Here is a 1,044,644-nt window from a genome sequence, read left to right on the forward strand (position 1 = left end):
TCCCAAATTTATCAAAGGTGTCAAATTAAAATAAGTCTGCACTTACATAAGGAGAGGCTTTAATTAGCAAGAAAGATTACCGCACTGGGGAGAATCTGCTTTGATCTCAGGAATGTGCGATGACTCAAAATCCTACAGAAAAAGGTTTTTCTTTTCCGGGGTGCAGAAGGCAGCTCGTAGAAATAAGCAGAATCTTTGGAGGGGCAGCTGGACAACCCGGTGGGGGGGGGGGTGAGCAGCAGGCCTGACGGGAAAAGGGTAAGTTGGTGAGGGTGTGCCCACCCTCGTGCACTTGCTCGGGCGCCCGGGCCCAGAGCTCAGGGGTCTGTAGGAAACAGGGGTCACGCTGAAATTGGCCAAGACAAAGCGGTGGGTGGGAAAAGGTGACTGACTGTAGGCTCTCAGTCCAAACACATAGACTCGGGGAATCTAGAAGTTCGGCAAAGGTGACCGAGCATGCTGTCAACAAAATCCATCTCAGTTCAGGGGCAAGAAAAGTCTCGAATGCGGAGAGAGGGCAACAATGCGGTACCCGCAGGTAGACGCATGGCATCCTGGGAGAGACCGAACTTCATCTACAGAAAATAGATGAGGGGCGGCCAGGGGTTAGGAGCGAGGGGCAAGGAGGACTCACGAAGGAGAATACAACTGACCACCTGGGCGTGCTGGGACCTCCCGGATCCTGCTCGCGGTACACGCATTCAGATGTACGCAACCGTAGGCCGAAGACGTCGGTTCTACACGTGTCAGTTGAAAAAGTTCAGTAAAGGTTTTAGGAAGATCTGCAAAACGATATTCACACGCACGAGTCGTTAGGGAAATGCAAGTGACATCTTCTTTCTGTCAGACCTGGGATTGCTCCCGACCACTGTCTTTGTCTCTGAAAACACGCCCGGCTTCTCGAAGGCGCCCCCCCCCCCTCGGCTGCCTGGGTCCCCGTTTCCTGGTACCGCACAGAGGGTTACTCGCCAAGACCGTGCCTGCCTCCATATGGGGGTCCTCAGTACTTAGAAAACGACTAAGACACAAGCTGTAGGCTCCGGGGGCGTCTGGAGTCTGTGCGGAAGCAGGTGCAGGCCACGGTGGGGACCAGGGTCGGGCCGCGGGGGAACTCTGGGGCCCAGGGAGAAGCCTGCCGGACGACACGGGCACAGGGTCTGCTGCCTGAGCACAGGACAGAGGCCAGGACCTTCGGGTCCCCTGTAGCCACTCACGGTGAGGACTGATGAACGGAAGGTGACCCCGTTCTGGCCAGCAAGGCCACTCGCCGTGCCCGACGAAGCCCTCGGTGTGAACAGTTGCGGAAGGAAACGGGTGGGAGTGTTCATTCTCGTTGTCCCGCAAGCATGGGACGGTGGCAGGAGGGAGCTGGGTCGGAGGTCGGGCCCGGCTCCTGTATTTCGCTCCCCAAGGGCGGCAGGAAGCAAGATCCTTTCTCATCTCCAGCTCACGGGGGACGGGGGGGTGTAAGGGTTACAGCAAGTTGCCAGCCTACTTTGTCATCCGCCGGCGGCCACACCCGTGGGGAGAGCGGAGGCCTTCCCAGGTGTGGTGGTGACCCCGGGGCGCCCGGGGGTGGGTGCAGGCGCTCGGCGCCCCGGATAGTTCTTTACAAACATCCCGTGCATCCGGACAGGCAGGTGGGGGGGGCTGAGCCCTGAGAGGCCTCAGGGGCCATCCTGTCACAGCTGCCCCGTTCACTCATGGGGGGGTGACAGGAATGGCTTGGCACCATTGTTTCTTATGAGGGGTCGTGCATAGTTTTGTATTCAGCAAGATCAGCTTTTTTTTTTTTTTAATGTTTATTTGTTTTTGAGAGAGAGAGAGAGAGACAGAGAGGGAGGGAGGCTTGTTGCCAGGCATTGGTTCACGCAATGGCAGAGGTTTGGTGAGCCCAGAATTGGACAAGACGGCTGCGGTATAAGGCTGTCTGCTGCCGAATTGCTCCTTGCTTAAGGGACAACAGGCCTTGTTCTACGAAGGCCTTCAAATGATTGGGCAAGGCCCACCACATCAGGGAGAGGCATCTGCCCTACCCAGAGTCCGTGGATTTCAAGGTGAATCTCATCCAAAGCACGGACAGAAACACCCAGAATAACATTTGATCTGGTGGAAACATCCGGGCACGGCGGCTGACCCGAGCGGACACGCGGCACTGAGCATCACACCTGGGAGCGGAGCCTGGGTGGGACGTTGTCTGTAGTCTATACCGCTGTCTGTGCTCTAACTGAAACAGCGTCAACACCAGTCAACAGCCCCCCAGGCCGCCCACTCTGGCGCCAGACTCCGCCACAGGCTCCTCACGGTCTCCTCGTCCGAACCCGACCTCGGTGTGCCATCTCCCGGCCTCTAGGCCCGCTCCCTCCTTCCACCCCACCAGTCGGTCACCAGACCCCGCCAACTGCTCCTCCTGAAGCTGTCCCGTCCGCGTCTTCTGTGCCAGCCCCGTTCCCGCCCGGGCCCCTGAGTCCAGTCTTGCCCAGACTGAGAGCCTCCCCTCCTTGCCTGAGGAGCACCCAATCTGAAATTCAACCCGTGCCCTTGTTTAACACCCCCCACCCCTGGCCCCCGCAGGTGTATTTGCTCCCCGTCCCGAGCACCTCACACCGATGCGCGCGAAGAACAGACGTGTAAGCTCTGCGCACGATCACCGTGTTTCGTGTCTCTGGGGGATAAAGGACGCAGTCCCTTCCTTCCGAAGCTCCGGCCCCAGATCCTGCCTCACCGCTGGCTACGGTTCAGTGAGCCTTCGCGAGAGCACCGGGGTCAGCCCTCAGGGCACCAACCTGCCGTCTTTCTCCTGAACCCCAAGATCTGGGGTTGGGCTGACCAACCCCATCGACCTGGTGAAGGGGCCACTCCTTCACCCGCCTCTCCTAACGGACACTCGGTCAAAGGTACGGGAAGGAAATGAGCCATTAAACCTAGTTAGACCAGACTAGAGCTCAAACTGACCATCCTGTCTGTCCGCTAACCGATCCTGACGGGCAGGTGAAAAGGGTGTTTCTGGGGAGTCTCCCCTGCCACCGTGGCTCACCGTTTGGCCAAGCTGACCCATGAGATGAAGGCTGGCTGCCGTCTTTGACCCCGAGGCACGCTCACACTCTGGTCACGAGAGTGGAGAATTTTCCTGGATTCAGGAGGAGGAGGAGCTGTGTTTATTTACCGAAAGTCTGCTGTGCACCAGGGGCCATTCTAAGTTCGGCAAGTCCATTACCTTTCCCAAGGTCAGGAGACGATTAATTAGCAAAGATGAGACAGTTTGCTCAGCTGATGGTGGCAATCAAAACCGGGCGAGGCACAGTCCAGTGAAGGCTTGTTTGGGGATCTGTCCACACCTTCCCCGCTGTCAGTCACACTAAATAAAGAGCGTCTGTGTTTTCCAGAGGAGCACGGACAGACACAGAGATGACTCATCATCGCAGGGGCCACATCACTGCCAATTTACTCTTCCTGAAACTTTACAGTAATTATGTCACATCTTTCCCCAACTACCTCTAATGTCTTCCCATTTTTGAAAAAAAATGTTTATTTTTTGGGGGGGGCGGGAGAGAGATAGAGTGTGAGTGGGGGAGGGGCAGAGAGAGAGGGAGACACAGAATCCGAAGCAGGCTCCAGGCTCTGAGCCGTCAGCACAGAGCCTGATGCGGGGCTCGAACCCACAAACCACAAGATTATGACCTGAGCTCAAGTCAGACACTTAACCGACAGAGCCACCCAGGCGCCCCTAATGTCTTCCCATTTTTAGAGGAAAAAGTCTGTGTTTTGGAAGTCAGCAGGCTTTGTTGATGACACTGTGTCCTAGAACTTTGTGAATGTGTGTGTGTGTGTGTGTGTGTGTGTGTGTAAGTGTGTGTGTACCTACTTTGGATCCATCTGGCAATAAAAAGAGATGGAAAAGAAATAAACTCTGAAAATTGTCACATCAATTCACTTTCCTGAGCAGAATAAAGCCCCTCGTTGGATTCCGGAAGGCTATTTGGTTGCAGCAAAGGTTGTCATACATTGTAGATAATATTTTATTATTTTATGTAAGTTCGAGTCATTTTATCAGTTACCATGAGTAATATTACCATGAGTGTAATTTTTTTTTTGTTATGGCGTTTTCTCATGGGATTTCTGTGTCATTTCATTTTACCCTGGTAATAATTTTGACAGAGAAGGATGAAGGGACTGGCCCGATGACAGAGTAACTTAGCGTCCACCTTCCCGACACACTCAATGCTCCGAGCGTCTTGCTTTAAGATTTTTAGCTAAGTTTGCTGAGTGTAGTGAAACGCCCTATGTCCTCCCAACTAATTTTGTATCCTTCAGGAACGGCCTGGATAGGCATCGGAAGAGACAGAGCAGAGCAGCAAAGATGAAAGGCCGACTCTTAACCACTTTGGTGGCATTCAGGCTACATTAGAAAAGATGAATGCTGTGGACCGAATGTCTGTTTCCCCCCGAAACCCACCTGTTGACATCCTACCCACCCCCGGATGTGAAGGTCGGGCGGTGAGGCCGTTGGGAGGCGACTGGGTCACGAGGGTCGAGCCCCCATGTTGGGGTCCCTGCCGTCACAGGAAGATGTCACACGGTCCCATTGCCTCTTCAGCCCTTGAGCCGCGTGAAGTCACAGAGAGGATGTGGCTGTCTGAATGCCAGGAACCGTGAGGAGGGTGACCTCCAGGGATGGCTCGGAGCAGGGCACCTGCCCCAGAAAGACCGCCTGGGGCTGGAAACATTGGCTCCTCGAGGAGTCACAGTGATGGAAAAACGTCAGCGGGGGACCGTCATCCCTGGTGTCAGGTGAGTGATGCTCTGCATCGTCTCAGAGGGGACACGGGGGTCTCCACAACCCTGTCCTCGGAGCCTTCCCTGCTTCTCCCGCTTCTCCGGGTCAGAGCCGGGCCCTGTGTGCCTCAGGGGTGAGAGCTGGAGGAGGAGGAGGTCACAACCTCACCCAGAGAACGGGGTCAGAACCGTCCGCCGGGCCACGTCCAGAGGTCCTTCCTACCTCTGGTTTCTCTTGCTGCTGTAACAAATGAGCACAAACTTAGTGGTTAAAACCACACACATTTATTATCTTATGGTTTTCAAGGTCAGAGTCTGGGGGCTCCAGGGAGGAATCCTTTTCCCTGGTGGTTCCCACGGCTGGAGGCTGTCTGCCTGCCTTGGACTATGGCCCTTCCTTGGTCTTCAAATCCTGCAACGGTGAGACTCCCTGACCGTTTGTCCCTAGTCCTATCTCCCTTCACAGCCGGGAAGCCAGCACACTCTCTTCTAAGTTTCCTTGTGGTGACATTAGAGCCCACTCAGATAATCCGGGATCGTCTCCCCACCTCGAGGCTCTTAACTTAATCACATCTGAAGAGTCCCTTTCACCATGGACGCGAACATATCTAAGGCTTCAGAGGTTTAGGATATGGATATCTTTGGGGACCGTGATTCTTCCCTACCACACTTCAGTTATCAGCATCGTGATTTCCGTAAGAGTCTAAAAGAGGCTGTATCCAAAGTCACTCCTCGCGAAGGGACTGGGAGAGAGAAACTTAGCGTGTCCCCAGAAAAGAAATAAGGGCTGGGGGTGTCAGGACCTCGGACCTGTAATGGTCAAGGTTTCTTCGCGATGGTTCTTCAGAGCGTTGACCTTCCTTCTCATTAAGAACAAGAAGACATGTGAGCTTGGACGATGGGGACACTGTCTACTGGGAAACAGGAAAAAAGAGGGTTCAGTTGTCAAAGAGGGCTCTTCCTGGGCATGACGAATGTCCTCCTTGTTCTTCCGGCTGCCCAGACTCCTGGGCGAGGCAGAAAAGAACTAGCAAATAGGCTGTGAGTCGCAGAGACCGTGCACCCTCACGCCCATTGCCTTCAGGGTCAACGCCAAGTGCTGGCTTTAGGAAAACATTTTATGTCAGGTGATTTGTTTTGCTTGAATGTCAGATTTACTTTTGACCACTGGCATCCATGACAGGAACCATTTACCAGCCTCCTCATACACTCCAGTTGGAACGCTATTTGGAACGTACATTTTGTGTAGCGTTTTCTATAAGCGTTCTGCAAACATCTCATTAGGTTATTCCACCTGTTGAGAGAGACAGAGCGAGTATAAATGCCATTTCTGTTTTACTAATGAGAGATCAGAAGCTAGTTGAGATTAAGTGTCACTAGAGGTTAGGACATCATAAGTGGAGACGCCAGGCATCAAACTCTGTCTTGTAACATCGAATCCCAAGTATCTTCTTCACGTGTTAGGCAGATGACTGCCACCAAAGATGTCCCGATCCCTGAAACCTGTGAATATGTTAGTTTACGTGATCAAAGGGGATTTGCAGGTGTGGTTAAGATAAGGATATTGAGAGGAGGAAATCGTCCTGGGTTTCTCAGGTAGACCCCATGTGGTCAGACCCCGTGTAACCCCGTGTGGTCAGAAAGGCGGGAGGGACAAAGGCTTTGGAGAAAGAGATGTGTCAGTAGAAGCAGAGATGACCGTGATGTGGGGCCGTGAGCCAAGGAATGTGTACGCCCTTCAGAAGTGGAAAAAGGCAAGGAAATGGATCCTGCCCTAAAGCCTCCAGAAGAAGCCCCGTCTTGCAAACCTGGTGATTTTCGTGCAGTGAAACAAACCCATTTTGGATTCACAACTCTCTAAAACTGTAAGAGAATGTGTATGGTGCTGAGCCACTAAGTTTGTAATAATCTGTTACAGCAACAATAGGAAATGGACACACCCAATCTCCCTTATACTACCCCAAGACCTTAACCAGTATGTGTATATATACTATACTATAAATGTGTGTGTGTGTGTGTGTGTGTGTGTGTAGAGAGAGAGAGAAAGAGAGAGGAGATGTAAAAATAAATTTTATATTTATCATATTTATTATATTAAATTATTATTATAATAAATATATTAAACTATTATATATTAAATTATATATATTACAATTGTTATATATTAAATTATTATATTTATTATTATTAAATTATAAAATATTATATTTTAAATTTTATACTTATAGCTATTTTATATTACAATAAAGATAAAACATGTTATATATTGTATAATATATACAATATTTATAGTTCCACCAAGATACTGCTAGAGACCTGGAAATTTGAGATCTATTTTCTTGCCAATGTCACGTAATGGGAAACTTAGTTACAGTCTGTTCCAGAAAGATGCCTTACGTTATTTAGGTTCCTTCTACTCTCAGAACAAAATATTTTCCATGTGGTTTAAGACAATTTATGTCGTATTCACTGCAAGTGCCTGCTGTCATCACCTCTTACTGTGATATCAAGCCGTCACAGGGCTAGTTATATTAGCCTTTTTATTCTGCCCACGCCAGAAGGCACTGCCCCTCCCAGGGTGAGCTCATTCCTGGAGCAGCCAACATCTCACCGGGGAGGGTGCCGATCGTGTGCAAACCAACTAACCCAAAGCCCAACCACCTCCTTGATGAGGCTCCGCTCGGCCACTGTCCCCCCTGCTCTAATCACCCCCAGAGCTGGGTGCCAGACCACTAGAGACAGCCCTTATGCCCCAGACACCACGGAAATCATTCAAACGAGCCAGCCCTAAGCTCGCTTATCCTGCCTCGTCTTGTCTCTCCGGCAGAAACCGCAGGAAGGCTGTGGCCCGCATCCCCAGCTCTGCTTCCTGACCAGCCCTGGCGTTTCCCTGTGTGGCCTGTCTCCTGCTTTTAGGGGACTGTGAAAGGCAGACCTTCTTCCTGTGTGACGGCCGTGTCCGTATTTGTGTGTCTTACCGTAGCTGACTAAAACAAACCCCAGGAACACTTAGCCTGCTGTAAAAGAACCTCACAGGGAAAACACTCCGGCCGGTCTCCCAGTGTTCACAGGGAGGGAGGCAGCAGGAACAGCCTGAGACAGATGAGAAGGGGCCAGCCTGCCTGCACGCCAAAGACTACGCTCCAGAGGGATTCGGTCTCTTTCTCAGACCCTTCCCGTAGAAAGTGTGACGGGCTGACTGCCCCATCCCCCAAATAGTTCCCCATTCTAATTTCTGGAACATGCAAATGTTACTTTACACGGCAGAAGGGACTTTGCAACGCGATTAAGTTAAAGATCTTAAAAAACGTGCAGATTGTCCTGGATTATCCGGGTGGGCCCAGCTTAATCACAACGTAAGACGGAGGCAGGAGATTAGTTAATGGGAAATGTAGGAGCAGAAGCATAAGGTTGTAGAAGGAGAGGAGGGGTCTGGAGCCAAGGCTTCAGGATGCCTCTTGCAGTCTGAAGGGACCAGCCCTGAATTTAGCCCAGTGAAACTCATTTTAGACTTCGGACCTCCAGAGCAGCGTAAGAGTAAATTTGCGTGGGCTTAAGCTATGAGGCACGTGGCGATTTGTGCTGGCAACCATAGGAAATTAATACAGAAGCGAAGAGGAGAATCCAGATCACCTGCACGCTCCGCAGGTGTGTTGACGTACATCCGCGCATTATATACATCAGTATCTGTGTTCTCGGAGAGATCGGAAGAGAATTTTGGCTTTTCGAAAACAACCCTTACCGTGTGCTAATGCGGATCTTTCCTAAAAGCAGAGTGGCTTAGCACAGACTTTCGGAGAGTGGGGGATAGAGACCGTCCCCTTCGTGCCCCTTCAGCTTACAAAGGGTTTCACAGGGACCCTCTCTCTACCTTCCGGGAGAGGCCTGTGATTAGAATTTTGCCTCGCCATGGAGACGTCATGTCACATTTAAGTTGGCGAGTTTCCCCCACAAGTTAAAGGGAAATTTGTTTCCCGGGTAAAATCTAGACAGTTTTTTAAACTCTTGCCCCGCGATTTCCGAAACACAGAAACACACACGCATACGGTCACCGACACAGACAGAAGGGCTCGGGAGGCAGCCGGTGGGAAGGCCCTCTCTTCACAGAGCGCCACGGAGGTCACTTTGTGTCCAGCAAACCCCACCGTTGTGCGGGGTCCTCAGGTTTCAGACCTCACCTCCCGGGCCCCAGCCTTGGTTTCTCCGGGAGGTGTCCTCACGGCCCCTCGAGGTATGGGTCATCGTTTCTCAGCTACCTTGACTCTTGTTGTTTATGGGGTGGTTGCTGTCGTTTCGTGGTTTAACCGGTAGCCCATTTCCTTTCTCGCCCCTCCGTTGGAAAGAGGAGGAGAGGCGGTCATGAGCGAGCCGAGATTTCCTGAGGCACAGCTGTCTCGGAGTGTCGTTTGTGGCCTTATTTCTTCAGTTCCTTATCATAACATGGCCTTGTTCTACTGTTTATGTAACTACACAGAAACAGCGCCTTTCAAATTTCAGTTTTAGAAAAACAATTTGGAAATGTTTCTTATAACGCATAGGATTAATCTTTTGAAATTTTAGGCACTGGTGTCTCAATACGTAGAGACCGGAACAAGACACGTGCTTACATTTAGGGAGAGAGCGGGAGGAGAGAAGACACATCACGGCCTCGGGAAGAGTCTTCCAAAGAGAGTCAAACCTACACATTAGCCTCCACTCAACCCCCTGGCTACAGTAGACTCGCGGGGCTGGGGAACACATATGACACCCACACCAGTCCGCAAAATAGAGACTGGGAGCAACCCCGCAGGATGAACAGCCCAGTTTCTCCCAACAGTCTCAAGAGATAAAAGAGGAGAAAGTGAGACAGACAAGGTGAGATGGACTTTATGTGGATCTCATTTCAGAGAAACAAAGAGTAAAAAAAATTGCATTTATGAGATATTCTACAGTTGAAAACTGGATGGATGGATGGATGATATAGATAGATAGATAGATAGATAGATAGATAGATAGATAGAAGATAGTTGATAGCGGATGGTTGGATGCATGGATGGATGGATGGATGGATGGATGATAGAGATAGATAGATAGATAGATAGATAGAAGATAGTTGATAGCAGATGGATGGATGGATGGATAGAAATAGATAGATAGATAGATAGATAGATAGATAGATAGAAGATAGTTGATAGCAGATGGTTGGATGGATGGATAGATGGATGGATGGATGAGATAGATAGATAGATAGATAGATAGATAGGAGATAGTTGATAGCAGATGGATGGATGGATGGATGGATAGATGGATGGATGGATGAATGATAGAAATAGATAGATAGATAGATAGATAGATAGATAGATAGATAGAAGATAGTTGATAGCAGATGGTTGGATGGATGGATGGATGGATGGATGAGATAGATAGATAGATAGGAGATAGTTGATAGCAGATGGATGGATGGATGGATGGATGGATAGATGGATGGATGGATGAATGATAGAAATAGAGAGATAGATAGATAGATAGATAGATAGATAGATAGATAGAAGATAGTTGATAGCGGATGGTTGGATGCATGGATGGATGGATGGATGGATGGATCATAGAGATAGATAGATAGATAGATAGATAGATAGATAGATAGGAGATAGTTGATAGCAGATGGATGGATGGATGGATGGATGGATAGAAATAGATAGATAGATAGATAGATAGATAGATAGAAGATAGTTGATAGCAGATGGTTGGATGGATGGATGGATGAGATAGATAGATAGATAGATAGATAGATAGATAGATAGGAGATAGTTGATAGCAGATGGATGGATGGATGGATGGATGGATAGATGGATGGATGGATGAATGATAGAAATAGTTAGATAGATAGATAGATAGATAGGTAAATAGATAGAAGATAGTTGATAGCAGATGGATGGATGGATGGACGGATGGATGGATGGATGGATATACATAAAGGATAGAGACAGAGATAGAGATAGAAAGATACATAGATAAGTAGATAGACGATAGATAATAGATAATTAATAGATGATAGATAAATAGGGTCCCACTTCCCAGCCCTCACCCCTGTGGATCAATAAGTAGAATATAAAGCAGTTTTACAAACGTAAATGAGCTTATAAATCAGTGGGAATCCTGTTAAAAATCATAATCTGAGTTCATAGATCTGAGGCAGGGCCCACAGTGATGCTGACGCGCAAGTCAGCGGACCATACTGTGCATAAACAGCGGGTGTATAGACATTAAAGGTCAAGACAGACTAAATTATAGGGGAAATTCTTCAAATCCTGAGAAGGTTTTAATAATACGGAGCCACACTGACATCATAAGACAAGAATTCCGCCTTACGTACAGCACGTGACCATTATTCTTATTACCGTTACCTTCTAGTTGTCTTTTTTCTCCACTGAGCTGAAGTCACCGCCTGCTTTACTACTAGTGGGTCAATTTATCGATGTAGCTTTACTTTTTTCACTTAAATGGTATAATATGAGCATTTCCCCAGTAATTAAAAAATCCCGATAAAGTAAAATCTGCACAGATTTTTTTAAGTGATCATACTGTAGAAAAAGACCCCGTGTGTGAAAACCAACAGCCTCTTTCCCACCATCTACAGCCTCTCTCTCCAGCGGCAACATTTCATGTTTTCCCTTATCTGGATTTATGTAAAATAACATATAAAATAAAATGTCCATTATTTTTAAAATTTTTTTTAACTTTTTAATATTTATTTATTTTTGGCAGGAAGAGAGAGAGCATGAGCGGGGGAGGGGCAGACAGAGAGAAAGACACAGAATCGGAAGCAGGCTCCAGGTTCTGAGCTGTCAGCACAGAGCCCAACGCAGGGCTCGAACCCACGGACCGCGAGATCATGACCTGAAAATGTCCATTATTTTTATAGGTGATGTTCCTTATAAGTCAATAAAATAAAATGCATACATCCCATTATTTCTTGATCAAACCACTTTGGAAAATACCCAAAAACTCTTTATCATGAAGGATAAGACATTTGGCATATAAATAGATGAAATCATTATTTTGAAAACTCTTAAGAGAAAAAGTCATTTGTCCCGCATTTCCTACGTGGGCTTTATCAAGCTAGCTGAAGAGTAGACGAGGCAGAGTTTCTTGTTACTTACATGTTCCGGCTAATGAGCGATCGAGATGAATGTAGAATGGCACCATTTTGCAGCCCTAACAGTGAATGGATTTAGACTTTGAGCATCAGCTCAGCCAACATGGCAAATGGAGGCGGTCAGAGAGTATTTACTCCTGATGGAAAAACACATCATCAGCTGTAAGACAGTCTGCCAACAATGAAAAACTAAATCTGGTCAAGTCTCCAATTCCAGCTATAATTGATAAGAAGCCGAGGACAAGGAGCATGTCAAATTCAGCACTACCAAAAGGCAATCAGCAGAATTGAGAATGTAGGAAACTAGTGACCAAATGATCAGATTCATTCAATAAAAATATCAGAAGGAGATAAGATATATATATATTTAAGGGACACATCAGCACAACAGGTGTATTTTACCTGGATCCTGACTCACACACACTAAGGAAAATGTAGATAATGGTGACATTTATGAGAGAATTGAAAATTTCTCTCATAATTGAAAATTTCTCTCATAATTGAAAATTGAAAATACTAACCGGATTTTAATTGTATTAATGAATTATTGTTACTTTCAGGTATGATCGTATTAATTGGAACTATGTGTTTTAGCAGATCTTATCTTTCAGAGATATGCTCTGAGGGGCGCCTGGGTGTCTCGGTCGGTTGAGCATCGGACTCTTGATTGTGCCTCAGGTTATGATCCCACAGTTCGTGAGATTGAGCCCCACATCGGGCTCTTCTGAAAAGGAAGAGCCAGCTTGGGATCCTCTCTCTCCCTCTCTCTCTGTCCCTCCCCCCCCCCCCGCACCCTCTCTCAAAATAAATAAATAAGCTTAAAAAAAAAGAGAGATGCTCTGAAATATAGCTGAAATGATACATTGGAATTCGTTCCAATACATACAGGATGTGGGAAATGGAGACGGTACAGATGGGGTAGGTTGGCCATTCTGTTTTAATTGTATGTGTGTAATTAATAACAAGCACTTAACCAATAAAGCATAAAAGAAATAATTAAAACAAACAAGAAATTTAGCTTACCTACTGCTTCCTCCTTCCCTGCCACCTCCCACATTTCATATGGGAATATTATTCTTATTTTTCTTTTCTTGAGGATGGATTTATAAACATAAAATTATATGCAGGCTGATCCTGGGATGGGATGCTGACTGGGACACAACAATCTGTGTCTATCACCGATGTGTGAAGAAGCCTCACCGGAGGAAATGGGGAGGAAGGTGTTGTTCCAAGTAACTTTGGAGCTACATGTGGGTCTGTAGGACTAGAGGCGAAAGGGACTGTGTCTCACGCCGTACTCCGGTTGATAAAGTTGTTTCCAGTTGGGGCGCAGGTTAGCGATTCTGATACCACCGTCCGTGTGCACTGGAATTGGACAAATCAGGAAATGGATAGCAGGTAGTGGGAGGCAGGCTTCCCACTGTTTAGAGTCAGAGGGTACGAATAATTACTGGGAGGATAGAATGATGTTCCACTGATAACAGATTAGAGTTGCAGACATCAGTATGAACTCCTGGTGAATCGAATATTGATACAGAGGGATGCGAATACAAATATTCATAGATGTGTGTGTGTAGACTGGGTAGTGCATGCATAGGGGCTTCCTTACTGTCATCCGAGAGGGTCTGTGAGCAACAAAATCCCAGCAGCAATAAACACATCCAGCGCCCAGATCTTGGTTTCTAATACCATTCTCAATAGGAGAAACCAGGGCTCCTTGGAGACGTGGCTGATGACAGGGCCGGGACAGGATGTATGTCTAAGAGAGGAACGTAGAGCCAAAAAGTGAAGTGCTCACAAACAAATCAAAATGATGGGAATATGTCCAAGAGCTGCCAGAGTCAAGGGGAAGGGTTCCCAAAGGCCAAAGCTAGAGCGATTTGAGCAGAAATAAATAAATACTTTGGAGTCCATCCCAAAGTATAAAATAAGTATCTACGAGTCTATCCTAACCTACACAGATGATGCGGTTATAAGTAAATGGGTGAAGAGTAGACAAGTCTCCCCATGTAGCAGACCGTCAGTTTGGATAAGCTACCCTCAAGCTGATGAAATATCTCTACGCTCAAGCAGGGGCCGGTCATGCTGACCTGGCTTCAGAGAAGACAGTGTGGGAAGTGGGAAGAAAAGAGACACTTTTCTTTTCTTGCGGATGGATTTATAAATTTAAAATTACATAGAGCCTTTGTGTAGATACTTTTGCGTCGGAACCTCACAAACACCGTCTCAGCCCGGTGAGCCAGGTTAATAACGTCAACAGATGTAAGTCAAGTAAGTAAGTAGCATGCGCCCTTGACAGGATGTGGTGAAAATGGCACTTGACCTCTGTGGCCAGGTGCCTCTTCCAAACACGTAGCTCCAGCCTTCGCGTGACGAAAACACCGGATAAATCGCAGTAAAAGGACTTTCTACAAAATGCTTGACGACTAGTCTTCAAAACCGTCATGGTCATTAAAGGCAAGGAAAGTCTGAGAAACCGTCACAGCCAAGAAGAACTTAAATAGAAATGGCTTTAGGTAACAGCAACGTATCAACGTCGGCCGACTAATTGTAATAAATGTGCCATACTAATGCATGACATTAATAATAGGACAACTGGGCAGAAGGAGCAGGGACACTCCCCGAGCTCTCCTTGAAATTTTCTGTAGACCTAAAAGTGTTCCAAAACAAAATTTTTATTTATACTATTTATTTTAAAAATGAAATCATGCATCACGTGTACGCATACCTATTATATCAGTATGTATGTGATTCATTATGTTTACAATGTGCTGCAACCACCCCCTTCTAGTTTAGTTGAGTGTTTCTTCTCTTTCTTGCCATCCTAATTTTTGTTGGTTTTATTGTTTACTGTGTTTTAAGGTTTATAACATATATATTCTGCTTTAAACTATATTTCTTTCCCTAAATACGGGTCTACAAATTGGCTATAATAATGAAAAACTAAAACATAACAATGACCATATTACTATGGGGGGAATATAATTTAAAAATTTTTAATGTTTATTTATTTTTGAGAGAGGGGGAGTGCGAGTGGGCAAGGGGCAGAGAGGGAGACACAGAATCCAAAACAGGCTCCAGGTTCTGAGCTGTCAGCGCAGAGCCCAACGCAGGGCTCAAACCCACGAATGGTGAGATCATGACCTGAGCGGAAGTTGGACGCTTAACCGACTGAGCCACCCAGGTGCCCCACTATGGGGGAAATATTTATGGAGAGCTAAGCAGTCTGTTTAGAGGGATATGGAAAACAATATGAACATTTGTCTCTTTCCTAACTGAAATCAATCTGAAAAATTTTCTTTCTAACTTTTGTTTGGTTTCTTCCATCGCTGGATCTCGCATCTTCTACTGGCGTGATGTTTGGATTCTCTCTTTCTTTCCCTTCAACGCTGCCTCAGTAATTTTTAATTCAGACAGGATTCACAGATGGAGTAGTGCCACTTCTTACACATCAGAAAATGCCTTTGTTTTCCACTGGCTTTGTGAACAGTTTGGCATAGCCCTCGGGTGAAAATCACTTTCCCTTTCAAGTTTGAACAATCACTGTGTTATTTTCTTAAGTCTATTTTTACCGATCAGAAACAACCCAAGTGATTGTCCATTAGTCTGCTGATTTTTCCCTGCCTGTGGTGGCTTTTAGGATTCTCTCTTCACGCTTTGAGTTCGGACATTGCGCCAGATATGTCCTGGCGGGTTGTTTTCCCGTTGGGGTTAATCTTTTCCCACGCCCGTTGGGTCATTTCAACGTGAACGGGTGGACATTCTGCGCTGTTATATTTAACACTGTTATCCTTACTGTTCTCTGATTTTGCTTCCTTTCTACTTTTTGTGGGGGTGGGGCTGGGGAATGGAGGGTCCTCCTTCTAGAAACACTATGCAGTGAACACCGGCCTCTCTAGAAGGCGGTACCCGTGCTGCTAACCTTTCCTCTCTTAATCCTCATTCTTCCTTTTCCCTTCAACACCCCTGACAGTCCCTCAACGTCTTCCAGATCATCGATTCTGTCTTTGGCTGCCTCCTGGTGATCAATCCTCGGGCCCTTCGCTAACATTTTCAGCCTGGCCATAATTTCATTTCCAAAAAAATATTCTACTGTTTTCCTTCCATTCCCTTGTCATGGCAGCCTTTTCTTCTTATTAATAACACGAGACATTTCAAGTCTCCCTGAAGACGTTCAAACTAGTTCAGCGTTCTTTCCTTTTTCCTTGGATTCCTTATTTCCCTGCAGCAAAAGTTGTGTTTTGTTTTGCTCTGTTCATTCATCATAATACTCTTTCCTTAAATGTCTGGTGACTTCCTCTTTTATGCTTATGAATGTGAAGCTACTTTGATTATTATGGATTTTTTCAAATTTTGGGCCCTATTTTGAATAGCTTTTTCTAATATGAACATTTGTGCAACATTTCCTATTATAAACCTTAAAAATGAAACTATTGGCTGTCATTCCTGCTTTATCATCTACTTAAAAAAATTTTTTTTAATGTTTTTATTTATTTTTGAGACAGAGACAGACAGAGCATGAGCAGGGGAGGAGCAGAGAGAGAGGGAGACACAGAATCCGAAGCAGGCCCCAGGCTCTGAGCCATCAGCACAGAGCCTGAGGCGAGGCTTGAACCCACAGTGAGATCATGACCTGACCCGAAGTAGGATGCTTAACCGACTGAGCCACCCAGGCGCCCTATCATCTATTTTTTAATGTACATTTCCAGCACTCTTGATTTCTCTACTAGCATATTTGTTGACCAGCAAAGGACTGACTAGAATCGAATGGTCAGTGAAACATTTATGCTCTTTACATCATTTAGGTGCCAGCTTATACTCATTTTTTTAAAAATCCTACGTCTGGTACACTATTCCAGTTTGGGCATACCATGTTTGTATAGACTAAAAATCTAAAACAAAGCTGATTTCTATTTTCTAGAGAGAATTTTTTTTTTCTTATTTATGTATTGTTCTCTATCCTGGAAGAAATCCATGAGAAATTTTCTCATTGTTCAGTTATTATTTTTATTAGTTTTGCTGAGAATTTTTGCCTAGCCTCTTAGGATGTATGGTTTTGGCTCTTTCTTTAAATTAGGTCTATAATTCTTGTTAGTGCTTTTTTTGCTACAAAAGTTCTGTTCTCTCCTTCTGCAAGTCACAGAGCATCATAGATTGGAACCGCTGAACCCCTGGACCGCTCTTGTGTTTCCTCTGCACCCCCCTCGTGGGTAATGCAGCAGGGTGGGGTGTGACGGGGGGGGGGCAGACATTGTTAGGTTTCTCCTTTTGCACAAATCTTACCTGGTGGCCTGTTCTTTCTTTAACTGTCATTAAAACATTATGCAAGGTTTATTCTCTACTACCCAGAAAGTTCCTCTTCAAAAGGGTCACCTGCTGCCTCTGTTTTTGGGTGGCCTCTGTACTGCCCTGTCCAGAGGAAGGGCTCAGCAACACAACAGAAGGAGGAGGGACATCTCCCTGATGGCGTTTCTTCCTCAGATTTGGGGGTCACCCTTCTCTTCACCTTTAAGCCTGTTGTTTATGTCCTCACTGGAGTCAGTCAGACTAGTTGAGTCTGTCCTCACCGACAGTTTTTCAAAATGTTTTTTTAAGTTTATTTACTTATTTTGAAAGCGAGAGAGAGAGAATCTCAAGCAGGCTCTGCACTGTCAGCACAGAGCCCGATGTGGGGCTTGAACCCACAAACCATGAGATCGTGACCTGAGCTGAAGTCAAGAGTCAGATGGTCCACTGACTGAGCTACCCAGGGGCCCCTCACTGGCATTTTTTTTGTAAATATGCAACTTTGTATAGTTTTAAATGGCATTCGGCTGTTATCAGCCTTCCAACATAGTAAACAATAAAACCAACAAATTTAGGACTAAAACTCCTGAACACAAACAAAGAGCAGAAATATGAGTTTGGGCTTAGAATTCAGCCACTTAGAATGCTTCTGGGCATGACGACCGAGGAGAGAAATGCGTGGACCCGCAGACGTCTTGGCTGATTCTCCACTCTCCCCAAAATACCGGAGGCACGAGACAGCAGCCCTCTGATATTTCCATGCTTCCCTAGACAGACACAGGTCTGGTGGGAAACCCGTCCTCTTTATAGGCATTTCTCTTCCACATAATTATTAAAAAAAATAATTACAAGGTAAATATAGACCCTGCTCATAGGCCAACCAATGAAAATACAATGATGCCCAGAAGTTAGCACCGCTAACACTTCCTCGGGCACTGGCTGCGTGACCAAGTGATGACATCTTGTCACTCCCCGTCACATCCTTGACTCCAAACCATCTCTGTGTGTAGATCTCAATCCACAGTTCATTAGATAGCAAACACCACCTGAAACCAGAAACAAAAAAAGGAGTAACGCCCAGAGGCAGCGCTCCCTAAGATAAAAACAAGAATACAGCCATGAGTATTAGGACCGTTTAGGAAAGAGGAAGTTGGAGGGAGGCATGGCAAAGACAAAAGCTCTGAAGCTCACAGTCGCCAAGAAGGTGACAAGTGGGTGAAAACAAAGCCCGTGTGTTTTGGTCGTCAACCCTGGACGCTAATGCCTGAATCACACTGCGTGGCTGATCGGACCTAACGACTAAACCAAACGTGTTCAACCCGGAAAGCATTCATTCCGATGAGACACGTAAATGTTTCGCAGTCCACCTTAACCTTACCCTATTTCAGTCGACTGCGTCTTCTGGGATTTTATTTTCTTTAACTGGAAATACAAGTGTTTGGCGCGAGCCTGAATTTCAATGGGAAACCACACGTCCTGCAAGATTTCCAGGTGTGGGGGTTGAGTGAAGCCTCTTCCCGTCCGTTGAGATGTGAGGAGGCACAGAAATAAATGATTCCTGCCCTTCTGTCCTTGATGTATAATTATACTTTAATTAGAACTAATTTTTTGTATTCCCTGAAGGAACACAAACTCTGTAGGAACCAAATTGAATGGTGAGTAATAAAGTTGTAATTAAATTGATAGTTGGTGGTTTCCCACTGCGACCATTGGACACAATGCTTCGGTTTTTTTACAATATTTTCTCTAGAGCCCTCATGGGGTCCAGGGGATATTATGTGGTATACAAGGCAGTTATTATCATGAAGAGCAACTCACTTAAGCCTTTTAGAACATTCTCAAATTATAGAGTCTTTTGTTTGTAATTGGATTTTTGCTGGAGGTGGCATTTGGATGTTTCCAAGGGAAAGACTCACTTAAGTGTCAACCTGATCGAAGAAGCCAGTCATAGGTTCTGAGGTTCAAGATCGCAGGACAAAATGAAAAATCATCCCATGTGTAAATCCGGTTGGTAGAGGGCCTTTCTGGCCACCCTGGTAAGTGTATCATGTTGAATCTAACTATATTCGTCCAGATGGGGCTACTCAGACTAAAATTTCCCAGAATTATAGAAATAAATCACAAGGGCACCTGGGGGGCTCAGTCGGTTGAGCATCCGACTTCGTCTCAGGTCACGGTCTCACGGTTTCTGAGTTCGAGCCCCACGTCAGGCTTCCTGCTGTCCACGTAGAGCCTGCTTCGGATCCTCTGTGCTCCCCCTTCCCCCCAACTCATGCTCTCTCTCTCCCTCTCAAAACTAAAGTAAACATTAAAGAAAAAAGAAAGGAATCGCAGACCTGTCTTTTCGAGGCTCATAGTTGTATACACCACAACTATGCAGTGAAGCACAAAAGGATATTTTTGGAGCTATGCTATTTTTCCCATGTTAAAAATGTTAAGCCATACCCAAATAAGGTTTTCCTTTTTAGATAGGGAAAAAAAAAATATTTTGTTTGGAAGGAACACACATGAACTAAAGGTAAATCTACACATCGTGAAACAGGCAATCAATTAACAATCAGCTTGCACTAGCTACCTGTAGCTGTGTCACAAGTCACTCCACAATTCCACGAATTGAAACAGTGCTTCTCATATCCGGTTTCAGCAGGTCAGGAGCCCACTAAGGCCCAGCTGTGGCTCAGGGTTCCGTGGTCAGGGTGTTGGGGGAGGCTGCAGCCATCAGTCAGATCAAGGCCGAGTGGCAGGTCCGTTCCCAGACTGACTAATGTGGTCGTTGGCAGGCCTCGCTCCTTGCAGGCTGTTGGCCGGAAGCATCTCTCAACCCCTTGCCCTGTGGGTCTGATTCAAGTCACCTAGCACGGCTTCGTCAGTGAGCGTGAGTGCACAGAGCCACAGGGAGCATGAGCAAAGCAGGGGTACGGGTCTCCCGTCACCCACATCCGGGAGAGCACCCCATCGTGTTTCCCACTTTCTGCCGGGTAGAAGCAGGTCACAGGGTCCAGCCTCCGCTCTGGAAGGGGTTCCACCGGATGCTGGTCACGGGAGCCATTCTAGCAGCCCCGGACTGTAACCCAGCCTGCGGGGAAACAGGCACATAACGACTAGACAGAATTCCCAAACAGAGAAAACCCTTCTTCTCGGTGCCTACACCAATGCCCTCCTGGAGACCATCAGATTCAATCAAGCACGTCAAAATTAACTTTTCCCTTCTTTGATTCCTAATTAAAGTGCTGTTTAAAAGAAGTCACGTGGGGCACCTGGGTGGCTCAGTCGGTTAAGCGTCCGTCTTCGGCTCAGGTCATGATCTCGTGGTCCGTGACTTCGAGCCCCGTGTCGGGCTCTGTGCTGACAGCTCAGAGCCTGGAGCCTGTTTCAGATTCTGTGTCTCCCTCTCTCTCTGCCCCTCCCCCGTTCATGCTCTGTCTCTCTCTGTCTCAAAAATAAAATAAACATTAAAAAAAATTTTAAAAAAATAAAAGAAGTCACGTGATGACAAAGGACAATCACAAAGACAGATGAAACATCTGAATATTATGACACAAAACGTAAAATATGACTGATATTCAGATTCAAATATTTAACTCCTCAGAAATACAGCTATATCGTAAAATGAAATATACCAGCCGACCAAAAGATCTCTACTAAATTAAAGAAAGACAAATTAAGAGATTAATGGTCTACTGGTTTTCTTTCTTCTATCATGCTGGGAAAAAAAAAAAAGAAAGATTGAGCTTATATATGCATATTTTTTTTAAGTTTCAAAGAATATGCTACAAATTGTAGGGGATTCAAGAGTGGTGGGATTGAAGGAGACTGGAGGTGTGTAATCTGCCCTGTAATGAGTAATGGTGATCACGTATTATTTTTATAAACTTAATACATTTTTAGTAAACATGCATGTAATCCATAAGAACGAATTCCACAAACACACCCCGTATGTTTCTTTATTCACATACGGTCATTGGGCTATGAGTTCAACGTGCCCTCTGGAGCCCCCGTGATGTGCCACCACACTGGTCCAACGTTAGGTTACGCGCTAAATACAAGCACGCCTTCTGCCCTACAGGACATCATAGATTCTTCTAGTCCAGTGTAATCGGCTCTGGTTCGAAACGGGTTGTGTTTCCAAAGATTGAACCTCACAGGCACCAGTAAGGGAGGTGGCTTTGGGTGCTGGAAACCTGGCTCCCGAATGCAAAACTCATTCATTCACAAGTCCCATTTATTCATTCACAAGTCCTATTTGGTCACCATGAAAATCCTTTCTCAGAACCACATCCACCCTTCACTGTCTTTCTGGTTCACAGATATAGATGGCTTTGTGTGCTCTCCGCGATCGGGGTGGCTCAACCTTTAGCTACAATGGGTTTCTACGGGATGACGGTACCCGGTAAATGTAAAAATGGTTCCATTGTCAAATACATCTGAGTGTCAGTGACTTAAGTGGAATTCACTGAGGGCTCTTACAAGAGGCCCTTTGCGAGTAGGTACCAAGAAGCCCTGAGAACCTTTCCAGGAACATGGGCACCACGCGTCCAAAACTCTGGTCTGCAGATGTCCTCTCTCTTGAGCGTTGATGTAGTTTGCCATGAAACCCAACATGGGGAATGCGAATGTAGTCAACACTCACAATGACTTGGGCGAAGACTTGTCTCAATTTCTATTTTTCATACTCATATTTCCCAGCCTGGGTCCCCATTGTGATGTGCAGCTCCCTTCGGGTTTCTGCAAAGGCGCAGAAACAGCCCCACAACAACAAAGCCCAAGCACAGATGAGAAGGGGTAGAAGAAGATGTCAGAATGGATGCCCTGGCAGGATGACAGATCATCGGTTGTGTCCCTGCACTCTCAGGTCAGAGGTGCCTGCGGAGGCCCAGGATGGCCGCACATTGACCGGTGGTCCAAGGGCCATCGCTGGCTACTTTCTTGTCCTCGTGCAGAGATTTCTCAGACAGATACTTTCCCATTTCTGCGGGGTGTAATGCTGGGATCAGGGGGAAACATCACAATTACTTACTCCAGGAAATACGTGCTGGAGAGAGAAAAGGCTGAACCAGCTTATTGGCTAACTTAACTTGTTGGTTATAACTTATTGGGTATAACTTAACCAAACAGCTTATTATCAGAACTGGCATCTTATATCATCAATACTTTCTGGTCGACCTTCCCACTCTGTGACACCAACCCAAGTCCCAAACTGTGCCCAACGCCGACCAGCTTCCCCTTGGCAAGGCTACTGGCAAAACACCCATCCACATCTCTAAAATCTCATGAGCCCCGTCCCCTGACTCCCCCACCGTGACACCGTGACGATTAAGGTGGTGTTCTCCCATACTGCAATAAATCTAATAAAGTTAGCTTTGCTTGATCAACAGGACTTTTGGGAGTCATCTTTTCTGAGGAACCGGCAGCCGACACTTCAGGACCGAACCTATAAGCAATCCCTACCCATAATCCAACATCGCACAAGCATGTGAGTACTCACTTTGATTTAATGGATTCACATATTAAAATAGCCTTGAAGTTGCCCAATTACATCACATTAGCGTGACTGCATGTCTTATACGCCCTAGGTTTTTCAAGGCCCTCCCAAGACATGGAGGTCTTAACTGACAAAGATTTAGAAAAGGTCGAGTCCATTTTATTGGGCTCTGGATGAGTATCAAAGACTAGCGACGTGAACCACTATCTATCCCAGCCCTGTTTTGCCCTGTGCTGGCTGTTTTGCACTGCCTTCTTGTATCAGCCCCCAGACGAGTGGTGATGGGCGTGAGACCCAGAAAACTCCACTCAGCCTCCTCCGTTTTAGCAGAATGCTTTCCTCAGTAGAAAGCTCAGGGAATTCGCTTTTATAGCAACATCCTCCATAAGGAAAAAAAAGGTATTTCCAGTAACCTTAGTTAAGGTGTGAGCGCTTGTACGTGCATGTGGGTTTGTGTATCTGTGACCCCTGAAACGACACAGTAGCGGTAATTAAAGCAAGACCCCGTCTTCCTTTGACCAGGGGTAGAATCTGCTTTACCAGTTGCCGACTTGGTGATCTTTCTCATATAACGCAACAGAGCTGTACGCGCTTGGAAAACGCTCTATCAAGGAAAGCCAGATTTAGGGTATCCACAGCGGTCTCCCGTGGGCTCAGAAATTTGTCAATATTGTGTCAAGTTCTCTACACCAGGGCTTCTCAATTTGAACGTCCCCGAGGTACTTGTTAAGATGCAGATGCCGATTCAGTAAGACTGGGATGGAGTCCAAGAGTTTTTGAGGGGATGGAACTAGTCTGCATCTAGATCGTCACGGGGATTACATAAATCCGTACATGTCTTCAAATTCATGGCACCGTGCACCAAAATGTGAGTCACGGTTACTGTATGATGCTTTTTAAAAATAATGTTCAAAGCCACACTCACTCACACACACACACACACACACACACCCCACAAAGGATGCCTCAAAGATGGTGAGAGGCTCTGAAGAATTCATAGCATCACCACCTAATACTCCTTCCAAAATGTTTATCCTGAACCTGGCCATGAGGAAAAGATCCACCGTGCCAAACTGAGAGACAGTCGATAAAACTTGTCCAGATTCTGCAAAATAATCAGCCTCATGAGAGGGAAAACAACAAGGCTGTAAACTCCTCCGATTTTTTTTTTAATGTTTATTTATTTTTGAGAGAGGGAGCGAGCGAGCAAGCGAGTGGGGGAGGGGCAGAGAGAGACGGAGACACAGAATCCGAGGCAGGTTCCAGGCTCTGAGCTGTCAGCACAGAGCCTGACGCGGGGCTCGAAACCATGAACCGTGAGATCACGACCTGAGCTGAAGTCAGATCAACTGAGCCACCCAGGCGCCCCTGGTAGAATCAGTATCACAGTGCAACAGATCGAAATTTGTGGGACACAACAAGAACAGCTCTTAGGGGGAAATGTTTAGAATCCAATGCTCAGATGAGAAAAGAAGCAGGTCTATCACCCATCGCATCACATCCCGAACTATGTGTAATGGTTTGGATCATCTTCGTTCTTATTTTAATGCATACTTGGGACGAGCAGGGGCTGTTCTTATTCCGCTTTGAGCCTGAGTCTACTGGACGAGCGTGAGTAGATCCCCAGTAGTTTTGCTAACAGAGATTGGTTGACGTTACGTACCTGTTAGGTTTCCTATTATAATTTTTATTGTGATACACAGATGACCTGTGCCTCCAAAGAGTGTGTTCTGAAATATTATTCCTTGTATACTTTAAAATGACACCAGTTTGATGCTCCTCAGACATTGTAGTGGTCAAGTGTTGAAAAACAGCACCAAATAAGTGACAGCAATTTTTTGGCTACCTATTACTTTTGCTTTAAATTTTTGGGTTTTGAGATAACTGTAGATTCACGGGAAGCTGCGAAGAAATCCTCAGAACGTCCGGCGCACCCCTTAGCCACCCTCTCCCGTCTTCCACAGCTATCAAATCAAAACCAGGATGTTGAGATTGGTACGGTCCATCGAGTTTGTTCATAGGATTTGTGCCAGGTACACTCCTGTGGTGCAGGTGCAAAGCTACCGCCTGGACAGACCCGTGTGGCTGCCCCCGGTTAAGATACGCACCTGAACGTCAGCACAGGGACTACCTCACGCTACCCTTTCCCCCCTCCTCCCCTATTCCCACACCTGCAGCTACCAATCTATTCTCCATCTCTGTAATCACGACAATGAATGCTGTAAAAAAAGGGACAACCCAGTATATACTTTTTGAGATTGGCTTTCGTCACTCCACGTCCACACTTGACGCGCATCCAAACCGTGGCATGGATCGACAGTCTGTTTACTTGTGTCGCTGCGTGGTAGGTTCTGGCACACACGTGCAAGTTTGTGGAACCACTCACATACCAAAGACATTTGGGCGATTTCCTGTTTTGAGCTATTACAGGTAAAGCGGCTGGGAGCATTCGCGTACAAGTTTCTGCCTAAAAACAACTTTCTGTCCAAGGGCGCACTTGCTGGCTCCCTGGGCGAGTCCATTTCGTACTCTGCGCATGTTGAAAACCTGCTCCTAATAAACTGTTGGCACCAAGTTTTCAGCGAGCAATGTCTGCAGAGCCCTGTCAACCCGGAGAGATGCCTTTGCTCAGCATGCGCGCTGACACGGTGCAGGAAGCACGGGGCTACCACCCGTGCGCACAGACTCCCCCAAAGGGTCCTCACCTCCCTTCCGTGGGGAGCAGAGATGGAGGATGAGGGAGAAAGCAAAGAGAGAAAAAGCACTGGTCCCCTTGCAATCGGGACCGTGGAGGACAGCCCCGCAGGAACGAGGCTGAGAAGCTCATCACACCCGGACAACGTGGCATAAATAAAATCTCTGACCGGCCGTCCCTCCCACAGGTGGCCTCCCGTGGAAGGGCCCCTACCCCGTGGATCGTGGCTCCAAGAACAGGACCAAGTCTTTCTTTCCAAGAAAGGGTTGTTCTTGGAAGATGCAAGAGAATCACCATTTGCACCTGTTAAAAAAAAAAAAAAGAAAGAAAGAAAAGGTCAAGCGTACCTATCCTTTTAAGGTGGCGTCTGTGTTCATAGGTGCTGTTGTCCGGAACCGGCTGGACACACTCAGTCTCCCGTCTCTGGTTGGGCCTCAAGGCCACGGTCCCGCCCCTGACCACGCACGACCCTCCTGTCCTCTCTGATCCCAGGAGCCTGGACTCACACCTCTTCCCTTGCTTTGGGGCACTTACATCCTCTGCTCTAACCCTTGAGTTCCTCCGTCCAAACCCAGTACAGAACAGGACAGAAGCCACTGGCCTCCTGTTTCTTTGCTACATCCACAGAATCTGGTGAAGATTCAAAGCTTACAAACAACCTTCTCCATTTTCTTGAGGTTCCTCTTTTTCCTCCATGCTGCTGTTTTTTTTTTAAATTTACTACTAGCGTTTTAAAAGTAGAAAGCATCGATAGTCACTGTGAGTGACATAAAAGAAACGTCCATGCTGAAAGGTTACTTTTCACTTGCCGTTGAAAGGCTAACTATTGGGGCGCCTGGGTGGCGCAGTCGGTTAAGCGTCCGACTTCAGCCGGGTCACGATCTCGCGGTCCGCGAGTTCGAGCCCCGCGTCGGGCTCTGGGCTGACGGCTCGGAGCCTGGAGCCTGTTTCCGATTCTGTGTCTCCCTCTCTCTCTGCCCCTCCCCCGTTCATGCTCTGTCTCTCTCTGTCCCAAAAATAAATAAACGTTGAAAAAAAAATTAAAAAAAAAAGGCTAACTATTACTTAAGTTTGCTCTCCACCCTTGCGGGCATGTACTATGGATTTCAGTCCGGATCTATGACTGCCTATCTTTACTGAATACACTTATCTCTCAAGGAATTGGCCAATCCCTGTCACGTACAGTGTCAACCACATTCCGTATGAGCTGTAACGAGTCCAGAATTTGCAGGCAGAAGCTCACGGTGAGATCAGCCATCTATTCTCTGACCTTCCAACGTGGGCAAGATCATTTGGGTATTTTGGTGCGTCTATTCACCTGTCCCTTCAGTGCAGGTGGAACTTACTTGTACGAAGGTCAGGGGCCCTATTTCCACGGTTCATGGTGCTTTGGGGGCTTGCAGAGAAAGATCTTCCAAACGTAATATGTCACCAGCACAATTTCTTTTAATCAAGTATTTGTCCTTCTCGGTGGTTTATATCTGATCAGTTTCCTTTCTCTCTCCCTCCCCCCTTTTGTCGTGGGGGGAGAAAGAGGCAGAAATGCAAGTAATCGTCAGATTTTTCTAGTGTTACCAGTGACACGCATGGGTTTTTTTTTCCTCATAGTGTAAAATAAAACAGATATCATGTAAATAATTTCAAATGCCACCTACAATTATGTTTCCCTGCAGACTGAGACAACGGAGAGGCTAAGTATGTCTTTTTCCCTTCAGATGATCTGGAATCCCTCTTCTTAAAAATGGCCCCACGGTCCTCCTACTAATTGCTATGGCAACCACTTCCGGTACCCAGAATTCTCTCTCAGCTAGGGCTAAGACTCCTTGGATGCTCCTGCAGAATTGGCTGCCCCCCCCCCCCCCCGCCGGGCCCTCATGAAAACCACCCACCTCACCTTTCCCACCTCAGATGGTGTTGAGGAAGGAACCAACTATCACCAGGGAACTAACACACCTCTCCTCAGCCTACCTCACAGGGACGGTCCGGCCTCCAACATCTTGCTCGACGGGACCGTGACTAAGGCCATGACTCTGTGCCTTTGTCTGAATTCACACACAGGCGGATGTTACACGGAACTGAACGTGACAGAGGCAATGAGCGATGCCTGAGCTGTGGTCGGCGTCTACCAAAATGGTGAGCGGGATTGGCGAGGCAGACACCCCCTTTTCCAGGTGGTTCACGCTCTTGTTTCCCACCCCAGCGGTCGGCAGTGCTCTCTGCGGGATGCTCCCTCCACACCAGCCCCCCCCCCCCGTAGGAACACAGAAGAACTGTGTCACTGGTCCCCTGAAGGCCCGGTGGAAGCAGGTGGCTAATTCCTGCCGACGGGCTGTGGGAAGACATCGTGTGTCCTTTTGTCCCAGAGCACTTCATGGCCCTTCTCACGCACTTACTTCTAGAACTATTTGCTGATGCCAAAGACTTGGTTTAGTTCCAAGGGCGGGAGGAATCAGAGAAGAGATTCAAGTCACATCCAGGAGGGAGAGCAACTTTAAATCGTAAGTAATGGGGTGGGCTAGTCAAGACCCAGAACAATAGCGCCTTGGGGCCTGGGGGACGCTCCTGGGTCTGGTGACCACAGCTAAGGGCCCATTTTTTTCCAGTGTGATGAAAGGGAAGGTTTTATTGGGATGAGAGAGGGAGTTATGCAATTGACACCCCCCCCCAAAAATACCAGTGATGCTGAAGTGTTACCTCCAACATTTCCCGTGTCCCTGCCCCCCTGCTGTTTCGTGACGACCTCGACCCCGAAAGAGTGCCCGGATGGCATGTGGGCCAAACTGAGTCAGGAAACTCTGATGTCAGGATCATAACAATTATAAATTAGAGAGGAAAATCACTAGCCACCAAGAGACTGGCCAACTCTGTTCTGCCTCCCACAGGCTAGATTTTCTAATGGGCCAAACTCACCTTAGACTTTGCTCTGGACGAGAGAGCGAGCCTCTTCCCTCCTCCCCGCCTCATCCCTGCGACGCCTTGCCCCTGCTTCACTCAGTAACAGTGACAGGCCAACAACCAGGTCACAAGCCCTGGGACACCCCGACAGAGATGTCCGTCTGTGGAAAATCCAAAAGACATCTCTATGCTCCTGACACAGCCCGTGGCCCCCTCCCCCACCACATCCCCGTCCCTGGTAGATGATAGAACTGGCCGGAGATTCCAATCAAACCCTTACACGCAAAAGGTTTGCTTTTCCAAGGGTCCACGCTTTTAGAAAATTTCTTATCTCAGGTTCTCCCGGAGGGCGAAATTTAATGGGAAAACGGAGAGGGAATCAGGAGGGATTGTTGCCACGGCCAGAAGCCGCAGGACATCCTGCCTTGATATCCCACCGGCACCTGTGACACCCTCCATACCAAGGAGAATTAACTTCCTTTACCGTCAGTGAGAAGGGAGCGGGGGGCCGTAGTTTGTGTGGTGCACTGGGAAAGCATGAGCTTGGCAGTGACTCGAGGGCGGAGCAGGGAGGGGAGTCCTGGGCAACAACAGCCCTGCACCCTCAGCTACGTCAGCTACGGTGCTGCGTCCTCCTGAGAGCAGGCCTCCCGCCGAGGAAAAACCCTGTCTCCCATCCAATGAATTATGCGAACTCAACTTAATTGATTGCACCGTGTTGCTTGAAATCGCCGCGAAATTCTGCTGCTGTGGTTTTAAAGATGCGTCAACACCGTCAGCTTGAGAGGCTCAACCAAGTTCTGCAGTCTCGCGTCGGTCAGTAACATTCATGCACAAGCGGTGTGGGTCACCACCCAGAGGCTCACACGGCTTTCTCTCGGAGTTGTCCTTTCATGGCCCAAGCTGGAGGAAGCGAGGTTTTGGAGGAGATGATCGGGAGTCTGGGTAAGAGTGTGATGGGGTGAAGTTCTGGGAGCCGTTGGTGGAGGTCGGGACTGAGGCGGTATCGGGGCCAGGCCAGCAAGCGGGGACTTGGTCCGCGATGCAATCCCCTTCCATCGACCCAACTGCCGGGATGTGTGACGGGCAGCTAGCTGTGCCGGGTGACAACGTAGACGGCACGGGGACAAGCGGGCGCGTCCCCCCTCCTGCCTATCCGAATCCCACTAGTCGTGCGGGTGGCCGTGCGCCCCGCTCCGCCAGGATCGCCCCCTCGGCCCCGGAGGAGGGCTCGCTGTAAGCACAGCTTGTGCGGGCTGGGTGGGCAGCTCTCTCCCCCGCGTGTCTCCCACCCACGGCCGGGAACATGGCCTGGCGACCAGCACCGCAGGGGCCTCCTCGTGAGAAACGAAGACAGAGACGCCCAGAGACATCCAAGGACCCCTGAGACGCTCCCCTCCAGACTCCCCGATTACCCGGGAGAAGACCCTGCTTAAGCCATTGTCACTGGGGGTTCGCGCCTCATGCGGCCGAGCACAGGCCTTCGGGAGAAGGACACGGGCCGGGCCCTGTCCCCTGCTCATGCTGTGTGCACGGGGCGGGAGGCCGTCCCGGAGACCCCCGCCCGGCAGCCGCGGGAGCCCCTGAGACACCAGCAGGGGCCAGTGGGGCCCGCATCAGGACAGGGGAGCCCCCCGCCAGCCCCTTTCACTGCTCGAGGTGGGGGGGAAGGAACCCTTGAAGGGACGGAAAACAGCTGGCTTTTTCAGATGCCCTACATTTAGCACTTGGCGAAAGTAGCTATTCTGAGCTGGGTGTGAAGGAAGGCAACAGCTGAACTTGAAAGAGGAGAGAGTGTGTGAGAAAGCAGAGGAAGTGGGCCCTGGAGGCCGGCACTGTGGCTCCGTGGCTGGCTCCGTGGCTGGCTCCGTGGCTGGCTCCACGACGGGGTGCCGTGCTAGGTGACTAGCGGGGAGCACGGCCTCACGGTCACAGAAAGGAAACGGTGTCGCCGAAGGAGAAGGAACGCGCGGGACCTGAATCCGGGGAGGAGTGACCGGCTGTCCCACGCTGTCCCCTGCCTGGGGACCGCCCTCTCTGACGGAGAGAGACAGCTGTGACAATTCCAGTGTCTTCCCCGTGCCCACAGGGCCCCGAGCCTTCCACATGTGTGCCTGTATTCGGTCCTAACAGATGTACCTCCAGTCACGGCTGAGGACAGCGGGGCCCCTGCCCGGGTCACAGCGCAGAGCTGGGGCCCAGCCCCCATAGACCCGTCGTGTCTCCAGCTACAGGAACCACGGCGGAAAGAGCCCCTCTCCAGACACTCAGCGGAGCGCCTGATTCCAAATGTGATTGTAAAAATCTCAATTAAGATGATCTTCAATTAATCGAGTGTTCCGGATAATTTAATTTCCTGGCTTAATTGAGCACTAACCAGGAAAACTTTTCCATCAGAGCAGGGTTTTTTCCTCCCCCCCAAAGTGTATGAGACACAATTTCCTAACTTAGTGAACCCGATTTAAATTTCCTTTGGTAATGAAGTCACTAACAGTGCCTCGGGCCCACAGTTTGGAAGCTGCTTCTCACCAACCAGCAACACACGCAGTGCTCAGGGTTGGATCAGATTTGTCCGTTTTTTTTTTTGTTTGTTTGTTTTTGTTTTTTTCCCCTAGCCTGCTATTAATTGAGGCTGCAAAGGACATCCTTGGGCACAAGATATTCCTTTTATACTCAAATGAGTTTCAGATATACCTGAAGTGGAATATTGGAGTCAATTGGGTTATAAAATATTTTATAGTTTTTTTTTCTTTTTCTTAATGGTTATTTATTTATTTTGAGAGGTGGGTGAGAGGCAGAGAGAGAGAAAGAGAGAGGGAGAGAGAATCCCACCCTGAGCGAGCGTGGAGCCCGACTCAGGGCTCGAACTCACGAACCTTGAGATCATGACCTGAGCTGAAACCAGGCGTTGGATACTTAACGGAGTGAGCCACCCGGGCACCCCTATAGTTGTTTTTTTTTTCAATGTTTCCCAAAAATGTTTCCAAAATGCTGCATCATCCCGTTGCCAGAACCCGACGGTGAGGAAGGTTCTGGGTGAAAAGGAGGCTGGAGAAGGAGAATGATACACGGGGAGAGGAAGGAAGCGCTCGGAGAACAGTCTCAGGGGAAAAGAGAGAAAGCCCTTCATCCACTGCCCGCCGTGGGCGCTGGTAACCGCTTGGCCAGCAGCTCACCAGGAAAGAGAAGAAACGCCCTTGCTTGGGACGCTTGCCTAAGTGCACGGGCCCTGGCGGTGGCTGATTCCAACTCCCTTAACTCAGCACCAGGAAAAATGAGACCCCAGGGCTCTCGTGACCCCGGTGGGAGCTCGCCCCAGCACCCTGGCTGCAAGAGACCAGGGGACAATTGCGAGGGACGGTGAGGATGAAGGTCCTCGGTGTGGATGTGCCACCACCAGCCTCCACGCCACGCCAGGTAAGACTTGCCACCCTGGACACAAGGGCCCTAAATGGAGGACGGGAGACCTGGATCCCCTGTGTAATCAAGAGAACACATGCCCCTTGACCATGGCACACCCCATATGGAAATTCCCTAGGCACTGGGAGGGCAGTGCCCCCATGACCCCCGATCTTTTTACGGGGTCTTGTTCGATCTGGTCAAAGGATGCCTTGAGCCCTGCCTCGGATTTTATTGCAAGTGCCCTACCTCTTACTGGCCTTCCGTTTCTACCAAAGCGGAAAACCCCAGTGCCAAATAATAAAGGCTCATTACCAGTGACGAGAAGTGGCTGATTATTCCGGCAGAAAGTTCTAAGTACAAAGGCTGAAGGTTGGGAACAGACCCAGCGATGAGGAGGTGTTTCTCAGTGGGCCCTACCATCAGGGATTTATCTGATTTGGGCTAAGGAGGGCATGATCCTCAAAAGCCGGAGGCTAAACGTCTCAACGGAGAGATCACAGCCGGATCTCTTAATCACTTACTTCATTTGGCTTTAGAAAGTGTTTCTTCATGCTTTCTTTTCAGCATTTGGATCTGGTTTTAAATTATTCATACGATGACATTGCCTGATTCCTCTCACAAATTCAGAAAAACATAAAATGTTGGGAAAGGGTTGATGGTTAAAGAATGTCATCTTCTGAGGAATTTTGATATCCTGTCCGTAACAGAGATTGCCAGGGGATTAACCGTTTCTTGTACTTTCTAGATTTCTGATGCTTTGACCTCTGGGGCGTCTGGTGCCCTGGAATCACTGTCCCTCCCGGGTCAGCTGATTTCTAGAGATAGTAAGTGACTCACCTGTGAGCATGTCTTTTATACGTAAACCAACCAACACGGAGGCCACATTGCCTCCCAAATAAGAAGATGGTCTATTCTGAGTGTCCCTGGAAGCAGCAGACAGGTGAATAAGTTCTGCTGAGGGAGGGGTCCCAGAAACGCTATAGAGAATGTAGAGGATTTGATGGCTGGAGCTCAAGCAGCCTTCATGGGCCATGAGGAAGCATCCTGCATCCTAGAGAAGAGGGAGCTGAATCATCTAACGAGTCTGTATCTCTCCTAATATTAGGAAGTCACTGGACTCCTTCTGCATGACAAAGAATACAAATCTACATTTTTAAGTAACTATTCTTTGAGGTTTTGCTGTTCTCTTCAGTGAAATAACCTCATATAATGCACTCTCCTTGATGCAAAGCAAAACCAAAAACCATGGGGCACCTGGGTGGCTCAGATGGTTAAGCTTGGTTTGGGCTCAGGTCATGATCTCACGGTTCGTGAGTTCGAGCCCCATATGGGGCTCTGTGCTGTTAATGCAGAGCCTGCTTAGGATTCTCTTCCCCCACCCACCCCCCACCTCTCTCCATCTCTCTCTCTCTCTCTCTCTCTCTCTCTCAAAATAAATAAATAAACTTTAAAAAAAACCATAATATCTTGGCCTGAAGTGATGGGTCGAGGCCTGTGAAGGTACTCAGTGCGTCCCCAAAAGATGTCTACTGATCATGCTACTGGCATTATCAGTATCAGAAAGAAGTTTAACTCACCTTACGTGCCAAACGCTTGGTAGATGTGTTCCCTTTCAGCCGTCAACACCCACAGTACATGCTCTGCTTTCCCACTTTGTCTAAACACAGACCAACAAGATGCTGGTCACCATCATTTGACTGTATTTACAAGTTTCCCCGTTTCCTGGAACCCTAAATCGAGAGCAGGAAGCCCATCGTTAACCAGCAAGTTGTCTGGAAAATAAAGCAGGTTACGACCCGGCATTCGAGTAAAACCACCCTGTCCTTGCCGGTCATTGTGGGTCCCCCGCTGAGCCCAGTGTACTCTCTGCAGAGCATATCGCGTCCTACAAAAGAATTACAAATTACACAAATGACGACAAAGCGTCATCTCCTACAGTGTGGGTCCCCTGCTGCCCCCTCATGGGTCCCACCTGTACGTTGGGAACTGACTGAACATGGAACAGAATCGGCAAACACACGGGGGCATTGGTGTCTGCTCTTGTACACGCCAGGCCACTAATATTATGTGATATCCAACAAAAAAGAAAGGAATTTTAACCAAAAACCAGTTGTGCTTCCTCCCTGAGAATGCCTTCAATAAACTTTGAAATCTGGTCTTCTCAGTCTTTCTGTGGTGCTAAGACTTGTGTCTCTTTCTGCTATTAAAAGCACAATTTGGGGGGGGGGGGCACCCGGGTGGCTCAGTCGGTTAAGCTTCCGACTTCAGCTCAGGTCATGATCTCACAGTCTGTGGGTTCGAGCCCCGCGTCAGGCTCTGTGCTGACAGCTCAGAGCTTGGAGCCCGTTTCAGACTCTGTGTTTCCCTCTCTCTCTCTGCCCCTCCCCCATTCATACTCTGTCTCTCTCTCTCTCAAAAATAATTTAAAAAAAAACATTAAAAAATACGATTTGGGGTTTATTCATTTTTTTTAAAACACAACTCATTAACTTCACACTCAAAAGTATTATTTTGCATTTGTTTCTTTTTTTAAAAATGAGACCGGAACTGATGAAGAAGTTTTGATAGATTGATAACACTTTCCAAAAAACAAATAACTTATGGGCATGGGGACTCCAGACCCATAACATCACGTTGTCAGACGGTTGTGTTTTATTTCCTAAACGCCTGTGGGTTTTCTGGCTTGTTTTTATTTTGTTTTATTTGCGTTTTTGTTTTTTGAGGGGAGAGGACATCCCTGTCTTGGAAAAATTATCATACTCTGAGATGGACAGACTCGTGCTTCCTGACATTACGGGTCTAGTACTTTGCTGCTATCTTATCTCCACTTTTGTGCTTCATTGAATCGTGACTTAGGCATAAAAATAAAAAAAAAATAATAAAAATAGATGCAACTGAACAAAGATGAGATAGTGTCCACCATGCACATGGGGATGTGGACCCTCAGTGAGATGCCCAGGGTCAAGGGGGCGCCAGCCTCGCTGACACGTCCCCGCACTTCTGAGACTGTTGCTGAGACACAGTTGGTAGGAACTCAGTGGGCTTTCCCAGAAGCCCATTGGCTTCATAGTCCCCATCTGTAAAATTTATAGGAGTCAAAGACTGTTTCACTGTCTCTTACTTGACAACTACATGGGGCACCTGGGTGGCTCAGTCGGTTGAGCGGCCGACTTCGGCCCAGGTCATGATCTCGCGGTCTGTGAGTTCAAGCCCCGCATCGGGCTCTGTGCTGACCACTCAGAGCCTGGAGCCTGGTTCTGATTCTGTGTCTCCCTCTCTCTCTCTGACTCTCCCCCCGTTCATGCTCTGTCTCTCTCTGTCTCAAAAATAAATAAAAATTGAAAAAAAATTAATAAATAAGTAAACGTTTAAAAAAAAAAAACAAAGAAAACCACAGAACCACTTACAGGTTGCTCAGGTGGCCACATCTTGAACCACTGACGTGGGCAAAGGCAGGATATTTCAAAATACCCAGTTGACCAATGCTGCTGCATAATTTCTGTAGTAGTCTGTGGTAGCCGGAGTCATTTTTTATTTTATTATTTTTTTTAATGTTCATTTTTGAGAGACAGAGACGGAGTGTGATCAGGGGAGGTGCAGACAGAGAGAAGGAGACACAGAATCCGAAGCAGGCTCCAGGCTCCGAGCTGTCGGCACAGAGCCCGACATGGGGCTTGAACTCACGGGGCTTGAACTCACGGACCGCAAGATCATGACCTGAGCTGAAGTTGGACGCTTAACCAACTAAGCCACCCGGACGCCCCTCTGTAATCTGACTCATTTTTAGTGAACACTACTCAGCCTACCTTTGAGAATGCTTTTTTTTTTCTTTTTAAATAATCTATCAAAGAAGATAAAACACCAGCTTACCATTCTGACTCAGGCACATTCCCCAGAATTTCTTCCTTCTTAACACTGTACTTTTTATGTTGTATATATTTACTCATTGTAATTCATTTATTCATATATTTACGTGTATTGTATTACCTATTCATTTGTTATCTGAACAGAAAAGAGTTAGCAGGAGGAAATGCTAACGTTTGAGGTTACAAACCAGGGATGGTGTGGTAGTCAAGGTGGGGTGGGCGATGCTTCCCAGAAAGTCAAGGGCTTCTTCCTCCCGCGGGGTGTCTATCCACCACGGGTCAGCAGGGAACCTTGTCCCATGTCACTTGTCCTGGCTGTGTTGTGCAAGGCGGTGGGCTCCACGCTGGTTCCTGGGGGACACAGGACGGCAGGTGCTAGGAGATGAGCGCCTCCAGCCTGGAAACGGAGGTGTCTCTCCCATTCTAAACTCCTCCGCCAGAAGGGGTCAGATCCCCCCTGACACCACGGGGTCGGGGAGCGCGCTCCTACTCTGTGCCCCGAGGAGCAGAGTGGCAACCTTTGGAGAAGGGTTAGGTGGGGTTTGCTGCCCACCCCAAGAAAGGTTCACGGGGCACTTCCTGGGGCAAAGTACAGTTCCTGTTGCCAAGACGGTTCGACGATGACTTCAGGTTAAACAGTATGGAACAAATCAGGACGTGGGCAGAAACCTTCTCAGCACAAGGAAGCCCGGTGTAAGAGCCATAAAGGACAGAAAACAGGAGCCAAGGGGGATTCTCAAGGAGGAGAGAATTGGTTTGATTTTAGGGAATTGGGGAGGGCTCTGGAGAGTTCACGGGATGGCAGGCTGGATGTGGGAATCAGCTCTCCGTGCACGGACGGGACAGGGAGACGGAAAAGACGGACTTCTGAGCAGAGGAAGCAGTCACATGGGGCCACGGTGACGCGTTTTGGCACACCGTTTTGTCATTGTTGACAGTTTTACAGCAACAGTGACGTCCTAGACAAAGCCTGTCTCCTCGTCGCCCTCTGAGTTGCTGATACTTACCCTGTGGCTGGCACAGGGGTATTGGGGGCACTTTGGAGTACCTAACTCTGAGGGCTGATTTATTACTACGGTTCAGCGAGTGTGTGTGTGTGTGTGTGTGTGTGCACTCGGTGCTGATGAGCACTCGGGCCTTTCGAGTGGTACCTCTTTTTTTTTTTTTTTTAATTTTTTTTAACATTTATTTATTTTTGAGACAGCATGAACGGGGGAGGGGCAGAGAGAGAGGGAGACACAGAATCGGAAACAGGCTCCAGGCTCTGAGCCGTCAGCCCAGAGCCTGACGCGGGGCTCGAACTCACGGACCGCGAGATCGTGACCTGAGCTGAAGTCGGACGCTCAACCGACTGAGCCACCCAGGCGCCCCACGAGTGGTACCTCTTGAGGCTAGCACGCCCTCGTCCGTGGATTGCTGGCCTGACTTCTGACAAGAGCGCAGTGAACATGTCACATCCACACGATGCCCTTTGTTGCCCCGGCAAAGAACCTGCGTAGATGTCACTGCGTATTCACTACGAGCGGCCCTGTCTCCACTCCGTTTTTCTCCGACCCCTGGCCCTCCCTCCTTACGGAGGTTCAGCCGGCAGCTGACGGCCTCCTTTGCCCTCCTCACTGGGCCCACATCCTCCTTGTTGCTTGAGGCAAAGGGAGGACCCGTGGGCTTCCGAGCTTCTCCAGGCGACTCCAAGGCGCAGGAAAAAAAACCGGAGGGCCACCTTGCCCTCAAAGTGCGGTCCGTGACCAGCGGCATCGGCAGCACCCGAGAGCCTAACAGGAATGTAGGTTCCCAGGCCCCCGCCCAGCCCTGCTGACTCCAGCTCTGGGGAGTCACAAGGCCTTCCAAGAGCTTTAGCTGCACATTAAAGCTTGATAAGTACCGGATGGGATGCCCTCTAATGGGGCCTAATGGGGCCTGCTGATTGCAATTATCTGCATAAGCAGAGAAACCCAGAATAATGTAGCGATAATGACCTTGGGGGTGGGGGAGGGGGCATGCCAAGAGCACCACCCGGAAAGCCATTAAAGAGGCTTAAAGAAACTGAAAGTTGCCCTTGACTGTGGCGCTTGCACGGGTGAGTTTTTCACACTGTCACAAACCTTCCGGGCAGAGCCCGACACGGTTGAGGGTGTTTGTTTCCCCGGAAAGCTCAGTACGCGACGACAGGGCTCTAAGTGCCTGGCGCTTCTTAATTTAATCGTGAGGGCCACCCACGCTGCGGATGCGAATTCCCACCCTACAGAAGCTCAGAGAGGCTAAAAACCTGCCCAGGGGTCACCAAGCAGGTCACGGGCAGAGGAAGGGTTTCGTTTGCTCATAGTTGTTGATCTGTTTTTCCCGTGTTACCAAGAGTAAGGCCTATACTATGATTAGTGAGGATTATATTATAACGAGGAGGAGGAGTAAGGATCAAGGGTCCAGAAGCAGGAACTGGGTCCAGAAGCGGCACTGGGGTTTCTCAATACCAAACCCACTTAACAGCCTGGACTGGTGAGGAGGCCAGGGAGCCGGGGGCCGAGCAGGAGACACGGGATTAAAAGGGAGCTTTTCTTCACTCCTAGGGAGCCCCTACCCACTCCCACCTCACCCTCCAGGACTGACAGGGACCATCTGGGGAAAAAAAACAAAAAACAAAAAAAAACCCTCCTGGAGACACTGTCCCCAACCCTAGGCCTGCCTGACAGCCTCCTGTCCAGAGATAAGCACATCAAAGCAGCTTCAAGAGATCTAGGTGAAGACCCTCACCGGACCCCCTCCACCCCCCCCCCCAAAGAAACAGAAACATCACCACCTTCCAGCCAGGGGGTCAGAACCGAAGCTTTATTTCAAGCGGTTTCTTTATTTTCAGAACACCACCGGCAACTGGAAACAGGGATGCAAGTGTGGTTTTTATAACTGAAGAGTCCATAAAATAGATAATGGGACTGTAACAATAAATACACCTGAAATATAAATATACACATTGATACCCCACACGTATAAAAGTCATGCTCTGTAAATACTCTGTCCACGTACTGTCTTTGTGGGGGACCGAGTTCCAGGATGGAGCTTTGAGGGTTGACACTTATGGATGTTTCCCGTCACTTATGGATGTTTCCAGAGAGCTTCCGCAGGAGCAACCTATTACCAATCTCGACAAGGAAATTAAGTATCACAGAGCAGTTCTGAAAATATTGAAGAGTTGTTTGTTCTACAAAGAATGAGCATTTCTCAAACGTTAGAAATGGTGAAACAAATGTACCAGCTTACAGGTATGTACAATGTATTACTTTATACTTCAAAAATGCAGGAAGATCAATTATATATATACACATAAAATATATGTATATAATCGTAGATCGGATGAACAATTCAATATTGCTCTTGTGTTGGTCTTGCCGTATTGCACGCATGCCCGGGGCATGCCCATGGCTTATCACCAGATAGAGGACGTACTGGTAGGGACAGAAGGGGACTCATGGGAACCCCCATGCTTGTCCCCGGAACGCCATCGTCAAAGCAATATTTGGAGTTCCGTAACGTGCCGTGGCGAGGTCGGAAACTTCTGTGCCCATGTGCGGTTGTAGGACGGGTCCTCCGGAACAGCACTGCGTACTCAGGATGGGGCCACGTACACGCCACACGCACCTGATTCGGTGGGACCAACCCCCGAGCCCGGAGACGATCGGGGATCTCCTCAAAGACTATTTTGAGATGCTCCTCAAACCCTCGTTGCGATTCACCCAAAGTGACATCAGGACGAAGACCCGTGCCTGTGGTGTCCACAGCCTTCCTATAAACCCACGGGCAAACTATGAAGGAACGAAACACATCCTGAATGCACTCTAGTTTTCGATCATGAAGAGTTTCTCCCACGGATGAAGCTTTACACACTTTAAAGGCAGACAGTGGTGAGAGAGGGCAGGAGGGATTCTTACCCATATCAGTAGGAACGGGACGGTCGGTGGGAGCCTCATCCTAGGAGCCTCAGGGACCTGGCGGCCCGGGGCAGACCCCAGCCCCCCCATTTTGGCCACGAAGGCCTGTTTCTTCTTCCACTTACCCAGTCTCCAAATTACAAACTCTCTGAGAATAGAAATAGAAAAAAAAAAAAGGGATAGGTTGAAAAATAAATGTTCCAGAAAACTCGCCAACTAGGTGCCAATGGGAAGCTCCCAGAGCAGCCGCCAGGGTGGGGGGAGCATCCGTCGGGACTTGAGGGGGCCTCGGGCCCGGCTCCCCGACCCTGCAGGCCCCCGGGCTGCTTCCACACCTTCCTTGCTCAAGGTTGCTCCAGGAGGCCAAGAAGAGGGGTGGGGTGGCTGGTTCCCAAGGACGCCTCCACACACGGCATGGGCCACCAGGGGAGTCACGCGCAGAGCCCAGAGGATTGTCAAGACCAGGACCTTTAACCAGAAAGGGCCGATGGAGATGTTGAGTGCACAGAGGTGCCGGCTACGGCCACCCTGCCCAGCGGGGCTGTGAGGACACAGCAGGTGCAGAAGAGAGACGCAGAACCCAACGGGGTGCACGCGGATGTCCCCAACTGGCCAACTCTGCCCGGCGGCCGGGGGCTCCCCTGCCCCAGCCCGGCCCGGCTTCTGGCTTCCTCTGCCTGCCGCGTAGCAAGCAGCTCTTGAAGGACCTTTCCGGAGTGGGGGCCAGCGTGAGCTGTGCTGGCCAGAACAAACAAGAGGAGGCTTCTGTTCCGGGCTCTGTCAGTCGGAGCCTTCTGGAAGCGGAGCCAGACCGGCCGTGCCCAGGACAGAGCAGCCTGCCTGCCTCCAGCCACCGTCCAGTCTCCAGGCCAGCGTGCAGAGACCGGCAGAGGCCGCGATTTAGTTTGAAGGATAAGGAAGCACACAAGGTCATTAAGAGGAAGAGAGAATTGATTCCGGAGCAGACTCCGCATCCAACAGCTCTTAGGAGACATTTATAATGGAGCATGCAGGATAATCTACTATTACTTGAACACATTCTCCAGGAGTATGCTTCAGCTATGGACAGATCATCAAAAACACAGTGAACGACTTCTGTTTCAAAGTATTTCATTGAGGTGCTAAAGAATGGCATAAAGAATGGTATACAGATCTCTGTGTCATTTGGGAAGATGGATGTGCTTCTGTCTTGGGATGGCCTTTGTTGGCTGTTGCCCAGCTGGATATAGACTGAGTGATGGAAAAGAGGGAAAACCATCGTGGAGGGGGAAATAATGGCCTGAAAAGAGCTTCTTTCATTGCATTTATTTAAAATCTGAGGGCTGGAAGGGGTGTGCTCCTCGTGGGTCAAGGGGAGGAAAGCACACTTCTAAAACCCTCGACGTGTGACATTGCTGAGATGCTCTAGGAAGTGTCACGATATCCTCACTTGCACACTGAAGGGCCAAGCAGGATGCCCTTAAGTGAACTCATCTGTCACCGGCCGTGAGATAATTAAAGGGGCGCCTGCTGACCAGGTCTAGTGAGGTGAGAGCACCCCTCAGAGCCCGGGGCCCGCCAGTCAGCTGGGAATCGACAGTGAGCGCGCTCTGGGGGACGCTGTGTCAGTTTATGTCCAATTCGGCTACAGAACTGTGAAATGGAACAACGTGGGCCAGGTGTTCCCTTCCCACCCCCCCCCCGCCCCTCCCGCCCCTAAGGGTGCCCCGCTCTCGAGCTGGGTGGGCATAGCTCCAGGGTCACCTGCCGTCACATGCATGCAGAGGGGACCTAGTCCTGTACTCAGATCGCTCGTGGGCGCGAGCCCAGAGCCCCCGCTAAGGGCCAACCCACGTTCAGAAACGCCCAGCCCCCCACCAGGTGCCCCGGGGTGCAGGGTGCACGGGTTCCCATTTTAACCGCTGGGCGGAGTCCCTGATTCCAGAGAGGGGGTGCTTACGGGCGGTGGCGTGAAGTGCCCTCTCGGGGACAACGGGGCACGTCTCGGTCAAGATGCGCTAGTGAACACGGGGGCATCGTACATGCTGCCCTGACGACGGGGGTCACGTGGGAGGGGACGGGGGCGGGGCGGGGCCAGGCCCCGCCCCCCGCTCCGCAGGGCCTCACATGAGCACGCATTTGCCCTTGAGTTTTTCCTTCCTCTTCTGCTGCTTGCTCTTCTTGCCGTCGATCTGGAGGCTCACGGTCCTGCGCTTCTCCAGGTTGAGCAGCTCCTGGAAGAGCTCCTTCACGTTGTGGTTGAGCTTGGCCGAGGTCTCCATGAAGGCGCACTTCCACCTGCGGGCCAGGGCCTCGGCCTCGCCGCTCTCCACCTCGCGGCTGGGGCTCTCGTCACACTTGTTGCCCACCAGCATGATGGGGATGCTGTCCACGTCCCCTTTGATCTCGCAGATTTGCTCGTAGATGGGCTTGAGCTCTTCCAGCGACTGGCGGCTGGTGATGGAGTAGACCAGGATGAAGGCGTGGCCCTTGGAGATGGACAGGCGCTGCATGGCCGGGAACTGGTGGCTGCCCGTGGTGTCCGTGATCTGCAGCGTGCAGATGCTTTTGTCGCAGCTGATCACCTGCCGGTAGGTGTCCTCCACCGTGGGGATGTAGCTCTCGCGGAACGTGCCTTTCACAAACCTCAAGACCAGCGAGCTCTTGCCCACGCCACCTGCCCCGAACACGGCCACCCGGTAGTCGTTGCTCTGTTCCGGCATGTTGCTCCACAGCCGCGGCTCGCACCCAGGAGGCACCTGGCAAAGGAACCAGACGTGCGAGAGGATCGGTTTAAAAAAAGAAAAAGGGGGAAGGAAAATCTTGACCAGGATTGCCTTACCCTCTTTCCATAGCTTAAAAAGAACCAAAGGGATACATTTTGTTTTCGAGCTCCCAACGTAAGAGAACTTGAATTTCATTTAAAGATTTTAGGGGCGCCCGGTGGCTCAGTCGGTTAAGTATCTGACTCTGACTCAGATCATGATCTCACAGTTATGAGTTCGAGCTCCGAGTCAGGCTCTGTGCTGACGTTGCAGAGCCTGCTTGGGATTCTCTCTCTTTCTCTTTCTCTCTCTCTCTCTCTGCCCCTCCCCTGCTCTCTCTCTCTCTCCAAATAAATAAATTTTTAAAAAATGGCAGCAAGGTCACTGTTTTATAAGCATTACAAGAAACCCTCTAGATAATGCGCACTCGGTGCTTACCCAGCAGAAGCTCCCAGCGTTAGAGGACGGACAGGCACAGAAAGGCGCCTGTTACACCCTGCGTGGTAGCTGCCATGGTAAAGTCATAAACAAAGGCCGAAAGAGAGCCTGCTGGGGCATCCAGTTCTGTGTGGGGCCCTGAGGGGAGATTTCACAGAGGGCCGGGTGAAGGTGTGAAGGGGTGAGGGGCGGGCCACCCAGAAGACGGGGTCCCTGGCAGATGCCCGAGGGTGCGAAGGGAGCCAACACGGGGCCAGGGCAGACAGCTGGCGTGCATGGACATCTGGGGCAGGGCTGGCAAGCGGGGAGCGGTGGCCTCATCGGTCGAGATAAAAGGCCAAAGAGACAAGTAGGTCTGGAGAAGCTGAGCAGGAAGCAGCCGGGCCCGGGTCAGGTTTGTAGGACACACAGGTGGAGACAGGTATCTGGCAGGCGGCTGGGCTGTGGTCTGAAAACTCAGTAGGGAAGTCCAGGCTAGTGATAAGGATGTGGGTTTCATCCATATATAAAGAGCACGCTAATAAGTAAAAATCAGCCAGGGTGAAGACGTATAGTGAGAGAGAAGATCAAATTCCAAATCCAGAGAACTTGGCAAGTCATCTACTTCAGCTTTCTGCACCTGAGTTGCCTGCACCAGAAAATGGGGATAGTAACACCACCTTCTCCTCGGAGCTGCTCTGGGGTGTTCGTGAGACAAGGACTGCCACTCAGCACAGCTGGGGGCCCAAGCTCTCTAGCTGTTTAGTAAGGACTAGGCAGAAAAGGGGGTCACAAAGGAGCAGCAGGGACAGGAGGAAGAACTGGAGAGAAGGTAACAAAATGCCAAGAAAGCCCAAAACTGTCAAGAAGTCACGGGGCTCGTATAGCTATACACACCTACGTTAAATGAGGACAAAGATCTCAAATCAGTAACTTGAGCTCCCACCTTACAAGAGTCAAGTAACCCCAAAGGAGGAAAAATGCAGGAAATACTAGATTACAGTGGAAGTCAGTAGAATGAAGAATAGAAAAACAATAGAGAAAAATCAATAAACTCAGAAGTGGGTTTGTTTTTTTAATAACAATAAAATTAACAAGCTTTTCGCTGGACTGGCCAAAGAAGCAAGAGAACTCAAAATGTTAACATGAGAAGTGGCAGAGGAGACATCACTACTGACCCTGCAGAAACATAGTTATCAGAGGCTCCTGTGACCAACTGCACAGAAACACGCTACATAACTCAGAGGAGGCAGACCCAAACTACCAAAGCTGAATCAAGCAGAAATCGAAAATGCACAGCAAAGACCTACCTAGCAAGACAGTAATCAAAAAACCATCCACAAGGAAAGCCGGGTCCAGACAGCTTCGCGGGATTAATTATATTGGATTAATACCAATTCTTTGCAAACTCTTCCAAAAAGTTGAATGGGAGGATACACCTGTCACTCTCTCTGAGGCCAAAATTACCCTGATACAGCTTGAGATACAAAGACATGACAAGAAAACTGCAGAGCAGTATCTCTTCGGAACAAATACAAAATCCTCAACCAAGACTGGCAAAACGAATCCACCAATGCATAAAAAGGATTATACATCATAACCAAGTAGGATTTATGCCGGGCATGCAAAGTCGGCTTAACATCCAAAAATTAACATAACATACCATATCAATAAAAGACCAAAAGCATGATAATCTCAGTAGATACAAAAAAGAAAAAATTGACAAACTTCAGTACTCAATCATGATTTAAAAAAAAAAAAAGAGCAAATCAGGAATAAAAGGGAACTTCTTCCTCCAGAAAAGAACGTATTATGAAACACCACAGCTAAGACAGTACTTAATGATGAAAGATTGTTTTCTCACTACAATCAAGAAAAAGACCGGTGTCCCCACTCTTGCAACTTCTATTTACCATTTTACTGAAGGTTTTAACTAGGAGAATAAGTCAAGAATGTGAAATAAAAGGCATCCAGATTGGAAGGGAAGAAATGAAACTATTTATTGCAGAAGGCACAACCTTGTAAATAGAAACTTTTAAGGAATCTTCCAAAAAGAAAACTAATAAACTACTTCTAAAAGGTTTTCAAATATCCATATAAAAATCAACTGTAGGGGCGCCTGGGTGGCGCAGTCGGTTAAGCGTCCGACTTCAGCCAGGTCACGATCTCGCGGTCCGTGAGTTCGAGCCCCGCGTCGGGCTCTGGGCTGATGGCTCAGAGCCTGGAGCCTGTTTCCGATTCTGTGTCTCCCTCTCTCTCTGGCCCTCCCCCGTTCATGCTCTGTCTCTCTCTGTCCCAAAAATAAATAAACGTTGAAAAAAAAATCAACTGTATATCTCCACACCCGCGATGAATAATCTGAAAACAAAATTAAGAAACCAATTCCATTTACAACATCATGAAAAATCATAAGATACTTAGGAATAAAATTAATAAGGAAGCATAAACATTGTACTCTGAAAATTAAAAAAAATATTGTTGAAAGACACTGAAGACCCAAAGGAGTGGAAAGCCACCCACGTTTATGTATCAGAGGACTTAATTTTGTTAAAATAGCAATATTCCCCAAATCACCTACAGATTCAGCGCAGTCTCTACATAAATTCCAATTGGCTACTCTATGGAAATTTCCAAGCTGATTCCAAAATTCACCTGAAAATTTAAAAGGCCCAGAATAGTGAAGCAATGGCGAATTTAGAAAGAAAGAAAGAAAGAAATAAGGGAAGGAAAGGACGGGAGGGAAGGAGGGAATGGGGGAGGGAAGGGAGGAAGGACAGAAGGAAGGAAGTTGGAGAACACATACCTCCTGATTTCAAACTCACTGAGAGGAGCAGAAAGACACTATACATGACGACATTGTCTACGGATTCTGAAACGGATTCACAGATACACAGGAACAGATCCAGAGCCCCCAGTGTGAGAAATAACGTGTTAAAGTAACAGGCTCGGCTTTATCCCTGATAGCCAGGCGATGGAAACAACCCATATGTTCGCGGTAGAAATGGAATATTCGTACCATAAAAGGCAACGCATCAGATTAATACATCCCTATGATAAGAAAAAGCGATACCAAGAGTGGAACATGCAACACGCTGGTTGAACGTGCCAGTTGAGATGCGCTCCACAGCCCGCTGGATGCTGGAAATGCCGCCCATCTTCGTGCGGCTGGGGGTTACGGAGGAGTTACGCAGTGGTCTTGCGGATTGTTCAGAATGACCATATTCTTTCAAACTTATCATGGAAATGAAATATCACTTACAAGCCAGGAAACCCAATAGGGTTGATTCTCAGACTCAAGTTAAAGGAAAGTACCCTTGGAGATGGAGTGTGTAGCTTTGATCTGGGGGCGGTAAGAGGTGAAGGAAGTCTGGCAAACTTTAGGTTGACTGGGATGTCCTGAGCTACGAAGGGAGTCAAAGCATCTTGCAGTGTGTGTGGGAGCAAGGACAACCGTGGAGATGGCCAGAAAGACCAGAAGTGGGGCTTTCTCTTTAAGGAAATTGAGGGCTGAGGAAAGAGGAGGGGACAATCAGCCGAGGTACTATGGGGGGAGACTGTAGGGATCGGCTGTGCATATTCAACACAGCAAACCCGGAAGAAGGCAGGAGCCGCTGAGATCCAGAATGTACACAGGGCAATGGGTCTTCACGGAGAGAACAGCGAGATCGGGTGGAGGCACGGGACCCCGTCCAGACCGGCCCCTCGACCCCAACCACCTGTCATGTCTCAGCTTAACGTGTTAAAAGGAACAAATGAGAAGCGACATAATGCATATACTTGGTTAAAAAGATAATGGAGATCGTAAAACACTCTTTCATCCACACAGAGGCCCCTTCCCTCCTTTGACAGCTTCCTTCCAGAAACAACCACTGTTAAAAAGAACAGAAATTCAGTTATCACTTCCTGGTGTGCACCATGAGAATTTTAAATAATGCACTCATTGCTTGAAGCGTAGAACTTAATGTCTTGACTTACTGACTTTGGACCATATCTTTCTGTGAAATTAGCACACTACCTTCCTCCATTGCCTGATTTTTGCGAGTTACACTCCATTTTTAAGCACCTGCCAGTATTTCAGTTCCCCAGATATAACATTTACAATTTGTTCCAAAATTTATATTAAGTCTTCTGTACTTGCCTGCAGTTGTTTCTAAACTCTATCAAGAAACAGCTTATTGAAAGGGTTTTGTAGAGATTTTTCAGTGCAGAAGTCGATAGTAGGACGGAACCCACTGAGGGGAAAGGTCATCGTCAATCAGACTTTGCTGACTGATACATAATCTTCTGTGTCTGCATTGTTGGGGTCTTGGGTTGGGTTGGGTTTTTTTAACCCTAGTTTTTTGGGGGTTTTTTGCTTTTGTACCTAGGTCACTCTTAGTTGCCAATTTGTCTTTTTTTTTTTTTAATTTTTATTCATTTTAGAAAGAGAGAGAGCAAGTGGGGCAGGGGCAGAGAGAGTGGGAGACACAGAATCGGAAGCAGGCTCCAGGCTCTGAGCTGTCAGCACAGAGCCCGATGTGGGGCTCGAACCCACAAACCGTGAGACCATGACCTGAGCTGAAGTCGGATACTCAACCGACTGAGACACCCAGGCGCTCCGAGTTGCCAATTTCTCTGTTTCAATTTATTATTACCTTGCTTGGATCCATTTTATGTTTTGGCATGAACATTACTGGTAAGTTCTTTTAGGTGGCATTAAAACTTCTGAGTCCATGCCACGTTCCCCTGACTGATGCAATCCTGCAGCCAAACAAAGTTGCAAGTATTTTCTCCACAGATTTTAAGGATCATTTGTCTTTTAACTTGGTCATCACCAGGGATATTGGTGTGAAATCCAAAGGCGGTAAGATACTCTCTCCTCTGTAGGGAACTCGGGATTTTCCCTTCTCTTTGGCAGGTGGGGGTTTCTCTTTATTCTGAGAGCTATGCCATCCCACCAGGATATATCTAGAACTGCTTTTTGACTACATTTTTTTTGGGGGGGGGGGTTGGGGGATGATTAAAAATCTGATCATTTCCGCAGCCTGGGGAAATTTTTATTTTTTCTATTTTTAGGAAGTGCGTCATCCCAACCCCTCTACTCCTCTCTCTTTGTGGAACTCTTATTAGGTGATGGCCCGAGTGTACCTATTCTTAATTGCTCTAGAAGGGCTTTCCTTATATTTTCAATCACTTTTTTCGTACTCTGATTTTGCCCCTCTCATAGAAGCGCTTTCTTATCTCAGACAAGGGGATACCTTGTGGGCTTTCAACAAGAATGCCACTTGCAATTTGTTGTCGCTGTTCTTATCACGTATCTGAGATATCTCTGGTTATGTCTGTTCACTGCAATCTTCCTCTGTCATGGGGTTTCCACCAAATGTCTGCTGGTCCCTGGTTGTCCCCTGATTTATGAAAGAAATCGCCACCTGGCTGGGAGAGGCAGCTAGGGCAGTTTCTCTGGATGCACAGATCTGTCCACCAAAGTCTCTTCTGCCCTGAATAGGACAACTGTTTGCAATGACCCCTTTCTACTTTCCTTTTCTGGGACTTATCTGGACGAAATGATCACTCAGCCCCTCACCCCTCTGAAAAGCTTATACACAGACAAATGAGGGAACGGATCAAAGAAAGAGAGTAAACAATCCATCCCAAAGGATCACAAAAATATAAAAATGTGTGTCTTATAATTAAGAATTCAAAATGAGATGTTTTAAATACTGAATATTAGGTTAGAGGTACAGTATTATGATTTATAAGAAATATACATTTGATCATTCAGATGACGAAAATATATTTTTCAGGGCACCTGGGTGGCTCAGTCACTTAAGTGTCTGATTTTGGCTCAGATCATGATCTCACAGTTGGTGGGTTCAAGCCCCGTGTGGGGCTCTGCGCGGACAGCACGAGCCTGCTTGGCTTCTCTCTCCTTTCTCTGTCCCTCCGCATTTTTACCCTCTCTCTCTCAAAATAAATAAACTTAAAAAAAAGTTCTTTAAATCTACTACTAATGAAAGATAAATGGGTCACTTAAGTAAAAATAAGAACTATTATCGACTTTACAACACAAATAAGGACACTTTTAAAAGAAATTAATTTTCAACGGAATGTAAATTCTCTAGGTAGGAGCGTGTACTTTTACACACTTCTAGAATTTCGATTTAATGGAAGATTCATTTCATGTACCTTCTCAGCTGACCCTAAAAACTGAAAGATCTGTTTGTTAGTGGGAAACATTTGCCAGATCGTAAAGAGTTAAACAGCTATGGTCTGTCCTTCCCTAAGGAAGCAGACTCAGTTTTTCAGGAACCTTGTTTCCTGGTGTTCTGGAAACAGCCCTCCCTGCAGTGTGGGGACAGGTGTTGAAGCAGGTGACACATCTGCACCCAGATAATGGAGCCACCGTCCCATGGCGGGAGGCCCGGGGGCACCCAGATATTCATGGCAAGACTCCTAACATCTGCAAAAGTGAAACAAGTGGGAATATATTGAGGCATGTCTTGGATTGGAAGCATTAGAATACATTATTCTTTAAGACCTTTGTTGTCGGGAGGCAAATAACCCCGCAGCTTAGGCACAGAAAAAAGATTCACTAGTGTGTGTCTGCTACTATTCCATTTGGAGAAAGCATCATGGTCAGGAACGCCCAAGGGCCAAGTAACATGCATTTCGTCACACTTTTCAGACTCCCAAGAGCCTGGCCGTATTTGGGGCATTTTCTGCCTTCCTCCTCTTCTTTCCATGGGAAATGAAGAGGCAAGTCATGCGAATAAGCAGCAACACCATCTCCTTGGTCAAAGGATGGGTCACCGAGGTTGACCCTGCAGCTGGCCCTGCAGGGAAATGAACACCAAAGCACGAAGGCGGCAGGGACACGGAGACCCTGCGGACACGGAGAAAGAACGCGTTCCATGCGGGGCGTGAGGCTCAGTGTGCTGTGCGCAGCCCGGGGCCTGCCTTCGCCGCGAGCCTGTTGAAACGAGGCTCTACGTGATGTGTACTTGCTCCGGTTGGTTTCTAGGTTTGGCCAAATAAAAGTCTGCAAGGTTGGCAAGTGGCTACGAAAGAGTCCCTCAAACCATCATCGGTTAGGTTGTTACTCATGCTTTCGGGGTCAAAGCTAAGAATCAGTGCCCAACCCAAGGTCATGAAGATCTACCCCTGCTTTCTTCTGGAGTTTGATGATTTTAGTTCTTATATTTAGGCCATTGATCCATCTTGAGTTGATTCTTTTTTTTTTTTATAATTTTTTTTCAACGTTTATTTATTTTTGGGACAGAGAGAGACAGAGCATGAACGGGGGAGGGGCAGAGAGAGAGGGAGACACAGAATCGGAAACAGGCTCCAGGCTCTGAGCCATCAGCCCAGAGCCTGACGCGGGGCTTGAACTCACGGACCGCGAGATCGTGACCTGGCTGAAGTCGGACGCTTAACCGACTGCGCCACCCAGGCGCCCCGAGTTGATTCTTGAATACGGTGTGAGGAGGGGTGTCAGGTCACTTCCCTGTGGATGCCCCCTTGTCCCAGCACCATTCGTTAGAGAGACAGTTCTTCCTCCACCAAACGATCTTGACCCCCTTGTCAACAATCAACTAGCTCTCGGGGCGCCTGGGTGGCTCAGTCGCTTAAGTGTCCGACTTCAGGTTAGGTCACGATCTTGCAGTCTGTGGGTTCGGGACCCCCGTCGGGCTCTGGGCTGACGGCTCGGAGCCTGGAGCCTGCTTCAGGCTCTGTGTCTCCCTCTCTCTCTGCCCCTCCCCTGCTCACTCACTCTCTCTCTCTGGGTCAAAAATAAATAAACATTAAAAAATTTTATTTTTAACTCAACTAGCTGTAAATGTGAAGATTTCCTTCTGGACTCCATTCTATGCCATTGGTCTCTATGTCTCTTCCTATGCCAGTGCCGCACTGTTTTGTCTACCGTAGCTTTGCATTAAGTTTTGAAATCTGTTAAGTATGAGATCTCCAGATTTGCTGTTCTCTTTCAAGACCGTTTTGGCTCTTTGGGGCCTCTTGCAAATAAATAAGTCAGACTTTGTCAAAATTAGAAACTTCTGTGCAACAAAGAGCATTATCACGAAAGTTAAAAGAGAACACACACAATGGGAGAAAATATATATTCTGATGAGGATCGAATAGAAGGAATATATAGAGGACCCTTACAACTGAGTAACAAAAAAGAAAACAAACCAACTAAAAAATGGACAAAGGGCTTCTATAAACATTTCTCCAAAGAAGTTCTACCAATGGCCAAGAGGCACAGGAAATGATGCTCAACACCACCACTCGTCACCGGGGAAAAGGCAGATGGAAAACACACTGAGCCCCACTGCACACCCAGTGGGATGGCTCCTAACCAAAATCAAAGCAAAAGAACAACAACAACAGCAACAAAAAAGAATCAGAAAATAACAAGTGTTGGAGAATTGGAAAAATTAAAACCCTTGTGCATTACAGGTAGGAATCTAAAACAGGGTGGCCACTGTGGGAAAATTCGACAGAGAATTACCCTAGGACTCAGCAATCCACTCTTGGGTGTATCTCCCAAATCACTGATACACAATTGATACGTGGAGCTATAATTAAAATGATTCAAAAGACACATTCACAGAAGCACTCATCACTACAGCCAAAAGGTGGAAGCAAACCAGTGTCCGCTGAGATGAGCCTATAAACATGTGGTCCATCCATACAATGGAACATCATTCAGCCGGAAAGGGGAAGGGAGTTCTGTCACCTGCTACAGCATGGATGAACCTTGAGGACATTATGCTGCATGAAATCAGCCAGGCAGGAAAAGACAAATACCTATAGGATTCCACGTAAATGAGGTCCCCGGAGTAGTCACACTCCCAGAGATGGTGATGGCGTGCGCCAGGCTGGGGGGGCGGAAGGAGTGGACGGTGTTTGATGGGGACAGAGCTTCAGTTTGGGGAGGTGAAGAGTCCGTGGACGGAAGGAGGTACGATGGCGTGAACGTGCTTACAGTCACTGACTTGCACGCCTGAAAATGGTAGATCTCCTGTAATGTGTATTTCGTCACAATAGAAATATACGAGTGTGAGTGAAAACATTTTTGGCAACAAGCAAGTCACTACTAAAAGACCACGCTCCTGACGTGAGCGCAACGGACAGCAAGCAGCAGGGCACACACCCTCACCCCTTTCTCGTCCACATCACACAGCAGAAGCAATAAGGGTCTAGTCTGACCTGACAAAATCCCGACGAGACCAATTACGATTTGCACCTACTTCCTGGCCCTAAGTATAGACTGCATTACAGGTGACATGAAGCGTCACCATTAACCAGGGCACTGGAAACCCAGCCCAGCCCGGTGGACTGCCTGGTCCAATATGGTGGCCACTCCCCATGGGAGTTCCCGCTGCCCTGAAGGGAGGCGTCCCACACTGGATTTTGAGCGCTTAGTGTAAGAAAGAATTTTAAATTGATAGTGATTGTGATATTGATTGTAAGTTAAAATGATGTTATTTCATATACATCGGGTAAAGTAAATTACTTAAAATAACTTCCCCTGTGTCTTTAGTTTTTAAGATGTGGTTACTTTGGAAAATGCAAAATTACGTACATGGCTCACATTGTATATTTACTGGTATGCAGTGTTCTAGAACAAACCCCTATACTTTTTTTAGCGAAATTTACCAACACGTTGTAATGAATCCAATGCGTTACAAAATGTACTTAAACGTGATTTTTTTTTAGAAAATCCTTAGAATCGTCTTCTAATTAACAGTGAAAGCCAAAAAGCCAGAAGCCAGAAAAAAATACTTATTTTCCTGCCTTGGCAAAGTATATGAAGTGACACACCAAAGTGCACGGTGACAAACTAAAATGCATTCCTTCTCCGAATCCCCTAGAAAGATAAATAGAAAGTAGTACTTAAGTTAGGAAGAAACCAATATTCCAAGTTTCTCAGCAGAGAGATTGGCTATAGTTGAGAAAAAGTACAAATGTTCCAAACACACTTTAGTGCGTCCATAATTTGCTGGAATGATTCTCCTTCAATAATAAGGTACTTTAGCACAAACATCCTTCACTCAGTGTTTATTTATTTGTTTGTTTGTTTGTGGTCACTCTCCCCACTCCTTCTCCAAAATCCGCACCCACAAGGGCGGGGTGGGGTCCCTGTTGGATTCACTCACCAGCACATCAGGGCATCCAACCCATCGTGGGAGAAACACTCAGCACGTATTGAATGATTATCTGCTGTTGAAATACATTTTTGTGAGCGGACCAAGGCAAATCCTACCAGAGAAGACAAGTGAATTCCTCAAGGAAACAAAATAAAGGTTTGAAAAAAGCCTACATAAGAGCAACCCCTCATAGGTTGGCAACGTCAACCTTACAAAAGGATGTGTGGTAACATTGTAGAGACAGAACCAGAGGGGCAGAAGTTGCTCCATCACTCGGGAAATGCTTACAGCAAGAAGTTTAAGCCAGAAGTCCCCAGGGGCTACGGATACCATGCATTTGGACATTCTATTCTATTCTATTCTATTCTATTCTATTCTATGTTCTCCCTTCTCCAATTCCATCTACTCCCCGACCCTCCCAGCTCTGTGCAGTTTGTTCTCTGTATTTATGACTCTGTGGCTATTTGTTTAATTATTTTGTTTTTCAGATTCCACAGATAAGTGAAATCGTGTGGCGTCTGTCTTTCTCTGTCTGACTTATTTCACCTAGCGTAATACCCTCTAGGTCCATCCCTGTTGTGTCAAAAAGCTCGCTCTTTTTTATGGCTGAGTAATACTCCATTGTCCGTATGCCACATCTTCTCTATCCATTCATCTGTCAATGGACACTTGGGCTCCTTCCACATCTGTAACTCTTGTAAATAAGGCTGCAATAGCCGCTCTGGAAAGCAGTGTGGAGGTTCCTCAGAAAATTAAAAATAGACCTACTCTATGACCCAGCAATAGCACTGCTAGGAATTTATCCAAGGGATACAGGAGTACTGATGCATAGGGCCACTTGTACCCCAATGTTCATAGCAGCACTCTCAACAATAGCCAAATTATGGAAAGAGCCTAAATGTCCATCAACTGATGAATGGATAAAAAAATTGTGGTTTATATACACAATGGAATATTACGTGGCAATGAGAAAAAATGAAATATGGCCTTTTGTAGCAACGTGGATGGAACTGGAGAGTGTGATGCTAAGTGAAATAAGCCATACAGAGAAAGACAGATACCATATGGTTTCACTCTTATGTGGATCCTGAGAAACTTAACAGGAACCCATGGGGGAGGGGAAGGAAAAAAAAAAAAGAGATTAGAGTGGGAGAGAGCCAAAGCATAAGAGACTCTTAAAAACTGAGAACAAACTGAGGGTTGATGGGGGGTGGGAGGGAGGAGAGGGTGGGTGATGGGTATTGAGGAGGACACCTTTTGGGATGAGCACTGGGTGTTGTACGGAAACCAATTTGTCAATAAATTTCATATATAAAAAATAAAAAAAATAAAAAATAAAATAAAAAAATAAAATAATTATAAGATAAAAATCAATAAAATAATACTTTTATAGCAAAAAAAAAATAAGGCTGCAATAAACACAGCGGTGCATATATCTTTTCGAATAAGTGTTTTCATTTTCTTTGGGTAAATACTCTGGAGTGGAATTACTGGATCATGTGGTAGCTCTATTTTTAATATTTCAGGAACCTCCATACTGTTTTCCACAGTGGCTGCACCAGTTTGCATTCCTACCAACAGTGCACGAGAGTTCCTTTTTCTCCACATCCTCGCCAACATTTGTTCTTTGTCTTTTTGATTTCGCCACCCTGACAGATGTGAGGTGACATTTCATTGTGGTTTTGATTTGTATTTCCCTGATGAAGAGTGATGATGGGCATCTTTTCATGTGTCTGTTGGCCATCTGGATGTCTTCTTTGGGAAAATATCTATTCTGGTCCTCTGCCCATATTCAATCAGATTATTGGGGGTGGGGGGAGTTTGGTCTTGATTTACATAAGCTCTTTACCAATTTTAAATATTAACCCCTTATTAGATATATTATTTGCAAAGATCTTCTCCCATTCACCAGATCGCCTTCTAATTTTGTTGATGGTTTCCTTTGCTGTAAAAAAAGCTTTTTGTTTTCGTGTAGTCCCAATAGTTTATGTTTGCTTTTGTTTCCCTTGCCTGAGAAGACCTACCCATAAATATGTTGCTAAGGCCAATGTCCAAGACATTACTGCCTGTATTATCTTTTAGGAGTTTATGGTTTCAGGTCTCACATGTAGGTCTTTTACCTCTTTGAGTTTATTTTTGCATATGATGTAAGAAAGTGGTCCAGTTTCATTCTTTTCCATGTAGCTGTCTCCAGCTGGCGTTTTAATTTTTTTTAAGTTTATTTATTTTGGGAGAGAAAGAGAGAAAGCACAAGCAGGAGCAACGGAGGGCAGAGAGGATCCCAAGCAGGCTGTGTGCTGTCAGTTCAGAGCCTGACACGGGGCTCGAACCCACAAACTGTGAGATCATGGGATCATGACCTGAGTTAGATGCTTAACCCACTGAGCCACTCAGGTGCCTCCAACTGGTGTTTTTTAATGTAAAACAGGTATTTGTAATTTATAATAGGCAAAAATATATACATAATATTATACGTACATACATATAACGTATGTTACATATATGGCAAGTATTTTTAATATATAAATAATATATAATAACGTGTAACATATAAAAATAAAACTTTATTATATATAATCAATAAAATAAATTCAAAATAAATTAAAAACAAAAACAAATAAAACCTTATTATATATATATATAATATTATACATACATATATATAATGTATGTTACATATACGACAAGTATTTTTAATATATATATAAATAATATATATTAACGTGTAACATATAAAAATAAAACTTTGTTATATATAATAAAATAAATTAAAAATAAATTAAAGACAAAAATAAATAAAACCTTATTATATATATAATATACATACATATATAAAACATATACAATATGTTACATACTGTATATTGTATATATTGTATATTGTATATATCGTATATTGTATGTTACCTATACAATTGTATATGTTATATATATGGCAAGTATTTTAATATGTGTAAATAATACATAATAATATGTAATATACAAAAATAAAACCTTCAAGACACAGAAAATTCTTCCACATACTCTTTAAGGAAATTAGAAGCACCCCCAAAAGTCCTTTCTCCCGCAGGATGGCTTACCAGTTATCTTGTAGCAAAGAATACAGAAGTGTTGCCAAACTAAAAGGCAAGTCATGCGTTTATCTTTTATGCAAAAGACAATGGTTCTAAATCCACCGCCGTTTTCTGCATGGGAGATGGCTTTCACTAGTATGCCACATAGCAGATATTTTGCGAAAATAGGCAATCTCCTCTGTCTCTCTAACATAAAGATGAAATGTTAGACATTTTAGATGGGAGACAGGGACACCGTACCTCCTTTGGAAAAGCCATCCTATGGAGACAGCAGTTTGGAAAGAGATGCATGAAAATGCTTCTGGGAGAGTGACGTCACTAAGAAGGTGACAGGGTTGTTCCTGGCTCTGCTCCCCCCGATGAGATGACCAACTAACACCTCTCCGAGAACCGGACGTCGCTTCAGAGGATCCCAGAACACCGGGGGGCGGGGGGGGCGGAAACACCCCCTCCCCGCAGAGGCCAAGACAGACTGCGTTGCAGGGGACAAGAGATGGGGCCACACTGGGCGCATGGCCCCTTCCCCAAGACAGCACAGCACCACGAGGAGGGGTCTCCCCTGAGCCCCTGCCTCCTCTGGGGAAAAAGGGAACCCAGGAGGGACCCGCTGCCTGCCCCAGCACTGTGGTCACTTTGCAGGAGCCCCAAGTCGAATTCACACCATGGGGACTGCAGGGAGATGTGGGGGGTGCTTAGCCACCGGGAATCTGACTGTGAACGGGAAATCTGAACAGACCGGGGAGTCAAGGGGGCTCCGCCCGTCGAGCGTCTGACTCTTGATCTGAGCTCAGGTCGTGGTCTCATGGTTTGTGGGATTGATCCCAGTGTCTGGCTCCACACTGTTGGCATGGAGCCTGCTTGGGATTCTCTCTCTCTCCCTCTCTCTGGCCTCCCCTGTGTGCTCTCTCTCTCTCTCTCTAAAAAAAACAAACAAAAAACAAACAAAAAACGAAAACAACAACAAAGAAAAGCATTACAAGCTCCTTTTTTTTTTTTTAATTTGTTTTAATGTTTATTTATGTTTGAGAGACAGAGAGAGACAGAGCATGAACGGGGGAGGGTCAGAGAGAGGGAGACACAGAATCTGAAACAGGCTCCAGGCTCCGAGCTGTCAGCACAGAGCCCGATGCGGGGCTCGAACTCACAGACCGCGAGATCACGCCCCGAGCCGAAGTCGGACGCTCAACCGACTGAGCCACCCGGGCGCCCCAAGTCTTACAAACTTCTAAGTTATAAGACAAGAGTACTCGGGCTGTGATGTACATCATGACGACGACAGCCAACGGTGGGCAGAGCACGCGGGAAAGCTGAAAGGGTGTGAATCCTAATTGTTCTCATCCCAAGGAGAAAATTCCTTCCTTAAATCTTTTTTCCTTTCTTGTTATTTTATCCATATGAGAAAACGGATGTTAGATGAACCTATTAGGGTAATCAATACCCAAGAGATATAAATCAAGCCATGCCAGATGCCTTAAACTTACACAGGGATGTATGGCAATCATTCGTCAAGCGTGACGGGGAAAGGCGGCTTCTGTTACGTGACTGTCGGAAGCACTGCAGACGTGTTTCTGTACAGCTCTCCTAACTGCACAGTTTATTTTTTTTTTAATTTTTTTTTCAACGTTTACTTATTTTTGGGACAGAGAGAGACAGAGCATGAACGGGGGAGGGGCAGAGAGAGAGGGAGACACAGAATCGGAAACAGGCTCCAGGCTCCGAGCCATCAGCCCAGAGCCTGACGCGGGGCTCGGACTCACGGACCGCGAGATCATGACCTGGCTGAAGTCGGACGCTCAACCGACTGAGCCACCCAGGCGCCCCCTAACTGCACAGTTTAAAACCTGAAACTCAAACTCTTTTTTTTTCTCTATCATTTTAAAGGTGTTTCCAAATGAAGGGTCTCCATGAGTGTGGGAGCATCGATAAAACGCACGGATGCAGCGCCCCTCAGTTCCACACCGAGGTGCACAGGGGACAACAGAGGGGCCAGAGGACAGCTCCCTGGAAAGCTGCCACTCGGGTAAAGATTTGAGAGAGGCAGTGGAGTGAGGTCTGGGCCCCTGGGGAAGCGCTCCCTGGCAGAGATAGCATCCCGTGGAAGCACCTGATGCCAGTGTGGTGTGCTTTGGGCCACGGAAGATTCCAGAACGCAGGGAGGGAAGGATCGGAAAAGCAGGTGAAGTCAACACGTAATGGGTGGGGGCAGGAGGAGGCAGCTCTTGTCACGAGAAGGACGGCAGCCACAGAGGGTTTTCAGCAGAGAAGGGACGGCGGGGTGACCCGTGCTGTGTGGGACGTCCTTGAGGACCCAGGAGGGCAGCGTGGAAGCGGGAGACAGGACGTCCTGCCTTGGACCATGGTGGCCGCAGGGCAGGGGGTCAGTGTCATCCCCGCCGAGATCACCCTCTGGTTCCAAGACCGCAGATGCCAGCCATATGCCAGCAATGTCCAACGGCATGTCCGCGGCCGGCCTCTGCCCGGAGGTGCAGGCCCTGTGCCCTCTCCCCGCCGGACCTCTCCGCTGGGACGCCTTGGACACACCCCCAAATAACGTGGGCACAACTGAACCGCCTACACCCCCCTCCACGCCTCCCCTTGCAACTTTCCTCGCCTTGGCCGATGGCGACGTTCCCTTCCGGCTGTCCGGGCCGAAACCCCCAGAGCATCCCCCCCCCCCGAGCCCCTCTTCGTGTCCCGTGCCTCACGTCCAGTGCACCAGCGGCCTCCAGCCACTCCAATCCACTCCCCAACAGCCCCAGATCACCCCTGCACTCCAGACCCTCCATTGGCCACGCTGTCTCCCCCAGAACGAGAGCTAAAGGGCTCAACCCCCACAGTCACCTCCTGCTATTTTGCCCCCAGCTCACCCCAGCCACATCTGTCTCCTCGCTGCTACTTGGACAGCAGCTGGCATGCTCCTGCCCCGGGGCCTTTGCACAGGCAGTTACCGCTGCATGGACCGCTCTTCCCCTCCCCCACCTTCTGCAGACCTATGTTCGAATATCACCTTCCGGCCCAGACTTGGGCCGACCACCCTATCTCACTGCACGATCCCAGCCTCAGCCCTGGAAGTCTATCCCCTCTTCCTGCCTTATTTTTCTCCACCGCACGTATTCCTTTCTGACATACTCGTAATTGACTTTCTTAAACCATAGGCTCCGTGCGGGCTTTTTATCGGTTTCGTCCACTGCTGTCTCCCCAGGGCTTGCACACCGCCCGGCCCATAGGAGGCGTTCAGTAAAGATCTGCGCAGAGCGTCAGCGAATCTGCGTTTCGCTTCTGACGGACAGATGGACGAGGGCAGACCACGCAAGGTGCCTCGGGCAAGAGCCACGCGGGCGGCGATCTTGGGGGTCGGCTCGAGGCGGCCAGGCACCTGCGGCTGCCACGCACGTTGAGCGGCATCTCGGACGTGGCTTCCAGGCCACGGCAACACAGCGTGAACGAGGCCACCCCGCTTCAATGACAGAGCGGCGCTGTGCTCGTGATGTGTCATCCACGGCCCTGTGCTGGGGGAGCGCATCCGCAGGGCGGACCACGGCCCCGTGCGGGCCCCGTGTGGGGAGAGCCCTCCGCGCCCCGAGCGCCACAGCTGGAGGCCCCCAAATACCAGAAGCAGGGGGACGTGACTGCCAGAGGCTGCAGGAGGGTCGCGATGTGAGCGGAGGCCGGTCGGGGCGCCGTGGCCATGACCGCACGGGCTTCCGAGGGCGGCGCACGGCCACCGAAGGGGGCCGGCTCCCACGGAGAAAGCGGACCAGAGGTCCGCTGTAACCAACCGGCCAAAACCCAGGCAGCTGAGCCTAGAAAGGCAGCAGGAGGACGGAACACAGGCAGAGTGACGTCAGCAGGGATGGGTGGCGGCCAGCTGGGGAAGGAGTTAAGACACAAGCGACGGGAGAAAAGCGTCAAGAGAAAAACTCCTAAGGTTTCTAAGTGGCAGAACTGGAGACACAGGATGAGAGCCTCTCCTGAGAGCGCGCTGGGCCCAGGTCGGGCGTTAAGGGGAGATGGTGAGCTTGGGTTCCCGCATAGCACGCGGCAAGAGTGTTTGGGCCCATCGAGGCTCACGTCGAGGGGGCAGGCGGGTAACGCGTGCTGGGCCGGCCATAGCACCGGGATCAATGAGGGTGCGCTGTTCAGGGAGGGATTGAAGCCCGGTGTGGACGAGGCGGTGTGGGAGAACCACAAGGCAAGAGCAGAGGGCTCGGACAGACCCCGGAATGAGTGCTGCGGGGCAGCGGGTCTGCAAACATCACAGGGAGCCCCCGGAGGGTGGGTCAGCCGTGCTGAGGGCCGTGTCGGGGAAGCACCCCAGGGGAGCACGGTCCTCAAAGAACGATGGAGAGAAGGGGGGTAGGAACTGGAGAGCGGCCCCCGGCCGGGAAGCTCGGAGGGTCCCTGGGGCACCCGGCGAGAGTGGTTCTGACGGAGCGAGCGCGAGGTGCAGCTTAGGAACGTTTCCTGGGGCTCTGGCTGTGGGACGGGGGGATGGTTGCAAATCAGTGGCTCCATGGAACCCAGCTGGGGCTTTTTTCTTTTTTTCTTTTTTTAATTAATCGAAGGCTACACGGACATGAACGTGTACAAACATCAATGGGAAGGTAACAACGGAAGAGGCCAGCGGGATGAAACGCACGTCCCGGGAGAGCAGCTGAGCAAGCGCACTGAGAAGGCGTGCCATAACCACAGGACGCCGTGGCTGCGGGAGGGGCGCCCCGCATCCCTCCGGATGGGGGAGAGCTCCCAGGACCGACTAGATCCCCTGTGACTGTCACTGTCACGTGGAGCTTCAGAAGAGAGGACAGAAAGCCTGGGGTCACCTGGATGGCCTGCGGCCAAACCGTGAGGACGGCCCCTGGACCTGGTGAGCCAATGCTCTCGGTGAGCAAAGAGCATTAGAGGTCAGAAGCCGATGGGATGAGCAAAGCAAGGGCGCGGAGTCAGTAGCCGTGAACCACTAATCAATACTTATTTGCGTCCGCTCTGCAGTTACCAGGCAGGTCAGCAAAACGTGCCATAAAAGGCTGCGGCTACCGACGCGTCTAGAATCCGACGGCAGGTGACGTCGGACGGTCCTTAGCACCAGCTGTCCTCAGCAGGCTTGTGGTCAAAGCTAGGACCCCCAGAATCCTTCCAGGGATGAACGGACTAGCGCCACAAAAATATCAAGGAGGGGATATGCCTACGGAGGCAAAACAGCACGAATGCAGTTACAGAGGCGGGACTGCCCGTGCGGAGACGAGCTCAGGCAAGGAACAGACGGAAAGAGTTGGCCAAAGCAGGAACATGGATTTAACCAGACAGAAACCGGCGCGTCCCTGCAGACCCAGCTCAAAGAGCAAGATGTAAAGAAAAAAATCAGTAGTTTAAGATTAACTGGAGAGCGTCTACACCAGGGGAGCCAGAAAGGGCCCATGCTGAAGGCCAGAAGGCCATCCAGAAGCAAGGTGCAATGTGAGACAGCGGGCTCCATGCCAGGCTGTGCGCGGGAAGAACAATCTGCTACAGCGAGAGAGAGAGAGAGGGGACCAGTAAGATGCCGGTCCGATCACATCCACCCGCTGGAACATCCCAGGAACCTCCCACAAGGGTGGAGAGGTCCCCGACAAGCTGTGTCTTCAAAACACCCCTGATGTGGGTGTCAGCAGCCCTGATGAACAGATGAGGGACCCGAGACCCCACGGTTGAAGCAGCAGCGGTCGATGCCCAGCTAGGGAGCAGGGGAACCTCTTCAGCCGAGAATCGGCAAACCCAGGAAGGCAACGGAGCCGATCCAAATCAGCAACAACCGAACCACGAGCTCAGGATGCTAAAATGTTCAGGAAGGAAGTGTTTTGTTTTGTTTTGTTTTTACAGTAACATCTAATATTGCCAAGCGACTTTCAGAATGGTCTTGCCTTTGCTTTAAAAAGACAATAGCCACATTAGGCAGCTAGGAACAGACAACGTGTATGTTTTCTGACCCAGTTGCCAGGAACAGTCCCCTGCCAAGAGCATAGATCTGCTGCATAAAGGAGGGTAGGTCCTGAAACGTTTAGCGCGCATGTTGATCGATCAATGGTACAGAACCAGCATTATAACTGGGTGTGACTACAACAGTAGGTATCTAGTCAAAGAGGAATAGGTACCCATTGATAGCTCATGGCTGAGAAAGAAAGATAAATGGGAGTATCGTACCCCCAATAGTCACGGGACTATTCCACAGTTTTCTTTAAATCCTAGGGGGTCTTTCCCAAGCAGGGGAGCAATGAGACAGCCCGCTGATCTTATGCGTCCATGGGTAATGGGAGGTGGGGGTGGTAGGGTTAGGAAGGTGTGTCCGAGTCCATAAAATAAGGAAAATACCAGTGAGCTGGATTTTTGATGTGGAGAACTGAGCGAGCTCCTGGCTTTGCGCTGGACTCAGAGACCCAGATACTGACCATTTTCCCCCAAAGGTACACTCAACATTCGAAAGTCACAGGTACGCACCAATACGACCATCGGAGTGGGAAGATGACACAGGAAGGAAAGTGTCCCCTTCCAAGGGCCCCTCTGTCTGAGCTCCTCTGTCGTAAGCACATGGACCCTTCTGGACTCCAGCTTCAGCAGTGGAGGCAGGAGAGAGGAGAAAGACCTCATAGACAGCTCGCGTGTTCTCTTACTTCCTCAGAAACCCAATCACTTTCCAGACATCAATTAGCTTTAGAAAAACACTGCACAAACTCCTCTCATACAAGACGCTGCTCTCTTTAAACCTGCTATCCTGGCTTCTGAGACAGGCAGCCGTGTGATGGAAATGACACCCGCCTCCCCATCACTCATTGACCACCGAGGCCATCCGGAGGCTGGGTGAAGAAACCAACATCCTTTCATTAAGGTCCCTCATTTCTGGGCCTCAAGAAGTCAGTATTCACGGGTCAATTATAAAGCGTTATATTTCACGACGCTATTGAATGGTGTTGAAATGGATGGCAACATTGAAAATACATACACATACCCTAACGGATAATACGGAAAGATCTGTGAAGAATATTCAGTCACGCAGTAGATACTAGCTCACTAGTTGGTTATTGATTTGACAATGGATTTGCTGTTACCTGCCCACTAAAGAAATTTAAATATGAAAATTGAATGATCTCCGATGGGACACGGGGGCTCAGTTGCTGACGTCTGCCATCAAGGATTGGACAGAAGCACACAGTGGTTGTGCAAAATGGCGGCACCCACCAGGTCTGCCCCTCTGTTTCTGCTACAGCAGGTCCTCTAGGCTGAATGCAGGTGGAATCCACAAGTCTAGCCATTGGTTATTTTTCAGAGAACCAGGTATTTTTGATGCAAGTATTTAACCCAACCAGATATTTGATCCAACCCTCCCATTTTACTAATAAAGAAGCAAAAATAGGTTTTAAGATCGCACGGCCAGCTACTGGTAGGGAAGGGTTGGACACAGCTGTTACAGCAATTTGAGATCAGCTGTTTATTTATTTTCGATAGTGTTTCAGTGGCTCAATTTAACGGCTCCTAATGTTTCAGCTTTTAAGTTACTTTGTCAAAAAGTTAATATTCTGTAGCCATGCTGGCCAATACAACAGCCACCAGCTACATGGGCTATTGACCTCTTAAAATGTGGCTGATCCAAATTGAGATGTTCCATAAATGTAAGACTTGGCATGGAAAAAAAAATTGCTAAAATATCTTATACATAGTTTGTATCAATTACATCTTTAAACAGTCATTTTTGATAGATTGGATTAAAGAAAATACATTATTACAATGAATTACACCTGTTTATTTTTACTTTTCTAATGTGACTAGTAGGACATTTTAATGCATGCATGAGCCTCACACAGTTTATCTCTATGGGACAGTACCGATTTTGAGGACAACACTGCACTAAGGACAGACCCACCGGGGACCTTTCTTTTCCTGATTAAGCCAGTGGCGGGAGCAAAAGATGTGAGGACCAGGGCACATCCACTCCGGGTACTGTAATGAATACTCAGCTGGTGGAGGGAGAAAGGCTTGCGAGAAACATCCTCTAGGAAAAACCGAAGCATCATTTGCAATCCGTGAAATAACTTCAGGTTCATCCTTAACTGCACATGCGTGTGCCAACTCAACTTGTACAAGAACATCAGCAATCGTGACGGCATGACAACCACCACCTGCCTTTCGGATTAAGAGCAGATATTTCCCTAGAAAAATCATAACCAAAAACAATGGCCTAGAAATCAGCTGTCTTTAAAGAGACAGCTGTCCGTTGTAAATACCCCAACCAGACAGGCAGATAGATAGACAGACAGACAAAGATATAGAAAGAAAAATGGATAGAAAAAATGGACATAGATAAAGATATAGATAGATAGATAGATAGACAGACAGATAGATATCCAACCCACCTTAAAAGTGAGAATGGGACACAGGGGTTACCTGAATTGAAAGTTACAGCTCAGCACTGAGCCAGCCCTCTTTAACTTCCAACAGTTTGCAGGCAACCTCCTCCCCCCCCCCCCCCCCCCCGCAGAAAGCCAGACGCTCCTCTTTATAACAAAGAAATTTTTTTAGTGCAAAAGTTCACTGCGTTCATCTAGGGGGAGGAATGATGCTTTCGTCCACATCAGTAGGTAACTTGCAACACACCAACACACCACCTAAGGCAACAAAGTAAGCACAGGCATGTTTTCACAGTCACGGACGCATTCTCTGTTTGACAAAGAACGCTCGGCATTTTTCAAAGGTTTTAATGTTCCAGAAAGCTGTGCAGGCACCCGAGTGGAGACCGTGTTCCCTGATGGCTGAGAATGCCAGATTGCCAGACAGGAGCGCAAAGGCACTCCCACAACTCGGAATTCGATTTGGCTGTCTTCTGAGCCTCTCCTCAGGAACAACTATTAAAGCTGTAACAAGAAAAGATTCTGGAGGTTTCTGCAATAAGCGTGCACACAGAATTGCCGTCTGCAGAGGTAACCCAGGAGGAGGAAGCAGCGACCCCAGGCGATGGAAGGCAGTCCCCTCTCCCCGCTCCCCTGCCTGTGTTCACCAGGACCATTGCCTGACCACCAAACGAAGGGCCATGTGTTAAAGAGCATCAAAATGCGTCCCTGCCTGGTCTCTTCTCTTTCTGGAAGATCAACTACGGGTCTCCTGGGTGCCTCGGCCCATAGGAATGCCAGGCTCCTGCATTTCCAGAGACAGAACTGTTGGCAATTTGCAATTTCAGGCAGTGGCCAACAACAACAACAACAAAAAGTATTATTCCCCTCCCCCAAATTTGTTAAATGTATTCTAATTTTACCCTCCCCTTTTCTCTCCCTCCCACTCCACCTCTTCAAATCCAAATGCCACCGGAAAAGAAGTGCATTCGGACTGATCTGGATGTAAAATGCTCCGGGCTTTTTTGGTTACCTAGAAAATCTTCTTTTTTTCTTTAAAAAGAAGATTTTATAGGTTTTTAGTTCAAAGCAGGAAAGGTCTCCTGTGCTAAGACGGGCTTCTCACGTGGAAGGGGGGTCGTTCGGAAGATAGTAAGGGCGAGTATGCAAATAGATCCCTAAGGAAGGCACGCTGTGTCACTGCTCGGTTAGGACTGGACGCCCCCACCAGCTGTATCTCAGCGTCCAGTGGATGTGACCGGGGACGCACAGGGTTGCCACTTTCCAAGTCTCCCAAACCCCCAAGGATGCGTATTGGAGCTTTAAAGGAGAAAAACAGCATCCTCGGCCGCATCGCGGACTGGGGCAGAGGCCCCCGCAGGGCGAGACGACGCCAGCGGTGCCTTGCGGGGAGCGGGAGCCCACAGGAGTCCTTGTCATTTGGGGGGCTGCGGCCCCTCCCCTCCCCGGCCCCTGCGCCAGGGCAACAGCGAGGGGCGCACGCAGACTCGGGAGGCACATGTAAGGGGAGAATTGAAATATTTCGCCACGTCCCAGCCCAGCCCGTGAAGGGCCGCTGAGGGAAACCGTGCTAAGCCAACAGCCTTCATAACGCGCTGTCCATCCTTCCCACTTGGAGCCACGTCTCGTGGCACTTCCGAAAATCCACTGAAGCAACTTCCACGCTGCAAACACCTGCACCACAGCCCCTTCTGAAGCACCAACTCCTGTTTGGGAAGGGATCCCAAAGAATGTGCAAGGTACGGATCTCTCTCTCTCTCTCTCTTTTCAAGAACGCGTTTCAGACCAGGGCACCGAGACGCACACCCTCCCCGCCAAGGATACAGAAATGCGGCTTCCCGCTCGCCAACTCCAGGGGCCGTGCTGCTGACTCGCCCTCCCGGTGACGGCAATCCCTCCTCTGGGGGGGCTCCAGGCGCGGAGGCCCGGGGCCGGCGGGGCCCCACGGCGGGCGCGGCGCAGCCACGGCCGAGGAGGGGGATCCTTACCTGAGGGGCAGCGCAACTGTGCTCCGGGCTTGTCCCGAGCTCGCCTGGCACCGGACGGGGTAGGGCCGGCTGTGCCGCTGCGGGCTCCTCCCGAGGCGGGCGGGGCGCCGCCGCCGTGACGATGCCGTCAGCTGCTCGCCCGCCGTGCGCCCCCCGCGCCCCGGCACCTGCGCCCCGCGCCCCCGCGCCCCAGAGTCCGCGCACCTGCGCCCCGCGCCCCCCGCGCACCTGCGCCCCGCGCCCCCCGCACCTGCTCCCCGCGCCCCCAGCGCACCTGCGCCCCGCGCCCCGGCACCTGCGCCCCGCGCCCCCGCGCACCCCGCACCTGCGCCGCGCAGCCCGGCCTTCCTCCTCTCGCTCTCGCTCTCCAGTCACCACTTCCGAGCTGGACCAGCTGCTGCAGCGGCGGCTGCTTTTGCTCAAATGGCGTCCGCTCGCCTCCAAAGAGCTTTTAGGTGCCACCTACTGCATGCTCCAGGAATCGATGGCCGGGACTGGAATTTTCTGAGAATTCAGTGAATTAACACCCTTCCGTGGCAAGTGCGCCGGATTCTTTTGTTTGGGATCCTTCACACCGTCAGCTGCAACCGCTACTAACCACCCAGGCTTTTCTCTCCGCGTCCAGACGCTGAATGAAAAACCACCTCGTTTCGAAGTCGGGTGAAATAGGGCCATGCCGGTAGCCAACCACACGCTGCAGATTAACGCGTTCTGATTTAACAAACCCCTGGGACAAAACCACCCCGGGCGGTCTGGGGCTGGAACTGACTTTCCACCGAGCAGTTTCGCATTAGCGTCTGGAGCAAACAACCAGCTTTGTTTTCTGACATTGATAAACCATTTTGTCTAGGAAGCATTTGCCCAGAAACAGGTGAATCAGCAAGAAGCAAGATTTGTGGCTAACAGCTCTGTGCCAACGGTTTTTAAACGCTTGCCTGTAACCCTGATGGAATATTACATTGAAACTACGGGCTTGAGGAACATTGCCTCGCCCTACTGAAACCCAGTCTTTTTTAATGACAATTTTTCCCAGAGAACTGGGCAGTGTTTTGTTGTTTTTCACGTTTGGTGTAGCTTATAGAATCCCGTTCCCCTGTTCTGAAACTGTCTTGAATTTCTGTATAGTTTCAAATTGCCTTCTCCTTTGATGTCATTTCCAAAGTAAATGTGTGCTCTATTATTCACAGGAAATACCTGTTTTTAAAAATCTTACCTTAGAATGATAATTATAATCGAGAAAATTTAGGATTCCCACTGGTTCATCTGAATTCTGACCTAGAAGCCAGGGCCATTGGAATATGAAAAATACACCATTCTGTCGAACTGCATGAAGGCTACCCTGGGCAACTCTACCCGTATTTTATTTATTTATTGTTTTAGTGTTTGTTATTTATATTGAGAGAGAGAGAGAGAGAGATAGCGACCAAGTGTGAGCAGGGAGGGGACAGAGAGGAGAGAGAGAGTCCCAAGCATTGATGTGGGGCTTGATCCCATGAACCGTGAGATCATGACCTGAGCAGAAGTCAAACATTCAACCGACTGAGCCACCCAGGTGCCCCTAATGTTTATTATTTATTTCTGAGAGAGAGAAACAGAGCATCAGGGGAGGGACAGAGAGAGAGGGAGACACAGAATCTGAGGCAGGCTCCAGGCTCCGAGCTGTCAGCACAGAGCCCGGCGTGGGTCTCGAACTCACCAACGGTGAGTTCATGACCTGATCCGAAGTCAGACGCTCATCCAACTGAGCCCCCAAGCGCCACGACCCTGGGGTGAGACAGGAAAGCATAGTGGCTGCTCTCCATCTGGGTCCGCTCTGCATTACAAGTGAACCCACGGCCAGGAGGGGGAAAGCCATCCCAGGGAGGGAGCAGGTGCACCAACGGTGGGTTCTGGGCACTGCCTGCCTCCGTTTCTGGAATCTGAGAGGACCGCACAGTCTAACAAATCGGGATGTTGTTTTCCATGACAACCTCAAATGTGGGTTGTCAGGTTAAATGGTAAAATGGAAGTTGAGGATGCCAAGGCATGGTGAAGGGACGGGACGGGCGGAAAATACTGGAGGCCGACCTTCCTGGCACCGCGCTCGGGGAGGGGAGGACCGGGGGCTGGCCAACGGAACCAGTGGATTCTGCAGATTCCACGCTGCAGAGGAATCCGCATTTTGCCACATACAATCGTTATTTGTCCCGAGACCCTGATGCGGGGACCTCAGAGGCCCCGCGTAAACAGCGGTGCTGCGCTTTGAATGATGTCGCCGGTCTCCCCGTCACCCGGCGAGCCCTGACTTTTCGCTGGCCAGAAGGAGCTGATTGCTCCCCAAATCTGACTCTAATAAGATCCCCATGAGATTTCTAAGCTTGTTGGAGGCGAGAAGCTCCAGGCCGGCGCCTCCCAAACTCTTAGCATGTTCAACGGAGCCAGCCGGGTCACGCCCCAGGTTTTCGGGCTCAGCGGGGCTGGGGCGGGCTCCCAGGATGTGCAGTTCTATCAGGTTCCCTGTTGTGCTGAGGCTGCTTGGAGCAGGGACCCGCGGAGCCAGCCCCCCCGGGTAATGCAGAGACTGAGACAAACGGCAGTGTGGTCAGGTAGGAGAAATGAGCAGGCTTCGGTTTTCTGAAGCAAATTGAAGCGAGCTTAGCCAGTCCAGCATCCCGCAGTTAGAGGAAGCCTGTCTTCTCCACAGAACCACACAGGAGCCCCGGGGCCTTCGGGGCGGGGGGCTGTAAAAAGAGCTTCTTCAGCTCTGCTCCCACCTTGCTCTCTCCCCCTACAACTTGGCCAACGGACATTTAGCCCGTATGCAACCCAGCCAAAGGACCCCTGTCTGGGTGGACATACTCTCCCCCTGCCCCAAGGCAATGCACGACTTGAGACGCACGAGACCCTTTGTGCCAAGAACCTTCCTCGGGCAGGTGCTACCCACTCCACCTTCCAGGGCACCGGCCAAACCCCAACCTCACCCTCGCCCTCTGCTGGGCACCTTTGTACATTACATGAAGTGCCCAACTGAACTCTGACCTGCGCACCGCGCCCCCCCCCCCCCCCCAGGCCAGCATCCCTCGTTCACCTGAGCTCCAGCAGCTCCATTTAGGACCTGAGTTCACAGGCCCGCAGAGTGCCAGACGCCATCGAGGGAGAGGCGGGGCCAAAGTGACATCAGGGCAGGAGCCGACGGGATAAGGCCGGGGACACCCTGGCTGGCCGCTGAACGAGCTCACGTACAGTGAAAAGACACACCTTTGGCCTGTGTCCCTTAAGCGTCTCATGGTCTCACGTCCATCCCGTTTCCTCTGAGACAACAGTCCCGGGACCAGCTGTACCAGCAGCACCTGAGAGGTTATTAGGCCCTTTTCGGCCCCACCCAGACTTCCCGACTCAGAAACTCTGAAGGGTCCACGGAGCAACTTGCATTTAGTGATCAGTCCCGGCGATCCTGATGACACGGGGTAGAATTTGAAACCCGTTGCACTAAAGTGTGCTTTTTCATCATATTTTTACCAAACGCCATGTAAACGTATCTCCTGAAAATGGTTGAGGCTACCATCCCGTTGGGATGTGTTAAGGGGACAGTGCCCTCCATCCCTAGATGTTTCTGGTCCTCCAGATTCCCCCAGCGCTGTGGCCCTTAGGGCCTGTCCAAGCCGCTGTCCTTTCTGGGGGCTTACCCCATAAGGGTGGGGTGTAGGTCCCCAGCGCCCGGAAGGCACCCTGTCTCCCAGCAACAATGCCCGGGCCCCGGAGGTCCACCTGCCAGGCTGACCCTTCAGTTCAAACCCTTGTTTCCATCCTCCACCCGTGGAGCCTAATCCTCCGACGGGCAGGACCCGCCGAGCTGAGCCCTCGGCCCCAAGACGTACAAAGCCTTGCACATCTACTTGGCAAAAGGGAAGCCCAGGCCCAAGAAAATAAAGGCTTCCCACAAAAGGGAAGAAGAAAATGAAGTTGGCCTTTGATTTTTGTCCAGGAGTTCGGTGGCCCCCCAGTAAGAACTCTGCAGTTGGGTGGGCTCTTCAGAGACGTCCCACATCAGATCAACCGTGGGATTGGTCACCGTGGGCTGTCCCCTCCCCATGCCCTCTCTGAGGCAATTCCCGGGGAGGGAGTCAGCCGAGAGCCTTCGAGACTTCAGCAGCAAGACTCCAGGCACGGGGACCCCGAGGCCTCCGTCCTGAGCCGTGGGTTCGGGGATGCACCACAGCCACACCCTGCTTCCAGAGATAAGGTCCAGACACGGGGGTAAACTGGCCAGGAATGATGCCTCTCGGAGGCAGGCCTTGTCGCAGAGGAGGCAGATTCTTTGTTAGTCTGTCGGTTTTCATCTTGATTCTCTATTTTTAACCACCCCTTCAGCCTCCACCCGGCTGTACCCGGTGCTTTCAGGCCTAAGGAGGCTCCACATCTGTCCTTCCCCGCCCCCCCCCCCCCCCCCCCCCCCCCGCCCCTCGACGTGGATGCGAGGCCCACGCCTCACGCTTGCTCTCTGTCCTTAAGCTTTTCGGCTTCCCCGGGCCACACAGATCCTAAAGCTGACATCTGTGCTCTGTAATCTCGAGAGTTTCTCATCCCCGCCTTATCTAAGGTTGACCTAGTTCTCTCGGCCGACTGGAATATTGGGGAACACACGGATGATCGTAGCTGGGAAGCCCGTGCAGGCTCGACGCACTGCCTGTCCCCGGGTCCAGCCGACACAAACCCTCTCTTCCCCTCCTCCCCACAGCCTCCACCGTATCCTTTCGGACCCACACACCTCGTCCGTCAAGCTTCTCTAAGTTCTAGACCGCTCTGTACAAGTCCGCCAGCCTTTTGGTCAAATGGAAAGCTGACAGTTCAGCAGCCCCCGCCTCTCCGGTGGCATCTCAGGCCGAGACTGGTTTTCCTTCCGGGCCCCGTTGTCCCCTTCATCCCAGCGCGGTGTCTCCTGAGCCCTCTCTTCCCCTCTGGCTGCAGGATCCTGCCTCCTCTTGGACGGTTCCAGCCTCTGGCCTTCGCCTTGCCACTCTTTGGGTCTAGGGGTCTTCCTGTCCGTGTGGATTGAGTGCCCCCTTGATCACCCACTCTCTGCTCTCTTAGCCCATGGAGTCCTCGTCCCCAGGGCTGTTTTCCTCTACCGCATGCGGTGGTGGGGCACAAGCGTGACACACAGGACAACAGGAGGTGGGGTTCAAGCATGCTTCTGTCCGCCACTCACGGCTACACCACCCCCTCGGGAGGCCACGTTCTGCCCTGAGCCAAGTGAGTAAAATTCAGAGACTAAAGAGTGACAACGTCTTTAGTCCTATGGTGACATAGGACATTCCCAATCACAGTGCCCTCCCAAGAAGACCACCTGGCAACCAGGCAATTATTGTGAAAATTCCAGAACGTGAGGCTAAGGAGCGGCCATACTCAGACCGCATCCCTCCCCGCCGATGCAGGCGGGCACAGTGACAGACTGAGAGGGACCCCTGGCCTACGGTTTCTCCAGTGGGAAAAAGAGAATCCAGCCCTCAGAATTATGGGGTCCTGGGAGGCTCACTGGAAATCTGTGCTCACATCCTGGTCGACCACAGGCTCCAACAGGATGATCTCTGAAAACGTTCTCACTTAGAACAGTCCTTCAAGGAGCACCTGGGGGGCTCAGTCGGTTCAGCGTCTGACTCTCGGTTTCAGCTCAGCTCATGATCTCACAGTTGGTGGGTTGGAACCCCACTTCGGGCTCTATGCTGACAGCATGGAGTCTGCTTAGGATTCCCTCTCTCTCTCTCTCTCTCTCTCTCTCTGCCCCTCCCCAGTTCACACTCAAGCTCTTTCTCTCTCTCTCTCTCAAAATACATAAATACTTAAAAATAAACAAATAAATCCTTTGATTATATGTGAATCTTTATTTCTGGCTTACACGTGCCTTCACTGCAGTGAAGAGATATCGAGAAGACGTCACTCGATGTCCATGAGTAAGGCGGTCACGTAATTTACCCTCAAACTGGGACATTTCTGAGGCTGAAAAGGAGCAGTGTTGGTGACTATTCCTGGACAGGAGGCAAAACCCAGAAATGTCCTGGGTAAACTTGGATCTACTGATGATGATTTTTTGTTTCTATTTCCTACTTTAAGATCAACATTGCTGCGTATTTTAGAGGTTTTGCAACAGCACTTAACGTATAATAGGATTCAGACCCTATGAATTCAGGAGGTGTGGCTATTCAGACAGGAGCTGTTTTAATTCCTGTCTTGTGTTTCTGATACATTACTGGATAACGTAGATTACTCTGAACTATAAATGGAAAACGTAATTCATTTTGTCTGCGTGTTCCCACATATACTTTGGCTCACCTTTTGTGCAATGCTTGCAAATAATGGAGTTCTAAAGAAGCCTCAAAAGGTCAATTAGTTGAGCCCCTTCTTTTGAGCCCAGCTCGTCTATGAGACATTTCACAAGGGGCTCTGATCCTTCGGTGGCCAAAGGGTGGCTCTTTGAGGGCGTCTGAGCAGAGTTTGGATGAGCGGGCGGAAGCCTCCTTGTGACTGGTGGCCGTGAGAGCCCTCCTCCTTCCTCCTCCTCCTTCCCTGGGGGACGAGGAAGGGGACACGGGTGAGGGTAAGGGGTGGCGGCCCTCCTTCAGCCAAAAAATGGCTCAGTGGAACCCCAAAAGAATTTCATACTCTAAATATGAATCTAGAAGTTTATAATGCTTTATTTTTCAAGGTGGGGGGCGCAGAACATGTTTTATTTAATAGTTTGTCAGCTCGATTTATTTCTTTTAAATATTTAAGTACAAAAATATGCCTTGTGGGCCCCCACTTGTGGTCTCGCCCACCGGATGCAAATGTTAGGACAGTCTGTCTTGAATTCGAGATCTCCTGACCTAACACGGGGGCAGGGGGCGGTTCATTCTATTTTTGGATATAGCGAAACGTTAAAAGGATTTTTTTTTTTAACTAAAGCCAAAACTTATATCTTTCTAACATCCATTTTTTTTTTTGGTATTCCCACGCTATTTATATAAAATTCTTCAATAATTCAAATTTCTCCTAACTTAGAACATCTTCCCTAGCTGCTCTCAAATTAATATTGATTTACTGTCAGAAGCGTTTCTCAGATTCTGGTAAGAAGGAACTAGAAGGGGAAAAATACAAGGCCTGTCACTAGTTATATGAAGTCTTACTCGGTTACAGTGCATTAGAATTACAAAATTTCATTTGCTTATTGGGTTAGATGTGAATGTCAGGCATCGCGTTACTGTTATCAGTATTTTACAGATAGAAAGAGAAGTTAGAGAAACTGAGTGACGTCCCGGGAGTCTTGGCAGAGGAGTCTCGGGGCCCGAATGCAGGCAGGGGAGACATCACAGGAAGAGGTTTCGCCACGGGGAGCGAGGGTTGGGGGGAGCGCGGAGCGCAAACTCAGGGCCACGGAAGGACTCGGGGAGTCTGTCAGTGCTCACGTCCCACCCTGCCGTTCCCCCACGACGTTTTCTTAAGTGTCCTACCTTCCTGGGCCTGCTTGTGGACTGAAGGACAGTCAGGTGTGCTCAAGGCCAGGGCTGAATTCCCAGCCTGCATCTTTCCTGCTTTCTAGCGTCTGTGGAAGGCTGACACCCACCCCCTCCTCGGGGAGCGTGCACTTGCCGGCACTGGTCTACACCTGCCTCACAGGCCACCACTTCCCAGTCTCTGGGTGTTTCTCCCCCACCAGGCCCCAGGCTCCCCCCTATCAGCCCTGGGTGAGCTCACCTGCCCTCACCGCGTGCGAGGCCCCCTGTCCCCTGATGGCATTAGTGCCCCAGAGCTGACCGCTTCCTGGGCCCCGGGCTCACATACTCCCTGTCCACGTGTGATCTCCAGTTCCATCTGTCATGCGTCTCACACTTAGCCTGGCTGTGAGAACAAGTCAGAAGTGTCAGGCTCCCCCGCCTTGGACCCCGTCCCCCCCAGGCCTGCCCTTCGCAGGAAACCACCACTCACCCCGCCGTTCAGGCCAGAGACCTCGGAGCTCTTGATTCCCCCTCCCGGAAATCTGGCCTCAAGACAGTTTGCCCGGTCCCCAAATCCGTGACTCCTGCGGGTGCCAAGGGCAGGAGAAGGCGGAGGCTCCTATCCAAGCGGGGGGCAAATTCGCCTTTCGTCTGCCTTCTTGTTCTGGTCACGATGGATGATCGCTCACCTTGGTGCCGTGACCCCCTTTACTCAGTCAGCTGGTCCAAACGTCGTCTCTCCTGAAACACCCTCAAGGACACGCCCGGTGATGTCGTAGAAGCTGGCCGGGCACCCCTTAGCTCAGTCCCACTGACAGAAAACTAACCACCACGCCCTGCCACGTGCAGTCACAGGAGTCAGGGGTCACCCGTAAGGAGCCACCTGTGCAACGGGGCTGTAAAATATTCACGATCATGTTCTTACCGCGTGAATACTGCTTATTCACTGAGACAACGTATGAATGGGGGACCCAGAACGGGGTGTACGACAGGAAGGACGCGGAAGGAATGACGGAACGTTGGCCCAGCCCACTCCCGGGGGCATGGATAGGTTGTGCACACGTGTCAGTGACCGCGAGGGAGGTTCATAAACAAGGCATGTTCAGAGGCGCTGCTGTGATGGAATCTTCCAGGTGAGCGGGCTCCTGCTTCCGACCTAAGCAGGTCCTTCCTTCCTTCTTTCCTTTCCTTCCTCCCTCCCTCCTTTCTTTCTTTCTTTCTTTCTTTCTTTCTTTCTTTCTTTCTTTCTTTCTTTCTTTCTTTCTTTCACAATATGATCAGAAACCACTAACCAGCTCACAATTGTGAGCAAGGCAAGTATAAGGAAGAAAGTTATACTTTTCTGGAATTTCTCTGCCCCAGGACCACTGCCGGACACATAATTTATATCATAGATGTATAGAGATGCTTGTGTGTGTGTTTATATGTGTATATGTGTGTGTGTGTATATATATATATATATATATATACCATTACATCATATATTCTATGTATATTTATATATTTATGCTATCTATACTATATATATTTGTGCTATATATTATACTCTATACTGTATATTTACATCTTTATAAATAACATAGATATATTATATATGTATACTATATATCTATATATTTATGCTATATATTTATATATTTAAACAGTGTATATATTTTATATATTTACACTATATATGCTATTTATATTTGCTCTATATATTTATAAATAGTATAGATATACTGTATATTTATAGTATATATACTATACATATTTATGCTATATATTTATACTGTTTTTATACTATATATATACATAGTATACTATGTAGTATTATAGTAAACTCTATTTTTATATTCTGTCTCTCTCTCTCTCTCTCTCTCTCTCTATATATATATATATATATATATCTTCACACAATATCAGTTGTGTTGGTATAATAATAAATGAAAAAAAATGCTTCCGAATAGCATGTTACTTCTAATGTTTGGAAACACATAGATTTACTTGCTCATCACAATATCTACCCCTCCCTCTCACCCTTTCCCTGAACTGACATTAAATTAATAACCTCCTAAGTATCTTTTCATGATTTCCTCTGCTCATATAGTTATTTGCAAGCAAGGATACAGATCTGCGCATACACATAACACAGGCGTAATTTTTAAAATTTTTACTGAGCTTTACTTTTTGAACAGTTGCACGTGCATAAAACAACGTGCGGTGACAGTTCACAGGTTCCGCATAAACCGCACTCCCACTTTGCTCTTAATTAACACATCCTGTCCGTGGCTCATATGACATCCTGTCCTCGTGGCTGCTTAGCCTCCGCGCACTATGACGGTTCTCAGTTTGTGCTGCTTTTGAAGGACTTGATAGTTCTGAGGAGCACTTGTTGGTGTTCTGTAAAATATTCTTCTATTTGGCTTTGTCTCACTTTTATTTTTCAGGAGTAGACTGGATCAATCTAACGTTAGCCCTGGATCATTATTCCCATGTTGCCTGTAACTTTTGTGAGGAACGATTGCTAAATTTTACCGTTTAGCATCGACATAATCACATGACTTTTCTGTCTTAATTGAATGCCAAAAGTTTACTATTTTTTAAATTTATTTATTTATTGAGAGAGAGAATGAGAGAGAGAACGTGCGTGAGGGGGAGAGGCAGAGAGAGAGAGAGAAAGAGAGAGAGAATCCCAAGCAGGTTCCACACTGTCAGCACAGAGCCCAACATAGAGCTCGAACTCAGGAACCATGAGATCATGACCTGAGCCGAAGTCAAGAGTTTGATGCTTAACTGACTGAGCCACTCAGGTACCCCAAAAGTTTACTATTTTTGAACCACCCTTCTATAATAGATTGTTTCTGAAGTTATCTTGAATCGCTTTTAAAGATATTTCTGGGCTCGGTTTTGCAGCATTGTATTCATGATCGGGATTAACATGATTCTTTTTGAAATTGTATTAATGTAAATAACTGAGAACACTAGATTCTCTGATAAACTGAGTGACTTTACAAGTTTTTTTTTTTAATCCTGTGTCCTAGAATACTTTAAATACCACACCAATAACCAATTATTTAAAGATCAGGTAGAGGGGCACCTGAGGGCTCAGTCTGTTGAGCGTCCAACTCTTGATTTTGGCTCAGGTCATGATCCCGGGGTCATGGGATCGAGCCCCGAGTTGGGCTCCGTGCCGGATGTGGAGCCTGCGTGGGATTCTCATTCTCTCTCTCACTTTCCCCTCCCCTCCCCTCTCTTTCTCAAAAATAATTAAATTAAATTAAATTAAATTAAATTAAATTAAATTAAATTAAATTAAAATTGTAAAAAGACCAGGTAGCCATCTGAACATTGTCTTTTCAAAAATGTGATGAATGTCAATCATATTCTGATCCTTCTATGGGCATTCTTATATTTTCTTCTTCTGATTTGCATTTTGATAGGAAGTTGTCTGTGCATCGCTGTGGAATCGTGAGCAGCGTTCTCTCCCGATTCGACTGACCACCTTGCGTTTGTGTCTCCCTACTTTCCCAATCTCGTGTAATATTTGTTCCCCTTCTTTTTACTTATCAGGCTCATGAGAATTTCATGAATTTGTCGTTCTTTTTTTAAAGAAACTATCTTTCATTAAAAACAACCAAAAATTTTTTTGAAGGAATATCGCCCGCGTGTCGTACGAGGGGAAAGGGCACACATCCAACTTTCAGTTCTCCTGGTACCATTTTTTATTTCAAATTTATTAATTTCAGCTTCTGTTGTTATGAAATCTCTCCCCTGAGTCATATTTTTCCTCTAATTTTTTATGTCCAGATTTTTATATTCTTTGGATAAGTACCGATTTCCTTTATGGTTAACCTTTTGTTTTTAGTAATGGAGGTGTGTAAGATTATGCATTTTCCCTGGAGTATAGCTTTCACACACTTTGGTGTAAAATTTCCCCTTTTATTGCTTTCTGGTCTTTGTGGAGCCTCGGTTCCTTGCGGGACTGTGGATCCCCGTTTGGAAATCCCTGCACATCAGCGGGGACCCAGGAGGGAGAGTCACACACACCCTTAGGAGCCAGCAGCATCTGCAAGGATGTGTTTTGGGCTGATGTGTTTTGGTCCCTGCATTTTAGAGCCACTCACCCATTTCCCTTGAATTGTTGTTTTCTTTTTTTTTTTAACTCCCTTTCTTTCTTTCTTTCTTTCTTTCTTTCTTTCTTTCTTTCTTTCTAGAGTGCGTGCATGAGCTGGGGAGGGACAGAGGGAGGGAGAGAGGGAGAGGATCTCAAGCAGGCTCCACACTTAGCTCAGAACCCGATGCGGGGCTTGATCCCACGACCCTGGGATCACAATCTGAGCTGAAACCAAGAGTCAGACGCTCAACTGAGACACCCAGGCGCCCCTAAACTCAGACAGTTTTGAATCTCACTCTTGCAAGCTTATGCAAATCATATCAGAAGAGAACACTCTAAAAGCCAGTGCACAGGGACTGCCTGTCAAAGAACTTCCAGAAAACACATGCGATAGGAGATTCGCTGTACCTTTATATTTGCACACCTTGGCGACTGCTACCTCTTTGACTCAAGTAAAGACTCCATCAAATATAAAGTTAGTTCCTTCTCTATTTTTCCCAAAAGAGGCCCGTTTGTATACTCCCTGCATTGTCTCCTTCCTCAGAAGCATTCCTTTTACTCTTTAAGGATAACTCAGGGTTTTTTTAACCCCATCACCTGGCAGTTAAGGAAGAAATACTCCCAACTGTTCCATTCTATGTAACTTGAAAAAATAGACTGATGGCAACATCATGTGAGAATTCATGCCGTGTGATACATGACTTACAAAAAATAGCTGCATTAACGATACTGAGCTTTGGGGCGCCAGTCAGTGGAGCGTCTGACTCTCGCTTTCGCTCAGGTCACGATCTCGTGGTTCGTGAGTTCGAGCCCCAAGTCGGGCTCTGTGCCGACAGCACAGATCCTGCTTGGGATTCTCTCCCCCTCTCTCTCTCTGGCCCTCCCCCGGCCAAATAAATAAAATTTTTTTTTAAGTACTGGTTTCAAGAACATATCAGGAGAGGCACGGATCAGTGCTCTCTCTGTTCACTCTCTCACCTACCGTGAAAAGATTCTAGCTTGTCTGGATATAGCAAAATACTGGGCAAGAAATTTTCAGCCCACGTCGCTCCTGCCGTGATAACAAAGTTCGGGCTGCCGCGAACACAGGAGTAAGATGACGAGGGGGTGATTAATGAGTTGCCACCCGGCTGTGCGCTGCGGAAAGGACGGTTTCCACAAACTCCTGAATCTGGCATGCAGGAGAGGTCTCTCAGGGACAAAGCCGTGGAGCAGGATGCCACAACACATTTATTTAAATGTCACTTATGCAGCGGGTCATGACAAATAAAGGAGCTCCATTTGAGATAATAAAGCAATTTTTGAGAGAGAAGATGAAGTGATCAATTATTCACGGGCAAGGATTTCTCCCTCTCTTCATGTCCCCAGCCCGCACTCCCGCTTGGCTGCTTGCACAGGAAACAGGCTGCAGGCTGCACCCCGAAGCACCTCCTAAAGTCGGAAGCCCACTGCGCAGCCCCGGACGCGGGGGCCCACTTGGCCCCGTCCTCCCGGAGTCTGGCACGGTCGTCACCGTCCTGAGGGGCTTCCCCGCATGCACGTGACTTCCTCCCCTCAGCTCCCAGCAAACCTAGGGACAAAGATGAGTGACTGCCAAGTTCAATTCCGAGAATCCTCCCTTCCAGCAACGTCTCCCTCAGGAGAATACGCCCAAGCAAGGGATCCTCGGGTAGGACGCAGGCGGGACGCTTCCCTATGCCGAACGGGGGGTTCCGCCCTCGGCCGTTCACCATGCCCATCCAGCCACCGCCATGGTGCCAGAGGGCCATGCGCCCTCTGCAAAGAGAGATACCCGATGATTTCCACGTCCTCTTTAGTTCCAAACATAGGAGTTAGGGTGATGCGAAAGATAAACCTTCTTTTATTTTTTTTTTAATTTAGGTTTTTATTTGGGGTGATGCGAAAGATAAACCTTCTTTTATTTATTTTATTTTATTTTTATTTATCTTGAGAGAAAGAGCGTGTGCACGAGCAGAGGAGGGGCAGAGAGAGAGAGGGAGAGAAGGAGAGAGAATCCCAAGCAGGCTCCGCACTATCAGCACAGAGCCCAACTCGGGGCTCGACCTCACAAATCGTGAGATGGTGACCCGAGCCGAAATCAAGAGTCGAACACGCAACCGGCTAAGCTGCCCAGGCGCCCCAAGGTAAGCTTTCTTTTAGTTCAATGTGACCTAATAAACAGCTTTTACCCAAACATGTTTTTCTCCTAAAATCTTACGTTATGAGTTAGGGTTCTGCAGAGAACTAGAACCAAAGATGTGTGTGTGTGTGTGTGTGTGTGTGTGTGTGTGTTTATTGGAAGGCATGGGGTCCCGGAATTACAGAGGCTGACAAGTCCCAGGTCTGCACTGTGCGAGTTCAAGGCCCAGGATGACCTGAAGGCCAGCAGCCTCTAGACCCAAAAGGACACATTGTTTCTGTTTGAGTCCCAAGGCAGGAAAAAGCTGACGTCCTGATAGGAAGGCAGTCAGGTGAGAGAAATCCCCTTTCTCTGGGGGATGGGTCATTGACCACGGGAGGCCCCCCGGATCAGGTTCAGTGGTCCGCGTTACCCGGTCTACTGAGTCGGACGTGAATCCCATTCAGACATGCCCTCGCCGAAACGCCCAGAACAATGCTTGACCAACTGCCTGGGCCCATGAAATTACCCGCAGTAATAAAGGACAAAGAGAGAGTGGGGGAGACCAGAGGGCAGGCCGGGAGACGGGCCTGGGTGACCCGGCGCAGACGGGATCCCCAAGGGGGTGGCTGCAGCCCCGAGCCGACCCCTGGGTACGGAGGGAGAGTGGATGCGCGGAGAACCCCAAACCCAAAGGATGAACTACAAGAGTGAGAAATGCTGTCTGCCGCTGGGTCGGAGGGAGGAGACCTGCCCCGCGTTCAGGCAACGTGGAAACCCAGGAGGAAACGGAAGAAACAGCCGCTGAAGAGGCGCAACGCTGTTCCTGGAAGGGGACTGGAGTCGGGGGGCAGCTGCCCCGGGGTAGCCTCCTCCTGGAGTGGGCCCAGGGTCCGGGAGCCGCGCCCAGCTCTGCTCCGCAGGGGAAGCCCACACAGCCGGGAAAACCACAGGAAGTGCCCGCATTGATCGACCGAGGCTCCCACTAATCAGAACGATGGCTCCGCCAGAAACACGTCTAGACGTCAGTCCAGGAGCACGGGACACTGGGGGATCGCTGTTGGGAGGTGGGTCCCCGCCTGGTGACTGTCCAGCTCTGTCCCAGGCACAGATGGCCGCCCACACGCGTCTGCGCCCCAAGGGCGGAGCTGCGTGGTGACTCTGGCTGCCGTCACATCACGTCCTGAGAGTTCGCTTGTTTCCAGTCTGCTGGGGGGGGGGAGGGGGGTGTGAGCATCGGGGCAAGCGCCCGGCTCCTGGTCCTGCTTCCGGGCAGCCCCCCTTTGTATCCTGGCCTTGGCCACGGCCATCCCTCCCGCCCCTGTCCCTCGGGCTTTTTGTTCCACTTGACCCATCCCGTCGGCCCACCTCATCCTCCTTCCCCAGGGCACCGGTGTGCCTCCACACCCTCTCTGCCTGGGCCACCCGGGGCTCCCTGTGCCTCCTGGACCACCCGATTCTCAGGCAGGGAGAGGTCTCCTGCCCAGCCCACCAGTCTAACCTTGGCAGTCGAGGCCGAGCTGCAGCCCAGAGCTCAGAAAGCGCTCAGCGTCGGCCGGGCTGGGCGCTGCGTTGTGTACATTCTTTGACTGTTGTATTTGTGCGACGCCCCTGCAACCACACGCAGGCAGCTCACGGTTACTTCCGAATAACGCTCCTCTCCCAGCATTTGGATTGCTTCTGTTTACTATTGTTACTTTTTGCCATTTCAAACAAGGACTGTGTGGACATTTGTAATATATGGCACCTTCGGGGCGCCTGGGCGGCTCAGTCAGTTGAGCATCCGACTTCGGGTCAGGTTATGATCTCACGGTTCATGGGCTCGAGACCCACGTCGGGCTCTGTGCTGCCAGCTCAGAGCCTGGAGCCTGCTTCGGATTCTGTGTCTCCCTCTCTCTCTGCCCCTCCCCCGCTAGCGCTCGCTCTCTCTCTCTCTCTCTCTCTCTCAAGAATAAGTAAACATTAAACATTTTTTTAAATATATTGCATTTTCCTAGTTGTTAAGACACTAGGGAAGGCAGTGGGTGTTCCGTATTCCTTATTGGTCTGCTGTTCCAGTTAGTAGAAAGGCTCGTGTCTGCCCCCGTCCTGAGTGCCGGCCGATGGCCCAGAGATGTGGCTGCGGCCCGGACAAGAACGCGCTGTCCGCATCAGAGCTTAGGTTAGGACGCATGGTGGCATTAACTCTCAAGTAACATTCTCATTCTCAGCAATAAAAATCGACCTATCGTCTAGCTGACCGATTTGCTCTACAGAGTGGGGGAAATAGAAATAGACAACCGTGGCCCGATCTCTTCAATGCGAGGGACATTTTCGGTTTGTTTATGGTATATCTGGGAGACTCCTCCTGATGGGCAAGAGTGAGGCCACTTAATAAACAAAACTAGCTCACGCTTTCCACAGGTGACTGCTCTGTGATGCTACGTGTCCCTTCCCTCTGCACCCCTGCCTGGGGGAAATAGACTTAATAGGAGAGTCATAACAACTGCGAGATGAATCCCTGTATCTCTGGCATCTTTCTGCGCACGTCTTGACCCCCTTGTTAACCGGGCCTCCCTGAGAGGCTCGCTTCTGCTCCCGGACCCTTCGAACTGCCCACAGTTTCCTCGTCTCTTCCCCTGCCCTGCAGCACACAGGTGCCGGAGGAGCTTAGGGAAACCGATGTTTCTGAAGGCCACTTGTGCCGGAAGATCAAACGTGCTTCGGGGACATCTCCGCACGGCGGTAGGCTCTGTCCCTGGAGAGCCTGGTGGCTCTGGGCAAATTACCCAACCTCTCTGCACCGGGTTTCCTTGTCAATCAACCGGGAGCGGGGTGACAGGGTCCTCCCAGGGCCCTGGAGAACCCGAAATGCGGCGACACGAATGCTTACCACGAGGCGCGTGCAGAGGAGGGGTGGGCCAGACGGCTTTTCTCTTTCCACCGGCCTCCCACCCGCTGCCGCCCGTGAAGGATTTTCTGAAGCAGCGACAGTTAGCCCGGGGCCCTTTCTCCAGGCTCCTCGTCTACTGACCGGGGCGCGGCGTACTTAAGAGGGTCGCTAGTGAGGCCGGATGCCTCTGGGGTGCAGGGAAGGAGGGGGAGGCCATGGGGGGCGGCCGTCTCTCTCCCGTCCCCGAGCACTGCTGAAGAGCATCACCACGGCATGACTGCGTGCTCCCTTAGGCCCGAGAAGGCTCGCAAGGCCACCTATTCAGAGACGACTTGGGACCTGAAAAGCCTCAGAACACAAAATGGTCACCACAGGGAAAGGCCAGATGCCGCACGAGTGACCCCCGTGAACAGGAAAACGTGGACGAAACCCATCGTTGGGACGAAACCCACCTTTCCAGGTCCTGGGACCGCTGGCTGGTGCGTGCTTTCTGCCAAGGCGACGGCCTGCCACTCGTCAGAGGGCGGCTGGCTTCTGTAATTCAAGGCGTTTCCATGAATGCGGAGTTTCCATGCTAATGAGGTTAAAAAAAAATTCTTGTTTTTCAAAGCAGAGTTGAAAAAAAAGTGTGAAATCTGGGCTATTAATAGGACGGTCATGAGGCGCTCCTTACTTGTGCAAAACCGCCGACAAAATGTTAACCGAGAAACTCTGAACGCCAAGGGTGGGGCTCATGGCCGAGGGGTCAAGGGCAGCGGTGTTGACCTTTGTGAGCCCAAGCAGGCTGTGGCTGGGACGTGTGCAGGCGAACGGGAACCTGGCTCTAGAACGCCAGTACTCAGAGCCGGCAAACGTGTCGCACCCCAGAGTCGGCCGCCCCCGGCCAAGACAGCGTCCCCCCCCCCCGCTTCCACCAGTGGACATTCTTTCGTTTCAGACCTTTGGTCTTTAAAGCAGTAGCACAGATCACCATCACTGCTGCTCACCCACCAGCATGGGCTCTCCGGCGACAAACGAGGCCTCACCTCTGTTTATTCTGTGATTGCTATGCGTGTTCTCCGTGCAGAAACTCGGGAAGGAAACGGGGATGTGTGTCGTGGGCCATTAGGACTAAATGAGGGAAAAGCGATCTAATGTGCACGCTTGCAGCCAGGGGGTTTGTGTGTGCGTGCATGCGTGCGTGTGTGTGTGTCCACTCTGCGTGTGCCTCTTACACAGATCTCTGCACACCTGGCTGGCGATGCCTGCTCCAGCCTACAGGGCGGCACCTTCAGGCAAGCCGCGTCTCTTCCCCTTCCTGGCCTCAGTTTTCTCTTTGCAGAGTAAGAATTGGGTGGATTCTAAGGCCCCTGGAGCCCCCAAGCCCATCTTTGCAAAACCTCCTTCAGGCCCACATATTGCACGAAAGCTGAGACCCATGCCCCACAGCCACTGGGGAGAGCCACCCCATCCTAAGCCTGTCTGCACTCCAAAGGGTTTCTGGGTTTTTAATGGTTTTATTATTCATTTTTGAGAGTGAGAGACAGAGCGTGAGCAGGGGAGGGGCACAGAGAGCGGGGGAGACACAGAATCCGAAGCAGGCTCCAGGCTCCGAGCTGTCAGCACAGAGCCCGATGAGGGGCTCGAACTCACGAACTGCAAGATCATGACCTGAGCCGAAGGCAGATGCTTACTGACAAAGCCACCCAGGCTCCCCGAAACGGTTTCTGTATCAAAATCGTAGCTTCGCAGTGCGTTTCCTCTCAGCCAAAGCTTCCCACCCAAACTGACATGGGTGTTCATGTAATTTAGCAAAGGATCCCGTCACTGAGGTTTCAATGAGGAGGGGAAGTGACGAGCAAAAGTGACTGAGGCTAGATCCTGGATAACAGAGCGCCCGATGACTCAAACTCACAGGTGGCATTTTCAAGGCAGAGCCGGGCACCCTGCAGCTGGCCTCAGTTTTCTCCCCTGGAAAGGGTGTAGGCGTGGCCTTCTGACCCGGCCAGTCCCTGGACGATGCCTCTGCTCTGGAACAGGTTGTGGCCCGGGGACCATGCCTGCTTAGTGCCTGGAGAGACGTCCATCAGTAAAGTCTTGCTTTACCTGATAAAAGACCACTACCCCTGAGAAGTAGAGACGGGAGTTTCCCCGGAGCCCTCCCCACCAAACCCAACTCCTTCCATCAAACCACCAACTTGATTCCTTCCATCGTGAGCCAGCAGCTCCGGCCCAGGGAGGGGACTTCAAGTCCCCGCAGCAGCCATTGGCTTACCCTTCGTGTGTCCGGCTTTCATCCCATGCTCCGCATTCTGCGCGCAAATATCCGCTGAGCGATGAGCCCTCCCGCTTTGCCTTCTTTGCCGTCCTGCCTCGATGGCCACCTTGCTGGCCACCTGCGACCTTGAACACGGCCGGCTTGTGCGTGTCCGCTCACCCTCGTGCTCTTAGCCTCTGGGGCGTAGGCGGCACACGGCTGCTTTGTCTTTCTTACTCGGTTTGAACAATTTTTGAAAGGGAATAGGTTCCCTTTATATTTTATATCTTTATATTTCATTGCATCTATTTTTATTTATTCACGCGACAAGTATGCTTAACGTCAGTCCCACCGTTTCGTGCTACGATTTTTGTCTTCAAGCTTCCACTTCTATGTTTTTGCTGTTTGATCTGTATTTTTTTTTTCCATAGATGTTTACCTGGGTCTGACTTTCCGAGAACTGGAGTCATCGGTCGGCCGGCCGTCTTTCTCTTGGTTCCCTGGCTACGGTCACAAAACCCATGTCTCAGTTTCTTGAGGGGTCACTCGAGATATGTCTGCTGACTATAAACGATGACAGTTTCTAAGAACGCTGCCATTTTCTCTCCCCCTCACTTCTGCATTTTCATTAACTCTGTGACGGTTTATGCACGATGCTCTTTTATAACATTTACTTTTCGTTCCGTAACCATAGTTTCCACACAACGTAGCCTCAGTCTATTGTCCCGGGCTTTTTGTCAGTCTTTCCTCTTTCCTGTTTATCCCTTGGTTTCCTGGAGCTCCCCTTATCTTCCCCCCCCCCGCCCCCACCTCAACATTTCACGCTTGCTAGTATTTGAAATGAAAAAAAACAAATTATTTAATCTTTATTTATTTTTGAAAGAGAGAGAGAAACAGAGACAGAGCGCCAGGTGGGGTGAGGCAGAGAGAGAGGAGGGCACAGAATCTGAAGCAGGCTCCAGGCTTTGGGGTGTCAGCACAGAGCCCGATGCGGGGCTCGAACTCATGAACTGTGAGTTCGTGACTTGAGCCGGAGTTGGACGCTTAGCCGGCTGAACCACCCAGGCGCCCCTGAAATTTTTTTTTAAGTTTATTTATTTATTTTTGAGAGAGGGACACAGAGAGTGAGCAGGGGAGGGGCAGAGAGAGAGGGAGAGAGAGAATCTCAAGCAGGCTCTGCACTGCCAGTGCAAAGCCCGATGTGGGGCTCAAACTCACAAACCGTGAGATCATGAGATCATGACCAGAGCTGAAACCAAGAGTGGGACATTTAACCGGCTGAGTCACCCAGGCACCCCTGCTTGTTAGTATTTGAATTTTCATCTGTGTAAAAAGTTGGTTTGGGTCATCTGTGTGTGTGTGTGTGTGTGTGTGAGTTAACGACCAGAGATACGAGTAATATTCTCGGTCAAATTTTTCTTTTCCTAAAACGTGCCAAGAATGCTTCCATCTCCTTATCGGATGTCACTGTGGAGAAAGTTCGCAGCCGACCGAGCTTCACCCCAGGTGATGCCATCCCTCAGGAGGGAGGAGAGCCAGGTGCTAATCGGTCATCACGCTCTTTCCGTGTACTGAAAAGGCTGTCAATGTTACAGTTCGCGGTGTGGGCCAACCATTCTGTGCCCTTCCCAGGACACACTGTGCTGCTTCAGACTCTTGGTTTCGGAGAAGATGGTTCTTGTGGCATCTTTAATAGTTGTTGCATTCTGTTCAGTTGTTCTAGGACACGATTACACTCGCGGTGGCGTTCCTTCGCCTGTCTTCCAGACTTGCCCTCTTCTGTCTATACTGCTGCACGTGCTTTCAGTGGGAAGAGAAAGAAAACCAACAGAAAGTGAGTACGGTAACTCACAGGGGGACCCTGAGCTCTTCAGATCGCATCCACCGCTGTGCCCCGGCTCCCCCTCCCCTTCCCCCCTGTCACCCCAGCCCCAGTGCCGTCCAGGTCCCGTCCTGCTTTCTCACCCCCCTCCAGTGCAGAGCAGCTGCCAATGGGCTGAGAAACTGAATCTGGAAGGAGAAGTTCTCTGTTGGAGAAAGGACTGATCCTGCACAGACGGACCCTCCCTGTCCACCTCCCGTGTGCGCACGGGCACAGCCCAGTGGGTTCTCAGACCCAGGGTAACAGACGACCGAATGGAACAGGGATCCTCCGTTTTTTTCCCAGGGCTTCTTCTTCCCAAAGCTGGGGAAGCTGATTCTAACAATAGCATCAACTCAAATTATTCAGTCACGTATGGTTATCAAAGCGCCCTTTCTGTGGAATCCTATCCTAGAATTCTGGGTGTATTATCACTTAGAAATAGCCTGATAAGCATTGTGATTGTAACCCTAGCACGTTACGTAAAATACGTTAAACTGCGAGGGCCATTGCTCAGGTACAAATTGACAAGTTGGACTGGGGCATCACCGACTTAGGAATAAACATTGGCAGCCCGTCGGTCACATGATGGATACAACCTGCATCTCCAGACACTTAGCAAACCCCTGAACCTTGATTTCAGCAACCGATACAGGCATTGGAGTCACACAAGGTGGATGGCCGATGCTGGCATTTTTCTAAGCACAGTCATGAAGACAGCACCTGGTTTCTAGAACTCTTTTTAAAGTTGATGCTAAGTTTAATCCAGGGTATGCTTGAGCGTTGTCACAACAGCTAAGATTCCTCTTCACAGTCTCTAGAATGTTGTTCAGAAAGAATATATTCAGACCATTTCGTAGGGAAAATTAATCTTGATCTCAAGTAGCCTTAAGCAAGTACCTCCTTACGTTCAGTTTTGCCATTAGACCGGTGCCATGCAGTCCTGGGAATGCTGTCCACTTGGAGGACAGGTGCTATCAGGGAAGGTCCTCTAGCACCTTCTCTCCCCAGCTGCCAGAATTAGAGCCCTCACTTCCAGCCTCCTCTACGTTTCTGATTCTGCTTACTTGTTTCTATCCTTACTTGTCTGCTTCATGAGGTTTTTCAAAAGTCCTTAATGTTAAGAAGTTAAGGGAATTTCCTCAACTTGATAAAGAACATCTACAAAATCTTACAGCTAATGTCATACGTAACAGTGAGAAACTTGAAGCTTTCCCACTAAGGCGAGGATACGCTCTCTCATCACTCCTTTTCAAAACTATGCTAATAGTTCTAGCTAATGCAATAAGATAAGAAAAGGAAATAAAAGGAATACTGATTGGAAATGTGAAAATAAAACTGTCTTTGTTCACTGGTGACGTGATCATCTATGTAGAAGATCTTTTAAAAACTCCTGGAATGAATAAGCAATGACAGCAAGGTTACAGAATACAAGGTTCATATAAAAAGTTGACTGCTTTCTTATATATCAGCAGCGAACGACTGGAATTAGAGATTTAAAACACAATACCTTAAAAGAAAAACAAAGCTGAAGGCATCAAGCTCCCTAATTGCAAATTATATTACAAAGCTATAATAATCAAACCAATGTGGTGTTGGCATAAAAACAGACGCACGGGTCAATGGACCAGAATGGAGAGCTGCCCACAGATGAACCCACACATATATGATCAGTTCATGTATGGCAAAGAAGCCAAGAACACGCAATGGGGAAAAGAAATTCTCTTTAATCAGTGGTGCGGAGAAAATGGGCAGCTATACGCAAAGGAATGAAACTATACCTTTGTCTTCCACCATACATAAAATGGATTAAAGACTTGATTGTAAGACCTGAAACCAGAAAACTCCTGGAAGAAAGCAGGGGGTAAGCTCTTTGACATCAGCCCTGCTGATGAATTCTTTGACATCGGTCGTGGTGATGAAGTTTTGATTTGATGTGAAGAGCAGAGGCAACAAAGCAAAAATAAATAAGGGAACTACATCACACTGAAAACCTCCTTCACAGCAAAGGCCATCATCGACAAAATGAGAAGAGAAAATAATTGCCAATCATACAGCGAATAAGGAGTTTGTATCCAAAATATATAAAGAAGTCATACAACTCAATAGCCAAAAAAAAAAAAAATCCAATTAAAATACGGGTAGAAGATCTGAATAAACTTTTTGTTTCCCAGAAAACACATAGAGATGGCCAACAGGTACATGAAAAGATGCTCAACATCACGAAACATCAGGGAAACACAAATCAAAACTATAATGAGATATCAGCTCACATCTGTTAGAATGGCTACGGTCAGAAAGACAAGAAATAACGAGGGTTCGGGAGGATGTGGAGAAAAGGGGACCATCCAGTCCTGTTGGTGGGAAGGTAACTGGTGCAGCCACTGTGGAAAGCAGTATGGAGTTTCCTCAAAAACATAAAAATAGAGCTACTGTATAACCCAGGAATTTTCCTTCGGGGTATTTGCCCAAAGAAAATGAACATACTAACTCAAAAGATATGCTCACCATGTTTGCTGCAGCATTATTTGCAATCGCCAAGATATGGGAACAACCTAAGTGTTCGTCATTGGATGAACGGATAAAGAAAATGTGACACATATATAAACACATGCAATGGAATATTAGTCAACCACAAAAAAGAATGAGATCTTGCCATCGGCAATCACATGGGCGGATCTAGAGGGTATGATGCTAAGTGAAATAAGTCAGATGGAGAAAGACAAACATATGATTTCACCAATATGTGAATCTAAAAAATAAAACAAATGAACAAACAAGACAAAACAGAAGCAGCCTCATAAAAACAGAGAACAAACTGGCAGTTGCCAGAAGGGAGGGGGGTGAAAAGATGAGTGAAAAAAAAATAAAGGGGATTAAGAAGTACCAACTCCCAATAACGTTGTTTAAAAAAAAAAAGGATGAACTCCCAATTATAAAGTCTGTAAGCTCTGGGGATGAAAAATACAGCATAGGGAAAACAGTCATTCACACTGTAATAACTTTGCATGGTGACAGATGATAAGTAGGATTATTGTGATAATCATTTAGTATGTATACAAATGTCAAATCACTTTATTGTACACCTGAAACTAACACAACATTGTAGGCCAACTGTACTTCAATTAAAAAAAGATCAGCTCGGATTCCTTGGGGACAGAGTATGTGTTAACTAACTCTTTGCTAAATGTAATTCGATTCAACTACCTGTCTACTCCACAAGCCAAGTAGTTGGGGAGATATTATGGGCTGAATTGTACAGAAGTCCCAACCCCCTGGTATCTCAGAATGTGACTGGAGATGGGGCCTTTTTTAAAGAGGTGATTAAGTTAAAAGAAGCTTGTGTGTGTGATCCCTAATCTAACATGGCTGATGTCAGGACACAGACAGAGGGAAGACCACACGAAGACACAGAGAGAAGACGGCCACCCGCAAGCCCAGAGGAGCTGACACCTTAGGAGAAATGAATCTTGTCGACACCATAACCTTGAACTTCCAGCCTCCAGACTTGTGGGAAAACAAATGTCTGTTGTATAATCTAAAGAAAAAAACCAAAACCTATTTCAATCCTCCACGGTTCATAATGGTGTATTTCAAATACACGTCTTGATTTCAAAGATATGTGCTCTTGAGGGACATGTGTGTATTTCAAAGGCAGAACATTTGAAGACAATCTGCATTTCAAAGTTGTGAGCTCTATATGTGTGTGTACATGTCAAAAACATGAGCATCGCTTACGTAAATCTTAGGACAGTCCAATAAGAAAGACTGATGGGGACGCCTGCGTGGCTCTGTTGGTTAAGCATTGGGCTTCAGCTCAGGTCAGGATCTCGTGGTTCGCGGGCTCGAGCCCCATGTCAGGTTCTGCACCGGTGTTGGTTCTGCACTGGTCTTGCAGAGCCTGCTTGGGATTTTCGAGGAAGGAAGGAAGGAAGGAAGGAAGGAAGGAAGGAAGGCCGGCCGATGAGCCCACAGTTGCTCTGGTGGAAGTAGGTGTAGCAGCCTGGAACTCAGTCCTTCCCACGATGCGTCCTCCACCCACAGGGCCAGTGCTCTCACTGAACACCTGTGCTCCTACAGCACTCGAGAGCCATGAATCCACCGAGGTCTTCTCTTTCCCCAGGGATAAACCCCTTTCTCGAAGTCCCCAGGGAGCTTCGCCTTAGACCTCTGACCACAACCTGGATCTGCCAACGACTAGTTCAGCTTGTCTTTGTGGAGTTGGGTCTTGCAGACTTCTTGTGTTCTAAAGGTCATGGGGTGTCCGGATGGAACTCTCAAGAGTGGGTCTGGTGATACAGAAGAGATGCTCAGGAGACAGGTCAGGGCTGAGGCCACATCTGGAAGTCAAAATCGTGCATGTGGCAGTTGAAGTCATGGGGTGATGGGGGAAATGAGCCCTCTGAGGAGATCAAGCATAGCCTGAGGTCTGGATTCTGAATCACCCCCCGCGTTTAGCGTTGCAATAACGGTGTTAGGAGAAAGGTCACGGTAGGCGAGAGTCATGGAAACCAGACACGAATTGCTTTTCATAGAAAATGCTCAACAACATCCGAAGTGTGTTACCAGTAAGTGGCTGAATGAATCTGATTCCTGGGAGCTGGACTAAAGCTACCTTTGGCGGGATAACAGATTTCTTGGTTTATTCATACAATTGCGTGTGTAACATCGTAGGTAGCTGGTAGCAAGATATTCAGTAGCTCCCTTTTGGGCTCCCTCCTGTGGTTTCCCCTCGAGTTCAAAATCCCAAGGTTGGGTTGGTTTTGGACATACTCAGTCCAAAGCGGACAGAGACCCATGTCCAATGCCAAGTTTGGAGGGAGAACTCAACGCACCCCACCCACCGTCCCTCAGCTTCTGTCACTGCAAATGGCCGTCCCTGCACAGACCCGCAACCCTTGCTCACTGCTGTGGGGTTGTGTTGTCCGAGACCCCAGGCTTAGATTCCAGGTCATGATCTCACAGTTTGTGAGTTCGAGCCCTATGTTGGGCTCTGCGCAGATAGTGCGAAGGCTGCTTGGGATTCTCTCTCTTGCTTTCTGCCCCTCCCCTGGCCACACACTCTCTCTCTCTCTCTCAAAATAAGTAAATAAACCTAAAAACTTAAAAAAGAAAAGAAAAGAATAAAAACAATTTAAAGACACAACAGATACCTGATAGAAGAGACTGTAAGACAGGTGTCACTCTTACTGCTTCCTCTGTCGTCTCCCTTTGAACACCTGCTGTACTTACCCTGTGTCTAAATTACCTTTACAGGACCACCAGCAATAGTCCACCAAGTTAATGCCCTTGCAGACACGCCCACATCTACCTTTAAAGGAAGCCCCTGTGAGCCCCTCTGGGAGTTGACAGGATTCTGAGGAATTCTCTAGTAAACTATTTTTTTTAACGTTTATTTATTTTTGAGACGGCGAGAGACAGAGCATGAATGGGGGAGGGGCAGAGAGAGAGGGAGACACAGAATCAGAAGCAGGCTCCAGGCTCTGAGCCATCAGCCCAGAGCCCGACGCGGGGCTCGAACTCACCAACTGTGAGATCGTGACCTGGCTGAAGTCGGACGCTTAACCGACTGAGCCACCCAGGCGCCCCAAGTAGTAAACTACTATTTATTCCCTTTAGCAGCCAAGGGAAAACTAAAATTAAGACACAAAAACAAATCCGACAGAGAGGGGATGTATATCAGTCCTGTAACGTTTGCGCTAGAGTCGAATTCTTTGAGGAAATAGAAAGCATATTATCTTACAAATCTTTACCAAACTAGAAATGCTGCTGGAGAGGCCATTCAAAGTTGACCTATCCCTTTTACCCATCCCCAAACCTCTCCTATTTGTCTCAAAAAGCTTGTCAATGATTGGCCTTAAGAAACCAAAGTCCTTCTCAGAGGAATTCACATTCCTTCCCGGTGCCTTGGAGATAAAAATATTAAAAGCACCAATCTCAGGGAGGTAATTCTTATCAGAAGTTGAACAGAAGGGGGAAAGTTTATTTGAAACAGAGACAAACGAAAAATCCGATATCTTCTCCACAAATATTACTGGAAAAAATTTAGCCACCTCCACAGGTAACCTTAACTTACTCCATCTGCGAGAAAAATAGGTTGGATCCAACTGTTTTTTTTGTGAACCGGTGAGTTTTGCATTATCACATCTATCTCAACGCTGAAATGTTTGAAACAGTAACTGTAAGTCCGATGACACATTTTTGTACGTTTATTGTAACCTGTGGCACTTTCTACCCCCAGATGGTTATTGCCAAAATTAACGTGTAGAAGAGCTCCGTTCCATGGGCTTAAAGAAAATCAAGTGTTTCTACAAATTTGGCACTTACAAAAATTCTCAAGAATAAAATAGGAATTTAATCCAAATGAATCCCAGGTTCACATGATCTGGGACATAGTTGGTATTAAAGCTAATTTAAGGTCACTGGTTTGATTGAAATAGGCATGTATGTCTTAGACTCATCAACTTTGAGTATTATGCATACACACACCTTTTTGTTCTACCTGGTTTATTAGCCAAATGAGTTCATGTTCTCTGTATTGCAAAATTTGTCAGCCAAAAAATAACTTAGAATGATGGGTGATTTTGTCTGATGTCTTCTATAGTTTTTGCGAGTAATTCAAATATAATCGCTGGAAGCAAACGGTCTTCATCGACGCATGTGAGGTAAGAGTTTTTAGGTGAACTTTTTAGCAGCGATTATGTTTTGTGGTATATGTCTTTGAAGATAGTCTCCAGGATCTTTTTGGTAATCTGAAACTTTAGAGCTTTGCTAAGTTAAATGATGGAAATTCGTTCTGTGTCTAGATTATTTCCAAGTAGGATTAAATGAAGAAATGGTAATTACTGAGCACAGATTTTTCTACTTTGGGCTTCCTTGTTACAGAGAAACTAAAGATACATTTGGGTCTGTTAGTAAACATTGTTTTGTGCTTTATTGAAAGATTGTGCTATGAAGAAGCATATGTTTCTAGAAATTAGAAAACGTATTTACAGATTTCCCAGTCTAAGGAATGCTGGTGTAAAAGACAGTTCACAACTCTTACTATTTCATTTTCACTGGGGATTAGCTGCTGAGGGTTAAAAATTCTAATTTCTATATGTGGCTAAACTTAATAGAAATAATAAGCGAAACAGCAGTGGACTGTAAGGATTGAAGGAAAATAGGATATGTTTTGGGTCATAAAAGCTACGAGGTATGGAGAGGTTTTATGAACAGAAAAAGGAAATAATGTTGTCCTAGAGAGAGGCTGGTTAAAGAGAGAAAATGGGGGTGGGGGGTGGGGAATCTGAATGCAGAAAGAAAAAAAAATGTAGAAGGTTTGTGCAAAAGAAATCTTTGAAAATAAATTTTTTTTCAACATTTATTTATTTTTGGGACAGAGAGAGACAGAGCATGAACGGGGGAGGGGCAGAGAGAGAGGGAGACACAGAATCGGAAACAGGCTCCAGGCTCTGAGCCATCAGCCCAGAGCCCGACGCGGGGTTCGAACTCCCGGACCGCGAGATCGTGACCTGGCTGAAGTCGGACGCTTAACCGACTGTGCCACCCAGGCGCCCCTGAAAAGAAATTTTAATGGATGGTAAAGTTAGCTAAAATTAAAATGAGTTCATTTAAAAATGAGTTTTAATGTCCAAAGAACATTCATACGAAATTAGAATTTGGCTTTTGTCTCTGCTAAAAGGGCAAAGTTTTTTGGATTCATTGGTCAACTCTTAATAAGAAATTGTAAACCAAAATTTTTCTTTACCTTTAATTTAATCTGCATGGAAAGACCAAGGTTCTTTTTATGCTATTTAACTTCCTATATTTGCCTGAAAAGTCATTAATTGTCACCTTGGTTAGATGGGTAATGAAGTATCGTGTCACGGTGACCTATGATCCTGTTTAACCAAGTGCTTAAAAAACGTAGTTTTGACAAACTTTCAAAAACCTGAATTCTAAATAAAGTCTTTTTGACCCTCAACTTTGAGATTTTCCAGGGAATTCCTACAGCATTTCAAAGATTTGTTTTGGCTCCTTATAAAAGGGAAGATATTAAACTAGTTAGGCATATTCGATATGTTAAATTACATGGAGAGGATGATCAAATAAGAGGTCATTCTAAGCCTTCTTTGTACTGTGTGTGTATAAGTGTTCCAGAAATCATGAAAGCTTTCTGGGAATCCGATATGTCCTGATAGAACGTCAACACTTGTAATTCTAGGTACGGTCTTAAAATGCATGTCTCCCAAAATAACCAAACTTCCTTGTCCATGGCATTATAACGAACTCTCATCAGATCTCTGTCCATGTCCATTTTTTAAAGTCTTTTGTCATTTCCGGATGGCTGTTGTTTTTCTCTGATGCTTTCACAGAAGCTTCCTGCAAATGTGTTTCTTTTTTTTTTTTTAATTTTTTTTCAACGTTTTTATTTATTTTGGGGACAGAGAGAGACAGAGCATGAACGGGGGAGGGGCAGAGAGAGAGGGAGACACAGAATCGGAAACAGGCTCCAGGCTCTGAGCCATCAGCCCAGAGCCCGACGCGGGGCTCGAACTCACAGACCGCGAGATCGTGACCTGGCTGAAGTCGGACGCTCAACCGACTGCGCCACCCAGGCGCCCCAAGCAAATGTGTTTCATGTTGAGAGGAATCCAGGGAAGGAGTCTGGCATGTACTCTAGAATACAGATGTCTGATACCTGTCAGACCACACAACTGAGCTGGTGAGAGCAAAGACTTCCTGGAGTGTCCCTGGAAGGCACTATACCAGTCCTCCTCACTCACCAGACAGCAGCCAGCCTTGAAGCTGACAGCTGAAGGAGGCTGGAGGTCTTCAAGTCAAACTGACGAGGAAGAGACGTAGTTGACATCGAGGTAGATGGCTCTCTCCCCAGACACTGGATCGAGCGTGAAACGCTTTCCTCTTCTCTTCCTTTCTTTTGCTCTGACGTTGGCCTGGAAAATCGATGCCATCACCTGTACCTCCCAGACCATTACTACCAAGGGGGTAACTTGGCCTTTCAGACCCTTGGGTGGCGGGTCAAAAACTCCCATCTGTCTGTGAACAGTGCCACCTAGTGGACGTAGAATGTGTCCCAACAAGGTCTGTCTGTCGGTCATGGTCATCACCCTCCCTTGCACCTTCGGATGCCTAAGGCTGGCACACGACCGGGCAATGCCTCTTACGTTATCTGAGTGTGCCCCTGACTTTTCCCAACAGATATAAGACATCTCATTGGCCGAGTCCCCTGGAGTTACATCACTGAATTAGAAAAAAATGGAAATGAATGCCGGAAGGCATTCACGACTTAGAATCCACTTCCTTTGGCCATACTTCCCTGACGAGAAATAAATAGAAGTAAGGGCACCTGGGTGGCTCAGTCGGTCAAGCGTCCAACTCCATGTCCCTTCAGGTTGTGATCTCGGTCCTGAGATCCAGCCCTGCATTGGGCTCTGAGCTAACAGCATGGAGCCTACTTGGGATTCTCTCTCTCCCTCTCTCTCTGCTCTTCCCTTGCTCATTCTACCCCCCCCCCCTCTCAAAATAAATAAACCTTTAGAAATAAATAGAAATCAGAATGTGACCAGAAACCCCTCTCTAACTCTTAAGGAGACTGCAGAAGTCGCTGCTAAGACCACAGCTGCCCAACAAAGACCTTAGACCCTGGCCAAAGTTGTTCTTAACAGCGGGACAGCGCCTGATTACTTTCGAGCCCAGCACGGACGTATCTGGGTCCTGGCCAACACCACCTCCTGTGCCTGGATTAACACTTCTGGGAAGGTTGAATCTCAGTTACGTAAGATCACTGAGCGAGCCACCTGGCTCTCAAAAGTGACTCCTTCAGCAAAGTCTTTCTGCCACTGATTCGATTGTGATTGGCTTGGGTCTCGGGGACCATGGCTCCAAAGTGCACCCCAGACGCTGGGGATTAGCCTGCTTCCAACAATCATAACAATCTCCCTGGGGCACTGTATTTTCTCAAAAGCTTTAAATGCATGTTCGTGGCCACTAACCACCAAGCAGATGACAACCCGGAGACTGGACCGTCAGGAAAAGAACAAAGATGACAGGTAAAACGAACAACTTAACAGTCCGAACCTTAACAGTCCTGAGCGGTGAATATCGCCGGGAGTGAACAAAATGTCCTGGGAATGCCACGCAAGGGAAGGACAGAAGCTTCAAGAACCACAGAGCGTAGGAGGGAGTGGCACTAATGCCTTAAATCTGATCACCTCTCGGGTAAGCCGACAGTCTGATCACAAGCGGGGATTATTAAAAAGCAAACCGTGGGCCCAGAATAAGACAGTCTGGCGGCCTCCCCCCAGAAAGGTGACCTTTAACCAGCCAAGCTGGAATCACCTGCTGGGCCCTGGGAGGTGATCCACTGATCGACCCCTTCTAGTGACCTTGCCCGACACAGTCAGTTCTGTGCTAATAACTTCCTTTGTTCCCACCGCCTCTCCACCTTTGAAAGCCTTCTTTTTTGTGCAGCTGGGAGGGGCTCCCCTCTACTGGCCAAGATGGGAGGATGCTGCCTGGTTCGTGAACCATTTAAGAAACCCAGTTAGATATGCAGGTTGACTTGCTTGAGTTCTGTTTGTTAACGGTTGTAACTCTTCTCGGTCACACTTCGGGGGAGGCGTCCCACCAACGGATGGCAGGGCACCAGTGGCCGGTGTTAGATGTCCACACGGCAGTGGAAGGTGCACCTACTGTCACTGCGGACACTTCTGTCCCTGGAGCTCTGCTGGGGGTTGGGGGGGGGGTGTTCCCTCTGCTCACCTCACGGAGCACGTCCCTGAGTCCCCGAAGCGATGTGAGGACCATTCAACCAGCCCCTGCTGCCCTGCAAGAATGAGGACGGGGGCCACGAGCCACGGACACCTGCCACTCCTGGAATGACACAGAGACGCCGGAAGGCAGTGCCGTCTTGCCCACGCTTGGCTTTCAGCTTTAGTGAGACCCATGTCAGATCTCTGAACTTCAGAACTGTAAGCCCTGTCGGTGCTCATTTAAGCCCCTAAATTTGTAGTAATTTATTGCAGCAGCCGTAGGAAATGAAGGCACCTCATCTTTGCATAATTAAGCGGCTGCAGCACACGGTGTTCCAAAGTGCCCCTCCCCCTCTGCCTGCAAGGAGGACGACAGAGACTGGAAAGGCGCCCCCGGTCGAAATTTGGATGCCCAGTGGCCACTTTCACCGGCGAACACAGTTTCTGGTTTCCACACAGGGCACACAGGCTTATGTTGGGGTGCTCGCATTATTTGTGTGTGTGTGTGTGTTTTTTTTTTTCTTCAACGTTTTTTATTTATTTTGGGGACAGAGAGAGACAGAGCATGAACGGGGGAGGGGCAGAGAGAGAGGGAGACACAGAATCGGAAACAGGCTCCAGGCTCCGAGCCACCAGCCCAGAGCCCGACGCGGGGCTCAAACTCACGGACCGCGAGATCGTGACCTGGCTGAAGTCGGACGCTTAACCGACTGCGCCACCCAGGCGCCCCTGTGTGTGTTTTTTGACTAAGGCTGAAAATAAATAAATAAAACAGTTGAATAAATAAAACAGATGGGGTGATCGCATTATTTTTGTGTGTGTGTTTTTTTAACGAAGGCTTGAAAAATAAATAAATAAAACAGTTTAGAGATGAAGTCCCCAGATCTTGCTAAAAACCAGAACTGAATTTTGCCTCCGGGGATCCCGTGCTTCTGCTGGACCTGTTTCTCACTGTGACCGCGGCCCAGCCCTTCAGGGAGGGTTTGTTCTGAAACCGTGCCGGCGTGGAGTCCACGGCCAACCTAGGCAACCTAGTCAAGCAGCCTGCGTCTCTGTGAGTCAAATCCTCCCACCAGAGAGGGCGCAGGCAGAGAGGAAGCCTTTACTCTGCCAAGGTGGGAAAACGTTGCACAGTCAAGGGGCAGCAGGCTTCTTATTACCAGAACACTGTGGATGGTTCTAAGGAGCGTGGAGTGGTGGAGAAGCAGTGTCCGCAGTCTGAAAGGGGCCCTTGCCACACTCAATACGGGAACTCAGCAGGCTTGCGGGGGGGCGGGGAGCAGGAAGTCGCTTCTTACAAGAAATGTAGTTTGCCTGAGAAACTGAGGGACTTCTCCCCAGACGTTTTGAGTGCAAAGGGTAATGGACAGCGATGAGTCCCTACCTGAGTTAGAATGCAGGACGTGGGGAACATTGGGGAAAATTGGCTGTGGAGGGTAATTCTAGATGCTCTCACGGTGGGGGGGAGGGGGGCTCTGCTGTGGTTGTTTTATTGGGATAATGATGTTGAGTACAGAGTGATCCGTGTGAGGTCGGGGGGGGGGGTGCTCAGTGTGCCTGTGTTAAAGTGACGCGCCCAGTCATCTCAGGGAGGACGCATCGGGGAGGGGGGGTAGTGTTGTCGCTGGAGAGAGGGCTGTCTGAGGATGCCGGGAGGAGCCGGACATGTGGGGTCAGGACAGAGGACCCTCCTCGGGGAGGCTCCCGGTGTCTTCATCGCCCAGAACAAGGACAGCTTCTAGAGAGAGGAGACATCTGTGAGGGCAAGTCTTTCACACCCCATGCATGGCTCACCTGTGTGGCTCACCTGCCCCCTGCCCAGCCTGCACTTAGGTGCTTTATTTTTTTTAATTTTTTTTTTGACGTTTATTTATTTTTGGGACAGAGAGAGACAGAGCATGAACGGGGGAGGGGCAGAGAGAGAGGGAGACACAGAATCGGAAGCAGGCTCCAGGCTCTGAGCCGTCAGCACAGAGCCCGACGCGGGGCTCGAACTCCCGGACCGCGAGATCGTGACCTGGCTGAAGTCGGACGCTTAACCGACTGCGCCACCCAGGCGCCCCATAGGTGCTTTAAAAGGAAAGGACAAAGAGGTCCCCGATCTGGGGACATCCAAAGGGACAGGGTGATCACCGGGGACTGACAAACGGCATCCTTCCCTCAGAGGCTTTGGAAGTTCCCTTTGTCTTTTTCCCTCCAAGCCCCGAATTTCTCTTCTCGTGGATTGGAGACCCGTCAGGTGGCCTTAGTCTCTGCTGTAGGGAGGCTGTGGACAAACTGAGTCAGGACTCGGCCTCTGGTCGGCCCAGCCGAGCCCCACTCTTCATTCATGTGACAAGGAACAGCTTGAATTTAAGGTGTTCCCCTACAAAATGGTTTACAGGGTTGAAGGAGGGGACGTACGTAAACCGCCCCAGGAGGCTTAGTTCTGGTATAAGTCTCCTGCCATTGCCAAAACAGACGATCACACACAAAATGTATCACCGTAGAGTTCTGGAGGTTGGAGATCCGGCGTGGGTCTCCCGGGGTCCAAAGCAAGGCATCGGCGGGGCTGTGGCCTTCCGGAGCCTCCAGGGAGAGGCTGCTTGCGCCTTTCTGGCTTCTGGAGGCTGCTTGCTGTCCCGGCTTCTGGCCGCATACCACCTGCCCCTCGCTCACGTCTGTCCTTTCCTGCCCCTGAGGGTCCCGCCTCCTCCTTCCCTCATCAGGACCCACGCCCCATCCCACACACGTTCTGAGAATTCACGTGGACGCTGTCGGGGCCACTGTTCTGTCTTCAACAAGGTAAGGAAGTAAAATGCAAGCGTCCTGGGGCTTGATAAAGTGGAAGAAAGGAGTAGTTGGGAGGAAACGGCACGGGATTGAAGGAGCAGGGCTCGGTGCTGAGTGAGGGCAGGGGGGACGTGTGTGGGGCACCTGGGCTACATCTAAACGGACCAAACGAGACCTCTACTGGAACCAATAGAGGAACTGAAGGATTTCTGTCAAAATGGGAAGGCAGTGAGAACAAGCAAATAACAGGTTATAAAAAAAGGGGGGGGGAGCTGAGACACGATTAGGACTGGGCAGTCCGTGGGGTCTGAAGGAACAAAGTGGGGGATTCGAGAAAGAGGGCAAAACGTGTTCAAAGCTATGGAAATAACCACTCGCAGATTTTTTTTTTAACGATTCATTTGTTTTGAGAGAGAGAGAGAGAAAACAAAACCATGAGTTGGGGAGGGGCAGACAGAGAGAGAGAGAGAGAGAGGGAGGGAGAATCCCAAGCAGGCTCTGCACTGTTAGTACAGAGCACGACGTGGGGGCTCAAACCCACAATACGTGAGATCATGACCCGCACCGAAACCGAGAGCCGGATGCTCAACGGACTGAGGCACCCAGACGGCCCAACCACTGGCAGAATTAAAAATAACCCTCCTGTATCACAAAATCCCTCCCCGCCTCCCTTCCTCCCATCCTGTTTGCGTGTTGGCTTGCTCGCACTTTCCTTCTGCTGTAGGAAAACATCCAGAGCCAGGCTGCATCTGTTGGAGACCAGAGAAGCTCCACTGTGAGGATGACGCTGTCCCGGGGTCCCTGCTGAGCTGTTGGGGGTCCGCCCTTCCCGTCCCCGTCCCCGTCCCCGTCCCCGTCAGCAGGGTCTTCGCCCAGAGGGCCTTAGGCACTCGTGCTCAGACACCTGCACTGAACCAGAGGTTCTGGGGGCGCCCCTGTGCACGCCTGCTCGGCTGTCCCGAAACCGAGGGCGTGAACCTTGTGACAGCAGCTGCTGCGGTCACCTCCACGCCCCATACTCTTGGGGAGCGCTCGAGGACCAGCTCAAGGAAGCAGCCCCTGAGGCTACGCTTTTAAAAAAAAATTGTCACCGTATGCATCGATTTGCTTCTCTAAAACTGTGAGGCACAGGTGTCTTAGTGGAGAAAGAACATGTAAAGGACACCGTCGGCGGTGTTACTGGAAAGGGGTCAAGCGTGAACAAGAAAAGAGGAAGTGGGAGTCTCTTCTGTCTTCTGTAATACTCCAGTCATCGGACGCTGTGACCGAGCAGGTGGCCTGGGAGCCGTCGCGCGCCCCGCGTCCGTGCGTGCGGCCCAGTGGGCACGACACGCGCGGCAGTCAGCGGTGAGCAAAGCACTTAGGATGATGCCCAGCGCGCGGGAGACAGCCAGTGCCCCCTGGCAGAGGGACGGCGGCTCAGACTCGATGTAGGAACTGTCACCTAAACAGCTGTGCGGCCCCGGGGCAGAAAAGTCATCCTGAAGGGAACACGCTTTTCAGTTCTGAATCCAAGCGGGAGGGGTTCTTCCCCCCAGACTGTGGAACCGTCCCCCCACGTCCCCACATCTGGGAACTGTGTCCGGGGTCGGGAAGAGGGGGCCACAGTGGTGAGAACGGGGACGCGTGTGGGAGCAGGACAGCGATGCCACGGCCAGGGCAGACAAAAGTGGTTCCAGGATCCAGAATCAGGCGCTGACCTTGAAGGTGGGCAAGCCAGGCCGATGACCACAAGGTCCCTAGGGCCTGAGGGACAGGGTCCCGAGTGAAGTGACCCGGATCCCCACCCCTATCCACTGCAACAGGGGAGAAAGCACCAGCTTCCCGCCAGCGGCTCCGGAGATGCTGTTTACCCTCTTGGGACTGTTATTTCTACTAGTGCGTATTTAACTGATGCTAGCTCTCCTTCCAGAAGGTGAATTAAGCATTCCCGACGAGTCCTCTGCCGTTTTCAGAAAGTCCCACGTTACCGTGAGATGCGGAGACGCTCTGTTTGCCGTCCTCCTTCCAAAGCACATCCAGAGACGAGACCCCGGGGGCGGGGGTCGTCACCAGGCCGTTGATTCCCGGGCGTTCAGACCTCACGGACGTGGACAGGGAGGCCCTCCTGAGGTTTACGACCTGATTCTCGGGCAACGAGGAAAATGCAGGTAGAATCAGGGCAGAGCCCAGAGGCCAGACGGCTGTGTTGGTGACTCTCCAACAGCTTCCGCCACGTTGACATTTCGGGAGCAGCTTCTGGAACCCACCAAAGGCAGGTCCAGGTAAAGACCGTCCCTCCCGGTAGGCGGCCTCGACAAAGCAAGCCTCCGAGGGCTCGCTGTCGCTGACACCGCGGGCAGTGGGAGCAGGGACCGAGAGCCAGGCCCTGCCGGCAGACGGTCTGGGCCTGAGTCCCTGCTCTGCCCCCTACGAGCTCTGTGATCTCCAGCAAGTCACTTAGCATCGCTGGGCCTCACTTTTCCCCTCCGTGAAATGGGGATGACGCTAACACTTCCCTAGGAAAGCTGTTGTGAGTGTCTCACATGTTCACATAGAGAAAGCACTTAGCGAGCACGCAGACATCTCCTATTCTCACCTTTTGCGAGTTGCTTTGGTTTATAAAGGCTCTGACAGCGTGGGTGCTCAAAGGTGTTAACGATAACGTATCACTATAACCAACCAACCAACCAACCAACCAACCGTGGATGGAGGTGTTAGGGTGGGAATGAAAACGGGGCACTCAGGAGCTTGTCTCCGGAGAACCAGGGATGCGCATGCATGTGTGTACGCGTACGTGTGTTGGGGGCCCATGAGCTGGCCGTGCAAGCCACTGGTCACCCAGAGAGCCGCCTCTGACTTTATTCTGATCTCTGACCTTCAGTTCTGAATCCTAGTAGCCTGTAGATACAAATGAAAATAATCTGCAAAAATAATAATAATAATAATAATAATAATAATAAGGTTTGAGAAAACAGCCCGTGACATGCGTAAATTCTTTACATTGGATTCCGAGACATTTGGCCGTGTCTAATGCCTGTGCTCTGTCACTGTGCCGTCCTCGCTCCTGTGACGGCGACCCCGCTTGTGTGGCTGGCATGTTAATAACCTCTGTAAACAGAGGTGAAGGGAAGAACAAAACCTTGGCCTTTTTTCATGCATGGAATAAAACAAGAACTCTGGGGTTTTGTTTGTGTGTGTGTGTGTGTGTGTGTGTGTGTGTGTGTGTTTTATGTCTTTCTAACGCCTTCTAAGGAACAGTGTTCAAATTGTGCCTCCCTCCTAACAAGATGGGATTTCGTCTGAATCCACTGCCGGGCACACTTAAGTATCCTCTCCAGACTCAGCCCTTTGCAGCTGACAACTCGTTTTTGCTGGAAGCCGTTGGGTTGGATGCTCCCCGTTAAGCGCGGGTGTGAGCCTGCACTGCCCTCTGCTGGACGACAGAGGCCAGGTCAGGCAGGGAAATTCCTCCTCCGCGAGTCCATGAAAAGTATCCAGGAGCTTTGCCTGCAGAGCAAAGTGAGGCTGTTGCCAAGTCTCATACTCTTAAAGGGCAAACGTAGGAGGGCACTGGTGCATTTGGAGCCGGAGGGACCGGAGGGGCTGCAAAGACAGCGAGGTTCCAGCTAGACCAGTCCCAGCTGGGGCACATTGGTCAACCCTTCTAAGTCTCAGGTTCCTCATCTTGGGAAATGGGATAATCCATAAGGAGGCCCCAGGATTGCAGAAGAAAATGCGTGCAGGGTCGTCCGTTACCAGAGTGTTTTTCACTAAACGTTGGTTATCACTCAACCTCCTCCGTAAACAGAAACTTGGAGGACTTGACTGAGGGTCCCAAGGCCCTTTGCCTGCTTAGGGACAGAGGAGGGCGTAATCCAGGCGAGAACCTCCACCTTCTCCCTGATCTCCAGGCCTGGGCTCCAGTGACCTCCTTTTGTTCCCCAATTGCTGCCTCGGTGGACAGCTGGCCTCGACTCTCTGCCTGAGCAACCCCATCTCCCCAACAAGGAAATGTGCTCTCTCCTCGGCCGAGCAGTGTGCTCCTGGGTGCTACGGGCTACGCAGGGGCCCAGTGTGAGGTTAGCACAGCTCTCAAGGGACGGACACAATCCCACGCGCCGAGAGCCGTCGGGTTGGGGCAGCGGGGTCCGAAAGCAGGGACTAAACTTACCGAAGCATACAGAAGGTCATGTACTCACTGTATATTCATTTATTTGCCAGTATTTATATTAACACTCGCCGAGCAAATCTCGGCACTCACGTTGTTGGGGCGCCAGATGGCCCCTGGCACGCCCTCGCGCACCTGGGGGGTGGACCGCTTCCCTTTTCGTGTGGTTTGTCACGCCCCCAGGACTGTGTCTGAAACCCCCGCCCCGACATGCTCAGAAGATCTGCAAAGGGAACATCCCCTCTGTGAATGTGAACAGGTGTGGGGGTCACGGTGACGTGACGGTAGGCCACCCGAGCTGCCTATGTGCTTGCGGGGGCCGTCTGTGCATCGTCCCAACCCCAGGGACATGCTTTCAGCAGATCTCACGGGCACAGCCCCCCTCCCACCCATCAGGACCCCACGACACCCGACGCTTAAACAAGGATGGCTCAAAATCACCACCACTCATGGTTTGGGTTGGAATTTCAGAAATAATCCCAACTGGGCCACCTTGGGTGGAGTTCAGTCTTCCTTGTCTCTGACTTCTCATTGGATCACAAGAACGATAATTTCTATCTTGCCAACTGGTTGAAAGATCTAGAGACAGTAAACTGCAAACTCCTGGCTCCTACCCAGAATGGGCACTAAGTCAAGGGTAGCCATTGTTTTATTTTCACACCTAAACAAAATACACGTAGGCACCGTGTGCACATAAGGTTACATGCACACACTGGCACGGATAAAAATATACGTGTTGATTTCTGATTTTTTTAATAAAATATTTTACTGACACCAGAGAAGAGGAAAGAGAATGCACTCCTGAAATTATAAGGGGTGGCTAAGTTGACTTAGCCAAATGAAAAAACTTAAAAGACACTGCTTTGGGTCGTGAAGTCAGCCGCTTTCTCATCTCTGGAGGGAAGGGAAACATATTTTATGGAAAGAGCTAAGGAGAGAGCCACTAAATAAAAATGAGATTTAAACTCGTTCTAAGGAATGAAATCAGTGTTACTCCTCATTTGCCTTCTTAAATATCTTGAGGAAATAAAAGAGAAGTCTCACCTCTGGGTACGTATTCTAGGCTGACTTACTCACAATTTGCAATGCAGGAAGTTATAATCGTGCTGTAGAAATGTACTGTTCCCGATGCACTTAGCAGTCCTTGCTCCCCTCCCCCCAAAGAAGGTTCTGTGCAGGCACATCAGCTATTTTCGGACCCACAAGTGAAGGGAGAGAGTCACAGTGAACCACAACTCCATGCATGAGGTCCCAGGGGCAGCCAGCCTATGGTCTCCAGAGCCAGGCTGTATGGTTCTAGCATTTCCTAGCTGTCTGATCTTGGGAAAACTGCCCACCAACCTGTGCCTCAGTTTCATCTACTGTAAAATGGATGGAGACAATAACACCCCAACCGTATTTCTTCTTTTATTTATTTTTAAATATTTTTAAAAGTTCATTTATTTTGAGAGAGAGAGAGAGAGAGAGAATCCTAAGCAGGGTCCCCGCTGTCACCACAGAGCCTGATGTGGGGCTTGAACTCACAAACCGCAAGATCATGACCTGAGCCAAAATCAAAAGTTAGATGCTTAACCCACTGAGCCACCCACGTTGCCCACACCAACCGTATTTCAAAATTAAATCTGTCAGTACCTAGAGAATAGCACATCAATACTGCTGTTTGTGAAATAATGCTTTTGACTTTACTGGTATTTTAAAACCCCTTCAACTCAAAATAGATGCCAGAGCCTCTTGGAGAAGTTACTCCTGGCAATAATAAGGAAACTATCTCCATCAAGAACATCTATGGAAAACATGTAGCTAACATTATACTTCATGGTAACATAAGGAATGTTTGTCCCCTAACACTAGGAAGGAAACAGGAATGTTCACACTCACCAATTCTATTCACTGTTATATTAGAGGTCGTAAGCATTGAAATAAAGTAGAAAGAAAGGAATAAAAGGTATTTTTAAAAAGCATAAAGAAAGAGAAAAATAAAATTGCCTCCGTTTGCATGTGATATAATTGTTTACATCAAAAATCTTAAGGACTCTACAATGAAACTACCATAGCACACAAGTGAATTCACTAAGGGTTCAGGACTCAAAGTAAATGTACAAATTTCAATCATATACCTATATACCATTAACAAAACCCAGGCAATAAAACTTAGAAAACCTATACCATTTTACAATACTATAAAATGCTTAGAAACATATAAAGTTGTGCAAGACCTGTTCACTGAAAACTGCATACGCTGCTGAAAGAAATTAAAGAGGAGTAAATTAATAGAAAGATATACCATGTTAATGGATTGGGAGGTTCGATATTGTTAAGGTGTCATTTTTCCCCATATTGTTCTACAGAGTCATTTCAATACCAATCAAAATCCATGGGGGAAAAACAAGGAAATTTTTTATATTTATATGGAAATGAAAACAACCTAGAGTAAACCAAATAATCTCAAAAAAAGAAAAGAAAAGAAAATCCAAGTGAAGAAATCACAGTACATGCTTTTTCTTACTGTTATACAGTAAATGTGTAGCATGGTATTTATTTAAGGATAACTAGATCATTAAAACAAAATAGAAAGTCTAGATACATGCAGTTAAGTAATTTTTGATGAAGACATTAAAGCAACTCAAAGGGGAAGAAGAAAGTTCTTTCCAGAACGATACTGAAACAACTGACTATTTGCACAGGGAGAAAAAAACTACCTCAACTGCTATTTTATAGCATACACAAAAATTATTTCCAGATGGATCAGAGTTTCATTAAACCCAAAGCTATAAAGTTTCGGTCAAAAAATCTAAGAGAATATCTCATGAGGTCACAGAGTTCTTATACCAAAGAAAGCACTAACCTTAAAATAAGAAAGTTGCCCAATTTGACTTTAACAGTCTGCTCTTTTAAAAGACAACAATAAGAAGATAAAAGGGGAGAATTTTTGCCACATGTATATACGACAGAAGACTTGAATCCAGAATATATTTTAAAAACTCTCACAAGTCAATAATTTCAAGCTTTAAAAAATTAAAAATAAAGATGAATATTCTAATGTTTTTAATGGGCAAAATAATTGAACAAGCACCTTATAAAAAATAATGGAAGCATCAATAAGCACCTAAAAGTGTGTTCAACAACCACTGGTGTTCAAAGTGACTAAAATCACAGTGAGATACACCCACGCCCCCACAGGAATAGTTAAAAGGTAGTCAGATAACATCAACTGTTGGCAAGGATAGGAGGCAAATGGAACGTTGCACAAATCTTGTGCATGAAATGGAACCATCTTGAACTTTTATTGGAAGTTTCCCTTAAAGTTCAACAGATTGTGATCTGGCAATTTCATTCTAGATCCTAGAAATTTACCCATGATGAATAAAAATGTAAGTCCACAAAAAAGACTCCTACAAGAATGCTCGTGGCAGCTTTATTCAGCACAACCCCAAACTGGAAACAACTCAAACATCCATCAGTAAAAAGTGGACAAACAAATATGTAGCTAATAAAGTAAATGGAAAAAGAGCAGGGGCGCAATTTTAAGAATCTGACAGACACTAGGGAAGCAAAGCCAGTCACACACGAATATATAAATGTATGATTTTATTTCAATAAAGTTCAAAATCAGAATTTTAGTGGACTCTGGGAGAGTGGAGGCTTGCCACGATGGGGCAATTTCTTGGTGATGGAAATTCTCTATGTCCTTATTGTGGTGGCCATTTCCTAACTATACACATTTTCATATGTTTGTCAAAACCAATTAAACCATACACATCATGTCTGTGTATTTATTACATGTGAATTATGCCTTGATTTTTAAAAATTGTCATTATGGACATATAGCTGATAGAATATTATATTTATCTCAGGGCCACGGCATAGTGATTTACAACTCTACACATTATTCAAAGCTCACCATGGTAAGTGTGCTCACCATCTGTTGCCATATGACATTAAAACAATATTATGGGCTATATTCCCCACACTGTACTTTCCAGCTCTGTGACTTACTTATTTTATAACTAGAAGTTTATACCTCTTAATCCCCCTCACCTGTTTGGGGTCTTTTGTGACTCCATACAAATTTTAGTATGATTTTTTTCTAGTTCTGTGAAAAATGCTATTGGTATTTTGGTAGGGATCGCATTGGATCTCTGGATGGGTTTAGACAGTAGCACCTTCTTTTCACAATACACCACAAACATCGTAGATCTTTCCATTTGCTTGTGTCCTCTTTAACTTCGTTCATCAATGTCTTAATGCTTTCCAAAGTATAGGTCTTCACCTACTCCGTTAAATTTTTTCCTAGGAACTTTATTCTTTCTTGGTGCAGTTGCGAATGGGATTGTTTTCCCCTTAATTTCTCATTCTGCTATTTAGTGTACAGAATGCAAAAGAATTCATAGATTAATTTTGCATCTTACAACTTTATTAAATTCCTCTTTAGCTCTTATAGATTTTGGTGGAGTCTCTGGGGTTTTCTATGTATTGTATCATGTCATCTGCAAACAGTGACAGTTTGATTTCTTCCTTCCCAATTTGGATGTCTTTTATTTTTTTCTTGTCTGATTGCTGTGGCTAAGACTTCCAGTTGAATTAACTATGTTAAATAAAAGCAGGGAGAGTAGACACGTTTGTTTTGTTCCTCATCTTAGAGAAGCTCTTAGTTTTTTACCTTTGAGTAGGATGTTGGCTGTGGGTTCATAGGTGGGCTTTATCATGTTGAGGGGTATTCCCTCTAACCCAGATTTGTTGAGAGTTTTTAGCGTGAGCAGATGTTGTATCTGTCAAATGCTTTTTCTGCACCTATTGAGATAATCATATGATTTTATCCTTTCTCTGCTAATGTGATATATATCACATTGATTGATTTGTGAATATGAAATCACCGTCCTTACTATCCCTGTAATAAATCCCAGCTTGATTGTGGTGAAAGATCCTTTGAAAGTATTGTTCAATTCAGTTTGCTAATACCTGAGGGTTTAGCGTTGAGGGTATTCAGTTTGCTAACACCTTGTTGCGGGTTTTCGCGTCAATATTCATCATGGATATTGTGTGTTTGTTTGTTTTTATAGTATCTGTGTCTGGTGTTGATATCAGGTAATGCTGCCCTTGTGGAATACATCGGAAAGACACTGGCCTAGGCTGGAGCTGCTTTGGAGAGGCAGAAGTGTCCCAAGTCAGGCAGATCAGATGGGGCGGGCCTGCTGGGGAACACGGGGTGGGCACAGGGCCCAAGTGGGTCAGCACTGGCTCCAGCTATCCAGGCTGGTGGAGGGCAAGAAAAACGACGCCCGCCAGCGACTTTGTTCCTGGAGAAATCTCCCGCAGATCCCCGCCCCTCCATCACACATGCTAAGATTACTCAATAAATCTGCGTCGTGTTCCCCATGTGCTTCTCAAACTGCTGCTTCTGTGCTGCGGCTCAGGCCGAGGTATTTAGTGTGCCGGCCTGTTAAGGGCGGGGACTCAGCTCCTACCACCCTCTGGCTCTCCCCATGCTAAGCGCAGCTGGTTTTGAAAGCTCCCAGGGTTAAGTTTCACGGGTTTGCAAAGGCAGACATTATGAGGATTCCTCTTCCCAGTGAGGGTCCCCAGGGTTGGGGCACCTGGTGTGGGGTCTGACCTCGCTGTTATTCTGTGCTCGTGACATCCCCTCTGCTCGTGGTTAGTGGGACTGGAGGGTTGGTTCCTGACCGCATCTCCGTCCTCCCACCTTGCCCAGGAGGCCTCCTCTCTACCAGCAGCTGTGAAAGGCCGGCTTTGCCAGGACGGCTGCAGAGTGTTGTGTCCGCGGGTCAGGTGAGTTCAGGATCCTCCTACTCTGCCCCCTTCGCTCTCCTCCAAAGATGTCAATTTTACAAGGGGATCAAGGCCAGCCCCGTTGAGATCAGAATTTTATAAGGCTTCCTGGGTCCGACGGTTTATAAATTAACCAGACGAAGCCCCTCCCCTTATCTACATCTTCCTATGCTTTCTCCTTGGCTTTACAACAAAATCGTGTTCGCTGTGACTTACACGGTGGGCCTGATCTGGCGTCTGGCCCCTCTACGCTCATCGCCTGCCCCTCACCCTCCCGCTCCCTCTCCATCCTGGACAGCCTGGCTTCGATGTCCCAGGTGCTTGCATGCACACACCCCCAACACACACTGGCCCCACACCGTCCCCCAGATCAGTACCTCACCAGTCTCTTCGGCCGTTCACACCGCAGACGTCTTTGCTTCCAAGATACCTCCTCTTTGCCGCGGTCTATCATTCCCAGACCCGAATCCTACCCGAAGTTCAACACTGTGTTTATCAGCTCACTGGCCGCACGTCCACCTGCCCACAGAACCGTTAGCTTCTGGAGACAGAGACCTTGCTGTCTCGCGCCCCCAGAGCTTAGAACCCGGTAGACGTGGCCTAGACACACGGAACCGTAGATGCCGAGCGTCCGTTCATCTGGGTGGCTGGCGAGGTGCCCCGGAGGCCAGTCGGTGAGCTCATCAAGCGTGCATCAGTAGTAACGCCCTTGTCGGCAACACCCAGGACGGTCCCAAGGCCGACGTTCTCAGATTTCACAAAGAGCAGTGGTGCTTTCCAATCACAGTCCCAGTGCTTGGTAAGTGGATCCGAAAATCTAACTCCCAGGCGTGAGTCTGAACAGCTGTGTGAAAACAGCCGTGGACTTCCAAGTGTGAACGTGAGCGTTATTCTAATCTGGGTGCGTCTTTGGTCCCACAAGAGGGAGGACAGTGGCCCCACTCGCCTAGACCACCCTGCGCCCCAGGGAGCACTTCTGGTTTGGGACGAGGGGGGTCACCAGCCCCGGACCGGGGCGGCCTGCCCCAGGTGAGAACGGCACCTGCCTGCGGGAGTGACCGCACGGAGGAGGAGCCATCACAGGGGGCACTTACCTTTCCTCCCGTGTCTGGGGTTGCAATAACATCCCTATCACTCGTGGAACTGACACGAAGAGATTAATCTGTGTTTTGAACCGTAAGGACACGTGACAGGTGTACCGGGATGATCGACCGCTCGCTCCGAACGCCGTCCTCCGGGTTGGCATGAGCACACTCGCGGGCCCCAGGACATTAAGTAACAAAATCAGGAGCAGGGGCTCTGGGTTTGGATCCCGGTCCTCCAACCTCCCGCCTGCGCGGCCTTGGGCACCCCACCCCGCCTCTCCTCCGCGGCGTCTTCACCTATAAAACGTTGATAATAACGGTGTCCGCCTCAACAGGCAGTGTGGAAGGAAGGATCACATACCGCATGCCAAGATTTTACCGAAACGCCCAGACCTTTGAACAATATTTATTTGGTGTCTTTTGGAAGCAAAGGGCCGTGGCCATGCTCCAAGTTCAGCGAGAAGGGGGATGTGCCCTGTCTTGAGTCAAAGAAGATATAGACGTTGTTACGTGCGCTAGAAAATAAGGAACTGGGGGGTATCAACAGAGTCAATATTCATGGATGTCAGGGGCTTACGCACACCATCTCCCTCAGCTTTCACAACAGTGCGACAACAGCACACGGCTCAGGACAGATACTGCCAGACTACAAGGGATGTCAACCTAGCTCAAAAGGAAGAAAGGGCAGGGAGGGAGAAAGTGAGAGAGAGAGAGAGCCAGAAAGGAGGAAGAGAGAGAGAGGGTGAGAAAGAGAGGGGGAGGGAGAGACAGAGGGAGAGAGGAAGAGGGAGAAAGGGAAGGGAGGTTTGGAATGAGGGGGGAAGGGGGGAGGAGGGAGGGAAAGAGAAGGAGGGGGAGAGGGAGAGATGGAGGGAGGGGGAGGTTTGGAGGGAGAAGCAGGAAGGGAGGGAGAGACACGGCGGGGCAGGGGGCGGGGGGGGATGAGGTGTTGGCTTCCACAACTGGAACAGCTGCAAGCCCCCAACCTCAGCGCCTGTGAGGGGCCCCCTCTTCCTTGTGCACCCCAGCTGTATTCTCCCCTCTCCCTCCTGTTTGCTGGCCTCCTTCCCTCCTTCTTCAGCCGGGCTTTCTCTGTGAGCCAGGGAACGGGGTTCTGGAAGCCCAGGGCTGAGTGCGCCCCAGCAGCCCCCATGGGAGGTGGGGCCCCCGGGTCCGGTCTCCAGGAAGTGCACAGTGGGGGCCTGAGTTATATGCCCACCAGGGGTCCCGCCACCGCACAGGGTGCCCCCGACCAGCCCCAGACAAAAAAAAAAGAGAGAACAAGTAAACGAAAGAAGAGGTATTAATTGCCACTGAAGCCAAAGACACATAACCAGCAGTGGTGACGCCTCCAGGCCCCGTGTGGCGACAGGGGAGGGTTAGGTCTCAGCCCCAGCAGGGCCCCGGAGGAGAGAAGTCTTAGGAAGTGAAAGCGTTCATCAGTGGAAGAAAGAACTCTATACAAATTGGAGTTCCCCAAAACCGGAACAGGGTTCTAGAGCTTCTCAGATTCTGGAAAGTGCTGGATGCACTTCTGCCTGCGTGTGAACCGGCCCCACACAGACACAGGGGGGAGGGTGTCCCCAGAGAGCCCGGGCCAGCCCAGGGGAGCCCTTTGAAGGCAGAGCCGGGGCGGTGTGGGCTCCCCCCACAGGCACACTGGCATCTCCCCGGACCCTGCGGGGCTGGCTGCCCCCAAGGTCACGGACAGAGTGATGCTTTCCGGAAACTGCGTGTGCTGTCTTCAAACCCAGCTTCCCCCCACTGATACAAAAAGGGAAACAATTTTAAATATAAAAGCACATGTTCAATGTGAAGGTTTAGCGGGCACAAGGAAGCTGATGTGTTCTCTGCGGTGTAACGGCCACTTTTTCTGAGAGGTCTTTTTTGGGGGATTTTTTGACAAGTTTTTAGGTTCTGGGATCCCGACTTCAATTTCCAGGCATCTGCGGCTAAACCAGGTCCAATGTTATCCACACTGCGTGAGGCTGATCTGAGCAGAGACGCCCCCAGCCTCAGGCCTCGCTCCGACTCGCACAGCGAGCAGAAGGGGTGTCCTGGAGAAGCCAGCCCCCCCCACCCCAGACCTCACCGTCTCTCCTGCCACAGCGGGAGACCACCCGCCTGTGGTCCTCGCCCTCTCCTCCGATGGCCACCAAGCTCCCCGCCAGGTCCCTGACCCTCAGGACAGGTCAAGCCACACCCACGATTACATTTTTTATTTTTACCACGGCCACAGAAAGGACTTAATTTGGAATGTAGGAAGAACTTTCCAGTTACAGGAGTTCTGCGTCTCTAAGAAAGATAGCTAAGGGTTTCCTTCTGTCGGTATGGGCTGGACATCCGGCGATCCCTGGTTACTCAAAAGCTCTTTAACATAAGCGGGGGAAATTTTCATCTCTTTCTCTCATGTAGCCTTTCTGTATTAGAATCCAAGAAAATCAGTTTGGAAAGGGAGCTTCAAACGCAGGAGGTCAGTCTTCCTGCTTCAAAGCCCAAGGGTTAGGGTGCTATTGTCATTGGTGCAGTTGAACACGAAGGGGACTCTGAGTGACCGTGGGGTCCTGCACTGGACGCTGAGACAGGAGAAGAGCATCCGTGGAGAAGCCGGGGACGTCTGAACAAAGGCCGTAGAGTAGGTCACAGAGCTGTGACCACGACAACGTTCGGGGATCACGGCCCCGCGGTTATAAGGGGCTAATGTCAGGGAAAGCCGGGACAAGGAGGCATGGCCGTGGTCCAAACGATCTTTGTAACTTTTCCACAAATAAAATTATTCCAAAAGGAAAAGTTTATTATAAATGAAGTACAGATGGGCACCTGGCTGGCTCAGCCAGTGGAGCATGTGACTCTTGATCTCTGGGTTGTGAGTTCGAGCCCCACGTTGGGTGCAGAGATTACTTGAAAATAAAATCTTGGGGCGCCTGGGTGGCTTAGTCGGTTAGGCATCCAACTCTTGGTTTTGGCTCACGTCATGATCTCACGATTTGTGAGTCTGAGCCCCACGTCAGGCTTTGTGCTAACAGTGTAGAGCCTGCTTGGGATTCTCTCTCTCCCTCTCTCGCTCTCTGCCCCTCCCCTGCTCACACGCATTGGGCGCGTGCACGCTCTCTCTCGGGATAAATACGTAAACGTTTAAAATGAATAAATGAATAAATAAATAAAACCTTAAAAGTAAATAAAGGACGGATTTCCATTTATTTCTGTATTTCTGAGTCAAATTTGTTTTGTGTACTGAGTAATAATGCATTTTTAATCCCTTCGTGTGTACTCAAATCCAGATCCCCATTCGAGATGCCCAAAGATGAAACAAATCAACCACCCTCCTTCTCATTGCCATCCGTGAGAGAAAACGGACAATTTCAAAACCATTAAAACCTTAATATAATTTTGAGAACTTAAAGTGAGCACCACACATTGAAACTAAGGGTTTGGATGTTTGAACCGAATACTGCTAGGTAAGCACGTAACGTTTTTGAATAGACTCATCCTTTAACAAAGTTCATGTAGTAGCATTCCTTCCAGTGAGAGAAAAATAGAACTGTTTGCCTTTTATGGTTTTTGTTTCCTTCCTTTCATTATTCTATAGAAAAGAGGAAGAGTGGGCAAGCTTATGACAAATAGCTCATATTTAACCTGAGATTTAATTTTTTTAACGTTTATTCACCTTTGAGAGACAGAGCATGAGCGGGAAGGGGGCAGAGAGAGAGGGAGACACAGAATCCGAAGCGGGCTCCAGGTTCTGAGCTGTCAGCACAGAGCCCGACGCGGGGCTCGAACTCACGAACCGCGAGATCATGACCTGAGCTGAAGTCGGACGCTCAACTGACTGAGCCACCCAGGTGCCCCTAACCTGAGATTTAATATAAGCCCAGACCTAATCGCTGGCTGCCCGGAGGAGGTGTGGATGGCAGAAGGCAGCAGGCGTCTGACCGCAGGCAGCCTCAGTGGGCCCTGAGGGTCTGGAGACCCGTATTTCTTTTCCCTAAGACCTGGGTAGCTCAGCTCCCCAGAGCTGCTCAGTCCTATGACTCCACCGTGCTTTCCAACTTCCGATCACATCGTTTCTATCATTTTCCTTAATGAGGAAGGCAGCACTTTCATCCTGCTCTGACTTGGCAAGGAATTCAGGTAGAGGACGATGCACGATGCTGGCACTCTTACTTGGTAAGCTCCTTGAATAATGTAGACTTTCTACGACAGAGACCAGCACACTTTTTCTGCATGGAAACAGACGTAAAACTGGGAGGCTTGGGGGGCCATGTAGGATTTCTGGAGCACGGCCTACTTTGTTCAGTGTGTGTGTGTGTGTGTGTGTGTGTGTGTTTAACAACCCTTTGAAAATGTAAAAACAGGGCGCCTGGGTGGCTCAGTCAGTTGAGCGTCCGACTTCGGCTCAGGTCATGACCTCACGGTTCGTGGGTTCGAGCCCCGCATCCGGCTCTGTGCTGACAGCTCGGAGCCTGGAGCCTGCTTCGGATTCTGTCTCCCTCTCTTTCTGCCCCTCCCCTGCTCGCGTTCTCTTTGTCTCTCTCTCAAAAATAAATAAACTTCAAAAAATGTATAAGCTGATAATAATTAAAATGTAAAAGCCATTCTTGCCACGAGAGGTTGGGTAAGGGAGGCCACCGGCCAGATCTGACTGCACCTGTCCTTTGCCAATCCCGGATGCCATTGACAGTGTCTTTAAATGTCTAAGAGGAAAAAATAAATAAGTAAAAGCTCCTGTTAAAAACCTTTCCCTGAGACGACAAAACATTTCTAGATGTGGGGTCCACTTCACGGGGCCGGGCTTGTTCTGACCCAGGCCTCCGAGTTCCGGGGCGGGAAGGCGGCGGGTCTGTGGGGTCGGTACAGACAGCCGGAGGCTCACGCAACCTCTGGTCAAGGCCCAGAGGGAGCCGAGTGCCCTCCGGGCTTTGGGGCTGGAGGACCCACCACCTCCTATCTCAGCTGCTGCTATGAGTCTGCAGGTGCCCATCTGATGCCGGCTCCCCTGAGCCCAACGGCCGGCCGGCCGCCTCCTCGTCTCCCTGCCTTTCTCACCACCCCCCCTCCGACCCCCTCCACTCCCGCAGCTGCACACCCAGGAACGGCCTTGGAGGTCTCATTGCCGCTTGTCCGCTGAGACCCACCTGGAGAGCAGAGATGCCGAGGCCGGTGGACAGCAGGGGACCGTCCAGTCCGATGGAAACGTGGCTCTTCTCCCTGATCTCTGATGCTGAGGTATTCTCGTGCTCGGGTGCTCAGGACGTCTTCAGCCCTCCATGCAGCTCGGACAAGTAGGGAGAGTGCAGAATGAGGGACGCCTTTGGGATGTCCCAAACCACACCCTCCTGGTCACCAGGGCTGATGCCCGGGCAGCTCCCAGGAGCAGGGCGGGAATACAGGACACAGATGCACCCTCTGTGTCCTGCTGCCCCAAGCTGCCTGCCCTCCGGGTGCGATCCCGTCTAAATCCTCAAGGGTCCAAGCATGCTGCAAAACGTACCTTCTCTAATACAGAAGGTCAGAGCAGAGAACGTGTTTATACGTTGCCTCGCAAGCCGCGGTCCTCGTAACAGCGGGCAAGGTAAACAGGATCGGTTCCGTGTGGTCGGTGCATCTGTTTCGTTTCACAGAAACGTCGCTCCGATGTACAGTTCCTATCAAGGGGTCTCTAGAATGTCAAACACCCAGAGGAGGAAAGCGAGTGAAATCCGTTACTCAAACGACGACACCCACTGGCCACTGACATAAACACATCCTACGTCACAAATTACGGTTCAACACACTTCTAATACGTACGCGTGCCCAGCAGGGTCTACACGAAGACGCAGAGTGTAGGGCGGTCTGTCCTCGTTGTTCAGTCACACGCCCTCCTGTAGGACACCGGAAACATCAGAAAAACGCAACACTCGAAGCAGATCTCCCTTAGAGAATGGCGGGGTGTCCACACCGGCCCCACTTCTCTGCTCGACAGCCGTGAACTGGAGGATGACGTCCCTCCCTCACCCTCCTTCGTGTCCTCCACGCCGAACCGGAGAATCTGAGACCTGAGAATCCACGAAGGAAACAGGACAGAAAGGCCAGAAATAGACCCCAGTGTTAATGCAGTGTGATGCTCGATCAACAAGGTATCTTCTTCTCTGTCTGACTTACTTCACTCAACATGACGCCCCCGAGGTCCATCCATGCCGTTGCAAATGGCAAGGTTCCATTATTTTTTATGGCGGAGTAATATTCCTTTCTCTATACTATCTTGGCCATAGTAAAGCATGCTGCCATAAACAGGGGGTGCACCTATCTTTTCGAGATGGTGTTCTCGTGTGCTTTGGATAGATACCCAGAAGCAGAATTGCAGGATCATAGGGTAGTTCTCCTTTTCATTTTTTTTTTTAAATTTTTTTTTTAACGTTTATTTATTTTTGAGACAGAGAGAGACAGAGCATGAATGGGGGAGGGGCAGAGAGAGAGGGAGACACAGAATCGGAAACAGGCTCCAGGCTCTGAGCCATCAGCCCAGAGCCCGATGCGGGGCTCGAACTCATGGACCGCGAGATCGTGACCTGGCTGAAGTCGGACGCTTAACCGACTGCGCCACCCAGGCGCCCCCTCCTTTTCATTTTTTGAGGAACCTCTCCAGTGTTTTCCACAGTGGCTGCACCAGTTTGCATTCCCACCAACAGTGCACGAGGGTTCCCCTTTCTCCACCTCCTCGCCGACATCTGTCGTTTCCTGAGTTGTTAATTTTAGCCATTCTGACAGGTGTGAGGTGGTATCTCATCGTGGTTCGATCGACATTTCCCTGGTGACGAGTGATGTTGAGCATCTCTCCGTGTGTCTGTTGGCCATCTGCATAAATGAAAAGCACGAAAAGTTTTCATTCGTAACTGAGTTTCAGTGTAGCGACCTCAACCCCAGGTGAGATCTGAAAATACACATCTGTCAAGTTTTCAAACATTATCAATCAATAGGCTAGACGCACGAGCAGGCAGGGAATGCCCATTCGTGGAGCTGAAACATATTTTGAACTAGAAAATGTCATTTCTCTTGTTTGTTTCTAGGCATATTATTTTCTATTTTCATTAAAATAGATTATGATTCCCAGAGCAGTAATATTTAATAGGATTACATGCCAACACACTTAATGCTTTGCATTGGAAGACTATCCTAAAATAATGTCATATTGCTCGAGTTAGTTGCTTTATACTTAACTAAATTGACTTGCAATTGAGTTCCAATTAAGTAATTATATTTTTAAAGGGTAACCTTTTAGGCAAATACATTGTCACCTGTTGAGATATTTGATCTTTTTCATTTTTTTTATTATTTTTAAAGTGTTTACTTAGTTTTGACAGAGAGAGAGAGAGAGAAAGAGAAGGAGCAGGGAGGGGCAGAGAAAGAGGGAGACACAGAATCCGAAGCAGGCTCCAGGCTCTGAGCTGTCAGCACAGAGCCCGAGGCGGGGCTCGAACTCGCAGACCTCGAGATCATGACCTGAGCCGAAGTCAGTGGCTTAACCGACTGAGCCACCCAGGAGCCCCAAGATATTGATCCTCTTTAATCTCCAGTGCTTAGCATCATGCCTGGCAACAAGAGGGACACAGTAATTGTTTGTTGATTTGAATGTCACTAAAAATAAGAAGTCAGAGGTGCCCAGAGAAGCCACACATATGCCCGGGAAAGCCTCAGAACGATGCCTGTGCTTTCTCGCCCCCACCGGTGTTATCACCACTGTGTCTAAACCCACGCAATCCAAGTTCAAGTGCTATCCTTAGTCCTTAAGTTACTTTTCTCTTTTTTTTAATTATCGTATTATTTATTTATTTATTTATTTCATTATTTTGTTGTTGTTGTTCGAAACCTCACTGACAACAGAATAAAGGAGGAAGCCCGCCATTTGCAGCTAAAAGGTCACTTTCCCACCCCAGTTGAATCGGTGGAGGAAATCCAGCAGAAGGAGGCTTTTTCTCCATGTTCCCTGGTATTCTCGCTGATAGCGGTGACCAGTGGGGGGCATCCCTGAGATTCAGCAGCGCTGGCCTGTCAAAATTAGCTTGCTTCAAAGGACAAATAGGGTTGGGTTGTTCCCTTTGAAAAAGGTATCCCTACCCCTTAAAACAGTTAAAATGGTGAATTTTGCGTTTTGTGAGTTTTATTCCAAGTCAAAATAGTTTGTATCAAAATGCACTAAATGCTGTCCTACCTCTGGAGTCTACTCCTTCCGGTGCCAATAAAATTTTACCATGTCAATAGGTGCAGTTGAATAGTCTTTTTGTTTGCAAGCTACAGCATCCTGATAGACGGATCACGTGTAACTTGTGTTTTTTAACTTGAAAGAGATGAAAAATGTGAAGCCTGCGTTCTAAATATTAAAACGTACGGTGTATATTCTACACATTCAATACATCTACCTAAAGTTGAAAAATGTGTGTCATTAGGGGCGCCCGGGGGGCTCAGTCAGTTAAGCGTCCGACTTCAGCTCAGGTCATGATCTCACGGTCCGTGGGTTCGAGCCCCACGCCGGGCTCTGTGCTGACAGCTCAGAGCCTGGAGCCTGCTTCCGATTCTGTGTCTCCCTCTCTCTCTGCCCCTCCCTAGCTCACGCTCGCTCGCTCTCTGTGTCAAAAATAAATAAACTTAAAAAAAAAAAAAATGTGTGTCATTAAATTCCGGATAAAGGTGGTGAAATCTTCAGGGCCCCACTATCTAGAAAAAGGAAAAAGAAACTTCCCTCTCCCTCTCACGTCTCCCCCTCTCACGTCTCCCCAAGAAAAAGAGGGAGCGGCGGAAAACAAAAATGTAAAAGTTACTAACAGCAACCAAACGAGAAAAGGAGAACCACTCAGCGAAATGAACTTGGAAAAGTGCTAGCTCATAAGAAAAACGGAAGTTGGAGAGCATCACGGTGAGGTCAGGCCTCCAGCTCCCAGAAACCACAGCTGGTGAGTCTACAAAATCCTGGCAGTTCTCGCTCAAATCTTGAGAGGATAAAAGGGAGTAATTGCGTATTTCTTAGTGTTGACCATGGGGCGGTGAAAAGGGCTGAGGAGGGGATGAGGGGTCACAGGGAACCATCAGCATCCGGGCATGGCTTCGTGTCACCAGCGGCAAGCCTCGAGGCCCATGCTGATTGGGGAACGGAGCTGACACCCAATGGTGCTCCAAGGAGTGGGGAAGCTCTTCCCTTTCCCTCTGCCGGGGAGGAAGGGGGCCTCCTGCCTCCGACCCGGGGTCCTGCGGGACAGAGGAGCCCAGCCGGTGCCCCTGACCTTCAGCTAAGCCCATCCCCTGCACCGTGCTCAAAGACGATAGCAAATTAGGCATAAAAGGAATATGAGGCCGGGGAGAAAGGACCTGCTGTAGGAATCCAGGAGCTGTCACCCGCAGAAGAGCAGAGCGAAACGGAAGTTCCGGAGAAACACTGCCACATTAGCGCAAGGTGATGGCACTGAAGCAGCCACCCTGCTAAAGACCATAGAGAATCGGAATAAGAAGAAAAAGGGTGAAGGACAAAGGATCAGGATGGCTTGGATTTCTCAACATAAGACTGAAAGCAAGAAAGTGATAGAACGATGACTTCAAAAGTGTAAACAAAAGTCATTTCCGAACCAGAATTCTTTACAGTTCAAACCATCAAACTTGACGGTAGAAACCTTGTGGCTACAGAAGTTCTTTATAACACCTACTTCCGGGGCGCCTGGGGGGCTCGGTCAGTTAAGCGTCCAACTTCGGCTCAGGTCACGATCTCGTAGTCTGTGAGTTCGAGCCACTTGTCTGGCTCTGTATTGATGGCTTGGAGCCTGGAACCTGCCTCAGATTGTGTCCCCCTCTCTCTCTCTGCACCTTCCCCACTCATACTCTGTCTCTCTCTCTCTCTCTCTCTCTAACTAAAATAAAATAAAATAAAATAAAATAAAATAAAATAAAATAAAATAAAATAAAAGTAAAATCAAATCAAATCCCTGCTTCCAAGGGCGCCTGGGTGGTTTAGTTGGTTGACTGCCCAATTCTTGATTTCCGCTCGGGTCACGATCTCACAGTTTGGGATAGAGCCCGGAGTCAGGCTCCACACTGACACTATAGAGTCTGCTTGGGACCCTCTCTCTTCTCTCTCTGTCCCTCCCCCACTCTCCCTCCCTCCTTCTCAAAAGAAATAAACAAACACTTAAAAATCTTTCAGAAAAAAACACATACTTCCGTATATCTAGGGAAACAAACGGACAGCTGGTTCCACCAAAGCGATGGAATAAACTCCTAAGGAAGGGAAAGCCACGAAATACTAGAAACACCGACTTCAGGATAGAAAAGAAACAGAAAGAAGCATGGAGCAGAAAGAGAAGATGTGACGCTTTGAAAACCTGTAAGCAAACAGTGCCCAAATTTCCAGCCCAAATTCCTGTCGCCTAGGTGGTCCAGAAGAACCATAAGCTGAGAATTGACCCTAAGTTGTCCAGACCCTAGTTTTACCCTGGGCTTCTGACAGAAACAAAAGCAAATTGTCTCTGAAAGAAAATGTCTTCCTCAACGAATCTCCACAAATCATTTTTTGAAGACAGTAAGTGGCTGGAGCACCTGGGTGGTTCAGTCAGTTAAGCATCTGGCTCAGGTCATGATCTCATGGTTCGTGGGTTCGAGCCCCGCGTCGGGCTCTGGGCTGATGGCTCAGAGCCTGGAGCCTGCTTCGGATTCTGTGTCTCCCTCTCTTTCTGCCCCTCCCCCACTCATGCTGTCTCTCCTCTCTCTCTCTCTCTCCCTCTCTCTCTCTCTCACTTTCTCAGAAATAAATAAACGTTACAAAAATTAAAAAAATAATAAAGATAGTAAGTGGTTCACAGAGATTGCAGCCAAGTGCACTAGGAAGCCTGGTCATGAGCAAGAACAGGTGGAAACATACAAGACGAACAGCTATGGAGACCTCAGATGTCCATTAACACAGCAACACCAGAAAAGGAACACATTTGCTATTCTTAAATTAAAAAAAGAAAGAAAGAATCTGCAGGGGACAGGAGCCTTTAAACAGTGACTGTGTGGGGAATCCCCGAGACCAACATGGTGAAAAGTTTCACTGGGAGGGCCTCCCGGACCCAGAATATAGTCACAGCTAAGATTTACTACCGTGAAGGGTTAACAGCCAAGTGAGCAAAGGGAGAAGACACTGGGGAAGAGAGAAGAAAGTTCTGGCAGAAATGTGTTGACTTTTATTTATTGAGTCATTTTTAAAGATTTTAAAGATTTTACACATATATATGTGTGTGTGTGTGTGTGTGTATTTTTTAGTGTTTATTTTTGAGAGAGAGAGAGAGAGACAGAGACAGAGACAGAGAGAGAGAACACTAGCAGAGGAGGGACAGAGAGAAAGGGAGACACAGAATCCGAAGCAGGCTCCAGGCTCCAAGCTGTCAGCACAGAGCCTGACGTGGGGCTCGAACTTACCAACTGTGAGATCGGGCCCTGATCCGAAGTCTGAGGCTTAACCAAATGAGCAAGACCCTAAAGATTTTATTTTTAAATTGTCTTTTAGATAGGTTTTTTTGCCTGGAGATTTGTGTGATGATTTTAACATTTTTTTCCAACATCCCTAGAAGCACGCTAATTAACTTTAAAATGACTCAAAGTTGCAGACGACCACAGCAGTGCCAAAGGGAGGCGTGTGGGGACAGACCTAGAACCTCATCTCCACTAACGGCCCCTGAGGACACAGAATCTTAGGAAGCTCGGTGTTTGCTCTCACATACAGATTCAAAGCTGGTCCTCATTGTCCACGTCCAACAACAGCCTGTGCGCTCCGGAAACCTCCTGTCTGCAAGCTGTGCAGCCTGTGTTTGGAGAGTGCGACTATTTCATCTGCTGTTGGAAGCAAGACTAATGCGTGACAAATATAGCAAATACAGTAAAAATCCTTCACTTGAGTTACACATTTAATGACAAAAATGTACGGAAGAGAACGTCCAAGTGGGAGAGACTGGGTTCTGGTGAGCGTCCGTGCTCCTATCACCTTGTGTTTTTCCATGGCAATTATAACCTAATGCACTGTACACTTTATTTTGATTTTATTTATTTTTTTTGGCTCGGGGCACAGCCTTTTAAAACGTGTACTGCCAACTGCATCTTACCAAGAAGATGAGGACCTGGGAACTGTTTCACAGCAAGGTTTTCTTTCTTTTTTTTTTTTTTTTAATTTTTTTTTTCAACGTTTATTTATTTTTGGGACAGAGAGAGACAGAGCATGAACGGGGGAGGGGCAGAGAGAGAGGGAGACACAGGATCGGAAGCAGGCTCCAGGCTCTGAGCCATCAGCCCAGAGCCTGACGCGGGGCTCGAACTCACAGACCGTGAGATCGTGACCTGGCTGAAGTCGGACGCTTAACCGACTGCGCCACCCAGGCGCCCCTCACAGCAAGGTTTTCAAAGGGGCTGTGCAACAGAAAAAGTGGGGAGAGGGGATGGCGGCGGGAGCTTAGGCAGGTGTTTTTAAAACATGTATTTAAACTACAGCAGATGTTAGACTTAATTTCCTTAGGTCGAGGCCCGAGAGTCGGTCGTGGGTAGAAAGAAGCAAGTTCAACTCACGGTCAAGAACCTTCCAACAATGAGAGCCTTCAGAAAGCGGCCGCGTTGGACGCGCTGGGCCCGTCCAGAGGGGCGCGGTGAAGTCGGCCTCTCATCTACAGACAGCACAAGGCCACCTGGCCGGACGGCGGAGGCCTTGTGCTCTCAGATCAGCAGGAGCGCCCTGGCTTGGTGACCAGGAATGCCTGGTCACTCTTTTTCCCACGCAACAAGGCGAACTGGGCGCGCCCCTGAGTGCGGCCGCTGCTTCAAACAGCCAGGTGGCAGGCCAGGCCGGCCAGGTGGCCTGCTGTTGGTAGCGCCCCTGGTCTGCTTAGGAAGGCCCCTAGCGCGGGCCCTTAGTGCCTGGAAGGCAGGCGCAGGGGCGCCGGGGGCACTTGGGGCGCGACCTGGGCCTGGGGGCGCTGGGGCGGGACCGGGCCTGGGGCCCCAGGGCTCACGGGCGGCGGGGGCGCGGGGGGCGCTCGGGGCGGGACCCAGCCATGGGGGCACCGGGGCGCGCAGGCGGCCGGGGAAGGGCCGGGGGACGCAGGGGGCGCTCGGGGCGAGACCCGGGCGCGGGGGCGCACAGGCGACGGGGAGGGGTCGGGGAAGGGTCGGGGAGCGCGGGGTCGGTCGGGGCGGACTCTCGGGGCGGGCCCCGGGCGCGGAGGCACTGGGCGCACGGGCTGCTGGGCGGGCCCGGGGCGCTGGGGCGCGGCGGCCGGGAGGAAGTGCGGGGCCTGCCCGGGCGCGTTAAGGAAGTTGCCGAAAATGAGGAAGCGCCTCGCGCTGGGCGGCTGAGGCGACTCCAGCGGCCGGAGGAGCGAGGAGGAGCGGGCGGCCCCGCGCTGCGCCCCGAGCCGCCCCGGCCCCGCGCCCCGCCCTCGGCTCACCTGGCACAGGTAGGTGTGCGGCGCGCTCTGGGCCCGGCAGCGTGGACGCGGCGCCCGCGGGCACCAGCGCGCCGGGGGGAATGCGCTCCTTGCACACCCCCCCCCCCCGCCCCGGGCCGGGGTCTGCGCCCCAGCACCCGGCGGGGCAGGTGCGCGCGGGGGGCCCTCGGCCTTTGAAAATCGAGGGCAGTCCGAATGTTCCGAGTTAAAACGGGCGGGTGCTGAATCCCTACCTCCCCCCGCTCAACCGGGTGCGTCGGGGGCCGGGCGACCGGGGTGCGGAAGCCGCGGGCGCGGGGGACCTGGGCGGGACGCGCACGCTTTCGTTTGGCCGGCTCCGCAGTCACTGGAAAATTCCACCGTGTGCGTGTATCCCAGTGCGGATGCTCATATGCCCGCGGGGGGCGGGGGGGGGGGGGGCTTAACGCATTCGCGGCTTTTCCTACGGAAAGAAAGGGCAGTTGCGTAAAAACATGAAACTTTCTGAGCCACCGCTGAAATTCGGCAGGATCGCGCCTTTCGACACATTTTCATGGTGAAGTAGCTTCCTTAGCCAGTGACTCGGAGAAGGAAAGGAGGTTCTCTGTAGGACAGCTTAGGTTTGCGTTAAACAGGGTCTTGGCAACGTGGCTCCAAAGCCTTAAGCCCTCCGTGACTGCAAAGGGGATTCGGTTCTGGGTGTTTTCGAATGTTGGAGAACCGGTAAGACGGTCATCGGGGAAGGGGCAGTGGGAATCTTTTTCCGTTGCAGGCTGGTGCAAGTTGTGTTTCTGAGTTTGCCTGAATCACCAAAGGTTCCCCTGATCCCCCACAAAACTTCAGCAGAAGTTAGCTGTTCGTTTCCTTGCACCCTGAAAGCCTGCCCCTGAGTAGGAAGGAGTGGGAAATGTCCATTCCTGAATCTTCTAGGGAAAATGGAGCTCATCTTGTGAGGACTTGGAATTCCTGGAAGAAATGGAGACAGTTCTAGCCTCTGAAGTCTTCGTTTTAGTAAGAACAGATCCATTGCTGCTACACGGGCAGCGATGCAATTAAATTCATCGATGTGCCCACCACCCCCACTCCCACCCCTCCCCCCCAAAAAAGTCCAGACGGTGCATGAATACATTTGTCCTAGAGCTAAAACGTTTAAAAACTTGTAGAGTTATGGGGTGCCCCGGTGGCACCGTTGGTTAAGGATGGGACTTCAGCTCAGGTCATGATTTCACGGTTCATGGGTTACAGCCCTGCCTCGGGCTCTGGGCTGACAGCTCGGAACCTGGAGCCTGCTTTGGATTCTGTGTCTCCCTCTCTCTCTCTGCCCCTCCTCTGTTTGTGCTCTGTCTCACTCTGTCTCTCAAAAATAAATAAACGTTCAAAAAAATTTTTTTAACTTGTAGAGTTATTAGGTGTTTTAAATGAGAAATCTTGGCTGTTAAAATTACTTTATCAAGTCGTGTTCCATCTACATCATACCTTGGGTGTATTCAGAGAAATGTTGCAGCAAAATAGAAATTGATTTGTATTCTCTGTATGTGGTGTACCTCCATAGGGAGGATTTTATAAGCAGTCTTAATAAGTAGAAAGTTTTTAATGTTGGAAGCTAGGATAAACAATGAGGTGTATATTTTAGGTGTTTACCTTTCCTGAAACGGAGTGATGGAAAGATAATTTTATTGCTAGATCTTTGTCTCAGAGACAACTCACGTTAGCCTTCTCCAGGCTCATATTGAAAAATCTAAGTGCAGGTATGATTTCTCTGTTTTTTTTATTTTATATTTTTAAAAAAAATTTTTTTAACGTTTATTTATTTTTGAGACAGAGAGAGACAGAGCATGAACGGGGGAGGGGCAGAGAGAGAGGGAGACACAGAATCGGAAACAGGCTCCAGGCTCTGAGCCATCAGCCCAGAGCCCGATGCGGGGCTCGAACTCACGGACCACGAGATCGTGACCTGAGCTGAAGTCGGACGCTTAACCGACTGAGCCACCCAGGTGCCCCTATTTTATATTTTTTTAATGTTATTTATTTTTGAGAGATAGAGACAGAGCATGAGCAGGGAGGGGCAGACAGGGAGGGAGACACAGAATCCGAAACAGAGCTCCAGGCTCCAAGCTGTCGGCCCAGAGCCCAGCACAGGGCTGGAACCCAGGACCATGAGATCATGACCCAAGGTGAAGTCAGATGCTTAGCCGACTATTTACCCAGGTGCCCCCGATTTCTCTGTTGTTGTTGTTGTTGGGTTTTGTTTTTTTTTTTAATATGTATTTATTTATTTTGAGAGAGAGAGAGCACAAGCAGGGGAGGGGCAGAGACAGAGCCAGAGACAGAGAATGAGAATCTCAAGCAGGCCCCCTACTCAGTGTGAAGTCCGATGCGGGGCTCAAACTCACAAACTGCGAGATCATGACCTGAGCCAAAGTCAAGAGTCAGACACTTAAGCAACTGAGCCACCCAGGCACCTCTGATTTCTCTGTTTTCACACCAGAGACTTCTTTGTAGGGTGTCACTCATACAGCACACAGCATATCCGTAATTATTCTCCAAAACCCTCGTGCTAAGGTATGTTTTGGAATCCTGGATTTTCCACAGTTTAGAATTCAACTTTGGAATCTCACGGTCAGCACTGAGCAAAAGGTTTCTCCGAATCTAGAAAAGTCTGTCTGCACGCTGCCGCCATGTTGGCGACTCCGCTGGACAGCACCTTGTAATCTTACCCGTTCGGCTGTCTGCACCAACAGACTGACTCGTCTGCCCCAGTGGAATGAACAGACTATAAATAGCCGTGTGTCCGTCTAGGGCAGATGTTGTCACTAAGCGAGCTTCCCTAAAACTTACCTCAAGACCGTGTTTTTCAGAGCGTTTTCGCGTTAGGACTCAGGGACCCTACGAGACTCCTTGGTGCTACTGTTTACTTTTGAAAATAAATTGCGTTTCTCCTGTCCAGTAACTCACACCTCCTGCAATTCAGTGGGCCGTTTCCCCTTTTCGGGAAGTCTGAAACAGCGAGACCGAGCTGAAGTTTCAGCGATAGCACTCACGGTGTAGATCCAAGGGAGAAGAGGACGTTTCAGCCTTGCTGATAAACCGTTCTCCAACAGCAAGTGTTCTGGCAGCCGACGATGTTAGAGCGAGAACACACAGACCGTGTGGCCACCCTGTGTCGCTGAAGTGTGTTTCCTGTTGTCTTCACAGCTGGCTCGCTCTCTGTCCCTTATCTGCGCCTGAAAGATGGCAGGGTGCTTTTACAATCCAAGCTAATTTTTGCTTTCTCAACTGTCACTGTATAGATTTTTTTTTTCCAACGGCCCCGGATCCTCACCTCCTTTCCCCTCACCTCCCTCCCCCGATGGCAAGTTTCGACATTTTATTCCATTTCTGTTTTTTTTTTTTTTTTTAATGTTTATTTTTGAGAGAGAGAGAGACAGAGCGTGAGCGGGGAAGGGGCAGGGAGAGAGGGAGACACAGAATCCGAAGCGGGCTCCAGGCTCCGAGCTGTCAGCACAGAGCCCGACTCGGGGCTTAAACCCACGGGCTGAGAGATCATGACCTGAGCTGAAGTCGGACGCTTAACCGACTGAGCCACCCAGGCGCCCCGAGAATTTTTTTTTTAAATGGTCACATGCTGAACTTTTTTTTTTTCTCCTTGGACTTGACATTGTCTCAAGTTGATCTTTGTCACTTGGAAAATAGATTTTTGTTTTGTCTTGCTTTTGACTGAGGCATTGTGGGAAGATTAATACAAAACTAGAGAGCGGATATTCAAGGAAAACTTCATTCACTTATTTCGATGACCTAATAGCAGGGACACGTTTTATGAGCTTGAAGTTTTGCCTGACAAAGTGTTAGCTTGCGTCCATTGGAAAATCGCTGCCTTTGACCTTTAATTATGTAAGTTTTGCCCGAAGAATCTTGAAAGGTGGTTGGATTAGAATCACAGTCACAATTAGCCAAGGCCAAAGATACCAGTAGGAAAAAGACTATTTGGGGTCGTATTACAGTGGGTTTAACAAATCAAAAATGACTCTATCTTGATTCTTCCATTTCTGGAAACCACCAGAAATGGTTTCTGGAGGCTACCAAGGGCTGCTGGTGGGAGGAAGAGGTAAGTAGTGAGGGGAGAGCAGTGACGCCCCAGTTACTAAGGAGGGTGGGCAACAGCTTCTGTGACCGATGGTATCTGGTGAGTAGCATCCACTGGCCTGGGGTACCTGCTCTGACACTGGGGTCCTGGCTCCTGAATCCGGAGAAGGCACCACCCCTCCCCTCCGTGCTGTGCTGGAGCCCTGGCGGGGGCCTGGGACAGAAGGGCCCGGGGCTCCCTGCTTGGCCCGCTGGATGAGAGAGGCTTCATCTGGACTCAGGCTGAGCCAGCAACAGCACCCCAAGGCTGGTGTCAGGGTAAGTGAGGCCCAGGCCCAGGCGTGGTCAGGACAGTCAGTGGGCAGAGTGGGGAGGGATGGCCGAGGGCCCAGAGCCTAGTTTTGGGAAGAGCCACCATTTAGATATTGGCTTGTTTTTCTATGCTGTGCGTGGGCTGCAAAGGGCATCCGAATGTCCAACGTGTGACCTTCACTGTCCCACTACAGCTGTTTGTCAGAACTGGGAAATCTTCATTCTGCTCTGGTCCGTCTGATAATTTCTTAACGCTGTTTCTGCCAACTTGTCACAGTTTAGGTGTGACTAGAGTTGAGTTTGGTTTTTATTAAATTCTCGTTTATAGCAGTACGTTCCCACCCTCTAGTGCTGTTCCCCAAAGCAATCCTTTTCATCTTTTTGGCTATTTCTTCTAGAACTTTCCACCGTGTTTCCTGACAGTAGGCTCATTTGTTCTTTGGTTTTGATGTATCAGTCCTAGACTGTGTCTGCCAACTTCCTGCTGTGAGAAGGGAGCCCTGGGCCTTCCCAGACCACCACCCATGACAGTCGTGCAGTCATTTGGGGTGAAGAAGCCTATTTGGTATTTATTGTGATGATACTTAACTGCTAAAGCAAGGTGTGCGATATAGTTCCAGTTTATTGCCCTGGGTTGTTTTTCCTGGGCGAACTATTGCTTTTGTGTTCTCCCGGTTGGCTCTGTGCCTGTTACGATGGTCTCCCCAACTCTCCGACACAAAACTCACCGCCCCCTCCCCCCTCGCTTTCTCACTGTGTCAAATATACCAAGCAATCGATCAGTTCCATTTTTCTTTTTTCCTGGAGCCTTTCTCGTTCTCGCCAGAGTCTGATGGTTTTTCTTCAGCCCCGCCACACGCGTATCAGAAGCCTGCGGTGGGAAGGTGGTTGACTAAATACATTTTCTGCAAAGTGTCAGACCTTTGCTCTACCGTTTGGGGTCTTAACACACCTCTTATCAGTGTCACATACAGTTTACCCATTATAAATCCCTCGTCATAATTGTGGAAAACATTTACTTGGAAATTTTATTTCTATTATGTATTTCATACGTATATATGATATATGTATTACATGTATACATATATAATATATAATAAATATGTGTATACGATGAGATAATATATGTCGTAACTCCAATGTGATAGTTGTCGTCTACATTTTAGGTCAGTCTCCACACCACCTCTGTATTGGCTCTGACACTGATGTTTTATTATCCAGTTGATGAGCATATATATATTTTCCTGGGAATGGGGAGCCCACGGCACTTTTTTCAGATGCCTGGTCTGGATCCCTTGGTCCCGAAGCAGGTGCCATGTGACCTTAAATGGTGTTCCCAGGGAAGCTTTCTTTGCCCAAGTCGTGCGGTGTCGGATGGGATATGGTCGAGCAGGCTGTTATGGGTGCGGAGCCGTGGTACAGGGGGCGTGTGCGGGAGGGCACCTGCCGGCACTCTCACACCTCCGTGGCCGTGGGATGCGTTGGTTCCTTGAGCATCCTGGGGATCGGGGCTCCTGGGTCCCCTTTGTGAAATGATTGGCGGCCTCCTGCCGCCCCTTTACAAGATCTCAGGCTTTGCTTGGGTGGAGGCAGAATGCTGTGGTTATTTTAACCTCAAGTGTTGAGAATGTTTGGATCACTTGATTGCTATGATGCCTCAGAGTCACGGCCACTGAGTATTTTTATCAGCCGCGGTTGAGGGTAGGTAGGGGTCCAAAGTTCCTCTCGGTTCAAGTCTCATTGTTTTTAAGCTTTTGTTTCGATCTCTGTGAATAGAACGACCACAGGGGGGTTCACTGAGATGTACCACGGAGCCACGTGGGTAGCCCCCATACCTGGCCCGCGGTTGGGACTGAGATGACCACCACGGCCACTCCCACGAGGCCGGCTCTAGGAATGTGTTCCTACAGTCTGGGGCAAGGCTAATAATAGCACTCCCAAATGGGTCACGGGTGAATAAGCACAATTTCGTTAGTAATTTATTTTTTTATTTGAGAGAGAGCAAGAGAGCAGAGGAGCAGCAGAGGGAGAGAGAGAGAATCCTAAGCAGGCTCCGCACTCGGCATGGAACCCGGTGTGGGGCTCGATCCCGCCACCCCGGGATCATGACCTGAGCCGAAATCAAGAGTCAGACGCTTAACTGACTGAGTCACCCAGGTGCGCCCCCAAATACTATTTCTGAAGTTAGTTTCTCTGACCTCCAAGTTGGGAGAACCTTCTGGCATTTTTAAGTTTCTCTGACCTCCAAGTTGGGAGAACCTTCTAGCGTTTTCTAAGGTGGTAAATGCAGAACGTGCACCGGTATGTGTCCATCAGGGAGAAATTCAGAAAAGACCGGGACCAGTAACCCCTGTGTGACCAGCACCCTCTGTGGGAGGGCAGCCTAGTGTGTTTGCCTCCAGCCTTCGGTCCTGTGCGCGCGTGCGTGCGCGTGCGCGTGGTTCTTAACACCAGTATCATTCTGCAACTTTCTTGTTTTAATCGACAACATGCCGAGGAGTGAAGAGGTCTTCCTATCCGTGATCATTGTGTTTTATTCCACAGATTGGAAAATATGACCATTTACTGATACACACTTAGGGTCCCCCCCCCCGCTAATTTTTGATATTTGATTATTAGCACATCGCCTCTAACCAACCGAGCTAGCTGGCCACCTAATTGTTGACATTATAAACAAAGCTGCAGTGACCGCACGTTTTCATTCATGTTTCCCCCCTCTTTTGCCCTTTGAATTGTGTTTCACAGAACCATCAAGTGGCTCAAGAAAGATCTTCGCCCTGTCCATCCAGTTATCAAATCCATCTATCGAAGCTGTTATATTGCAGCAAGCCGGTGGTTAGTTTCCAAGGAATATAGTTAATCCTTTATTTTTTTAATGATACCTTCAGTGTTTGGGGTGTTTCTTACGGGTTCCAGTGTGGACATTCTCTTCTTGCTGTGTGGCCTCTGTCTTCCTTTGGCATGGGCTCATCTGTTGGCTCATTTGGTGCCTCTCCTTTATGCAGGGCGAGCTTTCCTGCTGTGCTTGGTGATCCTAGGATGTGGCTGGTCTTTTTTTTTTTTTTTTTCCTCCAAGGTGGCCTAGGAGTTCCTCTTCTGAGTCTGCATTTGTTCTGTGGCTCTTTCCTAGCCTGTCCCCGTGAGATAGGAGGGGTGAGGTATGCACGGGGCAGGGGGAGGCAGGAACCAGCGTGTGGGGTGCAGGGGCGCTCTGTCCTTCTCGGATGTGGTCGTGCCCTGCCTCTCTGAATGCATGTCTTTCCTGCAGAGACTGCTCAGCAGGGAAGAGGGGCTGGAGGGGGCTGGGCCGCCTGGTTGCTCCGCTCCCCCCCCCCCCCACCCAAGGCTCTGGCATTCCCGGACACCACGCCCTTGGGCCTTCTCCCAGCTCCCAGCCTGCCCCTGCTCCCTGCCTGCACGTGGACTGTGGTTTCCGCCTTCGGGCTCGGCCCATCTTGCTCTGTCTCTTGGCCATGGCAGGGGCTTGCCATCTGCCAGCAGTGGGCCACCTTTACTCCTATCACGGTCATGGACTCAGAGTCTGTGTGACAGTTTTAATGGCGTTTCTTTCCCTTCTCTGCCTTTGTAGCTGCTGCGTACGTTCAAAGAGGAACTCACCACTTCCTTTTTTCGTTGTTAGCCACCCCAATCAGCTGATGGTCATAGCTGTGTGAGGACGTGACAGCGAGGAGGAGGAAGGAGAGGAGCTCGCCAGGGCAGGGCTGGATGACAGGCCTGGGGCTCCTTCGGTGTGGCCTGTGGCCCTGGGAGCGGGGCCAGGCAGCCTGGAGCTCAGGCAGGGAGTGTGTCCCAGCAGAGGGCTGCGCTGTGGCGTCCATGCTGATTACTGGAACGTGGCCAGCCCGGAAGCGTAACTTTCGCAGACACACGTTTAAGGATGCACGGGGTGTTAAAATGGAAGGGACCTGGGGGACCATCGGATTCATCTGCTGAGAAGCAGTCAGGCCCAGAGAGCTGACGTGACTTGTCCAGCTGCTCAGGGGTGTTCCTGCATTGCAAAGCCTCAAACGGCTGTGTTGGGAGTCCAGAACTGCGACTGTCACCTGCTGCTCCGACAAGGGATCTGCTGCCGTGCATAGGGAGGGGACGTGGGGTCCTGTCCTGGACACGAGGAGACCCAAGAAGGCGGAGGGAGAGCATGAGCGCAGGGGGCCATGCTGTTTCTATCTTTATAGCTTTGTGTTGGGAAATTAAACTCACTCAGTAGGAGTTGGACCAAAAAGTCCTGAATCAATGAGGGGTTAATATGCAAACATCTGATGATTTTACGTTTTGTCTCTTTTCGACACACGGTAAACTCACTTCCAAGTTCACCGTCAGCGTGAACTGGAGCCACGTGGAAGCGTGTCTGAAGGGGCCCGCCAAGCCGCAGTCTATACCTCAGGCTGCCCCACAAGGGGAAGAATCGCCACGAGCGTGGGGAGGGAAAGTGCGAGGTGTCCCGACGGATGGAACAGAGCAGGCGAGAAAGGGCGTTTTCCGGCTCCGTGGTGTCCGATGGTGGCCACATTTGTGACACGGTCGTCTGCCGTGACAGCGTGCACCCTAGCAAAGAGGCAGAACGTCAGGCAGGGTGCCCGCAAAGGAGCCGCCAGTCTCTGCAAAGACACGGCGGCCAGGTGGTCCTGGCTTATCTCTTCTAAGAAGACTCTGGAAATCGGGTCGGCGTCCATCGAGAGAGGAGTGGCGTTCCTTTGCTACGGTTGCCCAAACAGAGGAGGCGAAAGGTGGCGGTTTAAACAGTTCTGGAGGCCGGAGGTCTGAGACCAGAGTGCCTGCAGGGCGGGTTTGTCCCGGGCCTGTCTCTTTGGCTTGTGGATGGTGTCCTCTCCCTGTGTCCTCACACCTTCTTCCCTCTGGGTGTGTGTCTGTGTCTTAATTTCCCCTTTTTATGAGGAAACCAGTCACATTGGATAGGGCCCTCCATAATGGCTTCATGCGAACGTAATCACCCCTGTACGGACTCTGTTTCCAAATAAAGTCTCATTCTGGGTGCTGGGGGTTTAGAACCTCAACATAGGAATCTGTGGGACATGTCGGGTCAGTCATCACAGGAGGTCAAGTGAAGTCTGGCCCCTCATCACGGTGGCCTTGTATGCTGGGGTCAAGAGCACAAGGGGACTCTCCGGGCCTGGCCTCGGAGAGGCGTGGGAGCCACCTGAGGTGCATGTTGCAGACAGATGGTTCCAGAACATTGTGTCCACATGCACCAAACAAAGCTAAGCAAGTTGAAATGCCTAAGTTACCATTTTTCTTCCACCCTGAGATTCGCAAAAAAAGAAAGAAAGAAAAGAAAAGAAAAAAGAAAAAAAGAAACTTAGGGGCACAATGCAAAACGGGTGGAGAGACAGGAGCCACAGGATGTGAGGGCACAGGTGCAGGGGATAGTGGAGAAGCCAGCCCGAATTACACGTGGGATGGTCCTGGGAGGCACGAGGCACATCTCCCATCCAGGAAGGGGACATGGGGTATTAGTGTTCTTGGGAAGGCTTTACTTTTTCTACCAAAATAAGTTCCAGGCTGAGCAAAGAATAAAAATAGAACAGCAGGAGGGGCGCCTCAGTGACTCAGTCGGTTAAGCATCTGACTTCAGCTCAGGTCATGATTCTCACGGTTCGTGGGTTCGAGCCCCGCGTTGGGCTCTGTGCTGACAACTTGGAGCCTGGAGCCTGCTTTGGATTCTGTCTCTCTCTGTCCTTTCTCTGCTCACTTTCTCTCTCTCTCAAAAAAAATAATATATATATAAATATATTATATAAATATCTTCCTGCCATATATATATATATATATATATATATCTTCCTGCCATATATATATATGTTTATATATATAACATATATATGTTTATATATATAACATATATATGTTTATATAAACATATTTTTTATATGTTTATATTTATATGGCAGGAAGATCATAGAAGGACTAAAAGAAAAACTCAGGTGCGTTTTTAAATAGTTATGGTGTGAAGAAGGCCTTTCTAAATAGGATAGAAAATACAAAATCAAGAAAAAGGTGAATGAGTATGATTTCCTAAAATTTTAAGCAAGTCCCTATAGGTATGAAAAACTATATAAATAAGTGGCCAAAAAAAAACCAAAAAAACAAACCCTGTGACATAGATTTACTTGCAATGCCTGAGGTGTAGGACTGATAGCCTTGATACGCAGTGAGTTCCTTCCAGTCAACGAGGAAAATGAACACAGCCCGGTCGAAACCTCAGTCAAGGAAACAAATAAGCAGTTAAAAAAAAGCAAAGGAAAAGTGCATGGACATGCCCTGCGTGTCTGCAGTGAGTGTTGACTGAAGGGTTAGCTCTGTGACAGGTGTGGGGAGGACAGGACACTGGCACAGGTGAGCGCTGGCAGGGCGGCCGGGTGTCGTCTTCTGAAACTTAAAGTGTGCATGTGCTTTAGCTCAATAGTTTCACTTTTAGGAACTTACTACACATATAAATTGACAGAAGTGAAGCAATGTATACGCATACAGTAATTCGTTGCAACGGTTCATTTTGTAATAGCAAAACAAAAAAAAAAAAAAAACAGGAAAGGAAAAAAAGAAATACGTATCAGGAAGGGGAGCTGGTTGAATAAATGGTGGTCTGTCCCTGCATCGTCATCCCTTGTGGCGGTCTTTTAAAAATGTGGAATCTTGTGCGAGCCCTGCTCGGACCCTGGAGTCTGTTTCGGATTCTGTGTCTCCCTCTCTATCTGCCCCTCCCCTGCTTGCACTCCGTGTCTCTCTCTGAAAAATGAACATTAAAATAATTCTTTTTTAACTGTGGAATCTTCGTAAACCAAAATAGAAAGATGTCCAAGGTACCGTCGGTGGAAAACAGCATGTAGTATATCACTCTATATTTTTCACAACACGTTCATGCATGGACGGATGTAGGCCACGTAATTTACTACACACACACACAAGTCTGCCTCTACAAGTGTGTGTGTGTGTGTGTGTGTGTGTGTGCACGCGCATGTGAAAATATGCTGAGTGTTCTGGAAGCAAAGGCCCCAAACTGTGAGCAGCAGCTGACCTGGGGAGGGCAGTAACATTGGTTTGGAAACAGTGAAATGCACCTTTTCCCTCTGCAGACAGGAGGTTTTGGCATCTACGGCGATCATAATAAAATGAGCAGGTGAGCTTGGGAGAGAGAGCAGTGATAGGACGAGCCTGGAGGAGAGCTCACTCAGAGCAGAAATTCTGCAGGACTGTCTGGACGCCCGTGTGCAAACGAAGAGGGGGACCTGCAGAGGTTGGCCGGACCCCCTCCCTGTGCCGCCGGCCGTGACCTAGGCTCGGCTCACCCGCAGGTGCCCGCACGGATTGGTTGGGACGCCGTCTGGCGGGTGACCGTGCCTCTGGACGTTCATGAAAGCTCCCGCCCCTTCCCCAGGCAAGTGCAGCAGCCGAGGTTGAGAACCAGTTCGTGGCACTTCGTGGCCCACAGGCACGTTGTCAAAGCCTAGCGCACCTGCCATCAAATTCGAGTTTATTGGCACACCACGTATAACGGCAGACCTGTGTGCCTTTGACGGCAGAGACTCTGGGCGCGTTAGAATGGTGTGCCCCTGCGTGTACACGTGTGTGAGAAAGGGAGGGAGGCAGAGGGCCAGAGAGCTCACCTGCTGTCACACCGCGGACATCCCCTCCATTCCGAACTTGCGCCACGAGGTCCGCGCGTCTGGAGTTGGGGGAGAAGGGGTGTGAGCCAGAAAGCCCGTGTGCTCCCTACACGACTGTCTGACCTGTAGGAGGTAAACACACACGAAGTGATTCTCCAAGAAGGAACAGACGCCCCAGACTGATAGAAAAGCTGGCACTCTCCATGCGAGGGCCTTGCACAGCTTCCGTTAAAACAGAGAGAGTGAGCGGGGGAGGGTCAGAAAGACAGACACACAGAGAATCCAAAGCAGGCTCCAGGCTCCGAGCTGTCCACACAGAGCCCGACGCGGGGCTCGAGCTCACGAACCGTGAGATCGCGACCTGAGCCGAAGTCGGACGCTCAACCGACTGAGCCCCCCCAGGCCCCCTGCACGGTTTCCGTTTTCAAGATGACTGGTTAGCATGGTTCTAGAACCTGTACTTAGTGGGGGTGGTTTTTTCTCATGAGAGCTGGGGCCATGGTTTCTGGGCGTCTGTGGCTTGGCTGTGAGGCCTCGCTGGCTGCAGCCAGACGGTGACGTGGGGGCTGCTCTGACTGTGGGCCATCTGGGGACAGTCTGCGTCTGTGCCCTTCCAGGTGCTGATTCCGTCCATCCATGCTCACACGTGGGGCACCGTGCTATACTCACTCCTAGAGCCCCTCTCTGGGAGCGGTGTGGGTGGCAGAAGCGTACCAGGCACGTGGGTCTGGATTCCATCGTTCATGGAAACTTCTTAGGCTCCTGTGAGCTCATCTCCAAAACGAGGCTGAAGTTGCCGTCTCCCGGGGCTCGCGGGGCTCGCAGGGCTCAGAGATGCACCGAGCCAGCACCAGCAGCCTGGCTTGCAGAGAGGAGGCTGCCTGAAAAAGGGTGGTGGCTCGGGCCAGGGAAATCATGGAGCCCTCTGTTCGCCTGGGTTGTGGGAAAGGGGTTCTTTCAGGGGCAAAATGATTTTGGAAGACGGTGGGAGGGTCACAGAAACAAGAAGGGCTCTTACCCAACGGTGGCACTTGACTCCGAAGCAATCCAACGATCCCCTGGTGTCGCGCTTGGGAAGCCTGCTGGGTGTTACCAAGAAACACCCAGGGGGTGTGCTTGTTCTCCGGTGCCATTGTCGGACAAGGAACACCCCCTCCGCACGGGGTCACGGCATCACACCTACCCCGAAGCGCTAAAACACTCATGGTACCATTTTGGCCCCTGTCATGCTCTTTCCAAGTGTCCGCCTGGAGCCACATTGTGGACATGGTTGGGTGCGCGGTGTTTCCAGCGTGGACCCTCTCTTCGTGGATGCCGGGCGGGCTCTGACTGTCCCTTACATCTCGACACGTCACATGGGATTTGGGTACAGTCCATTTTTGATGTTTGGCGTACGTGCTGGGAGTAAAATGTGTCCTGAGTAAGAAGGAACTGGGAGCCCACTTCCCGCAGGTGAATTGTTAAGATGATTCCCGACAGTCCTGTCACTTGCGTCCTGCTCCACCGCTGACACGTGACCCAGGGGAGGACAGAAGGCCTTCCTGCAGCTTCCCTGCCTCGGAGCTAGAGACGTGCGTTCCCTGCACCGCCACCAGCCACGTGTGGCCACGTGTGCTTCAAGTACCGAGAGGGAAATAAAATGTGAAAATCGGTCCTCGGCCAGACTTTGAGGTCAGTAGCCACACGTGGCTTGTCACTCCGAGTGGGGGGCAGAGTCGAACAGCCCTTCCCTCATGGAAGCGAGGTCTAGAACTCCGAGCTGTTCCTTCCTGGAGTCAGGGGAACACAAGCTTCTACCCCCGTTGCCAGGGCCGCTGCCGTGGGGAGGGGATTGGAAGCCTTGCCGCTTTTCCACCTGTGAGCGCGGTGCCTCCCATATCCTTAACTGGCTCTGACCCTGTGAAGTGACAGCGACCCCAAGACGCCCGCATCCTTCGGATGAGACCCCCGAGTCTTGTCCACAGGATCTGGCCTGGCCCTTTCCTCTGCAATAGTGACATCGCCTACTCAACACAAAAGCGTTCACCAAAACACTCATCACACGCGTGCGTATAGCACACACATCGGGCATGTGCACGTAAGCATACGCACATATGCACGCGCCACACGGGCATACACACATGCACACGCCACCCGCACAAGTGCATGCACACACGCACACACACACACACATACACACACAAAACCCTGGAGAAGGTTACTGACTGACGTGTCCTTGGGTTAAGCACTCTTGGTTCGGTATGGTTTCTGGAATAAACTAGTTTCTTATTCAAGAGGATTTTCAGGTAAGGGAGAGAACCTTTGTACTTGTTCATTTCCCTGTGGTTAAAAAAAAAAAAAATCCAACATCATTTTCTCAAAATATTTGGAATGCAAGTTTGTGTCCATTTACAAAGAGACGTGTTGCTCCTAAGGCAGGAGGCAGAAAAGGCCGTGTGGATGTTCCGCACGTTGTAGTCTTTGCAGTGCCAGAAGACGAGGTCTTAATTTCCGGGAGCGTGTGCAGTGGGCTCGGCGAGGCCAGCTGAGAGGCGGGCATCCTGGGGCGGCGGCTGCGGACCCGGGGACTGCTCAGGTGACCGTGCTGCCAGGTGGGACGGCCCCAGCGGGGCGCCCGCCCCGCCTCCCCCTCCGTCTGTGCAGTTTGTCCGTTTCTGGGGTTCCCGTGCTGCTGAACTTGGTCAGAGATAAGGCAGCCTGCGAGCAGTATTTCGGAAGGGTTTGGGAATTCTAGAACTTCCTTTCATGATTCAGCCTGTGGTCAGGAAGCCTAGCAACACACGCTTCCTAAATTTAGCTCGCCGGCCTGGCCACACGCATGCGCCCCCCCCCCCCCCCCCCCCCCGGCCAGGGACGGCCAAGGGCAAGGTGCCTCACCTGAATCGCTGTGTTCACGGGGCCGATGTGGGTGAGATGCTCCTCGCTGCACGCCTTTTCCCGGATGCCGCCTACACATCACCTCGTTAGATTTCGGAGCAAAGCGGATTCTTTCCTCTACCTCCCCAGCCGTGTTACTGCTCTCTCCCATGGCCGGCTCTGTCTGCGTCAGCGCGGGGCTCCAAAACCTTTCATCCAAAGCAGCGATGCCTCCCAACCCCTGCCTGGCCGCGCGGGGCACCGGGAAGGGCTTTCAAACAGTCCGGACATCTGGGCCCCAGCCTTGGAACTTCTGAGTCACCTGGGGCTAGAACTCCATCACCAGGCACTATTAAAAAAAAAAAAAAAAGAATCACCCAGGCTATTCTAAGCTGTAGTCAGGGTGGAGAATCTCGGTTCTGGTCTAGAACTTTCTTTGTTGTGCTAATCCAGCTTGCTCAGGAAGGCAGACCGCATAGCCTCAGTGCATGAGGACACCCAGGCAGGGCAGGGCTGGTGTCAGGGGGTGGGGGGAGCAGGGCATCTGCGCCGCTCGGAAACGCCCGGAGAGATCGCAAAGCAGGTGTCGAGAAGGTGGTGTAGACAGCCCTGCTCGGGCCTTCTGATTCTCGGGGGAGGCATCCAAAGCTCCCTGCCCACAGCGCGCCAGCCCCCAGCCCGGCTGGCCCGCGTGTCCCTCGGGGTGGGCTCCCACCCTTGGGCCTGGAAGGCGGCCGGGGAGACGGCTGAGATCATCCACCCCTCCTCACTGATAGGCTCCCGGGTGAGAGAGTCCAGGCAGAAGGTCCTCTCGTTTCTGGAAATTTACTTTCCTTAAAGCTCTGAACATGCGTCCCACCCCTTCGGCCAGCATCTCCGCTCCAGGAAGGCCGGTCTTGCGTCTTTGGGGTCTCTGTTGTCCTTCTTCCGTTCTCGTACTGCATTCCCTCACGTTTTGTTGATTTGCCTTTTCACCGTCCTCGAGCGACTCCACTGTGTCCATCGCTGTCTTCACAGCCGAGGGCCTGCTCTCTTTCCCGCTTCCCCTGCCTCTGCCGGCTTATCTCTGGCGGCTGTCCTTGCCTCCCCGTCTCCTCCACTAGCTTTCGTGTCTCCGGTTCAAGCCACTGCTTTAACTGCGGGATTATTCCATGAAGTCCTTTGATTCCACAGCCATACGTGCGGCCATGATGTCGTCAGCCCCTTGGGACGTTCTGGGGAATGTTCTTTATACGCCTGCCCCCTGTCTCTCCTCTTGCTGGTCACCTTTATTGTTTTAAAGTTTATGTATTGGTTTGAGAGAGAGAGAGAGAGAGAGAGAGAGAGAGAGGAGGAATTGGCTTAATTCAGAATTGGCCATTCAGAATCTCTCCACCCTAAGAAATGGTGGACTCCCCCACTGCTGTGGGGGCCCCAGCTCCCCGGGCTTCGTCTGAGGTCTGTGGTGGGTCCCTTCCTTGACCACCCGCCCTGAGGGCCTTCATGCTCTGGGAATGAGCCTTCACTGCATTGGGCTCTGCTCCCCCCAAGTTGTCGTTTGGGGTTAGAGGGTGTCTGCTAATTCCGTGGCCTTTCTCTTCCTGTTCTTGTTTGGGGTTATTTCAGAGAGGAGGGGGTCATGACCTCTTCACTCTGTCAACACGCAAACTACCCCATGTTTTGATACTTATCTTACGGAGCAACTTAGAGTGTTTGGCATTTTCGTTAAGTTTCTTCAGGAACAGGTAAGAATACACAGACGAGCTATTCTTCATGACCAAAAATTCGTGTGGCACTGTTTGCTCCTGCCAGCCTCTCCGACCTACATGGCCAAACATGGCTGTTTGCTTGGCTGACTCTTTGATCCGGTCAGCACATTGATTTATTGGCCACTTGCCACCAGCCAGGAACAGTACTAGGTGCTGGGGCTGTAGCAGTAGCCAAGAGCCTTCCCTGCAGTCAGGTTGTTTCTGGTCAGACTGGAGGAAAGAACGGGAGGGGTGCCTGTGTGGCTCAGTTGGTGAAGGGTCCAACTTTGGCCCAGGTCATGATCTCATGGTTCGTGGGTTAGAGCCCCGCGTTGGGCTCTGTGCTGACAGCGCAGGGCCTGGAGCCTGCTTCAGATTCTGTGTCTCCCTCTCTCTTTCTACCCCTCCCCTGCTCACACTCTGTCTCTCTCTCCCTAAAAGTAAATAAACATTAAAAAGACAGAAAGAAAGAAAGAAAGAAAGAAAGAAAGAAAGAAAGAAAGAAAGAAAGAAAGAAAGAAAGAAAAGGAGAAAGGAAAGGAAAAGAAAAGAAAGGAGAGGGGAGGGGAGGGGAGGAAGAACAGGAGCCCCAGGTCTTGATCTGACATGACCTCATTTATTCTTCCTGACAGCCCTCTTTCGGGAAGGAAATTTACAAATACAGACAAGTGCCAACACATTCATAATTAACAAATGTTGCCATTTTTTGCCATTTTACCTAATTTTTTGCCCTTATTTCTCCTGAAAGAACATTCCAGATAAGGTGAAAGCTATGTCCTTTTTGTGGACAGTGATTTGCCCAAGACCAGAGGGCTGGTGAAGGAGCAGCAGGACTGACAAATCAAGCTCGGGTCCCCTTTGGGGCAAAGGCCGTTCATTCTCTTGTTTCCTCTGCTGCACGGATTTATGCACATGATGCTGATCTTTGCCATGTTACCTGGTGGCTCGTCTACAGCAAATATGAACATCTGTTCTAGCAGACCAGACAGACTTGTCGCAGGCCGTGGACTTCTTTTTGATACATGTATGTAAAACCTATGGTTTTGAAGATGCCAGGAAATTTTTTAGAGCCGACAAATACAGCAAGACGGGGTTATCAGGAGCTAAGACTAATTGAGGTATAAATTTTGCACATATTAGTATCTATCTACCGCTGTACTGATTTTTACAATAACCTGTACTTTTCTGTCTCATTTGTGACCATGGATGCCCTTGTGAATATTCTGGAAGTCCCTCAACATGGATAAAGGATGAGGGGTGCCTGGGTGGCTCAGTCGGTGAAGCGTCAGACCCCTGATCTCAGCTCAGGTCTTGATCTCATGGTCATGAGTTCAAGCCTCGTGGTGAGTTCCTCTCTCGGTGGGAAGCCTACTTAAAAAAAAAGAAAAGGAAAGGAAAGGGAAAGGAAAGAAAAGAAAAGGAAAGAAAAGAAAAAATGAATAAAGGATGAATCTAAGACTTACATATAGCATCTTATAAAAGAACAAGACAGTGCATTGATTAGTTGATGGAAATGTGTGACCACAGACCCCCAGGAACCTAGTCTGTACTTCCCCTAGAAGCAGTGGTTCCTATTCACTAATTCAGTGTTCAGTGTCATTTTTTAGGACATTACCACACACCATGAGAATTGCTGTATTTTGTTTCTTTCTCATATAAATAGGGAAATAATTTTTTTAATTTTTCTTAATATTTACTTCAGAGAGAGAGACAGACAGCACGAGTGGGGGAGGAGCAGAGAGAGGGAGACACAGAATCTGAAGCAGGCTCCAGGCTCTGAGCTATCAGCACAGAGCCCAACGCAGGGCTTGAACTCACAAATCATGAGTTCATGACCTGAGCTCAAGTTGGATGCTTAACTGACTGAGCCATCCAGGTAACCCTAGGTTAATAATTTTTTAAAACCAAGTTGGATTTGACTATTTTTGTAAACGACATGATTTTGAAACAAATGAACTATTTTACAATGTAGTGAAAAATTTATTTAAGTAAATTAAAAAAAAAATTAAATGCACCCAGAACCTTCTCTACAACAGGCTCTTGTCCAGGGAGAAGATCTTGTCACCACTGTGTCCCCATTGAAAAAGAGGGATTCCTCCTACTCCACTGCCCTCCTGACATCTTATGTCACCTAAAAGACAAAAAATAAATAAAAAAATCACACACCCATGGTTAACGGGGATTAGGCTTCAAGTAAATTACTGGAACATAGCAGGCAGGATAGAAAGTGTGGGGCTTGAGAAAAAAAGAAGCCACACCACTGGAGAAAACACTTGTGCAGATCACAGCCTTATGGCCCTGGCTCAGGGAGAGCCTGAGGGTTAGTGTGCTGTTATGGAATGCTCCCCTTCTTTAAAAAAAAAAATGTAAATGTTTATTTATTTTTGAGAGAGAGAGAGAATAAGTGGGGAAGGGCAGAGAGAGGGGGAAACATGGAATCCAAAGCAGGCTCCAGGCTCTGAGCTGTCAGCACAGAGGCTGACGCTGGGCTCAAAGCCATGAACCAAGAGACCACGACCTGAGCTGAAGTCAGATGCTCAACTGACTGAGCCCCCCAGGTACCCCAGGAGTGCTCCCCTTCCTTTGTGCCTTGCCTCCAGTGGGGTGTGGTACAACTCTGGATGGCGGGCAGAGGAAAGAACTACAGGACATGCACTCTTCTGAGCAGGAGGGCTCAGGGGAAACCCAAAGGCAATGGGGGACACACAAACAGGGCACAGAAGAATGTGAAGTCTGGCACCTGCAGCTACAGAAATCCTAGGATGGTAATGTAAATCCTCACACTACGAGTCCATTCACTTCAGTTCATATTACCTGATTCAACACGTCTAGGTTTTCAACAACCAAAAAAACAGGTTGTCAAAAAAAAAATCAAAACACTCCAGGTTTCAGCAAAAAATTACTAGGCATACTAAAAGGGAAGGGAACATACAGTCACCACAACACAGATCCAGAAAACTCACAGAAAGAAAGAAACTAGAGACAGAAAATCTTGAAAAAAAGCCAGAGAGGGGTGGAGACCCTAAGCACAGAGGAACAGGGGGTAAGAGTTATTTATAGGAGATTTTCTATCATAAACTGTGCAAACCAGAACTGCCCTTTTGAAATACTTTAAATGTTAAAAAAGAAAAAAAAACACAAGTGCCAACCTAGAATTTTATATCCAGCTCAAGTACCCTTCAAATGCAAAAGAGAAATAAGGACTTTCTTGGACAAACAAAAGCTAAGAAAATTTGCCACTAGCTGATTGGCCTTACAAAAAAAAAAATGTAAAAGAAATTTTTCAGACAGAAGGCAAAAGGTATAGATCTGCAAGTTGAATCTGCCTGAAGAATGGAAGAGCATCAGCAAAGGAAAAAATGAAGGTAAAATAAAATATTTTACTTTTCTTATTCTTCATTGATCTAAAAGGCAGGTATTTATTTAAAGTACTACAAGTAACTGTGTACGGAATAATTCTCACGTGTGAGTGAAATGAATGGTGGTATTGTCACAGATGTTCAGAGGGAAGAACAAGAAGCTGTTAGGTAATTCTACTGTATGTGAAGTGGCATAGTGTCATTTGAAAGTTCGATTTAAAATTTAGGTTTTAAATGTATATTATAAACTCCCGGGCAACACTAAAAAGTTTTAAAAGATATGCTGGGAGCATCTACAATGGAATCATGTAAGATCCTTGATTAAAACTGGAGAAAGCAGAAAAAGAGGAGAGTAAAGAGCAAATTCTATGAATAAAAAAGCTACAAACATGTTAGATATCAATCCAATTAAATCAGTAATCGCTTTTAATGCAGATGGTCTAAGTACCCTAGTTAAAGTACAAAGTTTATAACAGTGGATCAAAAAACGTGACCCACCCGTTGCAAAAACAAACAAACAAACAAACAAACAAACTTATCTTAAATGTAGAGACATATGTGGATTAATACTAAAGGAATGGAGAAAGATAGTCCATGCTAGCACCACTCGAAATAAAGATGGAATAGCTATATTAATTTTCAGTAAAACAGGCTTCAGAAAATGGGACCATCAGGGATAAAGAGGAGTGTTACATAACAATAAAGGAATCACTTATCCAAAGAGATAGAACAATTTTAAACATGTATGCACTTAACAAAGGACATCAAAATACACAAGGCAAACACTGATAGCACCGAAAAGAAAATAGGCAAATCCCTTGTTGTAGTTGGAGATCTCCATCACCTTCTGTCAGTAATTGATAGACTAAGTAGGTAGAGAATCAATAACGGTACACGTGACCTGAGCAGCACCTTCCACCCTGTTGATCTACTCAACATTCATAAAATATTCAATCCAACAACAGAAAAATACTCATTCTTCTCAAACTCATATGGAACATTCATCAAGATAGTGTTCTTGGAAAACGTATGGTAACATAAGTTCTTATGTAATGTGTATGAATAAAAAATAATGTGTAATTTATGTGAATATAAAATAATATAAATTGTGTTCTCAGGATACAATGGAATTAACCTAGAAATCAGTAACAGACCTCTGTAAAATCCCCAAATATTTTTAAATTAAACAACAGACTTCTAAATAGTTAGTGGGTCAAAGAAGAAGTGTAAAGGGAAATGTAAAAGTGTTCCCCACAGAATAAAAATAAAAATACCCCTTATCAAAATTTGTGGGATGCAGCCAAAATAGTGCTTAGAAGGAAATATATAGAGGTAAATGCATCTATTAGATAAAAGGAAGATGTAAAATCAATAACCTGTGCTTCTACCTTGGAAAACTGCAAAATAAAAGAGAAAATAAAGCCTAAAGCAAGAAGAAGAAAGGAAATAATTAAAACAAGAGCAGAAATCCTTGAAATTGAAAACAGGAAAACATTAGAAAAGACACAGATTACCGGTATCAGAAATAAAAGAGACGTCATCACTGCTAACTCTGTGCACATCAAAGAGACAATAACCAAATACTGTGGAAAATTCTGTCCTCACAAATGTGGCGGTGTATATGAAATAGGCTAATTCTTGAAAGTTGCAAACTCTTTTCAAGTTAAGTCAATAATTAATAGCCTCCTCCCTACCTGAAAAACAAAAAGCACCATGCTCCTGTGGTTTCATTGACGAAATATATCATACATTTAAGGAGGAAATTATATCAGTTTTCAACAATTTTCTCTTTCAGAAAGTAGAAGCAGAGGGATGGACATAACAGTAGGACCTGATGTTTAGGTTAACATAGATACAGACGGATATATAGAGAAATACTTCAGATGTGTGTACACATACAGGTTAGGTATACTTATATGTATACTTTCTCTGTCATCTGAGAGGGTCTAGAGACAGTGACGTCCTAGTAGCAGTGAGCACACTTTGTGCCCAGATCTTGGTTTCGAATACCACTCTCAATCCCAAGGAAGAGAGAAATGATGACCTAGGAGTGGAGTAGGTAACATACTAGAGACACCTGTGGTATCTTTAATGCCAGAAATAAGGAAATGTCCCCAACAAAGCAAAAAACCACAATGATAGAGCCATTTGAAAAGGACAAAGGTGCCAGCTGGAAGGGCACTCAGTGGCCATGCCAGAACAGTGTGAACAACAGGATAAAGTAGTTTTGGATACACAACTAAAGAAATACAAGGGGGGTGGGGGGAATAGACAAGTCTACCCTGCAGAAGAAGTCCAAACAACTTATGAAGATCCTCTGCCCTCAAGAAGGTGGAACATACCTCCCCTCTCCCGAAGTGTGGGCTGCACAGAGTTTCTTCCTTCCAAAAGGAGTGGGATGGAAGGGATGGGGTGGGGGAACAATTTTACAGTGGAGAAACCCAACAGGCACCCCTCTTCCAGATGGTAAAGATTAACATTAACGGTGACAGGTGATGTTGAGACCATGTACCCTCCATCTGATGGGTCAGATGGCACTTTCCCCTGTGGGGTCTCTCTCCCCAAAACACCCAACTGTGATCTAACCCTGGGAGAAACATCAGACAACTCAGGTGAGGAACGTTCTACAAACTATCTGAGCAGTATTCCTTGAAACTGTCAAGGTCACTTAAAACAAGGGAGGTCTGAGAACATGTCACAGTCCACAGGTGCCTGAGCAGGCATCAGAACTAAATACAGAGTGGTGTCTTGGGTGGGGTCCTGGCACATAAAAAAGAAGGCATTAGGTAAAAACGAAGGAAATCCAAAGAAAGGAATAAAGTATGAGCTTTAGTTAACAATAATGTGTCACTGTTGGTTCACTAGTGAGAGATGTACCGTAGGCATATAAGATGTTAACAGGAGAAAGGTGGGGTATATGGACACTCTGTACTATCTTTGCGATTTTTCTGTAAATCTAAACACATCCTAAAATTTAAAGTTTATTTAAAAAGTAGAAGAAGGGGCACCTGGGTGGCTAAGGCAAATTAAGCATCCAGCTCTTGGTTCTGGCTCGGGTCATGATCGCGGGGTTTTGTGGGTTTGGGCCCCGAATCGGGCTCTGCGCTGGCAGCACGGAGCCTGCTTTGGGATTCTCTCTCTCTCTCTGCCTCTGTCTGCCCCTCCCCGCTCGTGCTGTCTGTCTCTAAGAAATGAACTTAAAACAATTTTTTTTTTTTAATTTAAAAAACAAGTAGAAGAGAGACACGTATAGAAACCATCTCTGCCCTCAGGGAGGCAGGCATTCATCCAATACTCATGCTCGGGTATGAAGTCAGGACTGTGGTCAGTGCTGTGAAAGAAAGGCATGGGGTTTACCTTGAGGGGGATTGGATGGTCTGGGAGCATCTGAGGGTACTGCACTGAGAGAGCCCAGTGGGAGCGATGCGGGGGCCAGCTGGTCGGTCCTGAGATGAGAGGGTGGATGACGGTGGACCAACAGCAGAGAAGTGGAGGGCTCAGGTTTTGTTGGAAAGGTGGGCGTGTTTGGAAGGGTGGCCGGTGAAATGGGTAGACTGACTGATGTGTTGCTTCCAGCAACACAGAGAAGAGAGGGTACCTCCCGGACTTCGATTTTTGTCTTGTGCAGCTACGTGGATGGCGTTGCTGGGCTGGAGTTCTCAGACCTGAGCTTGTGGAATCACAGACTCGCTGGGCCCCAGCCCCCACAGCTGTGATTCGGCAAGTCCCAGTGGGGCCTTGACTTTTCCATTTGTATCTCTTTTTTGTGTTTTCCAAATTTTTTTTTTTTTAATTTATATTGTAGTTCGTTAACAAGGAGTGCAATATTGGTTTCAGGAGTAGAATTCAGGGATTCATCACTTGTATACAACATCAGTGCTCATCACAAGTGCCCTCCTTAGTCCCCATCCCCCATCCAGCCCGTCCCCCACCCACCTCCCTCCGTCAACCCTCAGTTTGGTCTCTGTCTTCAGAGGGCCTCCAAGGGCTGCAGCTAAGGAAGGGCTGGCCTCCAGCCTGGCTCTACCGTGACTAGCTGTGTGTCCTTTGGGAGGGCATTGACCTCCGGAGCCCGATGCCAGGTCTGTGAGCTTGGGCACCACTACCTTTCGTGATGCGGGCAGGTCAGCCAACGCCCCGCGAGCGAGTGCTTGCGAGCCTCCCCTTGCTATCCTGCCATCTGGGTCACTGTCCCTCTCACGGCATGCATGGTGCACACCCAGGCTCTTTGCGGCTCAATCGGGTCGATCCTCTGTGGCATGCCGATGCTTCTTGCGCAGAGCTGTCCCTCCTGTAGGTCTGGGGCGCAGTCGGCTTCGGTTAATTTTGCAGACACATCCCTGTGAGTCTCCTGGCCGCACCTAAGTAAACCGTCCACTGACTCCTTCCGGCTCCAGGTGTCGGGACAAGGTGTCTCTCCATGTTGGGTGTTCCGGGAGACAGCACAGCCTTGAGTGTGAAATCCAAAGTCGTGCTCACGACACAGAGGCGTGAGTGCGCAGCAGATGCGTGTCGCAACCCGAGACAGGTGGAAAGTTAGGTCTCCCGCCGGTGCGCGACGGCCGTCTGCCAGGAGACCTGGGACAGGGCCCAAGGAGAGCTGGCGCCCGCACCCTGACCCTGCACACCGGCCCTGCTGACCTGGAGACTGTATCTGCTCAGCCTTGCCAGCCCCCTGCCAGGAATTGCCATCCTGCTAAGATTCCTCTAGCGTTTCTCTCCTACGTGGTCCGGCCTTGTAGGGGAATTAGATACTTAAAATAGCTTAGGTTTGGGGGGCCCCTGGATGGCTCAGCTGGTGAAGCATCCAACTTCGGCTCAGGTCATGATCTCGTGGCTCGTGAGTTCAAGGCCTGCATCGGGCTCTGTGCTGATGGCTCACAGCCTGGAGCCTGCTTCGGATTCTGAGTCTCCCTCCCTCTCTCTGCCCCTCCTCTGCTCGTTCTCAGTATCTTTCTCTCTTTCAAAAATAAGTAAACATTAAAAAAAGAAAAGAAAACAGTGATAGTGATTTTGGGTATACTGAGAAGCACTTGCCGTAGATGTCTTAGCCCACGTTAGCGCGTCCCGGTGGGTTGAAATCACGTGGTCCGGGTTCTCCGGCAGCTGCAGGGTCCCTGCAGTTTGTGTGAATGAGGTGCGGGGACAGGAACATAAGAAAGAGTGTCCAGAAGCTGAAAGCCTCAGCCAGGCCCCTGCGGACGGGACAGGAGAAGCCACGCGTCTGTGGGGTGACCAGGGTCTCCCTGCGCGTCACCTGGGGCGGAACCACGGAAAACCGTGGCTGTTTTCTGGCCGGTCCTGCTTCCCTGTGTGGTCTGCCCTGCGGAGAGGCTGGGAACAGCTGCCAGCCACATCCAGGGTGCCTTTGGGCCACGGTGGCTGGGCCGGGACATCCCGGGACCTGCTGGCGGCAACCCCACCCTCTCCCTCCTCAGGAGAGCAGAGCGGGACGTGACCCGGTGACACCTTGGATGTCATCCTGTGTTGACGGATTCTTGGCTAAGCGCCAGCTCACCTGTGAACAAGCAAGCGTCCTCGTGCAGGAGCCCCACCCGTGAGGTGCACATCTGCGTGAGCCCGGAGCCCCCATGGACAGGCCGCAGGGGTAGCCCTTGCTCCCCGGGGAAGGTGGAGCGGGTTTTCTGGACCCGGGCATCAGCAGGCTCGGCACCGGGTTCTGACTGTCCTCTGTGGCTCCCTTTCTCTTTCTCCCTCTCAAAACAAATAAATACACCTTCAGTGATTTCTGTTTTGATGTTAAATCGCTTGAGGTGGGCTGGTCGCTTAGTTGCAACCACGAATGTCGAGAGTTAACCTGTATGTTGACATGAGGGCCTAATAGCTGCGATTTGTGCGGCCGCATCAGCGGAGAAGCATCGGGATGGCCCAGAGCGAGGTTCTCTTGTGGGGCCCGAGAAGCCGGGTGCTGGCTGAGCCACGTCGTCCTCTCCCTGATGGGCCGTTAGTGGCTTCCAGCTCTGGACGCGTGGCCAGAGAACTCTGGTTTGAAGGTCTGGATGATGTTTTCCAGTGTTGACACTTCTCCTTTCCTGTAGACATTAGCAAAAAGTCACTCTGTCCAGCCAGCATTAGACTTATGTTTTATTTCTGAAACGTGTGCCTCTATTCTAAGAAATGTGCTTTCCTGCAAACCCAGATCGGGGAATGATTGGCAGAGGTCAATCTGTGTGGTTCTGTCTCGGACGAGCAGTGGTGTGGCCGGACGGCAGGCCCCGGGGAGGCTGGGGACAGCACCGTGGGGCGGTCTTGCCGAGGGCAGGCTGGTGGGCACAGGGCTGACTCCGGCCGGGAGCCACAGCGTCTGTGTCCACGCATCGCCTTCCACGTGGCCAGACCCTGCACGCAGAAGGCACCGCCCATGGCTCCCTGCAGACCCGCCAAGGGTGGTCGTCTGTGGGGACTTCGGGGGCGGCCCCGCTGTGCCCGCCCCAGCCTGGCCGTCTCTTGTGACTGATCGGCCAGCCCCCGCCCAGCCCCCAGGAAGCCCTGTTGTCCCTGAAGGCTGGACTCTTTCCTCTTATGCAAATTCACCGAACTGTGAGGTCGTTCCTTTTACTCAAGCCCCACACTTAATTCTCCCAGCTTGAAGCCACACAGGAAATTCTCAGGCAAATCTCTATCACGGCTGCTTTGCATCGAGGCGGCCGTGTGCCTCTGAGTGTGATACGCCAGGGTCTTTTGTTACTTTTCTGCATCTTTCTGATTTTGTTCCCCTCTGTGGTGGGGCTATGGCAGAAATTGTCCGCAAATGTCTCCCCAGAGCGCCGTTGATCGCTGCCGCTGCCGTCTCCGTCCATATGATATGGGGAGGCTCTGAGGCCCAGTGACGCGAAACCCACCCCCTCAGCATGCTAAGTGCTGTTGGGGATGTTCTCTGCAGGAAGTGGAAGGAGACGCACCCTGTGGTCGAGGGTTCAGCACCTGTAGGAGCCACGGCTCAGTGGGTTTAAGAAAAGCAGACGTCCTGAAGCACTTGTCCGGGCTTCTGACACCCAGGACAGATGGGGCTTAACAAAAACAGAGGTACAGAGACACAGGCTGCCTCTTCTGTTCCTACGCCAAGGTTCAAAGCACTGGGATGAACGTGGGTTTAGGGAACAAGAATAACAAGTTTAAGAACATAGACTTTTGTGTGAGAGATAGAGAGAGAGAGAGGGAGGGAGGGAGAATGAGCAGGGGAGGGACAGAGAGAGAAGGACAGAGGATCCAAAGCGGGCTCTGCACTGCCAGCCCAGAGCCCAATGCAGGGCTCGAACTCGCGAGCCATGAGATCATGACCTGAGCCAAAGTTGGACACTCAACCACCTGAGCCACCCAGGCGCCCCTGAGAACATAGTCCTATCCCAAGGCAACACTGTGCATCTCTGGCCACAAGGATGGGCCTTTGCAGTGGAGGTGAGGAGTGAGAGATCCCGTAGTCAGTCCTCATTATTCACAGATTCCGCGTTGATAATTCGCCTCCTCGCTGGAACCTAGTTGCAGCCCCCAGCCTATGCTCTCCGTGTCTGTGTGGTCATTTGTGGGCGCGCGCAGGGTGGTGAAAGATGTGAGCGTCCTGACACCCCGTTCCCAGCTGAGGCTTGATAAGGCGACGCCTTGCCTCCTTGTCTGGCCTCATGCTCCACATTAGGGTCCTTCTGGTGGTCTGTGTAGGGCCATGTTTTTGCGTTTCTTTGCGCTTCTAGTTGGTGATTGTGCCGGGAACGGCCCAAGCTTAGCGCCGCGGTGCTGAGTCATGTGCCCAAATGCTGGCAAGCTAGGTCCCTGGGCTCCTTTACGTCCACGGACTCCACTCTCTTCCGGCCTGCCCTGCCCTGCCCTTTGCTCACGGTGATGGTGCTAGGGAACCACCCAAGGGGAGATGTGAACATCGGACGTACGGGCGAGGATGCTAATGGAACGGAAGGAACAGGTCATGTTTGTGAGCAGGCCAAAACCACGAACACGGTGGTCTCCTGTCGGGGGACCCGGGGAACATTGCCCCCGGGGAACATTTGGAAACGCCTAGAGACGGTTGGGGTTGTCGCACTTGGGGAACTGGGGTGTACTACTGTCAGCGAGTGGAGGCCAGCCTGTCATGGACAGGACAGCCCCCGGAACAGAAGGGTCCAGCCCAAACGTTGGGAAACCCTGAGCTGCCGGGTGACAGATGGACGGGAGGAACCAACAGGAGTGTGAGGAGTAAAGGGCAGTGTTGGCGTGTGCATCGCGGGTGGGGACGTGTGAACGGGGCCGCTGTTGTTAGCCGGAAGCCCAACGTGGATACCGGCGTGCTGAGGCCGACCGCGTCACACCGGGATACCGAGGGCAGACCCAGGAGTGGCCCGAACCCCCGCATGTGTCGACCCCTGTGCTGGCAGCCTCCGAGCTGGCCACACTTTGAAGAGGGTCTCGGGGGAAGTGGAATCGCGTGGGCAAAGTGACCAGGAGGGCGGACGCCCTGGAAGTAACGTCAAGGGCGCGAGGACGGTGAACCGGGAGCGGAGCCGCGAGCGAGCACTGGACGGGCGTCTGGGGGAGCAGGACCGGAAGTATTCTGGGTGTCCTGCGGGCAGACGGGGGGTCCGGGCTGCAGGAGGAGAGGCAGGGGGTCCGCTGAGAGACCCTGTTCTAGCAGACCCGTCCAGAGAGCAAAGCGGCAGCTGCACGTGGGGAGTCTGCGTTGTGCACAGCGTGCGTTCCCCGCGGAAACTCCACAAACAGGAGAGACGAGCATGTTCCCGTTTAACGGGCATTTTGGGAGCCCCCGGGAAGGCACAGGGTGTTAGGGGTGCAGGTCAACACTTCCAGACCTTGGAGCTCCCGTGTGAGGGCAGGAAGAGCTGGTTGGTGGTGCATGCAATGAAGGAGACAAACCCTTCATGGGATAAAGATGAATGGGGGCGTGTCATCAGCACAGACCTCTCGGAGGAGGTGACGTGGGCTGAGAAGACCAGCCAGGGGGACGTGCAGCAGCCGGGGACAGGAAAGGCCCCGGCACATCAGGACAGGGCGGCGTGGCCCGACGTGGCGAGCACGGGTGCAAGGGGGCAAGATGAGGAGAGGCTCGGGCCAAACCAGGGAAGAGTTTGGGATGTGACCGGGGACAGGGAGATGGCTTGCCGACATCAGAGCAGACCAGGAGCAGGGCAGGTGGGGGGAGACCCATCGATGTGCGTGGGAGGCGGTGGCTGCCACCAGGGTGGTCTGGGGAGATGGTGAGAAGTCGTGGCTTTGGGATGTATGGAAAGGAAAGCTGATGGGAGCTCCCTGGAGACCCAGCCCCGCCTCGTGCACAGAGCTCACTGCTTCCTTACGGGACGGACGCACCCGAGAGCGAGCACACCATCTTCTGGATCAGTGTAGGTCAGTGCGCCATGACAGGGAGGGGTCTGGACACTCTAGGGTCTCGTCCTCAGCAGCTGCTTAGGGTCGGCGTCATTTCCCCCGGAGGACGGGACGCACCCCAAGTCCCCTCGGGGGCACGTGAAGGTTGGTCGCCTGTCGGACACTCGGGAGGACACGTCAGGTGAGCAGTTCAGGTCAGGAGCTTGGGGGACACAGGTGGCCATGCTGACGGCAGGGGGTGGGGAGGAGGCCGTGCAGGGAGAGATGCGGTTGGAGACCCAGCCCCGGCCCTGGGTTGCAGATTAATAAGCAGATAAGGAGCCACGGCATCAGGGGTCAGCGAAGAATATAAAGGCCGACCCCCTGAAGTCGAGGCACTGGGCCCTGTCCAGTGCTGCCTGAAGCTCAAGCCAGAGAGGGCGGGGGCATGACCTTGGGTTTGGCCACGTGGCGACGTTAGCAAGGGCGTGGGAGTACAGGCCAGGCCGAGGACGTCGGCGGGAGAGCAGAGGACGGCGCAGGGGTTTGGACCGAGAAGAGAGGGGCACAGCCACCCACCGACCTCCCAGCCACTCCTGGCGCATACATGTTACCCGTGTGTGTGCCCATGAGCTTTCGAAGACAAAACGAGATTGCTCTGCACTCACTATCTTGAAATCTGCTCATATTAATCAACCAGTATTTCTGGCCACCTGCCACGTGCCCGGAACAGTCCCAGACACACAGATGGGGCCGTGAACACCGGTCTCCACCTCGGTCCCAAAGCCAGCACACTGGTGTGGGGACGAAACAGGGATCACCTTCAGCGGGGAGTCATGGTGTGTTGACTGAGCCTTGCCTGTGCAGATGAGCCATGGGTGGGAGGGAGAGGGATTGTCACCTGTGCAGATGAGCCATGGGTGGGAGGGAGAGGGATTGTCATCTATGCAGATGAGCCATGGGTGGGGGGAGGGATTGTCCCCTGTGCAGATGAGCCATGGCGGGGGAGGGATTGTCCCCTGTGCAGATGAGCCATGGGTGGGAGGGAGAGGGATTGTCACCTGTGCAGATGAGCCATTGTGGGGGGGGGAGGGATTGTCCCCTGTGCAGATGAGCCATGGGTGGGAGGGAGAGGGATTGTCATCTATGCAGATGAGCCATGGGTGGGGGGAGGGATTGTCACCTGTGCAGATGAGCCATGGGGGGGGGAGGGATTGTCACCTGTGCAGATGAGCCATTGTGGGGGGGGGAGGGATTGTCCCCTGTGCAGATGAGCCATGGGTGGGAGGGAGAGGGATTGTCACCTGTGCAGATGAGCCATGGGTGGGAGGGAGAGGGATTGTCATCTATGCAGATGAGCCATGGGGGGGGGAGGGATTGTCACCCGTGCAGATGAGCCATGGGGGGGGGAGGGATTGTCACCCGTGCAGATGAGCCATGGGGTGGGGGAGGGATTGTCACCTGTGCAGATGAGCCATTGTGGGGGGGGAGGGATTGTCACCTGTGCAGATGAGCCATGGGGTGGGGGAGGGATTGTCCCCTGTGCAGATGAACAATAGGGGGCAGGAATTAATCAGCAAAGGGGGAGGTGCTGCCCCAGGCATCACAAAATAGGATTTCATGTCATGAAACGTTATTCTATTATGAAATGCACGTTGAACCCGTGTCACAAATTGGCCCCAGAGGAGCAAGTGATGCTGTTGTGTTTTGAGAAGCTGGCCACACAACACCCTGAAGCCTCACCTCCCTGGAAGGTACCTGCGCAGGTGCTCAGGCCGAGGTCAGGGGGGCTTAGGGGGTCCGGTGTGGGCCGCCCAAAGGCCCTCTTTGTTTCTCAGTTTTGAGCTTTTGAACAAAGTGGTTTTGCACGTGTAGAGAAAGAACTGGGAACATTGAACTAGCAACCATTAGGTAGCGTTTCTTTTTTTTTTCTTTTTTTTAATGTTTATTTATTTTTGAGACAGAGAGAGACAGAGCATGAATGGGGGAGGGGCAGAGAGAGAGAGAGACACAGAATCGGAAGCAGGCTCCAGGCTCTGAGCCATCAGCCTAGAGCCCAACGCGGGGCTCGAACTCACGGACCGCGAGATCGTGACCTGAGCTGAAGTCGGACGCTTAACCGACTGAGCCACCCAGGCGCCCCATTAGGTAGCGTTTCTAGGCACTGTTGAGAAAACTATCCTGATGGGCGTTAAACACAGTTTGAGCTACAGACTTTCCCTGGGGTCAGAAGAAAAGGCAGGTTTAGCCTGGAAGCAGGTACTGGGTGGTGGGGAGGGGGGCTGCGTCGATGGGCACACGGAGGAAGGTGCATGGCGGGAAGTCACCGCGGGTACCTGGTTCGGCGGCGGGAGCAGCCCGGACGAGGGCCGAGTGAAGACACACAGTCTTTGGGGTTTGCCAAGTGAGCCAGAGCTGGTGTCCAAAAAGCAGGGCCGAGAACAGCCGTGTGGCCGTGAGCTCATGGGGACGATGGCTGGAGTCAGGCAGCCTGTGTTGTGCAGAGGAGGTTGGAGATCAGGAGAAGGCCCTGGGTGGGTGGTGGGGGCGCAGGAACAGGGCATCACAGACACTGTTCATTCGGCAAATTAAATAGTCCGAGAATGTGCCCTAAGCTGTCCTTGCACGAGCCATCTCTGCTGTCAGAACCCCGCACCACCACCACCGGCCAAATGCGTCGACCCTGAGGTCCCCAGGCAGGGTCCCCTATGGCAAATCACACCCCCAGAAAAAGGCTGCTCAGCCCAGGGGGCGGGGGACGGGGACTGCTAACGCTGAGCACAGCCAGGCCTCCAGGCCACCCTCTCTGCCTCTGAAAGCTGCAAGGAGCCACCTGCTGGGAGATGAATGTGTAGGACCCTCCCCTGGGGGACGGGCCAGCAGGTGCCTTGCCCTGTCCTGTCTTGTTCTGATTCCTTCCAAGGGCCCTACAGGCCAGAGAGCCAGCACCCATGTCCAAAGCAACAAATGACGAATTTTGAAAATGGTTGTTATGTTGTTGGGATTTAGGTAAATTACAAAGCGTTTGTTCACATTTAAAGTATGGTGCTTGAGGGGCGCCTGGCGGCTCAGTCGGTTGAGCGTCCGACTCCAGCTCAGGTCATGATCTCACGGTTTGTGAGTTCGAGCCCCGCGTCGGGCTCTGTGCGGACAGCTCGGAGCCTGGAGCCTGCTTCGGATTCTGTGTCTCCCTCTCTCTCTGTCCCTCTCCAACTTGTGCTCTCTCTCTCTCTCTCTGTCAAAAATAAATAAACTTTAAAAAAAATAGGAAAAGAAATAATTGCTTCCAAAAGACATCTTCCCAGAGGTGTTTTTTGTTCATGGCATCCTTAGACCACGTGCAACGGTAGGCTGTATGTAACAAAGCAAACTGTGGACGAAGAAAAACTGATCATTAACAGTCCAGTGCTGACGAGGAAGCCAGACGACTATTTAATCCTTAAATTATAATAAAACTGATGTCTTTTGCGAGGCTCACTCAGGAGATTGGGCAACATCGCCTGGAGAAAATCGTTCCCTCCGTCAGGCATGTATTCTTTTTTTTTTTTTTTTTAAGCTTATTTATTTTGTGGGGAGGGGCAGCGAGAGTGAGAGAGAGGATCCCAAGCAGGCTCTGCGCTGTCAGCACAGAGCCTGACGAGGGGCTTGAACCCACAAACCGTGAGGTCACGACCCGAGCCGAAACCAAGAGTCAGGGGCTCTGCCCAACCGACTGAGCCCCCCAGACACCCCAGGCAGTTATTCTGATGCTTTATCATGACGTGTAGTAAAACCCATGGTGGAGAAGCTGTCTCCCATCATCGTGTGTGTGTGTGTGTGTGTGTGTGTGTGTGTGTGTGTGTGACTGTCTACACCTGAGTGCAACGTGCAGGGGCACGCGCTTTCCTCCCTGGATGTACGGATGGGGTCGCCTAGATACTTCTCCATGCGTGACAGGCCCTTTTGGTTAAAATACACACTGCTTTGGGTATCTGGGGATTGGCAACGCATAGATCCTTCCTTTCACCAGCATCCACTCCATTCCTGAAGTGCGTGTGTCTGTTCAGTGCCGTCTTGGTGACAGATGTCCTCGTCGAATGTGGAACCCGCACTGTTTCTTTAGTATCCTGGATTCTTTAGTGCCTGGATGTGGTCTGGAGAAGGACAGGGAGGGGACAGCGTGGCGTCCGAGGCCAGGGGCCCTGACAGGTTGTCTGTCTTCATGCCCCAGGGCAGCGGCTGGCCCTCCCCCTGCCCAGGCCGAAGGCCCGTGAGCCAAGGTGCCTGCGGCCTTGGTGCTAGTGTGTGAATGTGGCTGCTCCTTGAGCCGAATGGTGTCCGTCTACCAGGAGAGACGCAGTAGACCCAGCGCCCAGGTCTGCGTTGCACCGCGTGACCGTCGTGACTGTCCCCGTCTGGAGAGGGTGCCGGGCGGGGCACCTGCGGGCCGTGGGGCCAGCGCCTGAGCCGTCTTGCAACGAGACTTCCCATTATAGCGTGTCCTTAGACTTCTCTGTCCCGACCGGAAGAGGAACTTAGTGGGGTCACCTTTGTCCCGTGCTGTGTTTTTGGGCTCGGCGCCAAGAGGGCGCCTTTGGAAGGAGGACCCCCAGGCCCCTGGAGGGAAGAGCTCTCGGCCCCATCGGGAGGGCCTGGCCCGGGCTCCAGAGGGTCCGTGGTTCCGCGACCGTCCTTGCCGCTCGCGTCCTGACCGATGTCCCGTCTTCTCTTGCCAGGAGGACCCCCGCGTGCGCCCGCGGCCCGTGGCGGGGAGGCGCCGGCATGGCGGGAGGCGTGGCGGCCGACAACGCCAACCACCTGCCCTTCTTCTTTGGCAACATCACCCGGGAGGAGGCGGAGGACTACCTGGTGCAGGGGGGCATGAGCGACGGGCTGTACCTGCTGCGCCAGAGCCGCAACTACCTGGGCGGCTTCGCGCTGTCCGTGGCGCACGGGAGGAAGGCGCACCACTACACCATCGAGCGCGAGCTCAACGGCACGTACGCCATCGCGGGCGGCAGGGCTCACGGCAGCCCCGCCGAGCTGTGCCACTACCACTCCCAGGAGTGCGACGGCCTCGTCTGCCTCCTCAAGAAGCCCTTCCACCGGCCGCCCGGCGTGCAGCCCAAGACCGGCCCGTTCGAGGACCTGAAGGAGAGCCTCATCCGGGAGTACGTGAGGCAGACCTGGAACCTGCAGGTGAGCGCCCGCGCCCGGCCGCTGGGGGGCAGCGCCCCTCCTCGGGGGGCACCCCGCCTGCCGGCGATGCCGGTCGCCGGTCACCGGCTCCCTCGGGGCCCCTCCAGACGGTCGCCGCGGCGTCAGCCGTGTGCGCGGACCTGACGGGGTCGCTCTGGGCACACGGATGGGCTCCTGATTTTACGGCTCCGGGAGCTCCGTCGCAGAACGTTCCAGACGAGCAGAGCCGGAGCTCCAGCAGCCCGGGCTTGGCCCCTGACGCCGGCGCTCACGCCCCGCAATTTACATCCCCGGTGCCCTGGGGACGGGCACGTAATCCGCCAGTGACGTCCCCCTGCCCATCTGTCTCAGCCTCTAGGCGGGTGACCCTGAGCTTGTTGGTGTGGCCGCAGGGAAGGGTGCATGTGTTCAATTCACACATATCGGCAAGTTGTCATCCGGAAAGGCCCCAGGGGCTGGGACCGCCGGGTCCCAGCCTCACTGTCAACAGCACCCGATGTCAGGAGCCACCAGGCTGGTTGACGGTCTCCTGCTCGGCCCGTGCGTTCGGCCCTTTCTCTCTCGTTCCCCGGATGTGCGCATCCTGCACTGGGGGTGCCGTCCCCTGCACACGGACGTGTGCGGCACAGCCTTTCTGAGGGTCGTGTGCAGTGACTGCTTTCTGCCCTTGAATACAACCTGCACCGAAGTCGCCTTGCACGCAGGGAGCGGTACTCTGTGTGCGGTCGTTGTCATGAGCGTGGAGTGGACGTGCCCCAGGCCATCTGATTTACTTTTTTTTTTGCAAAGTCAGATGCAGCAGATCTGTGGACTGGTCACTCAGGCACAATAACACGAACCTTGTCAGACGTACATTTCTAGGGTTTTGACCAACACCCCGCACCGTGTGGGTCCCACCCCAATCAGGGTCTGCTGCCCCCCCCCCGGCCGGCCCCAGCAGCCCCCCACCAGCCATCTGTCCCACAGTGTAGCCTTTTCCAGAATATCACCTGTGAGGGGACTCACGCAGCCGGTACCCTTTCGGGCCGCCTTCTTCCTGCGCCCAGACCTCGACTGGCGGTGTTTGGGACGCCGCTGTGGGATGCACCCTGTCATGCAGAGCTGCTGCATCTCAGGCCATCTGTGCAGTCTGACCCACTTTGCATCTCAGCTCCCGCCTATCTTCCCGCCTCCCTTCCACCCCCTAGTTTGGGTTCATTATATATATTTTTTTATTTTTTTAATGTTTATTTATTTTTGAGAGAGAGAGTGTGAGCAGGGGAGGGGCAAAGAGAGAGAGAGAGAGAGGGAGACACAGAATCGGAAGTAGGCTCTAGGCTCCGAGCTATCAGCACAGAGCCCCGCTCGGGGCTCGAACTCACAGACTGCGAGATCCCGACCTGAGCCCAAGGCAGACGCTTAATCGACTGAGCCACCCGGGTGCCCCTGGGTTCATTATACTGTTATTTTTACTTCTTCTGGCCTTCTTTCTAACTTCCAATAATCCACGCTGGGGTCTTCGTTTACGGCTGCGGAGAATACCTCTCCCCGCCCGCTGAGCACGGTGGGGAAGGGAACCCACCCAGCCGTCGCCCCCCCCCCCCCCGTTTTTGTTTTCCACTGTTGTCATGGTCCCACGCCCTGTGGGTCCTCCACGCCCTGTGGCCACATGTCCTGCAGGTACAGACAGAGAGTGAGAGCTCAGAGGAGACAGGAAAACCACGTCTCCCTTGTGGTTCACATCCCAGGGCTTCTGAGGTGTCGGGCAGGGCCGGGCTGTGACGCAGAACCACAGGGTCAGCGCTGGGCTGCGATCCATGGAGGGCAGGAGGCCTGTCCTCTGCACCTCACGGATGATGCCGGACGGTTTCTGAAGCCCCATCCGGCTTTGAAAGGCCAGCCTCTAAAATCTGCGCTGTCACTTACATGCTTGAAGGTATTTAAATCCTATACAAGGATCTTACTGGTTTTATGTGGTGAATGAACGAATGACCACGTCAGAACTGAAGACGGATCGGAAATGATCTCTGACACTCTTGCATGTTTTTACTCAGTACCTCTCTGCCCCCTTTTCCTCGTGGCAGGGCCAGGCTCTGGAGCAGGCCATTATCAGCCAGAAACCACAGCTGGAGAAGCTGATCGCCACCACAGCCCACGAGAAAATGCCCTGGTTCCACGGCAAAATCTCACGGGTCGAATCGGAGCAGATTGTCCTGATCGGATCCAAGACAAATGGGAAATTTTTGTAAGTACGGTCTTCTTCCCCGTCACCTCCTACCGACGGGCCCGCTTGGACTGTTGGGGTGACTTGGCTTCCCCCTTCCTGGAGCCCACGTGGCCCCGGGGAGGGCTCACACACCGTCACAGGGCACCACCCACGCGGCCCGCCGCGAAGACGTTCCCAGACAGAGATGCCGCTCGTGACCCAGCATTTGTCACCCAGTCCGAGCCCAAAGTGAACACTCTTCTCGGGCACGGGGGTACGTGAGTTAGAGAAATGGTATCAGCCACAGAGCTTACTTTACGTGCCAGGATAGGGCGCGTGACGATCGTGGGCGTCCATCTGAAATAAAAACACCGTGTTTGTTCACTCAGTGCCCCAAGGTCTCAGACTTGACTTCTCTCTCCTTGGAACTACATGGCACCACTGAGGCAGATAATCGAAGGGAATTTGCCGGGAGTTTGAACGGTTTCTTGTTAACCTTAGCGACCGATGGGCCTCAGTCCTCGGGATCCTGGAGACTCAGGCCACCTTGGGGCAGGGGCAGGGGTCAAGGACAGCACCGCGCTGTCTTGGGCAGGTGTCGGCCTTATTCCCAGAGGAGCTGTGGCCGGGGACGTGCCCACCTGTTTGTCACTGCGCAGGTGCTAAGCAGGTGCCTCAGGGGACAGTCATTCGGTCTCACCTTGGACCCTTATAGATGGCACTTGGCCCCGTGGTCAGGCACGTGCACTCACTCACACCCAGCTGGCTTTTAACTGTTCCTAGAACTAGGAGTGTTTTTGCTGAGTATACATCTATAAAGAATTTTTAATTCAGATTTTACCATAATAGCTCTTATTTGAAAACCGATCTGAAACGCAAAACTCTTCTTGGGAAAGTGATTCTGAAAACAAGAGCGGGGCAGCCCAGGTCGGCACGCAGCGGGTGCTGGAATGCTGATTTAGCGGCCTCCGTAGCAGCCTCCAGCAGAAATCGTGTGCGGGAGACATTTGTTCCTCGGGTGGCCCCTGTCAGCTCATTTCCCCCTGAGGTTTGGACTCTTACCGTCTTCTTCGGAATCATTTCCAGCACAAACGTCTGGGCCTGCGTGAAGTCAGCCCCGAGTGGTGTAATCCAAAGAGTGAGCGAGGCCTCTCTCCTCGCGGGTCCAGCACCTGATCCCAGGCTCGCTGGAAAACAGCTGTGGTCAGAGACGGCGGCCTGCTGCCCGCTCAGACGAGGGGCCCCGCCCTGGGACAGCCGAGGGCCCAGCCAGCTGCCGGTCCCTTCCCCAGGGGTCTTCTCCTGCCTGGTCCAGGTTTTCCTATAGAACGTCTTTCCTGCTGCTTTCCAGTCATTTCGGTTGACTTACCGCCCGCGAACCAGCATTCACTAGAATCCGTAGCTGTGGAGGCACTGAATGCCGACGCCACTCGGCATGTTAGAGATGGAGGTGTGAGCACGCCACCGTCTGCCTCCCGGGCCACACATCTCAGTGGGAGAAACAGGCACCGAGCCGTGGAACAGGTGGCTGTGCAGAAGGAAAGGGACAGAGCACGCGTGTGGGTGCCCTGGGCGGGTGGACGTGTGCCGCGGGGCCGGGCCTGGGAGGACTGGCGGGCGCTAGAAGGGGGGCGCTGTCCACCTTCAGGAGGGTGTCAGGGCGGGTTCAGCTCAGGTTCGGTGGGACCCGTCTGGCTGGGTGTAGAAAAGAGACCGTGCAGAGATGCAGGAGTACGGACACTCAGAGGCCACACTGTGTGGTTCGTGTGTGCTTGAACCCAAGTGCGGTGTTCGTTATTCTCCAGACGTCAGGGCTTTTGCGTTCTGGTGCCTGAACGCAGGAACCCTGTGGATGCTTGTTGGACACAGGGACGTGGGTGCTGGTGCGTGGCCCTGCCCCGTGGCTCTGTGCTGTGCTCTGTGCACCCTGGTCAGGGCCGGGGCTCTGTGTCTCTTCTGGGCGCACGTGCCCTTCTCGTGAGCACGGTTCCTCTGTGTCCGCTGGGGACCATGGCACGTGTTTCCGTGAGGCGGAAGGCGGGATTTCAGGATGGACACTGCCGCGTCCGTCACCCTTCTGTTCCCCCGATGTTTACGGTTCCTTGTCCGGCCTCGTCTTGCTGCCGGACTTGCCCCACGCGGGGCTGGCCGTCTGGCTCTGCATTGCTGGTGTCCTACACGGGTCTGTTCCCAGCCCTTCTAGGACACGGTCTGGCTCCAGTCAGCGGCCTGCCGGGTGCTTCCCACACCCCCACCCCCTCCGCACGGCCTCGCTCGGGGCCCTTGTTTCCTTCATGACCCCGTCTTTGACCCCAAGGCCAGCCTGCCCTCCCTGGGACCTCCCGGCAGCACCTGGCGGAATTGACAAGAGTCTAAGAGGCTCTCAGATCCAGAAACAGAACGTAATTTTTGTGGTTCTTAATAATGGGCATCATGAACTTGATTTAAGATAAGTTGGCGCATGTCAGTGTGCTGTGTGTAATGCCTAGCGCTTGGTAGGAGGGTAATAAATACAGATCTCCTCTACTTATGATGGGGTTATGTCCCGATAAACCTTCGTAGGTGGAAAATACAGTAAGTGGAAAATGCATTTAATATACCTACGCTACTGAACAGACACCGTAGCTGGGCCTCACCCGCCGTGGGCGCACTCAGAACACATAACGTGAACATACCGTTGGGCTAAGTCATCGACCGAAGCCGATCTGATAGTCAAGTGTTGGCAGTCTGGTGTGGTCTCCGGAGCACTGGGCCGAAGGGGACACACAGAACCTATCAACGTTGTCAGTGCTGAACGCGTCGTTCGCCATCTTGACGGCGTGGATGCCTGGGGGCCGTGGCGCCCTCCCCAGCATCACAGAGAGAACCCTGCCTCACATCCCCAGCCCGGGAAGAGACGCACCTTCAAACTCCGAAGTATGGTTTCTACCGGATTACTGTCACTCTGTGTCCATCGTAAAGCTGAAAACTCACAAGTGGAACCATCGCGACTTGGGGACTGCGCGTACAAGCTGATTTTGAGTCTTGAACGGCCACAGGCAGCAGGGGCCAAGGGGCACCTGTGGGAAATCCCGAATGCTTGCAGTTTCGGCTTAAGTAATAACATGGAGAGTCAAATGGGGAAGTGAGAGAGTTCATTCTAGAACCTCCGATTTACATGACGGTTCAACGTGGCCAGACCCCTCTCCTGGGAAAACACATGCCCTGTGCCACCCCTAGAAATCACGGAGGAAGAGGCAGAAGTGTTTCGAAAAGGCCTACGTGAGGTCGTGAATCTTTGCCATGACGGTTTAAGATGCAGAAGTTAAATCTTGGGAACTGCTAACCACCAAGAGAGGCCGTATCTGGGGGACACTGGCCAACTGAGATCCAGTTTTCTCTCCTCACGAATGACAGTGGGAAGTCCATTTGTGGGGGTGGAATACTTGAGCCAGAAGGGACCTCACTGCCATGAGTGTAAGTCCTTGGTTTTCAAAGGGGGACTGAGGCACGAGGGAGCCTACCCCAGGTGGTCAGGCGAGTGGGAGTTGAGAGCCAGGCTCCAGGGTCCTGATGGCTCTGGGCTGAGAGTCCAGGGACCCCACCACCAGCAGCTGCGTCCTAACCCCGCGCTCTCCGTGCAAGGCATGGCTCCAGGGCGCGTCCACGGGAAAGGTCAGCCTTTCCCCTGTCCTGTGTCCTGTCCACACAGCCTACCCGGGACCACGCGGGTCTCGAGGGTGGACCATGATGGGATTGGTGCCCTTTTAGGAAAAGGAGACTGGAGTTCTCTGTGCATGCACACATAAGGGCAAGGCCATGTGAGCACCCAGCCACGGTCCTGCGGGTTGGGGGTCAGGGCTCTGCCTTCTGGGGACACCAGGGCCCAAGGGCTTTGCGAGGGTGCAGCCCCTTGGATCTCTGAAACCTCACATGACGACAAGGTTTGCCGTTTTGAGTAATTAGTCATAGCCCAGGTCTCCCTGAAAAATGAATTTGTTCGAAAAGGTAAACAAAACTTCTTTTGCAAAATTTGTGTCCCCCCTTCCCCCAAAGGAAGGACCCAGGATTGGTGGGGTCCAAAGCGTATACGGTTCGAAGATCTTCTTTTCTTTTTATTTTTTTTTTTGAGTTTTTTTTTTTAATGTTTATTTATTGGTGAGAGACAGAGAGAGACAGAGCATGAGTCAGGGAGGGGCAGAGACAGAGGGAGACACAGAATCCGAAGCAGGCTCCAGGCTCCGAGCTGTCAGCGCAGAGCCCGACGCGGGACTCGAACTCACGAACGCGAGATCATGACCTGAGCCAAAGTCAGACGCTTAACCAACTGAGCCACCCAGGCGCCCCTGGAGATCCTTGTTTAAAAAAAATACAAAATCTATTTTTAGAATAAGAAAAAAATTGCAATAAATTACACTTTTCAAAGAGGGAAATACGGTAAACATACAAAACTTAGAAAACCGTAACGTAACTTTTTACTCAACTGCCTGACACATCTCAATAGTGCCTTTTATTTTCTACATTTTTCCAACTGTGCAATGCTTGATCGCCTCCTCCGTGGACAATAGTTTAGTAATATTATTTCCCACATGTGGAAAAAAGAAAAAACGCAGTCCTTCCTCTGGGTTTACAACTCGTTATTAGTAAGGCACGCACATTTTCGGGATCATTGTCGACTTTGGGAAAGGACATTGGAATGGAGGAAGAGTGCTCTTCTCTGGTCATGGTTAAGTATCATTTATACATCGTACAAAACCCTGAGGCTGTGCGGTCACATTGCTGGGCCCTGCTTGGGCTGGATGGGCCCCAGCTCGTGGTCCAGGCAGCATGGAGCCCGGGCACCCGCACGCGTCCCCCGAGTACACATCACAGGGGCCCAAATGTAATGTGCGACGCCCTGCATTTCATCACGTAAAGTATCTTAGAAAGAAAACACTCCAAAAGTTCCATTTCCTGCAAAAGGAGAAAAGTAGAATTCTCGCTTTCCTTGTGTTTAGTAGGCGGGTAAATATTTGATGATTTGTGGCTTAAAGTCCTTTTAGTTCTTACAGAGCCGAGAGCAACTTCAAGGCGACCTTTAAAATACACAGATGAGGGGCGCCTGGGTGGCTCAGTCGGTTGGGCATCCGGCTTCAGCTCAGGTCATGATCTCACAGTTCATGGGTTTGACCCCCTGTGGGGCTCTGGGCTGACGGTTCGGAGCCTGGAACCTGCTTCGGATTCTGTGTCTCCCTCTCTCTCTGCCCCTCCCCTGCTCCCACTCTGTCTCTCTCTCTCTGTCTCAAAAATAAACACTGAAAAAAATCTTTAAATAAATAAAACGCACAGATGGTGGCTCCCTAAATAGTTGAATTAATGTTACAAAGAACAAGTAATATTTCAGATTTGTCAGGGGACTCAACAAGCCAGGAAATCACCACTGCATTTAGAAGCATGCTGTTCAGAAAGAAGCTACGGAAATTGTCATCCTTGCACCAGAATGTTCCTGCATTCCGCCAGGTACGTGCCAGGCACTGTGACAGGGGCCATGGAGACTGACCAACAAAACTGATTCCGGCCCTGCCCTCGCCACGACCTCCGAAGATGTCACACTGAGAAAGACGGACATGCCGCAAAGGGTGTGGGGCTCCACCAGTCACGGTCGCCCCGTGTAACCGAATGGCGCTGCTGACACCCAGTATGTTCTTTATTTTATTTCTGTGCACCTGTCCATTGCCCCTCAGTCACACCTGTTCTGAACGCCATCAGTGCAGGGATGGCCCGCCCCCATCATCACGGGTGCAGCGCTCACAGCAGGGTCTCAGCGAGCCCCGTCCTCCTGGGGAAAGGGACATTGAAAAGTGCCCTGAACAGTGAGGAGAAGGGAGTTAGGGCAGAAAGGGAAAAAACTGCAGAGTCTCAGCACTGTGACCTGGGCGTGGCCTGGCCCAGAGCAGAGACTGGAGTGACAGACAAGGAGCCCCTCCTGATCCAAAGGGGGGCCTCTGAGCAGGTGCAGAGTAGAGGTGTGGCTTGCCCTTTCCAGCCCCCTCAGAACCACTGATCCCCCTAAGTGCCTCGCATCTGAAATTCAGGTGGCCCCTGACAGTCCTCCGCTGTCCCCTCCGAGGAGAAACACACAGTTTACTCAGAATCATCCTCATGTTACCAGCGACTTCCAGGCAGAGTGTGATGCTTCCGTTATTTTCTCCCTTCCCTTCCCTCCCCCCCATATCCTCCCATCACACCCTTCCCATCCTGCTTGTCCCCCCCTTAGGCACACGCGCACGCCCCCTCGTGCCTCTCACGTTCACGGCTCTGTGGGAGTCCCTGCAGAGAAAGCAGTCAGCAACGTGCATAGAGGGTCCAGCGAAGGCTCACCGCATTCTGTGCACAACTGGGGACGAGGAGGTTCAGTGACAGTGGCCGTCTGAAGAAGAGACTTGCGTCCGGCCAGAATCGGGTGTGCCGCTCAGAGCTGAGTGGCCTTTGTCTAGTACGGACCCAAGCTTGGGGATACCAGATGGCGGGCCTGTCGCCCTTGAATATTAGATGATACCTTGACCAGTGCTGTGCAGTCTCCCAGCGAGGTGGAGGCCTCGCTTTGGAAATAGGAATCAGTGATGCTTTTATTGTTTTTTTACATTTTTTTTAATGTTTATTTATTTTTGAGAGAGAGAGAGAGACAGAGCACGAGCAGGGCAGGGGCAGGAAGGGAGGGAGACACAGAATCCCAAGCAGGATCCAGGCTCCGAGCTGTCAGCTCGAACCCATGAACCGCGAGATCATGACCTGAGCCAAAGCTGGACGTTTAACCGACTGAGCCACCGGATGCCCCATTAGTGATGCTTTTCAATGCAATTACGACTCGTTGCCATTCAAGAAATATACAGTCACAATATGGCACGTTCGTCAGAGACACTGAGATGGCTTATAAGGATGCACGCTTGTATTCCCTGTGAACAAGGAACAAATGTGATTTAATTTGCCTCTCTGGCCTCAGATTGCTCAATGACACAACGGGGAAGGAAACTGATGTTTTGTCTGAGTTGTTACGGAGACGAACAAGGTACCGTGCACGGAGTTAAGCCTAGGTGGTCGCCATGTGTCTGCTCCCTACAACCATGGAGTCTTTTCTTCCATCAGTTCTGGAAAATATTCAGCCAGTTTTTCCTCAACTGCTACCCTCTTTCTTTCTTAGCATTCATTCCTTCAGAGGCTCCTGTTAAACATCTCATAGACCTTCTGGATTCATCCTGTGTATCGTTTCTCACGTTCTGTCGTCTTCTCTCCGTGTGTTGGCCTGTGTAATGTCTTTGTGTCCGTCCTTCCAGTTCACTAAATGGCACTTCATGTGTCTAATCTGCTTTTAAACTGAACCACTGTTTATTTATCCCCCCACCAATGACATTTTTTTTTTTTTTTAATTTCTAGTAGTTCTCTTTGTTGTGGTGGTGGTTTCTCTAACATTCCTGGGCATGTGTAGAGTATTTTATTGCTTGGCCATATTTGCAATTCTTTTTTATTCTTTATTTTTAGAGAGAGAGGGAGAGAGAGAAAGAGAGAGAGAGTGGGAGGGGCAAGAGGGAGAGAGAGAGAGAATCTCAAGCAGGCTCCACCGTCAGTGCCGAGCCTGAGGCAGGACTCAGTCTCACAACCCTGAGATCATTACCTGAGCTGAAATCAAGAATGGGACGCGCAACGGACCGAGCCCCCCGGGGCGCCCCACGATTTCCCCTCTTGTTTCCTTGAACACTTCGTACACAGGGAGCTCAACCTTCCAGTGATCGGTGACTCCAATGTGAAAGTCCTTAAGGGTTCAAACCTCTGTGTCCTCCGCTCTCCTTCCCTCCCTGCCCTCGATCTCCTAACTCATGTTTCCTTATGTCTTCGTGACCTTTTCGAGCTCAGTTTGATCGCCGTGCACCTGTGGGAATCCTGAGCCTCCTGTGTCGGGACTGCTGTCTCCCAGAGCCTGGGAGGATCTCTTCTTCGCGTCCGGCGGCCCCGCTGCCCTGTCCGCGGCAGGGCCATACTCGTATTTGCCCTTACGCCAAACCCACATTTTTTGTGTCACTCTTCGTATTTACTGCCCCCTTTCCCCAGCTCAAGCTGCAACTCCCTTCTTGTTATATACTTAAGTCTGAAAAGCAGGGTGTGGGTTTAGGAAAGCCCTTGCCCTTGTCCGCTGATGAGTGAGATCGGGTGTGGCTGGCCCCAGCCCCACGTGCTGCAGTGACCGTCCGGTGCCCCCGTCAGCGGTCAAGGGACACCACGTTGTTTGACACGTGTGGCTCTGTGGGTCCGGGTCAGCGTCGCGGCACGGCCTGTCTAAAGTAAATGTTCAAGGGGCTGCGGGCTGATGGCGGTAGCAGCCCGTTGATCCGACCAAGGTGCCCGTGAAGCTGAGAGGAGGGGCATGACCCGGTTCCACGGGCCGGGGGAGAGACGGAGGCGTCAGATGCGGACCCGCGTTCCGTGCCGGTCCTGCTTTGCAGGGAGCGTACATGTGCCTCCTTTCGCTATGATGCAAGGCGACGGTGCCCGGAAGGTGCATTTCCGTGCGTCTCTTGCGGACCGGGAGGGCGCCAGCCCTCCAGCTCTCCTCTTCCGTGGACGGTTGGCCCGAGGTCCCGCCCAGCACATCACTACCCTGGACGGGAGGGGCGAGCCCTCCCCGTCCGTCCGGACAGCCCGCCCCAGCCACGGCCATCGTCAGGTACACAAGGCCACCCCGGCCCTCCTCCCCTCCAGCCAGCCACGCTCTGTGGCTCTGTGGCCACGCAGGAGGCTGTGCCCTGCTGTCCTGTTCTGTCTGCCGCAGACATGGCACAACGTGTCAGGACCTGGGTGGCAGAGAGGGGGGTGGTCCTCCCCTCCCTGCCACTGCCTGGGCATTGCCAGCACACATCCTCTCCGATCTAGGAGGCGTCGGAGGGTGGACAAGGGGGCAGCTGCTCCAGGCCTCCACCCCACCCCCCACCCCCCGCCACCCCTCCCGGGCCAAGGGCTTCGGCATCTGGGAGGGGCAAGGCCAGCCCAGCCCAGAGCCTGAGACACGCAGCCTGGGAGGCGGGGGGCTCTCCTGCCCTCTGCTGCCCTCCGACCAAGGAGAGTCACCGTGCGATAGCTTTGCGGCCCGGCTGCAGTTCACAGCACCGTGACAGCAAAACACGAATGTGTTGTCGGCTTGCTTCTTCCAAGAGACCCACAGGGGAAGAGACATTCTGGGGCTTCCGCGAACGTGCCTGAGGCTGGCTGGCCCCTAGCGCAGGAGAGGAGCAGGGAGCTGAGCCTTTGCTCCCCCTCTTTGCGGGGGAGGGGTCAGTGCCACAAACCTGGTGGGGGTGCTGGGGCAGAGGGAGCTTTCTGGGGGAGCAGGAGGGGCCGCTCCGGCTTCCAAACCAGTTTTCCGCGTGTGTTAGATTAAAAATAGCCCAGCCCAGGATCTGCCTGAAGCCAGCAGATACCTCACAGCTGCCGGCCGTTAGCGTCACCGGGCCTCTGGTCCTCGCCACCTACAGAAGTTGGGCCTGTGGGTTTCCTTCTCTGCCCTCGCTTCCTGCCAGCTGCCATGGGGGGGGGGGGGCCCTGTCAAGCAGCTTGTCTGCTGCCCGGCTGGCTGTCGCTGCCGGGGTCCCCGTGAGCTGGCCACAGGCTGCCTGGCTGGAGCTCCGGGACAGAGGGACTCTGCTTCAGGACCCGTGCCCTGGGGCTGGGGGTGGGGGGGGGGGTGCCGATAGGGGGTGGGAGGGGGCCGAAGGAGGTGTGTGCTTTTGCAGAAATCCCTCGTCCAAAAGCAAGACCCGCCGTATCTCCTCCTTGCGCCAGATCTCTCTTTATACTGTTTTTCTCACGAAACAGAAAACACACGAATGAGTGCGTCGCCGTGTCGAGGTGCAGATCCGTGAATACTCACAAAGCAAACACCGCCAGGCGAGAGAAGGAAAACCAGTGTGGCGGGGGGCCCGCCCCGCTCACAGCTCGAGGACACCACTTCCTGGATTCTGGTGTCCGACGTACCCTCAATTTTTTTTCTTCTTCTTCTTCAGTTTTATCACCTCGGATCTAGGTGTGCACCTCCAAACAAACCATCTGCTCTTGCTGTTTGGGAACCCGTGCACATGGAATCGTGGCGTGTGTTTTATGCTCCTGGGAGTCCCCTGTGGTCTGTGTCACTGCCATTCGGCCGTCGGATTGTTCTGCGATGTCGCGTCGTGCGAACACCCCAGAGTTTACGCGCTCATTCTGTCTGCAGTCAGTGGACCTGTATTTAGGTCGTTTACGGTTTGGGACAATCACAGATAAAGCTGCTGTAAACGCACCCGCATACTTTCCGGGCACAGGGGGCATCAGTTTTTTTTTTTACCTAGGAGTGTGGATTTCTGCCTCCCAAGGGCTGAACAGGTTTGAGATCCATAGAGAGTTCCAAGCTGTCTCCCGAAAGTAGATGATCAGAATCATACTCCACCCAGCAGCATGGAGGGCACCTGCTACCCTGTTCTTAGGCAGCACTTGGTATCATCAGCCTTTCTCATTTTGGCCAGTCTGAAGGGTGCCCAGGGGTGTTTCCACCGTGGTCTTCCTCTGCGTTTCCCGGATCATTCTGGTCCCAGCATCCCCCCTGGGCGATCTGCCATCCCCCGTCTCAATTTTAACAAGAAAATTTCAATCCGGGCATCGGGCAAGATGGAGTGCTGGAATTTAGGCACGAATTCAGAAAACCAGAGCTTGGATCCCTTTTCTTGCTTCCAGGACCCTGAGGTCAAAGCTCTAAAAGGCTGTAAGTCAAGGACAGTGCTCTTTTGGAACAGCCCATGGACATTGTCCTCCCGCGGTCCCCTTTGGTCTGCGCATGTGTCAATTTCTCACGCTCAGGGTTCATTTCACCGAGTTCTTCATCCCTCCAAACCACCCTTTTTGTTGGCCGCGGGTGCTTATGGAGTGAAATATGAGCAGTCCCGCATTCCACATTATAAAAGAGCTTCTTATAAAGAAGACTCCGTTCTCCTCCCGTATGAAAATAGGTCTTACCCCTTCTGTGTGGTTGTGTTTTGTTTTGACAATGACGAACAGGCCTTAGCCGGCCGCGGGGCTGTGAAGACAGGTTCACGCCTGGGGTGCTGGTGGCGTGGCTGGGTTGGGAGGAAGGAGCTGTTCTGAAGGTGCAGAAGGTTTCAGAAGGGGGGGTCTGGGTGTGTCCCTGAACCCGCACCAGCTGCCCGGAGCAGCGGGGTGTGGAGGCCGCCCGGCCAACATGCACAACCAAGTGTCACTCCGTGAGAAATGTATTCTTAGAGCAAACGTCCAGCCCCACCTGGCACACAGCTCGGCCGTCTGTGTCCACTTACCTTTGGGGATGAGTCCACAGGCGGGAGAGGGCGACCACACGTGTTTCCAACGCCCGTCTCGGGGGCGTGACCTCTTGCAACCGGAAGGAGGCTTCCGAAATTTTCCCAAAGCACGGAAATCCCACGCAGCCTGGCACAGTCACTTGAGCTCTTCCCAAAATACGGTGCCCTGGGGCACGCTGCGAAACGTTTTGGGGGCTTAGTTTCCTCATTGTGGAAAATGCCAGGGCCCCAAAGGCCCTGGGAAGAGGGGGTCCTCGCCCCCTCCATCTGTGGTCGGGAAGTTTCCGACGTGAGATGCTTCCCAGGCACGTCCACGCTGCACCCGGGGCCGGGCCGGCCGGCGGTGCTGCGGCTTCTGGGACTGTGCCCCAGACGCAGACCTCGGGGAAGAGAGGCCAGCGCAGAGACTCTCCCTGTGCCGTGGGTGCCCTGTGCTGGTGGCCTGCCTGGGCGGCTCCCCCAGGTGGACGGAGACTCGCCCACAGAACCTGGGCTCCCCCTGCTGCCCACCCAAGGGTCCGGCCGGGCCTCTCTGTGCGCGGGGGCCAAGCCCCGGAGCCCAGGTCGGGCACTGCGGGCGGCACATGGGACAGGTGTGGGTTTGACGCGCAGCCTCCTGTCTTGCAGGATCCGGGACAGGAACGACAACGGGTCTTACGCCCTGTGCCTGCTGCACGAGGGGAAGGTACTGCACTACCGCATCGATAAGGACAAAACGGGGAAGCTCTCCATCCCCGACGGGAAGAAGTTCGACACGCTCTGGCAGGTACGGGCCGTCCTCACGAGGGAGAAAGCCCACCTGGGTCCCCGTAGGGGCTCCTTTCAACCCTCAGGTGCCCGGAAGCCCGGGCCAGAGGTGGGGATGTCAGGTGCATGAGGCTCCAGAATCCAGAAGTTCTGGGCACCACGAAGGGCCCCCCCACCCCCGCCGGCCACCCCGGAGAGCTGTGCTCAGAGGTGAACAGGAGGCCATGCCTTGGGGACTGGGAGCACTTCTCACTCTATATAAAGCATCGGGTGCTTGCTCGCTGCAGAAGGAAGCTCTGGAAACGAAGGAGACTCAGAAAGGGCAGCGCTCCCTGGGTGATTCAGGATTTTTCAGCTCTGGTCTGAAAAGGGATTCTTTTTCACCCAACCTCTAGTAAACCCCAACATGGCTCATAATTCAGGAGACACACAGGGACCAAGGAGCAGGGAATCGGCCCTGGTCATGGCCGTGGCCGTGCTGCACACATCACTTCATCCAGACACCTGTAATCTCCTGGGTCCAGCAGCAGAGAAACCCCAGGGACTCTGCTGGCCCGAGTGGCCACCACACGGAGCTTTCGTGGGTGAGGAACGCAATGAGGGCTGTGTCCACGTGCCCACACCCCAAACCTCACCGGTGCCGATAGCAGGAAAGGGCTCCACTCAAAATCCATCTGTTTGAAAACCGGCAGAAAGGATTCTCATTCCTTGAAAGCACAGTACCCACCACCTGATGTATTCTGGTTCCTAATGCTGTGGCTGGAAAAGAAATACCTCTTTTCTGAATGCTGGGCGTTTGGGTATTTATTCACATCGGTCGTAACACCGGCATCGTCTGCCGTGTGGCTCGTTAGTGGCCACGGGCTCTGCTTTAACTCACCAGCACCAGTTTGAGAGAGCGTTCAGCCTACCAGATACGAGTGCCCAATGCAGCTCAGAGATGAGTAGGGGACGTTGCTGGTGTATTAATTCCCACCAGCGTTTCTCACCTCCTACAAGAATTGTGGATGGTGTGCACATAAGGGCCCCGGGTCTGTCCTCCAGCACGCCTGCTCGGGGGCCCCGGTGTCATGACCAGGACACGGCCAAAGAGCCGTTGGACTTCTCCGGGATGACCATTTCCTTTGTGTGAGTTCACGCACAGTGCCAAGGTCAGCACACTGGCTCATCCCAGCCTTCCATTTTGACAGGTGTGGTTTCAGTGTTTTTTTTTCTTGAGAGCCACGTGAGGGGCCGCTGTTCATGGACCCCCCCCAGGAGCCCCGAGCTGTTTCCCTGGGAGTTGGGAATTGCTACACTCGGCTGGACTGGCTTACTTTGGGGACGGAGTCAACAAACCAGGACCTAATCTGGCCCTTGGCCTGTTTTTGTATAGTTATGGAAGAAGTGGTTTTTATACTTCAAAGTGCTTTTGTGATTTCTTTTAAGAAAGGACTGTGTGACAGGGAAAGTGGCCTGAAAAAAGCCTAAACTATCTCTGTCCAGCCCCTTGTAGAGGAAGTTTGCTGACCCCTGCCCGGGAGGGAAACGCTCATGTGCAAGCCCACCGTCCAGGCACCCTTGTCGGTACAGTGTCAGAAAACACAAGATATTTGAATGACACTGGAAAGGTGGACAGGCACCTCACTGCTGGAGGGACCTCGATACTGTCAGCCCGAGGACACGCTGTTACATCCAATGGAGCGGACAGAGCCTCTGTGTCTATTTCAGAAGCGTGTTAGGGCTGGTCTCGTTGAAACGCCTGCTTAGAGGTAGATCTTACCACAATAAAAGACGACGTAAAAAGAGAGTGCTTCCTGGAAGGGTAAAATATATTCGTTCAGGGGCGCCTGACTGGCTCCTTCGGTAGAGCATACCACTCTTGATCTCGTAGTCGTGAGTTCAGGCCCCACCTTGGGCATGGAGCCTACTTAAAAAAAATTACAGATACAAACATTCACCCAAGCAAGTAAGTTTTGAGAGGAGATTCAAGAGCAGGGTCCTTAACTGGAAAAGGTACCAGTAAACAGAGAAGGAACAGATACCAGATATGAAGATTCTAGGTTGTCTGAAGAGATGTCTGTTTGAGAGAAGAAAATATGAAATACCAAGGCTGTCTTCTTATTGTGTAATTTTGATGAGATACAAATAAATCTACTTGTCATTAATTAATTTTTTAATGGGCCAATTGGACATCATGAGTCATGGTTTTCTGGGAGCTGTTAGCCAAGGATGGCCACATTCTGTCAACATAAGGTCATTCTCTAGAAGACCCTGTCCTGATGACCCAGCTCTGACATCTTCTCCCTGAAACTTTTGGGCTGAATGACTTGGTACCTCCAAAGCCTTTGCCCACAGCCCTTGTACAGCATTAACCGATGACTAATAGTATATTGTGATTCCTTCACCTGTCTCTCCATCAAGAGAGGAAGCACTTCAGGAATAGGAAATATGCCTCATTCATCTTAGTTTGCCTTTGGTCCTGCCTTGGGGCTTAGCATGAATGACTGAATAAAGGAAGAAATGCTAGCATGCTGAATTTGTTTCTATAACATCATACGGATGTAGGAGAAATAAACAAATAAATGGAGTTTGCTATTGAAAAAGGAAGGGAGGGAGGGCTGATGGAATGGATGGTTGGATGGATGGGTGAATGAATGGATGGATGGGTGGGTAGATGGGTGGATGGGTGAGTGGATGGATGGGTGGGTGGATGAGTGGGTGGGTGGGTGGATGGGTGGGTGGATGGGTGGATGGATGGGTGGGTGGATGGATGGATGGATGGATGGATGGTTGGATGAGTGGCTGGCTGGCTGGGTGGGTGGGTGGATGGGTGGATGGATGAGTGGCTGGATGGGTGGATGGATGAATGGATGGATGGATGGATGGATGGATGGATGGATGGATGGATGAATGGATGGATGGATGGATGAGTGGCTGGCTGGCTGCGTGGGTGGGTAGATGGATGGATGGATAGATGGATGGGTGGGTGGGTGGGTGGATGGACGGATGAGTCGCTGGCTGGCTGGCTGGGTGGGTGGATGGGTGGGTGGATGGATGGATGGATGGATGGATGGATGGATGAGTGGCTGGCTGGCTGGATGGGTGGGTGGATGGGTGGATGGGTGGGTGGATGGATGGATGGATGGATGGATGGATGGATGAGTGGCTGGCTGGCTGGGTGCGTGGGTGGATGGATGGATGGATGAGTGGCTGGATGGGTGGGTGGGTGGATGGATGGATGGATGGATGGATGGATGAGTGGCTGGCTGGCTGCGTGGATGGGTAGATGGATGGATGGATGAGTGGATGGATGGATGGATGGATGGATGGATGGATGAGTGGCTGGCTGGCTGGATGGGTGGGTGGATGGGTGGATGGGTGGGTGGGTGGGTGGATGGATGGATGGATAGATGAGTGGCTGGCTGGCTGGCTGGGTGGGTCGATGGATGGATGGATGAGTGGATGGATGGATGGGTGGGTGGATGGGTGGATGCAAGGGTGTGGGGAGAGTGAGGTCAAGTCCAGATGGGAGGTGGCATGTGGACTTCAGTCCGGAATCTGAGGCTGGGGGGAGGGGCCATGGGAAGGGAGCAGGATGAGCTCCCAAGGAAGCACGTTTTATTGTCCTCGAGCCACACGTAAGATCTGAAAGGGGAGTCGGCTGCCCCAGGTGGGATTTCTCCATTTCCTGCCTCCGTTATGCACGGCTCTTACTTTCTTCTTTTTCAGCTAGTGGAGCATTATTCTTATAAAGCAGATGGGCTGTTAAGAGTTCTTACAGTTCCGTGTCAGAAAATTGGCGGGCAGACAGGTGAGTCCCTGATGTTGGAACCTCCGTGTCTCAGATGTTGACAACAATCAGCCTCGTGTTCCTTTTGGCCTGTCCCAGGTTCAGGTGGGATGAGGACTTACTTTTACAGATCAATAAAAAATGTTGTCAGATCAGTCCCATTAATCAAAATGTAGCCAATAACTTTAACCTTAGAAAACGGGCTGATTCTAACTGCGTGGGTAAGAAGGGCAAGTGAAGAGAAGACATCGAAAAAAAATGGCGCCCCAGGCAGGACAGTTGGACAGTCAGGCTGAGTGGTCTGTGGGGGGCAGGGAGGCGTGTTGCGGGTTTCCCGGGACTTAGCCCTAACCGACTGTGCTCTTTCCACCCAGGAAATATCAACTTCGGAGCCCGGGCGCCCCTCCCAGGTCCACATCCTGCAGTAAGTGTTACCAGAACTGCCCCTTGGGTGAAGAGGCCATATGTTAGTGCAAGGTTTAGCACTCAAGGGTAGAGGTGACTGTTGCTTTTGTCACCTTGGTAAACTGCGACCGGGGGTGTGTCAGCTAGAATCAGCCTACTTTTAGTTCCAGGCCGGTGGAGGCTATTTGTAGGTTAGGCTGGGACACCCAGTGTTAAGTCAGAAGTACGCCCCCTAGTGGATTCGGGAGTGGTAGCCTCCAGCTCTGGCCCAGCCCCGAGCCATCTGTGTGGAGCCGTGTGCACGATCCATGAGATCGTGTGCGTGGTCGCTGTAGTGAGTCTGGGGTGCAAGATGTCTCACTGAGCCCGCCCCCCCCCCCCCGCCAGCTCTCTTGGTTAAATCATTGTTCTCAGAAGACTCGACCTTTCGGGAGAGCTGGTCTGGCAGTAGCTTAGCGGAGGAGGTTTGGGGAGGGGCTGGGATGCTCAGCTGCATCAGACGAGGAGAAGCCCCTAGAGAAGGCAGGTACTGGCCTCTCCCTCCATGTCAGTAGGAGGTGAGAATGTCACCTGTCCCCATGTCTCCACGTGGGCTTGCCCAGCACACGCCCCTAAAGAGAGAATCCTGCCAGTCTTCTACCTCCCGACTGTTCCAAGCTGACACACAGGTTTATATTCAAGACAGGACTGGGTCCTGCTCCTTTTGGGGGACCTCGGTGTGCACCTTCAGTGTCCTTTAAAGTATAAAATTCCCCCATCCTGAGTTGTGTGCTCCACATCTCCCGATTTGCCTGTTAACCCTTAAAAAACAAAATCCACAGAGAATAAACGTTCTGCCCCGGGTAAGGCCCGTTGACGGCTCAGAGGCTGTGTCTGTGTTGAAGCAGCGAGGCTCTCTGGGGCCAGTAGCCGCCACTGGATGGGGGCGATTGGGAATTTGCTAAAGTACCAGTGAACTTTGGCCCCAGCGTCTAAAATATAGCACCTCTGTGGAGTGATCATTTTATTTTACGCTTTACGCGGCTCCTGGGCCTGGAGAGTCTACTGGAACATGTGTGTTCCATGAAACAGATTTCTCTTCCTCTGAGATGGGTGAGGGCTCAGGGCTGAGAGCTCATAAAAGAACATCAAGCCTGTATGTAGCCACGCATCACCCAGTAGCTTCAGGACGTTAGCTATTCTGGAAAACCTTTTTATTAACTGGTGAGACACATACAGGGAAAAAAAATAAATACATGCCCCACGTGTCCTGATCTGGAATTTCCACAAACACCTTAGAACCAACACCCCAAAGATGTAACAGAATTGGGCACCATCTGATTTATTCTTTAGAATGATTTGCCTTGAGTTTGTGATTCACTAGTCTATATGATACGGGAGCTATTTAACATAACAGCCTTGATCTTATAGCTCTCCATCGAAACTGTTACCAAAATATTTTTCCCGATCCTTCTGCTTACGTGCTGGGCTTCTCCTGAAGCCTCCCCAGTGACCCAGGGTTGCTGGTGCTGAATCTCCTAGCGGAACGTGGAGGGGGCTGGCGGTGATCATTGTAAAGCAAGTCGAAATAGTATGTCATGTAAGGTAGCCCGTGTTTGTTTTCTGAAACATTTACTATTCCTCTTTGCCATTATGGTTTCTAGACATGGTCAGCAGGTGGAATTATCTCAAGAATCAAATCATACTCCTTCCCAAAGCCTGGCCACAGAAAGGTGCTAAAGCGTCCCCTGCTTGCGGTCCTTGACTGAGTGGTAGGACTGTCCCGTACGCGGCACCCCCGCTCCGGTGCCCGCTGGCCTCCGCGTGTGCTGCCCTGGCCCCCCCCCCACCCCCCCCCCGTCCCGCTGCTGTGCTCTCCTGTCTGCCGTGTGCAGCCCCGGTCGGCAGCCCCCTCCCGGGCCTCCTGTGCTTTCCTTGTGGGTCCTGGTCACTGCCACCAAGTCCACGCCGCGAGCGTGCCCTCTCTGCTGAATGTGCGCTTGAAAGTCATTTGGGTCAACGGGGAAAGTGGGAGCCTTGTGTCGGAAAATCGTTTCAAAGCGAGCCGCGTGACTTTGTTGCCAGAATCCCGTGTTGCAGGAATGGGAGCCGGTCGCACAAACCACACGCTGCCGGGAGGAATGCCAGGGTTTAGCGCCTAAGACGGTTTATTTTGTGGACGCCAAGTGCGACAGTACCTGCATTATGGCTGTCGGCTTCCAGCACGGAACTGGAGGTAGAACATGAAGACAGACGTGGACATTTGAGGATTAGAAATACCTGTTTTCTTTATGGGGCAGTAAGGTTGACATAGGAAGGGGTTTTCTATTTGGCTGTGTGGTTGGATTAGGAGGAAAGAAGCCGAATTATTTTAATGATTTTTATTTATAAGGAATCGTCTCCATATATATATGTGCGTGTGTGTGTGTGTGTGTGTGTGTGTATAGATACACAGACATATATTATATATGGATTGTTTTTTGTGCTTTTATCATTGGTGGTAGAAAATTCTTTCATTACTAATTCTTTCCACCTTCACATCAATTGGCATTTTCCCAGACATACAGTTGGGCATCAACACAGGATACAAGTTGGCTACAGTACTTGCTAGAAACTACAGAAACGGAAAAGCATAAAAGTCCTGAGATTTCATTTAGGAGGAATGTTCCAAGCGAGCCGTCCTACTGAAGGCGCTCTCAGTCGCGCTGACGGCAGGCCAGAGAGGGGAGTTGAGCGTGACGTTTGATGAGCTGAATGAAACGGAATGGCTGTCTGAATGTCAAGGGCCCAGGAAGCGTGGGTCAGCCCGCAGGAAGACTCAGCTAGGAGGGGGCAGTGCTTTGGGGGGGGGGGGTGCTACATTCGAGGCTGCCTTTGCTAAGGGTGGCATTTTAGGAGTCGGGGACCAGGTTGTCAAGGTGACACATTCTCTGTGTCCAGTGCCCACTTTGCCACACCGCTTGGCGTTTGCTAGAAGGTCCCAGGACCGGCATGTGATTGAGGCTGTGGCCCTGAAGAGGTCAGCGTCCCCCATGCTCCCCAGCACAGCTCTCCCACTGCCGCCTGCTGGCCCACGTGGCCTCGGCATTCGCCCCTTCCCTTGGGAGAGGGCTCCGCCTGGGGGCTCACAGGCCCGGGGTCCAGCAGTGTTTCCTGCTGAAGGGGCCAGATGGCACCCATCACCCGAGGTGATGCAAAGCGGATTCTGCTTCAAGGTGCGTGTTCATAATCACAAGCTGTCAGCTTTTCAAGGCTGTAATTACAATGTAGTTCAACTTTGCGACCTTGCTACAAGGGTTTGATGGTCAAACACAAGATTCAGGAGTTTGTAATTGGACGCCGCTCCCCGACAGAGCTGCGTGGAAGAGCTCGGGGCAGGATGCGTGGCATGCATGGTGCCCAGACCCCTTGCTCGCTGGCTTCCGTGGCCCCTCCACGCACAGGGCCTGCCTGTCTGCCATGGGGGATCCCCTGTAGACGTGGGCCACACCGCCGGTTGCCATGATTTCTTTATTCATGATCCCCTGTATGGTGGCCCAACCCTGCGTGCCAACACACAGCCCCCCAACCCCCGTGCAGCCCCGGGGATGGGCGGTTTCACTGTAGACAGACAGCGTTCTATGCGTATCTTTGTTACGTGGTTCCTAAGTGCACCACGCAGGGTTCAGCCAAGGGAGCGTGACCAGCTGGAGATTTGTGTACAAAACAGACACACACATGCGTACATACATATTTACATACACACACATCTCTACACGCGTGCACTCACATACGAGTATAGGTTTGTCACAAGGACTCACCTTATGCTATTATGGGGGCTGTATATGCGGGTCCCGTGTCTGTAGGGCAGACCGTCAGGAAGGGAACTTCAGGAGCAGGACGGAACTCTTCGGAGATGCTTAAAGTTGTCGTCCGCAGCCGGGGGTCAGTCCGCCCTCCACCTTTCTCTTTTTCTCTCTTGGCAAAGCCTCAACTCTCCCCAAAGGACTCTCAGCTGATTAAGCCAGGCCCACCCATGATAATCTTAAATTAATGAATTAGGGATTTCAATTACATCTGCAGAATCCCTCCATAGCAGTACCAAGATGATAATTTGATTCAATAATGAAGATTACAGCTCAGAGTAGCCACACTGACACATCAATAAGCCATCACCCCAGGAAACAGTAGCCCAGCCCTGGGAGGAGACAACTCACCCCCACCCCATCCCTGTCCCAAGCAGGCTGAAGCCAGCTTCATCACTCACGGTGAATAAGGAGAGATCTAGAAAAGACGTAGTAGACCTTTACACTAAAGGAATGTGTCTCCTCTTTTTTTTTTAAGTTTTTATTAATTTATTTTGAGAGAGAGAGAGAGAGAGAGCAGAAGGGAAGAGACAGAGAGAGAGAGAATGCCAAGCAGTTTCTAGTATTTGGTGCAGAGCCCGACAGTCAGTGCAGAACCCGACTCAGGACTCGAACTCACGAAATCGGAGACTATGACCTGAACTGAAACCAAGAGTTGGACGCTTAACCAAAAGTTGGAGCCACCCAGGCACCCCAAACATGTCTCCTCTTCTTAAACTATTAATATATGTCACTAAGACTACCTAAAATATCTGCAAGGCTACCTAAAAATAAACACATGCATGGATAAGGAACATAAAATCATCAAAGGAAATAAAAAACTGGGAATAAGTATTGGTAATGACACACGTGTAAGGCTAAGATCTTTAATACATAGAAATTCTGTAAGTCAGTAAGAGTTTTAACTAACAGGCTAACGGCAGAGGATGTCAGGAGGCAGTTGTTAGTAAAGCAAATAGATTTGTTATTTCTCTTATAGGGAAAACATAGGAAAATGTAAACATAGGGGAAGCCGCTCCATTTCATCACGAGAGATACGCAAGTTGAACCTCTGGTGCCCCGTTATGTCCATCTGTGAAACGGACCCAAGTAAAAAGCTTGATGGCATGGTGTGGGAGAAGGCTAATAAGCCCTTCTACACTTTGCTGGAAGCGATACAGCCTCGAAAACAAGGTCGTTTCCTAACATCCACCAGAAATAAAAGCACACGTGACTTCTTGCCTGCAATGTTATCTCTAGGTGTGTAATATTGTTACATGTATGCACAACCACGTGCATGTGAAGGTGTTCACTCCAGCACCGTATAACTGACAAAGTCTGGAAACCATTTAAAAGTCTATCGCTGGGAAAGAAACCAGTTACAATAAAACTCACACTGTGGGAGAGAGCTGAGATCTAGAATTGTTTCCAAAATACAGCGTTAGTTGCAAGTGACGAATATGTGCTGATAGAATATAGAATGTTCTGGAAGAAATACAGTAATAACGACACCGGTAAAAGCAGTTGCTGTGAGAGTACGAGACGGGGCTGTCAAGGAGACTCCTGTTTCGTTGTAAACCCTGCCATGCCTTTTAAAATTTGTACCTCTTGAATTTATTTAATAATAGTTTTAAAAAGGGAAATTAGAATTTCTAATTAGAATTAGGATTAGGAGCTAATTAATCTGGGGCGCCCGGTGGCTCGGATGGTTGAGCGTCCTACTTCAGCTCAGGTCATGATCTCACAGTTTGTGAGTTCGAGCCCAAGTCGGGCTCTGTGCTGACAACTCAGAGCCTGGAGCCTCTTCAGATTCTGTGTCTCCCTCTCTCTGACCCTCCCCTGCCCACCCTCTCTTTCTCAAAAATAAATAAGCATTTTTAAAAAAGAAATTAATTAATCTGATTAATACTATGAAGATACATCTCTGGCAAAAAAAAAAGGCTATTGCCTATTTAAATTTATAACATTTTTGAAATATGCATTGATTTTCCCTAGATGCCAAAGATATCAATAAAGGAGCATTGTGTGATTTAAGTTATGGATTAAATGTGTTTTAATCGCTATTCAGAAATATGTTAGGAGAGCTGGTATTTATGTTTTTGTAAATAGAAGAGGAATTTTCTATTCGTGAGGCAGTCAGGAGGAAGCATTTAGGGGAATTATGTCAGATACCCCGTCTGGTTAGCTAAGGTGCAAATGACGCTCTTGAGTTTGTTAATTTGACCAACATACAGAGTTGTTTTTAATGATTCAGGCACAAAAAGTACATGTCAGAACTTGAATTAATTCTAGCATGTGGGTGGTTAATGAAAAGTGTGTCTTGACTTGAAAAAGCTTGTTAATCAGATATTAGAGATGTCCTAATAAAAACTTAGGAGCAGGGATATTTTAAAATTTTCCTTAGAGGTTAGGAACATCTTCACACCTAAACACGGAAACAAAGTCAAATTACGAATGCAAGTATGATTCACCCTCTCCCCACCCCTCCGCACACTTGCTTTGAAGACTGGAAATCCTTAAATGAACGAAGCCCCTCCCACTACCAGATACCAGAATGTTCCGCGTGCTTCGCTAAGCACACAGACGGCGAACCAGCAGGTCTGAACAGCAGCACTTTAAAAGACAGCACCCCAGCCTCGTGTCACCAAGGCGCGTGCCCTCAAAGCGCCACACAGCAGGGACGTTTACCTCGGTGGAAACGTGTTCCAGAATTTCGCATTGAAACCCGTGTTTCGTGCCAACCTCTGCACTGGTGACTGGGGTATTTTTAAGGCTCATAGTTAAATACACAGTTCACCGGGGCTGAGTTGCAAGAGGGAAGGAAAGGAAAGAGGGGTTGTGGCGTCATACCCACTTACACGGTAACGCCAAAGTGGTGACCCAGACCCTTGAGAAAACGTGTTTCCACATCACTGTCAAGGGCCACGTTGTGGACCTCTGCTCCGAAGGTGAGAGAGGATCAATCGTGAGGTTCAGGTGTCGGTTGGCGTGAATTTGAAGCAGACTCAGTATCGTTCCGTGCCCTGGCCGAGGAAGTGTGTGTTCGACCACGGGTCCCTGCTCTCCACTGGGACCACGGTCACGCCACCAGAGACCGGAACCCCATCCGCAATGGCTCTGAGGCCTACAGCCCCTTCTTAGTCCCTGCGGTGGTGACACATATGGGGCCACCTTCATTACTGCTGTGCCTGACTGCAAAATGTCTGTCAAGGAGTCTAAAAATTAAGGTCTAGAAATGGATGTTAGGACACAGCTCCAGACACACGGGTCAGGAAGCTGAGTTACCTGTCGGCGCTGTGAGGACAATGTATTTTTAGTCGTCTGTTCACTTCTGAATCCCCAGCTACACATCGGCTCCCAGAGAATATTACGCTTGCAGTCAAGCCCGGCCAGTGAGAGATGGGGGATTCGAATTTCAGACCTAATCTGGTCTTATTTTTATTGTTGTGGAGTGACCTGTTTTCACCTCCGTGCGTTAAAACTTGAAGAAAAGGCGCAAGTTGGTCTTTGGGACGCAGAACACGCAGGGACCTAGCGCCATCTAGTGGCGGCCGGCGGGCCTGAGCTCTGTTTGGAACGTCCGCAAACACGGGGAAAACGCACCTGCCAACATTTCGTTTACACCTTGTTCTCTATGCAGACAGGGCGCTGATATTGATTAGGGCGGAATAAACCACCGACACAAATCAGAAAGAATAATGATAAATGATATAATAGGCCCGCAGTATGTTTTTCACTAAATTAAAATGTCATTAAGTTGTAATACTCATCAATACTTTTATAACTTAGCATCCTGCCTCAGAGCCCATTCCGTACAAAGTCTTTGAATTCTTTTCAGCTGTGAACCCTCGATCCCAGAGGGTGTTGGGCGTTGTCCTACTAAGTGGCATATCCATCGAACACTTCAGGAGAGAGGAAACTCGTTTCACGTCTTTACTTTCGTCACAGTGTCACTGCCGCCCTGGTAACTGACACGACAGAAAATCTCCCATTTCTTCCAAAGAACATTCTCCAGAGTGTCATCCCCTGCCCCCCCAGTGAGGATGAGGAGGACCTGGGGGCGCAGCCAGGGAGCAGATGTGGTTAGTAAGCGTCCTGTGGGGCTCGGTGAGGCCGTGAAGGCTCGTAACAGAGTGGTGGTCCACACGGCCTCCTCGGCTGAAAACGGGGGCCTGCCTGACCTTCCGAGGGAGACCCCAACCCGGCTCCTTACTTCGAGGCAGACAGGGAGTGAACACCACCCTGCCGATGTCACTGTGGCCGTCACTGGTGCCCTGGCATCCCTGTCACTTACACGCCCCCACCTCTGCTGTCCAATCCTTCCCTATGGGATTCACTTGTCGGGTCACTGCCTTCTGCCTTTAATCTGTGAAGTCCACTGCTCTGAAGAACATTCGCTCAGGGTGAAGCAGTTATCGCCCCAGGATACTGCTCTAAGGGTCACAGGGCAGGTCTCAAGGTCAGGAGAAGGGGTGCTGGTGCCCTCCCCTTGCCCAGGACGGCGGGTCCTCGTGTCAAAGTTTTGTCTTTGGATCTCAGTTTCCCACCTGCAGCCAAGGTCAGAGACGTTGAAAGGATAGTAAATGTAAACCTAAAAGAAGCTTTTTTTTTTTTTAATTTTTTAATGTTTGTTTTTAAGAGAGAGAGAGAGAGTACAAGCAGGGGAGGGGCAGAGAGAGAGGGAGACACAGAATCTGAAGCAGGCTCCAGGCCCCGAGCCGTCAGCACAGAGCCCAATGCAGGGCTCGAACTCACAGACCGTGAGATCATGACCTGAGCCGAAGTCGGACGCTCAACCGACGGAGCCACCCAGGCTCCCCTAAATCGTTTTTAAATCACACTGACTCATTCTTCACATCTCCCAGCTTTGAGACATTATCTTCGTTCACTCATTCATTCACTCACTCACTCACTCATTCACTCACTCATTCATTCATTCGTTGGTACGTGTTTGGCACATTTTTATGGAGCACCAGTGGTGGGCAAGACGAAGCCCGGGTGTAGCGAATGCACGACTGTGCCTTACACCGTTTGCACCCTCAACACATGGTGCCTCTCCTGTGAGTGCGGCGGGAACGCTCAGGTACTCGGAGGAGAATGTGGAGCCAGGCCCACCGGTTGACACGTGAGAGCGGGCGTCCGTAGCCTGGTCACCTGGGCCTTTGCCACTGCGAGCAGTGGGCCCGTGGCGCTCGGTAGTCGGCCTGAACAAGGAGGTCAAGGTTTTGGAGACAAGTGGCCGAGGCGTGGCCGTGGTGCCTTGTGACTCTATTATCGTACTTGTGGTTCCGGGTCCTGTGATGTCAGGAGGGCGGGTGAGGACGCATTGTGTGGCTCAAAACAAGTGGCAATGTAAAATTAAGCTTGGTGTCTCCGTTTCTTTAAATTTCTCCAAAATCTGGCAGTATTTCACTTCTTCGTGGCCGGTGTTTGGGCGCCGATGAGGTTCATGGGTGTGTAAACCGCTATTCAAGTCACACCAAAACAAACCAAAAACAGAGTTTGAGTTGTGATTTTTTTTTTTTTCCACGAACCAAATTGACCAATTGACCCTTGTTTTCAGTTGAGGGGGTGGAGGTGGCCAGGAAGACTCAAGATGGAGACTTTCAGGAGGGAAAGTTTATAGGGATGTCAGGAGTAGATCGTCCCCACACCCTCTTATTTCATAATGCAAATTAATGCACATCAAATAAATAATTACGGCCAGCGAACCGTTTTCCGTTACCTGCTCGGAGTACTGGGCAGATTTTCTTTCCTTTGGGTTCGGAAAACAGGCTCCCCCCCGCACGGGGTCTGTGATTATTGTCATTATTAGCAGCACTGGGCTCTGGCCAGCGGCAGCCGCGTCCCCATGGGACCGATAGCTCACTGGCCGGTGCCCCCCCTCTGGCATCTCCCCCACACGTAGCTAGATCTCCGTGGAGGGTAAGATAGAGGCAGAAACTAGGACTGTGTAGACGCTTTGGAGTCAGGGAGGGCGTGGAAGCAGCTAGTAGATATTCACAGTTTCTTCTTTTTTAATGGTTATTTATTTTTGAGTTGGGGAGGGGCAGAGAGAGAGGGAGACACAGAATCCGAAGCAGCTCCAGGCCCTGAGCTGTCAGCACAGAGCCCGACGCGGGGCTTGAACTCACGAGCGGTGAGATTGTGACCTGAGCTGAAGTCGGACACTTAACTGACTGAGCCCCCCAGGCGCCCCTCAGTGTTTCTTCTTAAATAACTTTAATAGGACATAAAAGTGAAAAGAAAGAGTTGAGCCAGGAAGACGAATCCAAGGGATCTTTTGATAGGCGGAAACGGGATTGAAAAGGGTCTGTGAGCGGGGACCCCCTGCGCGAGCTCTGTTTAGCCTTCGCGGGGTCCAAACAGCGGCCCGAAGAATGAGATAAGCCACGTGGTTTTTTTGTCTCTCTTCCTGATTCTTTCGTTTGTCTTCTCTGCGTAAGTTCAAATGTGATTCTTTGAAACTACAAGTAACTGTGCAGATCAGTCCGACAGAGCACCCGTGAAGGAAAGTGACCTGCTGTCGTCTGTGTGCTTCAGGCCTCCACATCCCAAGGGAGCCGGCCAGAGAGCGCCGTGACCTTCAATCCGTACGAGCCGGACCGCGGGCCCTGGCCCACGGACAGAGGTGAGAAACGCACTCGTGGGTCGCCGGCCATTCACCGCACCGCAGTCGCGCCGGCCCGACTTAGCGGTGGCTCAGCGTGGGTGACGCTGCTGGCCGGTGGCCGGTGGCGGGTGTCACCTGCCTGGGGCCAATGGTGTTCTGGGGCATGAAGAGGTCTCCGAGGCCTCCCTGTCGGGGACACGGCCTCACGGAAAGCGTTCTTCCATGCTGCTGCTCCAGAAGGGCTCGTCCGGTAACACCACCAGTTCACGGCTCTAGGACCGCGTCCTTGGAAGGGTGTGTGTGTCCGTCTACCGCCAACACGCTTCAGCAGAAGGGGCGGTGACGCGGGGCTGCTCCGGACGGAAGGGATGTCTGGGTGGCTGGAATTCTAGCCGCACTGAGGGAAGTGCAGGGGCCCTGAGGCCACAGGAGGGCCCAGTTCACGAGGGCGCACCACACCCTCCGTGAAGCCCGCAGCCCTCGGCCAGACTGGTCGTCACAAGTGGGAACCCTTTCCGGGTTCTCTGTGTGGCTCCGGGTTATATTTTTGTCGGTGAGCTTGGTCAGTCCGTGCATTGCTGCAGAAACAAGCCCCAAACTTAGCAGCTTAAAATGACCACGGTTGTCGAAGGGTCTCCTGCGGGTCAGGGGTTTGGGCACGCCGGGCAGGGGGGAGGCCAGACGAGGCTGGAGCACGGGGGCCGGCCGGCATCTCGCCCCTGCTTCGTCCAGGGGCCTCCGCGGCCGTCTCCTGGCGGGGGCTGGCGGGGGCTTGCTCACAGCGTGGAAAGCGTCCGGACGGCCCGACGCCTCGCGTGGTGTCTGAAGCTCCAGAGCCACGTTTCCAGCCAACAGTGCAGATGGTTCCTGGTCCTTTACAACCTCGCCCGAGTGTATACAGACGTCCCTTCCCATACATTCTGTTGGTTGACGTTGACACAGTTACAAAAGCCACTGGGGGCCGAGGGGGCGTGACGTAGACCTCACCCCTCAGTAGAAGGCGTGTCAGAATTTTTACATGCGGTAGGAAGGCCTCCCTCCGTCATTGCCCCTGGCATTGAAAGACCCTTTCTCTATGCACATTCATGCAAGAATGGGGTCGGGCCCGGTGGGGAAGAGGGGCTTTTCACTGCCCCCCCCAACAAACTGGGAGAGACTGTGCTCACTGGCGCCGTAACCGCACGAGGTGACCAAGGTCTGGAAAGGGGAGGTGGGGGGGGGGCAGGAGGCCGGGGGTGGGAGATGATGGGAGTTTCACCGGGGGTCCGGCCCCAAGCTTGTGTCTTCCGGACCACCCTGCAGACGCCCAGAGAGAGGCCTTGCCCATGGACACCGAGGTGTATGAAAGCCCATATGCGGACCCCGAGGAGATCAGGCCCAAGGAAGTCTACCTGGACCGCAAGCTGCTGACCCTGGAGGACAACGAACTGGGCTCTGGTAACTTCGGGACCGTGAAGAAGGGCTACTACCAGATGAAAAAGTAAGTCATGGCTGCAACACCACCCCGCACGTCCTCCCGCGAGCGGACCTTCTGGGCACCACCTGTAAATGCACATCCCAAACACAAATACAACCCGACACAGCTGAATCTTTGTTAGCAAGTCCTTTCTTGTTCATTTCTGGTACAGTGACAATGCGAGCATCCATTGCGTATGGGAACTACGTAAATACTAATTACCTGTGTCAGTTAGGGCGGCGTGAGCGTGCCTTTTAGAGAATTAGAAGGTAGAAATAAGCAAAATGTGATAAAAGTAGAACATCATATTTATGCCCCCCAGATACCACTACTGTTAACTAACAATAGTGTGTGTGTGTGTGTTCAGTTATTTTATCTTATTTGTTAAATTGTGTCCTATTTCTCTTACCCATAAAATTCCTGATTACAAATATCATGAGTGAAATGACTTATTTGCTTTTTCCTACATTTTCAAATAACAGCACATGTCATACGATAATTAGAATTGCTGGGTCACTGAAATCGCCGTACGTGACTTGCTCTTTAGAAGGCGTCCCACAGAGACGGTGCAGGAAAGATACTGGTCTGTATGGTCTTTCCAGACACACCATATCTCTGAATGTGCGTGTTGGCATTAGTGTGTTAACTGATAATCGGGTTTAGCTGTTAGCTATTATTTTAAATTGAAGACATTTTATCAATGTTTTTTCTTACGTAAGTAGATCTACATTATTCAAGCGTCAAGAATCTTCAAGTGCGAAAGCACGCACGGAAACTCTTGCTTTCAATATCGTTTTGTTGGGTGTGTGTAATCGACTGATTTGCTCATTTGAAGATACATGTACGCATATCACAGTTATTTGTGAAATGAATATAAATTACCCTGTATTAAGGCATAAATTTTCTTCACTAGTTTGTGACACTTACATTCCTTGCTTAATCAAATACACGAATTAACATAGGCATAACTATAGAGACGTAATTTCAGCTAGAGGATTTGGGGAGAGGAGAGGCCATGTAGGTCAATTTAGGGCAAAATGATGTCTTCACAATAGTGAGTCTTCCAATCAATAAACATAACCCATTTTTCCACTTACGTGGCTCTTGACTTCTCAGGTTTCTCTCAAGTAGGGTTGTTTCATTTTCTATATAGGGTGTAATTTTCTGTGTAGAGTGTAGTTTCCTGTGTAGGGTGTTGTTTCCTGTGTTGGGTGTAGTTTCTGTGTTGGGTGTAGTTTCCTCTATAGGGTGTTGTTTCCTGTGTAGAGTATTGCTTCTTGTATAGAGTGTAGCTTCCTGTGAGGGTTGTAGTTTTCTGTGTAGGGTGTGGTTTCTGTGTAGGGTGTAGTTTCCTTTGTAGCAGTCTTGGATTTCTTCTTGGATTCATTTGGAGGTATTTAGTATTTTAGATGTTAATATATATGCTATAGTTTTTAGAACTTCATTGGCTAATCTCCAGTGTTGCTTGGATATGGAAATAGAACCAGTTCCACCTCTTGACTTGATCATCAGCATCCTTGACTGAATTCATCCGTTACCCCTCAAATCATTTCTAGTCATTTATCGGTGTATTCTTTGACCCGAAATGTGTCATCTGTGAATAAAGACAGTTTTATTTCATCCTGTCTAATCCTTATGCTTTGATATTTCTTTCTTGCCTTGTTGTATTAGCCCAGAATTGTGGCTCAATGTTGAATAAAACTGGAAGTAACCTCATTTCTCATTCTTGATTTTGTGAAGGGGGATACTTTAAATATCTATTAGGTTTGTAGCTGCTCTTTATCAGATTAGGAAAGTTTCCATCGGTTCTTACTCTCTGAGAGATTTATTTTTAAACATGAATGTATATTACAGTTTACTGAGTACTTGTTTTCCTCTGCTGAGATGACCTTATGGTTTTTCTCCTTTATTGTGTTTACATGGTGAAGTACACGGATTGATTTTCAAATGTTAAAGCCACCTATCATTCAGATGTTAAAACCAACAAGATGTGGAACACACACATCTTGTTTGTGAATTACATACTCATTCTACCTTTTTCATAACTCAGTGAATTTAATTCACTAATACTTCTCTTAGAATATTTGCATTTATGTTCATGAGAGATCTCAGTAGCTTATTTTCTTGGAATTTCTTTGCCTGGTTTTGGCATCAGGGTAATGCTGGCCTCATTAGATGAGTTGGGGGCTTCCTTCCTCTTTTCTTTTCTTGAGGGGACTGTGGGTGTTTTTTCTCCCCTAAGAAAGGACGGGTTGGGAAGAATCAAGAGATTTTTGCTCTTCATTTTGATCCCTACCTCACGTCGTATGCAAACCCAGTTCCACACGGATGGTGGACTGAAATGTGGAAAGGTACAATGATAAAACTATCTAGAAATAACATAGGGAAATATGTCCATGATTGCAGAAGGGCGAGGGATGCTCTTGGGGTGCTGGGGGTGTGTTTGTGTAGGAACTACAGTGTGTGTTCAGTGTGGAAACACTTGTTAAGATCTGCACAGAAGGTGTCTGTGTCTTTCTGAATGTGTGTTAGACTTACTCTGTTATTCTCTTATTCTACCTGTTTTGTGGGACAGACCTATTTTTATTCTCCCACTTGGGGGTTCAACCAACGAGGTGTAATTCCTGTGTGGGAATTGTATCATAGAGAAATGCAGTTTTCTAAATCCTCCACAGTTAAGTTCCACCCATTTATTTCAGTCCCATTATATCAGAATATTTTCAGGAGGTCAAATGTGACCTATGTGATGTTGTTATGAGAAAATGAAAAACAGTTAATTTTTTACAAACTTGTTGAAGCTTGCTTAAAAGCATCGGTGCCCAGTTTTAAAAAGTATTTTGTAAACAATGAGCTTGAACAGTGTGTGCTTTTCAATTCTGCATCCAGAAATTCATTTTAAACATATATCAAAGGAACATTGTATTCACATACATCACAGATCACCTGTAGATGGTATAGGAACTCATGCATGTCATGGTTTGTAAGGTTTATTTGAAAGCTACTCATATTCTATAATATTTAGGCTCTGCTTGCTCGGACTGTTCTTCAACTAACAGTTAGCCCTTTAACTAATGAAGGGCGACTCTCTTTGTCTATAAAGCAGAGAGAATGTGGTTGCAGCTGTTTCCAGAACCCCATTTCTAGCAGAGCAGTTACGCCCCGCGGAAGGCAATTACCTAAACCCCGGCCACTTTGAAAACTTTCTTTCTTATGTGTTACGATTTCTTTCGCAGAGTCGTGAAAACGGTGGCTGTGAAGATTCTGAAGAACGAGGCTAACGACCCCGCTCTTAAAGATGAGTTATTAGCGGAAGCCAATGTCATGCAGCAGCTCGATAACCCTTACATCGTGCGCATGATCGGCATCTGTGAAGCCGAGTCCTGGATGCTGGTGATGGAGATGGCGGAACTGGGTCCGCTCAACAAGTATTTACAGCAGAACAGGTAACTTGGCGTAGGCCGGAAGCTTACACTGTGCTGGGGCAAAAGCCACCAGCCCAGTGTACGTCATAGCCCGATTTCTCTGGGAAGCTTTGTCTCCTCCCATGCCTTCCCAGTGTTGGCCCACCCTTACGGGGCCTTGAGGGAGGAGGGAAAAGAGCTGTAGTCTTCCGATCAAATGTTCTTTTTGCACTTGTTGTGCTAAGAAAACCTCCAGTCCAACAATTTCGTCTTCTTCATGGTCCTTTGCTCACTCCGAATTGCCCAGTGATGGAATCCGCCATAGAAGCAGGCTCTCCTCGCTGGCAGAACATGCCCTGCCTAGTGAGAGAAATATTGAACATTCATTTTTATTGTTTTAAGTGTATTTACTTTAAGTGATTGGGGGAGGGGCGGGGGGGGTGGTAAGAGAGAGAATCCCAGGGAAGCTCCGTGCTGTCAGTGCAGAGCCCAACGCGGGGCTCGAACCCACAAACTATGAGATCATGACCTGAGCCAAAGTTGGACGCTTAACTGACGGAGCCACCCAGGCGCCCCCAAAATCAACATTTTTAAAGGGGAGATAGTGATGTCTTACGTGTTTGGCTGACCTCTACATTCCTACAAGTAATTCTGAAAATATCTGTTGCTATCAATGGGTTACAACTGTTGGTGGGGTATTCCTGCTGGGCTCATCTACAGCCATTGTTGAGAGGGAGGAACTCCCATGGAATAAGTCATACGAACAGCCACCGACTACTTTGTCCCGTTGGCTACATTGCGTTCGTAGTCTACTCAGATTGTGTCTTTAATCTGCAGAGAAGGGAGGCGCCGTTAACCTCACTCCACAGGTAAGAAACGGAGACTCAGTTGGTTTTGTTACCTGTCCCATTTTGGAACAAGGGTTCCAACCGAAGCCTGGCCCTCCATGAGTGGGGGCTGCCCATGCCATTGTGCTATTTCTCATGCAGTTCAAAGCACACCTTGAAAAGCACACCGGTTCGAGACCAGGACAATGGTGCTCGGCTTTGGGCAGCCATAGATTAACAAGGCTTTTGTCACCACTTGTTACTCTGACGGACAATAGGCAATGCGTGGACCCCTCTGCCTAGCTGAGGAGCATACTTGAACTACAGTCTGCTATCACTCATGACACATCTGTAACTTTTAGGCACGTCAAGGATAAGAACATCATAGAGCTGGTTCATCAGGTTTCTATGGGAATGAAGTATCTGGAGGAGAGCAATTTTGTGCACAGGGATCTGGCGGCAAGAAACGTCTTGCTGGTTACTCAACACTATGCCAAGATCAGTGATTTTGGACTTTCCAAAGCGCTCCGTGCTGATGAAAACTACTACAAGGTAGGAATAACTTAGCCAGTATTCAAAGCAGCAGGTACTGAGAATCTGAAATGCAAATGTCTGTGTTCCGGGGGTACGTGGGCAGCTCAGTCCGTTGAGCGTCCCACTCTTGATTTCAGCTCAGGTCGTGATTCCCCAGGTCGTGGGATCGAGCCCTGCATCTTAAGCCCTGCCTAAGATTCTCTCTCTGTCTCTGTCTCTCTCTCTCCCTCTCTTTTCCCTTCCCTCACTCACACACTCTCACCCTCTCCCTCTGCCCTTCCCTCACTCATGCTGTCTCTCTCTCTCTGTCATCCTCCCTCTCAAAAAAAAAAAATAGCTATAGCTACAACGATTTGTTAGCGGATGCACAATATTAAAAGATATAACTTATGACACCAAAAAACATAAAATATGATGGGGAGGGACGAAAGGGCAGAATTGTTTTACATTTATAAGATGTTTTGTGTAAACCTCAATATAATGACAAAGAGCTGAGTTGTGCACATAAGACAGAAGAGAATCTAAGCATACCGCGACGAGAAACCATCCAATCGCAAAGGAAGACAACAAGAGAGGAAGGAAAGAACTACAAAACAGCGGGAAAACAGTAAGATGGCATTCGTAAGTTCCTAACCTGTCAATAATTATTTTAATGTAAATGGATTAAATTCTCCAATCAAAAATATAGAGTCGCAGAATAAATTTAAAAAACCTACAAGACTCAACTGCATGCTGCCTACAAGAGAGTCCCTTCAGCTTTAAGGACACACATAAACTCAAGGTGAAGGGATGGGAAAGAGACCCCATGAAAATGGAGACCAAAGAGTAGCAGAAGTAGCTATATCAGACAGAACGGACTTTAGGCCAAACACCATACCAAGAAACAAAGAAGGTCATCACGTGATAATGGTGAAGTTGACTCTTTACGAGGATACAACAATTTTAAATATGTATGCGTGCGACATTGGAGAACCATCTGAATACAACCTGAATAAACAAATACTAAAAGACCTGGAGGGACAAATAGACAATAGCACAATAACAGTAGGGGGTTTTAATACCCCACTTTTAATGATGGATAGGTCATCCACGCAGAAAATCAATAAGGAAACATTGGACTTGAACTATACTTTAGGCCAAATGGACCCAGCAGTAGTCACAGGTGACTTCTACCAAACATTTAAAGGAGAATTATTAATACCAGTCCTTCTCAAACTCATTTTACAAGGCCAACATTACCCTGATCCCAAGGTACCACAAACAAAACTATAGGCCAAAGTCCCTGATGAACACGCACGCAGAAATTGTCTGCAAAATACTCGCAAACTGAGTTCAACAACCCATTGAAAGAATCCTACACCATGGGCAAGTGGTAATTATCCTTGGATGCAAGAATGGTTTAACATCTGCAAAACAATAAATGTGATATACTGCATTAATAGAACGAAGGCTAAAAATCCTATGGTCATCTCAATAGATGCAGAAAAAGCATTTGACAAAATTCGGTGGCCTTTCATGATACTTTCAACAAAGTGGGTATGGAAGGAATATGCCTCAACACAGTGAAGGCCACATATCACAGGCACGCAGCTAACATCAGTCTCAATGGAAAAAGGTTGAGAGCTTTCCCTCTAAGATCAGGAACAAGACAAGAGTGTCTGCTCACAGCACTCCTATTCAACATAGTACTGGAAGTCCTAGCCAGAGCGATCAGGCAAGGAAAATAAATAAAAGCCATCTATACCTAAAAGGTAGAATAGAATTGTCTTTATTTGCAGTTGATGTGATCTTACATAGAGAAAACACTAAAGATTCTACCAAGAAACCATTACAACCCATCAATCAATCCGGTAAAGTACAAGATACAAAATCAACTTGCAGAAATCGGTTGCATCTCGATGCACCAACAATACACTGTCTGAAAAAGAAATAAAAGCTCATTTACCGTTGTATCAAAATGATAAAATACTTAGGAATGAATTTAAATAAGGAAGTAAAAGATCTAAACACTGAAAACTGTAAAATACTGGAAAGAAATTGAAGAAGACAAATAAAATGAAAAGATATCCTCCACTCATGGATTGAGAGTTAATATTGTCCATGCTACTCAAAGCCATCTATATGTTTAATGCAAATCCCTATCAGGATTCCAATGGCATTTTTTTTCAGAGATAGAAAAAAAAATTCTGAAATTCATATGGAACCCAAAAGGCCCCAAGTAGCCAAAGCAATCTTGAGAAAGAACAAAGCTGGAGTCATCATGCTCCCTGGTTTCAAACCACACTACAAAGCTATAGTGATCAAAGCAGTATGGTACTGATGTAAATAAAGACACATGGGCCAGTGGGACAGAACCAAGAGCCCAGAAATAACCCTAAAATAATAGCCAACTAATAATACTTGACAAAGGAGCCAAGAATGCTCAGGAAAGGACAGTCTCTTCAGTAATAAATGGTGCTGGTAAAACTGGATGTTCTCATGCAAAAGGAGGAAATTGGACCCCTATATCGTACCACTCACAAAAATTAACTCAAAATGGATGAAGGACTCAAACATAAGACCTGAAACCACAAAAGTCCTAGAAGAAAACATATGAAAAATGCTCCTCGACATTGGTCTTGGCAATGAAGATTGCCAATTTTTTGGATATGACACCAAAAGTCCAAGCAACAAAAGCAGAAATCAACTAATGAGATTATGTCAATTTAAAAAGTTGTTGTACAGGGGCGCCTGGGCGGCTCCATTGGTTAAGCGTCCGACTTCGGCTCAGGTCATGATCTCGCGGTCCATGAGTTCGAGTCCCGTGTCAGGCTCTGTGCTGACAGCTCGGAGCCTGGAGCCTGCTTCAGATTCTGTGTCTCCCTCTCTCTCTGACCCTCTCCCATTCATGCTCTGTCTCTCTCTGTCTCAAAAGTAAATAAACATTAAAAAAAAATTTTTTTAAGTTGTACAACAAAAGAAACAACAGAGTGAAAGTCAACCAATGGAATGAGAGAAAATATTTGCAAACCAAGGCGTAAATATTGAAAATCTATAAGGAATTCATACAATCAATAGCAAAAAAGTACAATAAAATAAAAATCATATTTTAAAATGCACAAAGGACCTGAATAAACATTTTCTATTCTTTTTCTGTATTTCTGTAACCAAAGAGGACATGCAAATGGCCAACAGGTACATCTAAAGGATCACAAATCATCAGGGAAATGCAAATCAGAACCACATTGAGATACCACCTTACACCTGTCAGAATGGATATTATCAAAAAAATAAAAAATAACAGGTGTTGGTAAGGATGTGGAGAAAAGGGAACCCTCTTGCACTGTTGGTAGGAATGTCAGTTGGTGCAGCCAGTATGGAAAACAGCATGGGGAGCCCTTAAAAAATTAAGAATAGGACTCCCATGTGATCCAACGATCTCACTTCTGTGCATTTATCTGAAAGAAATGAAATCACCATCTAGCAGAGATATCTACACACTCTCATATTTATTGCAGTCATTACATACAATAGGCAAGATAAAGAAACAACCTAAATATCAAACAATGGATAAATGCATCAAGAAGACGTGATGTGATGATGATGATGATGCGTGTGTATGTGTGTGTGTGTGTGTGTGTGTGTGTGTTGGTTTAAAATACAGACAACCACATGGGATACGTCAACCATAACAAAAGGAGGAAATCTGCTATTTGCAACAACACGGATGGTCCTCGAGGGCATTATGCTGAGTGATAAGCCAAACAAAGAAAGAGAAATACTGCATGCTTTCACTTATATGTGGAATTTAAAAGCCAAACTCACAGAAACAGTAGATTCTGGTTGTCCGGGACTGAGGGGTAGAGGAGATGAGAAGACGGTAGTCTCAGAACGTAAACTTTTAGTTATCAGAGGAATAAATTCTGGGGGTCTGTGTTGGGTATGGTGCCTGCAGCCTATAGGACTGTGCTATATATATACGTGGAAGTTGCTACGAGAATAGATCTCGCATGTTCTCCCCACAACAACAAGCAATGGTAATTTTGTCAGATGAAGGATGTGCTAAGTAACCTTACTCTGGTAAACATCTTGCAAAACCTGTGTGGCTCAGTCACCGTAGCGTGCATGTTAGAAGCGGCACGGAGATCACGCACTCCTGAAAAGACGGAGACATGGACCATTTCTTTGAGAAGACAGGGTGAAATGGAACAGAATCGAGAGCTAAACAACGTTACAGAGAAATGATACTAATGGAAGCACATCTGTGCGTGACAACGTGACCTTGTGCCGAACACAAATGCCCTTTGATCCTGCAGCTCTGCCCTGCATGGGGCACAGATACACACGGCCAGTAATGTTCATTCTAGAATGACGTGTAATAGCAAACATCAGGAAACTGCCTCATGGTCTCTCGGTAGGAGGCTGGTTACATCAGTCGTACTAGATTTTCTAGGAGGCATGCAATTAACTCTTCTAAAAGTGACTATTTGCGCGTGCTGACGTGGAAATATATCTACAACACGTGCTTGAGCAGCACCATTAAAAAATGAAGTGCAAAGCATACGCTCCTAGCTTTTCCACCTCCAAAAACATATATATTCCCTCTCTGTACTCGTGTGTAGATTTTTCTGGAAAGATTCAGGACAAACTACCAAACACGGCCATCTCTGTGGATGAGGATTTGGAGTTGGTGGAGAGAGATTTACCTTTTTGATGTATATAGGATTTGTCAAAGGGTTTCCTTTGTATCACCTCAAAATTAAAATTAAAACCAAAATGACACACGAGTATATTGTTCACAACGTTTGAAGTCAGAATCTAAAAATAATGCATAACATGATTGAGATGGAAGTGTAATCAGTGTGTCGTTTAGAGACGGGCCATGGTGTCTGTGCTCTCAGGCCGATGTTCCCGGGCTGTCCCCTCTCAACCCACCACCTCCCTCCCCACGAGGGTGCTTGTGACGGTTCCGTCCACAGGACGTAGCAGAACTTACGTGCACCAGACTCCAAGCCCTAAAGGGTTTCGCGGGGCACGATTCTGATCTCTTTACTACCGCTTGCTTTTTTATTTTATTTTTTTATTGTTTATTTTTGAGAGAGAGAGAGAGAGTGTGTATAAGCAGGGGAGGGACAGAGAGAGAGGGAGACACAGAATCCGAAGCAGGCTCCAGGCTCTGAGCTGTCAGCACAGAGCCTGATATATGGCTTGAACTCACGAGCCTTGAGATCATGACCTGAGTCAAAGTCGGACGCTTAGCCGACTGAGCCACCCAAGTGCCCCTACCACTTGCTTTTTGAAATTAGAAAGTTTAAAGCATTTGGGGGGGCGCCTGGCTGGCTTAGTCAGTGGACCATGCAACTCTTGATATCAGGCTTATGAGTTCGAGCCCCACGTTGGGTGTAGAGATTACTTAAAAATGAAATCTTTTTTTAAAAAAAGTTTAAAACAGATTTTAAGCAATACTTGCAATCTGTAACAAAATAATTAATGTCGGCTTAAAATCATGGACAAAAACACAGAGATAGTTAAAGATGCTACAGCCCAGTATTTCTTGGAGCATGACCATGGGATCTTGATGCTTGACTCTTTGCATGTTGCAACAAGCTCCATGAAATATAAGTCACCCAGGAAGAGGTGAGAGAAAAAAGACAAAAAGGTACAAGAAATACGGTCTGAATCTTAAAAATATGTACTTAAATCTAGGGGCGCTTGGGTGGTTCAGTCAGTTAAGTGTCTGACTTCGGTTCAGGTCATGATCTCCCTGTTCGTGGGTTCGAGCCCCGCATCGGGCTCTTTGCTGACAGCTCAGAGCCTGGAGCCTGCCTCGGATTCTGTGTCTCCCCCTCTCTCTGCCCTTCCCCTGCTCATGCTCTCTCTCTCTCTCTCTCTCTCTCTCTCTCTCTCTCTCTCTGTGTCACAAAAATAAACATTAAAAAATTAATATTTATTTAAATCTTAAAAATTTAAGATTTAGTCATAGTTTTAAGATTCAGACCAAATACATACATGCAAACATGCACACGACATTTGGGGAGTCATTTTCTTCTTTTCTTCTTTCTTTTTCTTTCTTTCCTTCCTTCCTTCCTTTGTTCTTTCCTTCCTTCCTTTCTGAGAGAGACAGAGCATGAGCAGGGGAGGGGCAGAGAGAAAGAGAGAGAGACAGACAGAATCTGAAGCAGGTTCCAGGCTCTGAGCTGTCAGCACAGACCCTGACGGGGAGCTTGAACTCACCAACCACGAGACCATGACCTGAACTTAACTGACTGAGCCACCCAGGTGCCCTATTCTTGTTTTTCTTAACAGTGGTTAATACACATAACCTAAATTTGACCATCGTAACCGTTTTTAAGTGTAATGTTAAGCACACTCCCTGCGGTTACCACCTCTGTCCAGAATTCTCATCTTCCCAGACTGAAACTCGGTCCTCATTAGGCCCTGGCCACAGTTACTGCACTTTCTGTCTGTGACTCGGAGCCCTCTAGGGGCCTCAGGGGGGTGCTTTCACACAGTATTTGCACCTTAGTGACTTGACCGGGCTTGTTTTACTGAGGCTAATGTCCTCGGGGTCCATCCCTGTTGTCACATGTGCTAGAATTCCCTTCCTTTTTAAGGTCCGGTGACTTTCCACCATAGGAATATCGACATGTTGTTTATCCGTGCCTCCGGCGGTGGACCCCGGGCGGGCTCCCGCCTTTTGCTGCCATGAACGGGGGCGCCCGCGATCCTGTCATTAACGGAGTGCCCCCGTCTGCTTTGCCCGCAGGCCCAGACCCACGGGAAGTGGCCGGTCAAGTGGTACGCCCCCGAGTGCATCAACTACTACAAGTTCTCCAGCAAGAGTGACGTCTGGAGCTTCGGCGTGTTGATGTGGGAGGCGTTCTCCTACGGGCAGAAGCCATACCGGGTGAGCCGCCGCGGCTGCACTGAGCCATCACAACAGATCAGACAGACCAGCCACACGCTATTGCCACGGGACCCCTTTGGAAAATCATAAAATCCAGGCACCCTTTCTGAGTCTTGCACGACCTTTTTGCCAGTGAGCCATTAACAGGACCTCAGTTTTGTTCTAAGCTGAAGAGGCAGTATTGGATAATAACTGAACAGTGTCTATGTGTTTTTCATGACGCGTTACGCCTGGCGGTGTGCATAAAACAGACCCAAATCAACATTCATTAGAGTTGAAATAGAAATGATGGCAATTTCCATGACTACATTTGCAGTCCAGTTAAATATTTTAGTTGTTGTTTTTTTTGTTGTTTTTTTTTTTAATCCGAATGGATACATCTCAAAAAGGGCCCATGTGCTGGAACACAGCTTGATGAATTTTCACAAATGGGATGTGCTCATGAAACCAGAGCCCAGGCGATGAAACAGAACAGAACCCCGCCCCCCGCCCCCGCCGGTTCCCCTTGCACATACAAGCTGTCCCCCAAGGGTCACCCCATCTGATGTCTAGATCCCGGGTTAGGAGCACCTGTTTTTGGTACTTTTTCTAAGTGAAATCACGCAGTGTGTACTTTTGGGGCGGGGGTAGGTCCTACCTGCTGTTTTGTTGTAGTCAACACCACGTTCACCAAGCTCGGGTATGTTCTGCGTGTTTCAGGGCATGAAGGGAAGCGAGGTTTCGGCCATGCTGGAGAAAGGAGAGAGAATGGGCTGCCCCACGGGGTGTCCGAGGGAGATGTACGAGCTGATGAAGCTGTGCTGGACGTATGAGTGAGTACTCGCACGCCCTGCGGTTTGTGCAAATGCCCTGGGGCAGATGGGAGGCACCGAAAGGAAGCCCCGCCTCCCTTCTGAACAGAGGGACTTGCTCCCTTGTGAACAGAGCACGGTGGGGGTGGCTTGCTTCCTGGACCGTGCACTTGTATTCTTCGTTCTAAAGAGTAAATTTAGGCAGTTACTGTCATCCAGGGGGTCAGAATTTAAACGTAGATAATACCAGCTGGAGGTGGGGGTGGTCACCGCAGAAGGATGTCGGTGGGAGTCTGGGCTGGTGCCGCATGCCACAGTGGGTGGCAGAGGGGCTCAGTGGGGACAATGTTGTACTCGCCTGGTTCCTGACCACCTTCATAGTGCGGCAAGACCATGGGTGTTGTCCAGGTCACGGGTGGATGGGCCGAGGGAGCCCTTCCCCGGAAGCGACTCAGACCTTGCAAAGTGGCCTCTGAGTCTACCGAGTGCGTCCTGCGTCCTGCCTGGGGGACCACAGGTGACGTCGTAGGCAGCTCAGCAGGGAGAGAAGCGCATCACGCCTGAGAATCAGGAAGTGGCCCTTGACCTTGCCCACAGGGGCGGCCTGTGAGTGGGTCATGGGGAAACCGCGAGCCGTGGCCCCCGTGTCTCTGGCCCTGGCATGTGCCTGGGAGCCCTCGCAGCCCAGACACGATGCGGGTCCACGATGCAGAGGAGCTCACGTACCTGCCATGGGCTTTACCACCTCAGGGTCAGACCTGCTCCCAGATACCCGGCTGATGTTGAGGGATGTTCCAAGCGCTTTCAGATGCCACCTGGGGTTCTCTACCTCCCGGGAGCATCGTCCGCCACAGCCACATTGGGAGTGGAAGGGATGCCGTCGTTCTCTGGAAGTGACCCAGGGGCGGCCCCGAAGGGAGAGGGCGGAGGTCTCCCAGCCTGCCGCTGCGGACACCGTGCAGGGGAAGGGCCTCTGGCGGAGGCCCGATGAGGCCGCTGGGAACGGCGCAGGCTTGTCCTGGCTTCCGGTGCACGCCGCTGGGCCGTGGGGACCCCACAGGCTGCGAGGATCCGCTGGGAGCTGACGCCCAGGTCGGAAACGAGCTCACTGCGGCCTTCTTCCATGCGCTCGTCCCAGCCTCTGGCCTAAGCGACCTCTCCATCCCGGGGACGCTGGGTCAGGTGACCCCCAGCCACAGTCCGAGGCCTCGGGTCAGGTGCAGCCCTGGGGAGGGCACTTGGTAGAAGGGGGCATTTCCCGGATGTGCTCTCCCTCCTGCCTGGGCCTTCCTGTGGAAGCGTTCACTTCCTCGGGGAAGAACACCCTTTAAGTGATTCTGAGACAAACGGAAAAGCCTCAAATTCAGATAAACTCGCAGGGCGATGGTTGAAGTGAGCATTGTGGCATTTGCTAATGCTGACACCTTTATTTCTGTCGGTTGTCCTGTGTGTTGCCAGTAAGGAGTGGAGGGGTGGGTGGGAGGGATCAGGACGGGTGCGGGCTTGGGGGATGTGCCCAGCGGGGTGAGCGAGGCAGGCGGACGTCCAGCTTGGCTCCGGGGTCCCCTCAGCACTGGGCGCGTGGCTCCTGTGACCCGGGCATCAGGGGCAGGCGACATTCTGTCCCCGCTGGATACCTGCACACGTACAGCCGCTCCCACGGTCTCTGCCGGCTTGGTCCACGGAGGGAGGACGTGCAGGGAGACAGTTGTCCTGGGAACTCACCGGAGCCGTGACAAAGGGAGTCCTGTTCTCTCGGAGGGCTCGACCCCCCAGTGTCCGTGCTCACCTAGAGGTTTCAGGAGGGTCTGAGTGAGGCCGACGCGCAGGGATGTCTCGTCCCCATCACTCCAATCCCCGCGTGCTCTCTGGTGAGACCCACGTCGCCCGGAACCAGCCCCAGTATCAGCCAACTTGACGGGAGTGATGACCGCCCACAGCCTGAAATTAGAAATGACTCCTCATCGGTCTTTGATTGCTTTTCCAACAAAGCTGTGTTTCTGAAGGTTGGAGTGTTTCTATCAGTGACTTGAAACAGGGCAGGGGGTGGGGGTGGGGGCAGGCGATGATCAGAGGCTCGGTCTGAATGTCAGCAGTCCCACGATGCACCACTGAACGGAAAGGCACCGTTTCCTTGGGCGTGGCTCCAGGAGCGGGTCTGGCTACCCCCGGGGGGACGCCTGCCCCCGGCCGCCAGCATCTCTGTTCACCTGGCTGTCCCCTGGGCTCCATGGTGTGTCTGGGGTGGGGAACCGAACCCTGAGTAGGCGGACATCCCCCCCAGCCCTCCCGCTTTGCAGAGGGGAGTGGGGTGCTCAGAGAGGTACCTGCAGAGGTCACGCTGGGGGCCTGGGTGCACTGTGGAACCCAGGGAGGACACACGGGGAGCGGGACTGGGGGCTTCAGCTAGAAGGGTTTCACAGACTCCTTGCAGGTCCTGTACGTAGAGATGCCAGGGGGAAAAGGCCTGGTGAATCGGGAGAAGTTGGGGCTCTTCACGCTGAAAAATAGGGCGGCGGCCTAAGGGAGAAAAGTCTGGGACATTTAGGATGTCTGAGGTCGGGAATGATCTAGATGGAGCCCCAAGTGCTGCTTAAAGATCAGCAAACACGAGCAACAGGGCGACATTGCCTGGACCATCCTTGTCCCTGGTCCCGGCTCTGCTCAGGGCCAAGTCCATTCCCTCTGAGAGCCCCCTCCCCTGAGAGCCCCCTCCCCTGAGAGCCCCCTCCCCTGAGGGCTCCCTCCAGAGCCTCCCTCCCCTAAGAGCCCCCTCCCTTGAGCGCCCCCTCCCCTGAGAGTCCCCTCCCCTGAGAGCCCCTCCTCTGAGCACCCCCTCCAGAGCCCCCCTCCCCTGAGATTCCTCTCCCCTGAGAGTCCCCTCCCCTGAGAGTCTCCTCCCCTGACAGCCCCCTCCTCTGAGCGCCCCCTCCCCTGAGAGCCCCCTCCCCAGAGTCCCCTCCCCTGAGTGCCCCCTCCCCTGAGAGTCCCCTCCCCTGAGAGCCCCCTCCTCTGAGCGCCCCCTCCAGAGCCCCCTCCCCTGAGAGCTCCCTCCAGAGCCTCCCTCCCCTAAGAGCCCCCTCCCTTGAGCACCCCTCCCCTGAGAGTCCCCTCCCCTGAGAGCCCCCTCCTCTGAGCGCCCCCTCCAGAGCCCCCCTCCCCTGAGATTCCTCTCCCCTGAGAGTCCCCTCCCCTGAGGGTCTCCTCCCCTGACAGCCCCCTCCTCTGAGCGCCCCCTCCCCTGAGAGCCCCCCTCCCCTGAGCACCCACGTGGCCACTCTCCCCACTGGAGGTGCCGTGTGCAAGCCTCCATCCCAGCACCAGGCAGGGGGTCAGCAGGCCTCAGGGAAAGCCCAGCCCCTGCTGGAGCCTGCAGTTGAAGAGAGGGGCGAACAGGCCGCAGGTAAGCCAGGAAATTAGTGCATTCTGTTGTGTGTTCACAGAAGGGGAGGAGTCCGATGGCCTTTCAGGGCTGAGGACACGGCCCAGGGGGACTACACAGGGGACACATGTGTGCGGGTGCTTACTCATAGAAGGAGCAGGTGCTTGGAGGCACAGAGGCTCACAGAGCTTCCAGAACTTGGTGGAGTCAGTGAAGTGAATACAAACGAGCCCTGTACATTCTCTAGGCTTTTTGAGGCTTTTTTGTTTCCATTCTTTCTCTGTTCTAAACAGTCAGCTACCTTCACCAGTGTGGCTGATAGACTTGTAGATAGATAGATAGATAGATAGATAGACAGATTATAGATAGATAGATGATAGATACATAGATGATATATGGATAGATACATACATATATGCATACATACGTGATAGAAAGATCTAGATGGATGGATGGATGTTGGAGGGATGGACAGATTGATTGATGATGGACAAGGATGACTGATAGAAAATGAGTCAATCAGTACATGACAGATGGATAGAGATGGGTAGGTAGAGAGGACACTTGTATATATTTGTACACGCTTGGAGACTTATCACTGACACACCTATGACCCCCCTCCACATACACACCGGCTGACACTTTCCGGGGTGGTTGCTACTCTGGGCTGGGGGGAGCACGGGCTGTCGCGAGGCAGACAAGCCACAAATCCACCCCATATAAGCATGTGGTTGCGTATTTGATAGGTGCCGTGCAGCCCCCGTGGGAGGTTGTGGGACCATCTTTCTGCTAGAGATCCACCGTGGCCTCTGTCAGGGAGTGGAGTTCTGGACGGCAGGATGAGGGGCAGGGGCGCAGGCCACGAGGAAAGAGGGGCCCCCGGCACGAGGGCCCGAGTACAGAAAGCACCCCGAGGCCTGGGGAAGCAGATGCGGGCAGGCGGGGACAGACGGGAACCTGGCACACGTACAGGACGCTTGGCCACACTCGCTGAAGCCCCACATCATCCTTACTCCTTGGGGCGGCCTCTCCCACAGTGTAGAGGAGAGATCTACATACAGCCTGAGCAGGTGTCTGCGGAGGGCCAGCCTGTAGCCCTGCATCGCTTCCTTCGCTTGGTGCCCGGCTGCCGGGTGGATGAAACCCCCAGAGAAAGATTCAAAGGGGGCTCTGTGCATCTGGGCCCCCATACTTGCAGCGGAATGTTCTGTTTTGCAAAGGTGATGAGGTTGTGCTCTTAGACCGTAGGAGGAGGGAGCCTGTCTGTCCGTCTAGACACAGGTCTCACACATGCTCCTGCACCCGGGCTGGGCCACCACCCCATCTTGAACACAACCTGGTGGCCAGAGGCATGACCCCCACCATGAAGCCCAAGATGGCCTGTGTCCCCAGCCATGACCACAGACTGCTGATAAGTCCCAGCAGGTCATTATGGTTTCTCCTGGCTCTTAAAAGCTGCAAGCGAAACCATTTATGTTGATGCCGTTTGACAAAACCCGTTTCGGTTCTGTAGAAACCACTCTCCCTACAGTGGAGAGTGATTCTGGGTCCCCGTGAGCCTGCCCCCCGGCCCGTCAGACCTGGAGCAAGTGACAGTTTCAGTGTGGACACTTCACCCAGTTTAACCTCAAGCTCTGTTTCCCTTACCGGGCAAACTTACCCGCTGGCATTATAGCCAAAAATCTTGCGATACAAGCAAAATCACTTCCACACCGGGATAGATTCTCAAGAGTTTTGAGAACTACTTGCTTCCGGCTGATCCTGTCATATTGGAGAAAGCGGAGGCGTCTCTACACGTTTGTCATATTGGAGAAAGCAGAGGAGAAGTTACAAACTGAGGTCATTTCCCACCCTCAGCAGTGACAGAGAAGTTCGCCTTGTGGGTTTGTGACCGTCAGTGCCCGCGTCTTTGGCTTTGAGTTTAATATGAACCCATATCATCCCACGGTCCCAGAAAGCCCAGAGCCATCCGATGGGGGCAGGGGGAGAGCTTAAATTGTGTCCATTTTTAGCAAGATTATGAGTCCAACTTGAAATATAGGTCTTCAGCCCATTGACCCACTAAGTATTTTTAGGCATGTCCTATTTTGCTGGATCACAGGTCTCTGAACTGGGGGCGAAAGATCTCGGCTCCCCGTGCAAAACGTCTCCAACTTGAAGGTGGACACGAGTCACCTGGGGATCGGGTCCTGCAGGCCACGTGGGCCTGACTGTATTCCGCCAGGGGCTCCTGGTCCCCGGGCGCGGGGAGCAGGGACGCGCAGGCTCTGGAGGAACCAGCAGGGGGCGCAGCCACCTCCACTCCACCTGCCGGAGGGGCTTTTGCCACAGCGCGTGGACGGACAATAATGTGCGTCTTCCCTTTCCAGGGTGGAGAGCAGGCCCGGATTCGCAGCCGTGGAACTGCGTCTACGCAATTATTACTACGACGTGGTCAATTAACGGCCCCACGCCCTCCGTGGCCGCCTTGGGAGCAGACGAGGGGTCACAGCAAAGCCAGCCCAGTGCGTGGATTTCGAGAGTTTCCACCTGCGTCTGCTGCCAGGGGAGCCGGCCTCGTGTGGAGCACGCCTGTGACCGTTGTCCCCAAAGCCTGTCCCAGAACACACCCTCCACAAAGCAGCCCCTACCGGGAGAGCCCGGGAAGAAGGACAGCAGGGTCAGAGGGCCCGGGGAAGGATCCCTTTGTGTTTCTTGTCTGCGCGGTGTGATTTCGTGGCAGGTTACGTTCAGGATCTGTTTCTGCATCGGAAGATCTGGCAGCCTGGAGGCGTCCCGTGTGCCGTTCTCCGCGGCCAGGGGTGCGGCTGGCCTTGCCGTCTGCGGTGGAGGGAAGGGGAGCAGAGGGGAGCTGGCTGCCTCCAGAACTTGGCTCCGACCGGTCGAAAGATGGAAGGAGCCCTGCCACCGAAAAGCTGCCCTGGTGACACAAGTCCTTTGAGGCTGAAAACACAAAATCCAAGCATGTAGTCAGTTAAAGGGGATAAAAAGTTTGGAGACTGCATTTGCTCTGTGTGATCTCAGACGGAAGACGCACACCTGCGTGGACAAGGGGGCTCTCGGCACGGACCGGCTTGGCTTCCTTTCCCCTGAAACAGCCTCTCTCCCGCATACTCTCCCAAGACCGTGCTTTCAGGGGACTGGTAAATAAAAGTGCAGGCGGTGGAGGGCCGTGATGTCTGTCACCGTGGGCCTGAGCGAGGACAGACAGCAGGACGCCACGGGTCCTCATCTCCTGAGTGAGGTCCGAGCTCCCCTCCGCCAGAGAGAGGGTGTCGCCAGAGTTCCCCAGCCCTTTCTGTGTTCACAGCAGGGAGGACAAGCTGGTGGCCAAGGCCCTCTAAACGCGAGCCTCCTAAGAGTGTGTTAATTCCTAATAAAGCCGCAGACCCTGACCCTCACCGCAAGTATGCCTGAGTGTGACTTTGGGTTGAAGGTGCGAGACGAGGAATTCTCTGCTAGTTCCCTAGGCGTAGTGAACCCCTGAGCAGGGTTTGGGCTTACACGAATCACTGGCCCTCATATACCAGTAAAGTTAGGATTAGCTGCCATGGGCTGGATGACGTGGGGTGACATCTGGACCAGAGGCCCCGGCGCTGAGCTGCGGGTACCCTTCAGGTGCCGGAGCGTGTCTGTCGCGGGGCCGCACGTGGAAGGCTCGGTGACATGACCCAAGTCTGGAGGGGAAGGACTACTCACCGCGCGTCTGCCCTGCCACAGGGTCACGCGCACTCCCTGTGCCTTTACCTGGGGGGCCTTGTTTAGCGGGAACAGAGGGGCCTCACGGACGGAGGACAGCCAGCCTGTTCTGGCCAGAACCATTTGTCTGCTGACGCCGTGGACACTGCGTTCCCCCACGGCGGGACTGAGGTTTCTGGAAACGATTACTCGTTTCTCCTCTGAGCGTGTCCCCACACGGGCTGTCACCAGCCTTGGTGGCGACTTCACTTCGTCCCCTGCCCGGCGGCCGCTGCTCCGTCTGGATCTGCACGTGTGGAGGTGCCTGCTGGGCTCTCGGGCCCCATCGCCCCACAGAGCACACTCGACCGGATCATCAGTATTCTTCCTCCATCTCAAGAACTGCTTTTTGTCACTGGACTTTTTAACTGTGATTTTTTTTTTTTAAATAAAAGTTTTAAATTGGTTTGATGATTCTTTTCGTGGATGTTACTGGAATGTGGTAGGATGCACTCTCAAATAAACTGTTAAACAGCAACTGTGTGTGTGTGTGTGTGTGTGTGCGTTTTCTTGTGAAGTTCCCAGTTGCGTCCTGGAAGGATGGACACACACAGAATCCTCGGACGGGTCCGTGAGCTTGAGCTGCAGATGCCTGCCAAGGGGGCCCTGGCCAGCCGTGACCGTGCTCGTGGGTTCCACACACGGAGGGCCTGACCCTGACGGAAGAGGGCCTGACCCTGACCCAGAAGTCCCGGTGGGTGCCAAAGCAGCGCTCCGGGGTCGCAAGCTCTGTCTTTGTGAAGATTGCTTAGGGAGCACCGGGGGAGCCGAGGAGGGGATTCCGGAGCCCTCATCTCCCCCTGTTTTCTCCAGGGTGCCACACGCTCACAGACTCCCGTACACAAGCATGCATACCACATACACGCCTACACGCTGCTGCTCACATTACATGTGTGCACACTCATACGTGCACGTGCACACCATGTACACACCTACACACAGCTCACGTTACATGTGCACGTGCCTCATACGTGCACGTGCACACCACGTACGTGTCCACACACCGCTCACATGTACACAGCAAGCGCCTCCTATGTGCACATGCACGCCTTGTACACGCCTACACACCGCTCAAGTGTACACACACATGCACACCACGCACACACCTAGACACCGCTCACATGCACACACCACATATACACACTCGTGCACCACGTACACGCCTACACACCGCTCGCGTGTACACGTGCACACACCTTGCACACACACACCACATACACACCTTACACGCCGCTCACATGTCCACGGGCACATGTGTGCCCAGCATATACACACCTGCACACCGCTCACGTGTACACGTGCACACCCCTTGCACGCGCACACCACATACACACCTGCACACCTCTCACGTGTACACGTGCACACACCTTGCACACACACACCACATACACGCCTACATGCCGCTCACATGTCCACGGGCACACGTGTGCGCACCATATACACGCCTGCACACTGCTCACATGTACACATGCACACCCCTTGCGCACGCATGCATGCCACGTACACACCTGCACACCTCTCACGTGTACACGTGCATACACCTTGCACACACCACATACACGCTGCTCACATGTCCACAGGCACACGTGTGCCCACCATATACAGGCCTACACACCTCTCACGTGTACATGTGCACACCCCTTGCACACGCATGCATGCCACGTACACACCTGCACACCGCTCACATGTACATGTGCACACACCTTGCACACACACAACATACACGCCTACACGCCACTCACATGTCCACGGGCACACGGGTGCCCACCATATACACGCCTGCACACCGCTCGCGTGTACACGCACACACACCGCACACTGAACCACACCCCACGTGACCCCTTCGCCGCCAGCGTGGGGCAGTTGTCCCGCCTCAGGATGCGCCGGCGGCTGTTTTCGTCTAAGCCTCTCCTGGCCACCAGCCTTCCCCCCGGTCCCACTGACGGTCCCGTGCTCCGGCAGGCAGAGGTTCGGGGGCCTGGGTGGGCTGGCCTCACACTCCCTTGGTGGCCCTGGGAGCGGGACGGCCACGAGAGCGGAAGGACGGACTGCCAAACGGCCCGGGGCCTGCTGCTCTGGAAGCAGTACGTGCCCAAGACGTGGCAACAGAGAACAAAACAGACAGCTGGTCCCCGGCACCAACCACGGTGGGGCCCGAAACTCAGATGAGGCTCGCCCGCCCTCCCGCGCCGACACCCGTGAGCGCGTAGACGCAGGCCCGTCGGCAGTTGCAGAACCCGTCGCTGCTTCGGGGGCAGCGGGTCCCCCTAAGTCACCGCGCTTCCTCAGGCGACGTGAGCCAGGCGGAGGTGAGGCCCCAGCCCTGCCCCCTCCTGCCCCCCTGCGCGCCCCCAGAGAGGCCGAGGAAGCACCCCCATGGGGCTTCCTGCACCTGTGAGCCTGTGCTGTGCGACCAGAACTTTCCCTGATGGAACAGCTGGGACGCCCGGCTCAGCCCTCCCTGCATAAGGGGCCCGGGGCCTGGTGGCCCACTCAGACTTCGAGGACTTTGCCACAAAGACCTTTTCACACATTCTGGCCGGCTCAGCATTTTCCCGACCTCTTTGACCACAGACCCACTGTTGTGCTCAGCGTCTGTTAGCAAGATGGGGCCGGTGTTCTTCGCACACGCTGGGAGACTGCACAACGGAGGCATCGCACGGGGACCCTCAGCGCGTGTCCTTGAGCTCAGTTATCCGAGTTATTAGCTGAAGAACCAGCCCCGTCCTGATCTCTAATATTGGCTGTTTACACACCATGTTGTCTCTCTCTATCTCTCCACACACACACACACACGCAGCCCAGAACACACATAATCAATCACCCCTTCCCAGAAAAGAAAATCTTGATCACCTGGAGGGCCCAGGCCACATAACGTGGTGTTTCGTTACATAGAGCTCTTATTATTTTGGAGTTTTGCAAAACTCGCCCAGAGGGAAAAGCACACTTTTCCGGAGACGCCACCACCCAATCCAGTAAGATCGCCCGGGCTCCCAGCACACCCTGCGCCGAGCCCACCCGTCTGTGCTGGTCTCAAGTCCGTCTCACTGGCCGGGGGCTGCTGGTCATCGCCCCCTGGCGGGGCGTCAGCTGAGCAGGTGACGCTCTCTGCCCACATGCCACTCAGCCGGGAAGGTTCCGGGAGCTATTTTTTTTAGCTAGGCGTTATTTTACCAAAGCCATGAGTCGTAAGACATGATGCCTCTGCAGCCTTTGAGGTCTGGAGATGACTCAGTTTTCCACGACTATCGTTAAACCGTGGGACAGTGAGGGAAAAACACAAATTGTCCGTAAACGACTCTTCTTCGTTCACCACGATAAAGAGCCGGCCGGCGTCTGTATCAGAGGACATCGTGAATTTCCAGAGGCCGTTGAGGATGCCAGAATGTGCCGGAATCCAGTGCTGTAAACACTCCCTGGTTGGGACTAGCTGCTGGGAGTCCTTCCCCTCCTGACGTGGGGCTGAGGGGAGGTGGAAGGGAGGCCACAGCCTCACCGCCAGTGGACACCTGCCCCGGGATGGGCAGGATCACGCCGGGGAGATTCCCCCCGAAGAAAAGCAGTGCCCAGTGAAAGCCTGGGGGGAACATGTAGCCATTTTAATTGACTTTATTTCTGCCATCAAAACACCTAGACCCGTGTTCGCTCTGAGACTCTCTTCCCTTAAAAGCGAGTAAGATACCCCCCGCCCCATTCCGTAACAGTCTGCCTCCAGGTCTTTCCTGGGCGCTCTTGTGCACGAGCGGTGGTCTCCCACGGCTGCTTTCTGATGTAGGGTGGGAGAGTCAGTCCATCTGGAGCCCCCACTTCTCTCTATCTCTGTCTGCAAATACAGGGCCCAGAGTCGGCCAGTGGGGCCCGCATTGTTTTGCAATGTCCCCCCAGGACCGTGTGGGTGCGACTGTGATAAACTGGTATCTTTTTGTTCCTGAGCTTCTTGGGCTCCTAATGCTCCTTTTAGCACGAAAATCACTTTCTGTTATTAACCCACTCGGTCACTGGTCCCAGGTATGCAGAAGGGGTCTCCCCTCCCACCCCCCAAGTGAGCCCCCGTCCCGCACAACCCCCAACGTCTGGATCGTCCCTTTTCAGTCTGCGATGAAAGGCCTGCTTCTCCTGCCCCTACTCTGGCTCCCGGGACGCTGGCCAGGTGCCCAGCACAGAGGCCCAAGAACAGGGGCCCGTTCTCTGCAGACCTGCCGGCACTTTCTCCGTGGAATTGGATGTTTGCAACGACTATCAGTCCTCCCGCCCCTGAGAAACCAGACCAACCGGCAGAGCGGACTTCACGACAGATACGTTTTCCCTCATGTGGGCCCCTGGGGCCACAGTGGGTCTTAGAAGCAACGCCCCGCACTGCTGGTGGACAGGGAGGGATGCCTCCCCGGCCTGGGCACACAGCGTAGGCCACTGGGTGGCTCTCGGAAGCATCGCTGGGAGAGAAAGCAGGTAGACACCGCGTCCGTCCATGGCACTCGAGAGTGGCGTTGGACTCCGTGGGTGTTCTCGTCTCCCCTCTCCCCGCTTCTGGCTTTGGGAAAACATCAAGGTCAGCCCTCAAGGGTCAGAAGGGTGAACACCTAAGCGATGATGCCCTATGGCACCTCTGGGCACTGACAGACCAGCGCACAGAGGGCTTCATGGTAAGAACGCCGAATGAGGCGTGAACGCCTGAGCGTTGTCCGCCTGGGCAAACGTGCGAGCTGGCCTGGGACACTAGTTTGGGACGCAGGGCTCTGTCATAGATACTCCATCGGTACTTTTCACAGGTGGCAAATGCTTTCAGGCGTACCTTCTAGTTTAAGGCTAAAAACAACCAACTTCTGAGACAGCTGTCATCATTAATCTCTCATTTCACAAATGAAAGGCCATGACTCGGAAAAGAGGCTGACTCAGCTTTCTTGATCTAACACCCCTGTTCCTTAGGCCTGACTGCACCATAGAGTTCTTTTAGATGTACATTTTCTTATTTTGGCAGAGAACATGAGGTGGGGGGGGGGGGTTGGGCAGAGAGGGAGGGAGAGAGAGAATCCCAAGCAGACTCTGCAACGTCAGCGCAGAGCCCGACGGAGGGGCTCGATCCCACGAATCGTGAGATCACGACCTAGGCTGACATCAAGAGTCAGACGCTTGACCGATGGAGCCACCCAGGCACCTCTGCCCTGTAGAGTCTTCAATGGAGCCTTAAAACTGCAGGTGCCCTGCCTCTATTCCCAGAGCTCAGCTCCACTGGTCTGGAAGGGGCCCAGGGCCACGGGCATTGACAGTGTCTCTGGGTGCACCGGGAGGTAGGTCTGTGACTCACCACCCTGTGTGACCCGGGAAACACGGAACCACTGGGGACCTGGGACAGGAAGATGAGGATCAGAGCCAGACCCGAGTTCCAGAAGGTTGGGTTCCTCTGTTCGAGGCCAAGTGGTGTCGACCCAGTGTTCTCGGGATGGCTCATGGGGTGGTCGCCAGCAGAATGCCGTAAGGGGGCCCGGCGCGTCCACAGTGGCTCAGTGATCGGCCCAGGATGACGCAGAGGAACACGCGGGATCCAGGCCTTGCTCGGGAGAAGAATCCAGGAGAGCCCAGCCTCGAACGCCACAACCGGAACCTGTGTCCCCAGCTGGCGTGGGGGGTGCCCAGCAGTGAACAGAGCCCAGGGTAGTTTGCGCCCGAAGCCATTCCCTTACACGGATACCAGGGACGTCCTGGAAACCTCGGATGACTGACTCCCTTGAGCGGGGAACCAAATATCTTTGGAGGCTTTCCCCCGGGCCGGGCCAGATTCAGCCCGCGGGTCTGCAGCTCACACACGCGATGTGCCCAGCCGGCTCCGAGAAAGCACACTTCATCGGGACCACCGTTGCCGCCTCCGGCCGAGGCGCGCACGGAGCCAAAGCGGGGCCCGGCGTGTCGCGAGATGCAAAACGTGCGACGCCACCAGCAGACGGTCCTGACTGTGGGATGGCTACAGGTTTGGCTCAAGAAAACGGCGATTCTGGCAAATTCCATTCTGTGGGATTTCCGTCAAGGAAAAGCCACAGCAGCGCGCACCTCTGATTGTGTAACCTTTGCTGTGCAGGCGCGTGGCCGCCAGGGGTCCCTCCTCCAGACGGGTGGTCTCCCCGCTCCCCCGCGACGCAGCTTCCATGGGCCCGCGCCCGCTCTGTTCCTCCTGCACATCCGCATCCCCAGAGCTGGCACAAGGGGACACTCCACCTTCTGTCTATCATCAGTCATCTGTCCATCATTTCTATCCATCTATCCATCATCTATCATCTGTCTCATGTATCACCAGTCATCTATTCATCTAGCCATCTATCATCTACTATCTATATATCTATCATCTATTTATTATTATCTATGTATCCATCTATCTATCTATCTATCTATCTATCTATCATCTCCCGCCACCTTCCCATCTCAAGCCGGACGCTCAGTAAAGTGGGTGGTGGTCCAGCTGGAGGGAGCTGAAGAATGCTCTGGAGACACAGGAGGCCAGGTAGACGCATCCCCGGGGCTGTCCACAGCCCCAGCACAGCTTTCCTTCCCAGAATCTTAGCAGTCCTCCCCGGGGAACGCGGAGGGAAGGAGACAGCTGTCTTGAGAGACCGCAGATACGGTCTCTTCCTTTGGGGCATTTTATGTAAACAACGTGACTGTGTTGTTAGATCCTCTTCCAGGATCTTGGGGGAGCCCATTCGAGCCCTGGGCACTGAGGACTATACTTGCTAGCTTTCTGGTGAATCGTCTCTGCCAACGGCCAATAGGATAGCAAGAACCTGAGTAGAGAGAAAGAGAGAGGGAGAGAGAGAGGGGCCAGGAGGAGCCAGGAGGGGGAAGGCGGAGGAGAAGGGTAGACTTGGATGGAGGTCGTGTGAGCAGAGGTGAACGGGAAGTGCCCCAAAAGAGGAGCTTCATGGCCTAAGCTGGGCCTCCTGCGAGAGGCCGGGATGGTCCCGATGGACACAGGGTTGTGCCTGTCTGGCCATTGCCGCCCTGCTGGGCCCTGCTGGGCCCTGCCGGCCCCAGAGCCCCTGCGGGGACACTGCTGGGCACCTTCCTTCGTCCAGTCCCGACACACACGCTCCCTCGGTGACAGACACCCGCTCCTAGACTCCCCCTCTGGGTCAGCGTCCCGGAAAACCACCTGCCTGGAGGTCCTTTCCAAAGAACCCGATGCACAGGGAGCCTTCACTCAGGTGTGTCCCATGTCGTGGTGAGTGTGCACAGCAGCAGGGCAGAAGCCACTTGCATTTGGATCCTGAGAGCTGTTGCCCGGTTGTACCCAGGACACCACCGTTGGCCACTGAGGGGGTCTGATCTGTCCCCTCCTGCTCTTTCCCACGCTTGGGGGCTTCCAGAAGCCTGAGCAAACAGAAGAAAGGACACTGTCCCTACAGAGCCCCCGAGTCTGGAAGGGTCAGGGTCAGGGTCAGGGTCAGGGTCAGGGTCAAGTGTGGGGGGGCAGCAGCACCCCACCCACACCACAAAGGATGCCGCCCACCCCTGTGTCCCAGTGCCCTGCTCAGGGCCGGCTCAGGCACAGAGCTGTGTGATGGGACATTCACCGGGGGCTGGGCAGCCCAGGACCCCTGTCCCCCCTCTGCCACTCTGTCCTACCCAAGTCTTCCTGGATTACCCACGTGTGCCTCGGGGCTGACACAGGCCGGGGTTGCCGGCCACCGCACATGCCCCCCGGGGGTGTGCGGGGCCCTGGCAGGTCACAGCACGGGCAGCACGTGCCTGTATGTTCTGCCCCTCTGCGCCCTTCACCCCTCCACGGTGGCCTCTCGGCTCAGAAATGCTCGTCTTTGACGAATATTCGAACTCAGAAAATCTCCGATTCAGCGTGTGTGTAAACAGATCACTTTTACCAGGAGCGGTTGCTCGAAGAGTCTGGCGGGGCACGTCGGTCCTGCCCCCCAGGACGCCCCAGGCCCCGTGCTTCCAGGACTGAGTACTGCGGGCCCTCTAAGGCGCTGACCTTCTGGCGTCTGGGTTTAACAACCTAGGCACCCCTCTCACAGTCTGCGGCCCTCCCTCGGGGACCCGGGGACAGCAGGCGCCGCTGAGAGTGGAGGCCGGTGCCACCCGGACAAGGAGGGGGCTCTGCTAGAATCCAGGGTGCTTCCCCTGCTTCTCCAGGTCTGCCCCACACCACGGGCTTTTAGCGGCAGGACCAGCTGTCCACGTGGAGACACGGAGCCACCCCCGGGCAGAGGGGAGGCCCGCGTGGGAGCCAGGCCCTGGGTGCGAACGCGCCCAGACGGTGATGCCTAACCTTGCTGCGCTTACCTGGGGGTGGTCGGCACGGGCCGTCAAGGTGGGAGCGGACAGGAGAAGGCCCTGGAAGGTGTTTCCTGAGGTCCCCGCCCACCTGGAAGAAGGAACAATGGCAGGTCAGACAGTCAGCTCCTCCGGCCATGTCCCCACACGCCGCGGCTCCCTGGCTGTCGTCGCCACCTCTCCGCAGAGTCTGTCCAGCCAGGTCTGTGGGGCAATCGTGTCCCACACGGGTGGCATGTTCTGGCTTTGCTCTCTGGCCCTGCAATGCCCCCCGAAACCTTAGGTCATTAGTTCTAACCCCAACATGCAGGCCCCTGCTATCAGCTGGCTCCTCCCAGGGGGATATGGCCCAAAGGCACTGGAGGTCAAAGGCCAGTGTGACCCTACCCTGGGAGGGCTGACAGATAGGTTCGTATGTGGGGATTTTCCGTCCTGGGATTCAGTCCTCTGTGTGTGGGAGAGAGAGAGAGGCAGAGACAGAGACAGAGACAGAGAGGCAGAGAACTACAGAAGAGAGAAGAAAAAACCAGCAGGAAGTTTCTGGAGCCCAGAGAGGGCCCAGAAGCATCTCTGCAGGAGCGTCGCAGGTGGTGCTTGGCTGGAGTGAGGGCGAGTCCCACCCCGGAGGGAGGGCCGGACGTGGAAACAGGAGCCCATGGCCTGCCCGTGGCTTGTGGAGCGGGTTCCCACACCCCCCCCCCCCACCCAGGGGGCTCATTTCTTGGGGGGAGCCCTTTCAGACCTGGCCTGACCACAGGCTCGCTGTGTCCCTCCCTGAGCGCCCACCAGGGGGCAGTCTGCGCCCAGGCAGGAGCTCGCCAGGCCCGGCCACGCATCTAGGTTCTGCCTATTTTCACAGGCGCATGAGAGCCGCCAACTGGATGCGCTACTGGAAATCACATCTCGACAGGTGTAAAAAGATGTAGTCAGTGATTTATTTTCAAAGGAAGTGGCTGGCAGCTGGCGACTCTATTCGGGGAAGCGATTTCTAATCCGCGCCATGAGGTGCTGGCCGGTCAAGGGAATGGGAAAGGTTTCTTTATGTCCTCTTGTTACAGATCTGCCTGGCACGCGTTCGCTCCCACCAGCCTGACCTTGAAGCGTGCTCACTTGTCGTGGGGAGCCGCGTGTTTGAGCCGGAAGGGCCCCTCAGGAATCATACTACAAGGCCCGCTCCTGCCTTCTCTGGATTCCCGGACAAGAAGCGAAGTCAAGGTTGATCCAGCCCCGACACACCCAGGGAAACACGCGAGAAAGGTCAAGGTTGCTGAAATCTATGTTTTTTTTTTTTCCCTCCAGCTGACAAGTCACGGACGCACCGCTTGGAGGGAGGCACGCAGACCCCAAATGTGTTTTGTCGGCACCTCTGCCTGCTGCCGGGCACACCGCCGGGGTGTGTTCCAAGCTACCCACTCAAGAGCCGAGTTCCAACCCTCATGCTTCCCAGCAAAGTCCCCGTCCACGCATGGGGAGGTTCAGTGCAGGACTTTAGCTCGTGTCCTGGATAGTGCCTCCCGCCTCACCATAGTTTCTGCAGCATGAGGGATAGCAGTTAGAGCTCCTGTGTCCGGCCGAGGCAGGTGGAGAGGAAGGGCAGGCCTTGTTCTTTTAATGTTTATTATTTATTTTTGAGAGAGAGAGAGAGAGAGAGAGAGAGAGCGAGCACAAGTAGGGGAGGGGCAGAGAGAGAGAGAGAGGAAGGCACAAAATCCAAAGCAGGCTCCAGGCTCTGAGCCGTCAGCACACAGCCCGACGCGGGGCTCGAACCCACGAACAGTGAGATCGTGACGTGAGCCGAAGTCGGACGCTGAACCGACTGAGCCCCCCAGGCGCCCCAGGAAGGGCAGACTTTTAAGGCAGACCTGGTTCACCTGCTCCCACAAGGGCAGAACAGCCTTCATGGAGTGGGTGATCAATGCACATTAGTTTCTGTTTCTAAATGACCAGACTTGGAGACTTCATTGTGCACGCCGAGCCTCTGGTCCAAGAACAAGTCCGCCCACCCACGAGACATGAGCAAAACTCGCTCCACCAGAGCGAGTCGTCCTTTGCAACCTCCTTCACCACGTGGGTGGTTCCAGGCATTTGAAAGTTAGAATCGAAGACCACCATGTGGCTTTCTGTTTTGCACACAGACATCGACCCCTCAGAGTCAATGTGTTAGACTCTGTGTTAGAGTTAGCAAGGCTTGTGTTAGAAAGGATTGCTTTCCCCTTACGAGGTCACTTTTCCTTTCCTCCTGACTGAAAGTCTAGGGGCACTCCCTACACTTGGGTTTCTCCAGGAGTCCAAGAGTCCGAGAGCTGTGAGCAGGCGGGTGAGGGACTCACCTCTGCCAGTGGTGGTTTCCCGCTCCGCCTCCATTGACCTGGCAGGGGGGATCAGCTCTGTGTGCCTTAGCAGCGGGACACTCCCATCCTGTCTCCCAGCTGTCACCTGCACCTGCTAGAACATCCCTGCCTCGGCCGCTTGCTCACGTCGGTATTTCCAGACCGGTTCTGCTCAGCGGACAAGCCAATGTCCCGTGGCTGCGTACTCACGGAGACCTCTGTAGATCATAGTCCCCTACTGAAGATCCAGAAAGCATACTCAAATTGCACAGAATTCCTGCAGTGTAGAAACCCGTTCACGGTCCCGTCACCCCATGTGTCCCTGGGGTCTTTGGCGTGGAGCCATCCTGCATGCCCGCCCAGTGAAGACGCCCCATCTGCCCGCCCTGGCTCCCTCCCTGGCTGTGCTCCCCCAGCCCGAGAAGCCAGCCCACCAGAGCCTCCCCGCCTTCCACTGCTGCTGTCCAGTCCTTGACATTCCCTCGGCTCCGCAGGTCCTGGACGGTGATGTGCCATCCGAGCTGAGGTGCATGTGTGGTGGACGTCAGGCTGTACATCCTACGAGGGTGGGAGTCGTGTTCTGTCCCCTCCCTGGACACATGCAGGGAGCAGGTGCCGCATGAGCACCGTGCGCGGGCACCTAGCAGCCAGCCAGCTCTCCCCTGCCCACTGGGTGCCCCGACTCCGTGACTGGGTGCCCCGACTCCGTTGCGCGTGCCCCTCCTTCTGGATGGCGAGGCCGGCTTTGCTCCTCAGTGTCTGTGCGAGGGCATCCAGGGGAGAAGCCGACAGCAGCGTCCGGACTCCCTGGGTCCTTCACCAACTCCTCATGTTGGCCAAAGCAAGTTGCGTACTTCTGTAGTTGACGAACCAGAGGAAAGTTCCCATTGCTGTGTGTGTCTGCCTGTCTGTGTGTGTTTGTGTCTGTCTGTGCCTGTGTATCTACAGATGTATGTCTGAATACGTGTGTGTGCGTAGGTGCTGTCCCCCCGCGTGCGAATCCGGGGCACCCAGAGCTGTCCTGGCCTTCCTCTAACACGGGGAAACCTGGTGTCCCAGGGCAGCCCGAGTGTCCTCCAGTCCCAGCTGCGTCCGTCACAGCCCGGCACGCTGTACCCCTCCATCCTCCCGGTTCCTGCTGAGCCGTGGCATCCAGGCACTGGAGCAGTGGGATGCTATGTCCCAGCGTGTCCCCAGGCTGGGCACACGACCAGCAGCCCTACCGGACGGACGGTCTTGCACGCACGTCCCAGGAGCCTGGCCTGGCTCCAGAGCCGGCCCTGCCCCGCCGGTTCTGTAAGGAGACGCCCCGGGGGCGGGGGGAGGATTTCACAACCAGCCGCCCACACCCAAGCCCTGCAGGCCCCCCCGCACCCACACCCAGAGTGCTCAGCGCTCCTGACCACGGTCAGTGACAGGATGCTTACCCCGCTCGGCCAACACGTCCATTTCTTGTAAACGGACTCTTGTCTCTCTCTCTCTGGAAACCTCAGCAAGCCCTCTTTACCTTTGAAATTCCAAAGCAAGGATGTTAAAATGCCTGCTGCTAGGAATTTGCCAGGCGTTCCTCGCCTACAGGACCCCGTGCGACGTGAGATGTGCGACCCTTGTTAGACAGCTGGGCGACAGCGTGCTCAACGCTTCCAAAGTCGAACACGTGCCTTCACAGTCCTTCCTGACCTGTTGTGGCGTGCTTGTGATTTCATGCCATTCCCGGCAAAGAAAAACTAAAATTTTAGGTTACCGGCGTGAGTCTTCGCATTCACCTCTATGGCTGCGAGGCCAGCCCTGCAGAGAACGGAGAACATTCTCACAATGCTCTTCTCTTCCCTAATTGGCTATATCCCCCGAGACTCTTTCTCGTCTCCAGGAATCTCAGCAAATAGGAGCCGAGATGGGAGCTCTCCCCCGGGGGGCCACTTTTGTCTTCCATTTTCGTTTCTTTGTCCTTGTGAGCGCCTGATCCGTTCGCGAATTCACTCTCTTGTCGCGTCTGTTTTCGCATGGAGCCTCTTGACTGCTAATGGTTGTTTGACAAAGTTCAAAGTCCTCTGGTTATTTTTCTATTTTCTATTATTAAAGCCTTTCCTGCTTTATGGATAGTTTATATCCTCCATCCCCCTTGAGAACATTCGTGATAACCCACCCGAAGACTTTACTCTGCCGTATGAGCTTTTCCACGGGGTTGAATTCGATTACCACTTATTCAAAGCGTTTGGCTCCGATGTTTGACGGCTATGAACGCTCCCCTCACCTGTCTGTTTGGGACCCCCTGATTGGCATGTTCCCCCGTTTTCTCAGTTGTAAAAGAAAGACCTCCCGGAGGTCAGTGGTTCTCAACTCTCTTTAGCTTTGGTAAATGTTGCCAGGTGCAAACACGTTTGTGGAAACGCAGCGTGCGAATGTGGGGGGCGGCAACAATCAAAGCAGTTGTCAACCCTGGTGCAAAGCCCTGGGACTCCCCCCCGGCGACCTCACTTCTAGAGGGGTCTTGCCCCGTGGCTCCTGGGCCAGGTGACCTGGTCCCCGTACAGCCGATGGACCAGATGACCCAGACGGTCAATTCAACCTCCAAAACTGCAATGACTTCTCGTGGGGAATCCCCGGGTTTGAATGTCTGTGAAATCCCACGGTTCTCGGAGGGGACTCACACACCATCACACTCTGGATGGGAACGGAACTCCCGTCCGCGGCTTCCAATGAAGTCTCGGCAAAGAAAGCCATACAGAGCAGTGGTGATTCATATCACTAGGGAACACGTAAAACATTTATTTTCCTTAAGTGGACCTCCTGATTTCAAAGGAATCGTTTCCAGAAAAGACCGGGCTAAGCTCCAATCTTGGCCTCTGCGTATAACATCAACATAGATGCTATAAATTAGTCAATTCTTGGCATTTCATCACAAGGAGGACAAAACGGCCTTCTCTGCCTAGACCTGTGGCTGCTTTTTCTCAGCCACCGTGCAGAGAGAGCGCCAGGTGGGGAGGGCTTTGCGAGCCTGCGATCCCATGTCTGACCTACAAATAAGTCAGAGCACCCACGTAGAAATACCTGCTGTTCTTAAAATAGGTCTGGGTGTCTCAGTGGTCTTTTTCTTTCCTTAAGGGCACTTGCGATTCGGCACAGGAATGAGGAAGTGAGAGTTTTGAATTGGTTTGTCCTCTTCTGTCGGGGGAGGATGGTTCTTTTTTTAAGGGTTTCTGAGAGGGAGATTCAGAGGATCACTTTTGCCTGAACTAAACCACTGCTGCTACCACTGTCACTACCCCTTACCACGGGTAATAATAGCAAATCCGGGAATATAACCCCCAAAACGTTTGCGGCTGGAAGCCTGTTTCCCGGGCTCTGGGAGGCTCGCAGCTGTCTTTCCCTCCGGGGTCTCTCCTCCTAGAGCCGTGGGACCAGGGCCGCCCCTCACACCTCTGCCTCCTTACACGCTGTTCCCTTTGTCTTGTTGCATACATTCTAATTATTTCAAATGTTTAGTTATTTTTGAGAGAGAGAGAAAAAGACAGAGTGGGAGCAGGGGAGGGGCAGAGAGAGAGAGAGAGAGAGAGACACAGAATCCCAAGCGGGCTCCAGGCTCCCAGCTGTCGGCGCAGAGCCCGACGCGGGGCTTGAATCCATGACCCATGAGATCATGACCTGAAGTCAGATGCTCAACTGACTGAGCCCCCCAGGCGCCCCCGTTACATACATTCTAGGAGAACCCTGGATTTTCCACTTCAAGCGACAAGATGCGCTCGAGAGTGGTTGTTGTTCTGGACAATCCTGTCCGGACAGGATCCTTCCAACAGAGTCATACTGTTGGAAACAACAACAACAGAGATATTCTTTTTCTCTCCCCCTTTGTTGGTGACCTCAAAGCCATGAGCCCACATTGGGGGCACTCAGGGATACCACCTCAGTCTGCGCCGGCCATCCCCGCCTGTCCCCAAGCTTGTCACTTGCACGTGCAGAAAGGATACACAGCCCAGAGCATGACTGGGGGGAAGAAGGTGGCATCTGGGCGGAGGGAGAAGGCCTCTACCTGCTACAGACCCCCCGGGGTGGGGGGTGGGGTCTTCTGATCTGCTCACCCGACAGAGCCCACCCTCACTCCTCTTATTCTTAACTCTAAGACTCAACGCGCACCAATGTAGCACGGTTCCTAAGTGCGGGGCTGGTTGGGTCTCACCACGTGCTCGTCCCACGTCTTCGGCCCCCGGACGAGAGCGGACACCAGCAGCAGACATAGAAGGTCGCCCCCACCTGGCTACATGACCGCACCTGCGTCACCCCGACCCCAACTCCTAACAGTGCTCAGTTTCCCTCGACTGCGCATGAGTAGAGTCACCCGGCTTGTACTTGCTGCCTAACTGCTCGGGCTCAGGTTCGTGTGCAAGGTTCCCATCTATGTCGCCAAGCACTTGGAGCTCACCCCGTCCTGGCCGCACCCAGTGTTTACCCTGCGGGGGGCACCGTACCATGATATATCTGTGCATTCCTCTGTGGATGGTGCCTGTGTCCGGACTCCTGCTCACCGGGGAGAGGGGCTGGGGCTTTCAAGGGCATCTTCCCCGTGAAACAGCTAATATTGTCTAAAGAACGCAAGCAACCACCCAAACCCAGCCCCCATGAGCGACCAGTTCAATCAGTGCAGGAGGGGAATAAAACCCCAAAAGCTAGTAGATCCCAGGAGGCTTTCACCGGAGCAAATTCAAAAGACTGAGTGTCTGTATTCTTTGGTTGGTGCAAACATAACCTCCTAGTACCACTTCTGTTGAATGCATATTAATATGCATGAATGCATCATTAATATGCATTCAGTAGATAATGCACACCGTATTAACTGGTACTTGGAGGCTCCAGGACGTTTTTCTCCACCAGGAGAGCCTTCATTCATTTTGTAAGTGAATCTGCTTAAGGAGGGAGGCGGTTTATGTTCCCAGGTTCACCCGACCTCCAGCTGGAAATTTGGGGACCGTGGAGATGTGATTCACTTCCCCTCCCAAAGGCCAGGCAGTCTCAGGTTCACTGCCAGGGCCTCCCTGTCCCAGGAGTGCGCCCCATGCTCATGCAGGAATCCGGTTGTCCTTTGGGGGCACGCACGCACCGCCCCCCTCCCCTGCAGCCAACAGCAACGTCCCAGGACTCCCTGAGGGGGTGCCTCGTCCAGAGCACGTGGTGCAGGGCTGGCCGGCTCCCTAGCGGTCCTCCGGTCCCTGCGCGTCTAGTCCAGCCACCGCGTTCCTGTCTCTGCGACACTGTTTCTTTTTCTCCGCGGACCCCAAGCCAGAGTTTGAGATGATTGACAGAGAGTAGTGTTTTCAGATTTCAAAATAAAGCGTTTTGATTATTTTTCTGATTCCCAAGCCAACAGTGACAGCTGAGGAAAGGGGGTGGCGTTGCCGAAGGATCGAAAAGCCCCTTTCCTTCTAAACCTAATGAACTGAAAGCCTCTGAGTGAGAGCAGCAGGGTGCCGGCCTCCTAAGAACCGAGGGAGGGTCGAACCATCCACCCGATAAGAACAGGAGACTCTGAGGAAGGCACGCTCTGATCGTTAAAAGCACGATCAGGAGAGAAAGTAATGGGGCGACGGTCTAAACACGGGGGTGGGGGGCGGTGCAGAAATCCTTTGCAAAGTGCTGTCGGTTCTGACGAGCAGAGACGGGAAGACCTGTCCGGAGTGTACAAGGCGGTTGCTCCCGACCGCTCCGGGGAGGCGAGCTTATCACTCCGATTTAACTTTCCCTAACTGTGTACAGGATTTGCCCTTAATAGAAACACAAAGTACGTAAGGGGACAGAGGGGGGCGGGGGGCTGGCTGCACGTTGGACAGCCCTCCCTGTCCCGTGTGGCAGCAGCATCCCCAGCCCCAGCCTCCCGCGGGAAGACCACCTTCCGGTACGAACAGAGGTGCCTTCCTTTCCCGCCTCCTCCTGTCCCTTCCCCTCGTGTCAGGCAGGCTCTCGAGGAAGACGGTTATTGCGGAAGGAATTGAGCAGAGAGGAAAGAGCCACGTGCGAACTCTGACTTCCGACCGAGAAGCCCGCTTTCGGACGAGAGTATCCGCGGTCAAAGCTTTCATCCGTAAGAGAAGAGCTTGTCGACGTAAAAAATAATCACCAAAGAGAGTTTGCCCCTCGAAGACGAACGAGGGGGGCCATACCACCGTCCGCGTGTCATAGACCGGAAAGATAGCGGGGGAAGAACTCGACCTGTCCAAGGAGGAGGACCGTGGGGTTGTGGTGGCTGGTGGCCCTGTGGGACAGGAAGGGACCAGCCTGTGGCCGGACCATCAGTCCTGTGGGGGCCAGCCCCCGCCTGCCAGCCTCCATTTCCCTCCGGGGAGCCTGGAGCACGTTTTCCGGGATGAGGAGTGACCTTCACACCCTACTGGCTGCCAAGCAGCAGACACACCTCCTCGCCCTCATAGGGCTTGTCCCCCGAGAGAGACCCTCAGGCGTGCCCAGAGACCATCCTCCGCTTTGCTCAGCAGCCCCATGGAGTCGAGAATGCTTCTGAGTGCCCCCCCCCACCCGCCAAGAACAATGAGAGAGACCCCAGGCACCCCAAGACGAAGCTATGGAAGGAAAGACAAATCCTGGTGACGGTTCATTTTATGTGTCAACTTGACCACCCACAGGGCGCCCAGATTAAATGTGATTCCAGGTGTCTCCGTGAGGGTGTTTCAGGAGATTAGCATTTAAATTAGTGGGCTCAGTAAAGCAGATTGTCCTCCCCAGTGTGGGTGGGCTGCATCTAATCAGTTGAATGCCTGAAAAAGAACCAAGAAAAGAAGAGAAGAGAAAAGAAAGGACAAGAAAAGGCAAAGGAAGGGAGAATTTGCTCTGTGCCTGGCTGTCCTGGAGTTGGGACACTGGTCTTCTGCCTCAGACTGGGACCTGCACCGTGGATGCTCCCGGCTATCAGGGAGACATGAGGGGGACTGAGGGAGGGGACACAGGGAGGACCGAGGGAGGAGGGGACCCACATCGCCACCGGAGGAGAGACAGCTCTGGAGGGACTCGGGAGACAGTTAAACCATCGCCGTGAACCAACTCGCGTCATCCCCTCTGCCCAGGGTGTATCGGCCGATAACAAGGGCCGGGAAGTAAGCCCTCCCTCCCAGAGCCGGAAAGACTGAGCCGTGGGAATATTGGGTACACCCCACTGATTGCCACCGGGGCCACGATGGGAGCCCACGTGTGCCTTCGGGGATCAAGACACAGGCCCGAGGGCTGGACCTGCACAAGGTGAGGGTGGAGGAGGTGGGTGCTATCATAACAGAGCCCCCTGAAGAGACCCTGATTTGTGCAGAGCAGTATAGAGGGGAGTGCTCGCAGGGTGGAGCCCCGCGGGCATCAGGCGGTTCCCGAGGCGGCTCAGCTGGGCGCCTGCAGCCGCGCGGGGGGTCCGCGTGGAGCCCACTGTGCAGCACAGGACAAAACGCTGCACCCGACACGTCCGACGCGTGGCCCTGTTTAGGGTGCCAGACCCAAGTGCAGGCGGGAGCCGGTCACGCTGAGGGACTCGCTCCTGCCCCGCCCCTCCCGTCACCCTGCATCCTGGGGCGCTTCCCACCTGCCGTGGCCACCTGGAGACCAGAGCGCGTGAGCGCTGGGGACGCCGGCTGGGCCTGCGGGGAGCCTGAAGCGCCGGGACCGTTGAGAACGTGCTCTTGAAGTTTCTCGGAACTGGCACGGAGCCTGTGAACGCGTGGGGGACGGCCGTGCGCCCATCTGCAGCTTACGTACTTGTCATCGGCGGTCTGGGGATGCCGTTGGCTGGGATTCGCACCCGGAAGAGTTTAGGGACAAGAGTGTGTCGTCACCGGCACTGTGTAGAACTCCTAGTGCGTGTGGCATGTACGAGTGTGAGCTGTGGGCGTGGGCACGTGTGTGAGGGTGTGTTGGGCGCCCACGGGGCATGGGAGTGTCCTCTCCCACCTAGCGGGGACTAGGCTGCTGCCGAACGCGAGGCCGTGTGAGGACAGAGGCCTTTAGCACGTGGCCTGGTCGCAGCCGCCGCCAGCCCTGCGCCACCGGGACAGAACGCATGTCGGCGCCCTCTGCCGGGGACGGGACCCGCGGCATAGACGCACCAACCCAGCACCACCTGCACGTCCCGTCTCCGAGCCCCTTCCCTGAGCGCCCCGGAGGCCCGCCCCCACCTCGACCACGTCCCACGAAGACCCGGGGAGGTGACGCACGGCAGTGCGTGGCCGGTGCACAGAGCAAGGTCCCTCAGATCTCGGACGACTGAGAATCAGGCAGATTCCAGTTCACGCACGGTTTAACCGTAACATCGGCGCAGGAATCGGGTCACCACATCTACGGAACTCTCTGCATCTGGATTAGGGACACTCACCCTCTGTATTATGAGTGAGGCAACCAATAGCTGCTGATGGTCTCAGAGCCTTTTCCGCGTGCCTTCTAACGAGCCCGCAGCCCAAGGACCGGAGAGGCTGCTGGCTCACCCCCACCCGGGTCGGGGGGAGGCAAGGGACTCGGCCAGTGGCCTCTGCCCCCTCTGGGAGCTGCCTGGAAACGCACGGTCTCGGGCCTCAGGGACTCGGGTGGGGGCTCTCATGGGCCCTGCAGTCGTCCCAATGCTCGCAAAGATCGTGACGCCAGGCACGTAGAATCAGGAAGGCCCACGGTTGGGCAGACACCTGCCCGGAGCTCCCTCGCGGGCCACAGGAGGGTCCCAGGGCCGGGACGCTGGGCCACAGCATCTGTCCTGAGTAAACGGCGTCCCCCCACACGTGTTGGACACCACGCGCATTCTAGGGAAAGGAGGCTGGACGGACGCGACGTCCAGCTCACATGTCCTTCCTCCTGGAGTCAGCAGGTGTCGTCCTTGAAGTAGACAGAGCCCAGGGCAAGTGGCTGGGGCACCTCCGTGAGTGGGGCCTTCTCATAGCAGGGTCTCCACGGGATGCCTTGGGGGGACGAGGCGGGGAGGCCCGGGCGCCTGCAGCCTCACTGCTCGGTCACACGTGGGAGGGGGTCATCTCCTCGCCCTGGTGACACGCTCAGGGCAGAGGACAGGGCTGCAGACCGTGCTGCAGGCGCCCAGAACCTCGGTGTCCCCCTCCCGCCATATGGAGAGGCTGGAGGGCTGGGGAGTTCGTGACTCGTGGGGTCTAGATGCTGGTTCCGTTTCCCCGGCTCCCACGTTGAGTGGGATGTGCCACTCACATCCCCTAGCGCCCCAGGACCCAGCCTGCCAGGGGGACGTGTAAGTGAAGAGGGCTCCAGTCAGGCCTCAAAGTCCCAGGGGTGCATCCGCCCAGCGTGGTGCATCGGCACAGACCCTACAGACGAGTGAGCACCCCACCACCCCACTGTGCTCGACAGCGGTTGATGCTTTACACAGGCACCAGCTCTGTCACCGGCAGGGACAACGCCCCTTGCTTTACGGCTTGACGGACCGTGCCCTGGCCAAGTTGGGCAGAAAGGCCATTAACCACTTGTCCTGACGAGCCCTCAAGGACAACAGAAAACTCTGATACTTCCGTCAGTGCTATTGGCTGCTCTTGGAGATAACACCTGGGTCCAGGGGGGATGAGATTTTTCCAAAATCTTACCCTCATGCAAATGTGCTAGGTGAACCTCGGGGGGGAAGAACCGAGTGGGGTTTACCCGTGCCCCTCCCAGCACGGGTAGGGAACCCACAAATGTCCCGGCGCAGGTCAAGGACCCTGAGAAATGACAGCGGAGCTTACTCTCCACCAGGACTCAATGACATTCATTCATAAGTGGTTCAGAGTCCCGGCCGAGCCGCAGGTACCATTTAAGTTTCCAAAGGGACATGCCTGAAACCCGCTCAGTGACGCACATCTCCCGGGAATGAGACCCGTCTCATTTCGTCTTTCCTGCCTGCCATCACTCACAAGATTTATGACTATAGAGTCAATACCCCAAGGGGGGAGAAAGTCCATTTGCTTTCCCCTGCGTAAGGCCCCCTCACCTGACCACTCCGCCGTGGGGCGCCCTGGGGGCCCCCCGGATGGACTGTCCCAACGCCGCTCAAGCCAGCGCACCAGCACGCAACGGCTGAGAACCAGCGAGACATTAAAATTCTCAGGCCCCTCCCACACCCCCCGAAGCAGACATTCTGGAGGGTGAGCCCGGACATCTGGGCTTTAACAAGTTTTCTGGTGATTCTCATGGCTGTTAAGGTTCAACAAGCACTGACCTCCAGGGTCTCCCTATGTTCATATTTCCGCGATCTACATGAGTCTATCTCTTCCTCGCTCTAGGACACCCCAGTTTACAGGGCCCATCAGACGCCAAATCACGCAGGGGCAATAGTCTTACTCTCTGTGTAAAGACAATACCCTGGAAGTTATTCTCTAAATTGTTAGCGAAACAGCGCTGAACTGCACTAAGCAGAGGGGAATGGGCTCTATTGTGCCCTCCCCCCCAAATTTTTTTTATAACATTTTGTTAAGTTTATCTATTTATTTTGAAAGAGAGTGAGGGAGAGAGAGCATGAGCAGGGGAGGGGCAGAGAGAGAGGGAGAAAGAGAAGCCCGAGCGGGCTCCGCACTGTTAGCACAGGGGCTCGAACTCACGGACTGTTAGATCATGACCTGAGGTGAAACCGAGAGTTGAATGCTTAACCGACTGAGCCTCTCAGGCGCCCCTGTGTCCTCCAAAAATTTACACGTGGAAGCCTTAATTCCAGGAATTTCAGAACGCAACTGTATTTGCAGATAGGGCGTTCAAAGAGGTATCTGAAAGAAAATGAGGTCATCAAAATGGGCTCTAATCCAACGATACTGGTGTCCTTTAAGGAGAGGAGATGCCAACACACAGGCGGGCACAGGAGGACCCCGGGAGAAGCCGGCCGTGCGTGGTCGGCGGGGGAGGCTGGCACAGATCCTTCGGACCCTCAGAAGAAACCAGCCCCACCAACCCCTCAGTCTCAGACCTCCAGCCTCCAGAGGCGCGAGAGAATGTGCTCTGGACGTTTAAGCCATCCGCTCCGTGGTGCTTTGTCACAGCGGCCCTGGCAAAATGCCACACGGAGCAAACACTCCCACGTCCAAAACATTCCATGAGAGGCAGCTAGCTTCCAAGTGAAATAATATGTAAGGAGAAGATGTAATGAGCCTGCGGACCCCACACCCACGGCACGGAAGTGCTTGTTACCCAACACTGTGAGCAAAGGGAGTCACTCCGTGACAACTTTCACATAATCGCACCCACTTCGGACAATGAGTTCAGCTGTATAATTAAATAAATTAAGAAGGCACGGCCCCCGGATCAGATAGCTTATCCTTAGATGCATGAATATATTTGCTGTGAACAGTAAGGCATGAGAAAGATGGTTCCGGAGTGCCTAATCTGAATTTGTGTTGGAGGCCACGTCCACCGCAACCGACTCGTTATGAACCCACAGTGCCAACGTCACCTCATCCGTCCCCTGCTGCAGTTTCACGAGGCCGTCGGGAGGAGAGCTGTTGAGGCCAAGGGAGGGGGCTTGGCAGAGGGCAGCTGGCCCCCGTAAGGCCCCGTTGTCCACCCAAGGGTGTCACTTCACTGAAATTGGCCCAGCCTGGTGTTGTCGACTGGGAGAAAAGGACACATTCCCACATCTCACTTACAGGGACCCAGCCGAGCCGTCTGAAAAACAACCTCCCACGTGGGGAGCCCTACCGATGAATTGCTGTAGAGAAACGTAGCCAGTGACCAACTCATGCCAGGGATGCATCAACTCATTGTGTTACCCTGAACTTCCCCCCGTTTGTAGAACACAGAAGACCTGCTTCTGAAACATAAAGCTGATTTTCGGAAGAATGAAAATAATTTAGACCAAATTACATAACTGACGTGTAACCTGTAAGCATATTTGAAACTCGACAAAAATCCGAGCTAGCTGCCCCCGCACCTGCATCTCTGTGGACTGGGGTCCCGAGCGCATTTTCAGACGGCTGACCACGGTCATGTACTTCATCCATGCACCTGTCTGGACGGCTCATCAGTACACGACTGGGGCCGAGCGCAGAGAACTCAATGAACTGATTGTGGGGCTCGTCAAAGATGAACTAACAGAGGCACTCCCTCTGGGGGGGGGGCACTAACTTTTAAACCACAAACACCGGGAGTGGAGGGCAGCTGGGCGCCAGTGTCTGCCTCTGCCCTGGAGGTGGGGTCACCCTGAGCCAAGTTTTCTCCAGTGTGGACCTACTCTGAGGATGTCACGCAAGGTCTATAGTAATCAAAGTCCCCTTTTCATCCACTGCTCCCATGAGTGCCACCGAGCAGATATGAGATGGCTACAAGGAGGGAAAGAAAGGGGGCACTTGTCAGGCTCTGGACCCGACTCTCATGTCACACCAGGGGAAGCGAGAGCCCGCTTATGGATGAGGAGCCAGACACTCCTCCTCCAGGGAGAGGAACTTGCATGGGACATGAATGGCCTGACTCGAACTCACTGGCCAGCAGCAGTCACCAACGTCATTTGCTTTTTAGGAAAGTGCAACTGCACTCTGGTAGCCAGCGTCCAAGACCCGCTCCTCCTGTGGCCCTCTCCCCCTGCGCTACATCAAGGTTGGCGTGTAATGGTCCACGGCTCCCACGGCCACCCCCGAAAGGCACTGTAGCCTCCTACTTGGTCTCTTGAATCTCTTGCTTGGGGGAGGCTGGCCACTGGGTCATGAGGACACTCAATCGGCCACATGGAGAGGCCCACGGGGAAGGAGCTGGGCACGCCCCCCACCCCCGCCACTTCAGAAGTGGAGCCTCCAGCCCCGCTTGGGCCTTCAGATGACTACCATCCCAGCCAATACCCGCCTGCAATGGCAAAAGAGCCGGACCCAGCCAGCCACGCAGCTCCCAAATTCCTGACCCACAGACACCATGAGAGGTCATAAACGACCATTTGTATGTTAAGCCACTAAGTTTTGGGGTGACGTGATGCACAGCAAGAGGTCACGGACACACACCTAAAGCTCTTCGTTTCCAAATACGTAATCTGGTGATGTTGGGCTCAGGTGCTCTCCCTGCCAGTAAGATTAAATAGTGAGCAAATGACACTGCCTGTCCCACCAATTCATTATGGAAGGGCGGGACCTCGAGGCGCTTAGCAGCTCCAAGCTTTTGGTGAGACATGCCATCCACCCGGCGTGTTCCATCCACTGGCTCTCATCTCATCGTGACCTCCTCCCCCAACCGCCCACTCTAAAGGCAACGCTCCATTACCCCACCACTCTCCCCTTGACTTCTGCAGAGCCATTTTGATGCCTTTGTGTTACCCATTCACTCATCTCCCTCCTTTCCCCCCCAACCCCTGCCTCCTCGGTGTCTGTACCGGTGGGGTACAGGAGGGAGGCCACAGGTTGCCCAAAGTATTTCAAAAAGAAAAAGCAAGCTCTTCCGTGTGTTGGAGCAGAGAGCGGAGGGGAGCAAAGGGGCCGTTCATACTGATTAGCGTCTTCTGCTCCATCTCAGCGCCGATGGCAAGTTACAGGGCTGGAGAGACAGCTCATATTCACGATGCACAAAGCGTTCTGGGAAACCTTCACAGCGTCTACGAGACAGAACAAGAATAAGCCAGCTCTTGTGGACCAAACCAACCCAAACTTGACTGTCTCCAAACAGCGTCCGTTGAGCTCACGGTTCGGCTGGTCAGCATGGAAGGCTGGGGGTGGCCGGGGCGGTTATGGCGGTTTGGGCCGTGCTGTCGTCCGCGCCTCTAGAGAGCCGTGGGCCACTGGGCAGCACGCTCGCGGGGCCCTGCGAGCTGCCAGCTGGACGCCCCAGTTCCCCTCCTTGCGGGCCAGCCCGGACTTGCTCTGAGGCAACAACAAACAAGCAGGAGAGAGCGTATGCACCAGCCTCCAGGGGCCCAGCTTCCAAACGGGCTCCCTGTCGCTGCCACCGCTGCGTTGGATAAGCCAGAGCGAGTCACAGGGTCTCCGGCTCACGGCTCGACCTCTCAGTGGCAGAGCTGAAGCGCGCACTGGAAAGGGCACAGGTGCAGTGGAGGGAGGGACAGCCGGGGCCAGGTTTGCCATCAATGCCTCCCGTCCACATTTTACAGAAAAGGGAGGCTCAGAGAAAATTCAGCGACTTAGGACGTGGGGCTCAAACAGAGACTTGAACGTGAGTTTTCTTCCCCCTAATCTCACCACTCAGGAAATTCCCCGCACGAGCCTGGTCCCTTCCCTTTCTTGACCCAGCAGCTGAGGGCGTTTCTCTTGAGCAAAATCACCCGGCTTTGGTTGAAATGTCGATGCCACACGAGCATCACGGTGCTTCTGGCTCGAACATAATAGAATTCCCCACCACACACGGTGCCGGCAGGCTCTTTGTTCTATTTTGGTGACACTCCATCGGCATCCTGAGCCCACCTCACGGCTGTGTAGGGGCTCTGCCTCTCGGTGATGGTGAAAACCGCAAGGCCGGGCAGATCTGAAGCTAGTGGCTGACAAACCGGAAGGTCCACACTCTTTCAGAGATGGTACAAATAGGAACAGAAAGAATTACTGGGGTCTGAGCCACCCACGGTGTCATTCCATTAGAAACTTCCGGTACGGTTGCATAGGCGGCAAACCAGACCCAAAGAGCAGACGTTTTATATGGTCGGGAAAAGGATTCGAGGCAGCCTTTCCCCTTTGTTGGCCAACTAGAAAGAGATTAAAATGGAACCCATCACGCTTGCTAAATAAACGGCAATCAAAAATGTCATCGTGGGACTCCTGGGTGGCTCAGTCGGTTGGGCGTCCGACTTCAGCTTAGGTCACGATCTGATGGTTGCTCAGGTCATGATCTCACGGTTCGTGGGTTCAGGCCTCATGTCGGCCTCTGTGCTGACAGCTCAGAACCTGGAGCCTGCTTTGGATTTTGTGTCCCCCCCCACCCCCGCCCCTAACATGTTGGCTCGCTCTCTTTCTCTTTCTCAAAAATAAATAAATATCGAAAAATAAATAAATGACATTAGCTCTAAAAATGTCATCAGCAAGTGCTTAAATCACACGGTGAACTGAGACAAAAGAACGAGTCCGCACAATTTCCCCCGACTTCTTTCTCCCGTGGGAAACAGCACTACTGATCGGTTTAGACCGGGCACCGGTGAGCTACGATCCTGTGGGCCAAATCCAGCACTCTGCCTGCCGTCGCAAATAAAGTTTTATGAGAACCACGCTCGTCCCTTCCCATTTGTCTGTGACCGTTTCCATGCTGTCGCCGCAGGGCTGAGTAGTTGAAACGCAGAGCATCTGGCCTCCGAGCCCGACTTACTTTCCACCCGGCCCTTTACAGGGTAAGTTTGCAGGGGCCTGACCTGCACCCTGGAATACCGCGCTCTACAGAAGGTCCTGGGACGTGAAGATGTGAAAGCCCGTGCAAACGGACATCGCAAGCAGGTCACCGGGCCCGGGCACAGTGGTTGCCCAGTTGAAGGGAGAGAACGGAGACCAAGCTGACCCCCGGGGGGAGAGTGTGTGGGTGGGACTCCCGTCGCTCCAGCCAGCGCGAGTCCGGAGAACGAGTTCAACGCAGGTCCCGAAGATCTGCCCCCAGGTGCTGACAAAGCAGAGCTACATCATGCTCAGGGGTGAGTGGTTCCCTGAGTCCAAACACACCCACGCCGCCGGGCCCGTGGGTCTCTCTCTCCTCTCCTGTCCCACCAGGCTGCACTCAAACCTTCTTGTGCCTCCCCACCCCCCACTTCCCAGAAGCCCAGCGGCTGTCTGCGGGACGTGGTAGGCACGGCCCGGACCCACAGGATGAGTCTTATCCAGCTTTCCCGGCGGTTGCATCGGGATGGGCAGTCCAGGCCAGTCTGACAGAAGAGACGCGAGGGGTGTCCTCCGGGAGCCTCTGGGGAAGGGGGTCCTTGCTGACGAGAGACACGGAGAGGAGGGGGCAGCCTGACCACTGCCTTGCCCGCCGTGGTGCCTGGGCCGGGGGGTGAGCTTGCTGGGAGGCCAACATGCAGGGGAAGACAGACAGAGCCCGCGATCTTGATGCTATCAGGAGAGGAGTTAACTCTGGAACCACCCTGACTCCTGAACTTGCCATATGTGAGAAGGCACACTTCCTTGTCCTCGAAGCTGTTTTGAGTTCATCTGAGTGTTATTTGCAGCTCGCGTCACCTGAGCTTAAACCTTGGAGTGCCTGCCACCTCACGGAACACCCCCTCTCTGTGCTGGGCATGGCCCCCGCCCCCAGTCGTGGCCTGTCCCCTTTCCCCTCAACCCGGTGGGGATACGCACACCACCCCCTGAGCGAACACACCCCTGACCCCGTAGCGAGCATGTGACCCATCGAGATGCCTCACGCTCGCCTGGCCTGTGCCCCCCCCTTTCTCCCGCCAGATCCGAAGGTAAACCTCATGTATTCAAAATCGAGCCACCAAATGTCTGCCTCTGGTAGTGGTGAACCAGGCCATCTGGAACACAACTTCCGCTGAGCCCAAGAGACAAGCTGAATACAAAATGAAGACATGGGTCCCAGGCCATCAGAGACCTCACAGTACGACCGAGACTTGCTCAGTCAGATCCAAGTGACGACGAAGGCCCCACAGGGGAGCGCAGCTTGGCGGGTTTTTTCCCAGAGAGGGGGAGGGAGAACGCTTTCCGACATCGCAGAGGGCAGCTGAGGGGCAGCGTGCACATTCCGCACACCCGAAAGTGGTCCCTGAGGTCGAGGTGTGAACGGAACGCGAGCTAAGGAAACCCTGGCCTCAGTGAAAGGAAAGTCTTTTCCGTAAGTGCGGCTGGGTCACCAGAGACCCACGAGGAGCTAATGAGAAATCAGGGGCCACCTCACCCCGTGCACACTCCCTGGAGGTCTGAAAAAGAAAGCAAGAACACAGAGCTCTTAGACAAAACCGGGAAAGGATGTGTTCTTGAACATGGGACAGAGAAGGACTAATTAAACAAGATGCAAACAGCGCTACCTGCAAAGAGAAAGACTTGATAAATCGTCCTGGAGTATTTGCAAGGTCCTCTGGTCACCCGAAGACGCTGGCAGGGAGGAAAGTGATGAGACAGAAGCAAAGAGGAGGGATTTGCAGAGCGTCGACCTTACCAAGGGCCCTTCCCCAGTGTACAGAAGGGACTCCTACAGATTAATGAAGAAGATGATGATCAGGCCAAAAACTGAGCCGCGGATTTCAAAGGGACAAGAAACCGATGAACAGGTGCTTAATCAAAGAAAACAAGAATTGCCACGCACACAGTGGCTGAAACGGAAAGCCGGAGAGACCGGAGACGGGAAGGGACAGACCCTCCCGGAGCTGCCCGAGGGCCTTCCGCCAGCCGGCCACTTTGGAAGACAGCCTGGGCATCGTGTATTAAAGCCGAGGACACCGATCACGTGGGAGCCGGCCAGTTCACCCCTAAGTACGTTCCCGCCAGCATTGCACGGACACGTGCACCAATAGAATAGGTCGGCTTGACGATACGCATTCTTGCGGTATTTGCCACAGCCCCAAACTGAAACTAAAAGTACCTCGAAGAGAGAGATGTCTTTGTAAGGTGCATAACTAGACAGGAAGGAGAAGGAATGATCCACAGCTAAATACAACAAGGCGTTTACCGAGGCGTACGCGCTGCATGCTTTTATTAAGATAAAAATCAAGCCCGGCAACAGCACTCCACAGCGTCCAGTTGTAACAGGAAAGTGAGAAAGTGATTTCCATCAAAGTCAGGATAATTGTTATCTTCAGGGGCAGCGACAGGAGTGGGGGAGGTCCTCGGGGACTGGCAGAGTGGTCCTTCCGGACCTGGGTCCCGGCTGTGCAGGTACGTAGGCGGCGATAGAGTATCTTGGTTCTGCGCAACTTTCTGATTGCGTTTCCATCACTCACAGTCTAAGGAAGGTAAAAGGACGTTTGCACTCGGCACCACCCAGGGAGGCCTGCGGGAAATAGGCTGGCCCGGCCTCCGACTCTCCCTGCCTGGTATCCACGCGCGGAGCAGCGGTCCGTTGTGTTTTTCCTTCTGGACGCCGTGGATCTCCTGGCTCTCGTGTCTCCTCATTCGGTTCCGGTCCCCGAAGCTGAGTGCACCTGTCACTGCTCAGGACGCCATGCCGAGCATTTCTCTGGAAGCCGGCCTTACCGGGGGCTTTGTCATTTGTCCCGCCCCTGGTCTTTCTGTGGACTTCCTCGGTGATTCATTCAGCCCGCCCTTACCCCATGTGTTTTGATGAGTAACTTTATCTTCTTGCATCTTGCAGCAGTGTTTGTAAGTGGTACTGTCTCGATTCTCCATCTCGTACGGCCAGCAGCGTTGCCGTTGAACGAGTGCAGTCAGTGACGGCACTCCCCCTGAGTCAGCTCTCTGGGCTGGGCGCTGGGAGCTGCTGGGGATGGGACATGCAGGTCGGCCTCTGCACCCGGCTGGGGCCGCCCGGACACCCTTCCCTGTACGTGGTTTTCTCAGCAACACAGCTGCAGCTCTTGACGTGAGACTCGGGGCTCCACGAGACGGTGTCCCCAAAAGACTAATGCAATATAGAAAGATGGAAAGCCTCTTTGCCTTGCTTGCTAGCGTCCCATTGGCCAAAGCCAGGCATACGGTCAAGTTCATTTGGAGGGGACAACACAAGGATGTGAACACCAGGGCTCATCGGGGCAAGCACAGTTCCATGTACTTCCTCGTAGTAAATACATCGTAGTAAATTTAAAAACACAAATACGTGAGAACAGCCAGATACATATATTCAGGAACACGTACAGCAATAGAAAGTCTTATTAACGTATTAACGTCCGCTTCTGTCTGCTTCTTCCTTCTTGGGCGATTTGACCAACAACTCACTAGAGAGAAGTTCTGTGGGTTAAGGACGCATTCACAGCATCACTGGTTAGAAAGTTTTCTGAGAGCAGGCGTTTTCGTGAATACCGTGGCTGTCACAAAGTCCAGAAGGTGGGAGTTTTAAGTGGGAGGTCTCGCGTCCCATGTAGGTACCAGAAAGGACACAGCCCCTCCAGAACACTCGTGGTGACCTGAGAGATCAAGACACCCTTGCCTCGCTGAGGTCTGGGGGCGCTGGGCACCTTCCCTGAAGCCTGGCCCTGACTCAGCGTCTTTCCCGACCTTCTCAGATCGCTCTCCACGATGGCCCTGTCGCACTGTTGGAAATCGCTGCCTCGGTACGTGAAGTGAAACGCCTCAAAGTGTGCAAACTGCTAGGATGTTCGCCCGAACAAATAAGAACGTGAGAAAGCCCAGCACGAAGGCTTCATGCCCAGGCCAGGGGACGGCGGAGTCTGGGCGGAAAGTACCGGGGCCGTACAAAACTTCGAATTGCCAGTCCGCAGTCACTGGGGGGTGACGGGAAACTCTGCTGGCTGGCAGGCAGCTCTGGGCTGACGGGTTCTACCTCTTGTGCGGGAGGGGGTACGTGGTGTGGAGCGGCCGCCAGGTGCACCTGCCTTCCTGCCGGAGGCGTGTCGGATCGCCTGTTTGCGATGCGGTGCTCTCCACCCGGGACACCACAGGCGTCTTTTTTTGTGCTCCATATGAGCAGATGCTTCATGAATGGTGCTGGCAGAACTGTTTAAATAAGAAATGTGCTTTAAAAGTCCTTTCGTTTAGCCAAATTTGTGAGGGCTTACTCTATGCCAGATGCTCTATTTATCACCTGACTTAACCCTCACGATGTTTGAAAGAGGCATCATGGTACCCATTTTCACAGCCCTGCCAACTAGAAAGGCTGGGTCACTTGGCCAAGGTTGCACAGCCAGTGACTGCACAGGAAGAAGGACTAAGGCTGCCTTTCTTTGAACAGGAGCCGTCCCTCCCACCCTCCCCCTCTCTCTCCCACCTTCCCCCTCTCTCTCCCACCTTTCTAGACCCCACACGTCACCCAGAACTCAGAAATCCGCCTGGGCTAGTGTCTAGATCAGTACTGTCCCAAAGAAATATAATGCTTCTTGTAAGCAGTGTGAGCCACTTATGAAATTTTGAAGTTTCCAGTAGCCACATTACAGAAAAAAAAAAACCAAAGTAAAATTAATTTTAATAATATATTTTATCTAACCCCATAGAAGGAAATATTATTTCAACATGCAGCCGACGTAAGCTAGTTACTAGTAAGAGACTTCATTTTCTTTCTTTCTTTCTTTCTTTCTTTCTTTCTTTCTTTCTTTCTTTCTTTCACCCACAACCATCTCGATTTGGACTAGCTGCATTTCACATGTCAGCTGTATGGGCTCCTGGCCACCCCACTGGATGGCACAGGTTCAGTACTTTGAGATAACATGGTTTCTCAAAACGTGCTCGAACCTATGTCAATTCTAAAGATGTGTTTGTTCTCCAAAGCACATAAGGGCGTGAGCGGGCACAAGGAGGAAAAAAATCAGACATGATAGAAATCGGTCAAAAGTAATCTGCCACCCCCAGTACATGTTCACAAAGCTTCCAGTCCAGAATGGGCTGCAGGCAGGGTTGTCTCCAGCCGCCAGGGTTCCATTCATGCAAACACCCTAAAGTCCTGACACTGTGGGGAGAAACATACTTGAAAACGTTTCCGACAAATGTTCTGATCTGCCTGAAATACTTGAACTATTTTGAAAGAAGAAAAGGTGGGGGGGGGGGAGGAGAAAGCCTGCTGATCTGGAATCTAAGAAAGAAAATGGGTTGTGGTGGTTGTTGTTTTTGACGCCGGGAACTATTTTTAGGAAAGAAAACCCACCTGATATTTGATATGAATTATTCATCCTTAGATAGAGACACAATTGGTGTCAAAAGCAAGACCAAGGCGGCTAATGAAGGTCGACTTTGATTCTGATTAGGGAAAAAACAGTCTCAGCGACCATGATTAGGATGAATGTCCCTGCTGTGTTTTCTCCAGGGATTTCCCTCCACTCGGTGTGACAGGCAGACAAGAGTAACTGGAAAGCACTGAGGCGTTAAGTCAAGACTTGCTCGGTCTCCCGACACTGAGGAGGCCAGGTGCCCTGGGGAGCCCTCTTTCAATCCACTCGGGGAAGTCTGAGACGAAGGCTGGTGAGAGACAGGCAGTGAAAGCGTCTGCACAAAGTGGCTGCGAGGTCTTAAATGCCGGCCTGGGGGCCGCACCCCAGGGAGAAGGACACTGTGGGACACTACGGCACGACTTGGAGAAGGCTGCAATCACGCCCCTGTTACCATCACGGACCTCGTGCACCTGTCACCATCGTGGACAGAAGTCGGCTACGTTTACCTGGTGAGCGCTACCCCGCGCGGGGTTTCCTGTGCCGTGGATACAATGATGCTGTCCCGAACGAGTTTAAAATAAGCTTTGAGGCCGGACAGCCGTCCTCGTTATTTAAAGTATTGACAACTCCCGCGTGTCTGTTTAGTTGCATCTCCGGATATGACGATAGCCACGCATACACCTGCTACTTATTATGAGTGGGCGTTTTTTAGGAAAAAAAATTTTTATTTGCTCTTATTCACCCACGTGTGTAATTTCTTGATGAAATCTTCCCGCCGGGTATTTATGGCTCCAGCAGGTAGGGCGGTTCTTCCAAGAGGAGCTGTGGAGCGAAGGAGTGTGGTTGGAAGCCCTCAGTGCCTACGATGCATTTGCAAATCCATTTCTTCGGAGAAACAGCAGCTCTGATAAAAGCATATCAAAGAACAGGTTTACCGCAGGTCTTCAAGTTGTCTGGGGAGTGCTAAGATGTAACCTGATAAGGGATACCCCAAACGAGTTATTCTAAACTTAGTCCGGACCCCACCGTATCTGGTTTTCACACGACGGCACAAAAAATCTTTGTTTCTCTCGTGGCTTCTGCGAGATCCGACAGCAGCGAGGAAGATGGGAAGCAGAAACCACCTCTCTGGTGACTCTGGAGAGATTCAAAACCCTAAGCTGTGAGACAGAATGGGGCACTGCCCAGAGCCAGCGGTGGTCGAACAGGGCATTTGGAGACGTGGGAGGGAAGGTACCAGAAAACCCGGTGGAGAAGCCGTCTCAGAGTCAGTGATGCTCCTGGATCGCTTCGTTGGCAATCATGAAAATCGGGTGGCAGGTGTGCTTTGCCGTATCGTAATTTGTGCAAGCGCTTACGAAGCTGGAAAGGCAGAAAAACACACCATGTTTGCTGGGAGCTGTGTGTTGGTGAGGAAGGATGGGTTCCGAGAGTAAGGATTCCGAGCTACAATCTCTGCTGGTGGGGCAAACGAAGACCAAAATAACCCCATGGCGCACCCGAACCCGCGTCGTCAAAGGAGGCCCTGCAAACGAGGAACAGCCCGTCCCCCTTCCTCTGGGAAATACTTCGCAGTGACTTCTCCAGGAAGAACTCATCTCTTTTAAACATATATAATGAAATGGGGATATGGGATCTAATCAGTTAAACTACATGAAATGAAAGGAAGAACACAACAGAAAAATCAAGTTTCAGACAAAGAACATTCTCCCCCCCCCCCCGCCCCCAAACAATATTGATACAGAGCTGATGAACTGTGAAGGAACGTACCGCCATGAAGTCAACACAGCAATGAAGAAATTGCCCTGGTAACGCAAATGGGAAAGAGAAGATACAAGGTTTCCAGGAAGGACAAGGAGGCTGGTAGGAGTAAACCAGGGGCCAGCAGAGCTCAAGAAAGGCGCAGTTCTCCCGGAATGAAGCCACCTTGGAAGAAATACAAGGAACATCAGTGCTGCATCAGATGGGCGGGAAGTACAGGACGGAAGGAAATGAGGTGAGAGCTAAGGAACTGGAGAGAAAGTCTGAGATGGGCAAGACCGACAGTGGGAACCCAACATACCCACACCGTCCCTAGGGCAGAGAGCTTAAATAATAGGATGCAACAATTATTTTTAAAAATTTTTTCAAGTTTAATTTATTTTTGAGAGACAGAGAGAGACAGAGTGCAAGCAGGGGAGGGACAGAGAGAGAAGGAGACACAGAATCCGAAGGAGACTCCAGGCTCTGAGCTGTCAGCACAGAGCCCGATGCGGGGCTTGAACTCACGAGCTGCGAGATCATGACCCGAGCCGAAGTCGGACGCTTAACTGACTGAGCCCCCCCCGCCCAGGTACCCCGGAACTTTTTTTTTAAGTTTATTTATTTATTTTGAGAGAGACAGAGACAGCATGAGTGGGGGAGGGACAGAGAGAGAAGGAGACCGAGAATCCCAAGCATGCTCCGCGCTGTCAGAACGGAGCCCGATTTGGGGCTCGACCTCATGAACCGTGAGATCATTACCTGGCAAAAACCAAGAGTCAGATGCTAAACCGACTGAGCCACCCAGGCGCCCCGAGATGGAATAAATATTTTAACATATAATCGTAGAACACTTTCCTCAACTCACAAAGACATACGCTCCCTTAGTGTCTTAGGAGCAACCAGCACGGAACAATCAACGCTGAGACACATCCTACAAGACGACTGTGTTTTCGGACCCGAGAAGCTTTCAGCTGGACTCCAACAGCAGCTGGCTAACACTGGAAGACAGTTCAGTGAAGTCCGCGTAGTCCTCAAGGGCAGAGAACAGAGCCAAGGCCATTTGAACTCAAGCAGGCTCTTGTTCAGTTCAAAGGCCAGAGGTATTTTTTTTAATACACAATGATCTGGGACACCTCTGTAGGAGACACTTGAGACCGTGGACAGATGGATGGGAAGCCAGAGCAGAGGGCAGGCTGTGAGCACCGCCTACCTAACTGTTGGGCGAAGAGGAAAACAAAGCTAGGACTGTGGATACTGAACAGAATGCAGGACAAGAGTGACAATGCAGTAACAGCTACATAACAGTAACAGAGAGAGGAGGGTAGATAAAGTTTGATAGGTACTGTCGGCATGGTGGCTTCCTCATTACAGAGCCAGAGATCAGGACAGATCACTAAAACTGATGGATGAGTTAAAAGAGAAATATGTTTTTATTTTTTTTTTCAGTTTTTTAACGTTTATTTATATCTGAGAGAGAGACAGAGACAGAGTGCAAGCAGGGGAGGGTTAGAGAGAGAGGGAGACACGGAATCCGAAGCAGCCTCCAGGCTCAGAGCCGTCGCACAGAGCCCATCACGGGGCTCGAACTCAAGAACTGAGAGATCATGACCTGAGCTGAAGTCAGACGCTTAACCAACAGAGCCACCCAGGTGCCCTGAGAAATACATTTTTAAAAATACAAGAGGAAATATTAGGGAAAAAAAATAAGATTAAAATGGCTTGTTGGCGGTGGGGAAGGGAAGGAAATATAATACATTTGTCATTGCTTATGACAAGGAGTCAGTGGATTTTATCCAAAGAAATGGAGGATTAAGGGCTTGGGATTTAATTATAACTTTAACGAGTTATCGAAGGAAGCCTTTACATCGAGGCTTCCAAGATTTAAATGCTATTAAAAACAGAATGCATAATATGAAATAGAAATAAAAGGATGTCAAACAAGCAGACGTAAATGCGTTAAATTAACATATAAAGAAAAAGACACTCTACGATTGGGTCACAAAGCAAAACCAAGCAGTGTGCTGTGTGCTAGAAATATACCTGAATAGAGTCAAGATCTTTGAAGGTGGAAGGGTGAGCAGAGGTACAGCAGCGAATGCAGAAGGGAAAGAAAGCAGGTCACAGTCTAACGAGGGGAGGGTTCAGGAAAATGGCGTCGAGAAAGACAAAGGGAGGACGCTTCCCAGTGACAAGGGCACAGTCCGGAGCTGAGACACAACGGTGCCCGTGCCTGACAGTTATGAACATCCACCCCCCAATACACTAGCTCCACTCTTCCTAAAAGCTAAAACCAGCCCTACAAGGAAAGATACACAGAAGGCATACTGACAGAGAGCTGAGCCACTCAGTTCGTAACGGAGTAAGGGGACAAAAAATAAATTTTGGAAGACCAAAATAACATAATGAGTCACTTTTTCCAAGTGACAATAATGCAGACAAATCGACCGTCTAATGGAGAATACAGAGAGCCGTGGAACACTCGAGAAGGTAAACAAGGGCAAACATCACACTCCAGGCAAACTGAAGTAAAAACAGAAATCCGTAACAAACACAAGAAACAAAGGAAATAGCCATAAGCAAACAAACACCCCCACAATCTGGACATTTTTCGCCACCTCTTCACCCATTCTTTTTTTTAAATTGTTTTAATGTTTATTTATTTTTGAGAGAGAGAGAAAGTGCGAGCAGGGGAGGGGCAGAGAGAGAGGGAGACACATAATCCGAAGCAGGATCCAGGCTCCGAGCTGTCGGCACAGAGCCCGATGCGGGGCTCGAACTCATGAGCTGTGAGATCACGATCTGAGCCGAAGTCAGACGCCCAACCGACTGAGCCACCCAGGCGCCCCAAAACATTTCGAATGTTTTAATTGTTCTATTTGTTAACGGCCATCTGTGATCCATGATTACAACTCGTTGAAAGCTCAGGTGATGGCTAGCAAGTTTTAGCAATAAAATATTTTTAATATTTCATGTACTTCAGGTATGTACATTTTTTAGACATAATGCTATTGCACACAGACTGGACTACAGGAGAGTACAGCCATAAGTTTTTTGAAGTTTATTTATTTATTTGGAGAGAGAGACAGAGAGAGCATGAGCACGGGAGGGGCAGAGAGAGAGGGAGAGGGAGAATCCCAAGCAGGTTCCGTGCAATCCGTGCAGAGCCTGATGCAGGGATCGAAGTCACAAACCGTGCGATCATGACCTGAGCTGAAATCAAGAGCAGGACGCTTAAGCAACTGAGCCACGCAGGTGCCCCCAGATATGACTTTTTATGCCCTGGGAAACCCAGAAATTCATCCGACCTGCACGACTGCAGTACCCGCCTTCTTGCAGCGGTCTGGAAGGAATCTGTTGTATCTCCAGGGTGCGTCTGCACTCAGTCAACATCCAGGCAGTCCCTGTCCCGGGCTCAGCTAATCCTCATGGGCCGATCTCAGCGCTCACCCCCGCAGGGACGGCACCGGGCACGGGACTTGCCAGACCCGTTAGCAGTGGCAGCGTTGCCTGAAAGTGGCGGCTACTTCTCCCAAACGCATGCCTCCAGGTCTGGTGGGGAATTGGCAACCGGAACTGGCAGCTGGGCCGGACCCCCAAGCCTGTAAGACCCCACCTCCCGGGGAAAGAAGTTTCCATGGAACGCTTTCAAAACACGCACCTGATGTAAGAATTAGATACAGCGAGCAGCATAAAATCCTCTCCCCGTAGAGTAATATTTCCATGAAATTTGCCGAAACAGATCTCTTCTTTAGAGCAAAGCAGAATTTCCCAGGGTGATCCAAGATGTGAAGTGAGCAAAGATTGTAGCCTAAAAGCTGTGTATTTATTTTAGAGCATGTTATAAAAACAAAAGATAACTAGCCCGTCACACCTGTGACTTTAGTAGTGACGTAAAGTGTTCTTTATAATCGGACACAGAAAGAGTCACGTGAAGGCGGTAACCTGCCTCGGGTCGTAGAGGGTCCCGAAATACAACACAGCAGAACCCCACAGAGGGCCAGGCTGTGGGCAGAGATTTGAGTTTTTCTTTCTGAGCATAGACAACCTTAGTGTTTCCATGTTCCTCAAGCTCAAAAATATGAAACAGGTGTTTTGATGTTTGGGGGAATGCAAACAACTGAATCTGGCCATACCGGACAAAACAGATGTATCCCTGGGGGTGCCAGTCCCGCTGTGGCAGGCAGGGTTCTGGGCCACCCAAGGCCAGCCGGGGATGTGATGATGTCAGACCTGTGGTTGTGGTCCCTTTCTCGGCTGGGTCCCATCTAATCCTGCGAGGCCTCTATTATTTTTTAAAAATGTTTACTTATTTATTTTTGAGAGAGAGCATGCTTGCAAGCAGGGGAGGGGCAGAGAAAGGGGGAGACAGAAAATCCGACGCAGGCTCCAGGCTCCAAGCTGTCAGGGCAGACCCCGACATGGGGCTCGAACCCACAAACTGTGAGATCGTGGCCTGAGCCAAAGTTGGACCCCTGACCGACTGAGCCGCCCCGGCGTCCCACGCACGAGGCTTTTAAAAGCACGGAACGTTCCTGGCTGTGTGCAGAGGACGAAGCAGAGGCACTCCAGCTGGCCGGGAGAGGAGGCGCTGAGCCAGTGACTGCCTCTGCGGTGGCTCCAGAGCCAGGAGTGGCTCCCACGGACACTACTAAGGAAGCAGTGAGACCTCGGTGCCACTGTCCAGCTGCCGCCCGGTCTCAGCTTCTGAGACACCAAGCAGAGGTCCCAGGTAACGGACTCCTCCCGGAAATGTGACCCGGGGCATCTGTGGGGCTCCCTGCGGTGGAGTAGATGGTATTTGTCACTGCCGTGACAGGTGCCCCCGTCTTTGCCGACAGCCTGTCCACAATCACAGGACCCTCTCCCCACTGATTATCCCCTGAACCAAGAACCAAAATGATTGACGAGGCAGCCGTGCCCTCTGTCCACCACAGCAGGGCAATGACCACCTTCTCCGTGTCCAGATCCCGCCAAAGTGTGTCGTTTTTAAGAAAGCCAAATTTCCTGGGGCGCCTGGGGGGCTCAGTCGGTTGAGCGTCCGACTTCGGCTCAGGTCACGATCTCACAGCTCATGGGTTCGAGCCGCGCGTCGGGCTCTGTGCTGATGGCTCAGAGTCTGGAGCCTGCTTCCGATTCTGTGTCTCCCTCTCTCTCTGCCCCTCCCCTGCTCACACTCTGTCTCTCCGTCTCTCTCTCTCACCCAAAAATGAATAAACATGAAACAAATTTAAAAATAAAAACAGAAAGCCAGATTCTGTAAGAATTCACCTGGAGACACGAAAGCCCACTCTGCCCCGGAGCATCTCTGCTGCCCCCGCCCCGTCCCCGGGACCCCGAGGCTCTGGGTTTTGCTCTGGAGGTTCTGCCGGTGGCACGGCCAATGACGGTGCCCAGCTGGCCCGGCCGGGGAGCTGTCACGTGTCCACAGCTGGGGAAAGCCAGGCCGTCAGCGTGGTCAGTGGAGGTCACTCTGCCGTCCCTCCCCGGCCCTGGACAAGCAGGTGTGGGCTTGCTGTGTGTGTTCTCAGGCCCCGCCCCCACCTTGGGGTCTGGCTGGGCTCCCTGGTCCCCCCTCTCGGCCACCGTCGTCCCCTGTCCACGGAGCTGCCCAGGGTGGCATCTTCTTCCCGCATGACGACGTCATGTTTCAGATTCTCGCCACAAGCCCGGCTCACCCCAGTGACAACTGGGTCAAGCGTAGAGGAACCAGGACAGGCAGACAAGTGGGCCCGGAAGAGGGGCCTCGCCTCCTCCCCGTGATCCAACGGGACAGCCTCTGCTCCCCTCCTCAACGCCGGAGGCTCAGGGCCGCAGGGCGGGCCACGGAGACCGGTCTTCTGGCCGTCGGGGAGGTGTCACCGAGAGCCCCGTGGGCAAAACACGCGGCAGGCCCGGGGCCTTTCGAGAACACCACTCTGCCCTCCACCCCCATGCCCTCACCCCTGCTGCGGCCTGGGGGACGCCAGGCACACGTGTGTGACCCCGCGACCGCGCCCGCCCCGCCCTCCCCCGCGAGGCCCCCAGTGGAAACGCAGGTGGAGGGTTAGGAACATGTTTGCACACGCAGAGGAGCCGGAGGCCGTGCGGTGCGCGCTGTGTGAACACTTCCTGGGCTCAGCGAGTAACGCTTTTCTCACATCCCTTTACACCTATCCGGTTCCCTCTCCCCCCACCGCCCCTCTGTCTCTCAGCGAACTGGTTGAAAAGCAGTTATGGGCTCAATACTTCACCCTAAATTCCTCAGCAGGCATCCCCTAAGAACACACACACACACACACAGCCACTGCGCTCGGTGGGGAGCTGCAGAGAAACGGAACCGGCAGGGCGAGTGTAGAGAATTGACTTTACGAAACTGGCTCACCCAGTCGGTGGGGGCAGGCGGCCTGGGAATTCAGCTAAGAGTGGATTCCGCAGGACTGAATCTGAAACCTGCAGGGAAGGCCGGCCAACTGGAAACTCGGGCAGGGTTTCTATGAGGCAGCCTGGAGGCAAAACTCCTTCTTCTGGAAACCTCAGCCTTTGCTTTTAAGGCCTTCAACTGATGGGATGAGGCCCACCCACATAGATCTGCTTTCCTCAACGTCTGCTGATGTGTTCGTCACATCTAAAAAAAAATACCTTCCCGGGGCTCTAGACTGGTGTCTGACCAAGCAGCTGGGCTCTGTAGCTGAACCAAAGTGACAACATTAACTATCCCAATCATAAGACCATTAGAAGTGATAGTTATTTGAATAATGGCCTCAATGAAATCCATGGTTCAATACTTACTCCCCCCCCCCCCCCCAGCCTTGAAAGCAAAGGCAGAGAATGCTACTTTGAGCTTCTTTGTGCAAAAGAAAGAAAATAAAGAGGATGTTACTGCAGGTGCTTGGGCTTGTCAACAGACACCGCGGAAGGTTCCGGCAAAGCTCCTGCAGGTGGAGACCAGAACCGGAGGGGAGCGGCATTGGGGGTGGGGGTGCAGAGAAAGGGGAGGGACTGACTGGCCCCAGGAGCCATGTGAGTGTGCCCCTTCTTTAGCAAACCAGAAAATATCAAACAGAACCTAATCCCTCCCTTAAAGAACCAAAAACCAAAAACAAAACTTTTTATGGCAAATCACTGCTCCAGAGAATTCAGTGCACCCTAGCTTCTCATTTCTCCAACGGAGGATTTGCGCCCCCAAATATTTGAAACTATCCTAAGGGGGAAGAAAACCGCAAAATGAGCACTCACAACACACAAAGTATTGGAAGCTGAGGTTTGCACCAATCCTTAGCAAGCGGGAGCAGGATGTGGGAAGCCCCAAACGGTCGGGACTTGCCCTTGGGCTCGGGCGGGTCCTGGGGCCCAGCCAGGCGGGTGGGGGGCCTGACCGGCAGCGGCCTGACCGACCCGCACACACGCCCCTGGTCCTCTGGCCTGTGCAGGACTGAGACCACCTGGGGGCCTTCTGCATCTCACGGCCCTGGCCTCAGAGGCAGGCCTAGCATCTTCTGGGGAAAGGCACACGGATGACCTCCGCACGTGACCCCACTCTGACCACTGTGCCCCGCCCCGGGCCGGTGCTCTGGAAGGCAGGCAGGCAGAAGACGTAGGGAATCGCCTTGGGTGAGGACCAGTATGTTTCAAGGGAAGACATGGAGACTCTTGGTTCCCAAACTCGTCACCCCCTGTCGCCCTCACAGAGACTGTGGGTCCCCAACCCTCAGCCTGTCGCGCTGCCGCCACGTTCCGGAAAGACGACGCTGCGCCCCGGAGCACAAGGAGGCACATTGCCCTGGGCTCCAGGGCGCTGCGCCTCTGCGTTCATCCAAAGGAGCCTCGTCGATGCCTCTGCTCCACGACCTTTCCTCCAGCCACCCGCTCTCTGCGCGTGGGATGATTTTTCCACCCCGATATTTTAACTAGGAAGTTTCCAGATGACTAATAACTCAAAGCATGTGTTTCAAGATGTGCTTTTCATTTCACTGTGAAACCATACCCTGCGGGAAGGGTATTACACTCTGTTCCAGTAATTACTGAAGTCTAACAAGCCACCCCAAACTTCGTGGTGTGGAGTGACAGCTCGCACTCGCAGGGCCGGGGGGTCAGGGGTCAGCGCTGGGGCTGTTACAGAGGAAGGCGACTCTTCTCCGTGGGGCCTGGGCTGCAGCCGGGCACCCGCAAACGGCCGGGCTGGAACCATCTGGAAGCTTCTGCACGACTTGGAGGTGAGCCCACCCGGCACTGCTCCCCCAGGGAGCCTGCATGTGGAGTCGCCTGGGGCTGGGGCTGAGGCTTCTTGAGGTATGACCCCCGCCAGGGCACCACGTGGAAGCCTCCATCATGGCTTCCAAACCGTCTAGTGGCTACCAGCCAGTCTCCGGGGCTAGGCCCGATCCAAGGGAGGGATTTGGACCCCCGACTCTCCAGGGGAGGGGTCACATCAAGGCCATCCTGCAGACAAGCTTATGTCATGGAAGCCATCTTTGGAAGATCCAAGCTGCCTCCTAGCCCGACGATGGTGAGACAGGAAAGGGCACGAGGACTTCCTCCTTCCTTCTGCAAACCCCACTCACATTTCAGAGAGAAGCCATTTTGTGTCTGCTCTTCTTTTTTTTAATGTTTTAAAATGTTTATTTATTGTGGAGAGACAGAGAGAGATAGAGGGAGCAGGGGCAAAGAGAGAGGGAGACACAGAATCAGAAGCAGGCTCCAGGCTCCGAGCCGTCTGCACAGAGCCCGACGCGGGGCTTGAACTCACGGACCGCGAGATCATGAGCTGAGCCGAGGTCAGACACTCAACGGACTGAGCCACCCGGGCTCCCCTTGTGTCCGCTCTTCTGATGTTTTGTTCTGTCGTTTTGGGTCCCCTTGGTCAAATGGATGTCTTCCCGTTATGTCCTACATGCATACAATGTCTGCTCCGTGATTAAGGTGAAAGGGAGGAGGAAAGGTAGGATTTTATCTTCTACGTGAGAGTCAAACGGCACCCTTGGGTTGCCAACAGGGTGGTGATGTCAGGTCCCGTATTCCTTCTGGAACCTCCTTAATGTTTTCCTTCAAGATTGCATTTGCTGAACTAACCGCAGTGTGGAAAGCAAGGCCCATGAGCAGCCTCCATGTGGAAGACAGACAGACAGAGACAGACAGACAGAGGCGGCGGCAGGAAATTCTACACATGATCTTTGGAAGCCGACCTTTAGCCGACTGTACAGTTAGACTATAGGCTACCCGCTTATAACAAACACCTAGAAAAACAGTGGCAGAAATCATGTTCTTTCTACTACAAGACGTCAAACTGCTCTGGCTGACGTGAAAGCTCTGCCACTTTAACTCACGGCTTCCGTCTCTGGGTTTCAGGCAGTGACCCCAACTGTCCTATTTCCCAGCTGGTGAGGGGGAGGGCAGGGCAGTCGTGGACAACCACTTTCTCTCCCATCTCATTGGCCCAAACTTGGTCACATGGTGCCATCCAGCAGCAAAGGAGGCTGGGTAATGTAGTCTCCAGTCCGTGGGCCCAGTTAAAACTCTGAGGGTTTCCAAGAGGAAGAAAGAAAGAATGGATATTGAAGGGTGCTGGCTGTCTCTGCCCTCCTCTCCTCTTTCCCCTTGCAGATTCTCTTAGAAGCAGCAGAGTTTACGGGACTGCCGTAAACTGGACATTGGACACGGGGAGGCTTTCGCTATTGGCTGCTAGTTCCGATTTCCACAGCAACCACACTGAATGGTCGATTGCTGTCCACCAGGCCATCTTTTTCTTATGCATCTTTGGGCATAAACGACTTCTTACCAAGACGCGAGTTGGGAAGAAAGAAATCCTGTGGACTGAATGCCTACTGTTTCTTGGTCTTTGGTTCTCCCTGACGTTGTTAGTCTCGATCTTTCTTCTTTGTGACTGGAATGTGATTTGCACACCAGAAACAGAAATGTGATTTCCTGGGACGCCTGGGTGGCTCTGTCGGTTGAGCGTCCAACTTCCGCTCAGGTCACGATCTCGCAGTCCGTGAGTTCGAGCCCCCCATCCGGCTCTGTGCTGCCAGCTCGGAGCCTGGAGCCTGCTTCGGATTCTGTGTCTCCCTCTCTCTCTGCCCCTCCCCTGCTCACACTCTGTCTCTTGCTCTCTCTCAAAAATAAATAAACATTAAAAAAAAATTTAAAAACAGTGATTTACTAATATCTTTCTCTCCAGGGTTCTGGATGAAAGCTGACACACGCGTGTAGGGTCGATTGTGGCAGGTCATGTGTGTGTGTGTGTGTGTTAGGGGATAGAGGGCAGAGTGAAGCTTGACTCTGGACCCTGTCTCTTGTTTTGGGGGTCCTTCTTTTTTTCCCCCCTTTTCAAATCCTGGCCCGTCATTATTTACCCACACTTTGCCCGCTCGGTACATACAAGTGCCTTTGCCGGACGGCCTAGAAAGCTGTGTTGTGCAGACTACTGTTTTGTCAGATGCTAACGGAAACCCCAAAGTAAAAGTATTTATTGTCATATAACTATGCAAATGGTACCCTCTATCTTAGACACACACAATGTGCTAGAGAAAGTTAGAGGTTCTCCATGAAAAAGAAAACCACCTGATAGACGTTCCCATCCCGCGGTTGTCCAATTTATTTGAGCTGAAAACACAGGCTGACGAGCACTTATTGGAAAATGCCCACTCAGCCCTGCTGCTGTGAGACGCACAAAGCCCTGAGCTCCGGAGCCAAATCCCAGATCTTCCACCAGCTGTGCGTGGGGCTTCGTTTCTTGACTCAAAACTGGGTATCGTCTTACTTACCCCTGGGGGAGTGTGAGGGCTGATGGAAGGACGTACATAAAGCTCAGTGTTGGCATATAACAAAACTCAACCAAAGAGACTTTATTATCTTTCCCGGACAGGACAACGTGTAATAAGAGTCAGTGAGCCAGTGTGAAAAGCAGTTTGTGTCCAGAGTGCTGAAGGATTCTTCTGGACCCCTCTCCCAGGCTGATGCTACTAGTATGTATTGGGTCTATGTCTTACCCACTGAAATGCTTGGGTGCACCGGGAAGGTCTGATTAATTTCTGCCTGATTCTCACCTTCTAGTTTGTAGAAGCCCCAAAGACACTGACCCCTCTCGGCTCTAAGACCAGCATCCTGAGAACACAGCAGGCAGCCAGCGCCTGGCTTTGGGGTATAGTTAGACAAGAGACCAGCCAGGAGTCCCGGGGTTCTATGTCCAGGCGAGTCACGGGGAGGCAGACTCAGTTATGGTGGCGTTGGCGAGATGCACTGCCTTTGTAAGAGTCTGGGACCTGGGGCTTCTCCTCTTCAGCGCCTACGTAGTCCTGGTGTAGAGTCTGGGGGCCCCAGCTGGCCTTCCCTTCTTAAGAGATACCTCAGCCAGTGCAAGGGCATCTGGTCTCCATGACAACCACGGAAGCCTGGCGTGACTGACAAACAGGGAGGCCCAGCCCACTGACCGGCCGGTGTCCACAAAAGGGCCGATCCAACCTGGCATCCAAATCAAAGTGTGGACCCGCACATGACTCTTGCCAGCCTTTTCAGTAGGCATCAGCGAGCTCATTCCTGGTCCTGCTTGTAACCAACGCCCACCCCTAATGTCTGTCTAATGCCCATAACATCCCCAAGACAAGCTTTGTCCTTCCCATTTTGTAAACGCCGAAGAGACAGAACGTGCCGCAACCCGGAGGTTCTCATTTCGTGGGCTATTTAAACCGGGACAGATGCTTATTGGTCACTGACCAGCACAATAACAAAATGCCAAAAAGAAAAAAAAAGGGGGGGGGGTTTACGTAGCATGGAACTGGCAGGTTGCCCATCTGTATCATCCACAAAGTGGCTCATTGCCACCACGTGTGCAGGATCTGAGACAGGAACTACAACCTCCGAGGGTCCTAAATGACAACAAGCAGCTTCAACTGCCGTCCCCCCGGAGGCCCCATTTCTCTAGTTCCCATGTGGATGGGTGACAACTCGAGCGTGCCCCACATGTGAAAACCTCAGGAAGACGAGGCCACATGGCCACACACACCCCTGCCCCCAACCAGCGCCCTGTCCTGCTTCCCCACGACAGGCTTCCGTCTACTGCAGAGGGCGGCCGCGGCTCCTGAAAGCAAACTGACCACCCTCCCCGGCCTCTCCAGCTACCAAACGAGGGCAAAGCACTCACGAGTCACAAACCATAAAAACCCACGTGTCTGGAGTGGAAAAGACGGTGTATCTTAAAGGGAAGGCCAAGACTTTGCTCTGAATCACAAGTTCAAGGTTTTTTGTGTGGTTCATTCTAAAAATGGAAAATAGGGGCGCCTGGGTGGCGCAGTCGGTTGAGCGTCCGACTTCAGCCAGGTCACGATCTCGCGGTCCGTGAGTTCGAGCCCTGCGTCGGGCTCTGGGCTGATGGCTCAGAGCCTGGAGCCTGTTTCCGATTCTGTGTCTCCCTCTCTCTGCCCCTCCCCCGTTCATGCTCTGTCTCCCTCTGTCCGAAAAATAAATAAACGTTGAAAAAAAAAATTAAAAAAAAAAAAATGGAAAATAGAACATGCACCTGAGAGTTAATGGGCACAGAGGAGATCAATCATTCTGGGGGGCAAAACTATCTGCAGCCACATTTTACGGGCGACTCAGAAATTCTGGAAAGGCAGAGGGTGTTAATATTATGGGGGTGATGGCGAGCTCATCACGGTGCTGGTTCGCGCCAGCTCTGGCCCACGCCTGGTGAAATTCTAGAAGGCAAACCTGTGAGACCGGGTGCCGCGTGAAAGGATCGCACTGCACTCGTCGGAGGATCCAAGGAGGGCAGCGTCTGGCCCCTGCCTCATCAAGACGTGACACACCAGCCCTGACCAACCCCCTGCCCCCGGGATGGCCGCGGAACTTGCGGCGGCCTGCTCTAGGCACCCCAGCCTCTCCGAGTCATTGTTCTGCGCCCACAGAAGGCCGGCAAGCCCCAACCTGGATTGGAAAGTGGCATCTCTTCCCCTGCAAAGCCAAAGTCGTTGTTCTCTAGCAGCTGGGTAAGTCCGACGGCTGCATTACAGGAACTAAGTGATGAACGTGGTAAACGCTGGAAACCTGAATCCCACACACGTCTTCTTTGGGGATTCCGTTCCTTGTTTTCTCGTTTTCCTGTATTTCCCAAAGGGGCGGGCCCGTGTTCCCTCGGACGCACGCAAAACAGCAATCACTCCTGTTGATTATCTGCTATTTGCAGAGACACTTATATACATTTCCTGTTCAAACCCTGTGGTCGCTTCAATCAGTAGAGAATGGAGTAGAACCCTCCAGTCTGCGTTTTACAGATGAGGACACCGAAGCCGAATCATTAACAAAATCCCACAGTCAATGAATGAGCTTCTGATGCCAGCTTTCTGAACCTCAGGCATCCCTCCTGCTACTCCACCTGGCCAGGGCCACGAGCCCCCCGCACACCGTCCCCTCCCCGCCAGGCAGCCCCTGCTCAAATTCTTGGCTCCGGAAAAGAAGGATTCAGCCTTATAGCATTTCTCCAGAAAGAGCCACCTCACTGCTGATTCAAATCACTTAAGAGACCTATCTAAATCAGGAGATAAGTTTACGGAAACTTCTTGCACGAATCCGAAAGGATGGGCTGGAATTCGCCCTTTATTTGGAGGCACGTGAACGCATCTGAACTGTGTGTTTCTCGTAAGCGGTTTATCATACATGCGACTGCCATCATGCGTGCGATTCCCAGGTGCCAATACCCATTTTCACGTAAACCTAGTTTCACAGAAACCTGGTGTCCCCCGAGTAGGTAAATGCCACCGCAGAGTAGCCATCAGAAAGCATAGTCTGTGTGTCGCCATGACCATTTTCTTTCAAGTCACTGCCCTGTGGAAAGAGAGGGATGGACGAAGGGCATGTTCTTCAGGGAAGAGGGGCCACAGGGCACAGGCGTATAGACGTTCATGAGACCAACCGTTGCACGTCTGCAGGAGTGACAGAGGACAGAAAGACTGCAAGGAGCCCTCAGTTCCCAGGCCCAGGGTGGGTAGGGGACACCACTGGACACGACGGGTCCCACTCCTTCCTGCCAGCTGGGTGCGGTCACCATTCTTCAACTCACTCAGAGCCGGGCCTGCTGACGGCTCCCTCGGCACCAGGACGGCCCTGGGCCCCGCGACCCAGGCACGACAGGATCCCACTGCTTCACGACAGGAGGTGCTGCCCGGGGGGCACCGGCACGGCCCCGCGGAGCCCAGTTTGGCAGCGTTTTTGCAAAACCCAACATGCCCTTCCCACCGGATCCAACAAGTACCCTCCTTGGTTTTTACCCAAAGGACTTGAAAACTGTCCGCATAAAAACCTGCACACCCATATGGATAGCAGCTTTAGTCAAAAGTGCCCAAACTTGGAAGCAGTCAGCATGTCCCTTCGTAGGTTTACGGATAAGCAGACCGTGGTCCGTGCAGACAATGGAGTATTACTCGGTGCTAAAAGAAACGAGCTATCGAACCAGGGACACTCAGAGAGGACTGGTAAATAGACAGCACTAGTTGGGAGCAGCCGGGGCTGTACGAGTCCAGCTCTAGGGGATTCTGGAAAAGGCAAAACTATACAGACGGTGAAAAGATCGATGGTTGCCAGGTGAGACAGAGGACGGAGGGATGGCGAGGTGGCGCACAGAGGACTTTGAGGGCAGAACTACTCCGCCTGACCCTCCAGTGGCGGATACGCATCATTATACATTTGTCCAAGCCCACGGAATGTACGACACCGAGAGTGACCGCCACGTGTGCCGTGGCCTCTGGGGGATGACGATGTGTCCGTGGGGGTCCATCACTTGTAACAGATGCCCCACGCTGGGAGGCGGCACTGATGGTGCTGGAGGCTGTGGGGGAGGCGGGAGGGGCACACGGGAAATCTGTGTCCCTTCCCCTCAATTTTGCACGGAACCTGAAACCGCTCTAAAAAAAGTTAGTCCATTGGTGGATTCGGCAGAGGCGGGGATGAGCAGCCGGTCTGGGAGAACATGGTTTTTTGAGGGAGAAAACAAGAGGTGGCAGAAAGAGCCGGCCACCAGGTCCTCCTCCTACTGCCTTCTCCTCGCCAGACGCAGAGGAGGAAGAAGATAAGCAGCCCGGGCCTGGGCCGGCCTCCGAGGCCCTGAGCGGCTGACCGGCCAGAGGGTCCTGCTGGGGCCCGGCTCCACCTGCCAGGCACCTTCTGTCAGTTTCCTCATCTGAGGGGGAACGGCTGGCCACAAAGATAGGTCAGAAGGCAGCCACACAGCCCCCGTCCCCGTCGTTTGGAAATACACGTGCTCGAAAGTGGTTGATCAAACCGCGTTTGAAAATGCAGCTCAGTTTTCATAGGTGGTCAAATCTACTTAATTGATTACTGACTCTTGGTTTTCCAAGTAATTACTGTTTGAGATGCCGTGGGGGGGGGGGGGGCTCAGTCGGCTAAGCATCTGACTTCGGCTCAGGTCACGATCTCACGGTTCACGGGTTCAAGCCCCTCGTCGGGCTCTGTGCTGACAGCTCAGAGGCCGGAGCCTGCTTCGGATTCTGTGTCTCCCTCCTCCTTGGCCCTCCCTGTGCTTGCACTCTCTCTCTCTCTCAAAATAAATAAATATTAAAAAAAATTCAAAGTTAATTACTGCTTTTTCAAGTGGGCAGAGGCCGCATTTGAAGCACTCAGGAAACGGGAGGCGTGGAGGTCTGAGAACAGAGTGGGGACACAGCCCCCGTCCCCCAGGTGTCTCTGAAGAGATGGCAGGCTGGGAGGTGATCTCGGATCGGCTGTCCTGCACAGCCCCCCAGAGTGTGAGCCTCCTGTGCCCGGGTCCCACCCTTACCCGCCTGGCCACAAGCTGCGGGGTGGATGGCCCCGGGCGTCTGCAAGGTGCCCCTCCTGCGGGCAAGGCTAGGGACCACCTCCCGAAGCAGCAGGTGAGGGAACGTCCTGGCCGAGGCCTTCCCTCGGGGGAAAGACCCTTCTACCAGAAATTAGAAACTAAGTTATTTTGTAGCTTGGAAAAAAAAAAAAAAAGCAGAAGTGCCCTCCCCAAGAATGCTCCCCCCCCCACCCAGCCCCCAGCATCTGTGACACTGTCTCACCAGAAAAGGCAACAAACAGACCGCTGAAAGCCTTTCACCTCTTCTGTTTCCATGATCTGTCAGTAGACTAGGACCATGGGTTTTGTCACAGGAGAGAAACTGAGGCAGGAGGCTAAAAGGAGTTTGGGAGAAGCAGGGGCGCAGTGCAGTTCCAAGGGGACCCCGGGGGGGGGCAGGGCTGAACTCTGCTCCCGCCCCCCGGGGGGGGGGAACGGCATCTTCTCTCTTTGGCGCTCTTGTCCTCGGGCGGCCCAGGGCACCACCACCGAGAGCTCAGAAAGCCCCGTAAGCAGAGGGGCAAGAATGACACTGATGTGACTCATACAGAGATGCCGAGAGAGCAGGCTACCTCGTCGCACGGACAGCTGTTAGCAGACGGATAACATGTTATACTGACCTAGCGCTTTCTCCCAAAGACATCGTGGCATGAGCCTTGGTAGCATTTTTATAAGCTGTTTAGGGATCAAGAATTTTCTCTCTTTTTTTTCATTTTTTAAGTTTATTTTTGAGAGAGAGAGAGAGAACGAGTGGGGGAGGAGCAGAGAGAGGGGGACCGAGGATCTAAAGGAGGCTCCAGGCTCCGAGCTGTCAGCACGGAGCCTGACATGGGGCTTGAATCCACAAGCCGTGAGATCACGACCTGAACCAAAGGTGGACGCTTAACCAACGGAGTCACCCAGGCGCCCCAAGAATTTTCTCTTTCGTAAGGAAAAACCAAAATAACATTCAAACACGGACACGCGGAGAAGCCCGGAACGTCCATCAAATGCGTCTCCCCCGCCGGTCTGCATCTGTGATCTGTGGACGCGCCTTTCGGGTGGGCTCCAGGGAGGAAGAGGTGAATTCGGCCCATGGCGCATGGTGTGCGCTGGGTTAGACGCCAACGGCGGAGACGGTCTCCGTTTTCACTCGCCCCTAATGGAAATCTCGAATCGGCCTCAGTTGCGAACGTGGGTTAGCACACAGCCCGGTCACCTTAGAAATCTCGGCTGTGTCTGTGACACAGAAAGCTGTTCCAGACAGACACGCAGAGAACTGATTTCCCCTGACACATCTGAAACATGCTGAGAAGGAGTCCAAAGACCTCATGTAGCCGAAGGAGTCAGTCCCTGGGCCAAGAGGGTGAGAGGTCATCAAGGCAACAGGGCCCAGGCATCAAAAGCATTGTGCCCTTGGAAATGCAAGGACATGCCGTTTGTGATGGAAATCACGGGGACCAGGGAGGCAGAGGGAGCGGGCAGGTCTTGTCACCCTGAGCACCCCAGGCACAGAACTGACACTCAAGGTCACATGGGCATCGAGCAGCAAAGCGAGACTTTGTCTCTTTTGCCCATGGCCCTTCCCCAGACGCTCAGCCCCTTGCAGGTGGAGGTGAGGGGCGGCCCTGCTGCCTCTGTCTGCTGTGTGACTGTTCCGAGGAAGCCGACCTTCTCTGAGTCCGGGACTGGCGGCCCTCCCCCACAACACGAGCAGTCCTCCCAGCTGCCCCCTGCGCCCTTCTGGGAGAACACGGCTTCCCTGGGGGGATCTCGGCAGCCCAGTCCCCAGACGAGCGCGTCAGCGAGCTCCCGCCCAAGGCGAGAAGGCACCGGCTGCTCCCGGGGTGGGCCCCCCACAGGACAGAAGGGAGAGGAGGCAGTAAGGGTAGGGAGTAGGGAGGGTGCACAGGAGGCAGGAGAGGCCTGAGCCAGAACTGACCATGGACGTGGCCTGAGGGAGAGGGAAGCGGGGCCACAGCCCCTCTGACGGCAGGGCCATGAGGGGGGAGCACGTGTGAACCTGGAGGCCGCCGGCTGCCCCAGCTCCCGTCTGCGCACATGTCCCGGCTCCTGTCCCAGCAGCTCCCTGAGCTCACCAGAGGCACCCTGCCCGGCCCACAGCCCCCACGTTGTTTCTGGGGGTCCGGCATCATCTGACATATTGTGTATCACCTTGCTTATCTGCTTATTGGTCCTCTGGCCCGAGCACGGGCTCCACGGCAGAGCAGACCCGTCAGTTCCCGTGCACCCTGCCACGTCCCTGCCCTGGACCCTGCAGCCTGGGGTCCCCCCAACACAGTGGCTGGCAGACGGACTCGGGCGCGGAGCGCGCAGCGGGCATCCGTGGGCGCGTCTGCTGGCCGTCAACCCTGATGTCTCTGAGGTCCTGCCCTCGGCAAAACCTGGCCCCGGAAGGGAGCGGGGGGCCGTCTGCTGCGGCCCGCCTGCTCGGTCCAGGGGCCGGGTGCCACAGGAGTCAGAGAAGAGGCTTCTCCTGACGGCCCGGGCCGGCTATCCTGGAAGGAGGGAGGCTCTGGGCTGTGGGCTCCATCTGCCTGGATCTCTGCACCCTCGCGGCCCAGCGTGACCGTCCTGTGGCTGGCAGGTCACGCTGAGCAGACCTGCTTTACGCAACCGGTTTTGTGGTATGCTCTCCTGCCCGGTATCTGGGACATCTGCCGGAAATCAGGCCCGGCTGTGGGATTCCGCAGCCGCCGCAGCTGGCGTCCTGCCGCCGTTGACTGAAGCCACGGTGGCCTGCACCTCAGGGCAGGCCTGGGAGAGGCAGCGCCGCGCGGGCCATCAATCAAGCCTGGCGTCTCCATCCGAGGTGAATCTCATGCTATAAAAATAAAATCGAAATCCCCCGGTTCCGAAATACCCCGGGAGGGAGGTGACCAGGAGGCCCGCGTGTGGTGGGCGAGGGGGAGACTGCGGCATCCGGGCTTCCTAATTTTAGGGTCTCGGGCCGACGTGCCACGTGCGGGCGGAGACGGGTCTGTCTGTCCGGCCTTCCAACGGTCGCCCTGGCCACCAGCTTCCTCCCGGCAGCAGGACAGAAATACCGACTTCCCTGGGTCCCAACGGGCCTTCCCACACCCGCGGGACCAGTTCCTACCTTTCCCTGAAGGAGCAGTTTCAGGTTTCGGTTCGGCCCGCACCCGGCCCGCACCCGGCCCGCACCCGGCTCGCACTCCCAGCTGAGGCGTGCACGCCCCGAACACGGTTCCTTTTCCGAGTTCTCCGTGCACGTGAGACACATCCTCACTAATGTCTTTGGGGACCAGATATTCACCGATACTCTCTTGGAAGAGTAACATCTCCTCCCAACCCCTTCCGCTCCAGGAGCTTCCTAGGACCCTCCCGTCTGCGTCTGGCGCACCGGCTGTTAGGATGCGGTTGTGGGCGGCGGGGCGCTGCGGAAGGAGCAGTGCGGGACCCCGGGGGGCTTCTGGAGGAGAGCCGCAGAGCCCAGCACGCCCTGAGCCCGGTGGGGGGCCACCAGAGGGAGGAAGGGGACCTCGGGGGTCCTGGGGCGAAGACAGAGGGGGGCTGGCAGCTGGTGCAGGGCGCCAGACCGGCCAGGAAAGAGCCCCAGGATGAAGCAAGGAACACACGAGCTTGAGATGGACGGAGGGCAGTGGACGACAGGGACCATTCCCCAAATAGGAAGTTTCCAAGGAGGAAGGAGGTGTGATTGGTGGTGATAAGGGTGAACATGACTTGGGGACCCCGGTTTTTAGGTGGTGGGGGGAATGCTGGTAGGGGGCACGAGCCAACACCCCAGTTGCACACAAGCTCTCCAAGGAAGTGACCACGGGGAGGTATGCGACCGAGGGGACAGGCTCTGCTCACATGCGTATCTGAGGAAACAAGAAAGCGCTACTCACAAGAAAAAACCCATAAGATGCGGCAGGAAGTAAGAACCCGCCATCAGGAAGCCAGAAGCAATAGTGATTCCCGCCGGCTAGAAAGAAAAAGGAATCCACGTTGGCAAAGACCAGTCTACGTGGGCAGGTGATATCCTGTCAAACCAGCAGAGGAGAGTGGGGTCTGAACAGGGAGCCCCACGCAGCAGGACGCAGGGACAGCGGGTGAGGCCTGAGCACGGCCCCTCCGAGGACAGATTCCCAGCCCAGGCCCGAGGTCACCGGGTCAGAGCAGAAGGACGCACGACCAGGTGGGCCGTGCCCGTCCCTGAGCAGACGTCACCCCCACTGCCGCAGACCCAGCTCCCGGAGCCGGAACTCTCCCTGGGAAGCAGCAGGACTCGTCCCATCAGGCAGCTGGAAAGGGACGACCAGCTGACCGACGGCACACGGCTAAGGGACGTGAACTTCAGGAAAAAGGCACCAACGTAGCACACAAACAAACAAGAAAACACCCAAGAACAGAATTAGCAGAGCAAAAAGTAAACCAGGTTAACATTAGCCTCATCCATACCCTTGGGGGTACAGAGGACAACTCCCACATGGGACAGTCAGGAGGATGTGTCACTGCTCGGTGAGGCTGGGCCCTTGGGCACGGTCCGATCTTGGGCGGGTGTCAGGGGAGCAGCCGGCAGCAGGCACCTCGGTCAACCCACAGGACACCACAGCACTCCTCTTATTCACAACCCCCGTGCTATTCTCCTGTTCCTCCAAACCCCACTAACAGAACAACACCCTGAACAGGAGCCCTGCTGTCCCTGCTACCCTTTTCCCATTTTCCTTAGCCCCTCCCATCCACCACCCCACCAGGATGACCTTGACCTCAAAGTTAGCCCAGCACTGGGCACAAGGACTCACCCCTTCGTGCTGAATGGCCCCCGTGCCTGGCTTCCAGACCCCAACCCTGGGATCCCCCCCACCGGCCCAGTGCTGAGTGCCCTCCTGGGCCCATGTTTGTGCCAACTCCAAGTCCTGACCTGCCCCAGTGCACTTGGCCTGCCCCATCCTCCCTCCCGGTGTCATCCTCAGATTCATGGCCTCTAAATCTGACCTCCAGCCCAGTCTCCAAACCTCAAACTCCACATCCCCAGTTGGATGTCAAATGGGTGATACAAACATACCCAAACCTGATCTCCGTTATACTCGCTCCCCAGTCTTCCCCACATGGCACGGCCCCCACTTGCTCAGGCTGAAAACATTGGGCCCTTCCCCTCCTTTACATGCCAATACCACAATCCGGGCCACCATGACCTCTCTCCTGGGCTGTCACAGCAGATGGCGGGTTCTCCTTCACCTGCCCAGCATGAAGAGACCCTAAGGAGCCTTAGAGCCGAGGTCCTCCCCACAGCCTGGGGACCCAACGTGGTGCCAGCATACCCTGCTTCACGCCCTGTCTTCCCATGTGGAATGCCCTCCGCACTGCTGTTGGAACCCATTCTCATCAAGGAGGTAGGAAAAAGCATGAAAAGTCAGTACTAGAAAATAAAAAAATACAGGGCAAATTAATACAGTCAAACATAGTCATCGTTTGGGGCGCCTGGGTGGCGCAGTCGGTTAAGCGTCCGACTTCAGCCAGGTCACGATCTCGCGGTCCGTGAGTTCGAGCCCCACGTCGGGCTCTGGGCTGATGGCTCGGAGCCTGGAGCCTGTTTCCGATTCTGTGTCTCCCTCTCTCTCTGCCCCTCCCCCGTTCATGCTCTGTCTCTCTCTGTCCCCAAAATAAACAAACGTTGAAAAAAAAAATTAAAAAAAAAAAAACACAGTCATCGTTTGAAGGCAACATGAAGACAAAAGGGTTGTATACCTAGAAAATCCAAGATAAACCTTGACAAATCATCAAACTCTATGAGTTCAATAAATTCACCAGGTGAAAGATGCACAAATAAAAATCAAGCTTTTCTCTACCACAGCGACAGCCAATTAGAAACTGTAATGTGGACAATAGTAATAAAAACATAGAATACCAACAACTGTGCAAAACATAGAAAGCAAACAAACAAAAAACACACACCATGAAACTTAAAGGCAAAAAGAATCCTTGAATATTTGGAGACACACAACATATACTTTAACAAAGAATCAAGATCATAAAGATACCAGTTCTCCTGAACGGAATCTATAAATTCAGCAGAAGTCTAATCAAAATCCCACAGGATTTCCCCCCAATATTTTATTAGGAAAAGATTCAGGCAAAGGAGAGTTGCAAGACGCTTACAGTGAACACCCATATACACACCACCTAGACTCTAGTACTAACATTTTATCGTATTCGCTTTATCACAAGCTATCTGTCTCTCCATTCCTCTGGGCACACATCGACCCATCTTTTTAGACGCATATCAAAGTTCCAGGCATCATTACATCTCACCCCAAACACTACCCATACTTGTAAGGATAATTTATACACAATTAAATGCACAAATCTTAAGTGAACATTTCCTAAGTTTCGAGTGTGTAAGACAAACTGCTATCAAGTACGAAACATTAATATCACCCTGGAAGTTCCTCCCACACATCTGCCAACAGATCCCCTCTCCCACTTCGAGGCAAACTCATGACATTTTCCACCATGGGTCAGTTTTGACTCTTGTAGAAATTTATATGCATGGATTCTTACAGTATGTGCTCTTTTGTGTCTAATGTCTTTTACTCAGTGTAATTGTTTTGAGATTCAGCCAAGTGGTTGTATATATATCTATCCATAGTTCAAGCCTTCTCTATTTCTGCCTGACGTTACGCTGCGCAAATGAACCACGGTGTTGGCTATCCATTCAGTGATTGATGAGTACCTGGGCAAATCTCAACCAGCTTTTAAGTGGGATTTGGCAGGTTCATTCTAAAATACACATGGGAGGGGAAAGTACGACAATGAGCAAGCAAAAATCTCTGGAAGAAGGGGGAATTTGCCCAACTGAATATGAAAGCAACTTCCACAGCTATAATACTGAGAAGAGTGAATTTGGGCACCAAAAATACGAATACATCAACAGAATAGAATTTAAAAATCCAGAAACAGGCTGATGTATATAAGAGAAATGTGTTTAAATAAAAGTGGGCGTCTTATCGCCATGGATTAGATACAAATTTGAAAAAAAAGAAAAGGAAAGTATAAAGAGAACACGGGAGGGACTTTCCCAAGGAAAGTGTAAACCCAAAAGCCATAAATGGAAAAATGAAGCAATTTAACCACAGAAAATGTAAAACCCTCCGCACTATGAAAAACATAAAAATTAAAAAGATAAGATCTACATTGGAGATAAAAAGGATAATATCCTTCAAAAAATTTTTAAAACACTTGCAAATTAGTAAGAATAAGAAAACTTCTAGAAAACTCAGCAAATGAAGCGGACGGTGCCGATGAAAAGGAAGAATACAAACACAGAAGAAATGCAGCCTTTCCTTAAATGTTTAATCTGACTCATAAATAAAGAATTGCAAGTCAGAGACCATCCACTGACAAAGCTTTTCAAATTGAAAATAAACAGTCCTGGCAAGAATTTGGGGAACTCATCTATTTTGTTTGCAGGAAAATAAATCAGTAAACCCAGCATTATAAATGGGCAGACCCTTTGACCTACAGTTCTATTTCTGGTTTCTAGCCTTGTATACTTACAAAACTTATGGAAGCACAAATATTATAGTATTACAAATTGAAAATATCTAAGTGTTCATGGAGAGGAGGAAGGCTAAATGAAACATAATATATCCATAGCATAGAATATTATTCAACTCCTTAAAACAATAAAGGAGAGGTTGACACACCTGGGTGGCTCCGTCAGTTAAGTGTCTGACTTCAGCTCAGGTCATGATCTCACAGGTCGTGGGTTCGAGCCCAGCATCGGGCTCTGTGCTGACAGCTCTGAGTCTGGAGCCCGCTTTGGATTCTGGGTCTCCCTCTGCCCCTCCCCTGCTCATTCCCTGCCTCTCTCTGTCTCTCAAAAATAAATAAATGTTAAAAAAAAAAGTTTAAAAAAAAAGAGAGCCATGAACTACTGTGTATTCCTTGCCAAGATGATCCGTGTATTTGCTCGTGTACAGGTTTATCAGTGCAGAGGAAGATATCTTGAAGACCGAGGCTGCATAAACAGGGGTCATTTTCAAGAACGAAATTTTTACCCTTTCCTTTGGTATTGCTTGGCTCTTTTCAGAGAGACTGTACTACTTGTGTGATAGTATGCATGCAGGGTGTGTGTGTGTGTGTGTGTGTGTGTGTGTGTGTGTGCGTGTGTGTGTGTGTGTGTGTGTTTAAAGGGGAAGATAGGTTGAGGCAGGCTGATATCTGATCAGCGACTCTTGATTCTCACTAATTACAAATTATTTGTAACAGTTGCAGATAAATTCTTGGCTCCTTTCATCGCTTGGAAACTGGATGTGCAGGATGAGAAAGTAGTGGTATCGTCTTCCCTATCGTTGTCGCCTCCTGGCTTGCGGTCCCGGAGCCCCCCGCACACGACAGGCATAGTAGGTATGTCGTACCCGGTGCCCAGCATGGCCCCAAAAAGGGGTACTGTTACCTCCAATGGACAGACGAGACATCTATGGCTTAAGGGTGTTGCACGACTGCCCAAAGCCCCTTGGCTACGGAGCAGGGACTGCATCCAGGACTGCCTGGGTCCAAAGTCTCTCTTGGCTCCCTCTCCACACCATCCCTGCCTTTGGGAAGCACAGAACGGGTGGGACTCCTGCAAAGGCACTGGCCTCCCAGTCGGGCACACTGGAGAGGCTCTCACGCCCGCGGCTGGTATCGCGTGTGTCCAACCGGAGCTAAAATCACAGGGGCGTTCGGCTGGCCAGGCTCCCCCTTGGTATTCCATTGTCAAGTTGAGCCTCTCACACCACCTAGACACCACCACTGTCACACGCTCACACGTGCGCACGCACGCCCGGACACCAGCACCGTCACAGACTGAGACACGTATATACACACACCTACGTGTGCACACATACATACGAATATGCATTTTATTCCCAGAATTGCAGCTTCTCTGGGCACCAAAGGCAATTACATTGAATAACATTGGCTGTGGGCGAAATTGCGAAGAAGCATAACGCGACCTTGTGATTTCTCAGCACTTACATTCCTCGAGTGGAGGATGCTATTTGATCTCCAACATACAGGCGGCTGACGCAGGTATGCGATGGTGGCCCGGCTGAGCTGGACCGGGTGTCCCTCCCGAACCCCCACCGCCGCCCTTTTGTGCGGGGATCTTGCCGGCGCACTACTCTCAAGGGATACCAACAACATCCAGAAGGGAGTATTTGGAGGTAAATGAAGCTTTTGGTCCCGGAATACCATCCGTTCTCTCTTGTTATATCTCTAAGTGCTACTCTAGTATCGCAGAGTTAAAGTAAAAGTGCACAAGACATAATGTCATCCAACTCTTCCCATGAAGTAGCCCCCTGTGTCTCCAGCCTTAAATGCAGAAACACACACTCACCCATCCCCCAAACCAGCTGTTGGTAATCTTTCCCAGACATCTCACGTTCGTAGGGATTCTAGAACCTATTCTAGAACCTATTTAATCCACAGTTGTCCTCTATCAGCGGTGAACACATCCCAACTGGACCCATTCGTTCCTCCCCGAGTTGAACTCGTTCCTCCCCGAGTTGTTGGTTGTCTGGGAGCTCAGGCTCACGGAGAAGTTCCTTGGGTTCCTACCCAGACGCCGTGGATGCCAAAATATCACCCGAGATGAGCAGATGGAGAAGACACTATCGGCTGAACTTCCCTTAGGAAGAGCAGAGGACACTTGTTAGGAAGGACTGTGGGAGGCGTGTTAGAGCATAAAGGGATGGACGGGGACAACGTGGAACCTGCAGCCGCACGCACGTCCGAGGCCGAGCGGAACTGCTCTGGATACGGCAGGAGGGGGAACCGGCACCAGCAGAGGGTCCCTTCCTCCGCCTTCCCCCGTGGAGCGAAGCCCGCCCCTAAACGCGTGGTAGACAACTGGCCAAAGACCTTCTCCGTGGACCAACACGTACGTGGTCCAGGCCACAGCCCAGGCTTGTTTTGCCAATATGTGCACACACCAGCCCCTGCAGCTATACTGTCCCTCCTAAAAGGATGAGCCCACCCACTTTTCCTTAAGTAGGTCTTTCTGTAAACATCTACACAGGCGCCCTGGTCTAATCTGGCCATCTGACAGTCCTTCCCAAACGGGTTACGTGTCCCTACAGCTTCTGGGACTGGCAACACCTTTTCCCGGGCAGCGATTCACGCCCTCGGTCTGGGCCAATGACTTCCCTTCTCTGCTTTTTCACGGTGGATCCACGGACCCACGCTTCCTGCCCGAATGTGCAGAAAACAGTGATCTCATCCACTCGTTGCCCTGGCTGGCCCGACCTGCCCTCACGAGTCCAAAGTCCAGCTGCGTTTCTTCTTCAGATACAGCGTGATTTAGAGGACAATCTGTTTTTATTTGCCTTAGGGCAGAAGACAACGAGAACCAACAATTTAATTTTTGGGTAACTTTGGTGAGAGGGATACATTTTTATGAAACCATATTGGGCGTACAGACACAGAAGCCAAGAAAGGAAGCAGGGTTGTAACCTACAATTTGGGTTTGCCCCGGACACGTGCTTCCTTATTTCATGTACCTTGTTAGCCCATTATCAACCTCTTAGCGTCTCCTTGTGCTTGGGAAAAAGTATTTTTCTCTACGTTCATTTTTCTTGGAGGATTCCTTATTTCTTAACATCCTTCTTGATACAGCATCAAATTTCTTCTCAACATAACCAATTATTCTCTGATTTACTATTACATAAGCGCATTGGCTACCACCAAATTAGACTCATTTCTGAACAAATAAGACTCTTTTCCAAACTAGAGTGCTCTGGACACACACACACACACACACGCACGCCCCTCCGAACATCCCTAGCAGACGCTTAGCTTCATACATACTGCACCACGGTGCTATTTGGGATGGGCATGCAGATGCCCACCAAGCCCACTCATGAACCCAGATAAAAATATTTTCTCAGGTCCCAAAGCAGAAGCCACGCCTTATGAATAGGGCACACTTACTAAAAACTGGAGAGAATTCTCTTACGTTGAGGTTGGCTGCAGAAATCCAAAGTACATGATAAATGCCGTCACGGGGTCCTTGCCATGACACAGCCTCTATTAATGCATCTTAACCCATTGCGAGGGGTTTACTAAGCCCTCCGGGACACCTCTAATTCATTATGAAAGGGTGATACCCCTCATTATTCCGGGTGACACCTATCACAGGCTGGGTGCCCCAAGAAACAGAACTGCGATCAAAATAAATGACGGCTGGCGTGTTAACCAACTAAGTTTGGAATGTTTCTGATGCAGCAAGTCACTGGAATAGGTCCTTGTGTAAGGTCCAGGACATCTCTCTTAGCTGTCTGTCTTCCTATTACAGTAGGCTATTATTTTGCAGTTTCATTCTGTTCTTTCCATGGGCCATCAGACTTTATGTGACCACAGTACATAGGAAAAGATGATCGATTTCATATAGCCAAGAGGCTCCAAATTTTTTTTAAATGTTTATTTATTTTTGAGAGAGAGAGAGAGACACACACAGTGTGATTTGGGGGAGGGGCAGGGAGAGGGAGACACGGAATCCGAAGCAGGCTCCAGGCTCCAAGCTGTCAGCACAGAGACCGACGTGGGGCTCGAACTCATGAACTGCAAGGTCATGACCTGAGCCGAAGTCGGACGTTTCACCGACTGAGCCACCCAGGCACCCCAAACCCTACACAAATAGCGAGTGTGGTCGGACGAGGCCCACCTGGCCACGTTCCTACCTTCACATCAACTGATTAGTAGCTCAACAAAATTCCTTTGCTGTGAAACTTAACATCACCATGGGGGCAACCTTGGAGGCAGAGGTCATGAGAGCCAAGCCACCTTGCAGGTCTGTCTGTCGCAGTGCAACTTCTGGCCCCGAGGTGACCCTTCTTTCATTGGAAAAACACATTCGCACCCCTCTTAGGGTCCCCAGTAGTTTCAGCCCATGAACATGCCAGCCAAAGTCCAAGTTTCATAGAAATCCATCCCTCAAAAGCCCAAAAGTCGTCACCATCATCATCTAAGTCGGGTGTGGGTGCAGCTTTCAAGTACAGACCCTGGGGCAGATCCCGTGTCGCCTGGGGACCCGTCGAGCCAGAGACCAGGTGGCTGCCCCCATACTCCCAACATACATCCAACACATCTCGGTCCAGAAAAGGGGACAACAGAAGGTGCAGGGAGCCACGCGTGCAAAGCAGCTCTCAAACCCAGCAGGGCAGCGAAACCTCCTTAGCTGTACATCCAGTTTCCAGGTTGCAAGTTCTGCTTTCTGCCACCCTCAGGACGCCATGTCTCCAAGCTCTCCACAGCCATGGGACAAGCATGTGCCTCCCTCCAGCTTCCGCTAATAATGTGTCCGGAGTGACTCTGGCTTTATAATGCTCCTCCGCCTTGACCGGCAGAGTCTTTGACATCCTATTTCAGCCAACCAACCAAACTGTTAGATCCCCCTGAACCCAGCAGGCTGAGACACGGTGCCCAGGACCTCTTCCTAGAGAGCCTGTGTCAACACATGTGGGCTGCTCCAACCTGGGGGTCCTGGGTGTTCCTCCCACCTGATGCCACGCCCGTTCCTACACACATTCCCCGGTTTCTGTCAGTATAGAGAAGGCACCCCTCTCTGCGTGGGTCACAGCGTGCACCCCACCCTGGAACACCTGCTGAGGAGTCTCGCTGCAGGTCGAGAAGGAAAGCGGGGGAGCGGGGGGCAGGGTGGGACTCGAGGACACTCAGCAGTGCCCCAGAGCCACTATCTCGGGGAGACCATTACCAGTTTTCAGGCAAAGGGGGGCTAACCCCAGACAGGGAGAAGGGCTACCGGGGTCCCCAAGGCCACCTCTCATTCAACTCACAGAAATCAGCATACAGTTGTACTCACTGCTATGACTTAGTACCTCAAAGGGATAGGAAGCAAAATCAACAAAGGGAAAAGGTGGGCGGGGCAAAGTCTGGAGGAAACCAGACACAGGCATCCCAGACTCCCCTCCCAGGGAGGTCGCACAGGATATGCTTAATTCCTCTGGCAACCAGCTGTGCTGATGTGTACAAGGGTGTCTGCTGGGGAAGCAGAGACTCGCTGCCCAGGGTTTTACTGGGGCTGGTCACACGACCGCCTTCTACCTAGAGCATCCCAAAGTTTCAGTCCCAGAAGTAAAACAGGTCTCTCCCTAAATAACATCGTTTGCTCAGGCAGGTTGGGCACATGGAGACACTTTTGTCTTCAGGGAACGGGGGAACCTTTCCAATGTCCAAATTCCCAGAAGTCAACTAAGGCTCAATGTTGCAAGCAGGCCTTTCTATGGCAACTCTTTCCTACACAACTCTGGAAGAAAACATGGCTGCATCTAGAGGCTCAAGTCCCAAGGTGGACAAACCTATTGATAATTATCTGAGCCTATAATCTACTCTACGTGGAAAGAGATACTTTAACACAGGATGATGATGCCTTGAAACTTCCGTGGAAGTATTTGTCGCGTAAATTAAGACGAGATTTTTCTCTATGTTGTCTGGAACTTTACAACAGTGGTTCATCGTCTTAGAAAAGCACATTCCTGGTGACAAACCACTTACAGTATCTGAGTCACAAAAACAACACCTATATCACGAGTCTGCATTTGTGCCGGGGCTTTCAAAGGGATGCCCTGTGCGTGCGAGTGTGCGTGTGTGTGTGCGTGCATGTGCGTGTGTTGATTATTTCAAAATGTCAAACACAGAGACAAAAGTTTTCAGCTGAATATTGACTTCCTTCTCTCACACCCAATCTTGTCTAAGTAGCTATGAATAGTCCGTTATGTCCCTGACCTCCTTGTTTCCTAGCACAGCGGGGTCATCTCTTCTGTGACAGCACCTGCTGTTAGGGACTGAATTTGTTTACACGCCATCTCAATTATGTTTCTTTTTTTATTGTTATTAGTGTGCATGTATTTATTTTGAGAGAGCGGGAGAGCAGGGCAGGGGTGGAGGGAATCCCAAGTAGGCTCCGTGCTGTCAGCGCAGAGTCAGACATGGGGCTCAAACTCATGCACAGTGAGATGGTGACCTGAGCTGAAATCAAGAGTCAGATGCTTAACCAACTGAGTCACCCAGGCGCCCCAATTTTCTGTCCCTAGTATAACAAACAACCCTAAAAAATAGTACCTTAAAACAACAAAACTCTTTGTCATCGCTTGAAATTCCGCAAGCTCACTGGAGTGGATGGAGTAGGTTTTCTGACCTTTTCAGTGTTGAGCACAGACAGCCGAAGGCCTGACTGCTATGGGACATCCACGATGGTGCCTATGGCAATTACCAGCTGTGTCTGCTGGTAGCTTAGCTGTGCTGTGGGCTGGACCGTCTGGCTGCCCTCTGCTTGGCCTCCCCATGGTGCCCGGGCATCTCCTGGTACTAGGGTTGGGCTCAAAGACACCGTGTCCCGCGTGTGAAATGGCTCAGCCTTAGAAGTCACACAGCACCCCATCCCCTGCACCCTGTGGCTCAGAGAGGTCACAGACTCAGCCCACATTCCAGGGGAAGGAAATGGGTTCCACTTCTCAAAGATGGGGCGGCACAGGGGCACCTGGGGGGCCTCAGTCAGTTGAGCTTCTGACTTCAGCTCAGGTCCTGATCTCGGTTGGTGGGTTCAAGCCCCACGCTGGGCTCTGTGCTGACAGCTCGGAGCCTGGAGCCTGCCTCAGATTCTGTGTCTCTCTGTCTCTCTCTCTGCCCCTCTCCTGCTTGCACTTTCTCTCTCTCTCTCTCTCTCTCTTTCAAAAATAAACATTAAAAAACTTAAAAAAAAAAAAAAGAAAGACGGCACAGCAAAGAATTACAGCCATCCTTAACCCACAACAATCCCAACAGATAAACTGAAGAATAAAGTCACCTAATAAAAATGGAACCAGCAAAACACAAACCATTTTCCACGACGCAGGCTGGCTCTGTGCGGCTCTAACACCCAGCCATGTGTATGAGAAGGGCCTGGCCCGTCTCAAAACTGGAGGCCTCAGACAGCCACACCTCATGACACCTGCGGGCGCCGTGCTGGTCTCCTGAGTGTCAGAGTTTCTTGTATTTATTTTGAGACAGAGAGTGTGGAGGGGCAGAGAGAGAGGGAGAGAGAGAACCCAAAGCAGGCTTCACGCTATCAGCGCAGAGCCCGATGCAGGGCTCGAACCCACAAACCCTGAGGTCATGACCCGAGCCGAAATCAAGAGTCAGATGCTTAACCGACTGAGCCACCCAGGTACCCCTGTCAGAGTTTCTTGATAGAAGTATCCACAACAGAGTCCCAAACATGAGCAAGCATTTTGGCTGGAAGAATCCAAGTATGAATGACGAAGGACAGCCCTGAAGCTATTTCAAGGGCAAACTGGAAATAGTAAAATATTTGGGGAGACACGGACACCCTGTATCCACCTTGCACAGTAGCCGAGAAATGGCGTCACAAGCAGCAATAGAATAATTTAAGACGAAATGAAACACTACAGGATCTGTTGCGTCTGGTCCAACCGAGAATCGCGTGCAGCGGGTGGGAGATGAGGACTCCTACCCCGAGGGAACAGGACGAGTCAGCAGGGAGGCCCGAGCAGGGAGCCAGCCACCCCTTCGGGCACGGTGACACATCATCCCGCGAACGCTAAGGCCTTTCCATCCACCCCGTCTCTGGAGACCACCCCTGCCAGCCAGACGTCACATGCTTGTCAGGGCCACGGCATATTTCTGTGTGTTTATTTATTTAGGAAGAATTTAAGGTGTTCCACTCCGTGGCAGAATCTCAGTCAGGTTTCCCGTTTATTCTGTAAGAAATTATTTACAAGACGAGGCAGGTGCCCAGCATTTCATCGCTCACCTTAGTTTCGCCATTATCCCTTGTCATTATTGTACCCCAAATTCCAAAACATAGTGCTTTTTAGGAACACATATTCCGCTTTGTAGGAGAAACAGCCAGATACTGAGACTCATTTTATTAAGAATTATTTTCCTTTACTCCTCCATATTCTCGCTAGGTATGTAAATATATACATGAACATGATTATCATGCACACATATGCATATTACATATCTAGGTAAACTGCATCATGAATGAATGAATGTCATCACAGGATAGCGAGAGGCATAGTAAGGGACTGTCTGTAAAGAGGAAACTGGGAATAAGCTGGAGGGTCCCGAGCTCGGTGACCTCTGACACTTTCCGCCAACGGCAGCTGATTCCAGCACTGAGATCCCGGAGGCCCCTATATTGCTTATCTACTGTTGCTGACTCAGAAGCTGCAGGAAGAAATCCTTTATGACCTCTTGTGGTCTGTGGGTCAGGACTTCGTACAGGGAGCGGTGGGCGGGGCGGGGGGGGGGGGGACACGAAGCAGGGCAGGGCCACCTGAAGGCCATCCCTGGGAAGTCGGGTGGTCCGTGCTGGCCGTCAGCTGGAACACCGACACAGGCTTTCCCCGTGGCCACGCTTGTTCCCAGCAAGGTGGCTGTGATCCAAGGACAGGCACCCAAGGAATCCAGGCAGAAGCCATCCTACCCTTAGGGCCCAGCCTGGAAAGTCCTACAGCGTCACTTTTCCGGCAGCTGTTGGTCGAGGCAGGTACAGGGGTGAGAACATCTCACCTCTGGATGGAGGAGGTCAGTATCGCAGTGTAAGAAGAGTCCAGGGGATGCCACACAGGGTGGCATGACCATCTTTACAAGAGGCAATCTGCCCAGCGCCCAAGCAAGAGCTCGGGGTAAAGCCGTGGCCATAACGGTGGTGCAGGCCAAGGGAGCGTGGCCGGGGAAGGGGTCTCCAGGGCAGGTGCCGAACTACAGCCGTGGAGCCACGGCACGGCACAAATGCCTTGAATACCATGAGTCAGAGCCTCTCAGAATCCATGGACAGTCGGTGCTTTTTCAGATCACACCTGGAAAGAAAAGAGGTTCGGGAATCCCTTAAAAAGTGACGTCGCGTGTATCGTCTTCTAAGTGGGTTTTGTGCAGAGCCAACTTCCTTTGCCAACTTAGCTCTGGTGGGTTGTAGCAAAACATCACATTTACCCTTGTATCTTTGGAGGGTATGAGGAAAAGCCAGATGGCTTAGTCGGTGACCGTTACTCTAGACACAGAGGCCTGGGGAAGAGAGTGCATGTGTGTGTGCGTGTGTCTGTGTGTGCACGTATGTGACGCGTGTGAGTGTGTGTACAAAAGGAAAACAGACGAAGCAGGCAGGAACGTTCGTGGTCGCTCACCTGTGTGTGGTATGACCGGCTCCGACTGGACAGACGGACAGGCCAGGAACAACTTAGTCCAGGGCCCCCGCATGTGTGAAGGAGGTGCGGGCTCACGGTCCTCTCCCCCGGGGAGCCTGAGCCCAGGCCTCGCAGACACCTGCCGGAGCGCCGTGTGCCTGCCTGCCTCGCCCCAGGGCCCGTCACTGTGCGGAGGGACAGTGAGCTTGTCTTTCAGCAAAAACCAACAGGGAATGTTAGCCCTTCGGGTTTGTTCCGCACCCAGTGGGCACCGAGGAAACGTTTGTGAAGGAGCGAATCCAGGATGGTCTACACATCCGGTGTCTTTTCACCTTCCTCGAGCAGCGGAGCGCAGGGCTGGCCCCACTCCCTCCAACCAGCCTCGGCTTGGCACGTTATGCTCGGAACAAGCCACGTTTTCTACACGGGGCAGGCACAGAACACGACAGAGAAATCCAACAGACGTGTTTTCAGACTCTTTGAACTAAGCAAAAACCTCATCCTCCAAATAGCTGGCTTCTTGTTTGCCTAACGTTACCTGGAAGCAATGTGGGTTGAGACAGCAGCTCTGGACAGCGAGCCCGGTCGTGGAATCCTCCAGAACCGACTACAAGGTGTGTCATTTTACCTGCAGCTCACCAAACAAAGTCACCACATTGAATATTTATTCGGCCCCTTCCGGCCCTCTGTTTGAAAGCATCTTAGGAGAATTCAGCGTGCAAACAGCCGTAGGGCCCTCACAGAGCCGACTGGAGACGCGGGGACGCATGGTGTACCAACAACCCCGCGGGCAGAGCAGGGATGGAGTCCTTTCTCCGACCCCTCTTCTGCATCTTCCGTTTTTGCATTTCAGGTTTCCAGGTTCCCCTTTCTGTGTCTTAGGAAGGGCTTTCACTCTGAAGCTCTAATTACAGGCGATGTCCAAGGAGTTCACAGGGGAGACACCTGCCCTTCTGCCGCCATCGTGTATAAATTGCCTGCCAATCACCAGAGCCATTTGGGAACCTAACTCTCATTTTTTCTTCTCTCTGGAAAACCATGTCTGCTCAGTGACCCAAATGTGTCCCAGTTGGCAACAGTCTCTTCTGGAATCTCTCTGATGGGATATGCTAAGTACAGATTTCATTTCCAAGTTGCCACATGGTGTATTTCTATTATTATGTGTCCCAAAGTGTCAGCACTAGATACTGGATTAAATATAGATACTGCGCTGACAGACTAGGGTTCAACCTGCCATCTCTCCTTCCAAAACTAGTCTTTATTTGCTTCCTCTAGTGATGACCTTGGAGAAATTTACTCATCTTTCCCCCTCAAGCTTTAAGGGGAGCTTGGACGTCAGATGGCAAGACAGAAGGAAAGAAAACGAACGGGGAGAAAAACAAAGAAGCCTGGACTCTTGAACTGTAACCCATAGGTTTTTGCACAAGGATCAAATGAGGGGTCCGGCCACGTCCAAAGGCTCTCTGTGAGTTCCTCGGTGACCAAGCAGCCTGGGACCAGGAGGAACAGGGAAGACCTGTCCTCTGACTCAAGGACCGGAGGAGAGCTGGGTTGCACTGGAGATTGAGCATCATGGCAGAGCCCCAGGGTAACCCAGAAAACAAAATTAGATCATCGTAGAAAGAGAAGGACTGATAGTCCACCTGTACTGGAAGCTACGATGTTATCTTGCCTTAATTGACTTCCAGGGTGTCACCATCAGCTCTTTTCTGCATGGACAAGGGTTCCCTTGAGACCTGGTATGTCCTAATTAAGCACAGCAAGCCTGACCTTCAGAGGTTGTCTAATGATGGAGCTGAGGAGCATAACAAACATCTTCCGTACTCATCCACCTCCACTCTTGGGCGACGAGTCTCGGAGATGAGATGGAGCTGACAGCAAAAAGCTGAGCCATCTCTTCAGTGATGGCAGTGTACCTGGGACACTGGAAAATCACCACAGCCTGTCACTGCCTCTAACCAAGCCACCCTCGGGGCGTCTTCCACCCAACCTGTTAGCGTTGTAAGATATTGTTAGTCTTTTCTCTTTGTTTTTAATTCAAACAAATTTTAATGTTTATTTTTGAGAGGGGGGAGAAGCAGAGAGAGAGGGAGACAGAGAGTCCAAAGCACGCAATGCACTGACCACGTGAAGCCCACCGTGGGGTTCGAACACGTGAACCGTGAGATCATGACCTGAGCCAAAGTTGGACTCTCAACCGACTGAGCCACCCAGGTGCCCCGATAACCATTAGTCTTTGCCTTTAGTTTACTAAATTAAAAATGTGGTGATGTATTTGTCTTTGACTTATTCATGTGGCACGTGTATTTATGTTATAAATTATAGAAGATTGATACATAGGAAGAACTGTTTGTGCCTGTTGCCAACCAACAGTTGGCGCACAGACTCGAGGTATGTAGTGGTCAGAATTCGGCAGAAGAGACCAAAAGTGTCGCAGGCGCTTGATTGGGAAAAGGTCTAATACTTTCAATTAAGTGTTTTAAAAATCAAAAAGCACTGAAGGAACATGTTTTAAGTTGGGATTCTTGGAATGACTTTTGGAACAGTAAAAACCAGCCCAGTGGGAGAATTACTGCCTCTGAGATCATTGCTGGAGCCACACCAGGCCAAGTTCAGAGCTGTTTGGGCTAATACCCCAACACATCAAGAAGTGACATTTTTTATGTTCAAAAATCAGAGTGGGAACATGGGGTGGGGAACAGCTTGGAGGAGAAAGAAGCAGAGACGGAAGCCTTAGGAAGAGCACCTAGCCTCAACATGGCCTTCCCAAAATTTCAGACCAGGGCTCAGCAAACTTTTCCTGGAAAGGGCCAGTGAGTAACCATTTCGGGCTCTGTGGGACATAGGGTCTCTGTCACAACTACTCAACTAGACCGCCAGAGAGCCAGCACGGTATAGGATGTGAATTCTGTGCTCTTGTCTACAAAACCAGAGGGCCAGCAGATGTGGCCCAGCCTCACTCTAGGGGATCTAAGTGGCACCTAATTTATCTCAAGAACCCTAGCTGCAAGGGAGTCTGGAAAATGTAACTTTTGTTTCTGAATTAAACGGCCCAAGACAGTGAAGGAGGACCTGCCTTCCTGCCTGCTGAAAGCACGTGTTTCTGCAGCCTCCTACTTGTGTAAATACGGAACGAGCTGTAGCCAGAAGGAGGGATGCACCCCTGGCATCAAGGGCTATTTCAATTTTCTCTAGTAAAGCGACCACCTCTTAAAGAATATCTACAGCTATAGTCAGACACGGTTACATTTACGATAATTTACTGTGACTCTTCAAGAACTGTCCATCCTCCGCATGAGTCAGTAACAGAGGGGAGACGGTAGCCTCCACCTCCGTGTCTTGCAAGTTTTTGACAATGGCTCTTGTCTTTGCCATTCTCCCAGAGATGCTACATTGACTTTGGTTTTACATGGAGGGGAGGTTCCAGGGAGCTACCTTGATCATTTCTGGCAGAGGGCCCCTCCCCCTATGAGCAAGGGATTCAACATGAGCATGCAGCCCATTGTTGAGTACTTCTGCTTTAACTACATCCAGAGACTAAGAAAATAACTGCAAGGTGGGATTCCAGAGCCACTGGGACTATTATTATAAAGTAAATTCCATTTATCTCCCAACCCTCCTGTCCTTCATCCCTTGTACCCCCTACGTCCTGATTCTGGGGTGGCCTTTCTCACCTTAGAGCCTGTTTATTACTCCCCGAAAATCTGGGTGTCCCTTGCCCTCATGCACAGTGTCCCCGGTCAATGGCTGCCAGTCACGTTCGGGAAGGTAGGGGAACACTCACACGGTATCTTTGCATGGCAGGGACTTGGGTTATGAGCTCAAGGGAACGAGCCAGATCCACCCTCAAGGCCTTTCCATGCGAGGCTCCTCAAGCCTTCCTCATGCCAGGCTCCAGAATGAGTGCCTTTCCATTCTAAAGATTAAGCAGGATGCCCATCTACTTCAGGGGCACCATGGCCAGTGAGCCCCGGACACCTGTGGGCCCCGACATCTTGGTCACAGCTTGGTTCTGCTGCTGATCACAGCGGACACCCTCGTCTTGTCTCTAAGTGGAGGTCCCCTGCTCTGTCCCTCTACTGGATTTTGGGCCTGGTCACGTTTCTTTCCAGACCACCCACAGAACACTTGACCACTCAGCTGATCCGGATGAGAACATAAGCCAGCATTTGGCTTTTTAATTTCTTCAGTAAAACAACTGTGATGAGTTTAATGCAAACTTCACGCTTGATTTCTTTTCCTCCTTACAGTTGACTGATATCCAGGAAAACCTGTGTGTTTGTTGTGCTTAAGTGCTCGTGGCAAACTCAAAGTTTGGAATTATTTGAGTTGGCACCATTTGGAGTTGTGCCTCTTTGCTGGGACTGATGATAAAGCAGGTGTCAGTGGGCCTGACGGAGGCATTTCCAGAACCAGCGCAGCGACCAAATTAAACACGCTTTGTGAATCAGAAAACTAATAAACATTTAGCTGAAGTTTTAAGGTATCCTACCCCATAACTGCTGTGATTGCAAATTCTGACGTACTTTGTAAGTCTCATGATTTGGGGCCGTTTGTCTGTGATTCCAGATTCCAGGAGGCTCGATTTGGAAGTTAGCGAGGGAGGCAGCAGGGAGTGGGGGGTCTGATTCCTCTGCATCGTGAGGGTCTGATTCTTTTGCAGTGATGGGCACGAAGCCCACTAACACCCACCCCCGGGAAGGCGTCCACGCAACAGGTCAGCTTTGTGCCTGGGCCCAGATGAGTCTAGCAGAAAAGTAGAGACTCTGAAACCAAACTGCCCAAGTCCGTGTCCCACATCCACCACTTTCTGGGCAAGTTGCTTATGCTGTGTCTTAGCTTCCTTGTCTATACAGTAGCAACTGGAGAGTTCCTCACTGACAGGATTGTTTCAGAGATTAAATCATCGAATTCCCGGAAAGCGTCATAGACGTGACTACACACTGAAGCTCCGAACCATGGCCGCGTCATCAGTGGGGGGGTGGGGGTGGGGGTGCTGTACAGAGGGACTGGGGTCCAAAAGGTGAAGATAGAATGAAATACGGTTTACCTTACTCACCTGGGTTTCACCTGCCCTTGTGTGGAGTTTCCATGGGATTATGCTAAATCTGTCAACCCTTCCTTTCTCCTGTAAACGAGCTTTCTGTCTCTAAAGAACCACTAGTGGGGGCGGTGAAGGCACACACAGCTCAAGACCAGACTCGCCTCTCAGGCAAAAAGCACAACAGGAACCTTCCAGCTCTCCCTCCTGCCCAGGGCAGAGGTGGGGGGGGGGTGGCGTGGGGGGCGGGGAGGATTCCTGCCAGATAAATTGTTCCAGGCCCAGGTATCTGAGCTGTGGCCACTCTTAAGCCGGACGCCAGACATCTCAGCCTTGGATCTGCTGGTGTCTCCACGGCTGACAGGTGGGAGAACAGCCCATCCCACTGACCTGCACATTTTTATTCCTTCCTCCTCCCCTCCCCCGCTCCCTTCCTCCCTCCCACTCTTGATGTTTGCAGAGCTCAACCAAGTCCCAGCCAAAGTTCTAACACTGATCTTCTAGAGAGTCTGAAACACTCTGAACTCAAGCCACGTTCCCTAAAAGCATCCAAACAGCAGCCGCCAAAAGAAATGTGATTTGTGCCGGCAAAGTCACCCATGGTGAGCCCACCCCTTCATCAATTTTTCTGGGAGAGTCCCGGACTGTCAGTCGGGTCCATTGACTGAGGGTCAAAAAGTGTATGTGGCAAGTATAATAGGAATAATTTGAAGACTGGTCTGATGTTATCTGCCAGACATTTCCTCTGAGCTCAGGGGACCCCGCACACGAGCCACGAGCTCTGTCCCCACGTGCAGTTGGCTCAGTCACCCCTGCGCATCCGAGGGCACACGGGCTGGGTGCAAGGAGATGCAAACCGTCTGGAGTCACACAGCTGGGCCTCCAAGGGCTTTGTGGGCATCCATCTGCTCTGAGGACTGCCGGGCAGCCTTCTGTCCCCACCACCGGGCAGCAGAGTAGGAGAGACGGTGAAGGCAAGGGAGAGACCCGTCTAAGGAGGCGGAACAGAGAGGACAAAAGGCATACGGTGTGGGTGGGGGAAGGCTGGCCAATGTGGCCCCATTCTCCTTCATAACAGCTGGAATAGTTGGCAAATATTATTTATAAAAACAACCTGCCAGGGGCACCTGGGTGGCTTAGTCGGTTAAGTGTCCAGCTTCGGCTCAGGTCGTGTCTCGAGGTTCACAAGTTTGAGCCCCACGTCGGGCTCTATGCTGACAGCTCAGAGCCTGGAGCCTGCTTTGGATTTTGTGTCTCCCTCTCTCTCTGCCCTTCCCCTGCTTGTACTCTGTCTCTCTCTCTCTCAAAAATAAATAAAACATTAAAACATTTTAAAAAACAAGGGGCACCTGGGTGGCTCGGTTGGTTGAGCATCTGACTTTGGCTCAGGTCATGATCTCACGATCTGTGAGTTCAAGCCCCATGTTGGGCTGTATGCTGACAGCTCAGAGCCTGGAGCCTGTTTCAGACGCTGTGTCTCCCCCTCTCCCTGCCCTTCCTCCACTCGCTCTCTGTCTCTATCTCTCAAAAATAAATAAACATTAAAAAAAAGAAAGAATAGTGTACAAACATGTACAAACAATTCATTTTCAGCCATTACACACACACACACACACACACACACACACACACACACACTTACTTTGGGGGCATTCAAAATCCTGGACATAATATCACTTCACTTCTAAGGACTTTGGTATGTAATTCCAACAACCTAACCATTATACCATCATCACACCCAACACGATTAGTGATAATTTCTCAATAGAATCTAAAACTTGGTTTGAGTCACAGACTTTAAAATAACTACCCTCAATACGTTCAAGCACATTAATGACAAAATTAAAAATTCTTGAGGAGCTTGGCGTTGTAGAGATCCCGGAGGATGATTCCCCCAAGCTGACGAGAGACATTTTATTGAGCACGGTCTACGCCCCTTGTCAGATTCACCCTGTCGATTCCTGCCGCCAAGGACCTGAGCTCCATGTGTGTGGATGTCCCAGCTGTGGCCCCACCAGCTCACCTCCAGGAGCCAGGCTGTCACAGCCTCACTCTGGGGAAGACCTGGCTGCCCCACGTTCCATCATGGCAGCCATGGTGGCAGGAACCACAACAGCCCCGTGCCCAGGCTCAGCCGGACCAGACTCTGGGCTCTGGCTCCCCACCACTTATCAGCTCATCCAGGGCTTGGGCAGCTGACACAGGGGGATGGGGAGGTCACACCCACGAGGGGCCTTTGATAGTAGAAGACAAGAAACAAGAGTGCCCTTCTTCTGATGGACTGTTCTAGAAAACGCCTTTCTGGTCAGCCTGCCTGCCACACCTCGGACAAACAAATGCCCGGCTGTGTCTCTCCACTAAGCTGTAGTCAGCACTTTCTGGCATTTGCTTCTCTGCCTTGACCTTCATGTGTCCTTCACACTCAGTGTTCTGCGACTGTCTCTCCCTTCACCTTCGAATCTCTCTTGAAAATTGAGACTTGCACAGACATCAAGCACAGATTTAATTAGCCTGTAAATGCCAAACGGTACTACACACACACACACGCGCACACACACACACACACACACACACACACACATCTGAGTGCAGGATAAAGCTGCTGAAAATCAATAACAAAGGGAAAGTCATAAAAGTATCCAAAGAAAACATAAATTATCTTCAGAGGAGCCTAATTATACACATATATCTGATTCTCCAATAGAAATATTAGAAGTCAGAATACAGTATCATGATATTGAAACTATTTTCTTTAAAATACCAAAATGGAATTCTGTGTCTAGTGAAAATATTCTTCAAGTGTGGGGGTGAAAGAGAGACATCTTCAGATAAATATCAGGTAGAGAATGTCTCACCAGAGGAAACTCACTAAGAGAATTATTCAGGGGTGTGCTACAAGGTGCAGGGAAATGGTAACAGATACAAGCAGAAAAAGAAAAGGTAAAAATTTGGCTAAACCTAAGAGCATACTGACCACCTAAAAGACTTAAGGCAGGAGAGGGCAAATAGATTTCAAGTGCCCTACGATCCCTGAATTATTGGCAAAGGGTAAAGCATAGCCAGTAAAATTATACGTGATAAGAACACATATGTCTGCTGTGTCTCTAAGATCATCACGGTAAGAACAGTAAGAGATTATGTAACTGAGCTAATAGAGACCGGAAATAGAATAACAATACGTAACCTTCAACCCACAAGAGGGAGAGAAAAAGAACGATGGGGCAATGAGTCGCAGGCAGTAAAAGATAATGATTTAAATAAAATATGTCCATAATTAAACCAAATGTAAGTAACTTAAATGTTCTAACTAAAAGGCAAAGCTTATTAGACATGATTAAAAAAAGAGCCCAAATCATAAATAAATGCTTCTAAAACAGAACGATACAGAGGCACCTGGTGGCTCAGTCGGTTGAGCGTCCGACTCTTGGTTTCGGCTCAGGTCATGAACTCAAGGTTCATGGGATTGACCCCCGCGTCCGGCTCTGCACTGACAGTGTGGAGCCTGCTTGGGATTCTCCCTCTTCCTCTCTGTCCCTCCCCTGCTCTCTCTCTCTCTCTCTTTCTCAAAATAAATAAATAAATTAAAACAGAATGATATGAAGTTTGAAGGTAAAGAGATGGAAAGAGTTTTAATGCAGGAGAGGGAAAGACAGGTGGAGACGCCATGTTAGCGTCAGACAACACAGACTACAAAGTCAGACCCAGATTCCAGAGAAAAGGATAAGAGTCGAGTCATGAGGAAGTAGAACACTTTCGTTTTTATGTACGTAACAAAACTGCCTCAGCATCTACTAAGTAAAAGAAGAGCTACAAAAGACAGAGATTTTTATATACCCCTCGGTTATTGCTAGAACAAATTTGGCAAAAGAAATCTGTATGATTCAACCAGAATTGAAAAAACAAGTGAAAAACTTGATCCAACCTATATACACACAAAGAACATACCTCTTTTCTAGAATACGAGAACATTTACGAAAGCCAGTCAAACACTGGACCATGAAACGAGCCTCAGGAAATTCCAAAGGATCAAAATCAGAGCAGCCATGCGGTCTGATCACTGCTAGATTTATAAATTCCTCAATTACTCAAGGATCAGCGAAGATGTCATAGTAGAAATTCAAAACCATTTTGAACTTATTGATAAGAAAAATGCGGACAGTTATGGGATATGGTTAAAGAAACTCTTGGGGGGATTTAAAAATGTGAACATATGTGTCAGAGAAGATTGAGGACTACATATCAGCGACCTCAGTACCCATCTAAGAAACACAGAATAAGAACCCCAAATTTAAAGAACTACAAAGGTGGGACTCCTGAGTGGCTCAGTCGGTTAAGTGTCCGACTTCAGCTCAGGTCATGATCTTGTGGTTTGTGGGTTCGAGCCCTACATAGGGCTCTGTGCTGACAGCTCAGAGCCTGGAGCCTGCTTCAGATTCTGTGTCTCCCTCACTCTCTGCTCCTCCCCCGCTCAGGCTCTGTCTCTCTGTGCCTCTCAAAAATAAATAAGTGTTAAAAAAATTAACAAAAATAAAAGAACTACAAACGGACAAAGTTGGAGGAAGGAAATAAAAAGGCAAGAAGAAAAAAAGTAAACCATAGAAAACAAACATCTGATGTGAAGGTTCAGTAGAGCTGGAAGCTCATTCTTTGGACGAGCCAGCTCTTCAAACTCCTGATGAGGTTCTAGTATAAACAAGAAGAGGACACAAATGACAGGAATCAGGAGCAGAAAGGGGGGCGTCACTGCAGACCCCAGATGCATCGCAAGGCTGTGAGATGGTAATTACAACACTGAATCAATACAACTCAAACGAATTTGCATTTTTAAGAAAAAAGCAGGCAGACTTCTAGAAGAGTCCAACCCACCAAAGCTGACCCCAGAAGAAATAATAAACATGGGTGGTCCTATAGATATTAAAGGGACTAAAACTATAATGTAAAACCTTCCCTTCAGGAAATCTCCAGGTCCAAATGGCTACACCAGTGAAAAACCAATGTTGATCTCACACAAAGTCTTCCAGGGAAGAGAAAACGGTGGAAACCCCCCAGCTGGTTTTATGAAACCTGGATGACCTTGATTCCAAAACCAAATAAGATCATTATTAGCAAAACAAATGTACAGGTTGATTTTCCCCATGAATATCCATGGAAGAATTTTCCGAGCAAGAGGGCAGGAGACGCCTCGTATCGCAGAAGGGGTTAGTTTGGAGAGTCCGTAGAACCCCAAAACCACACTACTCCAAAGTCATTCAGCTGTTCCCCAGTGTCCTTGCCCTCAGCTGCGAACTGGCACCTGCAAAACTCTCAGATGCCGGTGCATATCTGCTGGTACTCGCTTTGGATTATCTGGCCCCCACACACCTTGTCTTCCCTCCACAGCGTCCCCCCACAGTTACCTGTATCACATAGACCTTGTTGCGATCGGTGGTCTGACCCCACCTGCTTGCTCTGGGGACACCTTATCACTAAGTTTTGCCGCGGACGCTGTCCATGCACAGTGGAGTTCTTATCCCAATTTCTGTGTCCTGTCTGGATTCGCTGAGGTGTTTAGGGACATTCCACAATTATGCCACCACCAGCTTCCGTCACGAGTCTGATGCGTGTCTTCGTAGTGCGACGCTGGTCCACAGCGCGTGTGTGGCATAGATTTTTCATCCCCCGTAGACGGATATTTAGATGGTTTCCTGCGTTTTGCTATTACAAAAGAGTGGAATATCTTTGGACGTACGTTTCTGTGTGTGCGTTCTTTACCTTTGTAAAGAAGACTTCTGCATCGTTGCTCACAGATAAGTTATAGCGTCTCACACTCCACCAGTCACATTACAGAGCACAGGTGCCCCTGACACCTTTTTTCTAAATCGTTAGAATTTGTCAGGAAATTTGGTGTGTTGTTCACTTGATTTTAATTTTCCCACTGCCAGTGAAGTCGAGAGCTTTCATAACTACATGCTTTAGGCATATTCACATGCCTACTCGTCTCCTTTGATACGTTTTCGACTGGATCTTTGTTCTTCCCTTTTCCGTGGAAATTCTTCACACGCGAGCAATTCTAAACCTTGGTCCACCTCCACCGTGAATGTCTATCGTTTGAGATTTGACTCTTTTAAGTGTATTTTGCCGTACGGAACGTGTAACTTCTGCAGCATATCTGTCACTGGTTGCCCTTATGCCCTGGGATCTGTCTGTTCTTTGAGAAGACCTTCCTCAGTCCAAGGTTCGACAAATATCCTCCTCCATTTTCTTCTCTGATGAGTATGGGTTGATCTCGCAGTTAGATCTTTAAACCTTCTGGGATTTATTTATAGGGAATGAAGTAGGGATCCATGCTTGTTTTCTTCCAAACGAATGACTGATACTTACCCAGCCATAATCCCTTTCCACTTCCTTATTACTGCTGAATTTCCAGACCTGTCCAGGAAACAAAGCTTTCTGCAATGTTCTTCATAGGAAGCTGACCCCGCTCTACTCCAGAAACCCCCTCAATTGCCTGATCCCACAGCTCCTTCCAGACATCGGTTCAAAAGTGGGCATGTGACCCGATTCTGGCCAAAAGGATGCGGGGAGAGCTGAGCTGCGGCTGTGGAAGAGGTCAGCCTCGCTCAGCTGGGTCAGCACCCAGAAGTTACCGTGTCTTCATTGTCTGGGAGTGGCCTTGAGTGGGGAAGAGGCTGCCACTAGAGCATCTGACCACCTGCAGGGAGGAGGCCAACACAGGAGGTTGGAGCCAAGGGGGGTGGTGCGGATCCTGAAGACCGTAAATCTCTACAGCTCTGTGGTCCTGCAAGGACCCTACAGTCTGCTGTAAGACAGTATAATAATCTTCCTTCCCGTGCAAGACGTGTCTTTGTTAAAATCATTCCTATTTAAGGCAAGCTTGGGTGGCTCAGTCACTTAAGCGTCTGGCTTCGGCTCCAGTCATGATCTCACCATTTGTAGGTTCGAGCCCCAGTCAGACCCTGTGCTAACAGCTTCAGATTCTCTGTGTGTGCGTCTCTCTCTCTGCCCCTCCCTGGCTCGCACTTTGTCTCTCTCTCTCTCTCTCTCTCTCTCTCTCAAAAATAAATAAACATTTCAAAAATTGTTACTATTTATTTTATAGCTCTCCTGTTTATTATAAACAGGTAGCTTTCCATTTCATGTCTATTTATCAATATTATTTTTAAAGCTATGGATTTTTATGCATTAATTTTGTGTACGAAATTATCTTTTTAATGCAGTAGTGTTTTTTTTTTTTATTTTGGTCTGTTGTATTTTCCAAGCCAACAATTCCATGATTTACAAATAAAGACAATGTTGATTCTTCTATTAAACATTGGTAGGACTTATTTCCTTTTTACTTTATTACATTAGCAAGGCCTCCCAAATAATGTTTAAAGTGATGGTAGAGGGTGTTGCAGTCAGGGTCCACATTTTAGCATCTACATTTAATATGCAGATTTCTAATAAACTACCTTCATTATGTTTCAGTGGCTTAGTCCGATTTTATTTACAGCTTATGTTACAAATAGCTAAAAATTACTCAGATTCTATTTTTAAATCTGTTGATATAATTACACGGTTCTTTAACGTTTATGTAGTGGGTTGCTAAGCATGCTGCATCATTTTTACATTCCAGCAGTAAGTTCCATTTGGCCAAGCAAAATGTGTTTTCTAATTTACTGCTGAATGTGATTTGCTACTATTTTATAGGATTTTTATTTTTTGCATCTATATTCACAAATGGAATGGATTCATTGTTTTTCTTCTTATTTTGTACTCTCTAAAGTCAGAAATTGGTATTACATTTAGAGCGGGTAAAATATAAATAGATGAGGAATTTTCTTTTTCTTATGGTTTGCTCTATTTGTTTGAATAACATGAAACGACACTTTGTTAATTAAGACATATCCTCTAAGGGTTCCAGTATCAACTGAAGGGATGTGCTTATTACACTCTAAAAGGGTTCACAGAGCCCATCACAGTGACCAGGGCCACAATAAAACTATAAAACTGAAATTGTATAGCTGAAATGTACAAGAATAGCCCAATTCACTCAGCCCAAGGAAATGGTCATTTGACATAAACAATTACTCATCCCTTTCCTCCTTTGCAAGGGCATGGTGAAGATAAAAAAGATTTCCATATGAAAGCATCAGGATGTTTCAAAGGAAGCTGCATTCTCTGTATAATCACCATTATTGTCAAGACTGACAATTTAAAAATGACCTATCTCTAGGGTGACCAGAAGGTTTGGCCAGTTATGGTGTTTGCAAAGGCTTCAGCTATGACAAATCATTATTATTCTTGGCTCTGCTACGAAATGGAATTATTCAATAGGCGCCAGGTACCAGAAAAACAGTAGGCTTTTTCAAGAGGGCTCTCAAACTAATACGAGATGACAATTGTACAATATTCAATCAATTATTAAAGCACAGATAATTATATTACTAAGCTATCCCAGTTGAGAAAAAAATTATATAATTTTATGAATGACGCTAGAAGGCTCACCTAGAATAATGTGGCCTAGATCTATTGTTTCGTAGAATACAAGCTGATTCTCGAGGTGAAATGATTTGTTCGAGATCTCATTTATTCTGCAAGTACACAAGAAAGAACACAAAAGGTTGAGGAAACAGTGGTGAGCAAATAGAAGTGGTCCTTGCTATCGAAACATTTACAGCTTATGGGAAGAACATAAAATCAAAACAGAGCTATGAGCGATGAAATAGTACGTTAATCAGCTTGACTGTCGTAACCATTTCCCTCTATGCTCGTATATCAAATCGTCCTGCTGTACACCTTAAATATGTACAATTTTTATTACCAAAATAGAGTGAAATTAGACCCTCACACCCTATATGAAAATTAACTCAAGACAGATCATAAACGTAAATGTAAGAATTGAGATTGTAAAGAGAAAAGACCTGTACAAGAAAATGTAAATCTTCTCACCTTGGGTTAGAAAGCAATTTCCTGTATATAACACCAAAAGTACAAATGACAAAAGAAAAAAACCACGTAAGTTAGATGTCATGAAAATTTAAACCTTTTTGTGCTTCGTAGGACAACATCGAGAATGTGAAAAAGACAACCAACAGAAAGGGAAAATATATTTGCAAGTCATGTATCTGATAAGGGATTTGTATGTAGAACATATGAAGACTTCTTATACATCACAATAAAAAGACAACCCGGTTTTGAAATGGGCAAAAGATCTGAAAAGACAATTCCCCAAAGACGCCCTACAGATGGTCAACATCTTCCGTCATCAGGGAAATGCAAGTCAAAACTGTCACGCAAAAGCCACCGCACAGCCACCAGGATGGCTTTAATAAAAAAGATGGACAATGACAGCTATGGGCAAGGAGATGGAGAAACCCAAACCCTCCAACACTGCAGGTGGAATCGTAACACGGCGCAGCCACTTCGCAAAACAGTTTGGGAATGCCTCAAAAAGCTAAACACAGAGTCACCATATGACCCCCCCATTTTACTCCTACGTTCCTATTTGCGAAGCATTGAGCATACGCATCAAACAAATACATGTACATGCATTTTCATACCAGAGCCATTCACAAGAGCCAAAAGGTGGAAACAGTCCACGTGTCCATCAACAGCTGAATGAATACACAGACTTCGGTAAATGTACACAGTGGCACATCATTCAGCCTTAAAAAGGAATGAAGTCTGCTCCATGCTACAAACATGACGCTAACTCCGTGAACCTCAAAAACATTTTGCTAAGTTGAAGAAGCCAGTCACAGAAGGTCACACAGATGGTATGATCGCATTTATAGGAAATGTTCAGAATCGACAAATCCACCAGACATAACGCAGGTTGTTGGTTGCAGGAGCTGCGGAAAAGGAGGAACAGAGAATGACTGCTTAGTGGGTAGAGTTTCTTTTGGGGTGATGAAGATGGTTTGGAACCAGACAGAGGTGGGGATTGTGCAATATTGTGAATATACTAAATGCCACTGAGAAGCCATCGTTTGCTTTAAGGTAGTTAATTTCATATTAGGTGAAAGTCAGCTCAATACGTTACTTTTAAAAAACACATCATCGAGGGGCACCTGGGTGCCTCAGTCAGTTGAATGTCTGACTTCAGCTCAGGTCATGATCTCACAGTTTGTGGGTTCGAGCACCATGTCAGGCTCTAGGCTGACAGCTCAGAGCCTGGAGCCTGCTTCAGATTCTGTGTCTCCCTCTCTCTGCCCCTCAACCTCTCCACCCCGCTCGTGCTGTCTCTGTCTCTCAAAAACAAATAAACATTTAAAATTTTTTTAAATTAAAATAAATACACATACAATCAGGGTGCCTGGGGGGCTCATTCGGTTGAGTGTCCAACTCTTGATTTTGGCTCAGGTCATGATTTCACAGTTTGTGAGTTGGAGCCCCGCATCAGGCTCTGCGTTGACAATGAGGAGCCTGCTTGGGATTGTCTCTTTCTCTCAAAATAAATAAATAAACTTAAAAAAAAATAACCATGTGAGGAGCTGCTGTTGCTCTTCTTATAGGGAGCACCCTCCCTTTTATGTCTGCTGCTCACTTTCCCAAAAAGTTGTATCTGATGAACTAAACATGTCCATGGAAAGGGGATGCCCAGACCCCCTGCAAATTAGCCACTGCTTAGCAGCCACTGGCTGGGCACCAAGAACACGGTGACAAGAACAGAGCGGCAGATGAGGTCCCCAGAGAAGTGGGGCCAAGATCAGTGTTGTCACCCCCCTGAGCTGTGTACCACTGGGGCGGGTCCCTCGATACCACCTTCTCTTCTTCCTCGGTAAACCAGGGTCCTCACAACACCCTCACCTACCTCTCAAGACTGCAGGGAGCCAAGAGAAGAGTGGCATAAAAATGTCCCGTAAACCATGGAGCACCATGTGGATGTAAATTCTGTGTCTGACTGAACCACATAAAACTGCCAAGAGGCAGCCATTTTGTACTGACAGCCGCCATTTGCAATCTGTGATTTCTGTCTTTTTAGATCAGTGTCATGTGATTCAAGTTAATTTGTAGCCGATTACGTAGCGACAACCTCTTGCGTTAAAAAGCAAAACATGATAAACTTTCTGATAATTTAGTTTGATAATTTTCCAGGTAGCACTATACCCTATCCCATTACTGACACTTTAAACATGCTACCCACACATCTTGCAGATCTCAGCAGCATACAGAGGGTAAAATATTAAAGTGTGTGTTCTCACAGAGTGGTTAACAGCACAGAGGCTGGAACCCCGTTGCCCCATTTCTAATCCTGGATTTTCTACTATTCCCTGCGTGACCTTGGACAAGTTGCTTAGCCCCTCTGTGCCTCAGTCCCCTCATCTGTTACATAAGACTAATAATAACCCCTGCCTCATAGAACTGTCGTGAAGAGGTCATGAGTCAGCGAGTATAAAGCACACAGGAAAGCTCTAGGCCCCTGGTAGAGAAGCTAATCACTCCACGTTAATGTTATTGACTTCCACATTGTGCCCAAGATAAGTCTGGATTTAATTTCACAAAAAAAATATTTTAGACACATGAGGCAACTTTTCAATGCTCTGTGGATTTATGTGTGTCTTTTGGTCTATCTGACTTATGGGGAATAAAAGGCAGTTAATTTTATAGAGGTCCTACAATCGTTTCATCCTGAAACTCCAAAAGAAATGACCGCCTAGCCCCATAACGTTAGAACTCCGAGAGTTTCTGTGCTTCTGTAGAAAGCCTTGGTCTTTCCAGCCTGCTAGCTGCAAAGTCTAACTTTCTGACCAAAGTTTAGTAAGACACAACAGAGGAATTCACATGCAACATTCTTAGAGATAAAAGAACTATGGAATGCAAATTTTGCCAGCAAAAGAAGAATAGGAGAAATTTAGAAAATTCTAGCATTTTCCTAATGTGAAGAGCCTACCTTCATTTTTAACTGGTCTCAGTATATGATTTTTTTTCTATTCAATTGTGTGTGGGGAGGGGCAAAGATGGAGACACCCACTACTGGTGATTATACTGGAAAGTGGGTATTTTACATTTTTTAAGTCCCAGACATGTTTTCTGAGGTGTCCTAAAGAAGAGTCAGACAAGAATCACCTGGAATATCGATAAAAACCCAGATTCCAGGATCCCACGGGTTTTGAAATGTATGGAAATCGAATCTAAAGTAACTATGTCATTAAGTAATTTATTTTTGGTTTGTTTGTTGGTTGGTTTGTTTGTTCCTTCAGAATCCCAAGCAGGCTCCATACTGTCCGCACAGAGACTGACATGGGGCCTGAACTCATGAACCGTGAGATCACGAGCCAAAACCAAGAGTTGGATGCTTTAGCCGAATGAGCCACCCAGGCGCCCCATGTTAGAAAGTAATTTTTTCAAAAAGAAACTAGAAAATATGATCAGGAGACAAGAAACTATGAATAAGATCTCACGGCTTTGGGGAAAAATGCAAAAGAACTTCTAGAAATGAAAGGGATTTCACTCAGTGGACAGGTAAACATCAGATTACACCCAGTTGGACAGAGTACTGGGAGAGGAGCAGGAAACAGAAATAAAGAAATCATCCAGAATATAATCCAAAGAAACAGAGAAACAGGAAAAACAGGAGGTGGTAAGAGACATAGTAGTGTTGGTGGAAAGTTTTAATATACGTCTGGTTGGAGTTAGAAAAATAAATGAATAATGAAGAATGGGGAACAGTAAATGTTTTTAAGAGGTGGTGGCTGAGAATTTTCCAGAATCGGTACAACACCAATGCTCAGATCCAGAAAGCTCAATGAATTTCCAGTATAAATTTGAAAAACAATAATCCTCCCACACATGTAGACACAGTGACATAGGGTCACAGAGTGACAGAGAAATCCGGGGCAGGGTAGGGCATTTAAAAGCATCATGAGAAATAGAAAAGATCGTTTACAAAAAAAAACAAAAAACAAAAAACAAAAAAACAGCCATCTACAAAAGATAGCAACCACAGGATCCAGAGGATGGAGGAAAGGAAAGATCTAAGCTGGGCATATTGTCAACGAAGGTGTTTAAAATGTCATTCCCTACCTGCCAGATTGACCAAAACCAAGAAGTCTGATGATACCAAGTGTTGGCGAGAATTCGAGTCAATGGTAACTCTCATCGCTGCCAGTGGGGTTGTAAACTTGTGCAACCAGCAAGGCAAAGTTTAGCGTCACCAAGTGAAGTGGACCAAGAGCTCACGTCATCGCACATCCTGGCTGTTCCCAGGGCTGTACTTGCCGGCCTGCCCCAGAAGGCATACACAAGCCTGTGTATAGCGGAGTTGCTGATAATAACAAAAAACCTGAAAATAACCAAAATATCCATCAATGACACTATGGAAAATAAAATTTGGTGTCGTCATGTGATCAAATTCCATAACGATGAAACAAGCCGCAGCTGCACGCATCAACACGAATGAACGTCAACAACACAGTGCGAGCGAAGGAAGTCACGCAGAATATATACAGTATGTCTGCATTGGTGTAACGCCCAAAAATAGGCAAAAACTGAGGGATAACAACATGTTTTTAACTGTGTGTGTGTGTGTTTATGCGTGTGTGTGTGTGTGTGCGTGTGTGTGTAGTAAAAGTACAAAAACGTGGATGTACCTCACATTCAGATTACACTTGATCTTAGCCAAAAGGGTAAGAAATGATATATCAACACTTTCTGATTAATGTTTACGTTTTTTTTTTTAATTTTTTTTTCAACGTTTATTTATTTTTGGGACAGAGAGAGACAGAGCATGAACGGGGGAGGGGCAGAGAGAGAGGGAGACACAGAATCGGAAACAGGGTCCAGGCTCCGAGCCATCAGCCCAGAGCCTGACGCGGGGCTCAAACTCACGGACCTCGAGATCGTGACCTGGCTGAAGTCGGACGCTTAACCGACTGCGCCACCCAGGCGCCCCATGTTTACGTTTTAAGATAAAGAGGAGAGAATCTGGGAGGTAGAAGAAGAGGGTTTCCACCGTATCTTATCTGTAACATCCTATTAAAAATAAAATCAGGGGCGCCTGGGTGGCTCAGTCGGTTAAGCGTCCAACTTCGGCTCAGGTCATGATCTCGCGATTCGTGGGTTTGAGCCCCCATCAGGCTCTGTGCTGACAGCTCGGAGCCTGGAGCCTCCTTCGGATTCTGTGTCTCCCTCTCTCTCTGCCCCTCCCCCACTCATGCTCTGTTTCTCTCTGTCTCTCAAAAATAAATATACATTTAAAAAAGTTTAAATATATATATAAAAATAAAGGCAAACATAGAACATGCTATCATGTATTAAATATGGGTGACAGACATACGATTTTTATATCATTATTTATATCTATATCTGTGATTTTCTTCAGGTTTGAAGTATTCCTTAATTTTAGAAATGAAGTGGACTAGTATACACAATAGATAAAGAGCTCACAAAAATATTAATAATAAAATAAACAACCACCAGGAAAAAGCAGGTGAAAGATTTGAACTGATACTTCACCAAAGAACATGGAGGGGCACCTGGGTGGCTCAATCAGTCAAGCGTCTGCCTTGGGCTCAAGTCATGATCTCACAGTTCGTGGGTTCGAGCCCCATGTCGGGTTCTCTGCTGTCGGCACAGAGCCACTTCAGATCCTCTGCCTTCCTCTCTCTGCCCCTCCCTTACTCACACTCTCCCTCCCTCTCAAAAATTATAAAAACATTAAAAAAAGATACGCAAATCACAACAAGCACAAGAAATGCTCCACGTCACTAGTTACTGAGAAAATAAAAGCTAAAACTGCAGTGATACCACAGCACATCCACCAGAAGAGCAGATAAGGTTTAAAAGATCCCATCAAGTGCTCTTGAGGATGTGGAACAACGGGAACTTTCTTAAGCTGCGGGTGCAAGTGTACAATGACACCATGTTTTTGGACTCCCTTGGGCAGCTTCCCAGCAATTAACCATATAACCTATATAAACAGATAAGCCATATGACCCAGCCATTCCGCTTCTAGGCATTCCGCCAGACGAAAGAAAGCCTATCTCCATGGAAAGACGTACACAAATGGCCACAGCAGCTTTATTTGAAAGAGTTCAAAATTGGAAGCAACCCCAACGTCCAGTTTTTGGACATCAACCCAAATGTCTGATACATGCATATGATAGAACACTATTCAGCAACAAGAAGGAAGGCGTGATAGACTAGAGCAAAAGTCATTTCCAGAATAATTACATTGGGTGAAAGAGTCCAGACAAGAGAGGACAGATGCTGTAGGGTTCCATCTACTTTAGGAAATGCAAAGCTAATGTAGAGCAGGAGAAGTAGTACAGTGATCGCCTGGGGCGGGGGGGGGGGGGGGGGGAGGAGGGGAGGGAGGGAGGGATTCCGAGGGGTGGGAGGAAACTTCTGGGATGTTTCATATGCTCCTGACCTTGACTGGGGTGATGGGTTCACGAGTGCATGCCCAGTCAGATTCATCAGATTGCACTCTTTAAATATCTGCGTCCCCGTATATCAGCTATACCTCAGTAAAGCTGTTTAAAAAACAAATGGAGCAAACAGAGAAGGAGTGACTGACTGGCAGGGCAGATGAAGCCACAACCGTAAACCTGCAGAAAATGCTGCCCAAACTGAACAAATGTTCCACGAAGCAGAAAGTTTGGGAATCTGCGGCACCCAGGGATGTTGGAAGGCATAAATGCAGGGCACTGAATTGAAGGCTTTTACGAACCGCCTGTCGCCGTCCCTTTCCCCAGACAGACCCACCCGCCCTTGCTGCAGCCCCCTTCCCCTTCCCCCACTGCTGCTGGAGGCTTGGCACTCCGGCTAGTCCAGCTCGCCTTGGCACATCGTCTCTGGGGGGGAAGAGGTGCGGGTTCCCATCTGTGAACACACAAACTAGAGTCTGTGCACGTCTCTGCACAACACGCTCCTGAAACACACTGCTTTCTGTTCACTCTCTTTCATAGGAACGGACAAGGGTTTCCCAAGTGGAGACCTTCCAATATGAGAGAGTCAAGGGGAAGAGAGAGGCAGGAGAGGAAGGGAGGGAAGAGAGGGGTAAGGAAGGAGGAGGGAGAGAGGGAGGAGAGACGAGGGAGAGAGGGGAAGGAGAGAAGGAGAGGAAAGGAGGAGGAAAGGTGGAAGGAATGGAGGGAGAGAGGGAGAGAGAGAAGGAGAGGAGAGGGGGAGGGAAGGTGGGATGGAGGGAAGGTGGGATGGAGGGAGGGGAGGCAGGGAGGAAAATCAAACTAGGGGAAATAGACACAAGACAGAAAAAAACGCAGCCTTGGAAAAGTTGTTATTGATATCTTTAGAGACATAAGAGAAGGCACTACGTCCATACATCAAGAAAGGTGGCCATAAAAAGGAACAATGAAAGATTAAGAAGGGCCCCTGGGGATTAAACGTGTGATGGGTGACACAACCTGGGGACTTGGGAGGAGGGTCTGGAGGAGGAGCCTGTAGAACGTGCGGCGTGGCCTGAGCCTGCCGGGACGCAGGAGGACCCCGGGCGGCCAGCGGACCAGCCACACGCCCCAAGCGCTAGGAGGCACAATCCACCACACTCTAGAATTTGCGGAGGGTCTCATCCTTCACCGACTTGGGCAGACGATGCGGGTGTGCAAGGCGTCTGCAGGGCCAGGGCGGAAGGTTGTTCTGTTCTGGCCCAGCCCTGGGGCAAGGCGTCCTGACCCAGCCTGGGGTCTGCTCACCTGGGCCCTGATACAGCTGGGTCCCCCTCCCCAGGGCAGGGCGCTTCTTTATAGCTCACAGAGCGCTGCACCACGGGGGGACAGGAGACACCGGGAAAGGGCAGCTCTGGGTCCCTAGAGGCACAGCTGCCTGACGGCTGCACCTCCATGGAGGTGCAGCTTGGGCCGTGGATGGCACCCGGTGGGGACCCAGCCTGACGGGCGCAGCAGTGCCGGTCGCACGGAGGGGGTGGTGCAGACACTTGGCACTGCCCCCACCCCGGAAGCGGTGGCTGGGGCGCCCGGCTCCTGGAAGGCACAGCCCCCACTGAGCCCCCTTCTCCCGGCAGCACCTGCCCCATGAGGCTTGAGGTCCCCGCCCACAGAGGCCCTCATGTCTCTTCCCGCAGAAGGACACTTGGGGGCAGTCATTCAACATTGCACACACTCTGTCCTCTGCCTGGCTCTTGCTCACCTGGCCGTGCGAACGGAGCCTCTCCTGGGGGCTCTGTGACAACCTGAGCCTCACCCCCACGCAAAACCCGGAGTAGGGCTTGCACGCATGCACACACACGCGCACACACACGCACACGCGCACACACACGCACACACACACACACACACACACACACAACCTGAGCCTCATCCCCCCCCAAAACCCGAGTAGGGCTTGCACGCATGCACACAAACGCACACTCGCACACACACGCACGCATACATACAACCTGAGCCTCACCCCCACGCAAAACCCCGAGTGGGGCTTGCACGCATGCATACACATGCGCACTCGCACACACACGCACACGCACGCACACGCACACACACCCTGAGCCTCACCCCCCCCAAAACCCCGAGTAGGGCTTGCACACATGCACACACACGCGCACACACCCCGGCCGGCCCGGCTGCAGGTCCCTCTCTGAGGGAAGCGTGGGACTGCCCGCTGCAGGACTCCTAAATCACGTCCCTCCCCAGGGCGGGTTGGTGGCAAGAGAGGACAAATCCTGAGTCGTGTTGTTTTAAGCAGAGTCGACGAGAAACACGCACATGGCAGTTGTGCGAGTACCTTCGGAGCAAAACACTAAGAGGCAGACGGTTTTCCGACGAAACGGCAAGTTCAAAGCAGCGAATACGTGCGCACAAGTGCAAAGGAAGCCGAGCGACGGGAGACGTCACGACGGCGGGTCCCCGTGGGATTTCGGAGGGGACTTTCGCAAACGAGGTGGCGCTGGCACCTCGGGCGTCCTGGAAACTGCCAGCAGAGGGGGCACTGCCACAGGGCGGGGCTCCCTCCCACGTGGGGCAGCCCGCCCGTCACGTGCGCCGGCAACGCGCCTGCACGAGGGGAATCCGTTCACAAGGGGATGCCACCCCCGTGCCCCAGCCGTACCCCGCAGGGGCGAGGTGGGGGACGAAGCCAGCCTCGTGATGGGGACCCCCACCTCGCTGAGCTCTGCGGGAGTTCCTGTGAGCACGTGCTCGGGTCCACGCCCAACTGAAAGCCCAGAGAGAAAGAAGGTGTGCGTGTGTGTGCCTATGTGCACGTGTGTGCACACGCTCAGGCCGGTGGACACTTCTCCAACCGGCCGGGTGATTCCTGCCGGGACTCGTGTCCAGAGCACGCGGAGGGAAGGAGGGTGCAAGGGCCGGAGCACAGGCTGCTCTCGCGTGTCCTGTACAGGGGAGGCTGAGGACTGGCACGTGTGGTGGCCCGGGGAACGGAACGCGGCCAGCTGTGGACCAGCCGGGAGGCTCCCCACGTCCCCTGCCCCTTCCGTCTGCAGCAGGTGCCTCGCTCTCCCCGGTCAGGGGCGTGCCCTTCCTTCCCACGCCCTCCCCAGTGATGGTGACAGGACCACCAGGACCCCCTCAGCCCCCGCTTGTCCTCATTACCCTACGGGATGCGGAGAGCCAGAGGACCAGGCACCTGGCGGGGTGACGAAAGAAGAGCCCTCCCCGGCACCAAGGAGACCTGTCCCTGTACCTGCGAGGCAGCCGCTGCTGACACACACGCTCATACATGCACGCTCTCACACCGGCACACACATATGTACACCCCCCACATGTTCACACACACACGCACGCATTCACACGCGCACGTGCTTGCACACAGAGACACCTCGCACACATCACGCTGTCACACACTCACATAGGTGCACACACACACATACATCCGCACCAGCATAAACACACTCACACACATCCGGCCCTGGGTGAGGCCGCCCCAGGCCGCAAAGCTGGCCGACCGGGGGGGGAGGGGCACATGCCGGTGACCCCGAGTCCCCCACCTGCTGCACAGGTGCTGTGACACCTGTTTTTGGGGACTCAGGCCAGCCCGGCGGCAGGTTAAGGGGAGGCGAGGGAGGCCGTCGCTTTGGGAGCAAATGTAAGGGGAGGCCAAACAGTTATCGGACAAATAATACTTTGATGCAATATTTAAAAAGGAAATGAACACAGAACAAGCACGCCTGTTAAGCGACGGCAGCAACACCAGGGCGCTGAGCCACACGCAGCGCGAGAGGAGCCGCCCCCGCCTGGTCTGGTCGGGAGAACATCCCAGAGACGGCTGGGCCGCAGCCTGCAAAGCACCTGACCCGCTCCCTCCACAAGGGACAAGGACACAGTCTGGACCTGACCCGGAAGGTGGAGCCCTAGGAGGTGACGGCGACACACAGCGTGGGGTCTGGGAGAGGAAAGGGCACCGGAGGGGACAGGACTGAGATTCGGGTCGGTTGATGGTGTCTTGCCAAAGTCAGTCTCTTGGGTTTGATGGTTGTCCCCCCGCTGCCTCCCGTGCCGGCGATGGAGATGCTGACGGCGGGGGAGGCTTTGTGGCACGTCCCCCTTCGACCTCAGCCACTGCTCTAAGTCTCGGACAGCTTGCAAACGTAAAAAGTTAAGAAATTTAAAGCAAGTAACTGACCTGTGGAGGAGGAAGAGGAAGAAGGAGGAGGAGGGGGAGGAAGGAGGAGGAGGGGGAGGAAGGAGGAGGGGGGGAAGGAGGAGGGGGAGGGGAAAGGAGGAGGGGGAGGAAGGAGGAGGAGGGGGAGGAATGAGGAGGAGGGGGAGGAAGGAGGAGGGGAAGGAAGGAGGAGGAGGGGGAAGAAGAAGGAGGAGGGGGAAGAAGGAGGAGGGGAAGAAGGAGGAGGAAGGGGAGGAAGGGGAAAAAGGAGAAGGAAGAAAGAGGAGGGGAGGAGGAGGAGGAGGAAGGGGAGGAGGGGAGGAGGAAGGAGACAAGGAAGAGGAGGAGGAGAAGAAGGAGGAGGAGGAAGAAGAGGAGCGGGAGGAGAATGACGACAAGGAGGAAGAGGAGGGGGAGGAGGAGAGGGAGGAGGAGGAGGAGGAGAGGGAGGAGGAGGAGGAGAGAGAGGAGGAGGAGGAGGGGGAGGAAGGAGGAGGAGGGGGAGGAAGGAGGAGGGGGGGAAGGAGGAGGGGGAGGGGAAAGGAGGAGGGGGAGGAAGGAGGAGGAGGGGGAGGAATGAGGAGGAGGGGGAGGAAGGAGGAGGGGAAGGAAGGAGGAGGAGGGGGAAGAAGAAGGAGGAGGGGGAAGAAGGAGGAGGGGAAGAAGGAGGAGGAAGGGGAGGAAGGGGAAAAAGGAGAAGGAAGAAAGAGGAGGGGAGGAGGAGGAGGAGGAAGGGGAGGAGGGGAGGAGGAAGGAGACAAGGAAGAGGAGGAGGAGAAGAAGGAGGAGGAGGAAGAAGAGGAGCGGGAGGAGAATGACGACAAGGAGGAAGAGGAGGGGGAGGAGGAGAGGGAGGAGGAGGAGGAGGAGAGGGAGGAGGAGGAGGAGAGAGAGGAGGAGGAGGAGGAGGGGGAAGGAGGAGGAGAGGGGGAAGGAGGAGGAGAGGGGGAAGGAGGAGGAGAGGGGGGAGGAGGAGAAGGAGGAGGAGGAGGAGGAGAGGGAGGAGGAGGAGGAGGAGGAGAGGGAGGAGGAGGAGGAGAGGGAGGAGGAGGAGGAGGAGGAGAGGGAGGAGGAGGAGAGGGAGGAGGAGGAGGAGAGAGAGGAGGAGGAGGAGAAGGGGGAGGAGGAGGAGAGGGGGGAGGAGGAGAAGGGGGAGGAGGAGGAGAGGGGGGAGGAGGAGGAGAGGGGGGAGGAGGAGAAGGGGGAGGAGGAGAGGGGGGAGGAGGAGGAGAGGGGGGAGGAGGAGGAAGAGAGGGGGGAGGAGGAGAGGGAGGAGGAGAGGGAGGAGGAGAGGGAGGAGGAGGAGGAGAGGGAGGAGGAGGAGGAGAGGGAGGAGGAGAGCCGCGCCCGCGGGACCCCGGGGAGAGACGTCCGCAGGGGCGGGCTGGCTTCCAGGCGACACAGGCGGCAGGTGGAAGTGACCTCTTGGTACCCCCCCCCCCCCCGCCCAGGCGTATGGGGGCGCTGTCTGCTCGTAAAGGTACGCGGCTCGCCTTGGCCTTCGGGTGAGTCCTTTCGCACCGAGGCACGCGCCCGGCCGGCCTAGCGTCCAGGGGTCCGAGCAAAGGATCGCGCGGGGACTCAACCTGCCCCAATCCGTCCCGCCGTGGCCGCCGCGCTGGCGGGACGCGTCAGGGGCGAGGCCGGCCGTGGGTGAGCCGGGGTGTGCAGGAAGCCCTGATATTCGGGGGTGGGGAAGGGCCCCCCTCCGTCAGTTCCAACACAGGGGCGACTGGGCCGTGGGCAGGCGGGTCCCCGAGAACTGCATACAAACGCCTGGAGCTCTTTCGGTCCCGAGGACGGCGGCAGGGCCGAGAAAAGGTCCGAAGAAGCGAGTTGTGGGGCCCTGGCGGCCCGGAACCTTCCAAAGGGCTCTGCAGTGTGGGAACAGTGGCGCTGCCGGGCCGGCCGGAGTCGCGGCAAACAGGTGTCAGAGGCACCTTACAGTCCAGCAGGTGGGGGACTCGGGTTCACCGGTATGTGTGCCCCTCGGGCAGCCAGCTTTGCAGCCGGGTGCGTGTTGTGCGGCTGGGGCGGCCTCACCCGGGGCGGGGGTGTGTGTGTGTGTGTGTGTGTGTGTGTGTGTGTGTGTGTGTTTATGCTGCTGTGAACGCATGTGTGAGTGTGTGTGTGCAACGGTGTGAGCGTGTGTGAGGTGTATGTGGGAGCTCCCTCTCTCCCCCTCCTCCCTCCCCTCCCTCCCTCCCCTCCCCTCCTCGCCTCCTCCCTCTTCCTCCCTCCCCTCCCTTCCCCATCTGTTCCACAGAATCGAGGTGCCTCCTTTAAAGGGCAATATTATAAAAGGTCTCACTCACCCCCAGTGTGAACAATGAGAAAACGCGACTTTCAGTCGGCTGGTGTCCCCTCGCTGGGGGTGAAATTATAATGACGCGTGTTTATAAAGTGCTGCTCTGTGACCGGCCCTGTCCTAAACGCATTCCTTCCTACACTAACCCTCAGGAGGGCCATTACCCCCACCGCAAGCGAGGGAACCGAACACAAGTGTGTGCCCACAAGTGTGTGCCCGGTGTCGCCGGCGGGGGATCCCGTGCGCGGCCCAGCGTCGCTTCCGTGGCCGCACGGAGAGGACTCCCACCCTGTCCGCCGGCCCGCAGCGGCGAGGGAGGCTTCGGAAGGAGCGAGCCCAACTGGTTTCCTTTAGTTGCGAACTTCAAATCTAATCCATCAAAGGAAGGAAATGATACTCCGGTTTTCTTCTCTTTAACCATACTTCAATTTCAGTTTCGAGCCTCTTTAAAAACTGTGCAAAGATCCCTTGTGCTTTATCAGTAACTTTTAACTAACTGGGTGGGATGAGAAGACGTGTTGCCAAAGCGCATCAGCGGGTCGTCACAAACCAGACCCGCTCAAACCCCGTGCGCGTTTCTCCGCGGGGGCCAGAAGAAGGCGGGCGATGGCAGGTTTCTCTCGGCGCCTGAGGTCTTGCCCACGGCACAAGGGTGCTTGTGTTTTTCTCCCACTTAAAGAGTAAAAAAGCGCCGGTGTTTCCAGGGTATCACTGTGTCAAGGAGTCTCCCACGCATTCTGATGGGAATGCCAGTCGTACGCTCTTTTCCGTCACCCTTGCCAGCATGGGGGGGGGGGGGGCACCTGGCACGGCACAGAACCGGCCTCGGGATCACACAAGTCAAGGTGGTCGCCGTGAGCCCTCGTCCGGGCTAGAGTCATTCCTCCGCAAGCCGGAGGCTCCCGTCTCTACCCTGGGGCAGAGGTAACTCTGCCAGTTCCAGAAGGCCAAGGGCATTCAGCCCCCTGGTTGCTCCTCAGCGCGGCCCCCACCTGGAGGCCACGCTGGCTGTGCGCCATGAGGCGGAGAACCGGCCTCCAGAGGAAGTAACTGAAACCATGTAGGGACCGGGTCGAGAGGGGGATTCGGGTCCAAGCCTAAGAAAGAACTTTGTACAAGTGGAGTGGACCCACGACAGAATGGATTTTCGCAGGAGGTGATGGGTGACCTCTCCCAGGAGGTGTTAGGGGCAAGTCCTGACAAGCACCTGTGGGGGGATTTGTAGGCAGAACTCACAGAACAGACAAACGGTTGACCTGAATGACCTTCTCAGAATAGCACCCCTCACCCCAGCTGCTCTCCGTCTCTCGTGTCCTCGTGACTGTCTCCTTCACACCATCTTATCGAGCCTCATCGTCTTGCTGATTTACCTGCTGGCCTCTTTTACGTCCTCTGCCACCTGCCTGTCTGTTCCTCGAAGGCAGGGCCCTCCTCCCTGCTGTGACTCCAGCATCCAGCCTGCGGTGAGCTGGACACAGTGAGTAAATACGTCACAAATCGAGGAATGAGTGAGCGAAGGCATGATTTCCAAGATGCCTTTCGTTTCTGAGTCAATGAGGCATGAGGCTACTCTTAGCTTACCCTTGAATGTGCTTCTTGGAAGAAAAAAGACAAAGATATTCCTTTGGGACAATGGGGCAAAATAAGTAAGTAAATAAAGGAAAGGAAAGGAAAGGAAAGGAAAGGAAAGGAAAGGAAAGGAAAGGAAAGGAAAGGAAAGGAAAGGAAAGAAGTAAACCTATCTTCACACATAGATGGCATGATTTTGTAAACAGAAAATCCTAAGTCACCCCCAAAATAATCTACTGGGGCTAATATACAAGTTCAGGGAAATTGCAGAATACAAGATCGATATATAAAAATCAATTGTTCTTCTGTACCCTAGCTAAGAGCAATTCAAAAGTGAAATTTATTAAGAAAACAGTGCCATGTTCAAACATTATCAAATAGAATAAAATACCTACCAGTAAATTTAACAAAAAAAAAAGTGAGACGTTTTCACACTATGAACCACAAAACATTATTAAAAGAAACTACAAAGGGGCACCAGCGTGGCTCTGTCGGCTGAGCGTCCGACTTCAGCTCAGGTCATGATCTCGCGGTTCGTGAGTTGGAGCCCCGCGTCGGGCTCTGCGCTGACGGCTGGGACCCTGGAGCCTGCTTCCGATTCTGTGTCCCCCTCTCTCTGCCCCTCCCCTGCTCAAACTCTGTCCGTCTCTCAAAAATAAATAAACATTAAATTTTTTTAAAATAAACTAAGAAGAAGAAATAAAGTAAGTAAGTGGAAAGACATCCTGCGTTCATAGATCAGAAAAGCTTACTATTGTCTATCAAAGTTCCAGCCGGCTTTTCCCCCCTCTAATGTGACAGGCCGGTCTTAAAATTCCTAAGGAAATCCAAGGGACCTGGCTGACTGGCCAAAATTATCCTGAAAAAGAAAAACAAGTGGAAAGCTCATAGTTCCCAGTTGAAAAGAATTCGGAAGATATTCGAAAGAAGATACACCAACAGCTGATGAGCACCTGAGAAGATACTCGACGTGACTAATCGTTGGGAAATGCAACACAAAACCACAATGAAATACCGCGTGGCACACACGGGGCTGACTAAAATTAAAGAGATAGACGGTAACAAGTGCTGATGAGGACGTGGAGAAATTCGAACCTCTGCATGCTGCTGGCGGGAAGATAGCACGGCTCGGCCACTTTGGAAACCAGTTGGACAGGTTTTCAGAATGGAAAACGTCCAGCCGCCGTGGGAGCAAGCCATTCTACTCCTAGGCACATATTCGAGAGAATTGAAAACATGGGGGCACGCAAAAACTGGTGAGATACCGTCTATATCAGCATTATTCAAAATAGCCAAAAAGTGAAAACATCCCAATGTGCATCAACTGATAAATTCATAAACAAAATGTGGCATATCCAGAGAACAGATTCTTGTCTAGTAACTAAAAGGTATGAAGTACCGAGACGCAAAAACACGGACAAACCTTGAAAACATGTTAAGTGAAATAAATTAGAAATGAAAGGTTATGAGTTGCATTGTTCTGGACATTAAATGTCCAGAATAGGCAAATCCATAGAAATTGAAAAGCAGATTGCAGGGGAGTCTGGGTGGCTCAATCGGTTAAGTGTGCAACTCCAGCTCAGGTCATGATCTCACGGTTCGTGGGTTCGAGCCCCGCGTCGGGCTCTGTGTTGATGGCTCCGTGCCTGGAGCCTGCTTCGGATTCTGTGTCTCCCTCTCTCTCTGCCCCTCCCCTGCTCGCGCTCTGTCTCTCTCTCTCAACAATAAATAAATGTTAAAAAAAAAAAAAAAAGATTGCAGAGGGAGATGGGGAGTGGGGTGTGACTTCTGGGTACGGGGTTTCCTGTTGGGGTGATGAAAATGTTTTAAAATTAGATAATGATGCGCAACTCTGTGAAAAAACTAAAAACCACTGATTTGTAGGGTAAATTTTATGGTGTGTTAATTATATCTCAATAAAACACTAATAGGTTTTTTAAAATGTCAAAGGCAACATTTAATTTGCAGATCAAAGTTTGAACATAGGTTTGTGGTGTCAGATTTTGCTTTAAAGTGTTAATAAGGGGTGACAAAGGTTTCTCTTTTTCTAGATGATTTAATCTCACACTATACTTGAAAAATGATCAAAAGAGATGTTCTGTTTGCAAATTACGACTTTGAAATATTTCAAGCATGCAGAAAATGACAGGAAAAAGTATAACAAAATCCATAGACCATCTGCCTAACTTTTTTTTTTTTAATTTTAATGTTTATTTATTTCTGAGACAGAGAGACAGAGCATGAGTGGGGGAGGGGCAGAGGGAGAGAGGGAGACACAGAATCTGAACCAGGCTCCAGGCTCTGAGCTGTCAGCACAGAGCCTGACGCGGGGCTCGAACTCACGGACCATGAAATCGCGACCTGAGCCGAAGTCGGTGGTTTAACCGACTGAGCCACCCAGGTGCCCTTTGTCTGCCTAATTTTTTAAGACCTCAATATTTGGTCACATATCGGGTGAATCGTTTACTACGTATGAAATAAAATTTTACATTATAGCCAAAGACCCCTGAATCCCCCTCCCCAACCACGTCCCTACTAATCTTTCCCCCCGAAGGAACTGCCATCCTAATTATGAAGCTCGTAAGTCTCACACATATTTTTATATTTGCCCTCTTTATTATGTCTCCATGAACAATGTGCAGTATGTTCTGGCTCTATAAAATTACTTATACATGTTATCATATTGTAGCCACCCCTCTGTAAATCACTTGCTTTAGTCGACATTATGTTTTTGCGATTTATCAATGCCGATTCATTCGTTCATACTAAGTAGAAGAACATATGATCCACATTAGACGGCATTTACCAAAGTGGATTGTTCCCGTCTCCTGAATATGTACGTTAAAACCGTTCATGTGTTTACAATTATGAGCCACGCCGCTATGCATGACTCCTTGGGTGTCTGTACGAGCTTCTCCAGGGAGTCACCACCAGCAGAAACGCCAGATCAGAAGGGATGCACATCCTCTCCTAGTTGTTCTTTACCAAGGTCAGCTCGTTGTACTCCCGCCATCAAGGTCAGACGTGCCAGCCCTCACATCCCACCAATTCTTCCTTTTTCCAGTCTGCTGGCTATTGTCATTTTCACCTTCCAGTTACTAGTGACATTGTGCATAGTTTCGGGTTTGTTGGTCTTTGGGGATATGTTTCCTGTGGATTGCCTGTTTCTATCTTTTGTCCTTTGTGCCATTGGTCATTTGCTTGTTCTTAGAAACTGAACGTGCTTTATACAGTCTGGATACTAATCCTTGGTCAGTTACATGTTTGCAAATGGTTTCTCCTGGATTGCAACTCATCTTCACTTCTCAACATTGTCTTCCACGTTTGTGTCTAACTTTAATGTAGCCCAACGGGTCCGTGGGTTGAGGTTTTGGGTTATGTTCTTGCCTTTTGTCTTCTGAGAAATCCTTGACGATCTGAGATCATAAATAGCTTCTCCTGTGTACACATCAAAAATTCTCCTGTAACTTTGCTTTTCACATGTAGGTCTTTAATCAACCTGGAGTTGTTTGGCTGTGGTGTGAGAGGGAGATTTAATTTTATGTTTTCTGACACTTCTCCCAGCTGTACTGACTGAACTATTTATCGTGTCACTGATCTACATGACCGCCTCCCTCATATATAAATCCTTCTCATACTCGGGGGGGGGGGTCTGCTTCCAAGTTCTCTGTTTCCTCTGATCAATCTATTATTATCGCTTTCTAAAAAGTCCAAACACCTGATAAGCAAATTCTCCCACCGTGATTAATTTTGCTTTTTCTATGCCATTTCTTCTTTCGTGTGAGTTTTTGATCAGCTTGCTAAATTTCCCCAAAATATTTGGTGGACATCAAGGATTCCTGGATTAATCTGGGGACAATGGACATCTTTACGCTGAGGAGTCTTGCCATCATTCGATACCTGGTGCTACTCTATCTATCCCAGTCTTCTTTTGCCACAAGTCTGCTTCGGTGACACTCTGAAGTGTCCTCCATAAATGCCTTTCACAGCTATTGTTAGGTTCATGAATACTCGTCATGTATTTCTGTTGCTGTTAGCTATAAATGGCATAGTTCTTAAATTGCACTTTATGTTGTCTATTGTGAATAACACGTTGATTTTGTAGACTCATCTTGTGTCCAGAAAAACAGCTAAACACCCTCATTGATTTTTTTTTTCATCCGTAGATTCCCTTGGGATTTTTCCATGTACACAATCTTCTCATCTATAGATAACTTCAGCTTTGCTTCCTTCTTGGGAATCCTGGCATTTGCCATTTTTTTTCCCCGACATATTATGGTAACAAGTAGCTCCAGTAAAATATTGGATAAAGAGTGATGGCAGACCTTCTCAGCTAGTCTTGGACTTCAGACACACTCATTCTAAGGCTTCACCACTGCAGGCTGCTTACAGGTGTGTTGTAGTGATTTTTTGTGTTAAGAGACTTCTTTCTATTTCCAATTTCCTATGAGTTTGTGCTGTGATTGTACGTAGAATTTCAAACTGTTACTGTGGTGAATTACATAAATAGATCTTCAAATGTCATCTCGCGTTCCTTAAATAACCCAGATTCGTCATGATCTGTTTGTTTTAACACACTGCTGAGCTCTGTTCCCTAATATCCACCAGGGATTTTCACGTCTGCGTTTGTAAGGAAAGAGGAATCTCTTTCTTTCTCATGGTGTCCTTGTCTGCTTTGGTAGAAGAGGAACCTCAGCTCAGAAAATGAGTCCGAGATGAGTGCCTCCTTTCTATTCTCCGGAACATTCTGCACAATATTGGGGTACCTGTTTTGACTGTTTGGTGGAATTCTCTTATCAAACTGGCTGGTCCTGGCATCTTGTGTATACTGTTAAGGAGAGCGGACTTCTAAACTGATGTAACAGTTCTTTGATGGTTAAAGGTCTATTCTCCTCCTCCTCCTCCTCCTCCTCCCCCTCCCCCTCCTCCTCCTCCTCCTCCTCCTCCTCCTCCTCCTCCTCCTTTTAAATTTTGCTGCATTACGTTTTTAGAGATAATTACCATCTCTCCGGGTTTGTTTTTTTTTTTTACCTTCTTAGTATACTCTTATTTTCATCTCTATCCGTAATGACCTGCTGTCTCTCATGTCTACTGCTGCCGACCTGTGTCTTCTGGGCTCCTACCCCTCTGGCGGGCCGGCTGGGCGCTGGGACTGGCTCGGGCCGAGGCTCTGTGAGCAGAAATGATGCTTTTCACATCGTGGCCAAGCCCAGAAGAGCGTTCGAGCTTCCCACACGCTCTGGGCTCTCTCAGAGCAAACTCTGGAGGTGCGTGCAGTGCTGGACCCCACAGCCTCTGTCACGGTGCGGCTGTGCACAACGGGGCTCCCGTGGTTGGACGTGTAAGTGAACGGGACAGAGCCCTCTGCTGTGTTGAGCCGCTGGGATTCGTGAGTTGTTTATTATTGGCTCAAGCCTGGATGAGCCTGACAGATACACAAAGATTTACACCAAATGAGATTCACAGTAGCGTTACTTATAACGGTATAATTTTAACAACAGCATTAAATGTCAAAAAATGGGAGATGGCTAAAGAAATTATGGCTAGTGGTCTAACACTGGAATGAATACTTTACAACAAAGAAAACTTACGTGCTGGAGATCTCTACAAGCAATGGGGGTGTTCTCACAATGAAATATTGAGGGAGAAAGACTATTAAAGAATTCATATGGTATAATCACATTTTTATTTAAAACTGTTGACATAGGGGCGCCTGGGTGGCTCAGTTGAACATGTGATTTTGGCTCAGGTCATGATCTCACGGTTCGTGGGTTCAAGCCCCGCATCGGGCTCTGTGCTGACAGCACAGAGCAGAGGCTGGAGCCTGCTTGGGATTCTGTGTCTCCCTCTCCTCTGCTCCTCCCCTGCTCTCTCTCTCTCAAAAATAAATAAACACTTAAAAAAATTTTAAATTGTTGATATAAATTCGGAGGAAAAAATAAAGCACAATCACCATAATGTTAGCCGCGGTCACGGCAGTGAAACGACACAGAATTGAGGATCCACAAATGGCCATCGGGCAGTTTATAAAGAGAGAGCACTGAGGACAGGCTGGAAGGTGCTATTTCACATAATGTAGAAAAGGTAGGCAAGGACTGTTGTCCAAACCCACAAGAGCAGAGAGTGGGAATAAGTCACGGCTGGTTATGGGGAGGGTTTCGTTGAGCAAACCTATCAGTACTGACAGGATCAGTTTATGGGGCCCAGTGCCAACTCATTCCTGCCCTTATTTTCACCGGCGGTCACCCTAATCTCAGGCCCCGCGGCGGCTGGTCATGGCGGAGGGAGAGAAACAGAGGCTGGGTGATCCTGAAACAGGCAGGCGGGGGCCAGAAGGTACCCTTCCAATCCTGTTGTTGGAGGGTGAATTACTGGGCATGCCGTGTAACAGCACAGACATCTTGGACTTGCTGTCCTGGGAGTTTTGAAAAACAGGTCCAACTGGGGCTGACCAGGAACATCGCCTGCTTAGGAAGGGTGTTGCCTCGCAGAGACACCAGGACGTTCTGAAACCACCAGGGCAGGGGCGACGAGGCAGCGGAGGGGGCTGGAGCGTCGTGTCTCCAGAAACGGCCATAAGGCGGATCGGAGAACACTCTTGCGTCTCAACGACAAACTAAGAGTTTCAACGGTTCCAACTGTTTCCCTTTCTGGGGACGCCCCTCAGGCGACGCCTTCCCTCTCGTCTTTGCGGGTTTCCTCAGGGGTGACCACAGAGGAAGACTACTTCTTAACACAGTGGGAGCTGGGATGACTCCCCAGAGATACTGGTAAGCACCTCCCGGAACGCATCAACGCCATTGTGGGACGCGCACCGCTCCTGAAGGACACCAGCGGGGAGGTCGCTGTCCCACTCTTCCATGGCAGGAGTGACCACTGGTACATTCACTGTCAGCACAAAGTCAGTTTGATCATTCTAGACACGGTGGTAAGAGTGTTTTAGAGGATAACTTCCCACGTGTAGTTGAGAGAGGAGGGAGCACAAGGAATTGGAGAATGTTGGGAGCCAGGAATCAGGCTCAGGATGCAGCGTATTAATAATTCGGAGCATCTGCCATTCGTTATTCAGTCAGTGAATCTGTGTTTCGTGCTTGCTATGTCCCAGGCATTGCTTTGGCCACTGGGAACAGATAGGGATCCTACAAAGTTTGCCATCGGATGGAGGGTACAGACCTTCGTAAACAAGCAAACACAGAAAGAGTGGTAGAAAGGCAGGCCACGGCGAACTGGCCGGGAGGCGGTCTTTAGCTGAGCCTGCAACACAGGCAAGAGCCATGGGTACTCAGTGGGTCCGGCCGAGGCTGTGGGCTGGAGCAGAGTCTGTCTCTGGCTCCCAGGAGGAGTTGGTGGGTTGTGGTCAGGTTCCTGGAAAAACGGGGGCAAATACTGAAATGTCCCCGGGATGGGGAATACTCCAGAGCCTTACAACAGAATCCCAGATTTCCTGAACCGTAGACGGTCTCGGGGGAAGTCCGGATCAGCCTCACATTTGTCAGATCACCTTTGTCCAAACAGGTGTGTCTGCTGGTGCTTTAAGACAGAGCCGGATGCGCAAAAGATTCATCTGGAGTGAAATCAAGGGGTGGGGGGCACAGAGCGTGCGGAGAGAGAAGCCTTCTGGCACTGCTGTGGGGTTGAGGAGAAGATGGCCCGGCTTCAACACTGCTGTGGATCCCAAAGGCACTGCCGGGGAAGGTTGTCGGCCGACCGCCCCTCTTGTCTTCCTTGAAGGGAGAGCCAAGCCGCCCCTCTCCACGGCCACGCACAAGGCCACGTGACTTTTTAGCAGCCGTGAGAACAGGCCATCACTTGCAAAACTGCGGGGAGGAGTTAATTCAGGAAAAAAACAAAACAAAACAAAACAAAAACCTTAACTAAGTAAGAATTTATTCTATGGTCCTTTGGGAGACAGTTCTCTGGGGTCTCTGGCGACTGTGCGTGAATCAAGAAGGAAATGCTGACTGCCCTCTGTTCCAGACTATCTTTGCAAGGATTAGAGGAAGAGAAGAATAGTGTCTCCCTCTGGAAAAGACATCAGGCATGCTTACTGTTCGACCGGGTAAAGATAACGCCTCCCTGCAGAACAGAGGCAGGCATGTTTACAGAGGAGTCATGTGCCCGGAGCGTGGGCTTCTCCGGCAATGCCACCCCGTGTGTGTGCAGATAGCACCTGACCCTCGGAATCGGGGGGATTGGGAATTCCAGCGGGGGCTCAGAGAACCAGCATGAAAACGCTGGTCCTCTGGCGGCCGTGCTTGCTGAAGCAGCACAGTGTCTTTTGTCTCTGACCCGGGAGTCTCCTGTCTTCCTGCCCAAGAGAAGAAAGACATGTTGCAGGTTAACTCATTATTTTGCCAGGAAGGCAAAGCTTGGACCCTTCATGGTTCTTGCATGTCTCCAGACGGCCCAGGAGAGACACCATCCTGGACAGGTGAGAACGTCAAGGCAGAAGACACTCGGTAGGCTCTTCAGGAAGACCACCAGGGCATGAACGGCAGGGGGATCGCTGTCCCTGGCGAGGCCACGTTCCAAGGAGGGGAGCGGCCTGCGAGGCCTCTCTCCGCCACCTGGGTTGTTTCGAAGGCCCTGCTTCTCAGGTTAGATGAAGGGAAATAAGAGACTTTGGAAAGCAATGACCACGTTGGTGACCTGGCTATAAATAACCAATATTTGTTTTAAATAATAACAGTGAAAGGCTTTCACGGGATCTCATTTCTGGAGTTATTAACAGGCTTCATATGACAACTTAATGAGATGGATCACATTTTAATGCTGCAAAGCATTCGGTCATAAGATAGCTCATCATAAAGGTCAACGTTTCCCTGGAGGGATGCCGCCAGCCCAGGAGCCCCCGGGCACAAGTGGTACTCAACGGGCCCTTCTGGGTCAAGCCCAAGCTCCCGGCCGGCCCGGGGCTCTCTCGTAGAGTTTCAACATCCGTAGAGACCAGTGATCCCGGCCAGTGCCGGGCGTGGGGAGCCTGCCAGTTCAGCCCCACGGACACTGCAAACCACCGCCTGGGCTGGGTCTGCAGTGCGTTTTCACACTTGGCTTTTATGCCCGAGGGAGCCACGGAGTCCACCCCGGACTTCCAGCTTGGGAGACGCCGGTCTCTCTTCTCCCAGACACACGCGGCTCTTTGCCGCCCTCCCTCGGCCGCCGCGGACAGCCCTCAGCAGCGCCCAGCCGCCAAGGATGCATTTCCCCCGGTTCTCCCCAGCTCACCTTTCTGTGCCCCAAAATGGGCCGGAGAGGGGGTGGAGTTGGGTCTGCCTTTAAGACGGGTCTTCTTGGGGCGCCTGGGTGGCTGAGCCAGTTAGGCCTCCAGCTTTCGATTTTGGCTCAGGTCCTGGTTCGCGGTGTGTGAGATCGAGCCCCACGTCGGGCTCTGCGTTGATGGCACGGAGTCTACTTGGGATTCTCTGACTTTCTGCCCCTCCCCCCCTTGTGCTCGCTCTCAAAATAAATAAAGAAACTGTAAAACAATGAAAAAAAATGAAAGGCCTCTTCTCGTAGGTGCGTGAGGGAGGGTCGACCTTTAGAAGAGGACCAGCGCAGCAGCAGACGGGACTCTTAGCCACCGACGCTCAGCCACCAGAATCAGAAAATCCAGTAACGACATCAGCACGGGCCTACAGGCTTACTCGTACTGTGATGCCATATATTCTGTTTAATTTCTTTTTTTAGATAATTGTAGATTCACACACAGGTGCTCTTACCCCGTCTCCCCAACGGTGTCATCTTACAAGATCATAACGCACTATCACAGTGACAACTTTGACACTGACACAGTCCATCTATCGAGTTCAGGCCCCCCCCTGCTCTTCTATGCACTGTCAGCCCAGAGCCTGCTTCAGGTCCTGTCTCTCTGTGCCTCCTCCGCTCATGCTCTCTCGCTCTCTCTCTCGCTCTCTGTCTCAAAATAAACTGAAAAAAACAAACAAAAATAAAGTGTATGGGTAGGAATGTAAGATACTACAGTCGCTCTGAAAACCGCCCAGGCCGTTTCTTATAAAAGCAAATACACAAGCCCCACACAAGCCAGGAGTCGGGTACATGGGCGTTTATCCCAGAGACAGGAGAGCAGGTGGCACAGAAGCTCATCCAGGGACGTCCACAGCAACTTTGTCATATTCAAAAACCCTCCTGGGGGAGGGTCGTGCACCTGCCGTCACAGTGACTGGCTGGTGCCCCCGAAACGAAGGCCGGGGTCTGTGGCCGCATCTGATCCACCCCCTTCACCCTTTTCCCTCCCGTCCCTCAAAAAGCACGTGGTCACCACCCAGCCTGGGCAAGACACAGGAAATGGCACGGCGCAGATGAGACGTAAGACCTAACCGTGGCGCTTTGTGTTAGGATTGACCGGAACCGGACGTGATTGTGCCTCTGTGATCGTTCCCAGAACCCCCTTCCGGGGTACAGAGGGGGCCCACAGAGGGCTTTCGTGAGGCAGAAGCAGCTACTGGTTCCTGCGGGTCGTGGTTTCCCGGGGCGGCCCGCACGCTGCCCCCAAGTCCACGCCCAGCGCTCTGCTGGCCCTGCAGCCTGCACTGTACAGGTGCTAGGGTGGCACACTGCAGCACTCTGCCCTTCTGGCTCTTCCCCCCACACCTCATCCTCGGGGGAGGGGTGCAGGAGCCAGGAACTCCCGGAATCACCGAGCCAGGCATGCTAGGGGTGGGGAGCGGTGCTCAGATGAGGACGGGAGGGAATCCGGCCAGCCGCCTGGACATCCCACGGGAGGGAACAATGTCCCTTCACTCAGCACATGTCCCCTGGGACCCTCTGTCACTCTGCAGGAAGGGACACCAAGTTCTTACTCCCCAGCAGGGTCAGGTAGAAGCCGGCACCAGGCTGGCCTCCCTCGACCACAAGCTCAGACCAAGACAACCCTGGGGAACCTCTGAATCAAGGCACGTGCCCTTTGTAGTCAGAGCGCCCCCCCCCGCCTCCCCCCCCAAAGACACACACAGCAAAGTCTGGCCGGTACTCCAGGTATTTTCAGGATACTGCACGGGAGGCTCTCAGGCCTTCGGTATGTAATCAAATCCTCTTACTAGTGTGCTGTGAGGTCAGGAGCCGTTGAGAGACAACTGAGGAACGGAGGCCACGGAAGTGTATTTCGGAACAGGCCCCGCATGTAGAGTAACGGGGAGCGTGGGCCAGGGAACAACGCCCCACCCAGGGGGCCGTGCCCAGAGGGTCCTGTCTGGGGGGCAGACGGCAGCCGGGTCAGGAGCCGAGACATGTCGAGGAGGAGGAACTTCAATGCTCCCAGTTCACGGCAGACACACCCCTGGCCTTCCGGAAGGTCTGGCCCTTGGCTTCTTTGCATCCTGGAGAGGATCCAAAGCAGGCTCTGCCCTGGCAGCACGGAGCCCGACGCGGGGCTCGAACTCGTGAACCGTGAGATCACGACCTGAGCCGAAGTCAGACGCTCACCGACTGAGCCGCCCAGGTGCCCCGAAGCTGGGCACGTCCTGCTGTGCTTGGGGACAGGCCGTCACCCAAGCAAACAGACCGCCGCTCACTTTCCTGGGGGATCTGAGCAAACTCTTCCCCGATCTAGGGTGCCACGGAGCCCACCCGGGGGGCTGGCCCGTTGCCCGTCCATTGCCCATCAGCTCACGTTCTGAGGGTCTTCCAAGTGGAAGCTCCTGGGGCAGGGGGGCGGGGGTGGGGGGCAGGGGTCCCGCTCCTTCGACTTCCTTTTATTGCCCCAGGACTTGTGTCATCGCCCTGCATCCCGGGTGCTTGCTAAGTGTTTTCTAGCTGTCCTGGCATGCGGACACGTGCGAACAAAGTGCACTGCCTTTGTGACTTAACCTCCAGGAGTGCTGCCGCGGGTGTGGCCTGTGTGTTAGTGAGGGTTCTCCAGAGACACAGAACTTATAGGATGGAGAGATTGGGACACCCGGAGGGTGGGGGGGGCTCGGTCGGTCGAGCGTCCAACTTCGGCTCAGGTCACGATATCACGGTGTGTGGGTTCGAGCCCCACGCCAGGCGCTGTGCTGACAGCTCGGAGCCCAGAGCCTGCTTCAGATTCTGTGTCTCCCTCCCCGTCTCTGCCCCAACCCCACTCACGCTCTGTCTCTCTCTCTCTCAAAAATAAATAAACACTGAAAAAGAATTTTTAAAAACATGATGGGGAGAGAGAGAGATTCATGATAAGGAACTGGCTCAGGCAGTTGTGGAGACCCGCAAGTCCCAAGGTCTGTGGGGTAAGTGAGCACACTGGAGACCCAGGACAGCCAATGGGGTGGTTCCAGGCCACAGACAGGAAAAGGGCTGATGTCCCAGTTCAAAGAGTGCCAGACAGGAAGAATTGCCTCTTATTCTTGGGAAGGTCCAGCTAATTGTTCTAGTCAGGCCCTTCACCTGATTACATGAGGCCCACCCACACGGCAGGGGCAGGGAGCCCCCTGCCTCACTCAGTCTACCAAACCAAATGCTGATCTCATCCACAAACACCCTCACAGACACACTCAGAATCATGCTTGACCAAATATCTGGGCACTCCGAGAGCCCCATCAAGCTGATGCATAAAATCAACTATCCTAACCTATGCTAAAATATTAAGTATTTTAATATAATTTCCTCAGGAACCTCATGTTCTGTTTTTTTTTTTTTTATTATTATTACTAAGTAACAACACCTCCCCACACACCAAAAAATAAGTAAATAAAAGAGAGGGAAACAACCTTATAGCCCCAGACTGCCATTTTCTCTTGCTGACGATTCTGGAGGTCGGGAGATCGGGGGAGGGGCGGTCCGGCCGCGCAGCTCTGACCTGCCCCGTGTGGCCCAGGCCGGGCTGGGGGGATTCACAGGTCAGCTCGCCGCCCCCTCAGAGGTCCTCCGAGCACGGCACCCCAGGCCGCACGCCCCGGCCTGGTCTCTGGTCGCACTCCGACCCAGCTGCCTTCCCTTGGGAAGCAGAGGCAGACGGAGACGCTGGCCGCGTCCACCTTACTCTGTCACGCCAAGTATTGTCAGGCCACCCAGACTTGGGGGGGGGGAAGGGACCCCCGAGCGTGGAGGGGGAGGGTGTGTGACAAGGTGATTCTGAAGGAAAGCGTGGGGCTGGAGGGACCCTGTGCCTCCGTCTTTGGAAAGTCTGCCGTGCCCACCCCTCCTGTCCTTCATCTATTAAGAGCGCTGTCTGACCACGCCCGTGTGGCCTTCGCCCGGATGCCCAGGAGGCCGAGGGCACGGCCAGGCTAAGAGCCCTCCACCGAGGCACCGGTTACTCCATCAGGGGACGGGGAAGGAGATCCCGTAAACTGCGTGTTGGCTGAACTAGACGCCATCCGGACCGGCCGCCCGGCGGGTCTGTGAGGTGCCGGCCGTCTTGAACTCTTTGTGAGGCCGAGCGGCACGCTCTGGGAGTCTCAGTCAAGGGTAAAATGCAAACAGGGGCGACCCATCCGCTCGGGGAACACATCGCATCCTGACCCGTCCCCTAGTTCGCAGCTGCCAGGTTGCTTCCTGGGACGGACGCCTGTTTGGGGGCCAGGCCACAGGCCTCCCGAGGAGGGCACCACCCAGGCCTGCTTGGAGAACATTCCGGGTGGTAAGTCACTGCCAACACTGGGGGCTGTCACCCACCCTGGCCGGTGCCCTCGGTGGGACGTGGGGTGCCCTCCTCGGGGAGGGGGTCTGTCTGCAGATGGGTGAAACACTTGGGGCCAGAAGTTCCCGGTCTGGATGACATCGCACTGCCTGTCTCCCAGACGTCCCGGTGGGGAGCCAACCCAAGGATGCCAGCGGACCGAGAGGGCCCCGCTCGGCTCACAGAACGGAAGGGCTCCGTCAGTCCCTGGGCTCTGAGCAAGGGTTTTCAGCCGCTCTCCCAGCTTCTCGAGTTAGGTAAGAAGGAGGGCGGCTCCGTGCCACCACGGTGGGGCCACAAAGCCAGCCAAATGGCCACAGTGAGCACGACCGCCCCCCCTCGCGTCACGTGAGCCTGCAGAGCCAAAGGGAGGGCTCGCTTCGCTGGCCCAAGCCGTCGGGGAGCGCACAGGAGGGAAGGGGCTGCCGGAGACCGTCGCGCAGGTCCGGATGCAGGTCCGGGTACCCCTCCCCAGAGAGCCGGAGCGAGCAAAGCCCGCCCGGCCCTCGAGGAACAAGATAAACTCCTTCATCTGATTTGCTTTTAAAGTCCCTGGAGAAAAAGAGAGAGGGGACAGACGGTCTTTGACCTGACTGCCCCGGGGAGAAACCTAGAGGTGACAAGATCCCAGCAATTTCGATTTTCCCGAGTGGTGAGGGCACGGAGGGGCTTAGCTGGGGAGAAGGGTATCGTTAGCCTCGCCATGTAATCCGGCTTCCAGCCGGCAAGGGGTCAGACAGGATTTTCTAGTAAAATGTGCGAGAGCGAGGACGGAAAGGCAAGGGCGCTGTGCTCAGAAACCTTCACGAAGGCCCTCTCACCTTGAGGCCCACGTGACTGTCAGGGCGCAGCCGCCCGGATCCGCTCTGGAGAACCCGCTTTGTCAGGGGGTCCGGCCGGCACTTGGTGACGGACGAGGGGTTGCTGCGGAGGACCCCGCCCCGGCTCTGCCTTTTCCTCCGGGACCCAGCGAGCACGGTGGATCTGGGGGCTCTGCCACGGACCCCGAAACCGGAGGCTCCAGCCAAATAGTTGCAAGAAGTTTAAAGGAAATGTTTAGACAGAGCCCAACTTGGCCAGCAAGTTCTGCGTCCTTCCTGGTAAAACGTGGAGGGAAGCTTAACGTGGTCACGAGGCAGAGCATCGAGGTGAAACCAACAGACGCCGCGCTTGACCAGAGGTCCCGGGCCTCCGCTCCTCCGGCCAGCAGGAGACCTGGACTCGAGCCGGGTGACGGGCGGCTCCCGGGCTCGCCTGGCACAGGTGACAGGGCTGGGCGGCTGACGTCTGGGAGAGGAGCCAGGCCTGCAGGCACACACAGGCCGCGGAGCCCGGCTTACTCACCGCCTCCACCTCCGTAAAGCCATCGCTAGGCCCCACCCCTATTTTTAGAGCTCAGCATTGAAAAGGTCAAGTGCTTTCTCAAGTGTTTCTTTCTCTCTCCCGCGCTTACGCTCTGATTGCAGTGATAGCCCTGTGCTTCTCCCCCGCCCCCCACACCAAACACAGCTTACCTCTTACCCAAATTGCCAACCAAGCTTGAAATTAACAGCACTTGGGGCTTTGGGTTTTTTCTTAATCTGGCCCCAACCCTGACTCCTGGAGCCACGAAAACGTGGTGGCCGTTCAGGAAAAGCACATGCATGCAACCTGACCGCCCCCCCCCCAAGGGTACGGCCCCCTTGCAGGAAGTCCACCGCCTGCGTCCAGGGCCGGCCTCGATTTCTGACCCTGTCCGTGGAGAGCTGTGGGGTCACGTCCGTCCTGGCTGTCTCCTGTCACCTGTTGCCCTGGGCTTCTCTGCCTGCGCCTGTGGGTCACCGAATGCCCACGACTTCTCCTGTTGCCGCCTCTTTCCCAGGACCCCCTGAGGCACGGATAAAGCCCACCCTTCATTCCCCATAATGCATGGTCAACACAACCGGGCCAGGGCTCCCAGACGACAGAATCTGGCCCCCAGGAGGGAACCAGCCTCTCCGCAGACACCCTCTCCTCTGCTTCAGCCGCAGAAAGGTGGTGATTCTGCATCATTTTAGGATACAGTAACATTTCATTTCTATTAAGGACCGTTCAGGATCTGTGAGCATGCAAGTTAACAATTTAATGCTGCTACTTTCCCCTAAACTGAAAGACAGTGGTATCGCCTGCGATCCCGTCACTCCTGTCAAGCGTTGCCCCTCGTCTTGCGTGGACCCTTGTTCACCGCCTAGTTTTTTAAAACAAGTGTTCAGTTTGGGAGTGACTTCCTATTTGCGGAAGAGTTGCAAAGGCAGTGCCCCTTTTTCCAGCCTCGCCCGTTGGCAATGTCTCACCTGACCACAATGCACCTGTCAACTCTGAGAGGCCAACGTGACTATCCACTAAACTCCAAACTTTCCCCTGAGCTCGCCATGTTCTTTCCTGTTCCAGGACGCAGCCCAGGATCCCACGGTCCGTTTGCTTTCCCTGCTTTTTACTTGCTTAGTTTTAGTTAGGAAGCATCAAATGCCTCGGCTCTGCCTTTCATTTTAGCAAGGACCCAGTAAACCCGCCGCGTGGCGAAACTGAGACACGGAGGTAAGTAAAGCAGGCGTTCTTTGTATCTCGGAAAATGCAGTTTGTGTGCATAGCTTCCTTTCCTGGCCCCCGAGGCAGCTGGTGTGTGTCACCAGCCCCTCAGCTGCAGAGGAGCAGAAACTACTCCGCTCCCTTGCGCCTGGCCTACCCCTGCACTAGTCGGGGCTCTCCAGAGAAGCAGAAGCAACAGGGTGTGTGCACGCGGGGAGGACAGTTTACGACAGAGACGGCTCATGGAATTCTAAAGGCCGCCATACCCCAAATCTGCAGGGGAGCCAGTGGACCGGGACCCAGGGAAGAGCTGGCATCGCCCGAGTCCTGGTGCCGTCTGCTGGCCTGCTTCCCTCTTCCTTGGAGCTCAGTCTCTTGTGCTAGCCAGTCCTTTGACTGATTAGACGAGGCCCACCAGATTAAAAAGGGCGATCTGCTTTCCTCAACGCCCACCAACTTAAATGTTAACCTCCTCCCAAAACATCCTCACAGACACCTCCAGAATAACACCTGACCACACGTCTTGGCACCGTGGCCCCCTCAAGTTGACACATGAAATTAACACACATCACAACCTCTTCCCCACTTTTTCCTCTGTGCCGTCCCACAAAAGACTCCAGAAAGGTGGGAGGGGATTGGATACTGTGGCTGCAAGAATGGATGGCGGAAATGCACTGGTTTGCACTCTATACGGGAGCACCAGCACACATGTGAATAAGTTCTTCTCGCTCTTTCTTTGGAACAGGAAGGTCTGCGGGTGTGCATTCGAATAACGGGTGTGGTGGCTGCAAAGATGTGGTTCCGTCACGTGTCCTTTGGGGACGAGGCATACGAAGTGGCTCTGGCCCTGACCCTGACCCTGCCACACCTGACATCCAGGAAGGGCTTTCTTGGAAAGGCTCATCCATTTCCAAAGTCAAGAATGGCGAACTGGAGAATAAACACGGCCCTGGCCCAGATCCCTGGTGATCCGCCAGGGCAACCTGGCCGTGTGGGCCCAACCACAGAGGCTCTGCGGGAGGGAGCCCGTGGGGCCCAGCGGCTACCACCTGCTGAGGCCGGGGCGCGTGCAGGATGGAAGCATGGGAGAACACACCCGGCACAATTTCTGTGCAGAGACGCGCCTCCTGGCCAACGTGGAGGAAGGAACAGAAGCACGGGGCAGGGACGCAGACCTCAGCATCCCCGCTCTGCACAGAGCTCGGCCCACAGAGCGTCCTGGACCTTGATTTCTAGCTCTGGAAGCATATCAAGGCTTTTGCCAAAGGCGCTCTTAACTTTCCTTTCTTTCCAGTAAATTCCACTCCAAGCCAGGGGTTATCCTTCGGGGTCTGAAATACAGACATTCAGGAGGAGTAAGGGAGGAACGTTGCAGAGCAGGCGGGAAATTTGTCCAGCATTCTCCCGCATTTGAGCATGAAGGGACGGATCCTACAGAAGATAGAGGCTCGCCTCATAGAAACGTCCTTTCCGTTGGGCCAATGCGGGTCCTCAGACACGCTGCGGGGCACCTGAGGTCACGCACGACTCACGCGTGGATCCACCGGACTGGAGAGAGGTCCCTGCGTGGCCGGCCTCCACTCGTTACTGACCACAAGTGTGACCACAAGCGATGTCTGGAAAGACCCTGCCCCGGCAAGGCCTGGGACCCCACGCCAGAGCCCGATCCCTCTGGGGTCGCTCGGTAAATGCCCCCCACAGAGATGCACTGAGCTGAGATGGTGAGCCAGGACAAGGTCCGGCGAAGGAAGCCCTCCTCGACCGCAGGGGTGGGGGTAGGACATACGTGCGGGTGGAGGTCCGTTCGGCACCAAGAGTGAGCCTTGACGTGAATGACGAACGTGAGCTAATACCGGCATAGCGACACTGGCTTATTCATGGTGACAAATGGGCCACACGCACGCAAGATGTTCATCACGGAAGAAACCGGGTCCGTGGAACTCTATGTACTATCTGCTCAATTATTCTGTCAATCTGAATTCTACTAAACGGTCAGAATCTGCCGGTGGCAAGAAGGTTGGGGATGTGATACCCATGTACATACAGAGCCCATATGCGCAGCATCGTTCCGGGCAGGTTTCTGAGTGACTGAGGACAGAGCTGGGAAAGACGCTTAACTGTCCACCTTTTCATCCCCTTTAAACTGTGTCCCACGGGCATACACTACCTACTCAATAGTAAGTGTAATTTAAAATTCGAAGACACAAGAATAGAGGAGCTAAAACAAAACCGTTCCGTAATCTGGGGAGAAGCAAAGTCCGGGGGAGAAGAGAAGGCGGACCACGTCCCTAGATCTTAGCTGCGGTGGGGTGTTTCTGTTTTTATCCCGGTCCGAGTGGTACTTCGGATACTGGCAAATTCCAGATGCAAGCCCGGGTATGCCACTTGCGGGCAGCAATGCCGTGGTCATAGAGTAGTCGCTGGCTCACATAGGACACCTGGCTGGAGCGAAGGGGGGGTCGCCCCTTCAGCACAGCGGCAGGGCTCCGCACTCCCCCCTACAAGTCTCCCCTCTTGCTCCCAGATGTTTCCGGCCTGTGGGCGTAACTGGCTCTTCCCGCTCAGCCGACTCTTCCCTCTTGGTGGGCACGCGCTCGTTCTGGTCGGAGGCCTCCTGCCAGGGCAGATGGGGACTCCGCCTGGGACGTACCCCACAGAGGCAAAGACGCCAGGCTGCTCCCACGGCTTGTCCCGATCCACAGATTTCTAAACAAGTCGAGAAGATGGGGGGGGGGGGGGGGATCAGACGAAGCTGCTCACAAGAACTCGCAGGTTAATTAACACACCAGGCTTGCAGCGTGCAGGGGGGAAGGGTGGAGAGGTTGTTACGTTGCCGTTAGTGTTTTCTGCTTTAATAAGGAAAAATATCCTGAACGCCTGTGACTGGGGCAAGCTCCTTTGCGGCCAAAGCTCCCAGCTCTACTCGTTGGCAGGTTTTAAAAGTGTTGTGGGACATGTCACTTTGTGGATTCTCTGGCTGTTTCTTCTCTTTGTCAGATGGCAAGGCAGTCAAGACTTGAACGGCTTTCTGGATTTCTGGCAAAGAGCGGCGTGACCAAGAACCACTAATGTCCTCCGCTCAGAGCCTCCTTGAAATGTCAAGTGCTCTTGTGGCTTGGTGGAAGTGGCAGAAAAATAACATCTCAAGCTTTGAGGATGTAATTCACTCCCAGGAGTGGGATGACGCGCTCCCGCGGGGTGGCCCCTCCAGCCTGTCGCTGAATGTCACGGCCGAGCTCTTTCTCGGGGTACCTCCTTCCGTTCCCCTCTATTTAGCAGGAGCATAATCAGTCAGCTTCCGATTTTGTGAGTGGAACTGAGTTCATGGTAAGCATGGCCAGAGACGCTAACTGTCGCTGTGCACGATGGGATGCTTTGATGGTCCCAGCGGATTCAGGGTGCGGGGTAAGAAGAGAAACCCAGGGAGGTGTAAATGCGCCACAGGGCAAGAGCCTAAGGGCCCTGAGTGCACGAGGATTCCCTGGGGCGTTTGCAGATGCCCTCCTAGATCTACTGAGGCAGGTGTCCTGGGGTGGGACCCAGGAATGTTGCCACGATTCCAGGCAGATCCACCCACAGCTCTAGCTGGGGAGACACACGCGTGGTCGAGGACAGGAATGATTCCTCCTCCTCCTCGTAGCCCAAATCAAAGGACCAGTGGGTCATCCGGCGGGGAGACTGCGGGAGAACGGGCCAAGGGTTCCTACATTTCTGTGCCCCCAAGGCTTTGGAATCTGTGTGGACCTCTACCGCATTCTGAGGGGGGGACGTTTGAAACAGCACACAGGACCTTTGCACTGGGATGCTTTGCAATCGCAGTAATGACTTTGATTAGACCAGGAAGAGGACCGAGCCAGGCAACCTGTCCCGCACCCGCCCTGCTGAGTGAGCGGGTGCGGAGATGACGCCTTAGCGCACTCGCCAGGAACAGCAGCTGTCGCCGACGCCCGCCGCAGCCGCCTCCCGTCACCCGCGCGTCTCCTGCCCGCCTCCCGCCCACGGGGCCTTCCCCGTCCGGATGCTCCAGGGGTGGCCCCAGGCGAAGAGGGGAGGGGGCCGCAGGTGAACACTCCGCTCCCTTCACCCGAGGGTCCCCCCCCACCCCCGGTGGTGATTAATCCTGGTCACTGCCCATCACTGGCTTTTCCGTCCACGCATCTCTCTCTCTCTCACTTATGCTTCCAGGAGGGAACCACCCAAACACACAACTTAGCCCAGCTTACCTCGGGCTGTGCTCATGGAGCAAACCAAACTCAGAGCCAAGCTTCTAGTTAAAGTTCTCCATCCTCTGCTCCCGATGAGGTGTTTGAGTTGGTCTGGTCTTTGAGAATTAAGGATAGGTTGGGGCGCCTGGTGGCTCAGTCGGTCAGGCGTCCGACCTCGGCTCAGGTCACGATCTCACGGTTCGTGGGTTCGAGCCCCGCGTCGGGCTCTGTGCTGACAGCTCGGAGCCTGGAGCCCGCTTTGGATTCTGTGTCTCCCTCTCTCTCTCTCTGCCCCTCCCCTGCTCATGCTCTCTCTCTGTCTCAAAAATAAATAAACAGTAAATTTTTTTTTTTTTTTTTTTTAAGAATGAAGGCCAGGGAAGCAAACAAAAGTTATTGCATTAGAATGGGCTAAGTCCGGGACGCCTGGGTGGCGCAGTCGGTTAAGCGTCCGACTTCAGCCAGGTCACGATCTCGCACTCCGTGAGTTCGAGCCCCGCGTCAAGCTCTGGGCTGATGGCTCAGAGCCTGGAGCCTGTTTCTGATTCTGTGTCTCCCTCTCTCTCTGCCCCTCCCCCGTTCAAGCTCTGTCTCTCTCTGTCCCAAAAATAAATAAACGTTGAAAAAAAAAATTAAAAAAAAAAAAAAGAATGGGCTAAGTCCATATGAAGTGATCCGTTGTAAAGTATTCAAAGTTCAGACTAGCAGAAAATCATACAATAATAGAAATGCAAACCCAGAAGTGGCCACGGACAGCTGGTTATGACCCTGTTGACCCTGGGGCTAGAATTGCAACTGTTAGCTGCAGAAGAGACAGGTCTGGCATGATTCAGAGAGAGGAGATGGCCTCTGAAATCAGAGAAGGAAAGGAATATGACAATACGTCTGCCCTGCCGCGGAGTGTTCTTCCTTTCCTTCTCTGGACGGTGCATGGCGGTCGTTACTAGGAATTGGACTTTATTCATAAAAACGTTACAGAGACAGTTCATATTCTCACGTTGACAGGGACGCATTACCTTACCCCTCCCCCACAAATATTAACCCGAGATGGATCATGGACTCAACTACAAAAAAAGAAAACCATAAAACTTAAAAAAAAAAATAGGAGAACATCTTCAGGATCTCACGCTAGTCAAAGAGCTCCCAGACGTGACACCAGAGGCATAATCCATGAAAGGAAAACGCTGACCAACGCGGCTTCACCAAAGTTAAAAACCGCTTATTAAGGATAAACACTAGTGACTGAGCATCTGACAAGAAACTTGTATCTAGAACATGTGAAGAACTCTCAAAACCCAACAATAAAGAAAAACTTCATTTAGAAACTGGGCAAAACACATACTACATCTCACCAAAGAGGATGCAAACAGTCACGTGAAAAGATGTTCAACAGCGTTCCCCGTTAGGGAAACGAAATTTAACTGTGATCTGCACACACCTATGAGACCGCTTAAACAGAATAGTGACAATTCTGAATGCTCAGGGGGGTCACAGGGACCGGATCACTCATGCACGGCTCGTGAGGGTGCAGGGAACATCGTTCAGCCACCCTAGAAAAGTTTGACAGCTCCTTATAAAACCGAATGTGTAATTAACATACGACCTAGCAATTATACTCGGGGACATCTACTCCAGAGGAATGAAAACTTACGTCCACGCAAAAAGTTGTACGTGGATATTCACAGCGGCTTTGTTTGTAATGATCACAAACGGGAAGCAACCAAAATGTCCATCAAGGGCGAATGGCTAAACCAAGCGTGATGCCTCCACACCTCTCTATACCTCTGGGCAATAACAAGGACCAGAGTTGACCCACACAAGAATGTGGATCGATCTCCAGGAAGCCACACTGAGTGAAAAAAGCCAGTCTCAAAAGGTTATGTACTGAGTCGTGCCATGTATAGGACAAAGTTATGCAGATGGAGAACAGATGAGTGGACGCAAGGAGCTGGGGGGCTGGGGAGGGACGTGGGGCATCCTATTTAAGGGCCACGTGAGGCATCCAGGTGGGGATGAAAATGACTTGTATCTTCCCTGCATGGACGGCTGCATCCTGGTCGTAACACTGTATCATAGTCCTGCAAGGTGTTACCACTGGGGGAAAATGGATAAAGGATCCAGAATCTCGGTGTTATTTGTTACAACTGGATGCAAATCTACAATCACCTCAAGGTGAAAACATTCAACCTTTAAAAATGGAACAAACACACGCAGAAAAAATGATACAATTAGGTAAAAAATTAATAAAACTAACCTGAATGAATTTCACCATCATGTTTGTGCGTAAAGGCAAATATTTTACTAAATAGCAATACACATTAAGTAACAGTAGAAAAGAATTTTTAAACGATTACGGAAGCCAGAGATGCAGGCAATCACTGCTATTTGGCAGTCACAAACATTGCTTTTAGTCACCTCCAAAACTTAAAGGAATATCATCCTCAAAGCCTGAAATCGTTTCTACTATTGTAGTCAATAGTATCATTATCAGCCTTCACCGTTGGAGGAACTGAGCCAAAAAACCATCTCCAAACCGTAAATCACGCTCGGATGCCAAGGACGTCACTAATTCTGTATTATTTAAGCCAGTTCACTAACAGCTCCTGTCGTGCAGCATTCTGTGCAGTTCTGGCCCGCTCACCCGCTTGTGAATTTGCAAGATTCTTTTCCTTCCCGTCGAGACCCTCAAAGCCTGCACCTGCCTGTCCCCTCTTCCCTCCTGGGTCTTTTCAGCGACTTCTCCATAGCGTATCTCAAGGCTGCGACCGGCCAGTTAAATCGGACGCAGCAACATCCACCAGGGGCAGGAGCATCCCAGTGAGCTCTCGTGCTGGGTCTTAGAGCTTCGGCCCCGGGACCCCCCTGTCCACCTGCTGGGGTGCCGGGGGGAGTGTGGCGCGGGCAGGGTCCATGGGCAGGCGGATGGGAGGATGGTTTTTCTTGGGCCTCCTTTTTTCTACCTGGGAACTCCCTGTGCGGTCAGCAGCCCAGCCGAGCTACCTTACGCGTTTGCACGAGAAGGAAGGAAGGAGGAAGAGGTGACAGAGCGTGCCTTCCCCTGGGCACTCGGCTAAGGGGGCGGGGGTGGCGTGGGGCTTGCACAGCCAGGGCTCCCGCCACCGACTCCTCTCTGGTTCTGCTGGAGGAGCGCAGGATAGAGGGATGTCTGGGTTTCCGACGGCAGCAGGCCTTGCCTGGAGGACAGGCGTGCCAGGGTAGCCGGGAGCTGCCCGGGACCCAGAGGGCGGAGGGGGTTATGAGCCAGGGGGGTTCAACCCTGGGAGAAGAAGCCAATAGGAGTTAGAGAGCCCCTCCCAGCCTGGGTGAGGAGGCAGACTGGGCCGGCAGCCTCGGGGGGCCAGCGTGCATCCCGGCCGGCATCCGCCGTCCCCCCCGCCTCAGCTGCACCCGTAATGTGCAGAAGATGGAGATCACCAGCCACGTGGCTCTGCCTGGTGGCAAGAAATTACACCAAGCAGGGCAAGTCAAGAGGTATGGCAAGACACCCACGCACAGCCAGCAATGATGCGGCGCACGCAGAGGGGCCTAAAAAGCGAGCCCCTACTCCTGACGGCAGAAAAGGTGGAAAAGCATCTCTGCTGATCCAGAAAAGGGAAAAGGAGGAGCGCTGGCCAAACCGCTCTCTGCTCCCTCGAGCCGCTCGGCCGCTCTCCTCGGCAGAAACGAGAGCCCTTTGAAAAGGCAACGATTTGCTTAGAAAACATCCATTTGAAAGTGTCCTGCAGTTACTGACACTCTCATTCGATCTTGGCGGGAGCAGGGCGCCCTTGCCTCCCGCGTGCGTCTGCAGCCAGAAGAGGCCGGTGGATGAGGAGGGGGCCATAAAATGACAGCCGAGGACGCGGTGCCGTGCCCGAGAGTCGCGAGATGTGAGGCCGATCGTCCCAGGATCCAGGGAGCCCGCGGCCGAACTGTCATCCACCTCGCCCGGCCCGCGTGGTCCCTCCCTGTGTCCCTCCCTCTCTCTGTGTCTCCGGCTCTCTCCTCCCCACCCCCACCCCTCGCACACTTGAGCTCAGCTGGGCAGCCGTCCAAGTGATTCATATTAAATTCTAGCTATATTCAGCACAAAAGTCATGTAACATCAGAGGATCACAGTTACATCAACCAACAAGCACTGGGGAATTGATAAGCAGCTAAAATTAGGTCATCGCATAGCAGCGGCTTTTGATGGATGAAGTGAAATGTAGCCGCAGTTTGCTATTTAAAGATCCGTTGCAGACCTCTTCCTGTAGCCACAATGAACTCACAACAAAGTATCAGGCCTCTGATGAAACGTTTAATCATCCATGTGTGCCCGCGGACCGTGGCAAAGATTTACAGGTTCCTTAAGACAGGGTTCAGCTCTCAGGCCGAGCAGTGCCAACAAATGCATTTTAATTCCCACGTCCAGAACCTAACGGCGGCTGTTTCTCCCTCCTCCGGGCGAATTCCGCAACGTTATTTTAATCCCTTTTAAAAGCATTCTGTCAAACGCTTCAGCCTCCAAAGCCTGGCCCGGCTCGGGGTTGCAAAATTCTTCATCTACTTAAAGTGAGCACAACCCTCCATGGCCAGGCCTTCCTCAGCTTGCCCTGGTGGCCTCGTTTCTTTCTCCTGCCCCTTGAGAATCGCATACACGCCCTTCCAGAATGGCTTCCTGGGTTGGTGTCCGGGCGGTTCAGTCTGAGGGCCGTGTCCAGAGGGGTCTCGGCTCCTTGGCTGCGGCCCCAGCCTGTGTGGTTCTGGCTCCGGCCCCCCCAGGGCCGACGAGGTCCGGGTCGGCGGTCTGGTCCTGGCTCCCAGGGACGGCCACCGTGTCGGGCATGCCCCCTGCCACCAGCATGGATGCTGAGCCTCCCCAAATACCAGCTCCAGAGGGAAAGACTGCAGAGGTGTAAACAGCCAGGAAGGGGCGGCGGGGGGCTTCCGTGGGCACAGGCGATCGATCCAGGGAGGCCAACTAGGCCTGAAGTTGGGAAAGGCCCGAGGACGGAGCTGCCTTTGTGATGGAGACAGACTCCACGCAGGCAGGGGGGCCCTGGTGCTGCCCCCTCCCTCACTCCAGGGAAGGGGACCCTCCTCTTCCGGGCCCCAGGGAGAGCAGGGTGTGGGGAAGGCTTGGGGGGCAGGGGCGCCTCGGCTAGGGCCCCCGCAAGGCCTGGACTCTCCCAGCACGCCACGGAGGGGACCGCCTCACGAGGTGCCCGGGTAGGTACCCAAGAACCCAGCTGGAGGACCCGGGAGAGCCCGCAGGGCTGGGAGCCGGGGGACAGCCGAGGTCACGGAGGGGCCCTCCAGCACTGCCCAGTCGCCCCTTCCCTCCTCTTCCCTGCTGACCAGAGGCCGTGATTGCCCTGTCATCCCAGAAGCATCTCCACACCGGCCAGGGCGCTTCGTGGGAAAATTTCACGCCACCTGCTTCCCTCTGGAGCCAAACACTTGTGCCGGCTTTTTGTCGGGAAGACAAACTCTCTCAGGGAGGAGGACTGTGGCCACTGTATTAACCAGGTGCCTTAAGTGAGGCTGCTTCTGAAATCCTACAGATGTTCATTCTCCCCTGGAGCCCGCAGGAGGGGAGCGCAGAGGCCCCTTCATGGCTTCCTGTGATGTGGCCAAGGGTGGGGTGCGGCAGGAGCTCGCTCGGGGGTGCCCAGCGGACAGCCGGGGGCCAGCCATTCACTCGGGCTCCGACAAGAGGCAACGGGAAAAACTGAATGTTTCCCTCAAGTGGAAGGGTCTCGGCTGTGTTTCTGGATCTGATTTAGTTCGGGTTCCCCCCAGAAGCCACCCCCGGAAGGCTGCCGTCCAGGCGGCACGCTTGGTGGGTCGCTCCCAGGGCAGGGGCGGGGGCAGAGGGAGGACAAGGAAACGACGTGGGATGGGGAAGCAGAAAGAGAGCCCAGGGCCACAGTCTCCTCTGGGGTGACTCAGCCCGATCGCAGTCGGGACCCGGGGGGCCGGGAGTGTGTGTGAGCTGCTGGGTGCGGGCGGGGCATGAACTGCAGGCGTCCGGGCCTGCTCAAGAGTCGGGTGTCCCCCCCCCCCGCCCCGCCGCCGTGGGAGAAGCAGGTGCCGCAGGCTGGGAGTCCGCAGGTACGCCTGCCGGTGGGCGGGGGTGTGCAGTCCCAGCCACTGCGGCCAAGGGTTCACCGGCTAAAGCGCTGTTCAAAGCTTAGGTCTGAGCCCCAGGTCAGGGGGATGGGACCCTCCCGTTCGTGGCACAGCCTCAGCCGTGCGCACTTTAACACACAGCCGGCGCGAAGGTCGTCCTACTGGAGACGACGTGTCCGTGGGTGGGCCCTACCACCAGAGGGCCTGTTCCTTGAGGCCAGTAAGTTGTCACCCGGTAAATGACACCAGGCGTCATTATTAACCAGCTTCGTCTCCAGTTAGATCGTATCGAGACGCCAGAATCGTGCTGGCAGAGTGTATCTTCCAGATGGGGCCACACCTGTGGGCATGAGCCACCCCCTCCCAGGTCTTCTGGCCGTGTGACACCAGCCTCCGCTCCAGGGGGGTGATCCGGGCCCCCATCTGTGATGGGCTGAAGTGGGTCCCCTCCAACGTTCGTATGTTGAGGCCCTGACTCCCAGGACCTCAGAATGTGTCTGGGGACAGGTTCCTCAAATAAGTCAGGAAGTTTAAATGAGGCCATTAGGGTGGGCCCTGGTCCAGGGTGACTGGCGTCCTCGTGAGGAAAGGAAGTCGGGACACAGACGAAGAAGGCGGCCCAGGTGGGAACGCAGAGTGGGGACGGCCACCCACGCGCCGACAGAAAGTTCCCAAGAAGCTGGCCCTGCTCACGCCCTGTTCTCGGACTTCCAGACCCAGACTGAGGCAATGAGTGTGTGTTGTTCACCCCGCGCAGGGTGTGGGGGTTCCGGCAGCGTTAGCAAACTCCTCTTCAGCCTGGGGGGGCTCTGTAGCCGCCTCCCCGGCAGAATGCAAGGGATCCAAGGCTAGACCGGCTCCCTGTGTCTCCCGGATGCCGGCCCCTGTGGGGCTCCGGCTGGCCGACGTGGGGAGACGGCACGGAAAAGCTCCAAGGCCCCCGAGGCAACAGCTGGCACCAGGCACCAGACATGTGGGTGAGGGAGGCTTCGGGTGACCCCCGGGCCCCAGACTCAGGGTCCTGCAGCTGAGGTCCCAGGCACGGTGGAGCAGAGGCCAGCCGTGCCAGCACAGTCTTGGCAACATTATGGGGTTTCTGATCAGTGGCAATGCTTGTAGCCTTTTCACGACGATCTTTAAAACCTTATGTAATATGCTTAAATCAGCACGTGCTGAATTCCAACTTTGAAGCCTTGTCTGTCGTCCTCACGCTGGGAAAGGCGAGGGAAGCAGCATAATTACCCCCGTTTCCTTTTTCTTGCTCTCTCCGCATCTCTAAATTCTTGCTAATCGTGTAATTATCTCTGAGTCGTCACGCCGGAGCATTCGCATCGTGGCCCCTGTCTGGAAGTTGCACACACACGCGGCCCGCGGCCCTGTATTTCAGCGGGCTCGGGGCTGGCCGCCAGCTCTCTGACCCCAGCTTCTGAGTGTGGTGGCTCGCACGCGGTCAGCAGGGCTCCCGGTGCCACGTTTGCGGAGACCCTGTTTGTTTGCGGTTTTCTGACTTCTGACGAGTCGGCGGTGTTCGCGTTACCACACCTCGCCTTCCAGTGTTTTCTCTGAGAGCTTCTCGCACAAAAGGACACGAAATTTCTTACCTTTGAGTTTCCTGGAGAAACACGGGCTGGATCTTTTCTTTGGCGTTTCGCAGTTTCGAGTGCGTGTTGTTCGCCCGCCCTGTGTTTAGGAGCCCGGGTCCTTTGCGGGTTCTCTTCCCATGGCGAGTAGCGGCTACGTGGGTGCTGTGCGGGGTGCATGAGTGGCGGCCATGGGAGGGACGGCGGTGCGGCAGGGCCACCTTCACCAGGCCCCGCGCCCCCCGGGCCCTCCACCAGGACAGCAGGGGCCACCGGTGTCACCAAACTCGAGCCGTCCACTGTGCAGACAGCCCTCGCCTCTCCGTCCCTCCACCACCCCGGAGTCCGGACGACAAAGGACAGCTGCAGGTGACCAGTGGACCTAGCATGGAAGGAAACCCTTCTTCCAGAGGCGCCACGGAGCGGCCTGCAAACATTCACCCACCACGGTCACCCGCGTCCAGGGCCGGCCAGCTCTTCCCCCACTGCTACAAAGGCTTTGCGGGAAGCTCTCCGGGGGGAAATCACAGCGTTTCAGTTCTGCCCGTTATCCGCAGAGGGGTCACTGTTTGCTTCCTACCGTGTGGCAGCTTAACTAATTGAAAGGATTAACCTTGGGGAGAAACAGTCTGAGCGTGTGCCAATTGTATGAAATAGTGGCTTGCACAGGGGGATACAGGGCAGCCCAAGGGACGTATGGCCTGAACAGCTGTGCCCTGAAGGCAGTCTCTAGGCTGTTCCACTGGGACAAGGCTACTGATGTCCAGGGTCCCCGGGCTGTTCTGCTGGGAGGAGGCTACTAATGTCCAGGGTCCCCAGGGCATGGTTCTGGCCCTGGATGCATGTTACCATCCCCTGGGCCACAGGCAACCCCAAAGAGATCACAGCAAGCTCTCAGGGGGTGACACTGTTGCTGGAACTTTCCACAGCTCCCAGGGGATTTCAGTGAGTAGCTCGGGTCTAGAGCCCCCAGTCTAGACTGGAGTATGTGGCCTTTGGTCGGCGCTCAGAGTCTGCTTTCTTCCTGACGTAAATGTGAGAGTGAACTGAGGTCAAGGCAAACACACGTGTCTCCTCCAACCACAGGTGCTAACAAAAAGGAACGGATCGGAGGAAGCACCTTATTTGGGAAGAATCCTCCAAAAGCGTGCTTTTCTCTCTATACCTCAGTGGCCTTCCACCTTGGCTGCTTCTGGACTCACCCTGGAGGCATTAAGAACTATGCAGCTGAGAACTCCGGGGCTGTCCCCCAGAGCTCTGATATAAAGGGTCAGGTATGTCCTAGACTTTCCCGAGGGGCTCCCAGGGCCCGCTCGCCTTCCTGCTGACCCAGGTGTGCCAGGGCACCTCCGAGTTCCAAGTTGGCCCCACCACCCCTCGGGCTACTTAGGATGGTCAGAATAAACTGTGCACAGGGACCATTCCAAATTCAAACGTATCCATTCATTCAAATAGTCATTGAGATCTTCCTATGTGCCCAGCACCATGCTAGGCGTGTAGGACATGGCTGTGTGTACCCAAAACGTGGTCCTTGCCTCCTAGTCTTTATTACATTACGTTACATTACGTTACATTACATTACACATGACTATATTACAGTCCTCACTGTTACATATTATATGACTGCATATGACATATGACTGTATTATAGCATATATTATATTAGATATGACTATATTGCAGTCCTCATTATATTATTTATGTTATATTATATTAATTATATTAATTATATTGTATCATATCATATCAGTCATATTATATTACACTATATCATATTACATTATATTATATGTGTTTATACTACAGTCCTTACTACATTCTTATAAACAAAATGATTGACAAGGGTAAGACACGTTATGAGTGTAGCAAACAGGCTGCTGACACACGAAATAGCTGGTGGCGGGTGGTTATGGGAGCGGGTGGTCCATGACCGGACCTGATCAGGGAAAGGAAGCCAGGGACGGGGATAAGGGAGGGGCTGCTCCGGGCAGAGGAAGCTCGTTCGAAGGCAGTAGTGTTAGGTCCTAAAAGGACTGTGTCTGCCATTCGGGGCACACACCCTCACTCCCATCCTGGCTCACTCCCTCTGAGTGGGGCCAAGCCTGTGTGACCAGCTGCCCGGGGAGAGACCCATATGGCAAGGACTGACGTCCCCGGGCGATCTCAGGGGGCCTGTACGCCCGCCCAGGCGATCTCGGGGGGCCTGTATGTTCAGCCGGGCGATCTCGGGGGGCCTATACACTCACTCAATGTGCTTATGGCTGCTGTTCTGCAGCAGCTGGGCATCCTCTCCAACATAAACTTGTTAGAGCATTTGTAATTTTCCTGCCTCAGATCTTAGCTCTTCTCCTCTCTCTCCTCCTTATCTACCCACACAGATGTCGATGCCATGGACCCTGGTGGCTGGTGGTTTCTCATTGCCCACTTGCTTGGGGGGTTTGTGGGGATACCTTGCCACGTGTCCGTGGGAGTCTGAGTTTCCTCTCTGGTTGCTCTATATTTGAGTGTGTGGGGCGGGTGTGGGGTGAAGGTTGGGGGAAGGCAGAGCCAGCCTTTAGGAGTTCTCTGTGGAGGCACCTGAGTTTCTCATGGCCATGGGGTTTGGAGTTCACCTGGCATCTCTTTTGGGAAATGATTTAAGTCACTAAGAAAAGGTCAAGTTGTTTTCAAAAAAACTCTTTTTAAGAAGGAAAGAAAAGGCTTTAAACATTTGTTCCTAAAGTGCTTAATTTTTAAATGCAATTTAGTGCTACCAGAAACTTTAATATATGTGCAACCATTCAGTCTCCAGCGGCCTGAAGAAACGTAGGTATATAAGTGTGTATGTGCCTACAGCTTCTGGTCGCTCAACTGCAGGGTTTGAGAACTGCTTTTTAAGAATGTTCTTTATCAAATATTAAACCCTGCTGTGATCATCTTCCCTGGGCTGTCAGGACAGAGGCAGACCTCAAATCCGTGTGCAAGCAGACAGATCGAGCCCCGTGTTTGTAAATGGGTGTTGGAGTTTGAACCAGAGGCAGCACCTGCTCGGACCCAGCTCAGAGGTCAACACGAGGACAGCACGGACCTGGGCTCTGGGCAGGGCAGCAGGCGAGGAGAAAGCAGTACCCGTCCTCTGCTGGTAGGACCACGAGATCATCTAGAAAACTGCAGGAGCTCATGCTCGGCTCATGTTTAGAGTTTCGTTAAGATTTCCTTCTCCTTCTGGCAAGGCTGCACCATACCTGCCCTTTGGCAGTCCTTCCACAAACCTTCCTGGTAAGGAGTTTTCTTAGCTCAACTGAATTATGCCACATTCCCACAAGAGCTTTCGGGGTGAGTGAAAATGGGTTGGCTCCAAGCATTGGTTTGTCAAACCTCCCACTGCCCTCAAATTCTCCGGTGACCTTCATTCTCCTTGCATTTCTGAAATGGGGCAAAGGGCTCAGGACCTCCAGACAGACGAGGCCACTGGTGCATCCCTTTGCAAACGCCACAGCTCCAGAACCACACTGAGAGCGGGTCAAGGGGTGAGCCCACACTGCCCAAGCCCAGGATGGACCGAGGAGAAACCACAGACAGACAGCCAGGAGCAAGAGGGTCGCAGAGAATGAGGCAAAGCACGCTCAAAACCAGTGAGGTTATTTTTACAGAATGCATGTGTTTATGTCTTTTTATATTTACTTGTGTACAAATTGGAGTTATTTGTGGTAAATGAGTACTCACCTACCAAAAAGGAATCTATATCAGAGATTGATGACTACAGCCCAGAGAGGCAGAGGAACACGTCAGCTCTTCACTAGGATGCAACAGGGTGGGGGAGGGGTGGTCAGCCTATGAGCCTGATGTTGCATCTTATGAATTCATGAACATTTGCTGCCTAGACACATTTTGCTTATTCACAGAAAATCAGAGATCCGGGCAGGAAGTGTTTGTGAGTGGAGTATTATGAAGTCTACAAGATGGATGGATGTGGATGGGTGAATGGATGGATGGATGGATGAATGGATGGAGTGATGGTAAATGGATGGTGGATGGATGGACGGACGGACAGATGGACTGGCGTGATACAACAGATGTAGCAAAATGTTAATTGCATGATCTGGGTGGTGAGGATACTGATGGTCCCTACAGAGTTCTTTCAACTTTTCTATATGGTTGAAAGTTACCATAATGAAATGTCAGAGAGAAAGCCTGCGGCCCAGTGTCCCTCACAGCTTCGTCCTTAACAAGGAGCTTGTTAAAAATTACTCCTGAACCCACCAGGCCCACCTCTGAGGTTCTGGGAGTGAAGCCTGAGAGACTGCATTTCCAAAGGTCTGCTGCAGTTCTTGCGAATGTGGGGTGCTAAAAACACTGCAGAGAAGTCGCCATGGAAAAGCTCATCCCAGCATAACCAGGCCCACCTCCGCCTGTCACCCCATGAACCCATAGCGCCTGCTTGAGAACAGCGCTGCAGGTCTTACGCCCCCTGACCGCCATGCTGGGATACAGGTCACGGGCCTCCAGAGCAGCAGAAATGCTCACCTTGGGTACTGGATGGGGGGACCGGGAAAACAGACCCAAGGCAGCCCCGTGGCCACACGTGAGAATTAGCGCCATGAGCTGGCCCCAGAAAACATCCAGTCAGTGCTCAGGCCCCTCGCTCAGACCCTGCGGCTGACCCCCCAGAAAAGACGCACGAAGGGATAAAATGCTGGGCTGGTCTGTATTCAGGAATGTTGCCCTGTGTTACCCTCAGGATCAGCGGTCTCATTTGCAGGAGCAAAATGAAAATATGGGGCCTGATCTTCCAAAATCGTTAAGACTTTGAAAATAGTAAGAGCAGCACGTGGAAGCCAGCCATGCCTGCTTCCGAGCGGCGGCCCCGATGACGTGTATTGTGGGAGCTAACAACCACTACGCTGGTTATACAAGGCGCACAAGCGTTTTTGTTTTTGAAACCAACTATCTGGTCCAAAAGAATCACACACCGCCACTACGGTCTCCAGGAGGATGTCTATTTCCCTGATGAAGTCGCCGGCCCCATGAAAAGCTTATTTCTCATACGAGGTACGACGGACGGCTTACTTGTGCACTGAGCACATATCTAGCGAGCACCCAGGATGCTTCTGGGTTCCCAGCAACAGCGAGAAGCAGGGAAGGGAAGGCACGGGTCTCCTGTGCAGACAAATAATAATAATCCAGGGTTGGGGCGCCTGGGGGGCTCAGCCGGTTGAGCGTCCGACTTCGGCTCAGGTCACGATCTCGCGGTTCGTGGGTTTGGGCCCCGCGTCGGGCTCTGTGCTGGCAGCTGGGAGCTGCTTTGGATTCAGTGTCGCCCTCTCTCTCTGCCCCTCCCCTGCTCATGCTTGCCCGCTCTCTCTCCCAAATATAAATAAATGTTACAATTAAAATAATAATAATAATAACAATCCAGGGTAGCGGGAGCCGAGGTGGCTGGAGGGTGCTGGTCACGAGGGGCAGGCACCAGGACTCGCCAGTCATTTCCCTCAGCCCTCGGGAAGGACAGCCCTGAGGTGCTCCTAGGCCGGTGGGGCCCCGGATGCCCTCAGTGTGGCCGGGGGAGCACCGCCCCATCTCGCTCCCTGGCTGTCTCAGCCCCCTCATGCCGGGTGGAGGCGGGGGGAGTGTTTCTGGAATCATCTCTCACGTGAATACCTTGCTCTGCAATCCTCGTGTCAGGGTCTGATTGTGAGGAGAGCCAGAGTCAGAGGGCGTCAGAGCAGCACTCCGGGGAAAGGCCAAGGAGGAGCCAAGGACACCAGAGGGAAAGCCAGGAGGGCGATGCCAGGAAGCCACAAAGATAAAGGTGGCCTGCAGGGAGGGCTGCGGGAGGGGCCACATGGTCCCTGCCTCAGGTTGACACTAAGAACATCGCTGACTGGGGGAAATGAAGCTGGAGCCGTGGGTGCCCCTGGCCGCTTTGTCAGAAGAGCCCAGAACCCGTGGCACCAAGCAGCACTGGCAGCAGGTAAGTTCTGGGCTTGCACGGGGCCCAGGGCAGCACTGCGGCCTCCCACACTGTGCACGTCCATCTCAGAGCCTCAGAAAATGACGGGGAAGCGTCGGGAAAGAGCGTCACCGCAGCCCTCGGTGGAGAGACCACCCGTTCCCACGTTCCAGAGAGAACACGGTTCACTTCTCTTGAACCCGCCGCCTGCATTTCCAACCCCGAGTGCGAACTTCTGCCCATCACTGTGCACATATACCCACGATCTCGAGTCTTAGTTCTTTTCTCGGACACATTTTAACAGGCAGGGCTTGGGGGAGAGAGGGAGCGAAGGGGTAGGGGTTCGCGTCCGGCACTGGTGGAGTTTTGGGGTCCTGTTCTTGGTCCGCAGTGTTACTCGTCCCCCTAACTAATGTCTGCACTGACACTCCCCTGCCACCTCTCAGCCTGGAGATGACTTCTCTTCCGAACACTCAAAAAGGCACCGTTCAGCCTTTTCCCCCACGAGGAACGCGACAGAAGAGAAAGATACCTGGGTGCCCTTGGCTCACTCAAAAACCTTGGGAATTGAAACCATGTGGACCAGGCATGGGAGACGCTCACTGGCGAGAAACGTGAAAGGCAGGAAGAGGTCTAAATACACAAGACACGTCCACAGAGGGGCCAAGAAGCTGCACGAGACATATATGCAGACACCCAGATGCAAACATTAGCGTCAGTAGATACTCTGTCGAATACGGCCAGCCAATAAAGACGTGCAGTTACCGCCACTGCTGTCTGGGACACAAGATAGGACCGTAGCTGCTCAGACGCCGTCCGCTATTCACACCCAACAGGCAGTTCAGGCACAAGGATGTGAGCCAGGGAGGGCCTTGGTGGTGGCTTGGAGGGTGCTGGTGGGGCTTGGGAAGGACACCTCACACCTGCACCGAGTGACCTGTGTTCTCTCTGCACCTGCTGCCCCTGGGACGTGGGAGTTACAACAACTAGGTAAGTGGGGTTGGGGAGACACAATGGGCCATGTGATTAGCTCAATGTCAGCAGCAGGCGTGGCATCCGGACGGGGAGACATCCAGCTCTGACCATTGGCTTCTCTTCCCTCACAGACAACAAAGAAGAAAATCATTCATTCATTCATTCATTCATTCATTCATTCATTCATTCCTTTGCTTTCTTTGCAAGTATTCACTGACCACATGCTGGAGAAGACTCATTAGTAGTAACCGTGGAGCTATTAGTGGCCTCCACAGAAGACACATGAAGGTTCCTGACACGCCACCAGCGCCCCCGCACCCCTGCAGGTGCACAGAACCCTCTGCCTCCTCTCCCTCTTTCTAGAACTGAGGAGCCGTGTGCTCCAGAGAAAAACCGCTCACTCTGTGCTCAGAAGAAGGGCGCGGAGGTCACAGAGACGCGTTTTGATAGAGCACACAGCCAACTTTTCTGGAAGACAATAACACCAAAGCTCCCGATCGTTACGCAAGGAAGTTAAACATCAGTAGTAAAGACCTTAGAAATAAGGGACCTTTCTCAAGATTCATCTTGGTCAAGCGCTGGGCCACGCGCCTTCCATTTTCTGGCCACCATTTCCCCTGTGTTACGCTAAGGAAATTCAGGTTTACGGATGTGACCAAGCCCGTCTTTCAGATCGGGGTTCACTCAGCAGCTGTGCTACACGCATTCCTGAAAAACGCACAGAGGTGAAGGGCTGAGACGTCCCCGTGCAGCCTGCATCTTGCCGCGACTCCGTAACGCACAGCCAGCGACCACGCATTTTGGGGCACATTCAATGCCAGACGTTTTTAGCGCAATCTAAGAAAAGTGGGGACGCTTCAGCCTCTCCAGTCATCTTCATGCTGTGGATCCTAGAGCACCACCCCCAAGCCCACGCCTGTTGCTGGTGCCGGGGGGGTTATGTGTTTGCTGCGGCCCCCGCTATCCTGTGTGTCCTAGCAAAGGGTGCTGCCTGGGAAGGGCGCTGCACGGACACCACAGCCCCTGACCCACTGCAGAGAACTCAAGAGTCGTATCCAGGGTGGGGGAGCTTTTGGAAGCCAGAGGAGGGGACTCAGGCGGGGGTAAAGCCTGAGATCCTGCCGGGGAAGACGGAATTGCAGAATATCGGCCGCAGGCGATGTCCCTAATTTGGGGGAGAGGGGTGCTGGCGGATGCACCTTACTGCCTGTGCAGTATCCATTCTGTTAAAGTCAACCGAGGAAACATGAACACCTAACTGGCTTGATCAAACGATTCATGAACGAGGCAGCATCCCATCCAGCAAGCAGGGAGGCTGTGTAAGAAGCTTCTAGGAAATGAACGGTTTTGGAGGCAGCAGGGTGGGGAAGAAGTTGGTAGCAAGAGAAAGCACTGTTTCAGGACTTCTTTTGGGGGTGGGGTGGGGACCCAGCTCAGCCGACGTCACCCCCTCACCCGGTGCGCTCTGGGAATCATCTGATTGTTAAAAGGTCACATTCCCGGGAGAGGTCAGAACTGTAATTAAGCCTTGGTTTGCCATCACTGGGAGCAAATGACTCTGTTCGAGCTTGTTTCTTTTTAACAACGTGTGAGTCAAGAGGTCCCGCCCAAGAAAGAAGGGGGTGGCCGCAAGCTTGGAGGACAGAGACTGACCGGAAGGAATTGCTCCGTCAGCATCGGCCGTGGCCACTGTGGCTCCTCCAGCCTTTGGTCTGGGCAGGAAACGGGAGAGTAGGTGCAGAGGGGCCTGGGGAGGGAGGGGGGGGGTCTGTGGGCACACATCCTGGAGACCCTGACCCCGTGGGAACTTCTCTCCAGCACTCACCCCGAGGCCGGAGGCCGGACTTCTAGCTGGGAGGGGACCCAGGACACCTCTGCTCAACCGCTTGTGCCTGTGGAAATTCTTTAGGACCTCTGCGGGATGGGGTGGGGACGGGGGCGGAGGGGGGGGGGGGGGAGACAGCATAGGGCCAGGGCTGTCTTCCCTGCCCGCAGTGATTTCTCGAACACACGGGACAGAATTAAAGTCTGATTTTCCCAGTAAGACCAGTCTGGGCATCCTGAGGCCTCATTCTACGCTTTGCACCCATGTGGGGTCTCCGCTCCGAAAACAGAGGAGGCGAGGAAGAACGGGGCGGCCCAGTGAGCTCAGCCGTGTTCATCAAGCTGGCCAGCCCTTTCCTAAGTGTGCACGGGAGAGAAGCCAAGCTTGGCGGTGAGAACTGGAGACACAGGAGGGCTGTGCCATCCATCGAGGAGACTTTTTTTTTTTTTAATTTTTTTTTTCAACGTTTATTTATTTTTGGGACAGAGAGAGACAGAGCATGGACGGGGGAGGGGCAGAGACAGAGGGAGACACAGAATCGGAAACAGGCTCCAGGCTCCGAGCCGTCAGGCCAGAGCCCGACGCGGGGCTCGAACTCACGGACCGCGAGATCGTGACCTGGCTGAAGTCAGACGCTTAACCGACTGCGCCACCCAGGCGCCCCCCATCGAGGAGACTTTCTACCTGGAGTTCGAGGAGCCCCCGGCCCTGACACCCCCAGTGAGGGGTGATGGCCGCCTCCCCGGGGGAGGGGGCTTGGGCCCCGGCCAGACGCAGGTGCAGGCGGGGTCCCGTGCTGGGGGGCCGGGTGGGGAGGTGCCACCTTGCAGAGGATGCGGGCACCCGCCTTTCCCGCAGATGGCCCCTGTTGTGGGGCCTCACCTGCCACTAGCCAGTCGGTAACACGGGCCACTCGTGGAGGGAGAGCTTCATATTCCTCTCCCGGCAGCAAAGGTGACTATCTTCTGTGGTGTGACCCATCTAGAATTCCTCCCCAGGGCTCAGTTCACAGTGAAACAGCCCGGACCCAAGAGGAGAAGGCACATCAGCCAATCTGACCTTCCTACGCCCATATGCACCTTTCCTCCCGATAGGCGGCTGGAAGGAAGGCACCTCCTTCCCTTGCCCTGAAGATTGCTGAGGGGCCAGGTGTCCTCCCTCCTCAAATGGCACGGATGGGGACACTCGCTCCAACCTCAGCCACTAGGCACCTGCTTCCCAAACAGGCCGCCCTGAGTCGTGGCTCCCACGTGGCAGAGAACCAGGACCGAGCTGGGGGGGTGAGGGGAGGGGTGGCGGGGAAGGAGGCAAGACTCCCTCTGCCCCCAAAGCTGGCAGCCTCTGCAGGGTCCTTTGTTTCTAATTTAACTTCTCATTTCTTACTCTATTTTGAGAGTCTCTCTGGGACTTCAGGAATGTTGAGACGTGCCAGTTGTAAAACCCCGAGTACAGGACGGTCACACTGGCTGGGGGCAGGCGCACGCGGGTAGAAACAAATCACTCGTCGGCGGGCCTGGCCTCCGGGTCTGGGAGCGGAGATGACGCCCCAGGGCCCGGGAGGCAGGAAGGCGCACTGGTCGAGGAGATGGCGAGATGCGGCTTTGGGTGACTTCGGGATGCCGGGGAAAGGGAGCCTGTAAACGGGGCTAAGCTCCCAGGAGTGACGGTCAATACCGCGGGCGGCCCCGTAAGTGGGAATAAAGCGTGTCTGGTGTTGCCCTTCAGCTGCCAAATGCAGCCTGGCTCGGAGGACTGGGCTCCGTTTGGGAATGCGGGCTCCCCACAGCCCAAGAGGCCCCTCGACCAGGCGAGGCGGGGAGGTTGATGGATTAGGGTGGCCAGGGGAGCAAAACGCAGCCCGAGACCTCACAGCATCCGGTGGCGGCCCCACCACGGCCCCAGCCCGGCCTCCTGCGGGCCCCGACGGGAAAATGGTCCGAACTCCGCGCACCCTTATTCTCAGGATTGTTCACACGTTTAAAGATGTTTTGCATATTCTTCCCCACCCCTCCTCCCCTCCACGAGGCTCTGTAATACGTTTCTGCCTTTTTTCTAACCTCCGAGCCTGCGGAAAAGGGGCATTTCAATCTCTAGGGACCCTGCCTGGCACTCCCTTGGCATCCGTCTGATTGGGGGTGCGGGCGGATTATCGAATTAAAACTGAATTGAGCAACAAAGTAAATGCCATTTTGGGTTTCCTTGGCTCCAAGACACACAATAAACTGTGCCTTGATATGCAGACACCGTTCCAAGTTTACTTGGTCAGAAAACCAACCAAAGAGGGGCGAAAACCAAAGTCCCGCCCGCTCTCCGCTGGCTTTCCGGGGTCTCCCCGGACGGAGGTCAGGGAAGCCCCACACGCCACCGCTAGGCCTCCCTCGGGCAAGTGGCTCAGAGGGTTTCTCTTCAAACACCGCGCATGTCGATGAGACGGTGAGTCAGGAAGCGATGGGATTCAACTCGCTTGACGATAAGCTCCTGGAGATTTTCAAATGGGAGTCTGGCACCCGCTGTATATAAAAAGTCACTGACTTGTGTCTATTCAGAGCTATGTATTTCCATGTTACTAGAGTTTCTTCTTTCTTGAGAGAGAAAGTGCTACATATTTAAAGGCTTAACGTGGCCAGGAAATTCACAAGCTCACATTCAAAAATAATTTCATTCCATTCTAAAATTAGAGGTGGGGAAAGCCAAGAGAGTCAAAAACAAATTGCTACAATGAGGATTAACGTTGGATCATGTCGTTTCATTTGTCCCTTTCAAATTCGTTTTATCGATTCCTGGGGAGCCCTAGCCTCCCCACCAGAACACGGGTCCTAGAGCAGGTCCCAGAGGCGGGATGTGCCTAGAATGCTTCTCCCCACGGCGGGGCAGGGGCCCTGGGCCTCTGAGCCTCTTCCCCCCACGGAATGCAAACTGCCATTCTGGGGATGTCAATTGCTGCGTGGCTGATAATTTCATGCTTCTGCTGTTGGAAGAAGCATTCAGGAAATGTGCCTCAGGCATATTTAGTTTGTTGAGAAACTAAGACTGTCACATATACGGTTTGGCCACCTACTTGGCACTGGGAACGTAATCTAGCATTGTTATTTTTCTGTGGAGCCAGAAGGCTAAAGTTGATAGCTGAACAGTTCCTGGATATGTTTTAGAAAGAAACATCTACATTTGATGCTGAGCAGCTCTCTAAAGGATATTTTTCATTTTCTGGAAGGCATAGAAGGGCACTTAAAAACAAACAAACAAATAACTATTAATAGGTACTCATGCCCAAGATTCAGGCAGAATACTAATGTCCTAAGCAAATTTAAGAGGTGTTGTACCTGGCCCACCCCGCTGGCCTCTGGGTCACAGTTAAGCATCTGGAGCATCTGGGCTGGGCTGGGCTGGGCACTGGCGTGTATAGACGCATGGACTTTAATGTGTATTTATTTTTGACAGAGAAAGAGAGACAGAGCGTGAGCGGGGGAGGGGCAGAGAGAGAGAGGGAGACACAGAATCTGAAACAGGCTCCAGGCTCCGAGCTGTCAGCACAGAGCCCGACGCAGGGCTCAAACCCACAGACCACAAGATCATGACCTGAGCCGAGGCCGGATGCTCAACCGAGTGAGCTACCCAGGCACCCCTAGACGCGTGGACTTTATACATAATGTTCCTCGTGATTGCTTGCTTATCTGTCTTGGCTCTCACTACATGCTACGTGTATGTACATATGTTCTTCCTTATGTGAGTGGAATAGCATTTATCTAAAAATTTCTCCTGTTGACAAATATTAAAGTCGTTTCCAATCCAATGGCCCCAAAACGCAAACTCTCATTTGAATTTGCAACTCCCTAAGACCTGGGTATTTCCATATATGTTTTTTATCCACCTGTATTTCACTGTTGGTGAATCACCTTCTTATCTTGCCCATTTTTTTTTTTTTATTTCACTACTTGCATTATTCTGATGATTTTGTAGGCACTCTTTATATATTCTGGATACTATTCCTTTGTTTGCTAAATATTTTCTTCCTGTCTGTTAACTTGTCTTCTCCAGATTTTTCAGAATGTTTCTTCTGTACTTTCCTTTGCACAGAGATGTGAGATTCAGCGTGCCAATCTCAAAAAAAAAAAAAAAAAAAAACCTTATTTGGATTCTGACTGAAATGAATTTGTGTTACTTGCAAAGAACTGAAGTTTATGATACTGAGATGTCTTTTCAGAAGAATGGTATTTTCACTGTGTATTCAAAATTTTTAATGTTTTTCTTTAAGGCTCAAGTGTAGATTTCTGATAGACGGCCTCTACCAGGTCGAGGAAGTATTTTCTGTTAACTCCCTTGGTCACTTAATTAGGAGAGAGTGTTGACTATTTTTAAGTATTTTTTTTGTATCTGTTGAGAGACTATATGGTTTTTCTCCTTGTCTGGTAAAAGAGTAAACTGTTTCAGTAGATTTTCTCATATTGAAACATTCTTCCTTTCCAGGTATAAACCCTAAGTGTTCATGATATTTCACTTCTGTAATACACAATCACAAGCATTTTATTTAGAATTTTCACATTTCGGTTCATAAGTGAAATGAGTCTGTGATCTTTTTTTTTCTTGTCCTGTTTCTATCTAGTTTTGGGTACAGATTCTACTAGCTTCGTACAGTTGGGGTGTATGTCTCATTCACTATTGACTGGAGGAAGAGGCGTTGAGGTGGGGATAATTTTACCCATATGTACCATCTAGGTTTTTGTGAAGGGTGTCTTGGTCCATTTGGGCAGCTGTAACGTAACAGCACAAATGGGCAGCTTAGAAACAGCAGACATTTACTGCTCACAGCTCAGGGGGCTGGAGGTGGGAGATCAGCTTCCCAGCATGGCCGGGTGAGAGCCTTGCTCTGGGTCACAGGCTTCTCGTTGTATCCTCCCAAGGAGGAAGGGGTGAAGGAGCTCCGTGGGCGCTCTTTTATACGGACACTAATCCCATCGTGGGGGCTCCGCCCTCGTGACCTGATCACCTCCCAAGGCCCCACCTCCCGATACCATCATTTTGGAAGGGAGGATTCCAAGACGTGAACCTTGTGGAGAGACAGGCATTCAGACCTTATCAGGGGGTGCTTTTGGAAGAAGGGTTCTCACGATAAGCTGGAGGCTCTCGGAGGCTGCTGACTGCTACGCTTTCTCCTGCTCCTTCGATTTAAAGTAAAGTTGCAGCTTTAGGAGGACCAGAGTGGAGTTACTCAGATAATGCTTTAGATTGAAATGTCCTACAATGGGAGATGACGGGCCGGGGCAGAAATCACACACAGCCGAATCCTCGCCACTCAAAATGTGATCCGTGGACCAGCAGCACCGGAGGCACCTGCAGACCCATTAGAAATGCTGACCACCGGGCCCACTCAGACCTACTGAGCCACACTGTGCATTTGGACAAGATCCCCAAGAGACCATCAGACACACTAAGGTCTGAGGAGCTCGGATGGATAAGGTTCCACAGTCAGATCACCCGAGCTGTCAACATTCCTGCTCCGTACTTGGAAAACGGAAAGTGGAAACTGTCGATGGAATTGTAGGTGCGGTTTATGCAAGAAAGATGCTACAGGCGTCCAGTCAGGGGACCCGTTTTCATTTTCAAAGAAAAGACTTTGACCTACATCGAAAGACTGGCAAGTGAATGGGTGTTCATGTTTTCGATTAAAGTGAAATGTCTGAGGTCTGTAATGACATTGATGGTTCCCAGCTTTGACACACTTCACTGAACCGACCAACTACAATCTGGACCGTATCGGGTAGAAGGGGTTCTACTAAAATTTCTGCTTCCCCAGATTACCATTATATCTCACCTAGAGTCTCAGGAATGTTGACATGGAGTGGTATTCAACTGTAATCGTTTTCAAAACTACCGACATGGGCATGTTCCATTTCTAATGTCTTCATTTTTATTTGTGTCTCGTTTTGTGTTCTCTTTTGTTCGCTCATTCAGAGTAGCCAGAGATGGATTTAAATGCTTTTTTGTTTTCAAAGCCCTGTCTTACATTTTGGGTGTTTTTTTTTGTGTGTTTGTTTTTTTTTTCCTCTTGCTAATATTTAGTTTTATGTTCATGACTTTCTCACTTCCATTATCTTCGGGCTTATCATTCTTGTTCTGTCTGTCTTGTTTTCTCACACTGGCCCTGAGAGCCACACATTTTTCTCTGACAATTGTTTGATAGGGTATTCTCACGGACATTCATTCTTAAATCCATTAAACGTACAAATTCAGTGTTTATGTTGTTTTTATTTTAAAGGGTGTTTTGCAATTTTGAAAGAACCATTTTACCAAACTTTGGATGTCAAAGCTAATTTCGTTTCAGCTTGTTCAGAGAACGTGGCCTACGTAATTTCGGTATTTTGCAGTTTGTTAAGATGTTTTTGTCTTCTACTTTAGCAACGGTTTTTGTGAATGTTCCATTTGTGTTTGAAAAGAAGGCATGGTCTCTGTTGGCATAAAAGAAATGTGTCACTGGGGCGCCTGGGTGGCTCGGTTGGTGGGACGACCGACTTCGGCTCAGGTCATGATCTCAGTTTGTGAGTTCGAGCCCCGCGTCGGGCTCTGTGCTGACAGCTCAGACCCTGGAGGTTATTTCAGATTCTGTGTCTCCCCCTCTCTCTGCCCCTCCCCTGCTCACGCTCTGTGTCTGTCTGTCTCTCAATAATAAATAAAAATTAAAAAACAAAAAGAAATGTGGGTGCACATATACATATATATATACACATATACATATATATGTGTGTATATATATACACACACAGATATATAGATATATCCATATATAAATGTAGATAGATATATAGATACAGATATAGATATACAGATACAGATATAGATATATAGATACAGATATAGATATATAGATAGATATAGATATGGATATGGATATAGATATAAAATCAAGCCAGTTAATTACTCTACTCCAATATTCTCTGTCCTTCTTTATTTTTGTTTACCCTTTCAGACTCAGGTAACTGCTCACCCAGCCATTCCACTCCAATTATACTTGTCCACACACCCTGAGATTTTAGGGGTAGCAATATGGCCAGGTTGGCAGATGAGTCATGATGAAGTCTAGACCAGCACTGGTCAACGGAGGCTTTGCTGACATCTTTGTTTCTGCTTGGGATGCTGGTGCAAGAGCGTAAGATCTAGAGCCGTGGCAGCCATATTGTGACCATTAGGCCTCTTTATTCATTTTGCAGTTTGTTTGCTCACAATTCTTTGTGTTGTCTTCATGGTTCTCTTGTATTTATTTCTATTTTGCTGGTATATATTTCTTTTTAAGGACTCCCTCATAGTTGCTCCATGGGCAGGACATTTTCTGAGTTCCTGGAGCCCACACAACATCTAATGTTTGCCCACTATTTCACACGGACCTTGGACCTGAGCTCCCCAGACCCTCCTGCCTTTACAACACCTGCATTTATTTTGCTCCGGTTTTGTATGGGATCCGATCCATCTGCCCCCATTCTGTCTTCCACAAATTGTTCAAAAGCTCTCCTATGCTGGTGGCACTCTTGTTTTCCTATATTCCCAAGGGCCGATTCTTTAAAACATTTTTTTTTTGTCATTTTGTGGAAGCTGGGTCTGAAATGAGGACAGATGTGTGAGCTCAGGCAGTCATTGGAATTCAATATCAAAAACTTTTAACACAAAAATCAATACTTCATTCTTTACAAATTTATAGGGAAACAGTGGTCTTTGAATGATTCCATTTGGGGTCAGGAATACACTGTGATTCTGTGTTTTTCTTGTCCCCCAGCTATGTTTTACATTCCTTTCTCTGTGGACTGTCCTGTACCATTTAAAATACATGCTTTCTTCCGGGGCATCTGGGTGGCTCAGTCGGTTAAGCATCCGACTTAGGCTTGGGTCATGATCTCGTGGTCCGTGAGTTCGAGCCCCGCATTGGGATCTGGGCTGATGGCTCAGAGCCTGGGGCCTGCTTGGGCTTCTGTGTCTCCCTCTCTCTCTGCCCCTCCCTGACTCATTCTCATTCTCTCTCTCTCTCTCAAATATAAATAAATGTTAAAAAAAATTTTTTTAAATACATGCTTTCCTGTAAGCACATGCCTGGCCCAAACAAAGGAGGGAGGCTCGAACACACACCCCAGCCCATAGTGCATGCGTGGCGTTGGCAACCCTTCGGCATAGATTCGACTGCGGCCATTGGACGTCCGTCTCCGTTCTCAGGCACTATTTTCCTTAAGTAAACATGTGGCCTCATGTTTACATGGCCTACATGGTACAGCCCGGGCAGCTCTCGTTTAAGGTGAGGAACCTAAAGGAACCAAACGACGGAGCGCAGAAGCCCGCACCGTGGCCCTGGCCCCGCCGAGGCTCTCAAGCAGACAGCCCCAGACTCCGAGGGTCAGGACTCTGAAGACGCCTCGCTGAGCGAGTCGGGGCCTGCAGCCCACCCTCCCGGTGGGGGCCACGGCCGCCGGGGGGCCTCTCCGAGCCACGCACCGGTCGGCGGTGAGGTGACCGAGGGGTGGCGTCCCCCTCGCGTCCGTGCACCGTGCTCAGGGCGGGGGCCACACTCACTGCTGTCCCGGTGCCCAGCCTCGCAGTCCACAGTGAAGCCCAGACGCCTCTACCGGCATCCTTCACGAGCCACCCACCTGAGCACCCACGTGGGCACAAGCCTTGCACGCAGCCGGGCTACGGGTAAGCCACGCACACACACACGCTCCCCCACGCTACGCAGCGTCTTCGCACGCGTACGCTTACGGACGTGTGCTCACGCGCGTACACGAACGTGTGCGTGTGCGAATGCGCGCGTGCCTGGTCGTCTTCTGCGTTCACGTGCTCACGCATCCGTGTGTGGGCGTGGGTCTGTGCCAGGCGTACGATCGCGTGTGGGGCTGGGGCTGGGGCCGGGCGGGGCGGAAGTGGGGGGACGGCAGGGAACGTCTGGCGCCTACAGCCCAACGCGAGCCTCCCCGAGTTTCTCCGCTTACAGAAACCCCTAAAGCGCTCTTGTTGGCACTCGCTCGCACGACGTCGAAAGGGATGCGCCCGCTGCCTGCCCAGGGCCTGCATTAGCATAAATATTACATGAGTGGGACTAGTTAGAATGTGCTTGTCTCTCGAGACTCTGCGACGCGATCTGGAAACACTTACGTCTCTAACGTACGGGTACCACCTTTAAAGAAAATACGGAGGCATCTCAGTTACGCGACTGACGGCGGGGGAGGGGAGGCCCAGGTCCACATTTCTTCTTAAATAAAAGATTGATTCCTGAAATATTTGTGTATCAGTTGCCTAAACTGCTTTACGGCCTGTAGAGGAAATTGTCCTTTAAACACCTTCCATAACATTAGTGTCCTTCTTGAGCCATGACCAACCTTCTTTCCCTCAACCTCCCATCAACGTTTCGAGTTGGCGTGAGTTGAGGGCTGTCCCCACGGATCTTCACTCTCCTGCTGAAATTATTGTAAAGTGGAATGATGCGCCGCCAGTCAGTACTTTCTGTACCTGGAGAAGGTGCCGGGGAGAGTCAGACCAAACTTGGCGGATTATGTTTTAGCGTGTGTTTAGTGGCACAGGCTCGCTCAGCCAAGCAGGTGTATTTCCACCCTAAGTACAACCCAGATCAACGCACAAAGTAGGCGGGTTTGTCTGAGATGCCATCGTCTCACTGGTATTTGAGTGAAACTGCGTAGCTGGCACGCAGGTGTGGACCTTCATGCCGACAGAAGGTTCCGGCTTAGTCATTCGGGGCTGTCACAACAGAGTGCCTCAGACTGGGTGGCTGATGTCTCGAAGTTCCGAGGCTGGATGTCCAGGGTCAGGCAGAGGCAGGAAGCAAGCACCCTCCCGAGAATGCCATTGTGGGGGCCCCACGCTCACGACCTCATCTAACCCCAGTAACCTCCCAAGGCCCCCCTCCCGCTACCAGCATGCCATGGCGGTAGGGTTTCAACACGTGAATTTGGGGGGACACAAACACTCAGCCCATGATAGGTCCCAGGACTGCCGTGGGGTCTGTCCGTGTTACAAAGAGCGGACTTCACTCCAGGTGCCTCCCGTCGGCATGGATGGAAGACAGGATACCGACTGCTCGACGGGTTCGTGCCTAGCTTTCCGGAGCCAGCTGCCTAACGGAGCCTGCCGCCCCTCTACAAAAGGAACCAGAGCACGCCGTCCCACGTGGAAGCCCCAGTATGGCTCCCAGAGACACGTCACCACCCTCCGCCCGTGACCCCGCGAGGCAAGCGCTAAGCAAGCCGGCCTTCGCCCACACTGCCACGAAGACCAGACTCTTCTCTGCCGGCCGGCAACAACAACAGCCGGTTTCCTTCTGCTTCCGACGCTGCGGGGAGCCCCTGGAGCCCCAGGAGGGTGGGCGCCTAGGCAGAGCCGGTGGTAGCCTCCCAGCCTCTGTCCTCCGGGCCAACACGACGTGCAGGTCCGCGCGGACCCAGCTGACCCGCCTGGGTGGCTCTCCAGGAGCCACACAAGACGTGCTGCCCCCCTGGGGACCACCCATTCCCACCCGGATGCTAGAGTGACTTCCGGGGGGCAGCTCCGTGCCCCTGAACGGGATGCGCTCTCGCCGTGAAACACACACCAGGCCCCGAAGACCGCCTGCGATGAGGAACGTGAGCCATGTCATGAACGCCGTGCACACTGGGTACGTGTTGACACGATCGTGGGGGGAGGGGGGGATGTGGGGTCAAACAAAACACACGCCACTAAAATCAGCTTCGAAGTGACGAGTGAGTGGTTGAAGAAAGTGGAGCGGATTCACTCACAGGAAGGACACTGCACCACCCGCTCCAGCACGGGTGGCCCTTGAGGACGGTGTGTGGAGGGAGGGGAGCGGGTCACAAGAGGGCGAGGGCCGTGTGATTCCTCCCACGAGGGGACTGAGAGTCGCCAGCCTCAGAGGCAGGAAGCAGGACAGAGGCGAGTAGTTATGGTGGAGAGAATGAGACAGGCTTTCACTCCGGGAAGAGGAAAAGTTCTGCGGACGGACAGCGGTGGTGGTTGCCCGGCAGTGTGAAAGCACCTAATGCCCCCGAACCGTTCACTTAAAGTGGTTAAAATAGTAAATTCTGTGGGCGCCTGGGGGGCTCAGTGGGTTGCGCGTCCGACTTCAGCTCAGGTCATGATCTCGCGGTTCGTGGGTTCAAGCCCCGCATCGGGCTCTGTGCTGACAGCTCGGAGCCTGGAGCGTGCTGCGGATTCTGTGTCTCCCTCTCTCTCTCTCTCTGCCCCTCCCCTGCTCATGCTCTGCCTCGTCTGTCTCAAAATTAAACATTAAAAAAATTTTTTTTGAACTAGTAAATTTTGTGTTATGTGTATTTGACCTCAACAAAAATTTTTTAATCAATTTCACCTGTTTCTTTATATTTACGTGTACATTTTTTCCTACTAGAATATTTATACATTTAAATTTATGTACTGATTATTTGTTATTATTTATTAATTATTTATAAAGATTCCACTAGCACATTGAAGATGATTGATGTGACGGTTTATGGCTATTGGACAGCACTGGGCCAGAGGGAACTTAATTGACAAACAGTCACTTAATTGACAAACGTTTAGTGACCAGCTCTACACAAGGTATGGCGACAGGTTCCAGAATGTTAAAAAATAAACATAAGGTACAATCCTGACAAAGTATCCCCCCCAAGGTATTTATTATTTACAAAGGCAAAAATAGTAATTTTGCCCTTTCTTATTTATTCTTGCCTTATCATTTGTAATATTTCTTACGCATATTTACCTTATAACATTTAGTCTATGATATCTTTTTTTTTTTTTTAACTAGGAAATCCAGCAGACACTACCTTAGCCAAATGATCAAGGTTAATGCCACCGATAATAATAACATATACCAATGTCATGTGCTCCTGCTACGCAGCACAGAGTTCGCACATCACCTCCGATCTACCGGTGAGAGCGACAGACCTGAACTCAAGGGCTTTCGACAAAATACCTGACCCGTGTTCTTCAAAAGTGTCAATTTCCAAAGGAAAAGGAAAGACTGAGGAGCTGTCATATCTTGGAAGGAATTAAAGAGAAAAAGTTAAATGCTTTGTGGCAAGGTGAGATCTGACTCCGGTCCAGTTGATAGCATGGGGCCGATGTTCCTTCTTACCCTTGGGGAACCGCCACGGTGAGGGGAGGTGTTGCCACAGGAGGCAAGCGGTTGAAGGTCATACAACTACCGTCATCTATCTCCGCAACATTTCTGTAAGCCTAAAATTACATCGAAACTTACGAGTGGATACAAATGCGCCCAGGTCAGACCCACTCGGGCCGCTCTCTGGCCACCGGCACAAAGCCCAATCTCGCTGGCTCTGTGCGCCCGCCGTCTCACCCCCAGGCTCCTGTCCAAGGCCAGCCAGAGTCAGGAGCACTCGGCCACCTCTGTCCCACTTTCTGGAGAGCCGAGATGGGTTGTTTATTTGGGGGGCATGTAGAGAAGTCCTTACTAGGTTTTATTAAATGAGAAAAGGAGTGAGTGCTCATTGCATAAAGGCAAACAAAGCACGTGAATGAGAAGCAGCAGTAAACAGTTCGCCTCCCCCAATATATTCCCGCCCCAGGGGCGACCAGGTACCAACGGGCGGCCAGCTTCCCTGTGCTTCTCCACCCTCTGCAAACGCAGGTGCACGGGTTCACGTGGCTTCCTCTCCTACCTTTGCAAAGACACGGGGTCGTCTCCCAGGTGTTATCCTGAAACTGGGCTTTCCTCACCCAACAATGCCTTGCGGGCACTTCTTAGAATTATAGACGTGTAACTCCTGGCCGTGTGCAAAGAGCTGCTTGATATTTCAGCATCCTACATTATGACTACACTAGAGTCTATCAGCCGCGCTCCTACGGAGGGACTCACGCCATTGCCGATGTTGCCACAGAAACAATGAGTCCGTGTCTACCGGCAGTCTCGTTTCTGAAGAAGAGTCCCTAAATGGGATGGCTAAGACAAAGGACGCAAACATGGTTACTTTAATAAACATCCTCGGATGACTCCGCATAGCGGGTTTAGCGGTCACATCCCCACCGGCGACGGATGGAGCCCCGTGTCTCAACCCCTCACGTGCCTTCGTGCACTCAGCAGGGCTTCATTGCGAGGCCAATGTGCCCCCTCCATTAAAGTGTTTCTTTTGTTGTATATGAGGCTTCCACATATGTATTTGGGTCTATTTCTGGTCTACTGATTTCTTTCATTTCTTCCCCGTTACTTCTATTCTACGAGGCTCTCTCCGGGGAGGGAGAGCAAGCAGCCCATACCGTACATCTTCCAAAGTTTTCTTGGCAAGTCTGACATGTTGATTTTGCTTCCAGAAATTTAAAATAACTTCCGGCTCAGTCGGTGAGGCATCCGACTCCGGCTCAGGTCATGGTCTCACGATTCGTGGGTTCAAGCACCACGTCGGGCTCTATGCCGACCGCTTGGAGCCTGGAGCCTGGAGCCTGGAGCCTGCTTCCGGTTCTGTGTCTCCCTCTGGCCTTCCCCTGCTCGTGCTGTCCCTCTCAAAATTAAATAAACATTAAAAAAATGTCTAAAGGGGCGCCTGGGTGGTGCAGTCGGTTAGCGTCCGACTTCAGCCAGGTCACGATCTCACGGTCCGTGAGTTCGAGCCCCGCGTCAGGCTCTGGGCTGATGGCTCAGAGCCTGGAGCCTGTTTCCGATTCCATGTCTCCCTCTCTCTCTGCCCCTTCCCCGTTCATGCTCTGTCTCTCTCTGTCCCAAAAATAAATAAATGTTGAAAAAAAATGTCTAAAACAAATAAAAAATAAAGAAAACAACTTCTGATAATTCAAATAAAATTCATTAGAACTATATTTGGAGTTGCATCACATCTATAAAATAAATATGTAAGATGCATTAATGTTTGCAGTAGGTTAAACACATAAATAATATATACATATAGAATCTAGTTTTGTATTAAAGTATATATAGGTAGATATATACATATATTTGGAAGAGATTTGTACTTTTAAGATTGATATATTCCTCTCCAGAAACTTGTGCTGAGTTCCTTTATCTGAGAATCAATTTACATCTTACAAAGAGATTTTATAGTTTCCTTCAGGTGTGCCTTGAATCTTTTTCATAAAATTTGTTTTTTTCCAGAGATTTTATGTTGTGGGCAATGTTTTATTTCACTACCAGGAGAGAGCCAGTTGCTACTTGAAAGGAGAAGATTTTGTTGATTTTTGTAAGTTAACTTTGCTTCCAGCCACCTCTTTGAATGTTCTATTATTTATTTAGGCAAAAGCCCTTAGGTTTTCTAAATATGTAATCTCATAATCTGCAATTAAAGGATCAAGTTTCCTATCATTTTTTATGTTAATTCACCAGCTATAAGCCCACAAGGGCAGGGATTTGTGTTTTCATTTTTCCATTATATCCCCATTTGGGCACACAGTGAACTCTCCATAAATATACACAAGGAAGGAAGGGAGGAGGGGGAGGGAGGGAGAGAAGGAGGAAGGAGGGGGGAGGGAGGGAGGGTAAGAAGGGAGGAAGGAGGAAGGGAGGGTAAGAAGGGGGGGAGGAAGGAGGGTAAGAAGGGAGGAGGGAGGAAGGGAGAGTAAGAAGGAGGGGAGGGAGGAAAGGAGGGTGAGAAGGGAGGGGGGAAGGGAGGGTGAGAAGGGAGGGGGGAGGAAGGGAGGGTGAGAGGGGGAGGGAGGGTGAGAAGGGAGAGGGAGAAGGAAGGGGGAGGAAGGGAGGGTAAGAAGGGAGGAAGGAAGTAAGAAGGGGGAGGAAGGGTGGGTAAGAAGGGAGGGGGGAGGAAGGGAGGGCTAGAAGGGAGGGGGGAAGGGGGATAAGAAGGGAGGAGGGAGAAAAGGAGGGTAAGAAGGGAGGGGGAGGAAGGGAGGGTAAGAAGGGAGGAGGGAAGTAAGAAGGGGAAGGGAGGGAGGGTAAGAAGGGAGGAGGGAGGAAAGGAGGGTGAGAAGGAAGGAGGGAGGAAAGGAGGGTGAGAAGGAAGGAGGGAAGTAAGAAGGGGGGAGAAAGGGAGAGTAAGAAGGGAGGGGGGAAGGGAGGATAAGGAGGGAGGAAGGGAGGGTAAGAAGGGAGGGGAGAGGAAGGGAGGGTAAGAAGGGAGGGGGGAAGGGAGGGTAAGAAGGGAGGAGGGAGGAAAGGAGGGTAAGAAGGGAGGGGGGAGGAAGGGAGGGTAAGAAAGGAGGAAGGAAGTAAGAAGGGGGGAGGAAGGGAGGGTAAGAAGGGAGGGGGGAAGGGAGGATAAGAAGGGAGGAGGGAGGAAGGGAGGATAAGAAGGGAGGGGGGAGGGACAGAGGGTAAGAAGAGAGGGGGGAGGAAGGGAGGGTGAGAAGGGAGGGGAGAGGAAGGGAGGGTAAGAAGGGAGGGGGGAGGAAGGGAGGGTGAGAAGGGCTTTGATATTTCCTTGCCAGATGAGATGCTTCCTTCTCAGTGTTAACAAGTTGTCCGAACAGGATATAGATAATTTGTCACTGAGGCATCTCTGATTGTGGGGCTGTGGCTTCTAACCTGGACAGGAGAGCCGCACGACGCCTCGGGCGACACCGGGGCCGTTTCCTCTAACAGATCAGGCTCCTGCCCCCAGATTCCCCGCCTGCATCTCCCTCTTCTGGCATAAGGGAGGAGAGAAGCCGCCATCGGCTGAGCTCTGTGCCTGGCACTGTACTAGGTGAATTTTCCGAGTTGTTCGTTCAAGTCTCCTAAAACCCTGTGCGCTAGATATTCTGGTCCTCAAGTGTTCCTTACTCTTGCCTCTGGTGACCACTTTTATTGGAATTAACAATCCCTAGAAATTAACAAGCGCACACAAAAAAGAAACCTCACGCCTAAATTTTGTTCCACAAATCATACCCCCAAAGTTATCCTTCGTTTTATTCACTAGATTTGCTTTCGAATGATGAGTTTGTTATTTTAAAGAGAAAAAAAACAACAACTCCATTTCAGGATGACAAAATCTTCTCTGGGGCACAGTCAAAACAAAATTAGCCCTGGAAGTATTTTCAAAAGTAGCATTTTAAAACCATTCGAACATTCCCTCAAAAACCAAACATGAATTCCCGTATGATCCGGCCGTTCCACATCTGGGTACACACACCCAAGAGGCGTGAAATGTGGGACTTGAATAGATATTTGCACACCCGTGTTCATAGCGGCATGATTCACAGCAGCAAAAATGGGGAAACAACCCCAGTGTCCATCCGTGGATGAAGGGATAAGCAAAATGAGGTCTATCCACACACTGGAATATTATTCGGCCCTAAAAAGGAAGGAGACACTGAGCCCTGCTACAACAGGGATGAACCACGAGGATATTCTGCTAAATGAAATAAGCCAGAAACAAGAGGACAAACACTGTAGGGTTCCACTTGTGTGAGCCACCTGGATGAGTCAGATTCCTAGAGACAAAGTAGAGGGGGTGGGGTGCTGGGAGCCGGGGAGGGAGGTGGGGAGGCAGTGTTTCATGGTTTCGGTTTGGGAACACGGATGGTGGTGATGGTGACATGACGTGAATGTGCTGAATGTCACCGAATCGTACACTTACAAGTGATTAAATGGAAAATTTTATGTTATGTCAATTTGATGACAATTAAAAAAACACACATTTTAACTGGTTTTGAACCATGGCAGTGTTGTCTTGCCTCCCCCAATGCCAGCTGAAGGTCAGCACTAGCCTACGGGAGAGCGACATAGTAAGAGTATAGGCTCTAGAGGCAGACAGACAGACAGGCAGACAGACAGGCTTCTGATGGTGGCCCCACTGCTTCTTGGCTGTGTGACCTACGAGCAACTGTCCTCCACTTACAGCACTTCTGACACCAAATGGGTGGGTTTTCCACACCAAGTTGTCCCGTTTTCCACGGACACCAACTGGGTGTCCTACAGTTTAATTCAATTCTGACACTAACTACCCAGAGTGAATGCTGACCCCACAGGTTAAGGGCTCAGACCCACAGGACCACCCCCACCTCAGATTCAGATACCGCTTGTAAACAGCGCGTCCCCAGTTCACCCACACTCCCGTCCAACTTGAATTGGGGGTCCCCACGACTCCCTCCCCAGGTTTAATAATTTGCCATTATAGATGACGGAACTCATGGAAACACTTAGGTTTACCAATGTCTTACAAATAACATTGTACAGAATACAAATGCATGGCCAGATGAAGAGGTATGTAGGCAAGGTCCAATAGGTCCCAAGCACAGGAACTGCTGCTTCCCCTGGAGTTGTGTAAGTCACCCTCCCAGCGTGTGGAGGTGTTTACCAACCCAGAAGCTCCCAGAACCCTCCAGTTCAGAGATTTTTAGGAGGCTCTGCCAAGTAGGCCTGATAGATCGTTCACTCAATCTCCAGCCTCTCTCCTCTCCCCAGAGGTTGGGGGTGGGACTGACAGGTTCAAGCTTCTAATCATGACTTGGTCTTTCTGGTGACCCGACCCCATCCCGAAACTATTCAGGAGCCCACCGAGGGTTGCCTCGTCTTATCACCCACAAAATTTTAAGGAATTTAGGAGCTCTGTGTCAGGAACTGGGGGCGGAGACCAAATATATACTTCAAAGTCGGTCTCAGAATTTCGGAAAGTTACTTCACCCTCTGAATCTTAGGACTCTTGTGTGGAATTTATAAACCAAGGTTCATGTGGAGTTCCTAGCACCATGCCTACCACGTGATGCTCCAGAAACAAATGCCTGCTGTTGCGGCTGTGAAGACACATAGGATAACCACTGGAATCTCACATCTCTGTGCAATTATTGCCACTTAATTCTCTAGATAGGAAAAGCTCACTCGTCTGATCGTTCTATAACTAATTTTCTTTAGATTTTTGGATACAATGTTCACAACCATCTTGGAGGGTTCACGTTTTTCTGTTTCATACCATTCTACAAAGCTACCGCGAGCAAGAGAGCAAGGTACAGTTTAATGAGATTGAATTGAGAGTCCACAGATAAACCCTTACACTTATGGTGAATTCGTTTTTGACAAGGGCACCAAGACAACTCAGCAGTAGAAAGAATACTCTTTTCCACAGGCGGTGCTGGGACCATCGGATATCCACATGCAAAAGAATGAAGTGGGATCCCTACCTCACATCATATACAAAAATTAACTCCAAATGGATCATGGGTACAAATGTAACAACTAAAACCATAAAACTGTCTGAAGAAAAACAGGAGTACATCTCTGCAAGCTTGGGTTAGGCAATGGTTTGTTAAATACGATACCAAAGCAAGTGACAAAAGAAAACAAAACAAAACAAAAAAACTGGACTTCATCCAATTAAAGACTGCTGTGCAGCAAACAAGACTATCAAGAAAGTGAAAAGACAATCCTCAGAATGGGACATGATCATATCTATCTATCTATCTATATGATATATATATATGATATATATATATATGATATATATATATCATATATATATCAATATATATATATCATATATATATATATCATATATATATATGACTTTTATCCAGAATATATAAAGAACTCTTATAATTCAACAATAAGAAGACAATCTGATTGAAAAATAAGCAAAGGAGTTAATTACACACTGTCCAAAAAATATACATACAAGCAACCAGTAAGCACATGAAAAGGTACTCAACATCGAGTCATTAGGAAAAATGCACATCAAACTCACACCTGCCAGGGTGGCTAGAATAAAAGACAGAATGTTTCACGTTTCCTGCTTTCTTTCTTGTTTTTTTTTCTTTAACTTTTTTTAATGTTTATTTTTGAGAGAGAGAGAGCATAAACGGGTGAGGAGCAGAGAGAGAGAGGGAGACACAGAATCGGAAGCAGGCCCCAGGCTCCGAGCTGTCAGCACAGAGCCCGACGTGGGGCTCGAACTCACGAACCATGAGACCATGACCTGAGCCGAAGTTGGACACTTAACCAACTGAGCCACCCAGGCGCCCCATCACGTTTCCTGCTCTCTAAAATTCCCTGGTGAAGGAGGGACCCCGCCTACCTGCCTTCTTTGCTTTCTCTTTTGGGAACATGTGCTTAGGCATGTGGGTGCATCTTCTTGCCCCTGTGCTATTTATTCTTTGCTATTTAATGCTATTTATTGGTTTTCTTTTTTCTTTTTTTTTTTTGTCGTCTTTACCTGGGCTTTCTCACTGTCATGTTCTGAATACTGCTAAGGACCCTGTAGCTGAGTGGAGTTTCTCTGTTCCAGTTTGTGACTTCTGACTGTAGGACCCTAACATGAGCCTTGTTAGAAATGTGCCGAAAATGAGCTAACTCCAGCCCGAAGAATGAGGATCAAAAGGGCATCTCCTCTGACTGAAAAAAAAAAAAAATGCACAAAGGTCAGAAGACGGATCTTAGAGACGCTGAATTGGTGGCTCAAATGAGTAAGGTATTCCTACTCATTTTTGGATTAATCTTATTCCTAAGTGAATCCTGGGTATATCATTTACCTTTTGCTTAAACAGTATTGGTTAATGGCCATAGCTTTGAAGTTCTAAAATTGCTTATAAAATTTCTATTTACTCCTTTTTTTTTTTTTTTTTTTTTTTTTTTTTTTTTTTTAGTACGCCACTTCTGGCCCCTTCCAACGTGTTTCCAGCTGGATCTCTTGCTGTTCTCCATTAACTGTCAATAGATTTGGGCTTTTTTCCCCCCCAAAGGGTAGTATAATTTTTTTTTCATGTCTTTACTTACTTACTTTTTTTTTTTTTTTTAATTACCAAGTACTAGATGGGGTGCCTAGGTGGCTCAGTCGGTTAAGTGTCCAACTCTTGATTTCAGCTCAGGTCATGATGTCATGGTTTCATGGGTTCAAGCCCTGAGTCAAGCTCTGTGCTGACACAGCAGAGCCTGCTTGCGATTCTCTCTTCTCCTCTCTCTCTGTCCCTCCCCTGCTCACACTGTCTGTCTCAAAAATAAATAGACTTAAAAAATTAAAAAAAAAAAAATTTAATTACCAAGCACTGGAAAAATCGTCTGGAGGTAGGAGTAAAGTATCAGTATGTTAAGCATGAGTCTGAATTTTCATTTCTGAAATTTTCAAAACAGTCAGTCAACATGGACCATTTACGTAATGGAAAGTTACGAAAACAGCGTTATAGCCATGGCTCCCAGCGCCTCCTTTAACTTTGATCCCTGAACTGCGTCACTATTCAGGGTTGGCTCCCGTGTGACGCTTCTACAATTTTTGGGTCTGCATTTACAGATCACCGGAGTGCTTTCAGAAGGGAGGCAGAGCTTAGCAGACTGGGGGGGGGGGGGGCAGGTGACACAGCGGGACCCCCAGGGGACCAGAAGCCAGCCAGCACTGAAGTGACCCTCCTCGGCAGCGTGCTGCCTGTCACTCCAACACTGACACACGCACGGAGTTAATGTGGACCAACAAGGGAGATGCGGGTTAGATCTGCACCCGCTGCCGTGTTGGAAAGGCAAATGAGAAAAACGTACGGAAAGCGCATCTGGCACAATTCAATGCCCTCGCGAAGGTCGCGTTGAGCCTCTGCCCAGATGCATGTTGCAGCCGTCTTGAAAGATGCTCTCAGACTGGAGGTGGGCTTTCTCCCGCCGCCCTCAGTGCCGAGCTGAGCCGAGCTGAGTCGAGCTGATGGCTGGTTTCCATTCCCACCGTCCCCCCCATGCCAGGAAATCCTCTGTGGACTCTCTGTCCGTTTCCACCCTTCTGAGCTCCCCTCTGCAGCCAAGGGGCTGGAAGTCTGCAGATAGAGTGTCCTGGAAATGCTTCCAGCTTCCTGATGAGCCGCTGGTGGGAGACTGGAAGGGAAGGGAGGGAAAAGTTCCTTTGTCGTCCTCCTGGGCCCTACATCCAACGTGACCGGTGTCCTTACAGGAAGACGGGCATTTGGACACAGACACTCGTGGAGAAATGCCGCGTGGCCACGATGGAGCCAGCCGCTAGAGGAATGCCAGGGACTGACTGTTCCAGGGCCCTGGGAAATAGCAGCTTGCAGTGCACTGGCCACCATGTGTCGTGGGGACACCCCTCCCCAGAGGTGAATACTGAAGTTCAAACAGCTAAGCAGTTGCCAAGAGCTCCGAGAGAGAGAGAGAGAGAGAGAGAGAGGCTTCCCCCCACAGTAGACAGAAGTCACTTATTTTCTCAGAAACCCTGGCGTAGCTAAGAGACTAACGTACGCTTCTTATCATCCAGTTAGTCAACGATTGACGGAACATGTATTAGGTGACATCTTGCCAGATGTGTGGGCCGCACAGACAAATTGCTTCCGGTTCCGCTTTTGAGATGCTGGCAGGTTAACGTAGCTGGTACTTGTAGGTACTTTGCTAGTTCCTACGACCAAACCAAGTAGGTAGGGATTGATGCTCTTCACCAAATATCGCCAGCTGTCTGCCTTGAGCACGTGTAGGGCGACACTTCCCGAGGCCCCCAGACGGAAGCCCACATGACTGCCCCTGGCCCCTGGGCTGCTGGCAGAGCTGTGTGTCTGCCTTGAAGACAGAGCAGAGCAGCGTGAGGTCCTCCACAGCCCCTTTCCCTCTGCTTGACGATGGCCCCAGGTGAGGCAGTACCGTCCCATCAGCCTAGGTGACTGAGTGACTATCACGGTCCATGGCGGACACACAGCATGAGCAAGAAAAGAAGTCTCCTCTCTGAAGGGGCTCTTGTCACCGTAGTGTCACCAGCATACGTTGACTGGCCCAACAAGAAAGACCCAGTATCTATCTGCTTTGCAGCAGCTAATGGTTCCCTAAAGGAAAATGTACATGTAAGTAAAGGGAGTGCATACATATGCAGTTACTAACTGGCACAGAAGTCTGGTGACAAGAATGGGATAGCGTTGCAGGAAGGGAGGGAAGTTTTCCTTTCCTAAGAAGGAGTTTTCCATCTTAGGAAACTTCTAGAGGAAAGTCCCGCTCAGTGGAACCGAGGAGGCAGACACACAAAGCGGCACCCAGGATGCTGGCTGATGGGCACCAGAAGAGAAAGTGGGCAGGGTCCCGTAGTGTCTGAGACTGGCCGAGGGCTGGGAAGTCTCGTGGGGACCGGCATTTGGACGGGGTCTCAATGAGCAAGCCGAGCTCAAGTCAGTAGGTAAGATGTCCTCTCATCTTATAGGAAGCAACACATCCAGCATTAATATACATGGATCTATATCTATATCTACATATACCCCTCCTCCATCTATCCATCCATCCTTCCTTCCAACCATCCATCATTCATCCATCCCTCTATCAAACTATCCATTCATCCATTCATCCATTTATCTTCTTTCCTTTCCCTTTCCCTTTCCCTTCCTTCCTTCCTTCTTTTCTTCCTTCCTTCCTTTTCTTCCTTCCTTCCTTCCCTCCTTTTCCTTCCTTCCTTCTATTCATCTATCCATCATCATCCATCCACCCACCCATCCATGCATGAACATGTCCTCCTGCTCCAGTGGTGTCTTCCTTGTTTGCCAAAGAAATAAAGCCTTGATATTGTACTTTGTTGACATACCAGATAAAAACTGCCTTCTACTCAGCAATGCAAATACAACCCCTTAGTTGCATCAAGACTGACGGATGGTGTGGCCCTTGGCTGAGCTGAAGAGCGCAGGAGGGAAGCAGGAGGGCCAGGAGGAGTGGGTGCTCAGGTGCAGCCCCCGGGGGCCACATGTGGGGTGTATGCCAGGAGGCTCAGATGCCGGGAGCAGCAAAGCTGGGAAGGAGAAGAGGGCTCCAGAAGGCATCCAGGGAGCCTGTGTGGACGGGGTGAGTAAGAGCTCTGGACACGCTTATTTTACGAACAAGGAGGCGGACACCCAAGAGAGGATGAGACATCAGACAAAGTGACAGAAAAGAGAATGCCGGGAGCACAAAGCTTTGAGACTGTGTCCTTTGGAAGCAGACTTTATGATACCATCTGATGGGTCTGATGGCAGAGAGAGTGGAGACGTTTTAAGACCAAAAAAAAAAAAAAAAAAACCTCACCATCAGACAATTTTTTTTTAATTCTACTTCATGTTTCCCCTTCCAAATTGAGATATAATTGACATGCATCACCGTGTGAGTTTCACTTACATATCCTGTGGAGTGGTCACCAAGGGCAGTTAACATCCATCACCTCATAGATACAGTGAAAGAAAAAGCATGAAAAGCAAAAAACATCCTTCCCCTTGCGATGACAACACTTAGGATCTACTGTCCTATACCAGCCGTCCTGTACATCCCTCGGCCGTGCTGGCTGGACGCGTCACGTGGCACATCCCACCCCTGGTTCCTGTTTCTCTTGTGACCACAGATTGTACCCTTTGACCACCTGCCTCCGATGTCTCCTCCACCCCATCCCTGCCTCTGGGAACCACAATTCTGATCTCTTTTTCTATGTGTTTGTTTGTTTTTGGTTTTTGGAGGCAGGGGAGTGGGGGGGGGGGTTGGTGTTTTTTCATTTGTTTGTTTGTTTTGGGTTTTTTTCGTTCCGCATAGGAGAGATCACACAGTATTTGTCCTCCTCTGTCTTATTTCACTTCGCACAATGCCCTCAAGGTCCACCCGTGTTGTCGCAAAGGCCAGAATTTCATTTTTTAATGGCTGAATAATATTCACTGAGACAGACAGACAGACAGATAGGTTTTTATCCATTTATCCATTAATGGACAAGTTTGTTTCCACATCTTGGCTTTTGGAAGTAATGCTGCTGTGAATGTGGAGATGTAGGTATCGCTTCAAAATCGTATTTTCATTTCTTTTAGATGTACACCCTGAGATGGGACAGCCGGGTCATAGGGTAGTTAAGAAGCCTCCCGGAGTGTCTCCAGAGCGGCTGCAGCGGCCTGCGTTCCCACCAGCAGCACACGAGGGCTCCGTTCCCACATCCTCCCCAGGAATTTTTATATCTTGTCCTTCTGGTGATGGCCGTCCCGACAGGCACGAGGGGAGAGCTCACTGTGGTTTTCATCTGTGTTTCCCACGTGGCTAGTAATGTTGAGCATCTTTTCACGTTCCCATCGGCCATTCACGTATCTTCCTTGGAAAAACGGCTCCTCAGATCCTTTGCCACTTTTTTAAAAAATGTAAGTCACACCCCGTAAGTTACGGGGTTACACAACCCCGTAAGTTACTTTCGTGGCCCGATCATGGATCCAAATCCACATTCTGGAAAACACCACTGGGGTATATCCCCAGACCACCGGGGAAGCCTGCCCCACCCCCTTCCGCCTGAAGGTCTCCTGTGAGCACTGTCCTCCCGTGCAGGCAAATGTGAAGAAATAGGCAGGTGGTCTGGCTGGGTCTGTTGTGCCTGGGGGGGAGGGGGAGGGCGACGCGGAAAGGAAAGGGTGCGTACGTCTGGACCGACCCCCGGGTCCGGGGACCCTTTGGTGCTGTTATTCCAGCTGAGATCAGCAGGCTGTACCCTTTCACGCTCATCGGTGTGCCCCAGGTGGCCTCAGCCCCCTCCCTGAGGTACCGGGAGAGCCTGTCCTGGCTCCAAATCCTGCAGAGCAGGGACCAGGGACCCGCCCACCTGCCAGAGCCTGACTCCCTTCTCCTGCAGCCCTTTGCCCAAACCTCCTCATATAAAAGAACAAAAATCAGAACACAAACCAAAGCACGAACAGGAGGCTGGGTGCTCCCTAACCCCGGGCAAGGGCCCTCTCCCCACCGAGGCGGAACCGCTCCGCTGCAGACCGAGATCCAGCTGCCTTCGCGTTTTTTCTTTTGTTTCCGTTTTTGTTTTCAGCTTGACGCCGATCCACAAGAACGTTCGGGGCAAATCGAAAAGCAGCGTGGAACTTAGATGCCGGCTTGGTGGCCGACGCACTGCACACACAAGGCTCCGTGGAAATGACGGCAGGCAGCTTGGGAACCACTGCGGACCCTCCTCCGTCCGGCACCGAACTGCTTACCAGGCGGGAGAGGATCGTCATTAAGGGTCAGAAATGATGCCTGGAGATTTTCAGTTGACGTATCTCGCATTCTGCGGAGGCAAGTGTGTTCTTTTTTTTTTTTTTTTTTTTAATTTTTGAAATTCATTCATTTCTGAGAGGGAAAGAGAGAGCATGAGACAGGCAGGGGCAGAGAGAGAGGGAGACACAAAATCCAAAGCAGGCTCCAGGCTCTGAGCTGTCAGCACAGAGCCCGACGCGGGGCTGGAACCCACGAATCATGAGATCATGGCCTGAGCTGAAGTCAGTTGTTCGACCGACTGAGCCCCCCAGGCACCTCGTGTGAAGGTAAGCGTGTTCTAATAGGTTTACACGGGAATGCACTCATGGGGCACCCGGGGCCGTGTCTCAGGAAAATCCCTAGGATCTGCCTCTCTCTGTGTCTGTCTCCCTCTCTCTCTCTTTTCTCTCTCTTTCTTCTGTGCTTGCGTTCTTTAAGGAAGGAGCGTTTGGTCCAACTAAGGGGAACTAGGAGGAGCCTCTTGGAGGAAGGGGCATTTAGGTTGGGGTCGGAAGAATCACTTCCAGTGGGGGAAGCGTTTCGGGCTTTGAGGAAAACCTGGAAGGGTGGGAGGATTTAGGGCATCTCCTTTGGGAAGTCGAAGGGTCCCGGGTCACGGCAGCGTGCACGGGTGGTGGGAAGGTGGGCAACACAGGACACAGGAGGGCTGCGGCCCGAGCCCAGAGGAAGCCTCCATCTGCGGGCAGTGAGGAGCAGTTAGGAGATTATCCAAAGGGAGCAAGCCGACCCCGTGTTACAAAACACGCATGTTGGTGGCACCATAGAGCAGGGACAGCTGGAGGCAGGATGGGGGTGGCTTACCAAACTCTATGGGCCAGAGTTAGGGGACTGGAGTGCCCCGAGCCCCCTGCTCTCCAGAAGCTACCCATGGACACACCCTCAGCCATGTGACAGCCCGGCAGGTGAACCAGGAGGGGGCAGAGCCCCAGACACGGTCCATCCGGACCCCAACAAAACGGTCCCAACGGCCAGCATGTCTGGGAGTAACTGTCACACGGTGTTTCTATTTCCCGTCTCCAAGTACAAAGACAACCGACGAGAGGATGTGGGTGGAGGAGATCGAGTCTTCACTGCAAATTTCTGTGATTGGAGGTCCTTTCGATGGTCTTGGTGGCATAGCGTTTACCAGGGAATAATCAAGCCTTGAGATTTCGTCTAGTCACGCATAGTGAGTCACGTATGCTGCGGGCCCGTCACAGAATTGCAGGCTTTGCTTTCAACGCGCGGCTTGTAGACCCTAACATTCCCTGCAAATCAGTCACCAAGATGGAACCTTGCGTGTCCCTTCCCCCGGGGGGTGGGGGGGGGCGGAGGAGTGTGTCTCCAGAGACGCCCAGGGTCCCTGCCCCCAGCGGCCACCCCAACATCATGCCAGGGCAGGCCCCGTGACCCACTCGAGAGGTGGGTCTAGACCTAGAAGGCCCGGCAAAGTCCATATTTGTGTTTTCAGGAGTCCTTGGCGACCGTGTGAGACAGGAGACAGGAAATCACGGCCTTCAGACAAATCCGGCCCCTGACGTGTATTTCTGTAAATAAAGTTTTATTGTAACAGCCATGCTTAATGGCCCACGTATTTGTTCTGTGGCTGCTTGTGGTTACGACAGTAGGGCCGAGTCCTTGTGACGGGGGCCGTGGGGCCCCAAAGGGTAAGATATCTGCTCTCTGGCCCTTTCCAGAAAAGCCTGCCAAACGCTAACGTAAGCCCATCTACCACATGGAGAAGCCCAGTGGTTCCGTGTACCGGTCACGGCACCAAGGGACTGGTCTCCAGGAAGACAGAACGCCCCGCGGAGCAGGGGCGAGAGAACGGCAGCTCCAAGTCACTGTGTTGGGCAATTGATTACACAGCCACCTCTAACTGGAACCCCTCCTCCCGCCCCCGCCCCGCCCCCGCCCCCCAGGACGGCCGGGCTGTGGCCGTGAAACGGGATGACAAGATCAGACACAAGGCGTGGCTGGACACTCATTCCCGGCACCGTCCAATAGGACACCTGAGTGGCCGCGGAGCTTTTCTGGAGAAATAGAGCAACTCATGGTGAAACCAGCTCTAAACCACACACTTCTGTTTCCTTCACCTTGTACGTCATCCCCACCGTCGGCAACAGTTTGACCACACTTTGGTCTGTGGGCTCCTGCCTTTTAAATGCATCTTATCGTTACGAATGCGGTACGGGTACCCGAAGGGTCGCCCAGGACGGAAACTCCTCCCCTGACACACAGAAGCCACGTGGGCTCCTTGCACCCAGTTCCAGAATGTCTTCTTAAAGAGACAAGCCGGTCGCGGAACATGTCTTTAAAGAGACGAGAAGGGCCATGAATCCAGCCTCGGTTTTCGCGGTTGGCTCGTAAATCCATCAGTTACACCTGTTCCCGGCTAAGTGAGAATCAGAGCACACTCTACTTGTCGCATTTCCTCGACAGCATCTTGACAGAGGCTCAGGGCCCTCTCCCTCCTGCTGGAGAAGCCGCTGCTTACAAAAGGCAAACGGCAGGTCGTGGTGGGTGACGCAGGGGACGCCTGTAGTCAGCACGACTGCCCACCAGGACAGTTGGCCCCCTCCCCAGAGGGAGGGTCAGGCAGGAGGCCCCAAGGACGCGTGCACCTCGAGGCCAGAACCACATGAACCATGTTGTGTGACAAAGGGAAATCTGCAGACATGACTGAGGTTATGGGCATTTTTTTAATGTTTATTTGTTTTTGAGAGACAGAGACAGAGACAGAGACAGAGCACGAGCAGGGGAGGGGCGAGAGAGAGGGAGGCACAGAATCAGAAGCAGGCTCCAGGCTCCGAGCCGTCAGCACAGAGCCCAATGCGGGGCTCGAACCCGTGACCCGTGAGATCATGACCTGAGCCGAAGTCGGATGCTCAACCCACTGAGCCACCCAGGCACCCCTAAGGTTACAGACTTCAGTAGAGATTATCCCGGACTTCTGGGAGGGCCCAATTCCATCACACCCCCCGACGCCCAGAAAGCTCTTTCTGACTGGAGGCACAAACGTGTGACAGAAGGTGGCTTCAGAAATTGCCAAGTGTGACAGCGACTGGGTTTGGAGAGGCCGGGGTAGCATGAGGAAGTGGGGGGGACCCCAGCCGCCAGGACAGGCCTGTGAACAAGGCACTCCCAGGCCAGAGGGGGGCTCCTGGGACACTGTCCCCCGAGCAAGGCTTGACCATCGTCCCTGTGGGGCGGCGCAGTCTCCGGGCCCCTTGGTCCCCGCTGAAGAAAGTTCTGCTTCTCGTCATGCTGTCGTCTCCTCCTACGGAGATGCAGGGCATCACCAGGAGTCCACAAGCACCCATGCTTCTGGTTTTCGGGAATGAGTGAGTTCTTTCAGAGAAAAGGAAAGTGCCCCCTTTCACTGCATACCCACCCACAAAGCAATGCCTGTCTGCATTCCCCTGCTCACCAAGGTGTGCCTTATGCTAGAAGTTTCCATCCTATACCATTGTAAACTATCAGTGTTTGGTCAGCATGGTGGCGGCCACACCGTCCCTGGAAGGCACTGCGGTCCCCCCACCATCACTGGAAGCCATCGCGGTGCCCCCACCATCACTGGAAGGCACTGCGGTCCCCCCACCGTCACTGGAAGCCATCGCGGTGCCCCCACCATCACTGGAAGGCACTGAGGTCCCCCCACCATCACTGGAAGCCATCGCGATGCCCCAACCACCACTGGAAGCCATCGTGGTGCCCCCACCATCCCTGGAAGGCACTGTGGTCCCCCCACCATCACTGGAAGCCATCGCGGTGCCCCCACCATCACTGGAAGGCACTGCGGTCCCCCCACCGTCACTGGAAGCCATCGCGGTGCCCCCACCATCACTGGAAGGCACTGAGGTCCCCCCACCATCACTGGAAGCCATCGCAATGCCCCAACCATCACTGGAAGCCATCGTGGTGCCCCCACCATCCCTGGAAGGCACTGTGGTCCCCCCACCATCACTGGAAGCCATCGCGGTGCCCCCACCATCCCTGGAAGGCACTGTGGTCCCCCCACCATCACTGGAAGCCATCGCGGTGCCCCCACCATCACTGGAAGGCACTGCGGTCCCCCCACCGTCACTGGAAGCCATCGCGGTGCCCCAACCATCACTGGAAGCCATCGTGGTGCCCCCACCATCACTGGAAGCCATCGCAGTGCCCCCACCATCACTGGAAGCCATCACAGTCCCCACACCATTACTGGAAGCCATCACAGTCCCTTTTCTGGAGCCCAGGGGTGTTGTTGCCCAGGCAACCAAGAGGCCTTCCGACTGACTCAACCACACAGATGCTGCAGCTCCCACCATTCTCTTGGGCCTCTGTCCCGTCCTCTCCCGCTGCCCGGACACCTGCCCACCACGGCTGTCCCTTGCTGCCTCCCAGCTCACAGGGTGTCCCCTTCACCCTTCCCATGCAGCCTTCTGGGCCCAGCGGACGGAAGATGGACAGGGGGCGGCTGTGTAAGCGTTGACCCACCACAGGTGAACCCTCTGTCCCCCCACCTGCCTGGACAAGGAGGCGCCCTGGCAACTGTCGCCCCATCTCACGTCTGGAAACATTGGATCAGGCCTCGAGCGGGCCTACGCTGAGCTCCCTTGGGGGAAACTGAGGCAGGAGGGCAGGAGAGGGCTGGAGGGAGCTGGGTACACAGGACAGTTAACGCTGGATTTTACTCTTGTAGAACCTCTATTATTTCACCTACTAGTATATGCTGGAGGCGAAAGAATCAGTTCCTGCAAGAAAGAACAATTAACCACCTAAAATCATAGTACCTCAAAATGCATGTAGACCTTGTCTCACACCCAGGGCTCAGCTCTGTTCTAACGCTGTTTGTCTCACAATATCTTCGCCCTGCTCGCCCCTGCTTCCTGGCTGCAGGGGCTCCAGCCGAAGAGACCCCGGGAGGCAGGGGGGCTAGAGTGTGACCACCCCAGTGACCCTGGCCCAGGGCTTCCCTCCTGAGCCGCAGGTGGCCACCGTGGGTGCTGTGGACGCCTGGGGTTCCCTCGGGCACTCATTTTGGGTTCTGGAGGACCATTCTGCCCTGCGGTGGCTGTCACAGAAAGTGCTTGGCTGACGCCTTTCAGTGCTGTGTTCTACCAACAAGCCTTGGCTCTCTGCCTGCCCCTATCCCAGGCACTGACTAGGTGTAGCCACCCTGCCCTTCCTGCCTCGGGATCCTGGGGGAAGGGGTGCCCAGCAGGACCCAGGGCAGGACAGAAGCCTGGACACCAGCAGGGCCCCTGACCTCCCTGACAGTGGGTGATAGAGCAGTCGGAATGGGAGCTGGGAGAGGGGCACCTGGGTAGCTCAGTCGGTTAGGTATCCAACTTCCACTCAGGTCATGATCTTTCGTTGAGCCCCGAGCCAGGCTCTGTGCCGACAGCTCGGAGCCTGGAGCCTGCTTCCGATTCTGTGTCTCCCTTTCTCTCTCTGCCCCTCCCCCATTTGCTTTCTCTCTCAAAATTGAACAAATGTTAAAACAAATTTTTTTAAGGAAAAAAAAAAAAGAAAACTGGGTGAGAACAGAGTGAGGGTCTGTCCTGACCTGGAGGGCCACAGCCAGACAGGCCTTGAATGACCCTGGCTATGTGTGGGCGCCACCCCCTACATGGCCAGCAAGGCCCAGCATCAGGCCGGGCCAGGTCTGTGAGCAGCCCCCAGGCTCAGGGCTGGCCCATCACGGCCACCCAAGGACCCAGGGGGACAAAGGGCTCCTTCTGGCATGAGGGAAGGGAGGAGGGACGTCAGACGAGGTTCAAGTTCTCCACCACGACATTCAACTGCACCACCGAAGCATGGAAAGAGACAAGGACGATGTGTAACGAATGCTTGTGGCTGTGTCCCAATAAAACTTTATTCACAAAAAACAGCGGTGGGCCACGTTTGGCCCCCAGGCTGTAGTTTGCCAGTTCTTGGCTTAGGCAGTGCTTCTCAAACTCTGATGGCCTTGGGTCACCCAGGGAGCTTGCTAAAACGAAGATTCTGACCAAGAAAGTTCGAGCACAATGCTGTCCTTTTTTTTTTTTTTTTAAGTGCACTTAAAAATTTCCTGACGGTAACGTTTTTTAAAAGTTAAAAGAAACAAGGGACATTCATATTAATAGGATATTTTATCTAAGTCAAAATACAAGATATTACTATTTCATCCAGGTGCACTAATCAGTCCCAGTGACTGGGGTGATGGATGGCGGAGGCCAGCGTGAGGCCTGAGACTCTGAATTTCTGATAAGCTCCCATGATGCTGCCGGTCCAGGGACGATGTTTTGTTGCCAGGGCCTGGAGAGCCCTCCCTCCTACCTGGGCATACGGGGCAGTTGTGTAGCTTTGCACAATTTTCTGCAGAAGAGTCGGCAAATTGCACACCTATCCTAACGTGATGTGAACGTTTAAACTCAGAGCTTCGGGAGCATCCGGCCCCAAGTTCATCGACGCCATCACCGTGTGATCCCCATCAACTAACATTCTCGAATGCTCTCATCCGCTGGTTTTACACAAAGCCCAGGAAAGGGGCTGCATCATACAAAGTGTGGGGGGGGGGGGGCGTGTGGGTAGAGAATGGCAGAACACAAGGGTTGCGACCGTCTGTGTGGCAGGCCCTTCACGTGTAAAACGTGGTGTGCGTGAATGGCTCACACGACTACGGAGGCTGGGAGTCCTGCGTTGTCTGCAAACTGCAGACCCAGGGAAGTCGGTGGGGTGGCTCTCCGAACCAGAGGGCTGATGGTGCACGTTCCCGTCCCGAGGCGGGAGTGGACGGTCCCAGCTCAGCAGGCAAGCAGAGAGAAGCAGGTCCTGAGATGAAGGTCCACGGAAGGATCGACGAAGAAGAACTCCAGGAAAGACCGTGGCAGGATGGAGAAGAATTGAGAACAGGGGACAATTTGGGGCCAGTCCCCAGCACGGCGGTGGGGAGCTTTCAGCCCGACCTCGGGGGACCCAGGCAGACTCCGCACCTCCACGAGCCTTGCTGGCCAAGGACACGGGTGAGGGAGGGAGCGGAGACCCAGACCCCCAGCCCCTCCTGTGCTCTGTGCCTCCGGCAAAGCAGCTCTCGCAGCCTGAGTTGCCCACAGGAGGTGTTGGCCATGGGAACAGCACGGAGAGCCCGGAGCAGGAAGGAGAAACAGGAACGCAACCCAAGGGCGCCTGGCCAGACCCTCCACACTCGAGAACCTCCCAAGACCTTCAGCGCGGCAGGACCCCCATCATCTGGGGACCGCTGTCCGGGGCAAGCCGTGGAGGCTCCTCTGTGCTTATTATGCACGAGGCCCCTGCACTCCTCTGAGCCTCACTCAGATCCGAGAGCTGGTGGCTCATTCACCCCCGTGAGTGTCGCTCCCTGGGGCACCAATGTCCACACCGGCGCTGTGCCCCTTCAGGTGAACTCAGCTTCTTACTGTCAAACGTCTCTTGATCTCCGCGCAGAGCAATAAAACCTCTCCTCCTGGCAGACCACGCCACGCACAAGAGCAGTGTCCTTTTGTGATGTCACCCAGCTGGGTGACGGAGTGGCTGGGCTGCCTCTGCCCGACCCTCTTCCCAGCTGTCCCTGCAGGTAGCTGGCATTGGACCCGGGCCCAGACTCCCGCACCCCCCCAACCTCCCCCAATCTGCCAGGCAGCCTGTCACAGCCCTCATTGTGTGCCTTCATTAGCGTTCAGCCCCTTGAGTCTGTCTCCTCCTTCCCTATTTGCTGCTGGACTGTGGGTCTCGGGTGGTCAGGGGTCAGGAGAGCGTTGGGGACAGGCACAGGCCTCCCACCCGCCTCCGGTGCCTACGATCCCTGGGAATTTAACAGCCAAGGGAGACGTTCCAAGTCCGGCGGATGCCACACCGATTCGGGGCAGGAAGCCCGCCGCTGCTGCTGGGGCCGTGGGGCCAGATGGGGACACGTGCTGGAGGTGCTCTCACTGCTCTGCTCTGCTGGTCTGCTCCCCCCACCCCCGAATCCCTTCTCCCACAGGGTTCCTGCAGTTCAGCCCTGCCCAAGCTCCCCGGCAGCCCCAGGAGCCATGCCTCGTTTCTCCAGAACCTCCTGCCCTCCCGCCTTCCTGCTGCGTGAGCAGAAACAACCAGGCGCTTTTGATCTTTGCCCTTCTTGTTTGCCCATCGTGCTGTGCTGCTGGGCCCCGCGTCTCTCCCTACCAGGGGCCTCCCTGGCCACTTCCTGGAGCTCAGGCTCCCCCCACAGCCCCCTCCCCCACCCCGCGGTCCCGGCCTCTGCTTCTAGAGCCTGTCACGGGAGGTCAGGATTTTCCCTCGTGGCTGGATGAGCTCCAAGTCCTTCCTTTGGCCACAGAGACCCGGCAGTGCGATCATACCCTGAGTGACCCTAAAAAAGGAGGAGGACGCTCAACAATCGGGCCGCGCCCCGCAGCGGGCACCAGACTTGCCACCAGTCCTCCGCCCGTGGCCAAGCCCTCCGTCACAGACCCGTCAGACCAAGGCCTGTCCTGCAGCCAGCACAGGAAGGGAGCCCACTCGCCTCCCATGGTGCACGGTGACCACGGAAGAGGGTACACGACACGACGTGCCAGGGCCGAGAAGGGAGGGCAGGACCCACGCTCTAAAACCACAGCCCTGTTGTAGGAGCCGGGTGGTATATTTAGCAAAGCAGGATGTTTGTGGGCAAATCAACATTTTGCTGTAAATAAAATTTTGAGCTGAGGATTGCAGAAACTTCTTTAGCCTGTATGTTGCCGAGAAAGCTCTTTTCCTAAAACGAGCTCACTGTGACCCCTCCTGCGGAGAGCTCCCGTGCCTTTGTGATGAGGGGTGTTGTCCGGGGCTGGAGCCGGAGCCCGAGGAGTTTGGAGAAGCTTCTCCCTGGGTGGGCCAGCAAGCCTGTTCCTCCTCACATCTGTGCGCTGTGCCCCCCACTGGCCAACCAGACCCTGGCATCCAGGTCTTGTCGTGACCGGCTTCCACCGCATACAGTTCCGCGGTTGGGGCTCAGGATTCTTTACGTCAAGAGCTCCAGTGGACGGCTGGCCCCACACTGGGACTGACCGGTGGGTGACTCTGCGTGTATCTCAAGCCGTGTTGCACACACAACACACACACGGCACGTAGGAGGCGCTACTCCATCTCCAAACCTGCCTCTCCCCCACTTTTGCCAAAGTGTATTTGACTCATTCCACCTGTGCCTGGTGGAGGAGAACCATGCTGGGGAGACGCCGGGGCCCTTCCCAAATTCCCGACCTGTGGGTTTGGGGGCAAAACTAAATGGTTGTTTTAAGCCGCTGACCCCGGGGCCGTTTCGTGCTGCAACAGATGACCAAAATACTGAGGACGTGAGTCTCAGGGACACTTCCCTGGGAGTCCTGATGGGAAATTCTAGGAGGGCTTCCTGGAAGACCTAGTATCTCAGGGGGTGAGATGGGGGTGGGTGGGATGTTGCGAAAGAGAAAACAGCGTGAGCGGAGGAGGGCCCGCGGGGAGAGGGAGTCGCGTTTTCCTGCGGATGCACAGACCCTGGGAGGACAGAGGGCTGATGGTGAAGATGTTGGCAGACGTGAGCTTCTGCCTGAGACGCTCCGGAATGTGGCTGGGCTGAGACTGCATTGCGGACGAGAAGGAGCACCCAGCCATCACCCAGGGCCTCTAGGAAGATAGCAGAAGCGCCCTCGATGGCCCCGGGGTGGTCACACCAGCTCTGCCGTCTCTGACTCATGGAGACCACGGGTGTCCACACCAGCAGCCAGCGACGCGTTCATGTGCCGGTCAGTCTCTTCCGAGCGCTCCTTAGCCGAGCTCTGTGAGACGGTGGCTGGGGCACACAGACCCCACTCCCGTGCGGAAGACTGGGCATCTAAAGGCACAGGAGCCTCCCAGTGTCCCGTCTGGGGCATGAGTCCCGGAGGACGTCTGCAGGCCAAGAGGAGAGCTCACTGGAATGGAAGCTCCCGTGTCTGAGCCCAGAGACCCAGACCCTGTGGCAGGAGCAGCGCCGCCGTGGGGCAGGGGCGGGGGGATGAAGGTCTAGATGGCCAACCTGGCCACACCCATGACATGCTGGGTTTACACCCGGTAAAAGCCACACTTCTGGGCAAAGGTGGGTGCCGCTTCGGGAACTTCAGGGCCTCGGGGTCTACCTAAAATGGAGCTTCCGCATCCAGGGGCCCCAAATGGGTCCACGTCCCCAACAAGCTCCCAGGTGCATCAGTGCTGCCGCTGGCCCAGGAGCCATACCTGGAGCAGCCAGGATTTAGAGGACGTCTCCAAGAAGATGGGCCAGCATTTACCCGAATGCAGGAGGCTTTTCCCCAACATAAAAGGGGGGAAAAAACCAAATACGATTATATTCATTGTTCCAGGAAACAGCAATGAAATAGGAACAAATGACATGCTTTACTGCCGTCACGGTAGGATCAGCGCTGTGGGCCAGTGTTCTATAGCTCATGACGGTCACAAACTTAGCAGTATCAGATGACACCTGCTTACTAACCCGCGGTCCTCCAGGCCACAAGTCCCAGCGGACTGGCCAGCTGCACCGCTTAACGCCTCACGGGGTGAAGTCAAGGCTCTTGTCGGCTCAAGGCTGTTGTCGGGAGGCACGGGGAAGAATCGTTTCCAGGCTCCCCGCTGCCTTGCAGCTGTGAACAGGACTCCCCACTTTCTTGCTGGCTGTCAGAGGCTGGGGGGGGGCACTGCTCTCAGCAACCAGAAGCCACTCTCAGGTCCTTGTCCCACAGCCAGAAACAGACACTTCCCTCACATCACATCTCTAATGTCCCCTTCCGAGACCAGCCAGCGAAAACACTCTGCTCTTAAAAGATTGCCACGAGTTTAGGCCCACCCACATAATCTCCCTATTTTCAGATGCAAATCCCTTTGCTGTGCAAAGTGACGCAGCCCTGGGAGTAACACCGGGGGAGCCAGGTCATGGGACCCTCTTAGATTTCTGCACCACAAGCCAGAGATGCTGCCTTAGGGAAAAACAAGCAAGTTGCAAAGATTTTCTTCTAGGACTTTCACGTCTATAAATTCGTGTACAGTTGAGCAAGGGAAGGGTTGTGTTTCCCTCCCCCCCCCCATACGGATTGTTTAAAAAACATTCATTTCCCTACTGAATTGAATGGGTATCTTTGTTAAAAATCAACTGACCACCTGAGTGTGGTTCTCTGTTACGTCCATCTGATTTGTATGTCCACACTACTTGATTCCTGTAGCTTTGTAGGAAGTCTGGAACTCAAGGGGTGTCTGTCCTCCAGCTTTTTAAAAATTGTTTGGACCATTCTAGGTCCTTTGTACAGCCGACCTTCGAACAATGCAGAGGTTAGGGGTGACAGCCCCCTGTACAGAAATCCACAAAGAACTTTTGACTCCCCCAAAACTTAACTGCTAATAACCAACTGTGGGCAAGAAGTCTTACCATAACATAGTTGATTAACACAATATTTTGTATGTCATACGTATTATATACTGTGTTCTTACCATAAAGTAAGCTTGAGAAAAGAAAATGCTATTAAGGGGGCACCTGGGTGGCTCAGTCGGTTGAGCGTCTGACTTTGGCTCAGGTTATGATCTCATAGTTTGTGAGTTCGAGCCCCACATCAGGCTCTGTGCTGACAGCTCAGAGCCTGGAGCCTGCTTCGGAGTCTGTGTCTCCCCCTCTCTCTGCCCCTCCCCTGCTCATGCTCTGTCTCTCTGTCTCTCAATAATAAATAAACGTTAAAAATTAAAAAAAAAGAAAAGAAAATGCTATTAAGGAAAACATAAGGAAGAGAAAATACATTTACAGGACTAGACTATATTGGAAAAAAAAAAAATCTGCATCTCAGTGGGCCCATGCAGTTCCAACCTACGTTGTTCAAGGGTCAATTATACTGTCAAGTGCATTTTAGAATTAGCTTCTCAATTTCTACACAAAACCCAGCTGGAACTTTTAGTGGGATTGCACTGAATCTATAGATCGATTTGAGGAGAACGTGCGCCTTTGGGCAATGGGGTCTCTCAGTCCAGGAACTTGGCACATCTCTCCATGTATTCCGGTCTTTTAAAATGTCTCTCTCAACAGTGCTCTGTCATTTTCTGTGACCAGGAGTTGCACATCTTCTGTTCAATGTGTTTTTAACTATTTCGTTTGCTGTTACAAATGGAATTTTTTTTAAATGTCATTATTCAATTGTTTGCTGCTAGCATATATGCATGTGCAGTTGAATTTTGTATATTAGCCTTGTATCCTGCAACTTACACTAGTGGCTTTCTACTGGTAGATGCTTTGAGCTCTTCGGTGTAATCATGCTTAAATCATGTTTAAATTGAGACAGTTTTACTTCTCCCCTACCAACTACGTCTTTTACATCCTTTTTTTTTGTTTTACAGCCATAGTTCTTAGGGAGATGACTACAGTGATAAGAGAGAGCATGCTTCCTTATCTGGTTCCTGATCTTAGAGAGAAAGTACTCACTATTTCAACAGTAGGTATAGTATTGTGTTAACTCTAGGTTTTTCACAGATGCCCTTTATCAGATGAAAGAAGTCCCTTTCTTTTTCATTTTGCTTAATTTTCTAGAAAACAAAAAAACAATTGCACAATCACAGTAAGAGATGTTAACCTTCCTCTCAGCAGTGTGTCGATCAGTTCAAAAAAGTGTCCGTAGGCTCGTAGAACTGGACACCGCCATTTACTTCAACCTAATTGCTATTTCTACATCACCACGTGTTCTTTTCAGGTACACATAAAAACCTACATACACATGGCACAAGTCTCAAAAAATTCAGAAGGTCTGTAAGTACATGACGCAGATCCTCTGATCTCGCCCGAATTAAATTAGGAATCAGTAGCTAAATGGTATCCAGGAAAACCTCCAATATTTGGAAAGTAAAGGATACACTTCTAAATAACACGCGTTTTAAAAAAGGAAGTTGCAAATAACTTAGAAAGTATCTCAAGCCCAAGTGGTAGTAAAAATCCATCATATCAAAATGGGGTGCCGCGAAGGCCGTGGCGAAAGGGACTTCCACAGGTTTCAGTGCCTGTGTTAGAAAGGAGGGAGAGTCTGAGATCAATGATTGAAGCGTCCACCTCAAGAGCCTAAAAAAGAAAGTAAACAGAGTAAACACAAAATAAGTGGAAGGAAAGAAATAATAAAGAGCAGAAATCAACAAAACAGAAAACAGACATTAGCAAGACGTTCCAAAGCGAAATCCTAGTGTTTTCCAAGCAACAAAGTAGGTAAGCTCATACTCAGACTGATCAAGAAAATATTATAACAGAACATAAACCACTGATATCAGGCATAAAAGACTGGTTATCACTTGGATAACCAGGATAAGATAGATATTAAAAGGCTAAGAAGCCAATTTTGTGAATGACTTTATCCCAATCAGCTTGCTCACTTCATGAACTGGGCAATCTCCATGAAAAATGTAACTTACCTAAGTTTGGACAAGCTCAAAGAGAAAATGGGAAGAGTCCTGCCTGTTGTCATAAACCCTCCCACCAAGGAAACCCCAGGCCCCCTCAGGTTCATAGATGAACCCCATCAAATGTTCAAAGAAGTGATAACACCAAACGTATGCAACAGAGAAACAGAGAAAGAGGCAACACATCCCACTGTGTTTCCGAGGCAAGCGTAATATCAACACCAAAACATAACAAAACATTACCAAAAATGAAGGATTGCTTTTAAAGCACTAAAGTCAACACGGTAGTGCTCCGGAGAGTCTCAGAGTTGCCCAGCCCCATTGCAACACCAATGACTAACTTGAGCCAATGAGAACGAACTTCAACTCCCGACGTCATGATATTAAACTTCGTTCCACAATGTCTTTTGAGAGTTGGCCATGTTTGGTAACGAAGACTCTTTTCGTTTTTATGTTTTAAAAATATTTTAATGTGTTTTTTTCTTTATTTTTGAGAGAGAGAGTAAGAGAGAGCTGAGGAGGGGCAGAGAGAGAGGGGAGCAGAGAATCCTAGCAGGCTCTGTACTGACAGCACAGACCCCGGTGTGGGACTCGATCCCAGGACCCGTGAGATCATGACCTGAGCTGAAATCAAGAGTTGGACACTTAACTGATGGAGTCATCCAGACGCCCCAAAGAGTTTTTTTTAAAAGGAAAACATGGGGCACCTGCGTGGCTCAGTTGGTTAAGCGTCTGACTATGGCTCAGGTCACGATCCCACGGTTTGTGAGTTCAAGCCCCACATCGAGATCTGCACTGACACGTGCAGAGCCTGCTTGGGATTCTCGCTCTCTCTCTCCCTCTCTCTACCCCTCCCCAACTTGAACTTTCTCTCTGACTCTGTCAAAATAAAAAAACTTAAAAAAAAAGAAAAAGAAAAAGAAAAAGAAATAACCCTGAGCAAAGAAACGCAGAAAATCATATTCCTGGCTTAGCAGAAATCCAAATATGGTAACGAGGACTCCAGAAAAACTGTGTTGGGAAGGGAACTAGAGAAGAATGACATGGAAAAGTCCAAGAGCGAAATGGGCCCGTGCTCCCTTTAATTGGCATGTGGTGCAGAATTTCTCACATATGTCAGTGCGTTCTTTGAAGAAAGCACCGCAACTCCTATTTTGACAGATGTTCTCAGTGTGGTTTCCACTCCCCAGCTGAGTGACCTTTCCGCTCACAAGACCCGCGACGGCAAAACCTGAGAACTTTCTTACCTAGTTATTCAGAACCAGCAGGCCACCCAGAACACAAGGCTCGTGACCACGGGCGGCTCCCACCGTGTGCGCATCCCCGGGGGGCCACGGGACACCCGCGAGGGTGCAGCAACAAGCCTCCCCGGACTCACCCCGTCGGGAGTCACTCCCCAGAGACAGGGACACAGCAGCTGCGGAAAACCAACGGGGACCAGGTTTCTGATTGGAAATTCGGGACCCCGTTCTGACAAAGGACCTGGTGGCTGGCAGTCTGAGGGCACCGGCGGTTCAGGAGAACCTGACGGTTCGTTCGCGGTTGAGGCAGCCACAGGCTCGGAGAAGCGTCACGGGGGGTGGCCGGCGTCACCACCGCGTGGCCCGGGGCCCAACGCCCACTCCGTGACGGGACTGCGGGACGCAGAGAGGAGGGCTGAGGACCGTTGAAGCGCCCTGACACTGCTGTGCCATCACGATGCGGGCGTGCTTTTTCATCATTCAGGCTTGTTGTGTTTTACAAAATTACTCATCCAAGCAGAGAACGGGCCCTTCCACACGGACTGGGTGTGATGCACTGTTCTGGGATGTGGGGTCCTCTGGCCGTGGGGGGGGGGCGGACCACAGGTAATGCGCCGATGAAGCGTCTAATGACACACTGGTGTTTAGAACGGGCTTGAATGCAGGCCGAGCTGCCCCTCGAAGTCCTGCTCGTCCACCCCTCTGCCTTCCCCCGAGTTCTGGGGTGTACAGAGGGGCTGCGGACCCGGTCAGGGCGCCTGGGGCGCACCTGAGCAGCTGGCTGCCGTCACATCATTACCGGCACCACGACAAAGAGGCAGTACGCAGCTGGGCGGACTGGGCGCTGTGTGCACGGGGTCAGCAGCCCCTCACCAACCGCGCCCGGGCAGTTGCCGCGCGGGCAACTATGCAGGGTCCTCGACGGGAGGCCGGGGCGTGGAGGCCCGGCTCACGTCAAATCTCACGAGAGAGCTTGAAACTCAACTCGTTTGTTTTTCCAAGTCAGCCCTACGCTCCACTTAAATGTGGTTACTCACACACACCAACTGGAAATGACGCAGCTCTTTCTTCTTGTACAATCCCCGCAGTGAGCTTGTGCGAGCCCCGCGTCCCGGGGTCACACAGCCCCTGGCGATCGGCTCGATTTTCCACGTCCCAGGGGTTTTATTTTACGAGGCTAACAGACTGCGGCCTGCATAGACCGCCCTGCCACACACGGCCCCTCTTTCCCTCTCATTTTCAAGGACGGTCAAACCCCGGTGAACTTCGCTGTGATACGTGATTTCCTGATAAACGCATCTTGGGGCTCGGCAGGCCTGCACGCAGGTGTGTTTGCCAGGAAACAAGCCGTGTTTAGTTTCTGTGGTTTGGCAGGGAAATCTCCAAGCTGGGTGGATTTGGGGAAAGAAGGAACCAAACTCAGGCCCGGAGAAGGTCCGGCTGATAGGAAAGGATGCCGAGGTCCGGTCCTGGGCTCAGCCGGGCCAGCCGAGGCCTGGGCAGCCACAGGGTCCTGGCCAGAAAAGACTCTGGACGCATCTGCACGGCTCCTTGGCCACGGCCCTGGGTGGCCCCTCAGCGCCCCCTACTCCTATCAGCCCTGGGCTAAACACCCCCAAAGGAAGAGAGAGCCAGACTCTTTAGGGTGTGAAGCGGGCAGAACAGGACACGGGGCCCAGTGACACTGGCCTGTGTCCGTGGGGACCCACCACTGCATCGTTCCCCGCCTAACAGTTGGGATTTGCCCTTTGACCCTTCCTCACCCGGTGGGCCTCCCGGACCTGCCTGGGATCTCAGGGTGGCTCTCGGACAGGACACGCCGTGGTGGCATTTCAGGAGAGGCAGGTGAGCCCCTGCTGCTCCCAGGGTGTGTGGGGGTGGAGACAGATGGCAGGTCAGTCCGCAGGGAAAGCTCGTTTGTCACAAAGGGGAAGTCACCGGGCAGCCCAAGGCTTATGGTTGTCGGACGGCAAGAGGATCAGGGCCGTAGAGCCGCTGAAATCAACATTATTTGTGTAAAGATAACACGAGCTGTGGGGGGCGTGGGTGGGGGGTAGGACGAGTGGTCACTCGTGGTCTCTGGGCTGCGGTGTCTCAGGCCTCCCCAGCACCACCGGAAATTCACTGTGCTGGGCATCCCCCGGCATCAGGGGCAATCACGTCCCTCGCCCTGATCCCCGGAAGCTGCCCATCGCCACGAAGCAGGTGGGGCTGAGGGGGTGGGGAACCTGCAGGTGGACAGAGACGAGAGTTCATCCAGCCACGGTCCTCAAGGAGCTTCGAAGGGAGATCATTTTTATTTTTAAGTGTATTTTGGGGAGGGGGGTGTAGGGAGACAGACAGACAGAGGATCAGATCACTAACTACAGGTGGTCGCAACATGAGCGGGGAAGAAGGGCCACGAGAGAAGACAGACGGGCAGGCTGACCCCCCACGGCTTGCAGAGGACTCAACTCGGACCAGGTCCCAGCGGGTCCAGGGTCAGGCCGGTGACTCTTAACCTCCCGATGTTGGTCCCACTCGGGGCCTCTCTCCCATTCACACTGTCACCCTGAGTTCTCGGTCACCAGTTCTGTGCTCCTCCTGGGCGCCTACAGCGCCCGCCGCCCCTCCGACTACAGCTTGCTCTGCGCCCACTCCGGCCACGCTAGCTGGTGCATCACTTCCCGCGAGGACGCGCGCTGTCTGCGGAGTGAACCACGCTCCGGAAGTAACGAGTGCAGATCAGGGCTGGATCAGCGGTGGGTCCAGAGCTCGACCTGCCGGCCAGGGGTGGGCCCCGGGTGGCACGTTCTGCTCTCTCTGCCTGGAACCCCCTCCCGGCACCCCTGCCCAGGGGATCGGCGGCGTCCTCCCAGGGGCTCCCCTCCTGCGGCCGGCCCCCAAAGACATCCACGTCCTCACCCCGGAACCTGTGAACGTCACCTTGCTAATGTGATGGGCTGAGGGCTGTCCAGGTGGGTGTCCCCACAGCGGGGAGATGGACAGAAGACAACGAGAAGGTGCTGTGATCGTGGATTCCGGGCGCGGAGCCTGGGGCCTGTGCGTATGAGACCAGGAGGGAGCCTAGAGCCAGGGAAGGCAGGCAGCCTCTGGGCGCCGGGCAAGGAAACACAGATCCTGCCCCAGAGCCTCCAGAAGGAGCAGACCCTGCAGACCCCTTGACTTCAGCCCAGTGGGACTGAATTCTGGCTGCTAGACCAGCAAGAAGCGAACGTGCCCTGCTTTAAACCATCAAGTCAGGGGGCGCCTGGGTGGCTCAGTCGGTTAAGCGTCTGACTTCTCTCCTACTTAGGTCATGATCTTACAGTTTGTGGGTTTGAGCCCCGCCTCGAGCTCCGTGCTGACCGCTCCGAGCACGGAGCCTGCTTCGGATTCTGTGTCTCCCTCTCTCTCTGCCTCTCTCCCGCCCGTACTCTGTCCCTCTGGCTCTCTCTCAAAAATAAATAAACGTTAAAAAAAAAAAAAAGATATAAACCATCAAGTCAGTGGTGACTGTCACAGCAGCCCGGGAAACGAACAGGCCGCCCGTCACCACCCTCAGAGGCCTGCCTGGCCCTACAAGCTCGACATCTCCCCCAGGGGCCCTGGCAGCTGTGCGGAGCACGTGTGGAGCCCCCACGGCTCGGGCTCTGTGACAGAAGGTCTGGGCCTCCACACGCACAGGGGTTAGTGGTTCCCATGCTCACCACGGACCAGCGGCCACTGCTGTGCTGGGCGTTGTGGACACCTGTGCCTTGGCTCTATGTGCAGGGGGACGCCCTGAGGACGTGGGGGACCATGTCCCTTCCCTGGTCACACCGTGTGGCCACAGCTCCACGGCCCCACCAGCGACCGGCAGGCCCAGTGTTAAGGGCCACCCTCTTGACCACAGCTGCTTGGGTCAGAGGTAAGCGCCTTGGCCAAGGACGAGCCACCAAAGTCCTTTCAACTGGGAGCTGGGAGCACAGGGCCAGCCGTGGGTAACTCGCTAACTAGCTAACTGGTACAGGAGGCAGGCACAGGAGGCCCGGGCCCCCCACCGCGGCCCAGCTTGCCCCTCCATTCCATCGGACCCCGCAAGCCAAAGGGTGGGCGCGTGCAAATTCAAACAGGCCAGTTACCGGCGGCCTTGGAGACTCCCTCAGAACAAGGCAGGAAGGGTAGGCGTGCCGCAGGGGCCGGGCAGCCCCTTTGGGCTTCATTCTCCCACCTGCCTGGAGGAGAACTCAGGTGCCACCCGACCATCCTGCCGTGTAGCCCCCGTGGGATCGGGAGGCCAGGCCCTCAGCCAGGTCTGCCCGCCAGCCGAGCGTGTCCTCCATCACGGTCCCCGGCAAGGGGCACGTGAGGGCGCTCGGCGGCCCCACCCCCAGGGGCCATCTGGGCTCTCGCCTAGAGCGGCCACCTTCCGCCACGCGGCCCTGATCTCAGCTCCCACGTGACTCAGGATGGATCCTAAATCCCACGCGGCAGGCTGTTTACAGATTCATTTTCTGATGTAAGCACAAAGCTGAGACACGCTGGCCCTCACGTGATGGGTGTTCAGTAACCAGGTCGTGACGAATGACTGACTCAACGCCGAGTCGTTCGTAGAGCGTGCACCACACGCAGAGGCCTGTCGGCGACAATACCGAGCGTCCAGATGTGGAGTTCCTCTTTACCCAAACGTGCTCATTTGGCAAATTAATTAGATCACTGCACATGTTGTTGTTGTTGTTGTTTGTAAGAACGGGGATCGGCCGTAAAACAAACCATCAAGGCCAAAGAATATATTGACATTGTTCACAGCGATGCCTGCGTGTTGCACAAGACAAAGGAGGGGCCATCACTCTCCTAAGAACTGCAGAAATGAAAATGAAAATCAGGACAGCACATTTCTCGAGGATGGGGCTGGCGGAGGGTAGCGGCCGTGTCCCCTCCTGTTGGGAGGTGCAGAAATCGGGCCCCCGCCGTCAGGGGGAAGGCAGAGCGGCAGGAATCAGGGCCGGCAATTTGGCAGTCTCTGGGAAAACTAAAACTGCGTCCTCACCCCAGGGCAGGCCCCGCCACAGGGAAACCTCAGGACCACCGAATCGCCCACCGGGAGGGGAGCAGCGAGGAGCCGGGGCAGCCCCACAGGAAGGCGACTGGGGAAACGGTCGCGCTCATTCTGAGGTGCAAGAGAGGCGGCCACAGGCCCGGCCGGAGAGTCCGACGCTAGCGTTTCTGGGGCACAGGTATGCGTGCGTTCACAGGCACGTGTGGGAGCGTGTTCCCCATGCAGGAGTGTGCGCGGCCGAGTGTGCACGTGTGTGGATCTGTTCACACGTGAGTGTGCCTGTGTCTGCTCCTGGGAGCACGGGAAGCAGTCGGGAAGAATCACGACAACGGTACGGGTATCCTGCTGGGAAGAGTGCTGAGTTGTGCCTCCACTTCACAGACCAGGAAACTGAGGCAGGGAGTAGCCGAGTCACCGCCCTGAGGTCCCACGGCTGGAAGGAAGCAAATCCGAACCCAGGAGACCTGGTTCCAAAATCCAGCCCACACTCATTCTGGTCTGCAGCCGTGCCCCAACACGTGAAAGGCAAGGCAGACGGTGGCACATTTTCAGTGGCGGGAGTATGGATGAGTTTTCCTTTCCTGTCTTTTTAAAAGTGTTTTGTGTTTCAAATTACTATTTTCAGAAGTCGCCACCCGCTCCGGGGTGAGCCGGCGCTGTGGGATCGCTCCTCCCCCCGGGGAGACGGATGCAGACGCACCAGACGCGGGGGTTATGCAACCCGGCTTCGTTTCCACGCGGGTTTCCATGCACCTGGAGACCCTGACGACATCCTCGTGGCCGAGAGCCGTCAAAGCGGGTTTGAAGGACAGAAGGACTACGCCGCCCACACCCTGACTTTACAACCCGCCGTTAATTAGGAAGAAGCGAGACGTGTCTGGCTTCGTGACTTCAGCTGTCCACCTGCGGGAGAAATTTCCACGAACGCCCCGTGGCTTCTCCCCCGCTGCCTCCTCGCCGCTTCGTGCTCTTTCGGGAGTTGTAACTTCTATTGGCAGCGCTGCTTCCAAGACGGCACGCGAGTGTGTGCTGCGTAATTCACGAGACGCACTGAGTGTTCAAGCGCCACTATCGCGTCACAGCCACAAACGTAAGCACGGGCGTGTCGACAGCTGTTCTGCTTCGCCCGCCGCCCGGCCAGTCAACGGTGTCCGAAGTTCAACAGGAACTCCTGCCCACCCCCTGTCCCCCGTCCCCAGTTCTGCCTTAGAGAAGCGCACGCTGTCAGTCCTGTGTCTGAACAGACGTGAACGGTCTGTCCCGGGGTGATGGCCCGGGGATGCCCTCCTGGAGCACTGGGGTCCGGGGTGAAGAGCTCTGGCGTCACCAGCAGCCACCTGAGACCCCGGGAGACGCACTGCCTGTGTCCCGGGGCACCCTGGATGTGCCCACAGAAACAGAGGGCAGTGCTGGGGGAGGGGGTGGGAGGTGGCACATCTTCAGACGGTAAACGGAAGGACGAACAGCCCTGCTCAGAAAATGAGGGACGTGTGGGGGCCGGAGCAAAGAGAACGGAGGCTCGGTGCCTCAGAACCTTTTAGAACTAGCAGGTGCACAGGCTCGCGGTTCTATGACGTCAACCACCCTTCCGGCCACTCCGGGGCCCCTGTGTTCTCTGGGCGACATCCCAAGTCCCAGCAGACCAGGGACGTGGCACAAGTGGGACCTCCTGCAGCTGGGCGGCGACAGGGTAGCCGTGCGTCAGCCTCAAGGTGCACACCTGAGCAAGGTCACCTGTGCACACCTGCAGGGTGTCAGGGCAGGGGTGGTCCACACAGCCTGAACCAAGATGGCGGTTCCTATAGACTGAACGTCTTTGGGGGAGTCCGTGGACTGGCAGAACTTAGAGCCAGGGGCTGCCTTCTCCAGAGTGTGGGGTGTGGGCTGCAGGCAGTTGTATCTAGGTCTCCAGTGACCAAGGGGCACTGCAGGTACCCGGCCGTCCTGCCTTGCACACGCCGAGTGCCCTGTCTCCACATGTGCCAGCTTCCCGGGAAGGCACAGACAAGGGGGGCCACCGGGAATACGAGCTGAGGCCCAAAGGGGGTCCCAGCGATAGACACGGTAAGGAATACCGAGTGCCTGCGTGTGCTGTGCTATGCACAGATGTGGTGCCATTGAATACCTCATGCCTGTTCCCTCCCCACCCGACACTGGACAGGCCTGTCGTTCTGCCCACAGACTGCAGGGGAAGCGCCCCCCTGAGGGTCTCGTGCCCTGTCCTTAGGAGGGTCTGGGCATCCACCTTCTCCCACGCTGCCGGGGGGCCGGGCTGGACGTGGGATTGATCAGAGGCCCCGTGGAGAGGCCCTGGGGACAGGAGGAGCCTCAGCTGATGCCGAGTGGGGCAGACCTGCCCCTCTGAGCACAGTCCAAGTGGATCCGCACAACTGCAAGAAAAAACAGTGGTGTTGTTTCGAGCAGCAAATTTGGGGGACGGCTTGTAACACGGCCCTAACTGAACCACACTCAGGCTCCTCTGTGCTGCCCCAGCAATCCAGATCCCAGAAATGGAAAACGTGGTGTGAAATGAAGGATGCTGAGAGTGAATCACTGCACATTCAGAACGAAAGCCAAGAACCGGACAACGGGGCACAGAAATGACAGGGAGGAGTCGGTAAAGCCGGAGAACGTGAATACGAAGCACCCAGAGCTTTCTGGTTGTCCGGGTCCTCTTGGCTAATTAAAGTGCACGCATCTCGTTGTGAGCAGAACGTTGGCCCCTCAGAGATGTTGCGTCCTCATCCCCAGACCCTGTAAATTGCTGGGTTACTGACAGAGGGGGGGAATAGGGTAGCAGATGAAGCGAAGGAAACTAGGAGGAAGACAAGACTGCTCATCAGACCGAAAACCGAGAGATGATTCCAGGCAGCCCAAATGCATGCAGTGTGGCCGCAGGTCCCAGCCGGGGGCAGAGAGCTCAGACTGCGTGTGGTTATGCGTCTGCAGGTTGGGGTGGGGACGCGGGCCCGGGGACTCGGGGACGCAGGCACCGCCAAGCAGCTGGAAAGGCAGCGAAGGGACCCTTCCCTGCGGCCTCTGGAAGGAAACAGCCCCACGGACAAGGGGCTGCAGGTCGGCCTCCCGACCCCCAGAGCCGTCAGATTACACGTGCGTGCGGCCCGAGGCCTCGACTTTCCCAGGCCAAGTTTGTTACGGCCGCGGTAGAAACACTAACACAATTGCAGGAAAACTGGAAAAGGCGCGTGTAGTAGAGGCATATCACGTGAACCCGGGGGTGAGCCGTACCCAGCGAGTCGTGGCCTGTTCTTCTGAGCGCACGGGGAGCGCTTTTCCCTGCAGTTCTGTGCCCGCATCTACGTCACCCTTCCAGCTGCCAGGGGGTGCGGTCCGCTGGAGAGCGCCGCGTGCCTTTACCCCGACTTGTCACCCGCGAAGGCGCTCGTGGGCTGGTGTCAGAGACCAACGCGCTGCTGCACGGGCTCGATCCGCTCCTCAGGACCAATTCCCGCCACTGGAGTTGCTTTGCCAGAGGTCAGCAGCTGCCCTGTCTCACGCGCGGGACTTGGCGTCTAACGCCCCCGCTGCGCAGCCCGGCCTGTGCCGTGGACCCTCTCCAACACGGTCGTGACGCCGTGTTACGACTTCCCAGGGGCTTGGCGGGGTGGTTTCTTCCAAGGAGTGCTCCGTCTTCGGTGCCGGGCGCTTTCTCTCGGGGATGGCGTCGCCCAGGCACGGCTGGCTGAGCCGGGCGGCTGGGCCGTCGGGACCAGGGGATCGAGGGAGCCCGTCCTCACCTTGCCGCCACCGAGACGGTCATTGTTCCAAGGGCTCAAAGGCCATCGGGGCTTCCGCAGTCTACCTCACTTTGGTTCTGAAGTCCCATGTTCTTTCTACTCCTTTCAAAGCTCCGTTTCCTTTAAGGATGGTGCGTTTGGGACCTGTGCCTGTCCATGGCATCCTTTCCAATTACTTTGAAGTATTTTCAAAGCCCTGATTGTCTGAGGTGCCTCTGGCTGCGAGCATGGTCATGCGGGGTCAGAAACCCAGGCCGAGGCTCCCTGTGGTCTCAGTGTGGTGGGCTGGAAGCTGGGGGCGCAGACAGCACCCGGCTCCCCCAGGAGCCCGGAGCCCCGGCTGGCGGTACCAGGGGAGTGTGCACCCAGGGGCGGAGGCGGGGGTGGGGTGGGCGGGCGGCTTCCGTCCCAGCTCAGCCTTTGGGAGAAGCCGGAGTGGTGAGCCCAACCCCGCCTCGGTGCGCACAGGTTACATCAGGTTAATTCACCGGGTAACGAGGCCCTGTGACTCCGGGCAGATTCCCAGAGCCTCCAACACTGTCTGCGCCTGGTGGTCAGCAGGTGCCCGCCGCCCGGGTCCGCACTGATGGCCTCACGGACCTGGCCCAGCTCTGCTCCCCACGCCCCAGCCCCTTGGCACGTCCCTCGTTCCTTGGTATCCTCAGGTATGTCACCAACCCCGCCCCAGGAGAAATCAGGCTTCTCCTCAGCACACTGTGTATGTGGTGTGTGGGGTGTGTGTGTGTGTGTGTGTGTGTGTGTGTGTGTGTGTGCGCGCGCGCGCGCGCCTACATGAGGTGGGCCCCAGGGCTGTTTCCATCATGGCCAGAGGGCGTGTGCAGGTTAAGCAGGACAGAAACGGTGGAGACGGTTTCTGAGCGGAACCGAAGCCACAGGTGAGCAGCCTGAGTTTGGGGTGCCTGCGTTGGGGGCAAGCTTTGGAAACAGGCAGTGGCTCTGGGAGGCCCCCCGCGTGTTGCGCCGACCAGTGCCCGTCCCACTCAGTGCCAGAACCTGGCAGGGACACTGCGCTTGGCGGGGCTCAAAGGTCCGGGTCAAACTGTGAGCCTTCAGAGGGATCTCGGGGCCGAGCCCGGGGACTTCCGGAAGAGGGACCGTGTCCCCAGGCAAGGAGTCCAGCCACCCCTGACCTGCCCAGGGTCCACCCGCCATTAACATGGGGGTCATTTGACAGACGGCCAGATGGCACCCTGTACCTTGGGAAGGAGGCTCCCCAAAGCCCAGCCCGCATCACAATAGGTGTGAAAGTGCAGGCGCCCCCCCCCCCCCACCCCAGCCGGCCCTCCCCAGCCCGGCCTGGGAGCCCAGTGTCTTCACAGGACGGACCCCTGCCCTGTGCACCTGGCCCCATGAGTCCGTCCTACAGTCCCCCCCACTTTGGGCCTGACCACCCCCAGGCGGCGAGTGTCTCATCGCTCACTTAGAGGCTCTAGAACAGCAGATGGGAGTTTGTTGACACTGAGGGATTTAAGGAGACTCAATTACAGTCGTACCGAAAAAGCTTTCTCTAAAATAAGAAAGCACACGGATTCCTCAACTCGCAGAAACTGCTGACAGCTTTGTTTTCAACCCAGCAGGAGTAAAAAGAAGCTGACAACTTATTTTTGCAGGTTATGCCCATTCAAGTCTATTTTTAGATCTTTGTCCTCAGTGAGCGCGCATCGGAATAGCATTCGGTTTGCGAATCGCCATCTGTTCTGAGCGGCGAGCCCCAGCTCACGGGGTCCGGGGTGGGCGCGCCTGGCCGCTCGCGGCTGTCCCCACGGATGAGAACAAAGGGGCATTTTGTGTCCACGGCGTGTGGAGGGGGCACTCCAACGACGTCACAGGCAGCGAGCGCTGTAAGTTCAAACAGCTATGAATACGTTTTATTTATACACTGAGCACCATGAAAAAATGCCCTTGGCTTTTAAAAATGGAGCTCAAATAATCCCTCGTATTTAAATAGATTTCTCATAAAAAGGCCATCCAACCTTATCTTGGTCGTTAAGATAAAAATTAACCTATGGAAAAAAAGCCACCGCAGAATGCTATAAAAGGCCCCTTCCCCTGCCTTCCGGTTTGTGACAAGCACTCCCTCCCTCTGCAGCCCGTTCCTTCCAGAAGCTCACAGAGAGGCCCCACCGGCTGGTGACTCACTCTCTTCTATGGAAATGCAGTTGGTGCATGACATACATCATGACAGGGGACCTGACATATGAGTAATGGGCTACGAGCACCTTCTGGAACCAGCATGCGCATGCGGTGCCCGGGGAGGCCCAGGGGCTGGGCAGGCAGCCCCTAAGCCCACGGGCCTGACCCGCCCTCGTGCTCTTTTTTTAGCCTCCACTAAACTTAGCTCATTCCACCCTCTCGAATAACCTAGATCTGAACACCACTCCTCTCCTACGGGTCCAAAGAACTCTGCAAGGAAGATTTAGGTGGTCAGTGACAGGCATTTAACGCGCTACAAGGAGGTAATAGGCCTGTCCCAGGGAGTCCCGCGGCCTCGGGAAGGACCTGGCAGGATTCCGGGACCGTGGCCAGCATGCGCTGGCCGTGGCTGTCTCTGCAGAATAGCCCACGTACCCGGCCCGAGGGTGCTGTCCGCTGTGGAGACCGTGTGACCCACCCAGGGCACAGCAAGCCCCCCCGCTGCTGGTCACTATTTCGGGCCTCTGTGAACGTTTTCCAAAATAATTACCAAAAGGAAATCATGCTGCTCACACATACACACATGCGCTCTTTCTCTCACTCTCTCTCTCTCTCTCTCCCGTCCCTGAACACACAGAGTCCTTCTTGGGGAAACCGGTACTGAAAAACCCCTAAGCGAAGCTAGGACGAAGCGGTTGGTAACTCACGGGGAGTTCACTTGAAACCCGGAGCCACCGTGCCGCCCCTTATCAGGCCCGGTTCCAGGAAGTGGGTCCGCCCTGGGTCACGGCCCTTCCCAGGGCTGCCCGCCCGCAGGGACCAGGCAGCATCGCCCACCCGGGGACCTGCTTCCTGCGGCTCTGGCCGGGCTGCAGGACAGCTCCACGGTCAGTGTTCGCCCACACCACTGGCCTTCGGTGAGGCCGGAGTGTGGGAGGCGAGGGGTGACGGGGACCTCTCCAAAGAGCCTGGACTCCGAAGGCTGGACCCTCAGCAACGAAGCTAATGGCCACCCCGCGGCCGGAGCCAGAGAAGGGCCATCGGGGCAGGGCGGTAGCCTGAACTGCACCCCCGCCAGCAACCGCTGTGCAGAAAACAACGCAAAGCACCGTGGAGACGGGCCATCGTAAGGTGTGCTTCGGGGCCAGCCAGACCCGAGGGCGTGGGAAGGCGTGTGTGGTGGCCCCCCCTCCCGACTCTGCCCCTTTCTCGTTCTGCCGCTCACGGGGCCACCCGGCAGCGCTGGAGGCTAAGTGATCTCACCTCACTTCCAACGGAGGCGCCGCGTCGTGTATACTGTTCAGAAAAAAGAAGCCCAAGCGTCACCCTCTCTGCAAGTGTTCTTTAGGGAACAAGATGTGGTATTTAGGAAAAGCCGCCTGGTGTCCCCTGCCCATCGGGCAGGAGGAAACTGGAGAACTGCTTGCTCCGGGGACGAGAGAAAACGGTGCCTCTTAGAGCACACCCACGTCCTCTGAGTGGCCCTACGTGAGAAGAACCGGACGTTTCTTACCCTCTGAGAAAACAAAAGGATAAATCACAAACGTGGCTCGGGTGGTGGCACGAGGGGAACCAGCACCGCTCAACACAACTCTTAACAAATTTGGGAAAAGCCTGCGGCCCGCGCGTTGGCTCAGTCAGTGGCAATGCGGATTCGAGGGGGCCCGCGAACGCCGAGTGGTTTCCAGGGAGTTCCAGCCCGAGTGCAGGTCCAAAGGGGAGCGGGCGAATGCACGAGTAACCTAGAGACACGGGCGCAGAGACCTGCGCGGGGCCACTCCACGCAGCCGTCTGTGCACGCGACGGACGCCTCCCGCCCGGTCTCTCCACTCCAAGCCTGGAGTCCTCAGCCCCAGCCACGGGGCCCAAGTCCTTCCCCAAGTACCGCCGGGCGGAGCGGAGGGAAGACCGCCCCGCTCCGTGGTGGGAAGGCTCCAGAAGACGCAAGCTGGGCACTGCCAGGGAGCACATCCTGAGAGGCAGAGCTGGCGGAAGACGGGACCGCGGGTCTGGTTGGTCCTGGCACCGGCCGGTCGGCGGATTCCCTCTGGCGGTCTGGCTCACTTCAGGCTGGGTTTGTGTCAGTTGCCACATAAAAAGATGCGACACGGGCCTGGAGTCTTACCCTGACCAGGCCCCTCCACCGGCTGACCCCGCCCCCCCAGGCGCCCCGAATCAGTACTCCTCAGCTAGCGTAGGCCCTTGCGGACACGGCCGCACTCTGGGGCACAGCAGGAACCTCCCCAAGCCCTCTAGGTCCCGCTGCACGAAGGCCGGTGCCCCTAAGCCAAGGTCTAAAGAGGGCCCAATGGCAAAGCATGCTGCTAAGCGGCGAAGCCCTTTAGTCCCTCCCAGTCCAGAGTCACAACTAGGAATTTGAGAAGGATCGCGTCCTTGGATGTCGGACGACGGACTGCCACCCCTGCACTAGTCAGCCAGATGCGGCTGTAAGGGGATCCTCAGCCCACGACAAGTTCCAGGACCCTCTACAAGGGCAGCAACAAAAGCGAAACAGTGAGGCGGAAAGATCCCCACAAAGGTTTCTCCAGTGATCCTTCAGGGGAAACCTGATCAGCGGGAGCCTGGGTGCCGAGATCGGCTACGGGAAAGTAGGTCAACCGTGCACGCCTGACATCCACTGGCCCTGTCACGTCCCTTCCTCTGACATGGGGGATTTGGGGACCAGAGAGCTCATTGTGCTTCATCCCCGTTTCCAAAAGGTTCCCTCCCTCCCTGGCACGATGTGCTGAGATGGCTGAACAGCATGGAGGCCACCGTCTACCTGGTTGTGCAGAGAGATGCCTGGCCCCGAGCCGGTAGATGCGCCCCGGGGGCGTGCGCTTAGAGCTGGGCTCAGGGCAAACATTTGCATTTGTGGACAGGCAGGGAGGGATGCCTCGCACGACTGGGGGGCCCATGGGGGTAAGGATGGCTGGTTGGGTCAAGGTTGGCCATCATGGCTGGTATGAATTTTCCGGCCAGAACGGCAGCCCTCCCTTCTGTTGGAAAAGTCACCCTCCAATCACAGTGCCTACTCCCACAGCCACAGGGAGGCCATGTGGTCTACTTCACCCAGCAGAGGCCTCTCCTGCGGGGTTCTGAGTCGGTGTTGAGTGAAGAGAGTCCCCCTTCCTCCCTGGTGGTGAGCCAGGCAGTGGGGAGCTGCCATCAGGGAAGCCAGTCTATGAGGCCAGGTCCAGGGGACGAAGCTACAAGCCAGACAATGTGTGACAAGAAACGGAGTGTGTCCCTGCAGCCCCGAGACCCTGGCTCCAGCGACATTCAAGGATGCCACCCCCCTGTCTCGCCTGGCTTCCATGCTGACAGTCACAAAGCTCCCCTTCACCTAAGCCACTCTGGTTGATTTCCTGCCGCTTACAACAAAAGTCCCATTACGCCAAGCATTTCAGACTGCACTCTACTGGGTAAGATTTGAAAATACTTAACAAGATGCAGAATTAAACTTTATCTTTTTGGCCCTAGGAAATCAGTACCAACCGTCACACTAACTCTCCATCGTGCGTGGGCGTATGAGCGTTCTGTCCCTCTGGCCCAAAAAGTGTTTAATAAAAGCAACTGTATCGCCGATATTTAGTTCACAGGACGGAGCTCTGTAAAACAGACCTGCGCTTTCCACAGCAAATTAGAATACATGAAGGTAAAGTTAAAATAGGAGGGCTCGTACGTGAACCAGTCTCAGGAAACTCCTACTCCTCCAAACAAACAAACAAGACAAAACAGAACAAAAACCTCCCCACTAGGTTTCTCCGTTTCACTCAGTGGCCGTAAAGCAGTTGTTAATCATGCACACATTAAGAAGCCGAAACACATTGGGTTATTTCTGAAGCACATTATTTTGAAGCTCTGTGTGAATCTTTCGTAGTTGTGTGTGGAGAGTTATGTCACAAAGTTAATCATTCCCAGGATGCTTGCATCTGGGGTAATGAGAAACTTCTTGTGCAAGCGGCCATTAATCAGTGAGGGCAACATTGCATAATGGGCTCTGGAGCACGTGTCCGGGGATCGGAGCCCAGCGTTTCTGCCTCTTGCTGACCTTTTCCAAAGCAGAACTGGAGCCACGTGATGTGTGCTTCCTGCCAACAGCCACTTATTGCCAATAATTAAGTTGGATAATGTGGAGAAGTAGAAATAGAAATTGCAGTTCCTTCAGAGTTCTAAAAAGAACTCTCTTTGAAGTCGTTGGTTTGTGGCTCCGTGTTGTGGCTGACTTGAACGCGTCACTCTTGATCGTTACCAAAACTACCCATTAAAGTTGAAATAAAATATTTTGCTAAGTGGTTCCTGGCATTTGTGTTAGAAACAATAGCCATGGCCCCACAATAAGATTATTTTATACGTAAGAAAAGGGAAGCAAAAAAAAAAAAAAAAAAAATCAAAGACGCCAGGAGCCAAAGACGTACGCGTCATCCATCCACTCTCAGCCCATCGTGTTTGATGTTCTTGAGCAACAGTGTTAGCGAGAAACTCTTACTTAATCTTGCCGGTATTATCCAAAGAGGACACTTGTGAAATACTCAAGACAAATAAATATGCTCTCATTATTACACGAATAAAGAGCCCGTGTAGTGTGAACTGCATCTGTGACATCCACGCAGACTCGAGGGGAGCAGAACCGTAATTAAGCCCCGGCAACGACAACGGCCACTGTGTCCAAGGAGCTCTGGGCCCCCCCGTGCCAACCTGCTGTTTTCAACGGCACCTTAACCAAACAGTTCTTCTGGAACTTCACCAAGGGTCCATTTTACACCCCAGCAGCCGACCAGAGTGTATCTGGTTCCCTGGCATATATTAGGAACAATAAATTGTCAAGTTTCCTCTTTATTATTTTCTTTTTTTTGCATTTTAGAAAAGGACTCTTTCCCCCAAAAAAATTACCAAAAAAAAAAAAAACAAAAAAACAAAAAAAACACAAAAAACCAAAAGGACGCTCTCTTGGATTCCATCCCACGAGCAAACTCTTACTGTACTTGAAATCCTGGCCCATATCTGACAATTTTGAATTAATAAACTGCTCTGTCATCATAGTGTTAATGCCCAACAGTGGAACATGAACTTCACAGATGGAAGGAAAGTTTATACTCCTCCTGAAACACAAAACACATACCTGCCAGGATTTCAATAACTAACTCTTGATTTTTACCACTTGAATTCTGCATTTGTGCATTGATTTGCTTTGATTTATGGCCGTTAGCTTTGCCACCGGTGGCTGAGTGCACACGAATGCTCCACAGACCGAGCCAATGTCATGACCAGGCAGGGGCAGCTGCAGCCAGAACGGCAAATGTCCTGGGCCGGTGCTCAGAGCACACATTCAAAAGACAACATAGCAGTAAACCCCATGCTTCTTTGACTGTAAATAAACTTTACATTTGGGAAGTAAGGTATATTAAATATTGAGGGCTGTAATAACAACAATAAATAGCATAATATCGTGGATAATTAATATCATAGTATTAGTATTAATGGTTAATATATTATCATTCAATAAACATCAGTTTTGATGTACCAGAAGTCAGATGTTATTTATCAATAACAACATCCGCGATACACATGGCTGCATTAAAATCACCTGGCTGGGGGGCGCCTGGGTGTCTCAGTCAGTTAAGCGTTCAACTTCGGCTCAGGTCATGATCTCGCGGTTCGTGGGTTCGAACCCCACGTCAGGCTCTGTGCTGACGACGGCTCAGAGCCTGGAGCCTGCTTCGGATTCTGTATCTTCCTCTCTCTCTACCCCTCCCCTACTCATGCTCTCTCTGTCTCTCAAAAACAAACGTTAAAAAAAAAATTAAAAAAAAAAAAGTCAGCCGGCTGGGTGGGTCATGTAGTAGGAAAAGTGCAGTGAGAACCTCCAGAACCTGCTTCTCTGTATAAGCAGTCATTTTCAAGATCAAGTTTTTTTTTACAAAACCCTTGGAAATTAACCAAAAGCTTGCAACCATCTGATGAGCATTTCTTCAGGAAAAATGGCTGTCTCAGGAAGAACATCAAGCTCTGTGGAGGTTTAAATTGCCATACACCCACTTTTCCAAACTCCTTAAAACCCAACCATCTGAAAGTCAGGGTAGCCATTGCCCCAACCCCCACTGTGTCTGTAGCCTCCCCCAAAGCTCTCTTCTTGGGACTCTGTCATTTTCTGGCCTGTCCGGCAGCATCCTGGAGGCCCAATTACTAAGGAAAACCCTGACTCACAGGCTTTGTCTTTATCCGACCTGACTCAGAAACCCTTCCTGTGAACAGCTTTCTACGGGGTATTTGTGGGAAACGATCGGTGGCAACAACTTAGCACCAAAGTCACCTGGGGCGGTGACAGCAGCTGGTACAAAAAAGAAGCTGGGGGATGAGATGCCTATAGTGGGCTGTGAAAACCTGTGACACGTTCCTAGGAGTCTAGAAGGCAGTATGCACGTGCAGGGCTGTGGACACGCTCAGCGAAGACCTGAGAAGGCTTTCTAACTCTCATCTCTGGCTGACCCCGAGGCTCTGCAAGGAAGTGAAGGCTGAGGCAAGGTTGCCAACTGCCCAACAAAGCATCGGAGGCAAGCCCCAGTGTGCACACAGTGCCCCTTCCCAAGACCTGGAGATTCACTGCTTCAAGGCATTTAGAGGGGTCTCAGTCGGTCATTTAGCTGATCGCTAAATTAAACAGAGACTTCAGGGATCACAAACAATAAAGAATACAGACTTATTTCAGACAAGTTAAGGCATAAACAAACAGCAGCAATAATAAACAGCAACCACAAACCTGGGACAGGAGGGGCAAGGACCTGATTTCTAGGGTTGCCATATTATTTTATTTATTTTTTTGCCATATTATATTATTTTAAATGCCTATGCAACAAAATATTTTTAAGACATGTAAAGAAACAAGAAAGTGTGATCCATACAAAGAAAAGAAGCAACCAATAGAAATTATTCCTTAAAAAACCCTGAGACATTGAACTTACCAGAAATGGTTTTAAAAGTTATTTTAATTATCTTCAAAGAACTAAAGGAAAGTATGAGAACAATGTCTCACAAAACAAGGAATATAAGTAAAGAAAAATTGTAAAAAAAGAACCAAAGACCAATTCTAAAGTTGAAATTCTATTAACTAAAACCAAAAACTCACTAGTAGTCTCAGGAAGAGCTATGACATGGCAGAGGAATCCGTGAATTTGAAGACATATCAATAGCAATTATCAAATCTAAAGAACAGCGAGAAAAGTTCAAAGGAAAGTGAACAGAGCCTCAGAGGCCTGTGGAACCCCACCAAGCGTACTACCATATGCATAATGGGCATTCCAGAGGGAAAGGAGAGACGGCAGTAGAAAGAAAACTTAAAGAGCTAATGGTCAAAGACTTCCCAAATTTGAAAAAAAGACATGAATCTACACATCCAAAAAGCTCAAGGAAATCCAAGCAGGATGAACCCCAAGAGATCCACACCAAGGCACATTATAATAAATTGCCACAAGCCACCCAAAGAATCGTGAAAGCAGCATGAGAGAAGTGACTTGTCATTCACAAAGGGCCCCTCAAAAGATTAATGGCCAATTTCTCACCAGAAACCACACAGACCAGAGGGCAGCGGGATGACATATTCACAGTGCTGAAATACAAAGACTGCCAACCGAGAAGCAGATACCTAATAAAGCTTTCCTTCAAAAATGAAGAAAAAATTAAGACATTTCAAGGCAAACAAAAACAGAGAAATTGCCACTAGCAGAACTTCCTTACAATAACTTCTATAAAGGGGGTCCTTTGGGTTGAAATGAAAGGACACTAGAGAGTGATTCAAACCACTGGGGGCGGGGGGGGGGGGGGGAACTAAGTGTACTGGTAAAGGTAGCAACACATATAAAAAATTATAAATATATTTTTCATCTTTAACTTTTTTTCCTCCAATCAGAATTAAAAGCTGCATAAAACAAGAGTTATCAAGCTCATCTCATGGACTTAGAATGCATACAGATTTAATTTACAGGACAATAATGGCATAGCAGTAGGGGAAGGGTACAACGCTACATGGGAGCAAGTGGCAGATCAATAACTACATTAAGTGTAAATAAATGGCCAAACACTCTAGTCAACAGGCAGAATGGACAGAATGAATTAAAAAAAAATATGATCAACTTTATGCTGTCCACACGAAATACACTTTAGATTCAAAGACCTACATAGGTTGGAAGCAAAAGGATAGAAAAAATATAGCATGGAAAAGCAACCAAGAGAACTGGAGTGGCTATCCTAATGTCAGACAAGACAGACTTCAAGATAAAAACCTACTATAGATGGAGAAGCATATTTTATAATGATAAAGGGATTAATTAAACAAGAAGACATCACCATCATCATCATCATCATCATCATCATCAATACATATGCGTAACAACAACAGAGTCCTAAAATACATGAAGGAAAACCTGACAGCATTGAAGGGAGAAATAGACAATTCAACAACAGTAGTTGCAGACTTCAATACCTCACTTTAAATGCCGCGTAGAAGTGGAAGACCAACAGGAAATAAAAGAATGAAACGAGACTACAAATGAACCCGGCCTAGTAGAACGCTCTGTTCAGCAGCAGCAGAACACACATTCCTGTCATATGCACATGGGACCTTCTCCAGGATAGATCATATTTGAGGCCATTAAAAAAAAAAAAGCCTCATTAACATATGCCAAGGACTGAAATTATACAATGATGAGATTGAAGTATATTTGCCAGCACAACAGAATTGAAATTAAATTTGTCCCAATAATACAGGGACATCTGGGATGTTTGCAAGCATGTGGAAATTAAGGAACACAATCCTAAAAGACCAGCAAGGCAAAAACCTCACAAGAGAAATTCAAAAATACTTTGAGATGAATGAGCACAAAACCACACGTGTCAGGGTCCCCAGACCAGCTTCAGGTCTGGTAATTCACTAGAGGACTCATGGCACTCAATAAATAGACTACGACCAAAAGGATACTGAGCAAAGCAGCAAAGGAAAAGGTGGAGGGGTGGCTGTCGGGGAGACCAGCCGCAAGCTTCCAAGGGTCCTCTCCCAGTGGAGTAACACAGGAGGAGTTAAATTCCTCCAGCAACAAAGTATAACCAGATGTGTAAGTGTCACCAATATCTCATTAGAGACTCAGGGCCCAGGGCTTCTGCTGGGGCTAGACGTGCAGGCATACTCTGCTTGGCGAAAATCCAAATCCCATATTCCGAAAAGGAAAGCATAAGCCATATTGTCTGTACAGTATAGGCATAACTCTTACCACTTCTGGAAATGGTGGGAATTCCCCCAAATGTAAGTTTCCAAATGTAGGCCAGGGGCCCATCTTGCAACCAGTCTTTCCCAAGAATAGTAATTCAGACCTGTCATGTTAATGAACTCTTTTCCACAAACATATCAAAATTTACGGGATGCAAGTAAAGCGTGCTCGGAGAGACATGTACACGATATGTGCCGACATAAAAAAGACCTCAAATCAAATAACGTAACATTCTACCTTAGAAATTAGAAAAACAAGAGGAAACTACAGCTGAAGTAAGTAGAAGGAAGGAAATAATAAAGATTAGACTAAAAATAAATGAAAAAGAAGACAGAAAAATAATAGAGAAAAAAGCACAACAAAATGAAAAGCTGATTCGTTGAAAAGCAACGGAACAGGTAAATCGAGCAGGATGAACAATGACAAAAAGGAAGGAGCCTGAAATACTAAAATCAGGAATGAAAGGGGGGAAAACTGCTACCGAGCTTATAGAAATAAGGATGGTGAAAAATTGTATGTGAAATGACATAACCTACATGAAATTTAAAATTCCTAAAAAGAAAGAGAATATTGAAACTGACTCAAGAAGAAATAGAAGGTCTGTATTGAGGTAAAACATGAGGGGTAAATTCACAATCAAAGCATTTGCAACACAGGAAAGCCCAGGTCCAGACGGTTTCACGGATAAATTTCACCAAACCATTAGAGTAGAATTAACATCAATCCTACACAAACACTTTTGTTAAAAAAAAAAAAAAAAAAGACTTCCGAAATTGTTCTGAGAAACCGGTATTACCCTGATACCGAAACTGAAGAAAGACATCACAAGAAAGAAAACTACACAATAATATTCCTTCTAAACCTAAACCCATAAATCCTGAACATAATATTAGTAAGCCACATCCAGCAAAAAGGAATATACACCATGACCACGCAATTTATCTTACGAGTGCAAGGTTGGCCTAATATCTAAAAATCAATTCATGTGGGGGCACTTGGGTGGCTCAGTTGGTGAAGCATCCAACTTTGGCTCAGGTCATGATCTCACGGCTCCTGGGTTCGAGCCCCGAGTCGACCTCTGTGCTGACAGCTCCGAGCCTGGAGCCTGCTGAACATTCTGTGTCTCCGTCTCTCTCTGCCCCTCCCCCACTTGAGTTTTCTCTCCCTCTCTCTCTCTCTCTCTCTCTCTCTCTCTCTCTCTCAAAAATAAACATTAAAAATTTTTAAAAAGAAAAATCAATTAATGTAATAACTGTATCAATAGAATAAAAAATAACAACTGCATGATCAAATCACAATAAGGAGAGACAATGGAGTAGAATTAAGAGTTTCGAAATAAATCTGTTACCAAGATAATACAAGAGAAGAAAGAATAGTTTTTTCAACAAACAATCCTGGGACAACTGGATTTCCACAAGCAAAAGGAGGAAGTTGGACCCCACCCCACACCATATATACAAATTAACCAAAATGGATCAAAAACCTAAATGTAAAAACTAAAAACTATAAAATGCTTAGACGAAAACACATCTTTATCACCTTGGGTTGGGGAATAGTTTCTTAGGACACCAAAAGCACAATGCACAAGGGAAAAAAACAGATAAACTTGGCTTCGTCAAAATTTAAAACGTTAGTGCCTCAAGGGACACCATCAAAAAAGTGAAAAGACAGCCCACAGGAGAAAAGATTTATAAATCATATATCCAATAAGATAATTTGTATCTGGAATGACTTGTATCCAGAATATATAAAGGACAGTTACAACGCAATAAAAAAATGGGAACCTAATTAAAACCAGACAGAAGGTCTGAATAGACATTTCTCCAAAAGATATACAAATAGCTAACAACCACACGCAAAGATCTTGAACACCATTAGTCATTGACACTGGGGCACCTGGGTGGCTCAGTCTGTTGAGCAACTGACTCTTCATTCCGGCTCAGGTCATGATCCCAGGGCCGCGGGATCGAGCCCCGTGTCAAGCTCCATGCTGAGTGTGGAGCCTGCTTAAGATTCTCTCTCTCCCTCGGCCCCTCTCCCTGGCTCGCTCTCTCTCCACCTCACACGTAAAATTTTTTAAGATTAAAAAAAAAAAAAAGGCAATGACAAGTGCCGCTGAGGATGTTGAGAAATGGGAACGTTTACGTATTGCCAATGGGACAGTAAAACGGTGCATGATTTTGGAAACCAGTTTAGCAGTTCCTTGAAAAGTTAAACATAAAGTTGTTGTGTGACCCAGCACTACTTCCGCTCCTGGGTGAACACCCAAGAGAAATGGTAAAATAAACCCCCACAAATACTGTACATGCATGTTCACAAGAGTAGCGTCCGTAATAGCCGAAGAGTGGAAGCCACCTAAAAGTTCATCAACCGATGAGTGGATAAACAAAATTGTAGCATGTCCACACAATGGACGATCTTCAGCCACAAAAAGGACGAAGGGGCAATGCGTACCACACCTTGAAAACATAACGCCGAGCGAAAAAAAGCGTCAGACGTCACAGGCTACATATTGTATAAACCTGTTTAGGTACAATGTCTTAAGCGGGCGAATCCAGAGACAGAAAGCAGCTGAGTGGTTGCCAGAAGTCGGTGGCAAGGGACAGACCGCTAATGAGTACAGGGCTGCTTTGGGGGCTGATGAAAATATTCTGGCATTAAACAGTGGTCATGGTTGTACAACTCTGTGAAGAAATGAAGACGGCTGAACTGTGCAGCTTAAAGGGCGACTCCTTTGGTATGTAAATTATACGTTAAAAAACAAAATAAAACAGAATCCCCACAAAACCCACAAAGGTGTCTTGTCCCTCAACTCTGATGTCAGGGCTCCAATCCCAGAACCAATTCAAAAGTTATGAAATAGAGCCCCAAAGGCATCGACACGTAGCTTCCCCAGGTGACAACAGCTTTGGAGAACTCTGCTCTCAGGGGTGACAAATAGACTAGAGGAGGTCATTTTTCCTACAGATGTGACCTTTATTCTGTATCTGCTGGAGGTCATGGGGCAAGAGAGGTAGGACCCGTCTGTCTCAGGCCAGGACTCTGTTCTTTTTCCTGGTTCCCTTGACCATGACTTTCCTCCTCACATTCACTTTCCAAGACTAGCTTATCCTTGGGGAAGACTGGATACAATTAAAAATGTCAGTTCTGTTGAATTTTACAAGAAATTCAACACAAATTTTCCTATCTCTACATGCAAATATTTGTGTGTTTTTTTAAGCTTATTTATTTTGAGAGTGAGAGAGAGAGATAGTGTGTACGGAAGGAGCAGAGACAGAAGGAAAGAGAGAATCCCAAGCAGGGTCTGCAACGTCAGCATAGAGCCCAAAGCGGGGCTCAAACCCACTAACTGTGAGATCACGATCTGAGTTGAAACCAAGAGTCAGACTCTTAACTGACTGAGCCATCCAGGCACCCCTCTACCTGCAATCATTTTTATTTATTTTTTTTTTTTTAATTTTTTTTTTTTCAACGTTTATTTATTTTTGGGACAGAGAGAGACAAAGCATGAACGGGGGAGGGGCAGAGAGAGAGGGAGACACAAAATCGGAAACAGGCTCCAGGCTCTGAGCCATCAGCCCAGAGCCCGACGCGGGGCTCGAACTCACGGACCGCGAGATCGTGACCTGGCTGAAGTCAGACGCTTAACCGACTGCGCCACCCAGGCGCCCCCTGCAATCATTTTTAAATATGCACATAGCATGGGGCGCCTGGCTCGGGTAAGCATCCGACTTTGGCTCAGGTCACAGTCTCATGGTTCATGGGTTCGAGTCCCACGCTGGGCTCTGTGCTGACAGCTGGGAGCCTGGAGCCTGCTTCAGATTCTGTGTCTCCCTCTCTCTCTCTGCCCCTCCCCAGCTCACACTCTGTCTCTGTCTCTCAAAAACAGATAAAATGTTGAATAACAATGTTTTAAAAATCTGTAAAAAATATGCACACAGTGCGTGAGAAGTCACCCACTCTACCTGACCTCAGAAGTACCAGCACAGTGGATGGGCCTGGATAAAACTGTTTGTCTTTTCTTTCTTTTTTTTTTTTTTTTTTTTTTTTTTAAGTTTATTTATTTATGTTGAAAGAGAGATCGGGAGACACCAAATCCTAAGCAGCCTTCACACTGCGCCCGGCGTGGGGCTCGAACTCAAGAACTGTGAGATCATGACCTGAGCAGGAATCAAGAGTCGGACACTTAACTGACCGCCCCCAAACTGTTCGTGTTTAACAGGGTGGACTGACAGTCCCATGCCACGCATACTCCCCACAAAGACCGGACGCAGAGAAAGTGCCTTTTCACGTTGTGTGCAGACCTCGGCTGGTGTTCCGTAAGCATCCAACGGAGGAGCCCCTGACAACTCCCACCAATATCATCTCACCATAACCGGAGCACCTTTGCACCAGGCCGCATGTGGTCTGTCATTTCCTGTCTTGAATGGCGCGTCACACGTTTCTTGTATTTTTAAAGCACTCAGATGAGGGCCGCCTGTGAGCAAGTTCTGAGCTTCAGACAAAGTGCGTTTCAGGCAAGTGTTAACAGACAACTCAGAAGAAATGTGACTCAGCGCAGGAGAGGCCGTGAGGAGTCTGCGCTTCTCCGGCTCGCAGACCCGCGCTTCACTTTCTGTAAACTGCACAAAGGTTTCATTCACCTGGGCTCCGAGGCTGGAAGTGAAAGTGGCCTATTTTTGAAAAGGTCAGGAAAGTGCACTCGCCCGCCTTCAAATTCCTCTGAACCCTTTGCCTGTGAACATCACGGCGACGGGAGTCTGGCCCGAGCCTCGGGGGATGCCGCGGTGATTTCGCGACTCCCCTCGGCGGCCTTTGATCCCACTCGGCGCCGCGGGTTCGCCACGTGTGATGAACGTGTCACACGGTGGTCTTCCGGGCCGCGCGTCGGGGCTGCGTGTCGGCCGCGAGGTGCGGGCGGCGGCCCCCGCGGGGAGCCTGCTCTGTTCCTGGTCTGGTCACACCCCTCCCAGCCTCTCCTCTGTGATGGCGGGGTGCAGCCAGGCAGCCTGGGGAGGGCCGATCGGGCATGAGAACCACCCCCGCCCCCCGCCCTCAACACCGGTACCGCGAACACGGCAGCGAGCAGCACTGGGCAGCCGTGTACCTCCCACGTCCTCAGCCTGCGTCAGCAGAAGGGGCGCGATCCGGGTGACGCCGGGGACACAGCACGGCCACATTAGGAGAGCTGTCCTCTGCCCCGCCTCGTGCTCTTACGGCCCTGCCGGGACTGCTCGCCTTCTGCTTCAGCCGCAGGGGTCGGGGCAACTCCTAGGCCCAGAAGAGCCCAAGCGGCTTCCCCTGCTGACCGCGGTCCTCAGCCCCGTGTGGACGGCGCAGGGCCGCCAGGAGAAGTGTCACCGGGGCCGGATTCACACTAAGCATCTCCCAGCTGTCCCCGACTCCCCTTTCCCAGGGTGAACGCCACGTTTCTGAATCGTCCCCGAGCCCCCTGCCTTGTCCCAGCACGGCTCTTCTGAAACGTGAAACAAGGTGCCAGCACAGCCGTGGAAGACGGCTCTCCCGCTCCCAGGCAGACACGTCCGATCTGTGTGCACAACCGGTCACGAGCACCACGTAACAGCCCTCTCCAAATGAACCAGCAGACTCAGATGACGAGATGCTTTGCCTGAGGTGGGTCTCCTCACTGACCTTCTAAGAAACCTGGTCAAAGGGCTCCTGGGTGCTCTCTAGAAACGCAGAGCGAACCCGTGACGCTCGAACTGAATGCGGAGCTCTGGGTGAGCGAGAGTGCAGAGCAGAGCGAGGTGCCTGCCACGCTGCCCCAAGAGTACGGGGGGCTCTCGAGCCACACGGGCTTCCTTTTTTGGTGAGTATCACCACAAACCACGAGTCCCCAGACTCACACTCCGGTCGCCGGCTGAGGGAGGCAATGCCCCGCTCCCAGCCCCCGCGGCCGGCCCCATGTCCCGCCAGAGCGCAGTGATGAGACTTCGGGGCTCTGGGCACGGCGCCTGCCACTGATCCAGCCCTCCACTTTCTCGGCCCGCCAAGGGGCAAACCCGTTCCCAAGGGTCTCTGGGCGCTGGCTGCAAACACGTAGCTATGGGACCCGGCGGTGGGGGTGGGGGGAGAGCTCCCGACCCCACTGCCCTCCTGCACTCGCTCTGTGCTCCAGGTTCTGCCCCCCGGGAGTCACCCGGAACTCTCCCTCTGGGGGGCTGTGGAGAGTAAACCCAGCACGGAACAGCCGCAGAGGTTTGGGGCCTCACACGCGGTGGTCATTAACCCTAACGACCAGCCCAAATTCCCTCATCTTGTCCGTATTCACATCTGCAGTGATCTTGTCCGCGTTCCCTCCAACCAAAACAGGCAACACACACTTGAAAACGGGACAGACAAGCTGGTGGCTGAGCTCACTCTGCTGCCCCACAGGGGACAGTCAGCTCACTGAGGATGGCCTCCTCCTACCTTGTCTTCTTGGCCTCGCGCTGCAGGAACAGGACGATGGGGGCTGGCCCCAACGGCTCGAGCTCCGTGTCTTGGGCTGTCCTTGGCAACCTCAATTCCCCCTGCCGGGCACCCTGCTCTCTCACTGCCTGGAGAATGCACCTGAAAAATAGATGCCCCAAACCACGTGCTTGAGGGCGGGGAGCCTGCCCTCTAAGGATCTGTTGGGGGGGGGGTCTCCCAAAGCCAAGGACTCCGAAAGTCCAAAGGGATGGTGGGTTTTCAGGGCCTGGGGCCCACAGGTATTTTGAGCAGAGGGTTCAATCCCTAACACCCGAAACACCTCCAGGCACAGTCTGTATACAGCCTGTGTCGTCAATGCGGAAAAATGGTTCCCGTTTTACCAAAACATTACCAAGGAACTTTTAAATGCTGTAGTTTTTCTTTTGGGACAAATGTACAGTTATTCTGTAATAAAGAAATTGATCACACTGCCATTTTGATAAAGCCCAATAACGCTGACCTACACATACATTAATAGTTAACTTGGTGGGTGGACGAAGAAATACAATGGCACAATTAAATACGAGAAAGCGTCTGCCTGCCAGGAGTTTCAGACCCCGGATCAGAGCGACTGTAGGACCTATCACAAGAGAGAGCCATGGTCCAGGGACACAAAGGGTCAATGGCCCGCCACCAACAAGCCCGCACGAGACACAAGCATTTCTGGTGGAGCATGGCATCTGTGAGCAACACCCAGCTACTTGGGTCCACCTACCTACAAAACTCTAAGAAAAGTGGCCAGAAAAGTGATAACTCTGTGACAAGCCGTTTTGACAGCCAGAAGAGGAGGGGGGAAAAAGGACTAAGGAAAACCGTCTAGTTTTTAATGAATTTGAAATGATCCGTTAACTCCCAGAAACGAGTCAAGACAATCTGCGTTTTCTTTGGGCCATTATTGCAACTCTCCTTGTCTCCCAGCTTCTGTGACTCGCGAGGCCTCTTCTTTCCCAGAAAGGTTATAGATTAACCAGCACAAGCGTCCTTGAAAACCAGTGTGTCTCCTGCTCTGAGATGATGTGAAATGCTTTTCCCTGAACGGGGACTGTGCTCAGTTAACCACCCTCCCCCCAGGTCTTCTTCATCTTCATCAGGACACTGGGGATCGCCACCACGTCGCCAGCGTGTGTCAGCTTGCCGTGGTTCTGAGTAAGGCCGCGCAAACGCTCTGCGTGCCGGAGGACAACGTGGGCAGCAGCCCGCCCCGTGGGGGCAGCCCCCTCGAGGAGCCACCGGACTCAGGCACAGCGTCAGGACCACCCTAGCTCTGCCGAAAGAAAGACCACAGGAAAGGCGAACTTCGCAGACAAGTGGGCACTTTCCCCTCGCTCTGATACATGAGTCTGTGATCTCTGCAGTCACAAGGGGAGGAGCTCTTTGCTTTCAGATCCTCTCTGGTGACTTCATCCGAGCTTGCAGGAAATTAAATGGTGCTCAATCAGCAGTAGACCACGCATCCGTGGGGAGAGACCAGTCATTCGGCACACGCTTGATATTTTCGCCATTCACGTAATTATTTCCCGCTCCATGAAAATGAACTGGCATTTGAACGTGTCACGGGCAGAACAACACGGTCCTGAAATCTTAAGAAAATAAGGAACAGTACTTTACTTGCAAATTATCCTGCATGAAGTGAGCGGCGCAAGTTTATCAGAAAACAAAGCGTGCACCTCGCCGGATACAATCGCCAGGGCCGAACGTGGAATTTACTAAGCCCCCATCACACGAGGCCAACCGGCTGAGCGCTGTCCCCAAACGTGCAGGGCCAGCCGCACAGGTGACAGAGAACATCGCGCTGTCCTTCGGCACCAGGACACGGAGAGTGGGGACGGCCGGGTAGGCTCTGGCATGCGGCAAGTCCACGCTCGCCTATCTCAAGGCTTTTCAAATGGAGGAGGAGAGTTCAGTTTCGCAAAATGAAAAATAATAATAAAACTTTCAAAGTCGATGCGCTTCCCAAGAGCAAGGAAGCATCGGTGCTGAGCGTGGGAATGCACAGGACAGGCGGTCACCCAATCGGCCAACCGCACTCGACAGCAACAGAGCACGGGTGTGGGATCAGGGAGGACGGTGGGGCACCACCATGGTCCGGTCATCATGCGGTGCCCGTCCCGGGAAAGCGGGGCCTTCCCGGTGCTGCCAGCCTCTGGCCCGGACACAGGCTCGGGGAAGGCAGCCTGGTTTGATAACGTACAAAAGAAAGCTGGCCGGAATCTGTTTAGGGAGCTGGAACGTTCCCCCTGCACCACACACTGAATTCTACAGCTCACTGTGCCCTGCACACGTGGTACCTGCCCCCTCCCCCGGCGAGGCTGTCCGCTCAGACGTGCCCCCGAGCCCCTCGGAATCTACTCACTTTGCCTGGCCAGCGGTTAGAAGCGGGAGACGTGGTGGCCGTGTTCACCTCCTTCCTCACTGAAACCAGATGCGCAAGAGCCGGGGGCGGGAAACACTCACACTCCACGGCCGCAGGCCCCTTAGGACAGCCCGGCCCCGGCGGCACGGCTCTGTCCCCCAGTGAGACTGGTGGATGGGGCCGCCTGCGGGGCAGCCGTCCAAGCGCGCCACCGCCAAGCCTCCAGTGCGCCTCACGAGGCCTTGGGCCCCCGTCTCTGACCGGGTTACCTTCCCACCATCCGCACTGCATTCTAAGACTCAAGAGGTCACCTCACAGAATGGGCATGGGAAGCTGGTTTCCTCTAAGAGCCAACACGCGATGATTTATTCAATTCAGAAAGAATGGGGTAAGAGAGAAATTCCCAAGTTTTCTTTTCACCGATTTTATTTATATTTGGTAATTTTCAGAGAACCTATCAATTCCTCTTCCAGTCAGAGATGCATGTATGTGTGCGTGTATACACATTCCCTTAGAAACTTTATTTGGTATGACTTCACATTTTTTGGTATATAGAAATAATTTTATTTCGTATTGCAGCACAGTAGACATACAATCAATATTATTTCCTAGAGTGTGCAATATAGAAATTATTCACATTAAAAAATTAAGAACAGAAAGCCTCGTATGCAGGAAATATTTAAAACTGTGTACCTAACTTTGAATCGGTTTCTGACAGCGCAGACTACTAGCTTTATAAACCTGAATGAATATGACATGAGACACGTTTGAACAAAGTACACAGATGGGTCCGCTCCAGATGCCTAATTCACTAGACGGAGGGCGCGTTCTTCACTTTGGTCAGTGGGATTCCAGGTGCTGAGGCAAATGTGGATCTGAAAGATACTTCCAGAAGTACACGTCTTACACTGGCATTTGAAAGGTTTGTTTCTTCTATTCTCCTTTATAGCGAGGGGACCTTTTCTCTTTAAAAGCAAGAAGACCTTCAAGCCTGTCTTTTGTTGAAATAGTCTAGAGAGACAAAACATTATGTTACCTAAACCAAAAAATAAAAACTGTAAACGTTGAACAAGCTTTATTTAAAAAAACAAAACAAAACAAAACAAAAAGCAGAAAATAATCTAAAATTTGAATCCTACTAATCATTTGAAGGATTCTGTTACCAAATTGACCATTCTAATTCCAAATATGCCCCCCACCCTCATTTCAAATGTACATAAAAAAAACCAACAGGCTTTATCTTTTACATAGTTTTAGGTTTACAGAACATTGAGCAGAAAGGTCAGCCTCCCATACACTTCCTTGAAGCCCCCGGGGTCTATCTGTCACAACTGAGGAACCAGTACTGATCCAGTATTATTCCCTACAGTCCAGTTTCCCCGGGCCGCTGTGCTGCTTCTGTGCTGGATTTTCACAAAGCACAGTCACATACCCACCACTACGGGATCATACAGAACAGCTGACCTGCCCTAAGCACACTCATCCCGGTCCTTCGCTGCCTTCTCCAGAAGGTCACAGACTTGGAATCCTGTCGTATGTGACCTTTCTCGACGGAAGTCCTTCACTGAGCAGTATGCGGCTGAGGCTCTTTCGTGTCTTTTGGTGGCAGGACAGATCATTTCCTTTTATCGCTGAATAAGACACCAGTGTATGGATGCACCTTAGTTTATCCATTCACCTTGGCTGCTTCCAAGTTTGGAAATACTGAATAAAGCTGCTAAAACAGTGTGCAGACTTTTGTGCAGATGTAAGGTTCAACTCACTCGGGTAAATACACAGTCGTGTGATTGCTGGGTCATGTGGGGAGATTCCGCTTAGCTCTTAAGAGATGGGCAAATTGGTATTTTGTTTGTACTTGCATTTCTTTTTTCTTTTACACTTTATTTATTTTTGAGGGAGACACAGAGTGTGAGCGGTGGAGGGGTGGAGAGAGAGGGAGACACAGAATCCGAAGCAGGTTCCAGGCTCTGAGCTGTCAGCACAGAGCCCGATGCGGGGCTCGACCCCACAAACTGTGAGATCATGACCTCAGCCCAAGTCAGAGGCCTAACCAACCGAGCCCCCCAGGTGCTCCTGTATTTGCATTTCTTAATGACACACAATGTGGAGCATGTTCTATGCTTATCTGCCATCCGTGTATCTACTTTGGTGAGGTGTCTGTTCAGATCTTTCCCCCACTTTTTAATGGGTTATTTTCATATTGTTGAGTGCTAAAAGTTCCTTGTATGTATTGGACACAAGTCCTTTATCAGGCAGCCGTGAGGATCTCTTCCTGCTCTCTTCACAGTGTCTTTTGCAGAGTGGAAGTTGGTAATTTTAATAAAATCAAACATTAATTTTTTCTTTCACAGATATTATACGTTTGGTGTTGTATCTTAAAAAAGCGATCGCCAAACCCAAATACACCTACATTTTCTAGGTGATCTTGAAGACATTGGGTCTATGGCCCACTTTGAGTTAATTTTTGTGAAGGTTGTGACGTCGGTGTCCAGGTTCATCTTTTTGTAGCTCAATGTCCATCTGCTTCAGTACTGTTTGTTTTCAAAACTATCTTCTCCCCCACTGAATTGCCTTTGCTCTTTTGTCAAAGATCATTTTATTTTATTTATTTTTGAGACAGAGAACGAGTATGGGAGGGGCAGAGATAGGGGTGGGGGGACAGGGTTTCTGAAGCAGGCTGTGAGCTGTTAGCACAAAGCCTGATGTGAGGCTCAAATCTATGAACTGTGAGATCATGACCCATGCCGAAGTTGGATGCTTAACTGAGCCACCCAGGTGCCCCAAAGATCATTTTACTTTCTAGGAGTCCACTTATATAACTATTTTATATGAATACACTCTGGACTCCTTATTCTGTTCCACTGATCCATTTACCTGTTCTTTTGCCAACTCCAAACTGTCTTGATTATTGTAGCTTTACAGTAAGTCTTGGAGTCAGGTAGTGTCAGTCCTCCAACTTTGTTCTTCTTCAATACTGGGTTGGCTCATCTAAGTCTTTGAACTTTTCATAAAAGCTTTAGAACTGGTTTGTCAATACAGACTTGCTTATTTTTATCGGGATTGCACTGAATCTATAAATAACGTTGGGAAGAAGTGATTTCTTCGTAATGAGTCTTACTATCCATGAACATGGGATATCTATTTACTTAGATCTTGGTTTCTTTCACCAGTTTTGTAGTTTTCCTCCTATAAACCTTGTACTTTGTTTTAAATTTACACTTAAGTATTTTGCATTTTTTTTTGTGCTAAGGTAAATGACGTTATGTTTTAATTTCAAATTCTAATTCTTCGTTGCTGGTATGTAGGTAAAGCAACTGACTTTTGCTTATTAAACTTCTATCATGCAATGTTGGTCTAACTACTTATGACTGTTTTGTTCTTGTTGTTGTTGATTCTTTGGGATGTCCCACATGGACAATCATGTCTTCTATGAAGTTTTGTTTCTTCCTTCCCAATCTGTATATATTTATTTCCTTTTCTCATCTTCCTACATTAGCCATGATTTCTAGCAGATGTTGAAAAGGACACGTGAGAGGGATGCCCTTGCCCTATTCTTGCTCATTCAGTATGATGTTAGCTGTAGGTTCTTTTGTAGAAGTTCTTATCAAGTGAGGAAGCTCCTGTCTAATCACAGTTTGCTGAGTTTTCACTACAAATGGGTGCTGGATTTTGTCACATGTTTCCCCCCACCCCAATCTGTTGATATGATCATGTGATTTTCCTGTTTAGGCTTTGATATAATGGATTACAGTGATTTCAGTGTTAAACCTGGCTTCCACATCTAGAAAAAAAAATCTCATTTGGTTGTGGGATACAATTGCTTTTATACATTGCTGGATTCGATTTGCTAATATTTTGTTGAGAATTTTTACATCTACATTCATGAGAGATAAAGGTCTGTGGTTTTCCTTTCTTGTAATGTTGGGTTCTGATTATCAGGGTAATACTGGCCTCAGAATGAATTAGGAAGGGTTGTTTCTTCTTCTATCTTCTGGGAAAGACCATTAAAAACTCATATAATTTCTACCTCAAATGTTTGGTAGAATTCACTCGAGAAACTGGGTCTGGTGCTTCCTATTTTGGAAGTTTATTAATTACTGATTTAATTTCTTTAACAAGCATAGGGCTATTCAGATTATCAATTTCTCCTCGTGTGAGTTTTCGTATGTCGTGTCTTCCAAGGAAGTGGTCCGTCTCATCTAGGTCATCAAATCTGTGGGCACAGAGTTTTTCACAGTATTCCTTTATTATTCTCTCAATGTCCATGGGATCATTAGGGATGGCCCTTCAGGTGGCCCTTCTTGTATTTCTGATATGGGTAATTTTTATCTTCTCTCTTCCTTGGTTGGCCTGCCTAGAAGTTTATCAATTTTATAGATCTTTACAATTACCAATTTTTTGTTTTGTTGGGTTTTTTCCTTCTGTTTTTCTATTTTCAGTTTCATTGATATCTGTTCTAAAGCTTGTTATTCCTTTTCTTCTACTTACTTTGAATTCTATTTGCTCTCCTTTTTCTACTTTCCTGAAGTGCAAAGTTATTATTAATTTTAGATCTTTCTTCTCTAATACATGCATTCGATGCTAAAATGCTGGTGTAAGCAGTATTTTTGATAAATTCCCACAAAGTCTGGTACTGTATTTTCATTTTGATTTAATTCAAAATATTTTTTAATTCCTCTTGAGACTTTGACATGTGTTATTTAGAAGTATGTTGTCTAGCGTGCATTAAAAAGATTAATCTCACCATTAATAGATGTGATTTCCCAGCTATCCTCTTGTTATGATTTCTAGTTTAATTCCACTGTGATTTGATGGAATGTTTAGGATTACTGTTCCCTTACATTTTGTAAGGTGTGATTTGTGGCCAAATATACTTAAAAAAGTTTTCTTCAGATGCTAAGGCTATTTGCAAGTGTGCAATTTACTTCATTCATGGCACGCTCATCACCAGCACCACCATGTGCATCAACAGGTGGTAATTTATACAGAGACCAGGCATAGAGGAACACTCTATCTGTCCCTCCTAATTTATGACACTGCCATGATTAAATGGGAGGTGAAGCAATTTCCAATTCTCACTAAAGGCACAACAAAATTCTTTTGCTACTTTAGATGCCCTACACAAAGCTACATCTTTTAGGAAGGGGAGGGGAGGGGGAGGGAGGGAGGGGAGGGGAGGGGAGGGGAGGGGAGGGGAGGGGAGGGGAGGGGAGGGGAGGGGAGGGGAGGAGAGGAGAGGAAAGGAGAGGAAAGGAGAGGAAAGGAGAGGAAAGGAGAGGAAAGGAGAGGAAAGGAAGATTTGTTCCTCTATACAAAGCCCTACTAATTTGTGTATGGAACAGAAAACTGCATACAGTGAATCAGGGCACTGTCAGTGGGCAGGAAGGAAGGCTCAGAAACAATGCATCTCACACACTGATGTTCCCCAGCAGGCCCATGTTCGCTCCACTGCCTGCCTCCCACCGGTCTACACGAGAGTGAGGGTTCAAATCCATCTCCACAAAATACAACGTGAGCCAGAGAGACATCTACAGTATGAGTGATACTAACTTAATTAAGAGTTTTTAAAATTACGTAAACAAGAGACATTAGTAAATGGAATGGAATCAGGGATAAGAGCTGGTAATAGTCAAACAGCAAACACAGCTAATTTCAATCCATTTTTGTGGTTTTGAAAGGGGCAGGAGTGTAATCTTGTTCAGAGAGACAATTCATCTGACTCATGCAGAAGGTACAGAGAATTTGTAAGAGGTGTCCTCACTGAATTAGTGGCTGTATTACATACCTGAGCATAACAAGCTTCTTCTATGGCTAATCCTGTTACTAAATCAACCTGAGAATAAAAACATAATATAATTTCAGCAGGAATTATTTTTTAAAATCTGGAACACTCCATATAAATTCAAACTAGTAACGCGTTTCCAAAAGAACAGAATTGATGTAAGACAACAAATCAAAAGTATGACCAGCATAAGAATTCTGGAACCAGGCTGCCTGGGTTCAAATTCTGACTCTACCGTGTAGGAGCTGTGTAGCCTTGGGTAAGTTAGGTGATAAGCTCTCTGTGCCTCAGGCGCATCTGAACAAGAGACTAACCACAGCATCTACCAGGTGGGGGTACTGGGAGAATTAAATAAGCTAATCTAGGGGAAGGCTTTATACAGCACCCTGGCATGGCCCGGCACGAGAAGGCATCTGCTATTAGTATTGTTAATGATTATGCAAGAAGTCTTAAAAACCAAACACTCGGGAAATTTTTTAGGTTGTGTTTATTGCTACCAAATTCAATCTCTTTTTTATGGCTACGAAGCCCAGAGAGACATGGTGGTCTCTGAGTCTGCAAGGAAGAAGTATCTTTCTTTCTTCACAATTCCGTAATTTAGCCCAAACATCTGTTGCAACGAACGCCTGCTGTAAACAGGCACCTGCATTGCTTCCTTGCCCTGCCTGCTTCTCTCCTGGCCTGGGGCCTCCACTCCCGGGAAGCCGCCTCCCCAGGGTAACCCCAGGACGCCCCAAAGTCTTGCCTTGTTAATGAGGGGTCCTTGCACAAAGCACGTTGAGAAATTATAGGTAGAGAGAGCCAGGCTCCGCTCTGAGCTTGGGAGTTGTTCCTAGAATGCTTTCTCGTCATGCAGCACTGGTGTTGAGAATACACAGGATACCCTTTTCTTTTGGTCTCGTATGAGCCACTAGCCAATAAATCTGTCTCTTCGCTGAATGGCAAAAACAGCCAGCATGTCACAAGCTGCAGGACATGAGTGAAATTCCCTAATTCTGTGATGAAGGTACTGGATCGGCAACAGCTAAGGCAGAACAAAATCAATAATATAGCTAAAAATACCCTCGGTAGCTTACGGTAACGGTAGCATTGAAATAGCTGGATTTACAACACTAACAAATAAATGGAATTAAGTCTCCACCACCGACTCCAATAGCAATCTCAAGCAGCAAGGCACTTACCTCCATCCCTTGATTAATTGCTAATTTTGCCACTCTCATCGCAACAGGTCCCTAAAATTCAATTAAAGAAACAGATTTTCATTACTATTTATGCAAAGTATGTTGTACAACTCAGTAAAATTCAGAATTTCCCATCGCTGGGCCCGTGGCAAAGAGGCAACAAAAGCTATAAGACGGTTAACGGGGGGATTTCCTTCGGGCCTTGGCACAAGTCTGCTGCCTAGACAACCGTACATGCCTGCAGGCCAGCAGGGGCCGTGTGCCCAGGAGCGGGCTGACCATTCTCCAGCGAAGCTCCCAACAGGTGAGGTAGGGCAAGGAAGAGGCGACGAAACACCACGGCCCCGGGTGCACGACGGGAGCGCGGGCTGCAGGGGAGGCTCCCGTCAGCACCCGTGCCGGACACTGGCTCCACACCGGAGCTCCGCGGGCACCTGTGACCCAGCGTGACGATGATGTGCCCTCCAGGCAAGTTCCCCACACCACGCGGAAGCTGACAGCCCAGAGAAGTCCTTCAGGACGAGGGAAGGTCACGGAGGGAAGGACCAGGTGTCCTCTGTGAGGAGGAGAACGTTAACTCTTGTCGTTTTTGAAAACCACAACGCGCCAGGCGGAATTTAGCTGTTTGATCACATTTGAAATTCCTCAAAACTGTTCGTGGGTGATGAGTTAGAATTCAGCGTATCTTTTTTTAAAGTGTCTTTTGAATTAAAATGCAAAATGGGCTCTAAATACCAGGCGCAACAGGGGATACCCATACATGAATAACGGCACGAGGCATGGCAAAGGTCGCTTTCCCCTCGCAGGGCCTTCAATGGTCACCTTTAACCCATCTGAATCCCCTTCCGAAGTCACATGCTCATTAATCATCTTTTTCAGAGGCCACAGGTTTTCAAGGCTCGGACAAGTATCTCAGTTAGAATTCCTGACGATGTGACTTGCACGTGTGGAACACACACTAGGACCATTTTCTTTAAGATCGTCAACCCTTTCTGTTGTTGTTTTAAGCAGGGTGCTCCCGTCTGTGAGAACCTTCTCTACTCCCTGGTATCTAGCCGCTGACCCCGACCAGGTGCTTGTCCGACTTCCGTGCGCACAAACCCCCAGCCCCTTGTGAAAGCCCAGCGGGGGCTGGGGACGTGCTTCTGAGGGACGCCTGGGCTGCCCGCTACAGAGCACACTCTGGGCAGCAAGGTTGCCTCAACTGGAGAGACAGGAAAATGGAAAGGCTAGTAGATGATGATGCTTATTTAACTGGCTTCTTTCAAAATACAAAACCAGCACTTCTCCTGGACATCTTTTTTCTCAAACAGGAAAACGGAAGTGACGTCCAATACAGAAATCAAACGGAAATTCTAATTTTAGAGAAGCTGTCCAATTATCTGGAAGACTCATCATTCAGTGACAAAAACCAAACGTGAAGAGTATCGTCCCTCAAATTTTGCTCTGTAACTTTTGCATATCGTCCAGTTACACGTTTTCTGGACCACGCAGCATCTCCCTTGGCCCAAGGAAGAAGTCCTCAGAGGCACGTCCTTCGCAGGAAAGGGACAGAGGGTGAGGACCCCCGGTCCCCCACGCGGTCGGATGGCGGGTGGGGAGGCGGTGCCCTCGGGCAGGAGAGGCGGGGGCAGGGGTGGGGCGGGGGCGGCAGGAGATGAGCCCTGAGGCACAGAGCCGCCGAGGGAGGGAGCTGAGCACCGCTGTCCGACGAGCAGAAGAGGCTGTGAAGGGCAGAGCAGGAAGGACGCCACGACCCTGACCTTTCTTAACCACACCCCTTGTTTCAGCGCAGACGTGGGTTGGTCTTAGAGCTTTAATACCAAGGTTTCAGTGAGAGGCTTTTTGTTTTTCCCTTAAAGCACTGAAAGTCTCTCCTATCTGCTCTCTCTCAGCTGCGAGTGTGGGGCTGCGTGTTCCTCACACGGGGAGCAGACGACGCGGGGGGCCCCGTCCCGACAGAGCCCACGGCCAGCTAAGTGAGAAGCAGGGAAGGGTCCCCGGCAGGCGGGGTGGTTCCAGAGGGCGACCCGGCAGACCCGGGCGTTCGTCTGGCCGCGGGCCACTCCGGCACCGCCCTCCGAAACGGGAGGCGAAGCTCTGAGCCAACACGGGAGGAAGCCGCATCTCTCCGGAGGGAGACTTCCCGAGATTCCCAGAAGGATCCCCGGCCCCCGAAACAGCTTCCGCAACCTGGCCGCGTCAAGCGGCGCAGTTGCAGAGGAAGCGATCGTGCCCGCGGTGCCGGCGAGGGGGCTGCCGAACTTGAAACCGCACTAGGGATGACGGCAAATCACTAACTGCTTACACAGCAAAAGTCCTCTCATCCGCGATTTCAGAAGCGAGGCGTCCGCGGAAGACACACGGGAGAGAAAGAACGGAGCCACCCAGAACGAGCCCCGCGACGCAGCGGCCGACGCGACTCGTCGGCGCCGTCCTTTGCGAGCGCACGCGCATGCTCCGGGCTCGCAGCCTTCACCGCGGGGAGGACTCGCCACACGCGGCGCCCGGGGAGACGCACGGCCGCCGCGGTACGGGCCCGCCGCCCCGACCCGGCCGCGGCCAGGGCGGCCCACGCTGCCGTGCTCGGCCGCGGTCTCCCCGGCACGAGTGTCCCCAGGGGCTTCCCCCCAGCTGTCCAGGTACACGGCGCAGCTCAGAAGCCGCCGGTAGGTTCCGTCACAGGTGCCGACGTGCGCGGGACGCGTCGTCGGGGCGCGGCCACAGTACGGGCCCCACTTTCTCTTCACATCTCGAACTTGAATTCCGAAGGCTCTTCGTGTGCGGCTAATCGTTTCCGGTTTTAAGGCTACCACGTACTCTTCTACTTGGCACGCGGGACAAGGCTATCACAGGCATGTGAGAGGGCTGTTGTGTCAATTTGCTATAAAGTTACTTAAACAGAGAGAAAACGGAAATGCAATTAGAAATACCTGAGGTAAAAACTCTCTTGCTAGGTCCAAGGCCTTGCGGTACGCGGCGTCCCCCTCCTGGTTCTGTTCTAGAACGTGGCTGATCAAGCCCACCGCTTTGGCTTCTTGGCCATCGAGCACGCGGGCAGAGAAGATGAGCTCTTTGGCCAGCGATATCCCGATGGCGCGCGGCAGGCGCTGCGTCCCCCCTGCGGAGAGAATGGGGGAAATGCGGGCAATGATTTCGCACCTTGCAGTCTTAGCATTTCAGTGTTTCGCTTCTTCATTTATCAAACAAACCAGGGCCAGAAGCTTACATGTCAAAATCAGTGCACAGAAAACTACTTCAAAGCAGAATGCAATTAGTTTATAAAATTAAAAATCCCCCAAAAAAGAACTGGAGTACCTTCTGTAATTATTAAGGGATTCTGGCTCTATTTATTCCTTGTAACACAGCTGGTGTGTTCCCAAATGGAATCCACAATCATCACCACGTCAGGGGCCTTGCGACGCATAGCGGTGGGCAAGCAATACTGTCCCTTAGCGCATTTCACCCAGAGGGATGACAGGTCCATAAGGTGGGGCACCTTTCATTAACTTTGGATAAAACTTGTCCAAGCCTGAAATCTAACTCATGTGCTTCTTTTTTAAAATGTTTTAATGTATATTCATTTTTGAGAGAGATAGAGAGAGAGACAGAGTGTGAGCAGGAGAGGGGCAGAGAGAGAGGGAGACACAAAATCCAAAGCAGGCTCCAGGCTCCAAGCTGCCAGCAGGGCTCGAACCCACGAACCGTGAGGTCATGACCTGAGCTGAAGTTGGATGCTTAACCCACTGAGCCACCCACGCGCCCCATAACTCATGTGCTTTTTAAGGAATCACTGACGGTAAACGAACTGCAAACTGATTTTAATTTAATAAAAATAAAGCTAGATAAATCTTCGTGAGACAACTCGGTGCTGGTAGAGAGTCCTCGTCACTCCTGGCGCACTACCCACCAGATCTATCTAGAGTTCTGCTCTGCTACCTACTAGTGACGAGGCCAGGATCTCGTTAAAAAGAAGGGTGGGCAAAAACAGGTAATGTCCTTATTCGGCAGCTTTCATTTCTACCAAGAAGAATATGGAAGCAGCTACGTTAGGATTCCCATAAATCTCATTCTGAAGACAGCCGCTGGGCTGCCCAAGGGCACTGGTCGCCAGGAAGCAGGGGAGCAGAGCGACTGTCAAGCTGCAGAGAAAAAGCAAGGTGACGGCCTGCCACCCAGACGAGGTCACTGTGTTTTGTTTGGCCCGCAAAGTTTAGAATTTTATTTTTATGTATTAGTTGCCAACATTTAAAAAATGGGTGGAGGTTTCAGGTGGGAACTGATTTCCACCGGGAGGCCCATTTGAGACACAACACATCCATGTGGCCACAGCCCCTCTCCTCTGTTGCCAGGACTTTAGCCTGACAAGCTCTGCTTTCTGGAAGACAACTTTGAAAGGAGGGGCGCCTGGGTGGCTCAGTCAGTTGAGCATCCGACTCTTGAATTCAGCTTGGGCCACACTCTCATGGTTTGTGAGCTCAAGCCCCGCATGGGGCTCTGCACTGACCCCCTGGAGCCAGCTTGGGATTCTCTCTCTCTCTGCCCTTCCCCACTCACATGTGCATCTCTCTCTCTCTCTCTCTCTCTCTCTCTCTCTCTCTCTCTCTCTCTCTCTCAAAATAAATAAAATTTAAAAGAAAACCGAGATCTTTCTTATTCTCACCTAAATCAAAAGTGGCACAATGAAAAATAAAGATCACAAGTTGCAGAAAGCATGTTTCCCTTTAGTAATGAAGTATCTTCCTACGTTTTTAACGAACAAAGCATGTCTGCATTGGAAGAACACAATTTAAGATGCTATTATTAAGCAACTATGTTAAGAACCATGTGCAGCTATTTAGAAAATGTGGGTGATGTAGAAAAAAAGAGAAACAAACACAAACCTCAACGAACTGGGAAAGGACATATTTTCAATAAGGATTGGTTTTGAGTGTAAATAAAATGAGTAGGGCTTCTGTAGACTACAGTTATTATTTATACTGTTCAATTAGAGATGGTGAGTTTATAAGTGTTTTACTTGATAAGGCAGAAAATGTGCATCTGAAAAAAAATGAAGCATTGACAAACTTGAATCTAACTGTAAACAGCGACGTTGCTTGGCCTGGTAAAGACAGGTCTGAGAACGCACGGGACAAGCACCAGGGAAAAGGGCAAGTTATCTATGGCGTTTCCAATGGCAGCTGATGAGAACAGAGATATCAATAATACAACCCAGTATTTACTCATGGAGCAGATGGGAACTTTCATGAGATGGATTCATGAGAATGTATGGACATCGTATTCATGATGAGCACACCACTAGGAAATGATTCTCTTTCATGTTCTGTGGAAAGTTTGATGTAGACTGGTCAAAATTAACAAATGTGAGCTTCAGGGATCGTTGCTAATGCCGCACTTGTTATTCAACCGAAACTCGAGTCTTGCAAGGCGGCCAAGCTTACACCCATACGTTATTTCATTTCATTCAGAGGATCGTTCTCCAGGAACGAGGGCTTTGTAGAAATTAAAGACAGGAACAGTAATGAAACGAAGACCAGAAAACACATCCACTGCCCTGAGCTGAACGGCACATAACTCAAGCTCTGCTAGGTGACGTGGGCGAGGGCCAGAACGATCTGCTGGAGGTCGTGGCCTGAACGAGGGTCGAAAGACAAGGGGAAGGGGGCTTTCTGTTCCTGCTGGAAATGACGCATCAGAGGAGCTGGGAAAACCCGCACCTTGGCTCACCAACTAACACTGCATCTAAGACTCAGCCTTTGGGGGGACATCACAAGCCATCTGCCCTAGGAACCTCATGTAAGTGGGCCATGACGGCCGCTTGTCCTTCTGTGTCTGGTTTTACTGCACTAAAGCACACCGTGCTCCAGGCTCACCCTGCTGTGGTGTGTCCGCGTTTCCTTTTAAGGCTCAGTAATATTCCACTGTATGAATGCCACGTCTTATTTATTCACTGACCCGGTGATGGACACTTGGGTCGTTTCCACCTTTCAACTATCAAGAGTAATGCTGCTATGCATATGCGCGACAAGTACCTCTTTGAGACCCTGCTTTCTTATTCTTTTGGGTAGATACCCAGAGGTAGAGTTGTTAGATCATACAGTAAATCTAGGTTTAACTTTTTGGAGGAACAGCCATACCGTTTTCCTGGTAGCTGCACCGTTTTACATTCTTATCAACAGGGTACAAGGATTCCAATTTCTCCACATTCTCAGCAACATTTGCAATTTTCAGGGGTGTTGGTTTTTTTTGAAGGGGGGAGGGAGGGCTCGATGGTAAGCATCCTAACTGGTGTGAAATTGTACCTCACTGTGGTTTTGGATTTACATTTCCCTAACAACTAGTCGTGTTGAACTTCTTTTCGTCTGCTTATTGGCCATTTGTGTATCTTCTTCAGAGAAACATCTATTTAAGTCCTTTGCCCATTTTTTAAATGGGTTGTTTTTTTGTTGTTGTTGAGATGAAGGGGTTCTGTATGTATTCTGGATAGTAACCGTTTATCAGACAGATGATTTGCAAATATTTCTTCTCATTCCATGGACTGCCTTTTCACTCTGTTGATTGTCCTTTGAAGCACAAAAGTGCTTTTAATTTTAATTTTGATGAAATCCAATTTTTTTTCTTACATTGCCTGTGCTTTTGGTGTTGTATCCAAGAAATCATTGCCAAATCCAATGTCACAAAGTTCTTCCACTGTTTTCTTCTAAGAGTTTTACAGTTTCAAAACTGACATTAAGGTCTTTGATCCATTTTGGGCTAATTCTAATACGTGGTGTAAGGTAAGGGTCCAGCTTCATTCTTTTGCAGGTGGATTGTCCAGTTTTCCAAGTACCATTTGCTGAAAGAGGCACTCTTAAATAGTTACACAAATACATTATTTAATTCACTCACTCCCACGGAAATTCTGTCTTTAGGAAAACTATCTGGTGAAAACTTATCTAGCTCAGTTTCCTATGCTGCAATCAGTTTGCGGCAAAGACTGGGGTGGAGCTGGGGGCGACTTCCCCGTGCTCCTCCCAGTCATATAAAATTTGTGATCTCGAACTTTATAAAAATGACGTGACCTGTTTGGTTTGCCTTTCTCAGTTAATATGAACAGCTTTGAGCAAAGAGCCGTGCACGTGGAGGTTACTAAACCACGGGGCATTATGACACAAAACGCTACACATGATCAGTGAGGGATCTCAGATGTCCAACAGTATCTCAGGGATAGTCACCCTAAATAGAGAGTATTTTTATGTCAACATTCTACGCCAGCTCGGAAGTACTTCTGTTTACGGACAGCTATTTGACATAACACAATTAGACAAAACACTCGTGCTCGTCAGGGGAGTCAAAGCTCAGTGCAGCACCACACCAATTACCTAATTATTTAACACAAAATGAATTCACTGGGGGAGTGTATGTGCAGAAAACTAATCCGTCACCTATGAATTACACTTCCTCCTTCATGACATTAAGCATAGGATGAAAATAAACAAACACAGAACAATACAGCTTCTAGTAAAGTCACTGATAAGTCCAGCGGTGAGCAGGGGGGCAGGCCGTGTGGGGGGGTAGAGCGGGGAGCCACTGCCCCCACCTGACGAAGCGGGGAGGTCAGCAACAGAGCGGGAACCGCAAGCACCCAGGATTTGTTCACATCCGAACATAATTTGCTCCCGGCACTCGTATCCTGGAAGCAGGCAGCTGTGAGCCACGTCTGAAGCCACAGACAAAAATAACAGGATGAAAACACTCAAAATGGAGTCTGTCTGGTCTTGCTGCTTTTGCTTGTAATCTATCAGCGGGACAAAAATGAATGTGTGGCTGCAGTTTTTAGTTGGTTGAGTCTTTTCCTTTACTTACTAATTTTCAAAATAACAAGGTGGTTCCCTAGCATCCTCCAGAGGTGATGAGTTAAGTTTTTAATCTTGGAGAACCATCATAATTTTACAGATTTTAACATGTCTGATGCATCAGAATCAATGCAGTTCTTATCTTTCTTTATAGACGGTCGACCACCCCATCCTTGGCTGGTGGAACTTAACAAAATTGGCTCTAGCGTCCTTCTGACGTGACCATAACAGTCTTTGGTGACTTCTTGTTGCCCAGGACCACGGAATGTTCCAGGATCATCCTGTAGCTCTCCTCCCCAGGCCCCACATCGACCACTTGGCCCACAGCCCTCTGGGGCTGCGCTGGAAAATCTGATGCTTCCGCTCACATTGTGATCTAGCACACTTAACAACAACCATGCTTTCGAATGCATGTTCTGTATGTTCTCTTAGTCATTCTGTGTTGAGTTTCCAGACTCCGTTCTTCCAACGAATCATGAGTGTGAAGGACGGGTGCTAATGTGAACATGGGGAGCAAATCCTCTGGCCGTGAGGACTCTGTCATGTGATGCTACCTCAACTTTTTCCCGGTCCACTCTGTTCAATCCAGCCTCTTTCACAAGACCTACAATTTTATTACACGTCCTTGAAACCTTAGAAGTCAATCACAAAGTCTGGGGCAGTTTTCTCAGGGCTGCATCAAGACCACAGATGGCTGCCCTAAGAAGTCAGAACCCAGGTTCCTACTGTTCCTCCTTTGCTGCCCTCCCCCTATGCATTCTGTCCTCCGTGTTACCTCATGGTCCAAGAGGGCTGCAGCAGCCTTGTCATCACGACTGCGAACCAGGCAGAAGGAAGGGCAAGCGAGTGCTGAGTTTTCAGAGCCACTGATGAAGTCCAAGCCAACAACTGTGCCTCCTCCACGTCACCGGCCAGAACTTGGGCACACGTAGTTGCAGGGGCGTGAAAGGTCACCTTCTTACTCAGGGGTTTGCCTTAGCATGTGAAGGAAACCCGGGGCTCTTACTACTAAGGCAAAATGAAAACAGGTGTGCACTTAGCAGTTGCTACCTCAAGTGGTAAAACTGTGTTAATCACATAACAAAATGTTTTCATGTTTACCTATTATTTGGATTGAAAATATATTGGAAATGTTATATTCCATCATTACTCTATTATTTTAAGAAGGTGTCAAGAATTTTTTTCCCCTATGTAATCTCTTCTGGGGTAATACCACTTAAATTTACTTTAAACGAGCAACCTCTAGATTAGCGATGGCTTAAACACAGCAAGTGTGTTTTCGCCAACAAGGGCAAGAGGCGAAAATTTTCGCCCCGCTCCCCTGTGTTCGTGCTGACCTCCAGTGCCATGGGGAGCTGCTGGCCACCATCAGGGGGTGCAAACCTTCTCCTCCCAGACCACAGTCCCAAACTCAAAGTCAAAAATAAACCAGACACAGATGCTACCTTCCTTTTGTTATATTTACATAATTTAGAGTTTAAAGCAACCTTTATGTGGCATTTCACCACCAAGCATAATGTAATATGTAAAGAACAGCCACAGTTTGCGGATTATAAATTATAGTTTAGTACTATTTACAAGGTAGAAAATGTCAAGTTTTTCTGTTTTTGTTTCTTAAGGTTTTTTTGTTGTTCTCAAGAGTTATGTAGATACCACATTAAGGGCATTTATTGCTATAATGAGAAGGGATCTCAGAATTCTACAAGTAAATATCACTTTTGAATTACGTCTAAACCCCCTCTCAGAAACAGCCAATTAAGGTTACTTTTTCCTTGAACTGTACAAGACACATTGCAGGAGAATGTTAGTTTTGGATTATAATTCCTGTTGCAACTCTGTCAGAGGGCTTTAGGCAAGAGCTTTCTTGCTAGATCTTGGCTAGATGTTTACAAAACTGACTTCCTCCTGCTTTCATAATGAAACATCAAGGTCAAAGAGGAATGCACTATGTGAACAAACATGGCGTGTTTACTGGTCTCATGATGGACCATGTCACAATCATACAAAAACCATAAAAATATTTATCCTTCAATCTGTGACCAACATTTGCAGTGTGGTAAAACCTTCTGTTCTCTGAGGATTTCAATTTTTTTTTTTTAACATTTATTCAGTTTTGAGAGACAGAGCATGAGTGGGGAAGAGGCAGAGAGAGGAAGACACAGAATCCAAAACAGGCTCCAGGCTCTGAGCTGTCAGCACAGAGCCCTACAAGGGGCTCAAACTCACGAACTGCGAAGTCATGACCTGAACCCAAGGTGGACACTCAACCGACTGAGCCACCCAGGCGCCCCTGTTCTCTGAGGATTTTTAGCACGTTGTAAAGTAGTGAGAGAAAACACACGCGCACACACACACACACTGGAAGAAGTAAGGGGTAAGTGAGAGGAAAACCCTAAGCAGGGAAAGCCAAGCAAAAACTAACAGAAATACATCAGTTTGGGCTTATGTGGTTTATCCTAAAGGAGCATTTAGCAAAAGTTAAAAACTTTTCTTTAATGTTTATTTTATTATTGAGAGAGAGAAAGCACATGCAAAGGGCAGAGAGAAAGGGAGACAGAGGATCTGAAGCGGGGTCTGAGCTGTCAGCACAGAGCCCGACGTGGGGCTCGAACCCACAGACCGTGAGATCATGACCTGAGCTTAAGTCGGATGTTTAACCAACTGATCCACCCAGGAACCCCAAAGCTTAAAACGTTTAAGAACTGGGTCAGGGAAGAAAGGCTGGATATCAAAAATCGTTTTCCAGCGCCAATTAAGCTGACTGGGGACAAATTAAAACCTTTGTGATAAAGCTTTCATTAATATGCATTCTAGAAAGCTTTCCTGAAAATTAAGTCCATCACTGTTAGAGACACAGAGATGCAAAGGTTTTTTTCATGAAGAAAAAAATTACAGGGGCGCCTGGGTGGCTCAGTCGGTCGAGCGTCCGACTTCGGCTCAGGTCACGATCTCACGGTTCGTGAGTTCGAGCCCCGCGTCGGGCTCCGTGCTGACAGCTCAGAGTCTGGAGCCTGCTTCGGATTCTGTGTCTCCGTTTCTCTGTTCCAACCCCGCTTATGCTCTGTCTCTCTCTCTCTCCTTCAAAAATAAATAAAAACATTCAAAAATTTTTTAAAGAAAGAAAATTATGCTTCTTTTCAGTGTTTACGTGCAATTTTTCCAACCAATATTTGAAGCACGAGTTTTTTTAACTTTTAAAGACCGCGTCGTGCTACAGCAGACGAAACGCAAGAGCTTACTTTGCGAAACCAACTGAAGACGGCCTCGGCGGGCATCCGCCCGCGTCGGGCCGCCGCGGGCCCCTCCGCTCCTCGCGGCGGCCGCGGGGGCTCTGAGCCCGGGCGCTCGGCCTGAGGCAGGGGCGGCTCGGAGGGGCGGCGGAGGCCTCCGCCCGCACGCGTCCCCGAACGCGGCGCGGACGAGCGGCCGGCAACCGGCTCCGGCCAGAGCGAGGAGGTGCCGGCCCGCCAGCCGAGTCACGCGCGGAGCGACGGAAGAAAGAAGGGAACGGCCGGGGTCCCCCACTCGGGCGGGACTTCGGGCAAGGCCGCCAACAGCCGCGCTGCCCGACAGCGCCACCCGTGCCGGCGGAGGTGGCGTGCGTTGGGGCTGTCCCAGACGGGAGTCACCCGCCACCCAGCGCGCCTTCGCTCTCCAGACGTGACGTGACGTGACGTGACGTGACGTGACGGGCGCGGCCGAGGCTCGAGGCGCCGTCCGTCTCCGTCCAACTGGAAACGGCACCCGCGGTCCGCAGCCACGGCCCTGGACCGCGCGGGTCAGGCTCCCCTGTCCCTTCGGCCTCCCGGGAGCCCCTCTTCGGTCGCGACGCTTGTTTCGGTTGCAAAACCCAAGAGACCGTGATAGGATCTGCGGCTCACTTGCACGGGCACGGCGCCGCCGCGGCACGGGCACCCGGTCGCCACGACTCCTGCCCGCGCCCCCCACCCCACGGCTCCCCGTCGGGCGGGAGGACGGCGCTTCGCGCAAAGGGAGAAACGAGGCAGCCCACGCCCAGCGACGGTCTCGGTAGTGAGAAGGGAGACGGCCAGAGACTAAACGATCCTCCCACCTGCAAGAAAAGTGGGTGTCCGCAAACCGGACGCAAACACCACAGGCCCGCCTGAAGTTAAACCCGGGGACGGCTCAGAGAAAACGAAGGCCGCGGAAGGAAGCGAGCCAGCGGACTCTTCCGTACGCTGACGTCCAGCCACGTATCAAGTTACTACTCTTGCGGGAACAGAAGTCTCCCTACGGTGAATATTCTGTGCTATCCGTCATAGGACGCTGCAACCGTTGTACAGGGTTACGTCTTCTCTGCTTCAATCCCTGGCTAGTTATACAGACGGTATGTTATAGAAGATAAATACAGTCGGTTCAAGTCCTGCGAGTGCAAGTACATCTCAAGGATTACAGCTGGGCTGCGTATCCCTTCCTTCCTGAGACCACTCACAGGTATGTAATTATGGCGTCAAGTGAGAATACACACGCATGTATGTACAGACATGGCCACCCTAATGAAACCTCCTGGTTTTCTTTAACGTAGCGATATTTACTAAAAAGACAACGTGTCATGTTTACCCCCTGCGGTGAGCCACGTGATTACTGAAATAAGATACCAAATTTAATGGTTTGCTATCTACAGATACCACTAAATTCCACCTCTTTTTGAGTTGTATTTACCATATTATGCTTTAAAACAAACCTCATAAACATGGAGAACAGTTATGTGATAATATTCCCTAAGGCAAAAGAATGGCAAATGTGGCAAAGCATAAACCACGCGGTCTGTGCTTTAGGAGAGACTGTTTCATTACCGGCACCGATTCCGTAAGAACTTCGGTTACAAGTTAAATGCATGTTCCAAGTTACCGGAGAACTCAGTGGCTTAGAACAGCAAGCATTTAGTCGTGTGCAGTTTCCGTGGGTCAGGAATCCAGGCATCGTCACGTGATCACGTGGTAGCAACGGCCGGGGTGTCTAGGCTCACTCGAGCCACTGCTGGCCTGTGGGTCCCGCCTCCCAGGAGCCACTCCACGGGGTCTAGGCTCACTTGAGCCACTGTTGGCCTGTGGGTCCCGCTCCCCAGCGGCCACTCCGTGGGGCTTCCTCTCAGCCTGGCAAGTGGCTCTCCCAGGGTGACGACTCCAGAGAGCAGACGCAAGACGGACCTGGGAGGCGATTTCCCGTGCCTTCTGCCACATTCTTTGGGCCATCGATACGCCCAGGCCTCACGAGGGAAGGGGCCCCACGTGGAGTGGGCACTTAGAGGCTGCCAAGCACAGGCACGAGGCTCGAGTGCACAGCCCGCGATGTAAAAGCCATCTCTTCTTCTGCCCATCTGCCCAGGCGCATTTTTCCAGAGCACATTAACACAGCATTTTCCAAAACTCTAAAATCATCCTCCAGTCTTTCAAACTCAAGGAAGAGATGAACAGAACATGTTAACCATTATCTTTAGAAAATAACAAAGGGGGCAAAGTGGAGAGAGTATAATATGGAAGACGTTCCTTCTGGAAAGCTCGTCCCGTGAAAAACAGTCTTTGCCAACTACGGTCAGAAGTAGAGCGAGCAACACCCACACATCACCGGCGCTTCTAGCCTTTCTAAAAAGTGTTAATTTAACTGTATCAACAAAAAGAGAGGACACTCTGGTGTTTCGTACAAATTGCACCTTGACCACTTCATTAGATGAGGGTCTCAGAAAGGGCTGAGGACACAAGAATCCTCAATGTGCACACGTTTTCTCTCTGGATAAGGACCCTGTAAACTCTCATTGATAAATGAAACAACATACACAAATATTTGACAAAATGACTAAATAATGGAGTGGGCACAAAGATCCGAATACTTTGTTTTCCCTCATCAAAAGCAGGTCACATGGTAAAAATTTAAAGATTCCGGCACAGCAGAACCATGATTGATGGAATAAATAACCACATTTAGTGAGAACACATCAGGCACTGCGTAATTTAACACATCATTACTTACTTTCGCAAGAATCCCGAGGCCGCAACGATCATCAGTCCTCATCTGACAAATGGGAGGACCAAAGGCTCAGGAGGGTAACTCATGCCCACTAGGCAGAGCAGTGGGTGAACGAGGGGAGTCTGGTCCTGCGGCCCACCTGCTTCTCCCGACGGCGAGCCGCCCCCTCTCCGAGACAGAAGAGGCACGGCTCCTCGAAGAGCTAACTGTGGCAGGGCAAAGTCTTGGAGGGAGTTAGCGCAGGAACGCACCTGGATGACCGGAAGGAAGGAAAGACCAGCTGCTGGTACCAGGCCGTGACCGATGGCAGGGAGCGTCAGAACAAGAGTGCACGGCGGTCAGTTCCCACCGCACCGTGCTGCCGCGGGGAAACGGATTTCCGTCAAGGTCCCCGGACCGAAGGCTCGGGTCCTCCTTCCACCTAGGTACGGCCCCCTCCCCTTGTGCGGCCAACGCGGGCCCGCCGCCACCTGACCCTGCGGGCCTCAGGGCTCTCCCGGCAGGAAGAGGCCAGACGCCCGGGACCGGTGGGGGTGAGCATCGGCACACATCCAGCGAGGAGGGTGCTGGGCCAGCGCGGCCAGCCCTTCACCCCTGCACTTTGAGGTCCCCTGGGAGGAACAGCTTCTTCTTTTTCCATTTTGAACAGAAAACAAACAGCAAAATAAAACAGACATGGTGTTTCACAGTGGCTGAAACCATAAAGATAACTAATTAGCATTATTACTCCTTATCGGGAGAACAGCCAAGCGGTCCGTGAAATGACGGTACAGGAAGATTTTGTTACTTAGGGAACCAGTTGACAACTGTTTCCTATTAACAAAGGGGAATGAGCCATTCTTGAGCGCGTATCCGAGGAGGATGAAGCAACTCTGACTTACTGGAAACACATTATTTTTGTAAGATGTATCCAATACCCGGTTCGGGTTCTCGTAACTCTAACTCCTGCTGTGAGACAGAAATCCTGTCGGAAACAAGCAACCTTCTCCCTACACCCGAAACAAAATAAAACAAACCCCCTACCCCGCGACCACAACCCCTTAGTCCACCAGCAACAACTACCCACAGCACATCGTAGCAGCTCACGTGCGTTTGCCCACAGCTCTGACGTTGCCGTGTTCGGCTGGGCTAATTCATAACAATTATCTGTTATGTATTTTCCCAACGTTCGTTGTACCGTATTAACAGAATACCAATTAAAATGACAAAACCGTCACAATAAAATATTGGAGTAACACCCCAACACCACACCCACAGACTTCCTGGTTACGTGCGATGCTCCTGGTCGCTGGCTTGCTCACAAATGCACAGAAACGTCAGGTGCAGGTTTAATCCAGGGGGTTTTATATATTTATTACAGGTTCGTACTTTAAAGTACCCTGAGGCTCAGATGGATGTAAAATGTATCTGAAATTAACTTGGCTAAATGCCGATGCTCTTTCCTTTTCTCCCCAAGCCTCACAGCTGGCTTCCCGGGTACGCTGCCGAGGACGTAGGTGAAGTCCCCAGAGAAGATGGGCTAGCGGCTCCCCTCACCCTCTCCCAGAGTCCTGCTCATTACACACTGCACACGGGAGGCTCCGGAGGGGCAAGCCTGTCCTCTCCGCCTTCCGGTAGAACACGCGGACGGCACTTTCAGACACGACAGCAGTTAATTACTGCCCTCCTAGAGAGAACAAAGTTCTTTTACAATCGTGTGAAATATGGCTTATGTCAACAATGGATTGACAAAGATGTTCCTTGGGAAAATTAAGTCGGAGATGCAAACATTAAAATTAGGCCATTTCGTCAGTATTTTAAATGGAAAACTCTTTAAACACTGGAAACATCATATGCATTGATAACACATTTCAAATACATACAGCAGAATTTTCTAGGACAGATACTTGGCTAGCTCACGGCTAACTCCTAGACTCTTTCTTTAAAACGCAAGAAAAGTTAGTGGAAAGCTCAGTGAGGGGGCAGAAAACGTGAGGGGAAACAGCACTGAGGCAGAAGCAGCACCACCACCTTACGGCGTGATCACGGCACAGCAGGCCAGGGGACGCACACGACACACGTCACCTGCGGGCCACGCAGCCCGCAGCGGTGCACGGGCGAGACGGCCTCGGAGCTGTCACAGCCCCTCTTCCGCATAAGCACAGGAGTGTGAAGGCAGCCCCATGACAAATTAAAAAGCGGAGACTTTCTGAGAGCCAGGCCGCTCTTCTCAGCCGCCTGTCCCACAGAGCAGTGAGATGCCACTCTGGCTTGCATCTGAGGAGAGAGGCAGTCTGGAGGCAGGAGGCAGAAATGATCCTGATTACCTAACCAGTAATTACCTTCAAAGACCCACAAGAATTCCATGAAAAAAAAGGCAAATGTGAACATAAAGGAAACAAGATCAGAGGGGTCAGGGTAAGTGAGTGGGAGAAGTGCCCAGGGGAGCGGTGTACAGAGTCCCTACAGGGAGCAAACATCAGCCCTAAAGAGCAGCAACCTGGTCCCGTGTGACTTACAGGTATTAGCACATCGAGTCCTTCCCACCCCTTAGGAAGCAGGACCCTCAGCACCCTTCATGCAGACAGGGAAACAGGCCCCAAGTCAGGGTCAGCAGACATGGGGCCAGCACGCGATCCCAGCTGGCCGCTCCCCCTGCCCCCCTCGTTCCAAGGCTCCCCAGCCCTGCCCTCCCGGCACACACATGCGCACACCATGGAATATGCCCATCCTTTATTTTTTAATGTTTGTTTATTTCTGAGAGAGAGAGAAACGGAGCATAAGCCGGTGAGGGGCAGAGAGAGAGGGAGACAGAATCTGAAGCAGGCTCCAGGCTCTGAGCTGTCAGCACAGAGCCCGACGCGGGGCTCGAACTCACAAACCACAAGATCATGACCTGAGCTGAAGTTGGAGGCTCAATCAAGGGAGCCACCCAGGTGCCCCGCCCATCCTTTCTATCTCCAGCTGCCAACAGTGATACAGGGGCCGCAGGTGGGACACCGTGGGGGGCAGGGGGTAGGGCACGAGCAGAGCCCTGCCCTCTGTCCCTAGGCGGGGAACAAGTGATAAAACGGAAACAGCTATGGCCCTGATAAGGGGGGAGGGGAGCCTGGGGAAGGCCTTCTACACAGCTGCAAGCGGACCACCTCCAGCTCCTGGGGGGGGGGGGGGATCCTGCCACCCCTGCTCCCTCCTCCCATGCTCTCGGATGACAGGAGCACAGGCAATACTCAGCCCTCAACACAACCGTCCCTCGCTGTGCAGCGCCCCTCCCCGTGCAGGGCAACAATCCCAACAGAGGCTCCCGGGCGATGAAAGAGACCCGGCATGGTAACGCTACAGAAACCCGCCAGCCTCCTCGCTCCTCCAGGCAAACCACACAAGCCACCCGCGGAGGACAGCAAAAGCACGGGGTGTGCCTGAGACACCACTCTTCAAGGAAGGAAGCCCAGTGCGAGAACTAATGGGAAAGTTCCCATAATTTAGACAAGACGTGAAATCAATACATGAGACTCAAAGGGGCGAAGATAAATCAGGAGACCAGAACGTAAAGGAGCCCTGCAGCTAAGAAAAGCGCTAAGGACCAAAATATAACACTACTCCAGAACTCACACAGGAGTCAGCAATGGCACAGCATGAAAGGAGCAAGGCGGAAGGCACATGCCGAAGGCAAAATGCTGGCAAAAGAAGGTACGACACGCACCCGGGTAAGTTCGAGGCTGAGCAAACACGGGGCAGACGGCTGTTCCTCAAGGAACGCAAGCCGCCAGGGCTGAGCACCAAAAGCCTCGGGAGGGGGGCAAACCTGAAGGCTGGGAAGAGGCTGGGCCCCTCTCCGTCCACGCCAGCAACCGCCTCCCTGAATTCTCACCTGAGGGACGCGCCAGCCCCACTCCGGCTGGGTTCACCCATCTCCCCGGCTCCTCCCGTCCGTCCCCCCCACCCAGTCCTTCAGCCTCCTCATCCTCCGCAGTCTGGTCTTCCTGCCGCTGGAGGTCTTCAGCCACATCCGGGAGGGGGCCGGTGATCTCCAACCTTCCACTTAACCTTGCCGTTCCCTTAGTCGTTCTCCGCATGCGACCCTCTTGCACGCCCTGATGTCGCATCTGCACCGTGGCACGTGGCTGCAGGAAATCTCGAGGTCTGGGGAATGAGGCTGCCCGGAGCTCAGCCCCCAGGGCCAGGGCACAACCCTGGCCCAGGAAGCCCTGGAGAATACTGAACTCTCCCGCAACCCAGACCACTCGACCCTGGTGGCACGGCCCCTGTACCCCGTGTCTACAAGGCGGCTCTCCTCTCCAGCCCTCACGTAGGCACTCAGCAAACTACAATTCACAGTTTCTCCATCCGCACGGGTCCTGTCTACTTCCCGCACCCCCTTCCCCATCCGCCCACAACGCTGGTCTCAGAACGAGGCCACACTCCTCATTTAAAAGGAATCCCTCTATTTCCTCCAGGATCGGAGACATTGGATCGCCGTATTGCTTTTATTCTCTCGGTATTGTGGACCCCTCCTGCTTACGGGGTCTACTTTTTCTGCTGGTGAGTCCTTTCATTTCACTGACACACTGGTTCTTTACAGGGCACCCGGCCAACACTTAAAGTACAACGGCACAAATCAGCATTTCAGAAATAGTGCTTGCCTGTCTACTGACGCAACATCACATATTCCCTTTTCCCTCCTTTTATTGTTTTCTTCATTGAAGTCAGAGACATACAATGTTATGTCACTTTCAAGCATGCAACATCATGACTTAACGTTTACACACGCGATGAAGCGATCACGATAGGTCTAGTGGCCATCCATTACCATACGTAATTATTATATCATCATTGATGGTTTTCTCTGTGCTGTACGTAACACCCCATGACCTACTTATTTTATAGCTGGACGTTTATACATCTGCATCCCCTTCACTGACTTCATCCCTTCTCCCACTTCCCACTGCTGAGAACCACTCATTTGTTCTATTCGTGAGTCTGTTTGTTTTGTTTGTTCATTCGTCTTGTGCCTTAGATTCAACATCTAAGTAAAAGGCAGATGTCTTTCTCTAACTCTGACTACTTAGCAGAATAGCCTCTAGGTCCATCTGTGCTGCCACAAATAACAAGATCTCATTCCTTTTTATGGCTAATAGCCAGTGTTTATCCATTCATCTATCGGTGAACTTTATCCATTCATCTATTGGTGGACACTCGAGTTGCTTCCATATCTCAGCTATTGTAAATAATGCAACAAACATGGGAGTGCAGATACCTTTCTAAATTGGTGTTTTCATTTTCTTTGAATGCCCACGAGTGGGATTATTGGATCATATGGTATTTTTAATTTTTAAAGGAACCTCCATACTGTTTTCCACACTGGCTCTACCAATCGACATTCCCATTAACAGTGCAGGAAGGTTCCCTTTTCTCTTCGACACTACCCATGGTGACACGTGTGAGGTGTATCTCATTGTGGTTCTGATCTGCATTTCCCTGATGATGAGTGATGTTGAGCACATTTTCACGTATAGATTGGCTATCTGTTGGTCTACTTTAGAAAGATGTCTACTGAGGTCTGCTGCCCGTTTTTTAATTATATTGTTGCTTTGGTGTTGTTGCTTTGGTGTTGCTTTGGTGTATGAGTTTATATATTTTGGCTATTAACCCCTTAGGGAATATATCACTTGCAAACATATTGTACCATTCAGTAAATTGGCTACCTTTTCATTTTGTTGATGGTTTCCTTTACTGTGCAAAAGCGTTTTGTTTTGACACAGTCCCAATAGTTTATTTTTGCTATTGTTGCCCTTGTCCAAGGAGACAGATCCAGAAACATTGCAAAGACTGATATCCAAAACGTTAGAGCCCACGTTTCCTTTTAGGAGTTTCAGAGGTCTTAACATTTAGGTTATTTTTCTGTATGGGGTAAAAAAAAAAAAAAAAGTGGTTCAGGTTCATTGATTTACATGTAGCTATCCAGTTTTCTCAACACCACTGGTTGAAGAGACTGTCATTTCCCTATTGTATATTGTCACTGATTAACTATCCCCTTTGTCATAGATTAATTGACTACAAAAGTGTGGCTTTGCTCTGGTGTCTCTATTAAGTCCCACTGATCTATGTGTCTGTTTTTGCACTGGTACCATTCTGTTCTCGATTACTGTAGCTTTGTAGTATATCATGAAATCAGTAGGTGTGAGGTCTTCAGCTTTGTTCTTTCTCAAAATTGCTTAGGCTATCTAGGGTCTTTTCCAGTTTTATACAAATTTCAGGACATTTGTTCTAGTTCTGTGAAAAATGCTGTTGTTACTTTAATAGGGATTGCATTAAATCTAGATTGTATTGGGTGTATGGGCATCTAACAGTACTAATTCTCCCAATCCACAAACATGGTATGTTTTTCCATTTATCTGTGTCATTTTCTATTTTTTTCATCAGTGTCTTCGAGTTTTCAGAGTATAGGTCTTTCACCTTCTTGGATAAATTTATTCCTAGATATTTTATTCTTTTTTGATGCTATTGTAAATGGGACTCTTTTCTTGATTTTTCTTTATACTGGTTTATTATTAGTGTATATATTTGCAACAGATTTCTGGATATATATTAGTTTTGTATGCTGCAACATACATTTATTACTTGTAATAGCATCTTGGTGGAGTCTTCAGGGTTTTCTATATATATTATATTATATATATATATATATATATATATATATATATATATATATATATATATATATATCGTGTCACTTGGAAACAGTGACAGTTTGACCCCTTCCTTACTAATTTGGATGCCTTTTATTTTTCTTGTCTAATTGCTGTGGCTCATACCTCTAGTACTGCATTGAATAAAAGTGGCAAGAGTAGGCATTCTTATCTAGTTGCTAATCTTAGAGAAAAAGTTTTCAGCTTTTAAACATTGAATATGTGTAGCTGTGGGTTTGTTCATATATAGCCCTTTATTATATTGAGGTATCGTTCCTTTACATCCAGTTTGTGTGTTTTTAGCATAAATGGACACTGACTTTGTCAAATGCTTTTTTGCATCTATGGAGGTGATCAGATGGTTTGTGGCCTTCATTTTGTTAATGGGGTATATCATGCTGATTAGTTTGCCTACATTAAACCATCCTTACATCTCTGGGATAAATTCCACTTGATAGTGGCATATGTCCTCTGACTATATTGAATTTGGTTTGCTATCATCAGAGATATTGGCCTATAATTTTTTTTTAATGGTGTGTTTGGTTTTGGTATCAAGGTCATGTTGGCCTCATAGAATGAATTTGGAAGTGTTCCTTCCCCTTCAATTTGTTGGAACAGTTTGAGAAAAATAGGTTAACTGTTCTTTGACCGTTTATAAGAATTCAATGGTGAAGGTAACTAACCCTAAACTTTAGTTTGTTGGGAGTTTTTATTACTGATTCAATTTCACTAGTAGTAATTCATCTATTCTGATTTTCCATTTCTTTCTGATTCAGTCTTGGAAGATTGTAGATTTCCAGATTTTCAGGAATTTACCCATTTCCTGTAGGCTGTCCAACTGTTGGGTCATAATTGTTGGTAGTTGTCTCATGATCCTTTGTGTTTCTGTGGTGTCAGTTGTAAACTTTTCCTCTTCACTTCTGATTTATTTGAGTTCTCTCTCGTTTCTTCTTGATGAGTGTAGCTAAAAGTTTATCAATGTTGCTTATCTTTTCAAAGAACCAGCTTTTAGTATCGTTTATATTTTCTATTGTATTTTTTGTCTGTATTTCTTTCTTTGCACGCTCATCTTTATTACTTTCCTCTCCCCCTTCTACTAACACTAGGCTTTTTGTTCTTTTTCCATCTCCTTCAGGTGTAAGATCAGTTTGAGATTTTTCTTGTTCATCAAGGCAGGCCTGTCTCGCTATACACTTCCCTCTTAGAACTGCTTTTACTGCATCTTGCTATCTTGGAACATCGTGTTTTCATTTTCATTCATCAAGGCCTTTTTTATGTCATTGATTTCCTCATTGAGCAACTGGTTGCTCAGTCTCTATGTGTTTGTTCAGCCTCTATGTGTTTGTGTTCTTTCCACGCTTTCCCTGTTACTGATTTCTAGTTTCACACTGCTGTGTCCTGAAAAGATGCTGGATAGGATTTCAGTCTTTAATTTATCGAGACTTGTTTTGTGGCCTAACGTGATCTACCCTACAGAACGTTCCCTGTGCACTAAAATACTATATATTCTGTTGCTTCTGGATAGGATGTTCTGTATATATCTATTAAATCCATCTGGTAAAATGTGTTGTTCCAAGCCATTCCTCCCTTATTTTCTGTCTAGATTTTCTGTCTAGATAATCTGATCCACTGATGTAAGTGGGCTATGAAAGGCTCTTACTATTACTGTATTGCTGTCATTTTCTCCCTTTATGTCTACAACATTTGCTTTGTGTGTTTAGGTGGTCCTGTGTTGGATATAGAGATATTTACAATTGTCATATCCACTCTGTTAGATTGACTCCTTTATCTTTATGTAATGCTGTCTCTTGTTAGTTTTTGTCTTAAAGTATGTTTTGTCTGATATAGGTATTACTATCCCAGCTTTTCTTTTCATTTCCATTTGCATGGAGTATCTTTTTACAACCCCTCACTTTCAGTCTGTCTTTGGGTCTGAAGGGAGTATGGTAGGAAACATATGATGAGTCTTACTTTTTTATCCATTCAATCGCCCTCTGTCTTGTGTATTATTTATTCTCTTTACATTTAAAGTAATTATTGATTAGGTATACTTATGACCATTTTGTTCACTGCTTTCTGGTTTTTTATAATTCGCTGTTCCTTTCTTCTTCTCTTGCTCTCTTCTGATTTGATGACATTCTTTATTGTTATGTTTAGATTGTTCTCTCTTTGTGTAGCTATCATAGGTTTTTGGTTTCTGGTTACGTGAGATTCACGTAACACCCTATGTATACAGCAGTCTATCTTAAGTTGACGTGGCTTCGGTTCAAACACATTCTAAATGCACTACGTATTTTCTCCAGGTCTGTGGTATCCTTCCTTCTTGTGGGCTGGACATGGGTCCCAATCAGAGCTCAACTCTGCCTCTCCTGCCCTCCTTGATGTGGCCTTTTCTTTGTATGTCAGTCCCTGGAAGAGCTGTTCAGGTCCTTCTGAAGGAGAGATGCTCTATATATATGTTGTCTGCAGCCTCGCTGTGTCCGTGAGAGCAAGTAAACTCAGGATCCTACTGTGCCATCGACTGGGAATCTCACACGTTCTCATTTAAGTAAGCTGATTTGAGAAAAACTAACTTTACCCATTTTATTATTTTCATTGTAGTAAATGATTTGTCATTGTAACAAGACACATGAGATACTTCTGGTCGAAAAAGCCTTCATTTTAGGGAAAGGAAAAAATGTGCTATAGAATAGATGGCGATTTTTCATTTTTAACTATAACATTTTAAGTTATATTTCTCAAGTAATTCTGAAAAGTTTCCCTCAAAACAAAGTAACACATCAATTTTGGATTAAAACCAAGAATGGTGTGTGTGTGTGTGTGTGTGTGTGTGTGTGTATGTGTGTGTGTGTGTGTGTGTGTATATATATATATATATATATATATATATATATATATATATATATTTTTTTTTTTTTTTTTTTTTTTTTTGAGAAGAAAAAGACCAGACTGCAGCTGCTGTCCTCCCTGGCCCTGAGTACAAGGGCTGCACTGGGGCCCCCGCCTCTGCCCCCGGCAAGGACAGTCAGGTGAACTGCATTAGTCAGTGGTGCAAACAGCAGGGGCTTCACCAACACCTACAGGTCTCCACCTACATGCAGAACAGGCTCTAACCAGCCAGGCTGCAGGAGGAGGAAGGGCGGGGGAAAGGCTGAGTTATGGTAGTTACCCCAGGGGTCCATCTTGGGCCAGCCACATGGGCCGCCACCACATAGGTGAGCGGGCCGCCCAGGAGGACCAGACCTGCTCGATGTGCCCAGCCTAAATCGCTCCTGTATACGCACCAGATCTAAGTAAATGGTGGTTGATTTAGAGCCACTGACTCTAGGAGTGGACTGTTAAACAGTAATATGGTGGCAACAGATAGCTGGAGCACTGACAAAATGCCTCATAGGGAACAATGACTAGAAACAGAAAGACACAACTGTACTGGTATCTTCTGCAACGTGTCCTGAGAACACAGACAATCCACAACGAGCAAGGGAAGTTTTGATCCTTCGTATCAGAATCCAGTACATGAAACAGACAGATGCTGTAAGGACACAGATGAGGCCCGTCTGCTGCCTGCTTCAAACACTGTTGTGGCGGGATACAGCCACGCCCACCCTGGTGTGTGGTCTACGGCAGCCCCACGCAGCAGCCGCGGAGATGAGGAGTTGGTCCCCCAACTACTAACGGCCCCACAGCCGGACAAATTTACCAACCGGTCCTTTACAGAAAGTTTCCCCACCCTGATACAGATGATGGGAAAAATACAAATAACAAGTTTGATCTAAAGAACACTGCACCCCATCTTACTTTCAAACATTTGGGCAACATGCATGAATGCTAACTGTGCCCTCGGTCAGAGAGAAAACCTCCGCAAAGACAAAGTAACTTATACTAGACAATCTGTCCACAAAGTAACGGAGACCAGATATCAAACAAAAATAGTCTCTAAAGCTACGTTTCCACATTAAAAACATACACAGGCACCTGGGTGGCTCAGTCAGTTGAGCATCCAACTTTGGCTTAGATCATGATCTCACAGTTCATGGGTTCGAGCCTGGCCTCAGGCTCTGTGCTGACAGCTCAGAGCCTGGAGCCTGCTTCGGATTCTGTGTCTCCCTCTCTCTCTGCCCCTCCCATGCTCACACTATGTCTCTCTCTCTCTCTCTCTCAAAAATGAATAAACATTAAAAAAAATGTTTTTAAATCTACAAATAAGCTAAATGACAAATAAGTATACTAAATAAAACAGTCAAAACACAGATACAATTTCTAAACAAGTGACTTATAACAAAGTACCTAATATGGTAAATATCTCAATCCTAAAATTTCTATGTTTAATGAAAAGCAAAAAAGTCTAATAAGTTGAATACAGTTTTGAAATAAGGTATTTGGATCAGACAATTTTCCCTTTGAAAACAAACAAAAGGAATGCTGGGTTTCAAGATTAAAGAAAAAAAATTGTGTGTGTGTGTGTGTGTGTGTGTGTATTTATATACATATATATATAAAATAAGCACTAGAGATCTGAAAGAACGGCCATTTTACGGATGAAACCAGAAATCACCTAAGTAGGCAGAATACAGGAACCCCTCAGTCACGGACGCCCCAGGCTAAGTCACACGTACTGAACCCTGGCTCTTGATCCAGGTTCCAGGGCCACAAGGTTGGAGGAAAGGAGTCAAGAGCTAGAGCCTGATCCAGGTGGGGAGGCTAAAGGAGACCCACCCATCGTGCAGGACTACAGAGGCTCCGTTCTAGGAAGGTAAACCAGATCTCCAACCTCACAACCACAAAGCACTGCATAAAAGGCTGTCCTCGTGCTAAACAGAGCCAGAGGAGGGCTACAAAGAAAGAGGAAAACTGGGGAGTTACAGCCACAGAACTGCAACTGTGTTGTTCTGCCTCCCAGCATCACAGAACCTGGGCACCCACGGACCCTGAAGAACTGATGAGAAATCCAACTAGCCCTGCCCTTGGGTCAAGAGCAGAACAGATACAAACCTCTCCGGGGCAGGGCACATTCAACCCTAGTCAGAGCGCCTACAGGTAAATTTTCCCAGGAATGACCGGCACACAAAGATACTCAGACACAAAAAGAAAAAGAGCGAGAACCAATAGAAACAATAAAGAGGGTAAAAAAGACTCACAAAGACCAAAAACAAAACGATCAGGTCCAGGTTTTAGAACAAATACATCTACCATACGTGAATGAATGACAAATATATTTGCAGGAAAAAGAAAACTAGAAGTGATTTAGAGATTTTAAAATGAACTAAACAGTTTCTAGAAAGGGAAAACACAGTAACTAACATGAAACACTTCAGAGATATACTCAGCAGCAGGTTGAACACAGCATAAGTAAATTAGAATTATCCCAAATCCAGCATACAGAGGAGGAAAAACAACGATCCGGTCTTGCATAAATTTAGCAGATTCTGAGATGAAAGGAAAGAAGGAACAGACAAAGAATATTTGAAGAGGTGCTCACTGGATATTGCTGAACACTGAGGGGAACCAATTCACCTATTAACAGTACCAGTGAATTAGCGAGGTAAATAAAATTAAATCTATACCTTAATAAATAAAATGGCAATCCAAGAAGCCAGAGAGGAAGAAAATAAAATGTAAAGGAAGTAGGCAAACAAAACCAAAGAAACAAACAAGAAAAGAAAAACCCTAACAGATTTCTTCAAAGAACCCAAAATGACACTAGAGCCAACTTCTCAGGCAGAACAGATGCCCGCGGAGAGTGAGATACTGTCACAGGGCTGAAAGGACATAACATCCCCCCAGGAGCTGTTAGCAAAGGGAAAAACAACAGGCCCAAATGGAGTTAGCTGCGCTAAGCCCAGCCTGAGCAAACCGAGGCTTCATCCCCAGCACACGTGCACTCTCGGCCTCTCCCAGCAACGTGACCTTTGTTGAACCAGACCATGGGAATCACCCGGCCGGCACCAGTGGGCTAACTAACTGCCTGGCAGACCCCCACCTTCCCGGGAAGGAAGGCCAGGGACCTTGCCGGGAACAATCCTCTTCCCGCCCCCTTCTGCCTACAAAAGGCTTCCATTTTGCACAGCACCTCAGAGCTCCCGTCAGCCAGGATGTGAGGCTGCTGAGTCATGAGCTGTTTGGCAAAGCCGACTGTGTCTTCCCACTAACCCGGTTCAATGTCGTTTAACAGATTCAGTGGCAGCAGTGGGATCGAAGGAGACTTCCATCAGCTTTGAGAACAACAGGAAACTCAGGTATGGCACCTGGGAACCCTTTTGAATTCTCTATCATTCCTGTCTTCCCTGAGGGTCTGGGTCTGCTCTCTTGGCATCAAGCTCTCGATCTAATCGGCTCTCTAGTCCGGGCAGGCCAGCTTGAGATACCAGGCAGTTCCATCTGGAACCGAAGCCACCAGTGCTTGAAACAGACCACAATTCGCCATCTGACTAGAACACCCCGGATCCCATACTGGGGACAGCCAGTGGCAGCTGTCGCTCCCCACTTGTTTGGAACCCGTCTGCAATCCCCACTTTGGGGTCTGCTGGCTCTGCCCTTTCCCCAGGCCACGGCTCCACAGGAATCGGAGGTACACGCCGGGCCTCCCCTAGGCCGGGCCGCAGTAACATCCTGAGTAACTGTGGCGGTGCTGTGGGACGCACGTGTGTCTTACGTTGTGTACGTAAAGGCTATCGCTAGTGAGTCTCAGAGGCTAAAAAGCCACAAGGATTGGCAGACACGGGTGCAACACTGAAATGCTGTTACGTTACTCCCCATCCAGCCTAAAACTCAATCAGGGTAAGTTGTACATGGAACAGGTTCAACTGACAATAGCTGTTCACCTCGTGAAAACGTCTCGTTACCTACAGTGACAAGGTAAGCTGCAAAACATCACATCATTCCCTCCCCACGGTACATCCCTTTTAGGTACTAGCTTGGCTTAGCTAAAAATAACGGAACTGAACTAATTAATAAGAAGAAGAACGGAATCCTTAAGTTCCAAGGAGTTGAGTGAGTCACTTTCCAGCACTAACGGCACCCCAGAATTACCACGGCTGTCATGAGGACCATTCTCATTAGACAAGATCACTCACGTCGGAAGTGCCCTGGAGAGCAAGGGTTCCCAGATTAGACACACTGAAAGGGACGCCTGATTTTTTTACCGGTATACTGAAATGTTGAAAAGCCTTCAAAAGTCCCAAATAGCTTCATTAAAAATCTCTTTGCAAAAGGCTAATGAATATTTAAAAATGCGAGATCATGAACACAAGTCCACTAAACTGTTAACTTTACAGCTCCAAGGCCAGAGGCCTAAGTGATACCTGGGTCCTGCCTCATCCCTCCTACGGTGGGGTCCATCATGGAAACAATGGCCCAGGGGGTCCAGCATCTCTACTGTAATCAACCAGGGCCATGGGAAAACAGACTGTCCTCAACCGGCCTGTGCAAGCATTTCAACATCTCTGCCCCTAAAGAAGAGCCCCCGGGGGCGCCTGGGTGGCGCAGTCGGTTGAGCGTCCGACTTCAGCCAGGTCAGATCTCGCGGTCTGTGAGTTCGAGCCCCGCGTCAGGCTCTGGGCTGATGGCTCGGAGCCTGGAGCCTGTTTCCGATTCTGTGTCTCCCTCTCTCTCTGCCCCTCCCCCGTTCATGCTCTGTCTCTCTCTGTCCCAAAAATAAATAAACGTTGAAAAGAAAAAAAAAGAAGAGCCCCCATATGGGCCGCTCCTCCAGCTGACAGCCTCCAAAGGACTCTCGGATAAACTGCTACCAGTAATCCCCTTAAAAGAGCAAAGGGGTAACTAAATATTAAAACGAATGAAAGAACTGGCCAAACTCGGGTAGATTCCGGAGCTATCCTCTCCACCTCAAACCTCACTTGCAGCCTGCAGACAGGATCCTGGAAAACACGAAGGGGCTGGCTAACATTGAAACATCACATAAGGAAAAGTAGGATGTGGGTTTCTGGTAAGAGAAGGTGTGGGAAACGGAGATCTATTTTTTATTGAGGGACAAGAAAGTCCTTTTGTCCTAAAGGGAGGAGACTACAGAATGGGGGGGAGAAAAAAAGCCCCAAATCTGAACACAAATTAAAAAGTGGTAGATTTGTAGCTCAAGCTGGCTAAGTTTGAAATGGACCTAATGATTAAATTCAAAAAAGTAAATGAATTTTATTATCAAAACTACACTGGTACAAAATTACACTTGGCTTTCTTCTGTCAACGGGACAAAGTTTTCTTAGATTATTGGTCTGCTCCTGACTAGGGACTCTGAAGGGTTTTCCTTAAAGCGATCTTCCTAGAAAGCAGAGTCTGTGTTTTATCAAAATGATCTCCTACACTCCATGTTGTCACCATCATCTCTTTGACTTACGGAGACTCCTCAATTAAAAGAGCCAAGGCTTATTTTTTACAATGACTTAACTTCCTGGATTTGCCCCTAAAGTCCTTAACTGTCACTACAGTTAAATACATGACTAAGTATTGTTTCTCCTGCGATCCTATCTGACCAAGTATTTTAAAGCCGTCAGGTAGTTTTGACAAATAAATCAAATTCTAAATCAAGTCTTCTTGACCTTGAACTAGCTTTGGGATTCTCCAAAGGGCCAAACAGCTCAAGACATTTGCTCTCTCTCCTTATGAAAATGGAGATGTTAATCTAATTAAGCTTATGTTAAATTACATGGGACGCATCCTCAAATAAGAATACTGAGCCCTTTTTCTGTTGTATGTATCTTAAAATATTCTATATTTTGGACATGATCTTATTTTTTGTAAGTTTGTTTGTGTATTTAGAGAGACTAAGTGAGCAGGGAGGGGCAGGGAGCAAGAGAATCCCAAGCAGGCTCCGCACTGTCAGCACAGAGCCCAACACAGGGCTTGAACTCATGAACTATGAGATCATGACATGAGCTGAGCTCAAATTGGAGGCTTAACCAGCTGAGCCACCCGGGTGCCTCTAGACATGATCTTAAAATACTGTATTACAGAAATAACTACATTTCCTTATCAAATGAACTCTGGTCAGACCTTTAACAATGGGCATTGCAAGTTTCTGTCGTTTACAGAGAGTACTTGCACTTAGATGCTTTCACAAAAGTGTTCCTGCAAACGTGCTTCATCTTCAGAAAGATTCACAGAAAGGACCTGGACAACAGGATTCTGAAAACTTTAAGATAACAAAGCTACTGGGTAAGAATTTCCAAAACTAATGGAAAAACTAGATTCAAGAAAAGATTAATTACATGGGACTGAACTTATTAGCAGGATGATGAGAACTCTTTTTTTTTAACAATAGCATGTACCTTTGTAAACAAACATGGAACATTTACCTTTTCCCCCCTCTGATCCATCCAGATTTTAGAAACTCTTGAGTATTCTTTTCATGGCAACGTAATTAGTTATCTGCTCCAGTTCAACGGTAATCTGTTTTCCTCGTACAGGACACAGTTGGAAACACTGGCTATGTTACCAAAGCTTTCACTGAAATGGTATTTGCAGGTAAAATCTGATGGGGAGTCCTTGGCATGGCTTCCTGGCCTCAGGGAAAGGTTCCTTATCAAAGTTTTCAGCAAAGGGGCGCCAGGGTGGCTCACAGCGTCGACTTGACGTCGGCCCAGGTCATGATCTCGCGGTTCGTGGGTTCAAACCCCCACATCGGGCTCCAGGCTAACAGTGCAACGCCTACTGAGGATTCTCTCCCCAGCCCCTCCCTTTTCTCTCTGCCCTTCCCCTGCTCACTCACGCTCTCTCACTCTCAAAAACAAATAAATAATTTTCAGCAAAGCAGTCTTTAAAAAGAGCTATGTGGTCAATCTCTATTCTTCTACTTACACAAATAACAAGCCAAGTTGAATGCAAATAAATCAGTTTTACTGTGATTATCTTTAGTAAAAATGTAGGGGTGATCAGAGAAAGAAAAATTATGTCTGTACCTTTGTAAATACCAGATTCTAGTCCTGTTAACTGTCTCCCAGGTTTTGTTATATACCTGTAAACTGGGCTGGATCCTGAACTCTTCTAGTTTCCTCAAATGTCTGGGGATGACTTTCTGAACTAGTATTTCCCGTGTTCTCCCATCCTTCTAATTTGGAATGACGAGAAACAAAGACTGCCCTTGGATCTCCTCGGAAGGCGCAATACCAGGTGCTCCTCACTACTCAGACGGCAGCCGAGCTTTAGCGACTGGGACCTTGGGTACCCATCTCACAGCTGAAGAGCGCTCCACCTGACATCCGGTCCTGTGTAGATGCTAGAGACCCCCAAATAAAATTGACTAGGAAGAGAAGTAGCCGACATCAAAGTAGCCTGCTTTCTCCCAAGACGTCAGATCAAGACATCGTAATTTCACTAAACGTGAAACTTTTTTCTTTTCTGTCTTTCCTTTACTCTGACACTGGCCTGTAAAGATAATGCTGTCAGTCATATTCCCCAGGCCATTGCTGAATGAAATGACCATTCGGACTGTTCTGGATTTGTAATCAGACACCGATCTGTCCATGATGCTGCACTCCATTAACAGTGCCACGGTACCGGGCAGGGTTTGTGCACCAACGTGATTTCTCTTTGTCTGCGGTAGTTATCATTCTCCTCGGACCTGTGAATACCTAGAAGGCTGGCGCTTAACTGGGCAATGCCTCTTAGGATTCTAATTGCACCTGACCGCAAATGAATGGAGACACCTCACGTGTCAACTGTCCAGGATTTACATCATCGAGTTTCAAAAGGACCTCCCGGCTCCTTTCATAACCCTCTGGCAGGCCCCAACTTCCCTGGTTGGGAGTAAATGTAAACAAGGCTATCATCAGGAACCTCTCCTTAACTCGTGAAAGTACTGCAGAATCCACCGCTAAGACAGCTGCCCAACCAGAACCCAGAGACGCTCTGGCCAAAGTTGTTCTTGAAAACAGGACAGACCTTGACTTGCTTTTGGCTGGGCTGTGGCAGCCACCACCTGTTGTACCTGGATTAACACTCTTGGGGAAGTTGAAACTCAGCTACGTCGGATCACTGAGAGAGCCATTTGGCTTAAGAAAAGTACTCCTTCAACGGGGTCTTTCTACGGCTTATTCGATTCTGACTGGTTTGGGTCATAAGAACCCGTGTCTGGTATCTTTGCCACAAGCATCTGTGCCACCAACATTTTTGCCACGTAACTAACTGGCCACAAAGCAATTTGCCATAAAAGATAAAGTAACGTGAAAGAGGGACACTTGTGAAAAAGGACATAATGAAGCATGAAAAATAAGTAACAAAAGTAAAGAGATTTTATCATGCATACAAAACATGACACTTAAATGTGTGTGGATTCATGGCAATACTGTGCAAACGTGATACTATTTTGTGGACTGTACGTAAGCACTTGGTTCTAAAGTCCTTTGTTCAGAGCAGTATACATATAGATTCTTTGCTTATTGATTTGTTACCTCGTTCTGTGCTGTACGTTTTCTCTTCTTGATGAAATTTCTCCCTTCGTTAAGAGAATATCCGTTTCCAAACGCGAAGATGCGTATTTGTCGCTGAGCTTTGTGTTGTCTTGCCAAAGCTTTCCATGCTGTCGCGTGTTCCTGGCGTACTGCCCACGTGTCCGTGTACAGAGGTTCCAAAGTTCTGTGGGAAATGTGGCTTCACCTCTGTGCCTTCCGGTCCCTCAGTCTTGCTCCTCCAATCCAGGGTTTCAAAATAAGAAACGAGCGCCTGCCGCAGGTCCGGCAGGTCAGGGTCACACGTCGGCTCCACAAAGCCACGCGTCACGTTGCCAACTGGAAGGAACGCTAACGCTGTGATGCATTTGATTTTCTGTTAAATTCCGCATCTGTCTGCCAGCACAACTTCTATCTGATACCAGTGGTTTTGGGGTCAGGGTTTTTTGCCACATGAAACAAACAGCCAGTTAGAGTGGTACCCAGGTATTCTTCTAAAGGAAGAGACAATACTTTTTCTTCAAAGTCAACCATTAGGGACTCGGGACCTACTCTTGGACATTAAGCGCTTTAGTGTACAAAAAAAGTCTGCTCCCCGGCGGTAATTCGAACAGACAAGAGCTACTACTGTTACTGATCGCTACGTGCGACATACGCTTCAACGTTCCGCCACGTAACCCGTCCCTTAGAGTTCACCTAATCATCAAAGGCAGATTCTGTGTAAATACCTGAATTCTGCCTACACCACGTTCTCCGCTACCAAACGGCAAAAAGTTTTCGACGTTTTCCAGAAACATACTCCTCAGGAATGACACAACCATTTCTTTTCAGGAGCTAAGTGGAACTTGACTCTTCTTTTGCTGCAACTACAGATACTGCTGCGTGAATTGGTAAAGACGGCACTGGAGAACAAGCGATTGTGTCTCAATGAGGCAAAGAGGCAGTAATTAATGCTCTCAAAACCCAGCTGCATCCTTTGTATTGGCCATAGCTCAGGAAGCTTTTGGTTTGGACGAGTGGGAGGGGAGGAGCACTGGGCAAGGACCCGCAGACGACAGGCTATCACTCTGGTGCAGTGTGCAGTCTGGCTGTACGCTCCCACCTCACGCTACGGCGTCACCCGCCATCTGGGGACCGCCACATCGACTCATCACCGTATAGACCACTACGAGATCTAAGGTTTATATGAAATTAAACATGGGAGCACCAAGTTGACAGAAAAGTGAAACTGTCAACCAGTTGGGTTTTTTTTTTTAATGTTTTATGGCAAAAGTGCCTTCCAAGCTATTAATTAGTTAATGCCTTAAATTTCGGTCCCATCTCTCTCAGTTAAGCTCAGAGTCTAATCAAAAGTGAGGAACTGTTTCAAAAATGCAACAATGGGCCCAAAATGGGAGTCACTTGTGCCAAGCCCCACATCAACCACCAAGACTTAATACCTAACCTAACTGTAGCCTCGGCCTCCCCCAAACACGTCACCCCTAACCAATCAATTTGGGATTGCCTGGTCAGCACCAGTGAGGCCATCTGCCTGACAGACCACTTCTTCCCTCAAAGGAAGGTGACCTTGCCTAAAACAACCCACTCTTTGCCAGAAATTTCCGTTTTCTGCCCCTTCTGCCTGTAAAGCCTTCCATTTTATACAGCTCCTTGGAGCTCTGTTCTGTTTGATAAAATGGAATGCTGTCCAATTCACGAATCATTAAATAAAGCCAATTAATGTTCGAATTTACTCAGTTGAATTTTCTTCTTTAACAGAGTCTACACCCAATGAACATATTCTTCAAGAATGAAGGCAAAAACATGAAGATAAAACTCTGTCCGTTTCTCATAGCAATATCAGACTGAAACAAAGCCATTCAAAAACAAACATACAAAAATGAGAAAAATCCTTAATAATGTGGATCTATAGCCCCAAACCTATAGGTAGTAAAAGGATTAATGCATTTTTAAAAAGCTCACAGGGCGGGGGGCACATTCACTAAGCAAAGTTTGAAGACAAATTAGTAAATAGGGAAACTGGTAAAGCGGGGGTAAATGGGCAATTGGGGAAAAAAAAAAGGCACACAGAACTAATTCTTAATACACAACAAACTACTGAAACTCAAGTTTCAGTACAATTTAATAGTAAAGGAAAAAAGCAAAAGCTGTGAGCAGACAATGGAAAATTCAAATAGTCCACAGGGGGCCAGAATATGCTACTTTGAAAAATGCCACTTTGGCATAAGGATTATTTTGAGCTGAAAGCAACTGAGAAACAGCAGACATAGGAAAAGCTCTAAAAACAGCATTAAGTTTTCCTTTTGTAAAAGCAAGGTACATTTGTACAGGAAATTTCCATTTGTAACGGCGTCTCCCTCTCCAGCACTGGGAGGAGGAGCACAACTCAACACTCCTCTTCAGCGGAGAAGGCAGCAACACAAATCTGCATTGTGAGCCTCCCCAGACAAGGCTTTCCCCATACATTTCCATAACCTACCTCTCACAGAAACCCAAACCCCTCTCCTTTCATTTCGCCTAAGATGGCATCTGAGCCCCTGAGTTCTAACCACCTCCTGGAGTTACTAATCACTGAGTTTTCTCCCACGTAAAGGCACACGGTAACACAGTTTCCCTGTTAGTCTGTCTTCTGTCAGCATAACTTCCAAGACCCCAGGCAGAGAACATCAGAGGGCAGAGGAGTGTTCACCCTCCTCTATAGGCCCTTATAAAGAGAAATGAAAGTTACATAACCATGGAATGCCCTTCCTGACTTGTGACACTGCAGACATCCCAAGACCAGCAACTGTGTTAGCGAGGTGCCAGGGGTGCTGACCCCTGTGCAGGAAGGTCAGCAGGACCTGGGAACAGCACCCTCAGCCTTCTCACTTCTCGGACGCTACTCAATGACAGACCAGTAATGACGTGAGATGCTGTGACACACAGACAAGTTTTTCCTAGTGACTGCATAATTACAGAAGACCAAAAACAAGGCAAGCGTCTATCAGTAGGGGCAGGCTGAGTGGATTACAGCACATCTACACGACAGAAAAAAAGGAATGAGGAAGACATCACTGTGACTATACACATAAGGGTTTTTGCTGTCTACACACTGCTATCCTGCTTAGATGATGCCTGGGTCATATGGGTCACGTGGCAGGTGTACGCACAACTTCTTTAAAAATGCCAAAATGCTCCCTAAAACTGGCTGTACCATTTTACAATCCTGTGTGTGGTATAGGAGAGTTCCAGAAGCCACATCCCTGTCACCATCTGGTACAGTCAATGTTCTTAATTTGAGCCACTCAGCTTGGTATTCAGTGGTGGTTTTAGTATGCATTTCCCTCATGACGGACATCTTGTCATGTACTTATTTTCCATTCATAGGTCCTCTTTGGTGAAATGTCTTCTCCAATCTCTTGATTATTTTTTAATTCTTTTTTTTTTATTTAAATTCAAGTTAGTGAACATACAGTGTAGTCTTGGCTTCAGGAGTAGAACCCAAATGACTCATCTCTCACATATAATACCCAGTGCTCATCCCAACAAGTGCCCTCCGTAATGCCCATCGTCCATTTAGCCCCCCCTTCCCCCCAGCAATCCTGTTTGTTCTATTGAAGAGTCTCCTATGGCGTGCCTCCCTCTCTGTTTTTATCTTACTTTTCCTCCCTTCCCTTATGTTCATCTGCTGTGTTTCTCAAATGCCACAGATGAGTGAAATCATATGATATCTGTCATTCTCTGACTGACTTACTTCACTCAGCCTAACACACTCTAGTTCCATTCATGTTGTTGCAAATGACAAGGTTTCATTTTTTTCTTATTACTGAGTTTTGAGAGTTCTTTACATATTTTACAGGCTGCCAGTCTTTTATCAGGTATGTGATCTGCCCCTATTTTTTCCCAGTCTGGGACTTGTCTTTGTATTCTATTAACAGTGTCTTTTGACAAGAGATTGATCAAGCCCAGTATTTTCGTTTTTTCCTTATATAGATTGTGTTTTTGGTCTCTTTTCTAAGAAATCTTAACTTTCTAACCCAAGAGCACAAAGATTTTTTTCCTAAATTTTGTGTGGAAGTCTCATAGTTTTAGGTGTCACACTTATGTCTATGATCCATTTTGAGCTCATTTTTATATACAGTGAGAGATACAGATCAAAGTTAATTTCTTTGCATATGTTCAACCAATTGTTGAAAAGATTATTCTTTCCCCTAATTTTTAGACTTTATGCCAAGCTTTATTTTTAAAAGTTTACATTTGGGGGTGCCTGTGTGGCTCCATTGGTTAAGTGCTTGACTTCAGCTCAGGTCATGATCTCGGGATTCATGGGTTAGAGCCCCGTGTCGGGCTCTGTGCTGACAGCTCAGAGCCTGGAGCCTGCTTTGGATTCTACTGTCTCCCCTCTTCTCTCTCTGCCCCTTCCTCCACTTATGCTGTGTTTCTCTCTTCCACTAAAAATAAACATTAAAAAAATTTTTTAATAAATTAAAACAGTAAGTGTTACATTTGTATTATTCATTCTTTCTGTCTTTCAGGGGCCTGCTGAGCATGTCCCAAAATACATTCCTTCTTCCTCAAAGTGTCTAAAAGTATCAGTTCTATAACAAAGAAAAACTAAAGGCACAGATTCTCAACAACGTTGCATTTTTGACAAGGGACGCCCTAGCCTAAAAGCTGGAATACAAAGAAAGCCCGAGGGCGGGCGAGTGGCTCCAGAGGCATTGGACATATGGCCTAGGACATGGTCGGGGCTACGGGTTGGGACACGGAAATTTCAAGCGTTGGCAGGCAAGCCTTACACTCTGGCCACCTCTCACGTACAGAACATTAATGCGTGCTTACTGATCCCCACTAAGATGCAGTTACACACATGCGCACACACGCGCACACACACACACACACACACACACACACACACACCAGAGCACTGCTATAATTCGTACGCTAGCCTAATGGCATTTCTCTGTTCACGGTCAACAGTATAGCAAAGCATCTACGTCTGCAGGAGAGAGCTCACGTAAATGCCGGAAGAGAGAACACTAGAAGAAACAGGTCGAGAGAGCGAGACTCCCGAACGCTGGCCCGGAGCTCTCCGACAGCTCTGGTGGCTGCGGGAATAGGAAGGCCACGTGGCCCCGGGACTCACTGAGGAAACGGTGTCTCACAAACCATCGTGTCAGCCTCCTTTTCCTGCTACCTCACCCCTGCAGCTGTTCTTTTAGCTGACTGCACAAAAGAACGTTTGTTCAGGTTTTTTGTATGGTAACGTAAAATCAACCATAAAACAGATACACCAATACATACTTAGTGACCAAAGACATTTTGTACCTTTCCTCATAACTAGGAATGTGACAGATAAAAGTAGACTTAAAGAGTACGTTCGGAATATGCTCATCGACCACTCTTTTTCCTAGTTTTAAATTTAAAAAATTTTTAAATTAAAAAATTTCTTAAATTCAGAGACTCTTTGGAAATTGTAGTCTGTGCTAACCCCTTCTTTTGGGAAACAGAAAAAACTGAGGAGATAAACGGTCTCCAGGTCCAGAGTGAAGGGCAGAGAAGCTTTAAAAGGACCAGCCTGCGCCAGAGAAAGCAGGCGGTGCGTGGCCACCCGCCCCCTGGTGATCCGGGGCATCCTGGGAAATCCCACCACCCCGCTGGCCCCCCACAGCCTGTCCTGGTGAGCACATTCCTCTCACTCCTTGAGAAGCTGTCTTATCACCACAGCCCTGGCAGGGTCATAAAGGTCACTGCATCACTTGGCAAACATTTAGGATGTTTTCAGAGTTCTCACTCTCTGCCAGGTCTGGCGTAGGGCTCGGGAATACCAAGGAAACTTCCTCCTCGGTGTTTCCACACATGCACACAGCAGAGTCCCCCGTACCCCCAGGGAGCTGCAGGACGCGTGACTTATTAGCTGCAGTCCCGTGTTTTCCAAGTATTTGATTCTAAACTGGTGGTTTAAAACCTTAAAACAAAATGTTGAAGGCATATTCATTATGTTTTCTTCTCTCTGGAACACAGCGCTCATAATTTTCATCTCACTAAGAGGAAGAGAACTTGAGGGCTCCAGGGTCTCCCGAGTCGCAGACTCTCTACTCTTGTAGCCCGTCCCTGCCCGGCGTCCCATCAGACCGTGCACTGCTGGGATGTGGGACTAGCTACCCAGGGGCTCTGTGTCCTCCGACTCAGACAGGGGTCCACATTTCCCACCAGGAGGACTCCTGGTTACACACCAACACACCCTTCCGGGAGTTGCGAAGGCACAGAAAGGCCTGATAAAGAGAAATTATTCGTGAACAAACTGGAAACTTCCCTCAGAGCATGGGAAGGCCATGAGCCCGTCGACATCCCTGCCGTGGCCTAAGAGGAAGGATGCGGCCCCAGAGTCTGGGGGCGGGGCTGAGGTCCCCACAGGGATGCCACTTGGCCTCTGTAGTAAATCAGTGTCATCATCTTGCAGGGGAGGAGGCTGGATGACCTTGCCGCCATGACTCCTCTGCAAGATAGAGCCCGTTGGCTCCGGCCAGTCCCTCCGGAGCAGCCGCACAGGCCTCCCGGAGCCGGGAGTACACGAACACACATCCAAGCGCTGGGCTCTCTGCCAGGACTGGACGGCGAGCTCTGGTAGCTAGCTCCGGTGTCAGTAGGGAACTTTCTCCTCTCGTAGGGCCTTCAGCGGCACAGGGGTGGGGTTTCTGGGGCGCGAGTGCCTGTACGCTTACTCCTGTGGGGTCTGTACTACTTACAAAGTGGCTGGGTTTCTGAGAGGCGTCATTGGAGGGTGCAGAACACAAGTCAGTCACTGACCGTGTGTTCACTACAAAGCCAGAAGCTGTGGTCTCCACTGATATAAACTCCCAATGAGCCTGTAAAAGGAAGAGGAAAAGGGAGCCGAGTGTGGCCGCAGGCCAGGACAGAGGGGCTGCCCTGCACCCCGCGCCTCCTCCGTACCTCCTTCCTTCCTTGAAAAGCCCACAGCCCCGAGCTGCCCTTCAGTTCAGCACACAGTTCGGGATAATGCACAGGGCCCTGGGCACGGGGGTGACCTGACTGCACTATGGGGCAGCTTACGTAACTATTTTCACCATCCCTCTCCTCTGAAGGGAGGATTTGAATCCTCTCTGCCTTTCGATGGTTTTCTGTGTCTAGCTGAGCCACAAAAGTTGTTGAGGAAACCTACCCATCTACCAATCTTTCTTTTCTTCCTTTTTTTTTTTTTTTTTTTTTTGAGGGGTGGTGACGGGTAGGGGGAGAGAAGCAGAAGTCATTTTTGAAAACTGTACCATGTGATCAAGGGAGAGTTACATGAGAATAACGGTGCCTTGTGAAAGAGCATTCATAAAACAGCAAGGGGACATTTACCTAGTGCGTCTGATGTGCCTGGCCCTGTTCTAGGTGCTTTGTAAGCTCACTTAATTCTCACACCGAGTCTGTGGGGTGGTGCCAGAACCCCCGCTTCGGGCCCCAGAGGCGATCGTGAGTGCGGCTCTGTGATCATACACGGGCGTCACTACTTTGCAAGACTGCCGACCTCATGGAAACCCAAACCCCACGGGCGGCGGGAGCACGAAGGGTAGGGGACACCTGGGTTACCAAGGAGGTCACATCCTGGAAACAAAAAGCAGTGAGATGCCTCTCGACATCGATATAATACATGTCTGGACTAAACTGGAACAAAGGTATCCCGAAACCCTGAAGGCAAAGAAACAAAGCCATTAAAGTCGGCCTTTAAAATGGAGGTGCCAGGACAACCTGTCAACGTTCACATTCTTACCACTGGACCAGAATCACAGAGAGAACAGATGAACGTTTAATGAGGAAACTTCTCGTTCCTACACCAGTTGTTACTAGTGTTGTTTTTATTTCCCTTTTCCTTTAAATCCAATTTAGGAGTTAGAATATTCAGAAGTACACTAAGGTCTATTACTCTCTAGAAAACGACTCACACAGTTTCTTCAACAAGATCCTCTCGTTGCTTGAAGGGAGTTTAAAGCAAGCCAGTATCGAATACACATTCCAACCTCAGATGATAGGTAAACGACTTGTTTCCTATCCAGGAGAACTCCGGAGAGCGCAGTCCGGCAGCCATGTTGACACTTACTAAAATGCACACTCAGGGGTTCTCTACACAGAACAGTGACAAGTGAAGCGGACGAACTGCGACTCTCTGGGTTTAGCAGATGCTCAGACTCCATACCTGTCAGGAAGTCATGACATACGCTCAAGACTAAACCTGTCCACGGTATGCTCCTCTGTATCGTGCTGAGTTCACAAGCACGGCCCGCAGACCCTCTGTGCAAGCAGAAACTAAATTACGGCCTGGGATAGAAGACTCCAGAGACACATGCGGGATTCCTAATGAGACGGAGGGGGCCGTGCGGCCCCCTCGCCCGCAACAGGCATCGCTCTGTGTCCACGGACTGCGATTCTCGTCAAGTGTGGCAAGACGCTGGCTCTCGTGGCCTCATGGCTCTTCTGTGATCCCCAAACTCGAGGGCTGCAGGTGGCTCCCCGAAGCCGTTTCCTCACCCCCCTAGGGCGCCTTGCAAGGGAACGCTCCAGAACCTTCTCCCAAACTAGTCCCTCAAGGTAAGCTAAACAGGTCTCTTTGCAGTAGATCATCTCTGTGTTCCTCAAAGCGTTACAAGTAATTCTCCTGCATATAAACCGTATTTTCATGGTACTAAATAGAACATGATCCCAAGAAACTGTAATTATGTAAGAAATCAGCAAGGAGTGAACAGAACTACATTTCAGACTAATTAAAATGGAAAGAAAACGAACGTCCATTTTGGCACACTTAAAGATCCGTATCCAAACACAAGAGCGGCAAGAACATAACAAATAGGCGTGGGTTGTCCTGAACACACGACTGCGGAGACCAGATGGAAGAAAATCTGCCAGAGTGTTAAGAAGGTCACTTCTGGATGGCGTGCACAGACTTACTCTGCTCACCTTAACTTCCTCGACTTTGTGACTTGGGGCTACAACGGCAAGGTACTCTAAGTACTGCCACCAAGTGGCATGCCGGGACCCAGGCAAGCCTTCATGGAGGAGGGGTGTGGTGGGGACTGAAGGCAGCAGACCTGTGCGGCTTGGCAACAGGGAGGGTCTCCAGAGGCTGGGGGGGGGGGGAGGGCAGTGAGGGACGGGGCGGGGGGGGTGGTGTGGGCACCGGGGCCCAAAGGGCAACGCTGGGAAGAAAGCTCCAGTCTTCGATGCCAGGGCGAGGTGATGCTTTCTTTGGGGAGGTCAGCTGCTGAAGGTTCTGGAGTAAATTAACTCGGCAATCACCATAGGGACATAAATGTACCACGGAGAGGACAGAATCCCAGAGCCCAGTTACAAGACGCCAGATGTGCTCAGGGCGCAGGGAATGAAGTCTGGATTAACAGAGTAGTAGAGGAAACAAAAATGAATTCTAACACGAGAGACGGTTAATCTAAGACAGCCACGTGTCCAAGCATCTCCTCAGTTAATAGAAAAAGTAAACAACTACCTATGTTAGCAACCACGTATGTGCTGTCATGCAGTATGTTTACAAGTGAAAAGTATCTTCCTGCCGCCAGAACACTTCTCTCAACGAACAACAGTCCCGACTAGTAGAGTGGGGCCATCGATACATCAGCGGGATCGAACACCTGAATTAGCTTTGGGGACCCTGGAGAAGGTTCAAAGACTCAGTTTCCCCAACCGTGATATGGGACGAATCTACCTCTTTCGGCTTAATGGAGAAGTACAAGGCAGTGAGACAATGCCCGTCGCAGTACCTCGCGTACAGAATAAACGCAAAGCTCAACTGAATCAGTTTATATCCTGGAACTGAAAATATTCCAAAGTGTCGCAGGAAAGTGGCAGTGAGTCCTAAGTTTAGGCTTGTGCAAGAGTTTACATATCCCTAAGTTCCCATTTGGGTCACGGGTTTGGAAAGGTAGCCTTCTGACAGTAATACAAACTCACTAAATGTACACACCAGTATGTATACATCTCTTAGCGTTAGAGCAAACTAATTAAAAATGTTGGCATGCTATCGACCCTTAGGATACAAATATAGTCCCAGCTAAACTCAGAATAACAAGTTTCATATTCAAAAACCTACAAATGATAATCCACATTGCCGATTATATCTTTCGTTATGGTTGAAAAAATTTTAATATTTCCGTTTTAAATGGTCTCAAAAGAGCAGTTTTTCCATGAGGGTATCTTGAAATACAGTGACATCATATATTTTATCTAGTGCTACAGTTTACTCGCTTTTAATTTGCTGCCCAAATGTGTAATATGTGAGTGATGGCAACACTACAAAAGAATGTCGTTTTTAAAGAAAAAGCTTTGCACAGCTGCTTGTAATAAAATAACCAAACCTCGGAGCAAGGCTGATTAGATAAAGATAAATATAGTAACACATGCAGAAGTCTGAAATAGATCTGAGAAAAACTGTCACAGAGGACATTTCCATGACTGTCCTGACAAGTGATTTTTAATAATTAAATGAGCCTATACATGCATATGCACAGTTTTACATAAAAGCTATTTATAATACCCCTTTACAACGTCACAGAATCATAAAACTGTGCATTTCATTTTAAACTCAATTGCTAACTTGGTACACAGAAATCGTTTATAAATGGCCTTTATTATTTAAAGTCGTACGTATAATGAGAATTAACTTAGAAGTCTTATTTTAATTTTCAAAAACAAGCTAAATGCTCATGAAGCAAGGCGCTATAAATTATGTTGCTCTATTTTAAACACAGATAAAGAACAAGGTCTAACTTCTGGCATGTTATCCTCTTTTTATAGGAATTAAATACAATTAAATTTAAATCATGTCATAAAAACATCTAGCTTCAGTTTCTCTCATTTTAGAAACAACAGAAATCGATCTCTCTGTAATATACAGAAGTATCTGAAATTGCTTTTGACTAGTCTATTAAAATCAGTAAGTGAGGCTAAACTGTGAAACAAATACACATCTACCCAGATTGCACCAATTAAGCTTATGTTTTATTTAGTGGCATAAAATAACACTTCATATAACTTACCCTAAATTAACATTTGCTAATACAACTATGACCCAGATTACTGTGAAACTCTGACACGTCTTGCAAGGAGAGAAGTGGGACTTCCTTTGCCGGCCCCTTGCGACTTCTGCTCCCTGACCCCACATGCCTGAGTCTCTTCCCGCGGTCCGTTCCCACACCAGAGTCATGATGACTTGTTTTCTTTACCTTTATGCTAAGTCTTGAGATCAGGCCTTGTAATTCAGCCAACTTTGTTCTTTGAATCTCCATAGACATTTCGGAATCACTTGGCCACTTCACACAAAAAAGGCTAAGGTTGCACTGACCCTATCGATCAATTTGAGGAGAACTGACGATGTTATAATTATTTCACCTTCTGACATATGAGCAAGTTCCATCTCTCCGTTTATTTTGGTCATCTTTCACTTCTCTCTGCCATGTTTGATGGTTTTCGGTGCACAGACTTCACACACATTTTGTTACATTTATTCCTAAACATGTCATATTTTCATGCTATTGTAAAAAAGAGTAACTTTTAAAATTTCATTTTGCAATCGTGCATCGCTAGCGTGTACAGAAGTACAACCCATTTTTACGTCTGACCTTGTGGTCAGAGACGCTGCCGGGTTCACTTACTAGTCCTAACGGTTTTTGGTCAAGATCTTCTCTGAACGTGATCGTGACACCTGTGAATGCAGGATTTTAGTCCTTCTTTCCAATCTGCATGCCTTTTATTTCTTCTTGCCTCACTGCACTGGCTAGAGCCTACCGTGCAGTGTTGAGTCTCAGTGATCAGAGTGGACATTCTTGCCTTGTCTCCATTATTAGTGGGAAAGGGTTTAGCTTTTCATCACTGACTGTATTAGCTATCAGTGTTTTATAAAGGCATCTGATCAGATTGAGGAAGTACCCTACTTATCAAATTTAACTAAGAGCTTTTTAAAAATCACGAATCAATGTTGAACTCTGTCAGATGCTGCATATCTGCAAATACTGAGATGATCATACACATTTTTATTGTTTATATGATTAATTACACGGATTCACAAACGAGATAAATCCTACTTAGTTGTGATGTATTATCTTTCTTTAAATTTCCTTTTATTTGCTATAGAGGTTTATTGATTTTTGACTGACTGAGGACTGGATCTGTGGTGCCCAGAACAGCCCCTGGCACTTAATACGCTTTGACACAATTTAATCGGGGTGGGTGAGTGATACAGCTAGGGTGCAAGCAACAAACAAGTGGCAGGAGCACGGCCAGATGGAGGTCTTCCAGCTCCCACCGTGTAGCGTGACATCAGTGACGCCCGAGTCAGTCATGACCCCCCACTCCCTCGCCTCTAGCCCCAGCCTGCTGGCATTTCAAACACAAGAAAGCAAAAGACACAAGGAGAAATACAGCCGCAGACTCCCGATGCCGAGAAGCAAAAGCTCCCTCCCGCAGCCCCTCCTTCCAGCGTTCACAGTAATGTTCCTGAATGCACATCCGTCAGGGGCTCCTGTGAGGGTGTACCTCCCATACCCAACTTACCTGTTTACAGATTACTGGGTCTGATGTGCTGAAACTGTTAGGAATTATAACATCTGTCTTCACGAGGGATACTAGTCTGTAGATTTCTTTCCTTTTAGCCACCTTTCTCTGATTTGGCAAGAAAGTAATGAGGACCTCATAAAATAAGTCCAGACCTATTCTCCCCTCTTGTGTTTTCTGAACAGACTCAGGTAAGATTGCTAGTGTGTCTTCCTTAAAAGGTTGATAGATTCCATCAGTGAAGCCATCTGGGCCCACCGTTTGGTTTAAGAAAAACATTTAATCACAAATTCACCCTCTTAAAAAAAAAAATACAGAAGTATTCAGATTTTCTATTTCTTCTAGTATCAGTTTTGGGTTCTCATAGGTCTTTCCAGTTGGTGAATTTCTTGGCATAACGTCATGCATGATATTTTTATTATCCTCTAATAGCTATAGGATTTGTAGTGATGGCCTATTCTAATCAGAATATTGATAATTCAGGTCTTCCTTTTTTGTTTGTTTCTTAATTATCAGGTTAGCTAGCACTGTTAAACATTTTTTTTCCCTTTCTGCCCCTGGTTTTATTGAGTTTTCTGTATTGTTTGCGCATAGTCCTTTTTCACTAATTAATTCCCTGCTCTTTGTTTTCATATTCAAGTTAGTTAGCAAACTAATTCCCTGCTATTGAAAACAGAGGTTTAGTTCACTGGTCCTAGATCTTTCTTTTTTTCTAATGTAAGCTTTTAAAGCTGTAATTTCTCTTTAAGCATTACTTTCTCACATAAAATTTAATGTTGTTTTCATTTTCACTAAGTTCAAAATATCTCCTATTTCTCTTGTGATTTCTTCACTGACTGTCAGGTGTACTTTGAAGTGTATTCTTTTATTTCCAAGTATCTGGAAACTTCCATATAGTTTTCAGTTACTGATTTTTAATTTAATTCTGTTGGGGTAAGAGAATACAGTATGTATTATTTCAATCTTTCAAATTTAAATTAATATTTATTGAGATTTATTTTATGTATTTAACTCCCATATTTCTAATTTTTTTTTTTAGAATTTTAGGGATTTCTGGGTTTTTTAAATGTTTATTTATTTTGAGAGAGAAAAAGAGCACAAGCAGGGGAGGGACAGAGAAAGAGTCCTAAGTGAGCTCTATGCTGACAGAACAGAGCTCGACACGGGGTTCAAACTCACAAACCGTGAGATCATGACCTGAGCTAAAATCAAAGAGTCTGACACTTAACCAACTAAGTCACCCAGGCCCCCCTCCCATATTTCTATTTTGATGAATACTCCATGTACAGCTTCAAAAGAATGTGAATTCTATTGTTGGGTAGAGTTCTCTGAAAAGATCCATTAGGTCAACTTACTTCATAGTGAAGTTCAAGTCTTCTATATCCCCACTAACTTTCTTTCCATTTGCTCCATCAACTATGTAATCTACAGCAAAAATAGCGGATTTCTTTATTTTTCCTTTTAGTTCTAAGAAATTTTGCCTTGTGTGTTTTGAAGTTGTGTTATTATACTCGCTTGCAGGTTCGGGATTTTTACATCTTGTTGAATTCACTCTTGCATGACGATGAAATGTCTCTCCATGACTAGTTAAGATTCCTGGTCCTGAAGCCTAGTTTTATGGGATGTTAAGCTCATACCGTTAGCACGGCTTATCTTCTTCCATCCTTTTAGTTTTAACCTATCTGTATCTTTAAAGTGTGTGTGTGTGTGTGTGTGTGTGTGTGTGTGTGTGTGTGTGTGTGTTTAAGTTTATTTATTTACTTTCAGAGAGAGTGAGAGCAAGAGCGAGCATGGGCTGGAGTGTGAAAGGCAGAAAGAGAATCCCAAGCAGGCTCTGCATTGTGAGCGTGGAGCCGGACACAGGGCTCGAACCCACAAACTGTGAGATCATGACCTGAGCCAGATCGAGAATCAGATGCTTAACAGACTGAGCCACCCAGGCACCCCTGGGTGTTAAAGTGTGTCTCTTATAAATAGCATATAAATGAGGCTTACTTTTTTAACCACTCTGACAGTCTCTGGTTCTTAATTACACTGTATGGAAAAATTTACATGAAATATAATTACCAATATGGTTAGGTTTAAATTTACCATCTTGATTTTTGTTTTCCATTTTTCTCATCTGACTTTACTTGTTCTTCTTTTACTGTCTTCAAGATTGATCATTTTTAAGTATTCCATTTTATCTTCACTATTGGCTTATTCGTTTTATGTAAAGTTCTTTTAGTGGTTGATCTCAAGTAGCCTTTCTCAAATAGAGTTTTGTGAGAATAAAGCTAACAGGAAATGATATGAATGAGTATTTTTAAATATCCCAATGACAGTATATAGCTCTTAGATGCAAAGAACAGAAGATACAATAAAGAGCTTTAGTTTTTACCAAATATGAAAACACTTTGGTCATTCTTTTTTCAAGTATTTCTTCTTTCCCCACCTGCACTGCGCTGTGACCGCAGGTAAAATCTATTAGACCACCTGATACTACTCCACAGGTCACTGAGGTTCTATTCATTTTCTTAAACCTTAAAAAAAACATTTTTAAAGTTTTATTTATTTATGCAATCTCTACACCCAGCATTGGGCTTGAACTCATGACTCTGAGATCAAGAGTTGCATACTCCACGGATTGAGCCAGCCAGGTGCTCCTACACTTTTCATTTCTTTGTGTGCGTTGGTTTTGATTTTCTACTTCTGTGTCTTCAAATTCACTAACTTTTCTTCTGTAATATCTACTCTGCTATTAATTCTGCCATTTTCTTTTTTCATTTCAGAGACTGTAATACTTAGCCCTTGAAGTTCTACATGGTTCTGTTTTATACCTTGCAATTCTCTCATTATGCTCATTTTTCTTTTAAATCCTTAAGCACAAATATAAACAAGTGTTTTGAAGTCCTTTTCTGCAAATTCCATCACCTCTGGTGTAATCTGTTTCTTTCTGTTCACTGCTTCTTCTCCTGCATCACATTTTTTTCTGTTTCATTGTGTCTACTAATACTTGATTGGTTGCTAGACATTATTTGACTAAGTTGTGTTCCACATTTTGTTGTTTTCCTTTAAAGCATATTGGGCTTTGTACCACAGGCAATTAGGTTCTTTGCAAAACTGGTGGGTCTCTGCAAGGTTTGTTTTTAAGCTCTGTCAGGGCAGGTGTAGAAAACTTGTTATTTTAAGGCTAGTTTGGCCCTCCTACAGCATAATCCTTCCAGATATCCACGTAATTCAGAGTGTGTCCTACAAAGCCTCTCAGAATTTGGAACTTTTCCAGTCTCTCTTTATGAAGTCTGGGAATTATTCTTCTTAATTAGTTAATTAGACCAGTTACCTGGTCATTCTCCATCTGGCCTATGAAAGCACATCCTAGTATTCAGCAACAAACTCAAGGTCACCCGTTTCTGAAGCTATTCTTCTGTGTAATTACTTCCTCTCCTGTACTGTTCCCCACATGCTTAATCCATTTCAGCTTCCCGCAAGACCATCTCAGACTGCTTGGGTTTTACTTCTTGGGAGTCTAGAAAATGCCTCTAGGAAGAAAGCTGTGGTGATTTTAGGGCTTTCCTTGACTGCTTTATCTCAGGATCACAATCTATAGTGATAGTGTACTATCTATATCCAGTTGTTTCATCTATCTGCCCAAGTTTCTAGTTTATTGAAACTAGGTGGTTTATTTAAGGAAATCTGGTCTCTGTTACTCCCACTGTGGCTAGAAACAGAACGAGGATACACTCTGAACTGGACATACGACTGAAGCTTTGAACTGAGCTAAACTGAGAGGAGTCTTTCTCTTATAAGAAACAAAAAGTGACTAGAAAGTTACTGAATCAATCGAGAATTCATTAGCGAATGGAAAAGAAGATTTTAAAAAGCTCAGTAAGGCCGAAAGTAAAGAGAAATACAAGCATGTCCGGCTTATATTCCACTGGGTTCATACTTTTCAACGTACTGCTTAGTTCTCTAAATATATTTTTTTGCAAAATGTTATCAAAATCCATCACAGTTACCTGAAATATCTTTAAAGGATACTTCATATACTGATTGCCTGCCAGCCTTAAATTTATATTAGTCACGTTCCTATAAAATTTAGTGTAACCTGAGACAATTTGCATTGAATCTACTTCCCAACAGCAACATTTTAACATAGCGTTATATTCCTAATCACGGAGAGGTTACTTGAGGATAGAAGGGTCATTTACAAGAAGTAGCAAAGACCTGGGCTGGTTGCCATGGTCTTTTTCCCCTCAAACACAGTTAATTAGACGGTATTATTTCCAGCGAACATAGAGGTGGCCTCCAGGACTCTCACCACGGTTAAGTCAGCACATGAGAGTAAACTTAACAGCCACTCGTGCCCTATTTCAAATGACAGCCGAACATAAAGGGCAGGTGCATGGCCCAGGCACTGTTCTGAACCACCTTACATATGTTACGTCGTTTAACTCTCACAAAACACTGTGGTGTTGGTACTTCCACGAGCTTCAGCTAATGATGACAAAACTGAGTCCCACAATTAGCGGGGAAGCTAAGATTCAAATCTAGGTAGTCCAGTTCCAGAGTCCATGTTCTTAACTACTGTAACAAAGACTGGCAAACCGTGGCCTGCGGGCCAGCTGCCTATTTTGTGCATAAGAAGTTGTTTTGGCCAGGATGAGGGAATACATCCAGCTTTTGGAAAGAGTCACAAAGTAAGAAGCCCCCGAAGAGAACTCTGCTTGGGGAGGGACAAGTGGGACTCATCAATCCCAAGTAAGGGAACATAAGAAATGTACAGCCATGGCAACAGATGTCTTTCCTGAGTGCTTGGAGGCCCTTTGGTTGTGCTGACGTTTCTGCACAGTGTGTCTACGTTTTGAGGTTATCCACATGTTCTTTCTAGTTAATGCGATGTAGGTTTATCTTCGGAATGGAGAACAAACAGCACCAGGACTGCAAACACATCTTCCCTTTTGAGTCAACCTGGAAAGGACCTTGTGGCCCATCCTCACTCCCAACACCTTGTTTACCAAACAGGATATTACTTCTGTCATCGGCGTACTCAGTCTACCGGATTCTGGGCTGAAATTCGAATCTATTACAATAAAAGTAGGCTGAATTTGCTTATACGCTATCCGCACAACTGACAGTTACAGAAGCACAAATGTTTTCAGGGGGAAAAACTGTTAGGGTTAGTAATGGAAACAAGAGTTACTCATTCAATGTGTTGTTGTTGCTGTTGTTGTGGTCCAAAGTGATGACTCAGTTCAAAAAGCCAGGAGCAAAGCGAAAGTTTCGTATTACTTTGTTTGCTAAGGTCACTGTCACACTAATTCAGTCAATTCCTTAAACAGTTTAGTCTCTTTGGTAAAACTTCACTACAGGTCTGGACTAGTGAAACACTAAATTGGGAAATATTTTTAAATGTTTTGTTTTCTCAAAATATGCACATGTAGAACAAATCTAACACAAAAGAATGTATGTGTTTCCACCCTTCCTGCCCACCCTGAGTCCCATTCTCCAGAAAAAAATTTGACCGTTTTTTGTTCCTCCGATAGTTATTTCTACAACTCAAAAAAATGAACATATTTAGGTTTCCAGGTTGAATAACCTTACATAACGTCTACAGGTTTTCCTAGATTTAAAAATCAGAATTTAACTCATCTTCACCGACCTTCAACTATGACTCTCAATTTTGAGCCCTTCTAATACTAACTGCGATTTTAAGTAAACGGAATATAAATTCCCGTTCCGACAAGCCGGCTCTGGATGCTGGAGTCGCCACACTTTTCCTCTAACAGTATGAAGATGGTAACCATTCATACCTGGAAGTAAACAGCACCCAAACCTTCTGTATCACAGACTTGTTCTAAATGTTGACAATCGACAACCAGCATCCACATTACAATATATACGTATCATTTAATGCCAAGCAAAGCGGTGCGTTAAAATTACACTGAATTCTTTACAAACAAATGCAACGGCGTGACCTCCTGACCACTCCAAGAATAAAAAAATTCTAGTTTTAGGACTGAGGGGACCTACTTTTCCCACTGATCACTTAAAACCATGGCCTTTCTTCTGACAGGCCCCAATTGGAATTCTTCCTAAGTCTCAGAAGGCAGGGCTGGGGGGGCCCTCAGAAGCCCTGTGCCCCAGCTCCACTTCGGACGCCGTCGTCTGGACCTGGTTCACAGCCGGTGCTCTCGCACTGGCTGCTCAGGTAGGTTGGTTACTCTGTGTCCTGAGGGCCAAGGCTGTCTTTCTTGGATACTCTCCCGTTTTGCTGGGGTGCACACTCAACCATCTTCTCAAGAAGGGTCCTTGGGAAGCTAACTTATCTAGTCCTCGTGCATCTCAGTATGTCTTTATTCTGCTGTCCTAACAAACAGTAGTTTGTCAGATACTGAACTGAGTCGGTTTACCTTCGGATCCCGTGGGCAATACCTAGGGCATCCAGTACCACTGATGAACACTTTGACGCCAGTCTGACGTTCCTTCACACATGGAGAACTTGTCTTTCTTCCTCTCTGAACATTTTTGCAATCTTACCTTCCTCCTTAAAGCACTGAAATTTCACAAAAACATACCCACGGGTGTCTTGTTTTTATTAATCATGCTGGATCTCGGTGGGTCCCTTTAATACAGAGACACATACCTCTCCTGCCTCTGGAAATTATCTTCCTTTACTTTTTTGATAATTTCCTCTCTTTCTTTTTCTCTAACTTCTATTAAGCCAAATACCAAACCTCACAGGTTAATTTCTCATGTCTCTGTTCTTGCATTTTGTTGGTCTTGGCTCTCCATTTTTGGGAAGATTACTTCACTTTATTCCCTCGTATTTTTTTACTGACATTTCCATTTCGGCAATTCTTTTTAAAAATGAATCTAATAGCCCTTTTATGTAATATCATTGCTTCTGCATCAGCCATTCTCCTCAAGGCCTACCTTTTTCTTTCATGTGTCAAGTGTCACACACTCGATGACCCGTGGGTCTGTATGTTCACTAGAGACGGGAACACAGGAGAACGGGAGTCGCTCTCCTCCACTCTTGCGTCACTGGGTATTTTAGGAAGGCCTCTTCTCTGACTGGAAATTCTGAGCTTATGTGTGACCAAGATAGGCTTTACTTGACATAGGCAGAAAAGAACCTGATCGGTGAGCAGCAGACCCCAAAGAAGGAGGAGGGCTTTGCAGTGGAACCAAACTCCCCATCAGAAGTCCTATTTTCTGAAGTCAGTCTCATATCTATGGAAGAATCGGCTTTTGCCCATTTTGCCTGACCACGCGCACCAGCGGCCTCTCCCTCCAGGAGTGCGCACACCTGCGGTGGGAGGGTGGGGTGTGGGGGACTGGGGTGGGCGACAATTGTACACCCAGCCCTTCGACTGTACCTCGTTTGGGGAAACCTCATGTCTAAGTTTCTAAGCTCTAAAACAGCTGCTGACTCTGAGCCCCTGCAGAGTACAATGCCTCCCACATCTGCACAGGCCCCCTGGCAATACACGCAGGCTAGCGCTTTGCAACCCGTCTCATCTCCCAAACCCCAAAAGCTTTGTTGAATCTCGTTGGTTGATGATCTCTCTCCCTTTGGTTTGCTATTTATTGGCGGATGGTTGGTTATACTTTTCGTCTCTTTTTGTTTTTAAACATTCTGTGCTTTCATTCTGATGAGGCTTTAAAATGGACAGAGAGCAATTAACAGTGCTCAGTGCCTGGTCTACCTTCTTGACCGGAAGCCTTCATCATTTTTAAGCTTATAACGGAAAGTTACAATGACACACAAAAATAGGACACCATAATGAAACGTCATGTGCTAATGACTAACTTTCCAGAATATTTTAAGCAAGTAACATTTGATAACTTGTGGCCTCTACAACAATAAACTCTATTGAGCCAAGTCCTCTGTGACCGACCTATAAGGATGAGAATTACACAATATGTAGAAAATGCTTTGTAAGAATGAGTGTGTTGTATAATTTGATTTTGTAATCGGGTCAAGAGTTCCTTGCAGTATCTGTTACATGGACTCTCACAGAAAAACTGCCCAGAAGGGGACACAGGACACAGTCAATCCTCTTCTGTAACAAGTAAGAGCGGCCCAGGAATCAGGTGTATGTGCTCATAGGTCTAGAGGCACATGAAGTCACCGGCTAGGGCAACCCCATCTTGTCCACCAAGTTAACAGCAATCGCCAGAACCCCCTCCCTCTTTTTAACATCTTACTCACAGGTAACTTAAAAGGTATATGCAATTTAATATAAATATTGCTTAGGCTAGACTGCAAACTTCACACAGATTGTAAAATAAAATGTGATTTTAGAAAAACCATGAGCCTGTGGCAGACTGCTTGAACACCCTATGCGCACGTGTTCCTTTTTAGGTGTGCTTTGGTGGGAAGTTTGAGAAACGCATGCTGGTCAGGAGCAAAACTAGATTTCCAGCCCCATCATCCGGGTCTCTCGACTCTAAGTCCTGAGAGCAGAACCGGAAGTGTCAGCTTAACCCACCGACGCATCACCAAGACCTAGATTCAGTAATGCAAACACTAGGAAGGTTCGCCAGCTTACAGATGTAAAACTCCACGGAGAAACGGACACTTACCTGGCACTTCACAGTTTACAAAGCCGTTGTTAAAAGGTGGCGAAGATAATCAACTTTGCAACAGCTTTGCATATGGATATTATCATCACTCTCATTTTACAAAGAAAGGAAAGCTCAGGGACCTAAGTAGCTGGCCATCATGAGCAACCTGCCACAGCTAGTAAATGACTTCAGCCCAGTCCCGTTTACGCCCAAACTTTCGCAGTGCAGCATGCAGCCGGTCTCCTGCCTTGACCATTCGCCCGTTCCCTTTGCGTGGCGTCTGGTTCTTGTTTGATGGCCGTAATAGGCAAGGAGAATAATCCAAGGTTTTCATATGTGTGCTTTCAGCTGCTTGCATTTTCCAATTCCTTTGGGCCTCACCTACTTGCCCTCGCAGTGCTCCCCAAGCGGAGAGTGGATGAGAAGCTACCGGTAGGCATGTGTGCCCTCCCTCCTTGGTCGTGGCTGCAACTAAAGAGAGCAGCACCTTCAACTTCCAGTTGGTGCCCAAACAAGCCTGTGTCTCACACTGGTTCACAGAGAAGAGGCAAGTGAAGGTCTCCACCTCCCCTTCCTGCTCTCTTCCCTACTCTGTGGAGGCTCCCCTCCTCCTCCTCGGGCCACTGCCCTAGAAGGACAGCAGTGTGGTACTGGCTGGTTCCGTCCCCTCCACCCAAATACCACACTCCTGCCCAGAAGCCCTGATCCTGGACTCACGGGTCAGTCCCGCCGTCCCCCAGCTTCAGCGACACGCTGTCCTGGTCTTCAGACATCGACGCCAGCTGACTCTGAGGACGCCCTCCAGGAAGGTAGGATGAGGATCAGACCAGAAACCAATGGAGCCAACCTCCCCTTAACAATATCACCATCAGGGTTTCCTCATGCAGAACACGGTTTCTTTCTCTTAGCACACACTACTTCACCAAGGTTTGAATTAAGTGGGGCTCCAGCACGATCCACAGGCCTCTCCATCCCGTGTAACAGTTCGATAATGAAAACATCCTCTTTGCTTACAGTCAACTCACCGACTTAATTCACTCCTGCACTGGGAAGGGTGCAAAACTCGAAGTGTCCGCAAACCTCACGAATGTGCAAAGAGCCCACACGTACACGTTCACGCTGAGAATAGGACACTTCATACGCCGACTGTTGTAAAACCCCAAGCTTCTATTTTTATGCAATTATACCCATTGCCACCAGGTCACAGTCTTCTTTTGAAGGCTGGGGCGCCTCTCCAGCGCAGGCACTGCTGCATTCTAGGTCTTGTGAAAACTCCACACTCGCTCCGTGGCGAGGAGTCTAGCTATATCCAAAGACATCGCGCATAATTCAACAGCTACGCCTGGGAATAAGACGGACCGTGACAGGAGACGCTCCCCTGGGCGTTCTTCCACCCGGGTCACCTTAGAGGTGACAGGACTCAGACAATACACTCTTCCCGAACGTCTGAGAAACTGTTCCCCCGAGCCACCTCGTAAGAGACGGCCTGGCCAGCGGAGTGGCTATCTGCCCAGACGGCCGAATGCAGAGGGCTGTGAGACGGTCGGACAGTGACCTGGTACTAACCCACGCAGTGACAGAGCTAAACAGAAACACAGCTTCCATTCCACTCGTTCATAACGACTGCAAAAAACACTCCGTTTCTTTTCAACACACAATTCTTCCAGCAATACCTTAGTTTTAGTTGGGCACCAACGCCTTCAATGATAACAGTATATTTTATTCTATGTGATGAATATTAAAATGTCATGCTTCCGGTTCAGTCACCTTGCAGGTTTAACCCTAAAACTGTCACTTATAATTACAAGAGGGAAAATGAAGTATTTATTGTACTTATTTTTTCAATTACATTATACAGAAATTAGGTGGAGGGAACACTTGACTTCAGCAGCCCCTTCACAACACACACCATCCAACAACTATCTGGCTTTAAATACTGGGGCACTGGGAAGAGTTCCTAAGAGTTTACATACAAGTCAGCAAACAAATCCCTTTCAGGTCTGCTCTCCAGACCTGTCCAAACCATGTCTTTAAACACTAAATTACAAGGGAAGCCAAGTGTCTGTCGGGCGGGGCCCACGGGCACGTGGAAGGGATCTGAGCCACAAGCGGCAGGAGCCACAAGGACACTTCCACTAAAAATAAAATTTCACTTCAGCCTAGTAAAGGTTATGCTTCATTAGCCGAGCCATGTTCTCATGAAGGTGATAAGCAACTAAAATGGACTCTGATTAGCACAAGAACAGGGGGGATTTCTGGAAGAATCTCAGAGAATCAACGAGGACTCTGGAAGGTGACAGGCAGTCACCAGGCAAACGCAACCAGCAACGACACAGTCAGACCCATGCTGGGGTGGGGGTGGGGGGGGTGCCTCTACTGGCCCCTGGAGAGTCCTGAGGAAGAGCCTCCCCCCGCTGCCCCACCCTGGAGTTCAAGGTTCCTATGGAGGTGGGGGGCAGGGAAGGGGGGAGGGGGAGCGAGCACCCTCTGGCTCCCTCCTTAGTGCAAACATGCCCAATGTTCTACTGGAAACTGGGGTGTTTTCAGGAAGGGGAATGGATACCAAGCAGCTGAAAGCAACAAATGTCTACTATCGACAATCAACGTCTAGCAATACTGAAATGTTTCTCAGTGTGAGTAAATCAATACATGTAAGCATATTCACACGGCCATGGCTCTCAAAGGACTCAAGCTAGAGGCTCCCTACAGGGCAGTAAAGGAATAAACACCTTCTGTTTGGGCTCTACCTAGAATTTTTGTCCAATTCAGATTGTGATCCATGTGAATAAAGAACCAATCTGGGACAGACTCAGGGGTAGCCTACCAAGTGCCATATGTAGTTAACTGTCAAATCAAACACTGTCGTTATTCACCCACGAAAATAGACTTGCGTACGATCCAAATAAATTTGCAAACTGATATTCATCACCGTGATATAGAAAACACGCTTGTCTCAATGCTTTTTAAAAGACCTAAATTTCATGAAGATTAAATATTATTATAGAAAACTCAATCTTTCCAACCAAAAAGGAAAGAGAAAGTAAATATTCTAACATGAACAAACTGCATAATGTATACACCGGAATTCATAGATCTAGAAAAACCTAATGTATAAATCGGATGTAAAAACACTAATGTATAAATTGAAATTCATAGATCAAGAAAAAGCTACATATTAACAGTTCAAAAAGGATATATGTACACATATATAAATCTTTATTAGAAGGATGTCTCAAAACACTTGTCTAAAACGATAACGCTTCTAAGTTCCCACCTCCAAATACTCAGTTCTACAGAACCCAGAAACCCACTTACATAGAGGGACTCGGGACTTAGCTGAAAGCACTTCTGTTTGTCTGCTGGAAATGATGCAAAAAGTAAATGTGAACTCACAGCAGCATCCGTCCAAACCCTATCATAAAATACTTTGCAACACATTAAATACAAAAGAGCGTGCTTCCAAATGGTGGCTGCGGTATGTGCATTCGTTCGCAGACACGTTACTGCGTGCAGCCGGCACTAACCTCCCCGAAGCTTCAATCGAGGCCTGACAGCTACCAGTTCCAGTTCGCACGGGGTAATTAGAGCAAATGGCGGCTGGGCTTAATGTTCTGCTATTTCTTTTCGTTCTGGAATGTAATCAACAAGATATTAAGATCGCTTCTGCTCAGCTTTTCTTTAATCTCCACGCTGACAGAAATAGACATTCAATCATCGGGCACCGAGCGACGAGGGCAGGTGCTCAGTCGGGTTCTCCCGACAGCCGTCCCCACAATCGAGGTCCTCACGCTTTCTGCAGGACGGCCATCTCTTCGGCGTCTGACAGGGAGACAGAACCTTCCCGGGGCCTCCGCTCCTCCGCACCTCCTAGGCTTCTGGACGTCTCCCGCACCAATGTGTGCGCATCAGGGTGACCTGCTCTCGCGGGTCCAGGAAGGAAGAGCCGCGGCGGCCGCCCCCGTGCCGTGCTACCGTAAAACCCGGTGCCCCCACACGGCTGTGGTGTGGCAGGACAACTCAAGGAGACGTGAGGATGGCGAGCGTGCGGCCCGGATTTCACAGGCCATGTGCCTGCGTTCTTCACGCATTGGAGTGTTAACTCTCCCGTCCTCACGGAGACTGTACAAACGTGTGTGTATTTAATCCCCTTACCCCCACACTTGCTGTGAGTGCTCTGTGCAGCCTCACTCCTTCCTGGGCCTCCAGACCGTCCCGTGACATCAGCACTGTCCCCACTCTGCAGTGAGACCGCCGGGACATCTCCGCCGTCCTCCCGGGTCGTCCCTCACCTCCCAACGCCGACGGCCCTCAGCTCAACACTCCCCGCACTTCATTCTATCATCAGATTTACTGCCATCAAACGCGACTCCGTATTTTATTTGTCAGTCCGCCTCCTCGAACTACAATCCGTGAAGGCAGAGGTCTGGTCTCTTGTTTCCTGCTCTATTTCTCCAGCCACTACAAGCACCGAATACACAATAAGTACTCAGTAAAACACTCGAACGACAGATGAATACATGTCACAGACTTGTCAATCAAAAAGAATACTGGAAAATCAGTTCAGAATCCTAGGCACACAGTATACCCTAAAGAAAAAGGAGAACAAAATTCTGAGTACATAACATTTGCACCTGAACCTCAACTAACTACGTCCGTTGACGTGGAGGTTGATGGACAGAATAAATGGTTGGTTGGGTCAGGCTCTGTGGCTGTTGGCAATGGAAATCAACACAAAAAAAGAAATGTACTAGGTTTCTGAGTGACTCCAAGAATTACCAGCAATGCTGAAGGATGACGTTCGAAAACACATAGGCAGCAAGACTACCCTAAACAGGAGGACAGCGCCCACACCAGAGGCCACCTCCAGTAAGAACTCTGCTGCCTGGGACTTGGACAAAGAGAACTCTGCTTGGACAAAAAGAACTCTGCTGCCTGGGACTTGGACAGCACCGGAAGGAACCCCCCATCCACTGTCCCAACCTCTGAGATCAGGTTTCAACACAAAATCTTGAGCAGAAACTTCAGCTAGCAGACACCCTCTCAGACCCATAGAGCAGGGACCCAGACTGGGAAGGGGGACCCGGACGCCCGGAAAGCCAAACAAAAGCAAAACAGGTTCACCACGACAGAGGTGTAAAACACACTTCCGTCGGTGGAACTAGCAAAGAGGAAGTTCTTCCTTGGAACGCGTCAGTCCCCCAGTATCTGCATTGCAAAGGCCTCTGCCATACTTGACTAGTAGTAGAGTAGTGACAAGTTCATTCTTGCACCGGGTGGGAGAATGAAAATCAATATTCTAAACTTCACGTGTTTGAATGGCCATTTCAAGTGGCATTAGAAATGCTACACCTACTTAAGGTTGCACAAGATAAAGGTACCACTAAAATATTTTAAACCCTCCCTGTCTTTGTAACTCAACAGAAACGTTTTTAAAGCATCAGAAATGACATGTGTGTCCATTCGTGAAGCGAATCATCAAAAAACTATCACACAGCGACCCAAATAACGGGGACGGGGAGGGGGTGACAGCTCCAGTTACACAGCAATCACTGACTCACAGAAATTCAGCTGTTCGCATTTAAGAAGAGTTTGAGCTCTTGGACTGACTCTCTTTCTACAGCTTTAATTTTGTGCAGCCACAAATTAAAGTCACTCCTGAATCTGACTCTACTTTCTTTTCTCTCTTCTAGGAAGTGTGAAAGGGCTGGCCAGGTACACTTGAGTTTAAGAAAGACAATCTGTTCCTTTCTTCTTCCGCCTCCTCAGGCTCCAGTGATGTGCACACAAAGCCCTCTCAAGGTCTGCAGAGCAGGGAAATGGTTTTGACACGCTCCCTGGAATCTCAAGAATGTATTCCCACGGGCACTGAAATAGGCCTAGTTTAAAACAAACTATACCAAGAAAAGCAACAGACGCAGAATACAAATGTGCTAAACACAAACAAACAAAGAACAAAAAACTAATCCAAAGAACATGTAAACATAATTTCGGGGTATGCCTCTTAAAACTCCTAGAAAATACAACATTAAAAAAACAAAAACAAAAACAAAAACAAAAACAAAAACAAAAACAAAAACCCGCTTGGCTTCATTCAAGGAACATTTACTAAAAACACCTACCATTTAGCACACAATGGGGCTGCAGCCAGCCCACCAAATGGACCAGTTCCTTCCCTGGGCACACACACACAGGGTGGCAGGGTGCGGGGACACATGGAGGGCAAGATCACACCAGCAGAGACACAATTTGTTAAATCAACTAAACAAGGCCATGTGACTGACGTGGCTCCAAAGCCCTGGGAGCCCATGTAAGCAAACCAAAACCTAAGCCTGTCAGTGTCTCAAGATTACAAAATCGGGGTGCCTGTGTGGCTCGGTTGGTTGAGCACCAACTTCGGCTCAGGTCGTGATCTCGTGGTTCGTGGGTTCGAGCCACATCACGCTCTGTGCTGACAGCTCGGAGCCTGGAGCCTGCTTCGGATTCTGTGTCTCCTTCTTTTTCGGCCCCTCCCCTGCTCGCTCGCGCTCTCTTGCACTCAGTCTCTCTCTCTCAAAAATAAAAATAAAACATTAAAAACAATCAAACTGCCGCCATTTATTCCTTCCATCAGCGCAATGCCATAATCGAATACTCGGGACTATTATCACACTTTATAGATTAGGAGCGAGAAGCACAGAGAAGCACGCAAGTCAGTTTCCCCAGGCCACAGAGCAAGGATTCAGCCCACTCCAGGGCCACGCTAGGTGAGGTCAGTGGTTTTACAATAGCTCATATTTTCTCCATCTCTTTCTGAAACACCGAACTAATTAATATATGACTGATTTCAAAGAAGCTCATTTTAACTCTCAGGCATTTTAATAACCACAGAGATTAATTTTAGAGGAGTCCTCTGATTATTCCCTATTTTTTTCAAGTACTGGCTTCTGGCTGTGAATGAACAGGGAACTTCCCTGATCATGTTTAAAGTTGGCCACAGTGAGGCAGAATTCAAAAATACACATATTAGGTGAATATTCTGAACTGCCTGAGCCGTGGATCCTGTCATGACATCAGGCAGAAGTTTGCTTAATAAAAACACTCGGCTTCCCTAAGATAACTGTTTCAACAGGCCAAACCTGCAAGTTGAACAGAGACCCCGTAACTTGTCATCTAACAGGGTGACCAGGACCATTTTCAGATACTTCTTCTGCCTCTGAAATGCTCATGACCAAGTGTAATTATTAACAGGTCAAGGAATAAATTAATTCCAGGGCACTGGAAATTATGTTCATGAAACGAACAGTGGCCTTGCTGACATAGCGTCACTATTTCTAGACAGCACACTTGAACATCAAATAAATCTCACATCGTGAACATGTGCCAAAAGCTAGTGACCTAGTTTCGTTAGGGTGGGAAAGGAATAGGCAATCTGTCCTTCGAGACCAGTACCAAAATAGCTTCCTAAAGCATAGCTTCGTGCTCTTAAAAAGTTGTAAATAATTTTTCCATGCAAGAGCACGAAAAATAGCTACAGTCAATATCCAATAATGAATTTCATTTGTGTAAGCCCGTAAGTTAAGGCTAGCTCTCACGATGCTCTATTTTCAAATCTTGGAAGAAATAAAGGATGAGGAGAATTACATAAGCAAGTATTTTCAACATCTAATAATGGCCACACCAGTAGACCAGCATTATTTTTGAGAAACTCCACAAAGATAATTTGCTAACTCTGACAATTCCAAAGGAAAATGCAAGTAACAAAACTGTTTTAAGTATATCACACCTACATGAAAATACAAAGAACTCCTGAACTAAATCTGGCACAGCAGACACTGGCAAGAGGCAAGAACAATTTCTTTTAGCAGAGACAGGGGAGGAAACGGGCGTGAAAGACATCAGGACTATGAAACACAGTTCCCGTGGGGTTTTCTTTCTGAAATAAAGAATGTGGAAAACAGGATAGAATTACCTCTCAGAATTCATTTTATAACAGCTACAAACTTTTTTTTTTAATTTTTTTTTTTTAATGTTTATTTATTTTTGAGACAGAGAGAGACAGGGCATGAGCGGGGGAGGGGCAGAGGGAGAGGGAGACACAGAATCTGAAACAGGCTCCAGGCTCTGAGCCATCAGCACAGAGCCCGATGCGGGGCTCGAACTCACAGACCGCAAGATCGTGACCTGAGCCGAAGTTGGATGCTTAACCGACTGAGCTACCCAGGCGCCCCCAAACTTTTTAATGTCTACATGACACTCACTTACAAAGCAACTCAAAGGTAGAAAATAAAAGGCTGCTTAAGATGTATTAGACAAGCGGCGCTCACCTGAACGAAGGGCTCATGATAATCACAACCGGGTACAATGGAATTCAAGGTAAAGACATTTCATGGGAAAACAAGGGCATGTCAATCCGATGGAGTGGTGGAAACCATAATGAAGATGTGTATGACCTCTCTGGGCCCCCCAAAACATGGAACTGAACTATATTCAAGAAAGCTGACAGGAAAATGAGAAATTGACAGAAGTACAATAGTAGTGGACACATTAACACACATCTCTTATTTTTATTTTTATTTTTTTTAGTGTTTATGTATTTTTTGAGAGAGAGAGAGAGAGTGTGAGTGGGGAAAGTACAGAGAGAGACGGAGACACAGAATCTGAAGCAGACTCAAGGGCCTGAGCTGTCAGCACAGAGCCTGACGCAGGGCTCAAAACCACAAGCCGTGAGATCATGACCTGAGCCAAAGTCGGCCGCTTAACCAACTGAGCCATCCAGGCGCCCTTAAGACACATCTATTAAATTTGACAGATAAAATACACAAAAACTAAAAATACATATATAATTAATAAAATACACTTTATAAAACCTCACCTATACTATACAAACAAAAAGAAATACACTTTCTTTTCGGGGCACCTGGTTGGCTCAGTTGGTTAAGCCTCCAACTTCAGCTCAGGTCATGATCTCTCGGTTCATGAGTTCAAGCCCAGTGTTGGGCTCTGTGCTGACAGCTCAGAGCCTGGAGACTGCCTGGGATTCTGTGTCTCCCTCTCTCCCTGCCCCTCCCCCTCTCACACTGTCTCTGTTCCTCTCTCTCTCAAAAATAAACATTAAAAAAAATTTTTTAAAAAAAGCTCTATATAAGATAAATATATCTGAAAATCTGGGTAACTATATTTCTCCAATAATGTCATTTATTAAAGGAAATATTTTTAAATGTCAAAATATATCAAGACACACAAAATTAGTACAAAATTTCAAAGACACGTTAATGCCATTATAATCTCAACCATTCCAGAAACTAGATTAATAAAGCTTCTAAATAATTTTAAGATACTAATATTTAACTGCTACCAAAATCTTGCAAGACAACATATGAAACAAAATTCCCAACTAATCTGATCTATGAAAATAGATGCAAAAAATTACCATTTCAAAGAATAATACACCATTGCCAGAATGGGTCGTTCCAAGAAAGCTAGAATCTTTCAACAACAGAAAATCTGCATATTTCAAGGACACCAAGAAAATTCAACATTATTAGCACGTCATAATATTTCCTCATAAGATTATGGATGTATAATCTCAAAGTAAAGACCAGGAGACTGCTTTATGGTGAAAACACCGAGAGCTTTTCTACCAGAATTATAAATAAGACAAGGAGAGATATCTAAATTCTACCATTAGATCAAAACCAGCGAGTTGCAGAAGAGAATGTGTAATATGATCATACTTTTAGGTAAAACAAATCTATGTATAGCCTGTATTAATACACTGGTAGATGCATTTTTAAATCTGAAATGACAGGCTTCAAACCATTGATCATGGTTACTTATGAGCTGAACACTGACTGAAGCAAAATCAAGTGACAGTACACAGCATCAGCAGCTGCTCTTAAGAAGTTCTATTACTGAAAGATTAATCCTGAAATTCCCCCAAAACTGGCTCCTATTATTATTTTGTATTTCTCATCACACGTTGTTAGTGTTTCTGTCTTCCTTTTTTAAAACCCAGCAATATTACTTTTGTATTCAGATGCTCTAGAAGGCAAATTTTCAAGTCACGCCACCACTTTCTGATTAACTGCGGTTACAACATTTCTTCCAGAAGACCTCCCAGGGTGACACAGGCCCTGCGGGAAGGGCGGCCCTGGTTCCCCCACTGGAAGGGTCATGGTGGAGAAGGCAGGCGATTTTCTAGCGGGGAGCCATCGGGAGAGAAACAACAGAAGGCAGAAGACCAGGGGAAGGAAGCGTAAGGCAATAAGCAGAACTGACCGCCGGCCACGGGCCACGCACGACAGGATCACACGGCAGCCGTACCACAAAAGGCGGCCGTGGCCGGTGGTTCACGGGGGTCCAAATACATATTCACAAAGTGCCACTGAGATGAAAAATTAGGCAAAATGCAAAGGCGAGACACTTGACTATAAAATCCCATTCTGGCTTGGCAATATGACCCTACAGGCACCAAAAAGCTGATCCAATACAGGCCAGTTTTACGCACAGAGAAGTCTGAATATTAACAGGACGGTCTTCAGCTCCGCCACAATGAGGACAGATGGCGCTCGCCTGGGTGACAAACAGCCTGTCTCCTTTGAAGAACTCACGGCAACGCCTTTTAGGACTGGTGCTCTTAAGATCTCACCTCTGGAGACAACAGACCTGGAAGTAATTTGGTGAGATGTCCGTGACGAAGAAACAGCGACCGTCTGGATGTATAGATTAAGAAGACTTTTCTGATTAAACCGTCAGTTGTTTCATAAAAAGAACACGCCAGGTTTCCAGGTCAAGACAGTGAACTACAGGGCCCTGAATGGCCTCTTCCGGGACGCATCGGATCTACGGCTAAACATAAACCACTTCCCTGTGAAGGACGCGCAGGAGCCAGCTGAGCAGCTCGTCCCCAAGGGGCCAAGGGGAAAAGCCCAGGTCGAAGCAGCAGGACAGGCTGGGACACTCCCCCCACAAACCCCAGCCCCATGGCAGCGTACAACCGGGAGTGAGCTCTCGACCCCGGGCTGCCCCCCCGAGGAACCAAGGGTTTGAACTTCACACTGGGCACCCCAGACTTTAAGACCTGCACCCTGACAGACAAAAGCACAAAACGTCCAGCTTTGAAAGTCATCAGGCTTCATGGCAGAAGACCCACAAGCTAGGGTGAACGGAGAGACGGACAGACAACCAGAAAGCGCCGGGTCTTCCTGTGGAAGGTCCATCCTGGGGGGCAGGCAGCTGATTCAGCACACACCCAGCGGCCTCTAATCCTCTTCAAAGACTAAGGGGCCACGGGCACCACCGATGCGCCCTCCCCCGTCTCTCTCCAGGTCACCGGCGTCCCCCAGAAACGAGCCTGTGCACACACATGGCGCCCCGATTGCTGGGGCCGACACCCCCGATCACGTGGCTCTGGTGGCAAGCCCCACGTTCCTGGGTTCCACGCGACCACAGCAGTGGAGGCGGCAGCCCGCAAGGCCCAGGATTCTGGTGACAGAGGCCCATCCGCTCATCTTCCCGGCTGTGGCGTGAGGGGCCACACGTCAAGGAGCCACTACACTCCCTGCCAGAGACAGAAACCGGCAGGTGCCACCTGCGAGCTCTGCATCTGTCCTGCCCCAGGTCACTGAGAAAGGACCTTGTGCACATCTGGAGCCCCCGCTTTTGTGGCTTCTGTCCAGACAGCCTGGGTAGGGAGGCCAGCTGGGCCATGTTAACAGGACCGACAGGACAACAGCAGTAAGAAACAGCTCTTGCCTGGCCATCGCCTCGGGGTTCAGAATTCAGGACGCGGATAGAAACACCCATCTCCCGGTCCTCCCGTGGGACGTCCGTTTGCAGACTTTAAAAGCTCCTGTAGCTTCCCGTCAGCCTGAATCCAGACGCTAAGATCCTCCCCTTGGGGACACTGACAGGACTCCCCACACCCTCAATTACCAGGAGCCAGGAGCCACTCAGAATGAAGCAAGATGCAAAGAAAAAACAAAGTTTTGAGAGCCAACCAAGAGCTAGGGCAGAGGTGAATGCCAAGGTGCATTTCCAAGAACCTTGGAAGAGGTTGGGAGAGGTGGCTGCTTCAGCTCATGCATAAAAAGCCAATACAGAGTCAAGGAAAATGAAGAACCACAGGGTATATTCCAAACAAAAAATGAAGAAGACACCTCATCCTCTTAAAAAGGCCTCCATGAACGGATACGAGTGATTTCAAAATCACGATCATAAAAATGCTCAGTGAAGACGGGAGAAGAATCCATGCACAAAGTGGCAGTTTTGACAAAGAAAATAGACGAAGGTACCAAATGGAAGTCACAGTGTTGAAAATCACAAGAGCTGAACTGTAAAATACAACAGAGGGGTTCAAGACAGATGATGAAGCAGAAGAAAAAAGCCGTGAACTCAAAGACAGACCAGTGGGACGCATACAATCAAAGCAAAAGGTCTGTGTGGGGGGGGGGGGGGGGGGCTGTGGATAAAAACACGTGAAGAAATCTTAAGAGATTCATCGGACAACAGGAAGAAAGCTAACAACCACATGATAGAGGTCCCAGGAGAACAGAGAAAGGGGCAGAAAACTTTTTGAAGACATAATGGCTGAAAATGTCCCAAACCTGGGGGATTAAGGGCCTGAGGTTCCAGGAAGTCCAGAGAGCTCCATGTGAGGAAAGGCCAAAGAAACCCACATCGAGACATAAAATTAAGGTGCCAAAAGTTAAAGACAAGGAGAGAACCTCAAGCAGCAAGACAAATACAACTCGTTGTAAACAGGGAACCTTCCACAAGCCTAGGAGCAGATTTTTCAGCAGAAACTCCACACCAGAACAGAGCGGGCGTGGTACGATCAACGTGCTCAAAGAAAGGCATCTCCAGCCGAGAAAACCGGGCAAACCGTCCTTCGGAACTGAAGGAGACAGCTTTGGAAAATCTCTAGACTGGCCTCACAGAAAAGTAAATGTTGAAGAAACTGCTTTAAGCTGAAATGAAAGGGTGCTGATTAGTAACAGGAAAATATACGAAAGTATAAATCTCCTCATAAAAGTAAATAAACAGCAAAATCCAGAACAACTTAATGTTGTAAAGGTGATGAGCTAATCACTTATATGACTAACATGAAGAAAAAAGTAGTAAAAGTAACTATAACTACAATTTTGTTAACAGATACACAAGATAAAAGGATGTAAAAATGTGACGTCAAAAACACTAAACATGGAGGGGGAATAAAAACGTAGGATGCGTTTGAACTTCAGCTGATGTTTATAAGTTCTTTCATGTGAGCTTCATGGTCACCACACACACACACACACACACACACACACACACACACACACACACACACAGCAGAAACACAAAAGATAAAGAGAAATGAAGCTACGTTCACCACTACAGAAAACCATCAAATCACAAAAGAAGAGAGCAAGGAGAAGGAAATAAAGGAATTACAAAATAGCAAGAAAACAGTTAACAAAGTGGCAGTAAATGTCCACGTATCAATAATTACTGTAAATGTAAAGCAACTAGATGTCCAATCAAAAGACCCAGAATGGCTGAATGAATTCAAACAAAACAAAACATATGCTGCCCACAAAAGACACTTCAGATCAGAGGACACGCACAGACAGAAAGTGAAGAGACAGGAAAAGGTATTTCACGCAAATGGAAACCAAAAGATGGGAGAAGTATATTTATATCAGACGAAATGAACTTTAAGACAAATATCATAACAAAAGACAAAGAAGGTCTTTATATTATGATAGTGGTCAATCCAACAAGACAATATCGCATTTGTAAATATTTATGGGCCCAACACGGAAGCACATACGTATATAAAGCAAAGATTAACAAACTTAACGGGGAGGGGGGCACTTGGGTGGCTCAGCCGGTGAGCGTCCGACTCTTGATTTCGGCTCAGGTCATGATCTCATAGTTGTGGGACTGAGCACCTGCATCGATCAGCTTGGCACAGAGCCTGCTTGGGATTCTCTCTCCCCCTCTCTCTGCCCCTTCCCTGCTCACACGCTCCCCCTCTCTCTCAATCTCTCTCTCTCTCTCTCAAAATAAGTGAATAAACATTACAAAAAAAAAAAACCAAAAAAAACAAAAACCTTAAAGGGAAAAACAGACACCCGTATAGCAGGAGGGTCCTTTGACACCTAACTACATCAATGGATAGATAATGAAGACAAAAAATCAATAATGAAACACTGCCTTAAATGACACATTAGACCAGATGGACTTAACAGTCATTTACAGAACATTCCATCCTACAGCAGGAACCTTCTTCTCAAGCGCACATGAAATATTCTCTGGGACAAATCATATGTTAAGCCACAAGAAAGGTCGATGAATGGGAGATGACAGAAATCAGATCAAGCATCTTTCCGACCACAATGGTATGGAATCAGCATTCACTTAAAGCAAACAACTGGAAAATTCATAAATATGGGGACGTTAAACCACACAAGCTGTGCTGAGCCACGGAGAGTGGGGGAAGACTGTGGGGTCACAGAGAGCGGGGGAAGACAGTGGGGCAAGGGGTCCTGAACTCACCTCCTGTCGTGGACACGCCGAGATAACCGCCACATATAAAGCAACACTCTCTGAAAACATTCTGAACACTAGCAGAACGGATCACTCACAGCCAAAAGCCACATCCAGAAGGGCAGGAAGGGCAGGGACAGAGCTGGGAACCGAGCCTCCAGCACGATGCCCCCCCGCGGGAGGGACAGCGCAGGCCAGGAGATCCTCCCTGAGGAGCCCGGGGATCGAGCCCCACGTTGCACCCCCCTGGCCCTGTGGACCTGCACCAAGAAGAGTCCCAGCACCGTGTGGCTTTAAAACCCAGCAGGGCTTCACCCCCAGGAAGGCCTGAGGACTACCGAGAACCAAAACTGCCTCCAAAGGGCCACCAGCTTCCTCCCGTGGTCTCAGAGCCAGCACAGAAGCAGTAGTCTGGAAACCGTCTGGGCTCTAAGGGAAGGAGATGTACTGACTGACTTCAGGGCGGGCACCAGGGGGCAGGAACCTGTGAGAAATCAGCCCACACCAGTCACAACTGCTGTTAACAAAAAGACAAGAAATGACAAGTGCTGGCAGTGATGTGAAAAGGGGAAACGCTCAGGTGCTATTGGTGAGAATGGAAATTGGTGGTACCTCTGTGGAAAACAGTATGGAGTTTCCTCAAAAAATTAAAAATAAAAATAACACGAGGGGCACCTGGGTGGCTCAGTCGGCTAGATGTCTGACTTGGGCTCTGGTCATGATCTCGCGGTTCATGGGTTCGAGCCCCGCGTCGGGCTCTGTGCTGACGGCTCGGAGCCTCGAGCTGCTTCGGAGGCTGTGTCTCCCTCTCTCTCTGCCCTTCCCCTGCTCACGCTCTGTCTGTCTCTCTCTCAAAAATAAACAAACATTAACAAAAAAATTTTTTAAAAAAACGTATAATATAGTAATTCTACTACTGGATATTTACCCAAAGAAAATAAAAAGATTAATTTGAAGAGATATATGCACTCTTATGTCTACTGCAGCATTATTTACAAAAGCCACGATATGGAAGCAACCCGTGTGTCCACCAAGAGGGGAATGGATCGATGGAATATTACTCAGTGCCAAAAAAGAATGAGATCTTGCCATCTGCTACAACATAGAGAGTCCTAGAGGGTGTAACTAGTAAGTTAGACAACGACAAACACCGTATGATTTCACTTACGTGTGGGATCTAAATACTAAAGCAATCAAGAGGAAAACCGAGACTCCTAAATACTGGAGATTAGCGCTTGCCAGAGAAGAACAGGTGGAGAATCAGCCAAAGGATTAAGAGGCACAAACTTCCGGCTTTAAGTAAGTCACAGGGAGGAAAAGTACAGCACAGGGAGCCCAGTAAATAATATTTGAGTAACTTAACATGGTGACACTGTAACTACACTCACCATGCTGAGCAGTTTGTAACATGTGTAACTGCAGAAACCACTGTATTATATACCTGAAATTAATACATTATATGTCAACTATACTTCAAATAAAAATGTGTGTGTGTGTGTGTGTGTGTGTGTGTGAGAGAGAGAGAATGTGTAGATATTGAAAAAGAAAAAGAATAATATAGAAAAAGAATCTATAGATTCTATAGAAAAAGAAAAGATATTTCTTTTTCAAAGAAAATAGAAATACAAAAATACCAAAACCTACGGGATGCAGCAAAATCCGTTATAAGAGAAAAGTTTATAGCAATAAATGTACCTCAAGAAACATGCAAAATGCCAAATAATCTAATCTTAAGGACCAAGAGAACAAACAAAGCCCTAAGTTAGAAGAAGGAAATAACAAAGATCCGAGTCAAAATAAGTGAAATAGAGACTAAAATTAAAAAGACAATAGAAAAGATCAACGCAACTGAGAGCTGGTTTTATGAAAATAAACCTTTAGTGAGACCCACAAGAAATAAAAGAGAAGGCTGAAATAAATGACATCAGAAATGAAAGAGATGATATAACAGATGCCACAGAAATACAAATATCATGAGACTACTACCAAAAATTATGAGTCAACAAACTGCACAACCCAGAAGAAATGGATAAATTTCTAGAAACATACAACCCGGCAAGACTGAACCAATAAAGAAACAGAAAATCTGAACAGACTAATTACTAGTAAGGACACTGAATGAGTCATCAATAACAGACAAACAAACAAAGATCCAGGACTATTTGACTTCACTGGTGAATTCTAGCAAACTTTTAAAGAAGCATTAATACCAGTCCTTCTCAGGCAAACCAAGAAAGAGAACTCTTAACTCTAGAGAAGAAACTTATGGTCATCAGAGGGGAGGTGGCTGGGGGAGGGGATTAAGGAGGGCACGTGTGATCAGACCTGGGTGATGCATGAAAGTGGTGATAACTATTTTGTGCACCTAAAACTAAAACTAAAACTAATATTATGTAGGTTAAGTAACTTGAATTTACACAAGAACTTTAAAAAAATACCAATCCTTCCCACACTCTTCCAAAAAATAAAAGAGAAAGGAACACTTCCAACTTCACTCGATGAGGCCAGCATCATCCTGATGACAAAATCAGACAAGGACATCACAAAGAAAACAAACCAGGCCAGGACCCCTGATGAACACAGATGCAAAAATCTTCAACAAAATATACCCAAACCGAATCCAACAACACATTAAAAGGACGTTCACCATGATCAAGTGGGCTGCATTCTAGGCACACAAGAACGGTTCAACAGCCACAAAACTATACGATACACCACATTAACAAAATGAAGGATAAAAATCACACAGCAGATGCAGAAAAAGCACATCACAAAATTCAACCTTCGTTCAAGATAAAAACTCTAAACAAAGTGGGTATAAAGGAAACATGACTTAAGAAAGGTCACATACACAGATACACCATACTCAATGGTGGAACACCGAAAATCTTCCCTTTACGTTCAGAAACAAGACAGCATTTGCCTCGTTCAGAAACACGTCACCTCTTGCTATACGGTACTGGAAGTCCTAACTGGAGCAATTAAAGGAAGAAAGCTAAAATGCATCCAAATCTAGAAGAAAGAAAACAAAGAAAAAAAGAACTAATAAAACTGTCACTATTGGGCGCCCGGGTGGCGCAGTCGGTTAAGCGTCCGACTTCAGCCAGGTCACGATCTCGCGGTCCGGGAGTTCGAGCCCCGCGTCGGGCTCTGGGCTGATGGCTCGGAGCCTGGAGCCTGTTTCCGATTCTGTGTCTCCCTCTCTCTCTGCCCCTCCCCCGTTCATGCTCTGTCTCTCTCTGTCCCAAAAATAAATAAACGTTGAAAAAAAAAATTTAAAAAAAAAAGACTTTTAAAAAACTGTCACTATTTACACATGATATATTGCATATGAAATATCGTAAGTAATCCACCATAGAAATGTTAGAACTAATAAGTGAATTCCGGGAAGCTGCAGGATATAAAAGCAATGTACAAAAATCAGCTGCATGTCTGCACAACAACAACTATCAGAAAGAGAAATTAAGAAAACGATCCATTTATAATTGGATCCAAAAGAATAAAATACTTGGAATAAATCTAACCAAAGAGGTGAAAGACCCGTCCACTAAAAAGTATCTGACATGAGTAAAAGGGACTGAAGACACAGAACAGATACAAAGATACTCTTGCTCATGGACTCAAAGCAACAACACTGTGAAGATGGCCATGTTACCCAAAGGAATCTACAGATCCAATGTAACCCCTGTCAAAATCCCAAGGGCATTTTTCACAGAAGTAGTACAAAGGCTCGCAAAATTTGACGAAACCACTGAAGACCCCAAATGGCCCAACCAATGCTGAGGAAGAAGAACCAAGCTGGAAGCATCATGTTTTCTGATTCCACATTTTCTTACAAAGCTTTAGTAATCAAAACAGTATGGTTTGGGCATAAAAAGACCTATATAGCAACAGAACAGAACAGAAAGCCCAGAAATAAATCTATGCATATATGGCCGATTAATTCGACAAAGGAGCCAAGAATATGCAATGGGGAAAGCACAGTCTCTTCGCAATGAATGGTGCTGGGAAAACTGACCACCCGTATGCAAAAGAATATACTGGTTTCTTACACCATACACGCAATCGAGACAAAATGGATTAAAGACGTGAAGAGAATATCTATAAACATAAATCTTTTAAAGGAAAAACACAGGCTGTAAGCTTCTTCACAACGGTCTCCACGGTGACTTTTGGATTTGACACAAAAAGCAAAGTTAACAACAGCAACACTAAACAGCATAACTACATCAAACTAAATCTTCGGGGGCGCCTGGGTGGCTCCGTGGATCAAGCGTCTTAATTTCAGCTCAGGTCATGGCCTCACAGTCATGGGATCGAGCCCCGCATCGGCGGGGGGTGGAGCCTGCTCGAGATTCTCTCCCTCTCTCTCCCTCTCCCTCTCTCCCCAACTAGCATGCGTGCATGCTCTCTTCTCAAAAGATAAAAAGTAAAAAACTAAATCTTCTGCATGGCAAAGGAAACCATCAACAAAATGAAAAGACAACCTACAGAACAGAAGAAAATATTTGAAAACCATGGAACTGATAAGGGACTAATAGCCCAAAATATATACAGAATTCACCCAACTCAACACCAAAAGAACAGATTACAAAATGAACCGAGGTTCTGAACAGACATTCTTGCAAGCAAGACAGACAGATGGCCAACAGGTCACACAAAGGTCGCACACGCAACATCACTCGTCATGAGGGGACTGCAAATGAAAGCCACAATGAGGTGTCACAATACACGGGTCAGAACGGCTAGTGTCAACAGGCCGGGACATGACAAGTGCCGGCGGGGGAGTGGGGACGAGGGAGCCCTGGTGCACGGCTGGTGGGAATGTGAAGTGGTCCAGCCACCGTGGAAAACACAACGGAGGTTTCTCAGGAGCGTCACAACAGAACTACCCTGCGGCCTAGCAACTCCACTCTGGGTTCTTCTCCGCAGGAAATGAAAACACCGTCTCGAGAAGAAACACACACGCTCACGTCCACTGCAGCATTGACTACAGCAGCCAAGACAAGCCAGCAACCGACGCGTCCACTGAGGGATGAATGGATAATGAAGCCCTGGATGGAATATTCTGTAACCACAAACAGGAGGAGAGCCTGCCATCTGCCACAACGCGGACGGACCCCGAGGGCACTACGCTAGGTAAAACATGTCAGACCAAGGAAGACAAACAGCGGATGATCTCACTTATATGAAGAAACTTGAAAAAAGAAAAAAACCACAAAATCATAAATACAGAAAACAGACTGGTGGTTGCCAGAAGTGAGGGTGGGGCCTGGGAGTAAAGGGCGGAGACGGTCAAAGGTACAAACTCCCAACTACAAAACGAATAAACCCTGAGGATATAACCAACTTTATGGTGACTGCAGTTAATAATACTGTGTTGACCACTTAAAAGTTGCTACAAGTAAATCATAAAAGCTCCCGCCAGAAGAAAAAACATTTTGTGACTGTGTGGTAGCAGATGCTAACTGTACGTACTGTGGTGACCATTTTACAACATATACATACAAAGAATCATAACGTTGTATCCCTGAAACTAGTAGTATTTATCTAATCGATAAAACATTAGATAAATAATAAGTAATACAATGAGTGGACGCATGCTTCCGTATTCATTCACGAAATCATGGCTCTTCCACTTCCGGCCATAGGGCAGCAGAGACTGGATTTACCTTCTGCCTGATACACCCGAAACTCAGTATTGAGGACGCTGGACATGAGGCAACATGGGACAGTGATGACTCAAGACCAAGCAAGGTGAGCCCGACTCCTGCACAAGCGTATGGTCCAGAAAGAGCTGCCAGGACGCAGAGCAGAGAGGTGGACCCCAAGCCAGCCCAGCGCCCTCTCAGTTAAAGAGGAGCCGTGAGCCCAGGGGGACACAGGTAACTAGTGTGCAGGACGGGGCGCAGACTCCAGAAATCTGGAGGGGGTCCCTCCTGAGTGTTCACCGGAGTACTGAGCACTACACGTGTGAAGAAACTCGGGAAAGACCCACCTAAAAGGGGGAGAGGGCCGAGGAGTTTGAGGCCGAGCAAAAGGACCACGACGAAAACTATTCTATTCGAAGGCACGCCATAATTCAAGTTGCCCACAACCAGGGATAAGGAGAAAAATCATAAGGCAGGTCTAGCAAAGAAACACACTGTTTCAAAAGAACAAAGAAAAGGATGACGGCAGATGCCCGTCAAGAAAACAACTTCAGCTAAGACGGTGGTGTTGCGACATCGCTCACATACGGAGAGATAAAAATAATACCAACCTGGAACTCTGCACCCAGCAAAAACACTTCCAAATACAGAGCGCAAGACTTTTCTAGATCTCCCAAAGCCGAAGGAGCCCAGCAGCAGCTGCTGCCATGCACACAGAACTGTTACGGGAACGTGGATATTGGTAATAAGTTCAAGTACGTGTCTACACAAAGGAAGAATCGGGAGAGGAAACCACCACAGGAGTAAATACGTGACATTTTCCTGATGACTTAAATCTCTTTTAAGAGTAATTGATTTTTTTTAACAAAATTAATCATGAAGCGTGGGGCGAAAGCACACGTAAAAGTTTAAGTGCATAACAACAAAGGCACAAAGAGCAGAGGAAAACAATAAAAGTACTTACTACTGCATTCTTGTGTATGAGATGTTTTATTCATGGGATGGTAGACTGTCCTAATGGAAGATATACAGTACCTGTCCTAAAGCAGTCGATGAAAAAAAATAAAGAATAATAGTGAATAAGTCAATAAAGGACATGAAATAGAATAAAAAAAACCCACTCAATTCCAAACAATGGCCAAGAAAAAGAAACAGAGGGGAACAAAAACAAGAAACAGAAAACAAGTAAGAAAATGAGAAAGATTTTTTTTAATGTTTATTTGAGAGAGAGAGAGAGAGAGAGAGAGAGAGAGAGAGAGAGAGAGAGAGAGAGAACGAGCGGGGGAGGGGCAGAGAGAGAGAGAGAGAGAGAGGGAGGCAGAATTCGAAGCAGGCTCTGTGCTGACCGCAGACAGCCCGATATGGGGCTTGAACTCAAGAACCATGAGATATGACTGGAGCCGGAGTCAGATACTCAACCGACTGAGCCGCTCAGGTGCCCAGAATATGAGAGATTTGTGTAGAACAGTATCAATAATCATATTAAAAGTAAACAGTCTGAATATTCCAACTGAAGGCAGTCATTGTGATGGATGGAAAAGCAGGACCCCACAATATGCTGCCTACCAGGAATGCATTTTAAGTAAAAAGACATAAATGCTTATGAATAAAAAGACAGGAAAGGACAGATTAGGCCGACACCAAACCAAAGTAAACTGGAGTAGTTACATAAACACCAGGCATAGTCCAATTCACAACAAAACGTATCGCCAGGGATAAAAAGGATTATTTTAAGATAATATAGAGAGCAATCCATCATAAGACATGACAAAACTAAATATTTCCAAACTTAGTAACAGAGTCTCAAAATACTTGAAGCAAATACTAATGGAACTGAAAAGAGAAACAGAAAAATTCACAATTATAGTTCATTCACATTTACAGAATGTTCTGCCAAACAACAGAACATAAAGTCTGGTAAGAAAAATTAACCACCTAAGGAAATAGTTAGATGGTATTCATGGGTCTGAGGAGACAATAAAGCCAAGGTCAAATCTCTACAAATTAACCTATAAATCGAATACAATGTTAACCCAAAAGTCCCAGCAGGATCTTTTTCTAGAAATTGGCCTGCTGATTCATATGGAAATGCAAAGGATCTAGAATGGGCAAAACAACTTTGACAAACAAAGAAGGGGACTAAAAATACCTATTTTTAAGATTTATTTTAATGCTACAGTAATCAAGATAGTACGGAATCGGTACCAAGATAGACAAACAGAGTAAGAGAACTGAAAAGAGCCCAGAAAGAAACATACACAGAGCGGACTTCTCACCTTTGACAAAGGTGCAAAGGCAAATCAGAGGAAAAGGACGTTCTTTTCAACAAATCCTGCTGGAGTAACCGGACGTCTATCAGTCCATACTTCACACCATCCACAAAAACTGACTGAAAATGGATCATATGTCTAACTGTAAACCAAAACTATAGAAGTTCTAGAACGAAACAGAAGAAAACCATCTGTGACTTTGGTTTAGGGAGAGATTTCATTGACACACCACCAAAATCACAAACCATGAAAGGAAAAGTCGATAAACTGAACTTATCAAAATTAAAATCTGTTCTTCGAAAGACCTGCTAAGAGACTAAAAAGTCAACTCACAGATGGAAAAAAATATTTGCAAAGCATCGACTGGATAAAGGACTCGTATCTGTAATACTACGAAGAAAACACAGTAATAATTTAAACCCCAGTAAAAAATGACCCAATTAAAAACAGGTAGAAGATCCAGGGACGCCTGGGTGGCTCAGTCAGTTTAGCGTCTGACTCTTGGTTTCAGCTCAGGTCATGATCTCATGGTTCGCTGACAGTGCGGAGCCTGCTTGCTTGAGATTCTCTCTCTCCCCCCTCTCTCTCTGCCCCTCCCCCACTCGCCCGCTCGCTATCTCTCTCTCTCTCTCTCTGTCTCAAACTTTTTAAAAAATGGGTAAAGGATTTGTACAAATACATCCCCCAAAAAGAGACAGAGCTAGATGGCAAGTAAGCACATGAAAAGATGCTCAACATCGTGAGACACCAGGGAAACGACATCCACAACAAGCCCACGCCAAGCCTCGGTGCGGACGCAGAAGAAAAGAGAACTCTCGTTACCGCTGGTGGGAATTCTCAGAGGTGCTGGTCACGCAGTAACAACAGAAACAGGCACTTATCATATAGAGCCATTCCGCTCGTAAGCACTTACCCAAGGTAGCTGGAAGCATATGCCCGCACAAGCTGCGACGCAAACACGCACAGTGGCTGTACTGATAAGACCCCCGAGCTGGAAATACTCCAAGTGTCTACCCACGTGAACAGCTTAGCAAACTGTGGTACACCCAGCCACTGCAGTATCATTCAGCAAGAAGAAGGAATTAAGTATTAGAACTCACTACAAAACGATAGCAAAATAATTACGCTGAATGTAAAAAGCGAGCAAAGATTACATAGCATATAACATTTCTGCAGGATTCCAGAAAATGAAAATTGACCTGTAGTGACAGACAGTGTGGTTCGGTGGCTGCGCGAAGAAACTTTAGGGGGTGATAGAGCTATAGATGTATTCATCATCCTGGCTGTTTATGGTTCCACGGGTGTCCACACGTCAAAGCTTACCAAGTTTTCTTGCTAGAAACACATGCAGTATATTGTACACCGATTATAACGTAGAGCTGCTGAAGGTATCTTAGAAAGAAGAAAAATTACAGCAAATCAGCACCGAGAACAACACAGACCATAATAAAGTGAGTGTGGGTCCAGCCAACGTGCCAGCCAGCGTCTGACGCACACAGAATCTCCTCACCTGTTCTCTCCGCGGCCACGCGGTACAGACGTCATCACCTTCATTCCACAACAGAAGAAACTGAGAAGCAACGTTCAAAAAGAAACGTGCCTAATGAAACACAATGCAGTGAGGGAGGTGGGGTTCGAGCCCAAAGACGCTCAGCCCAGGGCTTCTCCCTTGAACTACGACTCTGCCTACAGGCAGGGACAGCTGCTCATCAGCCATTCAACCATGAGCACCGCCGCTGAGTGGATAAAAGTGGGTGTAAGTGAAAAGAATATAATCGGACTCTACCGCCTGCTCAGGGACATGCACGGAGGGTGCCTGAATGCTCCACACCTTCTATTCCACTTTATGGGCATTACAGCTTTAAAAACTAGTCACCAGAATGAGTGTTTGGTGAAAAGCAAATTCAGGCTTTTTTTGTATTTAAAAAAAAATTTTTTTTAATGTTTATTTATTCTTGAAAGAGAGAGAGAGAGACAGAACACAAGTGGGGGAGGGGCAGAGAGAGAGGGAGACACGGAATCTGAAGCAGGCTCCAGGCTCCGAGCTGTCAGCACAGAGCCCGACACCGGGCTCGAACCCACGAAGTGTGAGATCATGACCTGAGCCGAAGTCTGACGCTCAACTGACTGAGCCACTTAGGCACCCCAGTTGTTTTTTTTCTACTGTTTATTTATGTATTGAGAGAAAGAGAGAGAGAGAGAGAGAGAGAGAGAGAAAGAGAGACAGACAGTGTGGGGGAGGGGCAGAGAGAGAGGGAAAGAGAACCACAGGCAGGCTCCGCGTTGCCAGCACAGAGCCCGATGTGGGCCTCAAACTCACCAATCTGTGGGATCATGACCTGAGCCGAAATCAAGAGTCAGATGCTTAACTGACTGAGCCACCCAGGCACCCTCACCTTCATTCTTAAAGGGCATTTTCTCCAAATACAGAATTCTGGGTTGACAATTCCTTCCTTTCAGCACTTCAGTGATGCTGTTCCACTGACTTCTGGACTGCATTGTTCTGATGAGAAATCTAGTTCATTCAAATCACTGGTTCCCTATAAATAATGTGCCATTTTCCTCTGACTTTCCAGGGTATTTTTTGTGGGTCGGTTGGTTTTTGGTCGGTGGTTTTAAGTGGCTTATCAATGTGTCTGGTCAGGGATCTCTTGCGGCTTATCTTGAGTGGGTTCGGGCACTTCTTAAATCCTTGTTTATGTCTCAGCAAATTTACGAAGTCTTCAGCCATTATTTCTTTAAACATTTTTCTTCTGAACCACAGTTTCTCCTTTCCTTTCAGACTCCTTGTGACACAAGTGTTAAACCCTTCAGTACTATCCTATAGGTTCCTGAGGTTCCTGAGGTTCAGGTCGTACAGACAAGGCTTTTTCGTTTCTGATACTCAGACGAAATACTTCCTACTGAGCCATCTTCAAGTTCATCTCTCCTTCTTCTGTCATCTCTACCTTGTATTCAGTCCATCCAGGGTGCTTCCTATTTTGGCTAATGTACTTTTCGGCCCTTTTCTTTCTTTTCTGAAACTTGCCATATTTCCATTTGCTCATGCGGTGCAAGGCCTACAATAAAGGCCCAGTAGCGTGTGCTTCCTAATATCTAGGGAAACCAGGTGAACCACAACGGCCTGACCACAGGCTCCCCTCCCCACTCTGTTCCCATGGGTTAATCCCCTAGACAAACAACTCTCCCCATCAAACAGACCAGGCATGATTCCTACTTATCCCTGGGGGGGTGGGTTCCAGTTCCCTGCCAGACCATGGAATCATTCAAACATCAGGGAGCCTGGGTGGCTCAGTCAGTACAGCATGTGATACTTAAGCTCAGGGTCATGAGTTTAAGCCCCACGTTGGGCATGGAGCCTACTTTTAAAAAAAGGAAAATTTATACATATATATGTATGTGTATATATATATATATATATATATATATATATACACACACATACACATATATATACACATATATACACACACATATACATATATACGTATATATACGTGTATATACCTATACGTATGTGTATATATGTATACACGTATATTTTATATATACATATATACATACACACACACACACACACACACACACGCATATATATAAAAAATTAAAAAACCAAGCCCATCACATCCTCCCATGGGACCCAGGGGACAGCCCACCCTCCTGTCCCTACACAGCCTGCCTCTCCCAGACATGCTGGATCACTCTGCTCCAGATCACACCCTCTTCGTGGCCCTGCGGGGTGCGTGCAGTGTCCCCCTACCCTGGCACGGGGAGCAGATGTGACTGAGGAACTGCTGTCGATCACATCTGTCTGGGGCCAGGTGTCAGGCGTCCGTCATCCCCAGAAACCTAGAACAGGAATCCCTCCTGCATCAACCAGGTGAACAGCAGGAGACTGAGACAGTTCACCCTTACTTCCCGGAGCATTTCTGCAGTAACTGCTTTTACATCCTTCTCCGAAAATTCTAGCTCCCGTCATCTTAGATGGCCACCTGTTGAATGTCTTCTCCCATGCAAGTTGAGACTTCGGGTTCTTCACATGCTGAGTAATTCTGGCCTGGACGTTTTTGTTTCAGCACTGAGTCAACGCTAAATGTTTCCAGACTGCACATTCCAAACTCCTGTGGACTGTGATTTCGGTGTTGCCGTGTTTGCGAGGACTTTGGCCAGTTTCAGATCTGGGCAGTGGCCCAACTCCTGGTTCAAATTCTCAGTATCTGGTCTGCTGTTTAGCATCAGAGACACACAGGCACAGTCCAGGGGTAAGTCGGGACTTGACAAACGACTTCACGGGATCCCCTCCTGAGGTCCTCTCTCTCAACCATCTCCTGGTGCTTTCTGGTACCCTGCACCCCCCTCTTTGGGACCGCCGTCCAGAACACTGGGGTTGTATTTACCTTTCACTTCCAACAACTACACGTACGTCCAAGGCCAAACACAGACAGGCAGACAAAAGACAGGCAGCGGGAACTTGCCCCACCCCCTTGAGACAACAGCTCTTGTGACTGAGGAAGGTTCTCTTCCCTCACAATTCCCGGTATTTGGGGTCCTGGAGGCCACCATGCTCACTACCAGGACACTGGTCTCCCGTTTCCCAAGCCTGAACTAGAGGGATTCTCCTGGAGTTCTCTCTGGCTGTGCCAACGTCCATTTCTGGGTTTTTTTTTTAGACCGGGGCAGTGGATGCCAGGAAAAAACTCAATTCACACTTTTATTTTCAGCCCAGACCACTCTCCTAAACTCCCCATTTGCACAACCAACTGCTTCATTAATACCGCACTTGGACGTTTAATGATTATTTTTAACCAAACAATATTCCTCACTGTCTCTTCTGAACCTTCTCTTTCTACAGCTTTCCACATCTCAGCTGAAGGGGACTCCTTCACAGTCACTCTAGCCAGAATCCTTACGGTTCCTTCTTCATACTCCTCATCCGATCGGCCGGGAGATTCTCCAAATCGGAGCATGCAGACCACCGCAGTATCCTAGTCCCGGCCCCATAGCCTGTACCCAAACCACAGCTCCGGCCTCACACCTGGCCCCAGCGATGTGGACTCCCAACATAGTGCCCAGACAAATCTCTAAACGCCTAAGCGCGTGCCTCTCTGCTGATCAGCTGCTGCGGGCCCTTCTCACTCAGGGTGAAAGCGGGGACGGCTCCGTGTGGGCCCCGCGCTGCGTCTCTGTCGCGGTCCCGTCACTCTCCCCCATCTGCTGGCTGCAATGACACGATCCCCTGTCACTCTCCTCCCGTCTGCTGGCTGCAGTGACGGGGGAAGGTTGTGGGCGCTCCCGTCCCTGCCCTGTACCCCGTGTGTCTTTGTCTGAAACGCTCTTCCTCCTCTCTGTACGACTGACTGCCCCAATTCCTGGCAGTCTGATCTCCAACGTTACCTTCTCGGTCAGGCCTCTCCTGACCCCCTATTTCAAAGTGCAAGCCCCCACCCCTGTTTCTTCCTCTACAGCACCTGCGCTCCCGCCTAGTTCACGACCGACTGCCCGCCCGCCGCCCCTCTGCTGGAGTAGCACCCACCCGGCACGGCGATCTCTCCTTGTGCGCTCAGTGCCTGACCAGCGCGCAGCCCAACAAGTATGTGCTGTGGTGAGTGGAAGAACAGCCCCGAGCACAAGCCTGTGAGCGAAGCACACAGCGGGAGGGCAGAGGGCTAGGGAAGGGCTGAGGACCCCCTCGCAGGCCTCTACACTGACGATCACAGCTGACAGAATCCACGCCCGCTTCTCCAACTCACAGCTCCCGGCCGTGAACTGCCTTATTCCTGCTCGACTCCAACAATCTTCTAACAGGGCAGCTAGGACACTTGCACATCTTGGCTTCCCTGCCAGATTTCAGACGGAGAACTCGAAGGGAGCGCTGCTGAGTCACAGACACACGTATGCTTCTTCCACGGCGACCCAAAATGGTCTGTCAACAGCGTAAAGTCAACTTCCAAAACACTGTAATTAGAAGTGGTCACTGAATTACATTTTAAAGTAAAAAGAAATGAGCCTCTGCGGCCTAAGAAGCGTGTTAATAAACGTACTTGACTTCGGAGAGCAGAAGGGAGTGCCGGCCTGTGCAGAGGTCAGCTGGGAAGCGGTCCACTTCACGACACGGGTGAATGTGTCATTTATGTGTGTCATTACATGAGCCTCTTAAGAAAAACAGTCTTATTTTTGTTGTTACGCTTTTCTCCCTCCTGAAATAGTATGACCTTCTTAATCAGATTTGGCCCAGAAAGGTCTTTTGCTATTTATGAAAATCAAATTCACCCTCATAGGATAAAGATGACTCACCACGGAGGATATTCGGAAGAATAAGCTCACATTCTGATGTAAACTCCGAGAGGATTTCAACAAAGGTTACAAACAAAACTTTCCAAAATGACTACGGTGCTCAGGACAACACGCACGCAGGATCTAAAAATCCGCATTACTTCACAGACACACCTTAAATACGGTTCCTGGTAACCATGCCAAGAGACTGCCTTACTGGGAAACACAGCTTGCGGCCAGGCGACCAGTGATGTCCTCTACCCCTCGCCTGTTCCCAGGACTACTGAGTGCTCTAATTTCCTTCTCTCTTTTTTAATGTAGGGAATGGTCAATGCCAGTAGGAATTATTAAGCATTCTTTTCCTGAAAAGTTTCTAAGAAAAGAACGTTAGTCACCATGTGAACCAAACGATCAAAATTACTGTCACCCAAAGTGGGATAACCCAGTATCAAGTGCCATCAAATAAAATGAAAATGAAAAGCAGAGCATGGCCCGTTGAGTATTCTTGGCAAAATATTTTAACCTAGATCTAAAGTTGAGGAAATGACTCAGTCAAATCCAGAATGTGCAAATGTCAGTAACATAATCTGCCTAAATTCTTAAAAAAAAAAAAAAAAAAAAAAAAAAATCGTTATAAAAAACAAAGAAATGGAAGACTTGTCTAGATTTAAAAAACAAAACCACCCCCGCCCCCCCCCACCCCCGCCAATATATCCAACCAAATGCAACAGGTTTGACATTTAACTGGATCCTGAATTGAAAAAGCAAAGCCAGGGGCCCCTGGGTGGCTCAGTCAGTTAAGCATCCGACTTTGGCTCAGGTCATGATCTCACGGTTTGTGAGTTTGAGCGCCGCGTCGGGCTCTGTGCTGACAGCTCGGAGCCTGGAGCCTGCTTCCGATTCTGTGTCTCCCTCTCTCTCTGCTCTTCCCCCCTCATGCTCTGTCTCTCTGTCTCTCTCTCTCAAAAAATAAATAAAATGTTAAAAAATAAAACAAAATAAAACACGAATCAAAAATAGGCATGATGTAGGGAGCTTTAGTGACCGTAACGCGAACGCACAAGTGAACCAGTGCCTGCATCTGTTTCACGTGAACGTGAACGTGGCCGCCGTGGAGTTCTATGCTACACGGGCCATGCGATGCTGCACAGCCTTACAAGCCGAGCTACCAACCTGAAAGCTTCATTATATTAAGCAACTGAAATACATTCCCTCAGACTCAGGAGAAAAGAAAGAGACAGAAAGCTATCCTTTATAAACAGACAAGAAAATCTTCAAGCATTCTGACTTTTATGCCACACAAATTCATTTAATAAAAATTTTAGAAATACTTGTAACCATGAGGATACACAGTCCAAATCAAATCAAATTAGCAACAAGTGGGTCCTAATTCACGGGCCCCGACTGAGGAGGAGCCTAAGGAACTTGGGTGTGCCGGGAAAAAAACGCTCCTTTCTGACCCTCAAAAGACACAGATGTGTGTGAGTGCCGACGGAAGGCACCAATGCCACGGTGATCAGGCTTCCTGGGTCTAACCCATCCCAAGGGTGCTCTGGTGCAACCGTTCGACCTTCTTGGGGTCTGAACACAAAATATTTCCTCTCCAAGACACGACAGATAGAAAGGACGTTACCGAGTTCACCTTCCTCCCACCCTCTAACCAAAACATCAGACACCACCGTGTTGGTCTATAGGTGCTGCTGTAACAAACGATCACAAACTCGCTGGCTTCTAACCACAGAAACGGTCTTCCCTCACAGCTCTAGGGGACAGGAGTCTACATCCAGGCGCTGGCCTCCTCCGGACAGCTTGGAGGAAGGACATCCCGGCGTCCCGTGGCAGCCAGCGGTCCTGGGCTTTCTGCCCTCACAGGCGCCTCCCTCCCACCTCTGTCTCCAGGCGGCCCTCCCGCTCTCCTCTCTCTTCTCTTCTTGTAAGGACACTTGTTAGTGGTTTTTAGGTTCATTCAGATAATCCAGACCGAGGTCATCTCAAGATCCTTGTCTGCAAAGACCCCTTTTCCAAATAAGGTCACATTCACAGGTCCCACGCTGACCTGTCTCTGGGGGGTCGCCGCTCCCCTATAGTTACTATCTTTCTAGGGCTGGTTGGAGCCTAGTTAGCAATAAATGCATGCTTCTTAAAAGAACTTTAGAAACATATCATAGCATCCTTTCTCTAAATCTTTTATTTCCAGTATTAGTTATCTGATAATTCTTTTCAATTGGATCCATTTCCATATAAATCCTTTTGTGAGTGTTTTCATTAGTCACTGTGGAAAAGACTGGCCTGGTGGAACAGGTAGGTATTTAAATGCTACAAGAATAGCATTTTCATGGGTTACCGAGGTGGAAACCTTCTAGTGAGTCTGACACATTGACCTACTGGTCACCACTTTCACTGAATTGTGTTTTAATTCCTACTTATATACCTAATCAGTATACTCTTACACGCATAAGGTTAAACACACAGTTTTCATCTATTCAGGTACAAACATGACTACTCAAACGATGCTTTTAATTTTTACACCGTTACTGTTATCTCATTCACATACTGCTAAATCACCAACACGCACATCTCAAATGAGGTCTACATTCTCAGAGAGCGACTTCACGAGACAGGAACAGCTCCAAGTTCTCTCATCAGACAAAAGAACCAAAATTTCCAATTTACTGGGTGATGCGAGATTTCATTATCATTGTCGGAAAAATTACTTTCTTCAGTGAGTCTTCCAAAAGAAGCAGTTCACCTATCTTTTTCTGCAGTGACAGGAGAAACACCTTGGGGAGCCTGGGTGGCTCAGGCAGTTAAGCGTCCGACTCTTAAGCGTTCGGCTCAGGTCGTGATCTCACGGTTCGTGAGATGCGGCCCCGCGTCGGGCTCTGTGCTAAGCACGGAGGCTGCTTGGGATTCTCTCTCCCTCTCTCTCCCCCACTCTCTCGCTCTCTACCTCTCAAAATAAATAAACTTTACAAAAAAAGAAGAAACACCTCAGCTCCAAATTCAGGCCATCCACTGACCCCAACCTTTGCCCTGCTGCAGGGAAACTCAGAAAAGCTGGCACGAAGCCTGGGTATCCCCGCCGCCCCTCCGACGGGGTCTGTGCGGGCACCTCTCTGAGGGCACGTACGTTCATATACCCACACGAAGTTTCAAATTATCAGTGCAATCTCCAAGACTAATGTGACCGATGCAATAATTGAAAAATTAAGAAACTGTACAGAAAAGCACGGGAGACCCCGCAAGCAGACAGCAACGGCCAACACACCCACCATCTTCCCGTCTACCTAAGCTGAAAGAGCACATGGCGAACGGGGACTTCGCTACAAAAGCAAACGGTACGGTACAGCGTTAGTCCCTTTATCCAAAATGTTGCCTCTTCAATTAACGTATTTTGGCCTTATGCCCTGTTGTTGAGAAGAAATCAAGATGGGTGTGAACAATTCATACCTCCACCGGGAATAATTGCCAACTTTGTTTCAACCAAGCCCATTTTCGCAGAGGAAGCTGAAAAGGAAGGAAGAAAATTAAGTAACATCCGGATCATATATTCAAACATTATGACTTGAAGAAGTTAGTAAAATAAGCTACACATACTCTGTTTACTAATTAAACTCGTGTCACAAATCTTTTAAAAAGTCACTTCAGAAGGCATTTGGTTACGGAAATAGGTAAACACTCTAAATGATAAATATATTAAGAGGTTCACATAACCTTTTCTGTTAAAAATTGCTCAGCAGCGAATTAATTTTTGATGGAGAAAGGCCAGGGCTATGACTACATAATTTGACCGGATGCTGCCAAGTCACGTTTGAAGGCTTAGACCCCGCTAACGATTGAGGACGAGGAGAGAGGCTTCTGACAAGCAGGAACATTCTTCGGCTGCCTGAAGAGTCCTGGAAGCCAAACAGCTTAATACATCACACCAGATACGGCACCTTTTCAGGACCAAATCTCCAGTCACTTCTGACAAATGGTTTTACTGTTCTGACAGCCGGGCAGGGTTCCTCTTTCCGCATTTTGCTTTCACGACTACTTTAACACATCTTAGTTATTTATTATTTGCATATCCAAACATACTTGGACCACTTCCCTTATCCTAATTCCAAGAATCTGCACCCTTTCAGAAAAGGGTTTCACGGACTTTAGCTTCTCCATTTAAAACTCAGGATTTGAGACAATTAGGGATCTGAAGGGGAAAGTCCATGTGGACCAGCAGCTACCAACTCCAATCAACAGTCAAAACTTACTAAAAACATCATCATATTGACCCTACTTTCAACAGGCAGCTGCTTCAGAAGTGACAGGAGGAGCCAGGAGAGGTCGGTGACATATATCTGCTGCCTGTTTCGCCCGGTCCTTGGGCCTGGGGCCCCTGTCTGTCACCCCGAAGTGACCATCTGGCGGCAGCAGTCTCCAGGGCTCTGGCAGGACACCAGGCATGACGGCCCCGGCACGGGAGCGCCTGGGTTGGCGTCCCAGCTCGGTCACTGACCCCGGGCGCGCTGCGTCTCCTCTCTGGGCCCGAGCCTCCGCAGGGACCGAAGCACCCTTTGCACAGTGCCATTTGGCCGATTGAGCGACTTAATGCAGGTCAAGTGCGGAGACTAGTATGAGGGTCAACATTCAGCACTCGGTCAGCATTAATTGTTTTCCCTGTCATTTTCATGATCACCTCATCCAACCTTCAGGAGACCGAGCGAGAAGTGGACCTCAGGGAGGTGAAGCTGTCATGACGCAGCGAACCAGAGGTAAGTGCTGGGGCCGGGCACGTGCCGCACGTCAGCTCACCCGATCTCCACCACGGCCCCTGCCGGTCCCCCACTGTAGAGGAGCCGACGGCTCTGAGCGAGGCAGGCCCTGCGGTTCAAATTCAGGTCCGCCTGCCCAATTCCGGCTCTCCCCTCCCCGGCCGAGACTAACAAGAGACTGGACCAGACTGTTTCCTTAACTGGGAATCTTCAACACTCCCTTCAGCCCAATGGGTGACTTTTTCTAAATGCTCTACTCAACGAGAGGAAAAGAACAGAACGTATCACTTGGAATTATCTGAAGACAACCGCCAGGATTAATTCTCACCTGCTACACGTATGTCACATGCTAGGGCCAGCTCAAGGCCCCCCCCCAGAGCAAGTCCATCTATGGCTGCAATCGTCGGCACTGGAAGATTAGCTGAAATAGAAGGAAAGAGGTTACGTTTCTTCAGGAAGATGGTCGCCTTACAATGCAATCTATGTTACTCGTTTTTAACTGGGATACTGTCCAGAGAACTTTGCATCCCTTTTGCCTTTAACAAAAGAGTCATTTCCCTCATCATGGTTCTTCAAAACCATGCACTGACGTAGAGAGTTCCACCATATAGATATGCACTAATATCTTAACTCCTCCCATACTACAGAAATACTTTCCTAAATACTTGTTGTCGAATTAACACAGTCACAGTTCTGGCTGTAATCTTAGAGCCTGGAGTCTTTTATGAGATGCTCGGTTCATACACACTCCTATTCGAAATGACTTAGGTGTGACTGCGAAATTTCTAATCCTTCAAGAACTACCCCGGTACTCAGAATGACAGTCTCATTCAGCAGTAACATGCCTCTCCATTCAAATCGGCCAGGAGGAAGTCAAACTCTCACTCTTCGCAGACAGCATGATACTCTACGTGGAAAACCCAAAAGACTCCACCAAAAAACTGTCAGAACTGATAGACGGATTCAATAAAGTCGCAGGATATAAAATCAAAAAAGTACATAAATCTGTGGGATTTCTATACACCAATAACGAAGAAGCAAAAAAAGAGAAATCAAGGAATCGATCCCATTTACAAGTGCACCGAAAACCATAAAATACCTAGGAATAAACCCAACCAAAGGTGTAAAAGATCTGTACTCTGAAAACTACAGAAAGCTAATGAAAGAAACTGAAGAAGACACAAAGAAATGGAAAAACATTCCACGCTCACAGACTGGAAGAACAAATATCGTTAAAATGTCGATACTTCCCCAAGCAATCTACATATTCAATGCAATCCCTATCAAAACGACACCAGCAGTCTTCAGAGAGCTAGAACAAACAATTCTAAAACTAGTATGGAACCAGAAAAGACTATGAAGAGCCAAAGTAATGTTAAAACAGAAAACCAAAGCTAGTGGCATCACAATCCCAGACTTCCGGCTGTATTACAAAGCCGTAATCATCAAGACAGTATGGTACTGGCACAAAAACAGACACTCAGATCAATGGAACAAAATAGAGAACCCAGAAATGGACCCACAGATGCATGGCCAACTAATCTTTGTCAAAGCAGGAAAGAATGCCCAACAGAAAAAAAGATGGTCTCTTCAGCAAATGGTGTTGGGAAACTGCACAGTAACACGCAGAAGAATGAATCTAGACCAATGTCTTACACCATACACAAAAATAAACTGAAAGTGGATGGAAGACCTAAACGTAAGACAGGAAACCATCAAAATCCTCAAGGAGAAAGCAGGCAAAAACCTCTTTGCCCTTGGCCGCAGCAACTTCTTGCTAGACATGTCTCCAGAGGTAAGGGAAACCAAAGCAAAAATGAATCATTGGGCCCTCATCAAGATACAAACCTTCTGCATGGTGAAGGAAACAATCAACAAAACTAAAAGGCAACTGACGAATGGGAAAAGATACCTGCAAATGACATTATCAGATAAAGGGTTAGTTTCCAAAATCTATGAAAAACTTATCAAACTCCACACCCAAAAGGAAAGATTCCAGTGAAGAATTGGACAAAAGACATGAATAGACACTTTTTAAAAGAAGATATCCAGATGACTAACACATGATATCCAGACACATGAAAAGATGCTCAACTCACTCATCATCAGGGAAATACAAATCAAAACCACCATCAGATACCACCTCACACCTGTCAGAATGGCTAAAATTAACAGCTCAGGAACAACAGATGTTGGCGAGGATGTGGAGAAAGAGGAACCTTCTTGCACTGTTGATGTGAATGCAAACTGGTGCAGCCGCTCTGGAAGACAGTGTGGAGGTTCCTCAAAAAATTAAAAATAGAACTATCCTATGACCCAGCAATAGCACTGCTAGGGATTTACCCAAAGGATACAAAAATGTTGATTCAAAGGGGCACATACACCCCAATGTTTATAGCAGCACTGTTTCCAAAGCATGGAAAGAGCCCAAATGTTCATCAACTGATGAATGGATATTAAATAAGATGTGGTGTGTATATGTATATATACATACACACACACACATACACAATGTATATTACACACACATACATACATACACAACGGAATATTACTCAGCGATCAAAAAGAATGAAATCTTGCCATCTGCAATAACGTGGATGGAACTAGAGTGTATTATGCCAAGTGAAGGAAGTCAGAGAAAGATAAATATATGATTTCACTCATGTGTGGAATTTAAGAAACTAAACAGCTGAACATAAGGGAAGGGGAGGAAAAATAAAAAGAAAGAAGGAGGCAAACCATAAGAGACTCTTAAACACAGAGAACAAACTGAGGGTTGCTGGAGGGAGGGTGGGGGGATGGGCATCACTTGTGACGAGCACTGGGTTCTGTATGTAAGCAATGAATCACTAAGTTACATTTCTGAAATCATTATTACACTATGTCAACTAGCTTGGATTTAAGTAAAATTTTAAAAATAATTACACCATAAAGAAAACCAAACTCAGAAGCCTTTCACAGCAGGCAGTGGCTGTGTGAGTGCAGCCGGGGCACCGGGCACCTCTCCCGCCGAGGAGCGAGCACAACTGGGCAGCTAGGAGAGGACCAGCTCCACCAACGGGCACGCTCACACAGAAGAGGCTCTCAGTTCCGAGATCCTGCCCAGAAGCACAGCTGGGGAGCCGTCAGCCAGCCACAGAGCTCAAAACTAGGCTTTCTCTGGCCCCGAGTATTACTTTCAGGAGGCTTCTGTACAGAACTCTTTCATAACTGGTTCAAAAACTGACTGGTTAATTATTCTGCGAAGCAGACTCCTTATTAATTTTGACGATGGGAATGTGAAGCGAGGCCGGCCAAACTTCTTATGGTTTAGGCAGAACGTGGTACATCTCTTACTGCCCTGACGACGAATAAGAAATAATAATCCCATGTCCTGGCTGCTGCTACAGGGACAGTCATACCGTGACATGCAAACACAGCAACACTTATATACCTTAAACTTACATGATGTTATATAGCAATTCTACCTCAGTTTTTAAAAATAAATAAAACGTAAGGAAGCAAGGAAGTAAATAGACACACAGAGAGTACCATCCCTCAAAATCTCTCTTCCGCAGGTATTCTGAAATAGGAAATTCCAGTCAGAGAGGTTCATTCTCTGACTCCTTTTAAAATACACAAACTTGTTGAAGTCCACGGAGTGTTATTCACACATGGAGGAATTTATCGGCTTTATTTTAAGAGCAAAGGGTGACCAGGCCGGGACGGGGCCCATTCCCAGGCTGCCACGGAAGACCAGAGTGTTCCCGGGAGCGCAGGGACGGACGGGGCTGTGGAACAGGTGTGCTCCACCTGTCTGTACCTGTCTATGCATTCTGGGGGGAAGTGAGGGTGTGAGAGGCCAGGCTAGACTCACACGTGCTCCCCAGAGTGCACTTCACAGCACACTCGGTGACAAAAGAAACAGCCAGCCACGTCAGGGTCTACAGTCGGGAAATGAATTTAATGGAAAACCAGGATCCAGTTAATTTTGTCTGACAAAAAAAAAAAAAAAAACACAAACAAATAAACATCGATCAAGAATATAACAGAAAGCTAATCTGAGTGGCTCCAAGGTCACCTCAAGTCACGACAAGCCAAACGGAGTTTTTGCTACTCGGCCCTCAATCCTTTCTTCCTACAGGCCTCGGGTATTTCTAGATTCCTCTAGTCTCCCGCCTCCCCAGTCTCCCGTCTCTGCCATCAGAACCTTTCCCTGGGCCTCCTTCCGGCCTCGGCTCACGTCCTTCTAGGACCAGCTTCCCGAGGAAGGACAGTAAATGATGCCCCCACCGTCCCTCGCCCCCACCCCCCGCCCCCCGGTCTCTCCAAACCCGCTCTTGCTTTTGCTTGCCAGTGACACCGTGCGACTGTCCTGCAGCCAGTGGGCGCTATCCGGTCCCTATTAAACCTGCTGCCTCCGATGATCAGGCATTCGTGCTGGGCACTCCTCCGTGAGTTCCTCTCTTCGACTGCCTGGCGAGTCCCTGTCAACTTTCCTGTCTTTCCTTCACCTTCTGGTTATTCCTCAGCCTTCTTTCCCTCTCAACAGAAGCTCCCCAGGAGGTCTCATTCCCACCCGTAACCTTCACCACCTACAATACCAATGATGGCCAGATGTCCCTCTCAAACCCAAACTTCAGTCTCAACTGCATCTCTGTAAGCACCTGCCTGTTGGGACATCTCCACTTGAACGCTTTATCATGTTCAAGCCAGCCTGTCAATCCTTCTTCCAGATTCTCTTTCACACCTGGCAGTACTTCCATCCACCAACGTCCCCCAGACAGACACCCAGAAGTCGTCACGGAAGGCCTCCTTTCCACAGCTCACAAATCTCCAAGTCCCCCCCTTTCCTGTAGCCGGAGTTCTGGGTCCCCTCATTTCTCACCAGCGTACATCTGGGCCTGTGACTGGCTGGTCCCTTCCTGTGCATCTTCCCTATTTCTTGAAGTATAATCATTCTAAATGGCAAACGCCGTCATGCTACCCGCTTCAGAATTGTACAATGATTTGTTCCACACTCGGGATAAAAACGGAGAAAACAATTAGCATGGTACAGAAGACACCCGATAAACGAGGTTCTGTCCACCAGCCCGACCTCTTCTCCAGCCTCAGGCACATAGTCCACGTTCTGGCCCCAACCTACTTACAGCACCTGCAGAAGCTGTCCCAGCCATACCTGCAGACAAGCTGGCCTGTGCCCTGAACGCCCAGCCCACAACGACGGGCCGTGCCAGGCACTGCTCACAGCCCCTTCCTTTGCACTCCAGGGGACTCGGTACCCGCTTGTCCATCAGAGCACTTACCACCCTACCGCCCGCTCTGGAACGGACATTCACGTCGCACCGATGCCGGTCGATGACATTCTTCTTTCTACTCTGGGACCGCCTGTTCTGTCTCTAGCGCATGCCGCCCCGTAGTCTCCCTACTTGGCTTTTTTTCACCTCCTTCTTTCACTTAGTACTTTAAAGACATAACATGAAGACATGTAGCCCGAGGGAGCTCCACGGAAAAGAAAAGCTGCAAAGGTTCCTGACCAGGAGAGAGAAGAAGTGGCCGGGTCCCCTCCTGGCCACAAGAAAATGCCACATTTTGAAACATTTGCTTCTACCTGCGGGAAGCCGACTCGTCAGAGACAGAAACCACAAAGGTGAGTTTAAAGGAATCAAACCCCGGTCTGCAATATACGTACCACTGAGCTCCAGTTCCTGAGAATTCCAACTCCTAGCTAACGGAGGTTGTCTCAGAGTCTTTAGACACCCTCCCAAATTAGGAACAGATTCATATGCAAAGAGGAATTTTTCTTCTCATCAAACCGTGTGCTGAAAATGTAGACTGAGTACAGGGGTCGAAGGGATAAATTGCCCACAAATCCCAAAAGTCATATTCCACAACTTCACGAGCCCTGAAGCACAACAGGAAGCATACAGCAAGATTATGACTCCTGGCCATCTGTAACGTCCTCAACACCGCATCAGGGACGGCGGCCTCGGAAAGACTTGGCAAGGCTTTGCTCTACATTTTTATTAGTGAATATTCTCAAAGAAAGATCATCCTTAAAAATCACACGTAGCCAAAGAAAGTTAAAAAGCTGTCATTTTTTTGGAAGGATAAAATGTCATTAAGAAGAAAAAAAGAGGTAATGCAGGTAAAAACACAAACAAAACAGATTAGTCAACATACCCTCCCTCGAGTTGTTAAGAGGTGCCATAAACATTATGTTGAGAAAATAAAATGATGGGGGAGAGGGTGGAGCAACAGGCAGGTTTCTGGTTCCTCCTGACCTGGAGTACAGGTAAGAACTAAGGAGAAATAAATAAATGTGCTGACTGCGGATCCGGGGGGCGGGGGGTTGCTGAAATGAGTCTCGTGCTCATGTATTCTTAATTCTGAAGGTAGAGAATAAATACTTTCCCTACATGCTTATACTCTTTGGATACAATGCAAATTATTTTCGAATTTGATAGTTAAAAACCTCAGAAATTTTCTCAAGGGGCTGTAAGTTTTGAACATCACATCTTATGTGAAATATAGAAGATAAAATGACAAGAAACGTCAGGTCCTTATGCAAAACAAGAACGAGGAAAATAGAGTATTAGCACACTCAAATCATTAAACAGGTAAATTACCTGCTACTTTCAAAGGCTGATCAACATAAACTAGCATTATATAAAGCAGTCTATAAAATTTTTCCCACTAAAGAATTATTCAAGCAGAACAGCTTAATTAGCTTTCGATGAGTAACTGAATTTCAACCGTTTGATGAGATTATAAATTCTGAAGTTCTAGTGTGTCAACTACACTTCAATTAAAAAAACTTTTTTTAATTAAATTTTTAAAAAAATCTTCAATTTTACATAATCCTAATCTTTCCCTGAGAGACGTTTCTCTTAGCAGATTTTCTTCAGGAAAAGATGAGTCAGCCCCAAGCGCACACTAGTTTCACGGTTACCTCATACGCTTGTTTTTACATCCAGTACTTTTTCTGCTTGGGAGCACTTCATGATCTCAGTGGACTCGCCGAGACACTGCAGAAGGCCCAACTCCCCACCTCACAGAACTGAGCAGTACGGCAATGGCAGCGTGTGACGGCAGTGTGTGTCTGGACGACGCTGGACGGCCAGGAGCGGAGGCCCCGGCCAACTGCAAAGGCGAGACCCCGTGACCCGACGTGACGCAACCTACAGGCTCAGACGCTATTTTGAGTTCAGTACAGGAAACGGGCCAGGTGTGACAAAGAAGATAGCAATCCTTTGAAATGCTCCTAAAAATGTAATTAAAGCAAACAATTAAAGCTCTGCTATTTTAAGAGAAAAATAAAGGAGGTGCCCAGGAAGGCTCTGGCCTACCTCAGTGGCCCTCAGGAGGACACCCGATGACGGGGGCCACTCGAGTCGGGAGACCACAAATGAGGGGAAGGAGCAGCGAAGGCCTACTTTCAGCTCTGAGAGAGATAGCAGAGGTGATGGAAACTTCCAGATGTTTCCAGAAAAAAACAATCCGATTATGAAGGGAAAATGCTAGTGTCAGTCACGATTTTTAAATACGGTTCTTATATAAAACAGAGACATCAAATATTTCAAAAGAAATGCCCACATAATATACATGAAATCTGACTTTATTGAAATCATTCCAAAAAAAATTAAAGTCAAGGTTAACTGAAAATTATAATAAATTCCTACTATCACTAACTCCAACTCCAACTTTCACCTTCAGCCAAAAGTGCCCTCCCCCGTTCCCATCATCACATTTCCAAGGAACCACAGACACAAAACTGCTCCTGCCCAAGCCTGCAGGTGCTGGGCCTGTGTGCCCCACAGCGGGGGGGCAGGGGTCAGGGGGCTGTGTGCCCCACGGTGGGAGGGGGGCGGGGGGGGGGAGGCCTATACATGGGAGCCACCGTGCCCGGGCGTCAGGGAGCGCTCGCTGTACAATCTAAGGGAAGATCCTGGATGCTTCTAGGCCAACCTCTTATGTACCTGCCTTCGCCATTTCCCATCCAGCTACCTACAGATCTAGCAGGTGCGAGAAAGTGCTTACTCCATGCAGGCACTGTCTTAATCACCCGACAAATATTACTGAAGCCCCCGGCCAGCCTCATGACATCAGAACCGTTATGACCCTCACCACCAACGGGGACATGGAGCAGAGGAACTGCTGTTACTTGCGGGGAACGGCCACCGCTGGAGCACAGATGGCCTGACTCCAGGCATTTGCCCTTCACCAGTTCTCACGGCCTGCACCCCGAGCCCGTGGGGAAGGATTCTGCACTGCGAGGCCACCTTCCGTCCTTCCTCAAGGACCCGGGGACCAGGAAGCTGAAGGAAGGGAAATGCCGACACCCCGGCGAAGTCTGAGCAGCACACCTGCTCGGAGCCCTGTGAACTCCGGGAGCCCTAGAGCAACGTGCAGTCCACGCAGCCCGACCAAGGCAACCAAGGGCACCGGGTGCAAGGCAACGGTCAGCTGGCTGGAGCAGGACTCTGACCTGAGACTTCCCTGCAAACTTCCGACCCGGACCGTCCGAGAGCCTGACTGCAGGTTATCAGAGAAGGCCAGCACCAGATCACCCCTTCCTCCCCAAATTCCCAATCAAATAAAGCCGCCCCGGGGCAACACAGAGAAGAGAGAGCAGCAAGGTCAAGGCCCCCACACTCCCCGCCAGCCCCGTCTGGAAGATTGTACTCAACATAACCGGACAGGAACCTCCACTGTCCACCGCTACTCCGGGTGTTCACTGCGATGGAAAAGAAAAGAAAGACTTCTCGGCACGTGAAATGTTGCCTGACAAATGTAGTTTTTTCCATTTCTGATGAAAACCTAACTCTAGAAGTAGTCTACGTTTACCTGGTAGGAAAAAATAAGCCATTCCTGCCTTGCTTCGCAAAGTCTCAGGCCCTGTGTCCTTGCTTTGCAAAGCAGTGTGGCCCAACAGCATTAGCATCCCCTGGAAGCCTGTGGAAACGGAGAAGCCCAGGTCCCAGCCCACAACTACCCAACCAGCAGTTGCGCCGTTAACGAGAGCCACAAGCGGAGCTCTGGATACCCAGCTAACCCACAGGGAGCCTCACCAGCTCACCATCCCGCAGGATGGCCTGCCGACCCCTACGTGGACGGAGGAAGCACGGAGAAGCAAACTCTTTGGGTAAGACTCGTAACAGTAAAGGCGGTAAAGGCTTACACACAGACGTCTAGCAGCTGTATGTGGTACATCCACCGGCTAGGCAATAAAAAGGAACCAACTACTGACTGACCCGTGCGAAACATCGAAGACTCCAAAAATACGCTGAAAGACAACTGGCGAATGAATACATCCTGTGTTCCATTTATGAAAACGTCTGCAAATGGAAACTAGTCTCTAGTGATGGAAAACAGCTCAGTGGTTATGTGGGGACAGGCAGGGAAGGGGCAGGGGCAGGAGAAAGGGATCACTGGGGGCCATGAAGAAACTTCTGGGGGTGATGGCCATGTTCACCATCTTGATTTGTGGTGATGTTTCCACAGGTCAGAGTCAACACACTGTACGTGTTAACACGTGCAACTTACTATATGTTGGTTATTCCTCAACAGACCTCTTTGTTAAAAATCTAGGACGTGAACAATATGAAAATGATAAATCCAATGCAAGAAAGTATACTAGTTTCCTGATCTTTTATAAACAGGGGTCAATTATTCATGTTTCTATTTATATGGAGATAATTCAAATTTGACAAATCAGGTAACACGGATATGAGTCAATTTAAAATTATAAAGAAAACACTAAGAAACATGATGAGAAAAGTAAAAGGGAAGAATTTTGTTTTAATCGAAACACAACTGAGACACCATGTTATATTAGCTTCAGGTATATAACACAGCACTTCGACGACCCTGTCCGTCACTCAGTGCTCACCCGCTAAGTGCTCTCACCACCTGTCACCACACGATGTTACTGCGATATTACCGTTCCCTACGCTGTATGCTTCATCTCCACGACTCACTCACAACCCGAAGCTTGTACCTCTTGATCCCTTCATCTATTTTACCCACTCCCACCCTCCAACAACCTCAGTTTATTCTCGTATTTAATATTAAATATGTGTATTTAAGCATCCAGTTTTTTGCTTGTTTGTTCATTTGATTTTTTAGATTCCACATATAAGTGAAATCGTACGGCATTTATCTTTCTCCGTCTGACTTATCTCACATAGCATCACAGCCTGCATGTCTATTCATGTTGCTGCAAACGGCAAGACCTCCTTCTTTTCTATGGCTGAGTAATATTCGTGTGTGTCTGTGTGCGGGGGGGGGGGGTGCATATAGCATATACACACCACATCTTCTTTATCCATCCATCTACTGATGGACAATTGGGTTGTTTCCACGTCTTGGCTGGTGTGAATAATGTTGCAACAAACAGGGCGGCAGATATATTCATGTTTCTGTTTTCTTTGGGTAAATACCCAGTAGGGGGACTGCTGGATCATACGGTAGTTCTGTTTTCAACTTTTTGAGGAACCTCCACACTGTTTTCCATACTGGCTGCACTAATTTACAATCCCGCCAACAGTGCACAAGGATTTTTCACCACATCCTGACCAAAACCCATTACTTCTTGCCTCTTTCATACCAGCCGTTATGACACGTGTGCAGTGACATCTCATGGTGCTTTGATCGGCATTTCCCTGATGCTGAGCAGTGTGGGGCATCTTTTGGGCGTCTGTTGACCATCTGGGTGTCTTCTTTGGAACACTGTCTATTCAGACCTTCTGCCCATTTTCTAATCAGACTGCTTTTCTGGCGTTGGGTCACAGAAGTTATTCATATATTTTTGATATTAACTCCATATCAGACATATCAACTGCAAATATGTCCACCCATTCACTAGGTTGCCTTTTTGTTTTGTCAATGATTTCCTTTGCTGTGCAAAAGCTTTTTGTTTTGATATAATCCCAACAGTTTGCTTTTCCTCCTTTCCCTTGCCTGAGGAGACACACCCATGAATATGTTGTTCAGGGCAATGGGGAGGGAGGAATTTAAACTGGAAATATAACAGTTCTGGAACTGCTCATAGCAAGACGTCAACAGAACTTTCCAAAGGAAAGGATCAAGTACACTATGTAAAGTTATAATAAAAATAACCAGGTGGTCCAAAAAACAACCCTTTCCCATTATTAGAATAAACCCACAAATAGAACAAAAAACAAAAACTACATAGCATATTTAGTATGATTTTTAAACGTAAAGCCACCAAAATCAGAAGGCATAAAAAATCATGACAGACATAAACACCAAACATATCAATACATTTAAAGAAGATGTGATCAACTAGTAAGGAAAAGACTCCAAACGGATCACAGAGCAAAACCCAATTATAAGCAGAACACTAGAGAAACATCTAAAGCAAAAGAGAAAACAGAATTTATTTTTAATTTGAAGGACACGTATGGTATATCTCCGAGTCAAGTACAAAGAAAACATCTCATAATCTTACTAAGTAAAGGCAGCATTTTAAATGGGCAAAGAAGCAGCACTGTGTAAACTTGATGAAGGAGGAGGCCACAACAAAGATCTAGGAGCAATAAAGTATCTACGCACCAACACAGCAGCATCCGCGAAGCACAAACGCAATAGACAAATTCAAAACAGCACAAATATTACAGCCGTTCTCCGACCATTATGTAGTAATTGAACTAGAAAATTACAACAAAAATACTAGCTAGCCGGGGATAGAAAATAAAGACGGCCCGAAGGCACACTCTCTTTCCCACTTAGGAGCTCAGCAGAGAGTGGGGCCCCAGTGAGGATCTACCCAGCAGAAGCACAGGCTCCCGCCACCCACCTGCACAGGCAACCCTCCGACAAGGCCACTTTCCGACGGAGCGTGTCCAGTACAGAGGGCGGTACAGACGTTCTCCTCCTCCCCCAGGTGCTACCTATGTACAGCATGGCAGAAGCGGGTCCCATGCCCCTGTAACTCTGGCCCCCAATTCCTTCTACCCCAACAAATTTTTTATTTATTCAAGTGGATGAATGTTAAAAATACGAAATGGGCTCATCCTTAGCTCAGCTCCTCCTTCTTTCCCAGAACACGGGTTCTCCTCCATATGCCTACGTGCAAAGCACCCTGCTTTGCAGTGTTGTGCAATGTGGGTGCTGGGCCAACTGGTGCAGGAGGCAGCCGGTGCCCACCCAGCCTAGCTGTGACGGCGACGCCCACCCAACGTGGCAGATCCAAATAGGCCAATCCCCTCATCAACAGATCTAAGGCCACAAACTTCAACTGAGCTCACATCAGTAATTAAGGGAATAGTTTGCCCCTTTTTCTACATTTTATTTTTCAATTTATTTCAAACCTTAGAGAGAAGGAGGATTTCTATTTATTAAAGCTCCCTCAGATCCCATAATGATATGTATACTTTCTGCACTGCTGTTTGTCATAGTAAAAAACGAAAAACTACCTAAATGCCCATCAGAAAAAAACAATTATATGCATTATGGCATGTCTCTAGCGAATAATACAAGAAAACAATTTTTTAAAGTGCAGTGATAAAAAAATTCCACATTGGAGAAAACTAGACTCCAAATATTCCCAGAATTTTTCAAATACAATCTCTACCACTCAGCCGACGGATAACCAAGAAAACAAGACAGGGGACACCTGGGTGGCTCAGTGGGGTGAGCTTCCGTCTCTTGGATTTGGCTCAGGTCATGATCTCATATCAGGCTCTGTGCTGATAGTGCAGGGCCTGCTTGGGATTCTCTCTCCCTCTCTGCCCCTCCCCCAGCTCACAATCTCTCTCAAAACAAACATGAAAGAAAGGAAAGAAACGAAAGGGAAAGAGAAAGGGAAAGGGAAAGGGAAAGGGAAAGGGAAAGGGAAGGGGAAGGGGAAGGGGAGGAAAAAAGGGATACAAGATGTGGTAAGAACCAGTAGAAAGAAACCATAAGAAAATACCCATCCAAAATTGAGATCCACAATCTTCAAACACTGATTCTCATATCAAGACATGAAGCCAAGCATGACACTGTGAACTATAAAAAGGGACTTAGTAATTTCTAAAAGAACCGAAAAGTATTTAAATGAAACAAGAAAACCTCAATGTGTGCACCGAATTAGGTACAGCTTAGGAAAAATCAGTGAACCTGTCTGTGGTGACAGGACACCATTCAGAGAGGGGCGAGGAGGAACAGGCAGGTGGCCAGATGGAAGAGGGTGCGTACAGGTGCAGTGAGAACGTCTGATACGTGCCTCCATGGCAGAAAATATGGGAAACCAACACCCATCTTAATGAGTTTAAAAGAAAGCAGCAAATCTAACCAGAAGGAAAAAGGGTAATAAAAATGAGGGTGGAAGTTAATAAAACAGAAACAATAGAGGGGATTACTAAGGCCCAAAAGAGATTTCTGAAATGCACCACAAAAACTGCTAAGGCTCTTCAGGGACCGACCAAAGAAAACGGAAAGAGGACACCAGTAAGCAAAGCCAGGAGAAAAGAGGACAATCACTGTTGACTCTTCAGATAATTAAGCAGTAAGAGAATGTTATGAATGACATTATACCAATGCATTTGAAAGTCTCGATGAAATGGATGAATTCCTAGGGAATTATTAATTTCCAAAAATAAAATTCAACAATAGAAAACTTGTTTATGTGGTTATTTTCACATATATACTTGCATATAATGTATGTATCAATGCATGTATACAAATATATATTCACGCAAGGGCCAAGAAAAGGTCTAAAAATATTAAAGTAATTAAATATTAATTAAAATACTAAAGTCAGGGAATTAGCAATCATAACCTGGGTGGACAGAAAGATAATGGAAGAAAGCTGCTTTAAAAAGTTCCAAATTTTCACATTAAACACACATTCAGATACTCCTCATGGAATTAAAAGCTAACAAACAAAAAAGCCAAAAAAGAATTAAAGTGATTTCCCTTTTTGGTCTTGCAGAATTCTAGAATATTCCAGGGTAATATTTTAAAGTGACAGAGCTTGGTTGATAAGCGCATTTCTTTGGCTATATTTAGCAAAACAGTATAATTTCCACACGGCCATCCAAAATCATAACATGATTAACACCCAGTGAAAGTCAGCAAAGGCAGTCAAATCCCACAGACAGAAGGACAGAGATCCTAAGTCGCAAAGGGAAGTGCAGCTCTATTTGAAACTATGACACAATAGGCGGGGGATGTTAGCACTTCTGAGGAAAAACAACAGGCTCCTGGATACTGTCTCATTTTACTGTTTTCCATCATTCCTGGCCAAAGGATAAAGAAACTGGAAAGTGAGATCTGGAAGTTACCATTTGGAAAACTACTAAGTACATTCAACTAGAGCGTGCTGTCAGTCCTCCGCGTACCGTAATTTCGCACTTTCAATTTCTAGTTATTACATCAAACTGGGGGGGGGGGGGGCAGAAATGTAAACTACAGCTAGATTGCATCCAATTTAACAAAATTAACTCCTTATTTCAAAAATCTCCTTGGGGCGCCTGGGTGGCTCAGTCGGTTGAGCGTCCGACTTAGCTCAGGTCACAATCTCACAGTTCGTGAGTTTGAGCCCTGCATCGGGCTCTATGCTGACAGCTCAGAGCCTGGGGCCTGCTTTGAATACTGTGTCTCCCTTTCTCTCTGTTCCTCCCCCGTTCATGCTCTATCCTCTCTCTCCTTCAAAAATAAATTTTTAAAAAAACATTGAAAAAAAATTTTTTTTTAAATCTCCTTGACTTCAAACAAAGGAAAATGCATAATGAACACACACATTTCGGGTCAACCGGGCACACTGACAAATAATTCTGCAAACTTTAAAAATGTTCTTTACTAAACAATTCTTAACACATCTAAAATAAAAGTCAAGGGCGCCTGAGTGGCTCAGTCAGTTAAATGTCCGACTTCGGCTCAGGTCATGATCTCACGCTTTGTGAGTTTGGGTCCCTGCGTGGGGCTCTGTGTTGTCAGTGCAGAGCCTGGAGCCTGCTTAGGATCCCCCCTCCCCCTTTCTCTCTCTCTCTCTCTCTCTCTCTCTCTCTCTCTCTCTCTCTGCCCCTCTCTGCTCTCTCTCTCTCTCAAAAATAAACATTTAAAATAAATAATTAAATAAAAGTCAAATAATCAGGGGACAGCAAAAACATATACTAAGTGCATAATCTTTCAAATTGTATGTGATAACTCATTGTGGCACTAATTATTTTCAAAATAAGCTTTATTTCAGATCAAGTAAAACACAAATTAAGTATCTGAAAAAGCTCTGAACTGTCAAATGATGGTAAATTACCAAACTCTAACAAAAAAAATCAATCAATGGGGCACCTGGGTAGCTCAGTCTGTTGAGTGTCTGACTCTTGACTTCAGCTCAGGTCGTGATTTCAAGGTTGTGAGATCAAGCCCCACATCGGGCTCTGTGCTGAGCATGAAGCCTGCTTGGGATCCTCTCTTTTCCTCTCTCTCTGCCCCTCCCTGCTCATGCTCATGTGCGCGCTCTCTCTCTCTCTCTCTCTCTCTCTCTCTCTCTCTCTCTCTCTCACACACACACACACACACGCCACAGAAATAAACATTTTTTAAAAAATCAATCACCTCTGGATTTTTTTGTAAGTATCAGATGCTTCTAAATCAAATGCAAAGCTTAAAAGGAACATATCTGGAATTTATGCATACCCATTTGCATTCATTACTCAATCTCTCCATCTTAAAATGGGACGCCAGGGAGTTACAACTGGATTTATGTATACCTTTACAGGTATTTATTTATACCTTTACAGAGCACAGGCCTTAGTGTAATGGGTTATGTAATTAACAAGAACAGAACAATTAAACGCATGAAGTGACAAATACAACACTTTAACGTTTCATAAAATGTTATTCATATTTAAAGGCTCTGCATCTGACCTCAGAGAGTATTATGAAGCCATGATAAATCAGCCACTATGCTTCACAGAAATCTATATACTACTTTTGAGAAAAAACTTCCCAAACACTATCATTTATAGTTGTTTTTTTTTTTTTAAGAAATCAAATTATGGGAAGTTTTTATCCATAACCAAGGCAAGTTCCAGATAACTAGTTTTTTCTAGACGGACCTACACCAAAAAGCCCAACAGTAAGATAGGGGGCCTTTCACAATTGTCTAAGGAATGGATCCCTTTCGTCCTGGGCCAGCCCAGGAAGGGGCTGCCAGCAGCCCCAACACGCCTCTCCACAGGGGCCCTTGTCAACGACGCTGGCGACGGCTGTGCTGCAAAATGCAGTCGTCCGTGCTCTCCACTCACCCTCCCGGACAGGTCAGCAGCGCGTGATCGAGGCCCGTTTCTCGAAAGACTTTCTTCAGCGGGCTTTCGGAACGCTGTTTTCTTCCTACCTCCCTACCCGGCGGATCTCTCAGAGTCTCCTTTCTGGTTCTTTTTCATCCCGGTGTTGACACATCACAGGGCTTCAGACTCTTCTCTCTGCAGTAACTCCGTCAGGGCCTCGCCCGGCGTCAAGGCTTCATTCACGTAAGGTGAGTGTCCTGAGCACTCCCCGATTGACGTCGCAAGCCTAGAACACGTGCCCCAACTGCAAACTCCTATCTAGCTGCCTGCTCGACCGCACCACTTGGAGGTCCACTAGGCACCAACGCTCACGCTTCACACTGGGACTCCTGAGTTACTCCTCCCACAGCCGTCGAGCAAAGGGGCAGCTCTCCTATTTGATGAATCACAGTAAAACAGATAGATAGAGTCAGCTCTATCACCCTCGGTCAGATCCTACGAGCAATGTGAACCGGGGGACAAGAGAAACCCAGGCCAGGGCGGGCATGATTCCTGGGATCCGGGATAGAGGCGAACAGAAAGGGATTCTAGAGGACCCACTGTGGAGGAGACAGGAAGGTTCTCCTGTCTATACCAACGGACCCCATCACTTTACCTTTCCAATCATGGACCCACCAGCCAGCTGCCAAGCAAGATACCAGGTATACAGATGGAGAAAAACCCACCGTGTTCTCACAGCGGTAAGGGGCCACGGAAAGTATCGGATGGTTAAAGAAAGACTAGAATTCACATCTTCTGCCTCTACCTCAAGAGATTTCCAAACCGTATGCCTCCATAAACTGAGATCAAAACTATTCACAGAAGCTCACCACATATTGGTAACACATAAACTTGACTTTGTTGCAACAAAATTAACATCGCACGACAATGTCCTTGGGAAAATGTTAAGCTGAGCTCATGTTCTGACATCATCGTAAGAGCAAGTTTATATGATGAGATATAAGGTGCTTCCAGCTTAAGATTAAGATGGCAGAAAGATCACCCGGTTACCAAAACATTAAGGAGTCCTCTCAAGCACCAGGGGGCTCAGTCAGCTAAGCGTCTGCCTCTTGATTTCAGCTCAGGTCATGAGATCAAGCCCTGTGTTGGGCTCCGCACACTGAGCACAGAGCCTGCTTGCGATTCCCGCCCTCTCCACCTGCTTGCATGTTTTCTCTCACTCGCTCTCTCGGGGGAAAAATATTCTCTTGTACAAAATCAGCCGGGCTGGGGTGGGAAGAGTTTGGTTCTAGTAACAAGCCTCTGCCAAAGGGCAGCCAAGATAAAAATCTGGTATGAGTGCACTTCTATCATCCTATGATGGGTTCTTTTTTTCTTTTTAATTACTAGTGACTTATTTTGTAACGCGTTGAGTCAACTCTAAAACTCAGGTGTGCCTCAATTCTAAACTTCAAAAACATGCTAAGGAAAGTAAAATAAATGAGAAGCACTACTTGAGAAGAGGTTCATCCCATGAAGTTTACATAAGTGTTTTCATACAGAATTCTGCTCTTCTGTTGTACAAAAATATCTTCTATGTGTGTGAACCGAATTGACAGACTTTTCTGATAGAAAAGTGCATTTGAACAGTAGGCTTTCAATCACATGGAAAAAAGCTAATCAGAGAATTGGAAAACTTGCAAAATTAAACTGTTTCCTTCTATAACACTTTATACTATTATAAAGTCTTTAAAAAAGAGATGTTTGTTAAATGGATAAATTTTCATTTATTTATGTCTCTTTTACCATAATTACCTATATTTCAATGCAGATTCAGCTCTGCATTTACATAACTAAATTAAAGCTTTTGCAATTTTATTTCGTCAGAAAAAAAGGATAAGAAAGCTGGAAATGCCTGGCATTTTAAACAATTACTATGGAGTACCATTTACAAAAAATCCATATCACACCAGGTTCTGTAATTTAAAATTCTGGTGAAAACCTATTTTAAACATCTTTTTATCATCAGATGGCAATTCTTTGAGGCCTCAACTCGAGAAGTACATAGGCTTGCCCGCAGTTTCCACTTGAGAATTCCAAAATGTTTTCTAGCTCTTCACAAAATAGCATCTAATGGGACAAGACTGGCCACCAGGAGGGAATGAACACCTCTGCTCCCCACACTCCATATCCCTAATTTGCACGGCAGGAGTCCCAACCGTGGCATGAGCACTGTCACGAGTGAACGCGGCAAGGAGGTGTGGAGCACGCAGCTTGAGAAGGGGTGTAAGTTAAGGAACGGCAGCTTTTAGTAGATCCAGATAATCTCATGTCTGTGCATCTGTGATAACTTGCTCAGGCCTAAGATTTCAAAATAACCCGTTACCGCTGTCAACCTTAGGCACCCCACACCTGAAAAGGGGAGGGGGCCTGGAACAATGTCTGAGAACTCGCCGTTTCTTTAGAACAAAACATCTCAAAAAGAGCCATAAGACCTTTTTTTTTTTTTGGTCTGAAAAGAGCAACAGAACTAAATTTGTTCTAGGATTTTGGAATTACTTTTTAAGAAGAGGCTTTCTAAGAAGCTAGGAACAGTCAAGTAAGGCACTTAGTGACTCAGAATAAAATACAGAACTTCTTTCTGATCTCTAGTTTAATAACACAGAACAGCTTTCCCGTGAGTTCAGTACCTGTAAGTAAGTCCCTTACGGACTCTTTCATTAAAAACAAGCAGAGCACAGTAGTCAATGGTAGTCACCAGGGCCAGGAAGAAACTCCATGACCCTCGAGACCCCAGAGAAAGATCCCCCAGGGGTGGAAAATGCACACGTAACGGGGGCAGGAGGGCAAAGTGGTACGGGACAGCCACGAAACACACTGACTCGTACGGTTACTGATGACGCCACAGGGGCTGTGACAACCAGCTCACAAAATCCCTGGAATCTTAACCATCACCCAGAGTCTCTACAAACAGCCCCATGAGTGCAGTGCAGGGTCCTCACCCACCGCATCCACTCACCTCCAGCAGACAAGACCACTCCTCCCATGGAAACAATCACCCCTGGAAACCCTGCTCCACAGAAAATCAGCTATGTCAGGGGACCTAGTGGAGAGGGGCCAGCCAGAAAGCTGGAGGCCTATGTGAGGAATCTGGTCCAAAACCAAGGTCGTCTGACATTCAAAGGGTCGTCTTCTTCTCCTTTCCCTTGAAAACCCTTAAAAGTGGGAGTTATTTTCTAAGAATCTGGAATTCTGGCCTCGCTTTATTAAAAATAAGAATCAAGGAGGGAAACGCAGAAAATTATTTGAGAAATGCCATTAGAAATGTTTGCAGGATTCAAGATAGAGGAAGATTTTAAGAACTGTTTGATCTAATTTGGTAAATACAAAGAATGTATGTAGCATACACACATAATGAAGCATAATAATAAAAACTGCCTTAAAATCACCAAAGTAAGAACTAGGTCAGCACTAACACCCTACTGGCCAGGTGTTCTCACCTACTCTTCAACCTGCCTTCCCAAACCCAGAGGTGATCACTACCATGAATTCTTACGTTTATCATTCTCATATTTTTACTGTGTGGGTATGTGATTTCAGTATACACACATTTCTAAACTACATACTGTTTTCTATGCTTTTAGTTTTATAAAAAATAGATTATATTGTTTTAATTCATTGTTTCAAAGACTCATCCGTGTTGTTACACACGGAAGTGATTCATGTATGCTCAATGCTATCTACAGTACAACTGTACAAATATACCAAAACATTCATCCATTCTCCTACCCCTGAAATTTGGCTGTCTTCAGCTTTTTATTATTAACCATATGCTACTATAAACAGTCTTTTTCTTATATCCTGGTATAGGCTTCCCTAGGACATATATGCAAAATGCCTATAGACTAGCGTGGTTTCAAACTCCAACTAGTAATCCATTCATTGGGTCAAAATCAGGTATTGTTAAAAATAAAATAGTATAGGGGCGCCTGGGTGGCGCAGTCGGTTAAGCGTCCGACTTCAGCCAGGTCACGATCTCGCGGTCCGGGAGTTCGAGCCCCGCGTCGGGCTCTGGGCTGATGGCTCAGAGCCTGGAGCCTGTTTCCGATTCTGTGTCTCCCTCTCTCTCTGCCCCTCCCCCGTTCATGCTCTGTCTCTCTCTGTCCCAAAAATAAATAAACGTTGAAAAAAAAATTTAAATAAAAAAAAATAAAATAGTATAATACCCAAATACAGTGCACAAAGGAAGGTGACTATTTCATGAACCTTTGATGTCCACCCTATGTGTTCACTGGGCTAAACTGTATGTGTGTTTCTTACTATGGGTCTAGTAAAAACAGCGTTAAAGGCTTACCCTCTAGGTAAATGCCTCCTAAAAAAGTGAACTATCAAGTCTTATGGGAAGTGAATATTCAACTTTGTAAGACAATACCAAATTGTTTTCCTGAACAGTCACATCACTTTGTACTCTCATTAGTGAGTAAATCTGCCCAGTGACCCACTTCCTCCCTAACTGTCTGTAAGGTCAGGCATAAGAATATGTGGCTTATCTGACAGACGTGTGAAACACGATTCTCTGTTGTGTTGTCTTACAGACTCCCAGGCCGCATGCACGCGCGCATGTGCTGATTACACACACACACACACACACACACACACACACACACACACACACACACATCCTTGGGCAGTTATATGTTTCAAGTATTTTTTCCCACTTAACGCCTTTTCTACTTTTTTTACAGCACCTTTTAATGAACAAATTTTCTCAAGTTTAATAAGGTGGAATTTATAAACCTTTCCTTTTATGGGCTGTATTATATGTCTGACAAATTTTTTCACTCCACCAAGATCATAAAAGTTCATCTTCCTCCATGCATGTAGTCGAGTCTTTGCCGTCCCCAGTGAACACCTGCTCTCTCCTGTGGCAGTTCCCCTATTTATCCATGGCCTTCTGTAGTCGCTCCGGGGTCCATTTGTCTATCCCAAAGCCAGAAACATGCCATCTTAATTTACAAATCTTTAAACAAGGTCTTGAGTGCTGATAAAGCAAGGACCCTCACTTTCTTCTTTAGGAATGTTTGCCTATTTTGGGGCCTCATTATGCTCATCAGGTTCCTCACAAAATTAATGCTAAGAACGTAAGGGTAATTACTTTGCATCTGTATATTGAACCACTTGTGAGAATCATCTTGGGGCGCCCGGGGTGGCTCGGTAGGTTAAGTGTCTGACTCTGGCTCAGGTCATGAATTCACGATTCACAAGTTCGAGCCCTGCGTCAGGCTCTGTGCTGACAGCCCAGAGCCCAGAGCCTGCTTCCGATTCTGTGTCTCCCTCTTTCTCTGACCCTCTCCCACTCACTCTCGTGCGCTCTCTCTCTCTCTCTCTCTCTCTCTCTCTCTCAAAAATAAATAAACATTAAAAAAGCAATGGAATCATCTTCTTAATACTGAATCCTCCTATTCTAGGAGATAATGAGTCTCCATTTAATTTATTTAATGTCTTAGGATAAGTTTCATAATTTTTCCCTATGGCTTGTGTATATTGCTAAATCCATTTTTGTTCCTGTTGTAACAGTATATTTTCTTGACTGATATTTCCTGGATGCTACTGCTGTAAAGAAGTGTAACTGATTATTTTTAAATATGGATCTTACATTTGGCTATCTTGAGACACTCATTATTCCTAATAATTTGTTGATTCTTTTAGATTTTCAATGGAGACCATCATACCACGTGAGACAGGCAGTGTTATCTTTCTTCTCTGTGTCACTATTTTATTTCCATTTCCTGCCTTTCCACGCAGGCCAGGATTTTCAGAACACTGTTGAACAAAGCTGGTGACAGTGGGTCTTCTGTCATTTTCCTGGTTTTTGGAGACTTTTACTTTTTACTACTAAAAAACAGGCACTTTTCATCAAGCTAAGGAAGTTCCCTTCTATTTCTAGTCTGCCTTGACCTCCTTCTAAGACCAGACTTCACATCTCTCAAATTCTTTTCATCAATCTGCTGAGGAAAAACATCATTTTATTTTAACTGGCTAACGTCACAAATGAAATTTAATATTTTCAAATGGGAACCTCCTCCCCCTTGTATTCTTGGGAAAATCCAACTTGGTCTTTTTTTTTTTTTTTTTTTTTTTTTTTTCTTTTTTTAACCTACCGATTTCATCCATGTTCCTGATACGTGAGACTGGCCCGTCTCCTTTCCTCTATTGTTTCTATTTACATACGAAGGTCACGCTAATCAGAAATCATGAGTTTAGGAACAAACTCTCACTGTACTGTTCTGTGGAGGCGTCTGTATAAGACTGAAATGATCTGTTCCTTACAGGCTGGGGCAAGCATCTGCAAGCAAATCATTTAACACATAAAAGCTGGGCCTGGCACTTTCTCGGCGAAGAAACATTCAACTACTACTCGGTCCTTACTGGACTACTCCAGAATGTGACTACTTCTTGAGACAGAAATTTCACATTTATTGGCATAAAGATTCTCATAGTATTTTCTTATAAGCTTTATAATCTCTGCTGTATCTGCAACCACAACCCTCCTTTCACCTGTAACATCTACTGTTGAGTGTCCTTTGCCCCTTGCAGATTCTCCCTTCTGCAACTGCACTTCGATCCCCCTGATCTCAGATCCCCATTTCACTGCCTTCCTTCTACTCTGTTTGGACACAGAACTTTTTACAGTAATTCTCAGCTACTTATGGCCAGCAGTTTCCCCTTGCTAACATAGGCATTAAGGTTATGAATTCCCCCTCAAACTATTACTTTAATCAAATCTCAAAAATTTGGGCATACGGCAATTTTATATTCATTCAGTCTTAGTATTTTTTCCCATAATTCTTCTTTCTTTGAGTCATGAGTTACTTAATAGTCCTTTTTAAATTATCAATACATGGTTTTTAAATATCTATATTATGTGTATTTTTATTTCTAAGTTAACTGCATTTTGAACAGAGAACGTGGTCTCTATATATTAAACTTCTGAAATTTAACAGAGATTTTAGGGTCCAACACATGATCCATTCTTGTAAATGTTTCATATGTTGATGAGAAGCATGCATATTCTCCAATTTAGGGTTAAGAGTCTATTAAATCAACTTGATACAGTGTTCAAATCTTTATTTTTAACTTCTGTCTTTCGATCTCATGATTAATTGGGACAGATGGGACTGAACTCATCCACAATGATGAAGGATTTGCCAATTTATCCTGTGTATATCTAATATAACTTTACTCGTATATTTTTCGTTCTTTTTTTCTCAGCAAGATACGAGTTTAGTCTTATGAAAAACTTAACCTTAAACTTAACATGCTGTCTCTTACTAGTAATGGTTTTTGAAAAACGCTACAACAGATGTGGCTACTATTAATAATATACAGTTGACTTAAGTTTCTTAATCAAATCTGAACATCTATGTTTTTAACAACAAGTTTAGTCAACTGACATCAATGGTAATTACTGGACTTACTTCATCATCTTAATTTGTCCTGAGGTTGTGCCTCTTTTATCCTCTTTACACTCTGTTAGGATTTGATGAACTTCGTTTCAGTTTTCGTTTTGTTTATTTTTCTTACTCCACTCTCCATCCTCCAACTCATTTGTAAGTCTTATGGCTCCACATTCCTGCTCTCTGAATAATACTTCACACTCTCTAGCAAAGGATACAAAGACCTTAAAACCTTCAAATCTCCAAAATGTAAAAACCAAAAAGGCCTGAGCCAAACATGAAGGGAGTTGTCCAGATCAGAAATGCAAGTCAGTAGATTTCTTAAATATAAACAAAAAACAGTGGAAGACTAGAATTAATTCCAAAAAACAGGAGAAATAAAGAAGAAAAAGCCATCTGAGATGGATGACCAGATGAATAAATGGAAAGAAGGAAGGGAGGGAGGAAGAGAAGGAAGGAAATCAGACCCAGTGACTGTTTTAGTAAAACCTGTAAGCTAATATAGTTTGTATACTTTTAAACAGCTGGAAAAAAAAAAGAAACAAATTAAATATATTGTTTCATAACACATGGAAACTATACAAAATTTAAATTTCACAGCAAATATAATTTTACTGGAACAAAGAAACACATTTGTTTACATTTCGTCTGTGGCTGTTTCAGCACATGTAAAAGTTGAGTGCCTAGTACAAGGCAAGGATGTGTCTTCTCACTTGTTCTTTTCAACATCATACTAAAAGTCCTTACAAATGTTATTAAACAAACAAAAAAAAGGAAATAAAAGGTAATACAGATTGGGAAAGAAAACATAAAACTGTTTTTGCTTGCAAATGATATGACTGTCTACCATGCAGGAGATATGAAAGAATTAACAAAAAACTGCCCAAAACAAATACACAATTATACCAAGGTTGCAGGACACAGGGTAAACATACAAAAGTGAAACACTATTCCATATACCAACAATGAACAAGTGGAATTTGAAATTAAAAACACAATACCACTTATACTAACATGCCCCAAAATAAAATACTTAGGTATAAACCCAACAAAATATATGTAAGATCTCTGTGAGAAAAACTATAAAACTAATGTATGAAATCAAGTAACTAAATGGAGAGATAGTCCATGTTCATGGATAGAAAGACTCAATACTGTGAAGATGTCAGTTTTCCCCAATTCGATGTACACATTCAATGCAATCCCAATCAAAATCCCCACGTTATTTTGTGGCTATCAACAAACTGATTCTAAAGTTTATATGAAGAGGCAAAAGACCCAAAATAGCCAACACAATATTGAAGGAGAAAAACAAAGTTGTGGGACTGACACTACCCAATGTCTAGACTTACTATAAAGCTACAATAATCAAGACAATGCGGTTACTGGCAAAAGAACAGACAAATGGATCAAGGAACAGAACAGAAAGCCCAGACACAGCCACCCATAAATTAACCAATCTTCAATAAAGGGAAAAAGGCAATACATTGGAACACAGATAAATTTCCACAAATGGTGCTGAAATAGTAACATCCTCATGCAAAAGCAGGAATCTAGACAGACAGGCCTTATGCCCTTCACAAATGTTAGCGCAAAATGGATGACAGATCTAACTGTAAAGCACAAAATTATAAAATTCCTAGAAGATAACATAGGAGAAAAGCTAGATGACCTTGGGTATGGCCAACTACTTTTTAGGTATAACACCAAAGCACAATCCATGAAAAAAAAAATAAGATGGACTTTATTAAAGTGAAAAACTTAGGCTCTACAAAAAAATGTCAGGAGAAAAAGAATACAAACTACAAGCTGGGTGAAAATATTTACAAGATATTCTGATATCTGATAAAGAACTATTATCTAACATACAAAGAACTCTTAAACTAAGCTGTAAGAAATACAAACAAAATAAGAAATACAAACTATGCATTTTTGTAAACAAAAATAAGAAATACAAACTGGGTGGCTCAGTCGGTTAAGCATCCGACTTCGGCTCAGGTCATGATCTCACGGTCACGGTTCCTGGGTTCGAGCCCCGCATCAGGCTCTATGCTGGCAGCTCGGGGCGTGGAGCCTGCTTGTGTATCTCCCTCTCTCTCTGCCCCTCCCTCCCTCCCTCTCTCTCCTTCTCTCTCTCCTTCTCTCTCTCTCAAAAACAGACATTAAAAAAAGAAAGAAAAGAAAAGAAATACAAACAACTCAATCGGAAACTGGGCTAAAATCTTAACAGACACCTCACCATAGGTATACAGATAGGAAATAAGCATGTGAAAAGATGTTCTGCATCATATGTCATCACAGAAATACAAATTAAAACAACGAGATAACACTACAAACCTGTCAGAATGGCCAAAATATGGAACAATGACAACACCAAATGCTGACAAGGATACAGAGCAGCGGAAACTCTCAGCCACTGCCGCTGGGGACGCATCACAGTACACCCACTTGGGAAGAGAGTCAGGAAGGTTTTTATACAAAACTAAACACTCCTGCCATGTGATTCAGCATTTATGCTCCTTGGTATCTTCCTAAAAGACCTATGTCCACACAAAAACCGATACATAGATGTTTGCAGCAGCTTTATTCATAACTGTCAAAACTTGGAAGCAACCAAGCTGTCCTTCAGTAAGTAAATGGACAAATCAACTGTGGTCCATCCAGACAATGGAATACTGCTCAGCACTAGAAGCACATAAGATATCAAGGCATAAAAAGGGAGAAAACTTTAATATGTCTTACTAAGTGAAAGAAGCCCGTCTCAAAAGGCTCCATGCCGTATGATTCCAACAGTATGACATTCTGTAAGTGCAAAACTAGGGAGACGGAAAAACAGGTTGTCAGAAAGGAGAGAGGGGAGAACATACTGAGCACAGAGAAGCGTTAGGGCGCCAAAAGTACTCTGTGTGACACCAGAATGCTGGATCCACGTCATTATGGATATGTCCAAACCCACAGACTGGACAACACCAGTGACCCTCATATGAACTGTGAACTCTGGATGATTATGACGTATCAGCAGAGGCTCATGAGCTGTCATGAATGTACCGTATCGGTGAGGGATGCTGACAACAGGGGAGGCTGTGGGTATGTGGTGGCAGGGAGTATGAGAGAAATCTCTGTACCTTCCCCTCGATTTTGATGTGAACCTAAAACTGCTCTAGAAAAACAGTCGCTGGGGGAAAAAAAAAAAAAAATGTTGAGCAGCTGTGAAAGAAACCATCATGGCTCTGCAAAACCTAAGATATTATCTGTACCTTTAAGTCTGCCTGCCCTGGTTTAATATATTAAACGAGTAGATTAGATCAAAACACTTAGCTTCCATCTGCCCCTCAAAATCTCATTAAGCCACCACAAAGGACAACTTAAAATGTCATGTCCAGTGTAATGTTCTAACAAGAACCATCGCTCATAAATATTGGGGAACTCATGGGACAGAAAAATATAGACTGGATGAGAATCCAAAACGGAAATGCCACAGCTACAGTCAGTCACTGAGAAGAAAATGCCACTGCAAAAACAGGAACCAGTCTTCATTTTAAAAGTCCCAGAAAAATTCTAACTTCAAAATTAATAAAATGGAAAGAGGCTTGGAAGAAACATCAAGGTGATATTCACAACTGGCCCAGCCTCAGCCACTCCTCCTAGCATACACATAAAGTTAAAGACAGGGTCAGCTTCCACCTCCAAGACCGTGCTCTCTGACCAACATGGAAACCAAGTCCATGGTCTGCCTCAGGAGACCTGGGATCTGACCAGAGCAGCACAGGAGAGCCACCAGTGACGGCAGCACGGGATGAAAAACAAACACAATACACAAATATATTCTAAATTTTTTTTTCAACGTTTATTTATTTTTGGGACAGAGAGAGACAGAGCATGAACAGGGGAGGGGCAGAGAGAGAGGGAGACACACAATTGGAAACAGGCTCCAGGCTCTGAGCATCAGCCCAGAGCCCAACGCGGGGCTCGAACTCCCAGACCGCAAGATCGTGACCTGGCTGAAGTCGGACGCTTAACCGACTGCGCCACCCAGGCGCCCCCAAATATATCCTAAAACTTAGCTCCAAAAACAAACAAACATCCAAGTAAACAATAACAAAACCGCACAAGACCCCAAAAAGATATTACACGGTCAAGTTCCACTAACCTTTGAAATAACAGAGGACTTCCCTGTACAGCACAGAAAAGCTAAGGTCGTTCTGTGAAGTTCAACAACCTTGACATCAAACCAGAAAAGGGTGACACACAAAAAAAGAAGCAGAAGATCAATCTCATTTATGATGATAGCAAAACATATAAAAATGGAACCCAGCAGTGTATATCAAAAACCACTATAACCACTAACCACAACGACCAGGTAGGGTTTCTTCTAGTCATACAAGGCCAGTAGAGCATTATAAATTGTATGATTACATGATATAGGAGATAAATTCTAATATATACCAATTAAAGGTGATCCTTACACAACAGGTTTGAACTGTGCTGGTCCACTTATACATAGGTTCTTTTCAATAAATACAGTACAGTACTGTAATTGTATTTTCTCCTCCTTACAATTTCCTTAATAACATTTCATTTCCTCTAGCTTACTTTATTCTAAGAATATTATTATTACAGTAATATTAGGAATATTATTATTAAAGTATTACTACTTTGTTGTGAGAATATATATGTAACATACCGAATATGTGTTAATTGACCATGCTACCAGGAAGGCTTCTGGTCAACAGTAAGCTACTGTAGCTAAGTTCTGAGGGAGTCAAAAGTCATACACAGATTTTCTACCATGTTGGGGTCAACATCCCTAATCCCCACATTGTTGAAGGGTCAGCTGTATGAAAAAAAAGCATTTGACAAATTTTAACACCTATTCCTGATCAAAAGATAGCAACAAATTCCTAATAAGATGAAATGGAAGGAAACTCCCTGAACTTCATAATTACTGGCAAAATATTAAAAGCATTCATCAAAGTCAAATAAAGATAAGGATGAACACAGTCCAGCGACTGAATATTGTACCGCAGGGTTCAGCCAAGGTAAAAATACAGGGAAAATATGTAAGATTAAGAGGTTGGGAAAGTAAAGACAAAAACAGCATTACTTATAGATAATGAACTTTCATCTGGAAAGCACAAAAAAATTAACTGGGAAATATCAACAGCCAGTAAAAGTAATCATCAAGCTGGTAGGATATAAAATAAGCACTTAAAATTTAGTAACTTTCCTATAGAACTACAATAACCAGACTTCAACAGAAATAAGAGAAAAAGTGCCATTCAAAGGAATAAATGGTATAAAATAGAAAGAATAAACTGGGGGGTTGGGGGTGGAGGAAGACACGAGACCAAGCAAAACCAAAGCGGAAAAAACTTTCTTGAAGGACACTAGAAAACCAAATGACCCCTACACAGACAAAATGAAACCCATACACATACATCATGGATGGAAAAATTCAATACCATAAAAATGTTAATTCTTTCTGAATAAGACTTAGAGAAATCCCAATCACAGTCCCATGACAGTATTTTTCCTCCTTGTTTTAAAAATAATTCCAAATTCATTTGGAAGAACTGATGTGTAGCAATTACCAAAGAAACTCCTCAAGGAAAAAGGCAAAAGAAGAATGAAGAGAACTTAGTACCCTCTAGATATTAAAAGTTTTCCATTGAAATACTGGAATTGAATCAGGGGTGCACATTAGGAGACAACATCTGTAACACACTTAACAACAAAAGACTACTACAAAGTGGCTTTTAAATAAATAAGCATAGCTAATAATGCTACAGGAAAGAGGAGTATGGATGTGAAAAGGCATCTGCAGAAGGGAAGAGGCAGGTCTAATTTGAAAAGAAAGAACATCACACAAGCATCTGGGGAAAAGCAAATTAAAATGCTAAGATGTCCAAAAAAGTAATTAATTAAAACAAAATGAAATAAAATAAAATGCTAACATCTTTTTTTTTTGTTTTTTTTTTTTTTAACCTTGGCAAACTTAAAAGTAGCAACATTAAATGCTGGCAAATTATGAGGGAACAAGTTCTGTCATGTAATTGATGGGAATGTAAGTTATTACAATCTTTTTGGAATATAACGTGGTGAAAAGGATTAAAACTGTAAAAGAAACACATGATACTTAGAAGTGCAATCCCATGTTTGGGAATCTACCCTACAGATACATGTACTAACGCTCTCAAAGACTTAATACAAAGACATCCACTGCTTTGCTATAAATAACAAAAATGGAAAATAAAACCCCTACACATTAATAAAGTAATTTACAGTTTTGGATAATACAATGTTACGGACTACTACACCACAATATATTAAAAAGTGTTAATAATAAAGTTAATATGTACCAAGACACAAATATTACCCAGAAGTCTATAACTCTAAGAAAATGGTACGATCCTATTTATGTAAACAACAAAACAACTCTGGATCGATAAATGTGTGTCTATGCAATCATCTAGGAGATATTCTCTTTGTTTTCCAATAACTACCTTCCTATGCCACGTCATCATACATTGGAGGCATTTTTAATTACAAAATATTGTTCATTATTTGCCAAATCAAACACATTACATGCCGTTTTACAGCAACCGGCTACAGGTCCTGGTTATCTAATTACGTAAGTATTTTGGCCAAAGTGTACATATAAAGACAACGTGCAGCTTTCTCAATCTGACATTTGAGGTCATCTGCAGCATGCCAAAAGGAGTGTAGTTGAGCTTACCGATCTCATTAATCACCGCTCTTATTTTGGAGACAAAAGGACCGACTTCACTGGGATTCATCTTGACTCTCTCCTTAAGGTCGGCACCTGCAAAGTATTTTATTTACAAATACAATCGAGTTATACACAAAGTTTCAAGGCAATGAATTGAAAACTTACTTAAGATTCATCTGTCACTTGAATATCAACTTAAAGACCAGCATGAGGAGGAATAAAATGCCCGTTCACACATCTGCCATGTACTTCAAGCAGTGGTTCTCAAACTCTGCAGTCTCAGGGCCCTACGCTCTGAGAAGAGACCTACTTTAGATGATATCTACCGACAGTTACTCTATCAGAAACTAAAACTATGAAGTGTCCTAAATATTTATCCACTCCTTTAAGAATACAAATAGACCCATTCATATTGACATAAATGACTACAGACTGGGGCACTCCCTCCGCTCTTACAAAGACACTGGCAGTGTTCACCCTCCCCTTGTCTCTGCCCCATCAGGGTAAACGTCAACCCTGTGAAAAGGGCTAATCACTGTAAAAATCAGTCTGACTTCATGGATCCCCGCCCTGGTGACCGCAGATCATGTTTCAGAATCACTGGCATGAACGTATGAGCAAACTGACAATTTCATAATTATGAGCTTATCACAGAATCATACATTTGGAACAGAAAAAAATAAATGCGTAAGGGATCACTTACTCTGCGGCTCAACAAAGGCATTCTTCCTAATGATGTTAAACTATACGAGAAAAGGAAGGCCCCCATTTAAATGAACAAATACAAAACAAAGTAGAATTACAGCACAGAAGGTTTTCACTCAGCGACCGACTCTCTTATACATCCATTATAAAGTAATCATGACTGGATGTAGCACCAGTTCCCAGCCCAGGCTGCACATTCTGAGCCCATACACTTCCTGTGGGAGTGTGAACTACCATGCACACAGCACATGCCCTACAATCCATCACTTCTAGAAACCTCAAACATATGCCCAAGGAAAGAAGTACAGCAGCACCATTCAGTGCAACATGTATAAAATAACAAAAAAACTGGAATTAATCTCAATATCCATCAGCAGGATCTCTAATAAAAGATGTATTTTATATAACAGAATAATACATGTTCGGCATGAAAACCAAGAAATCAGAGCATGAATATGGATGAATCCGGATGTTGAAGAACATATAATTATGCAATTAATATAGAACATTAACATATATTACATTTATATATTTAACGATATAAATTATTATTATATATTTACAGAAAGACACAGGATAACCATTTGCGCAACTCTTTTTTTTTTTTTAATTTCTTAACGTTTATTTACTATTGAGAGACGGTGAGAGACAGAGCATGAGCACGGGAGGGACAGAGAGAAGGGGAGACACAGAATCCAAAGCAGCTCCAGGCTCCAGGCTGCCAGCACAGAGCCCGATGCGGGGCTCGAACTCACAAACGCGAGATCATGACCTGAGCCGAAGTCGGACGCTTAACCGACTGAGCCTCCCAGGCACCCCTGCATAACTCTTTTTAAAAGAATTGCTATTTAGGGGGGCGGCTGGCTAGCTCCGTTGGTGGAGCATGTGACTCTTGACCTCGGGGCCGTGAGTTCAAGCCCCACGTTGGGCGTACAGCTTACTTACGTACACATATACGTACACGAGTTAAAAACTAGTAAAGAATGCTACTTCGGGACATAAAATATGCATGGGAATGATAAATACCAAATTTGGTTGGTGGGGACCTCTGCAGGGACGGAGACGGAGGTGACTAGCAAAGGTCACAGAAGACTCCAATCTTGTTTGTAACACTGTATGATCTACGTTAGGTGGTGAGTATTCACGGTCAGCCTTTAAACATTTCTGTGTGCCTGATACACATGTTCATAACTGACTTTTTCCAGGAAAAATTAACATTTAGCATCAAGGAGAAATGTTTGCAGAGGCAAAACTCTAGACCAGTAGGATGTATTTGTCGGAAGAAAAAACCGTTCGACTCACTGCCGTTTAGCCCTGAGAACATAATTTACACGTTGCTCGGTGCCGGCTGGCTACTCCACATTGGCTAAGAAAAGCAGCCGAACCCAGTGCCGTGTCGGGGAGCGGAGCAGATGAGAGAAGGGCCGAGGCAGCGGAGAGGAGGGCGCCGATGGGGCACACAGGGGCTCTGCGTGAGGCGGTCCTGAAGGAGCCCCGGGGAACCGCATCGCGGGATCCACCAGATCCTCCAACGTCAGCGTGGGCTACACCACGAGGGGGCCCTCCGGCACACCGGCCGGCGGGGCAGTGGGGGCTCTCAGCGGCACCCACGCTTTGAAATTCACACCCAGCTCTCCGAGCCTGGGTGCGGAGGCCATGCCAGGAGCCAAGGGGACCTCGGCCAAGGGGAGCCAAGGGGACCTCCTCTGCACCCGTGGAGCCCATTCACGCACACGAGTCCCAGCAGGCAGAGCTGGGAGCCTCCGTCTGGTTACTGAGCACAGCCCTAACCCACACAACTGTGGGAGACTTCCCTGGGAGTCACAATTTGTTTCAGAAAGAATTACCTTTCTCCATGGGACATTAAACATCTGTGACCCAGAGACCACTTTTTGGTTTTGCTTTAGACACGTGCCCTGCAATCTCGAACGTTCAGAACCTAAAAGTACAGTTTCGCTTCTATCCCTCCAGATGACAAGTTCCTCGGTTGATCATATCCAGTTTTATCTGAGGGCTGGCGTGTCTCAGTGCTTTCACTTTTTAAATCCCCCAAGTCCATGACCGCTCACCTCAGCTGAGCCTCTGTGCTGCCGGGCAATCCTACTGTACCTCCCTACACCGTTCACTGTCGTGTTCATCTACAGCCCATTTCCTAACTCCTCTCTCTCCTTAAACCTCAAACCTCCTACCCAATCCTGACACCAGGTTACTAAGAAAGCAGAAGTATTCAGAAGAAAACCTTCACCCACACCCACCACCAAATCTAACCACCAGGATTAAGCCCTTACACACTGCCCTCCCTCCTTTCCTACAGATGACCTAACCCGTGACGAAGCACCCCGTGCACTAGATTCCACCCCTCCTGTCTGTTCAGGGCCATCACTCCAGCAGCTGTCCTCTTCCCGGCTGACATCACCAATAATATCCCTCTCTACAGAACCGTTCCCATCAGCTGCATTAACGCTGTAACACTGTTCATCTCAAAAAAGCAAAGAGAATTATGTAGACTTTCTCTGCCAGCTTTAAAGAAATAGCTTATTATCAGACGAATTCTTTCACGAAATCCTAGATAAAACACATTAAGACAGCTGTTTGAGGGCAACGCAGAACAACCAAGGCAGACAGAGTGTAAGTTTCTAAACAATCTCACGGGAATGGGGGGGGGGGGGGGGGAATCGGAGCTCAGGGCTTGCCAAAGAGGAACGCTGCAGTCTTTCACTTGGGACCTCTCAAAGTTAAATATAAAACAGAGTAAACACAAAGAAAACCATATGAAGACCAACTGCTAAAAACGAAAGACAAAAAAAAAAAGAAAATTAGAAGCTGCCAAAAAGAAGAAGACTGACAGCTGACTTCTCAACAGAAAATGAGTGATATCTCCAAAGTGGGGAAAGAAAATAACTACCCACCTAGAATTTCAAACTAAGCAAACCCATCCCCCAAACATGACACACACAGGCAATCTGTCACCAGCAGGCACACACTGACAGAAACACCACAGGGGCTTCTTCAGGCAGATTATGAGAGTAGAGTTTAAAATCTTATTTTAATTTTTTTTTACATTTATTTATTTATTTTTGAGAAACAGAGCGAGACAAAGCATGAGCGGGGGAGGGGCAGAGAGAGAAGGAGACACAGAGTCTGAAGCAGGCTCCAGGCTCTGAGCTGTTAGCACAGAGCCCGACGTGGGGCTCGAACCCACAAACTATGAGATCATGAGCCGAAGTCGGCTCAACCGACTGAGCCACCCAGGTGCCCCTATAATCTTATTTTATACAACTCCTGAGAAACATGCCTTAAAAGATAAGGACACAAAATGGCTAAAGTGAAAGGTTAAAAACCAGGCAAACACTAACCGAAAAGGAAGTGAAGTCATCGTTAATACCTGACAAAAGAGACCTCAGGGCAAAAAATACCATTCAAGCTAGAGGTTCACTTTATGATAATAAACATGATGACCCACTAAAAGCCATAGGAATTCTAAACTGGCATAAAATAAGACAGCCCCAAATGTATGAAGCAAAAACTGATGAGCCAAAAAGAAAAACTGACCCGTCTACAATCACGGTGGAGTCAGCAAACCCCCATGGCAATCAATAAACCAAGTAAGCAAACACCCTCGTTGAACATCCCTACCAAGAAATAGGAAATAAAAAAAAGAATTAATCCCCAAGTAGAAGAAAGAGCAAAAACTGGAACAAGAAAAAAAAAAGTTTTTATGTTTATTTATTTTGAGAGAGAGAGAAAGAGAACGTGTGCTCACAAGAACCCGTAGAGCAGGGACAGAGAGAAAAGGAAAGAGAGAACCCCAAGCAGACCCCACACAGTCAGCACAGAGCCCGACATGGGGCTCGATCCCACGAGCCATGAGATCACGATCGGAGCGGAGATCAAGACTCAGATGCTTAACCGACCTAGCCACCCAAGCAACCCTGGAGCAAAATTGTTTTGAGAAACAGAAAACAAACATGCAGGAGAGAAATATCAAAGAAATTGCTCATTTGGGGAAAAAAAAAAAAAACCTAAAACAAATGGTAGGACTTTTAGTGAGACTGATCATGGTGGGGGCGCCTGGGTGGCACAGTTGGTTAAGCATCCAACTTCAGCTCAGGTCATGATCTCATGGTTCGTGAGTTCGAGCCCCGTGTCACGCTCTGAGGTGACAGCTCCGAGCCTGGAGCCTGCTTCAAATTCTGTGCCTCCCTCTCTCTCTGCCCTTTCCCTTGCTCTCTCTCTCTCTCTCTCTCTCTCTCAAAAATAAGTAACATCAAAAAGCTTAAAAAATAAAATAAATAAAATAAAAAAAGCCTGATCATGGAAAAATCCAAGAAGGCACAAACCCCAACAGCAAGAATGAAAAGGAGAATACTACTAAGGCTTTTACAGACATTAAAACAACAAGAGTATTAGTAACAACCTTGGCCCAATACATTCAAAAAGGTACATGAAATGGACACATTTCGAGAAAAACACAACTTATTAAAACTGACAGAGAAAATCTGAAAACACAAACACATATTAAAGAAACTGAATATGTTTATTCAAAACTTTCCTGCAAGAAAACCACACGCCCCTGTGGCTCCAACAGTATATTCTCCCAAACATAATGAAAACAACTGGGGGCACCTGTCTGGCTCATTCAGTGCTGTGTGCGACTCTCGATCTCAGGGTTGTGAGTTCGAGCCCCACATTGGGTGTAGAGATTACTTTAAGAAAGTGAAAACCTAAATAAAAAAAATTTAACATCAATCCTACATTTACATGGAGAATTGCAAAACAAACACTGGATAAGAACATTATAAGAAAAAAACATGGCAGGCTAATCTTTCTCATAGCCTCAAAAATTCCTAAACAAAATATAAGTAAATCATACCTAGTAGTAACATAAATAAAATACAATATATCAAGACCCAGTTATATTCAGTGCAATACTGAAGACTGGTTTAATGTTAAGTGTTTTATTTTATTTTTTTTTTAATTAATAGCATAAAAGTGAAAATCATACAAACTTTCAGCAGGTGCAGAAAAAAGTAGTTAAAATTCACACTCATTCTTTTAACCTCTTGAGGTAGAACTGACATGAAGTAAAATTCAGTCATTTTAAGTACACAATTCAATAATTTTATTAAAGTTACAGAGCTGTACAGCCATCTAATTTTAGAACGTTTCCATTATCATAAAAAGACCCCTCACACTCACCTGCAGGCACTCCCCGTTCCCACCTCCACCCCCTAAAACTTTGCCTTCCACTATTTTCCTAAAACTTTGCCTTCTCTGCACATTTCACGTGAATAAACTCGTACAATACATGGTCTTCAACATGGCAAGCATAGTGTTTTTCACTATGAATTAGTATTTTTTTTTCTTTTCATTACTGAATAGTATCCCCTTGTAGGGACAGAGAAAACCTTTGTTTCTCTGGTCATCGGCTGGTGGACACTGGGGTCTTTCCACCTTTGGCTGTTAGGAAAAAATACTACCAAGAGCGTTCGCGTACAAGTTTTCGTGGATACAAACGTTCTTATTTGTCTTGGGTAGACACGAAGGAATGGAATTGCTGGGTCATATTGTAAATTTCTATTTAACTTAAAAAAAAACAACTGTCACTGTTTCTCCACAGTGGCTGCACCCCTTCACCTTCCATCAGCAATACGCAGGGGTCCCTGTTGCCCTTACAGGGTCACCAACACCAGTCTGCTCTTTTTTTATTACAGCATTTTGTGAAATGGTATCAATTACGGTTGTAAATCTGTATTTCCCTAATGACTAATGAGGTTAAGTATCTTTTCATGTGCTTGTTAGCCATTCATACAGGTCCTTGGTGAAATGTCATTTCAAATCTTTTGCTTATTTTTTTTTTTTTTTTGTACTGGATAATTTGTTTCCTTCTTATTGAGTTGTAAGAGTAATATCTTGGATATGAGTCCTTTCTCAGAAATATGATTTATAGGGACACCTGGGCGGCTCAGTCAGTTAAACGTCTGACTCCTGATTTTAGCTCAGGCCATAATCACAGTTTGTGGGTTCGAGTCCTGCACTGGGCTCCGTGTATGGAGCCTGCTTGGGATTCTCTCTCTCCTTGTGCCCCTCTCCTCACAACTGTCTCTCTCGAAATAAATAAATATTTAAAAGAAAGAAATATGATTTCCAAATATTTTCTCCCCATCCATGGCTTGTCTTTTTACTTTCTTGATGTTTTTTGAAGTTTTAATTTTAATGAAGTTCAATTTCTCAACTTTTTCATCACACGTGCTTTTGCTGTCATATCTAGTCAACAGTCATTCTTAAATAAAAGTTCATAGCAAACTAGGAAAAAAAAGAAAATCTTTTTTAATCTGAAGGGTAATTATAAAACATCTGTAACTAACATCACCTTTAAAGGCCAATTACTGTAAGCTTCCTCCCAGAGATCAAGAGTGAATCAAGGATGTCCTTTATCACTTCTAAAGACAGTCGCAGATGTACGAGTCAGTATAATAAGAAAACTTTTTAATTATAGATCAAAGGGAAAAAATGAAACTGTTGTTATCAGCAGATGGCTTAACCAAACGTGAAGAATAGCCAAAAGAATTTAGAAATCATGGAAACAAAAGAATTTAGTAAGGTTGCTGAATACAAGTTCAACATATAAAAATCAACTGTCTCTTTATAAACTCACGAAAGAAATTTGTGAAATTTTAAAAAAACACCATTTATAGTAACATTCAAAAATCAAGGAGCCAAGGAACACATCTAATAAAAGATGTAGAAGATCTTGACACAAAAAAACTAGAAAAATCTTCTGAGATAAATTAAAAACTAAATAAGTAGAGGAACATATCATGCTCATGTATTAGAAAACTTCGTACTGGGGCGCCTGGGTGGCTCAGTCGGTTGAGTGTCCGACTTTGGCTCAGGTCATGATCTCACGGTCCGTGAGTTCGAGCCCCGCGTCGGGCTCTGTGCTGACAGCTCAGAGCCTGGAGCCAGCTTCGGATTCTGTGTCTCCCTCTCTCTCTCCCCCTCCCCTGCTCATGCTCTGTGTCTGTCTCAAAAATAAATAAAAACATTAAAAAAAATTTTTTTTAAAGGAAAACTTCGTACTAAAATATGTAAATTCTCTCCAAATTAACAGAGTCACTGAAGTTCCAATCAAAATCCCCACATGTCTGGGAAACGACAAGTTGAAAATGCAAAGGGCCAATAAGTAAAGATACTTCTGAAGAAGAAAAAGTTGGAGGATTTACACTACAACAGAAAGATGCTATTATAAAGCTACTGTAATTAAGAAAATGTGATACTGCCTCAAAGATAAAGACCAATGCAACAAACAGCAAGTCCCAAAAAGACCCAGTTGATTTGTGACAGACACTTCAGGGACCAGATGGACTTTCTGATACATGGGGCTGGTGCCACTGAACGTTCGTGCGAGAAAAAAAGATTCCTGACCCTTCACACCACACACACACAAAGGAATCAATTCATGGTAAATTATACAGCCTAAATGTGAAAAGTAAAACGATCAGACTTCTAAATGAAAACTTAAAATACCTTCAGGGAGTCTGCATGGCTCAGTCGGTTAAGCATCTGACTCTGCATTTTGGCTCAGGTCGTGATCTCACGGTTCATGAGTTCAAGCCCCACATAAGGCTCCGTGCTGGCAGCGTGGAGCCTGCTTGGATTCTTTCTCTCCCTCTCTCTGCCCCTCCCCAGCTCCCTCTCTCTTTCAAATTAAATAAACTTTAAAAATATTTTTAATAATAAATAAATTAATTTAAAAAATAAAAATATCTTCAACACTTTGGTATACACACAAGTTTTAAAAGATTTCCCCGTAGACTCAGGAAAAAACTGGACTTCATTCAAATTAAAAACTTCTCAGGGTGCTTGGGTGGCGCAGTCGGTTAAGCATCCGACTTCGGCTCAGGTCATGGTCTTTCAGTTCTTGAGTTCAAGCCCCACGTCGGGCTCTGTGCTGACAGCTTGGAGTCTGGAGCTGCTTCAGATTCTGTGTCTCCCTCTCTCTCCGCCCCTCACCCTGTCACGCTCATCTCTCACCCTCTCCATCTCTCTCTCTCTCTCTCTCTCAAAAATGAATAAAACATTAAAAAAAAAAAACTACTGTTCATCAAAAGACATCATTAAGAAAATGAATATGCACATGAAAGAATGAAACACAAGTCCTCCACATAGAAAGCACTGAATAAATGTCAAAAAGAAAAAGATAACCCAAGAACAAAAAGCAGGCCAAAGATGCAAATACTTCACAAAAGAGGACGTCCAACTGGCTAATGAAGAGATGACAAGAAACACAACCGGATTAATTATCTAGAAAACGCAAATTAAAAACACAGACAGCTTTACAAGCAATCCATGGCTAAAGTGGTAGGGAAGGTAGAGAGCAGTGGCACTCTGACTTAATGCTGCTGGGAGTAGAAACTCGTAAAAATCACTTTAAAAATCCCCCCCCGCAGAGGTGTACGCCCACCGAGATGCAGGCTGCGTACAACACGGCGTGTTCACAGAAGCACGCTTCGGGACAGCTCAACCCTGGCGACACTCCGAAAGCCCATCGACAGCAGACACACAAATTGTGAGACATTCCCACAAGGAACAGGACTGTACTACCCACTCCCAGATGAACAGCGTAAACCAAATCCCACCAACACGGTGGGCGCCAAGTCAACCTCAAAAGAGTACACGCCGGGTAATTCCAGTCACATAAAGTTTGACAGTAAGCAAAACTAGTATTTGGTGATTAAACCAGAATGATCCCCAGTATGCTCGGGGGAAGGACGGTTCATGGACTGTGGCAGGGTGGTAAAGGTGACGTCCATTTCTTATGTCGGGTGGTGACTGCCCAGCCCAGTGCGTTTCACAGATCTGTATTACACTTGAGACTTGTACAGTTTTCTTCATATATTATAATTCAGTTAAAAAGTTTGTTTAAAACAAATTCCCAACTCCATACGTTCTACCTGCTCCAGCCACCACCAATTTCTCTCCTCTTTGTCAAAGCCAAACCCTTCAAAAGGTTTGCCCTTTCTGTCTCCTACCCTCGCCTCTTACACTAGGTCTTTCAAGCAGAGGAGACAAAGAGACAGTAAAAAAATAAAGAAATAACCACCAAAGGAAGTGGTAAACGTCTTGGGTGAAAAAAAGAACAGGAAAGTGTCGACCTAACGAGGGTGTGGACCACGCTACGGTATTAAACAGTGTGATCGTACTGGTGTTACTGAGAAAGTATAATAAATCAAGAAGATCTGCTTTTCATGTTACTGAAAATGCAGTATTTGGTTCTAAGTTACATATTTTTTTAAATTTATTTTTATTTTTTTATTTTTTTCTGTTCCCATTCCTTGTTTTATTTTTTATTTTTTTATATATAATTTGTTGTCAAATTGATTTCCATACAACATCCAGTGCTCATCCCAATAGGTAAGTTACATATTTTTAATCATATTATAGTGCTACTGCAGTTTCCGTTCTATTGCAAACTCCTTTCATCTAAATATATAGATAGGTAATACACCGAGTAGACAATGCATGGAGTTTATTATTAAACAATTTTGAGAAAGTACCTATTTACTTAAATACTGCCCCCTAAAATGTCCTCTCCTAATTGTTTTATATAAATTTTATATGAATTTTTTGCTTATTGTTTTATATAACTTCTGTCCTGTAAATATGCTTTAAGATTACTACACATTAAATTTCTACTTGTTTAGGGGCGCCTGGGTGGCTCAGTCAGTTGGGCGTCCGACTCCGGCTCAGGTCATGATCTCACGGCTCATGGGTTCGAGCCCCGCGTTGGGCTCTGTGCTGACAACTCGGAGCCTGGAGCCCGCTTCGGATTCTAGGTCTCCTCCTCTCTCGGCCCCGCCCCCACTTGTGCTGCGTCTCTCTGTGTCTCTCAAAAAATAAATGCAAAAAAAAAAAAAAAAAGTCTTTTTTAATAAATAAATTCCTACTTGTTTATATCTGCAGTGGACTCGTCCTGCGAGCCTTTACAGAAGTTATGAGAAACACTAATATTCTTTGTTTTGCATTTTAGGATGTTTAGCTTCCTTGGGCCTCAATAACCAAAGGACTGTAAAGCCCCTCAGTCTCTCTCAAAACTCCAACATGCTCCCCAACGAGTGGCACCATCCCTCTCGAGTGCTAAGGCTTTAAGTAAGCCAATGGTCTTCAACCTGTTTGGTTCCCAATACAGCCAAAAAGAGACATGTACACATTTCATCACGTGAGTTTAAGCAGCTGCAAAGACGGCAGTGCGCTTCAAAGCACCGGCATCCATCCCACAGGAGAACCTAGATCACCGTCAGCGTGTCCAGTGGAATCTACACCCCACAGGGATTGGATTCGCAGAAACCATCCGGGTCTAAAACACGCAAACAAACCCTTGCTTTACAGTAAGAAACTTTTTACTTACAGTTTCTTTAGGAACTGGTGTCTGCCCCACTTTCCTCTAATTATTTTTTCTGATGTAATTAGTGTGGATGTGTGAAACACTTCTACTGGTTACTGTCACATCTCTTTGCAACAAAATATGTACATGGACTGAGTTATTTTTTAGAACAATCTGGCTTTTTAAACGTGTTTTTGTTTGTTTGTTTACGAGAGGGGAGGGGGCAGAGGGAGAGCCCAGCACAGAGCCCGATGCTCACAACTGTGAGATCATGACCCAAGCCCACGTCCAGAGTCGGATCCTTAACGGATCGAGCCACCCAGGCGGCCCTCATATTTTTAAAAATCCCCTTTTTGGCAATGTGGAAGCTTTCTCCCCGTCTGGCGCGAGGCAGCAAAGTAAGATCAGCACTGACTTGTGCAACACAAGGGCAAGCAGGAAAGAACGACGGTAGAGAGTAACTGCGACCCACAGAGCAGCCTGAAAAGTTTCACGGAAGAGCACATACCAACCAGATCCGTGGTGAACTAGCTGTGCCTCCCGAGTGCCCAGAAATGCCCCCGCCGCAGTGTGGTGGCTCACCGTGTGGAGTCGCAGTCGCGACGGCGCAGTGGCTGGACCACAGGGATGGAGAAGACCATCTTCCCACCTGCGCACCCTGTCGGCGGCAGTGCGCCGTTCTACTCCATCACCTGTGCCCGGCACCGTTCCCCCCCCCCCTACGTTCTGCCCATCTAACGGAGAAGAAACGGCAGCTTGACGTTGCCTTGCCCTCCACGCCAAGAGACGCAACGCCTCACCATCTGCACGGCGTGGTCGTGCAGTGGTGGAAGCCGACATCTCCCAATTGCTCTAGCAGGCACGCGCCTGTGTCCATCCAGACGCCGCGGTCTTCCCCGCCCCCACTCCAAAAGGGCTCTCATTCCCCCCATTCAACCAAACATGGGCTCAACATGCCCACGGATGTGCAGGCAGCTCCACCTGTGTCCTCACCTCCACGCGGCACCGACAGAGCGGAGGCCCCCAGGGACCCCGGGAGGCTCCCTCTGACAGGAGTCGTCTTCTCCTTTCCTGCACGGCTCCCGGGTGGTGCTCGTGCCAAGGTCAGCCTGGAGGCACAAAGGGACCTAGGCAAGGATCTGGGTTTTTCTATTTCCTCAAAGAATGTACATGAGATTGGAATGCTCTGTTCCATAAATTTCTAGGTAGAACGTCTTCCTGCGGTCACCTGGCCAGGTGTTTTCATTGTTCTGGGATCAGCCAAGTTTTCTACTTCTTAAGTCAATTTTGGTTAAGTTTTATTTGCGATAATTTATCTATTTCACCTAAAATTTTCAAATTTGTTGGCATCAGTTATTCTTAACATTATCTTACCAGTTTAATGTCTGTGGAATTTATATATACCTGGGGTCTCTTTTTCCAATCTGAGTATCGTTTCTTTGTTCTCTCACCCTTGCTTTAATCTTGCCGGAAGTCTGACCATTTGAGTTTTCAAAGAGCCAGCTTTGGGCTTTATTATCCTCACTACTTACTATGCGTTTTCCGTGTCGTAAGTTTAGGCTCATGTTCAGTTCCTTCCTTCTGGCCTTCCTTTTTCCTCAGAGCGACATGTCCGTTTACCATGCCCAAACCCAAAACTTCCCTTCTACCTGGCGTCCCAGGCTCTCTGGCTTACTGGAAGGCTTCTCCCCTAAGGTGATGCCACTGTTGTCTCCCCTGCAGAATCGCGGTCAGCTCCAACACTCCACGCCCACCGTGGTAAGATCTCCATCTTCAGAAGGGCTCATCAACCCCTCATATACTTCCAACTATCATCACATTCCTATGAACTATTATGGAATAATTTCTTGAAAATCTGTTCATCTGTATTACTTTTAGAAGTTTTCTGTAGCGTCCCCTTCTTTTCTCTTTAATATTTCTCCTTGGGTAGTATAGTGTTATCCCTTCTTAGTGCTATTTAAGCCACCTTTGTGCCGAAGGCTCAAGACTTTTCTCCTCGGCCTGACTTCTTCCTGCGCCATCAGTGTTCTGTATGCAACCGTCCAATGGAGGCTTTCACTTGGATTCCTAACTGGCATCTCCAGATTCATGGGTCTAAAACAGAAGTCTTGATTTCTCTCCAACCATCGCTGCCCAAAACCTCCCCCTCCCCCAGGCCTTTCCGTCTCAATCCAGGGAACCTCTCTTCTCCTAACAGCTGAGGCAAAAACCTAGGAGGCATCTCTGATCTCTCTTGTCCCTTTATTCACACCCAATCAATCAGCAGTTCCTGTTGTCCTCCGTTCGGAATACAGCCCCAGGTTCTGCACCTGCTCCCGGGGAACCCCAGAGAACCCCTGCGCTGGGCCACCTGACTGCTACGTTAAAGCCCACACTCTTCAGAACTGCTGTGTTGTCATAGGGGATGCGACTTTGGGGGCTGCGTTTGGCTTTATGTGGGTCCTGTGTTGGCAGAAAAGCGGAAACCACTGGCCACGGGCAGAACCTTGGGAAGCAAGGAGTCTCCAAGGGCAGGCAGAGGAAGAGCTGTTTGCCAAAGAGAATGAGAAGCAGGAGATATACTACTAACTGAAAAAGTGCAAAGACCATGTATAGAATACTACTCGCCTAAAACAGAATGGAAGTAGCAACACAGGCACATCCTTAATTTTGCAAAAGAAACATGTGACGCATAAACTAGGAACTAATGAGATTCATTAACGCCCTCGAGAGTGGGAATGTGGTGGAAGGGGCTGGAGGGAGGAAGTGGCCAGTGACACTTCTGTGCACAGCTCTGACTTCTGAAATCACGCTGATATTTCACATATTCCAAGTAAAAGAAACAAGAGGAAACCTAACTTTATTTCCTAGGAATAAAGCATTAATTACACTGAACAAGAAGTAACACAAATAACTTTCAATAGTGTTTTTACTCTACACCCTCTAGTCTAAAGATATAAACACTCTAAATCTTAAACTCTAGTTAGAAAGTGTGTTTATCACCGTGGTATCGATCTAGCCACTGTGAAACTATTTTCTGCTATTACACACTTGAACAAATGAGTAGACACATTCCAGATAATGTAAGTGTAGAGATGAGCGTGAAGCCAATGGTGACGAACAGGAAATGGAGTTATCAGCATGCACTTGCGGCTTCGGATACAGAAGCACAAACAATGGTATGAGTGTACGTGTGTGTAACGTAAGGGTACTTTTCTACCCATGGATCTTAGCTCTATCTGGCGCAAGGGCCTTGAGTCAAAGAGCCCAAGGGACAATGAGCACAGGTGAGCACCCAGCTCTTGGCTCTTAAACACCATCCCCACCAAAGGGAACCGAAAACTGCCAGCTTTGACTATGCTGGACTAGCCCTTCAAATACATGAAACTTCTTTCAGATGCCGATCAGTAAGTAGTGACACAGTGAAGGGGAGGCCAGTGACTGCTCCAGCTTTCTAAGGACACTTTGCAGGATGGGGTGCAAGGCAGGGGGACCTGGACAGAGCAAGCAGACTGATCTGGCTGATAGAAGCAGATGGGAGTTCAGGCAGACTGGGTGGCTGATATTTACAGAAGAGGAAACCAGACAGGAAAGAGTCACTCAGAGAAAGCGCCCCAATAATCTGCACAGGTTCCCTCGAGCTTTAAGCTGAAATGCCCATTCACAGGCAATTATCAAGGAAAGAACTGTCCATGTTCCAACAGCAGGAACTGGAAACTGCACAGAACACCCCGGGCCCCCAGTAAAGACATCAGAAGCTTTTCAAAGAAACCTCGAAAGGGTCAGGCAGATCCTCCGGGAGAGCGGTCATCTGCTGCAACAAAACAAGAGTTTAAGAAAAACACCAAGTAGGGGCGGGCCCACCTGATGCAAACATTCACCAATCTCAGACATTTCAGAATTCAAGAGCAGAAAGTCACCAAAAGTTTATAGTCAGGAAGAGATAACAAGTGAAAGCACATGATACTATTACAAACGTTTTAATGAATACTTTATATCGGTATTTAGGGTATTTATCATGTTGCCTTTACTTTTATTTTAGAGAATGTGAAAATACTGACTACCGCCATCTCTCAAACCTTATTTTGCCCTGAACATCCCAAACTATTCAAATGGAAACTCTAATCAAGGGGTTTCCAGGAACCTGAACGTCAAGACCCTGTCAAGACCCTGACTGGTCGCAGCTGGGGAACCCAGCGCTCACCCAAACGACTGCATCGCTGCACATGACATTGGTACGAGAAGTACGCATTGTAGAGCCTTCTGCAGGATTGTTCGTCAACCACACAAGAGAAAAGGGCACTTTCACTGTATGTTTAGAGACACGGCCTCCACAGGCCAGGCATGTAGCATCTTCCCATGGAGCTCAATGGACCTCAGCCTGGCTTCTCTAGCCATAGGTGAGGGCCCAGGGCCCGGGGAACAGACTTGGACCAGCAAAGGGGAGAAAGAAATTGAGTCTGGACCAGGGCGGGGGAAGCTCACTATAGACTGCAGGCCGGTCTGCACCCAGTGTTTCTATGGCCCTCGAGCTAAAATTGGTCATTCCTTTTTTCTAAAGCTTTATAAAAATAAATGTTAAAAAACTGTCATATATTTGTGTGTGTGTGTGTATGTGTGTGCGCATGTATGTATATATATATACATATATATACACATATATATATACACATATATATATACATATATATATATACGCATATATATATATACATATATATATATATACACACACACACCTATGACAAAGACTATGAGAGGCCCAGAAAGCCTAAAATATCTGGCCCTTTACCGAAAACTTTGCTGAACCCTAGTCTAGACGAAGTCTGGCTCCCAAGGGAACCAACCCCTCAGAAACCAAGCTGGGGTGCTAAACGGCAGTAGCCAGAAGCAGACTCCTGAACACTCCATCTGTTTCTAAGTTTAAGCTCTGCCTTCCAGCTGCTGCAGCCGCACGGAGCCTCAGCCACGGTTACAAGTTCGATTACCCCCCAGCTCTCCGGTGCCCTCGTCCTCGCCAAGGGCGCGGGACCTCACTGGGCAGGGCTGGCGAGGGGCCTAAAGACAACGGCCCGGGCCAGCCTCCTCTGCAGGGGCCCGTTCTCCCCTCTCCCCAAGAGAGGCTCTGCTCCTCTGAGACGTGCCTGCAATTTAGAAAGGTCAGCTTAATAACAGAACTTGAACAAGTCACTATTCTTCCCCACAAGCCACCTACACATGGACTGTATCAAAATACAAGCTCACTTTACTTAACCATGACACTCTGCCAGTTTTACCTCCTCAACAACCACAATCTTTCAGTTCTTGGTCCCATAAGTTCAGTACCTTCGACGGTCCAGGCACCGTTCTGACAATGGGTCCCTGCCCTAATTCCAGGGAATCAGAGGGTCTGCAGAAGCGGCCCGATCACAAAATCACAAGTAAAAAAAATACGTTCTGGAACCGAAAAGCGCCAAGAAGAAGCTAAAATAGGAAACTGTGGCGGAGGGTGGGGGGAGCAGGGAGGGCTGCTTGGGCCAAAATGACAAGGGAACAGCTCCCTAAGGAGATGACATTTGTGCAGAGGTCTTTCCAAGCTAAGGGAACAGAGGGTCTGACAGGAGGAGTTCTGTGTAGCACAGGCCAAGGTGGGGCGGAGCAGAGGGAGAAAGAAGGTGGGAGATGGGGCAGCAGGGGGGAGTGGCCAGAGCGGCAAGACCGTATAGACTTGGTCTCAGTTCCCTACAAATAACTGCCAGCTCGGTGGCATCATCCTCCAGGTCTGGGTCGGAAGTGTAAGCCGGAGGCCGTCCACACTCCTGGGCTTGCGGCCCCTTCCCTGCACCTCTACAGCCTTCCCATCATCCTCTCTCCTCCTAGGTTCCAACCCTCCCGCCTCCCTCTTATACAGACTCTATCCTTACACTGGGCACACCAAATAACCCAGGGTGATCTGCCCCTACCGCCACATAAGGTCAGACGTATTCAGAGGTTCCAGGGGTTAGGGCATGGACAACTTTGGGGGGCTGTTATCCAGCCCACCACACACTTTCTTCCTGAGGATTACTTAAAACAGGACTGGGCTGTGTTGTGGGGGGACATGCTAACGTGCTACAGTGGGACAGGGGTGGACTCAGGGATGTATCAGCAGAGTACTACTAATACATACTTCCTATTTCTTCAAAGGAAATACTACCTATAGAGCCTAAAATATTACTTGGGAATTTTTTTTTAATGGAAATAGGGTTAGAAATGAATTAGCAACAGCCAAAAATTACTTCTTCAGAAAGGCCGTGGGTGCTCTTGAGTCCTTTTGAATGGCACCTCTGGCATGCTCAAATGAAAAACTTAAAATTAATTATAACATTAAGAGCTTATATTAGGAAAGAAAAAGGGTTTAAAAATCAATGAACTAAGCTTCCACCTTAAGAAGCTAGAAAATACGGAATAAATTAATACCAAAGCAAATAGAGGAAAGAAAAAAAAACAGAAACTCAAAGCCAGTTCTTTGAAAAGATCAACAAAAACAATAAATGTTTTATCAGAGTTTAAGAAAAAGACACAAATTATCAATATCAAAAGTGAAAGATATCACTGTAAGTTCAGTCGATATTAAAAAGATAATAAAGGAATATCATGAAATTATGCCAATAAATTTGAACACTGAGATAAAAACAGATAATTTCTTTACGACACAAACTACCCAAACTTAAGAAGAAACTGACAACTTGAACAGCCGTATGACCACTAAAGTGATTAAATTCACAGTTAAAAATCTTCTCACAGAGAAAATTGGACCAGATGACTCGGATTTTACCAAACAACTAAATAAGAAATAATACCAATTCTATTCAACCTTTTCCAGCAAAACAGAAGAAATGAAATTGGAACACTTCCCAATTCATTTGATGAGACCAGCAACACCCTCACACCAAAAACAGACACAGACACTACAAGAAAACTACCCCTCATCAATTTCCCTCCTAAACACAGTTGTAAAATTCCTGAACCGAATTGTAGCATACCAAATCCAGCAGTATATAAAAACAGGAACACATCATGACCAAGAAGGGTTCATTCCAGGAATACAAGGTTGTTTAATAGCTGAAAATCAATCGATAAGTACCCATTTTAAAACACTGGGAAAAAAGGTATCATCTTAATAGATGTAAAAGAAAGAGATCTGACAAAATTCAACACTTATTCATGATAAAAATAAAAAAAACCCCAACAAACTTGGCATAGAACTGTTTTCAACCCAATTAAAAGCAAATTTATGAAAATACTACAACACACATTATACTTATTGGTGAAAGACTGAATGCCTTCCCTCCCCAGCTGAGACAAGGCCAGGACGGACGTTCTCATCACCTTTATTCAGCACTGTAATGAAGGTCTCAACTGATGTAATTAAAAAAAAAAAAAAAAAGGCCAAAATACTAAAAAGGAAGAAGTAAAACTGGCTACAGATGACTATCTACATAGAAAAATCCCAAGGAATCTACAAAAAAAAAATGATTCGTAGAACTAAAAAGCGAGGTTAAGAAAGTTGCAGGATACATAGTTAATATATGAAAATCAACCGCATTTCCACATGCTAATAATAAAAAACCAGAAGTCTAAATAAAAAATGCCACTTACTGTAGCACCAAAAAACATGAAATACTTGGGAATAAATTTAACAAACATGTCCAAGACATGTACCCAGTAACTGACACTGAACAGCATAGACAGCCTTGGGTATAAATCACATGTATATGGTCAATTGATTTTTTAGGAAGGTCCTAAGTTAATTCAATGGAGGAAAAGTTAACCTTTTCAATAAATGGTGCTAGAAGAATTGGATATGCACATGCAAAAAAGTTGTGTTTTTTTTTTTTTTTTTAACCCTGTGGTATAATACAAAATATATTTGGTCTTTTTCACAGGATCCTGGCACAGAGCTCTAAAAATCCTTGAAATATCCTGAGTGATAGAAGTGTTTTTATTTTTATTCATAATGAGCCCCTCTCAACAACACCTGAGTTTATGCTAATGAGGTGACTGTTGGAAGGCCTCTGAATGGCTTCCGGATGGAGGCTGGTCACCAGAAAGACCAAGCCATAGTTAGAGGGTTGGGATTCTCAGCCCCACCCCTCAACCTGTGGGGAAGGGAAGGGGCCAGAGATTGAGTTCAATCACCAAAGGCCAAGGTTTTAATCAATCATGGCTATGTAATGGAACCTCCATAGAAACCCATAAACAATGGGGTTCAGGGAGCTTTCATACTATTGAACACATGTGTTAGGAGGGTGGCAGGCCCAAAAGGGGACATATTCTCAACACCAAATTAGGGGGTGAGGGGAGGGTCTCCACACCAATTCTCCAATTAGCTATACCAACTGAGTGTCCAACAATTTAATTCAATCTTGATGCTAACTCGACATTAGTACAGACCCTATAGGTTAAGGGCTCAGTCCCACGAGACTGCTTTCACATCACATGCCAGTCACTAGTCCCAGGAAGCACCCAAAATTTTAACTGACAAGCTATGAATTCAAAGGTCTCCAAAAACTCCTCCTCAGGTTCACTAATTCACTAGGATGATCCACAGAACTCAGGAAAACCCTTTACTTACATTTACCAGTTGATTGAAAAGGATACACCTCAGGAAGAGCCCAACAGAAGAGATATACAGAGCAGGGTACAAGGAAGGGGAAACATGGAGCTTCCATGCCCTCTCTGGGTACACCACCTTGCCAAAACATCGATGTGTTCACCAACCTGGAAACTCCCCATTGTTTATGGGGTATTATAGAGTTTTCATTACATAGGTACAATTGATTCAATCATTGGCCTTTGGTGATTGAACTCAATCTCCAGTTCCTCTCCCCTCTCCAGAGACTGGGGGGAGTAGGACTGAAAGTTCTAACCCTCTAATCCCATGATTGATCTTCCTGGCAACCAGCCCATACCCTAAAGCTATCTAGGACCCCTGGAACTCCAGACTTGAATCAACTCTTTAGTATACGAAAGGCACTCTTCCCACTCAGGAAATTCCCTGGGTTTTAGGAGTTCTGTGCCAGCAATCTGGGGCAAAGACCAAATGCATATTTTATTATACCACAATACCTAAATCTACATCTTGCAACATAAACGAAAATTAACTCAATGCATCAAAGGTCTAAATGTAAAATATAACAACTAAAAAAAGTTCTAGAAGACAACATAGTTTGAGAAAGTCTTTGTGCTGTGGAGGAAGAAAATATTTCTTAGTTCACAAAATAAGTACAAGCTCCATAAAATACAAATGGATAAATAAAACTTCAAATAAAAACTTTAGTTCTTCATAACAAACTGTTAAGAAAAAGGCAAGTTATAGAGTAGCAGAAAATACTTGCAAAACATACATGGGATAAAGGCCTGGTAGCAGGGATATGTAAAGAAGTCTACAACTCAGTAACAAGACATTCTGATAAAAACAAGGGGAAAAGATCTAGCTGAACACTTCACCAAAAACAAAAACAAACAAACAAAATACATGTGACAAAAAAGCACCAGAAAAGATGCTCACAACCATTAGCCATTACACAAAGTCAAACTAAAACCACAGTGACATATAACCACATGCCCATTACGATGCCTAAAATTAAACTTAAAACGGACAGCATCAAGCGCTGGCGGGGACGTGGAGCACCCAGAAGTCTCATACATTACTGGTGGGAATGCAAAGTGGCAGTCACTCTAGGAGACAGTTGGCAGTTTCTTACAAAATGAAACACAGGTATGAACTAGGAGACAGTTGGCAGTTTCTCACAAAGTGAAACACAGGTATGAAAACCCAATAATTCTACTCCCAAGTATTTATCCAAGAGAAATAAAAACTGTTCCCATAAAAAGACTTGTATGTGAATGTTCACAGAAGCAGTACTCACAAAAGCCAAACTACTGGAAAAACCCACAAGTAGATAAACCGTGGGCTATGCATACAACGGATCACTCAGCACATACAATGAACACGCCGCACTGAAACAAGACTACTGCAACACATCACACAGTGAACCTCAAAGCATTATGCTAAGTGAGGAAACCAAAAGCAACCATCACCTAGAGTAGGACTCCATTTAGGAGACACTGTTTGGGTTTTTTTTTTAAGTTTCATTAAAACTTAAATGTCTACACCCAGCATGAGGCTGAACTCATGACCCTGAGGTCAAGAGTCACATGCTCTTCCTACTGAGCCAAGCCGGGCGCCCCAGAAGACATTTGAGAAGAGGCAAAACTATCAGAAGAGCAAGGGAAAGAGGGGTCGAAGGGGTCAGAGTTGGGGAAGACACTAACAACAAACGGGCACGAGGAAGATTTTTAAGTGATGAACATCCTCAAGAGACCATACTATGACCATGGTCTAAATATCTGCCAACACTCAGCAGCTATATACTTAGAATCAGAACTATTTTTTTTTGAAGTTTTTATTTTATGTAAGTAATCTCGACGTCCAAAGTGGGGCTCAAACTCACAATCCCAAGATGAAGAGTCACACGCTCCACTGACTGAGCCAGCCAGGGGCCCCTAGAATTGGCACTTTATTGCAAGTAATTCCGTATCTCAATAAAATAGATTATTTTAATTCAAAAAAACTGCTAGATAACAACAGAACCCTATGCTACACTATTAGGAATCTGTGGGCATCTACCCTTTTACTTTATTTATCAAACTTCCTAGGGGACTGACATTTAAGCACATAAATACAACTTAGCCTGATATTCTGAAACAGGATCAAACGGAGAACTTCACTAGTCAGAGGCCCCACATGACATCTGTCTCCGCTTGAACAATACGCACAACATTCAATAAAGCATGTTGACAGTTTTAGTGAGAAGTTTGTAGTCAAATCATAATTTAGTAGAATTCAAAAGCAGAAGCAAAACTACCTTTACTTAAAAAAAAAAAATCCCACACTAGTATGTATAATTCAGCGAAACACTCAATTTAGAGTTCTACATACAAGATCAATTACCAAGAATTGTTATAATCTATTTTAGTAATTTCAAAGGAAAAAAGAATCCTTAAATCCTTATTCTCAGTAATTTCTCATAAAATCTCATTTCAAAAATTTGATGGTAAAACCAATACACATGTCCTTTAGTACCTAGTGTTAGAACACCAGAACAAAGATAAATGGCGAGGGTTACACATTCACATCAACTTCCGTACCCAAAGAACTTTTTCACAATTTCATTAGAGGCAATATATTAAAATTGTGAAACAGAAGTATTTCCGCTTTCCTTTGTGCGTGTATGTGTGTAAGAAACGTATGTGTGTAAGATAAACATTTTAAATGAACGGGGTGCCTGAGTGGCTAGGCCAGTTAGGCGTCCAACTTCGGCTCCGGTCATGATCTCGTGGTTCACAGGTTGGAGCCCCGCGTCGGGCTCTGTGCTGACAGCTCAGAGCCTGGAGCCTGCTTCCAATTCTGTGTCTCCCTCTCTCTCCGCCCCTCCCACGCTCGCTCTCTCTCTCTCAAAAATAAAATAAAAACATTAAAAAATATTTTTTTTCCATTTTAAATGAACAAATAATATGTAGACTGTGCAGGGAAGACAGCACACAGTTTGGCCGATCTCTGATGTAATCTACACAGCCCGGGCTTCACATGAACTTGGACTATCAAGATGACAGGTCTCAGTATTCTAAGAGAAGAACGGGTGAGCTGTGAACCCAGAAGCGGGGTGTCTAACCCACAAGGAAGCGTACGCTTCAGTGATTCCCAAGCTGGAGTCGTGCTGAGGATATGGCATGGTATCTGAAAACACGTATGTACCGGAAACAGCGTGCACAGCCAAGATACTCACACTTTTTCCTCTTATCTAGATGCCATTGTGAATAACAGAAGATTCACTTAAAAACACTGCTAAACCCAGAGTGGCATCACAGAACTTCTCAATCAACGTAGCACCACTATGATGCCTGTGTACACGAAATGTTCAGAATTTAAAAGAGAGACCTCATGCTCCAAAGGATTAGAAGTCACTGGTATGGTCAAAACGCCAACCACCACCTGCCCTAGGGGTCAGGAGTAGTTCCAGCTGAGCCACCACCTTCAACCAGGCCCTTAACCTCACAGGGATTCTGTACAATGAAGGCATCTGACTTGTTCTGTAAAGTCCTCTTATTCTAAAAATGTTCCAGTAACAGTATTGTTATTGTTGTAACAATAATTCAGAAACTCAGTTAATGGCACAATTTCAGGAGCCAAAACCAAAACATACTAACATACCCGGTGATTTCTTTTTCCAAATTTACTTACTTTATATATATTTGTTTGCTTGATATGACTCGCTACCGTAAGATCATTATTTTACAGACAGCGTGGCGGTGGCGACAAGAACACAGGGCTCCTAGGCCACCATCTCACCAGAGCCGCGTGCACAGCTCCAGTCTAACGGCCTGACACCCTACACACGCCGCTCCCTCTCTCAACACGCGCTTCCCACGGGCTACCACAGTCCCCAGGTCACTTTAAATAGTGCCTCCTTGTATCAGTGTGCATATCTGCCTGCAACTGTACAGTGAAATACTGGAAGGATTGAAAAGAATCTAATAAAAATTCATATTTTTATTAGGAGAAGAATGAGCAGGGGGTAAGGGTGGGACTTTTCTCTTTGTATACATTTCATACATTTTGTATGCATTTTGACCTACCGCCTATCTTTTTTAAATAAAACTTTATTTTAAAAATTGGAATGTAAGTGAAATACGGTTATTGAGTTTAAAACAGTCTATTTAAAGGGGAAGTCAGAAATCACTCCATCCAACCTCCAGGGCACCTAGGGATTGCTTTCATGGTGCTTACTCATCTGCTTTCTGGCGTATTAGGAAAAGGACGTAAAAAGAATGAGCAGAAGTCAGGGGCCAGAGACACGATCAGGGCACAGGGGGCGGTGGAAGACAACTCAGAGAAGCCGCACACCATCCAGCGGCCCCTGACTCACGGGGGAAAAGGCGGGTTAATCTCAGCAAGTACAAGCTGAGTCCCCCTTCCGGCCCAGTTCCCCAAGCACAACGATGACCTTCAAAGAAGAAAAAAAAGGAGTTCCTGTCCTCAAGAAATCGGAGGCAAGACCACTTCATAAGCCTTAGGTTTTGGGAAACAAACACATGCCCCTGGGATACAGATGGATGGAGAAGAGAACAGAAACCTCCAAGGGGGAAAAAGGGGAGGGAGACAGAGGGACTGGGTGGCAAGGCGGGGGGGGGGCTAAGAGAATAATCAGTAAACGAGGATACTGTTTTCAAGCATTTTGTTTTAGAATGTTACTACTCCAGAACAGAAATTAAACCTCTCATTTTTGAAAGTCTGTATTCTTCAACAATAATAAATGAGGCCTGACTAAATTCAGACTTTTATATTGGTGATAAAACCAGGATAAATTTAAGCATTCATTTTAACTATGCAAAAACATTTTACTTATCTGGACTTATAATTATCGTCCATATTAATAATGACATATCATTACCATAATGACATAATAACATATTAATAATGACAGACCTATCTCTCAAATATATGTAGGGAAAAAAACATTTCAGAGAAATCTGAACGAATGGCTCCACTATATACACTGAGTTACTAAAATAAATGACTTGCCCCAATTTCTCCTACAATTCAAACACTGGTTTTTGGGTTTTGTTTTGGTTTTTTTTTTTAACAAATACAGTAAAAGGGGCGACTGGGTGTCTCAGTTGGTTAAGCGCCCAACTCGATTCCAGCTCAGGTCACGATCTCATGGTTCATGAGACAGAGCCCCCACATCAGTCTCTGCACTGATAGCCCAGACCCTGCGTAGGATTCTCTCTCTCTCCATCCCTCTCCCTCTGCCCCTTCCCTGAACACTCGCTTGCTCTCTCAAAATAAACTTAAAAAAATGAGTGACAAATCTCATGAGTTAAAATATATAGATTATCCTGATCATGCAAAAGTTACAAAGCACATACAGCAAAGAAAATAAGTCTGATTAACCCTTAAAAAAACAGTATTCGGGGTGCCTGGGTGGCGCAGTCGGTTGAGCGTCCGACTTCAGCCAGGTCACGATCTCGCAGTCCATGAGTTCGAGCCCTGCATCAGGCTCTGGGCTGATGGCTCGGAGCCTGGAGCCTGTTTCCGATTCTGTGTCTCCCTCTCTCTCTGCCCCTCCCCCGTTCATGCTCTGTCTCTCTCTGTCCCAAAAATAAATAAAAAACATTGGAAAAAAAAAAAAAAACAGTATTCAAGGCTAACTTGTTAATCTGGCAAGAAGCATTTGGTATATGATTTTGTATGTCCCCAAAAAGTCGACCTATAAAAAGAGCTGCAAACTGTACTAAACGTTAAGCCTTTTCCAAAGAATATTAATGACGTGAAGCAAACCAAATGGGCAGCAAAGGAACAGGTAAAATACGAAGAAATCTACCAGCAGTCACAGTGTTACAGTGACCAGGCCCATTACCAGGAGACGGTAACACCACTTCCCTCCTGCCTTCACCCTGTCACTGTCACCGCTCAAACGTTCCTACCACTGCGCCTTCCTCGGAGGCCCCCAGACCACTCTGCGTCCCTCTTCCCAACGAGGCCCCGGCAGTCCTCAGAAGTCCTAAGTGCGGGGACAGCCATCGCCACGTGTGAGCCTCAGTCACCTGGAGACATATTCACCTGGTCCTAGACTCACAGATAACGAGGGTCCTAACTGTCTCAGGGCGAGTCCTCCACATTTGGTTGATTGTACGCGAAGCCCTCATGAAAACAAGCAGCTCTGGCGCAGCGGCCACCGCGTTCGGGGGTGGGGGGGGGGGGGAGACAGCTTCCCCCACCCTCCCCTCCCCGGCAGACAGTGCTCCCTGCGGTGACGGGGTGAAGACGGCTAGAACGCCCTCACCCAGGCCCTCACCCAGGCAGCTCGGGAAAACCATCCCCCTCCCACCCCTGCCACTACCCAAGTGCAGTCAAACTAACGTCGTCAGGCGTCCCGCGTTCCACCGAAAGCCACAACAGAACTCATTTACACGGAATGTTTCCTCAATACCACAAAGTTCTGCAGTACTTTAAGGTGGAAGCCACAGAGGCTGAAGCCCGAACGCCTGAGGACTCTTAAGAACGAAACTGATGAGCACTGGCCACAACAAAGACACCTCCCGAAACTTGTCGTCTGAAGTAGTGTCGTGTTCCCAGCATCGTGCTGGGGGTACTCGACGGGTTCGGTACTTGCTGAATGAATGAAGCACCGTAGGTCATTCCCTCAAATGCTTAATTATCTGCAGGGGATTATCTCATTTCTATTTTTACTGGAAAAAAAAAAAAATGTTTATGCTTCAGCCAACTTCTGCGTTCATCTGCTTGTTGGTAAACGACGATGATACTGCGTGTTATCAGCATTTGCCTTAATCGTCTGCAGCTTTTACTAGTTTTACTAACTGGAAAAGATTCATTCAATCTCAGGGCGTAGAAATAATTACAAACACGAAAAATGCAGGACGACTTAGTCTTTAGCTGTTGGTAATACAGTACAACCGGGGGGAAAAATTCTTCATACCTTTTGCTGCGGTGGATGCCAATTTAAAAATACAATCCATGGACACATACTTAAGTAGGTGCTACTTCAAACACCCTTCAAAGCACATGTCTGCATTTAACACTCTTTACTGAGGTGGCTTCTGCTACTCAAAGCATTTTTTGAGCAACAAATACAGGGCACACGGTTGTAGGGAGGAGACTCAACTTTTCCCTCCCAGCTGATCTTTCATAAGCACCGTGCATTATTATAAATACTTTAATGGCTCAAATTATGTTTTCAACTTCCCCAACAATCAACATGTTGCCAAAGTTTCTCAACTAATACAGACAAAGCATTTTTTCTCTTGTATAACAGTAAAAACAAAGAAATTGTCGGTAATGCGACTCAAATCACAGAACGCTTTTTAAAGGAAAACAGGTGATCACTGAGGGAAAGTCAATTTCATAATAAGATTTATTTACATACCAGCACAGAATATCCCTGGAACTTCGCTCCTGACTATTATGGTCCGTACTTTCTTATCAGATTTCAAAGCATCCACAGCTTTTGAGAGCTAAACAGATACAGGGAGGGCAAGGAGAAACAAAGAGGAAAAATCACTTTCAGGTTGACGTCAACACTGCATCTTAATATTAGAAGCAAACAGTTTAATGTTTACACTCACCATTTTTACCAGATTTTTACTGAATGAGTTTTTGGCATAAGCTCTGTTTATTCCAAGCACCACAATTCCTAGTCAAGAAAAAAAGGCACACCGGAGTTAGTGAACTCGCAGGGCACAGACTCCCACACACACAGCTAGTGGACTTGGGACTTAGGAAATCTGCCCCTTCCTTGAGGGTCACACCAAGAGCTCCGTCCTGATTTTTGTGTTTACCCTCCTTTTCAAGATAAGCACATTTTTGAAGACTGTGGTAGATGTACGTAACCTGTAAAATCTGTCTAGTAATCAATGCCCACCTCTTCTGCCTGTTAGAGGAGAACTTTACAACATCGTGATGCTTTCAATTCATCCCTTCCTAAGCACCACCAAGATAATCCGCACATTGTACTAAATTCACTCATGGGTGAGAAGAATCCTCCGCTAGAGAACACTGTCTAAAATATGGTTTCATCACCTTCAAGTACACGCAGAAGAAACAGCTGACAAACCCTTATCACAGGCAAGCCCTGCAGATCAGCTTTTCGGCTCGTCAGTATCTTCACTCACACTGTCTGTCATCCCGTCCTCAGTATCTCCATCCCAGGTTCTCTCCTGACTCTGTCCCCCACACTCAACCTGAAGGCTCGCGTCCACTTACAAGTCCAACCAGTGATTCAGCCTCAGTCTAGAAAAGCAGAGTTCACTCCCCAGGAAGTTGCGCTCTCCCTCCTGAGGTTCCTGACTCAGACCAGCCTCCCATTCCAACTGCTTCAGTCTGATCAATTTCCCAAGAACAATTATGCATAGAATCCACCCCCTGCTTAAAATCCTTTATGTATTTGCTTCCGAAACATTTGCGTTCAGAGCCCTACAGAGCCTGTACTTGACCTTACCTGTCCCCGGAGTGAGCACAAAGGTTCCCTGTGTAACAGGAATGACTTCCACCTCTTTGGGGGTGGGGGGGTGGGGGGTATGACCCTTATTTGTTACTAAGTTGCACTGAAGACAACAACACGTACACATGTCTTCTCTATGCAAGACATTGTGCAAACCTACTTTGCAAAGAAAGTGCAAAGATAAACTTCACTCACAGAATAAATTTTCAAGAATTCTAAATGCTCTCAGCATGGAGAAAATCAGAAAGAACCTGGATGTGGGGCAGGCTCTGCATTAAACCCCGGACTGACCTCGGGTAGGCCCCCCACTCAAGGACAAGAGCCGTCACTAACTGAGCACTTGCTGACACTGTTCCCAGGGCCTTATGTTTATCGAGTCACGTGATGCCCACACAACCCAAGAGGTAGACACTACTTTCATCCTAGTGGAGAGAAGGAAGAAACTGGGCCTCGGGGAAGCTAGACCGCCAACCACCTCCACAGCTGAATGAAGGACGCGGCTACAGCATTCAAGCTTCCACTTCCTCACGAACAAAACCCACTGGGTAAGACTAGACGCGTCATTTATTCAGCTGTGTCGAATAGACATTACGGTGCTCAGCCCTCAGGGAACTCGAGTCTAGGAAGGGACGACAAACGATAAAAAACGTACAATTCGAAATGCTTTACATGCTGTAAATGGTGCTCCAGTAACTTCTAACCAGAACCGTTAAGATACGAGGGCTGCAGTCCAGCCAAGAGAGAACAGGTTTAACTGAGGTCAACAGAGTCAGGACAGGAAGCAAGAGGGTTCAAGAAGTAGAATTTCAGTGAGTTAGTGATTGGCCGGACTGAGAACTGACCACACCGGAACGTGTTAGGAGCGTCTACGAGGTTTTCACTTCAGCTGTTGGATGACAGACGACATTTCAAGACAGAACCATAAAAAAACAAGAACCAAGGCGAGGGTGGAAAGGGCGAGAGTTCACGAATTTGGTTTTGAATTCAAGTGAATCTGACGTGCCTTTGAGATATCCACGTAGGTATCAACTCTAAGGGTACACAGAGGCTAAGAACGCAGGCTCTGAGGTCTGGTTGCTAGCGCTGAACTCCCAGGCCAATGCTTACTAGCTGTGTGACCTTGGGCAAGTTACTTAACTAACCCCCCTGACCTTCAGTTTCTTACTCTGTTGAGATACGAATGGTTCCCAACTCTGTGGGACTGGTGTGAGTGAGCATCAGTGATAAAACAGACGTAGTTTACAACGTAAGCGTTCAATGATTATTGTTCCTCCTAACACGCTTTGATGCAGTAGAGTATTACCATGATCTGTTGATATGGAAGCTTCTAGAAAATGTATTTCCATACAGAAATAAAGAGTGGTGTGCTACAGCTTTGGTCATGGTTGATATTGAACATAAATGAGATCGGAGAGTATCTTCTGCTGGTGCTGATCTACATAAATGGGTCACACATATTTCCTTTATCTTCTTAATTCAGCCATAAAGAACTTTATCAAGATATTCTTTTTAATGAACAACATTCTATGAAATGAATTTCCATTATTTAGTTTCATTTGATGAGCATTTAAACTGTTCCTGAATTTTCCTTAAAAAAAGAAAAGAAAAGCAATAAAATAAAACAAACCATTCCTAAACTGTCCTAAGTCCTACAATCCTGAATTTTCCTAAATCCTACAATGCTGCAATAAACATTCTTCAAGGTTTCCTTTCCACAGGTGTGTAAGTATTTCTGACAAGTATCAAGAAGTAGAAAGTCTAGGTGTGCATTCTTAATTTTAACAGATACTCCTAAAAAATATCGTCCCTATTAACTGCCTGGCCAAAGCACTAATACCAGTTTGTTCACAACAGCAGACCTCAATGGGATGAAAAACCTCTTAGAAGACATTTGGAAAATGTAAAGGAGCATCTTGAAACTGTGACCAGGTGGAATCCAGGGTTGGCAGGGCCTGAAGTTTATAAAATTTAAGGAGCCCCTGTAAGTAAAAGAATACAAAATTACACACACGGAATTAGGGACAGATGTAAATATTGAAACCTTCAGAATTTTAAAAACTTGAGAAATAGTACATTTTCTTTCCAATTACATATCTGAACTACACAAGGTCACGTCCTTCCCTCTGTATATGAATTTTTGTACGTATCAATAATTTGAAAAAATATACAAAACCAATCAAATGGAATTGGAAAGAGGAAAATGGAATTGGAATTAACCCCAAAGAGTCAAAACAATCTTGAAAAAGAAAAACTAAGTTTGAAGTCTTAGTTGAAGGACTTAATCAGGACACTTCCTAATTTCAAAACTTACTACAAAGCTACAGAAAAAAACCAAAACAAAACCAAAAACAAAAACACCAGTGTGCTACTGGCGTGAGAACAGACATACAGACCAACGGAATTGAACCGAGTCCACAAATAAACACCTACGCTTATGGTCACCTGGCTTGTGGAAAAGGCAATGCTAAAAGAACAGTCTTTTCAACAAATAGCAGTGGGACAACTAGGTATTAGTCCGCAAAAGAATGAAATTGGACCCGGTCCTCACACCACGTGTAAAAATTATCTCAAAACAGATCTGAGACATAGTGTGAGAGCTAAAACTGTGGCTCTCTCAGAAGGAAACACAGTTCCACATCTTCAGGACCTTGGGCCAGGCAACAGTGTCTTAAATAGGACAACAAAACCACAAGCAACAGAACAGATAAATCATAATTCATCAAAACTATCAAGAAACAGTGAAAAAAAAAAACGCGCAGAATAGAAAATATTTGCAGATCATACATCTGACACGGGGTTAATATCCAGATTATAAAACAATTTTTACTACCCACCACAAAAAGATAAACGAATGGGCAAAAGGTTTAAATGCGGATTTCTAAGGGATATACACAAATGCCCAACAAGCAACATCATTTGTCATTAGGGAAAAGCAAATCAAAACCACAACGAGGCATCGCTTCACCACCAGCAGGTCGGCCACGATGGAAAACCGTGGAAACAAGTGCTGGCGAGGGTGTGGGGAAACAGGACCCCTGGGGCACTGCTGGTGACACCTGAAAATGGTGCAGCTGCTGTGGGAAACCCCGTGGCAGATCCTCCAAAAACGACACACGGCCCGTTGATTCTACTCCTAGGTATCCACCCAAGAGAAAGGAGCACATATGTTCAAACAAATGGCTATACACTGGTGTTCAGCAGGATTCTTCATATCTAAAAAGTAGAAACAAAATGTGGCATATCCATTCAATGGAATAAAAAATAAGAACGGTGGATAAGACTACCATTCACAGCAAGAATGCAAGAAATGGTTACTGTCTTGAAAACAAAGGGGTGGTACCCTCCCACGGTGCTTTTATTGTTTAATTTTACCACCATGTGCATATATTTTTACTTTAGAAGTTTTGTAAACTTCAATAACTTAGCTATTGTTACTAAACAGGACATGTAATTACAGGACATGTAATACACAAAGTACTGAAAACCAGTGACAGAAAGAATATCTCCGATAAACCACATACAAACCTAGCTTCTTCCAAATATACCATTAAAAAGTGAAAAAAATAGGGGCGCCTGGGTGGCTCCGTCGGTTAAGCGTCCGACTTCAGCTCAGGTCATGATCTCACGGTTCCTGAGTTCCAGCCCCGCATCGGGCTCTGTGCTGACAGCTCGGAGCCAGAAGCCTGCTTCAGATTCTGTGTCTCCCTCTCTCTCTCTACCCCTCCCCTGCGCACACTCTCTCTTTCTCTTTCTCTCTCTCTCAGAAATAAAACATTTTTTTAAGTGAAAAAAAACAATTTTTTACGAATCATTTATCTGATAAGGGACTTGTATCCATAATATATTAAAAACTCTTACAATTCAACAATAAAAAGACAAAAAACCCAGGTAAAAAAAAAAATGGGCAAAGATTTGAGATGTTTCTGTAAAGAAGATACACACGTGGCCAAAAAACACATGAAAAGATATGCAACATCATGCACCATTAGGGAACTCCAAAACAAAGCCACAAGGAAATATCACTTCCAATGCACCAGGAGGACTACAATCAAAAAGCACAATGACCACACGTATTGACCAGGATGTACCGAAAGGGGAGTCCTGAGGCCTTGCTGGTGGGAATGCGAAATGCCGCAGCCACGCTGGAAAAGTCTGGTAGTTCATCCATATGCTAATCACGGAATTACCAGAGAACCCAGCAATTCCACCGTATGGAAATGAAACGTCCACAAAACTGTACATGAATTTTCTAAGCAACGTTGTCCACAATACCCCAAAAGTGGAAACAACCGAAATGTGTATGAATGATGCATAAACAAATTGTGGTCTGATCTACCCAAAAAATGGAATGTCATCGAACCATAAAAAGAGATGAGGTAACAATACGTGCTACCGCAGGGATGCACCTTGAAAACATAATGCTCAGTGGAAAAGTCCACAAAAAACCATAAATTATTTCCCCATATGAAATGTCCAACATACACAAAGCTACTGAGAGAGAAAATAGACAAATGGGTCCTATTCTGGGGGGACACAGGGTATGAGAATGGGGAGTCGTGGCTAAAGAAAACAGGGCTTCTCTCTGGACTGATAAAAATGTTGCAAAATTGGATTGTGGGGATGTTTGCACAACTCTCTACACACACTGAAACTAACTGTACACTCTGAATTTTGTGGTATGGGACTATGGGTCAGTAAAGATTTAAAAATATATACATCTTAATATACATGTTTATCAACATAATTCCCAGCCATAAAACGTATGAAAATATGTTGTTAGAAACATGAGAAAAATACATGACGGAAATCAATCTGCTGAAAATGAAAAGTAAGTAGATGTCGGAAGACCAGCCAGCCGACCCGGCGACAGTCCGCCTGGGAGACGGTGCTGGCTCGGACAAGAGCCGTGTTGGTAAGGAAGCACGTGGAGGAAAGTGGAAAGGTTTCAAAGACACTCAGGAAGTCTTGATAACCTGCATATGAACGGTAAGGAGCAGGCATCAAGGATGCCTTGCATGACACAGTTGCTTATTTGTTCTATTTCTGCCAGAAGTTTTTCCAACGCGGTTCACAAAGATGATCTCTGAAATGGGTCACAATGGGGGCCCCTGGGTGGCTCAGTCGGTTAAGCGTCCGACTTGGGCTCAGGTCATGGTCTTACCGTTCTTGTGTTCAAGCCCCCGCAAGGAGCTCTGTGCTGACAGCTCAGAGCCTGGAGCCTGCTTCAGATTCTGTGTGTCCCTCTCTCTCTGCCCCTCCCCTGCTCCCGCTGTCTGTCTCTGTCTGTCTCTGTCTGTCTCTGTCTCTCAAAAATAAACATTAAAAAAAAAACTTGAAATGGGTCACAATTATGAATAGAAGCTTGCCAGACTGGGAGAAGTTTAGAAAGGGGAAGAGAGAAGTTATTTCATCCCAGGAGGTGCATGCAAAAGCAGAAAGAAAGGAGCGGGAAAAGTCAAAGCTTAGACGCAGCTAAAGGCAGACTGGAGAGGAGCCTGCAGGCAACTGGGAGCCACTAGAAGTCTCTAATGGAGCAGAGCAGTCATCCTTGGCCTAGAAAACAGGAACCCCAGGCACCAGTGTGAACAATAAACGGGGAAGGAGAATGACTGGCAGGAGCCGGCCTAAGGAGATGCCTTCGTAGACCAGGGCGAGGACTGATGTTCTAGAACTCCTGGTGCCCCGGACAACAGTACAAGAAATCACTGCTAAGGAAACGTGATTATATAACCACGCTTCCCCAACAAACATAGAACCCAGACAGCAGAGGAGTGCTAATATAGCTCACATATTCTGCACTCACTCCCCGCCACCAGCCTCAAGAGGGCAAAGGACAATTTGCGGCTCCTCGTGTCAGAGGCTGCTGAGAGCCTCCAAGAGAAGCAAAGGCATCGGGAGACTCCTCGACCTGCGGATTCCTTGACCTCATGTTTCTCTTTGCACTGCTTATTCACCAGTAAAGCACAGCATTTATCATGTTAGCCAAGCCTGAGTGGTCATCCCTGCCAACTTTCAAAGGAAGCGGGGTCCATTTTCTTAAGAAGCCATGATTTCCTAATAGTGGATCTTTACACTTTGGGTAACTGTAAACATCTGAATTTCTTGAATTGTCTCATATGCTTTGATTTCTTCTCCTTAATCCCGTTGATCCTAACTTAAGGACTTTCCAGTCATTTTGTGAAAGTTTACTTTCAACTTGCATTCATTTAAGTCATATATGATGAAGTTTTGGGGTGATGGGGGTTTGTGGGGTCCAGAGATGACAGCCAAGAAAGAATTCTTGAAGACATCTTTGGTGCAAAAAGGTGATTTTATTAAAGCATGGGGACAGAACCCATGGGCAGAAAGAGCTGCACTGGGGTCCTGATGGGTAACTCACTATACACCCTCAGGTTGGGAGGGGGTCAGGGATAGAGTAAGTCTCTTAAAGGATTTTGGAAGCGAGGTTTCCAGGACCTTGAGGGGCTAGCTGTTGCTAGGGAAACGCCATTTATTACTATTCAATAAAACCTCAGTCATGAGACCTTTCGGTCATGAGACCTCTTTGGGGCGGGGGGTATAGGCTGGGAGTATGATTGCCAGCGTACATCTTGGGGCAGTTGAGATAAAGGAAGTAGACTTACAGGATCCCCGAGGTTGGGATAATGTTAAGCTAAGGTTCTCTTTTGCCCCTAGCAAAGGGTAGAGGGAGGTCACTCTGCTGGTTTCAAGGACTTGTCAATGGGCCATAGGCAGTAAGGGAATTTCATTTTTCATTTGCCTTAGTTTCCCTCATCACCATGGCAAGCACTTAAACCCCTTCCCTTCATTCTTCGGTAGCTGGGAGTGTCCAAGGAGTATCACACAGATCCCACCCGGGGTGGGGACAGGGGGGTGCTACCTTGGGCTTTGCCCCTCCGTCTGCCTCATGCTCCCCCATCACACAGACGATACAGAACTGGGCGCACCTTACTGGCGGAATGGACAACCTCTGTATCTAATGTACTGCAGGTACACCTAACATAACTGAAATGCCAGTAAGATCCAAAAACTTACCCAAAAATGCTCTAATCGTCCCAGCCCCGATCTACTTTCCAGCCGAATTTCTCAATATTCTGCCTGTCCTTACACTACGGCCCCACGTGCCCTACGTTATTTCCCCCCAAAAAAGCACAACACGTTCAGTTCCACGTCTTTGAACGTGCTCTGGTCGCTGGAGTAAGAAACAACAAATGAAATAACTCATCATACTCCACCATGAGCATCCACTGTGAGCTAGACACTTAGTAGGCAATCTGTATTAGCATCCTAATCTAATCTTCGCAGCCACCATACAACATTGGTATTATTTTTCCTATTATAAGCACATGAAAGTTGAGGCACAGAGAGAGTTTGCCTAAGAACCCGCACTACTCCCAAATTCTATTGCCTAGTAAGGAATGGCTGGGAACCCAGTTCATCTGGAAAACCCTAACTCGATGCTCAGAATCCCCCTGTCAAGTCCTCCAATCCGCAAACATTACTGATCACAAGCCTCTTGGGGGTATTCCAGCCATTCAGCTCTCCCCAAATTCAAAGTCAGCAAAGCCTTTGGGTCAGCAGTATCTCCCTCACTCAGCTGGAAGATACTAACAGCAATCATGACTTAACTCCTTTTGCGCGTCTGCTTAACAGATGATAGGTGCTCGATAACTACACGTCGAAATAAATGGTCCCCTGGCAAGCCGCTATTCCACCTTTCGCGACCCAAGTGGGCAAGGGAAAGGAACCGAGCTCAGGCAGACAGTTCCGTCCTTCCCAGCCCTTCCCCGCCCCCCCCTCCCCCCGCGGTACTGTATGGCCAATGCATCTGTCCACTCCGCCGCAGGTAGCTCAAGGGCAAGACCAGTTATCACCCACACCTGGGACCCCAGGGCTTAGCGCCGTACCCGGAACACAAAAACATGCCCGAAAATTGTTTAAGGGAATCGGAATCCAGTCCCCCACACTAACTTTCTAAAACAAACTAGGGGAGAACCTGCTGCGGCTGAACAGCTTTACACGTGAGGCTCTTCAGAATGAAGTGCATTCTCACTGCAGCTCCTGAAACTCTCCCCGCCACCCCCCCCCCGCCACCACCTCCACCCCCGATATCTGAGTTGACAGATTACACAGCCAGCACAAAACCTGGAAGCAAATATCACACACCCGGTTTATTGACCTTGGCTCGTCTAGAGATGAGGGCGCAAGCTGCATTTCTGTCTTCGGCGCTGAGTGGGGCCACTTTTACAGGTAAGCTGCTCCGGAGCACACCTTTAGGCACTGAAAGCACTACCTGGGTGCAAAGCTGGGGTGGGGGAGGGGAGGGGTCTCGACCGGGGCCGCGCAACAGACGCTGACGTCAGCCCGGACGCTTGACCTTGCGACCCCTTCCCAGGACCCGCGGCCGCCAGCGCCGCGCCCCTCACCTCGGTTCTCCTCCTCCAGGTACCGCACCCGCAGCTCGTCCTCCGTCTTCACCTCAGAGCTGTAGCCCCTCCGCGGGGCTGAGCCCCCGGCCACGGGCGCCCAGCCCCGGGCCCACATCGCCGGGCCGACCCGCGGGCCCGTCAAGGAGCCGGGCAGCCTCCACCCGGGGCCGAGCCGCGCACAGCAAGCGGCCACCAAGCGAGCGCGGCCGGCCTGCAAGGCGCCCAAGGCCCCAGGCGCCGCCGCCGCCGCCGCCGCCATCTTGTATGTTTACGGCGTGGGCCCGCGGCTGCCGCCCCGCCCCCGCCGCGCGCTCGCCGCCGCGCGCACGCCGGGCACGCCCACGTCCCGCCCCCCGGAGCCTCTCTCCGGTGCCCGTCCGCGCCCTAGGCCCCGCCCCCTCACCGCCTCGCCCCGCCCAGACCGGATGACAGAGCGTCGGGAGCCTCTGGCCCGGGCCTCCCCAGGCTGGCGCGCGCGGTAAAGGCTCATCCAGCAAAGGCAGGAAGAAGTAGTTTTCCCAGGCTTGGAACGGTTTAGGAGACAGTGTTCCATAAGAACTCCACGCTCTCCCCGGCCTACGCCCTGGGGTCCCAGCTTAGCTGCAAAGGTGAGCTGAAATGTTTGAGCTCCCGTTTGGCTGGCTGGGTAGCAGCTCTGCGCCGGACTCCCGTTCACCCATGTATGTAAGAGGCACAGGTCATCCGTTAAACGTGCCCGTGAACATCCTCAGGGCATGCTGCGCGGAGTTCAGGAAGGGGGTGGGAACAGCAGGTGGACTGGCCTGCCCGGAGTCCAGAGTCCTGGTAAGGCACCGTGGTCTTGACAAAATGGGCTCAAGCCAAACCATCTGCTGAGGCGGGACTGAGAGCATATGGCTGTCCCCTCGGCCTCAAACGCAGAATGTCAATTCCTTGTGTAGGTGTTCATCAGAGGAGTTTGAAATGTTCTCCTGCCTGGTTTCTCTCCGATCTCAGCCAAGACAAGGTGTGCTTAGGAGGACTGTTTGAAAAGTATGCTGCTATGAGCATACTCCCACTGCCACGCACATTTCTGCCGTAGGTCGACCACACGTTTGGATCCTGAGCAAAACCTTCTTCCACGTTGTACCTTCAGCTCTGCCCAAAGTGGAAAGAAAAAGCCAGCTGGGTCCCATGAGTGCATCTGATGTGCGGCTGCTGTTGAGGGCACCTTTTATTCTACTTCTGTAAAGTGCCACTTCTGAAATTTCTCTTGAAGCAGAGGACAAGGAAAAACTTTGCTTCTTCTTATATCTTTCCCCTTTCCTTTCCTTGTTTTTGGTTTTTTTTCAGGAATACCTTGATCAATGTATTTGATTTTTCATGTATGTGTAAAAGTTATGTATGATTTTAAAATGTATATCTGACAGTCCTTTTGGTAAGCATAAAAAATCCTAAGTGATAAAAAGTTCATCTTTCCCCTTTTCTGATACTCATGTTCACTTTGGTGCTAAGAAACTCTGGAATTTTATTTATAGCTCAGCTGTTGGGATTACTGTACAATCTAAATTATTGTACACTTTTATTAGATGCTAATTACTTTGATATCTTTATGTTGGCTCATCAACAGATTATAAATTCAAATACAGGTGTTCCAGAACACCTGACATAATGCTATTTAAAATAATATAATCTTGGGGCGCCTGGGTGGCTCAGTCGGTTGAGCGTCTGACTCTTGATATCAGCTCAGATGGTGATCTCTCCTGAGATCGAGTCCTGCGTCAGGCTCTGCACTGACCACGTGGAGCCTGCTTGGAATTCTCTCTCTCCCTGTCTCTCTGCCCCTCCCCTGCTCTTGCTCTCTCTCAAAATAAATAAATAAATAAACTTTAAAGTAATACAAACTTCCAGTTGTAAAACAGATAAGTCACAGAAAGTGCAGGGCAGGGATAATAGTCAATAATACTGTAGTAACATTGTATAGCAACAGATGGTAACTACACTTACTGTGGTGATCTTTTGTGATTCATATAATTGTGATTTTGTGATTCATATAATTGCCAAATAACTATGTTTTACACCTGTGTAAACATAGGTGCAAACATATGTAAACATATGTAAATATAACTATGTTTCACATTTTTTAAAAGACAGATAAAAAACATTTAATTGAGTGCTATGATGCTAAATAAAATATTATTAAAGAAAGAAGCAAGTAGGGGCACCTGGATGGCTCAGTCGGTTAAGTGTCCAACCTCAGCTCAGGTCATGATCTCGCAGTTTGTGGGTTCGAGCCCCGCGTCAGGCTCTGTGCTGACAGCTTAGAGCCTGGAGCCTGCTTCAGTTTCCGTCTCCCTCTCTCTGCCTCTCTCCCACTCACGCGTGTTCTCTCTCTCTCTCTCTGTCTCAAAAATAAATAAACATTAAAAAATTGTTTAAAAAGAAGCATGTAGATGAGAACTACTGTTTGGTTGCTTTAAAGAGCTATGTAATCTCTCTTTTGCCCCAATAATTGAATCTAATTACAGTGATCGTCTAGAAGATTTTATTGTAGAACCAGGAATGTTACACACTGAAATTACCACACTGCACAGCGTAGGGAATAATAGTCGCTGGTTCTGGAGGAGGGTTGTGTGGTGACATATGGCAGCTATACTGTGGTGAGCAGGGCATAAGGTATAGAAGGCAACATAGAGACTCTAGCTCCTTCCTGAACAGTTGTGACTGGTTCTTACTGAAAGCAGTCGTAAGCATGTCCCAGTCTGTGAGGATTGGTTCTTCAAAGCTGATGCAAATAACAGATATCACCATGACCATTACAACATGTCAAGTCAGACGCACTCGGCTTTGGATCCGATCTCAATAATTGCTTCACAAGTTACTTAAAGACTCTATGCTTCCATTTCTCCATTTGTAATGCAGCTAGTATGATATCTGTTTCCACTCACGAGTTCTTTAACTCCAATTTCTTCATCTATAAAATGGGAGGGATTGTGCCCATGTTTTATAGGCTTGATGAAATCAGCATACAAAATCTTTGGCATGAGGAAATGAGAAGAGATTAGATACTATTAACTACCACTTATCAGCTTCCTTCTTAGTCCACTTCAGACATTTAGATACGTTATTTTACTTAATGTCCAGACAACTTTGAAGTTGGTATTATTACCCCCATTTTGCAGATGAGGGCACTGAGATCAAGTTACTTAATCAAACTCTGCTGCTAGTATGTCGCGAAGCCCGAATTTGAACCTTGATGTATCTGACTCCGATCCCCGTGTTCTTAATCACCGTTTGCACAGTCTCTCCCTAAATGTTAAGGCGGCCAATGAAATTTAATTCCCTTTTGTTCCTTTCTCTTTTTCAGTAAAAGATGTGCACCAGGAGCAGAGTAGGAGCCAGGCACAAGAAGCATCAGTGTGGGAGAGGAAGGTAGGGCCGGAGTTTTGGGTATCCGGTTACTATTACTTCCCATCTGTCCATAGGATTGGCCTCCTGGCCTCCAGCAAGCTCGCGGCTGACAGTCGTTTTGATTTGCCACATCCTTGACATTTTTCTAAGGCTTACTTCTATGTAATATGAAATGGGTATGATTCAGAGTGGCCAACCCTGAGCTCTTAGAATACAGCCAGGCCTGAATGGCAGAAGCCACCCCTCGTAGAACACAGCTCTGTTGCACAAAACACGCAGGAGAACGTAGGTGTCCCTGGTAAAATGGACACTTGCCGACATGTTACCAACCACGGGTGGAGAGACAAACTAGTCCAGCAAAAGCTATGTGAGGAACAAAGCGGAACTCTGGACTTTTGGAAAACGAGACTATATTTTAAAACTATCTTGCCTGAGGGGCGCGTGGGTGGCTCAGTCCATTGAGTCCCCGACTTCAGCTCAGGTCATGATCTCACAGTTCATGAGTTCGAGCCCCGTGTCGGGCGCTGTGCTGACAGCACAGAGCCTACTTCACATCCTCCGTCCCCCTCTGTCTCTCTGGCCCTCCCCCGCTTGCGCTCGCTCAAAACTAAGTGAAGTGTTACAAAGAAAAACTATCTTGCCCCAAGCAATTGACAAGCGAGTAGTATATTAGCGGAAAGGCTGGGCCACTGTATCAGAGACCCCATGAATGTGATGGCTTAGACAAGAATGTTAGCAGGCCGGACACGTAGGATGGCTTTGCCGCCTTCAACATGGGGCCTTCGTCTCTAGGTGTGAAGTGGCTGCTCCCTGGGCCCAGCAAGGCAGACAACATGAGGGGACATCCCAGCTCTAGAGTTGGCACCTGTCCCTTTTACCCCTTTCCGCAGGTCACACCTGGCAGCAAAATGGGCCTAAAAAAACATCCTCGTGCGGGCCAACCATGTACCCAGCTACAATTGTATTACTGGGTACAAAGGGGATTACAGATAGTCAGGAACACAGTCTGACACAGGGTTTTTGAACTTATATTTTTAAGCCAAAATTTTGGTGAATCCTGAGCTAAAGGTTCACAAGCCCTTAAAATGTGAAAGGTTTCACAAGAAACAGTTGGAACTGTGAACTGAAGACCTCTTTCAACACAAGCTCCCTGGGAATGATTGCTATTATATCTTCAGGATTGAAGATACAATATAAAAGATAGGTATAAGAAAGTGTGTATAGGGGCGCCTGGGTGGCTCAAACGTCTGACTTCAGCTCAGGTCATGATCTCACAGTTTGTGGGTTCGAGACCCACGTCGGGCTCGGTGCTGACAGCTCGGAGCCTGGAGCCCGCTTCGGATTCTGTGTCTCCTTCTGTCTCTGCCCCTCCCCCACTCGTGCTCTGTCTCTCTCTGTCTCTCAAAAGTGAACAAACGTTAAAAAAAAGTTTTTTTCAAAGAAACTGTGTATACCCTGTTAAATCTTAATGACCTACCTACACAGTAACACACAGGTACACTTGTAATCTACATGTTCTATGATATAAAACTATGAGAAGATGATAGAAAGAATATGTATACGATTGTGTTCAAGGTCACATGGTTGTGTTAATTTTAATGTAAAGCTCTTTAAGTACTAAATAGGGTTTTAAGTATTTATAACTTTAAGGCACAAGAAATGGTCACGGTACATTCAAAGAGGGGTGCAAAATTTTACGCATGCTTTAGTACCAAAATAAAAATCACAACAGCCCCTCTGAATTTCTTTGGGCCTCTTTTTAATGCTTTTAGATAGTCTTGTTTTTCAAGGGTTCTCTAAGTCTCCAGAGTGGATTTCCTCCAGAAGCTCTCCCTTTCCCACCTACCCTGAATACTCACCTCCAAGAGGGAATGATTGAATGGCAAACTCAGTAAGCCCCATGCCCCAAGTCTTGGAAGGTTCCAGTAAGCCTCACCCGAGGACATTGTCCCCACAGAAACAGTAATGGTAGGGGACACCCTCTGAGAAGGCCTCTTGACCAGACACTGCGCTCCACACCCTACCAAGATTTTGCAGGTTCCACTCATAAGTACCAACAATGACCACATGTGCCTATGAGCTCCCTCCACCTACGAGGCAAAAGATAGGTGTTGCACAAACAGGGAAACTGAGGCTTTAAATTGCTGAGAGTTACATAGCTATACGTTACAGAGCGAAGCCTCAAATAATCGACTCTAGAATCCGAATTATTCGTTGTTACCTGGTATCATCTGCTTTTCTCAAGTGATCCTCAGGGCTCTGCCCTCCCCTTCCCACCCCGCACTGCCAGCTGTGGGGAACTTGACCAAACTCCTCTGTTATCCTCCTCTATGGAAAGCTTACCCTCTGCATTAGACCCTCTGTGGTCATAATTTCCCAGATACTGCCTCTTCCTCCTGCCAATCCCTTAGTGGCCATTTTCGTGTGACTCATACACACAAACATACGTGCACATGTACACTAGGCTCTGAAGACACAGGCCACCATGTAGGCTGGGAGGGATGGGGACATTGGGGGATGATCAAGTATACGTGGCTTCTTTGGGGGTGATGGAGATGTTCTAAAATTGAATGGCGATGGTTGCGTAACTGTAAGAATATCCTAAAAACCATTCAATTGTACATTCTATTTGTTTAATTTACGTATGTATTTTGAGAGAGAGAGAGCGCAGGCGAGGGGCATAGAGAGAGGGAGGGAGAGAATCCCAAGCAGGCTTGGAGCCGTCAGCACAGAGCCTGACGTGGGGCGTGAACCCACAAACCGTGAGATTGTGGCCTTACCCGAAACCAAGAGTCAGACATTTAACTGACTGAGCCACCCACGTGCCCCTGGATTGTACATTTTAAATGGATGAATTGTATGGTATGAGAATTATGTCTTAATAAAAAGAGGATATGGATTATGGCTTCTTCAATAGACGGCTGATTCCGTATCTGAGACAGAGAAAACACAAGGCAAGCCCAGAATATCTTATTGTGCGAGAATACAGTGAGATGCTCAAAGAATGGCAGAGGTGAGAAAGGACACAGACTGAAAGCGATCCTTCTGGCCAGATCTGGGACAAGTGGAGCTTCAGTATGAATAATGCCAGCAATGGATACTAACATTTAGATTTTTTTTTTCTTAAGTCAGTGGACAATTGAGTAAATGGTGGAGGCCAGTTTCTCTCTGCTGGAGTGGGAGAACACAGATAAGCCAGTGGGGCAGGCAGGTGGGGGGGGGGGGGAAGGGGGGGCTGCTGCTAGGATCACCCATGTGATAAAGGAATGGCATTGGAAACATCAGTGTAAACTCACATTTAGCTCAGTATAGATGCAGATGATTACAATAGAAATATTTAGGTACGTGTGTATACATTGGTTAGTATGTACACATATATGTCCTTGCTCTCAGCTAAGATGACCCCGAAGCAATGGCAGCTCAGTAGCAATGAGCACACTTAGTGCCCAGATCTTGGCTTCTAATACCATTCTTCGGTAAAAGTGCTCCTTGGAGAAATGGCTGGTTTTAGGATGGGTCATTATAGAACATTTACAAGATGAGCCTGAAGGATGTTGTAGAGCCAGAAAGTACGAAAGTGCTAAACAAAACAAAACAAAAACCCACAATCATGGGAATATGTCAAAGAGACTCAAAAACCAAGTGAAAGACCTCCCCGATGGCCAGATGCGGAACAAGTTGAAACAAAATAAATAAATAAAGGAGTGTAGGATTATAAACCAAAGCGGAAAATAAGTATTCATAAATCCCATTGATCTAAATAAATGCTTGAATAAACAAATGGGAAAGAAGAGACAAATCTCCAACGCAGAATTCCAAATAACTTACGTAGACACTCTGCCCCCGGGGAGGAGGAGCGTAACCACTATTTAAACGTGGGCTGCACACTTCCTCTCCATTCTGCTGTTAAACCCATCCAGTGAATTTTTTAAACTGCAGAGCTGCAGATTGCTGAGATTTCTTAATCAATCACTTATTCTGAGCACATTTCCATTTAAAATTTTGAGCATATTTATAATAGCTGCTTGTCTGCTAATTCATTTAATTTATTTTTTAATTTACATCCAAGTTAGCCTATGGTGCAACAATGATTTCAGGAGTAAATTCCTTAATGCTCCTTACCCATTTAGCCCATCCCCACAACCCCTTTAGTAACCCTCTGTTTCTTCTCCACATTTAAGACTCTCTTATGTTTTGTCCCCATCTTTGTTTTTATATTACTTGTCTGCTAATTCAAACATCTGGATCATCTTGAGGTCTGTCTCCGTAGTTTACATTTTCACTTGTGCAGAAGCTCTGGAAAGTATGGTTTGCAGGCTCCTGAAGTTCCTCAGGATGCTTTCTGGGGGACTGCAAGGTCAACACCATTTTCATAATAATACTAAGATGTTATCTGTCTCAATGTGTTGACGTTGGCATTGATGGTGCAAAAGCAGTTGTCCATAAGACCACTGGCACGTTAGCATGAATCAAGGCAGCAGCACTAAACTGTACAATTGGCTAGTTACTTAAGAATTTCTTTGATGGGGCACCTGAGTCACTCAGTTGCTTGATTGTCTGACTTCAGCTCAGGTTATGATCTCGCAGCTTATGAGTTCGAGCCCCACATCAGGCTCTGTGCTGACAGCACAGAGCCCACTTCAGATCCTCTGTCCCCCTCCTTGCACCCCTCTCTCAAAAACTAAATAAATATTTAAAAAAAGAACTTTTTTGATAAAGCCAGATAAACTATTAGTTTCTTTAAATCTCAACCTTTGAGTACACATCTTTTTAGTATTCCTTGTCACAAGATGTGACTCATGCATGAGTCACTTTTGCGGCACAATGAAGCAGATAGAAAAAGTACTTATGTGGTTGGTTCAGCAGAACTAGCTGACTCTTTCATGAAACATCATTTCTAATTGAAAGAACGATAGGTTGTGGCATCTGGGTGGCTCAGTCGGTTAAGCATCTGACTCCTGATTTCTGCTCATGTCATGATCCCACAGCTTGTGGGTTTGAACCCCCCATCAGGCTCTGCTCTGTCAGTGCAGAGCATACTTGGGATTCTCTCTCTCCCTCGCTCTCTGCCCCTTCCCCACAGTGCTCTCTCTCAAAATAAATAAATAAACATTAAAAAAAGAAAAGAACAATAGGCAGTCCCACTGTTCTCTCAAAATTTAGCATTTGATAGATATTTTCTAAAAAAAGAAAGTCATGTGAGTGTATAACTTCAAAGAAAGTGACAATATTTTTTGCCCACAATAAAATTTGAAATTTCAAGTGAAAACTGGAATTTTGAAAAACTTGTATCCACTATCATGAGCATTAGAGTTTCCTGATATGTAAAGATTTGCCTGATGAGATCAGTAATGATATTAGTGAGTTATTTTTTTTTAATATTGAACAATGAAGTGTGCCAATATTTGAAAGATCTACATAACTCAATGAGTCAGTATTTTATAAATGGCCAAAGCTAATGTTGTAAACTGTGCATGAATAAAAGATCCCCATTAAAAGTGCAGTATAAAATAATGGATTTTAATAGAATAGAATGTGAAATACAGCAGCCTATAATACAGCTTCAAATTCCACACTGCAACAAACATTTAAGAAACTAGCACTTGTCAAACGTTAGCATAGTATAAAAGAATATCCACAATTATCTGGAAAGGCTATTAAAATATTTCTATCTTGGGGCGCCTGGGTGGCTCAGTCGGTTAAGCGGCCGACCTCAGCTCAGGTCACGATCTCGCGGTCCGTGAGTTCGAGCCCCGCGTCGGGCTCTGGGCTGATGGCTCAGAGCCTGGAGCCTGTTTCCGATTCTGTGTCTCCCTCTCTCTCTGCCCCTCCCCCGTTCATGCTCTGTCTCTCTCTGTCTCAAAAATAAATAAACATTAAAAAAAATTTTTTTTTTAAATAATAAATAAATAAATAAATAAGTAAACTTTAAAATATGTATATTGCAGAAACTAAGGTCACTTTTTCAGTAACAGCATAGCAAGAGCATGCCCTCTGGATTCAAACTATCTAAGTTTCACCAGCAGCGATCCCTCTTGTTAGCAGTGCAAGCTTGAGCAATGGACCTTCATCTGTAAGATGGGGAAAATAGTATTATTCCCTCTCTACAGTTGTTTGAGGATTAAGTGAGATTACATGTATAAAGCACCGAGTGCTTTATGTTACAAACATTCTGTAAGTATTAGCTGTGATTATTATTACTTTTAAGACACAGTTTCTTTAGCATTGAGCTATGATCTCTAAGACAGTATACATTGAGGTAGGATAAAAAATATTAGGACTTCTGCTTATATCTTACCCCTTGCCATAACTTTTATTTGTGCGTGTTTATGTGCACACGCATGGAATTATATGCTTAAAATTTTTTGCCCTCTTCCTGATAGCATGTGTGATTAAAAAAAAAAAAAATTAGAGACTATTGGCTCAGAGATTTAATCAAAACCCAGAAGCATACTTATACTCTCCAAGAAGCATTTTCATTCTCAAAATGAAGCTTCTTTCATTGGAGACCACAAAATATCTTTAAATCATTAATTAATTATTTTAAGTTTGCCCACCTGTCCTGGGGGATGGGAACATGCCCACTTTGGACTGTGGTCCAAAAAGCCAGTGTGCTACATTTATCTGCAACCCCAGCAGTCAATGAAAGTTCCTTTGTCAAATCCCCAGATCGAGAACAGCGTGTTGCCTGGGATACTTAGTTTATATTAAGCAACCAAATTTATAAATAATTCAGGAAATGAGACAGGCCTTGTTTGAATAAGCAACATTCCTATAGACGTGCCCAATAGCAAAACTATGTATGTCATCTCATCTAAAGTCACCTGACAATCATATATCTGCAAATTAGAAAGCCCAGTTAAGTTAAATGGGGGCTTGGGAGACATGGAAGGAAGACCTGACTTTTAATCCCCAGTCATCAACAACAGCGCAAGCCTCTGTATTTCCCCACACATTTGTCACATGTTATGTCTGCAATTGGCTGCCACTCAGGAGGTGGATGCAGGGTACGCACCACGCTGGAGACTTTGTCTTTTTTCTACAAACAGGTCGTGGTAGTAGTTAGGAGAAAGGAGAGACAATGTCAAAGTTTCGCTGGGGGGTAATCATCACGTTGAAAGAGAAAGAGAAGGAGAAAGTCCCCCAATATCCTACTCATCACACCGATTGCTTTTTAAACAACTGAGATGTCTCCTTCAAGTACTAGATGCATTGGGGTGTAGAGCCCAAGGGCCAGACAGCCCAGTCTGGAATCCTTGTGATTGATGGCAGTGTATCATAACCCAGCAAATGTCCTGGAATCTTCTGGCCTTTAGAGCCCAAAGTCATTTTCAGCCCCAAAGAGAAAGGCAATTTTATCTCCTATTAAATATGAGAGTAAGAACATGTATTTTTAACAGACACATCCCTGTAATGCTGCTGGTGCGTGGGTTAGTTGGGGATGATGTAACCCAGAGACACATACCGAGTTTCGTTATTTGGGGTCAAACACTCTTCTTTTTCAAGTCTGTAGGCCAGGATTGATTTCTAAATTATGTCGAAGAATGTCTCTGGCTCTTTGGGACCAACACCTGATTACTGCTAGATTGTAAGATCCAGGAGCATCGTCCCTTGTACCTCATACAGGCCATAGTATCCCAGGTCCTCTGTAGTGCCCGAGACAAATTAGATGCTTGAAAATATTTGTTCTTCTTGTTGAACAAATGAAAATAAGGTCTGTGGCTTCCCATGAAGTCAGAACTAGGCTGAACCCCATGCGCCCCAAATTACTTAATTTTAGTAGTATCTCAAGACCCAACATTTTGCTTTAAACTTTTTTTAAATTTTTTTTTATTTATTTTTGAGAGAGAAAGAGAGACAGAGCACAAGTGGGGGAGAGGCAGAGAGAGGGGGAGACACAGAATCGGAAGCAGGCTCCAGGCTGCGAGCTGTCAGCACAGAGCCTGACGCGGGGCTCGAACCCGTGAACCGCGAGATCGTGACTTGAGCCGGAGTCGGACACTAAACCGACTGAGCCACCCAGGCACACCCCCCACACAACAATAGGCTTTTAAGCTAGAATTGTAGAGTATATAGTGTTGATCTGTTACTGTTGTAATAATTCTCACAGTATAAATACATTATTGTTTCTTTAATTATAGCATTTTTTAAACATTTCATTCTTCAGTGGGGTCCATGAATAAAATGACAATATTTAAAGATATTTTTAGATGTCTGAGATATGTACACATTCTAGGCTGTTTTTTAGTTAAAAGATTATTTCAACTTTTTACCTTAAATATCACAGATTGCGGTACCTATAAGTGTGTGTGACAGACTTAAATGCTATGATCAGTGTATTCTTCTGCAAGCAATGTGGTATTCATTTAATAATGTGAACTTTCAGAATAAGATTGAGTTGCCCAGGAAGTTCTGCTACAATTTTGTTGCTAAAAATGTAACAGCTAATCACCTGGACATTGTGTGTGCAGTCAGAACACAGGGCTCTCGTACCCAGGTACAGAGCTCCAAGAGCTTGGAACACCACTTGTATCATTGATACTATGAATGGTTTTCCACTTTCAAGTATTGGGTGAGTTTGCAGAACTGATGGGCAATTCACACCTTATGCCGGTGGTTCTCAGCCCCTAGCAGAACAATAGAATTACCTAGGAAGCTTAACTAAGAATGATGATAATAATACACATGTCTATGCAGTCATCTCTTCCCTAACAGAGTACTGGATATCCTAATTTTGTCCCTTGGGAGGGCTGTTTGGCATCTGTTTGGTATCATTTTACATTGGGAAGTCTCTTTGGTATCTGGTACCATTTTGTATTGAGGTTCTTTTTTTCCCCCCACTTCTAGAAACCCTATTTCTGCTGTGTAGTTTATGAAGCCACCTGAAAATGATAAGTCTGAATAGCTCTGATTAGTCCTTGGTATTTAATCAGAATGGAGAAGAGTGGAACCCTCCATTTGGGTATATTGAATCAATGATGGTCCAGAGGGAAGGAAGTTATGTTCAGTAAGGATATTGACAAATGCCCAGGACCTTTGGTTTCTTTTGTAGAGTATGTATTATAGTTGCCACCAAATTAAAAAGGTTTCATATCTAAGAACAAACGTCAGTTCTTGAACAGTTTTGCCTCAATCATTATACACAAACCCAAGTATCTTCTGTTGAACTGGAAAAGCAAACAATAATTGAAACACTCATGTTGATGACATTTTAACACCATGTAATTAATCACTTTCTCTTTTTTGAGCTGCCAGTTTTGTTTTCACTGTAGACCTAGATCAGGGAAGGGCAATATCAAAAGAGTCATCAAACATTTAATCCCATCAAGATATGAACATATGTCAGAGTTTTCTAAAGATAAGAAATTATTAAAACCAGAAAAGCAAGGTTTAAACTAAGCATACTGGTAAGTAAATATAGCTTTTTAGAAATGAGGAACTTTTGTTTAAAATGATTCAAGATGGGGCTCCTGCCGGCTCAGTCCGTTAAGTATCCCACTCTTAATTTTAGCTCAGGTCCTGAGCTTACTACGGTCCATGGGTTCAAGCCCCGCGTCAGGCTCTGCTCTGACAGTGTGGAGCCTGCTTGGGATTCTCTCTCTCCCTCTCTCTCTGCTCCTCCCCCACTTGTGCTCTCTCTGTCTCAAAATAAATAAATAAATGTAAAATAATAACAATAATAGAAATAAAATAAAATAATTCAAGAAATCAGTGCTACAAACAGAACAGCCTCCTGAAACTCTGCTCTTCAGTAGATAAGAGTTAACTGTGGGGTTGTGTCTTCCGCTGGAGACAAAGGACTCTTTTGTTGTTTCCTGTTTTCTTTAGAGCACACTGTATATTCAAAGATCAAAGTAATATTTATCTGAACTGTTTGTTCTCATTATCATTCATAAGCTTTTTCAGTCAAACACATTTTAATGTGCATGTTTATTTATTTAAATACACACAAATGTACATATGTGTGGTTAGATAACAATTTAAAGTCTTAATTTCAGCCTTTTAAAACAAATTAACAGTAGCAAATGTAGGGCAACAGGCAGTATATATCCCACCTACATTTACCATCTTAATTGGAACTTCACCAAAAGCAAGTATGTATTAATAGAGTGATCAATCATTTTTGTAATCTGTATGCATTTTAATCACCAAAGATTTCAGATGACAATGTTATTTATTAACTTAATATTAGTCCCAGGGGTTAAAATCAAAAGATCTCAAGAATTATATCTAAAGTGTCACATAATCCTCAACTTTAAAAACAAAGAGGTGATGTTTAAAAGTCATATGCAGAGGGGCACCTGGGTGGCTCATTCAGTTAAGTGCCCAGCTCTTGGTCTCCACTCAAGTCATGATCTCACAGTTCATGAGATCGAGCCCCACATCAGGCTCCGTGCTCACAGTATGGAGCCTGCTTGTGATCTTCTCCCTCCCTCTCTTTCTCTGCCCCTCCCCCACTTGCTCTCCATCTCTCAAAATTAATAAATTTTAAAAAATAGTTTAAAAAATCACATGCAGATAGCAGAAGTGAAATAACCATGTTAAAACCATTTGCATTATTTTTTGGAGTTTACAAAAACCCATTGTTTTTATAAAACAGGAGTTATTTCTTAATTTAGTTAAATGCACGTTTGTGTTTTCATGCCTGAAAATATCGTATGTAAAGAATAATTTATCTGACCCACAAAACCAACAGAGGATATTCATAAGGTTTAAAATAATGAGGTTAGGGGCACCTAACTGGCTCAGTTGGTTAAATGCCGACTCTGGATTTCTGCTCAGGCTGTGATCTCATGGTTTGTGAGTTCCAGCCCCGCATCGGGCTTTGTGCTGTCAGCGAGGAGCCTCCTTGGGATTCATTCTCTCTCTCTCTCTGTCTCTCTCTCTCTCTCTCTCTCTCTCTGCCCCTCCCCTCTTTGTGCTTACTCTCTTGCTGTCAAAAATGAATAAACTTTAAAAACGTAAAGTAATGAGGTCAGAGAGAAGATACACAGCCCTTTTTTAACTCAGAATTGCCACACTGATATAATTTGCCCAAGAATTCAGGTAAAACAGCAATATTTCTCCTGCAACTTTTAATACAATTTATATACCTCTGCACTTACCAACAACATTTTTGAACTTGTTTAACTTACATCTAATAGTATTGATTTTTGAAAGAACTTTTTCTGCATTTTGGGCGGTCCAGGTATGCAGACGCTTCATCATTGTGACAGATTTCCTCTTGGCCAGTTTCCTAAGAGAGGGAGTTATGTTGAAACACCAGCACCCTTAAAACCTTAGGAGTTTATTTTGTTAGGCAACCTATTTTGTTGTTGTTGTTGTTGTTGTTGTTGTTGTTGTTGTTGTTGTTGTCATGCTTGGATCGAGGTTCTATTTATTTTTTAAGCTTTATTTATTATTTATTACTGAAGTGTCGTTGATGTACAATGTTATATTAGCTTCAGGTGTACGACGTACTGATTGTACAATTCTCTCCATTATTCAGTACTCCTCATGATGAATGTAGGTACCCCTGCCACCACATAAGGTTATTACAATCTTATTGATTCTACTCCCGATGCTGTACTTTTCGTCTCTGTGACTTACTTAGTTTACAACCGGAAGTTTGTGCCTCTTAATCCCCTTCACCTGTTTCACCCATCCCTCCGCCCACCTCCCCTCTGGCAGCCACCAGTTTGTCCTCTGTATTTCAGAGTCTGTTTGTTGTTTCATTTGCTTGTTTGTTCACTTGTTTACTTTTTATTTTTTTAATTTTTTAATGTTTATTTTTGAGAGACACAGAGAAAGAACGCAAGTAGGAGAGGCGGAGAGAGAGGGAGACACAGAATCCGAAGCAGGCTCCAGGCTCCGAGCTGTCAGCACAGAGCCCAACACGGGGCTCAAACCCACGAACCGTGAGATCATGACCTGAGCCAAAGTCAGACGCTTAACCCACTGAGCCACCCAGGCGCCCCTGTTTTGTTTTTTAGATTGCACATTTAAGTGAAATCATACGGTATTGTCTTTCTCTGACCTATTTCACTTGGCATAATACCATCTGGGTTCATCCATGTTGTTGCAAATGGCAAGCTTCCATTCTTTTTATGGCTAAGTACTATTCCGCTGTGTGTGTGTGTGTGTGTGTGTGTGTGTGTGTGTGTGTGTGTACCACCTCTTTATTCATTCATCTATTGAAAGACATTTGATTGCTTCCATATTTCGGCTATTGTAAATAATGTTGCAACAAGCATAAGGTTGCATACATCTTTTTGAATTAATGTTTTTGTGTTCTTCGAGTAAATGGCCAGTAGTGGAATTACTGGATCCTAGGATATTTCCACTTTTAGTTTTTTTTAAGTTTATCTATTTATTTTTGAGTGAGAACCAGCATGCACACAAGCAGGGGAGGGGCAGAGAGGGAGGATCCCAAGCAGACTCAAACCCACAAACCATGAGATCATGACCTGAGCCAAAATCAAGAGTCAGGCACTTAATTGACTGAGCCCCCCCAGCGCCCCCTCTGTTTTTAATTTTTTAACAAACCTCCATACTGTTTTCCACAGTGGCTGCACTGGTTCACATTCCTATTTTTAATTGATGCTTCTTAACTCTCTCTAGGCCGAATGAGTCCAAGGAACGTCCTGTACTTCCCACTTGGAGAGAAGGGGGAGCAGAAGCCCCCCCAGGGGCACGAGCCAGGTCAGCTGCTGTCACTGGAGAGACATGGCTGGGCAGCTGGCATCACAGGTCTGGCAGAACAGCAGCCGCTAACCCCCAGTTTGTATCCGTGGCAGTGCTCCTTCGCTCTGTGTAATGTCTGCCCGTAACCCATCCACCATCACTGGCTCCGTTTACCTCCTCTCATAACCGCATCTCTCCCCTGTCGGATGAAAGGCTCACTCCCTTGGATAGCTGTTAAAATGGCTTCCTTGTTAAGGGAATGTGTCTTTGTTTAGCCCTTATTATCAAAGGATTTTTTCCTTGATGTTCTAAAGTTTCAGGAACACAGTTCGCCACTTCCGTGACATAATGTGTTCTTGTCCCACTGGTGCACTGCCGTCTGAGTTACGTCGCCCATGACCTATTACATAGCTCCAGATGGTTGCTTTAAGATACGAATCGAGCCATATCCCACCCATCGCTTGGAAATGTTGTGATCTTTAGTTGTATTGCTCTACCCTATTGCCAACAACTTGTCAGTTTATTTTGTTTGTTTTTAGTTTTTGAGAGAGGAGAGATAGCGAGTGCGAGCTCAGGGAGGGGCCAAGGAAGAGAAAGAGAATCTTAAGCAGGGTCCATACTCAGCACAGAGCCCGACACGGGGCTCCATCCCATGACACTTAGATCATGAACTGAGCTGAAACCAAGAGTCGGACACTCAACCGAGTGAGCCCCCCAGGCACCCCAACTTCTCAGATTATAGTCTGTCAATTTGCAGACCAAATTTTTTTTATTTATTTTTTTTTATGAAATTTATTGGCAAATTCGTTTCCATACAACACCCAGGGCTCATCCCAACAGGTGCCCTCCTCAATGCCCATCGCCCACCCCCCATCAACCCTCAGTTTATTCTCAGTTTTTAAGAGTCTCTTATGGTTTGGCTCCCTTCCTCTCTAACTTTTTTTTTCCTTCCCCTCCCCCATGGTCTTCTGTTAAGTTTCTCGGGATCCACATAAGAGTGAAAACATATGGTATCTGTTTTTCTCTGTATGGCTTATTTCACTTAGCACAACACTCTCCAGTTCCATCCACGTTGCTGCAAAAGGCCATATTTCATTCTTTCTCATTGGCACATAGTATTCCATTGTGTATATAAACCACAATTTATCCATTCATCAGTTGATGGACATTTAGGCTCTTTCCATAATTTGGCTATTGTTGAGACTGCTGCTCTAAACATTGGGGTACAAGTGCCCCTGTGCATCAGCACTCCTGTGTCCCTTGGGTAAATTCCTAGCAGTGCTATTGCTGGGTCATAGGGTAGATCTATTTTTAATTTTTTGAGGAACCTCCACACCGTTTTCCAGAGTGGCTTGCAGACGAAATTTTGGTATTGTTTAGGACTCCGTGTAAAATACGTTGTAATTATGTTTTCAGCTGTAGCTTGGAATGGAGCCAACTTGTTATCTCCCCAATCTTTGGTTGACCGTGGTCTTGTAGCGGCAGGTATCCGGCAGGCAACCCGGGTGTCAGCACAGCACCAAGACAGGGATGCCCCAGGGCCCAGGGGCATCCCCTCCAGCTCCCCGCCTCCCCCATCCAAGTTTGTCACCGCCAGCAAGCCCCCTCCTGGGGAAGTTGTGTCTTCCCACAGGAATGGCGTGACACAGGTTCTGGGTCAGCCTGCTCTGTGCTGTACCTCTTTGTTTTATAGGGGACTTGGGTCCCCCCAAGTCTGGTTAGTTAGTATTTTCCAGGTTGTTGTAACACTCAACACACTGTCAGAGCACACACACGTGTGTGTGTATGTGCATGCATGAAATTGGTGTCTATTTAGATCCAGACTGGAACACACTTTTCGCCCCAAAGCCTGCTTGCCCACATGAAGCAGGGGTAAGAAAACATGGTTATCAAAAATAGCAACTTCAAAAGGATGGGACAGTGGGAGAGAGTGAAGGGCTGCGTAGCTCGCTCACAGGCCATTTTGCTGCTGTGAGGGTGCTCATTCTAGGTTCCTGGGTCTTTCCACAATCTCACAGAGGGGTTGCCGGAGGCGAGAACACATATCCCCAACACCTTAATGCACCATTGGCTTTGCGTGGTCGTCTTGTCTTGGGATGCTCATTCTAGGTTCCTGGGTCTTTCCACAACCTCACAGAGGGGTGGCCGGAGGCGAGAACACGTATCCCCAACACCTTTATGCACCATTGGCTTTGCATGGTCGTCTTGTCTTGTCAGAAAGAGAGCCATTATTTTTATGTTTCCTGTACAACATCTGGTCCTAAAACCCTCTTCGGATGATGTCCAAAAGTTCTTTTGCTCTTTGGCTGTTCAGATCTTTTTTCCCCCTCAGCCACTTTCCATACTTTTTCTTCCAGGTCTGTAATAAGTGACAGAGTTTTGGTTTTCGTTCATTTGTTTGTTTTTATGATCAGTCAGTCCCCAAAGTTTCCCAAGAAAGAGGGGGAAAAAAGGAATTAGAAGGAGCCACTACAACCCTATTAGGATGATTAAAATAAAAACCCCAACGACACCAAGTGCTGACAAGGATGTGAGACAGCAGGAACCCCATGCATCCTGGGGGTGCAGGATGGAGCACAGCCCCCAGGAGGGGGCTCAATAGTGTCCCCAGAGTTCAGCATACACTTAGTGGATGCCTGGGAGTCCCACTGCTGGGATTTGAGCCTCGAGAAATAAAACATTCTGTTCACACAGAAACTTGTAGAAGCTTTAGCCGTAATTGTCAAACACTGGACACCGCCCAGTGTCCTTTGGCACAAGAGAGGACGAGCGACCATTCCACGGGGTTATGCCCGGCAGCGAGAAGGGACTCGCAACTGACACGTTTGGCACCCAGGGTCCACGTCGGGGGCCTGGCGCCCAGAGAAAGAAGCCTGGCTGCGGGCGTCAAGGGTGACGTGATTCCCTTTGTCAGACAGTCTTGGAAAGACAAAACTACAGTGACCAAGTGGCTCAGAGCAAGATCTGTTTTTTCTCTCGCTCTGTTAAGTCATTATGTTTTCCTAAGATTTGTTCAAACTCTTCACTTCTTTTGTCTCACCTGGTAGAAGTTCCTCGGTTTTGTGATCGGTGACAGGACCACGAGCAGTATTTTTGGGTCTGCGGGTCATACTCTGTGCCCTCGACCATGGCGATCCTCTTTCTGCCCCCAGGCAGAGTCGGGGGAAGGTGGGTTAGGCAGGAGCCATCTGGGGTCAGCCCCCAGGCCCTGCTCCGGCTGACTTCGGGCTTGCCCACACTCCTCACAGCTCACCAACCCCGGGGACATCTCCTTCGCCTTTGGGTTTTCTGGGTTGTCTTTTCTCTTTAGATTTGACCAGGCTTCCATTGAATTTTTGGCCTGGATTTATTTCCTAATCTCTTGCTTAAAGCCTTCCTAATTGTAAAAACTCATAAGTTTTCCCAGTCTCCTAGGTTGCAGGTCTTCCTTTTAAGTATTCCTTTCATGCCAGAGAGCATTTCTGCAGTGTAACCTGGTTTTTCCCGTGCACTTAGTTGGGGTTCATCCCATAGTCATCGCCTGCTGGACACCACCAGTCAGGTGGTCCAGGCAAGCGGTCCTGGACATCCCAGCACAGAAGGACAAATTAAGCCGCTCCAAGCACTTAGATCATTAAGTCAGTTAAGACACACAGGGAGGAGCAAAGGGAAACAAATAGGGTTCACTAATGGTCTCAGGGCTGGGTGTAAGCAGGTGGGTGGGGATTCACTCCCTGAATCCTCGATTCGCTGTGTTAATGTCACCTGTGTGTCTGTCTGTCTTTGCTGCGTGAACCATGCCTGCCTTGTTGTCACAAGGGCCAGATGGACGTTTGAACAAGGAGACCCAATCCGGAGAGGTGCCCGCAGCCAGGCACCCCCGTCCCCATCACTGTTGCCAGCCAGCTCACTATTGTGAGCAGCTCCACAGCTCAGGGTTCCATTTGCATGTCTTGGACTGAGGACACAGAGGGCCAGACAGGGTGGTCGAATGAAAACCTCGTGAATATTTAGAGTCACGAACTGCAGGTACCTCTTAGTCTTTCCGTTCCCTCTCTGTCTGTGTTTAACACACACATGCTCTGCTTGCGAACTTATTTTTAACACATCCTAGGAATGCTGCCGATGGCTTTCGTTCTACTTGCGGATACCTATCCGACTTAACACCTTTCCCCTTGTCTTGTTTTCTCGTCTTCTATAGCACTGTTGGCTAGTAACAAATAAGACCAAAAATAAAAAATGCCCTATGCTACCCCCCCACCCAACCTGTTGAGGAAAGGGTGTGGGCGTGGGAGAGTCAACATCCATGTTGGTGTTTTCAAGGGTTTTCCTCTCTCCCTCTGATCCCTGGCGTTAGGGCCATTAGCCCTGGCTGTTAGCAAACGGGGTTTTCCTTCTGCAGCCAAATGGACCTCCCGGTACCAGGCTCCAGAACAAGACCCACTTCCTCAGTCACCGACAGAACTGAACAGCTACCGGAGCTGTCCTAACTGTTGGCCTCCCCATCTTTGGGGGACCTGGTCCCCTACGGCCCAAGGCATGGAGGAGTGGAGAAGGCCCACTTCTGCAGATAGGTACCCCCCCAAAGAGAGACAGGAAAGGGAGGGGCCAAGCCACTGACCCTTACATCCCTTGCCCCAAATGACCAGCCAGACTCTTCTTACTGTAAAGTGAAAATTCAGAAAACCACAAAAGACGAATATATGACGTAAGGGCATTGTTGTTAGATATATACTGGAAAGCACTAACCAAGTCAAGAAACCGAGAGTGGCCATCCAACCTGGAAGCTTCTTCTGTACGTCCCCTGCCACCTTCAGTAGCCATTGCAGTAACAGAACCACCGTCCTGACTTTGATGATAATCAGTCATATGAGCCCTTTTTTCCTCCATGGGGCAAGGAGAGAGTAGAAGGGGCCCAGAGTGTCACTCCAGTGAGATCCTTCCACGTGGAAACCAAAAGAGTGACGTAAGGAAGTGTTTGCTCCCAGCCTCTGGCCCTTAGCCACCAGGGAATCTTCTCAAAGTATATTATTCCTGGGTGGTATCTTGTTGGTTACTATGTCTATTTAAGTATTGAATTTATTGCCTTAAAATAGCACTAAAGTCCCAATTTCTGACACTTAAAATAGCCCCAGCTTTCTTTGTAAGAGTTGTAAACAGTCTTATCTCTATAAATGTATATTTACCATACACTGAGTTCTCCCCCCTTCTGGCCCTGGGTCTCCTCAAGGTGCTCCGTACCTACTCAGTCCTTATATGGGCTACTATTTGGCAAATGCTCTGGGATGGGAAGATGACATTTATTTGCTTTCACCCTCAAAGTCACCATCTTCTTAAAAATGTTTTCCTTGGCAGTGTATCTACACAAGAAACAAAATTAATACAATCGAGAAAGAAATTTAAGCTCAAAGAAAAAGCAAATAGATCTAAAATCAGCTGCCTATCATATATGTTTGTATGCATTTAGAAATAATCGGATACATACCTAAATTACTTAATCTTTATAGTTTAGAAGTGGAAAGCCGCTCAGAGGCTGTGTCATCTAAACTCTTCATTTTTATGGGGGAAGGAAAGTGAAATCCAGAGAACCTGATTCTTGTCAATCAGAATCAATGTTACAAATAGTACCGAGTTCTGACTCTTTCCACTGTATCAAAATAGTTCCGCCGACAGTAGAGTTGGCTTCAGCACCACAAAGAAGACGTTAATATGCCGAAGTCTCGATGCGATGCCAGCGAGATAGAGACTCATTTTCAAAGCAGATCGTTTCTTGAATCTTTTATTGTGAAAATATTGTATTGTAAAAAATTGTATTGATTTTATCGTAAAATCAACCTGCCACCCAGCTTCAATACTTGTTAACTGTATCAGTCAGGAAAGGCTGTGTTATACCTCAGTAACAAACAACCTCAGTGGCCTTACAGCAGTTTTTTTTTTAATATTTTTTTATTTACATTTATTTATTTTAGAGAGAGAGAGAGAGAGCGGGGAAGGGGCAGAGAGCAAGGGAGCCGCAGAATCCAAAGCAGGCTCCAGGCTCTGAGCTGTCAGCACAGAGAACTCATGAAGCCAGAGAACATGAAATGAGCCCAAGTCGGAGGCTTACCCAACTGAGCCACCCAGGTGCCCCATAGCAGTTTTTATTTTTTATTTTATTTTTTTTTTATTTTTTTTTCAACATTTATTTATTTTTGGGACAGAGAGAGACAGAGCATGAACGGGGAAGGGGCAGAGAGAGAGAGGGAGACACAGAATCGGAAACAGGCTCCAGGCTCTGAGCCATCAGCCCAGAGCCTGACGCGGGGCTCGAACTCACAGACCGCGAGATCGTGACCTGGCTGAAGTCGGACACTTAACCGACTGCGCCACCCAGGCTCCCCCCCACAGCAGTTTTTAAAGCAACAAAATGTATTGCTCTGTGTCCAGCATAGGTCAGCAGGAAGGCAAGGGTCTTTGCGTGCGGACCCGGGTTGACAGAGGCTCCAACATCAAGGCAAGAGACTTCTGAGTGCTCCATGGTGCAGGCCCAGAGCAGGCTGAGAGCCAGTGCAGACAAGCAGATGCTGCCCTTGAAGTTCCTCATTACTTCTGCTCATGCTCCATTGGCAGATCTGATGACCTGTCCGTTAGGGTACTGACTTCAAGAACATGGCAGAGTGTACCCCCACCCCCCGCCCAGGCCATCAGAAAGGAGGGGGGACCAGATGTTGGTGAACATTAGTAATGTCTAATTCTGTTCTGTTTGTTTCATTGATTTGTGTGTGTGAAACATTTTAAACCCCTAAATATTGTGTCGTGTATCTCTTTAAAAGACAGACATCCCTCTCCCACATTTTTTCTACCGTATTTGCAATGTGAGTTATAGACATTATAACAGTTCACCTCTAAATGCTTCACCAGTATGCCTTTCTTTAAAAAAAAAATAAATAAACTTCTAGGGGGGTGCCTGGGTGGCTCAGTCTGTTAAGCGTCTGACTTCAACTCAGGTCATGATCTCATGGTTCATGAGTTCAAGCCCCATGTCAGGCTCTGTGCTGACAGCTCAGAGCCTGGAGCCTTCTTCGGATTCTGTGTATGTGTGTGTGTGTCTCTCTCTACCCCTCCCCAGCTCTCTCTCTCAAAAATAAAAATAAATATTAAAATAAAAAAGAAACTTTTAGGGCCATTTGGGTGGCTCAGTTGGTTAAGTGTCTGACTTTGCCTCGGGCCTCATGGTTCGTGAGTTCGAGCCCCATGTTGGGCTCTGCTCTGACAGTGCAAAGCCTGCTTGGGATTCTCTCTCTCCCTCTCTCTCTGTCCTCCCCCACTCACGTGTTCTCTCTCTCAAAGATAAATAAACATTTCAAAAATGGAACTTTTACTTTATAGTCACATGATCACCATCATACCTGACCAAATGAATAATGCCCCAGTATCTCCAATGTCAAGTCCTAGTTCACCTTTCCAGCTGTCTCACGGTTGTCTCAGGACTTGCTTTTTTGTGTCCACACCAGGCCCCAGTTAAGGACTGTGCACCGCATTACTATGCCTAGTGTAATCTCTCTTAATAAAACATAGTCCCCTGCTGTGCGTGCCCGAGCCTTGTTACACGACCCTGACTTTCTGAAGGCACAGTTATACTATGTACTGAATGCGGTCCTAAGTGTCAGGGTCCCACCTCCTGATTTTACCTGTCTCCTTTATCCTGGGTTTGTCCGTAACTCCGAAGGCAGACAGAAAGGCTTCATTCAACTCAGGCTAACCCTGTGGGACGAGGACGCTTCCTAGGTGCTGGTGTAAAGTCCACAAGGCTCCAGGAAGGCGGAGCCGTGGTCTGATTGCCCACTGTCGGTGCCGCTAACGCTGATCACACGTGGTTCTTCCACGCGGGCTGCCTGTGCCCCTGCCAGCAACCAGGGGTCTGGGCAGTGATATTTTGGCACATGTCAGTTCCCCGCCGAGCCTCGAAGAAAAACATTTTAAGAAGCAATAGCCGTTTCCACTTGGAACTCTCCCCGGCAGTGACATTGCAAATAAATGTAGAGACGCAACGAAAAGCAACAAGGCAGTGTAGAAAATCTGCTGTTTGAAAGTCTGAAGTTGGCAAGGGGGGCGTCCAAGTCCTAGTTAAAATGCCTGTCCTTCCAGGATTCTCCTGTGGTTGTGCCCCGGGGTCTGTGACACCAGGGCTTCTGGGTGTTGCTCCTCCCTCTTCAGCTTCTCCTTACAGATGCCTTCCTGCTCCTAAGTAGGGATGCTGTCCTAGGTGCCGTCCTCTCTGCCCCTGACATGCCCTCTTGGGCTGATGTCACCCGCATCCACGGCCTCAGCTGCAGTCCGTATGCCGTGACTCATAAATCTCAGTCTATTGGTTAGAACCAGTAGGATGTGTATGTACTTAGAGATACATGCACGTGTATCGATGCATGACATGTACACAGTATCTCATATATGGGAGGGAGGGATTGAGAGAGAGAGAGAGAGAGATTTATTATAAGGACTGGCTCATGCAATTATAGGCAAGTCCTAAGATCTGCTGTGTGCAAGCTGGAGCCCCAGGGGCCTCTGGGGTGCATTCCAGCCCAAGTCCAAAGGCCTGAGAATCCGGGGAGCTGATGGCAGAATTCCCAGCCCGAGGGCAGGAGGGCGTATCCCAGTGCAAGCAGCCGGACGGACAGAGAGCAAATTCTCCCTTCCTTTTTTTGTTCTGTTCAGGCTGAGGCCCACCCACACTGCGGAGGGGGCAATCTGCTTTATCCGGTCCACGTACCCAAACGTGAACCTCTGCGGAAACGCCCTCGCGGACACACTCAGAAATACCGTCTACCCAGCGCCTGGGTGCCCTGGGACCCAGCAAGTTGATGCGTAAAGTTCAGCACCACACGCAGTACTCCTGACCGCTCGGCTAATGTGGCGGCGCCTCCGTCCTCAACGGGTTGGAAACAACGTCGGCTTGCAAAGCTTAACTCACTCTCCCCTCCGATCTTTCCAGGAATACTCCTTAACATTGTGTACAACTGTGCAGCCATTTCTCTCGCGCTGCTTGCTGCCGTTAGGGAAAACACGGACGAGAAGTCCCTCCTGCATGCTAAACTTGGCCTCATCTGATCATCCGAGCAGCTCTTCTCGGTCTCTTGGGTGACCATCTCCTCCTTCCTCACACCTGGCGTGGAGGTGACAGGTGTCTAGAAGTCATGGAAGAAGAAAGTGTGAGGGTGGCTGGGGCAGGTTCTCTGCTCCCCCGCGGCTTCTGCCGTGTTTTGTCGGGTTCCCCACGGACCTCCTAAGCTCCTTCTTGGAGGAAAAAGAAACAGGATTGAGCACGAAACGACATGTCATTATTTCAGGGGGCAGCCACGCCTGGATGACTCTACGTGGCTGTAGGCTACCCCATCTCCTCTAAAATATAATGAAATTGAAGGGAAAAAAAGGCTAAACACCCCAAAACCTGAAGAGAAAGGTGATCAGGGTGTCAAAGGTCAAAGGTATGCAGTGGCACGCTTAATGCATTTTCGTATCTTCTCAGTATCTTTCTCACTGAAAAATCTGATGACGAGTTGGCCAGTTTTTGTTTTAAATAAAACAGATTTGAGGCAGAGGCCATCTATCTTACCTGTGCCTTGCTCCCCCACAAAGAAAACATCTTAGCAATTTCTATATGAAGGTACAATTTCTTACCCAGTCTAGAGCATCTCTTCTTAAACATTATGACCTCATGCAGAATGTTTTACATGTATCTATTCAGACTTTAATAAAAACAGCCCCCACTTATTCAGTATGACCTTTATTTAATTTTTTTTTTCATTTTAAAGAGAGAGAGCATGAGCAGGGGAGAAGGGCAGAGGGAGAAAGAGAGAATCTTAAGCAGGCTCCACGCCCCACTGGGAGCCTGATGCAGGGCTGGATCCCGTGACCCTGGGATCACGGCCTGAACCAAAATCAAGAGTCGGACACTTAACCAACTGAGCCACCCAGTGATTATTTAAGTTCTCAGGCACCCCCCAAAACCTTGTGAAGTATGTCTGTGATCATAATAAGAGCGGCCAGGCACTTTGCTAAGTGTTGAATGTAATTCTCTTTGCAACCGATGCATCTTTGTATTTTAATCATCACTTTTGATAAGGAAGTGGAAACCTGGATAGTTACAAGGGAAACTTACCCAGTGTCCTGTAGCTAGTAAGAGCTCCTGATGAGCCGAATGGTTCTGCTTCCACTTTTTCAACCTGTTTAGTGGCTGTTTTCCAAGAGGATGGCGTTCTGTGGGCGCTGTTCCCACTTCGTGTGAGAGCATCTCTGTGTCTCTCTGTGCATTTGGGATCTGTGCTCACTCTCTCCCTGGGTCTTTATCAAAGCCATCGGCCATGTCTTTATTTCTTTGGGTTTTGCGGCTTCATATCCTATGTCTCTGCGTTTCGCTGCAGTAAATGTTCAGAATGTAAAACAAAACCATAGATTTTGCCACGTGACACATTTCTGGAGCAGGGTGTTATGGTCCCTATTGTTTTAACATCAAATTAAAAAAATTTTTTTTAATGTTTATTTATTTTTGAAGGAGAGAGAGAGAGACAGAGCATGAGCAGGGGAGGGGTAGAGAGAGAGGGGGAGACACAGAATCCGAAGCGGGCTCCAGGCTCTGAGCTGTCAGCACAGAGCCCGCCGCGGGGCTCGAACTCATGGGCCGCAAGATTATGACCTGACCTGAAGTCAGACCCTTAACTGACTGAGCCACCCAGGCGCCCCTTAGCATCAAATTTATATTTAAAACTAAGTTTTAGGGGTGCCTGTGTAGCTCAGCTGGTTAAGCGTCCAACTTCAGCTCAGGTCATGATCTCGCAGTCCGTGAGTTCAAGCCCTGCATCGGGGCCCTGTGCTGACAGCTCGGAGCCTGAAGCCTGCTTCGGATTCTGTCTCTCTCTCTCTGCCCCTCCCCATTCGCACTCTCTCTCCTCTCTCTCAAAAATAAATAAACATTAAAAACAATAATAAAACTAAGTTTTATTTTTCATTACTTAGAGACTCTTTTCCTGAAATATTTCTGAAAAAAATTTAAATCTACAAAAAACTTGAAAGAAGAGTACAGCAAACACGTGTATATACCTTTTACCAATTTGTTAACTGGTAAAAACTATGTTTGTTACCAGTAACTGGTGAAAGGTAACCTCACCAGTTGTTTTTCGAAGGGACTTGCAGACATCATGATATTTTACTCCCACATGTTTAAATATGTATGTCTGAAGAATAAGGAAATTGTTCTGTGTAATACCTTTATCACACCTAATACCTGATAAGTGTTCTGCAAAGTCACCTATACTTAGAATTTCCCGGTAGGTCTTCCGTAACTTTTTTTCTATGTAAAATTCACACCTTGCGCTTGGTTAGGCTGGTTGTAATCTGAAGCAGTCCCCACTTCTTCTTTTCCTTCTAAAAACATTCGCTTTTTTGAAGAGCCCAGCGGGCCAGGTGTCCTGCAGAATGTTTGGATCCCAGGTTTCCCCGGCTGTCTCCTCATAGTTGGGCGAGGCTGTGCATGTACGCGTGCACCCTTCCTTCATCGGGACTGCTGTCTGCGGACCGCTTTCACTTCGAGAAGGGCCATTCCGGTCTGCCCCGCTGTGGCTGCTGTGGCTGTTTGATCGCTGCATTCTGCGGCTCTATATTTGCTTGCGTCTCGTAGCTGCTAGATTGGCGTTCCTTTGACGGTTGTTACAAACACCAGGATGGAAAGACAACAAGACAGCAGGTGTCCTAACGGGACAGAGACACACGGCAAGTCCGGCTCTGCCGTGAGACTGAGGCTCTGGGCGGGGGTCTCCTACCCAGAGGCCGTGTCTGCCGCCTCCCGCCAGGCCAGGGGGACACCAAGCAAATGATGAGTAGGGACAGTGGAGGTGAGGAAGAGATCTTGAGGGTGCGGGGTCCGCTGCTCCTGCCCACGGCACTGTCCCCTCTGTGATGCCTCTTTGAGGTGGCAGTGACCAGAACGGCGGGAAGATGCCCCTGAGATCTGCGGATATGTCCATCCTTAGGAGATACTGACAAATAGTTTTTGAATTCATTATGTCAACTTACATTCCTACCAACAGCGTCTGAACGTTCCACTTGCTCGATATCTTTGTCAACATTTGGTATTTTCAGCCTTTTGATTTTAGGCCTTCTGGTGGGTGGATGGTGGATTTCACTGTGGTTTTGATTTGCATTTTGTTGATAACCAAGAACGTTGGGCTCTTGTTCATAGGCTTACTAGCCCTTTGGATATCCTCTGTGGTGAAGCGCGCCCCTTTACGTACGGATTGGTAGGAGTTTTTAGTATAATCTGATCATGACTCTCGGGTTGGTTATAGGCGCTGGTAGAGATCTTCCAGCCTGTGGTGTATTTTGATGACTAAAAGTCCCTAAAGTCAGCGTGGTCTGATTCCTGGGGAGCTCTTCTTCTTCTGGGTGGAGGAGCACCCTTGCTGTTTCCTGGCCCTCCCCCATGGGCTCGGTGGCCCCACGTGACTATGTCACGGCAGAGAAGAGCATTGTGGACACCTTTCCTTCTGTCAGGAGAGAGAGATCTTTGTTGGAAGCCACAGCTGACTTCCCTTATATCTCGCTGAAAAACGGGGGTCACATCTCCTTCCTTCGCTGCAAGGGAGGCTAGAAAAGCGGACATCTGTCTTGTTCCTAAGCTCTCTGTTGTGAGGGCAGCAAGAGGACAGCGCACCGGGGAGAGCCGTCAGGTGGCCAACGAGCGAGGTCTGCTCAAGAAAGACGTCGGGCGCTGGGACTTCCTGCTGTCACCAGCAAGAGGAAGGTGCATTATGCACCCCTCCTCCCACTGACATGTGTTGATGATATATAATGTTGAGCCGTTAAATCTACCTCCACTGAAAGATATCACGAAGCTGAGATATGACGAAGGATTTCTGATAAAAGTGAGGTGGGTGTGAAAATACCTCCATGTGGACTCCCATATTTGCATGTGCCTTAGTGTCAGTTCTCATATACAGGCATTATTATTATTATTATTATTATTATTATTATTATTATTCCAAGTCTATTTATTTTAAGAGAGAGACAGCAGGAGAGGATCAGACAGAGAGAGAGAATGGATCCCAAGCAGACTCCACATTGTCTGCACAGAGCCCAGCATGGGGCTCAATCCCACCGACTACAAGACCATGACCTGAGCCAAAATCAAGAGTTGGGCGCTTAACTGAGCCACCGAGGCGCCCCTGCAGGCATTTTGAACATGGAAAAATACATCCTACTGAACTGCTTACCACTGGTCATCTGATGAGGATCAGATGGGAGAAGTGGAAACTTTAAAGTTTTCTTTCTATACTTCTATACTATGTTCCTTTTATATTTTTATCACTTGAAAAATACCGTAGACCCATCTTTATCTATTTGAGGTGCATTGGAGTCAATTCCCACTTACCAGGGGTGCTGCGCCTTGGTTCGCCATTGTCAGTTTAATGGTGCCTGCATTTCTGAAGTGACTGACTGTTGGAAAGCACTGGAAACCCTAACAATTGGCCGCATTTGTGGAGTGGATAAACCATGAAGGAGGTACTTTTGCTTTATAAAAACTCCACCAACTACTTACTATGCTAAGTTACATGAGTCACTCATGGGCTGAATTGTGTCCTTTCAAGATGTGTATGTGGAAGCCCTAACCCCCCATACCTCAGAAAGGAGGCAGACTCTTTGCAGAGGCAGAGAGAGAGGGAGGGAGACACAGAAACCGAAGCAGGCTCCGGGCTCTGAGCTGTCAGCACAGAGCCTGACACCGGGCTCGAACCCACAAGCCGTGAAATCATGACCTGTGCCTAAGTCGGGTATTCAACCGACTGAGCCACCCGGGTGCCCCCAAGGAGAAACCAACCTTGACCTCAAACTTCCAGTGTCCAGAACTAAGAAAAATAAGTGTCTGTGGTTTAAGCTGCCCGGCTGTGGTGCTTTGTGGTGGCCACCTTAACATGCTAACACAGTCGCCTGATACTCTATACGCTATGCCCTTTTTCTTCCTTCTCCTCCCGTCTTATTGAGGCGTCACTGGCAAAACCATGACATGAAGTGCATGATGTGATGATGTGATGTATGTGCACGTTGGGAGAGGATCCCCCAATGAGTTATCATATCCTTCACCTCACACGTTTACCTTTTGTTTGGGGAGACCCTGTAAGCTCTCCCGTCACAGCCAATTTCAGCTCTACACTGTCATCATCTGTAGTCATCGTGACTTATGTCAGATCCTCAGACCTCAGGCATCCCAGAGCTGGAGTGCGTGTCCTGTTTCCAGACTCTTCCTGCCTATCCCACCCGCGGCCCCTGACAGCCACCATTCTGCTCTCTGTTTCTAAGCATTCCGCTCGGGTACGTCTTCACGCCTGTGGGCACTCAATTACACCTAAGCCTTTGTTTGGTGTGTCAGCCTTAACTTTCCAAAGTTCTTCCATAATTCTCTCCTCTTCGTCAGCAGGATAATTCAGTGAAGTGAGGTAAGTCAGGTATTCTCGCCTTACAGATATGGAAACTAATTCTAATTCTGGGCGGGGCCTGAGATTCTGTGTTTCTAGAAGCCTCTGTGTCAGGTTCTCAGCGCTGGAGCTCAGACCACACCTTGACTAGCGAAGCTGAGTCTACGCGGCAAGAAACCAGAAGACTGGCTTGGATCCCATCTGTATTTTTAAAAGCTAACCGGAGGGGCGCCTGGGTGGCTCAGTCGGTTGAGCATCTGACTTCCGCTCAGGTCATGATCTCGCCACTCGGAGTCCAAGCCCCGCATCCGGCTCTGTGCTGACAGCACAGAGCCTGGAGCCTGCTTCAGATTCTGTGTCATCCTCTCTCTCCGTACCTTCCCCACTCATGCTCTGTCTCTCTCTGTCTCTGGAAAATGAATAAATGTTAAAAAATTTAAAAATAAATAAAATAAAAGTTAACCGGAAACCCGCATGTGAAATTGGCGGGAAGCGAGATGCTCCTACAGTGAATCACACAACAAACGCTCGGCGGATACAGATCCTACGGGTTGTGCAAGATTACTCCAACTTGGCTTTCCGATCCTCTGACTCATCTCAGGAGCGCCTCAAATCACAAGAACACCTCAAAGATTCAAAATTCGGGACGCCTCAAACATTCACAACTCCCGTGTTTTTGTGGCTGCACTCTTCGAATTTACTCTGGGTATCTCTTCCCGACTTAACCTTTAGTCTTAGTATAGACATGGAATATTGGTGGAATTCTTCTAAGTAACTAGTATGTGTCAAGAAACAGAGTATCTACTGCCAAAAATAAAATGGCTTAAAAATAGTGCAAATCGAACCAGCAGGAGTTGATTTCCTGCCATCGCTTCTCAGGGACTCGAGCAATGATTGAGTCCCGTACGCAGAGAACAGATTGTTCCACACGAGGCCTTTGGAAGTTAACTTCAAAGCAGATGTTCTGGAAGCTTCTGTGACCATTACAGACAAGCTGTTCTCATTTTATAGAAAAACAAATACGTAATAATAAATTATCATACTTACTTTAATGGCTTAATGAGGATTCATTAAGAAACATTCATAAAAGGGGATAAGAAGTTTAGAAGCGTACCTTTTAAAATAATATTTTTAGGGGCGCCTGGGTGGCTCAATTGGTTAAGCATCCAACTTTGGCTCAGGTCGTGATCTCATGGTTCGTGGGTTCTGGCCCTGTGTGGGGCTCGGTGCTGACAGCTCGGAGCCTGGAGCCTGAAGCCTGCTTCGGACACTGCGTCTCCCTCTCTCTGCCCCTCCCCATCTAGCGCTCTGTCTCCCTCTCTCTCTCAAAAATAAACATTAAAAATTTTTTTTAATTTTTTAAATAATGTTTTTATTCCATTGGAAGCCCAAGACATAGTGAATGGTAGCAATTGGTGAATCTTACAAATAAATACCGTAAAAATATTGGACAGGATTCATTCAAGCCGGAACCCAAAGCGGAAAATAGCAAAATAGAATGACTTCGGGCTCAGTAGTAATTTTAAAGAAGCTCTAAGTTCAGAGGCCAGATGGTATTCCTTAAAAGACTGATCCAGAGATGTTCCCCACAAAAACTTTAACAGGTGATGGTTTCCCCAAAGCCTATTTGAACACCAGCCCTCAGAGGACTTACTGCCTTTAGAAGGGGCTCTTATATCCCATACAGGGGTGTCTGGTTCCTGGAATAAGCACAGGTCCTCATGGGTTCGGAGCCCAGCTTCCTGTGTCATTAGACTCTGCTGGGTGGTGTGCAGGGTAAGCTTTCCCTGACCGCTGGAAGGCACGCAAGCCAACCTGTGACTCTCCTGCCCGCTTTTCTAAGAGGCGAGTCTTGAGACACCTTAGGAAACCCAGGCTCCATGCCAATATAGCAGAGGTGTGCAAAATAGTTCAGAACTGGAAAATATCAATAATGCTGTATCACCTACTCAATTCCAGGCTGGTGAAAAGAGATAGGGGGAAGAATACATTTAAGGATGTGGATGTATCTTTAAAATTCAGAAACATCTAAGAGCTTTGAGCTGAGGTCCTAAAATACACCTTTCAAAAAATTTAAAAAAGAGATTTCTGGGGCGCTTGGGTGGCTCAGTCTGTTAAGCCTGACTCTTGATTTTGGCTCAGATCATGATCTCACAGTCTGTGGGTCCGAGCCCCACATCGGGCTCCACACTGACAATGCAGAGCCTGCCTGGGATTCTCTCTCTGTCTGCCCATCCCCTGCTCTTTGTCAAAAATAAATAAACTTAAAAAAAAAAAAAAAGGCTCCCAATCAGTTCATCAAATGTACAAAGAGCTATTACCCCACAGCCTCTGAGCCCCTCACACAGAGCTGTGGTCATAAGTGGGGTCCTAATGCCCAGGATATTTACAATATTATCCTCTGCGATATGAGAACAATACTGGAAATTCTTTTGATATTTATTTTTCCAAAAATGAGATATTAACCTTTACTAATGTTTAATGTTTTAAATGACTTTAGTATATGCATCCTCTCTCTCTCTCTCTCTCTCTCTCTCTCTCTCTCTCTCTCAGGACTGATGGGTGGATGAGAAGATAAATGGATGGATGGACCCATTTTTTTAAAAGCTAGTAACTGTGGGATAAACTAGCAAAAGTTGCAACTCTCTGGTCTAAAAAAACTAGGACCATTTTGTTTTGCATTTTCAGAGCCCGGTCAGGTCACTCAAGTTATTCTTAGCTGTCCTTAAAGGGTACAATTTCAGAGGACAGAGTTTTATCTTTATGTTTTCAAAACAAAATTTATTTTTTAAATTGAGACGTGATCGACTTACAAGAGTGCGTGTGTTTTAGGCATACACCACGAAAACTAACTTTTGGATTGAAAGACCGAGGGACACCAGTAATACAGAACAGATGCATTTTGATCTGCAAAACGGTTGTCCTGAAAACTTTGTTCTAATGTTCTTGTATCAGAACTTACTTCGAATAACGCTACTTGAATGGTGACCACCTGTTTCCGCTGGAAGAAAGACAAATAGTACAAGACAGCACATGGCTGAGGCCGGGCAGCTACACGCGGTAGAAATTCAAAGGGAGAAGAACACCCAGGTCGGGGGGAGGGAGGATATCTTCACAGAGTGAGGACGGGCAGAAAAGCCCGAAACCAAGAGAAAGAGGAGCAGGGCGCTGACTCCCAGCAGCTGCCTCTTCCCTCCCCCGGCCTCCCATGGGTCCCTGAAGCTTCCTCATGGGACACCGGGGCTCCAGGGAAAACAGCAGACGTCAGTGGTACAAAGCTGTGGCTTCGTACGGCTTTGACTGTGTCCTACAGGAAGACCCATTCTACACTGTGAGCAGAAACCTACATAAGGTTAAATGTTCACCGAGCCACAGCCACACGTGTACATACAGCACGTGGCTCGTCTCTGTCAAGTTCGCACCACGCTCCCTTGCGGCTGCAGCCCCCGGTTCGGAACTCACAGGTGAAGAAAGGAGGGGTGTCTGCAAATTTGGTGTCCGCTAAAATGATGAGCGCCTCGAGTTCCAGGCAAGGGAGACTGGCCATTATTATTTATTAACGGGAGGGTCTACTGAGGGCGAGCGACGCGACTCGATGTGGGTTTTAAGTGCTCACTCTGCAGCAGAAAAACCAACGTGAACAGACCCAACATGAGACACGAGGCAATCAGGCCCAAACGAAGGGGACAAAATACTTACTGTGCTTCTTCCCCTTCCTCTCTGAGTTCTGCCTTGCGAGGCACCTCTAGTTAAGGCGGGGGTACACCGTGGTTAGCAGCAGGGCTTTCGGACACCACATCCCTGCCCCCACCTGCCTGCTCAGTGAGCTTGGGCAGGTGTGATGGTTACTTTCATGTGTCAGCTTGATCGAGCGTGTTTCCGGGCGTGTCTGTGAGGACATTTCGGGGCACGGTTAGCATTTGAATCAGAGGACCTAGAGAGGCCGATACCCTCCCCAGCGTGGTGGGCCTCGTCCGATCCGGCGAGGGCGTGAATAGAACAAAAAGGTGGAGGAAGGGAGAATTCCCCCTCTGCCTGACTGCCAGGGCTGGAACACCACATCTCACTGGGTAAACACCACTGGCTCACCTGGTCCTCCAGCCTTCAGACTTGGACTGAGTCATACAACTGGCTTGACTTCTCTGGGCCTCCATTTTGCAAACAGATTGTGGGACTTGTCAGCCCCCATAATTGCATGAGGCAATTACTCATAATAAATCTCAGTCTCCCTCCGCATATCTCTATGTATAAATATCCTCCTATCCCGTGCTTCCGTTTCTCTGGGGAACGCTAATACAGCGCAGTGACTTTACATTTGCATCACGGACGGAGGAAGAGCTCCGCAAGGCGTAGCCACTGTTAGTGGCACTGGGCAGAAGCCCAGAGCACCGCGAAGCCCGTGCCCATGCGCTCACTGGAGGGTGCAGCCGCGTCCCGCCGCACTCCTGAGGCAAAACGATTCCCCGGAGTCCAGGCAGAATACTCCGGCCTCCCACAGGCCGCCTCTGCTGCCTTTACAGACCAGCCACGCATCCCTCCCAGATTCATCCTGGCCTCCCTCAAATCTTCACCTCACCCCGCGCCTCCGCGCTCCTGCCCTTCCCCATCTTTCAGCAGCGGGTGGTCATGGGACCACGTTGCCCCGGGCCGGCCAGCAGGCTCCTGTCCCTGTCCTATGCCTGGTGGCTGTGGTGGAGACTCCCACAGCTTCCTCCCTATCCAGCCCTACCCGATAACCATCTTTCTGGGAACTGTTAGGAACTACGGTGGTCCGAGCCTTCCCATCCTTGCTTTTGGAGAACCGTTAAAGATTTATTCGGTGTATAAGCATTTTGTATCATTTTTTGGAACTTCGGGAGTGGGAAGTTCCCATGCCACACGCCATGAAACAGAAGTGTCACAGTGCAAACACACTCGGTTTCTTTGGTTCCTAGTGAGTGTGGAATTCCTTGTTTCTGCCATTGTTTTATTTTTTTTTTAATTTTTTTTTTTTACATTTATTTATTTTTGGGTGGGAGAGAGAGAGAGAGAGAGAGAGAGAGAGAGAGACACGGTGCGAGTGGCAGAGGAGCGGAGAGGGAGGAAGACACAGAATCTGAAGGGGGCTCCAGGCTCTGAGCTGTCAGCACAGAGTCTAAGGCGGGGCTCGAACCCACGAACCGTGAGATCGTGACCTGAGCCGAAGTCGGACACTTAACAGACTGCGTGCCCCTGCCATTCTTTAACATTCTAGACATCGTCCCATCCATATCTTAGACGCTTGAAATCATAAGGAGGAAGAAGGCCTCCGCGTTTAAATCCAAGTATTCTCCATGACAACTGACAGGAGCACTTCACCCGGAAGATGCTACGGCCTCAGGCAGGCCCCTTTGCTTCTCACAAATGCCTTCTCCTTCCTTGAAATGACTCGAGTTTACCTTTTCTTTTTAAATATATATGTTGTTTTCTGTTTATTTAAGTAAACTCTACCCCCATCACAGGGCTCAAACTCACGACCCCGCAGATCAAGAGTCGCACGCCCTGTGGACTGAGCCACCAGGTCGATCTTTCTTGCTATCATCTGCTTGTTCTTAATCCCCTTGTAGTACCACACACTATAGAAGGTTCACCTCTTTTCGGGGCAGTTTCTCAGGGTTTCTTAATACCTTCTACTCTGTGGCCTTGAGATTGGCCACGTCCGCTAGGTGCCTCTGGAGTGTTTACTCCTGCCACCCCTAGCGACATCCACCCAGGTGTGACACGACCATTGTCTTCACGCCTGGACACCGTTTGTATGGACACAACCCAACATCCCCTGGGAGCTGACTTCATAAGCTGGAGGGAACCAAAGCTTCCCCCCCTCTCCCCACAATATGTATTTATTGTATTGCTTTTCTCCCAACTGTGAACGTGGACGGCATTACTTGTGTTTTCATTTAACATGGGAATCTGACTTCACACTTTATCCCTATTGTAATCCACGTTAGGTTCGTTTCACCCGTTCCAGGCCGTCAGGTGCTTTGGGATCCCAAGAGCCACGTAATAGTTTAGTGCTCTTCTGTGCTTTGGAAATGAGATGGGCTTGCCTCTGGGCCTCACCCAGCCACGGATAAAATACGAAGACAGAAGGCCAAGGGCTAATCCTCCAAGCAACCACACTCCTCTAAGAGCCAGGGCATTTAAGAGAGAAAACTGGTCTCTGTGGCCAAAAGGACAGTGTGGATAGCATGTATGTGCGTTATTAGCATTGCCTATAATTCAAAGGGCCACTTTTGTTTTAATGTTTATTTTTGAGAGCGAGAGACAGAGTGTGAACGGGGAGGGGCAGAGAGAGAGGGAGACCCAGAATCCAAAGCAGGCTCCAGGCTCCGAGCTGTCGGGCTCACAGAGCCCGACGCGGGGCTCGAACTCACAGACCGCCACATCATGACCTGAGCCGAAGTCGGACGCTTCATCGACTGAGCACTCCAGGCGCCCCCAAAGGGCCACTTTTAAGAATCTAAGGGAGGCAGCTTTGACTCAAACCAGGCAGCCAAAGCGACTGCTAGCACGGACGCTGGTCGGGCCCCTCCCTGCAGAATGAGGGTTAAGTCACTCCGCACATGCTCTGTGATGCCTCAGGCCCCTCCACCCATGCAGAACAGGAAGGAGGTCGGTGTGGAAAGAGCTGGGTCTGCAGAGGGCTTTCGTGAGGACAGTAGCTTTGGAGAAAGCCGGGTTTGACCGGCATCCGCCCAGCCCCTCATGCGCCCCCCCACCCCCACCCCCAGAGACCAGCCCCACCGCACAACAGCAGACGTCTGGTCCGCACTTACTTCTACAGGCGACTGCGGATCCTGGACAATTCATCAGTAATGCTCTTATCATCAATTTTCTCAGAATGACGCTTCCTTCTGGCCTTCTACGTTAGAGGCTACTATTTATATTCCTCGCTGGCAAACCGTAAAAATATCAAGTCACTGTGTATGCTTAGGCTATACATGCTGAAATAGGACAACTGATGTATTCTCTGGAATTCTGGCAACTACGTAAAAATGGGATTTCACGAACTTAACCCCTAGACTATTGTGCTCTAGAACTGTTAAGATTTAGAATCACACAGAAGTGACTTCATCCTTAATCTTCACACCCTCTTTCAAAAGAACCTTTAATAAGGTGGGTCAGTGACTCAACTCTCCGCACGAATGTGTCAAAAAGGAGATGACCCAGGAGGCTGATAGCCTGATGCCAGCCAACTTGGGATTTTTCTACTCAAAAAAAAAAAAAAAAAACAAAAAAAAACACAGAGAGGGAGAAAATGTAAGCTTGAAGAAAAATAGATAATGGGGAGTAATTTAGTAAATTAGTCTCAAATGCGAGAAAATTGTTACTGCTTCCCTCTCCTTGGAAAGTTTCCAAACTTATGATCGCCTGGGCCAAACTAGAAGACAAACAAAGTACGCGCTGAACACACATTTCGGTTTTCCCCAAGTCAGGGGAGAAACCCCCGCCCCGCCCCCCCAGTGAGTAAAATGAAGAAGATTTTCATATCCACTCCTGCAACTTAAGTTGCCTTCTCTTTTCCGGAAAGTCAAGTGCAAGGGAGCAGAAGCTCTGTCTTTGTCTTTGTCACCAATCCTTTATTGAAACTGGTAACCGACACACTTTATAACAGAACAACAAAAATAATGTTCAATATGTACAGCCTTTGCGACAGACTATTTGACTATACACAAGGCAGAGTGATAACACAATCTAATCTCCGTAATAACCTGTGCACAGAAAGACACCCAGCAGACAGCATGTGGACACATACAGTGGAATGACATCACGGGTCCAGTGAAACTCCCGCCTAATACAAAACGTACTCCTCTATTGCAAATGACGGCTTTCTAAACACCCAGAGCGTTTCAGTAGTAGTCTACCCCGAGTCCGAGGCGGAGATCTGGTGTGTGGCTATGAGTCTCTTCAGTGACACCACCTCTGCAGACAAGTTTGCTATCATCCCCTGCTTCAGAAACAAATTCTCCGGGTCAGAGACTTGGTAACCGCCGTCCTTCATTTCTACAACTCCCGTTTTGAAGCTGTTCTGAGTTTTGCCGTTCAGTTCTTTTTGATGCCAGTGTTCCGATTTGAGAGACCAATCCTGGATGTTAGTCACCTGCACTGAGAAAGGGGGGAGGGAAGAGTGTACCATACTCGGGGCGCTATGCTTCTCCAGTTCGAAATGCCTCTTCGGCGTCCCGTCCACGGGCGAGGACGGCTTTTGCGTGGCCTCAAACTCGTGATCGAAGGCTTCGACTTTGATCTGCATGGCTTTGGCTTTGATGCGAAGCTTGTGCGGCAAGGCCGAGGAGTTCACTTCCGGAACTTTCACCACGGTGGCGTGCACGCGCTGAAGCTCCACGGGAGAGTGGATGGGGCCCTTGGGGACCTGCTGCTCGTCTTCTCCATCCGAGGACTTCCCCACCGCGCCGTCCTCGGTCTCCGACGTCCTGGGGGAGTTGCTGGAGGACCGGGCGGCCTGCAGCAGAGGCGGGGAGTGGGAGTAGCCGGGGAAGGCGGTCCCCATGAGGTTCCGGTACACGGAGGCCCGGTAGGCGCCCCGCTCGTCGCCAGGCTCCCTGGCGTAGCTCTCCAGCTCCACCGGCTCTTGCTTGATGGCCTGGAACTTGCCGTCGGGGCTCCCGCAGCCACCCCGCGCGGCCCCGTCCTGCGCGTGCTCCAGCGAGGACACCTCGGAGACGTCGGACAGGGAGGCCTGCGGGGAGTGCTTGATGACCGAGATGCAGCCGCTCGTCACCATCGCGGGCTCGTGCTCGTCCGCGAAGGGGCCGGCGCTGGACTTGGCCGCCTGGTAGTCTTGAAAGTACACAGCCGTGGAATGGCTGAGCTTCTGGATCTCCTGGGCGTACGCCGCAGAGCTGATCAAGCCAAACTTCAGCTTGAGGGAGAGCAGCTCGGCCTTCAGGGTGGCGTTCTCCTCGCCCAGCGCGATCAGCTTGTTCTCCAGGACCAGGTCGTTGAGCCGCCGCTTCTCCCGGGAGCGCTTGGCCGCTTCGTTGTTCTTCCGCCGCTTCTCCCAGTACATGGCGTCCTTCTTGTCGTCGGGGATGAACTCCCGCTTCCGCCGGCACGCCGAGGACTTGCTCTTCCCCACGCTGCCCTCGCCCAGCAGCAGCTCCTCGCCGGCCGTCAGCTCCTCGGAGACGTCGGCCAGGGCCGGGCCGAGCACCGTCATCTTGTCCGCGCCGCTCCCGGCGTCCAGGGACGCCTGCTCCTTCTTCACCGTCTGCATCTTCCTCAGCTGCATCCGAGTCACGCGCGAGCGATTCCCCGCGACTCACCACCTGCGCTCTGACAGCGGCGGCGGGAGAGCCATCAACAGGCTTCCTCCTTCCGGTCCGCGGGGCGAGACGGGTCTCTCCGGCTCGGCGGTCTGTCCCCGGGGCGACCTGCAACACAGCGAAGGAAGAGTCACCCGTCTGGCAAATGCTTATCGCCCACCGCGCACCGGGAACCGCGCTACGCACGCAGGGCCCACGGGTCTGCTCTGCGCCAGAGACCCAGCTCTCTCCCGGGGCGCCTGGGGGCCCAGTCGGTTGGGCGTCCGACTTCGGCTCGGGTCACGATCTCGCGGTTCGCGGGTTCGAGCCCCGCGTCGGGATCCGTGCTGACCGCTTGGGGCCTGGAGCCCGCTTCGGATTCTGTGCCTCCCTCTCTCTCTCTCTCTGCCCCTCCCTCGCTCATACTCCGTCTCTCTCTCTCAAAAATAAATATTAAAAAAAAAAGACACAGCTCTTTCCTTCAAAGAGTCTGCCATCCAGAAAAGGAAATAGGTAAGTAGTACAGGACAGGACCCCCCCCCCCCCCCCCCGCTCCCTGGGACCTCTCAGCGGAGTGCCACGTGGCCCAGGAAGAGGGGTGCAGCAACGCGCGTGCCCAGGGAGAAACAGAGGCAGGCTGTTTCAGCAGCAGAAGCGTGGGGCCGGCGCGCAGACAGGGGCCTCCCAGGAGGGAAGGACAGATGGCCTCTGGGGGGGTTAAGTTTTTGGTGCTCCTGAATAATTTCAGATGACATCTCTATTATCACCGCAAGGCAAGCAAGACCACCTCTTTCTTCCAAGGAACCTTCCCAGGTGAGCTCCGATATCCGGAAACAAATTCTGCAATCACACGGAACAAAATATATAACGGGTGCCAAATTTGTTTCCGTGAAAATGAAAACAGAAGCCACCCAAACCGACTGACTTGAAGTTGTCTCGACCTGACTCTCAACGGGGACACACCCCTGACTGCCTGCTGGGCTCGTGTCCACAGCTCATCGTGCCAGGTGGCCCAGGATTCTTCCCAACGAAGCCACCTCTCCTGGTACATCTGCGCTCCACCATTAGATAGATATGTTCTTTTTTTCTGGTTCCTTCGAATTGATTCGTCAAACCTCCACTTTAGATTGAAGCATCCTAAGTGCTTTTTTTTTTTATTTTTGGTCCCGAAAAGTCTGCCACAATAGATTTCATTTAGACAGTAGTTTGGGACGAAAATAAACAGTTACTATTCAAAGGGTTTTGTTTTTTTTTTTTAAGTACAGTGCATTCCTGAAACTTGAAGTTATTTTAAACCTAGAGAATATAATTATGGAAAGAATTTCTTTCCATTTTACTAATGAGTTTCAAACAAAATATATGAAAAAAAAAATAAACCCTCAAAAATAGAACCATCAGCTGGCTTCCTTTTCCACTGATGAGATATTTGTAATCTGAATTTGGCTTGACATGAGGTAATAAACCCATATTAGGTTCCAGTAACAATCTTTTTGTGGTGGTTTTTGGATCTGTGTTTCTAGACGGGGCTTCTCTGCCTAATTTCCCAGTAGGCAATACTTTCATAAAGGAGATATGGAGAGACAACCGTTCATTCAGCACTATCTGTATGGCACGCTCCCTTGCCACATTAAAAACCCTGACTGTTCTTGCTTACGTCACTCTCTCTTTTTTGTACATAGTATTGTGATGACTAATGAAATGAAGTCTAATTCTATCAGCTGGAAAAGAGTGCCAGCTTCTTGTGTCTTTTCCAGAAGGAACAGAAGAAATGATGTAATGATTTCAGGATCATAAAGAAGGTTTACTGCCATGTTTTTTTGTGTTTTTTTGTTGTTGTTGTTGTTGTTTTTTGTCCATCAAACTGAGCCAACATGCAAACGGTCGGTTGCGATGTAGTGAAACCCGTGATTAAGAATACCAGGTTTCTGTTTGTTTTTGATAATACGGCGTTAGCAGGGAACAAAGACACGGAGTGTGCACAGTGGGCAGGGATGTTGTAGAAAGGGAAATCTTTTCTGGTTATCTCTTCGCAGAACAACACTGCTTTCTGTAGTTCCGCTCAGGTTTCATCTTCTGACGTGAAAACCCACGTTTCCTCTACATACTGGGTGGGCTCTTCCCTGCTACGAGAGACTTCTGATCCCCAGCTCGGTTAGGTCTCTACCAAGTGTGGAGGCAAAGAGTCAGAGTTCCAGCAGCAGGGGACAAGTGCATCGATCTTTTCTGGGGAGCCCTTCAAACCACCACCGGATCCTCAGGTCCTACTGGTGTTTTGTTTTGTTTTGTTTTGAGCCATCAGATAGTTCCTTTCAAGGATATCTTTTTTCTACTGGAGACTCACTCTCTCTGTGCATTTAAAAAAGTTTTCTTTTAATGTTTATTATTTATTTTTGAGAGAGAGGTAGAGAGACAGGGTGTGAACAGGGGAGGGGCAGAGAGAGACACAGAATCTGAAGCAGGCTCCAGGCTCCCAGCTGTCAGCACAGAGACCCACATGGGACTTGAACTCACGGACCAGGAGATCATGACCTGAATGGAAGTTGGATGCTCAACCGACTGAGCCCCGCCCCCAGGTGCCCCTTTCCCATGCATTTTAAAATGTGTCCCTTGTTTTTTTTTTTTTTAAAAGAAGTCACATTCCTTTTACATGTGCCTCCCCAATGAGTTTTCACAGCTAGGCTTTTGAAATGCCACACCTTTCTGTCTTCGTTACTCTTCCTAAACTTGTCCTTATTTCATTGTTTCCAATCTTCCAGTGGGTTGGGACGTTTTTAGCCTCCTGGTCCAAAGGCTGCCCATGCCATGAGTGTGGGTGAGTGGGGCAGGCAGCCCTCACTGTGCGAAGGACACTGTCCCACCTCCGTTTAACGCAAGTACCCCCCCCCCCCCCGCCTTGTCTTAACTTCTCTTTCACCCCCTGCTTCTCACCGTCTACGTGCTTGATGTCCACTCTGGCATCTCTACAACTTTGTCGGCACGTTCAACACCTACAGAAATGCTCATTTCTTTTTACTTAATCTTCTTCCGATTTGAGATGTACTACGTGTACTAGAATCTGGGCATCTCCCCTCATCTGCAAGTATAAATTGTCTCTCTGACTCCATTGGCAAATGACCGCCTGCTACCTTAGAGTACTTTCTGCAGTATTTTTTACCGAATAACCTTGCAGTGTTGGAAAGAGTTGATCATAAGTGTGAGAAAACGCAGGGGCGCCTGGGTGGCTCAGTCGGTTAAGTGTCCGACTCCAGCTCAGGTCATGATCTCGGGGCTCGTGAATTCAAGCTCTGGGGCTCTATGCTGACAGCTCGGAGCCCGGAGCCTGCTTCGGATTCTGTGCCTCCCTCTCTCTCTGCCCCTGCCCCACTCATGCTGTCTGTCTGTCTGTCTCTCTCTCTCTCTCTCTCCCTCTCAAAGTATACATTAAAAAAATTTTTTTAGTAAGTGTGAGATAATGCAGGCAGAGGTGCTGATGTTGTATACCGTATCTCAATACAGGTTTGTTTTATGTGTCCAAATCCTCTGCAAAATTTTTCAGGGTCCGAAGTAGTACCTTTGTATCCTAGCAACAAAGTGAATGTATAGGTGCCCAACATTTGATTGACAGTCACTCACCTGCCTTGTCTAAGAAAGTTTTGTATCTAAACAACTTTCTCATGTTTTTTTTCACTGAAGATGATTATGTAAATCCTAAAAAAAAGACATCTTACTTACTCCCAGAGAGCTTCTCTTTTTCATTAACTGATTTATTCGGCACACACGGAGCACCAACTGTGTGGACCAGGCACGGAGCCAGACTGGAGGGAGGGGAAAAACAAACTCTCAAGAATCAAGGAGCTCCTCGTCTCCCGAGCGAGCCAGACCGGCGATCACAGGGCTGAAGGAGGCGTGCTCGAGGGGTGCCGTGACCGCGGGGGGCCTGGTGCACACAGCACATCATTTCTAGCCCGCTTTTTTTCTTGGTAGGGTGGTGATAACACGAGCCACCGTGACAGGTGCCACCCACTAAACTACGCAGCAGGCACCAGGAGCCTCTCGTATTTCTGTTACCCTCACAATGACCATTTTGGGAAGAGAAAACAAAGGCTCAGAGAAGTTAAGTGACTTGCCCAGTGTCCCACAGCTATTAAGTAGCAGGGCTCAGCCCAGATGCGGGTCCTGTTCCCCCACCAGCACCCTCTCCGACACCTGCACGGGGCCGCTCTGTGCACCTACGGTTCCTGTTCTGCATCACTCCCACTCTTGAGACATACACACCCGTTTGCTGAGTTACGTTGGGGGCAGAAAGCCACTATTAGATGCTGCCAGAACTTCCCTTAAGACAACAAAGGTACCCCCGGGAACTTTTCTCCAGCTTCTTTGGAGTTGTTTCCTATCTGGAGAGTATTTCACGAATTGAGAAAACATTCTAAACTTTCATCTCTGCTAAAAGGTTAATCTCCTGACCTTCCTATAGGCTAACATAGGGAAAAAGAAAAATTATAGTAGGGGCATTGTCGCCTACGAGGTTTTTTGTTTTGGGGGTTTTTTTGGTACTAAACCAAAGTGTGTCCGTTTTCAACATGGAGGGGAGGCGCGTAGTTAGAACACAGAGAGACTGAGTGACTTTCCCAAAGTCACACAGCACTGAAGGGCAGAGGCAGGCCTTAGACTGTCTTTACGCCCCTGGATGATGAGTGTAAAGGATGCTCGACTACGAGCCTTCTAGCACATCAGCACACATGCTCAGCTAATGGTTTCATTTCAAACTCCACTGTTTTCCCTCAGGACTGACTGAACACCGACTTGGCCTCTGCATCGTGTTTTCAGACCGCCACGAGCGTGCGCCTCGATTTCCTTTCTCTAGTGACCGCCCCCAGCTGCCAGTTCTGTGACACTCGCATGCCCGGAGCGGTCAGCTTCAACACACCCACCGGGTAATCGGACTGCTGCATGAAAACACGAGTGAAAAGGGACACTGAAGGGCAGGAGACGCCGCATTGCAGTTGACACACACCGTCCCATCCCTGGGACGAACGTGCCGTCTCTGGTTAAGGCTTCTTAACATCACGCTATCCACTATGGGCGGGAGTTCTGTTTTGTGAACGCAGAGTTTCAACGTCTGTTCCAGTCAGGTGACCTAAACGTTGTTTTAAATTAAGACGAAAGTCTGGTTTAAGAAATTCTCCAAAAGAATAAAAGTTCCCAACGTGAAGTTCTGCACCTCATGCTTCCTCAAGGAGTGACATCGTCACCCATGTTTACCATGACAGACCTGTACCTTCCCTGGTCCCCAGCGCACCTGTCACAAAAATCATAGATGGGACGCCTGGGGGCTCTGTCCGGTAAGCATCTAACTCTTGATTTCAGCTCTGGTCGATGATCTCCCAGTGCGTGGGATCGAGCCCCGCGTCGGGCTCAGGTCAATGATCTCCCAGTGCGTGGGATCGAGCCCCACGTCGGGCTCAGGTCAATGATCTCCCAGTGCGTGGGATCGAGCCCCGCGTCGGGCTCAGGTCAATGATCTCCCAGTGCGTGGGATCGAGCCCCGCGTCGGGCTCAGGTCAATGATCTCCCAGTGCGTGGGATCGAGCCCAGCGTCGGGCTCAGGTCAATGATCTCCCAGTGCGTGGGATCGAGCCCCGCGTCGGGCTCAGGTCAATGATCTCCCAGTGCGTGGGATCGAGCCCAGCGTCGGGCTCAGGTCAATGATCTCCCAGTGCGTGGGATCGAGCCCCGCGTCAAGCGGGCACTTCTGACCTCGCAGAGCCTGCTTGGGGTTCTCCCTCTCTTTCTGCCCCTCTCCCCCACTCTCTTTCTCTCTCTCAAAATGAATACATAGACTTAAAAAAAGAAAAGGAAAATCATGGTTGACAATTCAAGCTCTTTACAAAACAAGAAGGAAAATTTTGTTTCAAGCATCTAAAATCTTACCAGTAGTGTGGCCACTACGATCGACCTCGACACATTTTGTCATTAATGATCTCTTTAAAGGGGAAGTCTTACTGCAAACTGCTTGCATTAAACATCTTGACTTAAAAATTCTGTCAATGCAAGATGAAATACTATTTAATGGGCTCCCCATTTCGGAAGCATTTTTTATAGAATTACCTCATTTTCCTGCACTCTCTGGATGTGCCATGTACTCCCTCAGAGTTGTAGCAGAGATGACATTAAAGAAAAAAATTATTTCATGTTAAATTGTAAACGGTCTCTCCACGAAGCAGACAGCTGCTTGTTTTTAAGATGAGTGCCATTTCAGTGAAAAAGTAAATGAATAAAGCTAACCAATTCACAGCCCTTTAAACTGTTAAAACTAGCAACACGTTAACCTTCATTTCTTGCTGTGGGTGGGACAGAGTCCAGGACATGATTGTTTCAATAAAATGCTTTACTTCTTTCCCTGGCTAAGAATAAAATCCAGTACTTAAGAGCAGAGATAGAACAGGAAAAGAATACACACATGCAATCACAGGGCTGTGGTGGTGGGGGGGGGGGGGGCAGGGAGAACTCAGGAGGCATTGAACTTGCAAGGGGATTTGCTAATCCGGCTGAAAACAAAGGCTTTTTTTTTTTTTGTAAAGTAATCTCCATAACCAACATGGGATCTCAGGACCCCGAGATCAAGAGTTGTATGCTCTACTGACTGAACCACCCAGGCTCCCCAAAGACTTTTTTTAAAAAGATATTTATTTACTTTTAATTATTTTTAGCGTTTATTTATTCTTGAGAGACAGAGAGAGAGAAAAAAACAGAGTATAAGCAGGGGAGGGGCAGAGAGAGAGAGGGAGACACAGAATCCAAAGCAGGCTCCAGGCTCTGAGCTGTCAGCACAGAGCAGGACGCAGGGTTCGAACTCACAAACTGCGAGATTATGACCTCAGCTGAAGTCGGATGCTCAACGGATTGAGCCACCCAGGCACCGCATCGCTTTTTTTTTTTTTTTTTTAATAAAACTATGTTAAGCCTTTCTAATTGCCAATGAAGTGCCTCCCATTCAATAATACAATTCTGTCTCTAGTAACACAGGCTTGAACCCTAACATTAGAGAGAAGTGTGTACTTGACCCAGATACAGGCACACACATAAAGTGATTCTCACACTTCACCAAAATCTGTCCTATCATAGCAACAAATTAACCTACTTTTTCTATTTGGGCGCCTCTGTAAATAAATGTGTCAAAACCTGATGGAGTTTACGAGTTTTTACCATACGTGGAAATATTTCAAGTTGCTTGCTCTCTCATCCTCAACAAAGGACTACTTAAAAATCAGATTTAATCGGAATAAATAGGACAGTGCTGCATTTTGTGATAGCAGAGCTGAAATATGAAATAGTACAGCTTGACACTCTTATAAAAGAAGACGTGTTTGTAGCTTAGCGCACAATAGAAATACTCCGAAGACCGTGTGCAGAGATGCTAACATGTACAAACAACCGAACGGCCTGGGGAAATACAGACCAAAGGCTCTCACTGAAGAGGGAGAGGAATCTGGGGGGGCGGGGGGGGGGGAGGGCAGGGAGTGGAACGGTAGAACATTTTTCAAAAGCCGCAGTCACTTCGAAAGGGGGACATTCGTTTCCTTGATACTTCCAAAGATAATGGATGGGTCCAACGAGTAATCTGAAATCCTAAGGGACACCGGCAATCGGCAATCGCGAGGTAACCCCCTTATAGGAAATTCTGCCATGGGCACGCCACCGCAGAGCACGTGCGGGATGAATAATGATAGCAGAGAAAGTTCTTGAATGTCTGGAATCACACTGAAGTTCCCCTCAGCTTGACTTGTCAATTTCTTCTATTTAATTTCACTTTCTTTGACAGTGGGCAAGATGATTACAAACGTATGGATAGGGCAGATTTTTTTTTTTTTTTAAGTGTTTCGGTGTTTACCTGAAGGCTATTTAATTGCAGTTTCAGATTCTTTTTAAGAGTTAACTGATAAAAGCCACCGTGTTCTGATAACCAAGAGCCTTATAATACAAAGATCATTCTGACTCCAAAGAAACGGAGTCCTCAAAACAGATTATTATGAATGGCATCTAGAAAATCCCTACTAAACTTTCTCATCATAAAAACAAGCATAAGCTCTCTAATTAAAACCGTATGAAAAACAGCAATTTTTTTGACGCAGTATTTTTTTTTTAACGACAGGAAAAGTATTTGCAAAGAAATTTGAGAGGTAATTGGGGGTAGTGGTAATACAGATTCATTTTGAAACTGAAAAGCTCTTATGTAATGTCTGTGATCAAAGGTCAACATCTTTCGACATTCTCCACGAGTCCGATCTGGATAAAAAGCAACTCAAATATAATTTAGGAAAATAACAAGATATCAAACAATGTGTTAATGCTGTGAAATACTGGCATACCTTACAAAACCCAGAAATGCATATTAAAGGAAACTTCAATTACATTGTTTCTGTCATATTTTGAACCGAATCCCAAGTTGCTCTCATTCCCTCAATACAAATTAAAAATAAACAACTCCTCACAGCATCACTGCCATCTGGATTACAATGGAAATAATGAAGTATGTGTGATTTTAGCTCGGGTAAAAATAAAGCCGAGGCAATATGACTGCACCTTTTCCATCCCATGCTCCGATCACGTTCACGTCTCGGAACTGACTATGGACCCAGGCAAGGTCAACTAGAAATATCCACTGGGCTGGTGAGTCAGGCAGTTGCTCAACACGGGTAAGCGCTCTAACAAAGGGTTTTTAATTTTCAGGCTGTTGCATCACACCGATGTTATAATTGCCCTTCGCAAAGATAAGCCCTTAACACAGAAAAGGAAATTGTTTCAAAAGCTGCAGTGAGCTTGCACTCATGCGCTGGGGAGGGGGAGAGACAGCCCGTTTTCGGGCCGGTGGTCGGGCTCTGTGCCTCCAGTCCCTCACCTATAAAATGGGGACGGTGACGGAACACAGCACAGTGGCCAGGCACACGCAGGGCTAGGGTCTAGGGAGGATTAGCTCTTAATTTCATTTCTGAAGGATGAGCAGCATCGAGGCAACCAGGGTGATGAGTCCCAGGCTGTGTCAGCCTCTCGTGATTCTTAGGGAAGCACTGCCCCATGTCGATCGGACGAAATCTTCTCTTAATTAATCAAAAGGGCTGAACGTGACCGGCTTCACGGAGCACGGCCTCGGTTTCCAACCACCCAGGCTGCACCCAGTCCTTCCCAGACGTGTCATCTGTGGGGTCCCACGAGCCGCGGCTGGTCTCGGACCATACGAGTTTGCAAGTGGACGATCCAGGCCAAGGGAAACCGTCACAGAGAGGTGAAGGGAACTGGAAAAGGCCGCGCTGTGTGGCACTCTTTACATCATTCCTGCCCTCCCCCCATCGCACCCCTGTGTTCCTTCTAACACTTCCCCAAAATATTAACCCAGTGACTTGGGTGGTTGTACAGTACGTCAAGAACTCCCTTCAAACTTAAATCACCGTGGAACGCAATGGCACAATTTTGGTGGAGGGTTGGGGGGGGGGGGGCGGTTGTTAGAACAAAAACATATTCCAAGAAGGATCTTCACCTACAGGCTTCACTCAAACTTCCATCCTTACTATCACTGGACAGAGACTTAGGCAGAGGAAAAAAATCAAGGTGAGCATCTTTATTAAAAAACAAAACAACCCGGTTTCTGGTCAACTACACGAGGAAAGCTGAGCTCCTCACAACTACCCAGCTGGACAGGTTGTGTGTGCTCGGTTTACCGGGGACACCAGTGGAGATCCCAGCACCTCCCAAACCCCAGGTTGGGGCTTGGACCCGGCTCTTCGGGGCCTGAGCTCTTAGCGCTTCGCCAAAGCTGGCCCCGACCCATTGACAGCGGCCTTGGAGCTCAGGAGAGAAACCGACTGGGGGCAGGGATGCGGCACGTGACCCCACAGAAGAAACTTTCCAACGGAGTGGACTGCCGGCGAACACCTGTGATGTGGTCGTGGCTTCACTGCGAACCAGTTGAGCTCACTCTCTTGAAGTCTCTACGCCAGGATGAAAGTACTGTAGTCTTACAGTAGGACGGCGGCGTCTACGTGGGCGTTTTGATTTCTACTTTATTTTGAACTCGGGGGATTCAAGTTCTTTCTACTCTAGCCTCTGACCGCAAGAAGTAAAGGTTCAAAAAAAAAAAAAAGAAAGAAAGAAAGAAAGAAAAATGCATCCACTCGACTAGCCACAGTCAAGCTGGGGCGCTCCTTCCCATCGCCACCGTCAATGCTGGAGCGCCCCCACCCCCAGTGCCTGTGGTCTGTTGACATTTGGAGGTTTTCTCGGTCTTTCTCACTTCACCAATCCAGAAGCACTTGGCTCCGGCTCCAAAATACAATGAAGCTGCAGGAACAAAGGTGTCCGCGGTGCTCAGCAGCTCACCGGGGAAGAGCAGGAGGCAGGCCGCCAGAGCTGCCCCGTGGCCCGCCTGGCCTCTCCTCGCGCCTCGCCCCGGGTGCCTCTCGCTCCTCCCCAGCTCCCCTCCCCACCCTGCCCGGCTCCTCTCCGCTCCCCTCCCTCCGCCCGGCGAAGCCTGGGCGCACCCGCACTCCGCAGCCCAGGTCCCCCCGCGCCCCCAGCGCGGCGCCTCACCGGGACCCGCCCCCACCGGGTGGGCGGCGCAGCGGGGCCTCGGCTCTGCCAGGACCCCCTCGCCAGAACAAAGGAATGTGGGGAGGGGGCGCGGAGGCGCGCAGGCCGCGGAGCGGCTCCCGCCCAAGCGCCGCCTAGGGCGCTCCGGGGTCCCGACCCTAGCCTCCCACGCGCCACCCCCGCATCCTAGCCCCCAGCCCCGGTCCCCCGCGGGCCCGCAGGCGGGAGGGGCGCGCCCCTGGAAGTCGCGATCGGAAGGTGGCGCTACGCGGTCCCCAGCAGGCCCGGGGCTCCCAGCCCAACCTCCAAAGTAGGTCGGGGTCTGACACCGGGGCGGGGGTGGGGGGTGGGGTGCTGGAGCGCTATCAGCTTCTTGGAAAGCAACTGCAATTATCTGGGGTAATGTAATTCATTCCGGGGATGAATCTCTGGAACGCGCCCCCCCCCAAAAAAAAACCCCAAACCCTGCTCTTTAATTATTTAAATGTTACGTCAGGGAAAAAAAATCTGACATAGACACCACCATATAAATATATTCACACATAATTACACTACGTCAGAGTGCCGGAGGAAATTCAAAATCTGGGTACATTATATATTCATATATCCTCACTCGAATAAAAACTAGGGTATCTACACGAAAATGCAATCTACTAACCTATATCTGTTTCCCATAAATCATATCTGGTCTGGAGGGGCGGAAAAAAAAACACGATGTGAAATAAATACTTGTGACCTCATTCGCTGTTGTTATTTACAAAAGCCAGGGCCAGAGATGACGCTTGGCCATCCCCTGCTGTTCCCAGGGAACGCAGCACTTTCCTAAAGTGTCCTTTATAAAGATAAATGGGAACCAGCATCCAGCAAATCACCGCGCTCGGCGAAATGCCTTCCTAAAAATACAATCTTATCAAAGGTCTCCGAAGGCGTGAAGTTGAAACTACAGCAAATGGCCTTGAACTTGTATTTGCACACAGCCCTGGAGAAAACACCAGAAATAGCATTGCAAGGCCACAATTGTTAAAATGTGATAGGGCTAAATTTAGAAGAACTCTCATTTCATTTAGGGCAAAAGACACACATTCAGCGGCGGGAGCTAACGCAATGCCTTACCCGGTTGTCTACTTCCCTGTTTAAAATATCCTCAAAAAAAAAAAAAAAAAACTGTGACAGTGACATTTTAAAGGCTGACATTGTCCTACTTTCTTTGTAGCAAGATTATAAAATCACGTAATTAGCTCCCGCTTCCTATGCTGCCTGCCAGCAAATTCGGCAGTTACATAATGCAACATTTCCAGGAAACTATTATGTGATCTGTCTCGTCGTGTCTGAAAAAGCAATGACAATAAGGTGAGAAACAGGGCTGATGGAGTGGAACGCATTAAAAGCACGGAGGTACGGAGGTCAAGACCACAATGGTTCGCCCCAGATTTAAAAATAATAGCTCGCAACAGCTACGGGGCAAACCCCGGGAGTATCCAAGATCAGAATACAACCCGAGGGGTTCTTCGCGTTTTGCAGGAGGCGTGTGTACAAAATCTCCGTCTTTATCCGGGACGTGCCAATAACGACCTCCTGTCCAACGCCGCGCCACAATTTCCAAATCATCGCACACGTACGCGCACATTCCCACATCAGCCCCGTAACCCGAGCCAATATTTCACCGTGGGCAGATTATGCAATCCGGGCAAGGACGAATCCTACAACCTTCTCGGGCGCTGGTAAGACACGCTGACGACAAACGGGCTGGAAGACGTCCGTGCAGACACAGCCCCCGACACAAACAGACGCGGCGCACGCATTCTCCGAATGCCGTCACGGTTCACGCGAGCTGCGCTCTTTCCCAGCAAGAAGATCAAGGCTCGTCCCATTTACTCGGCACCCCCCTCCGCCCCCCCCCACCCCCCGCACACACCCCCGCCGCCAGCCCCGCAGAAGGGACGAGAAAGGAGGCAGCGAGCGCTGCCCTCCCCGCTCGAGATGGCTCAGCCTCCCCGGCGCGCCTCTCCACCAAAACATCAATTTTCCTGAAATCAGGAGACATTATGCAACAGCGGCGCGGGGGGGAGAGCCAGCCGGCCCGGACTACGTGCCGGCGCCAGGGCGCTGCAATCAAAGCGGCCACCTTCAGGTGGCGAGTCCCCTCCCGGCAAAGCAGCAAAAGTTTATGTCATGAACGCCCCGCGCACACCCGCCGCCGCCGGCCAGCCCCGCGCGCAGCCCGGGCCGCGCGCCCCCGGCAGCGGGCGGGGAGCTGGGGAGCCGGGGCGCGGGGCGCCGGGCCGGGCCGGCGGTGGGCGGAGCGCTTACCGTGTTCCTGCTCCCGGGACGGCGAGCGCCCGGGCGGCGGGGCGGGCGGGAGCGCGGGGGGGGCGGGGGGCCCGGGGCGCGCGGGGCGCGGGCCGGGGCTCCGGGGCGGCGGGCGGGCGGCGGCGAGGGCGCGGCGCGGGAGGCGGGCGGCGCGCCGGGTCCGCGGGCGCCGTGGCCGCGCCGGGAGATGTGTGTTAGTAGGTCAGTTCCGAGCGCCGCGCTACGTCGCCGCCCGCCAGCCTCGCGGTGACGGGCGGCCGCGGCCCCAATCGCCGCGCCCGCACCCGCCCCCGGCCCGCCGCCAATGGCCGCGGCCGGCGGGGGCGGGCTCTCCGCGGCCCCGCCCCCTCCCGGCCCGCCCCCACCCCCTCCCCTCCCCTCCTCTTCTCTCCCCTCCCCTCCCCGCGCCCGCTCCCCCGCCCCGCCGCCCGCGTCCCTCCCCGGGCCGGGGCCAGCGCCACCGCCACCGCCCGAGCGCCCGCGAGGACCCGCGCCCCGCGCCCGGCTCCGGGGCTGCGCCACGGCCGGCGCTTCTGGGGAGGGGGGGGCCGAGCTGGGGAGGGGCCCGCCCAGCCGTCCAGCTCTCCCACCGCTGCCTGCGCCCCCCGGCGATCCGCGCTCACTCACAGCGGCGCTTTTTGTCTCCCCGAGCACGCAGCGGCCCGGCTACCTGTTGCCCACCCAGCACCGGGCCGGGGGGCCGCGGGCGTGGCGCGGACCGCCGCCCGCCCCTCCCCGCACACCCCCGGGAGGACCCCTCCTCCTGGGGGCGGGTGGGGAGGGGGGGGCGGCGCTGGCGAGCCGCCAGCGCTCGGGGCGGGCCGCCGCGGGGAGGGGGGGCCGCCGGCCGGCCGGAGCCCCGCGGGGGCGCTGCGTAGGCGGCGGCGACAATGCCCCCGCGCGTCTCTCCCGGGAGCGCGACGGACCGCGGCCGGGAGAGAAAGCGCCGCGCGCAGACACCGCCCCCTGCGCAATTAGGGCGCAGATGACGGAGGCGAAGTTGTTGCGTAAGACGCCTGGGGAACGAGGCTCGCCGAGGTCCGGCTGCCCTCGGCCGCGCCGAGTGGTGGCCAACGCGGGTGCGCCCTGCCGGCTGGCGGGCCGGCGTGCGCCGCTGGGGCCGGGCTCGGCCGCGCGGGGAGTCTTCCTGTGATCCCGGCGCCGGCGGCTCGTTCGGGGCATCTCTGCCCCTAATCGGACGCGGTCGTCTTCTCCCCCAGATTCCCGGGCTACGTAAGGGACGCGAGGAAATGGGGGAAATGGCACCTCGCGACGCGTTCCCCAGGCATCGCGCTGAGGGCTGTAAAGGCACGTGGCACACACACACACAGCGCGTCTACAGAATGAGAGAGAGAGAGAGACAGAGAGAGAGTCTGCCTTTGCGAAGGGAGCCATATTCCTTACAGTGGCGCACAGACTTGCCAAATACGGGATGTGGCAGGTGGGGAAGGACCTCAGGCCCTACTTGGACTATGCGGGAGCTGGGCTGAATGCCTTCGGTGACTTCCCATTCTTTTCCCTAGGACACATTTCTTCAAGAAGAAAAATTTGAACCAAACCCCAAAGTAAAGAAAGAGAAGAGTAGACTGAACCCCCAGCCCCACCCCGCCACCAGGCTAACATCACTGGTGCCCATCATCAAGCGTAAATCTGCTTGATAAGTTGTCTCTTCTACCTTCCCCGTTCTCCTATTACACAGTTACAAACACCCAAAGGGGGATGCTGAAAAATGCGTATCACCTATCACTTGGTGTTTGGAAAGCCTCACATTTCAAACTATTCTCCAAGGACAATGTTGTGGTTCAGAACACATGCTTGTTCACAACTCATCTGGTAAAGTGTACGTTTACCAACAAGGCCCTGACTATTTAGACATGCAAAGTGGGTTTTAACATCTTCCCCAAGTCCTCTGCCCGGGTGCGCACCAATTCAAGAAGCTCTTCTGTCTGTGGCTTTTGAGCCTGTCCCCTCTAGTCGACATTCATTCCAAAGAGTTGACTCTGCTGATGAAAATGAGGCTTGATTTTGGTTTGTCATTTCCACTTTTCTCATTTGTTATTATTCCGTTCCTTTTTCCAAACCCGCGCAATGCCCGTTAGAGTTTGAAAACCTCCCTTAGATGAAAGTAAAACCAAATCCCTACGCCGGTTGCCTTTTCTGGGTTAGAAGCGCGCTGGTTCCTAGAAATCCAGAACCACTCTACATTACCTCCGCTCCCCCACACCTACAGCATGTTCTCCACGTTGTTCTTCTTTTTGAATAATTGCATAGACTCCCAAAGCTGTCGTAGAATGAGTGGTAAATGGTCTTAGTAGAAGGACGACGTGAAATTCAAGAAAGGTAGAAAACATGCTTGGAGTCACTCAGAAATGATGGGGGTGGGGATTTCTCTGAACTCGGAAACTGGTTCTTTATGCCGAATTTTGAAACCTGAGGCTCCTTTAATTACTTGGGGGTATTTCTAGATTGTGCCTGTATCATTTACGCGCATCAGTTTTGGTCCCCACCCTACTTGGAAATCAGATGAAGTGTAAAAGATGTCTGAGATACCAGCTTAGAAAATAACTCTTTAGCTCCTCCTGGTGATTGGGAAACCGCTGAACAATACGCAGAGGGCTCTGTCCCCATTACCCAAGAGGTGGTGTGTCCAATAGGTGCTAGAACTTTCACCGAATAGGCAGGCACTTGCAGGTGAACACAAGTAAACGGAGCATAAAACCTGAGACATTGGAAACAAATTGCCGCAGGTGGGAGGCTTCTAGGAAGACGTCAGCATGGGCCTGACTTTAGAACAGGGCTGTGACCAGGTCTCTGGGAGGAGAAGGAAGGCAGTTCTGGTTGAAGTCTGAGGTCAAAACTTCCTTATTCTCCGTCTCTCTCGGAAATTGGGGTGGGGGGGGGTCCCGGGGGGAGGAGGCAGGGTCTGTGATAGGGGCTACGGGCAGCAGACCGTTGACCACACTCAGCCATATCTGATTACGCTCCCAATATCCTTTGTGGTTGAGCCAATACAAGGAGAGCAGAATGACCACGAATGTGGCCTCTCCTTCCTAAGATGGAAAACTCCTTTGTGGAACATTCCAGCCAGACGATACCTAAGGGGCCACGTGTGTCCAGAGGTCCTTTCTCGGGGCCTCTTCGGGCACAGGTGGCTGCAACCTCAGATACCTAGTGAGAATTCAGTTAGGTGCATGTGGCCCGCGGCAGCCAGAGAGCCACAAATTGCATTTCAGCTCTCATGGGTTGTTGCGGCACAGGACAATTACAGGGGTCCCAGGACAATTACAGGGGCCCCAGGCTCCAGTTTTTCAAAAGCAAGTGGACATTTAGATTTTTTTTTTTTTTTTTTGGCAAAATATCCTGATTTTTCCAGTGTTGTGAGGCCACTGGTTAAAAAAAGAAAAGATCCTGTGGCTTGGCGGGCTGGAGACCAGACAGGCTGTGCCCTCTGACCGAGAAGTTCCATGGAGATGCCCAGGGAAGGTGCCATCGGAGGCTGGAAGGCAGGCTCCCCGCCGGGAGACCCAGCTTGGACAGCTCCCGTGTGTCTGTTCTAGATCCTGAGTTCTGGATTTCTTTGCAGGAAACCTTCCGTAGCTTAAAACACTTTGGCCACCACTGGGGCCCCAGAGCCCAGGGCCACAGTCTTCCAACCATGCTATGCCTCCTGAGGGTCTGGCGCCCACTTTTTTAGCCCTCACGAACACAAGGGAAGACCACTTCTAGGAATTCGTAAGTTCTAGTTTTATTTTGTTTTCAGGTTGGGGTTTAAATAGGGAGCTAGCGTGGCACCGATTGGCATGGCTCGTCACCCGCAGGAGGCCTGCCCACACCCGTCAGTATGCAATTTATGCTGGTATTTTGCTTTGACCTAATGAGTCATTGAATGTTTAGGCAGAAACTTCCTGGAATGGTATTTCTTTCTTTCATGCCTGCTCTCTTTGTTTTCTCTGTACGCTTGATGCAATTTCCAATCACTGGGCTCACTCCTATGCCTTCTTTTTCCACCTGCTCCTGTGTGTTGACTTTTCTTCTTCTTGTGTATTTTCTTCTCACTTACCCGATGCGTTCTTAGGTTTCCCATCGGCCTTTCCCCAATCATCGAGTCCTCACGACTCTTCTGGATTCCTTCCTCTACCAAGCTCCCACCTCCCCTTCCTGCCCCCCACCCCCGCCCATATCCCAGCCACAACCCAGACATTGCGAGGGTTTAAAATTTCCACACCGCCTTCCCCAGCTCCTGCCACACGGTTCCATCAGCAGGCATTCCATTAGCATGCTTGGCCTTATTATTCAAAAACTAGTTTTTGTGGGAAATTGGGTAACAGAAGATAGCCAAATGACACTCCCCGTAGAAGCACGGGCTTTAAAGTATGAGAAGTTGAAATGTTTCCTGTTAAATGACTGTTGCTCAAGCTAAGAAAGAAATTAGATCTCCACACGGACTGCATGGCTTCGCCAGACAAAAGCAGCTGATGGCCTGAATACATTTCAAAGCATTTCCAGAAGACCCAGCAAAAGGCCAGAAAGAGGTGGTTTTGCAAAAGAAGATGTTGCAAGTGCAGCATCACAAAAACCGAAACGTGTCTTTAAATTTGGCCGCCACCGACGGCCTTCGTTTCAGCTAGCATTTTCGTTCGTTCAGATTAAATGGCATATGTGAGCAAAGGTGTCAAAATAAAAGAAACTCACAAAAAGGCGGGTGGCGGGGGGAGATACACTAAAAATGGTCAAGACTTCAGAAGGGGCCAACTATGTTCATTGCAAAATCTTGAGTGATGGGGCAAGGCCTGTGGTAGCTGTTAGCTGGCCACGGGGACACGGCAGGGTGACCAGAGTGTGAAATATAAAATTGTGAAATGTGTTCTAACAAAAAAGCATTTTACTAAGAATTAGAGGTGACACACCCACACTGCTAGGCAGCTCCAGTCCCCGAGGCAAACCTTATCTAGACATTTCTGTGAAGTCCTGCACAGGGCATCCGTTGGAAAGAGCCATGGGGGCAACCCAGGAGGCTGGGGTTCTCGTGCCTTCGTTACCACCACCGCCGCCCCCCCCCCCACCCCCGCCCCGACTCACGAAGGGAATCGTTTCATCTGTCTGGACTTCATTTCTTCATCGGAGCCCCGTGGGGGCTGAGGCAGACCCCGCAGGGTTGCCCTGGGGTGATTCTTCAGAAACAGCCGCGCAGAAAAAGAAAGCTGCAAATTTGACATTTACAGAGAAGCAGGTCCCGGTTGAAGCCGGCTCACCCATAACCCTCGCCCTGCCTAATTACAACACGCGGGGAGGAAATTACACCGTGAAATGCACACGGACGGCCCGAGAGACAGAAATGGTCTTCCCTCGGGGTGGTTTATTTCAGCAAGAGACGAAAATGAACGCTATCAGTTTGGTAACTGCACTAAGAAGCCCGGAAATTGGGTGCCTGACCGCATTTCTGGTCTTCTGAGAAACTTCCAGACTCTGAGCGCCTGAGCAGAGAAGTGCCTAAGATTATTGTTCAGCTCCTGCATGTGATGATCGTCTCAGGCAGGCCACGCATCTGTGTGGAGGGCTGCCACGTAGGTATGCCGTCCAGATGCCGCCAAAGCAGAGTCTCAGGCGTGTCACCCAGGCAAATGGGCTGGAGAGGCGGGGGGGAGGAGCAGGCCATGGTGTGTCCACATCCCAGCTTCGCTGCTCACGAGCTCTGCAGACAGGACAAGTTACCTCCCTTAACTTCTCTCTGCCTCCGTTTCCCCTTCCGGCAACCATTGATAATAATAGCACCAATCTCAGGGCGTCTGGGTGGCTCAGTGTGTTGAGCATCCGACTCTTGATTTCGGCTCAGGTCAGGATCTCACGGGTTGTGAGTTGGAGCCCCACGTCAGGCTCTGTGCTGGCAGTGCAGAGCCTGCTTGGGATTCTCTCCCTCTCTCTCTCTCCCTATCCCTCTCTCCCTCCCTCTCTCTCCGTCTCTCTCTTTCTCAAAATAAATAAATAAATTTAAGAAATAATGACGTCCGTCTCAACAAGTTGTTCCAAGGTTAAGATGAGCTAAGAGCTACTAACTGCTCGGGAAAGCACCTGGGCTGAGACAGTGAGATGTGTTCGGTATTATTATCAACCCAATGAAAAATCAACCCGCACGAGGGAAACGATATCATTAACCCAAAGAGTGGGCGTGGGTGTCGTTGGGTGTGTGTACCTGAGTGTGTGTCCCTGTGAATTGGTGTGGACAATGAATTGCGTCACAGTGTCAGTGCGATAGACCCAGTGAGTGCTTACGTCTCCAAGAAAGCACAGCAGAGGTAGCTGGGGACAAAAGTTCAGTGTGTGAGGTTCTGTGGTGAGAGAGAGCAGGTGGGAAGGCTGACCAGGCCGCAGGACTCCGCGCAGCCGCACCAGCAAGGCTTGCGCATTATTCGGGCAGGGAGGAGCACGGCTGCTTTGGGGAACGTGGTCTGCAGAAGCGACGTGCTGTTTTCAACGTGTTTTTATGCAAAATGTCACATGTGAAGCATCAGCGTGGGGGAAGTGGCTGAAGGCCTGGACCCCCGTACTAGATGACACTAGGGCCCCCATTCTAGATGACCCTAGCACCCCCATACTAGATGACCCTAGCACCCCCGTACTAGATGACCCTAGGACCCCCGTACTAGATGGCCCTAGGACCCCCATTCTAGATGACCCTAGGACCCCCATTCTAGATTACCCTAGGACCCCCGTTCTAGATGGCCCTAGGACCCCCGTTCTAGATGGCCCTAGGACCCCCGTTCTAGATGACCCTAGGACCCCCGTACTAGATGGCCCTAGGACCCCCGTTCTAGATGACCCTAGGACCCCCGTTCTAGATGACCCTAGGACCCCCGTTCTAGATGGCCCTAGGACCCCCATACTAGATGACCCTAGGACCCCCGTTCTAGATGACCCTAGGACCCCCGTTCTAGATGGCCCTAGGACCCCCATACTAGATGACCCTAGGACCCCCGTTCGAGATGGCCCTAGGACCCCCACACTAGATGACCCTAGGACCCCCGTTCGAGATGACCTTAGGTAAGTCATCGAGACTCTGGCGCCTCAGTTTTTCCATCTGGGAAATAGTACAACGGTGATATTGTATGTAACTGCAGTGTTGTTTAGAGGGTAGGAGTGAGCTGACCTATGGAAAGCACTGGCCACTAGGCCCTGCTCAGGACAGAAGCCTCCCTTCAGGTCAGAGAACTTCAAGATAAGTTCCCTGCCGTGGTCTTCTCGTCTACACGCTGGCTTTCTGGCCCCAGAGTAGCAGAGGCCCTCAGCCCTCACTCAGGCCTCCTCGGCTCTCAGATAGCCAGACCTGGCTATGGTTCTGAAGGAGACAGACCCACGGAGGACGTTTTGCTCAGGGCCACACAGCAGAAGCAGCAAGCTGGGAGGGGGGAGCCGGACGAACTCAGATGGGGGAAAACGGAACCCGGTTACTCATACAGGTGTGAAGAGCTGAGGTGGGGGGGCATGGGAAGGAGAGAACGTGGAGGACGACGTGGTCCCAGAGGACGGGCCTCCCCAAGCCATTGCCAGCGGGCAGGAAGGGGGCAGAGACACACGGGGCGGGGCCAGGTGATCATGGTCACGTGCAGTGACAAGGTGGTGACACATGCCACACGATCTGGGACTTTGAGACTTTGAGACGTGGGCTTCCTGCTCCTCCCCACCCCCCGGATGCTCCTGCTTTGTGGCAGGGGAGGGGGCAGTGTGACTCCTGAAAGGTGGGTGAGTGCTGGTGCCACGGTCCCCAGGGAGGGCCCCCCCACCCCCACCCCACCGCTGCCCTGGGGACAGATGCCTGCCCGGAGCTTGCTGGACTCACCGGGAGATGTGAGGGCGAACTCTTGGTGTAAAAGTTGGTTTACTTTCCCAGGGCTGAAGATTCCTTGAGAGAGGAGCCGACGTGCAAGGATTCGGGGCCAGGCTCTGCGTGTGCCGTTGGCGCGCTCTGGTTCTGCTCGGGGCTCCTCTAGCAGGTACTTCCAGAACGACCCCCCTCCTCCGCTCCCCACCGTGCCCACGCGGCTCCAAGGCCTTGCGCCCTCCTGCAGTGAAGGGTGGGGGTGTTGGGACCTGGAGTCAGGCCCGAGCTGCCCACGTTGGAAGCCGGGGGCGGGGGACAGCTCGGCTGGGCACCAAGGGCGCGGAGCCGGGCTGGCCGGGTGGAACCGGGTGGAACCGAAGCCGAGACCCTCGTGGCCAAGGCCTCCAGGCGGCGTCCTTCCTCGGGCTGTGCCGCACCTCGGCCCTTTTGCTTGCCGCCATCTGTGCGGTGGTGCCCAACGCAGGACTGGCGCTGCCCGCTGCCCGTGCCACACAGGACCCTTCTCCTAAAGCGCAAGAAGGTAACCTCTTCCCGCGTGGAACCCGCCCCTGCCCGAGTCCCGCGTGCGCTCCTCCCCAGCTGCCTGGGCCTCAGCCGCCCCAGGCCGCGGCTGCTTGCCACGTGGAGAGCGCGGCCAGGCCCCGCGCAGGGCACCTCCCCGCCCCGGGCAGCCCCGTGTGGCTGGCTTCATCCCGCTTCCTGGCTGTGCCAGATGGGACCCAGCAGGCCCCGCAGACACCCCGATGCCTCCATCACCCAGAAACGCGGCAGGGCGCAGACGCGGAGGGCCCCGCCTTTCCCCGAGGCCGCTGGTGGGGGTGCGGCGGCGGGTAGCAGGACCCCCAAGTGCAGGGGGCGGTCCACCGCCAGGTCGGCTGGGAGCAGGAAGAGGCTGGACCTGGGTGAGCTGCGCCCTATCACTGAGCAGGGAGGGCCTGTGGGCTTGGGAAGCTGGGGTCAGCTCGCTCACACAACCCCTGCTTGACTTTCCCGACCTCTCTGCCTGCCTCTCCTTTGGCCCACTCTTGGGATTGTACCTCCCGAGAAAGCCTCTCAGCACATGCACTTTGAACTAGGAATCCCACATAGCCGGTGTTTCTTCTTTCTTCTAGAAACCGTAGAAGGTATTCCCCCAAATAGGTTCCTGATGGGATGTGCCTCACGGAAATGAGCAAAGGGACAAGAGGTGAGTGTTTGAGCCCCGCCCAGAAACTGGTGCCCACGGTTCTTGTCTCTGGCAGACCACCTCCGACCTGGAGAGCGCCTTCTACACATTCCAGCAACATCGTTTAGTTTCTAAATGAGACTAAAGTTTCTTGGGAAAGCATGTGGGAAGACACTTTTGGGGGGGGGGGTTGAGATGCATTTGTTAACTTTACTGGAGAGGAGTCGGATACATGGATATCTGTTGGTGATAAAGGGGAACATTTTGAAGAGTAGATTAGAAAGGAGGACTTTCTTGTTACTGAAAAGTATCTGCTTCGACCACTGACTATTTGAAGAGCATTCTTTTCCCGGACAAATGTAATCATTTACTTAGCAGGGGAACAAGAAAGCCTTTGTATTTCAATAGGAAAGTCACCAAGGACACCCATTATTTTTGACATCAAAACTGAGCGACGAGGCAGGAAATATCCAGATTATCATGATGACAGGGAAGATGTGATCCAATATGTTCGTTTGCTTGAAGGAGGCAGGACAACATGAGAATTCAGCAGCGTGGCTGCACAGGATTTAGAATTTGTAATTTATTTATAAACAGTGGCTTTCCTGCATCCGGGAGGCAGGTGGAACCGAGCGATGCCACATGACCCAAACTCCGTGTTCCTCTGCTTCCCCACGTGTGAACTGGGTGCTGATCCCGCTGCCCTCAGAGGTTCCAGGGAGTCACTACAGTTTGACTCCCTCAGTACCCAATCCCAGGCTCATCCCTCCAGCCTCCCTGTTTTTTTTTGGATTTGCGAGGGTCCATACTTTCACAGACTTCCTTGGAGGTAGGGTGGCTATTTGACGTGAGTCTGGCCAGAGAGATGGACAAACTCATAGATGTCTCCTGGGTTCCTTTCTTCCTGCCTTAAAGATGGGTGTGGTCCTGGAACTGTGGCACCCGTCTGGCAAGGAGAGAAGAGGTCAATGTCGGCAACGGCTTACCTCGTCTCTGAGCTTCTCGAGTGTGCAGAAGACAGATCCGGGTTCGCTTAAGCTACAGCTGGGTGAGTATTTTGTGACCGACGGGTTTTCATTTGTGTCTGAATAACATGGAAAGCATAACGTAACGTGTCTGGTGCCTAAAGGAGGCTTAATAAATGTCAGCACTTGTTTTTACATTTTAAAATATTATATTTAAATATATTTGAAATACGGTTCGGAAAAGTGTCTGATTCCTAATAAAAAAAACTATTAAATAATTCATGCTGTATCTAACAAAAACAAGTACAAGCTGACCTACGTAAAGAAAACTATTAAACGCTGAATAATGACATAAAAGGAGACACATAAGTAAAGAGATTGAGCACATTTCTGGACTAAAAGAGACAATATTATAGAGATGACAGTCATCCCCAAATTAACCAATAAAGATTATCCCACTTAGTCAAAATTCCAGTGGGTATTTTGAGGGAGTTGAAAAGTTGATTCTCCTTTTCCGTTGGAAGGATAAATATCCCAAAGTAACTGAATTGGCCTTGAAAATAAATAATAAATCTGGTGAATTTATTCAATTCATCCAACCAGATGTTAGAGCTACACTAATTAAAACAATGTGGCATCATTGAAAGAAAAACCGATCAATGAAATGGCGTTGAAATTCTAGAAATAGATTCGCATATAAATATAAAACCATATATGATAAATGATAAGTGTGATCATTTACATCAAAGAGCGTATCAGTCAGGGTTGAGCCCAGGAAATAGGTCGCTTTAGGTATTTTGGACAGAATGTGATTTAAAATAGGGAATTAGATATTTTCTTTTTTTTTTTTTTAATTTTTTACATGTTTATTTATTTTTGAGACAGAGAGAGAGAGAGAGAGAGAGACAGAGCACGAGGAGGGGAGGGGCAGAGAGAGAGGGAGACACAGAATCTGAAGCAGGCTCCAGGCTCTGAGCTGTCAGCACAGAGCCTGACGCGGGGCTCGAACCCACAAACTGTGAAATCATGACCTGACCCCGAGATCATGACCTGAGCCGAAATCGGACACTTAACTGATTGAGCCACCCAGGGGCCCCAAGGGAATCAGATATTTATTTTCACCGCCATTGGGAGTACGGAGCACATCCTAGGCTGGATCTCCTGAAATGACTCAGCCTACATAGAACAGATTCAATGAGGGACCTCTGGATCTAACCTAGACATTGTTGCTGAAGCTATGCCAGAAACAAGAAACCAAGCCAGATATAAGAAACAACAGCCTCTCACATTCAGGGAATTGGACCATGGGGTCCAAGGCTGTGGTCTGGGCATAGAAGTCCCGTTAAGAAGCTGTCCCTACCGCCATTGCTTCTTGACCTCCAGGAAGCTGGCGGATGGACACTGGAGCACCATGCCAGGAAGCTTCATGGTTTTGGAGTCCATTTGCCAGTGGCAAGGTTCAAGAGACTTGGGAAGACAGTTCACTCCTTCCTTCCAGAATCTCTTGCGAGTACATGTAAATGATGCTAGAACATTTGCTTCCAGAACCTCAGTTTCAGGGGAGTCTGGAAGTGTTTCCTCTAGCTTTCAGTGTCCCCAAGTAGAAGCCAGATAACATGAGGGTTGAGAGAATTGATCCAAAGCGTCTGCTCATAAGGGAAAAGAGCATCACATCGGGGTCATTCATCAGGTCCCCACCGCGCCCCAAACATAAAAACATTCCCAAGTGATCACCGCGTTCCAAACATAAAAATATTTCCTTGCGATTGAAGATTGAGGTGTTGATGGATGCCTGGGTGGCTCAGTTGGTTAAGCGTCTGTCTGACTCTGGATTTAGGCTCAGGTCATGATCTCTCGGTTCATGAGATCGAGCCCCTAGTTGGGCTCTGTGCTGACAGCCTGGAGCCTCCTTGGGATTCTCTCTCTCTCCCTCTCTCTCTGCTCCTCCCCTGCTTGTGCTCATATGCTCTCTCTTTCTCTCTCTCTCAAAATAAATAAATGAATTTTTAAAAAGATTTAAGTGTTGAAATTACACATAAAATGACTAAAAGACCTATGGGAGAACAGATCTATCACCTTGGGGCCAGGTGTAACATGAAATCCGGAGGCTATGGAAGAGAAGATAAATATATTTAACTGAGTACAAATCACGCTGCTCTGGTTTGCTAACAGATACCCTACACCAAGTTAAAAGACAAAAAGGGGGAAATAGCTATCATTTTTCTTCTGGACAAAGGGTTAATATTTTTAATCTGTTAGAGTTCTTACAAATCCACAGAAAAAGATCAACAGCCAATAGTGAAATAGGCAAAGGACAGGAATGACTAGTTTTTTTAAAACCTCAAGTGCAGATCCCTTTGAAGCATATGGAAACATGAGTAGCTTCGTTAATAATAAATACATGAAATTACAATGAGAATTTTTTACTTCGCCAACTGGCAACGTGCCGGAGAGTGATAACATCTACAGTTGGCAGGAGTGGTATGGAAATGGGGTGCAAATGGCTGCAAACTCTAAAAGTGAGTCTGGCTGTATGTGTCAGATGCTGACAGTCCCCGCCTTTTAACCTGCAACACGCTTCCTAGAATTTGTCTCGCGGAACAACGCTACCCTTCTCAGAATCTGCCCCACAGAAATACTCACGCAAGTGAGCGAAGACGCATTTGGCAGGCTCGTTGACAGAGTGTTACCTGGACGGGGGAAGCCTGGCCACAGCTCTCAGTGCCCATCCAGGGGCCATTACTCAAATAAATGATGATGCATCCACTCAATGGGTTACTAGGCAGCAGTTAAAAAGAAGCAGGTCTAGGGGCTCCTGGGGGACTCAGTCGCTTAAGCGGCTGGCTCTTAGTTTCGGCTCAGGTCGTGATCTCACGGTGTCATGGGTTAGAGCCCCACGTCGGGCTCCTCCGTGCTGACGGTGCAGAGGCTGCTTGGGATTCTCTGTCTCCCTCCCCCTCCGCCCCTCCCCCACTCACGCTGTCTCTGTCTCTCTCAAAATAACTAAATAGACTTAACAATAATAATAATAAAAAGAAGCAGCTCTATTTCTATGGACATTGAAAGATAGCAACAATATAGCAAGCTGGAAATAGATCTAAGTAGGGAACACGATCCCCTTGTTTCTAAAGACAAAAATGTGGACTGTATGTGCAGCAGGTCTGGAGACGTGCAAACCCAGTTGCTTGGGTGGGGGGGGGCGGTCACCTCGGGGCTACAGGAGTAGAGCTTCCTGTGGGCAGAACTTTCATATTTTACCACCTGTACGTCTTCGAGGTTTAACATCACGAAAAGACTTGAAGATCCATAAAGAACGAAACCCCCAATTCAGCCAGGGAACCTAGAAGCGTGGCGTCTAGGTGACTGACACCCCCGTTAAAGTCAAAAGGTGCTTGGAGCTCACTTGACAGATGTGGAAATTAGGACTCGCACTTCTGTTGCTCCCAAGGCCACGTGGAAGGAATTGCATTATTCCTGAGGCCACGATTTCCGAATTCTAAAGCCAGAAGCAGAGACTGCCCTGGCATTTTAAGGTTGCATGGCACCTTCTACTCCTGGCTTATGGGGATTAACTTCCCTGCCAAGGTGGCTGGGTATGTGGGACCAGCATCTCCCAGGCAACCTTGGGGTGGGCTGTGTGCAGAATATCTCTTCGGATTAGCACCTGCAGTTACTGCCTCCAACTCTTACTATCTGCTTCTTGCCTGCCCAATCTGCATATTATTATTATTATTATTATTATTATTATTATTTTATTTATTTATTTATTTTTTTTGCTTAAACTTGGTCACCTTATCTTATCGTGGCTTGCTGCTTGCCTGTGCAAGCTGTGGTAATTGGCCTATTTCGGTAATTTCCTGAATACAATCGTAGATGTTACAATGCTTCAAAATTTCCTACGAAATTTTGTACTTGAACCTACGTTTTCAACCCAGCCTCTTTTGTAAATCTATCCTTTGGTTCTTTGTAACAGATGATTCAGTACCCAAGATGCTTCAGTTAAAAAAAAAAAAAATCATTTCTTTCAAACTTGTCAGAATGGCCGAATCCTGGGTGTGAACAGAGGCAAGAGTCTGTGATTGAGAGTGTGCGTCCACAGCTTGCTGTGCGACCTTGGGCAAATCACTTGACGTCTCTGGGCCTCAGTTGCTCCATATGTAAGTTCGATGTGAGCGCCTATTACCTTGAATAAGACGATATTGTGGTAATTTTTGCCCAATTATCCGATCAGTAAAGCATTTGACAAGCCTGACCTGATTAACAGGTTACGGAGAGCCTTCTAGCTGTCGGGGGATGGGTGGATGGTAGAGGGGCCCAGGGAGAAAATGGCAGCCCCTGAAACCCGTCCCATTCCATCCTCACTGACTGGGCCCCAGCCAGCTTCCCCTCCGCGTGACCCTGTCCCAACCTGCCCGTTCCACACACAGGACGATGCTGCTTCACGAAGCTTCTCTGCCTTGGCGGCTTCTCAGCACACTCAGGGGAGAAGCCACATGCTAACCGTGGTCCATGGGGGTCTACGAAGCCCACCCACTTCTGTCTCTTCGTCTCACACCTCTCTTCTTGTTCCCAAGGTGCCACAAACAGCTAATCTTCCTTCGGTTTTGTTTTGTTTTGCTTTTTACTATGTTACTCTGTCTCCCACCCCAGGGCCTTTGCCTATGCTGTTTCCGCTACCCAATGTTTGGTCCGGCCTTCTTTCTCTTTCATTAGATCCAGCTTCCGTATCATCCCCAATAAGAGACGGGGGTGTGCAGCCCACATCCTTTCCCTTTTGTACTTCTTGGGGTGGTAGCACCCCAAATTCCCTCTGTGGAAGCATCCCTCCCACACGCCACGGAGCTCACACGGGGAAGCCACACCAGGCCCAACAAATAGAAAGCTGTGAAAGTCTTTCCTTTAGTTTTCCCTGGGGAAGAGCCCTTCAGGCCTCCTAGCAATGGGGCGGGAATAGTGGCATCGTGGCCACACAGGCGGGGCACTGAGGAATAAATGTGACCTTGTGCCCAGGCTTCCAGTAGCTCCTCACACACCCACACCTTCCGGTAACTGATCCCGAGCCTCCTGGACCTGCACATGGAAACTGAGCCCCTTTCGACGGATCTGGCACCTGCAGGCCCCTGTGGGGCGGCCGCCTCCGCTCCGCAAGGCCAGCCCCTCTCAACGTTCAGTTTGCCCTCAGCCTCCAGTGGGTGGTTCCTCTCCCGCCCCCTTTGTCCTTCTTGCCATTTCCCTGGAGGTGGAGAGAGGAGAAGAGCCGACTTAAGGAGAATGGCTGCCCATCACCACGTCCAGCCACAGGTCGCTCCCCCAGAAGCGCTCGGTCTTCTCCTCTCGGGAGGTGACCACAACCTCTTCCCGCTGTCCTCAGACCTCCTCCCTCATCCCCTCCCTGCTCAGACCCAGGAAGTGACCTCATGTGCTCCAGTCTCCAGAGGAAAGACCAATAACCACCCTCCATTTCCGGCCACTTGCTGCAAGCCAGGGACACCAACTCTGCTTAATCTACGTGGGAAGGATTTTACTGAAAGGATGTTGAGTAGCTCACGGGTTCTACAGCGAGACTGCAGGGCAACAGTTCATCTTAGAGGAGCCAAAACCAATGCCTGCTCAAGGGACAGAGATGGCACCGACTCTGGGCACAGACACTGCTGTTTCCATCACTAACCCTTCCGGTCCTGGGTCTCGGACACTTCTGCTGAAATCACAGACGATGCATCGTTACCACGCCCACCAGAATGCTGTCGCTATAGTACCTGCTTCTTTTTTTTTTTTTAATTTTTTTTACGTTTATTTTATTTTTGAGACAGAGAGAGAGCATGAACAGGGGAGGGTCAGAGAGAGAGGGAGACACAGAATCTGAAACAGGCTCCAGGCTCCGAGCTGTCAGCACAGAGCCCGACGCGGGGCTCGAACTCACAGACCAGGAGATCATGACCTGAGCCGAAGTCGGTCGCCCAACCGACTGAGCCACCCAGGCGCCCCAGTACCTGCTTCTTTTTATGTCTGGTTTACAACCCAGAACAGAGGATGGGGTTGGGGGAGGGGGGTAGGGAAACTACTGCATTAAATTTTTTTTAAATCTTTATTGTGTATCTTTGAAAGAAACAGACAGAGCATACATAGGGGAGGGTTAGAGAGAGAGGGAGACACCGGATCTGGAGCTGGCTCCAGGCTCTGAGCTGTCAGCACAGAGCCCGATGCGGGGCTCGAAGTCACGGACCATGAGATCATGGCCTGAGCCGAAGTCGGCCGCTTAACTGACTGAGCCACCCAGGCGCCCCAAGTATCCAACGGTTTTGGCTTCAGGAATGGGAGTCCTCGTTCTCCATCACAAGACGGTGGATGCCTCAAGCCTAGAAATGAGGTTCTGATGCCAAGTGGCCAAAAACGAATCGACAGTGTCCACCCTCCACCCCACTGTCTGCTCCACACACGCTTACGCTTCTTCAAAAATGTCCCTGTCTAACGTAGTGCAAATCTCCCTCATAAAACAAAGCCTGTTCGAGAGCTGTCCAGAATCTTCTCTTTTCTGAGAACCAGGATCTCTGTATCATGACCATTTGTCCCTTGGTGCTAAAACGATCACCTCTCCACATTTTGTAATCTAAGGACCCGATAGCAGTCATAGCTCAATAAAATGGAAAGACAAAAGTTCTTCTTAATGATGTAGAAGAAAAAAGGGAGAGATTATTTCAGATAATTTTCCTTCTACTTGAAGCGGTGAGGACGGAAATACAGGGAGCTTTTGTGGCTGTTGTTTTGTGACCGTCCTGTAGCTCTACTAAGCAAATCTAGCAAGTAGCGTCTTAAATTCTTGTTCCCTCTGTCTCCTAACATCCCTCAGTGTACCCTTTCTGCTGTGGGGTGCGTATGGATGAGGAGCCACAAAGAGGTGGTTTTGACTGGCAGAGTCTAGTTCACGTGCCTGAGCCCCAGCTACAGGAGGCTAGAAAATAAATACACGAGTTTTCAACATCTGTGACAGGAGGCAGACTCTGTTGTCCAAGAGAGGAAGAGGTTTCGCTGCCGTGTGACCATGAAGAATGGCAAATACTCACCCTGTCCCCCGTATGTACTCAGTTACTGATTCTACCTGTAGAAGGTCCAGAATCAATTTCCTACTTAATTCTACCTCCTAAACCTCTCTCTTCTTCACAGCGTTTCTGACATACAATTCACCTGCCATAAAATCTACCCATTTAAAGCGCACGATTCAGGGCTCCCGGGTGGCTTAGGCGGCTAAGCAACCAGCTCTCGGTTTCAGCTCAGGTTGTGATCTCCCGGTTTGTGAGTTCCAGCCTCGCGTGGGGCTCTGCGCTGACAATGCAGAGCCTACTTGGGGTTTTCTCTCCTTCTCTCTCTGCCCCGCCCCAGCTCGTGCTGTCTCTCTCAAAAATAAATAAATAAATAAATAAATAAATAAATAAATAGTACACTTCAGTGTTTTTGGCATATTACATGATGAATGTTTGTAAATTGGGGTAAAACACATAACATAATAAGACTTGCCATTTTAACCATGTTAAGTATACCATTCAGTAGCATCAATTGCATTCATAATGCCGTCCAACCGTCACCCCCATTTCCGAACAGAATCTCTGTCATCATAAGTGATCACGCTCTTTTTCCCCTTCCCTTAGCTCCTGATCACCTCTCCTCTACTTTCTGTGTCTATGAATTTCCCTATCCCAGAGATTTCCTATAAGTAGAATCATACAATATCTGTCTTTTTGTGTCTGGCTGGTTTTTGTGTCTCATTTAGTGTAGGCCATCCATGGTAGCGTGTGCCTCAGAACTTCATTCATTTATGGCTGAATAATATTCCACTGCGTGGAGAGATCCCACTTTGTTCATCCGTTCATCTGTGGATGGACGCTTGAGTTGCCCCACCTTTTGGTTATTGTGAACACTGCGTACACATATTTGTTGGGGTCCCAGCTCTCAGTTCCTTGGGGTATACGCCTAAGAGTGCAAATGCTCGTTCATATGGTAATTCAATGTTTAGCTATTAAAGATAGCTAAAATATGAGAAACGCAGCAAATCGTTTTCCATTAAGGCTGCACCATTTTATGTTTCCACCAGCAATGTGCAAAGGTTCCAATATCTCCACATCCTTGCCATTTTCCATTTTTTTTTTGTGATAGCCTTCCTATTAGGCGTGAAGTGATACCTCATTGTGCTTTTGATTAGCACTTCCCTAATGATTAGTGATATTGAGCACCTCTTCACGTATGTATCCTTGTGTATATCTTCTTTGAAGAAATATTTTATTCAAGTCCTCTGGCCATTTGTTAAATTGAGTTGTTTGTCTTTTTGTTGTTGAGTTGTAAGAATTCTTTATATTTTGTGGATACTGGGCCATTGTCAGATATACGGTTTTCAAATTATTTTCTCCATTGTGTGGGTTGCTTTCTCATTATCTTAATGTCCTTTGATGCACAGAAATTTTAAAATGTGACGAAGGGCAAGTTGTCTATTTTTTCACGGTTGTTACTGTTGCTTTTGGTGTTATATCTAGGAATTCATTGCCAAATCCAAGATCTTAAAGATTTACCCCTCTGCTTTTTCTAAGAGTTTTATGATCTTAGCTCTTACATTTAGAACACTGATCCATTTTTAGTTAACTTTTGTTTAATTTTGTATATGGTGTGAAGTAGACGGTCTAACTTCATTCTTTTGTACCATCTGTTGAAAAACTATTCTTTCCCCATTAAATGCACTTGGCTCCTTTGCAAAACCCAATTGGCCAGCGATGTATGAGCTCATTTCTGAACTGTCAATTCTGTCCTCCTTATCTTATGTCTATTCTCATGAGTATCACATTGTTTTGATTACTATAGCTTTTGTATTAAATTTTAAAACCAGGCAGTGTGAATTCTCTAACTTCGGTCTTCTGTTTTCAAGACTGCTTTGGCTATTTGAGGTCCCTTGTAATTCCATATAAATTTGAAGATTGGATTTTTTAGTTCTGCGAAAAAAAGAGCCATTGGAATTTTGATAACAAGCATTGAATCTGTGGATCTGTTTGGTTAGTATCTTTATACTATTAAGTCTTTGTATCCATGAGCATGAGATGCCTTTCCATTTGCATACGTCTTAATTTCTTTCAGCAGTGTTTTGTAATTTTCAGTGCTCAAATGTTTCACATCATAGGTTATATTTATTTTCAGGTATTTATTTTTGGAGATGCTGTTTTTCCTTAATTGCTTTTCAATGTCCTTTTCTGATTATTTATTGTGGGTGTGTAAAAATACAACTGATTTTTGTATGTTGATCTTGCTCCCTGGAGCTTTGTTGAATTCGTTTATTACTTCCAGTAGCCTTTTTTTTTTTTTTTTTTTTTTGGTGGATTCTCTGGGGTTTTCTCTATGTAGAATTATATCTGCAAACAGAGGTATTTCACCTCCTCTTTTCCAATTTGGGCACGTTTTGTTTCTTTGTTTTATTTAATGGCTCTGGATAGGACAACGCTGAGTAACAGTGGTGAAAGTGGGCACCCTTGCTTCATTTCTGATCTTAGCAGGTGGTTTTAAGTCTTTCTTTTATGATATTAGCTGTAGGTTTTTCATAAATGCCCTTTATCATGTTAAGGAAATTCCTTCTATTCCTAGCTTTCTGAGAGTTATTTTTTAATCATGAAAGTATGTTGGATATTGTCAAATGACTATTCTGCATCAAATGAGATGGTCATATGGATTTTTTCTTTCATTGCATTAATGTGATATATTACATTCATTGATTTTCTTATGTTATATCACCCTTGCATTCCTGGTATAATCCCACTGGTCACAGAATATAATCCTTTCAATGTGCTGCCGGACTCAGTTTGCTAATGTTTTGTTGAGGCTTTTGCATTTCTATTCATAAAGGATATTGATCTGAAATTTTCTTTCCTGATGACGTCTTTATCTAGCCTTGGAACCAGGATAATGCTAGTCTCATAGAATGAGTTAAGAAGTGTTCCTTCATCTTTATTTGAAAAGTTTGAGAATTGGATTAATGCTTCTTTAAATATTAGTGGAATTCACCAGTGACGCCATCTTGTCCGGGACTTTTCTTTGTTGGAAGGTGTTTGATTACTGTTTCAGTCTCCACTTATTGTAGGCCTGTTGAGATTTTCTATTTCCTTTTAAGTCAGTTTAGGTAATTTGTGTTTCTGGGTATTGGTCCATTTTATCTGTATTATCTGATTTGTTGTTATACAATTGCTCATAGAATTCTTTAATGATCCTTCTTATTTTTCTATGGTCAGTAGTAATGTCCCCATTTTCATTACCAATTTTAGTTATTTGCATATTCTCTCTTTTTTCCTTTGTCAGTCTAGCTAAAGTTTGTCAATTCTGTTGGTCTTTTCAAAGAACCAACTTTTGGCTTTTGGGTTCATTGATTTTTTTCTATATATTTTTTGTATTTTCTATTTTATTTATCTTTGCTATTAATGTTATTATTTCCTTCCTCTTATTATTTTTAAGTTTAATTCACTGTTTCCACCCCATCCCCATGTCCCAAGGATGCAAATTAGGTTATTGTTCTGAGATCTTTCTTTCTTTTTTTTTTAAAGATTCATTTTTAAGTAATCTCCACACTGAACATGGGGTTCAAACTCATAACCCCAAGATTAATAGCTCTATGCTCTCCCAACAAGCGAGCCAGACGCCCCAGATCTTTCTTATTTTTTTAATTTTTTAACAGCTATAAATTTCTCTCTGAGCCCTGTGTTTGATGCATATCCCATAAGTTTGGGCATATTGTGTTTTCATTTCACTTGCCTCTAATTATCTAATTTCCTTTGTGATTTCTTTGACCCATTGGTGGTATCAGAATGTTTTGTTTAATTTCCACATATTTGTGAATTCTCCAGTTTTCCTTCTCATTGATTTCTAGCTTCATTTCACCGTTGTCGAAGATGCTTTATATGATTTCAAGATTTTAAAATGTATTGATACTTGTTAGTGTCATATAGTGTATCCTAGAGAATATTCCATGTGTCCTTGAGAAGAACACGTATCCTTTTGTTGTTAGGTTGAGTGTTCTCCGTACCAGCTAGTTTACAGAGGTTGGGTCTAGCTCGCTTATAGTGTTGTTCCGGCCTCTGTATCCTTATTCGTCTTTTGTCTAATATTCTATCCGTTACCGAAAGTAGAGTATGGAAGTCTCCAAATACTGTTGTGGCACTGTTCATCGCCTCAACTCTGTCAATACCAAAGAGCTCTTGAATCCACCCTTACCACCAAACTTGTTCCTGTTCCGCCCTATTGGCATCTGACTGGCCTCATCCTTACTCTGATTGAATGTGTTCTCCACACAGCAGCCAAAGTGGTCTTTTTGAAATCAAACACTCATCCCAACACTTCCCACCCTAACACCATTTTCCCTAGCTCTCCATTGGGCTCAGAAGAAATTCAAAATCTTTAGTGTCGTTTCAAAGCCCACCATGACTTGGCCTTGCTTCCTATCTCTAGTTTCGTCTTCTTCCTTCCTTCCTTCCTTACACTGCCTTCTTACTTCCAGTTCCAGACATGATGAGTGTTTTGTGCTTCCACTTGCACCACTCCCGCTCTAACCTTCTGTGATTTTTTGGTGCTGCCGAGGACTGCCCCTCATTCTGCACCTCTACCTCTCGTAGAGAATTCCTGTTGATCACTTGAGTGTCAGTTAAGCTAGCAAATCCTCCAGGAAGCATATGCTGACTTCCTTATGCAAAATCAGGTGCCCCTTCCCCCCTTTTTTTCAGAATTCCACCCATGTGCTTTGACATGTATCACAGTACTTAATACCGCATATTGGGATGACTTCTTGGTGTGTTGGTCTACACCACTAGAGCCTCTAGCATTGTGTCTGGCACAGAATAGCTGTGTTGGGTGAGTCAAGCCACATATGATCGTGAATATCTGCATGTTCTTATTGGCTATGGCAAGAATACAAGACCTCGGCCACTGTTTATCTGGGCCACTTACAGTGAGTAATCCTGAGAGATGAGGTAGCATCTCCTCCCAGATAAAGAGCAGGTCTCTTTTCACTTACTGGAATAGCGATGACTCTCCTAAGCTCTGTGTGTTCCTGTTTTGTAACACAACTCCGGCACATACAGGCATCCATTCTGGATCCTTTGTGTTGGCCTTGCGGAATTGGAGGTGGGGGTATAGGAAACCCATGTACACCTGCCGCTTTTGCCATCGATAATGAAGTCTGTTATCTCTGATCCCGGAATCTCATGTCTTCTGTTAGCATGCACACAAAATGCCAACAGGCTAACTTATTAGCTAAACTAGAATCCTAGACTCTTCACTGACCTTGACAACACGAAGAGATAGTTATTAGCTTTCAGAACAAGACCTGGAATTGACACCTGTATTAGTTTGCTAGGGCTGTTTTAACAAAGCATTACACACCGGGGGCTTATACAACAGAAACTTATTTCTCCACAGTTCTGGAGGCTAGATAGATGAGATGAAGGTGTTGGAAGGTTTGAAATCTTCTGAGGCTTTGAGGGAAAATATGTTCCAGGCCTCCCTCCTTGGCTTGCAGATGGCCATCTTCTTCCTGTGTCTTCACATCACCCTCCCTCTGTACACATCTATGTCCAGATTTCTTCTTCTTATAAGGACCGCAGTCGTACTGGAATAGGGCCCACCTTAATGACCTCATTATAACTTCAGTACCTCTGTTAAGACCCTATCTCCAAATACGGTCACATTCCGACACTGACATATGAATTTGGGGAGGAACACAATTCTGCCCATAAAAACACCATAAACAAAAGCAGAATACAGACATTCATCAGGTTTTACAGCATAACCTCCCCCCTCCTTTTTTGTTGTATGTAATGAATCATCAACAAAAAATAATTATAAAACGAAACTTCAAGATGTCAAAGCTCTTTTGGAAAGATACAAACTTGATTTTTCCCTAGGTATTTCAAAACTTGTTCTTAAATCCTTGAAACTTGGCACTTTCTTCAAGTGGTTACACTAATAAGTCATTTTGACCATCTGAAACTGCATTTTGGAGCTAAGATATTTCTGACGTTACACTAAAGCAATTATTTATTACACATATTAATTTAAAATTGTCTATGAAATTAAAGCATAGGAATAAAGAACACTTTGTGTTGGTAGATATTTATCTAACCAAGAGAAACAATAGAATTAAAACATTATAAGTAATCACAATGTGACGACAGTCTACATTGACCTGGGATTTTTGCTTTTAGCTTGTAATATCTCATGTCTTGTTTTATTATTTATTATTAATTATGATTTGTTATTGTGTGGAATTCAACATCAGCCTTTGATGTTAAATAGAGATTTCACTTGTATTTGAGGAATACAAGTGAAGAATACAACAGCTAAAATAACTCAGAATGTTTGTTCCCCAAGTACAAACAAAACAGTGGGAATAGAGAAAATATTTCTTTTCCATGGAAGTCATCTTTTAGGAAGGCTTTTAATCCCAAAAATATTTGGTTTGTTTGTTTGTTTACCAAAAAATGGGGTTTTGTCTCTGAAGACATCCTATAGAAGAAACATAGTCTTCTTCTTTTTAATTTTTTTTAACATTTATTTATTTTTGAGAGAGAGAGAGAGAGAGAGAGAGAGAGAGAGAGAGAGAGAGAGAGAGACAGTGTGAGCGGGGAAGGGACAGGGAGAGAGAGGGAGACAACACAGAATCCGAAGCAGGCTCCAGGCTCTGAGCCATCAGCACAGAGCCCGATGCGGGGCTCAAACTCGTGAACCGCGAGACCATGACCTGAGCTTCCGCAAGTCGGACACTTAACTGACTGAGCCACCCAGGCACCCGAACCGCAGTCTTGATCATGCGTGAGATCCATACGTTTCCTTACAGATTGGGCCATAATTGAATTACCCCCAAAATGATCCTCAAATCTTATTTTTAAAAACACCTCCGTAAGAACCACCAGAATTCCTCTCGGTAAGTGGAACTCATTCTTCTGCTCCATTCAGTCTTTCCACACACGTTAACTGAATGTCTGCCACGGATGAAGCCTCACGCGCATTGCTAGGGTTGCGGTGGTGAGCATGGTGTATACGTTTCTGTGAGGAAGTTTTGCCCTTTCTCCTAATTTTATTTATCGAATGAATTGTATCAGTATGGACTTGCAGATACGTATTTTATTCTCTTCAACACTCTCAACATTTATTTTCTGGCTTGTTTTGCTCCACCCTCTACCAGTAGATCTCCTTCAGGTTGGTTCCTGTGTCCTTCTGATAAGCCTAATTCTTTTTTTTTTTTTTTTTAATCTTTTTCGAGATTCATTTGGAACCTTTTAGCCACCAGGGGCTTTGTTGTTGCTTCATTTTACACAGCATTTTTAACCTTCTTTAAAAAACACTGTCACTTTGTTTAAAAAGGTTTAAAACATTCTTTTTTTCATTTTGTTTATTTTTGAGAGAGAGACAGAGCATGAACAGGGGAGGGACGGAGAGAGGGAGACACAGAATCCGAAGCAGGCTCCGGGCTCTGAGCCGTCAGCACAGAGCCCGACGCGGGGTTTGAACTCACAAACCGTGAGGTCGTGACCTGAGCCGAAGTCGGATGCTTAACCGACTGAGCCACCCAGGCGCCCCTAAAATGATTTTCTGAGATAACACGGGCTACTTTACACGTAATGAACTTCACTTGTTTAAATGGTATCGTTCGAAACATTTTGACGGTGGACGCATCCGTGAGACCATCCCTGCCTTCAAATTAAGAAACGTGTATACCAGCCCCAGAAGTTCTCTGTGCCCCTACCTGCCCTCGCCCCGTATCCAGTGAGAAGTACCAGGCTACTCTCTGTTGCTGCGCATTCATTCATATTTTCTAAAATTTATGTAAAGAAAACCACACCACTTTCTTTCTGGCTTCTTTCATCAGCATCATTATTTTGAGATTGAGCCATGTTGTTGTGCCTATCGATAGCTCATTCCTTGTACTGCTGGGTAGTGTTACTCTGCCTTGTGTGTTAAATCATTCACCTGCTGACGGACGTGTGGGCTATTGCCTGGTTTGGGTTATTACTGATGTTCTTTTGTAGGCTTCTGTGTGGACAGGAAGATGTTAGTAAGGGTGATGGGGAAGGTAGAGAGATTGGGGCTGTATATGTTCCTTTGTTCACTAAACGTTTTAGAAAGAGGATGTCTGAGCCAGGAGCACCCCTGAGTGGAGTTTGAGGCGTGCACTTAGATGAAGATAGTTTGAGAAGTAATCCCTGGAACAGGAGTGAAGGCCCGGGGTGAGGTATACAGGAAAGAAGGTAAAGTCAATATAAGGTGCTTTGCTGGGGTTGCCACTTTAAGCAAGGAACCTTTATTCTTTTTTTTCTTTTTTTTAATGTTTGTTTATTTTTGTTTTTTGTGTGTGTTTTTTTTATTTTTTCAATGTTTTATTTATTTTTGAGGCAGAAAGTGACAAAGCATGAGCAGGGAAGGGGCAGGGAGAGAGAGGAAGACACAGAATCTGAAGCAGGCCCCAGGCTCTGAGCCGTCAGCACAGAGCCCGACGCGGGGCTCGAACTCACAAACCGTGAGATCATGACCTGCGCCGAAGTCGGACGCTTAACCGACTGAGCCCCCCAAGCGCCTCTGTTTGTCTATTTTTGAAAGAGAGAGCGAGAGAGAGCTGGGAGGGGCAGAAAGAACAGGAGACAGAGGATCCCAAGTGGGCTCTGTGTTGACTGCAGATAGCCCAATGTGGGGCTCAAACTCGCGAATCATGAGATCATGACCTGAGCCAAAGTCAGACGCTTAACTGGCTGAGCACCGCCTCCCCCCCCTCCCCCCCCCGGTGCCCTAGGAAGCTTGGTTCTTAACGGACACTTCATGAAGCCAGAATTATCCACCTGAAGGGCAGGAGGCGGGAATGTCTAGCCACCAGATCCTACTCCTTATCGTTCAAGGGCTTTCCCTGGAGGAATTACTCCATGCTTCTGTGCCGTGCCTGTGCAAGAACCTAGCAAACACCACTCAATTCTAGTTATGAAATAGAGAAGTAAAAAAAAAAAAAAAAAAAAAAAAAGAGCATCTGGCTGATTATGCATGGCATATGGTGTGAGTACATTGGGCACCCTCTGAAAAGCATCATAAATCCAAAAGTACTATTTTACTTATATCCTGAAAACTGCAAAAATACCTCACCCATCCTAAGCATATGGGCAATATAGGAAGATTTAGAATGGAAATGAAATGTTAACACTGCATAAGAGCAATGAGTAAACTGATTTCATCATCTTCCCGCCTGGGAACTTCCGCGTGCTGTGCCCTCCAAGCCTGTAATCGGTGCTATGTGTGTGGTTTCTTGTGTATCCTGGGTACAGACTCACTCCTGGTCACCGATTTGTGGAAGATTTACTCAGCGATGCTTACGGGGAAGAATTTGTTAAGCTACGTCGTCTTCAGAGCGACAAAGGGATTCAGTTACCGTGTCAGTACCGCACTTTTAATTTTTCCAACTGATACACAGAAAAACAAAATCACACCCTCAGGAAAATGAAGTGTAGTTTGACCTTATAAGCTTTGTAAACTAAACGTGAAATACAGGTAAAAAGCCAAGATACGATAAAACAGAACGCGAAAGTAGTAAAACAGGAAGAAAATGGGTCGATGATTAAAACTCACAGGATAATCGTGCCAGTTTCCTAAGGTTCCCACAACAGATCACCACGGATATGGTGGCTCACACAATAGAAATTCATCCTCCCACAATTTAGGAGGCCAGGAGTCTGAAATCAAGAGCTCCTGGTGGCCGTGCTCCCTCGGGAGGCTCTAAGGGAGGACCCGTCCTGCCTCTTGAGCTCCCGGTGGCTGTCACTGGTCCTCCACTGGTCCCTTCAGTGTCTACCCCCATCTCCTCCATCCTCACTTTGCCTTCTCTTCTGTGCCTCAGTCTCCCCTCTTCTGTCTTAAACCACCTTCTGCCTTTCTCCTGTGACCCTTCTCATTGGGTTTCGGGTCCACACAGATGATCCCGGATGATCTTCTCATCTCAACGTGCTTAATTACATCTGCAAAGACTCTTTTTCCAAATAAAGTGACATCCATAGGTTCTTGGGATTAAGATATAAGCATATCTTCGTGGAGTCACCATTCAACCCGGTACAGTCATTGTTTGAAAAAAGCCATAAAATAGGCATATCCTGGACAAGTCTGATCAGGAAAAAAAATAAAATAAAAGAAGGCACAACCAAAGAACAATAGGATAAGAAAAGTGTGTCATTATAGGTTATAGATACGGAGGATATTTAAAATTACAGGTGGGGGCTCAGTCGGTTAAGTGTCTGACTCTTGACTTCGGCTCAGGTCATGATCTCATGGTTCGTGAGTTCGAGCCCCACGTTGGGCTCTGCACTGGCAGTGTGGAGCCTGCCTGCTTGGGCTTCTCTCTCTCTTCCTCTCTCTACCCCTCCCCTGCTCTCTGTCTCTCTCTCTTTCCCTCTCTCTTATAAATAAATAAATAAACTTAAAACATTCTCTTTGAAATAAAATAAAATTACAGGATAAGAAAATGCAAGGCTGTGTACCGATACGTTTAAAAAGTTAAAGGATACTGACAATTTTCTAAAATGCTCAAGTTTGCCAAATTTGGCTCAAAAGGTCTTAGTATGACTAAGTAGACCATGCGTTAAAAGAACATTTGATATGGTAGTCAAATATCTTCTAGAGTAGATAGTCGAATGGTTTTAGAGATGAGTTCTACCAAACCTTCAAAGAACAGAAAAATTTTATCCTCTATTTCCAATACAAAAAAAAAAAAAGATTGTGTTCATTTTCTTGAGCTGCCATCACAAAATAACACAGGCTCGTTGATTTAACAACCAGAAGTTTATTTTCTCATCATTCTAGAAGTGAGAAGTCCAAGATCAAGCCTCCAAAAAAAAATTCAGTTCCTGATGAGACCTGGCTGGCAGATAACCTCTTTCTTCCTTGTCTTCACTTGGCTTTTTCTCTGTGGGTACATGCAGAAACTGAGAGAGAAAGTTCTAGTGTCTCTTCCTCTTCTTATAAGGACACCAGTCCTATCCCACTGGAAACCGCCCCCTTATACCTCATGTAAACCTGATTACCTCCTTAAAGGCCCTGTCTCCAGATATAGTCACATGGTGGGGGGGGGCTTCAACATATAAATTTGGGGGGGTGGGACACAGTTCACTTTTTTTATGTTTATTTATTTTGGGGGGGGGAGGGGCAGAGAAAGAGGGAGACACGGAATCCAAAGCAGGTTCCAACCTCTGTGCTGACAGCTCAGTTTCAAACCCGTGACCCGCAAGATCATGACCTGAGCCGAACTCGTACGCTCAACCGACCGAGCCACCCCGGGCGCCCCCCAAACAGTTCACTTCTTAACAAAGATAAAAAAGTAAATAACTGAGCTTATGACAGCAGCATAAATCTGATATCAAAACAGGAAAAGAACATCAGAAATAAAATTCTGTAAGTCAGTGCTGCTTGCCTGTCAGCGTAGATGGAAGTCCTTAGAATATAAAAAAAAGGAATTAACAGAAGGAGCGGGGAACGTTTCAAAAATAGAAAAATGCCAGTCAATGTTTTCAATACAGATGCTATTCAAAGCCAAAATCTTATTATCTTCAATTTGACACTAATGATAAAAGAATAGGTGTGCTTTGGAAAAATTAGTCGTAGCAGGAAGCAGCTTAAGCCTGCAAGGGAAGGTAAGGGCTGGCAGCAACATTGGCCGTGCTCTGATGAAAGTCAGACACAAAACTGGCCTGTCCCTACTCCTCCTCAACATTATGCTGGAGATTTGAGCCAACGCAATAACCAACCAGAGCAGGTGTGAGCATCGGCGAGGAAGACCTAACAATATGACTTTTCCAGTGACGTGATTTCCGCCTAAGAAAAAGTGCACTGACAGATAAACTATTAGTTTCAATAAGTTACTTCAAGCAGATTGTCAGACACAAGATAAATACACACAATCAATAGCATGATTGCCTAGGTGGCAATAATCCACGACAGAGCCGTAGAAGAAAAACATGATCAACCGTAGCAAAATTTTAATATCCGCAAGAATCAACCTAACACAGTAAGGGAAAGATCTACGCAGAGAAAGCTGTAAAATATTACCGAGTGAGCTAGAAGACAATTTAATAAGTGAGAAAGTTCATTCCCAAAGTTCATTTCTGAGTGCAATGAATAACAATCACGATCTCAACCAATGTTTTCTTGGAAATTGACTATCTGATTCTAAAATTCATATGGAACCATAAATGTGCATGAACACCCAAAATACTGTTAAACAGGGAGATGGGGATTCTATACAGATGTAAAAATATTACAAATTTGCTGCACCAGACACTGTTGGCAGTCTATCTGATGTCCGTTCTCTCTTCTTATTTACTAAGACCATCCTAAATTTATTTGGAGTGGTAGTATTTTCCATTTCCCAATCTCCTCTGCTCTTGAAGTGGCCCTGTGACATAGTTTGGGTCAATCGGATTTAAGTAAAGTTTGCCACCTGAGGCTTTGGGGAGAAGTATAGTTTTCCTGACAAAGAGGGACATATTCAGATTAGATACTGACAGAGTTTGTCCCTTTGCCTTGTCCCCTCCACCTTTATTCTGTCTACGATATGGGGTTCCTCAGCCAGCTGGCAGCCATGAGGGCCAAAACCTCAGGTGACAAGTGGCCGCGTCAGCAGCAAGAATGGTTCTGGGTCATGGATGCCATCTTGGATTTGCCGTGCGTGACCTGGACCGTCCAGCTCTGGCATTTTCATTACATGAGAACAATGAACTCCAGTTAAGCCGCTGTTAATCAGAATTTTGTAACACGCAGTCAAACGCAGTGCTAACTGATACAAAACACAAGGAGCCATTAATATTGACAGAGGGATAGACAAATCCATCTGCCAAAGAAAATACGAAATCCTAAGTCAGACCCAAAGAAGTTTGGGATTTTGCATAATATAACTACAAACTGCATGTCAAATTGAGGGAAAAAAGCAACGGGCTTAAGAATAAATTGTAACTGGCTACCCATGAGAAAAAATTGAGATATTTACCAGATACTAGTGCAAAAGAAAAGAGGCTGTGAGTGGTAGGGAGACTTGACATCCTGGCTCGCTCAGGACAGTCCTATCTTGCTCTTGTTGGTGACGTGGGAATATCAGCAGCTCTCCATGTCAGCTCTCCATGTCAAGCCGTACAGGTGACCTGTACGGCCACCCTCAGGTGTGAAAAGAGATTGAGCCGCTACTGAGCACTGCCTGGTCCAGGGCTCGTATGCACCTGGTGCCGGGCGCATAAACCCTGATATGGCTTTTAATTAGTTACAGACACAAGCTGCTTACTGGCAGGGGGAGGGGCCTGAATATCCCCACTCTCTCTGTAGGGCGGGGGGCTAGAATCATTAATATCACATCTGCTTCTAGACGTAGGGCCCCACAAGACTTAGGGAGCACGGAGGACATTTTGAGAAAATACAGAATCAAAACGAAGTTCCAAACCAAAATTCTAAAGCACATTAGGAAATCGAATAATGGACCCAACAAAAATTTCGAAAATAATTAAATCCCTGTGAAATTACTTTTTTTTAGTAGACCCTTTAAGGAATTTTAAAAAGTATGTCAGAATCCTTAAAGATATAAATGAAAGAGTAGTATCTATCAAAAAGGAACAAGACATTGTAAAACACAAAGCCAGGAATGAAACAGTAAGTCTTTAAATTAATTAGAAATCTGGGAAACAAGATATATAGTCTTCTTAAAAAGTAGTAGACTTTATTTTTTTATATTAAAAAAATTTCTTTAATGTTTATTTATTTTTGAGAGAGAGAGTGTGAGCAGGGGAGGAACAGAGAGAGAGGGAGGCATAGAATCCAAAGCAGGCTCCGGGCTCTTAGCTGTCAGCACAGAGCCCAACGAGGGGCTTGAACCCACGCACTGTGAGATCATGACCTGAGCCAAAATCAGACACTCAACCAACTAAGCCACCCAGGCACCCCTAGACTTTATTTTTTAGAGAATATTGACGTTTACAGAAAAAAGGAGCAGAAAGTACCCAAATATCTCACACACCTATTACCTTCTGTCCACCCTGTTATTAAAGTCTTGCATTAGTGTGGTGCATTTGCTACAACTGAACTAACATACATATTAGTTGAAGTCTCTAGTTTATATTAGGTTTCACTCTTCGTGTTGTACATTTTGTGGGTTTTGACAAATGTATAATGTCATCTATGTACCATTACAATACCTGACAGAACAGTTTCACTGCCCTAAAAGTCAGATCTGTAATTTTGAAATACAGGAAGAACTTGAATAGGCAACATCTTACACTGAACACATAGGAAAGTGGTAAATTAGAGATAACAGTAGAGAATTCCTTCTGTATACCCAACAGAGAGACAAGTATTTTCAGTACACAAAAAGAAAGTTAAGGAACATCGAATGGTCCAGCTTACACCTCTAGGAAGGAGCTCCACGCGAAGGGAGTCAAAGCAATGGGGAAGAAGAATTAATATTTGAAAACTTAAAGTCTAAGAATTTCCCAGAAACTGAGGAGAGACCTAGGTGCTTAGCCCAGAAGGTGCACTGAGCACTAAGTGGAATAAACGAAATAAACACCACCTAGATACAGAGTGAAATCTAAAGCTTCAGGGATGTAAAGATGAATGTCTAAAACTATTGGGAAAAAAACCAAAGACTACTTACAAGGGAATAGTGCTTAGGCTAAAAACAGTTGACAAGCTAGATGTCAGAAAATAATGAAATAATGTCTTCAAACGGGCGAAAGACGTGTCAAGGCAAAATGAAGAGGCATCTCTCAGAGATGTTGCAGGCTTGGGTCTGGACCACCACCGCGAAATGCCTCTTGAGGCTTCTTCTCTGGCAAATGCGTTCTTTACAAGTGTGCCGTGTGACTTCCAAATATTGGGGACTGTCCAGATTTCCTTTTGCTGTCATTTACTGGTTTAATTCCAATGTGGTCTGAGAAGGGCCCCGGAGGTGTGCTATCTGGCGGATGTCCATGTGTGTCCTGCTGTTGGGTAGAGTCTGTGTAAGGGTGAGTTAGATCTGGTCGATTAATAGCGCTGCTCTAATCGTCTATGTCCTTAATGATTTTCCGCTCAGTCTGTCAAGTGTTGAAGAAGGAGTGTTGTCATCTGCAACTCACAGTAGAACACTCCTTCTTTCTTTCTGTCAGTTCTGCCTCCCGTGTTCTGATGGTCCGTTGTCAGGTTCGTGCCCGTTTAGGATTGCCATGTTGTTTTGGAGAATTGACCCCTTTATAACTATGTCATGCCCCTCTCTCACCCTGATAATTCTGTCTGGTTTTTCTGAAATTCCCTTCCATGAGCGTTAGTGAGGTATCACTTTCCCCGTTCTTGACTTCTCATTTCTCTATGTAAACAGCTCAAGAGGGGGCATCTGGGGGGCTTAGTCGGTTAAGCATCCGACTCTTGGTTTTGGCTCAGGTCATGATCTCACGGTTCGTGGGATTGAGCCCCACATCGGGCTCTGTGGTGTCAGCATGCAGCCTGCTTGGGATTCTCTCTCTCCCTCTCTCTCTGTCCCTTCCCTGCTCTCTGTCTTTCTCTCAATAAATCAATAGACGTTAAATGGCACAGAGTTGTTTTTTGTATCATCTCTAACACTTTCTGTCTTCTAACTAGCGTACTTACCCCATCCTCATTTAAGGTGGTAGCGACGTAGTTGAATTAATATCCATCACTTTGTTGCATTACATTTGCTGGTTTTGTTGTTCATGCCCCCACTTTCTTCTCTATTTTTATTTTTAATTCTTATTTATTTATTTATTTATTTATGAGAGAGAGAGCACACAAGTGAGCACGGGGCACAGAGAGAAAGGAAGAGAGAGAGTGTGGAGCCCAAAGCAGGGCTCGAGCTCACCCGTCGTGGGGCTCAAGCTCAGGAACTGTCAGATCATACCCGCACCGAAGTTGATGCTTAACCGACTGAGCCACCCAGACAACCCTCTTCTCTGGTTTTAACTGAGCTTTTTACATAATCTCATTTTCTCTCCTCTCTTAGCACATCAGTTATAGCTTGAAATTAATTAATTAATTTATTTATTTATTTATTTTTAGAGGTGGCCCCACAGTTAACAATATACATTTAAAACTAAGGGAAGTCTACCTTCAGTAACGCTGTTCCCCTTCACGGGTACACAGGGACCTCCCCACGGAGGATTTCCAATTGCTTCCTCCCTTCCCCTGTGACACTGAGGCTGTTCCCTTCACTTAGCCAGGTGCCGTGACAACCCAGGACTTTACACAGTTTTCTCTTAGATCCATTAGGAATCATAAATATAAACAAAGTTATGTTACTGTCATTCATTCTTTTCTGATGCACTTGCACTCTTTATTTACATTCAGCCTTCCGAATATAAGAATTATATCATTTTCTTCTGCCTGAAGAACTTCCTATAGTATTTTTTGCAGGGCCAGTTGAGTAGTGATGAGCTTTCTCTTTCTCCTGCAAAGTCTTTAACTCTCGTTCAATTTGAAGGCTCGTTTCACTGGGTATAAAATTCTGGGCTGGTGGGCACTTTCTTGTGGCATCTGGAATATTTCACTGCTCCCAATTCCGGGTTCTGATGAGAAGGGTTTTATCTTCTGTGAAATAATTCTTATCCTTGCTTCTCTGCAGGTGAGATGTATCTTTCTTTGGATTTTTTCACGATTTCCCTGTCTTTGGTTTTCTAGGTTTGAATAGGACATGCCCAGGTGTGGTTTTATTCATATTTATTGTACTTGGTGTTGTTTGAACGTTTTGCATCTGTGGTTTGGTGTCTGTCATCAATTTTGGAAGGAGTGTTGACAATTACTACTCTTGGTAATTACTACTTTATACATTTCTTCTGCACTGTGCTTTCTTCCTTCTTTTGGGATTCCAAATACACATTTATTATACCTTCCGATATTATCCTGAAGTTCTTCGGTTTTATTATTGTTTTAATTCTTTCTTCCCTTTGCTTTTCAGTTTGTGGAGTTTCTATTAACCTGTCTTCACTGAGCATGACTCTGTCCTCGCCACACTAAGTAAGCCCTTCGGAGACGTTCTTCATTTCTGCCGGGGTAATTTTTTTTTTTATTGATAACACTTCATTTTGATACTTTCTTAGTTTCATCTCTCTGCTTGCATTACCCACCTGCCCTCACATGGTGTCTGTTTTTCCATCAGAGCCCTTGACATATGAATCATACTCTTTTCAATCCTGTGTGATCATTTCGATTTCTAGGTCATATCTGAGTCTGGCCCTGACACTTGCTTGGTCTCCTCACACTGTGTTTTTATTTCCTCTTGGCTTGCCTTCTGATATTCCGTGAGAAGCCTCGCACGCAATAGGAATGGAGGTAGGTGGGCTCTAGCACGAGGAGTTGTGTTAATCCGGGCAGAAGCTGAATAGCGTTTAGTGTTTGCTCTGACTGTTGGTGCCACAGGCTTCAGATTCCTCCAGTGTCCTTGTTTTTATCTCCCCTGCTCACTTTGGGCTTCACTAAGTACTCTTTCTCAGAGAGAATCCACATCTCACAGCACTTTCCATTGGAGCCCACTGGTATACTGGAGTCCTGCTGGTGTGCTGGTGGTGTATCTGTGTGTGCGTGTGTGTGTATACGTGTGTGGTGGTGTGTGTGTGTATATATATATATATATATATATATATATATATATATATGGATATGTGTGTGGTATGTGTGCATATGTTTAGGGGTGTGGGGGTGTATGTCTGTGGTACGTGTATGTATAGGTGTGTGTGTGTGTGTGTGTGTGCACAAGTTGTGGCGCGTGACTAGCGTGTGTGTGAGTATTCTACAGTCGCCTGCTTGAACCTCGGTCTAAGTTGGCCTGTGTCTCTGTGCGGTGACCCTCACCAGGGTCTCCCCCACGGACCAGCTGTCTTGTCTCCCGGTCCCGCTTCCTTGCCTGGCCGCCACACCCCTCGCCTGTCCCCTGAAGTGCTACCCTCGCTGTGGAGGGGCAGGAGGGCTGCAGGGGCTGCAGGGAAGGAGAGAAAGGCCAGGCAGAGGCTCCGTGAAGTCTTGCCCCGGAACAGGCTGGGGCGTCTTTCCCCGTGAGGGCTCCTCCCTCCCTGCCCTCAGCACAGGGACATCCTGTTCCCGTGAGAAAGACGAGGACCTGCTGGGCTTCCTGCGGGGGAGCCCTTGAAAGTGGGCCCTGAGGCCGCAGCCCCCCATGCTTCTCGCTCAGCCCACGTGCCCCCTGGGGACTCATCACACCTTCCATCTGGGTTTTCTCACCATTGTTGGGCTCCTGCGGCTCCCGCGTCAGGAGCAGGATCTGGGCTGTGACGCTTCACACCTGCCTCTTCCCAGATTGGGGGGGGCCACCCTGCCACCTCAAATCTCTGACGGGCCCAAGCTTTTCCTCGTCGTGAGGATGAACGTGTGGGTCTCCAAGCCTTCCCGTAAATAATGTCCACACACTATTATTTTTTTTATCATCTTACCACTCTTTCATGATGAAAACTGGAAAACACTTCTTAAATTAGAAAAGCCTAATGACCCTTCAGACGCCCCCCCTCCTCAAGGTACGTCCTGCTTCCTGGAACCGTCTCCCCCGGGCCGGTCCTGCCGCAGCCCGTCCCACAGCCCACGGTGTGCCAGGGTGCACAGAGGCCGCTTACGGCAGTGTGCAGGGAGCGGACTCATGCCCGATGGACATCACCGTGAGAAAGACCCCAGCTTCAACCATTATCAGTATTCCTGCCAGGGCGCCTGGGCGGCTCCGTCGGTTGAGCGTCCGACTTCAGCTCAGGTCATGACCTCACGGTTCACGAGTTCCAGCCCCACATCGAGCTCTGTGCTGACCAGGTGGAGTCTGCTTGGGATTCTCCTTCTCTCTCTCTCTCTCTCTCTCTCTCTCTCTCTCTCTCTCTCTCAAAATAAATAAATAAACTTAAAAACATCATTACTTTTTAGGTATTATGCAATTTTGATTTGAATACCTCTTGGAGACGGAATTTGTTTTCTCGTATGATAGAAAATTAAACATTTTCAATGCTTGAGTTTTTCTGGCTGCTAATTTGCTTGTATTTCTCCTCAGTGCATATTGCTTTGAAACTGTTATCCGAATTATTTCTACTTCACAGAATTTTTTCTAAAGTTTTATTTAGGGCTTTATATATAATCCGTAAATATTTCAGAAGCAATTCAAGGTAAACCGTATTCTCCACCCCCACCTCCCGCACCCCCTGGCTTGGTGTTGAGATCAGTTCGATTTGCCTTTTTCAGAGTGCCATTCAGATTTTCCATATCATTTTTCTTTCAAAGTGTGGTCTGCGTGTCAGAAGCACCCGGAGAGCATATTAACTTCAGATTCCTGAGCCGTGCTCCTGACCTACAGGGCTAGAATCTTCCGAACAGCATTCTTCGAAGCATCCCCTATCATTCTGGTGCACGCTGCAGGCCCAAAATCATTTGCTACATTCTTCATCTTTTTCTCTACTTGAAAACACTTTTCTCAGTTGTTGACAGGTGGGTCGTGTCCTACTGCTGTTGTGTTTCCGCGTCTCCCCCTGCTTTCCTCCTTTTTGGCTTTGTGAACTTTGATACTAGAGTACTTGGGAGGTAAAAAATTGATGAGGGCTCATGTGTACGGTAGCCTGTGTTGTTACAAAGGGAGCCTTGCCTCAGGTTAAATCTTCTCTGTTGTTACCATTGGTACCTTGCTTTCTTCTAATTGTGCTTGCCGGGTATCTTTGCCTGTCTTTTGTAACTTCTTGTGTTCTGCGTTGTTTTCTCTTTGTCGGTTGAAAAAAAAAACCTTTTTAATGTTCGTTCAAAAAAAAACCTTTTTAATGATTAATTATTTTTGAGAGAGAGAGAGCGAGCGAGCATGAGCAGGGGAGGGGCAGAGAGAGGGACACACAGAATCGGAAGCAGGCTCCAGGCTCCGAGCTGTCAGCACAGAGCCCGACGCGGGGCTCGAACCCATGAACCGTGAGATCATGACCTGAGCCGAAGTCGGATGCTCAACCGACTGAGCCCCCCAGGTGCCCCTCTTTGTCATTTGTTTTTATACGCAGCTTCCAGAAGGGTTTTGATTCAATCTGAAAATCATTTTTCCTTGTAATAAAGCAGTTTGTCCGTGACTGGATATTACAGATATATTTGCCTTTAACTCTTCACCTCATTACTCTTCGTGTCTTCTACGTTTTTTTTTGTTTTTTTGTTTTTTTTGCTCTCCTTATCTCTTGCTACATGGCTTCTCTTTTTGAGTGTGTCAGTAGTTTCCTTTTGATAATTTGGAAGATTTACAGTCAATTTCGTTTCTTCTAGGATTAGCCTTACAACTTTTAATAACTTACCGAAACCATTGTTTTTTTTACACTTACGACTTTAACAATATCTATCGATTCCCCGCAAGGAAACGAACAGTTCCCCTACCTCCTAATCTTTATGTTATCATAGTATATTCTTCACGTGGTTGCTGTTATCTTGGAATGTACGTGCTCCATTCGAGGTCTCTCCCCCGAGCTCTGGACCTGGCCAGCCGACTGCCTCCTTGATATTAACTACCGGGGGTCTGGATAAGCATCTTGAGCTTGTTGAGCCAGAACCAAATTGGGATCCCTGCCGCCCGGACACCCTCCTTCCATGTTCTTCCACACTTTGGGAAAGAGCTCACTCTCTACCTCTTTGTCAAAGCCAAACACTGTGGTGTCATCCCTGGTTCCTCCTTTGTCTGCGTCCAGAAAATTGAATCCAACGTTCCTTCTCCGAAATATACTTGGGTCCCTTTCTCTCTCTCCTCTCGCCAAACTCCCCCGTCCATGGCACCTGCACCTCCCAACCTTTCTAACCACTGTCCCCCCCCCCCCGCCGCCGGCATGCGCTTACCCTCCAAAGCCCATCTATTCCCAGCACAGAGAGGGGCCAGAGCCATCCTGCGTGAGACCCTTTGCTGATCTGATCATTCTCAGAATGAGACTCCTCCCTACTGCCTACAAGGCAGGCCTCTGCCGTGGCGGCCAGACCCAGACCCCAGCCCGGGCCGCCCCCTTTTATCTGCGTGCTTCTGCACGATTCCTGACAGTGCACCTCTCTGGAGAGCATCTCTCTTTGCACGAGGACCATATGGTCATCTTCGCCCCTGACTATCTTTCCCACAAACTCACACCCCCGTCACCCCCTTCATCCCGGTCTCGCCACATTTGCCTTTGTTCTTTCGCTCAGGCTTGTGAGTCCTTCCCCACCCGGCACCTTCACACCTGTTCTGGAACGTTCTTCCCCCACATCCACACGAGGTTGCTCCTATCCCCCTTCAGATCTAGGTCGAATGTTACCTCCTCAGAGACGTCTTCCTTGATGCTGGAATCCGAAGTAAGCTCTGCTCCCCACTGCTCCTGGTACGTCTGTCCCTTCATCGTTGTCTTTGTCATGGTGACACCAAGTCACCGTGGCCTCAGTTATGTGCCGTCTGCTGCCCCCACGGAGCACAGCCTGCGGGAGGACCTGGCCTTTTCTTCACGACTGCCTATCCCAGACCACACGCTGTGCCTGCTTCCCAGAGTGTACTCAAAAAAATACTTGGTGAATGAATGAATATATTTAATTGACTTTTGTTTTTCTAATTTATCTGATCTGGGTGGCATGTAACAGCTCCCAGCAGAAGTGGAGAAAATTGTTCGCTCTACACTTTCTCCATCTGTCCCGTCTCGATGACTTCTTCTCACTTATATTCCTGTTTGCGTTTCCCGCAGTTTCTAACATTTGCCTTCCACTGGATGCCCACAGTCTCCCTGCCCTGGGACGCTTAGTCCCACCTTTAAATGATCACACGTCGTTCCCACTGCCCCTGGACCCCCGGGTTCCTACCCTCACTGACCTCTGGTTGCCCACACCCCCTGACCTGTTCCACCCACATCCCCCCCACCCCCTGCCTTTCACGTGCCAGGTCACCTGCTTTCATGACACTTTTTACGGGTGACTGTCCCCCTCTACGGCAAAACCATCAGTACCTTGAGAACAGATGCCATGCTCAGTCTTTCCCGTGTCCACCCCAGTGTCTAGGAAATGGTCCAGGACATCGTACATCTGCAGAAAGCCAGCCCCTGCCCGAAGCCCCCCCACCCTCCCGCCCCGGAATGGCTGGCACCCGCCCCCGAGCAGAGGAATGCTCGCTGAGTCCCAGCCGGACCCCGGCTGAGAGACGACCGGGAGTGTGCAAGCCATGTGCTCCTGGCGTGGGTGACGAACGCCTGTGCGCTCAGCGGAGCTCTGCCTCCTTCTCACTGTGGGGTCAGGGCTGTGGGGTCAGGCTGCCTAATTCCAGTTGTGCTGGTAGGAAAATCAAGTGAGATGCTTGAGGGTAAACGACCAAGATGGGAGCAACTGATGGCCGTAATCACATGCCGGTGACCCAGGGTGTCCAGGGGGTCACTGTCATGACTTCACGTGTGCACGGGAGCAAATCCGGTGGTGCCTGGGCCAGGTCGGCCATCAAGCGAGTGGCGAGGGGCAGCCCTTTGAGGGTCTCCTCCAGATGCCCTTGTGCCCTTGCAGGAACGATGAACCCCTTTACAGTTACCTTTGGGGGGGAACCCCCGAGGATAAGCCTGTGCCGTGTTTGAAAGTAACCCTTTTGTGCACCAAACGATCGATCAGATGATTTTTGTTGACAGATAAACATGTTTTCGTTATGGTGGCACCAGTAATCTCTGTGTCCCCTCTTGGGACAACGAAAAAGATCACACACCATGTGGCATCACGCGTAAAGGGCATCCGTTTTCCCGAATTACGGTCACCTTTTATATCAGAACCCCCCGGGTGTAATTGCTAAATGAGAGAAGGAAGTTTTCTCCTTTTAAATCCAGCCTTTCTTAACGAACGCCACACACCTTCCTGTTTGGCAAATATGTGATTACCCTTTCGTTTCGTTTTGTTCCTTAAAGGTACCTTTTCGCCCCTGAATTCAAAGGGGACTCATTCTCGCTCTCCAAGCACACAGTGAAAGGAGCATCCTATTGCTGAGCCCATCTGCTTTATTATTCGGGGTTTTCTTCTTTCAGCCTTTTCTATGGCGCCGTTTTTGTACACGTATTCTACTGCCGTGTGGCACGTTACCCGTCACACGTGCAGAAGGGATGTGGCCTCACGGCTCTGTAGGTCTGAAGTCCACAGGGCGGACTGGGGCTCTGCTCAGGGGCTCCCAGGCTGGCGTCCAGCTGTCCTCAGGAAGGGGCTCTTCTCTGGAGGCCCTGGGCAAGAATCCACTTGCAAACACATTCAGGTCCTTGGCCAAATTCAGTTGGTCACGTGTGTAGGGCCGAGGGCCCCATTTCTTTGCCATTGTCAGCAACGGCCTCTCTTCGGTCCTTACCTTACCCTGTCTTCTTTCCTCCTCGCTGGACCTTCAAATGTCTCTGACTTCCTCTCCGCACCGAGCTGAAAGACGCTCCTTTCAAAGGGTCCCCGGGGATGCCCTTTCCCTATCAGGGTGCCGTGTCTATGGCATCACAGAGCCACCGAGTGGCACCTCGCCCTCCCTGAGCAGTCCAGGTGGAATCTTGGGGGACGTGCTTAGAATTCTGCCGACCACATGTCTGCGTATTTTAAAGCATTTTACCTTTGAAACTTGAATTTGGCATCGTATGCAATTTAGAAACAGAATCGAGACTGGTACCGTTGGGTAAGCTTTTCACTTAACCCTACACGGGAACGTTTTCTCTCCCATCCAGTGTTCTGGAATGTGATGTTTTAGGACTGCAGAGCATTAGAGGTACACAATCTATTTTGATCATGCCTACGTTACTGGCGTTTGCCTTGTCTCAAACTTTTCTGTCTCGTATGTCACGCAGCAGTGAACAGAATTCTGTACACGTGTCCCGTAAATTCTCGGGTGTGAATGGCTCAGGGGGGCGGGGGTAAGTGTCTCGTGGCTGCCGAGACTTACTGCCACACTGGCCCCGGAAGAGCCCCACCCACCCGCACTCTGACCCCGGGTGTGTGAATGTGCTCACTGCCATGTGGCCTTGCTAACCTCAGGACGACCCCCTTTGTCTAGACAGGATCACAGCAATTTGAGACTGTGACCCTCTGACCCAGCTAACCTTTTCACACCCATGGCTCGGGACTCTGGCGGTCCCCAGCATTTCTTGTCCCCTGCGCGTTTTCAGTTAGGGGACGCCAAACACAGCAAGGGTCTTGTCACCCATCAATGGTGGCCCATCAAGGGTGGACCCATGATGAGTTGCAGGGTCATCGGAGTCCTTCCCACTGACGGGCCTCGGCAGTCCCCAGCCGTGACCCGATGCTGCGACTTCAGCCTCTACTCAATATGCATTTCCATGGTCCTGAAGAATGTGGCTGCTTAAGTCTCTTGGCTTCACTCCTCGTCAAACTGTCGTCCTCAGCCCTTGTTGGAATGATTTTTTTACTCTTTTTGCTGTTTCCACGGTACCCGGTGAAATGGTTGTGTTTTCCTATGCATCATCTGAAGCCCTGAGTCCACCTTTAGGGGAGGAGGGAGTGATGTCAGACCCAGGACAAGAGTGGGCGTGAACTTAGCCACCCAGCTTGGCCGTCTGGTCCTGCGTGTCCAGGCGCGGGCTGCCCTCACCACCGGGAGAGTGCGGTCAGGTCAGCGCAGACCCTCCCGTGACGGCCAAGTCCATGCCTGCCCAATGGCCGCCTGGCACCCCTCCCATCGGGGACCCTGTCTCAGAAGATAATAAGATGCATCGGTACTGACGTGGCTTCCATAGGGGACCTGACTCTGCAAGGGTGGTCTCCAATGACGATCGTCTCATGGAGGGGTGGCGTGGCCAGTGAGATGCAGCCACATGCTGAGAATGTGACCCTCATTAGGACAGCAGAGGGTACCTGGGCGAAGCTGCCGAGCAGGGTGGCTCCAGGAAGATTTCCAAGTTGTTGTCACTTGCTGCCTGTCACAGTGGTGATCTTTCTGGAGCCTCTGGAGAGGTAGCCTTGCTCTCCCCTAGCCCAGGTCCCCTGAATGAACCTCGAATTGTAGACTTTTCTAGATCACAGGCTTTCTATGGGAGCCACTAAAATCAGAGACAGCGAACTGCTTGGTGTGTGCGTAGTCAGCCTGTGAAGGAGACCTCTCGTCTGACAGAAGACTTTAGTCCTGGCAGCGAGAAGACCCATGTTTCCCCTACATGCTGTTGACTGAAGCTACCCAGGACCCAACACCATACACAACGTGGCTTTATGAGCCTCTTCTGAGATTCCTGCTCATGTGGTTCCAAGTCATTTAAGTCAAACCAACACCCACCGGGGCGCCCGGGTGGCTCAGTTGGTTAAGCCTCCAACTTTGACTCAGGTCATGATCTTGCAGTTCGTGGGTTCTAGCCCCACGTCGGGTCTGTGCTGACAGCTCGGAGCCTGGAGCCAGCTTCGGATTCTGTGTCTCCCTCTCTCTCTCTGCCCCTCCCCTGCTTGCTCTCTGTCTCTCTCTCAAAAATAAACATTAAACACAAAATTTAAAAAAAAAAAGCTACCAAATTTGGTCTTTCTAATGGAAACGTTTTGTACGTTTTCAGTTTGGGACCCACGGCCCGACTTCATGGAGTCAACACAAAGGACCCCCACGTATTCACCTCTGAGGGGCGTGGCCGTTAGGTCCGGGGCTTACCAGAGTGTGAGTTGATCGCACAACACAACACAATACACAAGGACACAGGGAGTTAACAATATCAACGGCATTATCGATTGCTGTTCAGATATGTTATGCCCCTTTTGACAACTCCAGGCTTGTTTCATGCAAATAAAATATAGAAGATCACAGGGTGGACAGGAGCAGACTTACTGCTGGGGGTATGTCTCCACATGCAGATTTGAGGGGATGTTCAGGCCCCTTTGAGGACTCCTGCGGAGTGGGGGGGGCAGGTAAACAGGCGTCTCTTCACAGGTGGCCCTGCGCAAAGGCATACGGTGCTGAGATCGCTCCTGGACACCAGAAATGAATCCACGAGTGGAACGGTTCCTGTTTTTACGGTGAGTTACATTCCTGCATTGCAAGAAGGCAGATTTTCCTTGATGCGTGATTTCGTAAACCTAGTACGCAATCTAGAATCAAGCAAAGACGGGTAGTTGTTCTTTTTGCAAACACGTGGCAATGGGGCTCCGTACCACACCACGTCCTGGACGTCTGTGTGTGTGCTTTCGTGGTGGGCGCCGTTGCTCAAAACCCGCTTTGGATCTTTGCACGGACACCCGCTTCAGAGCCGGCTTATTGGTCAGAGAAGCAGACTGGTGCCCTTGAACACGGCCTGAGGACAGTCCAAAGCCCCAGAGTCGGCCTCTCAGCTTCTGCCTTTCTCCACATCTCTTCCTTCTTCCTCAAGAGTCAGGAAAAAGCCCTCGATTCCCGGAGGCAGGTTGTGTGGCTGCCCCACCCCCCCGCCCCCGGCGTCAGAGATCAGAGCGGCCGAGCGGAGGCGAGGGCAGAGGGGTGATGGCCTGGGCCGAGGCCACGGCCAGGTGAGAGCTGGGAGGAATCGCGGAAGCCATCGCTGCCCTCTCCGCGGCTAAGAAGGGGCTTCTCAGAGGCACCGTGCGTTCCCTCCCCAAACCTCGCGAAACCAGCCACGGGGGCCACTCTGATCATCTGGCGGGACCCCGAGGCACCGAGAAGTCAGGAACAGCCGCCTTCATGCTTCAGGAAGTGGAAGTCATGGCCTTCTGCCATTTCAGACAGCTTTGCTCGTGCCGTTTCCTCAAGCAAGCATTTCCTGGCCACCTCCCCGGCCCTCCTGCCATCAGGACTGGTGAAGTTGACCCTGACTCTCGGAACCACGTGGTCCCCGGTCACCACTGCCGTGTTGTGATCGTTCGCTTGGCCTCTGCTCTCTCCCGGATGGTCAGATGGTCGTTAAAGGCAGCACAGCTTGACCGCAAAGAATTTAGACCCAAAGCCACACTGCCTAGGTCTGGACACCTGCTCCACCGCCTGGTAATGGTGAGACAGGGGACACATTGCTTACCTTCTCTGTGCCTCTGGTTCTTACTCTGCAAAATGGGACTAACAATGGTACCGACTCACACCGTCATTGTGGGATTCAATGAGCAGGCATTTGGAAGGGACTTAAATCAGGTCGTGGTGCAGAGAAAGTATCAGATGGGTGTGAAGCAGATTGTGTGTGTGTGTGTGTGTGTGTGTGTGTGTGTGACACAGTGAAGCAACACAATGGGGACCGAGTCTGTACATTTGGTGCTTTGTCCCCAGGGTCGAGAGTATCAAACACAGCACCTGCTATAGTCTATGCTCAATAAATAGTGTTGAATGTTGACTATCACTGTACTCGGGTAGGTTTCATAGCAAAAGCTATGTGTTTACCTGCTATATTTACCCTGCTTCTCTGAAATGTCAAAATTTCCCTAACCATAGTGCTTAAAATGACAAAATTTCCCTAACTCCGAAGCTTAAAGCTACAGCAGATGATTGGTATTCAAAGTGCATGTGGAATGTTATTCAGCGGAAACGGGGAAGGAGCCACCAAGATGTGAAAAGACACGGAGAATCCTGAAGTACACATTGCTGAGTGAAGCAAGGCGGTCTCAGAAGGCTCCCCACGGCATGATTTCGACTCTTTGACATTCCGGAAGAGCCGAAACTATGGGGATAGTACAAAACTCAGGTGATGCTGGGGATTAGGGAGGAGGGAGGAATGAACAGGCAGAGCACAGAGGATTTTTAGGGCAGCGAATCTGCTCCGTGTGATACCGTAATGGTGGACACGTGGTATTTACACATTTGGCAAAGCCCGTAGAACTGAAAAACACAGCGTTAGCCCTAATAAACTGTGGCCTTTAGTTAATAATAACGTATCAACATCAGTTCATCAATAATAATAAACGTACCACACTAATGCAAGATGTTAGCGGCAGGATCTGTGGCCGCGAGACAGAGGGTACACGGGGAGCTCTCTGAACTCTCCGTAAAGATTTCCCCTAAACCCAGAACTGCTCTACAAAATCTGCAAGGTAGAATTTTAAGAAGCGTACAGGGACCCCACCCGCATCTCCCAACAGAGGAGAAAATGACAGGCGTTCACACTCGTGAAGTCCCAATGGTGTGCTCAGCACTTTCTCCTGATCTCATTTAACCCCCACAATAATTGCAGTAGGCAGGATGCTCATCAAGTAGAAACCGAAAGACAGACACATCGTGAGCGTATCTTCTGATTTTTTTTTTTTCCCAATCAGGAGGGGACCGTTTTCTTCATTTGACCACTTCTTCTCCACTGTGAAACACAATATTCATCTAATTTGGCTGACTTGCCCATTAGTTGGCATTAAGTTCCTTTCGTACCACTCCTAGGACGCTTTTGCTTTTTAAACACATTTAAAAAGAACGACTTATTTTATTTTTTTAAGTTCATTTATGTTGAGATAGAGCTTGGGCGGGGCGGAGAGAGAGGGAGAGAGAATCCCAAGCAGGCTCCGCGCTGTCAGCTCAGAGCCCAACGTGGGGCTCGAGCCCACAAACCGTGAGATCGTGACCTGAGCCTAAATCGAGGGTCGGACGCTTAACCAGCTGGGCTACCCGGGTGCCCCTAAAGAGAACAGTTTAAAGGAAAGAGATCAAAGTAATTTCTTCACAAAACATTCCAAGAGCACCATGGAAGACTGAGGGAGTGTTCACAGGGACTGTATTCCAAGTGAGTAGAATATTCTAGATGCTGAGAAAGCAACTCGAGGCTGTTTTATCCTAGAAAAGAAAAAATAAAATATTGCTAAATGTATCCTTCTTCCTCTTCTATCTCCTCACACCTGTTCTGTTTCTCTCTTTTTAGGGTAAAATCCAATTTAATTACAGTGTCCCCAGTCATGCATGAAATATGGATTGAGTGCACCTACTGTGCACCAAGCAGGACACTAAACACAGGGTGCAGAGCAGGGGTGAGCGGCTCGCGGGTCTCCCCCTCCAGCCTCTGCACCTCGGGTTACACACAGTCTATTTGCCTGCCTCCCCAGCCTCCCTCGAGGGCAGGCTACCTCTGAGTCTGAATAAATGCCCGATAAAACACATCGTCATCAGGTAGTAGAAATCTGTGACACATTAGAAGTGACCTTCCAACCTGCTCTTGCCTATATATATATATATATATATATATATATATATATATTAGCGTTAGTTTATTTTTGAGAGAAAGAGACAGAGTACGAGCAAGGGAGGGGCAGACAGAGAGGGAGACACAGAATCCAAAGCAGGTTCCAGGCTCCGAGCCCTCAGCACAGAGCCCGACGCGGGGCTTGAACCCACGAACCGTGAGATCATGACCTGAGCGGAAGTCGGACGCTCAACCGACTGAGCCACCCAGGTGGCTGGGTCACCAACCTGCTCTCACTGTTAGGAGACCTGTCCCTTGGAGTAGGACTGGTGGCCGAGAGCTCTCCCTTGTGGGTGTTTCTGGCGGGGGGTACATTTTCCTTTCTTGGATGATCGGTGGTGGGTGCTCAGTGACAACCAATCACTGCTGCCTTTTGGTCCCTTTAAATTTCCAAACTTTTCATCACGTTGAGTGCTCGCTTGTTCTCAGAACCCAGAGTTGTCTGGGGGCTGTGATTCTGGACGTCCACGTCTTCCCTGATCTGACTTCGCGAAGTCTTATCTCTGTCTCCCCTGCCGGGGTCGATGAGGCTCCGCAGGGAGGGGACAGCTCGCTTCCTGCCCACGCGTACCGCCCTCCCCAGCTTCTCCTCAGCACTTTTTCTTTTGAAATGCCATCTATTGTCAGTTGTTGTGTAAGGCTTCCTGTCGGCGGGGCTGTTGTTTAAATAAGGCATTCCTGAAAATTACCTTATCCCGACTGGGTTGTTTCACTTTCCGGATGGAGGAACTCGGACATTTGAAGAGATCATCCGAGGGGTGAGGTCACTGGCCTGCTTGCAAAAACCGTGTCAATTTTCGAGTTTGCCTGAAACGTTCTGCCCGGGGCGGGTCATTGCTCTGTGATGGAGCGTGTCAGTCTCTGTGCTTATCAAAAGGCGTTGTGGTTGACAGAAAGGCTTGAACGCGCCCCGACAGGGCGGGCAGGGTCCTTCAAACGGATGCAAAGGGCGGACGATGTCCACCCAGGGCAGGCAGAACACGCCCTGACCGCAAGTCCCCCCAAGGACAGCGAGCTGGGTGACACCAGCTGGTTGAGAGGACCCCATCAGGAGCTTCCCGAAGCTCCCTGTGGCCTCCCCTTGGACCCTCCCTACCTTTCCAGAGACCGGCTATGAGCTTGCCTGGTCTCTGGGTGCAAGATACTATAAAACCTGTCCACTCCCAAGTTCTTCCCAGCTGCACCACCCGCCCACCCGCAGGGGCGGGGTGGGGAGGGGGCGGCAGGGGGCGGCAGGCGCTTCCGAAATCCGTCCTGACCGGGGCTAAATATTCACGCAGAGTCAACTCGGCCGAACTGATGTTTCTTTCTTTCCCTTGAAAACATTTCTTGCATCTGAGACAGAAAACAAAACAGAGGCCCATCCCTCCTCTGACAGTAACCACTTGAACCCGAATGTATCGATTAAGCCAGTAGTTGGGACACTTTCTGGTTGCAGATCCCTTTATGATCCTGTAAAGCGCTGAGGACCCCAAAGAGCTTTGATCATTTGTTTACAGGTGCGCACTGCACTAGATATTAAACCTGAGTTGCTGGGGTTTTTTTAAATTACTTTTTTAATGTTTATTTATCTTTGAGAGAGAGAGAGAGAGAGAGACAGAATCCGAAACAGGCTCCAGGCTCTGAGCTGTCAGCACAGAGCCCGACGCGGGGCCCGAACCCACGAACCGTGAGATCATGACCTGAGCTGAAGTTGGGCGCTTAAGCGACTGAGCCACCCGGGCACCCCTTGGCTGTTTTTTTAAAGTTTGCTTTAGTATAAAAGTGCATCGATCCTGTCTGCTCCTCTCCTTGTGAGCATGGATGCACCCTGCGCGTTATGCCAAATAACATCTTCAAATCACAGCGATGCCCCCCACAGGCAGAGGTCTTAGTTTTCTGTTTCCAGTTGTGATCTGTGGTTCCAGCGCCCTGGAACCAAAGCCTGCATGTTCAAACGTCTTCCTGACCGCCATCACTCATGAACAGAGAGGGAAATCTCACCTGCCCCTCAAGGGGACACGAAAGAATTCACGACAACAGCACCGTCGAGCGGTGGCAGTCAACGTGGTAACACAAACCCCGAAACCTGTCTAGCTGTTTACTGAGAAAGCTTGTCGACTCCCTGTGTAATTGGTCATATCGCCATCCAATTGTGTGGGCACCGACTGAACTACCCTTCCCCCCATGGGACTGCCTGTGCATGGACTTCTTGGCTGTAAATCACTTGACCATAAATGTAGACATTATGTCCTGACATCCCCTTCCCTTCCATTGATCCTTACACCGGTCCCGCAGTCTTTCTCTCCACCGTTGCGTTCATTTGTATGCTTGACTTCTTATGAGTCACTGCACCAACATACCTTAGGACTCATGCAATGATAGCTCGGGGATTACAGTTCAACACCCTGAATGAGCAGGGCTTCTTTGTCTGTGGCTGGAGAAGCCCATTCAGAGTTCAAGTCATTTACAAATGTGTTCTAACTCCTGCTTTCTTTTTTTTTTTTTCAATTTTTTTTTTAACATTTATTTATGTTTTGAGAGACAGAGACGGAGCATGAACTGGGAAGGGGACGGAGAGAGAGGGGGAGTCACAGATTCCGAGGCAGGCTCCAGGCTCCGAGCTGTCAGCACAGAGCCTGACCCGGGGCTCGAACCCATGAACCGTGAGATCAAGACCTGATCCCAAGTCGGCCGCCTCACCGACTGAGCCAGGCTCCCCTAACTCTTGCTTTCTTTACACAGGCTTCTTGTGTCTCCTTTTCTGTGCGTGCGCGGCCTCAAGTTCAGCCGGAGATGGAGGGGATGCTAGGGAGCCGTCCGTGCTCTTCTGAGTGCGCACGCAGCCGTGGGCATGTGCGAAGCCTTTCAGGCCAGCAGAAGCATGTGGGAGCTTGCCAAGGTCCACTGTGGCTGCCTCATGCCTTGTATTTCCCCGGTTAAATTTCTGCTTAGTCGGCCAGTCACCTGCCCACCCCACCTCCCACCCCCACCGGAGTCACAGCCTCAGGCTAACTGGAGTGTTGGTTTTCTCATTCCTTCGCCCCTGGGAGTGCCCCAGGGAGTGTTCCACTCTCTGCTCCCGATCGTGCCATCACCCTCTGGTAGCAAAAGTTTTCATGCCCCGATAGAGGCGCTGCAATGACAGAGCTGAGGGTTGGGGACAGGACCAGTCCCGGGCAAAAGTGCCACATTCTCTCACTGCTAACGCTCAAGGTTCGGTGGTTTTACTGAATACACCTCCCTCAATTTGTTGTATGCCTTTGGTTGATTTATAGAGTCTCGGAATGGTGATTTTTGGCCATTTTTTTCTAGTTTTCTTCTCCTTCTCCCCCTCCTCCTCCTCCTCCTTCCTCTTCTTCTTCTTCGACAGCGCAGGGTAAGATTCACCAAGCTCTTCTCACTGCCCACATGGAAGTCCTGCCCCCAGTAATCTGTTCTAACAAGCCCTTCATGTTTTTCTGATGTCCGCTAAAGTTTGCGAACCTGTGCCAGAGATGAACTACCCTGTTGCTGTCTACAACCAAGGTTTCAACTTGGGCAGTAGACTAGCCACTCTCCCGCGAGCCCGCTTCCATTGGAAGGCCATCCCACCAGTTTTCCATCTGCCATGCTCTTCCCCTAGCTGTTGACGTGGCTCACTTGTTCACCTCCTTCAAAGCCTGCTCAAATCTCCTCCCTCTCTTACCACTTTATATGAAAGTGTAAGGTTTCTTATTTATTATGCGTATAATTTCTGTGTGCTCCTCTGTACTGGACGTGTTGCTCCAGAAGGCAGACGTCCTTGTCAGTTGGTTCCCTGACTATCCCCGGTGCCTGAAATAGCCTCCGGAATACAATAAATCATTGCTGAATGAATGCATACAGTACCAAGAAGGGTGCCACGGGAAGTCACATTGGGCTATTTTCTGAAAGTTAGCGCAAAAGAAAAGGTTCAATTATTTCCCCAAGAATGGGATATTGTTTGAGTTTGGGCTTCTCGACTGGGTCTTGGCAAAGTTAGGAAGGAGAAAGAGAGGGGGCCGCAGATTACTTTCAAGCGCACCGTACCTCTGCAGGCAGGAATCTGTTTGGATTTATTGTGCTCTTGGAGGCTGGTAACGCCAGACTTTCTTCTTCTGTGATGCAGTCAGCATCTGGTCATAGGAAGAGAATACCTGGGGACGGCATCATCCCATCCTGAGGCCTTTCCTGTTGCCACTTCCGAGGAAGGCACTGGTGATTCTGGAGAGAAAGGCACAGCCCCTTCTTGAGAGGCTTTCTTCGCTCTACTGGCTTCTGGCACGTGAATGTCACCACCATGATATCTGAGCCGGGGAGAGCCGCGTGACGGGATTGTGTCCCCATGACCAGCACACGTCTCCATGGTGCTCAGTGTTTTTTCTCTATCCACCTTTTTCCGTTCCGTCTGGAAAGCTTGGATATTAAATCCTGTGTCATTTTATAGGCCACTCCTTAATTTTTTTTCCATGAATAGCAAATAGTCTGTTTATTTTTTTCACTCGTGCCACTCTGAAACCACCACCAACATCAGCAGCTGACCAATATAAAAAGTGAAAGAACAAAAGACAGACCAAAGTTGTTTTTTTTTTTTTAACTTCTTGTTTTGAAATAAGAATAGACTCACAAGAAGTTGTAAAAAATAGTATAGGCAGGTCCTCTACACATGTCTGCCAGCTTCTCCCCAATGGTCACAGCATACATAATGCGACTACGTGGTCAGACCCAGGAAACTGACATTGACACCACATAATAGTAAGATACTTAAGAGTAAATTTAACCAAGGAGGTGACATGTCTCCACTCTGAAAACCACAAAACATTGACGAAAGAAGGAAGAAGACACAAATAAGTGGAAAGGCATCCTGTATTCATGGACTGGAAGAGTTGGTATTGCTTCACCGTTGATACTGACATCTATAGATTCAATGCAATCCTGATCTGTATTCCAATGACACTCTTTACCGAGGTAGAAAAAACAATCCTAAAATTTACATGGAACCGCAGAAGACCCCAAAGAACCAAAGCGATCGTGAGAAAGAAGAAGAAGGCAGAAAGCATCACATTTTCTGATTCTAAGTTATCCGATAAGGCTATAGTAATCCCAACTGTGTTACTGGCATGAAAACAGACAACTAGACCAATGGAACAGAATTGAGAGCCCATAAATAAACCTGAATACATATGGTCAACTAATATTTGACAAGGGAGCTGAGAATACTTAATGGGGGGAAAAGATAGTTTCTTTAATAAATGGTGCTGGGGAAATTGGATATTCACATGAAAAAGAATGAAACGAGACCCCTATCTTACACATTCACAAAAATTAACTCAAAATGGATTAAAGACTTCAATGTCAGGCCTGAAACAAAAAATTCCTAGAAGAAAATACAGGGAAAAAAACCTCTGTAACATGGGTCTTGGCGATGATTTTAAAGCACAAGCATCAAAATAAAAAATAAGCAAGTGGGGCTACATCACTACAAAGCTTCTGGGCAGTAATAGAAACCATCGACAAAGTGAAAAGATATTCTACAGAATGGGAAAATACATTTACAAACCATATATCTGATAAGGGGTCAACATCCAAAATATATAAAGAACTCATCCAGGGGCGCCTGGGTGGCTCAGTCAGTTAAGCATCTGACTTCAGCTCAGGTCATGATCTCGTGGTTTGTGAGTTCGAGCCCCGCGTCGGGCTCTGTGCTATCATGTCAGCCTGCTTCAGATCCTCAAGGAGCCGAATAGATAGTTTTCCAAATAAGATATACACATGGCCAGCGTGTGTGTGAAATGATGCTCCGTATCGCCAGTCGTTAGGAAGATGCAAGTCGAAACCGCAAAATCACACCTGTTAGCATGGCCATCATCACAAAGACACAAGACAACAGGTGCCAGCAAGGGTGTGGAGACAAGGGAGTCCTTGTGCGCTGTTGGTGGAATGTAAATGGGTGCAGCCACTGTCAGAAACAGTATGGAGGATCCTCAAAAAATTAAAAATAGAACTACCATATGATCCAGCAATTCCTCTTCTGGGAATATATCCAAAGGAGACAAAAACACTAACTCAAAAAGATATCTGCACCCCCATGTTCATAGCAACGTTGTTCACAATGGCCAAGACATGGAGGAAACCACCTAAGTGTCCAGTGGAAGAAAGGATAAAGAAAACAGAGTAGATATGCACGTTCTAGAATATCATTCAGCCGTAAGGAGAGGAAGTATTGTCATTTGCAACAACACGGATGGACCTTGAAGCCGTTACGCGAAATGAAGTAAGTCAGACAAAGACAGATACCGTATGATCCTGCTTACATTCGGAAGCTAAACACAAAAACCAAAAAACCAAACTCATAGAAGAGGGCAGAATTGTGGTTCCCAGAGGCAGGGATGGGGTGGAGGAGACATCGGAGGCAGGTGGTCAAAGGGTACAATCTGTGGTCACAAGAGAAACAGGAACCAGGGGTGGGCTGTGCCACGTGACGCGTCCAGCCAGCACGGCCGAGCGATGTAGAGGACAGTAGGTCCTAAGTGTTGTCATCGCAAGGGGAAGGATTTTTCTTTCTTTTAAATTTCTTTTTTAAAGTTTATTTTATTTATTTTTGAGAGAGAGGGAGAGAGAGAGCAGGGGAGGGACAGAGAGAGAGAGAGAGAGAGAGAGAAAGAGAGAGAGAGAATCCCAAGCAGGCTCCACCGAGCAGCAGCACCGAGCACGAGGCAGACTTGAACTCATGAAACGTGAGATCATGACCTAACCTGAAACCAAGAGTCGGACGCTGAACCGACTGAATCACCCAGGCGCTTCTAAATTTTTTTATTGTATCTATGAGATGATGGATGTTAATGAAAAGTACTGTGGTGGTCATTTCACAATATCTGTGAGTCAAACCTTCCTGACCTCGTAGTGATGTATGTCATTTGTATCAGTAAAACTGGGGGGAAAACAGGTCAGGTTTTACGTGCACTTATCTAAAGAAACGCTTTAAGTGATAAAAGAGTCAAATTCTAGAAAATATTGGCTTTAGGTTTTATGTTTTCATTTTTGCGATATCCATGATCTGATTAAGTGATAAGTGGGTCAGTCGGTGAAGCGTCTGACTCTTGGTTTTGGCCCAGGTCATGATCTCATGGTTCGTGAGTTCGAACCCTGTGTCAGGCTCTGCACAGACAATGCGACGTCCTCTTGGGATTCTCTCTCTTTCCCTCCCCCACTTGTGCTCTCTCTCTCTCTCTCTCTCTCTCTCTCTCAAAATGAGTACATTTTAAAAAAATTTTTTAAAAATTCAAAGGACATTGGGGTGACCCTTTTGCTTTCGTAAGGTCACATTTACAGGTTCTGGGAATTAGGACCTGGTATCTTTGGAGACCGCTGTTCAGTCCGCCATGTGAGGTACATTCAGGAATCAAATGAGGAAAGACTTTGCTGCCTATGCAGCTGTGGGTTTCGTCCTTGGAACAGGCTCTCGCTTTAGTTGCACCAGAAACATTTTCCACATCCTAAAGAGAAGCGAGAACTTGGTAGCTTTGTGAAACATCCAGGTGTGATTTCTGGACCACACACGGCTTCCTTCTCCTTCGCGGACAGAGTTAACTGTGTCTTCATTTACAAACCGGCACTGAATCCGGCTTGAGTCACCGGTATTGTTCTTCCATTGTAAACTGGCCGTTTTGCTAGCGAAAGTCCAGAAAAATCTCCGGGCGCGTGGGCTGATCCCAAGCTGGCATTTTTAGACGCTTGATAAGAGTCACAGAAGAAAGCAGGGAGACACTGTGCTCCATTACCCGCTCCGCCCGCACCTCTCCCCCACAATCCGCTATGAATCACGCTGGATTAACAACACGTCGGAGACAAAGACACTGAATTACATATTAGCATTGCCTGCAAAGACGTTGCATTGAATGTCCTCGGCGAAGTTCCTTGGGAGAAGTCTCAGCTTGTGAACCAATCTGCATGTAACAAAATGCGAGCAAGGGTCAGAGAGAAACAAAGAATGTTTTTGTGACTTACTGCAGTCAGCACAGAGTTTATGTGGCAGATGTTCATCCTGCCACGCAATGTGGATGACTTCATACGTGGGGGGGAAGGCTGTTCACCACTGGCTTCCTGCCCTCCAGGACGACATCATCGCCACTCCTTGACGGCAGTTTTTATGAGCAGTGTGGAACGCTGTGAACAGAGCCCCGACCGGTTGTGTTTTTAAGCAGTCCTGTTGCTCTAAGGCAATCCCCAGTGGATTCTGTTTGTGTGTTCCGAATCCACATTCTGATGCGTGAGAGAAGAAAATGAAGTCTGTGTTTACATTTTAATTCACGTTTTAAGTACCTTTCCCTTTATGCTGTGTCTCCTGTAATTGGTGTTGTTACTTTTGTACTAATTCAAATAGAGCAAATCTACAAGTGTGTGAAATGCTAAAGTAAAAAAAAAAAAAAAATTTTTTTAAATAAAATGTAACCAGCTGGTAAAAACTTATTTCAGGATTCTGGTCCAAGTTCATGTCCCTCCCTCGTGGCCAGCTTAAAGCAACAAAAATAATGAGCAATAAAGAAGAAAATACCAACAAAGGGTGGCTGCCAGATATAACAAATTTGGGGCCGGACTGAGACATGACACCCAAAGGCGTAAGCGACCCCCCACAGCTCTTTTCCATGAAAGGTTTTCTATAAAAGGGGTAACACAGCCCCAAGGGGTCCAACCCGAGGTCCTGGCCCGAGGCATCCACGCTGGGCACTGCAGGTGAGTCAGTGTGGGCAGGCAAGCACCAAGAGGATGTGGAGTCGTGAGAGAATCCTCCCAAAGGCCACCTGAGTTGGGGCACCTGGGCGGCTCAGTCAATTAAGCGTCCGACTCTTGATTTCAGCTCAGTTGCGATCTCGTGGTTCGTGGGATAGAGCCCCGTGTCGTCTCCGCGAGCCCCGTGACAGTGACAGTGACACCTTGAGCCCGTTGGAAGGAAAGGGGAGGACGTGTGGTTGGCAGGGGGGACGCACTCTGTCCGTCTTGGATCCTCCCCGAAGCAATGTCCAGGATGTGCCACAGACTCCTTGCGGGAAATAGCGCTGACACTCTAAATAACTCAAGCAGCTTCCTTCGCTCGGCTGCACATTCTGGTTCCCTCGAAAGCACCCCCAACCCCGCGTGGACTCGTCAGCCCTTGCCAGTACTGCTGACCAGGTCCTGTGATTCGGTGGGCACAGCCGCCTTCCTCCCGTTCGGGTCCGGCAATGCCAGGCTGTTGGTGCTTAGCCTGAGCCAGAGCTCTCGGCCTGGGAGCCAGTGGGGAAGGTGGGTGTGAGCCCCGGGGGAGGCACGCGGGGTTCGTGGGAGACGGGACCGTGACGCATCTTCGACAAGAGACGCAGGCCAGCCCTCAACGGGCAGGGGAGAGCCCCTCGCGTGGGCTCAGAGCTGGGGGACAATCGGGAGGGTCGCTATTTGGGAAGCGTGCCCCCCATGACCCCGTCCTGCACATCAGGGCCTTGACTACGTGCGGCCTGTGCTCTCTCGCCGCGAAGCCCGGCCCTGACGCCTGGCCTTCTCGGTCCTTCCACTACAGGCGATGAGAACCTCTTCACACGCGACGAAGGAAGTCTCTGACTTCTCGCTTAGCTTTTAGTTGCAAACTGGTTTATCTCAGCCTTCTGTTCTCTTTCCCAAAGGCCAGTCGACCCAATTCCGTGTTCCCCATAGTTACTGTTTCCCCCACTTTTCTCAAACCCCTGCTACACCCTTGATGCCAGCTTTGCCCACAGCTCCTCCCCGTGCCCCCCTGTCTGTGCCCGCCTGCCCTGGTGACGCGGGCTTCGTTGCTGGCCGGCCAGAGCGTGATCCAGCGGGAGACTCCCTCCTAGGTCCCATCTTGGGGCCCAATCCTGATACCCACTGTCACAAATTGGGGTCCCTGGTGAGCAGCCTCTGAGAAGGAGAATGGCACGTGGGGGGTGTTAGGGGAGCTCTTGAGATCAGCCCCCGGGGGACGGAGTTCAGGAAGCAGGGCTCGGCAGCAGGGGGAGACAGGGTGACAGTGGTCCCAGCAAAGGCGTGAGCTGCTCTAGCTCTCTCTGGAACAGGATGGCCCTTCGGAGCTGCCTGAGCTGGAGGGATCAGGCCCGGCTTTATTCCCCTGCATCGATCAGTCGGTGAAGGTGGCCTGCCCTCCGGAAGAGCTCGGACCTGGGGCCCGGGGGTATCTTCAACCAAGCTGGTCCCCGAAGAGCGCGGGCAGCCAAGAGCCGTTGTCCCATGGCTCTCCCCACAGTGGGGATGCGGGGATCCCGCCGGCTGACGAGCCCACGGCAAAAACGGAGGCAGAATCCGTGGCAAAGTCTGCTTCACTGGGATGGGAAAACAGAAGTGACAACAGGGAACCCTACACCCCGTGAAGAGGTGCTTCCAGAATGAAGACATTTCCCGTTAAGAGAATCGGCTGCCAAGAAGCCTGCCCTCTGTAGAGCGCATTTCAGGTGAAGGACAAGCCGGATGGGAGGTCAAAGCGTTAAACCTAAAATAACACTGACTTCCTGAAGCACTTGGTGAAAAACTTAGGAGCCCAGCGACACCAGAGGTAGGAGCGGGTGGGGTAAGTGCTCCGAGGTCCCAGCGCTGGCCCGGAGAAGAGTCCGATTGAGACAGAGTATCCATTTGTGTTGGACTCAGGTAAGGCAGCCAAGCATTGTGTCATTTTGTAAAAACCGTTAATTCTATCCAAAGAATAGAAAATGATGTGTAACTTTGCAACCAACAGAGAGAAAACTAGAATACAGAAAGTTCTCGGTCAATACACATCAGGTAAGAAAGGAAGGAAAAATCACAGAACAGGTGGGACAACAGAAAAAGGTCCTGCAAACACACGGGTACAGAAGGCATGGAATCAAGAATGAGAAAAGCTCCAGCTAGGGCTGAACAAAATCAGGTGGGTACAGGCCACCCCAGACAAGGTGTACTTTAAGGAAGAAAAGCTCTATTCGAGGCAGCGGAAGTCACTGCAGAATGACAGAAGACTGAATTCACCTGCGTGAGTTACAACGTAGCCTCAAAATAGGTAAAGCGAAACGTAATCGAATTACAAAAATTCACAATCACGGTGGGAGATTTTATTACACAATTCGCCAAATTGTAACCACCGGAAAATTCAGAAGGGGAAGATCTGATCGTGACCTTGACCTGACAGGCCTGTACGCCATATTTCCTGGAATCTGCGAGCCCACCGACTGTCACACACACCGTTAGTTGACGGGCCGCTGAAAAGAAAATAATGTCAACTGTGGCACAGTGATTCCTCCTTACTCAGAATTGTGATTCCACACTTACTGAGAACGCTCTTTCATATTTAATCACGTCGTCCTTATGCATACGTGACACAGAAAACGTAACAGAAATAACCTGTGTGAGGTATTTCTAAACACCTTTGAGGCTTCTTTTGTTTGGACTCTACTTAAGACCAGGAGCCATCAATAGTCACGTTTCTTCACACATTAGGATCCTCAGTGACGTCAGGAGGGTTGGGGTTATGGTGTTCCTGAGAGAGAGCTCCATTAGTGTCCGCCCCGTGAGGCCATCTCCAAGACCCTGGTGCTACCTCCTATCTGGAGGTGACTATGGACGCGCATTTCGTCTTCACACGGCCCTTACACGATCTGCCTGTTGGAAGTTACACGTGCGTTCATGTATACACACAGGCCATGACAGCACTATCACGGACGGTCGCGTGCCCCTCTCTGGTTACAAAATGCCTCTTAATTTTTAAGACATTAAACTGTGCAGAGCATACACCTTAAGATCATTAGAATACAGCAAAACGCCGTATCCAGCCGTTCCAGAATATACAATATTTGTAAGCACACGCGGAACAGTCACAACAATCGCCCACGTGCTGACCTTAAAATGAGTCTCCCCGCATTCTCAAGAATCGTGTAATTACAGAGCGTGTTCTCCGATCGCAGTCCCGTTATGCTAGAAATCTGTGACAAAGGGAAGGCTAAAAAACTTCCTGTATGTTTGAAATGACAATTATACTTCTAAATAATCAATAGGTCCGATGGGAAATTATAATGGCAGTTCAAAGCATTTTTAATTGAACTTAAGAGAAAACAAATGTTAGTCTCAAACGAGTATGGAGTTAATCCTCGAACAACGTGGTTTGAATCGTGTGGGTCCACTTGTATATGGATTTTTTTGATAAATACAGTGCAGTCCTATAAACGTATTTTCTCTTCCTTATGGTTTCCTTAATAACATTTTCCCCCTCCAGCTCACTTTATTGTAAGAATATAGCATATGATACATATAACCTACAAAATAACTGTTAATGGGGGGGTTATACGATCGGGAAGGCTTCCGGCCCACGCTGGGCTATCAGTAGTCCTGCTCAGGGGCGTCAACAATTATATGTGGATTTTCCTTTTTTTTTTTCAATATATGAAGTTTATTGTCAAATTGGTTTCCATACAACACCCAGTGCTCATCCCAACAGGTGCCCTCCTCAATACCCATCACCCCCCCCCACCCCCCATCAACCCTCAGTTTGTTCTCAGTTTTTAAGAGTCTCTTATGCTTTGGCTCTCTCCCACTCTAACCTCTTTTTTTTTTCCTTCCCCTCCCCCAAGGGTTTCTGTTAAGTTTCTCAAGACCCGCCTAAGAGTGAACAGTAGCCAAATCATATGCGGATGTTCAACAGCGCACAGATAGATGTCTGTGCCCCTGACCCCTGCGTTGTTCAACTGTACTATACGAGGAAAGAAGGAAAAAGGAAATTAGGAAAGTAACACGGAAATCAACCCGAAGGAAGCAGAAGGAAGGAAAAGAAGGCGAGAACAGATACTAACGAGGCAGAAAGCCCAGATGCTGACCCGCGGACTGATTTGTTCCTGGTCCTTCGAGGTGGGCAGAGCCCACACCGGAAGGTTCCACGAGCCGGGCGTCCTGAGGCCGCACTGCAGCTTGTTGCGGAGATTTCTGCCTCCGGAAGAGGCCCGTCCGTGTTGGCCCTTTCACGTGACCTTCCTAACTCAGCAGAGCGACCTGACGTTGTCTGGGCCTTGCTCCTCCCCCCCCCCCCCCCCCGGGGCTTTGCCAGTTGGGACCATGTTGGGTTTGTGTTACTGTTCTCCGGGAGCGGCCAAGGGTCAGCTCCTTTGGTCCGCCTGGGGGGGGGGCGGGATGGGGGGGCTGTTAGAAATATAGAGTCTCAGCCCCCCGCCCCCCAGCTCTGCTGATTCAAAACCCACCTGGAGGAGGAAGAGCCTTGGAGGATTCCCACAAGGCGTGAGAGACGCTGGTCTAGAAAGCTCGCCGGAGAGGATGCCGAGTTTCACCTGAGCTTTTGGGAGCCACAGGCAGGTGCGCCCCGAAGGCCCCGTTCTCCGGCCAGTGAAGACCTGGGGTGTGTCCTCCCCGCCATCCCCGCCTCCTGCCGCACCTCCCCTCACAGCGCTGGGGGCTGGGGGTGCTTCCACGCTCCCTTGTTCTTCTCCTCTTAGGCACCGGCTGGCCGCCCCCCGCCACCTTCCGCCAGGCTGTCCCATAGCTTCATTTAGGGGCGCTTGCGCCTGGGGCGTGGACACCCTCATACCAGAGGGCGGGTAAATGACCTTAACGCCGACTGACTCATTGTCCCAGGAGGCAAGGGGGGAAGCACATCCAGCTCTGGGGTGAACACGCAGAAACATTAAAAGGGGTCAGAAGGGGAAGAGAGAAAGCAGGTCATGTGCCTGCCAGGCGAGCTGGCCGATCTCCCCTCCCAAGAGGGACGTACCAGGAGCTGGGCCGAGTCACCCCACCCTCCTGGCCAACTTCACCGGAAAGGCTGAGCGTCCCCCTCCACATGGGGTAAACTGTGGCTTGTTCGTTCTGCCGCCCTTTGCAAGTTGGGAGGGGGGACCCTTGTGCGGTTATAGAAAGAGCCTGGTTTCAGAGGAACAGTCGTCTCCTTCCCCCATGTTAAGGCAGGGAAGTGGCCCAGCTCTGTCCGGAAGGAGGGCTTGATGGCAGAGGAATCCACGGCACGGCAAAGGCACAACCCCTTATTGGTGGTGTCAGGGATCCCGGCATGTTTCATCAGGGACTCCGCACACTGGACGTTCCATCCTCCATGGAGTGCTCAGGGAGGGGGGCCAGAACGGCCCCTGCGGCCCACCCGGGAGAGGTCACACTCAAGGACGCTTCTGCCAAAATACTCTTTCTAATGTTTATTTATTTTTGAGAGAGAGAGAGAGTCAGAGCTCACGTAAACTTGCCTTTCCCGTCTTTGGAAATCTCGTTGTGAGCAATGCAGTCGAGTCCTTCCAACTAAGCAATCGGGGGATGGCTGGCTGGCCCTGGGGAAGGCTCCGCTTCAGAGGAGGAGGGAGTAAGGATGTACACTTTTCCCCCCTTAAACTCTGCCCAATTTCAAAACTGCGCCTCTAGAAGCACCTGCCGTCACGCCGGTCGTGACCATCATCACGGTAGCTGAGGGGTATTGGAGGTTCAGTCAGAGGCGGTGGACCGAGCTCTCCTGCCGCAGGAGATGGTCAGCGCTGCGCGAGTCAGGGTCCGTGGGGAGGGGTATGGTTGGCTCGTGGAGTCCGTGGGAACAGCGAAGGGGTGACCAGCCAACAGCTGGAGCCGCGTGGGACGAGGGGACCCCGTCGGGCACCTGTAGCCGCACCTCGCAAACCCAGCCTGTGCAAACGTCGCTTGTTCAAGTAGCCATGGTGGCCCAAAGCAGTGTCGATCCTGCTGGAACTGGAGGGTGTCCCCCTGCGAAGCCGACGGGCTCCCTCACGCGTAGGTCATGTTTTTAAAAGAACAGAATTGCCAAATCTCCCCGACGTGGCGGCTTTCGACTTCTCACAGTGGCACGATGGTGATCTGAACCCTTCTGTGAGTTATTTGCGATGCTTCCCGCAGCTTAATAGAAACCAAACATTTACAAATAATAAGGCCACAGAGGCTCACTGAAATGGCCTGTTTCTTTTCACGAGCCTGGGACCTCGCCAGCCTGACGCTGTCTTTATCTGCGTTTACTGCTGTGAGTTATCGTGTCTGCTGCTACTGAGTTTTGTGTGCTCAGCTATGATTAATAAAAGGGGAGAATTTATTTGTTTTGCCTTAATGAAAGCAATCGGGTGGTGGATGTCATCTTTTAGCTCGTGAAGTCTGTGGGTAGAAATGCTGCCTCAGGGCTCCTGGGTGATAAGAAGGAGCTGCCGGCCAAGCCACCGCCCTCCTCTCGGCCATCGGCTGTCACAGTTCCCGAACCCGGAGACGAACTCGGTCAGACCCGGAAGCAGAGAGACGGGAAGGGTCCCACACCCGCTCCCACACGGTTGAGGCACGTGTTCTAGAAAAACCTATTACTCGGATTTTTCTTGTGTTTGTGCAGAGAACAGTTTGGGGGTTTTTGTTTCCACTGTAGCTTCCGTAACTCCGATTATAGAACCTGAGAAGGATAGCACAGGAAATTAACCATCAGATGATCCAACTTTATGGCCAGGGGTGCAAAGATCTTAAATACGTATTACTGATTAAAAATATAGCAAACCACCATCAAGTGAGTGTATTTGGGGGCTCCTGGGTGGCCCGGTTGGTTAAGCGTCAGGCTCTTGATTTCAGCTCAGGTCAGGATCTCATGGTTCGTGAGATAGAGCCCTGAGTTGGGATTCTCTCTCCCTCTCTCTCTGCCCCTCCCCTGCTCATGGTATCTCTCTCAGTCTCTAAAAAAAAATAAATAAATACACATTTAAGAAAAAAGGAAGATTTTTTTTTTTAAAGCAAATGTATTTTAGGATGGTTCAGCCTTGGTAATTTCTACAAATGAATTTATTGTATTAATTTATCACAAAATTTTTAAAAAATATGATCGTATCTATGGAAACCAAGAGAATTTTGCAAAATTCAACATCCTGATTTTTTTTAAGTATTTTGTTTTGTTTTTTATTTTATTTGTTTATTTTTAATTTTTTTGATGTTTGTTTATTTTTGAGAGAGAGAGACAGAGCATGAGCAGGGGAGGAGCAGAGAGAAAGGGAGACACAGAATCCAAAGTGGGTTCCAAGCTCTGAGCTGTCAGCACAAGAGCCTGACGTGGGGCTTGAACTCACAAACTGTGAGATCGTGACCTGAGCCAAAGTTGGATGCTTAACCAACTGAGCTGCCCAGGTGCCCGTTTTGCTTTTTATTTTAGAGAGAGAGAGAGAGTGCATGAGCAGGGGAGAGAGGCACAGGGAGAGAGAGAGAGAGAGACAGAGAGACAGAGAGAGAATCCCAAGCAGGCTCCCCTCCAACAGCACAGAGCCCAATGTGGGACTTGAACTCACGAGTTGTGAGATCATGACCTGAGCCGAAATCAAGAGTCATAGGCTCAACCGACTGAGCCACCCAGGTGCCCCTGATTTTTTTTTAAGGAACACTTCAGGACACTAAGAATGAGTGGAAATTATCCTTCAAAAAGGGTATTTATCAAAATCAAAGACAAATAGTGTAAGCAACAGTAGAATAACTAAACGTACGTAGCTGTGCTAAAGACTTTCTGAGAGCCTTGCGGCCATAAGTATTTTTTGGCGTATCTTCACATCGATGCTTCTCAGACTTAGCTGGTAACAACCATCCAACAGAAGCCATTGTCTCACCTCAAAATGCGGATGTGCCCAGTGGGACGGGGCATGTGGCTCTTGAACCAGGGTTCCAGGGGACACTTACCGTTTGGAGAAGTAGTACCCAACCCCTTGTGCCCTTTCAGCCCATTCGTCTTCAGAGTTTCCCCTTTGGGCTCCTCTCCCACAGTGAAAAGCCTTATGAGGCCACTCCTCAACTCTTGCCTGGGTTAAATCACTCTGCTACCTCGACCTCAAAGGTTCCGGTTTCTAATCATAGCCATCCTCCTCACACTGAACTTCCACGAGTTCTACAAACATTAGCCGAGCATGTTCTGGGAACAGGCTGGAAATCCCTCCGGAGGGTTGTGGGCCTGTGAGCTTATACGTGAAAGCCATGGTCTGCCTCAAGATTGCTGGGAAACTCAGATGTCCCGGGGTCACAGGCTCTGGGACTCTGTCAGGCCTCCCCCCACCCTGCTTCATGCTTAGGTAAATTGCGCATTCCAAAACGTTACATCTGCTATGGTATAGGTTTGGTTTCCCTCCTTCTACAACTCAACTTCGACAGATTCCCTGTTTGCGAAGAGTTTTCACCACCAATGACTGTTGAATGTTGCCAAATGCTTTCTCTGCAGCTACTGAGATTGATTATATTGTTTTTTGCTTTTTTCCTATTAATGTGGTAAAATACACGGATTGATTTAAACAAACAAAAAAAAACATTAAACCACCCTTAAGTTTCTGAGATAACCTTACATAGTCAAAATGTGTCATCCTGTTTATAAACGTCCGGGTCTGGTGTGCTGATATTCTTGTGAAGGATTTTTATGTCTGTGCTCATGAGGGATGTTGATGTCGGTAATTTTCTTGCAATGCCTTTGTTTAGTTTTGTATCAAGGTTATTTGACCTCATAAAATGAAGTCATTCCCTCTTCCCAGAGTGTTTCCTCTGCTCTATTTTCTGGAGGAAATCATTTTTGGATAGTAGTCGTGACATTTCTCCTCAGGTTGGAGAATTTCTTTAGTGCTTCTTATAATGCAGTTCTGCTGAAGGTAAATCATCTATAAGATGTCGTTTGTATTTTTGAAGGACGTATCAGTCAAGGTTTAGCCGGTCCTTAGCAGAGCCAGTCCTTCCAGAAGCTTCTCTGCCTACTGGTCCTCATCCACAAGAGACTCGTGGCTACATCAGGAGAAGGCGAGCAAAAGGATCCAGCCCTACAGAGAAGGACGCCTAAGGTAGCGATTCTGCCTCCCCACATCCCACACCCCCCAAAATTAATTCACTCCCGTGCTTCTTCCGTGATTTGTTTCTTTATATTCATCCCTCCTAGGCCGACCCCTGGAGGTGCTCCCCTCGCGTGGACTTCCCGGTGACGGTCCCTATTTCAAACATTCTCCTCGTCTGGCTCAGTCTCCCTGTAAGCGAGGGAACTGTCCTGGCTACCCTAACATTTTAACATATGTACAGTAGAAGTTTATCCACTTGGTCAGGGCTTCAAACCTGCAAACAGTACGAAATCTTCGCCCAACTACGTTTGCCAGTTTGGCCCATGGCATTAGTGGAACCGGAGGAGGCAAAAATATGGCGCCCATAATGTAATGTCCACTGAGCATCCTAGGAAAAAAGGGCCCGAAAATTTTGGAAAGCACAAATTCTCTCGGAGGCCCAAGATACTCACAGGTGAAATACACCACCGTCTGACTCCTTAGTGTGTCATTCAATGAGGGGTGGGGGGCATCCCCTTTGGGGACACAGGGCAATAAATTGCCCAGGCCTTTCCTTCAACATATAGCTTCAGCGCCCTTACACAAGAATTCTTATCAGCCTTCTTGCGTGAAGCTCAAACCCTTCCTTCAAGGAAAAGTAGTGTAGCTCTTTCGAATTGACAAGAAGATCCATAGCTTTCTTTTTTCTTTTATCCTGCAGAGCAACAGTCAGCTGCTTCTACTCGGCTGCCCACTTTGTCTCCTTCCTCTTTTATTTAAAAAAAAAATTTTTTTTTAATGTTTATTTTCGAGAGAGAGAGACAGAATGTGAGCGGGGGAGGGGCAGAGAGAGAGGGAGACACAGAATCCGAAGCGGGCCCCAGGCCCCGAGCCGTCAGCACAGAGCCCGAGGTGGGGCTCGAACTCACGAACGGTGAGATCAGGACCTGAGCTGAAGTCAGACGCTTAACCGACTGAGCCGCCCAGGTGCCCCACCTTCCTCTGTTATTGCCTTGCAACCCTCAGTCTGGTCCTATTGGCCTTTCCCAACAACACCTGCATTCTCGAGCTTGGCACATGAAGTAAGTGCCGGGGCCTCCTTCCTTCCGGTAGTTGGCCCACTAGCCTTCTCTGCTGTCCACCGAGGCCGTGTCTGGCCCTGATACTGGGTGGGCCGAGCCGGGGGTCCTCTCCACTGAAACTTGTGCTCATTTGCCAATCAACCAAAAGGTACAAATCTCAAACCGTACACATAGGGTGAAGCATACAGCGATGTCTCGTGTCCAGAGTCAGTTAAGAGCGGAGTTATTCCATTCAGCCACAAAGGTCCTGAAAATGTGGCCCCCGGAACAGTAAATCGTATTTAAAAATGTAAGCATTTGGGGGGTGCCTGGGTGGCTCAGCTGGTTGAGCGTCTGACTTCGGCTCAGGTCATGATCTCACGGTTCGTGAGTTCGAGCCCCCCCCGTGGGGCTCTGTGCTGACGGCTCGGAGCCTGGAGCCTGCTTCCGATTCTGTGTCTCCCTCTCTCTCTGCCCCTCCCCTGCTCACACTCCATATATCTCTCTCAAAACTAAATAAACATTAAAGAAAATTTTAATGTATTTTGGTTGAAAAAATATCCAATTATAATACACATAAACCTGCCTTTTCCGGTAGCCTGTGGGCCTGAATCACCTTTTCTTGGTGATTCAGATGGTGTGGTAGTCTGAAACCGTCACACCTCCTGGTATTTATACCATTATGTAGCTTCCCCCTGGGGAATCTGGTGCCCTTGTGATTCACCTTAACCAAGAGAGGGTAGTGATGCTTTGCCAAGCCTAAGGCTTAAAAAGTCCCGGCAGCTTCACGTGGGGCTCTGAGGGAAGTCCGTAGTCGTATACCCCAAGACCACTGTGCTGCGAGAAGCCCACCCTCCAGCCACAGGGGAGGCCGCCAGAGGAGGGCTGAGGTGGACAGACAGCCGTGGCAGAACTCTCAGCCGACAGCCGGCACCCACAGGCCATCTTGGAAGCGGGTCGTCCGGCCCCCACTCAAGCTGTCCCCCCACCAGGTAATGCAGAGGAGGGAAAAGCTGTCCCCAGCCAGCCCTGCCCAGATTGCAGGAGCAAGAACCACTCAGTGGCTGTTGATCATTAAGTCACCGGATACGGCAGTGGACGGCAGCGGACAACGGACACGTGGCTTATCGGGGGCGTGGCTATTGAGCTGGGATTGTGCTCCCCCCCGGAGCAGGTGCTCAGAAGCCCAGGTGACACTGTGAGAAAGTCCTTGCAATTTGCTCCGTGCGGTTTTTCTCTTCTGGCTCTATTAGGAGGTCGGCTGTCATTTCTCCCCGAGGCTGAAGTGCTGTCGCTATACAAGGGCCCTTTGAGTCTTCGTGGAGAGCTGGTAATTGGGCTCGGAAGAGGGAAACAGGTGAGCACGGGAAGAAAGCGACATGGTGGATGGCTGCTTCTGAGCGCCGGGGGGATTGACTGGGGGGCGTTGGTGCGCACGGGGGAAGAGAGCGCACGAGAGCCTTGAAAAGACTCACTCAGACGTTAAGTGCTCCTGGTAAACAGCAAAATGGTCTGAACCAGCCATTAAACACCTGCACCCGGGCTACTTAACGCGATCAGCTAGAAGAGAAGAGACCAGTTAATGAAATGTGTTTCAGGTAATGTACAGTTAAAAATAGTAAACAGAAAGCTTAGGCGTGAATTTTATGAAGCCCTCAGCAGACGATTAGGTATAATTTTGTACAGTTAGAAGCTTCGGGGTTTTCTTCACCTTCACGATCTCTTTCTGTCTTTAGGAGAACTTTCATTAGGACATTATTTACTGGTTTATTAGCCTGAAGAATCATGCTTTGATGAAAAGTGCCGACAACGCGCTCATGGAAATGGCATCCCCCATCGGCAATCCCGTGGGCCTCTCTTGGGATCCTCGGGATAGCTCGGCCTGCAGTTATGATGGAGACATCACCTATGAAAGCCGTTATTCTCTATGCCAAACCTTCCATCATTATCAGGGTCTCAGAGCTTAATTGTGTTCTAAGTGAATTTTGAGACTCTGCCTTAATTTTTCCACCAATAGGCAAGTGGTCCAATTGGAAATAAGTACGGTTGACCTTTGAACAACATGGGTTTGAACTGCACGGATCCACTTATATGCGGGTTTTTGTCTTTTTTTTTTTTTTTTTTTTTTTTTTTTCTGGAAAAAGCTTTATTGTTTCATTTGGTCCACAGCTTGGGAGAGGACTCCGGGGTGGTTAAAAAGCTGCCAGCGGCTACAGGGAGAGGTGTCAAGGAGCCTTGACACCAGGGGGATGCCAGAGGGGACTTCAAGGATCAGAGGCTCCCACATATGCTCAAGGCTGAGCCTTTCCAAGAGATACTCCACCAGCCCAGCCTGGGGGCCACCAGCCCGTGGAGGTGAGTCAGGTGGCGCCTGTCTTCTTGATGAGTTTCACCTCCTTATCCAGAAAGCAGTTCTCTGAAGTCACAGACGTGGGGGTCTGTGCGGGCAGACCCCTGGGTGTGCAGATCCAAAGGGGTCTGGTTCAGTTTTCTCTAGGGCCGTGGCAGCTTCCCTGGCGTCCAAGGGTTTACTCCACTCATCCTGGGACCACTTTGGTGCATCCTGGAAGAGGGCACGGCTGCCATGCTGGTTTTGCATCTTCAAGAGATGCCGGGTGCCCTGAGCTTTTCTTTGGCCAAATGGAGGAAGAAGTGGCCCATGGGCTCCTGAGCCCCATCCCTGAGGTCAAAGAAGCCTAGAAGGAGGAGCAGGAGGCCCACACATGCGCATTGACCAGGTGGTCCTGGAAGCAGAGGATGCCTGAGAAAACGTGGTTCCAAAGGGCTCAGTGGGAAAAAAGGTCGGAGGATGGTCAGAGGTTGGAAGAAGGGGCACCATCAAATCAGCACTTTGCACATTTCTAAAACATACACTTTTATTTATGGCTGATGCTTCAATAAAGCCGGAAAACTAATACATGCTCTGTTATTTTATTTCGTAGACACTTTCAAAAGTTAGGACAAATATAATTTTATTTTGCAAAGCATTTGCAAACGAAATGAAATCATTTTGGTTTCGTGATTGCAGTTCTAGACATTGGCCACAAAACGGTATCAATGGACTCGCCAAAGAGAAACTCAACCTATTTCCAGCGATTTCAGTACCGTTTGAATAATACGCGGTCCCCCAAAGTAATACCTTAAAGGACACCATGCCTTCAACTACAAAAATATCATCATGTAATTGTTTTTCTTTAGGAAATAATATTTTAGAGTCACTCTGGCTCCTGTTTGTTCCTGAAAGGTATACTTACGCAAGTCTACCGTAAGAAAAAATAAGATTTTTTTTAAGCCATAGAAGAATATGTATTGACATGGAAAATGTTAATGGTGTACCGCTACATGAAATATACAGGGTACAAAGCAGTATATACAGTTTAACACCATTTTTATGGAAAGAGAAATGGCCATATATACAAAATCATGCATAGGAAAAAACCAGAAGGATGTACATAGCAAATGTTGATAACGGTTATCTCTAGAGAGCAGAATTAGAGGTGATGATGCAATTTTTCCCAGGAAATGTCACCTGCTCTCCGAACAGAATCTGCTTCTAGCTATTCTTTCTTGGGTGCGATGAGCTTGATAAAATTCTTTTCAAATGGACTCTGTTTCATGATACATATCTCCAAATCATACTGCTTTTCCCATGTAAAAAGTAGATGTTACTTACTCTTACATACTGGCATATGGAGAATATTTGTTACTAATACAATATACTATCAAATGTGCCACAGCCTCGGGGCACCTGGGTGGCTCAGTCGGTTGAGCATCCGACTTCGGCTCAGGTCATAATCTCGCGGTTCGTGGTTTCGAGCTCCGCATCGGGCTCTGTGCTGATGGCTCAGAGCCTGGAGCCTGCTTTGGAGTCTGTGTTTCCCTCTCTCTCTCTGTCCTTCCCCTGCTCGCTGTCTCTCTCTCAAAAATAAATAGACGTTAAAAAAAATTTTTTTTAAATGCCACAGCATAGATCTGGCTGTAGAAAATTATTGTGTGGAGGATCTGCAAATCCTCTAATAGAGAGAAATTTTAAATAGAGAGAAAGATGTTATCATTAGTTAGAGTCCTTGGTGGTTGGCTGTAAATAACTTAGGTTCCAGGACGGGAGACTTTGGGATCTCTCCTTCCTGCTTAACTGACTTTAGGCAAAGGAGATTAGCTTCTGTAGGCGGGGAAATGTGGTTAATAATTTTGTAGAAAGACGCAAAGATAAGATTTTTTTTTTAAATAAGGGGAAAATGAGATCACAGATCGAAAGTTCTTCTATGAAGACCTAACCAAATGAGAGGTGAAACCGCAAGAAAGAAATTCACATTTGCTGTTATAGAAAAATTAACTCCATTTTCCTGCGGCACCAAATTCTTCCTGCTTTATGTCTTTGTTCACAGGTTAGACCTGTGCCAAAATTGTGGAATTATTATTTTTTTTTTTTTCTCAACGTTAATTTATTTTTGGGACAGAGAGAGACAGAGCATGAACGGGGGAGGGGCAGAGAGAGAGGGAGACACAGAATCGGAAACAGGCTCCAGGCTCCGAGCCATCAGCCCAGAGCCCGACGCGGGGCTCGAACTCACGGACCGCGAGATCGTGACCTGGCTGAAGTCGGACGCTTAACCGACTGCGCCACCCAGGCGCCCCAAAATTGTGGAATTATTTTAATGTTAATTAATGGTCTTCATCCCCTTTATGTAACAGTAACACAGGACGAACTTGAGTTGTCATGGAATCTGACCTAAGTGTCCTAAATATAGGATAGGATATATATAGGATATCCCATAGGAAAACTCTACTCTTATTGTGAGGAGTTGGAATATTTGCTGTCACTTTGCCAGGTTGCATTTGCCAGTCCAATATTTCAAGAGTGGCACATTCCCCCAAATGTGCCCCTCCTTCAAGTAAAATGTTAGCTAGATAATTTAGTAGAAAATCGACTTACTCTAATCGCATTTAGAGAGGAGGGTAGCATCATTTCTTGGTGCAGGTGAGTGGCAGATCTCAAGAGATTCAACCACACGCTGGTGGTTATCAGAGAGAATATGTTAGCAGCCCAGCTCCAACTGCTAGGTAACATTATATATAATACAGTTGCCTAGGTAAAAGCACACCTGTTCTTAAAAATCTGAAAAAAAAAAAGGGGGGGCGCGCCTGGGTGGCTCAGTCAGTTAAGCGTCCAACTTCGGCTCAGGTCACGATCTCACGGTTTGTGAGTTCGAGCCCCGCGTCGGGCTCTGGGCTGACAGCTCGGGGCCTGGAGCCTGCTTCGGATTCCGGGTCTCCCTCTCTCTCTGCCCCTCCCCCGCTCACGCGCTGTCTCTGTCTCTCAAAAATGAATAAAGGTTAAGAAAAAAAAATTTTTTTAATCTCAAAAATAAGATAAAAACAGAGAGGGAGCCAAACCATAAGAGACTCTTAAGTGCAGAGAACAAACTGAGGGTTGGTGGGGGCGGGGTACATGGGGGACGGGCACTAAGGAGGACACTTGTTGGGATGAGCACGCGTGTCACACATAAGTGACAGATCCCCGGGTTCTACTCCTGAAGCCAAAACTACCACTGTATGTTGACCAACTTGAGAATTTAGAAAACCCCTCAAATATGCTTTACGTGACTTTGATTTTCCTTCTTGCGTGTCTGGGACCCAACTGCGACCCCTCCTGTGCCCACTGCTCTGCTGCCAGAGGCTGCCTTCCACGTACAGGTGCCCATGCCGAGGAGACGCTTTTCCAGCCTCTCTTGAAGGTAGGATGTGGGTGTAATGCGATCGTGGCCACGGGGAAGGCAGCTGGAGGCAGAAGAAGGGAAAACTGGTCCCTGACAACAATAAAGGTGCTCTGTGTGGATGTGACACTTGCCACGGAGAAGGGAGAAACCCCCACGGAGGGTGGCGGGAGGGGGGGATGAGGTGGGTCTGGGCTCGGCACGAAGCCTGGAAACCACCCCGGGAACGTCCAGTCTCCAGACCTCTCGGGGTACAAGACAATTGGGATTTTGGATTTTAACCTGTCGCTACTCCGAGGGTGGCCCGTAGGCCGGCAGGTGTCCACACCGCCTGGAACTCTTTAGAAATTTGGGATCCGGGACCCGCTCAGACCTGCTGGGCAAGTGTCTGCATTTTAACCAGAGCCTTGGTGATTTTTTTTTTTTAACGTTTTTTTCTTTTATTTATTTTTGAGACAGAGAGAGACAGAGCATGAACGGGGGAGGGGCAGAGAGAGAGGGAGACACAGAATCGGAAGCAGGCTCCAGGCTCCGAGCCATCAGCCTAGAGCCCGACACGGGGCTCGAACTCACGGACCGCAAGATCGTGACCTGAGCCGAAGTCGGACGCTTAACCGACTGAGCCACCCAGGCACCCCGAGCCTTGGTGTTTTATGAGGACACACAAGCGTGAGCTTCTTCAACTGGTTTAAACTGCTTTTGAGTGTTCCCTACCTTGTGACCAGAAGCACCCTACCCACACAGATGTGTTTCTGCAGCCCGGGAGTCTGCCTGTCCGTGCAGTAGCCGCTCCCTACGGCACATTGCTAGTCTTTAAAATCTCAGGAGCCCCTTCGGTCCAACTGCACGACTCTCTCTGAGCTCCTGTCCTCAGACAAAAAGAACTTTCCATCGATGCCAAATGCTATTCGACAGCCTGAGGAACACGGCGTCAGAGGCCGGGAGGTTTGCAGGAAAATCTGACGTGGCCTGTTAACTAAGCCCGAGGTTTCTCCAGGGCTGACCGTGCCGATTCCCTAGGACTCCAAAGACTTTTCGTCTTTTCTTTTCTGAGGCAGGTCTCCCATCCCATCCTCCCAGAGCCCCTATTATTTTGAGAGGTACATTCTAGGGGCGCCCGGGTGGCTCAGTCGGTTGAGCGTCCGACTTCGGCTCAGGTCATGATCTCACGGTTCATAGGTTCGAGCCCCACATCGGGCTCTGTGCTGACAGCTCGGAGCCTGGAGCCTGCTTCGGATTCTGTGTCTCCCTCTCTCTCTGCCCCCCGCCCTTCTCAAAAATAAAGATTAAAAACTTTTTTAAAAAAAGAGGTACCTTCTAACAGAACATCAAAGAGAAAAATCACTGCCTTAAACTGATCATGATAGCAGTTGGCAAAGAAATGAGAAACATTTGGAGACTACTTTTTTCCCGTTTTAATTCTCCTTTAGACACTTTGAAAAAATCAGAGAGGCCCTTATTAGTGGATACTAGCAATGTTTGTGTAGGTGTGCTCTGGGAAATGCTTTTAATAGATTGTGTATTCCTGTTTTTAAATAAGCCACGTTAAACATCATCTAGTACAGCATCATTATTGGCATTTCGCATCATAAAACTAGTAACCGTAGAGAAAGTCAAGATGTTTTCCCAGTTCCCAGAACATAATTTTCCATCACAGGAATTATTCTGACAGTTGCACAAATGGGAACTTTCTCCCCCCCCCCCCTCTTGTTTCTGGACATGAATCTGGACCTTTCTGACCCTTACACGAGCGATTATTAACCTTTCCAGACTCCCACTTTTTTTTTTTTTTTCAGATCCGTAAGGACATTACATGGAACACCACCCTGTAACTGAGCACAGTTTGAAGACAGATGACTAATTTCCCAAATTATTTCTGGATTTTCCCTTTTGTTACTTATAGCCTGAAACGGCATCCACAGAAACCCGGCCCCCCTCCCCCCCATAAGAGGTAGAAAGTGAAAGGCTGAGATGGAGCACTTAAAAATGATCCCACTGGGCCCTGCCTGTTATTCACCAGCAAGGAATGTGGTCGTGTTTATAAGGCCGAGGTTCGTCTGAAGGAATTTTCATAAACCACCAATTGCATTACATCAAGGCCTCATCTTAAATCCCATGGTGATTTTCCTAAACACAACTAGCCTGCTGGCTTCAGACGTATTATCTCTTCTTGTTGTTGCAGAAAATTCTCTGGATGTTTATATTCCTGCCGGACCACCCTAAAACGGCCCGTTGGCTAACGGGGACTAGTAAGGGGTGGGGGGAGGAGGTGGCATAAATGACAAAGAAGAAGACCGGGGGCGGGGGGGGGGACCGTGCCCGCCCTCAGACCTCTGACATGAGGCACTGACGGCCTGCGTCTGCGTATTTTTTTGTGGCTGGTGCGTGGCGGGTGGACCAGACGTGGGCCTGGCGACGACGGGGAACGGAGAGGAGCAGGTGACGGAGCCGGAGAGTCCTATTTCCGTCTCCCAAACTCCACGTGACCACAACGTCCGTCCCGGATTCTCTGAACGTGAGTAAGGAGCAGCAGTCAACCAGACGCAGGGGAAGGAGCTGTCAAAACCAAGTTGGGGCTCTCGAACGTCGTAGCTGAACTCAGGAGGTCACGTTACGAGCTCTCAGCTCAACTCAAGCCCCATGTCCCTTTGGTCATGGCTGGAAAGCCCCGTGGAAAACAACACAGAAAGGGAATGAGGTGTCGGGCGTCCTTACAGGGACAGTTTCTGCAGGACCTCGTCTTCCTGGGAGGGCTCTTCTCATCCTGCACCTGCTCCCGTGTGACGTCCACCAGCAGCGCTCTCCCTCACCCTCCGTCCCCCGCCCGGTCTCCCTTCTGAGCTCTAGGTGCAAACAGCCAGCTGCCCCCGGGGCATCTCCGTGGGGGGCTCCAGGGCACCCTGCATGCCCACGCCCCAAGTAACTTTTCACCTCCCTCTGCCTGCTAACCTCCAGCTTGCTCCCCTCCCCGAGTATATTCCAGGAGGGCTGGGACCATCATCCGCCCTCCCCTGAGCCCAGTAGCTCCCCCTGCTCTGTGAAATGAGCCCCCCCCCCATGACCCCAAGCATCCCCACCAGGCTGAGCCAGGGGTCAGAGCTGCCGGTGAGGAGGGAGCGAGCAGTCAGTACCTGAGCAATGGCTCGCTCGGGAGCAACACTTAACACTCAGCCAACAGAGCACGCTCTTTCTTAACACAGTGGAGAGAAAACAGAAGGAAGGATGTGGGGGGGGAGGCACACAGCTCCACGGGGGAAGCTGAGTCAGGGTCAAGGATGACGCTGGCCCTGACGGTGCTAATTAAACCGTAAGCATTTCATAGTCTCCAGGACGCCGTGGGAAAAGGAGGATATGAAACAAGGAGTCCAAGCCGAGGATTGTTGGGAAATAGGTGGGCTGGCGAGTTCCTCCTGAGTTTAGAGGAAGGGGGCCCCCTGCGGGCAGGGGGAGCCGGGGAAGGCCCCTCTTGAGCCTGGAGCTCCGGTTGGGTTCTGCCCAGCTCACGGGGTGAGTGGGGCCGCAGGGTGAGAGCACCTCTCATCCGGGAAGGGCCCGCAGCCCTACGTGGCCTCACGCCGGGCTCACGCTCTGCTGCGCTCACCTGGGTGGTCACGAACACATCCAGGTTCTGCATTCCAGGCGGGAACCCGACCGAAGTCAAGTGCCCTGTTTTCTCAGCCCATCGCATCAGCAGGTGCCTGAAGTCAGCGCATCCCCGATTCCCTAGTGGCCTAGTTCAGGCGGGCGGGCCAGGCTTCCCTGCCCTGACGCTGGTCTTCCTCCCCTTGTAACCCAGGAGCGCTGGCTCTTGGGGCGGTGCTCGCGGCCAGCGTGAACGTGCTAAGTCTGTCGAACTGTCACCTGCACGTTCTGGCGTCCGCCGATGACGATCCGAATCCATCGTTACTCTGATCTTTGCCGGAAGTCGACGTTCTGGGTAATTCATTCCTTCGGTCCAAAGGGAGAGACATTTTCCAAAGTAACCGGCTTGTATTCCTTAAACATATTGATCTCGTGACAACCTGCGGGGCTGTTCCAGATTAAAGGGGCCCGAAGAGAACCAGCAACTGGATGCAGTGTGTGATCCTGGACCAGGATTCCTTTGTCCTTTCCTCTAAAGGACATTGCTGGGACAACTGGTGACATTTGAAGAAGGCCTGGATATTCTGTGAAATTAGTACGTCCGTGTCAAGTTTCTGGTTTTGTCATTGCGTGTGTGTGTACTTGTGTAAAAGAACACCTCCAGGCAGGACACACGGGAACATTTCAGAATAGAGGGGATGGTAGCTACACCTCTGTCTCAAAAGGCCCAGGAGAAATGCTCTGCGTCTACAGCACATAGCAAGGCAGGTGTGGTGAAATGCTAACATCCAGGGAATCTGGGTGGAGGGCATTTGGGGGGGGCATTTTTACTTCTCTTGCAAATTTCTGCACATGTGAAATGACGTCAAGATGAAAAAGTTTTGGGGCGCCTGGGTGGCGCAGTCAGTTAAGCGTCGGACTTCAGCCAGGTCACAATCTCGTGGTCCGGGAGTTCGAGCCCCACGTCAGGCTCTGGGCTGATGGCTCAGAGCCTGGAGCCTGTTTCCGATTCTGTGTCTCCCTCTCTCTCTGCCCCTCCCCCGTTCATGCTCTGTCTCTCTCTGTCCCAAAACTAAATAAACGTTGAAAAAAAAATTAAAAAAGAACAAGATGAAAAAGTTTAAAAAATGTGCTGGGAACACGAAATGGCCTGATTATGTGGGCATGGCTGTATTAAAAAAAAAATTTAATGTTTATTTTATTATTGAGCCAGAGAGACAGAGCGAGAGCAGGGGAGGGGCAGAGAGAGACAGGGAGACACAGAAGCCCAAGCAGGTTCCAGGCTCTGCGCTGTCAGCCCAGAGCCCGACGAGGGGCCCGAACTCGTGAACCTTGAGATCATGGCCTGAGCCAAAGTCAGATGCTTAACTGACCGAGCCACCCGAGCGCCACATCGGCATGGCTGTATTTGACAAGCACCCCATGGGGAAGGTGGCCTGGGGATCTTGCCTCTGGGGACATTCTAAGGCTGCAGGACAGTCAGCTCCATCCCACTGTGGCAGAAACAGACCCGCAGGGATATGTGGCAAGAGGCAGACTTCTCTACTGTGCTGTTCGCAAAGGCGAAGCCTTTGTGTCATATCAACAAAGGCTAGTTTTCAAGGAAACTTACTACCGGCTCATTGCTTTCGCCTCCAAATTCCAATTTCTGGGCATGACAGTGGGGCTGTCACATAACTCCATTCTGTGTCAAGTGTCCCGAAATAGATTATTCCAGAGCCCGCAGCTTGCCTAATGACTGAAGGTCTTACATGGCAACAACAATAAAGGTCTTCAGCCACTGAGCCCTCATGAACAACAAGCACACCAAGCAATCAGTCTTTCCCACCACGTGAGTAAGCTCCTGTCCCCCCCCCCAGAACCGCCGGAACGCGGGCTGGGAGCCCATAGGCCCACACTGCAGATAATGACTTCAGCCTGCAGAGGGAAGAGAGAAGGGGCCCCCAAAATAGAGCTTTAAAACCCTCCCTTGTCTTTTGTGACAGTACAATTTACTGTTTCGTTTTGGTCTCTTATCAGGAAGCCTTCTGAATCAGTGCTCTATTTTGAGCACAAAGTCAAGATTTTTGTGGCCGCAGCCAAAGATGTTCACGTGGAGAGCTGCTGAGCTGGCTTGTTGATTCAGGCCCCGACGATTCCTCAGGTCTTTCTGGGTAAGTGGGAAGGGGTTCATCCATAAAAGCTTTTTCTTGGCCTTTCTAGGCCTCTCCCACCCCGTCCACTTAGCATTCCACTAGAGAGGACACCAAATTGAATTCACGCCAAGAAAATGGACACGCTCCACATACGTTGAGAGCTTTCCTGTATTAATAGCTTGCCCAGAGTCGACTGTCTCCCTGGGGGATTTAAGTTTCTTCCCTTGTGAGGGTCTATTTTTTCCTCTTTGTTCTTCCTCTCCCCTGGCCTTCTTACAGAAATAACAGGGTCATTGACATGTAACGCGGTTATAAAACCTGTGACGAGGCGCCCGTCTAGTGACAGCAGGGCCGAGCCAGCCGATACCTCCGCGACCGAGTCCCCGTAACGTGAGTGCCTCGCGCCATCCCGTGTAACCCCCAGGACAAATCTGCAAGATAAGCTGTGCCATCCTGAGTTTTCACATGAGAAAATAGAAGCTCAGAGAAGATGAAAATCCTTTGCCCAAAGATCCATGGTGAGTACAAGAGGTGAGCTTTAAACTCAGCCGTCTGTCTAGAGGGCTCTAGTATTCCGCTCTGTGTACTTTGACGGTAAATAGAGAGACACCCAGACCTCCTTCTTGGCCCCAAGTTCTTTTACCAGACTGGGTTTGGTGCCCGATTGTATAAGAACATATTGCCTTTAGCACCTCTTTCCCCTTGTGGCTGCTACCTCAGCAACCCCGTCGAGCAGGAAAGCGAACATGTTCAAGATTTCACTCAGCTTGGCCGTTCGATCTCTCCCCCATGTGTGGGCTGAACCTCTTCGGGACCAACGCTGGGCAGGGTCGCCATGTCCCCGCTGAGACGGCCAGGTGGCTACAGTACTCGGTAGCCCTGCGTCCTGCCCTCTCCTACAGTTTCTAATCTCATTTGGCTCCTTGTGAATTACGTGACATCTGAGCCTGTGAGAGCAGGTGTTCCCGCCCCCTCAGGGGACCTGAAAGGCAGCCCTGGGGCATGAGCCCTTCGTGGGGGGACTGTTAGACTATTTCCGACAAGCACCTAGCAAGACATCTCCTGCAGCCAAGTCAGCCCTCCCTACTCCCGGGCAGTCACTGAAGCCATGTGCCCTGGTGGATTCTTACAGAAGCATCCACACCAGTCCATCTGAGGACCCTATGGGCCTGACCCCCACATAGGATTGATGCAAAGTGGCAGGGAGTTGAAGACCCCAGGCATAACCTTGAACTCATGAACCCACAGAAGTTGGTAAATTAAGGTCCTGGACCCTTTTACCCTCTGGTGGGACAAGGCTAAGGTGTGTTGTCCACTTTCCACCCATCTCAAGACCAACAGGGTTGATCCAGCACTGTCCATGGCAATGACTTCAGTAAAACACCCCACGTTGGCTTGCTTCTCTTCTGTCTTACTTGCGCTCCTTATCAGGGCTTGCTGGGAACAGCGCCTAGTACATTCCTTGGACTCAGACCCTAGTCTCAGGGTGGACTTGGGAGGAACTGACCTTGGACACCCCCCAAGCCCCCTTCCCTGCATCCCAAGTGCAGCCAGCATACTGCTGGGCTCTCTCAGGGAATGCCATCGACCGAGTTGAGGGCAGTCGTCCCTGGGCCCCCGCTTAGACTTTTCCATGCCAGAAACCTATTGTTCCAGCCAGACAGCATCCATCAGGAGCTCCTGGAGGACACAGGAGGTAGGGATCAGGGTGGGACACCAGAAATGTTAGTGAGTTTCTATTGCAATGAGTCCACACTGAAAGAGGTTCCAACAGAAGATCTCCTGCTCCAACTTTAAGCCAGATGAGGCTCTTCAACAAAGAGGGTCCTCTATCCACCCAGAGGGCATCTGGATTATTGCAGATTGACAATGTTTCAGATGAGAAAGAACAGTAAGATGTTTCTTTTTCCTCCTTGAACGCCCTTCCTTCTCTATCCCAGGTCGTATGTTCCATTAAGTCATCTGGATGATTTCTGGGGAGGCACGGGACTCCAACGTCATGCACCCCACTTCTGCTGGCCGACACTTGGGGACCGCCGGGTCCTGACCTCAGCACACTGGATGGTGGAGTGGGTGACTGTGTGCGTCCGTTTCCTCCAGCGAACACGGCATCCGGGAGCGAGAGCGTTCACTTTGTCAAAGGTTCAGAAATAACAGAAGTAAAACCAGTGAATCACCGTGGTAGCAATCAGTAAAAGTTTATCATGCACACACCAAAAAGGAAGTTTGCAAACCGGGAGCACTCAAACCGGAAGTTAGCGTGAGGCTCAGGGGTGGATTCTTATAAAGCAGCTCATATGGTGAGAAGGCAGTGGCTGTGTGTTCTTCCAGGGTTTGGTCCTAACGCTAGAATTTTCTTAAGTCATAGGGAATTGGTCAGTGGTTACCTCATACCAACCTTGGGAAACAGTTCAAGTTTTGCTTGTGACTTCCAGAGGCGCAAGCAAAGGACTGACCCAGGTCCAGTCAGTCTTGCAAAATAATCTAAATTAAGCTTTGTTTGTATGACCAAAGTGGTTTCATCTGCTCAGGGCATTTTCACGGCTGTGTTTTTTATTCAACGGCCTCCTCCCTCATGGATCAGAGGTGGGCACGTGACGCCCTGAGACCCAGGGCGGCCTCTCCCAGAACCCCTGGGAAACAGCTCTTCAGGCTCCTCCATGGATCCCCAGGGCCTGGGCCGCCATATTGGTATGCTTGGCCAAGGACCTGGGAATGGATCTCCAGGGGAGGCAGAACCACAGGGAGTCCTTGTGCTGTGAGCAATGGAACCTGCCTGTTCTCCTCCTCCTTTGCGGCAATGGAGCCATTCCTTTCCTGTCCTTGCTTACTCCAGTTTTGACCAAGGTTTCCGTCACATGTGGCAAAGAATCCTAAGCGATGCACGTGGAAGGGAGAAGTCTTCTTAACCTGTGTTTGTACCAGGACCAGAGATCCTTCTCCACAGTCCCCGTGGCCCAGTGTTATCTATGAGGCCAAAGCGTGTCGCCGCTGGGTGCCCCTCAGCATGTGTGTAGAATATTGGAAGTCCTCCTGGGCTGTGGGAGCGCATTGGCTCCTCAGAAGGGGATGACAGAACTTACCGGAATTTGTCCTTGAGATGCCCAAGGGTCTGAGTCGGACATGCTGAGGTTTTATCCCCAAAGTTAAGATTTCATTCGCAAATAAGTTTATACAAAAGCACCAGGGGACGGTACACTTTAAATCCAAGCACAAAATATATCCAGTTTAGTAAACTGGGACCCATATTTTGAAAAGAAGGAGAAAATATTCCACTGGAAACAAAGGAATTCAAATATACAAAGTGATGTTTACCCACCAGTTGATTTTGAAAGGTTAGAGACGTGGCCTTTTTTACATGGAAATATACTCTTACCCCGCCATTTAAAAAATTCCTTAGCCTCTCTTCAGCCTTTTATTATGAAATATTCAACCTACAGAAAAGTTGCAAAAATAATCGGATGAATGTCTACGTATCCTTCACCTAGATTAACCAATTGCTAATGTTTCTCTGTGCTTGTTCCAGATCCATCGGTATGTGACACACACATGCCTAAGTCCGCAGGCAAAAATTACACACACACACACACACGCACATTCACACACACGCTCTCGCACATACGCTCACATAAGTACTTTTTCTGATGGACAATCTGAGAGTTAATTGCAGACATCATGACACCTCACCACCGAATACTTTAGCATCTGTCTCCTAAAAAAAAAAAAATCAATTAATTGCCACACTCAGGAAAGTTAACCCTGAGATAATGCCATTACCTAAAAAGATGGTCCGTAGTCACATTTTTCTATTTGTGCTGATAATGTCCTTCGGGGCTGGGGTTTGCTGGGTTGCTTTTTGTTCTTGTATTTTTCTAAATCTGGGATCCAACCAAATATCATGCATTCCTTTACTAATATTTTACTTTTGAATGTTATTCTACCGCTTTTTTTCTTGTTCTTAATAAAGGAACTTGGGTTATAGTAAAACCAGTGTTTATTCCATCGATTACTTACTTTCTATCAATTTCCATTCATCTCATTAGTTCTTTATCGAGAAAAGTGCCTGGAAACAACACGCACACAGGTTCAAGAATTTGTATAATTTTTTTAACGTAAAAGAACCTGTTGACTTTACACTTAGGAACACCGTTCATCCGATTGTGTTATGCATTATTGCAGGCAGATCATCAGAGCCACAGAAAGAGGCTCGGTGGCAGAGGGCATAAGGCTACTGATGACCTAAGACAGAGGCAACCCCGAAGAGGAAGAGGAGGAGGAGGAAGAAGATTGTCGGGCTTGTGAGTCATGCCAACTGAACACAAGTTGTATCCAAAGGCGGACACGTTGGTGGTATTACGCGTTTGCAGAAGGACAAAAGCGTATCCATATAATATCTCGGTGTAAGCCACCTCCGCCACGGTCATCACCTTGACCGCCTTCCCCCCAGACCACCACATCCTGAAACCACGACGCGGGGGGTCACCTCCCTGCCTGCCCTGTCAGGCTGCCTAGCTTGAGCACGATGCTGTCCACGGAACATCCTGCAATGACGGGGCGTCCTAGCCACACTCATCCGGTACCTGTGGCCACGAATGAGCGGGCAGAGTACGCTCCCGGTGAAGAAACAAGAATGGCTCCTGGAACGCTTTGGGGCTGAGTGCTTCGCGGGAGGTGACTCATGGAAGCGTGCTTACTGGGCCCATTTTCAGTCGACAAAACCGAGGCCCAGAGCATCACGGTTGTGGCTGAACTCGAACTCAGTGGTGCGGTCTCGTTCCAGAGGGTGTGACCTGCCTTTAGAAGGAGAGTCCCGCTTGTCACTCATTCAGGCTGGGGTCCGTCCTTGCGAGCCCTTCATGGAGCGTGATGGAGGTGGCTGGTCAGGGGGACCGCTGTCCGCAGCCCCACAGCTCCAGGAAGAGTGGCTGATGAGCCACACGGCTGACACACAGAGAAGGAGCCATTTTTATTTAAAGATACTCTCAGGGTCTTTCAAAGGCCTCTCACTGTTTGCTTCCAGGCTGGAGACTCTAAAGGGTGAGTCATTCTAGCTGTTCTGGGGTTTTCACTTCAAGGTCAGAGGCTGCAGGAGTCTCTCGTTTAGATATGCATCATGAGTTTTAAGTGCCCAGGCTGGGGAATTAATTTCGGTCGCCAATGTCACCCCAGAATATTGTGCTTCCAATGACTGCCACCCAGGCGTCCCTCCTGCGCTCAGCGGAGCCATGCGGGTGGCCGGGGCTCCACCTGCCAAGGGGGAATGAGAAAGAGAGCAAGAAGCTGACTCCTTACAAATGAGCGAAGCAGGTGGGGGGCAGGGGGCAGAAAGAAGAGAGGAACGAACCAAGAAACAGACTCTTCACTGCAGAGAACAAACTGAGGTGGGGGGACGGGTGGGGAAGTGCATGATGGGGATTAAGGAGAGCGCGTGAGATGAGCACGGGGCCGCATATGAAAGTGTTCCATCAGGGGCGCCTGGGTGGCTCAGTCCGTTGAGTGTCTGACCTCGGCTCAGCTCATGACCTCGAGGTCCGTGAGTTCGAGCCCCGCATGGAGCTCTGTGCTAACAGCTCAGAGCCTGGAGCCCGCTTCCGATTCTGTGTCTCGCTCTCTCTCCGCCCCTCCCCTGTTGATGCTCTGTCTCTTAATAACAAATAAATGTTAAAAAAAAAAAAAAAAGAAAGAAAGTGTTCCATCACTGTCAGTACACCGGAAACTAATATCACAATGTAGGTTACCTGTACTGGCGTTGCAATGAGATAAAAATAAAGAAAACGTAAATAAAAATGCAAACATAATAAACAGACAAAAAAGAAGCCAACTCCTGTCTTCACTGCAACGACTGTGTTCACTGTGCCCTGTCCCTGCTGCTTCCTGCACCTGCCGTGTCCGCCCGTGATGGAGGAACGTGGGCCCTCCCCCCCAGCTTCCAGGCTTTTGGATTTTGAGTAGGGTGAGGACTTTGGTGCCCAGACTCGGTCTTCATCCTGTCGGGGCTGGGCCCAGCCCTGGATACGACAGCAGATCCCGGTAGAGCGGGCATGAGCGGGTCGGGGAAACAGGACAGGAGGTGATGAGGAGAGACGCGGAGGCATCAGCTCCCTACCTGGTGTGCCCGCAGCCCCTGGAGGGAGGGTCCCCTGGAGCCTCTCGTGGCCTTTGCAGAGCCTTAAACCCTGGAAAGGACCCAGCAGGGATGACTCCCAGGGGACTCTGGGAGAAGAGGGACAGGAACAGGGACCTGGATGTAGGACAACAGGTCTCCTAGCCAGGGAGGCGGTGCCAGCCCACACCCCACGGCCCTTCTGCAAACAGGCAGTCAGTGGTCTCCCTGCACATCTGTCCACATGTGCCCCTTTGGGGGTGACCGTGAAGCCTCCGGGCCCTGTAACCTGCACACCGTGCACATCCACACTAATCAGCTCCTTAGAAGAATTCAATCACAAAGTGATCTTTGTGCACAATCAAATCGTCATAATCAGCGTCATTGAGGCTTGGGTTCTTCGAGTTAAGCTCCCACCACCCCCCCCCCCCAGGCCAACGGCCACACTTTTCTTACATATTCGAGGTGATATTTTACAAAACCATTGTATGCTTTACAAAACTGGACTCGTACTGAATACATTTGTCTGCAAATTGCCTTTTATCCTACCTCTTTGTTGGCAAAAAGTGTGGCCAGAGACACCCTCCTTTTATAGTATGGTTTCTGGGACGGGAGACTGCTCAGCCAAAGGGTAGGTGTATTTTAATACTTTCATGGATACTGATATTAAAATGGGTATCGATACCGTAGAGTTTCAGTAGGTCCTGCCAGATGGCCTCCCGAAATGGTTGTAGTCATTCCTGTTCCCATGAACAAAGTGGGGAAGCTCTCTCCCCTAATCCATGCCGGCACTGGGGCGGGGGGGGGGACATCGCTTTCTCTTCTTTTTTTTTTTTTTTTTTTTTTAGTTTATTTATTTATCTTGAGAGAGACAGAGACAGCATGAGTGGGGGAGAGACAGAAAGATCTCTGTTCGGAGATCATGACCTGAGCTGAAATCGAGAGTCAGACACTTAACTGAGCCACCCAGGCGTCCCTCTCTTATTTTTGAACACAGGTATCAGATGAAATTAGTATCTGACTGTTATTTGAGTTTTCCTTTCTCTGGGTATTACCTATGTGTATGGATCACTAATATTTCCTCTTCTCAAGATGGTCTACTCATATCCTTCGACTATTTCGCATTGAGATTGAAAAATGTTTTTCTTATTAATTTTTAGGGGTTTTTGGATGCTGTGGATATTAATTCTTATTTGTCAAATGTATTTCCTTGTTGGTCATTTGTCCTTTGACTTTGTGATTTTTTTTTTTTTTTTTTGCCATGCAATTGCTTTGAGAGGAATGTGTCATCAGGATTTCCTGTGTTGTCTGCATACACGTTTAATTACAAAATCAAAAGGAAAATAATTTGAAAAAAGTACAAAAGTTGGGGCGCCTGGGTGGCTCGGTCAATTAAGCGTCCGACTTCAGCTCAGGTCATGATCTCGCGGTTTGTGAGTTCGAGCTCCGCGTCGGGCTCTGTGCTGGCAGCTCGGACCCTGGGAACCTGCTTCTGATGCTGTGTCTCCCTCTCTCTCTGCCCCTCCCCTGCTCACGCCCTGTCTCTCTGTCTTTCAATAACAAATAAACGTTTAAAAACAATTGAAAAGAGTACAAAAGTAGATACAGGGCTGTATCAATTGTTAGCACTATTTACCATTAAAAATAGAGGGGCGCCTGGGTGGCGCAGTCGGTTAAGCGTCCGACTTCAGCCAGGTCACGATCTCGCGGTCCGTGAGTTCGAGCCCCGCGTCAGGCTCTGGGCTGATGTCTCGGAGCCTGGAGCCTGTTTCCGATTCTGTGTCTCCCTCTCTCTCTGCCCCTCCCCCGTTCATGCTCTGTCTCTCCCTGTCCCAAAAATAAATAAATGTTGAAAAAAAAATAGAAATAACTTCCATGTTCAAATATTCGAGGTATAATTTACTTACGGCATGGTGGATGTTTTACATTTTTCATTATTTTCCTCGTTTCTATCGTTTCCCTGTCTGCACTGCCAATGTTGCTGCATTTTTGTTTTCTATACGTTTCATTGCAAACGCGAAGTGTTTTAACCACATATGGGTTGCAAAATTTCTTCCTTTTTAAAAAACTTGTTTTAATGTTTATTTTTTGAGAGAGACCGAGAAAGAGAGCACGTGAGTAGGGGAGGGGCAGGGAAAGAGAGAGAGAGAGAGAGAGAGAGAGAGAGAATCCTAAGCAGGCTCCACGCTGTCAGCACAGAGCCCCACACGGGTCTCAAACCCATGAACCACGAGATCATGACCTGAGCCAAAATCGAGAGGCAGACACTCAACTGACTGAGCCACCCAGGTGCCCCTGGATGCCAAAATGTCTTACCGGCTGGCCTGAGATACCAACCGCCAAATTTAACACTGTTTCTATAGGAAAGTAAATTCCACTGGGAAAAGAACAAATCTGGAAGCCCAGTTTGGGGATGTGTAAACTGAGGCTGCCTCTGTGCCAGACCATTTAGGTGGGAAATGAGCGAAATAAAACAAATAGGCCAGGACTTCCTGTGACCATGTCTACCAACTTTTTCTTAGTTCTTGGGATTTTTTTTTGGGGGGGGGTGGGTGTTCTTTTTCTCCTTCTTTTTGGATTGCTGGATAATAGTCACATTTGGACGCTTCCGTTAGATTCCCTACATCTGCCAGAAATTGGCATCATTCCATTGTGCTTGGCTAATTCAGCGGCGTCGCCTCCTGTGGAAATAGCTGCTTCTGGCAAAACTGTTTAGTTTATCATTTAATCAAAACATTTGCATAGTTGTAACTGAGTTAGAAAGCAAAAGTGGGGTTGATCATTTCTGCAAAAAGACGAGTCAAATCAAGGAATGCTTTGAACCATGAAATGAAATTTAATTAAATATTGGAATGACAAACATCTCGCAGGGCACAGACGTCTTCAAACAATGGTTAAATAATGCACAAAAGAAATTACAGTTTTACATGTAGACAACATTTAATGGTGACACAACGAATGTGTCCCCAGATCTTCAGAATGTGTTAGCAATGCGTAGTTTCCTCATCTGGGGGTGAGTTGCTCTGTGAAGATGCCTTAGGTGATGCTTCTGCTTCTCAGACTTTGCGGCCAAATGGCCTTGGAGGAGATTGGAGAATCGAAACCCCGCCCAACACAGAGGTCGCTCTCCCTTCGTGCAGAGGGACAGCACCGATTTTAGGTTCTGCCCCCCAGGTACTGATTATGCTGCCTACTCCCTGCCTACTTTTTTTGTAATGTTTTATTTATTTTTGAGAGAGCACAAGTTGGAGAGAGAGGGACAGAGGATCTGAAGTAGGCTCTGCACTGTCAGCACAGAGCCTGACACGGGGCTCAAACTCATGAACCATGAGATCGTGACCTGAGCCCGAAGTTGGAGGCTCAACCGACCGAGCCACCCAGGCGCCCCACCCTGCCCACTTCTTAAAGGGCGCCCTTTAGAAAAGCCACTGTATATACCCAGTTGGATGGTCCTCTGGTTCTTATCCAATGGATTCTAACTGCTTTCCCCTCATCATCAGAGAAGTCACCATTAGTTTTCTGTATTTCTGCTTCCTTCTCCCCGCCAAAAGGGCTTTTAAACTAAAGTTCAGCCTCTTAAGCCTCCTGTGATTCTTCACCAAAAAATACACCGTTATGAAGGGTTTGCTGCAAATCACCACATGGGATCTGCAAACATAGGAACATAAAATCATTACGAAGTCTCCTTGTGGCTGCTGGGGGTCCTGGGGAGCCGGGGGATGCGCGGGGGGGGCATCCATGTCCCCTCCCCTCCTGCTTGCCCCTGCTGACGAGGCAGAGCCCACCAGGAAGCCACTCGATGTGGTACGTGCCTGTCAGTCTTGGCTCAGAGAGAGACGGCAGAGGGTGATGATGGAGGGGTCTCCGGGGACAAAGGGAGAGTTCCCATCTGTGAAAAGGAATCAAAAAGCAAATGGGAGTTTGGCCAAGTCACAAAAGTGATCCCTGGGGCTTAAAGAGCGTGTGCCCCAGGAGATTTTGCAAACTGCGCAAAAGCCCTCCTCATCCTGGTCTCACTACGTCTTGTCACCGAAACGCCTCTGGATCAAGGTCCTTTCCAAATTATACTTAACGGAAATGCACACTTTCCTAGTGGTCTCATTAAATCACCGTTAGGCAGGTAAGCTTCCCCAAACAGGTGTGCAGAAATACATACATGTTAAAATGCAGAGGGCAAGACAGGGTTGCTGTGATCATCGGGGTGGTGGGGGAGGGGGGGGGAGAAAAAGTAGATGGAAAGGAATCCATTTTTTTTCACGTTTATTTGTTTCTTTCTGAGAGGGAGAGAGCATGCAATCAGGGGAGGTACAGAGAGAGAGGGAGAGAGAGAATCCCAAGCAAGCTCCACACTGTCAGTGCAGAGCCCGACACGGGGCTCAACCTCACGAACCGTGAGATCATGACCTAGGCAGAAATCAAAAGTCAGTCACTCAACCCATCCCGGAGCCATCCAGGAGCCCCTCGTGGTGTACTACTCCATATGGCTCTCTGCATCCATACTCCGTGAAATCAGGGTTGCAGCTCTCGTAATCCACAGGGTGGGTATTTACACCACGGAAATCAGTAGACAACGACACAAATTGTTTTCGATGCACTTGGTTGTTAAGCATTTACTAGCATAGCGCGACCAGCACATTCAGAGGGATGCGGGTTAGCACAGGGGGAAGTTCAGGTGATTTCCTAGCTAGCAATGCTAAAGAAAAGTGTGTAACTCTTCCTTATTGGTTTCTCCTCCCCCGGAAGAATGAAAAGCAGGATCGATTCAATTCAGGAAGGGTTCAAATCAATTCAATTTTTGAAGGTGACAGCCTGTGTGTTCAGTGCCGGAGTAGACACTTAGCATGAATGCTTAAAGTTGTTCATGCAAACAATGCCTCTTTCTAGAATCAGGATTAAGTGATTCACAGAAGATTCTTCTATTTCAATGAATCTATTCATCTATAAAGAAATACTTCATACAAGGCCCAGGAGCCAAGATGATTGTTTTTCTCCAGATTGTGGAATTGCAACATCCTTTCTCCTATTTACCATTCAACGCACTCAGGCCATTCAATGCGCCTGTGTGAGCTCTTCCCAAGATGTAAACAGATTTTTGAAATGTAGATAATTGATGTTTGATGGAGTTCTTCCTTGTCACCAGTTAGAGAACTCAAATATGTTAATCTTGACTCTTCTCAGGGATCTAAAGCCATTGTCTTTCATTAAGCCCTATGCTTATGAGAGCTGCTTGAATCAGTCCCCAAGTCGGTGGCCCTGCTTTCTTCCACCCTCATGTGAGTGGCCGTTGTGCATAGCAGGACACGGGAGGAAAGTCACGATCTCGAGGAAAATCCTTCCCTTTATTTTGACCCCTCATCTCTGCTGAACAGTGCCGTAATTTAGGTTTAATCTTGAAAATGATGGCCACTGTTAATTTTCAACTTATTAGAGAGATTCCGTCTGTATGCACAACTGTGGAAGGGGTTTGGAGACCCCACATTAAAGCTGCTATTGATGTGAAATGGTCCAAATCTCTTGGTGGTGTTTACAAAGTGGGGGAGCTGTCATCAGTGAGCCATTAAAACAGAAACACTAGGTGGATTTGACATTTGAAAATCATGTAATTCACCATATCAACAGATAAGAAAGAAAAATGATATGATCATGCCAATCAATGTAGAAAAAGCACTTGGCAATAGAAAACATGAACAAACTTCTAGCCAGGCAGACCAAGAAAAAAAGATACTGAAGTCATAAATTACCAACATCAGGAACCAAAGAGAGGACATCGTTACAGATTCTACAGTCAGAAAATATACAATAAAGAAGTATCATGGAAAACTTCTACTAATAAATGTGACCATTTCAATTAAATGGAAAAAGTCCCCGAAAGACTACTGAAGCTCACTTTAGAAGAAACAGATAACTGGAATAGTGCTGCATCTAGGAAAGAACCGAAAATTGAATTCGTAGTTAAAATTTCGGGCAAAGCAAATGCCAGCCCCGGATGGCTTCATTAGTGAATTCCACCAAACATTTGAGAAAATAACAATGTTAATTCTACATAAACGCTTCCAGAAAATGGAAGATTAGGGGACATTTTCCAACGCATTTTAGGAGGTCAGCGTTACCCTATAACAAAACCAGACAAAGACGTTATGAGGAAAGAAAAGCAAAGACCAAATTCCCTCATGATCGCAGATGAAAAATGCTCTTAAGAAACGTAACAAAATTAATCTAGAAATCTAAGAAACAGGATAATGCATCGTGACAAAGATAAGGACGTCTGTTGTCACCACTTAAAACCCTCACTGGCTCTTCTGGCCAGTGAACTATGGGAAGAAAAAGAAATTGAACACATACGACTTAGAAAAGGAGCAGTATAGCTGTCTTTATTTAAAAAGAACATGACTGTGTTTGTAGAACGTCTTAAGAAATGTAGAAAAAAAGAGCCTCAGAATAAGTGAGTTTAGTAAGATTAGAGGACACGAGGACAATGTATACACAAATTAATTATCCAGCTTGGTCTCCAGTCCAGACCAGAAGGGATAAGCTCCTTTCTCTCTGCTTCTGCCCACTGAGAACAATCAGGACCTTGTAGATAACAGAAAGGGAAACTAAGAGAACTTTGAAATATGGTAAAAAGAAGTCATGTTGGCTTGGAACCCTGGGACTGGAGGAACAATACAACAGCGGGCTGTTTCCTGACCCCCTTCTTCACGCAACAAAACCAAGTGCCCCGGGCCTGGTGTTCCCCAACCCTCAAGCCATAACACGAGGCAGACCCACTCTTCTTCCGGATAGAGTGGGATTCCCAACCGTAATGCCAGGTGAGTCCAGAAGCACCAGCAAGGGGGATCAATCAGGAGCCCACCCTTAAAAATGGCTAAGGAGCATTCTTGAAACAGAAAGGAAAGGATAAAAGAAGGAATATTGGAAGATCAGGAAGGAAGAAAGAAAACAGAAATAGGAGAAAAAATGGCTACATAAAATAGGCTCCCCTCCTCATGAGTTTTAGAAATTACATTCAATGATCAAAACAAAAATCATCCGATATTCTAAACAATCAAACTTAAGTGCACGGAAGTCAAAAAGGCTTAAATGAAGGGAAAATATCCATACTTCACCCAAAGTGGTAAAATGATGAAACCAGCAGATCGCAATGAGTCGCATATGTATATTTTAATGCCCGGAGGAAACTATACAAGGGAATAAGAAAACTATACCCCAAATACACTCAAATACACTATAAATAAATCAATGTGAAATCCTAAAAAATTTTAAGTAATCTAGACGAAGGCATGAAAAGAAAAAAGAGAAGAAATAAACAGGAAACAAACTATACAATGGCAGAGCTAATCCCTAGTATATAACCATTTTCCTTTAAGGTAAATGGGCTAAACATACCTCAGAAAAGGGCAGGAACTAACTGAGTGAATAAAAAACCCCAAGCCCTCTCTAAACCCGAGACACTCTTCTCAAATTCAACACTGGTAAACTGAAATAAAAGGATGGAACATGATATACCATGGAATCATTTTTTAAAAGCCGTGGATGATTATACAAATACCAAATTAAGTAGATTTCAGGGCACAGAAAATCACTAGAGATGAAGAGGGATATATAAAAGAGGAATATTGCATGATAATTAAAGGACCAATCCACTGGGAAGACCTAGCGATCCTAAATGTACACTCGCCAAACAACATAGCCTCCAAATATATAGTGCAAAAGCAACAGATTTGAAAATCCTAAGTTATGCTAGGAGACTTCAACGTCCCCTTCTCAGACACCGATAGAACTACCCAAGAAAAAATCAGCAAGGATATATGAAGAATAACACTACCAACACGATGTGCCGGCAGATTCAGCGTCAGAGCTGAATGCTTACTGTGTCCTCGCGGGGCAGAAGGGGCAAGGTGGCCATCTGGGGTCTCTTTAAGGACACCACTCCGTTCATGAGGGCTCCACCCTCATGACATAATCACCTCCCCAAAATCTCCCCTCCTTATGCCATCCCATGGTGAGCAAAGATTTCAACATATGAATTTTGGGCATTCATATGTTGGACACAGACATTCAGTCCATTAAAATCCTGCTGACTTCAGAAGGGCAAGGGAACGTTGTTAACAACTCGTATGTTAAAACTGACAACTTACAGGGGTGCCTGGGTGGCTCAGTCAGTTGGGCGTCTGACTTCGGCTCAGGTCATGGTCTCGCGGTCTGTGAGTTTGAGCCCCGTGTCGGGCTCTGGGCTGACAGCTCAGAGCCTGCAACCTGTTTCAGATTCTGTGTCTCCCTCTCTCTCTCTGACCCTCCCCCGTTCATGCTCTGTCTCTCTCTGCCTCAAAAATAGATAAACGTTAACAAAAATTAAAAAAAAAAATCGACAACTTACATGAAATGGACCAATTCCCTGAATAGTGCAAACTACCACAATTCATCCAACATGAAACAGGTAATTTGGTTTTGTAACTGTGAAGGGAATTGAGTTTATAATTTAAAATGTCTTGAAAGAAGGAATCTTCAGGCCCAGCTGGTTTAACTGGAGAATTCTAGTAAACATTGTATAAACCAATTCTACACGTTCTTTTCCAGGAAACACAAGAGGAAGCATTTTCCACCTCATTCTATGAGGCTGATACCAAGTGTAGACAAAGTTCAGAAAAAGAAAAGTCGCAAACCAGTATTCCTCATGGACAGAGATGCAAAGATTCTTGACAAGTATTAGCAGACAGAATTGATCACCATTTAAGAATTACACACCATAACCAAGTGGGATTTATTCTAGATATGCAAGCCTGGTTCGTATTTAAAAAGCAGTCACTGTAATCCACCATGGTGACCTGCTAGAGAAGAGAAATCATATGACCATATCAATTGACGTGGAAAAATCGTTTGACAAAATTTACCTCTGCCCCTCCTCTGCTCACGCTTACACACTCTCTCTCAAAAAAAGATAAATAAAATTTTTAAAATAATGAAAAAGCCAACCCCCCCAAGTTATATACTAAATAATTTCATTTAAATAATACTCTTGAAATAAGATTATGGAGATGGAGAACTGATACTGGTTGTTGGGTGTGAGGGTTGGGGAGGGGAGGTAGTTGTGGTTATAAAAAAGCAACACAGGGGCACCTGGGTGGCTCAGTCAGTTAAGTGTCCGACTTCAGCTCAGGTCATGATCTCGCGGTCCATGAGTTCGAGCCCCGTGTCGCCCTCTGGGCTGATGGCTCGGATCCTGGAGCCTGCTTCTGATTCTGTGTCTCCCTCTCTCTCTGCCCCTCCCCTGTTCATGCTCTGTCTCTCTCTGTCTCAAAAATAAATAAACGTTTAAAAAAAAAAAGAGCAACACAAAAGGGGCGCCTGGTCGGCTCAGTGGGTGGAGCATGTAACTGATGGTCTCGGGATGGTGAGTTCAAGTCCCACGTTGGGGGTAGAGATCACTTAAAAATAAAACCTTTTTAAGAAAAGGGCAACACAAAGGAATCCTTGTGCTGATAAAATTGCTTTGTCCTTTGAGTGCGGTGAGGGTTACACAAACCTACACATCTAATAAAATGGCAAGGACATGCACGTGCACGCACATGTGCACACTCACGCATGTACACACATGCACGTGCATCCACACACAAACAAGCGAGTACAAGTAAAACTGAGGAGATCTCAAATTGGTGAGTTGTATCTCTGTCAATATCCTGGTTGTAGTATCGTAACTACAGTTTTGCAAGATGTCACCATTGAAGAAAACTGGGTGAAGGGTAGAAAGAATCCCTGTTTTATTTCTTACAGCTGCACATATATCTACAATGATCTCTAAACAAAGAACTTAATTTAAAAAACCAACTGTTTTTCATGTTATTACCAATGAATGATGGGAAATTGTGCTAGAATAATAATTATATTTACAGTGACATCAAGATATGAAATAAAAATGAATCTGACAAAAGTGTGCAAGATGTGTGCCCTGAAAGCTACAAAACGTTGCTGAGAAAGATTTTTTAAAAATCTAAATAAGGGCACCTGGGCGGCTCTGTTGGTTGAGCATTTAACTCTTGATTTTGGCTCAGGCCATGATCTCAGGGTCGTGGGATCAAGCCCCATGTCAGGCTCTGTGCTGAGCGTGTAGCCTCCTTAAGATTCTCTCTCTCTCTCTTTCTCTGTCTTCCCAAGTCCATCTCTCTCTAAAATAAAAAAAAAATCTAAATAGAGCAGAGAGATATCATGTCAATTGGTTCGAAGGTTCAACATTATTATGGTGTCACTTTTCCCAAATTGTACAGATTCAATGGAATCCTTACCAAAATCTCCGAAAACTCTTTTGTGGTAATGGTTATCCTGATCCTGAAGTTTGTGTAGAAATGGAAAGGTCTAGAATAGCCAAAACAATTTTGAAAAAGAAGAATTTGGATGACTTCCATTACCTGATTTCAAGACTTACCACAGTAATCAAGACAGTAGGGAACTAGCAAAAAGGACAGACACAGAAATGTGTGGAATAGAAGAGAGAGTCCAGAAATAGACCCATGGGGTCTGCGTTTCTTCAACATTACAAAATGCAATTTAATCGGAAAATAATAACATTTTCAGAAAATGCCGTTATAACAAGTGGATACCCTCCCACACACAAATGAACCTGAACACTTTCATCATGTATAAAAATTAACTCAAAATGGATCATAGACCTAAATTTAATAGTTCAAACTACAAAATGAGAAGAAAATCTTCACGACCTTGGGATCGACAATGGTTTTTAAAGATAGGGTAGCAAAAGAATGATCCATAAAAAGATCATCTAAAGACCATAAAAAGACCAATCTAAAAAAAGTTGGAAAACTGGACCCCAAAATTAAAAACCATTGCTTTTCAAAAGACAGAGTTAAGGTAATGAAAGCACGCCACAGCCTAGGAGTAAATATTTACAACACAGAGCTCTGACGGAGGATTTGTATCCAAAATATAGAAAGACGGTTTCAATTCAAAAATAAAAAGACAAACAAGAGGCATAGGTTATAGTTAAGCATACACTTCTATGACCTGTAAGTTGCACTCTTAGGTATTTTCCCAAGAGACATGCCATCAAAAAAAGATAGGCAAATAGCAAATTAAAAAAATGAAAGTTACTCAATATCATTAGTTATTAGGAACAGTGAATTAAAAATATGAGATACACAACCACCGAAATGGCTAGAAAGACTGGCAATACAAAGTATCGGAGATGGTAGTGGTCAAGTGCAATCCACTCTCAGACGTTGCTGGTGGCAGTGGAGGATGATATAACAACTTTGGAAAAGAGTTTGGCAGTTCCTTGTAAAGTTAGCCACACATATACGACCTAGTAATTGTATTCCTAGGTATTTCCCTCAGATAAATGAAAACATAAGTTCACACAAAGACTTAAATACAAAAGTCCGTGTCAGCTTTATTCATCATAACGCAAAACTAGATGTAACCCAAGTGTCCATCAACCAAGGAATGGTAAACACACTGTGGCATACTCATGCAATGGAAAAGAAGGGGCGTGGTTACACACGACAGCATGCGTGAATCTCAGAATAATTAATTGGTGTGAAAGAAGTCAGACACAAGACAACACCTACTGCATGGGTCCGTTTATACGGAATTCTAGAGAAACATTATAGCAATACAAAGCAGATCAGAGTTTGTGCCAGGGGCCAGAGGATGGGAGAGGAGATTGGCTATAAAGGGGCGTGCTGGTGTGCTACATCGTAATTGTGGGCATGTGTTACACGTTGTGTGCAATTGTCCCAAATCATTAAATAGTACACTTTACATTGATTAATATTACTATATGTAAGCTTTACCTCAGTAAACCTGATATAATTAATGATCTCTAATTAAAGGCATATGAGCTACCAAGGTAGTGAAGAAGGATGGGCAGTCTCAATGAAGGAGGAAATCTAGAATCGACAAGCACCCGTAGGGCCCGAGGTAGCATGGAACTGCCCGAGGAAGACAAGGGGTTGACAGTCCTCCTGCTGCAGACAGACACACACATACACACACACTCACAGTGCAATGTGGTGAGTGCCAGTCAAAGCATGTGGCGTGCATGAGGACCGCACACCCTAATTAGCAGTAGGATTTTTCAATTTTTGTTTTAAATTTTTTGTTAATGTTTATTTATTTTCGAGACAGAGAGAGACAGAGCATGAACGGGGGAGGGTCAGAGAGAGAGGGAGACACAGAATCCGAAGCAGGCTCCAGGCTCTGAGCTGTCAGCACAGAGCCCGACGCGGGGCTCGAACTCATGGACCGTGAGATTGTGAGCTGAGCCGAGGTCAGACACTCAATGGACTGAGCCACCCAGGCGCCCCTCAATTTATATTTTATACCAACCTTGTTGAGTATAATTTCCATTCCATAAAACATTTCTGTAAATTGGATGTGTTTTAGTATATTTGTTCAATTGTGCAACCATCACCACAATCCATTTTTTGAAAACTTCCATTACTCTAAGAATTTTCTTCATTGCTTTTTGCAGACTGCTGTTCCTCCAAACCCCAGCCTTGGGCAACCACCGACCTCCTTTATGCCTCAGTATTTTGCCTTTTTTAGAAATTTCACATAAATGGGATCACATAATATGTCATTTTTGTATCTGGATTTTTTCATTTTAGCATAATGTCTTTGAGATTCACCCATATTGTTGTACGTTTCAGTGGTTGGTTCATTTTTTTTTTTTTTTGGATGGTATCCCATTGAATACCACATTATCCCCTGACCAGTTAATGGGCATTTAGATTTTTCCAGGTTGGGGCTATTTGAATAATGCTGCTCTGAAATGCTGGTCCAAATCTCTGTGTGGACATATGCTTTCATTTCTCTTGTGTCCAGATCCAGGGGAGCGATGGCCGAGTGCACGGGGGAGTGTGTCCAACCTTTAAAGAAGCTGACAACATGGTTTGCAAAGTGGCTGCACCATGTCACATTCCCACCATCGCCCTCTGAGGGTTCCAGTCTCTCCACGTTGACGTAGTGGAAATTCTTCAATCCTGACCATCCTGGTAGGTAGCTGGGGAAATCTTGCTGTAGGGTTAACGTGCACGTCTGTAGTGATTAGTGATGTGACGCATTTTCCACGTGCTTACTGGCACGTATTATCTTTGGCGAAGCATCTACTCAACTCCTGTGCCCATGCTTTCATTGGGTTGTTTTTTCTCTTATGTCTGGCTCTAAGACTTCTTTATAAATTCTGAATACAAGTCCTTTATCAATGCATGAGTCACACCTATTTTCTTCCCGTCCCTGGCTTGTCTTTTCATTTTCTTCACAGAGTGTCTTGAAGAGGAAACTTCAATTGGAATTCCAATTACATTTTTTTCCTGTTTTGAATCCTGCTACCAGCTTTTTGCCTAGTCTGAGATCATGAAGACTTTTTTTGTGCTTTTCTCTGTCGATGTTATAGTTTTAGCTCTTTATATTCAGCCAATTGTGTGTGGTATGAAGTAAAGGCCCAGCTTAAATCTTTTGCATATGGACATTTAGTTATTTTAGCACAATTTGTAGAAAAGACCATCCTTTCCCTCACCGAATTCCCATGGTACTTGTGTTGAAAGTCAATAGACCACGTATTGTGTGGATCTGTTTCTGGACACTCTATCTCGTTCCACTGATCTATGATATGTCTGCTCTGGTTCCAATACCACACTATCTTGATTACTGTAGCTTTAAGTAAGTTTTGAAATCAGGTAATGTAAGTCCTCCCACTTTGTGTTCTTTTTTATTAATTGGTTAATTCATTTGAGAGAGAGACAGAGGGAGGGAGAGGGGCAGAGGGAGAGAGAAAGAGAATCTATGCGCAGCACAGAGCCTGATTCTGGGCTCGATCCTGGGATCCTGGGATCAAGAGTTGAGTGCTCAACTGACTGAGCCACTCAGGCGCCCACAAAGAACTTTGTTCTTTTTTAATATTATTGTATTTATTCAGGATTCTTTGCATATTCGTGTACACTTTAGAACGAGAATGCCAATTTCTATGGAAAAAAATAAGCCTGCTGGTACTTTGGTAGAGATTGCATTGAATCAATAGATCGATTCAAGAAGAACAGAACTCTTACTGCGAATCTTTCAACCGATGAACTTGACATAAGACTTTATTTTCTCTCAGCAAAGTTCTGTCGTTTTCAGTGCGCTTGTCTTGTGCTTCGTTTGCTGAGTGTCTTCTTCAATATTTTATTGTACAGAAGTGCAACTGATTTTGTGTATTGATTTTATATCCTGAAACCTTGGTAAACTTACTAATTCTAGATCTAGTGACATTTCCTAGGGCTTCTACCTAAACTTTAATGTTTTCTGTCAATAACGATAATTTGACACCTTTCCACCCAATATGTATACTGTTAATATTTCCCCCACTTTATTGCCATGGTTACATGTTGAGCTCATTCACAATTTAATCTTACAGTCTCGTGTCAGCTGTAGGATTTTTATAGACACCCTCTGTGAGGTGCCGACAATTTCTTGTGTGTCCGAGTTAGTTGAGAATTTTTACCACGGAAGAGTATTTGATTTCGTTAAATGCTTTGTGTCCACTGGAATGATCGTATGTATTCACCCTTTATCTGTTAGTATGGTAGTTTGCATTAATTGATTTTCAGATGCTAACCCAACCTGTATCCTTACAAGGTTATACACCACTTGGCCAATCAAATTTCCTTACTTGATATGGGTCCGTTTAGATCATCTCTTTCTTCTCGAATCAGTGTTGACTATGTCTTTGTAGTAATGTGTCCATTTCATTCTGGTTTGGGGGTTTGTTTACACACAATTGCTTATAGTATCAATCCAGAATCTGTTAAATGTCTTTAGAGTCGGGGGTGACATTACTTTTACAAATCTTGATTTGGGAATTGGTATCTTCTCTCTTGTTTTCTTACTCAGTCTACCTAAGGGCTTATTATTTTGTTGATCTTTTCAAGAAAACATTTGTTTTATTGATTTTCTGTATTGATCTTTTATTGTTTTCACTGATACCGGAGTTAATCTACATGATTGCCAATTTCCATATGCTGTGCTTCCATTTTCATTCAGTTCGAGATATTTTTAATTTGGTTTGTGACTTCTCCTTTGATCCGTGAATCATTTAAAAGATATAGTATAACTTCCAAAGATTAAACCCTTTTCCGCATTCATTTTTCTGGCTGATTGCCAATTTAATTCTATTTTGGTCATAAAACATCCTTTATGTGATTCTGAGTCTTTAAAATTTAGTGATAGTTGTGTGGTAAGCTACTGGTCCCCCTAAAGATACCCAGGTCCTAATCTGTGGAATCTATAAATGGAAACAGAGTCTCGGTGCATGTGATTAAATTAAGCATCTGAGGGTATCCTGGACAACGCAGTCACACGAGTCCTCGTGAAATGAGGACACGGAAGAAGAGGTGATGTGAATGGACACAGACACCCAAGCGAGGCAGCCCCCAGCTGAGGCATCCGGTGGCCACGGGAAAATGGAAGTCGTGCGGACAGATTCTTCCCTAGAGCCTCTGGAGGAAGCATGGCCTCCAGACATACTGACTTCAGACCTCGGGCCCCCAGAACAGAATAAACCTCTGGTGTTTTAGGCTCTGGCATTCGTGGCAACCTCTTACAACAGCCACAGGAAACCAACACAACTTGCTTTTTGACCTGGCAGGGGGACCCTCCCACAGGATGTTCCCGTGGTCTTGAGAGGAATGTGTATCCTGCTGCTTTGAGGGGAGGGGTGTTTCACAGACGTCCATTAGGTCAGTTGGTTGATAGTGTCGTTCAAGCTTTCTGTGTCCTTCCTGATTTAAAATTTTTTGTTGACATTTATCAATTTTTGAGAGACAGAGGGAGACAGCATGTGAGCAGGGGAGGGGCAGAGAGAGAGAGAGAGAGAGAGACAGACAGACAGACAGACAGACACAGAATCCGAAGCAGGCTCCACGCTCCGAGCTGTCAGCGCAGAGCCCCATGAAGGGCTCGAACTCGTGAACTGTGAGATTACGACCTGAGCCGAAGTCGGAGCTAAACTGACTGAGCCACCCAGGCGCCCCTTTGTCTTTCCTGATTTTATTGGAATCTTCAACTCTAATTGTTGAATTGGCTATTTTCTCCTCTCGATTCTATCAATTCCTGTGTCTTGCATTTTGGGACCCTACTGTTAGATGCATTATTCTTAATAATTGTTATATCTTTCTGATGTTTTTACTTCTTACTTTTTTTTTTTTTTGGTTTTCTAGTATTTCTTATTTCAAAATCTATTTTGTCTGATTTTGGGGTAACCACCTCAGTCCTCCTCGGCCACTGTCTGCACGCACATATGGGATCATTTAAAAATTTTTTTTAAATGTTTTATTATTTATTTTTGAGAGAGAGACAGAGAGAGACAGAACGCAAGTGGGGGTGGGGGACGGGGGACAGAGAGAGAGGGAGACACAGAATCCGAAGCAGGCTCCGGGCTCCAAGCTGTCGGCACAGAGCCTGACTCGGGGCTGGAAGTCACGAACCGTGAGATCATGACCCAAACCGACGTTGGATGCTTAACCGACTGAGACACCCAGGAGCCCTAGGATCATTTTTTTATTATCCATTTATTTATTTCTACGAACCTAGAACATGTCTCTCACAGCTTTGAGCTGGACGTTGCTGACCTGCCTGACGCACTCTGCTGAACACGCTCTGGCAGAGAAACAGGTCTCAGGCCCCGCTGTTTCTCAGACGCTTCCCCGATCTCCACGCTTTCCTGCCTCGATTCCCCATGCCCCGTGTCCTTCCTGCTTCTTTGTCCAGAGCAACACTGCTGTCTCATCCTGGGAGGTAGCGGTAGGAGGGTGTGGAGGGTGAGGAAGAGCATCCCGGGGTCTAAATGCTCCCCACGCAGACGCTAACCATCCGATCTGTGGACCCAGCCCGGCCCCGCATGCGGTACATCAGACCCCTGAGCCGTTCAGACTCTGCCCAGAAAGTGATTTTCTGCCTATTGGCATTGTCCTGTCCAGGCACCGTAGGTTGAAAATGGGTTTCCCTTTCTAAATCAGTTACCAAACTATTCTCTGTGTTCTTAGCTCGCAAAAAATCTGTCGAGACCCCTTGTTTTTCCATCACCTTCTGCACACGGCTTCCACCGCCGGCTCAAAATGGCTGCTGGAGCTCTAGCCGCCACATCTGTGCCACATTCAGCAAGGAGGAGAAGGACACGGGGGAGGGCCCACGCTCTTTATAGAGACGTCTCTGGAGGCCCCACCTGACACGCTGCTCTGCTCTTACTGCCCGGGGCCTGGCCACACGGCCGCACTGAACGCGGTGAGAAGAGGGGTCTTTATTCAAGACAACTCATGGTTTTCAACCGGAAGCTGGGAGTCTACTGCCAGAGAAACAGTGGACAGGGACTGGAGGACTTCTCTCTGTCTGTCACACTCCGGATGACAGCAGTTTTGAAAAACTAACTCAGCACCTAAGGAGCATGGCTCTTCATTGGAGTCTGCACACGGGGGCCAACAGAGGCGAGTGGCACCTACAGAGTACACGTTTTTGGTGCTTAGTGAATTTTTGTCAAAAGGATGAACGAATTTGAATGAACCGCCGACCTGAGGAGAAGGCCGGTTTCCTGTGTTTACTATAACCCGGGACAAGTGATCACACCCGTTATTTTCCTGTATCGAGTTCATCAACAAATAGAAAATATCACCCTGCCTCTGACATTCCATCTTCCGTCTTCTGTCTTGCTGCCATATTGTATTTGACCCCCTAGTCAGTGCCAAGTGCAAAGACTGGAGAGACCAGAGAAATAGCTAGAAGTATTTGTTTGACTCACACACACCCACGAAGCATCCCCCAGTGCAGAACCAGTGATAAAATAAGCACTAGCCGACCAGCCGTTGTCCTTGACCTTGAACCAGAAGCCATGGTTCTCATGTCTGGCATTTTTCAAAGAGGGCGAAGCAGCTCTGTTTAAAACAGCTGCCTGCCGTGGGATAAATAATCATTTTTATTACAGGGACTTAGCGGTGAGCCTGAGAGCAAAGTTCTTCATGAGCAGAGCGCGGGGAGAATGCGGGAACGTTCCGTCCACCACAGCGCACACGATACCGCTGAGAGACAACGGTGGTTCTCGAGTTACCGTAAAGATGTGAGAGCTTAGTAAGTTACCTCCAGTGTTCCTAAAATCCTTCTCTTTGAATTAAATTTTTGAGAGAGAGAGAGAGAGAGGAGAGAATCTTAAGCCCACCCCACTCAGCGTGGAGCCCGAGACGGAGCTCAGTCCCATGATCCTGAGGTCATGATCTGAGCAGAAATCAAGAGTCAGATGCTCAACCGACTGAACCACCCAGGCGCCCCGTCCTTCCCTTTGAAGAGAAGAAGAGGAGAGGAGAGGAGGGACTGGACGGGGAAGGTAGTTTGTTTAACCCACAGAGACATGTTCGTGTGTGCCCGTGCAACTTTTCTTTACGCTTGCCATAAAGATCAAAACAAAGACCCTTTATTCGTTCTGAAAATGCCTGTTACACAGGAGTACTGTTAGGAACTCACGATCTGGTGGTGGTAAGAGAGGCAGTTAGCAAGTAAGCAGTAAGTAGCAAGTAAATGCCGCTGGAGGGGTGAGCGGGGTGGCTACGGGGAAGGCGGGGCCTCTCTGGGGAAAGCACCTTTCATCAGGGACCTGATGCTTGATCACAAGCTGGTCACGCAGAGTGAATGTGAAGGGGTAGAGAGGGGGCAGGGTGAGCTCCAGGCCGACGGGTGCGCACGGCAGAGGCTGCTGGGACCGGGGTGAAGCCGGCGGGGCAGGTGGCAGAGCTGGGACCTCTGTCCCGGTCTGAGACCAGAGAGGGCAGAGAGGGGGCTGGGGCCACCTCCAGGACAGACTTGCTGGCCCCGGGAAGGAGCCTGGGCTGCACGCCAGGTGGTGGCAGTGACGGGTGGGGAGGGCGAATGTTTACTCCGCCGACACTGCCCACGGCTCCTGGAGGTGTAAAGAGCTTTGCGAGCGAGGCAGGGCTGCTGCGGTAGTTGAGGCCAGAGATGACGGTGGCTTTGATGAGTAGCTGCAAGATAGAAAGGTGTGGAAAGAAAATACATCCTGGCGGGGGGCCAGGAGCATTTGGCCGTAGCGACGAAAGTGTTTGCGGTAGAACCGTCATTTAAGGCTGGATTTGTTCTCCTGTTTGTTCCCCGAAAGCCGCTTTGGGAAACTGCCCTGTGGAAGGAAGGGGAGAGATGACGCGGGCCATAGTGTCCAAGGTAGGGGGGGATTGGCTTCAGCATTCAGAGCCATATCCCTTACCTAACAGATGAGACAAAATGATCACTTTAGGAAGTATGACTTCTCGTGACTCGGTAACACGTTACAGAAAATGACTGTAACTCAGAAGTACCGACTCCAGACCCAGGAGCCCAGTGTTGGTTAATAAATGCGAGTGCGTGAGTGACCTTCAGGGCCTTCCAGAACATGAGGTCTCTGGCGGGCATCTCCCCTCTTGACCTCGCGACATTTGCAGATGCCGGACAAGGGAGGTGGGAGGCGGGTGGATCCATGCGGTGTGCAGAAACTTCTGTCCCTCGAGTGGCAAAAACAGAGCGTGCACAACGGATCCTGAAAACATGAGAACGGTCACAAACATTTACTGAACACCGACTATTCGTTTACCCAAATCGCCTGCTTGGACTAGCGGACATAAACATAGGCAGCTAATGGTGTCACGAAGGGCAAAGGACAAGTCTTGAAGCGAGAGGACTGCGTTGTCAGCAGCACATGAAAATTAGACCATTTATATATTAGTCGCACCTGCTTTGCACACCGAACAAGATTGACAACTGCTCTAGACTGAATATTTGTGTCCCTCCTAAATTCACATGCTGAAACCTAACCTCCAAGGTGAAGGTATTAAAAGAGGGGGCCCTGAGAGGTGGTCACAGGGGATAATGGCCCTCGAAAAAGGCACCCCAGAGACCCCCCTCGCCCCTTCTGCCACGGAAGGACTCCGAGAGGAGAAAGCAGAGAGCTGTCCGTGAGCCCAGAAGCCAGGTCTCCCCACACACCGAATCTGCCGGCACCTTGATCTTGGACTTCCCAGCCCCCAGAACAGAAAGACGTAAATGTCTGTTGTTTATAAGCTACCCAGTCTGTGTTATTCTGCTAGAACTGCCTGAATAGACGTCATTCAAGAGCAGAGAAAAGGCTAATTGTGTGGTTCAAACCGAATGCCAAGGCTGTAGGGATCTTGGTCACCTCCAAGGAGGAGGAAGGTGTGGAAAGGGACACTGGGTTGGGGGACATGTGGCGTGACATGTGGCTAACTCTAAAAGGAAGTGGATGATGGGGTTTTTTTTCCAAAGAAAGGAAAAGTGTTACTAAACAGAAATGTATGAAAATAAATACTAAGGAGACTGCTTAGTCTATGTCACCCTTAGAACCAGAAACTTCACCTGGATCCTGCCCCTTTAAATTCCAATCTCCCCACAGAAGATAGAATTCCAGACTCTTCCGTTATTCCAGCAGGTGTCTGTCTGGCATGGATTACGGGGCGTGTGTCCTGAGGACTGGCTGCACCCAGTAAGAAAACTGTTATGGGCTGAGATGTGTCCCCCCAGATTCATATGTTGGAGTCCTGACCTCAGAATGTGGTTGTATTTGGAGAGAGCTCTTGGGGTGTTTTTTTTTCAGCTTTATTGAGATATAATTGACATAGGACATTGTGAAAATTTAAGATATACAACATGCAAATTGAATACATTTATGTATCGCAGTACGATTACCCTCACAGCGCTAACCTTCATCACATCGCGTAATTACTGTTCCTTTTTTGTGCTGAGAACGTTTAAGGTCTACTCTCTTAGCAACTTGGAAGCATAGAATGCAGTATTGTTAGCTGGAATCACAATGCTGTGCATCCGATCCTCAGAAGGTGTTTGTTCACCTTCCAAGTGGGAGCTGGTGCCCTTTTACCCGTCTCCCCACTTCCCCTCACCCCCAGCTCCTGGTAACCATCATTCTGCCCTCCATTTCTACGAGTTTGGCTTTTTTAGATCCTGTGCATGGGACGTGACATGCAGTATTCGTCATCCTCCGTCTGATGTATTTCGCGTAGCGTTATGCCCACAGAGGTCCGCTCCCGGGTGCCCGCAGCATTTTTGCACCATAACCCAGCTATGGAAACGTCCCAGGTGCCTGTCAGCGGGCAAATGCATAAAGCAGATGTGGTATAAATATACAATGGTGTGTTATTCATCCACAAAGTGAAGGAAATCCTGCCGCTTGGGACATCACAAAGATAAGGTCCTTACAGAGGTAACTGAGTTAAGCTGAGGTCATAAGACCCTAACCCGGCATGACTGCTGTGGCTCTTAGAAGAGGAAATTTGAGGGAGAGGGAGGCGATGTGAAGACACAGCGATTAGTTGCTGACAAACAAATCGTCATGTTTCGGGAGTGTTTAGAAATATTGTAGTCCCGGAAAGTGATTCTTGGGGGGAAATATTCTGCCTTTGAAAATGTGAGGGCTCTGCACCCCTTAATAGGGCACTTCGGTGTCTCGACGGTAAAGGGCGTGAGAGCCTAGCTCCCCGGGGACAGCGTGGCCCGAGGACAGACCCTTTCACCAATGTTGTCAGGGTTCACCGGGCCCCCAGGAATAATGACGTGAAACACGCACGCTTGTATTATTGTGCTTATTCTCTTAGAGAAAAGACAGCGAGGGCTACTCCCGACTGCCACACGGAATGGGGCTCTGTGCCTTTCTGGGGGTGGAGGGGGGCTGGGGAAGTCCCAGCTGGGGTGCAGCAGATTCACGAGCTGTCCCCCTGGCAATCTGCCCCCAGCGGGAGGACACCGTGTCTGGGCAGGCCGGGACAGGGTTCCACACAGCACAGCAGCCACGTGAGGGATGCACCCGGCCGTCCCTGGCAGCGTGGCTGGAAAAATCCACCGCCGTCCTCCCCCCCCCCCCCACTTGCCGCTCAGGCTCCAGGTCTTGGGGGCAAGTTCCAACACTTGCTTCCCATTGAGGACACGTCTGATCCCCGCATTTGCCCAAAATCGCCCACTGGGTAATTAATGGTGCGCACAAGGATCATTTATGAGCTCGTTGTTCACAGCAATGCCTGATTGGCAAGAGACGCTGGTCCAAGGAGCCGGGTAGGGCTCTCTGTGGCCCAGAACTCGACTTCAGAGGCGAGGCTGATTCAGACTTGCATTCTGGGAGGTTTCTTTTCATACACAAGGTTTCTGCTACAAAAGGGACGGGAGGGACTGGACTCCCATGAGCTGGAGAATTCTTTGGAGTCGTAAGTCTGACACTATGTTTCCTTCTGACTTTCATCCCTGCAGATAAAGGAAGCCGGATAGGCTTCGCTCAGCAAGCAAGCCGGTGGGGGAGACAGAGAAGGTGACATCGGAGTCCTAATCTTCCTGCCCAACGCCTGGGCCATCTGAATAAGAGATGCTGGGAAATCAGGAAACCTGACTTTAAGTCCTGGCTCTGGTTAAGCACTGAATTACCGTCCATCAGCACTGTGGTCCATCAGCGGGGTCCAGGATCGCTGCTGATGGCTGGACGCTCGCCTCCTCCCTGCCCTTCTCCGTGACGCGCACACCCCCCTCAAAATGACATGCCGTGGTGCGCACGTGCAGCAAACAAATGTGACTGTCTTTCTTGCCTGGTTGATCCCATAATCAGTGGTCACGGGGAACTTGGGCTCCCCAGCAAGCCCACCAGTCACGGTTGGCTCCGTCTGACCTGCTCCTCGGGGCTTGGCCCGGCTCTTTCTGGAGCTCGCTCCGTCTGCCCAGGGTGCGTGGCTGCGAGCTCCCAGGCCACGTGGCATGGTTGCTGGTCCAGGGATCACCTGCTCACCCCGCGGTTTCTCCCTGATCTCTGGCTCTGCTGCAGCCGCGGCACAAATGACGCTCAGGGTCCCTCCTGGGGGTCCCCACCTCGGCCCCCTGGGGGTGCAGAACCCTCAGGTCTGTGTGCCGGCCCAGCCGCGCCTCAGCCCCCTGCTCTGAGGTCCCTGTGTGCCTCCACCCGGGATCTTCGGCCAAGCCCTGTCCCCTGATTCCACAGAAGGGGCGCCTGGCCGAGCACCCACGTGAAGCTCACTTTCTGCCACGTGGACTGGCTGTGGCTGGCTGCCCCTCGGAGGTGGAGGGAATACCTCTGGGAGGAAGGTTCCTGCAAAGTCCCACGTCAAAGCAGGGACAAGTCTGCTCTCTGCCTCCTTCTCCCCTTCACTCCATGTTGGGCCTGTATCTTCCTCACCTTGGCCTTGGCCTTCCCTTCAAACCCCTCTCACTCTCCTCCACCTCCCCTGCCCACCCCCAGCCAGGAGAGCCCTCCTCTCCCGCCCACTAGTGAGGGACGGCCCTGTGCCGAGCAATACTGCCTTTCTCTTTCCTCTCCATGCAGAAATGTCTACACGTCCCCAGATAACGGAAGGCCCCGGCTGAAGAGGGACAAGGTCACAGCAAAGCAGGCCAGAAGCACAAGTGTATTAACTTGCCTTCAAAACTGTGTTCTCCTATAATTTAGAAAAGGATCGCGTTCTTCAGAGGGTTCAAAAAGCCTGGCACAGAGAAGATCTATAAGTTTTGCAGGTGAAATGAACCCGCATTTCATGAATTTACACATGTGGAGAGGATACGAACCCAGGTCACAGGACACTGCCTGTGGTCTCTAAATACTTGTGTTCTTTGAGAAAGAACACATTCCGTGAAAATATTGTTTACCACCGTTGGCACTTTATGTTATGTTTCATTGCCAAATTACTTCTCACAACAGTTGTAATTATCCATATACCAAAGGGAAGAGGAGCTAGTTTTTTTTTTTTAATTTTTTTTAACGTTTATTTATTTTTGAGAGAGAGAGAAAGTTTTCTCTCTGAGGGGGAGGGGCAGAGAGAGAGGGAGACACAGAATCCCAAGCAGGCTCCAGGCTCCGAGCCGTCAGCACAGAGCCTGATGGGGGGTTCAAACTCACGAACTGTGAGATCGTGACCAGAGCCGAAGTCGGACCCTTAACTGACTGAGCCACCCAGGCGACCCCCTTTTATTTAATTTTTTTTTAAGGAGGGAGTTAGTTTTAATGGTTGGGAAAGGACAACATTGGCGTTGACCGTACTGGTTGTAACAGGGCTGGTGGCTCCAGAATCCCGACACCCTGACAAGATGGTCGGCTCCCTCGATCCCCGACTGCCCGACATGCCCCACGGGGCCACGGGTCACCCACCCGGCCTTCTTTGCAAGACTGCTTATCAGCAAGGGGGGCAGTCTCTCCACATCTTCCTTCCTTCCTCGCTTCCACCTCGGTGTCTTGGGTCAGTCAGAGATAACATCTATTCAAGATCGATACATAGGAAATACTATCATTAGCTCTGTGAATCTCATGGGGCAGGAAATTTCATCCTGTCTCATGGAAACTGTGAGATACCGTTTATTGCTTTAAGCTGCTAAATTTGTAGTAATTTTCCTTTTTGTTGCAATAGAAAACCAATACGCTGGTGCTTCTTTTTTAATGGACAGCAAAAGTGAAGACACTCATCCCACACTCTACTAGGGAGAGTCATTGGCTCCTACCCTCCTAGCCTTCTTCTCTGTGATTGCTGAAGTATAGTGGACAGGACTTAGACTCTAACAGACCCTACAGCTCCCATGGGGAGCCAAGAGGTGGGAGCCACTGCAGGAGGGGGTATTTCCTTGGTTCAGATGACTCAGCATTGCCCTTCCATGGAGGAGAAATTAAATTTATTTTTTTCTCTTTTTCTTCCATTCCCAGTACTATGCCAAATGATGAAAAAGAATGCGATGGATGAATGGGTGGATGAATAGATGGAAAGATGAGTGATGAATGGATAATGGGTGGATGGAGGGATGGATGGATGGAAGGATGGAGGGATAGGTGATGGATGGATGGGGGATGGATGGATGGGTGGAAAGATGGATGGATGGATGGATGGATAGATAGATGGGTAGATGATGGATGGAAGGATGGAGGGATAGGTGATGGATGGATGGGGGATGGATGGATGGGTGGAAAGATGGATGGATGGATGGATAGATAGATGGGCAGATGATGGATGGATGGATGGAAGGATAGAGGGATAGGTGATGGATGGATGGGGGATGGGTAGATGGGTGGAAAGATGGATGGATAGATGGATGGATGGATAGATAGATGGGTAGATGATGGATGGATGGATGGAGGGATAGGTGATGGATGGATGGGGGATGGGTAGATGGGTGGAAAGATGGATGGATAGATGGATGGATAGATAGATAGATGGGTAGATGATGGATGGATGGGTGATGGATAGATGGATGGATGGATAAGTGGATGGCTGAGTAGATGGATGAATGGTTGGTAAGTGGATATATCAATTTGTTGTTAGTCTCTTATGACCTTGGGCCTGTTTTAGGGCCTAGACTTAAACCTTGTCTCTATAATAAAGCACCCACCTTTGCACCACAATCCACCAACTTGTGGGCCCTGCTTTGTCCTTGTCAAAGGACAAAGGTCCAAGGTCCAAGGTTGCCACTGGCCTGCCTGGATCACTGTGCCTTCCCTATTCCTGGGTCTTGGACCCCACCATCGGCTGAATGTCTTACCTCCTGGAGCCTTGGCTGCCACCAGTTGTGATCTTACAAACGTCCTCCATTCATGACACTGGAGCCTGGCTGCTAACTGCGGTCTTCTGAATGCCCTCTGTTGTTGACCCAAGTTCTGCTCCTCCTCCCCACTTAGAGCTCTGCTGTCTCCAGGGTCCCCCCTCCCCTGGCCTGGCCTATTTACATTCCTCCCTGACAGGTGCTATAAAACATAGTCTCATCAGGCACGGAACGTGTCATCTGGGATATTGTAAAATACCATATGGTTACTATTTTGGGGAAGACAATCTCAGAAACACGAGAAAGGAAGCCACCCATGGGTTTCGACAGAAGCAGGAAAAAGTGGTCATGGCTCCTATGCTCGGTTCCCCCATGCTCCTTCGCACAGGGGAGGGACAGAGGGCAGACACTGACGAGGGAAATTGCTGCAGAAGAGTATGTGCCCCTTGAGTTTGGCTGACCCACCTGATTTTCTCCTTGACAAAGTGAGGGGCTCTTTGTCGGCTTGGACAACTGCCCGGGTGGCTGTAAAGTGGAAAAGGTGACTGTAGGATACCGTCTCAGAGCAGGAGGGTGTCATGAGCTCCTTGGTCCCCTGCTCTCCCCCGACTGTTGTCTCAGAGGGTGGGAGCCCCCAGTGTGTTCCTGGGCGGCACCTGCCAAAACCAAATCGAAGCAAAATTCGAGCGGAGGAGGCCTGAAATGGGTTTCCTTCCATACCTTGCTGTGAGGTGCTGCAAAAGTTCTCACAACTATGGGGTTGTCACAGGGACGTTGTAGTCCTTTAAACATTCTTTTTTGAATGTTAAAGAATTATTAGTGAAAATATGATTTTAAGCCCAAGACTAATTCACTTTTTAGGACAGAGCCACTTACCAAAGGTCTAGCCACCATTTTTGCGCACCGGGGTGTTTTAGGGGCTTTTTCTCAATTATTCCTCATGACGACCCTACGGGTGTAGTGCTGTGGCTGTCCCCCTTTTACCAGTGAGGACACTCACTGAGGTCACACAGCTCATGAGCGGCAAAGCCAGGGTCCAAGCTGAGGCTGAGTCCAAAGTATCTTGGCTTACGCTCACTGTGTTGCCTCCAATATCTATCTCGTTCAAGACGCAGCCAGCAAGGAACCGCTGAAGGTTGAACCGAGGAGTCACCAGGCTCTCCAGCACGCAGTCAGTTTGCAAGGTGCTTGCAAGAACTTCCCGGTCTCAGGTCGATCTCCAGCGCCACCCCGGGGAGGCGTGGCAGAGGCACGGGCACCAGAAAGGCAGGTGCCAGGTTTGGGTTTATCAGAGCTGGCATCACCTTGCCATTCTACCGTTGCTTACTCTTGGGAACACAAAGATGCTGCGTAACCTCTGTTTCTCCTCCATAAAATGGGAGCGACGGCAAAATCCCTAAACCTCATACGGCGGTCGTCAAGACTCAGTTTGTGTCAAGGACTGAAGCCAAGGCCTGACACGTGAGAACGGACTGGTGGTTCGCTGTCCTGGCGGCCAGCGCTGGCTTCGCTGGAGAAGAAGAAGGTGCTCTGATGGTCAGGACCCACAGGAAACAGCCCTGGACGGCTGATCTGAACAGGGACCTCGGACCACCTGTGTGTCACGGCCGAGCTCGGGGCTGGAGGCGGACGCCGACCGTGGCTGTGGGTGCATGTGACAGCACGGGAACTGTGATGGCATCACAGCTTGAGAAACCGTCGGGCAGCCATGTCGGTAAGCCCCGCCCCCCCGGTCTCCTCGATCACAGGTCCCCGAAGGACCCTCCGAAGCCCGCTGTCCACGAGACAGGGGCCGTCTTCACAGCAAGGCTCTCCGGGATAAACCCGCGACGTGGGAGCGTGCTCCCAGCTCGTCCGCCTTGGAGCTCTCGTGGCGCTTGCGCCGGAGGTGACGCGGTCGCGGTGTGGGGCAAGGACCTGCAGATCTGAACGGCAAGTCACAAAGGCGGCTTTGATGTGGTCTGCTCTGGCCAGAGCTGCCCGGCTGCCTCCCCGACAGAGTATCAACAGCACCATCTGCACACGCCCGAGCCCATCGTGTCATTCTCGCCTTGGGAGTGAAACATAGCTGACGGAACATTCTGGAAACGCTGCCAGAGAGTGACGAAAGATGTTAATTTAACTATTAAAACTCAACAAAGGGGCCCCCTTGTTAACAAAGAACAATTTCAGACAGGAAAGGAGCTAAGAAAACGCCGTCCAAACTCTGGTGTGGAAGGCAACGGCCGTAAGGGTGTCTTAGAGGGAGCTATCCCCCCTCCCCCCGCCCCACCGGTGGAATTAACCTGAAAGCTGGCAACAGTCAGGCAATGCCTTACATCCCCAACCCGTACACTGCGGCCCCTGGAGCAGCTGCCCCTCCCGGGGAAGGAACCGAGGCCGGGCTGTCGGTTCTGACTTGTTCCCCCAGCGCCTGTGGGGAGCCCGTGTGCGCCCCACACTTTGGTTCTTTCTCCTCTGTGCTCCCACGCAGATCGGTGGTGGACACGAGCCGAGGGGCGCTCCGTTGGGCATGCGCTGTTCAGGTCCAGTCCTCTCGGGGCTCTGTCCCACTGGGGCCTGGGCATCTGCCCACTGGCTCTGAGCTCAGGCCCTCCTCTGCACCATCACGGAGCTAGCTTCGGGGGATTCTAGGGAAGATTCTGCAGGAAAAGCGAATGCAAACTGGTGTTTATGTGCAACGGGTAGCACCGTGCGTGGGAAACGCTGCTGTTGTTGCGGTTAGACACGGCCGTCGAAACTTCCAGAAAACCGTTCCATCCTTCTCGCCAGTGCAGCTCTGGGGAGAGAGGATCGTGACCATTCTGTGGGCACCATTGCCATTCTGTTCCCTGGCCTGGTCCCGACAGGGCACTGACTGCTGTCATTAGTTCAGCGAAATGTTTACGGAGCGCCCGGCACAGCATGGAAATTACACTTTGGTGTTTTAGACGAGACTCTGCGATGGTACAAATCTGACATTTAAGAAACTCTAAATTCCGTTTTCTCACTGGAGACTTTAATTAAGTAACCGTCTTGCTGATTGCTCTGCGGATGATTCTCACTGTCTGTGTAACGGCCCCGGATAACAGTCGTAGACGGGGGGATAAATCTCTCTTATGTGGGTATTGTCTTGTCAACCAAACATTAACTCAAATAACAGATGGGCTCCAAGGTGTGATACTGACAAAATAAAGAGGTTTGATCCCGTTTGGGTGGAGAGGGGAAAGAGAAAGGCATTTCTCTTCACTTCTGGATGCCTCGGCGTAAACCAAACAGTTCAGTGTTAGGAAACCGTGGATCCTGGCTTCATGAAGTCTGCAGACTGCAGATGTGGAGGGAGATGAGGGGTTGCCAGGAGGCCTTGTAGGAATGCAGCTATGGGGCGCCTGGGGGGCTCAGTCAGTTAAGCACCCGACTCGGTTTCTGCTCAGGTCACGATCTCACAGTTCTGTGGGTTCGAGCCCTGTGTCGGGCTCTGCGTCGGCAGCGGGGAGCCTGCTTGGGATTCTCTCTCTCCCTCTCTCTCTGCCCCTCCCTCAGTCACGCTGTCTCTGTCTCTCCCCAAAAAATAAATAAACACACTTGAAGAAAATCAAAAAAGAAATGCCGCTACGGTCTTGATTAAGGATCTGAGTTTCTAAACAAGCCACGAGATGTTCCTACACCTGCTGAGAGAAGGAAATGAAGTCAGGATTCCACCTCTCTGAACGTGGGATGGTTTCTCCAATGTGCACCCCGGGCTCCCTGACTCCTTATTCTCCTTGACTAGTCCAATAGCCTGTCCTGCACACAAGCTTTCCCTTATGTGTGTTCTTCGCCTTTGTTGTTAACCTTCTTTAGGTCACAGGTGAATCTTCTGAAAATTCAGTGCAAAACAGGAAGCCTCCCCCCAGCAAGATGAACAAACACACATGGGGATCGGCTGGAGCCTCGAAGAGCCGCTTACCTTACGTGTTTTCCTCCTTTCCAACCTCGATCGTCCCGTTAGCCGTCCCCCAGCTCTGCTCCCAGGTGGCCAGGAGCAGGGCAGGCTGAGGCTGAGGCTGAGCGTGATGCGGGCCCTGCAGGGTGGGGGGTGGACAGGTGTTCCCTCAAGAAACAGAGCCAGTAAGACGTCCATAGAGGGAAAGAGATTTATCTTCAGAAGTTGGCTGACATGAATACGAAGGCTGGCGAGTCCCAAACTGGTAGGGAGGAGACCCGGAAAGGACCAAAGCTGCAGTGGGAGTCTGCTGGCAGAATATTCCCTCTTGCTCCGGGGATGTCCGTCTTTGTTCTCTTCAGGCCTTCACCTGCTTAGGTGGGGCCCACCCACACTTTGGAGGGAAATCTGCTCTACTCAAATTCCACCAATTTAGATGTTCTTCTCATCCAAAAAAGTCCTCTCAGAAATGTCCCGGGTTGTGCTTGACCCCATCCGAGCACCACGACCCAGCCACGTTGACATGTAAAATGAACTCTCACAAGGGGGCCGTGGGCTGGGGATCAGGTGCGTCAGAACCCGTTGGTGGCAGATCAAGCTACCCTGCCCGTGTTTTCTTTCCCCGCCCTGGCCTCTACCCCTTGGTCTCCGCGTCCTTTGCCGGGTTAACTTGTCTTCCCCTCGTGGCTCTCTCTCCCTTGTGACCAAGAGGCCTTGCTTAGAGAAGGAGGTTCCTTGGTGCGTGACTAAAGCCATCTTTTTGCAGACGGGTCAGGAGCTGCTATGAGTTTTTGTTTTTGCAAATAGCATAGCAGGTCCACCACTGGTGTCGTAGGTTGTGTGGCCTCTGGGTCCACTTGGCCGCACTGGTGGGGACCCACGGCCCCCTGGCTGGTGTGCTGAAACGGGAGGGTCCCCTCGTCAGAGAGCACGACCTCTTCTTCATGTCTGGTCGTGTGCAGTCATGACACGGGCCCCTGGCCGCTGGTCTGGAACAGGGCACCACAGGGACGACTGATCCCCGCTGGCCGATTTCTAGTCACCACACGGGCTCAACGCGCAGGGAACCAGGAGCACCGTGTGCAAGACTCTGTGCCCGGCATCACGTGTGTGTGAGTGCACAGGTGTGCTCGAGCCCGACCTTGAGCTCAGGGGATGTCATTGTCACAGCCTCGGGGAGACTACGGATCCCTTCCCTGTGCATCATCCCGAGAGCCCCACACGTACGTGCCTGTGTGCAGGGGCCGTGGCAGAGTGTGGAGAAGGGAGGGAGAGCCCACGGGGCTCCGGATGACATCGCCCACCCTGGGAACAGGGGAGCAGAACCTTGGAAGGGACAGCCTGTTCCACGCGCGTGGTTGCAGTGAATTGTCTCTGATCACTGCTTTCCTGTCTACTTGGGTCTGTGACTGCAGACGCCCCTGTGTGCCAGGCGGTGTCCCCGTGAACGAGCCCCCTGGCCAGGCTCAGCAGGGTCAGACGTCGGTTCTGATACCCAGAAGTGAGCTCCTCTGGGCATTTCCAAACATCCCAAAGTGCCCGCCCACCCCGGGCGTGGCAAGACCCACGGCCCTTCAAGGGGCACCCGGCGGGGAGGTGGGAACAGACCCAGCACCTGTGCCCCACCCCGGGGGCTCACAGGGCGGACCTCGGTCGTGTACTCAGTGTCACGAAGACACGAAACTGCATCAGGACAAAGGACATGGAGATGCCATCGAATTGGCTACAGTTAAATTCTGCACCCGTGGGGCAGCCATCAAATGGAAGTCAAAAGAACATAAACAAACCCCCCACATTTCCTAATAGCCAGGCACTTTGACGAGGGGCTGGCTGGTTGGGAGATTGGCTCAATTTCTTTCTTCCTTTTCTTTTCTTTTTTTTTTTTAAGTCTTTCTTTCCTTGTTGGGTGCTGTGCTCCACCAAGCCTGGGGACCATCTCGTTACTTCTTGAGAAAGAGCATCGAGCCAGAACTTGGCAGAGAGGCAGAAACAAGAGGGAAAGACACAACACGCTAGCTCATCCTAGTAAACACTGGGAGGCTTAAGGAAAGCTGTGCACTCCACACATGCGAGCTCTTGAGGTCTCGGCCAAGGGCGATCACGGCGAAGCCGCAGAAGTGAGGTCAGGTCTGAGCCTGCAATCCCGGATTCCCCTTCTCCTGCCTGGGCAAGCTCGCATCGCTCGGAGGGACCCCACGGTCCCACACCTGCGCGCCTGCCTTCTGGCCGCCTCCCCCTCCCCTTCCTCCCTCTTATTCCGTCCCAGCCCGAAAGGGGAAGGGAGCGTAGGTGCATCTCGACTCTCTAGTCTGCACAACGTTGAACTACCTGGATCCCAAAACAATTCCGAAGGCTCAGAGGACACAACTGGAACTGTCCCTTTGTGTTGTCCCTCTGGCCCCAGAGGCCAGCCTTCTTCGGGGTAACTGAGAGCTGTGGTTCTTACAGCGTGCTCCCCGGGACGGCAGCCTGAGCGCTCTGTGCAAACCTCTTAGAAACGCACCTCCCTGGGCCCAGCCTGGGCCTGCTGAGTCAGGGCCTCCGGGAACCAGCGTCGCTGCTCGGACAAGCCCTGCACCAGGTTCCTGGGTGACTCCGTCTGAAAAGCCCTGCCGTCGTCGGGATGGGCTTAGGGATTCAGGTTGCAGACTTTGGCTCCCGGAAGAGCCAGTCTCAACGGGCCTTCGGACAGACCGCACACCCCAGCCTGCTTTGTTTTCTGCCTTGTGTCGTTTCTTCTTACAGAGAAATAGAGCCCGTGCAAGGCCTCCCTCCCTGTCCCCCCCACCCCCCGCCCGAGAGGTCTGCCTCCCTCCCTCCTTCCCTTCCCCACCTTCCTCCCCTCCCTGCTTCCCTCAGTCTGTCTCTTTCTCTCTTTTCCTCTACAGAAAGTAAATCAAGCGAAAGGACACGGAATGTGTCTAATTTACTCAGCACCGTAAGTTTGCACACTTAGCCGGGTTATTTCCTTCCTTAGGTGACCCCCACTTGTGCAGACCAGACCCCTCCCAGCCCGTGCTCCTCCGTCCCCAGGAGCTCCCTTTCTCCTGACATTGTGGGGACTTACCAGACTCATGTTTTTATACCTTTACCTCGTGATTACGTGTCCACAACCAGTTTATGATCCTGCAATCGTATGTGTTTTAATATTAAAAAAAATTTTTTTAATCTTTATTTTTAAGAGAGAGAGACAGAGAACAAGTGGGCGAGGGGCAGGGAGAGAGGGAGACACAGAATCCAAAGCAGGCTCCAGGCTCCGAGCCGTCAACACAGAGCCCGACGCGGGGCTCGAACCCACCAACCGCGAGATGATGACCCGAGCCGAAGTCGGACACTTAACCGACTGAGCCGCCCGGGCGCCGCTCCACCCCCGTTTTTTTTTTATTGCAGTGTTGCTATAGACTGAATGTTTGTCTTCCACCCCCTCCCCCGTTCATATGTTGAAACTTATCTCGTAATGTGGTGGCATTAGGAGGTGGAGGTCTTTGGCGGTGATTATGTCGCAAGGAGGGGGCCATCCTGATGGCATTAGTGCCCTTATGAACGAGGACCCAGAGACCTCCCTCGCTCTCTCTACTACGTGAAGACGCAGAGAAGATGGCTGTCCATCAACCAGGAAGGGCACCTTGGCTTTGGATTTCCAGCCTCCAGAATGTGAGAAACGGATGTTTTCTGTCGATGACCCACCCAGCCTGTGGTATTCTCTTATGGGAGCCACAATGGACAAGGACCGTTTTCTTTTTCTTTCTGTTTTGCATGAATTTCTTATATTATGAAAATACCAATCTTCCGCGGTCACGTGTCTGTCTCTGCCTTCTTTGGACCTTCTTTCCAACTGTTGTGCCTCTTTCCTGTGTCTCCTGCTGGCCAGGCCTTCGACACAAAGCAGACTTGAACGTCACCCTTGACTTTAAAGGGACCGTCTCTAATCTTTGCCTGTTTAGTGGCAACATTGGCTGTAGGTTCTCAGAAGATGATGTGTACCTGGCTATGGAAGCGTCATTCTCTTACTAGTTTCTTAATGTGTTTCACGACGAATAAAAGCAGAATTTCACCAAATGCTTTTTTCCTGCATCTTCTGAGAATCACATGCTTTTCTTATTTGATCTGTAACGTGGGCAATTATATTACCAGATTTCCTAAGGTTTCTCATGGAGATTTTTGGGTGGTTTGCTAATGCGTAAGATATTGCACACTGAAGCATGTAGATTATAGATATAGTTTCAGGATTTTTGCATTTACATTCATAAGTGAGATTGGCCTGTCTGCCTTGGAAGATACTCTGTTTCTCTTTAGTGGAGCGGTCTTAGAAGATACAAAAGATTTGGGGGTGCCTGGGTGGTTCAGTTGGTTAGGTCAGGTTTGTCTCAGGTTGTGATCTTGTTGTTTGTGAGTTCGAGCCCCGCATTGCACTCACTGTTGTCAGTGCAGAACCCTCTTTGGATCTTCTGTCCGCCTCTCTCTCTGCACCTCCCTTGCTCATGCTCTCCCCCCTCTCTCTCTCTGTCTCTCTCAAAAATAAAAATAAAACATTAAAAAAGATACAAAGGATTTCGTGTTGTCATTTTCCTTTTTACGTGTAATGTTGCGTTATTTCCTGCATCTGTAGCAATGAATGACATCCCCGCAGTGGTATGGATTTGACAGATCTCTTCAACTGTCCATGGCAAAAGGTCTGGAAAGCGATATTCAGACTCAAATAAGAGGTGGGGAGTAGAGCTGGGGTGCCTATACTTACATCAGGCAAAAGAGACTTTAAAACAAAGACTGTAACAAAAGATACAGAAGGACACTGCATAATGATAAAGGGGTCCATCCAGTAAGAGGACATAACATTCATAAACATTTATGCACTCAACATAGGAGCACCTGCGTATATAGAGCAAATATTAACAGAAATGAAGGGAGAAATAGACAGCAATACAGTAACAGTAGGGGACTCCAACATCCCACTTACATCAATGGACACATCATCCAGATAGAAAATCAATAAGGAAACATCAACCTCAAAGGACACAACAGACCAGATGGACTTAAAAGATACACCTAGAACATTCCATCCAAAAGCAGCAAAATACACACTCTTCTCAAGTTCACATGGAACATTTTCCAAAATAGATCACCTGGTAGGCCACAAAACAAGTCTCAATAAATTCAAGAAGGTTGAAATCACATCCAGTATGAAACTTGAAATCACAACAGTATGAAACTAGAAATCAGTCACAAGAAGAAAACAAAGAAAGAAGCACAGACACATAGACGCTAAGCAACATTCAGTCGAGCAACCAACGGTCAATAAAGAAATCAAATAGGAAATCAAAAAACACCTTGAGGGAAATGACAATGGAAACACAATGGGCCAAAATCTCTGAGATGCCACAATAGCTGCTCTAAGAGGGAAGTTCATAGCAATACAGGCCTGCCTTGAGAAACAAGAAAACTCTCGATTAAGCAATCTAGCTTTATGCTTGAAGGAACTAATAAAAGAGGAACAAACAAGCAGAACAAACAAACAGGTAGAAGGAAGGAAATACTAAAGATCAGAAAGGAAGTAGAGACTAAAAAAACAAAATAGAAAAGATCAATGAAACTAACAGCTGGCTTTTTTAAGAAGATAAAACTGACAAACCTTTAGTTAGAGGTCATCAGGAAGAAAAGAGAGAACGTGCTCAAATAAATAAAATCAGAGATGAAAGAAAAGGAATTACAATTGGTGCAGAAATACAAAAGGCCATCAGAACATACTATGAACAATCATACACCAACAAATTGGACAACCTGGAAGAAATGGATAAATCCCTAGAAACATACAACTTTCCAAAACTGAATCAGGAAGAAACAGAAAATCTGAACAGACTGATTACTAGAAACAAGACTGGACCGGGGCCCCGGGTGGCTCAGTTGGTTAAGCGTCTGACTTCAGTTCAGGTCATGATCTCATGGTTCGTGGGTTTGCGCCACACATCGGGCTCTGTGCTGACAGTTCAGAACCTGGAGCCTGTGTCGGATTCTGTGTCTCCCTCTCTCTCTGCCCCTCCCCCACTCATGCTCTGTCTCTCTCTCTCTCTTTCAAAAATAAATAAACATTAAAAAGAAAAATAATTAAAACAAAACAAAAAAGCTGAACCAATAATCAAAAACCTTCCAACCAGCGAAAGCACTGGTCCGGGTGGCTTCACAGGTGAGTTCAACCAAACACACAAAGAAGAGTTAACACCTATCCTCAAATTAGTCCCCCAAATTTAAGAATGTAAAAAGCACACTGGACGCATGGGCACTCAGGGTGCATCCTGACCTATGAGAAACTGGTCAGGGCCAGGTGAGAAAGCCTTCTTCTAGAGCCACAAGCCAGAAGTTATGCCAAGGGTAGAAATGTTTTTTTTTCTTTTCTTTTCTTTTTTAAGTTTATTTATTTTGAGAGAGACACAGAAAGGGTGAGAAAATGAGGGTGGGGGAGGGGCAGAGAGACTCCCAACCAGGCTCTGTCAGTGCAGAGCCCAACATGGGGCTCAAACTCACGAACCAGGAGCTCATGACCTGAGCCAAATCAAGAATTGGAGGGTTAACTGACTGAGCCACCCAGGCACCCCAGAAAAACAAATTTTTTTTGATTCCTACCTAGCAGAACCGCGTGGCAACGTTTTATGGAGTGTTCCCATGTGGTCTGTGCCCTAAGTGGAAATAACCCAGTAACAGAAAAAGAGAAAAAAAATCAGACACCCATGCCTACGTAAAACAAAAAAATATATTTTAAATATTTATAGCTAGCCTGTTCAAATAATGATTCAAGGCAGCTCGCAAAAATGCAAACACCATTAAGATTAAAAAACTAGAAGGAGGGGACATGGGGAAAGGAGATTAAGGTCAGGGTGTTGGGGCCAGATCGGTTCTCAAAATGCACCCTCGTTGTTCTGCGTGCGGCAGGTCAGAAGGCAGTGGTGACTTGGCTCAGCTCTCGGCAGCTGACGCTATGAGCTAGGTGCCGTCAGTGACACGAATAAATGTCTTGGAGGAAAAGAACAACCGGGGGGTTCCAGGGGAGGAAGAGGAAGAGGAGGAGGAAGCGGAGGCAGCCCTCCTGACTGACTTGGGAAGGACAGCTCCCCGAGGGCCTCTGAGGGAAGCCAAGTTCAGGGCTGTCCGTGAAGTTCATGGACTTCTGCAGCGTCTCTCAGAGTCCAAGACTACGAGGCCGGCTGTCCCTGGAAGGGGGCATGGTCCGTGGAAGCAGAGGCACCCTTGGGCTTTACTAGCTCAGACCTGGACAAACTTCTCCTTTTGCTATGAACTTGTTTGAAGGATATTTCAAAGAAAGGACTTGCAGGAGCTTTGCTAGGACTCACTGTGAGGACCATCACAGGAAATGGTCCTCTCAGGACACCACCAGATCCAGCATCGTGCACCTGATCATCGGCTGTGCTTTATCAACTGTGCTTGTTCTGCTAATGGAGGTAGAGGCTCTGAGTCTCAGCTCCCACCTTGCTACTAGTCGTGGGGCCCTGGACAAGTCACTGACCACGCCTGGCTCTGTTCCCTCATCTGCCAACGGGGGTGATTCCAGAACTTCCCTCATATGGTTCTCGTACACATTAGTGGGTTCCTATATATAAAACTCTACATCACAGTGCCCAGAGCACAGCAAAAGCTACACTTTCTTTTATTAGAAAATAATTATTCTGAATTTATAAATTGCATTTTTAATGACTTTTCTCATTAAAAATAAAAAAAAATAATGTTTATTTTTGAGAGAGAGAGAGAGAGAGGGAGACACAGAATCTGAAGCAGGCTCCAGGCTCTGTGCTGTTAGCACAGAGCCTTGACGTGGGGCTCGAACCCACAAACTGGGAGATCGTGACCTGAGCCAAAGTCAGGCACTCAACTGACTGAGCCACCCAGGTGTCTCGATTTTTCTCATTTTTTACGATTGTTTCATAACTTGGCACAAACTTATTTTTAATCTTATATACTCTTTGCTTGGGATAGACACCCTTCAAAATGTTGGATCATTGCTCTTCAATGCTATCCATTGGAAAAGGAGTCCGTTGTCAGTTCTCTGGGAAATGGGGAACCCGGCTGTGACTCAAATTCTGGCAACAACCAGCCTTGAGCCCCCAGTTCTCAGGCACCCAAGGGTAAGCACAGGTGTGCTATCGGGCACTCCCAAGATGGCAAGTCTTTACCTTGATGGTGAAGTGGCCGGGTGTGTGGTAAAAATCCTCACATTCACCCTCTCCCGTGACTTCCCCAGACACCCCCTTCTTTCCTAGAAGGGAAGGAATGTCATTTATAATTGTGGATGGTACGGTCTGGTGCAGAGAACTTTACCGTAACACGTGGAAATTTATTGGCAAGATCTCGGCAGGTTAGCAGATACTCCTTTCTTTGCTGCGGCCCCACTAACATCCATAATTACAACAGGATATCATTTTTTTCTTACAATAAAACGTAGTTGAACACTGTGTTCTTCTTGTGTCTCATGGTGACCAGTGTGAATCACAATCAGAAGCAAGCTTCTAACGTGTGGGTGGGAAGTGAGACCATCTTTTCTCATCCACAGATCAGTAAACATGGTGTCCATTTCAGCCCCGATGCTTTCTCTGAAAGTGGCATCCCAAGGCCGTGTGTGCCACACCGTGCTATTTCTTTGTGCAAATGGCTGTTCTTTAACTTTTCTTATTATTAAACATGAGGAAAAAACAAGATTCCGAGTGGTGGGAAAACAAATCTTTTTGCCCCAGATCATTTCATTGGAAGGTAAAGCCAAGAGGTATTTATTGAATAATACAGTTAATTTTGTGAAGCTCCCTGAGAAAGCCATTTCTTTAGAGTATCTGTATTATGAAACATGTTTTTATTTTCCGAAGATAATATGCAGATGGGTTTTCGAGAGCAAAGAAAAGCATAGATGAATTCAATAACGTGCACGTCGGTATTTGCTTTAGAAGACAATGAAACTCACCTTTCAAAACTGATGTAGGTTGTTTCCGACTCATTATCTGTAGATTTTTCTATCTAATATTTGCTGAACGCCTGTTATGTGCAGGCACTCGTATATGAAAGAGTTTTATAAGGCGGGCTTTCTTTATCCCTTTTTATAGAGGAAGAAACTGAACCCAGAGAGGGAAATCCATCCCTGCAAGACCTGTGACTCTGTGCCTAGCCGGCATTCACGTCCCGTCTTTCCTAGGACTTTGGGAACCTATAGACCCGTGATGGGCGGTAGGGTAGCTACCAGCCATACGTGGCTATTTAAACTTAACTATAGGTGAAATAAAACTAAATTGATGGAATCAAATTAAAAATGCAACCCCTCTGTTGCACTAGCCCCAATTCAAGGGCTCTAAAGCCTCCTATGGCTGGCTAGTGGGGCTCATATTGCACGGCAGAGCGTACCCCTTTCCACTACTGCAGAGAAAGGTTTTGGACATCACCCAGCTGCTTCCAGCTGGAGGATCTTCCAAGGCTTCCAGAGGAAACAGGGCACCACAAGCTGGCCTCCTCGGTCCAGGCTTCCCTTCCCTCTGGTTCTGTGACCTCAGCAATCTTGCCCTTTTACTGGCTTTCTGCCTCCTTCCCACAGATTTTCTGTCCAGGTTTTCTGGGTCTCAGCGGGAAGATTGGCCTGAAACGAAGCAGGTCACTTTTCCAGCGTTCGTGTCCCTGCAGATCCGTCTGTGAGCCTTCCTTTGTCCTTGTGGGCAGGTTCTTGCATCACCTGGTGGGGAGCCTATCCAGTCGTGCCTCAAACTTCAAATAAATGCTTATAAACCTCATCTAGTGATGGTCCCCAGGGGCATCGGCCCCTGTCACGCATCCCGAAAACGGCGTTATACTCCAATACCACCAGCCCCACAGCCTCCACATACGCACACATCCGCGTGGACAGCAATGTGTCCAGGTCCTTGTAGGTGTGCAGAGCCCCTATCAGCCAGCTCTTTGCAGGCCTCCCCAAGTGATGTCTCCTTCGAGCTTCCAACCACGGCACAACCAGCCGCAGTCACCACTCAGCTTCGTCTGTGCCGACCCTGCACCTTCCGGTCCCCTTTGTCGACATATCCACAATCCCGAAGCCACGAGAGGTGTCTCACCCATCATTGCCTACAGGACCCATCAGGAAGGTTCTATTCTTTATGCCTCTCGAAGGCCCCTGCGTTCAAAATTTCAAGGAACCAGAGCAAACACGTATTCCACACAACACGGAGAGAATGGCTCGTTCTCCGCCTCTCTGTGGAGTTTGCTACCCGTCCCCTATGCGCCTGTTCCCGTTCCTGGTCTCTTGGCTTGGTGGCTCCTCCAGCTCTCCCCACCCCCTTCCTACTGCTGAGGCCCCACTGGCCCAGGAGCAGAGTGGGGGGCAGACCATTCATTCCCTCCATCGTCTGATCTCTCCTTTTCTCCCCAATGGCGACTGCCTTAATTAAAAACACTTAAGACTCCCGTAGACACATACACTGTAGATTAATGGGTGGAGACAGACACGTGTCGTGGAGGAGAGGAAGGATACTTTCTATGAGACCAGTAGGCGAATTCAGCCTGTCCAATCGCCCTTTCTGTCTCAGAAGGCCTTTACTTTATCCAGAGCACCAGGTTGGCCTTTTAGCCGGCCTCAAATCGTTTCATGTTGCCTCTATTACGACGTCAGCTGGTGCGTTGCCAATCCATTCTGGCGCTGACCACCCCCGGTCAGCCCAGATCTCAGGAGCTAAGGGCACCGTCCTCCCAAGGACCGCCCCCTCTTCAGACCCCCAGCTACACCTTCAGGGGGTGCCCGGCCACCCACACTTCTCACCAACCAGCCACACATTCAGGAATTCCCACGACCTCATCCAGTTTGGGAATTCACAAGAACAGTGCCCAGAACTCAGGAAAGTGCTATCCTCCCAATTATCACTTTATTACAAAGGGTACAACTCAGGACCACAGGGTGAGGTCCGGGAGGGTCCCAAGTGCAGAATCTCCAGGAAAGAAGGGATGCCATGCTCCTGCCGCATCAATACACTCATCAGCCAAACTCCCCTGAGTTTCAGCGTCCAAAATTTTTACCGGGGTCTCATTACATAGACACGATTAATTACATCATTAGCTATTAGTGATTAAACTCATCTCCAGCCCTCCCTCCCTCCCGTCTCCAGAAGTCAGGCTGGCTCAGAGTCCCAAGCCTCTAATCACATGGTTGCTCTTTCTGGAGAGTAACCCTGTCCACCCTGAACCTATAGGAGACCCACTACTATTCACCTCGCTAGCATAAACTCAGGAAGTTCCAAGGGTCTCAGAAGCTCTGTGCCGGGAGCCCGTGACAAAGACCAGACAAATTTTGTACTCTATCACCTTTAATAGCTTACTCATAGTTACATCATGAGACTCTTACTCGCCAACACAGATGAGAGGATCTCGTTTCACTAGCCCAAATAAATCTAAATACCTTCTCCTTCGGTGTACGAGTTCCCCAAATTCTGCCCAATGAAAAATTTCAATTGCTAAGTGGCAATGAAACATATTATTTTTACTTGAAAAAAGATAGTATTGCAGAAAAAAAAAGATGATGTTGCTACTGATGCCTCTTGTATCCTGATCTAATAGCAATGGTCGATCTTGCTTTTTGGGCATAGACTGTACTCTACCTAAAGGCGATAAATTAGGTAAAGGCATTAAATATAAGAGAGTCAGACTTCAGAAAATAGTTTAAATGCTTTTTAATATTTATTTTTGAAGGAGAGAGAGACAGAGTGTGAGGGGAGGGGCAGAGAGAGAGAGGGAGGCACAGAATCTGCGCTGACAGCTCAGAGCCTGACACGGGACTCAAACCCATGAACCGTGAGACTATGACTTGAACCAAAGTTGGACGCTCAACTGATTGAGCCAGCCAGGTGCCCCAGGCTTCAGAAAATAGTTTGCAAGGGGGAGGAAAGGCATATGCTGCCTGGAAGCCTGATTGTAATCAGGAAGTTCTAGAAAACTCATGGGAAATTCCAGACCTAAGTAATATGAAGGAGCCAGCAGAAGCCCCCTCCAGGGACAGTTAACACTGGTAATGTAAGGGACACCTGGGTGGCTCCGTCGGTTGAGCGTCTGACTTCAGCTCAGGTCATAATCTCAAGGTTCGTGGGTTCGAGCCCCGCATCAGGCTCTGTGCTGACAGCTCAGAGCCTGGAGCCTGCTTCGGATTCTGTGTCTTCCCCTTCTCTCTGCCCCACCCCTGCATTCTCTCTCTCTGTCTCTGTCTCTCTCTCTCTCTCTCTTTCATAAATAAACATTAAAAAAAACCCACTGGTAATGTTAACATGAAGTTTTGAGGGGACCATTTGGCCATGCTCAAAAGACTAACCACATCTGCCGGGGCAATGACATTTCCAAACGCTTGAGTTTTTGCAACGTGTTTATGTTTTCCGTTTTCAGTTTATGGGTGACTGAGAGGAAAAGAAAGAGCCAGAGAGAAAGTATTTTACTGTTTCATTAACCGCACAGAGCCTGGCCGCAGTCTCTCTGCCCACGGCAAGATTCACAGTGTGCCCGCCACACGAGGGGTGCTGCTGAACGGAAAATAAGAGTTGAGCTTTGCTTCACCCCAAAAAGCGCCATGAATTTTTCATTTCCCGAGTGTCCGGTAAGCCCTAGCGTTTTCGGAATGAGATCCCGAGAAAGGGACTTTTACTACGTTACCACGAGGAAGCAAGTCTATGTTGAGTCAGTGAGAGGGCGTGTTTGTGAAGTGCTTTTTAGCTCTCTTGTGTGTGTGCGTGTGTGTGTGTGTGTGTGTGTCCAAAGTCTTGCCAGTGTCACGAACACCAAACGAACAGAAAACCTATAGAATGGGGGGAGGACACCTTACTTTGGTCAGTGAGCAAAGGGTCGACTTTGGTCTGAGAAAAAAGCTGAAAGCTGACCTTCTTCCGCGGACTCTTTGGATGCTGGGCTGGTCAATTCACGAACCAGACCGTGGGGTCCTGCTACCTGCTGAAAACACGAGTGGGGAGGGCCCTGCCTCCGCTCCCCTCAGCTTCCCTGATTCCATCCCTCCCCTCCACCTCAGGCCTGCTCCCAAGAGAAGAGAGGGTGCTTTGTCAGGATTCTGATACAATCTCTCTGAGCCGTACCTTTTCTTTTCATGTATTTATTCAACAAAGAACTATGGAGCAACTACTGGGGGCTACAAGGTGTCAGCACTGGGGTTCAGCAGGTCTGGTCTCCTGGTGATATAGTCTAGTAAACAGGCGAACATTAACAGACAAGAGTTAAATACAACAGCAAGAATTTCTGAGGGTGATGAACGCTAACCTGTGATATGGGGTCACTGGCAGGTGAGGGGGGACAGTGCTGGGGCAGCTCTCTCTGCAAAGCCAGGCTGAAACAGCATCGTTTGCTGGGATCGAGGACAAAAGGCTCCGGTCATCAGAGACTGGCCAGGGACAGAGCCCGTGCTGGGGGAACCAGCAAGGACGTCAAACGGGCTACGCGGTGGCAAAACTGAAGTGGAGACCAGGGTGGTCTGTGGAAGGGTTAGAAAGAATGTTCTTCTGGACCGTACGTGTGTTCTCATGGTGAGCGACAGAATCCGGGAAACAGGCAGGGACCAGACCACACAGACACCAAACTAAGGTGTTTGCATTTTGTTCTCAGCATGCTGGGAGGCCCATTTGAGACTCTGCAGCCAGGAAGGAGGGTAATCTGACTTCTCTGGCTGCTGTGTGGGTATCAGCTGCGAATACTTTCATGAAGGCATAGGGGCTCCTGCACCGCAGGGTTCTAGGTCCGATGACGGGTTCTCTCACTGGGACAGCCATGCTGGGCTCCGGAAACAGCCCGGGGAAATTCCAAGCCTGAGAACAAGGAGGGGGAAAGGAGGGGAAGGAGTGAGCTGACGTCTGAGCAGAGCACATGAGAAACACGAGAATCCAGAGACGAATTTCAGGACCGTCCCCATAGAGAAGGCCAGGCTTGCACCCCATGCAGGCCTAGGAATGGAATTCGAGCTCAGGACGGGCTGTGCAGATCGAGCTTGGTAGTTTCCCAGCAGAAGCCATAAAAAGGCTGTCTGTTGCCAAGTAACCTGTTGTAACCTTGGGGTTTTCTCAGGTGAAGTTCAATCACGTATGAACTCACAACCCATGGTCATCGACATCCAGAGAAACAAGCGGGCAACTTGACTGAACTTAATCTGGGAAAATCCTTGGGGTTAAAATACCATTCTGCACTAACAAGGATCAGGGCTTCCAAAGACGGGGGGCGTGACTGGGTGCCTGGCTGGCTCAGTCGGTTAAGCGTCCGATTCTTGATTTCGGCTCAGGTCACGATCTCATGGTTCGTGGGATCGAGCCCCGCATCAGACTCTGCACTGACAGTGCGGAGCCTCCTTGGGATTCTCTCTCCCTCTCCCTCTCTGTCTTCCCTCCCTCCACCCATTCTCTCTCTCAAGATAAATGAATAAACTTAAAAAAATATGGAGACATGGCAAAAAGACATGGAAGCAAGCACTCAAAGAGATTCTACCGGCTAAGTCAGGAATGATTTGATCAGGATGTATAATGGTATTAAAGGATTATATAGCCCTCAGAATAAAATAGGAAATCATGAGTCCGTACAATGTAAACAAAGAGACAAAAACCCAAATAAATGGGGAGAAAAGACAGCTTCCCTTACAATTAACGGTAGTAATAAATACCAATGCCAAACATCATAGTAATAATTAATTCAGCCAAGGAGTGCCACCGGGAGCTAAAACTGCATGGAAGTTTGATAAGGAATATTGGATAATCACGTCGTCTCAAAATGCCTTTCCACACAATGCCACTTACAAAGACAGCACAGTGTTGTAGCGGAAAGCTAGAACACCTTAACCCCGGGGACCACACAGCATCTCCTGGAGCGGGACACTCTGACGTCACTTACCACCCCGCGGAAGGCAGGGAGACCCTAGCACACTTCTGTACTATTTTGCTGCAAAATTGATAACCTGCACCCATGTGTGAGGACGTGCCAGGCAAACCCAGGTGAGGCGCGTGTTACAAAATGCCTGCCTTCAAGTGTCAAGGTCTGAACGCTTCCAGACTGAAAAAGACGGAGGGCACACGCTAACTGAACGCGGCACGTGACCCTGGGGTGCGTCCTTAGCTCTAAGGGACACAACTCGTGAAACACAAACGAGATCCAAGGAGTGGATGGTAGTAAGGCATCAGTGTGACGTCCCGACTTCTGCTGGTCACACTGTGATCGCCAAGGACAATGTCCTTGTTAATCAGTGTATGTACTTAAGTATTTGGGGGGATGGGGGGTGGACACCCTGGCCACAACTTACCCTGAAATCGCTCAGGAAAAAAAAAGTTACTTGTACAGTACTCGCGATTTTGTTGAACATTTAGATCACAAAATTAAATTAGCACGTCGAAAAGCTATCCAGACAGCTCTGTAAAGAACCAAGCACAGGGGCGCCTGGGTGGCTCAGTCAGTTCAGCGTCTGACTCTTGACTTCGGCTCAGGTCATGATCTCTCAGCTTTGTGGGTTTGAGCCTCGCATCACTCGGCACGGACAGCTCAGAGCCTGCTTGGGATTCTCTCTCTTCCTCTCTCTGCCCCTCCCCTGCCTGCTCTCTCTGCCCCTCTCTCAAAATAAATAAACTAAAAAAAAAAAAAAAAAAAAAAGAACCAGGACCAATAGAGTCTGCTAATCTGTTACACTGCCTGATGGTCCAAAGTTTTAAACATTAACTTCAGACTTGTAGGGGGTTTTAAGTCTTCATTCAGGCCTCTGAGTAACGTGCAAGGGATTGTGTCCCAATAGCTCTGATCTTCGTAGCTGAGAGTAGAGAAAGGCACACACTATTAATCGACTTACGCGGCCTATCCAAGCCTCTACTCGGGTTATGTCATCAACACTGTTGCCGTTGTTCAGATGCAAAACTCGAAGCTCGGAAAAATGGATTCAGTTGGCCAAGATCACACAGTGCACTTTCCAGCGGCAATGAAAACGAAGACGCCGAGGTCTGGGCCCCTGCCAGCTTCTAGCAGCATTTTTCCTCCTGGATATTTAAGAGCCAAAGGGTTGATTACGGTGGTAGGCGGGAGATACCAGCAAGGGGGATGTGCCCAAGAGCAACGCCATCATCCGTGACAGTCGTGCCCCCTTACTGCCCACCTCTGCTCCCTGGAGACTCACAGGGAAGCCCTTGATTGACAGGCAGAGACTCCGTGACCTCTGACTTGGAACTTCCAAGGACTTCCTTTGCCGCAGTCAGCCAGGGAATACGGAGACGTAACGCCACAGAATTGTTCTTGCCTCAAATGTCCTCTGGACCGTCTGGAGTATCACCTCTCTTAGACACATCTTTCACGACTTTTCATTCCTCTTGGTCAGTTCAGAAGGCATTTGATTAGCACAGTTCAGGGACAGTTCATACTGGCTCTAAACATTTCATTTAATCTAATTGTCATTTACCAAGCGGGGGCATTGGAATATGAAAGATGAGAGTTTATGTTTGCAAAGGCAGGCAAAGATTTTCACCTATAGTTCAAAAGAGAGTTCTGAGGGTTTAAGAATATCAGATTCTGTCAGGTGTCGTGTTTGTTCCCTCCTAACAAAAACCAGCAGTTTTGAAAAACTGCTTTTGAAATGGAAGTTTGCTATTTTCTAAATATGAAGTTCAGTGCATATCACAGAGGAAGTATGCAAAAGCTATTTGCTGTGCAGATGAATTAATGCTGATACCAAGGGCCGAGAAAATTGCCAATATCACTCAAATGCCTAATGTACTTACTGGCTTGCTTGAAACGCAAGTCGTGTATAATTAAATTTATGACACAGAATTTCCTTTAAGAAAAGTTCCTAAGTTAATCCCATAACTGTCATTTTACAAGACTTTTGCAACAGTGATGTTCCAACAATTTATTGACACTGAAAGCACTTCTGACTGATAAAGGTATTTCAGAGTGGGAGGGGACAACCAAGGAAGAAGATCTATGGAAAATTTCAGATCAAACTATAGCTCCCAAGGTTGTCTTTTTATTTTTATTTTAAGTTTATTTATTTACATATTTATTTAAAAATTTGTCAATGTCTATTGATTTGAGAGAGAGAGAGAGAGAGAGAAAGACACAGCATGAGCAGGGGAGGGGCAGAGAGAGAGAGGGAGACACAGAATCTGAAGCGGGCTCCAGGCTCTGAGCCATCAGCACAGAGCCGGATGGGGGGCTCGAACCCATGAACAGCGAGATCATGACCTGAGCTAAAAGTCCAGTGTTTAACCGACTGAGCCACCCGGGCGCCCCTGTATTTTGATTTTTAAAATTTAAAGCGCACTCTCTTAAACTTTTAAAATCATTGCTTCCTGTGCCACATATGCTCTGGGGCTATACCCAGCAGGTCCCAGGGACTTGGCTCCAGAGCCAGGGGCCCAGTAAGCGGGGACTCCACCTCTGTGCTAATTACTCGCCCCCCCCCCAGCCTGCTCTCTTCCTTGCCTCGCCAAGGGTGTTGGGGGTCCCCGAGCCCCCACCCCCGCCCGCCCCGTTTCGATGATTGGCTAGGACAACTCACGGGACTCAGCATTCGGTCACAGGGATGATCTAATATGGTGGAAAGATACGAAGGAAAATCAGCAAAGGAAGTGGCACGTGGGACAGCGTCTGCAGGAGACCAGGCTGAGGCTTCCACGGCCTGTTTTCAGTAGAGTCACACAGGAGGCACTTAATTCCTTCAGCGACGAGTTGTGACAGCACATGAAATGGTGCAGCCCACGCAGGCTCATTAGAGACTCCGGGCTCGGTGCTGTTACCGGGAACAGGTCAGCGCAGGAACCCTCTGCCTCGCCTGTGCCCAAATCCCAGACTCCCAGAAAGAACCCAGGGGTTCAGGATAAACCACACTCTTTGGGCACAGTAGAGGCACAGCGGGCAGCTCTTAGCAGTTAGGGTGCTGGGAATTCTCCTGAAATCCAAGCTCCCCGAGGCCAGCCTTGCCAAGCGGTCCTTTCAGAGGACAGCGGCCAGGCCTGCTATGCTGAGTTTTGCATGCCAAGGGGCCGCCGTGGCCACGAGCTCCAGGAAGGAGGGGCCAGAGAGAGTCCTGGGATCTGCAGCAGGTGCACGTTAACACAATAAACAAAGAAATAAAAACAATTGATGATTTCAATCGACACAGAGAAAGCACTTGAAAATACCTTACGTTCAGGGGCGCTTGGGTGGCTCAGTCGGTTGGGCGACCGACTTCAGCTCAGGTCATGATCTCGCGGTCTGTGGGTTCGAGCCCCGCATCAGGCTCTGTGCTGATGGCCCAGAGCCTGGAGCCTGCTTCGGATTCTGTGTCTCCCTCTCTCTCTGCCCCTCACCCACTCATGCTCTGTCTCTCTCTGTCTCAGAAATAAATAAACATAAATAAAAACAATATCTTGCATTCATTCCTGATTTAAAAAAAAAAAAACTCACAGAGAACTAGAAATGAAAGGGAACTGCCCTCAGCCTGATAAAGGGAACGCATGAAACACCTACAGCTTACATGTATTTAATGGCGAACGATTGAATTCTTTTCCCCAGACGTACGGAACAAGATAAGGATGTTTCCTCCACCAATCCTACCCATCCAACTGGGGATTCAGCCAGTGCTATAAGGCAAGCAAAAGAGACCAAAGGCAGGCAGATTGGAGAGGAAGAAGTAAAATTTCTTTCTTCACAGATAACATGATCGTCTATATCGAAAACCCAAAGCAATAGGGGTGTCTGGGTGGCTCAGTTGGTTGGGCCTCTGACTCTTGATTTCCGCTCACGTCACGATCTCATGGTTCATGGGTTCGAGCCCCATGTCAGGCACTGTGCTGATGGTGCAGAGCCTGCTTAGGGTTCTCTTTCTCTCTCTCTCTCTCTGCCCTTCCCCTGCTTGCTCTCTCTTTCTCTCAAAATGAATAAATAAAACATTAAAAACTAGAAAAAGAAAGAGAAAGCCCAAAGCAACAGAAACGAAATCACCTGGAACCAATAAGTGAGTTTGGGAAGGTTGCAGGATACAAGATCAGCACAAAAAAAAACAAAAACTGTACTTCTGTCTACTGCCAATGAATAATCGGATATTCACAACATGACAACTTGATCGGGATATAACTCACAAGCCACGCAATTCACCTAGTTAAAGTGTATAATTTGGCAGTTTGTAGGATATTCACAGATACATGCAACTATCAAGACAGATCATTTTTATCGCCTCAAAAAAAGACCGTCGCTTTCTGCCATCATATCCACCTCATCCTCCACCCCCGTCCCTGAGCAACAGAATCTGCTTTCTAGCTCTGTGATTTCCCTGTTTTGGACACTTCATATGAATGGAACTGTGTAATAGATGGTCTTTTGTGACGGAGTTCTCTCACCTGGCACATGTTTTCAAGGTTCATCCACAATGTAACAGGTGTCGTTCCCATTTCTGGCTGAAGAGTATCCCGTGGTATGGATAGACCACACTTCGCTCATCCATCTGTCGCAGACTATGAGTCTGCAGTCCTCTCTTGTCCGGCAAGAGAGCAGCCACGGAATTGAATCCGAGAGAAGCTAATGTCGGGAGGAGACAAGAGCCCGGAACAGGTGTTTTGTCTCCGTATTTACTGAGCTCACAGTATATTACCCATGTGGTGAATGTGAAGAAAACAAGATCTTATACAGGGGAACGTGGAGAAAACAATCAGACAGTAATCACCAACTTGTGTGTGTAAGAAGCAAAGGGTCTGGGGGGCAAGAGGAGTTTGTGATCAAAGTACATCAGTACATGGGTGACAGAGGGACAGTAATTTCCTGCAGGTGATATAACAAGTTATTCGTGATTCCGTTACAGTATCTGGCCCCGTGGTGGTGGTTTTCCACCCTAAGCCTTTTTCTAACCCATTTATGTAAGTAGAACTATTTCCCCACATCCATCCCTCTGTCAATGCACACGTGGGTTGTTTCCACCTTCCGATGATTGAATTTTAGAATCGTCTTGTCAGTGTCTACAACTAAGTCAGCTGGGATTCTGATAAGAACTGCACTGAATCTATAGATCGACTTGGTTAGTATTGCCATCTTAACGACGTTGTCTTCTGGTCCATGAGCGTGGGATTTTTTCCCGATTATGTGAGTATTCTATAATTTCTTTCAACAATATTTTATAGTTTTTGGAGTATACGTTTTGCACTGTGTTTGTGAAATTAAACTCTAACTTTTTTTTTTGATGCTGCTACAAATGACATTGTCTTCTTAATTTTTCATGTTGTTCATTACCAACGTGTAAAAATACAATGATTTTTGTATTTTTTATTTCTTACTTTTATTTCACATTGTTCATTGTCAGTGTATAAAAATATGGATCTTGTATATGGATCCATATATGAATATTATATACCCTCTAACCTTGCTGTACTCATTCATCAGTTCTGTTTTTAGTGGGATTTTTAGTATTTTCTATATATAACATCATATCATCTGTGACTAGAAATAGATTTGCTTCTTCCTTTCCAATTGAGATGATTTTAACTTCTTTTTCCTGCCGAAATGCCCTGACTGGATCCTCTAGTGTGTTGAATGAAAGTGGCTAGATCAGGCATACCTTTCTTCCTTATGGCCTTAGGAGGAAGGCATCTAGTCTTTCACTGTTGAGCATGATATTCTCTGTGGGTTCTGCATAGAGGCTCTATATCAAGCTAAGGAAGTTCTATTCCTAATTGGCTGGGTATTTTATGGAATGATGTTGGACTTTACCAAATACTTTTACTGAGTGTGTTGAGATGATCAGTCAAATGCCTTCTTGTCAAGGAGCCTCTGGGTTTCCTGATAGGATTCGCTTGAGACTAGGGTTTACTTATACATCTTACCATATCAGAATCCGCTTCAAATTTATAATAGCTTATTTCCAGTGATATATAGAAATGTTAGTACAATATAGCTCTGTTCCCTCCTGCCCCCTTTTGTGGTATTATTATTATACATATTATATCTCTTAACATTATAAACCCAACAAACGTTGTAATAATTACTTTGCCGTCTCTGGTCATTTCTATACCCCAATATATGTTTGCTCCACACACTTCTTTTGTGCTGCTCTTGACAAATATGTGGTATATATGTGACATTTTTATATGCAGCCCCCACCTCCCAGTGGCATTTGCTCAGGACCCAGTGAGGGGTGAAAGAAAGGGATTATAAGGGACAAGAGAACACTTTTGGATGTGACGAACATGGTGTTGATGACAATGATTTAATGGATGCGTACACAACTGAAAACAAAATAAACCTACGTGCCTCTTATAGGCCAATTACATCAGAATCAAACTCAAACTGGAGGGGGTGGGGAACTAGGGGGAAATATTTCCATTATAATAAAGAGTTAGTGTAGGAAGAGCTCATATATACCGAGTGACGGAGGAAAGCAGACAGAATAATGAAAACGAATCCAGTCGTGAACTCGGGAGGCAGACGTGTAGAATGAGGGCAGAGCGGCAGGAAGAGAACTTGGCATTCACTGCATGCTTTGTGAATGTTTGTTGAGTCAATATTTGCTGAGTCCACCGCCCTTGGAAAGTGACTTTCGTACCCATTGTACCCCTAGGGTCATTCTCTAGGTAACATTAGTGCTCTCCCAACACAACCGTAATAAATACCCCTTCATGACAACAGGAAGTCATACTGCATTAGGATCAGAACTCACTCAGCACATTTTCCTTCCATTGCCTGAGTCATAATAAGGAAGAGCGAGACCCATTCATTACAAAGAAACATAGTCTAGCACTGCATTTAATTCCTTAGCTTATTTTTTATCTCAACACCTCAAAAGGCAGGTGGCTGGTTCCATACAGCCTCCGTGTACTTCCATTTCTAGAAAGCTTTTTTTTTTATTTTTTATTTTATTTTATTTTATTTAAAAAAAATTTTTTTCAACGTTTATTTATTTTTGGGACAGACAGAGACAGAGCATGAACGGGGGAGGGGCAGAGAGAGAGGGAGACACAGAATCGGAAGCAGGCTCCAGGCTCCGAACCATCAGCCCAGAGCCTGACGCGGGGCTCGAACTCACGGACCGCGAGATTGTGACCTGGCTGAAGTCGGACGCTTAACCGACTGCGCCACCCAGGTGCCCCTGTTTCTAGAAAGCTTTGAGAAGTAGAGAGGGATTTTGAAAGAAATTATATCAGTCAATGATACTCTTTTTTGAGAGAGAGAGAGAGAGTCCTAAGCCGACTCCATGGTCAGTTCAGACCTCAATGCTGGGGCTCAATCTCATGAACTGTGAGATCATGACCTGAGCTGAAACCAAGAGTTGGACGCGTAACTGACTGAGGCACCCAGGCGCCCCATCACTTAATGACATTCTATGGTTCGAATCCCACTGCATCCTCCAAATTCTACATGCTTGCATTTCTCTCCACTGGACTGGTCTCCTCACCGCTCCTGCCCACGTCTCATTATGATAATAGTCACCATGTGGCATCATTTCATGAGCACCACCCACATCATACACACTCCGCATATGTCAGCAATGCTCCTCACATCTCCCCTCAACCTAGGCATTAATTATTCCCCACTTTACAGATGTGAGAACTGATGGTCAGAGAGATTAGATAACTTGCCCAAGTCTCTCCACCAGTGGTAAGTTCCCGTCCAACTCCCCAGACCTGTGCCGTCAGGCTGTCCTGTTTAGACGTCCATCTTTGCATTTTTGCTCCTGCCACGTCCCCAGTCTGGATCATCCATCCCTCTCTTCCTTCAAGGTTCCCTCAAATGTAGTCCTACCTTCGGCACAAAGTCCGACAGTCCTGGTTCCCAGCTCCTCCTGGGCCACCTTGTGGGTCCCTTGTCCGGGGAAGGAAAGGAGTGGCAGATAGAGAAGTGTGGAGAGCAGAAGTGAAGCTGTTAGAAAAATCAGAGGGTGACAGGTGGGGAGATTAAGAGGCAAACTTAAGAAAAAGAAACCCATGGGGGGGCACCTGGGTGGCTCAGTCGGTTAAGTGTCCAACTCTTCACTTTGGCTCAGCTCATAATCTCATGGTTTGTGAGTTCAAGCCCCGCATCAGGATCTGTGCTGACAGCATCGGAGCCTGTTTGGAATTCTCTCTCTCTCTCTCTCTTTCTCTCTGCCCCTCCCCCAATCTCTCTCTTTCTCTCAAAATAAGTGCATAAACGTTAAGAAAAAGCTTAAAGAAAAAGAAACCCCGATTCCTTTCCCTCCTCCTTTCAAAATTTTGCAGGGCAATCTCACTTTTGAGAGCAGATAAGGAATACAAGAAAGGTGAGGGTCAAGTAGAAGATTCTTCATCATCCAGAAATGACATCAGCGCTCCCAGGGACAGAATCCATCTTTGCAGGACACGAGTGGGAGGCACCAACCGATTTCCTTACCTCGCCCAGCCATGGACTTCCTGATTCCTTTGTCCACTTAAAAAAATTATTTTGAGAGAGAGGGAGAGAGAAAGGCAGAGGGAGAGGAAGAGAAAGAACCTCAGGCAGGCTCCCACCCAGCGCTGGAGCCCAATGTGGGACTCGATCCCATAAACCGGGAGATCGTGACCAGAGCTGGAATCCAGAGTCGGCCACTTAACGGACTGAGCCACCCGGGCTCCCCTTAAGGTCTGTGCATTTTATGCAGATACATCGCACCACAAAATAAGTACAGGGAGGCAGAAAAAGAAATGAAAAGAGAAGAAAAACGCCCCGTGTCCTATAAACTGAGGCTCCTCTATGGGAGAAATCCTGGCTCCGTCGGGCAGTGTTTCCACGGGAGGAACCGAGTAAGCATTCTGCTGTGCTTGCGGCCACGGATACCTGGTCCACGTGCAAACACCTGGACGCTGTGGGTCGCTCTTGCCCGTGCGCCAGCAAGTGACGAAAGGACGTGCTGACCTCAGCTGCCATGAGAAGACGGGGTCGCAGCTGCGGGGTGGGTCGGGCGGAGGTCTGGAATGCAGGGCATCCAGCGGGCCCCTCCGGGTGCTCTGTGCCCAGCGTCGACGGCACACCAGCGCAGCCGGCCTGACCTTCAGGGAAAGTGGGTGGAGGGGAGATGCCATGCTGGGTCGTGGGAGCTGGCACGTCCATTTGAGGGGCAGTCAAAAGGCTCTTGTCAAGGAGCCTCTGGGTTTCCTGATGAGATTGGCCGGAAACTCGCTTCTTTTTCAACAGATGAGTGATGGAATAGAGAGCCTGCTGTCGACCGAGACTCCCCCACAGTCATCATTACACCTGCACACCCTTCCCAACTCAGGGCTGTGCTACCTTTCCCAGCCTGATACACGCTAATTATGATCTGTTTTGCATACACAGAACGGGTTATCTGTAACAAGTAGAGACTGCTACAAAGATTTTCATTAAGGTTGACTCATGCGTTTACCCGGCTGGCAGGATTAGACCGTATCACAGAGGACTCATGAGTTCTCAGGGACTAAAAATGAAATAATCCTTGCAGGCTTACTTACTCCCACAAAGAGTTACAAATAAAAATAGAGGTAAAGGGAGAAGGGGGGGGGTCTCTCTCTATTTCCTTCCTGGTCCACTTCCATTACCCACGATCAGACGGGTGCAGGCCGATCTCACATTCCTGATGATCGTGGGCCCGTGCAGCCCTTCCCAGCTACCCGTTTTGATGGTTTAGACTCAACTAGAACACCATCTCGGGGCTGTGTTCATCTAACGCATCCTCAAGGATTTCCCCAGTCCCTCTCACACACCACCAAGAGTGGCAACGGTGGCTTTACCATGTGAATTCCTTAGGCAGTCTCTTGAAGAATATGAAGAATGTGTTTTGGAGCGCCTGGGTGGCTCAATTGGTTAAGCGTCCGACTTTGGTTCAGGTCATGATCTCGCGGTTTGTGAGTTCGGGCCCCGCATCAGGCTCTGTGCTGACAGCTCGGAGCCTGGAGCCTGCTTTGGCTTCTGTGTCTCCCTCTCTCTCTCTGCCCTCCCCCGCTCGTGTTGTCTCCCTCTCTCTCAAAAATAAATAAACGTTAAAAAAAAATTTTTTTACAAGAATACGTTTTAAGGTTTTGTCCTTCAAAATGCTATTTCAAGAGGCGACAAGGCAGAGAGTAAGTTGTGACTCGTACAAGGTGAGCACTTGCCAATAAGCATTAGAGGGGGGTCATATATTTCCAAACTACACGGTATGTTTCACAGAGAAGGCGCAGATCGGGTCTATCAAGCATAGGTACACGTTTCTTTCCTGGTGGCTCTAGGTGTATCCTCTAGGGCTCTCTGTCTGGTTTTGTAATTCTGAAATATTCATATATATTTCTCTTTTTATTGAGGTATAGTTGACATGCCATGTTACATTGGTTTCAGAGATCTGACAATTCTATGCATTGCTCAGTGGTCATCATGATAAGTGTTGTCACCATCTGTCACATAGAACATTAATACAGTATCATTGACTATGTTTCCTATGCTGTCCTTTTCATCTCCAAGACCTGTTTATTTTATAACTTGAAGTCTGTATGTATATTTCATCCCATCAACGTGTTAAAGACAGAGTTCTCAATAGGCTACTGACCTAGAAAAAGGCAGATTCATTGAAAAAAAAAATTTACCCAGATGGAAACTCTGGACGACAGAATCACAAAACATGAGGTCGCAGTAAAGCAATTCTCTTTTATGTAACTTCATCGTTTGGTGACTAATTCCAGAGAGCATTTAGTCAAATGTTCTCCAGCGAGTCTGTTGAGTGAGATAAAAGGCTGGGTTTGAGCAACAAAAGGTGCTTTGTAAAAGCCGCTTGAGTGGGAAATGCAGGGAAATAATTGATGGCACAAAAAAGAAAGGGAAAAGGCGAAGGAAAAGAAATTGTATAGCATGTGGGGAAAAGGCCATAAAAGTAAACAATAGGCTTTCTCTTACTTTATAAACCATTCTTTTTTTTTTATTTTTTAAAATTTACATTCAGATTAGTTTAGCGTATAGTGCAACAATGATTTCAGGAGTAGATTCCTTAATGCCCTTGACCCATTTAGCCCATCCCCCCTCCCATATCCCCTCCCGTAACCCTCAGTTTGTTCTCCATATTTATGAGTCTCTTCTGTTTTGTCCCCCTCCCTGTTTTTATATTATTTTTGTTTTCCTTCCCTTATGTTCATCTTTTTGTCTCTCAAATTCCTCATATGAGTGAAGCCATATGATTTTTGTCTTTCTCTGACTGACTAATTTCACTTAGCATAATACCCTCCAGGTCCATCCACGTAGTTGCAAATGGCAAGATTTCATTCTTTTTGATCGCCGAGTGATACTCCATTGTGTATATATACCACTTCTTTATCCGTTCATCCATCGATGGACATTTGGGCTCTTTCCATACTTTGGCTATTGTTGAAACTGCTGCTATAAACATGGGGGTGCATGTGTCCCTTCGAAACAGCACACCTGTATCCCTTAGATAAATGCCTAGTACTGCAATTCCTGGGTCGTAGGGTAGTTCTGTTTTCAGTTTTTTGAGGAACCTCCATACTGTTTTTCAGAGTGGCTGCATCAGCTTGCATTCTCATTCTAATAAAGGCATAAGAAAACATTTGCATGACAATACTTAAGAGTTACGACCCCTTTAAACGGAGAAGACTGTCTGAACAAGATTCTGCCTATAAGACACGCTCCAGAAAGAAGAATGTGACATTTTCATGATTTTCCTTCCCCAGCTGAGCCCCTGATGAGACTGCAGCCCTGGATGGCACCTTGACTGCAGCCTTGTGACACTCACTGTGAGCAGAGGACCCAGCTAAGCTGTGCCCAGACTCCTGGCCCACAGACACTTTGAGATAATACATGTATGTTGTTGTAAGCTTCTAATTTTGTGGCCTTTTATTACACGGTATAGATAGCCAAAACAGAGGCTTCTGGAATACTCACTGTGAGAGGTCTTTTCAACTTCTCCCATCTTATTGGTGAGGAATATGGTACCCAAATGGGTGATGGCACTGGTCCTGGATCACCCAGATGTGATATTATCCTGGGGTGTCCCTTCACTGTTCTCATCAGAAGCCACGTTAGATCTTTAATTTTCCTATTTCGTAGCAACTCTTTCATTTTGCTAAAGTGATTTTTCTTTTTTCTTTTTGTTTCATACTTTATTGATAGTTTGGTTGGAGAGAACAGTTCCTGAACCCTTGCTATTGACTCAATTTTGATTGGAAATAGAATTCTAAATTTAGAATGAGTTGATCTTAAAACACTGAAGGCATTGCTTCACTGTCAGAAGACCAATGCCAACCTAAATATCATTCTTTAAAAAGGAACTTTTTGGGGCACCTGGGTGGCTCAGTCGGTTGAGCGGCCGACTTCAGCTCAGGTCACGATCTCGCGGTCCGTGAGTTCAAGCCCCGCGTCAGGCTCTGGGCTGATGGCTCAGAGCCTGGAGCCTGTTTCAGATTCTGTGTTTCCCTCTCTCTGACCGTTCCCCATTCATGCTCTGTCTCTCTCTGTCTCAAAAATAAATAAACGTTAAAAAAAATTTTTTAATAAAAAAATAAATTAAAAAAATAAATAAAAAAATAAAAAGGAACTTTTTGTGTTCTTCTTTCTGGGAGTTTCTAGGAACTTCTTCTGTTTTTTTTTCTTTGGTGTTCTGAGATTTCTTGAGGATGTGTCCCAAATGGGGTCTTTTCTCATTCACTACTCTTAGGAGACAACATGTCCATTCACGTCCTTCAGCCTTGAAAATTTCCTTCAAATTTTTTTTTTAAAATTCAATTTATTTTTTGTTGGAGTGTAGCTGACACATAATGTTACACATTAGCTTCAGGTGTACAACATAGTGATGTGACAAGTCTATATGCTATGTCCCCATCTGTCACCATACAATGTTATTACAATACCACTGACTCTACCCCCTATGCAGTAGCTTTCATCCTGTGACTTAGTCATTCCATAACTGAGAGCCTCAATCTCCCTCTCCCCTTCCCCCATTTTGCCCACCCTTCACCCACCTCCCCTCTGGCAACCCCCAGTTTGTTCTCTGTATTTATGAGTCTGTTTCTGGTTTCTTTGTTTTGGTTTTCAGATTCCACACATAAGTGAATTCACTTGGCACTTGTCTGTCTCTGTCTGACTTATTCCGCTTAGCGTCACACCCTCTAGGTCCATCCATGTCACAAATGACAAGATCTCATTCGTCGTCATGGCTGAGCAACATTCCATCGTGCGTATGTACCCCATCTTCTCTATCCATTCATCGGCTCACGGACGTTTAGGTAGCTTCCATATCTTGACTAGTGTAAATAACGCTGCAGTAAACACAGGGGTGCATGAATCTTTTCAAATCAGTGGTTTCCTTTTCTTTGGGCAAGTATTCAGTAGTGGAATTACTGGATCGAATGGTAATTCTATTTTTAATTTATTGAAGAACCTTCATACTGTGCTCCATAGTGACTGCACCAATTTACATTCCACCTACAGCCCATGAGGGTTCCCCTTCATTCGAAACCTCACCAATGCTTGTTATTACTTGTCTTTTTGAGTCGCTCTGACAGGTATAAGGTGGTATCTCACTGTGGTTTTGATTTACATTTCCTTCATGATCGGTGACATTGAGCATGTGTCTGTTGGCCATCTGCATGTCTTCTTTGGAAAAATGTCTAATGAGGTCCTCTGCCCACTTTTTGATCATAGTATTTGTTCTCTTGGTATTGCGTTGGGTAATTTCCTTATAGAAAGAACAGCCAGACCAGTCACCAGCTGAATGAAAAGAGCTACCTGACGGTCCTGAAGAATGTTCTGAGCAGCCAGATACTGAAAGAAGAGGGACACATGGAGGAAGGGAACAAAGCTGGGCTTGTTCCCATTTGGTTTAGTTCTTAGCCTGAGTGCGGTCCCCAACGGATACCGCAGAATGGATGAAAGTCTGAAAAACAGAAACAAAACCAAGAACTCTGCAATTTTACAGGCCTGAAAGACAAGAAAAAGAGCTTAGAGCAACCATGGCACATGGAAATGAAAGAAAAGAGAAGGCTGCGGAGAGCACCCCAGATTCTTGAACGTCGTGTGTGTGGGGCAGAATGCAAGCAGTTTGGCTAAGGCTGGTGAACTGAGCCGAGACTTCAGAGCATGGCGTTTGAGTTCATCCAGGCTCCTCCTACTAAAACGAACACAAATCAATAGTCTTTGGGGTAACACAGAATCCAGAGCCTCAACAACATATTATTCCTAAGGTCCATAAAATCCAAAATTACCTGACATAGGAGAAACAGAAAAACATGACAGCCCTCGTTTCAAAGAAAAAGACAATCAAAGAAGATACACTCGTATTGACCCGGATGTCGAAAGCAACAAACAAGGAATATAAAGCAATTCTTATGACTATGCTCAAGAACATGAATGCATTCAATGAATGGAAATATTTTTCAGAGTGAAACAGAAAAAGCGGAAAGAACCGAATGGTAATTCTAGAGATAACAATTACGACGTAAATGTTATTATAATACAAAGAACAGATTGATAATGGGTTGAAGATGACTGAACAAAGTGAGCTTGAAGATTAATTAATGAAAAGTATTCCATCTGAAGACCAGAAGATAAAGGGCGCCTGGGTGGCTCAGTCGGTTAAGCGTCTGACCCTTGATTTCAGCCCAAGTCATGGTCTCACAGTTCGTGAGTTCGAGCCCTGCGTCGGCCTCTGTGCTGACGGTGTGGAGCCTACTTAGGATTCTGTCTCTCTCTCTCTCTCTCTCTCTCTCCCTCTCTCTCTGCCCCTCCTCCACACTCTCTCTCTCAAAATAAATAAACTTAAAAAAAGAAACTGCGTTTCATATTCCGAATTTTGATCTTTTTTTCCCGGGCTGGTGATACACGGTATGGTCCCCTCTCCTGGTGCTGGGCAGCGGGAGCGAGCCGAACCCCCCAGGCAGCCTCACCATCACCAGGGTGAACAGCCCATCCACCTGCAACCATTCCGTTCTGCACTCGCAGTACCCTAGTCAGTAAATCACACGAGACAGTCACCAGTTCATTTTAAAGAGGCTCTGTGTTCGATGATTTTGCCCAACTGTAGGCTAACGTAAGTGCTCTGAGCACATGTAAAGTAGGCTGGGCTAAACCGTGATGTTCAGGAGGTCAGGTGTATTAATGCATTTTTGACTGAAGATATTTTCAACCTACAGTGGGTATATTGGGACACGAACCCATCATAAATCGACGAAGATCTGTAGATGGAAAAGAGGAATTCTCTCGGAATCAATTCTTAACAATCACTTTTACCATTGCTCCAAAATTGGGTGGTTTTTAAAAAGGAGTTCCATAACCACCACCCTGTTGAAGACGTACACCTTTCCCTCCTCCCCCACACCTCACCCTATTCGGGCAACAACGTCCTGATGTCTATGCTCATCCGTAAACATTGCTTGTTCTCCATCTTCATGTTAAGGGAAACACACAGTGAGCCCCCTTTTGTGTCTGGCTTCTTTTGTGTTTCGGAAATGTATCCACATTGTTGTGCCTCCTGGTAGTTTATTATTTTATTTAATTGCTTAAGTAGTGTTCCGCCGTGTGGCTACACCAGTTTGTTCCCCTACGTAATTTGGTTCGATGCTTCGTTAGGGCAGATCTGTTCTGATTCTGCCCCTAATTTTAGGCTTTTCTGAGGTTTCAGTAAAAAACCTAAGGTGTTCACTAAGCCCCTCAAACTAAATAAGACTCAGACCCCAAGCTCTGACTCAGCTTTAGCAGAGAAAACACATAATTGCTCCTTTAGGCTTCCAGATGTTACTTTCTGCCGATCTCAGTGATGATCCCGCCTACTCCCCTCCCCACACATCAGCATTTCTGGGATAAGTAGAGGGTTTGAGGGGGTTGTGTGCAGATCTGGGGGGTTGTCGCTCTGCGACCGCTCAATTCCAGCTGCTCCGAGGGCCCGTCACCCAGTCCTCTGACACCTGAAGGTGATAAGACGTCAGGTGCCTGTTGAGTTCTTGCAACCCTGGACCAGGCAGACTGGAGAGTGCCCTCGGGGAAAAGGCCATATAGGGTCCTGTCTCAGGGTTGCATCCACTGCAGTTTTTTTTCCTCCCTTCAAATAGTTACTTTTTATGTTGTTTCTAGGGTTTATGACTGCAATCAGCCAGAGGGTTAACTGCCATTACTGGAAATGGAATTTTCTTTGGGTTATTTTCACCTGCTGAAAGGAAGCGCTGCATTTTCAAGTCTCCAGGAAGGTGCCGCGGGAAATTGATAGAAAGCACCCATGAACACAAAATGTTGTAGACTGGGAGGTGCCCCACCCTAACCCCCCTCAGGGAAGGGCCTGCTGCTACCCTGCGGGGAGGGAGGCTGGCGGGTCCTTCAGGGTCTGTCCCCTGAGGTCACTCCCTTCCTGGGGAGTGCAGATCCCTTGACCGGACGGGGCAGGGAAGTGAAGACAGACGCAGGGGGCAGATGGGCAGCCCCTGTCCGCAGCTCCCTTCGCACTGACCAAGGACCTGTAGGAGCCACACCGCAGTCCCACAGCTTCCCCTGTCCGATCCGGCTCTTCCTTCCTTCCTTCCTTCCACAGACAGATTCCAAGAAAACATCGTGCACCCCAAACTCATTTCAGCATCTGCTTCTGGACTCCCCAACCTGTGACGCAAATCCCTGCCCCTCCTCTTCTTGCTCCTTGCCTTCACTTTCCTTCTGGAACAATCCAGCCTAAAGTCAATGGGTGGAGTCAGCAGGGTATGGGCCACACTGGGGGGGGGCGGGAGGGGAGGAGAGGAACACAGGGGCTCAGAACAAGTACGGGCGCTCTAGGGGTTAGAAGGGCCTCGGACAGGAGCCAGACCCCCGTGCAGAGTGGGATGGCACCCAACAGGGACCGGTCCGGAGTGGGTGTCGGAACCCCAGGAGGGTGAGGACGCTGCCCACGGGGGCTGATATCAGGGGGGGAGTCTGGAGGAGGTGGCTGGCGCATAGACAAAGAAGAGTGTTGGGAAGGAGGGTGGGTGCCGCAGGCTGAGATGTGTCCCCTCCCCCACTGAAATGTCCAAGTGCTAGTTGTACCTCAGAGAGGGACTGTATTTGAAGCTAGTGTTTTTGCCGGCTAATACGGGGGTGACTTTCGTGGGGTGAGGAGACTGATCACAGGGGGCAGATGTGGCAGAGAGAGATTAGTTCTATACCGTGGAATTGGCCACATAAATGTATGAAGGATAATGGCAGCCAAGTTTCCCACTTGTCAGAAAAGGAGTTAAAAGGGAGAGAATCAGAACAAACCCTCTCGTTGTCCATTGGACTTGGAACTAGTCCATGGGACAAATCCATGGTTTTCAGTACGTAGGTAAGTAGACAGACGATAGCGAGATAGATAGACGATCGATAGATAGTTGATAGATGGATAGATAAATAGATAGATGATAAGATAGATAGATAGAGACACATGATAGATAAATAGCTGATTAGATAGGTAACAGAAGGTAGATGGTAGGGAGATGACAGACAGGTGACAGGTGGCCGGAGAGAGAAAAGTCCAGACACGTAAATGCACACGCGCACTCCTCAGCTCTCACAACTGACAGCCCCCGGGAGGTCAGGACAGACGGCTCTGTAGCAGCTGTGGGGTGAGGGGAAATTCCCTACCCTCAGCCAGAGAAGAAGCTAGAATATTGGCGACTCCTCATCCTACATAAAAGGACCCACGAGAAGGGGCCACAGCAGCCCAAGATCAGGCCAAGTAGGTACGCGGCAGAAGAAGCAGAGCCGGGCGAACCGAGGCCACCGTGGGGGGGGGGGGGGAGGGGGGCGGGGCTCGGGGCAGGGAGAGAGGGTCAGAAGTGCCAGGCAGGGGCCCCGAGCCCCCACCGCCACCCCCTGTCACCTCCACAGGGCCCCGCAAGAGAAACAGCTCGTGTGTTAAGTAACCCGCTCAGTTAGCGGCAGCACCTGCCAGGCCCGGACGGCGGGAGCCAGAGCAGGGCCCCACCGCGTCACGGTTCACTCCCTCCTGCCAGTGGAAGGTGTGGCAGGGGTTTATCCTCGTCTCAGGAGGACATTCTGATCTCCAAGCGGACGCAAGAGTGGCTGGAAGAGTCCCGGGACCTGCCCATGCTTCCCAGGGAGCAGGACAAGCCTGTGCCCATGACATCCTCACAGAAAGACAGCAGCAAGCAAAAGTCGGGCTGTGCATGCTCGTCACAGGGGCTGGCCACAGCCTCAGGGACTTCCACGTGCGGGCCATGTGGCGAGTGGACACGGGTGGCTCTGAAGAGCTGACCGGCTAGACAGACGCCTTTCTGAGAAAAAGAGCCAAGAGGCTCTCTGGCAAGAAGAAGGAATTAGAGAGGAAGCGTTATTAGTTGACAGCGAGGTGTCGGCCAGGCCAGTGCTTCTCAGGAAGCCTGCCTGGGAGGAGGGGATGAGCCTCCGAGAGCTGAGGGGGCCTTTGAGGGAGCACATGACCGCCTGGCCTCACCACCAGGTTCAGAGAAGCTCGAGAAGTAAACCCTGGCCACCTGGTCAAACGCAGATCTCTGCCGTTCTTTTTTTTAAACGTTTATTTAGAGACAGAGAGAGACAGAGCATGAGCGGGGGAGGGGCAGAGAGAGAGGGAGACACAGAATCCGAAGCGGGCTCCAGGCTCCGAGCCGTTGGCCCAGAGCCCGATGCGGGGCTCAAACTCGCGGACCGCGAGATCACCACCCGAGCCGAAGTCGGACGCTCAACCGACTGAGCCACCCAGGCGCCCCTAGATCTCTGCGGTTCTAACTCCTACGTGGGGCGGGCTGGGGAACTTGCATGTCGAAACCTCCCCAGATGAGGTTAAAGCCCTCGGGCCGGGGACCCCACTTCAAGAACCGCTGAAGGACAGACGCCGCCCGCAGTGTGGTGTGGCCGCAAAGCCGCGCATCCCGTGCCCGGGGATCACACCATCTGAGGTCAAACATCGCGGTGCGCGGTGTGGTACCTCCGCGGAGAAAGTGGAGATTAATTACAATTCTGCAGAAAGCGCTCAGATAGATCCCGTGCTCCGCGCGCAGGAATAGGCCCCTAAGCGGGTAAATAAACATCGCCGCTCCCTGGGGAAGGGGCCCCGGGACGAAGGAACGCGACCCCGAAAATCTTGACAGGCCTTTGAAGGTGCACGTCGGGTTCAGAGCCAAGAGGGGATTCGCTGCAGTCATGACTGCGTGCTGAAATGAGAATTCTCTCATTTGGCAAATCAATAATTACAAGCACACTGGGGAAATTAAGCAGAGAAAATTGCATCCCATCAGCCTTGCTACCAGAATCATAGATGCCTGCAAAGAGCAAATCGGGAGCCCCCCCGGCGGTCATCAATAAGCCACACGCCTTGCACGCTTGCGCAGCGATGTTAAAACGCACGGCGTCTGCTCTCCGTCAGCTCTCACACACACATGTGAGCTGACTCTAAAACGTGACAGTCGTAACAGCCCCGGGAACCACTGCTTCACGTTTCCTGTGGCGTGTGCTTGTGCGTTTGTGTGTGCATGGGCGTGTGTGTGTGTGTGTGTGTGTGCGTCAGAGGTGGGGCTGTGGGGATTCCCAGGGAAGGCAGTGTTTTTCTCTCCGGGATCAAGACACTGAATTGTGAGAACTGGCAACGAACCATTCCGGAGACCCAAACCCCAGCTTTCAGGACCCGCTCAGTGTCTGCAAAGCCACGTGCATCTCCCGGGTGAAGGGGGGCTGAGTTTGCTCTCGCCTCACCTCCCACACAGGTCAAGGCAAAGCCTAAATACAAGCGTGTCCTTGAGACCTAGCGGAGAAAGTTGCACCGCCAGCAACATCCCGCGACATCAGCAGAGGGCGCTGCCTCCACTCCGTCAACGGCGTCGGCCCACCTACCATGTTATGCCAGGGGTTTAACCCGTGAGTCACTGCGCCCCCACTCTGCCTGCCTCCCCATTCTGCAAACACACCCCTTTGATTTTTCTCGTCGACGATTTGAGGCTTAGACGAGAACCCCCGTGCTACCGACCCCCAGGTCCTCAGTCTCCTTGAAAGCTTTACCAGATTAACGTCACTTCTCACGGAGAAGGGCCCCTTTCTTGCGATTCTTGATGAAATTGATTAACCAGGTGTATTGATTCTCCTCCCTTCCCCAGTTTTATTTTCCTGAATTATAAGCGTCTGCCCCAAATGTCTCATCAGTGACCTGAGGCCAATACCCCTGCTAGGCCCGACCCCCTTCCCTTTCCAGCAGCGTAGAAAAACCGCGCCTTCCGGGGACACAGGCTGGCGGATGGCGCTGCATGTCACTTGCTGAGTGCTGGTTCCCAGGAGGGACGTGGAGGGCCTGCCAGACTCCAGCAGGTGACTTGAGCAGCTCTCTCGGCTCACAGTTCCGGTTCTTTCCCACTCTCTGCCTCATCTGGTGTCCCCTGTGCTTACAAAGTCAGTGGAAAGGCTGGAATGTGCGGGAAAAGGGTGGGGGCATCGCGCTGGTGTGTTCGAGGCCCCTGCCACGTGTAGCAGTCTCCTGAAGACTCTCCCTCTGGGAGGTCCAACCAGGAGTAAAGGAAAAAGAGCTTAGGCCAGGGCACAGGCTAAAGAGAGATCAACGTTTTGGACCCAACTTAGCCCAACGAGAGAGAAAAAGGATGTATTTGGGGGCTCCCCCCAAGTTCCTTTTTGTCTTCCAACTCCTCTCGCTTTCTTTTTATGAAAGGAAGGATGGGTTGTCACAAAACAGAGAAGAATGGAAGCAAAAGGAAAAACCGTTATGCAGTCTGTCACTGCAGTTGGTAATTAATTAACGTATATAGTTTCATGTTTGTTTATTTATTTTGAGAGAGAGCGGGGGAGGGGCAGCGAGGGGGAGAGAGAATCCCAAGCAGGCTCCGTGCTCAGCGCAGAGCCCAACGTGGGGCTCAGTCCCACGGCCGTGAGATCATGACCTGGGCCGAAATCAACAGTGGGACGCTTAACTCACTGAGCCGGCCAGGTGCCCCACTTAAGGCACATTTTTACATTTAATGCTTCCATTACCTTCTGTGATAAAGTTACAGATGAGGAAATCAGACCTCGAAGAGATTAACTTACTCAAGATTCTACAAGTAGCACTAGGTAGAGACAGGTTTGAATGCAGGTCAGTTTGGCCTCAGAAGCACATTGATTCTAGAGTTCCATTTAATTCATCCAAGAAACAGGAAGTCCAAACCGGACCCTGAACTGTAACATGCACCACGGGGTCACTAGGGAAGGCATCCCATGTCACACGAATGCACCAGCAAAAACTACAGGTGGTACATAATTATGTGCTGAATTACACGCTACTAGTAAAGGAACTTAAGAGCTCAAGAGAGAGGAACATCAGTGAAAACTGATATGTCCTCAGGTTCAAGGTGCACTAAGATTTGATCCACAAAAGCAAAGGAGGAATTTCTCGTTCCAGACAAAACGGAGTAGGTAGCGTGCACCCCATCCCTCCTGCTAATAAGAACCGACGAACTCTGGATGAAGTGCGTAAGGCAACTATCAGGACGCTGAAAGGGAAGAAGGAGACCGGCCGGGGACCTTAGGACTCCCGGAACAACTTGATGTTGAGTTCCTTGGAATTTTTTCCCTTCCTATATATCCTGGTCCGGGTTATACACCAGCCACAATCCACAGTTGTTACTTGGCCCAGAACAATAAACAAACAAAGAAGCAAACCTGCTATCTCCACCCAGAGGCTAGAAGTATGTCATCTCAGTAGAATGAGACCACATAGACTGTACCAAACACCACGAAGGAAGTCACACCCCTCTTACCCACACTGGGCCTGCGAAGCCAACGTGTGAAATGACTTTGAGAACTGAACTACGGCACGAAATGCTGCCCGTGTTCCAGACTGCCTCCGGGTAACACACCACGGAGTAATCCAGAATACCACTGCAAACACTTGAAACTGAGTTGACCTCTGAACCTAAGCCCACACAATTGAGCCAGGATGTGCATTCCAAAGGTAGAAGGTTGACTGACCGCCTGACAAAAAATACAATACTTAAATAGGAAATGAAGTCTCGTGACGTAATACCCAACACATCCAGGACTGATCCAAATTTACTCATCATCCCCAAACCCAGAAATATCTCAACTTAAATAAGAAAAGAGAATCAACAGATACGAATGTCAGGGTAACACAGATGTGACAATGAATAGGCAAAGATTTTAAAGCAGTGATCACAAAAATGCCCCAACAAGGAATTACACCCCTCAAATAAATAGAAAAATAGAAAATCTCAGCAAATACAAAATATAAGGAAGAACCAATGAAAATTTTAAAACTGAAAAATACAATAACCAAAATTATAACACTTGCTGGATGGGAAAATGACAGAGGAACCAGTGAATAAAATTAAATATATTTCAGCGGAAATCATCTAATTTAAATAAACTAGAGTAAGAAGATAGATTGAAAAATTGAACAGAGTGTCAGGGTTGTGCACCAACAATAAAAGAGTCAACACGCGTATCATGGTAGTTCCAGAAGAAGGAGAGAAAGGTTGTAGGGTGAAAAAAATATTTGGAGAAATAATAGGTTTCTCCCAATAATAGGAAAATGTACAAAACTTGGTTGAAAACGTAAACCCACAAATTCAAGAAGTTGAGAGAATCCTCGGTAGGAAAAATCCAAAGAACCTAAATATGTTTTAATCCACTGCCTTTAAAAACAAAAACAAACAAAAAATGAAAGCAGCCTGAAAGAAAGGAAACGCGACTTGCAGGAGAACAATGATTCAAATAAGTCTGGATAAATCATGAAAAGCCATGCCGATGGCGGCACAATATACTTCAAGTGTGAAAAGAAATGTCAACTCAAAATTCCGTATTCATCAAAAATATTTCTTAGGAATGAAAGTAAAATAAACACACTCCCACATGAAAGAAAACTAGGAGAATCCATAGCACAGACTTGCTTTAGAAGAATTGCGATAGGAGGGAGCGCCTCGGTGGCTCAGTCGGTTAAGCTTGCGATGTCGGCTCGGGTCACGATCTCATGGTTCGTAGGTTCAAGCCCCGCGTCAGGCTCTGTGCTGGAGCCTGCTTCAGATTCTGTCTCTCCCTCTCTCCCCGCCCCTCCCCCCCTCGCGCTCTGTCTCTCAAAAATAAATAAACATTGAAAAAACTTTAAAAATTTTCAAAATCATGTATTGTCATACAAAGCAATAAGTTGTAACATTGTCCAGTATTGTTCTGAATGTGTGTAGGGCAATATTTACGAAAATTATGAAAAGGAAGGTGGGTAGGAGAGTCTAAATGGTGGTCACTTTCTAAATTCATTGAAAGTAGTAAAATACTGATATCAAGACACTGTAATACATTAACATGGATTTTAAATTTCTAGACTGCACACATATGCACACACATCTCACACACACACTATACAAAAATAAATACTCAAAACCATCAATGAATAATAAGAGAATCCTAAAAGATCCCCAAGTGATCCACAGGAAGTCAGAAAAAGATAAACAGAGTAAAGAAAAACAAACAAAAAAAAAAAAACAGAAAAAAATAATAAAATGTGCAACCTAAAAACTAGCATAGCAACAATCACATTAAAGGTAAACGTTCTAAACATCTCGATTAGAAGCAGAATGGGGGTTTTTTTTGTTGTTTTTTGTTTGTTTGTTTGTTTGTTTGTTTTTTTAAATAAGCCCCATGCCCAATGTGGGGTTTGAACTCACAGCCTTGAGATAAAGAGTCACATGCTCTACTGACTGAGCCATCCAGGTGGCCCCAGAAGGGACTTTCTAAAAAAGACTTGAGCTCACTATATGGTGTCTTCAGGAAACTCACTTCAAATATAGTTATATAGTATGTTCAAAGTTAAAGGATGGAAAATGTAGAACATTCAAATACTGATAGAAAGAAAGAAGGAGTGTCCATATTAATATCAGACTAAGTAACCTTCAAAGCAAAGAAAATTACCATGGATAAAGAGAAACATTACATAATGATAAAAGAATTAATTCACCAAAAAATGTAACAATTCTAAATGTGTATGCACCAAAAACAGCTTCAATATACATGAAGTGAAAACTGACAGACCTAAAAAGATAGACAAATGCACAACGATGACTATGGACCTCAAAACCCCAATCTCAATGATAAAAACAATACCAAGACAGAAGATTGACAAGGCCCCAGATGAACTGAATAACACCGTTAACCAAGGGGGTCTAATTAACATTTATAAAATGATTTCCCCAACATTAGCAGAATACATATTCTTTTTAAGCACACATGGAACATCCATTTAAATGGACCATATTCTGGCTCATAAAACAAAATTTAACAAATTAATGTTCTCTGACCATAATGGAATTAAAGTAGAAACGAACAGCAGAAAGATCATTTCCTTACTTTAAAAAAGGAAAATCTCCAAACTTTAAAGATTAAATAACGTACTTCTAAATAATCCAAAGAGAAAATCTCATGGGACATTGGAAAACGCATTGAACTGAATGAAAATAAAATTACAACATGAAAAATCTGTGGGATGCAGCCAAAGCAGCACATCTGGGGAAATTTATAGCACTAAATACTCCTATTATATAAATACTTCTATTAGTAACACAAAATACTTCTATTATATAAACACTTCTATAAATACTTCTATTACATAAATACACTTCTATAAATACTTCTATTATATAAATACTTCTATTAGTAACACTAAATACTTTTTTTTTTTTTAGTAGGCTCCACATCCAGCATGGAGCCCCATGTAGGGCTTGAACTCACAACCCTGAGATCAAGCCCTGAGCTGAGATCAAGAGTGAGACGCTCAACCAACTAAGCCACCCAGGTGCCCCAGAAATACTAAATAAATACTTCTATTAGGGAAGAAAAAAGCACGTTAGAAAATTAACGATCTAAGCGTTCACTTCAACAAACCATAAAAAGAACAAAATAAACCCAAAGCAAGCAGACGGAAGTAAATAATAAAGAGCAGAAATTAATGAAATTGAAAACAGAAAAATCATAGATAAAATTCACTCAAAAGCTGATTTTTGAAATAATCAATAAAATTGATTAACCTCTAGCAAGAATGACAAATTAAAAAGGAGAAGACCCCAAAATTACGCATGTTAGGAATGAAAAGGAAGTGTCACTAAAATTCCACAGACATTAAAAGGATAAGGGAAACTATGGACAACTCTACACGCCTAAGCTTAGTAACTTAGACGAGATCGACCAAGTCCTCAAAAATCACACATACTAACGCTCACCTGAGATTAAATCATGAGAAGAGTCCCGTAACTATTCAATAAGTTGAATTAGTAATTTAAAACCTACAAAAAGAAATCAGTAGGCCCAAAGAGTTTCACTGGTGAGTTCTTCCACACGTTTTAATAAGAAGTGCATGTTTAACAACTGAGGAATCCAAATAAGGTCTGCAATGTGGTCGAGAGTATCATTTCAACGCAATTTTGTTTTTTGGTTTTTTAAATCTAAAAGCAAGGACTCTCGGAGTCTGAGGAAGCCAACTCACTGGAGGCAACACTGCCTGCCAGCAGAGCGTGGGGCTCCTGAACAGGAAGTCACAAGCTAGGACACTTAGGGCTAGCACTGCCTTCCGCACAAGGCCTTGCTTTCTTCCAATTGCAAGGAATCGGGACTTTCATGACTCCATGAACCAAAGACTAACTGGGGAGTTTCAGCAGTACTTTGTTATCTACTTAGCGCAATGCCCAGGCATGTAGAGAGAACGCCCTTGACCTACCGCCTCTGCCTGACCATGGGCGTGACCATTAGTGCAAAGCCTTGTAGGACCCCGAGACGGCATGACCCGCTTGGCTGGAGGGGCCCACGCTGAGGGGCTGACCAAGGCCCCTGGAGCTAAGAACTCTTGAGGCTCCCTGTTTCGAAGCATACAGTGAATGCCGTAGGGCTTCCTATCATTAATTTCCCCATTTCAACATCAGTTTCCCCTTCTCTGACCTCGGTAGCCCCTTCCTCAGTTTCCCCTTCCTGACATCAGTGTCCACTTTCCCGACATCAGTTTTTCCTTCCCCCTTCCCCGTCTCCATTCCACGCAAGAGCATAACTTTGCCACATTCATGCTCGGCAGGGAGCGTGGTCTCGTCCTCAACCCGCGCCTTTGGTCCTGCAGCCGGGAACCTGTACCACTCTTTGTGTGTAGGGTCACTCCTCCCCTGTCCCTGTGGTGCCTCGCCAACTTCCCCACAGTGACTTCCACGTCCCACCTAGCAGCGTGGGCCCGAGAACACCCTGAGCAGGTAGTATCTGCTGTACCTCTGAACCTCTATCCCCGACTGTCCTCTGAACTTTTGGTCCCTTGTCCCTGGCCCTCCTCCCTCCCTGTCTCTTCCCACAATACTTGGATACTAGAAGGAGTGCTTTGCTCGCTTTCCTGTGACGACCCTCAAAGGTTCAACTGATGCTGGCTTACATGTGCAACCCGTCTTCCCAGCGCGTGGACACAGCTCTGCTTCACAGCAGACGCACCTGAGCTCAAACCCCTGTCTTACCACTCACTTTGCACCTTTGGGAGAACCTCTTAACCTCTTTTCCCAAAGGTACATTGGGGGTGGCAATACTACCTGTGTTAGCGGAAGCTTAGATCGCGGATTTTCTAACTTGCTTTTTTTGCTTTTTAATAGAGGTATTTTTTAGTATGTCTGGGGCGCCTGCGTGCCTCAGTCAGTGAAGTGTCTAATTCTTGATCTCAGCTCAGGTCTTGATCTCAGGGTCATGAGTTTGAGCCCTGAATTGTACTATGTAGACAGCTGGAAGCCAGTGGCTCACTGGTCTAGCTCCTTCTCCTGCCCCTTTGAACACAGAAACTTTAAGATCTAAAGTATCTCCACACAGGAGGGAATTTAGTGCTGGAAGCTAGTGCTGGATGCTTAGTGCTGGACGGTTAGTGCTGGAACTTAGTGCTGGAAGGTTAGTACTGGAACTTAGTGTGGGAACTTAGTGCTGGAAGGTTAGTGCTGGAAGGTTAGTACTGGAACTTAGTGCTGGAAGGTTAATGCTGGAAGGTTAGTGCTGGAGCTTAGTGCTGGAAGGTTAGTGCTGAAACTTAGTGCTGGAAGGTTAATGCTGGAAGGTTAGTGCTGGAACTTAGTGCTAGAAGGTTAGTGCTGGAGCTTAGTGCTGGAAGGTTAGTGCTGGAGCTTAGTGTGGGAACTTAGTGCTGGAAGGTTAGTGCTGGAAGGTTAGTACTGGAACTTAGTGCTGGAAGGTTAATGCTGGAAGGTTAGTGCTGGAGCTTAGTGCTGGAAGGTTAGTGCTGAAACTTAATGCTGGAAGGTTAATGCTGGAAGGTTAGTGCTGGAACTTAGTGCTAGAAGGTTAGTGCTGGAGCTTAGTGCTGGAAGGTTAGTGCTGGAGCTTAGTGCTGGAACTTAGTGCTGGCAGTTAGTGCTGGAATGGGTACATACAGTGTTTGGTTCCCCTCGTGTCTCACCGTGTAGACGCTCACCTACTGGAACCACTGAAGACCGCAAGCCAGGATAACCACAGGATGTGGCGTTCAAACCGGGGCCCCCTTGAGAGTGGGAGAAGTATCGTCAGTCAGCACATAGGACGACGGGCGCGAACCACGACCATCCGGATGAACCCAGACAGACTCGGCTCCAACTTGGAGGAACCATCCTAACAAAGGCTGCCTGTCCACCCCAGCCTCCCTCTCGTCTTGGAAAAGCTCAGTTCGTGCTCCAGCTTTGGGAGACCAGAGATGAATTCTCCACGCACGAGATGCTCACGTCTACACAGCCGGGACCGTCAGCACCCGTAGAAGGAAGAGCAGTTTCCAAATCTTCTGAGTCGATAAACCAACAGCCCACCGGGTATGAAAACAAAGTGGCCAACAGGTTGGATCACTCAGGACTCCGCGTAGCTGGCGTCCTGGGCCACGTCCAGGCAGAGAGGCACCCGCCCCCCCCTTCCTCCTTACATCACAGCGGGATGAGCATAATAAGCGTTCGAGAATAATTAGCGGATGACACACACTGCCCCCAAGGGATGAGGGGATAACAGCAGAACAACAAAGCTCAGGAGGCTTTCGAAACGTCGGTGGCTTTATAAGCTTCACGAGGTAGACAGGCTGGGCCAGAACCACTCTGTGGGGCTGGTGCCCGGGCCTGCGCCACCTCTCTGATGCCGGAGCCAACGGTGCGAGGGCACACGGCTCGGGGAGGGCAGATCATTATCTCTTCTCTCAGCGAGAGCCGGGTGCTGCCCCCTCGGGAGCACAATTAATTAGGAATGGAGAGAAAAGTCCGCAGGTAATGAGAGAATCCTTCTCCCCCTGTCCGTTGCGGCCTGTCCCCCCACTGACGAGGCGGCGGCCACAGCATCCACACGGTCAGGCCGCTTCTGGCATTTCCTCTCCGGGCCCCCTTCCCCTCCTCAGATAGACCCGTGGGGGTCCCGGTGCCCATGGTGCCACGGGTAGGGAGGGAGGGCGTCCGATCAGTAGATCAGTAGCTGTTCATGCTTACAGATTCCCGGAGGGCATTGCCAGGGATGGGGCTGACGGGCAACCCACCTCGTGGAACCACGAGGGTGGCGGGCCAGCGGCAAGGGTCCTGGGAGAGGTGTTTTGGAAGCCACTGTCTAAGGGACACGAGGTAGTGCGGACACAGACGTTTCTGCAAGCAGAGAGCCCAGAGAAGCCCTTCCTGGTGACAGCCTTCTTTAAAAATTTGTGTTTAACGTTTATTTTTGACAGAGAGAGAGAGAGACGGAGTGTGAGCGGGGCAGGGGCAGAGAGAGTCAGAGACACAGAATCCGAAGCAGGCTCCAGGCTCTGAGCTGTCAGCACGGGGCCCCACAGGGGCTCGCACTCATGAACCACGAGATCATGACCTGAGTTGAAGTCAGATACTTAACGGACTGAGCCACCCGGGCGCCCTGTTGGCGAAAGCTTTCTAACACTGCCCCTCTGGTCACAGGCAGATTCCCGGGGCCGCCGAAGCCAGTCTCCAACTCTCTGTGATACAAACAAATGCCTTAAAAGAATCAAGGTCCCAAGGGAAGAGGAAGGCAAGGAACATAAGCAGGTGAGCAGGAACCATAAGGAAACGCCACCAACGTCTGATGTGGGGCCTCTGTCCCGAGGGGACTCACAGGTGGCCCGCGATGCCCACTGCCACACCAGTGGAACCTGACGGTCTGAGTTTAGCAGACGTACAGTGAGAGGTTTATTGTCTTACTCGGACAAAAGGTTCTCCGTGGATGTTCCAAATAGACCAGAAGGGCCCGATGTAGTGGTTAGGTCCCTCAGTGTCACAGGTGCCTCTATAATTTAATTCCTGCGCACTCAGTGAATATTCATGCAGAGCAGATGAGAACTGTTGGGCTCTAGGAAGCCTACACTATACCTCTTTGTCAACAGAGACAGGCGTGCACATCGGCCGAGTTTATATACCTGGGTCAGTGCATGTTAACCCGGGCCCCTGCCTCGACCGCGCGGAGCAGAGCAAACCGGCCACGTGGTGACCCTGATGTCACCCGGGCACACCTGTCTGCTGTACTCAGAGGGCAGAAAACGAGGCGTGGCGCACGCAGGGCCCCGTGCAAACTAGGTGACCTGCTGTCTTATGCCACCTTGGGGGATAAAGCCTGCACCCAATCGACCTCACCCTGCCGCTTTGCGCTAACGGCGGCCGAAGAGCAAACTGGGCAAGACCGAATGGGTCCGAGACACATAAGCAAGTCTCCATACATCTGTTCCGCACATTTAGACGGTTACGGCGTACCTCTCGAAATTAGCTCTTGAATGCTCTAGACCCCAAAGCGGTATCTCCATCTGGGCCACGATACTCAAGTCTACTGATTTTGTGCCAGCGTGTGTAGTCCCTGCAGGGCCCAGAGAATCAATCGCTCAACTCCAATTGGAACCGCGGTCCTTGATGTGGACCAGCCTTAGAAGTTACTACATCTGTTAGCAATTTATTTGGAAAACAGGAAAACCTCAACTAAAGCCGTGTTTGTTAATTGCTGTATCAATCATTATTTTTGCAGAACGGTTTCTGTGTAGGCTAACCAGCCCCAAGGGACAATTTTGCAGATTTTCCAACAGAACAAACACTCTAAATTAGTGAAATGCTTTAATGGTTTAATTGTACAAACCATCAAATACCTTATCCCCACACTTTGGACAAATATAATGACTGCTTACAAATTATGATCATGTATGCTGTCATATATTATATATTATATTTACATATAGTGTGTATGGTATATTCTATGTTGGTACGTCACATTATATATTATGTAGTATGTTATATATTAAATACTATATTGTATGTTACTGGATTGGGCAAATTTTACCTTAAGGGGAGAGATCGTAAAAAGTTTAGGCTTGTGGGACACAGGGACGGTGTTGTCACTACTCACTTCTGCCGTTGTAGCCAAAGGAGCCATAGGCAATCTGTAAATGAATGCATGTAGCCACGTCCAAACAAAAACAAATCTGTTTGACACAATAGGTGGCTAGCCCATGATCGTGGTTTGCCAATCTCGGATGCATTTCGTGTCACATATCACACTTCCTTATACACTGGATGCTGTAAACTATGAATGCGTACTATATATTAGAAACATTTCATATACATGGATTGAATGACCCAGAGGGGGTGCTCAGTTTTCCTCAACGTGCAGCAGGGACCTCCAGGAGGCATTTGAAATGGCGAATAATAACCGAGAGAAAATACATCTGTGAAATCGTCCAAACATTGACATTGAATGTAAATCCGTTCAAAAGTGGATGTGGAAATGCTCACTCAATCTGCTCTCCTCTCCTGTTAGAGACGGCAGACATTCTGTCCTGGGTCTCGAGTGAGCCCCATTCTCCTCTGGGGGATCCTTTGTGACAGAAGTCGCTGTGCACATCCCAAGTTCCAGACGCGCTTCCCGCAGAGCCTGTGCCTACATTGCCTCCTTGCTTGGATCTCTCAGCAACTCAGAAGATAATTGCTCCGCTCGATCTCACACACAGCGTCCTTGCCACTTAGTGGAAACTTTCCACTTCGCCATCCTTTCCGTCATATTCCCGATGGATTGGCATGCAGCAGGCTTCCTTGATTTCGGGATGTTGGTTTCATGTGGCAGAGTTCCCCAGCTCTTTCTTCTCCCTCAAAGATTTCCCACATCTTGAAGGGCTGTGAGTCTGGGTGGGTGTCCAGCAGGCTGCACAATCCTCATATAGCAGCTGAATTTCCTGGGGATAATTCAGGGCTGGTCACTCGTGGTTCTCCCTCAGCATTGCCTCTTACACCCCCAGGTGAAGAAAGTGCGTGTGCATGTGTGTGTGCACTTGTAGGGGAAGTAAAGGGACATGCTTATGACCATGTGGATACACAGGAAGAAATAAGAAAAGCTCTCAGAAATTAAAAAGGAGAAAGGACCCACGGGACGGCTTTTAAAATTGAGTTCAGCTTGGGGCCCCTGGGTGGCTCACTCAAGTTAAGTGCCTGACTTCAGCTCGGGTCATGATCTCGTGGTTCGCCAGTTCAAGCCCCCTGTCGGGTTCTGTGTTGACAGCTCAGAGCCTGGAGCCTGCTTTGGATTCTGTGTCTTCCTCTCTCTCTGCCCCTCCCCCACCCATGCTCTGTCTCTCTCTCTCTCTCTCTCTCTCCCTCTCTCTCAAAAATAAACATTAAAAAAAACTTTTTAAATTGAAAAAAACAAAATAAAATTGAGTTCAGCTTAATGAGTGATTGGAAGCTTTGAAGAAAGGTGGGGCGCCTGGGTGGCTCAGTCGGTTAAGCGTCCAACCCTTGGTTTCACCTCAGGTCGTGATCTCGCAGCTCGTGGGGTCAAGTCCTGAGTCGGGCTCTGCGCTGGCAGCATGGAGCCTGCTTGGGATTCTCTCTCTCCCTTTCTCTTTGTCCCTTACCCACTTACACACACACACACACACACACACACACACACACACTCAAAATAAAGAAATAAACGTTAAAAAGAGAAGAAGAAAGGTAAGCTCTAATGATAACAAGATTAAAATGCCTTAAATCACAGGGCAAAGAGTAGACATGACCAAGGAAAGTGTGACAGGAGTAAGCGTGGAGTCCTGTACTTGGATCCAAGAAATTAACACAATACAAAACTGAGTATGTAAACAAAGTGGGCGTAGCTGAACTCAATCTCAACTGAGTATAAACTCAGTATCAATAGCCCTTCAACAGAATTCATGTGGCCATGAATACATTAATAAGGTGACCGTATGTGGAATAAAGATGGCCGAGGTCCCTCCACCTTGTGTCTGCCCTCTCTGTAGGGTCCCAGGAATCCAAGGAGATGAGGGTGACGCCCAAACCCGCCTACCAAGCAGAGGGAAGAGAGAAGCGAAATAGAAGAGAACAAGTCTAGGGTTCAGCAGCCGCCAAGCCGGGGGCCAAACCAACAGCGAAGCCTCGGAGGTTGAGAAAATTCAGGTGGAGATGGGCTGAACGTCCCCACCCGTGTTAGCTGCTGCTGCTAATTGTTTGCCAGGATCTGGGGCTCGGAGGTCCGGGGACAAACACATTCTACTCTGAAGGTCAAGACCATGCCAGGGCACCATGGCGGTTGTTGAAACACACTTTATAAAGGCCTTTACTGGGGCGCATCTCAAGTAAAGCAACTAGACGGTGGGGGCACATGGAACGAGGACTGTAGCCTGGAAGAGACGAGTTCAAACAAGGGCACACGGGACACATGGACGTTGTCTTTAACGTGTGAAGAGCTGTCTTCTGGAGGAGGAATTTTGTCCTGTTTGATGAGTCACCAACAGGAGTTATACAAACATATAGTTCAAATAAAGAACCGATGGCCAGTGGACGAGAAATGAGCGAAAACAGTCTCAAACCAAGGAGATAGGTGTTACAGTATGTTATACTGCTTGGGACCCGGTCCTCCCCCTCTCCAGGGGGTGTGTGTAGACAGAGTCATTGGAGACTCTGTCCCAGCTCTTCTCTAAACACTGTAAGACCTTGGGCACATCATTTACATCTCCTGTCATGCTGTGTGTCCGGGTCATCGGGAAGGATGTATCTGAAAGTGGTCCACACGTATCTAGACACTACAACGCAGGTATTGTTATCTGACTATGGAATCATGGGTAGTTGTACCGATTAACTTAAATTTAAGGTCCCTTTCAATCTCCAGAGTCTATGATTTACAAGACAGGGCAAAGTTAAACTGCAGCCCCCACAGGGAGAATTATGACATATTCCAAGATATGGAATTCAACAGTCCCCGTGCGTGTGTCTTTTCCATTACCATCTGCTCACCACGCACGGATGCTGGATCCCGGCAGCGTGGCCACTTCTGGTAACAAGAGGACTTACAACAGTCATCGATTCTCAGACTTACTCACAAAAAGACAGGCAAGGGGCATTCAAGAGTCCTCTGGCTACCCCAGTGACTCCAGTCCCCCATCCCTCAAAGGCTCCAGAGTCTTGAAAGCTTCACTGGCCTTGGTACACGTCCCACACTCCCACGCTCCTCCACATCTGCCCCACCCCACCCCGAAGGTAAAGGATTGGTAGGTTCTGGAAAGCCCTGACCAAGCTGTACAACTGACTGATGCCTTGATTTCTTCCTCTCTAAAAGGAGGTGGGGGGCGCCTGGGTGGCGCAATCGGTTAAGTGTCCGACTTCAGCCAGGTCATGATCTCGCGGTCCGTGAGTTCGAGCCCTGCGTCAGGCTCTGGGCTGATGGCTCAGAGCCTGGAGCCTGTTTCCGATTCTGTGTCTCCCTCTCTCTCTGCCCCTCCCCCGTTCATGCTCTGTCTCTCTCTGTCCCCAAAATAAGTAAACATTGAAAAAAAAATTTTTTTTAAATAAAAGGAGGTGAATACCTCTCCCCTTCCCCCTCCTTGGGTTGTTATGGGGATCAAATGATTCAATAAATAAAACGTTTTCTAATTTAAATAATCATTTAAGAACTTCCCAAATCCCATATTCCATGTCCCTGTACCAAAGCATTTCCCAAACATTAACTTCTGATTCTCAAAAGTCTCTATGATGTCTCATTTTACATATTAACTTGACTGGACCACGGTGTGCCCAGATATGTGGCCAAACATTATTCTGGGTGTGGCCGTGAGAGTGTTTTGGATGAGTTTAACATTCAAATCAGTAGGACAGAGTAAAGTAGATCTCCCTCCCCAGTGTGGATGGGCCTTGTCTAATCAGTAGAAGGCATGAATAGATCAAAAAAGCTGACCCACTCCCAAGGAACAGGGAGTTCTTCCCTCCTAACCGCGTTTAAATTGAGACATCAGCCCTTTGTCGTTTTCACATTTGAACTGAAACATCACCTCTTCCCAGGTCTTGAGCCAGCAGGCCTTTGGACTAGATCCAAACCATTGGCTTTTCTGGGTCTCTAGCTGCTAACTCATCCTGCAGATCTTGGGACTTGTCAGCTTCCATAATTATGTGATCCAATTCCTTATAATAACCCCATTGTGTGTGTGTGTGTGTGTGTGTGTGTGTATTCATATACACGTCCTACTAGTTCTATTATTATGAAAACACTCTCCTATTAAAATAGTGTTGCCCCATTTGACACAGAAACAGATGCGCAGGTTACACAGTACTTGTAAAGAGTAGCACCAGGATTTAGATGGAGTTCTAACTCCAAATGCTGTGTTCTCCACCATAGGTTATACTGCTTCCTTCTTCTGCCCATTATGATCCCCCTTGGACAAAGCCAGGAAGGATCTTTGGAGAAAGGAGGGCGAACAGAATAAGCCCCGCATCCCTCAGAAGCAAACTTCCTGGGGCGCCTGGGTGGCTCAGTCGGTAAAGCATCCGCCTTGGGCTCAGGTCTCTGGGCAGACAGCTCAGAGCCTGCCTGGGATTCTCTCTCTTCTCTCTCTCTCAGCCTCTACCCTGCTTGCACTCTCTTTTCAAAATAAATAAACTTAAAAAAACTATTTAAAAAATTTTTACAAGAAGAGGTAAAGTTCCTGTGTCTTCGGGAACCCACCAGAGAAACTGAGGCAGGCGGGAGTGTGATCGTAACCCATGAACTGCTGCGAAAGGCACACGCAGGCGCCGTGCGCCTTCGGCTGGAGGCAGGCGGCTGTCAGGACGGTCAGACACCGCCCTGACGGCTGTAAAGGCTGGAAGAATGTGGCTGCACTGATGCGTATCTGCTGGAAGTTTCCCCGGAGATCCACACACTCCATCGGCGTGCCTCAGCCCAAGTCATCCACAGACTGTCATCAAGACACAAATCTGCTTGCAAAGAGATTTTCGCGGAGTTTAATTCCACGAAGAAAACACCGCTGCTTGTTAACGTGAAAGAGAGATACCTAAAATACTGACAAAGGCTGCATGCTGGGCAGTCCCCCAGAACCTGGCCTGCTGTCCCCTAAGTCAGCACAGATGGTCTATTACTTTGGAAGTATCATGAAAGGTCTACGGTACTGTGTTCATAAGAATCAGAAACGAGGAAGGTAAGTATGTCTGTGCTTATGTGGCTACCTGAGTTGGCTAATCCATGCTTTCTTCTCTTGCGTTCTGTTTCTTCAGCAGTGGTTTCTCCTTTTTAAATTATCTTTAACTGGAGACCTTTAACACACACATAAGCCTGGTTTTCATTATGAATCTGTAGGGCCGTTTGACATTGTTTAGAAACACAACTGTATCACTTTAGTAAGAAATCATCTCCCTCCAACTCCCCCATTCCACTGTTCTTTCTAGGAAGTCTTATCAATTTCTTGTGTATCCTTTTATAAATCTTCTATGAATATACAAAAGCATTTTTTATATATATTGACATAGATATGTATGGATATAAGCATATATGATTGCCAATATATATAGTAGAAGCTTAAATAGAGCTCTTTACCCTTTATTGTCTAATATTCAAATTTCATTTGAACTGCTACCCTTCTACATTTTTAAGTGTTTATAGCACATACAGTTCTGGTTCACTGTTTTTTAAATCTGCTCAATGTTCCAATATATGGAAGTACCGTATTTTATTTAACCAATTTACTATTGAGTTAAAGATAGGAACGTGGTTCACATTTTGGACAATTATAAACAATGCTTCGAATAACTTCCCTTCACGTACGTTGACGCTTCCCGCCTGGGTACTTCTATGAGATCGATTTCTACAATCTAGCCCGCTGGATCCAAGGGTCGTATTTACATTTCTACACAAATAGTGACCCAGCCTGTGAACTGTGTGCATGAGCGTCCGCGTCCTCGTATCCTCAGAACGGAGGGCTCCGTCACTAGCTTCAATCAATTAATCTGGTTAATCTTTAATTTAAACTTAAATTTAAATTAAATTTTAATTTACCTTGTGTTTCGTTGGTTATTGGTAAGGCTGCGTTTCTTCCCAGATATTGTCGAACATCTTGGTTTTCCTCTTCTCTGTTCATTTCCTTGGTCTGTGTTTCAGTTACACGATCTCTTTCCTGTTAATAGGAGTATTTAATTTGTTACTCATTATCATTCCAAAAGTATTCACACAGGTCTTGCTGGTTTCTTTACGGTATGGCTTACTAAGTATGAAGTCTGTGGTCCTCCAGGCTTCCAATTCGACATCGCGCTCAGTAAGACTCTTCCAACAGAATATTATAAAAAGTATCTATGTTTTCTGCCACTGAGAATTAGATTTTAGTTCTTGAGGCTTTCTGGAATTGACTTACGACTTGGCATAGAGATCTCACTTGTTTTGTTTTAGATTGCCAATTTTCTCAAATAATCCATATTTTCCAAACTGATTTGAAATGCGACTCTTATCATGTACCAAATGTCCATATTTACGTGTTTGAGTTGCTGGACTCCCTTCTGTTGATCCTTTGGTCCCTACCACATGGTTTTAATTGGTATAACTTTGGATTCTGTCATTTGGGGAACTTTAAAAAATACAATTATAGATCAAAGACAGTAGAGAGAGAGAGCCTGTGTTTCCTTCCCATTTCTCCCGGTAGTACAGTCTTACATAATTATAACACAACTTCAGAACTAGGAAGTTGACATCGTACCCTGTGTGTGTATGGTTCCATGCCATGTTATCACAGGTGCAAATTTGTGTCACAACAACTACAACCGGGATACAAAAATAGCCCATCGTCACACAGATCTTGCCTGTGCGACCCTTTGTAGTTACGCATCCCCCCCCTCCCCCGCGCACACACACCTGTCCCCATCATCCCTAACTGGTTCCTGGCAACCACTAATCTGTTTTCTATCTCTACAATTTTGTTTTTCCAAGAATGGTGTATAAATGGAATCATACAGTACATGACCTTTGGTATTGGCTTTTACTGCTTGGCATAACGCCCTTGAGACCCAGCCCAGCCGCTGTGTGTATCAACAGTCTACTCCACGTTCGACGTATCACACTTTGCTTGACCGTTCATCTGTTTAGGGACACCGCGGTTGTTTCCACTTTGGGGCTATTACAAGTACAGCTGCTAGAAACAATTATTTACGGGTTTTTATGGGAACATAAGTTTTCATTGATCTGAGATAAATGTTCAAGAGTACAACTGCTGAGTTTCTTTGGTACACGTACGATTTCGTTTTTTGCGAAACTGCAACTCTCTGCCAGAGTGGCTGTCACGTGTCACATCCCCACCAGCAATATGTGAGAGATCCCGTGTCTCTGCTTCCGCATCAGAATTTGGGATTATCACTATTTTTTACATTTTCGTTCTAATAGATGTATAATGATATCCCGTCAAGGTCTTAATTTGCATTTCCCCAATGAGAATTAAGCTAATGGTATTCAGTATCTTTTTAAGAACTTGTTCACTATCCATATATTCTCTTCGTGCCTTTTGCTCATTTTGTGACCCGATTATTTTTTTTAGCTTTGATTTCTGAGAATTTATCATTTTAAATATGAGTCCTTTGACAGATATGTGGCTGGCAAGTATTTCTTTATCCCTTTGTCTTTCCATGTTCTTAACAGGGTACGTTGTAGAACAAAAGTTTTCACTTTCGAGGAAGTCTACTTCTTGAATTTTTTTTTAACATACATGTTTTTGATGTCGTAACTAAAAATGCTTCACCCAGCCCTAGGTCCCAAAAGATGTATTTTCCTATTCTTTTTTTCTAAACACGGTTTTGTTTTTAAATCTATGCTCAATTTTGTGCCAGTTTTTGCATGAAGGGTGAAATGTAGGTGGAGATTCTTTTTTGAGTGTTTTGCCTGTGCCTATCCAATTCAACATTACCTGTTGAAAAAACTATCTCTTGCAACTCCATCGTTCCTGATCATAGTGAAAACACCCGCTGTTGTTGATGGTTTTAGCTGTGGGGTTTTTTTCTACATATTTTTTGTCAAGCTAAGGAGGTTCCCCACCACTCCCAGTTTTCTTCAGAGATTTTTCTCATAAATTAGTGAATTTTTCAAATGCTTCTTTTCTTTATCGATTGATAGAGTCGTGTGACCTTTCTTGAGCATGGGAATATCATGGATTACATGGATTGCTTTTTAGTTTTCTAGCATTCTTGCCTATTTTGGACATGATGGGTAGTTCTTGTCACATGTTGGTGAATTCTATTTGCTAATATTAAGAGCTTTTGCATCTTTATGAAGATACTACTCTAGATTTTCTTTTTCTTTTGTACTATCTTTGTCTTGTTTTGCTATCAGCGTAATATTTGCTTCATAGGACGAGGTGAAAATGTTTCCTTTGCTTTTATTTTCTGGAAGGTATTCTGTAGAATTAGTGATCATTCTTCTTTAAATACTCGAATAACTCTCTGGTGAAACCATCTGGGTCTGGAGATTTCTTTTTCAGGAGCTTTTTAATGACACATTTAATTGTTTTCATTGTTAAATGGCTGCAGATGATCTATTTCACATTAGGTGAACTGTGGCAGCTTATTTCCTAAGGAACTGGTCCATTTCATGTAAGTTGTCAAACTTATGTGGGCACAATTGTTCACGGTATTTCCTTATTACCCTTCTCATGTCTGTAGGGTCTGTCACGGTATCCTCTGTTTCACTCCTGATATCAGTAATTTGTGTCTTCTCTTTTTTTCTTTGTCAGTCTTGCCAGAGATTTGTCAATCTCCTTGACCTTTTCAAAGAACCAGCCTTTTGTTGCATTGATTTTCTGTATTGTTTCTCTGTCCACAATGTCCTCTATTTCTCCCCTTCTCTGTATCATTTCCTTCCTTCTTGTTTCGGTTAGTTTTTGCTCTTCATTTTCTGGTTTCTATTACTCACTGGAGAATTTTACTCTCTTTCGCTGCAGATATTTAGTGGGACAGTCGTGTTCCGCACATGTCGGCAAGATGTGTTTCATTTTCATTTAGTTCGGTGTTTCTGTTTTTGTTTCTTTATTCCTCTGAGACTCCCTTTTTGACCCGCGGATTACTTGGAAGTGAGCTGTTTAGATTCCAAGTGTTTGGAGAAACACTTGGAGAAAAGTATCTCCAAGAGAGAATTTTCTAGTTATCTTCCGGTCGTTTCCACTTTAATCTTACCGTGGTCAGAAAACACACTTCAATTCTTTTACGTTTGTGGAGTTTACGTTATAGCCCAGGTTGCCGTCCATCTGTCTTGCTGTCTATTCGGTGGGCTCTTGAAAAGAAGCAATCCTGCCATCATTCAGTGGAGTGTTCTCTGCTATTGAGAGCCCAGTGTGGAAGTCCCCAGTGTGGATTTGTCTTTCTCCTTCCAGTTTTATCCATTTCTGCTCAACATATTTGGCAGCGCTCTGGTTCACTCACCTTTGGAATTGCTGTTTCTTTGCGAGGTGACTCTGTCATCGTATGTAATGTTTCTTTCTAGCCCTGGCAATTTTCTTTGATCTACGGTCTGTTTTAGCTGATATTAATATGGCCACTCCAGCTTTCTTCTGATCAATATTTGTATGGTGTATCTTTTCCATCCTTTTACTTTCAACCGATGAGTATCATTATATTCGAAATGAGTTTTTGTAGGCAATAGATACTTGAGTCATGTTTTTTTAATCGATTCTGCTGATCTCTGTCTTTTAATTGGTACATCTAGGACATTTTCATTAAATTAACTATTGACACATTAAGACTTAAGTCAGCCATTTTATTTTTCAAGCTTTTCTTCCCTTTTTAAATTTCTCTGTTTTCTTTTTCCTGCCTTTCTTGGGTTTCTTGACCTTTTCTAGAATTCATCTTTCTTTGTTTACAACAATTTTGACTGTCTCTATTGCTTTTTTAGTGGTTGCTCTAGGCATTATATTATATATTCAAAACTTACAAAGTTTGTTGGTGTTGACATTTTACCAGTTCAAGCAAAGTGAGGAAAAATTACCTCCTTTTATACCCCTTTACCCTTCATAGTGAATAATATAGTTGATTAAAATATTTCCTCTACATACTTTGAGAACCCTGTAATTTTTGCTTTGGCCATCAAATATAATTTAGAAAACCCAAAAAGAGAAGGAAAGTCTACTGTATTTATCCATTATTTTGCTCTACTGTGTTTTCCCTTCCTTCTTGATGTTCTGAGATTCTTTCTCTTATTATTTTTTTCTGTTTAGAGTACTTCCTTTAGCCATTATTTTCAGGTAAGAATGTGGGAAATAACGTCCAATCTTTCACCTAAGACTACCTTTATTTCATCTTTATTACTAAAGGATAGTTTTGCTGGATATAGAATTCTTGGGTTTAGACTTTTTTTTTCTTTTCAGCACATCAAACAATTTGCCCCTTCTTCCTGGACTCCATGTTGTCAGGTGAGAAATCCACCATCATTTAAATTGTTTTCCCTAATAGGTAATGTGTCATTTCTTCCTGGCTACCTTTAAGATTCTTTCATTGTCTTTAATTTGGGGACATATGACTGTTACATGTTCTTGAGTGGACTTCTTTTGAGTTTATCAGACTTAACGTTCACTTAGTTTTTTAATCTGTAGGTTTATGCTTTTTGCTAAATATGGGTATTTTTTAAGCCATTATTTCTCTGAATACTTTTTCAGTCCCACTGTCTTTCTCCTCTTCTGGGATCAAATGACATGAGTGTTAGATATTTTGTTAAAGCCCCACATGTCTGTAAGTCTCCTTTCATTGTTCTTCTTAGTCTGCTTTCTCTCTGTTGTTGAGGCTAGCTAACTCCTATCATTTTATCTTCGAGTTTCTTTCCTCTTTCCTCTCTATTCTTTTGGTAAGCCCATCAGGTGAGTGTCTTATTTTGGTCATTGTATGTTTACTTCTGAAATTTCCATTTGGTTCTCCATATCATCTATTTCTTCGCTGAGACTCCTACTTTTCCATTCACTTCAAGAGTGTTGGTGATTGCTTGTTGGAACACTCTTATGATGTCTGCTTTAAAATCTTTGTCATCCAATTCCACACACGTGCCCTTTGGTGTTGGTGTCTATTGATTGTCTTTTGTCATTTAAGTTCAGATCCTCCTGCTTCTTGTTTGCCAAGAGGTTTTGATTGAGACCTGGACCTTGATGTTATAAGACATCTTGTTGAAACCAGCGTTTTAGAAGGCTTCTTCTGACACCACTCTGGTGGGTGAAGTAAAGGATGCAGTATCACATTACCACCAGGTGGGACAGAATTCCAGGTTTTCTTCTTGATCTCCATGGACTCTGGGAAGGGAGGGGTTCCTTGTTACTGTTGGGTAGGGGCAGGATTTCATGATCCCAGTTAGGCCTCTAATGGTACCCTCCTGGCTGAGAAGAGGCCTCCATTGATTCTGTCGGGAAGGTGACCTTCTGACTACTGATTGGTGGTGAACAACCCAATTCTCCACCAGGCCTCTTCTGATGTCACTCCTGTGAGAAGAAGTAGGGGCACCCTGAGTGGGGGTGGAAGTCTAACCTCCCCATCTGATCTGCACTGCCACCACAGGATGTGGGAGAAGGGCTCATGGCCACCCAGTGTGAATGAAAGTCCCCGTTCCTCACTCTGCCTTCTCTGACCCCATCCCAGTGGGAAGTTGGAGCGTCTTGTTGACCTGTCAACAGTGGACATCTAGGCTCCCCCTCTGCCAGCTGTGAGTATGGCTCTGGGGCCACAGCCTTTCCTGTGGTGCTTGGTCTGAACAAAGTGGTTACTATCTGGCAGTTCTGTCTTGCTGTGCTGCTCTTTTCCTGGTCCTCTGTAGGAAGGAGACGTTTCTGGGAACGTTTTTCTGTCCTGTGCACATGGGCGTTTTTAGGTTGCTGGCTTCTCCATTATCCAGTCTGAGGTATACGAGGCCAAAGAGAAAACCCAGGGAATTCACCATCATGTCATTCTCGGGTTCCAAGGTCCCTAAACAGTCTGCTTCTGCTGTCTGCCAATCAGAGTATATATGTCCTATAGTTGTTTTATATAGAAGTTCTAAGGTTTTTAGTTGTATTTATTGGGAAGTGTAGGGAAATGCACACCTTCTTCATTTCCCCAGCACAAGTCACTATAGCACGTTCTCCTTCTGTTAAAGAAAAGCAATCTCCATTCATCTTTCTTTTTCTTTTTTTTTTCTTTTTTCTAATGTGTATTTATTTTTGAGAGAGAGAGTGTGAGCGGGGGAGGAGCAGAGAGAGAGGGAGACACAGAATCTGAAGCAGGCTCCAGGCTCCAAGCTGTCAGCACAGAGCCCGATGTGGGGCTTGAACGCACGAACCGCGAGATCATGACCTGAGCCGAAGTCGGACGCTCAACCGACTGAGCCACCCAGGCACTCCTCATCTTTATTTTTCAAAATTATATTGGCTATTATGTTTTGCTCTTTCAGAGACTATTTGGGATAAACGTGTTGACTTCTCTCTTAAAATCCCCATTGGGATTAGATTAAATGTAAGGTGACTCTGTGACGCAGGTATGTAGAATATTCGGTAACTAAATCGTAAGTAATCCAGGGTCTCATATCAGAATGCCTGAAAATCTTAGGTTCACACATCAGCCCTGTACACTTAATGAAGGTTCCAAGATCAGAAGAGTTTCACTTCATATGTAACCGGTTGATCATAAAGTTCTGCCCCAACAGGTCTGTCCTCTTCAGTGACTTCTGTTTTTCTACCACATCACGCTACCCTATTGTAAAAATTCAGCTTTTCCCAGGTTTCCACCCTAGTGGTAGGGCTGTGAACTCCTACAGGATGTACCATGCTAACTGGGCATTTGGTCTACTAACTTATGTCGCTGCCTTTAAATGAGAAATCTTTAAGACAACCATTGCCTGGCCTGTCCATGTTGACAAAGAATCTATAAAGCCTGGCTTTAGCTGGCTCTCCTCGAGAAAGCAGACCCCAATTTTTAAAAATAGAGCAAACAGGAGTTTCCTGAGTGTAGTACATGTCTGTGTTTGTTTTCTCCTGGTTATATAAATATAGCAAATCACTCGACAGAGAATTACATTGCATTTCCTGGGCTCCCAGGAGGGAATGTTTTCTTTTCACTTGCCATTTCTGCAAGAATGTGACAGCAGGAAGAAGGAGGTGGTGGTATTAAAACAAGGAGTTACGACTGCAAGTTGCAGAAGGAACATTTTTGGACAGATGTCGGAATAAAGAATTTCTGGTCTGGAGAGTAATTTTTATGTAAGCGAGTATGAGGCAAATCACAGCGAAATCGGAAAAAGCGGTAGTTAAGACAAAGTGGGCCTTTTACATTCACTAACAAGCACTAAAGGCTTTTTAAGTAACAACACCCTTATCCTCACAAATATACTATGATGGCTCCCCTAACTTCTCCTCGTCTCGAAGCACACGTTCCATTTCGGGGACACCGAGAACATGGCAGGATGTGTATACAGGTAGGGCAGAGTCGGCCCGAGAAGGTCTTCGTTTGACATTGTCATGTAACAAGGTCTGACTCTACGATGCCTGATTCCATTTCTTTTTGCTTAAAGATAAATTGTAGACTTGCCCAGAAGAGCCCTCTTCTGGGGGCTCTGATGGGGGGGGGGAAGGGAAGGGGAGTGGGGAGGAAGAGGAATGCTTTGTGATTCAATTACGAAGATTAGGTGACAATAGGCTTTCCTCTAGAGGAAGTACATTGTGTAGGAGACACTCACTTACTGGCAAATGAATTTAATTAAATTTGACTGGTTGAGCTTCCAGTGTCCCAAGAGAAAATTCGTTAGCTTCTTTGCTTCTTAAAATTCTTTGGCGGTAACATCTTGGAAGAAGCATTTTACTTAAGTGGAGTGTTATGGGCTGAATTATCCCTGGCCCTCAAATTCCTATGTTGAAGCCCTAACCCTTAGGACCTTGGAATGTGATTATATTTGGAGATTGGATCTTTCCTGAGGTAATTAGGTTAAAACGAGGCCATATGGTGGGCCCTCATCCAGGATGACTGCTGTCCTTATAAGAAGAGGAGACTAGGACACAAACGGGCACCATGGGACGACCACGTGAGGACATGGGAGAAGGTGGCCGTCGACAGCCCAGGAGAGGGGCCTCAGGAGAAACGACACCTTGATCTCAGACTTCCAGCCTCTGTCACCGCAGGAAATACATTTCTGTCGTGTAAGCCGCCAGTCGGTGGCACTTCGTTGTGGCGTCCCTAGCAAAGTGACACATGGTGTTACGCCACCTTAGCAGTGAAGCTGTGGAAAGTTTGTTTCTATGAATTTAAATTATAGACAAACAACAGAACGCGAAGCGAGTCATTTGTGAACCTGAGATGAGGCAGATAGAGAAGGTGCCCTTCCCTGGGCGTGCTCACTTGGACAACGTAAGGCTGCCAACCTCCTAGCTCCTGCGGGCACGAGCGCGTGCCCAGGTCATGCTGCTTTAGGGAGCCTCTAAGCTTACCAGACGCTTCCTGCTGCTGAGAGTGATGCTGCCGGGGACTGGCAGGGGCTCTCGGGGCCTTCCGAGTCTCTCCGCCCCCCTCACCAGACCTGCCTTCTGGGCTGTGCTCCCCTTGGCCTTGTTCATCTTTTTTCAGATCTCCCTCCCCCCCCACCCTGCCTTTCTCATTCCCTCCTGGGAATCTCCACCTGGGGCTGGCCCGAAGCCACCTGGGTAAGTCTTGATCCTTCTGGAGAGGCCTGTTCCAACTCCAGACTACTGGTCTACCTCGTGCTGCCTTCTTCTACTCTTGGTTTCCCTCCACTCAGTGCCGGTTGAGTCGCTGCCTCCCTGTGGGACTGATGGGTTCCAGAAAACACAGTCCCTGGTGCCTTGATCGCTGCATTCTCAGCCCTGAGCCCAGCTCATTATTACATGTACACCCACAAAATATTTGATGAGTAAAAAAAAAAAAGTCTAGAAGTTTCTGTGTGCTTCCAGAAAATCAGCAGAATAAAGGGTCTTAAAGATTCTCCTATGTTTGTACCGCCCCATTCGTGAGTTTCAATAAGTCACTGCCTCCTATATCCTCATAAGCATATGGAAGAGCCCTCCAGGCCCGGGAACAGAAGAAAATGAGGTCCATTTATCCTTTGGGCCACGTTATCAAACTCATCTCAAATTTTCACTCATCCGCACTGATTGAGCACTCTCTAAATGCGAACCGAACACCGGTGACACAGTCCTCGCCTCCGATCTGCTAGATAAACGACGGGTGTCGGCCCCCGTCATGTGTTATGGAGACAAAAACATGTGGAAAGGCTCTGGGAGAAAGCAGTGCTAAGGCACCCGTTCTGGAAAAGAAGTGGCTGGAAGTCCCTTTGGGAGCCACATCTGTGAGGCTAAAAAAGCATCCTCCTGGTTGAGTCAGTCCGCGAACTCTGGGTTTGAAGCCAACTCGACAGTGCCACTTAGACTCTTCCGGGTACGTGATCGACAGTCCGAGGTTTCACAGGAGAATGCTCAGGCCTGGGAGACAACACACCAGATCCAGACACTTGACGAAGACTTCAGGGTCAGGCCTCTGGCCCCACGCCTAACGAGCTAATCGCAAAGTCCTCGCTGCCTCAATACGGGTTTCTTCATCCTGCAAATGACAGCTTGTGGTTTTATGACAACTAAATTAGCGTAATTCAATTCGTAGCGTTTGTCTCATCATTTCAGTGTGACCTGTATTAGCTCTGGCCAACACGTGGATTTAACGAGAAAGACTCCATGAGAAATCCTGGTGCATTTCTGAACGTGCCAGCGCTGACTGACGGGACTTCTGAGACGCCCTGGGGAAGGCTGGCCGGCCCAGCCTTCCCGGCAGCCCGAACTTACCTAAGTGGATGAATTAGGAGAGGCGGTCTCTGTCCCCTGAGCTTTGCAGGAAGGATTGGTCTTTGGCCTTCCTCCTCCTACCCAACCCTTTTTCATGGAGCTCTATGAAAGCCAGAGTTCCCGTCTTTTTATGGTGGCCTTGACCTAAAATAGAGCAACTCACATCTCACATCCTATTGGCTCGTGCTGTTCAGTTGGATCCTGTTTCATCTAATATTTCCAAGGGTGGTCCTTTAAATGGCATAGAAATTATTTTCAACAGCAGGGATCTCCGTGACGCCTTCCCGGTCCCTGTCTTCCCCCATGCCCACCTAACGTATCGCGTGGTCCCCCAAGGGCACCAGCACCTGCCTCCCAGGTGCCCCTCACCCCTGCTCTCCACCCACCTTCCTCCTACAACAGAGAGAGATGTGGCCATAGGGTGTGGACATCTGTGCCACAGGGACCCCGCGACGCAGTGTTGCTTAAATCACACTGTCCAAAATGAGGCTTGAGCTCATGTCCATGACTCTGTGGCTGGCTCTTGTCAACAATGAAAAGGAAACACGCAGAAACAAGGTGGGGGAGGTCATCCAAGGGGGTCTTTGGCTCCTTGTAGCCTTTGAGGACTAGGTGTGGGGACGCGGCCAGTCTGGGACCACGCGCTACCCCGTCTTTCCCTTCCCTTAGGATATCTCCACTCTCTCGGTCTGCTCCCTCTTCTTTGTGAGAGGACTAATACCTGCCTCCTAAGGATGCCGCGAGATTAACGAGGCGAGGCAAGTCATTTGAAGTCACAGAGTAAGCACTCTGTAAATGCGAACCCCGTCCCTGGTTACCTTCGTTCGGGAGGGAAATTGCAGACTTGTGAAGGACCTTTCCGCTCCCCTCGCTCCCTCCTAGCGGTTTGCACGGAGGCATCCGATCGTGATTGGAAATTAAGCGTGTGCAAGCACTTCTCTGCGCACTAAATAATTCACAGCTGAAGAATCGGCCATAATGGGCCCACCCATCTGTATGAATTGTGAGAAAATCAGCTCTCCGAAGAGCCAAGGATGCCGGGAGTCAATACACATTTCTAAGGAGCGGCGCTGAAGCCGCGGGTGACAAGCCCTCGAGCGCCACCTACAGGCCGCGGCGGCCGTCACAGGCGGCCGGGCTCGCCCAGCTCCCAAACCCGAGTCCCTTCCCAGGGGAGTGACCGGGAGAGATAAAAGAGAGTTGTACTCAAAATTTATACGCGGACATAGACGTGTGTGTGTGTGTGTGTGTGTGTGTGTGCGCGCGCGCGCGTGTGCATGTGTGCGTGTTCCGGTGTTTCCAGTGGGGAAGCCTTGACCCCGAGCTCGATCTGCCACTCAACCTGTTTGATCTGGGGCGATCACCAGCCTCTCGGAACCTCTGCTTCCCCACTCGTAAAAAGGGAGTGACTCCACTTGCCTGACGAGACTATTTCAGTGATTCAGAAGATGACGCACAGGACACATCACAGAGCCCGAGACGGAGAATTACAGTAATAAGAAGAAGGTGGTGACAGCCCTCTGTTCATTTACCTATTGATTGGATTTCTGGGGCCTACTGTGCACCAGGCGCTCGCTGGCCCCTTCCCTCCGCAAAGCCACCGGCTCCGGAGCCCCAACTCACAGGCGGGGAAACTTGGAAGACGTTACGTGATTCTGAAGCACTGTTATGCTGGGAGAGACTTCATATAAACACTCTCGTATCTCTTATCTGGGTAAAGACAAACTCAGTGGAATTGGTTGGAACATTCCAACCGACAGCATACGCATTAGCCAGGGAGTGACTTTCAGAAATTATCTGCAGGTTAATGTATTAGTTTCTATTGCTACATAACAATCACCACGTCACTACAGACAGGCTTAAAATGACACACACTTATTACCTCCCAGTGTCTCTGGGCCAGAAGTCCAGGCGTTCTGAGCTGGGTCCTTGTCTGAGATCAGAGAGGCGGTAACAGGGGTGCCCACCGGGGTTGGGTTCCCGTCAGAGGCTTCGTTGGGGGTGCTCCTGCGGCTGTAGGATTCACGGCAGTCTCCTTCTCCAAGGCCAGCAGCGGAGACAGGAGGGCCAGCCTGCCGGCAACAGAGTCTTTAATAACACGCTCTGACCACAGAGTAACAGGCCAACCCCTTGACCATTTGCATCGGCATAAGCAAGCCACACTCTGAAAGAGGGGACCCTTCGGAGGTGTGAGCACAGGTGGGCAGACGCCTGAGGGTCTGTCCACACCTCGTTCCCAAAACATACCAAGTAGGAAAAGGAGAAGTACATCTTATTTCAGAAAATAAAACAGCTCTAAAAAAAAAAGAAAGAAAAGAAAAGAGAATGGATCCAAGATGTGCCATATACCTCACGGCAATGATGCCCACGACAATTCTGGAGAAGGGGAATACTTCTCAACGGTCCAGGAGCTTGCAAGCTTAAGTTTCAGGACTAAGAAAATGCTGAGGGTTTCTGAAAGAAAAGGAAGTGAACAGGTAACGGGACGACAAAATTCCTTAAGACTGGCGTCGCCACCCTTTAGGTTTTAAGGAAGAAAAAAAATCTCATTTGGCAGATAAAAGTAAACTGCTTATCAATCAAATAGTCGCTGACTGATTGCCTAGAAGGGCCACCTCCGAGCGTCCGGATGCCTCCTGGGATCACTGTCGGTGGTGAGGGAAAACGGCACTGGTCCTGTGGTCCTGTGACCTCCCAAGCAACTCAGAGCCTCACCAAAAGATGATGTCCCTGCTCCTCTCTACAACCCAGATGAACGAGACTGAGAAATGAGAGCTAATTGATTGTGACACAAGAGTGTAATTTCCCAACCTGCTGTCATGTGTGGGCGGCATTCAACATGCAAATGGAACCTTAAAAACAGAGTATTATTGGTTTTAACGAAGCATTTTTTAAAAGTTTTTATTTATTTATTTTGAGAGACAGAGACAGTACCGGCGGGAGAGGGGCGCAGAGAGAGGGAGAGAGAGAGAGAATCCCAAGCAGACTCCACACTGTCGGTGCAGAGCCCGACGCAGGACTCGAACTCACGAAACCGTAAGATCATGACCTGAATAGAAACCAAGAGTCGGACGCTTAACTGACGGAGCCACCCAGGCATCCTTAGAAGCATTTGTTTTTAAAATATGGCTAGACAAATGAACCAGTGGAGAAAATAGTCTAGAAACAGACTTCGTATGTTATCCAGAAGTGGCATTTCTTTTTTTTTTTCTGTTTTCTTTTTTAACGTTTATTTCTTTTTGAGACAGAGAGAGACAGAGCATGAACGGGGGAGGGTCAGAGAGTGAGGGAGACACAGAATCTGAAACAGGCTCCAGGCTCTGAGCGGTCAGCACAGAGCCCGACATGGGGCTCGAACTCACGGACTGCGAGATCGTGACCTGAGCCGAAGTCGGACGCTCAACCGACTGAGCCACCCAGCCGCCCCCAGAAGGGGCATTTCATTAGTAGAGAACCATCCACTCAAGGAAAATTGGCTGTCCTACAGAAAAATCGCACCTTTGTTTTCCTATCTTACACCACGCATGCACACGTGTGCGCACACACACACACACACACACACACACACCACAGTGTATTCTAAATGGATTAAAGACCTACCTGTGAAAGCCGACTGAAATTTTTGGAAGGAAATACAGGCAGCTCCTTGTGCAACACCAGGATAAGGAAGAAACTGCTGAGCAGGATACAATGCGTAGTGTAAATGTTGATTGTGTTAAATATATAAAAAACTTGATTATGTTAAAGATAGATGTAATGTTATATTTTAAATTATGTTAAAAATATAAAAAACTTGACTGTGTTAAGAATAAAAAGTTTTGTGAGGCAGAGACTATAAACAAAGTCAAAGCCAGAGATCTATTGGAAAATATATATTTCATTTATCTGGCCAACTAAGGATTAATATCCAAAAATACGTAAAGAACCCCTATAACACAGTAAGAAAATGGCAAGCCGCTCAACAGAAACAGTCAAGAGCTAGAAAAGACTCCATGAAAAAGAAAACCAGGTGGCCAGGAAATATGAAAAGGCGTTCAACCTCTCTAGTAATCAGGGAAACGCAAATTAGAACCGAATTAAAAGTGCAAAGGAAAACCGTTAGCAAGATACCATTTCACCCACGTGGGTTGGTGGCCAAAGTTGTGGCCTGCAGTCCAGCACAAAATGACACTGTCTGTGTGACGGATTGATTTCTCCGGATGCCGAGACAGTGCCGTGTGTTACTCTGAAGCCTAAGATACAGAGGGGGAAATGCAGGGATCCAAAAGAGGTGAGAAGGCCCTGGTCCCTTACAGCACCACCCCCTGCAAGGCCCCAGGGAGAGACATGGGGCCAGGGCCCTCCGTGGGCTCTCATCCTGGGGAGGAACCTTGCTCCCTGGAACTTTTCTGGGAAAGCCGGCTGCCCCACCTGGGAACCTTGGAGCCAGTGAGGGTCTAGGCTGTCCTGCTGGGAGACGGGGAGGCCTTGATCCCACCTAGCTCACCCAGAGGTCCAGCCAGTGACCCACAGGGAAACCTTGAGGTCATTTTGAGACAAGGCTCTTGGCGCCCCAAGAGATATCAGCTTAGGTGCGGTCTTGGTGTAAGATAGGCCGGGGTGTTTGCCTGTATCCCAAGGGCCTTACACAGCGAAGGGGAGGTAATCCAATGTACAGTTTAGGAAATTGAGTCGGACCTCTAGAATGGATGAGAAGCTCGGTCCTGCAGGGTTGGGGGCAGGGGGCTCGGAGGCTGCTGGTGTCCCCCTTGTAAGAGGTGACGTGGCTTGCATGGAGGGAGCAGAACTGGGTTTCTCTGAAACAGGAAACTAGGAGGAAAATGAGTTTTAGGTAAAAAGATATGTCTTTCCGTGAAAGATTTGTGAGTTTGATGAGCCAGTGCGCCATGCAGGCGGAAACATCCAGAAGGCACTCGGGTATGTGAGTATGGGCATGAAACATTGGATCTGGGCTTACCAGTTCACCGAGAGCCGCTTCCTTTGGGGTTTAGCTCTGTCTTCACGCTGCTAAGCCAACCTAAAACGGCTTCTACTGTGATCCCCAAATTCTGGCCAGCAGCCGCGGGAGCCCCACGTTTCACGGATCGCGCCCAGAGAAGGGAAGAGAGGCAGAGACTTTGTCCAGCACTTCTGGTAAGCCCTTCAGCTGACTGGTCCCCAGCTGATTCCACCGCCACCACTTTGCCCGGACCCGAAGTCAAGCGCAGAGCCAGCCCCCGCTAAGGCCATAGGCATTCCCAAACTGAAACTCGGGGACGTCAGAAAGGCGAGGGGGGAAACAGGTGTCATGGTGACAGCCAGCAACTGTCCCCTGAAACTGTTCAAGGAAGCTGGCCAGTTGAGCTCTTCTCTGACTTCATTGTCTCAGCTCTCTCGGGGGCTCAGACACTGCAGAGCAAGGAGCTGGGGGGATCTGGGGCCGTGGGTCCGATCCGGAGAAAGCCGGTACAAGGCGGGATGGCGGCTGGGGAAGCGGCAGCACAGAGGAGGGGGCTTGCCTTGTCTTGAGAGCCGAGGCCGAGGCCAGGAATCCACAGCCCTGGGAGCTCAGCCAGCAGAGGACAGCACGGGGAGGGTCACATCTCAGCAACTGCCCGGTCCTGGGAGGGACCTGCATGGGGGCCGCTCCCCTCCCCGGCTGGCCAGGGAGTGGCCTAGAGACCCGACTCTCCCCCCTGGGGGACCCTCAGAGAGCTCAGCGCTGATTTACTTCTTCCCTTGTTTGGCTCTGTTTTCATTGACTGAGTTCTCCGGCTCTGGGCTGGCGGTCAGACAAAGTTGAAGGACAAGAAGCAGTTAAGTGATAAATTTTCTCATGCACAGCACACAGACCAGAGCCCCCGTGGGCTGCAGAAAGGTATGGCATTCACTCTGGAGAAGGATTTCAGGAACCATCCGTGGCGCCTTTTAATTCTAAGAAGAAGACACGAGAGGCTCGCGTCAGCCACTCTCTTCGAAAAGCCAACTCGTGGTTTCACCAGGGTTCTCTTTTCTCCGTTGCCATGATATCTGCCACTGTTTTAAAAGCCACACGTCCAGGGGCACCCAGGTGGCTCAGTCGGTTAGGCATCCGAGTCTTGATTTCGGCTCAGGTCATGAGCCCGTGGCTTGTGGGTTCAAAACCCGTGTCGGGCTCCGTGCTGACAACGTGGAGCCTGCTTGAGATTCTCGCTCTCTCTTCTCTCTCTCTCTCTCTCTGCCCCTCTCCTGCTTGTGCTCTCGCTCTCTCAAAATAGAGAAATACACTTAGAAAAAATTAAAAACTAAAAATAAAAACCATACATCCAGCAGCCCCGTGCCTTTTGGGGTCTACAGCATGTCTGAGCAAGGAGCCACCTGACGGCAGGACGCCGGGTCCCGGGAGGCTCACGACCATTTTCTCTCCTCCAGGGGCTCGCCTGCGTGCAGGTGACACAGGGCTGGCTGGGGAGCACAGAGCAGATTGGGGAGAGCCTCTGTGGCAGTTTGAGGAGCTGCTGTGGAAGGAGACCTGGCCAGAGAGGCTCTGACTCCAAGGCAAAGGGCTTCGCCCACACCTCTGACAGCGATGCGGGTGGGTCACAGAGGAGCCACCGGGCGGAAAGCAGTTCGGTGTTTGTCCAGGTGGTACGCACAGCCATCCATGACCAGAGGAACAAGCTGACCTGGCCTCACCGAGGGCCACGAAATTTATTAGCACGTTATCCCTGCTCTAATCACACCTCGATGTCTTCCTGAAGTCCCCGTGTCTGAAAACGTGCTCGGAGAAAGATCTGCCCAGGGAGCGCGTATTTCACTGTCACAGACGACCTGGTCAACCTTGAACCTATGTCTCGTTCCACATCCATTCAGGGGCATGTGAACCTGTACAAGCCCCAGAGACAAAGCCTTGAAAGGAAGACAAGTCTCCCACCGTGAGGGTGTCCAAGCTGAGAACTGGTTTTGTCTGGCGGCCGCAGACCTTGACGCCCACATAACCATCGCCAGCACGCCGCTCACCTCTCTGGGTTTGTCAGCCGTCATCCAACGAGACCAGAAGCCTCTTTGCTTCCCACCCCACTCGGGTTTATCGGTACTTAAGAGGTTTTGTAGCTTTTGCTGATGATTGATGATGCGCAGAGCCACGGACGTACGAGAGGGGAGAAAGGAGAGGCTCACCGCAAACGTCCCAGCCACCAGAGGGAGGAAGGCCCAGATGGCAAACGTCAAATCGGTGCCTCCCACGGGGGCAGATGGAACTGGAAGACTTAGATGAGAATGTTATCCAAGCACTAGTAAGAATTCTCAAGGAGCTGCACCAAAAGCATAAAATGACTTTGCAGAAGCAAATACATGCTCTTCAAACTTCAATACGTGAAACAAAAAACAGGATGGTCTTTGTTCAGATTGTCTCCGGAAGACCAAGTAGAAGAAAACCTCGGAATGCAGAGCAACCATGCAAAGAGGGAAATCACGAGGAGAAAGATAGGAGCCTTCGAGCACAGACCCAAGCAGACGGGACGTGTAGCCATAGAAGCGCAGAGAAGAGATCCGTAAGCAAACACAACCGACGTGATCTACGTGAAGGATCAGACCCGCAAACTGGCCGATCGAGTATATTTAAAGGGACACATGCTTGGGGTCATGGGTTGAATTGCGCTCCCCCTCCCCAAATTTGTTAAAGTCTTAACTCCCTCAATCTCAGAATGTGACCTTGTTAGGAAATAAGGCTATCACAGATGTAATTAGTTAAGACGAGGAGTGTGGGTGTTGGGGCGGGGGGGTGGTCCTAATCCAAGATGACTGGTGTCCTAATAAAAAGGGGAAATTTGGACACAGAGGCAGACACAAGTAGAGGCAAGAAAATGTGAGGACTCCTAAAGATACCCGTCCAAGCCGAGGAGAGAGCCTGGCACAGATCCCTCCCTCACGGCCTTCAGAAAGAACCAACCTTACTGACTGTCCTTGACCTCAGACTTGCAGCCTCCAGGTCGGGGAAGCCGGCCCATCTGTGGGCCTTTGTCATGACTGCTCTAGCAAGCCAATACACTTGGCAACAGCCTGATGAAATTGCTGAATTAGAAGAAGGACACAAATCCTAAACGAAAAGACAGAGAACACCAGATGGTTATAATGTAACAAGAGAATCAGAGCGGCATTGAACTTGGCTCCCAGGACAGTGACACTTTTTCAAGGGTGGCCCACACTGGTTGTCATTCATTTCTCTCTTCCCCTTTGCTCTGGAGCCCTCGGTCTCCCCACCCAGGTGTCTGTTGTTGAGACCTGAATGGCTGTCCCTCGTGAAGTGCACACAGTAAGGACCGCTGGTGACCTCAGCAAGAGCGTGGCCATGGCTGTTCTCTCAGCCCTCCTCCAGCCTCCCTGGACGTACCTCGCCTCCAGGCCCCACCAGCGGAGGGCTCCCCAGCTCCGTCTCTTGCTTCTTCTGCTTTTAATCAACGCTCACTCCTTGGGTGACCTCTCATCCAGTGTCAGGGCTTGGAATGCGAACAAGGTGCTGAAGGCTCCCAAACTTACCCAGAATTCCAAGCTTGCACATCCGCCGGCCTCGGTCAGCATCTCTGGCTGAACATCCTACGGGCGTCTATCTACACTGGATGCCCTAGAAAGCAGAGTGGGACAAACTGGGGAGACCAGGACTGAGGGAGAGCCAGTGTGACAGAGTGAGAGACCGAGGGGGCACTGCTGGGCCCACGCACAATCAGGGGACTGTCGTCACACATGGGTGAGTTGCAGGACCTGGGGAGAGTCGATCTGCAGGGGGTCAACCCACCAGCTCCAACCTCCCCTGCTCACGGTCTCAGCCCGGCGCCCCTGCTCATGTGGGTGGCCTGTGTGTGGTCACCTCAACAGAGACAGGGAGTCTCCGGAGCGGGTCCCCAGGGCACGTGGTGTGGCCCTGCAGCAAACCCACACGGAGGGTCCCCAGGGGTGGAACGGGGCACCCTGCCGCCCCTCCCACGTCAGTCTAGAGCAAGCCCAGCCTGGCCAAAGCCAAACACCTCATCTGATCATTTCCATCCTCCAATGCTGTCCCGTAGTGGTTGCAGCCGCCATACTTGCCCGTGTTGCCCTGAATTAGGGGCAGACTGGCCTTGGGAGTCTCATCCACTTGCAGTCACGTGGCGGTTGAAGCCGGGGTCACCACCTCCCATGTCCAGGGACTGGCCTGCCCCTCGCGACCCTACTCTCACTCCTCTCTCCAAGCCTGAGGCGGAAACGGTCTTTCCATCTACACGACGGAGCAAAAAATTTTTTTTGATTACGTGTGACTGTAAATTGACCGGCCTTTTGAAATTCTGTGATTGGCAGGCATTGGCATCTGCATTTAAGAACACGGGAAGGGTGCTTTGTATTTTTAAAATAAAAAGCACTACCTTTTCAAGGTGTCACTTGAAGTGTATAATTTGCACCCACTTAAAAGTGTCTACCGTGGTGAATTTTGAAAACTGTATACTCTTGTAACCATCTCCACGTTCAAACTGCAAAATATTTCCATCCCTCCTGGAAGTCTCAGACAACCCTGGAGATGCCTCCTACCACTACAGATTCCCGTTTCCTGTTCCAGAACTTGACACGGAGTCGTACCGTGGGCAACGTTTTCTGTGTGGTCTCCTTCGCTCTGATGTTTTCGAGACCCACCAGTGTGTGTGTGTGTGTGTGTGTGTGTTACTTTTATGGCCGAGTAGTGTTCCCTTCCTTGGGTGTGCCATAGCTGGTTTTCCATTCACCTGCTGATGGACACTGGGAGGCTTCCCATGCTTGGACACTAGGACTAAAGCCACTATGCACATTCCTGCACAATGCCGCGGGCAGACCCATCTTTTCATTCTCTTGGGCAACCTCTTAGGAGGAACGTGCTCCCTCCGGAGATCCCCTTCTGGCTCCAAATGTACAGAATCTGCCCAGCAAAGCCCAGGTGTCACCCCAGCCCTGGGGAGGCTTCTGTCTTGGGGACTTTCAACTCTTGTCAACCCACCTCTGCAGGAGGGAACTGATCTCTGGATGGAAAGGCACCTGGAACACACTTCTCTCCACTGATATTTATGCCCCAGCACACTTGATGGGGCATCAAACAGCCACCCTGCCCTTTTTTTCTGGCTGTGAACTAAAATTATTTCTAGGAAAAGAGACAGAGAGGGAGCTCAGTGAATTAATTCGTGTGTTTTCTAGCGGCCTCTAGTGGCATTTGTCAGAACTGCATCTCAGTCGGTGCTTTGGAGACCCCTGACTGCCCCAAAAGGCTGAGGACACCCTCCCCCCCCCCCCCCCCCCCCGCCCCCAGCCTCTCCTTCCCTCCCCCGCCAAAACTAGTTCCGGCTCGGCTGAAAATACACCACACTCCTACGCAGCTAACCCTGTGGGGTAAGACTGGCTTCTCGTCCCATTAAAAAAATCAAAACTGCTTACCACCGGTTTCTCTTTGCCACTCCCTATGATTCCAAAACCCCAACCTTGTGAATTAGAAATTCACGGTTTGTAGGGATAGATGTAGTTAATACGGCAAATTTCTCAGTTTCTGTTATTCTGGTTATTCCGTCTTGTATTAGCGGGAGCCCGGTTGCTATACCCACGTGGTTTTGTTTCCAGTTAAAGTGAGTGAAAAAAGCCACCGCGGGTCACAAGGAAAGGAACTCTGAGCACAAACCTTTTCAGAGCATTCTTGGTCACAGTGTCTCTTAGAGGCACATTTGGCGAGTAAAGACCAGATCGTGTAAACTGCCCACTCTCGCCAAGGGGTCTCCCCTCGTGCTGCTGGGTTTTCCTCAGACAACGGAATACCGCGGACATTCGAGAATGTATTTTGCTTCTGAGCCCATCTGCTGGATCTCCCTGGTTCTTCGCGCGACCCCCAGCACGGCAGGCTGCCACCGGCATGGGTCACCACGCTAATCTAACGATCTTGCCTGGGGTCAGTTTGGAGAGGGTCTTGTGTGGTTCCTGTGGCCCAATCCATTGGACGGACGTCGGACGGAACGTTTCACCCACAGTGAGATCTGTGCCTGCTGTTCCAGCGTGTCAAGAGCGCAGTTTGCCACTAAGCAGTCTCATTTCCTTCCACCAGGTTTCTACGCAACTGTTTCCGCAAAAAAAATGCCCCCAAGGTATAACCAAGCTAATGACATTTATTAAGAGAAGACACCTAGTGCAATGGACACGCATATTGATAGGACCTACATCATCACCAGCTCTCATCAGACCACTCACTGCACTTCATGAAGTGAGCGCTGTAAGTTTGTAAGAAAGGAATGAAATACAGAACCATTCTGTGCCCCCATCCAGCTCCTACATCGCCACATTGTCTTCTTGATGTGCACTTAAAAAACTTTGCTTTGGATGTCTTTATTTTTAAGACAGAAAGCACGAGCAGGGGAGGAGCAGAGAGAAAGGGAGACAGGAACCGAAGCGGGCTCCGCGCGGACAGCACAGACCCCAGCACGGGGCTCGAGCCGTCAGCACAGAGCCTGATGCGGGGCTCAAACCCACAAACCGTGAGATCATGACCCGAGCCAAAGTCGGACGCGTGACCGGCTGAGCCCCCCCAGGCGCCCTCATGCAGTATTTTTAAAAGCAAAGTTAGGATGTGGTATGTGTGCTCCTGTATTCACTCAGGAACAAGATTTTGCAGCAGGTCTGATCAGGGGTATGATCTTGGAGGACTGAGGATCGAAACCAAACGCGGGGGCATCTGTCACAACCACAGGGGTTCAGAAGAATAAGCGATTTCCACCAGCAGCCAGCCCTGAGAGCGATGAACACCTCTTTGGGTTTTCCCTACGTTCGTGATAAGAGGAAATGCTACATTTCACTCAGAGGTTAGTGAAAATAAACATGTGGTTTCCCCACCACGTTCACAGGCAGGTCTGGAGGCGGGGGGGGGGGGGGGGGGGGGGGGGGGGGGGAGGGGGGCACCTGCAGGGCTCCAGGGCCCTGCCAATGTCTTCTGAGATCCAGGAAACGCTGGGGACTCTAGATGAAAGTGGATCGTCCACAGAAAGACTCCAGGAATCTATAGTCCTCACAAGCCCTGAAAACAGTGGGCAGCAAGTCGCCAGTGCGCTCATGACAGTGGGGAAAGTTTCTGTCCTTTGTCGCTGGCAGAGGCAGGGACCTGATCTAATTACACCTGAGGGACCCTCATCGGTGGCCACAGCTGGCTTCTGCCCAAGGCATCACTGAATGGCAACTGTGCTACCCCGGCGGGGGTGGGGGTGGGGGTGGGGGGAAACAGCCTGTTTTCACAGTTATTTCTTGCGCAATAACCTTTCTCTTGAGAAAGTGGGAACGTTCCCTGTCTTGTTCATCACGGAATCCAGCCAACTGAACTGCACACACTCAAGAAGTATTTGTTGGGGCGCCTGGGTGGCTCCGTCGGTTGAGCGCCCGACTTCGGCTCAGGCCGTGATCTCGCGGTCGGTGAGTTCGAGCCCCGCGTCGGGCTCTGTGCTGACCGCTCAGAGCCTGGAGCCTGTTTCGGGTTCTGGGTCTCCCTTCTCTCTGCCCCCACTCCACTCTGTCTCTATCTCAAAGATAAATAAAGATTTAAAAAATTTAAAAAAAAAAAGAAAAGAAAGAAGCTGGAGTCCTCTATCATTGCTGGCGGGAAAGCAAAATGGTGCCACTGCTTCTGAGAACAGTTTGGGAAATTTCTTAGAAAGATCGCTGATTCACCGTATGACCCAGCAATTCCACCCCTAGGAGCCTACCTGAGAAGTGAAAACCTATGTGCACATCGGTTCACAGCAGCACTATTCATAATACCCAGAAGCTGGAGAAATGTAAACACCCACCGACAGATGAGTGGCTACACCAACGTGGCCTATCCGTACGATGGAATCCTACGCAGCCGTAAAGCGAACTTCTGACACGCCCCGCAACACGGAGGGACCGCAAGAACATCGTTCGGTGAAAGAAGCCAGAGGCAAAATGCCACGTACCGTCTAATTCCGTCTAAATGTCCGGCAAAGGCGAACCCGTGGAGACAAAAACCAGAGAGCCCAGGGCTGACGTGCAGGAAGGATCTTTGCGAGGGGATAGAAATGTTCCGAAGTTAGATTCGGGTGAAGATCGCACGCTTAGCACATTTACTGGACGTCACCGAATTGTACACCCGGAATGGGTGAATTTTACGGGAGTCAATTACAGCACAGTTCAGCTGTTGAGAAAAGAGCGATGGTCAGGCCAGTGGAGTCTGAAAGGTCCTGGAGGAACCTCGACCTGAAGGAAAGGGAAACGCCTCCTCCGGGGCCCAGAAGGAACTCCCTGTTACAAAATGCTGTGGGTCTCCCGGGGTGAGCAGTGCGGAGATACGGTACCTCAGAGCCTGGAAACAAGGTAAAAGCCAGACGTGGAAGTGTCGTATCTACAGGTGGGAAGGCTGGGCCATTCCTCACCTGCAACAGTCACGCAGACACCCAGTCACGTCGGGTTTAGTGCCGTGGCCAAAGTACACCCTGGTGCTACCCACGGGGAGAGCTGTGTGTGGACACCAGTAGCAGGAGGAAGGGTCCTGAACACTAAAAACCACCTTTCAGGCAACTCGCACGTTCGTTTCTTCACTCTCTTTCCGGGCTCTCAAAGCCTAATTTGTGCATCTCAAAGTCACGGCGAATCTTCTTAAAATTCTACGGTGGCATGGAGTTTTTTTTAATTGAGGGAAAAAAAATTTTTTTGGGAGAGACAGAAAGTGTGAGTGGGGGAGAGGGGCAGAGAGAGAGAGAGAATCCTGAGCAGGCTCCATGCTCAGTGCAGAGCCCGAGGTGGGGTTCAATCCCACGACCCGGGCAGGATCACGACCTGAGCCGAGATCAAGAGTCAGACACTCGACCGACTGAGCCACCAGGCGCCCCATGGTTGTACGTTCTTGGGATCGGTTTAGACTGGCGTTCCCCCAGAGAGGTGGCTTTGGTGTAGGTTTCCATTAAAGACACCGTAGTGAGGAGACACTTTCTAGTAAGGAATGAAGAGGGCTCTTCTGGGCATGTCTACAATTTATCTTTAAGCAAAAAGAAACGGAATCAGGCATTGCAGAGTCAGGCCTTGTTACGTGCCCATGTCAAACGAAGACCTCCTCGGGCCGGACTCTGCCCTACCTGTACATACATCCCTCCTTCCGAGAAAAAGGAGAAGCTTCAACGCGGAACTGGCATGAGTTGGGGCAGCAGCACAGGGAGGGACCAGGCTGCCCTTCCTCCCCCCAGTTCCCCTTAACCTGCCTGCACCCCGCCTCCCCTCCACTAAGAAAGATCGGGAAGCAGGTAACACCACTCACCTGAACTCAGCCCCCTGGTGGATGTGACAGCGAATGACACCCGCACTTTACTACCTAGAGCCCGGGTGCAGGGGCGGTAATACCCATCCTGGGCTGGCGGGTATCCGTACAGCTGCCTTCTGGAGTTATCTCACTTGGTCCTGTGTCTCCCCGGGTAGCTGCACATGCCCCTAAGGCCTTCCAACACACAAGGGATGGTTTATCAATCTGCTTCTCTGCCTCTGGGCAACATTTCCCACTAAGGCCTCAGCACAGCAGAGTGGGAAAAAGTGAACAGGACAAATTCCAGAAAAAGCAATACTAGGGAGTTAAAAATGCTAACTTGCTCTTTTTTTCTCGAGAGAGAGAGAGAAAGAGAGAGTGTGTGGGCAGCAGGGGAGGGGGGGTAGAGGGAGAGGGGGAGAGAGACAGAGGATCTTAGGCAGGCTCCACGCCCCGATGTGGGGCTCAAACCCACAATCATGACCTGAGCTAAAATAAAGACTCGGGTGCCTAACCTGCTGAGCCACCCAGGACCCCCTGTCCCGTCTGGTCCTTTTTAAAAACATGTATGAGCACCAAGCCAAGGCTCCTCAGTCCTGCTCAGCTTTATCCCCACCTACGCCTGCAGGCGAGCAGTGTTCCAGGCCCGGGGGCTCGGGACTGGCACTGAGACATCACTGAGGGGCACTGCGAGAAATTCCTCCAGCAGACTAGCTCCCTACCCACCGGAGGGCACAGAGCCCCAAGATACATGGTCACCATGAAAAAAAGCAAGGCAGGAAACAATCTGTAGAGAAGGGGACCGCGTACGCATTAAAATAAAGGGCTACAGATGAGAACATACAGGTATGTTTCCTCACGCGTGTACTAAAAACTGGGTGGACCCTTAACAAGCCAATGACGGGAGTTTACCTGGAGGGACACGGGGCGGACGGGATGGGCCGTGTCTCTGACCTGCAGGAGCGAATTCACTATGCAGTACTTAAGTGAAACAGAAATACAGAATTATGACAGCGCTATCCTGGTTTCAACACCTGACCCCGGGGCTCATGTCCTCGCGGGCCAGTGCCAGGGAGGCTAAACCCAGGCTTCCCCACCTAAATAAAACCTGAGTCCTATTTCAAGAGCCAATGGCTGCGTGCTCACCAAGTATCATGCCAGGAAGTACTTAGTCTCTAGTACTTTGGGGACTGGTGAGGAGGGAGGCGGGGGCGTGGTGGGAGGGGGACAGACCTTCCGTAGGTCACCTTGGCTCATGGTGGCGAGGTTTCCAGACGGTACCCCGAGCTCCATTTACTCTGAAAACTTAACCTCTTAAAAGTTAACCTCAAACCTCCCCCCACCCCCCAAAAAACGGTTTAAATGTTCCTGTAAGAATCCCACACAGAACGGACATCTGTGTAAGATCCGTTTCAAACAAAGGTGTAAAAGCACCAAGTCCCCCCACGTAGGTACCGACGCCGGATTTCCGAGGAGGAACCGAATGTCAAGGGAGCCTATTTAAAAAATGTTTCCGTGTTGAAAGAAGCAAGAGGTGTTCTTGATTTGGGGGGGGGGGGCTACCGTATACGGTGGCGTTTGGTCCAACCCCCTAAAATTAGTACAGAAAAATCAGCCATCGCTCTGACACGCTGTTCCAACAAAGACCGCTCGTCAAAAAAACAGAAGAACTGAAAAAGCTATTTGGGGCTTTGCACGGCTTGACGAAACCAATCACACGTACACGAGTTACTCAGCAGCTGCGGCCGTCTTCCCGCCGTGGGATGGACGGGGACGGGCGTGCGGCCCGCGCACGGCGCGCGGGACGTTTATCTGAATCCTGCAACTTGGCTCTAACGTCAGTGGTTCCAGAACCTCTCCGCCAAGTACCCGTTGTCCAGCGGACTCCAGAAACTCAGTCACCTTCCTGAGGACGTAAGAGGCTTTACGGTTAGAGCCGTAACAAAAGATGCTGTGTTTACCCAACAAGCAAAATCCCCCAATTCAAAGCCTCTCCCGCTCCGCAAAAAAAGCCCTGCCAACTTTTCTGCAGAGCCTCTGCTGGGGGCTCCAAGGCGCCGGCGGCCTGGGCCGCTGTCCCCGGCTGGGCACCGAGGGCTGGGGAGCCAAAGCGGCAGCTGCTGCCCGCCTGTGCCCGCGGCCAGGTGACAGTTCCCATTTTCCACTCTCAGGTGTCAACCCAACGGTTAAACCATCAGGTCGATGGAAACGGGAAGCAGCCCTATCCGATCCTGAGTTCTTTTCCTCCGCACCTCAGACCACACTCGCCAGGAGCAGGGGGCTGGGGGGGGGTTCTGGGGGGCGGGGGTGGTGTCCCAGTCCCAACCGCCCAGTCATGCCGCTTCCTCTGCCAAGCAGGGAGGCCCTCCGGTCTCAGGATACACATTCCGACATCCTAGCTCGTGTGTCAGCAGCATTCTGCCAAAGCAGCGGGTGAGGGCTGCACACGACGGCCCTGAAGCTCAAGATGACCTCAGGGGCGGCACCATCACGTGGTCCGGTCTGTGGCTCCGTGGCTCGCCCCCCTTCCGGCCGCTGGTACAGGCAACATCTTGGTCCCATCCAGACCCTCCGGGGAGCAGAGAGGGCAGTTCTCCAGCACACGTGATGCAAATTCCCCGCTGAGCCTCGCCGGCCCCAGTGCCATGGACCCACTGCCACCAGCTCCGATGGCCCCCTCCCAGGCTGGCACTGGGGCCAGGCTGCCTGCCGGTCCCCCCGCAGCTGTGCTGCTACAGCGGCCCCTCTCCTGACCGGAAGCCCTGGAACCCCCGGAGGGGGGCCAGTTCATTCGGGCTGAACTGCCCAGCGAGCAGAGGCACAGGCGGCCCTGGGCGGTGGTGCAGGCAGCCCATTCCCAACTCACCGCCTCGCCCCCACCCCCGCCCTGCTCCAGAGCCCTGGGAAGTGCCGGGCTGCAGGTCCCCAGCTCTCAGGGGCCATGGGACCTCAGGAGGAGACAGGCTAAAACCCCAGACCAACTTCACGTCATCGGCCAGGAAATCATCTCCGAGAGACCCTAGCAGAAGAGCGACGGCATGGGTTTGCATCTGTCACGTGGCAACGTAAGTCCACACGCGGACGGAGTTGCCGGTCCTGGACGCGACCGCCCCCCCCCACCCCGACCCACGGCAAACACTCAGCCCCAGGGCATCGCCGTGGGGTCACGCAGCACCTCCACTGCCCCACGTCCTCGCAACCCGCAGAGAGCCGACCAAAAGTTCTGTTTCGCTTTATTGGATACGCCAGGTATGGGAGTTACAAGTGAGAGCCACCGGGATGCGGGGGTGGCGCTGTCCCGCCAGCTCGGACATGAGCAGACCTCGCCTCCACGTGGCAGGAGCGCGAGCAAACGAACACACGAGCAAGATCTGGTGGCATCCCGGCGCGGGTGGCGCAAACGGTTAAATTACTAAAGCGCACGATACGTCAAGGGAAATGGTGCAGGAAACCACATAAGTTACAGTTTTCGGGCCCGTACATGATTCTCAAGACACAAAAGAACAACACCGTGCCCTGTACGACGTCGCTCCTCGCGTTTCCAAACCCAAGAAACGCTTTCCAGAAAAGTGGGCAAGATACACATGCGGGAGAATTCAAACCATTTCACAAAGATACAAAATCCCATCGGTGGGTTTCTCTTTTTTAAGGCACATTTTCATTGAAGGCACACAGAACTCCCAGTGCAGGAGCCCCGGGCTCGTGGGACGCTGGTCGGTGGCAGCGTCCTGTTCCCGCCGATCCTGGGTGGCTGGAGGGGGAGACCGACCCTGGCTGGCGGGGGGCGGCGGGGAGAAGGCAGGCCTCCCCCGTCCTCACACAGGCCAGCCGCCGGGAATCTCAAAGCCCGAGGTCGCCCCTCGCCGCCCCCCGGGGCCTGTTTTCCCAAAGTTTCATCACATTCGATCCATATGCCAACTGGAGGGAAGATGCCGCCTACGTTCCCGCCGAGCACGGGCAGAGAGCACCGCCGGTCTGACCTCAGGGAATGCAGGCCGTGCAGGTGGGTGCCACCCATTTTCCCGGGCCCCCGCCCCCGCCCGGCTGGGTGCCACGAGCACCCACACCCTCCAACCACGAGTGGCCACCGCGGCAGCTCTGTGCCCAAGAGGACGACGGAGGAACAGATTTCGCACGGTGACACCGCAAACCAGCCCGGTGGGGGTTGCCCAAGCCTCCCCGGGTGCCCGGCGGCCCCGTGCCCCTCAAGCTTCCAGCTGGCCCTCGGCCTCACCCATCTGCAGAGTGTCATTGTCCCCCAGCAGCTCGGTCTCCGGGACAGAGCCGTCCTCCTCCTCGGCTTCCTGCACGGGGCTCTGGGCCGCGTCCTCCGGGGTGTTCTGTGCGTCCTCGGTGGCCTCGGAGAGCAGGGCCGCCCTGTCCGCCATGGACGTGTTGGAGGGCGCGGTGGTGACGTAGCCCGTGCTGGTGGAGCCGCTGCCGCTGTGGTGGGAGCCAGGCTTGGGGACCACCTGGGCGGGCACCTGCTGCGGGGCCATCTGCATCGGGATCTGGACCGGGTAGAAGTTGGGCAGGTAGGCCCCGTAGGCTGGCACGGGCTGGTACCCGTTGACGGGGATGTAGAGCTGGGGAGGGGGCACCATGGGCCTGATCTGGCCCTTCATGGGCATGAACGGGGGCTGCGGGAAGGGCTGGGCCTTCGGCTTGGGCCCCCCGTAGCGGGCGTTGCTGACGTTGCTGACGGGGCTGGTGCTCAGGGAGCTGGTCTGCGTGGCATTGCTGGCCCCCGAGGTCTGCGCCGAGCTGTTGTAGGCGGACAGGTTGCCCCAGGCCCGGAGCCGGCCGTGGATGTCCTTGAAGCGCGGCCGCCGGCTGGGGAACTCGTTCCAGCACTCGAGCATCAGGGCGTACACCCAGGCGGGGCAGTCGTCGGGGCAAGGCAGCACCTGCCGGCTGCGTATCATCTCCACCACGTCCTGGTTGGCGTGCCCGCAGTAGGGCTGCAGGCCGTAGCTGAAGACCTCCCACAGTACCACGCCGTAGGACCAGATGTCCGAGTCCACGGAGAACTTGCCGTACACGATGGCCTCGGGAGACATCCAGCGGACGGGCAGGAGCGCGCTCCCCATCAGCTTGTAGTAGTCGGCCGAATACACTTCGCGGAACAGCCCCAGGTCCGAGATCTTCACGCTCAGCTTGTCGTACACGAGCACGTTGCGGGTGGCCAGGTCCTTGTGGACCACGTGGTGGCTGGACAGGTACTCCATGCCCGAGGCGATCTGCGCCGCGACGTGCACGAAGTCGGGGGGCTCCAGGGTGGACTTCACCGTGCGGTCGTCGTCGGTGCTGCCCACGTCCGAGTGCGGCGAGCGCATGACCAGGAACTCGTGGAGGTCCCCGTGCGAGCAGTAGCTGAACACCATGCTGAGCGGCTGGTCCTTGGTCACCACGCCCAGCAGGCACACGATGTTGGGGTGCTGCAGCCGCGCCCGCAGCATGGCCTCGTGCCGGAACTCCTCCCGGAGCGGCCCCTCCGCTTTGTCCTTCAGCGTTTTGATGGCCACGGCCTGGCTCTGCTCCCCCGGCGTCGGGCCGAACAGGTGGCCTTTGTAGACCTTCCCGAACCGGTCCTCCCCGAGCTCCTCCATGAACCTCACCGAGGACAGGCTGATCTCCTTGAGCTTGGCCTGCCGAGGAGAAGAGGCCCAGTGAAACACAGGAGGGGGACGAGCGGAGCAGCTGGGAACGGGGGTGGGGGGGGAAGGCTTAGGGGGCAGTCCCAGCAAAGCACCCCCCCGGCCCTGCCCACCACTCTCTGCTCTTCAACACGCTCTGAAGCCGTGAGGCTGCCTGAAAACCTTGAACGGCTCCCAAGCAGCCTGCAGATGACGTCCCCCCAAATACTCCGGGGACGCCGTCACAGTGCGCGTGCACCTGTTCACATTCAAGTGCACACCGCCCCCCCGAGCCAAGCTGGGCTCCACTGTCCCGGGGGCACCCCTGGACTCTCCCAGCCGCGCCCCCACCCGGGCCTTTCCTGCTGCTCTGGAAATGGGCCCGCCCTCAAACGAGGTTCTGCGTCTCCTCACCATCCATCCCCAGAGCCCCCCAGCAAACACACAGTGACTGCCGGCTACACAGCTGAACGAGTCCACTCTACCTCCTTCAGAGCCCAGACGGGAATGAGCCTTCCCCCCCATGCCTGCAAGTAACAGAAACGTCCCCTCACGTAAGGCAGGCGGGTGATGACTTTCTCGTGTGCTATATTTTGGGATGCTCTCGCTGTCCTAGGAGCTCTCGGGGAGGGGGGTGGCCTTCCGCGGTGCTCTGTCCTACCGCCACTAGGAATCTGCTGCGACCCAACTCCACACGGACCAGAAAACACACCCCAGCCCCTTGGAAGAGCCAGCCTGGCCCTCGGGTCGTGGGCCGATCCAAACCCTTTTCCTTTTGTTCTCCTGTGGGGAGCGCGGAAGCCCTGCAGGTTCAGGACCAGGATGGCTCCCTCGGGCTCCCTCGTTAGCGCGCAGGTCTAGGCGGAGGGGGGAGCCGTAGACGGTGGGGCGGGCGATCCCAAACATGCCTACAGCTTACTTCCTAAGCACACGAATGTCCTGATATGTCTTAGAGAACATACAGCAAAATCAAGGGCGGTTTAAAATAGTTACGTGTCAGGGTGCCCGGGTGGCTCAGTTGGCTGGGTGTCAGACCCCCCCCCCCGGGTTTTGGCACAGAGCGTGATCCCAAGGTCGTGGGATCGAGTCCCGCATTGGGCTTTATGCTGAGTGTGGAGCCTGCTTGAGAGTCCCTCTCCCTCTGCCCCTCTCCCCAGCTTGTGCTCTCGTGCTCTTAAAAATATAAAAAATAAAATAACAAAATAAAACAAAATAAAGGAAAAAGAAAAGAAAGTAAAATGAAAATTAAAAAGTAAAGAGAAAAGAAAGTAAAAAGAAAAGAAAGTAAAAAGAAAAATAAAACAAAAGAAAATAAAAATAAAATAAAGTAAAATAAAAATAAAACAAATTAAAAGTCAAAATAAAGTAAAAATAGAACAGAGTAGAATAAAATAGGATACAGTAGAGTGAGACTAGACTAGACTAGACTAGACTGGAATAGAACAGAATAGCTACGTGTTGAGTTTCGAGCAAATCGAGAAGCCCAGCGATCTCCAGGTAGAGGCTACGCCTGGAGGGGCGGGAGACCTGCTTATGCTGGTTGATGAGAGGCATCTCCACGTCCTGGCTGGGAGAGGCCATCAGCTGCCGCCGCTGTGGTGTGGACGCAGAGGCCTTCTGCTTATTCCGACACATGCAGACCAGGAAGAAGAGGCACGCGATGACCAGGGGAATCGCGATGCTGGGAACCAGGATGTACAGAATTCCCATCCTGCTGCTGTCCTGGGGGCCTGTGAACAGCAAGGGTCACGAGTTTTTAAGAAATATCCCCCTTCCCACCCGACGTTCTCCACCAGCCCCCCCGCCCCCGACTCCGCTATAAGAGTCAAACACAAGTGGATACGTTTATGAGACACGATCCCCAACTGCCACCAAGGAATCACATGGGAATGCCCAGCCAGCACAGAAGACAAGTGAACTCAAAGGGTCTTACAGGAGTAATAACCAAGGTACTGGGATGAGCAGTGACCCTTGTTTGCAACATTTGAGGATTTTCCACATTTTCTGTACAACGGACACATATTCTTTTAAGATAATAATGACAAATGCATTTGATTTGAAGGGCACAGGCAGCCAGTGAGTTTGACCCTCTACGGTATGCAACTGGGGCTCGAGCATTCTTGAAGAAAGCGTGGTGGGATGTGGGAGGCCTCCGTGAGGATTTACCTTTCTCGTAATGAGAAGCAACACTCTGTCTCCCTCTACAGGATTTACGGAGACGCACAGGGGGCACGCTGGACTGAAGCACTGTCCCAGACCAGGGTCTGTCTGTCCCTCCCGTCCGTCCCATGCCCCCCACCCCCACACATAAAATCAAAACTCTCCTGGCCCCACCCTCGAGGCAGATGTTCTAGAAGCCTCAGGGGCAGTGGAGATTCTGGGTCATGGTCATTTGTCATCAGGAGGGCTGGGGGAGATTCCACATGCCCCTCAGGCCAAGGTCAGTGATGTGAGCTCAGTCCAAACACCTGTGCGACCATCCATCTTTTCAAAATCACCAACAGATAACATGCTTATTAAGGACTCTAGTATTACAGGAAAGTGGGTATTCCTAACAGCACATTCACCAAAGGCTATCCCACTGTCAACAGGTTGGTGTTCACCTGATTCTCTATGTGTATTTTAAGGTGACCCTGAAATAAACGATATTCAGCTATTTCGGCCCACAGAAGCAACAATTTGACATGTTTTTTAAAAATAGAATTATCAGTAGAATTCTTTTCAAATAGAAATCATATCACCCATATTTTCCTGTTCCTGGTTTGGTGGCAGAATAACACATCTCAGACAAGGCTTCATGAGAAACAGACAGCCCTACGCATTCTTCAATGGCCGCACACAATTCCACGGTACGGATGTGGTTCGATCACCATCCAACCCCCTACTGGTAAACAAGCAGCCTGTTTCTTATTTAGCTACTAAAAGTGACACTGCAATAAATATCCTTAGCATTTCTGCCCTCTTGAGTGCAGGTATTTTTGTGATGTTAGGTATTCTTAGAATTGCCAAATCAAACGACGTACAGATTTTTAGGTTTTGGTTTATTTTTAACTACAAAAGTAATCACTGCTCGTTGTAAAAACGTCTTACATTTTAACATTTCTGTAGGCCGTGGGAAATCACCGCTAAAAGTTTGGTGTGCAGTGTTCCAAAGCTTCACCCAAAAAATGTAGGTGCCTATGTGTGCTCACACACACACCCACACACACAACCCTTTCCTCTATGAAGAAAGAGACAGAGAAGGGGAAGGAGGGAGGGATGCAGAGAGGGGAGTTGCGGGGAGGAAGAGCAAAGAAATAACACAGCTATTGCCCGACAATTTCCCTCTTTCCCTCAACAGGACACCATGGACATCCTCCCTTGCAGGAAATTGTTTTAGACAACCGTAGCATTCCACGAAGTAGCTTTACGATAATCTAACTACTGGCATTTTCATTCTCAAAGTTTATTCCTGCAGCGATCACACATTCTTGAAGGCCAGTGGTAAGGTCTGTGGTGAGGGGTGCCTGAGTGGCTCAGTCAGCCCCGTAGCTGGCTCTTGATTTCAACTCGAGTCATGATCTCACAGCGATGGAGCCCCTCATCGAGTTCGGCTCGAGATTCTCACTCTTCTCCCTCTGCCCCTCCCCTGCTCTCATTCTCTCGAAAGAAGAAAGAAAGAAAGAAAGAAAGAAAGAAAGAAAGAAAGAAAGAGGAAAGGGAAAGGAAAGGAAAGGAAAGGAAAGGAAAGGAAAGGAAAGGAAAAGAAAGATCTGTGCTGAGTAAAGAGTGGCAAATTTGGAACTGCCCAATTATACTTCCAGAAGGTGATGGATGCTAGTTTTCACTCCTGGTGACTGCAGGTGGAGACGTGCCCGGCCCGGGGCCAACGGGGGCACAGTGAGCCGGGTTTTGCTTCACTGTTCATCTCTCCTCATCCATGTCTTCTCAGTAACGTTCCACCAACCCACTGCCTCCAGGGTCCAAAATATAAGACTCAGAAGGCTCTTCTCTCGGGGTATCCGGGCGGATGGGAGCCGGCAACACGTACATAAATGGTTGCAACAGAGAAATAACGTTTGTACTTTGTACCGTCTGCAGCCCTTAGTCACACTCTCTCTTCCTGTTCATAATGTCACAGAGAAATTGCAGGGAAACTGGTTACAAGACTGAAGTCCTGTTCTTCCCAACTCTGCCGAGCCCACCTACGAAAGCTGGCGCAGCGGGAGGCAAGGGGGGGGCCAGGCGGTGTTGCGCCCCTAGCGACAGACGCCAGGAAGCACCCTATCAATACAGCAAAACCTTGGATTGGGAGTAACTTGTTCTGCGAGTGTTCTGCAAGACGAGCAAACATTTCTAATAAATTTGAACGTGATCGATGAGTGAGGTCTGGCGATACGAGTCGCCGGATGTCACATGATCAGCCCCGAGCTAAGGGTTCCTGAAATTCGCTTTGGGTCACAAGCATGTTTCCGGGACGAATTACGCTTGCAAATCAAGGTTTTATTGTAGTGGCACATGTTCCGTGACGATGCTCGTGGAGAGACGAGGGGCCTAACCGAGCATCCCAGCACCACACACAGGCGACAGAGGGCCCCCAAAACGTAAACAGCAGTCCACGGAGCGGTGCAATTAGGGGTGACCAGCCCACGCCTCCTCAGACCTGTCTCTAACTTACAACGTCCTAAAATGACCAGGTATTACTTCCCTAACCGCCAACGGCTTTACTTAAAACCGACAATCACAGTGGTGACGTGGGGGCGGCGGCAGCCCCACCAGCCTCCTGGCCCCACGTCACCACGAGGTCGCACACAACAGTCAACACGTTAAAAAAAAAAGAGAGAGAGAGAATACATACTACAAGGGGGTACGTCACACAGTTCCATGCGTACGTTTTTATTCTGCGTGAAGCACCAGGGGCCCTCCATCTGCCCCCCAGGGTTCCGGCAGTACGCGTGGCCCCCTCCGAGCTCGGGGAAGTCCGTGCTGCTCAGGTGGTGGCTGTGCGGGAGCTGCAGGGCCCACGGCTGGCACTGGTGCCCGGACTTGGTGGTGGTGGCCGTCCCCCGGTAATCCGTGCCGGAACCGTTGTAGCACTGATGGTCTGCGAGGGAGGAGGCGTTAGGAGGCCCGAGGGCAACGGGCAGCTGCCCACCCCCGGGGGGGACAGACAGCACCCTTCTTCAACTACCCCACAAACGGAAGCAACGAAACCACCGCGCCCACGTCTCCCACACTGGAAATTTCCAGACCAAAAGACTGTACGTACATAGCTTCCCAGAAAAGCACCACTAAAAGTCATGACTTCATAAAGCCCTGAGCCCACAAGTTAAACTGGGGGTGCATCTGGGGCGCCTGGGTGGCTCAGTCAGTTGAGCGTCGGACTTCGGCTCAGGTCATGATCTCCCGGTTTGTGGGTTCGAGCCCCGGGTCGAGCTCTGTGCGGACAGCTGGGAGCCTGGAGCCTGCTTCGGATTCTGTGTCTCCCTCTCTCTCTGCCCCTCCCCTGCCCACCCTCTCTGTCTCTCTCTCTCTCAAAATTAACCATTCAAAAATTTGTTTTAAAAATTGGGGGTATATCAGGGACACACAGGTGGGGAAGAAAACCCACCCGGCGTTATACCACGGTCCTGAAACCACCTCTGGGACCTACCAGGAGCCTACATTCCAGAATGAGGACGTCAACCCCAACCTCATGTTCACTTGCAGCAGAGGCAAAGCAGAAGTGAACGGGGTGGGGTTGGGGGGCGGTAAACCCCCAGGCCCACAGCCTCGGAGACCCTCTTTGCTGCCCAGCGAGGACATCACGTGCATCTCTGCAGCCCAGGAGGAGACCCAGAGAGCTCTCTGAGCCAGATCTGGGGTGTGGGCGTTGAAATACAGAGCTTGCAGGGCACGGGCACTGTTCTAAGCACTTTCTAAAGATGAGCTCACTTGATCTGCCTCCCAGCTTCGGAGGATACTGGTTCTTATCCCCGAGCAAGGGGAGGAAACTGGTATTTAAACTGTCCAAGGTCGGGGCGCCTGGGTGGCTCAGTCGGTTGAGCCTCCGACTTCGTCTCAGGTCATGATCTCACAGTCTGTGGGTTCAAGCCCCACATCAGGCTCTGTGCTGACTGCTTGCTCAGAGCCTGGAGCCTGCCTCAGATTCGGTCTCCTTCTCTCTCTGCCCCTCCCCCGCTCACGCTTTGTCTCAATCTGTTTCTCAAAAATAAATAAAATGTAAAAAAAAAAAAATTTTTAAACTGTCCAAGGTCACACTTGGGGAAGCCCTACAGCCAGGATCGGGCCTGAGCGGTGAGCACAGGGACCAGGCTCTGAACTGCCCTTGGTGAGGAGCTCCGCCCGGCTCTGGGACCACCCCCCCCCCCCCAGCCTCGCCAAAGCAGTGAATCCAGTCCCAAGCCTGGGGGGGGGGGGGGGGAGGAGAAGGTGGTCTCTTCCCTGGGTCCCCGCCCCCTTCAAGGGGCAGCGCACCTGACCTGGTCAGGGCTGAGGCGCTCGGGGATCCCAGGGCAAGTCTGCCTCCCTCGGTGCTGTCAGCCTGCGGCGGAAGGACTCCCGGTGACTGCGCCGGGCCGGTGGGGACCCCGGGGCTCTAACAGACACCCCGCCCCGCCCCGCGCCCGCCGGACTCACAGCGGCCCAGCCTCTCCGCAGGGATGCCGATGCGCATGCAGTTGGCGGCGTCCGGGCTCTCGGGCAGGGGCAGCGCCTCGCACTTGGGCAGCTGCAGCCGCATGAGGATGAGAGGGTTGGAGCGCGCGATGGTGTATTCCTGGCGGCACAGGTCGCTCTCCAGCACCTCGCACTCGTCCCGGCACAGCTCGCGGGGCTTGGGCGCCCGGGAGCGCGCGTCGCACAGCGGGAACACGAAGTGGCAGAAGGAGGGGATGGCGAACTGCGAGCACTGGTCCGACAGGTGCGTGGACGTGCCGATCATGGTGAAGGCCGCTGCGAGGGCGGGGAGACTGGCGTTAGCTGTGGGGTCCCCGAACCCCGCCCCACCTGGCGCGCCTGGCCTCTGCTCTAGCCAGGTGTTCCCCGCCTGCCCGCGGCCCCCGGCCCCTCTCTCCTTCCCCGCACCGGGCCCCCCCCAACCCTCCACGCTGTCCTGCGCACACCCGGAAAGGCGCTCCCACGAGCAGGCCCCCGGGCCGCGCAAGAGCCTCCCCGATCGGCACCAGACACAGAAAGGCCCTGGTTCCCACGCCTCACTTAACACAATCCAAAGGGGAACAAGGAAAACCAGGGACTCATCCAGCTGGATGCTTTTTCCATCAAAGGAAGACCCGGATTTCCGACCCAAAAGCCACTTGCTAGGGCCTTCCTGTGACTTCTAGCAGTGACTTCTAGAGGCAGAGATTAGAAAAAAGCACAGGGACCCAGGAGGGAGCCACCGTCTTCCGGCATCCCCGCCCTGTGGGCCTGCAGGCTGACGCCGCAGCCTGGGGAGGTGAGAGGGCACCCCAGAGGATGAAGGCTGTGCGGGACAGATGGACAGGCGGCCAGCCCTGTGAAATGCACCGCAGGAGGAGGAGTAAGAAGACAGTGGCGGAGGCAGAGGCGAGAGGGAGAGCCAGGAAACAGCTGGAAGGTGCTCAACGTGGGAAAGGCGGGGAGGCTTTGTGACAAAGAGAGCAGAGGGGCAGGTAGAGGCAGGGGGTCCGGAGCCAGGATGGGCTGGTTTGCTGTTCAGAGGTAGCACACAGGACGGAGTGTGCCGGGAATGAACCTGACCCCTGGTGTGGGGAGAGGATATGGGGTGGGAGCTGCAGGGTGAGCAGGATGAACAGAGCCCTTACTCGCCCCGTCTCGGCCATCGGGGCCCAAAGGAAGGCATCGGCCACATGCCCACTGCCAGGAGGCCCATCCCCTTTGACCTGCGAAGACCTGCTTGTAACAATTTGATCCGAGGAAGCTGAAGAAAAAGAGGTCCCTTTGCTGGCACACCTTGCAGAGATGGGGAGAAAATGGGGACAGGCTGGGATTCAATCCCTGGGACGCCCCAGCTCTACCCAGGACTTGTGGTGCGGTGCCCAGTGTGACCAGCAGGTGGCGCTGCGGGCACCCGTTATCCCGGGGGGACGCGCGAGGCACCCGCAGCAGCCCCAGGAATACGTGAGCTGGTGTGGGAGCCCCCTGCCCTGTTATTTACTATAGGTCAGTGGGTCACTCAGTCCCTTTCTGGTCCTGTGTCTTTATCTGCCAAGTGATTTGTTGAGGCTGTTGAGGCCAAACACTGTGGAATGGATGGCTGCACAGAGCCTGTATGAGCACATGAGGTGCATTCAGGGTCCTGCCTGGTCCCTTCCGGTCTATATTAAAATTGAGGACCAGGTGTGGGTGCAGGGTCTCTCGGAGACGGCTCAAGAACCAGGTGTGAACCCAGTTCTGTCCCTTCATGGCAGAGCTGGTGACCATCAGGAGGGCGGTCATGATGTACACCTTGACCGCCAGGCAGAGAAAGATTGTCTAAGAAAGCCAAACCCGGCATTTCTTTTGGGGTGATCAACCAATAGGGTGTCACAGCTGACCCTGTAAGGGTCTCTCCTCTTCCCTCTCTCCCTCAGAACATATCGCATGAGGGCTGACTTCCGATCACCCAGAAGATCCAACAACTCGTGTCCTCACCTTCCCCCGCTCCCCACATCACTCTGAAGACTCCTTGGAAGCTTCCAGAGTCCTGGGACAAGCACGCTCTCCAAACAGAACATCCCCACAGCCAGTCTCTAAACCCCAAGCCGGTCCGTCTAGAGCAACTTCCACTTCAATCCACAAATCTAGAGATCCTCATTTGACCCTTTTCCCCAAAGACGGCTGTAAAATCGGTCTGCTTAGGTAACTGAGTCGTTTAGCGCTTCAGACAATTCCTGAAGAAATCACTGAGGGGCAATCTTGTGCCTGGAATCAGGGCTTGCCAATTAGTGGGATGTAAAATTGCAGAGTCTGTGGCTAGCATTCTAAAAGGGGGTTAGAACGCCCGAGAGGACGTCAGAATGCAGGGTTCACGATAAGGCGGCAACCCGCTCTTCTCCCTTAATGAAATAAAACCACAGAGAAAAACCACTGCTTTTGTTAAGGGTGCATTTTGCTTCCTGCAACCCGTTTCCCGTCTGTGAGATACATGCACGCATACACCAAGTCCTAATGTAAAGAACATAGCTCGCTGTCTGTGGTCCCCGAAAAGGTTTGAGAAGTTCTGCTGCCAATGGCATGAAAAGTTTTTCCGAGGAGAGATACCAATGTTTTCAAAACGTTCTCCTGCTGGGCCCCCCACTGCCCTTTCCACTTCTCCCTGGACATCTGGCCCTGTCCTCAGAGGGCTCAGTCACCATGGGCCAGGCAGGTCTATGCGTGACCGTGACCTCAGCCCCTCCAGGCTGGGGTGAAAGGCAAGGCCACGGCGCACCCGAATTTAGAAGGGCGTGTCAATGACACCCCCAGGAGCATACACCTAGGACCCTCACTCTTGCCCCTTACCAGGGCACAGCTTTCTTTGCCAGGCCCTCTGCCAACCCCACCACGTCTCCCGGGGAGCCCGGCCTCAGAGGCTGGCCGGTGGCTGCAGCGTGTGCCTGGGGGGACAGCAGAGACAGGAGGAACAGGGCTTTGCGGGGCTTTGGTCTAATTCATTTTCTTACTTCTCAGAGGATTTCCCCTAAGATGACCTTCACATCAACGTGTAAAAGTCCGTGCGTTGAGGGCTAACCGCCCACCAGAAATGCTAACTCCCAAAGAGACAGAGAGCCGGCCGCTTCATGCTGAATGATCGGCTACGCTGTTCGTGCTGCGAAGAGGCACCTGAAAACCCGAAGGCTGATTCGGTCTGATGGTGCAGGGTCCCCACGCACCACCGCCAACCTGCAAACCTCTCTCCCAAACAGCGCAGTTGTGGCCCTAGTAACCAAGCACAAGTCCGAGACGGCACAAGAGTCAGGAAAGGCGGAACAAAGAAGTCAAGTGACGGAACGCCGTGGGCACCGGCCCGCCTGCAGTGTGGCCAGCCCAGGGACAGGAGGCCCTGACGATGCAGTGAGGACAGGACAAGGCAAGACTTGGGACCCATCTGGTTGGCCCGATTCGACGAATCAGACGTATATTCTAGGCAATCTGAGCGCACCAATGGGGACATTCTGGATCAAACCACAATGGCGACTCCAAATGCTTCTAATAAAGGTCTCCGCCTTTCCATCGCCAAGAACACAGAACAGGGACTGACTGTCCGAGCGAGTAACTGGCAAACACAAGCGGGTGCTCACTGTCTCACCGCAAAGATGTCGGGCTCCTACCTGTGATTCGATTTTCAATCTCTCCCTGCATCTGGAGGGAGTCCACATAAATGGTCCGGTTCCCGATGAAGCGCGCACAGGCGATCCCCCGGTAAGGCTGGCAGAATCCGTCCTCGTGGTAGTCGTCTCTGGGAAAGACACAGTCTGTGAGCACACCAGAAGATCTCGGGTATCCTTCAAGATTTTTTTTTTCCCTTGAAAATCCATACCTTATGATCTAGCCATCTCGTTCCCCGGTATTTACCCAAATGGATTGAAAAGGACCACACGAAAATCTGCCCATAAATGTTGATTGCAGTTGTATTTATAACTGCCAAAAACTCAGAAGTAACCGAGCTATCCTTCAGTAGGTGAACGGACAAATAAATTGTGGTCCATCCAGACAGAGGAATATTATTCAGTGCCAGAAACAAAGTGCTGAAAATGTGTTTTCTCTCCCCTGTGATGTTTTCAAAGTGTATTTATTTTGAAAGAGAGAATGTGAGAGGGAGAGGGGCAGAGCGAGAGGGAGAATCCCAAGTAGATTCCATGCTGTCAGCACAGAGCCCGACGCGGGGCTCGAACCCACGAACCCCGAGATCATGACCCAAGCTGAAATGAAGAGTCACTCAACAGACTGAGCCACACAGGTGCCCTCCCTTAGGATTTTCTTGGTAACATTTTCTTTTCTGTAGCTTACTTTATGGTAAGAGTTCAGTATATAATACATACGACAGGCTTCCGGTCAACAGTAGGCTATTAGTAGTCAACTTCTGGCGGGGGAGTCAGAAGTTATACACTGACTTTCAACCATGCGGGGGGTCAGTGTCCCCATCTCCGTGTTGTTCGAGAGTCAACTGAACATCTGTCCAAATTTGCAGAATGTCCATCACCAGGAGTGAATGCTAACGAATACTACGGACTTGAGTCGATCATCATGTACTGAAACCGGCCCATCGATCGTAACAAATGCACCACACTAACGCAAGATGGAACTAACGGGGAGACCGTGGATGTGTGGGTGCTGCAGGTGGCACAGACCACACGTAGGAACATGGGGGACAGGCGGGGGGGGGTGCTGGGCAAAGGCACGGCCCTCCCTCTGGGTCCCCCAGTCTGACTCCTGCCCCGGGGCCCAAGGGGAACAGCCTGCACATGCCCACCACGAGCACGCCCCCACCCCCTGCCACCGCTGGAGTCTGTGTCACATTCCTTCCTGCAGAACCTGTCAGTCCTGCCTTCAGCCCACGGGATCAGGCATTCTGAGGACCCAGACGCTTTTCAAGGGGCCCTGAGGATGCTCCCAGGAGAGAGTGGAAGCTCTCCCACAGCAGATACATGAGGACTGCCCACCTGCTGGGGAGCAAAGGACAGGGGCCTGGGGCTCCCCGGGCAAGCTTCTAGCAAACGCCTTAGGCCTGTAATTACGTCAGTTGTTTTCCTCGTCATCTCACCCTGCGCTGATGCAGACCACCGCCCGTTGAAATTCTGTGTTGTCCAATTCCGCCAAATGGACTTAAAAATCCCTATCTTAGCTCCCTCCCAGATGTAACTTCTGGACGCTCCTAACAGTGGAGACAAAGGACCCGGCGGTACACCCTCTCTTCAGCCGCCTCTGGCTCTCTCCCCCCTCGGCACCTGCAGAAGCTCTTTCTCTCTCAAAGAAAGGAAGCTGGAGGCATAAATAATCTAAACAAAGAGACTGTGATGCCAACCACAGCGGGATGCCCTTTCTCGTGAGCTCGCTCAACCATCATTTCTTCGGGTCAAGGATTCCTCAAATATAGTTTAAATGGCCCAGCACGCGTGCTGGCCGTACACACCAGCACACACACCCCAGCCCCAGCCCCTTGAGCCGAGTTAAGTGCTGATGAAATTAAAGCCAATGCCCACGCTCACCAAACGCACCGAAGGGCAGGTCGACTCTGCCCCGGGGTGTGCGCTACGAGTCGCCGCAGCTCGGTTCGGGGTGCTCGCACACTGTGCCGGGGAAATCGCTGAGAGGCGCGTGCTCTGTTTACCGTCACCTACTCCCAGGTTAGGGGACTTGATGCAGCCGGTCCCCGGGGGCGACCCCACAAAGCGAGCACTTTCTTTCCTCCGCTTCAAGAGTCAAGGCATAGAGAGCGTGGTCCTCTGCCGTGGGCTTCTTCCTGGCCCCTGTCAGGTGCCCCCAGAATGAGGGAAGGAGCAGCGGGCGGGCAAGATACGCTGAGAAGGGGCTCGAGGCCACTGTGTCCCATCCACTGCTAACTCAGCTCAGGGGGCGTCTAATCTGAACTGCAGAGAACGTCCGAAAACACAAACAGAAGTGGTTGGAAGATGACATGCTTCGGGTTTCTGAATTATGGTACAATAAGCGGGAATTACTTTCTAGTTTCAAGCACAGTTCTATCTTATCTTTACGGGGCAGAGTTGGGGACCTCTGAAGAGTGACAGAGCTGGAAAAGTGTGTACAACTGGCCACTCAAAGACAAAAGAGAAGCACCGAGACAGACGCCGTCATCTGTAAAATCCCTTAAACCACGCAAGTGAAACAGACCCGAGTACCAAATCGCAGAACCTCAATGTTACGGAAATGCAATTTTGGGGATCTCCTACATTCCTAATGTCCCAGGCACTAATCTAAGGCTTAATGACACAGATGAAGAAGAGACTTACACACCTGCAGATTCATGGTCAAGGAAGGGAGACATGAGTAACTACAATATTGGATTAAAAAAACAAAAAGCAAGGGAAGGAGTAGGCGATTGAGAAGAAACGGAGGAAGGACAGAAAGTGTTTTCCGCAAAAGGCAGAGAAGATGATGGGCTGATGGCAGGTACCTTCCCCTCAATGGTACACACGTAAAAATTAGTCTGAAGAAAAACATGGAAAAATTCCTGGATATGAGAAATGAATGACCTTTTCTTCCCCCCCCCCCCACCCCCAGTAAGCTGCATGCCCAGCGTGGAGCCTGCTGCAGGGCTTGAACTCACAACCCTGAAATCAAGACCTGAACTGAGATCAAGAGTTGGATGCTTAACTGATTGAGTCACCCAGGCACCGTCAATTAATGACCTTTAAAGGGAAGTAGGCTCCCTTGAAATTGAAAGGCAATCAGTGTCAAAATTCCAATGTAGTTACACATTATGTAGGAAGGTAACTTCCCCCCCCAAACAGTTTTTTGCTAAAACTGTGGTAACACCGTTTTCCTAATTGTTGTTCTTATTATGAAAGGGTCAGCCTGCATTAAATGGGCTGTCTGATGGAGTGAAGCAGAGGAGGCTATCTCTCCGGCATAGTGGAATGGGGGGAGAGCAGGAAAGAGCAAAAGCACAAAGAATAAATGGAGATAAATCGCTTTTACAAAGCCTGAAACTCCCTAAGTTTCAGGTGACCCGACAGCAACCTAATAGGCTGCCGTAACAAAACACTCTTCAGAGGAACGTAACAAAATCTAGAGCACAAACTACAGTATCTGGTATACAAAGAAAAATTACCAAACACGTGGAGAAACAGGAAAGCTTATAACCCAGGGTCAAGAGAAACAAACCCAAGGACGATCCAGATGTTAGACTTGGCAGACCAGGGCTTTAAGGAGCTCTAAGTGCGGTAAACAGTGCATGGAACAAAGTGTAATGAAGATACAGGTAGTTTCAGAAGACACGGACACTTGGGGTGCCTGGGTGGCTCAGTCGGTTGAGCGCCCGACTGCGGCTCAGGTCATGATCTCACAGCTCGTGAGTTCGAGCCCCATATCGGGCTCAGTGCTGACAGTGCAGAGCCTGCTTGGGGATTCTCTCTCTGTCTCTCTCTCTCTCTCTCTCTCTCTCTCTCTCCCTCCCTCTCTGCCCTTACCTACACTCTTTCTCTCAGAATAAATAAAGAAATTTAAAAAAAATTCCAACCTGAAACAGAGACAGACCAAAAGATTTACAAACGATAACCAGAGCCTCAGTGAGCTGTGGGCAAATACAATGGGTCTAACTGATGTGCCATCAAGCCCCAGGAGAAGACAGATGCAAGGGGTCAGGAAAAAGGTTTGAAGAAATAATCCCCAACATTTTCCCAGAGTTGATTAAAAAAACAGTAACAGACTAAGCAATGTCAGGGAAGAGCGAGCAGGATAACACCGAGAAAATCACACCTGCTCACATCACAGTCAACCTGCGCAAAACCTAAGATAAATAGAGGCAGAGCAACATGACAAATAATGGCTGGCCCCTCATCGGAAACAACACAAAAGAGGATGACAGCTTCCATGCACCAGCACAGAAAATAAATCGTAAACCTGCAATTCCACACTCAGCAGAAACATCTTTCAAACAGAAGGGTCTATTAACCAAAAAGAGGTAAATACGAATGCATCTAATTTCAGAGCTTCAAAATATATCAGCAAGGGATGCCTGGGGGGCTCAGCCGGTCAAGCGTCTGACTCTTGATTTCGGCTCAGGTCATGACCTCATGGTTCATAAGATCGAGTCCCACGTGGGGCCCTTTGCTGACACTGTGGAGCCTGCTGGGGATTCTCTCTCTCTCTGCACCTCCCCCAATCATGCTTTTTCTTTCTCTCTCTCTCTGTCTCCCACTCGCTCTCAAAATAAACATCTAAAACAACACAACAAAACATAAACAAGAATTGACAGGACTAGAGGACAAAACAGAAAAATGCACAGTTATAGTTGAAATACTAACACCTGTCTGTCAGTAGTTAATCAAACTAGACAAAAAATCAGTGAAGAAACAATGGTGGAAACGCTGGCCACCCCCCTTGACCTAATGGACGTTTGGAGAACAATATACTCAATGAGACAGCATGGGTGCTTCTCAGTGCGCACGACACATTCACCCAGACCAACCATATTCTTGCCGTAAAATCAATCACAATAAAGTTAATAGAACTGGAGCCACAAATCTCAGATCACGTTGAGTTAAATTAGAAATCAGTAACAAGAACCTATTTAGAAACTCTGCAAATATTTTAAAATTGAAGAGCCCATTTCTAAATAATCCTTGGGCTCAAAAAATAAAATACAAGAAAAATTAAATGTTATTTTATTTTATTTTTTAAAGTTTGTTTATTTATTTATTTATTTATTTATTTAGAGAGAGAGAGAACGAGAGGGGGAGGGGCAGAGAGAGAGAGAGACAGAATCCCATCCAGGCTCTGTGCAGATGCTGGGCTCAATCTCATGGTTCCATGAAACCTTGACCTGAGCCAACATCAAGAGTTGGGATGCTTAACTGACTGAGCCACCCAGGAACCCAGGAAAATTAAATGGGATTTTAAATGAAATATGAAAATATAAAATATGAAAAATGAAAACAGGCTACTAAAAATTGTGAAATGCAGCTAAAACAGTAATTAAAGAGAAATTTATAGCTTTAAATGCTTAGACAAGCTTTTGCATCTTAACAAGTTGGAAAAAGAATACCAAGTTAAGCCTGAAGTAATTAGAAAATACTAACGATGAGAGCAGAAATTAATAAAATAGAAAAGAAACAATAGAAAAATCAATAAAGCCAAAAGTTGGTTCTCCAAACCAAGTAACGGAATTGCTTATATCTAGAAAAACTGATCAAGAAAAAGAGAAAAACACACATTACCGATATCATGATTGCGAAAGGGGCATCACCAAAGACTCTACAGATGTTGAAAGATAATAAGAAATATTATGAACAAATATGTGAACACAGATCCAATAACTTAGAAAAATATGGCAAACTCCTTGAAAAACACAATACACTAAAATTAATGGGAACGGAAATAAAAACTCAGAATAGACCTAAATGTCTTAAGGAAATTTGAAATTATAATTAAAAAACCTCCCCACGATTAAAACCCCAGCCCCAAACAATAGAAACTGGTGACTTCTGCTAAACATTTAAGAAAAAAACAGCAATTTTACACAAACTCATTCAGAACATAAAGGAGGAAGATACTTCCTAATTTACTTTACAAGGTAAAATGATACTAATGCCTGACAAGGATGCCCAAGGACATTATAGACCAAAATGCCCTTGACCAAATGGGCACCATGCTTCACAAAACCAAAGCAAATTGGACCCAGCCAAGTTTTTTATTTTTTATATTTTACTTATTTTCTTTTTGATAACAGAGACTTGGGTAATGAACGAACTCCGCTAACCAAGAATACAAGGTTATTTCAACACTTAAAAACCAGTAACCAAAAGCACACAGACAAAGAGGGAAACCATGTAATAATCTCGGTTGATAGGGAAAGAGCAGTTGACAAAGTCAACCCTCATTCATTACCCAAAGTCTCAACAGTCGCTTTCTTAATCTAATAAAAAGGGCATCTATCGGAAGCCTACAGTGAATATGCTACTTAATGGTGAAATACAGAACACTTTCCCCACAGACATCAAAAAAGACAAAACTGTCTGTTCTTACCAATTCTATCCAAATTGCTGTGGAAATCTTAACCATTATGAACAGGAAATAATCAATCCATCCATCCACCGATAAACAGACACATAAATGGTATTTGGATAAATGACTTACAGATTAGAAAGAAATAAAACTTCTTTCACTCACAGCTGATATCGTAATTTACATAGGAGATGCTAAGTAATATGTATACATATATATTTTTTAATTTTTATAACGTTTATTCATTTTTGAGAGAGAGAGAGAGAGAGAGAGCGCACAAGCGGGGAAGGGGCAGAGAGAGAGAGGGAGACACAGAATCCGAAGCAGGCTCCAGGCTCTGAGCTGTCAGCACAGAGCCCGATGCGGGGCTCGAACCCATGAATTGTGAGATCATGACCTGAGCCGAAGTGAGATGCCCAACCGACTGAGCCACCCAGGTGCCCCTGTGAGGAATATATTTTTAAACTACTAAAAATAGGGGCGCCTGGGTGGCTCAGTGGGTTAAGCACCTGACTTTGGCTCAGGTCATGATCTCGCAGTTCGTGGGTTTGAGCCCTGCATCGGGCTCTGTGCTGACAGCTCAGAGCCTGGAGCCTGCTTCGGATTCTGTGTCTCCCTCTCTCTCTCTACCTCTCCCCCACCTGTACTCTCTCTATCTCTCAAAGATAACTAAACATTAAAAAAAAAATTTAAACTACTAAAACTAGTACAGATTTAGTAAAACCGTAGGACTAAGTCAATACAATCGTTTTCCTATACTTAACAATTAGCAAATGAAAGTTTTTTTAAAATGTCATTTACAATCATGTTAAAAGCACACAAGAGAGTAGTCAGATTCATAGAGACAGAAAGTAGAATTGTGGTTGCTAAGAATTAGGGGGAAGGGAAAATGGGGTGTCATTGTTTAATGGATACAGAGTTTCAGTTTGGAAAGATGAAAAAGTTCTGAAAATGGATGGTGAGGACAGACAGCCACATAAGAGTGTGAATGTACTTAACACCATTGGATTATACACTTCAAAATGGTGAGATACTTAGGAGAAAACCGAATAAGATACATACAAGACCTCCACACTTAAAACTTCAAAACACTGTAGAGAGAAAGAAAAGGGACAGAAATAGAAACATCTACCATATTCACAGGGTGGACCATTCAATGGCTTTAAGGAGTCCATTCTCCCAACGTGCAATCCCACCCATCAAAATCCTAGCAGGATTTTCTTCCAAATTAGTTTCACTTATGCAGTGAAAAATAACTCTATCATGAGAAATTTTTTTTAAAAAAGAAAAGAACCAAGTGGGCACAATTAACAGCACCAGTAAGGGGCAGACTGACATCATGTACCTCCGGATACAAGACCCTGAAAAGGAAACATCACTTGATCCGCTTTTAAGTAAAAAAAATGCATGGCCAGAATCTAACATCATAGTCATAACATCATAAATATCAGCCAAATCCCAGTCCAGGGACGTTCTGTACAATAACTGCCTTGCACGTGTCAAACATTTCGATGTCGTGAAAGGCTGAGGAACTGTTCCTCACTAAAGCAATACGGGGGGCATTCTGTCCCAGGGAGGGGGTCTCCACAGAATCACTGAGGCCATGAAGGCAACTGGAGAGTGATGCCAATCTGACATACACCCTGAATTTGAAGCTGCTGTTCTGTAAGGAAATACGGTTGATCTTAGGGAATACGCACAGAAGTATTAAGGGGAAAAGGGTGTGATGAATGCAACCACTTCTCAACTGGCCCAGGAAAAGTAACACTTACAAACATGCACGGGCAAGTGATAAATCAAATGAGAAAGGATAAGCCTGGGGAAAGAGATCTGGGACTACGTATTACTCTTCGTGGAACTTTTCTGTACATTTGAAGCAATTTCAAAATGAAAAGTTAAAAAAAAAAAATCCCAGCACATACTTTTGTAGAAATTGACAAACTGGTTCTAGAATTTACTTGCAAATGCAAAGGTACTAGAATGGCCACAACAATCATTAAAGAGAGGAAGAATGAGGGTGCATTTACACCATCTGATTGTACGATTTACCGTGTTGCAACCGTCGAGACAATGTCATGTTGGGATATGAGGACAGGGCAATAGGACGCGATACAGAATCTCAAAATAGATGCTCACCTGTGGTCAACTGATTTTCAATAAAGGCACTAAGGCATTTGAGGAGGACCATACAATCGTTTCAAAAACAATATTGGAAGAACTGGATATTTGTATGGAAAAAATAAACCTGAACCCATAACTCTTACCGTACACAAAAACTGCTTTTGAGATAGATCACAGACCTAACCATAAAAGCTAAAACTATAGCATTTATAGAAGAAAACACTGGAGAATGTCTTTATAGTATTGAGACAAGGAAAGGCAAAGATTTCTCAGACACGACACATAAAAGAAAAAAAAAATGACAGACTTACCAGAATTAAATCTTCCTGTTCATCAAAAGACAGCACTACAAAAATAAAAAAGCAAACCACAGACTGGGAGAAGATATTTTACATATTTGACAAAGGAATCATATACAGAATATATAAAGAACTCCTATACCTAAATAGGAAGATACCATAGTAAAACTGGACAAAAGCCTAACAGACACTTCACAAAAGTGTGGCCTGAAAAGACGGCCCACTTTTGGTGATGGGAAAATGTAAGTTAAACCCCCGTGAATCATCACAACACAAGATGATGAATGGCTAAAATCGTACGAGGCCACACGTCGGCGTGGACGTGGAATAATTGGAACGTTCACACACTGCTGGTGGCAGTGTGAAAATGGAAAGAGCACTCTGGGGAAGAGTCTGGCGATTCCTTATGACTTAGGTACACATTATCATCTGACCCAGTAATCGCACGGCCAGGATGCATTCTAGAGAGATGAAAACATGCTCACAAAAATACTCGAACACGAACGTTCATAGCAGCCTTAATTGTAACTGCCCCGAAGTGGAACCCAAACTTCCATCAACAGGTGAATAAACGTATTGTAGTATCTTCATAAAACAGAATAGTTATCACCAATAAACAGGAATAAACCACAGGAACAATCATTCAGATATTACATTCCATGAAAGAAGCCAGACCCAAGGGTCTCCCCAGAGGATGTAAGCACCCCATGGCAGGAATTTTTAGTGTCTGTCTGTTTCCTTCATTGTCGTATCCCCAACACCCTGAGTAAGGCCTGGCACATCCTAGGCCCTCAATATAAATCTGTTAAAAGAATGAATGATTTCCTTAAAAATGAAACACTGTGTTTTATATTTCTGAATCCAAGACGAAATGCTCCTAGCCTCCAATTATACTGACATCGTATTAGATGCGGCAAAAGCGTCCACATGATCCAAACGAACACGCCCGACACCCAAATTCATGTGATACAAACTCAAGTCTGCAGCACCTCTTAGAAATACTCACTTCTGCCATGGCCCTCTCTAAGGCCAGGATCACACGCGGCGTCCAGAGGCGGAGAAACGGCGGCTCCGGCGTTACCGGTTTACCGAGAAGTTAAGTGTAATTCTCCTCTACTGTGTTCACGGGGCTGGCCCCTCCCGGGCCAACCTTGGAAGGTTGGTATTTCCTTGGATGACTTTGGAGGTCGGTGTGTAAAAAGCATTCATCCACGCATCATAGGGCATACCAGCTAATGCATGGGCTTAAGTGAAAACAAAAGGCTAAGTGGGAGCGTTAAATGTGTTACTACACGTCCAGTGCTAATACTCTCGTTGCCGCTAAAGCGCAAACGTCTTCGCCTGTGTCGCCTGCGTGGTCTGAATGAAGGAGAGTGTGCGTGTTCTCTAACTACTTTACCCACGATGATCTCTTCAGTCACTTGTTACCCACATCGTCCACTCTTAAAATGAACTACCTTCCTATCTTTTATTCAAGTTCCGCGCTGTGGGATTCCGGGAGTTACGTTTTCCAAGAAATGGAACCTATCGTTAATGAGAAGTCATGGAGAAAAAAAAAAAAAAACAAATCAGGCTGGCTTCTCTCCTCCCAACAACTCAGTTTGATTAGGTCGGTGGTTTAATGGCTTTAACATCAAATGCTCTGCGTCAGCCTTCTGCCTGAGCTAGTTTACTTACCAACGGTTAAGGCAGCTTGGTTTCTCCTGAAGTCATTTTTAATCACTGGCTTGGCAGTCTCAGGTTTTGTGTTTTTTTCATAGTGCTATTTTCCCGTAATTAGGATAAAGTTTGAACTCGGTTATGACAGTTCCCTAAAAATACCAGTGGAAGCAGTTGGAGGGAGCAGACAGCCGAGTTCTGTTTAGACACGCCAACCGTGGGGTGCCTCTGAGTCACCCGCCTGGAGATGCCCATGGCTGAGGTTGGGGGCCTGGAAGTGGGGATTCCAGGGCCACGAGCATTTGGGTGGTGAGTAGCCGAAGCCTCAGAGTCACCTGCAGTTTGCGAAGTAAGAAAATAAAGGGGCTCAGGACGCAGCCCCAAGGAAGACGGTTTCCCAGGGGCCAATAACGAACATAAATGGTATTTGTCCAGAACAACAACACATCTTCCATTAAGCAGTGTTTGTTGAAGCCCATTATGCGTGCACACACTTTGTGGCCCATGAACTCGGCCCGGGACAGCAACACAGGAAACACGGAAGTTCTCACGTGCAGGTTTCGGGGGCCACCCCGCCACCGTGCGGCCATGCCACCGGGCTACCCCATGGTGTGCGTACGGGTCTGTAGTCATGAACACGAGCCACTTTTTAAGACAGCAGATAAAAATGCAACCCACATATGAAACGTGAGACACGCAAGTGTTGCATTAATCCCCTCACGTTCCCCAGGCTGCTACCTGAGTAAGCTATAATAACCCTGTCTTTGAACTTGCCTCTGTGGGCTAACAGCCTGTTCTGAAAGGCTTTGTTCCCCATATACACACCCTCCACACCCTCCCTCCAAAAAGATGAAAGGAAGAGCAATGTTTTAAGGGTAGTAAATCCCTCTACCTCCCCGGACACACATGAACCGCTGTCCGGCGAACCGCCAGAGTCTGGGCGTGTGGGTGCGTGCGGGCAGCAGCTGGGGGCGTGACCTTGGATGGGAGTCACTGCGGCCGTCCCTGCTCGTGTTTCCGGACAGCAGCACGTCCCAACGCTGACCCGCGGCACTCGGGGATCGGCCAAGTCTCCGCTATTACTCACCGCTCAGCTCCCCACTTGGAGGCCCCAGCACCCCGCTTGTCCAACAAGGAAAGAGCCTCAGGAAATGGCCCAAGAGAGGAGTCACAGGTGGGAAGAGCGGGTGACACTCCAGGGACGAAAATGGAGAACGTGTGGACACATCTGGCTTAAGCCCACTGATTTCCCCCTCTTTCTGTCCTGGTTTTGGTTAACTTCAGAGATGCCACAAGGAGGTGGAGGTTAGTCTAGAGACCCGTGATCATGGTCAAGCGTGGGTACCCCCGACCACCAGGTGCCCGATTACAGAAGGTCATCTGCCACCACAACGCAGCAGATCAATTCAGCAGCCTCCTCAAAGAATAACTCCCCCCGACCGAGGGATTTCAGGCTCGAACTGTAAAGCTCCCCAACTCAAGGAGTTCTACTATGCAACATAGTACGTTCAAAGGAGAGAAACTACACAGTCACCTCTGTGTCTGAAAAAGTAACAGCAAAAACTGGATTTCTATGCAACTCTAATAAAACACAAACTGACAAAAATCCGGATGGAGGAATAAAAAGACAATGGCCAGGAGATCTAAAAGACACGGTCCGGGAATAAGGCGGATGTATGTGTCAGCTTAGGCTGCTGTGACAAATGGCCCAGATGGGGTAACCTGACTTCTCATAGTTCCGGAGGCTGACAAGTTCAGTATCAAAGTGCTGGCCTCTTCAGCCCCTGGCTTGCAGATGGCCGCCTTGTCGTTGTGTCCTCACATGGCAGAGAGAGAGAGTTCTGATGTGTCTTTCTCTTCTTGTAAGGAGAAGTCTGGTATTTCTTACAAAACTCAGCACACAAATACCCTGTGAGCCACACTCCTCCCAGGTATTCACCTAACACAAATTAAAATGTATGTCCACCAAAACGTGGATGATAATATCCTTAGGACCTTTCTCCAAATAGTCAAAAGATGCAAACTACGTAGGCATCCATCAACAGAAAAGTGGGTAACCAACCGGTATGGTTATACTGTGGAACATTCTTCAGCAAAAAAGCGCAGTGGTCTATCGATACAGGCACAGCACAAATAAATCTCAAAAACATTATGTTAAGTGAAAGAAGCCAGCCTTAAGTGGCTATGTGCTGTAGGATTTCATTTCTATGAAGTTCCAGAACACATTAAACAAGTCCATGGTAGAAAAAAGAAAAAAACAAAACAAAACAAAACAGAACAGTGGTTGCCCGAGGAGGAAGTGAGTTGCCTAAGAAGCTGCATGATGGAACTTTCTAGAGTGATAGGAATGTTCTGTGGCTGGACATGGGGTTTGCACCACAGAGATTTTTTAGCATTCGCTGCACCTTATTAATGGGATACTTAAGATCTGCGTGTTTCATTGTATGTAAGTTTTTTTTTTTAATGTCTATTTATTCTCAAGAGAGAGACAGACAGAGACAGAGTGTGAGTGGGGAAGGGTCAGAGAGAGAGAGAGAGGGGAAACACAGAATCTGAAGCACGCTCCAGGTTCTGAGCCATCAGCACAGAGCCTGACACGGGGCTCGAACTCACAAATCGAGAGCTGAAGTCGGATGCTTAACCGACTGAGCCACCCAGGCGCCCCCTCAGTTTTAACTCCAAAAGAAGAAACAAGACTGGGACACAGTCACTGAACTCTTGTCAATGATTTCCCCGCTGCAATATTTACGTACAGAGACACAAATACCTATAACTGATCATGAAACACATTAAACAAATAAGTTGGATTGATGATGGAGAGACGGGTGGTAAGGTTAGCACAGTGAAGTGTATGTATACGGCAGGGTCTGGTTGGTGGGTATATGGATCCCATGTTCATTGTCAGATCCTTTCTGCTTTTCCATATGCTTGAAATTCTTTTTCCTAATAAAATGTCAGGGAAGAAAAGAGCATCTCAAAGCATGAAGAAAATGGTCCTTGACACAACAGTTCAATTTAGATGTTAATTTCCACCAACTTTATCCTACAGTTCATTGTAATTCCAATCAAAAACACCATCGGAATTCTTCAAGGAAATTGGGGTGTTCTTTAAGACCTGATACAAACACCTTAAAATCACTGGTGACTACTGATAAGTGACAGAAAAATTTTAATTTCTATGTGATCAACTAAAAATCACGAAGGAACAATGTGACGGCAGTGGCCAAAGACAAGGAGACAGGCGACAGAGTGGAAACATGAGTGTCCAGAAACAGCGAGCAAACGTCACTGGTGGCAGGGAAAATAAAGTAGTCGATACCAGTCTTCCTCCTTCAGAGTAGCAACAACGAAGAGATTTATGGGAATCACCTTGGAAGTTAGGGAGAAACGGGTCCTCCCTTCGTGGCCGGGAAGGAACCCGCGCACACCTACTCGGCAAGATCACCGATCAAAGGTGATCCTGTGCCCCTGCGTGTCTACGCTTCAGAATGTCCCCCAGAGAAACACCAGCCAGCCTCGGGACACACACAGGGAGGCCACGGTGGATGTGGGTCAAGGGAAATTCTCATCACTGTGGGAATATCACACGCTTCTCCCGGGACAGAGAGAGGGAGAAGGACAACCCGGGAAGTTTAAAATATACTGACGTCCTGGGCATCAAACATGTCCAGTGTGATATCCTTTAGGTAAAAAAGTGCACGGCAGCCAGAGGAAGCCACGCTCCAGATACACGCGTGTGCTAAACGCTCGGAGAGGCCTTATTTGGCACCCACCCAGTGGGAGACATGATCCTGGTACCCGGGCTGGGGGTGGGCCGGGGAAACTTTCACTGGACCTGGATGGCCTGAATAGTTGGTCCTTCATTAAATGCATCCTTAATTAAAATGGATCCTTAATTAAAAATGAGAAAAAAATAAATGCAAAAATATTGCTGAAATTTTTATATAAAATGTGACTATAGTTGATATTTACATGTTTAAGAATTACATTGTGATTACATATAAATTATATTTTGTGTCTTATTTCCCAATAGTGTCTGTTTGTGTTATAGAATGTTTACATAAAGTTTACAAGTATAAAAAAATAATTTCAATATTTTTGAAATCACTTTGAAATCACAGACTTTTTCTCCAAAGACTCACAGCTGTGCCCCGGACGATGGCCACACGCATCAAACACCACAGCAGGTGACGCGGTTGGGGGCGGTGCTGGGATTTCCGTGGGAACGGCCTCCCCGTTTCCCAATGTGCTCGGGACGCCCGGGTCCTGGGTGGCCCCAGCAACCTGGCCTGTACTCCCACACACGCCCTCCAGCCTTGTAGGGTCACGGTCACGGAAAGGAACGAGCAATCGTTGCTCTGAGACATTCCTCCCTCACCCTGAGCCACGGAAAACAGAAGTGTTCCGGCCCGAGGCCAGCACGTCGCCATCTTGTGTGAAGACGAGCCAGCGTCCAGCAAATTCGGCAAAGACATGTGCTTGCTGGATTGAAAAACCCGGATTCTTACATAACGGAAACCCTCAGGGAATGAGAAAATGGTTCGAGGAAAACAGATACTTACTGAAAGTTATGATTTGGGCTGTGTGTTGGACCTAAAAAGGAAAAAAAAAAAAAAAAAGATAGGCTATTAATGCTTTATAATTTGGAATAAAACTTTTTTCCAAACCAGCCAATGGTAAAGGCAGCCACAGCCCAATGCACTCATTTGTGGTGAGCCGTCCTCGGGCCCCGGGCTTTGCTGCTGCCCAAGATTATACGGCAGGGACGATGAAAAACCACAAAATATGGAAGAGACGCTCTCTGTGTGTGCAGAAACGTCTAGAGGGATTTTTGGGGTTTTCGCTGTCTTCCCTCTCTCTCAGCTCATCCAACCTTGACTCACAAGATCTGGTTACTAACAGGGGCCCAGATGGTCTGGAGCCTGTGTGACAGGGCTGGGGCACCGTGGGGACCATCTCACAACTGGGATGAGAGAGGAAGCGTCCCCTCCGGTCGTGTGATTTCCCCGCCACCTGTGACGGGCACAAGTGTGTGGAACCATCAATGCGCTCCGCTCTGGGTTCTGCCTCTCAGCCGGGCCCAGGCTTCTGCGGGTGTCCGTGTCCCCGTCTCGGGGTACGCGAGGCCGGCCTCCCCCACCCGGCGCACAGCCTTCCCCCTACGCCTCGAAGCTCACCTTTGTGTCTGGGGTTATTTTCTGCACTCCAGGTTTACAGACCATTCCATCTGTGTCTGTTTTCCTTTATGACTAGTAAATGGCTAACAGGTTAAGCCGGGACCTCGTGCACAATGGGAAAGGCCCCGGGGAAATGGTTTTATGGATTTCCTCTCTGCTGGCTCGTGCGTGTTCGGTTTCAGGCTGCAAAGTAATCTCCTGTTCCGTGGCTGCGAGCGCTGCTGGCTGATAACCACACGCCTGGGCCACCCCGACTCACCGAGCCGCACGAACAGGACGCCGGTGGCGGTAATGGTCTTCATCCCGTTGGTGGCCACGCACTGGTAGTAGCCCGTGTCTGTCGTGTCCAGATCTTGGATGCGCAGCCGAGAACCGTACTCCGTCTTGCGGATGATGACGCGCCTCGGCTCCTGCACGACCGGGGCATCGTTCTTTAGCCACCGCACGGTGGGGGGCGGGTTTCCGGCCACCTTGCAGTGCAGGATGGCCGTCTGGCCTTGCACTATGGTGATGTTGTTCACCGGCTCCAGAAAATTCAGAAAGTAGCCTGCAGGGGAGAGAGCGGTCACAAAACAGCAAAGCTGAGCGAGGGCCGGAAGAAAGGGCTGCCTGCGAGGAAGCCTTCCGTTTTCTCTCATAAGTACAGTCCGTTCCTGTCACTGGTGGGGACTACATTCTAGAATGTTCTGAGAGACATGCGTCAGCAAACACTGAACCACCGCTCCCGGGGAAATACAGCGTCAGGTTCCTTCGGGCCTCTGGTCGCAGTATTTTCATCATTCGCGGCATAACCTCATTTTCTGTGTGTTTCCGCTTAAAAACGCCTTATTAACACGTATTGTTGATTCACTGACACCGAGCCCACGGCTGACGCTGCTGTTAACTCATGCCTGAAAGAAGCTTATCTAACACGTGGTTTCCTACCATGAGGCACATCACAGCCTTCTGGTGTTTAGGAACGCTAGGCCGCCCTTCAGCACTGTCCCCGGGGGGATTTTGAACTACAAAATCACCCGGGTGCCTGGGTGGCTCAGTCGGTTGAGCGTCCTGTTTCGGCTCAGGTCATGATCTCATAGTTCATGGGTTTGAGCCCAGCATCGGGCTCTGTGCTGACAGCTCAGAGCCTGGAGCCTGCTTCTGATTCTGTGGCTCCCTCCATCTCTGCCCCTCCCCTACTTGCTCTCTCTCTCTCTCTCTCTCTCTTAAAATGAATAAACGTTTAAAAAAACTAAGCTGCGAAATCACCAAAACAAAGCACAAAAGTGCAGGGGAAAAAAAGACTATACAGACCCCAAAAAGTACCCTTGTTTACAGTAGAAGCTGGGACAATTAGACGGGTGTCGCCTTCTTGGGCCTCAGCTAGGAACGTGTGCATCGGGCAACTCTAAATGTTCACGGCTCTGGGCACGCCTAAATGCCCCCAGTGCACCAGGAGTACTGATTTGGGGTTACACGTACACGTTAGGCAGTGGGTGAACTCGAAAATACGGAACCCGAAAATGAAGATCAGCCGTGTTTCTCTCTGCAAACCCTAGATCTTAATCCAACCTCAGGGACTCGTGATGTAATTCGCACTCGGAAAGGCCATCCCCCCTTCCGGCCACAGCACCTTAAAGCTTCGATGAGGAAAAATCCAAAACAGACAAAACAGACACACACTGAAAAATGAGCTAATCCCTGGCCGGGACAGAACAAAGGTGTCTAGGCCGAGTGCTGCCGAAGGCTCTGTCCCACGGCACCCCTGGCAGGAGCAGGGGACCCGGGCACAGCCCCACGCGGGGTGCAGCAGGAGCGGGGCTGGACAGTTGGGTTCAACCCATCCAGGGACGGGATTCTCAGCTGGTGAACAAGAGGAAGTGAAACAGTTGGCAGGGGAGAGGGGTGTGTGTGTGTGTGTGTGTGCGCACACGCGAGTACGCGCCTGGTGTGGGTCAGGAACTGAGAGATTACTCGAGATGGACGTGCACTGCTAAATTCCATCAACACGTAAAAAAAAAACCAAAACTAAGGCTCGACAGACAAGACGGTCAATCATGAGATGAACTCGCTTCAGACCAAAGGAATATAATTGAGCACTCTGAAAATGACCACAAAATACATTCACGTTCTGAATCTTTGGGTTCCTACGCTTTTTTTAAGCAGTGAGTTTGAAAGATTGAAAGAGGGCACAAATCTGTTAGGACTGCCTTAATTGGATGGCAAATGACAGGATTTCTAGTGGGCCCTTGGGGTACATTTCACAGCATGGATGGTGGCCCCTAGACGTTGTGTGGCAGGGGACAGCAGGGGGTGGGGACGCTGTGGGTTTTAAGACGAAGGGATGGTCTTACTTCACAAGGGAGGGTGGAGGCATAGCTGTTTGTAAAGGTGTCACTAATTAGCAGTAATCATCATTAACCACATCCTTAGCTCCTACCTTGATTCTCTCCTAACCAACCCTTTCCTCAGTGCACTGAAGTAAGTTGCAGGTGAGAATTCTCGTGGAGGGACACAAAGCTGGAATGTGGAACAACGCCCTGAAAAGACAGGCCGAACCAAGCAGGGTGGCATTCTGGACGTACACTCTTCATAAATGCAACTGCACAAGCTGGGCTGGGGGAACCCTGGTTCCCGCGGCTCCCACCTTAGACCCTGAGTCTTTGGACACTAAACCCGATGCGATCTGACAGTCTGCAGCGGTCACTTCGACACAATCTGGACCGCCCTGATTAGGATAAAGACACCACGTCACGGTGTTCTGGCCAGAGCCCAGCTTAATCGGGGGGTTTCATACGAAGGAAACTTCCAAGTTGCTTGATACTCAAATGCTTCGTCAAGGTTTGCATAACATGAATGCACCAGGGGGGCATATAAAGTGGTCATCAAGCCGGAATGGGAGACAGCAAATGACACATTAAAATCACAATGCTCTCTTTTGGGCGTGAGCTGAACTCCCATGTCCCCTGATGGGAGAAACTGATGACAGTTTCTCCAAAGCCCGGTGACAAACCGCAGCTTCCCAGCAGGCACGGGCAACGGGTCTGTATTCGGGTAGAACAGGAGCATCGGCGTCTCTGGGCTGATCAGCAAAAACATCTACAAGGAGCAGGCCCTGGGGATCTGGGGACCGGGACATGATGGTCACGACTGGCTCTCATCTCCTCCCTCTAGGGGAATCAGGTTGATGGTACTTCTCCCACGGCCTCCCTCCACTTTTAGGACGTTTGCACACATCCACCTGGGACAGCTCCACCAGCCGGGGCTGCGTCTCCTGAAAGATACAGGAGGATCTTCTTCAACACGGATACATTCATCTAGAAAGCGAGGGGGAAGTGGGGGAAGACGTCAGAGAGGAAGGTCAAGGGGATCGTTCCTTTTGAACCACCGAGGAGACTTGAGGAGAAGCCAGCTGGTAATTGCTGCACAATTACCACAAACAGACCCAGTATCTGCTTCTCCAGAATATCTTTTTTTTCCATCAAATAGGTACGGAAACACGGAATTAATTCTTCACCCTGCCCGCCGACAGCTTCTGCACTGCTGACTGACAATGAGTCTTTCGGTGTTCCCCAAGAAGGCTCCTTTCTGAGAAGTCAGAGTAGGGAACGTGAACTCCTGCCTCTCCTGCCCAGTGCAAGGACACGGAGAGCAGGGTGTTACCCCATCCCACCCGGCAAGGTGCCGTGAAACCATCTACCGGAGTCAGAACAAGGCTTAATTCAGAGATGGTGCCAGTATTTCCTTTTTAGATGCTTCAGCCGTAATAGCTAACGTGGCCTGAAGAGACGCGCATGTGCTGGAAGCAAACACCTTACGCCATTGACTTAATCACTCAAGCACTCTTGGCTCTGTCTGTTTCTATGAAATATCCAGATCAGGTGAACCTATAGAAGCAGAAAGCAGGTGAATGGTTGCCAGAGGCTGGGGATGGGGAACTTACAGAGTGACTCTTAACGGGTATGGGGTCTCCCCGTGGGGTGCTAAAAATGTTTGGAACGGAAGTGTGCTGATGGTCGCACGACACCACAAGTGTGGTCCTGGGTCAGCAAGTGCTCCTGAGGAGGGACGGGGAAGGTGAGACCAGGTCGGACAAACCAGGTAAAAGTGGGGGGTACAGTGGGGTTGATGGAAGTGTCAGGTGTGGGGGAGGGACCACTCTGTCGAAAGCATCCTTCCCCAGGTGCTGGCAACCACCCTCAGATTTGCTGGAATCCTGGGGTGAGGCCACCACCGATTTCTTCTGGGCCTGAGGTGTCCAATTTTTCTAGATCCCCTTCACTGGCAACAGACGAACACTCACCCCTGAAGCCACACCCTCCTCAGTTTGCAGACAGCAAAGGAGAATCCGGTGCAGTGATCCAGCCCGTATGTGGAGCTCTCAACCAATTCTTCTTGACCCTCCACCATCTAAACCAGGGAGCTCAGCTCTGTCTTCACACTGGAGCCACCTGGGAGCTTACAAGAAGACCCACGGTACCCAGGACCCAGGAAGGGTCTGGACAATGGCATTCGTCAAAAGCTCTAAGTGTGTAGTCAGGACCTGGGACACCTGCTTAAAAATGCAGAGGACAAAGAGAAGCTATGGTTTCTCTTGGGATGAACCAAACCCACCCAAGAACAAACTCAGCGCAGACCAGAGACAACCCCAAGATGAAGCATTGTTGGAAGAGAGCATCAGGACTGGAAAGAACGTGTCTGTATGTCCAGCACCAACCCCTGGAGGTTCTGGATGAGAAGGCATACGAAAGCCTCATCTAGCTGGGAATGGACAGGGCAGAATCTCCATGGACGGCACCCTTGCCTTGACATGGGTCTTATATCTGCCCCTACCAGAAGCTTAGAGAGACCAAAACCATAGGTAGATACCATGGTAACTTACTAAACTCATAGTACCCTCCCTAGGTGAATGCCTAAAACAGCCTTTGGGAAGAAATTAAGACGTCATGGTGAAGAGCTGATATCCATGGTATCAATGCCTCTGGAATTTTCTCTAACCTTCCCATACTCTTCCTCCACTGGAAGCGGGGGGGGGGGTCCCTTACTCTTCCGGAAACACACCCGGCTGGTCCCTCATCTTGCCGTCAACCAGAACACCCTGTCCTCAGATCTCTGCTGTTTCGCCAGGGTCAAGTCTCTGCCAAAAGGTCATGTCCACGGACAGTGTTCCCCTGGCCGCCCCATCTAAAACAGCTTCTATTCATTTCTAACCTTGCTCCCCACAGCACCGATCTTGGCCTGATGCTATGGCAGAGTCACATAATGGTTAAATTACGGTAACTGAAATAAGTTAGTAAGTTTTGACATCAAGAATAACAAAATGTGACTTTTTGGGGGCATGTTTCTCAACTTCATGGCTACTTCTTGTCCAGGTTCAATTTAGAATCACCCCGGTAAGTTTGATTTCAAGCCTGGGGTGTTGATGGAGCAAAGCTCTACGTTTAGAGATGATTCGTCTAAAGCCGCCCTCTAGACAATAGGGAGAAAGCATACTCTACATCTCAGTCTCGGGCCTTCTCACTCATTTAGGAATCTCTTTGTCATTTTCTTCCTACAGACCTTCACGTGTATTTTTAGGTAGTTTTTTAGGTATCCTGTAATTCTTGGCACTGGGGTGTGAATTGTTTTCATTTCTATCTAAGTAGTTTAAAGGAGGCTTAGTGGTTTAAGAAGGCGTGGAGGACAACTCTTAGATTTCTACATCAACTTCCCACTGCTGCTGTAACAAGTTAGCACAGACTTAGTGGGGTAAACCAGCACCAATTTATTGTTTCACACTTCTAGAAGTCAGAAGTCCTAACATCCAGGTAGTGACAGGGCTTTGTTCCTTCTGTAGGCTCTGGGAGTCTCTGTCCTTGCTTTTGCAGCGTCTGGAGGCGACACATGCCCTGGCTCGTGGCACTTCCCTTGCGTTTAGCCCCACCTCTGCCCCCATCACCACATCTCCAACTAGTAACGGTCACCGGCCGGCCTGCCTTTATAAGGACCCCTGCGAGTGTAATCACCTGGATCATCCAGGATCATTTCCCATCTCAAAAGCCTTAACTTAATCCCATCTGCAAATCCCTGCACCGTGAAAAGTAACAACACGTCACAGGTTCCAGGGGCATCTTTCTCTTCTGTCCACTGTGTATATTTTGCTTTTATCTTGCCCCTTTACTGAACTATCTTACTAGTTCTAACAGTTTCTGAGTCGACTGTCCTGGATTTTCCGTGCAGATCTCTTCTTCTTGAAATAGAAATAGTGTGGCCTTTTTGCTTTCAAAATTCATACCACTCACATCTCCTTTTGCCTAGTTGTTTTGCTCAATATTATTTTTTAAAATAATTTTTTAAACCTTATTATTTTGAGGGAGAGGGAGAGCGAAAGAGAGAGAGCACACCCGAGGGAGGGGTAGAGAGAGAGGGAGAGAGAGAGAATCCCAAGCAAGCTCCATGCTGTCATCACAGGACCCAACTTGGGGCTCGAACTCATGAACCCATGAGATCGTGACCTAAGCTGAAACCAAGAGTCAGATGCTTAACTGACTGAGCCACCCAGGCACCTCCCAATATTAGTTCGTTTTAATTTAACAATTTTAAATACTGAAATGGTACAAACACACAAAACCACAAATATTAATATAATAGATACGTGTGTACACAACATTAACATTTATGCTAACATTTTGCCATAGCTGATTTAGAACACTGTTAAAAAAAATTACACATCCTAGAATGCATCTAAAACCCACATTTCCCTGTTTCTTGAAAACTGGTTATGCACCAGGCCAATGCACATTTCTACTGTTTTATATTTTTAGAAATGTTCCCTGAAAGATCACTTTGTTAGTTTTTTTTCCCCATTCAATGTCAGCTTGGGATTTATTTTTGTTGATGCTCATTTATTTTAATGACTGTGTAATATTTCATTGTACAAACCAACCATAGTTTCTTTATCCTTTTCTCAAATGCAGGGCAGTAAATTGTTCCCACATTTTTGTTAGGGCTTAATCACCACCTGTACACACGTCTCATCGTGCACACATACAAGAATTCCTTGAAAGTGTCCACCCGGATGCAAGAGTGATGTCACGGGGCTTTGAAATCTCTCATTTATGTAAGTCTCAAGGGTGCCCGAAACCATCCACGTTCACCATCAACGTCAATCGAATTGTTTCCCCTTCAACTATGTCAACATTTGTGTTCAGGGGCCAAAAAACGTTTGCCAACCTGATAAATCTGAAATAGGGCTGTTTCACTCTCCATCTAAAGAATGTGTCCTGAGATGCGGCTCCTGGGTGGCTCTGTCAGTTAAGCGACTGGCTTTGGCTCAGGTCATGATCTCACGGCCCAGGAGTTTGAGCCCTAGCTGGGCTCTCTGCAGTCAGTGCAGAGCCCATTTTTGATCCTCTGTCCCCCCGCATCTATCTGCTCCTCCCCGAATAGCATATGTTTGCCTCTTCTCTCAAACATAAATACACATTCAAAAAAAAAAAAAGTAAGAATGTACCATGAGCTGGAGTCTCTTGGAAAGGTTACTGGCCCCTGGCCTCTCCTTCTGCAGCTGTCTGTTCAAACCTTTACACTGTTGCTCTAACTACTGCCATTCATACATTTTCTTTTTCCATTTTTTTTTAATTTATTTATTTTTGACACAGAGAGAGACAGAGCATGAACGGGGGAGGGACAGACAGAGAGGGAGACACAGAATCGGAAGCAGGCTCCAGGCTCTGAGCCATCAGCCCAGAGCCTGACGTGGGGCTCGAACTCACGGACCGCGAGATCGTGACCTGAGCCGAAGTCGGACGCTCAACCAACTGAGCCACCCAGGCGCCCCTTTCTTTTTCCATTTCTAATATAAGCATTCAGTGTGCAGATTCCCTTCCACTTCTTCTTCAGCCATCTAATAAGTTATTTAATCTCCATACGGTTGGTCGGCCAGACCCAAATATCTTCCAACTTACATTATAATATTTTCTTTTAGCTCCAAGTTATTGAAAGTGTGCCTACCACACTGTTGTCATAGAACCCGGTCTACGTGATGATGATTCTTCGACACCACTGATATTTGCTTTACGGCCTAGCACGGACTCAATACCTAGAGTAGCGTTCCACATTTTACCAATAAGAATGTGTTTTCTCTAACTGCTCAGTACAGGGATTTACATACGTTTTCTCTAACTGCTCAGTACAGGGATTTACATTAGATTAAACTTGTTAAGTTTTTCAAAGTGTTAATAGGCTCATCTATTACTTTCGATGACATGTGTGTTCACATACTCTGTATTTGTCAAATGGCTATTAGTAACTCTGTGAAGGTGTGTTTACATATTGGAAACTATGTTACTGGGTGCAATAAACTTCAGGTTTATGGCATCAGCTAGTCTTCATATACTGTCTAATGGTTTTGTCTAAAAGCCCATTTTGTCTGATTTTGAGGTAGGGTACGCTTTTTTTTTTAATTTTAATTATTTATTTTGAGGAAGAGAGAGACAGAGTGCAAGCCAAGGAGGGAGACACAGAACCCGAAGCAGGCTCCAGGCTCTGAGCTGTCAGCACAGAGCCCGACGCGGGGCTCAAACTCACCAATCGTGAGATCACGACCTGAGCCGGAGTCGGACGGTCAACTGACTGAGCCACCCAGGCACCCCTGATGTAGGGTACTCTTGATTAACATAGTCTTGCACTGTATTTTTAATTTTTAAAACCATTTTTATGATTATACTTTAGAAACGAATCCTGTAAACAGCATATTATTTAACATGTTAATTGATGAATCTTTACATATGAACCATGAGTTTTTTAACTGGCAAGTTTTATTTTGAATGTTTCCATTTTGTATTTTATTTCTCATTTCATTTTCATTTTAATCTGCCTTTCCTGTTTTCTACTTGATTGATTTTTAGAATTTTTCTTTTTCCCCTTTACTTGTCTAAAACATGTAGTAGGCAGCTAACTTACCTATTTTTTACAGGCAGACCTAATTTGGCAAAGTTTCCTCCAAATGCGACCAAATACAAGTGCCATGAAATGCTCAGAGATGCAACCACATGCCCACCCACCAGTTTTGAGTTACTGCTTCCCGGTGTTCAGTTATACTGGATATCTAAGCCCCAGCGGTCGTTATTATTTATGATTTTTACTCTCAGAGTTTATTTAGACTTGCTGACTTGTTAACCAAGTGCTTTTCCTTGCTTATGTGGCTTGTACTTCACCCTTCCTCTGGGCTCAGCTGAGCTCATCCTGAATCGTACTTGGTCTTTGGGTAAAGGACTGAGGTTGTAAACACCCTCTGTCTTGGTCTAAGAGTTATCCATGACTTTCACACTTGAGTAATAGTTTAGCTGGGTATGGAATTCTGGCCTGGCACTTACACTGCCATCTTCTGGCTTCTGAGTTTACTGCAGAAATCAGGCTGGTTCTTGTTCATTTGTGGGTAATCTGATGTTTCCCCTCTTAGGCTGCTTTTCATGTTTCCCCTCTATCTTTGCCAGTCCCACATATCTCTAGCTGTGGATTTATCTGTATATAGACTTAATGGGCCTCAGTACCATTCCCGATTCCACCAATTCTGTAAAATTCTCCACCAATACCTCATGAAATATCATTCCTCCATTTCCCTTTATTCCTCCTCTGAAATCTGCTTCTGCATAGATGCCGAATTTCCTCCCATATGTAGTTTCTCCGTGTGCTTTGCTGCTTTGATATTCCCTAGCTCCTTTTAATCTCCAGCTGGGCACCCTCTTGCTCCTTGATCTGCCCATTAAGTTTCTCATTTCTCCGACTACAATTTTTTATTTCTAGACAGCCTCTTTGGTTTTCAAATCCACCACTGCCTTTTCTTCCTTTATTTTTAATCCTTCTGGCTTCCTTGTTTACTAGCTCACCACTCATCCCAAGCCTCTCCGAGTGTGCCTTATAATTTTCCACTATAGGGTGGGTTTTCTGTGGGAACCCCTTGGGGACTAGGTTCCTGCAACAGTCAGTGCCAAGTCTTCACGTTAACTCTTGGGCCTGGGATTCCCTCCCCACAACATTCCCAGCATGTAAACCGGGTTTCCTGGGGGGTGGGTCCACGTCTTGTTTTTCATGGTAGCGCCTTCCGTGTTCACCCCCTCGGGCCAGGGCTGAGGCGAGGACTGTAGTCCCTAGGTCTCCTCGCCTGCTGCCAATCGCTTACCTACCATGGTCACTCAGTTCCCTGGACCCCACAGGTTCCTTCCTGGTTTGATGCTGAAACCCAAGGCCCTGCTGTGGCTGAGCCCTGATGACCGTTCAGAGGCCTTACATAGGGCACAAGAAATGTAAATTCTTTCATTCCTGAAGCCAAATTCGATTTCTGTCTCAACCTCTTATTTCTCCTGATTGAAGGAAATGTAATACCTCCAATTCCAAGTGATGTCAGTAAAGCTAAGGAATTTATTCACGTGATCGCAATCAGCATTTTCCCTCTCTTGGCTATTCTCTCCAGTGTCACATTTGAGTCTGGGGATACTCCTCCAGCCTCAGCGCTTGGAGGATTTGAGGCATCTGCAGAAGCCTTTTGCCTGTCTCCAGCATTTGCCAATGTGTGCACGCCTTACTGGTGTTCCTTCTACTCTGGAGCCCACGGATGTGTCCATAGCCACATGGGGACACGTGTTGGGGAGCCCGCATCATAAGTGCATGACACCTGCAAAACACCACTCTTTGTCTCAGATAAACTAAACCATGGGAACATTCTCCGAGGCTGCAAACAGAGTAGGACCACCTCAAGTGGCTCGTGCCCTGGCAGCCCAGGGCGGCCACAACTCAGCTTCCTCCCTATTCCTGGCTCCTGGTCATGTCTCCATCTCTCTTCGCAAGTGCACGTAAGCAATTAATTACATCTTCTACTAATTTTTATTGAGCACTTGTATGTAATTTAAGCGGGGGGGGGGGGGGCAAGTTAGTTTGGTCCACCATCGTAACCATCATTAATGCTCTGGAGGCCAAGATCCAAGCCAGAAAGAAAGTTCTCTGAAGAGGAAGCACAATGTTGTGTTGGCCCCTGGGGTTAGTTCACAGGCTCCCATTTAAACTCCTGGCTTCACTTCCCTTTTGTGCAAAATACGGGGTTTGTACTAATCTTTGCTCAGCTTTCCTCCAGGTCACAAGGCTTCCTTTTAGGACCATTCCAAACCACTCCGGACACGACAGAACAGGCCAGGAGGGGCCGGACCCCGGCGACTGAGAATCTGGCTAACTTGGATCAGTCAGCACCCCACAGCGTTAGAGGCAGAACAGAAGTCTTCCCTTCTAATTATCCAAGAGGGTTTCCCCTCTGCACAGCGGGGGAACTTTAACAATGATGCTAATGGATTCCGCGCCCCTGTTCCCGGGGCCAGCTCTCTGCTCACCCTTAACTCCGGACACCGGACCCGAGTCCAAGCAGGACCGAGACGCCAAGGGCAGAGGTAACAGGAGAGCCCGTTACTATGGGCCAGCACTCCCGTCTCACAGTCGGATCAGTGATGGATGGTCTTTTTCTCCCAACTGACCGTCCCCACGTTTTCCCACTCGGTCAAATTACTTAGGTGTTTGAGAAGCGGCCTGTTTACCAGGCCACGATGACTGGTCTGGGAAGGAGATAAGGAAAGCCTTATGCACCAGGGGTCACAAGGTCACAGGGCTTTGACTGGTGGGAAATACAACAGACAAGCTGCCTGGCAGGGCAGGTGAGGAGGGGACCCTGAGGAGCACACGGGGGACATAAAGCCGCTCTTCTCCAAGGGAAGTATTTACAGCTCCATAAATCAGCCGGGGGCAGGGGCGAGGGGTCACTCCGCTCAGACGCTCCCGCTGAGCTGTCTAGCAGTCTGCACAGAGCCAGCTAAAGGTTGGGGTGGGGGGGGGGAGGATGGCTGAGCAGAGGAGCCACAGGGACAGGATGGGGGGTGGTGAGATGGGCAAAGGTGGGAATCAGAGAACACGGGAAACAGGAGCAAAGGAACCCGAAGGGCCTGAGAAATGCAGAATAGTACGTGAGCGTTTCTGCGCGTTTGGAGGAGGGTGAACGGTGGCCCCAACGACAGGGGTTGGAACCTGTGACCGTGCCCTTATTTGGAAATAGGGTCACTGTCGATGCAATCAGGTTAAGAGGGGATCACATGGGTGGGCCCTAGTCCAATGGCTCTTGTCCTTATCAGAAGAGGAACATGTGGACATGGACGCGCAGAGAAGACCACATGACAAGAGGCAGGGACAGGAGAGATGCGGCCACAAGACTAGGAAGTCCGCGGGCTGCCGGGCGCCACCAGCATCTGGGAGAGAAGCCCGGGACACTCTCTCCTTCAGAGACCCCAAAGGAACAACCCCACCCCACCCCCCCGCCCCCGCAGACACCCTGATTTGGGACATCTGACTCCAGAACTGGGAGCCGGTTTCTGTCATTTGAGACACCTAGCCTGTGATCCTTTGGTAGGACAGCCCTCGGAAGCTACTGCAGAAGGGTAGAGGGACTGAGGAAGGAAAGAGCTGGCCCCACAAGGGTCAGGGGCACGAACACACACACACACACACACACACACACACACACACCAGAAGTTCCAGAAACGTACCCAACACATAGACTAATCAATCCACATGCCCTACAGGGCTCAGGAGCCCAAAGCTCAGGAGACAGAGACAACAGGGCTCAGGGCCAGGCCAACACTGTGATCTGCGATCTCTGCCGATTGTTCTGTTCCCTCCGTCCCGGGAGACTTCGGGTCGGCACCGGAGCGCAGCACCTGCAAATAGCAGGGGGCAGCCTGGACTCCTGCCCTGTGATTTAGGATGCCCTTGAGACCACCTACAATTGCAACGTATCCTCAAGCGGGGAGAGCTTGGAATTCTCCTCCTGGGCCCTCAGAAATTATCCGCTTCCCACACACATTCCAAAGTAGTGATTTGACAAAACCCCAGACGTGTTACCTCTCCACTTCAAATACAGCCTTGGAGCACAAGACCAAAGGGTTTCTGGGGCAAACGTATGCTTTTGTAAATGTCACGACAATAACAGTGACAATGACAAAAATGCTAGTGACCTCGCCAGTAATAAGTAGTGTGTCCAACGCGGCAAGGAATCCAAGCTCCTGGTATATATCCACTCCTGGGTTAGCCCAGCACCATAACCCAGGAGTCCTAGGCTGGCTTCCGTCCGAACCCTGACAGTCGTCTGGCATGCGAAAACTTCAGGCGAACTTTCCTGGCGTAAATCACGTCTTCTGTGTTTTCTCTCCTACGTAGGCTTTTCGCTTGGGGGTCTTTCTCTGCCGATACCCACCACCAACTATGTATCTGTTAAAAACCGACTGCTGGCAGATGGCAGAGTATATCTGAACACAAATGCTGTCTACACGTGTGCCTAATTCCCAGGTCCCGGTTTGCTCGGAAGAGACGAAGCGGTTCTCTCACCGGAGGACTGGCCTGCCAGCCATTTCCCCCTGCTGGTGATTTTATAGATGCTGGGGCGTCATAAATGCTAACCGGATTAAAAGAAAGACCTCATAGAGTCCATTCAGCTACCAACACTTTTTTTTGTATGATTGAAGCCACATATGGCCAAATAGTGACACTCCCTGGAGTTCAGCAAAAAAAGCACACAGAACAACAAGTGTGGCATGGCCAGGCCAATTCCTTCGGTCACGAGCACGTGACGAGGAGGCCGGGGGAGCAGAAAAGAAGGGTAGAGTGAGTCCCCTCTTGTGCAAGAGCCGTAACCCAGGAAGGAAGAAAATCGCACTACAGAACCAGAGAATTGGGCTGCAATGACTGGCTGGGGCCATTCGCTAGGATCCTGTCCCCAAGGGGCTGCTGAGGTCTGGACGCCTGGGACTGAGGCACACGCGGATGGTCGCACCCGGGAAGAATAACAGACAGCACAGGCCTCCTGCCACTGCTTCCTGGGTGAGTGCCGTGCGCTGAGCCCTCCTGTCCCGCCGACAGCTGGGGGTGCGCCGGCCACAGCGGGATGCTGGAGCCGCATCCGATCCCGGGGTGTCCTCCAGCCACACCAGGCTCACACGGCTGCTCTGAGCAGCTGGCGGCACCCAGGCGGCCCCCACGGGGAGAGGGGCCCAGCTCGCCGTGGCCCCCGGCTTCTTTCCCATGGCCCAGGCACGGCGTGCACACACAGGCCCGCACGTGTGCACACACGCCCGCTTTGCCAGTGAGCATCTGCAGCTGGTGTTTCTGTGCCCTGGAGAAGCCAAGGCAAGCTTCCAGAAGCCTCAGCACTGCAGACACGAAAGCACGCTCCGTTTTCACACAATCCCATGTGGGTTAACAAAAGCAGTCAGGAGGCAGCCGAATCCCCACCAAGCAGAGGGCCTTACAAAGCATGCGGCTGTGGGCTTGAGAAATTGCTCCCAGACCAAGAAGGAGGGCCTGGAATCCCACCCAAGGCACAGGATCTGACTTATCCATGTTTGGAGCTTGTGGCTGGATGCAAGTAAAAGTTTCTGGGAACGTTCAGCCTACGGTCGCTTCCGAGCCTTGGTCAGCAAATGCGTCTCGCGTCCAGGCGGGCCCGAAGGACCTTTCATCTTGCAGCTGTGACAGGCCCTTCTGGCCCCTGGAGACCCCGCACCCTGCACCTGGGGGACAGGTCTGCTGTAAACACGTTGCCCCCTGGGGAGTCTGGAGTCTACGCGGGGAGTACAGGTTAGAGTGCGACTCAGCCAGCCCCACCTCCCGCCCACCGCCCCCTCACCTCTCTCTTATCTGCCCCTCACCTCCCTCCCGCCGCCCCTCCCATTTCCCCCCCATCACCCTGCAGACTACCAAGGCAATCTTTGCACAGCCATGAGGCTACACCGTGTCCCAGGCCAGAACCTTGCACAGTGGAAGACGGCGCTCAGAATAAAGATGAACATTCTCCTGCCACCTAAAAAGCTGTATACGTTCTACCCAGGGCTGCCCAATATAACTTTCCGTGGTGACGGAATGTTCTAGATCTGTGCTGTCCATCGTGGTGGCCTTTAGCACATATGGCCACTGACCACTTAAAATGTAGCTCTGAGAACTAAGGAACTGGATTCTTGATTTTACTTAATTTTAACTGATTTAAATTTGAAGACCCACGCATGGCTGATGGCCTTGGAACTAGGTCATGTTGGTTTAGTCCCCTGACCCTTCTGACCTCAGCTACCCAACCCTTTCTCTCAGCTGCCTCAGGGCCTTTGCACAGGCACTGCCATGCCTCAGGACTCGCCCGTCTTTGTCAGCTCTTTGGATCTCAGTGGAACATCTCGTCCTATGCCAAGACGCCTTTTCTTTCCTTCCAGATCAACACAGCCCTGTCTCTTCCTTCCAGCTACTCTGTCGAGCATTCAGGATTCTGACTCCCCAGTACGGGGAAACGTCATGAAACAGAGACCACACGGGACGGTGTCGTGCTGTTTGGGTCACCAGCGTGTACCTGGGCCTCACACAGCAGGGGCACAAAGAGACGGTCAGGGAATGTGTGTGGACCATCCGGACTGCAGGCTAAGTCAGCCTTCTGAGAAATGTTTCCCCAGGCCCAGCATCCAGAGCACAGGCCTTGCCCCCTGGGGACACATCCTTATCCTGCCGGAGGTCTGACCCCTGCAAGCAGCCCGTGTCCCTGTGAGGTCCCATCGAGGTCCACACACCAGGCCCCACCAAGGGCAGTCACGGCTCCACACGCCCTTGACTGAAATGACTGGCCTGTAAGCAAACAGCACACACTGGTGAGCATTCTGGGATGCGGAGGGAGCTCAGCACCCCGTAGGACCCCGGGAAATCTCTCGGGACCTGCAGGGACAAGCCAGCCCTTAGACTGAGGCCAGCAGACTTGGGTCCTAGCTGCTCAAAGCCCAGGAGACCCAGCTGCGGACACACGGAGGGGCGACCTTCCTGAGGGGACGCGGGACCCTCAACATACAGCGGGCTAAGAAATGATTATGGATTCCTGGTCTTTGAATAATTAGGAAGAAATCAGGCAGAAGTAGAGCGGATTTTTTTTTTAGCATTCTCATTTTTTTTTTAAAGTTTACTCATTTTATTTTATGGAAGAGAGACAGCCCGTGTGAGCAGGGGAGGGGCAGAGAGAGAGAGAGAGAGAGGGAACCCCAAGCAGGCTGTGTGCCGTCAGCACAGAGCCCGACGCGGAGCTCAATCCCACCCACCTGGAGATCATGACCTGAGCCAAAAACCGAAAGCCAGACGCTCAGCAGACTGAGCCACCCGGGCGCCCAGAGTGGTCGCTTTAACAGGCAATTGTCGGGCATTGAATTGCGTCTCCCCCGAAACGCACACGTCGAAGCCCGGCGCCCAGCGCGACGGCGTTTGAAGGTGGGCCTTCGGGAGGGGTTAGGTTAGATGAGGTCTCGAGGGGTCCCCACGAGGGGGTCGGTGCCCTAAGGGGAAGAGGAGCCGGAGTGCTCTCTCCTCCACGTGAGGCCAGAGAGGGCGCCGTCCGCAAGCCAGGAAGGGAGGCCTCACCCAAACTGACCTGCTGGCGCTCTCACCCTCGCCCCCCAGCCGCCAGGACGCTGGCGAGTGCATTCCTGAGGATGACGCCGCCCGCACGTGGTGCTTCCTTACAGCAGCTGGGCTGGGACGGCGATCAAGCCGACAGGGTGACAAAGGGCTGAGCGGGAGGGCGGCCACCTCCCCGAGGAATCGGGCTGTATCGGAAGAAACGTGTCCCATCCACTCACGCTACCAGCCCAAGATGCCTGCAGAGTGCACCGCGGGAGCAGCGAGCCAGACGGTGACCTGTGGGGGAGGCTGAGGCACGAGACAGACCACCCGCTCCTCCATGAGCCACCCGCTCAGGCGGGACACCCACCGGCTCCGGACGATTTCAGGGAGGACCCCAGGAGACCGCCACCCGTCAGCAGGTGACGGCGGCCCAGCCAAGAGTCCGGCTCCTCAGGGTCTGCTCAGCCCCACGGGGCTCCCCACAAGGCCCCTTCCCCCCCTCCCGCGACCATCTGCCCGCCACCTGCCAGCCGCCACCTTCCGACCGGCTCGGACCAGCCCTCGATGCCCCCACGGCTGCCGAGGCAGGCACGTCGCCACACCCACCAATGGGGCAGCCCCGGGCCACGGGCACCCGCCACCCATCCCAGCAGCCACGCCCCGGGTACAGAAGGCACCCCACGCCTCTCCACGCGGGCCCCCGAGAACGCTTCCGAACACCTGCTTCCAAGAACTCCTCACTCTTTTACCTTTCAGAGTTGGAATAGGGCCGTCCTGTCCATCCAGCTCTCCCAGAGGGTCATTCGGGTCCGGAACCTCCATTTCCCCTGGACGGAAGAAAGAGCACAGCACACACATCCGTGAGGTTTACTGCACGCCCTGTACTCGGCTTCTCGTGCAAGAACAACAGTATTCTAGCAAAACCATCCACTGTGTACAGAAAACCTAGGAGGACAAGGCGCTGTGGGAGCTTCTGGAAGGCTCTGATCTGGCATCGCAGCAGAAGGGATTCTTCACGTTGACCCCCAGGGTGGCAGAACACACAGACGAAGCGCACGTGTGACCGAAGCCCTGAGCGCCATTCAGGGAGGGACAGAGATTCGAACACGGGCTGGCAAAAGAGAACACCTCGGTCGCCAGAGTCTGCAGGTGGCCCTCCGGAGGCGGGCCCTGGAGATTGTGAATAAATTCGGAACCGGGGTGTTTCAGGCAGTGCGTTCCCCTCCTGGTCCCCCCCGATCCACTAGCAGCCAGCGGCCAAGGACGGACCTACCTACAGCTGTGAGGACAGAGGTATCTCGTCCTACAGCTCTAGCAACCCACCCTGTAGAGACGGGGTCACAGCAGGCGCAACCACTCCCAGGCTCACCCCCACCCAGCACGGGAGCAGATCTGGTCCGCCTAACCCGGAAAACCACACAGAGCCGTGGGCCCCTGTTCCCGGGTCCCACCAGTCGGGCCGGGAGGGTGGGGTAGAAATGGTGGCTCTGGCGACACATCCGGATGGATCTGGGTCTGTGACATCAAAGCCTAGCATGGAATGGGACACACGTGCCGAACGTCACGCGGCTTAGAAGGCAATCTTGCCCTGTTACACGTGGATGAACCTGGGGGACATTATGCTGAGGGAAAGAGCCAGACACAGAAAGACAAATAGTGTCTGACCAGTGAGGTCCCCAGAGGTGTCCAATTCATAGGCAGAAAGCAGACAGGGGGGCGGTGGGGGGGGGAAGGCAGGAGTTGGTGGTTTAATGGGGACAGGTTCTGGAGATGCGTGGTGATGGCAGGAGTACAATAATGTGAGTGCCGTTAACGCCACTGAACCCCGTACTTAAAAATGGCTAAGACGTGGGGCGCCTGGGTGGCTCAGTCGGTTGAGTGTCCGACTTCAGCTCAGGTCGTGATCTTACGATCCATGAGTTTGAGCCCCGCGTCGGACTCTGTGCCGACAGCTCGGAGCTTGGAGCCTGCTTCGGATTCTGTGTCTCCTTCTCTCTCTGCACCTCCCCTGCTCACACTCTGTCTGTCTCTCTCTCAAAAATAAATAAACATTTTTTTAAAAAATGGCTAAGACGTGTGGAGGTTCCTCAAAAAATTAAAAATAGATCTACCCTATGACCCAGGAACAGCACTGCTAGGAATTTACCCAAAGGACACAGGAGGGCTGATGCACAGGGACACTTGTACCCCAATGTTTATAGCAGTGCTTTCAACGATAGCCAAATTATGGAAAGAGCCTAAATGTCCATCAATTGATGAATGGATAAAGAAGATGTGGTTTATAAATACAATGGAATACTACTCGGCAATGAGAAAGAATGCAATCTGGCCTTTTCTAGCAACGTGGATGGAACTGGAGGGTGTTATGCTAAGTGAAATAAGTCAGGCAGAAAAAGACAGATACCATATGTTTTCACGCTTATGTGGATCCTGAGAAACTTAACAGAAGACCAGGGGGGAGGGGGAGGGGGGAAAAAAAGTTACAGAGAGCGAAGGAGCCAAACCCTAAGAGACTCTTAAAATCTGAGAATAAACTGAGGGTTGATGGGGGGGGGGGAGCGGAAAGTGGGTGATGGGCATGAGGAGGGCACCTGTCGGGAGGAGCCCTGGGTGCTGTACGGAAACCAATTTGACAATAAGTTTCCTATTTAAAAAAATGGCTAGGGGCGCCTGGGTGGCGCAGTCGGTTAAGCGTCCGACTTCAGCCAGGTCATGATCTCGCGGTCCGGGAGTTCGAGCCCCGCGTCAGGCTCTGGGCTGATGGCTCGGAGCCTGGAGCCTGTTTCCGATCCTGTGTCTCCCTCTCTCTCTGCCCCTCCCCCGTTCATGCTCTGTCTCTCTCTGTCCCAAAAATAAATAAACGTTGAAAAAAAAAATTAAAAAAAAAATGGCTAACACGGCAACCTTTTAGGTTATGTGCATTTATCACAATTTCTTTGAAAGTCTCCGGAAGACGGTTTATAACTCAGTTACAAACCGGGTCACCCCGCTTGCCTCTCTTACACGAGACACAGGAACCAACAAAGCACCCAGACACTCGAGGCCGCTCTTGCGATGAGCAGCCTTGCTCGAGGAAGCTGGGGCCTGCGAACAGGGTACATGCGGTTTTCAGACAGAGTGGTTTTCACGCAAGAGTCTTCAAATTCTTTCGCTGAATAAACACCGACTGGCCAGCTGATTCATGAGGGCACCGGCGTCTCTAAGCTAAACCTGTCTGCACCGCCAGGTCCGAAACCCCAGGATGCGCCACGGAACACATCAGCCTTGAGCGCCCTTGGCGTTGAGCCGCAGCACCCATGTGGCCAGCGAGAGGGTGTTTCTGCCCGGGCCGGGGCTTCTCACACCCAGTTAAGGAAGGTCCCCTCTATCACTTCTGGTCCAAACTCAACCACACAACAGACGCCACGCTCCATGCCGGCTTCCGTAAAATGTCCCCCATCGATCACGTGTCCTTATTCTCCAATTCCCCGTATCGCTCAACGTTCCCCAGGGGACTGTAAACAGCGGTTAGGCCATCCCAGCATTAGAACCTAGACAGAATCCGGGGCCCCGGCAGCACAGACACAGGCAGAAACCGGGCAAGGCAGTCCACGGATGTGTGCTAAAGAATCAAACTTGAGTTGGGTTGGAAATTTTCAATTGGCATGTTATACATGCCATCACTCAGCGCTGTGTAAATGCAGACAGACCACAGGAAATCAAACACACTTGTACTATATACACACATCTGAAAGAGGCATAAAAATTATTAACTGCTTAGAAATTGACAAATGGTGTGAAACAGTCAAATAAATATACACCCTGAAGAAAAATAAGCACTATTAGCCCAATTCTACCGCGGAACAGATTCCCAGCTCTTCCAAGGTAGCTTTCTGTTTTGCGGCACAAGGTTTCCCGGCACGTCTGAGTCACGGTGTCCCGTGCGAAGGAGCCGGAGGCGGCCCCGATGCTTCTGCTGACTCTCGGGTCAACCTCACCCACCCACCCACCCAGACCTGCAAAGTTGCCGTTCACCGCAGAAATGCTAAGACTCTGTTTGAGCAGGTTGTGATGGTCAGCACAGAGGCTGCGACTTGACTTTTCATCTCTTTCGGCCTCAAGCTTTGCCTTAAAAAATAATTTAGTAGGGGCGCCTGGGTGGCTCAGTCGGCTAAGCATCCGACATCGGTTCGGGTCATGATCTCGCGGTGAGTGAGTTCGAGCCCCGCGTGGGGCTCTGTGCTGACAGCTCGGAGCCCGGAGCCTGCTTCGGATTCTGTGTCTCCCTCTCTCTCTACCCTTCCCCCACTCACACTCTGTGTGTCTCTCAAAAATAAACATTTAAAAACATTTTTTTTCAACGTTTTTTTATTTTTGGGACAGAGAGAGACAGAGCATGAACGGGGGAGGGGCAGAGAGAGAGGGAGACACAGAATCGGAAACAGGCTCCAGGCTCCGAGCCATCAGCCCAGAGCCTGACGCGGGGCTCGAACTCATGGACCGCGAGATCGTGACCTGGCTGAAGTCGGACGCTTAACCGACTGCGCCACCCAGGCGCCCCTCAAAAATAAACATTTAAAAAAATTTTTTAAATAAAAAATGACAGCAAGGGTCACATATGTGAATAAAGGTAGAATATGGCCCATTACCGTGGTCCTTAGAGCTGACACCCTAAGTTGCCACAGAAGGGGGCCCCGTTGTTGCTTCCTGAGAAAGGAGGACCCCGCTGATAGCCTGATGTTAGAAACCGTCATTCTCCTACAGAGCATGAAGTCGGACACAGAATGGTTGTCCTCACTCAAGATGCTGCACGTCCTAAAATTTAAAAGCCAAATGGAACAGGTGCAAATATGAACTCGGGGAAAGGAGACAAGTGGGTCCAGCGTTTGAGCAGATGCCAACAGAACCTCTCCCGGCCCCCCAAAAGGGTTGGAAACACCCCAGAGGAAAAACACAAAACAAACACAGGCCAAAACCAACAAAACAATTGCAAAAACTACCACACACACACACACACACACACACACATCCAAATGTCACTGTTCCATAGCCACAATTATAAAGGTAATTTAAAATTTCTTCTTTTATTTTATTTTTAAACACCTCTATGATGAAAAAACATCGGATTATTAATCGATGTAATTCACATACCACAAAATTTGCCATTTTAAAGTCTACAGTCCACGGGCGCCTGGGTTCAGTGCCAGGCTCTTGATTTCTGCTCAGGTCATGATCTCACAGTTTGTGAGTTCAAGCCTCACATCAAGCTCTGCGCTGTCAGCACAGAGATCCTGTCTGCCTCTGTCTGCCTCCCTCTCTGCCCCTCCCCTGCACATTCTCTCTCCCTCTCTCTCTCTCTCTCTCTCTCTCCAAAATAAATAAACTTTAAAAAGTATCTAAAAAAAATCTCAAAAAAACTAAAAATAAAGTCTACCTTCCAGTTCCAGCGGGTTTGGGGATATGCACAAGATTGTGCAACTGTCTCCACTATGTAATTCCAGAATATTCCATTGCCCCCAAAAGAAATCTTGTTCTCATCGGCAGCCCTCCCCGTTCCCACCTCCCCTAGGCCCTGCAACCACCGGTCTGCTCTCTGTCTCTAGGGCTTTATGTTTTGGGCATATTATATAAATGAAATCACACAACATGTGGCCTTTTGAACAAACACCAATTGTATGACTCTTTTTGCTTTTTGATATTATGCGTGGAAGTGCACACAAGACCCGAGGTGAGTACAGGACAGGAGGCTGGAGTCACCGGGATTATGGACGCCAAGACGGGTCTGAAGGTCACCTGCCTGGACACCAGCTCACGTCCACACGCTGCCACGGGAAAGGCGGGGCTCCGGGGCTCTGGACACAGGGGACCAAGTCGGGGTTCAGCACCGCCAGCACTGGAGCTGGTCTCTCCTGCTTGTGCCCTGACTAGCGGGTTCTCCTGCATGTCACTGCTGCTGGCTGACCGACCTGTACCCACCTTCCTAACCCCACACACTGCCTTGGTGATCCCTGCCAGCCCGGCTGGCCGGTGACAGTCCCCGGCGGTGTGAGCCCCGTGACATCTCCCTGATGGCCTGCCCAGCACCTCCTCACACAAAGCCCTGCTTCGGGCTTGCCTGGTGCTGCTGCCCTCGCCTCCGCTGGCCATCCAACAGACGAGGAGACCCGAACAGGGAACAACTTAGGGGAGGAGCCCCGGCTGCCCCAACGCCTCGGGACTTAATCTCTTCTGAAATGGAGCAAATCACATGTCTTTCATTTTGGTAGAAGGCTACAGGGCGTGCTATGAAGGCCACACGTGTCCATCAGGGGCGTGGAATTTCTGATGCTCTAACTCTCCTGCACGAGACATGGGGGGCTTTCACTGTGAAAACCCACGCAGGGAGACACGTAAGGCCACCGGAATACAAACCATCGATGGCCTTAATCAAGTAAGGGGTTTATTAGCTCCTTAATTGTTTGTTTGATGTTTGAAGAAGAGAGAACATTTAATTTGAAACCAATTGAAATGTGGCTGCTGTAGTGCAAAGACACATTAATTGCATAGTTTGATAGTCAAACTATTATAGTCAAAATTATACTTTAGTCAAAACTATAGTCAAAATTATACTTTAATGCCTAGAAGCAAAGGCTGAACACAACGTGATAATAACCCTCCTGGAACATGGGATTCTGGAACAGAAAAAAATACATTAGGTAAAGTCTAAGCAAAGAGGAACGGTATGGATTTTGGTTAAGAATAGTGAGTGGCCGGGGCACCCGAGTGGCTCAATCAGCTGGGTGTCCGACTCTCGATTTAAGCTCAGGTTGTGATCTCGAAGTTCGTGGGATCGAGCCCCATGTCCGGCTCCATGCTGACAGCGTGGAGCCTGCTTCGGATTCTCTGTCCCCACCTTTCTCTGCCCTTCCCCCGCGCATGCTCTCTCTCTCTCTCTCTCTCTCAAAAATTAAAAAAAAAATCTCTCCCTCTCTCTTTCCCTCCCCCCACCACATGCCCTCTCTCTCTTTTAAAATAAATAAATAAACACTTTTTTCAAAAAGAATCAGTCAATCGAGGCACATTTGCCGTGACAAATGTCCCACACTAACGTGTAAGATTTAACATCAGGGGAAACAGGTGTGTGGTGCAGGGGAACTCGCTACGACCTTCACATCCTTTCTACAAATCTAAAACTGTCCTCACCGAAGAGCTCACTCAAAAACACTTACACATCCCATCACATGGCTTAACCAAGCCTATAACCAAGGCTCACGGGTAGAGAAGGGCGGTCGGAAAGATCCTATCTCCAAACACCTCGCATTCTGGATCACTGGATACGGCCCCAAAGCCAGCCATGAACGGCAGATTCAGTGTCAGGTGTTCAAAGAGTCCACAGCAGGCCAGTGACTACTCAGAAGTTAAGTGAGTTAGGTTTGGACCTGAATCCTACGTCATTCATCAGGCGTGGTGACGTCAGCTGTTACTCAGGAACTTAGGGCATATTCTGGGCAGCACTTATCAGTGTCCCGCACGTTCAGGGCTGAACAGCGCGGCGTCAGAACGGCCTGATGAGAAGATTTGATGCTGATATTTCATGGCACACACGCTGCCCACACGTGGGAAAATGCAGAGCGATTAGGAACCAGGCAGCAGTCACACACACACACAGAATCTTCCACAGACCTTCTCTCAACACGGGCCTCCAGCGTGACGTCCTGATTTAGGGCGTCCGTAAGAGACGTTTGCGTCTGCAAAGCAGCAAATGGGTCTGTGCTGATTTCCAGGCTCCTTCTGTCCTATTAAAACCCCAGCTTTCTCATTAGCAGCAGAGACACTATGAAGCAAGAATTTACTAATGAAGTTCAACCCACGCCCTCGGATTTGGGTCCATGGTGCTATTTTGTTTGCGATTTGCGTCTCTTAAAAAGTGTTTTGTTATTCATGCTGTCTTCATCCTTACTCCCTACCTGTTGATCTGAATCGGTACACGTGCCGTGATTTAATTAGATGTAGTCTCTGGAATATCTGGACAACTTCAAAGCAGGCTCCTTTTAATTAGTGAGGCTGCCTTATTCACCGAAGCTTGGCATTCTTGGATCTGGTCATCCTTGTGAAAAGGTATAATTTCCAGGATATGAGAAAGAACAGCAGTCAGGGAGGGCCCAGAAAAAGCCCACAGTCTGGAGGGGTGATCGTGGTGCAGAACAGGAGCCTCTCAAAGGACAGGCCCGGATTTTACGGTGAAAACTCAGACAGCACACCCGTTTTCGACGGGCAACGTTGGCCGTGCATCCAGCGCAACCCCTCAGCTGAGCATCATGTGCCACCAAAACCATCCGTGACACTGGAAGAGCAAGAATGGAGGGAAAGAAACTAACAACCGGGAGGGCGCGCGGTATATGGTCCTAAAAGGTGCGCCCATTAGTCTGGGCGTTCGGCCGGAGAAGGTACGTCCAACAGTAAGAAGATTCCATAACGTCTCTGGGAACACGCTGGTTAAAACGTCGCACGCTGTGTGTCTCCAGCCAGAAAAGCGCACAGCGGTCAGGGTGAGCGGCCTGTGCCTAATCGCCGGCCGTCTTTATTCTCACTATTGCTACCTCGGGGTTGAGTAAACACTGGTGGTGTTCTCCCTCAAGGGCTGGCCTAACCCTGCTTTGGAAACACGAAGTAAAACCCACCAACCTGAAACGGAGTTACCAGGGTCCCTCACCAACTTACACTCCGCTTTGATTCCACTTCTGCGGCAAAAAAAAAAACCCGTCAAAGCCGCAGGTGAGTGGGAGCCCAGACCCAGCTGCCGCCCCGGCACCCCCTGAAGTGAGGGCTTTTCCACCCTGGGTCCCCGGTGGGTCCCCCGGGCCCCCAACAGAGGCCCCGCTGTCAGGGTCCAGTGAGGATCTGGCCGAGGAGGGGGAGGGGCCGCTCGGGAGGCTGAATTGGGGTCTTCCATCTGCCCCAATACCTAGAGCCCCCCGCAGGAAAGGAGCCAGCAGACATGCTGGGTATGTGCCCTGTTGCCGTTGGGTTTCACGGACGAGTCTTGAATGTCGGTTGTCCCCCTGCACACAAGGAGTCGTTTCTTACCTCGAATCCCTAGATTTCATTAAAGGTAAAAAGAGGAAAAGAAACCTTAAAACAAACAAACAAATAAAACAACCCTTAGTGGGAAAAGAATCCAGTTGTGCAGTAACCCATGGAAACAGGGGAAGTGACCTTGTAACTGTTTAAGGAAGGGATTTAAAGGCCTCAGCCACACTCGCTGCAGCCCTGGGACCCAGGCCTTCGAGACCCGTAGGTTGGCGTGAGCGGGACTGGAGAGAACGGGGTCTGAGGGTCGGAAGAGGCCCGCGTCAACCAAGAATCTATGTCCGGCTTGTGTGGCCAGATGCTGCTCGCGTCCCCAGAAGCATCATCCAATTGTTCTTTTGAAAGCGGGACATGTGATCGCCTCAAGTTCATGGAAATAAGCAACAAAATGGGGGTCAATGTCTGCTACAATCCAGGTGGTGACAGTGATGATTTTTTTTTATTTTTTTTTAAACGTTTATTTATTTTTGAGACAGAGCATGAACGGGGGAGGGTCAGAGAGAGAGGGAGACACAGAATCTGAAACAGGCTCCAGGCTCTGAGCGGTCAGCACAGAGCCCGACGCGGGGCTTGAACTCACGGACCACAAGATCGTGACCTGAGCGGAAGTCGGCCGCTTCACCGACTGAGCCACCCAGGCGCCCCAGTGATGATTTTGTTTAAAGGTACCTTCCATATGAACTTGCCAGCAACAATGCACCACAGCCTGGATGGCCAAATTTTGGAGGCCGAATTCGAGATCCCGATGCGAGCAGGGCTGGTTTCTTCATGGCCCCTCTCCCAGGCGTGCAGACGGCCGCCCCCTCTGCGTCCCCTCTGTGTCCTAATCTCTCCTTATAAGGACGCCAGTCGCATTGGCTTCGAGCCCACCCTAATGACCGCATCTCAATTTAATTACTTCTGTAAAGACAGTATGTCCAAACAAGGTCCCCCTCTGAGATACCGGGGGGCTAGGACTGCAGCGCGTCTATTCTGGGGGAGCACGATTCAACCGACAACAGGGAGCGTTCATTTGCCGTCATTGCCTCTTTAGAAGGAACGCGGATGTGAAAGCGGCTTTTGCGAGCGCGGGGTGCAGACGGACAGACAGGCCTCAATGAGACAGGAGGCAGGGTTTGGACCAGGTACAGAGGTGCGTCTGGGGGACCCGCCCACAGCCCGCTGATGATTCTAGCGCCCTGGCTGCTGCCTCAGACACCTTCTCTCTTGTGCAAAATACACCCCGTGGCTGCGCTCCCCCAGACGTGAGTCAGGACAGGGGTTCTCCGAGCTCCACGCGCCCGCGATTTCCAGCAGCAGCTGTGACACCTTCCGAGCCCGCACCTGCCAGGTCCCTCCGCTCACGGCGCTCACTCACGTCAGCGCCACTGTCCCCGCTGGGCGGCAGGGAGGCCCGCAGGGAAGGGGGCGCTGGTCATCGTTTACATGGTGCCTCAGTTTACCCACGTCGTCCTCATAGCCCCTTCCCATGACCTCCGCCTCTGGACCTTCTCCTCCTGCCCTCATCTTCCGTGCGACTGAGTGTCTTCCCCTCCCTGCTCCTCCGAAGGCTGCACCTGCAAAGCTCCTCCCTCTTTCCACCCTTGAGGGGAGAGGGGGCTTGGCTTTAAAAGAGCAAAACAGGGGCGCCTGAGTGGCTCGGTCAGTTAAGCGTCCGACTTCGGCTCAGGTCATGATCTCACTGTTCACAGGTTCGAGCCCCACGTCGGGCTCTGTGCTGACAACTTGGAGCCTGGAGCCTGCTTCCGATTCTGTGTCTCCCTCTCTCTCTGCCCCTCCCCCGCTCTCTCTCTCTCTCTCTCTCTCTCTCTCTCTCAAAAATTAACTTAAAAAGAAATAAAAAGAAAATGCACAGAGCCCCCAAAATGTACCTTGTCAGGTCAGACCCCTCTCCGGGAAGCCAGTGTCACAGACCCGAGGACCGGTTCCCATCTGACACGCACATCATACTCGACGTGTCCAAGCAGGAACCCCGCTCTCCTCCACAGACTACTCCCCTGCAGCTGCCCCCCACCTCCTGAATTCTAACTCCGTGATCCACAGGCCAAGGCCCCAGCGCCCCCCGCCCCCCAGTTGTGTCTGACTCCCCTTCCAGCCACATTCTGCGTCCAACCTGTCATGAAATGTCAATCGCTCGGTCTTCAAAATGAATCAGAATCGATGCTGCCGGCCCCGTCCCACCCCCGCCTCGTCCCTGCCCCGCTGCTCACGCCTGGTCCCCGTTGCTCCTGGCTCTGCTGGGTCACATGACAGCCCCTGCATGGCCCACCTCCCCTCCAGAAGGGGCTTCACGCACCATCACCTGAGACAGCAGAGGTGACCCTCGAAAACATAAGGCCCGGCGGGAGAAGCCGGACACAGAAGAGCCCGGATTGCGTGAACCCCGCTTACACCAAGTTCAACGAGAGCCCGAGGCACGTGTGGTGACGGAGGTCAGCAGCACCCTTGCGGGGGACGGCCAAGACGGAGCAGGACAGAGGTTTCTGCGAGGCTACTGGTGACGTGCGAACTGATGCACGTATGCGTATTACGCCCACCCCAAGCTTACCGCGTTTCCCCTGGCGTGTTGGCTCCTGTAACACTACCTCCTTCAACAAAGCCCACGCTGACCCCTTCCCTCCACATCAAGCTCTCAGTCCTGCCGCCTAAAAACCACACGCTCGTTTATTCCTCTGTCTGTCTGCTCCCTGCTCAGCCCGGCAGCTGAGCGGGGATGGTTCATCTGGCGAACGAGTGAATGAATGAATGCTCCCGTGCTCGACACCTTCCAGCACCTTCCACCTGCTCTACCCTCTGTCCGCCCTCCATGCAGATGCACACGCACACGCGCCCTCCTGAACTCGCCCGGGCTCCTCTACCCTTCACGCCCCCCTCCCCCCGTCAACAACTCCAGCCCCTTCTCCCTCTAGAGTTGACGTCTGTTTGCCCCCTGCCTGGACAACGCCACCTGAGACCTCTCCGCTCCGTTGCTGGCTTGTGAGGCCACCCTCCCCGTCCCTTGCTGCATTTCTCTCCAGAGCAACGCGTCTGTCCCACGTCAGCAGAGGGTGGTCCGTGGAACAAGGCTGCGGGTGATGGTCACAGGCGTTACCTCGAACCCCGGCATGCAGGAAGCACCCCAAAACTCCGAGGACAAAATGCATGCTGACAGAGTCGTGGGACCGTCACGCTCACATTCCGGAAACCCTGAGGTTCGGCTCACGGTGTGAAGGGGGGGCTCACCCCTGTCCCAGGCATGCGGGGGGGCCCCTTTGCTGCACTCCTCTTCTCAGAGGCAGATAAGGGGGTCACAGTGCGGGACCCTGCTCCTCTCAACAGCAAGCGAGCACCTCCCTGCTCCACTGCCCTCCGACCCGACCTTCCTCCCCGTGCCCCAGCAGGTGCACCTGCGATGCATTCTGCTGAGAGACGCCAGGCCCTCGGACCACACGCTGCAGAACTGGCCCGCAGAACGGTGGCCTGAGGATCTCGGTGAACTCACTCTGCCTCCAAAACAACAAAATCCTGGGCCACGCGATGAAAACCAAGCATGTCGGAACTCCGAGAATTCACCAGGGCCACCGAACAAGCTGAAAACAAATCGTCCATGTGAAAAAAAGGACTGAAGGACTGGGCCCCGGGAAGATGGCCTCGCTGCGTCATCTGGACATGCAGCACCCGGGGGAGATCCTAGGTCTGACTCGGCTGGCCTGGGGCTGGGGTCGTGGGGAGGCAGCGGGGAGGGGGTGTCACCCCTGGGACACTGTCAAACAGCAGCAGGCTGCCAGCAACACCTCAGCAGCTCCCTCGTGGCGACCACAGGGCAGGAAACACCAGGCGCCCAGAATTCAAAAGGAAATCCAGACCCAGGGGACCACGGGAAACTTCGAGAAGTCCGACGTACTTCCCGGATCAACAACACTGCGCGCGCGGAAGGCCATGTTCACGCCCGAGGAAGATGCCCCACATCTCTGGTGCCATCAGGAAGAGGCAGGGAAGGCTGATGTTTGATGGATGCCCGCTCACAAGATCCCCTTGGCAACAGGTTCAAGACACGCAGCGAGGTGCATAAGAAAGTCTCCTGACCAGGGACTGGCTGGCCACACAACAGTGCTGACTGAGTGGTGACCCTCAGGAACCCAAACTTGAAAACGTAGAGGACCTTCGGCGCCGGGGTGGCTCAGTCGTTTAAGCGTCCAACTTCAGCTCAGGTCACAATCTCATGGTTCATGAGTTTGAGCCCCTTGTCAGGCTCTGTGCTGACAGCTCAGAACCCGGAGCCTGCTTCAGATTCTGTGCCTCCCTCTCTCTCTGCCCCTCCCCCACTCATACTCTGTGTGTGTGTGTGTGTGTGTGTGTGTGTGTGTGTGTCTCAAAAAACAAATAAACATTAAATAATTTTAAATTAAATGTAGAGGACCTCATGTTAAGTGTTCTTATCACACAGACAAAATAATAACAATAATAACAACAGTAATAAAGACGGGAGAAGGAGACTTTTGGAAGCAATGGCTATGTTTATAGCCCAGACTGTGGTGATGGTTTCACGAGCATACACTGATCCCCAAACTTACCAAGTTGTGTACGTTAAATCTGTAAGGCTTTCTGGATGCCAATCATACCTCAATAGAGTGGTTTAAAAACAAAACAAAGAGAACTTAAGAATAGCGGACAACTCAGCGGTCACACATCATAGGAAAGAGAGAACCCGCAGAATTAGTCAAGGAAAGCCACTAAGCAAACAAACGGTAACAAGAAAAACACCCCCCAAAACCGAAATGAAAAACAAAAACAAAACCACAGCAGCAAAAACAAACCTTGATGGGTAGAGGGGTTTGCTACTAGAGTTGCTAAAATATTATTTAAAATGTCCAATTTTGGGGGTGCTTGGGTGGCTCAATTGGTTAAGTGTCCGTCTGACTCTTGATGTCAGCTCAGGTCACAATCTCAAGATTTTTGAGTTTGAGCCCCATGTCGGGCTCTGTGCTGATGGCATGGAGTCTGCTTGGGATCCTGTCTCTCCTTCTCTCTGACCCTCCCCAGCTTGTGTGTGCTCTCTCTCTCTCTCTCTCTCTCTCAAAATAAATAAATAAATTTAAAAACATTTTTAATAAAAAAACCAAAATGTCCAGTTTTAACAAAGAGTACAAAGACATACAGAAAAAAAAAATCAGACAGCATGCCACATACACAGGAAGAAAAAAAACACCTAACAGAAAATGTCCCTGAAGAGACTAAGACCATTATAAATATAGTCTTAAACATATTATAAATATGTTTAAAAAAAGAAAGAAAACCACATCTAAGGAATCAAAGGAGGGGCACCTGGGTGGCTCAGTCAGTTAAATGTCTGACTTCAGCTCAGGTCATGATCTCGCAGTTTGTGGGTTTGAGCCTCCCGTCGGGCTCTGTGCTGACAGTTCACAGCCTGGAGCCCACTTTGGATTCTGCGTCTCCCTTTCTCTCGGCTCCTCCCCTGCTCACCCTCAAAAATAAATAAACCCTCAAAAAAATTGTATAGAATCAAAGGAAATTACAACAACTTTTTCTCACCAAACAGGGAATATCAATAAAGTGATAGAAATCAAAAGAATCAAATAGAAATTCTACAGTGGAAAGAACAATAGCTGAAATTCACCAGGTGGGCTCCACAGCAGATGTGAGCTGGCAGAAGATTCGGTGAACTAGAAGACACTTTACTATGTTTCCTGGAAGAGAGATTATCTACTCTGAAGAGAAGAAAATGAAAAGAATGAAGAAAAGCAGCAGAATCTAAGGCACCCATGGGATATGACCAAGAGCACCAACACATACATAATGGGAGTCCAGAAAGAGATGAAAAAGGCAGAAAAAAATATCTGAAGAAATGATGACAAAAAACTTACCAAACCGGAGAAAAAGTATTCATTTAAACACTTAGAAAATCAAGAAACTCTAAGTAGGACAACCTCTAAGAGACCTACAACTGGACGCACCACAAACTTGAAAAACCAAAGCAGAATCTCGAAAGCAGACCTACAACTGGACGCACCATAAACAAACCTTAAAAACGAAAGCAGAATCTTAAAAGCGGCAAGAGAAGGGACTCGTCATGTAGTGGGGGTCCTCAGTAAGATTAAAGAGTTGGTTTCTCATCAGAAACCAAGTGGGATGATGTATTAAAAGTTTTGGGGGGGAAGAAAAAGACTGCCAGTCAAGAATTCTATACCCAGCTAAACTCTTTTTCAAAAATGAGTAAGTTAGGCCACTTCCAGATGAACAACAAATGGGGAAAATCTGTCATTAGCAAACTTCTCTACAAGACATAGTAAAGGGAGTTATTTGAGGGAAGATGAAAGGACATTGGAAGGAATCCAAATCCACACAAAGAAGTAAAATAGTACCAGTAAGGTACGGTACATAGGTACTATGAAAGTTATATAAACGTATTTTTGTCTGTAGCTCTTTTTTTTCTATTTCTTTTAAAAAAAAAAAACCACTGCATAGAACCATAACTATAAAATTGTGTTGATGAACTTAAAACATATAAAGATGTAAATTGTATGGCACTAATAGTTCAGAGGGAAGGGGAAGGAATAGCAACATATTGGAGCAAAGTATTTACTATTAATATTAAGTTAGTATTAATCTGAACTATATTTTTTAAATGTTCATTTATTTATTTGGGGGGGGGGCAGGGGCAGAGAGAGAGGAGGGAGAGAGAGGATCCCAACCAGCCTCCACACTGTCAGTGCAGAGCCCCACACTGGGCTCAATCCCATGAACCATGAGTGAGCTAGATTTTTTTTTAAATAAGATGATAATAGTAATCTTCATGCAACCACTGAGAAAATGATTTTTTAAAATGACATATATGAGAGACAAATTAAAGAAATTTTTAAATCATACCAGGAGCTATCTACTTAATACAAAAAAAAAAAAGGAAGGAATCAAGGAACAGAGGAACAAAAAAGAAGTGATATATAGAAAATAAGTAGCAAAATGACAGAAGTAAAACCTACCTCATAATTAATTAATTAAAAGCAAATGGGTTGAAAGGACAAATCAAAACAGCAGAGATTGGCCAAAAGGATTTTTTAAATTATCCAACTTTATGTTGTCTATAAAAGATACTTTGTATTGAAGAACACAAATAGCTGGAAAGGGGTATCACACACACAATAATCATAAGAAAGCTGTAAGGTCTATATTAGTATCTAACAAAATACACTGCAGCTATAAATCATTACTAGAAACAAAGGACATTTTATAATGACAAGATGGTCAATCCAATCTATTTTAAACACATATGCACCTAAAAACAAAGCCCCAAAAACACAAAGCAAAAACTTACAGAAATGAAGGAGAAAATAGCTAAGTCAGCAATAATAACTGGAGATTTCAATAACCCACTTTTAATAATGGACATAAGTACTAAATAGATCAGCAGGGGAACAGAAAACTTAAACAACACTATACGCTATGCCTAACACTAAAGAACATTCCACGCCAACCACAAGATACACATTCTTCTCAAACTTACACAGAAAGTATTCTAGGACAGATAATATTCTAGGCAATAAAATAAAATTTGATAGATTTAAAAGGAATAAAGCCATGCAAAGTACGTCCTCTAGCAACAGAATGGAATTAGAAATCAGTAACAGGAAAAAATTTAGGAAATTCACAAATATGTGAAATGAAACACAACATTTCTAAATAACCAATGAGCCACAGGAAAAAAATCACAGGAAGATTATAAAATACTCTGAGAGGAATGAGAGTGATGCCCAAAATAACAGAACTTAAGTGTGCAACTAAAGTAATGCTTAGAGGGAAAGTTACAGTCTTAACTGTCCGTACTAAAAAGGATGTCAAACCAATAACCTCGCTTTACACGTTAAGGCCTTATAAAAAGAAGAGCAAACTTAACCCAAAGCTAACAGAAGAAAGAAAAGAATAAAAGTAACAGAGAAAATCAAAGCTGGTTCTTTGAAAAGATGAACGGAATTGAGAAAGCTTTGTCTAGGGTGATCAAGAGAAAAAGAGAGGAGACTCAAATTATTAAAATCAGAAATGAAATATGGGGGCATTACTATTGAATTACAAGAAACAGAAAGGTCTAGAAAAGAATACTATAAATAATCGTGTGCTAACAAGTTAATAACATGGATGAAATGGACACATTCTTACAGAAACACAGCGACTGACACTGATGTCAGAAGAAACAGAAAATCTGAACGGGTCTAGAACAAGTGAAGACATTGAATTAACAATAAGAAAACTGCACAGAAAGAAAAGCCCAGGGCCGGATGGCTTTTCTGGTGAATTCTACCAAATGTTTAGAGAAGAATTAACACCTATAATTTCACAGACACTTCAAAAAATGAAAAATGGAATACTTTCCAACATGTTTGATAAGGCCGGTATTGCCCTGATACCGAAAGCACGTCATGGTAAATCTGAACAAAGTAAATCTGTATACAAAGTGCAGAAAATTGCAATGTCAAGACTCCTGAGTGAGCAGAGCAAGGTGAGAGCCAAGTGTACCCTGTGTCCCCCAAGGCCAATCCCAGACACAGAAAGGCAGGTGACCTAGAGTCGTGGAAGCTAGGCAGGAAACACAACCCTGCAGAGACTTACGCAGGAAATAGGATGCACCATGTCTGAGTCATGTTAGCAAATTTAGACATGTCCTTTTCCACTAAAAAAAAAAAAAAAAAAAAACTAGCTAAATTTTTTAGGTAGAACAAAATAACTCATCTTGGAAATTCTATAACTAACGAGATTTTCTAGGGGCATCTGGGTGGCTCAGTCGGTTGAGTGTCTGACTTCGGCTCACATGATCTCACGGTCCGTGGGTTCGAGCCCCGCGTCAGGCTCTGTGCTGACAGCTCAGAGCCTGGAGCCTGCTTTGGATTCTTTGTCTCCCTCTCTCTGTGCCCCTGCCCTGCTCACACTCTGTCTCTGTCTCTCAAAAAAGTGAAGAAACATTAAAAAATGTGTATATATCAAAAAAAAAAAACTAATGAGATATTCTAGTTTTTTTTTTTAAAGAATGTCAACAATTTAATGAAACTACGTAACTTAAAATATCTACCGCACAAAGAAAGATGCAGCCACAGTGAGAGTCCCCTGCACGCCCCAGGAGTTTTAAACAGCCCGAAAACAGTCTTTATATTCTGTTTCCCAAATACCTGATCCCCTGGAGAGTATCTGATCCGTTCAATGCAAAGAGCAAGGATTTGCAATAGCAACACGAATATTTGCACTCTGTCAGTTATGATTTTGGACCATTAACATTGACTATATTAAAGCAATACAGGGGCACCTCAGTGGCTCAGTCAGTTAAGCGGCGACTTTGGCTCAGGTCATGATCTCACGGTTCGTGAGTTCGAGCCCCGCATCGGGCTCTGTGCTGATGGCTCGGAGCCTGGAGCCTGCTTCAGATTCTGTGTCTCCCTCTCTCTCTGCCCATCCCCCGCTCACGCTCTCTCCCTCTCTCTCAAAAAATAAATAAACATTTAAAAAAAATTTTAAACAATACAAACCAGTGCAAGTGGTTACCATAAAAATGCAGGTAATTGCCAATTATCATTTTTTCTATAAATGAATGTCGTTGTCTCTTCTAAGCTTCTCCTTTTAAACTAATTTACTGAAAGCATGAAGTTGGCAATCCTATCACCAGACACTGCCTATTTCCTCATGCTCCAATAAAAAAGGACATTTTTCAGTACATTGTTTTACCTAAGTGAGACTCTTAAACTCATAAATCATGGTTGCTTCAAGATTTTCTTTGAGGCTTTCTTTATTTTCACAGCCAGAAGCCCTAAACTAATCAATCATGGAGTAATGTCATGGGCAATTACCACGGGCGGGACTTGCCTGTTCTGTCTCTCAAGGTGTGTTCTCAGCTTCATATTTTAAAGCACATTTGTTTTAACAACCAAAGGGCACCATGGAAGCTCTCTCTCTCAGTTGTTGGGACACCCAGGAAACACACACACACACACACACACACACACACACACATGCATGTACCTGTGACTCAGAGGGTCCCTGCAATTTCCTCCTCATGACTTTAAGCTTTCAGGATCTTAGATTTGGAAGAAAATGTGACCAGATGAAAAGAACAATAAGGGCTGGCATCCCTGGGCACAGGGACGGGGGGCTGACATCTCTAGGCACAGGCATAGGGGGCTGGCATCCATGGGCTCTCCCTCCTTGTCCATGAAAAATGGTAGCATCTCAGATACATCCTATGCAATCTGTCAGCACTGTACCTTCCCGAAACCTTCTTTCCCAGCAGAGAATTCAGGGAAAACACCATTTCTGCTCATAATACACCTGTGAGGCTGAACAGACCTCGACGTGAGGGAAGCAGGGGGAGAGAGAATGGCCACCAGCCAGAGAAAATCCCCTCCCTGCTCATCTGCAGGCAATTTTACAAGGACAATACAACCCTTTTGGAGAGCTGCTTGTAAAGAATTTTCAAAGAGAACAAACAGGTTAATGGAAATAAGTCTCTCTCTCTCTCTCTCTCTATTCCTGCCTCCCTTCCTCTCCTCCCCCTCTCCCATTTTAATTCTGTGTTTTTCCTTTTCGTTTTGAGGGTCCGTACGTGTAGGGGCAGAGGAAGCTGTAATGGGACCATTTCTCTGTCTCCTGGTCAGGTTCTCCCTCCAGACTCCCAGAGGGTACCCTTCCTTCGCTCCACTGGTTCTCAACGGGCAGAGGGATTTTGCACCCTCCCCCCTCCCCCCCCCCCCCACTGATGTCCAGCAATGCCTGGAGATGTTTCTGATTGTCAGACTGGGGTGGGGACACCAGTGGCCCCTCGTGGCCCAAGGCCAGGGACGCTGTAATGCACACTCACCATGCAGAAAAGCCCCCATCGCACAGAATTATCGGGTCCCAAATGTCCACACCGTGCGGTTGAGAAACCCTGCTTGGCTCTGTCCTACCTTCTATTTCGTTGCGTGTTCTTAGTTGAGGGTCCGCAAGCCTGAGAGTGGGAATAAAACTCAGATACGATCTCATCCAGCCATCGGGGCTCCGGGCTCATCCTTTTCCAATGTCACACGCGATCTAAGCCCCGGAAGGCTCTGGCATGTTGGACGAGCCCAACTTTTACAGTCGGACAGAGATCCCCCTGCCTCTGCCTCTTACCAGCTCTGAGGGGGGGCAAGACAAGTGGCTTCCCGGCCTCTCTGACTCGTACCCCGGGAGACAAGCTTACAGAGCCGTGACGGTCCCGGGAAGTCACACGGAACTTCTTGGACTGGGCTTTACATCCCTCCCACCGAAGCCGGTAAGTGTGTGTTCTTGTTCTCCATCTGTCCCCTTTGTCTAAGCTTTCCTCCTCTGCCACCACGGCTGCCAATGAGGCGGGGACCCCCCACGAACACCGGCCCAGGGCAGCGGCCGCAACTCAGCCGTGAAGGACAGGGCAGGACCAGCGGAAACACCAGCCACGCCTTTGTTTGCTTCTGTGACACTCCATCACCGCGGACGTCCTGCGTGTGTCCCAGGGTGCCCACAGGCCAGCCGCTGGCTGGGGCTGCACAGAAGGCGGCCCGCTGTCATCGGCCACGGAGGGACTGGGGTCGCCCAGACCGCTAAGCTACTGGAGGAAACAAGCTCCCTTTGACCAGGGTGAGAGGGACGCGGGCTCTCACCCACCCGTGGCTTCTCACCGCCATAAAAGCACGAACAAGAGAGGGGAGGGCGGCCAGCGGCCCAGGCCGTCTCGGGAAGGACACGGGGACTGTGGCTTCCAGCACCCACACGGCCATGCGGACGCACACCCTCTCGTACTTGGCTCCGCGCTTAGTGACCAGGCCACGGTGAAGTTCACGGCCCTGCTTCAAATATCTACCAAAACAGATGCCAAGGGTAACAGCACGTAAACGTCGTGGGGCGCGAAGGCCGGGAAAGCCTCCGCGCTGGAGGGGGAGGTTTTGCAGAAATGGGGAGGTCAGACCAAGGCACTCCAGTAGCGCCTAGCTCCTACAAAGGAGGCTGGATCGTATCCCCAGGCCACTCCGCCTTCCTTCCCACCATCACCTTTATGTGTAGGAGTTTACAGCATGGGGGCCCCTGGGGGGCTCAGTCAGTTAAGCCTCCGACTCTTGGCTTCGGCTCAGGTCATGATCTCACAGTTTCTGGGTTCGAGCCCTGTGTCGGGCCCTGCACTGACAGGGGGCAGCCTGCTTGGGATTCCCTCTCTGCACCGCCCCTGCCCCCGTCCAAAAAATAAGTAAACTTAAAAAAAAAAAAAAGAGTTTGCAGCGTGGACACGGACGTACCCATCAGAGGAGGCTAAGCTGTCCCCTGAACACAGGAATGGCCAGGACGTGAGATCCACAGGGCAGGGTGCTGGGCACTTACTCTCTTCCAGGGCTTTCTTTGGACCTCGCTGACCCCCAGGCCTTGTGCTAAAAGCGGGGAGTAAAAAGAGAAGAGCCCAAAGATACCTCGGTGGCAGTTTTCAAGAGGGAAAGAGGACAAGGGATCACCTCCAGCGGGAATACACTCTCCTCAGTGGGAACAGAAACGTGCCTTCAGCACGCCACACTGCGGCCTGGCACGGTGACGAGAGGCAGCGTCCACGCAGGGGGGCCCTCAGGAGGGGCAGACAGGTCCACACCTGAGGAGCCTGTCACCGATGAGGGTCCCTGAGGGCCCGAGGCAGCAGCTGTGCACGGGAAGATTGGAAAGCAGTGGGCTCTAAAAGGAACTAGAACTCGAGGGCTGCTGTGATGTATCCAACATCCCTGAGGCCATCTTACCTGTCGACAGGTAGGCTGGGGCCGGGTCCCAAGTGAGAGGCCTTGCGGCGGCTCCGTCACCAAGTCCTGAATGACAAGCGCACACGCGGAACAAAACTACCACTGGCAGGCTGCCAAAAGGAGTTTGTGCTTTCAATTTTTTTTTTCAACGTTTTCATTTATTTTTGGGACAGAGAGAGACAGAGCATGAACGGGGGAGGGGCAGAGAGAGAGGGAGACACAGAATCGGAAACAGGCTCCAGGCTCTGAGCCATCAGCCCAGAGCCTGACGCGGGGCTCGAACTCATGGACCGCGAGATCGTGACCTGGCTGAAGTCGGACGCTTAACCGACTGCGCCACCCAGGCGCCCCTGTGCTTTCAATTTAACACGGGAGGCAGCCGAATGTGTGCGGGGGACGGGGGGAACCATCCCACGTGTGTGGGCCCACCTGGGTGACTCTGGCCCACGAGCTGCCCCGGACCAGAGTTTACCTGGCGTTTCAAAACTGATGGTCCCCCCCACCCCATCAGCTGGCAAAGATCCTCAGGTCAGGCTGAGGAAGGTGCGGACACGGCGACGGGCGTGTATCTGGGGGAAAGGCCACACGGGACAGCCACCTTCCTCTGCGACGTTCACACCCGCCACCCGACCGTTCCACCTCCAGGAAATGCATCTCGCAAAACGAACTCACGCACGCATGAAATGCTACGCGCCCACGGTAACCCAAGCGTTGCATTTCTGCTTTTGTTTGCATTTCCGTGGGCTTTTATTTTGTCTCTCGGTGTCCAGACTTAACAGATTTTAACACAGGAACAAATTCATTTCACCACAACCACAACCGATATGGAGAACAGACTCATCACCCAAAAAACTCTTCCCACACTCTCCCTTTACACACACACACACACACACACGCATGCACACACACACACACACGCACTGTTTTCTCCATTGGCTTTTTTGAGAAAAATGGAATCACATAAAATGTAACTGATGGGGATCAGATCATGCCACCCCCAAAAGAGGCTACTTTGGCAGAAGGATTATTCTGAATTGAAGACAACTAAGAAACAGCAAAGAGAGGGGAGCTCTCTGCTCTCTGCTCTCTGCATCCGCCTAAAAGCAGAGCATACATCTCCCTTTGTGAAGGCGTCCCCCTCCAGGACCGGAGGGAAGAACGGTCCTGATCGTGGTAGGTAGTACTTCCGGGTCCCTTTGTCACAATCCACCACCCGATGAAGCCCAAACTCTTTCCCTTTGCTTCACCTTGTCTCCGCGATGTTTCGCCCTTCGTTTACGCAGCGTAAGGCATCCGAGCCTAAGCAGTTCTTTGGGTTTTCGCGGGTTTTTTCCCACGAAGCATTCATCCGCGTGAGAAAATCAACATCGACTAAATCCGTGCACCTTTCCTACGGTGAAGCCGTCTGTCAGTTTAATTCCCAGGCCTTAGTCACAGAACCTAAGGGAGTAGAGGAAGCTTTTTTCCTCCCCTACGTGACCTTTGATACTGGCTGTTTTCTCTCAACATAATGTCTTTGAGGGGCCGTCTAATTTGGTGTCTGTGGAAAGAATCCACTTCCTTTTTTTTTGGTAAAACAGTATTCCATGGTATGGATGGGCCACAGTTTACTTATCCGTTCTTTCACTGAAGGACAGCTGCACTGCACCAGTTTGGGGCCATTCCAAATAGAGCTGCTAAGAATATTCGCGGACAGGTTTGGTGGGATTAAGTTCCCACTCTCGGGGTACAGGCCAGGAGTGGGGAGTGTCTGCTTTGAGGTGACCCCTTTGGATTCTGACTCGGCTGGCTGGGACCTGGGATTCTGCATTCCTAACGGCCCCCACGCAAAGCCATGCTGCTGGTCCGCGGACCATCGTGAACGGTCTTGGCTTCTGGGCAGACGGGTCACACGCTTTCAAGTTGGCGTGAGTTAAGACTGGCAGCCATCACCAGGCCCTTTGATTGGTCAATGACACTCGTCACAAACCTTTGCTCAATCTGGAAGGTTTTAGGGTGAAGGACGCACTTGGCACTTGTATTTCCCACCGAGCCCTGCGGGCGTTTGGGTCTGAGACCCTGCTGAGTCTCATCTGTGAGCAGGAGAAACTGTGGGCACAGCGTCTGTAGACCCTAGATGTAAGGGCTGTACTTCCTCTGTGCCGCAAAGCATCTTCCAAGGCACTGAAACGGGGGCAAGTTCACCTGCAGGGCTCAGCAAAGAGAGACACAGAAGAGGCCAGGGCAGTGGGGAGGGGAGGTGTGCAGAGAGCCCGTGAAAGAGCTCTAGATCACCGCCCCTCTTGCCCACGGGAAATGGACTGAATCCAGCCCCACGGGGCCATGTTTGCAGGGAGAGCCAAGTTAGGAAGAATGTGAGGTTTTTCTGGCTTTCCAACCATGGGGAGGGGCAGGAACCACCACACCATTACCCCAGGGAGAAAGTGCAGGGCGTCGGAGGGCCACGCAAGGATGCTGCCTTGTGAAAAGCCGAGGGGACTGACCAAAAAGTGGGCAAAGGGCCCAAAGAGACATTTCTCCAAAGAGGAAATGCAAACGTCCAACAAGCACATGCAAAGGGGCACCTGGGTGGCTCAGTCGGTGAAGCGTCTGACTCTCGGTTTCGGCTCAGGCCACGGTTCGCGAGATCGAGCCCCGCGCAGGGCTCTGCGCTGACAACACGGAGCCCGCCTGGGATTCTCTCTCTCCCTCTCTCTCTCTGTCCCTTCCCCACTCATACCCCCCTCAAAATAAATAGACTTAAAAGTAAAAGCACATGAAAAGATCACCGATCATCAGAGAGATTACAAAAACATCGGCAATCCCTGGCAAGACCCACGAGCCACCGCAATGAAATACTTCGCATCCATTAACAGAAAATGACAAGCGTGGGAGAGGATGTCACGAAGCCAGAGCCCTTGTGTGCTTCTGGTCGCAATGCAAGATGGTCACCTGCTGGGAAACGGTTTGGCAGTTCCCCCCGAAATTAAGAATATAATTACGACATGACGCAGCAACCGCACTTCCGAGTATGTACCCAAAACACCCGAAAGCAGGGTCCTGAAGAGACAGCTGCACACTCATGTTCACAGCGGCGTTAGTCACAGCAGCTGAAACATGGAAGCAGCCCAAGTGTCCACCCGGGGATGAACGGACAAGCTAAGTGTGGTGTATACGCACAACACAATAGTGTTGAGCCTTAACGACGAAAATCTAACGTGCGCTGCAGCATGATGAACCTGAAGATGTTCTGCTGAGTGAAATAAGCCAGTCACCAAAAGACAAATACTCTAGGAGTCCTATGAAGCGTCTAGAATAGTCAACCCCACGGGCACAGAATAAAGAATGGCGGTTGCCAGAGGCCAGGGCTGGGGAGTAGCGGTTTAATGGGTATACAGTTTCAGTCTTGCACGGTGGGAAAGTTCTAGAGGTTGTGCGACATCGTAAATGTACCTACGACTACTGAACTTCACGCTTAGGAACGGCTAAGATGGCAAATTTTATGTGGTTGGGTTTTTTGTTGTTGTTGTTGTTTTTTTAACCACAATTGAAAAATAAATCTGTGCACGCTGGATGGGCGCACAGAAGGACGCACACAGGTGGGGCGCGTGGGTGGCTCAGCTGGTTGAATGTCCGACTCTTGGTTTTGGCTCAGCTCTCGATCGTGGTTCGTGGGATCAAGCCCTGCCATCAGGCTCTGCATTGACAACACGGAGCCTGCCTGGGATTCTCTTGCTCTAGCTTTCTCTGCCCCTCCCCCACCCCCAAATAAATAAACCAACTTAAAAAAAGGAAACAAGGACACACAGTCTGGCCTCAAGACACCCACGTACAATGTTCCAAGCAGAGAGGCACCCGACGGTCTCAGGCAGAACCACAAACACGCCCCCAGTGGGACCACGGCCACACACGGATGAACACAGACACACGTCCTCTCCGGACCGGCTGGAGCCCTGCACAAAAGCGGCGTGGTCTATGCTTTCCACGGGGCCTCGGTCACTGGCAGGAACTCCTCCAACTCCACAGGTTCTGCCTGGCGACCGCCGCCTTTAGAATCTCACGGAGTCGGGTGTGGGCGTCAAGGCCCACATCGCGTGGGATTACGTCATCTCTGGGTGAAAGCATTTTACAGTTTTCATGTACCGGGACCTCGGGGAGGCCATCGTCACCAGAAACATGCTCGTTTCTGAATGTCCGAGAGCAATTTGTGGCTCTGGGTTAGGCACCCGGGGGCAGCTCAGGTGGTTAAGCATCCGTGGGTTTGTGGGTTCGAGCCCGCGTCCGGCTCTCGTGCTGACGGCTCGGAGCCAGGAGCTGCGTTGGATTCTGTGTCTCCCTCTCTCTCGGTCCCCCCCTGCTCTCACTCTGTCTCTCAAAAATAAATAAGCATTAAAAAAATAAATAAATAAATAAACGCGTGGCTCTGTCTCCCGTCTGCAAATGGGAGCAATACGAACAGCGCCCACCCGTGAGAGCCGCCTATCAGCACAGCACCGGGCACATGGGGGCTCGGGGCTGGCCCACTGCAGCGGCACCCAACGCGGAGCACACGGTGGAAGCATCGCATGCCACCCGCGTCTCCCCGCCGTGCCCCAGCAGCCCCTGATTTCCCACGCCGAGCCAATGTACGCATCGCTAGACCCCGTGCCTGTCCCCACAGCGGCAAGGCCACCACCTGGCTGCCCCCGGAGGAGCCTTAGCTTGGCAGCCTCTTAACCTGAGGTCCTGTGCAGCTGGGGGCCTCCCAGGGCAGGGGGCTCACTCCCTGGCATCCCGGCCCACAGGCTCCGCGTGGTGGCCAGAAGGTAACGGGCACACAGAACCAGCCTGGGCAAGCCCACTCCGGGTCAGGACTCGGCAGGTTGGCAAGAACCTACTGCCATCCCAGCGTGCCCTCCAAGCGTGACTGCCCTGCGTCGTGGCCGGTCCTTGCCCAAGATGCCGATTCCCCAAGATGCCACTGCCCTTCTCCGGCCACCTAAGCTCTGGACTCCGTTAAGAGCAAATCCTTTTTTTTTTTTTTTCTTTTTAATGTTTATTTAACTTTGAGAGAGAGAGTGCAAGCAGGGGAAGGGCAGAGAGAGAGACAGAGTGGGGGACAGAGGATCCCAAGCAGGCTCCGCACTAACAGCAGAGAGCCCGACGCGGGGCTTGAACCCAGGAATCACGAGATGGTGACCTGAGCCGAATAGGACGCTCAACCGACTGAGCCATCCAGGCGTCCCCAAGAGCAAATCTTCAGGGACAAAGCACGGCAGCGGTCCTGAGCTCTGCAGACCAGAAGTCTGAATGCAGATCGTTGGGACATTCCTTCAGGACAACGGCTTTTGCATCATTTTCCTCTATTTTAATTAACTGGATCATTGGAAAGCTCATATGTCTTCTCCAGTCATCTCTATTAGCATTTCCCCCGAGGAACATTCCTCTTCCTTTTTTTTATGGTTTAAAAGCTTTAAGCGAGACGCTCAGCAGGAATAAGGCAGATGCCCTTAATCCTCCAGACTTACCCAAAGCACTTTACGTTAACACTCCCATACTAAGTGTTCAGTGAGTACAACTGTATTCAACAGCTTCTGGCCTTCAAAAGCCACAGGACTATGCTCAAGTCTCCAATCTCCTCCGTATCCCCCTCTCTGTGCCTCAGTGTCCCTTGCACACACACACACACACACACACACAGAGCACAGAGATCGTCACACAGGGCCGACACGGGCCTCTGGACACCCACACTGGGCCAGCAACAGTCACGGGCCACTTGCTTTTTACCCACTCCCTCCCCAGGCGCTGAGTTCAGGGAGGAACAGGGAACCTGAGAGCCCCTCCTCTGGCATTAGCTGCCCGCTTGGGACCCAGTTACACAGGCAAGGACCCCAAGTCAGCGATGGGCAGACCGGCCGGAGGCAAAGCCAGAACAGCCCTGAGGTCCTGCCTCCTCCAACCCGCCCCTCACCCTCCAAACACGGCCCCACTCCCCCTCTGTCCTGAATTAAAGACGCTGCACTCTGGCCTAGAGCAAGAAGCCTAGAGTAGGGGCACCTCTTGGCTCAACAGTCCCACACTCCCAGCACACGAGCTGAAAAGTCAAAGTGCGGACACTTACAAGCAAAGGGAGCAGGACAGGAAGAGATGCCAACGTGCTCTGGGTGTGTCATGAGGGGGAAGCCACACTCACAGATGCACGTGTCCACACATGTGCACACACGTTCACTCACATGGGCACTCATGCTTTCGTGTGCACACGCATACGAATATGCACACATGCGTGCACACATTAACTCACACATACACCCATGCTGTCGCGTGTATGCACGTATATGTGCACACATATATGCACACATGCACGCACATGTGCAGATCCCTACACACGTGCACATATGTTCACTCACATTCGCACACATGCTGTTGCGTGCACACACATACATATATGCACCCACGCACACACACATACATGCACGCGCGTGCAGATTCCCATACACGTGCACAGGGTCACTCACAGGCACACATGCTGTCATGTGCACACGCATACATCTATGCACACACATGCACACCCACACATGTGCACATGTACACACATATAGACAACACATGCACACACAACTACACTTTTCACAACACCTCGTTGGGAAGCATCTCACGACACGCCCTGGGTTGAACGAAGAAAGAACAGGGATGGAAGGGGCTCCTGGGCGCCTCAGTCCGTTAAGCGTCGACTCTTGATCTCAGCTCAGGTCATGATCTCACAGTTCACGGGATCAAGCCCTGCGCTGGGCTCTGCGCAGACAGCGAGGAGCCTGCTTGGGATCCTCAGTCTCCCCCTCTGTCTGCTCCTTCCCCACTCTCCCCTCCTTCTCAATCTCATAAATAAATAGATAAACATTTTTTAAAAAAGGGACCAGGGACAGGATGATGAGAGCCCACTCAAACTTTCAAAGGAATTGCATTCCATCATCAACATCATCCCTTCCAAAAGGATAAAGGGACTATTATCCTCAGCACGGGATGGGGCGGGGTGCACATCACCCCACGACGCGGACACTGAATTCAGCAACAAGTTAGCTTTACTTGGATAGACAGCTGCGTGTGACGTGCATTTCAGCGGTAGGACCAGCTGCTCCCGACTCCTGGGTGGGGAAGGCGAGAGAAAGGGGCCCAGGGTGGATTATTAACAGAACCAGGGAAAACACGTAAGCGGTGGTTTGGGACGCGAAAAGGCATTCCATTCGGGGCTCGTTGGGGGAGGCGGATGAGATGACTGCAAACTACGGGAACATGACAGACGGTTTCCAAACCAGCTGGCGGACCCACTGGGACAGGCCGTCTGGCCTCCCCTGGCGGGTGTCCTGGTCCCCTCCACGCCCTGACCGCATCGCCGAGCCCTGTGCCTTCGAGTGGCAGCTGTCGACCCAAACCTGCTCCCGGCAGCCGTGTGCTACTTGCACGGGGCCGCTGGCGAGAAGGACGTTACCGCTAGAGAAGCAAAGGTGAACGCTTCCGGAAGAGAAATGAAAGTGGGTTCCGTGGCAACACTCCACCCCGTGTGCACATGACAGCAGTAAACACTGGGAGGAACGGAGGCCCGTATGCTGTAAGTGTCTCAGTGCTTTCTTTTTCTTTTGTTTTTTAGGTTTTTATTCAGTTAGAGATAGACAGGGAGCCAGCAGGGGAGGAGCAGAGAGAGGACAGAGAGAATCCCAAGCAGGCTCTGCACCGTCAGTGCGGAGCCCGACGCGGGGCTAACGCTCACAGACCCTGAGATCACGACCGGAGCCGAAATCAAGAGTCAGACGCTCGACACACTGAGCCACCCAGGCGCTCCCCCACGGAGGTTTCTTTCCATTTTAAAGCAGTGGATGGGGCGCCTGGGGGGCTCAGTCGGTTAAGCGTCCGACTTCGGCTCAGGTCGTGATCTCACGGTCCGTGGGTTCGAGCCCCGCGTCGGGCTCTGTGCTGATGGCTCGGAGCCTGGAGCCGGCTTCGGATTCTGGGTCTCCCTCTCTCTCTGCCCCTCCCCCGCTCATAACTCTGTCTCTCTCTGTCTCAAAAATAAATAAAACATTAAAAAAATTTTTTTTAAATAAATAAAATTTAAAAAAATTAAAAAAAAAAAAAAGAAATGGAAACATGAAGGTCTCTGAAAATGTGCTCTGGGTGTGGCCGGTGTGAGAATGATGCTGTGGTTCAAAGGCCTCAGCTAAAATCCCAGCACAGCAACGCACGCTGGGAGTTAAAACAAAACGTGTGGAGAGGACACATCTTTGTGTTTCCCGACCCAACCTCCCCCAGCTGACAGTCTCGCGGCACCAAACGTGGGGACCGTTCACGCCATCGGCGGCCTCCAAGCTTCCCCCTGCTGAACGCTTTCGCTGTGCTGAGCATTTTGCAATCTTACCTCCCGCGTTCCTTTCAAAGACCCAGTGAAGCAACCACTATCATACCCATCCCGCGGATGAGTCAACTGAGGAAAAGGGCAACCGAGCAATTTAACCAAATGCACGTGGGGCCGTGCAGGGGTCTCGAGCCATCTTCCCGCCCGACAGCCGCTGTGGAGACCTCGCTGGCCTGCGGGGCCCATCGCGGGAAGTGTCGGCAACATGCACTGAAGCTGTTCTCGTGAAAAGAGAGCTGCCAACAGAGAAAGCGAACGGGGACACGTACGCTAAGCCACAGCAACGTTTTACAAGCAATTCTCTTTTAAAAACTGGAAACTTCCACGCACGCCTGACGAGTGAATTTCAACCACGGAAGCCCTCACTTACGGACCCTTCACCCCCGGCAACCAGCTCGTGGCCAGACGTGGCAGCAGCTTCAGAGACACCAAAAACGTGCACGCCGGCCTCCTAACCGAGCGGGAGAACACAGGACAGAGCCTGGGGGCAGGGGGGGAGGGGGCCGTGCCACAAAATACCCAGCACGTTTCGGGGGCAGTGCAACAGAAATTAAACAAAACTCCACTCGAGAAAGAAGACAGGACACAGTCCGTGGCCTCAGTGGCCAGGCAGCACCACGTCGGGGGCCCACGAAGAACTCCGTTCCAGCCGTTCCTAACACGACCCACGCAGACAGAGCACCTTCAGGTCACCCGTCCCAGAAGCAGCACGCACGTGGCTCGGCTGCTGGGCTATGTGACACAGAAGGACACCTTCCAAGTTTGTACAAGGCACGGCCACCAAGGACAGAGACATGGTCACTGAGGAGAGGGCTTCCCTGGAAAGACACGCCCAGTGGTTGTGCCCGTGGACAGCTTTTCAGGACAGCGACACGCCTGACTGGGGAGTCGGTCGCTTGCGTGTGCCGTGCGTGTCCCCTTCCCCGTGTCACAGGAAGAAAGCGGAGCTCGAGAAACAGCCAGGAGGACCACCCGCCTGCAGCTGCTTCACGTTTTGACCCACGCGTCTTCAGGAGAGGTCCCCGGCAGTTAGAGGGCCCCCCGGACCGGGAAGAGCCGGCTTTCAACCCTGGTACACACCGGGACCACAGGGGCTTTGTAAACCCCATGCCCAGGCTGCACCCAAACCTGCCAAGCTCCCCGGATGATTCCTGCATAGACCAGCGAGCACCGCTGTCCGTCCCCACTCAACCTTGCTGGCCCGGTGCCTCTGAAACCCGTGTGGGCGTCAGTCACCTGGGAGCCTTGGGAAGAGTCCCGAGGGGCTCAGCAGGTGTGGGAAGGGCCCGGGAACCTGCACGTCCAACGAGGTCCCAGCGTGTGATGCTGCAGGCTCAGGGACGGCATGCGGATGCCAGCTGCCCTGGACGGTCCACCCACGTGGCGTCATCTGAGCGTCCCCCGAGAGGATCTGAGACTCTGATGCTCACTGACCTCCCAGCGATAACAGCGTGTCAGCTTTCCTCCGCTCCCTGCGGCTTCTGCTTCTCTGCAAGTAACCACATGCCTTCCCGGCCACTTTTCTGGCGGAAGCAATGATTTGGCTCCACAACTGTCTGAATCCCTTTGGACAAACCACTGACTCTCCCTGACACACACACATACCTAAGAGACACGGAGAGAGAGAAAGAGGAGGAGGAAGAGGAGAGAGGGAAGACAGGTGGGGGAGGGAGGGGAGGAGGAGGTGAGGAATAGGAAGAGAGAGGAAGGAGGGGCAGGAGGGGAAGCAGCAGGAGGAGGAGGGGGAAGAGGGGGATGAGGGGAGAGAAGGTGGGGGGAAGGAGGGGAAGGGAGGAGGGGAGGAAGGGCGGGTGAGGAGGGGAAGGGAGGAGGGGCAGGCGAGGAGGGGGAGGAGAGGGAGGAGGGGAGGAAGGGAGGAGGGGAGGAAGGGCTGGGGAGGAGGGGAAGGAGAAGGAGGGGGGAGGAGAGGCAGGAGGGGCAGGCAAGGAGGGGGAGGAGAGGGAGGAGGGGAGGAAGGGAGGAGGGGAGGAAGGGCTGGGGAGGAGGGGAAGGAGAAGGAGGGGGGAGGAGAGGCAGGAGGGGCAGGCAAGGAGGGGGAGGAGAGGGAGGAGGGGAGGAAGGGAGGAGGGGAGGAAGGGCGGGTGAGGAGGGGGAGGAGAGGGAGGAGGGGAGGAAGGGAGGAGGGGAGGAAGGCCAGGGGAGGAGGGGGAGGAAGGGCTGGGGAGGAGGGGAAGGAGAAGGAGGGGGGGAGGAGAGGCAGGAGGGGCAGGCGAGGAGGGGGAGGAGAGGGAGGAGGGGAGGAAGGGAGGAGGGGAGGAAGGCCAGGGGAGGAGGGGGAGGAAGGGGGGGGAAGAGAGGGTTGGGAAGACCAAGGCAGGGAAAGGCCAGGCCTGCCTCACGGCCATCTGCAGCTTGTACTAATCGGGAAGGTCCTGGGCCAAAAGCAAACCCGGTCAGCAGCCCGCAGCGCTCACCAGCATGATTCACATTCAGCAATTCACTCCCACGTGGCCACATATTGTGGGTTTCGGGGACCGGGGGGCAGCAAGGGAGGGTACACGTAGCGGGCGCCCTCACTGCTGCGTGCGTCCAAGCGCCCACGCGCCCACAGACCAGACCCAGGAGCCCCCACGCACCCCACCGTGGGTGCCGTAAGGGCTGAAGTTAACCTTTAACGGATGGGACCACGTCGCCAGAAAAGGCGTGTAACACATCCACACCCGTAACGGCATCTAAAGGAACAGTCAGCTGTGACCCACAGGGAGGGCCTGTCTCGGACATAGTTTGTGGCATTTTGGTGAAACGGACGGGACGCACCCGCAAGAACAAAGCTGGCCGAGCTGTGCCGGTGAGCCCCGGCACCCCCAGCTACGAAGGGAGGCAGCGGGGCCCGCCCGTGGAAAAGACGAAGCAGGAGCGAGCATCACGGGGCGGGCTCCCACACCACCCAGAGGGTGCTGCTGGCCCGGGACACCTGCCACCCCGCCTGGGGCTGCCCCAGCCCCCGGACGGGCCACCGCGATTTCCCAACTCCCCGGCTCGAGCTGGGAACGCCTTCGCGGCCACCCCGTCTGTGGCACGGGGAACACGGAGCTCGTTCTAAGCCTTCCTGTGCGAGGGAACCGGGCACAGAAGAGAGAGGTGGCCAGGGAGCGACTGGCGGGACCCGAGGGCCTGCGGGACTGACTGGGGTGGCGTGGCAGGACGCGTAAGCAGGTGTTTCCACAGGAATCACCTACCTGTGCTACGCGCTCGTGCAGGCCCACGGGGGCCGCCACACTCGGAGCCCGCTCCTGCCTCCTGCCGTCGGGCTGGGTGTCCGTGCAAGTGTGCCCGGCCCCCGGGGCCGCACAGGTGGCCGTGTCGGGAAGACACGGGACACGGCAGGGGACGCCCTGCAGCCACGTGCCTCTAACACTGGGGTAAACTGGACCTGAAACAGGCCGTAAACACGGGGCACCTCCAGGCTCTCCCCACAGAAGCCCGGCGGCTCAGGAATACAGGCTGCCGCGTGGTTCCCCACGGACGGCGGGGACCGCAGTGTCTGCACTCACAGTCCCGGCGTAGGAGGTGACAGAGGGCACAGCCGGGCGGAGGGTGTCCAAGAAGCCTGGGTACTGAGGCTGGCCTTGGTGATGACCTCAGCACAGGGGGCCCTGTGGGGCTGTGTTCTAGCTGCACTGGGGCTGGGCCGAGCCACCTATGTCCACGGGGGCCTGCACGCTTTGCGCGGGGAGGTGGGCAGCCCCCCACCTCGGCCGGAGCCCCCTCCAGGGTGCCGGTGACGGGGGTGACAGAAGAAGATGCCAGAGGGACTCCCTGTCCTGCTTTCTCAGGTTGGCGTATCTGTCATGGGCTGAATCGTGGCCCCCACGACCCGTGAGTTGGAGTCCTAACCCCAGCACCTCAGAATGGCGCTGTATTTGGGGGTGGAGCACGGACAGAGGTGATGAAAATACTATGAGGTCACTAGGGTGGGTCCTAAGCCCATAGGGTTGGTGCCCTCGGAAGAAGGGGAGATCGGGACACAGACACGCACGGAGGGATGACCCGTCGACACACCAAGTAGGAGGCCGAGGGGGAAGCCGCCCGTGCCCACGCCTGCCTCCCGGACTTCCCGCCTCCAGGACCGGGAGACAGTAAGTAAGTACCTGTTGCTAAGCCACCCGGGCTGTCGTGCTTTATCACTGCGGCCCCAGCAGACGGACACAGCACCTTCCAGAACGAGCAGCCGCTGGGTGCTAACAGGCTGGAGGCGAGGACAGAAGGCCACTGCAGCGGCCTGGAAGTGCTCGACACCTGCCCGGGAGCCGAGAGCGGGCTGGCGGTCTCCTGCCTCGGCGGCCCCAGCCCCGGGCTGTTGTTTCTGTTCCCGTTTATAATCCGCTCTTGGTCATGACTGCGGATATAAAGGGGGCACTTCAAGTAGAGGAAGAAAGCCAACGGGGTCCTCATCCCCGGCATCAGAGCTGGACCTCCACACACCTGCTGGAAGGGGTGTGGCCACCTGCATAGACACAGTGCCCTCCCCGCCCCCCCCCCCACAGGGGAGGAGAACTCACAGAAACCTCCAAGGACAGGCTCCAAACAGTCACATGAGACCCCACCTGCAGTGACAGGAGCCTGTGGTCCGTTCACTCAGCCGATCCCATGTGCCTGCACCACCTAGGTCCTCGGGCACCACCGTGGCCCCACGAGCCCCTGGCCTCCTGCAGCTCACACCTGCCACCAAGAAGCCACAATCGTGTCACTGAAGATGGCCGGCCTTCTGCGGGGATGGGCAGGGCTCAGGGCAAGAACCTGAGGTTGGGTGGGGCCCAGGAGACGCCCGCGGGGACCCCAGGAGCAGCGAGACAACGGGGGGAGCCGGGGAGGTGGTGGCCTGCAAGCGTGGACGTGGATGGGCAGGAGGCCAGCGGGGAGGCCGGGACCCGCCCGGATGGGGCAGAAGTCCGCAGGAAAGGCGGTAGGTGGTGGGGGTTCTGGGTGAAGCCAGCCCCCAGCAGCCATGCACACCACGGCTATCTTTTTTTTTTTTTTTTTTTTTTTTAATTTTTTTTTCAACATTTATTTATTTTTGGGACAGAGAGAGACAGAGCATGAACGGGGGAGGGGCAGAGAGAGAGGGAGACACAGAATCGGAAACAGGCTCCAGGCTCCGAGCCATCAGCCCAGAGCCCGACGTGGGGCTCGAACTCACGGACCGCGAGATCGTGACCTGGCTGAAGTCGGATGCTTAGCCGACTGCGCCACCCAGGCGCCCCCACGGCTATCTTTTAAAAAGTCAACAAGCAATAGCCTTTGGGCCAGTCTGCAGTCTGCGAAGAAGCAGAACCAAGAGCCCCAACTCTCCAATGCCACGGCCATCGGCTCCTTCCTGAGACGAGGGTGGCAGCCAGTCAGTGAACTGCGAGGCCCCAGTGGGTGGTAAATTTCTGAGGTCCAGTTAGAACCCTTACATATCCTCGAAAGGAGCAATTAATAGAGGAAATCCACGATCTTTAGTGACAGCGGCATCGAAGCTATTTGCACAGCGGAACGTGAATCACGAGGTGGATTTCCAAACAGGACCCGCATGGTCAGTTCTCGCCAGCCTGGGGGACTCCAAAAGTGTGGCCCTCGGGAAGCAAACGGCAGAGCATGAACAGGTCTCCTCCCCCAGGCGGACGCATCGGGCCCCCTTTCAAACGGAGCTGGATTCCAGCACTCGGAAACGTGAGCCCATCACACCTCGGGGTCAAGAGGAGAAACAAAAAAGCACAGCAGGCCCAGATGACTTGTTTTTCCGGAACCGTGTTAGTGGAGACGGTAAGATGATACACAAAGACGCGTGGAAAAACACGCAGGAAAGAGCCCTCGCAATCCAGCGATTAGCCGGAATGTGTCTCTGCCTCGCTTAGGTCAAGCCAGGCACACGCGAGGGGCCTGAAACCCTTCTCATGGCTTCCCTCTTATGAGGATTTAGATTGTTTTTTCTTCATGTAAATATCACAGGCTTGCAAAGTAAATGAACTGATACTATCGTAAATGTACGATGATGCATTTCTGTGATCCGATTAAAATAACCCCAAGAAACCCAAATAAAATGAATTCCCATGACAATATAGACATCCTAAGACACAGAGAGTCAAAGATATTTTTAGAACCGCTCCCTCTGCGCACCTCGCTTTGCCTCGTCTCTGGGGCACATCTTCATTCCAGGTAACCTGGCAAGCATCCTTCCATCCTTTTCTCCAAAAGAAATGCTCCTGGGTGTGGCTGGGGCCCACGTGAGGCCTCCCTGAGGGAGGGGTTATATTAGCCACTCCTTTGTATTTTCTGCAGTTCTGCTGTTTTGACATTCAGGGCCTTTTGGACCCTGAAGACACCAGCCCCCACCCGTGGGGCTAGCCAAAACGCAAACCAACCAAACTCTCAGACCATCACCCCTGCCCTCATCACCCCCAGGGCCAACCCCCACGCCCCAACCTGCTTGGCCTGCTCACGCTGTCTCACCCATTTCTTCCTGTGGAAACTACAGTCGAGGCTCCTGGCCCAGACTCCCCTCTGCCTCCGGACTGACCCCCGAGGTACCCCACGCGGCCCTGCGTGCATCCCGGGATCCGTGAGAATAAAGCTTCTCTCTTCAGAAAAGTCGTTTTCCGTGTCTGCTGTGTATCACGCCTGATTAAAGCAAATCCCAGGCACATCTGGGAACGGAGCCTTGCTGTCGGGGGGATGCCCATGCACACTTCCAGCACCTGCCTGCCTCTCACTCGGGGCTCTGCGGAGGCCCGCCCTGCTGTTCAGTTCACCTGCGTCTGCCTTTGCGCTCAAACACACACAATCCCTCCTTCAGCTCCTGTGGGTGCGTGTGTGTGTGCACGCACGCGTGTAACCCATAGTTCTCGTCTCCTGGAAGGGGAGATGCGGGAGAACGTAAGTAGATTTAGCAAACAGCTAGTCAAGATGACTGATCCATGTACTTTCCCAAGTAGGTAAGCTTGTCTTTTTAATTTTTTTAATGTTTATTTATTTTGAGAGCATGAGCAGGGGGGGGCCAAGAGAGAGGGAGACCCAGAATCCGAAGCAGGCTCCAGGCCCCGAGCTGTCAGCACAGAGCCCGTCGCGGGGCTCGAACCCCCGAACCGCAAGATCATGACCTGAGCTGAAGTCAGACGCTCAATGGACTGAGCCACGCAGGCGCCCCCTCCCCCAAGTAGGTAATCTTAAAACAAATATGGCCTCAAACCTCCAGGCTGGGCTGAGCATTTGGGGAGGAGGGGGCATCAGGGAAGCCTCAGAAGCCGCCCCTGAGTTGCAATGACTGAAAGTCGACGCAAGGGTGACCTCCAAACACGAGGTGGGATCAGCACGTCCAGGGGTCAGGCACCCCCAGGTGTGTGGCCGCCTGACACCCCGGGGACCCTCTCCAACAGGCCTTGGGTGGGAAGCAGGGATGCTGGAAACCCGCCGTCGCTGGGGAGAAACCCCAGTGATCCCTCCCACCCGGGCGGCTCTCTGCCTCTCCCGTTTCTCCTCATAAAGAAAACTACTTAATTTTATGGGACGTCCTGTAGTTCCCACGTTGGCCAAGAAATAGAGAGGGAGCCTCCGCTCTGTCCTCCCGCAAGAGAGGCCCCGCCCTCCGTGCCCCAGCGGTGGAGCTTGAGGCCGGGGACTTGGAGGCGACGCTGCGGTTCCTCACGCGTCCTTCTGTCCACTTAGCGTCCGAGTCGCCTCAATCACAAGTCTTTGTGGCTTGTCTCTTGTTCTGTTTCAGTACCGGGAAAAGAGCCGCTACAGGTGACAGCAGGCCCCGGTGCAGAGTTCACAGTCAGCCCGCCCAAGCCAGCCTCGTTAACACCAGCCACCTATGCAGGGTTGACTTTTGCCAAAGACATTTTTTTTTCTTTCTGGCAGGTGCCGCCTGCCCCCTCGTGATTAATTCCCCGCGAAGGAAACAGAACGGCCTTGGCCTCCTGGCATGATGACAAAACACACATAAGCGAAAAGGTGGGCTTTCTCCGGCTTACATCACTCACACCCCTCCGTCTCCGTGGCGTACAAATTACAGCTGTGGAAGTTTTCACATAATCTAAACTTTCACTCGCCAGACCTCTTACTTGTCGAAATGTATTTATACTCTCGGTAATGGAGGGGCTCATTATTTACACCGGTTGTTTAAACAGTAACCAGATTGTTTGGGGCTGGCGCGTCTGGGTCGGGGCGGGTCTGCCGTCTGTGGGCCGCACGCTTACGGGAGCCAAATAAGCGGGCAGCGGGGAGATTATGACGTGAGAAGAGGCCGTTGTGGGTTGTAAACAGGGGTACATTGTAGGGCCTGCTTTCTGGATCCTCGGTGAAACACACAGCGAGAAGCATTCCACCACAGAAGCCCCACCGGTCCCTGTCCCAGAGCCCAGCGCAGCCTTCTAGAAGATTCTGTCATGCCCTGCCCCCTGGGCTGCCCTGGGCCACTCAGGAGGAAGTCGGGGCCCACTCTAGAAAGTGCCCTGAAGAGGCCTTTCCGACTCTCCCTTCACGGATGCCCCATCGGAATCACGAAGCCCATGCAGGAGAAGAGAAGGCCTTCTGGAAATGAGCAATGAAGGACACTGGAAATGAGCAAACTCCACGGGGAAAACGTAAAGAGGGCAGAACAAGAGAGCTGGGGACCCGCTGGGCACCACGGGCACTCGTGATGACCCTGAATGCTGCTGCATTTTCTCTCTACGAGGAGAAACCGCGACATAATTCTGCCAAGAAAGGAGGAAAAAGCCCAAGCAAAATTAAGTCTGGCATATTCCTATCCTCCATTTCTGAGGGGTCAGCGGCCCAGAGAGCCGAAAACCATGCCCAAGGCATGCACGCGTATTTCCGGCCTTTAACACAGCCCTGTGCACGTTCTGGTGAGGACAGAGGACACTCAGGGCTGCGGGTAAGACCTCTCTGGGACGGGGGCAGAACATCACAGCAGGTGGCTGCCCCAGGGCTGTGGCATGACAGGCACCCTAGATCCTGGTCGCTGGCTGGGTCCTCGCTCAGTGACTGCAGGGTTGCCACCAACCCGTGACTTCTGAATACAAGACAAAAATACAACGTCACCATAAGCAATACTGTGAAAGCAGACCGGCGGCTCGGGACTGCACTTTGGACCACGCTAGAAACAGTAACAATAATTGGGGCACCTGGGGGACTCAGTCGGCTGGCTAAGCGTCCGACCCTTGATTTCGGCTCAGGTCCTGACCTCACGATTCATGAGTTGGAGGCCCGTGTCGGGTTCTCTGCTGAAAGTGCGGAGTCCTCTTGGGATTCTCTCTCTCCCTCTCTCTGCCCCGCCCATGCTTGTTGTCTCTCTCTCTCTCTCTCTCTCTCTCTCTCTCAAAATAAAGAAATAAAAAGAAAGTTAACTTCTGTTCCCTGAGGTTTAGGAACTCCGCTCGTGCTCCAATCTCTGCAAGAGTAAAGCGACGGGGTTCCTTCCTGCCTCTCAAGGGTCTGGACGATGGAGGGACAACCACAGCCTCCCAGGAAGAGGAGACGGGGTCTGTACGGATCAATACCGTGAAACAGGAACATAGGCTTCGTGATTTAGAAAGCAAAACAAAGAACACGGAATTCAAACCCACTAGCTGCACTCCCCGGGCGCTCTATCCCCCCCTCAGCCCAACGGGCCGACACAACCCGTGACAATCCCGGGGCAAGGGTGGGAAATGAACCGTTCCTGAGAAGTGCCTGGCCAAGGCAATTTGCCGTCCAGCAAGGTTTGCCCTCACGATCTGCTCAAAATCCAGGGTCCAGAACACGGCAGCACTTCTACATCAGGGTCCGTGAAGGCAAGCAATTTAATCCTCCCACTGAATTGTGAAGGTATGCGTGGGTTTAGGAGAAAGTTCACCGTTACACAGATTATGTGTCAAGAAGGAAATCCAATCACGTCAACCACCCTCTCCCATAATAAATGATACCCATTACATTTTTTAAACGACCTATGGCTTCCAACGGGCCGTATTACAGATTCATGGCGTATATAAAATGATTTTTCTCTGACGAGCCGGTATGAGAGAGCACTCTAGCTCCCTCTCAGGAGCGAAGAAACCACCAGCGTTCTCAGTCATAATAAAAGTTATCACGTGGCTTGAAAAATAAACCTTAAGGCAATGAGAATACACGGGTCAGAAAAGGTGCTTAAAAGAGAACATTCACAATTTTGCAGGTAAAAAGACTGAGGCATTAAATCAAGCTCCCCTTACATTTGACAGGCTCCTGAGAATTACAGGATTTTCACTAATCCTCGAATAAACAGTGTAAATACTGTTCTTAGCTCAGAAGTTGCTGGCTGGCCGTCGAGGGGGTATTCTTGATGGAAACTGTGACAGCACCTTCACTGTCAGCCTTCCAGAAACTGATGGTCTTCCTGTAAATTCCTTACCAACCAAAACTATTCTAAGGGATGCCAAAGGAACCAAAAGGGACCGCTTCGCCATGCCGAGTAGCTCTGGGGGACCTTTGTCATCGATGAGGAGGAAAGCACGAAATCCCTAAGCAACACCCATTGGGCTGGAAGGTGCCTGTGCTTCAAACACCCAACAATAAAAACAATGCAAAAGCAACAATCACCCAGGGCAAGGGGCAGGGGTGGCGGGGCGGGAGGGGTGGGGGGCGCGCTGCCCTTGAATATGCTTTCCAGAGCTGGTTCTCCGAGTATGCTCACGGTCACGGGCAACGGATAATGGACAGCCCTGTAGATCTCCCAGAGCCCACGGCTTCCTCCTCTCAGAAAACCCTTCTCAATCAATGGTAAACAGCCCCGTCTTTGGTCCAGGTGTTCAAGGCAAACACCACCCGCCATCTTGCTTCTGGCAGCCAGTGGGTCAGGAGTCAGTTCTACCCCAGGGCAGGTCCCGAAGCAAGTTTCTTTTCCCAGCCTCCCCTGCCCCAACCCAAAGACCAGCCTCCGCCATATTTGTTCTGGTGCCACAATGCGGCCTTCACTCAGGCTCTCCACCTCCACATTCGCCCATCATAATCCACGTGCCTGCACCCCCCCCACATCCCCTCACACCGCTGGCTGCATTGTGAGGCTTCGTTTACCCTTTAGTTGGTTACTGTCTCCCCCCTTTTCCAGAACTGGTGGGCTCTTCGTATTTCAAAGGAAATTATATGATAGTCCACAGAGGCTTTAAACATGAGATAACAAATCAAGGGCGCAGGCCAGTAGGGGAAGACCTTCATTTACCACGCATTACTGGTTTTGAGCCCAACTTCAAAAAGAAAGGACACTTACAAACTCGACTTGTGAAAGACTCATAACCAGTCGCTGGCAAGTTGTGTTATTTTAAGCCGACATTATCTCAACTCGCCCAAAACTGTGACAAAGTGTAGTTTAACGGACCACCCCCGCTTCAACGACTTTTCAGCAACACGTTCTGGAAGCTCGGTGCTGGGGAGGCCCCTGGCTTCGGTCGTGGCCAACATCACATCTGGGGTAGAGCCTGGGGGGAAGGGAGGTTTGCACCCAGCTGTGGGACAGAGCTGGGTGGGTGCGTCCCCCCCATCTCCCCAAGGTCATTCCCGCTTCCAACTGGTGGGAGGCTTTCCACGGCGTCCAGGGATCCCGGTGGCCGCCCAGACCCACAGGACCACGGCTGCCCTGAGGGCTAACCGATGGATCACATGGTCACGGTCAATGAGCGAGGCCACGTCAGGAGCTTGTAACTGTGGCCTCAGGGTGTATATGCATCTGAGAAGAGAACGTCTACCACCAGGAGCCAGAGAAGGGGGTCTGTGTCCAGAAGGCTGTCACCTCGTCTTCCCACATCTGGCAGGCCCCAAGAAGGGGCCTCCCTTGGTGCCCACTGGTCCAGATGATGACGCCCGGGAACACAGCACCACGGTCCCCTGCAGCCGGGCAGTCCTGCGTCCATCTCGCCAAGCCGAGGCCCCATCTGGTAACCATGGGAACGGAAGAAGTCAAAGCTGGGCTTAACCACCATGATGCAGATTTACTTAGGGAGTAAAAGCAGAAAGAAACCACAAGGCCGGGGGGTTGTTAACGGGAGAGGGGAGAAGGCGGGAGGAGGGCGCGGAGGAGGGGCCGGCCAGGCCTCTCGGTGTCTCCCGCGTTTGTTTATGGCTGTTCCAGACGATCTGAAAATTATCAGGTGGGGGAGAGGGAGCCTCGGTGCGCTGGTCCACGGGGCAATTTATGAAGCATTTCCTCTTCTCCGGGGCCAGAGATGGGGTCCCATGAGCCTCTGCTTTTCTGAGTTCCATGTTTGTTTTTGTAGTTTCTGCCAAACTAAATCAATCCAGCTTGTGGCAACCTTTAAAGAGTCGTGACTCGCTCCAACAGTCTCCAAGTTTGACTTCCTTCCAGGAACGTCGACCAACATTTGTACAGGCTTCACATGCCTGGTGATCAAACCCTCTAATTACTCAAATCTGTGTCACATAACTGTACATTAGTGACTTCTGAGATGACAGATTTCCACTCTTTGATGTGCACAGCTGAGCATCTTTCACTCAAGCCGGCAGAGACACTGAAGCTTTCCCAACAGCACCCGCCAGGCGGCCGCTGGTGCCTCTTGTAACATGTGTAACGGGAACAGAAGGCCACACGTCCCCGGCAGCCCTCCGCCTCCACCCCATCATGGCCCCTACCCCCCCACCTGGCCATGTCAACCCTCCCGTGGAGCCACCCCTCAGCTGCATGGTCACCGCGTCTCTGGAAGCCTGATCGGCCCTAACGGAGCCCTCCGGTGTGGACAGAGGAAGAATCCGTCACAAAAGTGGCCCCCGTGGCTTTCTGCAGAAGACACGGGAACAAATGTTCCAGGCCGCACAGAAATCTAACCCTTTCATACAGGAGAACACAGAAAAAAACGGGCAGAGGTCAGGAGCACTCAGCCACTGCCCCGGGGCACTTATGCTACGGTCGGAATTTCTGTATGGTGGCGTTAGTGGGGGGGGCTTTGGGACGTGAGCAGGTCCCGGAGGGGGGGCCCTCACGAATGGGATTAGCCTCCTTAGGAGAGGCCTCGGAGAGCTCCCCACCCCTTCCTCCACGTAGGACGCAGGGAGGAGGCAACCACCTGCCATCCGGAAGAAGGCTCTCGGCAGACCCCCCTAGCACCCTGATCCCACACTTCTGGTCTCCAGAACTCTGAGAAACCTTGTTTTTCTAAGCCATCCGGTCTGTGGTGTTTCTTCACAGCAGCCTGGATGGACCGAGACAGCTTGGAAACACAAAACACCAGCCAGAGGCCAACTGGCCCGCCCACGGCACCGGGAGCATGAACTTGGGTCTCTCTCCCCGCTGGAACAGACATGGCCAACGGCATGAACGTCAACTCCGGTGAACTCTGACCTCTGGACCCTGAAATCTCCCTACCTGTGACCTGCGGGGCATCAGACCTTCTCCACCCTCCTACCGTCTCCTCTCCACGGGTCACCTCATTTGCCTCTGTTCTTCAAGCACGGCGCCCCTTTCTCTGCTCCCCGCTGCTCTGCCTGGGCAGACCCTGGGGAAGTCATCCCTCCTTCCCTGCCTCAACTGCATCGAGGAGATTGATGGTCCAGCTTCGGGGAAGAGACCACTGCTGGGCAAGCAACTAGGCCAGGGTGAACGTCTGGGGGGACAGGCTGGCCGGATCCCCTGTGGCCCGGGGAGGGCGGGCAAGGGGCCAGGAGCGGAATGGGTGCCTCCATCCCATCACTAAGCTTCCGATCCCTTCAGCAGCTGGGCACCTCGCAGGGTTATCACCACACAGAGAACACCCTTGCTTCACGGTCTCCTCCGCATGAGGCCCTGAACACTCTTCCCCGGGGCTGTATTACAGGGTGGTGGTGGGGAGGGTATCTAACACCCACCAAACTTGTTAGGAACAACTAAGTAGAACTGGACAAATCCCAGCTCTGAACTGCTAACGGGGGGCGAGGGCGCCTCCCCTCCCCCCAGAAACGTGTGTTTCTCTAAGGGGCCAGGAGTAGAAACGGGTTGGGAAGCATGATGCAAAAGGTGCCTGGGGTCAGGTCCCAGGGGCCCCGTCTCCCAAGGCTTTCTGCTTCCCAGGCAGGTCACATAAAATTGGTACTTGAGGTGCACCTGGTGAAGGGTGAACTCAGGCAGAGACGACACGGGAGGAGACAGCGTTACACACTCACCACCAAACAAAGAGCAAGAAAAGACAGGAGCGGCAGATGGACAGCGAACCGAGGTTGGGATGCGGGGAACTCAGGAAAGTGAGGAAAACGTAGAGGCGTGCATTCCGATTCTGATTTGAATCACAACGATCTGGACAAAATCATAATTTTTTTTTTTTTTGAGACAGAGAGAGAGAGAGCGAGCTGGGGAGAGGAGCAGAGGGCAAGACCGAGAAAGACTCTTAAGCAGGCTCGGTGCAGAGCCCAACACGGGACTCGATCCCACAACCTGGGGACCAGGACCGGAGCCGAAATCAAGAGTTGAACGCTCAACGGAGCAAGCCACCCAGGCGCCCAGAAGTCACGCTTTTTAAAAACATGGAGCTAGCCACAGAAAGGGCCTGGAAGCAATGAGGGCCCCGTAACCAGGAGGCCAGCAGCACCCATACCTGGGGTCTCCACATCGCTAGCAAGGACCAGGCTCCCTGGGAAAAGGGCTGCTTGTCTGTCTGGGTCAGGGGGACGCTGAGGGGAGCCGGGCAGCAAGAACGCACCCTCGAACGCTAACAGGGTCAAGTCGAAGGACACAGGTGCCAGCCTAAAGCACTCCACTGACTAAACGTGAGCATCAGCAAACTAAAGATGCCTTTAATTCTAACACATTGAGGGTTTTTTTTTTCCTTTTTTTAAACCCGCAGTCCTAAAGAGTCCCAGAAACTGGGGTGGAAGGAAGCCTTGCGGTATTAACGACTAAATGAGAACGTCATCGTTTCGCCACCTGCCGCGTGGCAACTGGTTGGGACAAGGCTCGTCCCGGGAGGAAGAACACGGTGCAGAGAGGGCTGTGGGGGAGCTGGGACCCTCCGTATGCGACGCAGTAGGAAGCACACAGCTCACCCACCCAGCGTTCGGGCCACAAACACTCAAATACCGTCCCAAGAGTGTGCACGAGGGATAGGGGCGCCAGCGGGAAGGAGTCCGGCATTCGGGGCGGGCGACATCCCACAGGCTAACCAGCCCGCTGTACCACATGGCCAACGTCACAGAGATGGGAAGAAAGGGGGAGGAGACTTTCTGGATAGAAAGAGGCCAACTGGTTATAACCACCAAACCGATGAGTGTTTGGGGACCCTGGTTTGGGGGGGGGAGATAGGAAGGACACACGCTTGGGGAGACCCGGAGAAGGGAGCATGCAGCCCACAAATCGGCAGCCGCTGACATCCCGGGACAGTGGCTGCTCTTCCTCCGTGTAGGAACGGTGTCGCCGGGATGTACAAGGAAGCCGTAATTCTCAGGAGATGCTCATGGGCGAGGTCTGGGGACAGGTCACAACGTCAACAGCTTAGTTTCAAACAGCTCAGCGAACGAGGTTTGCAAAACGTGAGTGGGGGGGTGGGGGGGGGTAGTCTGTGCATCTCTGCCCTACCAATACATTTTTTTTTTATTTTTAAAGTTTATTTATCTTGAGAAAGAGAGAGGGAGCATGAGCAGGGGGAGGGAGCTGACAGAGAGAGAGAGAATCCCAAGCAGGCTCTGCACCTCCAGCGCAGAGCGCGAGACGGGGCTCGAACCCATGAACCTCAAGATCGTGACTCTGGAGTCTGCCGATTACCCGACTGAGCCTCCCAGGCGCCCCCTGGTGTACTGTCTTTCACACTTCTGCACACTGGAGAATGTGCATCGTCAGGACATGAGGGACATAAGGAGGGAGGCACACGGGCAGGGTGACGACGAGTCCACAGGGTTATGTTCAGTTAGGTTCCCGGGGAAGCCCGATACGCCGCCCCCCAAAGTCCTCGCACGCAGTCCTGCTGGATTTGGGTGGCTCCTCTGAGATCCCCAATTGGTAGCCGCTCTTCCCCCCTCCCCGCCCCCACCTCCCTCGGGTTCGCGAGCCCTTAGAACGCACGCCCTGCTCAAGACACATGGTCTCTCGGGGAGGAAAGAATAAGGTCTGCTGACCGTGCATTTGCGGGACACCACTTCCTGCGTCCCTGGTGCTCATCATGACGCCCCCCCTGCAGGGGAGAGATGGCTGCTGGCCCCTCTACATGGAGAAGGGACTTCAGGGGGCGCCCGGGTGGCTCAGTCGGTTAAGCGTCAGACTACGGCTCAGGTCACGATCGCCTGGTTTGTGGGTTCGAGCCCCGCGTCGGGCTCTGTGCTGACAGCTCGGATTCTGTGTCTCCCTCCCTCTCTCTGCCCCTCCCCTGCTCGTGCTGTTTCTCTCTCTCTCAAAAATAAACATCAAAAAAATTAAAAAAGAAAAAAAGAACAGACTTCAGGGGGGTCAGCGGATGCTTGGGGCCACAGGGAAGTGGCCAGTGGGACACAAGCCCATGACTCACTCACGCTGCTGTGCACGCAGGCCCTCCCCACTCCAGGTTAGGCCCCTCGGGCGGCATCAGCGTCCCCTCTGCGGGACACAAGGCAAACACATTCACAGGAAGAGAAAGGAGAGGCAGAAAGACTGGAAACCATTTCCCGGAGCTGCAGAAGGTGCCCCAAATGCAACCAGATCCCAGCGCTCAGCAACCTGCCCCAGGACGTTTGTGACAGGCGCGTCCGGGAGGGGCACCTGAGCTGAGGCACGTGTCCTCTGTCCCTGGTAAGGGAGGGATGGCCCTGCTTCCTCGAGGAGAAACAGGGCATCAGGGGCGGGACACGCACAGCTCTCAGCAGGCGGACACACAACCGGTCCCCGAGTTCTGGAACTCACCCATGTGTTTGCAATCAGGAGGCGGCCTGGCGGGAGGGGAGGGCCCAGCAAAGCCTCCTGCCAACTGCCGAAACAATGCCCCCTAAACCCAGCGGACGGCACTGCTCACAGGGCGCCCCGGTCCTCTGGCCTGTGGGAAATGGGAGGACAGGGAGCTCTGGGCTGCAGATATGTGTCCAAGTCAGACGGGCCACACGGCCAAGCCCCTGAATATTTCTTTACGGCCTTCTGGAAGCCAGTGCCAAATAACATGTGTCTCTCAGACTTAGGGGACGATCAGAAAAACACACACATCTGTTTCCACCGCTGGCATGCCCCCACACAGGGGCCAGTGCTGTGCGGTGTGAGATGGCCAGCAGGGAGGGGCGGAGGGGAGGTGCACGGGACGGGCCCGGGGACACCCCCACCCTGGAGAGCCGGTGTGCGGGTGACTGGTACGTCCCGCTCATGTTGAATTCATCTGTAATCACGCTGGGGTGAAAACTGAAACCGAGCAAAACATCTGAGAAACTATCCTGAGATCCCGCCCCTGAGAGAGCTGGAGGGCTGCCATTGCCCAATTACTTACAACGATTCCTATAGGACTATCTGGCCTGGGGCACAGCATCCGACTTCGGCTCAGGTCATGATCTCACGGTTCGTGGGTTCGAGCCCCGCGTCAGGCTCTGTGCTGACAGCTCAGAGTCTGGAGCCTGCTTCAGATTCTGCGTCTCCCTCTCTCTCTGCCCCTCCCCTGCTTGCGCTCTGTCTCTCACTCTCAAAAATGAATATCAAAAAAAAAAAAAATTGGGGGGGGGGAATATCCAGCCTGACACCCGGGAGGGGAGAAGGTGGCTCTGAGGACGCCTCCCGACTCCCATCTTCTGGGGCGCCCAAGGGACGGGACACGAGTCACATGTTACGGTTTTATAAATCACAGGACTTTTGAATCAGCTCAGAATTGGGCCATCAAAGGAAAAGCATCAATTTAGCAAAGCCGCAGAGAGAATCCTCGGATTTTCTCCGTGGCCACAAACTGCTGACTCGGGCAAACGCTCTGATTTTCAGCAAGGCAAAGTCCTCCTGAATTCAGCAAAGGCACCAAAGAAAGGCATCAGGGCTCATTAAGTCAGCCGTGGTCCACAGGCCCAAGGGACACCGGCTTTCAGGTCCACACGTTCCTGGCTTCTATGAAAATCTAACCGGGTGGGAAGACGGGAAGGCCCACGTGGCAGTTCTGACTCGCAGGGCAGTGACCACTTTTCCTGGGGTCTGTTCTGACAGCATTGCAGTAGATGTCCTATAGTTTTCAGCCAAGTCCTAGACAGGCCAAGGATGTCCCCAAGGAAGATGCTCTCCTGGTTCACAGGATGAAATGCACAGAAGTGTAGACAGAGCATGATACATCGAGCACTCCACCCGTGCTTACGGTGGTAGTTCATTTTTATATGTGTCTTTCTTTTCCTTTCAGTTTTTTTAGATGTTTATTTATGAAAGAGAGAGAGAGAGAGAGAGAGAGAGAGAGAGAGAGAGAGAGACAGCACGAGTTGGGGAAGGGCAGAGAGAGAGGGAGACACAGAATCCAAAGCAGGCTCCAGGCTCTGAGCTGTCAGCACAGAGCCTGACTCGGGGCTTGAACTCATGAACCACAAGATCGTGACCTGAGCAGAAGTCAGACGCTTACCTCACTGAGCCACCCAGGTGCCCCCGTGTGTGTGTCTTCTCACACACTCCAGGTTCTTCTTCTTCTGCGTGGTCCTTTTATCCTTGACATACTTTTTTTTATCCTTGACATCTTTCTTTGTGTTACAACCAAAGTGTTCTCCTAGAAACCCCACATGTGTTGTGGTTAAATTCCTTGACCCTGCAGTTGTACAAGGTAACTACAAATCCAGTAAGTTAATTCATGGGTTAAGCAGACGATCTTTTGTCAATGCGAATAGGCAACAATTACTGTGTATATAAATGACTCTGTGTTTAATTACTCTTGTGTTCACATTTTGAGAAGGGAACACTGTAAGTTCCCTTCCTTTCTTAACTTTGTTCTTAGCTTTGTTCTGATCACTGAAATAGAAGGCAGATTTTACGGAAAATTTGGGAAATACTAGAAAGCACAGGGAAGAAACAAAAACAAAACAAAAAAACCTATCAGACTTTGAGCCAAACAAAACTAGTATTAACGTTTTGGTGTGCGTTTCTTTTGGACTCCCCAGACTATACATGCTTACATGGTGATAAAAACACTTTTTGTTACCAGAGGAGAGTCATTTCGTAAATTGAGCTTTATATTGTTATATGATCATTAACAGTACAGTCATAATTCCTCCCTGGGCTCTATGCTCCATCAGGAAGGGAATTCTTCATAGTTCAAACAGATCCTGGGAGTCTGGAGCACTGTCTGAGACACGTGAAGCACTCAATATGCCTTAGTTGAACAAATGAATATTATATTGTAACATTTTCCCCCATCATTATAGGTATCATTTTGTGATGAAGATTTTGCTGTATCATCAATTATTCTTTGAAAACGTAATTTTTTTTAATGTCTACAAAATACAAAATGGAGTATGTCAAGTTTACTTAACTAGTCTCCTGCTGCTGAACACTCAGGCTCTTTCTAATAATTAACTGTGCCAAACGAAGCTGTAATATACAGCCTTGTCTATACTTCTTTATCTCTCCCCATATTCCCAAGATGGATTCCTAAAAGTGTAAGTAATAGACACAAGGTCTGGTCCTATCCACACATTTGCTTATGATATATGTAAGAATACTGGGACACCTGGGTGGCTCAGTCACTTAAGCATCTGACTTCAGCTCAGGTCATGATCTCCCAGTGGGTGAGATCGAGCCCCACATCGGGCTCTGTGCTGATAGCTCAGAGCCTGGAGCATGCTTCCAATTCTGTGTCTCCCTCTCTAGCCCAGAAATAATAAATGAATAAACAGCAACAACAAAAAAGAATATAATTTTGGGGGCACCTGGCTAGCTTAGTCAGTCAAGTGTCCGACTCTTGATTTTGGCTCTGGTCACGATCCCAGGGTCGTGGGACTGGTACCCAAGTTGGGCTCTGCACTGGGTTTGGAGCCTGCTTGAGATTCTCTCTCTCTCCCTCTGCCCCTTCTCTGCTCATGAGCAAGCGTGCAAGTTCTCTCTCTCTCAAAAAATAAAAACTAAAAATAAAAAGAATATACTTTTTGAAAGCTTCATGATTCAACAACTAAACAGCAGTCCATCATTCAGGTTAATTTTTATTTGCATATTTTGAAGGATGCTGAGGCCTTTGTGCATTTCTGTGATGCCCATTAGTGTTTTTCTTCCTACTTGTATCATTTGCCTATTCTCCTATCATTCATTAGTCATTATTTGGGGCAGAATCATACTGTGTTAGAGACTACAGTTTTATAATGTATTTTAAACATAGCAATGATCTGCTTTAAGCACTTTTCTTACTCAAAAATTTTTGTAGCCATTTAACCAATTCTTTATTCTTCAAGATGGGCTGTTGGGTCATTTTGTCCAGTGTCACCCAAAAGTCCTATTGGGATATGGATTGAGATTATTTCTGATGTTTGTTACCCTGGGGGGAATGGACACCTTTAAAGCATTTAACCTTCCTGGGGCGGCCGGCTGGATCAGTCAGGAAGAGCATGTGACTCTGGGGTCTCAGGGTCTTGAGTTTGAGCCCCATGCTGGGTGTAGAGACTACTTGAAAATTGAATCCAGGGGTGCCTGGGTGGCTCAGTTGGTTGAGTGTCCGACTTTGGCTCAGGTCATGATCTGACAGCTCGTGAGTTCGAGCCCCATGTCAGGCTCTGTGCTGACAGCTCAGAGCCTGGAACCTGTTTCGGATTCTGCGTCTCCCTCTCTCTCTGCCCTTGCCCTGCTCACGCTCTGTCTGTCTCTCTCAAAATAAATAAAATAAACATTATAAAGAGAAAGAAAGAAAATGGAATCCAGACCATGCCTAAATTGTTGTCCTTTTAAAAATTTTCATCATTCTAACACATGTTCATACCCTTTGGTAAAGGTGTGGTTTAACTGGTTATGCTTTGTGCAGTGAAATGTTTCCCCTAGACAGTTTCTGATCATTAATGGTGTCTAGAAAAGGTTTTCCAATGGGTTTTTCCCAAATATATTAATGATTTCACTAATTCTGAAAGTTTTTAGTCTATTTACCCAGGTTTCTAAAGTACACAGTCTCTATAAACAGTCACCATATCTTACACAACCCATTCAATCTCCCCTTACCAAACGTCACATAAGGCTTCTTTAATTGGCCTGGCATTAATAGGATTATGTAGGCTACACCACTCACGTTGGTTTCTACTTTGGCATAGATATTAATTAACATTATAAAAAGTTATCTTTTCTATCTCTCGTTTCCTACGGCTTTTAAAAACGAGAAATGTGTGATTCATTTTCTTAAAAGCCTGTTTGGGGATCTCATAATCTCCCTGTTTACAACGTCTAAATGGTTACAGACGCCAGAAAGTAAACACCAGCTGAGAACGAGGGAGAATTCCATTTTCAAGTGACCTCAAGGTAGAGCTTAAATACACATCGGCGGGTCACTACCGCTCCGCCACACCTCTGACACGGCACGAGCAGTCACCTCCCTGGAGTGCATTCAGAGAGACAAAATGAATGAACACAATGCTGTTCTTCCCCCAAACGTGTGGCCACACTTTGTCGCGCGTCGGCGCTTAACCGCGGACATCCAGGGCAGGTGTAATCTGTATTTCCACATCCCTGGAACCACCAGAGAGAGAAGAATTTTAAACAATCAGAACGGGGAGTGATCAAATGAAGGCACGGCCATATCCTGGAGTGTAAGCCCAACGGACGCCTTCGTCCCAAAGTGACCGGGATTTGCAGATGGCTGATTAATGGAAGCCAGCCACATGGAGCGGGGAAGTCGTAAAAAAATGACATACCCCTACGATAAATATTTTATTTTAACCTAAAACACACAAAGGAGCCATCATTAATCAATCTACTGGTGTAGATAGAGCCCAGGACCTTTCTTGGAGTAAAAATCTACTGAGTTCTGTTTACACTTATTTCTTCACAAAGCACATACAGCTGATCCTTGAACAACACGGGTTTGAACTGCTTCCGTCCACTTTTACACAGATTTTTTTCGATACAGTACTATAAATGCATTTCCTCTTAAGATTTTATTTATTTTTTTTAATGTTTATTTATTTTTGAGAGACAGAGACAAAGAGTGAGCAGGGGAGGGGCAAAGAGAGGGAGACACAGAATCCGAAGCAGGCTCCGGGCTCCGAGCTGTCATTACAGAGCCCGACGTGGGGCTCGAACCCACAAACCACGAGATCGTGACCTGAACTGAGGTCAGCCGCTTAACCGACTGAGTCACCCAGGCACCCCAATTCTTTTTTTTTTTTAATGTATGGGAAAAAAAGGTTGGAAAAAGAGACACCAGACTATTACCAGTAACTCAGAGTCAAGAAGGGGCGTCCTGATTGGGACTCCTCACCCAATATGCCACACATCGGGCCGGACACGGGTCTCCTGCCCTGCTGGGCCTCGCCGGCTGATCCTGGCAGGTCACGGCAAAGCCGACCTTGCAGAATGCAGAACAGGTTCAAGGAACAGAGAGAGCCAAACGAGGCGCAGGCACCAAGGGTCCCCAGCCCTGCCCCAGCCACTCCCGCACCCACAGGACATGACAGCCCCATCCTCTGAGTGCACAACATCTCTAGTCCCTCCATGGCACCCACAGACCCCAGTTCTGTGCACCACCTACCTCCCGGTGCCTCCCCCCATCCCCACTGAAACAACCCAAGACCCAGCCCAGTCTGTGGACCTCATGTGACTTGACCAGCAAGCACCCAAACACCCTCGGTGACCCATGTTCTGCCGGCTTTCCCGTGGTCCACCTCCTAGACCCTGCCTTCCCTCCTCCTCGCACAGGAGAAGGAGCTCCGGCCCCAAGCATCGCTTGAATGCACCGATTAGACCGGCTTTTTCCCAGCCCAGCTTTCGGGGAAACCCCAAAGCATTTGTGAGCAGCATGGTATCTTCCAGGGGTCTTGCCCCCCAGCCGCCAGCACTGCTGGCTGAGGTCAGGGGCGGTGCAGGAGGGCAAGGGGGGCTGGCCCTCCCCCCTTCCCCCCCTCTCCCCCTCCCCCCCTCCCCTGCTGGGCTGTAAAGCTCATCCAAGTTCCCTGCCTGCTGGCAGAAGGGAAAGCAAAAATGTGGCTCAGGTTGCAAATTGATTTCCATGACAAAGAGCAGTAAATCCTGTGACCCAGAGAAAAAGAAAAAGGCACACCCTTGGCGTGGGGGACAGGCCGAGGAGCAGGGACAGGCCTAGGATCACCGGGACCAGCTTCCCACCTTCAAACCTGCGGCCCCGCACGGCTGCTGGCTCCTCCAGCCAGCCCTGCTTGAAGGGCCACTGTGCTCTGTGGTTTCTTTTTTCAATCCAGGCACTGAGCAAACATGAATTCTGGACTTGGCCCGGGGTGTGCGGTGTGAATTTTCGGTACTTCTAACTCCGGCCGAGGCAGGAGATCCGCTCAACCAGCCTCCCAGAGGAGTAACAGGGAGAGAACAGCCCCCCCCCCGAACACCCAGTCAGTCCTTCCAGGGCCACTCAAAGCCAAGGTCAGCAGGATTTACATTCTAGCCCCAAACCAACATCACCAGGTAACGGACCCATCTACCCAAACGCTTAAAATTCCAAAGTAATTTTTTTTTTTACGTTTATTTATTTTTGAGAGACAGAGCTTGAGCGCAGGAGGGGCAGAGAGAGAGGGAGACACAATCCAAAGCAGGCTCCGGGCTCCGAGCCGTCAGCACAGAACCCAACGCGGGGCTGGAACCCACGCACTGTGAGATCATGCCCTGAGCCCAAGTCGGACGCTTAACCGACTGAGCCACCCAGGCGCCCCTTAAAATTCCAAAGGCAAAATCTGAAGTGGAACCAAGTTTTTAAAGCCTCCTCAAAGGGTACAGATCCCCAAGGGGAAGCCCTTGCGATTTTAAAGCTGAGACAAACGTTTGTCGAATCCTGAATCGAAGGAAGGTGTGGCTCTGAAGTTTACCTAAAGGTTTCACTCGAGCCTCGGCTCTGACTCCCACGGGGCTCAAGACAAGCACAGCCCTAATAAAACCCGATAGCGCGGGCTCTGCTCACGGGAGGCCACTTTATAACCTGGCCAAGCCCTCTGCCAGGGAATGATTGCTTTTCCACCCCAGCACAAGAATGCACCCGGCCTCGTGTCTGGGAGCGTAGACGTCATGCGGACGGGTGGGCCGGGGGCAGCGGGCCAGAGGCCGTGTCGACGCCCGACGGGGACCCTGCGGACCACGGCCCGGCCGGTCTGGAAGCAGCAGGAATGGAAGGGGGCCCGTGAGCCACCTCCCTCCTTTCCTGCCAGTGTCCTTTACCAACCCAGCCGCTCGCTGATGAAGGCTGAGATGTGCCTCACGTACCAACGGTGCAGGAGAGGCAGCCGTGTCCGGTCTTCGTAAGGCATTCCAATTCCATGCTTCCTCGGCAACTCGCTGGGATCGCGGCCTTGGTTACGGGCTCCTTCGCTCTCTCCACACACCCACCACCCTGTCCCCAGCCCCTATTCCAAAACAGCAGCTACAGCTCAGCCAAACAAGCAGGTCCAGAACCCTGGGCTGCCCCGGCAGGCTTTGGGTTCGATGCACGTCAGAACGGGCCTCTCCAGGATCCCGGGCCTCATTCCTGGCCCCCCCTTCGCCTACTAGGGAAGATGCCCCTCTCTTCCTCTGGTGCACCTGTGCCAGGGGCACTGGACGTTCTTTCCAGAAGATTCCTGAAAAAACGGTGCACAAAGTCCCTGCAGAAAGGCCAGGAAAGGACTGAACACAGGGGTGTACCTGTCACCATGGGAGAGGGCAGGACACAGCTTGGGAGGCTAGGGGCTGACCCAGGGAGGCAAAGCCGGCCCCTCCCCTGGCCTGGAAAGGTCACCCTGCGAGTTCCTCCTCAAGGAGACACTGAAAAGTACTCTCCAGCGACGTCTCCGTGCGTCCTTCCCGCTCAGGGTCCCAATCCCCTCCAAACATAACCAAAATGCTTCTGTGGTCACAGCTTCCCCACTTCTCTATAGACCTCGACCGCCTACATCGTCGGCGGGGCAGAAAGCAGTTCTGCAGGTTGGAATCCCCCAGCTGCGCCTGCGGTCTCTGGTTAGACACCCGCCAGAGAGATTCGCCCACGATGCGGCAGGAGCGCCCCCGCTGCCCTGGCGTGTGTAGACCGTCCCCTCCCACGGATCCAAGGCTCATTTTCTAATTTTTTTTTTCAACGTTTATTTATTTTTGGGGCAGAGAGAGACAGAGCATGAACGGGGGAGGGGCAGAGAGAGAGGGAGACACAGAATCGGAAACAGGCTCCAGGCTCTGAGCCGTCAGCCCAGAGCCCGACGCGGGGCTCGAACTCACGGACCGCGAGATCGTGACCTGGCTGAAGTCGGACGCTTAACCGACTGCGCCACCCAGGCGCCCCATCCAAGGCTCATTTTCCTGCAGCGCTAAGAACATTCTGAACCAGGTCTCCTGTGTCCAACTGTAGTGATGACGCGGGACGGCACCCCGCCTGGCCCGGACACCCCACAGGGTCTGGGGGCTGCACAGAGGCTGTTCGGCACCCCCTCCTCGCTGCAAGAGCCGGAACTTCCCGGGGCGTGGCTTACCCAGCCCGCCCAATCAGGACTCATGGTCATGGTCAGGGCGAAGCCACGTGCGCGCGTCTATGACACACTCAGTGCGAGTGTGCAGCCCCCCCCCCCCCCCCCCGGCGCTGCCACAGAGCCCGGGCAGCGACGGTCCCTAAACGAATGTCCCTCTGCAGCCCCTGTGGCATACAGACCATCTGGGTCTGAAGGTCATCACCAACAATTCGTGCCCTGGCCAGCAGCTGGCTACCCCCCAAAGGATTTAGGGACGCCCTACTATGCGCATCAGCTTCTATACCAAACACCTATTTCTATTCAGTCCGAACAGCAGCTCCTAACCTTGGCCATACTTTAGAACCACTGAAAGTATACCTGTTCTGGGGCGCCTGGGTGGCTCAGTCAGTTAAGCATCCAACTCTTGGTTTCGGCTCAGGTCATGATCTCACGGCTTCATGGGTTTGAGCTCCACATGGGGCTCTGCGCTGGCAGTGTGGAGCCTGCTTGGGATTCTCTCTCTCTTCTCTCTGCTCTTCCCCACTCGTGCTCTCTGTCTCTCGCAAAACAAAGAAATAAACTTAAAAAACACAACATGTTTCCAGGCCACACCCTGGACCGAGGAAGTCAGCATTTCTGGGCATCAGCATTTCCCGAGACGGTCTCAAGGAAGGCTCCCAGGCATCCAGGTGGGTCAGCATGGCAGGCTGGAGGCAGCGGAGAAACCTCGGTCCTCTCCCACTTCCCCTCGAGTCTGGGTGGGCTCCAAGGCTACTCTGACCCCAAGAAGAAGGCAGAAGCGATGCTGTGCCAACTCTGGACCCAGATCTCATGAACCCCCGGCAGTCTGTGCTTCCGGTCCCCCAGAAAACTCCCTTCCAGAGCATGAAGCATCAGCTGTGATGCCACCTGCCTCAGCCTTCCACACACCTCGAGAGAGAAGAATGATCTGGGCCGCCCTGGGGTTCCAGCCTCCCAGCCCAGGTACCAGGTGAGGACACCCCGGGCCACCTCAGCCTGTCCCGTTCAACCCGTCTGCTCCAACGCGCTGCACTAACCACAGTATTGAAAGCCAGGCCGCCTCTGTTTGCAACTGCAGTCAATGGTGTGTGGTTATTATTACCTCCCAGAGAAAAGAATTTACAATAATTCCAGATTACTGGATTTGAGAACCATCAGAAAAAAATAATGAAAACATTGTTTTTTTCTTTATGGAATGTGTACCCAAAGAAGCTATTTTAAAAGTTCATTTCAGGTTAAAAACATTTATATCTATGCATGTTATTAAGTCTTTCCTTAAGAATTTCTGTTCTACGCTGTTTTGCGGGCTGAAGACCAGAAAACCATGTCATGAGGTCACATCCAGGGTAGCAAAGCCCAAAACTGTAACAGTAAAAAAAAAAAAATCACCAAATACTATAAGCAGAGATGAAGTGTTGGGGAGGGAGGGAAACCTGACTCTTATGAACACCATCCAAGAGTGGGAGACCTTGAGGGGTTTGGGGGGGTGTAAATCAGTTACGGGGGGGGCAGGTATTCTCAAAAAGCTTCTCATAAATTTTCCATTTCCCAAATGTCTCATTTCCAGGATTCTTAATGTGTTTCAAAAGGAGGAAAAAAATCCCAATCGTGCCCCAGAAAATGCCTTAAGGTCCAGGGTTCTTAGACTGATCGGTGCACATTTGGCAAGCAGAAAAAAAATTTTTTTAAGTGCTATCGTGGGTTCAACTCATGGTCCCCATACCTTATTTTAAAGTACCCAGTAGAAGTAAAAGAATAAAAGATATGGCAGGGTGTCTGGGTGGCTCAGTCAGTTAAGCGGCAGACTCCTTTTATTTTTTTAAGTTTATTTATTTTGAGAGAGAGAGAGCCCAAGCAGAGGAGGAGTACAAAGAGAGAGAGACAGAAGGAGAATCTCAAGTGGGCTCTGTGCGGTCAGCGCAGAGCCTGATGTGGGGCTCGAACTCACTAACCATGAGGTTGTAACCTGAGCCGAAATCCCGAGTCCGACGGTTAACCAACTGAGCCACCTGGGCGCCCCAGGCAGCGAACTCTTGATTCCAGCCCAGGTCGCCATCTCAAGCATCATGAGATCGAGCCCCACGTCGGGCTGTGCGCTGACAGCTCGGAGCCTGCTCGGGATTCTCTGTCTCCCTCTCTGCTCCTCCCCCACTTGCACTCGCTCTCAAAGAAATAAACTTAAAAAAAAAAAAAAGAAAGAATGGGAGACGTGGATTAAAGTGCCACTTGCTCCCACATTCTAACTGAAAACACGTAAAAGAAAAAACACAATCCTCACGTTAGTTCTAATTGTCAAACTGCTACCTTAAACGCACGTTTTCGGAAACACGGCAGTCACCCACACCCCCGCTGCCCTCACAAGACCAGTTCTGTGTCTGCCTGTTGACTCGGACGCTTTCCTGCCTTGTCCAGAGTTTATTTTGGGATTTATAGTTTATTAGGCAGTAAACATCTTTCCCGTATTCCTGAAACTGGGCACATCTGAGATGCAGAATGTTCCCTTCGGATCCTGAAAGATGCAACTCAGACCATGAAAAGACTATCCCTTTGAGAAGGTCAGTGTCTCCTGTCAGCTTGTAAAGGCAAATGAGAGCAGGCGGTACGAGCCGTCTGGGGACAGAGCAAGCCACCTAAACCACCAGTTTGAGACTGCGTTAACCTGAGGGCCCAGAGGGAAGGCATCAGGGCCTCCACTTACTTCTGACCCAGTCTGCCGCGGCCCGGGCCCCGTCCCCGCACGGAGCACGCAGGGGGACGCCCGCAGCACGGCCCCATCCTCGCCGGAGGGGAGGGGGCCCGGGCTCCTGGGGACACCGACCCCGAGCAGTCAGAAAATGTGATGTGTGGTACCAGGCCCTTTTAAAATAGCAAAGCAGGCATTGTGTGTTTATGCACTTCGCCACTACAGATGTTATGAATTTTCGTGAAACCCAGCATTCATAAAAGCAAACGCTCCGCTCTGGGGTTTTAAATAAAAGGCACAAAGAACAAGAAAATCGTTTTTCGGCCTAGAGTGGAAGTCTGCTTCAGCAGAAACTAGAGAGAAGGTCTCTTTGTGAACTCTGGAGGGAAAAGTGCATACATTTCCCTTCGGTAGGGGAAAACCTAATGACCCATCCTGGGCAGGGAGTCAAGAGGACATTAAAGTAAAGACACTCAGAGCTCCTTCTCCACGAGGCGTGGAACAGACAGAGGAAGGGGCTCACGGGGAGCGCGGGGGCCTTCTTCTGTCTCTACCGAGATACCTCCTCCAGTATCCCGGGCTGATTCTTGGGGTGGCCGGCTCAGAGCACACGCGTGCGTATGCATGTCTCTGTGTGTGTGTGTGTGTGTGTGTGTGTGTGTGTGTGCGCCTGTCTCTGTGTCTGTGTATCTGCCTCTGTATCTGTATATATCTGTGTGTGTTACTGTGTGTGTGTGTGCGCCTGTCTGGGACGGGGTCAGCGAGCAGCGTCGGGAGCCAGAAGCCCCCGTCTCGGCTGACGTCACGACACCACCCGCAGGCCGAGACCCCTGTAGGGAAGCCGCGTCTCACCTGCCCTCCACCCTTCGCTCGCAGCCCTGAAGCACGTCCTGGTTCTCACGAGCACGTCCGTCTCAACGGCTCACAGAAAGGCCTTGCTGGCGGCCAAGTCCACACCCGTGTTGCCCGAAGCCCAGCCCGCACGTGCGGCCTCCCTTCTCCTGCAGGAACAGCGTCCCGCGAGTGAGCCCGCCCCAGAACATTCCAGAGCCCTACCTAGACGTCTGCACACTCCACCCGCAGCCCCGCCACGCGGGTCCAGGCGTCTGCGTCTGGGAGGCCGGATGGGAGGCCTGCGTAACTGCGGGTCGAGCGGGGACAAACACTGGTGCCTGCACACGTGGCTGATGGAAATGAGGCAGAACGTGACCCCCAAGAGCAGAAACTCCCAGCCGCACGGGCTGTACCTACGAGCGACCCCACGAACACGCCGCAGCCACAGGTCACACCGGGGCATCCTTCCTTGTCTAACCGTCCCTCTGTGATGAGGAAGGCCAGAACCAGGCTTTCAACAAGAACAGACATTTCCACACATGCATGAAAACCTAGGATATCTGTCTTTCTGTGACTGACTTATCTCACTTAGCATAATACCCTCCAGTTCCATCCGCCTTGCTGCAAACGGCCAGATTTCATTCCTTCTCATTGCCACATAGTTCTCCATTGTATATATAAGCCGCATCTTCTGTATCCATTCGTCAGTTGATGGACATTTCGGCTCTTCCCATAATCTGGCTATTGTTGAAAGCGCTGCCGTAAACATCGGGGTGCATGTGCCCCTATGAATCAGCACTCCTGTATCCTTTGGATAAATTCCTAGTAGCGCAACTGCTGGGTTGTAGGGTAGTTCTCTTTTTAATTTTTTGAGGAACCTCCACAGGTTTCTTTTTGTGGCATCGATACTTCTAGAAGCTGTTCCACTGAGCACGCGTTCATAATTCCCTAGCTCCCTGCCCTGACGGTCGGTTCTGGAGGCCTCAACATTTCACTCCGGCTCGTGGGACCCAGGTGGGAAGCCGGGCCCAGGCCCCAGCGGAGCACCTAGGACACTGGGAGAGGAAGGGCAGAGGCGTGCCGGGCTCTACCCCCGCCACCCATGCCCCAGGCTCCCGCACCACCAGCCCCACGTCTGCCGAGTCTGCAGGACCCTGAGCGACGCTGCACGTAGCAGAGCTAAAGGGCACAGAAGCCACGGATCGTGGCAGGCTCCCGGCCCCCAGGGCAGCATCCTCCCAAGGCACACTCCCTTCCGCCCCTTGGACCCAGGTGTCCACCCACACGGCTGGTGCAGCCCGCACCCCTGCAAGATGGCCTTCCAGACTTCCTTTCCATGAGCACCTGCTGGAGAAAGATGGACTTAGAAGAGAAACCCCAGGGACGGACTCTGGAGAAAACCAGCCTGTCCCAAGTGCTCCGCGGGACATGAGCCTACAGGCTAAAGGGAGCACCCGGGGAATTTCGGACGGACACAGGATGTCGGAAGGGGCCCGTGGGAAGATCCCGATCACAGGCACAGGGATACAGCCAGCTCCCGTCTGGGGGAGGCTCCACGCTGCCCCCGGGAGTGGCACAGGTACCAGAGCCACCCAGAAGCCCACATGGCCCCATCAGACCACCTGTGTATCCTAACCTTACTGATAGTTCCAGAAAGCTTCTCCGGGCCCCACATAGCACATCCTGACAGCCTACAGCCCCCCATAGGAAGTGCTCATCTAGACTGGGGTTGGCAAGGGTGGTTATCAGGGCGCTTCTGCTCCCGTCTTTCCGGCTCCTTCCCACTTACCGATGACCACATGTCCACCAACCCCACGTGACTGTGCGTCTTCCAAGTGGACATCAAGGTCTATATGTAACAAACCAGGGGGCGGTTGAGAGCCTGGAACACGTGTGCGATCCTCCTTCGCAACCCCTGCTCCCCTTCCCAGCAACCCCAGCCTCCGCGGACACCGGGCAGAGAGGCCGCTCGTCCTGGGCAGTGGCCCCCACCACCGACAGAGCCGTCCAAGAAACGGGGCCAGACCTGCTCAGCCCAAGCACCATCTGCACTTGGACCTAAACCAAAGGTGGACACGCCAGCCCCGACGTGAGGGGAGGAGGGCAGACACCAGCACCAGAGCAAGGGTGACGGAGAGGCCAGGGAGGCCCCACGGGGGGGGCGGGGGGGGGGGCTGTGGGGCTCCACGCCTCGCCCACCTGCCACCACAAGGCAATCAGCTCGGGCCCCGAATCCACACCTGCTGATGCCGGATGCTCAGCCACCTGGTCACCCGTGCAGAGCGGTCCCATCAAGCCCAGATCCTGACACCAACGTGGGGAACACGGGCACAGAGCCGCCCCTCTCCGGCCAGGATGGCCTCCACCCTGCTGTCCCTGCTCCCCTCTGTGGAATGGGGGTCTCCAACACCGAACTCCAGGGTCTCGTCCTGTCGTCCTGTTGGAGGCGCAGAGCCCAGGGTCCCAAAAGCCTCAGCTCAGCACAAAAGGAAAGCTGCCCGCGGGCGCGCATTTCCCCGCTGGTTGGCCCGCCCGGCCGCTTCCCTGCAAGACCCCCTTCCTTTCAACAGCCACTCGCTGCACCAAGGGCCTCCCCGCCCTCCTTCTGAAGTGTTTTTTCATCCCTGGAGTGGGGGGAGGCCGCGGGGAGGGGGTCCTCCTAACTGCGCGCAAGCCGCCCAGAGCCAAGGGCATAAATCACAACGTGCCTTAGCGTTTCGGGGCAGAGGAAACGGCTCTCCAGCTAAGCTCCCTACTGTTTCTTAAAGTGATTATTTTGATTTAAACCGCTGCCTGTGACTAGACTTCCAGCTACCAGCTCCAGGCCGTTAGTCCCGGGAGCCGCGCGCACAAAGAAACACTGTTGGCTGGGCGTCGGGGCCTCCTCGTCCAGGAAGGCGCGGGCTCCCGGCTCCGGTTCCGTCCACAGACAGCCGCTTGTTCCAGCCCCGGGACGCGGCCACCGTGGACTCGGCCCACGGCCGCCACCGCTTTCCTCGGGACCAGCCGTCCGTGTTCAGCTGAGCAGGCCCCCGCGTGTCTGGGGAACATCTCGTTGCCGCCAGGACCCGCACGGCTGGGAGGGCCGCGGGGAGAACCAGAACTGGGGGAGATTCACTGGGGCAAAAACAGAAAGAGGCTGCACTGAGTAACTGTTCCCCCACGACCTTCGCGGTCGCCCCTGGGTCAGGGCCGGACAGAAGAGCGGGACTGATGCCTGCGTTTTCCACACACGAGTCCCGACTCAGAGCAACCATTTCCTGGTTTGCAAACTCCTGCCAGGCCAAAGCGCAACGCATTCGTGACCCTGCTGGAAATTACGGGTCCGATCAAAACTGGGGGTGGGGGACGGCGGCTACGGTGTCGTGCTGGGTGCTCCTCGTGCTCTGTCCTCTCTGGGCCCAGGTGCGGCCCTCCCTGCCGTTCAAGGAAGGACGAGGACGGCGTTCTCTGAACGGCCCTCCGTCCGGCGACATGAGGACACGGTGGGGTCGGTCCCCCCAGCATCCCTAACGCCGGTGGCCAGCCTGGGCAGCTCAGAGTCTGCGCTTATCCTGGAGGAGGTCGTTCTGGACTCGCTCAGGGTTCTTCGATGGAAAAGCAAGGAGGCCGTCCGCCTGCGAGCCAGGAAGAGGCCTCCCCAGAACACGACGCTGCGGGCACCCCCGATGCTGGCCTCCGGCCCCCAGAGCTGCAGGGTGTAAACGTCTGTTGTGGGAGCCGCCCAGCCCGTGGTGTTCTGTTACAGCCCAGGCGCAAAGACACAACACTTGCCTTAAGGAAAACCTCCGGGGAGGCCCCACTTACTCAGCATGTGACAGACCCGCCCTACTCACGTGGGCAAAGGGCTGCAGGTCGAGCAGTCTCCTCCAGGGCTCGGGAGAACCCCCAAAGGCTCCCGGGCTAGAAACGTCTTTTTGTTTCCTGCTCCGTGCTTTCTACAGAAGAGGAGATGCATTTCCCTGGGAAACCCCACCACCCAAATATCAACAGCTCGGGGACAGAACTGCGCTTCCAGAAACTATGTGTCAAAATGCATAAAGACATGCTCAGGAAAATGTGTCCACCAGCACACATTTGGAGATGCCAGCGGAGGGGAGGGTGCCACAGAGCCGAAGCTGAAAGAGGACTGGGTTGCCCAGGAAACGGAGGGAAAGACAGCACATGCTGAGGGAGCAGCATGTGCAAAGGCACCGGGGCACAAAATGGCACAGGGTAGAGAAGGGCGGGGAGAGAGAGGGAGGGGGGTTTACGGAGGGAGGCAGCAGCTATGCAAGGGAGTCTCGGCTAAAAGTAGGCCTAACCCCGTCCCTCCCAAAAAGGACACGGGGGCTACTGTGGCCAGGACGGGCACTCACAACAGCCCCATGAGCCCAGGGCGGGACGCTGTCCCCAAAAGAGGAGGCAGATCAGACTCAGGGTGTCAGCATGTACCAGCCATGCAAACCGCAGGGGCAGGGTGGGTGCCGGGAGGGGGCACCGCCCCACCGGGACGGGCTCTCACGAGCCACCTGCCCTCCCTCCTGGAACCTCCCACCCAGCCGAGGCCTGCGTTAACTGTAGCAGGCAGGCCACCGTCTCCAAGCATCCGTCTTGCTAAGAGCTTGGATGACCCCGTGTTCCTCCCTGCCACGCACCCGAAAATGGAAGGCTGCACTCACACACCACACAGAGACCCAAATACGCCCCAGAAAGCGCTACCAAACCTAACTCCCCATCTCAGTCGGCTGCCAGAGCAAACACCACCGCCTGGGGGCCTTCAGCAGCAGACATTTATTGCTCAAAGCTCCGGAGGCTGAAGTCCCAGATCCGGGCACTGGCAGATTCGGTTCTGGTGAGGGCTCTCTTCTGGGCATGCAGACGGCTGCCTTCTGGCTGTCCTCACGTGGCAGAGGAAGCGCTGTGATCTCTTCCTCTTCTTACAAGGGCACCGACCCACCACGGAGACCCCATGCGTGATCTCCTCCCGAAGGCCCAACACCAAACACGACCTCGCTGAGAGTTAGGGCTCCGACATGCGGATGTGGGGCAAACGGAGTTTCAGTCCAGAGCACCCCACACACACGCAGGCCCCGAGGGCACCAGAGATGACAAGGGGCAGCTTACAAATAAAACAGTAAGTCCAGTCTTTTATGTGTTTAATATTTTTTTTATTTCTTTTTGAGAGAGAGAGAGAGAGAGAGAGGCACAGAGTGAGAGTGGGGGAGGGGCACAGAGAGCCGGAGACACAATCGGAAGCAGGCTCCAGGCTCTGAGCTGTCAGCACAGAGCCCAACCTGGGGCTCGACCTCGTGAACCTCGAGACCATGACCTGAGCCGAAGACGGACGCTTAACCGACGGAGCCACCCAGGCGCCCCAGCAGGTCCCGTCTTTCGAGAGTCGCTCCGAACCCACAACACCCGGCCGTCCTCAATTCCGCCCCGAGGGTGCCGGGCAGACGTCAGGCGAGAACGCCCCGGCACACGGCGGGCCCTGCCCCTTCTATCCTGCTGTCGAGCAGGAAGGCATCCTTCACGTCTATGCTGCCACCGAAATTACACTCCCCAGGGCTCCAGTTCCGCTCGGCTGGACGCGCGTCTGTCTTTGATCTGGAGAGCGGCCCAGACTCCTTCCCCGGGATGGGAAGCACGCAGGCTTCAGCCGACCTCATCGCCTCGCGTGTCCCGCCAGGCGGTGTCGAAACTGCCTCGCAATGCGAAACAGATGAGCCTTCTAAAGAAAACGTTATTTATGCTGCGGCATCTTTCAGAGCAAGCAGAAACTTGAAGAGGCTTATCACCTGGGGCACAAAACTAATGACACTCGGGCCTCCCTGCGCCCAAGGGGCGGATGTGTTTTACGGAAACGAAACACAAGGAAAGGCGTTGGTTTGATTCTACTACCCCGTGATTTCGCCTTCCAGTAACAGATGCACGCCGTTCTCATCCATCAAGGGAAAAGGCCATTCGGTGAAGGTGCTCCTTCTTTATTCTTTGTTAATATTTACTTATTTTTGAGAGAGAGAGAGAGAGAGAGAGAGAGAGAGAGAGAGAGAGAGCATGAGCTGGGGAGGGCCAGAGAGAGAGGGAGACACAGAATCCGAAGCAGGCTCCAGGCTCCGAGCGGTCAGCACAGAGCCCGACGCGCGGCTCGAACCCGCCACCCGCGAGATCATGACCTGAGCCGAAGCTGGACGCTTCACCGACTAAGCCACCCAGGCGCCCCAGAAAGTGCTCCTTTTGAGACTGCACCCCCTGAAGGTCAGGACTAAGGGGAGGGAGGCTGTATTCTAAACTCTGCTGGTTTCTCAAAAAGGGGCGGACGTGTGTGTGTCCAGCCATGCAGAGAGAGGAGGAGACGTGGAGTTGGATGCGTGGGGTCCCTGTTCCTTGTTTCTTCACCCGCCTGCTGAAGTTCTGTTACTTCGACAACAGCTGCACACAAGGCTTTGGTCCATAATATCAGGTTGGACTCATGCTGGCCTACGGCTGGGGCCGGCCTTAGAATGATCTCCAGGTCAAACACGGGGGAAAGAAATATGTTAGACAGTACTTCTCTGTTCAAAGACTGTTGAAGCAATCGGAACTCTAGGAAAATCAGGATTCTCAACGCTCCGCCCCGGAGAACCGAGAAGTCAAGTCTTCGGCAGCCACGGTGCACGCACCCATCAGCGCGTCCACCTTCCCCCCGTGTCATTCTGGAGGCGTCCACAGGCTGCTCACTGTGTGGGGAGATCCCCTCGGCCAACAATACCAGGGGACCCAAGGCCTTCTTGCGGGGTTGCGTGATTTCGGGAGCATCTCAGGAAACGTGCCCAACCGCGGTCACACGGGGGTCTCGGGTTTCTCTTGATTTCAACACTGAGAATCTCAGGAGGGAAAAGAGAGAAAGACCAGAGGAAGGGACCCAGGAGGTGGAAATAAAATGCAACGTGAGAAGCATCTCCACGGACAAGCAGATGGTCCCGGAAGCAAGAAAATGCAATTGCCGAGCTTCTAGGTTCTGCTCTTTAACTCTTCGGATGGGGCTAACTCTCGCAACGGAGCCAAGTTCACACAGGACCCAGAGCCCGAGAACCAAGTGCATCCCCACAGACCCCACGCTTCTGGGGGCTCACTGCTGAAGAGGTGATTTCTGCTTCAAGTGAGCTGTCCGTGCCTTTCAACCGTCGGAGTCATGCCCACGGACAAAAATGAAGTTCGCCTCAATCTCCACACACGTTACCAGTGCTGGCTTTGTCACGGACGCTTCCAAAAGCACGTGGTTCTGAGCGTATCTTCTCCCCGAAACAGCATCGCCGTGGGCGTGCTATTTTACAAATGACTTGGGTTCACCGAGCCCTGACCTCTCAGGGCAGAGTCGCCTCACTGCCTCCATGGCTGCATAATACTCCCCAGTATGAATGCACCGCATCTGCGAGTGCGTTTTTACACTGCTTGCAAAACAAGAAACAGTTCGTGTTTTTTCTTCTTGCTCACAAACAGCACCGCCACGAAGACCCCATATACTCTCTGCGCCCCAAGCTCTGTGAGTCTGGAATGGAAGCCCGAGACACGGACCCAGCAGGCCCATGGGAGTACACGCTGTTCATTTATTTAAGAGACAAGGCTAACGAGGGTGCCTGGGTGGCTCAGTTACATGTCCCGACTTCGGCTCAGGTCATGATCTCGCGGTTCATGGGTTCGAGCTCCACGTCGGGCTGCGTGCTGACAGCTCAGAGCCTGGAGCCTGCTTCGGATTCTGTGTCTCCCTTTCTCTCTGCCCCTCCCCTGTTCTCTCTCTCTCTCTCTCTCTCAAAAATAAATAAACATTAAAAAACATTTTTTTAAAGACATATGGTTGACCTCCAAATGGATGAGGAGTCTATACTCCACAGTTTATACCAATGCCCATTCCCCCACACCCTCCACAGTCCTTAGCAAACTCTTCAGACCTTGCGAGAATGATGGTGGGAAATCATAACTCATTGCATGTTTCTCAATGCTAGTGTGGCAGACAGAATTACGGTCTGCCAAAGATATCCACGTCCTGATGCCCAGAATTTAGGACTATGTACCTTACACGACAAAAGGCGCTTTGCAGATGTGATTAAGGATCTTGAGATGATGATCTTGGATCATCAGGGTGAGTCCACGGTCATCCCCAGCGCCCTTGTGAAGAGAGACACGGGAGGGTGAGAAAGGGCCATGCGACGAGGGACAGGGGGAGACGGGAGGATGCTCCACTGCTGGCCCCGCAGGGGAGGACGGCCCCCAGTCAAGGAGCGTGGGCGCCTCCAGGAGCCGGAGGAGGCACAGAAACAGACTCTCCCCTAGAGCTTCCAGAAGAAATCCAGTCCCGCCGACCCAGTTTAGACTTCTGACCTCCTGTTTCAAGCCACGCAGCTTATGGTATTTGTTCCAGCAGCAGTTAAGAGCCTAAACTACCAAGGATGAGCTTTTTTTTTCTCATGTTCCCGGCCACTTGTATATACCTTGCCGTAAATCCCCTCTTTAAGATCCTTTGCCCATCACAGCTTCTATTAAGATTTATCCATCGTGGGGTTGCCTGGGTGGCTCAGTTGCGTAAGCGTCGGACTCTTGATTTCAGCTCAGGTCATGACCGTAAGGTCGTGGGATCGAGCCCTGCGTCGGGCTCTGGGCTGACAGCACAGAATCTGCTTGGGATTCCCTCTCTCTCCCTCTGCCCCTCCCCACCCCTCTAAAATAAAATAAAATAATTTTTTTTAAGGATTTATTCATTGTTCCTTTCATAAACAAACTCTCATATCTACTCTTTTTTGGTGACTGGTATAAAGCAGGGGTCTGACATGATATTCTCCCCAAGGTACACTTAATTACTGCAATACTATTTATTATAATAACTCCACTATCTCCCCACTCATTTGAAAAGGCACATTTATCATTTAACAAACCCCCTTATATTCCACGGGTCTGCCAAGGGATTCTCTAATCTATTCCATAGATCTATGTGTCTATTTAATTCTGGTTAAGACGTCCTCGTATCAGATACAGCGAAAATCCCACTAGCTTTACTTTTTCAACGTTTGTTTATTTTTGGGACAGAAAGAGACAGAGCATGAACGGGGGAGGGGCAGAGAGAGAGGGAGACACAGAAGCGGAAACAGGCTCCAGGCTCTGAGCCGTCAGCCCAGAGCCCGACGCGGGGCTCGAACTCACGGACCGCGAGATCGTGACCTGGCTGAAGTCGGACACTTAACCGACTGTGCCACCCAGGCGCCCCTAGCTTTACTTTTTCAAAACGATCTTGGCTCTCCTTGCTAATTCTCAGTTCTAGATTTTAGAAAAAGACAGCTAAATTCTACTACAATACCTTACAAGGGCACTCGCCGAAACCGCATTCAACGTAGACGTTCGTTTCAAAAGAACAGGTGTCTTTGTAACGTTGCCTTCCCACCCAACAACTGCATTCTCGCCTCCAGGAATTCCAGTCTTCCTTTACCCCCTCGCGGTGACGTCACAGAGCCGTCACACATTTCTTACGAACGTCATTCCTGGGTATCTGACTGGTTTGATTCCTGTTCTCAACGTTTCTGCAGGTACGTAAGAACGAGGCTGATGTTTTCGAGCTGATCCTGAATCTAAGCCACCCGTCCTAGCCAGCCCATCAGTGCTAAGATATTCAGTTGAGACCTCTGTATTTTCTATACACAGGAAAGACAACCAGATGCAATTAGTTATAGATTTATCACCTTAAACAATAGATACCTACTGTTTGCTTCACTGAACTTCATCTGAGAGAAATTTTGTTGTTAACAAATAGATCCGTATGGCTCTGCATGGCTTCCTGGTGTTTGTGAGACTGGCGTCGCCCCTCCTAAAGGGGGAGACGACTATGACAGGGCTCTCCCACGTGGGCCGGGGAGTTAAACACCTAATTCCATCCCAGGTGGTGATGGCGGGCGGGGGCGGGGCGCGGGAGGAGGAGTGTATTCTAGATACAATACAGAAGGACTTCCTGGAGGAAGCGTGGAGGGCAGAATTTTAGCTCCAAACGCAGGAAATATCAGCACATCCGAAAGGAAATGAGAATCCGGTTGAAAGAGCAAGGCTGTAAATAAGTGAAACGGACACACAAAGACACGAGGCCGTAAGAAGCCTGGAGAGGAATGTGGTCCACAAAGTAAACCAAGCAACTGCCCTCCAGAAATCATCTTCCCCATCCTCGCAGGGAGGGGGAGAGGGAAAGAGAGAGAGAGAGAGAGAGAGAGAGAAGGCAGGTACGGACGGGATGCAGACCAGGGTCCCAGTGCGTTTCCCTTCTAAAGGCCTCCTTCTTCTCTGAGAATCAGGAGGACCATCTGGGGAGCTGGAGACAAAGGGAGATTTCTAGCATCCAAGTGAAGCATGCTTCAGGCCACCCGATTTGCGACACATCATTTCACACCACCCTACACTCGTCCACACGCTTGCTGCCTTTCTCGGCCCCTCCGGGGAGCACTTGGGAAACGCTGGCTACCTGAACGGATCAAAATAATCGCTGTGGGGCAGGGGAGGACACACCCCTTGAGCCAGGCCGTGAGTCCAGGGACAGGTCCAGCTGGAGGCCCCCACCACGGGCAGAGTTGGACCACTCTGCCCCGTGGGACGCCCTCCAGCTGCGTTGACGAGCAGGTTTCTGGGGCTCAGTCACACTGGGCACCCCTGGGAGGCCGTACAGAATGCACATCGTGGAGCTGACCCCCCCACGGGCGAGACAGCTGATGTGTTTCTCTACCGGGCCCTGGTCATCGCCGGTCAAAGGACACCGGACGCAAAGGGTACGTGCACCTACGGTGTACCTTACCGCTGGGCCCAGGATGGCCCCCGCCAGCCTGTGGCATGCGGGAGGGGTCAGGGCACTGTCCCCTAGGTGACCGCGGGGGCTCACAGCGTCCTCGGCACATATACGCCCTGGTGCCACTGACATTCTGTACACCGACATTACTCATCTGCGGAGTCCTGGCCGCAGAGGAAGAGAGCGACAACTCGATTCTACCCTCAGCTCTCAGCTCCAGCAGAGGTGATTTGGCTTTGTATCACTTCCCAGTTACTTAAGTCAAGAAGTTCACGGGGCGCCTCAGTGGCTCGGTCGGTTAAGCATCTGACTCTTGATTTCAGCTCAGGTCACGATCTCCCGATTTATGAGACTGAGCCCCGTGTCGGGCTCTGAGCTAAAAGCGTGCAGCCTGCTTGGGATTCTCTCCCGCTCTCTCTTTGCCCCTCCCCTGCACACATGCACTAATTCCCAGTAAAATTAAGTGAAATAAAATAGGGGCGCCTGGGTGGCTCAGCCAGTTGAGCATCTGACTTCGGCTCAGGTCATGATCTCGCGGTCCGTGAGTTCGAGCCCCGAGTCGGGCTCTGTGCTGACGGCTAGGAGCCTGGAGCCTGTTTCGGATTCTGTGTCTCCCTCTTTCTCTCTCCTCCCCCGCTCAGGCTCTGTCTCTCTCTTCTCAAAAATAAATAAACGTTAAAAAAATTTTTTAAATAAAATAAAACAAAACAACACAAAACAAAACAATAAAATAGAAATTCAGATCAAGTATCCTTTTTTAAGGAGCCCAAGTCAAGAGGCAGGAGCGGGAGCTTCCTAATCTCAGGGCACAGGATCCTCCGTGGCCTCCAAGAGCGTGGCACAGTGGTGGGCACTTGGTAAGCCAAGGGCCTTATGCCAAAACATTATCAGGCAAAACCATTTTTAGAAAAAGCCTTTCTCGTGTTGACTCCAGTCGGAAGTGGGGTTTGAACTGTGGAGCATCGCTTTAGTAGCATTTGGCTTCAATAAGCCCATGAGGAACTAGCAAGGGCTTTCTTTTAAAAACTGTAATTAGGAGAGAGGCCTCAACGATTTGACAAGAGGCAAAGGGGAACACCTATCAACAGGTTAACATCACAACTGATATTTCCAAAATGCTTGAAACAGCGTTGGCAAGGGAACGGAAGTATTCACACGTCAAGTTACTGTTCCGCACGTGAGAACAGAAGGCCTAGCTCAAGTCCCCTCCCCAAAGTGCGCCGACCGGAAGTTAGGTTCCCGTCCCCACCAGGACGGCTCACCCGTCCCGTCCAGCGTGCATCCCTGAGGCCCAAACCCCCGAGGCCGGGATGCGCTCCCTCCCGGGACGGGGACGAGGCTGCTGGAAGGGGCACTTTCCCACGGAAGCAACCTGAGTTGGCTGCACCCACGTGGCCGGTGAGGGTCCAAGAGGAAGACAGGTCAGGACGAGCCCCAGAACGGTCTGGGGCAGAGGCGTCGTGCGCCCGAGGTCTGCACTCGCGGGGCTCGTGACCCTCGATTGAGTGAGGGCTGGGCTCCCCCTCCCGGAACAGACAGCCCGGAACAACAGCGCAAATCCCAGCGGTGGACGGACACCCCTCCGCTGCCACCCCGGCGTGCACAACCTCCTCCCAGGGCTGCTCGACGCGGTGTGGAGGCAAGCGTGTCCGTCACCCGCCCCGACGGATGGAGGAGAAACCGGGACCACTTTCCGCTCAAGTCACTCTCCCGGGCTCACCTAGGGGTCGGCGGCAGGGCTGGGACTGGGGCCCAGGCCGTGAGGCTCCAGAACCCACTCCCCCGCGTCGGCCCCTGGGTCAGGGGGCCCAGCACACACTTGTGGGGACTGGACATGGACTGGACGGTGGCGCCTGATTCGCTGGTGACCGTCGGCAAAGCCGTCAGCACCCCTGCCACGCCCCGCCCGGCTCTGCACGTCTGGGACCTCAGCACTGTCACTAAGTGCTCCCAACACCCACACGAGTCGCAGACACAAGGTCGCAAACAACAGCAGCAGGTCCGAGGTCCTTCCCGTCGGCGCGTAGACCATCCATCCGCCTGCCAGCTGTGACCTCGCCCGTGGAGTCCTGGGAGGGTCCCCAGGAGCGAGGGCTTCGTGACCCGCTGATGGCACCATCACGCGTACAGTGTGGCCGTCGTGATCAGTGTGACCGGCACCCAGGGAGCGAGTCAGCCGGAAACACGCTCTCCACAGACGTCCACACGGGCTGGCAGGAGCCCGCCGTGCGCACAGGCTAACACGCGGGCGCGGCCCCGGGGCAGGGAGGCCAGGAGCACAGGCTGGGTCACCCCGGGGCGGCCCAGAACTCCCGGGCGCCTGACGTGACGGGGCCGCCCCTGCTCTCCTGCAGGTTCAACAATCTGGTTTTCATCGAGGGCAGTCTCGAGTGCTCTCCCACCACATTTTTCTTTAATTATGATAAAAGAGAGTAACTTAATGAAGCATACATCCTGTGGAGACGAGCATGAGAAAATAACGGGGGGAACGTGGGAAGGGGGTGGCAACTACTCCCAGAGGTCCTCCGGGTTTAGGGGGACGCCTGCGAGCGGCCGCCAAGCCCAGGAAAGGGAAACGCCAGCTCGTCCCCACTCAGGATCAGGCCCCGGTCCTGCAGCGGGAGGAGGGAACAAAGGCGGCCCGGCCCCGCCCGACTTCGGCACGGGGGGAGCAAAGACCGTCCCCCCGGGGCTGTCCCCTGCAGCCTCCCACCCGGACTCCTGTCCCACCGCGCCAGGGAGGTGCTGACCATCAGCAGCCCACCTGGGCCACGGGAAGAGGCACACGGACACACACACGTGCACATCCACCCACATGCAAATGCACACGTGCACATACACATACGCGACCACGTACACACTCACATGCACACACACCAGCGTCCACCCCCTGAACACACAGCCACGGCGGCCATCACACAAGGCAGGCACGGCCCTGCCTTCTAGAGCTCCTGAGGAGAGACAAAGGACGGCCGATGGACAGACCGAAGGACAGAGGGCTCGGGAGCGTGCGGGTGTGGGTTCCCGCCCAGCGCGAGTCCCAGCCCGGGCAGGTCTGTCAGTGAAAACCTTGGTGACCGGTGAGGAGACACCAATGCTGGCCCGGCCCCAGCCAAGGACCACGAGGCCCCCACTACACGGAGCATTTGAAACTCCTGTCCCCCACACACTCAGGAAAGACTCCGATGAAGGCCGGGGTCCTCTCCGGAGCATTCCAGGCACAACACGTGTGGGCACATGCTCCCAGTGGGTGGCAGCATCCTGAAGGACCCGGCCCGGAGAAGACCCAGCCGGCCTCAGCCCCCACACCCCCTCTGAGAGGCACCGGGGGAATGGGGTCCTGCAGGCCCAGGGTGCTGTGCCCATGGGGACAGCGACAGGGAGGGGGCTCTTCTCGTGGATGCGTGTAAAGATTCGCATGGGATGGTTTGAGGAAGGGAGGTAGAAGAGGAAATGAGAAACCATCAGGAAGGGCTAGGGTCCAGGCCCTGCCTATCAGGGACTTCTGGAAAAGTGAACCCCTGGCCAGCATTTGGAGGCCTTCAACCTCTGAGGGAAAGGGCTGAGTCAAACCCACTGGCCTTCCCGCGAGAGGGGGGCGGTGGGGTTCCCGCGGGAGGCAGGGCCCTTCCTTGAAAAAAAGTCGAATCCCAGCCAGGGTGGTCCCCTTCCCTCTAGACGAATGGAGGGGCCTTGTCAGGAACAGAGGAGTCAGGAAGAAGAGGGGGAGGGGGGTACTGAAGCCACCAGTGAGCGTGTTGATAATCAATACACAGAACATAAATACAAAACGCAAACCGTCTTTCCACGCGCTAGCCATGAACAGCCTGAAAATGAAATCTAGAAAACAATTCCGTTTGTAATAGTCTCAAGGAGAACAAACTGCTTAGCATTAAAGTCATTCCCCCCCCGAAAGTGCAAAACTTCAAAACGTTGCTGGAAGAAATTAAGAAGATCCAAGTAAACAGAAGAACATCCCACGCTCGTGGACTGGAAGGTTCAACACAGTTAAGATGGCAACGCTCCCCAATCCCCACAAACATCCCAACTGGTTTTCCTGCAGAAGTTGTCCATACGGAAACGCAAGCGACCCAGAGTAGCCAGAACAATCCTGAAACACAAGGCTGGGGGCCTCACACTTCCCCAGTGACTGAGACAGCGTGGCAATGACCCAGGATGGACATACAGATCAACAGCACAGAATTCGAAGGCCAGCAATGAGCCGTCGCATTTATGGTCCGCTGATCTTTGCCGAGGCTGCCGGGACAATTCAGCTGGTGTTGAGACATCCGGACATTCACACGCCAAAAAATGAAGATGAACCCCTTCCACACCAGATGCAGAAAAAGATTAACGCGAAATCGACCACAGACTTCAACACAGGAGCTAAAACTATGAAAGGCTTAGAAGAGAGCACAGGTGTAAATCTTCGTGACCTTTGGTTAGACAGTGGTCCCGAAGATGTGGCACCCAAAGAAAGAGCAACACAAAACACAGGAACCGGGGTTCATCGATATGGAAAACTTTTGTGCTTCAACGGACATCAAGAAAGCAAAAAGATACCCACAAAATGGGAGAAAAACTTGCAAGCGATATATTTGATGAAGGATTTGTTTCCGACATATATCAAGAAGGCCATTATGGACTACATGACTGTGTCCCCCAGACCTCCTACGTGGAACCCTCAGGGGGATCGTATTTACAGGTGGGTCCTCTGGGAGGTGAGGAGGTTTAGCTGAGGTCATGGGCGTGGGGCCCCGGGCCCCACAGCTCTGTGGGTACCCTCAAAGTCGCTGCATCTTATACCCTCTATGGTCAGCTGCAATTGTATGTGAATTATATCTCAATAAAAGCGTATCGGTAAGAATGACTAAATTGGAGATGCCGGCAACAGGACAGGGAGCGGGCGGAGGTGATATAAAACCTAGAACAAAAGCAAGGAAGCAGAAAGAAAGGAGAAGAGAAGGTGGTTTCCACGAAAGGTGGAGGTGGGCTCCATTTGGGCTCACTGGGAACACGCGAGGCTCCCACATTTATGCTCGCGTGCGGACGCATTTCCTTTTCCTCTACACACCTGTGTGCCCCAGAATTTAAACGCAGCCCGATGGGGCACCAGGGTGGTCAGCAGGTTGAGCGTCCAACTCCTGATTTCACGCGCAGGTGCGATCCCTAGGTTGTGGGATCGAGCCCCACATCGGGCTCCAGGCTGAGTGTGGGGCTTGCTTAAGAGTCTCTCTCCCTCTGCCCCTCCCCCATTCACCCTCCCTCTCTAAAAATACTACCCCTCCTTCTCAGATAAATAAACAATAACAATAAATAAGAAACTCAACCCAAAAAGCCCCAACGCATGTGCCAGACTACCAGACCCCCGCCCCCACCATGAGAAAGCGGTCCTTCAGTTTCTGACGCTCGCTCATCACTGGGCTTGGCCAGGACGAGAGCTGGTTCCTGCAACGGAGAAAACCTACGTTTCGCTCTGAGTCCACAAACCCGCCCTGGGAGCCGAGCACAGGGGCCGCGGACCTCCGGAGGACAAAGGGCACAGAAATAAGGAAGCATTCCCAACACGCACGCACGCGCACACACACACACACACACACGGCAGGAGGGGACTGTTCCAGTAATTATACCTCAGCGATGCTACGATCCTGGTGCTAGAATCTGCAGGGAAACGCCGCCGTAGATCAAAGCGTGTGGAAGGCGCCCAGTAGGGACAGCACAAGTCACAGGACTTGCGAGGGCCCCTTTCCAGGGCAGTCACTCGCACAGTGTATCCTTCCAAACGAGTCCAAGAATCTACGGTTTCCGTGAGGGCACGCCAGAGGAGCAGGTGACGCCAGGATAGTTTTCAGAACGTGCTCGTTTTAGGCAACTTATTTAAAAGGCAGCTCGTGGGGCGCCTGGGTGGCTCACTCTTGATGTCGGCTCAGGGCATGATCTCAGGGTGGTGGGATCGAGCCCCACATCAGGCTCTGTGTTGACAGCATGGAACCTGCTTGGGATTCTCTCTCTCTCTCTCTTTCTCTGCTTCTCTCCCATGTGCTCTCTCTGTCTCTCTCTCTCAAAATAAATACACATTAAAAAATAAATCAATAAATAAAAATAAAAGGCAATCATTTTCACCATAACCGAGCACAAAGAGGTAAATCAGATCTTGGTAAACTGAAATGGGCCATATGTTTCCTTTCTGCTGACACTGCACACCCTCCTCCCGTCCCCTCCGAAGGGGAGGGCAGTGGTTCACGAAAAAGGCATTTTGCATCCCATTAGCCAACAGACAGCCTTCCTCAAAAGGGAAATTGGAATGACCGCAGCCAGGAATTTCTGCGCTCTGCAAAATACTCCCCCCCCCCGCCCCCCACCAGCAGCGAAGTCGTCAACGCAGTTGTCTGTGATCTCCAAATCCCCAAAGTACGAGCTAAGGCTGAAAGGTTTTTTTCAGTATAGTTTTCAAATACGGTAATTCTATATGGCAATAAAAAGCTTAAAAGATCTCCAGCAGCCCTTTCAAGGGACAACAAAGGGAAAAACCACATGAAGGCACTCTCGGTCCTTAAGCCCGTCACTCGACGTAAATGGGTCGTTGATACACCTCCAACCACCAGGATCTTCCCCCGACTTAGGGTGTCACCTCTCTGTGTGAGTGACACCTCCACTGAGGAAAACAGCCACCAGACTACAGAGGCACAGACTCAAAGGACTCAACTGGGAGACCAGTTGTTGTTTTGGGGTTTTTTTGTAATCTCACCTGATTTCCACCACGTGAACGTTACTCCTCTTTATGTGGAACAAAGATATCAAAACGCCAGCTTCCCAGGGACCGTGGCAGGGTCATTTCATTTACACAGGCACACGAAGTGACCAAAAGCGATCAGTAAAGATCTCGTTCTAAGCAAGAAAGAAATGCCCGTTTGCAGAGGAATCCTGTACCGTTCCTTAGAAAATCAGACAAGGGCACGGGGTGGGGGGCACAGTGAAAAATGTCAGTTCCATGGGGGGCCAGGTCGACCTCCCGACGGCGATTTCTAAAAAATCAGAGAACCCAGAGATGTTCAAGGGCCACCACGCCTCCCCCAACCCCCACCAGATGAAATCTGGAAGATGTTTTCTTTAAGCCGTTCCACAGCAGACGCCTGGAACACGGGCCACTACCCAAATTTAGCAACACAGGTTGAAAAAACAGCCACTTCCTGAATTACCTAAATCAAAACACTCCGCCGGGTGTTGTGTTACAACTGTGCAGTCGGTCTGAGGCACAGTGAAAACGCTGTCGTGTGAACTGGCAAAGGCAGAAGTAGAGATGTTCTTTCCTTTGACCCAAGTCCAAGCTCGCCAGCTGCGTGCTTCGGAGCCGCAACATACATACGGCAGGGACGCGGCCACACAGACGGGGCTGCGGACGTTTCAATTAATTACAACGAAAGAAGTTTCCAGATTCAGTTACTTGGTCCCACCAGCCACACTTCCAGGGCTGAGGGGCCGCGGGAGGCTGACGGCTCCCACACGCCGACGTGGAACATCTCCATCATCCCCCGAAGTTCTACGGGGCAGGAGTGATGAAGGAAAGGAATTAACTACTTCGTGGAGATGCTTTTGCTTAGAGAAAAGAAACGGGAGAGGATCTCCATACAACCTGAGACCCACAAATCCTTCTCAAGTGGGGTTGGTGCTATCGTGTTTGAAGACACAACAGAACATGAGATCTGCACATTTTCTAGGATGATCTCAACACCTTGAGGGCTGGGTCCTGGGCAGGATGGGGCTAATCACACTCTGACCGTGTCTCCCAGGGAACGAATACAGGGACCAGTTGCCTGGGGCTTCTATTCTGCAGGCCCTCCCGACAACACACGTGGGCACCCGCACAGGAGAGTGAGCACCGTGAAAAGCCTTCCGGATCGGTTTGAGGAGAATCGAGAGAAGTATAGAACACAGGAAGCACCCCCACTTATTTTTCAATTTTTCCCTTTTCTTCATTCTCTTACACCCCAGCCCCATGGGATGCCGTGAAGGTGGTCTTGAAGTCGGCAACAGGTGGCTGCGGGAACTTGACCTTCTGAGGAGAGCCTCTCTCTGCAGTTAGAGGGGCTGGGGTCCCAGGAGGGGATCAGACCTGCTGTCTTTGTCTCTTTCTGTCCTCTAACCATGGGTATAGTCCAGGAGAGCAAGCAGCAGTAAAGGTAGCTAAAACCCAATTTTCTGCCAGGGGACTGAAAATGGGAGCCCCTGGGAACCAGAAAGTATAGAGATCACAGGGAGGATGAAACTCAGAAAAGTATTCCCTTAATGTTGTTTATAACCAAGGTCCCCCACGAGCTGTGTGTGGGGGTCCGACCCCAAAGAGATGCTTAGAATAACTGAACAACAGGGGCGCCTGAGTGGCTCAGTCGGTTGAGCGTCCGACTTCGGCTCAGGTCACGATCTCACGGTCCGTGGGTTCGAGCCCCGCGTCGGGCTCTGTGCTGACGGCTCGGAGCCTGGAGCCTGCTTCGGATTCTGTCTCTCTCTCTCTCTCTCTCTCTCTCTCTGCCCCTTCCTGCACTCGCTCTCTTTTTAAAATAAACTTTTTAAAAAATATACAAAAAAAAAAAAAGAACTGAACAACGGAATACCACCCAGGTCCTGACAGCCATGGTGAGGTGCCTGTGGGGGGCACACCTGACTATCACTACAAAGGCTTTGAACACAGAATTGACATTGATCCACAAATACAGGAAGCAGTTGGGACCGTGCAGGTGAACCCAAATGAACCAACTGTGCTCACATGACACCAACATTCCCCACAAGGACCAAAACAACATTCTGGGTCCCACAGCCAAATAGAACACCTCAAATCTCCCTGATACAATCCAAAGTTACTCAACCTACAGAAAACCAGGAAAATCTCAAGCAAGCAACAGACATAAAGAGCAAGAGAACATAGGTGTTGGAATTATCTGACAAAAACTTTAATGTAACTGCCAAAAAAAACCCACTCCAACAAGGATACACAGTTTGGAGGATACACACTTTGGAAAACAACAGAAGTAAGAAACAGTTCAGCAAAGAAACTGAAAATATAAAAAAGAAAAAAAAAAGGAAATTTTAGAATGAAAACACAATAAACAGAAGAAAAACCTTGTTGCATGAGAATGAAACCAGTATGGAGATGGCAGGTGTCAATAAAAATTACAAAACCTGAACAGAGAGATTGGAAAAAGAAATGAAGAGATCCTCACAGATCTGTGGGACAAAATTAAGTGATTTGACATTTGTACCATCAGCGTCTCAGAAAAAGAGGGAAAGGGGGTAAAGAAATCATAGCTAAGGGGCTCCTGGCTGCCTCAACATGTAACTCAATCTCGGGATCATGCGTCCAAGGCCCAGGTTGGGCACAGACTTACTTTAAAAAAAAATTTTTTTTAACGTTTATTTATTTTTGAGACAGAGAGAGACAGAGCATGAATGGGGGAGGGTCAGAGAGAGGGAGACACAGAATCCGAAACAGGCTCCAGGCTCTGAGCTGTCAGCACAGAGCCCGACGCGGGGCTCGAACTCACGGACCGCGAGATCGTGACCTGAGCTGAAGTCGGCCGCTTAACCGACTGAGCCACCCAGGCGCCCCCAGAACTTACTTTTAAAAAGAGAGAGAGAGAAAAAAAGAAATAATAGCTAAGACTCTCCTAAAAGGGGCCAAAAAATATATAAAGCCACAAAATAAAGACCTCAATGAATCCTTAAAAAGATAAACGCAAAGAAATCTACACCTGAACAGGTAATAATCAAACTGCTGGAGAAAAAAAAAAAAAAAAAAAAAACTAAAGATAAGGACAAAGCAAAATGATCTTTAAAGCAATCAGAGAAAAACAAAGTATTTATAGAGGAAAAACTATTTTTATGGCTGCAAATTTCTCATTAAAAATAATGGAGGTCAGAAGAGTGAAAAACCAACTATTAAAGTTCCTCGAGAAACAAACTATCAACCCAGAATTCTATACCCAGCAAGCGAAAGAAGCACCCTTACCAAATGAAGGATTTTCAATTTCAAATGAAGGCAAACTCCTGGATCCCACTGTCAGCAGACCAGCAGGAAAAGATCTGCTAAAGGAAGCACTTTGTGCAGAAGGAATTCCTACTGGAGAACCTGAATGATCAAGCACAAAGAAAAAGGAACAAAAAATGGGATGAACTATCGAGAGCTGGAACCAGACGGGTGAATCAGAAAGGTTTATGCCAACTCAGAAGGTCAAAGCCTTTATGACTCCACACCATGACATTCTTGAGAAAACAAGAATACAGGACAGAGAAAAGATCAGTGGTTGCCAAGACTCATGGGCGACGAGAATTGGAGCTATAAAGGGGTGCCACAAGGACGTTTTGGGGGCCACTGGGACTGCTCTGAATCCTGCTTTCGGTCGTGGTTACAGACACCAATCTCTGCTTGTGATGTTAAAAGCAACTCAAGATCAAAAGTGATTTTTTTAATGTTGCATAACATGCTGAATGCTGAAAGTACAGATTTCCAAAGGGGGGAAAAAAACCCTTCATATTTCAACAAATCTGGACTGCATTATTTTATGCAGCCTGCAAATGGCCCTAAGCCACAGATTTGGAACTGATTTTAAGGAGAGTCTGAGCAAGTGTGTATAATATTTTTATATACCTGGGGGAAAATATTTATTCTAAGGACACTCACAGGAGCAAGGAAACTCTAGACACGAGCATCCTTTAATTTCTGGAATGCTATTAGCAGAGCTCACATTAAATAAAAATACAACCACAAAGAATTGTTAATGCCAACATCATAAATAGTATCGTTCTATAAATATAGCTCAGTTGAATTACTCTTTAAAGTGGCGCCTTCTGGGGAGAGGCACGATCCAGGTTTAGGGACTGACTCTGCTGAGCACAGAAACCCTTGGTTGACCTAGCACAGCCCAGAGGCCAAGAGGACACTACCTTCTCCAAGCGAGAAGGTACGGCCAGAGTGCAGCCCACATCAGCTCCCACATGCCGTTCTCCCCTCTGTCTGTGAGTCTCATCTTCTCTGCGTCCACACTGGGCCTCCCCCCGTGTGGAGAGCAGCTGTCCAATATACATACCACTGTGTGTCTGTCTCCATCTAAAACACTGTCTGTGTCTTTTACTACTTCCTTCCACCTCGTCATTTAGGGGCCAGGATGCGTCCAACAGCACCCGGTAAACAAATGTGCGCTGAATGAATGAACCAGCCTGCAGGTTTCAAGCGTCTGTTCACGGGCTGCAACATACAAATGTGTACGAGCCTATTTCAAAGGGATTTGAATTCCAATTTAGACTTTAAAATCTTGTGACGGGTTATATTTTCCAACGGAGGCTGCAACAGTATCTCTGTTCTACATGTTCTTCTGCAAGGTGACCTTGACACTCCCCACCAAGAAGCAGGGTCCATTTCTCTACCCTCCAGAATCAGGGTGGGCCCTGGGATGCCTTTGACCCACAGAATATAGAGGAAGTGACCTGGTGCCATCTGAATAAAGCCTGTACCTGGCCAGGTTCAACTCCCTGCCCTTAGAACACTTACTCTCCGGAAGGTCCTTCTGGAATCCAGCCGCCATTCTGTGAGAAGGCCAAGCCACACAGAGAGGCCACGTACGAGTTCTCAGTCAAGAAACTCCTTAGTTCCGAGCCAACAATCAGCATCAACCACCCACCACGTCAGTGCATCTTCTTGGACAAACAGCCTGGATGAGCCTTCAGATGAGACAGCGGCCCTAGAAGACCCCAGACTTACGAGAGACCCACGTGGGAAACTTGCAAACCCAGAGAAGGGCGGTATTTAACACGGGATCATTTCAGCCTGTAACTAGTGGAGTGTTTCATTACACAGCAATCGATAACCAGAACAGATCTGGAGAAGAATCTCATTCTCTCCATAAATTCTAAATAAAGAAGTTTACATCCTTTATTTCTGTTTCTTCCTTTTTTTTTTTTTTTTTCCTTCCTTTCTGGGAAACAGCCAGCATAAAAGAGATCCCTCACCTTTGCAACAGTCGAGACCATGGCACGTGGAAAGTTTTCTGACCCAGGTCCCTCATGTAAACGCTTTGCAGGTACAGGCGCTGGTCAGCAGTCCACCCCTTGATCCACCTTGTCCTTTTATGCTTACTCATTTTGAAAGACAGAGAGAGACAGAGCACAAGCAGGGGTGGGGCGGAGAGAGAGGGAGAAACAGAATCCGAAGCCGGCTCCAGGCTCCGAGCCGCCAGCACGGGGCCCAAAGCGGGGCTCGAGCTCACGAACCGCGAGATCGTGGCCTGAGCCGAAGTCGGACGCTCAACCGACTGGGCCCCATCCACCTTGTCCTTTTAATTGGGAACCACAACATCACCCAAGGGAGGCGGCTGTTCTCCCTCGACAGAGGTCAGCAATCCCCAAGACTTCCCAAACGTGCAACGCCCGCCCCGCGCTGGGCCTGGAGGAGGGAGCCAGCAGCATTCACCGCGTGGCCGGAATCAACTCTATTTCTGCCAGCGCCGACTTCTGTCAGGTTGCTAGTAGGTCAACTCTCCTCCCACCTCAGTATTTCCCAACTCCCACTTGTGGCTGGCGTGCTCCGCGGACAGCGCGGTCAGCGTGGCCCTCATGCCCAGGAGGGCAACACCGTCCACTGCCAGAACACAGGGCGTGCGTTCTACGGTGTGACCCGGGAGGCCGGGCTGGAAATAAGACGAATGTGCAGAATAACGACTTCCACAGCAGCGCCTCGGTATCAATCAGGAAGGCCCGGCTCACGGCCAACGTAGCAACACGCGCTGGGGTACAGAGGGGGACCCGCACACCGTGGGCCTGTTCGTGCCGAGAAAAGCAAAAGGCGCCTTGGTGCACTTGGCATAAAGCTAAAGACCCACGCAGGGCACAGGTCCGGTGTCCCCCTGACTCGGCAGGACCGGAGGAGACCCCAAGTACGGTGCCTCCGGGATTCTTCAAGTTGACAGAGACTCGACTCTTTCCTATCACCACTGCCATCACCCTCTCCTCGGATTCTGACCGCTGGGAGCTGGGGCTTGTCCCCCGCGGGGAGGACTTTTGGGCCCTGTGGGTTGGGTTCCCTCCTTTGGGTGAAAGAGCTTGTAAGGGTTGGGTTCACTCTCTCCACGCTGTCACCTGCCCCCCACCCCCCGCTTGCACGTCTGGTCCACACACCCCTTGTCCACCCCCTTGCCCTTGGGCAAGAGCGCTGAGATCCCACCAATGGGGGCCCAGAGTGCAACACGGCCTCTCCGGGACAGTCCCACGGGCGTCTGGGTGCATTTGAACCCGGGCAGATGCATGCACCCCCCCCCCAAAGTGACAGAGTGTGCCCAACCCGGCAGTAAACCCAGCTGTGTAGACAGTGCTGTGATTTACCCAGCGCCACGCAGCTCAATCCCAGAGTCTCCTTCTACACCCGGATCCCTTCCATAAAGAGATGCCTTCAGGGAAACTTTACCTCCCCTGAAAATTCAGGCCATAAATTACCTCTGACAAATTAACCTTCACTTCTCCTCGGAGATAAATTTTAAAAGGAGTGCGTCCAAGAGAGTCCATTAAAGGCTTTTCCATCTGGTGGTCTGTTGAATCGGCTGGGGGACCTTAGACTTCTGCTTTGACAAAGACTTAGACCAGCAACTCGGTGTGTGCTCTGTAGAAAATCAAGTCAGGACGTGGGGGAATGATGACAGCCACCTGGAAGGGGGCTGACAAAGCCAGCCCCAGAAAGGGCCTCCAGGAGCCATCAACTTTGGGCTCATGCTCAGGGAAAGACAGAATATCCTTCATTTCCACTCCCTATGGTGGGAAACTGAATCTGCTTCAGAGCAGGATTAGTGCAGCGAAAGTCTCTTAACCAGCTTCTACTCAAGCAACTATTCTGGTTAAGGGAGGTCCTCAAGGCCCCTGAAAAATGCACCGAGCAATCACGGTGAGACCACACTCCCCACTTCTGCTCCACGAAGTGACGCACACCCTCGCCAGGACTCAACCACATCCGCTCCCGAACCTGTTCGCACCCGTTATACCTATCAGAGTATTAAATTGTATAATTAAATGTTGTCTAAATTCACAACGTTTCTGCGGAACAAGGAGGGCGAAAAGAATTCCTTCTAGGAAAACTAAGGCGGCTTTGGAAAAAAGCGGGGGGACGGGATGTGGGAGACTGAGCTATGAAGGACTACAAGACATTATACGCTTCTGCCCTCGGACTGCTTTACAAGCTCCTTTTGGTTTTCATTCCGTTTCTAAAGACACCCAAACTGAAGACTCTGGATGCAGTTTGGGCAAAAAAAGACAACGGCGGACTCCTCCTAGGTAACCCTCACTGGGAGACCTTGGCCGACAACCAAAGATTAGCGGAGGCATGATCATTCGCATGATTTAACTCAAACACGTGATTTAAGTCAAACACATGATTTAAGTCAAATACAACGTGGATGTGTTGTCTTATTATCTTTCACTCACTTCAAAAGACACCTTTTTGGTGGGATGCATGGGCGGCTCAGTCGGTTAAAGCGTCTGACTCTTGATCTCGACTCGGGTCATGATCTTATGGTTCATGAGTTTGAGCCCCGCGTCGAGCTCTGTGCTGACAGCTCAGATTGGGATTCTCTCTCTCCCCTTCTCTCTGCCCCTTTCCCGCTCACTCTCTCTACATAAATAGAGAAGACATTTTTTTTGGTGAGCCCACCTGATCACAGATCCCAGGGGCAGAGCGTGAGCAGACTTCTCCTCCAACCTCAGCATGAAAGGCTGCCAGTGGGACGCCTAAAGGTCCATTCCAAGTGCTTTCGTACTTTTGTTGATGGCGATGTTTTAAATGGACAAGAACCTGACTCTATCAGAAGTAACAGACATCTGGCAATGAGAAGCCTGTGCAGAAATCCCAGTAGGGCTCTCGATCCACCTGACAAAGGTGTAGAAACGTCAATGCTTCCAAAACAATTTCCAAGTACCCTTAAGAAAGTCACTGGTTAATTTTCTTGTTTTCAGAAAACAGGAAAGGCGTGTTGTGGTGCTTCTCAAATTATTGTATCCAGCTGGGGAAAAAAATTGCTGGATTGACCACATGCCTTTCTGTTTCCCTTTCCAAATGCCTCACAAAATAATGGGAATGAAATAAAATAAGGTAGAAACCCATAATCACGTAGAGAACAAGATTGTTCTCTCAGTGAAAGGAGAGGAGAAAGCCCACAAATAACAGAAGAGAGCAAGTCACCGGACAGAGGGCACAACAGGCAGCAGCAGAACCCACAGCCTTGGAGATCCATGGAGGGTGACGAGAACGACAAACAGCACAAAGAGTCCACATGGCACCAGTGAAGAATGTTTCAGAGCGCAGAGACACCACCAGGTCCATCAGAGAGCAGATGGGAGTGAAAAACAGCGGTACTGCAAATACGGGGAGGGACCGGCACAAACCCTAACCACCAAGTCCCATCCCAACCAGGCTACACCCTTTTCCATCCGAGCTCAGAGCAGGCCTGACACTCCAGCCTTCGTTTCTTGCCTTCCTCCTAACTGCTCTAAGGGACATTAAAAAAAGTGTGCCTGTTTATCAAAAGATGCAATGGACCTTCCAGAAACAGACTGGTAGACCTTGTAAAGTGCCCAGTCCCAACACTGAACCTGAAGTGAGTCCACTTGGGCCTCACCGGTCGTATGCTACTGTTTCTACTGGGAATCAACCAAGAACCACCAGACATTGAAGAAAGCCTCCATTCTCAAGCTGAAAGACTCAAGCACGCAGACTGAAAAAGCAAGCCAGCATTCAGAGCAATGAACCAGGAGACGTGTGCCTCCTGTACACCACCGTGAAATTTCAGAACACCATGGAGAAGGAGAAGATCCCCAAAGGTCTCCAAGCAAAAGCAAGACACCAGAAAAGAAAGGAGGATCCGAAGGCAGTGGACCTCTAAGAAGGAAGCATGGGGTATGAGGCAACCATGGGGTGACATTCCAGGGAACTTGGCATTCAACTGAGAATGATACCCAGCCAAACTATCAGCGCGTGTGTGTGGAACTCATAAGGACTCAAACGTCCCACTGACACAGCATTTCTTAGAACGTTCCTGTCTCTTCTCCCCACACCCCTCCCCCCTTCCACTCTCCTTCTGACCTCACTCACCACCACACACTCGAGGTTTGACCCACACATCCTTAAAGGAGATCAGGAAGCACCGGGGCATGTGCCCACCCCTTAGTCATATGCCCAGCACTAATTTGTGGGAGGCAGAAAGACACAGAACGAGCTCCCAGGAAACTGAGGGAATCTAAAACCAGAATAGGATCAAGAGGGTCAAAGACTATGGTATTCAGGGAAAGGAGAGGGGTGCCCTTAAAGGGAAAATTATAATCCAGATGTGCCCAAATACGTGGACCTCTAGGAAACGTGCTAAGTGCTGCCAGATGCCATTATTACACTCACTCCTAAGAGCCGACTGTTCAGTCTCGAAGAACTCTGAAGAACCGTCACAAATAACGTGGGCAAATCACTTCACAGCAGGAGTTTGCTAGATGCCTATGATTCCCGTTTGGTCTATTGACAGACTAAATTATACGTAGGCCAATCGCTTTGTCTCCCAGATTTAGATTTCTGCTCAAATACTAGAGGAAGGGGCCAAAGAGATAATAATACTTGAGTCCGACCTCAGTGGGAGGTTGTAAGACGTACAATTAGATCGCATTTGCAAACTGTCCCAGAGCTCTCCAGGAAGGGCTATAAATATCTCAAGGTATTATTATCCCTAAAGATAATCAATTATTTTCTCATCACAAAGAGGCTGAGAAAGAAAGGCTTTACGCACGAGGACCCTTTAATTTGTGTAAGCCTCCAGCATTAACGAGATTTTTCAGAGCGTTTAGAACTTCACAAGGCCCCCTACCAACCATGGCTTCCTCCAACAAATGGAATATTTACAATACCTGAGAAATCCCTTTATTGCTGGGAAAATACACAGGTAGCACTCTGTGCACGTTCATTAAATTCACTTACTCTACAGGCTGGCGGGGGCCGGGGAGGCGGGGGCAGTAAGAAGGAACGACCCTGGCCTCAGCAGACCATGACACCCCGTCCCCTCCCCAGGCCCAAGGCCACAGCCCCACGGCTCTTCTCCTTCGCCACATGGTGAACAGGCAACACCTGGGAAACCCAAACTGCAGGACTTTCTACAAAAGGGGGCAGAATCCTTACAAGCATTACAGCTGCAAAGGCTGAGGCATGTTCCAGACAGGAAGAACCAAAAGAAACCTGACAGCACATGACCCTGGACCGGACCCTTCTGCACCAACGGACATCCCCAGGACCACCGGCGAAGGTGTTGTGGGTAGGGTCTGACGGCGGTCACGCATCGACGCTGGTTTCCCGATTTCAATGGTGGTGATATCAGGAAGACGTACAGGAATTTCCTTGTCTGTAGAAAATACACGCTAAAGCATTTGGGGATGATGAGGCACCCTCAACTACTTACCGTAAAGTGGCTCAGGGGACAAAAAGTTCTGTGTACTGTACCTGTCAGTCTCCAGTAAGTTCTCAACTTCATGAATATAATGTGGAGAAACCGGAAAATGAGAGAAATAGTGGACTATCTGGGGCGCCGGGATGGCTCAGTCAGTCGAATGTCCAGCTTGATTTTGGCTCAGGTCGTGATGTGTGGGTCGTGACACTGAGCCCTCAATTGGGTTCCTGGCTGAGGGAGGGGCCTGCTTAAGATTCTCTCTCTCTCTCTTAATCTCTGTCTTTCACTCTCTCTCTCTCTCTCTCCCCCGCCCCTCCCCTGCTCACACATGTGCGCTCTCTCTCTCTCTAAACAAAAAAAAAAAAAAACAGTGGAGCGTTTGACCTGTTACTGGACATCATACTTGACAAGATCACATGCAGCCATTAACAATGACGGTTATGGGGGCGCCCGGGTGGCTCAGTCGGTTGAGCGTCTGGTTTCAGCTCAGGCCATGATCTTGCAGTCCATGAGTTCAGGCCCCACACAGGCTGTCTGCCGTCAGCATGGAGCCCGCTTTGGATCCTCTGTCCCCTTCTCTCTCTGCCCTTCCCCCACTCACACACTCACTCTCTCTCAAAACTAAACAAACATTAAAAAAAAAAAAAGGTGGTTATGGAAAGACTAAATAGACAACGAGACACATGTTTATGTAACAGAAGCCTGTTAGGTACGATCACGAATGTGTAAAAATGGAAGTAAATATTCCAATTTTTTAAATACTGAGTTATCTGCAGTAGCACAATTGCGAATTTTTTTCTTCTTTTTTAAAAAAAATTTTTTAACATTTATTTATTTTTGAGAGACAGAGCACAAGTGGGGAAGGGGCAGGGAGAGAATGAGACACAGAATCCAAAGCAGGTCCCAGGCTCCGAGCTGTAAGCACAGAGCCGGAGGAGGGGCTTGAACTCAACGAACTGTGAGATCATGACCTGAGCCAAAGTCGGTCGCCCAACCAACTGAGCCACCCATGCGCCCCTGTTTTTTATTTCTTCTTGACAGTTTTCTTTCCAAATACTGACATACACGAATCAATTTTATAATGAGGTGGGAAAAATTGGGGAGGGGGTAGGAATTCCTCCGAGCTGTTCAGTTTCTTCAGTAAAGACCACTAGGCAAAGGGCAAAAATAAGACCGTGCGGGAATGTTAGCAAGAGGAAGGAGGCCACTGGAGGCAAGGAGAGATGAGAGGACAAGATGCCGGGAGAGGTGCTAACGGATCAAAATTCTGAAGCGGAGGCTGAAAGAATGTTCTGTCAGAGGCCCGGAGGCCACTCTCGCGCAGGGCGTCCACGTGTGTCCGCACCTGACTGGGCAGAGGGAGCACGGGGCTGCCTGGGGACTGCCCGGGGAGCCACCCCTCTTTGTCATATCCAGGCGGAAGCCTACTGAGCCAACAGCAGGTAACGTCTGATTCCGGCCCTTTTAATCCCGAAGGAAGGGACCCCCCACCCCCCGGCCCACAGAACTAATGTGTTGCCCAGGCAACCACACCCCCAAGAGAGCCGTCAGATGGCCTGCAAGTGACCGTGAAGAGGCAATGGAAATTCTGGGTGACGAAACCCGGCTGCAGAAGCATAGGTAACACACCTCCACCTGCATGAGGGGCCACACTCGCAAAACCAAGCAATATGCTGTTCAGGGATGCTCCTGGCTCAAAAGTAAGTCTCCGAAATTCATACGCTGACATCCGAGCCCTCGGTATCTCAGAATGGAGGTGCACCTGGAGACAGGGTCTTCAAAGAAGCAATGAAATGAGGTCATTAGGGGGGACCCTACTCCAACGTGACTGGTGTCCTAAGAGGAGATTAGGACACAGAGGGACGACCACGTGAGGACACGGGGGAGGCGACGGTGACCACACGTGCCAGCAAGGGAGAGAGACACCTTGAACTTGGCCTCCAGCCTCCAGACTGAAAGGAGAGACCCTCCCTTTGCTTATGCTGCCCCATCAGCCCGCTTTGTCGCAGCAGCCCTAACACAGCGACCCAGGCGCGCTCCCAGGCGGCAAGACCACAGACGTGAAACAGAGGACAACTGGGACCTTGGAAAACGGTGGGACCCAGAACGCTACCCAGCAAGCGAGAAGGAGGCTCGGTTTCTTAAACCCGCCGGAGGGCACGCGGCTGGCCACGTCCTCATCCTTCACGCTGGGCATGTGCACATTACACACTGTTCCCCGTTGACGACATAAACCGTGGAATGGTGAGAGGGAGCCACCCCTCCAGGCTGCACCGTCCGACACGGTAGCCACGAGCTGCAGGGGGCTCTTTAAATCTAAGTTACTTGAAACCGGGTTCCTTTTTAACACAGGGGTGCCTGGGTGGCTCAGTCAGTTAAGGGACCAACTTCAGTTCAGGTCATGATCTCCTAGTTCGTGGGTTCGAGCCCCGTGTCGGGCTCTGTGCCGACAGCTCGGAGCCTGGAGCCTGCTTCGGATGCTGTGTCTCCCTCTCTCTCTGCCCCTCCCCTGCTCACACTCTGTCTCTCAAAAATAAATAAATGTTAAATTAATTAATTAATTAACAGGTAACCGCGGGGCGCCTGGGTGGCTCAGTAGTTCAAGTGTCAGAGCGTGCACTCAGCCTAGTTGAGCTTCTCTCTCTCTCCCTCCATTTCTCTGCCCCTCTCCCGCTCATGCTCGTTCTTTCTCTCAAGATAAATACACATTCAAAAAAAAAACAAGTAACACGATTAGAAATTCAGCTCCTCAGTCTCACTGGTCCCATTTCGCATACTCGACGGCCACGTGTGGCTGGGGGCTGCCGATCTGGACGCCACGGATGGGCAATACCTCCCTCCGGGCAGAAAATCCCACCGGCGGGAGCCGCTCCCGCGCCACGTCGCTGACGAGAGGCCCCGGGAGGGCGCCCAGGACTAGAACCCTGTCGCTGCAAACCACACACTTCTGCCTCTGTTCCGCGCTCCGGGAGCCACGGCCGCCTGCACGGTGCCGGGAAAAGCCGGTCGCCGGGGCACCTTTCCGGCAGAGCCTTCGCTGCAGCTGAGACCCTGCCCCAGGAGGCCGTCCGAGGTCTCCCTTCCCACCACCCAGTCCTGGCCCCTTTCTAGCACCCAGTCCGGCAGGGAGCAGACTCTCAGGCGGGTTCACGCCCGCCCGGGTCTGGCCAGGGCACACGCGTGTCACGGGAGGCGCGTGTTACCGTCACGGCCAAAGCCACAGAGGGAAAGCAGGCTCAGCGCCCTGCCGGCTGGCTGGGACCACGGTGGCCCCCTCCTCCCCCCGAGCAGGGTGTGGGCTGGGGAGGAGACCCCCGAGCGGGCGGGGGGGTCTCCGTGGGGGGAGCCCGAGCACTTGACCGCAATCCCTTCCTGCCTCCTAACTCTCGGCCTCTCTGTCCGTCAGCTCAGCGGCGGCACGGTCCCTCATTCAGCACCACCGAGAACACCCGCCTGCTGTCCACACACGCCAGCTTCTGTGGAAACATACCCGAGCAAACCCAGGCAGCCACACACACACGCACACACACACACACGCCCGCGCGCGCGCCGGGCGCACAGCAGTCAGGGCCCTTTGTGGCAGGAGCCCCTGTGATGCCCTCACCCCCTCTGGTGATCAAGGCAGAGCATCCAGGCAACATTCACCTAACCGACCTTTAAAGAGGATTACTTCCTCCCCGCTTACCCTCAATTATCTTTTTTTTCTTTTTTAAGCTGAATCTACATTCGGCTTTCCTACTGTCAGAACATTCCTGCCGAACGGCTTTACCTCCACGATCTGATCTGATCTGATCTGATCTGATAGGCGGTATCTGACAGCCTCTTCCCTCTCCTGCCATTTCTGGCTTGAACCAGGGCTGACGCACCCCGTGGGGCCGCCCGGCAGGTCCCACATCGCTCCACCGGGGAACACCCTTCCATCTCCAGTCTCACAAAACCTTGGAGTCCTTTTTTTTTTTTTTTTTTTTTTTTTTTAAATGCATGCCAGGATATCATCTGCATAGGCATAAACATGCACTGAGTTAAGTCCCAACAGCCTCTGGACCAATTTTTTTAAACCATATTTTCGAAATTAAATCATCGGCTTCCTGTGCTGAGAAGGTGATGAATCGGCGGGGGAGACGGAGTAGGAAACGCTTTATTGCCCTAACTCAGCATTTTCTGGGACCAGGCAGGGCTCTTAACTAAGCCTTCTACTTAGAAAGTTAACGAGCCACTGGGCTCGGGGTTGGTGGGGGGAGGCCAAACCGGGCAGCCCCCCAGAGCCCGAAATGGGCACTGAAAGTCGGGGGCTTTGCACCCCATCTCTCTCCCACCAGGGAACCGGGGCGAGGGGGCGGTGTGGCCTGCAGCACAGAACAAAAGGAAGAGGGAACCAGGGCAAAGGGCTGCAGAAAGTTATACAAATAAAAAAAGCCTCTGCTGAACAACGTGAAGCAGGGACAAGGGGGCCCCATTCCTGGATCTCTTCAACAGGGACCCACCAGCCTCCGAGGAGGGTGCTGTTCATAAAGCTAACTGCCCAGCACGGTTGTCACCTCAAGACAGCCACTTGTCTTGCCCTGGCTTCTGGGTCCCTTCACCTCTGGAGGGGTAGCGTGGGAGGGGTGGCCGTGGGGGGGAGGGGCGGCAGGGTCCAGAACTGGAGTGCGATGCCCCCGCACCCCCAACCCCTGCACCCCACACCAGGGTGGGTATACAGGAGGTATCATTCAAGGACCAAATGCCTGGGACACAAAAGGGTTTGGGACTCACAGACCTGGGATCCCAGCAGGAGCCCCACCAGGGCCCCTCCCCCGGGGGTGCAGTTTCCTTCAGGGTATTGAGACTTATGTTAATTTAACGCGTCTTCAACCAACCAACTGCAACGTGTAGGCCTTAAGTCAATCCAGGTTAAATAATAAAAACATAAAAAATAAAAATCAGGAGACAAACAGTAAAATGTTTTATATGATGAAACGTATCGTTCACTGAAGTGTGACAATGCCGGTGAGGTTCCTTTGGTAAAGGAGCCCTTACCCCTGGAGGCACATAGTAAGTAAGACGTTTTCATGGATGAAATGACGGATCTGGGGGCGGGATGGAGGCAGGAGTGGGCGATTTCTGCTGGAGCCAATGGGGGGGCCCATGGGTCCTGGCTACTCAGCTTCTGGGAGAGCCTGAACTCTCCCGTAACGAAGCCTTCCGATCAAACCTTCCTCCTCCCCATTTCGAGGGTGCACAGCGAGCCCGGGCTGGGTTGGGCTGACAAGGTCTGTCCCGAGGACTCTGTCTGTGAACACTGCAGGCTGTCTACACCACAGTGTCTGGGTCGGGGGTCCCGGCTAGGGAGCCACTGCCCTCCTGCCCTGAGACAAAGGCTTTCCTCCTCCCTCCATGATGGGATCCCACTCTGGGCAGAGGGCAGGAAGTGATCCCTGACCGCCCCACGCGTCTCTGGAAATCAACCAAATTCCGTTCCTGGGATGAGGTTTCCTTTCTCAAGAAAATCAGGTTTTCCAGCTCCAGGGGACGGCAAAGAGCGTTAATTGCAGGGTTCTGGAGACGTGCAGACCCAGGGCTCCGGGGGTGTTTGGCCGGCAGCAGGGAGATTAACAGATGAAAGGAAAAGATAATATTACCTGCTGGGGTTATCTTTCTTCTCACCAAGGGTCACGAACCCATTACTTACCATTTAAAAGCCCGGCAGCAGAGGATCCCCTGAACGTATCAATACAGACCCAGGCGCAGCTCCCTTGACAACCAGAGAGATGGCCTGCCTTTCTTTGATCCAGGATTGCAAGGAAATTCAACCTCTTCCAGAATCCGGAGCGAGACAACTTTTAAGGTCTCTGCCTCCCAGAGCAGACCCACAAAGGAAGGCTGGGCAGGACCGCCGGGGTGGGGCTTTGGTTTCGGGTGACCATCGCCCCACCCTGGGCTCCGGGCAAAGTAGTGGGAAGCAGAAAGTCTTTCAGGTCCATTTCTAACATCCAATTTTTCAGAGGGTTCAGGGTCCATTTGCTTTTCCAGGTTTGGACGTCATTTAGGATGAAATGTTTCAGATGTGTCCCCCCCACCCAAGAAGTGAACGAATACCACAAGAGCCCGGTGAAAGCCCCGTTGCCTTCTCAGCCCCCCTCCAAAGGTCGCCTGTACTCTGAATTTATATCAATGCAGCGCCCATACGTGGCTGCCCACTCTTAGCACGCGTGTATCCATCCCAGAGCAAGAGATCTTGCAGAGTTTTTGCCTTTAACATAAAAATCGCACTGGGCTTTCTGGATCCTCCCGCAACTGAGTGGCTCTTCCTGCCCCACGTGGTGAGCCATCCGGGTGAGAACCTGTCACTCCACTCAATCCACGCATCCTGATCGGTTCCCGCTGCCCGTCCAGCTTTTGTGAACGTGACCACGGCACCTCTGGGCACCCACCGCGGCTTGTCCGGCCCCGCGTGCCGGCTTCTCTGGTCCGTCGGCGGAGTGCCCATCTGCAGGGGGGGAGACACGACCGGCACCCCGGACGGGGCTGAGCTGCCCGATGACCGGACGCCCCGGTCCACACTCCGTCCGTCCCGCTCTTCTCGAAGGTTTGTGCGGACACTTGGAGCGGTCAGACTCCCCAGCGTTTGCGAGCCTGGTGGGGCAGAGCTGTGCACCTCCTTGTGCCGTGAACTTGCATTTCCTGTTCGTGGGGCTTTCCAAGGCTTCTCCGCAGGTGAGCTCCCTGTTAGGGTTTTGCGTTCTATTTATCTAGATAGAGGGGAAGGGGGATATTCACACAGACTCAAAGGCACCGACGAGGGACCGCAAACCACGCTGACCTACGGGAGAGACAGGACCACGTCGGGAGGCACCGTATGCAGGCAGCCCTCCCCGGGGGGGCAATAATCCCGGCCTCGTTCTCCCGGCGCGGACACCCTCCTATATGAGACTCAACCTGCTCCTACTCGCTTCCTGGCTAAAGACAGACGCTCCAAGGGCCCCTCTTGGCTCATCCACTCCGTCTACACACTCAAGAGTGTGACGGGCTCACACGGGGTAAAACAGAGGAGAGCGCCTCTCCCCTCCGTGCCCAGGAATCCTGAACCACTCTGAGCTCAGACGCCGACCACGGCCGAAGCCACCGTTCCACAGGTGGTCCCCCTGGAGGCTCAGGGTCAGACCTACGGCATGAAACTGCACCCACGCACGCAGCTGACATGCTGGGGGCTCTCCAGGTCAGGAGGCCTGAGCTCTGCACCTGCTGTCCCTCCACTGGAAGGTCTGGAGAGATCGCCCACCTTTCCGCCACACCCCCGCTGCCCCCACTGACCAGCGCCCCCGGTGGACCAGAAGGCGTCTGCGGTCCCTGCCACTAAAGCAATCGATGATGGGTTTTCCCAACATAGCAGGGCCAGGGTGAGACTCAAAACCTCAGCACACAACACACTGACCCCCTAAAACTGACCCGGGGAGACTCGGCTTCAGAACGGCTCGTGTGGAAATGGTAACTTCTAGAGGTCTGAACGCTTGAGAATCTGTACTTGTGCACCTCGCCTCTTCAAGGGGCTGGAGAGGGAGCAAGGAGGTGTTTCGTGGCCGATTCCCCCACGAAATCCCCTCACAGTGGGCAGGCTCGAGTCGTTCTGGTGCGGGCCCCCGAGCAGGGGGTGTGAGCTGGGCAGGGAGGGGGTCACCGCCCCTGTGACCAAGGCTCCCCGGCAGCCGAGAGGCCTCGCTAACTCTGCTCCCCACACACTGCAGGGCCCCTCGACATCAGCCCAGCGTGGCTCAGAAGTGCTCTCTTCCCCGGAACGTGCCCTTCTTAGAAAATGCAAACAACCTGGGGCGCCTGGATGGCTCAGTCGGTTAAGCGTCTGACTTGGGCTCAGGTCACGATCTCACGGTTCGTGGGTTCGAGCCCCACGTCGGGCCCTGTGCAGCCTGGAGCTTCAGATTCTGTGTCTCCCCCTCTCTGCCCCCTCCCCTGCTCTCTCTCTCTCCCTCTCTCAAAAATAAACAAAAACATTAAAAAGAAATTAAAAAAGAAAACGCAAACAACCTGTCTTCCTCGGTTTCCTGGAAGAAAAGCCTGCAGGAAAAGTCGGAGGCTGGAGAGCAATTCAAAGGCCATCTGTGGGGACACAGACAGCTGGACAAGGACACCTATGTGAGCAGAGACTTGCTCCCTGGGAAACCACGCTCAGCCTCCAGCAGGGAGATGTAAACCTCAGCTTCTAGAAACTTCCGGGAAACCGGGGCAGCCCGCCCTTCTGTCCTCCGGCAGAAATGTGCACCACCCTTCCGGATTCCTCCCTACAGGCTGTCAGAACCCGCATCCATTTCCCCACACCCCCCACGCAGATGCTTGAGCCTCCCGAGGTGTGTAGGGGTCCGCAGGGACCCATGTGAGTGCACAGGTAGGTTGTGCCCACCCCAAGTCCAGATCTTTTGGGCAGACTTCGTAACTACAACACAGAGGGACACAGTCGGGCTTCAGAGGGCTAAAAAGACGTCACACAAAACCAACGTTGTTTAAAGACTGAGCTTCACATGCACTGAGCCCTCGAAAATACAACGCCCGGCTCATCCAGCAGGGAAAGGACCCTCCCTCTCTCCAAAGGGCCACCTTCCTCGCGTGGGGTACACCTGGCGATTCTACAGCAGACACACGTGGCTTTCAGACGAGGTTTGCAAGGCAGTACGGACACGAGGTCCCTTGCACGTGGCCGGGCAGAGAACTGTGTCCGAATTTCAGTGAATCCCAAACAAAGCCACACTCCCCTCCCTGTCCCCGGCTGGAGTGTCTCTCCAACCCCCTCCCCAGCCTGGCCTCCCCCCTCCAGGACAAGAAAGCACCGAATCGGACTGCAGAGCGGAAGATCTCTCGGGAAAGTTAAGAGAAGAAATGCTCACTCCCAGATAGCGTCACGGTGCAGTGACAGCCGTCACTGTGCAGCGATAAGGTTTCCCATCAACCACCAAGATCCCTTCCCATACAGAGATTATAAACTTGACCTCTTCTACGCACCTCTTTACACTGTAGCTCAAAGCCGCACCTGGAATTTGAAATCTGGTTTTGTACGTGGGGAAGGGAGAGCCATTTTTTCCCCAAAGGAGTATTGGGCAGCCCCCGCCACCTCCATCACAGGGAATGCTCACACAGACAGGGCTCGGCGTCCACACTCCTTCCCGTTTTCTTACTGGGTCCGCGTGTTTGTTCTGTCTGCACAGCAAAGCACCCCAGCCTGTGCGGCTGAGGCCACGGAAGCGTATCCCCTGGGGGTCCTGGAGGCTGCAAGTGCAAGGCCAAGGTGGGCGCAGGGCTGGTCTCTCCCGAGCGTGTACACGGCCGGCCGTGGGCGTCCCTCCGTGTGTGTCTGTGTCCCCATCTCCTTAGAAAGACACCAGGCACACTGGATTGGGACCCACCCTAAGGACCTCAAGTTAACTCTCTCCTCGGAGGTCTCGCTACGCAGTCCCACTCTGAGGCCATGGGGGCGAGGACGTCAACACGTGGACGCGGGGGGCACAACACGGCCCCAGCAGTGGTCCGTTCCCATGGCAACAGCACACAATTCCAATCATGAGAGCCTAAGACTGTACCTCCCTCTCTTACAGTAAGATAACCTCCCCACTTTTATTGTTCGCTTCCAAAATGAAGCCTCCAGGCTCCTTTATAAGGGTTTGCTTCTACTTGGATTTTAGATTCACACGTTGAGTTTGACGAAAAAGCCTCTCGGAACGTTTTTTAATGTTTGTTTGTTTATCTTTGAGAAGGAGAGAGAGCGGAAGGGACAGAAAGAGACAGAGAATCCCAAGCAGGCTCTGTGCTGTCAACGTGGAGCCCAACGTGGGGCTCAAACTCATGAAACACGAGATCGTGACCTGAGCCGAAATCGAGAGTCAGATGTTCAACTGACAGACCCACCCAGGCACCCTGCCTTTTGGGATTTTGATCAGCAATGCGCCGAATTTATAGATTCTTTGTCAGGTGTTACTGGTTTTGTTCCCAATGGTCACTCCTGATGCAGCAGGAATCGGGCGGGCTTTCTGTGTTGACTCACATCTTGTCGCTTTGCTGAACACTCTCCCTGATTTCAATACTTGTCAGGGGATTCCCTGAATTTTGCAGAACTACATTTATATGACCCACAAATAACGACAGCTTTCTCTCATCCTTTCCAATTATCACGTTGCCTAGGACTTCCAGAAGGACACTGGATACCAACAGTTATAACTCACCTCCGGACCTTGTCACCAACTTTCAAGCATCTTCTCGGAAATGCAACATTCAGCGCAGGTCTCCAAAAGATTCTTTTCACGGAGTTGGACAAGCCTATTTTGCTAATTTTTTCATCAGCAAAGAATTCTGAAATTTAGCACAAGCACTATAGCATCCATGGGGATTTTTCCCTCCCGCCTACTCACGTGGATGTTTTCACGCTGGATCATACCAGAATTTCTAGGGTAAACCTTGCTTGTGTTTGTTTAACGTGTCGCCAGGTCGCACCTGCTAAACTCTACACAAGAACTTCGCGTCTGTGTTCTCGAGGGTTCAGAAGGCATCTGTTGTTCAGTCTACTTCTCCTGCCACAGGACAAATCCCCACAAATTCCGAGGCTCGGCACGTTTACTGACAAGCTTCCAGTTCTGCAGATGAGAAGTCCAGGCACAGCATGGCGGGTTCTCCGCTCAGAGTCTCTCCCAGCTGTCCCCACGGCTGGGGTCCTTTCCGGCAGCTCTGAGCTCCCTCGGGGTGTCGTCTGATTTCTGTTCCTTGTGTCTGCAGATCTGATGCCCCCCATCCCGCACTGGCCGTTCCTGGGGGCCGCTCTCAGCTTCTAGAAGCTGCCCACATTCCTTGCCACGTGGCCCCCTCCATCCTCAAAGGGGGCGACACACATCAAGCCCTACTCGCAGTTCGACTCCTGACTTCCTCGTCTGACCCCTAGTCCCGGGCGGGTCTCATGCGACAAGGCCAGGCTGGCTGGATATAATCTCCCTTTCTTAAAGTCAGTTGTGCCGCGTGATACAACCTAATGAGGAAGGGGGACTCCATCACAGTCACAGGCTGGGGGGTGGGGCAGGAAGCCCAGGGCACCTCTGCCTCCTGCCCCCTGCAGAAAGGCACCCTGAGGCCAGGCACCTGCAACCACTCTCTGTCTTCTGCCCCTCTGGCTCCGATCATGGGCAGGGGGTTCTCTAACATAAAGCTAGATTACAACATTCTTCTGCTCGAAGCCTTCCAAAAGCTTCCCGGCGCGTACAGAATACAGCTCTAAATCCCTACTGCGGCTTGTAAGGCCCTCTCCAAGCCTGGCCCTGCTCCCCCCCGCCCCACACACACACACCCACCCACCGCCAGCCACGCGGGCCCTGTGCTGTTCCAGAACACTCCACCCTTTGTTTCCGCCTCGGGGCGTCGGCACTGCCGTTGTGTCTACGGGGCAAGAACCCCCTTAGTCCTTCCAGTGTTCCCGTCCCTTGTTTCCCGCCTGCATTTGTGCCATGTGCCTCAGGCTCACCCGACCCCCGATGACATCACCATACGGGATCCCCCTCCCACCCCGCTACCCGAAAGTAGGGTGCTCCTATGAAACCTTCCATAAGCCACAATGGCATAAAGTATGGGCTCATTGACTGCAATTCTGGTGAGGGGGTGTTGATAACAGGGGAGCCGTGCATACGTGGGGGCAGGAGGTACATGGGAATCCTCTGCACCTTCCATTCAGTCTTGCTATGACCTTAAAAGTGCCCTAAAAAATAAAATCTATTAAAAGAAAAAAACAACTCTTCCTTCACTTGATGATTCAAGCATTTGGTGAAGCAGGGAGGCCAGGGGCACCTGTGGAGGCCCCGAGATTGCTAGGATATCAGTAAATCATTAACCCTTGTCAAATCACTTAGGAATACGCAAACAGCCCCCATCTTTACAAACGTGGGAAGTTTAGTGATGTCACAGCAATGACAACATCCAAAGGGTCCGAGAGATGAGGACCTGTTACTGGAAGAGTTTCCCAAATCCGTCTATCTCCTCCCAAAAGGGAAATTCAACCAGTCCATACCCTGCAGTCTAGAAGAAAAAGGACCAGCAGGTCCTGCCAGTGCTGTTCCACTGGGCACATTCATAGCAGCAGCCTTTGTCTCTAAATGAGGCTTCTAGATGCAACCTTGGACCCCCTGCTTCCCCACGATTCTGTCCCCGTCAAGTTTATCTTCAGCAACAGTACAAAGGAAAACAGAAACACTACAGACATCGCAGGTTCAGTGCCAGACCACTGCACTAGAGCAAATAATACCTCGATAAAGTGAGTCAGATGAATTTTCTGGTTTCCCGGTGCACAGAGAAGCTACGCGTACATTATACTGCAGTCTATTAAGTGTGCAGGGGCATTATGTCAAAAAAACACAATGCATGCACCTTAATTAAAACACACATCATTGCCCTGGGGCGCCCGGGTGTCTCAGTTAGATAAATATCTGACCCTTGATTTCGGCTCAGGTCATGATCTCACCGTTCATGAGTTCCAGCCCCGCACAGGGCCTGCTCGGGATTCTCTCTCTCTCTCTCTCTCTCTCTCAAAAATAAATATCGAAAAAATAATAATAATAAATAAATAAAACCAACAGAATTCATTCTCCTTCAGATCTCCATTTCTCGTTACAGGCTGACCAAGTTCCAGGTTTCTGCCTTCAGCTTCTGGAAAGGGCTGGCCCCATCCGGATCTTCTGCAGCCCGCGAACTGTGAGTCACCAGGTGACATTTCCTGCTCACAGGCCTGTTTCTTGCTCACCTCTGCTTCGGGCTCCCAGGACACAAACTGCCGTGTCCCAGAGAGGCATGAGACCAGAACCAGGAACATAGACCTGACAGGCCCCTTCCCCCGAAAGTTTAAACCCGTGAAGTAGGTGGAAAATGTTCACGTGTATGTTGTAATCCCTTTTAAAATGACTTCTAAGGGTCCTTCCCACCACCCCCCCTTTTGGACTTAGAACTGATTAAACAAAACAATGTTCTGTCCCAACCTGCGTTTTTCTTATTACTTCCTAATCATTTTACCACCGACATAAAGGCCTGTTCTTTTCCAACACTGGGCTCTTTAATCATTCCTGACAGGCCTGCTTTCTGTTTGGCCAGGCCCCAGCAAACCCTCCGCGGCTCTCCTCAGACCCTCTCCTGGGGGTAACAGCTAGCTTGGGGAGGGGGGCGGGAGGGCAGGCAGAGGGGGCCGTTACGCCCCCAGAAAAGCACCTCTTCCTGGCCTGTCAGATTCAGGCCTGGGAGCCGGGCACACCCTGAACATCCTGGGGGTGCCGGAGGACCCCCCACCCAGCCCCGCAAGAGCTGTGATCAGAACCAACATCCCCAAAGTAAGTGGGAGGCCAGGAGTCGGCAAGTCCCGTTAAACTTGAGAGTCAAGCTAATTATTAATACGAGCAATTAAAACCATACTACTTACTTTCCAAAGTGCATCCAAATACGGTCTCCTGCCTGAGGTGGACGAAACTGCACGGCCTCGCAGCAGACCTCCGCACCCCAGGGTCCCTGGCACACCTTGCTTTAAGGGGTCAGAGGCTCATAAATGATATAAATAACCCCGTGGCAGGGGCCCCCTAAAAAGGAGCAGAGGTCGGCATCACCTCCGGGAATCTGCATCATATAAAAGCAAGCACGCATGTGGAATGGAACTCAGATGGGTGAGCAGGATTTGGGAGCCAGAACAGGGAGACCACGCAGGGGAAGGGAACGACCCAGCCCAAGGTGTGGGGCCAGAATATGGGCTGGTCACCAAGGAGGGGTCTGGGGGCAGGGAGCCAGCTCACTCTGAACCTCAAAGTGTCTTTTATTTCTTTATTTTTTTGAGTTGATTTACTTGTCTTGAGATACAGCCCAAGGAGGGGAGGGGCAGAGAGAGAGAGGGAGAGAGAGAGAGAGAGAATCTCAAGCAGGCTTGATCAGGGGGTTGATCTCATGACCGTGAGATCATGACCTGGGCCGAAATCAAGAGTCAGACGCTTTAACCGACTGAGCCCCCCCAGGCGCCCCTTGAAGCTTGAGACCCTGGGACACCCACGCCAAAGCCCCACAAGGGAGGCCAGGCTGGCGTCCTGGGGGCAGACCCGGCCGGGAAACCCAGAATCACTCCCTGAGGACGGTGCCGCTTCAGAGTGTCCTGAATCGCAAGCCAAATCCACATGCGGATTCGCGGTTACCGAGGAAGCATCACTGGGGCCTGGGAGCCACAAGGCTCCAGAATGAAGAAGGTGCCCGAAGACAGAGGGAGTGGGAGGGTCAGGCCACAGGGACACCCCACAGGCTCAGACCAGACCTCACCACAGCTGGGCCCCCAGGCCCCTCGGGCCCGGCCACGATGGTCACCGCCTCTGGAAAGGGAGTCCCGAAAGGCTACACACAGTGAGGGATCCCGCGCCCAGTCCGTGGTCCATTTCAACTTCCCTCGGAGGAAAAGGGACCCGTGGCCTCCTTAAAGATCAGGGTGACCGGCAATGTGCTGGGGCACGGAGAAGACACGGTCCCTTTTACAGACCCATGATGGTAAATGACCTGCCAAAAATACACAGGAAGAGCCAGGATCTGAGCCCCAAGACCACGCTTGGGTTCACATCAACTTTACTGAGGTGTCATTTCTATATGACAACTTGTGTCCATCACTGGGGTATGACAAATGCACTTACCCGTGCAGCCAGCACGACACAGGCCCCCCCCTCCATCCGGGGGTCTGGGCCAGGGCCCGACACGTAAAGGGGACCCCCCCATCCAGGTGCCCTTAACTCACGGATTCTAGCAGCAACGTAAAAGGCCGGTCCTGTTTGCAAAGCCGAGGTCTCCCGGCTCCCGGGGCACAGCGAACACCTCCAGGCCCGGCAAACACAGGGCCCACGGCAGACCCCCGTGCAGAGCAGAGACTTTGGAGCCCGTGGGGGCGCCTGCCGGCCTCCACACGCTCTGCCAGCTGGAGGTCCCACGGAGGCCGCAGGAGGCCTCAGGCCCCGCACGCCAAGTCCCCCGGCAAGGCACCTGTCACCAGCCTTGGCCCGGTCACCGTGTCTCTCAGCGAGAAGGGCGGCTGAGCACAGCAGCCGTGTCACTCTGTCTGTCCACACCTCCAGGACACACGGCTGCCAGGAGCCCGCCCGAGCCGCGCCAAGAGGCCTCGTTCTGTTCCGAGCACCAGACGGACGAGTCACGGCCAAGGCGGTGGACCCAGATGATAAATGCCCCCAGGAAGGCAGGGGCGGGCAGGTGATGGTGGGGAAGGAGGGCGTCCTGGAAACTGCCCGGGGACTCATGAGGAAGATGAGCGGCTGCTGACAGACTTCACGAGGGGACTTCAGCCAAGGGCGGCAGGGAAGTGGCCCTGGGGGGGGGGGGGGTCGGAGGGTCTGGGAGCAGCGGAAGAGCAGGGCCCTGGGACGACGGGGGCCTGGCGCTCACCGTGAGGGGGGCCGCTGGCGGTGCCTCCTTTGCCCTGGATGCGCCAGGGGCGAAAGCGCCCCCCCTGCCCCAGGGTCAGGTGCACCCAGACGACAGGTGTGCTCCGGGACAGGGAAGCCAGGAAGGCCATCTACCTGAGACCAGGCCCCCAGTGTCCCCCGAACTCCACCTGCATCCACCCGACACCTCGACCCCGAGCCACTCGCACACCATGAAATACACACAATATACACACACAGGCACACGCCCCCCCCACGCACCCACACACACACACATACATGCGGGCACAGGCACACGCACCAGGAGACCAGGAAGAAGGGCCCGAAGCCTATGAAGGGGTAAAATCTCTGCGTGACTTGCGACTGCAGCCTGGCCGGGTTGGAGAAATGTTAATCCACAAGGACCTAGAGACTCAAGGCCTCGAACCCAGAGCCTCGCTCTACACCAAGGCTCGTTTCGTGTGTAACACGTGGCTGCTGGGCCACTGACAGTCCGAGAGGGGCAGGGACTGGCCCCAGCACACGTTACAGGCCTGGGCCCTGGAGGACACACAGAAGACACCCAGAGCTAGGGGTGGGGCCAGACACGTCCCTGGGGTCCCACCCTGCAAGATGCACAGTCGGGACCCAGTGGACCACTGGCATCACACAGACACGAAGATGAAATAAAACGAAGCGTGCTGAGGTGGGGGGGGGGTCCCCCAGGATGACAGCAGCCCCTCGAAGATGGTAAGCTGACAGGCTGGCCACACACCCCCGAGATCTCCGGCAAGGAAGCTGGGGAGAGCACCTCCTGCACCCTGCTTCGCCAGGTCTCCCCACTCAGTCATGGCTGTGCAGCCCCTGGCAGGGAAGGCTCCACAGGCCCTGCAATCTGGGGCACTGTGCCTTGAGGGTGAGGCTGGGGGTGGGGTCGAGGTTGGGGGTGGGGTGGAGGCTAGGGTGAGTGGAGGTTGGGGGTGGGATGGAGGCTGGGGGTGGGGTGGAGGCTGGGGGTGGGGTGGAGGCTGGGGTGAGTGGAGGCTGCGGGTGGGGTGGAGGCTGGCGTGGGGTGGAGGCTGGGGGTGGAGTGGAGGTTGGGGTGATTGGAGGCTGGGGTGGGGTGGAGACTGGGGGTGAGTGAAGGCTGGGGGTGGAGTGGAGGTTGGGGTGAGTGGAGGCTGGGGTGAGTGGAGGCTCGGGGTGAGGTGGAGGCTGGGGTGAGTGGAGCCTTGGGGTGGGGTGGAGGCTGGGGGTGGAGTGGAGGCTGGGGTGAGTGGAGGCTGGGGGTGGGGTGGAGGCTGGGGGTGAGTGGAGCCTGGGGGTGGGGTGGAGGCTGGAGGTAGGGTGGAGGCTGGGGGTGGGGAGGAGGCTGGGGTGAGTGGAGGCTGGGGGTGGGGTGGAGGCTGGGAGTGAGTGGAGGCTGGGGCTGGGGTAGAGGCTGGGGGTGGGGTGGAGGCTGGGTGTGGGGTGGAGGCTGGGTGTGGGGTAGACGCTGGGGGTGGGGTGGAGGCTGGGGGTGGAGTGGAGGTTGGGGTGAGTGGGGGCTGGGGTGATTGGAGGCTCGGGGTGGGGTAGAGGCTGGGGGTGGGGTGGTGGCTGGTGGTGAGTGGAGGCTGGGGTGAGTGGAGGCTGGGGGTGGGGTGGAGGCTGGGGGTAAGTGGAGGTGGGGGTGGAGTAGAGGCTGGGGGGTGGGGTGGTGGCTGGTGGTGAGTGGAGGCTGGGGTGAGTGGAGGCTGGGGGTGGGTTGGAGACTGGGGTGGCCTAGAGGCTGGGGTGCGTGTGGGTGAATTTGGGCGGAGGCTGGTATGCCAACCGTCTTGTGGGGGCGGGTGGGGACAGGGCCTGAGAGGAAGGCCAACCGAGGAGGAATGACTGGCCTGCAGGAGCGCTGGCAACATTCCCACGTGATTTAAACAGCCTCGGCGCCGGGTGGAGGGGGAGGGGGGGGACACTGATGAAGAGTGTTCAGAGCCCCCCCCCCCCCCCCCGACTGGCTTGTTAGAGAAAACCTTTTAAAAGAAGCCACTGGGGCTTGAAAAAGGCAGACAGAAGAGGGAAGGGGGTTCCCTAGGGTCACACTGGGCGGTCCTGGGCGGTGGGAAGGGCGGCCGCGGGGGAGATCCCTCATCTATGCCCTAAAACCTCAGCCTTCAATGTCCCCACGCTGTCACTACGACTATACCCACCTTGCTCCTCCGTCCTGAGCAAACAGAGGACCGTAAGTCCCCTCGTGGAGGAGAAAAGCTCTAAGTCAAGAACACACATCTGTTTCCAAGCAGGGAATCCATTGTTAAATAGAGAGCAACTAAGAAGCAAGACTCCTGGAATTAAGAATTAGCACACTGTTTCATCCGGCACCGGATTGTTAAATCCCTTTCTGGGAAGATTTTAAAGAAGCAAAGCTACAGGGCTTTCCTAAGAACGGCCAGGGCGCTGCCCAGAGAGCCCCTCTGCTGGCTGGTCGGAAGCGGGGTGCTCATCCGTGACCTCTCCAGCATTCCTCTGTCATTCCTCTGTCATTCCTCGGAAGGAATCAAAGACGATCTGCCGCAGCCGTTTCACTCGACAGCCCGCCGACACCCGCCCGAGATGCAAACTGCGCAACAAACAGGGACAAGTTACCCGCTGTATGTGCATTCATAAATTACACGGTATATGCAGAATGAGCTACACCCACACCCCACGCTGCCACCTCCACGCAAACCTGCAGGCCGACAGCTGGCTTGCTGCAGATCCCCGGGGGAAGTCATAAAACTTGTGCCAGACAAGAGAGGGTTTACAAGTTGCTTCAAATGTAACCAACCAACGAGGCTGGCGTGGGTTTATCTACCCCCACCCCTCCAATTTAGAACTAAGCTCTAGGTTTCCCCGCCCCCAGGAGAAAAAGTTCTGGGTCATTTCAAAGGTTGGCTCAGTACCTTATCTCCTTGTGCTTAAAGGAGAGGGTTAAAAATAAAAGCACCCTGACACTTCTCAACCTGAGGGGAGGAGCTTTGTTTATCCGCCCACAGCTCCTGGGCAAACGAGGCCATTGGCACCTAAGCCGGGGCCACCCAGCTCTGGGACTAGAGCACCAGGCCGGCACTAATAAAGGCATTTGAAAGAGACCGTGTGCCTCCAAGAGGCATCTTCCTCAGTTTACCCAACGGTGCTTTAATCCACACAATTCGGTGGTCACACCCATTGTGCAGGCTCAGAAACTGAGGCTCCAGACGAAATGGCTCACAAGGGCTCCAACACGGCTCAAGGCCCCAGCTCCAGGACATCCTAGAACTTTCTCCTCCAACACAGAGAGAGAGAGAGGAAGACAGAAAGAATCCCGAGCAGGCTCCACACTGTCCGCACAGAGCCCGGCAAGGGGCTCAGTCCCACGAACCGCGAGATCCTGACCTGAGCCGAGACCAGGAGGCAGATACTCCACCAACTGAGGGACCCGGGCGCCCCACAAATGACCGTTGAAGAACCAGATCATCGAGAAAGAAACCCGGTCGCTGTCACATGCTAAGGGCACGGGTGAACCCTGGTACGTCACACCCAATGGAGTAAGCCAGTCATAAAAAGACAAACACCGTCTAATTCCACTTAGGTGAGAGCCTTGAGTCGCCAAACCCACAGAGACCTGAAGGAGAGTGTGGCCGCCAGAGGCTGGGGAGGGGAGTAGGGGGCTGGCCTTAGACAGGGCCAGAGTTTCAACTTTCCACCGAGAAAGAAGTCTGCAGGCCGACAGACAGCGGTCACGGCGGCCCAGGGGGAAGGTCTGCCTCCTGCTAGCAAACCGTAGGCTCAACAATGGTTAAAACGGTCAACGTACAGTACATATGTTTTGCCACGACAAAAAAAGAAACAAAAAAACCCCACCTATTAAAAAGTAACAACGAAACAAACTTCTCCCCTGAAGTGTGAATCCAAGGAAGGAGGCAGTGACGGGGATTTTCTGTGCCCCCTCCTGGAAGGACAGGGGGCCGGGCCTGACTCCAGCCGGCTGTGAAGGGGCCTGTGGGGACACTGGGTGGGGGTCTCAGGCGCTCTTACTGCGGAAACCCGGGGAAGTCCAGGAGCTGGGCTCCCTCCCCGGGAATGAGCTTTCCTCACCTTCGAATGTGTTCCAGAAGGCAACAAGCACACTCCCCGCGTCCCCGCCCCCGCCCCCGCCCCCGCCCCGCCGCCCAGTCAGCAGGAACATCCTGGGCACGGAGGGAACGCCGCGCCCCACAGACAAAGGGGGCTCACAGCAAAGCCAGTCGGTTTCTAGGGCAGGCTCACTAGGAGCTCATAAAAATACCGGAGTCTTAGGTCTGCTAAAAAGTATACGGCAATAAAATGCCCCTGCTTGCTTTTCGTATACAAAGGCACACTGCTATGTTCCCAACACAAAATTTCCAGAAACGCAGATCGGTTGACGGCCAGAGTAGCTTTAAAGGAAAGTGCTTTGGGTATCCAGAGACACAAAGTCAAAGGGAACTGTCACCAGGTCAGGCACGGCCACCCTGCCCCCCCCCCTCGCCCCCCTGCACAGTGCTGATCCCTGCAAACCCCTGCATATCCCGGCCCACAGATTCCCTGAGCAGATTCCCTGGAGCAAAACCCGGGCACTCTCCCAGCTTCATCCCACTGACCCACGTAGGCCCAGGAATCGCCAGGGTCCAAAAATGCTCCCTCCGGGGCCTCCAGCCTGTGGTGGAGGGGAGTCTGCCTCCAGGCTGCCTTCCAGGCGTGGGTGGCGGGAGCAGGGCCAAAGCGGATGTGCCCTCACCCTGGAAGAGTCTCAACACTTCTGCTTCCAGGTGGGAAGACTGAGGCAGAGCTCCGGCAGGAGCCGGCCACCCGGGGCTACCGCTGAGACATTGCGTGGGGGCCACCGCTCTGCACTCCCCGGGCGGCCACCAGCCCTACAGAAAGGCAGGAGCGTGGAGGACAGCCAGACACACTTTAGTGCCCTTCCAGCCCCGAAATCGGACACCCTGGCTCATCACCATCCCCCATGGGTCTTGGACAAGTTGCTCATTTCTGACTCCACCTATGGCTTTAGGGTTCCACGGTTCCTCCAGAAGGAAAAATAAAACTGCTCATTACCCACAGCCTGGAACACCATCGGCTGCCTGGGACTGCACGTAGCCCATGGCTGCATAAAGGGCACACGCGTACGTGAATACACATGCACACACACACGCACTCGTGCAAATGCACACGGAGTGCACGCACCCACGCGCGCTCGTGCAGATAGAGTGCATGCACACGCATGCACTCACGCAAATGCAGAGTGCACACACATGCATGCCCACATACACACGTGTGCATAGTCGTGTACACGCATGTACACATCCATGCATGCACGCGTGGACACACACACACGCACTCGTGCAAATGCACAGAGTGCACGCACCCACGCGCGCTCGTGCAGATAAGAGTACACGCACACACATGCATGCACTCACGCAAATGCAGAGTGCACACACATGCATGCCCACGTACACACGTGTGCACAGTCGTGTACACGCATGTACACATCCATGCATGCACGCGTGGACACACACACGCACTCGTGCAAATGCACACAGAGTGCACGCACCCACGCGCGCTCGTGCAGATAGAGTACACGCACACACATGCATGCACTCACGCAAATGCAGAGTGCACACACATGCATGCCCACGTACACACGTGTGCACAGTCGTGTACACGCATGTACACATCCATGCATGCACGCGTGGACACACACACACGCACTCGTGCAAATGCACACAGAGTGCACGCACCCACGCGCGCTCGTGCAGATAGAGTACACGCACACACATGCATGCACTCACGCAAATGCAGAGTGCACACACATGCATGCCCACGTACACACGTGTGCACAGTCGTGTACACGCATGTACATATCCATGCATGCACGCGTGGACACACACACACACGCACTCGTGCAAATGCACAGAGTGCACGCACCCACGTGCGCTCGTGCAGATAGAGTACACGCACACACATGCATGCACTCACGCAAATGCAGAGTGCACACACATACATGCCCACGTACACACGTGTGCGCAGTCGTGTACACGCATGTACACATCCATGCATGCACGCGTGGACACACACACACACATACACCAAGCAAAACTGCGTCAAGCCCCTGGCTCCACAGGGTTGAGGCGTGGAGGAGGAGGGGAGGACGCAAAACACACAATCCAGGAGAGGAAATGGAAACGAAAGCAAATGGGAATAAATCAGGGAGAAAGTCCCAGAACAAAGAAAGGAGCCCAGCAGCATGCTCTGTTTTTTGTTTTTTGGTTTTTTTTAAGAACTAAGAGTGGAGGCTTTCCTAGGAAATTCTAGATCCCAGCAGAAGATTGCATATTAAAGGAAATGCAGAAAATTACAGACTACGTGTGCAACTCCAAATTGCTGGTTTTTAAAGAAACGATTATTAATGAAAAGGGAAAAACACCGTTCATTTGAAGAGAATGCTTTAAAAAAAAAAAACCCAGTAATAACTGCTGAGCAGGTATGATAAAGTAAAACTCAGAAGGAGGCTTTCTAAACCACACCAAACCCGGAGAGGTGTGGCAGGACCGGAGACGGTCGTGCACAGAGGGCAGCCTTACCCGGGGGGAGCCCTCCAGTCTGGTCTGTGGGACTGGGGTCAGGGGAGCACGTGCACCCCTAGACTGTGGGCGGCTCTTCCAGGGGAGGGCAGACTGGCTTTGCAGGAGCTCGCCCCGGATGCCAACCTGGGACGCCCACAATGACCAACTTCCACTTTAGAAGGAAAAATCTCCCCTGACCAACAGACCCAGGTCTGCACCTAGCAATCTTTGAGAAATCCGCACGTGTGGGGAAAACTAACCCACGGAAGATGGCCCGGCAGTCTGCACTCCTACCAAACCCACGTGGTGGCACGGTGACAGGAAAATCACCAAGATGCGATCCCTCGTGGACAGTCCCCTGCCTGCGGCCGGTGATGCCCCACTGGTACCTGGCCTCCCAGAGGACCCAGCCCTTCCAACACACCATGACCGTTCCTTCATGGAGTGAAGACCCCTTTCACTTTATTTTACTGGGTCTTAGCTTGAGGTCACGGTCACATGGACCTTGCGTTATTAAATGGATCTTATCCAACGTGCGTGTTTTGTTTCGTTTTTTTAAATGAAACATAGTTGACACACAACAGTATAACAGTAAAACCTCTCTTTGCGAGCATAATTCCTCCTGGACACACGCTTGTGACCCAAAGCACTCATCCATCAAAGCGAATTTCAAGAACCTTTGGCTCAGTTGCGGTCACGTGACATGCAGCGTCACATGCAACTCTTAAGACGTGGCTCGTTTATCAAGTTAAAACTTACTAGACCAGGGGCGCCTGGGTGGCGCAGTCGGTTAAGCGTCCGACTTCAGCCAGGTCACGATCTCGCGGTCCGGGAGTTCAAGCCCCGCGTCGGGCTCTGGGCTGATGGCTCGGAGCCTGGAGCCTGTTTCTGATTCTGTGTCTCCCTCTCTCTCTGCCCCTCCCCCGTTCATGCTCTGTCTCTCTCTGTCCCAAAAATAAATAAAAAACGTTGAAAAAAAAATTAAAAAAACTTAGTAGACCGTTTGCTGGTCTTGTGGGACACTCACGGAACAAGCTGCTCGCGATCCGAGGTTTGGCCGTCCTAGTTTTGGGTGTTACCACACAGCCATTCCACACTCACACACGTTATGAGATGCTCGCGTGTTCACATAGCTACCATCCATCACCCTACAAAGTTATTACAGTATTCCTGACTGTATTGCCTATGCTGGACTTTTCACGTACTTTTCATCCCGGTGACTTATTGATTTAACACTGTAAGCTTGTAGGGGCGCCCGGGTGGCTCAGTCAGTCGGTTAAGCGTCCGACTTCGGCTCAGGTCATGATCTCGTGGTTCACGAGTTCGAGCCCCGCGTCGGGGCTCTGTGCTCACAGCTCGGAGCCTGGAGCCTGCTTCCGATTCTGTGTCTCCCTCTCTCTCTGCCCCTCCCCGGCTTGTGCTCTGTCTCGCTCTCTCTCAAAAATAAACACTACAAAAAACTGTAAAACAAAACTGTAAACTTGTACCTCCTGAGCCCCTTTATTTATTTTGCCCACCTCCTACCTCCCTCCCCTCTGGCAACTACCAGTTGGTCCTCTGTATTTAGGCGTCTGTTTCTCTTTTGTTTGTTCATTCGTTTTGTTTTTCAGATGCCGCACATGAGTGAAATCATACGGTATCTGTCTTTCTCTGCCTGACTTACTTCACTGACTCTCCAGCTCCGTCCAAGGTGCCAAGAATGGGGAGATCTGATCCTTCCTTTCTGGCTGAGTGATAGTCCTTGTATATACGTCACATCTTCCCCAGCCTCTCATCTATCGATTCCTTTCATCCTGATGTGGAAAAAGTACCGGGGTGCAGGGACTGGGGGGGGAACGTGAGTAGTTCTTTCCCTGACAGTCTGAGAAGCAGAGAACTGTGGACAAAACGTCCGAGCTCCAGACTGACAATAATTCCACCCAGCCCTGTGCCTTCAGTTCTCGGGGCTTTGTTACTGGTGGTAAACGCACCCCGTAAGATGTACCACCTTCCCCGCTTTGCGGGGCACGGTCAGGCGATACTGGGCACAGGCACACCACCGTGCGGCCAGCATCACAGGGCCCCCACGCAGCCCTCTTCATGGTGCAAAACTGACAGTGGCCGGCTCATCTAGCTCTCGGATCAAGGTGGCCACCCTGGCAGGGGCTGACCCCAGCCGCCAATGGAATCCCACGTAAGGGAGAAATCTGCTTCGTGTTCTTGAAACCCGAGACAGGAAGCCATGATTTACAAACACCTCCAGGTCTCAGGACCCAGCCTTTCTTCTGGCTGAGTGGGACCGAGGTGGGATTCTGCAGGAGGAAAATCCAAGAAGTCGAGGGCTGGGAACGGCGATTTGAAAACAAATCGATCAAGACGGAAGGGATCAAGCCACCTTTCTGAGCAAAGCTTTCTGAAAACAGCTACACCAAAGACGTGCTCGGCCAGCACCCATGCATTTCCACGCACCGCAACGTCTAAAGGGGGCCAGCTGTCATTCCTTAGCTGGGAGTATCCTCCCAGGACCCGTCAAAGCAACTTTTATCTTCTACACGGACCCAAGAATGGAGAGGAATGGATGAGGAGCCTCCGGTGGGTACAGCCTCTCCAGAGTCACCGAGCTACCATTTCCGAGTTGGGGTGCTGCCCCCACCTGCACGCTCAGGACGTTCAGGGGCGTGGGCCACCCATCCATCCGCTCACCTCCAGTGGAGGCCGGAGGAGGGGTCTGGTCCTCTGGGAAACGTGGAGTTGGAGATGAAACGAACCTGTACTGGATAGTGACTTTCTTAGAGAATGCAAATACCAAAATGTAAAAACTCCACGATGAAAAATTAAAGACCGGATGACCATGCATACGACGCGGGTGTTCGTCGGGACACCGAGAAGGAGCAAAACCAAGGGAATCGAGGGCAGGGCCTCAAAGAGATTCACAGCAGCATGACTCATATGGTCAGAAGGGGGAGGTAACCCAAGGGGACAGAAGAGGCGACAGACAAAATGTGAAACACACACTCGGGGGAACGTTAGTCTCAGGAAGTCAGGAAATCAAGACACCTGCTACCATACGGGTGAACCTTGAGGATGCGATGCTCAGCGAAGTAAGCCAGCACGAAAGGACAGATCCTGTATGATTTCACGTCCATGAAACAGACAGCAGATTTCGCAGAGACACAAAGCAGCATGGCGGCTGCCGGGGGGGCCGGGGGAGGGGAGGGGAGGGGGGGAGGGGAGGGAGGGGAGGGGAGGGGAGGGAGGGGCGTCCGCGTTTAATGGACTCGGCTGGTTAGAAGGAAGAGTTCCTCGGACAGACGGCGGTGATGACAGCCCAACAACGTGAACGTACCCGACCCCACCGCACTGTTCGACGTTAACTATCGAAGTGCCCGAAAACGGTGTTAAGTGGCTGATTTTACGCTGCGTACAATTTGCTGCAATTGAAAAATTTTAAGATATTTATTTACTTATTCTCTTAACGAAGACGAGTTATTAAGGGTCTTCTGTGCGCCTGGGCATTTGGGATACCACGGGGAACCTGGTACAAGGCCCTGGAAACAGGGGGCTCCCATCCCCCTGCCAGGTTAATGAACCAGTTCGCCTGCTGACTTACACACCTAGGGCGACCGATCCTCGATTCGGCAGAGGAGCTTCTAAAGGACACCGGCGTTCACGGGCAGTGCCTTATGAAGCAAGTGTTGGGTGGCCTTTGTTTCTGTCCTGAGAACAGTTTCTGGTTTCCACCCTGAGCTCTGTCATTTTGCCAGCACTTGGCCTCTTCTGATCAATGACAATCCCAGGGGCTCCATCAACATGTCCACACTGACTACTAAGTGAGGCAGAGGGTGTGGAAGGCGGGGAGGGGGGGGGGGACGGTCCCGAGGCTGCAGGAGGCCGATGTGAGCTCAGAGGAGTGACGTCCGTCCTGAAACGGAGCCGGCCTCCCTCCAGACAGCTCCTGTGCACCGTGCCTAGTTCGGGGCGTCGCAGAGGGAGGGGGGAGGTGGTCATCTCCCAGGAACACAGACCGGGAAAGAGGCTGTGACCAAAGAGGCTGGGCTCCTCTCAGACACCAAGGCCGCTTCTAGAAGCCACTTCCAGGGGCGCCTGGGTGGCGCAGTCGATTAAGCGTCCGACTTCGTCCCAGGTCACGATCTCACGGTTCACGAGTTCCAGTCCTACGTGAGGCTCAGATTCTGTGTCTCCCTCCCTGTCTGCTTCTCCTCTGCTCATGCTCTCTGTCTCTCAAACATTAGTAAATGTTAAAAATTTTTTTTAAAAAGAAGCACTTCCGAATTCCTGTAACAGCTTGTGTGTTGTCAAGGCTCTTGCGAAAGGCACCCCCAAGTGCTGGTAGAGGAGGCGGCCACTGCCCACGTCGGCACAGCTGTGTGAGGCAGGGGACAGGTTAGGTGGGGGGGGAAGAGATAGAGGGGGGGACAAGATAGAGGGGGGACAAGTTAGGGGGGGGACAAGATAGAGGGTACAAGATACGGGGGGGACGAGACAGAGGGGGAGACAAGATAGAGGGGGGACAAGATAGAGGGGGGACAAGATACGGGGGGGACAAGATAGAGGGGGACAAGATAGAGGGGGGACAAGATAGAGGAGGGTACACGATACGGGGGGGCAAGATAGATGGGGGGACAAGATAGAGGGGGGACGAGATGGAGGAGGGGACAAGATAGAGGGGGGACAAGTTAGAGGGGGGGACAAGATAGAGGGGGGACAAGTTAGAGGGGGGGACAAGATAGAGGAGGGTACAAGGTATGGGGGGACAAGATAGATGGGGGGACAAGATAGAGGGAGGGACAAGACAGAGGGGGGATAAGATAGAGGGGGGACAAGATAGAGGAGGGTACAAGATACAGGGGGGGACAAGATGGATGGGGGGACAAGATAGATGGGGGGACAAGATAGAGGGAGGGACAAGACAGAGGGGGGACAAGATAGAGGGGGGACAAGATACGGGGGGGACAAGATAAAGGGGGGGACAAGATACAGGGGAGACAAGATACAGGGGGGACAAGACAGAGGGGGTGTCTAAAATTAGCCGGTAGCTGAAACGGACATTGCCATGTTATCAACTGTTGGGGAGGGGAAGGGTCCGAAGCACTCCCTGGCTTTTGTCTCGGGTCACCGGAGGAATGGAGGGGCCACTTCCCGTGCCTTGAAGGACAGGATGAAGGGCCCCAAGGAAGCCGGAGCCAAGTCTGCTTTTAGAGATGAAGCTCAGGAGGTGCCCAGCACACCCAACACGAGGTCCGCAGGGGCAACTGGTCCTTGGAAAACATCCACCGAAACATCTCCCAACTACGGTGTTTTAGAACCAGAAGTTCTAGCCTGGGGAAACGTAAGCTCTTACCGACTTTTGAACGAGGAGCACGTACAGGCTTGATAGAAGTTACCGCAGCAAACACCAACCTAGCACTTTCAGCAGACCAAGCGCAGTCCCTAAGGGCTTTGTAAGTATTAACTCATTTAATCCCCAAGACGAGAACCCCGCGAGGTGGGCAGGTACTGACGCCTCCCCGAGGGGAGGCTGTTTGCGAAGGAATCCAGAGCACACAGGACCACGGGGTTAGAAAGTACGCCAGCCCCAAAGAAAGATGCTTCAGACAAACTCAGCATCCTTCCTCTGCTCCCTCAAAACTAATTGATTATTAATGGATATGAATAACAAGCAAAATTAATCTCCTCTTTAAGAGATTATCCCAAACGAGCTCCGCTGAGATTTTAAAACACTCGACAGAGCCAGAAGAAACAGCAACTAAGATTTCAAGGGGAAGGTGCCAATTAAGAAAATGACTCCGATTCCTCCAAATGCAAACCCTTATAATTTCATTAGGCAAACCTATAAAGCTGGCACCTTGGACGGCTGGACTGGGCTGACCAGGAGGGAAAGTTTTCCCTTCCACGACCCCACATTAGCGCGTCACGGCGGATCCGGCTGTTGTCGGCCTCCGGCCAAGGAGAGGAATTTAAGAAGAAACCACAATGCCCCCAAACCTCTTTAATTTACAGAGCACCGGGGTCCACGGGGCCTAATGCAACACACCACTCTGCCAAAAACAACCTATAGAATTTCTTTCGGATGAGAAAACTAAAATGCCTTGCTAATTGCTTTTCCTCTCCAGCGACCGTCTTGGAATGCAATGCGCGGGCCTGGGTGCACTTCTGTCCCCATCCCCCAGGGTGCAGAGCCCGCCCGTGCTCACAGCTCCTTCCCGGGCGGTGGAGGGGGGGGGGGTTGCCCAACGGGTCCATGAGAACCAGCAAGCACGAGGATGACAAGCCCACAACATCCTCACTCCCGTTATTATTATTGCCAATACCTGCACCCAAGACCATGCTGAGGACCTACTAACTTCCCATCTGGGGAGTCTGCACTTAAGAAATAGCTTCAAGGTGGGGCGGGGGGGGGGGGGTGCCTGGGTGGCTTAGTCGGCTGGGCGTCCAACTCTTGGTTTCGGCTCAGGCCGTGATCCCCAAGTCGTGAGATCAAGCCCCGGGTCGGGCTTTGCATGGAGTGTGGAGCCTGCTCGGGATTCTTTCTCTCCTTCTCCCTCTGTTCCTCTCCCCTGCTCTCGGTCTCTCTCACTCTCTCTCTCTTTCTCCCTCAAATAAAAAAAAAATAATAAACAAATAGGGGCACCTGGGTGGCTCAGTTGGTTAAGCGTCCGACTCTTGATCTCAGCTCAGGCCATGATCTCATGGTTCTTGGGTCCAAGCCCTGCATCAGGCTCTGTACTGACAGTGTAGAGCCTGCTTGAGATTCTCTCCCTCTCTCTCTCTCTCTCTCTCTCTCTCTCTCCCTCTCTCTCTGCCCATCCCCCACTCGTGTGTGCTCTCTCTAATAAAAAATAGAATAATTTAAAAATAATTTAAAAATAAGATCTTTTTAAAAACAGAAATAGCTTCAAATACAGAGAGACAAAGAAATCTAGCTTTATATTTAATGCCTAAAACATGTAACATTATTAACAACATGGAATAACAGAAGCAACTTAACATAGAACAGAAAAATGTTTAAAAACACTATTACGCATTCCCTATACATGATGTTTCTACACACATTTCCAGGACGAAGCAAAGGATCCCATCACTGTGGTCCCATCAACCCTGTCACCTGCTCCTTTTAAAAACAGTCAAACTCAGGGAGCCTCCGACTTCGGCTCAGGTCACGATCTCACGGTCCATGAGTTCGAGCCCTGCATGGGGCTCTGTGCTGACAGCTCAGAGCCTGGAGCCTGCTTCGGATTCTGTGTCTCCCTCTCTCTGCCCCTCCCCCATTCATGCCCTGTCTCTCTGTCTCAAAAATAAATAAACATTAAAAAAAAATTAAAAACAGTCAAACTCAGTGTCCTCCTCACAGGCTCTCTTTGAAAGTAGACATTCCTTGGAGCGCCTGGGTGGCTCAGTCGGTTAAGCGTCCGACTTCAGCCACGTCACGATCTCGCGGTCCGGGAGTTCGAGCCCCGCGTCGGGCTCTGGGCTGATGGCTCGGAGCCTGGAGCCTGTTTCCGATTCTGTGTCTCCCTCTCTCTCTGCCCCTCCCCCGTTCATGCTCTGTCTCTGTCTCAAAAATAAATTTAAAAAAACGTTAAAAAAAATTAAAAAAAAAGAAAGTAGACATTCCAATTTTGCTAAATGCAGAATAGATTGTGGAAATAGGAAGCCAACATAAAAAAAAAAAAAAAACAGGATATGTACATAGTCTCAAAAGTATCTCCCTGAATGATATGACCTCGTCAAGAAAGAAAAAACAGAAATTGTACAGCAGAGAAACCTGGCAGACCCCGCCTTAGCCAAGCGGCCAGGCTAACGCCCACAGCAGAGGGACACGTGGACATCACACGGCTCCGGAAAGAGCTCCGCGAAGCTTCTGGTGTCCTCCCCACACAAATGCACCCTCTGAATCTGAATCCACACGTCCGAAACATACAAACCCAAGTCAAGGAATATGCCGCACAATGAGCAGTGCTCTTCAAAAGTGTCAAGGTCAAGAAAAACAAGGCAATCCCGAGGAACTGTCACCGGCTGGAAAAAAAGGAAACATACGAATGAAATGAAATGAAATGAAATGTGGGGTCCTGCGGGGGATCCCGGACTGACAACAGACATCACGAGAAAACTGGCAAGATTCCAATAGGTCTGCAGTTCAGCTAACGGGATCACGCCCATGTTAATTTCCTCTCTCTGATACATGCGTTGTTTTGATGGGTGCTGTTCACTCTGGGGAAAGCCGGTGAAGGGTTTGGGGAAACTGTACCAGTTCTGCAACTTTCTGTCCATCCGAAACTATTTCCAAGTAAAAAACAGTGTGTATTTCCAAGTAGAAAACAGCTTGATCTCACAAGCTACAGGGTGTGGATTCCTACCAAGATGCACTTCTAAGTCAAAGCAAAAAGTTTGGATTTGAAAAAATGTGAAGGATAAATATTTCAGGAAAAAAAAGTTTAGTTCCACAAAACGTGCAACAGGTGAAAATTTAGGATCATGTTGGCTCATCAGTTAAAACTATTTTTGAAGCAATTTTTAAGTGTAACATTTCTTAATATTCTGTTTCGGATAGTGTATTAAGAGTTTAATAGACTTATTAACATTATATAACAGATACTCAGTTAATGTTGTCTTGAGATTAAAAAAAAAGTAGAACTACTTGTTATGTAATAGGCCAGCAAAGAGTATATAACATAGCACAGCCTTTTAAAGAAAACATTGACAGTAATTATTAAAACCTAAAAGGAAGACAAAAATCTATCATACGGCGATGTCCAAAGCCCTCAAGTGCACTGGTAACAACGATCCACGCTTGACAAAGACTTTTATTCTTTGGAATGGATCACACTGAAAAGATTCAGCCTCTTCTCTCTCTACAAAAAGACCCCAGCTCCGCCAGTCAATGAAAACGGCATGGGACCGTGTGCCACACCAGCCGGGAGGATTCACAGAACATTCAACCGCCTTCCAGAGACTCCGTGGACAAGCCGACCGAGGAGAAGACAGAAATACTAACCGCTGCCCCAGGATCCACCATTAAGTAGAAACAACCTCTACACTGGGCACGGAGCCTACTTTTACAAAATGGTTATTAAGATAGTTAGGGGTGGATAAGATAGATAGTTATTAAGATAGTTAGGAGCCCTGGGTGGCTCAGAGCATGATCTCCTGGCTCGTGAGTTCAAGCCCTGAATTGGGCCCTGTGCTGACAGCTCAGAGCCTGGAGTCTGCTTCCGATTCTGTGTCTCCCTCTCTCCCTGCCCCTCCCCTGCTTTGTGCTCTGGGTCTCTCTCTCTCTCCTTCTCTCTCTCAAAAAATAAAAATTTTTAAAAAAAGGCTCTTAAAAAATGGTTAAGATAGTTAAGGGGGCTCCTGGGTGGCTCAGTCGGTTAAACGTCAACTCTGGATTTCGGCTCAGGTCACAATCCCAGGGTCTTGGGATGGAGCCCCGAGTTGGGCTGTAGTCCCCGAGCTCTGCGGAAGTAAGTTACCTGCAAGTTTATGAGCTAAGAACTCGGGCACAAGCTAGCCTCCTTTCAGCACATCAGTTCCGCTTGTAGCTTGATAAGTTTTATTTTTCCCACCAACACATTCACAGAAAGTTTAAGCCCGTAATAAAGTTTTCAGTTTTGTTCATACAATGCAATTCTGTCTCCAGGAGTTAGGATGTTTGGGGCTCTAAGCAGACAAATCCTAACCGTAAGTGTCTTTACCTAAGAAGAGGTCTGCAGGGGCCCCCTGGCAAACAGTATGGAAGTTTCTGGATTAAAACACCACAAATGCGCTAAACACCTTTCACAAACACCGTGGTTCTGTCCGCCACGTCAGAACATCCAGATCACCTGCATTCCCCTCATGTAACATCCAACAGCACGACTGTCTCTCAGAGACGTCATCCTGAAACAGTGACAGTGACCTGTAGGCCGCTGTAGCCTCCATCGACCTCCCACAGGGGCACGAAGGGCACGGAGGGCTGTGACCCCCACAGACGACCTGAACCCGCCTCCCACCTCGGTGGCCCCTGGGATCTGTCTCGGCCTCCGGCACCCAGGGGGGAAGAGTCTCATTCGTTCGGTGTCCCGCTGGAGGATGTGCAGAGGAGATGCCAAGGGCGAGCTGACCTTGGCCTCTAGAGTGGGCGTCGGGCGAGTCTCCCCCTCACCTGTATCACAGGTCCGTTCACAGAGGCTCTAAGACCTCTCTGTCTCACAGAGGGATCCCAGGAAGCCCAGCAGCATCTGGGAGGTGTACAAGGTCGCATCTGGGCTACAACAGGCCCCACTCAGGAAAGCGCCAAGAAAGGAGAAGCCAGTGCTGGCTCGATCCGATCACGGGAATTTGTCTCCTCGGCCACTAACCATCTTGGTGCCTGGGATTCTTCCGTGGTCTTGCCAGGAGTCACTAACTCTGGACGGAAATTAGAAACTCGAAGTCACGAATAAGCATGCATAGAGGGGCGCCTGGGTGGCTCAGTCGGTCGAGCGTCGGACTTCGGCTCAGGTCATGATCTCACAGTCCGTGAGTTCGAGCCCCACACTGGGCTCTGTACTGACAACTCAGAGTCTGGAGCCTGTTTCGGATTCTGTGTCTCCCTCTCTCTCTGCCCCTCCCCCGCTCATGCTCTGTCTCTGTCTCTCTGTGTCAAAAATAAACATAAAAAAAAAAGTGTGCATAGATTTCGAGTCCTTTTCGCTTCTTTTGTTCAGGGGAAGCTGCCATGACACTTCTGTTGGTGAACTCTCTAAGCTCGCCAAGCATTCTAGTGGACGTTCCGGTCAGCAGCCAGAGCCCCTCGCCTCACCTCTGCCCCCTCCTCGAAGCCTCGACTGGGCACCCCCTCCTGCAGAGAAGTCCGGAGGGGCCCTGGCCTCCAGTGGCCCCCACCCTTCCACCTTTATCTACCCAACCGCCAACATCCGCTGGGGCTCAAATCCAAAAGTCCTCTTGTAAAGGGTCAGAAAATCCTGAAGTGAAGCCATTGTCACCATTAGGCAGCCGGTCCCATCTGTGACCATCGCGGTCATGGTTTTCCTCGTGGTAACTCAGACCTCGACCAAAGCAGCCAGAGGGATGATGACTCTGTTCAGGGCCCTTCTCGTCAGGTCCTTGACGTCGGGAACATTTTTTTCTTGTAATTAAGAACAGAAACTTAGCAACACTTTTCTAGAACGTCAAACCTTATTATCTAACTAATACCCAACTACTGCTTCTCCCAAGAAACAGGCAAGCAGTATGGAGACTCTGAGGCTGGCCACCACCATGGCAGAGGATCTTCTAGGATCTTTAAAGGGGCACCTGGGTGGCTCTGTCAGTAGAGCATAAGACTCTTGATCTCAGGGTCGTGAGTTCAAGCCCCATGTTGGGTGCAGATGTTACTGACAAAATATATATAATTTTTTTAAGATCTTTAAAAAGAACAGACTTTCCAAACACCCAAGTTTTTCCCATCCTCAGGTGGAAAACGTTCATTGCCTCTTAGTCTATGGGAACAACTGAAACCATGGGACAGGCGAGGGGCAGAGAGAGGGAGACACAGAATCCGAAGCAGGCTCCAGGCTCTGAGCTGTCAGCACAGAGCCCGGTGCAGGGCTGGAACCCACCAACCATGAGATCATGACCTGAGCCAAAGTCGGAGGCTTAACCGACTCAAATGTCCAGGTGCCCCTCTCCCATAATTCTTGAGCTATCTCCCTTCCCAGTGGCTCTAAGATTAATTCCCGAGTTTGTTCAAGTATCAGTTACCTGCTTGAAGGTTAGCCTTGGGTCTCTTTAAAAAGAGAATCTGTTGGGGCGCCTGGGTGGCTCAGTCATGACTTCGGCTCAGGTCATGATCTCACGGCTCATGGGATGGAGCCCCGCATCGCGCTCCGTGCTATGGGTGGGGAGCCCACTTCCGATCCTCTGTCTCCCCCCTCTTTGCCCTCACCCGCTCATGCTGTCTCTCTCTCTCTCTCTCTCTCTCTCAAAATAAATAAATAAACTTCTAAAAGGTAAAAAACATAAAAAGAGAATCTGTCAAAAAGACAGGCAAGGACAAGCATTGGTGGCGATGTGGAGAAATGGAACCTTCGCACATCGCTGGGGAGGGCGTAGCCCAAGACGGCGCAGACACCGTGGAAAAGTCTGGGGGGTCCTCAAGATGTTAAACACAGACGAGCAGATGATCCCGCAGTCCCACTCCTAAGCAGACACCCAAAAGAACTGAAAAGGTACATCCACAAAAGCCCAGTAACACCGTGCGCACAGCCGCGTTATTCCCATCAGCCGCAGAGCAGAAGCGAATCGCGTGTCCGCCGATCGATCGATAAAATGTGCTGCTTCCATACGGTGACTGTACTCGGCAACCAGAAGCCAAGGAGGGTGGCCAGGCGACACGGTCCGCGACAAGCCATGTGGCTAGCAGGTACCTCCCTCCGGGGTCTCCGCCCACCAATCCCACAACCCCCTTCTGACCTTGAGAACATCAGATAAACCCCCAAGCCGCTGCAAACTCCACGACTCCACTCCTCAAAGCCGCCCCGGTCCTCAAAAACAAAGCCCGAGGCACTGTGCCAGCCAAGAGAGGGCAGGGGACAAGTAAAGGCAGTGTGGTGACCGGAACAGAGAAAGGTCACGAGGTGAGAAGCAAGGGACAATGGAAAGTGCATGGACCTGGGCTGGATCCACTAATTCTGAGACGTGCACTCGGGAGATGTTAGCAATCGTGGAAATGCAGGGTCCGGTTTCTGGGAGCCCCCTGCGCTCTGTGCACTTTTTCCATAAATCTAAAACTGTTCTCCCACCAATTATCTTCCGAGAGAGGCGAAGTGCCCTGGGATGACGAGGATGAGCCTGGAACACACGATGCTGAGTGAGAGAAGGCAGGCACGAAAGGCCACCTACGGTATGATTCCCTCTATAGGAAGTATCTGAACAGGTAAATCCACGGGGACAGAAAGCAGGTGGCTGGTGGCCAGGGCCGGAGGTGCAGGGTTTCCTTCTGGGGTAATGAAAACGGTCTAAAACGGACTGCGGTGGCCGCACGACTCTGAATGTACTGAAACCCACCAACGTGTGCGCTTTAAAATGCTCAATTTAGGGTCTGTGAGTCGCATAAAGCGATTATGACTGTTGTGTTTAAAGAGGATCCAATGGGGAGGGGGGGCTGAACCATGTGAAACGGACTTGATATTTTAGAGCTCAGGTTCACAGAAAAAGTGAGCGGGAAGTACAGAGAGCTCCACGTGTCCCCCACACCCCGCACCCCCCTCCACCCGCCCACCCCCTCCCCTGTCTCCCCCTCACCACACTCCCCCCACCCCCTCCCCCCACTACCACACACCCCCACCCCCTCCCCCCACCACCGCATACCTCCACCCCCTCCACCGTCTCCCCCACCCCCTCCACCGTCTCCCCCCACCCCCTCCCCCACACCCCCTGTCCCCTCCACCGTCTCCCCCACCCCCTCCACCCTCTCCCCCACCCCCGCAGCCCCCACACCCCCTCCACCGTCTCCCCCACCCCCGCATCCCCTCCACCGTCTCCCCCACCCCCTCCACCGTCTCCCCCCACCCCCTCCCCCACACCCTCCACCCCCTTTCCCATCTGCCCCACCCCCTCCACCGTCTCCCCCACCCCCTCCACCGTCTCCCCCTACCCCCTCCCCCACACCCCCATCCCCTCCACCGTCTCCCCCACCCCCTCCACCTTCTGCCCCATGCCCGCACCCGCCCACCCCCTCCCCTATCTCCACCGCCTCCCCCTGCACCCCCTCTACCGTCTCCCCCTCACCACACTCCCCCCACCCCCTCCCCCCACCACACACCCCCACCCCCTCCCCCCACCACCGCACACCTCCACCCCCTCCACCGTCTCCCCCACCCCCTCACCCCCGCACCCCCTCCACCATCTCCCCCCACCCCGCACCGCCTCCACCCGCCCACCCCCTCCCCGTCTCCCCCACCCCCGCACCCCCTCCACCGTCTCCCCACACCCCCTCCACCGTCTCCCCCACCCCCTCCACCGTCTCCCACACGCCCGCACCCCCCCCACCCCCTCCACCGTCTCCCCCCCTTATTACCATCTGACACCGGTGTGCTGCATTTGTACCCTGATGAACCAAATCCACATACAGCTACCCCCCCCAAGTCCGTGGTTACAAAGGGCTCACTCTGTTGTAAAGCTCTATGGGTTTTAAGCCAAGCGTGTCTTGTGCCCGCCATGACAGCATCAAAGAGAACAGCTTCTCTGCCCTCAAAATCCCCGAGCTCCACCCGTTCAGCCCTTCCCCCCAACCCCTGGCACCACTGCTCCTTTTCTGGCACCAGTGTTTTCAGACCGGCTCCTTCACCTCGATCACTGTTCACCTACCGAAGCGGCAACTTCGCACCCCTCACTCCAGCTAACAGCATTACTTGCCTTCAAGACTACACCAAGCAAGACCTATGCGTCTGGACGTGCGTCTATGTATCTACACACACACACACCTGCTTATGAGGTGAGGCCCGGGGTACGTGGGTGGCCCGGTCACTTAAAGGTCTGACTCTTGATTTCGGCTCAGGTCACGATCTCACGGCTCCTGGGTCCAAACCCCAAGTTGGGTCCTGCACTGACAGCTCAGAGCCCGAGGCGGGGCTCAAGCTCACAATCCTGGGATCGTGACCTGAGCCAGAATCAAGAGTCAGACGTTTAACTGACGGAGCCTCGGGAGAAGACAAGTGTGTGAAAGTGGGACCACCTGAGATTGCCATTTGTGTAGGCTGAAAATAGCCAATGACAGGCAATGTCATATGGGGGAGGGGGGCTCTCATATCTTGTCTAAACAGGCACCGGTGACAGAACGTCCTGCACGAGTCTGTGAATACCCTAAAACCAGTGAACTCTACACTCTCAAGGGGAGAGTGTTATGGTTTGTGACTGTATTGCAGTAATTGTGGTGTTAAAACAAAAGAGGCAGGAAGCACGTGCAAATGGCCTGTGCACTTAGTCTGTGATGGCACCTAATGGGCTCACTCCTATGTAGCAAAAACCACTTTCATCCAGATGGTGGCAACGGAGAAAACAACCAAGGCAGAATCAGCAACCGGCCCCCTCCGGTCCTGGTCAGACCTATGACCGACATCGGTCACCGTCCCCTGACCTTCCCTCGTCACCCAGCCCACGGCGACGTCTCTCCAGAGTCCGTGTTCCGTGCTGACCTCGTCTTCCAGGCCACTTTTCCACACAATCACACGGCCTAAGATTTTACACATTCTTTGACAAACGGAGCCTAGCTTCCCGAAGACACTGGCAATCTCTAAGGGCAAATCCGTGGCACGAAGGAACTTCTCTGCCCTTCAAACAAGCACTTGGTCAGGGTTTGTTATCACTACTGACGATACGCAGGGTGTTTATACAAGATCCCTCGCTTTTTAACCAGCTGACTTCTCAGGCAACCAGAAGGCCTTGGCCCAACTGTACGACACGATGTGCTTTTTTTTTTTTTTTTTTTTTTTTGACTCTGTTCTTTAAGTACCAAATTCACCCGGTATAAATTCGCATGAAGGCAAAGGCCAGCTCGTAAAAGTGACGGTTCAGTAGGACTCACAGGTGCCTCAGTGTCTCTGAGCACAGGGCCATCTGAACAAGTAGCCCGTGATTCCTGACCTTCCAAATATTATTCCTCTAGTGTTTTCTGCTTCCAGTGTTAACGTTTTTAAAAATCTCAGAGGATCATTTCACGTGTTAACGGCCTCGTTTAATTTTTTTCCTCTTACCGAGCACGTACCTGGGTCCCTGCAATACCAAAGTCGTCAAGTCTGGGGGGGTGGGGGTGGAGAATGGTTCTTTCTGACTGCTGGCAATGTAAGTTCTCATTTCAGATGCTCCCACAATGTGCTCAGGTCTTCATGCTGCCCAAGGGCGGGGGGAGGGCTGGACCCAAGCCCCAGATCTCAGATTCCACTCACTCGGGCCTTACTGGAAGGTTCCTCCGCACCCTTTTTTTTTTTTTTTTTAATTTTTTTTTTTCAACGTTTATTTTATTTTTGGGACAGAGAGAGACAGAGCATGAACGGGGGAGGGGCAGAGAGAGAGGGAGACACAGAATCGGAAACAGGCTCCAGGCTCCGAGCCATCAGCCCAGAGCCTGACGCGGGGCTCGAACTCATGGACCGCGAGATCGTGACCTGGCTGAAGTCGGACGCTTAACCGACTGCGCCACCCAGGCGCCCCATCCTCCGCACCCTTTTAAAGCAGGTATCCGCCTGCCCTTCCGAGGGAGCTGAACCGATAGCTCCAACACTTACTGAGCCTACGTTTTCTCAAAAAATTTTTAATGTTTAAATATTTACTCTTGAGACAGAGAGAGAGAGAGAGAGCAGAGGAGGGGGCAGAGAATGGGAGACAGAGAATCCCGAGCGGGCTTCATGCTCACAGCACAGAGCCCAGTGTGGGACTCGGTCCCATGAACCATGAGATGATCGTGGGCTGAGATGAAATCAAGAGTCGGACGCTTAACCCGCGAGCCACCCAGGTGCCCCTTTTCAAACATTTCTGCCCAGGCTGGACGGGGCTGCTCTGAGCAGCCAACTCCCGACCCTCCATCTGTCCCTCTGAGGCCACCTGACCCCTGAATGCCTGCAAGTGACAGAGGGACTCCAGCCCCAACAAATCCAGTTCGACAGCCAGTATTAGGAGGACACTATGTGAAACGGAAGTTTTGAGAGCTCTCTCTCCTCCTCTTTTGAGTAACTGGGAAGAGGTTGGAAAAGAACCTAACCCCTCGATGAACTACCTAGAAGATCCTACACTGTTATTATTGGGTCCTGAAAACCGATACGCGGCATACTGCTGATGAGAGAACTCTGGAACTGGGGGCGCCTGGGGGGCTCCGTCGGTGGGGCATCCGACTCCGGCTCAGGTCATGATCTCACGGTTCATGAGTTCGAGCCCCGCGTCGGGCTCTGTGCTGGCAGCTCGGAGCCTGGAGCCTGCTTTGGATTCTGTGTCTCCCTCTCTCTCTGCCCCTCCCCTGCTCGTGCTCTGCCTCTCTGTCTCTCAAAAATAAATACACATTTAAAAATAATAATAATAAATAAAATAAAATATACAACCAGCTAATCAGCCAGTACCAGCCAGCTACTGGATCTGCCCCACTGAGGGGTGAGTACACAGTGTCCGAGGGGGACACTGGCCTCCCATCCGTATCAAGGGTGACATCACGTGCAGCCAGCCCACAAAGCGTCCCACAGGCCGGCGCTGGGCACACCCCAGTGCTCCTTCTGACCTACAGAACAGAGCGAGTCAAGAAGCCAACCTCAACACAAAGCAGAACGTCTTTCTTTAACACAGCGCAGGGGGCGGGGGGAGGGGTGTTAAAGTGGACTCCAAATAAATACTTCTAGAAGGTTCAGAGTGTTTCCTCAGTCTCGTGTGGCAATCTTTTAACTGGGGCGAACACACTCGTTGGCGGTTTTCTTAACCAACCTGTTCCTGGCCAAAGGGAGGCAGAAGCAGGACGCGACGGCCCGCAGCAGCTGGGGACCCCAAGGACACACCGGGCAGAGACCCGGTAGGGTTTAGGGTGCCGTGCTGCACCCAAGGAGCCTGGAGCCCCCCATCTCTTCTCCGGCCAAGCTCGACGGGGTGGCGAGGGCTGCACCAGTAACAAGATAAACAGCCCGAGTAAAAACTGGGCCAAGGACATCAATACACATTTCTCCGAAGATGACACCGAAAACAGCCATACACACAGAGAAAGCCATTCGACAACATCAGTTCTCGGGGAGTGCAGAGCAAAACCAGCACGAGGGCCCGCTTCCCCCGACGACGACAAAGGCCACTGTCAGCAGGAAGGCCCATACCAACCCAGTACTGCAGGGGACGGGAGCAGCCGGATCCCCCCCCCCGCCCCCGCCACGCGCCCGCTGGCGGGGCCCCGAAAACGACACACACTCCTGGGGCTGTGGGAGGGAAACCACCAGCTTCACCCCTGGTCGCCTCATCGTTACAACCCACTGCGAAGCGGTTTAAATACCAGCAGTCTACCGTGTAGCTTACGCAGACCTGAAGACTACTCACGGCCCTCCCGTGAGACCCCCCCCACCCCCCCAGTACGCGAGCCTGGCTGGTGCATCTCAGGAGCTCGGTCTGTAATCTTGATGCTAATGAATTTATTTATTTGTTTATTTATTTATTTATATTTACTTTTAAGTTTGTTTATTTTGAGAGAGAGAGAGTGTGTGCGCAAGCGGGGGAGGGACAGAGAGACAGGGAGAGAGAGAATCCCAACCAGGCTCTGCGATGTCAGCGCGGAGCCCGATGCGGGGCTCGAACTCAGGAACCGCGAGATCGTGACCTGAGCCGAAGTCCGACGCTCAACCGACTGAGCCACCCAGGTGCCCCTGTTCTAATGAATTTAAGTTAAACAGCCACCTACTGGACAGTGCACCTGCAGAACAGCACATGCCCCAGGCATCCTGAAATTACATTCCAGAAACATCCAAGACCGGAAAACCTGCTGTGGACTAATTCAGGACCTCGGAAGGAAAACAGTTACGGAGACCACAGGCCGAGGACGTGAACACAGATCTGAATGAACGCTTTCTTTCTAAAATGTGCACAAAAAGCATCAGAGACGGCACATTCCAGGACCGTGAACAGGATCGTCTTCCCGAGCACTCACTGTCCTACGATTTATTCGGGTCGACGGCACTGACCTGAATACTTTAACCCTGACCTGCAATTTTACAACGTGCTTATAAATGTGTTACTTGTTTGCCGATATCGTCCGCACAAAGGCGCCCATTTTCTGGACCGCATGCTTGCCCACCTGCTCAGTATCCTTCTGATCCAGGAGAGTCCTGCCCCTGTGGACGCGGGACGGAGGGACACTACTCTGCACGTGGTCCAAGCTGTCAGACGAACTGCCCCACGTGACTCCCGCCAAGAGAGCCCACGACAGCGTCGGGCCTCGTGGGTCCCTTCCTCGCCCCAGAATTTTGCGGGACGCTCTGGTCTCACACATTCCCGCCACAGATCACACTTTGACTCTTGATTTGCACTGATCCCGTCTGGGCCTTCCAGGTGCCCAAATCCAGGAGCCCTGCGGTCAGGCTGGGGCTCCCCAGTCCCTGCAGTGGACAGGGAGAAGCAAGGAAGGAGCTGAATTCAGGAAAGCGACGTCCACTTCTAACCCCTCAGCACCCAGTGACGTCCACGGCCTTCTCCTAACCCAGGCCCACCGCGGGAACCACCGCCAGTGGATCTCCAACTGCTGCCCATGTCAGAATCCCCGAGACAGCTTGTTAACACACACTGCTGGGCATCCACTCAAGGGTTCTGACTCAGAAGGACCGGAACTGGCATTTCTAATGCATTCTCACCGAGCTGCTGCAGGGACCACACTGAGATGATCACGACCATGGGGCCCTGGTCCTCCGGAGAAGGACACATTCACAGCACCTAATACCTGTTCATCCCGCAGACATGAACTCACACAGCGCTCAGGAATGCACTTCCTCGACATCCAGCCTTCTTCCGTCCCACGAATGGGGTCCCAGCACCTCCCGGGAGAGCTCCGCCCTCACCCAGTGTGGGCAGGCTCACCAAGCCAGGGCCCCAGAGGTGTTCTTGGCCTCCAGTGTACGTGTGCGTGTGTGCACGCGTGCCTGGCCCGAACACCCACTTTTTCCCAAACTTATGACCTGTCTCTGTGCAAGCCCTAATTCCCAATTCCCTCCCCTAATTACTCCCTGCCTCAAAACGCACACACCCCGAAGCGTCTGGTACGGCCACAGCTCTACGGACAAGTAATCCACAGGAACTCAAACTCATAATAACCCCGTATTAGGAGCGGCGGTCAGAGGAGACGAGACCGTCTATCCAACCAGGTGGATCCAGAGGCATAACACCATTCTGATCCCACAGGGATGGATGCCTGGACGGAAAAGCCAGCCGCCACGTTCCTCTTTGCAGGGAGCAAGTAACTTGGTTTCCGTGACCACTGCCTCATTTCTTCCGCGTCTGACGCGCACAGCCACTTGGCCCTTCAACTGCAAGGGTGTGAACTCAGCAGAGCTGTCCATTTCTATGAAAAACCTTTGATAAAACACAGGACAGTACTGTGAATGCATTTTTCTCTTCTTTATGATTTTCTTAATAACGTTTTTCTCTCTCCCGGCTTCCTTTTCCTAAGGATACAGCGTATAGAACGCACAACATACAAAATACGTGTTCGTCCGCTGCGGATGTTATCGGTAAGGCTTGCGGTCAACGCTATCACCATCAGTCAGAAGTTATACGTGGGGGGTTCGTCTGCGCAGGGGGAGCCGGTGCCCCAAGCCCCATGTTGTTCAAGTGTCAGCCGTGCACTTAAGAAAACATCTTGTGTCGGGGCGCCTGGGTGGCTCAGTTGGTTAACGTCTGACTCCAGCTCAGGTCGTGATCTCGCGGTTCGTGGCATCAAGCCCCGCGTTGGGCTCGGTGCTGACCATGTGGAGCCTGCTTGGGATTCTCTCTTTCCCTCTCTCTCTGCCCCTCCCCCTGCTCTCCTTCCCTGTCTGTCTCTCTCTCTCAAAATAAAAAAAAGCATCTTGTATTTTCGCTTCCAACAGAGATGGAATATGTAGTGAATTGTCAAACTTCAAGCCATCGCTACTACAAGAGGCAGAAGTCCATCTACCTTGACAAAACACCAAGGGTGTTACATCGGTGTGAACCTTGCGGACGTTACGCTAAGTGACAAAAAGACTAACACCTACATGAGGTCCCTCGAGCGTCAGATTCACAGAGGCAGAAAGGAGAAGGGTGGTGGCCGGGGCTGGGGGCAGGGGATGGGGGGGGGTGGTCAGTGCTTAATGGGGACAGAGCTGCAGTGTTGAAAGATAAAGAGTTTGGAGACGGACCGTGGGGATGGCTGTGCCACAGCGTGGCTGTCGCCGGTTCCAATGAACAGCACGCTTACAGATGATAAAAATGGCAAATTTGATGTGTGTTTTACCACAATTTGATGAAAGTACAAAAGAATGCATTTTTTTGAGCCGTGTGTCATGGGAGTGGGTGAAATGCTTCTCTTCAGCCCCGTTTCGCAAGCTGGACTCTGCCCAAGAGAGCAAAGCAATCTTTTTCAGACCACAACTGTTTCATCAACACCCAAACTGTGTCCGAGGCGGGACCAGAGCAGGTCAGAGGTCATGCCCCCCCCCCCAGGAGCCCTCCTGGAGCTCCACGTGGAGGGAAGAAGTCACCCCGAGGCCCTAAGATCTTCACGTCAACTCGGAGGCCTCTGCCCTCGGTCGCGTCTGGACACTCGTCCGAATCCCCAACTAGCCACTGGCAGGGACTGGCAGGCTGCCCACGGGAAAAGTCCCCACCCACCCACCCTCCCGCCGTGGGCAGACCGCAGCTGGGGCAAGGTGCCAGGAGCCGTCTCCCCCCCCCCCCCCAGTCCTAACTCTGCTCCTCACATTCGGGAATTGTCGATCTGGGGCCCGTTCACCGCAGGGCCAACTGTATTAACCAGCTGCTCTTAGTTTCTGCATTCTCGAAGCTCTGGCATCTGGAGCAGGCCCCTCCCAGGGCCGGCCAATTCTTAGAGACGCAAAGGGCTGGCGGGCATGCCTTTTATGTGCAAACCAGACAGCGCAGAGCCCACATCCCCACCACCTTGCTTCCCACACGGCAAGCCCGTGTGCCTCCTGCCCCGTGTCACCCCAGGGCCAGGAGCCAGACAAGGGAGCCCCCGTGTCCCAGGGCTCGCCAGACTTATTCTTCCAGCTGGTCATTCCTAAGCTGCTGACCGCACAGCCTGGCCATTCCCGTAAAACCTCAACGAAGGCTCTGACCTCACTCCTCCTCACTCCTACTTCTGCCTCCCCACCAACCTGATGCTTCCCTCGGGGGCCCTGCACGGCCCGCTGTGTCCCCCTCTCTCGGGAAATGTGAAAGAGCCTTCTTTCAAGGTAAGATCCCATGGGCACGATCACTGGGGCACCCACAGCGTGAGGTCGTTAAGAATGGAAGGTGGGCCACACCCCACCCTAATGTTGGCTGCCTGACGACCCGGGCGGGCGACGGGGGACAGGCTGGTGGGCCTCCAGCAGGTGCAAGAGCTGAGCCTCAGAAAGCCAGGTCCCGACCTGGGGACGTGACTCTGGGCAAGTCATGGACGTGTCTTTGCCCGGGTTCCTCATCTGTAGAGGGCCGTCCTCACAGACGGTTCCCAAGACTATACGTCTGAAGAGCACAAGGCCGGCCCTGGCCCAAAGCTACTGCTGAGGGATGACTGTGGCATCCAGAGGGCCGTCCAGACTGCCCACACTGCAGTGGACGGCCGCCCTCGTCCGCCAGGACCTCGATCACAAGGAGGGACCGGGCGCCACGGATGCCTGCAGCCCCCCATCGCTTGTTAGCAAAGACTGAAACACCCTCGATGTCAACAGCCCGGTTTATTTTGTCACAAAGTCTGAAACGGACAAACTGGGGCCTTCACCAACAAATACACGGCATCCCCGATCCCCTCCGCAGGCACCCCGGTTCACGCCGTGGGGCAACTCTACACGATGCAGCTCCGTGGTCGAGGCAGAGACCACGCCTTCCGCCGGTCCACAGATGCAGACGTGGTGAACCCCCATGCCCACGCCCACACTTCCCCCAACACGGTCCCTGAGTCTGAAGAACCCCCTGATCACACGTCTGGGAAGCAGGTTTCTGTAAAACCGCACGTATCAGTCTCCAGCCGTGCTCACCCCTCCCCCGGCCTTTCTTCTGGGGAGCAACTCTGGGGAGGGGCAACCAGGGGAACCCACTTTGGGAAACAGAGATCAATGTCGCCACGGAAGAGAATCTCAATGACCCCACCAGGCCATGACAGCCTCGAGGATGTCCCCACCACCAATGCTCCGCGGTGACGCAGAGGAGACTAGACAGGCTCATAAGGACATGTGCAAAGGAGAGAGGGGTCTGTCTGATGTCGCTGAATTTACACACCGTTAAGGGACTGAACCCCACCTGCAGAGGAAGTGACACCCAAGACACTGAAGAACTGCATCAGCACGCGCATCTGATCCCTTGGAAACTCAACTCCGCTCACGGGCCAAGCACGTTCTGACCCCCGATTCAAGATGGCAAAGACGTGCGCCCTCCCCTCACGGACTCTCCCCATTTTCAAGAAACCCCCACACGTCCTCCATTCTAACCAAGTAGGAAACTGGAAACAGAACTCACCAACCCCCACGAGCCTCAGGAGGACGCATGTCCCCGCTACTGGCGTCAGGGACGAAGGCCACAGGACTGGGGTCACCGCACGGGCACAGCAGATGCAGGGCACAAGGCCCACGCCTGGCTTCCGCACGCCACGGGAGCCACGGTCAGGGAAAAGCCCAGCACGTTTCCCATCATTGTGTCAAACTCCCAGACTTCCCAGAATTCCCAGCAGCAGCTCCCCCCGATGGCGCGGAGACGTCAGCTGGGAGCTGTGAAAACGAAATCCGGATTCACACGCCCCGGCCCGGCCAGTCAGTAAGGATCTCAAGCAGGGAGAGGGAGACGCCAGAACCACGGTGTCGGAAGCCCCCCAGCCAGGCAGAGACCCTTGTGGGAGTCACTAAGCGTCTGTGCGTGACCAAGGTCCCGCTGGCGATGAACAAAGGCTTCGTAAGTGAATCCATCGTTCAGGCAAGGTTGCGAATCGCTTACAGCGAGTCAGGACCCAGGGTGGACCTACTGACCGCAGGGGCCACACCGGCAAAGCCACCAGTGGTGTCCCTGAGAATATGGCACCAGAAAGATGTGTACTCATAGGTGTGACCGATGACCATGAACTAAGATAAAGAACGAACTAACTTGCACAATGAAAATTGGGTACAGGCCAGTCATTACTAGGGCACAAACTGGCGAAGTGACTGAATTTCAAGAATTCACAATATTTGCTGGTAAATCTTTGCCCTTCCCTTTTATTTTTACCTCCTGGTCACTTGATTGAGATACGTATGCATCACCAAAGTCAAAGGAAACAAAAATAGAACGTATAACCCCCAAAAGTAACAGAAGTAAATAAAGCCAGAGGGAAAAACTTATTAGCTGGAAGAAAAAAAGACCAAAACCCAAACAAAGCGATTTGTTACATTTAAAATATAACAGACATTTAGGGGTCTAGGCGGCTCAATCTGTTGATTTTTTAAATTTATTTACTTTGAGATGCAGAGAGAGTAAGCATGGGAAGGGCAGAGAGAGGAGAGAGAAAGAATCCCAAGCAGGCTCCACACTGTCGGCACAGAGCGTGACATGGGGCTCGATCTCACAACCTCAGGATCATGACCTGAGTGGAAATTAAGAGTCAGACACGTGACCAACTGAGCCACCCAGGAGCCCCAAGTTAAAATTTCTTCTTTAAAAAAAAAATTTATTTTCTTAATGTTTACCCATTTCCTGAGAGACAGAAGGTAAGGAGGGGAGTGGCAGAGAGAGGAGGAGACCCAGAATCCGAAGCAGGCTCCAGGCACGGAGCCATCAGCACAGAGCCCGACGCGGGGCTCGAACCCACGAACTGTGAGATCATGACCTCAGCCGAAGTTGGATGTTTAACCGAGTGAGCCACTCAGGCGCCCCTAGAATTTCTTCTTAAACAACTCTTGAATCACAGAAGAAAAAGAAACTGAGGATTATAGACTACCTGGGAAATAACAGTAAGGAAAACACTCGTGCAACATGTAACACAATCTAAAACGTGTAGCTACCGCTGTGCTCACGAAGAGACCCTTAAGAACTTGCTAACTAAGGATAAAACTGATCTGAGATTCATCTAGAAAATTACACAAGACTAGCCAAGAACATTCTGGGGGAAACGGGTAAGAGAACAGATTACTCCTAGTAAATGCTAAAATTTATAAAGCTATGGTAACTTAAAAAAAAAATGCTATGGTAACTAAAAGTGGGCCAGCCACTGAATAATCCAAAAATAACGCCAAGCTAACAAGGAATTTTTAATACCATAAAAAAAAAGAGAGAGAAAAAGAAAAAAGAAAAAGTCTGCTGTTCCAGTAATTGAAAGCAATACATTATTCAATAAAAGGATTTCAGGGCAATTCATGTCTGAGAATAAAGTTGTATCTGAATTCCATGTGAATGAAAGATTCAACCATAAAGATGAATCATAAAAACTCCTCCAAAAAAGGGTAATTTTAAAAATAACCTTAGAATGGCAAAATTCAAGCTACATGCAAGCAAGCTTCATTTGTTCCTATAAAACTTTCTGCATGGAAACAAATGTCGTCAGGCAAAGGCAAAGGACAGCCTGAGGAAAAAAAACAGTTTCACATGATCAGGAATGGGGCTAAATATTCTTCGAAGGCGGGGAGGAAACTGAGGACAATGAACAGAAAATTAGTAGAAAAAGTCAACAGTCATCTCCCAGAAAAAGGAAACACAAATGATGTGGAGACACTTAGCGTCGCGGATAATTTAAAAATTACCAATACACAACGTTAACATGCTGTGTCTATTTTTCAGACTTAACTAAGATTAAAACGCCTGACAATTCCCAGTGTTAGGCAGGGCTTGGGAAAACCTGAAGGGCTCACCCTCCCTCCCCCCACCACCCCCACCTCCCCACCCCCCTCCCCCCACCCCTGCTGGAAGTATAAACAGCTGCCTTCTGGAAGGGCGATTCTGTAAGAGCTATAAAAAATTTAAATATAAATACGCCGGAGGAAAAAAAAATTCACTTCTGGGAACCGACTCTATAGAGACACAAGTGCAAAAAATAATAATAATAATAATAAATGTACCTGCAGATGTTCCCCGCAGCCCTAGTTTATGTAGCAGCTACCCCTTCTGATGAGAAGGATCCATCCATGAGACCAGTGAAATAAACATGTACCTGTGTCTCCAAATGACAGACCTCGGCAAAGGTCTAGAAAAAGAATGGTACCTGGCACGCACGAATAGGGAAAGATTTATACGGACTATTGTTATTGGAAACAGCAGTTCATTACGTGTGACATAAGCTCACTGTGCATAGAAACACATCGAGAAGACCACAATACGGGTGAAGCTTGAAAACATTAAGCTCAGTGAAAGAAGCCAGATACAAAGGCCACATATTGTAGGATTCTATTTAGATGAAATTTCCAGAAGAGGCAAATCCAGAGAGACAGAAAATAGATTAGCGTTGCCGGAGGCTGGAGAGGGGGATGGGCGGGAAGCGCTGATGCAAAGGGGTCTCCTTTGGGGGCGATGGGAATGTTCTGGAACCGGACGGAGGCGGTGAGTGTACCAAATGGCCCTGAATTGTGCACTTTAAAAAGGCTGATTTGGGGGCGGCTGGGTGACTCAGCCGACTTGGGCTCAGGGCATGATCTCCCAGTTTGTGGGTTCGAGCCCCGAGAGGCCGTCTGGGCTGACAGCTCAGAGCGCGGAGCTGCTTCGATTCTGCGTCTCCCTCTGTCTCTGCCCCTCCCCCGCTCGCACTCTGTCTCCCGGTGTGTCTCAAAAGTAATCGTTAAAAAATAAAAATAAAAACAAAAACAAAATAAAATAAAATGGCTGAATTTAGGTCAGGTGAATTTTACCACAATTTTGGAAAGTAAAATGAAGGAGATGGGCAGGCAAGCACGTGTGCCCAGAAAATATTTGGAATGAAGCACAGAGACTGTTGGCCACATTTATCTGAGGATCCAGGACTAAGGGGGGGGGGGGAGGGGGGGGAGGGGGAAGGGGGAGGGGAGGGGGAGGGGGGAGGGGGAGGGGGGGAGGGGGAGGGGGGAGGGGAGGGGGAGGGGGGAGGGGAGGGGAGGGGGAGGGGAGGGGAGGGGGAGGGGAGGGGGAGGGGGGGGAGGGGAGGGGAGGGGGGGGAGGGGGGGGGAGGGGAGGGGGGGAGGGGAGGGGAGGGGAGGGGGAGGGGAGGGGGGAGGGGGGGGAGGGGAGGGGAGGGGGGGGAGGGGGGGGAGGGGAGGGGGGGAGGGGAGGGGAGGGGAGGGGGAGGGGAGGGGAGGGGGGGGAGGGGGAGGGGGGAGGGGAGGGGGAGGGGAGGGGGAGGGGGGGGGAGGGGGAGGGGGAGGGGGAGGGGGGAGGGGAGGGGGGAGGGGAGGGGGAGGGAGAGGGGAGGGGGAGGGAGGGGGGAGGGGGGAGGGAGGGGGGAGGGGGGAGGGGGGAGGGGAGGGGAGGGGGGAGGGGAGGGGGGAGGGGAGAGAGGGGAGGGAGAGGGGAGGGGGAGGGGGAGGGGAGGGGGAGGGGAGGGGGGAGGGGAGGGGGAGGGGAGAGAGAAGGGGAAGGGGGAGGGGAGAGGGGAGGGGGAGGGGAGGGGAGGGGGGGAGGGGAGGGGAGGGGGGAGGGGGAGGAAGAGGGGCATCTCATTTTCCCCAAGCCATCAGCATTTGTTACTAGGGTTTTTGTTTTTGTTTTGTTTTTCTTGACTTTTACCTGGTCAGGTAACACATGCGTTACCCTGATACAAAATCTAAACCTTCCAGAAAGAGCTAAATGATGCTCCGTTGCCGAGAGAGGCCCCTCGGAAGCATCCGCCTGCACAAAAGACAGAAAAATCCTACAGTACTGTTTCGGGAGGGTTTTCACATCGTGATTCTTCGAATAAATACTTGCAGCTGTAAACAGGTGGCTGGGCCCAAGCCAGAGCTTCCTCAACATCGTGAGGACCCCCCTCTCCCCCCTCACACACACACCCAAACACGTGGCAGGCCCCATTCCAAAGCGGGGGGGGGGGGACAATTATAAAGAGCATTTTAAACCTCAACCCGGAGCAGATCAACTTGTACCCACACTTGGTTTTCATTCGTCTTGTTTTGTTTTGTTTTGTTCCGTTTTGTTTCGTGTCAGCTTGACTTCTCGACCCCGTGGTCTAAAATGAGTCAGTCAAGTAGAAGAAGCTGGGCTATCTTGTTTCTTTTTTTTAATTACTATTATTTTACAGAGAGAGAGAGAGAGAGAGAGAGAGAGAGAGAGAGAGAGAAGGGCTCCAAGTTTAGAGTAGCCACACAGAACAACAGCGGCAAAAGGTAAGTGAATTTTATGTGAACTCTGGAAACCCTCCACTCGGGACAGGGAATGGGGCCGGGCTCTGCCTCGTGAAACCACCGGCTGGCGTTCCTCTTTCCCAAATAAAATGACAAGGACACACTGCATTTCGCAAGCAGTGAAAGGAACGGAGTGTAGGTCAAAGCCATCATCCGAATCTTAGCGATGAAAGAATTACCCGCTTGGGGCGCCTGGGGGCTCAGTCGGTTAAGTGTCGGCTCTTGATTTCAGCTCAGGTCACGATCTCACGTTCGAGGGTTTGAGCCCCACATCGGGCTCTGCGGTGACAAGTGCGGAACTTGCCTGGGATCCTCTCTCTCTCTTAAAATAAATAAACACTAAAAAAAAGAAAAAGAATCCCGTGCTTACATTCCTGATGCAATCCGGCTACACTGGGATTATGCGTCTCCTTGTGGCATCCGGTCCTTCACAGCTGCCTGGCGCCCGGCTGGAAGGCCCAGCGGCCACTGGGGTGCACGCGGACACCCCTGCATGTAACCCTCCTCTCTGCGTGGCCCCATGCGCTCCCCACCCTCCAGACCCCCAAGGAGCCGACCCTGGTGAGCTGGTAGCCGTGCACACTCGCGTTCTGCCCAGGGTCCCCCAAAACCTAGAGGGGGCCTCCCCCCTTGACAGACCCCGAGCCAGCTTTGTAATCAGGGCCTCTTTTCACCGGGGACTCCCTGCTGCCTTGTGCCTGGGAACAGGACAGAGGAAGGAACAGAGAAGCGCCCCTCCGAGAGCTCCTTCCCTCACCCACCTTCCCCGGACCCCGAGAGCAGGCACCCCGGAGCCGGGCCAGGGCCCCTGGCCCCTTTCCTCTCCTTCTGGCGCCTTCTGTGGCTCCCCCGCGGGGGCCAGACTTCAAGGAGTCCGATGCCTCCGGCTTCAAAGGCTTCCAGGCCCAGATAAATCACAGGCGCTGATAGCTGAGCGGTCCCAGCGCCCAGGATGTTTGCTTCCAGCGTGTTTGTTTCTGCTGTTACCGGGGCTCCCCCAGGGACACCAAGGGCCAGGCGCCTGGCACTTCGAGGGCTCACCGCGGAGGGGAGCGTGCGCAGATGCCTCGCTCTGCTCTGGGAGCCCCCCCTCGAGAGCCAGGCAAGCAGCCGGAGGAAGGCGGGGGGGGGGGGGGGGGGGACAAGCACAGAGGGTGGTCACAGCACTGGGGGGGGGGGCAGCACGTGACATGGAGCTCTTCCGGAGGGCGGGCGTGTCCTCTGTGCCAAGTGGCTGGCCCCCGTCTGGCCATGGACACCTAGAGGCTCCCTGACGGCAGGCCCTGTCGTGTGGGTGCCCCAACTCCTGACCCCAATACCGACCAGTCCCGGGGTCCCACGGCTCAGGGATAGAAGGGGTGTCTATTAGCAGTGTATGAGTCAGCTTGGGCTGCAGTAACAAATAGCCCCAGCTGGAGAGCTTATTCGATAGACATTTACTGCCTCAAGTCCCAGGGGCCCCAGGGGCTGGCAGGGCTGGGTTTTCTCTTCCTATTTTCCCTGTGTCTTCTCTTCCTATTACCTTCCCTCCGGGTGTCTGTCTCTGAGCCCTAGTTTCCCCTTTTTATAAGGACACCAGTCATACTGGATTAGGACCCACCGTAACGACCTCGTTTTCACACGATCACACCTGCAACAACCCTCTCTCCAAATAACATCACCTTCTCGAGTCTGGGGGTTAGGATTCTAATGCACCTCTTCGTGGGGGAAACGTAATTCATCCGGTAACAGCACAGTATTCTCTTTGTGAAAAATCTTTGAGAGGAACAAGCCTCCAGCCTACAGCCAGAAGGATTTTAAACTAGGTTTTGAAAGACGGCTCCAATTGTATTTCCATCTCAGCATCCTTTCCGGTTTCCCATTTTCTGCTTTGGTTTCAAAATATCAAGAAAACTCCGGTTCCTGTGGCCATTTGACACAAGGTTCCAGTATTTCAGCGGCTCTGGGGATTCTGGGATTAAAGGGAGCAGGCCGCCCGGGAGGTCCCAGAACAAGCCCACCTGGACGCAGCCCCCACTGGAGGGTTTGGGGGACAGCTTTTTTTTTTAAATGTTTATTTATTTTGAGATTGGAAGAGAGAGAGAAAGCAAGCTGAAGGACACAGAGAGAGAGAGAGAGAGAGAGAGAGAGAGAGAGAGATGGAGGGAGAGAATCCCAAGCAGGACCCGTGCCGTCAGCACAGAGCCCGACATGGGGCTCGAACCCACAAACTGTGAGATCATGACCTGAGCCGAAATCAAGAGTCAGACGCTCAACTGACTGAGCCACCCAGGCGCCCCTTGGGGGACAGCTCTAAAAATGATAAATGTTGGGGCGCTTGGGTGTCTCAGTGGGTTGAGCATCCGACTCTTGATTTCAGGCTCAGGTCACGATCTCGAGGTTCACGGGATCGAGCCCCGCGTCGGGTCCAGAGCCTGAAGGCTGCTTCGGATTCTGTCTCTTTCTCTCTCTCCAGCTTGTGCTCTCTCTCTCTCTCTCTCAAAATAAATAAACTTAAAAAATGATTTAGAGAATGATGAATGCTTAGAATGGGATGTGGACTGGACACCTGTGAAGCCAAGAGATGCCCCGTGTGGAGAGTCTAAAAACCCAGTGAACGAGCGGACGTGGGGTTCGTACATCTCTGTCTGCCCTTCCCCTGCTCGTTCCCTCCCTCTTTCTCCCTCTTTCTCTCTCAAAATAAATCAATAAACTTAAAAAAAAAGACACGTCGGTATTCCCAACGTTTCGCCGTTAGAAATGGGGCAGCAGTGAACAACGTGCCTCCCAGGCACGCGTGTATTTTTGGGGGGCAAGCCACAGAACCTGTGTGTTTTGAATGTTAACAGTCCGTGTGAACCGCCCTCAAAGTGGCCACTGACGCAGCACAGTGCCACGCTGCCCACGTCACCGCTGGCACAGACCTCATGACCCACCCCAGGCTTCAGCCAGGACGACACCGAGGTCACCGTCCTCTAAGGTGCGCTGTGTTCCATCCTAAGGAGACCAAACCCAAACGCCTTCCCTAAGTGTCGGGCCTCGGGCTAGTTCCTGTTCCACACAGCCTGCTGCCTGCTCCCTTTTCACGGCGGCATTTATGTTCTCATCAATCTCATGAGTTACGTGGTCTGGATACAAACCCCCTCATCTGCCCTGTACGTTTTTTGTTTTTGTTTTTTTTCATTTTTTTTTAACGTTTATTTATTTTTGAGACCGAGAGAGACAGAGCATGAACGGGGGAGGGGCAGAGAGAGAGGGAGACACAGACTTGGAAACAGGCTCCAGGCTCTGAGCCATCAGCCCAGAGCCCGACGCCGGGCTCGAACTCACGGACCGCGAGATCGTGACCTGAGCCGAAGTCGGACGCTTAACCGACCGAGCCACCCAGGCGCCCTTTCAGTTTATTTATTGTTTTGAGAGAGAGAGAGAGAGAGAGAGAGACAGAGTGAGTGGGGGAGGGGCAGAGAGCGAGGGAAAGAGAGAATCCCAAGCAGGCTCTGTGCTCGAACAGGAGCCATGCCAAGCAGGCTCGGTGGGGCTCGAACTCACGAACCGCGAGACCGTGTGACCTGAGCCGAAACCAAGAGTCAGACTCATAACCGACTGAGCCCCCCCAGGCGCCCCTGCCCTGTTTGTTGTAAACGTGTTCTCTCCATCCCGCAGTCTGGATTTTAGAGCGGGCGTCAAATCCTCTGCAGCAGGAAACACAAGACTTGAGTCTTTTTCTGCACTGTTGCTGAAAAGAATGGGGAGGGGCCAGTGCAGCCCTGAAAGCTATAACGCCCCCCTCCTCCCTGTCTTTCTACACCTTGATAACCTCTGCCTGATGAGGCAGGTCCTCTGAGACGGGCGAAGAAATGCCCGCCGCACGGATTCCCCCCAGAGGTGCCAAGGAGCACCGATCCAAGAGACACCCGGAACGAAGGATCAGACCGACTCGATGGGGCCTTCCTGGGGCCTTCCGCACACCTCTGCCCCAGGACCCAAATCTGCGAGGCCCCTCTCCACAGAGTGCCCACAGCCTGGGAACCACAGAACAGCACCTAGACCTGCTGGAATTCAGAGCCACAGCCCCCCGGGAACCCCGGGAACCCCGGGTCGGGCCGAAGGCCACTCTGGATGGTGAACAGCAAAGTTAACCGGCACCCGGACCCGGCTATGAACACAGCAAGCGTCAAAGGCCATTTTCCAGGGAGCCGGGAAAACAGGGCAGGGCCCGGGTCTCAGATAACACTTGCCTGTGATAACAGTATTGAGACTATGTGGGAAACAGTTCTTACCATTCATGCCGAAGCATTTACAGGTAAAAAAAATGAAGGCTGTCCGGGACCCATTAAGAGGGCCAGGGGAAATGAAACAAAATTAACAGAACGTGTGACTGTTGAGGCTGCATGAAAAATACATAGGCGTTCACTGTGGTAGTCTAATTGCACGTATGTTTGAAGTTTTCTAGAATTAAAAAGGCGAAGGAAGGGGCGCCTGGGTGGCTCAGTCGGTGAAGCGTCCGACTTCGGCTCAGGTCATGATCTCGCGGTCCTCGGGTTCGAGCCCCGTGTTGGGCTCTGTGTTGATAGCGTGGAGCCTGGAGCCTGCTTGGGATTCTGGGTCTCCCCCTCTCTCTGCCCCTCCCCTGCTCGCACTCTGTCTCTGTCTCAAAAAATAAATAAACTTAAAAAAAAAAAAAAAACTGAGGGAAAACACGTTAGAAGTTCTGGCAATCCAGAAACAAGGCTAAGACTTGGTGATTTTCAATCTAGTCGAAGAAACGGGGTCAAAAACATGTGAGTCCCACCCCCTCCCCAGCCCTGTGTGAGGTCTGACACCATTTCCAAAAAAACACAACCGATCGTGTCTTTCTTCTAAGAGACACTGGCTGCCGTCTCACGTGTGTATCACTGGACGTGTTCAGTTCTCTATTTGGAAACTGTTTCAAAATTTCCAGAAATGTTGCGAGATTCACGCACAAAGCTCCCCCCCCCCCAACGCAGGTGACCAGATCCATTTCACCCAAGTGTCCATTATCCTCTGCACACACGGTGTTTTTATTCCGACTGTGGACACCACGTCGTTTATCCCGGAACACACAGCATACGCTTCCCGAAAGCCCACACGTTGTTCTCTTCCATAACCTCCGTACAATGAACAAACTCAGGAAAGTGAACTTTGGCAACGCTTTTGAATAACTTACCCCACACTCCAACGACAGCCACGTCGGCGTGTTTTTGCTGTAGCACGGCCCCTATGGACTCACACACTCTGCATTCGCTGTCCCTTCCTGGAGTCTCCTTCAAGCTGGACCCGTCCCGCAGCCGTTTTCGTCCTTCACGACACTGACCTTTTCTACGCAAAGCCAAGTCTTTCATAAAGTGCCCCTCCAGCTGGGCTTGCTGGTTTGCATCACCATCACACTCAGCTTTTGCAACCCCGAGCTCAGATGCAACCCCAGGGATGCCCTTCGCAGAAGGGTGATGTCTCTCTGCCCGCCCTGGTGGCGTGAGCCTTGATCACCCAGTCGGGGTGACATCCCGTGTCTCCGGTCTTGTCACTAACTGTCCCCTTGCAAGTGAGGGCTCTGGGGGGAAATAACTTTTCCCCAAGAACATTTCCTGCTCCCCACGAAGCATGGCTTCTTTTTAAAAACATTTTCTTAAATGTTCATTTATTTTATGGGAGGAGGAGGGGCAGAGAGAGAGGGAGACACAGAACCCGAAGCGGGCTCCAGGCTCCGAGCTGTCAGCACAGAGCCCGACGCGGGGCTCGAACCCACGAACCGCGAGATCGTGACCTGAGCCTGAGTCGGACGCTTAACGGCCTGAGCCACCCAGGCGTCCCACGCATGGCCTCTTTTAACTAGATTCAGCACTCATTGAGGACTCTTGGCCAAACCCATCTCTACAATTACTGTGGCCAAGAGTGATTCTTCCTACTCACCGCACACGTATGAGTTGGCATTTTGCTGTAAGGAAGTGCCCTCTCTTCCCCCATCCCTTCCATTTATTTATGTAACACAGTGGGTTAAATAGTGTCCCCAAAATTCATATCCTCCTGGAACTTCAAATGTGACCCTATCGAGAAGCAGTCTTTGCAGAAGTAACGAGTGCCGGATCCCGAGACAAAATCATCCTGGACTTAAAGCAGGCCTAAACCCAACGACAGGTGTCCTCACAGGAAGAGGAAGGGACACACACAGTCACAAAGGAAAGGCGGCCACGTGAAAGTGGAAAAAAGAGCAAGCTGATGTGGCCACGAGACAAGGGACCCCGGGAGCCACCGGGGAGCTAGAAGAGACAAAACAGGATCCTCCTTCAGAGACTCCCGAGGGAGGCCGGGCTGCTGACCTTGACCTCTTCATTTTCTATGGACATCTCCATCTTCTAAGTCACCTTGTTTGTGCTCCTCTGTCAGGAGGCCCCGGGGCCCTAACACTCGTATTCAGTTGCTTATTTACTTACCATCAGCGTTGAATCACAGATTGCTATTTTGTTCCATGGAACATCCACCTTCGTTTGAGGCTTAACTTTGTTCCAGATTTGACCACCTGTACTCCTTCGAGTTGGCACCTGCATGTTTCGTATGTCCCCATTATGTCTGATTGCTTACTTTGTATCGCGAGAACTCGCTCCGCGCTCCCGGCTTCTCTTGTATTTCTCCCCATCCTGGCCCCACTGGAATCAGTCATTTCTCCAAAGTATTCCTAGTTCCTTCAATGTGCAACAGAATCTAACAACCAAGACCCACACAAGAAGAGTGCTCATTGCTAATGAGGTGCCAGGACATAACTATTACCTATAGAAAAATACATGTTTTACTAGTTAGGATTTCATAATCTTAACACTCACTATTTTGTGTGTGTGCCGTGGGGGAGGGTTGTTGTGTCTGTGAGTACACGAAATCGTGACTTATACCAGTTTCTCCAATTCTAATCCAACCCCTCTGGGTTCTTCCTTGTCTCCCTCCCTCCCTCCCTCCCTCCCTTCCTTCCTTCCTTCCTTCCTTATTTGCCTGTCCCTCCTTCCACAGTAGGAACCTTAACTACAACACTATCAACACACCTCGTACGAGGAAGGATGTCTGATTTCATACGCAGTTCACACAAAACAGTTTTAGATTAGATCTCACTGTGAAAAATGAACCTAAGAATGCAAGATTTGTTTCCATTTGTTTTGTCTGGTTTTAATCTACACGGAGGATACATAGAGTACTGGGACCACAGTCACCTGATCTAGGTCTCCCGGCTCCTTAGTAGTGTAGTTACGTTGTTCATTTGCAATATACTTGGGTTTATTTACTTGGTTACATTCAGTTTTAGTTTCCTGCCATCTTTAGTGATTTAGTTTTATTTCTTGAACATTAGTACATTAACATGTTCCAAAGTCAAAACTACACAAAAATATATGGGAATAAACTAGGAAGAGAAAGAAACTACCGTGGGGGCTCCTGGGCGGCTCAGTCAGTTGAGCATCAATCAGACTCTTAGTTTTGGTTCAGGTCATGATGAAAATACATAAAAATCCTAATATCATACTGAATAGTGAAAAACAGAAAACTTTTGCTCTAAGATCAGGAACGAAACAAGAGTGTCTGATTTCACCACTTCTATTAAACACAGTATTGGAAGTTCTAGATCAAGCAATTAAGCAAAAACAAACAAAAAAAAAAGAAATAAAAGGCATCCAAAATTGGAAAGAAGTAAACTTATCTCTGTTCACAAATGGCATGACTTTGCTTAAAGATCCAGAAAAAACCTACTTGAGCAACTAAATGAATTCAGCAAACTCACAGGACACAAAATTAACAGGCAAAAATCGGTTGCATTTCTACACAGTAACTAAGAACAATCTTTAAAGGAAATTAAGAAAATATTTCCATGCACCACAGCATCAAAAAGAATAAAATACTTGGAAACATACCTAACCAAGTGGGTAAAAGAGTTGTACACTGAGGGGCACCTGGCTGGCTCAGTCAGTGGAGCGTGGGATTCTTCATCTTGGGGTTGCGAGTTCAAGCCCCACGCTGGGTACAGAAACTACTTAAAAATAAACTCTAAAAAAAAAACGACTTGTTCACTGAAAACTACAAAACATTACTGAGAGAAATTAAAGAAGATCTAAATAAATGGAAAGACATCCCTTGTTTGTGGATTCAAAGACTTGTCAAGATGTCCAGGGTGCCCCAGGGTGCCCAGGGTGGCTCAGTTGGTTGGCCATCTGACTCTTGGTTTTGGCTCAGGTCACGATCTCAGGGTCGTTGGATGGAACCCCATGTCGAGCTCCTCGCTGGCGGTGCAGAGCCCGCTTGGGATTCTCTCTCCCTCTTTCTCTGTCCCTCCCCCACTCATGCAAGCCCTCTCCCTTTCTCTCTCTCTCTCTCTGTCTCTGTCTCAACAACTAAAAACAACTATGGGATTTTTAAAAAATTATTCAGCCTTAAAAAGACATGAGGTACTGAAACATGATGCTACAATGTGAATGAACTTTGAAAGCCCTACACAAAGTGAAAGAAACCCGTTACAAAAAGACAAAGACCGCATAATCCCATTTGTTTGAGGTCCCTACAGTAGTGACCTTCAGAGAGACAGAAAGTGTAATGGTGGGCGCCGGAGGCTGGAAGAAAGGGGAGTCAGGAGTCAGTGTTTAATGGGGACCGTTTCAGTTTGGGGAGAGGAAAAGTTCTGGAGATGGACGGTGGGGATGGGGACACAACAGCGTGAATGTGCTTCCTGCCACCAAACTACACCATTATGAGTGGTTAAAAGGCTCTACTTTCTGCTTATTTTATATTAATTAAAAAATATATATATCTTGGCCGCCTGGGTGGCTCAGTGTCCAACTTCGGCTTAGGTCGTGATCTCGCGGTTCAGGAGTTCAAGCCCCGCGTCGGGCTCTGTGCTGACAGCTTGGAGCCTGGGTCCTTTTTGGTTGTTTGTTTGTTTGTTAAACCAAGCAGATGTACAACTAGCCAGAGCCTGTACCCCACACGCTCGTTACACAGAGCACCCCCCAACTTGTCACCGGCTCCTCCTGTAGACTTATCGCGCTCAATTTTTCACTGTTGCACACTGCTCTGGAGTCGTATCCAATGTTACACCCAGACTATGATATGGTGACTGGGGGTCATTTCACTATGTAGAAGAAAACCCTCCATTTCCAACGGTCATTCCCAAGTGTTCTGCAGGAGTCTGCTGTCCGAGAAAACACAGCACAGCATCCCGTGGGAGGGCTACGGGGTCGATTCCGCACCACGTGTGACCCGGGGGCTGTGCCCGAAAGCTTTCTGCAGCCTGCAGCCCCCTCTCCCTCCGCACGCCCCTCAGGCCACCCATCCGTGGGCTGCTCACGTTCCAGATGGAGCTCGAGCGTCCACACCGAACTCCTCCTCGCCGTACCCCAAATCCCACTCATTCTCCTGTCTGATGCCCGTTGTCTGCCCGGAGCCAAAATGCTGAGTGCAACCCTCCTCCAGACCCCTAAGGGACGACTGGACTTTTCTTCTGCCTCAGTTTCCCCCCAGGAAGCTCCTTATCCAGAGAAAAGGACCAAAGAAAGAAACTTTCCTGGAAGTCCCCCAAAGACTCCAACACCAAGCACCTTGAGTTTTTTTCCTTAAGTTTATTTATTTTTGAGAGAGAAAGCGAGCATGCTGGAACAGGGGAGAGGCAGAGAGAGAGAGAGAGAGAGACACAGAATCCGAAGCAGGCTCCAGGCTCCGAGCTGTCAGCACAGAGCCCAACACGGGGTTCAAACCCACGAACCGGGAGATCCTGACCCGAGCCGAAGTCGGACGCTTCACCGACTGAGCCACCCAGGCGCCCCTAACCCCTCGAGTTTTCATGCACCTCCTTTCTTGGGTACAAACACGACCCCCTCAACCCCCCCAGCGGCTGCCAAATTACCCCTAAGACCCGGCTGCAGCATCCCACCCCTTGCCCCACTCACCCCCCCCCATGTCCTGAACACGTCTGTGAGCGGAGACCCTCACGCTTGACCCCGTGTGATTTCCCCTGCTGCGTGTACGGCACTCTGGCTGCTCCCTCCTGCTGCGGGGCACAGGGCCGGCCCCCCAGGGCTGCCTGGGATCTGGGGTAAGACAGACCTCCGCCAGGGCTGCCCGCCTTTGGGGGTGACCACACATCTTCTGCTCCCTTCGGGGGTCCCTTTGCCAAATCTCGCCGATTCGGTCAGTCTGGACTCTGAGTTTCCCCCCCTCCCTCGTCCTGCCCCCTACAAGTGGCCCTCCCTGTGGGAGACCGCTTCTGCACCTCCCAGCGTGCCAGGCATGGTGCAAGGGGTGGGGGCGACCAGGTAGGCGGGAAGGCGTCCTCGGCCCTGCCCCCGTGCGCGTGCGCAGGGGAATCTGCACCGTGCACACTCGCTCCTCCAGGCGACACGCGTTTCTCGTCTCCTCTTCGAGATCTCCCACTGCAAGATCGATCCCACACTCGGCCCGATTGAACAGTCGTCGCCGCCCCCGTCCTCTGTGCTCTTCGTGGCATGGAAACTGCGGCGCCACCCCTCCCCAACACACACACACGCACACGCGGGTGCACGGTGCACACACGCGCTCACGTAATTCTGTCTAGCCGGTGCCCTGGGAGGCTCCCTGCCTTGGTCCTCACCCACCCGCTGGGCGCCCTCGGGGCAGGACGGCACAGAGCAGGGCCCATCCAGTCCCGGTCTGCCCTTCCGACCCCCCACGGCCAACGAGCAAAACGTAAGCAAACACGGGGGAAGCCCCTCCTCGCTCTGGGCTCTCCCACATGCTCCTGGAGCACGTGACAAACACACAGCCCCTGGACAAAGAGGAGGGACGGGCAGCCCCTCGGCGGTGGCCAACAGCTTCCCGCGGTGATGAAAATGTCCGGTGGGCGCCGGCCCGGGAAATGCAGCCAGTGCGGTGAGGAACGGAGTCTTTCGCTTCACTGTAACCGCAACAGCTCCACGGACCCCGTGGACGGACCCCGTGGCTCCTGTCCCGCACAGCTCCCGTCCCGCACAGCTCCCGTCTGTGGTGAGGGTTTCCTATACTTAACCGCGCGGTGCCCCACCCAGCCGTCCAGGAGGGCGCGGGGCCATGGAAACCAGGAGGCTGGGAGCTCTGGGGACCTGGGGAAAACCCTCCCCCACTCCCCCAGGACTTGAAGAAGCCGCCACATTCTCCCCAGATAACATCTCAAAAGTGACAGAGTACCTCCCGGGGCTTACTCCGACTATTAAAGACACACACACCAGCTCCCACTGGAACCTGAGACTTTCTGGAGGACAAGCCACTTAGCCTAATTAGGCTAAATTTTTCTGTAATTATTTCCTTCCCTTTGGCTTTTGATTTTTTTTTTTGGGGGGGGGGGTTCTTTCCCAGATAGAACTCAAAAAAAAGAGAGAGATTCCCAAACTGGGGCAAACCACACACCAAACACAATTCCCTAATTTTGGAAGCTTTCAGAAAATTCCCAGCATTGTTCGACAATTCCTTGGCCACCCCGTTCATAGGATTTTGAAACAGATCCCACCCCAGATATGATTTATGACCATCTTTCCAACCTGGGGAGCTCCCCCACAAAAGCAAATACATACAGACTGGAAAGAGGCCGGTACCGAACCCCCGCTGGTTGTGGCCCTAATTAAGCGGCAAGAGCGCCTGTGGCTGCAGGATTTTCACTTGCAAACTCAGGAAGCCCTCCCTACACATCAAACTCCCTGCAGCAAACAGCACAGAACCAAAGCACCCAAAGGGTCACCGCAGAGCGATGTTTTCGACAACCGTCCTTTGGACCCCAATCGTCCTCTCGTGAAATTGCTACTGGCCATGCAAAATCCAGACTCACCCAGCAACGTTCCTCCGTAAAGCAAAGCCCCCCTTTGCTTTGAAAGCTTTCGTGCATGACATTCACGGAGGTCACCTGGCAGTCACCACAGGGTCCCCCAAGAAGGAAGTATCTTAATGACAGCCTTCTTTACCAGAATGGAGTCACAGCCCTGAAGAAGGCCCCCCCTGCCCCCTGTAGGGCACAGCAGGGGAAACTGGAAGCTTCCCTTCCCGGCCCTTTGCCACATGGTGACCGCATGGCAGGGGAGGGGGCGGGGCGGACACCTTGGGATCTGCTTTCAGGTTCCCAGGGAATGGACCAAATAAACACCAAAAGGCCTCTGACATCAACGAAAGCTTCAGAAGATGGTTATAAACCCTGGGTGGGGAGTACACTCGCAGCCCAGCCCCGCTCTTTCCCTGGACTCCCACTCGGAATTACAGAATTAGCACTCTCCCAGGGAAACGAGATACAGAGTATACAAATTTCCTGTGCTGCATCAGACTGGCCAGGCTTCTGCAGATCAGGGAAACCAAGCCCTTCACACCCAGCTGCCATTTCAATGATAATAACTTTCCACCTCCTGCCCTCCCCAGGAATGCATTTGAAAGACCAGCCACCTCTCCAGCTGATAACTGGCCTCAGAAATCCCCCCGCAGAGGATTCATCTTCCCTACCTGTCAGAAGGCCTGTGGCCCCACCACATTTCTATCCCACTGATGGCTCCGGAAAAGATTCCGAAGGAAAAAGTCGTGTCAAACCCAGGCTCTGCCAGGCTTAAACGTCTGAGGTTAAACCAAGACTAACCCTTCAACGGGAAGCGAGTAATTCACTGCAAATCACTCCATCAGAGGAAAGTAACATACAAACACCAAGGAAGGCTGTGCTTTGACCGACAACGGGGAAAAAGGGTTAACAATAAAGACAGAAAGGTTTTTCACACTGCCTCCTCAATCTGCAAATCACTGTCCCCCAAAACTATCCCAGTAAGCACGTTTTTAAACCCGGGGGGGGGGGGTTGTTTGTTTTTTGGTTTTTGTTTTTGAACCCAAAACACTAAGCGCAAAATTCTGGTCCGTTTTCTAACTGTGACTTACTTTACTAATTGAAAGTTCAGCCTCGTGGACTGGAGCCCCCGTGGGCACCCAACGCCATTTCTGGGAACACTTCAGGACAACAGCTTACAGCGGGACGCCCCTCAGGATCGGTGGTGTCGCGGGTCTCAGGGTAGCCCGGGTAGCCTTCAGGATTTAGCAGACACCAGGGTTAAACTCACTATTCAATATCGAAACATTTCAAATGTGTGCGTCTTTGCTCAGTACTCAGCCATAATAAGAAAAACATGTTGCCTTACTATATACAGGAAAACTTTTCTTTTTCCAAAGTCTTCTTACTCAAGATGTGTTCACTTGCTTACTTCCAAACGGACTGCTATCATTTATTACGACCATCTCTCCAGGGATCCGAGGCCAGAAATCAACGCTGCACTATCAAAATGGGGGAAAGGAGAGCCCCCAAACTGTCCCTCCCAGTCGATCCTACCTAGGCGGGGTACACAGTCCATCAGGTGTTTGTCTCCTTAGGAAACAGAGCCTTCTAGAAAAACGCAGAAGAAGCACTTATAAATCCTCCCACAATAACCTTTCCAAGTTTTTCCATAGTAACATGATTTGTGTATAAAATACACCCAAATTACAAGGATTCCTCTTCATAGCAGAAAAGACTCCAAACACCCAAATCTCCTGTAATCACTAAAGTGCATTCATATTTGGAGTACGAATGGTCATATTTGAATCCCAGAAGGAGAAGGAGGGGGAGGAACAGCTTTCCCACTCCCTCCCTGTACAGAGATTACTAGTTCCCTGGAAGAAGAAAGTTACCTCCACACAGGGTTCAAAAGTTAAGCAGAATGACACAGGACTGCTTTCTTCCTCAGAGACGGTCTGAAAGTCGACTGGAAAGGACAGCAATGTTTAAACTACTGCGCTAAAAAAACGCGAGCAACTTTCCTGTTGTCGTTCCAAGAGCCGATCTGGGCAACAGACGGGTCACCCTCCCTCGAAGCTCCCAGCTCCCACGCCACCCTACCCCACCCTCCGCACAGGCCGCAGCCGCAGGTCGGCCCAGCGGAGTCGTGCAGGACAAGTGACCCCCGCGCGCCCACCGCGCCAGCGCTGCGCCACCGCGCGTCCAGGCTCCGCTTTAAGCCCCTCCCGCCCCCCTCCCAACAGCGCAGCAAACGGGTCGCCCGACTCTTAAAGGGGAGGGGGACTCCTGCGGGGAGGAGGGCTGCAGAAATCCACAGGGATGTTGTGCGAATCGCCCAGACCGACTTCGAATATGCTTTACTCACCACCGCACCGTGCACCCGGGGAGGTTTATGCTTTGAGGGACAGCGACGGAATGAATGCAAACCCCCTGCCCAAATCCAGTAACCAGAAATGTCTGACGTAATCAGCATCTGCTTAAACCCAGACGACCCCCAGAAAGGCTGCCCAGCATTGCCGGTTCTGCAGACAGGTCCCCGGAGCGGGCAGCTGGCAGCAAGACGCGGGAAGAGCTGAGCCCCCTTGCGCGACAGTCCCTTAGCTCTCACCTGCCCGCAGGAATACGCGGAGTGGTGCACGGTGCAAGAGGCGGGCGACTCCGAATCCCTCTTACGAGTAAGGGAGCGGCTCACACATTTCTGGGGCTGGAAGCGAACCTCCTCGGCCTCCAAGCCTCCCGCCAGGAGGCACCGCCGCCCTCCCCCACCCCGGCAGGGTGCCCGGAATTCGGCCGCCGCGCGCAGGCCGGAGGTGCCGGGGGGTCCGGACGGCGTGGGCGAGCGCCGCCTCCTTGGGCTCCCCGGGGGGTGCCCCCCGGCTCCCTCCGCACCGCGGCAGTTCCTACGCGCCCCGGGGCCCGCGCAGACAAGCCCGCGCAGCGCCCCCCACCCCCACCCCTCCGGGGGCAACGTGTGCCCCTCCAGGAAAACGCCACCAGGAACCTGGGCCAGACCCTCCAGCCGCATGCCTGGTCCCGGGTCTCGGGGCGCCGCCCCAGCAGCCGAAAGGCCGCCCGGCGACCCCCGACCCCAAGCAGGAAACGCCACTCGGCTACCTCCCGGGAGCCGAGGAGGGGGGTTTCGGGGCCAACAAAAGGGAAGCCAAAGTCCTCTTCGACCGGGCGGCGGGGTCGGGAGCCCCCTCCCCCGGGCCCCGCCCGATCGCGGCGCCGGCCCCGCTTGGGGGGCTCGGGCTCCGAGGGGGAGCGGGGGCCGGGGAGCCCTGCAGGGGAAACCCGGGAGGGCGAGGTCCGAGACGAGATCCTGAGAACCAGAGACAGGTCTGCGGACCCAGGCCCGGGCCGCATTCACACTCACGACCCTCGCAGACCCCCGGCCGGGGGCTTCCCCGCCGGCACCGCCTGCCCGCGCGCCCGGCCTCTGGAAACACTTAGCCGTCCCCTGAGCGCGCCTCCCTGGAAGCAGCCCCCGGCGGCGGGGCGCGGGGCCGAGGCGGGCCGGGCGCGGAGGGACCCTAGGCGGCGCCCCTGGCTCGGGAGGGCGGCCCGGGGCGGCACAGGCTCGGAGGCACAGACCCGGGAGCACCGAGGGGACGCGCCGGGGCGGGCGCGGGGCGGCGAGTCCTACCTGAGGTCCGGGGCACGCAGAGCAGGAGCGCGGCGGCCACCCAGACGGCTGGGGCGCACAGTGGCGGCAGCGCGGAACCCCGGGCCATGCCGCGGGCCGAGGGGACCGGGGCGCGGGGGGCCGGCGGGGCGCGGGGGGGCCGGGCGCCACCACCCCTGTGGGCCGCGCGTCCGCTGCCCTTCCTCCCGGGCGCGGCGCGAGTCGGTCCCTTTCGAGGAACTCCTCGTCTTTCTCACGTCCCGGCCCGAATGCGCCTCTCGGCTCCCGGCGCGGCGCGGGCTGGCTGCGAGGCTCCGGGGCGCGGGCTGGGCGTCCCGCCGGCCGCCGGGACGAGCGCGGGGGGCGGACCGCGGGCGCGCAGGAGGCAGGGTCCCCGGCTCGCCCGCCCCGATGGGCAGAGCAGGGCCGGCGCCGGCGCCCCCTGCCGGAGGGACGCGCCCGCGGCGGGCGGGGCGCGCGGGAAGCGGGGGGCCGGCACCAGGGGCCGCCGCTCCGTCCCGGGGCTGGCCTCCCGCGCGCGCCTTCGGGACGCTCGGACGCCAAGGTGCGCCCTGGGGGCGCCCCGCCGGCCCGGGCCGCGGCAGCCGTCGCCGCAGAGGCGCCCCGGGCAGCTGGCATCTAGCTTCAGGGGGCGGGGCCCCCGGGGGCCTGGTCACAAATCAGTAACTCGGGACCACACTGCTCCCCGCCAGGCCCACCGGGGCAGATACGACAGCCACCCGGTCCCAGAAACCAGCCGTGCGGGAGGAAGAGAGGCGAGTGCATGCAGAAGCGACACGTTCCAGGAAAGGAACGGGCCAGGCCGCGTCCCCGCCGGCGCCTCCCGCTGCGCGGTGGGGACGACCGCGTCTCTCCAAAACGCTCAGAAACCCGGTGGCGGTAGAGCTGCGTAGAGGCAGCGCGATGCTATCTGAAGCCACCGTGGCTTTTGGTTTACTGTTAAAAGCAAATTGTGTAATTTTACCCATTAAAGGCAGAACACTATTTGTTCTCTGCAGAGCCCCAGAACATGCAGAAGTAATTTGCTTCACTTGTAAAAGACATTTTGAATGCAATTCAAATAGCATATTTTCTTGCTTATTCTTGGTTTTGCCTAACACATGCCAAGCAAGGTCTGGAATTGGAAAGCCTGACCCTCCTGTTTGTAACTTAGGAATTTTCTTTGTTTTTGCTCTCTTGGAGAAAGGATTTGGAACCGCCAGCCAGCGTCTCGGTTGTTTGTTTTGTGAGATTTATCTTTTAACTGATTATCGAGCAGTGTGTTTGGCGTTTTTTGCTCAAGCGCCATTTCCTGCTGGTTGGGGTGAATTAGGGAGAGCCCCGGCCTCGGGTGCCAGAGCCCCAGGCGGCTGAGCTTGCCCCCTACTCCCGCCCCACCCCCGGAATCGCCCGCTCACCGCCTCACACATGGCAGGAAATAAAAGTTCTCTTGCTGTGATCTGCTCACAACATGGCCGAGCCCGCCCCAGCGGCGCGCTGCCCCTGGTAAAATGATTTAGGCCTCCCTCCCTCGCACTGTCTCCGCCGAATCTGCTCGCAGTAATAGCCCACACACTTCTCTTTCCTCATGCACGTTGGAGGGGCTGTGCCCGTGCCTGGCCAGGGGGGCTGCCGGCTGGTGCAGGCAGCCTGAGCTGTCTGTCCGTCTGTCTGAGCTGCAGACAGCTCTCCCAAATGCTGTTTGAGGACGGCCAGGTCTTTATCTGTGGGCTTTTCCTCACTTTTCTTCCCCTGGGGGGGGGGGGGGCGCTCAAGGATGCTTTAAGAGTAAATAAGGCTTTAAGAGTTGGTCCTGAAGCACTTAGTTCCAGACCCTTCCGTCCTGGATCTGGTGGGAACCACACAGGGAAGGCGGAGAAGGGTCCTGTGAGCCTGGCCCTCAAAGACGGGTCCATAGCAAAGCTTTGTCCTGTCGGGGGATCTGCGTTCCTCTCGCTTTCTTTCTGCTGGGTAGGCTTGAGGGTGTAGTTCCAGAACTACCCGGTCGGTCAGCAGCTCCGCCACTGACTTTTGGTGTGAACTTTGGGGAAATGACCTGATCACGCTTCAGCCCCTCATCTGCGTGCAATGTTCACATGCCTAGGCGCCCCACACACCTGACCTGAGAGTTTAAAACAGCAACGTGTATTTTTGCTGACAGTTCCTTGGGTGGAGTCAGAAATGTGGGTTATGTCACATATGATTTCTTCAAGATTTGTAAAAATTATCTTTCCGGCATTTCTTTCTCCAAAGTTCCCCTACCTATAACTCTGGCCTGCTCCCTCCTCGTCCCCCCCCTCGCTCCCTCCTTGCTACCCTCTCTATAGGTTCAGCACCTACAGGAATAAATGCAATAAGTCTACCTTTATAAATGGGGGGGGGGGGGAGTCAAAATGTATGCTTTCTAAGCAGCAGAACGTGGCTTAGATCCCAAGCCAAATTGTTCCCTCCAACCTGTACTAGTTATTGGTTGCTGCATGACTAATCACCCCGACCCTAACAGCCGGATACAGTAAGCCTTTATGGTTTCACTGGTTTCTACGGGTCAAGAATTCAGGTCTGGGTCAGGGTCGGTCAGTGCTGCATCGTCTGACGGATTCCCTGAGACCAGAGGGTGCTCCCAAGGCAGCTTGCTCACGCGCCTGGCAAGTTAGCGCTGCGTGTGGGTGGGGTCCCCATCCCTTGCCACGTGGATCTCTGCGGGGCTCCCTGAGCACCCTCCCAGCGTGGCAGCTGGTCAGCTGTCTTACACCCCCAGAGTAAGAGCCAGGCGGCAGCTGCAGCGTCTTCTAAGTCTCGGAAGTCAGTCGGACATGTCCGCAGCATTGGTGTCATGGGCCGCCCTCTTCGTTGTAGGAGGAAACCGCGTGGGGGTGTGTCCACCAGGAGGCTGACTGCCACACCTCCCAGACGGAACACAGCCATGCTGTCCTCAGGACAGGCAGCGGGAAAGAGGAGGAGGAAACGCGCGTGGTGTGCCAGCGAGAGCAGCAGGAAGCCACCGGGCCCCCCTGCAAGACCGTGAGTGGGGAGCCATGCAGGTGTCTGAAGGAAAACACTTAGGTGCAGTGGCGGGCCAGTGTGAAGGCTTTGAGGCAAAGGATTCCTGGGGTATCAGCCTGTTGGCCATTTGTATACCTTCTCGTGTGAAATGTCTGTTTCAATCTTTTGCTCATCGCCTAACTGGGTTATAGATCTCCTTAGTTTTGAGTTTTAACAGTTCTTTATGTGCTCTGGATAGAAGCTCGTTCTAGTAAAGATACAGGTAACGTTTTCCCCCAACCTCCAGTTTGTCCTTTAGTGGTTTTTAACAGTGCCTTTTCGTAAGCAGTGCTTTCTCATGTTGATGAAATCAATTTACCGGTTTTGTCTTTTCCAAGTAATGCTTTTTGAGTACCAGGAAATGCTAGATCAGACCAAAAAAAAAAAAAAAAAAAAAGGATCTGGGGTGTCAGAGTATAGCAAACGTCCCTGCACGGATGTGAAAAGTGGGGGGCTCTGTTCACAGCCTCTGCCTGCTGGGCTTTTGCGGGAATACAGGCAGACCAGTGCCGGGGGTGGGTGGGTGGTCCTCACGTGCTCATTTCTGCGCCGGCTGGGAAATCGCCGCGCGAATTGTATTCTTGTACAACTGTGAATTGTGTTCGTGTGCTCTACCAGTAGCCGGCAACGCAGAAGTCCAAGCAGGGACGGGACGGCTGCATTTCCCCACCCTCCTGGCCAGCCCGGCTTCAAGGCCCACCCCCCCTCCCCTCGAGCCGCACAAACACTCTGGCCAAGGTCAGCTGGGACCCCCGAGTACGAAAACCAAGGAGGTCTCTGTCTCTCGCTCGGCCCCTCTGCAGCACGTGGTCCTAGACCACTCCTTCCTGAGAGCACGCACCTCCCCTCGGCTCCCTGACACCGAGGACCCCCAGCTCCAATGCTGCTTCTTTAGATGTTTCTCCTTGTTCTGCACTTGGCCGTTAGGCTGGCCACGGTCTCCCCCGAGCCCGTGGCCTCCGCTGACGTCCATCTGCAAACTGAACCCTCGCCCTCACCTCCAGACCTATGTTTGGCGTCTCTACTTGGCTGCCCCAGGGGCGCCTCAAACTCAAGTTATCCAAACTTGAACTCCTTTTTTTTTTAACGTCTATTTATTTTGAGAGACAAAGAGCGAGCGAGCAGGTGGGAGTGGGGGGGGGGGGGCAGAGGGGAAGAGAGAGAGACAGAGAGACACAGAGAGAGAATCCCAAGCAAGCTCCATGCACAGAGCCCGCTGCCAGGCTCGATCCCATGAACCATGAGGTCATGACCTGAGCCGAGATCAAGAATCGGATGCTTAACCGAATGAGCCAGCCTGGTGCCCCCGAACTTGAGCGCCTGATCTACACGCCCTGCTGCACCCTGAACCCTGCCTGAAACCTAAACTTTTTCCTAATCTTTTTCCTAATTTCCCTCCGTCACCCACCGTCCATGGAGCCCCACGAGACACAAACCCGGCCCCACCCTTGACCCTTCCCTCTCCCTGTACGTCCACCCCATGGCCGTGTCTGGTTGCTTTTACCTCCTGGATGCCTCCTGCCTACTGTCCTCTGTCCCCAGTGCCGTCATCCGAACTCAGGATGACATCATCGCTTGCCCAGTTAAGAGCCTCTGTCCCAATCTCCCCGCTTCCTCCATCACCCAGCTCCAACAGGCTCTCCCCACCGCCATAAAAAGATCTTTCAAACCCAGGTCTAACTACCCTCTGCTGTCTCTTCCTCAAGGACACCTCCCTGATCACCGTCACCCCAGGAGAGTGAGTCTGGAACCCCACCCGGAGGCGCGTATCACAGTTGTGATCGAACCCGTGTGTTTCGAGTGTACTTGAACTAGGTCCGTTTTCCCTACTGACCTGAAGCGGCCCTGAGTGACTCTGCCCTAAGAAAAGGGCCGGGGTGCGCTCGCCAGCCCCCGGGGTGCGGTGACGCCACACGCGGAGGGGATGGAGGGAGGGAAGCGGAAAACGCCGTGTTCAACTCGTTTTTAGGACGAACCCAACGCGTTCTTTCATTTGCCAGTCCACCGCCTTCCCTCGCGGGGGCGAGTCTTTACGACACGACGCCAACAGGTTTTCCAGTTCACGCTGCGCGACCGGGTGTATTTTTGATAGGCTTGCCGCCAAGTTACACACCCGTCCAAAACGACGGTGGTTTTGCAAAATCAGTTTTGTCTCAAACCACGCATGTCTGCGGACGGTTGAAATCGGCTTTCTTGTTCCTCCAAATGCAGACCCAGACACAATGAAACCAAGGGTCCAGTTTGCACCACACTACAAACTTCCGAAGCTCACAGAGCTGGAGCGCGACCCTTATAACAGACAAAGCTTGTCTTCAATTTCCAATCTTTACGTCAAGACGTGGGGGCAGCAGAAAGGCGCTGGCAGGAAGTACCTTTCTGTGTAGTTCACCACTTTGCACCAAGCGGACCCCCCACCCCCGGCCGGGGGTCATCCCGAGGAGGCCCCACGACTGGCTGAGGGGCTCGTCTTAACCTCTCCAGGACGAAGAGAACCGCTCTCCTCTCCTCCGACAGCAAGTACACGGCGTCTCCTCCAACGTCAGTTTTCCAAAGAGCAACCGGGGGCCCTCAACTTAACCCTTTTCTGACGCTGGCCACCCACAGTTAGCACCAGACTCCACGGGTTAAGGGCTCAGTCCCACAAGACGCCCGCCTGCACATCAGAAGCCAGTCTCAAGTCTCAGGGGCCCCGGGCGCCCACGCTTCTGTCCCACTTGGCCGCGAAACCGGGGTTCGCACAAAGCTGTTCAGGAGCCCTCGAACAGTCACCTCAGTAGCACGCACTCAGGTGTAGTTGAGAGAGGCTGGCTCTGAAAAACAAAAGATACTCATGACTCAGGAGATGCCAAGGGCATTAGGAACTGTGAGCCAGGAGCCTGGAAACGGGAAGCAGGTTCTTTTCAGATACTGTGTATTAATGAAATACATTAATTAATGATTAATTAATACAATAAATACAATAAATTAATGATGAGGTCATCAGGGTGGGCCCTAACCCACTATGACTGTATCCTTCTAGAAAGGAAAATATTGGACGCGGACAGACGTGTAGAGAGGGCAGGCACCAGGGAAGATGGGAGGGACGTTGCCACGAGACACAGAACAACCAGAAGCTAGGAGACGCCAGGCCTGGAACAGATGCGTGTTGTGCTTTCGGAGGGAACCTGGTCCGGCGGACGCCTTGATCACACATTTCCAGCCTCCGGATCTGCGAGGCCATAATGCTCGTTGTTGAAGCCTCCTGGTCTGGGCACTTTGCTCCGGCAGCCCCAGGACATCCCCGCGATGCAACAAAGGGACGCAGGCCCGAGGTCGCCCTTTCCGATTACTTACTGTTGACTGTAAAATTATCACACACAACACAAGAGGGCCCCGTGTAAAACTGCCTAACCCAGATGACGTCCACGCAGACGCACGTTCCCTCGTGTGATGGGAAGGCCTCGGGGCCTTTGGCACCAGGAGGGAGTGAGGGCTGGCGCCGTGATCGCCGCGACCGCATCACCGGGTTCACTCGGAGGACCCTCGTCCCAGCGAGATCCAGAGCTTCCGGGAAGGGCGTGGCCTTCCAGGTTTACGTGCGTAGAGCGACAGCCTCACGCAGGGAGGCGTGGCTTCATCCTCAGCAAAGCCGGGCATGCCGGCCCCAGACGGGTGTTCGAGGCCCCCCAGCCCCTCCCGCAGATGCCACGCATCCAACGGAGACGCGGACGAGGCCACCCTGGGACCCCGCCGCTGCGAAGCTGCGGTGGGAACGGCTCCTCACGTGTCCGCGGAGGGAGTGTTGCGGTCAGAACGGGCTTGGAGCCACAAGAGCGGTAACAGAGTCGTGTGCAGGGGGATGTACGCGCTGTGCGTTCTCTCCTCGCCCCGCGAGGAGGCGGCCGTCCTCCGGTTTCTGTGTTTTAATTTTTTTTTTTAAGTTTATTTATTTAGGGGCACCGGGGTGGCTCAGTCGGTTGAGCGTCCGACTCTCAGTTTCAGCTCAGGTCACGATCTCGAGGTTCGTGACTTGGAGCCCCGCGTCGGGCTCTGGGCCGACGGCTCGGAGCCTGGAGCCTGAGCTTCGGATTCTGGGTCTCCCTCTCTCTCTCTCTCTGCCCCTCCCCCGCTCACACTCTGTTTCTCTCTCTCTCAAAAATAAATAAACATTTTAAAATTTTAAATAAATCAAATTTATTTATTTTGAGACAGAGGCAGGGAGGGGCAGACAGAGAGGGGGAGAGAGTGAGAGAATCCCAGGCAGGCTCCACGTTGTCTGCACAGAGCCCGACACGGGGCTCAAACCCACGAACCGCGAGCTGGTGACCTGAGCCGAAACCAAGAGTCGGACGCTTAACCGACTGAGCCACCAGAAATCCCGTTTCTGATCCGACAAGCGCTTCAAAGGAAAAAGGTAGTCCCAACGACCGTGGGTGCGGAGGTGAAGTGGGGCAGGGTCACTCTGGAGAGGAACTAGGCGGGATTTATTACAATTTGATGTGCGGGCCCCATGGCCTCGCCGCTCGGTTCTCTATGCACACAGAGAGATCAGGAGGAAGCTTGTGTGGTTTCCTGCAGAATTTCGCTTACCCACTGCCACAGAGTGGACCCCAGCACTTGAGAGCATAACACGACAACTCACGATAACCCCTCAAGGTCCTGTGGGTTGACTGGGCTCGGCTGGGCAGTTTTCCCCTGGGTAGTAGAACTGTGAGGCTCCACTGGGTGGAAACACCCAGAAGGGCTTCTTCACTCATGCTTCCGGCATCTCAGTGCCCCTCCCCGTGGCCTCCACCTCTGGGGAAAGCATGGGGCCGGCTCTTGTCCAAGGCCTCGGCAGGTGGCCTCTCTTTTTTTTTTTTTTTAATTTTTTTAACGTTTATTTATTTTTGAGACAGAGACAGAGTATGAACGGGGGAGGGGCAGAGAGAGAGGGAGACACAGAATCGGAAACAGGCTCCGGGCTCCGAGCCATCAGCCCAGAGCCCGACGCAGGGCTCGAACTCACGGACCGTGAGATCGTGACCTGAGCCGGAGTCGGACGCTCAGCCGACTGAGCCCCCCAGGTGCCCCATGGTGGCCTCTCTCTTGAAAGGACATTGGACTCATGTGGCAGCCAGCTCCAAAGACCACAGATGTGGAGGCAGCCATCCTTGGTCAGGCTTAGTTCCGGAACCCCCCCGACAGCATCGGTTCCCCGCAAGGTGCCGACTACAGAAAGCCCAGACCCGGTGCGGGAGGGACGCCGTAAGACCGTGGAAACCTGGAGGTGAGCCTTCCTGGGAGCTGCCTTTGTAGACCGGATGCTACTCCATACAGCATTATTATTCACAGCAAAACATTTGAAATGACCGAAATATCTATCGATAGGAGAACGTCTAAATGAACACACACATATATAGCATATAAATATATTAATATAAATGCTGTGTGTCATTTCCCTAATGTTAATACAACATAGATATTGACGTGTGTGTCTGTCTCATGATCTTGTGCTGCAGTGTAACAGGATCGGGTAGAGCTGTGTATGTTGACAGACAGGCATCTAAGACAGGCTAAGTGACAAAAGCAGGTCACGGAGCCCCAAAGATCGGAGCTTTCCAAAGCCCCTGGGGATAGCTCATTCGCCAGCTTTCCCCCCCTCAAGCTTTCACATTAGCCCACTGTTCACCCCAGCTTTGTGCACCTGTGAAGTTAGACGATTACTTCTACGTGTTCTCAACATACGTGTCTTCTCACGGGAGAAGCTCAAGGCCAAGTTCAAGGCAGCCTTGCAGGTGGGGTGTCCCAGGGAGCCCCAGATGAGTCAGATATCGACACTGCTCTGGCAGTGGGGCCCTGGAGAAGCTGCACCTCCATTGTGCCCTCCCTGGGGGCTGTCAGGCCGCTGGGCTTTACGGCTTTGCAAAGCTGCAGAGACAGAGACAGGGATAGGACAAGTTAAGGCTCCTGTTCTACTCAAATGTCACTCTGTTCTCACCAAGACTTGGCTGCTTGTCTTGCGTAAGTGCTTCCTCCATCTAGAATTGTTACCGGCTTTTAGTTCGTTTCCAGGGTTCTTAGAAAGCTGACTCTGATCAGTTCACCGGTTTTGTCATTGCCTTTACGGAGCAGAGAATTTTCAGATGTCCTCACTCTACCATTTTCTCTGACCTTGAAGTCACTTCTAGCAGGATGTCACCTCTTCCCCTCTACAGAAGCTCCCCTTGACAAGGTCTTGAGTGGTGCCCACGGTTCTAATCTCAGGGGTCAATTATCAGTCCTACTCTTACTCGATTTAGTAGTAGCTTTTGACGTTCACCTTCTGGGACCACTTTCTTCATCTGGCTTCCAAGGCGTCCCCCGGTTTTCTTCTGCCCACACTGGCCACTCTTTTTTGTCACCTCCTCTCCTGTTTGCTCTCCCCTCCCCTACTTCGAAACGTCCCACGGGGATGGCAGGCAAGTCTCGCGTCTGTAAAGGCCCACCATAGACTGACACTCCTAAACGAGCATCTCAGCTGGGTCCCCCCCTTACACGCCACTGTCATATGTCCAGCAACACGCTCAACATTTCCCCCTTGAGTCCGTCAGGTGCATATCCAACTTGAACTAGCGAAAACACAACTGTTGACCGTTCCCCCTGGCCTCCTCCCTCCGGTCTCTCCCATCTCGGCAAACATCACCCAGGCCAGAGGTCTCGACATCACCCTTGACTCCTCACGTTCTCCCGCATCAAATCCATCGGAAGACACATTGGCTCTACCTTCAGAATGTATCCTTCAACGAATCAATGTTTTACACCCTCTACCGTGGTCTGAGCCTCCATCAAGTCCCAGCTGAATCAGTGCAACCAGATGGCAGCCAGGATGGCTCACTTGGAATCCAACTCGCGTCTTTTCTTCCTCTCCCACCGACTTCCTCTGCCACAGCCTCCGTCTGTAGGAAAAGCAAACATCTCTCCAGTGGTTCACAGACGCCGCGTGATCTGCTGTCCATGCACCCTCTGCTCCTACAACACCCCCTGTCCGTCCTTCCTCACTGGCTTCCTTAGTCTTCCTCAATGGCCCAGCGCACTTCTTCACCCTCTCCAGCTTCGACTCAAATGTCCCCTTCTCGGTGCCTTCCCTGATGCCCTGTTCTCAAAGCTGACCATTCCCGTGTCCCTCAGCCGTTCTACATTTTCTCCTTTGCAAGTATTACTATTTATAATACTGCATGTTCTCCGTATCTACTTATTTTTAATATGTAGTTACTTAATATTCAACTGCCCACACGAGCTGACCCAAATGTTGCTGGTTTTGTTTTTATTTTCAGATTTCATTTCTTCCCTTCCTTAAGGCATTGTCTGTGAGCACGGGCGAGGCTCACTGCATCCCGACTGTCCCCAGGTCCGTGCAGGGAGCCCGGCAGCCTCACGGGTGGGATGGGCTGGACTGGTCCACTCCCTGGTCTCATCTGGCCTTTGCCATCACCTCTCCTGAGATTCCGTGTCTCCAGCTGTGGGACTACCACCCCAACTGGTCTTATTTTTTGAATGTGTATTTATTTTTGAGAGAAGAGAGGATGGGGTAGGGACAGAGAGAAGGGGACAGAGGATCCGAAGCGGGCTCTGTGCTGTCAGGGCTCAAACCCACGAACCAAGAGATCATGACCTGAACCGAAGTTGGACACTTAACCGACTGAGCCACCCAGGCGCCCAGTCCCCAAATTGGTCTTTACCTCCTGAACCAAGGCTCTGACATTCCACAGATGTGCTCAGAGTTCCTTTGCTGGAGCATGTGGGAACTCCGTCTACCCTGTTACACAAGAATGTCTGATTTATTCATCTCTTAGGGGACGTAGATTATACAAACAATGTAGTATGCCACGAATTCCAGCCCTGCTCTTGTCAGTATCTGTTTGAGAGTCTGATGCCATATCGTAAAAATGATATGAACAGTAACAACTCAAATTTATTGGGACTAGTTGAAACAATAAGACTGAGAACTTGTTGAAATAATAAAGCACAGAGTGTTTTTCTTTTTAAAGAGGGAAGGAAATTTAGTATTCACATGGGATGGAAACCGAATCCTTTTTGGTAAATCTTGATCTAACCAATGTAGCAAAGTAATGTAGCAGGATGCACATCATCCTTAAAATTGATTGCACTCTCAAGTTCAACATTTTCTGAATTGCCATATATAGCAATTCTCGCTGCCCTGTTGTAAACGGACTACTTGACCATGAAGTAAGGTTAAATAAATTAATATACGGATAGCACTCAGAATGGTGCCCAGCGTCGAGTAACCACCATATGTAGAAGCAATTATGATTCATCACAGAACACAAAGCTATGTGTTACAGTATGCATTTTTACGTTCTACGTGGAAAAATAGTTTATAGCAACATTACCCTATAAATCTATCACTTTTATCCCAGCAGCTGTTTGAGAACTTTTTGAGGCTTAAATGAACATGCAGTGTTGAAACCATGAAGAATCTATACTAATAATTTGATGAATTTCCTGATTATGTTGCATTTTAGACAGGATTCACCTCACATTTAACCAGCATGATCTTTCCTACTTGAAGCTTGTCAACGATTAATTTGAGCTGAGGATTTTTATTTGTTTTCATTTTCTTTTGAGTTTATTTATTTATTTTGAGAGAGAGAGAGAGAGGGAGGGAGAAAGGGAAGGGGCAGAGAGAGGGGGAGAGAGAGAATCCCAAGCAGGCTCCACACTTAGTGCAGAGCCTGACATGGAGCTCAGTTCCAAGACCAAGAGATCACAACCTGAGCCAACATCAAGAGTCAGATGCTTAACTGACTGAGCCATTTGGGCACCCCCACTTTTGTTTGTTTTCTTGTTTTATTGTTAGCATGTAGATTAGGTGAATGGACTTTGGATCAGCCAATCTAGGCACTAAGACTATGTGACAGAACAATTTGTGGGATTTATAACATATGCAGAAGTAAAATATATATGACAACAATTGAATAAAGAATAAATAGAATAATAGAAGAAACAAGAAAGGAAAGTGGAAGTATATTATTATAAAGTTCTCATACTATACATGAAGTGGTGTAATACATGTAAAGCGATCGTGATGAATTACAGACAAATACTATAAACCCTAAAGCAACCACTAACATGAAAAAACAGAGCTGTAGGTCATTAGCCAATGAAAGAGATCAAATAGAATCATAAAAATTGTTCAATTAATCCTAAAGGAGCCAGAAAAAGAAAAGGGAACAAAGAGCAGATGGGACAAATGGAAAACAAAGAGCAAGACACCTGATGATTACAGTAAATATGAATGGCTAAATACGATGATTAAAAGTCAGAGATCATCAGATTGGATAGAAAAGCAAGTCCCAACTATATGCTGCTTACCAGAAATGCACTTAAAAAAAAAGAAATGCACTGTATTTTATTTATTTTTTATCTTAGAGAGAGAAAGAGAGCACACAAGCAGGGGAAAAGGGCAGAGGGAGAGAGAGAGAGACTCTCAGGCAGGCTCCACACTCAGTGTGGAGCCCAACACGGGACTTGGTCCCACAACTGTGGGATCATGACCTGAACCAAAATCAAGAGTTGGATGTTCAACCGACTGAGCCATCCAGGCACCCCAAGAAATGCACTTTAAATTAAAAAAAAAAGACACAAATAGGTAAAAGTAAAAGGATAGAGAACAACATGCCATGCCAACATTGGTCAAAAGAAAGCTGGAATATTAATATCCAACAAAGTAAATTTGATAGCAAAGACTATTACCAAGGATGAAGAAGACTATTTCATAATAATAAATGGGTCAATTCATCAAGAAGACATGATAATGCTAACATTTCTAAATTATAAATGTTTATGAAGCTAATAACAGAGTTCCAAAATATTGACACAAAAGCTGAAAGGAGGAAAAGACAAATTGATCATGATAGTCAGAGGTTTCAATACCCCCTCTCAATAGTGATTTAAGAAATAGACACAAGGGTGCCTGGCTGGCTCAGTCGGTAGAGCATGCAACTCTTGATCTCAGGGTTGTAAGTTCAAGCCCCACACTAGGTGTAGAGACTACCCAAAAGAAAATTATTAGAAAAATTGACATAAAATCTGTAAGGACACTGACGATTTGAACAACACTATCTTTTAACTTGGTCTGATTGGTATTTATAGAACATTCCATGCAACATTCTTTTCAAGTGTAGAAGAGAACTATGAACATAAAACTACATTGTGTACCGTAAAACAAGTCTTAACAAACTTAAAAGGATTCAAGTCATACCAAGCATTTATCTGATCACAATGGATTGAATTTGAAATCAATAACAGAAATATCTCTTAAAAATGCCCCAAATATTTGGAAACCAAATAACACACTTTTAAATATCCCATGGGATGGAGAAGACATAAAAAGAGAAATAAGAAAATATTTTGAAATGAATGCGAATAAAAACACACCACGTGATCCAAATGTGTGGAGATGCTGCTAAAGCAAGATATAGAGGGAAATTCATAGCGTAGACGCCTACATGAGAAAAGAAGAAAGGTCTTAAATCGATGACCTCAAGAAACTAAGAGAGCAAATTAACCCCAAAGTAAAGAGAAAAAAGGAGAATATAGATCAGAGAGGAATTCATTTGAAGCAGACAACAGAAAAAACAATAAAACAAACCTTCGAGACCATCAATGGCATTTATGAATCTCTAGCTACAGTGACACAAATTTGACATTATACAGACATTAAAAAGGATAATAAATAATAAAGGGTTATCCTGAACAACTTTAAGCCAATAGTTTCAGCAACTTACATATATCGAGCTAATTCCATGAAAGACAGAACTCCGAAAGCTCATTTGGAAGGAAATAGATAAACCAAATGACCCAATATTTATTAAAGAAACTGAAACTAGTTGAAACCTTCCTCCCAAAGAAAATGCCCAACCCACATGACTTCCTTGGTGAACTCCACAAATTGTCTAAGGAGGAAATAACCGCAATTCTGTACATAGTCTTCCATACAACTAAAAAGGAGGAAATATTCTCAGCTCAATTTATGAGACCAGCATCATCATGATGCTAAAACAATATAAAGACATTACAAGAGAACAAAACTATAGACCCATATCTTTTAGGAGCTAGATGTAAAATACTCTAAGTAACATTTTCACAGATCAAATCTAACAATATATAAAAAAGATAACACATCATGACCAACTGGAGTTTATCCCAGGAGTACAGGTTTTGTTACAGGCGCCATTGGCTACTCAGGGAGTAGAGTTGTACACCTTAAACGTACACGATATTATATCTCAATCATATCACAATAAAGCTGGAAAAAAATTGTCAAAAAAAAAAAGAGTCACATACTCTTCAGACGGAGTCAGCCAGGCACCCCTGCCTGGCTGTTTCTTTTAATGAAATTTTTTTTTATTAAGGTTTTCTAACTTTTATTTATTTATTTTGAGAGAGAGAGAGAGAGCATGAGCAGGGGAAGGGCAGAGAGAGGGAGAGAGAGAATCCCAAGCAGGCTCCACGCTGCCAGTGTGAAGCCCAATGTGGGGCTCGAACTCACAAACCGTGAGATATCATGACCTGAGCTGAAATCAAGAGCTGGACGCTTAAGCGACTGAGCCACCCGGGTGCCCCTTTTAATAAAGTTGTATTGAAACACTGACATGCTCATGAATTTCAGTCTCGTCTCTGGCTACTTTTGCATTCTTTAAAAAAAAAAAAAATTAAGGTTTTTATTTATTTTTGATAGAGAGAGATAGAGACAGAGGGTGAACGGGGGAGGGGCAGAGAGAGAGGGAGACACAGAATCCGAAGCAGGCTCCAGGCTCTGAGCCATCAGCACAGAGCCTGAGGCGGGGCTCGAACCCACACACCGTTAAGATCATGACCTGAGCCGAAGTCAGACGCTTAACCGACTGAGCCACCCAGGCGCCCGAAACACATTCATTTCTAGCCAGTGTCACAGACATGCCTCTAATGTCATGATGTGCTTCCCATTCTTCTTTGGCTTTTGCGTCACCCTCTTCCTGCCTTCCTCTCCATTTTACTGGAGTAGATCCTCAAGGAATTTTTTCAGAATGGGTGTAAGAGTGTGTACTAGACTTTGCTGTCTGGCAATCCGGGATCCATTTTCCCTTCTTTCCTTCTGAGCAAACCTGTTCTGTTTGGGGGGTTACCCCTCTTCTGCTAGGACCGCATGGCTCACAGTAAGGAACCCCCCGTTCACTCCCGGTTGGTGGATGAATCTAAGACAACCAGCACGTGTCACGTGGTGCAGGGCACGCACGGCCTGGCTCGGATCGAAGAGCACAACTAATGGCCTGTTGCTGGAAGTGAAGTCTCCCCTCTTTTTCTTCTGATGCGCAAAAACGAGGCACCTTGGTGCCCTCGAGAGCAAGTCCCAGAATGAAGCCCGATGCCAATGACGATGGAGTGGAGAGACGGACAGACGGGAACGGGGTCTCTGATGCATCATCTAGCCCTGAAGCAGCTCCACGGGAAAATTCACCCCATTTGGGGCACTCTTGCCACCTGCCACCTGCAGTCCAAAACCCAACTGTGCCTTTATTTTCCCTCATACTTCACTGGTACTTGGGGGGTGGGGACAGGAGTCTGGGTTCGAATTCACTTCCCCTGGGAAGGAAAGCGCTGTTTCCTTGTCCTCAAACATCAGACACAGCTCCGTCTAATTCTTAGTGCTTATGAGACACCCTGGTTTTCCTCTTGGAGAGTTTTGGGGTTTCCTTTTTATCCTTGACAACAGCAGTTTCTCCTACTCGTACCCAGACGTGTGCCTTTTAAACGTCTCTGCTTGGCGCTTGGTGGGTTCTTTATATCTCGAAGCCTGAGCTTATATTCATCTCTAGGAAAGTTTCTTACGTGAATTCTTTCTTAATTTTTCCCTACCTGCCTGTTTTATTCTTCAGAGAATCCAGCGCATTTGTTGACTTCTCTCTGTATTTTTAGATTTGTTAAGTTTTCTCTAATGTATAAAATCCTAGGTTTTACATTACAGGTCACAAATAATTCCCTTTGCCCATGTGAAAGCAATAATTTGAAACTTCAAGTGAAATCTTCAATTACAATAATCATTCGCATGTGTACTTTTAGATATAATGTATATAACTTAAAAAAATTTTTTTAATGTTTTTATTTTTTTTTTGAGACAGAGAGAGACAGAGCATGAGCAGGGGAGGGGCAGAGAGAGAGGGAGACACAGAATCCAAAGCAGGCTCCAGGCTCTGAGCTGTCAGCACAGAGCCTGACACGAGGCTCCAAATCACGGACGGTGAGATCATGACCTGAGCTGAAGTTGGACGATTAACCGACCGAGCCACCCAGGCACCCCCATATATAACTTGTTAAGATTCTAGTGACTTTGGCTTGAATTGCTCCTTTTTCATAGCAGCCCATTCTTGTTTTATTGATGCAGTATGCACTGGGGTCTAAGGATGGTGATTGCCATTCACATTAGCCTCTGTGCCGGCTGCCACCTTCTTGCTTGTGATTAGGCAAAATATTTCCATTCTCCTATAAGCCCCTTTGCTGTTTTTTTTTTTAATCAAGCCCATGGATTTGTCATGGAAAAATAACTTTCCTCTCATTTCAGTGGGATTTGGGAAGGAAGCAATACTGTGCTCAGGACTCAGTCTTAAACTGGGGATCCTACGGCGCCCTGATCCCAACTCATAGCTTTGTCAAGTCCTTCTCATGCTGGGAATCTGAAGCCGAAGGGGGAAATGTGAGTCTGGGCAAAGAACAATTGGTTAAAGACTGAACTTTCATTAGAATTTTCTCAGGAAAAATTAGAAAAGATTCTTGTTTATATTTGTTATTCCCTTATCTAGAGAACATCTGGAAAACATTTTCACTAACTCACTCCATTTGTATTGTGTGTTTCCAAGAAGTAAAAAAAAAAAAATGAAAGGAAATTCCAAATAACAATGTTTTCTTTTGTAGAGCCAAATATTATTATCCTTCTCTCCTTATTATAGACACATTTGGTTCTGTATAGAGACACGTACTGATACAGCTCTCAGTATTTGGAAAGCCCAATGGTAGTGGTTTTTACTTGCAAGCTGTCGACTATAATAATTGCTACCTTTGTTAAGAACAAGTAGTTAGGAGTACCTCCTACGTATGCAACATGATGCCTCAGAGTGCGGGAGATACGGCATTTACATGTGGCTCCCTCCTGCAAAGAATGCATGGTTCAGGGGCTCTTGGGGGGCTCAGTCGGTTGAGTCTGACTCTTGGTTTTGCCTCCGGTCATGATCTGGTGGTTCGTGAGTTCGAGCCCCGCATCGGGCTCTGCACTGATAACACAGAGCCTGCTTGGGATTCTCTCTCTCTCTCTCTCTCTCTCTCTCTCTCTCTCTGCCACTCCCCTGCACAAGCGCTCTCTCTCTCGCTCTTAAAAATAAATAAAATAAACATTTAAAAAAAGAATGTATGGTTCAGTTGGGGGGATAATGTTAGCGGTGCTGTTGTTGTTTGAGATCATGAATTATGTGGTTCTGACAACAAGGGATCAGCAGGGACTTGGCCTTGGGGTACGAAGAATGCTGCGTCCTTCAGGCTGGTCCTTGGAGACTGATCAGGCAGCCCTTCACCTGTGCTCTGTTCTACTGCTCAGAATCGAGTCCCAGGCTCTTCCCACACACGAGGACCATGTCTACTGTGCCTGCCATGTAGACCCAGCCTACAGGAGAGAGGAGATGACCTCTGTAGAGAGCGCAAGGAGAGGCATGGGGGCGCAGGACCATGAGGAGATGCATCAGACCAGACACGGGGACAGTGTGCAGCTGGGCAGGGACAGGAGGCACAAGGGTCATGGCCGAGAAGCTTGCCTGGGTGTGGGAGGCGGCCCACGGCTCCGTGGGACGAGAAGGAACCATGAAAAATACCCACGTGGATCTTCTACGGTGTCCTTGCCAAAAACGCTTTAATTTGACTCAAATCTCATCAAACCTTTCCACATCACTCCACTTACAGGAAATCTGGGGAGAGAGGAGCCACGAAATGACACCAGCAGGAAACAATCGGACAAAATCGATACAGCGGGACGCTTTTCATGACAGCTGGCCTGGCCTCTCCAACAGGACAATGTCACACAGAAATATGGGGACAGGGATAAAAACATAATGCAACGCTTCGATCGCAGCTCTAAAAAAGCAACCATGGGGGTGCGCGCGTGGCTCAGTCACTTGAGCGTCTGACCTTGGCTCAGGTCATTATCTCGTGGTTCGTCGGTTCGAGCCCCACGTCGGGCCCCCTGCTCCCTCAGTGCGGACCCTGCTGGGTCCTCTGGTCCCTCTCCTTCTACCCCTCCCTCGTGCTCTCTCTCATAAATAAATAAACATTAAAACATAAAAAATGAAAATGCAACTATAGGAGACATTTGGGGTGGGCAATGGGGAAATTTGGATATGGATTTGGGCATTGGTTTATATTTGGGAATTATTAAATATGATCATGCTATCATGGTCATAGAGGAGAAAGTCCTTAGTTTTGGGAAGTGTAGGAAGGTATATTCCATGGCAAATGGAATGGAATGGTCATGGAAAGGTTTGATGAGATTTATAAAGGTTCAGAAAAACTACATACACAGCCTTATGTTGGCAGGTCATAACAGAAAAAAACAAAATGTGCTAAGACCCGGGGCCGTGACGGTACTAACTGGCTTTCCTGTACATTCTGTGATGTGTTGTCAGAGCAACGACTCCATGATCTCTTGATTCAGAGATATTACTCAAAAGACCCTAGGCCACCTTGGGGCTAAAGTGGCTCAAATAGAGAAGGGCTTAATTTTCTCGCAGAAGGAGAGGCCTGGGGACAGCAGTTAGTGTCACAGGCTCAGCCGCTCCACGATGCCCTCCGGAATCCTGGATCTTTCTATGGCTCCACTCCTTCCCCCTTGGTGCGGTGGGTCCCAGATTCGCATTTGCTGCCTCCAGTCTCCCGGTGGCTCGGTGGCCGTCCGTGGAAGAAGAGGAGAACAGGGTGGCCCTGATCACAGAAACCTCCCAAGGGACTTTGACTGGCGGTTTCCACTTTGGTCATAACCGGCCCCGTGGAACACTGAGCCGGAAGGGAGTCTGGGAAACCAGGACGGAGCCCTTCTAACCTCTCCTGGGGCCAACAAAAGAGCAGCGGCTGTGAATGGGGGCCCAGAGCCCTGAACATACAGATTTTCCATCCCACCTTTCCTACAATATCTAAATGTATCTTCTAAGCAGACTTCTTCCGCAGGTATTCGTATACAACGAAAAGAAAGCAAAACCCTTTTAAAAGTTTAATTAGAAAAATGATCGGACTCATTAATTCTTTCCACAAACATTTAACCAGCCCCCGACTCCACAGCACGCATTGGGCTGGAACCCCAAGAGACGCTCCTTAGCCTTGGAAAGTCTACAGTATGGGGCGCCTGCGTGGCTCAGTCGGTTGGGTGTCCGACTTTGGCTCAGGTCGCGATCTTGTGGTCCGTGAGTTTGAGCCCCGTGTCGGGCTCTGTGCCGACAGCTCGGAGCCTGGAGCCTGCTTCGGATTCTGTGTCTCCCTCTCTCTCTGCCCCTCCCCCGCTCACGCTCTGCCTTTCTCAAAAGTAAACACTGGGAAGAAAAAAAAAACAGAAAGTCTGTGATACAACAGTGGGAACGTGCGTGCACATAAATGGCTAGGGTGTCATTGTGGAAAAGATCCTATAAAAGAAACTCTAAACAGGGAGGAGATAAACCAGCCAGGGGACCCAGTTTAGGGGAAAATTCGGCCCACGGGAAGGCCTGATGACCAGGATAGCTCACTGCCAGCGGCCTGATGTGACTGCTGTCATGAGGGTCCCTCAAAGAGCTTCCATTTCTCAGCTGTGCGGAAAATGTGCAAGACGTGGGCCCCGGAGTCTCTTTCTGCTTCTGCCACTGCTTAGCTGTGTGAGGTCCAGTCTGACATTGAACTCAGGGAGCCCCACACTTACCACCAGCAGCTTAGCACCTGTCCTGTCCCGCGGGGACAGGGGTGCCGTGCATTACCTCTTCACTGCGTCTGTCACATGGGGGTTGGAAGTGGAGCCATCTGTTAACACTTGATATATATCTATATCTATGTCTGTATGTGTATCTACATCTGTATCTGTATCTGTATCTATACCCGTATATATGTATCTATATCTGTACCTGTATCTGTACCTGTATCTATATCTGCATGTGTAGCTGTATCTACATCTGTCTTTTTATCTATATCAATATCTGTATCTGTATCTACATCTGTATCTCTGTATCTATATGTGTCTATATCTGCATCTGTATCTATATCTATATATGTATCTATATCTGTACCTGTATCTGTACCTGTATCTATATCTGCGTCTGTAGCTATATCTACATCTGTCTCTGTATCTATATCTGTACCTCTATCTGTATCTCTATCTGTATCTATATCTGTATCTATATCTGTGTCTCTGTGTCTATATCTGCATCTGTATCTATATCTGTATCTGTATTTATACCTGTATCTGTATCTATATCGAATCTGTATCTGTATCTATATCTATATATATGTCTGTATCTGTATCTCTATCTGTATCTATATGTGTCTGTATCTGCATCTATATCTATATTGATATCTGTATCTAAATACCTGTACCTGTATCTATATCTGCATCTGTATCTATATCTATATCATCTATATCTATATCTGTATCTATATCTATATCTGTATCTATATCAATATCGGTATCTATATCTACCTATATAGATTTTTTTTTTCTGGAACAAGCCAGACATAACTTACTGGGGAAAATTTGTGCCTGGAACTCATCGGGGTGTGATGGTCCTGGAGGTCCCTCGCCAAACCACGAAGCAAACCCGCTCCCCCGAGCAGGCATTTCCCGGGGCTTCCTTCCCAGGGCCTAGCGGCCCCCAGACACGACGCTCCCCGCAGGAAAAGACTGTAAGTCGGGAAATATTCAAGTAAGTTTGCAGCCGCCAAATTGGGAGAGAAGAGACTGCTGTCATCACGGCCCTCGTTTAAAACATTTTTTTTCTTAATAGAAAGTCTTCACCTCTCCTTTTTTGGTCACTTACGCTCTTTTGCTGGTGGTTTAAAAATGTCCTTTCTTCCGTGACATTATAGGGAAGGCGCTCTTGGAGCCGCGGTGTAGTTATAAATGACTCGCGCACAACTGGTTTTTATTTCCATTTTGTTTCACTGACTGAGAATGTAAATTGAACTTTGGTGCTATTGTTCTTTGTTCTCTCTCTCTCTCTTTGTGGAAATGTGTTCTGAATTAAAGCCCACGAATAAACCAGAGCGGTCCCAAATATTGCCCTTCAGCTTTTGAATAGCCCGCAGCCACGAACAGATAGAGAATGTGGTTTTATGAGCCCCAGATGGCACAGTGGGGGTCATGGACGTCTTTACGTGCGGAGGTCACGGGTTCAGTCTCCATCTGGAGCCGCCCCAGAGCCGCTCCGGATCTAAGGGGGTCAAGATGGGTCTTGGGGAGGGACACGCGGCCTTCTGCACCGCCCCGCGTGGCCTCCATTAGGCCCGGATCACCGTCCGCGCCGTCTGTCGTGAACGACTCTCCAGTCTCCTGCCTCCACACACTTGGTCCTCGCTGCCTCCTGGGCATTCGTTTCTGCCCTGATCACCGCCGGGGGACTCACTGCAGCCTCTCACTTGTCCCTGGAGCAAGGACGAAGGCTCCGAGGGGTATTTTCTTGTCCCCACCGCCCCTCCCCCAATGCTGCAGTCCTTGCAGAGGGAATAACTGAAAGTTTCTGAGACCGTTTTCCGCTTCTCTCCAGAGCAGACATAAATCTAGACACAGTGATGACATTTGGCTTTGCTTAAAAAAAAAAAAATTAATGTTGATTTATTTTTGAGAGAGAGAGAGAGAGAGAGAGAGAGAGCAAGTGGGGGAGGGGCAGAGAGAGAGGAAGACACAGAATCCAAAGCAGGCTCCAGGCTCCGAGCTGTCAGCCCAGAGCCCGACTCGGGGCTCGAGCCCACCAACCACGACATCATGACCCGAGTCGACGTCAGACGCTTAACCGACCGAGCCGGCCGGGCACTTCTGGTTTTGCCTCTTTGCAGAGCACTGATATAGTAAAAGTCATGATGGACTTGTGGCCATGTCATTAATTCGTGTACCTTTGCTTCCTTCCATTGCTTTAAATTAAATTTTTTAAAAATTATGGTAAAATGCACACGACACCCGGTACGCGATCGATCCCAGCCGTGTTTAATTAAGCACACCGTTCTGGGCACCAAGGGCACTCACACGGCTGTGCGGTCACATCATCCATCCACAGAACCCTTCCTCTTGCAAAACCGAAACCCTGTCCCCCTCCCCTCCTCCCCCAGCCCCTGGCGACCTTAATTCACGGACGCTGGCTCGTCTTACAGGTATAAGCCACAGGGAGACCGTTCTCCCTCTTTCCCCAGCCTTCCGAGCCTGGCCCACCGAGGGTGCCTGGCTCATCCGTAACTTCTGCAGAAATCCAGATCTGGTCGCGGGGTTTTCCTGCCTGCCCGGGGGCTGGGGTCGTTGAGATCTGCCTGCAGGTGGGGCTGGACGGAGGGTCTGAAGAAAAATCGCCCGGAAAGAAAAAAAACCCTTTCCTTTAACACTAGTGAACCTGGCATTTTGATCTCCGACTGTCTTATCCGTCCATCGGCTCAGAACTCGGGAAGAGAGAAGGGGTGCTCCTTGTGGGCCCCCGCCCCAGACCTCAAACACGAGCTCAAGAACACATTTCAAATTATGGACACGTCTCCAACGACTTGCCCACGTGTCTCTGGAGACGCCTCAATTCTGCGTCTCGCTTGGGTCACGGGCCCGTCTTGGTGAGCCAGACGGAGCCCACTCTCGTATCACCAGCTTCCGGAACCTTCCACTCTGCAGGAGACGAAACAAAACCCCAGGACCGATTCTCCCAGAGCCCCGGTCACCGGGCAGGAATGCTGCCGGCCCTGGGGAGTCGCCACCAGGGATGCGATCTGGGGCTCACGTCGGAGAAGGCCTCCTCCTCCCTGCTGGCATTGCTTCCCTCATTACTGTTTGAGTCTGAAATAACTCTGGACGTACGGAAGGGACTCAGGACCGAGGCTTCCTCACCAGGTTCCTTCTAGGCTCAAGTGTCCGAGGCACCACGTCCGACTCCGGGAAACTCGCTGTCGACGACACTACGGACCCTCCGCGGATTTTTCTCCGGTTTTCCCAGCAATGCCCCTTTTCTGTTCCGGGTCCCACCTTGCACTGAGCCTTCAGGGCTCCTGAGTCTCCTCCGTGCGGAGGGCAGTTCCCGGGTCATCCCGGTCCCTCACGGCCTTGACCCACTTGGGAAGAGCGCTGGCCGGTTGTTCCCAGAGAACATCTCTACTCTGGGCTTGTCTGACGCTCGTCACAATCACGAGCAGCCAGGACACCACACAGCCTTTCTCCGCACAGCGCGCCTCTCGGGGTCACCGTGGGGGCCTGTCCGACCCTCGGAGAGGACGCCCGGGTCCCTGGGGTCACACTGTGCGTCGGGGTCTCCACTGTGCAGGGTCAGTAGTAGAGGCGGGTATTGTGAGACGATACAAGTATCCTGTTTCCCCTCCAACCTCTGTCCCCCGACCACTAACTTTTGCACCCGTCACAGGACCCTGCCTGTAACAATCGTTACTTCAGTGTCTGCCTCAGGTTGGCTTTCGATGTCCCTCTTTCCTCCTGTCTCCGTCACCCGGGACTTCCCGCACCTCCTGACTTATTCCAGTCCGTGTTTCCACAGCCTGGGCTCACAGGGATTCCTTTGACCCCGAGGGTCAGACCGCAGCACTCTCGTGCCTTCTGTGCCTCCATTCATTGTCCCCTGGTGTCCCCGCTCCGGGGCTCCGCCTCCCTCCTGGCGTGTGCAACCGACCGAAAATGCCTCGGAAACCGGGGGCGGCCTCTGTTGTGCGTCAGTCACCCTCCCCGTGGCTGCCCCCTGCGGAAGCCCCTGGGCTTTTTCTAATATCTTACTTAATAGAACATTCTACTCGCTTATCTTGATTTAATGAGTAGATGCCTTGGTCCTAAGCAGTTTGGCATTCATGGGAGGTTCTGCCTGGTCTTTGAGTCAATCAAACACGTGCTTGACAAATTGTAAGGGCTCATTCAACTCTAATCACTATTATTATTATTATTATTATTATTATTCGTATCACTGGGGAGGGTACAGTGCAATTGTAAATAGGACACTTTATAGAGATGCAGAAATCCAGACAAATCAGTATCTATATAAAATTATTATATTATTACCTCGTCTTTACGTGTTAAGGGGACCATTTCCAAACAGTGCCTCTTTCCTTAAGTTTCTTAAAGAAATTAAATTAATTAATTAATTTTGAGAGAGAATGACAGGGTGCCAGTGAGGGAGCGCCCGAGGGAGAGAGAGGATTCCAAGCAGGCCTCCTGCCGTCACTACAGAGCCCGACACGGGGCTTGAACCCATGAAACCACGAGATCGTGACTTGAGCCAAAACCGAGAGGCGGACGCTCTACCAACCGAGCCACCTGGGCGCCCCCAAATGGTGTCTCTTGAAAACTGCTCCTCCGGGGCGCCTGGTTTGCCCAGTTGGTGGAGCAGGTGACTCGATCTCAGGGTCATGAGTTCAAGCCCCCCGCTGGGCACAAGGCCGACTTAAAAAAATAAACAAACAAATAAATACATAAGGTAATAAAAAACTAAAGAGTGCTCCTCTACTCCCTGAACTCACTCTGTCACTAGGTCGGTTACTACTTTCAAATCTTAATAATAATTCGTCAATTACCTCCATCTGGCAGGATGAAGGATGATTTTTGTACTCGACGCTTTCCTGCACTTCAAAGGCTTTTAGACAAGAACGTGTCATTTCTTCGATGACAATAAGATGTTATTTAAAATATTTTATAGGGGCTCCCGGGTGACTCAGTCGGTTGAGTGTCCGACTTCGGCTCAGGTTATGATCTCGCGGTCCGTGAGTTCGAGCCCCACATTGGGCTGTGAGCTGACAGCTCAGAGCCTGGAACCTGCTTCGGATCCTGTGTCTCACTCTCACTCTCTCTCTCTCTCTGCCCCACTCACGTTCTCTCTCTCTCTCTCTCTCTCTCTCTCTCTCTCTCTCTCAAAAATGCAGAGACGTTGGGGCGCCTGGGTGGCTCAGTCGGTTGAGCGTCCGACTTCGGCTCAGGTCATGATCTCGCGGTCCGTGAGTTCAAGCCCCGTCTCGGGCTCTGGGCTGATGGCTCAGAGCCTGGAGCCTGCTTCCGATTTTGTGTCTCCCTCTCTCTCTGCCCCTCCCCCGTTCATGGTCTGTCTCTCTCTGTCTCAAAAATAAATAAATGTTAAAAAAAAATTAAAAAAAAATACAGAGACGTTAAAATAAGTAAAATACTTTATACTGTTACCCTTAAACGCTGTTCCAAACGGAGTAGAAATCCCAGTTTGCTGCAAAGATACGATGCCTCTTCCCGCTCCTCACTTTGACCCGCGAGGCCGGTGCCCCCGTGGGCTCGCACACTTGTTTGTTTACACGTTAGAATGGCGTTAGAGAGATTATTTTGTTAGCTGGTAAAACACGCACAACTTTATTCATTGTTCGCCTTTTTGAAAATGGTCCCACCGGGAAAATGGGATCTGCTGAAATTTCCCCGAATCAGTCAAGAATTTTAATTTACTTAGGTTTTGGCTTTGCGAAACAGGATTGCTTAAGCGAACTCCCGCCGGACCTTGGCGCGCTGCGGGCCAGGCGCTGGATTGAATTAAACAAGCCGGGTTTTCCTACCTAAGCGTAACTGTATAGGAGTAGAAGGGCTGCATTAGAAAAGCGTTTGCTCACCAGGCGATGTTAAAACCTTGAATGGATTTTTCACCCAAGTGGGCTTAATTCAGAAAACTCTTCCTACAGAAGTACACCTTGAGAGCACCGCCATTCAGGAAAACATGCAGAATGAGGCCGCGTAGCCCGAATTCCGTGGAGATGGAAGGACCCCAGGGGCTGTGAGCAGAGTCCCAGGGCCTCACCAATTCGGGGCCTGCAGCGAAGCTCATCTAAGTGCATCCAGAACACCCCGGGGCACATCTCTAGGCTGTTTGCTTGCTGGATGAGAGGTAAGGACCCTGCCCTGGGAGCAGGCTGGTAGGACGGGGTGAAGGGAAGATCGTGGGACCCTCCCCACTGAAGGGATTGGGACGTGCCACCCTCAGTCAGGCCACGCTGGCATTTTGATTATTTGGAGCTGAAGGAACTTGAGAACAGCAGAGGCAGGAAGGGCTCTCTGACCTCCTTTCCACCTAAAAGCAGGTCGCAAAACGTCCTGTCGTAAAGGGCCCTCCCTGTACCGAGACGAGAACATTCTTATCTCCTGAGACTGAGAGTCAACACCGATATGGATCTGCACAAACCTGACCCAGACAACCCTCGCCTCCCATTAGTTTCCCCATGTATTTGTCTCCCACAGTTGGCCTCCTCTAGAAGCATGTCTCCACCATTGGTTGCTCTGTGTTGAATGTGGTATAGAAGTTCTCAGGCCTAACCATTTCTTGGGGGTTTTCATTTCATTTCTGGGGGGCCTCTCATACGGATATGAAATAAACCTGTTTGTCCATTAATCTGGTTTTGTTTTTGTCCATTTAATTTGCAGCGCCCCAGGCACAGAACCTAAGAGGGTGCAGGAAAATGTGTTGCTGTTGTTTTTTCCTTCCCTGATACCATCCACGGACTCTCTTTTATTCACACGAGTAAAACTCAAGGAGCCCCAGAAGCTCAGGAAAACGAAGATTCTCTTTACTGCGGAAGTTAAAAAAAAAAAAAGTTACCTCTGTCAGTTTTCGTGGGGGAGCTTGAGATGTAGACCGGTGGTATGTTTGGTAAATTAGCCTTTGAGCTGATGAGCCTCTTTGAGAATCTTACGGAAGCCGTGGAAGGAAGTCGGTGGGTGTCATGAGAGTGGGTGATCCGTCCTGATGGTCTCCGAAGGTGTTTCTTGCTACCCCGTGGGAGGGCGGCAAGGAATGCTGCCCAGGGCATCACGGGGTGGGGAGGACCCAGGCCGACGCCTCAGGTGTGGATGTATGGCTCCGCTCCCCTTGGTGAGGGTCCCAACTGGCAGTTCTTGTGAAACGGGAGGTGTCCTTGCAGTCCCTGAGGAGGGCTTCCCGGTCCCTTTCTGGAGAACTCCTACAAGCCAGGCTTAGCCTGCTCTAAACAACATTCTTGTTTTTCAACCGGACGGTTCCGAGAACTCCTCCCGGTAGATGCGCGAGCGGAAATTGCGGCTCTGTCTTGTTTACCCATTCCCCAGACATCTGGCCAACTGTCCCGGTGTCTCCCTTGGTTCCTTCCCTCCTCACACACAAAACTGGGGTAACAGTAGCAACTTTTGCGAACTGTTGTTGTGAGCAGATAAGCTAAAACGCGTAAGACTGAAAACTGCCCGCTACGTGGTGAGTGCTGTCTACGTAGCGTTAATTCAGTGATCTCTAACTCTAAATAACGCAGGGATCTCGAAGCTTCCCCGCCACCACCCCCACCCCCCGCCTGCTCTCGGGATCCATGCGTCACAGCAACATCGACATTATCTCTGGATGTTAATCTATTACCCTGTTGACACGCTTCACGGTTTATTTCGCTTAACGCCCTGGACAGACGTGTGAATCAGGCTAAACCACCCCGTTAGACTCAGGGGAGACCAAACTCGGGTAACGTGCCTCAGATCAAACGACAGGGTGACTCGACACACAGACAGAATGCAAACCCTCACCTGCCCCAATCACAGAGGGGAAGGAGTTGTTTGCAGCACAGAGAACAAGGGAGAGATACCAGAATACAAAAGAAAGCTTACGTATCCGTGAGGGAAGAGACAACAGGTACGTAACGTGAACGGACAGTTCCTACAAGAAACCCACACGGCCAATAAGTCTGTGATAAATGCTCGGTCTTACTGGGTATCGACAAGTGCAAATTCACCTGCTGACAAGTCTTACTGCTGCTATTACTTCTGATACTTTGCACGTGTATGAGCTAAGACGCTTTGGGTAGCAAGGAACTGAAGGGGAGAAGAAACTTTTCATGCACCCTCTTACGTTCCTGGGCTGCGGTTTGCAAACGAAATCAACCAAGACAAATTAACAGGACTAAAAGCACACCAACTGTAGTTGATGTTCATCTCGTGTTTCCCGCGTCCGTGGAGGTTTTCATAGAAGTAAACACTTAGAGAGGTGGCTAGACCAGGAGCCTTACGCGTTAACAAAGGGTGATAAATGGTACAGACGCAGCTGGACAGAGGAAACACGCTGGGCTTCTGGAGGCAGTAATGAAGGGAAGGTAACGCTGTGGGGAACGTAACGGGACGTAAGGGCTATTTAGTAAGGTCTATTGCTGGACACTCACGCGGGTGACCCCCATCTCTGGTCATAATGTCGCTCCTCCCTCGCTGGTGTGGTCGAGGGGACACCTTCACAAAGGGAAATTTGCGCCCCATTTTTAGGAAGAGAGGGGGCTTTTCCTACACCTGCTGCTTCTCAATGGCCTTCAGCTCAAAACAATCCTTCTGCCAGGGTGGCGTATTTGGGGGGCCACGTTCCAATCCCCGCCAGGACATAATATCAGTCTAAAAACGACATGAGTACAGTGATTGTCCTCTTAGTGGGAAGAATATCTTGGACCCCCCCACCACCACCCCAGCACCTGGCCCCGTCATGATCCCTCCCCCAGGAGGGGCCATACTGCGGGCATCCAGTCTGGGTTCTAGGCGCTCCCCAGAAAGGGGGACGGGCTGCTTGGCAGACATCTGGGGCCTCTGTCACTGCAGAGGATCCGTGTTTTTTCCTCTGTGAAGGTTTAGGACTCTCAGTTCTCTCCCGTGTTTGGGGTGGGAGTAGAGAACTCTGAGCCCCATCATCTTAAATCCAGCCTCGGCCGGAACATTTGGCTCGAGCAGAAGCATTTAATGAAAAACCCTGAGAAAGTGGGAATCGGCTGAAACAAGTGGTCTGAAAAAAGAACAACCCTGAGGTAGACGGCGGATATTTTTTTGGACAGCGAAGATGTTTCACCGAGCAAGCCTGCTCATCTACACGCGCTCTTTACCTCACTGGCATAAAGTTAAGCTCTGGCTAAGTCTTTGTGATAAGAAGCATACGCATATGCTCGGAATATGGATAGTGTTGTTCCATCGGCTGTTTTCCTGTCGCCTGGGCGCCAGAGTGCGTTTGCCACGAGACTGGCCGAGTGTTTAGACTATTCGATACAGACGGCCGTGTTGGTTCGCTTCTAGCTGTAAACTGCATCTCGGATCGGAGGCTGGCTTCACTCACAACCGTGGTGACTCCACGTGATTAACTCAGCCTCTGCAAAGTGCCTTGTGGGTCCTCTTAAAACTGGAACCATCGCTCAAGGCACAGCCTTTTATGAGTAGCTACTGATGAGTAAATGACACAAATTTAACAGATTTTAACTCTGAAACACGATTCAGAAACTCAGTTTGTTACGATGTGTGAGCTTTCACGACGATGTGCTTTGCCATGGGTCTCCGAAACTCGTTTTCGGAGGTGTTCAACAGGCTTCTTCGATATGGCGACTCACGTCCCTGGTTTGGCAGAATTTCTGTGTATTAATTCTCGAGGATTGAGAGGTCTGGGTTATTTATCCATTTACCCATCAATTATCGCAGAATGTCCAACATCTAACTCATAGTTAAGCTTTTTGTTTATTTAACAATATATTTCTGTGGCGCCTGGCTGGCTCAGTTGGTGGGGCATGTGACTCTTATCTTGGGGTTGTGGATTTGAGCCCTATGTTGGGTGTAGAGATTATTTAAAAATAAAATCTTAGGGTCGCCTGGGTGGCTCAGCCGGTTACCAGACTGACTTCAGTTCAGGTCATGATCTCACAGTTCATGAGTTCGAGCCCCGCATCGGGCTCTGTGCTGACAGCTCAGAGCCTGGAGCCTGCTTCGGATTCTGTGTCTCCCTCTCTCTCTGCCCCTCCTCCACTTGCTCGTGCTCTCTCTCTCTCTCTGTCTCTCTCTCTCTCTGCCGCTCCACCACTTGTGCTCTCTCTCTCTCTCTAATAAACTGAAAATAAAATTAATCTTTTTTTAAGTTTATTTTTGAGAGAGACAGAGACAGAATGTGAGTAGGTTAGGGGCAGAGAGAGAGGGAGACCCAGAATCCGAAGCAGGATACAGCCTCTGAGCTGTCAGCGCAGAGCCCGATGCGGGGCTCGAACTCATGAGCTGTGAGATCATGACCTGAGCCAAAGTAGGCTGCTCAACCGACTGAGCCTCCCAGGCACCGCAAAATTAAAAATAATCTTAAAAAAAGTTTGTTATTTTTTTTCTATGCCTTCCGTTAATTAGATATTCTACCTCCTAGAATGATTCTCTACTTATATTAAAAACATTTTTTTTAAGTTTATTTCTTTATTTTGAGAGGGGCAGAGAGAGTGCAGGTGGGGGAAGGGCAGAGAAAGAGAATCCCAAGCAGGCTCTGAGCTTCCAGGGCAGAGCCTGACAGGGGGTGGGGACTGGAACTCAAGAACTCATGAGATCGTGGCCTGAGCGGAAATCAAGAGTCCCAGGCTTAACCAACCCAGGGACTAGGCACCTCTAGTCTTCTTATACTTCTTCCTGTATTTTCCATTTCTCCAGCCCCCGTAGCCCGATCTTCATCTTTCAGTTCATCTTTCCCCTTACCTGCTGAACTTGTAAAAAATTTAATTTCAGGCTCTATCTGGTCTCTGACGATGATTCTCAATCCATGATGCAGAATTTTCAGTTTCTAATGGTATCCAACAGCAGGTGTGTGTGTGTGTGTGTGTGAGAGAGAGAGAGAGAGAGAGAGAGAAGAGAGATTCTTTCCCGGAGTCAGGGCAATCTGTAGTCCTTTTTGTCCTCTTTTAAAACTTTTTTAAAGTTTATTGTTGAGAGAGCGAGAGACAGTGTGTGAGGAGAGGAGGAGTGGAGAGAGAGGGAGACACAGAATCCGAAGAAGGCTCCAGACTCTGAGCTGTCAGCACAGCTCGTGGGCTCGAACCCACGAACCGTGAGATCATGACCTGAGCCGAAGCCGGACGCTTAACCGACTGAGCCCCCCAGGTGCCTCAAGGGCGATCTGTACTCCATTTTGGATCAGCCACGCGACAGGTGCAGGGCGCGTGGGACACAGGTGTCACGGGCAGGTCTGGGCGACACCCCGGCTGTGGGAACAGACACGGGGTAGTTTCTCTGGCTCTGTTTTCTCCTCTGTGAGTAGATTTTGTGGCGGTTTACATGAGATGCAGCTTTGAGACAGGCCCCTGCCGGTGCCAAGATCCTGCCCCCTCCCCGGGTGATTTTAGGCTGAGTCTTGGGGAGAAACGCGAGCGGGACCCAATCGGGCCGCCCTGGTGTGCGTGGAAAAGGAGCTGTGCATTCCGGACCCTCCCGGTGCAGAATCTCTTCCCGAGATACTTGTAGAGCTTTGTGCGAGGCTCAACACAAGCCGTTCATCCTGGAGGCAGGAGCCTGCTCAGCCCCCGGCTTCCGTGACACCATCCGAGGCGTGGCCGTGTGACTGTTTCCAAAACCACGGGAAGGAGGAGATCCCGTCGGCCAGCTCTTTCGATGCGAAAGTGATTGTTTCCCTTCTCTTTTGAACCGGACCCTGCTCCTGAAAAACAAACTTGCACATACAAACATGCCCCAAATCAGAAAACGGAACGGATCAGCTGCCGGAGAGCGGGGACAGCCCAGTTTGACCCGCTCTCGTGCGACCGCGGACAGGGGTGGGACGCAGGACGCGGGCCGGGTTTGAACTCCTGGCCACAGGCGACGCGCAAAGGCAGTGAAGCTTGTCCCACGGGGACAAGGCGGTGGGGAGCCCCATCTCCGCCCGCGGGGAGCCCAGAGCACGCTAGCCACGCTGTCGGTGGCAGGTGATTTTGGAGCCAGTTTTTACCCGCTTAATAAATACTGACGGGAGAACCCAGCTAGCGTCACTTGCGCTTCTGAGGGAAGAAGTTCAACGCGGACAAGACGCTCCAGGGTCAGTCTATCCTTGGCACGGCAGCCACCATCGTGGATGAAACCTTCTCGGCGCTGACAAACGCGGCGCAGAAACAGGAAGCCGAGGGCGAAGGGACACGCTTCCTTCCAGGCACTCGGAACGCGCACCCGCCTCCCGCAGCATCTCGGGCCCCGGTTCCGTCTGCCGTTCGCGGCTCCGACGAGGGGTGGGGGGGTGCCAGCGCCCCCCAACCTAATTTAAAATAACCAGGTCCAGATGCGGGTGCCAAAAAAAAGAGGTTTGCACCGTTCACCACCGTGGCCTGGATCGGATTTCAAAAGTGTCAAATCAAAGCCGTCCCACCGAAGCGCCTGATTTCTTAACGAATTCCTTATGTATTTCATCTCTTGAACGCAGAAAAAGCGGGGTGTCCGCTGGGGAGGAGATTTCGGATTTACAGAAACAAAACCCGCGGGCGTGATCCTTCGTGACACACACCCCGTGTGGCCGATATCTCGCCGTGGAATTATTTGCTGCTTCGTTAAGATGCTTTCGTCTAAAAGCCACATCTGAGAGGCACTTAGAGAAGAGGGTGTGAGCACTGGAGGGGGATCCTGTTGAAATCTCCACATTTAAAGGCTTTGCAAAACTCTGACGTTCTGTCGCGTTGATCCAGGGCTATTAAGAGCAAACTTGGAAACAAAATCTTGTCCTTTCTGTACGTTAGAGCGCTGGCCTCTTTCCTGAAGAAAGATTCCCACGAAGGGGTTGTTTCGGAGTTCTGACTCACTATGTTAGGTGCGTCTGGATACTGAATAAAGCAGGTTTTTTCTTTTCTTTTTCTTTTTTTTTGAACAGAGAAAAGAGGTACATACTCAAGGTGATTAGACGGAGAAATACCTATCTGCAGGCAGACGGATGGACAGAGGACAGACGAGCAGACAATATAAGCAGAGAGTAGCGTCATCAGCTTTTGGAAAATCGCGACGTCCTATGTTCGGGCTCCCGGTTCAACGTGGTTTTGGCTCAGAAACATGCAGCCTGGAGAAGTATTCTGGAGTATTCTTGTCCAAGGATGGAGGGAAGTGCCTTCAGGACACTGACTGAGACTCTGAAGACGCAGTGATTGTTAGAGTGCGCCCAGCCTACGGTGCCCAGCAGCGGCTCTCGAAGCCATGGATTTCAAGCGGTTCTTTCCAACTTCCATGTGCGGAATCTTAAACGGTACCTCTAGCTTCAGAACGAGCAAGCGTAACTGAATTCACTTATCCACCTCCTGCCCCGCCCCCCCCCATCCAAACGAATAGCCTGGAAATAATTGGACAGAAACTGGCAACAGGACTCTGAAAATGGAAAAGAAGAAGGGGGACAGGGTCGGGGACCTCAGGTCTTCAGGTGTGGTGACCTGGTGAGGTCTTTGATCTCCCAGATGCCCCGCAGGGGTGCCAAAGTGGCCTGAAACCTGGTGGAGACAAACAAACGAGAAAGGCCTGGGCGGAAGAACCGGAAAGGAGGAGCCCAACAGGGCCCGAAGGGGGGGGGGGGGCTGCTTCCCAAGGGGACCTAGCAGGGGACCGGATCTGCCTTCAAAGCCTTGCTGGGCTGGCCCAACCCCCACTCCGCACCTGGGAACTGCTCCCCTTGGGAGGGGCGGCATCGCAGCGCAGCTCGGAGCTCTCCACCCAGTGGCAGGAGGCACCCCTCCCACCCAGTCCCGTGGCGGAAGGTGGCCAGCAGCGCAGATGGCCCGGAGGAGCAACTCCTCCCCTTTCAGGCAGCTGCAGGGGGGCCGGGACTGACCCCCCAGAGCCCCCAGAGATGCCACAAGAATGAGGCCGACCGGTATAGCACCACGAGGGCTCTAGAAACTCACCGGTCACTGGGGCTACAACCCACGAAAGCGGGTCAGAACCAAACAGTAAATGTAAAGGGGTCACTTGCCTGCTAAAATAGAAGATTTATGTAGCATTAAGAGGCCCCCTAACAAAGTAGCCAAAATGCCCATAAAACTTCGCTCATCATACCAAGAACCAGGAAAACTACCCTTTGAGAAAGAAAAACCAGGGGCACCTGGGGGGCTCAGTCGGTTTAGCATCCAACTTTGGCTCAGATCACGATCTCACGGCTTGTGCGTTCAAGCCCCGTGTCGGGCTCTGTGCCGGCAGCTCGGAGCTTGGAGCCTGCCTCGGTTTCTGTGTCTCCCTCTCTCTGCTCCTCCTCCTCTGCTCGCTCTCTCTCTCTCTCCCAAAAATATAAATGAAAAAATAAAATTAAAAAAAAGGGAAATAAAAATCAACAGATGTCAATACTGAAGCAAAAAAGTGTTGAAAGTGTTTGACAAGGATTTGAAAACAGTCGTAATTAAGAATGTTCAATAAACAATGACACATTCTCTTGAGACAAATTAAAAAATAAAAAATTTCTGCAAAGAAATAGAAGTTATAAAAACTCACTGGATGGACTGAGTAGTAGAATGGAGATGACTTTGGATAGGATCCATGAACCTGAACACAGATCAATGAATTCATTCAATCTGAACAAAACCAAAAAGAAACAGACTGAAAAAAAAAATGTAGTCTGGGGGATCTGTGAAACAGATGTCTAACTAAATATCCAAAATGGCCAACATTTATCATCCGAGTTCCAGAAAAAGAGAAAGAGGGTGTGGCTGAAAAAATACTCAAAGAAACAATGGTTGACAACTTCCTAAATTTGGCAAGAGACATAAAACTACAGATTCAAGAAGCTGGGAGAAATCCAAATAGCATAAACCCAAAGAAATCCAAACAAAGACACGTCACTATTAAACTTGTGAAAAACTAAACACAAAAATAAAACAAAATGAAACAAGACTTAGAAACAACCAGGGAGAGATGATGCTCTACCTGTACCGGAAGACTGAATTAATTATGCAGATTTGTCATCTGGAACCATCAAGCCAGAAGTTAGTGGCGCACTTTTCAAGAGATAAAAGAGAAGATCTGTCAGCCGCAAATCCTATATCTGGCAAAGCTATCCTTCAAGAATGAAGGGGAAATAGACTTCTCAGATGAAGGAAAATTAAAAGGATTTGGTGTGGGCAGACCTACCTCTAAAGATTGCTACAGGAAGCACCCTAAACCTTAAAAAAAAAAGGTTATGGATTGAATTGTGTCCCCCCACCCAAATTCATACATTGAAACCCAACCCCCAAGGAG

The 1,044,644-nt window shown here is 49.8% G+C and overlaps 5 protein-coding genes, 9 long non-coding RNA genes and 1 other non-coding gene across 49 annotated transcripts; 6 read left to right on the forward strand and 9 right to left on the reverse strand.

Moving 5' to 3' along the window:
• Window positions 1-38,342: 38,342 nt before the first annotated feature.
• On the reverse strand, window positions 38,343-67,495 carry DIRAS2 (DIRAS family GTPase 2). 3 transcript variants are annotated; one of them, XM_003995319.5, is made up of 2 exons: window positions 66,517-67,495; window positions 38,343-42,198 (listed from the first exon to the last, which is right to left on the reverse strand). In XM_003995319.5, exon 2 carries the CDS (start codon window positions 42,160-42,162, stop codon window positions 41,563-41,565), a length of 600 nt encoding a protein of 199 aa, XP_003995368.1. In that variant the 5' UTR covers window positions 42,163-42,198; window positions 66,517-67,495; the 3' UTR covers window positions 38,343-41,562. The 3 variants fall into 3 exon arrangements, with proteins under 3 accessions (XP_003995368.1, XP_023099016.1, XP_044899035.1); XM_023243248.2 differs by lacking the exon at window positions 66,517-67,495 and adding an exon at window positions 66,192-66,315; XM_045043100.1 differs by lacking the exon at window positions 66,517-67,495 and adding an exon at window positions 42,643-42,664.
• Window positions 67,496-115,887: 48,392 nt separating this feature from the next.
• LOC109493674 lies at window positions 115,888-117,795 on the reverse strand. The gene is made up of 3 exons (XR_002147967.2): window positions 117,165-117,795; window positions 116,513-117,036; window positions 115,888-116,071 (listed from the first exon to the last, which is right to left on the reverse strand). It is a non-coding gene; the product is annotated as an uncharacterized LOC109493674 (long non-coding RNA).
• Window positions 117,796-124,668: 6,873 nt separating this feature from the next.
• On the forward strand, window positions 124,669-209,604 carry SYK (spleen associated tyrosine kinase). Of its 2 annotated transcripts, XM_023243249.2 has the most exons (14): window positions 124,670-124,816; window positions 158,812-159,274; window positions 161,338-161,498; window positions 173,399-173,537; window positions 177,230-177,311; window positions 177,665-177,714; window positions 179,339-179,407; window positions 188,042-188,129; window positions 189,414-189,591; window positions 192,801-193,010; window positions 194,158-194,347; window positions 201,075-201,215; window positions 201,915-202,027; window positions 207,758-209,604. In XM_023243249.2, exons 2-14 carry the CDS (start codon window positions 158,858-158,860, stop codon window positions 207,828-207,830), a joined length of 1,911 nt encoding a protein of 636 aa, XP_023099017.1. In that variant the 5' UTR covers window positions 124,670-124,816; window positions 158,812-158,857; the 3' UTR covers window positions 207,831-209,604. The 2 variants fall into 2 exon arrangements, with proteins under 2 accessions (XP_023099018.1, XP_023099017.1); XM_023243250.2 differs by lacking the exon at window positions 179,339-179,407 and having other exon boundaries at window positions 124,669-124,816.
• On the reverse strand, window positions 207,172-569,440 carry AUH (AU RNA binding methylglutaconyl-CoA hydratase). Of its 12 annotated transcripts, XM_023243254.2 has the most exons (13): window positions 569,137-569,435; window positions 559,836-559,903; window positions 559,637-559,724; window positions 532,598-532,684; window positions 502,534-502,626; window positions 500,905-500,961; window positions 418,700-418,887; window positions 415,767-415,817; window positions 414,589-414,636; window positions 406,409-406,549; window positions 217,416-217,497; window positions 216,272-216,485; window positions 208,215-208,331 (listed from the first exon to the last, which is right to left on the reverse strand). In XM_023243254.2, the coding sequence occupies exons 1-12, from the start codon at window positions 569,396-569,398 to the stop codon at window positions 216,316-216,318; spliced, it is 1,335 nt and encodes a 444-aa protein (XP_023099022.2). In that variant the 5' UTR covers window positions 569,399-569,435; the 3' UTR covers window positions 208,215-208,331; window positions 216,272-216,315. The 12 variants fall into 12 exon arrangements, with proteins under 12 accessions (XP_044899231.1, XP_044899238.1, XP_044899232.1 ...); XM_045043296.1 differs by lacking the exon at window positions 216,272-216,485 and having other exon boundaries at window positions 207,172-208,331; XM_045043303.1 differs by lacking the exons at window positions 216,272-216,485; window positions 569,137-569,435 and adding an exon at window positions 568,877-569,067 and having other exon boundaries at window positions 207,172-208,331.
• Window positions 426,890-497,922, forward strand: LOC123381670. 6 transcript variants are annotated; one of them, XR_006588963.1, is made up of 5 exons: window positions 426,989-428,056; window positions 442,430-442,493; window positions 466,252-466,386; window positions 495,258-496,783; window positions 496,934-497,922. It is a non-coding gene; the product is annotated as an uncharacterized LOC123381670 (long non-coding RNA). The 6 variants fall into 6 exon arrangements; XR_006588960.1 differs by having other exon boundaries at window positions 427,017-428,056; window positions 495,258-495,443; window positions 496,034-497,922; XR_006588961.1 differs by having other exon boundaries at window positions 427,023-428,056; window positions 495,258-497,922.
• A 69-nt stretch (window positions 569,441-569,509) lies between the features above and the next one.
• Window positions 569,510-594,900, forward strand: LOC102901776. 2 transcript variants are annotated; one of them, XR_441640.5, is made up of 4 exons: window positions 569,510-569,747; window positions 572,465-572,529; window positions 585,109-585,237; window positions 593,845-594,900. It is a non-coding gene; the product is annotated as an uncharacterized LOC102901776 (long non-coding RNA). The 2 variants fall into 2 exon arrangements; XR_002147971.3 differs by lacking the exon at window positions 593,845-594,900 and having other exon boundaries at window positions 569,530-569,747; window positions 585,109-585,426.
• Window positions 594,901-607,171: 12,271 nt separating this feature from the next.
• On the reverse strand, window positions 607,172-622,503 carry NFIL3 (nuclear factor, interleukin 3 regulated). Of its 4 annotated transcripts, none has more exons than XM_023243253.2 (2): window positions 622,379-622,503; window positions 607,172-609,007 (listed from the first exon to the last, which is right to left on the reverse strand). In XM_023243253.2, exon 2 carries the CDS (start codon window positions 608,863-608,865, stop codon window positions 607,474-607,476), a length of 1,392 nt encoding a protein of 463 aa, XP_023099021.1. In that variant the 5' UTR covers window positions 608,866-609,007; window positions 622,379-622,503; the 3' UTR covers window positions 607,172-607,473. The 4 variants fall into 4 exon arrangements, with proteins under 4 accessions (XP_023099021.1, XP_023099020.1, XP_006939095.1 ...); XM_023243252.2 differs by lacking the exon at window positions 622,379-622,503 and adding an exon at window positions 621,752-621,868; XM_006939033.5 differs by lacking the exon at window positions 622,379-622,503 and adding an exon at window positions 621,149-621,333.
• Window positions 622,504-627,059: 4,556 nt separating this feature from the next.
• Window positions 627,060-629,725, reverse strand: LOC111557591. The gene is made up of 2 exons (XR_002737776.2): window positions 629,586-629,725; window positions 627,060-627,443 (listed from the first exon to the last, which is right to left on the reverse strand). It is a non-coding gene; the product is annotated as an uncharacterized LOC111557591 (long non-coding RNA).
• LOC105261081 lies at window positions 629,618-690,392 on the forward strand. Of its 4 annotated transcripts, none has more exons than XR_006588728.1 (8): window positions 629,618-629,739; window positions 630,701-630,774; window positions 631,669-631,801; window positions 680,386-682,790; window positions 685,448-685,596; window positions 685,692-685,778; window positions 687,881-687,984; window positions 688,364-690,392. It is a non-coding gene; the product is annotated as an uncharacterized LOC105261081 (long non-coding RNA). The 4 variants fall into 4 exon arrangements; XR_006588727.1 differs by lacking the exon at window positions 629,618-629,739 and adding an exon at window positions 629,983-630,108; XR_006588725.1 differs by lacking the exon at window positions 629,618-629,739 and having other exon boundaries at window positions 630,637-630,774.
• A 3,279-nt stretch (window positions 690,393-693,671) lies between these two features.
• LOC102901984 lies at window positions 693,672-704,915 on the forward strand. 5 transcript variants are annotated; one of them, XR_006588875.1, is made up of 6 exons: window positions 693,672-694,859; window positions 696,141-696,521; window positions 697,946-698,079; window positions 698,341-698,579; window positions 700,002-700,203; window positions 702,241-704,915. It is a non-coding gene; the product is annotated as an uncharacterized LOC102901984 (long non-coding RNA). The 5 variants fall into 5 exon arrangements; XR_006588874.1 differs by having other exon boundaries at window positions 693,676-696,521; window positions 700,002-700,361; window positions 702,241-704,914; XR_006588873.1 differs by having other exon boundaries at window positions 693,680-696,521; window positions 702,241-704,912.
• Window positions 704,916-724,727: 19,812 nt separating this feature from the next.
• LOC123381684 lies at window positions 724,728-728,003 on the forward strand. Its single transcript, XR_006588990.1, has 3 exons — window positions 724,728-725,420; window positions 726,458-726,920; window positions 727,536-728,003. It is a non-coding gene; the product is annotated as an uncharacterized LOC123381684 (long non-coding RNA).
• A 50,590-nt stretch (window positions 728,004-778,593) lies between these two features.
• LOC109493678 lies at window positions 778,594-800,720 on the reverse strand. 3 transcript variants are annotated; one of them, XR_006588786.1, is made up of 5 exons: window positions 799,523-800,720; window positions 796,915-797,019; window positions 796,448-796,637; window positions 784,803-784,920; window positions 782,265-784,063 (listed from the first exon to the last, which is right to left on the reverse strand). It is a non-coding gene; the product is annotated as an uncharacterized LOC109493678 (long non-coding RNA). The 3 variants fall into 3 exon arrangements; XR_006588785.1 differs by lacking the exons at window positions 782,265-784,063; window positions 799,523-800,720 and adding an exon at window positions 778,594-779,718 and having other exon boundaries at window positions 796,915-797,535; XR_002147981.2 differs by lacking the exon at window positions 799,523-800,720 and having other exon boundaries at window positions 796,915-797,535.
• Window positions 800,721-812,014: 11,294 nt separating this feature from the next.
• Window positions 812,015-1,009,812, reverse strand: ROR2 (receptor tyrosine kinase like orphan receptor 2). 3 transcript variants are annotated; one of them, XM_023243262.2, is made up of 9 exons: window positions 1,009,481-1,009,812; window positions 857,473-857,550; window positions 840,576-840,863; window positions 839,702-839,732; window positions 824,706-824,833; window positions 821,053-821,367; window positions 819,272-819,517; window positions 815,962-816,164; window positions 812,015-814,446 (listed from the first exon to the last, which is right to left on the reverse strand). In XM_023243262.2, the coding sequence occupies exons 1-9, from the start codon at window positions 1,009,566-1,009,568 to the stop codon at window positions 813,004-813,006; spliced, it is 2,820 nt and encodes a 939-aa protein (XP_023099030.2). In that variant the 5' UTR covers window positions 1,009,569-1,009,812; the 3' UTR covers window positions 812,015-813,003. The 3 variants fall into 3 exon arrangements, 2 of the variants coding, with proteins under 2 accessions (XP_023099030.2, XP_003995372.2); XM_003995323.5 differs by lacking the exon at window positions 1,009,481-1,009,812 and adding an exon at window positions 1,008,443-1,008,565; XR_002737778.2 differs by having other exon boundaries at window positions 814,312-814,446; window positions 819,306-819,517; window positions 1,009,481-1,009,810.
• Window positions 1,009,813-1,014,674: 4,862 nt separating this feature from the next.
• LOC123381682 lies at window positions 1,014,675-1,016,238 on the reverse strand. The gene is made up of 2 exons (XR_006588989.1): window positions 1,015,609-1,016,238; window positions 1,014,675-1,015,311 (listed from the first exon to the last, which is right to left on the reverse strand). It is a non-coding gene; the product is annotated as an uncharacterized LOC123381682 (long non-coding RNA).
• An 8,059-nt stretch (window positions 1,016,239-1,024,297) lies between these two features.
• TRNAR-UCG lies at window positions 1,024,298-1,024,383 on the reverse strand. The gene has a single exon. It is a non-coding gene; the product is annotated as a tRNA-Arg (tRNA).
• Window positions 1,024,384-1,044,644: the final 20,261 nt, after the last annotated feature.

This window comes from Felis catus, chromosome D4, assembly GCF_018350175.1.
Source record: "Felis catus isolate Fca126 chromosome D4, F.catus_Fca126_mat1.0, whole genome shotgun sequence".
NCBI classification, from domain to species: domain Eukaryota; kingdom Metazoa; phylum Chordata; class Mammalia; order Carnivora; family Felidae; genus Felis; species Felis catus.

Coding starts and splice junctions, on each gene's coding strand:
- DIRAS2 (XM_003995319.5), bottom strand. CDS start 42,162: ATGCCGGAACAGAGCAACGACTACCGGGTGGCCGTGTTCGGGGCAGGT.
- SYK (XM_023243249.2), top strand. CDS start 158,858: ATGGCGGGAGGCGTGGCGGCCGACAACGCCAACCACCTGCCCTTCTTC. Junction 159,275..161,337: donor GGCAGACCTGGAACCTGCAG/GTGAGCGCCCGC, acceptor TCCTCGTGGCAG/GGCCAGGCTCTGGAGCAGGC. Junction 173,538..177,229: donor AGTTCGACACGCTCTGGCAG/GTACGGGCCGTC, acceptor CTTCTTTTTCAG/CTAGTGGAGCATTATTCTTA.
- AUH (XM_045043296.1), bottom strand. CDS start 569,398: ATGGCGGCGGCGGCGGCGGCGGCGCCTGGGGCCTTGGGCGCCTTGCAG. Junction 500,962..502,533: donor ATGTGACATACGTGTAGCAG/GTGAGAATTAAT, acceptor CTTCCTTTTCAG/CTTCCTCTGCGAAAATGGGC. Junction 217,498..406,408: donor CGCGAGGCCAAGAAGACAAG/GTAGGAGGAGGC, acceptor TCCTTCTTCCAG/GTGGGCGGGGACCTCAGGAA.
- NFIL3 (XM_023243253.2), bottom strand. CDS start 608,865: ATGCAGCTGAGGAAGATGCAGACGGTGAAGAAGGAGCAGGCGTCCCTG.
- ROR2 (XM_023243262.2), bottom strand. CDS start 1,009,568: ATGGCCCGGGGTTCCGCGCTGCCGCCACTGTGCGCCCCAGCCGTCTGG. Junction 857,551..1,009,480: donor CTGCGTGCCCCGGACCTCAG/GTAGGACTCGCC, acceptor TCTTCCGTCCAG/GGGAAATGGAGGTTCCGGAC. Junction 821,368..824,705: donor GATTGAAAATCGAATCACAG/GTAGGAGCCCGA, acceptor CCGCCCTCGCAG/CGGCCTTCACCATGATCGGC.